Raw genomic sequence first — 1,153,433 nt, 5'->3', positions numbered from 1 at the left:
ATTTGCTTTCGAGTGTACATTTATTTGTATTTCATCTTCATTTCCTTTCTCTGTTTTCATTCTCTTCCCCAAATCCTTTGGTACTCTCTAATTTTTCTTTTAATAAATATATAACATTCTTTCCTTGCTCAGGGTCCTCTTTGCCGATAATGTCCTCTTTGCCGATAGCATCCTCTGGGAGGAGGAAAGAAAGGGAAACGAATGATGCCAAACCATCTACCTGAATGAGAAGAGAAATTAAGTTTTATGACTGTTTGATTTTAGAGCACTAGAGTGGTAGGATTTGTTTATAAGCACAGATTCTTGTCTCTGTCTATATCTGTATTAGTTTATTTTCACACTGCTATGAAGAACTTACTTGAGACTGGGTAACTTATAAAGAAAAGAGGTTTAATTGACTCAGTTCTACATGGCTGAAGAGGCCTCAGGAAACTTACAATCATGGTGGAAGGGGAAGCAGGCATGTGTTACATGCAGCAGGAAAGAGACAGAGTGTGTGAGAGCATAGGCAAAAACTATCATTTGTAAAACCATCAGATCTTTTGAGAATTCATTCACTTTCATGAGAACAGCATGGGGGATACTGCCCCCTTAATTCGATCACTTCCCTCCCTTGACATGTGGGGATTACAATTTGAGATGAGATTTGGGTGGGGATATGGGGCCAAATCATATCAACTTAATTCACCTGCTCTACTTTCGACATTCTGATCTGAAAGTCTTGCTGTAAAATGTAGAAGATTTATGGAAGGTCTGTTGAATTTTTTTTTTTTTTTTGAGACAGAGTCTTGCTCTGTTGCCAGGCTGGAGTGCAGTGGCACAATCTCGGCTCACTGCAACCTCTGACTCCCTGGTTCAAATGATTCTCCTGCCTCAACCTCCTGAGTAGTTTAGATTACAGGCAAATGCCACCACACCCAGCTAATTTTTGTATTTTTAGTAGAGACTGGGTTTCACCATATTGGGCAGGATGGTCTCAATCTCCTGATCTCGTGATCCACCTGCCTCAGCCTTCCAAAGTGCTGGGATTATATGTGTGAGCCACCATGCCAGGCCAGGGCTGTTTAATCTTGTAAAGATTACCACTCACTCTTTTGCATTCCAAGATTATATATATCTCAGTCTCTACTTTGTAAACTCTGAATGTACAGACTGAAGATTCACAAATTTATATCTTCATCTTGGGCTTCTCTGAATTCCAGATTTACATATTCAGCATCACCACTTGTACCTATAACAAGCATCTCACTTATAAAGCATGCGTAACTGAGTCTGTTAATTTCCCTCCAAAGCCTCTTTCCCCATCCTACTCCTCCTGACTTCCCTATCTTAGTCACTTGCAAATTCATCCATACAGTCCTTTGGGACAAAAGCATGTAAAGAAAACCCTGGAGTCATTCTTTTTTTTTTTTGAGACAGAGTTTTGCTCTTGTTATCCAGGCTGGAGTGCAATGGCGCGATCTCGGCTCACCGCAACCTCTGCCTCCTGGGTTCAGGCAATTCTCCTGCCTCAGCCTCCTGAGTAGCTGGGATTACAGGCACGCGCCACCATGCCCAGCTAATTTTTTGTATTTTTAGTAGAGACGGGGTTTCACCATGTTGACCAGGATGGTCTCGATCTCTTGACCTTGTGATCCACCCGCCTCAGCCTCCCAAAGTGCTGGGATTACAGGCGTGAACCACCACGCCCGGCCGGAGTCATTCTTTAGTAGTTTCTTTCACTCGCCTTTCACATCTAATTTGTAAACCAGCAAATCCCATCCTTCTGTATCTTTAAAATGTACTCAGGCTTCCAGGTATGATAAACTGGCTTGGTGCTAACCAAAACTCCCAGTGAGAGCAACCAGAAAATCTGAATAAAATACACAAAGGCATCTGTTTAGAGTCATTGGATGGCTACCAAGGCAGTCAGGATTTGAGGAGTCATAATCCCAGAGTAAAGGGAATTGCAGAGAAGTGATATTTATCTTGTAAGCCACTTTTTCTCTTGAGACAGTGCAGGCCAGGAGGTAGAGAAGCTAAGCAGAAAGTAGCCGTCAGCAGCTGGTGGTGCAGTGGAGATAAAACTGAAGGCAGAGTCTGTCAGGTAGGCGGGGCCAGATCCTAAGTTGACAACCCTGAAGAACTGCATGCAAAGAATAAGAGAAAGCCAGAAACAGAATAAACCTGATAAATGTGGAAACCTTTAACTAAATCAACTGAAACTCTGATTGTGTTAATGGTTTTGCTCCTACTTCTGCTGCCTCCCAGAAGCTTAAGAAGAGTTCTTTGGAGACAGACATCAGTCTTTTGGATCATTTATAACTTTTGCGTACAATGGCCTGATACATTACTAGACAAGACCACTGGAAAAAATAGAGAACAGAAACACCCAAGGTGATTCAGATATTGAAATGTAAAATAACTCTAAAAATTATGTTCAGGAAAAATAGATAAGAAAATGGAGAATTTTCTTGGAGAACCAAAATCTATAATAAAGAATAAATGAACATTAAGGAATGAAAAATCATTCTTTCCTTATAGTGATATTTTTTAAATTCCCTCTCTCTCTCTCTTTTTTTTTTTTTAAATAAATTAATGGTTTTGTTGTCCTCTCCAAGAACATACTTTGGTTTTATTAATTATTTCTAGGGAGACATATTTTAATTATAGTTTTGTTTCCAATAGGCAGCTATGGGTAACTTAGTAAGCCATTCTAGGATTCAGTTATTACATCTGAAAAATGCGTGTTTTAGATTAAATGAATATTTATCAAACTGTGTAAAATGTTGGGCTTGAGTTGTGAAGAGAAAATCTATGTTGAAATGTGCCGTAGACAGGTGGAAATTCGGAAGTGGGCTTAGGAGAGGTCTGCGCTAAACTTGTGGGCTACATTAGTCGTTTGCCAAGAAGTGGTAGTTAAAATCAAGAGGGTGCATAGAATCACCAAAAAAGAAAGTGAAGAGATGAAAGGAGTAGAAAAACAGACCTTCAAATCTTTGCATTTCAAATCAGCTCTCTTAATCCCAAAGCTTGATCACTAACTGAACTACTATAATATAATGGCAGGAAAATAGGGTGGAATGGTGAGCTACTAATGAATGGGGGTTAAGTTTCCATTAAGCAAAATGAACAAGATCTAGAGTTCTGCTGTACAACATTGTACCTATAGTTTACAATAACACATTGTACAATTAAGGATTTAAGAGGGTAAGCAAGGTGTGGTGGTACATGCCTGTAATCCCAGCTACTGGGTAGGCTGAGGTAGGAGAATTGCTTGAACTCAGGAGGCAGAGGTTGCAGTGAGCTGAGATCACACCATTGCACTCTAGCCTGGGCAACAAGAGTGAAACTCCATCTCAAAAAAAAAAAAGGAATTTAAGAGGGTAAATCACATGTTACATGTTCTTATCACAATAAAATAAATAGCATTATCGAAAAGAAAAAAAACTCCACACATCCTTCCTTTGCAAAAATAAAACAGTTTATGTTTTCCTAAATGATTCTTTTTTTCTTTTTAAAAAACCTTTCTAACATAGGGAATATGTGAATGTATGTATATAGGAGTGGATGATATATATACTTCAAAAGAGTAGTGTCCTTGAGATATGGCAAAATTAAAAATGGCTTTTAAAGATACAGTGAGAAGCAAAGATTATGCAGTTTTCATCTGTGGGATCAATTAAAGGGCAAAATCATTTCGGTGGCCTACATTGTAGATGACTTTAAGGCACATTGTGACACCAGGGTATAGGAAGATTTTCATGGGCCTGTAATTTCAAAGCAGGTGTGGTTTCTTGAAAAATAAAGCCTCTATTAAAGATATATATTTATCACAACTGAAATATTTTCAAGTGTTTTGTTTTAGTCTATCAAATATGTGTCATGTCCAAGATTCAACGCTTTTAATTTCTTGAGCAGATCAACCATAAATACTATGTGAACTTGATGACATGTTCGTCAATGGCCTCTAATCTCAAATCTGGCATGCTGTGTAAGAAATTTTCATCTCTCTGGTATTATCAAAACCCTGACATGCTTTTAAAAAATTGTTAAAATTAACTACGATGCTTGCTTTAGTGTACACATTGCCTTATAATTTACAATGTATTTGCCATGCTGAAAGATTGATTTCAGATAGGTCTAGCTTGTCTGGCTGGGGAGAAAAAATTGTCATTCTGTTTTATGGAATAAAGCAAGATTTCACAAGACACATTCAGTTAAAATGAAGCAAAACTGCAATGTTTGAGAATGGTAATGCCTTGTGTTATCTAGATTTATTGATCAAAATAAAATCAGTGTTCCACTTCAAATCTGCCTGCAGCAGCATGCTCTTTTCAATAGCTGCAATTTTTTGAAAAGCTTTCACTGATTTTTTTTCTACCTCTTTTGAGCTGAAAAATATATTATAGATTTGCATACTAAATGGAAGATTATTGAGTTGGTTTCTACAAAGTTAAGTAAGAAAGTGAGCCAATTAATTAAAGACCCCTAGTTAGAAAAGCTTTTGAAAGTTTCTTTCTTTGTACCTGAAATTTCGTGGAGTTTCCATTCAACTCAACAGGTTATTTTGGAATAATCTAATCTTGGTTAAAAATTGTAGCCTTAGATACTATGTTAAATGCTCTTCCATATAGACTCTTAAAACATTTTCTGTTGTGAGAAATTATGTAAATAAGGTTTTTAACTCAACAAAACAGGAGAGAAAAAAGAAAATGATACCTGTTCTGGTAATCTATTGCTGCAAACTACCACAAAAGAACAAGCATTTTACCTCTTCTCAAAATCATATGGGCCAGGAATTCAGGGAGAGTTTGGTCGGGTGGTCTGCATGATGCTGATTGAGATTACTTAATGGTACTCAGCTGGCAGATGGACTGGGCTGAAGGTTCCCAGATGTTTTCACTTGCAAGTCTGGCATATTGGTGTGGATGGTTGGAAGGCTTGTCTTACAGGGCTTTCACTTTTTTATTTTTCTTTTTTCTTTTTTTTGTTAGTTCTAGTCCAAACAGGGCTTTCACTTTTTAATGAGAGTAGTTGCAAGGAGCTTACAATTATCTTTAAGACAGCAAACACGGTGTCAGTCCTTCGAGAAGCCAGGATGGGGACTAGCTATGCAAGAGACTTATTGAGGGGAAACTATGTGAAAAACAAAGAAGTCGGAAGCGGGATGAGTCTTCAGACCACAGTGTGGTGTGAGATCCAAGAAAGAAAAGAGAGAAAGAAGAACTGAGTAGGAAAATACTCAAACTTCAATGCAATTCTGGCTATGTCTCAGCTCTGAGCCGGTTTCCCATGATGGGAGTTCCTGTGACAGGCAGAAATGGTCTGGATCCAGCACCTCCACTGTGCTGAGTCATTGGCTGGACAGACAGAGGGAAGTATTGCCTGGTGGGTCTGAAGCGGCAGTAGTTGGAGCCTTCATTCAGCTATGTTTCCCACAGTACGTTCTGCTGAATAGCAATGGAAGTGAGGCACCTCTGTGACCACCATATTTACCCAGGTAAGCAATGCAGACATAAAACTGGAAAGACTATGGCAATGAGATGAGTAATTAGGCTTATTACGAGTAAGTAAACAGCAATGTCTGAACTATTTCATATAGATGAGTAATGGAGAAGCAGCATTGTTTTGATCTGCAGGTTTTGAGGGTGTCTGAGGAGTCACACTTGCTACCTCCTTGCTGCCCTAACAGTAAACAGCTGTAGTCTGGCTGAAGGCACTCAATTCTTTGGCCGGGTTTATCTTCCAGACCACTTTTGATTTATTGCGTATCACTCTTGTTTTTCTTTCCACAGGTCATTGGCCTGGGCAGGGGCTGGGTGTGGGTTGAGAGCTTTGCTGAGATGCTTGGGGAATAGTGTTGTCATGGCTGTATGGAAATGTAAGAAAAATAATACTGAATGCAGGCCATAATACCATGCTATGAACCATGCAAAATCACCCAGGCCAAAGCGATTCTATTTGACTTATAAATTATGCCTAGAAGAAAGGTGAAAATAAAGTTTCTGGGAGCTGGAATGTTAATTTTCTGCTTTGGGTCTTCAACTGGAACTGTCCAAATGACTTCCAGTATTGGAACTGCTTTTATTTTCTACCTTTGAGTGCATTTACATTTCTTCTCCAGCCAAGTCAGCACTGACTAAAGTGTATTATCATCCTCTGTTGTCCTCAGTAGTGACAGAGCCTTCTGCCTGAGATCATCAAGAGGAGACAGATAGGAATTTGTTTTTGGTTCTTGTCCTGGAATGGAAAGTGATTTCTGTCAATTCTTGAGAGCGGAAGTTATTGGATTCATTTGGATGGTTTATTAAAAAAGCAGACACCAGGGCTCCAGCCCTACAGATTCTGGCTCTGCAGGTGTGGGATAGGGCCTGAAGCTTCTTTCTGTGATTTTAAGAAGTTTCACCGGTAAGTCTGGTGCACACTGAAATTTGAGAATTATTGCTGTCAAACCTATGTAAAAGGAAGCAGTTATAAGAATAATTCTCTATATCTGGTTAATCCACAGTGCGTTATTATATATTAACTATGGACGTAATGTATTTTGAAATAGTTCTTTTCAACAAATATATCATGAACACGTACTTTATATTAGGATCTCTTCTCGGAGATGGAGACACCCAAAAAGAATCAGATAATCGTTTCCTCAGGCAGCTCACAGTTTGGTGGAGGAAATGAGAAAATATACATTATAGTGACAAATGTATCACAAGTAGAACAATATCTATAGAATAAAAATAGAAGCAGGTAATACTTTCTGAGGTCACAAAAGGAGATTTTACAGAGGAAGTGATACACAAGCTGGATTCTGAAGGATGCATTGACGTGTACTAAACGGATTATGGCGGGGAAGGTAGTCTAGAAAGATGTACTGGTTTGTGCATAGGCACAGAGGTGTGCTTGAGTAACTTCTGGTGGAGCATAAGATATAAGGGAAAGATATGTAAGAGATGAGTCTGAAGAGATAGGTAAGAAGAAGATTATGAAAGGTCTTTATGTTCCATGCAAAATATCTTAGATTTGTGTCCATTATGTCAATAGTTTTTAAAGCTTTACTGGGTCAAGGACTTTTCTGAAATAATCTATCAGAATGTTTCACGTACTTGTTCAAAAATTTGTTTCATGAAAAATATTTCACATACATATTCAAAAAATTTTGCATCTCATTTCAAGGAAGTCACAGTCATGGAACCCTTCTTTTAGATAATGCGTAAACAGAATCACATGGTCAGGTTTGTGTTTCAGATTAATTGTTCTTGCTGTCATCAGGTCAGCAAGTTGGACTTACCAGGAAAGGCCACACTGAGACAGGGAGATGAGTTAGGAGGCACTGGCAATAGAAATGAAATGGAGAGGCACCACGATCAGATTTTGGGATTGTTTGTATAGGAAAAAGAAGGAGTTGAAGACCCTGCCCAGGTTTCTGACTAGGCTTTTTATTATACAGGAGTGTATAATAAAAAGTGTATAATAAAAAACACAGGAGTGTTATAAAATGGAATAGGAAGCATAAGAAGAATTCTCATGGAAAAAGCAGTGTACGTAAATTTGATATGGAGTAGATGTTTTGGAAAGAGTTGTGTCTATGGGTCTCTTACTCAGGGGAGAGATGAGTGGATAGCACATACAGCTGGTATACTGCTACAGCTGTACCATTTCCATTCTTCCTTGCTGGTAGAGCTCTGACTTTGTTCCTTCAGCCTCCTCTGTGCAGCCACATGCTCTGGGAAGGTGAGACTAGCTTCATCCTCAACAAGGGAGGCTGAGAGACTGTTGAGCTTGAATGGTCAGTTCCTGTTGTGTTGATACTATTCTTTGATTCAATTCTGGTTAATGAAAAATAAAAAGGATATTTTCTGGGCTCTACTGGAAGAGTTCCTTAATGTTTAAGAAGAGAACGAAAGAAGACTTGTCTTTTCTGCCTCTGGCCATTGATGTGTGAGAATGTGAAGCCTAAAGCAGGTGCCACCATCTTGAAGCCAGTTGTGTTGATACTTCACAACAAATTTAGTGGGGTAACAAATGCACGCGCTGTACTAGGTAGTTAGATAGCTGTGTCTATTTGTCTATTGTGGTAAAAACAAATGGTAAATAAAAAATTTACCATTTTAACCATGGTTAAATGTACAGTTTCATAATATTATGTATATTCACATTGCTGTGCAACAGACCTTTAGAACTTCTTCATCTTGCAAATCTGAGACTTTACACTCATTAAACAATTCTTCCTTTGCCCTTCCCCCAAGCCCCTGGCAATCACCATGGGTTTTGTTAATGAATAAGCTATAATTAAACCATGAAACGGAACATAATGCTTTCCAGAAAAAATACAATGCTGGGAACACGGATGTTTTAGGAGTAGACAGTGGAAGAGTTCTACAAAAAAGATGAAGAAATATCAAAAGTGGGAGGTAGAAGGAGAACTGGTAGAATGTGAGGTCATGAGATCCATTAGGGAGAAGGACTGGAGGAAGGAGTAGTCACCTTGCCAAGTGCTGCAGAAAGGTGTATTAAATTAAGGCATAAAAATGTCAACACTATTGAGAAATTAGGATGTCATGGGTGATGTCACATGGTAAGAGTAGTTTCAGTGGAGTAAGAAGATTAGAAGCTAGAGTTGAGTGAATACCAATTGAGGAAATAGGAGATTTCACAGAAAAAGAGAAAGCTACATAATAAAATTCCCACTTTTCTAAACTGAGATAAAGTTCAAACTCACAGATTGATTGATTGATTGATTGAGACAGGGTCTTGCTCTGTCTTCCGGGATGAAGTGCAATAGTGGGATCTCAGCTCGTCGCAGCCTCGACCTCCTGGGCTCAAGTGATCCTCCCACCTCAGCCTCTCAAGCTGCTGGGACTATAAGCATGCACCACTATGCCTGGCTAATTTATGAATTTTTCTGTAGAGATGGGGTTTTGTATGTTGCCCAGGCTGGTCTCACACTCCTGGACTCAAATGATCAGCCTGCCTCAGCTGAAAAAAGTGCTGAAATTACGGCTTGAGCCACCGTGTCTGGCTAAACTCACCCCTTTAACACCCGACTAGTATGCTGTCTGTGTTCAGCTCTGTGCTGCAGAGAGTGATGCCATGGGACTGAAACAGAACAAGCTTGAACTTTGGAGGCCCTGCCATCCTCCCACTGCCTAAATATGCTAGGGCAGCTTTGGCTGTGTCAGCTTTGGCCTAGTTTTGTGAAGTGGCCATATATTGTTTTATACTTACATGAGGGTCTGGGAGAAGGTATTGCTTCTTCAAAAAGGTTGAATTTGCCCAGCAGAGAAAACTAATTGCAACACTGCCCTAGTTTTGGAGCGATACACCTTGGGAGACATATCAGACATATTTGGTCCTTTCTCTAGCATTGCTTATAGCACAGACTTATCTGCTTTAAATTCAAGCAACATCACTATTTTTATTTATTTATTTCCCTATATCAGTTTAGGTGGAAAATATATTAATTTTATTTAGTGACAAAGGTCACTTTTCTCTCCATAAATTTTTCCTCTGTATCTGCAAAAATGAACATTTCACCAAAAGGTTACAGTCTGTTTAATTATAACCCCAAGTGGCTGAGAGGCCAGTATAGTGGGCTAATGCCATTCATCCTCAAAACTCTATAAATTGAAAGAATTTATAGCAGATTCCTGGATATCCTCAGGGCTGACTTTAAACGTGACCGGGTTGTAAACTCCCTAAGCTTGACCAAAATAAATTGTTTTTATCTTCTCTTAAGGAGATTAGTGGGTGAAGATGATCTTAAACACCACAGAATAAACATTGTCAGATAATAAAATATCCTTACTCCTAGGAAATCATGTGGAAAATAAAATTTGGATGTTGATGAACGTCTCATTTAGTCATTTAATTTATGTTCAACAAGCAAACCAAGTATCTGATATTTGTAAGACTCTGAGGCAATGCTTGTCTAAAGGGGTCCTCTGTAAAAAACATTAAATGTTTTGTGACCAAAAAAATCTCTTATTTTTGGACAGTCAAATTTGCATATGTTGGGATGTTTGAGTTGGGCATGGGAATGATTTGTGTAGTTTAGTGGCTCTTCTCTGCTAGAAAATATTTATCTTGGCTGGGCATAGTGACTAATGCCTGTAATTAGTACCTCCCAGCACTTTGGGAGGCCGAGGCAGGAGGATCACTTAGCCCAGAAGTTCAAGACCAGCCTGGGCAACATTGTGAGACGCTGTCTCTACAAAATTAATAATAAAAGAGAATATTTTTCTTTTCTCGTCCTATTTCAAATCACTGCTTCCAACATCGAATAGATATGGCGATTCTCCTGTCAATTAACATTCAGAAGTTAAATCCAGACTAAAATGCTATTAAGATGAAAATTTGCTGAATTACTCAGTAAAGGTTAGTATGTGAGCAGAACCATCTTTGAAATAGTATGTGAAAAAAAATTTTTTGGATGGGCAGATTGGTTCATAGAACGTTTGGTGCTTTCAATGAATGAAATAAGTTTTGAAGCAACTTGAGGCAGTAAATATCAATTAAATTCCACAAGGATAGACTTATGTTTATATGACAAAGAAAAGTTTTTGGAGGACAAACCATCCTGGGCTTCTGAATATTTAAATGATAATGTTTCACTGTTCTATCAATATAGTGGTGTTAAATAAAAAGGCAGTTACTGAACAAAGCTCTTTTGTGTCTATTTTGCTACTTTGCAGTCAGAGTGCATACTGGAATCCAGTCTAAGGTATCTGTTTATTCATTTGCCTGATTCCCAAAATGTCTCAAATGTAAAATTACTTGCTGGCATTTAGGTCCTATGGGTTCTTATGGATTTGAGGATTTAATTACCTGCCTTGTTCACTTTATTATGAAGTGGTCAGCCTGTGAAGCCAGCTCTAAGCTGATAATCACCTAGGAGGAGGAACTGCTGGTTTTTACCCTGATGGTTTTAATTATCATTGGTAGCTCAAAAATAGTAAATATCTTTAAGGTTGCTGTTATAAAGAATTTTTGACAGCAGGAAAGACAGGGAACATATTTCGATGTTAGAAGTGCCCAGATATAAGGGAGATGCTATTCACAAATGAATGCACTGATTGCGGAGAAAACTCTAATTGGATGTCCTTTTTTGTTACTCTTTCCTCAAATTCCCAAGACAACCAATTTAGCCTTTAAAAAGAACTTTTTTGGATGAAAGGCATTATTCTCCCAATTTTTAACACTGTCAATTTATTAAAATGGAAACAAAACCCCAAACAAAATCAAACCACTAAGAATTTCAAACTAAATAGGCCTATGGGTTGATTTCTGCCCATGGGCCACCGATTTCCACCCTCTGCTTCAAACCTTCCTTACTATGTTTGCAGGGGTGATTTCTTTTTCTTCTAAATTTGTGTAACAATTATTCTCTGTGCAATTCATTTGGAAGTTAATCATAAACTGCCTTTTGACATATTTCCTATTATATCTTGGGTTATTTAGTTTTTTGTGGCTCTGAAACTTTTCACTTGTCTTGAACCTCGAATCAGTTGCTAATCCTTCAGTGCAGAAGCTGTGTCTGATATTTCTTTGCATTTTCCCCAGTGCCAAACACAATGAATCTTCAACAAATTAATGTTGTTTTATTTCACAAGGATGCACAGTATTACAAATCTATGCTCACCTTTTCTACAAGAGTACTGAAATGACAGAAGATGAGATGTAATCAGTTTATATTCATGAAGTGATGTTTATTTATTCCTGAAAGTCACTGCAGAATTTTTAAAAAGATGCAAATACTCAGAAGCAAACTCAGTGACTGACTTACGAATGCCTCAGGTGTGCTTCCCACTTTCCCCTTTCTTTCACTGAAGAGTGAGCAGATGAAGAAGGAAAAGAAGCAGCACCATATTAGGAACTGTGCATACCCATCTTTTAATTCTTACAGGTATTTATGTAGAAATTATTTCCCCCATTTTAGAAATGGGCAACTGAGATTTATAGAGGTAATGTACAGGGTCACCTAGCTGCTGTCGGAGCTTGGGTTTTAATTTTCACCTGTTTGACTTGCAAATATGGACTACCTCTCTTAGCCAACCAGCTTCTACTTGCATGCTCTGTGAAGGCAGGTGCTTATAAATGCTCCAGGTGAAGGGGCTTCAGGACAAAGTTAGCCTATTGCCAAAATGGTGACTTGGCTTTATCTCTAGCGGTTTTCACCTGTTTTCATTTCTTATCTTTGCACCCTATTGGCTTCAGTTTCTTCATGCTTTGCCTGGCTATGGGAAGCCACATAGCTTCATCTGAGGCAGGTCTTCCCGAGCCCGAGCATCAAACCTACAGTTTAATCTAGATCTTCACTTTGCTGCATTCTTACTAAGGCATTAGTTCTTTATTCCATTACTGTTGTCTACTGTTAAGTCAATCTTCATTTATAGATTGATGGCCATTGATGGATTAATGTTATTCTTCTAGATAACATTTAAAAGAATATTTAGAAGACAACAGATCTTTTTAGGAATTTTGGATGTGAGGAAAGGAGCAGTGCAGGAGTTTTTTGATTAGGAGTTACTCATTTCCATCTTAAGACAAAAGTTCTATGATAGATATATCTTAAAAAATGCTTTTTCTATTAGATGCTCATGTTTTTAAAAATTCTTCAAGAAATGAGAAATTCATTTAAATAAGCAGATTATTTGCTAACATCACGCACGTACAGTATCGGGCACATTGTGCAGGCATTCTACCTGCCCTGTTCTAAGTAAACTGCCTCTTCAGTAAGTGCATGAAAGGGCTTTAACAAAGCAGTAATAGAATAACTTAATGGAAGCCAGTAGGCTGAGATGGCTTCAACGCCCTGGTTCCTATGTAAACAAAATGAAAGTTAAGTTTTGCTAATCATAGATGGCTAAGGGACCATTAGTTATAAAACAAGGACTTTTTCAGTGGGATAAACCAAATAAGACAATTTCTCAAACTTTAACCAATGAAATAATGCTGATACTCTGCTTCTGCATTCATCCTCTAAAAGTCTTCCCTTCAAACTCCTCCTGTGGAGCCCCAAATCACTTCCCACTTGATGCTGCTTGACTTATGAATCATCATTTGCTCAAATAAACTGCTTAATTTTTTCCTTTTTTTTTTACTCTTCTGAAGACACATTTGCAAAACTCCTTAAATTTTAATGTACCTCAGTTTATTATTTAACAGTAGTATTTTTATTGATTTTTTTATAGATATATATTTGTACATATTTTGGGGGTATATGTAACATTTTGCTATATGCATACAATGTATAATGATCAAATCAGGGTGATTGAGATATCTATCACCTTAAACATTTATCTTTTCTTTATGTTAGGAACATTCCAGTTCTTCTCCCCTATTTTGAACTATACAATACATTATTATTAAGTATAGTTACCCAACAACATATCAAACACTAGACTTATTCTTTCTATCTACCTGTATTTTTGTACCCATGAATCAACTTATCTTCATCCCCCTGCTTCTCAGCCTCTGGTAATCCCAATCAACTTTCTACCTCCATGAGATCCGTCTTTATTTTGCTCCCACATATGAGTGAGAACATGTGGTATTGGTCTTTCTGTGTCCAGCTTATTTCACATAATATAATGAACTCTAGCTTCATCCGTGTTGCTGCAAATAACAGGATTTCATTCTTTTCATTGCTGAATAATGTTCCATTGTGTATATGTACCACATTTTTTAGTCCATTCATATGTTGATTTGATGAACACTAAGATTGATTCCATATCTTGGCTATTGTAAATCATGCTGCAATAAACATAGGAATGTGGAGTGCAGAGTGCAGATGTCTCTTCGATATATTGATTTCCTTAGTTTTGGCTATGTACCCAACAGGGGGTTGCTGGATCATATGGTAGTTCTATTTTTAGTTTTTTGAAGAAACTCCATACTGTTTGCCACAGTGGCTGTGCTAATTTACATTCCCACCAAGAGGGTATGAGCATTTCTCTTTCTCCGCATCCTTGCCAGTGTTTGTTATTTTTTGTCTCTTGGGTAAAAGCCATCTTAACTTGGGTTAGGTGATATCTCATTGTGGTTTTTATTTGCATTTCTCTGATGATTAGTGATATCAAGCATTATTTTCATATATTTGTTGGTTATTTGTATGTCTTTGATAAATGTTTATTCAGATATTTTGCCCATTTTTAATTGGAATTTTTTTGTTCTATTATTAGTTGTTTGAGTTCCTTATATATTCTGGTTATTATCTCTTGTTGAATAGATAGTTTACAATTATTTTCTCCCATTCTGTGTGGGTCATCTCTCATCTTTGTTGATTATTTCCTCCCTTGTGCAAAGACTTTTTAGCTTGATGTAATGCCATTTATCTACTTTTGCTTTTGCTGGCTGCACTTCTGAGGTCTTACCCAAAAGTCTTTGCCCAGACCAATGTTCTGAAATGTTTCTAGTAGTTTCATAGGTTCAGGTCTTACATTTAAGTCATTAAATTTATTTTGATTTGATTTTTCTATATGGTGAGAGATAGGGGCCTAGCTTCATTTTTCTGCATATGGTTATCCAGTTTTCTCAAATCTATATATTGAAAAGGATGCCGTTTTCCCCATGTATGTTCTTGGCACCTTTGTAAAAATGAGATGACTATAACTGCATGGATTTGTTTCTGGGTTCTCTATTTTGTTTCATATGCTTTTTTTTTTTTTATGCCAGCACCATGCTGTTTTGGTTACTATGGCTTTGTAGTATATTTTGAAGTCATATAGTACAATGCTTCCACCTTTATTATTTTTGCTCAGGATTGCTTTGGCTATTTGGGGTCTTATGTGGTTCCATAGGAATTTAGGGATTGTTTTCCGTATTTCTGTGAAGACTACCATTAGTATTTTATTAGGATTTACAATGAATTTGTATATCTCTGTGGGTACTATTGTCATTTTAACAACCCTAATTATTCCAACCTATGAACATGGGGTATCTTTCTATTTTTTGTGTCCTCTTCAATTTCTTTCATCAGTGCTTTATAGTTTTCCTCATAGAAATCTTTCACTTCTTTTGTTAAATTTATTCCTAGGTATTTTATACTTTTTGCAGCTATTGTAAATGGGATTGCTATCTTTATTTCTTTTTCAGTTTGTTCACTGTTGGTGTATGGAAACACTACTAATTTTCATATATTGTTTGTGTCCTGCAACTTCACTGAATTCATTTATTAGTTCTAATAGTTTTTTGGTGGATCATGTGTGAACAAGGATAATATGGCTTCTTCCTTTCAATTTGGATGCCCTTTGTTTTTCTTGCCTGATTGCTCTGGCTAGGACTTCCAGTACTCTGTCGAATAAAAATGGTAAAAGTGGGCATCCTTGTTTCAGATCTTAGTAGAAAGGCTTTCAGTTTTTCTCCATTCAGTATGATGTTTGCTCTAGGCTTGTCATAATGGCCTTTATTGTTTTGAGGTATGTTCCTTCTGTGCCCAGTGATATGGTTAGTTAGGCTTATGTCCCCACCCAAATCTCATCTTGAGTTGTCATGTGTCAAGGAAGAGACCAGGTGGAAATAATTGAATCATGGGGGTGGTTCCCCCATGCTATTCTTGTGATAGTGAGTGAGTTTTCACAAGATCTGATGGTTTTATGAGGGGCCCTTCCCCCTTCACTTCACCTTTCTGCCTCTTTGTGAAGAAGTTACCTTGTTTCCCCTTCACCTTCTGCCATCATTATAAGTTTCCTGAGGTTGCCTCAGCCATGTTGAACTGTGAGTCAATTAAACCTATTTCCTTTATAAATTACCCAGTCTCAAGCAGTTCTTTATAGCAGTATGAAAACAGACGAATATACCCAGTTTGTTGAGAGTTTTATTATAAATGGAGGTTGAATTTTTTCAATGCTTTTTCAGCATCTATTAAAATGATCATATGATCTTTGTCCTTGATTCTTAGAAGGAGTGTTTTTGAAAGTGTTATTCTACATCAGAATTAGAGGTAGTTAAAAATGCTAGCTCCCATGCCCAGTGAACCAGAGTGTCTATTTTAAGAAAATATTTGTTTAGATTGGTGAAGTTGTCTTGATAAGTTTTTCATAATCAAAGCATAATCAAAATTCACTTCCTGAAGAATACATTATTTTTGGTTAATTCTGCTGCTCACAATTGCCAAATATATTTGAAGACAAAAATGTTTCTTACAAAAAGAGTCTCTGGATCACCAAAGTCAAAGATAATCTACACGATTTTCTTTAGCACATTAAACATAGATAGAGCATACTATATTCTTTTTGCTGGGTAAAATTGTCACAAATACGCTTCTTTATATTTTAGTATTTCCCAGAGAGTAACTGGGATTTTGTATGGAAGATGAAAATGTGCTGAGGTCCTAACTGCCAAACCAGTCAATTGTGAATCACTTACAAACTCCGTTTAATATATTCTGTATTATATCCTAAAGTTTTTTTTTCTTCCCCTTTTATGTTCTTTTCCCTTTTTTTTTTAAACGGAGTCTCACTCTGTCACCCAGGCTGGAGTGCAGTGGCACGATCTCAGCTCACTGCAACCGCTATCTCCCAGGCTCAAGTGACTCTCTTGCCTCAACCTTCTGAGTAGCTGGGATTACAGGTGTGTGCCAGCACCCCTGCTAAATTTTGTATTTTTATTAGAGATGACGTTTCACTATGTTGGCCAGCCTGACTTCAGGTAATCTGCCTACCTCTTTTTTTTTTTTCTTGTTTTTTAATTCCATGGAAGGCAGTCCTTTTAGGAAAAACAATTGTATCTGAAAGAACTTTTTGGAAATAAAAAATTTAAAAACAAAAAATAAAAAACCTTTCGAGTAAATTCCCTGACAAGGATATGATGGTGGTTTTGCTTCAATCTCCTTAAGTTGGAGAGTGATTGGTGGATGAGTTGGGAAGAGTTTGATCTTGGCTTTATGGTTAATGGACTTTGCAGTCTTGCTGATGTAGCTGCCTCTTCCATGCTCCAGGTTTCCCATCTGGAAAATGAGGAGGCTAGAATGAATTATTTCTGATGTCCCTTCCAGTGCATACTTAGGAAAGGAGCAGAAGTTGTCTTTACAAGTGTTTTTCTTGTTAGAACATGTTAATATTGTCTGGAATCTTTTCCACTTTCACTGTGAAATAATATGCATGTTTCTCTTAAGAGAAGACTCAGAAACAAAACATAAAATGGATCATTTGCATTTACACTACTTAAGTATGATGGAAATTACTCACTTATTTAAGTGAATCAGTATTTTCACTTGGAATGTAGTGTGTCTTCATGCATTCCTGAGGTTAATCACTTCAGGAAAATGACTCTGGAGGTGGGTAGGCCAAAGTCAGCAAAAGAAGGTAATTTAAAAAAATCCAACAATGCTTTTAATGTGTATGTGTTTGAATGAGTATTTCCTTAGGAAATGAGTTTTGTCAGCATTTCAGAGTAAATCAACTAGAAATTAAAAATTGGCATGCTCTTTTTTTGTTTAGTTTTGTTTTTAAATTAAACTGAGCTCTTCTTGCTCCTTGTTCTGTTCTCTGGAAGAGTGGCCTCAATATTTTTGAATATGCACATCTATCAGTAAGAAAAAAAAATCCCCCCTCTCTCTGTCTCTCTTCCTTTCCGTCTCTCTCTCTCTCTATATATATGTATATATATTCATATACAAGCATACGTATATATGTTATGTATACATACATATATATATATGTATGTTTGTATATATGTATATGTATGTATGTTTGTATATGACCATCTCTAGTTAGTATCTCAAGAAACAATATGCAATTAGGAAGAACTTAATTATTAGAGAAAGTATATGGAAGCCTTTGAATAATTTCTAATTTGCAGGGGGCTGATATAGAGCCACATGTGAATAGATTATTGTTATTTTTATTTACAGCATGGCAAAGATCTCATACTAAAAGTGGATGATGACTTTGCCATTTTTTTTTTTTTTTTCTTGAACTTGCATCATTAGTTTTATCTTCAATCTGGGTTTCCTTGCAGAGATTTTTGTAAAGCCCTCTGACAACTTTGAGATTTAGTTTAGCATAAAAACAATCTGTAAATCGACTTAATTAGCCATACACAGTCTTTAATTCAATGCAACATGTTGAAAGCTAAGGAACCAGTGAACAGGTCAGGTTGGGGAAGAACTGCCCTTTTCTCTATATCCTGTGCATGGTGTATGTGACATGTGACTCTCTAACATATAGACTGAAGGTGAGAACCAAGTTTCTCTCAACAGAAAATATTAGTAAAGCTGACTTTCTCTTTTTATTTCTGGAATAAAATAAATGGAAGTTCAATGTTTTCTTCCCAAATCCCACTTCAAGGATTACTGCTCTCACATAGTAACAGGGACAAGCTGCCTATAGCAAATGAGAAATGACTTTTTGGAATGATGACTAGTAGCAACTACGTAACAATTGTATAATATATAAAAGAGGTTTTTTTACCCTCTCTCCTTTATTCTTCCAATAGTCAAGTATGTGTAATAATTAAGCAATTTTAGCAATAATTAAGTTGATTTTAATTCAGATGGGAAGAACAGAAAGGGAGAGTCTTTTATTACCATCTTTCTCTGAAAATAAGCTACTTTAAAAGTTTGTGTTTATAACTTTCCGTTCCTATGTGATTTGTGGCTTTCTTAACCAGGAATTCTTATCCACTGAGATAGAAAACACTGCGATACCTGTCCTTAGTTAGGGCCTCAACACACAAAGTTAGTTCAAGTGCAAATTGTCTGTTTTCTTTATAGGTACCATATTCCTTTTCACAGAAGGAAAAAGAGAATCCCATTGAAATAGAATATGTTACAAGGCTTTTAAATCACGATTAATATAGCTGCCCAACTGCCTGTTTTGACAGTTGGAAGCCATGCATATTTTCCTTCTGTCTTTTCCAAGTCTCTTTTACTCCCTGGGGCATGTTGTGAGATACATAAAGCTAAGCTCTGCACAGTGATGGTGGTTTTGCCCTGAATAAACATGTGTAGTCGGCCCATGTGTTTTCTTGTGTAGATTGTCTTAGTGATCTCATGGCTGCTTTTCAGTGCAGTACTTAACTTTCTGTAGTGTGAAACATTTTGTCTTCAAATGCATTTGGCACTTGCTAGTAGCAGAGTTAACTGAAAATAGTGCATTTTTCCAGGCAGTGATTTACTTTGATCATGAAAGAACATTTTCCTGGGATTGCTCTGAGATAGCCTGAAAAGAAAAATGATTATCACAAATACAGTTTTGATGTCCACCTTTAGATACACACTTCACAAATGACTACTGTATACTTAAAACATGTCTAAGATACATAAACTCAGGAGGGAAATTTATCTTATTTTTAGAACCCGAAAATCTTTGGAGCTAAATAATATGAAGGAGAAGTGAAAAGGCTTGACATTTCATAACCATTCCACGTTAAAAATGAATGTGTACAACCTACTATCCAGTACTGTCATTTTCAGAGAGGGAATAGAGGAAAGCCTGCCAGGATAAAACATAATGTCATGCTATCTGTCAAAAAGCCAAGAAGAGAAGTGATAAACCCCACGCTTCTAATTAGAATCACTTATCGAAAATTGATTTTCTAAATTTAAACTATATAAGCAATACATTCTTCTTGTAAAAAAAAAAAAGAAATTAAAAAGTAATGTTTACCCACCCTTCCCACAGACCATCTGCTCCCCAAATTCTGCTTCCCAAATCTCCAGAAGAAGCCATTATTAACTATTATTAAGAGTTTCTTACACATGCTTCCATGTATTTTTGATGCATACTAAAGGGCTTGTGAGAAAACATACACACATACACACACACACACACACACACACACATGCACATTGACCTAAACATCACAGACAGTGAGTGAATCAATACACAAAAATGTGGGTGTCATCCATATGGAGGTACATTTATTCATAGGTCATACATAAGCAATTGCCTTTCTATGCTCATTTAATCCCCCCGAGTCATGTCATGCCTCTAGCTAAGGTTTCTTCCAGCTTTCCAATGATTTCATGCAATTGTTGCCTAATCCTGCCAGATTGCAGTGACACTTCCATTAGTTCCGTTGCATTACTTCCATGCACTTCTATTAGTTCCATGCACTTCCATTAGTTCTCAGTTATTGAGTGAGGCCTTTTTTGATTACTTTTACCAATGTTTCAAAAATTTTCTTGCTCTCTCTCTGTTTTTTAGAGATAGGGTCTGCTTTGTTACCCAGGCTGGAGGGAAGTAGCATGATCATAGCTCACTGCTGCCTCAAAATTTGAGTAAATTATGTGAATTGCAATTTTTTTACATTAGGTCATTTTGTGTTTTCTTTTTTGAGGCAGCGTCTCACTCTGTCATCCAGACTACAGTCCAGTGGCACAATCACTACCCACTGTAGCTTCAACCTCTCTGGCTCAAGTGATCTTCCCACCTCAGCCTATTGAGTAGCTGGGACTACAAGCATGTGTCACCATGTCTGGAGAAGTTTTTGATTTTTTATGGTCACAACATCTCCCTAGGTTGTTCAGGCTAGTCTCGAACTCCTGGACTCAAGTAATTTGTCAGCCTTATCCTCCCAAAGTGCTGGGATTACAGGTTTGAGCCACTGTGCCCAGCCCATTAGGCACTTTCAAGATCCAAATTCCAAAATGTTTTGTTCATTGTGAGAAGTAAGAGAATAAACTAGAACCATGTGAGAGAGAATGATGAGAGGCCACAGGATGGGTCCAGAGTGTTTAGTATGAAAATTTTCTATATAGCCAAAGTGGCCATCAAGAAAATGTGACTGCTGAAATCACTAATAAGAAAGTCAGAGTCCTCTGGAGAAGGACCCTAGAAGTGGAAGTGACTAGTGAGAACAATGACCTTCACTGATAAAGTCAGTTATGACCCTTAGGGGACATACCCATTACCCTAGGGCACCAAAGAGACCTTGGTCTTAAAGAGAGAACCCTGGCTGGGCACGGTGGCTCATTCCTGTAAACCCAGCATTTTGGGAGGCTGAGGCAGGTGGATCACCTGAGGTCAGGAGTTTGAGACCAGCCTGACCAACATGGTGAAAACCTGTCTCTACTGAAAATACAAAAATTAGCCAGGTGTGGTGACACATGCCTGTAATCCCAGCTACTCAGGAGACTGAGGCAGGGGAATCCCTTGAACCCAGAGAGGCAGCAGTTGCAGTGAGCCGAGATCATGCCACTGCACCCCAGCCTGGATGACAGAGAGGGACTCTGTCTCCAAAAAAGAACCCTAAGTTGGGTAGTAGGTTAGTATAGCCTGTGCAGTCAGTACCCCCAGTTGCAGTGGTGTGCACCTGTAGTTTCAGCTACTTGTGAGGCTGAGGCAGGAAGATGACTTGAGCTCGGGAGTTCCAGACTGCAGCGTACTATGACCATACTTGTGAACAGCCACCTCACTAGCCTGGTCAATAAAGTGAAATCTCTTCTCAAAAAAGAAAAATCCTAATCAAACACCACAGGCATTTCCAAGCCCCTTGTGAAACTCAGTGCAGTTTGTATAATTATAAAGAGACAAATATGGACACAACATGAAAAGTAGTGGTAGCAGAATACCAGAAACAGTAGCAACAGTAACAATTAGGGCAGACAGTCTTGTAGATTACAAACTGGAATTAAGTGAATTCAAACAGAAACCTACAGCCAGCACAGTGCTGGAGAGTGTTGCTTCAAATACTTTTCTTTTGGAACTTGGAAGGCTATAATTTACTAATTAATCATAAATAGACAAATACTGCTCAAGTCTGCATTGTAAGCAAAAGAGAGTAAAAAGAAGGGCTTTGGTTCTCAAAAGTAGATAATGTCAAACATAATTTGCTTTAAGACAGAGCCTCTATTTTACCTGTGATTAGAAGAAAGTGAACAGAAATATGACACAAATGAGAATATATTCTTTCATAATCCAGTACAGATCTAGCAAAATTTTTATTAGTTCTTAATTAAGTTCTTTATGTGCAAATGTCCATACTAAAATATTATTCAGGAAAAGAAGTAAAAACAGCTGGACTATGTAGACCTCCTAAAAGATTCATTTTTATTCTTCTCTTGTGGGAAGTAATATAATTGTCTTCTAGGCCCTAAGTCACAAAAGTAGCAGTTATAAAACTGACCTTTGAAAAGATACTGCCTTTCAGATGTGAATATTGCTTTACATGGGTATTACGAAACATTTTCTCATATCGGTTTATGGGATTTTGGAAGCCTGCTAATAATGCATCATCTGCTATATCTGTGGCCTGAAAATTAGTGTTAGGATTAAAAATAGTCAATGTGTCAATTTTCTGGGCTAGCCTATGCTTGTTGCCAAAGACGTAAGTAAAATACATAAAATGGAAGGAACCACTTTTTAAAATTATCAGCTTAAAGTTTTTACCATTAACACTAGTTCCCAATGTAAAATATTGAGCTCTTCCATAATATCACTGAAGAATATTAATATTCTTTCCCTAATAAATTACTAGTGGCCTCCTTAACTCTTTAACCATTTATGCAAAATATTCCTACACTGCATTTTCTCAGAGCCATTCTGTATTTCCCCAAAAGTAGCTATTTAAGTATCTCTAATACAATTGTGGATTTTATATCATTAAAAAGTAGGTATGACAAATCTGTTTGGACCTCAAATCACTTACTATAATTTGACCCATGAAAATAATCTTCATATTTTATTTATTTTTTTTCTATTCCTGGGAAGAGTCTGTCCCAACATGGCAAACAGATAATTCTTTCAGCTTTATTAATATGTATGGCCTTCTCTGGGTAGGTTTAGTTTTCTCAAATTTATGGCAGTAGTTGGCATTGAGAATGGAATAAACAGGTCTGCTTAGCTCTGCAGAAAATAAAATAAAGTGTAATTTCATCAACTCTTTTTTTAGTTGTCGGCTCTAAATGCAACTCTCATGTTACAAGGTTAGTGTAAGGCTGACATTAAATCATCATCTAGGGCCATAGCTGAAATATGTTGAATTATGTATTTAAATGTGCTTACACATTATCTCCATATAGAATAAAACAAAGTAATCAGATTTCCATTTTATTTCTCTGCCAGAACCTACAGTATTATTTTGCACTTGCTGGAGGGAATTTGGCAATGTGTTATTCTCCTCAGGCCTGTTTTCACAAGATAGCAATTCAACTGAAGTGCAGTGTAAAAGTATTTATTAAAAGCAATTCCCTTCTGGCACTTGGAAATGAAAGACAATAGGACTGTGCTGTTTTGCTCTCTGGAAAGGGTTCACATTTCGTGAGTTGATGAAAAAGTTTAGTGTATCACGCCCTTAAATAAATATCTACGCTTGTGCCTGGAGAGAAAAGTAGCAGGAGTTTTCAAAAGTTCTTAAAAAGCTTCTGAGAAAAGTGACCAGAATCTTGGAGTAGGGATAAAGACAGTTTAGGTGCAGTCTTTCCCAGTTCTTTCCAATTTTAACCCTGATTCTCTGTACCTGAAGGCTCAGCCCATTTCATCAGCCCATTATTGTTTCCTATCCCTACTGCCCAGCATCTAAGACCATCATTGCAATGGGATGTGTACTTACAGTCTCTGCCTACCAGCATTTAGGATCTGGAATTAGTCTTGTTGAAAGAATCAAAATTCCAAGGATACCTGAAGCAATCCAAATTTACCGATGTGCCCATGGAATTGCAGTTTTTACCCCATGGAATTGTTCAGGCCAACTAACTGGTATTTGGCTCCTGTTGCTCAAGTTAGTTATTTTTTGAGTCTTTGCTGAGCCTTTGTTCCAGGAGGATCCACTCAGTTCTCTGTTCCCTCAATACTGAACGTGCTCTTGAAATCTGCTAAACTTCAGCACACACGTGCTGCAGATTTCTGCTTCAGTACTCCATTTGCTGGTCAGGAGTGCAGTACCTTCCTAAGCAAGTGTGAGGTACATTGGGACGGTAAACATCAGACCAATACTCATCTTTAGTGACTAGCTCTGCACCTGAGTCAGTGGTGTGTAGGCTCTTCTGTCTGTTCTTACCCGTCCTAGCTTCTTTCTCCTCACAACCAGCTTGCATAGCTTTGGTTGCCAAATGTCCCTTAATTATGCCTGCCCTATGGCAGGCTCAATGAATTATTAACAAGTTATTCATACTTGGTAATGCATTCATATTTTCAATGGTTTAGCATGCTTGATTGAATTGCAGTTTTACTACCGACTGAATAAGCATTAAAACCATTCAATTAAAACAGCTATCATTTATCATTTTCAAAATAGTAATTATTGATCAAGATCTCTGAGCCCTCTCCTCCCTCCTCTCCCCTCTCCTCCCTCCCCTCCCCTCTCCTCCCCCCTCATCTCTCCTCCTCTCTCTTCCCTCCCCTCTCCTCTTCTCCCTCCCCTCCACTCTCCTCCCTCTCCTCCCCTCTCCTTCCATCCCCTCCCCTCATCTCCCCTCTCCTCCCATCCCCTCCCCTCTCCTCCTGTCCCCTCCCCTCTCCTCCTGTCCCCTCCCCTCCCCCCTCCTCTCCCCTCCCCTCCCCTCTCCCCTCCCCTCCTCTCTGCTGGCCCAGACAGCAACACCCACCTGGGCCTTCTCTCCTCTCCCTCCCCTCCCTTCTTCCTCCCCTCCCCTCCCTTCTTCCTCCCCTCCCCTCCCTTCTTCCTCCCCTCCCCTCCCTTCTTCCTCCCTTCCCCTTCCCTCCCTTCACCTCTCCTCCCTTCCGCTCTCCTCTCCTCCCTACTCCTCCCCTTCCCCTCCTCTCCCTCCCCTCCCCTCCCCTTTCCTCCCCTTTCCTCTCCTCCCCTGTCTTCTCTTCTGCCAAAGCAAAATTGCACTGGACAAAGGTAAACAGACAAGGAAGACTTTATTCAAGCCTATCTCAATAGGGGAGAGAGGCCAGAACTCTGAGCTCAACTCCTAAAGGATGAGAGAATTTTTATATGCTGGGCTGAGAGGGAGAACATAGGCTTGTTTGCTAATTGGCTTTGCCCAAAGAAAAAGAAAAAATTTACTCTTTCAGGAGTAAGTTTGTTTTCCTCTTTGGTAGGGGATAGTTTTACAACTTGGAGCAAGCTGTCCACCAAAGTTGGTTAGGGAGATAAGGGTGCCATCTCCCTTGATGATTATAAGTCAAAGGGATAGTTCTAGGCCCTTGAGAAAGAGATTGCTGGATTTAAAACTGAAAAGAGACTTTTAAAAGTTTACACACATTTCAAAAAGGCAGCGAAATAATTTACAATGAAAAGTTTTGTAAAGTAAATGCTCTCAAAAAGAGAGGTCCTGATGAAACCTATCTGAAATTTGGTCAAGTTGAGGGGAATCTTAAGACTGTCTGGGTCTTTTCCCTTCTGCTTCTGATGCAGCATTTTTCTTCTTGGTCACTTTACAAGCTGGGGACTCCCAGCCAGCGACACCCCACCTGGGCCTCGCTCAGGCATGCTGGTGTGTTTCAGCTTGCCTGTGTTATAGCTTGTATCCACATTTGGTGGTTCCCTAGCTCTTGTACAGCACCCATGAAGAATGAGGACATGTGGGACACTGAAGGATGAGTAAGGCAGAGAAGAATTTTACTGAGTGATGAAGACGGCTTTTAGCAGAGGTGGATGTGGGGTGGGTCCTCCTACCTGAAGGTGGGAAAGTTCTCCCCCTGGGGCTGGGTCTGGGGCCTCTTAGGAACTCAGAATGCAGAGTGGGTGCTGATTGGTTTGTGAGTACGCAAAAAAAAAAAAAAAAAAAAAAAAAAAAAATTAAAGCAAGGCACCCCTCAAAGGTGGGCATGACAGTGTGGAAAACCAATCAGGAAAGGATAGGTATATGAAACATTGGTGAAGGGTGGGGACCAATCAGAGGAAAGCGTGCCAAATGGGAAGAGAAGTTCTCAACCCAGTCTGATGATTTACCTCGCAGCTTGCCTTTCAGGCTTTAAACTTTCTTTGGCTTGCAGGTGGGGTTTCAGTGGGGACCCGCCCCCATCTGCCTGTGCATTTGGCTGCCTCTTGCCACTCTCACTTCCATCTGCTTCCTCTCCCCTCCTCTCCTCCATTCTCTTTACTTCTCCTCCTTTACCTTCTTTTTTTTCCTTTTTCTGTTTTTTTCTTTCTCAGCTCTTGTCTATTACTTGCCTTCCAAAGTGTATTTATTTAACATTTTATGCCAGATTTATTTAGTTGTTCTTATACTTTCTCCCATCATCATCTTGTGATTTGTCAAAGTTGTTTGTGAACTACTTTAACAGTGCAGAAGAGATGTTACAAATATCCTGCCTATCCACAGCCTGCTTGTTCATCACAGTAAAGAATCTTCTTACTGGAGAAAATCTCCCAGACTTGTGCATTAGGTTTAAGACCCTTAGAGTTCTTAAACTACCTCCCTCAGAGAACTGTTTCTGTAGAGCAAAAGAACTTTTAAACGTTATTTAAAGTAGCTAAAACATAGATGCGCTCCCTCGTCTCCTCACTCATACACTCATTAGACAGGTGCTGACTCTCCACTCTCTTGATTTGCTTCATATGAGTGCTCCCATAACTTGGCCTTTATCCTAGTGTTCCTTGTATGTTGCTCTTTAAAATGTCTCCTGTCTTAATAGAGCATTGCCTCTGCCTTCCTTTCTATATCTGGCAATCCATTTTCAGGCAGTCCTTTTCATTCTTATTCAGGTATCCCAGTACTAAGTACGTGCTTCAAATTATGCCCAATTACGTGCTGAGTATCCGATTTACCTTGACTGCTGGAGTTGTCCTCTACATTTTTATTTTGTAGAATATCCGTTCACTTATTTTTTGCCTGATTCTGTAGACTTTCTCCATGGCTTTGTAGATGGGAAACCTACTACATGTTTCCATATTTTTGAGCTATGAACCAGCAAATTTCCACATTCTTTGTGCCTTTTAAAGGTATAACCAACCTTCTATTAAATTAATTTGTATCTCTAATTCTGACTGGAAATTGTTGTATCAATGTTAATGTCTTGTTATGTGAATATACCATTCATATAATATTCCTAGTATAACTTTATTATTCATTTTATAAATATAGTTTTCCTTAAATTGTGAATAATGAATAGTGAAAAATATGGAAGATGTCACTGAAGACGCACCTGAATAGTGAACTGGTTTTGTGAATGGCTTTGTGACGCCATTCCGATCCTAGTTTGTATTCTCGCAATGCCTGTGTGCCAGGCACCGTTTCAGTAATGGGTAGTGGGAATTTGGGATGAAGCAAGGCACAGTCTTTGCCTTTGCAGGATTTTTCTAGAGCTTCTGCTCTGTGCACCTTGTGTAGTAAAGTAGACAGTACCCCGGTAACAAGTTGAATAGTATCTTGCTCATTCTTTCTGGTGACATTTTGTGTGTGACTCATTTTATAGATCTTGCTTGGAATCTAAAGAAATAATAACAAATATAAAATAGCTGGACCTTATAATGAAAAAGAAAATGGAACATTAGGAAATTCCACAGTATACATGATTTGATCATTGTTTTTTTCCTCATAGATAGTGTGGTCCGCTGGAGTCATCAAGGAATAAAATTTTCTAGGAGTCAGTTGCATTTTTTTTAACCATTTAAGATGTTTTACTTCTGATGAGTGACTGCATGAATAACTAGTTATTGAGTTAATACACATTAAAAGTATTTCATGCATTTAATTGAAGAGGTGAAGCCTAAAGGAATTACTTTTTTTTTTAAAGTAAAGAAGAACTTATTATAAGATAATGTGGGTCAGGCGTGGTAGCTCAAGCCTGTAATCCCAGCACTTTGGGAGGCCAAGACGGGTGGGTCACCTGAGGTCAGGAGTTTGAGACCAGCCTGGCCAACATGGTGAAACCCCATCTCTACTAAAAATAGAAAAATTCGCGGGGTGTCGTGGTGCACACCTGTAATCCCAGATACTCGGGAGGCTGGAGCAGGAGAATTGCTGGAACCCAGGAAGTGGAGGTTGCAGTAAGCCGAGATCATGTCACTGCACTCCAGCCTGGGTGACAGAGCTAGACTCCATCTCAAAAAAAAAAAGATAATGTGACTTCTCTGTGAGTGTAGCTATCAATTGCCTAGTACTATAGCGTATTTATAAGTCTTGTCATACACATTTCTTCTACTGCCTTCTGTGTATTTTGACTTCTTTTCCTGAACTGCTTTCAGCCTTCTGATGTTTCATCTAATTTCCAAGTTCTTTTGTTATATTTTTCCTCTCATTTTTGCTTCTGAGACTCAGTTCCTGTGTTTTCCTTTGATGTAAAGAATAATAATAGGCTGTTGGTTGAATATTTTTCAGGTTTATTAATATGTATTATGCCTTTTGTTACCTTTTCTCAGTTGTTGCTTGAAATTTACTTTTGTAGCTGCCTTCTGGCAGGCATAGAAATAGACAGCATAGTTACCCAGGCTTTAACTGAGAGCAAGTGGATGGGAGGAAAAAAAGTAAAAATATCATGAAATTGGACTATCAAATATTTTTTCATAACTTATTCTTACTACTGTACAGTATCAGATTTATAAATAGTGATGTTAAAATGGAGAAAACTATTAAAGATATTAATTCTAAATTAGCAGAAATAACCTGAAGAAAGAAATGGATTTTTATAGTAAGAATTGGCTTAGCACACGGCATTATTATTTGAAGGAGATTGTCAGGGAAAAGGACAACATCCTCTGAGAACAGAGAAAGATTAAAGAGCAAGTTTTGTCTAGAGGAGGGAAATATTGGGAGTTAATGTCACTCATCAGTTGATGTAGGACACTACAAGTTGCTTCTGATTTCTTAAAAATAGTTACCGTAAAAAGTTAGATAATAAATGAAAAACATGAGGAAGGCATACATCAAAGATAACATTACTGAGAAAATTATTCAAACATCACTTTATAGATATTTATATGAATAAAATGAATAATTAATGGAGAAAATGTTACTGCTTCTGAAGGAAATTTACTAGGATACCTTAGTTGGACTTTTTTTTTTTCTGTTTTAAGAGACAGTAATGAAATTAATTTAATTTAATTTGAATTAATTTTATCTGTACTTAGACTGTCTCGTGTTTTCAGATGAAGCAGCAGCATCTGAGGGATAGTTTATATTTTACATTTTCTCTCAGCATTCCTGAGTCACTTATTCATAATTTATTGAGTCCCTACTATGTGCCAGCTTCTAAAAGAAATGGCTTATGACTAAGATGTTGACAGTAGTAGGACTTAGTAATTCATCCTAACATGAATTGGGTCTTTCTGTAGAACAAAGTATTTGGTAGTGATTCTAGAGAAAAAATGTTTTAAGGAAACTTAGTTTGAATGTTCAGTAATAGAAATGAGATCAGTGTCTCTCATTTAATCATATGCTGCCGTATGGGCAATGATCTTCAGAATTCCTATATATTCTGATCTTTAACTAAGCTGTATATTCTCTAAAAATAAGAGCTGTGTTTTATCCCTTTTGTAAATCAAATATTTAGCACACTTTCTGGGGCACAGTAAATGTCAACAACAGTCAAACGAGTCTGAGTCCAAGACTCATTGTTGGTTAGAAAACAAGTTGTATTTTAGTCCTTCTTGAAGGTACAATAATTGTTGATTTGCCTTTTAACCAGATCAATCAATGAAATTGTAGAGAATGTAAATGTATCCTAAATTCTTGAGAAAACTTCTCACAGTACTTTATTCTAACCCATGAACATGATAAAAGCACTGTGATATTTAAAAAAAGCTGTAAGATTTATCTTAATAATAAAATCTAAACCTTGATCTTATGTCTTTGGATCACTGCAGGCAAAGGTATAATAAAATTAAGGGAGATTGAATTGAAGAGTTTAAAACTATAAATACACTATATTAACTATGTAATGTGTACTATTATATATTATAGTAAAAATATATATTATATTCTAATATAATATAGTGAAAATATATATTCTATATTCTATATAAATATATATTTATATATTAAAAATATATAAATATAGTTTGATAGTTAAAATACTAATATAAGGGAGAATAAAACATTAAAATAAATGCATATTTTTAAGGATACAAACATCTCCATTTTTATCTCCAAATTTCACAACTGTCCACAAATGTATTTTATCCTAATGTTAATTCATGGGATAGACAGTAATGTAAATAGCTTCCAAAATGACAAGAGTAAGATTTTTAAGATAATGAAATATTCCCATTTTTGTTCCAGTTCAGAGATATTTCTGCTGGTAAAAGAGGTGATTTACCATAAGATGATTTCCAATCTCTATTAATTTACAGAAAAATGATGTGTCTTTTACAGTCTTGCATCATTTCATTTGTCAGCCAAAGAAACTAATGAAAGTTTGCCTAAACTCTCCCATTTTAAATGGGAAGACTTAAACTTTTCTCATATTAATATAAATTAGATGACTTTTGTCCTTGCCTGAAGTGACAATGTCAATGTCTGGAGCGTACATCTTTCATGACTGTCAGCTAATTAGAATGCAAGAGAGCTGTAAAGGTCTCTCTCTAATCCGCCATTCTGGATTACATCCAGTGTTAGCACTCTTGTCAATCATCGCAGAGCCCTGAGCTGCATTTCCCAAACCTACGATAAGTATAGTTTCCATGAGAATCAACAGCAGGAGGTAAAAAAAGAAAACCCTACATTTTTATATATCAGAATTTAAAATAAATCTGATAATCACACTACTGTTAAGTCCTCAATCCGCTGCCACGGAACAGATACCATCTTTCTGCAGAATAAAAGATTGTCAGTCAAAGAAGTGCCCTTGCTGTTTCTTGTTTACATACTTGGGGACAAGTAGAAACTGTTTCCTTAGAGAAGTAATGTTTTGTTTAGTGACTTCTCCTGAGTCTCAGGAGTATAGCGACTTCACTTATGGCCCTCCTTTCTAGCTCTCAACTCTTCCTCTTCCATTTGGGTTTCGCAGTCCTCATCTGAAAGGCATGTGCCACAGAATGGTATCTCTTTCTTTTCATGCTCACTGTCTCACTCCAACTTTCTGTTAACATCCTTGCAAAAAGTTCATGCTGCAGCCTCAATTTTCTTTACAATCATTGTCTTTGCTGACTACCTTCTTTTTTAACTGGAATTTCTTAGTAAATTCAGGCTATTAATGAAACTTACTTGAAAAGCTTTCCTCCAAATCTTTAATCAGGAACCTCTCATTCTACCACCTCCCTATGTCTCCTGGGTCAATCATGAACTCCAGGTATCCTTGGTTTTTCTTCCAAAACGTGAACAGACATTTACCTGCCTTTCAGACTCCCCAGGTTATATCACCCTTCAGTAGTCTCAAGGTCTTTTTTTTCCAGGTGCATTAAAGAAATTAATACCCAGTTAACAATTTTCCTCTCAACTCAAATTGTCCTCAGCACACATCGACTCAGTGTCTCCAAGGAGGACCCACCTAATACTCTATCTGTTCTTCAAATGAGGTTCTTTGCTACTTGACTTCAGGGACTCATGCCCATGGCCACTCCCTAAACCTTATCATCCTCTAACACTGATCCATTTCAGAAATATGAGCTCCCAAATTTCCACAGTTTTATTTCTTTCTACAATTCTGTGCCCTTCTTAGACTGCATTTGAACTTTTTGGAGCTCTCTAGTTTCTATAATCTCTTACTACTCAAAATGAGTTCTGTGGACCAGCAGCGGGAGTATCAGCCTTACCTGAGGGCTTGTTGGAAATATAGGATTCTCTGAGCCCTCTCCAACCTTGTCTGCGACTTAGTAAGGTCGTCACATGTTTCGTATGCACGTACATGTTTGAGAGGACTGCCCTGACACTGACAGTCTTTACTCACTTGCTTTCCCACCTAGCCTGGGTTTCCAGATCAAGCATTTCAGTTTGTTCTACCAGCATGCTTATCTGTCGCTGTATTCTGCCTAAGCTGCGGAGGGCTGCTAGTGTAAATGACCACACTGAACTGGGATTGTTGCATGCTCATGGTTTGTGAACTTAACTAGACTTCAAAACTGCTCAGTGCTCTGTTTCTGAGAACTACTACTTCCTACTTTCCAACACTTGCATACTTTTTCTTAGAGTTCCCATTATATGTCTCCAAACACTTTTTGTTTTCTTTTAAAATCCTGCCTCCTATTTAGAGAGAATGGGATTCTTCTGCCATGAACAGTCTCAGTATCTCTCCTACATGCCTACAAACTGCTATATTCACCCTGTTATTCCTTTCTTTCCTTTTGTCACTAGGAAGTGTCTTTTTAAATATCTAAGGCTACACCTCCATTATACTGATTCCACTTAACCACTGTCCCCTCCCCCTTTATAAATAAATTTTTATTCTGATATAATTTGTTAGTTTCAGAAAAGTTACAAGGATTGTGCAGAGATTTCCCAAATTTCCCGATAGTGGGTTGTATAGCAGCTCAAAAGTTTGTCTGGTATCTGTGAACGTGACCTTAATTGGAAATAGGGTCTTTGAAGACGAAATTAAAGATTTCAAGATGAGATCATCCTGAATCTAGGGAGGACTCTAAATCCAAGGATGAATGTCCTTATAAGAGACAGAAAGGGAAAAGACTCAGACATGGAGTGTGGGGGCGGGAGGAGAAGTCTTGGAGAAGTTCATGTGAGATTGAAGGGCAGCTACAAACCAAGAACACCAAAGATTGTTAGCAGCCACCAGAAGCTGCATCAAAGGCATGGAATGGTTTCTGTCTCAGAGCCTCTAGAAGGGAGTAGCCCTGCTCATACTGTGATTTCAGACTTCCGGTCTCCAGAACTGTGAGAAAAATGTGCTGTGGTTTTCAGTTTGTAGAAATTTGTTACGTCAGGCCTAGGAAACCAACACAACATCTCACACAGTTTCCTTTAATGTTTACATCCTACATTACCAGATTTGTCAAAACTAAGAAGCCAACCTTGGCATATTGCTATTAACTGAACTCTTGTCCTTATTTGGATTTCCCTAGCTTTTACACTAATGTCCTTTTTGTGTTCCAGGATCCAGTCTGGGGGGATACCACATTGTGTTTAGTTATCATGTCTCCTTAGTCATTTGTGATATGTGATGGCTTCTCAGTCTTTCTTTGTTTTTCACAGTCTTTGCAGTTTTGAGGCGTAATGGTGAATTATTTTATAGAATGCTCCTCAATTTGAATTTGTCTGGTGGTAGTCTCGTAACTCGAGGTTATGGACTTTTTGGAAAAGCAAACACCACAGAGATAAAGCGACATCATCATGTTATAACAGAAGGTACATGAGATCAATGTGGCATCACTGCTTATATTAACATTGACCACATGGTTAAAGTAGGTTAAAGTAGTGTTTGCCAGGTTTCTCTGCTGTAAAGTTACTATTTTCCGCTTTCTATCCTCAATTATTTGCAAGAGAGTGTTGAAGTCCAGCTTACACTCAAGGGAAGAAGAGCATTTCCATATATTATTTGGAATATTTCTTTAAGAAAGATTTATCTCTTCTTCCACATTGATTTGTTTATTCAATCACTTATTCATATTAATATGAATTATTTCATATGAATCATTTATTCATATCAGACTCATGCCCCATAAATTTGCAACTTGTTCTGTTCTATTTTCCATTCTAAATAATATCTCTTCTGCCTTACTTTTTTCCTTCTAGCAATCCTACTTTCCCAAATCCCATAATCTTTTTCTCTCTCCCCACCCCTCTTTTATTTGTTGATTAATTGAGAACCAGACACTGACTGTATCTTAAAGATAAAGTGATAAAAAACATATAGTTTATTTTCTGCAGGATTTCACAGCCTAGAAAATTCTGCTATGTGCTGTTTACCATGCTAGGTCCTAAGGATATAAAGGCATTTTCGGGGCACTCAAAAGGAGATACTACTCCACTTCTTCACAATCTTTCCAGTTTCTTACCTGTATTTACTCCTCCCTCATTTACTGTTTACAGATTCCTTATGGTACATATTTTCTTTCCGTAAACATTATATGATTTGCATAGTTTCTACTGTATGCTAATGATCCTCAAATATCTTTCTCACTCAGGACTCTCTCCTAGGCTCCAGACTTGTTTATTCTACTGCTACCTGGAAGAGTACAGATACCTCTAATGACCTCCAAATATTTTCTCCTTCCTCAAAGCCTATACTTTGTTGATGACACTATTACAGTTTCCTGGGATTCATTCTGAGCACCATCCTAATATCTTCCAAACCCAATCAGCCACTGTGATGGTTAATTTTAGGTGTCAACTTGACTGGATTAAAGATTACCTAGAGAACTAGTAAAGGATTATTACTATGTGTATCTTGACAGTGTTTCCAGAGGAGATTGATCTGTGAGGCAGTGGACTGAGTGGGAAGATCATCCCCAATGTAGGTGGGCCCCATCCAATCAGCTGTGGGCTGAGATACAACACAAAAAGTGAGTTTCTTTTTCTCCTGAAGCTGGGATGCACATTTCTTTTTCTCTTGTCTTTGGACATTAGAACCCCAGGCTCTCTGGCTTTTGAACTCCAGGACTTACAACAACTCCCCATCCTGAGGCACCTAGGCCCTGGGTTCTCAGGCCTTTGTCTTTGGACTGAGAGTTACACCGTCATTCTGAGTTTCACCACTTGGTTCTGAGGACGTTGGACTTGAACTGGGCTATTTTATTGGTCTGTTCTCACACTGCTGTAAAGAACTACCTGCGACTGGGTAATTTATGAAGAAAAGATGTTTAATTGATTCACAGTTCTGCAGGCTGTAGAGGAAGCATGGCTGGAGGCCTCAGGCAACTTATAATCATGGTGGAAGGTGAAGGAAGCATGTCTTATCGTGGCAGAGCAGGAGGGAGAGAGAGCAAAGAGAAACGTGCCACACACTGATCTTGTGAGAACTCACTACCGTGAGAACAGCAAGAGTAAAACCGCCCCATGATCCAATCACCTCCCACAAAATCCCTCCCTTCACATTGGGAATTACAATTTAACATGTATTTGTGTGAGGACGCAGAGCCAAGCCATATCAGCCATTATTTGCCATGTTCCTGGCATCCTAGGTGATCTCCAGCTTGCAAGTGGCCTGTCGTGGGACTTCTCAGCTTCCATAATTGCGAGAGCCAATTCCCCTAGTAAGTCTTCTCTTCTATATCTATACATCCTGTTGGTTCTATTTCTCTGGAGAACCCTGATTAATTGGTCACATAGTCTTTAGAACTTATATCTTAAGTATCTTTCAAGTAATAACTGTACTTTTTCCTCCATATATCTGCTTTTGTGTGCTATTCCTATTAAATCCCAATCCACATTCTGCAGTCCTTCCAGAGTTAGCATTCTAAAATGTAAATTTGATCATATTTCCTTCTGATTTACAATACTTTTTAGCATTTCTTTTCCCCAGGATAAGGCCCAAACATACAAGATCCTATTAAATATGATTTTCATCTTGTCATGGCTCAATGCTTTCATGTTTTAGTCACACTGAGCAACATACCAGTCCACTTTCAGGTTCATGTGACTTTGTGCACATCCTTCCTTATTCCTGGATGACCACCCCTTATTTCCCATAAGCTCCCATCTGTCTTCATGACCACCTCAAACATTTTCTCTGTGACTCCTTTTCCCAAATTCTGCAGAGACAGATACTTCTCTACGCCTCTATAGCGTGTCAATATCTATTAGGCAGTTTTTTACATTATATTTTCATTATGTACATTTGTAAATTTCCTTTACTAGTCTGCTACAAGAAAATAGGGGCAATGTTTTTTTTTGTCTTTGTATACTGTAGTCCTCCTTATTTTGGGGGAATACATTCTAAGACCCCTAGTGGATGCTTGAAACTGATTGCCATCAGTTGGAATACATTTCTGTTCATGTCTTACCATCATAAATGTAATGCCTTTTCCATTTTAATTCAATGCTTATCACACGCCATGGACATAACTTTTGCACTTTGAGGCGCGACAACAAAACTAGTACACATTTCTTTTTCCTTCTTCATAATTTCAAAGACAGAAGATTCATTCCTACCATAGATCTTAGCAACCTCAGCTTACAATTCTTTTTGCTTTCTCTATTAAGTTGAGAACTTTACCTATTCACTTATAGGAAGCCCTTTACAAATTCTCATTGGCATAGTGAAATTGCCAGCATCACTACTCTTGCATTTTGCAGCTGCTGTGAAATAAAATAAGCGTTCTTTGAACACGTACTTGTGTTCAACCATAGTTGATCTGATCATCTATATGGCTACCAAGTGGCTAATGGGAGGTAGTGTAGACAGCATGGATCTCCTGGGCAAAGGGATGATTCACATCTTGAATGGATGGAGTTGCGTGGCATGAGATTTCATCACACTATTCAAAATGGTGTGCAATTTGAAACATATGAATTACTTATTTCTGGAATTTTTCATTTAACATTTTCTGATCGTGGTTGAATGTGGGTACCTGGAACCATAGAAAGAGAAACTATGTGTAAGGGGAGATTACTGTACACAGTGCTCACCACATAGTAGCTGGTTTTCAATGCATATTTGTTCAAAGAATGAAGAAATACAAGCCTGCAGATATCTTATTTCCTTCCTCACCAGCTAGATGTTAGTGCTAGGGTGATATTTTCTACCGGAAGAATGTATTATCTGTATAGTTTTAACTTCAGCTGATTTCTTTTGTTAACCAAAGAGAAAGCCTATTGCCCAAGGTGTAGGCTATAGAAAAAGACATTTGAGTTTCAGAGATGGATTTGGTAGCTGCTGGATTTGGTAGCTGCTGGCTGAGACGTTCGTTTTAACAAACATCGTTTAATAGTTGAATTTGTAACATACATCTACATAAACAAGAAAGGGCATGTTAAAACTCTCCCCCAATGGCTTTTTCTAATGCTCTCACTTCCCTTGCCATGCCATGCTCCAGATTCTTGGTGCTCTTGCTCCTTTGTCCATCAGCCACTCGGTACTGTCATGTTCCTTAATGAGTCTTCTAAACATTCCTCCTTACTTCCCCACTTTTATCTCTTCCACCAGCTCACTTGGCTCCCAAAGCAGGAATTTCTTTGATACACTCTGTTGGGAGAAAAGTCATATACGTTTATCTTTAATGTTCTTATGATACCTTGGAGTTATAGCCACAGTTTTCTGTATATTCTCATTTGATCCTGCTTCAGAGGGCTATTATCTCTAATTTTCAGACAAGCTGATTAAGATTCACTGAATTTATACATTCCCTAATATTCCCCATATAAAAAGAGCTGGGCCCAGAATCCTGATTTGACTTAAAATCCTACATACTTTTCAACTCAGAGAAATCAGACCCCGATGACATCATTTGTGCCCTGGAAAAGCAGTATCTAATTTAAATTGTACTGGAATATCTCAGCTATAAGAGCCAATATTTTCTTCAGGAGCAAATGTAAGTCAGGTTTTCTGTCTACATAAGACATAATTGCAATCAAAATATTCTGGTCAGATACAGACTTTATAGGTTTTGATTCTGTGGTTGGTGAATATTAACAAGTGTGATTTATAAGGCATCTGAATGTGTATGTCTCTGTGCTTGTTGCAGAAGAGGAAAATATAGAAGTGTTGTCATATATTTAATTGCCTTCTCAGTGACAGAAAAAAATCAACCATGAAATGAAAATGTTCTTTTTCAACAGAAGTGTCTCTGCATTCATATTTTTCTTGAGTGTTTTATATTTTTGTTTCTTTCTTTGTTTAAAACCAACTTAGGTTGAATATAAAGATGATGGCTCAGTAAGTCATGAAAATATAAATATGCTTTTTAACATATCCCAGTCACCATTAAAATTTCCACTTTCAGAAAGAACGAAGACAGGCCTACCCCTGCCATTTTCTCTCTCAGTGTAACTGACACTATTTCTAGTAGCCCAGTTCTGTCTCCCTGAAACAGCTGTAGGGAATGTGGGCAAGTATCCCAGCAAAATAGTGTTAAGATTCATCAAAGAAAGTCTTTTGATTCATAAGCAGCTTAGCTCACTACTGCAATTTTTTTTTCACTCTACTCATTACAGCAGAAATACTGAATCAATACAGTGGCAGCCTGGTAGATAACCCTCGGGTTTTGCCCACAAATTGCCCTCAGCACACAGTCTTTGTGGCTTGATTTAATCTAGGTAATTCAGAAGTAATCTAGCCTCCGAATTTTACTATGTTTGTTTTGCTTCATTTGTTTAACAGGGAGTGAATTGTCAGCCTAATCCTGAGAGAGAAATATTTTGTTTGATAAGTATTTCACTCCCAGAAACAAGAAATTCATATGTGTCTTTGGATTTGAAATCAATGTTGATGTTTTCATGGGCTTAAATTGGCTCTCAGAATGTCCTTAGGTGGTGCCAGCAGGTCGGATTTCAGAGTCATAGTGCTCTCCTGGCTGCCCTCTCTTGTGTGAGCTGTTTTCCCGCTTTGGCTATGCCAGCAGTTATTCTTCCCCAGAAACCTAGCAAACCTTGCTTTTTAGTTGGAGCTGACGTCCTTAACTACTGTTCTTTTTAAGTCTAGCTAAAAGATAAATCCTACAGTCATTTGTTTTGTAGAACAGAATTCATAATTTATTTAAGTCTCATGCTAAAATCATGTCAACTTTTGAAATGACATTTGTACGAAAACACTACAGAAGTTCCCAAAATATCATTTAAAAATTTTGCCCATCCACATTCATTTTGTAAAAATATATCAAAACAGCATTTTAAACAAACCAGATTCTCAGTTTTGAATATTCTTAAATGTCATCAACTAAACAAGAATGACTTAAACACAAATCTAAACAAATAAACTGAAAAATGCTGCTGAAAAGATGATGTGAATAGTAGGAAGTTCAACAGTTTTTAATTCAAATTTGTGCGGTTTCAAATATCAGCATTATCACTTCCTGGCTCTTTTTCCTTCAAGAAATTAAGTTTATATAAATAGAATTCCTCATGTGAAAATGAAGATAATGATAAAGACCAGTGAGGCTGTTGTGAGGTTAAGAATAATATACATAAAATGTCTGGCACACATTGGGACTTAATAAATGTAATTATTTTTATTACAATAATTTTTCGTATCTTCGTTTCAGGTTTTCATTGTGACTAAAATTGTATTAATTAATCCTGTTACATGTTATCATTAAGTGAATTTGTAACATTCTTCCCAAAATTATATTTATAACAGTGTGAGGAGTAGAAACATATCAATAGAATATTTTTTATCCTGAAGAATAAGAGTATATGAGCACACTAATAGTGTTATAAGCCTGTGCTACAGCATTTCCCAGCTCCAAACACTGTAATAGGAGTGTACTTAGAAGTTAGAGCATAGCAAAATACAATTAATTATACACATTTTCAAGAGCTATAAGAGTCTTTGTCACAAGTGAATTTTTATAGAGAAACTCAATCTATTTCCATGGTAGTTCCCTTGGAAGACTTGGCCTTCCCTATAGGAAACTGTTTCATTCATTTTAACATGAATAGTTATTCAAGACAAACTAGCGTTCTTTGAAATTTTGATCTGATTCTTTTAATACAGGTTTTTAGCCAAATTTTTCCCCCAGTTTTGGATGCATTTTTTTCACAAGAGTTTTCACTATCAGTGAATCCCCTTTCAGACAAGTTCATAGAAAAAGCCTGTTGGATTTGTGTTGAGAAAGCAATTCTGCATCAGAAATAAATGGGACACAGCTACTCAGGAGGCTGAGGCAGGAGAATTGCCTGAACCCAGGAGGTGGAGGTTGTGGTGAGCCGAGATCACGCCATTGCACTCCAGCCCGGGTAACAAGAGCGAAACTCCGTCTCAAAAAAAAAAAAAAAAAAAAAAACCAGAAATAAATGAGACAGCTGGAAAAAGGATGTTAGGTAACATTTTATTACTTATGAATAATAATTCATAATAACGACATGAATTTGCCTGAAAATACTGAGATCGTCTACAGAGACTTTTGAAACTGTCATTCTGGGTCATAGAGGGTTAAGCTCAGGCAAGGCGATGGGTTACAGCTTTTGTCTAATGGGTTCTTAGTGCATATGATTTTGATAGCAGCACGAGGCAGAAAAATCCTAGGCAGACAGGGGCAGGTTCCCAGTGAAACCCCATCTTCAAACCAAAGACAGTTTAAAGCCTGGAAGCCAAGCTACAAGTCTCAGTTAAATCCACAGACCAGATTGAGAACCTCTCTTCCTGTTTCGCATGCTTTACTCTGATTAATCCTCACCCTTCACATATTTTACATATACCTACCCCTCCCTAATTGGTTTTTTACACTGTCATGCCCACCTACCCTTCCCTAATTGGTTTTTTACACTGTCATGCCCGCTTTTGAATGGTACGTTTGATTTACCCTTTTTTGCATACTCACAAACCAATCAACATGCACTCTCCATTCTGAGCCCATAAAAGCCTCAAAGTCAACCACTTTGAGAAAGAGACCACTGGACTTCAGGTGGTGGATCATGTTCACATCCCCTTTCTGCTGAGAGCTGTTTCCTCACTCAGTAAACTTCTTCTCCACCCTCCTCATCTTTTGATTCTCAGTGTATCCTCATTCTTCTTGGATGTGGGACAAGGGCTCAGGACCCACTGAAGGTCGGTACAGAAAAGGCAGTAACACCATGGCTCTCTGCCTTCTGCCAGTGAAGGGCAGCTGCCCCATGCAAAAGGAAGCAGTGGCAGAGCTGAGCCATCCCCAGAGCCATGGGCTGGAGCAGGACAAGGGGCTGACAGAGATGTTAATGCACTTCTGTCTATTGAACTATGAACAGCAAGACTAAAAAAGCTAATTAGCATGCTGTGACACCCCTGCTCTGGGGCTTCAGGGTCATGAGCCTCTCTTCCTAGGGCATCCTGTGTTCCACTCATCTGGACACTGGAGTCCACTGGGAATCCACTTGTGACATGCCTGGTCCAGCTGCAAGCCCTGCATGGAGCCTGTTCTTGTGCTGGTGCATGGAATGGCTGGCTGGCCCCTGCACTCACTGGCTTATACATCCTCTCACTCTGGAGGCTGAGTCGCTGTTGCGGTGACTGCAGGATCCATGCTGGAGTGCAGACCTGGCACAGCCTAAGGGGCCAGGTGGACAGGGTATCATCTATGGTGAACCTCATCTTGAGCAAGGCCTGGGAAGTGGTGTTGCCAGCTGTAGGTGTCTGGCTAAGTGACCAGGAAAAAATCTGCATTAGTTTTAGTAATAAATCCTAATTTTTGATATGTTCATTTAAAAAAGCAAATTCATGTCACATATTTGTTACCTTTTCTTCAGCTTAAATTACCTAGTATTCTTAAAATACCTTAACATTCATTTCCAAGTCTTTAACAACCTTTGTTATTTTTCTCTGAACCTTTTACAGTTTTTAACTCAGGGAAAGTCCAACGCTGACAAAATTTAAACATCTCTGAATTTAATTATTGCTGCCTGCCTATTTGTCTTTTCAGGGCCCTTTTTGGAGGGTTCTGGCCTTTTTGTCTTTCACTTCTAAATTAATTTCCTGTACAAGTTTGTACTTCTTCGCTTCTTTAGAAAAAGATTATGTTTGAATTGAGGTGTTACCAGATAAGGCTCAATTCACACATAATTCATGTTTCTTTAATAGTCAAAGGGATACAGCAAACATAAATCAGAGTGGTGATTGCTCACTGATGGTGTTCCTCAGAAGCACACCTGGTCAGGGGAGTTACAATATTAACCTAGAACTGGGTACTCCATTCTAGGAAGAATTTGACCTTTGCCAGGGTAAGCGGCACGATTTTACTTTTGTCCGTATAGCTTGAGGTATTATACATGGACTAGTATTTTGGCCTCACAAAGTATTTAAAGGTATGTATTATTGTTTCAGGCTTAATTTGAGAAAAGTTGAGGTGGCTAAGGTATTTAACAACACATTCAACCATCTTTCTCTTCTACATTTTTCATTTTCCTGTTGAGAAAATCCACTACGGCTTCCTGTTTCTCTACATCCTTTTTTAATCTCTCCAGTGGTCTCACGTTACTCCCCAGGGAAGCTTTTCAACTGCATACATTTGGAAGTTATTGTTGATTCAAAATTTAAATATTTAAATAAAATTTCTAATACTTTCATATGTTTTGTGTTACTCTAATATGCAGGCCTAGATATTTGAATGGCATAAACCATGTTCTCTTGCACCTTTAAAATATATTGAGAATCCAACCGCTTCTTACCTACTTCAATGCCATCATCTTAGTCTAAAACATCATCATCTTTCATCTGGATTATTGTAATTACTCCTACGATGTCTCCTCATTTTATTTTATTTTATTTATTTTATTTTATTTTTTTTATTGCATTTTAGGTTTTGGGGTACATGTGAAAAACATGCAAGGTTGTTGCATAGGTGCATACGTGGCAGTGTGATTTGCTGCCTCCCTCCCCTTCACCTATATCTGGCATTTCTCCCCATGCTATCCCTCCCCAACTCCCCACCCCCCCGCTATTCCCCCTCCCCCCAACAGACCCCCGTGTATAGTGCTCCCCTCCCTGTGTCCATGTGTTCTCCTTGTTCAACACCCGCCTATGAGTGAGAACATGTGGTGTTTGATTTTGTGTTCTTGTGTCAGTTTGCTGAGAATGATGTTTTCCAGGTTCATCCATGTCCCTACAAAGGATGTGAACTCCTCGTTTTTAATGGCTGCATAATATTCCATGGTGTATATGTGCCACATTTTTCCTGTCCAGTCTATCATCGATGGGCATTTGGGCTGGTTCCAGGTCTTTTCTATTGTAAACTGTGCTGCAATGAACATTCGTGTGCATGTGTCCTTATAGTAGAACGATTTATAATCCTTTGGATATATGCCCAGTAATGGGATTGCTGGGTCAAATGGAATTTCTATTTCTAGGTCCTTGAGGAATCGCCACACTGTTTTCCACAGTGGTTGAACTAATTTACACTCCCACCAACAGTGTAAAAGTGTTCCTATTTCTCCACATCCTCTCCGGCATCTGTTTTCTCCAGATTTTTTAATGATTGCCATTCTAACTGGCGTGAGATGGTATCTCAATGTAATTTTGATTTGCATTTCTCTAATGACCAGTGATGATGAGCATTTTTTCATATGTTTGTTGGCCTCATGTATGTCTTCTTTTGTAAAGTATCTGTTCATATCCTTCGCCCATTTTTGAATGGGCTTATTTGTTTTTTTCTTGAAAATCTTTTTTAGTTCATTGTAAATTCTGGATATCAGCCCTTTGTCAGACGGGTAGGCTGCAAAGATTTTTTTCCCATTGTGTTGGTTGCCGATTCACTCTATTGACTGTTTCTTTTGCCGTGCAAAAGCTGTGGAGTTTGATTAGGTCCCATTTGTCTATTTTGGCTTTTGTTGCCAATGCTTTTGGTGTTTTGGTCATAAAGTCCTTGCCTACACCTATGTCCTGAATGGTTTTGCCTAGGTTTCCTTCTAGTGTTTTTATGGTGTTACGTCTTATGTTTAAGTCTTTAATCCATCTGGAGTCAATTTTAGTGTAAGGTGTCAGGAAGGGGTCCAGTTTCTGCTTTCTGCATATGGCTAGCCAGTTTTCCCAACACCACTTATTGAACAGGGAATTCTTTCCCCATTGCTTGTTTTTTTCATGTTTGTCAAAGATCAGGTGGTTGTAGATATGTTGTGTCGCCTCCGATGCCTCTGTTCTGTTCCATTGGTCTATATCTCTGTTTTGGTACCAGTACCATGCTGTTTTGATTACTGTAGCCTTGTAGTAGAGTTTGATGTCTGGTAGTGTGATGCCTCCTGCTTTGTTCTTTTTGCTTAGAATTGACTTGGCTATGCGGGCTCTCTTTTGGTTCCATATGAAGTTTAAGGTGGTTTTTTCCAGTTCTGTGAGGAAGGTCATTGGTAGCTTGATGGGGATAGCGTTGAATCTGTAGATTACTTTGGGCAGTATGGCCATTTTCACGATATTTATTCTTCCTAACCATGAACATGGAATGTTTCTCCATCTGTTTGTGTCCTCTCTTATTTTGTTGAGCAGTGATTTGTAGTTTTCCTTAAAGAGGTCCTTTACGTTCCTTGTTAGTTGTATTCCTAGGTATTTTATTCTCTTTGTAGCAATTGTGAATGGCAGTTCGTTGTTGATTTGGCTCTCTTTAAGTCTGTTATTGGTGTATAGGAATGCTTGTAATTTTTGCACATTGATTTTGTATCCTGAGACTTTGCTGAAGTTGCTTATCAGTTTCAGGAGATTTTGGGCTGAGGTGATAGGGTCTTCTAGATATACAATCATGTCGTCTGCAAATAGAGACAATTTGACTTCCTCCTTTTCTAATCGAATACCCTTTATTTCTTTTTCTTGCCTGATTGCTCTGGCTAGAACTTCCAGTACTATATTGAATAGGAGTGGTGAGAGAGGGCATCCTTGTCTAGTGCCAGATTTCAAAGGGAATGCTTCCAGTTTTTGCCCATTCAGTATGATATTGGCTGTCAGTTTGTCATAAATAGCTTTTATTATTTTGAGGTACGTTCCGTCGATACCTAGTTTATTGAGAGTTTTTAGCATAAAGGGCTGTTGAATTTTGTCGAAGGCCTTCTCTCCATCAATTGAGATAATCATGTGGTTTTTGTTTTTGGTTCTGTTTATGTGCTGAATTACATTTATAGACTTGCGTATATTGAACCAGCCTTGCATCCCCAGGATGAATCCTACTTGATCATGGTGGATAAGCTTTTTGATGTGTTGTTGTAATTGGCTTGCCAGTATTTTATTGAAGATTTTTGCATCTATGTTCATCATGGATATTGGCCTGTAGTTTTCTTTTCTTGTTGAGTCTCTGCTGGGTTTTGGTATTAGGATGATGTTGGTCTCATAAAATGATTTGGGAAGGATTCCCTCTTTTTGGATTATTTGGAATAGTTTCAGTAGGAATGGTACCAGTTCCTCTTTGTATGTCTGGTAGAATTCGGCTGTGAAACCATCTGGGCCTGGGCTTTTTTTGGATGATAGGCTCTTAATTGCTGCCTCGACTTCAGACCTTGTTATTGGTCTATTCAGGGTTTCGACTTCTTCCTGGTTTAGGCATGGGAGAAGGCTACTGTCCAGGAATTTATCCATTTCTTCCAGGTTTTCTAATTTATGTGCATAGAGTTGTTTGTAATAATCTCTGATAATGGTTTGAATTTCTGTGGCATCTGTGGTGATATCCCCTTTATCATTTTTTATTGCATCTATTTGGTTATTCTCTCTTTTCTTTTTTATTAGTCTGGCTAGTGGTCTGTCTATTTTGTTGATCTTTTCAAAAAACCAGCTCCTGGATTTATTGATTTTTTGTAGGGTTTTTCGTGTCTCTGTCTCCTTCAATTCTGCTTTGATCTTAGTTATTTCTTGTCTTCTGCTAGGTTTTGAGTTTTTTTGATCTTGCTCCTCTAGCTCTTTCAATTTTGATGATAGGGTGTCAATTTTAGTTCTCTCCTTTCTTCTCATGTGGGCACTTATTGCTATATATTTTCCTCTAGAGACTGCTTTAAATGTGTCCCAGAGATTCTGGTATGTGGTGTCTTTGTTCTCGTTGGTTTTGAAGAACATCTTTATTTGTGCCTTCATTTCAGTGTTTATCCAGTCAACATTCAGGAGAAAGTTGTTCAATTTCCATGAGGCTGTGTGATTCTGGGTTGGCTTCTGAATTCTGAGTTCTAACTTGATTGCACTGTGGTCTGAGAGACTGTTTGTTATGGTTTCCATTCTTTTGCATTTGCTGAGGAGTGATTTACTTCCAATTATGTGGTCAATTTTAGAGTAGGTGTGATGTGGTGCTGAGAAGAATGTATATTCTGTGGATTTGGGCTGGAGAGTTCTGTAAATGTCTATTAGGTTTGCTTGTTCCAGGTCTGAGTTCAAGTCCTGGATATCCTTATTAATTTTCTGTCTTGTTGATCTGTCTAATATTGACAATGGTGTGTTGAAGTCTCCCACTATTAATGTGTGGGAGTCTAAGTCTCTTTTCAAGTCTTTAAGAACTTGCCTTATGTATCTGGGTGCTCCTGTATTAGATGCATATATATTAGGATCGTTAGCTCTTCTTGTTGCATTGATCCTTTTACCATTATGTAATGTCCTTCTTTGTCTCTTTTGATCTTTGTTGGTTTAAAGTCTATTTTATCAGAGATGAGAATTGCAACTCCTGCTTTATTTTGCTCTCCATTTGCTTGGTAAATGTTCCTCCATCCCTGTATTTTGAGCCTTTGTGTATCCTTGCATGTGAGGTGGGTTTCCTGGATACAGCACACTGATGGGTTTTGGCTTTTTATCCAATTTGCCAGTCTGTGTCTTTTGATTGGGGCATTTAGTCCATTTACATTTAGGGTTAATATTGTTATGTGTGACAGTGGGAGTCATATTTTAACAAAATCTGGACACATTTTGATCTTGCAGGTTTAGATGAGGCATTTCAAATATACTAGGTTACATATTTTGCTCTTTAGGCAATTTCCAAAAACTAGCTTTTGAGCCAAACAACTAGTTACCAAAATAAGAACTCTAAATTATTCCTCTACCCAGGAATAATTCCTATATCAATTTACTTCATCAATTAAAAAACAATATCAATGGCATATATGTTTTATAAATTACCAGGAGATAGAAATTAGTTTTCTTAGATATAGTTTAGCAATTTTCTCCAGATAATGGGAGTAAAATTTGGGCCTTAGATATAATTTAGCAATTTCCTCCAGATAATGAGGGTAAAATTTTGGCTTCTAGGGACCTTTCTAGTCCTAGGAGAGAGAGATTCCTTTGGACAATAATTATTGGCCCTATGATGTTACTGACATTCAAGAAATTATCTGGGTGAGGTGGAGATGATGATTATGATGACAATAATAAAAAAAACAATAGCTTAATGCATATAGTGCTTACTATGTACAGGTACTGTTCTAAGTGGTTACTCTATAATATTTAATCTTCTCAACAACTCTACGAAGTATGCATTAGTATTTACATTTTGCAAATGAGGACTCTCAGGCAGGATATTGAATAATTTGCTAATGTCACACAGAAAACATAAATGCAGAGATGGAATTTGAATGCTTGGCATCAGAGCCCTCTTTCCTTAAGCCTCTGAGATATATTGTGCAAATCTCCCGTATAGAGAGTAAGTAGAACTACAAAAAATATATGTGCATGCATGTGTGAGTGTGTGCATGCTCATGTGTGTGTGCACGGGTAAGCACATGTGCACATATGTGCATGAATGTGGGGTTTACAGTGGCAATGGTACTGTGTTAATGATGAACGTGATAGAGCTTGAAAGAGACTGGAGGTGAGCAAGTAAATACCGGTGTTAAGCCTTACATTTGTAACTTTACTTAGCATAGCAACCTTAAGAGGGAACATTTCATTCTGTTTTTTATTAGATGAGATATTAGAGGATCAGAGAAATACGAACCCCACCCTTGGATAAAGCCTGCCTGGGCGGAGACAGTGAGCCTGGAAGGAAAAATCTCACTCTCCTTCTTAAGGGTAGAGCTGACAGCTCTTTTAGAGTTACATAGGAGGCCCTCTTTGGCTTCCCTGTCAATATCCTCTGTACCCAGAGACATCTCTCTTATTTTGAGGGAACATCAACCAAGAGAAAGCAATGGCTCAGTCTAGGACTATGTAATCTGGTTTAGGGTGGCCATGTATTGCACGGGACATGCTTATACTAAAAAGCATGTGTTATCTGAAGTTCAAATTTACCTGGGTGTCAATGTCTTTTTTCCTCTTAATCTAAATCTCATAAGTCTACCTCGGGCTTCTCTATCTCTCTTGGGAGTGCTGAGCAGATCATGAGAAGAGAGACCCTGCCTTGGATTTTGTGAATCCCACTTAGATTCATCAACTGTTCATTTAATTATATATCATACATAGGAACAATGCCTACCCAGCACTTACCTCAGCCAGGTAGAATGAGGCTTTGGGGGCATTCACTCCTAGAACTTACTGTGTCTAGTACAGTGGTTCTCAAATTTTAGTTTACATTAAAGCTTGTTAAAAACGTTGGAAAGCTTGTTTAAAATGCTGATTCTTAGTCCCAATTCCAGAGATTATGACTCTAGGATTAGAACCGTAAAACCTATTCTTTAATAAACATTACAAATAATTTTGAAGCAAGTGGTTCCCTAAGCATACTTCGATATTGTCTTCATTTGTGCTTCTATAACAAAACACCTTATACTAGGTCACTTATAAACAACAGAAATGTGTTGCTTACAGTTCTGGAGACTGGAAAGTCCACCATAAAGATGCAAGCAGATATGGTGTCTGGTGAGGGCCTCATGCCTCACAGATGGCACCTTCTTTGCTGTAATAGACAAAGGAGCTTTTTTTTTAATAAGGTCAGAAATACCATTCCTGAAAGTAGAGTCTTCCTAACTTAATCTCTTCCTAAAGCCTCACTTCTTAAGATACTATCACATGGGCTATTAGGTTGTAACAGATGAATTAGGTGGTGAGGGGGTAACCAACATTCAGACCATAGCAGATACACACTGGTCTACTGGATGGAAAAAGACTTCGTCTAGACAGGATGTGACAGTAAGAAAAACTTCTCAGTGAGATTTGAGACACAGAGACATTACGTGATTTGAGTTCCTGGTGTTAATGTAGGTGATAGAATATTACTGTATTGTAGATATTCCTCTTTTAAAAGTGAAAATATCTTCTGATATGATTTAGTTAGTGTGCTATAGTAAGCCCATACTGACTGTGGGCCTGTTAGGTTCCCCAAAAGAGAGATTTTCCTCAGGTTCCTAATCAGATCCTAAGTCAAATGAAATGTGGCATTCTCATAAAGTGGCTTAGACTCCTTGAGCCACAGCCAGTTCAATTCCGGAGTCTTATATAAAAGCCTTGTTCCTGAAAGGAAAATGTTCACTGTGTTTCATAGGGTTAAAAGCAGGACCTGAACCTACAATTTTTCAAGCCAGTTCTATATTTCAGCATAATGTTTGTGGTACTGATGTGATGTGTGCAGGCATTTCTGTATTAGTTGTTGAACACCCGACTGCTGAATCCTCTACAAAGTCAAGTCAAAGCAGTGAGCATTCTGGGAGGGAAGCCAACAATAAATTGTAGTAATCCAGCCTTGTTGTTATAAAGGCATGAATCAATAGCTCAGCATCTTGCTGAGACAGCAATCGTCTTAACCTTGTTATACTCCTGAGATGGTAATATGAGGTCTTATCAATATGGTTGATATGGCTCTCAAAGGAAAGCTGAGGGTCAAAAATGGCTGAAATTTATCATGGAGAATATTGCTTTGTGGGATGTCCTGCTGTAGAGTTGTGACTACCTATTAAATCCTCTGTGAAGCAAGAAATATATGGTCCACTGCCTGTAGGATAAGAGAAGGGGAAGGAGGTGGAATCAAAAGTGAAATAAAACTGGTCAAATGGGATGAAAGTCTGATATTTTAATTTTCAGCTGTAGGCATCTGTTTTTGAGATTACCCCTTAGGCAGCTTCTGATTAAGTGGGGATTTTTCCATGCCATGAAAGATTAAAGGCTTTCTGGGTGGCTGTATTTTAAGTGGTGCAATCTTTATCAAAGAGGCCTTTGTTTTTGTAATCAACTCTAGGCTGTGTACATGTGAAAGGCAAGCTACAAGTGACCTAGACAATTAATTGCATTTAAATTAGTGTACAAAACAAGACTGACTGCTGTGATCTATGGTGGTGTATTTTTTATTTGAGCTTTATATCTAGCAACTTTCTTAGAAGTCAAACCAAGATTGATTCCAGGAAGACAGAGCTTTCTTTAGCAATTATCATTAGTATTCAGTTCTAACCCCACACCCTCCAGAAAGAAGGGCATGATGCAGTGTTCAAAAGCACAAGTTTAAAAGTTAGAAACACCTGAACATGAATCACAGCTTTGCTATTTCCAAGTTGTGAGGCTTTGAGTAAGTTATGTAAACTCTCCATGCCTCAGTTTCATTATCTGTAAAATGCAGGTAATACAAATGAAGCCGAAAATTTTCCCTGACCCCTTTGCAAGTAGGAACTGAAAGGCAGGCACTGGAGCTAGCCAGCCGCTTCAGTGCCAGCAGGGGCAAACCCCACTCACTCCACCCATTGTGCTCAACCTGTTATGCTCACCTGCAGGTGAGAAGGTGGAGGAGCAGGAGTGAGTGCTTTTGGCCACCAGCAGGAGCAAAGCTTCACCTGGGCCCCATGGCAGTGTCTAGGGAGGAGTACCTGTGGCCCCAAGGGCCCAGAAGGAGTGTTACCATCAGCACTCTTTTAGCTTTGCCGTCCACAGATGGGTTAAGTGTTGACAGCTCAGTGAAGGGTCAGTATGACAGTATTTTTGCACCCATACCTAAGTTCTTGTCTGGTGTCCAGAAGGAATAAGGTTGCACAAACAATAGAGAGGTGGTGAATGTGGAGGATTTTATTGCTGATGAAAGGATGAAAGTGGCTCTCAGTGGGAAGGGAAGCTGAAAAGGAGATGGAGTGGGGAGGTGATCTTCCCCCAGATTCTGGCTGTCCCTGGCCAAACTCCTCTCCGAAGCAATGCCATCAAGCCATCCCTTTGAAATCAAGCTGCTTCTTTCCGACATCTAACTATAGTCTCCAATGTCCAGCTAGTCCTCTTTTTTATTTTAATTTTTTTGAGATGGAGTTTACCTCTGTCACCCAGGCTGGAGTACAGTGGTGCAATCTCAGCTAACTGCAACCTCCACCTCCAGGGTTTAAGTGATTCTCCTGCCTCAGTCTCCCCAGTAGCTGGGATTACAGGCAGCTGCCACCACGCCCAGCTAATTTTTGTATTTTTAGTAGAGATAGGGTTTCACCATGTTGGCCAGGCTGGTCTTGAACTCCTGACCTCAAGTATTCCACCTGCCTCAGCCTCCCAAAGTGCTGAGATTACAGGCATGAGCCACTGCACCCAGCCCGGCTGTTCCTCCTCTTATTTAGTTTCTGCTGATGCAGCCTGCTGTTTTTTGGGCACAGGATGGGGAGCAGGGAGGGCCATGGGTGGTTTTAAAAAAGGCAACATTTGAGTGCAAAAACAGAAATGCATGTTTTTACTTGGGCTGCAGTTCCACGCTTGAGGGGGTGCCCGAGGGGGTGCCCAAGAGGGCTGCCCTCTTCTGCTCAGAATTTCTCTCTCTTCCATCCCTATCACTAGTACTTGCCTATAAGGTTTTTGTGAGGATAAAATGAGATAATGTATGCAGAATATTTCTGCAGTGCTTGGTACATGATATGCACTCTATAAATATTAAAAGTTGAGATTTTGAAACTAACCCCCAAAATTGTACCCTTCTTTTCCACCCAATTTCTGAACAATTTGGGAAATTTAGGAAAAGCAAATACAGAAGCAAAATATTACCTCATTACTAGTCGAGAAAGGTTGGAGAATACAGTTTAGTTTGAGAGAAAAATTGGCCTGCTAAATATACCCTAGAATTAGGTAGACTCATGCTTCCTTTCATAGCAGTACCACCTGGGGTAGGTTTACCATAAAAAGAGAAGGAAGTTCCTACAGGAAGCTGTTTTCTAAGAAGAGTGGTGTAACTTGGCTGAGCATGCACAGGTATTTTTTCATATTAACCAGAGATATCACTTCCTATCACCAAGCCCCAAGAGATACAAGGGTTAGGAGAGGCCAGCAGGGTGTCAGATAAAAGTCCTCCTCACGGAAACCAGGACTGTGGAGAAGATGTCCTCATCTGATATATCTAACATAGTGTGCCATTGCTATCATACTCATCATCAATAATTCATTTCCATTATACTTTATTACATTATGTTATTTTTAAATTCTTTCTAGAGATAAGGTCTTGCTCTTTTCACTCAGGCTGGAGTGCAAAATTATAGGTCGCTGCAGTCTCAAACTTGTGGCCTCAAGCGATTCTTCTACCTCAGCCTCCTGAAAAGCTGGGACTGCAGGTGTGTGCCACCACACCTGGCTAATTAAAAAAAAATTTTTTTTTTTTTAAATTAGAGATGGAGGGTCTGGTTATGTTGCCTAACCTGGTTGCAAATTCCTGGCCTGAAGCAATCCTCCTTCCTCAGCTCCCAAAGTGCAGGGATTATAAAGTGTTTCCAGGCCTAAACTACTCCATCTAGTTTATTTTGTTATTTAATTTGGTATTACCTTCTACCTTTACCTTTTCAAGTCATATGACTGTATTCATTTTCTAATATGGCTGTAACAAATTACCACAGTTAGTGGTTGAAACAATACAAATGTATTCTATTACGGCTCTAGAGGGCAGAAGTCCAAAATCAGTCTTATTGGGCTCAAGTGCAGGTGTTGACAAGGCTGATTTTTTCTGGAGGCTCTTAGAGGATAAAAGGCCAGCTGCCTGTGGCCACTTCCTTGCTTCATTCCAACGCATGCTCATGATCACATCTCCTCTGCTGCCTTTGACCTTCTTGCCTCCCTCTTTTAGGGATCCTTGTGACTACACTGGGCCTATCTGGATAATCTGGGATAATCTCCCACGTCAGCATTCTCAATGTAGTCTTCTGCCAAGTCCCTCTTACATGTTCACCTCTTCCAAAGATTAGGATGTGGATATCTTTGGGGAGCCATGAATCAGCAGCCACCATGGCACTTCGATTGTCTGAATTTGCCTTGTAGCTATTTTTCGCATCATTTTTATACAGCATTCTTTTTAATATTTCTCAATCAGATTGTAAATTCCTCAAGGGTAGACATCAGGTCTTCTAAGATTTTATGCTGTTCCTAGCCGATTATCTCACATGTTAAAAGCAAAACATCTGCTCATAATAGGTACTTAGTAAAGCCTATTGATTTAAATCAGGAAGTCTTCAGAAATGAGGCTTAGATCTTATCTACTTACATTCCAGGACAGACAAAATCTTAGCTTTGACTTGATTCCATAAACATCCAGATTATGTTAGAAACAATGTACTTAAAGCAAAGCATTAGAATGTGACTTGTTTTCCAGCATTTTCAGAATTGTTGGGTTGTAGAGAGGCTTTGGGACAGTCAATTAAATGTTAAGATTTACCAGAAACCCATGGGATTATTCCTGTAACATTCTCCTTCCTTCAAATAAAAGAGAAGAAATATTGCAATTCTTGTGAGTAGACGTGAAAACTTACAGTGCACAATTTAACCTGCTCTCTCCATTAAACTTTAGAGAAATGAGGATTATTATACATTGGAATATATTGCCGATTTTTGATGCAATGGTTGATAAGAAGTATACTGTAACTTCAATACAAATGCAAAATAATTCTAGCTCTCAGACATAAGTACGTTTTGAATGCATGATTATTCATTACTTATGGGTTGAATTAGAAAGTTATGAAGACCAATATGTAATTTTAAGGTATTCAATTTAGGTTAATAGATATCTAAATGAACCATAGAATTAGCTTTAAAACATAGCCCTATTCACTACTACTCATAATTTTAAAAGTTAGTGATGCTATATAGTAGGCTTGCATGTAATATTTTGTTATATTATTAAGACAAAAAGATTATCTTTGTCCTTAGCCCTGATAATTTGCAATTGAACTTTTTAGTACTTGACCTGTGCTACTTTTGTATCTTCTCCTCTGTCCTTGAGTTTTCCTGTCTAAGATGGTGGAATCTGAATCGTAGAACTGGAAAGGACCTTAGAAGCCATCTCGTCAACTTGGGCACATTATAAGCTAGAACATCATTTTAGAGACGTTAATTGACTTGCTTAAGGTCATACAGCTATTCACAGAGCTTTACTAAAAGCTCAGGTTTCCTAATGATACGGACAGGAGGCAGGGAAATACTGGGTAGAAGAGGGCAGTTCTCCACAAAGGCCCGTCCCTCAAGCCTGGAAACCTGCAGCCCTAAGTGGGAACAGGCATTTTTGTTTCTGTGCCCAAATGTTGCTTTTTGGCCCACCATGTCCCCCTATCCTGTACCCATATAAACCCCAAACCCCAGGCTCCACAAGCAGAACAGCAGCAGAGCAGCACCACAGAGAACATCCATGTGACCTGATCTTCCGGGACGCTGGACAAGGACCTGGGTACCAAGAGGGCAGGGTGTAAAAGGCTGTCACCTTGACTCTCGGCTGAGCTGGTTAATACTCAGCCATCTGCAGACAACAGCTGTTGAAAAAGCATTAATTGTTAACACACCTCTGTCACACATCCTGTGATGGAGTCAAAAACTCTCCTGTCTCATGTAGGGGATTGTCTGGGATCCAGCACAAGGGTGAATACAGATGAGGAACTGTCAGATCTGCCTCTTTTCGAAGACTCTGCCACCTCTCTCTTTCCTTTGGGTAAAAGGAATATTGACACTGATCTTCACGGAAGTCAAGTGGTCAAATGGGACTGGAGTAAAGTCTTGGGGCAACTAAAGATCTTTTGTTGCTGGAAGGTCCCAAGACTGAATTCTGTAGGCCAAGACCCTCAGACTTTGCTATGGTGTTTTCTCTCCTTTCATAGCTTGAAATGGCTCCCATCTCTTTTATAATGTTAGTGTTTTATAATCTCAGCAAACTACTGAGATGTTACTAACTACAGTGTATGCTTGGCTCAGCCATCAGAGGGGCAATTCAGAACAGTGTGGTTTCCATTTGTTCTTAGAGGTGCCACCCCACCCTGACAGCCACAGGTATGTACGGTGCATGGCAGCTTCCCTCTTTACCCCCTCCCCTCCTGGCTCAGGCACCTGGGCATGTCTGCAGCCTGCAAGAACCGTGCCCAATGGTCAGGAGAGTTGGGAGAAAACTGTGGCTGCCCCTGGGGCCCTGTGGGTTGCTGGCTGGTGCCTCCTGCAGCTGCACCAGTGGAGCCTTTCCTTTCATAGCCAAGGGGTCCTCACTGGTCTGAACTGGGGGAGGAATACAGTAATTGAAGAAACTCATTTGCACAGAGCAATAAGTTCTTTCTCCCAATGTTTCTCCCAGAGAACATTTTTTTGTACTTTAAGGTATTTCCTTTATCTTTCTTTTTTTTTAATTGCATTTTAGGTTTTGGGGTACATGTGAAGAACATGCAAGATTGTTTCATAGGTGCATACGTGTCAGTGTGATTTGCTGCCTTCCTCCCCTTCACCTATATCTGGCATTTCTCCCCATGCTATCTCTCCCCAACTCCCCACCCCCCGCTGTCCCTCCCCTATTTCCCCCCAACAGACCCCAGTGTGTAGTGCTCCCCTCCCTGTGTCCATGTGTTCCCATTGTTCAACACCAGCCTATGAGTGAGAACGTGTGGTGTTTGATTTTGTGTTCTTGTGTCAGTTTGCTGAGAATGATGGTTTCTAGGTTCATCCATGTCCCTACAAAGGATGCGAACTCATTGTTTTTGATGGCTGCATAATATTCCATGGTGTATATGTGCCACATTTTCCCTGTCCAGTCTATCATCGATGGGCATTTGGGTTGGTTCCAGGTCTTTGCTATTGTAAACTGCTGCAATGAACATTCGTGTGCATGTGTCCTTATAGTAGAATGATTTATAATCCTTTGGATATATACCCAGTAATGGGATTGCTGGGTCAAATGGAATTTCTATTTCTAGGTCCCTGAGGAATCACCACACTGTCTTCCACAACGGTTGAACTAATTTACACTCCCACCAACAGTGTAAAAGTGTTCCTATTTCTCCACATCCTCTCTGGCATCTGTTGTCTCCAGATTTTTTAATGATTGCCATTCTAACTGGCATGAGATGGTATCTCAATGTAGTTTTGATTTGCATTTCTCTAATGACCAGTGATGATGAGCATTTTTTCATATGTTGGTTGGCCTCATCTATGCCTTCTTTTGTTAAGTGTCTGTTCATATCCTTTGCCCACTTTTGGATGGGCTTGTTTGTTTTTTTTCTTGTAAATCTGTTTTAGTTCTTTGTAAATTCTGGATATCAGCCCTTTGTCAGATGGGTAAGCTGCAAAAATTTTTTCCCATTCTGTTGGTTGCCAATTCACTCTAATGACTGTTTCTTTTGCTGTGCAGAAGTTGTGGAGTTTGATTAGGTCCCATTTGTCTATTTTGGCTTTTGTTGCCAATGCTTTTGGTGTTTTGGTCATAAAGTCCTTGCCTACGCCTATGTCCTGAATGGTTTTGCCTAGATTTTCTTCTATGGTTTTTATGGTGTTAGGTCTTATGTTTAAGTCTTTAATCCATCTGGAGTTAATTTTAGTGTAAGGTGTCAGGAAGGGGTCCAGTTTCTGCTTTCTGCACATGGCTAGCCAGTTTAAGATTCTTTTCCTTTCCCCAGCACTCTGCTTATAATGGGGAAAACAACGGAAAAGCGACCCCTGCTGACTGATAACTGCAAACTGAGCAGGGCCCATTTGAGACGTAATCTAAACAGATACATATAGCCCCTGAAATACCTTTTTGTCCCAGTCTGGATTCCAGGTTTCAGGTTGAGGCCCTAGAAAGAAACACCAGATTTGAGGGATACAAATCCAGGCAATGGGCACAACGTAAATGGGCAAGACCAATTCTTGCCAATTAAATCCTTGCTTCACGAAACGAAGCCATGGACCATGACAGAGACAAGGACCAACGAACTCAAAGGCTGTTGACAGCCAGGGGTATAGGGCATCCCTGCATGAGAGTGGATGCTTTCACCCCCAGGCCCCCCTGTTAACATGGGTGAAAGCCACTTTGGCACCCATGGGTGGCACCTGCCAAGGTTATTGGGACTTGGGCACAAGAAGATGGAAGAGAAAGCGGGGATGCCTGCTTTCTCTCCATCACCCCCTGGGATATCACTGAAAGAAGGAAGGGAAATGAGGGACACCTCTATTTCCCGGTATTTCAGAATGAGCAGCCAGCTGTGTTCACCACCCCCAGCTCATCCTCCTCTAGAGTGTATCCTAAACTCCTGGGACTACTTTGACTTTCAGACTCTGGAGGAAAAACACCTCATAGCCCTCTGCACAAAAGTTTGGCCAAATTATGATTTACAGGAAGGACTGGCTTGGTCTCAGGAAGGCACCATTCATTTTGATACCCTCCAGCAGTTGGACCTTTTTTGGAAACATGAAGACAGCTGGTCTGAGGCCCCATATGTGCAGGCTTTCTTTATCTTGCAGGGCAACCCATATTTTTGTCGTCAATGTGGGATTGATCCCCCCACCTGTTTGCCATCTCAGGAGAGGCTGCAAGGGTCAATCTCAGGGAACTAAATCTCAGAGACATCCCTAGTAGAGAAGCCAGCTCCTTCCAGCCCTGCTTCTCTGGGTCCACTCTGACCTCCTTACCCAACTTCAGTCTGTCATTTGCCCTGTCTCCCAGAAAGTCTCACTCTTGCCCCTCCAATAAATGCCTGGTGAATTTGGATCCAATAAAGCCCTCTCTACAGAAATTAAAGCAAATTAAGGGGGATTTTGGCAAGTTTTCAGATGAGCCTGACAGATATATAGAGGCTTTCTGGAATTTAACTCAAATATTTGAACTCTCCTGGAAAGACATGTTACTTTTGAATCAGACCCTGATGAACACTGGGAAGAAGGCTGATCTGCAAGTGGCAGAGAGATTTGGGGATGAGCTTTGTATAACATATAGCATGAGGGAAGGGGGTGAACTTTATCCAACTGAAAGAGAAGCAGTACCAGTGAATGGCCCTGGATGGGATCCCAATGATGAGATGGGAAACTGGAAGAGGTGACACTTTCAGATGTGCATAATGAGGTCTTATACAGGACTAGGACCAAGCCTCTCAATATACCAAGTTATCCATGATAGACCAGGGATTTGATGAGAATTCCATTGCCTTCTTTGAAAGCATAAGGGAGCCCTTGGTAAAGCACATCTCCCTATCTCCTGATTGAGTCGAGGGATTCCTAATCCTGAAGGATACATTTATTACTCAGAAAGCTCTTGTTACCAGAAGGAAGTTGCAGAAATGGGCCCTGGAATCAGATAGTACTTTAGAGGACCTCCTGAAAGTGGCCACCTTGGTCTTTTACAATAGAGATAGGGAGACACAAGAAAGAGGCAGAAGCTTTAATAGCCACCATGCAAGCCCACAAACCCCAGAATTCCCAAGATGCACCTCTTAAATGCTACAGATGTGGCAAGAATAGTTAACGCTCTTCTGTAGTTTCACTGCTGTCATACAACGTTAATTTTTTTCACCAGGGTGAACCAGCTTAGGGTAAAATGTTGTTAGTATATTTCACTTCTTATTTCTGTAATCTTTGACACTAGATTCTTTCCTTGTATAAGGCACATGTTTAACACATGCACACTTCACCTTATAGAACTTGTTTTTTCTCTTTCACCTAGAAGCCATCAAACTCCAAATGGTCAGGCATGTGGAGCCTGGACAATGGCTCCCTTTTGCCAGGGACCCTTAGATAGACATCTGGAAGAAATTTGACTGTGCTTTTCCCCTAAACAACTCCCTGTCAGCAGGAAGTAGCTAAGATTGGTCATCATCCATGTTCTAATGGCAGTTAGATGTGCCTTTTCAGAGAGGGGAAATTACATGAACAAGAGGCGGGAAAATACTGGATAGAGGAGGGAGGTTTCCCTGCAAAGGCCCCACTCTCAAGCCTAGAAACCCATGGCCCTGAATGGGAATAGGCATTCCTATTTTCATGCCCATGTGTTGCCTTTTGACCCACCACACCCGCCCATCCTATATTCATATAAATCCGAAACCCCAGGCTCCACAAGCAGAAGAGAGGCAGTGTCAGAGCAACAGAGAAGGAGAAAAGAGGAGTATCTGAATGTCGAGAGGAGTTTGGCTGGGTACGGTTGAAGAGATTGGCTGTGGGACGGTTGAACTCCAGGGGAAGATCATCTTCCCACTCCATCCCCTTTTCCGGCTCCCCATTCATCCTACTGAGAGTCACCTCCATCACTCAGTAAAATGCCTGCACTCACCATCTTTCAAGTCTGCGTGACCTGATTCTTCCTGGACACTGGACCAAGACCTCGGTACCAAGATAACAGAGTATAAAAGGTTGTCACTCTGACTGTAGACAGAGCTGGTTAACACTTAGCTATCCATGAACAACAACTGCTAAAAGAACATTAATTGTAACACACCTCTGTCGCAAGTCCCACGAGGGAGTCAGAGAACTCTCCTATCTCACTAACACTCTATAAAGATTGTTCTCTGCCCCCTCCCTTATTTCGGTAAAATAATTTAAGAGTGAATAGAAGAAAAAGAGGCATAACTGAGTAGCAAAACAAAAAAGGGTGAGAGGATGATGGAAATATTTGGCTTAAGGGAGACACAGTTCTCACTTAGTCACCCTCTTTCTGGAGCTTCTTAGCTGTTAGATCCAAAGGAAGAAAAATGATGAAAACAAGGTCACAGGTGAAGGTCCAATTCTGATAGAGAGTACTGGTGAAGGGCACCCACAAATCAAGGTCACAAGGCCTAAAATAAAGGAAGGAGTAAAGAGATACCAGGAAACTGTAAAAATAAGAACAAAAGGAAAAAAAGAAAGATATTGCAATTTTAATAGTAGGAAAAGAGGCAGGTAAAGTTTAAGGTACTAATCAAAATAGGGGAAGATATTTTGTAATTATAAAATTACAAAATTAACAATATATGAAGGTACTGAAACACCACATAACGAAAGCACCACAAAGCCATACAACAGCTAAACAGAAAAAGTAATGTCTGTTAGATAATCAAGGATAAATTATAAAACAAATTATAATGGGATACCTTAAAACTAAGTTTTAAGAATTAGATAAAAAATAAGATAAGCAAATTAAAAATGATATAAATATATTTTCTCAAGTACAGATAGCAAGATGAAAAGATTTAGGAATGTATATTCTTTTAATTGAGAGTACAAATTATCTTCTATATCCATGGAAACTTTACAAAAACAAATCATATAATTGACCTCAAAGCAAATCTTTATAGAATTTAAAAAGCAAAAAGTTTTACAGGATACTTTTTTGTGACCATGATAAAATAAAATTAGATAATGAAATAACGATCCTCTTGCCCTGCTCACCTCCCTAATAGTAACCACTTGGAAATTAAGAATGCACTCATTGTTAGCCCATGGATCAAAGACAACATGAAAACTGAAATTACAAACCATCTAGAAAACAACAGAAAAGGATGAATATCCAAATAGAACACAACAAAACTGAGAAAATTTATAGCCTTACATTTATTCGATAAATGGTAAAGTAAAAAGGAAAGAGAATGGAACATATTTCAAAGCCTAAAGAAAATTTATAAAGAAGTATAAAACTAGAATTAGGGCTGAAGAAGTGAGAAAGGTGATTAAAGATATATAATTAGATCACCTACCACCTGGGATGGGGGAAAAAGAAAATATATCATTAGAAAAGTCATTGTGAGCCTGTGCACCGGTGTACCTTGCTTTACTAAACTTTGCAGATATTGTGCTTTTTACAAATTGAAGGTGCGTAGCAACTCTGGTCAAGCAAGTCTATAGGTGCCAGTTTTCTGACAGCGTGTGCTCACTTTGTGTCTCTTCATTACATTTTGGCAATTCTTGTAATATTTCAAACTTTTTAATTATTATTATATGTTATGGTGATCTGTGATCAGTGTCTTTGATGATATGATACTATTGTAATTGTTTTGGGACGCCACGAAATGCACTCCTATATGACAGAAAACTTTACAGATGTGTGTGTTCTGGTTGCTCCACTGACTATCCCTTCCCCCATCTCTCTCCCTTTCTGTAGGCCTTTATATTCTCTGAGACACAGTGATATTGAAATTAGGCCAATTTGTAACCTTATAATGGCCTCTAAGTGTTTTAAGTAGAAGGAAAATTTTCACTTTAAATCGAAAGCTGGAAATAATTAAGCTTAGTGAGGAAGGCATGTTGAAAGACAAGATAGGGTAAAAGCTAGGCCTCTTGAGTCAAATAGTCAAGTTATTAATGCAAAGAAAATATTTTTAACAAAATTAAAAGTGCTACTCCAGTGAGCACACAAATGATATGAAAGTGAAACAGCTTTATCGCTGATATGGAGAAAGCTTTAGTGGTCTGCATAGAAGATCAAACCAGCCACTACATTCCCTTAAGCCAAAACCTAATCCAGAGCAAGTCCTTAACTCTATTCAGTTCTATGAAGGCTAACAGGTGAGGAAGCTGCAGCAGAGAAGTTTTAAGCTGGCAGAGATTGGCTCATGAGATTTAAGAAGCCATCTTCACAGCATAAAAATGCAAGGTGAAGCAGCAAATGCTGATATAGAAGCTACATCAAGTTATCCATAAGATCTAACTAAGATCATTGATCAGGGCAGGTACACTAAACAATGGATTTTAAACGTAGACAAAACAGCTTTCTATTGGAAGAACATGTAATCTAGGACTTCATAACTAGAATGTAGAAGTCAACACTTGGCTTCAAAACTTCAAAGGACAGGCTGACCATCTTCTTAGGGCCTAACCAACTGTGAATTTAAGCTGCAGCCGATGTTCATTTACCATCTCAAAAATCCTAGGGCCCCCTAAGAATTCTGCTAACTTTCCTCTGCCTGTCCCTATAAATGAAACAACAAAGCCTGATGACAGTACATCTGTTTACAGCATGGCTTAGTGAATATTTTGAGCCCACTGTTAAGACCTACTGCTTGGAAAACAAGATTGCTTTCAAAACATTACTGTTTATTTACAATGCACCTGGTGACCCAGGATCTATGATGAAGATGTACAAGGAGATTAATAGATAAATAGATAGAAGATATAATAAATAAATAGATTTTCTATAAGCAATTAAGGCCTAGAAACAAAAATGAGGGACAGTCTATTTAAATAACAATATAAGCATAAAATTCATAGAATTACTCTTGCCAAGAATAGCATAGAATTGTTACCCGAAAAATTATAAATTCTTTGCATTGTATAAAATAGTGCTAAAAAAATGAAAAGGGCAATATTCTTAGACAGGAAGATTAAAATGTCAATTCAGCTAAATTCAAAGTAACAATTTAATGTAATTTTTTTGTTTGTTTTCTGGTTTTTTTTTTTTTGAGATGAAGTCTTGCTCTTTTTCCCAGGTTAGAGTGCAGTGGTGTGATCTTGGCTTACTGCAACCTCTGCCTCCCAGATGCATGTGATTCTCCTGCTACTGCCTCCTGAGTAGCTGGGATTATAGGTGCCCACCACTGTACTTGGCTAATTTTTGTATTTTTAGTAGAGATGGGGTTTCATTTTCTTGGTCAGGCTGATCTCTAACTCCTGACCTCATGATCCACCCGGCTCAGCCTCCCAAAGTACTGGGATTATAGATGTGAGCCACCATGCCCAGGCTAACGTAATTTTACTTAGATTCCAGAGGGTCATATTCAGGGAGAAATTTTATAAGATTATTATAAATATGAAATAATAAATACCTGAGAATAGTTATGAAAAATAGAAAGAGAAGAGCTGAGATAGAACTACCTTACTGTTGTTAGAAGCACAATGGCATTGTTCTAGAATTAGAAAATTAGATTATGATGTCAAAAACAAAATAAAAAAATTTTAAAAGTAGATTAAAAAATAAAAATTGGTCAAATGATTCCAGTACATATAAGCATTTAATATATGACAAAGTTAGCATTTCAATTTCATTGGTTAAGGATGAATTATTTAGTAAGTTGTTTTATAACAATTGACTCTCCAACTGAAAGATAATAAATTTAGGATCTTATGTTAACATGATATCCAGAATACATTTCAAATGAAGTAAAAAAGAATGCAAACAATTTAAATAGATTAGAATTACAGCTAGCCTACACATGTAATGCAGGGTGGAATGACTTTCTTAGGTAAGAAAAAAAACTCGGATGCTCTAAAAGATTACATATGCAGTTAGACAAGATTAAGGCAAAGCATGGTGGCTCACATCTATAGTCCCAGTGCTTTGGGAGGTTGAAATGTGAGGATTGCTTCAGGCCAGGAGTTTGTGACCAGCCTGATTAACACAGCAAAATTCTGACTCTCCAAAAAACATAAAATATCAACAACAAAAACAAATCCGTAACTAAAGATGATGAAGTTTTGGTATCTATACTATACAAATGGACAAGAACAACAATCTAACTGATTAAACAAGAAAAATATAAATATTTCATAGTAGAGAGAAAATCCATGTGGCCAAAAAACATCTTAGAAGATGCTGTCACTGGTAGTCAGAGATGTGAATCAAATACAGTTTAGTGTTATTTACACCCATTGGATTGGCAAAAATGTGGAAAGAAAAAGCATTATTGCCAGCTGTAATATAAGGAACTGGGTACTTTCATATATTGACAGACAAATGCAATTTTGCAGGCTTTTGGAAAAGCAATCTGATAACATCTACTAACATTAAAAATATATGTATCTTTGACACCACAGTATTACTGCCAGGTATCTATCCTATAGTAATAAAAGCATCAGCACGTAAAATTATACATACAAGTATATATACGTATCACAGAATTTTTCAAATGGGAAAAAGTACAGAAATTTGGAAACATAAAAATGCTTATTAATAGGGAAAGGCTTGAAATAAAAGGTGGTTTGTGTGCATTGGGGAATACTGTGCTATAAGGCATTGGTTAGAAATAGTATATTAGAACTATACTACTTGATATAGAGCAACGTACTCAAGGCATTTTTGAACAAGAAAAGTTAGATGAAGAAGAGTGTATATTATATGATCTAATTTGTATAGTCAATTTTAAACTCCTTATCAATGCAAATGCACATGTGCATGCATGCACGCACGTGTGTGTGTGTAATTACATGATCCTGAAGTAAAGCATAGAAGTACAAACACAGTGTTGTTAACATAGGTTACCAGCTTGACTGCAGAAAAGCAGTGAATCTGGATGAGTTGGAGAGAAATGGTGGAAAGAGGTAAGACTGGAGAAGAGCTGGGTAGGGAATAGATAATTAGCTTTTACTTTATACATCTTTGTGCATTTTACTTATTTAAACAAATGCGTTAAATCCATAGTTTGAAAAATACATCTATAAAAGAACCTTTAAAATATTGAGTTAAGTTAGACTTTTTGAACACTCCAGGGGTTTGAATGGTGGCTTCCCAAAAGTCATGTTCACCCAGAACCTGTGAATGTGACCTTATTTGGAAAAATGGTCTTTGCAGATGAAATTAAATTAAGATCTCCATTGGAGATCATCTTGCAAAATCCCAAATCCAGTGACAAGTGTCATTATAAGGGAAGAGAAGAGGAGGAGACACACAAAGAGGAGAAGGCTATGGCTATGTGAAGGCCAAGGGAGAAAGTGGACTGAGAGCCACATCCCAAGGACTGCCAAGAGACACCAGAAGCTGAGAGAAGCAAGAAGTGGAATCTCCCCTTAAGTCTGCTGCAGGGAGTATGTAGCCTACCTGATACCTTGATTTTGGACTTCTGACCTCCATAACTGTGACAGAATACATTTCTGTTGTCTTAATCTAGTAAATTTGTGATAATTTGTTATAGTAACCTAGGAATCTAATACAGATATGAAACCTTTATATCAATGGAAATTTTCTGTGACTTCCAATATATAAAAATATTAGAGCTGCTCTGACTCATGAATGTGATATCCTGCCCCACCATTCTCATCCTTGTGTCACCACAGAAACACCAGGGATACTTGGATCACAGCTTGAACATCACTGATTTAGTCCAATCCCCCTTCTGTACAGAAAAGAAGAGTGAAACTTGAAGAGTGTTTCCCACCTTTGGATAAGTTAAGAAACTCAAGGCAACCTTATGCCCTTTCTCAGTTTGTTGCTTGTAAGGCTTAGGATCATTTTAAATATCTTATGACAGGTGACTGTAGTTCAGTTAGCTCTTGTTATTTTTATACTTTCGACACATTCATTTCAGTGTTGCACAATTATTTTTGTAAATTTTTATTCACATTTTTCTTCAATTTTCCATTTCCTTTGGAAAAGATTTTGTATAACTCACTGGTTTCTTGAGGACAATCCCTAGATACCCACCTTTCACCTGAGATATGTATCCCTCATGAATTCTAAGTTCTGCATCTCTGATCCACCATGTGACTATACTAAGTTGAGAATTTCCCTGACATCACTGGATGCAGTGGGTACAGGGCATAAAAACACTTGAGAAGGCATGACATTTGTGGTGCAGAAAGGCTGAGTGCAACCTATGTGTAATGAAGAAAAAGAAAGAGACTCAATGCTGAGCAACTGAAGTTAAGGTACCATGTCTCACAGGACGGCACGAGGTTCACGCACAATGAATCAGCCTCTTTCCTCAACATGGATGCTCCTTTATTTCTAACAAAAATATTCCCACCTTTCCTGAAACAGCATTGCAAGGCAACCGAGGATCCAAAGGCTCTGATGAGTGAGATGAAGTACAGAGAGTTGAGAAAGACCATCACTGGGTGACATCACAGCCATCATTTTGCATGGCTTATATGAGTGTCATGGCATATTTGAGATCAACATATGTTTTCTGTAGTGGGAAACAGAATTAACTATAGTTGAAGGAGAAGTTTATAAAGACCTTCAACTTGACTTTTTTTTTGCAATCACACACACAGGTACTGTGAGAATTTTGAACAATAAGCTTCAAAAATCATGACTGTTAAATATTAGCATGGAGCACATGGAAAACAAAGGGTAAAGAGAAAATGAAAAATCAGGATGATCAAGACAGAAATAAACAAAAAAATGAAGGGGGAGGAGATTTTTCTATCTATCACAACTAAGGGTTTTATATACATTAAAATATATCAGTACTTATAACTAATATATGTTTTATATATTTATAATTATAGTGAGCATATTTGTAGTTTATGTTACACACACACACACATCACAACTCCCATTGTTGGGGTTGAAGATGGCATAAGTTTGCCCCAAATACTTCATGGGACATATTTACAAAAAATTGTTGTTTATCTGATGTTCAACTTTAACTGGATATTCTGTGATTTCCTTTCTAAATTTGGCAACCCTCTTCTTAAGAAGTTGATTTGTGTTCTATTTTTGGTATAGAAGCCTATTTTTACTTCTCAGTATCTAAGTAAAGTTGGTGTTAATGCCCACTGTTTCCACTCTATGGAAGTCCCAGGAGGCCTTCATATTTCTAAAAAGTTTACACGGAGCTTGTATTCATAGGTCTCTCCAGGTCTTTGTGTTTCTACTTCCTGGCATACTGTATCTGACTCGCAACTCCTCCATCTGACATGAAATTCAGCTCTTTCTTTAGTTTTCATGAAGAAATATTACCACACATACATGCAAGAATTTGATGTTTTGTTTGTTTATTTGGTGCATCATCATGAACAACAGTAACACCTCAAGCCCTTCTTTCCTCCCCTACTCTCATCTGTTGCCTTCAAATTTCCTCTTCCTGCTGGCCTTGAACAACTAAATTCTTCACTGAAACTTTGGGGGTCAGTTTTTTTAGGTCTTGATGGTGGAAATGGGGAGGAGAGAGGATCTCACCTTCTACTCTAAAAAATTAAAACATTTTCCTAGGAGAGACTGATCTTTCCTGTGGAGGAATTCTGCTACCAGCTGTGAAGGTGATGCATTTTCTCCATCTTATTGCATATTTAATATAAGCATCAAAGCAAGTCTACAAAAGAGCTGGTTTCAGTAATATGTTACATTGGAAAAATCAGTGTGAATTCATGTCTTTAAAAGATTTATTTTCTAACTCTATCATTGTTATAAATGGCCCGGCAGCAGGGACACTACTCTAATGTATTACCAATCTTCATGTGCACTCCAGCACATAAATTTTGATCCCTGGAGGGTAATTGGCTTCAAGTTTGTTGTAAAGACAAAATAAGATGGAGTCAAAGCAACCTGTTGTTAACCAGAAATCAAGGCTGCTTCTTGGAATGTTAGAGAGTAGTGCTTCAATAGCAAAAACAGCAAATAATAACACAAGTAATAATGCTAATTGCTAAACTGGAAAAGATTAAGTCTCTAAAAAGCCTTAATTTCGCAGTGACACTCAAAGGACAAACCACAAGGTATACAAAGAGCTACTTGCATTACAACAACAAAAATATTCTAACAGGCTCTTTCCATCCTTATTGATTTAAAGAAGTAGGACAGTGTTTAAATATGGTGTCTTATTCTTTATGTTTAGGGTATGTTTCCATGTGTTTAACACATATACTTGTTTATATCTGTGTAAGAAACAAGATATGTGAATGAACGAATATGAGATAGGATTTCTGCACAATGAGGTAGACCTTTTTCCTATTTTAGAAAAGATCATAAAAGGAGGGATATTCTAAATACTAAAGGACTCATCAGCATGAATGGTCTTACAGAATAATGACTTACAAGTTTATTATAGTTGATTACAGCTATGGCATAGAGGTATCCACAATGACCATGGCAAAACAGAATGTGGAAAACTTATACATGGATTAAATGTTCTGAGAAGGAAAAGTCAGCACAGAGATTCAGTCCTTCATCTCCTAAGAAATTAAACATCTACTAATTATAAATAAACCTTTATGAATGTTAATACATACTAATAAGAAATACATATATTTTAATAATTAAAACAAACTGGATTAATGTAACTTTAAGACAATGACATAGATAATTCTGGCTATAAGAAAACTTAGGAAAGATAATAAGTCTTTAAAAATTAAAATTTATATTAAAGACAAAGCTATATGGGATTCGATATGTAACAAGTGGAAGTTTGATATAAGAAGGCACTTGGTATATTGTAGATGCTGAAGTTTTCTTCACTTTGGACCATTCTACCAAGTCTCTTACTGGAAACATAAATGCACTATCCAACAACCTGGACTCTGATATTCTGAGATGGCATTTTCTTTTCTTTTAGATCTGGAAAAACTTACAAAAATTCCCTAGAAAGATTTTAAACCATTGGTTGTGGTAAAACTACAGAAAGTTTACAAAAATATTAGAAAAATTAGAACCCTGGCATGGTGAAAAATAGGAATTAAAGCAAAATTTCTTCATGATTTTAGTACTTTTGCCATTAGCATTATTTTACTTATTTTTTTAAATATGTATTTTATTGCGTTTTAGGTTTTGGGGTACATGTGAAGAACATGCAAGATTGTTGCATAGTTACATACATGGCAATGTGGTTTGCTGCCTTCCTCCCCATCACCTATATCTTGCATTTCTCCCCATGTTATCCCTCCCCATCTCCCCACCCCCCCACTGCCCCTCCCCTAGTTTCCCACCGCAGACCCCAGTGTGTGAAGCTCCCCTCCCTGTGTCCACATGTTCTCATTGTTCAACACCTGCCTATAAGTGAGAGCATGTGGTGTTTGATTTTCTGTTCTTGTGTCAGTTTGCTGAGAATGATGGTTTCCAGGTTCACCCATGTCTCTACAAAGGACACAAACTCATAGTTTTTTATGGCTGCATAGTATTCTATGGTGTATATGTGCCACATTTTCCCTATCCAGTCTATCATCGATGGGCATTTGGGTTGGTTCCAAGTCTTTGCTATTGTAAACAGTGCTGCAGTGAACATTCATGTGCATGTGTATTTATAATAGAACGATTTATTATCCTTTGGATATATACCCAGTAATGGGATTACTGGGTCAAATTTCTAGGTCCTTGAGAAATCACCACGCTGTCTTCCACAATGGTTGAACTAATTTACACTCCCACCAACAGGGTAAAAGTGTTCCTATTTCTCCACATCCTCTCCAGCATCTGTTGTCTCCAGATTTTTTAATGATCACAATTCTAACGGGCATAAGATGATATCTCAATGTAGTTTTGATTTGCATTTCTCTAATGACCAGTGATGATGACCATTTTTTCATATGTTGGTTGGCCTCATCTATGCCTTCTTTTGTTAAGTGTCTGTTCATATCCTTTGCCCACTTTTGAATGTTTTTTTTTTTCTTGTAAATCTGTTTTAGTTCTTTGTAGATTCTAGATATTAGCCCTTTGTCAGGTGGGTAGATTGCAAAATTTTTTCCCCATTCTGTTGGTTTCTGGTTCATTAATGATTGTTTCTTTTGCTGTGCAGAAGCTCTGGAGTTGAATTAGGTCCTGTTGTCTATTTTGGCCTTTGTTGCCAGTGCTTTTGGTGTTTTAGTCATGAAGTCTTTGCCTATGCCTATGTCCTGAATGGTTTTGCCTAGGTTTTCTTCTAGGGTTTTTGTGGTGTTAGGTCTTATGTTTAAGTCTTTAATCCATTTGGAATTAATTTTAGTGTAAGGTGTCAGGAAGGGGTCCAGTTTCTGCTTTCTGCACATGGCTAGCCAGTTTTCCCAACACCATTTATTAAACAGGGTATCCTTTCCCCATTGCTTTTTTTTTGAGATTTGTCAAAGATCAGATGGTTGTAGATGTGTGGCATTGCCTCTGAGGCCTCTGTTCTGTTCCATTGGTCTATATCTCTGTTTTGGTACCAGTACCATGCTGTTTTGATTACTGTAGCCTTGTAGTATAGTTTGAAGTCAGGTAGTGTGGTGTCTCCAGCTTTGTTCTTTTTGCTTAGAATTGACTTGACTATGTGGGTTCTCTTTTGGTTCCATATGAAGTTTAAGGTGTTTTTTCCCAGTTCTGCCAAGAGGGTCATTGGTAGCTTGATGGGGATAGCATTGAATCTATAAATTACTTTGGGCTGTATGGCCATTTTCATGATACTGATTCTTCCTAACCATGAGCATGGAATGTTTCTCAATCTGTTTGTGTCCTCTCTTATTTCATTGAGCAGTGGTTTGTAGTTCTCCTAGAAGAGGTCCTTTGTATTCTTTGTTAGTTGTATTCCTACTTATTTTTAATATTTATTTGTTATTTAATTTCAAAAGTTTTTTGAGAAACAGGTAGTATTTGGTTACATGAATAAGTTCTTTAGTGGTGATTTCTGAGATTTTGGTGCACCCATCACCCGAGCAGTGTACACTATATACAATGTGTAGTCTTTTATCCCTCACTCCCTTCCCACTGTTTCCCACAAGTGCCAAAGTCCATTGTATCATTCTTATGCCTTTGCATCCTCATAGCTTAACTCCCACTTATGCGTGAGAACATGTGATGTTTGGTTTTCCACTCCTCAGTTGCTTCACTTAGAATAATGATCTCCAACTCTATTCAGGTTGTAGCAAATGCCATTATTTCATTCCTTTTTATACCATTGTATTATTTTATAGTTTTGATTAGTTATGGAATCATTGAACCATCATGTTTATGCGTATTTATTTGCCACTGAGTGTATTTTAAATATTCAAGGACCAGCCACACATAGACTAATGACAATTTAAAATTATTTAAAGGAATTTAATCAAATTTATAGTCAATAATGCCACAAAAGTTGATATTCTTTAGAGCAGAATAGAACAAAATTGAGATCCAGAGATCTGTACAAAGGATCAATGAAGCCAAAAGTTTGCTATTTGAAGGGATAAACAAGACTGATAGACTGCTACCTAAACTTACAAAGAAAAAACAGAGAAGAGCTAAATAGGCACACTCAGAAATGACAAGGGTGACGCTACAACTAATCTCACAGAAATACAAAAGATCCTCAGAGACTATTATGAACAGCTCTGTGCACACAAATTTGAAAATCTCGAGGAAATGGGTAAACTCCTGGATACACATAACCTTCTGAAATTGAATCAGGAGGACACTAAAACACTGAACAGACCAATATTGAGTTTTGGAATTGAATCAGTAATAAAAACCTCCCACCTGAAAACAGCCCTGGACCAGACTGATTCACTGCCAAATTTTAGCAAATGTACGAAGAAAAGTTGGTACCAATTCTACAGAAGCTATTCCAAATATATTGAGGAGGAGAGACTCTTTGATAACTCATTTGATGAAGCCAGCATCACCTTGATACCAAAATCTGGCAAAGATACAACAGAAAAAGAAAACTGCAGACTAATTTCTGTGATGAACATAGATGCAAAATCCTCAACAAAATAATAGCAAACCCAACCCAGCAGCACATCAAAAAGTTAATTCACTATGACCAAGTAGGCTTTATTCCTGGGATGCAAGGTTGGTTCAACATATACAAATCAATAAATGTGATTTACCACATACAGAGAACTAAAAGCAAAGACCATATGATTTATCTCAATAGATGCAGAAAAACTTTCAACAAAGTTTGACATCCTTTCATGATAAAGTCTCTTGATTAAACAGGCATCAATGGAACATACCTCAAAGCAATAAGAGACATTTATGAAAAACATGTAAGCAATGTTATTCGGAAGAAGAAAAAGCTGGAAGCATTCCCTTTAAGAACTGAATAAGACGCTGGACCTGGTGGCTCAAGCCTGTAATTCCAGCACTTTGGGAGACCGAGGTGGGTGGATCACGAGGTCAAGAGATTGAGACCATCCTGATCAACATGGTGAAACCCCATCTCAAAAAAAGAAAAAAAACTGAATAAGACAAGGATGCCTGCCTACTCCACCACTCCTATTGAATATAGTACTGAAAGGTCTAGCCAGAGAAATCAGGCAAGAGAAAGAAATAAAAAGCATCTCAATAGGAAAAAAAGCCAAATTATCTCTCTTCACTAATGATATGATTTTATAACATAAAACCCTAAAAACTCTGCCAAAAGGCTCCTAGAACTGATACACTACTTTCATCAAGTTTCAGGATAAAAAAATCAATGTACATTGGGGAGAGATAGCATGGGGAGAAATGCCAGATATAGGTGATGGGGAGGAAGGCAGTAAATCACATGGCCATGTGTGTAGCTATGCAACAGTCTTGCATGTTCTTCACAGGTACCCCAAAACCTAAAATGCAATCAAAAAAAAAAAAAAAAAGAAAAAAAATAAATGTACAAAAAATCAATAGCATTTCTATACATCGATAATGTTGAAGCTGAGAGCCAATTCAAGAATATAATCCTGTTTACAATAGCCACACGTACAAAAATATCTAGGAAGACATCTAACCAAGGAGGTAAAAGATCTCTATGAGGGGAAATACAAAACGCTGCTAAAAGAAATAATTGATAACACAAACAAATGGAAATGTAGCCCATGCCGATGAATTGGAAGAATCAATATTGTTGAAATGGCCATTTCACCCAAAGCAATCTAATGATTCAATGCTAATACTATCCAACTACCAACATCATTTTTCATGGAATCAGAAAAAAACTATTCTAAAAGTCATACAGAACCAAACAGAGCCCAAATAGCTGAGGCAATCCTAAGCAAAAATAACCAAGCTGGAGGCATCATGTTACCTTACTTCATCTGTAAGTCATCAGTAACCAAAACAGAATGGTGCTGGTACAAAAGCAGACACCTAGACCAATGGAACAGAATACAGAACCCAGAAATAAAACTGCACACCTACAACCATCTGATCTTTGAAAAAGTTGACAAATACAAGCAATGGGGGAAATGATCCCCTATTTAACAAATGCTTCTGGGAAAACTGGATAGCCATATGCAGAAGAATGAGACTGGACCGCTACCTTTCACTATATACAAAAATTAACTCAAGATGGATGAAAGATTGAAATGTAAGTTCTCAAACTACAAAAATCCCACAAGAAAACCTAGGAAATACCATTCTGGAAATCAGTCTATGCAAAGAATTTATGGCTAAGAACTTAAAAGCAATTGCAACAAAAATTGACAAGTGGGACCTAATTAAACTAAAGAGCTTCTGCACAGCAAAAGAAACTATCAACAGAGTAAACAGAATTTCTCCTACAGAACAGGAGAAATTATTCACAAAACATACATCCAACAAAGGGCTAATATACAGAATCTATGAGAAACTTGAACAAATCAACAAGCAAAAAACCCCATAAAAAAGTGGGCAAAGGATATGAATGGACACTTCTCAAAAGAAAACATACAAGTGGCCTACTAACATTAAAAAAAATGCTCAACATCACTAATCATTAAAGAAATGCATATCAAAATCACACTGGGATACCATCTCACATCAGTCAGAATGGCCAATGGCCATTACTAAAAAGCTTAATAGATGCTGGTGTGGCTGCAGAGAAAAGAGAACACTTATACACTATTGCTGGGAATGTAAATTAGTTCAGCCACTATCAAAAACAGTTTGGACATTCCGCAAAGAACTTAAAACAGAATTACTGTTACATCCAGCAATTCCATTACTGGGTATATGCCCAAAGGAAAATAAATCATTCTGCTAAAAACACACATGCACTTACTTTTATATTCATTGCAGTGCTATTCACAATAGCAAAGACACAGAATTAACCTAGGCACCCATCTGTGGTGGACTGTATAAAGAAAATATGGAATATATATACCATGAAATAGTATGCAGCCATAAAAAAGAACCAAATTGTGTCCTTTGCAGGGACATGGATGGAGCTAGAGGCCATAATCCTATGCAATTTAATGCAGACAAACAGCAAGCTGGATATAGCATGTTCTTATTTATGAGTAGGAGCTAAACATCGGGTACACGTGGGTAGAAAGATCAGAATAATAGACACTGGGAACTACTAGAGCATGGAGGGAGGGGAGCAAGGGCCAAAAAACTACCTTTTGGGTCCTATACTTGGTACCTGGGTGACAGGAACCAATCATATCCAAACCTCAGCATCATCCAATATACTAATGTAACAAACCTGCACATGTACCCCCTGAATCTAAAATAAAAGTTGAAATTTTAAAAATAAAATAATAATAAATAAAATGAAAGATACTTTGTTAATAAAAAAATGAAAGATTAACTTTGTAAAAAATAAAGTCATTGTGTAAAAATTATTTTCTAAGTTTTACTTTTTAAATATGTAGATTTAATGTATTAACTATTCAGTAAAAGGAATCATTACACTGAACCAAAATTACTCCTGAGATGTAGTTATAAAACAATTTTTTTATCTTTCATTATTTCTTTAAATCTGTTTAACAAGGCTAGTTCTTTTCCTGACCCTGTTGAGAATGAGGGCATGTTCATGGTTCTTCTGAATAGCTGCTTTAAGTTGAGACAAGGTCTCTAGTTAATAATTAAAATATTCAGCCCCAAGTACTAATCAAAACTCTAATTTTTTTTGGTGTGGGGTGGGTAGGACAGAGTCTCCCTCTGTTGCCCTGGCTGGAGTGCAGTGGTGAGATCTCAGCTCACTGCAACTTCTGCATTCTGGGTTCAAGTGATTCTCCTGCCTTACTCAGCCTCCCAAGTAGCTGAGATTACAAGTGTGTGCTACCATGCCAGGAAAACACCCAGCTAAATTTTATATATTTGGTAAAGATGAGGTTTTCACCATGTTGCTCAGAGTGGTCTTGAACTCTTGGATTCAGGTGATTCTCACACCGCGACCTCCCAAAGTGCTGGGATTACAGGTGTGAGCCACCACACCTGGCCCCAAACTCTAAATTTAAAGCTGAAATTTCTACCCATTCTGACCTTGAGCCTGGAAAAGATGTGGTTGCTCACCTCTCTAGCTCTCCTCCTATTTCTCATCTTCATCCCCTTCTCTTGATCTGGTTTTTGACCACTTTGTAGTCAGAGTGTAGTCAGAGAAAGAAGGATGGAGAGTTTTTAACTGACTGATGCTATCAGTAGCTGGTACCACACTGTCTGGGACTGTAAAGAGATTAGACTCCTCTGTTAAGGGTACTTAAGAAGTCCTCCCTTCTTTCAGCTTTGGAGGACAGGAAGTTTTTTTTTTTTTTGACCACAATAAGTGCATGGCTAGTTTGTATAACTTCTCACTCTTTTCTCAGGCCTTTAACATTGCTTGATATCTTCAAATTCTCAACTGCCATGCAGTTGTCTCTGGCAGGACTTGTCTGCACTAGGTCTTCTGTGTGAGTCTCCCATCTGATCCACGGAAAGTATTCATGCATTTTCTATTCCATCCGAGTCTGGATTTGTAAGCCAATCCCAATTCTTTTGCTTCATTGTCAGCAGCAAGCTACCTTTTCCCTCGTCCTTTTGATTTCTTACATGTGAGTCCAGCAGTTGCCTACTGTGTCTCTAAACATCAAGGGACACATATTAAGCTCTTCAGGTGGTCTCGTTAACCACTCTTACAAGGTTCATGGTGAAAGGAGGTAGCTACTCCCCTAACCTTCTCCTTGGGAGGGATGGGTGGTACTCTGCCACAGTTCTTCCCAAAGAAATCTTCAACTCCACATTCCCTTCAGATGTTGAACTCTTGATCCATTTGAATTCTTCCAGTGGGTTTGTGGTTAAAAGATATGTAACCAGCTTCCAGAACCTCCTTTTTGAATTCTGTATACAGTCTAGTAACTCCTTTTGAATACAACATCTGTTACATTATTGTATATTAATTACGTTATTTTCCTTGGCCACACTTCCATTTTAATATGTAGTAATACAAAGTATAAGTTTAATGAGTTCTCTCTGCCATACACAAAATCTTCTCTTCATCAGAGACTCCCACAACATTTATAAATATCTGAGTTCAAGGACACGTTAAACAACCAACCGATGATAAATATCTGTCAATAGCGACATAAAGTGGGTGGACCTCTCAATGAAAACTACAGTTAACATTTTGGTGCTCAGGGAACATAGACCAAATTAGCAGCTGTTCTTAGTGAGTAATGCTTGCATAAGATTTTTTCCTAATTTTCCATTACCATGGTCTTTTGTGTTTCCAATTAAGTTATTAGTGCTGGGAGATCAAGTTAGAGCTACTTAGGAGCTTTTCATTGCTGGGGAGATCATAGGTCTATGTTGTTAATTAACAGCACAGGAGTATATCTGTCTCCTTAAGTCTGTAATGGAAACTTCTGCTTGAAGCCTTACCACCTTTACTATTAGAAAGGAACCAGGTGATGTTTTTTTCAGTTTTCAAAGGCATTGATGAGTACCAAGTAGATTTTTTTTCCTTGAAATAATTTTAACTTGGTGTTTAATAACCTTTATTTTGGAATCACCTTGCTTTTTAAAATTAAACATGAAGAATTCGAGATCATGCCCCACATAAATATGATTCAGTAGAACTGTGAGAGGCCCCAACTGTCAACATTTTAAATAAGGACTGAAGATGGTATAAAGGACACTCTTTGAGAATTTTTCCTTTCTTTAAAAATATCAAGGCTGTAATTCCAACACTTTGGGATGACAAGGTGGGTGGATCACAAGGTTAACAGATCGAGACCATCTTGGCCAACATGGTGAAATCCTGTCTCTACTAAAAATACAAAAATTAGCTGGGCGTGGTGGCACATGCCTGTAGTCTCAGCTACTTGGGAGGCTGAGGCAGGAGAATTGCTTGAACCTGGGAGGCGGAGGTTGCAGTGAGCAGAGATTGGGCCACTGTACTCCAGCCTGGCGACAGAGCAAGACTCTGTCTCAAAAGAAAAAAAAAAATCAAGGCTGGGTGCAATGGCTAACACCTGTGAATACTTTGAGCACACCTTCCAGACATTGAGAGGCTGAGGTGGGAGGATCACTTGAAGCCAGGAGTTTGAGGCTGGTTTGGGCAATAAAGTGAGAACCCCCCCATCTCTACAAAAATAAAAAATATTATTACATTCTTTATTTTTTCCATATAAAGTATAATTTTATTACCTAGAGTACTTATGTTGTACATTAGATTCCTAGAACTATTCTTTTCCTATCTGGCTTTTTTCATTTAGCAAAATGTCTTCCAGGCTCATACATGTTGAGGCACATGGCAAGATCTCATTCATTTATAGGGCTAAATAATATTCCATTGTATGTAGGTACCACAGTTTATTCATTTCCTCTGTTGTCTGACACTTAGGTTGTTTCCATATCTTGGCTATTTGAATAATGCTTCAATGAACATTAGAGTGTAGATTTCTCTATGAGGTGGTGATTTCATTTCCTCCGGATATATGTCTGAAAAGGGCATTGTGGGTCATATGGTAGTTCTAATTTTAATTTCTTTAGAAATCTCCATGATATTTTCCATAATGGCCATACCAATCTGTATGTTCCACCAACAATGTACAAGAGTTCCCTTTTCTCTATACTCTTGCCAAATCTGTTATCTCTTGACTTTTTGATAGTAGCCATCCTAACAAGTTTGAGATGGTATCTTATAGTCTTTCTGATTTGCGTTTTCCTGATGTTTAATAATGTTAAGCACATTTTCATTACACCTGAGCACTGGGAAACAAGTCGGGAGACAGCCAGGCAAATACATTCCTTTATCTTTACTTCTTAAATCGACTACTTCCAGGACAGTTTCTCCTTGCATTTTGTTTGAAGAAGGGCCCCTCCTGGGCGGGGTGCAGCGGCTCAAGCCTGTAATCTCAGCACTTTGGGAGGCCAAGGCGGGCAGATCATGAGTTCAGGAGATGGAGACCATCCTGGCCAACATGGTGAAGCCCTGTCTCTATTAAAAATACGAAGAAGAAGGGCCCCTCCTAAGTAGCCAGGTCTCTTGAGCATGCTGCGTTCTCTTCACTCTGTGCCTTACCCCTTGTGCTGTTAGGTAGTGCACAAAGCCTCCTTCCATTGGATTGATTTATATCTTTTCTTTCTTTCCTTGCTTCCCTTTTTCTGATTCTTGTTGCCCTTGCTTTGCACTTTCCAAGTAAAGCATCAGTACTTTAATCCCTGGCTCAGGCTCCATTTTCTAAAGAACTCAAGCTAACGTGTGGGAATTATAATAGCTTCTGTCTTTACAGTGGCTTCTAGGCTTTTCACAGCACTTAGGGTGTTTCCTGATTTATAGCCCACATTAAGCAAAGTCAAAACTTTTGAATGTCTATGTTTGCCTTTAAATTGACAAAAAAATTACATCGGGCTAAATGTAATGCATATATCATCTATAAATGTAATATAATATAAAAGTGTATATAATTGTATAACTTATTTCTAAATATAAAACACACTGAAATACTTAATTTATTGATTGTCATTAGTTGTAATGAGGAAACAGTATTCCTTAACTGGGAAATATAATCAGGTGCTCTATTTCTGCATCAAGATTTCATTTCCAATGAATGGTTCTAGTATGTTCCTGAGCTGTCCTCCTGCTGCTCCTAGCACTGTGGAAAGAAACAGGTAGTGACAGCAGTTGCTCTTTTTTTTTTTCTCTTGATTGAAATCTCATGTAAAGTGTTCTCCCTTTGTTTCAGAAATAAGGGTAGTTGAGCAACCAAGAAGTTATAAACCTATTTTTCTCTTTAAATACAACTTTAGTTCTTTTAGAATTGCAAGTGATGGACCTAACAGACAACAGCGGCTTTTACAAGAATAACTTATTTTCGTGGGAACCCTGGAGCATAAGAAATCACATGAACTTTTATTCCAAATAAGATAATTTTTAGGCATAAGGTTAATGGCTGGGAGAGGAGTAATTTTGCATTGTAGCATTTACATTGACCCTAATATGTGACTACAAGAACACAGTTCTGAATTATACCTCTTCTTTCTCTTCAACTCTTACAAACATTTGCCATTTTAAAGTGAATTGCACTTTCATCCCCACTGAAAACCTATGAAGACATGTGTATTGATCAACTATAATGGTTGAGCTTGATTGTTCTGTTTCATAAGCTTTCCAATAGTAGTTTTGGAGAAAGCAGTTAAGTTCGCTTTCATTTTCTTTCAGCCTTGAAACTAAAACAGGCCAACAAAAAGAAAAATGACAAAATTTGGCAATGGGATTTCCACATGTCAGATTTCAAACTATCACAAGCAACAAGAACACGATCTTGTCTGGCTTTATATATACTGATATAGGTGCCCCCATATACACATGCACATTTGTTTGTGTAGAAGCATGTCACTTGTCATTTTTATAGATCTCCCAATAGAGAAAACCAAGTTGGAGATACTAAACTAATTGGATCCCTAGGGTTTCCCCAAATCCCTTCCCTTGTATATTGATAGCTACATTCTTGTTCACTTTCAGAAAATTGAAAACTTGGGTTAGTTTTTTACCTGCTTAGATTTTAAACCTTTTTTTATGCTCAACAAAAATGTTGATTTTTATCTTTTAAGAAATAAACTTATTTTGCATGGTTTTTTTTTCTTAAATGCAGTTACTTAATATGATTTTAACATGACTTTAATTTTTCCCATTAAAAATTTGCCTAAAAATTCGCCAATTTTTAAAATTTCCAAAATGGCTATGCACCTGATAGGGAATTCTTTCTGTTTAAGTACACAATTCAAGTAAGTGGACCACATAGGATAGAAATAGAAACTATTAAATTTTTAAAACTTATATGTTTTCCATTTTAGAAAGTAAGCCCCATTTCTAAAGTATTATATTAAGATATATTGAAAGTTTGGAAGTCTACTGTGCTTTGAGGACAATATTCTTTAATAAAGTCAAAAGAATGATGTGAAAAATATACTACCCAAAGAAAGATGCAGTCCGATGTAAAGATTATCCCCCTTTCCCTTTTTATTACTGGTTACTACTAGATAAAACCCTTAATAAAGGAAATATTTACCACTCTGAAAATGAGATTAATCCCTTAACAAAAAAAAAAAAAAAAAAAAAGAAAGGAGAAAGGAAGAGAGAGAAAGAAAGAAGAGAGAAAAAGAAAGAAAAAAAAAGAAAGAAAAGGAAGCTGAACTCTTCATCCCAAATCCACAGAATATACATTCTTCTCAGGGAAAAAAAAAAAAAAAGAAAAGGAAGCTATGCATTATATTTTCCTCCTAGGGTAGAATATCTAGAGTATCTTATCCTTTGGTTGTTTTTAGATAAGAAGCTTTGAAATCTTGGGTGACGGAGCACTCTGTCCCTAAATGATTCTCCTGGCTGTCTTATTCTAGTAAGCTCTTTGGAAAATACCTGACCAAACCATCTTGAGACTCACTACCTCCCATGTCACTAAGAGAAAAAAAAAAATATATTTTGATACACAAATACATATCTTAATGTATAGCTCATGAGTTAGAAAGTCTAATAGATCTAAAATATAGATTACCTATTTAGCAACTATAATTGAGATGAAAAATATTCTAAGGTGAAGTTGGAGCTGCATAATTAGTTCATTTGTTATCCAAATATTTGCATGATTTTACAGTGCAAGACTAGCAAATTCAGTGATGTCTTTAAGAGACTGAAGCAAAATAGGGTGCTCTTTTGGATGTCCAAAGTATGACATTTATAAATTGCTTACAATTACTGAAATTATCATCAAATTGAGTAATTGAATGTACTTAATTGAAGCTACATCTTGGCAAGCATCTCTTATGTGTAGTATCATTTTTACCAGTTAAATGGAACCTTCCATGACTGCTTTGCAAATCAATTTTATTAGAAATGATAAAGTAACTTTAATTGTTTTGGCTTATTGCTAATGTGTTAATAGACTCTGAACCCAAATAATTAATGGAGTTGATTTGGTATGCTTGAAAAAGAGCTGTGATGGTAAACAGCTAATGATTGAAATATTCGCTTAAGTTCTATTGGTCACATCCTCTTTCTACTTCTTTTTGCTTTATCAGCTATTTAGATAATGAAAATATTGGGTAGGATGAGCAAAATTTAATTAAAAATTTATATTCTAATGTTTTTAGTGTATCCATCACTTCAGTTATTTCCACTTCTACCACATTCTATGTGTACCAGCTGCTATAACTGCAAAGAATATGAAAGCACAATTTAACTGACATAATTCAGACTTCTTTGCTACTTGCCTTTGAAATAGCCAAGTAGCTAAAAAAAACAGATGTTTTGTTATTTGCATTTTTTGGTATCTGCCTTGTTTGTTCACTCTCACAAATGTTTGGGCAATAATGAACTGATGCAAATGAAAAGCGAGTATTACAATTATCCAAAACATTTTTTTTTTACCTTGCTTGCAAGCTAATGTATAACACATTAAATTAAAAGTCTAACGTCAAAATAGGTGTTATCATTTGAACCATCAGACGTGAATATGTATTATTAAGTTATAATGGTTGAAGTAATGATGTAATACAGAATACAGTACAAGAATAAAAAGTTAAATCAGTGACAATAAATTAAAGGTCTGGGGGAAAAGGCATATATAATAGAAGTGAGACTATTCGGGAATGATACTGTAATCAGTGAGTAATAACTTGATGGAACTTCTATCTTACATGGTAGGCCAAAATAAATTAAATATTTAAATGCAAAAATGAAATCAAAGAACTAGAAGAAAATGTGGTTCTAATTATCAGAGTTAATCTATGAGAAGGATATGGCACTAAAAAATGACATTATAAAGGTAAATTGGTAGATTTGACAAGTAAAAATAAAAACTTTGCTAAAAACATTAAAAGTGAAGTTAAAAATATAAAACAAGTAAGGGAAAAATTACCAAAGTAGATAAAAGATAAAGATTAAAATTTAATGAGTGATAAACAGCTCTTATAAATCATTAAGAAAACCACACTAGAAAGAAGTGCAAAAGATTTGAGTATTTGAAAAAAAGAAAAAATATAAAATGTCAATGAGCTTACATTAAAAAGTCCAGTTTTATCAGTGATCAAAAAAAATGTACACTAACATAATAAAATGACATTGTAGCTTATCCAATTTACTGTTTTTATTTGTGTGTGTGTTTTTTTTAATACAAGACTGTGTTTCTGGTGGAAATCAAAATTGGTATAACTTTCCTGGTGGGCACTTTAACTTTGCCTTTTAAAAAAACAGATATGTTACAGTGTTATAAATAGCTCTGGGATCAAAATGCCCAAATTATAGATACATCAATTTCCTTTCTGACATTATTTTAAATTGTTTCTCTAGATCCTGATACACAGCTACATTGAAAGGTAAAACAAATATTTTTGATGAAAACATGATAAAAACACATAAATTGAAAGTGTAACATCAAAATATATGTTATCATTTGAATGATCGGATGTGAACATATATTATTAAATTATAATGGTTGAAGAAACGATGTAGTACAGAATACAGTACAAGAATAAAAAGTTAAATCAGTGACAAGAATCATTAAAGTATTCTTGATAAAAACAAATACTCTTCTTAAAACCATTTTTGGAAGTATTTGCCTAATGTTGATACATTGAGGCAGACATGTAAATGTTTCTTACAGGGACCAGGGGAGATATAAACAAAAACTTCTCACTTAGTAAACTTTACAAACTAATGTATTATGTGTCTTAGTTGTTCAAGTTAGATAAACATTTTCTAAATAATTTTTTATTTTTCTTATCCCCGGGCTGTTGTTCTTCCTGATTCAGGCTGGATTGTTTCTATGCGTCTTATCCCTGGTAAACACCTTTCATCATTTAATGTCCAGTGGGCGCGTCGTCTTATCTAGGACATATGTCCCCGCCCAGGTTGAACTGGCTATCCCCTGTCCTTTTACTTTTCAGTTCGTCTGTGAGTCTTCTGCTAAATGATAAGCTCATAGAAGGCTGGGAGTATGTCAAATTCATCACCGCTGCTCTAGCAACTGAAGATAGGATCTGGCCAAATAAATAGTGCTTCAATGAGTTAATAAAATAATAATTATATGTCAAATACACATCTAGGGGTTTTGAAGGCTGTTGGCTGGCTCAATAGAGTATGAGAACTAATTAGAAGGCAATTACAAATTATAAGTTTTTTCATTTGGTAATTTAACCTAGAATATCAGAAACATAATAAGTTTAGGAGTTTGAATTCATAGTAAAAATTTAAGGAGAGATGCTGAATCACATGGAAACAGATGATAAGGAAGCATATTATGTGGCAGTGAGGAAGGAGACCCAGGCATCTGGGATCACCTCCCCCTTGACCTCCACACTGCATTTCAATAGAAGAAAAGGCCAGCCGACTGGTGGCACCTCCTGAATCAGCTTCCTATAAGATAGCAGGTGTGGTATGGGGGAATCTCTCCGGAAGACATTGTTTTTACTTAAACAAGATCAAACGCCCACCCTACTCCTCCATCTGGAGACCAAGACCCTTTCACATGTGATTCCTAAAGCTGTAAACCCAAGACCCTTTCACATGTGATTCCTAACGCTGTAAACCCAAGACCCTTTCACATGTGATTCCTAACGCTGTAAACCCAAGACCCTTTCACATGTGATTCCTAACGCTGTAAACCCAAGACCCTTTCACATGTGATTCCTAAAGCTGTAAACCTAAGACCCTTTCACTTGTCATTTCTAAGGCTGTAAACCTAAGATCCTTTCATGTGTAATATCTAGAGTATAAGCCTATATAAAGGCAGAGCTTCTCTTTGTCAGGGGAGCTTGGCCGTTTGGACAAAACGTAAAGCCTAGCTCCTGGGCAGTAATAATAAAACCCCTTCCTTCCTCATTCAGTGTCGGAGAGGTCGGTTTCTCGTGGCTGCTCCTGCTTCAGCAGCATAAATGAAGCATGCCAAGAGTTAAAGGCAAGAAGAACTGAAGCAAAGATGAATTTAAAAGCTGCATTCCATCAGATCAAAAGTATCTCCAACCGTTGCTTCCATTAGAGTTCACTTTTATAAATGAGAGAGTATTTTTTTTTGTTTGTTCTGGTAGTCATAGCTCTTAGTACATTTCTCAAATTACTGAGCTTAATCATGACTTTCTGAGCCTTTTGATTTATAATCTTGTGTTTTTACTAATCACCTCTCCAGTTTTGCCACATTTAATTTGCAGTATTAAATTATAAGAAACTAGCACCATTTCTTAATTAATTCGTTGCTATAAACTATACTAATGGAATCCCCCGAATTACATCAGTGTACCAGATGGATGCCAAATTTGCCAGCCTAACTCTGATGTTTTAATTAGACTTCACTAGAATTGTCTTAAGATGGGCTCCTAATAATGGGAGGCAATATTCATTTTTTAAATTCATACTTGCTGTATGAGTCTCCTTGGATTGCCATAAGAAAATACCACAGCCTGGGTGACTTGAACAACAGAAACTTATTTTCTCAGAATTCTGGAGGTTAGAAGTCCAAGGTCAAGGTGCTAGCAGGATCGATGTCTGGTGAGTCCTTGCTTCCTGGCTTGCAGATGCTGCCTTCTCATTGAGAGCTTACATGACCATCACCTTGTCCTTGTGCTTGCATCCAGACAGTGAGTTCTGATATCCATCTCTTCCTCTTATAGGGACACCAAGGCTACTGGATTAGAATCCCACTCTTGTGACCTCGTTTAACCTTAAATAATTCCTTAAAACCCTGTCTCCAAATAGTCCCCCTGGGGGTTAGGGCTTCAACATTTGAACTTGGTTGAGGGGGCGGTGGTCATTGCGGGGAAACACACAATTCAATTCGGTCCATAACACCTGCTGACCAATGCAGCCTAAATGTTCCTTCAGCCAAGAAAACTTTGGATAGGCTTCATTCTGATTCTAGGCCCTGACTGCCCTTTTCTTAGAGCAAGTACTTTTAACTGGTACTTTTGCAAATCCTATCTCTACTCCTTTGACTTGTAAATTTTTAAAATCTCTTATCAGAGTTAAGACCATAGAATGTTTTCCTCAAGGTCCACAGGCCCTTTGAAAGGTAATCAAAGAAGGTCACACCCATCTCCCAGTCTTTGTGAGAGGCTAGGAGCCTAACTTGCTCCAAATTGTAAAGTGAGTACCTTGCTCCAAATTGTAAAGCTACTCTTTGTTACAAAGATATAAAAAAGTCTACTTTCCATTGGGTAAAGCCAATTAGCAGATGCAGATGACCTATTATCTCTCAGTCATCCCTCTCATTCCCCCATTTCAGCGATTCAGCAATTAAAGACCTGGAGGTTTTTTTTTTTTTTTTTTTTTTTTTTTTGACAGAGTCTTGCTCTTGCCTAGGATGGAGTATGGTGGTGCGATTTTGGCTCACTGCAACCTCTGCCTTGAGGGCTCAAGTGATCCAGAAACCTGGAGTGTTTTTTTTATTAAAGGCTGCAGTGTTTTTAGTTTCATGCAATAGCCTTGAAGTTTTCTTTTCCTTTTTTTTTTTGTTTTGTTTTGACATTGCATTAAAAAGGTGCAGTTTCTGCTTTGACATTGCAGAAATGCTTACATTTTAATACTACTAATACTAACTGTATTAGTGATAATAACACTTCTTATTTTACAGTTTTGCGTCTTAAGGTGATCTACTATGCAGCTTCTTTAAATTGCCTAGGCTTCAGGGGTGCTGAAACTTTGCTTTACGACTGCCAGACACATTTTTAAATGCTGGAGGAGAAGCACTCCTCAGTCAATTCTTGCTTAATATTGATGTACGTAGTTATCATTTTTTAACTCACCTTTTGTTTCTCTTGCATCTTTCACCTTTTGGCATGTTCCTTCCATCTAAAGACAAGAGGGTTTATTGGTAGTGTTCAAGATTAGTGTCTCTCTTTTTGTGTGAAAACGGCTTTATTTCATCCTCATTCTGGAGAGATTATTCTGCTGTTTATACAGAATTTTATGCCAGTAGTTATTTTTCTCCTGGCCTATTGTGATGTTATTGCACTGCCTTCTAGCTTCCACTATTCCTATTGATCAGTCCATTATCATGCTAATTGTAACTCCTTCATAGGGGTATTCTATTTTCTCTCTGATTGCTTTTAAAATTGTTTTGTAATTTTCAGCTTCCCTAGGATGTGCCTAGGTGTGGATTTTTAAAAATTGTTATTTATTCTGCTTGGGATTCACTGGACTGCCTGAGTTTGAGAATTGATAGAATTCAATAATTCTGAAAAATGCTCAGCCATTTTCTCTTTATAAACTGTACTGCCATCATGTAACTATTATATGCTTCTAGAATGCTGATTAAATATGTCAGAGATTTTCACTTTATCTTCATTATTATCAATTCCTTTTTTGTAGTTTCCTCTCTTTTCTATCTTTGGCATAGGCTGTAGATTGTTTTCCTTGGGACTATATTAGTCAGGGTCCAGTCAAGAAAAGAAAACCAACATTGGGTGATTCTACTGATGGAATTAGTTGAAAAGGCATTAGAAAAGCTAAAAGAGAACCTAGGAAAAGTAAGGCAAATAATTCAGGCAATAAAAAATTCACACTACCAAATTATGCGAGGTTGACTTGTAGTTACAAATACTCAGGGGAAATAAATTTTTCCCTCCATCCAATTTAAAGTTTGAGGCTGATAATTTTCTTTATAGTCCCCTTCTCAGTGGAGAGTTTCCCATTCCCCTCTGCACAGAGTATGTAGCCCATGGGATGGATATCAATCCATTATTAAGACAATAATGCAATAACACATAACAAGTCACCCAAAATTCAGTGGCTAGGAATAACACTTAATGGTTTTCTCTTCTCCATCTGTAGATGTGAGTTGGGTAATCAAGGCTGTATATGGCTGGGTTGGCTCCCACCTGCAAGTCTTTAATCGCATGGTGCCAACAAGGCCCAACACTTATTTTTCTCATGGCAGTGGTAGAAGTAAAGGAGAACTTGTCACACTACAAGAATCAGTCAAACCTTTGCTTTCTTCTTATCTTCTAACATCCTCTTGGCCAAAGTAAGTCACTTGGCCAAGCCTCATGTCAATGGGGTGGTGACTGTTTGTTGAAGAATAACCCTATCACCAAGGATTCAACTTATCCAAGAGATGTGTATTACATTATCTAACTTGGGTAAATTTTGTGTTTTATTATTGTTTTTTTGCCTACTCTGAGCCTTGTATAGCCATCAAAGTGCAAAATTGCTGGGATTCAGCAGAAACCCTTAAAAACCTAACTGACTTTCCAAGCTCCTGTATTTATTTAATATTTGGCTTCATTGGATTCCTTATCTTTGTGTCTGCTAAATGTTAAATATATTTTCAATGTTTTTAAATTAGCCTTCTATATGTTTGTAGCAGGAGGATCATTCAGGCTACAAAGTCTACCTTACTGAAGACTGAAGGATATGGAAGTCAGGCTTCCTTTTTTTTGAGATGGAGTTTCACTCTGTCACCCAGGCCAGAGTGCAGTGGCATGATCTCGGCTCACTGCAACCTCCTCCTCCCAAGTTCAAGCGATTCTCCTATCTCAGCCTCACAAGTAGCTAAGAATACTACTAGTAGTGGTGCCGTCACAGCCAGCTAATTTTTTGTATTTTTAGTAGAGATGGGGTTTCACTGTGTTAGCCAGGATGGTCTCCATCTCCTGATCTTGTGATCCACCCGCCTTGTCCTCCCAAAGTGCTGGTATTACAAGCATGAGCCACTGCACCCAGCCCAGGCTTCCTTTTTATAGAACCATCATCTTAACCTTGATTACTTTCTTTTTCTCAATTTGGTTGGGTAGCTGTGATGACACATTTTTATTTGCACCTTAGAAATTAAACAGGTTTTGTTTGGCTCACAGACTTCTTAAAACATATGGACAGTGAGAGAGAAGAAGAGTGAAGTACAACTCATAAATTTTCAGTTCCAGTGCTGAGTGGTTATAGTCACTCAAAATTCAACAGATAATGTAGGAAGATGAATAACTTTTGATTGAGAAGAGTTAATAAAAACACTTAGAAATGCTGAATTTCCATCCTCCAAATGGTAGTTAGGTATGACAACCTCAAACTTGGAAGAGATTTAGCTTGGCAAATTTGGAATCAAGATAGTGGATGTAATTAGCTAGAGAATGGATATAGAGCTGTGAATGAGGACCCATAGGGTAGTCTTTAAGAGCACTGAATTAGTAAAAGTAGGAAAGGCTATGTGAGAAAAGAAATAATCTCCTAAATTGAAGCCTGAAATTTAGCTCTCTTATGCAAAGTCTTCGTTGATTGGTGGGTGCTATTCTCCATTTGGTGACTCTGAGATCCAGACCTCTTCCACTTTGTGGCACTGCCGCCCCACAGGTGGCTCCCAAGTCACGATAATAAAACAAAGATGAAAATAGAGGAGATCCATCAGATTTTAATTGCCTCATCCTGGAAGTGATTCATGTCCTTTATATTTATATTAATATTGGTTAAAAAGTCACTTGGCCCCATTCTCATTTTCTTATCAAAATGTTCTGGTGATCACAGGGGAGGCCATATTATATTTAATGGGCATTGTCTCTGTGCAAAGAATGGGCTTTGGAGTCAGAATGTCACGGTCTAAATCTTGGTTGTACCATGTATTTGCTGCATGACCTTGGACGAGTAACTTAACCATAGTGTACTTCAGTCTCCTGATCCCCAGAAGATGGAAAAAAAATAGCACTTATGTTCTTGAGATCTTATGAAATATAAATTAGTTAATATGGCTGAATATCTCATAACAGTGTGTGGCAAATAACAAGTACCAATAATGGTACTGTTAATATTATCCTTTTTGTATTATTATTATCATTATTATTAAAGTAGTGAGCAAAGAGATAAACTGTTAGGAGAATTCTCACAAGTAAAATGAAAGCTGAGAGAAAAAAATAACTGTCCACAGAGAATTCTAGAGCTCCCTTTCTTTAACACCTAGATGTCATGTTTCCCAGGATCAAATCACTTCAGAATCATTATAAAACTCTTTTTAGACTTTGGTTGGTGACTACTGTCACCAGCCATGAAATTTTTCTAGTGAGAAATATTTGTTCCATATTTTCTTGTTGCCTCAGATTTAGAGATCATGTAAAGCAGCTTCATGAGTAAAATCCTGACTTCTGTTCCCTGTATCCTTGGGCACTGCCATAAATTATACAATGGCAAGGAGCTCTAATCACATTGTCTTCTACGTAAGGAGCCTCTGGAGTCCTACAACGCAGTAGTGATGCCTCTGGGTCTACTCTGGACAAAGGTGGGTGGACTTGCATCCAGTTTGAAACATTTCTTTGCTTCTTAAATTCATACTAGAAAACCAACTCTGCCACTGGATTACTTGTTTCTAAAGCACAAAGTAAGGAAAATGAGAATACTTAATCTATTAAAGCACTTTGAACTGAATTCTCAATCTAAGTCTCACGAGAGCATGACATACTGAGACTCCATTATACTCTTTCTAGAATGACCTTCCCTACACTATATTCTGGAGCTAGGCCCTTGGCCTTTATTAGTGGTCATTAAAAGAAATAACCATAAAAGCATATCACAACATTTGCTGTAAATGCAAATGTATCAGTAATGTTGAAAATATTTTCTATTACATCTGTCTGTGTCCTCTGTATAAAATTCTACAAGACCACATCCTTTAAAAGTTAATAAGAAAAGTTGCCTTGAGGATCTCTTTTCCTTCTTTCTCTGGCTGTCAGGAAGTTCAGAACCAAATATAAAATGTGATCACAGCACCTATATTATCTCTTCTGGGATCTATATTTGTATTATTATATTCTTCTGTCCTAATTTTTACCTTAGTTGTATTATTTTATTGATTTTAGACTGGCTTGAATCCTCTATAAGAAAAATATAGGCAATGAATTATTAGGTTTTTGGTGCTGGGTTTCATAAACATTTTAATAGTCCTATTAGCATCCTGATTAATTTTTGACTTCTTCTGATATCTCATGATAGCCTTAACTCTGGTTTTGATATTTTCTTTTTTTTTTAATACTTAAAATCTACCAGAAAATTGGTCTGGCAAAACCTTGAGTATACTAATGCTACAGAATAGCATATCCATAAACATTTGTCAAAGCAAAAATTGTGCAAGACAAAGTTAAACCAGTAAGGAATACTTTATTCAAAGCTATTGCAAAGAAATACACTAGCATTCAGCCTGAGCTCAACTGCCCTAAAACAAGGGGCAGAAGAGTTTCTAAGAGTTGAGTTAGACCATCTGTGTTTGCCAACCAGCTTTACCCACAGGAAAAGTAATCTTCATAACAAGAGGTAGCTTACAACTTGGAGCAAAGTTAGTCATCCACCCTCCTACAGAGACTAAGGGACAGAATGGGCACTATCTTCTTTGATATTTACATTTAAAAGAGATGGCTCTCAGGTACTTGAGAAAGGCATTCTTGTGTTTTAAAACTGGCAAGAAGCTTTTTAAAAAATGTACGTCTTAAAGGGGTAGAGAAAGAATTTATGTTTTCTAAAGTAAACATTCTAAAAAAAGGGAGGGCAAGTGCCCAGAGTCTGGAAGAAGCCTGTCTAAAGTTTAGTCAATCTGAGTGGAGCATTAAAGCCCTCTCAGTCACACCATAGGTTAACTAAGTAAGGTTGGGGTTAGTCAAGGGAATTCTAATGAGACTTTTTTTCCCTCTTCAACAACAGAAGATCTAAATCCAGGTGGGGAGAGATAATGAGGGGAGAAATACCAGATATAGGTGATGAGGGGATGAAGGCAGCAAACCACCTTGCCATGTATGTACCTATGCAACAATCCTGCATGATCTGCACATGTACCCCAGAACCTAAATCACACACACACAAAAAAAGATCTAAATCCTGATTCCTTCATGTAGAAGCTGCTGTTTACTTGGCAGGTTGAATCATCTGCTTTTTATCACATTTCAATATTGTTCAATGATGGTACAACAATGAAAATATTTAACATGAATTTTGTAAAGATTCAGGCTACATTCTGTAGAAGAAATACTCAATAACTCTAAAAAAGATTTCAGTATTTTATAATTCAGCACAACGAACTCCCCATATAACAACAAACTGTCAAAAATAAATTTCTCACTCAAGCTGAGAGCAAATGAAAGGAAGACAGCAAAAAACAGTAGCTGCAGGAATGAAACTGATTTATTATTTCACAAACGAACACTTCAGGAAGCAATATGAGCTGATAGTGATTCCTCTGATATTTGGGTGGTTTTTGTCTTGTGGAGTAACCAGTGTGAAAATGGCAAGTTTTAGGAATGGAAACTATACCAAAGTTGATATCTTTTGTTGTTATTTATTGTTAATTTCTGTAAAATGACAGCAGAAGTTAAAAGACCAGATATGAATATTTTAGAAGGAAAGAAAAAGTTTTCATAATTCATCAAAACTCAGTTTTTACTTTGGATTAATCTCAGAATACAAGACCAAAAGGAAACAATTGTTTCAGAGAGAGGGATAGGGAGAAAGTGAGAGAGACAGAGAGAGAGAGAGAACTATGTTAGTCCCAGTAAAGCTTTGCAGGGGAAAAATGCATTCATTCTAGAGATTTTGGAGGCTGAATTAAATATGGTACAGTTATTGAGGCTAGTTTTTATTCTAAATAAATGGTTCATTTGAGTGAAGCCATATTTGGACTCAGGTCATAACTATTTTTTTCACTTAATTGCTTCATATATCGTTAAGAGACATCATATGGCCAAACTGATGAAACATATTTACCCCAGATGGCAATATTAAACTCCTTAGTCAAGGGTCAGATGACAGGTCTTACATGACACAGAGTTATACTCACATTTACTAAAGGGGCTAGAAATACAAAGTAGAACATTTCATGTTTTTCCCCTCCTGGGAAATGTCCATTTTAGCTTCTCTATTTTTCTTTCTCCCTCATCTGATTGTAGGAGTCCATTCAGATATGGGCAATAAAGAAATTAATTAATAATGGATTGCACAACAATGTCTAATCCTTGACCTAGCGGGACAGGGCCTCTTTTCAAACTTCTGATTGCTTCACCAGGCTCTTTGTGTAAGTAAAATGACCCCTCAGATCCTCACCAGGCTTTGGAAAAGGGAAAATTTCCTCCAATGATTAATCCTCAGGGCCTTAGCAAGCCTGAAATAAGGTCTCTGGGATGATATTTGCTCACTCACATCTCCTCAACTTTGGCTCTAATATTATAGTATTTGAATAGTTTCTATGTTCTTATGATTTTTCATGGTTTCTACCTGCTTCTTACATGGTGCAATTGTTTTGACTCACCATCCCCCACTTCTTGATCCTTCCCCCTCCCATTTTGCTCATTCCTTTGATTTTCACTTGATTTTTCCGTGGCAGGTGGTGGGTGAATGTGCAACTAGAACACTCGCCCCAGCTTTGCCTGGGAATCCCTTTTAAATCTAGTATTGGGAGTTCTTCCCGAAGTTAGAAACTTCAACATTCAAGACGAGTCATTCATTTTATGACAGCTGCTGAACAGTATTTTACGCTGAGGCTTTCTTCAGAAGCTCCATGTCTCAAAAACTGCCCCTTGTTCTATCCAGTATTTCCTAGAAGGTGTTTTGTGAGCTACAACTCAAGGTGCACTTGGCCATTTCTGATGTTAACACAAACCTCACACACATTCATCCTGTATTTTAAAATAATAAATTCTGTAATTACCTTCTTAATTATAGCTTCAGTACTATCTAAATGAGGATGTGATGTATTTATTGAGAAAATAATATTGAGAGAGACAGTGTCTGTAAAAACAAGCATATGGCCAATAATAATTTGGGAAAAGCTTTTTTCTCTATTTTTTTGATTGTAATATATCTGCAGTAAAACCAGGAAAGGGTAGCAAAGAACTAGATATATGCATCATAAATTCTTTGTCTTAATTTCATCTCATAGAAACTAATCAATAGTATAGACTTCTTTTTTAAAGGACTTTTTTTTTGTATGTGATGATTGAGTTCAAGGATGCTGAAATAATCATGTGACATTATATATCTATAATTATATTAGCATATGTATTACACTTTTTGACTTTGTTGTTTGTCTTTTTAATAAAGTAGATATGAACTCTGACTAAAAAAATAAAAACATTTGTTGAGACATCTATGATTCTTAGTGTCAGATACCATTTTTCTACTGTGTTTTCAGGAAACTTTAGAAGATGGCAAACTGAGCATATAACTGGCTGCCTTAGCTATAACCAAAGCATGACAAAACTTATCTTCAAGATAAGCATGTTTTCTCTATTACATTGCCCCATTAAAGGAAGCCGGTGGCAGTCTTAGTCCTTGCCTGGTAGTTTTAGATGACTTTAGGTCAGACACAAAGGCAAAGGGATTTGACCAGGCAGTGTGAAGACATCAAACAAGGGACTTCATGCTGAACAGAAATAGAGAAAGAGGTAAGCATGGCTTTTCCTTAAAGCTCCAAAACTTGGGCTCAAACTTTGCTCCTTGTAAGTGTGTGGATTTTGCCCACTGATGTTGAAATTCAGTTAGCTGTAGGGCAGAACATGGTAGTGGTTGCATAAAACTTCACAGGGTCATGAAGTAATCCTTGATGTAGTACAGAAAAGACGCAGAAGAAGCAATAATTAGAGATGATCTAAGCATTTTGCAAATGGAAACATTCTGCATTCCAAGGGACATTCTGTAAAGGGTGATACAATCAAGAATTTCATTTACTTGCATTTTCTTTTCTGTCAATTACCATGTGATTATTTAACATCTTCTGTGTACCAGCTGGAATATAAAAGATACATTTCTCTGAAGAGATTATCTTATGGTTGACAAAGGAATAATTATGTTCTAATATATTAGTGGAGAAAGATGAAAATTAGGTATTAAGTTTTAGATTATGGAGTAAAGATTTAGAGAAAGAAGGAGGCTGTAGTCTTTGAGAATTTGGGTATGTATGTGCATGTGCGAGGCATTGAGGTCAGTACAGAGATGCTTAAGATTCCATGAATCTTCTGGAATTGTTATCAATAATTTGGGGGTAGATATGCACATATCCTACACACATTTTTCTGGGAAAGAAGATCCATGATTTTTTTTTTCTTTATTTATTTTTAAATTTCCAAATGAAAACTAGATTTACTACAATTATATCTATCACATACAACATGCTTTGAAGTATATACATTGTGGAATGACTAAACTGAGCTAATTAGCATATGAATTTCCTTACATATTTATTTTTTTTGTGTGTGAGAACACTTAAAATCTACTCTCTTAGCAGTTTTCAAGAATGCAATACATTATCATTAACTATAGTCACCACGTTGCACAATAGAGTTTTTGAGTTCTTGAACTCATGTCTTCTACTTGTAACCCACAATTTTCTAATTTAAATTCAAAAAGTGATCTATGTGAAAAAAAGTTAAGATTCAATGACTGTTTTAGAGCCACTATTTTTAATGAAAAAATTGAATCAATTATTGGGAAGAAGAGATTTTTTTTTTTAAAGCCACAAATGAAGAGGTATATTTTCTCATTTTATTCTAAACATTATCTGTTATTTTAGAAAACATTTATATAGGCATGGAGTATTAAGCCTAATGTAAACTATAGTTGTCAGGATTAAATGAGGTAATCAATAAATATGAGCTCTATTTCTAACCACCCATATCTGCCTTTTTGTACAATTATCCTCTAGTATTTCTATATATGTTTCTTTCATTTTAATCAGTGCCCTCTTGTACATAGTCAAGCCATGCTTGATGGAATTTGGCTAACAAGTTGATTGGCTGACTGAAAACTGAATAACTAATTTTATTACTTGGTTTGACAAATCATTCTATGCTTACATCCCTTCTGAAGCCAGCCTTATCTCTCTGACTCAGTTTGCTGGTCATTTAACCTGTTCCTCTGTAAGAGGCAGAGATGGTAAATTGATATGAAGGGTCATTGCAAATGATAGGTGAAATATTTAATCTCATTGCCCAGGGTCCTTTTATTGATCCTCCTTTCTCTACTCAAATGTTAGTTAACCAGTGAATCCATTTTAGATAAATATCAAAGGCATTTTGAAAAAGAAAAGTCAGTCATATTTGACAGCCTATAGAGTACATATGTGAAAGGTGGAGTGTTTACCTGCTTGTATTGTCTTGGAGGATGGCATTGTGTTATAATTTTAAAAGCCTTGGAAAGTTTAATTCCTTCTTCTATACCTTATGCTATACTGGTTAACTCCCCATACCAGTGCCCAGCTAACCATATTATAGACTTCTAAAAATACAGGTCTGGGGGTAATTGTAGCTGTAAGAAAAGTTTAGGCTGTGGGCTAACAAAGTTGGTTTATTTCTCTTTAAATATAGGAAATAACAATTATCCATGAATTATGGAAGGAAACATTTTCCCTAAGAATAGCAACAGTCAAAATCCTACTGAGAGTTGCCTGAAAATATGAGAAAAAACCTACTAAAACTTAAATAAATAAATAAAACTTAATGGAAGCTTAATAAAAGTGTGCAAACCTTATAAAATGAACATTGCACCTCATAATCAAAATTATGCCATAATTTGAGATTCTCAAGAAGATGGCCGAATAGGAACAGCTCTGGAGTGCAGTTCCCAGCGAGAACACAGAGGTTGAGTGATCACTGCATTTCCAAATGAATTTTTACTGCCCACAGACCAGGAGATTCCCAGGCTGAAAAGCACCATGAGTCTCCAGCACAGCTGTTTCAGCCAGCACTGTGGGTCTCGACACAAAAACTCATATAAATCTGGGCACCATTTCAACTGGTGCCTGGAACACCTGGGAGACAGAGTCGTCCATTCAACTGAGAAAAAGGGGACTGAAACAGGGAGCCAGGTGATCTGGCTTGTTTGGTCCCACCCCTGCAATGATAAGCAATTGGAAGTGCTCTGGATTGAGAGTTTCACAGCAAGCACAGCTGGACTTGGGAAGATCCAGCTCTGTGGGGTGAAGGGCATCCACCATTACCAAGGCAGTCTTCCACTACCAAGGCAGTCCGCCATTACTGAGGCAGACCGCCATTACAGAGGCAGTTCTAACTGTACCTCTAAAGACAAAACCACAAGGAAGTTCACACAGCAGCTGGGCAGAGCCCACGGCAGCTCAGCAATGCCTCTGTTGGCGGACTGTGACTAGACTACCTCCTTGCTGGGCAGGGCATTTCTGAAAAAAGGCAGTAGCATGTCAAGAACTTATAAATAAAGCCCCACCTTCCCAGGATAGAACTCCTGGGAAGAAAAGGCAGTTATGGGTTCTGCTGCAGCAGACTTAAACATACCTGCCCAGCAGTTCTGAACAGAACCACTGAGCTCATAGCTCAGCACTTGAGCTCCTATAAGGGATAGAATGTCTCCTCAAGCAGCTCTCTGACCCACATATATCCAAAGAGACACCTCATAAAGGAGAGCTCAGGCTGACATCTGGTGGGTATCCTTCTGGGACAAAGATAACAGAATAAGAAACTGGCAGCAACCCTTACTGTTGTGAAGCTGCTGCAGGTGATCCCTAGGCAAGCAGGATCTGGAGTGGACCTCCAGGAGTCCAGCAGCAGAGGGGCCTGACTGTTAGAAGGAAGACTAAAAAACAGAAAGAAATAACTTCATCATCAACAAAAAGGCTGTCCACTCAGAGACCCCATCCAAAAGTCACCAAATACAAAGACCACAGGTAGATAAATCAACAAAGATGGGAAGATACCAGTGCAAAAAGGAGGAAAACACCCAAAACCAGAACGCCTCTTCTCCTCCAAGAGATCACAACTCCTCACAGGCAAGGGTACAAGGCTGGATGGATAATGAGTCTGATAAGTTGACAGAAACAGGCTTCAGAAAGTGGGTAATAACAAACTTCTCTGAGCTAAAATAACATGTTCTAACCCAGTGCAAAGAAACTAAGAACGTTGAAAAAAGTTTTGAGGAAATGCTAATGAGAATAAACAGCTTAGAAAAGAATATAAATGAATTGATGGAGCTGAAAAACACAAGAGAACTTTGTGAAGCATACACAAGTTTCAATAGCCGAATTGACCAAGCAGAAGAAAGGATATGAGAGATTGAAGATCAACTCAATTAAATAAAATAAGAAGGCAAGATCAGAGAAAAAAGAGTGAAAAGAAACAAACAAAGCCTCCAGGAGTATGAGATTATGTGAAATAGACCTAATCTACATTTGATAGGTGTACCTGAATGTGACGGAGAGAATGAATCCAAGCTGGAAACACTCTTCAGGATATTATCCAGAAGAACTTCCCCAACCTAGCAAGGCAGGCCAATATTCAAGTCCAGGAAATACAGAGAACAACCCAAAGATATTCCTCAAGAAGAACAAGCCCAAGGCACATAATCATCAGATTCACCAGGCTTGAAATGAAGGAAAAAGTGCTAAGGGCAGCCAGAGACAAAGGTTGGGTTACCCACAGAGGGAATTCTATCAGACTCATAGTGGATCTCTTGGCAGAAACCCTACCAGCCAGAAGAGAGTGAGGGCCAATATTCAACATCCTTAAAAGAACTTTCAACCTAAAATTTCATATCCAGCCAAACTAAGCTTCATAAGCGAAGGAGAAATAAAATCCTTTACCACCAAATGGTAAACAGCATTGACACAATGAAGGAACTGCATCAACTAATGGGCAAAACAACCAACTAGCATGAAAATGGCAGGCTCAAATTCACTCATAACAATATTAACCTTAAATGTAAATGGGTTAAATGCCTCAATCAAAAGACACACACTGGCAAATTGGATGAAAAGTCAAAACCCACTGATGTGCTGTAGCCAGGAAACCCATCTAACATGCAAAGAAACACATAGGCTCAAAATAAAGGGATGGAGGAAGGTTTACCAAGCAAATGGAGAGAGAGAGAGAAAAAAGCTGGAGTTGCAAACCTAGTCTCTGATAAAATAGACTTTAAACCAACATAGATCAAAAAAGACAGAGCATGGCATTACATAATGGTAAAAGGATCAATATAACAAGAAGAGCTAACAATCCTAAATATATGTGCACCCAATACAGGACACACAGATACATAAAGCAAGTTCTTAACAACCTACAAAGAGACTTAGACTCCCACATAATAATAGTGGGAGACTTTAACACTCCACTGTCAACATTAGACAGATCAATGAGACAGAAAATTAACAAGGATATCCAGGACTTGAACTCAGATCTGGACCAAGCAAACCTAATAGACATCTACAGAACTCTCCACCCCAAATCCACAGAATATACATTCCTCTCATCACCACATCACACCTACTCTGAAACTGACCACATAATTGGAGGTAAATCACTCGTCAGCAAATGCAAAAGAATGGAAATAATAACAAACAGTCTCTCAGGCCACAGTGCAATCAAATTAGAACTCAGGATTAAGAAACTAACTTAGAACCACAGAACTTCATGGGAACTGAACAACTGGCTCTTGAATGTTGACTGGATAAACAATGAAATGAAGGCAGAAATAAAGGTGTTTTTCAAAACCAACCAGAACAAAGACACAATGTAACAGAATCTCTGTGACACATTTAAAGCATGTCTAGAGGAAAATTTATAGCAATAAATGCCCACATGAGAAGGAAGGAAAGATCTAAAATCGACACCCTATCATCAAAATTGAAAGAACTAAGGAGCGAGATTAAAAAAAAAACTCAAAAGCTAGCAGAAGACAAGAAATAACTAAGATCAGAGCAGAACTGAAGGATATAGAGATACAAAAAATGCTTCAAAAAATCAATAAATCCAGGAGCTGGTTTTTTGAAAAGATCAACAAAGTAGACAGACTGCTAGCCAGATTAATAAAAAAGAAAAGAGAGAAGAATCAAATAGATGCAATAAAAAACCATAAAGGGGATATCACCACCGATTCCACAGAAATACAAACTACCATCAGAGATTATTACAAACAACTATGCACATAAACCAGTAAACTTGGAAGAAATGGATAAATTCCTGGACACTTGCATCCTCCCAAGCCTAAACTGGGAAGAAGTTGAAGCCCTGAATAGACCAATAACAGGGACTGAAGTTGAGGTAGCAATTAATAGCCTACCAACCAAAAAAAGCCCAGGTCCAGATGGGTTCACAGCTGAATTTTACCAGACATACAAAGAGGAGCTGGTACCACTCCTTCTGAAACTATTGAAAACAATACAAAAAGAGGGAATCCTTCCCAAATCATTTTATGAGACCAACATCATCCTGATACGAAAACCTGAGAGAAACTCAACAAGTAAAGAAAACTTCATGCCAATATCCATGATGAACATAGATGCAAAAATCTTCAATAAAATACTGGCAAACCGATTGCAACAGCACATCAAAAAGCTTATCCATCACAATCAAGTAGGCTTCATCCTGGGGATGCAAGGCTGGTTCAACATACCCAAGTCTATAAATGTAATCCACCACATAAACAGAACCAAAGACAAAAACCACATGATTATCTCAATAGTGCAGAGAAGGCCTTCGACAAAATTCAACAGTGCTTTATGCTAAAAACTCTCAATAAACTAGGTATAGATAGAACATATCTCAAAATAAGAAAAGCCGTTTATGACAAACCCACAGCCAATATCATACCGAATAGGCCAAAACTGGAAGCATTCCCTTTGAAATCTGGCACTAGATATGGATGCCATCTCTCACCACTCCTATTCAATATAGTATTGGAAGTTCTAGCCACAGCATTCAGGGAAGAAAAAGAAATAAAGGGTATTCAGTTGGGAAAAAAGGTAGTCAAATTGTCTCTATTTGCAGACAACATGATTGTATATTTAGAAGACCCCATCGTCTCAGCCCAAAATCTGCTTAGTCTGATAAGCAACTTCAGCAAAGTCTCAGAATACAAAATCAATGTGCAGAAATCACAAGCAATCCTATACGCCAATAACAGACTTAAAGAGAGCCAAATCAAGAACGAACGGCCATTCACAATTGCTACAAAGAGAATAAAATACCTAGGAATAAAACTAACAAAGGATGTGAAGACCTTTTCAAGCAGAACTACAAACTACTGCTCAAGGAAATAAGAGAGGACACAAACAGATGGAAAAATGTTCTATGCTCATGGTTAGGAAGAATCAATATTGTGAAGATAGCCATACTGCCCAAAGTAATTTATACATTCAACACTATCCCCATTAAGCTACCTATGACCCTCTTCACAGAACTGGAAGAAACCACCTTAAATTTCATATGGAACCAAAAGAGAGCCCACATAGCCAAGACAGTTCTAAGCAAAATGAACAAAGATGGAGGCATCACGCTACCTGATTTCAAACTATACTCCAAGTCTACAGTAATCAAAACAGCGTGGTACTGGTACCAAAACAGAGATATAGACAACTGGAACAGAACAGAGGCCTTGGAGGCAATGTCACACATCTACAATCACCTGATCTTTGACAAACCTGACAAAGACAAGCATTGGGGAAAGGATTCCCTGTTTAATAAATGGTGTTGGGAAAACTGGCTAGCCATGTGCAGAAAGCAGAAACTGGACCCCTACCTGACACCTTACACTAAAATTAATTCCAAATGGATTAAAGACTTAAACATAAGACCTAACACCATAAAAACCCTAGAAGAAAGCCTAGGCAAAACCATTCAGGACATAGGCATAGGCAAGGACTTCATGACTAAAACACCAAAAGCATTGGCAACAAAAGCCAAAATAGACAAATGGGATCTAATTAAACTCCAGATCTTATGTACAGCAAAATAAACAATTATTAGAGTGAACTGGCAACCAACAGAATGGAAAAAAATTTTGCAATCTACCCATCTGACCAAGGGCTAATATCCAGAATCTACAAAGATCTAAAACAGATTTACAAGAAACAAAAAAACAAACAAACCCATTCAAAAGTGGGTGAAGGATATGAACAGACACTTTTCAAAAGAAGACATATATGAGGATAGCAAACATGAAAAAATGCTCATCACTGGGCATTAGAGAAATGCAGATCAAAACCACACTGAGATACCACCTCATGCCAGTTAGAATGGCAATCATTAAAAAATCTGGAGACAACAGATGCTGGAGAGGATGTGGAGAAATAGGAACGCTTTAACACTGTTGGTGGGAGTATAAACTAGTTCATCCATTGTGGAAGACAGTGTGGCGATTCCTCAAGGACCTAGAAATAGAAATTCCCTTTGACCCAGCAATCCCATTACTGGGCATATACCCAAAGGATTATAAATCATTCTATTATAAAGACAGAGGCACATATATGTTCACTGTGGCACTGTTTGCAATAGCAAAGACCTGGAACCAACCCAAATGCCCATCGACGATAGATTTGACAAGGAAAATGTGGCACATATACACCATGGCTTACTATGCAGCCAAAAAAATGATGAGTTTGTGTCCTTTGTAGGGACATGGATGAATCTGGAAACCATCATTCTCAGCAAACTGACACAAGAACAGAAAATCAAACACTGCATGTTCTCACTCATAGGTGGGTGTTGAACAATGAGAACACGTGGACACAGGGAGGGGAGCATCACACACTGGGGTCTGTTGCAGGGGGAAGGGATGGACAGTGGGGGGTGGGGAGGTTGGGGAGGGATAACATGGGGAGAAATGTCAGATGTAGGTGACAGGGGATGGAGGCAGCAAAGCACATTGCCATGTGTGTACCTATGCCACAATCCTGCATCATCTGCCCATGTACTCCAGAAGCTAAAGTACAATTAAAAAAAATAAATGAGTTTAAAAAAAGGTACTTGATAGTATTTCAATTTTTAAAAATGTTTTAAAACTTGTTTCATGGTGCAGCATGTGGTCTATCATTGAGAATTGTCCGTGTTCTAAGTAGAAGAGTGTGTTTTATGCAGCTGTTGGATAAAATGTTCTATAAATATCTTTCAGGTCCATTTGGTGTATAGTGTAGATTAAGTCTGATGTTTCTTTGTTGATTTTCTGTCTGAATCATCTCTCCAATGCAGAAAGTGGAGTCTTCAAGTCTCTAGAAATTGTTATATTGGGGGTCTGTCTATATTATTTGAATAATATTTTCTTTATATATTTAGAGGTACAATGTATTTAAAATTACTATATCCTCTATCTGAATTGACTCTTTATAATTATATAATGACTCTCTTTGTCCCTTTCATAGTTTTTGTCTTAGAATCTATTTTGTCTGATATAAGTATAGCTACTCTTGCAATTTTTTAGTTTCTGTTTGCATGAAATATATTTTTTTCATTCCTCTACTGTCAGTCCATGTGTATCTTTATAGGTGAAGTGTGGTTTTTGTAGGCAACAGATAACTTGGTATTGCTTTTGTTTTATTCATTCAGCCACTCTATGTCTCTTGATTGGAGAGTTTGGTCTATTTAAATTCACCTTTTTATTGATAAATAAGGACTTATTCCTGATATTTTGTTGTTTTCTGGTCTTCCTTTTCTTCTTACTTCCTGTTTTCCTTTTAGTGAAGGTGTTTTTCTCTGGTAGTATGTTTTAATTTCTTGCTTTTTATTTTGTGTGTACATGTTGCACGTTTTAAAAATTACTTGAGGTTACCATGAGGCTTGCAAATATCGTTAAACTAATTGTATTAAACTGATGACAACTTAATGCTGATTTCATAAACAAACCAGCAAACAAACTGACAAACACCAAAGAGAAAACTGAAAACCTCTACACTTTAACTTTGTCCCCCTGCTTTTTAGTTTTTGTTGTTTATATTTTTATCTTATTATACTGTCTATGTCCTGAAAAGTTGCTGTAGTTATTTTTGATCCGTTTATCTTTTAGTGTTTCTTCTCAGGATATGAGTCATTTACATACTATGGTTTCAGAGGTATAATATTCTGTGTTTTTCTGGGTATTTACTGTTACCAGTGAGCTTTGTACTTTCAGGTGATTTCTTATTGTTCATTAATGTCCTCTTCTTTCAGATCAAAGGGTTCCCTTTAGCATTTTTTAATTGAACAGGTCTGGTATTGAAATCCTCCAGCTTTTATTTGTCTGGGAAAGTTTTACTTCTTCATGTTTGAAGGATATTTTGCTGAATACATTCTTCTAGAATGCAAGTTTTTTTTTTCTTTTTTTTTTCTCACAGCTCTTTAAATATGTCACGTCACTCTCTCCTGGCCTGTAGGTTTCCATTGAAAAGTCTGCAGCCAGACGTATTGGAGCTCCATTGTATGTTACTTGTTTCGTTTCTATTGCTCTTTTTGGATCCTTTCTTTATTCTTGACTTTTGGAAGTTTGATTGTTAAATGTCTTGAGGTATTCTTCTTTGAGTTAAATCTGCTCTGTGTTCCATAACATTCTTATACTTGAATATTGGTATCTTTCTATTGGGAAGTTCTCTGTTATCATCCCTTTAATTCAACTTTCTATCCAACTCTCTCTATCCCCTCTTTAATGCCAATAACTCTTAGGTTTGCAATTTTTATGCTATTTTCTCGATCTTGAAGGCATGCTTCATTGTTTTTCATTCTTTTTTCTTTTGTCTCCTCTGACTGTGTATTTTCAAATAGCCTGTATTCAAGTTACTAATGCTTTCTTCTGTTTAATCAATTCTGCTGTTAAATAACTCTGATTCATTCTTCAGTATGTCAGGTGCATTTTTAAGCTCTAGAGTATCTTGCTTCATTCTTTTAAATTATTTATCTTTGTTAAATTTATCTGATAGAATTCTGAATTCCTTCTCTGTTATCTTGAGTTTCTTTGAGTTTCCTCAAAACAGGTAATTGTTTTCTTCAACTTTAATATTTAAAGTTCAGAGATACATGTGCAGGATGTACAGATTTGCTACATAGGTAAATGTGTGCCATGGTTGTTTGTTGCATAGATCATCCCATTACCTAGGTATGAAGCCCAGAAACCACTAGCTATTCTTCCTGATGCTCTTCCTTCCCCCACACTCTCCTTAGACAGGATCCAGTGTGTGTTGGTCCCCACCCCCACATATGACTATGTGTTTTCATTATTCAGATCCCACTTATAAGTGAGAACATGCAGTGTTTGGTTTTCTGTTTTTTTGTTAGTTTGCTGGAGATAATGCCTTCCAACTCCATCCATGTTTCTGCAAAGGATGTGATCTCATTCTTTTTTATGGTTGCATAGTAATCCATGGTGTATATGTACCACATTTTTTTTTATCCAGTATAACATTGGTGAGTATTTAGGTTAATACCATGTCTTTGCTATTGTGAATAGTGCTGCAATGAACATTTGCATGCATGTATCTTTATAATAGTATGGTTTATGTTCCTTTGGTTATATACTCAATAATGGGATTGCTGGGTCAAATGGTATTTCTGCCTCTAGGTCTTTCAGGACTTGCCACACTGTCTTCCACAATGGTGGAATTAATTTACACTCCCACCAACAGTGTAAAAACATGCCTTCTCCTCTGCATTCTTTCCAGCATCTGTTGTTTCTGGACTTTTTAATAATCACCATTGTGACTGGCATGAGATGGTATCTCATTGTGGTTTTGATTTGCATTTCTCAAATGATCAGTGATGTAGAGCTTTTATCTCATGCTTGTTGGCTGCATGTATGTCTACTTTTGGAAGTGTCTGTTTATGTCCTTTGCCTTCTTTTTGATGGGGCTGTTTGTTTCTTCTTGTAAATTTATTTAAGTCTCTTGTCGATACAGGATATTAGACCTTTGTCAGATGGATAGATTGCAAAAATGTTCTCCCATTCTGCAGCTTGTCTGTTCACTCTGATGATAGTTTCTTCTGTGCAGAAGCTCTTTAGTTTAATTAGATTCCATTTGCCAATTTTTGCTTTTGTTGCAACTGCTTTTGGTGTTTTCATTATAAAATCTTTACTCTTGTCTATGTCCTGAATGGTATTGCCTAGATTTTCTTCTAGGGTTTTTATAGCTTTGAGTTTTACACTCAAGTCTTTAATTCATCTTAAGTTGACTTTTGTATATGGTGTAAGGAAGGGATCCAGATTTAATTTTGTATCCTGAGACTTTGCTGAAGTTGCTTGTCTTCTTAAGAAGCTTTTGGGCTGAGATAATGGGGTTTTCTAGATATAGGATTATGTCATCTGCAAACAAAGATAATCTGACTTCCTATCTTCCTATTTGGATATGCTTTATTTCTTTCTTTTGCCTGATTGCCCTTGCCAGAACTTCCAATACTATGTTGAATAGGAGTGGTGAGAGAGAACCAGCTTCTCTGGTGCCAGTTTTCAAAGGGAATGCTTCCAGCTTTTGGCCATTCAGTATGATATTTGCTGTGGGTTTGTCATATATGACTCTTATTATTTTGAAGTAGGTTCCTTCAATATCTAGTTTATTGAGAGTTTTTAACCTGAAGGGATGTTGAATTTTATTGAAGGTTTTTTACACATCTATTGAAATAATGATGTGGTGGTTTTTCTCTTTTGTTTCTGTTTTTGTGATGAATCACATTTATTGATTTCCATATGTTGACCAATCTTGCATCCTAGTGACGAAACCAATTTGATCACGGTGGATAAGCTTTTTGATGTGCTGCTAGATTTGGTTTGCCAATATTTAACTAAGGAGTTTTGCATTGATGTTATTAAGGATATTTGCCTGAAGTGGTTTTTTTCTTTTTCATTTGTTGTTGTTGTTGTTATTGCATCTCTGCCGTGATTTGGTTTGAGGATGATGCTGGCCTCATAGAATGAGTTAAGGAGGAGTCCCTCCTTTTCAATTTTTGAAATACTTTCAGTAGAAATTGTACCAGCTCTTCTTTATACCTCTTGCAGAATTCACCTGTGAATTCACCTGGTCCTGGGAGTTTTAGTGGTTGATAGGCTATTTATTACTGTCTCAATTTTAGAACTTGTTATTGGTCTCTTCAGGGATTCAATTTCTTCCTGGTTCAGTGTTGGGAAAGTGTATGTGTCCAGGAATTTAGCCATTTCTTCTAGGTTTTCTTGTTTATGTGCATAGGGGTGTTTATAGTAGTCTTTGATGGTTGTTTGTATTTCTGTTGTGTCAGTGGTGATATCCCCTTATCATTTATGATTGTGCTTATTTGATTCTTCTATCATTTCTCATTTATTAGTCTAGCTAGTGGCATATCTATTTATTAATTTTTTCCAGAAAATCACCTCTTGGATTTGTTGATTTTTTGAACAATTTTGCTTGTCTCTGTCTCCTTCAGTTCAGCTCTGATCTTGGTTATTTCTTGTCTTCTGCTAACTTTAGGGTTTGTTTGCTTTTGGTTTCCTAGTTCTTTTAATTGTGATGCTAGGTTGTTTACTTGAGATCTTTCTACCTTTTTGATATGGGCTATTAGTACTATACATTTCCCTCTCATCACTGCTTTAGCTGCATCCCAGAGATTCTGGTACATTGTCTTTTTGTTTTCAATATTTTCAAAACACTTCTTGATCTATGCCTTAATTATATTATTTATCCAAGAGTTACTCAGGAGCAGGTTGTTGAATTTCCATGGAGTTGTATGGTTTTGAGTGACTTTCTTAATCTTGAATTCTAATTTGATTTCACTGTGGTCTGAGAGAGTGTTATAATTTCAGTTATTTTGTATTTACCAAGGAATGTTTTACTTCTAATTATGTGATCAATTTAAGAGTAATTGACATGTGGCAATGATAAGAATGTATATACTTTTGTTTTCAGGTGAAGAATTTTGGACATATCTATCAGGTCCACTTGATCCAGAGCCGAGTTAATGCCTTGAATATCTTTGTTAATTTTCTGTCTTAATGGTCTGTCTAATATTGACAGTGGTGTGTTAAAGTCTTCCACTATAACTGTGTGTGAGTCCAGGTTCTTTCTGTAGGTCTCTAAAAGTTGTTTCATGAATCTTGGTGCTCCTATACTGGGTGCATATATATTTAGGATAGTTAACTCTTCTTGTTGAATTGAACCTTTGCCATTATATAATGTTCTTTTTTGATCTTTGTTTAAACTCTATTTTGCCAGAATCTAGGATTGCAACCCCTGTTTTATTTCGTTTTCAATTTGCTTGGTAAATTTTTTTTCTGTCCCTTTCTCTTGAGCCTATGTGTGTCTTTGCATGTGAGAGGGATCTCTTGAAGACAGTATACTGAAGGGTCTTGGTTGCTTAGTCAGCTTGCAATTCTATGTCTGAACTGTGGTCTTTAGTCCATTTATACTTAAGATTTCACATGTGAATTTGATCCTGTAATCATGAGGTATGTAAGCTGGTTGTTTTACAGAGTTTTTTATGTGGTACTTCATGGTGTCATTGTGTACTTCAGTGTATTTTTATAGTGTTTTATAATAGCTTTTCCTTTCCATATTTAGTGCTTCCTTCAAGAGCTCTTGCAAAGCAGGCCTACTGGTGACAAATCTTCCCAGCATTTGCTTGTCTGAGAAGGATCTTATTTAACTTTCACTTATAAAGCTTAGTTTGGTTGGATACAAAATTCTGTGTTGCAAATTCTTTTCTTCATGAAAGTTGAATATTGGCCCTGATCTCTTTAGGCTTGTAGAGTTTCTGCTGAAAGGTCTGTTGTTAGTCTGATGTATTTCCCTTTGTAGTTGTCCTGTTTTTCTCTTTGGCTGCCCTTAACATTTTTTTCTTTCATTTGATCTTGGAGAATCTGATAATTATGTGTCTTGGGGTTGATTTTCTCATGGAATATTTTACTAAGGTTCTCTACATTTCCTGAATTTGAATGTTGCCCTGTCTTATTGGGGAAATTCTGCTGGATGATACCCTGAAGTATGTTTTCCAACTTGGTTCTGTTCTCATCTCTTTCAGGTACTTCAATTAATAGTAGGTTCAGTCCCTTTACATAATCTCATATTTCTTGAAGGTTTTGTTCATTCCTCTTAATTCTTTTAAAAATATTTTTGTCTGCTTGTCTTATTTTAGGAAGATAGTCTTCAAGCTCTGAGTTTCTTTCCTTTGCTTGGTCAATTCTGCCATTGATGTTTGTGATTGCATTGTGAAGTTATCATATTGTGTTTTTCAGCTTCCTCTGTTCGGTTAGTTTCTCTCTAAACTGGCTATTCTGGCTGTCAGTTCCTGTATTGTCTTATCATGATTCTTAGCTTCTTTGCATTGGGTTACAACCTCCTACTTTAACTCAGTGAAGTTTGTTATTACCCACCTTCTGAAGCCTACTTCTGTCAATTTTGGTTATCTCAGCCTCCACCCAGTTCTGTGCCCTTGCTAGAGAGGTGTTGTGGTCATTTGGAGGAGGCTTTGAGTTTTCAGTGTTTTTGTGCTGATATTTTTGTATTTTTGTGGACTTATCTACCTTCGATCTTTGAGGTTGCTGACCTTAGAATGGGGTTTTTTGTTGAGTGTTCTTGCTGATGTTGTTGTTACTGTTGTATTCTGTTTGTTTTTCTTTCAATGTCAGGCCACTTTTCTGTAGTGCTGCTGTGGTTAGCTGAGGGTCTACTCCGGGCCCTAGTTTCCTCACTTTCTTCTGTACGCTGAGTTATCACCAGTGAAGCCTGTGAAACAACAAAGATGGCAGCCTGCTCCTTCCTCTGGAAGCTCCGGGGAGGTACTTACCTGTTGCCAGCCCAAACACACCTATAGGAGGGTGCTGGAGACCCCTTTGGTCTTACTCAGTCAGGAGGAATGGGAACAGGGACCTGCTTAACGAAGCATCTTGGCTGCTTTTTGGTCAAACAGCTGTGCTGTGTTGGGGGTACACTTCCTCATCTGGGCCATTTGGACTCTCCATAACTGATGGGCTGGAACGGCTCAGTTGACCAAACCACAGAGATGGTTGCCACCCCTCTCCCTGGTGTTGTCTTAAAGCCAGGGCCTGGTGTCAGAAACCTTAAGAATCTACCTCATGCTCTATTCTACCATGGTTTAGCTGACTCCCAAGCTACAAAACAAAGTCCTTCCTACTCTTTCCTCCCCTTGCCATAAGCAGAGGAGTCTCTCCCCATGGCCACAACCACCGCAGTCCTGTGGCTAATATTACCTGGTTATTGCCAATGTTCATTCAAGGCCCAAGGACTCTTCAGTTAGCTTTTGGTGAATGATGTCTGCTATTAGTCCATTTTCATGCTGCTCATAAAGATATACCCAAGACTAGTCAATTTACAAAAGAAAGAGGTTTAATTGGACTTCAAGTTCCACATGGTCAGAGAAGCCTCACAATCATAGCGGAAGGCAAGGAGCAAATCTTGTTTTACATGGATGGTGGCAGGCAAAGAAATCACATGTGCAGGGGAACTCCTCTTTCTGAAACCATCAGATCTCATGAGACTTACAGCACAGGAAATATTTGCTCCCATAATTCAATTACCTTCAACCATGTTCCTTCCACAACTTGTGGGAATTCAAGATGAGATTTGGGTGGGGATACAACCAAACTATATCAATGCCAGGCATAAAACTCTTCCTTAGAGGGAAGTGGGGTCCCCACTGGCCCAGGGAAGCTTCAGAAATGCCATCCAAGAACCAAGACATAGAATTTAAAACCCCAATATCCTGCCTATTGCTCTACCCCACTGTGGCTGAGGTATTACCTAAGATGGAAGGCAAAAAGATCCCCTTTGCTCTTCCCTGTCATTTTCTCGAGCATATGGAGTCTCTCTCCATAGCCAGCACAACTGGAAATGTCCCGGGTCATACCTGATGCCAGCACATCTCTAAGTCTTACCCAAGACCTATGGTGAGTACTGACTGCCACTGTTGATTATTCAGGGCCCAAGGGCTCTTTAGTTAGCAGGTGATGAACCCGGCCATGACTGGTCCTTTAAGGTAGTGGGTTACCTTCTGGCCCGGGCTATGTCTAGAAATGTTATTTTGGAGCCAGGGCCTGGAATGGGGACCTCCTGACTCTGCTTGTTGCCCTATCCTACTGACGTTGAGCTGGTATCCAAGTTGCAAGACAAAGTTGTCTTTACTCTTCCCTCTCCTCTCCTTGAATGGAAAGAAGAAGTCTCTCCCAGAGCTATGAGCTGTGCTGCCTGGAGTTGAGGAAGCAGTGGCAGAAGCACTCACTCCCTTGGCTACCCTGGCTGGTGTCTCACTAGGTTGTGTGCCCCACCAAGTTCATTGACTACAAGCTCAGTACAGCACTAGGAGTTGTTCAGGAATTGCCTAGACTTCCTTTCATGTTCAGACTGCTGGGATGGACAAATCTTCTCTAGGTAGGGCTGGCTTCAGTGTTCCCTTTGTGAGTGCTGGCTGAGTTTCACCTGGTGTTGCTTTTGCTGTGACAGGGCAGAATTGAATTCCAATGCAGTCTCACAATCATTGTACCATTCTTCCTTCTGCAAGCACAGAGATTCTCTTTCTGTAATATTCAGCCACTGCTGAGGGATGAGTGAGGCACAGCATTGGCAATTCAAGACTCTCTGTACTTCTTTTCCCTCTTCAGTCCCTCTTTTGGCAATATAAAGTAAAAACCAGGTACTGTGATTGCTCACCTGCTTTTTGGTCTTATGCATGTGCATTTTTTGTGTGGATAGTTGTTCAGTTTGGTGTTCCTGTGGGGAAGGCAATAGCTGGAAGATTCTATTCAGACATCTTACTCTACCTTCGGCGTAAATAACGTGATTTTAAATATGATTATTGTGTGAAAAATGGTAACCTGAATTAAAGACTTTTAGGCCCAACAATTGAAATAAAAACTTTAAAATATTGTCTAGCAAATATTATAATTATATTTCATAGTTATTTCAGCATACAATTCTAGGCAGATGACAATTTTCAACCCAACTTAAAGAAATTATTCACACACATAATTAAGTCTCATTTTTTTATGTTTTAATATGTGATGTTAAGAATTTGATGGTTGGTAGTAATACAGCATTTTGTGTAAGTAGGTAATTCAATACATAAAATGTATGTCTATAAAAATTGTTTTTCTCTATTTTTTCCACTCAAAATACTTTTATATTAAACTCTATTGATACTAATAGAACAGGTTATTTTTATTTATAAGATGAAGCAAAAAATAGAAATATTTTCATAATAGAATAAATGGAGCTCTAAAAATTGGGTTTCATATTTCTTTCTAAGAATAGATGATGAGATTTGAGAATAGGTCATTTGGGACTTTTATTTCATCATCACACCTCACAAAGAGTCAGAGGACATGCCCCACATGTGAGGCATGAAATATGAAAACACTAATTTAAAAAAATGCAGTGAACTTATTTTTGAGTAATATTATTTAAATTTATTTATTATGATTTTATTAGGATATTACTTCATGAATTTCCCAGAAGGCCAGAATTATGTCTAATTTGTGGTATAGACCAAAGTACTATCTCTGCAGTTGGGCTTCAAGTGTATTTTTTTCATAAGACATTTCGTTGTAGCAAAGGATTCAGCTCCTAGATCAGCCAGCCATGTCTGTATAGAGATAAACACCAGCTCCAGCTTTTTTTACTAACAGAATTAAAGCATTTATGATACCACTAGTAGACCTATATTACCTTCACCATCCCTTTCCCTGTTTTTGGGCATGAGAGCCGTGTTCTATGATGTTACATATTTGAAAATATTGTAATTAAGGTCAGTTAATTCATAATAGCAAACAATACCATTTTGTGAACATTTTCAGTAACTTTCAGAAAAGTCATAGGTTGTGTTTGATTATATGCATAGTTCTTTTGATAGCTCTTCAACTATCATTGGAACTTGATAAAAATGACATGAAAATCTGAACGGGGCTGTAGTTCATTTGCAAATATGAAGGGCATCATGTCAGGGAGTTATTCATGTAGCCTGCAGAAAGCGTATAGTGATGATAAATGGCTCTGAGGAGCTTTCCTCACTAGGTAAATGGAGCAGAAACTAGAGAAGCCCTAACTGACAGTGATGAAGGTGGTTACACAGTGCCAGGGACAAAATAACAACTGAAGCAAAAGTAATTGGAGAGATCAAAAGGTAAATGTGCCAGGGCTAGAAAACTTTGCTGCAAGAACCAGCAGAGTGGACTGAATATAAATAAAAATCTCTATCCAGCATTGCGTTTAGATGGTATGTATGTATGCATGAGAACAAGTGAATGGCTGATGATGATGTAGTCACTCATGTTTTGACAAGATGGAGAACAGTGTGAAAGTGAAAATTGTTTTAGAAGGACCTGATATAGAGAAGCTAATCCTGAGCATTAGGGAAAAGTTTTGAGATTGAGGTAAGAATTCATTACAGAGAAGGACTGATGTGGGGAATGGTTGTCAGGAAAAGGAAAACATAATAGTAACTAGTGGGTTGCAGAATGAAGGCAATAATTTTGGCTTTTTAATTTGTAGTTGGGGGATCATGAAAATGATGGCAGGCTGAGAGGGAGAATTTAGTAGAGAGAACAACAAACCAAAAGGGTAAATTTTGAAGGAAGTTTGGAATGCTATTGACATTCTACCTTTTCTGAGCATGTTTTGATAAATTATAGGTCACTGTCTGAAAAGGAGAAAAAAGAATATATGAGATGATGAGAGTGGCAGTGGCAATGAGGAGTGTGAGTACAGAAAATAAATTTTAATGTTAATTTATTTTTTCTGCAAGAAAGGAAAAAAACTACAGGCCAATATTCTTGGTAAATATACATGTAAAGATTCTCAAAAAAGACTGGTAAGCCTAATTCAACAACACATTACAAAGATTCATACACAATAATCAAATGGGATTTATCTCTGAGATGCAAGGATGGTTCAACACATGCAAATCAATAAATGTGATATGCCACCCTAACAGAAGGAGGGATAAAAACTATATCATTCTAATAAATGCAGAAAAAGCACTTGATAAAATGCAACATTCTTTCATGATTAACAACTCTCAAAACACAAATAAATGGAAAGATAGACTGAATTCATTGTTTGGAAGAATTGACATTCTAAAAATGTCTACATTGACCCAAAGCTATCTATTAATTCACGGCAATCTCTGTAAAAATTTCAATAGGATTTTTTACAGAAATAGGAAAATAATCCTACAATTTGTATGGAACCAATCAAGACCCTGAATAGACAAAGCAATCTTGAGAGAGAAGAACAAAGCTGGAGACATCACACTGTCTAATTTTAAATTATATTAAAAAGCTGTAGTAATCCAAATAGCATGGTACTGGCATGAAAACAGACACATAAACTTTGACAAAGGCACCAGAAGGAAAAAAAGATTGCCTCTTCAGTAAACTGTGTTTGGGAAACTGGATTTCCACAAGCCGAAGAATTAAATTGGACCCTTATTTTACACCACCCACAAAAAGCAATTCCAAATGGGTTAAAGATGTGAACGTAAGACCTGAAACTGTGAAACTCCTAGATGAAAACAGATCCTTGACACTGATCTTGGCAATAGTTTTTAAACTATGACACCAAAGCACATGCAACAGAAACAAAAATAATAAATAGACTACAGCAAACAAAAACATTTCTGCAAAGCAAAGGAAGGAATCAACAAAATGAAGAGGCAATCTAATCTATGGAATGAGAAAAAATATTTACAAACCATGTTTTCAATAGGTGGCTAATATCCAAAATATAAAATGAACTCATACTACTTAAATAGCAAACACAAGAAAGGACAGTCTCTTTTATTTAATAAATGATACTAAGAAAACTAGTGTAACAAACCTGCATGTTCTGCACATGTACCCTAGAACTTAAAGTATGATAAAAAAAAGAAAAAGAAAATTAGATCTCTAAATGCAGAAGAATAAAATTAGAACACCATGTTTCGCCATATATTAAAATCAACACAACAAAATAGAGACTTAAATGTAAGACCTGAAACTGTGAAACTACCAGAAGAAAATGTTGGGGAAATGCTTTAGGACATTGGTTTGGGCAAAGATTTTGGGAGTAATACCTCAAAAGCACAGGCAAGCAAAAGTTACAAGTTAAGCAAAAGCTTCATGTAATAGGATTACATTAAGCTAAAAAGTTTCTGTACAGCAAAGGAAACAATTAACAAAGTGAAGAGATAACCCACAGAATGGGAGAGAATAGTTGCAAGCTATTCATCTGACAAGGGATCAATAACCAGAATATATAAGGAACTCAAACAACTTATAATAAAATAAAAAACCGAATTAAAAATGAGCAAAATACCTGAATAGACATTTATCAAAAGAAGACATACAAATGGTCAAAGGAGTACATGAAGAAATGTTTTATATCACTAATCATCAGGGAAATGCAAATCAAAACCTTAATGAAATATCATCTTACTCAGAATGGCTGCTATTGAAAGACAAAAAATAATAAATGCTTATGAAGATGTGGATAAAGGCGAATGCTTGAACATTGTTGATGGGAATGTAAAGTAGTACAGTCACTATGGAAAAGAGTATGGAGGTTTCTCATAAAACTAAAAATAGAACTACCATATGATCCAGCATAGATTTCCTTGTAATGTAATCCCACTGCTGGGTATACATTAGAAGGAAATGAAATATGCACCTGGTAGGGATGCCCTCACTCCCATGTTCATTTCAGCATTATTCACAACAGACAAAATATGAAAACAACTTAAATGTCTGCCACCAGATGAAGGAATAATGAAAATGTCTTTATATATATATATGTGTGTGTGTGTGTGTGTGTGTGTGTGTATGTGTGTGTGTGTTGAATGAAACATTAATTCACAATTCACAATGAAATATTAATTCAGCCTCAAGAAAGAAGGAAATTCTGCTATTCGTGACAACACGAATAAACCTAGAGGCTATTATGCTAATTAAAAAAAGGCCAACATGGAAAGACAAATACTGCATGATCTCACTTATATCTAATCTTAAAAAAAAGTCAAACCACAGAAACAGCGAATAGAACGGTGGTTGCCAGGGACTAGGAGGTGGGGGAGATAAGCAGATTTTGTTATTTAAAGGGTACAAGCTATCAGGTAAGAGATGACTAAGTTCTGGCCATCTCAGGTGTGACATGGTGACTATAGTTAATAATAATAATGTGTTGTATACTTGAAGTTTTCTGAGAGATTAGATCTTAAGTGTTCTTTCATGCACATGAAAGGTCAACCACACCTCGATAAAGGTGGAAAAACATCCCTAGAAAAAAAGGCAGCATCCTCTTCTTATTAATATTTATTGACTATTTCCTGTATACCAAACACTGTGCATCTTCTCATTTACATCTCACAACAATCTTTTGTTGTAGGTAAAACCTTTTGCTGTTCTCCCAAATTTATGGTGAGGAAACCAAGGCTCAGGGAGGTTGAGTCTCTTGATTGCAGATAGACAGCTAGGGAGTGTCATACCTGGGATTCGATCCAGGTCGGTCTGCCTACAAACTCCCACTTCTAAAGATGCACTTTAGGATTTAAGCAAACACTTATCTTTTAACCTTAATTCCATCTGTGTGTGTGTGAGTGTGAAAAAGGGGTTCTTTTATTTATTATGTATGGATTTTCTTCTCAACTTAATTAAAAGCTACTTGTGAAAAGGGGCCCTGCCCTTATTTGTATGAAACAGAGAATTTTTGCTGCTACACTGTAAGCTCTTTCTAAATCTTTGTTCTTTACAAAAAGTTTTTCTTTGCCATTTGTTTTCCCTAAATATTAATCAAGGTGGTATCTTATAATCTATGTATTAATGAAACAGTCCCTCTGCCATGGATTTTAGAGCAATCTGGAGATAGCATCTCATATTGACTGATTCTTTCTATGCCTTTCATGTTGTCATTGGGCTTAGAGGTATTTTATGACCTTGGATGACATTTCTTATATTAGATTCTGAGTATAAAAAGAGTCACAGAGGTATTTTTTACCTAGTACCTGCATGTCATTATATAAGTTAAGTGCTATTCAGAAAATAGAGTCCTTTTTGCTTTACTTAGTAGAAACTTTTTTGAATTTGTCAAATGCTGTACATGTAAATAACCCAAAGAAGTTAGTCACAAAGGACTTTCAAATATTTTTTAAAAATATTCTCCCCCTACACTCCCACAACTATTCCGTAACTGTGTGGAAATGTGCTTAGGGATCTAATGTTCCCCAGACCAGCATCAATGTCAAAATCCCATTTTGCAAGGGATATAAATCTCTGAATTTAAAATAGCTTTTGAAAATGTTTGGAGTTCTAATTTCATACTTGCCTAATTTTAATGTGGGTCAAGAAAATGGAATGGCAAATGCAACCTGTAGTTGGAATAATGAGACGGCATTATTAAAAAGTCAAAAATAACAAGAAGAGAAGACAGAAAGATAATAACCCTGTATTTCATATATGTAAAAGAGAAATAATTGTTGTAATTAAGTAAAACGGCATTATTTTGAGGTTAAGCGCTACATTGTTAATTGAAACTGATGATTTTTATTAATTACACATCTTTGACTCGTCTTTACCCACCGTTGCTTTTCTTTATTAGAATTAACTTTTCTGACTTTAACATCCTACTCTTTTCCTCTTCAAGGTTCTTACACTTCTGTCTTAGCAGTGGAATTGCTGGCAGGGCTTGCCTTCATTTGTGCTTCATCCTTTCTACTCTTTAAGTAATAGTCTCCTTCCACTGTCCCACTGAAATCTCCTAAAGACTTTGAAGCTAATGTAAAGTGATACTTTCATTGCCTCTAATTATTAAGGAGTGATAGGTGATGATGATGAGTGCACTCCACAACAGCGAGCCTGTTGAAGTCAGTGCCCTCTTATTTGCTGTTTATCCTCAATTTAATAAAGTCGATTGACTTATAAAATTTGCTTGGTAGAAAAAGTGCTTTCCAAGTAAATTAATTGCTCAATTATTTCACTATAATTTACCTACACACTCCTTCTGTGGATTTCAAGGTGATCCTGCTTTTTAGTAACAGATGGTTGATCAGAAATTATATATGTCTATGCCTACAAGGCAGTACCAACACCCATTAGAATACCGTTGCTATCAAATTTAGATACGTAGGGATAATAACTACCAAGCCGTCCTTATAAAAGGAAAATGCAGAAAAGGTTGATTGATTCCATGGCAACTCTAAGGTGCACATTACTGCCCTGCTTCTACTTGAGGAGAGATGTTATTGCTCACTAGAATTCTTCTCTACAGTTGAACTGTGGAGACAATCTCATTTTCACCATGGTTGATTGTTAGTGAAGATCAGCCCTGGCAAGGAGTCTATCATATGTGTTAATAACAACTGATAGAACTGCCAGATTCTCCTCACTCCCTAAACTCTTCCTCAGATCAGTATTTCGGGTGATGGTTTGAAAATATTTGTGACATCAGCTAAAGAAGAGCTGTGCTGATGGTTATTATTTACAACATTCCTGCACTGGCCTTCTGTGCACATCATGCTTCTATGAATACGGACTAAATGGAGAAGAATGCTTCTTTAATCTCATGTTGATGTCCCAAATAACAGAGCCTATTTGTAAATCTCTAAACCTATAATATGTGCATCTCAAAGGAACAAATTTCCCCTAATAAACCAGTCAATTAAGTCTGCAAATAATTTTGCATCCTCCCAAGAATATTTGAATGATTTTAGCTTCTCAGGGCTCTTTAGCCCTCATGACAGAGTCCACATTTCTCCTTCTTTGGAGGATAGCCTATCTCTTCAAAGCAGCTTGTCTTAGTCTGCTCATGCGACTGTAACAAAATACCACACACTGGGTAATTTATAAACTACAGAAATTTGTTTCTCATAGTTCTGGATGCTAGGAAGTCCAACATCAAAGTGCTGATAAAATTTGGTGCCCGGGGAGGGATCTCTCCTTCCAAAATAGTGCTTTCTTGCTGCATCCTCACATGGCAGAAAGGCAAAGGGCCAAACCTTGTGTCCTTACATGGCAGAAGAGATGGAAGGGCCAGGCAGCCCTCTGAAGCCTCTTCAATAAGTATATTAATCCCATTCAATCCGGGTGTGGTGGCTCATGCCTGTAATCCTAACACTTTGAGAGGCTGAGGAGGGAGGATCGCTTGATGTCAGGAGTTTGAGACCAGTCCGGGGAACATAGTGAGACCCTGTCTCTCCAAAAATAAAAGGAAATTAGCTAGGCATAGTGGTGCACACCTGTAGTCCAAGCTACTCAGTAGGCTGAGGAGGGAGGATCACTTGAGCCCAGAATCTGAGGCTGCAGTGAACTATGATCATGCCACTGTATTACAGCCTTGGGTGACAAAGTGAGACCCTGTCTCTTGAAAAAAACATCCCATTCATGAAGCCATAGCCTTCATGACCTAATCACTTCCCAAAGGGCCTGTCTCTTAATACCATCACCTTGGGGATCAAGTTCCAACATATGAATTTTGTGGGGACACATACATTCAAACCATAGCACTCTCTGGTAAGTGTAACTGTTCAAAGTGGCTTCATCTTGCCCACTATTTGTATCTAATTCCTAACATGAGGTTTCATTATAAATAATTGAATGCCCTCTTCCTTCTGAGTTGACAGAATGTTATCTTGTTTAGTGGCCTTTTGTGATTTTGTGATATATCCTATAGCATCCTTGCTTTCCCCCTGAGTTACTAAACATCTTCGTATTTTCTTGGTGTTCTTTATCTTATGACAGATTTTTTTCTATAAAGCATTTGGTGGCAAGGTAGATTAAGTGAACCGTATAAAACCAACATTTATTGCTGTGTGTAACTTTGTTTTATTAGCTAATCAATGTACTTTCCCAGTGTAACGTCTCCATCATTTCTCCTTTAGGCCCACTAGCAGCCTTCAATTTTCCTGAAAAGATTAATTTCAGAAGACATAGGAAGTTGATTGAGACAGAGACACTCAGGTTGGTTGACACTTTACCTTTGGCTGAAAAGACATAATTATTTCTAATAGGGTAATACTTCACAATTAGTACCAAAAATAATTTACCTCAATATGTGAAAATAATAATTGCAATTCAGTATCACAGTGACATTTGCTAATTATTTCCACCTCCTGCTCCCCCAAACAGACACACATACGCAATCAGCAGCATCAGTAGCAGTTATAAATTGCTATTGGTCCAAATGCCTGGGTTACTTTTGAGCCTTTTAAGATGTTGGTACATGGTTAATAGCACAGATAAAGAGCATGGTGGTTTCATTTCAGAAATTAGGTTTGACACCAACATCTGCTACTTACTAGCAGGGCAATTTTGGACAAGTCATTAAATGATTTTGAGCTTCAATTTTTTTAATAAAAAATAGTGTTAATTAATATTTTACCTATGTTATAGGACTATTTTCTCTCTTATAAGAGATTTTTCTTACAAGCATCTCATGACTTTCGCTGCTTATTCTGAGACATTTGACCACCAAGGTGATGCAAATTCCAGTGTTCCCAAATTGCCATTTCTTGGGCATGAGGAAGTCATGCCATCCCTTAATGAACTGAAAAATAGATTGATTTGCCTAGAATCTATGAAACAAATTCATAAGAGCTGGAAGCTTTTACTTAATTACGAATTCTAGTCATGGGTTCCATGAGTTTTGCAAAAGTCCAAGTTCCTGTCATCGCTTTGGGGTTTTGAAGATGTGTGCTTAAAGACTTCTTTCTTGCCTGATTGCTTCCATTCTGAGGCCCAAATACTTTTCCGACAGTCTGTGTCTCACATCAATCTCACCCTCTACTTGTTATCAAAAGTTACCCTCATTCAATCAACATTCTTAAGATTTAACATCCTTTCCCCTCTGTGAAGCACTGTGGGAAAGTGACAAAACACACAGTTCCTGGGAAAAACGTACAGGGTAATCACAAATACCAAATGTGGCAAGTTCTAAGAAGAGGAATATACATAGGATTCTATTAGCACAGGGAAGACAGCAACTAACAGATCCAATACAGGACAGGGTGTGGTGATATTGGAAGTGAATCTTGAAAGGAACAAGTGTTATCCAGGAAAAGGAGAAAAGAAGGCGTTTTATATTTGAAAAAAGGATCCACAAAGGCATAGAAGCAAGAGAGCAGAGTCTGTTTGGGAAGCAAAATGGCGGAATGAACTGGACTGGAGGAATTGTGTGGGTAGGTGACTAGAAATGGTATCACAGGGGGGCACAGGGACCAGATCAAGAAGGACGTGGTAGGCCATTCTTCAAGGTTTATTTTTTATCCTAAAGGTGATAAGAAATCACTTAATAATTTCAAGTAAAGGAGTAAAACAAACAGATTTATGCTGTTTGAAGAGTGATCACTGTAGCAACAGTGTGAGACATGATAGTTTTCTAGTGAAGGGAGTTTATTAAAGTCAACAAGACCAGTTAGGAATATTGTATTAATCCTGATAAATTTCAAGGGCCTAAAGCGAAAAAGTCATGCATATAATAGGTTTTAAAGAGATAACTGTCAAATAAATAAATTAATTAAATCATGCCTCTTTGAGATGCCTGATCGTATGACTGAAGGATAGGCCGTTTAGGTTGATTGTAGACTTTAATATAAAAATGTGTCACCAGCAAGAGGGCAATTGAGTATGCTGCAATAATGTTCAGTGCTTTAACAAAGAGCAACACTAGTCAATACTCGACTAGAGTTCCCTAGAATGGATACTACAGAGGAAGGATGATGTGTGTATGTGCATGTGTGCTTGTATACACATGCATGTCAGAGTGTGTGTGTGTGTGTGTGTGTATGTTTGTGTGAACCCATCCAAGCAGACTAGAGGTGGAGGGAAGAATAGGAAATTCAGCCAGTGAGAGAAAATTCGAGGCCAAACTTTATATTAATTATCAAAGTTTATAAAGATAAAAAGGATTGTGTTCATAGAGGGTGACTCATAGTTAAATGAAGGTTTTATCCATAAGGCATCTTTTGATAGCAAATACTGTGCTCACAAATGAAGCCAAGTAATGCATTAATAACTAATTACAATAATTTCAGCTGTGGAAAAAGGTATATGTGAGTTTCAACCTAAACATCCAAAAGACTAAGACTTGATATTGCTCAAAATAATTGAAGATACAATTGCATGGATAGCCATTGCATAGGTGGGGTTTTTGTTATGTGAAAGGTATAATAAATAAGCTCATTAATATCACACTTGAAAGGACCCTTAATAAATATTGTCATTTATAACTTTTTGTAGAGAAATATCCAATTCTTATTTTTCTTTTCCCAGAAAGTTTTGGTATATCTTTCAACTTGGAGTGAAACTGCTGATAAAGTAGATTTTAAAAAGTTGAACATTTAGAAAAGAAAGGGCAGATGATTGAGAGATATACATGTGATTTATAAATGGAGACAAAAGGCAGAGTGGAAATTAAAATTCTTTTAGGTTGTAGTATGCTATTTGAATAGAGTGCAGTTTCCACCAACCAGAAGAAAAAGTCAATGTCACAAGAGTTTGAAATGTGTGGAAATGCTTATGCAGCATGGGCTCTCTCAGTTATCCTGACCTTCTCTTTTCTGAGGTTGAAAAAGTGATGGGAAGTCATGAAAGAACACTAATTTCTCCCAGGAAAATGCTGTGAGGCTTAAGAACTGCTTAACAGTTCAAACTAATAGATTGCTGTGTATAAGAATTCAATATCCCAAGGCTTTGTAAATGAAAGGAAGTTTTAATATCAGCCTAAGGGATTTTTCCATTAAATTTTGAATTTCGGAACATGTGGAATTCAATATGCATGGATTTGGTAAAAGCACATGTCGCTGAAGCTTGGGTATAATAAAGCTAAAAAGGAGCAATGTTTCTATCCTAGGAAGCCTTCCAATTTATATTTCATCAAAATTATATTACATTTGGCTGTGCTGCTACATGCATTTGTCTCTAAATTTTTTGTACTAGAAGAGTTTTTTTCGATTCCTCTTTCAAGTATAAGGTTCACTGTAAAGGTTTTAAAGAGCTAAAAATTATACTTGTAATATTTTCATTGCTAAGGCAAGTATTTCCTTCTTTTAAATCCCTATAACACATGTAACTATAAAATTACTTCTTGAAACTTCTCATTATTACATATGTAATCTTGCTAATAGAAGAGAAACCTTGACTTTTTCTGAAATTACACAAGGACTATTTTAAGATCACTTGGAGAGATTATTTTCTAGAATGCTTGACAGTTTTCTTCAGAACTACTGCTTTGTAGAGAAAATAGTAATTGTTAAACCTTTCTGCATGAAGCATACAATTTTTCAAATATGCCCTGCCTAGGTGTATTTTAAGAAAAGTTTCCATTTGGTTGCATAATTTCAGCCTTTGCTAGGCCCAGGGTGATGATAACATTGAAAAATAACTTGGTATGCTGCTTGTTCTCCTACTGCTAAGATTTTATCACAAACTGCTAGTTTGCTAGAGATTAGCTGCTAAAATGCTCTCCTGATTAATGTGCTAATTAATTAATGCAGCTGCTAAATTGTAATGCTGATTAAAATACACCACACAGAGAACACCAGAAAAACTCCCCAAATTAGTCAATCACGCCAGGTGCATTTCCAGCCTTGAAAAAGCTCAGATGCTGGGCAGAATAATCTCTATTGCCACTTACTGGAGCAACTGGAAGATCTGTTAGTCAGGTTCCTGATTCTTTTACCTCAGTCCTTAAATTGACTTCATGGTCAGAACCAAATATTACACATAAAGAATGATTAGGACAATCTACTCTCTTTTTCTCTAGCCAGTTAGTTTTCTCTGGTAGTGACCACAGTGACCCAGGAATGAAACCTTGCTAAGGCTTGATGGTGTCCGTAGTGCACATGATTTGCCTTGAGCAAGTTCCGGCTTAGCTTGTTGACATTTTGGAAGTTAGGAGCAATAAACATTCTTCCCAGGTGACCCAAATTGTGGTGTTCCCTCTCTGACCCCTTTGCTTTCGGAGGTTAGTTTCTGCCTAAAAACATAGGAGCTCTTAAGTATTTACCACATACAAGACATTATAGCAGATAGAAACACAAGTATTTTTATTCCCTTTGAGAATTTTATTTTACAATTCTGAGAACAAGATATTTTGCTTAAAAGTATGTGCCATTACCTGGTAACAAATGACTAAACACCAGATCAGTAGAGTTGACATAAGAATTACAGAGTACATAAGAAGAATAATTTGCAGTTGTCATGGTCTCTTCCTCAATTAAGTAGAAATCGAGATAAATCCTGAAAAATGGATGGATTTGGACTGATGGATTGCTAGTCAGTTAGCATGTAGAAATCATGTGAATAAAGATGTAAGAACCTGAGAGGGAACAGGCCTAAAAATGAATGAAGTTTAGTCAGTTCAACAAAGCTGAAGCTAAATTGCAAGTTGTCAGCACTGGGTCTCAGAATTCTGAGTGTACATGAGCCAGTGTAGGGCTCACCTTGAATGCCAGGCAAGAAATTAGGCCAATGAGCCCCTAATCCTCTGGAGGAGAGTGACTTGTTTTGGGAGTATCAATACGTTTATAAGAAGAAGATAGGATTGGATGAGAAACACGGGAGAGAAAAAGATAAATAGGCAGAGTTTCCCAAATGTCCAGGTATGTTATTTATGATAAAAGAAAAAAAAAGGCCAGGCGTGGTAGTTCACGCCTACAATACCAGCACTTTGAGAAGCTGAGGCAGGTGGATTACGAGGTCAAGAGATCAAGACCATCCTGGACAACATGGTGAAACTCTGTCTCTACTAAAATACAAAAAAAGTAGCTGGGCATGGTGGCGAGCGCCTGTAGTCCCAGCTATTTGGGAGGCTGAGGCAGAAGAATTGCTTGAACCCAGGAGGCAGAGGTTGCAGTGAGCTGAGATCGCACCGCTGCACTCCAGCCTGGTGACAGGGTGAGACTCTGTCTCAAAAAACAAACAAACAAACAAACAAACAACCAGTCAATCCAAAATTTTAAAGTGGATAGAGAAGTTATTCTGGACAATGGACCAAGAAAGCCTCTAACACAATGAGAACACAGGCTGTGCAGACCCTAATCCTTCCATATGTAGGTAACAGGGAATAATAGTTCTTGCAAATCTTGGAAGATTGTGCATGGGAATTTCTACAGAGATGGTCCCTTGAATCATGTTGTGTACATTTAGACAGTGACAGCCTTTAAGGCTATTTGCAGTGTTATGGATTGAATTGTGTTCTCCAAAACAATAGGTTGAAATTCTAGCCCTTGGTACTTGTGAATGTGACATTATGTGGATAGGTGTTTTGCAGATGAAATGCAGATGTTTATATGAGGTCGTTAGGATGAGTACTAATTCAATTTGACAGGGGTCATTATGAGAAGAAGAGAAGAGACACAGAAGCAAAGGCACACAGGGAGATGTGATGATGGAGGTGATGTGTCTAGAAGGCAAAGAATGCCAAAGATTGCCAGCAAACACAGAAGCTGGGAGCAGCAAGGAAGAATTCTCTACTACAGGTTTCAGAGGGAGCATATTCCCACCAACATCTTGACTTCAGACTTCTAGGCTCCAAAACTGTGAGACAATATATTTCCATTGTTTTAAGCCTCTCTGTTTGTGGCATGTTGTTACAGCAGCCCTAGGAAACTAATACATCCAGTAAAAATTCTAAGTTACTTTCTGATGAGCTTTTACTGTGCACCAGGAGCTATGGTGAGCCCTTTTCACACATAACCTCACTCAATCATCACAATAACACTATCTGGTAGATAATATCATTATTACTCTTTTCTTAAGAGAGAGAGGTACAGAGAAACAGAAAGCCTTGTCTAAAGGAAGTCACACTCTGTCTGATTTCAGTGCCTGTGCACTATAACCTCATAAGGCAGCGAAAATGAAGTCTCATTCCCTTTCCATAGTTCTGAAGTTTTCAGACTTGCAAGGATCACAAAGCAGAGCAGGGTCAAAGTCTTTGTGAGCAAATTATGAGCAGTTGTCAACCCAGGCATCCTAGACCCCAAAGAATGAGGAAATCAAGCTGTGTTAATAGCGTCCATCCTCTGTTTTTCTCATTGCCAGACTCAGGGAAGAATACCTGTCATCTCTTCCTTGGAGATGCCATAGCCACATTGACTTGGATATTAGTCAATATCTGTTCCAATATTTTTCCTTGACAAGTGAAGAACCAAGGCTGAAGGGTTAGGGTAGGGGCTTATGACAAAAATTAAGTTTCATTTGGCTCAGAAATAGAAACAGATTCAGCTGCGTAGTCCAGTGGGGTTTGTTTGCATGTTTTTTTTTCTTACTGACTTCATGATTTCTATCAATTAGTGGAGAAATTGAGATGTTATTTCAAAATGGGAATGTATTTATATACATATATTTCTATTACCTGAGAAAGCATATAGATTATTTTAAAAATTAGTTCAGTAATCATATATTGAGTATTCACTGTAAGTCATAAGGTCCCATGATGGGAGCAGGGGATACTGGCATGAATGTGATGTTGATTTTATTAATCATGTGGGAGTCTTCTATTCTGCTGAAATGTCATATATTACTGATCTATCACCTGGAATGAATCTGTTTATCCTCCTTAACCCCAGTTCCTGAAAGCAGGGTTAGTCCCCAAAGATAGAAAATGACCTCTCAAAATACATCAATTTTATTCCTGGCTAGAGCTTCTGTACCAAAAATGTAGATACTTTGTCTCCTGATGGGCATTTAAAAATACTCTTTTTTAAGGGCATGAGGATGGGCAGTTGAAAAACAGCTAAGGGAAAGCAACTTTTCTCAAAATGATTTCCTTTAGGTTTCTCTTTCTTAGAATCAAAACCTCAAATATTGCTTTTCAAGAAGGAAGTCAGCCACTCTAGTAGAAGATAATCCCTCCCTGGGTCTTTGAGATTTGGCTTCCTTGATGTATCTCCAAGAATTCCATAGCCCAGCCTATTGGCCTCATTGTTTTGTCTATGTTTTCTTATCCTGTGCTGGAGCTTCACCTTGAGGAGGATGAAGGGTAGTAGTGATGGTAGAGATAGAAAAAACGCATCATTAAGAGGAAATGAATACATCACGTATCAGTAAATACAACATCATGTACTAAGTGTGTTAACAGAGGTATAAATGAAGAATGAAGGTAGTTCACGTAGAGAACTGAAGAACTTTGCCTGAGGGTGTTGGCAAAGTTTTCCTAGAAGACATATGAATTGGATCTAAGGGTTGTAAGAAGGTTCTGCAGAGAAAAAAAAAACAGAATGTCTGATGAATTCATGTATGCAGACCTAGAGGTTCATTTGAGCAATTACTGGAAAGTGGGGGAAGAGTGGTATACCCATGGCAAACTGTGGGAGAATTTCACCCTGGCTCAGACAGCTGTTTAGAACTTATAACAAGAGGGTTTTGTTGTTGTTGTTGTTGTTTGTTTTGGTAGAGAAGAGTATTTTTACCAGTGTCTTGAAAAAAATTGCTGGCACATGACGATAATATGAAACAGATGTACTTTTAGTAGGTTTAATCATGCACTTTAATTTTCTACAGAAAAAGCTCCCACTTACTGCTTGCAACTAAAGTCCACCACCCTCATCGCCCTCCCTGGGTACGTTATTGTAAGGGGAGATTGTCATGCTAAAGCATAGAAGGCAAGGAGGGAGAAAATTTACGTGAGGTTAATGCATTTTTCCTAAGGCAGCTGAAGCCATCAGAAAACTTTAATTTTTATGTTTTATGCCTGTTGATTTCCCCTATGATAAATCAATAGATATTTATTGTCAAAAATATAAAAAATATGGTAAAATATAAAAGAAAAAAATCAGTTACTCTTGTTCCTGTCCATGTAAGGTGACGTTATTGCTAGCTACTTTTGATCTAGACATCTTTTCCTGCATATATACTACATATGTTAATATTTTACATTTATGCTTATGATTGTAAATTCAGATTAATATACTAATTTTCACTTAACTATGTATTAAGGAAATTTTCCCATATAAGTTAAAATTATCTAATGCCATTATTAATGTTCCTTAGTATTCCACTATTTACATGCTTTACAATTTTTATCATATCATAAAATGTAACACAAGAGAAAGAGTCTTTGGATTAAATTCAATTTGAACTAACTGCCATAAGCCTTAAAGTGTAAAACTATGATCATTACCCTCCATAAGCTTACAATCTTTTATTATTTATTTATTTAGAGACAGTGTCCCTCTGGGTCACCCAGGCTGAAGTGCAGTAGCACAATCATGGTGCACTGTAACCTCAAACTTCTAGGCTCAAGTGATCCTCCTGCCTTAGCCTCTTCAGTAGCTAGGACTACAGTTGCATGTCACCACACCCAGCTACATTTTTACGTTTTTGTTGTTGCTGTTGTGGAAATGAGGCCACACTCCATTGCCTAGGCTGGTCTCAAACTTCTGACCTCAATCAGCCCTCCTGACTTGGCTTCCCAAAGTACTGGGAATACGGGCATAAGCCACCACTCCTGGCCTTTAAGCTTACAGTCCAAATTACTCACCTTAGAGGCTCAAACACTAACTCAGCTAAATTTGCTTCAGGGGCCAACCCCCATTTGTCTTGCTGCCAGTTGGGTCTGGAATCTTATTAGATAACAGTAAATGTACTGAGGTTATACATTTTTATTGACACAAGTTTCTTACTTATGTATTTCCTGAATGTTTAGAAAAAAGATACATTGAGGAAAGGGAAAGTACTCAATGTAAGAAAGCAGGTAAAAATGACTTAAGTTACCGTATTTTCTTTGACTTTGGTGTATAGTTAAACTGGTGAGGAGTAATATATATTTCGATAGCAGGATAGGTTAGGTACTGCAGTATAAACCACCCCCAAAATTATCATTGTTGCCCTTGTCTAACATTTAAAAGGTGAATCCCTCCATGCTGATTTTTGATTCATGTATTTAGATTGTTGTTTTTCACTGATGAATCACTCCGCCTGCTTTCTACCTGGTCCAGATCTGACTGCACAGAGGATATGAATATAAGTGAAGATATATATAAATACATACACATGACTAAGCCTAATTTGATAAATGGGCTGCTTGATGCTGAAGTGGCTCAGAAGGGATCACTTTGGATTAGAAGGGAATAGTTATGGGGCATTGCCATCTGCAAATTTGTTCATGGCTTTGCCTGAGTTTACAGCTGAGCTTTGGTCCGAAAAGCTCTTAAACATGATTTATCAACAGCCTCTGAAGTCTCCTTGGGGTCTGCACTAATTCAACCAGGACTTTTTGCTACTGAAAAGAATTTAAGCACCACTTTCCAAGGGCACCCAAGATGTTCACAGATCAATTTAACAGGTCACTTCAAAATTAAAAAACAAAAAAGTATTTTTAAAGCCACTAGATAATATATTCTTAATCTAAACTGCAGTCTCATTCACATTATATCACGATATACTAGTTAGAATTTGCTTCCTTCCTATTTTCTGTAATATGATTTTGGTTACAGGTTTATTTTAATGTGAAATCACTTTCTCATGGTTGTAAAATCTACTTATCATATCAGAGCTTAATTATAGGGCAAGGCCAGGGGTTCATGTGAAATAACAGAGAACTATAACTATGATACCACTACCTATGTAATAAAATAATTTGTTGAATTGTTAGCTTTGTGACTTAATTTTATTAATTGCTCAGGAAGAAATGCTGCTCTCTTGTGAATTGTAGGGGTGAAACCATTTAGTTAACAAGTTTGAATTCTAATAGTTTGAATTTATTTTAGTAAATACTTAAATATTAATTGAATGAATACATTTAGAAAATAAAATATCCCTTTGGCCATTAATTTGATCATAAATATAAAAACGGTTTTTTTTTTCTTTCTTTCTTTTTTTTTTAACTACCTGGCGTTTGTATAAAGTTTTCTAATGTTTCAAAGTATGTTCTCTCATATAAGCCTTATAGAAATGATGTGAAAAAGGAAAAAGCCTTTATTGTCATTGGACATAAAAGGAGGCTTAGAAATCTTTTGAATGACTTTTCCTGGTAAAAGAACCTATTTCTTTAATGGTTAAATTTACATAATGGCTTGAATTCTCATAATGGGAGTTTTTAGGAATAGGTCAAAGTCAAAACTGCATTGAGATCTATTTCATCTTCATTGCCTTTGAGAATCTTAAGACTCTTGCGTTAGTCCATTCTTGCCTTGCTATAAAGAAATACCTGAGAATGGATAATTTATGAAGAAAGTGGTTCAATTGGCTCATGTTTTTTCAGGCTGTACAGGAAGCATAGTGGCTTCTGCTTCTAGGGAGGCCTCAGAAAACTTTCAATGATGGCAGAAGGCAAATGGGAAGCAAGCATACACTTTTAAACGGTAAGATCTTATGAGAACTTACTAACACAAGAACAGTGCCAAGGGGATGGTGTAAAACCGTTCATGAGAAATCCACCACAATGATTGAATCACCTCCTAGCAGACTCCACCTCCAACATTGGGGTTTGAGCAGGAACACAGCTCTAAACCTTATCAACTCTTGTGAGTAAAAGGGAGAAGTTGGCTCTCAGTCATTAGTTTTCTTCTATCAAGGCAATGTTTGGATGAAAAAGAAGCTGTTCTTAGTCAAGTGACACATGACGAAGGAGACACAAGTTTCTTTTGTGTGACTATGTATTAGTCAGAATAGACTGGGTACTGCAGTATAAACCACCCCAAATTTCAGGCCCTTAACATCTGTCATATGTCTTTATCCAGTTGGCCCTGATTCTGCTTTCTTTTTGTCTTCACTCTGAATTATTGTTGGTGTCATGGCAGAGGAAAACAACAGGGTAATCTACAAGCTGTTTCTTAAAGATACCAATTGGACATAACCAAATTCATTTCTGACCACATTTCATTTGTGAAAAGAAGTAACATGGCCAAGCTGATGTCAGTGAATGCAGGGATGTATTTTGCTGCTGCTGGGAGAGAAAGCTAATAATTGTAAATATTAAAACCTACCATACCTGTCTGTATACATACCATAACTGTCTTGAAATGAAAAAATGTTTTCGAGTATATTTCAAGAAACAATATTTGATTTCTGCTTCTATGTCTGATGGAATGGATTGTCACAGAAGAATATTTCTTGTGAGAACCACTAAAATAGCTGGATTTAGAAAACAATATTTTAAAGAATATCAGAAAGGCTCTGAAGCAGACAGGACCTGAAAGCCTAAGATCCTAGAGAGAGGAGAGAAGAGAAGCTCATTGAGTTGTACCAACATTTTGCACATTGATTTCTGCTGGAAGGCATTTGCTGGTTCTTAAGCAGCATGTGGTGAGAGGCTGAGAATCCAAAGACAGGTCAGTTGATGAGGTTGAAAAACCAGCAGAGATACAACAATCTCATGGGACAGAGGAGACAAAAGTTAGAGCTCAAGAATGCTAAAACAGCCAAGACTTGAAAGACTATAGTCATAGATAGAAAGGAGATGCAAAGAAGAGAGCCCATGATCTGTGATAGTTGTTCTCATTGGGGCAGTGAGAGACTTAGAAGCCAAGTGAAGCCCTAAACAAAGCTAAGCAGAGCTGAATTTTCAATGGAAACAATGGAAGTAAGAAACAAATTAAATGACATCTTTAAAGTGTGTATAAAAAATAGCTGCCAATTTAGATTTCTGAACTAAGTAAACATATCCTTTAAGAAAACAAAGATATTTTATACAAGAAGAAACTGAGAAAATTTGTTGCCAGAAGACCTGAATTAAAATAAATATGAAAGAAATCTCTTCAGGCAAAAGAAAAATGATAAAATTTAAAAAATGAGAAGACAAATGGAAAAGATGGAAATGTGAGTAAATCTTAGTGATGATGAGAACAAAAATACAAGTAAGGTCGCATGGCATTTAACCAAATGTGAATCAAAATTGTGACAATAATAACACAAAAGGTAGGAAGCAGGAAAATAAGATTAAATTGTTCTAGGAACATAGCATTTCCTGAGAAATAATACAACTCTAATTTATGTTAGATTATAATAGGCTAAGAATGTTTTAACCTCAATTATTTTCACTGTAAGTAAAAGAATGTATAACTGTTAGACTTTCTTGCAAGAAAGAAGTAAGAAAGGGAGATAAGACATGGGGAAAACTAGAAGTAATAAAATGGGTTATTTAAATCTAAATATAGAAGTAATTACATTAAATGTAAACAAGATAAATTATTAGACTGAAAAAAACCCAGAATATCCATATGCTGCTTAAAAGACATATCTCTAAAATAAAGGACACAGAATTATTGAAAATCAAGTACTAGAAAAAATTGTGAGTATACATTAACTAAAAATGTGTCATTATAACTATATTTATATCAGATTTACACTGGGCTTTTAAAAAAATTTTTATTTTACTTTAGGTTCTGGGGTACATGTGCAGATCTTGCAGGATTGTTACATAGGTATACACATGCCATGGTGGTTTTCTGCCTCCATCCCCCCGTCACCTATGTTAGGTATTTTTCCTCCCCAATCTCCACACCCCCTGCTATCCCTCTCCTAGCCCCTCAGCCCCCAACAGACCCCAGTGTGTGATGTTTCCCTCCCTATATCCATGTGTTCTTATTGTTCAACACCCACTTATGAATGAGAACATGTGGTGTTTGGTTTTCTGTTCTTGTGTCATTTGCCAAGAATGATGGTTCATCCATGTCCCCGCAAAGGACATGAACTCATCATTTTTTATGGTTGCATAGTATTCCATGGTGTATATATGCCACATTTTCTTTATCCAGTCTATCTTTGATGGGCATTTGGGTTGGTTCCAAGTCTTAGCTATTGTAAGCAGTGCCACAATGAACATATGTGTGCATATGTCTTTATAATAGATTAATTTATAATCCTTTGGGTATGTACCCAGTAATGGGATTGCTGGGTCAAATGGTATTTCTATTTTAGATCCTTGAGGAATCACCACACTGTCTTCCACAATGGTTGAACTAATTTACACTCCCACCAACAGTGTAAAAGTGTTCCTATTTCTCCAATCCTCTCCAGCATCTGTTGTCTCCAGATTTTTAGTGATCGCCATTCTAACTGGTGTGAAATCATATCTCAATGTGGTTTTAATTTGTGTTTCTCTAATGACCAGTGATAATGAGCATTTTTTTCATATGTTTATTGACCACATAAATGTCTTCTTTTGAAAAGTATCTGTTCACATCTTTTGCCCACTTTTTGATTTTTTTTTTGTTTTTTCTTGTATATTTGTTTTAGTTCTTTTTAGATTCTGGATATTAGCCCTTTGTCAGATGTGTAGATTGAAAAAACTTCTTCCCATTCTGTTGGTTGCCAGTTCACTCTAATGATTGTTTCTTTTGCTGTGCAGAAGCTCTTAAGTTTAATTAGATCTCAATTGTCTATTTTAGCTTTTGTTGCAATTGTTCTTTGTGTTTTAATCATGAAGTCTTTGCCTATGCCTATGTCTTGAATAGTATTGCCTAGGTTTTCTTCTAGGGTTTTTATGGTGTTAGATCTTATGTTTAAATCTTTAATCCATCTGGAGTTAATGCAATAAAAAATGATAAAGGGGATATCACCACTGATTCCACAGAAATACAAACTACTATCAGAGATTACTACAAATGATTCTATGCACATAAACCAGTAAATCTAGAAAAAATGGATAAATTCCTGGACACTTACACCCTCCCAAGATGAAACCAAGAAGAAGTTGAATCCCTGAATAGACCAATAACAAGGTCTGAAGTAGAGGCAGCAATTAATAGCCTGCCAACCAAAAAAAGTCCAGGTCCAGATGCGTTCACAGCCAAATTCTAACAGATGTACAAAGAGGAGCTGGTACTATTCCTCCTGAAATTATTGCAAACAATACAAAAAGAGGGAATCCTTCCCAAATCATTTTACGAGACCAACATCATCCTGATACCAAAACCTGGCAGAAATACAACTAAAAAAGAAAATTTCATGCCCATATCCATGATGAACATCAATCCAAAAATCTTCAGTAAAATACTGACAAACTGAATGCAACAGCACATCAAAAAGCTTATCCATCATGATCAAGTAGGCTTCATCCTGGGCATGCAAGCCTGGTTCAACATAGGCAAATCTACAAATGTAATCCATCACATAAACAGAACCAAAGACAAAAAACACATGATCATCTCAATAGATGCAGATAAGTCCTTCGACAAAATTCAACAGCCTTTATGCTAAAAGCTCTTAATACACTAGGTATCAATGGAATGTATCTCAAAATAATAAAAGCTATTTATGACAAACCTACAGCCAATACCATACTGAATGGGCCAAAACTGGAAGCATTCCCTTTGAAAACTGGCACTAGACAAAGGTGCCCTCTCTCACCATTCCTATTCAATATAGTATTGGAAGTTCTAGCCAGAGCAATCAGGCAAGAAAAAGGAATAAAACATATTCAATTAGGAAAAAAGGAAGTCAAATTGTCTATTTGCAGACAACATGATTATATATTTAGAAGACCCCATCATCTCAGCCCAAAATCTCCTTAAGATGATAAGCAACTTCAGCAAAGTCTCAGGATACAAAATCAATGTGCAAAAATCACAAGCATTCCTATACACCAATAACAAATAGAGAGCTAAGTCAAGAGTGAACTCCCATTCACAACTGCTACAAGAAAAATAAAATACCTAGGAATACAACTAACAAAGGAGGTAAAGGACCTCTTCAAGGAGAACTATAAACCACTGCTCAAGGAAATAAGGAAAAACACAAACAGATGGAAAAACATTCCATGCTCATGGTTAGGAAAAATCAATATTGTGAGAAAATGGCCATACTGTCCAAAGTAATTTACAGATTTAACACTATCCCCATCAAACTACAAATGACCTTCTTCACAGAACTGGAGAAAACCACTTTAAACTTCATATGGAACCAAAAAAGAGTTTGCATAGCCAAGGCAATCCTAAGCAAAAAGAACAAAGCTGGCAGCATCACGCTGCAGGACTTCAAGCTATACTACAAGGCTACAGTAATCAAAACAGCATGGTACTGGTATCAAAACAGAGACATAGACCAATGGAACAGAACAGAGGCCTCTGAAGCAACACCACACATCTACAACCATCTGATCTTTGACAAACGTGACACAAACAAGCAATAGGGAAAGAATCCCCTTTTTAATAAATAGTGTTGGGAAAATTGGCTAGCAATGTACAGAAAGCAGAAACTGGACCCCTTCTTGACACCTTACACTAAAATTAACTCCAGATGCATTAAGGACTTAAACATAAGACCTAACACCATAAAAACTCAGGAAGAAAACCTAGGCAAAACCATTCAGGACATAGACATAGGCAAGGACTTCATGATTAAAACACCAAAAGCAATGGCAACAAAAGCCAAAATAGACAAATGGGATCTAATTAAACTTCAGAGCTTCTGTACAGCAAAAGAAACAATTAGAGTAAACCGACAATCCTAAGCAAAAAGAACAAAGCTGGAGGCATCACCCTACCTGACTTCAAACTATACTAAAAGGCTACAATAATCAAAATAACATGGTACTAGTACCAAAACAGAGATATAGACCAATGGAACAGAACAGAGGCCTCAGAAGTCCACACATGTACAACCATCTGAATTTTGACAAACCAGACAAAAACAAGCAATGGGGAAAGGATTCCCTCTTTAATAAATGATGTTGGGAAAACTGGCTAGCCATGTGCAGAAAGCTGAAACTGGATCCCTTCCTTACACCTTATACACTGGGCTTTAAGTTTTTCTATGAAATATGCTGGGCTATTAAAAAAGGTTTAATACATTTTAAACTATGAAAATCATGAAAACTATCTCCTTTGAGTATATCAGAATTAAAACTAGGACCAATTGCAAAAGAAGTAGAAAATTTATGAGTGTTGGGAAGAAGAAATACACTTTTTAAAAAGAACAAAACCAAAGGCCAGGTGCAGTGGGTCATGCTTTCAATTCCAGCACTTTTGGACACCAAGGTTGGTGGGTCACTTGAGGTCAGAAGTTCAAGACCAGCCTGGCCAACATGGTGAAACCTCACCTCTACTAAAAATACAAAATTAGCCAGGCATGGTAGCACATGCCTGTAATCTCAGTTACTTGGGAGGCTGAGGCTGAAGAATCCCTTGAACTCAGGAGGCAGAAGTTGCAGTGAGCCGAGATTACGCCACTGCACTCTAGCCTGGGTGACAGAGTGAGACTCTGTCTCAGGAAAAGATACAAGAAAATAAAGAAAAAGAAAAAAACTATGAATAAAACAAAGACAAGGATGTGAGAAAGTATTTTTAATTAACATTAAAAGATAAGGCATAAACTTTGGAGTGCACAAATATCAAAAGAAGAAAGTCTTATATTGATATCTTAAAGATAAAGCTACACACATATGCTCACTTATTGCAAAGTAACTCTACAATGCCAGGAGAAAAGTATGAGTTTTTGTAGAAATTGACAAATTCAGTAAAACATATCTATATTTTAAATAATCTTTACTTCCTACCTTACATAAACATAGAGTCATATTTCAGTTAAATATAAAATGAATAAGACTTCTAAAGGAAAATTTGAAAGATGTTGTCTTTATGTAATAGCATACAAAAAGCACAAACCAAAAGGGAGCGTTGATAACTTAGACTATATTAATCATAAGAAAGGGAATAAAATGGTAAATAAGAATAAAAAGGCAAACCACAGAAACAGAATTGAATACATTTTTAGTGCATATGTATGTAATTTTTTGAGGCAGGGTCTCACTCTGTTGCCCAGGCTGGAGTGCAGTAGTGTGATTACAGCTGACTGCAGCCATGAACTCCTGGGCTCAAGGAATCCTCCTACCTCAGTCTCCCAGGTAGCTGGGACTGCAGTCACATGCCACCATGACTGGCTAATTTTTAAACATTTTTATTTGTATTTTTTATTGCATTTTAGGTTTTGGGGTACATGTGAAGAACATGCAAGATTGTTGCATAGGTACACACATGGCAGTGTGATTTGCTGCCTTCCTCCCCATCACCTATACCTGGCATTTCTCTGGGAGACATTTTTTTGTTGCCCTGGTTGGTTTTGAACTTCTAGGCTTACATGACCCTCCCATCTCCTTTTCCCAAACTGCTGGGATTACAGGTGTGAGCCACCATGTCTGGCCTACATATTCTTAGAATTTTTAAAGAATTCCTACAAATTAGTTAAAAAAAAAAAAATTCAGGTAGAAAAATGAACAAAATACTTGAACAAAAATTTCATAAAGAGAATATCCAAACAATGAAAAACATGACAACATATTTTGATCTCACTGGTAAGCTAGAAAATCTAAATTAAAGCTAAAATAAGATACCACACACCTGCCAGGGTGGTTGAATTTTGTAAGACTGGCAGTACCTATTTTGATGAGACTATAAATAGAACAATGGGAACTCTTTTCTTTTCTTTTTTTCCTTTTCTTTTTCTTTTTTTGAGGCAGGGTCTGGCTCTGTCCCTCAGGCTGGAGTACAATGGTGTGATCTTGGCTCACTATAGCCTCTACCTCCCAGGTTCAAGCGATTTTCCCACCTCAGCCTTCTGAGTAGCTGGGACTATAGGCATGTGCCACCATACCTGGATCATTTTTGTATTTTTAGTAGAGATGGGGTTTCACCAGGTTGTCCAGGCTGGTCTTTAACTCCTGACCTCGAGTGTTCCACCCACCTCAGCCTCCCAAAGTGCTGGGGTTACAGGTATGAGCCACCATGCCTGGCCCAGGGACTCTTATACACTGCTGATGGGAGTGTAAATTGATACAACTTATTTGGAATTGATTACACAGGTGCATTCACTTTGCACAAATAATTTATTGAGCAGTATATATGTATACATTACACTTAAATACAATCTTTTTTGTAATCAATGTTTTGGCTTGGGGGCAACATCCTTTTATGATATATTTGGTGCCAGGTAGAGAGAGGTTCATATGTAGAATGTAATTCTGATTCCCTTTCTCATGTTATTTTTTACTTTTGCTTTAGAAGTAGAAGCTTATTTATTTTTTTCCCTTCTATTACCAGAAATGTGGCATGTCTACAAAAATGTTACCTTCTTTTCTCTGGATTAATTTATGTTTGTGGAAAGCACCCAGATTCATGCCTCTGGATGTATATAAAATGCCTATGGAAAATCAGATATGAAAATGAAAAAGGCACAAAATGAACTAGTTTCTTTTACTTTGTAACTTTTAAGAATATGAGTGTATATCAGAAAGTTTTAGAGCTGGGATTTTCTGAAAGTCATAAAAAGGAAAAAAAAATAACAAGAGCAGGAATATCAGTGCTTTAAGAAAGTAAAGGGGAGGTTTAGGTAGAGTGAGCATAGAATGAGCAGGGGAAAACAGGTAAAGGAATGACAAGGTATTCTGAAAGCTGGTTTCTCCGCCACTGGAACTGCAAACAGATATGGAGATAAATTTTTATTTTTTTTCTCTGTGTAACATGCTCTCCTGCTCTCCACAGTGGCTTTGTGAGAGATCTTGTATCCAACTTCTATTTGAAATAATCACCTAGTGAGGCTTTTGCTGATATTGTGACCGGGCTAATGCTCTCTTGTGTGTAGCCTGCAACCTGGCAAGAGCATGATGGGGCACACAGCACAGTCACCAGGGGCCACTGAGACAGACAGGAGCAAACGCAGAGTAGGTAAAGAGTGAAGTTTTCCTGTTGTCTTATAACCATTTACATTACTGTTATTTCTGTCTTTGTTGCATTTTGGACTTAAAAATTTTTACATTCTGGGAAAAATAAATTATATCTTAAGCTGTAACTCCAATTAGTGCAATGTGATAAACGCACCAAGAAACAGCTACTCAGTCTGGGACATAACTAGGGTGGCCAGGCATCCAGCCTTGCCTGTCTATTTATAGCTCTTATTTACGATCAAAAGTGTCCCAGTTTGGTCAATAAATTGTATTGTCACCCTATGCCAACCTTATTGACTTTGGCCTTAGATTGGGGCTCAGTGGGTGATGGCCCTGCTAAATCAACAAGGAAATAAGCCACACTTTCATGCTGAAAAAGTTATTTTCTAAGAAGCGACATCGAACTTGTTTTAACAAGATAATGTAGAGGGTTTTTTTTTGGTTATTGTTCTCAATAGACACATCAAATCAAAGTGTGTTAACTCACAAGTATTAACTTACATGATCACAAGGTCCCACAATAGGCCATCTGCAGGCTGAGGAGCAAGGAGAGCCAGTCCGAGTTCCAACACTGAAGAACCTGGAGTCCGATGTTTGAGGGCAGGAAGCATCCAGCACAGGAGAAAGATGTAGGCTGGGAGGCTAGGCCACTCTCTCTTTTCACATTTTTCTGCCTGCTTATATTCTAGCCACACTGGCAGCTGATTGGATTGTGCCCACCCAGATTAAGGGTGGGTCTGCCTTTTCCAACCCACTGACTCAAATGCTAATTTCTTTTGACAACACCCTTACAGACACACCCAAGATCAATACGTTGTATCCTTCAATCCAATCAAGTTGACACTCAGTGTTAACTATCACAATCCAGTAAACAATTTGAGTCACACATCTATGGGCTGAAGTTTTCAAAGATATTGAATGTTCTCAGATGAGATTTTACTACTATTGCATGAATTTGCTTTATTTATGTATTGATTTTTTATCAAAAATAAAGATGGAACACTTTCTGTATAGCTGCTGTTTGTATAGAAACCTTGTAGAAACCATAGCTAGCATAGATGGCTATGGGATGCCTCCTCTCCTTAACCTTTATTCGCCTTAAATTCTTTATTATCCAGAAGTAGAATTCTGCTTTTGGCTTTTGTTCACAGCTGTAGATTGTCGACTGTGCTCATGCATAGGCGATGGATAATCACGTGAGGCTTGTGCACCTACTCCCTTTAGGGCTGAGAGCAAGGGGAATGCCCAGTCTTGCCTGTTGCCATGCAGGAAGCAGCAGGATCCCTGGTGGTTATCTCAGGTTTGGCTAATTTTTTAAACAACCATCTATATTTCTCCTTTTCTTCTCCCTGAACTGACTGACTTACTTGCTCATAAAGAATTTTTATGTTCAAGAAGAGCTACAAAGCTTTATGAGAACTTGAGTCCTCTGTTTTATGCTCATGTGGAGGGAAGAAATCTTACAGCTTACCACCCACAGATACCCTTAACACGTATGCATTCCTGCACATATAGGGACTCAGAGCACTTGCCTTGTAAAAATATAGTCTGTAAATAGATTTTTGCTGCTTAAATAGCCACTTATGTTTAGAAACTCCTTTGATTCATATACAAAGGCATAGCTTGTTTTAGTATTATGACGGTGCAAATTACAGCCACAGAGTTTAGTTTATTTTGTATGTAAAATAGAAATCAAGTTCCAAATGAGAAAGAAGCAACATGTGCAGTCACAGCTAGGTAACCTCTTCCACTATTTTCCCCTCTGTAATAACCTCTCCCAGGCCCCAGCAGAGATGTCAACTGAAACCACCATCTCACTGGCCTACTTCAGGTATAGTATCGCTCTTCTTCTAGTTTGACTGAGATGGGGGGCAAAACGAGGTCAAACTCTCTCAAACAGAATTTTACATAGGAAACTTAGGAAAACAAAAACACAGAAAAACACTGACAAGGATGAATCTAAAAAAAAGGCCCTACTATTTCTAATAGTTACCTAAGGTTCACAAAGGGGCTGGGTAGGCAGGGCTCACATGATGGACAGTGCTTTGCCTTTGTGCTAGCCACACCTCATTTCTTTTGGAAATTCTGGTTGGGGATGTACCTCAAGCCCTTTGTTCAGTCTCTGCACTGTTCCCAGCTTCTTTACTTTCATTCTACTCCTATAGTTACCTAATTAGTGGAGAAATATCCTGCTTTCTCTTTCAGTGAAGATCCTTGAGCCATTCGCTGTTAAATAGTAAAGACCTGGAACCAACCCAAAGGCCCATCACTGATAGACTAGACAAAGAAAATGTGGCACATATACACCATGGAATACTGTGCAGCCATAAAAAACGATGAGTTCATGTCCTTTGTAGAGACGTGGATGAATCTAGAAACCATCATTCTCAGCAAACTGACACAAGAACAGAAAACCAAACACCCCATGTTTTCACTCATAGGTGGGTGATGAGCAATGAGAACACTTAGGCACAGGGAAGGGAACAACACTCACTGGGCTAGGTGGGGGTTGGAGGAGAGGGGAGGGGAAGGACAGCAGAGTGGGGGGCATGCAGGAAGGATGGGGAGGGATAACACTGGGAGAAATGACTGATGTAGGTGATGGGATCGGGGGGATGGAGACAGCAAACCACCATGGCATGTATGTACCTATGCAACAATCCTGCAGGATGCAGGATGTGTACATGTACCCCAGAGCCCAAAGTACAATTAAAAAAAGAAAAAAAAAAAAAGAAATGATGATGTGATGATTATCTTTGCATAGAAGTCTTTGCACTTTTTGAGATGTACTACCTAAATGTATGCCACAGAGGTTATACCAGTTCCATTTCCACTAGTATGAATATATCCATCTTTAGCAGAAATAACCATTTTTAAGGTATACTTTCCAATTTGATAGGTAGAGAACGTGTATACTAATCTTGAGGGGGGATATTGAAAAACCTCTAGTGACTGTTTGCATACTTTGTGAATTTACTGTTTTTGTCTTTGCTCATTAAAAAGCGTCAAGTATTTTTAAGCCCTGATTATAGTTTTTACTTCTTTTATTAGCCTTTTCCTTTTTCTTCCCCCTCTTTTTTCCTATCTTCCTTCACCCTTTTTTCTTTATTCATTCATATTCTTTTCCTGTCATTTCTTCCTTTCTTCCTTCATTCCATTCTTTCATCCCTTTCTCTTTTTCTTTCTTCCTTTCCTTCCCCTTCTTCCCTCACTCATTTTTTCTTTCTTCTTTCTCTCTCTTTCCTTCTCTCTAAAGTAAAAATGTTTCATTAGAAATATTTTTTAAAATATCATTTAAAAACAGTACTTGCAAGTTGAAAAGATTTTTTTGTTGATTTACAATTTGGAATATGTTTATACTACTTGTCCCTCTTAAAAAACAAAATATTTTACCTTCAAGATATAAAAGAAAAGAGATGAAAACTTAATAGTAAGTTAGATTTTATTTTTTTAAACTCCTGACTTCATGGTCACTGATAGTAGATCTAATAGTATTGATGATTGAGAGATACATTTTCCCCCTTTTTCCTTCCTGCTTTGACTTATGCTTGATTAATACAGAACCTGGATTCAATAATTTTCTTATATGAATAAGTTAAAAGCAGTGACATTTATACTCCATATTATAAAATAGAAGACACAGAGGTACATTTCACTCTGTGAATTTCTTTTTTGATGCACCAAGGACCAAAGGCTACTATTTTTCAAATTTACATATCTTATGAGTAGGAACAGTTGCCAAAGTAATTTAATCTTGCTAGGTCAGATTTCTCACACAAAAAATGGGGATCCTTGTTGAACTGGGAGTTATTTTTCCTAAGTTTTTAATTTGCGGTAATTGTAGGGTTACATGCATTTATAAAAATTAGTGCAGAGTGGTCTCATATGCCCTTCACTCAGTCTCTCCTCTTGTATAACTATACCACAATATTACAACCAGGAAATTGACATTGGTCCAATCCACTCACTTTATTCTGATTTCACCAGTTTTGTGTGTATTTTGTTCTATGCTGGCTTGTAGGTTTTAATAATCTGGCACAGCATCTGTCATGTAGTAGTTCCTCAAAAACCATTTGATAACAATCTCTGCCTACCTAATATTTCCTATCTCTTTTTTTCCCAGAAAAATATCTTAGAACCCTTGATCTTCGATGGCTCATCACAATTAAAAAGATCATCTGGTTAGTGATGCAGAACTCATACTAACCCTCATACTCTACTCTCAGATATTCATAGGAGGAGACTCAGGGTTGATTAGCCGGAGAGTCAGGGCTTGGCCCCAACCTAAATCATCTGATTCTTTCCATGATAACTGTTTCCCAAACTTGTTAGAATACAAAAATTATCTGATGTGCCTGTCACATCTCTGTGTATACAAATACTTGGGCATCATGTTACATGACAGGTCTAGATTCAATGGGTCTAGGGTGGAACTTGGAATTCTGCATTTCTAAAAAGCTTCTAGATGATACTGATACTACTGGTCCACCAGCAAAACCTTATATAGCAAGAATCTCAGACACTATCAAAAAATGCAGATTTCCAGCACCTTCTTTCTAAGATTCTGTTTCAAAAAGGCTAGAGTGGAGTCTAGGAATTTATATTTTTATCTAATATCATAGGCAATTTTTAGGATACACTAGTTTTGGCAAACACTAAATATTTCTCATACTGCTTTTATCCAGAGTTTCTGATGTCTCCCAGTTCCTTTTAAACTTACAAATATTATTTACCTTAATATTGTAATTTAAAGAGTTGATGCACTTAGATTTTTTTTTTTTGGTTTTGTTATTTTATTTTGCTCAACGTGTCTTTTGTCTTTTGACGGCTAAAATTATAGAAGGAGAATCCGACTTTTTGCTGCAGGTTTAATTCAATTCCTCAGAGCTTTAAGCTGTTAAAATAATTTGAGTGTTATTACATTTGACATACAGAGACTTTATCAGTGCTTTAAAAATTCTTCCTCCACCTGTATATAACAGCCCTTTTTCTGATCTAAATAAATAACACATTGAATCTGCAACCACAATTTCTTATCATTTCTGAATTTACTCTTCCCAGGTCCAGATAAAAGGTAGTGCTTAATCCCCTGAAGATACAGACGGTTATGTGAATGGGTCGTATTGATAAAAGAGAATCATGGCCAGAGAGGAACAGCTGGGTTCAAGTGCAAAAGCTGAAGCTGTATAAATTATCAAGTAACATGAGAATTGGAAAATATCATTATAAGTAACTTGTGAAAACCCCTGATGTTTTAAATTAGCCATGAAATGTGACTTACTTTGTAATATTATGAAGCTTCTAAAAATCCCAGCTTTTAAATCAAACTTTTCCTATTTGGTAGAAACACAGCAGGCCTTCAGAATAATTTACAACCATTTGCTGTGTTAGTAAATCCTTTAAAGCAACTCTTGAAGGGAGAAAATCATGATTAATCCCCACTTTATGGATGATGGGACTGCGGTATTTCCATGGCTTGAAGCTTTGTTTAGCCAACACTTGCATTTTTTAGTCTCAGTCCAAAGCCCTCATCTTTATTTTTTCCAGGGTGCCTGCTTTTATTATTTTGGCTTATCTTGATGAATAACGTGGAATCAATTTTCAAAAGTTGACTTAACCACTTAGAACAGTGAGGTAAATTTAGCAATATTGCTTTATCAGATTGATGGACAAAGTTTAGTTTTGTGGGGCTACATTTTATTTTTATTTTTTTGGATATTTTAACCTTTTGTTTGTTTTCTTCAAATAACTCATATTTAGGACCACTATTTTGGATGATTTTACTTCAGTAATTGTCAACAATCAAGTAAAGGAGAGAAGACATTGCAATACTAATTGAAGTATATATTTGTACATTGTAAATCACAGTGAATTCCCTTGACTTTTGGTTCTTTAGTAAAATAAACACCTTACTTTGGTGTTTCATGCTTTGGGAAACATTTTTTTGCATGCAGATATTTTAAAAATCTTCTCCATAGCACTGTGTTTTCTATAAAACAGATCTTAAAAGATGAGGCTACTGGTGTTTGCTCGGAATGCTAAAGAGACTCTCTCAGTGTAGAGGGAGGAATAGAGCTCACTTATTATGGTTTCTGCTTCAATTCTCTTTTTATGTCAAAGGAAGTAACTGAAAGTAACTTGTCAACAACCCCTAATCCTGGACTCAATATACATTTGATATTGTTTGGCTGTGTCCCCACCCAAAATCTCATTCTTGGATTCTAATAATCTCCACGTGTCAAGAGTGGGACTGGGTGGAGGTATTTGAATTACTGTGGAGTTTTCCCCATGGTGTTCTCATAACGAGTCTCATGAGATCTGATGGTTTTATAAGCATCTGGCATTTCTTCTGCTTGCCCTCATTCTCTCTCCTGCAGCCCTGTGAAGCAGTGCCTTCTGCCATGATTGTGAGCTTCCTGAGGCCTCCTCAGCCATGCAGAACTGTGAGTCAGTTAAACCTCTTTTCTTGATAAATTACCCAGTCTTGATATTTCTTCATAGCAGCCTGAGAATGGATTAATATAATATTTCACTAAATTCATAGTTTACATAATTGTTTTCTCAAAGTGTGGTACCCAGACAGTCAACATCAGAATAACCGAGTTCTTGATTCAAAGAAATATGCCTTCATTGTGACTTGAGGTTACTGAAAGAGAATTTTGGTGGGGGGACAGTCTTGGAATCTGTACTTTCTTTCTTTTTTTTTTTTTTTTTTTTTTAATCTGGGTGACAGTGAAGGTGCAATTTATTTATTTTATTTTATTTTTTTATTTTTATTTTTGGAAGAAAGAAAGAAAAAAAGAATGAAGAAGAAGAAGAAAAAGGAAGAGAAAGAGAGAAAGAGAATGGGAATATTGCTTTCTTGCCCAGGCTAGAATGCAGTTTAGTAATGGGTATTGAAAACCTCTTTTATACCAATAATTATACTTAATGATATAGACAGGAAGGAATAAGGGAAGAAAATAACAAACAAGTAGCCAACCAATATTTCATTTAAACCTATGAAATGCTATGCGATTACTGAGGAGTGATTTACTTCCAATTATGAAGTCACTTTTGGAATAGGTGTGATATGGTACTGATAAGAATGTATGTTTTGTGTATTTGAAGTGGAGAGTTCTATAAATGTTTATTAAGTTTACTTGTTCCAGGTCTGAGTTCAAGTCCTGGATGTCCTTGTTAATTTTCTGTCTCATTGATCTATAGAATCGTTAGCTCTTCTTGTTACATTGATCCTTTTGCCATTATGTAATGTCCTTCTTTGCCTCTTTTGATCTTTGTTGCTTTAAAGTCTACTTTATCAGAGGCGAGAATTGCATCTCCTGCTTTTTGTTTATTTGTTTATTTTTACTCTCTGTTTGGTTGGTAAATCTTCCTCCTTCTCTTTGTTTTGAGTCTTTGTGTATCGTTGCATGTGAGATGGGTCTGGATGCAGCATACCGATGGGTTTTGGCTTTTTATCCAATTAGAATATATATAAGTTTAATACTGGCATTTGATGCTAGCTGGCTGTTTTGCCCATTAGTTGGTGTAAATTTTTCATTGTGTTAATGCTCTTTGCTTTTTGATACATTTTTGGAAAGGCTGATATTGGTTGTTCCTTTATATGTGTAGTGCTTCTTTCAGAAGCTCTTGTAAAGCAGGCCTGGTGGTGGTGAAGTCTCTAAGTACTTGTTTGTTCACAAAAGATTTAATTTTTCCTTCGCTTATAAAGCTTAGTTTGGCTGGATATGAAATTCTGGGTTGAAAGTTCTTTTCTTTAAGAATGTTAAATATTGGTCCCCACTCTTTTCTGGCTTGTAGGGTTTCTGCTGAGAGGTCTACTGTAAGTCTGATAGGTTTTCCTTTATGGGTAACCTGACCTTTCTCTCTGGCTGCCCTTAGTATTTTCTCCTTCATTTCAACCCTAATAAATCTGGTGATTATGTGCCTTGGGGTTGGTATTCTTGAAGAATATCTTTGTGGTGTTCTCTGTATTACCTGGAATTGAATATTATCCTGCCTTGCTAGGTTGGGAAAGTTTTCCTGAATAATATCCTGAAGAGTATTTTCCAACTTGGATTCATTCTCTTCGTCACATTCAGGTACACCTATCAAATGTAAATTAGGTCTTTTCACATAGTCCCATATTTCCTGGAGACTTTGCTCATTCCTTTTTATCCTTTTTTCTCCAATCTTGTCTTCTCATTTCATTTCACTGAGCTGGTCCTCGACTTCTGATATCCTTTCTTCTGCTTGATCAATTCGACTGTTTAAACCTGTGCATACTTCGCGAAGTTCTCGTGTTGTGTTTTTCAGCTCCATCAATTCACTTATATTCCTCTCTAAATTGTCCATTCTCATTAACATTTTGTCAAACCTTTTTTCAAGGTTCTTCTTTTCTTTGCATTGGGTTAGAACAAGTTCTTTTAATTCACAGAAGTTTCTTATCATCCACCTTTTGAAACCTGCTTCTGTTACTGGAACACACTCGTTCTCCATTAAGCCTTGTTCCGTTACTGATGAGGAATTGTGATCGCCTGTAGAGGGAGAGGCATTCTGATTTTGAGTATTCTCTGCCTTTTTAGGCTGGTTTCTTCCCTTCATTATATATTTATCCCTCTGTTGTCTTTGTAATTACCGACTTTCTAACTAGGTCTCTGAGCGGACGTCCAACTTGTTGATTCCCAGCGCCGAAATCTGAGCAATCCACTACACCGGCCAAAACAGCGGTGTTACGATTGATGGTGCTTTTCTGCCCGGGGATTTCCAGACTCTGCACCAAGAACTGCCGCGCTAAGGCACCAGCAAAACCGCCATGCTGGCCACAAGAGTCACGCTGGCGACCCGTGGGGCTCCTCCGCTGGGAATCTCTTGGTCCGTGAGCAACAAATATTCGTCTGAAAGTGTGGCATCCTCTCATTCTATGCACTTTCACTGGGAGCTACGAGCCTGAGCTGCTAGTGATCAGCCATCTTCAAATCTTTTTTTCGAAATCTGTACTTTAACAAGCTCTCCAGGTGATTTTCATGATTACTAACATTAGAGATCCACAGCATGCGATTTGTTCCTCTCATAGAAACTAATCTTTTGCTCATAGAAACTGAGACTTGTAAGTAATGCCAAGATTGCTGTGTTTCTCTACAGAGATTATTTTTTTTCAATAAAAGTTTCAATTGCTTTTTTTTTTTTTTTTTTTTTTTTTTTTTTTACAAAAATAGCTTATATCTAGTAAAATTATTGGAACAGCATAAGAGATCTAGGTTAGCAAGATGGCTGGATGTTCCCCAGACTTTCTCATTTACCATTTTAACCCAGGTGGATGAAATTCTTTAAAGGAAACTTTGCTTCTCAGTTAAACACTTGGGATTCACATTAGATTTATTCCTACTACTGAACTTCCAGGCAGTGGCTAATGGTGACAGAACACTTGTGTTTCTTGTAGAGGCTGCAGTAATTTTTCTTTGGCTAGCCAATTTGCTTTAACTTTCCATATATCGATGACCTCCTTATTCCAAGTGCTAAATATGGAAGCTTCATTAAACTGTGTCAAAATTTTAGTGACTGCAGAGCACAGCCACATGCTAATCTAGAGCTAATGGAGGCATGAAACGTACAGGGTCACTCAAGTCTCCATTACTTCCTTGGATTCTGCCCTCTGTAATTCTGTTCCTTGACCTTCTAAGGGTTGATGTTCTGGTTACCTGAAGCAGTAAAGGAAATGAAAAAAAACTTTGTAAAATGTAACAAGCTAGAGAAATATAATGCAATATTATTGACATTGTTGTCAAGAAATGTGATGTAAAGTGAAATTCTCTTGCTTATGTTTGTTTAAAGGGGCAAAAGCAAGCCATTTTTCAGAAAAAAATTCCTAAAATACTAGATTCCATATTTGTGAAATATTGTAAGCTGATGCAGTATCCCCTGTTTTTCAATCTCCCAAGGTCTCTTTAACCAGAAAGCTATTTCTATCAGCCCTATTTCCATTCCTGCATACATGATTTTGAACATTGATCCAAACCTCAGACAATGAACTGGAGTAAAACAGGGCCAGCTGTCTAAGCAATGCCCAGAAGTTTGCTGAATCTAATGGGTGTTTATCACCTTGGCACAAGCAAAGGAGGAAGAAAAAGATAGCTCTGCTGTGATTTGAGCCAAGTTTCTTAACCTCCTTTATAAAATCAGTGTTGTATTAGATTATCTTTAAAATGTTTGTAAGCTCTAAGGCTTTGAGTCTCAATGAAACATATGAGAAGGGGGAAAGGAGAAAGGGAGAGATGAAAAAATGGAAAATAGGAGTAAGAAACAAAAGGAGAAAGAGAATAGACATACACATGGTTGAAAGAGCATCACATTAATTACCTTGGAGGTGATTCAATGATATAGAGCAAGAAAATACCTCATCTGGTATTCAAAGGTATTCAGTTAGCAAATAAGTAACTAAACAAACTACATAAATTTTAACTAGCTTTCTCACTGGTCAAAAGTGATTTAATGTCCACTTGGCACTTGGTTAAACATGTATCCCTTTGGGTACTGTCTTTAGTTAATCTAGTTATATGGCATCACTGATATGGGCAATGTCATTGGCTTGTAAAAGCCCTTAAGTTGGAGGTAGTTCTGGAAAGAATGAAAATATGACAGAAATCTAAAAATGTATCTCAGTTCCTGAATAAAGTCTCTGAAATATAAATAACAACTCCAAGGTAAATGGTACGACACTTACCCTATGCATTTTCTTTGTTTGCTAATAATTATGAAAGTAAACATTCAACTGCAGAGCCGCAAAGTTTATAAATAATAACCAAAATGGGTAGTCTCTCTGTCGAAAGGAAAATTTCTTGACCAGGTTTCTTTTTGTTGATACTGTCCTTTAGATATACTATTAGAGGATAAATGAAAATGGATATTTAACAAGATTTTAGGAGCAATTTCTATGTATGTAGTTAACGTATAATTTTACAAGGAAAAAATCTGCATTGAGAAGGCTAAAGCTTAGATGTATTGGAATGTATAGAACAGTTGGAACGAAGGAGTGTTTTGAAGTTCAATCAATGAGATAGATCACTGGAGGGAGCTCTAACTTCACAACAAAGGCAGAAAGGAACTTTTCTTTTGTTCTCAAATTTCATGCACGGCTGAAGGACCCACCCCCTAAAAATCAATAATAAATATGAAAAGAGTCCAAAAAAGAAAAAATGTCTTTTTTGGGACATCATATACCACATGTGATTTCAAATGAAGAATACAGGACCACTATTTACACCTGACAATATTTTAATAAGTCAAAAACACAGGATTATATACAGTGAGAGCCTAAGTATATCCTTTATATAAAAAATACATTCTTTATAACTTCTCCCCACTTCCATCCTCCAACAATAAGAACGTAGGCTCTCAGCAATTATTGATGATTATTGAGGTCAGCCCAGCAGGCTCTAATGATAATCTGGATCTGATGGTGACAGAGTTTGTGCAGCAAGCTTTTGGGTGACCAATGGCAAGGTGGGGACTTTGTAAAAAGGTATGGCTGCATCTTGGCCCCATCCCTAGCAACAGCACAAGTGTGTGTGTGTGTGTCAGACCAACTCTGTAAAGGGCACTTGGTTTTTCTATAGCAGAGTGGTGAGCTTGACAGCACCTGGACTGCCAATCAGAATACCTGGATTTTGGTCACAGCTGATGTCCTAACTACATGTGAGCCTTTTGACTTTTTTATCTTTATGTTCCTGGTGAAATAGAAGATTGAACTACATGATTTCTACAGTCCCCTCTAACTTTTAAGCTATCAAGTTACAATTTTTCATTTAATTTTTTTAGTACTAACTGATTATGGTATATAGTCATAGAAAGCAAAACTTAGAGTTCAGCTCTGCTGTTTAGAAGCACAAAATTCATGCTGAGTCTAACCAAAAAAATCCACAAAACATTTTCTAAGAGTTTTTCTAAACCTCCCCCCCGCCACGATACACACTTTCTTCTTCTCTCATTACTTACCTTTCAAAGTTGGCTCCTAAGAAGCAAACCTGTAGTAGCATTCTGAAAAATGATGCTAGGAGGCTGAATTTCTTTGGGATTGGCACAAGCTGATCCTGCATTGGGAATGCTGGCTAAGTAGATGGATATGGAGCAGCATCTTCAGTCTGAGTTTTATGGAATGAAGGTGTTCCCTCCAGCCAGCTACATAACTTGTGGGGAGCCTGCAAAAAAATTCTTAATTATTTTCAGATGGTGATAGCATAGTATGAAACCAAGCATAGTGCCCTTTTGAGTGTGGTGCCCCAGGTGACTGCACAGGTCGCATACTCCTGAAGCTGGTTCTGCCTGGAGAGGTGGGGACCCAGGTTCAATAAGATAGATGCATAGGGCTAAGTTTGACTCCAAAAGTATTATTCGCCAAAAAGACACAAATGCAAATAAATAAAATACAAATCAAACGACTCCTACCAGCTTATTTTTTTAAAGGTGAGAAATTGTTTCCACAAAGAAGCTGTGATTGTGTTTGGGCCAAATCCTTAGGAAAAATAATTGGTTAGTTTTGGAAAAAGCATTGTGGAAAGGGGAGGTGTTGATATAATATAATAATTATGTTTATATTAATTAAAAATTTTCAATCTGAGAAGATGTGATGATTTCTTCCAAACAGTTTCAAGATATTGGAAAGCCAGCTGGAGATACAAACAGTGGCACAAACAGTGACAAATTTCCTGGAGGGGCTGCCAAAGTGGAGGCTTTTAAAATGCTGGAAGCATTTAGTGTACCTCTCCTACCAACAGCCTTAAAATAACTAAAATGAAATATGCAATGTTCAACTATCTGATTTCTTTGTGTGTTTTTTTCCCTAGTATCTTATATTTTTCTGATTTCAAATAAAGATATTATTCCAGTGGGAGAAAAGTTAGCTTGGAAATGAATACCCTGTATTGAAACCTTAATGGGGGATACATTGCGGTTTCAAAACAACTTTGGTGCCATTTTTCTCCTCCAACAATAGCCATTATTCTGCATCAATTGACTTTATGACAGGTCTCTTTGGCATATATTTTTATTTAAGCTTAGTAAATTGTGTAAATATTTCAGATAGCATCTTTTGATTGGCATCAGCTGAAATCCAGAATAAGAGAACTCACAGCTGTAAATTTGTTTTTCCCTTTTTCTACATAGTATGATTTTCAGGCATCCCAACTGCTTCAGAGATGAGCCATCATCACCCTTGGTGTGTTGTCTTAGAAGGCTTTTCTCTTGAACAGCTTTAAGCAGTTGAAGTTCTCATTAGTGCGTCTGCCATCTTCTTCCTCTCATCCCAGACCCTAAATCTCCTATTATTCTTTGCATTACTCTTCTCTTTGGAAAGAAGCTGATACTCTTGGAATTTCAAGTTCTTCTTCTCCTATACCAGTTCTCTTTCCCTCTTGAGTTTAAAACTAACCAATCTAAAAAATTAAGTCTTGCTGGATTGTATATTAGTGGACTAACTATGTGCATGGGTTTCCTTAAGTGATATATTTGCTTTTCCTTTGACCCTGATACTATCAGCAATTTTAAACACAGTGAGTGTCTGGAAGGTAGAGTTTATGTCATGAGGGAAGGCCAGAGGAGACGTGAGTCAAGGCAATCCTATTTCTTAGATATTATATTATCCCTTTGAGGATAAGAGTCATATTGGCTGACCAAGAATAATTTGGAGAAATGGAAATTTAGGGATCTAAAGAAAGGCCTTAATTGTGGCCTTTGCTCTTCATTCACAATGATATTACATAGAACTTGAACTTCTCAATAGCTTAGCCCTCAGGAGTAATACTTTTGATATAAACTTTGAGTGAAACTGTTTCATACTGAAACCCATTAGTCATTTCCTTTATAAACCCTCTAGGGTAGTGCCCCTTCAGCCTACCTTTCCTGATTCTGCCGTATTTATAGCGTTATGACAAGGTCCCAGGGAACACTGTGCAAGGCAATCTGTAAAATCACTTTTTACCTAGAATTTTAGAATCAAAAATTACTCTGGAGAAAAAAACATGGTAATTATAGCTTAGCATAATAATGTAGAGGAGACAGACTGCAATGAAGTAAGCTCAATCATTATCATTATCATAGTTTTGGGAAGTCATTAATTGCTGAATTTTTAAGCACTTTTAACTAAGACAATGTTTTTATTTATGCAAAAAATGCCATCAAATACGTGTTTTGTGGGTGGTGAGGGATTAGTCTCCTCATCACAAAACCTTCTCTTAAGTATGCTGCAGAGAAGTATTTCATCTATAGTTAAAATTTACACAATTGTTTAAGGAAACAACGTACATTTCTACTCAGGGATTTGTCTTACACTTTTAATTTTGAAATAATTTTGGACAAAGGAAATTTGCGAAAGTCGTAGAGAGAATTCTTGTAAAGGTTTCACCCAGCTTTCTTAAATGTTAAAATCTTACATAAACATGGTACAATGATGAAAACCAAGAAATTATTATTGGCAAGTACTATGAACTCAACTACAAATGGTATTTGAGTTCCAACAGTTTTCCCATTAATGTCCTTTTTTTCCTGTCACAGAACCCAATGAAGAAACCCATAGTCATTCAGTTGTCAAGTCTACTTGGTCTCACAATCTCTGAAAGTTCCTCAGTATTTCCTTGTATTTCACAACTGTAGTTATATTTTAAACAAGATTTATTTCTCTGAGTTGAATCATAATTTAAAAACTGCAAAACCCTTGATGTTTGAGAACATTAGGGGAAAATTACATATTTTCTTTGAAATATTTCATATTAGTAATCTTTGCCAATTTTAAAAGTATTCATTTAACTTTATGAATTAAAATTTATGGGGATTTGAAAATTTTTGAAAGAATTTTTTTTTTTGCATTGGGTGTGGTTTTATAACGACCGGTTTTGAGCTAAAATCAAACTTTTATTAGTGGCTTTTGGATTTACAATTTAGAAGATTTTTTGGAAGAAATGAAATTAGTGTTAGAGGCTCTGTGACCTCTGAAGCTTAAATCAGAAATTTTAACAATTGTATGGCATAAACCTGTTTGACCATTTTACTCTTTTAAATGACTCAATACAATTCAGAGTAATGTAGTCAAATTCTGCATGTAAACACATGTGTATATTTTGTGTTTCTAATTTAAGTTTCGGTTCCTTTGAAGATACTCTTTTTATTCAAATTCTGTATACTCTGTATATGTGTCTATATGTGTACATAGTACAATTACATATAATTATATACAATATAATATATAACTGTATAATACATATTTTTATATAGTATAGTAATTATAAAATAGCTATATATAATTATATATATCTCTGTGTATATATGTATATATCTGTTTAATTCTCTACAGTATTAGAGAATTAGAAGAAAAATATATATTCTTCAATAAGAATAAGAAATAAGAACTATTTCATGTAAAATAAATGTCCTACTTCATTAGAGTACAAAAGAAAATCACAATTCTTTTATAAATAAAATTAATATGACTGCACCCCCATCCATCTCACCAATTAAAATATTTCTTTTTTCTGAGGGGCAATAAGAGCTATTGCATGTAATATAAGTGTCCTACTTCGTCAGCTTGATGTCTTAAAGTCACAATTCTGTTTTTTTTTTTTTTGAACATTTTATTTCATTTATTTTTTAATACTTTAAGGATAAAGTATCCTTAAATTCCAGAAGGTCTGCTGGAATTTGCTAGAGGTTCGCCCTGGACCCTGTTTACCTGGGTATCAGCAGCAGAGGCTGCAGAACAGCAAAGATTGCTGCCTGTTCCTTCCTCTGGAAGCTTGATCCTGGAGGGGCACCTGCCAGATGCCAGCTGGAGCTCTCCTGTATGAGGTGTCTCCTCGTCAGGAGGCACAGGGGTCAGGGACTCACTTGAGGAGGTAGTCTGTTCCTTAGCAGAGCTTGAGCGTTGTGCTGGGAGATATGCTGCTCTCTTCAGAGCTAGCAGGCATAAATGTTTAAGTCAGCCGAAGCTGTGCCCACAGTCACCCCTTCCCTCATGTGCTCTGTCCTAGAGAGATGGGAGTTTTGTCCATAAGCGCCTGACTGGGGCTGCTGCCTTTCTTTCAGAGATGCCCTGCCCAGAGAGGAGGAATCTAGAGAGGCAGTTTGTATACAGTGGCTTTGTGGCACTGCGATGGGCTCCACCCAGTTTGAACTTCCCAGGGGCTTTGTTTACACTGTGAGGAGAAAATGCCTACTGACGCCTCAATAATGGTGGACGCTCCTCCCACCACAACAGTGGATCTTAGCTTACTGGACTCCGAGGGGGTGGGATCCACTGAGCTAGACCACTTGGCTTTTTGGCTTCAGCTCCCTTTACAGGGGAGTGAAGGGTTGGCATTCCAGGAGCCACTGCAGTATGAAAAAAAAACGGCTGCAGCTAGCTCGATGTCAGCCCAAACAGCTGCCCAGTTTTGTGTGTGAAACCCAGGGCCCTGGTGGTGTAGGCACCTGGGAAATCTCCTGGTCTGCACGTTGCAAAGATCATGAGAAAAGCATAGTATCTGGGCAAAATGCACTGTTTTTCACCTCACAGTCCCTCAAGGCTTCCTTTGGCTAGGGGAAAGAGTTCCCTGACCCCTCGCGCTTCCTGGGTGAAGCGATGCTCCCGCCGCACTTTGGCTGGCTCTCTGTGGGCTGCACCCACTGTCTAACCAGTACCAATGAGATGAGCTGGGTACCTCAGTTGGAAATGCAGAAACACCTGCCTTCTGTGTAGATCTCACTGGGGCCTGCAGATTGGAGCTGTTCCTATTCAGCCATCTTGCCCAGGCTGAACCAGAAAATCACAATTCTTTAAAAAATAATATAAATATGATTCTGTACCTTTATCTGAACAATTAAAGTATTTCCTTCCCCCCACCCCCACCATTCTCTCTGACAACCAGGTTAGAGTTAACGTGCACTGAAGTGCCCAAAGTGGTTTGGTGAGCCCCTGAATTAAAAGCAGGGCTCATCAAATTTACCTGGGTGCCAGGTAATGAGAATTTTCTCACAGGTATAAGAATGGAAAGAGTGGTGCGTGGCTTGACCAACACTGCTGGAGTCCACAGACACTAAGCCCCAAAAGAAAACTAAGTCAGAGGTCATTTCTAGTTCCATTCCCTCCAGCCCAGGTGAATCCAATTAGCCAACTGAACATTCCCATTCCAAAGGGCTTCACTGTGTCAGCCCTAGTCTGTCCTCACTTTCACTGGGGTCTGGACCGTGGTGTGTCCCCCTGGTCTGAAGCATGCTCTATTGTAATCTTAGGCCGATTGCTTTGGAGTGGATTCCTGCACTCCCCTGACCAGCTGGGGACTCTCACTATGTCCTGTCACTACCATCTCTGAAAGGTACAGCATTCAGAGCCAAAGGATGAGTTTCTTTGCTCCTAAGGCAGGATCACAAGGGCCCTTTCTGTTTTTCTCAAGCAGGAAGACCTTGCAGAAGGAGAAGTAGAGGACTTGTATCACTACCAAATAGTTGCTTCCAATAGTTTCCTGATATTTACTGACATCCCTCTCTACTGTCCACTGATGGTACCATTGCTTCCTGAGGATTATCTGTGTGTGTGGACGTGAGGTGGTCAAAGTTGGGAGTAGAAGGCATTTTCCCACCACATTGTGTTCATTATGATCACCCCACACTACCATGAGACTGAGTTTCCGGTGCCATTACCTTTACCGTCCTTATATTCAGAAGAGTGGCTTAATAAGACAAGACAGGTTAAAAGGGGTTTCAGAGTCAAGGATGCGGCTCACATATTACAAAAATAAGTTCTGCCCAGTGGGAGAAGTATCTAGACTTGTTGGGTATAGTTAGTTTTATAATAGTAAGTTTTAATCTCTTTGGGTCATTTTTTTCTTATGTAAAAGGGAGGAGTTTGATTATATCAGTTTCAGGTCTTAAAAAATATTTGTATAGAAGTATCTACCATCTAGTAAACTACAATAATAGAGAAAGTGAAAGTTCAGAGAAATGGAGGGATATGGTAAAAAAGTAAGAACGCAGTTGTAGGCAGGGTTGTGCTGACCACAACCCAGTACGCGGTAGGTTATTTTAGATGAAGGTGTCCTGCAGCCCGTTAGAGGAAGTGACATGGTTTAGATCTGTGTCCCTACCCAAATCTCCTGTTGAAATGTAATCCACAGTGCTGGAGGTGAGGCCTGGTAGGAGGTGATTGAATTATGGGGGTGGTTTCTCATCCTCCCCCAGTGATGTTCTTCTGATAGATTTCTCATGAGACCTGGTTGTTTAAACGTGTGTAGCACTTACCCCATCTCTCTCTCGGGCCTGCTCCTGCCACCTAAGATACCTGATCCCCCTTTGCCTTCCTCCATTGAATGGACTCTTGAAAATATGGGTTAAGTGGAAAGCGGTAGTATGGGTATGCAAAAACAGTGTCACTTGGAATGATTTTAGAGGTATTATGAACCCAAATTTTGCATGGTAAAGTAAACAAACTCAAAGTTTTCTTACCTTTTACTAGCTTTCAGAAAGATCTACTGTTACTAACTTTTATTCATAAACAAATTTAAATTGTTTTGCCTTCCATTCATTTTGGCAGTAACAGTTTTTCCCTCACAAACTCTCGCTATCAGTAGATGAAGTAAAACCTTAATTCTACCTCACCCTCCAGCACCATCACTAGCTAATCGAGTTTTACAGAAAGGATATATCTCTTCATTGCTGTATTGAATTTTTAGAATTGCTTCCTCAATGCAGTTGTAAGGCTTTGAAAAGTTCTGTTTGTAGAGTGGGTGATTGGGTAACATATTTTGAGTGAAGTTGTAAAGAGTCCATGAATAACAAGAGCAGAAAAGAAGAAAAAGATATAGATTGAATCTAAGGATATTAAAATGCAATTTTAGCTTTTCCTCTGATAAAAGGCTTCTGCCTTCATTTTTTTCCTACATTTGAATGAGGTACATGGAAGACTGAGCTGGTTTTAAGAAAAGCCTTCATTGTCATTCTTTCAGCTTTTTCTTCATTTCTTCCTCCCTTCCTTTTTTTTTTTTTTTTTTTTTGATTAATGTAGGCATTATTTTCCAAAAGCTGATGTCCTGAAGTAAGTACTGTGTAACACTTTTCTTCTTATGGTGGTTTGAGTCAATGTCTCAAATTGGGAAAGAAGAAAAAGAGCAAATTTGTACTCAGTCCTCTTGCCTTTTTTCAGCTTCATTTGCATAAATGTGCAATTTATGTAGGGGGTGATGTACTGTATTGAGAAATTCAGAGACAGCTGCCAGGGCCATCTTGCAGGGAAGCTGTGCTCAACCTGAAATTTAATTTAAATATTTCATTTCATTATCATAGATTACAACACTGGTAGTAAACTCACTTCTTTGGAATCAGCACTAATCCAATCCATGAAAATTCAATTGCCCCATCACTCCTTTTAGCCTACACATTTTGTAACTAAAAGCAGAGAACTGCAGACTTGGCAATGGAGATTGCCTGAAAGAACACTGGACTTTTTACTTAGAAGAATCCTAATCCCAAAACTTCAGATCACAGAATTCAATTTAATTAACTAAAGAATTGTATGTATTGATGTTCTCCAGCTACATTACCAGACATGAATGTAAGTCAAGTGACATCTTTCACTTTCTACTCATCTTTGAAACAGCCATTTTTTGTCAAGTTGCTGCAGTTAACTGTTGATTTTACCTCACTTTGGTCTTTGCTTCAGATGCTGGTATCAACATCATTGAAACCAATGGTGCATGCTAGTGATTAATGGCTACTTTTTTACTCAAAAGAAAGCTCGTTTTTCATACCAATGATTATGGAAAATTTTTAAATGAAAATACCATTTCCAGAAACGTATGTACTGTTTGTTATTGGCTAAGATTGTAGACATTATTTGAATCACAAAAATATAGAGAAATACATTATGATTTCCCTGGTATGGTAAAAAGCATTGTTGCTTTTATTGTTATGAATGGATTCCAGTGGCTTTTCCATTACCAGCCTCATCTGGTTTAGATGTAATTTTAGCAAATTTCTTTTTGGAAATAACACTTTAACCCCAAAGAGTAATTCTGGTCAAAGGAAAATGATTTGAAGCTGATGATCTTTTTATCTAGTATCTTGTAGCTCACACTGTGTTAATGGCATACCAACAGGGCATTAGTGAATTAAATGCATGCACACATGTACACATACTCAAATTTCTGTTAACTCTCACATATAAAAACAGCGGAAAAGACATACCTTTCAGGAATATTTTTTTTCTCTCTAAGCTATCTACAGTCAAAATTCTATCTTTCATTTTTAGAATAGTTGAATGAGATATACCATACTCTCCATTTTGGACCTTGACATTTCCATAAACCTCTTCTCATCTAGGTTTGAATAGAGAGCAGGCTGATGGAGTAAATATTCAATCCTGAAAAGACCCTGGTAGGGGGACATGGGGAGACTTCAGAATGGACATGTAGGTAAATTGGTGTGCTTAGCTTTCCTATTGTGATGGGTCAGACCCTTTTGGTCACAGGCCCTTTTCTTGCAGCTATGGAAAGCAAATTTTATCACTCCTATTAAAGATGGAGGCTGTCCACACATTCATGACGTTGATATCCCAGTGTAAAATGCATCTTGTCCCCTCTGAGTTTGGCATCTATTCTGCTAACATTGTTCATATTAAGTTTGGAAAGGATTTGTCATTGGCATTGTTTTAGCTTCTGTTTCAAAATTACTTTTATTGCCACATAATTTTGAAATTTATGGACAATGTTTAAATGAGTTATAAATAGCTGGAATTATGAAGTAATATAAATAAATGAAAACTGCTTCCTATCTTAATGATTTTTAATTGGTTCTTAAAGGTGAAAGTAAATAAGGATGTACAACAAAGGTCATAGCTTGGAAGGAGGTAAACGTTTTTGTCTTACAGTGCTATTTTCCCCCAAGTGAAAATGTAGGATAGATCATAGAAGGCTCAAGAGTCATGGCACTACATTTGACTGGTATTGTCTTCATTGAGGGGGCTTAGTGTACATAGGTGCCCGTACTCATGACCAACATTCTGCTGAGAGTGTACAAGGATAGGTGAAGGCTAGAGGCATAGAAATATGTGTAAATTGGTCCCCAAAGATTCATATTATGTATCTCACTCTTGAGGACCTCATAATTCATCATGAAAAAGAAATACACATTTACAAAACCCAGAAAAACATTAGTGGCACTGTCTTCTTAAGTTCTAGGGTCTTGGTAGAATAAAGTACTAAAGGGATTTAGAAACTGGGGAGAGAGTTTTGGTCTGGTGTTATTCAGGAAATGCTCTTAAGAAAGGTAAGCCTTGCTCTGGATCTGGAAAGATTCGTTAAGGGAAAGGAGGATGAGAGGAGATTTCAGTTGGGAAATAAATTTGGAGAGTTAAGAAAGAATTCGTCATACTGAAGAACAGCATGGAGTATTTTTTATGTAAGTGAAGATGTGCTTAATGAATAGCAGGAGATTAGTGCTAATAAATATAACAAACAATGTTTACTGAATGAGTTCTATGGCTCAAAGCAATGTATTAAGTGCATTACATGAATTATCTCATGTTATTTTTTAAAAGATTGTCAATAACATATTAGCTGACTTCACATTTATAGTTGAGCATCTTGGCAGTAGGAACTAATTTAAATCTTAAAACATTCATTGATTTGATTTGGATAAATTGCTACGAGATGGCAGAAAAGGCAAGAAAGCAGCTGAGAAATTCCTCTGAAAATCTGGGTGCCAATGAATTAAACCATTCATGAAAAAATTGAATTTATCCAATGATGTGCTGACAAATATTTAGCAGTTGGCTTTCTGTGGGGAAAAGCTATGATTTGAGAATTTGGCTCCTTCTGGGGTGTAAATAACAATGGCTGAATTCAGGCTACTAGTGTAAGATCAACTGGCTCACAAAATTCCTGAAAATGTAACAGTTGGCTCTTGCAAATTGGTATGAACTGGCTTCAGCATACCACTAAATTAATTCTAGACACAGAGAAACTGACGAAGAATGGAGATTTTAATGATTTGGCTATATGGAAAGGGGGAAGAGAACATTTCAAAAGTGGCATTCAGTTTTATAGCTTGAGGGAAAGAGATCTTGGGTGTCACTAAGACATGGGGGGCCAGCACCAGCTGTGTCTAAATTGAACATCAGTCTCATGGAGATGGTACTCGTAGCTCCTGCAGGCAAATGTTTCTATGACTTTCACTTGCTTAGGGGAGAAAGTTTTCTGCCTAGATGTCTGAGGAACGAGCATGGTATTTGGGTCAATGATAGGATGGTGTGGTGCAGCATTCTGTGTCAAGTAAAAGATTACCATGGAGCCATTAAAACAGAAAGGCTGAGACTGACTGTAAGGACTTGTTTTCACCAAGGATTTCTATGAAACGTAATGTGAAAAATCAATGTGATTTATTTCTCCAGGTAGAAGGTATATCATAGAGCAGGAAAAGGGGCTTGCTTTCTATCTGTGGCACTGTGAGGATTTCAGAGACATGAAATATTTTCTAGAGACTCTTAGAAATACCTGGGGGAATTGGAGAAACTCTCAAACACTAGGAAGTCCTATCCCTGCATGTATGAAGTGAAATTTGAATGTTAACCAAGTAAATTTGTACCCAAAATTTTCTGAAGCCTGGGAAATGTAGATCAGGGAAAAAAAAAAAAAAAGATCTGGGAAATTTAGGATGGGAGGAGGTGAGCAAAAAAGTAATCATATTATGTCTGAGACGGTAACCAAGAAAATATGTCTTGGTATGCAGTTAAAAGCCCAAAGTTCTAGTTAAAAGAGCAGAAATAAGGAGCAGAAATGGGAGTCATCAACTACAACTTTTGGCTAGGAGGGAGAATGAATAATACAAGCCAGAAGGGGTGAAGGAAGGAGATGTATTTGACAGTATACAATCTTGGGTGTGTATTAGCAATAAATTCATTTTCCCTATGGTGCGTTAGCAACAACAATTTCTGTGCCATGCTTATCCACCTCCTAGTTTACAGATCCCTATGGGCTTCTAAACTTCTCCTCACTTATGAATATTATCAGACTGGTTCTGGGCAGCAGATATGCCAAGCTCACGCTCAATAGTCCATATGTCAAAACACAATGCTTTGCCTTCCACTGTCTGAAGACTTCACAGTACATTGTGTCTTCACTGGTGTTTCGTTGGCAGGTGGTTTCTGTCGTGTTTGAGCCTCAGGGATAATTTAATTCACTTATTCCCTTGAAGGGAGTCCCTGTAGCATTTTTTTTCTCCTTCTCTGAGTAGAACTCAGAGCAGAGAGGTTACATCCTCCTTCTTTTCTTTTCCTTTTACCAGTGGTTGAAGGTCAGTACAGAGCTCTTCCCAGATGAGCTTTTTGCTTCTAGCTAGCCAAATTCCTAATATTTGATTAGTAAATTTGACTTAAAATTTGTAATTCTCTTTTAGTCTTTTGACGTAGGTCAGCATAGAAAGCAAGAGTCTGCTTCAGAAGTAAGAAAGTGAACTACATTGTTTAAAGAAATAAGCAAAAAAAAAAAAATTGAATTTAAAGTTTAGTCTTTTGCTGCAAAACAGAGCATAAAACACACACACACACACACACACACACACACACACACAGTTCCAGCTGAAATGGTTAGACTCACAAGTGTTAGTGTATAAAGATTATGGTGAAAAACAGCAGTTTCAGGTTTTTTGCCCATTCACCAAAGGAAAATATTAATTAGAAAATATTCTGTTGATCTTCTTTCTGAAACTCATGGCCGTAGGCCATTGAATTCAGGTTTTAAAATTAAAACTATAGAGATGGACATATACCATTTCAACCTGTACACATTTGGTGTGTAGATGTGTTTCTTTAACACCTTCATACTTCATTATCTTCAATTTAAAATTTTTTTGCTTGCCTTTATGCTAAGCTTTATAGCTCTTGTTTAAGAAAATGTTTTCTTTGCGTATTTTGGTACTTCTTTCTAAAGATTTTAAATTCTGTTCAATCTCCCAGCTCCATTCCAAATAATGAGAATGATCTCAATTTGTACTTTATGAATTAGTGGCTCACCTCCTTTCAGATCTGAAAGTTTAAATACAATATATATTTTTTCTTATTTTTTTAAACAATATAGTTCACTTTTTTTATTACTGAGGCTGACTCTTGCTTTCTATGCCTACCTGGATTACCTGGACTTTTTGTTTTTTATGTTTTTCATCTTTTCCACTCAGCTGCCTTCTGTTTTTCAGGGTATTGTTGATGAAGAGTCAACTCTGTAAAATATTTGAAGAGATTTATTCTGAGCCAAATATGAATGGCCATGGCCTGTGACATGGCCCTCAGGAAGTCCTGAGAATATGTGCCCAAAGTGGTTGGGGTACAGCTTAGTTTTATATATTTTAGGGAGGCATGAGACATCAATCAAATACATTTAAGAAATACATTGGTTTGGTTTAGGAAGGTGGGGCAAGTCAAAGCCAGGGGCTTCCAGGCTATAGGTAAATTTAAACATTTTCTTGTTGACGATTGAGTTTGTCTAAAGATCTGGGATCAATAGAAAGGAATATTGAGGTTAAAGATAAATGATTGTAGAGACCAAGTTTTATTGTGCAGAGGAAGCTCTTAGATAGCAGACCTTTGGAGAGAGCAGGTTGTAAATTGTTTTTTTATTGGTCTTAAAAGGGTGCCTGACTCTTAGTTGAGTATCTCCTGGGTCTGGGAAGGAAGGAGGGAAAACAAAGGAGGAAGAGGATTCCTATAGAATGTGGATGTTCCCACAAGAGCCTTTGCAGGAAAATGTCAAGGTGTGGCAGGGAAATAGATTTGTGGGTTAAGTATTTTTTTTTCCTTGTCTCATAATGTTATGCCAGAGTCAGGTTGAAAAGTAAGTCACAATATATCGGGTCAAATTAAACCCATCTGAGATTTTATAGTTTGTAGGGCTTAACTCCCTAGACTTCTTAGGTAGAAATTTGTGTAAGATAAAAATCAGAGCTTAGTCCTTCGTATGAACATTCTCAGATCTTTCCCATCTGCAGAGTATCTTTTCTAGTTCATGTCAACACTTTGCATATTTGTCAATTTCTTTTTCTCTACTTTTAAGCTAAATTCTTCATAAGAAATGTCTGCACAGCTTCATTGTCATTAGGTTTCTATTTTTCTTTAATTCCTCAATTTTTTTACAGTTTGTTTCCTGTTCCCATCATATCACCAGAAATGCCCATTTGGAGATTTTAATGAGTTTCTAATAACCAGTCAATATCCTTTCTTATCTTGGTTTTATTGATTTCTAGAGCTGTAGGATTTGACATTATTAGCAGTCCTAATTCTCCCTGAATATCTTTTTTCACTTTCTTCTACAAATCAGTTCTATCTTGTTTGATAGATTTCTATCTACTTCTCAGATCTTGACCTGTTACATTCTGAAATTTTATTTTATTTTTAATTGAGAAATAATAATCATATATTTATAGGGTACAATATGATATTCCGATACATGCATAAATGCCTATTTTTTTCAATGGGATCTGTACTTTACCTCCTTTTTCCTCTCTTTCATTTAAACAGATGCCTCATTTAGTTGAATTAATACTTATTGACCACTTATTGCCTGCAACTAATTTGGGTGCTAAGCATGCCTTTGGGTGCCTCCTCTGTGGTCCTGTTAGAGATTGAAAAGTCATCTTGCTCAAAGAGACCTCTGTAACCTTTGATTATATGTAAAATTTCCATCATTCTTTATTGCTTTTGGCTCAGGAATTTATGATCCTTGTTAAAATGCAAAAAATGTTCTTCAGTAAGCTTCACACATTAAGTCAGCTACATCTTAAGTTAAAATGGAAAAAACAGTCACATTATCCAACAGAACACAGATCCAGAGGTATAAAATATAGGAAAGGTACATTTTAATGAGGTAAGAGAGAGGAGTGAGTGAATATTGGGTAATATGAAACACTCCCTGGAAAAAGTAAACCTGTGGCTTTCCCCATGGGTTTTCTAGGCAAAATTTCTAAGGGCTGGCTGTGGAAATGAGTCAATTATAAAACCAGAAAATAAATATTATAAGTAAATTCCCATGACTAAATAAGCTCAGCATTTTGAAAACAAGAGTTCTTTGCAGAGTGTATATTCCTGCCGCTTTCATTTTTTTTTCCTGCATTCTCTCACAGTTCTCAGCAAATGAATCTGAGTCACAAGAGATCAGCTTCCCAGAGGTGCTTTGTCTAATTAAAAACAATAATAAAAAAAAAAAACTCCAATAAAACCTTTACTCTGGGAAAGCCATTAGGAAGTTACTAGAGTGACAGCAGGTTTTCTTCCAAGTTGAAGTGTTTCCTTTTACTCGAGTACAATTAGTATAAATGAATATCCTTTTATGCCAGGTAGTCCTAGTGGACATTTCCAGGGTGAACCATAAGATACTCTAATGATAGATGACACTAGTTCAACACGGTGTTTTTGCCTACCAATGAAAAATGAAACAAATTCACCTTTCTGGCATTTCTAATAAAATATTACTTTTTTTAAACAATAGTAATGCTTTAATATTTCAATATGATCTGAAATGTGGTGTTTTTGAAATATATTTTTAAGTATAATTCATGGATCTTAAAAAAATTTACAGGGCAAATGGTAACAGAAACTTTGTATTTTAGAGTATTAATTGAAAACTACCGGTTATATAATGTTTTCTTCATTTTAAACTTACCTTCTCTTCAGACTATTTTTAACATAGATTCAGTGAGGATTGACTAACTTAGAAATTCTGTTATGTGGGGTTCTTACTCTAATATTTATGTAGGAATTTTAAGCCTATGTATCTTGGCACTTGCCTGCTTGACTATGTGCCTATGAGATTTAGCAGAATTGTCACTATTACCAAAGTGACAATAATTCGATATTCTGCTTTCTATATTTAAGGAGAGTAATGGATTTAGAGAATATCAATAAGTGAAGAGTGTTCCTGCACACTCGCAGGTCGATTATTTAAGGACTATTTGTATCAGTATGTCTAAAGAACAAATGTTTTATCAATGCCACTAAAACGAGTAAGGATTAGTTTGCATACGATGCAATTTATGGCATATAGTTTTCTAATGACCATAATGATCATTTGCGTACCTTTTCCATCACAGCATCTTCCCCCTGCCATCCTCCAATGCCCAGAACTTCCTAGTATGAACTGGGTGGCCTCTCTCCTCCTGGTTTTCTCACTTCCTTTCTATCTCAAATTCACTTTTTTTTTCTTTTTTTTTTTAAAAAGTGTTCTGAATTGGATTTATTAGACAGCACCGAAATAACAGGTTTAGATTATATTACAAAAAGAGCTCAAACTACTCCTGTACAACAACGCTTGCTAGGGGATAGAAGGGGGAATTCGTCAGACTACTGTACAAGGACACAAAGACTCTTCATCCTAAACAAAGTATTAAGGTACATATACAAGTTTCTTGTAAGATAGGAAACAGAACTCCACAGTAACTATAACACTCCCTTAAGGAATAAGCATGTATTTGTAGGAAGCAAGCAAAGCTTTCTATAGAGAAACCACTTTCAAGAGATGATTAGGTGGACTTGGGTTATGTTTCTGCACCTGTCACTTGGTGAATGAAGATGCCATTTTCAGGATATTCCCTGTCATCCATTTCATACATATATGATGATGCTCTTGTCAGCGTAGTCCCATCATTACTGAAGGGAAGTGATGCGATGCTCATGGGGTAACGATGGAATTGGCACCGTTGCTTTTTGTTAAATGGATCCCAAATATTTACAAAGGCATCAGAACCACCTGTGGCAAACGTATTGTGGATATTGTGGAAAGAAATGGCATTGACTGGGTAAACCTGCTCAATATTATGTTCTTTTAGTCTGTGACGTTTGAAGGCATATTTCTTCTTCTGTACCTCAGGGCTTGGGTCCAAGTATTCAACTGCCACTTGGCCTTTGATAGAGCTTAATACATAACCCTGCTTGTTTGGAAAAGCTTGCATGCAGCCAGTCTGGTATTTCAGGCTAGACTCCCTGCTCTGCTGCACATAAACCATGTTCCATAAGCCCCACACCAACACTCTGTGGCCCGCTGTTCCCACAATCAGCCGATCTCCAGACACTGAGAAGGTATATACTGTTTTAGGCTGAGACTAGGTCCCGGCATTACAAGGATTTCTGGGATCCCATAATTTAACTGTCTGATCTCACCTTCCAGTAACTATCACATACACTTCTGGACAGTCTTCAACACATCTGATGGGGGCATCATGGGTCCCAACAAGGTTTTCTTGATCGGTGTTCAAATCATGCATTTTTAATTAATGATCCAGTCCTCCTCTCCAGGCATGTGCTGCATGGTAGAAGGCTCGGTACAGAATGGCACTGGTGTGCTGGGACCTGAGCACATGGACCTGAGCGGTGGTACCTGAGCACATGGCTGGCACATTGTAGAGGAGTACTGATGTGTCCCGAGAGGAGACAAGCAGGAACTAGGAGGTGTTGGGGCTGAACTTCACTGAGGAGATGCCATCCTCGGGTGGCCAGTTCAGCTTGAACTCTTTAGAACTGGTCATCCCTTGCAATCGGCCCTACCAGCTTTGGGCCCGGGAAGACCCTGGAGAGTCTGCTCCTGTGAGCAGTCCCCTTGACTCACTCTTGTTTTCTTCTTTTTCTTTCTTCTTTCCTTCCTCTTCCTCCTCCTCCTCTTCTTCATTCTTTTTCTTCTTCTTCTCAAAAGATAGATTAATAAGAAAACATAAAAAATTTATTTATTCAAAGGTTTACATGACACAGGAGTCTACATAAATGAAGACTGGAAGCCCAATGGAACATTGTCTATTTTTATGCTTGGGTTCTACAGTCATGTAGAAATGGGACTGGACAAAAGGAATAGGCTCTAATAGTAATAGACTGGGGAGACCCAGCAAGGCCTGTCCAGATTCCTCTTGGCCCCTCTGTGTGACATTTCTTCCTTCTGGCTGTGAGTTTATGAAAATCTTCAAGAGAGAAAGATGGGAGAAGGAACAGAGGGAACTTTCTAGGTTTTATGGCTTTCTTTGGGAAAGAAGGTTCTAGTTTCTATGATCTACTGTGGAGAAGAATAATTCTGGTTTCTATTACTCAACTCAGGGGAGAAATGAGGTAGTAGACAAGAGGGCAGGAGAAGGTCAGAGATCTTGCTTCTGAGGTCTTCTAATCTTAATTCAAAATACTCAGCATGCCAGGGTGCCATGCATTGGGATACTGTTTGCTGGGCCCCAACACCATTACCACTGCCAGGGTAGTAAACATATGCTACTCTCAGAAGCTTCTCTCCTGCTCCTTTGCAATTTAACTCTCTTTCTTGTGGCTCCTGGTCACTTCTTCCATCCCTCCACACAACCAACCAGTCACTGATTTAAAAAGCTAAGAATTGGGCTGGGTGTGTGGTGGCTTATGCCTGTACTCCCAGCACTTTGGGAATCCAAGGCGGGTGGATCACTTGAGGTCAGGAGTTCAAGACCAGCCTGGGCAAGATGGTCAAACCCCATCTCTACTAAAAATACGAAATTAGCCAGACGTGATGGTGCACGCCTGTAATCCCAGCTATTTGGGAGGCTGAGACAGGAGAATCACTTGAACCTGGGACATGGAGGATGTAGTAAGCTGAGATTGTGCCACTGTACTCCAGCCTGAGCAACAAGAGTGAAACTCCATCTCAAAAAAATAAAAAAAGCTAAGAATTTTAAAACAAGGCTGTCCTTTATGGCAAATGCCCTTAGTAAACTCATGAGATCCCAACAAGTGTGGTATTTAGATCAATTATTTGCCTCTCTAACTTGTTCTGTTACATACTTGAAATTTAGTAGATAGGGGTCTGCTACAAAACAAGAGGGGTATTTTAGAGTAGCGCCGTAAATGCTCTGATTTATATTACAATGGCAACTTCAACAGTTTTTGATGAAAAAAGATCAGAAGAAATAAAAATTCTGTGCATGCAGGAACCTACAGTAGCAGCCTCCGAACCTTTTGAAACTCTCAAGCTTACACTGTGGATTTAACTGTAGTTTGCAACTTTAGCTGCCCATTAGAGTCACTTGAGGAACCTCAAAAATATTGATGCCTGGGTCCCGTCTCGACGAGTTAAATCAGAATCTCTGGTAGGGTGTGGAGTCTCAGGGATGATTATGATTTAAAAGTTCCCAGGTGATTCTAACATGCAGCGAGCTTTGAGCATCATTGCTCATACTTATAACTGTACTCATGATTAAGTGTTCTTTTTGGAGAGCCAGTTTCAGACTTTATTTTCTTAAGGCGTTTACCCATAATTGATCATTTTGCGTCACCATTTCCTCTCAGAAGGTTGGCTTGCTATGGTAAAGTAGTATTTCAACAAGGAAAAATAAATGATTACTGTTTATACATGCTTGTGATTTATCTTCCTCTCGGATAATTTGCATATTTGAATCAAAATGCACTGTGTTTTGTTGCCACCTTCACCATCTTCATTTTAGTATGCTTGAGAGGCCACAGAAAAAGCTATGATGTTTAACTATTAACCTTTCCCATCCCTTCTTAGTTCCACTCCCTCTCCAGTGATTCCTGCTTCTCAACGTGCCTTATGGGTCCTTCATTCTGCACCATCCCTTGGGCTTCCCTTTTTACTCTCAGGATGGTCCTGATCTCTACAGTCCAGGCAAATGGCCCAGTCCTTATTTTTAATCTCCACTTGTTGCTTGAAGTCTTTTCTAACACATGTGTTTATGTCAATGTCTGCCAATGTTTGCGCTGTCTCAGGTAAGCTACTTATCATATTAACTTCAGCCATTTATTGCTAATTCTATGACCCAATGGACTAACTGTGCAGTGGGTTGTTTCTGTTTCTGTTTCAATCTCATGGGAGAAAAATTTGAAGACAGATATGTCAGCCAGTGGCATCCATAACACGCCACAGACACAACATTTCCTTGTGCTTCTGCAGAGGAACAGCTTTGTTGGTAGAATCACCTCTTTGGGCTGTGTAAGGAACATTGGTTTGTCCACCTCTGAGAAAACTAAAGCATGGGAGCGATAAGTGACAGGGAAACATAGGGACTTCACTTTGAATTAGTAGTACAACGTTGTTTTTCAAAGGCTTCTATGACTGTGATACAACAGGAAAACATTATGGCTCAACGACCTTCGAATGCATACTTCCATTGCTGAGGCAGCTGAATGTTTTAGCAGATTGAACTCTAAAGATGTAGGAATCAATTTTTCTCAAAAGTATATCAGAGCTTTGATCCCACTCCATTCCTGTTTAGCCTCAGATATTTGTTAAATGCAGGGATATGTAGAGAAAAATACATATTACTTCTGGGGATCATTTGCAATGGATTAGTTCAGAAGGATATTTTTCATGGTCTCTATCACATATTTACTTCTAAAAGTCAAAATTGCATTTAAAGTGATCCAGTGAACGATGACTGCAATATTTCTGTGTTTATGAATCACAAGTTAGTCTTTTATATTGCTTTGTTTCTTTTAGAAGAATTTTATTAGCACATATAAAAGTAGCTAAGAGGTAAAACACTTTCTTTTTGTTTATATGTAACTTGGGAAAAAATTTTACTGCTAGTGATAAATTGAAAAGCTGTGGTAACCGTGATTAAGTCAGTCCAACATGGAAGCATTTATTGGGAACCTGCTACATACACAGCACTCTGATAGGGATGGGGGATATAATATATTACAGATAATTGGGATAATCAAGCAACTTAAAATGTATGAGGGGAAATGTGGCACAACTGTGAATGGTGCAAACATCTGTTACAGTAGGAGAGTGAATATCTTTTTGATATATTTAGCATCAGTAAAATTTCCACAAATTCAAGCATCTGAGGAAGCTTTCAAAATGCCTAATTTGACAACAGGAATAAAAGCAAGATAAAGATGATCTAAAAGCTTAGACACCTAGGTGAATTGATAACTACAAATGAGCAATGCCTTTAACTTTTAAGTTTCCTGGCAGCTAAAGGCCTTATAGTTTTTATTTCTGACAAAAGAAAAGACACAATTTATCTACAGAGACAAAGATATTTTTATGACACTGCATTCAAACAGGAACGTATCTCAAAGGTCTCTGTATAGTGAATATCATATTGGATAATAAAATCAACTACAGTTTTATAGCAGGAAAAGTAAATCCACAGAGGTGATTCTAGGTGTGACCATTTGTGAGACAAAGAGCATTGCTTGAACTAAAGGAGAGATTTATATGATAAACTTAAACAATAAAAACATGAAACGAATGTGAAATTTTCCCTTCCTTTCTCTTTCTAAACTCCAGTTCTACTTCTCATGGGTAATTATTTTTAACCCATTGTGTTCAGACTTCTGATAGTTACCTTAAAATTACCGAATACTGTTCTCACACAGTTGTTTTTTCATTCAACAATTTGGATAAAATCCAATATCTCCTCACTGTGACAGACGATTTAGACTAAACCTTCTTCTCCTTTCCACATCTTCTCCCAGTGTTTGTTAGGAAACACAGATAGCCCTCTAAATACTAGGTAAATCTATCATGAACTAGATATGACAAATAGTGCTGTCATGTTCTCTTGCTTGAGGACTGGTTATTGTTTATCTTGAGAACATGTATATAGTGGGTTATATCTTCTTGGCATATTAAAGGATGTAATTTATTCCTATCTTTGCAATCTCTTAGTGGATTGCCTATGGAGAATCTGATTTGGTGCTTATTTAACAATAAAACTATTTTCCTTCTCTTCTAACTTCGTGGAGAGATTTTCTGTGTTGATAGGAGATTTTGTTTTTATAGTTCCCCAGCATACACCTCCTTCCCAGGAACTGCTCTGCTTGTTTTTTCTATGGTATTTAATTTTTCTCTTCTTGATTTTTCTTCACTGTCTGTTCCTTTTTTTCCTTCCCATTCTTCTTCTTTTTTTAAATGAAGAATTATACTGAGTAATAAAGCCACTTGGCATGGATTGTGCAGCCGTGTTAACACATTGCATCTATTTGGAATAAAAGAGTTGACCATGGTCTTGTGTAAGTGTGTGGATATGTCATTTGAGGGTATAAAAGGCAGGCTGAATACATCTTGAAATATAAACTTTATATTTGGTTATAATATACATAGTAGAATCCTGGATTCTCCCTGGGCCTCCCGTTATTTTATGAAGTACTCTCCTGGGTTTGTCCAGAAAAGCACTTCATAAAATAAGTGGTAGGAAGTCTATACCTTGCTCTGCATACTGAGGGGTAAATTGGCCTTCAGTAATTCCTTAACTTAATCATTTGAGTTCTTGGCCCCTTCTCACTGGTGTTCTCCAGAACTACCTTTTTCAAATTTTGAACTTCAGGAGTCATCTGGAGAAAGAGTCTGATTCCGTTCAGGCTGTTGTCAAGGAGTGTCAGGTGTGGACATCGAGCCAGATCGGAAGAAATCGGTAGGCAAGTTTTCTTCTGGACTTAAAGTGCTTTTTCAGGTTAACCGGTTTGTTGCCTTTATCCTGTCTAACTTCTTACTTTTTGTCTATTTCAACTTCTCTCCTAATGCAAAAGGAAAAGAAAAACTCTTTTTTCATATCTCTGAATGTTCTTTTTTCTCTCTTTCATTCTTGTGAATTTTACAAAGCTTCCTCTGATTAGGGAGAAAAAGGGTGTGAATCTTTTTCTTCAAATACAAATACACTAAAAAAACTAAAAATATATTTAACAAGATATGCCTGTTTGAAATTCACTGGAACATATACTCTAGGTGACAAAAGTGTCTGTCTTCCATTTTTCATATCTCAAGCATATGCCAGGCCGTATTAAGTCATGATGGCTTATAGTTCATTACTATAGGGAAGTACGAATTTGATAGCTCATCCAATGAATTCATGCTGATATCAGAGTTCTAGAGTAACATTTGGCCATTTATATAAAGAAGCTGGCACTATGATTTTTTTTTTTACAAAGGTTATAAAGTAGAAGCTCTGTCTACTTTGCTTTCAAGCTGTATTTTAAAAATTTGACAAAAATTTATTTAGATAAGTTATTTTGGTTCATTTCCTACCCTGTCCGAAAGTCATACATATTGAAAAGGTTTTCATTTGCCTTTTTTTTTTTCCTGGAAAGAGGATCGGTTTGCTCAAATCTACCTTCTATTTTTCATTTTATCCACAAATGCCCAGATGTTGTTTACATTCTCAAAAAGCCTAACTGATGTTAGAAGTACAAACAGTGAATAGTTATTTTATCTTTTCTGCATAAACTTAAAAGGCCAACCCAGTGATAGAAAAACAGTATACTTTATTCTTATAATTGACCCTAATAGTTAAGGTCTCTTTGGTGATACTATTCTCTGAGCAGAGCTTTTTGGAAAAAAGCGAAATGTTAAAGAACTGGTGAACTTTCAGGGCAAGATAAAATTTCAATCTAAAGCTTACAAGTGCAAGTAGAGGAATTTCTGTCTGCCAGCCTTGGGCTATGGAATGTCCTTTTGTATTTTTTTTTTTTCCCAATTGAGGACAACCACTGAATTAGCCTTCTTTTATGTTCTATAGGTTTAAAGCTCTTTTATTTCAAAAGGCCTTTGGCATGGTACACTGATTTTATGTTTGATTTTTATTACTGATTTTAATTGTTTCTGCAGTTGTATATATTTTTAGTACTCTAACTATATTGTTCCTTGTAAAATACCTGGAGTATGTTCTAAGAAGCAGAATATTTTATGAATCATGTTTTTTGTATAATTAAATAATACATAATGTTTATGATACTGGCTTGAATTTCCTAAAAATTTAGATGAAATGTAAGGTGTAGCTCAGAGATTTGAAAAAAAAATTAAATAACAAATTCTTTCCTGAGATATTCCCTTCAACAGATTTAATGTAAATAAAATGGAATTATGTTTTATAAACTACATTTATTATTTCTAGTTGCCTATTGGGGACATCTTGATTTTTCATTTTAAAAATGGTTTAGCTCATTCTTTATGGTGAGTCAGACATTACAGCTACCTTTTGTGTGTAGCATATAAATGAAAACTTAAAATTCCCTGTGGAAGTATAAAATTTAGCAAAGAACTTTTAAGTGCACCTGATCAAAGTAAAAAAGTATAGCAATTTATTTACAGTGTAATGTTAGAAACATAAATTTGCAGTTGTGGTTGTTATAAATCTTGCTGAAATGAATTTTACTAGACAGACATCCATTTTCCAATATGGAAATAACCCTACAGATTTAGGTATTTTGTTTGAAATCATGTTTGGACATAACAATAGCCGAACATGATTTAATTGTAAGAGTTTTCTATCAGATTGATATTTTTCATTAGGATTACTTTGTAAGTATTATGGTGCAGTATTTTCACTGCTCCCAGACTATATAAAAAATCTAGTGAATCAAACTGCCTGACTCTCTCAGTCACCCAGTTCTCTTGTATTTTATTGGAGAGTTCATATAAAAGCTCAACTATATACCAGTTTTAAATGCCAATGACCTCCTATACTAACAGGCTTAATGCTGCATAATTTCCATTATAATATAAAATTATAATTTCCTTTGTTATGTGGACAATAAGTTTTCCCATTCTTTGGCATGGGGGCTAAGGGTGCAATGGGAGAGACATAAAGAAAACAGATAGCTTGTGTGAGTGAGTTTGGGTGCTTTGGGAAAAATTTCTAAGATAGGAGTCCCCAAGCCTTACCTTCAGCTAGATGTCACTGGTTATTTTTATTTTATTTTTAATGCATTGATTAGTGTATGTTGAGAAGTGTAATATTGAGTTGAGAGGGGATAGCAGATGGTTCTACCTAAGCTAATATCCATGTGTTCTGTCTGTATTACTTGGGAATATTGTTTAAAACTATGAAGCTTATTTTACATAAATGAATTTCATTTTCACAAGTCAGAAGTACACAAAATTAAGAGTACTCATACTTCGATAGAAGCTAGACGGGGAAGCCAGTCCATGTCCTGAGAGCTTTAGGTATTACAATTAAGGAATAATTTTTATATATTACTATTAGAAACAAATTGCAAACTGTTTCCAAATTTGCAGAGTATATTTGTGTGACATATGTATATTCACTTAAGACTAAAATGTAATGGGGAACATTTGCATATTTTTCATTAACTAAAGTTCTTGTATTTCTCCAAGGCTGTCTTACTAAAATGTATAGTCTGTCTATTCTCCCATTTTCAGCAATGTTGAATAATGGATTATGAGAAAAGTTTCTACCATTACTTATTTGTATGATTATTTGGATTGTCATGACACTTGTTATAAAACCTTTCAATCTTAAATACGAAACAGTCTTGTAGAAAACATTTTTTTAGGGTTCTGCAATATTCAGTTCCTTACACGTCATATTCCTTCATGAAATTCTCTCCACTTCTGACTTCCATGAGGATGTACCTCACTGCTGCTTCTACTCCTCTGGTTATTTCTTTTTTAATAAAAATTCTTCAGTGGTTCTAGTTTCCTTTCCAAAACCCAAGACTCAGCTCTTAGTTCTCTGATTATCCCTCACCATGTTTAGGTCAGAGATCTCCTCAATTCAGGAAGTTAATAACCATCACTGCACCCCTAGATGTAATCACCTCCAGAACTAATCCTACCTCCCTAAGAGGTGTTGAAACCAACACAGTTGTTCATTATTCCCCTTACACACCAATAAAAATTTTCCTTTTTCTTTCTTTGTTAATGTTATTTTCATTCTTATGGCTCCCAGGTTTGAAATTCTGGATCATCATTGCCCTTCCTTCATTTTCAGTCCATACGTTCAGTAATGAAATTTAGTTAGCATTACTAGCTTATGCCTCCCTGATCAAATTATTCCATTTTTTTCCTTCATTCTACCTTCTCTTTTCTTCATTTTACACATTGAAAAAAACCACACACACACACAAACACAAACAACCAAAAAAAGCAACCACCCAACCAAACCAACCAACTTTGTGTGTGTCACTCGCAAAAATCTTAATTAACACTTGAACATTATTTGGTTACTTAATTCTTGTCCCCGACAGCCTACCCCCAAGACACACACATCATCCCTAGATTCCTGTTTGGAATATAAAAACATGAAAACCTGAATCCAACTCAAAAATCAGTGGAGGACATCATTAGATACCAGAAAAATTCAAGAAATTGTTGCTATTTAGTTTAATTGATCAAAACTCTGGGCAAACCATAGGATTGGTTACAACTTTCTGTACTGAGATAATTCTGCAGTGCTAGGAAGCCTGTGCAGGAGACTCTTGATCCAGAAATACCTTCTAATTTTAGGGCTTAGGGTTGGGCCAAGGTCTGGCTGAAGACCCTTTGACATTTCGTTTGTGGTGACTCATTAGTAAGAAAAAGCAGCCAGATGGGAGAGACTGCAGGGCTCATGAGGTAGCTACACTGAGCAGGAAACTGGCAGTGCGATGGGGTTTTCAAGATTCAGCATCAGCAGAGTCACTTCTCTCACTAATTGAGATGATGGCAATGACTTGTATTTCAATGCAAAATACAGTTGCATGGAAAAACATGATTATAGTAAATAGGAAATGCACACCACTTAATTTCTATTTATTTAGGGACTTTGGCAGATGACTTAATCCATAGATATCTGGACCATTTCATTTTTATAAATCTTTATGAGGTAACACAGTTTATTTTCAGAATGTTCTTCAGGAAATTCTGAAAATTAGCTTCCAGATATGCATCATGCTAAGACCTGTTATAGATCAGAAAGTGGATAGACTTGGAAATCAGAGAGATGGGTTCAAATTCTGCCTCTGCCACTCAACTTCTTGAATCCTGCAATCCTAACTTTTTAAATGGGAACAAGAGTTCCTACCTCTAGGAGTGTTGTGAGTTTAAACGAAATAATTATGAAAGAATTTGCCATTTGTTAGTTATATCTCCTATCTTTACCTCACATTTTCCAGAGGAATTTCTTACAATGTTTTAGCAATAGCTGTTTACATACTGTAAGTGTACCTCTTTTCTAATTAAAAGGATTATGATTATTCCCATTGCAAAACAATTTAAAGTATAATCTTAAATTTTAATCTCCCTAAGGCACAGCAATGTTGGATATTTAACAAAGAAGCAAGAAGCAGAAAACACCTAACTTTAGTTGAGTCATTGACAATAGTAAATTAATCAGATAATGAAAATGAAATATGTCAATGATAATTCAGGTCTGTGAAAATGTATGCTTTTACTTATAATGTTCAATTGACATGCAATTTTCAGGAATACATATTGCTTAAAGTTAGGTGATTCTATGGCAGAAATTCAAGCACAATTAACTTTCATGAGTCCTCTGAAAACTTTATTAGAATTTGCTAATTGGCCATTGTTAAAATTATGACACTTATCAACTAATCATCAGTGAATGTTCTTATGCCATCTATATTCTTTAGACCTCAGACCATCTGGCTCAGAGCTCTGCCATCATAAAATGCCTGAAAAGGTTTATGAGCCTTAGTTGTAAATAGTAAAATTTTTGGTTAAAGAAAGGAGTGGATTCCAATATGAATAACCTTATAAAAAGGGAAATGCTGGATGATCATTTTTGCTATTATAGGTTGAATAGGTAGATAGAATTGATTACATGGTTCTGTGGAACACAAATTCAAAATATTCCTAGAAATAAGTATACATCTCTGAGCAACTTGTTCTTCATGTACTACCAGTTTAAAATTAAGACACAGAAATCTCTGAAATGTTTTATTCTTTTGATAGCACTAAATTCATTCATTCTTTCTTCTTTCTTTATATATATATATTTTATTGTACTTCAGATTCTGGCGTACATGTGCAGAATGTGCAGAATTTTTGCATAGATACAACGTGGGAATGTGGTTTGCTGCCTCCATCCCCCTGTCACCTATATTTGGCATTTCTCCTCATGTTATCCCTCCCCAACCTCCCTCCCCTACTGTCCCTTCCCTAGTCCCCCATAACAGACCCTAGTGTGTGATGCTCCCCTCCCTGTGTCCATGTGTTCTCTTTGTTCAACACCCACTTGTGAGTGAGAACATGTGGTGTTTGATTTTCTGTTCTTGTGTCAGTTTGCTGAGAATGATGGTTTCCAGATTCATCCATGTCCCTACAAAGGACACAAACTCATCGTTTTCTATGGCTGCATAGTATTCCATGGTGTATATGTGCCACATTTTCTTTGTCTAGTCTATTATTGATGGGCATTTGGGTTGGTTCCAGGTCTTTGCTATCATAAACAGTGCTGCAGTGAACATATGTGTGCATGTGTCTTTATAATAGAATGATATATAATCCTTTGGGTATATATCCAGTAATGGGATTGCTGGATCAAATGGTTTGGACCTGCCTTACAAAAGCTCCTGAAAAAAGCAATAAACAAAGGAACAACCAGTACCAGCCACTCCAAAAATGTACCAAATGGTAAAGACCATCAACACAATGAAGAAACTGTGTCAACCAACAGGCAAAACAACCAGCTAGCATTAAAATGGCAGGATCAAATTGTTAATTTTCTGTCTCATTGATCTGTCTAATATTAACAGTGTAGTGTTAAAGTCTCCCACTATTACTGTGTGGGAGTCTAATTCTCTTTGTAAGTCATTAAGAACTTGCTTTTTGTATCTGGGTTCTCCTGTATTGGGTGTGTATATATTTAGGATCATTAGCTCTTCTTTTGCGTTGATCCTTTTACCATTATGTAATGCTGTTTTTTGTCTCTTTTGATCTTTGTTGGTCTAAAACCTATTTTATCAGATACTAGGATTGCAACTCCTGCTTTTTTTGCTCTCCATTTGCTTGATAAATCTTCCTCCATCCCTTTATTTTGAGCCTATGTGTGTCCTTGCACATGAGATGGGTTTCCTGAATACAGCACACTGATGGGTTTTGATATTTTATCCAATTTGGCAGTCTGTATCTTTTGATTGGGGCATTTAGCCCATTTACATTTAAGGTTAATATTGGTATATGTGAATTTGATCCTGCCATTTTGATGCTAACTGGTTGTTTTGCCTGTTGGTTGACACAGTTTCTTCATTGTGTTGATGGTCTTTACCATTTGGTACATTTTTGGAGTGGCTGGTACTGGTTGTTCCTATGTTTAGTGCTTTTTTCAGGAGCTTTTGTAAGGCAGGCCTGGTGGTGATGAAATCTCTCAGCAATTGCTTGTTCATAAAGGATTTTATTTCTCCTTAGCTTGTGAAGCTTAGTTTGGCTGTATATGAAATTCTAGGTTGAAAGTTCTTTTTTTTTTAAGAATGTTGAATATTGGCCCCCACTCTCTTTTGGCTTGTAGGGTTTCTGCTGAGAGATCTGCTGTGAGTCTAATGGGCTTCCCTTTGTGGGTAACCCAACCTTTCTCTTTGGCTTCCCTTAGCGTTTTTTCCTTCATTTCTACCCTGGTGAATCTGATGATTAGGTGCCTTGGGGTTGCTCTTCTTGAGGAATATCTTTGTGGTGTTCTCTGTACTTCCTGGATGTGAATGTTGGCCTGCCTTGCTAGGTTCGGGAAGTTCTCCTGGATAATATCCTGAAGAGTGGTTTCTAGCCTATCAAATGTAGATTAGGTCTTTTCACATAATCCCATATTTCTTGGAGGCTTTGTTCATTTCTTTTCTCTCTTTTGTCTCTAATCTGGCCTTCTTATTTTATTTCACTGAGATGATCTTCAATCTCTGATATCCTTTCTTCTGCTTGGTTGATTCAGCTATTGAAACTTATGTATGCTTTACGAAGTTCTCATGTTGTGTTTTTCAGCTCTATCAGGTTGTTTATATTCTTCTCTAAGCTGTTTATTCTTGTTAGTATCTCGTCTAATCTTTTTTAAGGTTCTTGGTTTCTTTGCATTGGGTTAGAACATGTTCTTTTAGCTCAGAGAAGTTTATTACCCACTTTCTGAATCCTGTTTCTGTCAATTCATCAGACTCATTCTCCATCCAGCTTTGTTCCCTTGTTGGGGATTTGTGATCCCTTGGTGGAAGAGAGGCATTCTGGTTTTTGGTGTTTTCATCCTTTTTGCACTGGTTTCTTCTCATCTTCATGGACCTGTGGTCTTTGTAGTTGGTGACTTTCGGGTGGGGTCTCTGAGGGGACGTCCTTTTTGTTGATGTTGAAGTTATTTCTTTCTGTTTTTTTTGTTTTCCTTCTAACAGTCAGGCCCCTCTGCTGTAAGCCTGCTGGAGGTCCAATCCAGACCCTGCTTGCCTGGGGATCACCTGTGGGGGCTGCAGAACTGTAAGGTTTGCTACCAGTTTCTTCTTCTGCTATCTTCATCCCAGAAGGGTACCCAGCAGATGCCAGACTGAGCTCTCCTTTACAAGGTGTCTCTTTGGATATACGGGGGTCAGGGAGCTGCTTGAGGAGACAGTCTGTCCCTTATTTAGGAGCTCAAGTGCCGAGCTGTGAGCTCTGTTGTTTCGTCTAGAGCTTCTGGGCAGGTATGTTTAAGCCTGCTGCAGTGGAACTCATAACTGCCTTTTGCCCCAGATGGTCTGTCCTGGGAAGGTGGGGCTTTAATTATAAGTTCCTGATGTGCTGCTGCCTTTTTTCAGAGACGCCCTGCCCAGCAAGGTGGTAGTCTAGCCACAGTCTGCCAGCAGAGGTGTTACTGAGCTGTTGTGGGCTCTGCCCAGCTGCTGTGTGAACTTCCTGTTAGAATTGCTTCAGTAATAGTGGTCTGCCTTAGTAATGGCGGGCTGCCTCAGTAATGGTGGACTGCTTCGGTAATGGCAGACTGCCTTGGTATTGATGGACTGCCTCAGTAGTGATGGACTGCCTCGGTAATGGCTGACTTCCCTCCCCCCACCAAGCTAGACTGTACCACGTACAGCTGCTTGCTGCAAAACTCTCAATCCAGAGCATTTCAGATTGCTGGTCTTTGTCGGGGGGTGGGACCTGCTGAGCCAGATCACCTGGCTCCCTGATTCAGCCCCCTTTTTTTTCAGTTGAATGGGTGGCTCTGTATCCCAGGTGTTCCAGGCACCTGTTGAAAGGGCCACCAGGATTTGTGCCAGTATGTGTGCGGAGACCTGCAGCACCAGCTGAAACAGCCATGCTGGAAACTCATGGCACTTTTCAGCCCGGGAGTCTCCTGGTCTGTGAGCAGTAAAAATTTGTTTGGAAATGCGGTGATCACTCACCCTCTGCGTTCTTCTCACTGGGAACTGCACTCCAGAGCTGTTCCTATTTGGCCTTCTTGGATCCCAACCCAGTTGCACTCAATTCTTGTGTACGTTTCACTGATAGGTCAATTCAGTCAAAACTAGGAGATTTTGTATTCTCATTTTCATTTTCTTCTGTTTCTCTTTAAATGACAGGGGAACAAAGGTTATTAATAGTAGATACGTCATGAAAATATAAGTCCAAGATTCCTTTGACAAAACAATTGAAACACTAGGCATTAGAGAGGGCAGGCTGAGTTCCACAGTAACTTTATAAAAATTGGCAAATATCAGTGCCAAGAAGAGAATAGCAAAGGATTTTTGTTTGCAGAAAAGTGGAAACTAGGGAACTGGCAAATAAAAGAGAGTCCAAACCTTATCCTTTCTTAAATGAAGAACTCAGTTAAAAAAATCAATTTCAGGTCCTGATGTTTGTGAAGCAAATAAAATTTTCATCCATGTATTCATTTAGTCATTCAATAAAACCTTTTAATGTTGAAGATAATATGAAATAAGGCTATACCATATTTCTTTAAGGGCTTACACTGTTTTCCAGAGTCAAAAAGTTTGTTCCTTTGTATTCAAAGTCATAAATGCTAAAATAGCAAAAGTTAGACTATACTTATAATTTTATACGTGTGTATATATATATATATATATATATATATATTCAAGGCAATCAACTATGGAAGCCATTAGTTATATCTACTTATAAATCCAAGAAGTAACTCACAGGGTTCTTCAGTAATATATCAGACTAAATTGACTGCATCATTTTTTTTGTCATGAAATACATTTGGATAAAATATAAACACATAAAAATAGCAAATACGTAACTGGGCTTGAAATTAAAGGAAGGAAAAATATCATAGAGCCAGAACTTAATAGAGAAAAATCAGTGAAGTTTAAAATTCTTATGCTGGTGGATTCTTTTTATGTATTTAATCAGTAACCACCTTTCTGAGGTATGTGTATGTTTGGGGGAGCTATTTTGTTGAATCAAGGAGGAAAGTCTCAGCTTTAGGCATGGTGTCAATGGGATACATGGAACTGAACATCTTTTATGAAACTTGGAGTCATAAGTGATAAGGTCATATGTGAAATAAAGACAAGGAAAGCTTGACTTCCACTCAGGCCTGGGAAGAGCAAGGAAGTTTGTCACTGTAGACCTCAAAGTGGAAAGAAGAGCTATCTGTTGCATACTTTGCAGGGACATGGATAAAGGTAGAGGCTGTTATCCTTAGCAAACTAACACACAAATGGAAAACGAAATGCCATATGTTTTCACTTATAAGTGGGAGCTAAATGATGAGAACACACACTGGGGCCTTTTAGAAGATGGTTGTTGGGAGGAGGGAGAAGATGAGGAAAAATAACTAATGAGAGCTAGGCTTAATACCTGGGTAATGAAATAATCTGTACAACAAACCCCTATGACACAAGTTTACCTATGTAACAAACCTGCACATATGCCCCTGAGCTTAAAATAAAAGTTAAAATAAAAGCTACCAGTGAGAGGTAAGAAACACCATGAAAACTTTCCCAGGTTGAGTCTGTATTCATGGTAATTGTAGTGCAGGACACCCAAGCTGGAATTCTTGAGACTCTTGGGTCCCCCAGCAAAAGCAATCCTAAAACCACATTGCAGGGATACTTTCTCAGCCCAGGGCATGTAGAAGTAAACTCTGCTGAAGCAAAGTTTAGAGTAAGACAACAAATTGCATGAGAGAAACAAATGTCATTAGAGGAGTCATCAGATGCAACATGTTGAAGAATGGATACCCCCTAGGCTGGAGATTGCAGAACAGACTGAAGACACTTCAGTGCAAATCAAGAGATGAAAGACAAGCTAGAAATGAGAAAGATAAACTAAAGTACTTTGGGAAGAAAAGGAAGATGCAGAAGAACCAAGTAGAAGTTAAAAAAAATGAAAAATATAATCTTTGACATTAAAAAGAAACTCAATGGAAAGGTTAAATATAAGACTAGATTCATCTGAAGAGTTAATGAATTAGATTGCAGATCTAAGGAGATCATGTAGAATGCAGTATGAAGAATTACAGATAGAAAACAAAAAACAGACTTTTGAGATGTGAGCAGCAGAACAAGAAAAGCCAACAAAATTGTAATAGGAATTTCAGGAAGAAAAGATACAGAAAATGGGAGGGGAATATGATATAATAGGAAAAAATCATTAGAATATTTTTAAAAAACATAATTCCTAAGCAGGTTTAACACGTTAAGCAAAAACAAAGTTCCCCTAGAAACATCATAGTAAGATTATAGTCCAGAAAAAACCCAGTCAAATTTTAAAATCTTTGTACTGGGATGAAAAATATATGTGAAGATTGCCTGCAAAGAAACAGCAATTAGACTTTTGACAAGCTCTTATCTGTGTCTTCTTGTATTAGAAGTCAATGGAATTATACTTTCAAAAATCTTTTTTTTTCTCTCTGGTTTATTTTATTTTATTTTTATTAATTGCATTTTAGGTTTTGGGGTACATGTGAAGAACATGCAAGATTGTTGCATAGGTGCATACGTGGCAGTGTGATTTGCTGCCTTCCTCCCTGTCACCTATATGTGGCATTTCTCCCCATGCTATCTCTCTCCAACTCCCCACCCCCCACTGTCCCTCCCCTATTTCCCCCCAACAGACCCCAGTGTGTAGTGCTCCCCTGCCTGTGTCCATGTGTTCTCATTGTTCAATACCCACCTATGAGTGAGAACATGCGGTGTTTGATTTTGTGTTCTTGTGTCAGTTTGCTGAGAATGATGGTTTCCAGGTTCATCCATGTCTCTACAAAGGATGTGAACTCATCGTTTTTGATCGCTGCATAATATTCCATGGTGTATATGTGCCACATTTTCCCTGTCCAGTCTATCATCGATGAGCATTTGGGTTGGTTCCAGGTCTTTGCTATTGTAAACTGTGCTGCAATGAACATTCGTGTGCATGTGTCCTTATAGTAGAACGATTTATAATCCTTTGGATATATACCCAGTAATGGGATTGCTGGGTCAAATGGAATTTCTATTTCTAGGTCCTTAAAAAATCCCTGTCAACTCATCTTCCGTATTCAAACAAATGATTATAGAATAAGAAGGGAGTCATGACTTTTATGCATAAACAAAGACTAAGAGTTTACAATTCACATATTTTCTAAGACAAAAGCTATTTTAAGATGCATTCAACCAAAAGAAAACTAAACCCAGAAAGATGAGTAGGATACAAAATCAATGCTGACAAATAAATTGGTAAATGTATTGTGTTGTACTGTTAAGGTTAAAATACATATTGGCAGTGAAAATAAGGTAATTTGGAAAAAATTAAAGAGGAATCAGAAAATCAAACTGCAAAAGCATGAGAAATGATATAGGAGAGATTGAATTGAAAGTAGCATATCCTAAATTTCTGTAACTGCTTTCAAGGTGGATAGATTGAAGAATAACTTTATTGAATATCTGTAATAATTAAAAAACTGAAATAATCTTTTATTAAGTAATAGCTTAAAAAGCATGTATGTTTATATAATGTTATACAGCCATTAGAATGAAAAAAAAACCCATATGAATAACAATCTTAAAACCTAGTGTTGAGTGAAAGACATCATTTCACATCTTTTTATCTGCAAGTATAAATCTGGAAATCTTAGCACACACTGAGGTATCACTGTGTAATATCAAATCTTATCAAGGCCTCTTTTAATTGCACTAGTTTAAATCTCCACGGCATCAACTTTATCAAGAACGTTTTTCCTTTCCCCACTGTGCTGCTGCTGCTGTGCTGTGGAGGACTGATTCTGGAAGCCAGTTTTCCAAACTAGATAAGCTGCCTACATTTGTTTTTCTCTCAAATACACAAAACAACGAGGACCACAAAAAAGGAGCAGCAGTAAGTGCCGTAAACAATAAGACAGTTGCAAAATATATGTAATTCCTTATGTAAATGTTTAAAATAACATTAAGCCATATGTTACATTTTGTATGTATTTTAAATGTATAAACTGTACTAATATAGTTAGTAAAAGAAGAAACACCAAATTCATGATGATCGTTGCCTATGGAGAGAAGGGAAGTGAATAGGTAAGTATTGGAGTTGACTGCACCTTTATTTGCAATATACTCTTTTATATATAGAAAAATAACCTAAGCATGAGAAGGACTAAGATTAAACCAAGAGATTAATTTAGACTGACCTTTGCTTTTGATAAAAATACAGTCATCGTTTGCCTTCTGAATGAAGTCAGTGACTTGGCCTTGAACACTTAGTGCTGCTCCTTTTTTGTTGTCCTCGTTGTTCTGTATATTTGGGAGAAAAACAAATGCAGGCAGCTTATCTAGTTTGGAAAAGTGGCTTCCAGAATCAGTCCTCCACAGCACAGCAGCAGCAGCACAGTGGGGAAAGGAAAAACGTTCTTGATAAAGTTGATGCCGTGGAGATTTAAACTAGTGCAATTAAAAGAGGCCTTGATAAGATTTGATATTACACAGTGATACCTCAGTGTGTGCTAAGATTTCCAAATTTATACTTGCAGATAAAATGATGCAAAATGATGTGTAACTTGGGATTCTAACATATTTCAAGATCCATGGTTGCTTCAAACAAGTGGTATATTTTATTCTGTTTTCTCTTAAGGGAAAAATAGAGAAACCACCTAAAAGCAAATGTAATATTGTTTTTGTTCAAATCCTAGGCAAACTATATATCTGTAATTTATTTATACCATAACTTTGTTCTTAAGAAATCAAGTTTCAGAACTTAAACGTTATATATACACTTGATGAGTTGAACGATTATTTGTAGTATGTAAGATAATAGATTTTTTTCTTTTTTTTTTAAATATGTGTTTGACAGACATAAAATAGATGAGTTCAGTATATTATCTGTATAAGATATGCATTTGGTCAACCATTTATCAGAAGGAATGCTGGCACGTGTTCTGCTATTTCAGAGAATTACTGAAGGAGTCATATTTGATGCTTTTTGGGAAAGTAATATTTCTGTTACTCATTTTCATCAAAATGACATCAAGCGACTCATCATCAAAATGGCTCTGCAGAGTCACACCTTTAGTTAGATACTCTTAATTTACAACTGATGAGACCTTGAATATAAATTTGTTACCATAAAGGCAATTTTAATCAATGCCCATCCTTAAAAATTCACTTAAAAAAAACCCCAAAATAAAAACAGAAAACAGAAAGCAAAATACATGAAGCAGGGAGAGGGGAGGCTCATATATTCCACAAAGAAAGCAGATACTTCTTTGGTTCACAGTCTATTAAGTTCACCTTCAAATTCTGAAAATTTGGGGCCAAAGTAAACATGAATCTGAGAGCACACACAAACTTCTTTAAACCTCGTACCCAAAGCAGCTGTCTCTAAAAGTTGGTCACCCAGAGATGAAGGGTGTATCTTAAACACTGTGACTTCCACGCATTCAGGACTTCATAAGACCTGTCCATCTTGTTGGGGAGGCTCCTTTCATAGATCACTGTAGGAATGACACCCTTTTAAAATATTTCCACTTAGAAATCATTTTCATTAAGAGCTTTCACTTGCCATCCTTGCTACAGAAACACATCATCCCACTTCCATCTTTCTCTAACTTGAAATCCTGTTTTGTTTCTACTTGATATTTGCCATTTCTGTAGGATTTGAGGTCTTCTCCTCAGAGAAATCCATGCCTTCTGGAGGATTGCTGGTAAATATTAAGGATGACTATTAAAATAATTTCTCTTTGACTATCAGAAAGGGAATAAAATATGTCTTATTTATTTGTTAATGAGTTTTTTGTCCCTGGCTTTTACTGGAATTTAAATCTGAAGCAGTCAGGAACATTTGTATCCCCCAAACCTAAAAGATTGCCTGACATATAACCAATCAAATCATTTTGGATGAATAAATGAATTAATGATGAAAAGCTCATAAATTAAGGGTAAGATAAGTAGTGGGATAAATGAAGGATGTTACGTTTGTCATTTCTGGTTGCATTTAGTTTGATCCTCTCTCTTTTTATTAATCTTGCTAATGGTCTATCAAACTCGTTTAATCATTTGAAGAACAAATTTGGTTTTGTTGATATTTTGAATAAATTTTCGTCTCTCAACTTTGCTCAATTCTGCTCTGCTTTCGGTAATTTCTTTTCTTCTGCTAGCTTTGGAGTTGGTTTGCTCTTGTTTTTCTAGTTCCTCTAGGTGTGGCATTAGATTGTTAATTTTATATCCTCCTAACTTATTGATGCAGGCATTCAATGCTATAAACTTTCCTCTTAACATTGCTTTAACTGTGTCCCAAAGATTCTGATATGTTGTGTCTCTGTTTGTAGTAGTTTCAAAGAATATTTTAATTCGGCCTTAATTTTGTTCTTCGCCTAAAAGTGATTCAGGAGCAGGTTGTTTATCCAATCCCAAAGAAATACAAAAACATCCTCAGATTATTGTGAACACCTCTATGCACACAAACTACAAAACCTAGAAGAAATGGATACATTCCTGGAAACACAAAGCCTACTAAGATTGAACCCAGAAGAAATCGAAATCCTGAACAAGCCAATAATGAGTTTTGAAATTGAATCTGTAATAAAAACCCTAGCAACCAAAAACAAAAACAAAAAAACTCTGGTCTAGATGGATTCGTAGCCACATTCTACTAGATGTGCAAAGAAGAGCTAGTACTAATTCTGCTAAAATTATTTCAAAAAATTTGAGGAGGAAGGCCTCCTCTCTAATTCATTCTGTGAAGCCAACATCATTCTGATACCAAAATCTGGCAGAGACAATAAAAAAAGAAAACTTTAGACCCATAACACTGATGAACATAGACAGAAAAAATCCTCAATAAAATACCAGCACATCAAATTGAATAGCACAACAAAAAGTTAACTTACTATGATCAAGTAGACTTGGGATGCAAGGTTGGTTCAACATATGCAAATCAGTAAATATGATTCACCAGAAAAACATAATTAAAAACAAAACCACATGATAATCTCAATAGACACAGAAAAGGCTTTCAAAGTTGTTTAACTTTCAATGCAGTACAGCTCTGCAAATGGTAAATCAAAATAAAGTACCCAGAAATAGAAAAGCAGTATTGTAAGAACTGGTGATGAAATATAGATGTTGACAATAATAAGATCACTTTCAAAAATTATAAAAAACGGGAGCTCTAAGGAGATTTAAATGTGTAAATATTCTAATTTTGAAATACAGTACACGGTGTCAATAGACACTATAGTTAAAAACAAAAATATAATGACTTCAAACTCTGAATGATTTTCATAATCATGTTTCTTCTTTAGAAATTTTTTTGAGGCTTTATTATCTTGTATGATGAAGAAACATTTATCTGAAGTTCAGCAATTAAATTCTACTTTTATGTATTTTTATCCTTAAAATTCAAGAAAACTATACTTAATATTTTTCTTTGGAATGGGATGTGTGACATAAACCAGTTTTGCTACATTTTTATCTTTAATATCTTTGAATGTGTATATATGCATAGACTCAAGAGATAAAAAGAATTATGTTAACAGTGATGGCTTCTGTTCAGTAAATAGTGTTTTACTTTTGGTTTGATTTCTATAGTACATCTGTTTTATATAATAAGTTAATATACTTAAAGTTAGTAGAAGTTGACATCTAAATAACATACTTTTGTGCAATCATTTTTCTTTATTTGTTCCATATATTTCAATTAGATTATGATTGTTTATTTAGAAATTAACATTGCTCATGATTGTTCAAATCCATAGCATTGCTAGTTTTTTCTTTTTTAAAAAAATTTTAGGTTCCCAGGGTATATGTGCAGGTTTGCTACATAGGTAAATGTGTGCCATGGTGGTTAGCTGCACCTATCAACCTATCACCTATGTATTAAGCCAGGCATTATAAGTGAGAATGTGAGGTGTTTGTTTTTCTATTCCTGCATTAGTTTGCTGAGGATAATGGCTGCCAGCCTCATCTTTGTCCCTGCAAAGGACATATTCTCATTCCTTTTTATGGCTGCATAGTATTCCATGGCATATATGTACCACATTTTCTTTATGCAGTCTACCATTGATGGGCATTTGGGTTGATTCCATGTCTTTGCTCTTGTGAATAGTGCTGCAATGAACATATATGTGCATGTATATTTATAATAGAATGATTTATATGCCTTTGGGTATATACCCAGTAGTGGGATTGCTGGGTCAAATGGTATTCTGGTTTTAAACCTTTGAGTAATCACCACACTGTCTTCCACAATGGTTGAACTAATTTACATTCCCACCAGCAGTGTAAAAGCATACCTATTGCTCTGCAACCTCTCCAGTATCTGTTGTTTCTTGACATTTTAATAATTGCCATTCTGACTGGTATGAGATGGTATCTTGTGTTTTTGATTTGCATTCCTCAAATAATCAGTGATTTAGAGCTTTTTTTCATACATTTGTTGGCTGCATGTATATCTTCTTTTGGAAGTGTCTGTTCATGTCCTTTGCCCGATTTTCTTTTTTTCTTCCTTCCCCCTCCCCGCTTCCCCCACCCCATCCACCCTACTCCTCCCATTCGCCCTCCCTCCCTTCCTCTCTACTTCTCTCTCTCTCTTTTTTCTTTCTCTCTTTCTCTTTCTTTCACTCTTCCTTTCTCTTTCTTTCTTTCTTTCTCTCTCTCTCTCTTTCTTCTCTTTCTTCTTTCTCTGTCTTGCTCTGTTGCCCAGGCTGGAGTGCAGTGGTGTGATCTTGGCTCACTGTAACCTCCACTTCCTGGATTCAAGTGGTTCTCCTGCCTTAGCTTTGAGTAACTCAGACCACAGGTGTGAGCTACTATACCTAGCCAATTTTTGTATTTTTGGTAGAGATGGGATTTCACCATGTTGGTCAGACTGGTCTTAAACTCCTGACCACAAGTGATCTGCCTGCCTTGGCCTCCCAAAGTGCTGGGATTACAGGCATGAGCCACTGTGCCCAGCCTTTTGCCCACTTTTTAATTTTTTGTTTTGTGTGTGTGTGTGTGTGTGTGTGTGTGTGTGCATGTGTGTTTGTAAATTTGCTTAAGTTCCTTGTAGATTCTGGATATTAGACTTTTGTCAGATACATTGCAAAACTTTTATCCCATTCTGTAGGTAGTCTGTTTGTGCTGAGATAGTTTCTTTTGCTGTGTAGAAGCTCTTTAGTTTAATTAGATCCAACTTGTCATTTTTGCTTTTGTTGCAATTGCTATTGGTGATTTCACCATAAAATCTTTGCTCTTTCCTATATCCTGAATGGTATTGCTTAGGTTTTCTTCTAAGGTTTTTACAGTTTTGGATTTTACATTTAAATCTTTAATCTACCTAGAGTTAATTTTTGTATAAGGTGTAAGGAAGGGGTCCAGTTTTAATATTCTGTGTATGGCTACCCAGTTCCCCCAGCACCATCTATTAAATAGGGAATCCTTTCCCTATTCCTTGTTTTCATCAGGTTTGTCAAAGACCAGATGATTGTATACATGCAGTTTTATTTGAGTTCTCTGTTCTGTTCCATTGCTCTATTCACCTGTTTTTGTTCCAGTACCGTGCTGTTTTGGTTACTGTAGCCTTGGAGTATAGCTGTAGTCAGGCAGCATGATGCCTCTAGCTTTGTTCTTTTTGCTTGGGATTGTCTTGGCTATATGAGCTCTTTTTTGGTTTAATATGATTAAAAATTTTTTTTTTTCTAATTCTATGAAGAATGTCAGTGGTAGTTTAACAGGAATAGCATTGAATCTATAAATTGCTTGGGACTGTATAGCCATTTTCACAATACTGATTCTTCCTGTCCATGAGCATAGAATATTTTCCCATTTGTTGTGTCCTCTCTGATTTCCATGAGCAGTGGTTTGTAGTTCTCTTTGAAAAGGTCCTTGACTTCCCTTGTTAGCTGTCATCCCATGTATTTTATTCTCTTTGTGGCAAGTGTCAATGAGAGTTCATGCATGATTTACTTGTTTGCTTTTGGTGTATAGGAATGCTGTGGTTTCTGCACATTGAGTTTGTGCAGTCATTTTTTGTGCAAGCTCTGATGTTAGTAATACCATAAGAGTTGGAAATTCCTTATAAATTTTCATGAATTTACCTCTCATACCACAACATTGTATGATTAAATCATAGATGCACTTGGGATGTTATCCATATATGGCAATATTGTTGAACTATGTTCTCCCTGGGTTTTATCATGTAAATTTGTATTCCCACTGATCTATAAAATTATTCTGTAGAGGACCAAAATCCTTTTTGATAGAATGTGTTCAAAAATCCAGTTGAATGAAGAAAATTATCTAAAATATCTTCTTGAGATAATGGACCCAAGGTGGATGTGTATAGCTAGTGAGACAAGAGGCAGATGATTCTGCACTTCCTTCCTCATGTTCTGAGATGGATGTTCCCTGACATTGTGAAAAAGTAAGTGGTTAAAGGCACAGTATTTAAGAAAAATTTAATAGTATGTTTGAAATCATTATCAAAAAATTGCTTTACATTATCAAAGTGCCTTGATAACTTTATAGAATGAAATACATTTACCTTTTCCTGAAAAATCTTCAAAAACTTTCAGTCTCTGAAATTAAACTTATGTTTATCGTAGGATTTAGGACCCAAATCAGGGCACCCCATAAACCATTACAACTTGTCCTCCCAACTCTCTCTGGTCATTGTTTCTTCATGGGTAGCCTCAGCTCTAAGCAGATTTGCTCACGTTTTGAACAGAGACTTTCACTAAGCACTTACTCTGTGTCAGGCCCTCTGGTAGGTTTTAGGGAAATAAACGGATGAGTAAGATTCAGTCCCTGTCCTTGAGGTTGTCACACAGTCTAACGGGAAAGGAAACATGTAGCTAATTATAATTACAATGTGCTAAATAATAAAATAAAAATATGAATAAGTTACTGTGGGAGATATGATAGCAATTAATTCTGCCTAGAGGTGGTGACAAGAAGATGTGACTAGAAATGAAAGTGAAAACTCTATACATTTGGTGTAATAGGGATAATAGTTTTAGATCATTTGATTACAGCTAAGACATTTTATATACCTTCACTCTGTCTGACAAGTAAGTGGGCAAAACGAACATTGGCTTTGGAAGAAGAAAAAGGAAGTGGAAAGCTGGCTCCTTCACCTTTTCTGGGAAGCAGGGAGAGGAGAAAAAAACCCAGAAAGGCAAGGAGATCAAATGCCAGATTTAATCCACTTCCAATCCAGAGCTGATCTAGAAGGCTGGAGGGCTGCAAACGATGCAGGTTGGTATGGGATTTTCTGAGAACATCATGTCTGTGGTCTACTTTAAAGGCTAGCTTTCATCATTCTTCTGGCCCTGAGAGCAGCTTGGTATTTGGCTTGGGACCACTTCTCATATCATGTTGGAGGTGGCAAGGCTGACACGCTGAGAGGGATAGTGAGGCTCCTCATATTCTACATGGAGTGTAGAGGATCCCCATAAATTCTTAGTGCCCAGGAATAGGGAGTGGAGGATCTGAGAATATGTGTGGCTGGACAGAGACCTAGGGTCAGAATACAGAGCACAGAACGCTGACTGCACAAAAGGCTGGGGGTAGGGGAACGTTGTGATTAGTTATATAAAGTAGCTGAGTTCTTCCTTGGGTTTAGTGTCTAATTTTGTAAGCTTATCCCATAAGTGTGGGGCTAGGTTAAAAAAAATGTAGGCTATGTTACAATTCTTGAACTTTCTCTAATTAAAAATGAGAGTTCTGGAAAGATAGTTAATTAAGGGCATTGAAAGTTTATGCTTTAGGAATAGCTGTCTTTTGGGAGAGTGAAGGTGAATAGTAAAGGTAAAGCAACTAGGGAAAGGACTAAAACTAGTGACATACGGTGGAAACCTAGAGAAATAATACACAAAAAAGAAGACCCTTAACTAACTGGGGCAGCTAGAGAATGAAAAGAAGGTGATAGCACTTTTGACTAATGAGAGGTCCCAAGAAAGCACATGTGTGGGAAGTGTTCCTTAGAGAGGAGAAAAACCCTCTGAAAATGGTTTGAAGTTTCTACTTAGAGCACCTGGATATATAGGATTATAATTAATTTTTATTGGAAGTAAAAGAGGACAAGTGGGTATTGTCAGAAAGTGTATTCTGTTTGAGGCATATGATGTGTAAGATACCAGTGAGGTATTTAATTAGAAACAGTCCAGATGCAGTACAGGTGAGGAGCTATTAATTAATAAATTAATTAGTTAAATTAATATGTTGAGAGCATACACTAAAGTATCAGGCCCTTGCTCAGCACTACTTACAAAGTTGTAAGTAAAACAAGCAAGACTTATCTACGTAGAAATTTGTGAGCACAAATCATTGGAATTTAAGTTCTAATTTAAGTTCAAACATTAATCAAGTAATCACAGACAGAAAGCCTAAATAATAAACTGTGGTAAGAGCCATGAGGTAAAACGACCAGAAGAGTTAGAAGCAGATAACAGGAAGAACTGTTTTGAGTCAAGAGGAAAATCAAAGCTTCACTGCAATATATAAAATAATTGACCTGAGGTCTGAAGAGTGCCTGGGGTAGAGGTGGGGGGTGGATACACCAGGTGTGTCTGTGTGTGTGAGTGCATGTGTGTGTGTGAATGTTGGTATGCAGAGCAAGCATTCCGACAAGATGGAATAATTGTAAGGAGTCTGAGGCAGGAAGGGGTAGATGCCATGTTTGAGAAGCTAAATCCAGGCTCTTTTGGTTGACTAGAAAGTAGAGAAATTGGTACAGGTGAAGGTGGAGAGACCCTCTTCAGATAATGGTGAAAGAACTTGTACCAGATGATCTCTCCCAGAGATCATCTATTATAAGCTCTGGAGGAAAAAACCCACCCAACCACTGGAAGGCATTATAGAGCAACCAGAAGGAGGCAGAGACTGGAAGGGAATAGAACCTTGAAAGAAGAAAACTTCCCTAGGTAAAATGTTTCAGGGATAATATTTTGAGAGCTCTCTGTTAGTCTGCATCATCTCAGGGCAGCGACAACTGAGGCAGAAAATCACAATCTAACTAGAGTGGTAAGATGAAGATCAAAAAAGCTGGAGCATCTGGAAAATGAGGAAAGAAAGGATGTAGAAAATGGGGAAGATAAATATTATAAAATAATGGCCCCAGTTCAGGCCATGTCTAACTATTTTTTCTTGATGCTATTCTAAATAAGATTATTTTTAAGTTTCCTTTTTAGATAGTATGTTTTTAGTGTATAGAAAAGCAACTGATGTTTGTATGTTGATTTTGTATTCTGCAATTTACTAAATTTATTAGTTCTAGCAGTTTTGGGGAAAGCTTTAAGTTTTCCTATATGTAAAAATAATGTCATCTGCAAACAGGGACAATTTTACTTCTTTTCTAATTTGGATTAGATTTTGGACTGGATTTTTCAATTTCTTTTTCTTTTTGTTTTCTTTTTTTCTTTTCTTTTCTTTTTTTTTTTTTGAGATGGAGTTTCGCTCTTGTTACCCAGTCTGGAGTGCAATGGTGCAATCTCGGCTCACCACAACCTCCGCCTCCTGGGTTCAGGCAATTCTCCTGCCTCAGCCTCCCGAGTAGCTGGGATGATAGGCATGTGCCACCATGCCCAGCTAATTTTTTGTATTTTTAGTAGAGATGGGGTTTCACCATGTTGACCAGGATCGTCTTGATCTCTTGATCTCGTGATCCACCTGCCTCCGCCTCCCAAAGTGCTGGGATTACAGGCGTGAGCCACTGCGCCCGGCTCAATTTCTTTTTCTTATCTAATTGCTCTGGCTAGGACTTTCAGTACTGTATTAAATAGAAATAATGAGCCTGGCCATCCTTGCCTTGTCTCTGATCTTAGTGGAAAAACTTTCAGTTGTTCCCCATTGAGTATGATATTAGCTATTGTATTAGTCTGTTCTTGTGCTGCTAATAAAGACATATCCAAGACTGGTTAATTAATAAATAAAAAGAAGTTTAATGGACTCACAGTTCCATATGGCTGGGGAGGCCTCACAATTAAAGTAGAAGGCAAGGAGGAATAAACTCACATCCTACATGGTGACAGGCAAGAGAGCTTGTGCAGCGGAACTCCCATTTATAAAACCATCGTGAGACTTATTCACTACCATGAGAACAGTATGGGGGAAACTGCCCCCATGATTCAGTTATCTCCACCTGTCCCCATTTTTGGTACCCTTAACATATGGGGATTATTACAATTTAAGGTGAGATTTCGGTGGAGACACAGCCAAATCATATCAGCCATGGACTTGCTAATAATCCACTTAAAAATGAGATAAAATCTGGAATAGACATTTCTCCAAAGGAGAGATACACAAGTGGCCATAAAGTATATGCAAAGATTCTTGGTGTCACTAATCATCAGGTAAATGCAAATCAAGACCCCAATGAGATGTTTATCTCACACATGTTAGGATGACTACTATCAGAAAAACAAAAGGCAAGTGTTAGCGAGGATGTAGAAGAATTGGAATCCCTGTATAGTATTGGTGGAGATGCAAAGTAGTGCAGCTGCTATGGAAAACACTTTGAAAGTTACTAAAAAGTTTAAAAGTAGAACTACCATATGATATATTGATAGCAACCCCACTTCAAGATATTTATCCAAAAGAATTGAAATCAGGGTCTTGAAGAGATATCTGCACTTCCATGTTCATTGCAGCAGTATTCACAATAACCAAGATGTGGAAGCAATCAAAATATTCATCAGTATATATATGTATAATGAACATGTGGTATGCAGAATGCAACAACATAAGCCTTGTGACATCGTGTTGTCAGTCAGTCACAGAAGGAAAAAATACTTCTTGATTCTACTTATATGAGGTATCAAAATAATCAAACTCATAGAAGCAAGTAATTGAATGATGATTGCCAGAGGTTGAGGGAGGGAGAAATGAGGAGTTGCTAATTATCAATATTTGTGTAAATTTTTTTGTGTAACAAAAATTATTTATGTAAAAATTTGTGTGACATATTTGTATAAAATTTCAGTTGTGCAAAATGATCAGTTCTAGAGATTTGATGTATAATATAGTGCCTATAGATAACAACATTGTACTGTACACTTAAAAATCTGTTAAAAAATAGATCTCATGTTGTGTTCATATCAAAATTTAAAAAAATTAAATTATGTCCCCAAATTTGCTAAGTTTGAAGAAATGATGAACCCATAGATCCAAGAAAGTAAGTGAACCCTAAGCTGGAAAAAAATACATAGGCACATTATAAGCATACTTCTGAACACCAAAGAGAGAAAAATTTCTAAAAACAGCTAGACAAAATCATGTATTACATCCAGAGCAATAGGAATAGATGTGATAGGTGGTTTCTTATTAGAACAGATGAATCAGACCATCAGACAATCCTAGAATCAGAATGACAACTTTTAAAGGGATAAGAGAAAGTAAGAAACCTGTCAACTCAGAATTTCACATCCTGTGAATTTTGTTTTTTAAACTGAAGACAAAATGCAGACATTTACAAAACAAAACAAAACAAAACAAAAAACAGAAATTCGTTGCCAGTAGACTGCATTATAAGAAATGTTATCTGGAAGACTTTTATGATCTTTTAAAAACAAAAAGAAGAAGAAGAAAAGAAAATAAAAAAAGAAAATTTGTTAGAGAAAGTTACTCAGACTAAAGGAAAAAGACTTCAGATGGAAACCTGTATTCTACAGGAAAAAGTGAAAAAGACTGGAGATACTAAACATGTGAATAATTGCAAAAAGCCACACATATATAAATATATGTTTGCTTGTCCCAATTTTTCTAAAAGACATATGGCCATTTAAACCAAAAATATGAACTGTATTATATAGTTTATGATATATAATATATATTACTATAATAGCACAAAGGAGGGTCCCTGTTAAATAAACATATATAGTTGCAAAATTTTTAAAGCTAATATGAAGTAATAATACATTAACTGGAATGTTAAGAGTCACAGATGTGTATTATAATTCCTAGAGCACCCCATCTCTCTGTCTCTCTGTCTCTCTCTCTCTCACACACACACGCACCCTCCCTAACATAGATTCAATGCAACACAATTTTGAAGAGACACTTGAAAGGAAAATATATGAATAATCAATAAGCACATGGAAAAGTAGTCAACATTATTATCCATCAAGTAAATACAAATTAAGCTACCATCTAAGTCCTCCTACTTCAGGCTAAATTGATAACACTAAAGGTCGGTTTTGATGTGGTGCAATATAGCTCTAATTTGTGGGACTATAAAAATGGTACCACTACTTTAGAAAAGAATTTGGCAGCTCTTATAAATTTCAGTTTTCAACTTCTCTATAAACCAGTAATTTGAGTAATTTTATGACTTGATATTTATTTAGCAAAGAGAAATTAAACCAAATATACAAAACCAACTTGTACACTCATAACATTTTTAACAATATCCAAAAATAAAACTGCTTCAAACTGGCAATAACCTAAATGTTCATCAGTAAGAGAGCTAACAAAAAATTTGTAGTATGTTTAGGATGATGGAGTAATGGTCGGGAATAAAAGAAAGCAAACTACTGAGGCAGAGAACTGTATGGAATAATCTCATAGATAATATTCCAAGGAAAAGAAACTACATACAGAGTACTACATACTGAGCGATATTTCATTTTAAGACAGACAAAACTAATCAATGGTAGAAAAATATACAGAAAGTGGATCATTCTGTGGGGGAGGAGGATTGATTTGAAAGGGCATAAGGAAACACTTTGGGGTGATAAAAATGTTCTTAATAGAGGTGGGTAAGCCTATTTCATAAGTGTATGTATTTGTCAAAACTCATCAAATTGTATAGTTTACCATGCATTTTGAAGAATCTGCAAGGAAGTATTGACATCTAGTTTATAGGTTGGCTTTCAGCAGTGGTATGTATTAGCAATTCTGAGACTACTTTCTGTGAATTCTAGGTTGAGAAAATGAATACATATATGTGGATAATATGAGTCAAATTTCTTACGGTTAGAGAAGTGACAGGGATTACTAGTAGTCTTTTAAGTTTGTTTCCTTGTCTTCTATGTTAAGAAAAAATATCTAGGTATGTAATGGATGACAACGGACTGGTCATATTATTTACTAAGACAGAGAATGTTGAGGGGAACCCAATTTGGGGATCATGTTATGAATTCAGAATTGAGCAGAATGAGCTTGAGATTCCTTTGAGGTATCTTAGCAGAGATGTTGATCTACAATTTATCATATGGGTCTAAACTTGGGGGAACAAACAAGTCTGAAGATCTAAGTTCAGAGTTGAGTAGCTAACATTTATTCAATGATTACTGTATACCACACACTCTTGTAAGCACATTATATGTAAAAATATATGCTTAAAATAGAATTTACTATTTATCCTCATTTTGCAGATGAAGACATTGAGGTACAAAACCACTTCATAATTTACCCAAAGTTATAAAGCTTGTCACAGGAGTGTATGGAATTATTGAAGTCATTGATGAATAATATAACAAATGAAGAAAAGAGGCCTAGTCAGAGATCACTAGTTGTCCCTCAATATTCCTTTCATTTTCTTTCATATTAAAAAACTATCTGGGTATGTAACTGCCCAACCTTTTTTGAAACTAGGTTTGACGCATGAGATGCAAGAACGCCCTGTGTGCCTACTTTATGAAATACCTGGTGAACCCCCTTTTGCTGTTTTCCTCCCTTCCTTCCATCTTCTAGTCCAGAATCTAGATATGCTACCTTGGACCATAAAGTTGCAGATCACACCCTAGAAATCAGAGAGCTCTAAAGTGGATGTAGTTGGTCCATGGGAACCTTATTTAAGCACCACATCTTGGGTTTTCTTCTTACTCGTTGCTAAATCCAATTTTAATGCATAAATCTGGATAAAGTTCTTTAAACAAAAGCATGAAGACCCAGATGAACTTGAAAAAGAATGACAGGGAAACTCCCAAAAGTGTTAGTAGGAAAGAGTTTAGTGTCACGGAAGCTAAAGAGAGTCCCCTTCAAGAATGGAGAGATCAACAGTGTTTGGTGCCACTGAATTTGCAATTAAGATGATACAATTTCCCCAGGGTTTAGACTATTGTGAGAGTCTTTTCAACAGAATGATGAAAGTGGAAGCTGGACTGGAGTGGTAGAGGTGAAAATGAGAGGAAGACATGGACGGTGCATTCATTAATAACTCATTGTAGAAGTTTGGCTTTAAAGATGTTAGCTAGTAAAAAAAAAGTCAATGGAGAATTTCTTTTTAATATTGAGAAATCCTCGTATGAAAAAAGTAAAATCCAGGAGAGAGGCAGCTGTTAAAGGTAAAGCCAAATAAAGAGATAAGAAAAATCTGTAGTAATGGGTCACTGATACTGTAGGAGTGGCTGCCATCCACAGCATAGGTGGGGGTATGGGCTTTGGAAAGTTGTACAGCTTGAATTGTGATGTGGGTAAAGAAGGCAGGAGATCTCTATCCACCTCAGAGAAATCGGAAAATTGAATATCGGAATTTTGGACATTGGATATGAACGAATAGATTATAGTGGAAACTGGGGGGTAAGCTCAGAAACACTTAGAAAACAGGTTTTTAAGTAGATGTGGTAGGAACATCAGAAATAGCTGGAGAGTTTTTAAAATGCTTTATACCTAGATTTATGGATATTCTACTGCCAGAGTGGGAGTAGGAAAGGAAGGTTTGATATCAATATCACTTAGGGCATGTTAGACTATGCCATGATTTTAAAAAATTGTCAGTGGATTTATTTCATCCTCTAGCTTCCCATTCATCAGGAAATAGCTGAAGGCTCTGCTTCACACTGTTTTCTCTAAGCGGCCTGGGTCTCACGGAGGCTTCATCTCCTTGCATCCGTGATTTCTGAGGTGGAAGAAAAGGTGACAAAACACATGCTAGCTCTTTAAGCTCCCACTAGTAGTTACAATGTTCATTTCTACTTTAATTGATCAAAGCAAGTCATAGAGTGTCACAGCTTTAATGGAGTAGTGACTCAAAATACTACCATGCCATGTGTTTCAAAGATGGGGAGAGGATGGGGAGGGATTGGAAAATTTGGATAGTAGTATTGATGTTTACTACTAAATCTGTATTGTTAAAAAGAGGTGTTCAGAGAGAAGTAGTAAGTACTTACATCACCCATTGAACTACAGTGGCCTAGGGTAGGAAGTTAGGAAGATTGTGTAGAAAACCTGGCAGAACATTAACATTTAAGGAAAGATTAAGTAAACGAGGATTCAGGAAAAAGCTCAGTCAGAGCATAGAGGAAAAGAAGGACTAAGTAGTATCTCCGAAGTCAAAGCAATGATTGCTTCTCTGACTTCTGGAAAGAGAAGGGATTTCTAGGGATAAATACCATGGAAAACAATAGAGTGCAAAATATAAATATGACCACACAAAGTATAAATTTATGACTTTAAAAATTGGGAAAATATTGCAACAAATCTGAGACAAACATTTTAACATATACAGACCTCTTACAAAGCATATATAAATAAATGAGGGAAATCTGAAATAGAAAAGAACATTGTGATTTTAAATTATTGTTCAAAAACATTCACTCCCTTCCCTGTCTTACACCCATCCACCCAAAAGGGAATATACTTTCCAGCCCTTTGACTTTGGGCTCAGCCATGTGACATGTTTAGCTAGATAAATATTAGCAAATGTAAAGTAAGTAAAGACTTAAATGTACTTGTGTGGAGGGATTGGCCCTTACATCTCTACAGTTACCATGAAAAGGGAGATTCCCCTAATGCCTGCTGGTATAAGAAAGATGAGAGACTTGTGGATCAGACCTTACCCAACATGCACATACAGCTGGGTAGAGCCAAGCCCAGCCTAATTCAGCCAACTGTCAGTCAACCTGCAGATAGGTCAGCAAACCACTGTTTTATGCCACTGAGAATGCATGTTTGTTACAGAAATAGCAGACTGATATAGACATGTCTTGGGTTAGGTTCCTTAGAAATAGACTGTTTTGGAAAGCTGAATATTTATTAGGGATCAACAAATTTGGAAAAAAGATGGAAGAGGGATTGAGCAGAGGAAGAAGGCGTGCTTTGATGCAGGCTCAAAAAAGCCTTGACCGATTTCATGGAGAGCTAATACGGGTCATTAGAGTTGTCACATGCTGGACCAAATGGCCTTAATATCACCACTACAGTCAATCATAAGATAAAGGTGGCTCTCTGCAGCTGAGGCAGACCCTAACAGCCAGAGTCTATATGCTGACTGTATTCCCAGTGGTTGGGGAAAACTAGCCTTCCTTGAAGGATTTGGAAAGTGAATCTTTATGTTCATAATAACTTATCACTTGAGAGGCTCCATAATACTGTGAGTCTTTCTTGTTTGGGGGAATTTTGGAAGAACTAGAGCTATTGCCAGTGCAGCTGTTTTGGAGGCTGGAACTGAAACTCATTATCTGCCTCCTCTAATCTCCATGCTCAGTTCTCCTCATCTTCACTTAGTAACTGGACTGGGCCTGGTGATTTACCTGTGGCATGACACAGAATTTCACGCCCAAGAGGTCTAAACCTGTGGTCACCCTGTCCTTCTCAGTCTGATATTGCTGCACCTTTTCATTCATCACAATTGGGCAGGAGAGTCCTAAGGGGCACCCCAAGCATTCACCTGGGTATCTCACATATTCCTCTAAAGCTCACTATGTAACAGCAGCCTTACCTCTTCCTGATGATTGAATTCAATAACCCCTGCCACAGTGGTGATGCCTTTGCCTGCTTCCTAGTCTCTAGACATGAGAAGTTCAAAGGGCCTAGGTGCAGCTAGCTTATAGCTCAATGAGACTCTCAGTATGTCCTTTGGCAGAGTATGGTCCCCTTTAGGGACCACGACATCCAACTGCAGAGCCTGAAGTTGAGACTAAAAGGATAGGAAGCAAGTTATCCCTGGTGGTAAACACTTGGTTCCAAGACCCATGTGTTCTTTCTACTGGGGATATAGTTCTGTATAAATGTCTTTACTGCATCCAGAAGAATGGGACTCCATGCTCACAGAGTATTGTCTCCAAGATAGTCCTTCAATTGTGTGTTCAGCAGGCTGTTTCACTGCTCTCTTGGGCCAGCACTTTCTGCATGGTATGGTAGGTAATACAATCAGTGGATCCCATGGCCATGAACCTACTTTATGTAGAGTGGGTTCCTTAGTCTGACATGATGTCATATGGCATCTCATGCTGCCAATGGATCAAATAGCTTATGAGCTTCCAGATAGTGGTGGTGTGTGGTTTATAATACTGGAGAATTAGTAGCATCTAAATGCCTACTAGTAGGAGAATAATTAGCATATGGTATATTTATAGAAAGTATCATTTTCAAAAATATTAAAGTATTGTCACAGAAGGTTTGTTGAGACACTGAGACAAAGGAAGTTTTGGAATTTGAAGCTACAAATTGAGCGTGTACGTGTGATGTGTGTGTGTGTGTGTGTGTGTGTGTGTGTGAATACACAAAATACCACCAAACTATTTCCTATGGTTGTGTAAAATATACAGACTTTAAAAGCTGAAAATATATTAATGAATCAGGGAATGTTAATTAAGGGATTTCAAAGCCTGGAGGGACCTGGGGTTTCTAGAACTTTATGGCCTTTCTCCAGAGACCTATTTTTAGCACTAATGATCTCCCCTGTTACTTTTCATCTAATTCTATGCTTCTGTAAATTGTTATTTTGGATTTCGGTTGTTTTATGTCTTGATTCTTATATTATTACAAGCTCTTTGAGCCAGGGAGTATGATGCTTTACATATCCACTCCTTTCTTACATACACCCTCACCCCTTTTCAGGACTCCACAGAAGTCAGGCCTGTGGGAGACACTCTAAATATTCATTAAATGAAAAATTATGTTTAAAAAATCTCGTGTAGAGCAATATCTACATTACCCTTTAATCCTTTCCATTAGCGTATAATTTCATACTTTAAAATCCATTTGGTATGCATTAGCTCATTTGGTCTCACATTAATAGAGAGTTCTAGACAATGCAGGTGCTATTTCTTTAGTTTTCAGGAGAAGAAAGTGAAGCTAAAGGTCATTTGACCAACTCAGTATCAAAGCTTTGAATGAAACAGAGTCTTATGACTCCTCACCAAATAATTTTGTCACTATAGATCACATGCACATAATATTTTACACAGATCAGTCTGCATGAAACACAAAATACATTAGAATGAATTAAAGTAATTGCTTCATTTTCTGAAAAAATATTATTTTAGTATTCAGAAATTTGATCTCAACAATAGCTGAGACTGAACAAATGCCATTGAAAAATTAATATACAGTATTTGCCCAATTTAAAAGCAGAAGAAAAGATTGGAATTGTATAATTTTTAAGTACGTTGTAGGAAACACATATGGAATTAGGAGATGGCTCAGCACTGTTCCTTTTTTATGCACAAAGTCACTGATTCTGATCTGGGGTAAATAATTAGCCACATTCTTTTTTGTTCGTTTGTTTTGAAATAGATATATCATTGTTGCACATATTTTGGGGGATACATGTAATATTTTCATCCATATATAAATGCGTAATGATCAAGTAGGGGTATTTGGGATATTCATCACTTCAAAAAATTTATCTTTTCTTTGTATTGGGAACATTATAATTCTTCCAGCTTTTTGAAGAATACAATAAATTATTGTTAACTATAATTTCTCTACTATATTATTGAAAACTGGTACTTAACTTTCTATCTAACGGTTTTTTTTTTTTTTTTTTTTTTTTTTTTGGTACCCATTAAACAACTCTATCCTCACACCCTTCCTTTCCTAAGCTCTGGTAACCACCATTCTATGCTCTGTCCCATTGAAATCTATTTTTTAGCTCTCACATATGGGTGGGAACATAAAATATTTGTTTTCCTAAGCATGGCTTATTTCACTTAACATGATAGCCTCCACTTTTATCCGTGTTGCTGCAAATGACAGGAATTCATTCTCTCTGTGGCTGAATAATATTCCATTGTGCATATATATCAAATTTTAAAATCCATTCATTTGTTGATGGGTACCTAGGTTGATTCCGTATTTTGGCTACTGTGAATAGTGCTACAATAAACATGGGAGCGTAGCTATCTCTTCTATATACTGACTTCCTATCTTTTGGGTAGCTACGTAACAGTGGGACTGCTGGATCATATGTTCATTCTATTTCTAGTTTTTTGAGGAAGCTTTGCAGTATTTTCTATAATGGCTGTTCTACTTTACATTCCCATCAACAGCATATGAGTATTACTTACTTTCTGTATCCTCACCAGCATTTATTATTTTTTGTTTTTTGATGATAGACATTCTAATTGGGGTGAGATTAAATTTTATTTTGATTTTGATATGCATTTACTTGATGATTAGTGATGTTGAGCATTTTTCCATATACCTATTGGCCGTTTGTATTTCTCCTTTTGAGAAATGTCTATTTTGTCCTTTTGCCCATTTTTTTTTTTTTTAATTTTATGATTATACTTTAAGTTCTGGGATACATATGCAGAATGTGCAGGTTTGTTACATAGGTATACATGTGCCGTGGTGGTTTGATGCACCCATCAACCTGCCATCTACATTAGGTATTTCACCTAATGTTATCCCTCCCCTAGTCCCCGACCCCTTGACAGGCCTAGTGTCTGATATTCTTCTTTCTAGGTCATGTGTTCTCATTGTTCAACTCCCACTTATGTGTAAGAACATGTGGTGTTTGGTTTTCTGTTCCTGTGTTAGTTTGCTGAGAATGATGGTTTCCAGCTTCATCCATGTCCCTTCAAAGGACATAAATTCATCCTTTGTTATGGCTGCATAGTATTCCATGGTGTATATGTGCCACATTTTCTTTATCCAGTCTATCATTGATGGGCATTTGGGTTGGTTCCAAGTCTTGGCTATTGTGAACAGTGCTGCCATAAGCATACGTATGTATGTGTCTTTATAGTAGAATGATTTATAATTATTTGGGTATATATTCAGTAATGGGATTGCTGGGTCAAATGATATTTCTGGTTCTAGATCCTTGAGGAATCATCACACTGTCTTCAACAATGGTTGAACTAATTTACACTCCCATCAACACTGTAAAAGCTTTCCTATTTCTCTACATCCTCTCCAGCATCTGTTGTTTCTTGTCTTTTTAATGATCCCCATTCTAACTGGTGTGAGATGGTATCTCATTATGCTTTTGATTTGAATTTTTCTAATGACTAGTGATGAAGAGCTTTTTTTCATATGTTTGTGGTCACATAAATGTTGTCTTTTGAGAAGTGTCTGTTCATATCCTTCACCCACTTTTTGATGGGGTTGTTTTTTTCTTGTAAATTTGTTTAAATTCCTTGTAGATTCTAAATATTAGCCCTTTGTCAGATGGATAGATTGCAAAAATTTTCTCTTATTCTGTAGATTGCCTGTTCACTCTGATGACAGTTTCTTTTGCTGTGTAGAATCTCTTTAGTTTAATTAGATCCCATTTGTCAATTTTGGCTTTTGTTGCCATTGCTTTGGGAAAACTGGCTAGCCACATGCAGAAAACTGAAACAGGACTCCTTCATTACATCTTATACAAAAATTAACTCAAGATGGATTAAAGATACATGTAAGACCTAAAATCATAAAAACCCTAGAAGAAAACCTAGGCAGTGCCATTCAGGAAATAGGCATGGGCATGACTTTTGCCCATTTTTTAATCCAATTTTTTTTTCCTATTGGGTTGTTTGAGTTCCTTATACAGTCTGGCTATTAATCCTTTGTCAAATAGATACTTTGCAACTATTCTGTGGGTTGTCTCGTCTCTTCAGTTTGTTAATTTTTTTTATTTATTTATTTATTTATTTTTTCTTTGCAGAAGCTTTTTTACTTGATATAATCCCATTTGTCTATTTTCTGTTTTGTTGCCTTGCTTTTCAGGTCTTACACAATCTTAGCCCAGGCCAATGTCTTGTAGCACTCCCCAGTGTTTTCTTGTAGTAGTTTCATGTTTTATATTTATGTCTTTGATTAATTTTGAGTTGATTTTTTATATGGTAAAAGATGAACATCTAGTTTCATTCTTCTGCACATAGATACTCAATTTTCCCAGCACCACTTATTAAAAAAATACTTTCTCTAATGTATGTTTTTGATGCCTTTGGTAAAAATACAGCATGTTTACTTGGGTTAAGTATTATCACCTCCAAGTCAATAAACAATGCAATTGCTACACTGAAAGAATCTCAGTCCCTTTTTTACTGTTTTGAGTTGTTTCAAAATAAACCAGTTTCTATGTCATGCTGCAGGAAGGGGATGTAGTGGAAAAAGCATTCTGCCACAGTTGTACTGCTACAATTTGAATATTTGTCCTTTCCAAACCTCATGTTGAAATTTTATCCTCAATGTTGGAGATGGGGCCTGATGAGAGGTGTTTGGTGCCTGTGGGTAGATCCCTCTTCTGACGGTGAGTGAGTTTTTATTCTGTTAGTTTCCACAGGTGCTGGTTTGTTTTGTTTTGTTTTGTTTTGTTTTGTTTTAATGCCGGAAACCTCTTGACTTTCTTTTCCTCCTCTCACACCATGTAATCTCTACAACCTGGTTTCCCTATGCCTTCCACCAGGAGTGGAAGCTGCTGAGAACCTCATTAGAAGCAGATGCTGGCACCATGCTTCTTGTAAAGACTGCAGAACTGTGAATGAAATGAAGCTCTTTTTTTTTTTTTTGTAAATTGCCCAGCTTCAGGTATTCTTTATAGCAATGCAAAGTGAACTAAGACATGTATACTAACATTGGTTTTGATTATTTCCTGCAACCAAGACATATAAAGTATAATATTAAAAAATGACATTCTTTTGAATCAAAATATTTTGGTAATATTTGTGCTTAGACTATTTTACCATTTTGGGGGAAGACATTTTTTTAAACGTGAATGTATTTTGTTGATCTTATTGATCAAATTTGATTTTTTTGTCTTTTAATCTACTCCAGAACAGATAGACAAATGGCCTAAAATAGCAAATTATTAAAGTAAGTTGTATATGGCTCTGAAATTAGAGACTCATACATAAACACCAACACGTCTGGGTTTGGACAAGACCTGTGTGGTACTTACACAGAATCCCTTTGCCAGTGGGTACCTGACACTCTAGCTGGTGAGGAAGATGGGAATTATTAGATCTATGGTAGACTTGAAAGCCACATTCCTAAAAAGAAAGTTGTTTGAGTGAATTTCTTTTCTGAATCTACTGACATTTAATTGCAAATATCGCTTCATTTGTTTGATAAATAAGTTTGTAATGCTAAATTTCAAGACACACATGACTAATTAGGTTAATATTTAGAGGTATTTTTGTTTGTTTTTGCCATGAACCACCTTGCTGAATCATAGAGGGAATCATGAATGAGTAATATTTGACGTGATGCTATGTAATGTTACAAAGCATTTATATTAATTTTTCAGTCACTGACTCAGAAAATTTTAATGCCTTAAAGTAAAATTAAAGAAAAAAGTCTCAATTAAACATTTTCCTCACTTCTCAAGTTTCTGAAGGAGCTTGTTAAGATGCTGCATTTCTGTAGGACTCTCAGTTTTCTATTTGTAACTGGAGTTCTAGTAAGCAGTGCCATTAGGGGAGAATGCTAAAAATCATATGGCCTTCTAATAATGCCTCATATTGGTAGGGCAAAATATCACCTAATGGCTTCCAACTACCATGCTACCATGGAGTTTTCAGCAAAGGCATGTTTAAGGCCAAGAGTGTTCAATAAATAAATAAGCAAATGCATGTTTAAGGCAGAGGGTTATATAGCCAGAATCTATAAGAGACTCCATTTGCAAAAGCATGTTCTGAAAGGAGAAAAAAACAAAAAGAAAGGAAGAGGGAATTCCTGAGAATGCTGGCTATGAAGAAAGCAGGCTGCCAGCATAGGGCCAGTGGCTCACAGCTGTAGTCCCAGCACTTTGGGAGGCTGAGGCGGGTGGATCACGAGGTCAAGAGATCAAGACCATCCTGGCCAACATGGTGAAACCCCATCTCTACTAAAAATACAAAAATTAGCTGGGCATGGTGGCGCATGCCTGTAGTCCCAGCTCCTTGGGAGGCTGAGGTAGATGAATTGCTTGAACTCGGGAGGCAGAGGTTACAGTGAGCCAAGATCACACCACTGCACTGCAGCCTAGCCACAGAGCAAGACTCTATCTCAAAAAATAAAATAAAATAAAAAATAAAAAAAAGCTGACTGCCAGCATGCCTGTGAATCTACTGTATGCTAACCTCAACACCTGAAATTACTCATATTAGCCATAGGGATATGTGAATAAGATGAAAATCAGTACAGAGTGAGATGATTGCAACAATGCTAACAAATTCCTGACATGTGTCTGGCAGGTTGTGATACTAACAGGTGCCAAAAAGGAACAGGAACATAATTCATTTACAGCAGTGGTCCCCAATCTTTGTGGCCAACCTTTGTAGTTTAACCACCTGGATTTATTGATTTTTTGAAGGGTTTTTGTGTCTTTATCTCCTTCATTTCTACTCTGATCTTAGTTATTTCTTATATTCTGCTAGCTTTTCAGTTTTTTTGATGTTGCTTCTCTTGCTCTTTCAATTTTGACTATAGGGTGTCAATTTTAGATCTTTCCTTTTTTCTCATGTGGGCATTTATTGCTATAAATTTCCCTCTAGACACTGTGTTAAATGTGTCCCATAGATTCTGGTATGTTGTGTCTTCATTCTGGTTGGTTTTGAAGAACATCTTTGTTTCTACCTTCATTTAATTGTTTATCCAGTCAACATTCAAGAGTCAGTTGTTCAGTTTCTATGAAGTTGTGCAGTTTTGAGTTAGTTTCTTAATCTTGAGGTCTAATTTGATTGCACTGTGGTCTTAGACTGTTTGTTATGATTTCCATTCTTTTGTGTTTGCTGAGGAGTGATTTACTTCCAATTATGTGGTCAATTTTAGAGCAGTGCGTTGTGGTGCTGAGAAGAATGTGTATTCTGTGGCTGTGGGTTGGAGAGTTCTATAGATGTCTATTAGGTCCGCTTGTTCCAGTTCTGCATTCAAGTCCTGGATATCCTTGTTGATTTTCTGTCTTGTTGATCTGTCTAATGTTGACAGTGGAGTGTTAAAGTCTCCCACTATTATTTTGCAGGAGTCTAAGTCTCTTTATAGGTCATTAAGAACTTGCTTTATGTATCTGGGTGCTCCTGTATTGGGTACATATATATTTAGGATAGTTAGCTCTTCTTGTTGTATTGATCCTTTCAGCATTATGTAGTGTCCTTCTTTGTCTCTTTTGATCTTTGTTGATTTAAAGTCAATTTAATCAGAGACTAAAATTGCAACTCCTGCTTTTTTTTTGCTCTCCATTTGCTTGGTAGATTTTCTTCCATTCCTTTATTTTGAGTCTATGTGTGTCTTTGTGTGTGAGATGGGTCTCCTGAATACAGCACACTGATGGGTTTTGACTTTTTACCCAGTTTGCCAGTCTGTGTCTTTTGATTGGGGCATTTAGGCCATTTACATTTAAGGTTAATATTGTGTGTGAATTTGATCCTGCCATTTTGTTACTGGTTGGTTGTTTTGCCCGTAGGTCCACGCAGTTTCCTCATTGCATTGTTGGTCTTTACCATTTGGTTCATTTTTGCAGTGGCTGGTACTGGATATTTTTTTCTGTGTTTAGTGCTTCCTTCAGGAGCTCTTGTAAGGCAGGTCTGGTGGCAATGAAATCTCTCAGTAATTGCTTGTCCGTAAAGGATTTTATTTCTCCTTCACTTATGAAGCTTAGCTTGGCTGGATATGAGATTCTGGGTTGAAAGTTCTATGTATCCATATCTAAACAAGATAACTTGTTTTTTTCTGTTTTTGAGCATCATATAAACCAAATTATACCAGGGATTGTTTCATGGAGGGCAATTTTTCATGGAGGGTTGACAATGGTTTGGGGATGATTCAAGCATGTTACACTTATTGTGCACTTTATTTCTATTATGATTGCGTTATAATATGTAATGAAACATTTATATAATTCACCTTAATTTAGAATCAGTGGGAGTCCTGAGCTTGTTTTCTTACAACTAGATGGTCTTATCTGGGGATGATGGGAGACAGTGACAGATCATCAGGCTTTAGATTATCATAAGGAGATTACCATAAGCTAGATCCCTCACAAGCACAATTCACCATAGGGTTTGTGCTTCTTGAAAATCTAATGCCACTGCTGATTTGACAGGAGGTGGAGCTCAGGCAGTAATGTAAGCAATAGAGATGGAGAAGAGCAACTGTAAATACAGATGAGGTTTTACTCTGCTGCTCGTCTCCTGCTGTGTGGCCTTAATGATGTGGATCAGTGATTTTTTAAAAAATATATGTATAGCTATGTGAACAAACATGGTTTATTTTATAAGATAAATTATAATTATTAAGTGCTGAGTTGTATATATGGTTATTAGATCAAAACTGACAATGGTTTTGTTCTAATCTTCTATAATCCTATCATTTTTTTTCCATTTTTCCATTGGCTTTTCAAAATTTTAATACAGAAAGAAATATGATTAAAGGTCCCTGAATGATTTGGTAATTTCTCTTTATAATTCTCTCAGTTCTATTAAAATTAATTTCATATATCTTTGATGTTAATAGACATGCAAATTTAGGTTTAATTGCATTTTTAATTGACTATCATTATTATTTGGTCATCTGCTTTACTATAACAGTCATTTTGGCTTTTAAATCTGTTTCCTCTCATGATAATATTCTGGTATTAGCAATCTTTTCATTAGGATTAGCCTGACAAAAATCTTCTCTTCCCTTTCAAATTTTCGATGTTACTACATTTTAACAGTGTAAGGAAGAGATTGCTAGCTGCTCACCAAAATCTAAGTTTTCCTTTGTACATATGTAAATGCTATATGCATATAGACTATATTTCTTACTTCTTTTACAGATAGATACACATGTGAATAAGTCCAGTCATTGGAATGTAAGTAGACATGATCTGTTTTCAGGCCCACAGAGTCCTTTTGCCATGCAGCATCTCTCCCTCCATGACCTTTTTCCTTCTGGTTGCTGGGGTAGAGGTGAGCCAAATAATTACAGTAGAAGTCTCATCCTGAAGATGACAGAAGTCTGGATAGTCCTGAATTCCTGAATAATTGTGAAGACAGGCTCTGACAAATTCTTTATCCACATTGTGGTGTTAGGTCAGGAAGAAATAAACTGTTATTGTGTTTAGGTTATTATGTCTATATGCTGTAGCATTGAAGTTGTTTTAATACAGAGATCAAAAAAGGATTCCCTAAGAAGATGACAGTAAGCAGAGATTTGAAGAATGACTGAGTTATCTTGCTTGGCTAGATGATAGAGTCAGTAGGTGGGAATCTTTCCAGAAATAACTTTGTGAGCTTTCTGAACTTAACTCCAATTATTTTCAAACATTAACAGCATAGTCAAGCTTGTCTATCAATCATTAAACGTGTCTGTGCTTGCTGTGTCGCCCTAACTCTTTCCCTGATACCAAATTTACACTTACTTTTTCAAGTGTATCTCAAATACCTCCTTTATATGAAGCCATTACAATTGAGCTAAAGTTTACCTTCTTTTTATATTTTCAATTTTGACAGCTTGAACTTTTTATTAGAAAACAAAATTCAGATCAAACTTCTAAAAATAAACAGAAAAAATTAACTTTGAAAAATATTCAGTATTGTGAGTGGTAAAAAGAATAGATTAATTGTTTTCAACATATCAGCTAATGTTAAATTGATACACTGCATATAGTATTTCTCAACTAAAATTAGTTGGTAGGATCATAAAATTAAACAAAGTTTTGCAATTACCCAGTGAATGAATCAGCATAGAAACACCTTAAGACACAGAATATATCAGCTAATATTCTCAACTAATATTAGTTGGTAGGATAATAAAATTAAAATTTTGCAATTACCTGGTGAATGGATCAGCATAGAAACACCTTAAGACACTGAATACATCAGCCATCCTGCATATATTTCTTCCTGAACACACCTTCCCATTAGATACATATTTTTAATTTTTAAAATATAATTTGAATACAATATTTTAAATGAAATAATCATTTTCTTGATTTTCTTTGTAGTTTAACCACCTATATTCCATATCTAAAAAAGATATCTTGGTTTTGCCTATTTTTGAAGATCATATAAAAAATTATATTACCCATACACTTCCGTGACTTGTTTTATTTGACATATTCATTGTCTTTAGGAGTTGTTTGTTCATTTTCAATGTTGTATAGCATTCTATTTTATGCCATTATATTTTTCCTTCTATGTTTTATGGCTATTTAAGTCATTTCCACTTTGGAACTATTACAATGAACACAAGAATGAACACTCTTTTACATGCCTTTTGGTGCACAAGTGCAAGAGTTAATCTATTATAATACCTAGGATGAGACCTGCAGGGTCATAAGCTATGCATATTTTCAATCTTAATGATTAATGTTAAATGATTTTCCAAAGTGATTGTACCAAATGACACTTATACTAGCAGTTTATGAGAGTTTGAATTGTTAAACTGATTTTTTTCAATTAGATTACTGAAATTGGTTTAATTTCCATTTTCCCAATTACTTGTGAGGTCCGGCATCTTTTTATAAATGTCCTCTTTTTTGAAGTATTTATTAAGATCTTTTATCCATTTTCTGTTGGGTCCCTAGACATTATATACTTTTAATCCACACACACACACACACACACACACACACACTCTCACACTGAATTATGTAAAAAATATATACATTTATTATGTATATGCATATGTATGTTGAATATCAGTTCTTTGTCAGTAAAATATCATGCAATTATAATTCTAGTTTTACAGTTTCTCATCGCTCTTGATGTATTTAACAGAAATTCTTACTTTTAAATTGGTAAGTTTAGCTTTTTGTTTTTGGTCTTATTTAAGAGTTCTTTCACTGCTAAATAGTCATGAAGGTATTCACTTGTATTATTTTCTAAAGGCTTTATAGCTTTGTCATTTGCATTTAGTTCTGTAATTTATCTAAAATTAATTTGTGTGGATAAAGTGGAGATTTAATATTTTTGCCATGTGTATAAAAAATAACCTAGTAGAATTTACTAAAAAACATGTTATTTCCCTAATAATCTGCCATGCTACATTTAACAAATATTTACATATACATGGATTTATTTCTGGACACTGTATCCTGTTACATTAGTTTATTTTTAGATTGCTGTGCCAATAGCCATACTGTTTTAATTCCTATAGCTAATTGAGCATGTCTTTCTTCTTTTTAGATATTTTGACCCTTTGGTTTTCCACATAAATTTCAGAATATGTTTTTTAAGTAGACAACAATTTAAAAAAATTTTATTCAGACTGTATCGAATCTGTAGATAAATTTGGGTATGTTTGGCATCACATTGAATTTTACTATCCATTTGTTTTATATCTCCCTTAGGTACTTTTTTCTTTAACATAATTATTTCTCTACTTACTAAATAATTCATTGGAAAAAACTTCATATTAGGAAGAGTGTGTATAGGTGAGGGAAATTGAAGGTGTATATATGTGACAGGCATATTTCTAGAGCATATTTCCATTTTCTGTTCTCAGAGAATACAGAACATCTACTTCACTGCTTTTTGCCTCTCTCTTCACCCACTTAATAGTTCTTCATTTTGGTAGAATTGCTATTTTTATTAGGTTGTGTTTTACTTGTGGGGATGGTTCTGCGTTAAAAGCTAGTGCCTGCATACTTCATGGTCTTTTTTACCATATCCTCCTAGGTTTTGATGAATCAAATTCATATTATTTTTTTGTGTGTTCATACCCTTTTCTTTGAAGTTTATTGAGTAAATACATTTATTGTTCTACTAGCTCATAGGAAAAAGAAGACTTAGTTGAGACTTGGCTTAAGCCACATTCTCCACATCAGCTTCTGCCAAGCAACCCTTTATTTGCAGGATTGTTGGATACCTGCTCATCCAATGTTTACCCTATACCCTCTTCTTCTATCTCTTATGTATAGAAGGATTAGAAAATGGTAAAATTCAAGAACTAAACTGTTTCCAAACATCCAGTGCCAGATTTTATCCAGTTGTAAAATCTTTTTTTCTTGATAAACATTGATGCAAATATTCTTTTTTATTTATTTTATTATACTTTAAGTGCTGGGGTACATGTGCACATCTTGCAGGATTGTTACATAGGTATACATGCCATGGTGGTTTGCTGCCTCCATCCCCCCATCACCTACATTAGGTATTTCTCCCAATGTTATCCCTCCCCAATCTCCCTAACCCCATTATCCCTCCCCTAGCCAGTACTCCCCAACAGACCCCAGCGTGTGATGCTCCCCTTCCTGTGTCCCTGTATTCTCACTGTTCAACACCCACCTATGAGTGAGAACATGCGGTGTTTAGTTTTCTATGTCAGTTTGCTGAGAATGATGGTTTCCAGATTCATCCATGTCCCTGCAAAGGACATGAACTCATCCTTTTTTATGGCTGCATAGTATTCCATGGTGTATATTTTCTTTATCCACTCTATCACTGATGGGTATTTGGGTTGGGTACAGGTATTTGCTATTGTAAATGAGTGCCGCAATGAACATGCATGTGCATGTGTCTTTATAATAGAACAAGTTATAACCCTTTGGGTATATTCCCAGTAATAGGATTGCTGGAATGGTTAAACTAATGTACACCTCCACCAACAGTGTAAAAGTGTGCCTATTTCTTCACATCCTCTCCAGCATCTGTTGTCCTCAGATATTTTAATGATCGCCATTCTAACTGGCTTGAGATGGTATCTCAATGTGGTTTTGATTTGCATTTCTCTAATGACCAGTGATCATAAGCATTTTTTTCATGTTTGTTGGCTGCATAACTGTCTTCTTTTGAAAAGTGTCTGTTCATATCCTTTGCCCACTTTTTGAGGAATACAATTAACAAAGGATGTGAAGGACCACTTCAAGGAGAACTAGAAACCACTGCTCAAAGAAATAAGAGAGGACACAAACAGATGGAAAAACATTCCATGTTCATGGTTAGGAAGAATCAATATTGTGAAAATGGCCATACTGCCCAAAATAATTTATAGATTCAATGCTATCCCCTTCAAGCTACCATTGACTTTCTTCACAGAACTGGAAAAAAACACCTTAAACTTCATATGGAACCAAAAAAGAGCCTACATAGCCAAGACAATCCTAAGCATAAAGAACAAAACTGGAGGCATCATGCTACCTGACTTCAAACTATATCACAAGGCTACAGTAATAAAGACAGCATGGTACTGGTACCAAAACAGAGATATAGACCAATGGAACAGAACAGAAGCCTCAGAAATAATGCTACACATCTACAACCATTTGATCTTTGACACACCTGACAAAAACAAGAATGGGGAAAGGAGACCCTGTTTAATAAATGGTGTTGGGAAAACTGGCTAGCCATATGCAGAAAGTTGAAACTGGACCCTTTCTTTACACTTTATATTAAAATTAACACCAGATGGTTTAAAGATTTAACCCATAAGACCTAACACCATAAAAACCCTAGAAGAAAACCTAGAAAATACCATTCAGGACATAGGAGTAGGCAAGGACTTCATGACTAAAACACCAAAAGCAATGGCAACAAAAGCCAAAATAGACAAATTCAACCTAATTAAACTAAAGAGCTTCTGCACAGCAAAAGAAACAATCATTAGAGTGAATCAGCAACCAACAGAATGAGAAAAAGTTTTTGCAAGCTACCCATCTGACAAAGGGATAATATCCAGAATCTACAAAGAACTGAAACAAATTTACAAGAACAAAACAAAATCATATATGTGTTTCACAAAGCAAATTATACTTACATATGGTGACTGTAACTAATAGAACAATTAATTTTATTTTATACATCACTTTGTTCCATTAAAATAGAAATGTGGCTTCCTTTCTTTTTTAAAATTAACATTAATATTACCCAATTTTATTTTTTTAGGTCTGAAGGTGAAGGTCTTAGCTAAACATTATTAGATGAGCATGCACATGAGGGCATATGCTTTTTCAAATCTTGCCATATTGAATCTATTAGCCAGATGCTGTTATTGTGAATCTTAACATTTTTTAAGATGTTATTTCTAGTACTTAACAGTTTTTAAGTCACTTAAGTATGCATTATCGCATTTGATCATCATAAACTATTTATATAGGTAAGGCATGCATTCTTATTTACTTTTTATACCTGTGAAAATTGATCAAAAGGTCTAGATTAGTTTCTGAGTTACTAAGATCAAGAGCATTGTTGACTCTGCTTTTTGAATGGAATAAACAAATGCCCCAGAATTTTAGAGTTGATAAATTGTAAAGTTGTATTTGCAATATAGTTTCTGGTTAACCCACAAAACAGTGCAAAGTAGTAGAAAGCACACTGGCTTTGGAGTCAGACATATGTACATTTATACTCAGAGGTCTATTAGCTGTTTGACCAAGGATGATGTATTTAAATTTGCTGAGCTTTACTTTCTTTCCTTTTTCTTTTTCTTTTTCTTTTGAGACAAGGTCTCACTCTTGTTGCCCAGGCTGGAGTGCAGTGGCACAATCTTGGCTCACTGAAGCCTTGACCTCCTGGGCTCAGGTGATTCTCTCACCTCAGCCTCTTGAGTAGCTGGGATTACAGGTGCATACCACCATGCCTGGCTAATATTTTATAGTTTTAGTAGAGACAGGGTTTTGCTATGTTGTCCAGGCTGGTATTGAACTTCAGGACTCAATCCACCTGCCTCAGTCTCCTATAGTCCTGGGATTACAGGCATGAGCCGTTGCACCCTACCCGAGCCTTACTTTCTTAATCTATACAATGTGTGTGGCATTATGTAACCCTCAAATTAGTTGCAGATTACATGTATGCCACCAGTATGGTGCTTACGACATGGAAGAATTTTGATAAATTGTATCAATTACTATAATAGTTAAGCCTTTAAAAGTAAAATGGATATCAAACAGAAAAGTGAGAGTACATATACTAATATATAATATTTTTAAAATATTTACTCCAAAATTGAATTTGAAATTTGTGCTGTTTTGGCTTGGGCAAATTTTCATGTCCTTCTCCCTTGAGAAACATCCACTTTATAAGATGTCTATTTGATGGCATCAATGGAAGCTTCGTGGCTTGGAGAGAAAAATGATCATTATTAGAGGATGTTGTGATATGCTGCGCAAATCCCTGTTCAGCATGAAAGAGCTTGCTAGTCTAATTGCTGGAAGCCTTTATGTGTCATCCTTTGGAAATTGCTCTTGGTTGGAGGTACCTGCATCTCCCAAGTCACACTCCTGTCACTCTTTTTTTGGGGGATAACCAACTTCCAATGACTGATCATTTTGAGAATATAAAGGTTTGGCTTTCTCACCACAATCTGGGACAAATCTGAAGGACCCGTCCACCTTTAGAACTTCCTGTGGACTTTGGCTTTCATCCTTCCCCTTCCACAGGTGCTGATTCTAGAACACTTCTCAATACTTTTTCTAAATAACAATCTCTATCCAAGAGTATGTTTCCCAGGATCCCAACCTGCAACATAGTCTCACTCTAATTTTCCTCGGCTTTCTGAGTAAGGTTTTCATGCTAAGGTTTGTCCTAATTATATTGACTAATAAGGTTGAAGTACTCAAGCTATTAATATTTTAAAACTATTCTCATCAGATGCCATGTTTTACAAAAGTGAGCACAAGTCCTGTGGTTGGTTTTTCTAGTGGTTGTTTCCTTGATGGCACATTGAGCCCATAGTCTAAATGTTTTAAGATAATCCATTTATGCCACCTAGGTAGTATAAGTGGCTGGTGGAGTGGAAGGGTGAAAAAGCAGGAGACATGGGGATATGTCTTAGAAAAGGTGGAGTGCTCTTACATTTCCCTGTCATCACATGAAGACTAACATGTTTCTAGGAGCTAAGTCCTGAGAACATATTTCCTTCATTTTCCTCTTACAAATCCTTATCTACAGCAGTAGGAAATGCTGAAGCAAGCGTCCCTGAAGAGAGTAAACATTATTTTTTTTAGAGTTTTAAGACGTATCATGGCATTAATGGTATCCAGGTAGTCAGCTATGGATAAGAAGATTAAAAGACACACAGAAATACACTTTTTCAGGTCAGGGGATGGACAATTTGGCTTTTAATAAAATATGACTTGAATGCCTCTAGGGTAGCTCTTCCTTGTCCTCCCAGGGCCTTGTTTTTCTACTGGGCTCTTCAAAGTGGAGAACATGGAAACACCCCAAAATAAATATGTGCACAGCTACAAGAAAATTACCTTTCTGGTTGGAGTTTTTTTCAAAGATTTGGAAAACATCCAAGATTTATTTTCTTTGAATATTTGTCATGTAGTAGACTCAACATAAACATTATAAGAAAATAACTTTTATATTTTGGCAAACTTCTATTTTGTCTCAAAAGCCTGGAGCACAGAAACTTTTAAAATATAGGCAGATAATGAAAAATTATAATAGTTTTATGTTAGGAAAAAAAACCTGATGCTTCATCCTGATATCAAAACCTGGCAGAGACATAAGAATAAAAGAAAACTTCAGGCCAACATCCCTAATGAACATTGATGTGAAAATCCTCAGTAAATACTGGCAAACCAAATGCAGCAGCACATCAAAAAGCTTATTCACCACGATCAAGTCAGCTTCATCCCTGGAATACAGGGCTGGTTCAACATAAGCAAATCAATAAAAGTAATCCATTACATAAACAGAACCAATGACAAAAACCATGATTATCTCAATAGATGCAGAAAAGGCCTTCGATAAAATTCAACACCCCATTCATGCTAAAAAACAAATAAACTAGGTATTGATGGAATGTATCTCAAAGTAATAAGAGCTATTTATGACAAACTCACAGCCAATATCATACTAAATGGGCAAAAGCTGGAAGCATTATCTTTGAAAACCATCACAAGACGAGAATACCCTTTCTCAGCACTCCTATTCAACATAGTATTGGAAGTTGTGGCCAGGGCAATCAGTCAAGAGAAAGAAAGAAAGGGTATTCAAACATGAAGAGAGGAAGTCAAATTGTCAGTTTGTAGATGACATGATTATGTATTTAGAAAACCTTATGATCAACCCAAAATCTCCTTAAGCTGATAAGCAACTCCAGAGTCTCAGAATACAAAATCAATGTGCAAAAATCACAAGCATTCTTATACACCAATAATAGACAAACAGCAAGCCAAATTATGAGCAAACTCCAATTCACAGTTGCTACAAAGATAATGAAATATCTAGGAATACAAATTTACAAGGGATGTGAAGGACCTCTTCAAGGAGAACTACAAACCACTATTCAAGGAAATACAAGAGGACACCAACAAATGGAAAAACATTCTATGCTGATGGATAGGAAGAATCAATATTATGAAAATGACCATACTGCCCAAAGTAATTTATAGATTCAATGCTATCCCCATCAAGGTACCATTGACTTTCTTCACAGAATTAGAAAAAACTACTTTAAACTTCATATGAAACAAATAAAGAGCTTGTATAGTCAAGACAATCCTAAGCAAAAAGAACAAACCTGGAGGCATCACACTACCTGACTTTAAACTATGCTACAAGTCTACAGTAACAAAAACAGCATGGTACTGCTACCAAAACAAATATATAGACCAATAGAACAGAACAGAGGCCTCAGAAATAACACCATGTATGTACAACCATCTGATCTTTGATGAACCTGACAAAAACAAGCGATGAGGAAAGGATTCCCTATTTAATAAATGGGTGCTGGGAGAACTGGCTAGCCATATGCAGAAAACTGAAACTGAACCCCTTCTTTACACCTTATACAAAAATTAACTAAAGATGGATTAAAGACTTAAACATAAGACCTAAAACTATAAAAACCCTAAAAGAAAACCTCGGCAGTACCATTTAGGGCATAGCCATGGGCAAGGACTTCATGACTAAAACACCAAAAGCAATGGCAACAAAAGCCAAAATTGACAAATGGAATCTAATTAAATTAAAAAGCTTCTGCATAGAAAAAGAAACTATCATCAGACTGAACAGGCAACCTACAGAATAAGAGAAAATTTTTGTGATCTATCCACCTCACAAAGGGCTAATACCCAGAATCTACAAAGAACTTAAATTTATAAGAGAAAAACAGACAACCCCATCAAAAAATGGGCCAAGGATATGAACAGACACTTTTCAAAAGAAGTCATTTATGTGGCCAACAAACATATGCAAAAAAGCTAATCATCACTGGTCATTAGAGAAATGCAAACCAAAACCACATGGAGATACCATCTCATGCCAGTTAGAATGGCAATCGTTAAAATGTTAGGAAACAACAGATGCTGAAGAGGACATGGAGAAATAGGAACAATTTTACACTGTTGTTGAGAGTGTAAATTAGTTCAACTCTTGTGGAAGACAGTGTGGTGATTCCTCAAGGATCTAGAACCAGAAATATCATTTGACCCAGCAATCCCATTACTGGATATATACCCAAATAATTATAAATCATTCTACTATAAAAGACACATGCACACGTATGTTTATTACAGCACTATTCACAATAGCAAAGACTTGGAACCAACCCAAATGGCCATCAATGTTAGACTAGATAAAGAAAATGTGGCTCATATACGGCATGAAATACTATGCAGTCATAAAAAAGATGAGTTCATGTCCTTTTCAGGACATGGATGAAGCTGGAAACCATCATTCTCAGTAATAAATAACACAGGAACAGGAAACCAAATGCCACATGCTCTCACTCAGAAGTGGAAGTTTAAAAATGAGAACAGATGGACACAGAGAGGGGAATATCACACACTGGGACCTGTCAAGGGTGGGGGACTAGGCAAGGGATAGAATTAGGAGAAATACCTAATGTAGATACAGGTTGATGGGTACAGCAAACCACCACGGCATGTGCATACCTATGCAACAAACCTGCACGTTCTGCACATATATCCCAGAACTTATAATAATAATAATAAAACCCCTAATGTGTTTAAGACTAGGGCAGTGTGAATGGGAACAGATAATGCACCAGAACCAAAATATGCTAAAGTGACCAGTCTTCAGACTGAGGTCCAAGAAGTCTAATCATTGTTGAGACTGCATTTTATTTCAACATTTACTGCTGTCCAGTCTTGCTTTTATCCCTCCCCTTTCATAGGTGTTGATTCTAGAACACTTCTCAATACATTTTCTGAATGCTAATACATTATTTGATTTTCAAGAAACTAGTAAGGGGAGAATGAAGTATATGAAGTACAGGAAGGAAGCACACAGAAAGAATGAAGGATATGAAGAGCCACACAATTTATTGAAACAATAAAATTTTCCTCAGATGTTTAAACATCTTTAAAAACATATCTGTGAAGACATGTTAAGCTCACCATGATTAATGATGAAAACAACAATAACAAACCTTGTGAACACATTTCAGCAACAAATGTGTGATTTTTATAAAGAAAAATGTTTCTAAAAGATATGTGCACAGATGGTGCCAAATCACGACAGACAAAACACCATGCCCTGAAATGTACCTGCACTCACTTCTTTATCCATCACAAATCAGGAAGAAAAGTACAAGGCAATCTCATTGTAGCAGTTTGTTTATTAAGGTAGCAGTATGGTCAATAGTATTAAGAGGGTTTCTTTAAAAGCATATATTAAAACATCACATTATATTATATCATATTCCATAAATATATAACATATACTCTTGTCATTAATACAAAATAAAATAATAATAAAATAAAATAAATAATTTTAAAATGAAAAATATTTGGTCAGATATCAAATAGGAAGTAACTCAGATTCTTGCAGATATGACATCTGTTGTGCATGTTAGGCATTATTGCTTTTCAAATTGCAAATATTTGGTCAGTTGTCAAATAGGAAGTAACTCAGATTCTTGCATAAATATGGAAATGAGTGAAGCTGTTAATCTGTTTTCAAAGTCTTAGTATCTATTTTCCTTTAATGAGGAAAAAGGCACTATAATAAAGGTCAGGAATCTGTCCACATGAATTAATTCATTGCCAACTTTATTGAGGAGTATGTTACAATGTTTGCCTACATAGTGATTGTTTCTTCAAGGCTGAATACTTACAATCAGTGAACTATAAGGCAAAAATTGAATCATCTGACTGCATACAACAAAATGGCTACTGTGAAAATGATGTTTGAGACTTAGATGAGAAGTTAATTATTGATAAAATGAGTCATTTGCAATTTTCAGTCTATTTGCATGGAATGAAAATGAGAGCATTAAGAGTATAGAACATCAACAGTAGTTTTTTCATTTTTCTTTAACTAAAAAGACCTTTGTTTAAATTTTTCCCCAAAAGAGTAATATGGCCTGACCAGTGGAGTGGACACACTTTCAGCCCCAAACCTGACAACCATTGCCTTGAGACTTCAAGAAGAAGATGCATTTATTAAAATTTCCATTAGCAAAACCCTCTAAACTTTGCATTGTCCTACTTATTAAGGAGATTTCTGAGAGTCTTCCATCAGGATAAGCAACAAAAATTATACAAAGGGGAAAAGAGTTGCTGATTGTGTTTCTTTGTTAGGTAAGAATGAAGTCTTACAAAATATGGCTCTGAGAAAAACAGGCAAAATTGTATGGGAGATGTCAACTGTGATTCAATTCAAGGTAATTTTCCAAAGTTGACAGCTTCATTACAATGACATGTTGTGCATCATCGGTCAGATAATTTTTTAAAATTAAGGTATATTGCTTTTCTAATTAGAAAATAAAGCAATTTTGCATTCATTCAACAGGTATTTCTTGGCTATTTATTAGGTGCTGGGCCTAGTGATAGCCACTCAAGATCCAGCAGGAAACAAATAGTCCTTATGGTCATTAAAATAAGCACAAATATAAAATAAACTACACTGTCAAATTTGCATGAGTTTTAAGGAATATGTTTTCAAAGAAATTTTATGTTTATATAGAACTGCTTCAGGCTATGTCTCCAGACTCCCAAGTAGCCCACGTTATTTTTGCTCTATATTAGACATACTAAACTAATCCTTCGTGAACGAATATACATACAAACATTGCTTCTATATTATTTGTTACTTATGTTCTCTGTGGTTCTATGCAATTCAGATGGAGTGGTTCCCAGGCCTACATCTCTTGAGTCTTTGACGAATAAAGAGTCCCAATTAGTTGTTCAGTTTCTATCTGTGGCCCTTGGAAAGGCAGAACATGTATCACTTTTTCTGACATGCTAAAAGCTCTACATTAGTGTTAACTTTTAAAAGATCCACTTTTGCTGTCTCAGTTTTCTATTGTCCTAACTGACCTCTCTTTCACATTTAGGCTACAGTATCTTTTGCATTGGCCAAGTATTAAGCTAAGGATTAGAATCAATGAGTCTAATCACCCATTCATAAAATTCCTTCATCAAATATTGTTGAACATCTACTACTTGTGATTGAGAAAAATATACTCCTTGCACTTGCAAGATTTAAAATTTAAGAAGAGATAAAAATGTCATTTGATTACGTGGAGTCAGGTAGCATGTATGTACAGATAGTATCATGATTGTATACACATTTTAAATATAGAAGATTTTTTTTCAGTCATCAAAAGTAAAGAACTCTGAAGAAGACTGTTAATTTCCTACTTCTCCTATGTGATGTAACTGTCTGGTTTCCTTGGACAATATAGAAGATAAATTAACCCAGGTTTTCCCCTAATCTTCCAATTTTCTTGACTTTCATTTTTAGTTTATATCTTCTAATTTCTGAAATTTTGTTTCCTAACACACTTTTATACAACCCATAACAGATAATGTCTTTGACTGCATATTTTATTCCTGATTTTCTAGCACTGATGCCTACCAGTCACATATATGTGTGTGTGTGTGTGTATTTACATATTTAATATTGTTAAAAAGTCAACTAAGACACAATACAATTTTAAAAAGTTTATTTGCACATATAGCAATATTCATGAATTGAGTAGCTTTAAACCAGGGGAAATGAAAGGGGAAGGCTTTTATAGGGTGAATATAGAAAATATTTGACTGGTTCCAATTATATGCTTGCCTTATTTGATCTATTCCTTTGAAAAGCCTCTAATAATATAAGTAGAAGTTTGTTGGCTGTCTCAGATTGGTTGAGCTCTTTTAAAAGTTTTGCCTTTTAAAAATATAGGCATTTGTAAGAAATAGCTCAAATTAAGTTTTGCTTCTGTTTGCAAATCAAGAAAGGTTGAGGTGACTGATGAGGCTTAACTGGCTTTGTCTACTCCAGAATTCGTCAGTGCTTCATTTTAATTTACCTTAACAGTGAATGTATGTACATTTACTCTTTGTATGCATTTACTAAAATTTATACACATTTTTAAAATTTTACACATTTACTAAAAATAAGGCATATTGTTTTCAAATTGGTCTTTTATGAGTTGCCTTTCCAATTAGTTCAGGAACTCTTAACAGGAGAGATCCATGGCTTAGATCTGTATTAGAACTCCCTTAGTGTATAGCGTATGTTGAATCATTTTCATAAATAAATTAATGCTTGATATGTAAAAGAGTTTATACACCCAACTTCTTCATGGAGGAAGGATCTCTCTCTCTCTCTCTCTCTCTCTCTCTCTCTCTCTCTCTTTTTTTCTCAAATTAAAGAGCTAACAATCAGACTCTGAATTAAGATTAAGAGCCATTGTCAAGATGGATAGATGAGTTTAAGGGCAAGGTCAGAGAGAAAAGCAATTTTGTGGGGACATTATGTGTCCTCACCAGATAAGACTTTGTTTAGTCCACTGTAGGAATTGGCCTATATGATTAATAATGTGCCACTCATGGCAGTTGCAAAACAGGAGTTGAAAAAATGATTTGAATAATAGCAGTGTCACTGAAATGAGTCCATTTCTTCTGCAGAAATTCCAGCACTAAAATTCATTTTAATGTAAAAGATCTGTTAGGTTAAAAAAGTTTACCATTTAATTGGTTTTGCTAGTACAATTAAACTATCACACAATGTTTCATTAGGTATCTAAAATGAGTAAGTGCTGAAAAAGAATTCCTAAAATGGAAGGTCTATGTGTGAGAGTGATTGGATGAGGTTTCCTGGAGAAGGTGATGCTTGTCTAAGGCCCAAAATGTTGGAGTGTGTATGGAGACTGGAATACTCCATAGAAGGAAGCTGAAATGCTTCTTTGCCTGACAGAAGCAATAGACTAGATTATGCCGAAGCAGTATGAATGCTGATTATACATTAGCCAATTTAAAGAGGTTTGCATACTGTCATAATTATTCAATACATCTAAATTAGGTTGAATAAATTCAATAACATATGTTATACAAGTGCATATACATTTCTACAATCTCAAAAATGCAGCATGGTAGAAGTTGGCATTATGAATTTATATTTAACTGACTCTTCAAGAAATGAATCTCAAAATGTGACTATTAAAAATGCTAATTATACTACTACCAAGAGAAAAAAACATTTGAGAACTAAACTGTCCTTTGCAATAGAAAACCTCACATGTTGATTACTAAAGTTAACTAGAAGTTGAAAACAGTGAAGAAAACACTTCTTTTATTTTCCAATAGGAATTAGATTTGTTCAAGTCTATCTATTTGAATGTTCAAGTCTATGTATTTGGATTCGTTCGAATTTATCTATTAGGGGATAAGGGGAAGGGGAAATTGGGACTAAGTGCTAATAGGTACAGGGATTTTGGGGGTTGATGGAAATGTTCTAGGTTTAGATCATGGTAATGGTTGCATACATAGTGAATGTAATAATAACCAGTCTAAAATAATGGATTTTATGCTATGTAAATTGCATTTAAAAAAACAGAAACAATAAAGTGTTATGGTTTATTAAGTAAAACAGTAGCTTCATGTATCCTGTATGAAAATTGTATAATTTATACTTGGAAACCAATGAACATCATGTTGCTAAATGTATCATTTTTTTGGTAAATTACAAACATGAAGACTTTACTGTTTAGTATCATCAAGTGCATTGTGATTGTCCTTTTAGGCAGCCTGGTTTCAAAGTACATTTTTTGTTTTGTTTTTGTTTTTAGTTAAAGCAAAATGAGTTGAAGCAGAAAATGCCTCTACTTCACATGTTAGGAAGTCACTCTCTCTCTACTTAATTGAGAAGATGGAGGACATTCAGTTATTTCCCCTTATTGCTAACCAGTACTTGAAACAGACTTCTCACCTGTGCCGTAGACTCATCACTTTTTCATGTCTGTGTGCCTTACTTTCTCAATTAAGCCTGCTCTCCAGCAACTCCCATATATCCTTTGCCGCTGCCTCCTTCTGATTTAAAACATTAGGAAAGTTTATATAAGTTTTCCTCCACTTTCCTCACCAGCCACATTTGTCACTCTCTCTTCCTTGCTCTGTGGAGTTCAGCTTCACAGAACTTCCTTTAGTTCCTTGAACTAGTATAGTCTCCCACAGAATCTCTTCTGTCTCTAATTACTCTGTTGTGTCTCCATTCTCTTTTGCAAGGCTAAGTCTTTCTTGTCTTTCAGATCTCAGTTTGGAAAACCCTCAAGTGAATTTGCCTGGTTACCTGTACCTCTCCCTGACCTCTAGTCCAGATTAGGTGGTCAACCTGTGGTTGTAGAGATGTACTCTATTTCCCAGCAATTGCTCTGATTACCATGCAGTTCAATAACTGGCTTACTGGTCTGCTTTCTCCATTACAATGTAAGCCTAATGAACAAAGGAGTTGTCTCCATTGCTCTCAGACTCACCTCCCTTACCCAGCAGAATTTATTCTCTCATTCACTTACACAGTAGTTACTGTTTATACAGCTTTCATGTATGTCTCAGACACTGTTGTAAGCATTGTAAATAAGAAAGACAAGATCCCTGGCCTCAAAAAACTGAAATTCAAGTGGGGTGAGATACATAACAGACATATGAACAAGTACGTCAATAAATAATAATGTGGTGATATAAAAAGATGCATCTGGAAGACAGTAGTCTATTTTAAATAAGGTTATCAAGAAGACAGTTATTGAGCTGAGATAAAAATTAGAAAGTGGCCATGTGAACATTGGAAATAAGATCCTTGTTGGGAAAAAGCCAAAATAAACTCACCTGTAGAGTCTCTGTGATAAGGAGGAGCTTGGCATTTTCTAGGAGCTGAAAGAAAGCCTGTGTTAGTGGAGCCTGATGATCAAGAAGAAAACAGCCTAAGAGGAAGAAAAAGGGCTCAGGCTATAAGAAACTCATAGATTGGGATTAGGGACTTACATTTTCATTCTATTGCAGTTGAAGTTCTTTGAGGAGTTTTAAAGTAGGGGAAATTGGAGCTTTTATTCTGATATGGTCGGGCTTTTTTCGCCACCCAAATCTCATCTTGAATCGTAATCCTCATAATCCCCACCTGTCAAGTGAGAGAACAGGTGGAGGTGATCAAACCATGGGGAACGTTTGCCCCAAGCTGTTCTCATGATAGTGGGTGAGTTCTTATAAGATCTGACGTTTCATAAGGGGCTCTTCCCTCTTTGCTCAGCACTTCTTCTGCCTACCACCTTGTGAAGAACATGCCTTGTGAAGAAGTTGCCTTGCTTCCCCTTTGCCTTCCACCACGATTGTAAGTTTCTTGAGGCTTCCCTGGCCATGCTGAACTGTGAGTCAATTAAAGCTTTTTCTTTTTTGAATTACCCAGTCTTGGGCAGTTCTTTAGAGCAGTATGAAAATGGACTAATACGCATTCTTTCTCCACACCGTTTCAGTTTGGATAGTAGCTGTTGACCTGTCTTCAAGTTAATTGTTGCTTTCCTCTGTGGTCCCCTATTTGCTGTTAAGTGCATCCAGTGAATTTTTCATTTAAACAATTTTTTTATTTTAGTTCTAGATTTCAATTTGTTTTTCTCTTTCTTTCTGTCCTGTGTTCTTTTCTTTCTTTCTTCCTTCTTTCTTCCTTTCTTCTTCCTTCCTTTCATCCTTCTCTTTTCCTTCTTTACTCATTTAAATTAACACAGTGAATTATTTGTGTACACTTAAGTGCACCTATATTAGAAGTATAATTTGATAAGTTTTCAGAAATTGTGTTTGTGTGTGTGCGTGTGTGTGTGTGCATGTGTGTGTAACTAGAGCTGTAATCAAGATACAGAATATTTCCATAATCCAAAAAGACTTCCTTGGTGTTCCTTGTCAGGCAATCTTCTCCACTTATTCCCACCTTCAAGAAACCATTGTTTTGCTTTCTGTAACAATAGATTAAAATTTGTTTTCTGTAGTTTTATATAAATGGAATCATATGTATGTATTCATCTTGGCTGGTATCTTTCACTCAGTATAATGATTTTCAGATTCATCCATGCTTTTGCTTATACCAGTAGTTTTTCTTAATTGCTAAGTGATATTCCAGTACACGAACACATTACATTTTTATTAATTTATCTCTTTATGAACATTTAGTTTTTCCAGATTTAAAATATTATGAATAAAGCAGCCATAAACATTTATATGTGTGGATGTATGTTTTCATTTCTGTATGGAATATACTAATCGTGGAATTGCTAAGTCAAATGAGAATAAAGGCTTAACATTATTAAAAGCTGTCAACTTGGCCAGGGGCGGTGGCTCACATCTGTAATTCCCAGTGCTTTGGGAGGGCGAGGCGAGCGGATCACGAGGTCAAGAGATCAAGGCCATCCTGGCCAACATGGTGAAACCCCGTCTCTACTAAAAATACAAAAATTAGCTGGGCGTAGTGGCATGTGCCTGTAGTCCCAGCTACTTGGGAGGCTTAGGAGAATTGCTTGAACCCAGGAGGCAGAGGTTGCAGTGAGCCGAGATTGCACCACTGCACTCCAGACTGGTGCCTGATGACAGAGCAAGGCTCTGTCTCACACACACACACAAAACAAAAACAAAAAAAACTGTCAACTTGTCCAAAGTAGATGCAATAAGCACTATAAGAATATCCTAATTTTGCATTCTTGTAAACACTTGGTATTGTCAGTCTCTTTAAATTTTAGCAATTTAATGAATGTACAGTGATATCTCATTATGATTTTAACTTTTCTTCTTTAATGCCTAATGATATTAAGCATTTTCTTATATTCTTATTTGGAATTTTTTAATCTTCCTTACTGATATGTCTTTTAGTTCTATCAATTTTGTGTCATGTATTTTGAAGTTTTAATGAAATATATACATAGTTTATTAATTAATTGAACAGTGATGTTTTTCTTGTTTTTTTCTGTTTTATTTTGAATAGTTTTCTTTCTATGTCTTCAAGTTCACTAATTTTTTCTTTTGCAGTGTGTAATTGGCTGTTAAATCCTATCCAGAGTATCTTCCATCTAAATGTTGTTTTTCCATCTCCAGAAACTTGACTTGGGTTTTTTTTTTCATTTTACCATTTTTCTTCCCATCATATTAATTTTTTCTTTTACCTTCTTAAGCATATGAAACTTATTTATAAGAACTCCTTCTAACACTATCTGCTGATTCTACCATCTATGTCACTTCTGATCTGTTTGTATTCATTCGTTTTAGTCATATTTTCCTGATTTAATTGCTTGGATTATAATTTTTATTGGATGGTCAATATTGTGAATTTTATATTTTTGCATCCTAGCTTTCATTGTATTACTTTAAATATTTTTGAGTTTTGTTCTCTGTTAAAGTTACTTGTAAATGGTTTGATCCTTTTATGACTTGCTTTTAAGTTTTCTTAGGAAGTTCAGAATATCTTCTATCTTAGGGTTAATTGGCACCATAATTTAGTCGTCAATATTCTTCCCAGTACTTTACCTTGTTTCTTTTTTTTTTTTTTTTTTTTTTACAGTCTTGCACTGTCCCACAGGCTGGAGTGCGGTGGCTCAATCTTGGCTCACTGCAACCCTCTGTCCCCTGAGTTCAAGCAATTCTCTTGTCTCAGCCTTCTGAGTAGCTGGGCTTACAGTGCTGACGACCATGCCCAGAAATTTTTTGTATTTTTAGTAGAGATGAGGTTTTGCCATGTTGGCCAGGATGATCTCGAACTTCTGATCTCAGGTGATTGATCCACCCTCCTCAACCTCCCAAAGTGCTGATATTACAGGCATGAGCCACTGTACCTGGCCTCTTTACCTTATTTCTTATTTTATTAGAATTCTTTTCACCTTAGTTGGTGGGAACACAAAATATTTTCAGTGCTGTGTGAATCCTAGGAATTGTTCTGAATAGTCTTTGGCATGTGCACGTGTGTCTGTGTGTCTGTGTGTGGTACGGCTTTTTTCTCTCTGGTTTTAGAGTTTGCTCACATACACGTGTAGATCAATACTCAGCTGAAGATTCAAGAGGGGCTCTCTAAAGATTTCTAGACCTCTTTTTCTAAGCTCTTCCCTTTTCTTCAGTACACTTTTTCCTATTAATCGTAGCTATCTTTTTGGACTTGCCCTTCCTTCCCTCAGTCTTCGATAGTCTCTCAAGCTGCTAAACTGTGGGAATCATAGACTCTATCTCATGTTTCCCTTCTCTTAGGGACCATTATTATGTATTTCATGTTGTCTAAAGTCTCAAATGTGATGTTTCAAATATTTTTTCTAGCTTTCTAGTTTAAATCAGTATAGTAAAGCTGTTATACCTTACTTCATTCCATTAAAAGTGGAAGATGTATATATCTTTTAATGAGTGTCTAATTTTGACTTCTTTTGTATTTTCAGTTGTTATTTCAATTGCCAACTGTCTTTCATTGCTTGTGTGACTATATCACCTATAAATCCTGATGATTTCCTTTAAAGTTAAGATTTTTTTTTCTCTATTTGAATTTTTTCTTTTTCTATTTCTCTTTTCTTTTCAGCCTTACCCACATCATCTTCTCAGAGAACCCTAAATTATCCTGCTTGGGGTTTCATTTGGATTTCTGGATCACATTCTTTAATTGCTTTTGGAAAATTCTTAGCTCTTTATTACTTGAGTATTAGTTACACCCCATTGTGTCTCTCCTTTCTGGAATGTCAAATAGATCATCACATGGTCTCACATATGTTTCTTAGATTCTTTACCACACACATTTTCCTTTTTTTCTCTGTAATTAGGTATTTTCTGTTTTCTATTATTCTAGCTCATTAATCCCTTTCCCCTATTATGATTTTAATATATTAAGTTTTACATTTCAATTACTTCTTATTTATGGCATTTTTATTTTACTGTTTTTTGGTAGAGTTAATTTTCTTGTGAATACACCCATCTTTCTATGTTTTTCCTCCATTGTTCCCTTTATTTCCTAGAACTCCTTACTCATAGTTATCTTACAATTTTTATTTGAATTTCTTCTGAGTTATGTGTTGTCTGTATTTTCTCTTGGGCTTTCATCATGTGGTTCTTGCTCATGACATGCCTGGTAATTTTATATTAAATACCAATACATTTTTATGGAAAGGTGTAGAAGCTCTGAGTGATTTTTTTTTTTTTCTCTAGAGAGGGTTTATCATTTCTTTTGTTAGTCAGATAAAAATGGGAGTTTACAATATTAACCAATCTTGGGTTAAGCTGACTTAAGACTGTGTTACAAGCTTGCTAAGTGTTTCTTTAATTTGGTTCATTTCATGTTCCTAGAATGTAGTCCTGCAGGTGCTATTATTTCATACCTATACGTATTTAGGAGAAAACAGTCCTGGGGAATGCTTAATTTTGGATCTCACTAGGATCTTGGTCTCTCGTCATATTCGTTTTCCATGTTTGTGAAACTGCAAATGCTCTCTTGGTTTCTCTGATTCTAAGTATTTTCTTTCTTACCCTTCCATATTCTGAACTGTCAGATTATTTCCCAGTATCTAGAATTACCAAATATAGCAAAGCTAAAAAGCAGAAACAGAATATTAGTTTACCTTACCACAGTTTTTCTATTTATTAAGATCTTGCCTCTTTAAGACTTGGTTAAATCAGTAGCTCTCTGATACATTAAAACAAATATTTTTAAAATTTATAGTTAATACCAGTCTCCACAAAAGGAATTCAAGGTCCTCAAAGAGGTGACTAATATTATAGCTGAGACAGGACATAAATGAGATGAGGCTGGAACATTTTGTTGACAGAAAGTTAGAAAGTGCTCAATAAATGTTGACGGCATGTAACAAAGACTCAGGAACCTGTTTGAAGGAGCCTCCCTCTGACTAAATTTGAGAGAACTTGAGAATTAAAATACTGAAGTACAGTAATACATCTGAAAAATAGGATAGATATTTAATAATCCATACTGATAATTAATAGGTAAACCAATATAAATAGTTGAAGAGAATGAAAAGCACTTGCTTACAGTAAAATTCTAAGTTCCAAACTAATAAAAATGGAAGCAATGTTCAAGATAGACTCCTTAGTAGCTGCAAGGGGGAAAAGTGTAATTATACAGTGGATAAATCAGAAACAATTTGATTAGGTGATCAAAATTAATATGTTCAATGAGAAAGAGATAAATATGATGTTTCTCCATTGAGGCAGATAACACATTACCTGTACAGTATTCTGGCTGAGAATGCATAACCTACATCTACTCAGGAGGAAACTTAAATCTAATTAGAAAACACATCCAAATGTGGTACATTTTATTTTTTAGTAAAAGGAGATTGAATTTTTTAAAAAAACATCAGTGCCGTGAAAAACAAAGAAAGGCTGTAGAAAGGTTTGAAACTGAAGAAGGCTAAACATATATAATGAGTGTAATACCTAACCCCACATTGGATGCTGTAACTGAGGAGAAAAAATTCTAAAAGAAAATTACTGTGTCAATTAACAAAATTGGAATATAAATGATAAATTAGATAACAGCACTGTATCACTGTTAAATTTATTGATTTTGGTAACTTCACTGTGGTTATGTGAGAAAGTATTCATATTCTTGGAAATAGTCTTAATATAGAATATATATGCTAATATAAGTGCATATTAAGTTATATATACATAAGCCATCTACAAATGATTCAGAAAACATAAATACAAACACACATATTCATATGTTTATATATGTATGGAAATATATATACACAAATACATATAAAGAAAATGAGATAGAAAAGTATTTTTTAAAATGGGGAAAATGTTAAAATAGGTGAATCTGGGTAAAGAGAGCTGGTTTTTGTGGCAGATGGGGAAAAAAGAGCTAGGCAGAAAACAAGTCATATTTTTAAACTTTAAAAACTATTGAAAGTTTTTATATAATTTGTTTAAAAGTATAAGAATGATATAACCCATGCATATCAATGCCTAGATTGAATTGATGTTAATTTTTTTTTTTATATTTGCTTTGTATTTTTTAAAATGAATACCACTTTCTTTCCCCTACAGGCAGTAATGTGGCCAGGTACTGAGTAGATGATAAATATCCTCTCTGTCTCACTGTCGCTCCCTCTCATCATAATGCAAAAGGATATAATCATAAAAACAATATTTTTCTATTATTTTCATGTTATCATGAAGACATTTGTTAGGCTCATCATTTCTACCTCTGCATCTCGGTCACTTATTTCTATAGAGAGAGTAAATGTGGCAAAACATAAACAGTTTGTGAAAAATAAGTTCAGTGATATGGTTTTAGGTGTGCTCCTGTAACATTTTATAGTTGAAAACTTCCAAAATCATAATTTTGGTGGCAAGGGACACATCATCAATTCAGGCCATTTGAGTACCCTGAAACATAGTTTGTGGAAGAGAAGCGTGTTTAAAGCTGAATTATGTTCCTTTCATTGCCAATTCAGAGTAGCAATCAGTACTACATTTACTTCCAATATTGATAGTAAATTTTTTGCCTGTTTTTTATTTTGTTCTTTCTTATTTTGTGTTATGTGCTCATAGATTTATACATTCAATTTATTTTCATTAACTTTTGTCATTTTCTGGAGGGAGAGGGAAAGGAGACATCCCAGGCAAGAACTCCGCAGACTCCCACGTCTGACATTAAATTCAGGAATTTTTCGTGAACTAATGCTTCTCAAGTTGTTCTTTCCCTCTGTTTTATATCCAAAAATAGAAATGGTTGTTTTAACCATTTTCTCAAGTCATATAGTATTTTTTTGGGAAGGGAAGATTTTCCATCATCTTCATCCTTTCTGCACTGAAAGTCTTGCACAGTTGGGTATAGTCTCAGTTTGATTCAAATTGCTTTTTAAAAACATGAATATATAGTCAATGTCATTGATCCTTCTGCATCCATTGATATAAATGTATATATTTAATTGTTATTCATGTGCTGAGTTATATTGATAGATTTTTGAATACCATATATTAGACTACCCTGGATTTTAAGTATAAGACTTGTTTGTTGTTGTATTTTTTATACTAGTTAAACATTTTAATTACTATTTTGCATTTATGCTTATGAATAAGTAGGCTTATTATTTTTTCCTTGGATTACCTTTATTCAATGTTGGCAGTTAGATTATCCTAGCCATATACAATATATTTGAGAATATTTTCTTTCTTTAGTCCACGAAAAAGTTCATATAAGATTAGTAGTATTCTTTAAACCTTTCACAGTATCATCCTTTGAGAGAACTGTGATGTTGACTGAATTTTTTTAATGGTTATGCTTATGTCTTTCTATTTATTCTTGAGTCAATTTTAATAATTTGTTAAAAGTTGTTTTAATATACATTTTAATTTTATTTCATAATTTTTATAGCATTTTCTTCAATATTTTAAAATATCTCTTTGTGGTTATATCCCCTTCAACTTTCAATAGCTTTGAGAATACAAGTGGTTTTTGGTTACATAGATGAATTATATAGTGGTGCAGTCATCACCCAAGTAGTGTATATTATATCCACTATTTTATTTTTTTCCCTCAACTCTGTCCTACCCTCCCTCCTTCTGAGTCTCCAGTATTTATTATACCACTTCATATGCATTTGAATTCCTGTAGGTTATCTCCTAATTATAAATGAGAACATAGAATATTTGGTTTTCCATTCCTGAGTTAGTTCACTTAAGATAATGTCTCCAGCTCCATCCAAGTTGCTGCAAATGACATTATTTAATTCTTTTTTTATGGCTGAGTAGTATACCATGGTGTATTTATACATTTTCTTTATCCACCCACTGTTTGATGGGCACTTAGGCTGGTTTCGTATCTTTGCAATTGTGAATTGTGCTGCAATAAACATATGCGTGCATGTGTCTTTTTGATATGACTTCTTTTCCTTTGCATAGATACGTAATATCACCTTTGCCATTTATGATTGTGTTTATTTGGATCTTCTTGCTTTTTTCCTTAATTAATCTAGCTAGTGGTTTATCTATGTTATTAATTCTTTCAAATAACCAGCTCTTGGATTCATTAATCTTTCGTATGATTTTCTGTGTTTCAGTTTCCTTCCCTTCAGCTCTGATTTTGCTTATTTCTTGTCTTCTGCTAGCTTTGGGGTTAGTGTGCTGTTTCTCTAGTTCCCCTAAGTTGTGATGTTAGGTTGTTAATTTGAGATCTTTCTAACTTTTTGATGTGGGCGTTTAGTGCTATAAACTTCGCTCTTAAATGCTTTGGCTGTGTCCCAAAGATTCTGGCATGTTGCATTTTTTAAAACTAGTTTCAAAGAATTTCTTGATTTTGCCTTAATTTCATTGTTTTTCCAGAAGTCATTCTGGAGCAGAAAGTTGAATTTTCATGTAACTTTATGGTTTTGAGCAATTTCCTTAACAGTGATTTCTATTTTTATTGCACTGCAGTCTGAGAGTATGGTTGGTATCATTTCAGTTTGTTTAAATATGCTGAGGATTGTTTTATGCTTGATTATGTGGTTGGTTTTAGAGTATGTGGTGAGTACAGATGAGAAGAATATATATTCTGTTGTTTTGGGGTGGAGATTTCTGTAGATATCTGTTAGGTCTATTTGGTCAAGTGTTGAGTTAAGGGTCCCAAATATCTTTGTTAGTTTTTTGCCTTGATGATCTGTCTAATATGTCGTGGAGTGTTGAAGTCTGCTATTATTATGTGATTATCTAAGTTTCTTGGTAGGTCTGTAAGAACTTTCTTTATTAATCTGTGTATTCCTGTGTTGGGTGCATATATATATGTATATATCAACAAGAAGATAATTAGGTCTTCTTGTTGAATTGAACCCTTTATCATTATGTAATGCTTTTTTTTAGTCTTTTTTGATCTTTATTGGTTTAAAATCTGTTTTGTCTGAGATTAGAATAGCAACCCCTACCTTTTTGTTTTGTTTTCCTTTTACTTGATAAATTTTCTCCATCCCTTTACTTTGAGCCTTTGTGTGTCACTGCATGTGAGATGAGTCTCTTCAAGACAGCATACCATTGGCTTTTGCCTTTTTTAATCCAACTTCCCACACTATATCTTTTAATTGGAGCATTTGTCCGATTTACATTTGAAGTCAGTGTTGATATGTGATAATTTGAACTTGTCATTATGTTGTTAGCTGGTCATTATGTAGACTGTGTGTGTGGTTGCTCTATAGTGTTACTGGTCTATGTAGTAAAGTGTGTTTTTGTAGTGGCCAGTAATGGTCTTTCCTTTCCATGTTTAGCACTCCCTTCAGAACCTCTTGTAAGGCAGATCTGGTTTTAATGAATTCCCTTAGCATTTGTACCCACTCTGCATGTGCCCAAGCAGAGAGGGTGGTAAGGTTCACACATACGTACACACACACTGGCAAAGCATGCTGTGGGGTGGCTGTCAGCAAGTACATGCTGGCAAAGAGGCATGAGTGAGACTGTGGTTGGGGGAGGGCATGGACAAGATGTGCATATTGGCTGGACTGCTCGGCTGGACCTCTTTGATGGTCAGGCATGATCCGCTAGTGCAGAAGCTATGATGTGGCCCCTAGGAGGATCCTCAGTGAGCATCCTTCAAGCAGGCATGGCCAGGCTGGAGCCCCAGAAGAAGCCAGCAGACAGGAGGGCACTCAGGTCAGATCATCCCTGTCTCACAGGCAAGACTGCCCAGCACTGTTCAGGTCAGCAATTTCCCTACAGTTAAAGTCTCCTAGGGGAGCAAGGCGATCCTAGAAAGATGTGCATCCCTGGCTCTGCTGCACTACAGACGCTCCTGCCCCAAACCATCTGGGCTCCACACTGGCTGGAGTTCTGCCTCTACCATCTCTCTAAGCCTCTCACTGCCAGCTCAATTGCCCTCGGGAGTCGTGGGGTCTCCTGTTACCAGGATTCCAGAGGTCCATGGTTAGAGCAGGTCACTCCTTGTCTGCTCAATTCACCCCATCTCCAGGAGTCATTCAGGGGCAGGAATGAGACCCAGTGCATAGTAGCCTCATGCAGGGTTCCCAACTTCCTCCCTCTTCATTCCAGCATCTGTGTCTTCTCTCCATCTGCTCTCAGTGACTTCCCTGTGAAGATCTGCTCAGAGTGTGCCAGTCTTCCCAATGTCCTTGTCTCTCCTTGCTGCATCTAGTCAGCTGTCTTCCAAAATAATGAATTTGAATGCTTAGTTTATTAATTTTTAGTCTTATTTATATGTGTATTATGGTGTAAGTATTTCCTGTTAAGTTTTGTTTTAGAGATGTTTTAACCATTATTGTTTTCATTGTCATGCAGTTATAAATCATAACTTTTGTTATAATTTTTCTTTGCATAGCAGATTATTTAGAAATGTATGTTTAGTATTTTCATGTGTTATTTTCTTTAGGGATTCCTTTATATTTTAAATCTTATTCTTAAGAATATCTAAAGCTAATTAATATGTCCATCATATTGTGTAATAATGCAAAAGGATATAATTTTAAAAACACTAATCTCTTTCTATTATTTTTATGTTATCAGGTTTGTTAGGCACATCTGTTCCTACTAAATATAATTATTAATTTATTTTCATAGTCTGTAATTTAAATTTACCAACATGTTTATAAATTTTTTATGGTCACGATTTTTTTTCTTGCATTTTACCATTCTCTTTTGGGTTCACAGTTTTTGTTCCTTTCTTTATTGTTTTTCTTTTCTCCCTTCTTCAAAAATATTAAGACTTTCTATATATGTTAAAATATGGCTGGGGTGACAAAAATTAAACACTGACATAATAAATAGTTATATTGTATTGTTAGTAAATTATAAATATTCCAGATAAACGACAGCAAAAAACCAGAGATCAGTGGTGTCTTTAGACATGGTGGTCAGCAATGACCTCATAAGAATACAATATTTAAGTAAAGTGGGCCATGGAAATACTGGGAAGAATGGCATTCCAAGCAGAGAGAAAGAGTTAATGCAAAGTTCCTGAGGTACAAGCCTGACTGCAGTATTTAGAAAAACAGCATGGAGGACAGTGTGGCAAGAACACATGAAGAGAAAGGGAAGGAGGAGAAAGAGGAGGTCGGAGAAGACATAGGTTCAATTATATAGGCTTTGCAAGCCGTTACAAGGACTTGGGATTTTGGTCGGTGTGAAATGCAAAGTGTGTGGGTGATTCGGCAGACCTACACCTTTTAAATGATTACGCTGGCTCCTATGTGGAGAATTGATTGTAGAAAAACAGGAATAGAAACAGGAAAACTAGTGAGAAGACTGTTGCCATGATCTACGTAAGAAATGATGACCAGAGCAGATTTGTTGCTATGGAGGTAGTGAGAGATAGTCAGAGTCAGATTCTGCATAAATTTTGAAGACACAACCAGCAGATTACTTCTGCATTTAATAAAGAAATTACTGTGGCTGTAAGAAGGCATTCTGATGATAACTAGCATGCCATAATTCATTACAGTAAGGTAAGTTTAAAGGATAATTATTTTATTACATATCCACCACAATTATACATTATATATAAACAATTTTTTAAAACTCTTGCTTAAACCAACAAATACCAAAGAGTTGAATCTTCATAGCTCACAATTTTTACTGATTGCAGAATGACAGATTTGTTTTATTCCTTTTACTCTTGAGAAAATACCAAATGATATCATGTGGTAATTAAAGATAATAAAGGTAAAAAAATAAGATTTTTATAAATATTAGGGCAAGATAAAGCAGATGATATGAATACTTTTATAATAAAATATTTTAAATTAATTTTGGGTTTGTGTTTTATATTGTTTGTATTTGTTGACCTTGTAAGAGATAGTTTGTTAAATGAGAGAGTTTGCTGTAATATGCATAACATGAAAAAATAGGGCTTTTAAATTTAATTGTTATATAGATCACATGAAAAGCCATGATTATGGCCAATACAGTGTAGCAGTGTTAAAAATATAGCCACAACAGCAAGACATTAAATAAGGCTAATTGCTTTCTTGTGGCAAACATTCTGAAATAGAGAAAATGGGCATCCATCTATTTCAAAGATTACCAGGACATAGTAATTACTATGGAGATATAACCCTGCGTTTCATTAACAATGCAGTTGACTAAATATAATTTCTGAAGAAACATGTATAAAGTCCAGGTTAGGCTGAGAAGGATAAAACCTTTATCCTTCTAACTAATTATCTTAACTAATGTAAGATAGTTTACTGGCATTAGTCTTAATGATAAAGGTATGTAACCAGTGAAGTGGACAGAGAAGTGCGAAAGATCAGAAAGCCCGGATTCTAATTGTAGTCCTGTGTTGTGCTGGTGAATGTCCCACAATTGGCTCCCTGGAGAAAACATGGATCTTTAATGTTGCTGGATTTCCATGGTATAAACATCCCTGATTTCAAGCTCTGTCACTGATTTCAAGCTTATGACCTGATGTCACTGAAAGCAGAGCTGAGAAGAGATGAGCACACTTAACCCTTGCAAGTCTGTGAAAGTCAGCTCTAGCATGTCATTTCCTAGACTTACAATCAAATGATTGTGAACTTTTAAATAACTCATGTAAAAGTTCTAGACCTAAGTTTCCTCACTTCTGAAATCAGAAATTGGAGTAACTGTTGTCTAAAACTGTTCCTAGACTTAACATTCTTTTTAAAGGATAGAGATGTAAGATGATTTTGTCTTCTTAAATAAGATGAAAAAATACATAGAATACCCTTAATTTTAAATCATATAAAACAACAGGTGGAAGTAACAGAATAAAATCTATTTTCCCATTAATGACTGTTTAAAACTCCTTATCTTTAAATGGAGATATCAATTTGGGAACATCATATAGAAAAATTGACATTAAGTATGTAAAATGCTAAAGTGAAACATAATTACAATTGTTAGAATGTCAGTTATAATAATGCAAAGAGGTGCCTTTGGTAGCAGAAAAAATATTTTCTGTCATGTTCTTTGTTTAGCCTAATTCTGTACAATGTTATGGTGAGCTTGTAAAATTACAGCCAACAACTCTCACTTCCTAGTATTGATACCCTTGTGTAATGTGTCTCTTTGAATGTGGAGTGGAACTCCTTTCTCTGTTCTGATGGATATAATTCAGCAAGTATCGGACATGACTTGCACAGTTAGGCTTCAAAAAGACTGTGACTTCCATGTTGTATACCCTCCCTTGTTCCTTGCTGGCTCACTTGGGGAAGCATTCGGATAACTACGGCCTCAGCCATTTTCACTGAAACTTCACAGGAGACCCTGAAACTGAGGGTCCACCCAACTGAGCTTCTTTCAGATTCTGACAGTCAGAAACCATGTGAGATAATAAAAGCTTGTTATTTTAAGCTGCTACATTTTGAGGTAATTTAGCAATTAAAAAATCAACAGGAGTTGAGGAGAAATATGTTTGAAATTGAAAGGCAGGAGGTCCCCTTGAGCTTTTCTCCGTATTTCTATGTAATTTTATCAAAGTACATGGAAAAGTGCAACAACTCCTTATACATTGGGCCACTAATGAAACAGTCCTTTTGGGAGTAAAGGTTAGGGTCACCTACCAGGCAAGGAAATTTAACCTGTTGAGGTGCTTGCTTAGCACAAAGGTTGTATGGAATGGGAAGTGGAAGAAGGTAATGATACATACTATGACCATGGAGTTGGTTGTAGAAACAAGATCTGTAATAGTTATGACTATTATATTTTTTCCATATTTTAAGTCAATATAACAATATTAATAAAAATCTTCATCCTCTCCCATTTTCCTGTCAACTAACATAACAATAATGTTAACTTTTGATCTCATTGTTGAATCTACATGATGGCTCTGTAAAATTTGTTAAATTGGCTCAATTGAACAATGTTCCCAAGAATTTCCTTCCCTGTGTGTTTCTGATTAGGGTTGACTACAAGAACAATTTGTATAAGATTTGGAAGGTAGAGTGAAAAAGTATTTTGTTCACTGAGGGTTTATAGAGGCCAACCTTTTTGCAGTTCATGTATGCTTTTGAGTATCTGGGTAGCAGCTGGACCTAAGGGTTCTATTGCTTCTATAGGATTTTTTTTTTCCCTAGTTTTCTTAAATTCTGGGTTAGGTGCTATTGTGATTCTATGACAAGTGCCAAATTGTCTTTTATGTCATCCACAGCACTGATGAGGAGAGATAAACATAGAATAGATACAGGTTTAACCAGGCACAGTGGCTCACGCCTGTAATCCCAAAACTTCGGGAGGCTGAGGCAGGCAGATCACAAGGTCAGGAGTTCAAAACCAGCCTGGCCAATATGGTGAAACCCCTTCTCTACTAAAAATACAAAAATTAGCCAGTTGTTGTGGTGTGTGCCTGTAGTTCCAGCTACTCAGGAGGCTGAGGCAGGAGAATCGCTTGAACCTGGTAGGCGAAGGTTGCAATGAGCTGAGATCAAGCCACTGCACTCTGGCGTAGGCGACAGAGTGAGACTTCATCTCAAAAATAATAATAAGAATAATAGGAATGGCTAGATACAGGTTCTAGGTTATACTTTGAAGATTTCAGTTGTTCCTAATCTCTCCAACTTCTTGTCTATCTTTCCCCATCTACTTCCTGCACTCCAACTCCACATTCAGTCTTAGAAACAGAAGAAATAACTGAACCAACAGTTTTTTTTTTTTTTTTACTAGTTTCTGCAATTGCATAAGTTCAAATCTCCATGATAAATACCTTATTCTAAATCATTCCTAGTGACTCGGATTCTCTGGATTATGTATCTCTGAATAATACATACCTTTAGCTAAGAAGAGTGGCTTTTCTTTGGTTGAGCCAGAAAAACAGTCTCCTACCTTCAAGATCGTCCCAAGCCTTATTGCCCGTGATTATCCTGTGATAGTTGATCATTCATAATTCAGCCTTTTCTATGTTATTTATTTCAACCATAATATTATAATGGACATCAAAATTTTGTTTTCTCTGAATTATAAAATTCCATACAAAAATTTGTCTTTGTGTTCCGTTTTCAGCTGTTTGATTATGATGTTTCTGGACATGGACTTCTTCGGATATTTCCTGTTTGGTGTGTGTTGAACCTTTTGAATATGTAGTATTATGTCTTTTTGCCACATCTGGGAAGTTTTCAGCTGTTATTTCATCAGATTATTTCCATTCTTCACCCTTCTATTCTTCTATGCCTCCAATGGCATAAATATTAGACATTTGTTATTGTTGCACAGGTTCCTAAATTTCTGTTCATTTTATTTAGTCTTTATTTTTCCTCTGTGGTTCAGACTGGATAATGTATTAGTCCAGTGCATGGCTGTAAAAAACTACCTGAGCCTGGCTAACTTATAAAGAAAAGAGGTTTATTCCCTTTGAAAATGGCACAAGGGTGCCCTCTCTCACCACTCCTATTCAACATAGTATTGGAAGTTCCGGCCAGAGCAATCAGGCAAGAAAAAGAAATAAAGGATATTCAACTAGGAAAAGAGGAAGTCAAATTATCTCTCTTTGCAGACAACATAATTGTGTATTTAGAAGACACCATTGTCTCAACCCAAAATCTCCTTAATCTGATAAGCAACTTCAGCAAAGTTTCAGGATACAAAATCAATGGGCAAAAATCACAAGCATTAACTATACACCAATAACAGACAAACAGAGAACCAAATCATGAGCAAACTCCCATTCACAATTACTACAAAAAGAATAAAAACCTAGGAATACAACTAACAAGGGGCGTGAAGGACTTCTTCAAGTAGAACTACAAACCACTGCTCAAGGAAATAAGAGAGAACACAAACAGATAGAAAAACATTCCATGCTCATGGTTAGAAAGAATCAATATTGTGAAAATGACCATACTGCTCAAAGTAATTTATAGATTCAATGCTGTCCCCATCAAGCTACCAATGACCTTCTTCACAGAAATGAAAAAAACCACCTTAAACTACATATGGAACCAAAAGAGAGCCCAAGTAGCCAAGTCAGTTCTAAGCAAAAAAAACAAAGCTGGAAGCATCACGCTACCTGACTTCAAACTATACTACAAGGTTACAGTAATCAAAACAGTATGGTACTGGTACCAAAACAGAGATACAGACCAATGAAACAGAACAGAGGCCTCAGAATTAATGCCACATATCTATAACCATCTGATCTTTGACAAATCTGAAGAAAACAAGCAATGGGGAAAGGACTCCCTGTTTAATAAATGGTGTTGGGAAAACTGGCTAGCCATATGCAAAAAGTTGAAATTGGACCCCTTCCTTACACCTTATACAAAAATTAACTTCAGATGGATTAAAGACTTAAACTTAAGACCTAACACCTAAAAACCCTAGAAGAAAACCTAGTCAATACCATTCAGGACACAGGCATAGGCTAGGACTTCATGACTAAAACACCAAAAACAATGGCAACAAAAGCCAAAATAGACAAATTGGATTTAATTCAACTTAAGAGCTTCTACACAGCAAAAGGAACTATCATTAGAGTGAACTGGCAACCAACAGAATGAGAAAAAAACTTTTGCAATCTACCCATCTGTCAAAGGGATGATATCCAGAATCTACAAAGATCTTAAACAAATTTACAAGAAAAAAAAACAACCCCAGCAAAAAGTGGGCAAAGGATATGAGCAGACACTTTTCAAAAGAAGACATTTATGCAGTCAACCAACATATGAAAAAATGTTCATCATCACTGGTCATTAGAGAAATGCAAATCAAAACCACGTTGAGATACTGTCTCACACCAGCTAGAATGACGATCATTAAAAAATCTGGAGACAACAGATGATGGAGAGGATGTGGAGAAATAGGAATGTTTTTATACTGTTTGTGGGAGTGTAAATTAGTTCAACCATTGTGGAAGACAGCGTGGCAATTCCTCTAGAATCTAGAACTAGAAATACCATTTGACCCAGCAATACCATTACCGGGTAGATACCCAAAGGATATAAGTCATTCTATTATAAAGACATATGCAGGCATATGTTCACTGTGGCACTGTTTACAATAGCAAAGACTTGGAACCAACCCAAATGCCCATCAGTGATAGACTGGATAAAGAAATTGTGGAACATATACACCATGTAATACTGTGCAGCCATAAAAAATGATGAGTTCATGTTCTTTGCAGGGATATGGATGAATCTGGAAACCATCATTCTCAGCAAACTAACACAGGAACAGAAAACCTTACACCACATGTTCTCACTTGTAAGTGGGTGTTAAACAGTAAGAATGCTTGGACACAGGGAGGGAAACATCACACACTGGGGCCTGTCGGGAGTTAGGGGAGGGATAGCAGGGGGTGGGGAGATTGGGAGGGATAACATCGGGAGAAATACCTAATATAGACGATGGGGAGGGGATGGATGCAGCAAACCACCATGGCTTGTATACCTATGTAACAATCCTGTATAATCTGCACAGGTACCCCGGAACTTAAAGTATTAAACAAAACAAAACAAAAACCTTGGCTTTGAAGACTTCACTGTTTTGGTCATGAATTTTTGAAAATCTGTTTAGAAACTCAAAAAAAATAAAATAAAATAAAGAAAAGAGGTTTAATTGTGTCACAGTTCTGCAGACTTTATGGGAAGCATGACTGGAAAGGCCTTAGGAAACTTGCAATCATGGTGGAGGGCAAATGGGAAGCAGGCATGCCCTACATGTTTGAAGCAGGAGGGAAAGAGAACAGCTGGGGTGCTACACATTTTTAAACGATCAGATCTTGTGAGAACTCACTATCATGAGAGCATCAAGGGGTAAATCTGCTCTCATGATCCAATCATCGCCTACCAGGCCCCTCCTCCCATACTGGGAATTACAATTCTGCATGAGATTTGGGTGGGGACACAGATCCAAATCATGTCAGATAATTTGCATTCGTACATCTTTTAAGTTCACTGCCCTTTTCTCTGTCCTCTTCATTCAGCTATTGAGTACCTCCAGTACATTATTTATTTATTTATTTCTTATGTGTTCTATTTCTTTGCAGAGAATTTCTTTTTGTTTTCTTTTTTTTTTTTTTTTTGAGACAGTCTTGCTCTGTCACCTGGGCTATAGTGCAGTGGGCATGATCTCGGCTCACTGCAACCTCTGCCTCCTGGGTTAAAGTGATGCTCTTGCCTCAGCCTCCCAAGTAGCTAGGACTACAGGCACTCACCACCACACCCAGCTAATTTCTGTACTTTTAGTAGAGATGGGGTTTTGCCATGTTGGTCAGGCTGGTCTCAAACTGACCACAGGTGATCCACCCACCTCGGCCTCCCGAAGTACTGGGATTACAGGTGTGAGCCACTGTGTCCAGCCAAGAATTTCAATTTTTCTGTTTATTTCAAGTGTTTTCTTGATTGTTGCAGCATTGGTAGAGGTGCTTTAAAGTCTTTGTAGATATTTTCAACATCTGCGTAATTTTGTTTTGGAGTCTGTTGGTTGTCTTTTTCTCCCAAAAGCTGAACGTTTCGTAGAGATTTTTGTTTTAGCAGTCAATAGTCCTGGTTAGGTTTACATTGCAAGTTTCAAGTTATCTATGGTAGGCTTTGGTTCCAATTCCAGTCTAATTTTAAAATATCTTTGATACACTGATTAAGGTCTGGTGTACACATACACAACTTGGTAATAAATTTATAAATAACTTTATAGGGTTTCTTTTTTGAGCCCTTCACTCTGCCTGTAATCTCCCCAGTTCTATTACCTTTCTTAGGCCTCTTGTTTTTCATCCTCTAGCTAGAAAAGAGTCTCAAGTAGCTAAAGCTTTTATTACCCCCTCTCTACCACCCACTTTTAAAACTGTGTAGCATTCAGGGCAAACAAAGAAAATCTTAAGAACAAAATGGTAAGCTCAATGTATGTCAGGTGGTTATTCAATTGCTCATCTTCTTACATAATGTGTCTATTAAATGTTTTTGATCATCCTCAAATAGATACTCCATGTATTCTGCTATTTTTTATAGCTGCAATCAGTGTAAATGATAGGGCAGAGCATGTGTAGGCATCTTATCCAGAATAATAAGGCTTGTTCATTTATTTTTAGCATAATTATTGATATGGAGCTTTTAAAATGTACCAGGTATACAGATATAAGTGTTCAAAGGATACATTATCCACCTGGGTGTTAGTTATTTGGAATAATTCTCAAATGTTGTATTTTTTGTTAATACTCTATAGTAAATATTTTATTAGTAGTTAATGCTCATTGACTATAGGACAAAATGTGGAGAATATGCACCATGGAATACTATGCAGCCATCAAAAACGATGAGTTCGTATCCTTTGTAGGGACATGGGTGAACCTGGAAACCACCATTCTCAGCAAACTGACACAAGAACAGAAAATCAAACACCACATGTTCTCACTCATTGGTGGGTGTTGAACAATGAGAACACATGGACACAGGGAGGGGAGCATCACACACTGGGGTCTGTAGAGGGGAAAAAGGGGAGGGACAGCAGGGGGTGGGGAGTTGGGGAGAGATAGCATGGGGAGAAATGCCAGATATAGATGATAGGGAGGAAGGTAGCACATCACACTGCCATGTGTGTACCTATGCAACAATCTTGCATGTTCTTCACATGTACCCCAAAACCTAAAATGCAACAAAAAAGGGTGTAAGTTTGATACAAACCAAACCTCACCTTACTCCAAGTACTCAGTGACAAGTTTACTTAGTTTTTTCCTTTACCTATATATATATATAGTGTGTGTATGTGTGTGTGTGTTTATAAAGAAAATGAAATAGCATTGTATTTACAGGTTCTTTTTATTTTATAATATCTTATTAGCTATTTTTATATAATAGCATTTTAATTCTGTACAATATCCCACTGTATGGAATTATATTGACTTTAAAGTAAACCCACATTTCTACAAAGTTATATATTCTTCACCAGAGTTATATACCTTCTAGAATCCCAACTCCTCATAGAGTATTTTTCACATAAAAATATATGTCTTGTTATTAAAAATGAGTATATCTGGATTATAAACATAATATATTTGCTAAATTGTCTTCTGTTGGGCCCTAGTACATTACTATTTACTTTCCATAGTCACAGTGGATTTTTCATTAGTCCAAAGCTCTTTGATTTTATTGATTTCTTTCTCTGTTTGGTTTTTTTTTCTTTTTGCAGGTATTTAGTAAGCAGTGTGTTAATACCCGATAGGTATTTCTCTGTAGTAGTTATGATGGTCCTGATAAAAGTAATATTTTTTTCCATTTTAAAAATTACATATTTGTCATACCTTAGCTTGACTTCTACATAAACACACATGTATGCACAGGCACGCACACACACAATTGGAGAAAAATAGTATTGCTTTTGTAGGACTGTGAGAGAGTGTAAATGCTGAAACAGCTCTGTGTCTGTAAAAAAGAAAATTAATAAGAGAAAAATCTGAGTAAAATATGTTTTTATATGTTTATATTTTTTATTAAAGATTTTAATATGTTACATGAAGAGTACAAAGGTGAATGGCAGGTGTGGAAATGAACCTAAGTGTGTCCAGGAACATTGTAGCTAAAAACAATGAAACGTCTATTAATTTCATAAATTCTGTAATAGTAACACTATTTATAACCCATTTTCATAATCACAGTTTTATATTTTTAGGAAAGTTGCTTTAAAGACAATCTATTATAGCAACACTATAACTTACAAAAGCATAACTGTTATTTATGAAATGATTTAACTATTTGAAATATACTCCTATATTTCATTTTGGACTATACATAACTTTTCCCTAAATAACATGTCATAAATTGTTTTAAATTACTGTTATTCATTATACTAGACCTTTTTATTAAATTATATATCTATATATGTTTTATATAGATATTTAGTGGTGTTTTTTTTTGAGACAGGGTCTTATTCTGTCATCCAGGTTGGGATGGAGTGGCACAATCTCAGCTCACTGCAACCTTTACCTCCTGGGCTCAATTGATCCTCCCATATCAGCATCCCAAGTAGCTGAGACTATAGGCACACACTACCATGCCTGCTAATTTTTTTTTTTTTTTTTTTTGGTAGAGACAGGGTATTCAGGCTGGCCTCAAACAATTCACCTGCCTTAGCCTCCCAAAGTGCTGGAATTACAGGTGTGAGCCACCATGCCTGGCCTGTTTTTTCTATGTTTTTTTGAGAAAAGCAACCACATTTAACATTTATCAAGGAGTATTACTCATCATATTGAAATAAGTTATATATTTTCATAATTTTTATATACAAATATAGAGGCCTTTAAATATAAAATAAATAATATAAAGAAATAACATAAAATATACCATTGTAAAGTAGCTAATGTTTTACACTATTCAAAAAAACTCACACAAAATTAACAAAATATATATTACAATTCAAGGAAATTTGATTTCCTATTCATTTTAAATCTGTCCAACAAACCCTGTGGGAGATATTTTAACTTTGAGTCGTCAATTTGAAGGTAAAGTTTAGAATTTATATTTGATGACTTTTGTCAATTTCTGCTAAGGCTGTTTCCTTCTTCCTAATGTAAAGTAGCATTTTTACATTTTTATATACTCTCATTCACTTATCACTGATAAGTTGCATTTCTTAAGCTGACAAAGATATGCATGAAACAGATTTCAGGAGATGGAAATTATCACAGTATGGAGCGCTTCTTTCGTAAAATATATGAGTTAATTCACCAGTCATGAAAGCAAAGGACTGAGAAGAGCTTTCTTTGTGTATAGTGTTGGCAGGTGTCATGAAAGTTCCGCCAAACAAGATTATTAATTCATGACCTATTTCCCTTCCTGTCATAGTACCTTCTTCAGAAAGTACTTCCGTTTCCACCAGGCAGATCTTCCAGTTATGCATGAGATATGAAGTAAAGGCAAAACTCCATCAAAAACTTAGAAGCCAATAGTGCCCTTGACAACCAGATGTCTGTCTTTCCAGGTTAAAGCTTTCTAGGTTCTGAGGGATGGTTTCTGCAATACTGTGTTTCCCTTCAAACTCAGGTTGCTTCAAGATCTGGTTGGCAACTCATGGAGGAAAATGCACTTTTCTTGAAAACAAGCTATATATTTTATGACATTAAGGTTAAAAGAAAAATTATATTGGTAATATCTGCATACCGACAGATGAAACCATTCCAAAAGTCTTGTAGATTCACTATAAAGAGGAAGTCTGGCTAGTGTACTAGACAACATATCTATATACTTTTCTGTTTTCATTTTCATTTCCCTATCCCTAACACAACACAGCTAAATGTGACCAGTTCAAGTTGAGATGTGCTGTAAGTATAAAATTCACAGCAGATCTCAAAGACTTGGTACCAAAAAGTAAAAATATTCGATAATATTTGTATTATTTCAATGTACTGATTATTTTATTATTTCAGTGTATTGATTATACATTGAAATGGTACAAATTGGATAAATTGGAGTAAATAAAATATTTAAAAATTTAAAAGGAGGAAGTCTGGAGAATGTGTTCTATCAGTTGTCTGCTTTTAAATATGTGAGCGTTACATTTAAAAATCTGTCATGGCTCCCACTCGTCTATAGGACAAAGTTCAAAACTTTGGACCTTGTATTCTTGGGTTAAACCAGATAATCAATGCAAGACATATCAGCACAGTATCATTTCCCAAAGACTAATTTTTTTGTGCTTTGATATGCTAATACTGGCTTGTGTTAGGGATGTACTAAAAAACCATTCGATCAACTTACTTTCCGTGTTGTTGAGGATGTTGTTTATCATACTTTTTGAGGTCTTTGGTTTTAATATCAGTTTTGAATTTATCCTGAGTATTTGATTTGTGCCTTATCATTTTTAATGTGTTACCTCTTTTTCTCTTTTGAGAAAATCTTAAATCTTAAAACTTAGTTTTTTTCTATCACATTAAAGAATGTACAACCAATTATAGTATCATTCTTACACATTAACTTCTTTCCTAGGTACATCTCAGCTATGTTAAATGTCAATTTTTGTTTTGGATCATTTTTTCCTGAAGTGTAAACTAGGTTATTTTTCTTAGTTAGCTTCATCTTTGTAAGCTACCTCAAATCATTTATTTTATTTTATTTTATTTTTTGAGACAGTGTCTCACTCTGTTGCCCAGACTGGGATGCAGTGGTGCAATCTTGGCTCGCTGCAACCTTCACCTTCTGAGTTCAAGCAATTGTCCTGTCTCAGCCTCCCAAATAGCTGGGATTACACACGTGTGCCACCACGCTTGGCTAATTTTTTATTTTTAGTGGGATGGGATTTCACTATGTTGGCCAGGATGGTCTCAAACTCCTGACCTCAAGTGATCCACCCACCTCAGCCTCCCAAAGTGCTGGGATTAGAGGCATGAGCCACTGTGCCTGGCCCCAAATCATTTTAGACCAAGGTAGGATACAATTTAATAACATTAAATGTATACCTTAAACTGAAATTCAAGTCGCTTTACAATCTAAATCCAATCCAATCTTTATAATCAAGTAAATACAAGTCACTTTACAATCTAAATCCAAATCTAAATTAGGGTTTGACATTTCAGGAACATCTTTTTATATACCACTAGCTGCAATCAGCTTTGTTACCTGCATGGCCCCATACAATCCCGGTTCATTTGTACTTGGCCCATATTGAGAATGCCTTATTTTTTCACCCCTATCCATCCAAATATTAACTATTTTTCTTCTTCATCCTCCTTCTCCTCTTCCTCTTCTTCTTGTACTTTAGGTTCTGGTGTATATGTGCAGATCATGCAGGATTGTTGCATAGGTACATACATGGCAAGGTGGTTTGCTGCCTCTATCCACCCGTCACCTATATCTGGCATTTTTCCCCATGTTATCTCTCCCCAACCTCCCTAGCCCCTGCTGACCCTCCCCTATTCCCCCTCAACAGACCCCAGTATGTGATGAGTGAAAACATGCAGCATTTGATTTTCTGTTCTTGTGTCAGTTTGCTGAAAATGATGGTTTCCAGTTTCATCTATGTCTCTACAAAGGACACGAACTCGTCATTTTTTATGGCTTCATAGTATTCCATGGTGTATATGTGCCACATTTTCCTTGTCCAGTCTATCATCGATGGGCATTTGGGTTGGTTCCAGGTCTTTGCTGTTGTAATCAGTGTTGCTATGAACATACGTGTGCATGTGTCTTTATAATGGGAACAATTGATAATCCTTTGGGTATATACCCAGTAATGGGATGGCTGGACCAAATGGAATTTCTATTTCTAGATCCTGTATTTCAAGATCCACTTCTCATTCCACCTCATCCGGTTTTTCTGACAATAAACTTGTGGCTTTTATTTACTTAGCCATTTATCTGGATCTTGACTTTGTCCTGTCTACTGAAAGTTCTTGCATTGCTTAACATGTCCTATACCTTCTTAATATGATTAGTACCAATACCTTGGATTTCAAATGCACAATGAATTCCTAAAAGTAAGGAGCTAGATCTTGTCTAGAACTTACCTTATCTTGAATTCTGGTGCATTTGTCGAAGGCATAAACATTTAGAAAATAATAAATCAATATAAAGGATGACAGTAAAGTATTAACTTAGAATGAAAGGTCAAAGTAGATTTTAACACAGTGTTATGAAGTCAACTGGAACCTCTAGAAGTATTTACAATTATTGAAATATCTCAGATTATATTGAGCACTAACTTGGGCCTTAAACAGTGTTTCTAGATCTGTTCTGTATATTTCATTATTCTATTCCATCTTTTTGTAAAATAGGAATGGCTATGTAAACTCTTGAGTTTCCCAGGAATGCAGAAGCTTAGCTAAGAACATTATCTAAATTTGGCAGTGACGGTAGGGCTTATACTGAGAAAAGGGTCAATTTGGTGCTTTTATGACAATTTATGTTGGTTAGTGGCTTGGTGACGTTGCGAAATGAATCATTGTAATTCTCCTGGATGACAACCAATGGTAAAATCACAAGGTCCAGAGTAGGCAGCCCAAGTGAAACAGTTAGTGTATTCTGATATCCTACGCAGAGGAAGAATAATGTGTGGAATCTCAGAAAGGCAAAAAGACAATTTCACTGCCATTCTGAATGACTGCCATCTTGTTGCGTGCTGTGATACCGTTTCTACTCCAAAGGTACAGTTGAATAGGCATTCATCCTACGTTCCTTCAAGGATTTTGTTTTTGAAGATTTACTTTTTTTCTTTTCTTTCTTCTTTTTTAGCATAGATGGTAGCATGCTGTTGATAAAACACTTGAACTCCTGCTGTTTAAATTGCTGTTCTGTTCTGAGGAGTGAAATAATGTTTTGCCATTTGCTCCCAGGTACTGGAACTGCTGCTGAAATACACACATAAGTGCTCTAACGTTGGTAGAGAGTAGCTTTTCACAGGGCTTAAGGCAGTAGGGAAGAAGCATGTCTCACCTCTTTCCTTGTGGGAGGTTGATCTGCTTGTTTCCCCTGCTGTGACTTCTATACCCCAGAAACCCCGTTCTCTTGTACTGGCACTTGTATCACTAGAAGTGTTTTTTTTTTTTTTTTTAAATTTTGCATTATCTTTTTTTTTTTTTTTCCCCCAAAACACGGCCCAAAGCTTGCATTGTCAATTAGGTAATTCCCAAAGTTGCTAGATCAGGCTGCCTCAATGAAGAAAGTTCAAAGTGTTTAAATCTGTAATATAATTAACATAGGTATTCTGAATTATCATAGTCCTCAAAGCCTTTCATTTTTACTACAGAGAAAGTTTACTCACCCTCTCTTTGGGTTTTCTGATTTTTCACATTTTGAGGATGAGCTTTTCTCAATACTTTGGCAAATTTATTTAATATCATAGATTTTTATCAACTTAACTTCAATAATTAAATTCTACAACGTGATTTATTTTCGATCCAGAAATACTGTATTTGATTAAGCAGATTATACTCCTTCCCATATTACCTACCAATGGAACAAATGTACAGTTTACAGTCCAATCTTTTAAGATAAGAATTGTTTTGCATCTTGTACATGCTTCTCCACTTCAAACAGCTAACACTATTTTTCTTCAGATGAAATTTATCCTCTTGTGGGAAGTGTCTTATTTTGCAGATCTCGTTGTTCCCCATATCTTTACAATAAAAACTTTTCTCATGCAGATATTGTGTATCTGGTAGGCACCTAACAATGCTAAGAACTCTGATAAGCTTCAGTATTACAAATTCAAATTAAACAAAATCCTTGATAAATGAGCTAAAATGGGGATTGTGAAGTCCAATTTGTCAATAGGCACTGTGATAGTGCTGCAGCTGTGGTCATGGTATTCCATGTCTTCTGTAAAAGGTCAATAATTGTGTTTTATCTGCAAAGTATATACGGTTAGGGCCTACAAAATTTTGTATATTTGGATATATACACAGCAAATAGAATTATAAAATGTATGATACCTGTACAACTAAAATGTGCTATGAATATTACATATAATAAACATTTTGGGCTGGGTGCATTGGCTCATGCCTGTAATCCTAGTGCTTCGAGAGGCCGAGTCAGGAGGATTTCTTGAGCCCAAGAGTTGGAGGCTGCGGTGAATATGATTATACCACTGCATTTCAGTCTGGGTGACTGAGGGAGACACTGTCTCAAAAAAAAAAAAAAGTTTTTTGGTGCCGCATCACTCATCAATTTCTACTATAATTGATTGGATAGAATTGGAATCACAGGTTCAAACACCAAAATAAGGGAGATATCTTAGTGTGATTATATAGGTCACAAGTGTCTACTGACTCAATAGATAAAACTTCTCACTAGAAATGAGTCCGGGGTGTTGGAAAATGTGGCCACTTTGGATATCTTTGGGGGCCCATGGGTTAAGTGTGAAGGACTTGACTCAAAATGTCAATTCAGAAAAGGTATTACGCTATTTCATACAATCTGTTTGAAGCGCTTGTGTTGATGGTGCAAATCCCCTTGAAGCTGTTTATTTATGAGGGAAAGAGATCCCATTTGAGCATTTCTTACAATGATGCTTTCTACTTAAGGATTATCCTTTTTATCTTTGTTGTGTATTTATATTAAGAACACCCTTCTCTGTAGTTTATTTCTTTCTAAGTGTCATTTTTTTTTTTTTTTTTTTTAAAAAAAGAGCTAAGAATGAGGCTGAATAAGGAGAATTGAAATGGTTTTGAAACTGCAAAGGGAGGTTTTATTGTAACTCTAAAGTCACATTTTAAACCCAGCAATATATTTAAGCATAAAAATTTCAAACTCACCTGTCATGAAATGTATAGTTAAGAATCCCTTATTGTTAATGTTTCTTAAACCACCATTAGTTGCTAATGGTTACATGTTGATAAAATATGTGTCTTTTATCTGTTTGTCTCCTTACTGGGTTTATGACCTCCAAAGATGAGGTCACTGGGACACCTACTCAAACATAAAGGCAACGGGAATGCTGGACCTAGGTAAGGAAATTGGCACTGATCTGGATATTAAAAAATCCTCTCTAATCATTTTGACATTTTTCACTCTGAAACACAGACTAGGTCTAACTTAGAGACTTAGAGAATAATGACAAGAAAATTTAAGAGGTGCTTTAAAACTTCTCTTCCCCCAAATATTTAAACAAAATTCATTTCCCACTTCTATTACACAAGAATTTTTCCTCTTTTGCCCTTTAAATACGTGTTCTTCAGGTTTCAAGACATATCTCAGCAAAATTATTTAGATTAATAACCAGGTAGATTGTGTTTATAGTAACTGCACTGTAGGATTTTTAAAAATGGTTTTAATTATACTTTAAGTTCTGGGATACATGTACAGAATGTGCAGATTTGTTACATAGGTATACATGTGCCATGGTGGTTTGTTGCACCCATCAACTCGTCATCTACATTAGATATTTCTCCTAATGCTGTCCCTCCCATAGCTCCCCATCCCTCCCAGGCCCCAGTGTGTGATGATTCCCTCCCTGTGTCCATGTGTTCTCATTGTTCAGCTCCCACTTATGTGTAAGAACATGGGGTGTTTGGTTTTCTGTTATTTTGTCAGTTTGCTGAGAATGATGGTTTCCACCTTCATCCACGTCCCTGCAAAGGACATGAACTCATCGTTTTTTATGGCTGCATAGTATTCCATGGTATATATTGCACTGTGGGATTTTAAGAGCTGTCAGCCAGTTTGACTAAACCAAGAAGGAATTATAGCAAATTGTGTCCACTGAGTCTTCTCATCAGTACACATCTCCACAGTTATGCCAGGTCTATTTTCAGAAGGAATCATAGCAAATTGTATCCTCTGAGTCTTCTCATCAGTACACATCTCCACGGTTATTCCAGGTCCCTTTTCAGAACCTAATTTTCCACTCTAGGCAAAAAACATTTACTTTCAGAAATCTAGCACAACAGAGTTCTGCTCTGGGGTTTGAAGTTATAGCCCCAGAAAGCAATAGCGTCAACTTGCCCACTTTACCTCCTTTTATCCATAGGTCTTCTTTTTCAGGAACCTCTCAGAGTGAGTGGCTGGGTCTTAGTAAGATGTGAGTATTCCTGGATACCCTGTACTGTCTTATCCAGGTTTCTTAGGACAACAAGTTTCCCTCATTAAAACCTCAGTGTGTCTCCCTCTGGAAAACTGTATGTAATTATGTTAAACAGGTTAGTTATAAATAATAATGCATGTTTGGTTTGCACTGTATCCTTTCATCTAAGATACTTTCCCCATATCTTTTAAAACTGATCCTCCCAATCATTTAATTAGGTAAGTAGGGATGTATTATTTATCTCCACTTTCTAGATGACACTAAGTGTTGTGACAACTCTAAGGTCATTAAACTACTGTGCAGAAGAACCGACACTGGTGCCTAGTCATGAGATTATGTTATGATATAAAACTGAATCTAACAATACTCCAATAAGAAGTGGCAGGCAGTTCATATCAACTAATTTTTAAATTTATTCTTAAAGCTTCATCAGAAGCAAATGGAAATGAATGTGGATGGAATGAAGAGCATGGAGAGGTGCCGTAATAGCAATCAACTTGTTTAACAGATTCTTTTACTTTTCTTGAGACATGGTCTGGCTCTGTTGCCCAGGCTGGAGTGTGGTGGCATGATCAGACATAGCTCCTTGCAACCTCAAACTTCTGAGTTCAAGGAATCCTTTTGCCTCAGTCTCTTGAGTAGCCAGGACCACAGGTACACACCACCTCACCAGGCTAATTTTTTTTTTTTTTTTTTAATAGAGATGAGGTCCTGCTATGTTGCCCAGGTTGGTGTCTTAACTCCTGGCCTCAAGCAATCCTCCTGCCTTGGCCTCTCAAAGCTCTGGAATTAGAGGTGTGAGCCACCATGCCCAGCCCCCTTGTTTAACAAATTCTAAAATACTGGAATTCCAGATTCTGAGGTATAGTACCGACCTTAGTGCTAAGAACACCTAGCCATTAAACGTGAAGAAGGATATTTTGAGAAGGCTTTTCTGGCATGGAGATAAAGCAAAGTGAATCACCAAGTAACACAGACAGTTAGCTTCTCTGATTAGTATCCCATGAAGCAGGAAAACTTTGGTGCCCAAGAGGCCAAGCTGAGAAAGACTACATGGATAAGAGCAGTTTGAGCAAGATTTCTAGAACTTCTCAAGGCCATTATTTATCTGGGGACAGGGAAAGAGGACAGGAAAGGACAAAGATTACTTCGTCTTGTTTCCCTAAGACTGGGAACAAACTGCTATTTATTTTGGGATTGCAAAGCATGTAACTTCTGAACAAATACATGAATGTTATTGATTTGGAGATAAAACAAGAAGGAGACTTTGTATAGGATAAGCAAAAAAGCTCCTTATATAATATTTTGTAAGCAAAGAAAACTTAGAGGAGGAAGAAAGAAGTAAAGCAATACTAGGTAGATGCTTATTTTATCAGAACAGAAACATGATTGACAGGTAAAAAGTGTCCTGTTTTTAATCAGGGCTTATTCCCACATGGCTTTGGGGTAATCAGGAAAATTATGGCCAGTAGACATTACATTCTACATGTTGACACTAGTAAGCTTTCTTACAGTTGCCAGCAGGAACTAAGTGAGGTTCCATCGACTCTGAGGAAGAAGAGGTGTGAGAAGGAGGAATAGCAATGATGCCATAAGTATCACTCTGTAGTCTCAGGAGGAGGCCTTGCTACATAATGAGTCTAGTGTCTTGACAAAGGTTTGAGCTTCTGCTAATACTCAGATTTCCTCTCGTCATAATTCTTGCTAGCATTGTCAGCAGTGGATTCGCAGGATAGAGAAATCTCTAAAGAGTGAGTTTTTGGAAACAGAAAGGATGCTAATGAATGCTGCTGCTTCTGTTAGTCTGGCTTTAAGGAGAACAAAAAGTAGCATTTGAGACTCAAAAAAGTCATTTATTTTCTTTAGGTTTTTTAGTGATTCTCCCCAAAACAGGCATATTATGAAAATGGATTCAAAAAAGTTTCAGCTAAATTTATATGTGAATTGCATAATGGCTGTTAAGGGAAACTTAGGCATATTTGGAAGTTTTTGAAGCTGACTTAATGAAGAATAGCAATCATGGCCCCTCCCAAAAAAGCCGCTTGATACCACAGACAGAAATGCTGAATTGGGCTGGTTAGTACCTTTAATTGTTATAACACTGTAAGAAGAATAGGTAGAAGGCAAACAAGATTAAAAAGAAACAACAAGAAGAAGAAAAAGATGAAAAGGAAGAAAGTAAAATATTCATTGATCATCTAATACATGGCGAGCTCCTGTGCTGTGCTGTAATTAGCTAGTACTAGCTCACTTGAGCCCACTGTTAAATTTTCAAGAAAATTTCAAGCCAGTTGTTAAAACCATTCTTATTAAAAATCAAATTTTATAAACATACACTTAAAATATATTAAAAATGAAGCCAATAAATACTCAAAGCTTATCATTTCCAAATTGATTTTCCATAATTCATTCACTTCTATGCTGTTGAGAAGGCTGTTTACATCTATTGGTTGGGAATAGTGTAAATTCTAGATAAGTGTGCTGGTGTACATCTTTCTGAACTCTGGGTTCGGTGACATATTGGTAGCTTGAAATTAGCCATGATTAGTGAATGTTATAAATCAGGTCTTAATTTATTGTTTTGTCTAACCTTAAGAAATGTTCATAATGCAGATTAAAATTTAACATGTGTCATGCAGTTACACTGTGTACTGTATAAAATTGAGAAAATACTCATCTATCATTTGAAAACTATTATCCAATTCAACTAAAAAAAGCCATTGAAATCATTAATAATCAAGTGAAGATCTGACATACATCTTAGTTGTATATATTTCCTCCTGACTTAATCTAAACAGAAATATCAACTAGCACTCATGTTACATATCACATGTATTGATGATGTATTTTTGAGGAAAAAATTGTGGTGTCTCTCCCAGGTTTTGGTATCAGGATGATGGTGGCCTCATAGAAAGAGTTAGGGAGGAGTCTCTCCTTTTCAATTTTTGGAACAGTTTCAGTAGGAATGGTACCAGCTCTTATTTGTACCTTTGGTAGAATTCAGCTTTAAGTCTGTCTGGTCCTGAGTTTTTTTTTTTTTTTTTTTTTTTTTGTCAGTAGGCTATTTATTACTGCCTCAATTTCAGACCTTATTATTAGGCTATTCAAGGATTTGATTTCTTGTTCAGTCTTGGGAGGTGTATGTATTCAGGAATTTATCTAGATGTACTGGTTTATGTGCATAGAGGTGGTTATAGTATTCTCTGATGATTGTTTGTATTTCTGTGGGGTCAGTTGTGATATTCTCCCTTATCATACCTGCTTGTATTTATTTGAATATTCTCTCTTTTCTTCTTTATTAGTCTATCTAGTGGTCTATTTTACTAATTTTCTCAAAAATTAGCCTCTGGATTCATTGATTTTTTTGAAGGGATAATTGTCTCTCTATCTCCTTTAGTTCAGCTCTAATCTTGGTTATTTCTTGTTTTCTGCTAGCTTTTGGGGTTGTTTACTTGGTTCTCTAGTTCTTTTAGTTGTGATGTGACATTGTTAATCTGAGATTTTTCTAGCATTTTCATGTGGGCATTTAGCACTATAAAATTTCCTCTTAGCACTGCTTTGGCTGCATCCCAGAGATGCATCTTGTACATTGTATCTTTGTTCACATTAGTTTTAAAGAACATCTTGATTTCTGCCTTACCTTCATTATTTATCCATGCCATGAATCATCAGGAGCAGGTGGTACAACTTTCATATGTGGTTTTGTGTGAATTTCTCAATCTTGAGCTCTAATTTGATTGCCTCAGACCAATATCCTTGATGAATATTGATGCAAAAATCTTCAACAAAATACTCAACAAAATGTGGCAAACCAAGTCTTGTAGCTCATCAAAATGCTTTTGCACCACAATCAAATAGGCTTCATACTTGGGATGCAAGGCTGGTTCCACAATGCAAGTCAATAAATGTGATACATCACATCAACAGAACTAAAGACAAAAACCATATGATTATCTCAATAGATGCAGAAAAGGCCTTTGATAGAATTCAACATCGCTTCATGTTAAAAACTTTCAATAATCTAGTATTGGGCTCCTGGGCAAGATGACCAAATAGGAACAGCTCTAGTCTGTGGCTCCCAACAAGACCAGTGCAGAAGGCAGGTGATTTCTGCATTTCCAAGTGAGTGTCAACAAAGCCACTGGGAAGTTTGAACTGGGTGGAGCCCACCACAGTATGGCAAAGCCACTTGTAGACAGACTGCCTCTCCAGATTTCTCCTTTCTGGGAAGAGCATCTCTGAAAGAAAGGAAACAGCTCCAGTCAGGGACAAATATATACAACTTCCATCTCCCTTGGACAGAGCACATGGGGGAAGGGGTGGCTGTGGGCTCAGTTTCAGCAGACTTAAACATTCCTGCCTTCTGGCTCTGAAGAGAGGAATAGATCCCTCAGCACAGCACTTGAGCTCTGCTAAGGGACAGACAGACTGGGTCTCAAATGGGTCCATGACCTTCGTGCCTGCTGACTGGGAGACACCTCCCTATAGATGTTGATAGACATGTCCTACAGGAGAGCTCTGGCTGGCATCTGGCAAATGCTCCTCTGGGATGAAGCTTTCAGAGGAAGGCAGCAATCTTTGCTGTTCTGCAGCCTCCACTGGTGATAAGCATGCAAACAGGGTCTGGAGTGGAACCCCAGCAAACTCCAGCAGACCTGCAGAAGAGGGACCTGACTGTTAGAAGGAAAACTAACAAACAGAAAGCAATAGCATCAACATCAACAAAAAGGATGATCACGTAAAATCTCCATCTGAAAGTAACCAACAGCAAAGACCAAAGGTAGATAAATCCATGAAGATGAGGAAAAACCAGCACAAAAAGGCTGAAAATTCCAAAACCAGAATGTCTCTTCTCCTCCAAAAGATCAAAACTCCTTGACAGCAAGAGAACAAAACTGGACAAAGAATGAGTTTGATGAATTGGCAGAAATAGCCCTCAGAAGGTTGGAAATAACAAACTTCTCTGAGCTAAAGAAGCAAGTTCTAACCCGATGCAAGGAAGTTAAGAATCTTGAAAAAAGGTAAGAGGGATTACAAACTAGAATAACCAGTTTAGAGAAGAACCTAAGTGACCTGATGGAGCTGAAAAACATAGTATAAAAACTTTGTGATGTATACACAAATAGCTGAATCAATCAAGTGAAAGAAAGGATATCAGAGATGAAGATAAGCTTAATGAAATAATGTGTGAAGACAAGATTAGAGAAAAGGAGAATGAAAAGAAATGAACAAAGCCTCCAAGAAATATGGGACTATGTGAAAAGACCAAATCTAGGTTTGACTGGTGTCCTGAAAGTGAAAGGGAGAATGGAAAACACACTTCATGATATTATCCAGGAGAACTTCCCCAGCCTAGCAGGACAAGCCAACATTCAAATTCAGGAAAAACAGAGAATACCACAAAGATACTCTTCAAGAAGAACAAGCCCAGGACATGTAATCGTCAGATTCACCAAGGTTGAAATGAAGGAAAAATGTCAAGGGCAGCCAAAGAGAAAGGGTGAGTTACCCACAAAGGGAAGCTCATCAGACTCAGCAGATTCTTTCTTCAAAAACCTTACAAGCCCAAAGAGAGTGGGGGCATGTCACTTCAACATCCTTAAAGAATTTTCAATGCAGAATTTCATATGCAGCCAAACAGCTGTATACATATACTCACCCACGACTAAAACAGAAGTCAAATCCCTGAATAGACCAATAACTAGTTCTGAAACTGAGGCAGTAATTAATAGTCTACCAACTAAAAAAGCCCAAGACCAGACAGATTCGCAGCTGAATTCTACCAGAGGTACAAAAAGGAACTAGTACCATTCCTTCTGAAACTATTACAAACAATAGGAAAAGAGTGACTCCTGCCTAACTTATTTTATGAGGCCAGCATCATCTTGATACCAAAACCTAGCAGAGACACAACACAAAAAGAAAATTTCAGGGCAATATCCCTGATGAACATCGATGTGAAAATCCTCAATAAAATACTGGCAAACCAAATCCAGCAGCACATTTGAAAACTTATCTATCACAATGAAGTCGGCTTCATCCCTGGGATGCAAGGCTGATTCAATATATGCAAATCAATGAACGTAATTCATCACATAAACAGAACCAATTACAAAAACCATCTGACTATCTCAATAGATGCAGAAAAGACCTTCCACAAAATTCATCACCCCTTCATGCTAAAAACACTCAATAAACTAGATATTGATGAAACATATCACAATAAGAGCTATTTATGAGAAACCCACTGCCAATATCATATTGAATGGGCAAAGGCTAGAAGCATTTTCTTTGAACACTTGCACAAGACAAGGATGCCCTCTCTCACCACTCCTATTTGACATAGTATTGGGAGTTCTGGCCAGGGCAATCAGGCAAGAGAAAGAAAAAAGCATATTCAAATAGGAAGAGAGAAAGTCAAAATATCTCTGTAGATGACATGATTGTATATTTAGAAAACCCCATCATCTCAGCCCAAAAACTCTTTAAGCTGACGAGCAACTTCAGCAAATTCTCAGGATGGGAAATCCTTGCGCAAAAATCACAAGCATTCCTATACATCAATAACAGACAAACAGAGAGCCAAATCATAAGCAAACTCCCATTAACAATTGCTACAAAGAGAATAAAATAGGTAGGAATACAATTAACAAGGAATATGAAGGACCTCTTCAAGAACTATAAATGACTGCTCAAGGAAATAAGATGACACAAACAAATGGAAAAACATTCCATGCTCATGGATAGGACGAATCAATTGTGAAAATGGCCATACTGCCAAAGTAATTTATAGATTCAATGCTGTAAACCTACCATTCTCATCAACCTACCATTGACTTCCTTCACAGAATTAGAAAAAAAACTACTTTAAATTTCATATGGAACCAAAACCAGCCCATTTAGCAAAGACAATTCTAAGCAAAAAGAACAAAGCTGGAGGCATCATGCTATCTGACTTCAAACTATACTTCAAGGCTACAGTAACCAAAACTGCATGGTACTGGTACAAAAATGGATACAGAGACCAATGGAACAGAACAGAGGCCTAATAAATAATGCCACACATCTACAATCATCTGATCTTTGACAAACCTGTCAAAAACAAGCAATGGGAAAAGAATTCCCTATTTAATAAAGAGTGTTGGGAAAATTGGCTAGCAAATGCAGAAAACTGACACTGAACCCCTTACTTACACCTTACACAAAAATTAACTCAAGATGGATTAAAGATTTAAACATAAGTCCTAAAATCATAAAAAACCTAGGAGAAAACTGAGACAATACCATTAAGGATATAGTCATGGTCAAAGATTTCATGATGAAAACACCAAAAGCAATGGTAACAACAGCCAAAATTGACAAATGGTATCTAACTAAACTAAAGAGCTTCTTCACAGCAAAAGAAACTATTATCAGAGTTAACAGGCAACCTTCATAATAGGAGAATATGTTTACAATCTATCCATCTCACAAAGAGCTAATATCCAGAATCTATAATGAACTTAATCAAATGTATAAGAAAAAATCAACCCATCAAAAAGTAGGTGAAAAATAAGAACAGACACTTCTCAAAAGAAGATGTTTATGCAACCAGAAAGCATGAAGAAAAGCTCATCACTGGTCATTAGAGAAATGCAAATCAAAACTACAATGAGATACCATCTTATGCCAGTTAGAATGCCAATCAGAGAGAGAGATCCAAGATGGCTGACCACTAGCAGCTCTGGATTGGAGCTCCCAGTGAAAGTGCAGAGAACGAGAGGATACCACACTTTCAGATGAATTTTTGTTGCTCACAGACCAGGAGATTTCCAGCGGAGGAGCCCCACGGGTCGCCAGCATGACTCTTGTGGCTGGTGTGGCGGTTTTGCTGGTGCCTCAGTGTGGCAGTTCTTGGTGCAGAGTGAGCGGGACTGGGTCCCCTCTTGGCTGATTTCCCAGGCAGAAAAGCACCATCAATGTTAACATCGCTGTTTTGGCCAGTGCAGTGGATTGCTCAGATTTTGGTGCTGGGAATCAACAAGCTGGATGTCCACTCAGAAACCTAATTTGAAAGTCAGAAATCACAAAGACGACAGGTGGATAAATTTACAATGATGGGAAGAAACCAGCGTAAAAAGACTGAGAATACCCAAAATCAGAATGCCTTTCCCTCTACAGGGGATCACAGTTCCTCATCAGCAACGGAACAAGCCCTGATGGAGAACGAGTGTGTTCCATTAACAGAAGTAGGCTTCAGAAGGTGGATGATAAGAAACTTCTATGAGTTAAAAGAACTTGTTCTAACCCAATGCAAAGAAACTAAGAACTTCGAAAAAAGCTTTGACGAAATGCTAATGAGAATAGACAATTTGGAGAGGAATATAGGTGAATTAATAGAGCTGAAAAACACAACACGAGAACTTCATGAAGTAAGCACAAGTTTTAACAGTCGAATTGATCAAGCAGAAGAAAGGATATCAGAGTTTGAAGACCAAATTAATGAAGTAAAATGAGAAGTCAAGATTAGAGAAAAAAGGATAAAAAGGAATGAGCAAAGTCTCCAAGAAATATGGGACTATGTGAAAAGACCTAATCTACATTTGATAGGTGTGCCTGAATGTGACGAAGAGAATGAATCCAAGTTGGAAAATACTCTTCAGGAGATTATTCAGGAAAACGTTCCCAACCTAGTAAGACAGGACAATATTCAACTCCAGGCAATACAGAGAACACCACAAAGATATTCCTCAAGAAGACCAACCTCAAGGCACATAATCATCAGATTCATTAGGGTTGAAATGAAGGAGAAAATACTAAGAGCAGCCAGAGAGAAAGGTCAGGTTACCCACAAAGGGAAGCCTATCAGACTTACAGCAGATCTCTCAGCAGAAACCCTACAAGCCAGAAAAGAGTGGGGGCCAATATTCAACATCCTTAAAGAAAAGAACTTTCAACCCAGAATTTCATATCCAGCCAAACTGAGCTTCAAAAGTGAAGGAAAAATAAAATCTTTTGCAAACAAGCAAGTACTTAGAGATTTTACCATCACCAGGCCTGCTTTGCAGAAGCTTCTGAAAGAAGCACTATACATATAAAGGAGCAACCAGTATCAGCTTTTCCAAAAATATATCCAGCTAGCATCAAATGGCAGTATTAAACTCATATATATTATTAACTGGATAATAAGGCAAAACCCATCAGTATGCTGTATCCAGACCCATCTCACATGCAATGATACACAAAGACTCAAAACAAAGGGACAGAGGAAGATTTACCAACCAAATGGAGAGCAAACATAAATAAATAAATAAAAAGCAGGAGTTGCAATTCTCACCTCTGATAAAATAGACTTTAAATCAACAAAGATCAAAAGAGGCAAAGAAGGACATTACCTAATGGTAAAAGGATCAATGCAACAAGAAGAGCTAATGATCCTATATATACAGGTACCCAATACAGGAGCACCTAGATACATAAGACAAGTTCTTAATGACTTATAAAGAGACTTAGCCTCCCACACAATAATAGTGGGAGACTGTAACATCACATTGTCAATATTAGACTGATCAAAGAGATAAAAAATTAACAAGAATATCCAGGACTTGAACTCAGACCCGGAACAAGTAAACTTAATAAACATTTATAGAACTCTCCACTTCAAATACACAAAACATACATTCTTATCAGTACCATATCACACCTATTCCAAAAGTGACTACATAATTGGAAGTAAATCACTCCTCAATAATTGCATAGCGTTTCATAGGTTTAAATGAAATATTGATTGGCTGCTTGTTTGTTATTTTCTTCCCTTATTCCTTCCTGTCTCCATTGTTAAGCACAATTATTGGCATAAAAGAGGTTTTCAATTCCCATTTTTAGACTGCATTCTAGCCTGGGCAATAAAGCAATACTCCCATTCTCTCTCCCTCTTTCTCTTCCTTTTTCTTCCTCTTCTTCATTCTTTTTTTTTCTTTCTCTCTTTCTTCCTTCCTTTTTTTTTCTTTTTTCTTAAAAAAAAAAAAAAGAATGCCAATCATTAAAAAGTCAGGAAACAACAGATACTGGAGAGCCTGTGAAGAAATAGGAATGTCTTTTTTTTTTTAATTGTACTTTAGGTTCTGGGGTACATATGCAGGTCATGCAAGATTGTTGCATAGGTACATGCATGGCAAGGTGGTTTGCTGCCTCCATCCCCTCTGTCACCTATATCTGGCATTTCTGCCCATGTTATCTCTCCCTAACCTCCTCACCCCCCAACTATCCCTCCCCTAGCCTCCCCCAACAGGCCCCAGTGTGTGATGCTTCCCTCCTTGCGTCCATGTGTTCTCATTGTTCAACATCTGCCTATGAGTGAGAACATGCAGTGTTTGATTTTCTGTTCTTGTGTCAGTTTGCTGAGAATGATGGTTTCCAGATTCATCCATGTCCCTACAAAGGACACAAACTCATCATTTTTTATGGCTGCATAGTATTCCATGGTGTATATGTGCCACATTTTCCTATTCCAGTCTATCATTGATGGGCATTTGGGTTGGTTCCAGGTCTTTGTTATTGTAAACAGTGGCTCAATGAACATATGTGTGCATGTGTCTTTATAATAGAATAATTTATAATCCTTGGGGTATATACCAGTAATGGGATTGCTGGGTGAAATGGAATTTCTATTTCTAGATCCTTTGAGGAATCACCACACTTTCTTCCACAATGGTTGAACTAATTTGCATTCCCACCAATGGTGTAAAAGTGTTCTTATTTCTCCATATCCTCTCCAGCATCTGTTGTCTCTGGATTTTTTAATGATCACCATTCTAACTGGTATGAGATGATATCTCAGTGTGGTTTTGACTTGCATTTCTCTAACGACCAGTGATGATGAACATTTTTTTCATGTTTGTTGGCCTCATATACGTCTTCTTTTGAAAAGTGTCTGTTCATATCCTTCACCCACTTTTGAATGGGTTTGTTTGTTTTTTTCTTGTAAATCTCTTTTAGTTCTTTGTTGATTCTGGATATTAACCCTTTGTCAGATGGGTAGATTGCAAAAATTTTTTCCTATTCTGTTGGTTGCTGGTTCACTCTAATTATTGTTTCTTTTGCTGTACAGAAGCTCTGGAGTTTAATTAGGTCGCATTTGTCTATTTTGACTTTTGCTGCCACTGCTTTTGGTGTTTTAGTCATGAAGCCCTTGCCTATGCCTATGTCCTGAATGGTATTGCCTAGATTTTCTTCTAGGGTTTTTATGGTGTTAGGTCTTATGTTTAAGTCTTTGATTCATCTGGAGTTAATTTTAGTGTAAACTTTCAGGAAGGGGTCCAGTTTCTGCTTTCTGCACAACGCTAGCCAGTTTTCCCAACGCCATTGATTAAACAGGGAATCCTTTCCCCATTGCTTGTTTTAGTCACGTTTGTCAAGGATCAGATGGTTGTAGATGTGTGGCATTGCCTCCAAAGCCTCTGTTCTGTTCCATTGGTCTATATCTCTGTTTTGGTACCAGTACCATGCTGTTTTGATTACTGTAGCCTTGGAGTATAGTTTGAACTCAGGTAGCGTGATGCCTCAAGCTTCATTCTTTTTGCTTAGGATTGTCTTGGCTATGTGAGATCTCTTCTGGTTCCATGTGAAATTTAAGGTGTTTTTTTCCAGTTCTGTGAAGAAGGTCATTGGTGGCTTGATGGGGATAGCTTTGGAATCTATAAATTACTTTGGGCAGTCTGGCCATTTTGATGATATTGATTCTTTCTAACCATGAGCATGGAATGTTTTTCCATCTGTTTGTGTCCTGAGAATGTAAATTAGTTCAACCACTGTAGAAGACAGTGTGGCAATACATCAAGGATCTAGAACTAGAAATAACATTTGACCCAGCAATTTCATTTCTGGGTATACACCCAAAGGATTATAAATCATTCTACTATAAAGACACATGCTCATGTATGTTTATAGCAGCACAATTCACCATAGCAAAGACTTCGAACCAAACCAAATGCCCATCAATGTTAGACTGGATAAAAAAAAAATATGTGGCACATATACGCCATAGAATACTATGCAGCCATAACAAAAGCGAATTCATCTCATTTTCAGGGACATGTTTGAAGCTGGAAACCATCATTTTCAGCAAACTAACACAGGAACAGGCAACTAAACACCGCATGTTCTCACTCATAAGTCAGAGTTGGAAAATGAGATCACATGGACACAGCGAGGGAAGCATCACACAGTGGGGCCTTTCAGGTGGTTGGGGGCTAGGGGAGGGATAGCATTAGGATAAATACCTAATGTAAATGATGGTTTGATGGGTGGAGTAAACTACCAAAGCACATGTATACCTATGTAACAAAGCTGCCCAGAACATAAAGTATAATAATAAAAAAAGATATTCGGGAACTCTCAAGCATTATTAGGAATAAAAATTGGTAAAACCATCAGGAAGGCATTTCTTTTAGAAATGTATTTAAAGGAAATGTTCAGAAGGATGTTCACTACATTATGTTTATAGTATCAAAACATTGAGAAGATCCTAAATGTTTATCAATAATAAGTTGGTTAAATACACGTTGGTTCATCCATATGATAAAGCTACAAAAGAATTTACATTACATCTGTATTTGTTACTATTGAAAGGCTCAAAGAAAAAATTAGATTGTCCAAGTGTACATATTATTTCACTTATGTAAAAATTAAATACACATCTTCATGTATATTAAAGATTCTGTATATTTAAATAAAATCTAGTGTTGAAGGAACATACCAAAAATAAGAGCCATATATGATAAACCTACAGCCAGTATTATACTGAAAAGTTGGAAGCATGTCCCTTGAAAACTGGCACAAGACAAGGATGCCCTCTCTTACCACTCCTATTCAGCATAGTCTTGAATAGGGGCAATACTATGAATATTGAATAATTTGACTTCCTCTTATCCTATTTGAGTATTGAATAATTTGAATGGGGCAATATTATGAATATTGAATAATGTGAATGGGGCAATACTATGAATATTGAATAATTCTACTTCCTCTCCTCCTATTTGAGTATGCTTTATTTTTTCTCTTACCTGACTGCCAGATGAAGTCAAATTATCTTTGTTTGCAGATGACATGATCCTATATGTAGAGCACCCCATCATCTCTGCCCAAAAACTTCTTAAGCTAATAAGTAACTTCATCAAAGTCTCAGGCTGCAAAATCAATGTGCAAAATTTCCTAGCATTCCTATACACCAACAACAGGCAAGCCAAAAGCCAAATCATCAATGAACTCCCATTCACAATTGCCGCAAAAAGAATAAAATGCCTAGGAATAGAGCTAATGAGTGAAGTGAAGACCCTCTTGAAGAACTACAAACCAGTGCTCAAAGAAATCATAGATTGCACAAACAAATGGAAAACATTCCATGTTCATGGATAGTAACAATCAGTATTGTGAAATGGTCATATTGCCCAAAGTAGTTTATAGATTCAATGCTATTCCCATTAAACCATCATTTGTATTTTTCACATAATTACAAAACCTATTTTAAAATTTGTATGAAGCCAAAAATGAGCCTGAATAGCCAAGGGAATCCTAAGCAGGAAGAACAAAGTTGGAGGCATCATACTACCTGACTTTAAACTATGCTTCAAAGCTATACTAACAAAAACAGCATGGTACTTGTAGAAAACAGCATGGTACTATGTATGGAAGAACAGACACATAGACCAATGGAGCAGAATAGAAAGCCCAGATATAAGACCATACACCTACAACCATCTCCTCTTTGACAAATCTGACAAAAACAAAAACAATAGTGAAAGGATTCCCTATTTAATAAATGATGCTGAGAAAACTGGCTAGCCATATGCAGAAAATTGAAACAGGACCCCTTTCTTACATTGCATACAAAAATCAACTCAAGATGGATTAAAGACTTAGATGTAAAATTCAAAACTATAAAAACCCTAGAAGAAAACTTAGGCAATACCATTCAGGACATAGGCACAGGCAAAGGTTTCATGATAAAGGTGACAAAAACAATTGCAACAAAGCAAAAATTGACAAATGGGATCTAATTAAACCAAAGAGCATCTGCACAGCAAAATAAACTGTGAACAGTGTACAGAGTGAACAGACCTACAGAATGGGAGAAAATTTTTGCAGTCTATTTAACTGACAAAGGTCTAATATCCAGCTTCTACAAGGAACTTAAACAGACTTACCAGAAAGAAAAAACAACCCCATTAAAAAGTGGACTAAGGACATGAACAGATATTTCTCAAAAGACTACATACATGTAGCCAACAAACATGAAAAAAAACTCAACATCACTGATCGTTAGAGAAATGCAAATCAAAACAACAATGAGATACAATCTCACTGTGGTATCCCATTATGATGGGCAAAGGATATGAACAGACACTTCTCAAAAGAAGACATACATGTGGCCAAAAATCATATGAATAAAAGTTCAATATAACTGTAAATATCATTAGAGGAATGCAAATAAAAATCACAATGAGATATCATCCCACACCAGTCAGAATAGCTATTATTAAAAAGTCAAAAAACAACTGATGCTGGCAAGGTTGTGGAGAAAAACGAACACTTTTACACTGTTGGTGGGAGTGTAAATTAGTTTAACCATTTTGGAAGACAGTGTGTCAATTCCTCAAAGACCTATAGGCAGAAATACTATTAGACCTGACAATCTCATTATTACCCAAGGATTATAAATCATTCTATTATAAAGATACATGCACGCATATGTTTATTGCAGAACAATTCCAATAGCAAAGACACAGTGTATTAGAGTTCTGTAGAGGGACAGGCATAAATAGGATAGATGTGTATATGAAAGGAAATTTATTAAGGAGCATTGACTCACACGATCACAAGGTGAAGTCCCACAATAGGCCATCTGCAAGCTGAGGAGCAAGGATGACAGTCCAAGTCAAAATTTCAAAAGTAAGGAGGCTGACAGTGCAACCTGCAGTCTATGGCCAAAGGCCTGAGAGCCTCTGGCAGACCACTGGGGTAAGTCCAACAGTCCAAAAGCTAAAGAATTTGGAATCCAATGATCGATGGCAGGAACCATCTAGTACAGGAGAGAGATGAAGCCTGGAAGACTCAGCCAGTCTAGTCCTTCCGCATTCTTCTGCCTGCTTTATTCTAGCGTGCTGGCAGCCAATTAGATTGTGGCCCCCCAGATTGAGAGTGGGTCTGCCTCTCCCAGTCCACTGCCTTAAATGTTAATCTCTTTTGGCAACACCCTCACAGACACAGCCAGGAACAATACTTTGCATCCTTCAGTCTAATCAAGTTGACACTCAGTGTTAATCATCACATGGCCTAAATGCCCATCAATAACAGACTGAATTAAAAAATGTGGAATACTATGCAGCCGTAAAAAGGAATGAGATCAAGGCCTTAGCAGTGACGTGGATGGAGTTGGAAGCCCTTATCCTCAGCAAACTAAAGTGGGAAGGAAAAATCAAATACCGCATTTCTCACTTGTAACTGGGAGATGAATGATGAGAACACATGAACACATTGTGGGGAACAGCACACACTGGGGTCTGCTGGAGGGTTGGGGTTGGGAAGAGGAGAGCATAAGGAAGAATAGTTAATGAATGCTGGGCTTAATACCTAGGTGATGAGATGATTTGCGCAGCAAACCACCATGGCACACGTTTACCTATGTAACAAACCTGCACATGTATCCCTGAACTTAAAATCTGGAAATTAAAAAAAATTGTGGATTGGAATGCAACTTTATTTATCAAATCCTAGTTGAATTTCAATCATAATTTGGCTACCAAAATAAGAGTGGAAAAAATTAATAGAATTATTTTACTACAATCAACTGTTTATGTAGAAATTATAATATGCATATATCTTTTATTGTGCTATATATCCTTTATAAAATTTATAATAAACATATCTATATTTTGGAGAACCAGTTGTTTATATTTGTCAGCATATTAATGATAACAATTACATTTTTCTATTTAATATCTTACTTAATCCCATAACAACTCCTTGAAGTAGGTATAGAAAATGAGGCTCGGAAGAGTTGATACCAACAATATGCAACTGACAGAATTTAGTTGGTATGGGGTCTCAGGTATTCTAGTCAAAGTCTAAGCTTTTTTAATGATACCACAATGACACTGATATTTACTAAAGACCTTAGTTAAGTCACTTGTGTTACACTCTACCTCAGTATCCTTTGTGAAATGGTACTATGTATGCACTCATCAGAACTGTTGTGAGAATCAGATATGAAAATAATTTGTAAACTCTGAGGTGTTAAAGTAATACATAATTATTTACTGAAGTGGTGCACAGTTGCAGGAGTATTTTACTTGAAGAGATTTACTATTCTGAGCCTGATTTATGCTCCTTGAAAATAAACTCTTCCGTATACTACCTGAAAAACAATGTACATTACATTTTCCCTTGGAGATAATTTCTGTTATACATTGCTAGATATTTTCCTGCTTTGAGCTTCTTTGCAAATTTCTAACACCTTTTTGTTTAAGCTCTGTTAATTTTTCCAATAATAGACTGATGAATTCTTAAAGTATTTGGCAACTCTGCATTCCTGAGTTTTCATCAGCCTAGAGCATCTCTGGAGGTAACATATGACCAGTGGATACTGGGGAAGAAGCCAAAAGCTAGAAACCAATGCATAAATGGGAAGAATAAAAAGCAAATTAATTTTTTGAAAAGTAATCAAGTTGTTTACATTTGATTGTGGTTACTAAAAACTGAATAATTTAAAGTTGTTGGAGAGTATAAGCACATTTTAATACCCTCCGATACCTAGGTATTAGAATGCTCATGGAAAATAGATAATTTTGCCCTAAATCTGTCTCCCAATGCCAAAGCACTTTCAGATGATGACATTTTCTATTGCAATTCTGAGTGCTTATAGGCCTTGATTCTGCTAGGTAATTATAATATCCACCATGGCATTAAGGCTCACTGCATGAGCTAATGCCTTGATATGGAATTAATCAAATCTGAAAGAAAAGGTCATTAGAAAGTTAAATTATGTCACTGATACAGGAAAGCACCATATAAGCAAGAATTATACTCTGTTGTGATATAACAGGTCACAAAATTCAGTAATTAGTTTCACCTCACCGGGGACATCTAATTACTGATGTGGTTAATTACTTAAGTCCATTGACCACTGTCTAGTATTTTATTACTTACATGTTTAACTCTTTGAAAAACTGTCATTTAATGTTTTTATATACTTATGATTCATCTTAATTATTATTTGCTATGAGCTAGTAGAATCAGATGATTTAATAAAATGGACCAACAATTATTTATTAAAATCCTACTATAAAGGAGGTTGTGCATAGGTGTAAAGGGAAATTGTTATCTTGGTGAAACAAGTTAATTTCCTATTACATTAGAATTGTATTCACTTCCTCAGGGGAGTCTTCATGACCTTTTCTGGCACTGTCCTTGACCAGAACAGACCAGGCTACCAATCTATGAAAAATGAACATTAAGGGATTCTGGATAATTTGAGGAAGAGAAATGGTTTGGGACCATCTAACTTCTGAATGTTCACTTTCTCTAGCAGGTTAATGCAGATTGCTAAAGCAAATCTAAATAGTGATGTCACCTTCTTTTATTTAAAATGCTATGTCTCAGCACAAGATTAATTTTGGTTCTGGAAAGACATCAGGATGCCAGCAGCTTCCTGGCTTGTATTAGTCAGAACAGTCTTGGTTATGTTGCAGTAACAAATAAATCCCAAGAATGTATCGACTTGAAACAACAGTGGCTTATTCTTGTTTATGCTACATATCCTTTGTGATTTGGCTGCCGTCTCTGCTCTGTTTCTTCAGTTAGGAGCTTAGGCTGACAGACACTCTGTCATCACAGCAGTGTGAAGAGAAGATGATTTATAGTTAATTATTCCCCAGAAGTACAATGTTACCATGTGGCACAAAGAAACAGGACCAGAATATTTGTGCCTAGCCACAATGACTATCACATATCTTTACTAAGGACTTCTGTGGAGAAAGTAAGAAATGGAGCTGGTCTCAAGAAACTGTTGTATCTGCTTGCTCTGTGTGGCAATCTTACTTCAGCTAGAATTCGCTAACATTTGGGCAGTACTTAATAAAACAAATTGAACATCTTTGGTGGTGTATCTGTACAATCTGAATGTTTCATCTGAAATGTTTCAGTCCCCCTGATAGAACCTCACTGCTTTCTTCAATTCTTATATATAGTTGATCAGAATAAAAAATTTAATTATTTCTGATTATTGCCCTACATACAATTAGGGAATGGACTATAATCACAGCTTTTGCCACAATATCTCACTCTGTCAATCTCAGTGTAGTTGCAAAAGAAAAAAAAATGCAGGCTATGTGAACAAATGAATACATGAGAATATAGAGAATTCAACCAAATAGAGAGGCTGCCAGTTGCATTAGCTCTAGGTAGGTATAGAGGGCACTAAAGACTGAAGATGCTGTCAACTCAGGGAAGGGCAGACTAAAAAGATTTGTTGACAGAGACCAGACATTTTCAGAGTCAGGAAATTCATACTAGTGGGTTGTGCATTTTATTTTAGTGCTCTCTCTGAGTATGGTAGCTGTAAACAAGCACACATTTACTTAGTGTAGCTAGAAGGAGGTGAAAAGTTCACAGATAAAACTCCATCTTGTGTGAGATAGAGGTGCAAAGGCTAGTATCATTTCAATAAAATAGTTCTAGGAAATAGGGCAGAATGCAGAAGGTTTATAGAAACTCTCTCTGAGTTAATGAAAATGCTACTACCTCGAGTCAGGTGACTGTGACAAATCCTAGTTCCAAAATTTACTCTGAGCCCTCCTTGCTTTATTTGTTTCAAAGTATTTATTAAAGATTATGTACCAGGCACTGTTATAGGATTTGGAGATACATTAATAAATGCACACAAACAAAATCTGTACTCGCCTGGAACTTGCACTTATTATTCATTTTATTAAGTACCGCCCAAAGGTTAGATAATGCTAGCTGAAGTAAGATGGCCACACAGAGCAAAAGCAGATAGAACAGTTTCTTGAGACACGCTCCATTTCTTACTTCCTCCACAGAAGTCCTTAGTAAAGATATGTGATAGTCCTTGTGGCTAGGCACAAATATTCTGGTCCTATTTCTTTGTGCCACATGGTAACATTGTACTTCTGGGGAATAATTAAGTGCGTAAATCATTTCATTAAAGGTTTCCTTGTTATATAAAATACAGTAGAGAATTATAGAGTGATGTGGAAGATGTATGTTGAGATTGTTTATAAAATGTACATTTGTTCAAAAATGTACTAAATAAAGTTTTGAGAATGGAAGCTGATAAGATGATGTTCACTGACAGTTAAGCACAGTGAAATGTGTCATTCATATATATATATATATGGATTCAGAGTTGTTTGCCCATGATATGGAAGGATGCCCAGTTGGAAATGTTCACAGAGAGAGCCATCCCCTCCAGTCTGTATATATCTGTGTCTGCTAACTCATAATATAAAGGGAAAGTGAAGCTGTAGGTCCTAAATTAATGCTGAAGTTAAGGACCCTCCAAAATACTGATGGGCTTTGTTGGCTTGTTAAAGTGGGTCTTGTTTAAACATGACCAGATTGACTGACTTTATTTCCTATACTCACTCACAGCTCTACTCTCAGGAGTAGAATCTTTTATAGCATCCATAATTATTTAATTAATTCAACAGGTGTTATTGAAGGTCTATTATGTGCCAAGCACTATTCTAAAAGGTGGGATAGAGCAGTGGAAAAAAAATACAGCAAAGCTCTTGTCCCGTGGAGCTTACATTCTAGGGAGGAGGTAGAGTGATAAAGTAAATGTGGTAAAATATAAGCAATTGCCACATCTGGGTGAAGGTAATTCAGCAGTCCTCTGTAGTATTATTTCAGCTTTTTTATGTTTAAGTTACATACAAATTTTAAAAATTGCAAAAGACTGTGCAATAAATTTAATGTTTCAACATATTTCAGTTAAATGTGGTTTACATTTTTAAAAAACACATTTATATCAAGCTATAGATATGTTTGATTTTATAATCTGTAAATTTTCGGAAATTTTAAATATAACAATGAAGCTGTCACATGAGAAAGTGCGTATTTTATGTATATTTAATATATTTATCATTAAAGTGTATAATAAAAATAACACAAGAGTAGAAAGCATATATGAAGTCATCAATTTAGGAAAATAATTCTAATCATTAACTTTCTATTTTTGGCTTATCTCTGAGTCTGTTAGAAGTACTTTGTTCTTCCACAGTAAGAATTAAATACTTTCTGGAAGAAGTGAAATACTTTTTTTTTTTTCATTTTCTCTTTTATTCTTTGAGTGTGAGTTGAGTTGATATTTTTTTTTTTTTTTAAGATAGCTATTCATGCTACTAATGACTTTATTATTGTACTGAAAGGTTTCGACCTTGGTAGAAAATGTTCTATTCTGTATTTACTTAGGTCCATGACTGAGAGATGTAGTTATAAGGAAGCAAGAAGGTTAAGGCTGTATCTACAGGCATACTCACCATATCAAATACTTACGTTCTCAACTAACACTAACTTGGTATCCAAGAGCTCCTCTGGCTGGCATTGAAGGTGTCCCAGCTTTGTGATCATGGCAGGGAAGGGGAGGGATCTTATTTGTAGTGATAATCAGGTATGATGGCTTGTTCACCTACCAAACGCAGGAACCCAGGACAAAATAGAATAATATTCAATGACTGGGAATAGACCGATTTGCGTAGTATTGCTTTACCTGTGGATGTTAAGACTGAGGGTAAGAATCTCAAGGCATCGTATTCAGAACACACAAATAGCAGGTTTTCAGATGCCCAGAACAGCACTCCTCCACTGCTTTTGGTCCCTCAAATGTACTTCTTGTGCGAATCAGATCTCCTACCATTAAGGTAGGCACATGACTCGAACCAAGTCCCTAAGAGGCTTTCCCTGAGATTTAAAGGAACAGACTTGAAGTTTACCATGTTTTAAAGGAATATTTTATTTGCACATAATCTAAAACTTATTTTAAAATTGGCAAGAACCTTATAAAGAACTTCTGTGTAAATTTTAAGATTCACCACTTGTTAACATTTTCCCCAGCTGTTTTGTTCATTTATTATTTTATCTCTCTAACCTGCACTCCTAAACCATTTCTGAGTGTGCATGGTGTTTATTAGCCCCAATATTGATAATGCTAACTTTAATAATTTATTTAGTGTGTTGTTCAACAGTTCTCTCCACTGTAAAATTAGTGTTTTCCCCTTGGTGATTGACAAAGATTCTCTCCTTGACCAAACTTTCATCAGGCATCTCTGAACTCTGTTGTTCTCAACTAGGTCCTGACTTTTGGGGTTCTGTGTCATCTTCACATTATCCACTTTTAGCAGAAGTTCTGTTAAATCAGTTTAACCAAAATACCTCACTCTTGCTATATGATTACCTTTGATATCTGAGCAAATTCCTTAACCCCGCTATCTCTCAGGCAATATCTGATCACCTTGGCCTACCTTATTCTATTAGGTCATTTCAACAAAGAATTATCTCTTAAAAATTTTCCATCAACTGACCCCTCTACCAACCTGGCTTCTTGTTACTCTATAAATTCCTACTTTTCCTTATTGTTTTTGGAATTGATCCCAATCTCCCTTCCCTACGGCAAGACCCCATTGCGGTAGTCTCTTTTTGAATAAAGTCTTCCTCATTGTTTTTTTTTTTTTTTTTTTTTTTCTCTTCCTTGTGATTTTTCTTTTTTTTTTTTTTTTATTGCATTTTAGGTTTTGGGGTACATGTGAAAAACATGCAAGGTTGTTGCATAGGTGCACACATGTCAGTGTGATTTGCTGCCTTCCTCCCCTTCACCTATATGTGGCATTTCTCCCCATGCTATCCCTCCCCAACTCCCCACCCCCCTCTATCCCCCCTCTCCCCCCCAACAGACCCCAGTGTATAGTGCTCCCCTCCCTGTGTCCATGTGTTCTCATTGTTCAACACCCACCTATGAGTGAGAACATGTGGTGTTTGATTTTCTGTTCTTGTGTCAGTTTGCTGAGAATGATGGTTTCCAGGTTCATCCATGTCCCTACAAAGAACGCGAACTCATCGTTTTTGATGGCTGCATAATATTCCATGGTGTATATGTGCCACATTTTTCCTGTCCAGTCTATCATCGATGGGCATTTGGGTTGGTTCCAGGTCTTTGCTATTGTAAACTGTGCTGCAATGAACATTCGTGTGCATGTGTCCTTATAGTAGAACGATTTATAATCCTTTGGATATATACCCAGTAATGGGATTGCTGGGTCAAATGGAATTTCTATTTCTAGGTCCTTGAGGAACCGCCACACTGTTTTCCACAGTGGTTGAACTAATTTACACTCCCACCAACAGTGTAAAAGTGTTCCTATTTCTCCACATCCTCTCCAGCATCTGTTGTCTCCAGATTTTTTAATGATCACCATTCTAACTGGCGTGAGATGGTATCTCAACGTAGTTTTGATTTGCATTTCCCTAATGACCAGTGATGATGAGCATTTTTTCATATGTTTGTTGGCCTCATGTATGTCTTCTTTTGTAAAGTACCTGTTCATATCCTTTGCCCATTTTTGAATGGGCTTGTTTGTTTTTTTCTTGTAAATCTTTTTTAGCTCGTTGTAAATTCTGGATATCAGCCCTTTGTCTGACGGGTAGGCTGCAAAAATTTTTTCCCATTCTGTTGGTTGCCGATTCACTCTATTGACTGTTTCTTTCGCCGTGCAGAAGCTGTGGAGTTTGATCAGGTCCCATTTGTCTATTTTGGCTTTTGTTGCCAATGCTTTTGGTGTTTTGGTCATAAAGTCCTTGCCTACGCCTATGTCCTGAATGGTTTTGCCTAGGTTTTCTTCTAGGGTTTTTATGGTGTTAGGTCTTATGTTTAAGTCTTTAATCCATCTGGAGTCAATTTTAGTGTAAGGTGTCAGGAAGGGGTCAAGTTTCTGCTTTCTGTATATGGCTAGCCAGTTTTCCCAACACCACTTATTGAACAGGGATTCCTTTCCCCATTGCTTGTTTTTGTCAGGTTTGTCAAAGATCGGGTGGTTGTAGATATGTTGTGTCACCTCCGACGCCTCTGTTCTGTTCCATTGATCTATATCTCTGTTTTGGTACCAGTACCATGCTGTTTTGATTACTGTAGCCTTGTAGTATAGTTTGATGTCGGGTAGTGTGATGCCTCCTGCTTTGTTCTTTTTGCTTAGAATTGACTTGGCTATGCGGGCTCTCTTTTGGTTCCATATGAAGTTTAAGGTGGTTTTTTCCAGTTCTGTGAAGAAGGTCATTGGTAGCTTGATGGGGATAGCGTTGAATCTGTAAATTACTTTGGGCAGTATAGCCATTTTCACAATATTGATTCTTCCTAACCATGAACATGGAATGTTTCTCCATCTGTTTGTGTCCTCTCTTATTTCGTTGAGCAGTGGTTTGTAGTTCTCCTTGAACAGGTCCTTTACATTCCTTGTTAGTTGTATTCCTAGGTATTTTATTCTCTTTGTAGCAATTGTGAATGGCAGTTCGTTCTTGATTTGGCTCTCTTTAAGTCTGTTATTAGTGTATAGGAATGCTTGTGATTTTTGCACATTGATTTTGTATCCTGAGACTTTGCTGAAGTTGCTTATCAGTTTCAGGAGATTTTGGGCTGAGAGGATGGGGTCTTCTAGATATACAATCATGTCGTCTGCAAATAGAGACAATTTGACTTCCTCCTTTCCTAATTGAATACCCTTTATTTCCTTTTCTTGCCTGATTGCTCTGGCTAGAACTTCCAGTACTATATTGAATAGGAGTGGTGAGAGAGGGCATCCTTGTCTAGTGCCTGATTTCAAAGGGAATGCTTCCAGTTTTTGCCCATTCAGTATGATATTGGCTGTCGGTTTGTCGTAAATAGCTTTTATTATTTTGAGATACGTTCTGTCGATACCTAGTTTATTGAGAGTTTTTAGCATAAAGGGCTGTTGAATTTTGTCGAAGGCCTTCTCTGCATCAATTGAGATAATCATGTGGTTTTTGTCTTTGGTTCTGTTTATGTGGTGAATTACATTTATAGACTTGCGTATATTGAACCAGCCTTGCATCCCCGGGATGAATCCTACTTGATCATGGTGGATAAGCTTTTTGATGTGCTGTTGCAATCGGCTTGCCAGTATTTTATTGAAGATTTTTGCATCTATGTTCATCATGGATATTGGCCTGTAGTTTTCTTTTCTTGTTGAGTCTCTGCCGGGTTTTGGTATTAGGATGATGTTGGTCTCATAAAATGATTTGGGAAGGATTCCCTCTTTTTGGATTATTTGGAATAGTTTCAGTAGGAATGGTACCAGTTCCTCTTTGTATGTCTGGTAGAATTCGGCTGTGAACCCATCTGGACCTGGGCTTTTTTTGGCTGGTAGGCTCTTAATTGCTGCCTCGACTTCAGCCCTTGTTATTGGTCTATTCAGGGTTTCAACTTCTTCCTGGTTTAGGCTTGGGAGGATGCAAGTGTCCAGGAATTTATTCATTTCTTCCAGGTTTTCTAATTTATGTGCATAGAGTTGCTTGTAATAATCTCTGATGATTGTTTGAATTTCTGTGGCATCTGTGGTGATATCTCCTTTATCATTTTTTATTGCATCTATTTGGTTATTCTCTCTTTTCTTTTTTATTAGTCTGGCTAGTGGTCTGTCTATTTTGTTGATCTTTTCAAAAAACCAGCTCCTGGATTTATTGATTTTTTGTAGGGTTTTTCGTGTCTCTATCTCCTTCAATTCTGCTTTGATCTTAGTTATTTCTTGTCTTCTGCTAGGTTTTGAGTTTTTTTGATCTTGCTCCTCTAGCTCTTTCAATTTTGATGATAGGGTGTCAATTTTAGATCTCTCCTTTCTTCTCATGTGGGCACTTATTGCTATATATTTTCCTCTAGAGACTGCTTTAAATGTGTCCCAGAGATTCTGGTATGTGGTGTCTTTGTTCTCGTTGGTTTCGAAGAACATCTTTATTTCTGCCTTCATTTCAGTGTTTATCCAGTCTACATTCAGGAGAAAGTTGTTCATTTTCCATGAAGCTGTGTGGTTCTGGGTTGGTTTCTGAATTCTGAGTTCTAACTTGATTGCACTGTGGTCTGAGAGACTGTTTGTTATGGTTTCCGTTCTTTTGCATTTGCTGAGGAGTGATTTACTTCCAATGATGTGGTCAATTTTAGAGTAGGTGTGATGTGGTGCTGTGAAGAATGTATATTCTGTCGATTTGGGGTGGAGAGTTCTGTAAATGTCTATTAGGTTTGCTAGTTCCAGGTCCGAGTTCAAGTCCTGGATATCCTTGTTAATTTTCTGTCTCGTTGATCTGTCTAATATTGACAATGGGGTGTTGAAGTCTCCCACTATTATTGTGTGGGAGTCTAGGTCTCTTTGTAATTTTTTAAGAACTTTCCTTATATATTTGGGTGCTCCTGTATTAGGTGCATATATAGTTAGGATCGTTAGCTTTTCTTGTTGCATTGATCCCTTTACCATTATGTAATGTCCTTCTTTGTCTCTTTTGATCTTTGTTGCTTTAAAGTCTATTTTGTCAGAGATGAGAATTGCAACTCCTGCTTTTTTTTGCTCTCCGTTTGCTTGGTAAATCTTCCTCCATCCCTTTATTGTGAGTCTTTGTGTATCCTTGCATGTGAGGTGGGTTTCCTGGATACAGCACACTGATGGGTTTTGGCTTTTTATCCAGTTTGCCAGTCTGTGTCTTTTGATTGGGGCATTTAGTCCATTTACATTTAGGGTTAATATTGTTATGTGTGAATTTGATCCTGTCATTTTGATGCTAGCTGGCTGTTTTGCCCATTGGTTGATGCAGATTCTTCCTTGTGTTGATGCTCTTTACCGTTTCATGTGTTTTTGGAGTGGCTGGTTCTGGTTGTTCTTTTCTATGTGTAGTGCCTCCTTTAGGAGCTCTTGTAAAGCTGGTCTGGTGATGGTGAAATCTCTGAGTTCTTGCTTGTTCACAAAGGATTTTATTTTTCCTTCACTTATGAAGCTTAGTTTGGCTGGATATGAAATTCTGGGTTGAAAGTTCTTTTCTTTAAGGATGTTAAATATCGGCCCCCACTCTCTTCTGGCCTGTAGGGTTTCTGCTGAGAGATCTGCATTGAGTCTGATGGGCTTCCCTTTGTGGGTAACCCGACCTTTCTCTCTGGCTGCCCTTAGTATTTTCTCCTTCATTTCAACCCTGTTGAATCTGATGATTATGTGCCTCGGTGTTGCTCTTCTAGGGGAATATCTTTGTGGTGTTCTCTGTATTTCCTGGACTTGAATATTGGCCTGCCTTGCTAGGTTGGGGAAGTTTTCCTGGATAATATCCTGGAGAGTATTTTCCAGCTTGGATGCATTCTCTTCGTCACATTCAGGTACCCCTATCAAACGTAGATTAGGTCTTTTCACATAGTCCCATATTTCTTGTTGGCTTTGTTCATTCCTTTTTACCCTGTTTTCTCTAATCTTGCCTTCTCGTTTTATTTCATTGAGTTGATCTTCTACCTCTGATATCCTTTCTTCTGCTTGGTCAATTCGGCTGTTGAAACTTGTGCATGCTTCACGAAGTTCTCGTGTTGTGTTTTTCAGCTCCATCAATTCACTCATATTCCTCTCTAAGTTGTCCATTCTCGTTAGCATTTCGTCAAGTCTTTTTTCAAGGTTCTTAGTTTCTTTGCATTGGGTTAGAACATGTTCTTTTAGCTCACGAAAGTTTCTTATTATCCACTTTCTGAAAGCTGATTCTGTCATTTCCTCACACTCATTCTCCATCCAGTTTTGTTCCCTTGCTGGTGGGGAGTTGTGCGCCCTTGTAGGAGGAGAAGTGTTCTGATTTTGGGTGTTTTCATCCTTTTTGCGCTGGTTTCTTCCCATCTTTGTGGATTTATCCACCTATCGACTTTGTAGTTGCTGTCTTTCTGATTTTGGTAATTTTAAGTCTGCAGCAGCAGAACTCATAAACCCCCTTTTTCTTCCCTCCCGGTGTTCTGTCCCGGGGATTTAGGGAGTTATGATTTTCCGCTGTCTTGTTGTTGCTTTCCCTGCCCACAAGGTGGCAGCCTAGTCGCACTCAGCCTGTAGAGGCTTCGCTGAGCTGCTGTGGGCTCCTCCCAGCTTCCTTGTGAACTTTCCTGCAGTCTTGTTTATATGGGCGTAGTTAGAACTGTTTCCGCTATGATGGCCCGCCCCTGTAGTGACGGAGTCTCTGTAGTGGCGGGGTTACCTTCGTTGCGGCAAATTGCCCTAGGAACTGCAGGGTGTGTCCCAATGGAGGGCGCCCCTCCCCCACAGAGCTGGACCGACCCGGGTTCAGTTGTTTCCTGAGGCGCTTTCTTTGCCCAGGAGTGTCCTGTCTTGTCTCCCTGTTTCAGCTCCCCTTGCTGGCTTACCGGGGACTCGGGGACTCGGTTTCACTCACTCTGCAGGAGGAACCACTTCCCTTGCCTCAGGGCACAGGCCGAGCGGTTGCGCCAGTCAAACCAGCCACGCTGGCGACCCGTGGGCCTCTTTCCCCTGTGAATCTCCTGGTCTGTGGGCAGTAAAAATCCGCTGCCCAGTGAGCCGTTGCTGAAGCGGCGGCTCTGAGATTCGTGGCGCGTTTTTGCCCAGGGAATTTCCTGGCTTGACTCCCTGTTTCAGCTCCCCTTGCTGGCTTACAGAGGACTCAGTCGCACTCACTCTGCAGAAGGAGCCGCTGCTCCCAGCCTCAGGGTGCAGGCCTAGCGGCGGCCGCGCCACTCAAGCCAGCAGCGCTGGTGACCTGTGGTGCTCTTCCCCCTGTGAATCTCCTGGTCTGTGGGCAGTAAATATCCGTCTGGAAATGCGGCGTCCACTCACCCTCTGTGCTTTCTCTCGGAGCTGCATTCGCGAGTTCCTCCTAATCGGCCATCTTGGATCTCCCTTCCTCATTGTTTTTAAGAAGTGTCTGAGTAATGCTATATCCTGCACCATCACATAACTAATATGTCTGTCTACATCAGTATGAATTCTCTTTCAGTCAGTGGGTTATAACCTGTTACTATCATTATTTTTATATTCAAATAGTACTTAGTGTAGAGTTCTTACATATATTTTTAATATTTAAATCTAAATATTTTTGAAATTGTAGTAAATTTAATTTTAAAATATATGTGTCCAATTATTTGCTTCTAGAATCAGAAATAAACTTCCGCATATTGATTTTGCATTAGGTTATCTATTGTTACGTAACCAATTATATTCAAATTCAGCCCCTTAAAACAACACACATTTACTCCACCTTTTCTGTGGTATAGGGATTGATGGGAAGCCTAGCTAGATGCCTGGACTCTGGGTCTTTCATACAGCTGTAATCAAAGTGTTGCAGTCATCTTATGGTTGGATGGTGGGGGCCAAGGAGTCTACTTTTAGGTCCACTTACATGGCTGTAGACCAACCACAGATCTTTGCTGGTTGCTGACATCAGTTCCTTGCCCTTGGCCTCTCTGCAGGACAGCTCACAATAGAACAGAGGGCTTGCCTTAGAGTAAGCAAGTGAGGCAATATGAGAGCAAGGCCTGGTGAAAGCCAGAGTTTCTTTGTAACCTAATCTCAAAAATAAAAAGCCATTATTTTAGCCACTTGTGATTGGCACAATAACACAAGCCTTGTTCTCATGGCAAAAGAAATCCACATTCTAATCCCTGGAACCTGTAAATACATTATCTTACATAGCAAAGGGGATTTTTGTAGTTGTGATTAAGTCAAGAACCTTAAGAGAAGAGGATTATCTGGGGGTTCCTAGGTAATCAGAGATGGAGAGTTGCCCTAACAGAAGAGTCAGAGAGAAATTTGGTACACTGCTGACTTTGAAGATGCAGGAAGGGATCTTAAGTCAAGGAATGCAGACATCCTCTAGAAGCTGGACAAGGTAAGGGAAATGATTCTGCCCTGGAGCTTCCAAAAGGAATGCAGCCCTGCTAACACCTTGACTTTTGTGCATTGAAATGCATTTTGAACTTTTAAATTTAAGAGCTGTATGAAATAAATTAGTGTTGTTTAAAGCTACTAAATTTGTGTTAGTTTATTACCACGGGTATTAGGAATTTAATACATGGTTGTTTATTTTAGAAAGAATTCACTAATAAAGCGACACTCGAAGGGAAGGGATTACACCCAGGCCTGAGTGCCCAGGTGTGGGGTAGTTGGTGGCTGTGATAAAAACTGCCTACCACATAATTTAAATACTGCAAACTTATAATTTACTTATTAATTCTAGTAGTTGCTTTGTAAACTTATTATTTTCTACACAAAATACTATGTAAGTTGTGCCTAAATGATTTTGCCTTTAAGAAAATATGAGGTAAAAGGAAATATCTGGTCTTCGATATAGACAGTTATACTTTGCTCTTTCCAATATTGCACTGGGAAGGGTCTCCAAAATACGTTGAATAGCAATGATGTGAGTGAACACCCTTTCTTGTTTCCATTCTTAAGTATAGAATATTTTCCAATTTAGTATGATGTTAGGTACTAATTTTTGCTGTTATTTTTACTTAGATGCCCAATATCAGATTTAGGATTTTTTAGTTCTCTGTAGTTTGCTAATAGTTTTTAGCATGAATGGATGTTGAATTCTATAATTTTTTTGGCATTCATTGAAGTGATCATACGATTTTTTCTTTATTCTGTTAATATGCACAATTATGTTTAATTTTCAAATATTAAACTAATGTTGCATTTTTGGGGTAAATCAACCTAATCATGTTGTGTTACTTTTATTATATATCCCTAAAATATATCCCTAAATTCAAGTTAATACTGTATTGTTTTGCTGAAAATTCTAGTTTCTCTTTTTCAATGATTTTCTTTTTTTGTAATGTCTTTGACAGGTTTTTGTATCATGGTTATGTTGCCTTATAAAATTAGAAGTGAAATATTACTTTCTTATTTTTCCTCCAAAAGAATGTTTATAGTTGATATTACTTCTTCCTTAAATCTCTGGTCAAATTCACTAGTGAAAATTTGTAGACTTTGAATTGCTTCCTGGGACGAATTTTGACTAAAAAATAAATTTCTTTAACCGATATAGTAATAATTTTATTTTGTTTTATTCTTCCTGTGTCAATTTTAACTAGTTATTTTTTCCCCCAAGAATCTATCCATTGCAGCTACACTATTGGTATAAAGATTATAATATTCCCGCATTTTCCTTTTGATATTTATTAGATCTTTGTAGATAGCTCACTTCCTATTCCTAATATTTGTAATTGTGTGTTTGCTTTTTTTAATCGATCAGTCTTGCTAGAGGTTAATACATTTTATTATTTTTTCTCCCAAAAAAACAACTTTTGGTATTTTTTTCTCTAATAATTTGTCTGATGCCTATTTCATGAAAATATTTAACATCTATTTCTATTTCATTTTTGTTTTTATCTTTATTATTTCTTTCATCTACCTTTTTTGGGATTAATTTGTTCCATTTTTTTTCTAATTTCTTAATGCAGAAGCTTAGTTCTATATATTACCCCTTTCTTTTCTAATATAAGCATTTAAAGTTATATAGTTCCCTGTATTCACAACTTTTCCTGCACTACTTACATTTAGATACATTGCATTTTTATTTAGTTCAAAATATTTTCTCATTTCTGCTGTAATTTGTTCTTTGATCCATGCGTTATTTAGAAGTGTTTGGTATGCAAACTTTGAGAATTTTCTGGGTATCTTATTGCTACTAAATCTAATTTAATAGCATTGTTTGATAATTATAAAAAATTACTTTCTGGCAGAGCATATGGTCTCTGTGAATATTCCATGTGCACTTAAAATTGATGTATATTGTTCAGTTGATGCTGTGTTCTAAAATTTGCAGTTAGTCAAGTTGGTTGATGGTGTTGTTCAGATCTTTGTACTGTATTTTTACTGGCTTTCTTTTTACTTGTTCTATCAATTAGATAACATCAGAGGGATCAGCAAATATAAATGTATCTTGTTCCTTTGGATCTAATTTTGGCACTTTTGAATAAAATTTACAAAATTATTATGTTGTAAAATAATGAATTTTTAAAAATTTCTTTTATTCTGTAAGGAAGCTCTCTCCTTCTCTCACAGCCTCTCTTCCTTTTCTAAAACTCTCTCTGGCCATATTTATTCTTTTAATTTTCTTAGTCATTGTGTTATATGCCATTATCATCAGTATTTTTTTTTTGATGTTTTATTTGTTCTAAATTTCAAGACTGAAAGTCTTTTGAGGTAATCTGTGTCTTTTCAGTGCGTCTGTTTAGTACCTGAACACATCTTTGCTTTCTGACACAACAAACTGTTTCAGGCTTACCTTTTATTTTCCCAGTGGAGCCAAACCGATTATCTTTTGTTTTTTGCCATTCTTTTTTTTTTTCCTATTATCTTTTAGTTGAAGTGATATTTAAAAACCAAAATCTAGGCATTATATTATATATACTAATTATTTAGATGATATTTCTTCTAAGTCTTTCAATGTAATAGTTTGGAAGTATATTTTTCAGCACTCATTAGTTCATGCTGATACCTCTTATTAAATTCAACAGAACAGGGATCATCTTCACACTTTCCCATTCTATATTTGCGTTTTCCTTTTCTCAGTAGATATTAACATCCACACATTTAAAACTCAAACAGAGAAATAAATGGAATGCTAACTATAGTCTGAATAACACTAAACAGGAAGGAAAGGAAGAAAAGAGAACTAAAAACATGGCATAAATAGAAGACAAACAGCAAAATTTTAGAAACAGTTCAACCACATCTGTGCTTATTTTCAATTTAAGTAAAGTAATACTGCAATTAGAAGTCAGAGGTTGTCAGAATGAGTAATAAAAGTATGGTCAAGCTATGTGCTGTCTACAGTAGATGCTCATTAAATATAAAGACAAAATAGATAGAAAATAGTGAGATGAAAAATTATATGCCATGTTAAGAATAAGCAGAATAAAGCTGATGCATGTATATTCATGTCAGATGGAATATACTTTCAAACAATGAATATTGTTAGGGATAAAAAGTATTTCATTACAATAAAAGGATAATTTTATGAAGAAGACAGATGCAAATGTACTTAATAACAGGGCTTCAAAATACATGAAGCAAAAACTGGCAGAACCAAAGGGAGAAATAAAATGATTGTAGTAATTAAAGATTTTAACACTTTTCTCTCAGTAATTGATGAAATAAATAGTCAAAAAAATCAGTAAGCACATAAAAGATATGACCAATGATATCAGCTGACTTGGCTTAATTAATATTTAGAGAAATTATAGCCAACAACTGAACAAAAAATGCTCACCAAACAGGTCAATGCCATTTATGAGCCATTTAATTTACCATTAGATAAATCACAATAATTTAAAAAAGATTAAAATCATTCAGGGTATGTTGGCTTGCTATAATCTAATTAAATTATAAATCAGTAAAGATAAGATATGTATAACTGAAAATATTTCAGGGGAAAAATGACACAATTCTAAACAATCAATGGGCTAATGTCAGTATTAAAGAAAATAGAAAACAATGAGAACTGAGTAATAGCAAAAATCCAATCTATCAACCTTTTTTCTTGTATTATTTGTATGATTTTACTTACAATAAAAAGACAAAATTTAAAATCAATAAACTAAGCAAACTCCAACATTAAGAAAATAGACAACATAAGAAAAATAAAGGAAAAATAACAGAAGAGAAAGTAAATAGGAAATGAAAAATTAATAGAAAAAAGTCAAAATTATTTCTTTGAAAAGGTTAACACTATTGATAATCTTTAATAAGACTAAAAGAAATATAAATTACCAATATTAGGAATGAAATAGGGATGTCTACAAAGTGTACATATATTTTAAGAGATAGAAAGAAAAAGTATAAACGACTATAAATTTGATACCTTGTGTGAAATGAACAATTCTTTAACAATCATGCCTACTAAAACTATTCAAGAAGTACAAAAATTTTAACCATATGTCAATTACAGTGATTAATTTTGTACTTTAAAGCTTTCATACAAATAATTCTGACTTCACTGGCATATTCCAACAAATATTTAATGCATATAATACAAACACTCCAATATTTAATGCAATCGAAGAAGCAATAGCAGTATTACACAAATTCGTTCAGAAAATAGAGGAAGACAGATATCTTCCTCAATTGCTTTATACATCCATGATATCAGCGATATCCAAACCTGATGATAATGCCATTGCAAGAAAAGAAATGTATAGAACAACATGCCTCATAAACATAGCCACAACATTTGTTAACTAGACATGGCAAGTAAAATTTAACAATATATAAGAAAAGATAGCAAAATTATACTATGACCAGCTAGGTTTTAGTTTAAGAATTTAAGATTCGTTTGTTATTGACAAATCAATCTAATGGAATACTACTACTAAGTAATAAAATGGAACAAACTATTGCTATGTACAACAGCATGAATAAATCACAAATGCATTAGGCTAGATTAAGAAACCCAGTATTAAAATATTGCGTATTGTATAATTCCATTTATTTGACATTTTAGAGAAGGTGATATATAGGAAGACAGAGCAGATTAGTCATTGCCAGAAGTTCGGCTGGGAGGAGGTTCAAAATAAAATGCAATAAATTAGATAATTATTTGAGCTGTAGAAATTTTTCTGTATCTTCTCTCTAGTTCTGGTAATGAAAATCCATACAGGTATAAAAATTCATAGAAATTTACAATAAAAAGTGACTTTTGCTCTATGTAAATTCAAAATATTAAAATCCATAAAGTCAATCTAATGTTCTTAATAGAGTAAAGCAGAGAAGCAATCATCTTTTAAAAATTCAGACAATCCATTTGACAGAAGACAACACTCTTTGTGATAAAATACCCAAGGCACTTTGGAGTAGAAGAAAACTTCCTTTCTCTGATAAAGTATATCTGCAACAGACCTGCAGTTAATATTCTGATGACGTAGTGAACACCTTCTCCCCAGGATTGAGAATGAGCAAGTGCATGTACACACTGTCACTACCTCTATTCATTATCACACTGGGCAGCAAGGCTAAAATAAAACTCTCAAATCCAGAAAGGAGGAGGTGTTTCTAGAGAGCAAAGAATACTTTCTTCAATCTAAAAACCTGAAAGCCAGGCTGGGAAGCAGAGGGAGTACTGAAAGTTCTGTTCTGAAAGCTAGCAACTTAGAGTTGACCCTTAACGTGGGTTTGAACTGTGTGGGTCTAATTACATGCAAGTTTTTTTTTTCAACCAAATGTTGTTAGGGGATGTGGGAGATCGGACTGAGTGGTAGAAGAAGCTGTAGGGAAAGAAGCGGGCCTTTTGAAAGATCAGAAGGCTCTGCAAAGCTTTGGGCGAGAATAAAGCTGAAGGAGCTAATTCTATTCTGAGGCTAAGGGCGAGGAGTAGGTAACAAGGGAGTGTAAAGAAATCTATTTAGATAATTTTATTTACTTAGGTCATCCGGAGACTGACCCCACATGCAAGACTGCTCCCTGCAAGGGGGACAACAATGTTAATTACCCACAAATTTTGTTGGCTCCAGGTCTTTGACATTATACTACATTATACTAGCACTGAAAAATACAAGCGGCTCTGGCTTGTATTTATTGTTCTGGGATGTGAAACCTGCATATATAGAGTGCTGACTTTTCATATGTGTCAGTTCTGCAGGACTGTCTGTAGACTTGACTGTGCACAAATTTTGGTTTATGCAGAGGTCCTGGAACTAATCCCCTTTGTGTACCTAGGGATCTCTGTATTTGAGAAGTATAGGCAAATCTGAAATCCTTACAAACTTCACATCACAGGCCTTAATGACAGGAATAGATTCATGTTACCCTCAAAATGTTTAAAACCAGAAGTGAACTCAAACTAAATTTGCCATGTACCAAAACTGTTTGACTATAAATCAGATTGACTCAGCCCACAGTCTAGCAACCTAGGAGAAGAAGAGGAATGCTAATTATTGAAGACAGATATTAACTATATCATTCTCTATTGTACTATACAAAATGTCTATGATATAAAAAATGATAAAAAGAATTAAAGACATAGAAAGAAGCAAGAAAATGTGACCTATGGTCAAGACATAAAATAGTCAATAGAACAGACCTAGAGATAGCCCACATGTTAGAATTCTAAGAAAGATACATTAAACAGTTATGATAAAATGGTACAGTTTGTAGTGAAAATGACAGCCAAGTGAGAAAGTGATGGTGAATTTTAGCACAGATGTGAATGCTAGTAAAATACAATTAAAATACTAGAAATGAAAAATGTATCAAAAATAAAGACCTCTCATGGACTTCATAACAGACTGAATATTGCAGAGAAAGGGTTAATAAAATTGAAGATAATTCAACAGAAAATATCAAAACTGAAATACAGAAGAAAAAGTTAAATAAAAACAAAATCTGAGACGTACGCAATACTATCGTGGTAAAACGCAGGGTTTCTAAACCTTGGCACTACTGACATTTTGCGTCAGGTAATTGCTTGTTGTTGGGGTTATCCTGTGCATTGTAAGATGATCAGCAGCATCCCTAACCTCTACCCACTAGATGCTAGTAGCAACCCCGCTTCTAGTCTTGACAACTAGATATGTGTCTAGACACTGTTGACTGTCTACTGGGGGAAAACGTTGCACCTGGTTGATAACCCCCGTAGTGAAAAAAGGGGATGAGGAGACAAGAGTGAAAATGGATGGATCAAAGGAAATATTTGAAAAACTACCAGATGAGAACTTTCCAAAACTGATGAAAGACCTCAACCTATATTTCCAAAGAAGTAAGTAAAATTTTAAAAAGCAGGATAAAAAGAAAAAAATCCCCACATTGTCGTATTATAGTCAATGACGCAGAACAGATATAAATCCAGATAGAATAAGACATCTTATATACAAGGTAATGTGAATCTAACTGCTGCTCACTCAGCAGAAACAACAGAGACCAGAAAGAAATAGGGTAAATTTTTTAAATTGCTGGAGGAAAAAATTATGCCAACCTAGAGTTCTTTTTCTAGAGAAATACCTTTCAACATGAAGGTGAATAAAAACACTGAAGAGTGTCCAAACTTGCAAGAGCAGGCTTGCCCTACAAGGAATGCTAACAGAAGATACTCAGGATGAAGGGAAGTGGTGCCAGATGGAAGTGGAAGATGAATATGCAAGAAGCAATAAAAAGGGCCGGGCGCGGTGTCTCACGCCTACAATCCCAGCACTTTGGGAGGCCGAGATGGGTGGATCACGAAGTCAAGAGATCGAGACCATCCTGGTCAACAATGTGAAACCCCCGTCTCTACTAAAAATACAAAAATTAGCTGGGCATGGTGGCACGCGCATGTAGTCCCAGCTACTCGGGAGGCTGAGGCAGGAGAATTGCTTGAACCCAGGAGGTGGAGGTTGCTGTGCACCGAGATCGCGCCACTGCACTCCAGCCTGGGTAACAAGAGCGAAACTCCGTCTTTAAAAAAAAACAAAAAACAAAGAAAGAATTAAGAAAAAAACCACTAAATTATTAAGAGATGCAATGTAATCCGCACCAAATTCAAGTGGGCTCTGTTGAAAAAATAGTTAACCTATTTCTAAAATTTGAAAGAAAGTACAATCTAGTACAGCCACAACAAGGTTGACAAAGAATAAACTTGGAGGACCTTCACTATATGGTAATCAAAAGACTGATATTGGTACAATGGAAACACAAATGCATCAGATAAACCACATAGAGTCCAGAGATTGACCCCCACACAAATGAGCAATTGATTTTTTAACAAGCCACCAAGGCCATTCATTGGGAAACTTTAACAAATAAATGGTGCTGAAACAGCTGGTTGAATGCATGAAAAAATTAGATCCTGAAACCAAACTTATTCTGTTCACAAAAATTAATTTGAGATTAATCATAGACATGAAATAAAAACTAGAACACTAAAGTATTTTTTTAAAAATTCATAGAGAATATCTTCAAGGGTAGGAAATGTTTACTTGGTCAGAACAGAAACTTTTCATAAGAGAAAAACACTGACTGATAAAATGGTCTTTTGAAAACATAATAATTTCTGATTAAAACAAAACTCTAAGATAAATAGAAAGCTATAGTCTAGGAAAAAATACATTTATAACACATATATTTAAGAAAGACTTTAAGACAGTACATGGAGACCTACTAAAATCAACAATAAAAAGATTAACAACCCAATTTAATAATTGACAAACAGCCATTTTATAAAAATACATAAGAGTAGCCAATAAGCAAATGAAAATTCAAATAAAAGCTGTATTGATACACTATTTCACAAGAATGGATACACTGAAAAGACTGACAATGCTAAGTGTTTTCATCAATTTGGAAAAATGGAGCTCTCCTACATTAGTGGAGACAGTGCAAAATGGCTCAACTGGTTTGAAAAGATTAAATATAATTTACCAAATACCCTGCAATTTTACTCCTTGGTATTGATCCAAGAGAAATGAAAACATGTCTACAAAAGAATTGTACAAGAAAGCTTAGAGCAGCTTTATTTATAATAGCTCACTACTTGAAACAGCTCAAAGTCCATTTACAAAAGAATGGATAAACTTACTATGTTATACCTAAAGTAACACTTGCCAGGAATAAGTGCAAAAAAAAAAAAAAAAAAAACAAAAAAACAAAAAAACCAAGAACCTACTGATACAGGGAGCAACACTGATGAATTTCTACATAGATTAATCATGTGGAAGAAGCCAGGCACAAAATAGTATTTAAAATATCATTTTTATAAAATCTAACTCCAGCAAATCTTGAAATTGAATGTGTTAGAAATCAGAAAGTTCTTGCTTTTGAGGGAGTATGGATTTAGTGAAAGGAGAAGGAAAATTTCTGTAAAGATGAAAATGTTCTATATTTTAAGTGAATTAGTTTACACAGCCAGATGCATAAGTCAAAAGGCATCAAAAAAACCTATAAGACTGGTGCATTTTTCATGTTAGTTTAATCTCAATAAAGACAAACAACCTAATAAAGCAAAAGGGCAGAAGAATTGAGAGTTCACAAAAGAAGTCCTAATCCTAGGCATTTACTTAAGGGAGGAAACATTATGTCCACACACAAAATTATTACCAAGAATGTTTATAACTGTTTATTAGTAATATCCCCAAACTGAAAAAAAAGTTCATCAACAATGGAATACTATACAAGCAGTAAAAAATGAATAAACTATTCACATAGCAACATGGATGCATCTCAAAATTATTATTTTAATCAAAAAAATCCAGAAGAAAAAAAGCATATGCTGCCTAAACCTATTAATATAATGTCCTAGAGAGGCAAAACTGGTTTTTGGTTGTAGACCTCAGAAGAGGTGACCTGCAGAATGTAGAAATGGACAGGAAAGGGCTGTGAACTTTCTATGATGATGTGGTGACAGAAATGTTTTATGCTTGATGGATGTAGAGTCGATCATTAATAATTTTATCAAAACTCATCAAACTTTATACTTGAGATGTATATTTATACACAGCTTTCACTGTGTATAAATTTTACCTCAATAATAAAATGGAGATTTAACATAGGGAATTAGGAGTTTAGAAAAGCAGTGGATAGGCTTGAGAAATGGACTTTAGGGTGAGCTTACGAGAACGTTCTCCCAAACACAACGTAACTCCCCCACTACGGAAGCTACCACTTCTGCCAAAATCAAAGCCCACTATGAAATGTACAAGTTAAAGGACTATGAGGTGGCATAGTTGCAGCCTTCAACAGGTCGGGAAACCAGCATCAGCAAGCCACTGATGGAGCAACTGCACTAACTCACGTGAAGCTGATGCCTGGACACCGGAACGCATAGTCTGGCTGTGGCCCTTCCGCAGTGGACTCTTGACCTTCATAAGCTGGGACTGAATACTAAAATCCACATCTTTATGCCCTTGTTTTGTGTAGCCAAAAAGCAGCAAGAAGAGAGCCTGTGCCTCATTTTCACTTTCAAACTTTCAGAGACACAAATAATTGGTGAAACATGTTGAAGACAGAACTCTTGCTCTAAGAGAGTATGAAAAATATGGTTTTCATTTTTCAGTGTCTCCAGTGGAGGAAGGCCCAGAGAAGGATGTTGCAAAAGAGACCAAGCATTCATCAAGCACATCCAACAGAGGTAAGTACCATTATTATTTACATTTTGCCGACACTCAGCCTTAGCAATGCTAAAATAATTTGTTATTAGGGCTGGAAATTGCTAAAATTTCTAACTACTAAGCTCTACTCCGTAAGTCACACTCTGCTCTTCTTTGCATCATAATTACTCTACCCTAATATTTTGTCTTGTCTGATCCAAGATCTATGATACAGTGAATAATGACATTGGAAGTTTAGTTTAGAATATTGAGAAAGTGAATTTGAGTAAACTTTCATCACCTGAGGTTTACTTTTTAAAAAATATCCAGTTTTAGCTACTCATTTTCAATAAAATGAAACATAATTTTATGATTAGACTTAGATGAGCCACTGAGAAATTCACCAATCTAATTGAAACTAAATAATTGGAAAGCCTATCTATGATGCCTCAAACTGTAGGAAATACTAACTTTATCAGTGGCTTTGCACTGAAAATTATCCTGGACCTGGAAAGGCAAGGCTTACTATAGAGAATAGTGTTGCAGAATTTTGAGTCCATATAGAAAATTAATAAAGGTCATCATTCTGGGTCCCTTAAAGTTATAGTTCACATTTTACTTTGCAAATTACTTCAAAATTTATTTTTCTGTCTTGGCATGAGATTGGTTCAGCCATCTAAAGGCTATCAACAGTATCTTTTGACTGACAGTCTCTGCGTTGGGAGTTAAGTTTGAATTTGCTTTTCAAAGCAACAATTGTTGGCAGCGGAAGCCAGAAATTTTCTAGAACCCATTCTACCCTGTTAGACAGATAGTTCCTAAACACCAAAATGTTTGAGCTGTGCTTGTGGTCACTGCAACTTTCATAGATCTTCATTTCCCTCTGACCTGTCAGAGCCTGTTAGGTAATGAGAAGAAAATGAACAATGCTGTGCTCCTGCTGTCATGTACTATTCCTTCATTGTCACCTCCTTTACTGGCTTCTAGGAGGCAGAGTACAAATCTTAAAGGAGTAGTTTGATTCCTTGTCACAGCTGAAAACTGATATATTCAAAGAATGAGCTTCTTTCTGGTGTCCACTTTTTGTTTTACTTTCTTTTTAGGGCAGCATTCCTCTCTGACATCTATCACAGGGTTTTTGTTTTGTTTTTGTTTTTGTTTAATCAAAGAGAATTATTTTTCTAGGATAATAGTTGGAATTACTCTGAGGTAGTTACTTCGCTCAAGAACTACTTACTGAATACCTAAATCAGTAACAACGAAGGAATTTTGTTGAGAAGGGAATTAGTGCAAATAAAATATTCATGACTAGTAAAATAGTAGTTAATTACATGGATGAAAAATAATGTCAGAATGAAATTTCACTAAGTGGCCTTGTGAAAGAGGAGTGAACACAAGAGGATATAATTGTTTATTAATTTGAAAAATAGGGGATGTGGACTTGTGTGAATACTGTTTTTTATATTTATTTCTGTCTATAAAAATAATTTTTTAAAACACTTGCATAAGCAGCAATCAGTGGATAGAGAGAAATAACAGTGATATAGAAAATTACAAAAAATTTTAGATAGTATAAGATAAAAGAAAGTACCAGGTAGAATGAATCACATAATATATTGCCAGTTTCTGGTGTAGCCAAATGTCTTCAGAAGAGAGTTGGCCAAGCAGAACTGATCTCCTGTCTCCACATTACTAACACGTTGTGTAGCCCTATCACATACGGTAGGATGCCAGAGAGGCAAGAAGTAAATCATAAAGTGAGGAAGGACGCAGTGAAATAGTAAAATAGAACTCAATGGATACGTATGTGGTAAGAACTATGGCAATGTTAGGAATTAGAAACAAGAAAAATTAGAAAACGGGAGATCGTATGTATTTAAATTAATTAATTAATTTTCGTATAAGCCAAACTTTCCACTATGTTTTTGAATTAAAGTAGGCTATAATGCATTAAACTGAAACTTGTGCAGGGTGTGAACTTGAGTTTCAGCATATTTTATCTCTCATAAAAACTCCTACTGATTAGTGGTAGCTGCTTGAATTGCTCTATGGAGATGTATTGTGAAATGACACCCAAACATTTCAAGAGGGTCATAATCAATTACTTATGTTTTCAGTGATTATAGAAATGGAACATGGGAGCATGACTTCTTACCATGAACAACACCTTTCAAAATAGAGTTTCAAATAAACTAGGGCTCAATCAGACCAGGACTGAAAATTTGTAACATTCCTTTTTTTTTTTTTTTTTTTTTTTTTTAATTGTACTTTAGGTTCTGGGATATGTGTGCAGATCATGCAGGGTTGCTGCATAGTTGCATACATAACCAGGTGGTTTGCTGCCTCTATTCCCCCTTCATCTGTATCTGGAATTTCTTCTCATGTTATCCCTCCCCTATTTCCCCACCCTCTGCTGTCCCTCTGCTATCCGCCCCCCAGCTGACCCCAGTGTGTGATGCTCCTCTCCCAGAGTTCACGTGTTCTCTTAGTTCAACATCCGCCTATGAGTGAGAACATGCAGTGTTTGGTTTTCTGTTCTTGTGTCAGTTTGCTGAGAATGATGGTTTCCAGGTACATCCAAGTCACTACAAAGGACATGAATTCATCATTTTTTATGGCTGCATAGTATTCCATGGTGTATATGTGCCACATTTTCTTTGTCCAGTCTATCATTGATCGGCATTTGGGTTGGTTCCAGGTCTTTGCTATTGTACACAGTGCCACAGTGAACATATGTGTGCATGTGTCTTTATAACAGAATGATTTAAAATCCTTTGGGGATATAGCCAGTAATGGGATTGCTGGGTCAAATGGAGTTTCTATTTCTAGATCCTTCAGGAATTGCCACACTGTCTTCCACAATGGTTGAACTAATTTACACTCCCACCAACAGTGTAAAAGCATTCTTATTTCTCCACATCCTCTCCAGCATCTGTTGTCTGCAGATTTTTTAACGATTGCCGTTCTAACTGGTGTGAGATGATACCTCAATGTGGTTTTGATTTGCATTTCTCTAATGACTAGTGAAGATGAGCATTTTTTCATGTTTGTTGGTCTCATATATGTCTTCTTTTGAGAAGTGTCTGTTCATATCCTTTGCCCACTTTTGAATGGGTTTGTTTGTTTTTTTCTTGTAAATCTGTTTTAGTTCTTTATAGATTCTGGTATTAGCCTTTTATCAGATGGGTAGATTGCAAAAATTTTTTCCTATTCTGTTGGTGGCCGGTTTGCTCTAATGATTGTGTCTTTTGCTGTACAGACGCTCTGAAGTTTAATTACATCCCATTTGTCTATCTTGGCTTTTGTTGCTATTGCTTTTGGTGTTTTAATAATGAAGTCCTTGCCTATGCCTATGTCCTGAATGGTTTTGCCTAGGTTTTCTTCTAGGGATTTTACGGTGTTAGGTCTAATTTTAAATCTTTAATCCATCTGGAGTTAATTTTAGTGTAAGATGACAGGTAGGGGTCCAATTTCTGCTTTCTGCACATTGCTAGCCAGTTTTTCCAACACCATTTGTTAAACAAGGAGTCCTTTCCCCATTGCTCTTTTTGTCAGGTTTGTCAAAGATTCGATGGTTGTAGATGTGTGGTGTTTCTTCTGGGGTCTCTGTTTTGTTCCATTAGTATATGTCTCTGTTTTGGTACCAGTACCAAAAATTTGTAACATTTCTAATGTTACAAAGTTGATGGGTTTGATAATAAATGGATGGCTAGTGTTTGTAAATTCAAGGACCAATTAGAGTCTAAATCTGTGCCTAACAGACAGCCTAAACTCTGATTTGAAGAAGAACCTGAAGTCACATTAAATTTGTTGATTTTTGGTTTGGAATCTTACAGATGTGAGGAGAAAGTAGATTCAGCTTGCAGACTTTCTGGCTGATGAAGGCTGAGATTGGATGAATGTTAATGCTTCTTTTTGGATCTCTGAATTATGAATGGCATTTTAAAATCTTCTTCTTGGACTTTGAAACAAAGATCATAAGGATTCCATAGGCTTAGGATACATCACTGAGTGTGCTCACTTTGGTTCAGGTATAGCACATCCCAGCCTTAAGGAAACTAGTTGGCAGTTCTTGCAGAGATTTCTTTGATGGTTTGTTTGTTTGCTTTTAAGCTGGGTGTATGAGTCAGGGTTCTCTAGAGGGACAGTACTAATAGGATAGATGTACATAAAAAGGGGAGTTTATTAAGGAGTATTGACTGACATGATCACAAGTTGAGATCCCACAATAGGCCATCTGCAAGTCGAGGAGCAAGGAAGCCAGTCCAAGTCCCAAAGCTGAAGAAGTTGGAGTCTGATGTTCAAGGGCAGGAAGCCTCTAGCATGGGAGAAAGATGTAGGCCAGAAGACTAAACCAGTCTAACCTTTGAATATTCTTCTGACTACTTTTATTCTGGCCATGATGGCAGATTAGGTTGTGCCTACCCAGATTGACAGTGAGTTTGCCTTTCTCAGTCCACTGATTCAAATGTTAATCTCCTTTGGCAACACCCTCACAGACACACCCAGGAACAATACTTTGCATCCTTCAATCCAATCAAATCGACACTCAATATTAACCATCTCATAAGGCTTTTAGGAAAAGCATGTGTAGTAGTAGAATGCTTCAGAATATTAGACAAAATTGGATGTAATCTGCGAGTTTGTGGGTCAAATTCAATGATTCAGTAGGAACGTCTGACTTTGAGACTCTCTGGATGTGCAAAACCAAAAGATACATCAGAGAAAAGAAATGATTAATGCAACACTGCTCTTAGCAATTTTAATTTTAATGAAAAGCCATCTGCTGGAGCAGATAACTGGCAGAAATTCTAGCATGCAGATATTTGTTTGCTATGGAAGAGTGTAACTTTTTAAGTTGGAAGGCTAGGAATCCAAGCAGGGCACTTGCAAATGAGACAGGGACCCAGTTGTCAGTGTACTCTAATCAATGAATTGGTGACATTGGGCTGGTGAGTAATATCATGAGGATCGTACTTCTCTTACCCAGACCCAGTTTTTATAAGACAAGTTAAAAACCTATGGAAGGATGCTATGACCAGGCTCAAAATCAAGGCCTGGAAAGATGGAAGAAGGAATTGAATGTCAATTTCTATTGAAATAGGAATGTCAAATTCCATTCAATTTTTAAGGTTTTCTGTAGATGTAACTTTTATAATCTCTTAGCAAGTCTATTCTGTTGATTCAGGAAGTTAAAAATAATTTTTATAGTTATATAATGGATTGCTCTTTTAGAAATAAAATTATTCTTACTCTATATCTCTGAATGTGGGAAAACAGCGTACTCCTGAGAGAACAAAAAGCAAACTGAACTTACAATTAATGGGAAGCAAAAACTAGCCTGGAAGTATCTTCATGGATCCTTAGAAATTTAGGAGTGGAGTTTGAAAAATCATTAAGCTTGCAAAGTTCTATCATATATATAAAATTTTTATTGTCATCTAATGTATTTTATAACATATACATACAACATAATTTTTCTGAAACTACATACACATCTGTGTAATCAGTGACTGGAACAAGAAACATTGATAGCATCCTCGAAAGCCTCTTTTGTGCTCCTTCTAGTCACTAATCCCCCAACAAGGATAACTGCTCTTCTGACTTCTAACCCCAGTGGTTAATTTTTATACTTGATGTAAATTGAATTCTATAACAGGTGCTTTTTTATTTTTTGGTCTGTCTTCCTTCATTTTACTTCTGAGGTTTATTCATATTATGATGACTATTTTGACTATATTGTTTATTCTCATTGCTATATAATATTCCTCTGTACGACTTATGTCATGTTCTTTTTTACTCTCCTGTGTTTGGGCATTTGGACATCTTGTAGTATTGAGCTATTATACATAGCACATCTATAAAGATTGTAGTACATATCTTTTGGTAAATAGATACAGGTATTTATTTTGGTTATAAGCCAAGGAATGGAAATTGTGGGCCATAAAGGCCAAATATATTACCAGGAGATGCTGGTAAAGGGTTTTTCAAAAAGGTTATGCAATTTACACTTCGTCCAGCATGCCTGAGAAATCCACAGTCTCACCAACACTTGGTATTATCTATCTTTCCCAGTTTAGTCTTTCTGGTATTGTGGTTTACATTTGATGCCCTTAAAAACTAGTGAAATCAAGCACCTTTTCATACCTTTGTTCATTATAATTTTAAGTTATTTTTAGTATTTACTCATGTACATTTACCAACATCTTAGTCAATATCCATGAATTTATCAGATTGGTTACTAAATATTAAAGTGAGATATTTTATAGCAAAATTAATTCTTAATTGTTGAATATTTGGATTATTTCTAATATTTTTCTTTCCAAATTATATGAGGCTGTTTTGCTTAGATGATTTCCATAGGGATATGATCCTAAGAATGGATGGAATTACTCAGTTAAAGCCTGTGCTATAAACATTTTCATTTAATAGAAAAGAAAACTGAAGCCTTGAAAGGCTAACTAATTCTATCCAGTCACATGCTATGTTTGATTACAAGGTTGATCTAATTAGGGCACCAGTCTAGAATAAACAAATGTCATTCGAACCCACCATTGCAGCTACCATCATTTAGTAAAATTCCTAGCAGAGATGATGAGTTTAAAACAACAAAATCTCCTTTGTGAAATGACTAGTTTATTAATCTTAATCTATCCTGCCATTTATAAATTAAATAAAGATATATCATTAACTGATCATAAAAAGCCTTAGCTAAAATTAACTACTGGACTTTACATGTGTTCTAGACTCTGTACTTTCACTAGTCTAATTCTCTCTCTAATTTCAATGTTCACCCTTCTGTCCTCTCAAAATGACATAGTAAAATAAAGTGTGTGCTTCGAATTCCTCCTCTTTTTTTGCAATAAAAATATAGGAGTAACAGATGAAACATGAAAAACGGAAATAAAAAGATATATCAGTGCTCAAAAGTTAGTTATTTTGCTAGACTAAAAGTGGAAGGAAAACACAAGGCATCAAACAAAGCAGAGCTCTGAGTGTGGAAATGGGAAAAGCTTATCTCCTATGGGGTGACAGTGTCTAAGTGTATTCGAAGCTAGGAAGGGGGTAGAGCTAGGAACGTGGCATAAAACCAGGCTCTCAAAAACTTTGGAAGGAAAGTTGTGATTGTTAATAGCTTTTATGTACTTCAGTACTTACAGAAATAGGGAAAAAAGTAATAAGCCTTATTGTCACTATTATGAGTACTTATATATTATTACCTGTCCAACAGGGAGAGAAATGTCCCTGAGCTCACCAAGGGATAGGAGCTTTAACGTGCCAGTGTTAGACCTACTCTGCATGGGGCAGACATTATGGGTCAGGGTTGTCCCAAAACAAGAATGAGTATGTAGAAGAGAAGAAAAACTGCAGCAGCGATAACAAAAGCAACAACAACAATAAAATTGCTTAAAATGATCCTACATTCGTAATTGTCTTCTTTGAAAAAAGATGAGCCTACAAACCAATCTTCCAAAGCTTGTAAGTCAAGCCAAAGTAGATTGCTGCTGAATTAGCTAATGAGGAAATAATTAGTCCTTACAGAATTAAAGAACAATCTAAAAATTACTTAGAAACATTTCATTGCTAAATTCAGAGGTATAATAATAGAAGTGATATTTATAAAAAGAACCAAAAGCAAAAAGGAAGAAAAGATATATATATGAAAATAAATAACTTGTAGAAATGAAAAATATAGACTTGAAATAAAAACTCAATATTCTAGTTAAGCTTTAATCTGTACAGAGTTTAGGGAATCCAGAGAATCAAAAAATGGTTGTGAGGTAACTTCAATCTAACATAGATACTGAGATAAAGAAAAATATAAAAGAGAAGTTAGGGACTGGAAAGGATATTAGTAGAATAAAAGTACCAGACTGCAACATATAATCAAGGAAGAGGACTAAAGGAAATAAAAGATCAATATTTCAAAAAATAATGGCTGCAATTTTTTTAAACAAAGAAAGTCTGTAAACTAAAGAATGAAATGCATGCTCATGCATTAGAATAGATAATAAATCCGCCATGAAACATTGTCCTCAAACTAGCAGATATCAAGGAAAAAAATGAAATTTTGTGTGTGATTAGTAAGCAAAGACAAATTTCACACACTATTTAGAATCACAGCAGACTTTTTTTTTTTTAATCAGTAATGCCAAGTACTATAAGACAAGAAAATACTATCTTATAAAAAAACGCCAAACAAAATTTAACACTGAAAGTTTTTATTCAGGAAGAAAGGTTAAATTAAGGAGTTGCCAACGATACAAAAAAGAACTATTTTCCTTTCTGTAAACAGTTTCTGAAAGAATTATTAAAGGGTGTGTTTCAAAAAGTGGCATATACAGAAATTCATAAAAAACATGATCATAGTTTAGCTCAGATGTCATTAAACTTTTTCTGTAAAGAGCCAGTTAAAAAATATGTTTTGCAAATCATATCATTTCTGTGGCAAAGAATAAGACATAGAGGATGGTATGGTTATGTCCCAATAAAACTTTTTTTTTTTTTTTTTGCATAAACAGGAGACAGACCAGATACGGCCTACAGCTATTGACCACTATTGTAGATCACAAAGAGAGACTCAAAAATTTCAAAGATGTTAATTACCTCTCTCTGTCTTGCACGTAGTCTGGTGGTACCCAGCATCAGAATTGATGTAGAAATGACAGAGAATTTTCGATCTCTGTATTTGCAATATCCACATAGTCAAGTGCTGCATAATGGCATTTCAGTCAACAGTGGTTCACTTATACAACGGTAGTCCCATCAAATAGTAATACCATATTTTTGCTGTACCTTCTCTATGTTTAGATACACAAATACTTACCATTGTGTTACAACTACTTGCAGTATCCAGTAAAGCCACATGCTAAGGTTTGTAGCTTGGTAGCGATAGGTTATACAATATAGTGTAGGTATACAGTAGGCTATACATCTAGGTTTGTGTATGTACACTCCATGATGGTCATACAATAACAAAATTACGTAATGAATTTCTCGGAATGTGTGCCTGACGCCAAGTGATGCATGAATATATTACCAGCACATACCTGTATGAGAATTTGGCAACAATATGCAACTCTTCACCATCATTTTTATATTACCTGTCCAATTTTGTGTAATTCTTATCTCATCAGAAGAAGGGTTTGTTTATGGCGAGGCCCTCATTTTTCCCTGAAACACTGGGATCAGATGGGTCTCTGTAGATTTTTGTGCCTTTGGATAAGACAAAAGTGTTTTCTAAAATGAATGCCACATGGAAAACTTCACATGATTACTCAGATGGCTTTTGCTGTTTCTATTTCTCATTACAAAGAGCTTTACCACAGAGAAACAACTTTCTCTCAGGGCTGGATTTAGCAGAATGTGTTTGTTCATTTAATTTATTCACACCCAATGCAAAAGGGTTGCTTTCATATTACTGGTTATTGGCAGAGTTGGCTATTTTTTAAGTTAATTGACTTCTTGGCACTAAAGATTATACTTTTAGAAACATTTTTATCAGAAGAAATATGAAGCAAAAGCTGAGCCTAAGTTCCTAAATCATTCTCAGGTTTTATTGTGGCTTGCTCATTCATGCAATTTGAGAAAGGAACTCTGAACCCAGACAAGCTGGCATGCCTGCTAGTGTTATGGATGTATTATGGAAAGTCCTTATCTGCCTATGCCTAGAAATGTATTTTTTTCTGGCTCTGCATTATTATAAATACTTACTGAGAAATGCATGTTTCTTTTAATTTTTTTACTTCTTTTTGATAATATTAAATATGTAATGTTAAATGTTAAATTTGTATAGTGTTAGTGTAGGTTTTGTATAGCAGGTCAAAATATACAATTTTTACAATAAAAATATTTAGTGGATTTCAAATGGTTATGACTTTATAAATCTCAGCCATTTTGTATCATAAAAATTTACTTATGTCCTTCATTGTTCCAAAAATGATTCAAGATGCCTCAGGTGTAAAACCTGAAAAGCGAGATGAGAATTAAGGTAAGTGAAGCAAACAGGTGGAAAAGAAAATTAAGGAGGGGAAATAATGTCAGCTAGAATTAAAATTTATTATAAAATTTGTGATATTAGATACTTCATGCTTACTAAAGTGTGCCATAAATTTGGCTCTTAGCTTCCAAGTAACCAAAGCAAAGAGAGAGAAAACATTATGTTTAAGGAGGAGCTATTTTTTCCCTGGTAGCAAACCAGGGGTCTTCATAAAGGAAACATACTGTGATGTACTGAACATATGCTTGCAATGCACATTTCAGAGAAAGCTTGCAGCTAACACGCTATACAACAAAGTCTAGTTTTGTAAAAGTAGCTCGGTTGTTCTATCGGGGGTAAGATGGCACAGGTCAAGTTTAACCACTGTCTTGTAATCTGGGTTAACAACAAGGAAACTACAAGGATAATTTTAGAATATGTATGGGGAGAAATAAAGTGAACATCCTTTAGCTAGCACTCTACTAAAATTCTGTAATATGCTTTTGGCCGGGCGCGGTGGCTCACACCTATAATCCCAGCACTTTGGGAGGCTGAGGCCGGTGGATCACGAGGTCAAGAGATCAAGACCATCCTGGTCAACATGGTGAAACCCCGTCTCTACTAAAAATACAAAAATTAGCTGGGCATGGTGGTGCATGCCTGTAATCCCAGCTACTCAGGAGGCTGAGGCAGGAGAATTGCTTGAACCCAGGAGGCGGAGGTTGGGGTGAGCCGAGATTGAGCCATAGCACTCCAGCCTGGGTAACAAGAGCGAAACTCTGTATCAAAAAAATATATATATATATTATATATATATATACACACATATATATTATATATATACACACACATATATATTATATATATATACACACATATATATTATATATATATACACATATATATATAATATATATATATATATATATGCTTTTGAGAGTAGTAGTATAACAGAAAATTCAATGCTGTATTCTTTGGTAAATATCAAAAGTACAGAATTTTAAAGTGTCTTTTTTTTTTTTTTTTTTTTTTTTTTGAGACGGAGTTTCGCTCTTGTTACCCAGGCTGGAGTGCAATGGCGCGATCTCGGCTCACCGCAACCTCCGCCTCCTGGGTTCAGGCAATTCTCCTGCCTCAGCCTCCTGAGTAGCTGGGATTACAGGCACGCGCCACCATGCCCAGCTAATTTTTTGTATTTTTAGTAGAGACGGGGTTTCACCGTGTTGACCAGGATGGTCTCGATCTCTTGACCTCGTGATCCACCCGCCTCGGCCTCCCAAAGTGCTGGGATTACAGGCGTGAAGTGTCTTTTTTTTTAACTTTTAAGTTCAGGAGTACAAGTGTAGGTTTGTTACGTAAGTAAACTTGTGTCATGGAGATTTGTTGTTCCAATGATTTCGTCACCCAGGTATTTAAGTCGAGTATCCATTAGTTATTTTTCCTGATCCTCTCCCTCCTCTCGCTCTTGTGCTAGGTTGTTACACATTAACATTCTTTTTTAGGATAAATAAAGCATTTAAACTGATTTGTCTAGAGCTGATCAGTGTAATTTCACTGAATCAGGCTGACAAGGATATAAAGCTTATGTTTTGTGTTTGTGATTAGAGAGCATGTTTTGGGGAAATCGAGATGACTTAAGTTTTGCTTATGAGTTTATGGGATTTGGCTTTGGAATATATCTAAACTGTGATCTTTATTTTTATTTTTCTTGAACAATAAGAATCTTCATTTTGCAGTGGGTTTTGGACACATTTTGCAAGCGCTGCTCTAGAGATGGTGAATCTCTCCTCTGGGGCTAAGATTATTGCCATGTTAGTAAAAATTGTCAGTGGGCTATTTTTAACAAATTTTGTTTCGTTTAATTTTCCCCCTTTGGAGATGGAAGATTATGTCTCTTTTTCATAGGATTTTTATAAGACTGCTTTCATTCATCTAAATCTAGATGTTCAGGGGAAGATAAAGGAGACTCCCTGGGGGTAGCAAGAATCTCTCCTCGTTAAGAATTTTCAGTGAATGCTGTACGATGAATTGCCAGGCAACAACTTTGTATTTATACTGTATTAATATAGTTCATCGACTTTTAGTAGTATTATTATTCTTGAAAACTTTGTATCGTTCACAGTATGCCTGAAGGAGACCATATTATTTATAGTAGTGTAGCTATAAACAGACATGAGCTGCATTACTAAGTATCCAAAAAAAAAAAAAAAATGGGGCATAACCAGGCAAAGAGGCAGTTTTACTTCCAGTGATCCACTTATGTGCTGGTGAAGAATGGATCACCTGGATACCTGCGTGAGTGGTTTAAGCTGGTGAAGAATTTGCATATTTTAGCTCATCTGCAATCCAGTCATTTGCCTTCTTAAAAACAGAGCTGACAAAAATGTTGTGTCATGCTTAAATTCACACTAACAGCAGTGACAAAGAATGAACTCTTCTTTCTCTATCTTAAACTCTGGATTAATTTACCTAATCATTTCCAATATTACATTTTCAGAGTCAAACACTGAAGAATGTAAGTTTTTGACTAAAATATCAAAACTGACATGTGTTCTTTCTGTCATTTTCCAGACAGTGTGTTGGTTGTGGGGCTGAAGGGATGAATAAGGACAGCTGATAGCTCCCAGGGCATTTGTATCTAACACTCCCTTCATCAGTGGGTTCTGCAATGGTTTGCATTACTCTCTATCCATTCAGATAATTTCTCCTTGTGAGACAGGTAACCAGGTGATGAAATCGCTTCACTAGTTTATTTTCTATTACCAGGGATTTTAAAATCTTATGTCTGGGCAACAAATGTTGCTATGTTTCTAATATCAGTAAGTAAAGGTAGCAAATGAAATCAGTTTTTTTCAGGAAAATATCAGAAGGACAAAAGGAAAAATGTAGAGAAGGCAATGAAGCAGCTATGATTTTCTTGTCACCCAAAGAGAACACAGTCACAGGGGTTTTGTGTTGCTTACGTTGATGTTGTAGATTTTCTTTGAAGGTGAGGGAGTGAGTGAGATGTTGGCAGTTATGTTCAGATGATAAAAGATTCTGGGGCTATTGAATGAGAGCAGTTTTCATCAGTTAGTATGCAGCCCTCTTGCCTTCTTGTAAGAGTGGGCTCAAATGAAAGCCCCTGAAAAATGGCTTTGGATGCAAACTTGGTTCCAGCTTCTGCAGAAAAGCTAAGTGTGAGAAACACTGACCAATCAAGAAGACTTTTGATGAGTTAAAAATGGATGATGGCACGAGGTCACCACTGTAGTGGGCTATGACTGTGCCACTGCATACCAGCCTGGGTGACAGAGGGAGACCCTGCCTCTAAAAATAAAAGGGGTATTCTAGTCTAGCTGGGTGACAGAAAGTAAAGTTAGGCAAAACAATAATAACAAATGATTTTAACATGCAACATTAATGAGAAAATTAGATATGTATCCCTGGAGTACTTAAATATTTATCTAATATATCATCTACTTTAGTATTTTCAGTGAATTTGTGGTATATACTTGTTTCTGTTTTGTTAATTTATTTTATTAAAACTGGCCCAAAAGACAAAACTATGAGTTTAAAAACATGCTAAACACACACACACACACACGGGCACACACACATACATACACACTTGCTTGTGTTGATTTTATCTATGGGGCGTTTGGTTATTAGTACAAAGGGCCACAGGAAGCGAGCACTGCTTTAACTATCTAACAGGGTGAAGAAGGAAACAACGTTACGCAGATTGGTTGTGAGATTGAATTAGAGAAATTTTCACCAAGCATGGCATCTTCAGCTGATACTCTTCACACAGGCATACAACATGGCCTTTTCAGACAGATTTCTTTGCTCATTCTCCCTTGCTTTTCTGGAGGACATTTCTTTTCCACACAGCCTTTGCCTCTACTTAATATTCACTTCAAATCCTTCCTGAGCCTATGTCCTTCAGGGAGGTGTCACTGAATCACTTTTTTTGACCCCGATCATCCTGTTCCTTCAGCCCTGGCACCAACATGTTAGATGGACAATAATTCAGTGGCTTTTTGCTGTGTCAAGAATTACACAGAAAATTCACCCAGAGGACAGACAAATGCAGTCTCTTCCGCTGCAGTCCGATGGCTCTTCTCAGAGTTGAAAGGATGTGTGAGCTGAAGGCTGAGCTAGGGAATGGAATGCTTGGCTTCTAGTCCACATTAGGCACTTGGTCAGTCATGGAACGTGGACTAGTTTTGCGTCTCTCTAGTTCTTTAGGAATAGTACCTGCTTACCAGAGGATAAAACTAATGTGACACTTCAGAGGTAAAGGGTGAGAATGTGTTTTGTAGACTACAAAGTGCTCTGTAAGTGCAAGAACTTTGTATTGCTTTCATTCTCCCTTGTTTGCAGCCCTGGCCTCCTGAGCCTACCACTTGTGAAGTCACAAGGGCCTTGTTCTCAGAAGGCGTCATGCCTAGTTTAACGCTCTGCTAGCACCATCCTGAAATTCTCAACAATTTATCTTTTAAATTGTATTTTGTAAGTGAAGTCCAATGGGAAAATGGAGCACCAGAGATGTACGCAGTATGTGTAACATGGATGTCCACAGTTCCTTACTGCCTCATTTGCACATAGCACAGAAGTCTAGCGAAATATGACATATAGGAATTCAGTAACACTCAAAGGCACTAGGAGGTAGAACACTACGTCTATGACTGACTTCAGTAGAGGCCACGCTCTCCTTTTGAACCAAAACTTGCTTCTAATCCAGAAAGAAGGTAACAATGACATTCTAAAAACACAAACAGCCAAGGAATACTATTATGCTCTTATTTATGTTACTTCCTTGCATTCGCTAACCACTTACATTGAAAATATTGACATAAATGGAAAGGGAAAAATATAGTAACTAGATTCTTTCATTTTCAGTTCTTCCTTGCTCATCGGTCAGGTAGAGAGTGTTGCTAGAATGCGTGTACATCAAGAAGTGAAATGAAGATGGTGATAATTGCACAGCAATATAATTTGCTGTGCCCAATACCACTAAATTGTGTACTTACAAATGGTTAAAACAGTACATTTTATATTTACCAAAATTAAATTTACCAACATGAATTTTTTTAATTTAGTTTTTTAAAAAGCAGTAAAATTAAAACTTTTGACTTAGTTTAGAGGAGGAAGGTCTTAACGTCCTGGCTGGGCTTGAAAATAAAACTAACAATGAGAGACAAACCGGAGAAAAGCCTACTGATTTATTTAATAAATAACTAAATGTTACATGACTTGAGAGAGAGTCTTCAGAAGGAAATGAAGATCAAAGGAAACAGGGAAATGTGTGTATATTTTATGCTAAGTCTGATTAAAGAAGAATCTAGCTGTGAAGAAACGTGATTGGATACAAAGGGTTATGCTCTGATGGTAATAAACTGAGAATTCAGCAAGTCCTGTTTGTTCATATTCTTTTCTGTGTCTCTGTGACATTCCCTTTCTCCAGGTTTAGGGCAAGATATCTGTCACATGAAGGTATTTAGGGAAGAAGGAGGGGAGGAGGTCAGAGAGTTACCTTCCTAGGTTTAGGGCCTGCTTTCAGGGAGAAAGGGGGAATTGAAAAGATCAGAGAAACCATCTGACTTCTGGAGTTTGCTTGATTTTCTTCAGGTTAAAATACTTATTAAGCTAAGGTGCCTAATTTTGAGGTATCATGCTCTGAGCCCAACATTAGTTTTGTGGAATCATTCCACTATTCTGGTCAGACTGATATACATATACATACACAAGATAAGGATTTCAAATTGTGCAATTCGGTGATGCTACATATGAGTAAAATGCACTCATATTTTCATTTAAAATGGACATTGTGTAATAGCAGAATGGTAAGATTCACACAAATTATTTAAAATTTTAAGTTTTAAAAATTGAGAATGCTGTGAAATGGCAAATAATAAACACCATGATAAGTCGAGTGAGAGACTGTAGAAGAAAGCACAAAAATGTGTATGTTAGTAATTTTTATAGCATTGCCTTTTTCCTGCCTGCTGTACAAGAGGCCCCACATACCATTTTGTACTTGACCTCACATAATGCAGCTAGCCCTGTTTGTCTGTCCTATGTTTACTTTGGTGAACAATGTTTTGCAAAAGGTAAAGAATGCATAACCCCACATATGTAGCTTTCTGGGCACAAAGTACCTAGTGGAATGCGCAAGATAGAGATGTGCGTTTTTCATGTGAGCCTTTTATTCATTTTATGTTGTTAACAAGCTTATTCTGTGGGTTTTCTTGACTTGCTTTTTACCTTTGATCTGTATTTTGATATACGAGTCTTTGAGAGACATAGTCAATGTTTTAGCCTCACATTTAATCAGTGACAACATTCAACAATAAAAACCTAATGAAACAGAAAGGACTTTAATTGTTCATAACCATCTTTTCACTTTTACTAATTACCGTGTGCATTTTTCATCCATCTTCTTAAGGTTAAAGTAATTCTCAAAAAGAAAAGAAGAAAGATACAACGACTTTTAAATTCCTACAGGCTTTTTCAAGTTGTTTTCACCAATTCCATAGCAGTAAAAAGAAAACAGGAATGTTTCCCACTGCTATGAAGACCCTTCAGTGCTAAGTTGGGCTTTGAAGTTTGGGCTGTCTCCTTTTTAATAAATTTTTACATCTGAGGTTCTTTTTTGTAACTTTTTGTATAGAATTTATCTTTAAATATTCCTTACGTGAATATTTCCATATTATCAATTACTGTCAGGAAGAAGATAGAAATATTTAATAAGTTCTTTTCTTTACTATATTTCCCTTATTTCATTTTATCTTTCTTCTTCCTTTCTGCACCTACATCACTGACTCAAGTGCTTGTCATCTTCAAAGCACACTTGGGGCCTGTGTCACAGCTGCCAGGAACTAGGCAGACAATGATCCTTGGAATCTTGCTGTTCTTTTAAACGTGAAAGGGTCAGGAAAGTCTACCCTGTTGCCCACTTGGTAGGTGTGTCTAAACTTAAGCTTTATTTTTATTTTTAAGGGATATAAAATATGCTGTCTTTTACAGTAAGAAAGATCCTACTGTCCTATCATAAAGCCTGCACTTTGAATTGTATGTTCCTATGGAGCAATGATTCATCAACATTCCTTTTCATCATCTGCTCTGGAACTAACAGCATGCTGTGAAAGGCACACTTGCTGGGGTTATGCATATGGCCCAGTGTGTAGATGTGAAGCAGATTGTTCTCAGACAGATTTGTTAGAACCTGATTCCTGTTCCACTAACATGCTTTATCAAACATCACCAAATATCACCAAATCTAGTGAATACTTTTCTGTGCATGGTGTAGGGGAAGAAAATATAATTTTACTTCTACCCTTTTAAATTTCCAGCTGGGACTCCTGTAACAAAAGACAGATAAATAAGAGACAAGTAAGTGGAAGTTTATTAGCATCTATAGCTCATAAGCCCATGGGAGATACTCAGGGAATGAGTAACTCTCAAAGTGGGAGCCGAAAACTCTGCTTTATATATCATCTTCAACTGAAACAAATTAAAAAATGAGGAAGGTTAGGTGTAGGGAGGTGACCAGGAAAAATATGGCAAACAAGAATAAGATTTGTTTTGCAGATTTAAGTCCCTGCCTTCCCTATTGATGAATCTCTTGGGATTTAGTCATCCTTCTTTTTCTGGTACAGAGAGGGAGACACCCCTGAAAGGAGATTTTCTTTACAGATGCAAATTTTCCTCACAAAAAGATATGTTCTACTCAGTGTTTAGAACTTTTCCTGTGTCTGCTGTTTCTCAAAATAATCTCTGTGCTAAAAAGACATATTTTGGGCTGGCATATTCTGGTCTCCTCCAGTTACATTTTGGAATGGCATATTCTGGTCTCCTGCAGTGGTTACTTCTACAGCTTATAGCATGTGAACCCTGACACTTTTTCTCTTGATTTCTAGGACACAATTTTCTCTTTTTCTGTCTTTCTCTTTATGATTGTATGCCTTTCTTCAGCTGCTCCTTTCCTCTGCTAGTTTCTCTGACATGTCGATATTCTACAATGCTTGATTCCCAGCCGTCTTTTCATTTTACTCTGTAGTATTCTCACTTGGTGATCTTATTCAAATCCAAGGCTTCAACTGCTGTAACTACTCAGCAGATCTATCTCCTGCCAAGCCCTCTTTCTAGAGTTGTCGTTTACATAGACGCTTTATCAATTAGGAAAGTGTCAGCTGTAACTAACACAAAATTTGACAAACATTAGCTGAAAAAAATTAGAGCATTTTTTTCACACACACACATATATATATTTTTAATTGTTATATATTTATTTTGTTTTCTTTTTTTTATTGCATTTTAGGTTTTGGGGTACATGTGGAGAACATGCAAGATTGTTGCATAGGTGCATACGTGGCAGTGTGATTTGCTGCCTTCCTCCCCTTCACCTATATGTGGCATTTCTCCCCATGCTATCTCTCCCCAACTCCCCACCCCCGGCTGTCCCTCTCTTATTTCCCCTCAACAGACCCCAGTGTATAGTGCTCCCCTCCCTGTGTCCATGTGTTCTCATTGTTCAACACCTGTCTATGAGTGAGAACATGCGGTGTTTGATTTTCTGTTCTTGTGTCAGTTTGCTGAGAATGATGGTTTCCAGGTTCATCCATGTCCCTACAAAGGACGCAAACTCATCATTTTTGATGGCTGCATAATATTCCATGGTGTATATGTGCCATATTTTCCCTGTCCAGTCTATCATCGATGGGCATTTGGGTTGGTTCCAGGTCTTTGCTATTGTAAACTGTGCTGCAATGAACATTTGTGTGCATGTGTCCTTATAGTAGAACGATTTATAATCCTTTGGATATATACCCAGTAATGGGATTGCTGGGTCAAATGGAATTTCTATTTCTAGGTCTTTGAGGAATTGCCACACTGTCTTCCACAATGTTTGAACTAATTTACACTCCCACCAACGTGTAAAAGTGTTCCTATTTCTCCACATCCTCTCCAGCATCTGTTGTCTCCAGATTTTTTAATGATCGCCATTCTAACTGGTGTGAGGTGATATCTCAATGTAGTTTTGATTTGCATTTCCCTAATGACCAGTGATGATGAGCATTTTTTCATATGCTTGTTGGCCTCATGTATGTCTTCTTTTGTAAAGTATCTGTTCATATCGTTTGCCCACTTTTGAATGGGCTTGTTTGTTTTTTTTCTTGTAAATCTGTTTTAGTTCGTTGTAAATTCTGGATATCAGCCCTTTGTCAGATGCAACACAACATATCTACAACCATCCAATCTTTGACAAACCTGACAAAAACAAGCAATGGGGAAAGGATTCCCTGTTTAATAAGTGGTGTTGGGAAAACTGGCTAGCAATATGCAGAAAGCAGAAACTGGACCCCTTCCTGACACCTTACACTAAAATTAACTACAGATGGATTAAAGACTTAAACATAAGACCTAACACCATAAAAACCCTAGAAGAAAACCTAGGCAAAACCATTCAGGACATAGGCATAGGCAAGGACTTCATGACCAAAACACCGAAAGCATTGGCAACAAAAGCCAAAATAGACAAATGGGACCTAATCAAACTCCACAGCTTCTGCATGGCAAAAGAAACAGTCATTAGAGTGAATTGGCAACCAACAAAATGGGAAAAAAAATTTTTCACACATATTAACTATTAATCCCAGAGGTAGGCAGCCAATGGCTTTTGCAGTAGACCTTCTAGTAATCAATATTTTAAGTTCCAGCTGTCTTTCTGCTCCAGAATTGTTATCATATTGTTTTTATAATAATGTTTGTTCCTTCCTAGTCACACAATGGCTACTGCATCTCTTGGCATTGCATCCATGATCCAGAAAGAGAGAAAAAGGAGGAAGTCTGTCTCTTTTTATTAGGAAACAGAATCTTCACTAGAAAACCCATCAAGCATATGTTCAGATATATCTCTGATAAACTTTCTACATGGCCACCCATAACTTCAATGTGGGCTATAGAATTAATTATTAAGATTTTCTCCTTTATAATTGAGAAAGGCAAGGGTGAATGTAGTTATGAATAGCTCATCCACAGTTTGGGTACCCAATCCACAGTTTGGACCATTTATTTGCATACTTGACATCTCCACTTGGATATTCCATGGACACTTTAAACTCAGCCTGTAGATGTAACATATATATATAGCCTCTCCTGTAATCCATATCTCCATGAAATTTATTGTTTGAAACTGAAACCCAAAGTCCTTCTAGACTCTTTCTCCTTCCTATTACTTACCAGGCCCTATGTCCTGGGTCAACAGACAAAATGAACTCTCCATGGCTAACTGAGGTGCTCAAAATCAAAACAGAATATGGTAGCCATAGTGATCTAGCTCCGATGACTGGAGGGACACCAGGGTCCTTGGTCTCACATGGATAGGATCAACAACACGGACACACATGGAGTAGTTTTAAGGAGAGAAAAGTTTAATGGGCAAGAAAGAAGGAAAGGAGAAGAAAACAGCTTCCCCATACAGAGACGGAAGGGAGATTTGAAGAAACTAAAAACCCTGTGTGTCACAGAAAAGTGGCTGCTTATATTGAGATGTTGAAGGAGGCGGTGTCTGGTTTCCATGGGGCTTAGTGGATTGGGTTCACCAGGTATGTCATTCATGTAGCCCAAGAAGAAACTGGCCCTTTCACCCTTGCCTTTTAATATGCAAAATGTAGGGCACCATGATGTTCTACACACATGGGGATATGTGGGGGTGGCCATGTTGCCAGGCACATGTGGGTGCAAGGGCAAGAAGAAGATAGTGGGAATGACTGTGTTTAGGTGGACTCTTTTTCTAATGGTGGGAATGGCTGTGCTTAGGTGGACGCTTTTTCTATTGGTGGGAATGGCTGTGTTTAGGTGGACTCTTTTTCTAATGGTGGGAATGGCTGTGCTTAGGTGGACGCTTTTTCTATTGGTGGGAATGGCTGTGCTTAGGTGGACCCTTTTTCTAACGGTGGGAATGGCTGTGTTTAGGTGAACTGAACCCTTTTTCTGATGGTGGGAACGGCTGTGCTTAGGTGGACCCTTTTTCTGATGATGGGAACAGCTGTGCTTAGGTGGACCCTTTTTCTGATGGTGGGAACGGCTGTGCTTAGGTGGACCCTTTTTCTGATGGTGGGAACGGCTGTGCTTAGGTGGACCCTTTTTCTGATGGTGGGAACGGCTGTGCTTAGGTGGACCCTTTTTCTGATGGTGGGAATGGCTGTGCTTAGGTGGACCCTTTTTCTGATGGTGGGAACGGCTGTGTTTAGGTGGACCCTTTTTCTAATGGTGGGCATTTGCATATCAAAGCTTGCACCTGGGCTCTAAGAGCTGCTGCTTTCTTGCTAGTCAACAAATATTTCTGGAGCTGCTTTAAAAGAAATGAAAATTTCCCAAGGACCCCAAGGACCCCTTTTTCTCTTTATCTGCCTAAAATAATTTCTTAATAACTCCTATAACAATAGCAGAGTGAGGGAGTGGTCTTGTACTTTGTTTTCAGAAAGATGTTGTAAAAGTATAACAGGACCTCCCTTTCTACAGTCAAGCGAAACCAGTTTCTGTTGTATGTGCAGAGATAGACTTCAGAGAGCTATTCTCCCAAGTGACCACCCTTGATGCCTGCCAGTAAAGATAGACTTGCAATGTCTGATTTAAAGACTGTTCCATCCAAACCCTGCAACTGATTGCTCCCTGCATCCTGTGCTTTTTGCCTTTTTAAACTTCTGCTCCCTAAACCTTCCTCAGACTTCACAGTGTTGCACTGAAAGCTGCATCTCCCCCGTCTCCACGTTGCTTTTAGAAAATAAAGTTTTCCTTTTGCTTCTGCAGATCTCATTGGTCTGTTGTTAATACCTTTTCTCAAAGGACAGCCTTGGCTCAGATCTTTATCATTTCTCATTTGGATCACAAAGTAATTTTCTAATTGGTTTACTTGTCTCTTTAAACTACTGCAAGTCATCCTCTGTGGTAGTGTTTCTCAAACCTTAATGCGGAGATAAATTGGCTGAGAATCTTGTTAAAGTGCAGATTTTGATTTAGCAGGTCTTTAGAGGGGCTGAGTTTCAGCCTTTCTAAAAAGTTTCAGTATTTCTTTATTTTTTAGATTTCTTTAGAGACAGGGTCTTACTCTGTCACCCAGGATGGAGTGCTATGGCACAATTATAGCCCATTGTAACCTCAAACTCCTAGGCTCAATAGATCCTCCTGCATCAGCCTCCTGCATCAGCCTCCTGAGTGGCTGGAACTACAGTTGTGCACCACCACAACTAATTAAAAATATATATTAAAAAATATATTTTTTTAATAGAGATGAGGTCTTTTTACATTGCTGGTCTCCAACTCTTAGCCTCAAGCAATCTTTCTACCTTCCCTTTCAAATTGCTGAGAATACAGGCATGAGCCACCATGCCTGGCGAAGTTTCAGCATTTCTAAAAAATTTCAGAAGCTGCTATCCTGTGGGCCACTCTGAGAAACAAGGCTCTGCAATGACGTGATGAAATGCAAATTTATTATATTACACTACTGCCTAAAACCCTACAGTGAAATTCCATTTTAGCTTTGAAGGAATAAGGTCACAGTAGACTGAAGCTTTCATAGGTAAGGATAATCTTTGAAGGAACAAAAGACAAAACAACTGCTTGAAGGCTCTGGAATATGACCCAAGGCAGACAGATTTTGAAGGGGATTTAAACCTTGGAAAAGTGAATGGTAAAATATAAGTATCCTGACATTGTGGTTGTAGCCTCATTTCTTGGTGTATGAATTGACACTTCTGTAGAAAGCCTGCTGGCTTTATATCCAGAAGCATCATGAGATAGAGCCTGTGGAAACCACAGCTGAAGGAAAGAGAGGAGTTCATCCCAGAATGGAATAATCCAGAAAAGGAAAACCTCAGGTATGTTGTGGGAACTTTAACCAAAAGCCTGGCTGGCTAAGTGCACCTGAAACAACAGACTCAAAAATGTTAAAAATGAAAGAATCGAGATTTGAATTGTCACGTGCTGCAAGTGAAATATAATTAGAGTTTGGTGTAATCAAGTTAATTGCCTGCATTTTCTGCTAAAACAAAAATACCACCATTGTTCCGAACAATATAACAGAACTAGACACTGTACACATACATCGTGCACTATATAAAATCAAATCCAGTTTTTTTTAACTTGAAATATGAAAAGCTGGGGAAAATGTGAGTCATTTCCAAGGCAAAACATCAGTTGAGATCAACTCCTAACTCTTCCATAGTTTTGATTTTTTGGTTTTAAAGAAGCTGTTTTAAGTGGTCACAAATTAAAGAAAAAGAGAAAACCTTTGAAAATGAAAAAAGATATATCAGGGGATTCTGAACCTGAAAAATATAATATCTGAAATGCAAAATGGTGCATGGGTTTAGAAACACAATAAATATGACAGAGTCAGTGGGTTTAAAGAAAATCTAAAGATGAGAGAGAATATATTTTTTAAAAATAGAACAAAATTTCACAGACTTGAGAAAAAATTTCAACAGATTTAAAACATAGGTAGCCACAATGTGAGATAAAAAGAGAAAGAGAATGAATCAGAAAATAAATTATTTAAATAGTGAACTAAACTTTCTAAAGTTCTTAAATGATGTGCATTTACTCATTCAAGAAGCTCAGAAAACCCAAACACAATAACCTCACATAGGAACATTATAGTCAAACTCCTGTAAACTAAGAATAAAAATAAAATCTTGGAAGTAGCCAGAGAGAAAAATAGCAATATTACATACAGAGGAATAACAACAGGTCAAGTAACTTTGGATTTATCAGAAACCATGGAGATCAAATAGTAGTGGAATAACATCTGTAATCATCTTATCAATGTATAATACTTTTTCTGGTCAATATTCTGCAAGAATACATTTTCAGATAAAGGAAAACCAAGGAAATTCTCTGACAGCTGCTTGGTACTATAAGAATCTAAGGAAGTTCTTCCTTCCTTCCTGCTGAGGGAGATTGATTCCAGAAAGAAACTTAGACTGTTAGAATTGACTGAAGAGCATAAGAAAAAGTGAATATTTCAGTAACATAAAATATAATAATAAAAGAAAACTTCTGTTTAATAAACCTAACTGTTTAAAACAGAAACCATATGGTAATGTCTTCCGAAGTTTATAATATAAGCAGGTGGATACATATGACAACCGTAACATAGAGTATAGGAGAGTAGATTGTTACATGGTTAAACAAGGTTTCCAAATGTCACATGAACCGTTCTAATGGTAACTCTACATAGTATATAAAAATTGAAATATGCAAATTGTTTTTAGAACAGTCGCAAATTAATACAAATAAATGTAGCTTAAAACCTAACAGAAAAATTAAAAAGGAATTTTGAAATAATTAAAGAATTGAAGGCAAAAAATGGGAATCAATATGAATAGTAAGAATAAACTTAAATAATAAAATGATAGACCTAAATGAAGCCATATCAACAACTAAAACAAATGTTAATGGACTAAAGTCTTCAATTTAAAGATAGATTTTTTTGCCCCCAAGAAGGAAGATTAGAGGGTTTTAGCGTGCCTCAGCCACTTGGAAATAGCAACATAGTGCATAAAGATAAATTCTGTGAGCCCTGCTTCAAAAAGGCAAATGGGAATCCACCAGCATTGTGAAGGACACCCTCAGTGCTGGGAAGCAGAATTTGTGCCAACAGCCTCCATGGTGATGTACAACTGATAGAAGTGAGTGAAGCCCCAGTATGTGACAAAGGTAGAGACCCTCCCTCTGTGACTTATCTGTACACTGGGGAATCTGGACAACCCAGGGTGAGGGACAGCACCTTGTTTTTCCCGTGGCCTGGCACTAGCTTGGGAAGAGCCTTGGAAATGCTGAGAGGGAAAGATCAGAAAAAGCTATAGGCAGTTTCCCAGACCATTGAGAGCAGAATGTCATTTTTAATCTGTGTGCATACAAAGTCAATCATTCTTTGGTGACCTGGCAGTGTGGCCATGCAGGCATTTTAGTCTCAAGCAAGATTGGAGTGCTTGCTCCAGGGCAGGATAGGGGCCTCCAAAGCCAGAATTGTGGAAAGGCACCTCAGCTATAGGTGCTGTAATTGTTCTCTCCCCCATCACAGGCCTAAAGCGGGAGGACAGCTGCTACAGCTGTGATTTCTCCTGAGGCAACAAGAGTTGCAGCCAGGACCATCTTGGCAATGTCGGACTGGTCTGTTTGTGTCACTTCTGGTTTCCCTAGCTTGTTCCCCTGAGATCCTGCAGTGGACCCCTTCCAGTTCACTCAAGGCAGAGCTCCAGGCATTGAGAGCAATTTCCTGCCTGGACCAGCAACTTGAGCTTCCCCACTCTTCCTGGGCACAGATTGTGGTGCCGTGGGACCCTCTCTGCTCCATTGCCAGGCAGAAATAAAGGTAACCTACAGAGTGGGAGAAAGTAGTTGCAAACTGTGCATATGACAAAGGTCTAATATCCAGCATGTATAATGAACCTAAACAAATCAATAAGTGAAAAACAACCCCATTAAAAAGTGGACAAAATACATGAACAGATACTTCTCAAAAGAAGACATACATGTGGTCAAGAAACATGAAAAAATGTTCAACATCACTAGTCATCACCAGAGAAATGTACATCAAAACTACAGTGAGATACCATCCCACACTATTCAGAATGACTATTAAAAAGTAAAATACAAAACATTCTGGCAAGGCTGCAGAGAAAATGAAATGCATAAACACTATAGGTAGAAACGTAAATTAGTTCAGCCACTGTGGAAAGCATTTTGAAGATTTCTCAAATAATTTAAAGCAGAGCTACAGTTTGATCCGACAATCCCATGATTAGGTATATACCTAAAGGAAAATAAATCATTCTACCAAAAAGACATATGAACTCATATATTTTCACAGTTCTATTCACAACAGCAAAGACGTGAAATCAACTCAGGTGCTCTAACAGTGGATTGAATGAAGAAAATGTGGTACATGCATATTATGGAATATTACTGAGCCATAAAAAATGAAATGTCCTTTGTAGCAACATGGATGTAGCTGCAGGACATCTTCCTAAGCTAATTCATGCAGGAACAGAACACCAAATGCCACATGTTTTCGCTTATGAGTGGCAGCTAAACATTAGGTACTCATGTACATGAAAATAGTGACAATAGAAACTAGGGACTACTGGAGAAGGGAGAGTAGCAGAAAGGTTAAGAGTTGAAAAACTGCCTATTGGATATTATGCCTAGTACCTGGCTGATGGGGCCAATTTTACCCCACATCTCTGCATCATGCAATATACCCAGATAGCAAGCCTTTATATGTTCCCTTGAATCTAAAATAAAAGCTGAAATTACATAAAATATAAAAACAGATGATAAGAATAAATTTTAAAAGTTGCCACTTATGCTTTTCTAAAAAGATGCAATTTAAGTAGAAAATTCCAGATAATGTAGATGAACAGAAAAAGATATCAACAAGCATAAGAAGGCCACAATGACTATATTAATATCAGACAAGTAGACTTCAAGACAAAGGATGCTATCAAATATGAAGACCATTTTCAAATATTAAAAGGATCAACTCAAAAGAAAACAAAGCAATCATAAATTTATTTCTAACCTGACAATTGTGTTGAACCTGAAAAAAAAGAATCAAATATTGGCAGAGAAACAGAAAATTTGACAAGCACAATGGGAGATTTTAACGTCATTCTCTCGGTAAATGATTGTACAATAAAAAATAATCAGACCCATCAGGAGTTCAAGATCAGCCTGGCCAAGATGGTGAAACCCCATCTCTACTAAAAATACAAAACTTAGCTGGATGTGATGGTGGGCTCTTGTAATCCCAGCTACTCAGGAGGCTGAGGCAGGGAATTGCTTGAACCCAGGAGATGGAGTTTGCAGTGAGCCAAGATTGTGCCACTCACTGTACTCCAGCCTGGGCAACAGAACAAGATTCCATCTCAAAAAAAAAAAATCAATGAAGGTAAAGTTTCTGAACAAAATCGTTAAACTAATTAAAAGTTTTAGAATATGATACTTAAGTATCTGGTTTATACATGGTTTCAAATGCATATGTTTCTTTCACCCACATGTACCCTCTCCTGTGACAAAAAATAGGTATTAAATTATACTTCAAAACATTGAAATGATACAGAGTATATTCTTAGATTAAAATAAAATTAGAAATCAATAGCAATATGATGTGTAAGAAAACTTCAATGATTGGGAAATTAAATAGTATATTTTAATAATTAATTAATAAAAGAAAATTTCAGGAATATTGAAAAATACAGTATTGTGAGCTAAACATCAATAAAAATACAACTTATCAAAATCTGTGTGATGAAGTTAAAGTGGCACTTAGAGGAAAGTTTATAGTTTTAAATGTGAATTTGAAATAAGAAATGTATGAAATCAGTGACCTGAAAATCCATACTATAAAGGTAGAATGAGAAAGAGTAATACAATATGATAGGAAAAGCCTGAATTGTAAAACCTATCATAAAACTCAATAAACTAGACTAATTTATATTCCCATCTACAGTATATAAGTGTTCCCTTTTCTCCACAACCTCACCAGCATCTGTTATTTTTTGACTTTTTCATAATAGTTATTCTGACTGGTGTGAATTGGTATCTTACTGTGGTTTTGATTTGCATTTCTCTAATGATGAGTTATGCTGAGCATTTTTATGTTTATGGAAAATTTGTGTGTCTTATTTTGAAAAATGTTCATGTCCTTTGCCCATTTTTTAATGGTGTTATTTTTTGTTTGTTGATTTAAGTTTCCTACAGATTCCGCATATTGTTAAATGCATAGTTTTGCAAACATCTTTTTCCATACTGTAGGTTGTCTGTTTGTTGATGGTTTCTTTTTAATTCTTAATTTTTAAAAAATTATTTTAAAATGTTTGGTGGGAATATAATAGATATATAGCATAGAGTTATGGGGAACATGAGATGTTTTGATATAGGCATGCAATGTGAAATAAGTATATCAAGGAGCCCTTTGAGTTACATGTATCCTTTGAGTTACAAACAATCCAATTACATTTTTTATTTTTAAATATATAATTAAGCTATTGTTGACTACAGTCACCCTATTGTGCTCTAAAATAGTAGGTATTATTTATTCATTCATTTTTTTTCTGGTATACATTAACCATCCCCCCCGACCAATCCTCTACTACCCTTCTTAGCCTATAGTAACCTTTATGTAGTCTCTATTTCCATGAGTTCAATTGTTTTAATTTTTAGATTCCACAAATAAGTGAGAGCATGTGTTGGCTTTCTATGCTTGGCTTATTTTACTTAACGTAATGATCTCCAGTTACATCCATGTCGTTGAAAATGACTAGATCACACTTTTTATGGCTGAATAGTATGCCATTGTGTATATGTACCGCATTTTCTTTATCCTTTCATCTTTTGATGGGCACTTAGGTTGCTTCTAAGTCTTAGCTACTGACAACAGTGCTGCAACAAACACAGGAGTACAGATATCTCTTTGGTATACTGATTTTCTTTCTTTTGGGTATATACCCAGCAGTGGGATTGCTAGATCATATGGTAGCTCAATTTTTAATTTTTTGAGGAACCTCCAAACTGTTCTCCATAGTGGTTCTCCATAATTTATTATAATACATTTTCACCAACAGTGTATATGGATTCCCTTTTCTCCTCATCCCCGCCAACATTGTTATTGCCTGTCTTTTGGATATAAACCATTTTAACTGGGGTGAGATGCTATTTCATTGTAGTTTTAATTTGCATTTCCCTGATGAGCAATGATGTTGAGCATCTTTTCATGTGCCTCTTTGCCATTTGTATGTCTTCTTTGGAGAAATGTCTATTCAAATCTCTTGCCCATTTTTTGATTGAATTATTAAATTATTTTCCTGTAGAGTTTGAGCTTTTTATATGTTCTGATTATTAATCTCTTATCAGAGGGGTAGTTTGAAAATATTTTCTCCCATTGTGTGAGTTGTCTCTTTATTAATTGCATCATTTTCTGTGCAAAAGCTTTTAATTTAATGTGATACCATTTGTCCATCTTTGGTTTGGTTGCCTGTGCTTGTCAGTGTATTGCTCAAGAAATCCTTGCCCAGATCTATGTCCTGGAGATTTCCCTCAATGTCTTCTTGTAGTAGTTGCACAATTCAGGGTGTTAGATTTAAATCTTTAATCTATTTTGATTTGATTTTTGTACATGGTGAGAGATTAGGGTCTAATTTAATTCTTTTGCATATGGATATCCAATTTTCCCAGCACCATTTATTGAAGAGACTTCTTTCCCCAGTGTATATTCTTAGCACCTTTGTCAAAAATGACTTCACTGTAGGTGTGTGTACTTGTTTCTGGGTTCTCTATTCTATTCAATTTGTTTATGTGTGTATTTTTATGCCAGTACTATGCTGTTTTGGTCACTATAGCTCTGTAGCAGAATTTGAAGTCAGATGATGTAATGCCTCCAGTTTTGCTCTTTTTTTGCTTAGGACGCCTTTGGCTATTCTGGGTCTTTGTGGTTCTATATAAATTTTAGGATTTTTTTTTCTATTTCTGTGAAGAATATCATTTGCACTTTGATAGGGATTGCATTAAATTCATAGATTGCTTTGGGTAGTGTGGACATTTTTACAATATTGATTCTTCCAATCCATGAACATGGCATATCTTTCCAATTTTTGGTGTCTGCTTAAATTTGCTTTCTCAGAGTTTTATAGTTTTTATTACAGAGATGTTTTACTTCTTTGGTTAAGCTAATTCCTAGGTATATAATTTTATCTATGGCTATTGTAAATGGGATTATTTTTACATTTCTGTTTCACATTGTTCACTGTTGTCATATAGAAATGCTACTGATTTTTGTATTTGCTTTCCTATCCTGCAACTTTATTGAATTTATCATTTCTAATAGTTTTCTTGTGGGGTCTTTAGATTTTTCCAAATATAAGATTATGTCATTAGGAAACAAGGGTTGACATTTTCCTTTCCAATTTGGATGCTTATTTTATATTTCTCTCGTCTGACTCCTCTAGCTAAGACTTTCAGTACAATCTTGAATAACAGTGGTGGCAGCGGGCATCCTTGTTTGGTTCCAGATATAAAAGGAAAGGCTTTCAGTTTTTCTCCATTCAGTATGATACTAGTTGTGGGTCTTTCATCTACGATTTTTATAATACTGAGCTATGTTCTTTCTATCCTCAATTTTTGAAGATTTTTATTATAAATGGATGTTGAATTATATTAAATGCTTTTCTGGCATCAATTAAAATGATCACATGGTTCTTATCCTTAATTCTGTTGATATGATATATCACATTGATTGATTTATGTATGTTGAACCATCCCTGCATCCCAGGGATAAATACCACTTGGTCATGATGAATGATCTTTCTAATGTATTGTTAAATTTGGTTTGCTAGTATTTTGTCAAGAATTTTTACATCAATATACATCAGATATGTTGGCAGGTAATTTTCTTTTCTTGATGTTTCTTTGTCTGGTTTTGGTATCAGGAAAATATTGCTCCTGTAGGATGGGTTAGGAAGGATTCTCTTCTCCTCTATTTTTCAGAATAGTTTGAATGGGATTGGAATCAGTTCTTCTTTAAGTATTTGGTAGAATTCAGCAGTGAAGCAATCAGGTCCTGGGTTTTTCTTTACTGGAAGGCATTTTGTTATAGCTTTGATCATGTTACTTGTTATTGGCCTGTTCAGGTTTTGAATTTCTTCCCAGTTCCATGTTGGTAGGTTGTATGCATTTAGGAATTGGTCAGTTTCTTCTAGATTTTCCAATTTATTGCCATATAGTTGCTCTTAGTAGTCAATAAGGATCCTTCGAATTTCTGCAGTATCAGTTGTAATGTCTCCTTTTTCATTTCTGATTTTATTTATTTGAATTTTCTCTCTTTTTTTCTTAGTCTTGCTAAAGGTTTGTCAATTTTTTTAACTTTTTAAAAAACCAACTTTGTATCTCGATATTTTGTATTTTTTATTTTATTTTTATTTATTTCTGTTCTGATCTTTATTATTTCTTTTCTTCTACTAGGTTTGGGTTCAGTTTGCACTTGCTTTTCTAGTTCTTTAATATGAATCATTACATTATTTATTTGAAGTTTTTTTTCTCTCTCTTGATGTGGGCACTTGCAGATGTCAACTTCCCTTTGGTTACTGCTTTTGCTGTATCCCATAGGTTGGTATGTTGTGTTTCCATTATCATTTGTTTCAAGAGACCTTTACATTTCTTTATTAATTTCTTCATTGACCCACTGGTGATGCTGGAGAATATTGTTTAATTTCCATGTATTTGTATAATTTTCTAAATTCCTCTTTTTATTAATTTCTAGTTTTATTCCACTGTGGTCAGAGAAGATGCTTGATATTTTAATTTTTTTCACTGTTTTAAGACTTGTTTTGTGACCTAACATATGATCTATCTTTGAAAATAATCTTTGTGCTGAGGGAAAGAAAGAAGGTGCATTCTGCAGCTCTTGGATGAAATGTTCCATAAATATCTGTTATAACCATTTGGTCTGTAGTACAGACTGTCTGATGTTTCATTGTTGATTTTCTGTCTGGAAGATGTATCCAATGTTAAAAGTGAAGTGCTGAAGTCTCCAGCTCTTATTGTATTGAGGCCCAACTCTCGTGCTCTAATAATAAATATTTCATTTATATATTTGAGTGCTTCTGTGTTGGATGCATGTGTATTTAAAATTGTTATATCCTCTTGCTGAATTGACCCCTTTATCATTATACAATGACGTTCTTTGTCTCTTCTTAGAATTTTTGTCTTGAAGTTTATTTTCTCTGATACAAGTGTAGTGAATCCTGCTGTTTTTTTGGTTTCCATTAAGTGGAATAACTTTTTCCATCCCTTTATTTTCAGTCTATGTGTGCCTTTATAGGTGAAGTGTGTTTCTTGTAGGTGACAGATCAATTTTTTTTTTTATTTTTAGAATTTATTCAGCCATTCTATGTCTTTTGATTGAAGAGTTTAGTCCCTTTACATTCAACATTATTATTGATAAGTGAGGACTTACTCCTGCTATTTTGTTATTTGTTTTCTGGTTGTTTTTGGTCTTTCCTTGTTTCTTTCTTTCATTTCTGTCTTTCTCTAGTGAAGATAATTTTTTCTGGTGATATGATTTCATTTATCAATTTTTATTTTATATGTATTAATTGTATATTTTTTGGTTTGAAGTTACCAAAAGGCTTGCAAATACTATCTTATAACCCATTATTTTCATCTGATAACAACGTAACATTATTTGCATACCCAAACAAATAAGCAAAAAGAAAATCTGATAAAAATTCACCTTAACTTCATTCCCCTACTTTTTCAGTTTTTGTTGTCTTTATTCATGTATTATCATGCTGCCTATGTCTTGAAAAGTTATCGTAGTTCTTGTTTTTAATTGGTTCATTGTTTAGTCTTTCCACTTAGTATAAGAGTGGTTTACACAGAGCAGTTACAGTGTTATTATAGTCTGTTTTTCTGTGTATTTACTGTTACCAGTAGTTTGTACATTTAGGTGACTATTTCTTGCTCATTAATGTCCTTCTCTTTCTAGTTGAAGTATTTCCTTTAACATTTCTTGTATGATGGTCTTATATTGATGAAATTTCTCAGCTTTTGTTTTTCTGGGAGTCCTTATTTCTCCTTCATATCTGAAGGATATTTTCACCAGATATACTATTCCAGGGTAAAAACTTTTTTTCTTCAGCACTTTAGTATGTAATGTCACTCTCTTCTGGTCTGTAAGGTTTGCACTGAAAAGTCTGCTGCTAGATGTATTGGAGCTCCATTATATGTTATTTGTTTCTTTTCCTTTTCTGTTATTATCCCTTTGAATAAACTTTCTACCTCTATCTCTTTCTCTACCTCCTCTTTAAGGTCAATAACTCTCAGATTTGCTCTTTTGAGGCTATTCTCTAGATTCTGTAGGCATGCTTCATTTTTTAAAATTCTTTTTCTTTTGTCTCCTCTGAGTATTTTCAAATGGCCTGTCTTTTAGCTCACTAATTCTTTCTTATGTTTGATCCATTCTGCTATTAAAGGACCATGATCCATTCTTCACTATACTAATTGCATTTTTCAGCTCCAGAATTTCTGCTTGGTTCTTTTCCATTATTTCAGTTTCTTGTTAAATTTATTTGATAGGATTTTGAATTCCTTCTCTGCATTATCTTGAATTTCTTTGAGTTCATCAATGCAGCTATTTTGAATTCACTGTCTGAAAGGTCACATATCTCTATTTCTCCAGTATTGGTCCCTGGTTCCTTATTTAGTTCATTTGGTGAGGTTATATTTTCCCGGATGATGTTGATGCTAGTAGTTATTCTTGAGTGTCTGGGCATTGAAGAGTTAGGTATTGTAGTCTTCACTGTCTGGAATTATTTGTAGTCATCCTTCTTGGGAAGGCTTTCCAGTTATTTGAAAAAGCTTGGGTGTGTGATATAAGCTGTATCTGCTTTAGGGGGCACTCCAGACCTAATAACACTATGGTTCTTGCAGACTCATAGGGGTACTGCCTTGATAGTCTAGGACAAGATATGGGAGAATTCTGTGGAGGGCAGAGACTCTTGGTCTTTTCCCTTGCTTTTTCCCAAACATACAGAGTCTCTATCTCTGTTCTGAGCCACCTAAAGCTGGGGGTGGAGTGACATAAGCAGTCCTATGGCCACCACCACTATTAATGTGCTGGGTCAGAACTGAAACCAGCAGAGTGCTGGGTCTTGCAAACGGCCCACTGTAGCAACTCCCTGGCTAGTGCCTATGGTGACTCAAGGCCCTGGGGCTCTACAACAGCAATTGGCAAAGCCAGCCAGGCCTGTGTTCTTCCCTTCAGGACAGCAAGTTCCCCTGGGCCCTGGGTGGATCCAGTAGTAACTCCAAGAGTCAGAGATAGAGTCAAAAACCTTAGAAGGCTATCTGGTATTCTGTTGTATTGCAGCTGAGCTGACAGTCGGACCACAAGATGGAGTCCTTCCTACTCTTCCTTCCATTTTTGAAAGGAAAAGAGGAGCCTCACCCTGTAGCCACCACCACCCCTGGCCACGAGAAATACTGCTGGACTGCCACTGATATTTCCTTAAGGCCCAAGGTGTCTTAAGTCAGCCTGTGGTAAATGTTGACTGGCCTGGGACTCACCATTCAAGGAAGTAGGCTCCCCTCAGGCCCAGGGCAGGTCCGGAAATGCTGTCCGGGAGTCAAGACCTGGAATTGGGGACCCCAAGAGCCTGTTTGCTGCTCTAATCCCCTGTGGTGGTCTTGGTACCTAAGGTGCAAGACAAAGTCCCCTTTCCTTTTCTCTGTGCTTTATTAAAAGCAGAAGGAGCTTTGCCCCATAGTCATCACAGCTGGTAATATGCTGAGTCTCACCTGAAGCTAGCAAGTTTCAGAGGCTCACCAAGGCCCTTGATGTAGTACCTGGGTATTGCTGCTGGTTATTCAGGGCCCAAGGGCTCTTCAGTTAGCAGGTGATAAATGCTAGCAGAATTGGGTCCTTTCCTTCAAGGTCATGGGTTCCCTTCTAACCCAGGGTTGTTTAGAAATATTGTCTGGGAGCTAGGGCCTGGAATGGGGCCCTCTTGACTGACCAGTGCTATATCCTGCTGTGGCTGAGCTAGTATTCAAGGTGGAAGACAATGTCCTCCTCACTTTTCCTTTTCCTCTCCTCTCCTCAAGTGGGAGGAAGGTGTTTCTTTTGGAGCCATGAGCTGTGCTGCCTGGGATTATGGGGGAGGTAATACCATTCCCCAGCTGGTATCTCAGTATGTGGTATGCCCCCACAGTCCACTGTCTTCACCCTAGGACTCACCTAGGAGTTCAGCTCTAGGCTTTGTTTACAAGTTGCAGTCCTTATGACATAGATTGCCTTTCAAACTTTACTTAAAGACCAAGAGCACTGTGGCTCTAGGTTGTGAGGTTCGTGGGTACTCAAGTTCAGACTGCCAGGATTGGTGATTCCCCTCTGGCTAGGGCTGGTTGAAATGCTCCCTCTGTTGGTGTGCATCAGCTGAGTTTGGTCTGGTTTTCCTTTCTGCTCTAACAGAACAGCACTGAATTCACTTGCTCACAATTCTGTGTTCTTTCTCCCACAGCACCAAGAGATGGTCTCCAAACCCTGTTGCCACTGCTGGAGGTGGGGGAGGGATGGCATCAGTGATTTAGGACTGGTTTTTCTATCTCTTCACTGCCTCTTTCAGTGATACAAAGTTAAAACCAGGTACTGTGAATACTTACCTGATTTTTGGTTCTTACAACAGTTTATTTTAATTTATTTTTTTATTTTATCTTTGTAGATAGTTGTTAACTTGGTGTCCTTGCAGTGGAAATGATTGGTGGAACTTTCTTTTCACCATCTTGCCTCACATCCTGTTGTAGTTTTTTTGGCTGTGTAGAAGCTCTTTACTTTAATTGGGTCCCATTTATCTATTTTTATGTTTGTTAAAGTTCATTTTGGGGGTTTAGCCAACAGCCTCAGTGGAAAGCACTCTGGAGATTTCTCAGTGAACTTAAAATAGAGCTACCATTTGACCCAGCAATCCTATTACTAGGTATATACCCAAAGGAAAAATAAATTATTCTACCAAAAAGACAAATGCACTCATACTTTTATTATTGCTTTATTCACAATAGTAAAGTCATGGAATCAACACAGGTGCTATCAATGGTAGATTGTGTAAAGAAAATGTGGTACATACACAGAATGGAATACTACACACCCATAAAAAAGAACAAAATTACATCTTTTGTAGCAACATGGATGCAGCTGGAGGTCATAATCTATGTGAATTAATGCAGGAACAGAAAACCAAATACCTCATGTTCTCACTTTTAAGTGGGGGCACATACAGACATAAATATGGACACACATGAACAAAAACAATTTGACACTGCCAAAGTGGGGAGGGGGTGTGGGTTGAAAAACTACCTATCAAATGTTATTCTCCCAACTTGGGTGATGGGATCTTTACCCCAAACCTCAGCATCATGCAATATTTTCATGTAACAAACCTGCACATGTACTCCTGTATCTAAAATAAAATTTTGAAATAAAAAATAAATTAGAAAACAGGCAAATAGTAAAGAAGTTTAATAAAGCCAAAGTGAATTCTTTAAAAAGAACAAAATTGATAACCCATGAATTAAATAATTCAAAAAGGAGAGAACCCAATTTGTAGGTTATTATTATGTGTTCTATAGTTATTGAGAGGAAATAAGAACTTCTTTGAATTTAAGAAGAAATTAAGATGAAATCTGAACATTAAATAGCAATATTAACAACAGCATGAAAATACTTCCAACAACTTATATTAATTGGTTAAATTTCTTGAAACACCAACAACAAAGCTTACTTAAGAAGAAATGTGAGTTAAATAGTACTAAATCTCTTCAACATTTTGGAATTTCCAGAGGTGGTGAATTTTCCCAAACATTTAAGTGTGATATCAAACAAATGCTTCACAAAATAAAAAGGTGAGCGAAATTTTCCAAACTTTTTATGAAGCCAGCATTACCAATAACAAAACCAAATGTATTGCAAAAAAATCCTGCAGACCAATATTTCTCATAAACATAAGTTTACAAAATACTTTCAAATACAATCCAGATATACCTAAAATAAAGCCGAGTTACCAGCTAAGGTTTATCATATAAATGCAAGGTTGGCTTAATAATAAAAAAATCAATCAGTATAATTAACCATGTAAACAGAACCAAGTACAAAAATCATATGATCCTTACAATCCATGCAGATGTTTATTTTTTTGAAATAAACATCTGTTCATTATAAAAATTCTCAGAAAACTATCAAGAGCTATTTTTAAATTGATAAGTACATTTAAGAAAAGCCTATAACTAGCGTGCTTATTGGTGAAATACTGTACAGTATCCCCCTAAAATCAGGAACATAGTAAAGGTTTTTATACTATTTTTTTTCCCAACACTGCACTGGAGATTAGAGCCATTGCAAACCTGTTAACTGCTTTAAGCTTTTCAATATACCTCTGTTGGGCATCGATGCAATTTACCAACAACCAACCAATTCCATCATCTCACTCTCCTCTTGTTTCTTTCAAAGATTTGAATCATTACATCAGCATCGTATCCCCTTCCAAGGGAATTTTGTTCAAAAATATTGCCCTTGTGAACGTTTAAGAAATTAAGTTGCCATTTGTGTGCCATGGATAATTTCTGTACTGCATAGCACCTAGATGGGGGTACTCATTGTCAATCAGGCAGGGAGAACCATTTATTTTTCTGGCTGCTTTCACAAAACAATGTTGGTACCAACTGTATCAGACAGGTTCTCCAGGATGCAGACAGAGTTAGGAGTACAACAGGTTTGCAGTATCTTTTTCTCTACTGTAGGTTTCCTGTTTACTCTTTTGATAGTTTCTTTTTCATTCTTATTTTTGAAAAATATTTAAAAATGGTGGAAGCATAATAGACATATATATTTATGGGGCAAATGAGATGTTTTGATACAGGCATGCAGTGCTATATTCCATTCTTTTCCATTTTTTGCAGGTATTTATACTTCAATTTGGATATTTTCTCTTGACCTATCCTTGAATTCACTAATTCTGTTTCCTGCTGTGTTGTCCAATTTGCTCTTAAACCCATCCAGAGAGTTCTGTTCTGGAAGTCCATTTGTGTCTCTTTACAAATTCCAATTCTCTGTTGAAATTCTCCATGTTTTCATCTTTCCATCTTTTCCTCTATTGTTTAAAAATATCCTAATTATTTTAAAGTTCTTACGTGTGAACTTAAACAATTGGATCATCTTTGTTTCTGCTTTTTTTTGCTTTTTTCTCTTGATTATTGGTCTCATTTTCCTTTGTCTTCACATGTCTCCTAATTTTTATTGTATGCTGGCAATATACGGTAACTGTATATATTGAATTAGATGTTTTCTTCCAGAGAGCTTTTTCTTTTTGCTATCAGGCAGAGAAGATTAAAGTTGATTACCTCAATCCATTTGGAATTAATCTGGGTCATGGATAAGTGCAATTTTGTTAGATTCAGCCCAACTCTTAATAGCAGTAATCTCAAAAGTGAAATCTGACATGTGTTTTTTGCAGACTACTGCCTTTGGCAATCTGTCTCCTAGGTACTGAGAGATTGTAGGAGATTTCACGCTGCCTTGTCAGCTCAGCCCCAAACCTCTCATGCTAGGCTAGTTCTCAACAAATGTTGTATGAGAGAAAAGAGCCATTTGTTTGATACTCCATTATGTTCCAGTCTGTCAAACCAACTGGCAAGACCATGAACATTTCTACTGGTTTCTCCTTCCCTCAGTAGAATTCCTCTGCCTAGATCATATCTGAACCTCATCTCGGACTTGGACTCAGAAAATTCCCTAATAGACAGCAACCTCAATTTACCTAATTGGGACTATGCATTCTCTGTAATTTTAGTTCAAGTCTTTTTTGCTTCACAGCTATTTGATAACTTTAACAAATATGTGTGTGTGTGTGCGTGCGTGTCTGTGTGTGTGTCAGGTTTTCACTCTGTCACCCAGGCAGGAGTGCTGTGGTGTGACCATAGCTCATTGTAACCTTGAAATCTTTGACTTAAGTGATCCTCTCGCCTTAGGCTCCTGGGTGGCTGGGACTACAGTCATCAGTCATGTATCGCTGCACCCAGCTATCCATTTTCATAGTTTCAGAAAAAATGTTAATTTCCTTAGTTTCTTCATTGGCCCGTTGGTTGTTTAGGAAGATGTTTATTCCATGTGTTTGAGTAATTTCTGAGGTTCCTCTAGTTACTGATTTTTAGCTTTATTCCATTGTGGTAAGAAAAGATACCTGATATAATTTCAACTCTTTAAAATTTGATGAGACTTATTTTTTGGCCTCAATTGTGGTCTATTTTAGAGAATGTTCCATGTGCTAATGAAAAGAATTTGTATTCTACAGCAGTTAACATAAAATGTTCAGTAAATGTCAGTTAGGCCTATTTGGTCCAGTGTGTAGTTTAACTCAGAGGTTGCTTTGTTGATTTTCTGCCTAATGATCTGTCTATTACTGAGAGTGGAGTGTTGAAATCCCCTACAATATTGTATTGCAGTCTATTTATCCCTTTAGATCTAGCAATGTTTGCTTTTCTTGCTTGGCACCTCTGGTGTTGAGTGCATAGATATTTATAATTGTTATATCCTCTGGCTCTACTGACCTGTTTATCATTATATAGTAACCTTCTTTGTCTCTTCTTACAGTCTTAGTCTTGTAGTCATTTTATCTCATGTGGAGTTACTCCCACTTTTTTATTTGGTTTTCACTTGCATGAAATATCTTTTTCTATCCTTTCACTTTTTGGTTTTTGTGTGTATTTTTTTTTTAAAGAGATATTGTCTCACTCTGTCACCTAGGCTGGAGGGCAGTGGTGCGATCTCAGCTCACTGCAACCTTCACCTCCCTGGTTCAAGTGATTCTCATGTGTCAGCCTCGCAAGTAGCTGGGACTACAGGCGTGTACTACCACACCTGGTTAATTTTTATATTTTTGGTAGAGACAGAGTTTTGCCATGTTGGTCAGGCTGGTCTTGAACTCCTGATCTCAAGTGTTCTGCCTGCCTTGGCCTCCCAGTGTGCTGGGGTTGCAGGCATGAGCCACTGTGCTTGTCTATGTATGTTTTTAACGTAAGGTGGATTTCTTGTAGGCGATGTATAGGTGCATCTTGTAAATTAGTGGTTACCAAATACCAGGAAGGGTAGGAAAGAGATGTAGATGAATAGAGGTTGATTAATAAGTATCTGTATAGTCAGATAGAAGAAATAAGACCTGGTGTTTGATCAGTAGGGTGACTATAGTTAACATTAATTGGTTGTACATTTCAAAATAGCTGGAAGAGAATGATTAGAATATAACTAGGAAAATGGAAAAATAAATATTTAAAGAAATGAATATTCTAATTATCCTGACTTGATTATATGTATGTATCAAATTATCACATGTAATCTGAAGATATGTACATATAAAAGATTATATACATATCGGTTTAAAAAAACATAATCCACCTGTCAGCTGATTGTTAATTTAGGGCCACCACAGATGGTTGAACAGATTGAGTACATCACAATGTTGATGTCTACTAAAAAGTGAGTAGTTCTTCCCTGAAGAGTATACCACCTACTCAAATACACCTAGTGTCCCCATCTCACAGCTCCTATGCGCAGGAGTTCTGTCTCCATGTTTTCTTTACTTCCACCGGAACATGGAACACAGCAAATTTTCAAGACTCAAATATACCTCTTCACCAAAATTGTTAGTATCATACATTTTACCAAATATTTTATGGAAGAGATAGCAAAAGAAATTTATATCATACACCTTCAGTGAACATTTTGAAAACTACCCTTTAGACATTTCTATTATTCTGCAGACGCTTCTATTTTTCCACTAGTGGGTGTCTTTTTTTCTCTATTTTTCCTAGGCACACAGAATTTTCTCTTTTTCAAAATCTGATTTTTTTTTTTTGAACAACTGTGACAATGCATTGAAAAAGGAAGTAAACATCCTTGGGCCATCATGGAAAGTCTTTATTACATCAAAGAGGTATAGATAGTGTTTGAAGGTTTTCGGAGATAAAGTTGGAATTCTAGCAAAACAAACCAGCACGAAAACTATTTATGTACATAAAGTATAAATATCTGTATTCATCAATGTCTCAAGTGACACAATGTGATAATGCCTATACCATACATTATAAACCTTCCTTGCCGATTTGATAAAGCGTGGTACCCTATTTGTCTGAAACCTTCAGAGCTCATAAAATGCTAAAGTAGCATATGTGAGTCTAGAGTATTTCCATCAAGAAAACAGGATGGGACTGGTAGATCTCTATTAACGGGTAGAATCGAGGGTTCTCCTCTCCACTGAAACATGGGCAGATAATTTTAGGGTTAATCTCCAGACAAGAGTAATTTGTACCTGAGGTCAACTGAGGGGTGGTAGGTGAGAGTCAATATGAGGCAGGATCAGCTAATTTCCCAGCTGATAAATCCAGAAAAGAGTCCCCTCATATCACATGCTTCTCAGGCAGCTGCTATATAGATTAATAACATGCGAGAGGGGAAGGTTGAGGAGTGTCCTTTCTTTTACTGCAACAAAGGCAGAAATCCAGTGAAAGTGGAATCACCTTTGGCTCAGAACTACTGAGAGGCCCAGTAAGAACTTTGGACCATTTGATGAAGCAGCGTTCAGTCAAACCCTGGAGCTCTGCACAGAAGGAGAGGGCTCTATGTTGGTTAAACCCCCACTCCGTTAAGTTTGGCACTTGTTCCTTTGACAAAGTTGCGTTAGTGCACAATAGAAAAGCCTGGCAAAATATACCACCTTGGGCTAATTAAACCCCGTGCTGATAATTAGTGCATGATAATAATATGCAGAAATATTTTATTTGGCCTTTTAGTTACCCACTAGGCTAGTTCTAGCTAAGGGAGACTTCTCTTTCTCCTTTTAAAATGTCTGGCAGGCAGAGGAGGGACTGCAAGCTTGTTTAAAGAAGAACACAGTTGCAGACTAGAGGAACATGAGTGACAAAGCTCTCCCTCCGCCTTCTAGTTAGTTCATATAACTGCACTGCAGATTTGGACTCACTGACATACAGGAATATTAGAAATATCCTCAGTCCAGGAGAGCAAGGCTCTTCTTGTTAGAAGGCAAATTGTTGGCTGCTTAGAATCTGGTAATTCTTTCCAAAGCTGGTGGCTATGTCCATAGGATGTATTCTTTACTGCCCTGTGTCCTATTCTTTGCTTCTCAAATCTGTATTTTCACCCCAGTTCTGTGGGTCTCTGAAGGGTTTCTGTTTGGCCAGCATTGCATTTAAGGCAGCCAAAATAGTAATGTTATTAATTCCAAATAGCAGAAAATATATTTATTATGTGAGTAATACTAGCTTATTGTGGAACATCTCAAAGATATAAAAGAGTATTCTAAAAGATATTTATATTCCTACTGCCCTGAGATAAATCAATACAGTAGTTTTTTTCTTGTGGAATTTGTAGTAATTGGAAATGGAACAGAAACTACAGACACATAGAGAAAAAAACACAATGTCAGCAGAGCACCAAGAGAGGGATCAGTAATCTCTCAGCTGAAGAAACTTAGATCCTTTCTACCCAAAGTGTGGTCTGCAGACAAGCAGCATTGGCACCACCATGAGATTGTGGGGAATGGAGAATCTTAGGTCAATTCTCAGACTTAATGAATCAGAATCTACATTTTCACAAGATTCCCAGGTGAATTTCACCTTAAAGTTTGGGAAGCACTGCTCTACATGATCTGGTGGCCACAGCTGTGTTGGATCCTTCCTGAAAAACCTTCCTTCTGCCTTGGTGAGGCCTGATGTTATGCTGTGTCTTCCTGTATTTCCATGAATCCTGGTTCAAGTTCAAGAGAAGAGCTGGGATTCAAACAGGTGTTTGACTCCTTAGTTCATCTGATTAACTATGATATATTTCTAGTCCTATCCAGGAACACACAGTGTTTTTCCATTAATTGAAGTCTTTCATTAGCTGTCACAATAAAGTTTTATTAATTTTTCCAAAAACAAAAACCATAAAAGATTGTATTACCTATTGTAGCTTTATTTAAATAATTGCTAGGCTCTTGCAGAAACCTGATGGATTCTAGTGACTGTAGACTTCAATACAAGCTTATCCAAGTGATCCTGATTGTGCCTGCTATGTTAGGCATGGTATCTATTGCTAGAGCAAATTAATATGATTCAAAGTTTATGGTATGCATTATTTTCTATTCCAATGATGAAAGAGGAGAATATGCAGTTCACATGTACATGCAACAAGCAAAAAATACACATTTAATCTTTTGTCCCAAGTTATATTAACTCTCCCATGGTTTAAAGTTTCTTAGGTAAGAAAAACATGAATCATAAAATAAAAAATAGAAAAAACTGGATGTTATCAAAATTAAAAAAAATTTCATTCTTTCAAAAATAATATGAAGAAAATGATGCAGAATGGGAGAAAATATTTGCAATAATCTATCTGACAAAAATCTTGTATCCAGAATATATGGATAACCCCTATATCAATAACAAGCACTTCCTCACCAAGAAAAGATTAGATAAAATATTTAAAATGACAACGCCTCCAAAACACTGCGCTTGTGTGAATAAAGAAACGTACGTGAAGAGATGCTTAACATCATTAGCATCAGGGAAATGCCAATTAAAACCACTACGAGATACTCCCACACACTTATTAGAAAACTAGTAATACCAATTGTTGATGATGCAGAGCAATTCGAACAATCATGCATGGCTGGTGCAAATATAAAATCCTATGATCACCTTGGAAAATGTGCAATCTCTTGAAATATTAAACGTGCATCTAACATATGGGCCAAATAATTCCACTCCTAGGTATTTTCCCAAGAGAAATGAAAACATATGTCTACACAAAACTTGTTCCTAAATGTTTACGGTAGCTTTATTTGTATTAGTATCAAACTGGGAAACCACTCATTTGACACATACAGACAACATTAATCCACAGAGACAAGAATAGATTATTGGTTTTCTGGGGCTGTATTGGGACAGGGGAATAGATTGCAAAGAGACTTTGAAGAAATTTGAGAGAGTGATAGAAATGTTCTGATATTAATTATAGTGGTATTTATACAGCTTTATATGCCTGTCAAAACTCATTAAATTACACTTTTTAAACAAATGCACTTTATTGTACATAAATTATAACTCAAAATTTATTGAAAAAAATTATTGGCTAATTTTCATATCTTTAGGATAAGGACAAGACTTCCTAATTAGCCTAAAAATACTTAATTATATACACACACACACACACACACACACATATATATACATATATTTATATATATACACATATGAATATATGTATACATATATATATTTATATACATATATATGTATTTTATTGTACTTTAGGTTCTGGGGTACATGTGCAGATCATGCAGGATTGTTGCATAGGTACATACATGGCAAGCTGGTTTGCTGCCTCCATCCCACCCTCATCTATATCTGGAATTTCTCCCTATGTAATCTCTCCCCAACCACCCTAACCCCTACTGCTCCTCCCCTAGTCCCCCGCAATAGACCCCAGTGGGTGATGCTCCCATCTCTGTGTCCAAGTGTTCTCAGTTTTCAACACCCACCTATGAGCGAGAACATGCGGTATTTGATTTTCTGTTCTTGTGTCAGTTTGCTGAGAATGATAGTTTCCAGATTCATCCATGTCTCTACAAAGGACACGAACTCATCGTTTTTTATGGCTGCATAATATTCCATGGTGTATATGTGCCACATTTTCCCTGTCCAGTCTATCATGGATGGTCATTTGGGTTGGTTCCAGGTCTTTGCTGTTGTAAACAGTGTGGAAATGAACATCTGTGTGCATGTTTCTTTATAATAGAACAATTTGTAATCCTTTGGATATATACCCAGTATTGGGATTGTTGAGTCAAATGGAATTTCTATTTCTAGGTCCTTGAAGAATTGCCACACTGTCTTCCATAATGGATGAACTAGTTTACACTCCCACCAACAGTGTAAAAGTGTTGCTATTTCTCCACATCCTCTCCCACATCTGTTGTCTCCAGATTTTTTAATGATCACTATTCTAACTAGTGTGAGATGGTATCTCAATGTAGTTTGTATTTGCATTTCTCTAATGACTAGGGATGATGAACATTTTTTCATATGTTTGTTGGCCTCATGTATGTCTTCTTTTGAAAAGTGTCTCTTCATGTCTTTCACCCACTTTTGAATTGGTTTGTTTCTTTTTTTCTTGTAAATCTGTGTTAGTTCTTTGTAGAGTCTGGATATTAGCCCTTTGTCAGATAGATAGATTGCAAAACTTTGTTCCCATTCTGTTGGTTCCCATTTCACTCTAATGATTGTTTCTTTTGCTGTACAGAAGCTCTGGAGTTTAATTATGTCCCATTTGTCTATTTTGGCTTTTGTTGCCAATGCTTTTGGTGTTTTAGTCATGAAGTCCTTGCCTATGCCTATGTCCCAAATGGTATTGCCTAGGTTTTCTTCTAGGTTTTTTTATGGTGTTAGGTCTTATATTTAAGTATTTGACCCATCTGGAGTTAATTTTAGTGTAAGGTGTCAGGAAGGGGTCTGGTTTCTGCTTTCTCCACATGACTAGCCAGTTTTCCCAACACCATTATTAAACAGGGAATCCTTTCCCCACTGCTTGTTTTTGTCACGTTTGTCAAAGATCAGATGGTTTGAGAAGTGTGGTATTGCCTACAAGGCCTCTGTTCTGTTCCATTGGTCTATATCTCTGTTTTTGTACCAGTAGCATGCTGTTTTGATTATTGTAGCCTTGTAGTACAGTTTGAAGTCAGGTAGTGTGATGCCTCCAACTTTGTTCTTTTTGCTTAGAATTGTCTTGGCTATCTGGGCTCTCCTTCAGTTCCATATGAAGTTTAAGGTGGTTTTTTCCAGTTCTGTGTAGAGGGTCATAGGTAGCTTGATGGGGATAGCGTTGAATCTATAAATTACTTTGGGCAGTATGGTCATTTTCACAATATTGATTCTTCCTAACCATGAGCATGGAATGTTTTTCCATCTGTTTGTGTCCTCCCTTATTTCCTTGAGCAGTGGCTTGTAGCTCTCCTTGAAGAGGTCCTTTACATCCTTTGTTAGTTGTATTCCTAGATATTTTATTCTCTTTGTAGCAATTGTGAATGGGAGTTCATTCTTGATTTGGCTCACTTTTTGTCTGTTATTGATGTATAGAAATGCTTGTGATTTCTGCACATTGATTTTGTATCCTGAGACTTTGCTGAAATTGCTTATCAGTTTCAGGAGATTTTGGGCTGAGACTATGGGGTCTTCTAAATATACAATCATGTCATCTGCAAATGTAGATGATTTGAGTTACTCCTTTCCTAACTGAATACCCTTTATTTCTTTTTCTTGCCCGATTGCTCTGGCTAGAACTTCCAGCACTATATTGAATAGGAGTGGTGAGAGAGGGCATTCTTGTCTAGTGCCAGATTTCAAAGGGAATGCTTCCAGTTTTTGCCCATTCAGTATGATATTGGTTATGGATTTGTTGTAAATAGCTTTTATTATTTTGAGATACATTCCTTTGCTACCTAGTTTATCGAGAGTTTTTAGCATAAAGGGTTGTTGAATTTTGTCTAAGGCCTTCTCTGTATCTTTTGAGATAATCATGTGTTTTTTGTCTTTGGTTCTGTTTATGTGGAGGATTACATTTATAGACTTGGGTATGTTCAACCAGCCTTACATCCCCAGGATAAAGCCTACTTGATCTTGTTGGATAAGCTTTTTGATGTGCTGTTGCAATTGGTTTGCCAGTATTTTATTGAAGAGTTTGCATCTATGTTCATCATGGATATTGGCCTGAAGTTTTCTTTTGTTGTTGAGTCTCTGCCAGGTTTGGTATCAGGATAATGTTGATTTCATAAAATTATTTGGGGAGGATTCCCTCTTTTTGTTTTGTTTGGAATAGTTTCAGAAGGAGTGCTACCAGCTCCTCTTTGTATATCTGGTAGAATTTGGCTGTGTACCCATCTGGAGGTGGGCTTTTTTTGGTTGGTAGGCTATTAATTGCTGCCTCAACTTCAGCCCTTGTTATTGGTCTATTCTGGGTTTTGACTTCTTCCTGGTTTAGGCTTGGGAGGGTGCAAGTGTCCAGGAATTTATCCATTTCTTCCAAGTTTACTGGTTTATGTACATAGAATTGTTTGTAGTAATCTCTGATGGTAGTTTGTATTTCTGTGACATCGGTGGTGATACCCCCTTTATCGTGTTTTATTGCAACTATTTTCTTCTTCTCTCTTTTCTTTTTTATTAATCTGGCTAGCTGTCTGTCTCTTTTCTTGATATTTTCAAAAAACCAGCTCTTGGATTTATTGACTTTTTGAAGGGTTTTTTGTGTCTCTGTCTCCTTCAGTTCTGCGCTGATCTTAGTTATTTCTTGTCTTCTGCTAGGTTTTTGAGTTTTTTTGATCTTGCTCCTTGATCTCCTTCAATTTTGATGATAGGGTGTTGATTTTAGATCTTTCCTTGCTTCTCATGTGAGCATTTATTGCTATAAATTTCCCTCTAGACATTGCTTTAAATCTGTCCCAGAGATTCTGGTGCATTGTGTATTCGTTCTTGTTGGTTTCGTAGAACATGTTTATTTTTGCCTTCATTTCCTTGTTTATCCAGTCATGATTCAGGAACCTGAACATAGAAACATGTTCAGTTTCCATGAAGTTGTGCAGTTCTTAGTTATTTTCTTAATCCTGAGTTCTAATTTGCTTGCACTGTGGTCTGAGAGACTGTTTGTTATGATTTCCGTTCTTTTGCATTTGCTGTGGAGTGATTTACTTCCAATTATGTGGTCAATTTTAGAGTAGGTGTGATGTGGTGCTGAGAAGAATGTATATTCTGTGGATTTGGGGTGGAGAGTTCTGTAGGTGTCTATTAGGTCCGCTTGGTCCAGATGTGAGTTCAAGTTCTGGGTATTCTTGTTAATTTTCTGTCTCTTTGATCTGTCTAATATTGACAGTGGAGTGTTAAAATTTCCCACTATTATTGTGTGGGAGTCTAAGTCTCTTTGTAGTTCATTAAGAACTTGCTTTATATATCTAGGTGCTCCTGTATTGGGTGCATATATATTTAGGATTGTTAGCTCTTCTTGTTGCATTGATCCTTTTACCATTATGTAATGCCTTTCTTTGTCTCTTTTGATCTTTGTTGGTTTAAAGTCTGTTTTATCAGAGACGAAGATTGCAACTCCTGCTCTTTTTTGCTCTCCGTTTGCTTGGTGTATCTTCCTCCATCCCTTTTTTTTGAGACTATGTGTGTCCTTGCATATGAAATGGGTTTCCTGAATACAGCACACTAATGGGTTTTGACTTTTTATCCAATTTGCCCATCTGTGTCTTTTGATTGGGACATTTAGCCCATTTATATTTAAGGTTAATATTGTTATGTGTGAGTTTGATCCTGCCATTTTGATGCTAGCTGGTTATTTTGCCCATTAGTTGACACAGTTTCTTCATTGTGTCGAGGCTCTTTACCATTTAGTACATTTTTGGAGTGGGTGGTACTAGTTGTTCCTTTCTATGCTTAGTGCTTCTTTCAGCAGCTCTTGGTGATGATGCAGTCTCTGAGCAATTACTTGTTCGTGAAGGATTTTATTTCTCCTTCGCTTATGAAGCATAGTTTGGCTGAATATGAAATTCTAGGTTGAAAGTTCTTTAAGAATATTGAATATTGGCCCCCACTCTCTTCTAGCTTGCAGGGTTTCTGCTGAGAGATCTGCTGTGAGTCTGATGGGCTTCCCTTTGTGGGTAACCTGACCTTTCTCTCTTGCTGTCCTTAGCATTTTTTCCTTCATTTCAACCATTCAGGTGAATCTGATGATTATGTGCCTTGGGGTTGCTCTTCTTGAGGAGTATCTTTGTGGTGTTCTCTGTACTTGCTGGACTTGAATGTTGGCTTACTTTGCTAGTTTGGGGAAGTTCTCCTGGATAATATCCTGAAGAGTGTTTTCAAGCTTGGATTCATTCTCTCCGTCACATTAAGGTACACCTATCAAACATAATTTAGGTCTTTTCACATAATTCCATATTTCTTGGAGGCTTTGTTCATTTCTTTTTACTCTGTTTTCTCTAATCCTGCCTTCTCATTTTATTTCATTGAGTTGATCTTCAATCTCTGATATCCTTTCTTCTGCTTAGTCGATTTGGCCATTGAAACTTGTGTATGCTTCATGAAGTTCTCGTGTTGTGTTTTTCAGCTCCATCAAGTCATTTATATACTTCTCTATGCTGTTTATTCTCATTAGCATTTCGTCTAATCTTTTTTCAAGGTTCTTAGTTTCTTTGCATTGTGTTAGAAAATGTTCTTTTAGCTCAGAGGGTTGTTATTACCCACCTTCTGAAGGCTGTTTCTTTCAATTCATCAGACTCATTCTCCATCCAGCTTGTTCCTTTGCTGGTGAGGAGTTGTGATCCCCTGGAGGAGGAGAAACGTTCTAGTTTTTGGTGTTTTCATCCTTTTTGCACTGGTTTCTTCCCATCTTTGTGGATTTATCTACCTGTGGTCTTTGTAGTTGGTGACTTTCGGATGGGGTCTCTGAGTGGACGTCCTTTTTGTTGATGTTGATGTTATTCTTTCTGTTTTCTAGTTTTCCTTCTAACAGTCAGGCCCCTTTGCTGTAGGACTGCTGGAGGTCCACTCCAGACTCTGTTTGCCTGGGGATCACCTGTAGCAGCTGCAGAACTATAAGGGTTGCTGCCAGTTTCTTCGTCTGTTATCTTTGTCTTTGAAGGTTACCCGCCAGATGTCAGCCTGAGCTCTCCTTTATGAGGTGTCTCTTTGGATATATGGGGTTTGGGGGGCTGCTTGAGGAGACAGTCTGTCCCTTATAGGAGCTCAAGTGCTGAGCTGGGAGCTCTGTCATTCCATTCGGAGCTGCTGGGCAGATACGTTTAAGTCTGTTGCAGCGCAACTCATAACTGCCTTTTTTCCCAGGTTCTCTGTCCTGGGAAGGTGGGGCTTTATTTATAAGCTCCTGATGTGCTGCTGCCTTTTTTCAGAGATGCCCTGCTTAGAAAGGAAGCAGTCTAGTCACAGTTTGTCAGCAGAGGCATGCTGAGCTGTTGTGGGCTCTTCCCAGCTGCTGTGTGAACTTCTTTGTGGTTTTGTTTATAGAGGTACAGTTAGAACTGCTTCGGTAATGGTGAGTCCACCATTGGTGAGTCCACCAATGGTGAGTCTGCCTCAGTAATGGCAGACTGCCTTGGTTATGGCTGACTCCCTTCCCCTCACCGAGCTGGACCATCCTGGGTCCAATTGCACTTGCTGTGAAACTCTCAATCCAGAGCCAGATCACCTGGCTTCCTGTTTCAACCCCCTTTTTATCAGTTGAATGGGTGGCACTGTCTCCCAGGCGTTCCAGGCACCAGTTGAAACAACCACCCAGATTTGTGTGAGTTTTTGTGGGGTGACCCACGGTGCCAGCTGAAACCTCATGGAGCTTTTCAGCCCAGGAATCTTCTGGTAGGTGGGCAGTAAAAGCTTGTTTGGAAGTGCAGTGATCACTCACCCTCTACGTTGTTCTCTCTGGGGACAGCACTCCAGAGCTCTTCGTATTTGGCTATCTTGGATCTCCTTCCCACTAAAAATACTTTCTTAATTCAGCCTCATGGCCAATTGCCCTTGTCTCAACATCTGGCACTCCCCCATATGAAACAGACACAGAGACTTGTATTTTCCAATTGCATGATGCAGTTTTCACTTCAGTGTCCTTGTGCATCCTGTTTCTGCTGTCTAGACATTCTAATCTCCTTTTCTCTACACAAACAACTTTTACCAATTCTTTAAGCATCAACTCATGAAGTGTCTTCTCCAGCAAATCTTCCATGGTTTCCTAGTGTGGGTTGCATGACTCTCCTGTGCTCCTGCGATACCCTGCGCTCAGCTCTCCTGTAGCACACTGTGGTTAATGTTGCCTTACTTCTTAGTCTTAGATTTTACATTCTGTGGCATTGTCATCATCTTTCTATCTTCAGTGTCTGACAGTGAGGAGATTTTCAGATATTTAACAAAAATTTGCTGAATGTACTATTAATGTAAAAATTACAGTTTCTGGCATTTACATTGTTCTTGTTTGTAAGTTCAAGGAAATGGGGCAATCTAAGAAACTTCTAGAGGGAAAGGCAGCTATGTATGTGTGAATATTATGTAGTGTAAGGGGATTGATTTATGAACTCTGCCTCATTCTCCCACATACTTTCTTCCTGTACTACGGCACCACTCCATTCTTGATACAAACATGAAATAGATAAAACCTAACTATGGTTCTCTTCTTGAAGGCACTGTCTTTTCAATGAATACTAAATCTCAAGTGCCCTGTGGTTCTTCAGAGCATTCTTTCATCATGCTGAAATGTGTCTGGCATCCTGCGTCTTCTCTCCCTAGGCATTACTTTAATTTCTCCGGCTTCTTGTCTATCACATTATGCACCATCCATTTCTATTCTTGTTCAAAACCTCATGCTCTTTTTAAAAAATCAAGGTTTTATAAAAATACTGAAATTTTAGGACTGATACATGGAAAGAGTGGTATCTCGTTAGGCTGATAATTGAAATATTTTGGAACCTATCACTAATACAATTTTTAGGAACTTAACGGTTGTATGGAATGGTACTAGCACATACATCTTTGTGTCAGTCAAGGTCTTGTTTTTGTTAGACATGACAAACTTTAGTCTTTCAGGGTTTATTCCAGAAGAGAAAATGGTTGTAGAAGAAAAAGATGTTAAAATTGTATCTTCCCTGTACCTTTTACCCATAGGCTTAAAATGATCTCTCATCTTTTACTTGACACACATGATGTGTTTCTCTAACTAGTAGCTTGTGTTTTTCTCTCTCTCCTTCCACACCTCTTTGGCTTCCTCTTTCTTTTCTACTCCCTCTCCACCATCTTTCATGAGAACAACATAATAAAGAGCTCTTAAAGATTCTGATGTACATTACTTTCTGTTTTGTGGCTTATTTTGAATATTTCTTTCTGAAAGGTAAAATAAAAGCAACCATAATAGTGATTGTTAAGAATAACAATACTAATAATTGGTAACAACAACAAAAAACAATTATAAATGTTAGTCGTATTTATCTTCTTGAAGGGATGATATGCCTTCTACAGCTCATTATTTTATAAAGTACTCTTTTAATGAAACATTGTAAAATACAGAAATTGTTTCTCCTATTTTGTTTAGCATTAGAGTAAAGGAATATTTGAGATAAACCATGATCTGTGATTGTTTATTCTTTTTGTATTGAGAAAATAATACATATGAGATGATTTTGGAATAATATTCTGTTCAAATCATATCAATTACTCATTTTTTTCCTTTAAAAATAGTTTCACATGGAAATTTTAAAGCTTTTATTTTCTAGGGCTGTTTTGAATGTTTCTTAAGCAGCTCAATTCTCTATTTTGTAAATACACAAAAAAGGTCCTGGTATTGTTTTTTGCAGTATTCAGTGCAGGATCATCTGTCAATCTATCACTCCCACTTGTGACAATATGGAAAGGTCAGCGAAGTTGTCATTTTTATGACAAACTTGAGTAATGCTTTTGCATTCATTAAATTTAGAATCTCTCTCAACTAATAACACATAAGCCCCTTTTAAAGCAAAGATAAAATACGAACAGAAATACCTTCGCTTACACTACACATTTCTTAGGATGTTGAAAGTTATGTGTTCCATGCTCCTTGAAAGAATTCTGTTTTCTTGAAAGTACAATGAATTTCATTATAGAGATAATAGGTGACCACTTAACCTGTCCATGCTCACAAATATGCAAGATCTCTTTGTGGGAGTAAAATTATTTTTAAATTTAGCAAAGGATGAAATGTGGCACCAAAGTAAAGTACTTTCCTGGCCAACTTGAATTCAGCAGCTAAAAAATCCTCATAGGTAAGATCAAGATGAAAAGGAAATAGGCTTTACCTGAACCACTGATTACTCAGCCCACCTGAAGATTAAACTGGGGATTCATTTGAAGGAGAAGAATCTCAATGAGTAGATTAGATGAAAGAGTTTCAGGAGGCCAATGAGATTACATGGGTTTAGTCACAGGCAAATAGGCAGCAGTGACACATCTGTGAGGGACTAACAATAGGGGCTTGTCTAAGACAAAGAGGAAGAAATGCAACAAGAGGAAGAAATGCAGAGAGAAAGAGTCAGCTGTCTTATTGGGGAACCAGAAATATAAATTCATTAAAGGCAGGGAAATACAGGGCAAGTGGCAATTTATTACTAAAGATTATCGATTCACTTTTCAAGTCTCTATCAACTGTGCATATTTGAAGATGGGTTATTCCTAGATGGAGGTTAAATTTTATGGTACACTAATGTACATTATAGCTGATTTGTATTTAATTAAAATAACAGGTACATGCTTATTCATAACACTTCGAAATATTTTAAAGTAAATCACTTCTTATACTCAGGCATTCTTTCTTTTACATTGAAGAATAAAAACTGAAGCTATCTTAACATTTAATATTCAATTTGTGCTATTTTATTTACTTAATTATGCTATTGTCTCAGATTTTTTCATTGGCATTTTTTACTTCAATGAGTAGAAGACAAGTACTAGCAGAAGTTTCTAAATTTTGGAAGAATGTCAGCAGTCTCTTTAGCTCCCAGGAAAAATTAATTTTTCCGTTCTTTGTCCTTGTTTTAAATTCAGATCCTTGTTCTTCTCTTTGTGAATTATGTGACTGAGCACTGAGAAGCTGTTTTGCTATTGCTCATAGTCATGCTTCTTTCAGCCAATATACACTAAGTGCCTAGCTGCTGCTCTAGGTTCTTGTGAGAGAATAGATCAAGGAGATTCTACCTAAAGAAGAGAAGCCAAAATTAAACACTGAGTACATTTCAAATATTTCTATCTGCAGTGGAGACAGCAAAAGGGAGTGACGAGGGGAAGTGACTGGATAGCAAGTGGGAAGTCTTTAGATTCAGAGACTAAGATTTCTCCAAAGAAGTAACATTTGGGCTGACTTTTCCAGGCACCCAAAAGAGCAAGTGTAAAGGACCAAAGGTAGAATGACCTGCGTCTGACCAAAGACAGAGAAAATGCCAATGGAGTTAAATAAAGGGCTTAATAAGTCTGGGACGATGTCAGAAAGACAAGGATCAGATCATGAAGTTGCTTATAGGGCATAAAGAATTTAGGTTTTATTCTAAGCACAGTGGAAACACTATGCTTTGTTCCTGTTTTGGAGGTAGTGCTTAGCTTAATTGAAACTGTGATCTAATTTTTTAATGATGTAATTTTTTAAAAAAGATCAAACGGAGAAAGGCAAGAATAGAAGCAGGGAGATATACTGGAAGTGACTGAGTGATTCAAGGGAAGGACAATGGAGGCTTGCATGATAGGAGATAAAATTAAATCAAGCAGGGAGCCCTTGAGTGGGTTTCTACCACCTGAAAGCAGTGTAGGTACTTACTCACAAAATTTAGTTTTAATGCTCACAGTTATGGTCAGTGAGTACTTCTTCTTTCTCTTATAGATCATAAAGGATAAAACAACACCTACCTTTAGTTGTTTATTGCTTGGACTAAATTCTCCCTTTTGAAATGCAAGTTATTTTCTGAGAAATGCTACATTAAATCAAAGTAAATTCAATAGTCAGCATTTCTTTCATATCATGGAAGATTTTCACCAGAAAAAAAGCAGCTTGATTAGAAGGGCAAGAAATACACAGAGGAACATATTTAAGAATATAGCATTGCATGTCCTTGATTCATTGATTTGCAGAGACCACTTGTATTACATTTTTCTGCATCCTCTCCATTACGGCATTACATCTTGGTTACTGAGAAAAACATTTGTTGACAAATATTGATGCTCTGTCACCTTAGTGTAACAGTCCAATTCTACCACATGATGAACACACATGGCTTTTTCAAGAGGCCTACTTTTGGATGTTCAAATTTATGCATGAAAAAACACTAAATTCTTTTTCTGAAGGGTAATCAAAGACAATGATGTTTTTGGGAGATTGGTTTAAGTTGAATCCCTTTGAGTTTCAGAGTATAATATTGACCAACCTCCCATATTTTGAGCAAGGTGTCATATTTATGAGGCACAGATTGAGAGAACAACAAATTCCACAATGAAAGATGCAAGCATCTGTCAAAAGCAAGGATTCTAGTATTGCTAAGCAATACTATTAAAGGCAGACATGCAAGATACCCTGGTGAATATAAGGCCTCAGAGAGACTATGTATAGACTTATAAAATTACAAAAGATACTGTAATATTATAATATGATTTTGTAAAATGGGTGGTACAAATGTTGCTGAAAGGGTTCAGAAGAATTCAGGGGAGTCAGGGGTGATTATAAGAAGGTCAGATGTACTTTCTTAAAAACTATAGTGCTTTAACTGGATTCTGAAGGATTGAAGTTGTTTTCCCAGAGAAGGATGATGAAGAAGCGTAACATATGAACCATCAGAATTAATAAAACCGTTGGCCTCTATAGCCTAAACAGTAGTAAAGCAAATGGTGGATCCTACAGACATTCCTGAAGGGCAAGTTTGAGTCCCTAGTGCATTTAGGAAGCTCTTTAATACTAAAAAATATACCAATCCTATATCCGGACTTCTAGACAGAGAATGATAGAAGCATCCTGTTAACCTTCTCTTCCTTGGATAATAGCAAAGTAAGTGCACATAACAACAGAAGGTTGCTGCAAGCTGAAGAATGTCAAGGTAAGGCCAAAGAAAGGAAACGCTGACCACTGCATTTCTATGTTAGAAAGTATGGGCATTGAAAGGAATGGCTTATCTTTGTTTTCCTTCTCTTGTTAATCATTTGGATTCTAAGTTACCTAAAAGAAATAGACAGTCTATGTAATTATACTATTAAAGAGAATTGCAAACACTTTTTAGCTTGTGGCATAATTATTCAAGCATAGCTGCAAAATGCAAAAATGTACATATTTCAAATTGTCTGTGTTTCGCCGACTATGTTTAGCAGTACATTTTTATTTTTAGCCTGACTTCAGTTACATTCTTTTCAGGATAACTTCTTGTTGTAGTCTGTAATAGAGAATGGGTGACAAATGGTCAGCTTATTCCGTATCAAAATGGATATGTTTTACTTTTTAAGTCTTTCATAGATTTTTATTTATTTGAACAGAGAACACATAATCGAGTTTTCATTCTAGTCTTTAAAAAAAATGTAAAAGTGTGTACTGGGGAAATTTAGATACAGAAATTATATTCTGATGAAACAAAAACACATAATATTTTAATGTTTGGGAATTAGTAGTGTTAATTGCTGTTTTATAAAGCACGTTTAAAATATTACTATTGTAAGCCAGAAAGTAAGTGTTCATTGGTTTTGCTGTGTGGAATTCAACTGGGAAGACTACATTGGTTAACAAAAAACAACTAATGTGATTTATGACTTTATGAAAGAATACATTACTTTAGGAGAATGTTAAATGCATAGAGTAACAGTGGCAAGAAAGAACAAATGGATATAATATAGGTCGTTTACTTTCATTTTTATATATTTTATATATTTTTGGTTTTGCCAAAACCAAAATAAAATAATACCTCATCTTTTAGGAATAGCAGGTGTACTTATGAAGAGAAACATAAAACAAAGAAATAGATTTGGAGAGATGATATAACTCTAAGGAATAGAAAATATGTACATTTTCTTTATCATTTATATGGATTTATATTTCAAATAGCAAGATTTATAGAATCGAATATATTCCTGTTTTTTTCTGGAAAGATATTGGTTTTCAATTTTAAAAAATATGGCATTCAAAACTTTAGCCTTTTTGAAACACAACAATGCACTCTGTTGAGTAATTGAATATGATCCCTACAGATTGAGTCTTGAATAATTGCTAATTGGAATTAATCATGAAAGAAAGGAAAACACACATGTGCAGCATCCCTATTATTTCAAAAAAGAAAATACATATTTCAGTGAAAATCAAAATTTGCTTGATGGCAGCCAATACAATCTTCCCGTTTTGCTTTTTGGCTGTGATAATATACTTCCTGGAGGAGTACCAATGAATAAAATAATTTCTTCTATTTTTCTTATAAAGTCTTCTTTCTCAAACTCCATTGATTCTCTTCTCATGTGACTGGTGTAAAATATTTGATGACACTGAAACAGATATGGAACTACCACATACTAATCATGAATGCAGGGATGACAACTATGCCAAAGGAATTCTCTAAAGATAATTCTCCTAAAAGCAACTCACTACCCACAGTTCTGCATGATCTGTAGAGATCTGCCTGATAAAACGATTTCATTTGAACTGAGTGACATGGGATCATGTATGAGCTAAGAGTTGAAGGAGATAATAATAGTAGCTAAAATTTGGTGGTTGTTGAGTATGTGATGAGTACTGTTATACACACACACACACACACACACACTCGTTTAATGTTAACAATAACTTTATTGTATAGGTATTATTACTAACCCCACTTTACAGATGAGAAAACTGAGCATGGCTAGTTTAATACCTTGCCCAATTTCACACAGGTACTATGTAGCAGAGATAGAACTGAAATCCTGTCCCTCTGACTGAAGAGCCACTGTTGCTAACCAGGATGCTACTTTGACTCTCTTGGTGAGCTCTAGGTTCTTTCTATTTCCAAGATTATAAAACCACAATACATGCCTCCTTCTTCAAAAACTCAATGAAGAAGTATCTCTCAATAATAAAAAGATATGACACTGGGAAAATGTCTTTATCCATGTAGACCTGGAAAGATATCTAGCCAATAATGAGAGTTTGAAAAATGAAAAAGAGATGACATTGCAACTTATTTTAGTAAATTACTTTGGTTAGGATGTGTTAGTTTTCAATAACCTAAGGTAAGGAAGATTCATTATCACACTCCAGTACAACTCATAATAAGAGAGAATTTATATGTTTGTTGGTATCTGATATGAATCAAAATATTTATAAAATTAAGTACTTTAGAGTAAATGCCTGTAAATTTGAAACTAGGTGTTGACTTTATCACTGTGAACATTATAGTAATATAACATCACAGATTTAAAAATTTCTTGAGCTATGGCTTTGATAACATTTTCATTTATTGGAGTTTATATAACACATCCCGAGAAGCTCTAAAACATAATTTGCAAACTGCTTAGAAATGTTCCAGCATTTCAGTGAGATAAAAAGTGTGTGTGTGTGTGTGTGTGTGTACACACACATACTGATTTGAGAGATAGAGAAACCATAACTAAAAACATATTAAGTAGTATGTTCGATGTTACTGAATAAATTGGAATTAGGATGAAGAATAATTCTTATACAAATGCTTTTCACAGCACTTCTCTTGAACCACAGTAAAAGCCTGTAAGGACTGTGCTCAGGTTAGCTTCTCTAATTTACCTTCTTGAGCAGGAAGCCACTAATTTGCATTGACAATTAGCAGCATGTAGAACATCCTCATTTAAATGAGGCAAAGAAAAATTTGCTACAAGTGATAATAAACAAAAGAAGAAACTAAAGAGAGGAGGAAATCTGTGAGATGGCAGTGTTACTAAATTGGCTGTTTTGATATTGGAAGAGCCATGGAAAGAAGAAAGAAGCCAATGCCCTAAAAAGTTTCCAAATTATCAAACATGATGAAGATTAACTAATGTGTATGAGATTTGGAGAACAGGAGATCTTTGTCAATCTTGCTGAGAGGAGTTTTAGTTGAATAGAAGAGATGGAATCTAGATTGCCAGAGTTTTTAGGAAGTGAGAAAGAAGAGTTAGAGAGTATAGAGATACAGATTTTAATTAATCAAATGCACAAAAACTTGAAAATTAAACTACAGACTTATAAATAACTCATGGGTCAAAGAAGAAATCACAAGAAAAGTTTGAAAATATTTTGAATGGAATAAAAATAAAACACGTCCAAACATTTATGGGAGATAGCTGACACTGCTTACAGAAATTCATGGCTTTAATGGAAATACAAGCAAGGAAATATCTCAAATGAATCATCTGTTTCTGCCACATGAAATTTAAGAAATGTAAGCCCCAAACAAACAGAAAAAAAGAAATAATAAAGATCACAGCAGAGGCTTATTGTGGTGGCTCAAACCTTTAAGGCTGAAAAAGGAGGATTGCTTCAGCCCAGGAGGTCAAGACCAACCTGGGCAACATAGCAAGACTCTGTCTTTACAAAAAATTTAAAAACATTAGCCACGTGTGGTGGTGTGTGCCTGTAGACCAAGTTACTCAGGAGTCTAAGGAGGCAAGATCACTTGAGCCTGGGAGGTGGAGACTCCAATGAGGTGTGCTCATTCCACTGCACTCCAACCTATGCAATCATTAAAAAAGTCTCAAAATCAAAAAAATATATATTAAAAAATTAAAAATAAAAGATCAGAGTGGAAATCAATAGAATATAAAACAAAAGAAATGTTGATGAAGCTAAAACTTGGTTCTCTAAAATATTAACATTAATAAAAGTTTAACTAGAATGACCAAGAAAATTGAGGAAAATATTTCCTAACAAAGTACTGTTAGCGAACCTAGTCCTGCAAAATATATAAATAATTATACATTATGACCAAGTAGAAGTGATCTCAAGAATGCAGTTAGTTTAACATCAAAAAACAGTAGAACATTCCATGTTAATAGAGTAAAAGATGAGTACTACATGGTCATTCAAAAGATGAGAAAAGGTTTCTGGCAAAATCTAGCATGTATTCATTATAAAATCCCTCAAGAAACTAGGTTTTAAGGGGAACTTTCTCAACTTCCTAAAAGATATCTATATAAAACAATGAGATAACATGATATCTAATGTTACATATGTAATGTTAGTGAAAGACTGATTTCTTTTTTTCTCTAAGATTAGGACCAAGGCAAGAATGTGCATTTTTACCATTTTTATTTAACATTATATGGGACACAGGGGCAGAAGAAGGCATAAATGTGTCCAAATTGAAAATGAAGAGATAAAACTATCTTGATTCACAGATGACATATTTTTACAAGTACATTTGGATTTCATAAGAAATCCAAAATTAATATAAAAATGAATAAACAAGTTTAGCATATTTGTAGGGCACAAGATCAATTTTTAAAAATTATTGTGTTTCTATATACTAGCAATGTATTTTCTGAAATTGAAATTAAGTAAGCCATCCTATTTACAATAGCATGAAAAAGAATAACATGCTGATGAATACATGTAATGGAAGAGGTTCTAGACTTTTATACTGAATACTGTAAGTCACTGCTGAGAGTAATTAAAGAAGATCTAAATAAAAGAAGAGCCAAAGCATTTTGATTGTGTTATGCTTATTCATTGGTATGTTTTGATGGCAATATTCACCAGTTATCAATGTATTGTAAGCAATTCCTATCAAAGTCTTGGTAAGCTTTTCAGAAGAAATCGAGATGATTAGAAAACTTATATAGCTATTCAAAGAGCTGGAATAGCCAAAGCAGTTTTCAAGAAGACCAAAATTTGAGGCTAATATTACCCAATTTCAAAACTAAGCTAAAGCATAAAGACAGTGGAATATTGGTATAAGAAGAATCAAATAGACTGTGGGTCAGCAAACTTAAGTCTGTGGGCAAAATATGTCTGACCTTTACTTTTTATAAAGAAAATCACATTGGAACCCAGTTATGCCCATTTATTTACATTTTATCTATGCCTACTTTAAATTGCAATGACATATTTGAATAGTTGTAATTGAGATCGCATGGCCCAGAAAAGCCTAAAATGTTACCTATTTGGCCCCTTTATAAAAGTTTGCTTTCTCTGATGTTGATCAATGGAATAGAATTAAATGTGCAGAAATAAATCCCTATATTTATATCAACTGATTTTTAACAAAAAAGTCAAGACAAATCAATGTGGTAAAGAATAAAATTTTCAACAAATAGTTGTGGAACAACTGAATTTCTGTATTAAAAAAAATCCAGGACTTGGGAGTACTTAGACCCTTACCTCACACCATAATACAAATTAACTTAAAATAGTTATATAGATCATAAACTTACATATAGAATCTAGTACCATAGAACTTCTGAAAACTTTGGTTAGGCAAAATTTCCTACATATGTTGCCAAAATAGGAAACACAAAAATATACAAATTTTGCTCATCCATTTGCCAGTTAGTCAGCATAGTCAACATAGGTCTTCATGTGCCCATGGTCATGTTCATTAGCAGCCACTGTTGGAATCTGCTTCCACTACAGTCCTGCGTTGTAGGCACCATTTTGTGTTCTTCAGAAGGTTCATTGAGACATTGGTTGCTGTTAGCATGTTGCAATGTGAGTCTATTTAAAAGATAACAAATAATCAGTGTTATTTCATCTTTAGCTTCACTAGCACATCAGATTAAATATGTTCTTTAAAAAATCCTTTATGATTTTTTTAGTATAATACACTGTGGTCGATTTGTAGAATAATATAGGTGTCCCTGGATTGTTATATAAATATTGATAACTTGAATTTCATCAATGTTAAAAATTAAATTATTTTGCTGTTCAAGACTAGGAGAAAGTATTTTCAATATCTATCTGACAATGAACTTGTATCCAGAATATCCAGAATATATAAAGAACTCTTGCAACTAAATAATAAAATGAACAAACTATTTTTAAAAAGGAACTAAACTATTTTGAAAAAGGCACTAAAGATATAAGGAGACATTTTATCAAAGAAGATATACGAATGGTTAATAGCTATGTTACTAAATATGGTCATTTTGATTATTCATTAGGGAAATTATAATTATGAAAATTGAAACCACAATCAGATGCCATTAGACACTCATTATAATGGCTTTAATTAAAATAAGAAACTACTAAGTGTTTACAAGGATGTAGAACGACTAAAAAGATTATACATTGTTTATGGCAATGCAGAATGATTGTCATTTTGGAAAACAATTTGGTGATTTCCTAAAAGTGAAACATATACTCAACATATAACCCAGTAATTCCATTTCTAAGTTTACAGAAGGGAAATTGAAACATGTGCCCACACAAAGACTTGCCAATGAATGTTTGAAGCATGAAACATTATTCATAATGTTTCCAGTGCTGGAAAGAGTGCAAATGTTGACTAACTGGCAAATAGGTGAGTGAAATTTGTATATCCGTACAAGGGATTACTACTCAGAAATAAAAAGGAACAGATTTACTGACATGTGCTATACAGGGATGAACCTCAAAAACATTAGGATAAATAAAAGAAGCCAGGCACAAAGTACTACATATTCTATAATTCTGTTGATATGAAATGTCAAGAAAAGTCATGTATACATAAGGAAGCGTCTGGAGTGATTATGATGTTTGAAAATTGGATTATAGTGATAGTTGCAAAACTATACATTTAAAAAGAATCACCGAATTGAACAATTACAATGGGTGAATTTTATGGTATATAAATTATAAATCAATAAAGGTGTTAAAAATAATCTTTTTCTATTTTTTGAAACATAGATTATTGATTTCAAGCATTTTTATTACATAAATTTAGAGCTCCAAATGATACCTAAAGAATTGTATACTTATTTTTTATTGAGATAACATTTATACATGGTCACTTCTGCTATAATGTTATATATGTGCTCCCAAAATTACTGTGCTATGGAAAATTGCCCAGCAAAACACTGTGTTTATGGGAAAAGTGGATTCAGTGGAACAATGCACAGTGTCATATATCAGTGACATAAAAAATGACATGAACCTAGATAAATGGTAGCAAAGTTTTACACATATTAAATGGACATGATAAAAATAAATGCTATAATAAATACAATGCTTTAATTTTAAAAAGACCTAACATTTGCTTGTGGAAGTATGCTTCCAAAGGGTTTAGCTTATAAATTATTGTGAAGTGGTGGAAGGTGGGTATATTAGTTTTCCAGGGCTACTATGACAAATTGATATCAACTGGTGATTTAAAACAACAGAAGTTTATCGTCTCTTACTTTGGGAGATTAGACGTCTGAATTCAAGGTATTTACAGTGTCTGCTTCTTCTGAAGTTTTTTGGGAAAGAATTCTTGCTTGTCTTGTCTAGCTTCTGGTGCTTGCTGGGAATCTTTGGTGTTTCTTGTCTTGTAGACATATCACTCTAATCTCTGCCTCTGTCTTCACATGGCCTTTTCAGTGTCTCTGTATCTTTGGGTTCAAACCTCCCTTTTATGAGGACAGCAGTTACATTGATTTTAGGGCTCATCCTAATCTAGTATAACTTCAGTTTAACTTGATTACATTGGCAAAGACCGTATTTCCAAATAAGTTTATATTTACAGGTTTCGAGTGGACATCAATTTTGAAGGGACATTGGGTTATTTGAGACTGGACAGAAAGTTGTAATACTAGCATAAGTATGGGAATGGCTTACAACACACATGATGAACTGAAACAGCTGCTGGATGTTTGAAATGTATGTGTGTGCATTATTTAACTCGTTTAAGCTTGGGAAATTTTTGGCTTGCAGCTAGTTTTTTCATGGACCAAATTCTACATAAACAAACACAAAATTCCATTATGAGTAATATATTAGTTATGTTGGAACAAATTTATGTTTTCAAAACAAGTGTTATAACAGAATTGATTGTCAATAGAATGTATAATTTGTAATCATACTGTTCAGATTTTGACAAATACATTAACTGTGTAATTCATGCCTTCCTCAAGATAAGAATTTCACCAGCCTAGAAAATTCTCTATTGCTTCATATAAGTTATTCTTCACCATAGGTTTGTTTTACCTAGTCTAGAACTTCTAGATTATGTAATATTACTCTTAATATGTCAAGCCTCTTTTGTACAATATCATGTGTTTTGGTCCATCTGTGCTGTTGTATCACTACTTCCTTTTCTATATTCTTTTATTGAAGTAAAATTAATATAACATAAAATTTACCATTTTAGCCATTTAAAAATATACATTTCAGTGGCTTAGTACATTGAAAATGTTGTGCAACCATCACCACTGTCTGGTCCCAGAATATTTCCATCTCCTTAAAAAGAAACCTTATACCAGTTAAACAGTCATTCCCCATTCCCTCCTATCCACAGCCCTTGCAAACCACAAATCTACTTTCTAGCTCTATGAATTTGCTTATTATAGATATTTTATATAATAGGAATAATAAAATATATGACCTTTTGTATCTGGTTTCTTTCAATTAGCATAATGTTTTCCAGATTTGTCCATGTTGTGGCTGTATCAGTGCTGCATTCCTCTTTTTGATTGAATCATATTCCATTGTATGGATATACCACATATTTTATCAATTTATCAGCTGATGGACATTTGGATTGTTTTCATTTTAGAGCTACTGTGAATAATACTTCTATGGACATTTATATTTAATTTCTTTGTTGGAACACATATTTTCAATTTTCTTGGGTATGTGGTTAAATGTAAATTTCTGGGTCATATGGTAATTTTATATTTAACTTTTTGAGGAAATGCCCAGCTGGTTCCAAAGCAGTTGTACTCATTTTACATTCTCATCAGCAATGTATGAGAACTCCAGTTTCTCCATATTCTCACCAACACTTTTTTTTTAAAGTTATAATAGTGTGTGTAGGGTGATATCTCGTTTTTTTAAATTTTAATTTTGCTAATGACTAGTGATATTTAACATTTCATTGTTCCTGGCTATTTGTCTATATTCTTTGAGGAAATGTGACTCAAGTGATCTGTTGACTTTAAATTGGCTTCTTTGTGTGGAAATTAAGTATTCTTTGCACATCATAAATATTACATCCTTATCAGATACAATATTTGCAAATACTGTCTTCTATTTTGTAAGTTTTTTTCACCCAGTTTTTTTATAGTGTCTTTTGAGGTACAAAATATTTTAATTTGGATGAAGTCCAACTTATCTATTCTTTTATTTTGGTGGTTGTACCTTTGGTGCCATATCTCAGTACGTATTGCAAAATCCAAGGCTATGAAGATTGATCTTTATTTCTTTGCTAAAAAGTTGTATAATTTCAACTCATATTTAGGGCTTTTACCCATTTCTGTTATTTTTTTTGTGAATGGCATAAAATCGGTGTCCAACTTAATAATTTTACATGTGGATATCCAGTATTCCCAGAGTTTGTTGAAAAGGCTATTTTTCCCCATTGAATAGTCTTGGTGCCCATGTCTAAAATCAATTGACCGTAGATGATGATGGGTTTATTTTTGGACTCTCAATTCTATTCTATTCCCTAACCTATATGACTTAGTCTCACATTGTTTTCATTACTGTAACTTTATAATAAGTTTTAAAATCAGGAAGTGTAAGTCCTCTAGTTTTGTTCTTCTTTTTAAAAGATTATTTTGGGTATCTGAGTTCCTTTGCAATTCCTTAAGGATTTTACAATTATCTTTTTCATCTTTGCAAAAGAAAAAGTTAAATTTTGATAAGTAATACATTGAATCTGTACATTTTTCAGTCCATTAATTATCCATATAACTCAAATTAATAGACATTTTAAATACTCTGGTATATAGATGATGTGTACTTAATGAAGGGTGAAAAATGCAGGCAATCAAATGAAGTTTTACATCAAATAGGAATTTTTCTTCACTTAATTACATAAATGTTGCACTTTTCAACAAAGCCATTGGTAATTTTTGATATTTTTTACCTTTTTATTTTAGTTATTCTCATTGGTATGTAATGGCTAAATACGATGCTTTATATTTGTTTGAACTACAATTTGTGAGGCATAATATACCTATTCTTAAACTAAATTTTTAAGTCATTCACTTAGATTTGTCACCCTGATGATGAAGAAAGTAAATATTTAAAGAGACATTTTTATCTCAGAAGATTGTCCCCTATCTGTTAAAGTAATCCTCTGGCTTCTTAAATTCCAAAATAAGATCGGTTAGGGAGGGAACAGCCAATGTTTACTTTTACCTGTTCACTTTATTTATTTTTCCCTTGACCTATTGAGGATCCTGCAGTATGTCCATTAATTACCCATAAAACTTGAATTAATAAACATTTTCAGTTCTCTGGTATATAGATGATGTGTACATAATGAAGGGTGAAGAATTCAGACAGTCAAATGGACTTTTACATCAAGTAGGAAAGTTTTTCTTCATTTAATTACATAAATTTTGTACTTTTCAACAAAGCCATTGGTAATTTTTGCAAAAATAGCATTTCACAATATATATCATTTTGATATATAAGTGCTAAAAAGATATAAAAATTTTCATATAAGTAAAATATTAAAATCATTTTTCTAAAGAAATGTTTTGGAAATTTCTCTAAAAGAATCATTTTTCCATTTATAATATGTGATTTAGGCATATGTAACACTCAGAGAAAAATGAGAGCAATCATAGGAAAAATATCTTTTTAGAATGTTACAATTTCAGTTTATCTCAAATTACTTTAAAGGTATATTTTTGTAAGAAAAAAATTTCAACATCTCTGAATTTAATATAGGCTATGGAATGTATGTCCTTTCCTATGACAATTTTGTAGAACACCATTATTAGTATATATTGCTCAAGTTAGAGTTTAAAAAATGAAACAAAACAGCAACAAAAATATTCCTATAGAATGCATTGATGTTGCAGAAGTATCTTGTACTAAAAATTAATTTAAAGTTAGATCATAGGGCTGTTTTAGATTTCAGTGTAGAATATTATGCCTTGTTGTAATTATCTTCTTTTAAATGTGATATAATCTTATTATTATATTTTTGTAAATTAATCACATTTTCACCAAATAGAATGTGGCCTTGATTATTCAATGTAAAACAGAACTCACATAGCCAAGATGTATGCTTAAGGTTATTTAATAACTGTTAAATAGACAATTTTGATGCATAAATCTGGAATGCCATGTATCAACCTAATGAAAAGAAATATTATTATCTTGCATTTTCTTTTTCTGTTATTGATTTGTGGTGCCCCAAGACCACTTTAAAAATGATCAGTGTAGTTCTTATCTGTCATGGAAACAAATTCATTCCTTGGGTGGCTGAGCAATATGAGGGGAAATAAATTTCTCAGAAATGTATCCCCTGAAGGTTGCTATCCATTATTGTTATAACTTTGCAATGGAAATGGCTTTATTGCTACATAGAGAATACGATAAAATTTAAAGCTTGTGAAAGATGATTAGAAAACAAGTATAATACATATATAATATATCAACAACAATATATCACCATATGTATTACATTTATTTATTTAGACAATGTTTTGAGTTTATCAAAGCAAATGGAAACAACTCAAATCTGAATGTTAATCCAAAGAATAATAAAAATGAAAAATTAATGCCTTCAGGTAATTCAAAATTAAAATATTCTCTCATTTCCAACATAGAGCATTTACATTTTCTGCTTGGATGGCAGGTACGAGCTCTATAAATCACATTTCATCATATAAATCAGTTTCACTTAACTTTACCTCTTCCACACTGCTTCTAGTCTGAACTTTAGTAAGGCTTCATGAATCTTTCTAAAAGATCATCTCAGCTGAAAAATAAAGCAAAAGTTGGTGGAACTAATTTCATTACTGAGTTTAACCTTAGTTCTATGTTATCTTTGGCCACTTTTATATAAACACATCACAGAAGTTGGAATATGTTATTTTATTATAATTAAGTAAAACCTCTCATTTTTATATATTTATACACAGGTAAACGTATCTATTTGTTTTAAACAATGATATATATTTCAACTTGTGTGGACATATCAGCAAGGATATTAAAGGGTTCATGTTTTTATTACAGCACAAATCTAGAACAAATGTAATGTTCTGCTAAATATACTCATGTCATTCTCTCTGGATACTAAGATTTCACATAATTTTAATAAGTTTGTTCTTATATATAATTTTGAATTGGTTTTTCCAAATGACTTCATGGGATTACAATTAGCAAAGCTAAATAATTGCATCTATTATGCATATCACCTATTTTTTATTGCACTTTTCTTTTTTAAAAAACTAATATCATGATTCCTGGAGGTAGGCAGGTAGAAAGCAAGATAACTTTAGTATAGCAAACAAAAATTGAGGAAAATACTGTATTGTACGATTAGAGGATTTACTGTTGTATTAACAACTGAAGTTCTCCATAGTAGCACTTGGGTTTGTAAATTCAAATATAAATCTATATTTTAGTATCTTGGTATCACAGCAGCTAACACTTGAATTTCATTTTATAACTACTTATTATATCAAGTTTAAATATTTCCCATTAAGAATCATTGCTGTCGATAAAAATATGGTTATTATAAGTCTATCTTTTAAATATCTGGTTTCGACAACCCCATGTTGAAAAGCCAGTCCCTTTAAACTGATATTAAATACATGGCATGGTAAAGTCTAAAGTTCCAAGTGCTGCCTTGACATTTTTGAGACTCACAGGACCCGTAAGGATTACAAGCTCTCCTGCTCGTGCCAGATATGTGTCCTGACCCTTTTACCCAACCCCTCAGCAGGAAAGCACCCCAACCTGGCTAGTTCCTCTATTTGCCAAATCAGTTGCACTCCACCTGGCTCTCAACCTAACCGCCATTCTGGGGAATTATTCCAAAAAACCAATCACATTCTCCTGCAGAAACCAGAAGACACCTCATCCTCCTATTACTATAAAGCTTGCCACCAGTATCCCTGTTCACTCTATTACCAAGTGCAAAGCCCATGTAGCCTTGCATGGCATGAGATGTCCCAGACTGTGAGTATATATGACTAATAAACTCTAGTAAACTGCTGTCAGTTTCACTGGACCAGTGATGGGTGTCATCTATTTGGCCATCTTGTACTATTTAGTACAGAGGATTCCCTCATCAACAATGGGGTAAATAGGAGGTGATCAGAACACATTATGAGAGTGAATAATTTATTAAATTACTTTTCATATCTTTGTGAGGTTTAAATGTCCACCATGTATTAAAGACTTTGCTTTGGTTTAATTGTTGTTGTTTTAAACCATTCAAAGAGAGTAACATAATTTTTGCTTTTAGCATGAAAATGCTGTTTGCAAAAGTATATAAAATGGAGTGTAGCAAAGACTAATGGCTTTTCTTTTGAAGTTATGACATCAATTTATATTTGCTTATTTAACTCGGGAATAAATAGCTCTTACATATGATGCATGCATGGTGTTCTTGCTTCATACATTAGTTGTCAATTTATCTAACATTGCAGCAATGAAGTTTGAGAATTAAATTGAATTCATGTTGATGGATCCATGAGTGGTTATCACAATGGACTTCATTCCATATAACTTTTAAGACCTAGCAGAGCAGCTTTGTTTTCTCCAACTTAATTACAAGTCCTCAAATTTTACCCAGGCATTTTTATATTCATGAATTTTTTAAGCAATAGTTTACTTACCTGTCAATCTTTTCCACCAGTACCAATTAAATGGCTAGCAGGAAATCTAAAACACACACACGCATTCTCATGCATCACACATATAATTTTCTACACATAATTAAATATAAACTGATAATAAAGGATAAAGGTAGATTATTTGACAGTGTCAATATAGTGTTTAATTAGGATTCTTGGATAAATGACATAGTTTTAAAAAGTGTACAGTCTACAATTAAAAGTTTAACTATATAATCAAAATCACTGGAGCAGAGAATGGTTAGGGAAGAGGGAGAAGTAAAAGCATTCAAAGGATCTCATTGGTAAAAGAAGTATCTTTGTTTTTGCTTTGAAAAATTGACCAGGTAAGAGAAGTTGGAGGATAATATGACTGCATTCACTTTTATTTGTGATTTTTCCATTCTTTAACAAAATGTAGTTTAACAAAAAAGGATTTCACTCATTTCAAAGAAAATTAAACTGCAGTAAGATCCTTTTCCTCCGAGAAGTAATACATAAACCTCTCTTGCACCCTGCCTTTCATCGTCTTGGCCTCCCTTTACTACAGCAATTCTTGAGACAAGCCACTGCAAGCAGATTTTACTTGCCATTACATCATCACAGCTGCATCCGATATGGTTGCTCTATGCTCAGGGCTTCTCTGCTGCCACTCTATGGATTGCCTGCAAGAAGCCACTCAATCTGACTCAGGCGTAAGCTTAGAAGTGCAAGGGGATGAACACTCCATGAGGCAACCCTTGTCAAATATGGTACAGGAACATGTAGATATCTGAAGTCTCTCTTCTTTCTCCTTTTGGGTGAATAATTTTGAGGAGGACCTAGCTTTTCACGGAGCTGTTTACAAGGTTCTAGCAGGGTCATGTTCTAATTGTACACAAGGCTGGGTGGCTTGGTTACTCAACCTTGGGCTTATCTTTCTTCTCTCCTCATTTCACTCTTCACTTTTCACATCATCTCTTCCCTTTTCTTGGGATCACTTCCTTTTTTGGGGGATCACTTCCTCAAATAGATCACCTTTATTTTCTTGGCAGAACCTAGGCTAAGACAAGCAGATAATGGTACAAAATGAGGGAAGACCTGCTGTTTCTTTACCATAGAAGAATATATTTAATATAATATATTACATATATGGTGGATGGGAAAGTATAATATATAATAAATAAATATATATATATTCTGGGGTACATGTACAGAACATGCAGGTTTGCTACATAGGTATACATGTGCTGTGGAGGTTTGCTGCATCCATCTCCCCGTTATCTACATTAGGTATTTCTCCTAATGCTATCCCTCCCCAATCCCCCTACTCCATGCTATCCCTTCCCCAGCCCCCCACCCCCTGACAGGCCCTGGTGTGTGATGTTACCCACCCTGTGTCTATGTGTTCTCATTGTTCAACACCCACTTATGAGTAAGAACATGTGGTGTTTGGTTTTCTGTTCTTGTGTCAGTTTGCTGAGAATGATGGTTTCCAGATTGACCCATATTCCTGCAAAGAACATGAACTCTCCTTTTTTATGGTAGCATAGTATTCCATGGTGTATATGTGCCACATTTTTTTATCCGGTCTATCTTTGATGGGCATGTGGGTTGGTTCCAAGTCTTTGCCATTGTGAACAGTGCCTTAATAAATATATGTGTGCATGTGTCTTTATAATAGAATTATTTACAATCCTTTGGATATATACCCAGTAATAAGATTGCTGGGTCAAATGGTATTTCTGTTTCTAGATCCTTGAGGAATCACCACACTGTCTTCCACAATGGTTGAACTATTTACACTCTCACCAACAATGTAAAAGCATTCCTATTTTTCCACATCCTCTCCAGCATCTGTTGTCTCCTTATTTTTTAATGATTGCTATTCTAACTGGCATGAGATGGTATCTCAATGTGGTTTTGATTTGCATTTCTCTAATGACCAGTGATGATGAACATTTTTTCGTTTGCTTGTTGGCTGCATAAATGTCTCTTTTGAAACATGTCTCTTCATATCCTTCACCCGCTTTTTGATTTTTTTTTCTTTCTTGTAAATTGGTTTAAGTTCTTTGTAGATTCTGGATATTAGCCCTTTGTCAGATGGGTAGATTGCGAAACTTTGTTCCCATTCTGTTGGTTGCCAGTTCACTCCAATGATAGTTTCTTTTGCTGTGCAGAAGCTCTTAAGTTTAATTAGATCCAATTTGTCTATTTCGGCTTTTGTTGCCATTGCTTTTGGTGTTTTAGTCATGAAGTCCTTGCCTATGCCTATGTCCTGAATGGTATTGCTTAGGTTTTCTTCTAAGGTTTTTATGGTGTTAGGTCTTACGTTTAAATCTTTAATCCATCTGGAGTTAATTTTTGTATAAGGTGTATTGGGAAAACTGGCTAGCCATATGCAGAAAGCTGAAACTGGATCCCTTCCACAGAAGAATATATTAATGGAGATCTCTTTCCTGATACAAACAGATAAACAAATGTATAACTAAAATAAAATATAACTCAAAATATTCTATAAGGCTTCCAGGGTCAAAAGGAAGAAAAAGAAACCCTTGGTACCGTGCTACAGTTGGGCAAAAAGAGCTAAAGAAGAAAGATCAGGCACTGAAGCTCCAATGACCTAGTGCCAGAGGCAACCAAATACAAATGCAAAGGCCAGAATTGTCAACCAACTACATTTCTTAGCCAATGTAATACCAGATTCTCAAAAATGACGGTTGCTGTTTCATTGAAATATTTTGTTGTTAACTAAATTTGCCAAATAACTAATTTTTTGGAGGCAGTCATGCTTCAGTATAATAAGGATACTTGTTTCTTTTCCAATAATGAATATAAATCTATGTTCTCTTCCTCCTTGTCATTAGTATATTAAAAAATACAGTTTATTAAAAAAGCTACATGCAAGAAATTTCAGTAAAACATAAGTAGTAAATACTATACTACCACAAAATCCAGAAGTTTATTATTTATCTTTGTTTAGCATTCTTAGCCCACACCTTTGCATTTTAGATTTGATTTTCAACATTGTCAAAGATATGATCCCTTATTTAAGATCCCACCTAGAGTATAACAGCATTTGTCTGAGTTGTCAAATTTTACCTTTGTAATTAATGAGAAATTATTTATTTATTTAGGTTAATTGTTCTGATTTATCAAACAGACACTTAAAAATCATAGTGATAGCTCTTTGTATTTTTTTTTTTTTTTAAGAGATGGGGTCTCAGTATGTTGCCCAGGCTGGAGTGCAGTGGCTATTCACAGGCGGATCCCACTACTGATCAGCATGGGTGTTTTGACCTGCTCCGTTTCCAACCTGGGCTGGTTCACCTCTCCTTAGGCAACCTAGTGGTCCCCCACTCCCGGGAGGTGACCATATTGATGCCGAACTTAGTGAGGACTCCCGATTGGCATAGCTCACTACAGCCCATAACTCTTGGGCTCAAGCGATCCCCCCACCTCAGCCTCCCGAGTAGCTGGGACTACTGGCACGTGCCACTGTGCCCGGCAGCTCTTTCTATTTTAATGAATGATGAAGAACATACCAAGAGAAGTGTTTTATAGTATATTGAATTTGAATTTAATTTATCATAGAAGAAAGTAGGTTTCTGCCATTGCTAGCAGTTTATAATTATTTTTAAATCTCAATTGCCTTAGGAAAATAGTCATTTGATTATAAAATCACTGTATGCACCTTCCTTGCTATTGCATTACCAAGACTTTCACAGTGATTATAAAAAAGAGCATATTTTTGTACTATTGTATTTATGATCTATTTATACTATATTAAAATTTCTTTGAATTATAGAAGGTTTTAATATCTGAGTGCTAATAAGAGTCAATCTATAGAACTGAAAAATTTAAATTCCCTTTGCATGTGGACAATACACATTTTGCTTATTGTCATTTCAGTAGATATTATTTCTGGAGTTTTTATCTTGATAATTATTTGGGATATTGTAATTTAGTGAGAGTGTCAATGAAACCAAAGTTTAATAGTTTCATATGGGAAATTTTCTTGGCATAAAGGCCAACTGCCACATGGAGAAACACATCGTCTTTAACTTGTGCACATGCCCCCAGCCTTGGTAATATGAAAAACTACATCCGTTGTCATAGACCTCCACTCTTATAAATTATAATGCCATTGTATACCTTACGGTATTAATTCACTAGTGATTTATCTCATATTGTCTTTTACATGGATAATTTTTCTTCCAAAATACTTTTGTTTTTTATGAAATATATATTCATCCATTCTTATGCTGCTATAAAGAACTGCCTGAGACTGGGTAATTTATAGAGAAAAGAGGTTTAATTAACTCACAATTCCGCATGGCTGCAGAGGCCTCAGGAAACTTACAATCATGGTGGATAGGAAAGCAAACATCCTTCTTCAAATGATGGTAGAAAGGAGAAAGGCTGAGCAAAAGAGGAAAAAGCCCCACATCAAACGATCAGCTCTCATGAGAACTCACTCACTATCGTGAGAACAACCTGAGGATAACTGCCCCTGTGATTCAGTTATCTCCCACTGGGGCCCTTCCATGACACATGGGGATTATGAGAACTACAATTCAAGGTGAGATTTGGGTGGGGACACAGCCAAACCATATCAAAATCTTTCACCAGCTGTGAAGTACCTTATGATTTGCAAGTGATCGTAGCACTGAGAATGTAACACTTAGGAGCCAATATGTTTGCTGAGTGAATGTAAATATAAAAATGCTTATACATCAGGTACAGATATCAAGGTTGGTATTTTAGTATCGAAGTATTTTTTCACTCAGTTGGCTCTTACAACAGAAAACATGCTATTTCCTAATTATTAGTATATACATCATTATTGCTACATTGATTTAGCCAACATTTTCATAGGAACTTGCAATAAAAGTATATATACTTTTATTTTTAAAATTCCTACCATTAGAAATTAGTATCTTTGAAATATCCTACCATTAGAAATTAATATATTTGAAAATTCTTGGAATAAATACATTTTAACATTATTGAAGATATTAGTTTATGTATTATATTCCAACAGTCATAACTAGAGGAGAGTGTGGTTATTCTAGAATGTTACGCATGGTAGCTGTGTGTGTGTCTGTGTGTTTAGAAAGAAAATTATTTGGATGGGGGAGATGTGATCAGAGTATAGCAGAGATGCAGAGATGTTAAAAAGGAGGCATGAGTTTATGTTAGAATAATTCTGGGATTCCTTCAGACTTAACTGGACTTAAGGTATTTTTTGACTACCAACCATTACTCTTCAAGGAAAGATAAGATATAAATATAAAACCAGTGAACAGTTATATTAGGAGGAAAGCACTTAAAAAAAATGCTCAGTCTATATAGCCAGAGGTCAAAAGCAACTATTAATAGGAAGAATTAAACCAGTTTGCTAAGTTCAATGTAAAAATAAACCTCACACTAGCTTTAATCAAATATCTACTTTTTAGTGGAACATGTATATTTCAATTTATGTTATCAATCCTTTTTTTTCTTCAAATGATGTTTTGCTGGGGAATATCTCTAAAATGACTTCTTTTAGGCCATGCATATGTTCTTTAATTCCCCTAGAAAGTCTTTAATGACATAGAATTGGATAATATGGTTTTCTTGCTTAGACTTCCGTTTTTTTACTGAAAAAGAGAACCTGAGAGCATAGTTGGAGTTTAGGCTGGTGGTAGTTAAAATGAGAGGCTTGGAAAAGGGTAGAGAAAAATGACCTTCTTTCCCACTGGGCAAGTGGTCTCTCAAGCTTCAGAGGTTTCCGTTTGGCTGTCTTATAGATCCTGCCCACAGTCACAGAGAAAATGACCACAAGCAAGAACTTGGAGGCAAAAATGTATCTTCTACTTTTAAAATAATTAGGAACCTAGTCATTACCTACCAAAAATCTCTAAATAATCAATTCAAGGAAAATAAAAAATATATATTTTAAAAGAATGATCTGAGGTGGAAGAGGGCATGGTACACAAAATCTCATAAATATTGATAAATCTAAACATACGTGCATGGATTGTAATAGTAATATTCAAATTGCAGTGTTATAGAAATAAAAAAAGAACTAAAATTCTGGAATGCCTGGGGAAAATAGCATAATAGAGAGAACTGGTTTTTTAAATGTCCTTTTATTGTTCAGTAGAAGGTTGACTAACTTTGGACTTCAAATATACATGTTAAACATTATTCATGAAAAGCAATTGTAAATAGAAACAGAATGTAAAATTTATCTATATAATTATAAAGACAACTGCAGACAGATAAGAAAGTAAAACAAATAGGACCCGGCGCAGTGGCTCATGCCTGTAATCACAGCACTTTGGGAGGCTGAGATGGGTGGATCACTAGAGGCCAGGAGTTCAAGACCAGCTTGGACAAGATGATGAAACCCTGTCTCTACTAAAAATACAAAAATTAGTTGGATGTGGTGGCATGCACCTGTAATCCCAGCTACTTGGAGGCTGAGGCAGAAGAATCGCTTGTGCCCAGGAGGCAGAGATTGCAGTGAGCCGAGAGTGCGGCACCGCACTACTGCAGCCTGGGTGACAGAGTGAGACTTGGTCTCAGAAAAAAAAAGAAAAACAGAAAAACAAATAAAAAGCAATAAAATGATAAAATCCAAATATAGTAGAAGACAAATAGTAGGAACATCATCTCCACTGAGGATATTAAGGTGTTATCAGACTGAGAGACAATAAACAAATCAACAATGAAAATATATATTCTATTTATAAGAGATTTATATAAAACTCAAGTACAGAAAAGCTAGACGAGCCTTAAAATATTTTTGTGACCAATTGAGACCTGGCTTTCTGATTTAAAAACACATTAGTCAATGATTAACTTAGTGAAGTATGGATTGTAGTCCTTAAATTACATTTTCCCCTACAACAAACCTGTTTCTTGGAGAAATATGACTCCAGTCTAGGAAAAAATAGGCTAAAAGATCCTGGGGTTTCTTGATGTAATAAAAAGTGAGATAGGAGACTACTAAAGTGTTTTTAAAGAACTCTAAAACCAAATTGTAGGGTCCTTCTAGTTCATGATTTCCAAAAAGGATAATAAGAATAGTATGATGCAACATATCGTAGATGTTAAAAATCACTTCAACAGAACTCATTGTTCATTGGTCAAATGTGAATCATCTATGGACACACTTCATAATTCTAAAACCCAGTGAATAAAATGAACAAGCAAGCATTTATCCTCCATTTATTGTAAAATCTGCAGCTCAAGTTAACTAAATGGTAGATGTATATTTGCCTCTATAGAAAAAATATGCAGCTGATAAATGTACAAGGAACAATTGAATTGGAATTCTACCACTTTGCTATAGAGACTTTTGGATCTTGTAATTACTGAATCTATGTAATATCAATGTCTGCTGAAACTATTGAGTGAAAAGCAGATGGAAATCTTATTTATTTATTTTTTGAGACAGCATCTCACTCTGTCACCCAGGCTGGAGTGCAGTGGCACAATCTTGGCTCACTGCAATCTCCACCTCCTGGGTTCAAGCCATTCTCCCACCTCAGCCTCCCAACTAGCTGAGACTACAGGCTCGCGCCACCATGCCCAGCTAAATTTTGTATTTTTTCTTTTAATAGAGACAGGGTTTCGCCATGTTGACCAGGCTGGTCTCGAAATCCTGACCTCAGGTGTTTCACCTGCCTTGGCCTCCCAAAGTGCTGGAATTAATGTATGAGTGGAGGTGGCAACACCTGAACCTATTGATCAGTCTCAAAAAGAAAAGCAATCATTTGTTACGTGCCTTCAGGTCTGGGGCAAAAAAGAAATAAAAGTCAGCTATTTTCATTTTTGACAAAAAAGAATAAAAAGCCTCATCTAGTAGTCTGTCATTTTGTGGAAAGTACCAGAGACAATGACATATGAATGCAATTAGCAAAATCTAATCATTAGAAAATGTATTAGGAAAAATAGTCCAGGTTCTTAAATAAATTGAAGAATGAAAGTGAGAGAAGAAAGCTACAAAAGAAAAAAAATGTAGACGTATTAAGTAAAAGAAATTGAACTAAACTGCAGACATTTGAATATAAACTAAATATTTGATGGTATATAGCAATTACTATTATTTAGGATTATAATGCTATTGTGGTTATGTTTTTTAAAAGAGTATCTCTTAAAGATATAAAGTATTCAGAGAATGTTTTAATATGTTTTGTGTTTGTTTCAAAATAATTGCAAAGTGAGAGAAATAGATAATGCAATATTGGCCATTTGTGAAGCTGTTTAATAGAAACATAAATGCCCTTTATAGTATTCTCTCTAATTTGGCATATGTTTAAAAATATCTGCAATGCAAAGTTTAAAAATCAAATGTTGGTCATATTAATATTCATTTTAAATGCAATTTTGTTAGGAAGAAAACCTTTTGGCAGTATTGCTAATTTCAAGGATATCTGTATATATAGCTACAAATAGAATACAAAGATAAGAAAAGTAATAATGAAAAAGCATGTGATCCTCATTTAATCTGAGCATTTCATTGGAAAGAGTTCTTTTATGTTTGTAAAACTGATGATAATACATAGTAAAAAAAATTGTGAAGTACCTTATAAAATGTTAACCTGAACTTTAATAATATGCAACTTATTTTTTTCTAAAAATAAAGCACCATCATTATCAAACACCCTAAGTTCTAGTCAATTGATGAATGGCCTAATAATACATTTGCCCTTAATGGATATATGCACTATAATATTTTTTATGCATAAGGTAGTATACATACATCTGTGTAATCATTATGACTTTGTCATTTCAGTAGTCTGTTTCTATTTTCAATTTTATAGAAAGATAGATTGAGTTTTTTGAATACTCAAAAAATTTTTTAATACTTTTAGATATGCTACTATATATTTCTTGAATACTCAAAAATTTTTGAATACTTTTAGATTTGCTACTATATATTCGAATATATGTATTTTGAATATATAGTAGCAAATCTAAAACAGAAACAATCGTAGGTCAGTAGTTGGAGACATTAAGTATATGTTAAATGAAAAACAGTTATTTAAATTAATAAATGCACATTTATAGGTAAAGATTCTTATGATAATTCAACAACATTACAATCTTAAAATTCCTTTTATTGATTATAACGGTGAAGATTAAATAATGAATATTACATCTATTAACACATCTCAAATGTGTAAGTATTAATAAAACAAAAATTTCAACTTGGTTATTTGAAATTCATCTTTTTTTCAATATTTTATTTTTGATTAACAAATAATGTAACATATTCATGGGGTACATATTTTGATATGTACAATGTATAGTGATCAGATAAGGGTAATTAGCATGTCCATCATCTCAAACATTTGCTATTTTTTTAAATTTTTTAAATTATACTTTAAGTTCTGGATCCATTGGCTGAGTTGTCTTTCAGTATTTTAGCTGTTAGAATTTTTAATTTTTTTTTTTTTTAGACGGGGTCTCTATCGCCCAGGCTGCAGTGCAGTAACACGATCTTGGCTCACTGCACCCTCCACCTCCTGGGTTCACACAATTCTCCTGTCTCCACCTCCCAAGTAGCTGGGACTACAGGAATGTGCCACCATGCCCCAATAATTTTTTGTATTTTTAGTAGAGATGGGGTTTAACCGTGTTAGCCAGGATGGTCTTGATCACCTGACCTCGTGATCCGCCCGCCTCAGCCTCCCAAAGTGTTGGGATTACAGGTGTGAGCCACCACTGAAAATTCTGTGAGCCAGAATTTTCAATATTTAGAATATTATCACCTGTTAGAATCACATTTAGCAAATACTTGGCAGTTTTTCTTTAGGAAGCGATAGTACACAAGTGAATTTTCCTACAACACGTAAAACACTGGGAGTCGGCTATACAAGTTAGTAAGAGAAACGTTTAGCTTTTCTCTGCCTTAGAAATTAGGGGAGCACAAGGTCAGAAAAAAATTGTCTGAAGTTAAATAAAACCTTCAAAGAAACAACTGTTCTCAGTAGAGTGCCGGAGAGAATTTGTATAGCTAAAACAGACTGAAGTATAGCAAATATTAAATTTAAAAGTAGTGAAAACTGAAAATTATTTAGCATATCTGGTTCAGACAGAGTATTTTGTCTATCGCAGTAACAGTGCTTTCTTTAATCCTCTTAAGTCTCCCTTAAGAACATTTAACTGTGAACTAGAAGAGTAGCGCTCAAGGTCTGTTTCTATTAGTTAGTAGCATTACGACCCTGGCAATTCACTCACTCTTTAGATTCAGTTTTTATTCTCTTTTAACTTCAGTTTTAATTTTTATTATTTTGGCCAAGTAATCATGAAAATACTTATTCTTTTCTCCTTAGGGTTATAGTGGGATCAAATAATTAGTTGGATGAAAGCGTGTTGTAAATCTATGTCCATGTTAATACCTGTTCAGATTTACACCCTACGTTTCTGATGAGTGAGGATCAGGTTGGGCATATGGGACAAAGAAGCAGTAGAAGACACTATGGACCAATTCTATCTAGGGAAGTGGGGAAATGGTGCTACCAGATTCAAGACTATCCATTCAGTGAAGAAATGTTTCTCTTTTCAATACAGAATGTGTGTTGAACCTCAAACTGTGTGGCCCTTAAAGGAGTTTAAGGGAAAAGAATCCTTCATACAGAAAGTCTTATTCTTGAATGCTTTTCTGCTTCAAGGTATTGGGGCCAGAATGCTTCTTCCACATAAGTCATTTATAAATTTGATTTTCCTATGTTTGCATTTAGGCTCCATCATTTCTTAGTTGTATGGACCTGAATAAGTTAATTCACTCTCTAAGCTTCATTACTCCTCTAGTAATGCTGACTGCCACAGTTAAGTTGAGAGAGTAGAACTTAATAGGACTTGATCATTAAGCAATTTTATTTTCCTTCCTCTTCCCTTCAAATGACCTTGGTGCATTTGTTGTTAGTTACTCCTGACATAGACTTTCAGAGAAGTCCCATGACTTTTCCAGTTGCTCTTAGATTAAAAAAAAAAAATTCTCAGTATGTTTCTAGTCAGAAGAATGCTCACTCTCATTTCATTACAATGTGAGTGCAACTGAACAATCAAAATTCCAATCATGAGGCTCCAACATTCCCCTCCCACACCTTGAGTGTTCTGCAGAGTCAAAACAAAAGTGGGAAAGGTCAGTGTGGTCAACTTCCCTATTTCCCCTTTTTCTGCTAATCCTCTCTTTTCGATTGCCCAGCTTCCCATATTTCCACCTGTATCATTCTGGTCTCACACTGCTATTGAAGACATACCTGAGACTGGGTAATTTATGAAGGAAAGAGGTTTAATGGACTCATAGTTTAACATGGCTCGGAAGGCCTCACAATGATGGTGGGAGAGAAAAAAGAAGCAAAAGCATAGCTTTCGTGGTGAAAGGCAAGAGAGCTTGTGTAGGGGAACTCCCATTTATAAAACTGTCAGGTCTTATGAGACTTATTCACTACCATGAGAACAGTATGGGGGAAACTAACCCCGTGATTCAATTATCTCCACCTGGCCCTGCCCCTGACATGTGGGGATTATTGCAATTCTAGGTGAGATTTGGGTGGGGACACAGCCAAGCCATATCACCACCCATTAGTTCACCCCTGGCTTCTTCAGTATTATGATGGGTAAGGTGAGAGGACAGCTATGAGAAAACGCCCCATTGTGAAATGGTATTTGTATTTTCTAGGCTTGGCAGATGGTTGAAAGTTGATTCTCATCTCGGATATTTTTTGTTTCTCAGCGTTCACCCCCAACTCCCTGTAAATATCCAGGTAGATACGCTGTGATGCAGCCATTGTGTCTTTTCTGAGGTGGCTGGTCACTGCAGATTCCTGCTTCAGGCCCTAGTTACCATCTTCTACTAGACCTTTCTTTCCCTACTCTGTGGCTTATTTTTGTCCAAAGTACTTTTCACAATTTGACATATTTACTAATTTTCTGTCCTTTCTCAATAGAATATCAGATTTTAGAAGGCAAAGATTACTCATGTTATTCATTACTACATCTCCTGTACCTGAAATTAGGCCTGGCATGTAGAAGATGTTCAATAAATGTTTGTTGAATGAGTGAGTGAATAAATGAGCATTTGGAGGAATAATCTCTGTCTTGAGGTCCCATCGTCTCTTACACAGCCCTGTTTGGTGCAATTCAAACTAAGTGCTTGCTAGCTCCCATCAAAATATGCACAATTAGTTCCCCCAAAACACTAACATTTGACAAGCTGAAGTGCAGCTACTTCCCAGCTTAACTCTCTATACTCTTCTAGCAGCTAGATAACCATATCCACAAACTCATATATATGGATCTTCATAGATAACAGTCTGGAACCTGTCTCAATGTCTCATAGGTACAAAGTCAAGTTCTCTGAGTCTTAAAATACCCTCTCAATGGCTTAAAATATGGAATAAATATTTATCACTTATCTCATAGGAATACCACCTCTATCCAAAGAAATTCAGATACTTTCTCTAACTACTTAAATATGATGGATGTTGAGGTGAGATGTACAAAGTAGAACAACAGGCACCTCCTTTGCCAGTTCTGCAGAGTTGTGGTCAAACCACTTGCTTCAGACCAAATGCTTTGCTCTTTGACATCAGAGCCTCAGTCAAATTCAAGACAAGAGGAGTTCTACTTTGAAATCCTGTTACAGCTACCCTGAAAAGTAAGTGTGTAATGAGATAAAATAAATCTATAGTTTAACGAAATGCTTAACATTAAAGAAATATTTCTTTCTTTCTTGAGTCTCTTCCTTAAACTCATTTCTTGCTTTTCCTACTATAATAAAAGACAGAATCAGCCTATAAATGCATGTCCTTGGAAAATTTTAAGTACAGAAATATAGCAAAAGGGCTAATAAATTCCTTTGAAAATCCAAATAAGGAAAAAAATATATAAACAAGAAAAATCCCAAGATCATCATAAATATTTCACATGTAAGTTAGAGTTACAGTATTTATTTTTCCCTGACAAGAATATATCATCTCCGGTTACTAATTTTTAAATTTCCCTTTAGATGTGCAAGCTAGGCAATTTTAAATTGTCAGAGTCACATAAATTACTGACTCACTTTAACAGCAAAAGCTATTTTCTGGTTTCTAGTGATTAGACCTAAAATACATTTTATAGCAAAATATGAGATTAAATAGTTTCACCTCTAAATATGGTATACATGTGCTTCTTGTATCCTCCTTAAAAATTAACTATTCCTGTTTAGTAGAGAGTGAAATTCATCAGGGACAAAGCACTGCAGATGAGCTCATTCTCCTGTTACCTTGATGTATGGAATTATTCCCTCAGGTCCAAATCTAATCAAATGTGACCACAATTCATCTAATACTTTCTTCCAGATCTGTGCAGCCTTTGCGGTATTACCAAATAATGAATTCTTCTACAGAGACATCTATAGGAAAATCCTTCTATAATCAAGTAATTCCTGAGAAAAATATATTTTATTTTGAGGCTATGCGTAGCTTTATTTGAATTTTCAGTACTCTGGGAACTTGGCAGATTACTTGAGTGTAATAAGATGCGATGAAAGATGAATTTTTAAAAAATTTCCCAAATGTCATAAACATTTATGACAAGTTGAATTAAATAACATGCATTAGAATAAAAATAAAATAGCACAATTACTTGGGTATGCCATTTGGCAAATGTCTTCATTATTTCAAAATATACTTACCCATAATAATTGTCAGTACATATGGATCTTAGATCTCAAATGCCTTCATAACAGAGGCACTCTGAGAGGTGTCTCGATGCCATGTATTTTGAGCACTTGCTTGAAAACCTAAGACAAACACCTTAAGAGGAAAGTCAAGTAAATAGTTATCTTCCATTTTCACCTGTATCAAAAAACATGTACTCGAGGGAACTTTTTGAGGGTCAACAATTCTTCTATATTATCTTGTTCCAATAGTCCATACCGTGTTTCACAATGCACGTGCCTTGAAACCCCTTTAGGGTCTCCATGACAGTTTAGTTAAGTCAATATTCAAACATCTATCCCCAGTCAGCCATGTTCTAGAGCCCATGATCCAAATAAGACTCATGCCCAGCCTTCCCGCCAGCTGGGCCTTTGTAGCAACACTGCTTTAACGTGACAGTGGCCATAGTGCTGTGATGAGCCCTAGGTCTAACAAAATGTTCTAGTAACTGAAAATCACTATCTTTGGGGCCAGAACAACCCAAGTTCAAGTTCTATCTCATGAATTTGTAGCTGGGTGACCCCGGCAAATTGCTGTGATCTATGTAACAAGCCTCAGTTGCCTGTCTGATGGAAAAAGGAAATCGGATATTTAAAGTGTTTACTATGCTTCCTTGGACATATTACAAAATAAATGTTAGTCATCAATATGTCTGTTACTATTAAAATGATCATAATATAGTAGTAAATCATGGCCCAGACAATCACAGGGTTTGAGGGTGGACCAGCATGAAGTAACAGTGTCCTAGCAGACAGATGAGGGAAGCCAAGCAGTAGGGAAATTAAAAGCAGACAGTATTTAGCAATTCAATGAGGCAGGAGGCATTAGGAATATTTGGCAGTAGGAAGTAAGCTTTTGGCCAAAGACCTGGGTTTCAGATTCAGGGCTGTCTGTGCTTTGTTTCAGGGGAAGGGGTAAGTAGTTTTAATAAAAGATCATGAGAGGTGCTTCCTAGAAAAATTGGAAGACAGTAATTTAGACACAGGGAAGAAATCTGGTAACCAAAAGCAGGTGAAAAGTACTAATGTGGCAACCCTACCAAACCAATACCTAGTTTCAAAAGTTTGGTAGGATTGACATGATGGTGAGTTTTTTAATGTCCTAAAATACCTGGAACTGGTCAGGGAAAGTCTCTGAGTTTTAGACAGGGACATGACTGTATGTGTCTGTTCTGTGCAGGAAATGGGTGAGGGGAGAAGAAAAGGCACACACATGATACCTTTAGGGGTAAACAAGCTTTATCCTACATAAATAGCAATGGAGATATATTAAGCAAATGATACAATAAGCAAAGTAATATAATAAGCAAATTGATATAAAAAGCAAATGATGTAATAAGCAAATTGCAATGAGGAGGAGAGAAGCCAAAAGATATATATATATATATATATATATATATATATCTTATATATACATATATATACATATTTAGTCTAGTGAGTATAAATATACATATTTATATTTATAAAAGGTGGTGTATATTATAAATATTGTTTGTGTCTATGTCCAGTTGAGTTCAAATTTCATATTTAACTTTTCCTCCAGTGTCACAGGGGAAGGATGGGGGAGAACATTGAGCATAATTTTTAGGAGAGCATGATGACAGGAGTAGGTTCTGACAGTAGTCTTGCTATATTGCGGTACAGCTACCAAGTTTTAGAATAGTTATAAAGAGATGTTCAGTAATTTTTAAATTAAATATGTATATCCAATATTTGCTGCTCCCACCTACACAGGCTGATCATATGGGCATAATGTTAACTTAGCCTTGAACCAATTTCCCAAAGGAATCCATTCACTTCTTTAATTAGCTTTTAGAAAAACCAAAGTATGTGGTCATGGTGGAAAGAAGATACTGCATGGCTCATCCAGCACTTTCCTAGGTTTCTTTCTGTTCTTCCTTCTTCCGAAATATTTTTACACTTACATTATTTTCATTTTTATGGTGATAAAATACATGTCATAAAATTTGCCACAAGTGCCATTTAGTACATTTACAATGCTTTTCAACCATTACCACTATCTAATTCCGGAATATTTTCATTGCCACAGAAAGGAACCCTAGACCAGCTAAGCAGTCACACCTTATTTTCACCTCCCCATAAGTCCTGGCAGCCAATAATATGCTTATTGATGATTTCATAATGGCATCATACAATATATAACCTTTTATATCATGCTTCTTTCACTTTGTTTATTATTTTCAAAGTCCGCTTGTGCTGTAGCATTTATTGATACTTTATTTCTGTTTATTGTTGAATCATATTCCATTGTATATATGTACCACATTTTATGTATGCATTCAGCAATAGATAAATATTTACTTTTTCATCTTTTGGCAATTACGAATAGTGCTGCTATGAATATTTGTGTACAAGTTGGTTTGAACTCCTTATTTCATATCTTTTGGATATATACTCAGGAGCTGAATTTCTAGATCATATGGTCATTTCTATATTTAACTTATCCAGGATAATCACACAATTTTAAATTCACATCAGCAATGTACAAGGGCTCCAATTTCTTTGCATTATTGATAACACACAGTTATTTTTCACTTTTTGATTGTTTTTAATTAAAGTCATCCTAGTAGATATCATTCTATGATGTAATATTTCAATTTGCTTTTGATTTGCATTTCCTAAATGGTAAATAATGTTAAGTGTATTGGTCATTTCTCTATTTCACTTAGAGAAGCATTTATACAAGTCCTTTGCCCATGTTTAAATTGGGTTGCCTTTTTGTGGTTGAACTGTAAATGCTCTTTATATATTCTAGATACTAGACACTTATGAGATACCTGGTTTGCAAATACTTTCCCCGTTCTGTGGATTGTCTTTTTGCTTTCTTGATAGCGTTCCCTTTTTTTTCCCTTGTTAGATTTATCTTTATTAGCTTCAGTGTCCAACAGTGACTGGTACATAGTTGCTCCTCATTAAATGTTTGTTGAATGAAGGCACCGATGAATGCAGTAATTAACACAGTATCCCCCAATGTTCATGGGATTTTTTTTGTTATAGTTATATTCTCTAGGTTTTATCTTCTGAAAAAATCTTACATTCCCTTTAATTTTTGGATTAAAAAAAATAAAGTTATAATTTACACATAGAAAAATTCATGCTTTTTTTCTGGTAAGATAATTATATATATATATATTTTATTTATTTATTTATTTATTTATTTATTTATTGCACTTTAGGTTCTGAGGTACATGTGCAGAACATGCATAGGTACCTACATGGCAATGTGGTTTGCTGCCTCCATCCCCCCGTCACCTATATCTGGCATTTATCCCCATGTTACCCCTCCCCAACTTCCTTACCCACCACTGTCCCTCCCCAGAATCCCCTCAACAGACCCGAGTGTGTGATGCTCCCCTCCCTGTGTCCATGTGTTCTCATTGTTGAACACCCGCCTATGAGTGAGAACATGCAGTCTTTGATTTTCTGTTCTTGTGTCAGTTTGCTGAGAATGATGGTTTCCAGGTTCATCCATGTCCCTACAAAGGACGCGAACTCATCATTTTTCATGGCTGCATAGTATTCCATGGTGTATATATGCCACATTTTTCTTGTCCAGTCTATCATGGATGGCCATTTGGGTTGGTTCCAGGTCTTTGCTATTGTAAACAGTGCTGCAATGAACATACGTGTGCATTTTTCTTTATAATAGAATGATTTATAATCCTTGGATATATACTCAGTAATGCGATTGCTGGGTCAAATGGAATTTCTATTTCTATGTCCTTGAGCAATCGCCACATTGTCTTCCACAATGGTTGAACTAATTTACACTCCCACCAACAGTGTAAAAGTGTTCCTATTTCTCCACATCCTCTCCAGTGTCTGCTTTCTCCAGATTTTTTAATGATCACCATTCTAACTGATGCAAGATGGTATCTCAATATGGTTTTGATTTGCATTTCTCTAATGACCAGTGATGATGACCATTTTTTCATATGTTTGTTAGTCTCATATATGTCTTCTTGTCAAAAGTGTCTCTTCATGTCCTTCACCCACTTTTGAATGGGTTTGTTTGTTTTTTTCTTGTAAATCTGTTTTAGTTCTTTGTAGATTCTGGATATTAGCCCTTTGTCAGATGGGTAGACTGCAAATTGTTTTTCCCATTCTGTTGGTTGCCAGTTCACTCTAATGATTGTTTCTTTTGCTGTGCAGAAGCTCTGGAGTTTATTTAGGTCCCATTTGTCTATTTTGGCTTTTGTTGCCAGTGTTTTTGGTGTTTTAGTCATGAAGTCCTTGTCTATGCCTATTTCCTGAATGGTATTGCCTAGGTATTCTTCTAGGGTTTTTGTGGTGTTAGGTCTTATGTTTAAGTCCTTAATCCATCTGGAGTTAATTTTAGAGTAAGGTGTCAGGAAGGGGTCTGTTTTCTGCTTTCTGCACATGGCTAGCCAGTTTTCCCAACACCATTTATTAAACAGGGACTCCTTTCCCCATTGCTTGTTTTTGTCATGTTTGTCAAAGATGAGATGATTGTAGATGTGTGGCATTGCCTCCAAGGCCTCTGTTCTGTTCCATTGGTCTATATCTCTGTTTTGATATCAGTACCATGCTGTTTTGATTGCTGTAGCCTTGTAGTATAGTTTGAAGTCAGGTAGCATGATGCCTCCAGCTTTGTTCATTTTGCTTAGAATTATCTTGGCTATGTGGGCTTTCCTTTGGTTCCATATGAAGTTTAAGGTGGTTTTCCCCAGTTCTGTGAAGAGGGTCACAGGTAGCTTGATGGGGATAGCACTGAATCTATAAATTACTTTGGGCAGTATGGTCATTTTCACAATATTGATTCTTTCTAACTATGAGCATGGAATGTTTTTCCATCTGTTTGTGTCCTCTCTTATTTCCTTGAGCAGTGGTTTGTAGTTCTCCTTGCAGAGGTCCCTTACATCCTTTGTTAGTTGTATTCATAGGTATTTTATTTTCTTTGTAGCAATTGTGAATAGGAGTTCATTCTTGATTTGGCTCTCTTTTTGTCTGTTATTGGTGTATAGGAATGCTTGTGATTTCTGCACATTGAATTTGTATCCTGAGACTTTGCTGAAATTACTTATCAGTTTAAGGAGATTTTGGTCTGAGACGATGCAGTTTTCTAAATATACAATCATGTCATCTGCAAATAGAGACGATTTGACTTACTCCTTTCCCAATTGAATACCCTTTATTTATTTTTCTTGCCTGATTGCTCTGGCTAGAACTTCCAATGCTATACTGAATTGTAGTGGTGAGAGGGGGCATCCTTGTCTAGTGCCAGATTTCAAAGGAAATGCTTCCAGTTTTTGCCTATTCGGTATGATATTGGCAGTGGGTTTGTCATAAATAGCATTTTTTATTTTGAGATACGTTCCATCTATACCTAGTTTATTGAGAGTTGTAAGCATAAAGAGCTGTTGAGTTTTGTTGAAGGCTTTCTCTGCATCTGTTGAGATAATCATGTGGTTTTTGTCCTTAGTTCTGTTTATGTGGTAGATTACATTTATAGACTCGCATATGTTGAACCAGCCTTGCATCCCCAGGATGAAGCCTACTTGATCTTGATGGATAAACTTTTTGATGTGCTATTGCAGTCTGTTTGCCAATATTTTATTGAAGAATTTTGCATCTATGTTCATCATGGATATTGGCCTGAAGTTTTCTTTTATTGTTGAGTCTCTGCCAGGTTTTGGTATCAGGATGATGTTGGTCTCATAAAATGATTTAGGAAGGATTCCCTCTTTTTGTATTGTTTGAAATAGTTTCAGTAGGAGTGGTACCAGCTCCTCTTTGTATGTCTGGTAGAATTCGGCTGTGAGCCCATTTTTACCTGAACTTTTTTTGGTTGGTAATCTATTAATTGCCCTCTCAACTTCAGCCCTTGTTATTGGTCTATTCTGGGTTTTGACTTCTTCCTGGTTTAGGCTTGGGAGGGTGCAAGTATCCAGGAATTTATCCATTTCTTTCAGGTTTACTGGTTTATGTGCATAGAGTTGTTTGTAGTAATCTCTGATGGTAGTTTGTATTGCTATGGAATCAGTGGTGATATCCCCTTTATCGTTATTTATTACATCTATTTTATTCTTCTCTCTTTTCTTTTTTATTAATCTGGCTAGCTGTCTGTCTATTTTGTTGATCATTTGAAAAATCCAGTTCCTGGATTTATTGATTTTTTGAAGGGTTTTTTGTGTCTCTATCTCCTTCAGTTCTGCTCTGATCTTAGTTATTTCTTGTCTTCCATATAAGAGGCAAGGAAAGATCTAAAATCAACACCCTATCATCAACATTGAAAGACCTAGAAGAGCAAGATAGTGTTCTTTATTCCTGTCTTTGATGCTTTACCTCCAATGTCTTCTTTCTCTACTATCTCCCAGGAACAAATATGTTCCTTCATCAGGTGTGAATGAGATGTTCCTCTACAATCTGTCTAACTAAAACAGCAGTCCAAGGACAGTCAGGCATCGTGGAGCTTAGGCTTCATTAGGAATATCCTATTATCTCCAAAAAGATAGGTCTGCACTAAGAGAAATTTCATACCAGCAGTTAACAAAATAAAGTATATTCCATATATTTGTCAGTAATGATAGTTTTCTATACTGAGCAATGATTCTTTTCTTTTAAAACATTATACAAAATGGTTCTACTTCTATAATATAGTTATTCTAGCAAAGAAGTGGATGCAGTGGTGATTTATCGGTTGCAAACAATTGATAACTTGTCCTGGGAGCATTAAAAACCGTGATATAGACACATGAAATATAATTCTTGCAGAGGCAACACTATCGGTAAATCCTATCTGCAGAAGAGCAGCCCTATTACAGAATAGTTGTCTAGAAGGCTTCAACTACCTGGTACAATTAGACCAAGTGTGAAATATTAGATATCCAGAGTACTGAAAACAAGATGGACTTAAAAATTTATGCTAGTTTGTATATTAATCCTCAACTATAAATAAATAAAACAAAAATGTAGACTTTATAATTCAAGATGGAAACAGTCTTTTTTTTTTTAACTATCTCTTCCTCTAGATTAAAAAAAGGTTTAAGTTCATCCTTATTCCTGTGCTATGTAACAAAAATTCTTTTTGACATGTCTTTACTTTAGTATTGTCTTCTTTTCTGAACTGGTTTGATTGCAGTACCTAAAGAATAAATATCTGATATCTTTCACAGACAGGGGCAGAGCAGATAATGTAAATATAAACTTATGACTCCCTTAAGGATCAGCTGTTTCTGGTTGGTTTCATATCTGTATTCTGTCATTCTGTATTCTGCATATCTGTATTTTATGTCTGTATCTGTATTCCCATAACAATTCTGGGAGAATATTTACTTATTTCTATGAAATTTATTTGAATGAATGCAATATTTTTTTTATCAGCTGTGAAAGTATGGTTTGAAAATGATATTACATATAAGCTGAATTTTAGCATCATTAATGAAACAAATTTTGTTCCACACTTTTAAATTTTTCAAAATTGTAATCAGATCTATTCAGCTACATATTTTTCTGCAATACATATTCATATGTATATATGTATACACATGCACACATACACTTTCATGTACATGTAGTCTACTCTAGTAGGTTGAATGGTAGCTTCCAAAAATATATGTTCAAATTGTAACTCTTGGCAACTCTGAATGTGCCCTTTTCTGAAAAAAGATCTTTGGAGATGTAATTAACTTGATAGTCTTGAGATAAGATCATCCTGGATTACCGGGGTGAACTCAAATCCCAATCACTGGTGTCTTCACAAAAATGAGTCACAGGTGTATCATACAGATACTCCTCAACTTATGATGGGGTTACATCCCCATCAGACCTCATTGTAAGTTGAAAAATCGTAACTCAAAAATGGCGTTTAATACACCTAACCTATGGGACATCACAGCTTGGCCTAGCGGAACTTAAATGTGCTCAGAACACTTACCTTGGACTACACTTGGGCAAAATCATCTAACACAAAGCTAATAAAGTCATAAAAAGTTTGAATCAAAATTTAATATTCAAAGTATGGTTTCTACTGAATGTGTATCACTTTCACATGATCATAAAGTAAAATAAGTTGAATTTCATAAGTTGGGGACAATCTTACAAAGAAAAAAGAAATAAAAGAGAAGGTGATATAAAGGCAGACAGTAAAGATTGTAATAATGTCCGTATTAGCTAAAGCATGCCAAAGATTGCTGATAGCCAACAGAACCCAGAAGAGCTAAATACCCATTTATTTAGCAGAATATGTATAATATCAGAATATACATTCTGTAATGTTTTATATATACATAAAATGTTTTTTATATATAAATTTATGTTGTTCCAGTCCACTAAGTTTGTGATATTAATAGTTTTCTTATGGCATTCCTCGGAAACTAATAAAAATTTTCATACTGGGAAGTGGCTCTGGAATTAGATAATGGTTAAGGGTTGGGAGAATTTTGTAAAGCATTAAAGAAAAAAGTGTAGAATTTTCTTGAAGGGACTGTTGGTAGAAATATTGACATTAAAGGTATTTCTGGTGAGATATCAGAAGGACATGAGGAATATAGTATTGAACACTGTAGAAAAACATGTCTCGTTATAAATTGGAAGACAACTTGGTTGAATTGTTTTCTACTCTTGGGTGGTAAACAGAACTTGTAAGCAGTGAGATGGGTATTTAACTGAGCAAATTTGCAAGCAAAGTGTTGTCAATCTAAAGAGAACAACAGAAAGAGTAGCTCTTAAAAAATAAATTTACTCAGGAATGGATAAGAGGTTAAATCTGAGAAGATACTTGCCATTGGGAACCATAGCGGGGCATAGGTATACCCATGGAGGCAAAGCAAGGCAAGGGTTTTTAAAGACAGAATAAGAAGAGCTACATACATTATTCTGAAATATTTGTTCTTGGCTATGGAGATCAATAACAAGAATAGCATCAATCAAAGGCTGAACAGTCAGTTGCTGGGCAGATGTCCTCACAGAAGTATTCTTTGTGTAAGGTTGTGATGGCCATTGTGAAAGACTGTGTTTTTCAGAGAGTACTTGTAATATTTTATCACAGGCATGTGTGCACGAGAGCCTTTCCTTTATGGCCTCCCATCTCTATTTTTGTTACAGATTTGCATAAGTGACTCCATTTTGTTTCTGACAACATTTTTAGTGTTAATTATGTACCTTGGTTTCTCCTTATTGCATGTAACAAAATGTGAGAAGAAAGAGAGAAACTCAGGGAAGAATTGTTCATCAAAATAGAGTTGGCACTTTTCTAACCTCTACAGATTTTAAAGTATGCTAAACTAGGTTGTTTGCTGTTAGGAAAGCACTCTCTGGAGAAAGATTCAAGTATGTGTCTGGAAAACTTTTGCCGAAGGAATTGGGTGTATGACTCATGGATCCAATCAAACATCTCAGCAAAAGCCAGTGACAGGGATGGGATTTTCTAAGAAGAATGTGTAGAAAACGCTCTCGTCTAATAGTATGTACACTCATGGCTTAGATGGGAGACAGACAAGATGTTTGAGACTGCTATTTTGGCAGAGACACTGCCAGTTTGGAAAAAAGAGGACAGAGACAGAATGAAATGAAAATGGGTTTGGGCTTTTGAGATTCTACAGGTAGGAAGTGAGCTGATAGAGATCATTGATTGAAAATATATGCTACCCTTCTAGAAACAAAATGGCTCCAAGGCCAGAGTCAAGGATGCAGACACAGAGGCCGGAGGGGTGGGTGCAGAGGGCTATGGAGACTGCTGCCGCCAGAGCTTCTGTGAGATAATAAATTTTTGCTATTTTAAGTTATCAAGTTTGTAGTAATTTGTTATGGCAGCCTCAGGAAACAAATGCATTTACATTTCCTGAAATTTTCATTCTAATTGGCATTCTATTTTAGATAACACTTTAAACCATCTTCCCAACAGAATGTGTGACTGGCAATTTCTCTCTCTCTCTCAACTTCTCTCCTTTTCCTTCCGTCCCTCTCCCTTTCTTGTGTAAATGTAAAAGCTAGATAAAAAGCAGAGTAGAAGATAATATGGTATCACGAAAATAATTTTTGAATTAAAGCCAAACTAGTTTTAAAGTCTACTTCCTCACTCCTTACTATGTAACCTTGAGCAACTGAGTTAACCTCTCTGAACCGACTCTTTTTTTTTTTTGAGACAGAGTCTCACTTTGTCTTTAGGCTGAAGTGCAGTGGCACGATCTTGGCTCACTGTAAACTCCGCCTCCCAAGTTCAAGCGATTCTCCTGCCTCAGCCTTCTGAGAAACTGGGACTAGAGGCATGTGCCACCACACCCAGCTAATTTTTGTATTTTTATAGAGATGGGGTTTCACTATGTTGGCCAGGATGGTCTCGATCTCTTGAACTCGTCATCTGCCCGATAGAAATAATAATAATGAACTTGAGAAGAGATTTAAGGTAAGAAAATATATTTAAATTAGCAGGCACAGTGCATAATAAATTTCTCCTTTTCCCTGTATGCCAGTAGGAATATTATGTAATGAATTTAATGATTGAAACTTTTGAATAAATAATATAGTTTTAATTGATATAACAATTAAGAAAGACTGATCAGAAAAGTAGATCTTTTACAGTCATTGCAAAGCCTGCAGTGATACAATGCAAATACTTACGGCCCCAGAGACTTTGTTGAAGGATTATTTTTAAGAAAGTGTTCTTGTTAAACTTCCAAGTAGAAAAAAATACTCCACATTCAGAGGAAAATAAATGATTAAATCAATGGGAAAGCGAAAAAATAATTTTATTATCTCTGTCTGCATTATGTGATCCTGGTTACTTAATTAAAACATACAGAAAGCTTCCAGGGTTTCCCAAATAACCTTAATGTTGAGTAAATATCTTTATTTATGCTCTTTGCTCACATTTGGTTTCATTTCTGAAAACACTGCAACTACCATTTGCCTCCCCTTATGCATGTGCCACAATTCTGAAGTTGAAAATTCAATTATTCAAGATTATCATCATCCTAAAACCTCAAATGAGTTTGAAATAATTGTGTAGTAAAATTTCCTGAAGGGTAAAGAAGAGGCATCGATCAGTTTATGCAGTGTCTTTTAACTATCTCTATTCCCAACTTTATACTTAAAACATTGACTCTACAATGTTTTCTCTTCCCCAGGTATCTCAACCCTGGCTGTACATTAGAGTCAGAATGCCTAGAGTTGGGACATAGTATTTAAAATATTAAATATGAGAAAATTTCAAGAATATTTAAGAGTAAAAAATATTGTCTGATGTATTTCCACATCACCAACTTCAACAACAAATTTATGGCCAATCTCATTTTATCTGTTCCTTGTTTCATCTGTTCTTCTGCCCAATTTTGGATTATGAATCTAAGCCATCAAATAATTTCTTATGGGAATAGTTTTGATAGATAATTCATATAGAAACAATTTCAAACAAAACCGTAACATTTTTATCATACATAAAGTAACAATAATTCCTTAATATCATCAAATATGAGTACTCATATTGCCCTAGCTATTTTGTATAATTTCTTTTAATTTGAATTCAAATAATACTTATACTTTGCAATTGACTGATACATTTTAAGTCATTTCTATAGAATCGCCTTCTATATCTTTTTATTTGTTTGCTATTTAGGTGTTGAAGAAACGTTTGATATGGTCTAACATAGTTGCTCCTAGCACATTCAGCTATTACATTTCAATCAATTAATAGTAAAAAGAATATAAGATTGAATTAAATAAAACGTACGATGTTACATTATGCACACTTGCATATTTCAAGTGCTTCATAGCCCCATGTAGCTACTGGGAACTGTATTGAAGAATACAGATAAAGACCAATTCCATTACTGCCAAAAGTTTTATTAGAGTACAGTGCTATAGTTTCCCAGTGTAAGTTTTATTTTCCGATTCTACTCATACATGCCAGTTAATCTGATATAATCCCTCAACTTCCTGTAAATTGATAGGGATATTTAGATCTTGAGTAGATTTATGTTCAATAGTTTGCCCAAACTATGACATAGTCCACTTGCATCAGGAGGTACGTGATATCTGCTTGTTTCTTTTTTTGTGGTGTTAGTAGTCACTGATGATTGTTGTCTGGTTTTAATAAAAGTGATATATTTTTATTTTCTCTGTAATTTTCATACTTTCTTCCTTGTTTTCATACCATTCTTACCTGTAGAATCATGGTAGATTTATTAGAAGTTGATGCTGATTATCAACAGACTTGTATCTTTGCCTCTAGTATTTGAGATCCCTGTTTTCCTCTGCGGGAATTAAAAAATCAGCTCTCTCACATTGTTTGTAGATTTTAGCTCACATTTTGTATTAATTGGTTCAAGAGACAGAGATCCTACCTTTCTGGGTAGTCAGTTACTTTCTTCATTTTTATTCATTTGTATATAATAATTTTAAAATTCTTTATAAAATAAAATTGTATAAAGATGACAGATTAAACGATTTCCTTTATAAAAGTTGATGGGAAAATTATAAAAAAGAAAAAATATAAACAATTAATATTGATCCTTCCAAACTTCACTAAAACTATCATAAATTCATTGTTTTTCAAAGACATAGACCCACAAAGACAGGAGAGAAAAACCACTGCAACAGCATTTTGGGCTTTAGAAAGCAGATGGGGAAGGACTACCCACTTAGCAAACACTAACCTAGAAATAGAAGAAAACTGTGAAAGAACCAAAATTGAACTGTAAAAGCTTCAAAAACCTCAGGAACTAGCAGTTACGGAACTAGGAGTGAAGTAATTTGGTGTTGAAGAAGATCTGAGGATGTTAAAAAAGATACCTGGATAATCTCTTGCTATCATTTGACCACCCTTCAATTACTCTGTCAGTGCTCTGGAGATTTGGTTTTAGGCAAAGGGTAAACTGTGCCTGGGCTGGACTGTTGAGAGAAAATGAACAGTACCATGAAGAGAATGAACAGGTCACTTACATATAAATACTGATGTTTTTGTTCCTTACTTTCACTTGAATTCTAGGACATGGGCAACCAGACTTCTATTCTACAGCAGGAGACTAGAAGATCTTTATCTAGAAAATTTGCCTTGTCATAAGAGAGGGATGCAAGGATACTGACATCCTGGTTTTCCTGAAAACTGGCCACATCTTGCAGTAGAGTCCAAGTTTGCTAGTCCCCACTTGGATGCTCAGAGCTCTTGATCTGCTTTTGAGCCCTCCACCCAATCTTAATTATAAGCAAGTAAACGGATTACCAAATATCTTGGGGAAAACTTTAATGAGAAAGATAGAAACCAAAATAAACCAATAGGAAAAAAAACCACCAACTTGGAGGAAACAAATATGAATAAAGAAAAAATAAACTTGATATTAATATATGAAGAGTGGCAATGGAGGCTATTGTATTTATGAAACTATAACAAAATGACACGAAAAGAAATCTTTAGAAAACATATAAAACTAAAAACATATGCATAGGGGTATGAAAAGAGCCCTGTGAAGGTGTTATGATGTAAAGTCCAGGAACTCTCTCAGTGATTAAAACAAAAAGGCAGACTGAGTAGAAAGTATTACACAATTAGACAACTACTTGAAATCTTGGGATCTGTCAACAACCACACTGGAAGCAATAAGCAATGTATGATGCCTTCAAATACCTGACATAAAATAGTTTCCACCTAACAAATCTATGTTTGGCACAGATACCAATGAATTATATTTCAGATTTACAAGAAAGAGAAAATATAATTTCTTATTCACCTTTCTTTGGAAGGTACTGGAAGGTGCGTTCTACAAAAATGAGCAAGATAACCAATAAAGGTGAATAGAAAGATGGGATGGGAACAGATGGCCAAACACAGGAAAATGAGGGAGAGACACTCTAGAATGATGATGAAAAGGAAATCCAAGGTTGATTGCTGTGGTCTAGGCACGGATGAAAACCCTTGTAGATGGCTTCAGTTTGGAAAATTGGTGACAGAGTACAAAGTAGAACTTCATATTCATAGCAATCCATCCCATAGAGTGTACTGATAGGCACAGTGGATGTCAATGGAGCTATACCTTTCACTTTTACTGATTGAATCCATAATATTGATGATGTATGGCTAAGACTAGATGAGAAGACAATTAAGAAATGTTAATATCACAAATGAGACCTTGCATCTCTTTCAGATAACTCTGTGATAAGACCTTCTGCTCCCCCACGTATTACAATGCAGAATGAAATACAAACTTAGTCAAATATGAATTCTTCTGAGAAGAAAAACCTGTTTACGCATGTGTAAAATTCCCGACCCTAAATTAATATTCACCGGGAATCTCAGAATGTGGTCTTATTTGAAAATAAGGTCTTTGCAACTGTAATTAGTTAAGACAAGGCTATACAGGGCATACTAGATTAGGATGAGCCCTCAATTCAGTGACTTGTGTCCTTATGTAAAGAGGAGAGGACACTGAGAAACACAGGGAGGAAGGCTGTGAGAAGGCAGGCAGATCAGAGAGATGCAGGTACAAGCCAAGAAATGCCTGGTTTCTCACCAGCAAGCATCAGAAGCTAAGAAGAGGCAAGAGACAATCTTTCCTAGCACCCTCAGAGGGAGCATGGCCCTGCTGACACCCTGATTCACAATTATTGCCTCCAGAAATGTGACAGAATAAATCTCTGTTGTATTAAGTCAGCCAGTTTTGGGTAACTTACATGCAATTAATAGGTTTATTTTTTAGAGGTTTAGAATTTCAAGTTTATAAAATATGATCCTTTCTGTAAAAGTTGGGCATTGGGCTTTTGATCTAGAATTACAGCTTACTGCCATTTTTTAAAAGGAAAATCAAATCAACTTATTTCAGCTTCAAGTGGTAGTCCCTAACTATCTAGTCCATCACTATGCTGTGTTAGGACTGTTTGCGGAAAGTTGTCATCGCTCCTTTTGAGTAGACAGCCATGCTGACTGTGAAGGGATGTCTTCTCAGTGAGAATGGCTTGGGGAAGGCCAATTCTGATTCACTCCTCCTGCTCTGCTCTCACGGCCCCTCCCAACTGCCTACTATGTCACCAGACTTTCCCCTTCATATTCTTTGTAATTGTTCATATGAAACAAATAAGAAGGTTGCTTTGCTTCTAACACCTTCCTGAGAGTTCGCATCACTATTTCCATGTGTCCTGGAGAGATGTCATATTAAACATAGACAGACTCTTATCTATGCCCTTAAAATATTCCTATCTTTTACAAAAGAGAGAAAATCAACCATAAACTGAATTCCGAATCGTCAGAATATTCACAGAGAATGGAATACTCATATTATTTTAGAATGGGAGGATGTGTATTAGTCTGTTTTCACATTGTTGATAAACACATATCCAAGACTGGGCAATTTACAAAAGAAAGAGGTTTATTGGTTGGAATTACAGTTGCACATGGCTGGGGAGACCTTTCAATCATGGTGGAAGGCAAGGAGAAGGAAACCACATCTCACATGGATGGCAGCAGGCAGAGAGCCTGTGCAGGGAAACTCAACCGTCAGATTTCGTGAGACCCATTCACTATCATGAGAACAGCGTTGAAAATATTTGGCCACATGATTCAGTCATCTCCCACCAGGTGCCTCTCATAATATGTAGAAATTATGGGAGCTGCATGAGGATGTATGTGTATTAAATGATAATGATATTGAAACCCTTTTTGCTTTTCAAGAATATTAAAAAGTAAAAATCTTAGGCAGATCAAACATGATGCAGATAATTATTCCCAGATTTCAGCCAATTTGCTAAATGGCCCACTGGCAGGAATTAAGGAATTCATTCTGATTCTTCTGCTGGCCCTTTTCATATCTTATATTCTAAGTACTTTTGGGGTTTCCTTTCTGGAATAAGAGTACAATTGTTTTTCCCCTGCCTTGAGAAACTTTAGGGGATTTCAGAAGGGCAATGCTCTTTAAATTCCATATGGCACAAGAGGTTACTGGGAAGAAGAAACACGTTTGCCCATTTGGACTTCTGCCAAATGTTATAATTGGTATCAGAAGATGTGCAAGAATCGATTCATTTTGACTGTAGTGGAATTTAGATGTGACATTTTAGTGATGGAACCAATTTTATAATGTATAAGCTAGATGTAGGTGGAAATAAAAAAGCAAAAGGAAATATTCTTCTGTGGCATTGCAGAACCCATACATAGACATTCCCTTGACTCTTTTCCTTAGGTTGTGGCAGACATCTTTGCCATGCAGATAAAGTTGTTTCCTTTTGCAGACAAATGGGTTTCCTGGTAACATTTTGCCAGGAAGCCAGTTTTCCTTATCAGCCATTGGTTTTGTTTTTGCTTTTTTGTTTTTCTGAGCAAGATAAACACACCTGTTATGTAGACAGAAGATAAAGGAAGATGTCATCAGTGAAGTCAGTGGATCAATTGGCCATGCAGTAGACCATTGTAACCTGTTAATTCTCCTTAGAGGCAGATGGCTCTAACAGATGCTATTTTAAAGTGAAGTGTGCAAAATGAAGTGAGGAATGTAAATGAATAGAGGCACATAATAACACAGTAGATAAATTACAGTATATAGAAGATATTGAAAAGTAGTGATCAGTGGCATAGGAATTGAATCAAAAGAGGTAAGTGTTACGGAAACAGAAAAAAAGAATTTCAAGAAACAGTGATTAGCAGTTATTTATTCCAGAGACATTGTATCATAGGCCTAAAGTTTTCCTGTAGGATCTGATAATATGAGCTATTTTTGACACAGCATAAAATAAAAAACTAGGGTTGTTAATGAAAGGACTAGTGTTGTTATGAGACAGCATGGGTAACTTGCTTTGAGCTAAGGAGTGAATGAGCCATGAGAAAGTGCAGAGCAGGTGCCAACTTCTCGTTTAATAAATTTGCTGTGAAGGGAAGAATAGAGCCCTGATAGTATATAGATAATTAAGCTGTGGCCTTTGGCCTCTGGGACTTGCAGTATACAAGAGAGAAACAAAAACATATTCAGATATTAAATATGGTTGGCCCCCTGTATCTGTGGGTTCTGCATCTAAGAATTCAATCAACCATGGATTAAAAATATTGGGGGAACAAAATAATAAAAAAAAACAAACAGAAAATACAGTATAACAACTATTTGCATAGCATTTACATTGCATTAGGTATTATAAGTAATTTAGAGATGTCTTAAAATATACCAGAGGATATGTGTAGATTATATGCAAATATTATACCATTTTATATGAAGAACTTAAGCATCTTCAGATTTTGGTGTTCATGAGGAGTCTTAAAACCAATTCCCTGTGAATACCAGGAGATGACTTCAGAGTGTAGTAAATGCTAGGGTAAAAGCAGCCTTAGGTTCTTTGAGAATATAGAGAGACACTTAATGTTTTTGAAGGGGAAGTCCTCGTGGTCAAAGAAAGCCTTACAGGCTTAAGAAAGAGTCAGACTGGATGGGTACAACTTTAGTTTCTCTGCATAATACTGTTCTAGACAAGTTGTTTTCTTGTGGCAAGGTAGCTTGACAGATTAATCTGAGTATTTTTCTCAACTTTTTATCACTCTTATCATTTTCTTTTCCCACTCCCATCAACACAACCCACACTGAAGTGGAAGCAAAGATGAAAGAAAATTGCCAAGTTAAGTTTGACATAATAATTCTTTTCTTAGACACCTTCTCACAGAGCTGGTTTTTGGATACTACAGAGTAGCAGCCTGAGGTAAGATGAAGCATAATGCTGAGTAGCAACAATTGTTTGAAAAATATAGTTTAGAGAAAAGAAGAGGAACATATTTTATTAATAGTGTTGGTTTTAATACTGCTGTTTTATTGCAGAGAATCAAGCTGAAAGTTGGAAAGGACTCAGATGATGAGCTGGACTCAAACATGAATATTCCTTATCATAACTCATGTATAACTGTTTTCTCTTTTAGCATTCCTGTTTATAAATCTCCCTATATATCACAAGAGAAAATGGAACATAAACACATTGTAAATTGAATAAGATGAAAGTAAACTTAACCAAAGTGAATATCTCTTCAGGCAGGAGCAGGAGTGGTCAACAACCACTAATCAAAACCTCAATGCCTTCATCTATGAAAGGGTAGTAATAATATTACCCACCACAGTGTAACTGTGAATGTTAGATGACATACCACTTTAATACATCTGCCTAGAGAAGAAATGTATGTATTCTACCTGAAAAGAAATATTATTATTTATCTGGACCCTCTTCAATTTTTTAATATACCAGGTCCAGTATTTAGTGAAAAATAAATACTAAGTATATAAGGAACATGACTGTATAACCGAACAAGAGAAATAACAGACAATAGAACCAGACACATAATTGACCCACAGTTTGGAATTAGCCAACAAGGACTTTAGAAGGAGTATGATTTTTATATGTTCCAAAAAAAGGAAAAAATAGATGAATAAAGAATGTCAATATAAAAATAAATGTATTAGAGAAGCAAATAAAAATTGTGTAGATGAAAAATACAGTATCTGTTATTAAAATTTAGCAGAATTTAAATCAGGGGACTAGAAGGCAGGCTGATAGAGAATATCTGCATGGTAGTTCAGAAATGATAGAAAAGATGAAAGATAAAGAATATAGAAAAAGTGACATAAAAAACAGTAAGAAGTTATAGTAGTAACCAGAACAATGAGGACTCCTGAAGATGTCCATATCCTATTCTTTAAACCTGTGAATATGTTACCTTACATGGCAAAAGACACTGAAGATCTGACTTAGTTAAAGATTTTGGGATAGAGAGGCCATCCTAGATTTTGTGGGTGAACCTAATGTAATCACAGGTCTCTTGTAAGGAAAAGAAGAAAGCAGAAGAGTAAAAACAGACAGAGAAGATGGATGCAATTTCTGGCTAGGAAGATAAGACAGCCATTAGCTAAAGAATGCAGGCAGTCTCTAGAAACTGGAATAGGAAAGTTAAATGATTCTTTCACAGAGCTTCCAGAAGGGATACAACTCCACTGACATCTTGTTTTGAGCCCATAAAACTCATTTTGGACTTCTGATCTCTAAAACTATTAATATAAGATAACAAATTTGTGTTGTTTTAAGCCACTATGTTTGTGATAATTTAATAATTATCTTAATTTTATCTTAATCTGATAAATATTGATTATAGAAAAGTTATAGCAAATATTCAATTATAAATTATTTAATACTTTTACTTAGAATTGGGAATAAAACAAGGGTATCTTCTATACTGACTTTTAGTCCACATTCACTCAGGTAGTAAATAGTACAATAAAATGATAAAAAACTAAATGAAAAAGCAAATCTCTCATTATTTACAATAATATAATGTGTACAATGAAAAATTTGGAAGAAAGCATAGAAATGACTGTGTGGATAAGAAAAGATTTTTTTTTTTCAAAAGAACAAAATTTACTAAATGTAAAGGAAATTATTAATACATTTGACTATATTAAAATCAATAGTTTCTGTTTATCAAAAGAGATCATTAAAAGTATGAAAAGGCAAGTAATAGAATCGAGGAAAAAACTGCAAAACAATAACTTTCAAAGGACTCAAAGCATTCTATATATATATATATATATAGAATATATATATTCTTAAATATTTGTAAGATGTATATATACATATATGTATCTAGAACATGTAAAAACTTCTTACAAACATTTAAGAAAAGAGTAGATTACCAAATACAAAACAAGATGCCCAGGCCATCAATAAACATTTGAATTTTAGTTAGAGATAAACAAATTAACATGCAATGCAATGCAACTTCACAACCACTACATTGGCTATAATGAAGTGAATTGTTGGTAAGGTTGTGGAAAATTTGGAGTGTTACATACCATCAGTGAGATTGCAGATTGCACAATCTCTTTGGAAAACACTTTGACAGTAACTACTATAACAGTATAGGTTGAAACCCTATGACTAGATATTCTATTGCTAAATATATACCCCAAAGAAATGCATATATACATATATAATCATCAAAAGACATGCATAGTAAAATTTATGTAGAAAGCATGTATAATAGTCCCAAACTAGAATAAATATGAATGGTTATCACTAGCATAACAGAAGACAGTAAACTTAATTAGGGATAAATAAAATAAAACTACACACAAATTAATGAGTAATTTTTCACAAGCACAGTTTAAAATACATATCGTATCACTGGGCTTATTTGAAGCTCAAGAACAATCAAACTTATCTTTACTGTTTTAGGCCTTAGCAATGGTTTCCCATAATCTCTTTCTTGTTAAGCTGTGGTTAAAATGGCATGCTTACCTTGCGAATTCACAGAGACCCAAACTTATAAATTGTCTACTTTTCTTTTGTGTTAAATTGTAAATAATTATAAAATACATATTTAAATGCACACTAAACATTTTAGTAGTCTAAATGTCAATATTGCCATTATGGTTAATGCTTTTCATTGTTGGTCCTTTGAAAAGCAAAATTATCAAAAGTTTCTTTTATCCTTTTTTTTTTTTTTTGTCTTTAGCATCTTAAGTTCCGGGGTACATGGGCTAGATGTGCGGGTTTGTTACATAGGTTAACATGTGTCATGGTGGTTAGCCGCACAGATCAACCCATCACCTAAATACTAAGCCCAACATCCATTAGCTATTCTTCCTGATGCTTTCCCTCCTCCTGCCCCTGCCAACAGGCCCCAGTGTGTGTTGTTCCCCACAATGTGTCCTTGTGTTCTCATTGTTCAGCTCCCAGTTAGGTGAGAACATGTGGTATTGGGTTTTCTGTTCCTGCATTTGTTTGCTGAGGATACCAACATCCATTAGCTATTCTTCCTGATGCTTTCCCTCCTCCTGCCCCTGCCAACAGGCCCCAGTGTGTGTTGTTCCCCACAATGTGTCCTTGTGTTCTCATTGTTCAGCTCCCAGTTAGGTGAGAACATGTGGTATTGGGTTTTCTGTTCCTGCATTTGTATGCTGAGGATATCAGCTTATAGCTCCATCATGCCCATGCAAAGAACATGATCATTTTCCTTTTTATGGCTTCATAATATTCATGTGCCACATTTTCTTTATCCAGTCTATCATTGATGGGCATTTGTGTTGATTTTATATCTTTGCTATTGTGAATAGTGCTGCAGTTAACACACACGTGCATGTATCTTTATAATAGAATGATTTATATTCCTTTGGATGAACACCCAGTAAGTGATTACTGGGTCAAATGGTACTTCTGCTTCAAGATCTTTGAGGATCTTTTACAATGGTTGAACTAATTTACATTTCCACCAACAGCGTAAAACCATTCCCTTTCTTTGCATCCCCACCAGCATCTATTGTTTCTTGACTTTTTAATAATTGCCATTCTGACTGGCATGATAGGGTATCTCATTGTGGTTTTGATTTGCATTTCACTAATGATCAGTGTTGTTAAGCTTTCTTTCATATGTTTGTTGACCACATGAAAGTCGTCTTTTGAGAAGTGTCTGTTGATGTCTTTTGCACACTTTTTATTGGGGTTGTTTGTCTTTTTGTGTGTGTTAATTTGTTTAAGTTCCTTGTAGACTCTGGATATTAGACCTTGATCAGTTGGATAGACTGCAAAAATTTTCTCTCATTCTCTAGATTGTCTCTTCACTCTGCACAGTTTCTTTCACCATGCAGAGGCTCTTGAGTTTAATCAGATGCCATTTGTCAATTTTTGCTTTTGTTGCAACTGCTTTTGACATTTTCATCATGAAGTCTTTGCCCTTGCTTATGTCCTATATTGTATTGCCTAGATTTCTTCTAGGGTTTTTAAAGTTCTGGGTTTTACATTCAAGTCTTTAATTCATCTTGAATTAATTTTTATATAAGGAAGGGGTTCATTCAGTTTCAATTTTCTGCATGTCGCTAACCAGTTCTCTCAGCACCATTTGTTAAGTAGGGAATCCTTTCTCTATTGCATGTTTTTGTCAGGTTTGTTAAAACTTTGATGGCTGTAGGTGTGTGGTCTTATTTCTGAGTTCTCTATTCTGTTCCATTGGTGTGTCTGCTTTTGTACCAGAACCATGTGCTTTGGTTATTGCAGACCTGTAGTATATTTGAAGTCAGGTAGTGTGATATCTCCAGCTTTGTTCTTTTTTGCTTAGGGTTGTCTTAGATATTTTGGCTCCTTTTTGGTTCCATGTAAATTAAAAAAAAATTTTTTCTAATTCTCTGAATAACTTAATGGTAATTTAATGGAAATAGCATTGAATCTCTGAATTAATTTGGACGATATGGCCATTTTCACAATATTGATTCTTTCTATCTATGAGCATGAAATGTTTTTCCATCTGTTTATGTCTGCTCTGATTTTCTTGAGCCGTGGTTTGTAGTTATCCTTGAAGAGGTTCTTCATTTCCCTGTTTAGCTATATTCCTAGGCATTTTAGTCCTTTTGTAGCAATTGTGAGTGGGAGTTCATTCATGGCTTGGCTCTCTGCTTGCCTGTTGTTGATGTATAGGAATGCTAGCAATTTTTGCAAATTGATTTTGTATCCTGAGATTTCACTGAAGTTGCTTATCAGCTTAAGAAGATTTGGGGCTGAGATAGTAGGTTTTTCTAGATATAGAATTATGTTATCTGCAAATAAAGATAATTTGACTTCTTCTCTTCTTATTTGAAAGCCTTTTATTTCTTTCTCTTGCCTGACTGTCCTGACCAGAACTTCCAATATTATGTTGAACAGCAGTGGTGAGAGAGGGCATCCTTGTCTTGTGCTGGTTTTCAAGGAGAATGCTTCCAGATTTTGATCATACAGTGTTATGTTGGCTGTGGGTTTGTCATATATGGCTTTTATTATTTTGAGGTATGTTCCTTCAAAACCTAGTTTATTGAGAGTTTTTAGCATAAAGGATGTTGAATTATATCCAAAGTCCTTTCTGCATCTATTGAGAAAATCATGTGGTTTTGTCTTTAGTTTAGATTATGTTATGAATTACATTTACTAATTTGCTCATGTTGAAGCAACCTTGCATCTCGAGGATGAAGCCAACTTGATCTTGATGGATAAGCTTCTTGATGTGTTGCTGGATTCAGTTTTTCAGTATTTAATTGAGGATTGTTGCATCAATGTTCATCAACAATATTGGCCAGAGTTCTATTTTTTGTTGTTGTATCTCTGCCAGCTTTTTGTTGCAAGATAATGCTTGCCTCACAAAATGAGTTAGGGAGAAGTCCTTCAGTTTTAATTGTTTGGAATAGTTTCAGAAGAAATGATATCAGCTCTTCTTTGTATCTCTGGTAGAATTCAGCTGTAAATCTGTCTGGTCTTCCACTTTTTTTGGTTGGTAGGCTACTTATTACTGCCTCAATTTTAGAACTCATTATTGGTTTATTCAGGGATTTAGTTTCTTTCTGATTCAGTCTTGGAAGCGTGTATGCATACAGGAATTTATCTATTTTTTCTATATTTTTTAGTTTGTTTTCATAGAGCTGTTTATAGTATTCTCTAATGATTGTTTGTATGTGTGTGAGTTCAGTAGTAACAGTCCCCTTATTATTTCTGATTGTGTTTATTTGTTTCTTCTCTCTTTTCTCCTTTATTAGTCTATCTAATGGTCTACCTATATTATTAATTTTTTCAAAAAACTCTCTCTTGGATTCATTGAGTTTTTGAAGGTTTTTTTGTGTATCTCTATCTTCCTTCAGTTCCATTCTGATATTAGTTCTCTAGTATTTTAGTTGTGATGTTAGGTTGTTGATTTGAGATCTTTCTAGTTTTTTGATGTGGGCATTTAGTGCTACAAATTTCTCTCTAACACTTTAGCTGAATCCTAGAGATGCTGGTACATTGTGTCTTTGTTTCATTGGTTTCAAATACCTTCTTGATTTCTGCCTTAATTTAATTATTTGCCAAGGAATCTTTCAGGAGCATGTTGTTCAGTTTCCATGTAGTTGATTGGTTTTGAATGAATTTCTTAATCTTGAGTTCTAATTTGATTGCTCTGTGGTCTGACAGACTATTTGTTATTATTTCCGTTCTTTTGCATTTGCTGAGTAGTGTTTTACATCCAATTATGTGATCAATTTTAGAGTGAATGCCATTTGTCAATGAGAAGAATGTATGTTCTGTTGGTTTTGGGTGAAGAGTTCTGTAAATATCTATCAGGTCCACTCGATCAAGAGCTGAGTTTAGGTCCTGAATATCTTTGTTAATTTTCTGTCTCAATGGTCTAATATTATCGGTGGGGTGTTAAAGTCTCCCACAATTATTGTGTGGGAGTCTAAGTCTCTTTGTAGGTCTATAAGGACTTACTTTATGAATCTGAGTGCTCTTATATTGGATGTATATATATTTAGGATAGTTAGCTATTCTTATTGAATTAGACTCTTTACTATTATGTAATGCCCTTGTCTTTTGTGATAACTGTTGGTCTAGAGTTTTTTTTCAGAAACTAGATTGCAACCATTGCTTTCTTTCATTTTCCATTTGCTTTGTAAAATTTCCTCTTTCCCTTTATTTTAAGCTTTTGTATGTCTTTGCACATAAGATGCATCTCTTGAATACAGCACACTGATGGATCTTGACTGTTTACCCAGCTTGCCATTCTATGTCTTTTAATTGGAGCACTTAGCCCATTTATGTTTAAGGTTAATATGTGTTAATTTGATTCTATTATAATAACACTAGCTGGTTATTTTGCAGACTTGTTTTTGTAGTTGCTTCATAGTATCAGTGGTCTGTGTACTACAGCGTGTTTTTGTAGTGGCTTGTAACAGTTTTTCCTTTCCTTATTTAGTGCTTCTGTCAGGAGTTCTTGCAAGACAGGCCTCATGGTGACGAATTCCCTCATCATTTGCTTGTCTAAAAAGGATCTTATTTCTCCTTTGCTTTGAAGCTCAGTTTGGCTCTGTTAGGTTCATTATTACCCACCTTCTGAAACCTATTTCTTTCATTCCAGCAATCTCAGCCTCAGCTCAGTTCTGTAACCTTGCTGAAGAACTGTTGTGATCATATGGAGGAGAAGGGGACATTCTGACTTTTTGAGTTTTTAGCATTTTTGCATTGATTCCTTCACAACTTTGTGAGCTTATCTACCTTTGATATTTGAATGAAAGTTTTTGTGGAATCTTTGTTGTTGTTGTGCTTTCTGTTTATTTTTCTTTTAACAGTCAGGCCCCTCTTCTGTAGCACTGCTGCAGTTTGCTGGGGGTCCACTCCAGACCCTAATTACCTGGGTCCCTCCTGTACCTGCATGTATCACCACTGAAAGCTAAAAAACAGCAAAGATGGCAGTCCGCTCCTTCTGGAAGCTCTATCTCAGAGGGAAACTGACTTGATACTCACCTGAACACTCCTGTAGAAGGTGTCTGGAGACCCCTGTTGGAAGGTCTCACCCAGTCAAGAGGAACAGGATTAGGGCCCGCTTAAAGAAACAGTCTGGGTACCCCTTGGAAAGTGGGTGCACTGTGCTGGGGGGAGCCCTCCTTGTTGAGATCCCCCAGACTCTCCAGAGCTATCAGGCAGGAAAGGCTGAAAGACTGAGTTGACAGAGACCACAGCTGTCCCTCACCTGAGGGCCTCTGTCCCAGGGATATCAGAGTTGTGTTTACAAAACTCTGGCTGGAGTTGCTGAAATTCCTGCAGTGAGGCCCTGCCCAGTGTCCCATTTAAAGAAGCACTCTGGCCACAATCTGCCACAGCAGGTGTGCTGCTCTGTGAGGAATTTCTCCCAGTCTGGACAGGCCAGAATCCCCAGAACCAGCAGACCAGGACAGTGGACTGGAGTCACAAAGATAATGGCCACACACTGCAAGTTTAAAGTTCAAATTTACATTATCCATGTGTTCTGGTAAATTACAGCCTGGCCAATTAATTTAAAGAGTCACTGATTAGTAGCACTTCAATCTAATTCTTGTTAGCAAAATATGTGGAATCTCTCTTCAGAATACATTTGATATCAAGCCAGTTCTCATGATCTCTCCCAATACCATTCTACTCTTAGCACCATAATCTCTCCTCTAGATCACTGTGATTGCTGCTTACAAGTTTGTTTGAACTCCTTTATTTATTCTCAACAAAGACAGATGGTGCCACTCATCTGCTCAAAACTCTCAGTGTTTTTCTATCTCATACAGAATAAACTCCCAGACCTTAACCATGGTCTTCTAGGCAGCTTGCCCAGGCTCCTCCAGATCTGATCCCCAGCTGCTTTTCTGATCCCATTTCCTTCCACCTTTCCCTTCCTTCATGTCTGTACCATACACACTGACATATGCTGTTCTTTGGAAACACTAGGCAAGTTCCTACTTCATAACCTATGACTAGTCCTTTTGCTTGGAATACTCTTCCTGAGTAATTCTTATGAATAGTCTACTCTGTTTCTATACACAACAAAACAAATAAGATGATATAAAAATAGTGAAAACTATAAAGCATTGACTAATAAGTATAAAGAAAGTGTGTATGATGTTTAAGGATAAATTATAAAATTTTACTGAAAAGCATTAAAGACTTAAATAAATACAGAGATATTTCATGGTCATGACTGGAAAATCATAATGATACCTATAGAATAGTGCCATACTAATTGATACATTAATTTAATGGAGTAGAAATCAAAATCCTGTCTTAGTTTTTATGAAATTTGCAAGTTGTTTATACCATTTATAAGGTAATTAGAAGGGCCAAGAATTATTTAAAATTTAAGAAAAAGAATATGTTGTGGGTATTTATCACTCAGACCTCAAAAATAACTTATGATATTTGTTTAGAAAGATAGATAAATGTACTAATGGAAGAGAATAGACAAAATAAAAAAAAATACACATATTAAGCCCTGCTCTATGATAGACACAGCACCATAAATCAATGAGAGAAACAATTGATTCGTACACAAATAGTGATGATGAAATTGGTTACTCACGTGAAACAAATAAAAAATATATTTACCTTTTACCATGCTACAAAAGAATTCTAGAGTGGTTGAAAATCTAATCAGCCACTATATATATATATTTCAAAATATCATGTTGTATATGATAAATCTATGTAATTTTATTTGTTGATTAAACTAAATTTACAAAAAAGAAAATATAATTAGAAAGAGCAAAATGTTACAATGGGAAATGTCTGTTTTCCAAAAGACAATATTTAAAATAAGTAAAATGGTAATTCCAAGGTTCACAGTCCAGGAGAAGTTAATTGCAGAATATACTAATACCTAGTAGTTATATTAGAATATCTAAATTAAGAAACCCTGGCCAAGGCTTAAATATAACATATAGAAAAAATATAGAATAGTGCTGCATAGAAGAAAATACTACATCTATATTTATACATGTGTATATGTGTGTTTGTGTGTATATATATAATATATATATTACCTATATATTTTATATTTATATAAAAATATATAATTTTATATATTATCTATATAATAATATATAATTTTATATATAATATAATATATAAAATAATAATATAATTTTATATTATTATATATAATATAGATTATATATATAATTTTATATATAGATTATATATATAATCTATATATATATATTGATTAGATATAGATATAGATATAGATATAGATATATGTGGCTGATTAGAATTTCAACCACTCTAGAATTCTTTTGTAGCATGGTAAAAGGTAAATATATTTTTTATTTGTTTCACGTGAGTAACCAATTTCATCATCACTATTTGTGTATGAATCAATTGTTTCTCTCATTGATTTATAGTGCTGTGTCTATCATAGAGCAGGGCTTAATATGTCTATTTTTTTTTTATTTTGTCTATTCTCTTCCATTAGTACATTTATCTATCTTTCTAAACAAATATCATAAGTTATTTTTGAGGTCTGAGTGATAAATACCCACAACATATTCTTTTTCTTAAATTTTAAATAATTCTTGGCCCTTCTAATTACCTTATAAATGGTATAAACAACTTGCAAATTTCATAACAACTAAGACAGGATTTTGATTTCTACTACTTAATTGATACATTAAATTAATGTATCAATTAGTATGGCACTATTCTATAGGTATCATTATGATTTTCCAGTCATGACCATGAAATATCTCTGTATTTATTTAAGTCTTTAATGCTTTTCAGTAAAATTTTATAATTTATCCTTAAACATCATACACACTTTCTTTATACTTATTAGTCAATGCTTTATAGTTTTCACTATTTTTATATCATCTTATTTGTTTTGTTGTGTATAGAAACAGAATAGACTATTCATATATATATATCTATATATTTATATAAAAAATATATATAAATATATATATTTATATAAAAATATATATAATATATAATATAATCTATTACATACAATATATGTATATAAAATATATATATTATCTATATAAAATATAGATATATAAAGAAGGTGATTAACATCAAAAGAAGGCACACAGAAGACTAAATGTATAGGTAATATCTTATTTCTTTTTTGAATTTTATTTTAATTTATAATTGTTGTATATCGTTTTGGGATACAATGTGATGTTTTGATATATGTTCACAGTGTGGAATGACTAAATCAGGCTAATTAGCAATTCTATCACCTCACATACTTATCTTTTTTTTGTGATGAAGCACTTAAAATATACTCTTTAAGCAGCTTTGAAATAAACAATGCATCATTTGTTTGTTATAACCAATATTCTATGCAGTAGATAACTAAAACATTTTCTTCCTATCTAACTGAATTACTCCTCAAGTGACTGCTGAGAACTCATTATATTATATTTATATACTGTACATATTATTTCACTGAAAATCTTTTATTATATGATTTTTTTTTTAATGTAGACAAAGGAAACTGTATGCTTAAAAATGCTAAATGACTTGTAGACCACACTTTATCTTGTTCCACTTTCTATCTTCAGATCCTGACATGAAATGTTACTCAGATAATTTGCTCATATGAAATTGTGAAAGATTAATAGTAATTTAAATTACAATTAAAAATTTAATTAAGTTACTATAGAAAGACAGAAATTTATCTTAAGGAAAAAAAGAGGTGATAGGTGAAAGAGTAATATATATCCAAAGATAATATTAACATTTACAGAGGATTGGGGTTCAGGAGACCTGATTCCAAATCTGACCGTATGACTATACACTAACTCACAGAGTCATATTGGGTATGTTGTTTCTGGTGGCTTAAAATTTATCACGAATTCTTTGACATCCCTTTTACTATGAAATGGAGTCCTTTCTCCTCCCCTGGTTCTGGGCTGGTCTTCGACTGATTTTTTCCAGTGAAATATGGCAGAATTGATGCCCTCCCAGTTACTACTCTAGTTTTTAAGAGGACTGACAGCTTTACCTGGTCTCTCAAAATCCTAATCCACTATATAAGAAGTTCAGCTACCTAGCCAGAGAGAAGACATGGAGATCTCCTGAGACTTTATGTAGAGGGAGAAGGGCTAATTTGAGCCCAGCTTTGTAACGATCTCTGTGAAGGTACAGGCATGTGATTGAAGCCATGTTGGACCCTCTACTCCAGCTCAGACATCATCTAAATATGTCTGAGTAATCCCTAAGGGTGTCATATAAAGCAGAATTGTCTAGCCAACTCAGCAGCTTGGATTCCTCTTTACTAATAGCTTTTTTTCTTGAATAATACATTTCACATTGTTTGAACATGACCACTTAAATGGGCTGTAATTCCTAGTCACACTATAAATTCATTCAACAGAAACATTTTTTGTGGAGCTACTTCTGTTCAGATTGGCTTTTTCTTGCCCATAAAATCATGAGATAGAAAAGCCTAGTTTTTGTTTGAAGCCAGTATGTATTTAGTAGTTTGTAAATGCAGCAATAGATAGCTGGAACTGAATTTGTTACCTGGAAGTGGGATGCTACCCTAACAAAAACCTAAAACTTGTGGCATTAACCTTGGACCAGACAGTGGGTAGATGCTGGGAGGACCTCAAGTAGACTGATAGTGAAAGCTTGGAAGTAGATGGGACCCTGAGGGACAGTGAGGAAAGGGTATTTGATGGCCGGATTAAAGGTTATCCTTGTTATATATTGGTGGAAGGTTTAGCAATGCTGTTACCTATAGCAATATGAAAGATGGGAAATAACACTTAGTGGCTTACTGATGTAAGATGATTTCTATGCAGAATTTGTAAAGAGCCAACTAGATTCAAGTGGCCTCTGATACAAATATTAAAGAAGGAACTGTTAAGTTTTCAAGTTAAATTTGGAAAAATACCATGTATTCAAAACAGTCTTTCTAGCCAGCAAAGAGTTATCAAAAGAAGAAATAGTCTCAGGTGAAAGATAAAATCCAGAGCCATAAAACGTATCAGGAAATGGATGTAAGGCTATAACAAACTTTTGTAAGACTCGAAACCCTCTTCACTGCATAATAGATAGGTGCTTTCAGAATCTCAGGGGAGTTTTCTACAGCAACTTCACAGACAACCCAAGTTTGAGCAGTCTATCTCGGAAAAATAGTTGTAAGATTTTTTTCCAAATGAAATGACCACCCACAAAGCTCAGAGTAAAGCCACGCAGGTCATTTTTTTTCTTTGTTGTTTAAAACAACTGCACTGGCAGAAGCACCGCTAGCTTTGATCAACAGGGACAGCAATAGTTCAGAAAAAGAGTTTCCAACTTTCAGGGAGCAGGAAGCTGACTGATAGGGCTATTCAGGTATTGATATTGTCTGTTTTCTTATATAAGAGGAAAAGTGATTCAGAAGGCAATATACAGCCCAGATAATGAAGGCAAGATTGCAGAGAATTTGTCCCAGGGAGCAGGACTGGGTTGTAATTAATGAACTAGGAATATTGTATGAATGGATTTCAGAATTTCTATAGCCTAGAGATTGTTATGTGCTTCCTTTCTCCTTCTTTTCGAAAAATGCATGTTTATTGCAGTTTTCTTATGCCTTCCATTGTATGTTTCGTGTCTGCATCAGGGGGGAATATAACTTACGTCTTTAATTTAAAAATCTTTGGATTAACAGGAATCTTTGGGAGTCTTATCCACATCTCTGGACCTAATTTAGATAATGAGACACTGCATATCAAGTCAGTTTTAAAATAAGATAAGACTTTGAGGGATCCTGGGAGGAGTTAAGGAGTTGCATGAGAAAATTGAATAATCTGTATCCAGAGTAAGGACTATGGCATATTAAAAATGGTAAAAAGTATTTGACACTCATTCCAATGAGTGGTTATGTTGGTTTCCTCACCATTTGAATCTAGACTAGTAAATGATTACATTGAATAATGGATATGACTAATAATATTGCATATTCTGGGCCTATTCTCTAAATGAGCTATCTTGATCTCTGGAAGTCCTGGGTTTCCATGTGATAGGTCCAGCTACCCTGCTGGAGAGAACCAACAAGAGACATTGAAACTATGTAGGAAAGAAATGTACAGCTGTTTTCAGCCTTCCAACATTCCTGCCTAGTTACCAGGCATATGAATGTAACTGTCTTAGAAACTGCCTGACTTCATGACCCACAAAACAGTTTGATACAAACAGTTATTAAAGTACTAAATTCTGGGGTATTTTTTATACAGCCACAGATAACTAGATGGACAGATAGGTAGGTAGTCAGCTAGCAAGACAGATAAGCAACTCAGTATCAGAATCCTGTTTGTTGAGCCGTAAAAATAGAGATGTTTGAATTACATTATGTCTGACCTAAACATTCAATTAATAATTTACTCCAGTTTATTCTGTCCACTTTGAAGCATTTTCTTATACATTTTGATAAAATCTCTAAGCTAAATAATGGAGGACAGAATTAATAACTAAATCTTTGCTAGGCATTAATTATGGCAAAGATATTTAGACAACTGCCCCTCAGTTTAAACCAGTTGAACTCTGACAATGCCCATGATTTTAAAAAGACTGTTTCATTGTAGTTCACGGTCTATTTTCTAAAAGAAATGTATCTGTCCCCTGACACTGCTTAAAATAATCACAGTGAAACAGAGACTAAGCTGCTGGGATAGATGTTAATTACCCTATACTACTGAGTACAGATAGCAGGAGCTGACGTTCCCTGGAGATGAGAACAAATTGTGAAGGGTCAGTTTCAAAGTAAGTATTATTATGTAGATCAGAAAATAGCTCTTTTCATAGAGAATACATATAGTATTATTTGGTCATTATTAAGCAGGTTATAAATTCCAATCATAAGCAAATGAGTCAACAGAAATGCTTTTAAGCATGTGATTTCTGCTCACTTTTTCTTCTGAGAAATTTTATTGGGGAATATCACTTCTATACATATGTTTCTCCATGAATTAGAGGGCCCAAGTTCAGCATACCAGTTCTTTGATGATTTATATGAAATTAACAGATGATTATTAAGGACTTATATAGAGAGGGATATTTGCACTGCATTTTTCACATTGCAAAAGTCAGCGTTATGAGGTATAATGTGAACACAATAACACTGAAAAAAAAATTGCCAAAGCATAAGGACATTTGCATCACTCTATAGAGTTACTTGGTAACTTTTAATAGTTCATCTTCTCTATTACCCATAGAACCTGTCAACCAATGACTTGTTTTCTGTTATTACAATGTTGCCTTATCTAAAATTTCAAATAAACAAAATCATACAGTATGTAATTTTTCCATGTCTTTTTCATTTAGCACGATGCTTTTAAGATTTATCCATGTGGTTGTGTTTCCCAGTAGTTTGCTACTTTGATTGCTTAATTTATTTTTGACTGATTCTATTATATGAATATATTACAATTCATTTACCCACTCACCAGTTCAAAGGTATTAGGATTGTTTATCGTGTTATTAATAAAACTACTGTGACTATTCAAATATAACTTTCATGTGGACAAGTGTTTTTTCCTGGAAATGAAATAGCTGGGTCATATTGTAAGTGTACTTTGAACTTTATGACATTTACAAACTTCCATCCACCATGGCTGTACCAGTTTGCATACCTGCCAGCAACATTTCAGTTGCCTCACATTTTTTGTCAAAACATGGTGTTTTCATTCTTCTAAATTTGAACCATTTTGATTTTTGTTGTAGTAGTATCTGATTGCGGTTTTAATTTTTAGTTCTCTAATGACTAATGATGTTGAGCACATTTTATGTGCTTATGTGTCCACTTACATCTTTTGTCCAGTTAAATTTTTTCGCCTAACATTGAGTTATAGGGGTTTATTATATGTTGTATATACAAGTCATTTAGAAAATATGTGATTTGTAAATATTTTCTTCCAGTGTGTGGCTTACATTTTTCTTTTCTTTTCTTTTCTTTTTAAATTGCATTTTAGGTTTGGGGTACATGTGAAAAACATGCAAGATTGTTGCATAGGTGCATACGTGGCAGTGTGATTTGCTGCCTTCCTCCCCTTCACCTATATGTGGCATTTCTCCCCATGCTATCTCTCCCCAACTCCCCACCCCCTGCTGTCCCCCCATCTTCCCCCCAACAAACCCCAGTGTATAGTGCTCCCCTCCCTGTGTCCATGTGTTCCCATTGTTCAACACTCGTCTATGAGTGAGAATATGCGATGTTTGATTTTGTGTTCTTGTGTCAGTTTGCTGAGAATGATGGCTTCCAGGTTCAACCATGTCCCTACAAAGGACGCGAACTCATCGTTCTTGATGGCTGCATAATATTCCATGGTGTATATGTGCCACATTTTTCCTGTCCAGTCTATCATTGATGGGCATTTGGGTTGGTCCCAGGTCTTTGCTATTGTAAACTGTGCTGCAATGAACATTCATGTGCATGTGTCCTTATAGTAGAAAGATTTATAATCCTTTGGATATATACCCAGTAATGGGATTGCTGGGTCAAATGGAATTTCTATTTCTAGGGCCTTGAGGAATCGCCACACTGTCTTCTACAATGGTTGAACTAATTTACACTCCCACCAACAGTGTAAAAGTGTTCCTATTTCTCCACATCCTCTCCAGCATCTGTTGTCTCCAGATTTTTTAATGATTGCCATTCTAACTGGCATGAGATGGTATCTCAATGTAGTTTTGATTTGCATTTCTCTAATGACTAGTGATGATGAGCATTTTTTCATATGTTTGTTGGCCTCATGTATGTCTTCTTTTGTAAAGTATCTGTTCATATCCTTCGCCCACTTTAGAATGGGCTTGTTTGTTTTTTTCTTGTAAATCTGTTTTAGTTTGTTGTAAATTCTGGATATCAGCCCTTTGTCAGACGGGTAGGCCGCAAAAATTTTTCCCCATTCTGTTGGTTGCCGATTCACTCTAATGACTGTTTCTTTTGCCGTGCAGAAGCTGTGGAGTTTGATCAGGTCCCATTTGTCTATTTTGGCTTTTGTTGCCAATGCTTTTGGTGTTTTGGTCATGAAGTCCTTGCCTATGCCTAAATCCTGAATGGTTTTGCCTAGGTTTTCTTCTAGGGTTTTTATGGGGTTAGGTCTTATGTTTAAGTCTTTAATCCATCTGGAGTTAATTTTAGTGTAAGGTGTCAGGAAGGGGTCCAGTTTCTGCTTTCTGCATATGGCTAGCCAGTTTTCCCAACACCACTTATTAAACAGGGAATCCTTTCCCCATTGCTTGTTTTTATCGGGTTTGTCAAAGATCGCATGGTTGTAGATATGTTGTGTTGCCTCCGAGGCCTCTGTTCTGTTCCATTGGTCTATATCTCTGTTTTAGTACCAGTACCATGCTGTTTTGATTACCGTAGCCTTGTAGTATAGTTTGATGTCTGGTAGTGTGATGTCTCCCGCTTTGTTCTTTTTGCTTAGAATTGACTTGGCTATGCGGGCTCTCTTTTGGTTCCATATGAAGTTTAAGGAGGTTTTTTCCAGTTCTGTGAAGAAGGTCATTGGTAGCTTGATGGGGATAGTGTTGAATCTGTAAATTACTTTGGGCAGTATGGCCATTTTCACGATATTGATTCTTCCTAACCATGAGCATGGAATGTTTCTCCATCTGTTTGTGTCCTCTCTTATTTCGTTGAGCAGTGGTTTGTAGTTCTCCTTGAAGAGGTCCTTTACGTTCCTTGTTAGTTGTATTACTAGGTATTTTATTCTCTTTGTAGCAATTGTGAATGGCAATTCGTTCTTGATTTGGCTCTCTTTAAGTCTGTTATTGGTGTATAGGAATGCTTGTGATTTTTGCACATTGATTTTGTATCCTGAAACTTTGCTGAAGTTGCTTATCAATTTCAGGAGATTTTGGGCTGAGATGATGGGGTCTTCTAGATATACAATCATGTCATCTGCAAATAGAGACAATTTGACTTCCTCCTTTCCTAATTGAATACCCTTTATTTCTTTTTCTTGCCAGATAGCTCTGGCTAGACTTTCCAGCACTATATTGAATAGGAGTGGTGAGAGAGGGCATCCTTGTCTAGTGCCAGATTTCAAAGGGAATGCTTCCAGTTTTTGCCCATTCAGTATGATATTGGCTGTTGGTTTGTCATAAATAGCTTTTATTATTTTGAGATATGTTCCATCAATACCTAGTTTATTGAGGGCTTTTAGCATAAAGGGCTGTTGAATTTTGTCGAAGGCCTTCTCTGCCTCAATTGAGATAATCATGTGGTTTTTGTCTTTGGTTCTGTTTATGTGATGAATTACATTTATAGACTTGCGTATGTTGAACCAGCCTTGCATTCCCGGGAAGAATCCTACTTGATCATGGTGAATAAGCTTTTTGATGTGCTGTTGCTATTGGCTTGCCAGTATTTTATTGAAGATCTTTGCATCTATGTTCATCATGGATATTGGCCTGTAGTTTTCTTTTCTTGTTGAGTCTCTGCCAGGTTTTGGTATCAGGATGATGTTGGTCTCATAAAATGATTTGGGAAGGATTCCCTCTTTTTGGATTATTTGGAATAGTTTCAGAAGGAATGGTACCAGCTCCTCTTTGTATGTCTGGTAGAATTCAGCTGTGAACCCATCTGGACCTGGGCTTTTTTTGGGTGGTAGGCTCTTAATTGCTGCCTCGATTTCAGACCTTGTTATTGGTCTATTCAGGGTTTCGACTTCTTCCTGGTTTAAGCTTGGGAGGAGGCAACTGTCCAGCAATTTATCCATTTCTTCCAGGTTTTCTAGTTTATATGCATAGAGTTGTTTGTACTAATCTCTGATGATGGTTTGAATTTCTGTGGAATCCGTGGTGATATCCCCTTTATCATTTTTTATTGCATCTATTTGGTTATTCTCTCTTTTCTTTTTTATTAATCTGGCTAGTGGTCTATTTTGTTGATCTCTTCAAAAAACCAGCTCCAGGATTTATTGATTTTTTTGAAGGGTTTTTCGTGTCTCTATCTCCTTCAGTTCTGCTCTGATCTTAGTTATTTCTTGTCTTCTGCTAGGTTTTGAGTTTTTTTTATCTTGCTCCTCTAGCTCTTTCAATTTTGACGATAGGGTGTCAATTTTAGATCTCTCCTTGCTTCTCATGTGGGCCCTTATTGCTATATATTTTCCTCTAGAGACTGCTTTAAATGTGTCCCAGAGATTCTGGTATGTGGTGTCTTCATTCTCATTGGTTTCGAAGAACATCTTTATTTCTGCCTTCATTTCTTTGTTTATCAAGTCAACGTTCAAGAGAAAGTTGTTCAGTTTCCATGAAGCTGTGCAGTTCTGGGTTGGTTTCTGAATTCTGAGTTCTAACTTGATTGCACTGTGGTCTGAGAGACTGTTTGTTATGGTTTCCGTTCTTTTGCATTTGCTGAGGAGTGATTTGATTGCACTGTGGTCTGAGAGACTGTTTGTTATGGTTTCCGTTCTTTTGCATTTGCTGAGGAGTGATTTACTTCCAATTATGTGGTCAATTTTAGAGTAGGTGTGATGTGGTGCTAAGAAGAACGTATATTCTGTGGATTTGGGGTGGAGAGTTCTGTAAATGTCTATTAGGTTTGCTTGGTCCAGGTCTGAGTTCAAGTCCTGGATATCCTTGTTAATTTTCTGTCTTGTTGATCTGTCTAACATTGACAATGTTGTGTTGAAGTCTCCCACTATTATTGTGTGGGAGTCTAAGTCTTTTTGTAAGTCATTAAGAACTTGCCTTATGTATCTGGGTGCTCCTGTATTAGGTGCATATATATTTAGGATCGTTAGCTCTTCTTGTTGCATTGATCCTTTTACCATTATGTAATGTCCTTCTTTGTCTCTTTTGATCTTTGTTGCTTTAAAGTCTATTCTACCAGAGATGAGAATTGCAATTCCTGCTTTTCTTTGCTCTCCATTTGCTTGGTAAATCTTCCTCCATCCCTTTATTTTGAGCCTTTGTGTATCCTTGCATGTGAGATGGGTTTTCTGGATACAGCACACTGATGGGTTTTGGCTTTTTATCCAATTTGCCAGTCTGTGTCTTTTGATTGGGGCATTTAGTCCATTTACATTTAGGGTTAATATTGTCATGTGTGAATTTGATACTGCCATTTTGATGCTAGCTGGCTGTTTTGCCCATTGGTTGAGGCAGATTCTTCATTGTTTTGATGCTCTTTACCATTTGGTGTGTTTTTGGAGTGGCTGGTACTGGTTATTCTTTTCTATGTGTAGTGCCTCTTTCAAGAGCTCTTGTAAAGCAGATCTGGTGGTGATGAAATCTCTGAGTACTTGCTTGTTCACAAAGGATTTTATTTTTCCTTCACTTATGAAGCTTAGTTTGGCTGGATATGAAATTCTGGGTTGAAAGTTCTTTTCTTTAAGGTGTTGAATATCAGCCCCCACTCTCTTCTGGCTTGTAGGGTTTCTGCTGAGACATCTGCTGTGAGTCTGATGGGCTTCCCTTTGTGGGTAACCCGACCTTTCTCTCTGGCTGCCCTTAGCATTTTCTCCTTCATTTCAACCCTGGTGAATCTGATGATTATGTGCCTTGGGGTTGCTCTTCTTGAGGAATATCTTTGTGGTGTTCTCTGTATTTCCTGGGCTTGAATATTGGCCTGCCTTGCTAGGTTAGGGAAGTTTTCCTGGATAATATCCTGAAAGAGTATTTTCCAGCTTGGATGCATTCTCTTCGTCACATTCAGGTACACCTATCAAACGTAGATTAGGTCTTTTCACATAGTCCCATATTTCTTGTTGACTTTGTTCATTCCTTTTTACCCTGTTTTCTCTAATCTTGCCTTCTCGTTTTATTTCATTGAGTTGATCTTCAACCTCTGATATCCTTTCTTCTGCTTGGTCAATTCGGCTGTTGAAACTTGTGCATGCTTCGCAAAGTTCTCGTGTTGTGTTTTTCAGCTCCATCAATTCACTTACAGTCCTCTCTAAGTTGTCCATTCTTGTTAGCATTTCATCAAATCTTTTTTCAAGGTTCTTAGTTTCTTTGCATTGGGTTAGAACATATTCTTTTAGCTCACAGAAGTTTCTTATTACCCACTTTCTGAAGGCTGATTCTGTCATTTCATCACACTCATTCTCCATCCAGTCTTGTTCCCTTACTGGTGAGGCGTTATGATCCCTTGTAGGAGGAGAGGTGTTCTGGTTTCAGGTGTTTTCATCCTTTTTGCGCTGTTTTCTTCCCATCTTTGTGGATTTATCCACCTGTCGGCTTTGTAGTTGTTGACTTTCTGATTGGGTCTCTGATTGGACATCCTGTTTGTTGTTGATGAAGTTATTTCTGTTTCTTAGTTTTCCTTTTAACTGTCTGGCCTCTCTGCTGTAGGACTGCTGAGGTCCCCAGGACTGTTTGCCTGGGGATCATTTGCAGCAGCTGCCAAACTGTAAAGGTTGCTACCAGTTTCTACTTCTGCTTTGTCCCAGAAGGATACCTGCCAAATGTCAGTCTGAGCTGTCCTTTATGAGATGACTCTTTGGATATATGAGGGTCAAGGAGCTGCTTGAGGAAACAGTCTGTCCTTTATATTAGCTCAGGTGCTGAGCTGTGAGCCCCGTTGTTCATTCAGAGCTGCTGGGCCGATAAATTTAAGTCTGCAGCAGCAGAACTCATAACCCCCCCTTTTTTCCCCCAGGTGTTCTGTCCCAGGGAGTTAGGGCTTTATGAGTTTCCGCCGTGCTGCTGCCTTTTTTGTTTTTTCTTCAGGGCTGCCCTGCCCACAAGGAGGCAGCCTAGTCACTCTCAGCCTGCAGAGGCTTAGCTGAGCTGCTGTGGGCTCCGCCCAGCTGCTGTGTGAACTTCCCTGCAGTCCTGTTTATATGGGTGTGGTTAGAACTGCCTCCGCAATGTTGGCCTGCCTCTGTAATGATGGACTCGCTCTGTAATGGTGGGTTGCCTCAGCAACGGCAGGCTGCCTCAGGAATGGCGGACTGCCTCCGTAATGGTGGAGTGCCTCAGTAATGGCAGATGCCCCTCCTCCACAGAGCTGGACCATCCCGGGTTCAGCTGTACTTGCTGTGAAACTCTCAACCCAGAGCGTTTCCAATTGCTGTTTTTTTGTTTTTGTTTTTGTGGGGGTGGGACCAGCCGGGCCTGATCACCTGGCTCCCTGCCTCAGAGCCTTTTGTTTTTTAGTTGGAAAGTCAGCTCTCTCCCAGGTGTCCTGGTCGCCTGTTGAATAGGTGCCGGGATCTGTGTGATTTCCCGTGCGGCGACCCACTGCGCTGGCTGAAACCATGGCTCTGAGATTTGTGGTGCTTTTTTGCCCAGCAATCTCCTGGCCTGGCTCCCTGTTTCAGCTCCCCTTGCTGGCTAAGTGGGAACACAGTCCCATTTACTCTGCACTGGGAGCCGCAGCGCCAGGGCGCAGGCAAAACAGCCGTGCCCACCAAAACAGCCGCCCTGGCGACCCATGGGCCTCCTCTGCCTGGGAATCTTCTGGTCTGTGGGCAATAAAAATCCATCTGGAAATGCGGTGTCCACTCACCCTCTGCACTTTCACTCGGAGCTGCAATCCTGAGTTGCACCTAACCGGCCATCTTGGAACTCTCTCTCCACATTTTTATTTTCTTAATGGTATTTTTGAAGTGGAAAAGTTTTAAGTTTAGATGAACTTCAATTTATCAGTTTTTTTTTTCCTTTTCTATGGATTGTACTTTTCGTGTCATATCTGAAAAATCATCACCTAACAAAGGTCATGATGATTTTGTTCTTTTTTCAAAGAATTTTATAGTTTTAGGTATCCATGATCCATTTTGAGTTAATTTTTGCATATATTGAGTTAAGAAGCTAATTCATCTTTTTGCCTATCGTTATCCAGTTGTCCAAGCACCATTTGTCAAAAAGATTACACTTCACCCATTGAATTTTCTTGGTACCTTACTCAAATTCAATTTACCACAGATGTAAGAATTTAAATGTAGATTCTCAACTTTCTTCTATTACATTATGTGAGGGTTTTTTTTTTTTTTTTTGAGCTAGAATTATACCTTGATTATAATAGCTTTTTAATAATTTTAAAATTGGAAAGCATTAAGTCTTACAGTTTTGTTTCAACATTATTTTGAATATTCTGGGCTATTTACTTTTCCATATACATTTTATAATCAGCTTGCCAATTTTTGCAAAAAAGCCTGCTGTGATTTTGAAAAATATCCTAATAATTGCATTAATTTGTAGACAATTTCCTTATTAAGTTATTCTTCCAATCAAGTCATATATTGTTTGTCTCTATTTGTTTTGGACTGTTTGACTCTCCCCTAAAAAATATTTTACAGTTTTCAGTCCTTTCACATATTTTATTAAGATTATCTTTACACAGTACATAATACTTTATGTTAACCAGTAAGTGATATTTTTCATTTTAATTGTTAGCATACAGACAATAAAAATTATGTAAATTAATTTTTACATAAATATTGCCTTGAATATTCCCCCTCCCTACACTATTATTTCTAATAGCTTTTTATCAGAATTAAGATAGTTTTATTTTTTCCTTTCAAATTTTTATGGTTTTTTTCTTCTGTGTTTTCACCTTGTACTGGCCAGACCTTCCATTATTAAGATGAATAGAGGTGGTGAGAGAAAATCTTTGCCTTATTCCTGAAGTCATAGGTTAGCATTCAAACTTTCAACATTAAATATAATTCCAGCATTGGATTTTTCATAGATGTTATTGACCAGGTTGAAAAAAATCACCTTCTATTACTACATTGGTCAGAGATTTGAAAAATCAGGAACAGATGTTGAATTTTTTGAAGTGCTTCTCACATTTATTGAGATAGTTAGGTTGTTTCTTTTCCAGTCTGAAAATATAGTGAATTACATTGATTGCTCTTTGAATATTAAATTAACCTGTATTCCTGAGATAAGTCAGACTTGGTAATGGTGCATAATATTTTAAATATATTGTTTGATTTAATCTGCCAACACTCATTTGTAAAATTTTATACCTATGTTCATGAGACATATCTGTCTGTAGTTTTCATGTAATGTCTTTTCCAGGTTTTGATATAAAGGTAATTCTGACTTCATAGAACATAAGGGGCTGTCCTTCTTCCTTTGTTATTTTCTGGAAGAGCTTGGGTAAAGTCTAATAGTTTTGTTTGGTTTTATAACATTGTCTATAAGAATTTTTTGTTTGGTTTGGCTTCTTTGTTATATTCTTTTCTGACTCTTCTTTAATCTCATGTCAGTAGGCTGATGCTAGATCTTCAACTTGTTTTTTCTCCACTAGGTCATTGAATTCCCTTCAGTAAGCTGTATATTTTGATTTGTTGGTTCATAATTTTGTGATTCCTTAGAACTCATGAAGATTAAATTGCTGACCTGCAAAGTAGCATCTCCTCTTTTGAGCTGACATCCAATGAGCAGAAAAATCCAATCCCTCTCTAGCAACAGGTCTCTCAATGTGTGTAGCAAGAAAGAGTTTGCTCCACTGTGGGATCTAGGAGCCACCTGGCTCACCAGAGTAACTTCCCTCCAAATCCACAGCCAACAAGTGGGTTTACAGTCCTGACTCCTCAAAAAATCCACTCCAGGAGTTGTTTGCTTATTTGTTGATCCAACCATCAAGGGGCAGCAGGCACTCTTCTCTATAGCTAGTCATTTATTCAGTCATTCAACAAATATTTATGAAAGCCTACACTATGTTAGAAAGTATTCCTAGCACATAGAACACAATAGGAAGCAAACTGAAAAAGATCTCTGTGCTCATGGAGTTTATTGGGGTTTAAGGGTGATGAACCATAAATATGATAAATTATAAAATAATATAGTATGCCAAAAAGTGGTAAATGCTGTCAAAAGAAGAAAAGTAAGAGAGTAAAAAAGACATCAAATGTTAGGGAGAGAAAGTTTTCTGTATTCCACGGAACACTTAGGAGATTCTTCTCATTGAGAAGAGATTTGAGAAGATTTAGAGGGCATGAGCAGTGGAATCAAGTGACTTTCTAGGAAAGAACATTCCAGGGAGAGGGAATAGCTAGAGCTAAGGCTTCAAGGCAAGGTACCCCTGCCCCTCTCTAGATTCTGGCATCAAGGAAGAGGTCCATTATCTGCTCATTCTCTGAGGATTTAGGCTCTGCCATCATTCATGGTCTTGTTTCCTTCCCAGTGGGAGCTGGGAAGAAGAGGGAGTCACAGTTGTATTTAGAAGCTGACTCAGCTTTTGAGTTCCTCTCCTACAAAATATGCATTGGAGGCACTGTCCAATAATGAATACTAGCCCGGCTTGGCACTTTAATATTCCAAAATGAGACACATAGAAAACCAATTAATATGTCACTGAGAGAGATTATTGTGTATCATTTTAAGGTAGGACAGTCCTGATGACAAATAGCATAACAGAAGCAAAATGATAATTAGTGTTTGATTTGTTGTTGAAAACTCCTGCACAGAATTCCTCCTTTTTTTTTTTAACTTTAAAATAGCCGAGCAGAACATCTTATCTAAATGCAAAAATGCATTATTTATTATTGGTTTTCATCTATTCAAAGATGTCAAATTTTAAGTTCCTGTAGTATCCTTGGGATCCACCTATCTTGGGATCCATCAAGAACATTAGGAAGTAAGATAAACCTGAAGGCAGTATCATTTATAAAAGAAGTATAACATTGAGACCTTGAATATTCAAGAATTTATATACCTGGCATTTTCTTTATTAAAAATGAATTCCTCTACATTTTCTCCTTAGTATTTGATTAATATCTTGGTACCTGATTACTATCATAAACTAGTACTGATAGGTTGAATTGTCTTTGTTCTTTTCTGTAACGGCTGAAATAATTTGGCAATCTTTCAAGTTTTTCAAATGCAAAATATGAAATAAAAATTACATGACATCATAAAAATTGCAATAGTTGGTTTGACAGCTATTTTAAAGTAAAATTTGTATTTTTCAACAAATTTTCACACCTTTTTGTGGTATGGAAATTTAAATATTATATAATATATGTAATTTTAAATATTATGTAAAATTTCCTTTTTGAGTTTTAAATACAAATGTGTATGCATACCTAAAAACACATTTGAATTAAATACATGTATATTTCATGACAAAGTCATTGAATACACTTCAGACCTAGTCTTCTCAATAATAATTTGCCATAATAATACTAATTCTCAATAATAATAAGCATTTAAAATGTACATACATGAATTTCCAGGGCAAGAATTTTCACATTTGGAAGGAGAATTGTATTAAACCTTTTGTATAAAATGATAGATATATTAATTATTTTATGGACCTGGGCATTTTATTGCTCACAAAAGATTTAGAGTTATGTTTGTGTCACACTCAAGTTCTTATTGAGTCAATTAGAAAAGTCTTAACATTCTGGCTAAAAAGTCCAACTGGATTTAGTAAACATTTATTTACAATTTCAAGAACCTTTAAGCATTTCATTTTTAGAAACCAAATTGAAATAAAATTGCTTTGGACAAACATCTGAATAAATCAAACCAAGTGAACATAAAAAATTGCACAAAGATCAATAGAAGTGAGAGTATAACATTTTTTTAAAAATGCAGTTTAATGAGAAGATAGCCACCTAAAGCATTTTTAAATGCTTTTTAGTTCTAAGACTCATGTATGCGATTTCTAGGGCTGTTATAACAAAGTACCACATATTATGTGGCTTAAACAACAGAAAAATATTACCTTACATTTCTGGAGGTCAGAAGTCCAAAATCAAGGAATCAAGAGTATTGATTCCTTCTGAGGGCTTGTTTGCAGTGGCAAACCCATATGGGCAGGTCTGCAGCAACTCCTTAAAGGAAAGAATTTATCTGAGGGGCATAAGGCAGAGTGAGAGAGTGAGGCAAGTTTTAGAGCAACAGTGAGAGTTTGTTAAAAAGTTTTAGAGAAGGAATGAAAGGAAGTAAAGTACACTTGGAAGAGGGCCAAGGAGGCAACTGGAGTGATCCAAGTGCCCTGTTTGACCCTTGACTTGGGCTTTTACACACTGTCATGGTTCCAGGGCTTTTGCATCTCTCCTCTCTCAGTTTCTCCTTGGAGTGGGATGACCACATGCATAGTGGCCTGCCAGCACTTAGGAGGGGCTGCATGCACAGAGTGTTTACCGAAGTTGTACGTGTGCTCATTTGAGATGTTTTTCCCTTACCAGTTGAGTGTTCCTATGGGAAGTTCATATACCAGTTAAACTCTGCTACATTGCCTCTTAGTGTACATGCTTGAGCCTACTTGGAGGGAGGTGGGGAAGAATGTCTTGATTTGCAGTTTATGAGTTCTGCAGCTACTAAATCATCTTGAAAGACTTCAAAGTTAAGCAAGCATCATAAATATACTGATAGTGAATGTGTTCTGAGATCTCCTGAGATCTTATTAGGAAGTTGGTGATCACCACTTTCAGGTGTTTTCTATCCATAGGGAGATGGCCTTTCACTGGTGCCAGCTGCAACCTATTATTATTTTACAGAGACAGTTTAACAACTGCCTGACCATCACCTGATGGTCACCTGACATTCCTGGGGTGGGGTTTCTCCTGCTATACTAATGTCCCCCTAGTTACCTACTCTAACAGGCTGTGAGGGAAGAATCTGTTCTAGGCCTCTGCCCTTGGCTTAAAGATGGTCATCTTCTCTCCATGTCTTTTTACATTGTCTTTCCTCAATGTGTATCTGACTTCATGTACAAATTTTTTCTTTTTATATGGACACCAGTTATATTGTCTTAAGAGTCCACAATAATGACATTATTTTAACTTGATCTCCTTTGTAATGACCCTATCTCCAAATAAGGTCAGATATTGGGGGTTGGATCTCCAACATATCTATTTTTTTGCTTTCCTTAGAGGACACAATTCAACCTGTAATATCTTAGAAAATCCAAAGGAAACAAAAGTTAATATTGTGTAATTACACTTAGCACAGAAATTCTTAACTATTAACTTGAAGCAGCACATTACACTAATTTTCATAGTCACAAAATGTTATCTCTTCTAAGGCTAAATGCTTGTGTCTAGTTTGTTTGCTTTTCTGTGCTCACTACCAGTATATTTACAAAGCTTACTTATAGTTGAAGTCTTCCAAGATGAATTAGTAGCTGCAGAATTCATAAACTGAAAATCAAGAGGTCATTTTTCCCCTCTATTGGCATTAATCTTTCTCTCTACTATAAAAAAGAATGTGTTTTTATTTACCTTATGCTATCTTAGTAATGAATCTAAACAGAAAAAATGGCAATTATATTATTTTTATCTAAAAGTTCTCAACCCAGGAAACTTATTTTGCTTTTATCTTCTTTTCTTAAGTTTTGGTCCAAACATCCTTAATGTTCTCCTCAACTTTATTAAATTTTAGACAGCCTTCTTCTTAACTATAAGTCTCTTACCTCCATTTCCTTAGAGCCTTTATTTTAGAAAGCTTGCAGTTGTAAATTCTTTCTCTGCTCCTTCGAGATGTAAATCTTCTACAGTCCAAGAGTCTCTTTCTCAGGGACCTGGGAGCCATTCTGTTGAAATATAATCAAGAAAGGTAGGGCCCTTGTCTTCTAACCTCTGTAGAAGGTAAAAGCCTGGTTTCCATAAGTATCAATTTGCAAATCACATTGATCAACATCCTCACCCTTTCATCCCACCCTGCATTCTTCTGTACTTTGCTATTAGCTCACTTAAGCATTTAAAAGTCCTCCTGCTTTTTGTTTCAGGGAAGTTGAGTTCAATCTCAATTTTTATTCCAATAGTCTCTGTCTCTAATTGCATAGTCTTAAATAAAATCTTCCTTGCCATTTTTAACAAGTTTCCAGTGTAATCTTCCTTTTTAATAGTTTTGTCTGGGCCTATATTGGGGGTAACATATATGAATAAGAGAAGCTACATAATTATACCTTATTCTGTAACTGAATTCACTATCATATTACTTTTCATTTTAATGTTAAGGCTATGAAAAGCCTGAAATTACTTGGTATCATAAACATAGTTTCTATGATCTATTTATATTTTCTGCTTTTGCTATATTCCATGAAATATTTTGATTATTTCTATTTCATGATAAAGCAAGGAAAACATTTGATGATGACTTCAAATATACAAGGTTTTTCTATACAGAATTCTGAAATTCCTATTTGCTACCTAGATATTTCTTGAGTTCTGTTTCTCTGTCCAATGTCTATAACTATGCATGTATTTAAAGTCTGCATCATCTTTTGTCTAGACCAAACATGTTTCACTCGAATCTGCAGTTTCTACCTAATGCCACTCAAATACCCTTTTCTACAATGCAGAACGATAATCTCTCCTAAGTGGAAATCATAATATATAATTGTCAGGGCCATCACTGCCCTACATAGTAGCTTTATGAATTAGAAAAAGGGTCTTCTCCTTCAAGTCAAATAGAATTTAAGTCAGTAGACTACTTTACAACCTAATAACTATACTTGGAATAATCCGGGGAAAGTGGGAACTTGGGCAGTTCTTTCTTCCAGAAGATGGCCCCCTGGTAAGGATGTTTGAGGACAAGAATGCTTATTGACTGGCAAGAGAAAAGCAGAAACCTTGAATGGACAGAGCTGATTGTTCCCATCTTAACCAACTAACCATTATGGCATCACCAAGAGAAGGACAGCTGGCTTTCTATGCTTTCTGATATGATACATATGAAATAAACAGTATAATCTACAATGTATTCTTGCCAGAATAGTTGTAATCAGCACTTACTTTTAGGTCTAACTTCTAGTTTATGGAAAATATAGTCAACAAAGCTATAAGTTAAACATCTTTGAAAGCACACAGCAGGCAAATTCAAAAGGTGAGACTTTCTACAGGACAACTGGCCTTCTATCTTTAACAATGGATACCATGAAAAAATAAAGGATCTGTGCTAGGTTAAAATTCATTTAAAAGCTACAATGACCAAACACAGCATAGCTCATGACTGGTTACTGACAGATTGATTAAATTAATGAGCTCTATTGGTTGAGGCCCCTGGGAAAATCAGAATATAAACTGGTCATTAGATGCTATTTTGGGATTATTGTCAGCTTTGTTAAGTTGAGTAATATTGTCAGTATGTAACAAAATATACCTATTTAGACGTGAAATGTCATAATAGCTGCAATTTCTTTTAAAAACTTCTGTGAAAAAATAGTTGAAGCAATTATCACAATGTATAAACAATTGTTAAATTTAGGTGCTATCATAGATGTAATTATATTATGCAGTCCTTTGACTTTTTGATATGGTTGGACTTCTTTATAGCAAAATGTCAAAATACTGTAATATTTTTAAAATTATGAATGTAAAGCTACAGTTTCAGCTCTGACATGTAAAGAACTTGGAAGTTATCATTCCCACTCTCATAGAAAATAATAGGAAGAAAAAACTTAGAATGAAAGACTTTTGTTGGAGCCATTAGAAAACTGACTTTAAAGGTTAAATAATCAGCCGAATTTAGAAAAGGAGGTGTTATCCAGAGAGATACAAATGAGACTTCTTACTTTGACCAGAAGATACTGGAGCTATAAACTGGTTAGAAACATATAAATAATAATTTTGGAAAACTTCTGAAAATTATAGAATTCTCCCCTTGCCTATTCCTTACCAACATATCAACAAGACTCTCATGTAATAACCGGATTATAGCTGAAAGAGCTGAAAGGCCAAGTCTCTATATGAGGAGGAGTTCTTGGGGAAACACAAAGAGAAACAGCGGACAAAAACAAGAACATTAGAGAAAATCAAAGCCTGTGGTACCCAGAGCTACAGCAAATATTAAACACAGCCCAACCCTCACACAAATTAACATAAATCCACACACTGTTAAGCTTGGTTTCTGTTACCCAATATATCATGTCTGGCTTGAAAAAATTAGCAGGCATGACAAAAGTCAAGAAAAACTCTTTCTGAAAGAAACAAAGCAATCATCAGATCCAGACTCATATGTGACAAAGACATTGAAATTATCAGATAGAAAATTTAAAATAGCTATAATTAATATATTTAGGGCCATAGTTAAAAAGTTGACACATAAGAACACATGAGTAATTTAAGGATAAAAATGTATAATCTAAGAAAGAATCAAAAGAACATGCTAGAAATAATTAAATTTAAAAAAATACTATAAAGAAGGCTTTCATAGGTTTATCAGTAGATTCATACAACTACACATTGACTCTTATTTACCCAGTTAATATTCTTCAATTTCACAGCTGTAGTTCAGCCATTACTTTTTAAAAAACACACTCTCCGACCAATGTACCCGTCCATGTTTTATTACTTCATTGACTATTCATCTCTTAGGGCATCACAGACACTAGGCTTCTTATGACCATGGTGTATGCAATATTGATCATCTCATTATTATCATTTTTTATGAGTCAAGACTAACTCCACATAATGCCAAAATATGCTGAAGAATTGTCAGTAAATTGGATATTTTCCAAAGATCTAAAAGTCTATATTAAAGAGGCCAAACATCTGAGATATCCAATTTACTTTTTAAATCATTGGTCGGCATTCAGATATCAATATTTAGAAAATTTTTCTAAAGCTACTCTAAATTATAATACATGAGTTGTAGTTCAAAAAGCATATGAAATTTGATTAGAATAAGCTAATAATGGACTATGCATCTATTTTTTTATCCAAAGAAAACAACTCTTAGAAATGTTATTCGAAATGCAAAAGGTAGCTTTAAATAATGAATGTTTATTTTCTTTCCTTAGCTTTGATCTTATACACTTTGAGAGAGAGTTCTCCATAAGTCTCTTATGTTCCTGCACATCTTGTGAGCAGAGACACTGACTTCCATTGTTCTGAACTATAGTTTCAAGGACACTTGTATAGTGAAGAGCTTTGAAAGACATAATGTTTCCTTCCAGGGCAAAGTTCAAATGTAATTATGGTTATTATAAAACACTCAGGATCCTTAAGATCAATGGTTCATCCCCTGTAATATAATCCACTATGTGGGCAGTTATTACCTGGCCCTCTTTGCATTGCCATATAGAAATTCAGGTCCAGAAACTAAGCCAAATGCTGATAGTCTGACTGCAGCTATCGCTGTGAGTAATATACTGTCCTTTGTCTCTGACCCAAGAGTCTCAAGTCTTCTGCCATCGTTCATGATCCTGCAGCAAACTAACTTGTAAGCTTGCAAGTAACATAAAATATCATGTGTTTCAAAGTTCTTAACATATACTAGAGGAAATAAAATGCTTTCATTTGAGACTGGGAGCTGCTTTCTAAGCAACAACTAATCAGGTCAGGCATTAATTCTTCTGATAGTATGAGTAATAACATAACTCATGAAAGAATTAGTCCCACAGTAACTGAAGAACTGTTATTAGTTGGAAATATTGAGCATTTGATAATACTAATGTATTTAAATGGATAAGAATGGCATCATCCTTCTTGTAATTCAGAGCCTAGGTTACAAGGCTCTGAATATCAAGAGCCTTGGTTACAAGGCTCTGAATATCAAGAGCCTTGGTAGGGGCAGGGGATAAAACAATATGTGATGTATTTTCAGGATTCCTTACTACTATGTTAGTTGAAGAGCTAAACATAGACAGATCCGTTAAATTATTCAAATTCATGTCTTCAGATTGTGGTTGGTAACAGACAGGGAAAGAATATGGAAACACAGACAGGCTTGGCAGAGATTTTACTTTTACACAGGCTGAAAATAAACCTAAGAGTGAAGAGAAGGAGGAGAGAGAGAGAGAGAAGAAAGAAAGAGAAAAGAGAGAATTAAAAGAGTAAATAACAGGCATATATCTAAATTGAAAAATATCCTCCATTTAATTCATTGGCTGGATGGTTAAATTGATACTGTGAAGTTTTTAAGAAATAATCTTTTTACTCTCATTTTTCTTTCTAGATCTATTGATCTGATTTGAGAAGTCATTATTCCATTAAATTTGACTGAGAAATTATATTGAAGGTACCTAAGACCCAAGACCACAGCTTAAAATGTTCACTCTTATTTCAGTAGGTCAAAAAATATGCCCTTTCCACAGTTGATATGTTGCATTACTGGGCTAAATATGAGACTGCATTTTGATACTCAATCCATATGCTTTGTGGTAAGGTCAACTTGGAATAACAGTTGCATCTTAGGCATGCAAATCATGTGAATGTGTTGATTGAATTATTGTGTGAAAAGACCTAATAGAGAGTTCTGAGGAGGAATCAAACAAATGAATAAGAATAAGTTAACAATTCTAATAAGGTACAAATATATATAATTCATTTTTTGAATCATAATAAATGAACAATTTATTTGTTTGAACAGGTGAATTATATATATTCATTTGTTTGACGTACATATCTGTATCTCTATATATGTCTTTAAAAATGAGTTAGATATGTTATGAACACATAAAATATATGTAGGTAATAGTCTATTTTATCATTTACTCCCATAAAATATATACAAATCTATTATAAAAAGTTAAAATTTGTTAAAACTTACACACCCAAACACTTATGGACCATATGGTATAGTTTGGATATGTGTCTCCTCTAAATCTCATGTTGAATTGTAATCCCCAATGTTGGAGGTGGGGCATGATGGGAGGTAATTGTATCTTAGGGGAAGATTTCTTGTGAATGGTTTAGTACCATCCCCTTGGTACTTCCCTTGGATAGTGAGTGTGTCCTCATGAGATCTGGTCCTTTAAGAGTGTGTGGCACTACCCCAGCTCTCTCTCTTGCTCCTCTTTTGCCACATAATACACATGCTCCCCTTTGCCTTCTGTGATGAGCAAAAGTCTTCCTAGGCCCTCACCAGAATTTGAGCAGACGCTGGCACCATACTTCCTTTACAGTCTGCAGAATCATCAGTCAGTTAAATCTCCTTTCTTATGAATTGCCTAGCCTCAGGTATTTCTTTATAGTAATGCAAGAATGACCTAATACATTATATAGTAGTGCCATTTGCAGTGAAAAAACAGAAACAAACATAAAGGTGCAGTATTAATTTATAACTGCATAAAATTAACTCTAGTACATACAGTACTAGTGTAATTTCATGGCTACCTCCTGTCGTTATTACAGTGAACTCAAGTATTAATGGCATCCACTTAAACTGCCATGTGATGCTGATTATCTCTACATGAGAAATTTATCTTTCCATTGCATTTTTTATGGCAGCAAAAACTGGTATCTCTCTTGCATTTTTTAATTGCATTTAGTTCAATACCATAAATCTTGGTTAACATCATGTGACCCATACAAAGTGCCACTACTGATGCTGGAATTACTCCCAAGAAGCAAAGTCAAGTCATGACTTTACAAGGAAAAAGTTGAATTGCTTAACATGTACTGTCAATTGAGGTCTGCAGCTGTGGTTGCCTGCCATTTCAAGATAAATAAATCCAGCATAAGGACAATTGTAAAAAAAAGAAAAGGAAATTTATGAAGCTACCACTGCAGATATGCCAGCAGACATAAAAATCTTGCTTTTTTTGAGAAATATATTTTTACCTTCTACTGAAAATAAAGCTTTTATGTGAGTACAGAATTGCTATAATAAAGACTACATATAGACTCTAATATGGTTCAAGAAAAAGCAATGTCATTATATGACAACTTAAAGCAAAAGTAAAGTGAATGATCTAAAGCTGGAGAATTTAATGCTAGCAAAGGATGGTTTGATAACTTTAGAAAGAGATATGCTTAAAAAAAAAGTCAAGATAAAAAGAGAAGCAGCTTCTGCCAACCAAGAGGCAGCATATAGGTTCCTCAATGTCATTAAGAAAATTACTGTGGAAAAATGGTATCTACCTGAAGGGATTTTAATGGAGACAGGTATCTTGTTCTGGGGGAAAAAATCCCACAAAGCATAATTTTTAGTAAAGAAAAGAAGCAAGCACCAGTATTTAAGGCAGAAAAAGATAGGCTACTATAGTGTTTTGTGCAAATGCATTCAGGCTTATGATCAGGATTACCTATATTAAAAAAGCTGCTGACCTCCGAGCCTTAAAGGGAAAAGGGAAAATGCCAGTCTTTTAGTTGTACAGCCAGAAGTCCTGGACAATGGGAACTCTTTGTCTGGATTGAGTTCATTAATGCTTTCACCCTGAAGTCAGCACATAACTTGCCAGTAAGGGACTGCCTTTTAAAGTTTTTTTGATACTGGCCAATGCCCCTGGCCACTCAGAATCTCATGAGTTTCCATGTAGAATGTGTTGAAATGGTCTACTTGCCCCTAAACACAATATCTCTAATTCAGCCTCTAGATATGAAGGTCACAGGTCTTTTAATTTTCATCACACACTGTGGTCTATGGAAAAGATTGTCAACACTATGGAAGACAGCCTTGATAGAGAGAACATCAGGAAACCTGGAGGGATTACATTATTGAAGATGTCATCCATAAAAGACATTGAGCCTAAAACTATAAATTCCTGATGAACAAAACTATGTCCAGATATTGCACATGACTTCACAGGATTTATGATTTATGACAGAGACAATAAAAGAAAACATCAAAGAGATTGTGGATATAGCCTCCACTTCTAGCCCCCAAAAGATGGTGAGCATTGAAGGATTTCAAAATATGGATCTTGGATAAATTCAAGAGCTAATAGACACCACACAAGAGGAATCAATGATAGAGTTGAGTTCTTCTGAACCAGTGCCAGATTATGAAGGGGGAGATGTAGAAGAAGCAGTGCCAGAAAAATAATTTGACATTAGACACTCTGGCAGAGAGAGAGTTATTGTTATTCGAGACTGCTTTTGACTTCTTTTACAACACGGACTTTCAATGATATGGGCATTGAAACTAAAACACTGGAAGCAGGCATGGTATAATATAGAAACATTTTTAGAGAAATGAAATAGCAAAAAGAGTCATATGATGTGTTTTCCTAAAGTTAGATTAAGTGTGCCTGCCTCTCTGCCTTCCCTTCTAACTCTTGACTGATTTTTAACTGCTTGGAGTGTTAGTGCCCCAGCCCCCATTTTGTTCAGGGGCAACTGTGTTTGTGTGTGTGTATATACTGCCCATGTATATGATAGGCCATCAAGAAATATGATCAACTTATTAAATTTTTGAGACTATGAATATCTTATCACAGAAATTTTTACTAGTATTTTTCTATAATGAATGTGATTTAGCAATTAAGATAATAAAGGTACATAGAGAAAGTGATGTCAGTAAAATGGTAGAACAGAAGTTTTCTAGTGTCATTTCCCCACAGAAGGATAAACATTGACAACCACACATGTTCAAGAGTACCTTTTTTGGAGTTTAGGAGTCCAGTGAAGAAGATTCAGCACACAGTGGTAATACACATTTCAAAAGTAGGTGCATTGAAGAGGATCAGTAGAACTATTTTCCTTTACCCTCCTCACCTCTCCCAGATGGCAGAACAGACCAGTGGCAACAAAGACCTTTGGGCCCATAATTTCTCCTACAAGGGAAAGCAAGAGCATGGTGAGTGAGCATCTGGCTTCCCCAGCTGTGTGGAACATTGCCCAAGAGTTCCACTACTTTCTCATCCCATCTGTAATACTGAGGTAATTGGCATGGCTGAGTGGTTGGAAGAGGCTGAGAACAGGAAAGATAAGTAGTGACTGATGGCAACAAGGGTTTAGAACTCAACAAAGAGCTGAGGATCCTACAAACTGCTCAGCAAACATTATTAAAAAACCCACTTAGGAACTACTTGGGGTGCCTCGCATGCATATCCCCCCAAACTTGTATACAGAGACCTTCAATGTTCTGTATCACTCTCTCTCTCTCTCTCTCTCTCTCTCTCACACACACACACACACACACACACACACACACCCTGTTGTGGCTGACTTCCCATGAACCTTTTAAGATGATAAGTGTTTGAGCCTTGGCAGACAGTTTGTGAGCCTATTCAGACAGCTCGACCAACTCGGCATGGTTGGAAAAAGGCATATGAACTTGAGTGTTTCAGGGCACTTCTCTAAAGAATACAAAAGGAGGCTTTTTAGCACCCAGACTGGAGTTGTGGAATTAAGAGGAGGCAAATAATCTTAAAAATTCTCCCCAAGAGGAAACAAGGGATGTGGAGTGGCACATTCACAGAAAAGTTTGGAGAAAACATCTGAATCTTAGCTGGGCTGACAGGTGAAGGCCGTTCTTTCCTGAAGCCAGTCAACAAACAGCAGAGGAAATTACTCTTTTCAAATGAGAAGACTGCAATGCAAAACTTCAAATACATAAACCAATCAAAGAAACATGACCACCAAAGGGGCATAATTTTTCAGTAGTCTAGCCAAAAGAAATAGAGTTGTATAAATTGCCTAAGAAAGAATTCAAAATAATTGTTTTAAGGAAGATCAGAGAGCTACAAATAACCCAGATAGATGACTCAGTGATATCAGGAAAACAATATGCGCACAAAATGAGGAGTTTAACAAAAATATAGAAATCATTTTTTAAAAAACTCATCAAACAGAAATTCTGCAGCAAAAGAATACAATGAATAAAATAAAAAATGCAATAAAGAATGTCAATAACAGACTTAGTAAGGCAAAAGAAAGAATCTGTGAACTAAACTAAAGCCCATTTGAAAATATCCAGTCAAAGGCGAAAGGGAGAAGAAAAGAAAATGAATAAAGCTGATTGGATTTATGGGAATCTGGCAAGAGAACTAATAAATAGATTATTACATTCTCAGACAGAAGAGAAACAAACAGGTAGCTTATGTAAAGAAAAATGGCTGGAAACTTCCCAAATCTGGTGAAAGTTAAGGACATTCAGGTACATAAATCTTAAAGATTCCCAAAGAGGCTCAACCCAAAATGGACTCCACTGACACATATTATAATTAAACTGCCAAACCTCAAAGAAAGACAAATAGACTTTTGAGAGCATCTAGAGAGATAGGAAAAAAGACTCATCAGATAAGGGCCTACACTATAAGGCTATCAGTGGATTTATTAAGATAAACTTTGCAGTTCAGGAGAGACTGGGATGATATGTCCAATGCATTAAAAGGGGAAAAAATACTTTATCCTCAAAGGTGTGCTTCAAAAATGAAAGAGATAAAGACTTTCCCAAGCAAGCAAAAAGTGAGAAAGTTTATCACCACTAGACCTCCCTTACAAAAACATGCTAAAGGGAATTTTTTAAGCCAAAATTAAAGGACAGTGATTAGTAACATGAAACATATGAAAGTAAAAAACTCACTAGTAAAAGCAAATATGCAGGCAAATTAAGAATACCTTAGTACTGTAATGATGGTGTGTAGGTGATTTTTTAACAATTTTATATATAATATCATTAAAAGAAATGAATATTGAAGAATTAATTTAACCAAGGAGGTGAAAGATCAGTACACCGATAACTCTAAAACATTGAGGAAAGAAATTCAGGACACAAATAAGCAGAAAGATATCCTGCATCCATATATTAGAAGAATTAATATTATTCAAATGTCCAAATGATCAACAGAGATATGTAAATCAAAGTTATTCTGAGATAGCACCTCAGCCTTGTTGGGATGATCATTATCAAAAATTCAAAAGCTAACAAGCATTGTTATCTAAAAGCAATCTATAGATTCAATGCAATTTCTGTCAAAATACTAATAGGACTTTCTTCAGAAATGGGAAAAAAATTTTAGAATTCATATGGAACCACAAAAACCCCAAATAGTTAAAGCAATCTTGAGCAAGAAAAACAAAGCTCAAGGCATCACACATTCCAACTTCAGATTACATTAAAAAGCTATAATACATAAAAAAAATAATACTGGCCTAAAGATAGACAATAGACAAATGAAATAAAATTGAGAGCTCAGAAATAATTCCATATTTAGGCATATATGATAAAATAATTTTCAAAAATGTAGCCAAAAATATATAATAGGGAAAAGTATAGTTCCTTCAATTAGTGCTGTGGGAAAACTAGATATTCACTGGAAAAAAATAAAATTGGACCCTTATTTTATACCCTACAAGAAAAAAAAAATGAATAAAAGACTTATCTGTAAGATCTAAAAGTATAAAACTCTTAGAAGAAAACATAGGGAAAATGCTTCTTGACATAAGTCCTGGCAGTCGTTTTTTATTTGACACCAAAAGTACAGGCAACAAAAGCAAAAATAAACAAATGAGTCTACATTAAATTAAGGAGTTTCTGCTCAGCAAAATAAGCAATCAGCAGAGGAAAAAGGCAACCTACTGAATGGAGAAAATATCTGCAAGTCATGTATCTAATAAGAAGTTAATATCCAAAATATATGAGAAATGGATACAACTCAATAGCAGGAAAGGAATAACTCAATTAAAAAGTTGACAAAGGACCTGAATATTATTTTTGAAAATTAGACATATAAATTGCCTACAAGTCTATAAAAAGATGCTCAACTTCACTAATCAATGGAGAAATGTTAATCAAAGTTATCATGAGATAGCACCTCAGTCTTGTTGGGATGATCATTATTAAAACTTCAAAAGCTAACAAGCATTGGAAAGGTTGTGGTGAAAAGAAACCTTTGTATGTTGTGGTCAGAATGTAACTTGCTACAGCTATTACAAAAAATAATATGGAGTTTCATAAAAATTAAAATGATATTATCCAGCAATTTCACTTCTGGGTATATGTGGAGAGGAAATAAAATTAACATCTTGAGGAGATATTTGCATTCCAATATTTATTGCAGAATTATTCATGATAGCTAAAGTAAGGAAAGAGCATGTGGCCATCAACAGATGAATGGATATAGAAAATGCTATACATAAAAACAGAAATTTTACGTGTGTATATGTGTGTGTGTGTGTGTGTGTAAAACAGAAAATTATTCAGCGAAGAAAATCCTGCCATTTGATACAACACAGATGAACCTGGAGGACATTTTGCCAAGTGAAGTAGGTTAGACACATACTATAGTTTGGCTGTTTCCCCACCCAAATATCATCTTGAAATACAGTTCTCTTAATCCCCACATGTCATGGGAGGGATCCAGTGAAAGGTAATTAAATTATGAGGGTGGTTACTCCCATGCTGTTATGATAATAGTGAGTGTGTTCTCATGAGAACTGATGGTTTTATACGGGTCTTTTCCCTCCATGCTCAGCACTTCTTCCTGCCACCACGTAAACAAGGATGTGTTTGCTCCCCCTTCTGCCATGATTGTAAGTTTCCTGAGTTTTCCCCAGTCCTGTGGATCTGTGAGTCAGTTTGACCTAGTTCCTTTACAAATTACCCAATCTCAGGTATTTCTTCATAGCAACGTGAGAATGGACTAATACAGTAAATTTTACTGAGGGAGTGGAGTACTGCTATAAGGATACCCAAAAATGTGAAAGTGACTTTGGAACTGGGTAACAGGCCCAGGTTGGAACAGTTTGGAGGGTTCAGAAGAAGACAGAAACATGTGGGAAATTTGGACACTTCCTAGAGACTTGCTGAATTAGTTTGACCAAAATGCTGATAGTGATATGGGCAATGAAGTCCAGACTGAAGTGGTTTCAGATGGAAATGAGGAACTTTTTGGGAAAGGAGTCAAGTTCATTTTTACTATGCTTTAGCAAAGTCACTGGTGGCTTTTTGCCCCTGCCCTAGAGATCTGTGAAACTCTGAACTTGAGAGAGATTATTTAAGGTATCTGGTGGAAAAAATTTTTAAGCAGCAAAGCATTCAAGAGGTGACAGAGCATAAAAGTTTAGAAAATTGGCAGCCTGACAATGCAATAGAAAACAAAAGCCCATTTTCTGATGAGAAAGTCAAGGTGGCTGCATAAATTTGCATAAGTAATGAGAAGCCAAATACTCTTTATCAAGATAATAAGAAAAATGCCTCCAGGGCATACCATATACCTTCACAGCAGCCCCTCCCATCCCATCACAGGCCTGGAGGTGTGGGAAGGAAAAATGGGTTCCTGGACTAGGTCCAGATCCAACCTGCTGTGTGCAGCTTTGGGACTTGGTTCCTTGTGTTCTATCTTCTCCAGCCATGACTAAAATGGGCCAAGGTACAGTTCAGGCCATTACTTCAGAGGGTGCCAGCCCCAAATTTTGGCAACTTCCACATAGTCTTGGGCCTGGCGGTGTGCAGAAGATAGGAACTGAGGTTTGGGGACCTTCACCTAGATTTCAGAAGATGTATGGAAATGCCTGGGTATTAGGCAAAAGTCTACTGCAGGGGTGGAGCCCTAATGGCAAGGTTCTGCTAGAGGTTGTGGAAGGAAAATGTGGGGTTGGAGCCCCCACACAGAGTCCCCAGATTAGTAAAGCCACTTACAGCTTGCACCGTGCACCTGAAAAAGCCATAGACAATGCCAGCTTGTGAAAGCAGCTGGAGGTGGGGCCATACCCTGCAAAGCCACAGGGCTGGAGCTGCACGAGACCATGGGAGCCTACTTCTTGTATCAGAGTGACCTGGACTTGAGACATGGAATCAAAGGAGATAATTTTGAAACTTTAAAGTTTAATACTTGCCCTACTGGATTTTGGATTTGCAGGGTCCTGTAGCTCCTTTGGCCAATTTCTCTCATTTGGGATGGGTGTATTTACCCAATGCCTGTACCCTCATTGTATCTAGGAAACAACTAACTTCCTTTCAATTTTACAGTCTCACAGGCTTACAGGCAGAAGGGATTTGCCTTTTCTCAGATGAAACTTTGCAATTAGACTTTGGTTTAAGGCTGGAATGAGTTAAGACTTTGGAGGACTACTGGAAAGGCATGATTGTTTTGAAATAAGAAGATTTGAAATTTGGGAGGGGACAGGAACAGAATGATATAGTTTGGTTATGTCCCTACACAAATCTCATCCTGAATTGTAGTTCCCGTAATCCCCATGTGTCTTGGGAGAGAGCCAGTGGGAGGTAATTGAATCATGGGTGAAGGGTTAGTTCCATGCTGTTCTCATGATTGTGAGTGAGTTCTCATGACATCTTATTACTTTATAAGGGGCTTTTTCCCGTTTGCCTGGTACTTCTCCTCTATGCTGCCGTGTGAAGAAGGCCATGTTTGATTCCCCTTCCACTATGATTGTAAGTTTCCTGAGGCCTCCCTAGCCCCATGAAACTGTGATGAATTAAGCCTCTTTCCTTTCTAAATTACCCATTCTCAAATATGTCTTCATAGCAGTGTGAGAATGAACCAATACAACACTGAAAGAAAAATACTATGTAATATCACTTATACGTGTAATCTAAAAAAGTCAAACTGATAGGAACAGTGAGTAGAATCCTGGGCATGAGTGGTTGGGGGTAGGAGAAAAGCAGAGACATAGGGTATGAAGTTTCAGATATAGGATGAGTTACTTTTGGAGACTGTACAGCCTGATGCTATGGTTAATAATAACATATTTGCTCCTTGAAATTTGCTAAGAGATTAGATATTAAATGTCCTCATCACATGTACACCACACAATGGTAACTATGTGACATAACTGATATGTTAATTATCTTGATTTTGGTATTCATTTCAAAATTTATGTGTAGTTCTACACAGAAGAGTGTGCAACTTAAATGTATAAAATTTTTGTCAATCATATATCAGTAGAGCTGGAGGGCGTTAGAAAAACAACAATCCCCCACAGTTGGCCACTTACATTACTAAGTGAAAAATGTTTTAAGAAGATATTTTAAAACCAATATATATATATATATTGTACTTTAGGTTCTGGGGTACATGTTGCATAGGTATATACATGGCAAGGTGGTTTGCTGCCTTCATCCCCCCATCACCTTTATCTGGTATTTCTCCCCATGTTATCCTTAAAACCAATATTCTTATGAGATTTTAGCTATGATTAAACCAATGGTAGGTAAAGAGATATCAGGGTTTTCAATTGAAGGCTTTTAAATATTTAAAATCTAAAGTAAATAGGTTATGAATGTCAGTACACTAATGAAGACTAACAAAGAGCTCACTTGAGACTGAACAACTGAACTGGAGACATGGAATAATTGATGCAGGGATGACATTAAAAGGTAAAAGTCCTCTCTCAATGCTGTCACATAAAATTCAAAAGCATTTAAACAACTGTGGAATACCAGTGCTTCTGCTTGAGTTGAAACAGTGGCTTTGAAGTGATATTTAGTGAAGCAGTCATGATGGTTCAAGCCTATAATCCTAGCTACTTTGGAGGCTGAGGTGGGAGGATTTCGTGGGCCCAAAAGTTCAAGGCTGCAATTAGCTGTGATCATTTAAAAGCAGGGTGTTTTCCTGCTTTTAAATGTCTTCCATGATTGGATCAGGCCTAATGTCTTATCGTAAGGCCATCTGAATTGAGATAGCAGTTACACCTACAAAATCCCTTTCACAACAGCGTTTGAGTAATGAGAGGAAGAACATCTTGGAGGCAGACAAATTTTAGAATTCTCCCTACTACAATCTCTTTATAGTAACTAAATATTTGACATATGTGATAAAAATGTTTAAAGCATCTGGAAATTATATTACGTGTTCTCATCAAATGTCCCATCAAATGTGCTCTGGAAAAGTCTCAAAGTTTTTGCCAGGCCCTGTCCATCATTATAAAAGTCCCCATTTAATAATTAAATACTCAGTCCAGCATAATGTAATAGCATAATTTCCAACTTATTCCAAATTTAAATCTTTTTTTCTGGATAAGGCCCATTTTAATTTAGAAGTCCAAAGTCAGGAGTGACAAGGACAGTGCAGTTTCTTTTGCATCCCATAAACGTTGCCTCCCAAGATGCTAGCTGCTGTGTCTGACACCTCCACCATCAGGCTAAGGGATTAAAAAAGGGAAGAATGTGCAGTCTTACATGACATGACCTTAATATCTTCCAGATTTAACCAGTTACTCAAAGTTGCTAGTTCCTCTCTTGGAGTTTTTTGGAAGTTACACATATTCCCCTCCTTATTTCTGTTCACCTTCTATTCTGTTTCTGTACCCATGGAGAAAAACAAAAGGATCATACTGAGTGGGCTTACTTTGAATTCATGTCCTTTGTTTTCATGTGAACTCTTAATGCTGCTCAGTAATCTTACAATGTCCTTAGTCTCTTTGTCCTCCTAGATAATATTTTAACATTATATTCTCACCCCTCACCTTGACGTCTTTTCCTCCTTTTCCTTTCAGAGAGGATGGCCATTCATTTTGATTTTGCAGGAAAAGAATAGGCCTTCAGAGCAGAATTTTTTTGTCTCCTTACCAGCCTACTTCTGTGCCCCTATGTGCGGCCTCTCTCCTGCCCCATGGAGGAATTTTCCCACTCTTCTCTAAAGATACCTTCTCCATGTGTGTTCTAGATCCCAGTGCACACACCTCTTCAAGGAGTTCCCTACCCCTCCCTCTCTTCCCTGAATTATCAGTATTCCATTGTTTACTATTTACTGAATCATTCTCATCAGCATACATGCTTCCATCCCCCTGTCACCTATATTAGGTATTTCTCCTAATGTTTCCCCACTCTCCCCACCCTCTGCTATCCCTCCCCTAGCACCCCCCCCAACTCCCCAACAGGCCCCAGTGTGTGATGCTCCCTTCCCTGTGTCCATGTGTTTTTACTATATTCCCCAAGGGCCTGGAAAAGCATAGTTGGCTTTCTATCTATTCATTATGTATTTATGTAAATTTGCTGTATAAGGGTTTGATACGATGAATTTTGTTTCCAACATCTGTGGAGTTGCATATTCTAAATTTTGATATGGTGTAATTTTGTTATTATTTAGTTCAAAATATTTTAAACTTTCCTTTGTGATTTTTTAAAATCTATAAACTATTTAAAATTTGTGTTGTACATTTCTAACCATTGGATGTTTTCTTAACTTGCTGATATTTATTACTATACATTAGTAATAATTAAATTACTATACATTAGTATAGTAATACTAATATATAGTATTAGTATAATACAGAGAATATACTATGTTATTTCAGTCCCTTTAAACTTATTAAGAGTTGTTTAATGGCGTAGAATATGGTTCATCCTAAGCACTGTCTTACGTATCCTTAAAAAAAAATGTATATTCTATATTGGATGTGGTGCTTTATAAGTGTCTGTTAGGCAAAGCTGGCTGATAATATTGTTACTTTCTTATGTCATTAACAAATTTGGGGGTCAATTCCACAATAGAAAAGGGCTGTTTATCTCTTCCACCATGATTTTAAATTTGTCCATTTCTCGCATTAGTTGCATCAAATTTTAGCTTTATATTCTCTGAAGTTTTGTTATTAGATATGTACACATTGAAAATCGTTGAAACATTTTGTGAATTAATCCTTTGTCTTTATGGTGTATAATTTATTATTCTGCTACAATTTATAGGATTGAAATATTAAAGATTTTTCTCTCATATTAATTTAGACACACCAAGTTTCTCATGATGGGTTTATTTTGGATCTATGTTTTCCATCCTTTACTTTCAGTCTGCATCTTTATATTAGTATCATCAGATAACTTCCTGTAGTTGAACCTTGTTTCTTTTTAATTCATTTTGATAATCTTTGGCTTCTAATTAGATTGTTTAATCTATTTATATTTACTAAAATTATTGGTATGATTGTGCTATTGTTAGGGTTTTTTATTTTGTTTATTTTCCATTTGTCTCATCTTTTCTTTTTTCTTTGATACTCCTTTTGTTTTTTAATCAAATGTTTTCATATTCAGTTGTAACTTTTATCTTCATATCTAAAATTATCTGTGTGTGTGTGTGTGTGTGTGTGTCTGTGTGTGTGTGTTTGGAGGAGACTTTATGGATTACAACATGTATTTTTAACTCAACAAACTTTATTATATATTAATCATATACCAAATGATGCATTACGCTAATACTAAATATTATTATTTTACCCCTTCCCATCCTATGTGCTATGGTTTTTCACTTTATGAATATATATGTTGCACATCCTACAATATAGTGTTGTGACTCTGCTTTAAAAGTCAAAGGATTTTCAAAGTTGTAAAAATAAGAAAAAAGTCTTTTTATATTTCACCAAATATTTACCCTTTTAGAAGCTCTCCAGTCCTTGTAGTACATATTATTTCTTTTCAGACTGAAAAGCTGTTGTCAAATTCCCTTAGCTTTTGTTTATCTGAAATTTTCCTTGTTACATTTTGATTTTTTGATAATATTTTCACTGGATAGATTATGTTGATAGCTTTTCTTCTACTATATTTGTTCCGTTTCCTTCTGGCTTGTTTTGTCTCTGGTGAAAAGTTAGTGTTAATTCTTGTGTTTATTCTCCTGGATTTGGAATCTTGTTCCCTCTGACTGCTTTTAGAAATTTTTAAAAATATATTTCTTATGTTTTATATCTATATTTTGGATGTTTTGTAGTTGTACTAAAGTGTGCCTAAGTATAATTTTCTATCTTTTTATTCTAAAAAAATCAAAATCAAAGAAAACAAAAAGCACTATAATATATACATATGTGGCTTTGTTTGATGTGAACCTTGCAACAGAAGATAGGAAAATATTTTCAAGAAAGTTTTGGGATTTTTGTTTTATTAGTAATTTTTTTGACTTTTAAGTTTGGTGGTGCATATGCAGGTTTGTTACATGTGTAAACTTGTTTCATGGGGGTTTGTAAGTCTTATAGGATATATATAATGCTTTAAGATAAACCTTGAGGTAGTGTAAGAGCCAATATAAGCCATGCCTTAAGCATTTCAAATTTATCATGAGAAAAAATTACTTAATAATATAAACATATAGAAACTATTGTTATAAAACATTAAGTAAAGCCTTGATTAATTCAAAATACATTTATAGGAGTGTAAATATGAAAGATATATGGCTACAGAACTTTGCGTGAGCAATCAGGAACATCAAGTCAATACAGAACCTCTAGTAATAAATTGTGAAGTTCAACTGAAAAACTTATGGATTTTAAAATGTATAATATCATCAAATTTGATTTATTAACAGAGGACATAAGTGACTTAGAGAGACAATGTGATAGTCCCGACTTTTCACAGGAGAGCATAAGCAGAAAACAGCCTGGATTTCCAGTCTTGGATCTTCTTACTGTTATATCACCACTGCTATTTTTAAAAGAATGGAGTTTATGCCTTGAACAGGGCTCATAAAGAAGACACTATAATGAAATAAGAGTCAAAGAACTAGTTTTCAACAAAGGCACCAGAATACATATTGAGGAAGGAACACCCTCTTAAATAAATAGTGCTAGGAAAACTGGATATTTGTATGCAGAAATATACCTCACCATAAGCAAAAATCAACTCAAAATGGATTGAAGATTTAAACTTGAAACCCAAAACTATTACAAAAACAAGGGAAGGGCTTCAGGACATTGGTCTAGACAAAGATTTTATTACTAAAACCCCATAGCACAGGCAACATAAACAAAAATAGACAAAACTATATTAAACTGAAAAGCTTCTGCACACCTACTTTCACAGTCAATGAAGTGAAGAGACAATCCATAAAATGGGGGGAAATATTTGCAAACTATTTCTCTGACAAGGGACTAATATCCCAGATATAAAAATAACTCAAGAAACTCAACTCAAAAGGACAAATAATCCCCTTAAAACCTGGGCAAAGGATGTCAACAGACATTCCTCAAAAGAAAACATACAAATGGCCAACAGGTATTTAAAGAAAATGCTCAATATCATTAATCATTAGGAAAATTCAAATCAAAACTGCAATGAAATATTATAATACCCCAGTTAGGAAAGCTAGTCTCTAAAAGATGAAAAAAAAAATGAGGCAAGGATGCAGAGCAAACCGAGCTCTTATGTACAATTGATATGAATGTAAATTAGCACAGCTATAATGGAAAACAGTATGGAGATTTCTCAAAAAAATAAAAATATAACTACCATATGATCCAGCAATCCCACTAGTGGGTATTTGTCCAAAGGAAAGAAAAATCAGTATACCAAAGGGATACCTGCACCCTCACTTTTATTACAGCTGTATTCACAATAGTGAAGATGTGGAATCAACATAAGTGTTCATCTGTAGACAAATGGATAAAGAAAATGTGATATATATATATATACACAATGGAATAAAATCCAGTCTTCAAAAAGAATGAAAATCTGTCATTGTCAGCAACATAGATGGAACTAGAGGTCACTATGTTAAGTGAAATAAGCCAGGCACAGAAAGACAAATATTTCATGTCCCCATCATATATGAAAGCTTAAAATGTTGACTTCATGGAGGTTGGCAGTAGAAAGTGGAATAAGAATTATCAGAGGCTGGGAAAAGTGGTGGGGAGCACAAGGAAAGGTAGGTTAATGGTTAAAACATACAGTTAGATAGAAGAAATAAGTTCTAGCTTTCAGTAGGGTAAACACTAGCATAGTAAGTTGACTATAGCTAACAACAATATATTGTGTATTTCAAAACAACTAGAAAAGAAGATTTGAAGTTTCCAACACAGAGAAATGCTAAGTATTTGAGATGATGGATGTCTTAAATATTCTGATTTGATCATTACACATTGTATGCATGTATCAGATATTATATCTACCCTATTAATCTATAAAATTATGTACCAAATAAAAAATTGAAGGAGATTATCAGTCCATATTATTTTGCAATAGTTAGAATTAATAGATATTGTGTGATTTTTATAACAATTGGGGTCAAGATTAAAATAGCAATCACATGCTATATTCAAACTTTAAGCTTTAACTTTTAAAACAAAGTGTTCCTAGAAAGACATGATAGGTAGATTTAAGAATTATTTATTTCAGGCCAGGTGGGGTGGCTCATGCCTGTAATCCCAGTGCTTTGGGAGGCCTAGGTGGGCGGATCACCTGAGGTCAGGAGTTCTAGACGAGCCTGCCCAACATGGAGAAACCCCATCTCTACTAAAAATACAAAAAAATTAGCCAGGAGCAGTGGTGGGTGTCTGTAGTCCCAGATACTCGGGAGGCTGAGGCAAGAGAATTACTTGAACTTGGGAGGTAGAAGTTGCAGTGAGCTGAGATTGCACCACTGCATTCCAGCCTGGGTGACAAGAGTAAAACTCTGTCTCAAAAAAAAAAAAAGAATTATTTATTTCAATAATGACTGGAAATTAGTTTGAGCATATTATATGAAAAACCTTTGGCTTCTTCATGAGGGGTTTAATGAAAGTAGAAAAATTAAAGCACCAGACATTCTAAAATGAAGTGCTGTTACTACTGATACTTTAAAACATACCATCTGCTTCAGGCAAAAATATTTAATTAAAAAATCAAATACCTTAATGGAAACAGCTGCATTATTCATGCATTTACAATGAGCCTTTGAATTTAGATGAAATATATGAAAAGTGACAACATAACAACCAATGGAGAAAGGAACACAGATTTGGTATTATGATCCAAAATAATTTATTTAAACAAATGGGTGGTTAAGTGAAATTGGTAGTAAAGTTAGTAAATAAAACCAGTTGTTTCATTCTAATGGTATTTCTAAATATAGTACTTTCAAGTAGAAAAAAAAAACTTTGTTGCTATTTGATAAAAAATTAGTAGACTTACTTTTTGCAACAAAGTTTTGTCTAGCCTCTCACCCAACAGTTTCCATAAAAGTTTCTTTGGCATTTCACCAAAGACTGTTTTTTTTTTTTTTTTTTTTTAAATCTATTTGTTCCTATGTAGTGAGAAAAAAACTAGACAAGTTACAGGATCCACCTTTCTTGATTTTAGTCTAGTATTCTCCCTTTTATTTTTTGAATTCTATGCAGAACACAATTTAATAATTTGTTCTCAATGGAAAATTCAATTTAAAAAATTGCTATAATCCATAAATAGAAGGTTTAACTGAGATAAGTATTAAGTAAACATAAATATAACATTTTAGAACTAGCAGAAAATTTCATATTTTTGTAGTCCATACCTATTTTACACAAGAAAAACAAGAAGATGAGTTTCCTGACTTCTGAACAGGGATTCATCCTACCATATTAGAATGCACCAGTATTTGACCATGTTTTATGAACCACACACATTGGCTGATGAACTACTCTTGATTAATTAACGAACTCTCCATAAGACTTCATTTATTTCCATCAGTTACAGCATTCATGACTAACAGTGAGTTATTTTTGCATCTATTAAGTTGGTAAAAAAATTTTAGTAAAGGGCCAGATAATAAATATTTTAAGTTTTGTGGTCCAGATGGTTTGCTATCACTACTCACTCTGCAAAAGCAGCCATAGACAACATGTAAATGAATGAGCATGCTTTTATTCCAACAACATTTTATTTACAGAGACAGGTGATGCCATATATATATATTCAAAGCTCTTCTAAGACATGGCACATCACTGAGTTGCTGTCATTGAACTATCCTTAACATCTTGATGTTCCTAATATGTTACCAACATGAGTCTCCGTTAACTCATAGTTAACTGATATTCTTTTCCAGACTCTCTCCTCACCTCACCTGCTACTCCAAGACTCCTCTCTTCTCATCCTACCCTTATCTTTCATACTGGGTTATAACTTGAAGTCTGTCTTTGCCTTGGAAACATCCTTACTTCAGCATCTTCTGGAGCTTAACAACATGAAATTCCTATTCACATATTCTCCTAGAGAGCTCAAAAGCAGAGATGCAAGCTGAGTTCTAGCAATACCCCACAATATTTCATATTTCCCAAAGGGATCTAGGCAAATTGACCTTTGTAAGTGGCCATTAGTTACATGTGATTTTTGTATCTGTTCTGCCCTAGTTTTGACTAAACTTTTAATTTGCACACTCATTTTAAGGAACATGCAATTATGAGATTCATTTGAGATTCTAATGTTTGAGAATTTTAAAATTATTTACAGAATTTATTGTGACCTACTAAAATCTTATCCTAATGTACAATGTACACTCACTCTCTTTGGTTTTAGTTAAATTCTAGAAGTGCAATCTGTGAGCCCTCTATTGACAAAAACAAAAAGTCCTTTAATTAAAAATAATATTGTATTACAATAAATCCTATTTTCTTAGATTAAAAATTCTTGTTTCAAAATTTTTACCTTCTATTATGATATACTAGCCACATTTTACAAATATAGTTGGCCCTTCAACAGCACAGGTTTAAACTGCTCAGGTATACGTGTACACAGCCATTTTTTAACCAAGCACATATTTTAAATGCAATATTCACACAATAAGAAACATGCATTTACAAAGGGCCTTTTCTCACATGCAGTATCCATGGGGCTGACTGTGGGACTTGAATATGTGGGGATTTTGGCATAAGCAGAAGTCATGGATCCAATCTCTTGCATATACTGAGAATGACTATATAAACAATTAATCATCTCTTAGGTATAGGTTCGAATGGACCTAATTCAGCTTTAGAATTATCCAGTTGACTATGCAGCCATAATAAAAGCACTAGATCATGTCTTTGGGGGGAACATGGATGGAGCTGGATGTTATTATCCTTTGTAAACTAGTGCAGGAACAGGAAATCAAATACTGCATGTTCTCACTTACAAGTGGAAGCTAAATAATAGGAACTCAAAACACAGAGAAGGAAACAACAGATATTGGAGTCCACTTGAGGGAGGAGGAAGGGAGGAAGGAAGGAGAGGAGCAGAAAAGACATCTATTAGGTACTGGCCTGAATACCTGGGTGATGAAATAATATATACAACAAACCCTTGTTGACACGTTTACCTATGCAACAAAACTTTACATTTACCTCCTAACCCAAAATAAAAGTTTAAAAAAATTATCCAGTTGATTCCCCCCCACCAAAAAAAAAAAAAAAAAAAAACAGAATGTAACTGAATTTGTTGTAGGTATGAAGATATTTAAACTTAATCAATATAAGTCATTTTTAGGGCTAAAATAGATTGGAATGTAGACTTTTGTCACTATAGGATAAAAATTACCCCCACAGCAAATAGAACTTAATCAAATCAGAATTGTAATCCAGTTTTAAAATAGGCAGATTTAAGTAATACTTTTTTTGATGATACACTGATTAGGATACTGTTTGATTGCAAAGAAGCACTGCAATGAAGTGTTGTAGTACAGATTGGAATCTCATAACCAATTGCACTGATCTCTTATTCTTTCTCAGCCCAGAGTAAATACCATTTATTAATTGGATATCTTTCCAAAACAAAGATATAATTAAACTCAGAAGGTAGAATATAACATAAAATTGAGCGTGTAAAATAATTAAATTTTTGTCTAAGGGCCAATTAAGCTTGGACTATTGGCAGTTCTTGTAATTTCAATGTAATGTTACCATTTGGCATAGTAAAGCACTTAATTTAAATATAAAAATAAATATTGATTATGAAAATGTACATTTTATACCAGATAATTTTAAGCACATTAATTATACTTTAAAAATTATTTTAAGGCTTCACAGTATTTACACAGTGTTAGATGTTGTATTAGTCAGGGTTCTCTTAGAGGGACAGAACTAATAGGATATATCTATTATCCCACAATATAGATACATATGTATATGGGAGTTTATATAGATATTAATAATCACAAAGTCCCACAGTAGGCTGTCTGCCAGCTAAGTAGCAAGGAGAGCCAGTCCAAATCCCAAAACTGAAGAACTTTACATTTGAACGGTTCAGCTCCAATTCTATTTCATGACTCTTTGTTTTTGTTAAAGAAGATGGAATTGACAATCACCATATGCTTATTTTGAACTTATTGAAAAAGACCAAAGATAAAATCATCATTTTTCTGTAGATACAGATGCACATCTGTGGATTCACCATTCATTGATTAATTCAGTTATTTAAAATAATTAAGTATAATTTAAAAACAGAAAGTAAAGTTCCCTATTAATGGTGATAGAATATTATGAAACATTTGTGTGGTTGTCATTTTTTTTATTTGGGGGCTTTTATATCTTTATTTCCCATCTGAAAATTTTTTTATATTAATAGACTATTAATGGATCTTATAAAACACATGTGCAATACTTTGACACTTGATGGTAAATTCACAATAAATAATTTATAGTAGATTGGAATAATCATACCTTGGGAGGGGGAAACAATACTTTTCTTCCGATATTATGAATTACCTTAATGAAATAGCAGAATTCAATGGAACATTGTTTTAAACAATATCAATCAACAGTCAATACGCACTCTGTGTATCATACTAACTTTAACATTGGTAAAAGGAAGATTTGCTAAAACTTACAAGAAATCTAATGCGATTTTGCAAGTTGCCTCGCCTTGCTTTTCTTAGAAGACAAGAAACCAGTGATCTGAGGATTAAATTATTTCATTCAGAAAACATTTATATTACAGACTTTTAGAGTTAGATAAGCTCTTGGAGTTCATTATTTTTAGAAAATTCCTAGTCATTCTTTAAAACTTGCAGGAATGTTTACACTTTGCTCAGTCTTTTCTACCACCCAGCATCAAGATAAATATTCCCTTCTCTGCTGTTTCTTGCCTTACTTGACTTATATAAACTTTATTATTATTTTATCATGTGCCTATCTTTATGAATCTTATTTGTATTTATATTACCAACTTTAAATACAGGAACTGACAGAAAGTAGTTGCTTAACATATGTCTAATGAGTGGATAAATGAATTAATGAAGAGTTATTGAAATGACTTGCTAGTGATATTAGTGGCAATACTTTGATGTCAGTTTTATGCTCATTAAATTCATCTTCTAATATCCTTCTGGGCAAACTTTTACGTTTTTTATCCTTTGACTGCAAACAAAGGATACATTGCACAAATCAGTCTAATTAACTACAGATATATTAATTGTCTCTTGAACCAAAATGCATAAATATCATTGTGGATTTAATAGGAAATAGGTCTATGTAGTTCTTCATGAAGGAAGCTATGAAAAGAATAATTTAAATTGTGTATATTGATAAATTTGCATTTGTACTCATGTTACTATAATCACAATTATGATAAATTTCAATTTATTTATTTAAAGAGCATAATAAAAATTTAGCCTAAATTATTTTTGATGTTCTATGTTATTTTAATTTTATCTGGTATTCATTAACTTTATATAAAAATAGACATACAGAAAACTAGTAATAATCTAGTGTTTGTTTTCAGCTGGGTTTTAACTCCAGGAATTGGACTGAGCTAACAGTATGTAGGAGAAAGAAGCAATACAACGTGGACTTCTAAGTAGTCTTGCTACTTCCAGTTTGACTTCCTTCTGATCCACGGCCATACTCTGGCATTTGTGAACTACCATTCTTTTCCAGGCACTGTTCTAAGAGCTTCATAGGTATTTAGGCCTCATAAATCCAAGAGATAAATAGATTCCTGTCTCAGCTGTGCAGCATGTGGAAACTGGGATAGAAAGGTTGCTGAAGGTCACACAACCAAAAAATGAGGGAGTTTACTCTAAGCCAGACACACTTAATGGAGGTGCAATGCCCTTGTCCACTATAGGGTAGATACTATAGCCACGTATGATTTTATACTATGAACTGCTTTGACCCTCAAACTGTGGGTTACTAACCTCTGAAAACAGCAAACACTTAAAGTGAGTGGTTTAGAGCCATCTGTTTCAATATTTGTTCATTGCCATGTTTTTGGTCAACAAAATTATGTTCATATTTTACACTTAAATGATAAAATTTAAATAAATTTCCTGTCAATTTTATTTTAAAACTTTATTTAAAGCTTACCTCTTTACTTTTCTCTTCTTCTTTGACTGAGATCAGCTACACATTCATTTATGCTTTTTTCCCCCAAGACATGCCTTGAGGTTTTTGTGAATATGATGTTAATAAGCAATTAATTTTGTGTACCTGGAGAATAACATGTTCACACAGCAGGTGTGACATCATTTTGAAAAATGTTCTGCTAAACAGAGCTGAAGAGAAATGAATTTGCATGTAGCTTAAGTCTGGTTTTGTTTTTTTGTATCTTAAAGTGATATTTCAGTCATCTGTTGGATTAATGCACCAAATGCAGTAAAACTCTCATATGTAATGAATCATCCACTAAGTAATTCTTCACTGTGTGATGGTTTATGACAGAAGCCTGATATGTCGTAATTTTTAAAATTTAACCTGGGTACCAACCTGAGTCCATGTACCTTTCCACAGGGAGAGTAAAGCTAGAAAGGCTTCAAATTCTTACTCATACTGGTCAGATGCAGTTATAATTTTATATAAATTTTCATAGATAGCAGATAGAATGACACCAAAATGACCCTGAGAAATAGTAAACATGCCCCAAACCCTATTTGTGCATCATGTTGTCAAAATTATCCTGTATCTAAATGTTAAATAACAGGAAGCCTTTTTGATATGGTTCGGCTCAGTGTTCCCACCTAAATCTCATTTGGTAGTGTAATCACCATCCCCATGTGTCAAGGGCAGGACCAGGTGGAGGTAATTGGATCATGGCAGCAGTTTCCCCCAGGTTTTCCTTGTGATAATCTGTGAGTCTCACGAGATCTGATGGCTTTATAAGCGTCTGGCATTTTCCCTGCTTGCACTTCTCCTTCCTGCCACCTTGAGAGGAAGGTGCCACGATTCCTCTTCACCTTCCACCATGATTCGTTTCCTGAGGCCTCCCCAGCTCTGCTGAACTGTGAGTCAATTAAACCTCTTTCTTTTATAAGTTACCTAGCTTGGGCGGTTCTTTATAGCAGTATGGAAATGTACTAATAAAGATATATTGCTGGTAAAGAGACCACAGGGTCAGGAAGAAGAAGAATTAATAGATCAATAAACCCTGGTTCATTCGTTCTTTTACTTTTCTTTTCTTTCTCTGTTTCTCTTTCTTTCTTTCTGCATTTTTGCATTTCTTCCTTTCACCCTTCTATTTGTCCAAACGTCTTTCAACAAACATTTTCTTTTCAGTACCAGTTGTGTCCCAGGTATTGTGTTAGTTACTTGGTATTTATCATTAACATTGACAAAGATTCCTGCTCTCCTAGAAATTGCTTTGACAACATTCTCAGAACAAAATTTCCCTAGCTAGATGTGGCATGGGCATCAGAGCAGAATGAAAATAGAATAATATGTAGGCTTCAGAACAGAAGTGTGTCGAGAATGAATAATGGACATAAATATTAACAGTTTCTATCAGTGAGGCCTCTGACCTTTGCATCAGTATCACAGTGTTTTAACATAAACAACAAATGTAAAAGTTGAATTTAGGTTAAAATTCTGAAAGCTGAGTCCAGATAAAATGGCTCAGATTCAGAAACTCACCTACAGTTTGCGAGGCTCACCAAAGGCCTGACCATTTGTAACACTAAAAGACCTCATATTTCCACCTATCTTGAGATAGATGCCCGTTGTTAATTTATGCAATTTTCTGAATGCCTTTTATTGAAACATTTTTGGTCCTCTCGTGGGTAGCTTCTAGTGGTTTTAAATGAGGAGAGAAAACCTTCTTAGGCAGACTCCTGAATAGTATCTAAAATAGCTGAAAGATCTGCAGCTGGGCTCTGATCTCTCAATTGTTTGAGCTCGCACATCAACTGCTTGGGTGGCTAGAGTCTTACTGCTAAGAAGCAAAACCACTTATTTATGTAGCAACATGAACTTTCTAAGTGGCAGGTTGTTAGAATTTTGTGGTGTGGAAGAGGTCGACTTGATGAGTCACCAACAGTTGTTTGCTATATTTAAATTATCCACCATTTAATTATTAGTATACTGTAATGACAAGTTTTCTTCAGTGTCCTGAAAATAAAAATGAAGTTTATTACTAAATTCCATTAAGCATTCTGTATTTTTTTCCAGACAAAATGCAATTAGCACAACACTGTTAAATAATGCAGTTTTAAAATGATGCACTATGTAATAATAGCATTAAGTGACGACTAATATGACAGATCAGGAAACATACCAATACTATTAAGACAGTGTTACCTAATACCTCATAACAATATAAGGTAATACCTTTTTCTTACGAAAAATAATTCTGAATTTTCTGAAAAAATACTATATTGTGGGTAAACTGTTATATACTCAGGCAGCATGAATTTCTGTGTAGTTTATTAAATTTCCATGATCTTAATTTTTTATAGAGGTACATATAAAACTGTTTTATGGAAAAGAATTTTAAAGTAACTCTACTTAGGATAGGATTGACTGTATAAGTCACTTTTTGTTTCTCTCATTTCAATTCAGTATTTCCTCATGCTAAGAAAAAAGTAAAATAGTTTGGATCTTCTGAAAAATATGCTTTGAAGATTCAAAATACTTATAGCTTGAAACCCATAGGGCAAGTAAGATGATTAATAGCTTTACTAACCACATTTGAAATTAATACTAATATGTGCATCTGAAATACTATTTTTTCTGTTATGATACTTAACATCCATTTCAACACTTATTGATCTCCTGCTATGTGCAAGACACTGCACCAAGAAACTTGGGAGACAAAAAATAAAAGGAGAACAAACAAAGAACAGGATCTGAAAGAAAGCTTAATATTTGGCAGGTGGTAGGATGGATGATAAAATTTGACTATGATTCAAAGCAGAATACAGTAGACGCTTCACCAGAAGTATACAAGGAAGACAGGGAGAATCCAAGGGAAAGAATGATTAATCTATACAATCAGTGTTTTTCTCTGGTCTTAAAGGAAACGCAAATTTTTATGGGTGAATAATTAGGAAAATATATTGTATATTGTAGACCGAAGGAATAGCATAGGAAAAGGAGTATACTGCTTAGGAAAAAAATAATCTCAGAGAACTGGGGCATAATGAATAGGATATTGTTGCTGTATGTATGGAGTAAGATGTAGAGCAAGTTAGAATGTGGAAATTCTTGAATGCCATGTGTCTTACCCAGACCCTAGAAGACAGAATCTGTGGCAAAGCTTGCATGCTCTAGCATTATTGGGTATTTCACTCCTAGGAAATTTAGAGCATGAGAAAGTGCAAGTGAGGCAGGCAGGATGGAAATAAAATTTAAGATATTACATTACTGAGTTGTCACCTGTTTTACAAGAAATCACAGCTGGATGTTTGGTCAAGCAGGACATCTCCAGAGAGGCCATATGGAACAACTGCATCTCAAAGGAGTCTATCACAGGGTGAAAGACAAACGATTTTTCTCCTGTCTGCTTCCCATCTTCTGTCTCTCATAGATCAAAATTCAACCCATAGTGATGATAGTGTTCTAAAATTAGATAGTGGTGATGGTTGCACAAATCTGCATATGTGAAAAACCAGTGAATTGTACACATCAAAAGGGTGAATTTTATATCAAGTAGATCCTATGTTAATAAATTATAAAAAGTTCAACCCATCACAAGCTGGAACATTTTTGGGGTCCAATTAAGTTAGACTTAGAAGTTACAGCTTCTATAGGTTCTGCTATGAAATGTAACAACTCAGATAAGCTCAAGTCCAGTTCCCACCTTTATGAACAACTGAGACAGTTATAAATGTGAGAAGATGGAGCGAAGATTACTGTGGTCATAGCATTGTTAGTCAAGATATAATTTGATCTTCTACTCAGGTTAGGAAACAAAGCCATTGGCCAAGGCCCATAAAAATAGGTAAGACTAAAAATATCTGGGAAGACCCATCAGTCAGATCCAATATAGCTTCATTGTAATCTATTCTGATCAGTTGCAGTCTCTAATATGAAAATAAGATGCTTTTACTTTCAAAGATGGTTTATTGTAATCACCTAAAAAAGGCTTAGAAAAAAATTAACAAATCAAACTGCAGTTTCTGTTGCTGTACCAGATCTTGAGCTCTGAGATTACAGATAGCCACAGATCCTTTGCTCTTCCTTCCATTGAGAGGTGGAACCCAATTACCCTCCTGTGGTATCTGGGCTGGTCTAGTGATTTTCTTGATTAGTGTAATGCGAAAGAACTGACTTGGTTCTAGGTCCAATAAAGACTTGCAGCTTCCATCCTAATCTTAGAATGCTCGCTCTTGTAACACAGCTGTATTTAATAACGGCACTTTAGATGCCCAATAGAACTAAAGTGCATGGTGAAAGGCCCTTCTGAGCTCCCAGCTGACAATCAGCACCAACTTTGTTCCAGCCAACAGCCAGCAGTAACTTGCAAGCACTGTGAGTGAGCTATCCTGTATCAAGCTTCCCTAGATAATGCTGTGAGGGGGAGACACAGTGTGCCCAGGCAAGCCCTTCCCTAATTCCTGGCACACAAAATGATGAGATTAATATAAATTTTATTAAACTTCTATTTTAGGTTCAAAGGTACATGTGCAGGTTTGTTATACAGGTAAACTAGTGTCATGGGAGTTTGTACAGATTATTTTGTCACCCAGGTACAAACCAGATCCAATATAGCTTCATTACAATCTATTCTGATCAGTTGCACCTGCTTATATGAAAATCAGATGCCTTAACGTTCAAAGATGGTTTATTGTAATCATCTAAAAAAGGCTTAGAAAAAATGAACAAATCAAACTGTGGTTTCTGTTGCTGTACCAGATTTGAGCTTTGAGATTAAATATAGCCACAGATCCTTTGCTCCTCCTTCTGTTGAGAAGTGGAATCCAATTACCCTCCTGATGAAACTGATTCATGATTTTCTTAACTAGTGTAATGCAAATTGGGCACTGTTATTAGTGCCCAATAGTTACGCTTTTCTGATTCTCTCCCTCTTCCCACCCTCGAGTAGGAACCAGTGTCTGTTCTCCTATTTTGGTGTGGGTCCCACTGAAGTGAGTATGCTATATGTCTAAGAAAATTCTAGCCTTGCTCTTCCTGTAGAGGTATGAGACAATTAGAGGTTATGTGAAATGAGGTGATAGTGGTAGCATTTTGGACTTGGAGATTATATATCTAAAAATATATATACCATCATTAGTGCATACTCATAATCCACAGGACAAGGCAATTGTATAAAATACATTTGGATGTCTCCACCTAAGGTACGTTAGGACGTAGTTCTTTTCAATGTCCAACCACCACAGTTTTTCCAGGATTATGTTGATTATAGGTAAGAGGTAACTGAATATATCCTCTGATACTGAAAAGAGTTTATCAATCATTGTTTGATTAATAATGTAGACAATTCATTCCTTTTATTGTGGGTTATCTCATGGAAAAAATAACTCTGCTGGTATTCATTTGAGTTTGTTTTGTGTCACCATTCAGCCATCTTTGCTTTGTTATGACTAATTATACAATACATTCTTAGTATTTCACTTCAGGATTGGTGGTCAAATTTTATGCCTCTATAAATGGAAACTTAACTTCGTGGATTTTTCTTTTTGTTATATAAAAAGTCTTTGCACAGAACGTTAGTTAGCAAAACTGGCTTAGCATAGTGACCTGTGCAAGCATTTCCTGTACATACATTTATTATGTCTTTTATGGTGGTCTCTAATCACAATTTTATCAGGTAGCATTGAAACATCAAGCGATGAATATATTTGTTGTCCAGTTTTTGTAGGAGTACCTGAGGAGGTTAAGAATCATCTGTGTTTCCTTAGAAATTTAAAGCTGTGAGCTATAAACATCTATCAGCTATCCATGATTATATTTCGCCTTTTACATTAATCAAATTGACATACCCTGCAGAGGGCTATAAGTTTAGCCACTCGAGCTGGTTTCTTTTGGTAAGAAACTGGATTCTACGTGTGAATATGGAGTAGTTATTCATAACCAGCCTTGTATTTTACATTTTCATTTGTGAGATAAGACACATTAACACACAATGTTACATCAAGGTTTGGTATGGGAATATCTAAATAATATGCTATGAAAATGGGCAATTATCAAACTACAGAAGCATAATCATATTCTCCATCAGATAAGGATATTAAACTTGCTAATTGGGAGTATAGCTCTATGTTTAATATGAGGAGAGAATATAAATTTTCACACTTAGCTAGAGCATGACCTAACCATTCATGTGCATACAAGAAGAAAGGCTTATAATGAGGTGGGTGTTGAATGAATATTTTGAGATTATTTAAAGCTTTTTCTGTTTCTATAACCTATGGGAGTGGTTCTAAGATGTTTGATTTAGTCAACATCAAAGAGCATTTCTTTGTTTTAGAAAAATGTTGGTGCCCATTATCTGGAATATCTGTTTGATGCAAGAATGCCTTTGTCCTTTAGTTATTGGTCATGAGTAATTTGGAATAATTTGTAATCTGCTCTTGAACAATGACTGTTCTTTACCTCGTGGGTCATAGCCTAGAATAATGAATTGTTTTGCAGTGTTGAATTTTTTTTTCTTGGAAGCTTGATGTCCCTTTTAAACAGCTCAATGAGTTTAGATAGTCAATTTTAGGATTTGCCAAATTAAGAGAATGTAATAGGGTGTTATCTGCTTATTAGATCAGAGTGAGTCCACCAGAGCTCTGTATACTGTGAAGATACTGTTTCAATATTTGGGAGAAGTAAAACATATCTTCAGTAAATCCTTTGGTATACAACTTTCTAGGAGAATTGTTGATGTTCCCAGAAAGAGGCAAATAAACATTGACTGTTTTATCAATTTAGAGACAAAGTTAATAAATATATCTGAGTATAACCATATTACTATAAAGAATTTGGTGATAGATGGAACTGAGGAGAATATGAGTAAGGTACTTCTGGGAAGCAAGGAGTTAGTTTCTGTGACTTTCTCGTTGAATTTGAAAATAATCTAAATCCTCAACCACTGCACTTTTTAAAACGTACATTGCTGAGGCTGGCTAAATGAGTGAGTCCACTGTCCATAGATACAATTGGTCCAAAAACTTCCTTGACTTCAGCTTAACAGGGTATTGAAACACTTCAGGCAAAAATTTTGAAGACTCATCTAGGCACACAAAGGTTTACTTTAATTATTTTTCTTATATGTATAGATTCTTTACCTATATGTTTCTGGAAACAAGTTTTTAAGTGTTTCTTGACTTATATATAGTATAGATATGTAAATGTACATATCAGTTATCATTTGATGGTGGGTAGAGTTTTCTGGGACTGAAGAACACTATCTGGAAATACTATTTTCTTTTTTGAAGGGGCATACATCACCTCAAACATGTATTCTTTGTTTCTGTTATGAGCAATCCAATTATCATCTATTAGTATTTTCAATGAATGAAAAGTGACAGTCTTAACACTGAATTATCTCCCTTTCTCAGTCTGTCAGAATCTTAATACTGTTTTTCGTTTTCTTGTAATACTTTAAGTTCTGGGGTACATGTACAGAACATGCAGGTTCCTTACATAGGTATACACGTACTATGGTGGTTTGCTGCACCCATCAAGCTGTCATCTACATTAGGTATTTCTCCTAATGCTATCCTTCCCCCTGCCCTCCCGCCCTCTGCCCCCACCCCCCCACCCCCGTGACAGGCCCCAGTGTGTGCTGTTCCCCTCCCTGTGTCCATGTGTTCTTACTGTTCAGCTCCCACTTATGAGTGAGAACATCTGGTGTTTGTTTTCCTGTTTTTCTGTTAGTTTGCTGAGAATGATGGTTTCCAGCTTCATCCATGTTCCTGCAAAGGACACGATTCTATATCTGTTGAATTTGCAGGAGTCATGACATAGAGGAATAGTGCTGACATCACGGGCATGTGATCTGTGCAGTGCCAGAGGGCCCCATGGTTACAGGGATGTCATGCTTTGTTTAATGCCCTGCTGTAATCATCTTAAAATTCCTGATAATTATTGAACAGGGACCCCACATTTTCATTTTGCATTGTGTCCGACAAATTATGTAACTCTTGCAGAAGACTGCTACCAGAGTTCATAGAGGTTATTCACAGACAAGAATTTAGGATTCTTAGAAGTCCCCAGTTTAAGTGGTTTGAGTACTCTGAGGGATTGGGTTTGCTATATAGTAATGGAGCTGATAGTATAGTGGTACCCATATCAATCAGACAGCAAAATTATTATCTATTTATATTATAATAATTTTCACTGGAGCTTTAAAATGAGACAAAATTGCTGATGCTTATGTTTCCATTGGATCAACTGTCTTTGGGCAGTTTTTCTTCTTAAAATCAAACCAAGGCATTGAGTCTTCCCATGATCTTTTGCTTTCAAAAGCTACAAGAGTCCTTATTTATAAGCTTTGTGTTCTTAGATAATAGAAAACCCTTTCTGACTGTGTGTGTTTTTGGTTGTTCATGTATTTGTCTTATCTGGAGAGCTGGAATATATATAGAGAGTGGAATGATTACCACAATCAAAGTAGCTAATACATCTGTCACCTCACATAGTTACCATTGCTTTTCTTTCATTGTGTAAACACTTAAGATCTACTCTTACCAAACTTCAAATATTAAATATAGTATAAGTAATGATAGTCACTATGTTTCATCTTAGATCTCAGAACTTATTAATCTTATAATTGAAAGTTTACCAATATCTACCCAAACCTTGCCCCCTCCAAACCTTATCCTTGGAAACCACCATCCTAGTATGTGCTTTTATGAGCTTGACTTTTTAATATTACATAATGCAAGTGAGAACAAACAGCATTTTCCTCTCTGTGTCTGGCATATTTCACTTAGCATAACATTCCCTAGTGTTATTAATATTGCTATAAATGACAGAATTTCCTTCCTTTTTGTGGCTAAATACTATTCCATTGTATGTATAGACAATATTTTCTTTATAAAATCATTCATTGATGCAAACTTAGGTTGTTTTCATATTTTGACTATTGTGAAGAATGTTGCAATAAACATGAGGTTGCAAATATCTTTTTGAAAAACTGATTTTATTTCCTTTGTTTATATATCCAGAAGTGGAATTGCTGTTTCATAAGATAGTTTTATTTTTATTTTTTCTGAGGAGCCTCCATATCATTTTGTATGATGGCTATAGCAATTTATATTCCCATCAACAGTGTACAAGAGTTCCCTGTTCTCTACATCTTCACCAGTACTTACTCTTTTCTTTTTGATAAGAACCTTCCTAAAAGGTATGAGGTGACATTTCGTTGTGGTCTTTATTTGCATTTTTCTGATGATTAGTGATGTTGAACACTTTCAGATACCTGGTAGCAGCTGTTTGTTATCTTCTTAGGAAAAATGCCTATTCAGGATCTTTACCCGTTATTTAATTAGTTATTTTTGCTATTGACTTGTAGGAGATTATTACCTAATTTGGGTATCAACTCCTTATCAGACAGTTTGAAAATATTTTCTCCTATTTTGTAGATTGCCTCTTTGTTTATTTTTAGTTGTTTTATATCTTTCAGCTCTAGAATCTGTTTGATTATTTTATATGGTTTCTATTTTTTCATTAAACTTTCTGTCTTCATGCATTGTTTTCCTGATTTTGTTGTATATCTGTGTTCTCTTGTATCTCATTGAACTTAAGATAATCTGAAGTATTTATTAGGTAATTTACAGATTTCTGTTCGATTGGGGTAGTTTATTGACACTTTATTTGTTTCCTATGGTGATGTCATGTTTGTCTGATTCTCTATGACTTATGCAGCATTGAGTTTGTGTATTAAGGAGTAAAACACCTCTTCTGGTCTTTACAGACGGATTTCAGCAGACCAAAACCTTCTCCTGTGTATTTTCTGTGCTAATGACAATGCCTTTGGGATCCAAGTTGAGTGGGGTTGGAGGCAGGCCACATGGCTGCTACTAGATCTTTAGTCGACAGGCATATGACCAGGAGCTCAGCTGGGTATAGATCTTGCTTAATCTTTGAATAGACAAGACTGCATCCAAAAGCTTGGTCAGTAGAGCTGGTACTGAAACAAGCATCCACTTCAAGGTCTGCAGTTAGATCTACATGGTGGACCTGTTGCCAGATTCATGTGGTAGTTGTGGCTCCTGCAGTTTCCCTGAAAAAATTTCTCCTGGGTCACAGGGTGTTTTTCTGGGTGGTTATGGCTGTTCCTGACCACAGCTGAGGGAGGATGAAGCTGAGTCATTGGACACCTCAGAATCCACTGCCAGAGCCAAGTCTTGTGGGCCCGTTACTTGAGGCATGGACAGGTATGGCTTCATCTGGGTCTCTTGCAGTATCACGCTGGTGGCAGGACAAAGGCCAATAGGAGCTGTAGCTGAATGCACAGAGGAATAGGGCTGTTTCTGGGTCCCTAATCAAGACCATGATCAATGAGCCTGTCATCAGGGTGCAGGCCTGATCTTTCAATATAGTCCTTGTTGGTCTTAGGATTCATAAGGATTTTGTAACATTCTACCTGGATTTCATTGCTCTACAGAAAAGGATTCTTGTCTGGATAACTACCAAATTATTACTGCTGGAAGGGAATGTGAGTAGAGGAGCTACTATTCGGTCATTTTGGTGTCATCACTCCCCACCAAATCTACTCTGGAAAAAGAGGGGTTTCTAATGGTCTTATTATATAATGTGTTTCCTACATGTTCTTGGCTTTTCAAGGCTAAATTTTTGAAATATGTATTTTGGGTTATTTAGATTTTCTCATTTTCTATTAGGCTGCTTTTAACTTGTAATTAAAAAAACTGGTTGAAAATCTAGTAGTAGATAATGAAATCAAGACATTCATTATCTAAAAAAATTTGAATTACACAGCAAATTTTACCTATTTTTTTGAGGCTTGGGGAAATTCTTACTTACAGTTCTTGAGAACTCTAGACCAAGATTTAAGTACAACTTTTATAGACCTGCCTTTTAGTTCAGCAATGGGATTTTTTAAATGGGATTATTTCCTGAGAAATACTATGAGGAAAATGGTACTTATTTATGAGGTTAGGAGAAAGAGAGAAGGAATAGAAGTGGTATAATTTATGAACAAATTTAAGTCTGAGAGAAAAAGAGGTACAAGAAGGAGGGGATTCAGAGATTTGGAAGGAGTTTGATTTTTTTTCCTTTGACTTTTCTACAAAGTCTTCGAGGATTTCTGTCTTGGAGTCAATATTTTGATTTTAGGACTTCATAGAAGAAAGTCAATCACAGATTACGTGGCATTTGTCTCAGTTCTTTTTTTATTCAGAGTTCCTCATAAATGTATTCTTGATATGTCAGAAGTTCCCCATAATGGCCATTGTAATTCTTAGTAAATCTTCCTATTTATCAAGATAAGCATAATTATTTGAGTTAGAGTAAGACAAAATACAGGCCGCAGAAGTCCTCCCAGAGGAAAGTCAGCTTTAATGTAGAGGTGAAGTTGAGATTAACAAATTTTACTTGGGGATTTCTAATAACAGGTATAATATGTAATATGTATTTAAAATTCCAAAATCGTCATTCTACTAGGACACTGGTTTTTCTAGAATTGCTTCTTAACTAAATCCTTTCCAAAGCCAAAAGACCTCAAAAGCCTTGCAAATCTTCAGAGGTTCATCTCTATTAAGGAAAAGAATTTCACAGCATTGCAATTCTTTATGTCTCAGTGGGAAATTTTCCAATAACATCTCATCAGGAGACATTTCATGACTGCTTAGTTGTTCCACCTGATAAAGAGAGATTCTCCTTACTTCTCTATAACAACAACAAGAAGCGTAGACTGTGAGGGTCTTTGACTCACCAGTAGTATATTAAGCAAGCAGTTCACTATTTTTCCTGGATCATTTTTAAACTTTTACGTGTGATTTATGTCTGCTTAGTACATTTGAGTGTAGCCACTTCAAAGATAGTTCGTCCCTCCCTCAGGAAAACAAAAAGGTAAAGTGTTTCAGAATATTTTTCTGAGGCAAAATCAGCAAAGTATAATACAATGAAATACACTGATGTAATCAGAATCCATATATAGCCATTAGTAAGGAAACATAGAATCAGACTATTCACTGATAATTTATGGAAAAAAAATAGGAACCCTTAAATTAAGGAGTAAAATTTGATTGTTGTATGAGTAAAAGGACTCGATTTACTAGATTTACTTCCGTTTATATATATCTATATAGTGACTTCAAGATTAAATGTGGGCTGCAGTTAATAGTTTTTTTATGTAGTATCTATGCTATAATTTTCAAAAAGAAAATTATTATGAAGACATTAGTACCTATAAAATACTTTTTATATACATGTACTAAATGTCCAGAGATATAAATATGAATTTCAGAGTCTATTTTTTCTTTTTTCTTAGCAAAATATTATTTCACATAACATTTTTTCATTACATTTTTCCTCCTTTCCTATTCACTCTAAACTACCTATCACCTAGCCTCTTCTATCCTCTTTGGAAAATCATTTTGCTGAGATTGCCATTATTTCTTAATTGCCCAGTTTAGAGAAGACAGTGCATTTAATGTCTTCTAAGACCTCTCAGTTGCATTTATTTTTGACACTATGTTCTTTATTACAATTCTTCTTTACTTTGTGGGACATGATATTTTGTGTACAAGCTTGCCACCACCCTGAGATTCTGTGCTTGGCTTTCTTCTCACTCATATTCTCTCTGAGTCATTTCATCTACTTCTATGACTACAAATACTCTTTCAAAGCAGAATTCTACCAAGTCCATGCAGTTGGCCCTTGAACAATACGGGTTTGAACTGCACAGGTCCACTTACATGCAAATTTTTCTCAATGAAATTTATACTGAGTGTGGCTGCCTCTCTCTAATGTCTCCCCTTCTGCTTCCTCCACCTATTCTGACTCTGCCACCCAAGACAGAACAATCAAACCCTCCTTTTCCTCCACCTCTTCAGCCTACACAGCATGAAGATGAAGGATGAAGACATTTTTGGAGATCTACCTCTATTTAATGAACAGTAAATATATTTTCTCTTCCTTATGATTTTCTTAACATTTTTCTATAGCTTACTTTATTATAAGAACATAGTGTATAATATATAAAACATAAAAATATGTGCTAATTAACTCATGTTTTCAGTAACTCTTTTTTGGTCAAGAGTAGGATACTAATAGTTTTAAAGGAGTCAAAATTGTACACAGATTTTTGGCTCTGTGGGTGTCAACACCCCTCACTCCCATGTTGTTCAGGGTCAACTGTATTTTCATTGAAGAAATGTTATCTGAGTTCTTGACTATTATTATCAACTCTGGTCCTGGGCATTATATGCAGCACATGCGGAACTCATAAGCTCTGCTCCATAAGCATTTGTTAACCTGCTCTGACCTATCTTAGTTAAAAGAAGCATTTTTTTTCTGTTACATTCTAAAATATGAACCCTTCATATTCCAGATTTATGTTTCGCTTTCAAATTCTATTTTTCTGGAGTCCATCGTGTCTATTTTACTCTGTATTTCTTATTCAGTCTGATTACTGGCCACCTAACTAGTGTTTTGTTTAGTTTTATGCAGTCCATTCTTCACAACTGTAGTAGAATAAGCTTTCAAGTATTAAGTACTTCAACTGAAATTTAATTTTGTGTACAAAATAAAATAATTGGTTTTTGTAAAATTGCAAGATAGTTACTCAAAATCAATTTAGCAAATACTTCATATTGCATTTGTGATGTCTTTATAATTGTATAATCAATTGTTATACAAAACTTAGTCCTTTCTGGGCAATCCTTTCCAATCCATTGTTATTGTTGCTGATCTGTGGACCATGCTACCCTATATTACATATTTTGTCTTTATGATTTAGTGACATGTTTTAAAAATCCAGTCTTCACAAAAATCTTTTATTTATAAATTATTTTTATATAGTCACCTTTTAATTTTTTTTCAAATAATTTTGTCAGTGACTCTTTCATTTGAATTGCATTGAATCTATGGTATAATATTTGGAGAACTGATAATTTTTGTGTATCATTGCTTTTGAATAATATATACCAACCCATTCATTCTCTCAAAGTATTACATCCCTTAACTAAAAAAATGTTTTTTCTTTATAGATTTCACACAGGGAATTTTAAAGAGGATTGAAAGCTCCCTTTTTGCCACTTTCTTTTTCAAGGCAAAATTGTGGCAAGAATATTTTCTTCTAACAATTTTATGTAATTGAGGATTGGAACCAAAAAGTTGGTCATTCACTCTTATCTCTCCTCTCTCCAGCACAACTAATTATCTGTGACTTTTTCAAGTCACTCCTCCCTGAACATCTAAAGAGGGTGATTTAGGGTCAGATTTGGGCAGAGATAGCTGAACGTCCATTACAATTTGGTATTTAATAAAAAATGTTAGCTTAATTTGTAGTTACAACTGGTGGAGTGGTGATATTATAAATGCAATTTAATTTATTAAAAGATGGAGCTCTAAAACTTTTTTTCTATATTGTCTGCTGTGTTTATATAGTCCAAGAGATGGTCCGTCTTTCTGATGGATGGATTCAAGCTAAGAAAATTCACAAAAACTCGTCTTTAAAGCAGAATGATGAATTATTATTTTAAAATAGCATGTTTATTACTAGCAAATTCTAGTGGTCATAGTTGCCAAATAAAAATAGTAATATTAGTAATAATGACTTATTTATTGAGAAAGTACTCTGTTCCATGTACAGAGGGAGTATAATAAGCCTTACATTTCCGAGATTAGGCTCCGTTAAACTTTTTAAGTTTAACTTCAGTTCTTTCAATTTATCAGTCTATTTCTTGGGGCATATAACTTTATCTTTAAGTCCCTTAGTTTTATCATTTTTGAAGCATTTTAAAATGCTTCATAGAGCTGTTGTGATGATAAAATGATATATGTAATAAACTTAGCTTAGTACCTGACACATACTAAATGATCAATGAATGTCAGGTATTACTTAGATAACAAGGGTAATATTCTGAAAGTATTAAATCTATTAATTTAATCTAACTCATTTTTATGTTCATTGAAGTTATATTTTCCTTCATTCTTGCTGTCATTAAGTCTAAAATATGATTAAAGACTAAAATATCCAAAATAATTTCACCAAATAACTTCTTTTTACCACCTTTGGCTCTCAAAACTTTTCCTTGAAATAATAAACCCAAGCTTTGTAGAGGGAAAACATATTTATAAATTTTCTGACAAGCTAAGACAGTTCTGGTGTGCTCAGGTCACTAGACTTTTATAATATTAAATGTCAAAGGCAATGGGACCTCAGAATATGACATGGGAGAAAGAAGAAGGTATACTCAGGGTTGAGAGAATAAAGAAAAGGTTGAATAAGTGGTCCTGTTTGACATCTAGGGATGGTAGAAATCCCAAATGAGTTGAGGGTGAGCCCAGAGCAGATGGCCTTAGACCTTTCTCTCTGCCTGAAACTGTGGGGAGAGGCCACTAAACAGGTGTCTCTGAGCTAGACAATAATAATAATCATCATCAGTAAATTTAGAGGATCATAAATGGAGTACCCGGTTCTCTTTTGGGTCTTAGGTTTTGAGAACCCAGGAATTCTAGCCTGCCCTCTGAATTGAAGCAAGGAGTTAGAAGTTAGTGGAGCTGTCCTATGGCCATCAAGGTAAAAGGCTGGGGAGACTTTCCAGGAGATCCCATGGGGTGGATTAGTCTTTATGGAAGTTAGGACTGATAGTAAATGCAGAGCTTATGACAGCTGGAGTGGGACCTAGTTATTAAAGTGGGAATTTGCCCAGGGACCAGACTGGAAGCTGAACATGCTGTTAACCTCAATTGGCATGGACATTTGCCACCAGAGTGTCTCCTGACCAGGAATCACTGGAGCAGCCACTGTTGATTTAGAGGGTGGTACGAACACTTGCATTTATATCAGTTACTCCTTTAGCCATCACCAGAGGAATCACTGTACCATATGGGGGTAAAAATACAAATAACTAAAAAAGACTAATTTTTACTGAAAGGATTTCAGTTCATTCAGAAGAATTAATTATTCATTAATTTGTATGAATCATATCTCATTCCAGCATCCACAAAAATGGAGACTTCAAGGGAATATGAAAGTAGTTTTAGAAAGTAAAGAATTATACTCTTTTCCGCCACTTAAGGCATGAAGTGCGTGTGCCAACACCTAACACATTAGCATGATTTTATTAAGATGTCCTATGAAAGAACTATTTCCTCCTCTATTTTGACAATTAAAATCTCCAAACCAAAAAACAAAGCTAATTGAAACTCACAAAATTTGTATATGGTAGAGCCAATAACAAAACCAAAAGAGTTTATTGCCACAATTTGTGTGCCTAAGTGCTATTGTTCCATACAGGGCTGCCATCAGACAACATATCCAGATTTCTTTGTACGTTTCTAGTATAGAGTTCCTTGGTTACTCTCTCACGGTGTCATTACCATACTATGTTTCTGACTCTGAGCCAACTCACCATATTCCTCCCCGTCAAAGTCTTTTCTCTGGCACTCTCATGTTATGGCTAACAATTATTGGCCATCCTCTACTTTTTCACTGAACATTAGCTCTATCTTGAAGTTTTAAATACAATCTGGCTATTTCCTGAGTGTCCCCTTGATGCTGTTCTTCCTTCAACATCATAGTATCTGAGGGCTGGTGAGTAGTCAGGGTCAGATCCACCTTCATACGATTAAAAATATCAGGTCGCTTTTCCTTTATGTAAATGTTAAAACTCTTGTTCCCTTAAAGTTGATGATTTTCAGTGATTCTCAAACTTCAGCATTCATCAGAATAATTTTGTTGAGAGACAGTAGATGTGAGCTGAGACCTAAGAATATGAATTTTCTAACAAGTTGCCATGTGATGCTGATGCTGCTACAGTTTCATGTATATCATTTTAGATCTAAATAGTAATAATAACATCTATAGAGATTACAGAGGTACTGTTTAATCTGGAATAGAATGATGTCAGCAATTCTTTGTTTGTTACTTAAACCTGAAACAATCCTTAAAGTTTTTGCAGAAATTTCTACTTCTTAATTTCACTAAATATTAATTTGATAAATTTTAACGCTATCTATATGCATAACTTTACAATTTTTTCATATACTAGAAACATGAGTAGCAATTACAGAATGCTTTATGTGAGCAAATCAGGCAATTCATGATTAGAATAGTAATACATTGATGTAAAATTATCCTGTTTCAGAAGCATTTCTGCAGTGTGCTCTCCAAGGTATCAATTTGAATTTCAGTCTTTACACAACCTTCTAAAAGACCCCAGTGTTGCTTTTTTTCCCCCCTTGTGTTTTGTATTATTTATGGTAATATTTTATGAAGAATAGTATTTTCTCTTTTCCGTTAATATTTATATGTCCATTATCAGCCTTTTGCAACTCTCAATATATGTAATCTCGATAATTACACAATGAATGAAACCGGCAAACAACCTCTATTTTCAGATTGCTTTGCAATTTTCTTTTCAATTTATTGTTTAGATACACAAATAAATTAATGCTAACAACCTGGGTTGAGGATGACATATATTAATGTGACAATTCTAATTAAAACTGTGAGTTGACTCAGTTATTTTAAATGTCAAATGACAGGCAAAACACTATTTTCTAGGTAAATAGAACACACGTTTAAAAGATATTTTAAAGTACCAGTGTCAGCAGTGCTAAAAACAATGTTCATAATCAAAAGACAGAACAAGTTTATCTATACATTATTTAGGAAACGCTGACAGAACAAGATTAAAACCAATGGAGGAATAAAGAATACTTCTTATCCCCCATTATGTGAGTCCTTTGAAAATGAGTGATCCCCATTCCTTTGGGTAAAACTGCATTCTTTCAATTCACATATATTATGGGTCTAGATAATTTATTTTTAACTCCTATGGTTGATAAGACTATCAACCATATTTAGGAAACGCTGACAGAACGAGATTAAAACCAATGGGGGAATAAAGAATACTTCTTATCCTCCATCATGTGAGTCCTTTGAAAATGAGTGATCCCCATTCCTTTGTGTAAAACTACATTCTTTTAATTCACATACATTATGGGTCTAGATAATGTTAACTCCTATGGTTGTTATGACTATACATAGAACATTGAAATAATCATAACCAAGATGAAAACTCCCTGATTTTCTCACCCAGGGATGTTTTGTTGCACTGAGTAGAAACAAGTTTGAATGAACTTATTTAAAGTAAGTTGAATTTTAGTGATATCATTAAATTCATGGAAACATAGGAGGGTGTCATGGGAACTTGAAACTCTTTATAAAGCTACTTAGCCTTTCTGGGCACAAATTCTCGTATTTCCTCTTTCTGCATGTTGGCTGGATTCCCCTACTTCTCTCTGTGGCCCAGCGCTCTGTGCTTACATATCACTGCATTCTTGGCTTATCAGGGCTGTCCCATGACAGCTTCAGTTTCTAGTCTGTCAAAGCTTTCACCTCAGTTCCACACATTTGAGTAACTCATTCCGTTTCTCAAACGGAAATTGCCAGAAGAGAAACTGAGCAACTGATTTTGAATCAGATACCTAACTCTAGTTAAAGTTTGGTCAATATGTGAATACAATATTCTAAATCTTTACTTTTCTTCCTACCTAAAAAAAAAAAAAAAGAAAAAGTCTCTGGATTCCTTAAAATGTGCAGAATCCATCTAAATCATGTTCCTCCACTGCTCTTAGTGATTAGATATTTGTACATTGTTATTATGATATATTTACCATCAGAATTCTCAAAAGAGGTTTCAAACGTGCTATGCAGCCCAGCTTAGAATGCTTGTGGACTTTCACTTTCTCGATGCTTCTAGCTTTTCCTACGTTCTCATTCTAAGTTAATGACTACTTCTTACATGTCAGAGAAATGCACAGGAAGGAATTCTTCCATCTTCAGAACACTATACACACACCTGCATCCACACCTGTTCTCTCCTTCTTCCCTCTTGTTATGAAGGAGTAATGAAAATTTCTCCTCCCAGAGCTCTAATGCACTTTCATTTACCCTCTTCGAATTTCTCAGGGAATTTGTTTCTCAGCCACCTCTCTGATGAATACTCCTTACTGGAAATCACAGATGTTGTCATTTCTATTTATTTTATTTTAACTTTTATTTGAAGTTTAGGAGTACATGTGCAGGTTTGTAACATAGGTAAACGTGTGTCATGGGGGTTTGTTGTGCAGATTATTTCATCAGTTATATATTAAGCCTATTATCCATTAGGTATTTTTCCTGATCCTCTCCCCCTTGTCAACCTGCACGTTCCAGTAGGCCCCAGTGTGTGTTGTTCCCCTCTGTGTCTATGTGTTCTCATCATTTAGTGCCTACTTAGAAGGGAGAACATGGAGTATTTCATTTTCTGTTCCTGGGTTAGTTGGCTAAGGATAATGGCCTCAGTGGCCTCCAGCTCCATTCATGTCCCTGCAAAGGACATGATCTCATTATTTTTTTCATGGCTGCATAGTATTCTGTGGTGCATATATAACTTATTTTCTTTATCCAGTCTGTCATTAATGGTAATTTAGGTTGATTGCATGTCCTTGCTATTGTGAATATTGTTGCAATGAACATAATGTGTGCATGCATATGTCTTCATAATAGAACAATTTATATTAATTTGGGTATATAGCCAGTAATGGGATTGCTGAGTTGAATAGTATTTCTGTCTTAGGTCTTTGAGGAATGACCACACTGTCTTCCACAATGGTTAAACTAATTTATACTTGTACCAATGGTGTATAAGATATAGGTGAAGGGGAGGAAGGCAGCAAATCACACTGCCATGTGTGCACCTATGCAACAATCTTGCATGTTCTTCACATGTACCCCAAAACCTAAAATGCAATAAAAAAAGAGTTCCTTTTTCTCCACAACCTTGCCAGCACCTGTTACTTTTTGACTTTTTAGTAATAGCCATTCTTACTGGTGTGAGATAGTATCTCGTGGTTTTAATTTGCATTCCTTTCATGATCAGTGATACTGTTTTTTTTTCCCCCATAGGCTCGTTGGCCATATGCATGGCTTCTTTAGAAAAGTGTCTGTTCATGTTCTTTGTCCTCTTTTTAATGGGGTTGTTTGTTTTTTCTTGTAAATTTAAGTTCCTTATAGATGCTGGATATTAGACCTTTGTCAGATGTATAGTTTGCAGAAATTTTCTCCCATTCTCTAGGTTGTCTGTTTACTCTGTTGACAGTTTCTTTTGCTGTGCAGAAGCTCTTTGGTTTAATTAGATCCCGTTTGTCAATTTTTTGCTTTTGTTGCAATTGCTTTTGGTATCTTCATCATGAAACCTTTGCCTGTGCCTATGTCCTGAATGGTATTGCCTAGGTTGTCTTCCAGGGTGTTTATAGTTGTGGGTTTTACATTGAAGTCTCTCATCCATCTTGAGTTAGTTTCTGCATAAGATGTAAGGAAGGGGTTCAGTTTCAATCTTCTGCGTATGGCAAATAATCCCCAAACCACAAAAACCTTCCAAATGTTGTCTTGTTGACATATTCACCCTTTACAGTCAAAGTCCTTGAAACAGTTTCCTGTAGTTGTAGGAGTTTCATTCTTTCTTTCCTATTCACTTTTTAGCCCATTGTAATCCGATTTGTTTCCCTACCATTTCACAAAAACAGTCCTTGCTAAATAAGTGATAATATCCATGTTGCTTAATATAGTACACACTATTCACTATTAACTTTACTGGACATTTAACAAGTATTTGACATTATTGGTATTTCCATTTTTTTAACATAATATCTTGGTTTCTATGGTGATACATTCTTCTCACTTTTCTTCTACTTTTCTGGCCTTTTCTGGTTAGCTTTTATTTATGTTCCATTTTCTTTTTTCATATATTACATTTCTTACAATATGGTCTTGGATTTTCATCTTTTATTTGTCTCTACTATTTAAAAGTGATCCTAACCATTTGCAGATCTTAAAATATTTAACTACTAAAAAATTTCAAGGTATATTTGTACTCCAGAATTCTCTTCTGTGTCTCACACACGCACACACATATATATGACTCACATACATAGACACACACACACACACACACACACACAGAAATGTGTATGTGAAATCTCCCCTCCTAAGTTTAACAGGAACTTCTGAAGCCCGACATTTCCAAAAGAAATAACATTTACCTCATATCCTCTAGTTGCCAAAAGTTCTCTAGTTCTTACCTCAGTAAAGGTACTTTTTCATATAATTCTTCATACAGAAAACACAGGAGTCACTGCTGGCATTTTATTATTCCTTATCTCTCATATTTCATCTAGATTTCCTCTTCTCTCCACTATCATTAGTAGAATACTACTCTGTGCTACTATCACTTCTTGTTTGCATTTCTGTAATAGCCTCTTATTTCTTATAAATGCATTTTACATAGAGTATCCAGGGTCATCTTTATATTTAGCTTTTAAACAATTTTTTATGCAAGATATGCATATATGTAGTTAAAAGGGTCATTCCACAAGGTTTGTAAAAACAAAACAACATAAACAAAAAGTCGACACAAAATATAACACAAAAAATCAACAAAAAATCAACACAAAACAAGTAATTTCCCATTTTCAGTTTCAATATATATTCTAAAGAGGCAACCACTTTCAAACTTGTTAGCTGTCTTGCACTATTTAGCTCTCTCTCTCTAGATAACATTCCTACAATAATGATGCTGGTACTGTTTCTTTTTCAGTTTTATCTTTGCTTTTTATTTGTTTTTCATAAATTACCTTTTAGTCTCAAACTATAGAACATAAAGTTCTAGCTGACCTTCACCTTCTAACCCAAGTATGAAACACACACAGAAACATGCACTCACATTTCTCATATTTCCATTTTCACAACATGGTTCTAATATAATTTTGGAGTGAGCAATTTTTAGTTTTAAATCATTTTGACAAACTATTTCCTTTGAGCCATATTAATATTAATTTTGCTTTCCTGAACAACATTTTGATTTTTGTGGAACTGCTAATTTTATTTAGTTTATTTTCTATACAATTATTAATTGATTATTCCTCAAATCGCTCTTAGCTTTTAAACATATATAACAGCTTGTCAATTTTATCATACTAGTGACAACTTCCCTGAAATTTTCTGATTTTCTCCTATATGTATGGATAGCTAACTATGTCTGCTGCACAATTGCTGTACTGGGGTCTCCTTTAATTATCATCTTGGGAATTCTCTACTTATTAATGAATTGGAGTCTGGTTTCTTAGATCTCTGACTTCAGATAGTTTGTAATTGTTTCTGCTAATACAACATTCTCAACCTCTTGTGGCTCTCTTACGTAGGTCAAGGGGGATACGTGTCATTATACACGAGGGTCCTCCACTTATCTTTTTCTGGATAACTTCGTCTCTATTCCTGCCTTCTGTTAGGATGGTCATGTAGATCCATGAGTCATATACCTAATCTCTACAGCAAAATATTGTCCAGCCACACCCTTGACTTTGTTTTCAAAGCATTTTTTTCTAGTATTACATCTCATATTAGCATATTTTGCAAACTGAATAAGCTGAAATTTTTTTCAAGCCATTGTGTTGGCTTTTTGTTTTTTATGAGGATTTTCCCTGAATTTATGTTCTTCCTTTCATATTTTACTATAAGCATCCAAAAGAAACTAGCTCTATTTTCAACACTTTGCTTGAAAATCAAATAAATTAAATATTCAAATTTATAACTTAGAAGTTTTGCTTTCCACACTACTGTTGAACATGCTTCATTCAGCTTTCAACCACTGCATAATAGGGATCACATTTACTCCAGTTTCCAATAATGTAGTCCTCATTTCTTCCTGAGCCCCATCAGTAACTGTTTCACCACCTATACTTCTATCAATAATTGCTTCAGGGCATAGGCTTTTTCTCTGTATTCTTTGTATTATTCTCAGTATTCTTCTATCCTCTACCCATTTCTCAATTCCTAGCCATTTCCACATTTTGAGTTGTTTGTTACCATAGCACCCCATTTCCCAGGATTTAAAATCTGTTATATTCCCAAGGCTACCGTAATAAACTAGTATAAACTAGAAGGCCTAAAACAGGAAAAAATTATTGTCTCCCAGGTCTTAAGCGTAAAAGTTTAGAATCCAGGTGTCAGCATGACTGTGCTCCCTCTGGAGGCTCTAGAAAAGAATCCAGTGTTTGTTGCTTCCAGTTTCTGGGGGCTGTCAGCATTCCTTGACTTGTGGTTGCATCTCTCCAACATCTCCTCTGTGGTTAAGGTGCCTCTTTTTCTGTCTTCCTTAAATCTCCCTGTGCTTCCCCCTGATAAGGATGGTTACTGGATTCAGTGCCCACCCAGATAATCAAGAACAAGCACCTCATCTTGATGTCCTTAACTGAATTACATTTGCAAAGATCCATTTTTCCAAATAAAGTAACATTCACAGATTCCAGGGATTAGGATGTGCATATATCTTTTCATGAGCCACCGTTCAATTCACTATAGTGAATTAATACTTTCTGTCCTCTGTCCCCAGATCATATTCCTCCCACATGCAAACTATTCTATCCCAATAACTGCAGCTCCACTCTAAATCTAAAATCTTATTTAAATACCATGAACTCAAATGTCCCCAATCTCATTATCTAAATTATCTAAATCAGTTGTGAGTGAGACTCTGAGCATCATATACCCTGAGGAAAACTTCCCCTCCATCTGTGGACCTGTGAAATTTAAAATAAGTTATCTGCTTCCAAAATATAATGGTGGGAGAGGCACAAGATAGACATTCCCATACCAGAAAGGAAATTGGAAGGAATGGAGAAATGAATTACATGAGGTTTCAAGGTCTGAGAATCATGCTCTGTGGCTCAATGGACCCTCTGGGCTGTGGCTTCCCTTTCTGTGCCCATGCCTCTGCCAACCTTTGTCTTTATTTCCATGGTTTCAACCTCCAGCCTGAGGCTTTGTCTTCAGAGTCACTGTCCCTCTTTCTGGAGAGTTGGCACGTTTGGAGCTGAGTAACTTTCTCAGCAATTTCCTTACTGTAGAACTCTGGAAGTCTGACAAACTTGTTCCAATTTCTATCTCTGTCTTTTTCAGTCAAATCTGATAGACTCCAAGAATCCTGGCTTCCAAAACAGTGAGAGAATGCATTTCTGCTATTTTAAGCTATCCAGGTTGTGGTAATTTGTGACAGAAGGCACAGGAAATGAAAATAGTATTACACATTACCTGGCAATGTATATCCTTCAATGTCTATCTGACAAATACTGTATAAAAGGTATTTTTTGAGGCATCACATGTCTAAAAATATCTTTCCATATACCCTTGCTTATAGTTTGGGTATAGAGTTTAGTTTCAGAAATGATTTCTCTCAGAAATTTCAAAGCATCATTTTTCTAGTTGTGATAGGCAGAATTCTAAGACGTCCACCTAAGATCTTTGGCCCCTGGTTTACACACATTACCTCCTAGTTATTTAATCAATACCAATCAAAGTACTGCCATGAAGGAATTTTGCAGATGTAATTAATGTTCCAAATCAGTTTACCTTAGGATTGGCAAGTTACTTGGTAGTGCTGATCTAATCAGATAAGCCCTTTAAATGCAGAGTTTCTCTTTGGCTGGTCACCTAATGTTTTAAAACTGGCATATTAATCAAAGATGTTCAACATATGAATAATGGGAGTTTTAGAAAGACATTACGGGAAAACAGAAAAAATAATGATTTCATATGTATAGAATGAGGTTTCTGTGCACCACTTCTGCTCTGAAGATAGAGAAGGCCATGTGGCAAAAAAAAAAAAAAAAAAAAAAAAAAAAATGGAGGTGGCCTCTAGGAGTTAAGAGTGGCCTCTGCATGATAGCTAACAAGAATGGGAACCTCAGTCCTACAATCACAAAAAAACCTGAATTTTACCTGCAACAATGAGCTTAAAGCAGACTCTACCCATTGTCTCCATATCAGAATTCAGCCTAGCTGGCCCCTTGATTTCAGCCTTAGCAGAAAACCCAAATAGGCTTTGATGAACTTCTGACCTACAGAGTTATGAGCTAATGAATAGGTGTTGTTTTAGGCTGCTAGATTTTTTATTGTCCTGCAGTAGGATACTAACACACGTTGTCTCTATTGGTATGTTTTTGAAAAATCTAAACACATTGTAATCCAAAGTATGATATTTAATTTCATCCTCCTTAATAAGACTTTTAGAATCTTCTTTTTGATACACTGCTCTGAAATTTCTAAATTATATACATTTAACAAGAAACTACTTCCATTCTTTTTTCTGGGTACATGATGAGCTCTTTTAATAAAGAAAAATTTTGCCCATGGAAAATTTGTTGAAATCATTATTTTTTCTGTTTTCCCGTAATGTCTTTCTAAAACTCCCATTATTCATATGTTGAACATCTTTGATTAATATGCCAGTTTTAAAACATTTTCTCTAATTTTTCATTTCCATGCTTATCTTTTCCTTTTGACTTAATTTCAATTTCTAGCACTTCTATTGAGTTTCTCACTTCTGCTATCATAATACTCATTGCCATAAACTCCTTTTCTTCTCTGATTTTCAAAGTGTAATTTAGTTGTTTTGTGGATACACTCCTTTTACTCTCAGACAATATTGACGAGATTTTTTTGGGTGTGTGGTTTCCAACTTTTCTCATGAGCTTCCATTTCCTCAAACTTTGTTTTTTTTCAGTTAGTGGTGTTTTGTCTGTGTCTCTCATGTTAGGGGCTTTCTTAAGATGTCCAGTGCTTTTTTGCTTTCTGGTCATACATGAGAGTACAGTACTAAGTACTGACAGGAGGGTGTTGCATGTCGGAGAGTTGTCATCTGACTGTTGTATGACTAGGTGATTCAGAAGGACTGTTTCATTGGAAAATCTCCAATATTGTGACCTATACTTCTTTTCTCTGACTCTGGAAAGGAGACTGTGTCAGTAACTAGGCTATAAGCCTTAGCACTGTAATTGTGTAAACACACCAGCTGGTCAGTGCTCAAGGAACAGGACGAGGGCAAAAACGTATAGTCTTGATATTCAATATATAGCATTTAATTTAGTCTGTTTTCAGTATGGTACCTCTGCCTATTCACTCTCAGTTCAGAGGCTCTGCTTTAATTTCTCCAGAGAGTAAGCATCCTGTTTCTGCTGAGGGTAGAAACATATCTTAGTGTGATTATTTCTTGAATGTCTGATTCTGTTGGTGGTTTTTAACTTCTTGAAGAGAGGAAATACGTATTTTTTTTTTATTCACCAGTGTTATCAGTTAGAGCCTGTTGCAGTTACAGACATGTAATTAGCATTGATTAAGTTTTGTTAAGTATATGTATAAATGAGTTGATGAATATTAAGGGATGCCTCTTTCAGGCTGTGCAGACTGGATTTTCTGAAGAAAAGTGGACAATACTGATGGGATAAAGCTGAGAAGTTCTTAATTGAAAAAGAGATACAAAAGAGAACCCATAATAGTGTCTGAAAAATGAAACAGAATTGAGGGCTCTGTCATATCCCTTTCTTTGTATACTACAGTTTTCTCTGGAGAATTTAGTTATCCTTTATTAGCTGTGTAATTCTGAGCATGATGAATACATTCTTCAATTCTTCATTTTTTCCTTTGTAAAATCACACAATAATGTCTTATACACTAGCTTTTTCAAGGGTTGCTCATTAGATACATGTAAAGCCATTAGTATTCTGTTTGCCTTGAATATTGAATGCAGTTATTAAAAACATTTTCTTTTCTTCCTTACTTCCTCTATGTCCTGCATTGATTAGATATGAGGAAGATATCCTTTCTAGGCAATGAAAGACTTAAAACAAGTTACCTTGGGACACTGTGAAATTTGCTTTTATAGCCGCCTTAAATATTAGGATAGATTTATCTGTCAGATCTTGATTGACTAAGCCAGACTGTGGATTAAATGAACTCTCAAGGTCTCTTTCAGGCTTGCTGATTCTAAAGTAGAATATTATAACTAGCACTAGGGATGTCACTCATAATGTGGAACAATCGTACTTACCAACAGCAGTAGCACTGTAATTGTTCTAAAAACGTAGCTAATCTTACAAGGCTTAAGGTGTATTAGAAAGAAATGTCAGAATAGCTAAGAGTCAAAGTTTTATATATAATATCCTTGAAGTCAGGAGATTCTATCTTATGTATTCTACATTTATCAATGTAGAGAACATGCTCTGACATGGAATATTGGCTAAAATGAGAACTGCAGGGTGGGCGTGGTGGCTCATGCCTGTAATTCTAGCACTTTGGGAGGCCGAGACAGGCGGATCAGCTGAGATCAGGAGTTCGAGATCAGCCTGACCAACATGGAGAAACCCCTTCGCTACTAAAAATACAAAATTAGCTGGGCATAGTAGCACATGCCTGTAATCCCAGCTACTCAGGAGACTGAGACAGGAGAATTGCTTGAGGCAGAGGTTGTGGTGAGCCAAGATCGTGCCATTGCACTCCAGCCTGGGCAACAAGAGCAAAATTCCATCTCAAAAATATAATAAAAGAACTGCAGGACTTTCTTGTTATGACAGACAAGAATCATCTAAACACTCAGCATTTCAGCATGGATTTTGGTTAGTAATCTTTCTTAGGTCAGTCTTATCCAGCCAACATATACAATTTCAGGACCTATTAAATGCAGAGAACTATTACTTTAACTTAATTTTAATTTTGTGCAATATTGGAAAGAAATATTACTCCAGGCTCATTTTTTTTCTTTCTTTGAAGCTTGACTTAATAAGTAGTGTCTTCTTATGAAATGTTCAAATTGCCAACACTGAGCAGAAACAGAGGCAACACTGAACTGAAAAGCATCAGCTAATACCTCCATGCTCACAACTTGTCTAGGGGCTAAAGTCAAAGAAATTTGGGCCTGGTAGCTATGACACTTTGGTGTAGTGTATGAGTTTTGTAGTATAATTCATGATCTACAGAAAAGGCTGTCTTTTTGTTTGTTTGTTTCATATGGAGTTTCACTCTTGTTGCCCAGGCTGGAGTGCAATGGTGCAATCTCTGCTTACCACAACCTCTGCCTCCCGGGTTCAAGTGATTCTCCTGCCTCAGCCTCCTCATGCCAGGCTACTTTTGTATTTTTAGTAGATACTGGGTTTCCCAATGTTGGTCAGGTTGGTCTTGAACTCCTGATCTCAGGCTATCTGCCCACCTCAGCCTCCCGAAGTGCTGGGATTACAGGAGTGAGCCACCATGCCAGCCAGAAAAAGCTGTTTTAATCATATGATTGAAGATGGTCTTTGCCACACCTGATCAATTGAAAAGACTCCTTAAATACAGTCATAGGATTAGGTCAATTTCTGAAATATTCTATTGAAAATAGCAGTAAGAATGGCATAGATTTTCTGTTTTCGAGTTGCTCAGTAATTGAGCTCAAATGCTCAGAGTCAAAATAAGCATTGGTGTTTCAGTTTGTGTGAGAAATTTCCCAGGCACCCAGTTAAATTGTCCTTAGAATATAGCCGTGGTTGAGGGATACCATGAAAGCCATTATCTTGACTGGACATTTTTGTCATTTAGCAATTACAAAGGCTTATAAATTCTGGGCAGAAAGAATACCAAACTTCTTTTAAATTAACTCCTCTAGTCTGTAAGCAAATAAAGTGAGTCAGGGACTTGCTGGAAGTCTCTCTATTTGATGGGGAGGAGGTTGGAGCTAAAACTTTCCTGGAAGTCTGTTATGCAGAACCATGGCTCACTAGGTCAGCTTTGCCAGTGGTTTGAATTGAGAGAGAAGTTGTGACCACTTACGAGAAACAATGATGACTTTCAGAGAAGATCATCCTCAGACTTATATATTGGACTTTTTTTCTTCAAGTTATTCAATTATGTTTATAAATATGAGTTAAATTTGTTTTACCTTTTTTTTTATTGTAATTTACATTCTGGGGTACATGTGCAGATTATGCAGGATTGTTCCATAGGTACATACATGGCAATGTGGTTTGTTGCCTCCATCCCCCCATCACTTATATCTGGCATTTCTCCCCATGTTATCCCTCCACAACCTGCCACTCTGCTGCTGTGCCTCCCCTGGCCCCTCCCAACAGACCCCAGTGTGTGATGCTCCCCTCCCTGTGTCCATGTGTTCTCATCGTTCAACACCTGCCTATGAGTGAGAACATGGTGTGTTTGATTTTCTGTTCTTGTGTAGGACATGAACTCATCATTTTTGATGGCTTCATAGTATTCCATTGTGTATATGTGCCACATTTTCCTTGTCCAGGCTATCATCAGTGGGCATTTGGGTTGGTTCCAGGTCTTTGCTATTGTAAACAGTGCTGCAATGAACATACGTGTGCATTTTTCTTTATAATAGAACGATTTATAATCCTTTGGTTATATATACTCAGTAATGGGATTGCTGGATCAAATGGGATTTCTATTTCTAGGTCCTTGAGGAAGCGCCACACTGTCTACCACAATGGTTGAACTAATTTACACTCCCACCGACAGTGTAAAAGTGTTCCTGTTTCTCCACATCCTCTCCAGCATCTCTTGTCTCCAGATTTTTTTAATGATCGCCATTCTAACTGGCGTGAGATGGTATCTCAATGTAGTTTTGATTTGCATTTCTCTAATGACCAGTGATGATGAGCATTTTTTCATATGTTTGTTGGCCTCATATATGTCTTCTTTGAATAGTGTCTGTTCATATCCTTTGCCCACTTTTGGATGGGTTTGTTTTTTTCTTGTAAATCTGTTTTAGTTCTTTGTAGATTCTGGATATTAGCCCTTTGTCAGATGGGTAGATAGCAAAACCTTTTCCCATTCTGTTGGTTGCTGGTTCACTCTAATGATTGTTTTTTTTTTTTTTTTTTGCTGTACAGAAGCTCTGGAGTTTCATTAGGTCCCATTTGTCTATTTTGGCTTTTGTTGCCAATGCTTTCTGTGTTTTAGTCATGAAGTCCTTGTCTATGCCTATGTCCTGAATGGTATTGCCTAGGTTTTCTTCTATGGTGTTGGGTTTTATGTTTAAGTCTTTAATCCATCTGGAGTTAATTTAGTGTAAGGTGTCAGGAAGGGGTCCAGTGTCTGCTTTCTGCATGTGGCTAGCCAGTTTTCCCAACACTATTAAACAGAGAATCTTTTCCTCATTGCTTGCGTTTGTCAAGTTTGTCAAAGATCAGATGGTTGTAGATGTGTGTGTTGCCCCTGAGGCCTCTGTTCTGTTCCATTGGTCTGTATCTGTTTTGGTACCAATACCATGCTGTTTTGATTACTGTAGCCTTGTAGTATAAAGTCAGGTAGCGTGATGCCTCCAGCTTTGTTCTTTTTGCTTAGGATTGTCTTCACTTTGTGGGCTCTTTTGGTTCCATATGAAGTTTAAGGTGGTTCTTTCCAGTTCTGTGAAGAAGGTCATTGGTGGCTTGATGAGGATAGCATTGAATCTATAAATTACTTTGGTCAGTATAGCCATTTTCACGATATTGATTGTTCCTAATACATTGGTAAGAATATATTGAGGAATTTTCCTTGGGTAGAGGTTAAACTGAAATTAAATTGTCTGTATGTTTCAATTTCCTTATTTGTTTACAGAATCCTAACTTTAGAGAATTTTAATGTGTGTAAAATCTAAGTGGAAGAAGGTAAGCGCTATATATATTGAAAGTAGGCCTATTCTGTACTCTGTTAAGCTGTGAGAAACGTCTTGATTTTCAAAGTTATGATGTTTGCCATGTTTATCTTCATTTCAGTGTGTTGTGTTTCTCTTCTGGTAATAGAAGCACAGGAACAAAATCCATAGTTTTCAATACTTCAATTTTTTTCTGTTGGCAAATTTTTGTTTCTCAAATAAAATATCTCCTGCATCTTACCTATTCTCAACTGTGTGGTCAAAAAGCTTGAAGTTGTTGCCTCTTTGTTTGAGGGGAATGGAGAAGGAAATGCTGATACTGATAACCACTTTATCAGGAAAGGTATTTTGAAAGTTTGATGCTTTCTGGATAAATTCCTATCCCAGGGTAGAAAAAAATAGAAATAGCTTATCAAGTAGCTTACCTATTTGAGAAACTTTGTTTTTTATCTTCGAAAATTTTTTTTACCTGCAGACTTTTTTCTCTAAGATGCTAAATGAATGAAGGAACTGTTAAAGTTAGTGGAAAATAGATTTCCTAAAAATTGTGAAATAATTATTTGAGTCAACATTTCTTTCATGAAGTACAAGAAAAGATTAATGAAGATTAATTTAATAATAGAACTTTAGGATTTAATGCTACTAGTATCATATTTTTTTCTACATTTGCTGCATGTAAAAGCCCTCGTTAGAGTCCAGGTTTATGGAAGTGAAGGCAATGTGTATTCCATTTCATGTTCTAGAAAACTGTTTAAACTTCTAACATGGCCTTATGGTTGTATAACTCCAGCCAATTATGTACTTTTCAAGAGTATTTTCATAAGGTAGAAAGGTTCTCTGTTGCAGTTGTTGAGATCAGGTTAAAGCAACAACAACAACAAATACCTATTTTATAGCAAAAGAAAGAAAACGAATTAAAAAAGATTTTTTTGTATACATTCCAAAACACACAAACAAGATATGTTTTTCTCTCCCTGACATTTTCCCTAAAACTTCGCTAAACAATAGGGAGCAGTGATCTTTTCTTTTTCTAAAAGGGAAATAGATACACCCTTAACTTAATCTTATTTATTTATAGCCTGAGAATGTATTTATTTAACGGGCATCAAAGTCAAATTATAGTTTCTAAAACATTGAACTTTGCTAACCAAGACTGAAAAAAAGATCTATTCTTGATCAGCTTTATATAAACATTCGATTGTTTACCAAGAGGATAGTTTTATATTACCATTCTTTTTGTACTTTGTACTTGGTTGAACTAGCTGACTGGTAAGAATTCTCAGGAAGACTAAACTCAATTTAGCATTAGCCTAAGAAAAATTTAATTAGAAATATGATACGTTGGTTGCATAATAAATCATGTAATAAATTCCTGAGCTCATTGTGAAGGATTGTGAGTTATGGACTAATTTGAATAATCCAGCCCAACTGAGAATGCCTCACTGTCATTTGTATATGAAGAAAAGCAGCCCGGTAGTGACTGATCTGTTTTTACTGTCAGTTGAAGTGATTTCTAAAGAAAAAGTTAGAAAGAGTTGCTGAGAGCTTAGGATGAAGGATGTTCAGAAATGTTTTTCTCTTTGAGATTTATTTACTTATTCTTATTATCCCTGTAGGATTACAAATAATGTACTTCAGGCCAGGCAGCATTAACATTCGTATGTCTTCTGTGCAGACAGAAATGCAGGGTGCCGTGGACCCTATACCTATTGGATATGGTTAACGATGGGGACCGCAGAGAAGGGAAAATGGAATGTGGGTGGGATAGAAGTCTGCCAAATAAGATAATGTGCAATACATTCATCAAGGTCATGGGCTTAAATGCCTTTAGGAGTGTGTGAGCATCCTAGTGAGTTGAAGAAAACATGCCTCGTTTCAGAAGTTGCACCTCCAGAAAGCATTGAATTGTTGCAATGAATTAATCCAGTCTTAGTGTTGCTAAAGTGTGGGATCCACTCATAAATGAATTGTATCCCAGATGAAGCTCAGCACTCATTTACAGGAAACAACAAAATATAGACACCCAGAAATGTAACATTGACTAATATGTCTTGCAAAAAATCACTAATATATCTAAAAAATCGATAATAGAAAATTATTGCTCATAATAAGGGGAAAAATCAGCCAATAGAAACGGATTTAGAAATGAAATGGGATAAGAAGGCAAAAATTTTAAAACAGCTTTCATAAATATGTTCAAAATAAATATAAAATATTACAAATAGAAAGTTGACCAAGGGAATTAATGAAAAATAACACTTTCACTATGGAAGCCAAATAATTTGTTGCCTAATGATGTCACCAAAAATTAAATGCATGAGTTTTGATGTGTGTATTTGTGTGTATGTAACTTGAAATACAGATACAAGCTGTCTAAAAAGCAAAAAGCATTACTTTGGACCTCCAGGCTCAGTAATGAAACATATGTATATAAAAATTACCAGATAGAGATGATGTGTTTTGAATGGGAAACAGGGTTTCTTTTTTTTTTTTTTAAACACTTCAGTAGTAGTTGTATGACAAACACATACATAAACACACAGAGATTTACTCCTTTTTAGATAGATTGATTTCTATTATGTGGGATATATTTGTCTGAGTCTTTAAATATAGCATCCTTCCAGACTTACCAAGTGAAAAAGTTGATCATGAAAAAGACTGAAAAAGTATTTCATTTTCATTAATTTGCTCTTCTAATAAGAACTATTTGAAAGTTAAAACTTGTTTGTTTGGTTTTGTACTTCAGAGAGAGAAAGTTGGAGAAAAAAGAAGAAAAGGATTGTTGAGCTAAATGCTAGAGGCAGGCTCTTGACTTTTACAGTAACTAAGTTCTTGGGTTCAATAGATAGCTTCTCCAAATTACCCAAATGACTTTAATTTAGAACAACCTGTGCTGTGCAGATACTGGCAAGAAAGAAAAGCAGATTTAACACTTCCTTTCAGTACTGAACAAAAATTGGCATAGTTTATAAATTATTAATTCTTATTTTAATGATCTTGATTCAAAAGATAAGCAAATTCACTTCAGATTAACCAAACCAAGTAGGTTGCATTGTGTTTTGTGAGCACAGTTAAGGTCTGAAATTTGGTATGGGCCACTGAAATATTATCAAGTAATTCCACTTTAAGTATTTCCCAGAGAGAATTCCAACTGTCTTATCCTATTTTGTGGGATTGTGCAACTTGCCTGGTTCTCACCCTTAATGTTCTAATTCCTTGGGCTTGTGGAAGAGCTTGATTTTTAAGTTTGTTTTGTTCTGGTTTTTGGTTTGCTAATAGTATAGTTTCTCTCCTTTTCTCCATCAAGATTTTTCACTGATTCTAGTTCTAATAGGTTTTATAAGGTAGAGCAACACTTCTTTGAGTCATGAAAACACTTCCTTACTAAATGTTACATAGAAAACCTGTGGGTAAAGAGGGGAAACATTTAGGTGCCTCTGAAAAGCCTCCCTATCCCATGTCTCTGAGGAAAGTCCATGGACCCTTGTCGGTAAAATAGAATAGGTATTATTTCTGTCTCCATAGTATGTTTGTTAGGAGGATTACAATAAAATGAGGCTTTTTTTATGTTTATCATATGGTAAAAATGTATCCTGACCTTTGATTTTAAGTAGGTTGTCGTTGTCTCCTTAACGTATTTTAGAAACAGAAAATGAAGAATTCTAAATCTCTAGGCCTAGCTTTTCTAGATGAAACAGGATACTATATGAAGGAAAAATGTGTTGTTGAGATGGCTAGAGAGACGGACCAGCTCAGTTATCCACTGATCAGAAGGAAAATACCTTTCCCCTTTCACGTGTGTGAATTCATGGACAAATGCCTGAATATTTCAGAACGGTTTCAGGCTTAGACAATTATTGTGAAGATCGTACAAAGAGTTGCTGTACACCCCACACCAACTATCCTCTGTTGTTAAAATCTTACTTAGTTTTTTTTATTACAATAAACAAATCAATATTGATACCTTATTTACTTAAGTATATAAATTATTCCAGTTTCTTTATCTTTTACTTAACAGGGGTTTTTTTTGTTTGTTTGTTTTTTTGCTATTCTAAGATCCTGTCTAGAATATTACATTTTTCATCATGTTTTGTGGACACCTCTTGACTGTGACAGTTTTCTCAGATTTTCTTTGTTTTTGAGGATCTTGACTGCTTTGAAAAATATTGGTACAGTAATCTTCAGAATGTATTTCACTGAGGTTTTTCTGCTGGTCTTTTATGACTACATTGGTATACTGTGTTTCTGAGAGGAAGGCCACAGAGGTGAAGTGCCATTTTCATCACATTATATCAAGGATATAGACTGTCAACATGATTTATTACTCTGGATGCTAACCTTGATCACCTGACTTGATACAGTGTTTGTCAGATTTGCTTACTGTAAAGTTTCTCTTTTTGCTTCCTTTTTATTCTCTGATGTTTGGGAACAAAGTCCACACTTAAGGAGTAGGAAGTTATGCCCTACTTCCTTAAGGACAAAGTATCTGTTAATAATTTGTGATTCTTAAGCATGGGAGATTGGTGATTGGTTTATTTTCCCCTATTTATTCAATCATTTATATAACTCAGTGTGGATTATCATATACTATTATATACTTTAGGTTATAGGTCCTACTATTTCATTTACTTTTGCTCATTTTTTTCTGCTTTGGCCATTTGGAGTTCTTTGATTTGGTCTAAAATGCTCCAGGCTCATCTTCTGTATTTCTTGCCCCAGTCCTAGTATCAGGCATTTCTCCAAGGAGCTCTGGCTCCTTTAATCAGAATGGTCTTAGAAATCAAGATCTTGTGCTAAGTGTATTCATTGCTACTGATGTGCCATTGTTTCTAGGTGCTTTCAAGCAGACAGTGCTGGAAATATATGCATATATACTAATCTATGTATATTCATATATATGTAAAATATATAAATATTTCTACATGTAGCCATCTATATTATAATGCATTAAGCTAAACATGACTTCATACTGATGTCTTCAACTTTAACTTAACCCATTATCACATGGGTTATATTAGCATTCTTCACCATTGCATTAGTTTCCTATTGCTACTGTAACAAATGACCACAAATTATGTGGCTTAAAGCAACACAAATTCAACTATCTAATAGTTCTGTGGGTCCAAAATAGGGCAGTCTCATTAGGCTAAAATCAAATGTCAGTATGGCTGCTGTGCTTTTTTTGAAGGACCTATAGGAGAATCTATTTCCTTGCCTTTTCCAGCTTCTGTAGGCTACATTCGAATGTTTATAGCAGCTCTATTATTGTTATTATTATTATTTTGAGACAGAGTTTTGTTCTTGTTGCCCAGACTGGAGTGCCATGGCATAATCTCTGCTCACTACAACCTCCGCCTCCCAGATTCAAGTGATTCTCCTGCCTCAGCCTCCCGAGTAGCTGGGATTACAGGCACACACCACCACACTGGCTAATTTTTTGTATTTTTAGTAGAAACAGGGTTTTACCGTGCTTGCCAGGCTGGTCTTGAACTCCTGACCTCAGGCGAATCACCCACCTTGGCCTCCTATAGTACTGAGATTACAGGCGTGAGCCATCACACCTGACCTAACAGCTTTGTTATAATCACCTCAAACTATAAGCTCATATAAACATTAGAATGTAGGACATTATTTTTTAAATTGATTGGGTAAATACCTAGGAGCAAAATTGCTGGATTATAAATAAAGATTATGTTTAATTTTTTTAAATCCAACAAACTGTTCTCTTAAGTGGGTGTATCATTTTGCATGACCACTAACTACAAATCAGCATTCCTGTTTCTCCATATACTCACTAGCAGTTGATACTGTCAGTATGTAAAATTTTTGTCATTCTGACATGTGCAAACTTTTGTTTTAATTTATAATTTGTTAATGATAAATACTGTTGAACACATTTTATATGCTTATTTGATATCCATATATATATATATTTATATATATATATATATTTTATTAAAGTTCTGGGTACATGTTCAGAATGTACAAGTTTGTTACATAGGTATACACATGCCATGGTGGTTTACTGCATCCATCACCCCATCATCTACATTAAGTATTTCTTCTAATGCTCCCTATCCCCCTCTCTCCCCACCTCCCCTATCCCCCACCTCCTCCTATCCCTCCCTTAGCCCCCCACCTTGAGACAGGCCCTGGTGTGTGATGTTCCCCTCCTTGTGTCTATGTGTTCTCATTGTTCAACACCCACCTATGAGTGACAGCATGTGGTGTTTGGTTTTCTGTTCTCATGTCAGTGTGCTGAGAATGATGGTTTCCAGCTTTATCTATGTCCCTGCAAAGTACATGAACTCATCCATTTTTATGGCTGTGTAGTATTCCATGGTATATATGTGACACATTTCCTTTATCCAGTCTATCATTGGTGGGCATTTGGGTTGGTTCCAAGTCTTTGCTATTGTGAACAATGCTGTAATAAACAAACGTGTGCATGTACCATTATAATAGAATGATTTATAATCCTTTGGGTATATACCCACTAATGGGATTGTTGGGTCAAATGGTATTTCAATTACTAGATCTTAGAGGAATTGCCACACTGTCTTCCATAATGGTTGAACTAATGTACACTCCCACCAACAGTATAAAAGCATTCCTATTTCTGCACATCCTCTCCAGCATCTGTTGTCCCCAGATATTTTAATGATCGCCATTCTAACTGGCAGAAATAGGAACACTTTTACACTGTTCGTTTGAGTGTACATTAGTTCAACCATTGTGGAACTCCTGCAGAATACTGATTCTTCTCATTAGCACATAGTACATTCTTCAAGATAGACCATATGTTAGGCTACAAAACATGTCTGAACAAATTCAAAAAAGTCAACATTGTATCAAATACATTTTCTGAGCACAATAGAGTAATACTAGAAATTAATAACAAAATGCACTTTGGAAACTGTAAAAACACATTTTAACAACATGTACCTAAATGATTACTAGATCATTGACAAGAAGTAATTTAAAAAATTTCTTAAAATAGAAACACAACATACCAGAACCTCCTAGATATATAAGTGGTATTAAAAACGAAGTGTATAGCAATAAACACCTATATCAAAATGTAGAAAAAATCATAGAAATAACGATATACTTTAAGAAAGTAGGAAAGCAAGAATAAACCAAAAGTAGTAGTATAAAATGAGTAGTATAAAGGAAATAATAAAGATCAGAACATAAATAAATTTGAAACCAAATATGTAAAAGAAAAATAGAACAAAGTTTTTTTTTAAAAGATAAACAAAATTGGCAAACCTTTAGCTAGACTGAGGGGAAAAAAGAGAAAGGACCCAAATAAATAAAATTAGAGACCTTATAACTCATACCACAGAAATACAAAGGATCATTAGAGACTATTATGAACAACTGTATGCCAAGAAATTGCAGAACATAGAAGAAATGTATAAATTCCAGGAGGTAAACAATCTGCCAAGACTGAATCATGAGAAAGTAGAAAACCTGAAAAGACCAATAGTAAGAAACAAGTCAAAGCAGTAAGAAGTCTCCCATCAAAGAAAAGCGTTATGACCTCATGGAATTATTGGTGAATTTTACTAATCACTTAAAGATGAATTAACCCTAATTCTACTCAAATTATTTTTAAAAAGTAGAGAGAAGACTTCCAAATTTATTCTAGGAGTCTGGCACTACCCTGATAATGAAACCAGACAAAGACACACACACAAAAAGAAAACTACAAGTCAGTATTCTGAAAGAACATAGATGCAAACATTCTTAACATAATGTTAGCAAACAGAATATGAGGGCACATTAAAAAGACAATTCACTATGGTCGAGTTGGATTCATACCAGGGGTGTAAGAAGAGTTCAACAAATGCAAATCAGTAAATGTGAAACATCACATAGGCAAAATCAAAGAAGTATATCATATGACCATTTTAATATGAGCTGAAAAAGCATTTGATAAAATTCAACATCTCTTCATGAGAAAACCTTCAACAAATTGCGTATAGAAATAACATAACACAAGATGCAGGATACATGTGATAAGCCCACAGCTAATATCTTACTTATCAGGGAAAAATTGAAAGCTGTTATACTAAGATCTGGAACAAAATAAGAATGCCACTTTCCCCACTTTAATTCAACATAGTGTTAAATATTAGAGCAATTAGGTCATACAAAGAAATAACTGATATCTAAATTGAAAAAGAAGTCAAATTATCCCTGTTTTCAGACAACATACTCTTATATTTACAGCAACTTAAAGACTCTATCAAAAAATTTTGAGGTAAGGTTGGGGGCAGTGGCTCATGCCTGTAATTCCAGTACTTTGGGAGGCTGAGGCAGGTGGATCACCTGAGGTCAGGAGTTCAAGACCAGCCTGGCCAATAGAGCAAAACCCGTCTCTATTAAATAATACAAAAATTAGCTGGGCATCACACCTGTAATCCCAACTACTTGGGAGGCTGAGGCAGGGAGAACTGCTTTAACCCGGGAGGCGGAAGTTGCAGTGAGATGAGATCACACCACTGCACTCCAGCCTGAGTAACAGAGTGAGACTCTGTCTCAAAAACAAAAACAAAAATGAATAATTATGAGATGAAAAACAAATTTAGTAATATTACATGATACAAGTTAACATAAAAAATTTGGGTGTTTCTATATGGTAACACTAATCAATCTGTAAAAACAAATCAAGAAAACAATCTTACGTTAAGTACAAAAAACTTCTAGTGATGAATGTAAAAAAGAAGTGATAGACCTATATACGAAAAACTAAAACCCTGATGAAAGAATTGAAAGATGACTCAAAAAATGAAATGATACCTCATGCCCATGGGCTGGAAGATTTATTTAATATTGTTACAATGTCTTCACTTTCTAAACTGGTCTAAAGCTACAGTGGAATCTTTATGAAAATATCAGTGACATTCTCCACAGAAATAGAATAGCAAATCTTAAAATTTACACAAAACCCCAAAGATGCCAAAGAGCTAAAGCAATCCTTAGCAAAAATAATGAAGCTAGAGGTATCCCACTACAAATCAAGTACAATTGATTTCAGATTGTACTGCAAAGCCATAGAGATCAAAACAGCCTGGTACTGCCCCAAAATAGACACCAATGGAATTGAATGGAGAATCCAGAAATAAATTCATATGCTTGCAGTCAATTCACTTTTGACAAAGGTGACAAGAACATATATTGGGGAAAGGCCAGTTTTTAAAATAAATGGTGTCAAAACTGGATATCCATATGCAGAAGAATTAAATTAGATCCCTTTCTTTCAGCATATATAAAAATTAACTCAAAATAGATTATAGACTTAAATAGAAGTCTATATAAATAAAACTATGAAACTACTAGAAGAAAACCTTGGGGAAACGCAAAGGACATTGGTCTGGGAAAAGATTTTTTGGGTGAGGCCTTGAAAGTACAGTCAACAAAAACAAAAATAGGCAAATTGGATTACACCCAGGTGAAGAGCTTCTGCACAGAAAAGGAAGCTGTTAGCAAAGTACAGAGACAACCTATGGATAGGGAGAAAATATTTGTGAGTTATCCATATAAGGGATTAATAACAAGAACATATAAAGAACTCAAACAATAACACAAAAAACCCAAATAATATTTTTAAAATTGGATAAAGATATGAATAGATAGTTTTCAAGAGAAGACATACAAATGGCCAATGGGCACATGAAAAAATGCTTAACGTCACTAATAATAACAGAAATCAAATTTTAAAAAGTGAAATTTTGTCTCACCCAGTTAGAATAATTTTTATTAAAAAGATGAAAAATAACAAATGCTGATGAAGATGTAGAGAGAGGGGAATATTTCTACACTGTTGGTGGGAATGTAAAGTAGTACAGTCACTGTAGAAAATAGTATAGAAGTTCCACAAAAACTAAAAACATAAGTACTGTATGTATCCAGCAGTCTCTGCTGAGTATTTTTCCAAAGGAAAGGTAATCAGTATATCCAAGAGATAGCTGCACTCCCACATTGATTGTAGCATTACCCACAATAGCCAAGTATGAAATTAACCCAAGTATTCATCAGTGGATAAGTGCATAAGGAAAAGATGGTATAAATACACAATGGTACATTATTCGGATATAATAAAAAATAAAATCTTGTCACATGTAGCAACATGAATGGAGCTGGATTGCATGATAAATGAAATAAGTCGGGCACAGAAAGACAGATACTGGATGTTCTTACTCATATGTAGGAACTAAAAAAATTAGATCTCATGGAGGTAGAGAGTAGAATAGTGGTTATCAGAAGCTAGGAAGTAAAGTGGAAAGGAAGAATAAAGAAAGGTTGATTAAAGGGTACAAAAATATAGTCAGATACAACAAAAAGTTCTAATATTCTAGAGTACTATAGAAAAGTTATCAATAATTTATTGTATGTTTCAAAATAGCTAAAAGAGAAAATTATAATGTTTCTAGCAAAAAGAATAGATAAATGCATGAGTGATGGATATCCCAATGACACTGATTTGAGCATTACACATTGTATACAGATATCAAAATATCACAGATACCCCAGAAGTATGTACGCTGTAACATATCTGCAACACAAAACAACCAAAAAAGTTTGACTTTTTTCTACAGCAATTAATAAGAAAGGAGACTAGGGTCTAATTCTTCTTTTGATTTTCTTATTTTTGATATCATATAAAAAGTACAAGGAACTTTCTACTCAAATTGAAGTTCCTACTCACCTGCTCGTCCATCTTACAATATCAGCTGGCACGTGTTAAAGTGTCATATTCAAAGTATTGTGCTGCTGCTAACATTTGTAAGTGTGAGGTGATTGGAAAAAGTCATAATTCAGCTTCCTCTGAAAATCACCTATCAAGATGCAAATATCTAAAGCTTTCCCTCAGGGAACTCATCTAAATTCCATCTTTGTCTGTCATTTTTTCTCAGCTCCTGTCATTACAGTATATAGTACCTATTGATCATTCTGCCATATTTTTAAAGTGCTTTTGAAACTGGAAATCTGTCAACTTAATTTTATGATTTAGATTATTTTGAAAAAGGTCTTCATTCACCTTTGCTACATGTACATAGAAGTTACCTTCAAAGGCAGAACCAGCCATCCATGAGGGAAGGTAAGTGGATCAGGGATCACCCACTTGGTATGATTGGAGGAGTTCTAGGAAATCCCAACCCCCCAATCGATAATGCAGTTTGCTTATGCTTAGAATTTAATTCCTAGAGTTCCAAATGTTTGGACTTCATATATAAGAATTTGTGAACAGTACTCCTGGGAGAAATAACAGAATACCTAATGGTCATTTATTCTTTATAGAAACATGAAAATTCCTTTTGAGAGAGCAAATTTCCAGAGGAAAAAAGATGAGAGACTGAAAAGATGTTGAGAAAATGGTTTCCCCAAGGAGATACAGGAGAAATAGCTCTGGAACATTGAAATATTACCAAATTTAACTACTTCACAGATTGGCTTTATACTAACCTCAGAAGAGGGCCACTTCCCTCGAAGTAGACTATTTTCTCTGAAGGGCTACACTACTAAAAATGTTTGCAATGGTAAAAATGTCTGTTTTGAGAGAAGAGTCATCCTTTGATGTTATTCCCTGATTTTAGCCAGCTGGAAGAAAAGTGATCTTTAGTTAACGCTTAAATTTCCATGCTAAGCGTCCTTAAAAACAGAACAAACACCTTCAATGATAGAGTCAAGGCTGTGTCTCCTTCACTCAATGGTAAGAAACAAACAATCACAACTTCGAATTTACTTTAGAACAGCATTTGGCCTCACAAGAAAAGTTCTCCAAAACAATTTTCTTTTACCTTTGTCTGGCTACTGGTTTAGGATGCTGTCAGGATGCTAGAAAAACAAACTGCGTGGCTTATAAACAACAGAGATGTATTTCTCGTTCTGGCCTCTTTTGTAAGAGCAAAGGCTTATCCCCAATATCACCACCTTGGGAGTTAGTATTTCAACATAGGAATTTTGGGGAGAACCCCAAAATTTGGACGATAACAGGTAGCAAGTCTGATCATGAATTACTGAATGAAGTTGGCCTTACCTGTTTCCTTCACTACTAAACTCAGCTAACTTCAGTCAACCATTTCATAAACTGATACTGGCAATTACAAGATGAATAAACAAAAAAACGAATTAAACAACATAAACTCGAAAGTAAAATGAGACTGCTCACCTGAATTTTTCTATTAGACTATGACTAATGAGATGACTTTTTTAAAGTCCTTCCACTTTTCTTGGTTTCATTTGTCCTCTCAAGTAAAAGGATAGGGTTGCTCTCAGTGATTTCTGTAATTAGGGTGATGTTTATCTTCCAAGCGAGAACTCGTTTGAGAGCAAAAGGAGTAAGTATGCCGAAAACACAGGCAGAAAGAAGGAATGCCTCAGGAAAACTAGTATGTTATGATCACCCTACTTAAAATGTATAGAAACCTCTTGGAAGTTCTTATCGGTATATCGTGTCCTAGGAACTTGTCTCCTCCTCATAAGGGTGATGAGCACTCAGAACATTTTACACAGTGTTACTCTTACATGTAGCCATAATTAGGTGCCTGAGTGCAATGGAGTTCATCTGGCAAGCGAGAATTGGAACTTAAACATTATGGTTTCCATCCGCCTGTTAACTTTAAAGGAGAAGTTTTAACACTGGAAGTAAGTATTCAGAAACCAAAAATGTCATTCTGAATGTGAGTAGAGTGAGGCAGGTAGGACATTTGTCTCTATCCCATTTACTCAGCATAGTGACCATCATAAAATAGACATTCAGCAAAACTCCTTTAAATGGATCTTCTGTTTCTTAGCTGATCATTAAACAGTGTTTGACAGATGCCAAACCCTATTTTCACTCTTTGATCACTATAAGTAATACAGAATCCAAAACCTGTTTCCAATAAAAGTTCAAAGTGGTTCCTAATATAACATGTATTAATTAAAATAAAAATAAAAAATAAAGTGGTAGTGAACCTCTTGATGATAGGAGAGAAATGTACAAAGAGCTTTGTTTCAATAACTTGTGAATTTTGAACATTAAATATTCTTTTTATTTTTTACTTTTTAATGGTGAGAGAAGGGATGAGAGAGACATTTTATACAACTGAAAACAATTCGGGAAGAGAGATTTATTCAGTAGTGTTGTGAAAGCATCATTAAACAGAAGAAAGATACTCGGCCTTGGGAAGAAAGAGAACAGGGACAGGTGTGGGAACCTCAGCAGAGGAGTTTACAGAGAGTCTCTCTAGAACATGGCTATTAACAAGGCTTAGCCCAGTCCAGTCCTATGGTTCTTTATTCAGGTTTTTACTACCTGGAAGAGATACAATTGACAAAACTTCATTCCATTGCTTTTATTTCTAGACCAATCAGCTATAGTGAGAAAAGACAAATCATTTAATCCAGATATGACCAGTGAAGGATTTACTGTCTGCCAAGTAGTCATCTAAATATATGTGCCAAGTACAATGTTGCATCTCAAATTAAAAAAAATTAAAATTTGGGGGTGTTACAGTGAACTAAATATGGTTTGAAAAAGACTCCATACTTCTATATTTGAGTCCTTCTGGACAAACTGTAACCTCACTTAATAAGTAGACAAGATTAAAAACCTAAGAGTATGCGCTTGTTAACAATAGCTGAGTCTTGGCCAATCCCAGCAGCTATATTTCAACCACTCATACGTTGCTGAGTGTTCACACTGTGTTCAAGTGAGGCAACTGCCAGCCTGTAACCAAACCAGCTGTTTCTTTACTTCACCCAATTTCTGTAGGTCACTTTTTTTGTCTATAAATCTTCTTCCACCACATGGCTGCGTTGGAGCCTCTCTGAATCTGCTGTGATTCTGGGGGTTGCCTGATTCGCAGAACATTTATTGTTCAATTAAACTCCTTTAAATTGAATTTGTTTGAGTTTTCCAAGGCACAGACCCTGAGAAAAGTATTTGAGTATAAGAAACTTATTTGGAAGACAATCCTTGAAAATGCCAGTAGTGAAGCGTGGAAATGTCACAGCAAAGGAAAAAAGGCCAATGAAGAATATTTTATCAAGCAAGTTACTACCGCTGTGAGCAAACAGACCTTAATATCACTAAAAGGTTCTGAGAAACAATGTAGAACATACACCAACTTATTGGTGTTATCGGTGGAGCCATGCTTCTGTGGAGAATTTGTTCTTTTACACGTCTGTCCTGATTGTGCAAGGACATAGTAGGTATCAGCAGTCAGGGTAAACAGCTTGAGCAAGGAGCGATTGTGTGTTGCTGGTTGCGAGTAGTCCTGCAGGCAAGTAAATAGTAAATGACTGAGGAGGTAATATTGGTGCAATAGAAATAGCACAGTCTTTGGGATAGTTTGGTACTTGGAAAATAAAGTTAGATCCTTAACTGAGGTATTTCATTGAGAAAAATGTGGTTTAATGAGTAAGTCATGAAAAATAAAGCTGCGATGGTCTTATAATAAGATATATCAGATTATTTAACAACAAATAAAATGCGATTGACAAAAACAGAAATAGAGCATGTGTGTATGTAGCTCAAAGTCAATAAAGTTAAAGGTATGGTACGAACTAGGCTGACTAGACATCAGACCTTATATCATGTTTGGGGTTAACAAAGTCTTTTGGGATTTATTTAAATCCATTTATATCCTGCAGATGTTAGCTACAGTGAATAAGTAATTTTTATTCATTTCTTCTTTATTTTGACTTTTCTCTTGTTAGAAAGGAGGATTGGACAGCATGGAAATTTTAGAATGAAGGCTGGATCTGACTATCTTAGATAATGGAAAGTCTTCCAAGATAAGAAAGGAAAGAATTACGCTTTTGGTTCGGGATGTAAATTGGTTCAACCATTAGGAAAACAGTATGGTAATTCCTCAAAGACCTAAAAACCACTTGACCCAGCAATCCCAATGCTGAGTATTACCTAAAGGAATATAAATCCTTCATGCATCGTTCTATCATACAGATGCATGCATGTGTATATTCATTGCAGCTCTGGTCACAATATCAAAGACATGGAATGAACCTAAAAGCACATCAATGGAAAGACTGAATAAAGAAAATGTGGTTCATATTTACCATGACATACTATGCAGCCATAGAAAAGAATGAGATCATGTCTTTTGTGGGAACATGGATGGAGCTGGAGGCCATTATCCTTAGCAAACTAACATTGAACAGAAAACCAAATACTTCATGGTTTCCCTTATAAGTGGGAGATTAAAAAACAAGAACTTACTAACACAAAGACAGAAACAACAGACACTGAGGTCTACTTAATGGGGGAGGGCAGGAGGAGGAAGGAGTATAAAAAATGACTACTACTCTTAGTACCTCAGTGAAGAAATGATTTATACAACAAACCCCTGTGGCATGAGCTTACCTATATAACAAATCTATACACGTAACCCTGAACTTAAAATAAAAGTTAAAAAAAAAAAGAAGGAAAGCGATTGGAGGATACTGAAAAAGGGCTTCGCCTAAATTGGGGTATGATGCTGAAGTGGAAAACAGAAAACTGTGTGTAATTTTGAATTGTTGGAGTTAAAATATCTGTATTTTTATGATGGCAATGCTCTGTCAGTTTTGGCTCACATTGTTCTTTTTTTCCCAGTTGTGTTGAGTGCCTACAGTTTCTGTCTAGCATTCCATTCTCCTTTATGCCTCTCTGTCACCTTCATCCTCACTACCCTCCTTTATCATTTTTCTCCTCTCTTTGGTGCACACACACACACACACACACACACAGAAAGAGAGAAGAAAAGGTGACTAAGAGAAATCGGGAGACAGATTTAGAATGAACAGCTATTTCTTTAAACATAGTTCACTTCCTAGCAAAATGCTGGGTAAAGCAATATTTATATTTATCTTAGGATTTGTATAATTTTCACTGTTTCCTTCTCTCTCATTAAATTTGTTTCTTTTCTTCCAAAATGGTATATTTATAATTTCTCCCTTGTAGAAATTGATGACTTCCTGTAAACATATAACCACAATAGATATGGTCTTCCCTTTTTTCCTTAAATTTTTGCCTCCTCCTTCCTTTCCTCTATCTATTTTTGTGCCATCCAATAGTCAAAACAATATGCGTATCTAGGTCCCTTGACAGGAAGCTTTTTTTTTAACCTAGGCAAATAATTATCTTTTTGTTGTTACATAAATTGCTTCAATTAAGAGATTGTCCCTTGACTTAGGTGAAATATTTTCAAATTATCATATTTCTGCTAGTTTGCTCAGGGACTGGGAAGGATATTGCAGAGGCCAGCCAAAAACTTCAGACTATAGCTATAGTGTCAGCTAGGAAGCTCATGAATAAGAGTCACTTAAAAAGGGCCTGGGAAAAACCAGTCTACACTGACCTATAGTACTGGATCAGGAACCCAGTTTTTCCAGTTTTTTTGTTTTTGGAAATCCATTGCATATAATCGCTAATGCCTCATAAATGTTCAATACATATAAAGTTAGTATCAGTTCTTAAAGTTTCTAGTGAAGATGGAAAAGTTACTGTTGGTTTTACCTGTCATTGTTTTTGCTTCTTGAGAAGGAACTTCATAGTAATAAATTATAAGTCGTTCACAGCTATAAATTGAAACATTTTACAGATTACAAATTTGCTAAAGGGCTTTTTATCCTTATAAAAATTATGAGTATGTTAATATTCTGAAAAATTACTGAGGAGACAAATTCATAATTATAAATGACTTAATTGAATAAAAATGTTGATTCAAGTAATTATTTACTTAAAACCTAAGTTTGCTGAAGAGCTTCTAGCAAAATTTTTATTAACGTCACATAATAAAGTAATTGTAGTACTTTTGATTAAATTTTCAGAGAGGCTACAGTATACTAATATGATTTTTCTTTAGGCTTTTGAAAAAAAAAAACTGGCTTACTAAGCTCCTCATTCAGGTTGTCAGAGTATAAAGCATTTAGAAATACAAGATATTTGTCTATTAGTGCTCAAGTTGGAAAAATTTAGTTTTGTTTTCAAGGCGCTGGAGAAGTACAGTGGAGGGGAATTAAGAGGTACATCTCTAGTACTAAATAATTTCTGGAGGATACATTTCTCAAAGAATAAGACTTACCTCTTGATTGAGAATTCTCTGGTGAGAAACAGGACAGCTAATGACTTGGAAATATAATCATTAGAATGAAAATAGGAAGTTTGTCAAAAATATTTTTAAACCATTAAATATCACATTTTCATTTGATCTTTATGGATGTCTCCAATAATTTAAGTTTACGGAGTATTACTAAACATTCCTTTCCTTTGACATGGTGAGGTTTCTATTCAACCTTCTGAAGAAGAATGGAATATATCAATTCTCTACACTGTATCTGCATCCTTAGAAACTCATGAAACACATAAAACAAACCATGGTGAAAACCTAACTAGATTTGACCCAGGATACTAATTTTCCTAACCAATCTAAATTTTCTCCAAATCACCATCAAAGAGTAAAGTTGCAATGTGTCTTATGAAAAGTGGTGATTTTAAACACCTTTGAGATTCAGAAATCTTTGTTCAAACAAAAATGCATAAAAAAAGTAAACATGAAAACCAAAATAACATTGAGCTGTCCTCCTTAGATCTGGCCCTCTCACTCTGAATTTTGCTCTTACACGTGTGGAACGTGTAAGGAAATCTAAAGGAGCATGTGGAACAAGGTTTATATGAAATACCGGCCTACAGGACTGTTTAGAAATTACTTAGAAATTTTGCCTTTATAAAAGGCATTATTAATTTTCCTCTTAGAAAAAAATCCACGAACAACAGCCCTCTCAGATTTTCCTCTGCCCTTTTCTCTCACTGCTCACCTTTATCATTTATACTTGAATAATGTTGAGTAAAACAAATGGCATCCTAGGTAAATCAGTTTTCTTATTTATGCTTTTTAAATACTTCTAAAATTCTCTCAGAACATAAAACAGTTCCTACCTCACAAGAATATTACAAAGGTTACATAAATTAATATTTGAGTGAATGCTTTTACAGCCATTTTAATTAAAAAGTAATATTTTTGTGATTATGATTGCATAGTTGGGCCAGAACCCAGACTTCTACCTCTTGATTTAGCGCCTTTTCTCCTAGAGCAGGCTGCGTAGAATTCTACCAGCCTATTTAACAGTGTCCATAGCATATGTGAAAAGACCAAATCCAGTTCTGGGAGCAAATACAGCAATGTCTGGAAGCACTGATGCAATCACCGTCTTGGGTATTGGAAACAAATGGCAGGTTTCTCTTTTATTTTCTTTTGTTCTTGTATATTCTATTGTTGCCAGGAAGGCTTATAACCCAAGGATTCCCACATGGCTTTATTTTTGTTAGTTATGTTGTAATGCCTTTCCAGAGTTTTAAATCTGAATTCTGGAGCAAACCACCAAATATGAAAAAAAACTATTTTAAAAACACCATTTGGCCTTCTCCAACACTGCAGAGCCAGCTTGTCAGCAGTTAGTCTTGCTCACACCTTTCCTTTGCTCCTGTGTTCTTCTCAGAGAGCTGCATTGGACTAATGCTTCTGACTCTTTTTCCTAGAACTGTCCAAAAGGCATCACACAAAAGCTGCACGGAAAGTTTTTAAACTTGTAGAAAACTGAAATGAGTTTTAATACAGCTCTTAAATGTTGCTCTTAATAGTTGAAGAATTAATGGTATGTAGATGTAATAGAATGCCATTCAGAAATTAAATACAGTGTTAGAGTTCAGAATGTATCAGTAAGAAAAGATCACAAAGAACTTCTAATTGAAACAGATTTTTTTAACATTATGTATATATGTATGTGTGTATCTATCAATCTATCATCTATATATTTCATTCTCAAAGAACAAAAACTATTATCCCAGCAGGTAGGATAATTTTTTTAATTTTATTTTTTCTTAAAATATTTATTTCTTTGCTCCTTCCTGCCTTCTTCCCCTCTTCTTTCCTTCCTTCTTCCCTTTTTTCCTTCCTTCTTCACCTTCCCTTTTTCTTTCATTCTTTCCTTCTTGTTCTTTCTTGTCTTAGGATGACCTTTAACACTATACATTCTCTACAATGAATTGACGTTCCATGTATGGTAAAATAGTATAACAAACCTTTTTAATAGAAAAATAACATTTTAAACTTGTTCATAAGGCAATGTCTGAAATACGGATTAACTGGACTGCTCTTTCAGAGTCATTGATTGTTTACTAGTCTCATTGGCCTTTACATTTCTTCTTCATTTATGAAAGAGATGGTGCTTCAGAGATTAATCAATATTAACAGCTGTATGACGGGTTATTTACTTGCCTGACACTTTGACTAATTCTTAAGACTGATAATAGCTTTTCTCCCTTATGACACAGAACAATTTCTAAATGATTGACACTAAATGTTATTGCAGTGTTAGTGGACTCAGAATTAATTTTAATCAAATACCGAAGCAAGGGCTTTAAGTACAAATCAAGAGCAACGCTTAAATATTGAACCATAGTTTTTGTAATACAACAAACTAGTGACTTAAATTTTATTGTCTTATTATTGTGTTCAGCTATATATTCCATAGATCAAGAGATAAATTAAGCTCATTGCATTTCAAAAAGCAGTTCATAAAATTGTTAACTATGAATGTTTAAGGACATCCGGTAACTTCAAACATAAAATGAATGGAAAATGTCAGAACTTTTCTAACACTACCCTTCCGTCCCTCTCCTCTTTCTCTGTTATTTTATAATAATCATCAGAACAGGGGTTGTCTATGCTTAAGAAACATATTTCTACAATTTTAATTTTATTTTCACTTTTGACATGTATTAAAACTCATGCACGTATTTTTCATGCTTATGTCATAAATATACATTTCTCTTAGAAGTTAATTTTTAATGGAAATACAGTATTTAATTTGACATATTAGACTTTATAGAAGGTATATATAACATTTTTTAAAAAAACCGAAGTCAAGAGTTTTCTGTCTTCTATAAAAAAATCATTATACTATAATTAATGGATTTAGTAAGAAACACTAGAACAACACAATTTCACCTTGTATAGCTAATAGTAGGTAGTGCTATTTGTTAAAAATAAAAGTCACTATAGGAAAGTCTGGAGTCCCTAAAAATACTTAAAGGAACTGACAAAGGCTTCTCTTTTTTTTGACATTTGATTTTTATCTAAAATTCTTCATTTTTTATATTTAGATTATAGCACCCTAAGGTAAATTTAAATATATTTTCAGCATTTAAAATGAAGTACACATGTTAAATATCAATTTATTGTATTTAAATAATTTCTATATAGAAATCAAGTGAGTAATGAAATTTAATATTAAGGCTTCAACATTCAATTTTAATCTTTAGCTCTTTGATCAAACAATAGGAAGACGATGGGTAACATACTGAATAGTGTCAAATTTAGAAAAGACAGATTTGCTTAAGCAACATTTTTAAGATTATTTACTTGAGATAATCAAATTTTAATCAGAAAGATTCCACCTCAAACTTAATGCCCTATGAAGTCCTTACAAAAAATAGATTTTTATGTAAAATATTTTTTCTTAAAATGAGTTTTTAATTAGGTAAAAATGTTTGTTTTCTGCAGATATGTTTCTATAGTACTATAACTTTGGGTTATTTTAATGTTGACTAAACTAGACTAGATTAAAGATTTGGTTTATTTGCTTTAAGTTCTGTGCAAAAATGACAAGTCACTCTTTAGCATGTTACGATAATGCCAATAAAATAGACGAAAGGATTGTATGAATCCTGCAGGTGACTTAAAAGCTAAAGGGAAGTGAAAGTATACCAAATCCTAATATGTTAAAGTTGAGGTGCACCTGACTCATTTCAATGAACTCAGTCACACTATTCAGAATGGTAACACCAATAGGAGTAGCCCATGCCGGCTGTTTGGGGGCCAAAAAGTGTTCCTTTTTTTTTTTTTTTTAAAAACAGTTTCTGTGACTCTCAAAATACGTTAATGACAGTTGCTTCTTCTGGTTGAGAAACATAGAGGTGGACAATTAAATATTTCAGATACTTTTAGTAAGTTCACTTATACGGCATAAAAAGAAGAGGTGCAAATAAAACAAAAAGTATCAAGCTCTGGCTAATCATACAAAAGTAAAGTACATACCAATTAAAATAGCTTAAATACCAGGTGAATAACTCAATGCTATCAATTTCCCAACTTGCTTTCATAGTACCTTGATTCACTTTTAAATCAGTGTCATTTACTGCAATTATAAATATGTTCTCTATTTTGTTTTAGAGTTGAATTGCAACATATTATTTCCATGTGATCCTCTTGTGTTTAACACATTTGCACAAATAGGGAAATTTCAATACAGTATTATTTAGTTAAGGTGATTAATGGCATATTCAGTTAAGAGCTTTTTAAAATGAATTTTGAGTGGTACAGCTTCAGTAAAGTATCAGCTGAATTTCAAGGGGATGTGTTGGTTGTTTGCAATGACACAGACACAGAGAAAGAAACAGAGGAGACAGATGACAGAGAAAGAGGGGGGAAGAATATGTGTAGTATTTCCTTTGTTTTTTTTCTCTGTAATTTTAAGATTTCTCCAGGCAAGTAAGAGCTTTGTTCGTAAACTTAAAAGAACAGCAAATTTAATTTCAATACTTAATATTTAATGACTTGCTGAATATTGCATAGTAATTATTGAGAAATATTGTGCTTTTTCTAATAGAACTTGAACAGTCATGGGTTAGAGTTAGTGTATATTTTCTACTCAGTGAAGTGATACTAAATTATACCTGACAATATTTCTAAGCCTTGCCTTGAGAACCATCTGCAGCACCACAAATGATAGGACCTCAGCTCTAAACTCTCTAAGGACTTTTGAGTTTTAAGCATGAGACTATGTCGAAGCTGACATGTCTTTTAGGAAATAATGTGTTTTTTCTTTTTTTTTCCTGTGGAGAGGAGGTGTCAAGTATTTCATCTATGCTTGAGTAATTTACCACTTCACTTATCTCATTAGCTAAGTTAATTACCTTTCTTAAGTAAATCCTTCATAGTACTGGTAATCATTAGAAATGAATTTTTCAAGGTATACACAAACTCAAGACTTACATAATAACATAAAAAATAGACATAATTTTTCAAATAAGAGCCTTTGAGATGAATGTGCATATTTTCAAAAATATTGCATTATACTTGTCTACTCATAGACATTAAGGTAAGTAAGCTAAACATACAATCCAGGATATAGAAAAAATCAGGGCACACTTAATCAGAGAACAAACTTTGTCAATGAATTACCTAAACCCAAAAGGCTTCCTCAGATCTAGAAAATAAAAGCTTGAGTGTATGATTTAGGAGAATACTGGTGGGGGTTGGAGGGAGGAAAGAAGAGAACATTAGACTATTGTAGGTAAGAAAATATCAGGAAAACTGTGAGGGAGGTACAATAAGGAGAAAGAAACAGAAAGATATTGAGAAAACAAGAGCAAGGCTTGATGTTTCAGCAGAAAGAAAGGAAATACTGCAGGCAGCTGATTTAGCTTTGCTAACTCTTACTTTAATCTTCTAAAAATTGAGTTAATAATATCTAATTTCCAAGATATGTTTTAAATATAAAAAGGAATGTTCGTAAAGCATCTGGAATATTACTCGACACACAATAACTGTTGACCGTATTTAGCTCCCCAAAGCACATATTAGTAATGATGAGGCAAACCTTGTGTTTGCCACGTTTTTAATCAAAACGACAACAAAATTATATTCCATAAAGACAGAATCCTGAAAGCTTTCTACCTTAGCTGATCCAAAACTCAATGAAAGCCTAAATTCCTTTTATGTTACTAACAATTAATAATCTTCGGATAGTCATTTTAAAACTGGAGATGCCTACACAGGAATTTTACACATTAAGCAGTTTCCCAGTTTGTAATATATCAACCCTCTACAATGTCTTCAATACTTAATACAAATATAATATGTATGAATTTTGGCCAGTATGGTGTTTGTTTTTTTTTGAATTTGAAAGAATTCAACATGCAGTGACATAGAAGAAAAATAGGGGAGTGGAGATGATCTATGGGCAGACTTCTTAACTATGAAAGAAAGAATAAATTTATTTAAAAATACACTACTGATATTACTTATGTAAGTGGTTACTCCTTGTGATGGTTAATATTAAGTGTCAACTTGATTGGATTGAAGGATGCAAAATAGTGTTTCTGGGTGTATCTGTATATTTCTGGGTGTTGCCAGAAGAGATTAACATTTCAGTCAGTGTACTGGGAGAGGAAGATGCACTTTAAGGAAGGCCAACCCACAGTATGGGTGGGCAGCATCCAACAGGCTGTTAGCTTGGCTAGAAAAAGCAGATGGAAGAAGGTGAAATGGTCTGACTTGCTAAGTCTTCCAGCTTTTGTCTTCCTCTGGTGCCAGATTTTTAAGAAACGTAAATTTAATAAATTAGATGCAATAAAAGATTAATGACAATAAGAATAGAACAGTTAAAACAATATACCAAATAAAAGTTATGTGAATGCACACGTGCTCACTCTCTCTGACTCTCAGAATATCTCATTGTACTGCGCTCAGCCTCTTTCTTGTGATTTGCTGATCTGATCATCAAGATGACTACTGAGTGACTAGTGTAGGGGTAGCGTATTCAGTATGGATATACTAAACAATGGAATGATTCTTGTCCCAGGTGGGATGGTGCAGAATAGCATAATATTTTACCATGTTGCTCAGAACACTGTGCAATTTTAAATGTGTGAACTGTTTCTGAGTATCACACAGTTATCATTAGTGTAATTTTATAGTAAGTCTTGAAGTCAAATAGTGTAAGTTCTCAAACTTTGCTCTTCTTCAATATTGTGTTGGCTTTTCAGGGTCTTTTGACTCTCTATATAAACTTTAATAATCAGTTTGTCAATATCCACAAAAAAACTTAATGGGATTTCTATTGATTTCATTGATCTGTACATCAAGTTGGGACGAATTGACCTCTAGACGGTATTGAAGCATCCTGTTCATTAATGTGGAATAGTTCTGTATTTATTTTGTTCTTTCATTTCTTTTATCAAAGTTTCATTGTTTGTCTCATATGGATTTTGTACATAATTTTGTTAGATTTATCTGTAAGTATTTTATTATGGGGGGTGCTAGGGTAAATGATATTTTTATTTTCAAATTCTATTAGTTAATTGTTCATATATTAGAAAACTATTGGTTTTTGTATATCAACTTGGTATCCTACAACATTGCTATCATCATTAATTAGTTCCAGGAATTTTTTGTTCTTTTGGATTCTCTACATAGATTATCATGTTCTTTGCAAATAAAGACTGGTTTACTTCTTCTTTCCCAATATGTGTATACTTTATTTTATTTTAAAATTGTTGTTGTTTTATTGTATTAGACATTTCCAGTACGATATTGAGAAGGTGAAAGCAGCATCCTTGCATTGTTTCTGATCTTAGTGGGAAAGCTTTGAGTTTCTTACTATTAAGTATACTACCTTATAGGATTTTTGTCGATAGTCTTTATCAAGTTTGGGAAATTTTCCTATATTCCTAGTTTACTAAAAGTTTTTATCATGAATGGATGTTGAATTTTGTCAAATACCTTTTCGTACATCTATTGAACTTATCATGATTTTTCATCTTAAGCCTGTTGAAATGATGGATTGTCTTAATTGATTTTAAACCAGTCCTGCATATCTGGGATAAATCTCTCTCGGTTGTGGCATATAATTATTTTTATGCATATTGGATTTAATTTTCTAATACTCTGTGGGGGATTTTTGCATCTATATTCATGAGAGATATTAGTCTATACTTTTCTTGCAATATCTTAATCTGGTTTTACTATTAGGGTGATGTTGGCCTCACAGAATGAATTAGAAAGTATTACTTCTGCTTCTGTCGTATGAAAGAGATTGTATAGAACCAGTACAATTTCTTCCTTAAAAGCTCCATTTTAGAATTCACCAAAGAACCCTTCTGTACCTGGCGCTTTCTATTTCGAAAAGTTATTAATTGATTCAATTTCTTTAAAAGATCTAAAAGAGTATGTACTGGAAATATTATAAACAAATTAGAAATACGGGTTTTTATGGTTATACACCTATGGACCATTCTCAATGATTAGGCAGAATTGAAGGTTAAGTTATACTTTGAGATGCAGACTTACATTATGTTGTGGAATTTCATTGATGTTCTGTCAGTCTATTGTTTCAGCATTTAAAGCAACTTCTGAATAATTCAGTTAATAAATTTCATTAAACAATGTAATTGGTTAATTAGCTTCTTTATATTTGAAGGGTGATATTTAGCTCCCATATTTTGATTATTGCTTATTTATGTCTTTTTCCAGCCATAGTATCAGATGTACACTTAAAACATTTCATTTTTGAGGTAACATGAACACTTCCTCTGAGCTTAACTGTTGTATTCTTTCTACTGGAGATTTTGTTGGTTCATGTAATGTTAGAATGGTCACAATAAACTTCCTTAAGTGCTTAAGTGTTAAGTGCTTATTTTTCATATAACCTTAGTAGTTACAACAGCCTCTGTTTTAGAAATTTGTGGTTTATTGAGGGAATAAAGTACAATGTAATCATGAAAATAAAGAAAAAAACATAGCTGTATACTAAATTCTTCATGACTCCCTAAAGATGAGATTGATATTTCAAGAAGAGGCCTATATAACTTAATAAATTCAACAGTTACACATGAAAATAATACAAGAAAACAACTTGGGTTTGTGAGAGCAGGGGGTAAAAATATCATTTAGGGAAATGTAAAATTTGCAAATTCTGTTATTAAGAATGATCTCAAAATATATAAACATAGGATAAAGTGAGACATTATTTTAAATATATCCCTCTATTATTTTGCTTATATTTCTCCAGAAAGACAGTGCTCAGCATTATAAAAAAATGAATTAAACTTTAGATATAATCCCAATCTGTTGTGAACATTACTTGGCAATAAAATAACTTATCACTTTTATGCATGAGGTTATTTTTATTTGATACAAAATGATGTAAAAATCAAAAGATCATAAAGTGGCAGAATTGAAATAAAATTTGCAGATTATTTAGTCATTATATTCTAGTCCAATGCTGCATATTGTATTAATTCAGGGAAAAAGATGACAAAAACCACAGAAGAACATAATAGATAAATTCATGTTACTTTTAGGTGAAAAATCAACTAATTCACTAATAAACCTGTTTTGTATATTTTACTTTTCACATTGTCTTTCAGAATTGGAATATAAAGAAGACATAATAAAATACTTTGAAAATTATAAACTGTGACATCATTTGATTAAAATTGCTAGACTAAAGTCTGCTGTAAATTCAACTTCATTTTTTCCCCTAATGATGTCTGTTTCTGTAACAACAGCTAGATAGAACTAGTAAATAATTCTCAAATACTTTGGAGGGCATTAAAGTAGTCACTTTTTCCTTTAGAAAGATGAACGCTCAAGGCAAATAAATCATTCTTCCTACCTCCTTAGTCAGCCTCCAGTGTGCTTACCTCTTTCCTAGGCCTCAGTTTTGCCCAGTCATCTGTCCCACTGATTTTGCTTGGCCAGTTTTCATTTTCTATTATGTTGGGAGTGTTTGAATTTCTGCCTCTGTGAGCTATCAGAATGTCTGAAAATTGAAGCTATTCTCAAATAATGTTGAAAAAAATCTGGAATTAGGATTCTAAAAGTTTCTCAGTGAATGTAACTATAAAGCTACAGATTAGGTTTTTTAAAAAAGAACAGCAATAAAATCTATTGAGTTAAATTTCTTCCTGATTGAAGAAATGTATTTTTTTTCTTTAAAAAATAGATTTTTAAAGCTGAAGTTGAAAATAATACAGGACTCTTTAGTCATAGTCATTTTTTATTATGTCTGTAGCTGATTAGCATGGTGGGTTTAAATTAATGGCCTGAAAAATGGTCACAGAATATCTTAATACTGATAGCTGATGTTGGCCTAATATCGACCCTATGATGTTCACTTATCATTATGTATGAAGAAATCACATAAAAGCAATTGCATTTGATGAGCACTTGTTTTCTATCATTTTCTTTGTGAATACATAAAATTGGAAATATATACACATAGTGAATTTGAAAATGTGTTTTATAGACAATGGTGATAAGTTACATCTTTTAGTTTGCTTTGTCGATATTTACCTGATGAAAAGTATAGGAAAAAGTAGCCAGAAGGTTTTTTAATCACCATAAAGAGAATGTCCCTGAATCTCTTTATAGAACTGCACTTACATAATGTACTTCCAATGCCTCCAAAATGGTTCTACGCCCATATACAGATGTTTTTCTTTCCTAAAGTTGGAAAAAATACATAGTATAAAATGCACACAGACTTATTTTAAAATAATTTTGAGATTAAATTTCTGAATTAAGTGTTTATTTTTAGCTTGCCACAAATTCCAAATAGCACATGCTTTTACAGATTTTTTATGCTTCTATCAACAAACAAGATAAATTGTATTTTTATTATTCTTCCATGGAGAAAGCGGATCTTTATCTCTCTGACTCAGCCCTTCTTGGTTTCAAGGTAAACATTTGATTTGTTGGCTTTCACTGGATCGTAATAGAAGACTATTTTAGAAGACAGCGTCAGGTGTATCCAGGCAATTACAGATTCTGCCTACAGACCTTCGTTCATTGTTCCTTAGATTTGGATCTCAGGTCCTGTGCTTGATCTGAAATACCTTCTATTACCATGGCTACATGTCATATACTTCTCCTAGGAATATAATTCTCTCACCCTCTGACTTTAAGACTTTTCTATCTTTTGCTGCCTCTATTAGCGCTTTTTTTTTCTCATTGCCTTTTTAAAACATTTTTTTTATTATTGAATGATTTTTAAAAACATTTCGAGACTTTGTCTATCTTTTGCTGCTTCTCTTAACTATCTCTGTTTTTCCTTATTGCCTTTATAAAACTTTTTAATTATCGAGTGATTTTTTTAAAACACCTCCCTTGCCTCCCTTCCAGGCATCCACCCAGAAGTTCTGTAGGTTTCAAAAGCATTGCCATCTTCTTCCCAAGTGTCTTATAATCCACATGGATGCCATACATTCCTGTGTTGTGCTCTCTTTAATAATAATACCAATTTAATGCAAACGTTACCTCCTGCGATAAAGAGAAGTCAAATTTATAGTATCATCCTAAATGTCTGTATTCCAAAATTTTACAGATTTCTGTAGCTCTAACACCAGTCACTTTCTACTGAAATTCCAATATGTGGATGCTCTAAGGTCCTAGAGGGTCTTAAACCTTCATGAGGATAGGAACCTGGAGGGTTTTTTTGTTTGTTTTTCTGCTATATCATCAGTGCTCACTAGATTTCTACTCTTAGTAATAGTTCAACAAATAACTGATTAAAAAAAATGACTGAGTGTTTGTATGTCTAGGGTCTCAGCTGCATGGATGGTCTCCATAGCTAGAGAGAGAAGCTTGCCTGTGAGCATTCCTTGGCTCCCTGAGCTACATTGCCATCTACTGCTCACAGTTGTGGCCTTTCATGGTGGCAAACAGAGGAAGCTCCCCACCCCTCCCTCCCTCCTTCCCTCCCTCCCTCCCTCTCTCTCTCTCTCTCTCTCCCCCCCTCCCCCCTCCCTCCCTCTCTCTCTCTCTCTTTCTCTGTCTCTGTCTCTCTCTCTCTCTGTATATGTGTGTGTGTGTGTGTGTGTGTGTGTAGAAAGAGAGAGACAGAGAGCTACCTTGTTGGCTTTTATCTACATATTTTATCAACTTCTCTGTCTATGTTTCTGTCTTGTTTTGCTTTGCTTTTGTCTGATGAAAGTCTCTTCAGCCCCCACTGCCATCCCAAGGATTTCTTTCTCAGGTCTTTGTTCTCCAATGATAATATTATGAAAATATAAATTTTACTGTGTTCTTTGAACAAAAGTCTTTAATCCATGTGAGTGGAGTGAAACACTGTTGAGAAATTTGAAAGTTCTTTGCTAAAACTGCCAACTAAAAATTAAACATTATTACTATTTTAATTTCTCACATTTAAATCCATCTCTTCTTCAAATTAAGGTGTTTTTTCTGTTAATTTTAGTGCCACTGTTCTGTCACAAAGAGAAAAGATAAAATCATTTATGTGCTTTTTTTCAAAATCCCAATTTTACGTCAAAGTCTTAATTGAACGTAACCTGATTTTCTTTCCTAATTATTAGTTGACTGGCTCCAGGTCCTTGTTATGTTGTATTCTCTCCCGTGTTTGCCTATCTCTGACCTTTTCAGATTCTCATGACTATTTGTATGATATTCTCCACTTTTGATCTCCTGTCAGACAGATGTCTTCCATTTTGTTCTCATTTTTTTAACAGTCACCCAGTCTAAGACAATCACTAGAAAAATATTGCTCTGAAAGAGAATTTAAAACAAGTATCAATATGGCTAAGTAAATACTTAAATATTAAATTTTCAGTATATTCTATTTAGAGGACATATGTATGGGTGTGACTTTCCTTATTTTAAAAACAGTGCTTAGAAAGAGGACAACACAATATTAAACACTACAACTTTGATGGCATATAATACCTATTATAGAAAGGAAATGAGTAATGAATAATCTTCATATCTGAATTTTATTCAAAAGGTGAAACCTCTGTTTATAAGATTGAAAGCCTACCATTGTTTCATATTGATGATTCCACAATGAATATGTTTAAGTGTAGTTGTTGGGCTATCTACTAATTTTTTACTTTTAAAACAATATTCCTTGTAGATTTGAGCAAAAGACAGAAGATTTGGCTACTTCTAAATAAGTCTGGGAAAGAATTAGTTATATTCTCTACCACCATTCCCTAACCTCTGCAAGACTGGAGGGTGGCACAGACATGATTTATATACAACAAAACAATTTAAACTATATTTTGAACTGTCTTATGTACAGTTTTAGTCACATATTAGATCTGCGTTCATACCAAAACCAAAACCAACAAAGTAACAGGAAACTATACTATATTCTGAGAATAGATCATAGGCTTAGCGAATCTGTCTCTCATAAATTCTGTGTTGTAATGTTAATCTAATGGTTTTAAAGAATAAGTGGACTCTATGAAGAGTCTATGAAGTAATTATTCTGCTCAGCTAACGCTCCTATAGCACTGTTAAATATATATATATATATATATATATGTTTACATGTGTGTGTGTGCATATGTATCTATGTACCTATCTATATTAACTTCTTTTAATCACATCACTTAAACCAGTAAACTTTGGCCACCCATTAGAATTACTTTTCAAAACACAGAATTTGGGTCTTGTCTTGGAATAATTGAATCTAAATCACTAAATGTAGGATCCAGGCATCGATATCTTAAAAATTCTCCATGATTCTATTGTGGATCCAGAGTTGAAGACCAGTGAACAAATAAGTAGGGAAACAACCCAGCAGACTCCGAAGTATGTTAGTTTCTAGATTTCTGTGACTGCAAGTTGGCAATTACTATACGGCATGAAGAAACTACAGAAGAAAGGGCATATGAGTAATTTTCAGCCCTAGAATTGGTTCTCTTACTGTTCATCTCATATCCACCCCTCATGAAAAGGACCATAAATACCTTCCTTCAACAAGTGCAGCAAAGGAAGCAAATTAGGAAATCACTCTCTTGTTACTTCCAATATGTGAGTATACCTTAGGCAAATTTCTTGGTCTCCATGGTAGATTCTAACATGAGTATCCTCTGGCTTCACCCCTTGGGGAGATAAACATTTTGTTTGCAGAGATAGTTTATTTTTGGAGCAAATCAGAGAAGAGGTTTCCCTCCATATGAAACCAGAATCTAAACTTGAGGTGGACAACAGAAGTATACCTTGAATAATCATGAAGGAGTTGTCTTAATTAGGAATGTTAATGCATAATAGAGTCCCTCATTAGTATAGGTGAATACAAAGATTCCTTCTATCACTAAAGGACTAAAGATTCTTTTACATACCTTCTTCTTTATATAGCTACTTATTTCTAAATAAGTCTAGGAAAGAATCAATTATATTCTCTATCACCATTCCCTAATCTCTGCAAGATTGGAGGGTGGCACAACAATGGAATTAATGTATCCTGGACTGTAGAATGTGAGAAGAAGTAATTTGAAAGGTAAAACAGTCTCGTATTTAAGCAGATTCTCCTTCTTTAGCATCTTGTGAACAGTTTTACTTCCATTATCAGAACATGGATGTGGAAAGATAAAAAGTGAATTTTAATGAGAGTTTAAAGATTTGAAATTACTTGTTTCATGAAATTACATAAAATGAGGGAATGCATAGCTGGAGAAGACAGGGAATTCTCTAACCTTTAAAAGCACTTTATTATGTATTAATAATTACTTTCATTTTTCATTAGGCTACATTGTACTGTTATTATATTATTTTCTTTTTCCATAAATGTATGCCTTTCTATGATATATCTGAAAAGAAATATTTAATTGAATGCTAACCTTTGGTCAGGGCTGTACACAATTACTATCACCTTTGAGATAAGCATGTTTCTGGATCTTACTTCAAGTTAGAAGATATGTGCCCTTTAAAATTATTAATATTTTTGGTTTTGGTCTTAGCAAAAAAGAATGAGCAAATTGAGCAAATCAGCTTATTTAAACTAGATCCATGATATCACACACATTTTCTTCTGGATTAATGTTTTATTATTTCAGTTCAGCTCTAACTTGACTTTTATATAAACTTGGCTCACTTTTAAGGACAGATGATACTACTATTAGTTTCAGATGACCTTTATATTTTCACCAAAAATGTATTAAACATCCTAACATGCCGTTTTGAATCAATCCCTATTTGTCAATGAGATTTTTTGCAGATAGGGGCTGTAACATTACAGAATCAGAAAATAGAGGGAAAAACTTTTGCCTTCAGGGAGTTTACCTTCAGCAGGTGATTATCAGCTTGAAGCTACTGTAGAGTAATAAAAGAGTTCTAACATTTTCCTTGTTGATGACAGCTTCAAAAGAAAATGTTCATTTTTGCATAAAATATTGAATACTTTTTTTTTAGTATTTTTTTGTTAAACTCTGTAAAATGCTGTCTCTCTTAGTTTTGCTATCAGAGTTATAGTCAATGTACAGCAGTAATTAATAGAGATAAATGACTTAGGTCAGATAAGTTTAGGTTACATTTTGGCTAACGCCCATCACAAAACTTTGTAAACTTTTCCCCTCACATTCTCAGAGGGGAAAAGTTATGAGAGATAAAGAAGAGTAGAATTAGATGACTTCATGAGTATATGAGTACATAAATTGATTACATTGTCATAGACAGTGGATCAGTTTCAAAGTTTATATTTAGGGCACTTGTCTTAAATTTAAATAATATTTTGGCAGCTTTTTCTTTAAGATCCAGTAAAAAACATAAAAAGATAATGTTAAACCCCATGATGAATGGTTTCCAAAGGAGATACACTATTGAAATTAGAATTCATTAAAAAAATAGCTTGACCAATAGCAGATTTAGCATTAGAATAAAGAACTGTTTACATTTTTATAAATTTAGGTTGATTATTTAGGTTTTTAGGGATTATTTTCTAATAAGAAATAAAATACAGAGCAATATATTACTATTAACCTAATAAATTATAATAGTTAATAGATATTATCTATATTATTTATCTGCTTATGACATTTATTTTGAAGCTAAATGTGTTTGTTATTTGAAGACAAACATCACAATAATTATAAGAGTAGAGGACATGAGTCAGGATATGTTTCTAATTTCTAATTTTCATATTATGTTAAATGGTTGACTTACATAAAAATGCTGAATTTGCTAATGAAATTAGTGATAATGTGAGTATATTTAGGTATTAGAAACTCAAAAAAGGAAATACTTTTAAAGTAAATACACCTCTAGGACTTTCTATTTCTACTTAATTATTGGGACTTTTCTATAGTACTTTCCTTAAACACAAATAATAATTGTGATTCAGATGATCTCTAGGTTTCTTGGACATGTAAGGTATGTACATTCTTGCTAGGAATACCACCTATTTTACCAAGTATTAATTCAGGAACATTGCAATTTATTTCTGAGATTATAAATATATGTATGTGTGTATATATGTTAAAAATAAGTTTACACATATGTTTAATTTCTGTATAAATCACATATACATATAAATGTATTTTTTATTCTTTATTGAGGATAAGGGAGCAAAACCATTTATTGGTGTACAATTTGTTGCTCGGTAAGAAACGTCTCCACACTGGAAAAAATTTTCCTTCAGCAAGCACCTGTCTTTCATCAAAGGAACAACTACCGTTGCTCCATCTTGAAAATCCAGTGTCTTAATCATTTACAAAACATGAATGCTCCTGATCTATTGTAAGAAAAACTAAGATTTTATATATGTGTGTGTGTGCACATACATACACATATATATATTCTCAATTACAAGTCATCTGATGTATTCATTATTTGGGAATAAATATGATTTAAGATTGTTCATATTAACAGAGAAGTTAACAAATCCTTATGATGGAGCTATAATTCATTTTAACAGTTCTGAGTGCTCCTAAGAATAAATTGCTCCTGATATTTGTAGATCTCTACACAACTGAGGATCATCCAAATAAGAAGTAAGAGTATAAATGAAGGCTGTATTTACAAGGGCTCTGGGCTACTTTGCAAAAGTCACATTAATAATTTGTGCCTTGTTTTCTGTCCCCTCTCATCCATATATCACATTAAAAGTGACCTTTTTCCAGCTTTTAATCTATAGATTAGAACTCAGATATAGTTGTAGGTATTTCAAATAAAAATCCACTCACGAATTATTAAATGTATACTATATATTTATAACCTGATTTATTTCTTAACATATGTGTTTCTAATGGTATTCTTGTAACTAAAAACCTTGTATGTTATTGGAATATGATTTATACTGCTGATTTTAATGTATTTTATAGACTATGTAATATCAATTTAGTTTGGGTGATAATCATTTATTAAGTTATTGCATATTTATTGAAGTAATATACAAGTTATTAAACAAAAATTAATGTAAATGCTTTTGCGAACATGATTATAAACCTTACACCAAACTGCTATGGGGTTTAATCCTTATCTTTTAGATAAAAACAACTGAGAATTAGAATAAGAATTAAATAATATTTCCAAGGTTACATACACAAGAAGCAAGAGTTAGATTTAAATACAAGTTTCCTTGACTTTTATAATCTGTGGCTTTAATTACTATACCGTATGGCCCTGTACTATGTTGTATATAGGATACAAAGAAATATGACAATGGTTTATGTTTTCAAGGAGTACAAACTATCTTTGAGAATTTAATTATTGAAAAAAATTTATTTTTATTCTAGTATTGAAAACTAATTAAATAATTCATTTAAAATAAGTACATGGTTATGAAAGAGTCATTCAAGTTGCTGCTCGAATATAACCAACTCAGAGGGGCTGGTTCAGGCTACCCCTTCTGAAATTGCTACATTCCAGGCAAAGAGATTATGTTCAGAAATGTTTCAGAAAGGAATGCATAAATAAGTTTAAGATCCTGAACAAAAAGTCACTAGTCTAATTTTAATTTTTATGCCAATGAAAGCGTTTTCATGTAGGTTAAAAATAACAAGTTTAGGTCAGGTGTATTGGCTTATGCCTGTATTCCCAGAACTTTGGGACGCTGAGGCGTGTGGATCACCTGAGTTCAGGAGGTTGAGATGAGCCTGTCTCACTTGAGGAAACCCCATCTCTACTAGAAATACAAAATTAGCTGTGTGTGGTGGTGTGCTCCTGTAATCCCAGCTACTTGGGAAGCTGAGGTAAGAGAATCGCTTGAACCCCAGAGGAGGAGGTTGCAATGGGCTGAGATTGCACCATTTCATTCCAGCCTGGGCAAAAAGAGCAAAACTCCATCTCAAGAATAAATAGACAAATAAATAATTTTAAAAATAACAAGTTTACTAGCTGTGGAAAGTATATATAGTTGCATATATTTTTTGTCACACTATAGTTTGTTACATTCCCTTAATGGTTATATTTAGACTAGCTAGTATTTTATTTTCATTATGCTACCCTTCAATATCTTTAATGTAGACAAAATATGAATACTTTTTCAGTTAATTTGGGAAATCTTAATTTTAAAAGCTATATGAAAATAATCATAATGGATTTTCACAGATGTTCTATTACTATAACTTGATAGTTTTAAAATATTTTTGTCTTTAGAGAATTACATTTTACTATAAGAAAATCATAAAATTTGCTATTTAAATTGATATTAAGGCAATTTCATTCATATCCTTAATAGAGAAATTTCTGCATTATACAAAATAATAAAATGCTTCCTTGGCTTTTAGACATTACTTAATGTTTATTTACATTAAGACATAAAGTTGTTTATGCTTAATTGTCAGTTTTTATAATATTTATATTCTTTGGTTTCTTTTATTGTGCATATCGTCTATAAAACTTCATCTGTAGCTCTTACATAACGAGGAATCAGAGTTTAAGAAAATAAATATTTATTTTGAAATAAGACTTAACATAATCATTTTTGAAATATATGTCACATTATTTTAATATTATAGTTTGTACATTTCCAAGAAAATTTTAAAAATAGAGAAAGCAAAGAGAATGTTACCAATTATTTCACCACTTATGTAAGAATATTAACTTAACACTAATGTAAACATATGATTTTTTCTTCAGTTTTTTTCTACATACTTTTCTGTGTTGTAATTGTATTTTTTAACAGCAACACCTGAACATGTTATTTTTCTAATACAATATTAAATTACAATGATTCTTTTATATTTGAGCAACGATAATTTTATTAACATAATAATATCCAATTGATTTTAGATATATCATTGTTTACCTGTAATTTATCCATTGAAATTATTAAACTCTTAGTTGAAATTTTTCTTGGTTCTTGAAATTCTGCAAGAAAAGTCATAAATTTCCTTACCTTACAAAGCTTACCTTCTATGGATTAAGAGAGTCAATAAACTAATAATGCTATAATGTATGTTAGATGATTATAAGAATTATAATGAAAACAAAACAGAATAGAATTTGGAAGGGGATGATAACATTTACATTATTCATGGCATGAGAAAGTTTCTATTTTTCTGATTTTACTTTTGCTGTTAGAAATAAAGAATCAAGAAACCAAACTTAAGGCAATTGAAGGGCCAAAAACACAATAGATATACAAATATTTGATGAATAAATGAAAAATAAATGAGTTTAGTTATTCTAAGAAATTTGGACTTCGTTCTAAAGGAAATGGAAAACAACTTGAATATATTTTCTTTATTGAATAATGTTATGAATAGTAACAGAATAAAGCTGGGAATAAGTAATGATTAAAGTAAATTTTTTTAGGGAAGAAATAAATTTAAGTAACATAAAAATGGGAACTGAGACAAAGATAGACAAGCAAGAACCATAAAATGAGCAAAATCTAATTATTGATTTGAAATAAAAAGAATTATAATCATGAAATAATACTATTTTTCCAGTTTTTAGAAGACTGCGATGTAGGAAATCTCTTATTCTCTGTGGATTTAATTAATACATTAATAAGACGTATTAATATAGTTCTTCAAGTTGATCTGGACTTTGATTCCTAAAATGTGATTATAGGTTATTTGTTTTAGAAGCACTAGATTTTTTTGTTAATATTTTCATATGTAATGTTAATTTAAAATAATCTAAAACTTTTAATTCCTGTATTGTCACCGTATTTTCTTATTCTAATTATCTTTAATTATTTCTATTTTTTGTTTTTAGTATGCTTTAAAAAGTCAGTATAATTCTTTGTTTCCTTGAATGTAGGTATTGATTGCGTTATGTTTCTATAATATAATTCAAATATTTATGCTTTTATCTTTATTAGTTTATTTTTCTGCTTTTCTTTGGATATGTTTGTTCTCCTTTTAAATGCTGAAGATGAATAAGTAGCTCAAGTCTTTTATTTCTGTTATTTAAGAACACCATATTAGGATATGCTATGGTTTGGAGATTATTTGCTGTCCTACCAAACCTCATATTGCTATTATCCCCATTGTGGTGGTATTGTTAGGGAGGGCCGAATAGGAGACATTTGATTCATGGTGGAGGATCTATTATTAATATATTAATACCCTTGCTCAGACATGAGAGTGTTCTCACCCTATTAGTTCCCAGGAGGCCTGGTTGTTAAGTAGGGCCTGGCACCTCTCCCCTGTCCAGCTTGCTTCTTCCTTGCAGTATGTTCCCCGGCACCTCTCCCCTTCCAGCTTGCTTCCTCCTTGCAGTGTGTTGCCTGCATATGCCCACTCAGCTTCGCATTCCACCAAGAGTGGAAGCAGCCTGAGGCCCTCACTAGATGCAGTTGCCAATCGTGAATTTTTTTAGCCCTCAGATTCATGAGCTAAATAAACAATTTTTCTTTGTAAATTACCCACCTTCCGGTATTCCTTTATAGCAACATGAAACAAAGACAGGGTATATGTTTGTGACTTCACCTTAATGTAAACTTACGCATTCGTCCTATAATTATTTTGTCATTATTTTCAGAGTCAGTTTTATGTTTTATTTGTATATTGATGGTTATTAAGGACATAAAACAGTTCAATATGATTCCCTTCTTTTAATTTTTTTCATTTTAATTATAGAAAATGTTAATATTGACACAAAAGCAGAGAATTAATACATTTACATGTCCTCAACTTCAGAAAGTACCTACTTATGGCCAATCTTACTTTCTCTATATCCTCACCCTCTACTTCTCCAAAATAATAATAATAATGATCATTATTATTCTTTTTGAGACAGGGTCTCCCAGTGGCAGTGGTGTGATCTCAGCTCACTGCAACCTCTGCCTCCTGGGTTCAAATGATTCTCCTGCTTCAGCCTCCCCATTTGCTAGGAATACAGGTGTGTGTCACCATGCCTGGCTAATTTTTGTATTTTTGGTAGAACAGGGTTTCATTATGTTGGCCAGGCTGGTCTCAAACTCCTGGCCTCAAGTGATGTGGCCAACTCCAAAATTATTTTTAAGTGAATTTTGGAAACCATATTATTTTATTTATAAATTGATAATGTTTGATGTGTTTCTAATTCTGTATTAAAAGTTCTTCTTCTTCCATATCTTTGTAAATTTTACATTATTTTTACTGAAGAAACCAACAAGCAAGTTCTTAGAAAATATCAATTTAGATTTTGCTGATTGCATTTCCAACCATATTTCTCTACCCTCTGTTTTCTTCTTATATATCGAGAGGTAGATCTGGAAGTTTGATTTCACTGAAGTTCAAGCTTTTGGCAAAACCACTTTATATATAGTGGTTCATAGTTACATGCGGAGGTACAGTCTCCCTCCCTCTCTTTCTCTGTGATGCAAGTAATCATTGATGATTATTGCCAATATAAATCACTTCATTAGTGGTTACAAAACAATGATAGTCTAATTTTATTATTCTTCCTAGCTGTGATGATTCTACAGAAAGGAACTTCTCATCAACAATTGAGTCAACATAGGAATAATTTTATACAATTGATAGATAAATACTAGATTCTCTACTTTTATTTGTCAGTTTTCGAAATTCTGTGTTTGTACATTTACATCTTTCAAATGTGACTACGGATTTTTGTTGTTTTGTTTTTATCATTGAAAATTCATGTTGAAATATTTTTTATTTGTTAAAATGGTTGCAATTGTTATTTCAGTTACATTTCAGTTCTTATTTAATTGTATTGTGAATAGATCACATCAACATATTGTATTTTCTTAAGAATAGAAAACAAAAAAGTAAAGCAACATGTTTGTAAAGTGAATCAGAGATGGTAAGCAAGAAGATTCTTGGAAACATGTTAGATATAGATAAAATGAGTAGATCATTTATATTCAGACATAGACAAGAAGAGGTAGAATTAACATTTATTAAATATTCATGAAGAATTGGATTTTTAGAATAGTTATATCACCCTTAAATCAGTCACCATTGGTATCACCCACGCGGCCCCATATCTTCTCTATCTGAGATATTTAGAAACAAGCCACGACTTATTGCACAGCAAATTTTAGAAAATCTTACTACTGGCCAGGAATTTTTTCCCTTCAACTCTTCCATAAAATAAACATGTGTTTTGATTACTGGCATCTTCCTTCTCCTAAGCCACCTTGACCACATTCAGTTGTTTCTTATACCATATTATAGCAGGGAAGGCTGATGCAGGAGAAGGTGAGGTAGTGGTACAGAAGGAAAGGAGGGAAGGAGGTGTAGGGAGAGATGCTGTGGTCCTTTTGTCTACACTGCCATGACTGGATTAACCTACATTGCTTTGCTGATGTTTGAAGTGGATTCAATAAACCATGTAGTTTGGGGATCTCCGGTTCATTTTTGAGGCTATCTTGTGACTTTTAGGATAGAGTACCTGATAGTGCACTTGACAGGTAATAGACTCACAGTGATTTCCCGCTGCAAGGGGAGCCCAAACCCAGGGATGAATTGTGACTTTCATTGATCCCTTTCTTCAGAAAACATAAATACAATGTATATTTTATGACTAAACTAGTATAAATATAATTATGTTAAAATGTAAAAGTTTATTTTTTGTTTTTAAGAAAATTAAAATAATTTTATGGACCCCCTAAGAGTATGGCAGACCCGAGGCATTGTGCCTACTATATTTTATAAATATGTTGGCCTTAGTCTGTCCTTCCTTTTTGCTATTTTTTTCATACTTTCATTTTTCAGATTTTTTTTAAAAGAGCTTAGATTATAGAAATAGTAAAAAGTAAAAATTCATCCTGTTTCAACACATAACTATTTTTTTACAGTGATATATATATACATACATATATTTCCAGGTTATGCTTTCTTCTTTTTATACTGGCACACACTATGCTTTATGGTTTTATACTGTGATTCCTGTTCTTTACCCTGAACTTTTCATTAACAGTGTATTGTAGACATACACGTTGTGGAGTTAATATCTTACAGATTAAGTACAGTGGCTATTATGTGTATTTGCAGGATTATTATAGAATATTCAATTGTGCTATAGACAATAAGAGGAATAAAACAGTAATGAGGAAGAGAGAAATCACAGCAAACAATTAGGTTGTGAGTTGTGTTGTCATAAAGTTCAAATGAGGTGATGTCTATTAAATTACTTATTAGGAAATGCAATTTACATTTATTTCTATAGCTAATGGTAATCTAAATTCAACAATATAAGATTTAAGGATGCTATGGTTTGAATGCATCCCTGCCAAAATTTAGATATTGCCGAAGTGACAGTATTAAGAGGTAGGACCTCTAAGAGGGATTAGGGCATGAGGGTTCTGTGTTTTTCTATTGTAAATGGGAGTAAGGCCCTTTTAAAAGAGGCTTCATGCTGCTTTTGGTTATCTTTTCCTTCTACTTTCTGCTATATGAGAATGCAGCAAGAAGACCCTCGTCAGATGCGGTACCTTGATCTTTGACTTCTCAGCCTCTAATGAATTTTTGTTTTCATACATTAATCACACTCAGCTATTCTATTATAGTAATACAAATGGACTAAGACAGGAGAAGTCCTTTAGACAGTCATACAACTAGCACCAAAACCCCTAGTTAAGAAAGACTAAAACAGGAGACACAGCTTTATAAAGTGTGAAAATTCTCTAGAGTTTGGTTCTGTTTGATGGCAGATTGAAAATATCAGCTGTGTAATGTTACTGCCAAAATTAAACACAAACAAGTCAGCCAAGAAACAAATACACAACATTCATAGGCCTCTATGTTCACAATGAAAATACTAATTAGAACATACCTCTGGCAATGGTCTAATTCAGGACACTGCTATATTTTTTTTCTGTTATGATTATAATAGATTTTGAACTGATTTCACTTTATGACAGATATTAATCATCTAAGGTGGTTCTAGGAAAGATCAATCAGGAGTTTGGGTGCAGTTTGATTCATATCAAGTCATAGATGTCTAAGATAAAATAGTCTCAAGGAGGCAAGATTTTCAAAAGATTTGATTTAACATAGAAGTATGATAATACACAATCTCGAGAGTTCATGAATTCCCATCACTGAGATTATCTAAATTTTGGCTCAATCTTGACTATATTATCTTAGACAACACAAAAAGACTGCAAAAAATACCAAAGTTCAATCCTGTCCCAGAAAAAAAGTTAAATCAGAATATTTGTGGCTGAGAGCTGGTGTTTCCTTAAAATAGCCCAGATATTTTAACATATATCAAGGTTGATAATCACTAATTGAACACATGAGTTTGACCAGTGTGCAAGTGAGTAATAGCGTATTTAAGAACTGGATCTATAGTCTTTGAAGCCATATTTGCATCTGAGATTTTATCATGTAGTAATTGTTATTTAAAATTATAATTCGTTTTCCTCATTGTCAGTGGCAGTTGATACAATACAGTAGTCCCCTTTTTATTCATAGTTTTGCTTTATGTGGTTTCAGTTACCCATAGTAAAGTACAATAAGATATTTTGTGTGAGAGAAAAAGCTTTTGTTAGAGTATATTGTTATAATTGTTCTATTTTATCATCAGTTATTGTCATTAATCTCTTACAGCACTTATTTTGTAAACTACACTTTATCATAGTTCTGTATGTAAAGGGAAAAAAAACATAGTATATATAGGCTTTGGTACTACACTGTCTGAAGTTTCAGGCATCCACTGGGGGTCTTGAACAGTAGCCCCCTCTATCCTCAGAGGATATGTTTCAAGACACACTTTCTTCCCCTGTGTGCTTCACTGCACCATCGGCTTGCTTCCCCTCTCCCTGGCTGCTTGCTCCTTCTTCCTCTGGACTCAATTTCTATTTATTTTTTATTAGTGACAGTCACACTAACTTTCTTAATGTTATTGAAGAATAGCAAGAACACACCCATGTCTGGGGCTTTTAAGTTTATTCTTCCCTCCGACTCTGCTTCAGGCAGATTTACCTGGATATCTTCATGGCTCCTTCTCTCAATGTCTTTAGATTTCTCCTAAAATGCTAAATACCAGAAAGCATTTTCCCAATTATTCCATTTAGCACATTCTGTTCCACTTTTTGGCTTTATGTTTCTTCAGAACACATATTGGCACTCTACAGTAAGTGTTTATTTGTATATATGTGTGCTATGTCTTTTCCAATACATTGTGCATGCCATAGCTCTATATCAAGGCAAGGACTTTGTCCACTATCCAACTCATAGCATCTAGAACAGTGCCTAGAACATGGCTGATACAAAGCTGGTGTCTGTTGAATGAAGGAATGGATGAAGAAAAATTAAGACATATATTTGCTTTTTCTTTGTGATATTTTCTAAGTAAAAATGAAAAAAGTATTTTTTTCTTTGTAACATTCTAGATTTTAAGTATGATTACATGCAAAAATACAAAATGTATTATTCTGACATTTCAACAGTTTCGAAAGTTGTATACACCTATGTAACCCAACCTGAATTAAATGCTTACATATTTCTTCCATAGATTAGTCTTGCCTTTTCCATAGACTAATTCCATAGATTAGTTTTGACTTTTTTTTTTTTTTTACTTCTTGTTAATGGAATCATGCACTAGGTATTTTTTTAATTGGACTTTAGATTCTGGGGTACATGTGAAGATTATGCAAGATTGTTGTATAGGTACATTCGTGGCAAGGTGATTTGCTGCCTTCATCCCCCCATCACCTATACCTGACATTTCTTCCCACGTTATCCCTCCACACCCTCCCTCCCACTATCCCTCCTCTACAGCCCTCCAACAGACCCCGGTGTGTGATGCTCCCCTCTCTGTGTCCACCTGTTCTCATTGTTCAACACCCACCTATGAGTGAGAAGATGTGGTGTTTGATTTTCTGTTCTTGTGTCAGTTTGCTGAGAATTATGGTTTCCAGGTTCATCCCTGTCCCTACAAAGGACACAAAGTCATCATTTTTTATGGCTGCATAGTATTTCATGGTGTATATGTGCCACATTTTCTTTGTCCAGTCTATCATTTGGGTTGGTTCCAGGTCTTCGCTATTATAAACAGTGCCACAATGAACATACGTGTGCATGTGTCTTTATAATAGAACAATTTATAATCCTTGGGGTATATACCCAGTAATGCGATTGTTGGGTCAAATGGAGTTTATATTTCTAGATCCAGGATATGTTGTCTCCATATTTTTTAATGGTCACCATTCTAACTGGAGTGAGATGGTATCTCAATGTGGTTTTGATTTGCGTTTCTCTAATGACCAGTGATGAAGAGCATTTTTTCATATGTTTGTTGGCTTCATATGTGTCTTCTTTTGAAAAGTGTCTATTCATATCCTTAACCCACTTTTGGATGGGTTTGTTTTTCTCTTGTAAATCCCTTTTAGTTTTTGTAGATTCTGAATATTATCCCTTTGTCAGATGGGTAGCTTGCAACACTTTTTTCCCATATTATTGATTGCCTGTTCACTTGAATGATAGTTTCTTTTACTGTGCAGAAGCTCTGAAGTTTAATTAGATCCCATTTGTCTATTTTGGCTTTTGTTGCCATTGCTTTTGGTGTTTTAGTCATGAAGTCCTTGCCTATGCCTATGCCCTGGATGGTTTTACCTATGTTTTCTTCTAGGGTTTTTATGGTATTAGGTCTTATGTTTAAGTCCTTAATCCATCTGGAGTTAATTTTAGTGTAAGGTGTCAGGAAGGGGTCCAATTTGTGTACTGCTTCTTTCTTTCAACATCATATTTTTTAGATTAATGTTTGCTGTTATATGTATCCTTACTACATTCGTTTTAATTACTGAGTTTTATTTGGTATAACTGTACATCATAGTTTGTTTATCCATAATTTTGTTAATATTTTAGCTGTTTCCAGTTTATGGCTATTATAAATAAGATTGCTATGAGTATTGCTGTTCAAGTCTTTTTGAGAGATCTATGTTTTCATTTCTCTTGAGTAATCAAAAGTAGAATTGATGGTTTTGAAATTAGGTGTACATTGAATTTTACAACAAACTCCTAAGCACTTAAGTGGTTTACCATTTTACATTCCCAGCAACAGTATGTAAAGTTTCAGGTGGTCCACATCAGCAAAATTTGATGCCCTGGGTCTTTTTAATTTTAGCAGTTCTAGTGGGTGTAGAATTGTAATTGGTTGTAGTTTTATTTTTCATTTCTCTGATAAATAATGATATTTGGGCTCTTTATCATGTGATTATTGGCATTTTTTGATAAAGAGTTTGTTATAGTGTTTATCTTCATTTTTAATTGGATTATTTGTCTTTTTCATTAGGTACTTATTTGTGTTTTTATATACTCTACCAGGCATTTGTCAGTGTACATGCTATAAATAGATATTTTGTAATCTGTGGACTTTCTTAGTGCTATTTTTAATGAGAAAACATTTTAAATACAGTAACACAATTTATTATTTCTTATGCTTTTCTGCATTGCGTGGGAAAAGTTTTTCTGGTCCGAGCCACACCCAAAAGGTTTGTTTTCTTCATAAAACGCTCCTGGGATGTTGACAGAGAGCTCATTAAATGGAGTGATTGATTTAAGGAGAGTACACAAATTAACCATCCTGAATTTTTCAATTCAAGAACATGGTATATATTTTCATTGATTATTTTTTATTTATGTTTTTAAAAATTTGCCTCAAATATATTTCATATTTTTAGTATGGAAGTCTGGTATATTCTTTATCAGAGTTAACAATAAGTATATGATGTATTTTGGTGCTCTTTTCAATAGTATGCTTTTAATTCCGTTTTCTAATTGTTTATTGCTGATACGGAAAAATACAATTAACGGTGATAATATGACAGCTTTTTCATATAACCTGGCTAGATTCACTTATTTGTGACAGAATGTTTTAGAAGATTCAATAGGATTTCCATGTGCATGATTATTATGTGGCAGACTTTTTAAAAATCATTTTACCAAAAAAATTGGCAGGCTTTTTAAAAATCATTTTACCATCATTACTTTTTCTTTCCTTAATTAACTGGCTAGTACTTGTGTTATAATTTTGGATGGATGTAATGGTAGACATCCTTGCCTTGTTCTTAATAAGAAAAGGAAAAGTTTAAGTTTTAGACCATTATGCATGATGATAACTATAGTCTTGTGTGTTTTGGGTTTTGTTGTGTTGAAGGCCTTCATCAGCTGAAGGGACTTGTTTTCCATTCCTCATTTGTTGGAATTTTATACCACGAATTGGAGTTCAATCTTACTGAATTCGTTTTCTACATTCATTTTTCTTCCTTCTATTAATATGTTGAATTGTACTGATTGATTCTGTCAAGTTAAATGAGCCTTGCATTCCTGGTATAAACATTATCTCAGTTTTCCATTGCTGGATTCAGTTTGGTACTACAATATTAAGGATTTTTGTATCTTAGCTCTTGAGATACTGGAATGTAAATTTCTTTCCTCTCTTTATTTTCTTCTTTTCTATTGTTTTATTTAAAGGACTTTTGAGAATATTTTTTCTTTGAAGAAGGATCTTAGTAAAATTAAATTTGATTGTTTAAACACAAATTCATTTTTGTGCGCACTAATGTTGAAAATCCTCTCATGCTTTGGAGAATTGTAATCTTTAGTCAATTATTAAGTTTCATGAAGTTAACTAAGCCTGGTCTGGTAGAAATGTTTCTTCTTTTTTGAAACAGGGTGAAAGGATTTATAGATGCTGAAAGAAGTTATTCGAGGAGATATGTGTATTGTGTGTGTAAGGTGGAATCAAAGAAGCAAGCATGATTCTTTGAGGAAAGCTAAGCTGTAGTTTTGTTCCTGACGTGGCCTTTATTCAGAAAATTCTCCAACATTAATATGAGAATGAGGTTGGGGACTACATTACAGAAACATTGGAGATAATTTCCTACACTTGCAAGAAAAGACATATAGGAATGAGTTATTCAGTTTCTGAAGATATTCTGGAGTTCCCCCACTCTACAGCATATCACTGAAATCCCCAATTTTCTCCTAAAACCAGGAAGGGAAAATTACTCAGAAAGGCTTGTGTTATAAATGGCATGGATTTGGGGTGAAAGAAATCAAAGGTTTGCTATTCTCTAGATTTATGCTCTTGGCGTGGTGATTTATTTCTACATACTGCTATTTCTATTATACAAAGAGAATTAAGCTTACAAAAAGTAATGTAAAAGTAGATAACATTATATATAAAATTCCCTAAAGAAAACCTGGAACCTACCTTTTGTAACTAAATAACACATTTAAACAATGCCAGTCAAATATCAAACACACTTAATTTCATTTTCATAGCTTTAATAGTATGCTTGACATTTCTACTCTCATAACTATTACACTTCATAGCTTCTAAAAGTTTTCTAGTTTCTCACAAGGGTTTTGTTAACATGATGTATATATTTAGCATCTAGAAGTAAATTTTAAATATCAATTCTTAGTTAACAGGAGACCAAATATAGCTTTCAAAAAAAGTTTAGTGCCTTACGTTTTGCTTTGGATAAAGTAAGATGTAATTATATTTTATATTATTTCCATGAAAATTATTAAGATTTTTTTAAGCCTAATTGGTCAGCCACTGTAAGTTTTTCTTATGGTGGTCTTAGGAAATGTGTATATCTTTAAGAGTGGGAAAAGTAACTCTACAAGTTTCCTTTTTAAGCTCAAATTCAAGTAGCTAGTGCTCCACTCACTTTCTTCTGATTACTGCTCTCCAGGATTTCCACATAATCCCTAAAAACTGTTACTACTTAGTTTTTTGTACTTATCAAAAATAATTTCTTTTTTCTATTGAACTCCAAAAATGTCTCATTTTTTTAACTATGAAGGAAAGATAACTGTTTTGAAGATAAAACTAATCACATTAGGTCTTCAACAATCTCTTTTCCATTCCACAGTTACATTTTATATCTTCAAAAGGTCTAATCCAGTTCAAGGAAAAGGAAAAGATGTATGAAATCAGTTTGATTCCCTAATGCAAACCCAGGGAGAGTCTTAGATTTATTTCTTTTAGTAAACGTATGGCTGCTGTCTAAGCCAAAATTAAAAGCATAAATAACAAATAGAAATGGACCAAAAAGCTAGATAATTTGACTTCACGATTAGATTTACATGGTGGATCATCAAAAATTTTCCCATCCCAAGCCTAATTTATGAATGCCATCTTCAGTTTGAGCCTTTCCATCCTTTCTTATTCCTCAGCCTTCTGTATTAAAATACCTTGACTTTCCTCTGACATATAAATTCTCCTCTGACAATAATATAATAAATAGAAAGGAAAATTTATTACATTTCTTCTTGTAAAATCTTCTATGTACCTTTCCCACCTTCCTGAAGTACATTCTGCAAAAACCATCGTTAGCATTAATGATGCGAAAAACAAAGAGCTATGTATGTAGTCTCATATGCATCCTTATGAAAAACAAAATTTAACAATCCATTTCCAAAATTGACATGGTGTTATGGCTTGAATGTATCTCCCCAAATATGTGTTATAAACTTAAGCCCAAGTGCAACAGAGCTGAGAAGTGGCACATTTAAGAGTTAATTAGGCTTTGGGAGGCCGAGGCGGGTGGATCACGAGGTCAAGAGATCGAGACCATCCTGGTCAACAAGGTGAAAACCCGTCTCTACTAAAAATACAAAAAAAATTAGCTGGGCACGGTGGCGCGTGCCTGTAATTCCAGCTACTCAGGAGGTTGAGGCAGGAGAATTGCCTGAACCCAGGAGGTGGAGGTTGCGGTGAGCCGAGATCGCGCCATTGCACTCCAGCCTGGGTAACAAGAGCGAAACTCCGTCTCAAAAAAAAAAAAAGAGTTAATTAGGTCATAAGGGCTCTGCTTTCATAAATGGATTAATGCTGTTATCAAAGGAGTTGGTTCCTGCTGAAATAATGTTTGCCCCCCTTTCTTTTCTCTCTTGTGCATTCTCTTGCCCTTCTGTCTTCTGACATGACACATATGACACCGCATGAAGGCCCTCATCAAATGCCATCCCCTTGATCTAGACTTCATTGCCTCTATAACCATAAGAAACAGATTTTTGTTCATTACAAATTACCCAGCATGTGTACTCTGTTATAGCAGCACAAAACAGACTACAATACATATTAAGCTTTTCCTATGAGTTAGGGACAATGATAAGTGCTTTAAATTGATTTTAAATCACCTCCTTTAACTATATACACACACAATAATATGAATAGTTTATTGTAAATTATTTGGTATGTACCTGTGCTGCTTGTGGGGTTTAAAAAGACCGTACAATCTTTCCAATGTCTAGTTTTCATCATATTTTCCCCTAGATTATTCAAAAAACTCTATTCTTTAGTAAGACACTGCTTTTTCTTCCGTCACAACAATATTGACATTCTATGTCAAATTTCTAGGTGTTTCAGACATCAGAATGGAAGATTATTCTAAATAAGTCCTTATTGCTGACAAAAATGTGAAAATTAAAATTTGATACACACTAAAAACTCCTTTATATGATCTCTCACATTTGCTCTTTATTTCATCCTTTCTGTTTCCTTTCTCCTCATTCTCTTTCTCTATTTCTCTTTTCCCCTTCGGCATTTCAGTTGGGCATTAGAACTTTTGAGTTCTAGTTTCTGCTAAACTGAGTTAGAGTACTGTAACCTTTGGCATGTCACAAAATGTACTTGTGATTCTAAATTTCTGTCTTTTAAAATGACGTTATAAAAATAGATAATGTATAATCTTACTTTTAGACTTAAAGTTACATTATTCAAGGACATCATGAAGTACCACCTGGGGTTATGTAACATGGGCAATGGTAAGTTTCAAATGAAGATTTCTGAAAGTACGTTTGCTTGAAGTGCTGCATTTTAATTTGAGCTAACATTAACGACGTGCTACATTTCTTAGGTTTTTTTGTTTTGTTTTTTTTTTTTTTTTTTTTGGTCTTGAGGATAGGACACTAATGATACCAGGTTAGGAAAGTTTTCTTTATTGTAAGGAGAAAACTAAAATATAATGGAAATCCAAGAAGGGGGACTTTATAGGGTCAACCCTAGTGAGACTTAGATAGGATATTAATGGTAAACTCTGAGTTGTACTGGCGACTCAGCCACAGCAATCTCAGCGTTGGTACCCTACCATGGACATGTCTCGAGTCTACCACATGAGCTCTTCATAATTGATTTTTTCCCTCTGCTTACGTATGCTTTCTGTTCTCTATGCCTTTAATGTGTACATGGCTTTAGCTCACCATGACCCTTAATTTACCATCTAGACACACTTAACACTGACTCTCATTGCCAGTATTTCACTTGTTTTCTCCCGTTCCACATGAATGATAGCAAATCTGATAATTCTTCCTCATCTTTTCAAACTAAGCTTTTTTGGACAGAACCAAACCTTGCCCTAGTTAGCAGTGGTAGAGGCTGCAGTTAGGTTCATGTACTAAAAAATATGACAATGAACACCATACTTTTTAGCAAAGAATGTGGGTTTCATACTTCCCCTTAAAGTAGATATGAGCAGGCTGGTAACATAAGCATATTTTGCACACCATAATCTTGGCATAAGATTATGACAACAACTGTGTAGTTAGGCATAGGTACAACTGTAAGAAGCATTTACACACTGCTTGAAGGAAAATCATCTTATAGGAAGTTTAGAGCCATACTAAACAGGAAATTTTGAGGTTATTTAATAACATATTTAATATGTATCTCTTATCTAGAAGAAGGTGGGCACTGACTTACCTTAACTAAGGAAGCTACTGTAAAGGAAATGTTACAGTATTATAAATTGTCAAGGGCTTATATGAAAGCAAAGGCTAATAGTAATATTTAAGCCAAGAAGTTTTTGTTGTTTTTAGAAATTATTTTTTTACTAACCACCTCCCTTCTGTTTTCCCTCCATAATAAAAGTACATGTTTGAAAATTGAAACCTATAAACTGGCTTTGACAGAGGAGAAAAGACACATTTGAAGAGAAAAATGAATTTCTTGTAGTTGAGTTTCTATGCTAGCAGTGATGACTGTGTCAAAATTATCTTATGGAAATAATGCAACATATATATAAAGTATTGTGCAACAACTAACAGTAATTATTTTATGTTAATATTTTGATCATAAATGGGGCCTTTTAACTGGTTTGAGACAATAACCAATTTTTATTGTATTTAAAATTATCCCATAAAGTATATACTATACCAGAAAATAGTAGAATTTAGAGAAAATTTATAACTCATTAATCTGAGGGCTTTTTATAGTACATGCAGTGTATAAAGACATATATTATTTATCTAAGTTGCTATCTTATTTGCATTTTCATTAAACTATATAGACTATATCACTGAAACGTGAGTAGAATTTTAACCTTATTCTGCCTTATATATGCACAGCCGATTGCTTGTGTTTAAAAATCAGTGATTACTAGTAGATACCTATAAATGTATGCAAACATGTAATTTAACCTGCACATACATATGTATGCCCATAAGTAAGGACAAAATGCATGAAAATAAAACACCTAATGTCCGATTTATCTGTTTTTATTTGAAGAAATCTTTCCATACAAGTGAATTTTCCAGATAAATGAAGCATTCTCTTAAGAGTTGAAACCCTTTCAGAAATGTTGTTTAAAATATATTACAACTTTTTGTTTTGAAACCAGATATAATAAATATATTTTTAATATTGATGAACCAAAGAAATACCTTTTTTTTTTTTTTTTTTTTTTTGAGATGAAGTCTCACTCTGTTGCCAGGCTGGAGTGCAGTGGCACAATCTTGGCTCACTGCAACCTCTGCCTTCCAGGTTCAAGCAATTCCCTTGCCTCAGCCTCCCTAGTAGCTGGGACTACAGGCATTGGCCATGACACCTCACTAGTTATCTTTTATATTTTAGTAGAGATGGGGTTTCACCATGTTGTCCAGAATGGTCTCAGTCTCCTCACCTCGTGATCCGCCCATCTTGGCCTCCTAAAAAAAATACAATTTATAAACTCTTAAAAGTGTAAGGATTTCTAAAAATAAGAGACAACTAATGCATATTTTTATGTAGATAATTTTATGGCTCTAACCTGTTGTGAAGAGGTAAAAAGAGGAAATGGCTCCCTTTCAGTGGTGTTTGTCATATTCTAGTTTGTTTCTCCAAGTTTACTTAGCAAGCAAATATTTATTAATGTTTATGAATAGGTACTTGAATTATAGAGATGAAGAAATAGGAAGAGGTTTGTTAAGGAAAAAGATGCAATAAACTGAGGATTAAAGTGAATAAAGATGAATTCCAGTATCACTAGGGATTGTATTATGCTATTGATATGATTTGGCTGTGTTGCCACTCAAATCTCATCATGAATTGTAGTTCCCATAATCCCCACGTGTCATGGGAGGGCCTACTGAGAGGTAATTGAATCATTGGGCAGTTTCCCCCTGCTATTCTAGTGATAATAAGTTCTTGCAAGATCTGAAGGTTTTATAAGGGGGTTCTCCCTTTTTTTGGCTTTCATTCTTCCATCTCCTGCTGCCACATGAAGAAAGATGTGTTTGCTTCCCCTTCCGCCATGACTGTAAGTTTCCTGAGGCCTCCACAGCCATGAAAACTTTGAATCAATTAAACCTGTTTACTTTATAAATGACCCAGACTCAGGTGTGTCTTTAGTAGCAGCTTGAGAATGGACTAATACAGATGTTAGAATAACACTTAATAACTATCAAACACTGTCAATGTAACAAGTACTTTTTTTTATGGTTTAATTCATTTGTCTCTCTAAGGAAACAAGAGTTTTTGTTACTACGAATTGTTCATATGAGGAAAATGAAATGTTACATAACTTCGTAGTTCAAAGCTAGCAAGTGTTGGAAGTATAATTAAAAATAAAATCTGTCAGCCTAGAAAACCTGTGCACAAAGTTAAAAAGTAAAGAGTTTTATTATTGAATAAGCATTAAATCAGTATAACATGCCCCTCACAAGCAATCTTCTTAGAGATTACAAAAACAGAAAGAAATCTCACTTTTATGTATAGTCACACAGCTAGAACCTATTACATACATGTTCTCAGAATAAACTAATCTTCATGTAAGAAGACTTATCAGTACCATTGGTCACATACGGTTCATCTTCAAAAAGCATCCATCTATGTTAGCTAATTGTATTTATCCAAATGAGCAATAAGATTCCCATATCTTTATAATAGGAGGTAGTTTACCAACTTGGAATGAGGCATTCACCAGAGTTAGGCTCCTACTTTCCCACCGAAACTGGGAGATACAGATGCTATCTTCCTTTAGGATTACATATTAAAGAGAAGATTTCAAGGTTCTAGAGAAAGACAGTTCTGGGTTGTAAAGCTGGCAAGAGGTGTCTTTGGCTTTGAAAATGTTTACATATATTTTCAAGAGGGAAAAAAGGAAATACACAATTACAAGTTTTCTAAATAAAATACTCAATGAAAATGGAAAGGTCTCATTCCTTATCTGAAATCAGGTAAATTCAGTCTCTTATTTTTAGTTTGTATTTGTTTTTACATAAGTAAATAACATAACTAAAATTTAAGTCCAGGAGGTATAGGCAGAACTCATACTGTTAATTACTGCCATAATGTGACATTCTCCTATGTGTATGCTAGCCATGGACACAACTGTCTTCACTTGATCAGAGACTTACATAATAGATGGATGCAGTCATGTAAACTCCAGGAAAAGAACATTCCAAGTAGAATAAATGACAAGTCAAAAGGCTTTAAGATAAAAATAGGTTTCATGTAAACCAGGTGCCTGGACACAGTTTTTGGGGACCCACAAGCATGGATATTAGTTAGGGGTCAAATGCTATAGCCATTCCAGGCTATAGTAAAAATTTGGATTTTATTTTGGTGGTAGCGGAGAGCCCTTTGAAAGCTCTCTTAAGCAGAAAATAGTTACAATATCATTTGTAATTTAAATAATTGTATTGTGAAAAACTTGTGTTCTGTTGGGAATTAATGATGGTGGCAAAGTAGTCCCTAAGATGCTGTTGCAGTAGTCAGTGTCATTGATTACATCAATAGTTGAGTGAAATTTTTTCTGTTTTTGGGCATACAGCTAAGGAGCTTTGCTAATGTTTTGGTGTGAAAAGGGAAGACTCAAGGGTGATGCCAATAATTTTCTCTTAAGTAAACATGATGATAAACTAAAATATATATTGTACTTGCTGTATTTCTGAGACCTGTCTAAATCCTTTACACGTATTTATTTAATCCTCACAACTACTTCCTCTCCTAGAGATAGGGATAAATACTACTGAAATTTTACAGATAAAACAAGTTAATTGACTTCTTCAAGGTGTTAAAACAAAATCTTCAAAGTAAATTTAACAGAGTTTATTTGAGCATTTAAATGATTCATGAATTGGGCAGCACTGAAAACCAGAAGAGTTTCAGAGAGATCCACTAAGGCTGTGTGGCCAGAGATTTTATAGGTTAAAAGCAGAAGTGAAATAAACAAAAAATATTTGATTAATAAGAGTGGAAAGATCTTAGTTCAATGTTAGTTGGAGATTGCTGATTTCTGATTGGAGATTTCATTTTATTGTTTGCATTGGGCTTCTGCTTGCTTACCTAGAAACCTAATATACTGGAGCCATCCCAGAATGGCCTCCCAATTAAAAGCGTTTTAGCAAAGGGTATACAATTTGAAAGTGATGTAGTGCAATTCAAATTCAGAAAATGGAACCCAAGAGCCTCTGTTCCTAATAATTACACTCATTGAAGACTTTTTGAATGTAATGATTAAGTAAAGAAATTTGCTCTTGCCTGGAAACTCTTCCCCAATATCTATACATGCCTCTCTCACTTCCTTGAGATCTCTGCATGATACCAAAATATCAGAGATACTTTCTCTAAAACTCAACCCATTGACTGTCTGCTTATTCCACTTAATTTTTCTTTTCAGAACTTACCAATTTTGAAATTATTACATATTTGTCTGAAGAATATATGTATCTGGGAGCAGGGACTTAATCTTCATCATAATATAAGCAGTATCTAGTCTGTGGTGTGATTCAGTAAAAAGATACTGATGAAAGAACTGAATGATGAATTAATGAATAAATGAATGAGTAAACATACTGTTGGTTGGAGTATCCAGCTGATTTTAAACATTATGGATCTTAAACTTCACCAGTCATGAAGTTCATGACATTTCCTCCAACAGATATCGGTCGCCAAAAGGAAAGAAGATTGTAAGAATGGATTAGAATGGGGAGAGCCAGATAAGAAAGATCATTCAGGAATCTTAACTAAAGGGAAGAGAGTGGTTGGAATTACAAGTCTCGGTATAGGTAAATAGGGAATAAGTAAATCTTGGAGGTTGTTGAATTGAGAAAGAAAGACTGGAGATCAAAGCATGGGAAGATTTCAAGAAGAAGTTTGAGTAGAATAGGGGATATCAATAAGTGGAACAATGGAAAGGTATAGCCACATTGTGAAATGTTAGAATTTAGATCTTTGTAAAATTTTACCTGTGATTATGGTAAAGAGAAAAGGAATATGTGTCCAAAACTCATAAAAATATCTCAGTTTCCCATCAATGTTTACATCAGTGAGGTTTATTTTTATTAAAACCCTATCTCCATAGGAACACATTAATAGCTAGTTTAAAATTAAATGTCTTCTCAACTGAACAAAATATGCATATGTGTATGTAGTCACAGACATTTTGAAACTTAAATTTTAATATTGCAGTAATTCAGAATTTTTAATTAGAGGTATCTGTCGACTTGCAGACTGATAGGTACAGGACAATAGTTTTGAATTATTTTTTTAATAACTGATTCTTTGAAAAATTTCTATTTACTATATCCCCTTCTAATTAGTAGAATTATTTTAATAACTAGCTAGCTGAAACTATGGCCAAAATCTATGCTATTGATACCTGCTTTTCTTTGTGTAAATCTAAATAGGTTCTCTGAAAAGCTGCAACAACCAACAACATGAAAAACCAGAATGAAATACACAAATGTCTTGAGCTTTAGTGTCAATGTGAACAATTGTCTAATACAGCCCTACAAAGTAGCTCTGAGGTGTACATATACATAATTTCAAAATAATTAATATAATTGTATGCAATGCATGGATTCAGAGACAATATAATAAGAGGAACCCACTTAGTAGTCGTGGAAATGTTCAGTTTTTGTTCTTAGAAATAAATATTTTTTCTGCAATACTTTTCTGTGATGGAAAATGGGAGCAAAAGTTATCTTCAATTCCTCAAATTGAGATGGCCTTTTAAAGGCAATTTTACAATAATAATAAATAGGAAAAACCTATTAACATCTGATTTACTAGAGTGGTCAGGATTTGTAGCATGGTTTATTGCAGTTCACTTAGCACATAAGGCATGCATATTGTTTTCAATTTCCTTATACTTCCAGCTGAGTAGTAAAACTATTCTAAGTAGTATATTAGTAACAGTAATAGAGTAAAAGCTGGAGGGGTTTCTGAAATATCTTGAGAAATTTATTTCTACTTCTGTTGTAACAACCACTCAAGGCATAACATTCTTAATATGGCACTTATACACTTCAAGGATCATTTAAAATAAAATCTAAAACAATAAAACATTAGCATCATTGCAAAGCAGAAAATTCCATTAAAAATCTACATTGCTGTATATTTAGACATGTGTATGTATCACCCTTCCTGACACAACCACCTTCCTTTTGTCTAGAATGGAAATATTTTATTTAAATCAGAAGGAGTGCACAGTGAAAATATTAAATGTGATTTTATATTTAATTTATATTTTAAAGGCTTTAATTCAATTATGTTCAAGTTTAAACTGGGTCCTTACAAGAGTGATCTGAGAGCTTTATTCCATACTAAAAGAGGTTTTTACTTACTATTTATCCTGTTAGCCTGACCTTTGAGCTCTCCACTGCTCCACACAGATCTGAGGAAGCAGCTCAACTTAATAGATACGGCAGTGGGTCAAAATAAAAAACATTATATATTCTTCTACTGTCATAGTATAGTGTTGGGAATATAGATAATAGACTTGATTTATCCCTGATACAGGTTCTGAAACCATTAATTCTTGGATAAGGAAGCCCTGAAATAATATGACTGAAGCATTCTAAGAGCCAAAATGGAAAATTAAAGCTTTATTTATCTACTTAACTAGTTTTTATTGGTATACATCTGAGCTAAGAATTGCTGGGCTCAGGATTATCACTGTTGTACATGACAGGCCTAATACTTTGATTTTTAATGTTGACATTGTAGTATGAAAAATTGACAGACATATAAGTGGAAATAAATATAAAGTCCTTCTGTTTATTTCGATAAAGGAAGCAGATAGGAACTGAGGTAGTGATTAATGGGAGTTATACATTTGTAGCTATCGAGGTCACAGAAGGCATCTTAGAATAGAGACATTGCATTTCAAATAAAATATGAGAAGAAATATAACCATTAAAATAACAGAGAAAAAGTAGTTAAAAACAATAAAACAAAGCAAGAACAATAAAAGTTCAAGTCAAGAAATGTTTAGGTTATAGAAATATAAGTGATTTGACTGCAGTATAATTAGAGCAGTACACATGGAATCATGTGCTGAGAAGTTGGAAAGGGGGACAAGGCAAACTCGTGGAAGGACCTTGTAGGTCTAGAATCATTGATTTTAGTACAAATGCAGTAGGAAGCCACTGGAGTGTTTTGACCAAATAAGTAATGTGATTTTGCTCACAGCTTCTGGTCAGTGGATTTTCAGAGGTAGCAGTGGACTCAAGAAGACCACCTCAGAGCTACTTGCAGTTTTTTGGGTGACTGATAATAGTTTCTTGACCCACATAGTCTAGTAAAGATAAGTCAGAGAGAGGTAAACATTCAATGTATATTTTGGAGATAAAACCTGTATGAGCAACTGATTCATTTACTGGAGGATAGAAATGTAAAGAAAAGAATCGTGTGATTCCCTAAGTCTCTGGCTCAAACAACAGGATGGAGGCATGATGGTGCCCTTATTTAGATGGAAAAAATGGACATGGGGAAAATCATGAAGAGCCTAGTATGGTTTTCTCCCCCATAGGTTATTGTGGAACAGGTGGTCTTTGTTTACATTACTAAGTTTTTTAGCCGTGATTTGTGAGATTTTTGGTACAACCATCACCTGAGCAGTATATACTGCACCCAATTTGTAGTCTTTTATCCCTCACCCCCTTCCTACCTTTTCCCCTAAGTCCCCAAATTCCTTTGTGTCATTCTTATGCCTTTGCATCCTCATAGCTTAGCTTCCATATATGGGTGACAACATATGATGTTTGGCTTTCAACTTCTGAGTTACTTAACTTGGAATAATAGTTTCCAATCTCATCCAGGTTTCTACAAATGCCATTAATTCATTCCTTTTTATGGCTGAGTAGTATTACATCATGTATGTATACCACAGTTTCTTTATCTACTCGTTGACCTAGGGGCATTTGGGTTGGTTCCACAGTTTTGCAATTGTGAATTGTGCTACCATAAACATGCGTGTGCAAGTATCCTTTTCTTATGATTACTTCTTTTCCTCTGGGTAGATATCCAGTAGTGGGATTGCTGGATCAAATAATAGTTCTACTTTTAGTTCTTTAAGAAATCTCCACACTGTTTTTTTATGATGGCCATGCTAGTTTACATTCCCACCAGCAGTGAAGAACTGTTCCCTGTTCATCACATCCATGCCAACATCTGTTATTTTTTTATTATGGCCATTTTTGCAAGAGTAAGGTGGTATTGCATTGTGGTTTTGATTTGCATTTCCCTTATCATTAGTGATGTTGAGCATTTTTTCATATGTTTGTCAGCAATTTGTATATCTTCTTTCGAGAATTGTCTATTCATGTCCTTTGACCACTTTTTGATGATTACACAAATCAGTTGCTCTCCTATACACCAACAGCAACCAAGGTGAGAACCAAAGCAAGAACTCAACCCCTTTAACAATAGCTACAAAAAAATAAAATACTCAGGAATATATCTAACCAAGGAGGTGAGACACCCTTACAAGGAAAACTACAAAACACTGCTGAAAGAAATCATAGATGACACAAACAGATGGAACTGCATCCCATGTTCGTGAATGGGTAGACTCAATATTGTGAAAATGGCTGATACTCTTTGGCTCTGTGTCCTCACCCAAATCTCATCTTGTAACTCCCATAATTCCTATGTGTTGTGGGATGGACCCAGTGAGAGGTAATTATATCATGGAGCAAGTCTTTCTCCTGCTGTTTTCATGATAGTGAATAAGTCTCAGGAGATCTGATGGTTTTAAAAAGAGGAGTTCCCCTGAACAAGCTTTCTCCCTTTGCCTGCTTTCATTTATGTAGGATGTGACTTGCTCCTCCTTGTCTTCCACCATTATTGCGAGGCTTCCCCAGCCATGTGGAACTGTAAGTCCAATTAAGCCTATTTCTTTTGTAAATTGCCCAGGCTTGTGCATGTTGTCATCAGTAGCATGAAAACAGACTAATACAATGACCATATTGCCAAAAGCAGTTTACAAATTCAATGTAATTCCCAACAAAATACCACCATCATTCTTTGTAGAACTAGAAAAAAAATCAGAAAATGTATATGCACCAAAAAAGAGCCTGCAGAGCCAAATCAAGATTAAGCAAAAAGAACAAATCTGGAGGCATCAAATTACCTGATTTCAAATTGCTATAAGGCCATAGTCACCAAAACAGCATGATATTGTTGTAAAAATAGGCACATAGACCAATAGAACAGAGTAGAGAACTCAGAAATAAACCAAAATACTTAGAGCCAACTGATCTTTGACAAAGCTAACAAAACCATAAAAAAGGGAAAGGACACCCTCTTCAACCAGTCATGTTGGGATAAATGGCAAGCCACATGTAGGAGAATGAAACTGGATCCTACTCAAGATGGATCAAGGACTTAAATCTGAGACCTGAAACTATAAAAATTCCAGAAGATAATATCAGAAAATCCTTTCTAGACATTTACTTAGTCAAGAATTTCATGACCAGAAACCCAAAAGCAAATGCAATAAATCAAAGATAAATAGTTGGGACTTAATTAAACTCAAGAGCCTTTGCACAGCTAAAGGAACAGTCAGCAGAGTAAACAGATAACCCACAGAGTGGGAGAAATTTTCACAATCTATACATCTGACAAAGGACTAATATCCAGAATCTAGTACCTGTTTTAAGGATTCTCTTTTTCAATTCCCAAACTTTCTCTAAAATATAAGTATAGCCAAGTGGTTAAGAGTGGAGATACCGTGAGTCAGGAAAAACTCCCAGAATCCTCTTGTGACCTTCAACAATTTACTACATTTTCTGAGACTCAGTTTTCTCATCCGTAATACAGGAAACATAATAATACACCTACCTCCTGGGATTGTTTTAAGAAAGTGCCCATTGAATTAGATAATCTGAATAAGTATTAGCTATTAGTGTCAGAGACAAACTATGGTGTCTGGAATGCCAAGGTCATTTTTTTTCCTCCTTTGGTTGCAGTCACTGGTTTGTACTGTGAAGTTTGTTTGCAGGTACTGTGATATTTGTAAATTATTTCTATAGCAGGTGTGAAATCCTTTACATGTCTGTCCAGAAAGTTTGACAGCTCTGTCAAGCCAGGGGGAGAAAGAATGATCTGTTCAAGTGTCATTAGTACAAATTTATCTCACTGATAAACATGCCAGTGAAGTATTAATAGCTGCAGGAATGCTAGTGAACTTGGCCTTGTATTTCTCCTATAACTAACTTATTTTAGAACTTGATCTATTTTGGAAAAACAAGAAATTCTATTTTCCTTTTTTTCTTAAAATGCATTTTAATCATTAGGGTTTTTATGAAACTTGCTAACATTTGTGTTTGCATTCAGCAAAATTCACTTTTTCATATATATAGTTTCACAATTTCAAACAAATGAATACAGTTGTGTAAGTGGCCTGATAGTCAAGAAATGGAATGTCATTACTGCCCCCAAAACTCCTTCTTACTTATCCTTTCTTACACCAAACCCTAACAACTGATTAGTTTTTTGTTCCAAAATTTTGTCTTTTCCAGAATGTCACATAAATGGAGTCATTCAGTAGCTACATATGACTCTGATTCACCCATGTTATTGCATGTATCAATAGTTTCTTTTTTGTTGCTACTAGCATTCCATTAGTTTGGATATATTAGTCAGCAGTTAAAGAATAATTGGATTGCTTCCAGATTTGGTGATGATGATTAAAGCTTCTATAGACATAACTTTTCATTTCTCCTGGACAATATCTAGAGTGGGAATGCTGGATTACATGGCAAGTGTATATTTAACTCTATAAGAAACTGTCAAACTCTTTTCCAAAGTGGTTGTACCATTTTGCATTCTCACCAGCAATGTAGAACAAAGTTCGCCCCTATCCTCACCAGCCCTTGATATTGTTAGCGATTTGTTTAACCATCATAGTAAGTGTAAAGTTGTATCTTGTGTGCTTATAGCTAGCATTTCAGTAATGACTAAAGTTAATGAGTCTTCATGTTTTTCTCTGCCATCTGTCTATTCTCTTTCGTAAAGCTTTGGGTAATCTATGTCAATGCTGACTTCTAGCTTTAGTTTTATACCCTTTCTCAATGCACACACCCCACACACCCCATACCTGAGTGCTGCTTACCATAGTACTTAAATTTCTGCATTGTTCTGTTTTACTGAACCAGTTACCACTTTTTCCATTTCAGTTTCCAAAAATGTGTTGACATCTCCTACTCAGAAAGAGTTACGCATACATATGTGTGTTTGATCTGCTGAGTTTAACTGAAATGTTTGGTTTTTTTCCTAATCATTTTGTTAGTAGAGCACAGTAATGAGATAAAGAAGAGACTGTGGGCCCGGTGCGGTGGCTCACGCCTATAATTCCAGCACTTTAGGAGACTGAGGTGGATGGATCACCTCAGGTCAGGAGTTTGAGACCAACCCAACCAGCATGGAGAAACCCCATCTCTACTAAAAATACAAAATTAGCCAGGTATGGTGGTACATGCCTGTAATCCCAACTACATGGGAGGCAGAGGTGGGAAAATCCCTTGAACCCAGGCGGTAGAGGTCGCATGAGCTGAGATAGCACTGTTGTACTCCAGCCTGGGCAACAAGAGTGAACCTCTGTCTTAAAAAAAAAAAAAAAAAAGAAGAAGAGACTGCATAATAACCCAGTTAGAGAGATTGGAAAGCACACGTCTGATACCTTTTTCTTGGACATACAGACATAACTGGGAAACACTTTGCAAGGAGATTTAGACCTGGTCATTTAGAGGGTGACAGCTTAGTTTACTGTTTCTTGAACAATGAAAGTTAAGTAGAATAATGCATTAAAAAGCTTAAACTCTAGAATTATGTGACTAGGCTCAAATTCCATCTGTGCTGTTTGCTAGGTGACTGAGGTTGTGCAAGATTGCTAATTACCTGAGCTTTGGTTTACTCAGCCGTAAAATAGGAATTAAAATAGTCCTAAATTTATAGAATTATTGTAAATATTAACAAAATGAGTATAAAAAACTTAGAAGAATGCCTGGACTATGTAAAGTATTCAATATTTTTTAGTGATCATAATTACTATTACCAATAATTTTTAATGTGTGCGTTCTGTGTTTGCTGGGTGGTGATAGTAAGACAAATAGCACATAAGTTTGATTCAATACAATAACATTTTAAAACTTTCAAATTTGACTATTTAGGTCAAATAAAAGAAATCCAGGTCATGCCTTTAATGCCCAAAATGTTTAAGAAGTAATAAAAATTTCAACATCATTTTGGATTATTTGTATAAAAAAGTTAAATACACACTTTTAAAATAAGGCATAAAGATGTGATTAAAATACCTCTTTGAGCATAAGAATGAGCATCATACTCAATGAAAAATCAGAATCATCTTAATTAAAATCAGGAACAAAAAAATTTCTTAATTACCATGTCTCAGAGTGTTCTGAAAATTTAGTTTAAATATTTAGGAGGAAGAAATAAGACTTGTAAGAATTGGAAGAAAGTAGATTTTGTTTTGGTATTATGTAATTACTTGTGAAAGAAACTTCAAGAATTTAATAACGGATGTTGGAGAGGATGTGGATAAATAGGAACACTTTTACACTGTTGGTGGGAGTGTAAATTAGTTCAACCATTTTGGAAGACAGTGTGGCAATTCCTCAAGGACCTAGAAATAGAAATACCATTTGACCCAGCAATCCCCTTACTGGGTATATACCCAAAGGATTATAAATTGTTCTATTATAAAGACACATGCACATGTATGTTCATTGCAGCAGTGTTTACAATAGCAAAGACTTGGAACCAACCCAAATGCCCATCAAGGATAGACTGGGTAAAGAAAATGTGGCATGTATACACCATGGAATACTATGCAGCCATAAAAACGGACGAATTCATGTCCCTTGCAGAGACATGGATGAAGCTGGAAAAAATCATTCTCAGCAAACTGACACAGGAACAGAAAACCAAACACTGCATGTTCTCACTCATAAGCGGGTGCTGAATAATGAGAACACATGAACATAGAGAGGGGAACATCACATACTGGGGTCTCTTGGGGGTGAGGGGCTAGGAGAGGGACAGCAGGGGATGGGAAGATTGGAGAGGGATAACAGTAGGAGAAATACCTAATGTAAGTGACAGAGGGGATGGAGGCAGCAAACAACCAAGGCATGCCTATCTATGTAACAGTCCTGAAGGATCTGCACATGTACCCTAGAACTCAAAGTATAATGAAATAAAAAATAAAACTATTATAATAATAGAATCCAAGAAGTTTGGTAATTGAAAAATACATATATCTTCCAAATATGAGAAATAACTAGTTTAAAAGTTGAGTAGTTAAAATTCAGATACTTTTCATAATGTTAATAAAATTTAAAACTAATAGCATCAGGGTTTATAAAAGAAGTAATAGCAAGTAGTTAAGGACAAGAATTTGGCGTTGTATGCAATTCAGATTGAAGCTCAAATTCTACCACCAGGAGTTCACATTTATTAATGTTCTCTCTGAGGCAGATGCTATCATAAGCCCTTACTATGTAAATAATTTAATTTTCTAAACAACTCTGAGTTGGGCAATAAAATGCCTGTTTTACAGATAAGGAAATTGAAGTCCATAAAAATTAAAAATAATTTTTCTAAAATCACAGCTAGTAACTTGTGGAGCCTAGACACAAATACAGGCATATTTTGTTTTATTACATTTCACTTTATTGCACTTCACAGATATTTTATTTTTCAAAATGGAAGGTTCTTGGCAATCCTTCATCAAGTTAAGTGTATTGGCAAAGGTTTTCTAGCAGCATGTGCTCACTTTGTGTCTCTGTGTCACATTTTGGTAAATTTTAAATATTCCAAACTTTTTCATTATTTTTATATTGGTTATGGTGATCAGTTATCAGTGATCTTTGATGGTACTAATGTAATCGTTTTAGAATGTCACGAACCACGCCCACATAAAATGGCAAATTTAATCAATAAACGTCATGCATGTTTTGACTGCCCCCTACCAGTCATTACCCTGTCTCCCTCTCCTCAGGCCTCCTTTTTCCCTCAGACATACTAATACTGAAATTAGACAAATGAATAACCCTTCAGTGGCCTCTAAGTGTCCGAGTAGAAGAAAGAGTTGTACATCTCTAAATCAAAAACTATAAATCATGAAGTTTAGTGAGGAAGGCAGGTCAAAAGGCAAATAGGTTGAAAGCCAGGCCTCTTGTACCAGTTAGCAAAATTGTGAATGCACACGAAAAGTTCTTGAAGAAAATTAAAAGTGCTATGCCAGTGCTATGCTATACCAAATCGGTCACCACATTGCTTGCAGCCAAAGCCAAATCCATAGCAAGTCCTTAACTCTTCAATCTATGAAGATTGAGAAAGGTGAGGAAGCTGCAGATGAAAAGTGTGAAGCTAGCAGAAGTTGGTTCATGAGGTTTAAGAAAAGAAGCCATCTCTGTAAGGTAAAAGGACATGGTAAAGAAGTAGCTGCAGAGGATCATCTAAGAAGATGTAGCTAAGACCATTAATGAAGGTAGCTGCATTAACAACAGATTTTCAATGTATACAAACAGCTTCCTATTGGAAGAAGATCCTCCCTGGGACTTTCATAGCTAGAAAGAAGTCAATGTCTGGCTTCAAAGCTTCAAAGGACACACTGACTCTCTTGCTAGGGGCTAACGCAGTTCGTGGTTTCAGTTAAATCCGATGCTCATTTACCTTTTCAGAAATCTGAAGGATCTCAAATATGCTAAATTTTCTCTGGCTATGTTCTATAAATGGAACAACAAAGCTTAGATGACAGCACATTCATTTACAGCATGATTTACTGAATATTTTAAGGCCTCTGTTAGCACCGACTTCTCAGGAAAAAATATTTCAAAATATTACTTCTCAGGAAAAAATATTTCAAAATAGTACTTCTCATTGATAACATTTTTGGTCACCCAAGAGCTCTGATGGAAAATGTGGAGGGAGATGAATGCTATATTCATACCTACTCACACAACATCCATTCCGCAGCCCATGGATCAAGGAGTAATTTTGACTTTCAAGTCTTATTTTAAAAATACATTTTGTAAAGCTATAACTGCCATAGATAGTCATTCTTTTGATAAATCTGGGCAAAGTAAACTAAAGTAAACTGAAAACCTTGAAAGGATTCACCATCCAAGATTCCAGTAAAAACATTTGGGATTCATAAGAGAAGATCAAAATATCAACATTAACAGAAGCTTGGAAGAAGTTGATTCAAACACTCACGGACTTTAAGGGATTCAAAACTTGAGACAGTAACTGCAGATATGGTGGAAATAGCAAGAAAACTAGAATTGGAAGTAGAGCACGAAGACATGACATTGCAGCAACCTCATGAGAAAACTTGAACAGATGAGTTGCTTCTTATGGATGAGCAAAAAAAAAAAAAAAAAGTGGTTTCTAAGGATGGCATCTACTCCTGGCAAAAATACTGTGAACATTATTGAAGCAATATGCACAACAATGTTCACAGCAAAGGTTTTATAATATTCCATAAGCTTGGTTGATAAAGCAGCAGCAGAATTTGAAAAGATTGACCCGAATTTTGAAAGTTCTACTTTGGGTAAAATGCTATACAATAGCATCATGTGCTATAAGAAATCTTTTGTAAAAGGAAGAGACAATTGATGGGGCAAACTTGATTATCTTCTTACATTAAAAAATTGGCAAAATGACTTCAGTCTTTAGCAAGCACTACCCTGATCTGTCAGCAGCCGTCAATAGGAAGGCAAAACCCTCAACCAGCAAAAAGATAATTTCTCTGTGAAGGCACAGGTGATTGTTAGCATTTTTTATCAGTAGAGTATTTTAAAATTAAGCTTTGCATATTGTTTTGTAGACATGATGCTTTTGCACACTTAGTAGACTACAATACAATATTAACTATTATATGTTCTGGAAAACCAACAATTTGTGATTTTTTTGTGTTGCAATATTTCCTTTAATGGGGAGGTCTGGAACTGAGTCTGCAGTGTCTCTGAGGAATATATCTCTATAGTGTGGTTGTAGAGCCCATGCTTTTAAAACTCTCAAATGTCTGGTGTGATCAGCTTTCTCATATATAAAGTGGGAATGATGACAGCATTGTTGCATGGATTGCAAACGTTGCCTTTAGCATACTGCATTATTTATGCCAAGTACATTAAATGGTATCTCTAATTTTTATTAAAATACATATTTATATTTTCCTGATATAAAGATATATAATCGCTCTTATTTTAATAAATAAAAACTGATGCAACATGTTTTGAAATACGACATTGGAGAATAGCTCAATTGAGCTATTAAATAGGTATCTTTGATAGCTCTTAACTATTTCCCAAGTTCAGGTACAATAGGTGTGCAATTTAAATTAAAAAATAGATATAATGTTTATTTAGAGGTATACATGCCTTTTCCTTCTGGTGATGACAGAGTAATTAGTATCAGATTGGCCACTGCAATATAAAGAAATATAAAAGTGGATGAAATATATAAGACCGTAATTTTCAGATTTTGAACAGCAGACAACTTATTAATGTAAGAGAGAGGAAGTCAATATAGTGCACCCCACGGTGCCCACAGCTCTTTGCTTGAAGACATGGAGCTTACCTTGAAACAGCAGGCTGGAGCCCTGGTACATAACAGCCAGCCTACTGAGCTGAGGAGGCAGGCATGGCAGTTTAGACATCTGAAGCAGGTTGCAATCCACAAGATGAAGCAGAGTAGAAGAGGAATATATATGCATGTGGAGGGGAGCAGAAGTCTCTCTGGAGGTCTTCTGTAAGAACTTAGCTAAGGATGAGCTGCGTAATATGCCTAAAGACAAGAGTATCTGAAGCTTATCACAGAGTGATTGCTATGGCAGTGGAGGTTGAACTGAGTTCTGTGCAGTATGGGGAGACATGGAATTCTGGCCCAGTCAGGTAAAGGAAATTCATAATTTACAAACTCGTCCAGCCAAATGTGTATCTCTAGTCTTAGTATTACATGGTTTCCTTAGCAGAGTCCTAACTTTGACAGAGTAGATCTCTTGAAGGGCCTGCACATTTAGTTCAGAGTAGGGCTTCAAGAACCAGCCAAGCATGGTGTGGGCCTGGAGCCTGTGTCTGCGTGTGTTGACCTGGTCCGAGAGGCCAGGGGTGCTGCTGCTGACCCTGGTGCTGAAGCTTGGGATTGTGTTATCCTGCATTGTTCTGGACTGATCTGGAACCTGGGATAGGACTGGAAGCTGGGTCTGTGGATCTTGGCCTAATAAGTGAAGCCTATGGGGAAAGGTTAGTACCTGATGCAGTCCGGAGCCTGAGACTGGGGGCTGGCCTGGTGCTAGAGCAGGCCTACGGCTCGGGGCCACTGGGGCTGACCCAGTTCTGGGGCTTGAACACTGTCTTTGCCACTGGGGTTGCCCTGGCAGTGAGACAAGCCTGAAAAGCTGAGTTCTTCAGGCAGGCCTAGTCTTTGAGGTTGTGGGATACTGCCTGGAACCAGGGCCAGTCACGTAGCTCAGTCTGTGGGTGCTGACCTGGAGTTAGAGGACATGGCAGTAGGCTTAGTCACAGATTTTGCTATGGGGAACTCATGTTGGGGTTCAAAACAAAGTCCTAATCGTATGTCCCTCTCTTTCTTCCAAACAAAAGGTATCTTTATCTACACTGTGCTATTTGATGCTGAAGAAATGACATGGATAATGTGAAACTATCCTTCCTATCCTCTTCAGCATGTCTTTTCTTATTTCTGTGCTACATCCAGGTGTTAAAATCTCTCATCTGAATCCTCAGCTCTTGTCAAGGTATTTCCATGCATTGGTGGTTGTTCAAATTGATGTTTCTACAGGGAAACAAGCACTAGAAAGTCCTACTTGACCATCTTGCTGATGAGACTTTCTTTTGTATGGATTTATAAAAATTTAACCTTTCTTGGTTGCTTATGTTTCAAAAATAAGGTTATTTGGATATTTTCTTAATTCTAAGCTTTCTCATGCACTGTATATAAAAGACAACTCTATGGCAAGAACTAATTATATGCATGTTAAACAACCTTAATTTTTTAACTATCTTATTTTGTATCTGCTCTGTATTTTTTGTAATTGGTCATTTCTTTACATTTATATTTTGTTCATTTATTCTCTCTTTAAATGTGCACAATTTCTTTAGTGTCTAGTCTGAAGAACTATAGCTCTCTCTACAGTGTAGTTTTGATTCATATTTTATGTTGTAAGTACTGTTTTTATTTTATTTCATTTTTTTTGAGACATGGTCTTTCTTTGTCACCCCGGCTGGAATGTTGTGGCATAACAGGTTGCTATAGACTTGAACTCTTAGACTCAAGTGATCCTTCCACTTAAGCCTCCCAAGTAGCTGGGACCACAGGCATGTACCCCACCCCATACCTGGCTATTTTTAATTTTTTTTTGGTAGACACTGAATCTCCCTATGTTGTCCAGATTGGTCTTGCACTTCTGGGTTCAAGAAATTCTCCCACCTTGGCTTCCCAAAGTGCTGGGATTACAGGAATGAGCCAGCATATTCGGTCATTATTTTTGGCATTATTTCCTCTGGAAATTTTTCTAGATTAGATATTTCCTTTCTGGATGCTCATAGCCTTGGTGTATACCTCTGTATAGTAATTTAGTCATTACCTAATAAAATAAGGCAAAAATGCCTTTCGCTCCTATTATCTCTAATTTTTATAATCTTTAGGTAAAACTTCAATCACTTAGTATTTGGTGCCTTACTTCTTTATAAAGAGATAAGAAGACTTATTATTACTCTTCTGTAAATTGCGATTGATTCATTAATCATAATTTAATGAAATATTCTCATTGTCTATCATTATGTAGTGAAACAGTCCTAAATCTGGTAATGTAAAATACATTTGTTGTTATATCTCAGAATTCTGCAAGTATCGCAGGCTTAGCTGGGGAGTCTTTCTTAGTGCCTTTCATGTATTTGTAATAGCGGCTGCGGCTAGAGTCATTGAAGCCTTTGATTAATCTGGACATCCATAGTGGCTCACCTACATGGCTGGCAGTTGATGCTAGCTGCTGGATAGTATCAGATATGGCTGCTGACCAGATCACGTACATGTGGCTTGGGTGTCTCGTAGCATGGCAGTTGGGTTCTGAGAGGAATCATTCCAAAAATGAGCATTGGGAAAGACCCATGTGGATATTGCAAAGCATTTTACAGCTTCATTTCCACCGCATTCTGTTGGTCAAAAGTGAGTCACAGCACTGAGACCAGGAGAGACTCAAGGGTAATGGGTTACACAAAGGTACAAATACCATAAAGTTGTGGTTTATTGAAGGCCATCTCTGGAGACCAGATACTACTGTTTTCTCCTCAGTCCCTCATCATATGCATTACAGATGCAATACACTCTCACTCTCTCAGGAAACCCAAAGGTTTATTCTATTATAGCATTAGTTTCAAGATTGAAGTCCAGGATATGACATTCGAGTGATAGCAAGGTGGTGATGAAATTCCTTAGGGGTAGGATATTGATTTCCTGTTGCTGCTAGAGCACATCACTACAAATTAGTGGTTTAAAACAATGTAAATCAATTCTATTATAGATCTGGAGGTGAGAACTCTATAACCTAGGTTAGAAATCTACAGTCAGAAGCTTCAAATTGAGAATGGCTATAGTTATTCTCAAGTCTTTAGGGAAAAATGAATTTCCTTACCTTTTTCAGCTTCCAGAGATTGTATGTATTCCTTAGTTTCTGGTTCCTTACTCTAAATTCAAAGCCAGATGCTTAACATCTTTTCTCTTCTCTGGCTCGTGGCCTCCCTTCTATAAAAACACTTGTGATTACCCTGGATATACCCAGGTAATCCAGGATAATTTCCCCATGTCAATATAATGTACATCTATAAAGTCCCTTTTCCTATGTAAGGTAACATATTCATAGATTCTGAGGAGTAGAACATAAACATCTTTGGAGACATTATTCAGCCTAACACAGTTTTGGGTGTATCATTTCTAGAATATTATTTTTTTTCCATCTGAATTTATCTCAATGACAAAGCGTACTTCCAACATACAATGGTGATACAAGGATAAAATAAATGCAACAGTTATTCTTGTATAAGAATAGTAGAAATAATCACACATACCAATAAGCTATTCATAGCAATTCTCAAATCTAAGCAGATGCAGATCACTGTGTCCTTGATTAGATCTCAGTTCTATTACCTGGAAGTTGTTCTCCAGGCTCTTAGCTAATTGTTCTCTCTGTATAGAGTCTTAGTTCCACCATCTGCACTTTTGGCTCTACTTTCCCATTCAAAGTTCCTCTTTTTCACAAGAAATGGGCAACACGTGCATTTGAGTAACTTCCTCAACCTGATTTCTACCCATACATGGAGTTGGGGCAAATAGGAATTGCTTAATTTTGAATTTTCTGTCTATTTTACTATAACCTAAGAGTGTTTTCTTAAATACTATACCCTTAAACATTCTTGTGGTTTCCTATGAATATCATAGAATTCATTCATTAAAGTCTTGGCTACAAATTTTTTTAAGATAGGGCCCACCTTTTCCAGAATGCAATGCTTTTAAAATTCTTAGAAACATTTTTGTTTATTTGAGTGTGTAAAATCCTCTTTGAATCTTTCCCAAGTCTTAAAGGGCTCTACAGTCACATTGAGAGATGGCCTTTACTCTAAGCACATTTCTTACTTTGATAGCCTTGTGACATCTAGGGAACCTGAGAATATGATGCAGTTTTTTTTTTTTTTTAAACATATGAACTTTTGACTTCTTTTTGTCTCTTATAAATTTTACTTGAAAAAAGAACAGTTTGTTTTTATCTGATTTCTTTCTATTCATATCTTATACTGCTATGGAAAACCAGCTGGCATTTGTAACTTTTATGTGGAAGTCTCCGTGGTCAAATGTACCAGTTTTCTGTTTTTCATGTTATCACAGGTAATGGTTTTACTAAAATTTCCACCCTTATGTAACAAGATAATCTTTCTTCCAGCCTTCAAGAAAATTTATTTTACTGTCTTTCTAGCTTCCACTACCAATCATCTTGATGCCTTTTGGACCTCTAATAGTCACCCAGTCTTAAAGGTAATGCCATGTAGTTGAAGACTTTTTTCTTCAATTGTAGCACCCCATTCTGGGTACCAATTTCTCCCCCAGTTATTTCTGCTTTATAATAAATCATCTGAAACTTTGTTGCTAAAAATGCTAACAAGAAAAATCCTTTCATGATTTTATGGCTTTATTGGCTTATTGTTGAGGAATTCTCACTTGGGTACTCTTCTGAAGTTGCCATCAGATAGCATTTGGGGACACTAAAGACTAAATTAGGTTGAATGCCCAAGATGTATAATTCACATAGCTGATAGCTAATATTGTTTGTTGGCTCTGGTCTCAGTAAACGTACATAATTGTCTGGGCTTTGCACGGAATTGTGACTGGGTTCTGAGAAGCTGCATTACAAGTGACATAGTTAGAAGCTACAAGTTGTCTTATGAAAACATAGCTTCACTGTGTTCACTGTGATTTCTTTTCTTTTTTTTTTGAGACAGTATTGCCCTGTCACATGGACTGAAGTACAGTGGTGCAATCTCAGCTCACTGCAATGTCCACTTCCCAGGTTCAAGTCATTCTTGTGCCACAGCCTCCCAAGTGGCTGGGATTACAGGCATGTCCCACAATGCCCAGCAAATTTTTGTATTTTTATTAGAGACAGAGTTTTGCCATGTTGGCCAGGTTGGTCACAAATACCTGGTCTCAAGTGATCTGCCTGCCTCTGCTTCCCAAAGTGCTGGGATTACAGGCATGAGCCACCACACGCAGCCAGCTTCACTGTGTTTCAGTGGTCAAAAGCAAGTCTCAAGAGCAGCACATACTGCAGTGAACAATGTTATACAAGAACATAATAATTAGGTGTGGTCAACTGAAGAACCACATTGGGAAATTAACTATCATATGAAAATTACTAGTATCTTAATGTTCTCTATTACAAATATTCTTTATCAAGTGACTTAAAATTGTTCAGAGATAGATGTATAAATTTTGATGTAATTTTCTTGAGTGGTTTTAAGTTTTCCAGAAATAAGAGCATACATTTTGTCATACCTTTATGTAAATATTATTAACATTTTCATTGATCAGATATTCATGTCATCTTTTCCTTTATATTTTCAACCATAGTTTTAAAAATGATAATTGGTATCATTGGTTTCAGAGTCTCCTTAAAATAATACAATCAATTTTCTTAAGATTATCTCAGTATATGTGGTAATATTTTGTTAAATAACAACATAAAAATAAAATAACATATGATAGCAAGTATTATGGTTAGGTAAGAATATTTCTTAGATTAAGTAAAATAACTTTTTTCTATTTTCTTAATGTTTTAAACTTTTTCTTCTTTTTCTCTAACATTCACTATTACTTCATTAAAATGCTGCAAAGATTAATAACTTAATTAACAAGCAGATGGAGGGCATTTTTATATTCTCAAAGAAAATGTGATTTAAATGATAATGGCATAATGATTATTTTCAAAGGGAATTAACCTTTTTTGAGGTAATTGATTAATTGTGCCTAAAATTAGTCAATTATATTTTCTTCTGAAAAGGTAATTTCATTCTTAATAGTATAAAGGCTCATCAGATCCATACCTTAGAAGCTTTTACTTTATGTGATGTCTTAGTCTATTTGTGTTGCTATAACAAAATACCTGAGACAGGGTGATTTATAAAGAGCACAAATTTATTTCTCATAGTTCTGGAGGCTAGAAGTCCAAGGTCAGTGTTAGGTCAGGCTGGTTATATCTGTTTCCAAAATGGTACCTTGTGGCTACATCCTCTGGAGGGGACAAATGTTGTGTCCTCACAGGGCAGAAGGAACAGAGAGAAAAAAGGTCCTCTGCTAGTTTCCTCCAGCCCTTTTATAACACACTAATTTATTCATGTGGGCTCTGCCTACCTCGCCTAATTATTTCCTGAAAAGTCCCACCTTGCCGGGCGCGGTGGCTCACGCCAGTAATCCTAGCACTTTGGGAGGCCGAGGTGCGTAGATCACATGAAGTCAGGAATTCAAGATCAAGAAAAGTCCTACCTTATAATCCCACTACAACTGGGATTCATTTTCAATAGATAAATTTGGGGGACATTCAGGTTAAAGCCCTGGGCTTTTGATGAAATCTTAATGGTTTTCAAACCTTTTTTTTTTTTTTCCCCTGAAGCCCAAACTGAGAAGTAGGTTCAGGAATAATGCAAATGGAAAACAATACATCTGTTTTTCAGACCACATGATATTTTTACTCTTCACATATAAACTGAAATTACCTATGCAGTTCTGCACACTTTTCACTTTGCTGATGAAGGATATCTCATGGTAAAGTTACAAAATAAAGGAACAGAGAATGCCAGTGTCCTGAGCACAGATTCTCTAAAAGGAAAAAAAAGTCTGGGCCACCATTTACTCAGGTTTCTTTTCCCTAAAATCAACAGCTAAGTCAAAAATTTTCCAAGATGGTGACTGAGTGAGAAAGTGGAAAGAAGCTAGAAGATAGTCTTTCCAGTACTTGGAAGGGAGCTAATGTCCGTATAGGATAAGCAACATAGAAATACTATGAGAGGAAGAAAATTGTTTCTTCTGCCAGAATTACACAGATAATTTCATATGATCTGCTTAAACTTTCTAGATATTTAATTTTAATTAATGTTTTAGGAGATAATAAAAACCCTAAGGAAAAGACAACACGTGAAAATTAAAATATATTTTATAAATATACAAAATTTTAGGTTAAATACTATCTGTGAAGAACAAAATTGATATGTGTAATAGATAAATTAAAATGCTGAATGCTAAACACTCTAAGCCTATTATAGGAAATTGGATAGTTTTATCAGAAGCATATTATTTTCATATTTCTGTAGTATAAAGAGTTGACAAAATATTTTTTAATACAGTCAATTCATAATTTGAAAAAACAAAAATAAGTAAAACTCTTCCATTGTACTTGAAAAGTGATATTTGGACTTTCTAAAACCATTTTCCTATTTAAGGTGTCATGTTACTTATAAGTTTAACTTGTATGTCAAAACCTGAAATGAATATATGCAGAAGAATTTTACAACCATTATAATTAAAATTATTTTATAACAAAGAAAAACTTTCTTTTTTGCATGATTTGTTTTTTGATTAAAAGAAACAGTTTAGCCAAGAGCCAAAACCAAAGAGGATTCATGGGAATGTTCTCATCTGTAAATACTATTTCTACTTGTAGATGGAATTTTTTCTTCAATAATTTTTAAACACAAACCAAAATATTAAAAGCAAGTTAAGAATTTTTTTCTTGCCATTGGCACACCTTGGCTACAGATTTCTTTTTTTTTTATTATGTGCATTTTATATCCCTCTGAAATAAGAGTTTTTTGAAGAATGTATACAGCCAGTGAACTGAGTCAGAAAATAGTCATTTTCTTTTAGTTAATTTATGCCTGGGAATTTAGATATAGTATATTTTTCTACATGGTTTCTCTCACAAAATATACTAGCTAAAAGAGATGTAAATTCAATCTAATGGTCAAATGTTGACTTTGTGTAAGTTTACAGATCATTTGGATTTAGATCTTTGTATTACCTTATTTGGCTTGATAAGTGTAATGATTTGACATAATAAATATAGGAAAAGAGCATATCACAGTATGTTTAATATTAAAATCATCTTAGAGATCATTGGGACACTTTATTCATTTTGTAAAACAAGTGCTTTTTCTAATAATCATGTAGGTATTTACTAGGAGAATAAGGGTTTGAAACCAGATCTTTCAGTCTAGGTTTATTTCCCACCTGTTCAGTGGTCCTTTGACCAAGGCACTGAGGATTAAGAACTTACCAAGTACTAATATGCATTGCAGGAGAAGAGTTGTGGAGATCAAGGCTGAAAGGCAAAATGTAACAACAGGAAAGATGAATTACTCATCTATGATTTAGGGAATATATGATCATCCAATTTCGCATGAAATAGGGATGTTAATATTTTGCAAAAATGAATGTTAGGTTTTTCATTAAGATTCTCCACATATTTTTGGTTATTTGGAGTTTGAAATTTGATAACACAATTGAGAAAGAAAATCAGCTAAATTTCAGCTTAAATATCCTTTTCTCTAATTTGACCTTCATCAAAAGTATAAAGAACTCGTGATGCTCTGAGGATCTAGAAACCTGTACCTATGAGGGCAGATTTCAATTTAAAAGGATTATGCTCCCAAATGCCAGAGCTGCCAGCAGCTATCTATGGGAAGCTGCTTTGGGACATTGTTCCAAAAATTATTGCTTTTAGCAGATGGCTTATTCACAAGTGAGGATGATTCAATACTTAAAATGATGAAAAAGATAGGACTTTTGGGGGTGAAAGACACAACAGTCATCTTGTTGGAAACCTTACATTGATGTAAAACCTCAAGTTAAGACACTAATGGGAAAATACTTCTTCACTTCTTCTCACAAGATCCTTTTTTTCCCCCCAAGAATGGTATATATTAAAAATCATCGAGGGCACTGTGAACTGTGATTGAAATAATTTTCTAATTTTTTCAAATGCTACACTATGTTCTCTTATGGGCATTAATTTATTAATTTCAGATTGTATTTTATGACAAATGTTTTTGAGATAATGGTTTGTTCTCTTATGAATGCTGGGCAGCTTATTGAGACAGTATCACCCTAATTAAAATGCACCTAGGAAAGTTTCACTGTGGTCAGGACTTCAAAGATGGTTAAGATAAATTAATATTGTTGAACCCAGGAGATATTATAAATTCCTCTTTATGCTTCCTTAATTTCTTTCAAGGACAATTTACCCCCTACAGACGTAACTAATCTTTTGTTTCTTACTGCCTCGTCCTGAAAAGTACTTGAATTCGCTGCTTAAAAACTTCAGACGTTTTTTTCTGCTGCATTATAATTTTTTGAACCCAGATAACAATGACACGGGATCAATTTCCAAAATTATGCTGGGAATTAGAAATTAGAAATTTAAAAGGAGTTAAGTTGTCTTTTAAAAAATGTGGTAAGCACATCAAAACTATGACTTTTGATCACTATATTTGCCAAATTAATTTAAAATATATTACTCATGAATACAATAACTTACATTAGAAATATTGAAAGAAATGGCTATAAAAGAGGGCAATTCAGGCAACTGGTTTTTATTAGTATTTTTTAACTACTGTTCTACGTGTAATACAAGAGGAGTTTACATATTTGTAAATAAATACTAATTTTTGGAGAAAATATAGCAGATAGTAAATGCATGCTTCTTACTCGCAAAACTTGTCATACAGAGCAGTTCATATTACCAGACTTGAAGAAAGTATATAAATGAGGAGGAAAAGATAAAGTTAAGAACTGGGCTATGAAAGAATATGCTTGCAGTAATTCAAACAAGTGAGGCAGTGTTGTTTAATGGTTATGTAGTTAGTATCTGGAATCAGATTCCCTTGCTTTTGTTACCCTTTACAGATGGGCAAACATAGCCTTATGAGTTAATTTCTTTAAGACTCAGTTTCATACTTGTAAAATAGTAAATATGAAAATAACTTACTTAACGGGATTGTTTGGAGATTATATTAAAATCAGTTATAAACAGGGTTTAGTTAAATTCCTGGGACCAAGCAAAGGAATATTTAACATTTGTTTTGTTGCAAATAATTGAATGATTTTCTGATTACTGATAGTCTTCTGTTTGGCAATAATAAATTGTCCTGAAGGATATATCTGGTTTAATTATTCTCTTTAGAAAGTTAATTTGAAGGCTTTTTATTAATTAAGCTGAGTTGAAAATCATATATTAGTAACCTAAACACTAAATATTGTCCTTTTCATAGATAGTGAATTATAAATATGTAATAGTGAAACACTACAAAAAGCCATTTTTGTCACAACTGACACCTTAGCCAGAAAAGAGTTACCATGGAAGGCCTTATTGTGAGAAGAGCCTGCTTACAACATTGCCTGGGCTAGCTGGCTTCTGAGATGTTCCTTGAGTGATAAGGTTGTTCTGTGTCCCTGTGAATTCGGTTGTACAACCTGTCTAGACAGTACACAAACATTGTGATTAATGGTGAACACTTGCCTTCCTTCTGAGAGTCTAGGATTTTTACGATTTTGGTTTATTACCCAGGCAGAGTGTGTCTGAGTGATCAACCCACAATAAAAATCTTGGAATCTGAGTTTCAAATGGGCTCACCAGGGCAGAAACAGTGCCCAAGTACTGCAACATTTTGTTGCTGGAGGAAGCAATATACATAGGCATGGCTTCCTCTAGACTGTACCTACTAAGTAGTTTACCCTTGCTGTTTGCTGTACAGTTCATATTACCAGACTTGAAGAAAGTATATTTGAATCTTGGAACTGTTTTTAGCAAATCACCAAACTTTGAATCTTGAAACCTTTTCTAGCAAATCACCAAACTTATAGAACTCTTCCTAGCAAATCACCAAACTTGTGTTGTTCATGGTGACCCCAAATAAGATGTCCTCAATTACATCATAGAAAATATCATACAGTTGGGGCTTAGGTTAGGAACTATTATAAAAATTTTTGTAACCCAGGATCATAATTATTGGTATGGAGTGTGAGAAGGAAGTAGTTTATCTGTGCTTAGGTCTAAAGAGGGCATCAGAAGTAAAGTAGGTGTTGGATATAGAGTCGCCCATAAGAAAGCCACATTCTTTTTCTCCTGTGTCATTCACTGGTGGCTCATATCCACAAGTGGCTATAGGGTATCATATTGAGTAAAGAAGGTCTATAAGGTATTACTTTTTTCTGGTAGACATATTAGGAGATGATTTATTTTTAGCATTTGCTGCTTACTGAAAATGAGTTTTTCCTGTTACTCTGCTGGGTGACATTATGCCTAAAATTTTTTGTAAGCTAAAGATATCTTTGCTATGTTAAAAAAAAAACTGTTCTACAACTTTTTTTGGTTAAGAACTTGATTAGTAAGTGTTTTAACATGATCTTCAATATATGTTTTGTTTTTCCATTATATGCATGCATCATTTTACTAATACTGTATACATTAGCAATCATATGATAAAATAAATTATTCAAGAATCAGTTAAAATAATACATCCTAACTTTATTCCCCACATTCCAATGGCTGTTTGGAGCATGACTGAGGAGTGCAAACTTCCCTTTAGAGAACTTAACCCCTTGGAGATCTCGGTTTTTAAATCCTATTCTCCTCTGAAAGGAACCAGATAGTATATTGGAGAAATATCTGACTCTATTGATGGTGCAGAGAAAATACTAGGCAACCTTCATCTCTTGAAGAACTTTACCCTTTGGAGACCAAGAATAAGTTAAGATAAATATGTTCTAATTTTATTCCCCACTGCTCATTGGTTGCTTGGAGTGCCACTAAGGTGTGTACACTTCCCCTTGGAGAACTTTTCCCTTCGGAGATCATAGTTTTTAAATCTCATCTGAAAGGAATCAAATAGTATATTAGAGAAATATCTGACTATTGATGGTGCAGGGAAAATGCAACGTGATACTGGAACATGTTTCAGAACCAGAAAGTAAGGAATTGCTCACAGAATAATGGGGGCATAACTCATAACAGAACTAATTTGAATAGCTCACCAACTCTGAGAAAAATTGAATATTAAAGTAAAATGTCTTGATTTTAAAATCTTTAAGCATAATTGGAAACCATGAGTCCATACTGCTGTGAATGAATAATAAAAACCTAAATATCTTAATAGAGTGAAAGCTCTCACTCACAGTGCCTCCATATAAAACAACTATGGGTCACTGATTAATGAATATAAAATATACATTTAGTTTTCAGTAGAAAAACTTGGCTGATACCATCTTATCTAAGTAATAAAATGTAATGTCACCGGTAATGAAACATAGCAACATCATGTGCCCTTAGATATGATGTGGAGTCAACAACATTTTATCTTTAGTTTTCCTTCCCAAATAATAATCTATTCATAAGGGAAATTAGACAAACCCCAAATGAGAGACTTTCTACAAAACTACAAACTTGTATTCAATAAAAATGTGGAACTTATGAAACAGATTGAATGACTGAAGAGCTGTTCCAGTTTTAAGAAGACTAGAGGGACATGACAACTAAATTCAACGTGTGATCCTGGATATGTGGAGAACCTTACTTAATCCGAGTGAGATCTATGAATTAGATGAGAATCTTATGCACTAGTGTTCATTTTCCCGCATTGTGGTTATGTAGGAAAAAGTATATTTTTAGTATTAAGATATAATCGGGTCATTGTGTTTTCAACTTTGTCAGGTGGTAGAGAAAAGCACATTATATATAAAAATATGTATATAGATGTTTATTTTTATATATAGGGAGGGAGACAGAGACAGAGAGAGACATAATAAAGCAAATGGGAAGATTTGAATGAAGAATATAGTGAAGTTCTTTTTAGTATTTTTGTACTATTGCTGAAAATTTGAAATCATTTCAAAATAAAATGTTCAAAAATATCTAAAATAACTCATCTTGAAATTTAGGATATATGGTATTTGTCTTATTAAGAGGTTTTATTACCTGACTTGAAATCATAAACTGGCACCTCCAGTATTGAAAAAAATATATATAGATACATTTTATGAGATTTTTAAAAAAATAAGATACGAACTTAAATATTTTTAAGTGGCACATGCATTCTCCAGTTCCAACAGGATCCATCTTTATTTCCTTAAAGTCAGCCTCTATCATAATAAAATTTAATGCATAGTGCTTACTACATTCAAACACTGTTCTAAGTACATGTGTTAGTTCATTGAATTTGTTAGCCCAACACATTCTGTAAGGAAGTTTGCAAGGCAGCCTTTAAAATATCCCCTAGTTATCCCCAGCTCCTACATTTACTCTCTTGTGTAATCCCTTTCCCTTGAGTGTAGGCTGAATCTAGTGACTCAGTTATAACACAAGCAATACAACAAAAGTGATGGGATATTTGTTCCAAGATTAAGTTATATAAATCTGTGACTTCCTCCTTATTCTCCCGTTCTCTTTCACCTGCTTGTTTGAGAGAAGGCAGCTGCTATGTTGGAAGCTGTCCTGAGAAGAGGCCCAGGAGTCAAGAAATTGAGGGAAGCCTGTGGCCAGTGAGCAAGGAGAAAGTGAAGGCCTCAATCCAATAATCCCCAAGGAGCTGAATTCTTCCAACAACCACATGCGTGAACTCAGAAGCTTTCTGAGGCAAACCCTAGCCCACACCTTGATTGAAGGTTTGGGTAAGAAATTGAGGCAGAGGTTAGAGGATTCATCTAAGTCACACCCAGGTTCCAAATCCCCAGAAACTGTGAGATAATAAATTTTGTCATAAGCCACCAAGTCTAGGGGGTAATTTGTTACTCCATGGTTGATAACTGTTACAAGTACTATTAGGATTGCCATTTTAAAGCTGAGGAAACTGAAATTAAGTTTCTGGCCCGCATCTTGGAAGATTCTTTGCCAATCCTCACCTTAAGTATACTGCCTCTTGCCAGTTAGTCACCAGCCTGAGGCGTGTAGGAATTTGTGTTTGTAGTCCCTATAGTATCCATTCTTTAGGAAGTTAGCTTCTCCTTAAGAAGATTGCAAACAGTTTAGGATGCAACATATGTTTTTTTATCCAGGAATGTTTTTCAACGTAACTGAAATTAGAAGATCAAGCCATATTAAAACACATTTCTGAGAAGCAAAAGTTTCACTATTAAAAATATAACTTAATGAAAATGGAAAACATAGACACAGTAGGTAGCTGGATAGGTAGGTAGGTAGGTAGACAGACAGACAGACAGACAGAAATGAAAGGCAGACAAAACAAAATGAAAGGAAAGAAGATGTCTATATCTAAATATGGCCTTTACATTCGTGTGTCCTGAGTTACTAAGTTTGTTAACAATCCACGTGTCCTATGTGTTCAGAGCAGTGAGATTCTGAGTCTTCCCTTATCCATATGACAAATAAGTTCTCACTGCTTGGTTGTGAGACACTTACCAACTTAAATAAAGGAAATACACTGTTCTCTGCTTTCTCTCCTTAGTTTAATTTGCATGTTATGTATTTCTGCTTCATATAACAATTTCTGTTCTAGGTCAGAAAATTTGCAGTGGTACTGGGCTTTGAAGAAAAGGCTACTTTCTGAGCATTTAGAGATTTGATTTGTTTTAAAAAACTTTATTTATACATAGTTTACGTGCCATAAAATTCACTCTCCTAAAGCAATTCACTGGTTTTCAGTATATTCACACTATTGCGCAGATATCGGCTCTATCTAATTTGAGACTATGTTTATCACCCCCAAAATAAACTCCATACCTATTAGCAGCTATTTCTATGTCTCCACAAGCAAAGTCCTGGCAAACAGTCATATATTTCCTGTCTCTGTAGATTTCCATATCCTGGCCATTTTGTATAAATAGAAGCATACAAGATGTACTCTTTTGCGACAGGCTTCTTTGACTTAGCATTATGTTTTCAAGGTTCATCTTTACCGTTGCATGTACTAGTGCTTCATTTCTTTTTATTGTTGAATAATATTCCATTATGCAGATATGCCAGATTTTGTTTATTCATCCATGAGTTGATGGATACTTAGATCTACTTTTTGGCTATTATGAATGTTATTGACATTTGTGTTTAAGTTTCTGTATTTTCAATTGTCTGGGGTACATATGCTAGGCCATATGGAAACTCTATGTTTAACATTTTGAGGAACTGCCAAACTGTTTTCCAAAGTGACTATACTATTTTACATTCCCACCTTGAAGGTTCCAATTTCTCGACATTCTCACCAACATGTGTTAATGTCTCTCTTTTTTATTTAGCAACCTCAGTGGGTGTGAAGAAATACCTCATTGTAATTTTAATTTGCATTTCCCTAATGACTAATGATGTTGGACTTCTTTTCTTGTGCTGATGACCATGTGTATATCTTCTTTGGAGAAATATCTATTCAAATCCTTTGTTCATTTTCAAAAGTACTTTTATTATTGAATTGTAAGAATTCTTTTTTTTTTTTTTTTTTTTTTTTGAGACGGAGTCTCGCTCTTGTTACCCAGGCTGGAGTGCAATGGCGCGATCTCGGCTCACCGCAACCTCCGCCTCCTGGGTTCAGGCAATTCTCCTGCCTCAGCCTCCTGAGTAGCTGGGATTACAGGCACGCGCCACCGTGCCCAGCTAATTTTTTTGTATTAATAGAGACGGGGTTTCACAATGTTGACCAGGATGGTCTCGATCTCTCGACCTCGTGATCCACCCGCCTCGGCCTCCCAAAGTGCTGGGATTACAGGCTTGAGCCACTGCGCCCGGCCAAGAATTCTTTATATATTTTGGATACAAGTCCCTTATCAAATGTAAAATTTTCAAATCTTCAATTCTTTGGGTTACGTTTTCACTTTCTCAATGCCTGTTGAAGCATAAAAGTTTTTAATTTTGTTTAAGTCATATTTAGATTTTTCTTGTATGCTTATAGTTTTGGTCCTGTATCTTAGAAACCATTGCCTAATCAAAGACCATAAAGATTTACTCCTATGCTTTTTTATAAAGAGCTGTGTAGTTTTGCCTCTTATATTTTTGTGCATGGTCCATTTTGAATCCATTTTTATCCATAGTACGGGGTCAGTTTCAAGCTGAACATCCATGTGGATAGTCATATGAGAATTCAGTTCCCCAGCGCCATTGATTAGACACTTGATTTTAATGAAACTGCTAAAATCATATGTAAATAAGAAACACTGTCATTACTGACCTTTTAATAAGCACCAATTTTTTCCCTTTTTTTCTCTAATCTAATCTTAACAACTCTATTGTCATCCCCAAAATGTCATTTGGTTGTGTCAGGGAAATCCAAGAACAAAGATTTTTTAGGGATTTTGAGGTTACACTAATCAAACATTTTAGGCAAATCTCTATATGACCCATTTGCATGTTAGTTAAGATTGTTACACTTTTGATAGTAATGTTTTAGACTCAGACTTTCTAGTTTGGGCCTTGGAAAATGTCTAAGATTGCGTAGATTTTTAAAATAATTCCTTGGTGAAACTATACTAGTTTATATTAAGTGGATTTAGATTCCTCTGAATTCTTTGTATTGTACACTTTAGATTAGAGGTTCTTATTGGAGTAACCTTACGTAATTAAAGGTCATAAGGGAGTGCTCAATACTAATCTCTTTATTTACATAGATATCAATAAAATGTCCTCCCTGGAGAGAAAGAGAGAGTGAGAGAGCGAGCGAGCGCACACATGCATGTTGTTTTCTAAACCAGATGATTTCTATAGTTTTGTTTTCATTGCTTGTGATGTCTGTTTAAATTGTATAAATAAACGTATTTGCAGAGTTCATTATTTGTTGTGAGTGAAAAAACAAGATAGAAAAAAGAATAAAATTGCAATAATGGATGCTCAGTAAACGTTACTTATGTTAAGATTTATAGACCTCCTCTACAACCACCTGAATTGTCACTACCAGATATGATCAGTCCTGCCCAAAATCCCAGTCGGCAGATTTTACCATTGTATGGTCTTTTCCCAACCAAAGACAAGTGGCAGTTTAGTAATCTCTTTAATAACATTCCTTTATTCTCATCATATTCCCTCCCATCTCACTTTTTCTCTCTTTATTTTATTCAGTCACCATTATGTTGAACAGGGATCTAAATTTAGATACTAAATTAACTAAGGCTAATACTAGGAGAAAAGTAGTTTAGAAAATTATAAAATGAACTTAGCAAATAGACAAAGAAATTTCTGGAAGATCTGGAGAGCCAGGATTTAAGACTAATCAGAAGGACACAACTTTCAATTTTATTATGCACTAGGACTGACGGATCTCACAGCTGGATACAGACACCATAGTCTACACCAACACCACCACTAATACCATTAATGCCATTTATCTATAGGTTCTTAATTCTGTTTCAAGTACTGCTCAATTCTTGCATGGAGAAGGAGGAAGCACCTGCCATTGTGACCATCTCCCCTGGCATGAATGCCGCGTGATTCTCGCTTCTTCATATCACTAGTTTCCAATTAAGGCTTAGGAGTAGGCGCTCGGATCCAAGCTTTAAGAGAAACTAGGCATATAAGTATCTCCGATATTCTGTGTGGGAGTTTTTGCTTCTGAGATAGGAAAATCCACACATGTAGGCATGCTTACATGCAGTGCATTCTGAAACGATGAAAAATCTTGTAGCAATCAACAATTTCCGTGAATCTATTCAATAAAACAGCAAAAATAAAGTCATTTCAAAATGAGTTTAAAGTATAGAAAACTAACAAAAATGTATTTAAAGGTTTTCTCTAAAGATGATCACAAAGCGTTCAAGCATTTAAGGAAAATCTAGTCGTTTAAAGCCAACCTTCTCAACTAAGTTCCGTTAGTTCTAAATATGAAATGACACAAGTAGAATTTTTAATTTGGGGACTTATTTGCTGTTATAGGGTCACTATCAGTGATGTTTCAGATTTACTCTGATGATAGGAAGAAAATCAATGTGAATTAAATGAGCCAAATAAGATGTTTTCTCCCCCAACTTTATTCATTTTTTTTAGTCATACATGTGTCTATAAATTACTGTTTTGTTTACTGACAATAGGTTAACACAGGAGTTTGATTTTAGCCATTTAATTCACAGATTTTCTAAAGGAATGTGATGAAGATTTTGACTTTGGTATCTGAATAATTAAATGCTTATGCTCTAGAAAGTGTTACCATTCCCACACCTTCAGAGCTATGCATAGATATAGTTTAAAAACATTTTTGGGGGGAATGTACATTATGAGATGGCAGTATTATATAGAAATGCTTAACTCCTGTCATCAGTGGGTTGTGAATTGAATGATTCAACTAATGAGCCATGGAACTTCCCTGTAATCTGTGCTATTAAGTGTGGCTGAACGTATCCTAGGCTACAGCCCTCTTCTAGTGTATCTGCTGAAATCTTTTTTAAAACTCTGTCTTCTTCTTTGAAAAACTCCACAGTGAAATATTCTAAACTTATCTTTCAACATTTAGCTCCACCCCACCTGGACCATATGTGTGTGTGCGCACATGTACACACACACATATACACAGCAACTGGGACCAAAAAAAGTGAAACCTGTATTTTACTACTGAAATTCAAAAGAAAATAATTCCAAACAAAACATGATTCTGGAGCTGAACTCAAGTGCTGAGGAGTAGATAGTGAGTTTATAATAATTTTAATATTTATCACTAGCCAATTCATTTATAAGAATAGGATATGTAAGAAACCATGTGTGGCAGGTAGGTAATGGATGGGTGGTGGGGAGTGGTCAGTGAAAACAACAAACTTGTCAAATGGCATAATTTACTTCTTTGATTTGGTTTTGATAAAATATTTCAGGATCTATTCTGATAGAGAAACATTGACTCTGGCCCCATTAAAATTCATTCAAGGCATTTTAATTTTATTTGTGCCAATACTCCTCCTGCCCTTAAGGCATGTATAATCTGAAACAGTGCTGACAGTTGTGCACTTTGGGGAAATAAAGATAATAGAATCAAAATTTAATTAATACAAATGTACCTAGTATGCTGTACCTGCTAAGGCAAATATATATATATATATATATATTTATCTCCCCTAATTAGAATCTTCTTCCTATAGACTGGATATTACTGTAAAGAAACAATGTTTTGTAACAGTACTTACACCTTTTTCAATTATAAGAGAATAAAGCTAAATTATTAGATAACAGTTACCAAAAAAAATTGTCTTCCTTTGTCTTTGTACACAGTAAAAATGTATTTGGTAATCATTTTTGAAATCATCTGAATTACTCTGATGCGACAAAGTGTGACACTCTGTTATGAGCATGTGTGACATAGGATTGGTGGCTATTAACACAGTGACAGGAAGGTTAGGGTGATTAATGAGGAGTTGGGGGACGTACTTGCAGAATGTAACATTTTCTTAAATTGTATGTTCTCCAAGGAGCTGCTTATTATGTTTCCTTCAGTACCAATCCTATCATTTCTTGTGGAACATGCCACATTCTAAATTAGCACCCCATTCCCAAGGCAACTCTCTTCAGTGCAGCCTTTTTCTGTGCCATGGATTCTTCAGACAAACTATTTCATCAAGTGACAGTTGTCCTCTAATTCCTCCTTCGTCTCATCATAGTTTTGCTCATAAATTTCAAGCTCATGTTCTCTTACTTTGAGGGAGAAATTCTGGAACTGTTAGATCACTGCTTACTAGACAAGTGCTTAATTTCAGCTCTGTCATCCAACAAGTCTGTCTGGGTTTTAATAATTTTGTTTTTCTACTTCTGCCTTTCTTCACGCTATTATACTCAAACCAATGTTATTTCTATGATTTTACCGAAGCACTACTGACATAGTCATTACATAAATAACTCTGGTCTTGAAATCTTTGTGAAAAGCAGTTGCATATAAATATATTGTGAGACATTCATTTCTGGAGATACGGTTTTCCAGAGAGGGGCCTAGGCTGGAGAGGAGGCAACGGGGAAGAATGTGCGTGTAGACTGTTGTACATGTTGATAAGGTAAGGATGATAGAGTTCACATCTTGTTGAGAAACTGACATTGAATGCCAAGGAGAACAAATAACAGGAAAAATACAGATAACGTCAAGGAAATAAATGAATAATTCTGATAAACGTCATTGTTCAAAGAAAAGATACTCTGTGTGTCAGAGGAATTTGGTCAGAGATGCCCTTTACAGGTGTCTATACTCTCTGACTCTGGCAAAAAGTGAACTCTTAAGGGCAGTGGGCTAATTTGAAATGCTACTCTTCGTTTAGAAACCCCTAATCCAAAGAAGAATGGAAATGAGTTTTCCCAGTGGGTGGTTTAAATATTTCTTTGCATTCTCCACAGTAGAGAAATGGGTTCTGACTAGTGCTCCTTTAGAGATAGACATTTCAGTTGTATAGGATTGAGGTTGCCAATGTACTAATGAAAGCCTGTCTCTCCATTTTGTTTTCAAAATTAAAATAATAATAAAAATAAAATGACTGCTCATCAAATGTCAAGGGCTATACTAGATGTTGGGACTAAAGTTAGAATAAATACAGTCTTTGTTATTATGGAGCACAGAGGCGGAACAACTTACAAGCTCAGTCTGATCAATCCTGGCTCATCAATTTAGAATTTGATGTACTGGTTGGGAGGCGACTATCCATTTGCTGTGTATACAGAGGGCGGCGTAAAACAAGGGGAATATGCATAGGCCAGATCTTCATGAAGCAGCAGTTTTCTAGAGATCCTCAGAGGAACCTATAGGAGCTGTGGTTTTCCTCAAAGACTGCAACGAGCTTGGGTAAGAAGTCTATGAAATCTATGAAAGCAATATTCTTAAGTACTTTGGGAGGACAAGGCAAGTGGATCATGAAGTCAGGAGTTCAAGACCAGCCTGGCCAAGATGATGACACGCCTGTCTCTACTTAAAATACAAAAAAAAAAAAAGAAAAGAAAAATTAGCTGGGTGTGGTGGTGGGTACCTGTAATCCCAGCTACTTGGGAGGCTGAGGCAAAGAAATCCTTGAACCTGGGAGGCATAGTTTGCAGTGAGCCAAGATTGTGCCACTTCTCTCCAGCCTGGGCAACAGCAAGCAGCCTTCACTTAAAAAAAAAAAAAAAAAAAAAAGGAGCAGTCTTTGTGAAGCTTTGTGGGGCTCACCAATAGAGCATGGTGAGTAAGTAACTGAATTGAGGAATGGCACCTGCATGAATGGGATGCAGACAGTGACAGGCAGTAGGCATGTTCTGCAAGTTCTAGTCAGCCATGTTAAAGACCCCACTAGAATGGGCATCTGTTGAAGGTTTGGGGTCAGTGGAATGTGACTAGACTAGTTTTTATAGAATCACTTGTGTTGTGCAGGAGTGTTGGGTAAAGACAACATTGAATTTAAGAGACTAGTTAGGAGAGTATTTTTATCCTCAGGAAAGTGGGAGTGAAGATTTAGAGTAGGGTGGTGGCAGAACTTTATGTGTAGATGGGTATAGGAAGTGACTGAGAGGGACAGATCAAATTTCTGTCTTACATAACTGGCTAGCAATCATGCTAATCACTGAAATAAGAGACTTGAAATTATTTCCCTTTTCAGGGTGAAATTGTTATTGAAATTTTATATACAGAGATACAGAAGTGTTTCTACAAATAGAAATGCCAAATAGGTAGCTGGCTATGAGGTTTTGTAACTCATAGATGAGGTCAAGGCTAAAGACTTCAATGTGTGAGTCAGTATTTTTTGAAGGGTAATTGAAATTATAGAAGTGGATGAGCTTGTCTGGGAGAAAGTGTGAAGTGAACAAAGAGTAGCACAGAGCATCAAGCTTGGAAGAACTACAACATGTAAAGATCAGATGAAGAAGAGTCTATAAAGGAGACTGAGGTCTTACCAGAGATACAGAAGGAAAAGGAGACTGTCTTGGCAGATCTGACTGTAAGAATCTCATGGGGTTTTAGAAATCAGGCTTTTATCAGGGCACTGCCGCTATGAACCCTCGACGAACTCACTTTATGAACTCTCTGTGTTTCAATTTCCTCTTGTATAAAATGGGGAATGAGAATACTTAACCCATGTCTCTTAAGGTTTTTTTCTTTTTTTTTTTAGCTGGAGTCTCGCTCTGTCACCCAGGCTGGAGTGCAGTGGTGGGATCTCGGCTCACTGCAACCTCCGCCTCCTGGGTTCAAACGATTCTCCTGCCTCAGCCTCCTGAGTTGCTGGCATTACAGGCATGTGCCACCATGCCTGGCTACATTTTTGTATTTTTAGTAGAGATGGGGTTTCACTGTATTAGCCAGGATGGTCTTGATCTCCTAACCTCGTGATCCGCCCACCCTGACCTCCCAAAGTGCTGGGATTACAGGCGTGAGTCACCATGCCCAGCCCTCTCAAGGGGTTTTAAAGATACAATATAATGATGTCTGAAGGTCCTTGGATACCAAAACCCTCTTAAGCATGCCATTGGCTTGCTGTGTGTTCCTAACAGTCAGTATACAAGAAAACATGCCCCTGGCACAGGGCCTTTGCTCTGCTTTCCCAGCCCCTCACCTCTTTAGATAAAGTTCTACTCATTTTTGTATCTCAGCTCAAGACTGACTTCTTCAGAAATGCTTGGTCTCAACTTTGAATGTGTGCTAGACTCTTCTTTATAGATTCAAGTTTCCTTTCTTAAGAGGACTTCTTTTGTATTTTAATTAGACATAATTTTATGATTATTTGTCTAGTATTTGACTTACACAATAAAACATATGCTTCTTGAGAACATGAACCATGGCTATTGATAACTGCTTTATTTTCTTTGCTTAAAATACTGTCTGTGGAAGGTGGGCACTCAACAATATTAGTAGAACAATCCAAATACATAGATGAGTAAGTGTTCTTATCCTGTTCAAGAAAGAGGGATTGATGATAGAAAAAATAATATTTGATTTAGCAGCATGCAACTCATGTGTGAAATTAGGAAGAGCTAACTCAGTAAAGCATTCGTGATGAAAGATGAATTAAAGACACTGAAGAGTAAATAGTTTATGATATGCAAAAACAGAACAGACAACTTGTTCAATAAGTTTGTTTATCAAAGAGATGGCAGAGAAGAGTGGAAGTATTCCTCCAAAACTTAATTTATAGACATACAGGGGACAGTTTTTTTTTTATTTAAAAAGGGCACCAGCACAAAGGAAGATGAAATACATCACCTTTTGTAAGATCTGTCTTTGCCTTATTAGTATAGCACTGAATTGGGCCTGCTTGAACATGATTTTTTACTGAAGAGTGAAGTGTCCTTCAGTCAGCTTGCTGCAGTCTAATCTGTGAAGAAAGGTCACTTGGTGTCCAAATATGCAAGGTTCAGAAGTTCAAGCTGCTTAGTGCAAGCATAAGGAAAGTAATAATGCATCACATATTCAGAGTCCTTGAAGATCCTGTGTATTGCTTTGAACAGGCTGTGTTAGCAAATATAGGTAGTATAGCACTTTGCCAGGCTGGCTAAACTGCTTCCAACATTCATCACATACCAGTTCCTCTCAAAAACCTCAGCTACTCACTTTCATCATCTGAGTTAGTTTTTAGTTAGATTGGACCACTGTAAATTTCCCCACGATAAAATAATTTCCAAGGATGGTGTTCCATTGTACTTCAGACCACCTGTTAAAACATCTTTCCCCAGATTTTCCGGTTTGATCCATAATGAGTGGAACTGTAAACATCCCCAAAAAGGGCTGCCCCTCTATCTGTAGCTTGGCTGACAGAATTTCATGTTTTTCTCTAGACTGCTGTTAACTGTTTCCAGGCAACTGACTTTTCAGGTAATGTCTCTAAAGCTTGGAGGACAATTTGATGGCTAGAAATTTGCTTTCCTAAAGAGAAAAGTTGGTCTCCAGCCTTCCAGAGAAGACCCAGGGGAGGTAGCTTGCAGAACTAGATAATTTTAGATTCAATGTCCTAACTAATTGCTGGAGGCATTGATTGTAATATAAAGAGAGGGGAATGCATTTTAAAATGCAAAGTTCCATTTCAATATTAGATAAAATTAAAATGAACTCAAGTCTCATCATGACCCATTCTTCACCCAGCATTACATTCTATGACATTTCATGCCTGTGTCTAAAAGTAAAAACATTTAGATCTTAAGCATGCCTTGATTTTTACTCTCTTAACAAACAATAAAAAAGTTACTGACGATCCTATTTCTCTAATGCTTAGGGTTTTGTAGAAACTTCTCTGAAACTTCTCTCTTGTTTGACTCCCAGAAAATTTCTCATCTACTCAGTCTCTGTCAAATTTCTCTAGTCTTCTCACAGGCACCAGCCCCACCAGTGGCCTTCTATCCTTCCCAGAATAAACAAGATAAAGTCAAATTTGTGCCTTTTAATTTTCCCAGTCAATCATCACCCTAATCCTACACAATGAAGAGACAAGAAATTGAGCAGGGAATCAGACTTCTCCTCAATGGATAAAGAGGAGACGTGTGAATTCTTTATATTCTTGTCACTCAAGCTAACCCCCAGATTTCTCATTTCTTGAGAAAATGAATATATTGTATACCTATGATACTAAAGTTGCACCAGTCTCATTTGAATTCAAAGCTGCTGATAGCAGATGTTTGACTTTGGGCAAATCAGGCAATTTTCTCCTCTCTCAGTGGGGTTATTAATAGCTACCATAGGAGGATTTTGAGAGGATTACATGGATAATATTAAAATGTTTCTGAATGGATCATGGTAAGCTTGCAACAAGAACAAGTGCCACTTGAATAGGGCTCTACTTGTGACCATAAAATAACTGGCACAATAATAATTTTGATGATTAATTTTAGTATTTGTACTTTTTTTGGTAAATAAGGCAAGTTCAAAAGTTTGTTACTCACGCTTACATTTGACCTTGAACTGTTGGTGTTCATGCTGTAAATAATTTTAAAAGGTTCAATATTCAAATAGCAGGGGAAACATTTAGAGAGAATAGATTTTAACATCGTTTTTGGCAAATTGTTTACCTATCATAGTAAAGTGGGGTATTTTAAGGAGGTGTTTTCTTTTGTTTTATCGCAATTACTTCTACTGACAAAAACCCTATGAACACAATCAGTGCTAAAATCTGACTTAGATCCTGTTTGTTATTCTGACCCTCAAAAATAAAAATAAAAAATACCATTAGCTCTACTGACTTTCATTTGACTTTGTCCATTTTTGTAGTTAATTGTGAAAGTGATTTTCATAAATGTGACATTACCATTAAGATTGTTTCAAAACATTTTTGATTGGTGTTTACCTTTGCTTCAAAGGAGACAGCCAAGTAATTTTAGGTCAGCCTACTCCTCAAGTAGAGCAATTCCAGTGTTCTTTTCATTAATGTGTTTATATCAAAAAATGAAACAACAGTAACATGCTGAGTCAGTAAGAAGACAATAAATAGTAAGCCTTTGGAAGATTTTTATTGAGTTGACAGAGTCTCTTTTAATTGAATTGCTGTTTTACTTGAATAATAATTGAATATATAACCTATAAAATCTTTTAACTCAAGACTTTTTTTTAAAGGATTGTAGTTGATGTTAAGGTCTCTCTAAATTACATTGGATAAATAATTGGTTTCTTAGGGATTAACTGAATCAGTTTTAATACATGCTTTATTCACCAAGAACTGATGGCATTGTTTCAGGGATAAGAGAATACAAAGTTATTTGCTTATCAAAACACTTCCATACAAAACTAGCAAACATATGCCAGAATAAATCCAACCTAAACTGAAAAGTGGCCTTTATACTTGAAAATGTGAAGTAACTAATCACTTCTTCTGAAATAATGTGAGGGATTAGTGAACGCTATCCATAGGGATTGAGGGTGGAGAAGTGGAGACAGAATACATGCAGGTAGCTTCTCATATTTTTGAAAGTTGTTCTCAGTGGTAGGTTCAGGAGGGAAGGAAAGGGAGAAGAAAGGTTGTAGTAGAATGTATTTGAGTATGTTTGTAAGCTAAGGGGAAGAAAGAAACATTAATATTGACTCATCCATATAGGTTAAACACTTGACAGATGTTTGACATTTATCTTAGGCAAATCAGGGACGTACACTTATTACCCATGATGAAAAGGTCTATGTGGTCATCCACCCTTCCACAAATCGCTGTTCTGTCCACAGGTGAAGGAGTAAGGAGAGAGAAAAGAAGGAAACTAGAAACAAGGCTGGTGACTGGATAAGGCGACACTGGTAGTCCTAAACTGATACTTTAGTGTCAGGAAAAGAAAAGAGAAGCATTGGTAAAAAGTTATTAATGAGACTGAATAGAATATCTTTTTTTTGCCAGGTGCTAACAGAAGAACAATAATTATAAACTTTTATCGCTTGATTTATTATTCATTCATTGTTTGCTATTCTCATTTTCCTACTTCAAAAATGGATTTTGGCCAACTTACAATGGAAGGCACAGTCAGAAATCAATTCCTTTTATTTGAGTGCTTCAGACTCCTGAAATCATGTCAGCTAAGTCATGTCTTTCCTTACCTGGCATATGTCACCTAGGAGTTCATCTTGGGAAAATTGTCTGCTATATAATGTTTACATAGTAGTCCCGGATAAAACTGTGATTCCTAAGCAAATGTTTTCATTTTTTTTAAAGTGGTCTTCTTTTTTTTTTTTTTTTTTTACTGTAAATTAAGTGTAATCTCAATTTTTTTAATATTTACATTTCCTGTATGATTACTAACATGTTTTAGCATAAATGAGTGAATTCTACTTTAAGCCATGATGGAGTAATGTAATCAGATTTATTACATCCATCCAAAACAACTAAAAATCTGGACAAACATTTGAAGACAAAACAAATCAAAAACCTTTTCGGAAATGTTATGACAAGCAGCAGACTCTAAGCTCTATGAAAAGGAGAGTCAACAGGGTGATCCCTGAAGGCACATTCTGGACCTTGGAGTAGAGAAGAGTATATTAAGAGGAGCCAAATATATTTGAGTTCATGAAACAGAAATAAAACCTTTTTTCCCCCAGAAAACCTAAAGCAGAAGTAATTTATTGCCAGCAAACTTTCATGGGGAGAATGGTTAAAGGAAGTTTTTTAAGATGAAGAAAAATGGTAAAGGACAGAAATTAAGTCTACATAAATAAATGAAGAGAACAAGAAAAGTTAAAAATATATGGAAATACAAACTTTTTCTCACTTAAAATATTCTTTTATGGGCTCATTGATTAACAGAAAATAATACATTGTGGAGGTTGTAACACAAATAGAAGTAAAATCTATAACAGTACAAAGGACATGATGAGGAAAATGGAAGCAAATTGTTGTACTGTTCTTATTATATGTGAAGAGGTATAATATCATTTGAAGGTGGCCTGATAAGTTAAAGATGCATATTTTAAATGCTTGAAAAATGCCTTAAAGAAAACAGGGGTACAGCTAATGCACCAAGAGTGGAGATTAAATTTAATTATAAAATCTACAAAGAGAAAAAATGGACAGAAAAGTTAAGCAGAAAATAAATAGTAAGATGATAGGAAGAAAATCAATTATATCATAATTATATTAAATGTACAGTAAATATACTGAATACTCCAAATAAAACACAGAAATTGTCAGACTAGGGAAAGAAAGAGCAAGTCCTCACTACATATTAGGTACAAGAATCCATTGTAAATATATGCTAAGGTCTTATTTAACTGTGGATATGTTCTTGGAAACTATGACTTTAAAGGAAGTGATGACAACAGATCCCCATAATGATGTTTTCATTCAACGTTGTTTCATTATAACATTGATGAGAAAAACATGTTAGTCTCATAAATCATGTTCCTTAAACTTAGTTTCCAAGAACCTATATATGACATTAAGTGAGGACTTAACTGTATAAAGAAAAAGATAGTTTAAAAGTTGAAGGATAAAAACATATGTACCATATAAACTCTAAGAAAACGACAGTGGCTATATTAATATCAGACAAAATAGAATTCAGAATGAAGAGAATTACCATAGATAAAGATGGGCATTTCAGTCCGGATACGGTGGCTCATGCCTGTAATCTCAACACTTTGGAGGCCAAGGCTGGTGAATCGCTTGAGCCCACAATTTTGATACCAGCCTGAGCAACATGATGCAGCTCCATCTGTACAAGAAAAATAAAAAATAGGCCAGGTGCGGTGGCTCACACCTGTAATCCAAGCACTTTGGAGGCCAAGGTGGGTGGATCACCTGAGGTCAGGAGTTCAAGACCAGCCTGACCAACATGGTGAAACCTGTCTTCATAAAAAAAAGAAAAAGAAAAAAAAAAAAAAAAAAACCTAGCAGTGCGGTGCAGTGTGTGGTGGTACATGCCTGTAGTCCCAGCTACTCGGGAGGCTGAGGTAGGAGAATTTCTTGAGCCTGGGAGGGGGAAGTTTCAGTAAGCTGAGTTCCTGACACTGCACTCCAGGCTGGTTGACAGAGTCAGACCTTGTCTCTGAAAGCAAACAAGCAAACAACAAGAAAAACTTTAAAAGCATTGAAATAATATGGCATATGTTCTCTGATTATAACAGAAGCAAAGTAGACTCTAGTAACATATATGTAGAAATGATCCAAATAATAGTGAATTCATTTACTTCTTAATAACCTATGGATCAAAAAGAAAATCACAAAGGAATTTTTGTTTGTCTGAGAAACTGTTTCTCCCTCATCTTTTAATAATAACTTTGTTGGTATAGAACTGTAGGATTTTTTTTTTCTTCTAATAGTTTAAATCACCCCACTCTTCAGCCTTGTATGTTTTTAGAGGAGAAGTTTTTACTTTTTAAACTTTTTCCTCAGTAGATAATACTTCCCAACATTCTTATTGTCTTCTTCCAAGATGATCTCTTGGTATTTGGTGTTCGGCTGTTTGAATACAGTATGTCTACGTGCGGTTTTAGTTATTTACCTTCTTAGTCTCCTCTGAGCTTCCTGTGTTTGTGGTGAGGCGTTCATTAATTTTGTTGTTATTTCAAACACATATATTTTTTGCATTCTGTTTGTTCTTTTTCTTCCTTCTGTTTTTTCAAATACTTACATATTGCATCTTTTGAAATGTCACCCAAAGTTCTTAGGTGTTGTTTTCTTTATTCCATTTTGTTTTTCTGTTTATATTGCAGTTTTAGAAGTTTCTAATGCTATATCTCAAGCTCATTGATTTTTTCCCTCAGCCATTTCAAGTTTACTGTTGAACCTATCAGACATTCTTTATTTCTGTATCAGGGTTGTGATTTTGTTTTGTTTCCAGTATTTCTTTTTGATTCTAACTCCACATTTCCAGCCCCTTGCTTATATTATTCATCTATTCTTGCATATTTTCTTTTTTTCCAGTAGTAACCATAACATATTTTTACCCTTATTTTATATTCTCTGCCTGATAATTTCAACATTTCCGTTATGTCTGATCCTCATTCCAATACTTAAATTGTTCCTAAAGCCGATACTTTCTTCTTGCTTTTCAGTGGGTCTTGTAATTTATTGTTGAATGAGGGACATGTTGTTTAGGGTGACAGGAACAGAAATTTATGAAAATTTATGTTAATCTGGTTAGGAGTTTGGCTGTGTTTAAGGTTTATTGTTCCTGTATGTGCCAGAAGTTCTGAATTCCTTCATTGTCTTTATTTTTGCCTCTCCTCTTGACATTAGACTTTTCCTCTTCAGAACTAATTTGGGTTTTGCATCTCTTTCACTTAAAATCTACAGTGATTATATTGGCACCTGCTGGTATGATGATAAGTTAAGGAGGAGGGGAAGCATTGGAAGATCTTATTATTAAATCTCGTTTAACAGGTCTTTGTCTCTTGTGATCTCCACAAGTCTCTCTTACGTAATTTCCAGGTAATTATACTACCCTCAAACAATCTAGTCCATATATGTAAGGAAAATACCTGTGCTTCAGTCAGGAATAGGCCATGGCAGACATCTGGTACAGCATGACACAGCGGGTTTGGAGTGCAGGTGCACAATCCCATGCACTATGTAATCACATTTATGTAGCCATTTAACATGTCCTGTTCGTAGAAACTCATATCTAGCTTTGAGCCACTGTTGTCTGTGAGAAGTATAACTGCACTGCTGACTCTGTAGCAGAGAGAGAGAGAGAGAGAGAGTGAGTAAAGCCATGTCCCAACTGCGTAAAATCCCTGGAGTGTTCTTTTAGCTACCTGCCACATGTCCGTCAGCTCCCCTCAGACCCCCAGCTTGGGCTGGAACCTGACAATATTACATAAAGAAATAAATACTAATAGTAAGTAGCACTTACATAACTCTTACCATGTGTCAGGAAATGGTCTTGTTACAGTAGGTAGTCAGACATGAGCAGGGCAGGAGAGGCTTCCCCCTATCAACCAAGAATATCAGGCAGCAATCAGGTGATGGTCAGGTGGTTGTTAAACTGTCTCTCTAAAGTAATGATTGATTGCAGTCAGTGCCAGGGAAAGACAGTCTCCCAATAGATAGAAAACACTTGAAACTGATGATCAGCAGCTCCCTGGTAAGATCCCAGGAACTGAGCAAGTGATCTTAACAATGCAGGCTAAAAGCTCAAATTGCTGAACTTAACTGGTATATGACCTTCCTCTTGGAACACTCAACTTGTAAGGGGAAAATGCCCCAAGTGAGCATGCGTACAATTTCAGTACACACACTGTACTTGTAGCCCCTCCCAAGTGCTGGCAACCCTTTGCACATGCAGACAGCCCACACGAAGGGAAGATTCAAGGGAGAAGGGATGTAACACCGCAGAAACATGCTAACATATAAAAACTCCAACTCAAAAGTCAAAATTCCCACATGAATTTCTCGAGTTGCCCACTTAGCCCTCTTCCAACTTTACCTTCTTTCATTCCCGCTCTAAAATGTTTTAATAAACTTTCACTCCAGCTCTAAAAGTTGCCTCAATCTCTCCCTCTGCTTTAGACTCTGCAGTGGAATTCTTTCTTCTGAGGTGGCAAGAACTGAGGTTGATGCCAGACCCTGTGGATTTGCTGCTGCCAACAGTCTCAGTACTATATATTTATATATATACATACCTTTGTAAATATGTATCTATTTACAAGAGTAAATACACACAGTTATTTACAAAGGTAAAGATATGTATTTACAAAGGTATATATATATATATTAAATATATGCTATGTAAATATATATGTGATGTATACATATAAAAAAATGGTGTGTATATATATATACTTAAATATAGACCTCATAGACCATTATATATGTGTGTGTGTGTATATATATATTTATATACCTTATATAGTATATATAATATATAAGGCATATAAACATAAAAATACATATATGCAAAGTTATATATATAAAATATATGCATAAATATATAGTATATAAATATATATATTAATATACCTTTATATATGTGTATACATACATATTTACATATATTTTTATATGTGGTATGTATTATATATGGTATATAAATATATATTTTATATATATGTACAAAGGTGTATATATAAATATGTATGCTTATGTATACATACACCTTAAATATATATATTTATACCTTATATACCTTTATATATTTATATACTTTATATACCTTTATGTATACAAATACATATTATATACTTTATGTAAATATTTACATATATTTACATATGTAATTACATGTAATTATATCTATATACATTAGATGACATAAATACATAAAAATTGCATAAAAATATATATTTTATATTTATATGTCTATAAATATATAAGGTATATATACCTTATATACATTTTTAACGTTTTGTGTATATAATATATGCATAAGGTATATATTTATATGCATATAGTTCATAAATGTATATTTAACCTTGTAAATACATATATGTATACCTTTGTAAACATGTATATATTTACCTTTGTAAACATGTATATATACCTTTGTAAACATACATATTCACATTTGCAAACATATATATTTACCTTCATAAACATATGTGCATGTATATATATATTTATCTTTGTAAACATACATATATGTATTTACCTTTATGTTTGCATGTGTGTTTATACACATGTGTATGTATATAGACACACATATATGTACTTGTTCCACTTATATAATCTCTAGACGGGTACTATTATTCTCTGCATTTCACAATTGAGGAATCTGGGAGGCATGTTAAATAACATGCCCAGAATCAGTAGCTAATAGGTAGCAGGTGAGGATTTTGTGTTTTTAAAGACCACATTTTAAGTAATTAGAAATTTGGATGGATGAAAGTTGGATAAATAAAGCTTTGTTTTGCCAGGTAAAAGCATGATTTTAGCTTGTTATCACTTTCTCATGTCACCATGGAAGGGTAATAGCAGAGTGTTCTGTAACCACTTAGTATATTGTTTATCAGCCAATTCTGTGATTGCTGCTTGACAGCAAGTCAATACTTGTTACTTGCAAATGTTTTCATTTGTTTAGTGATCTCAAAATTTACATTTCTTCCATGCCAAATATTGAGGTATAATCCAGTCTTTACTATTAAATGAATTAGCTAGATGGATCTGTAAATGTTTCTGATGAAATTAGATTCCATTTTCTGTGCAGTCTGGTAGAGGAAATTACGGCATTTAATTCAATGAACTGTGAGGACAGATTGAGTTTCATTGACTTATTCACCATTTTTCCTTCAGTGTGGATTTTGAAAACATATTTATAGCTATTTCCAATTAAAAAACATTGAATTTTCACTACACAAATTTGTGTTAGTTTCTTTATAAATATTTCTTAAAATATTGTATATTATAAATTGCTTATGTATAAATTGCTTATGTATAAATAAGCTATTTGATAATTGACATTATCAAATATATCTTAGGTTTTTAATCTAAAAAGTTAAGGTACAAGGCTGCCAAACATTCCACCATCCTACATATACTATATTGGCCCTTATGTATACTTTAAAATTTTATAAAATTTAAAAATAAAATGAACCAATGTGCAAGAGGCATCTTCTGTACTTAACCTTTGGATTTGTCAGGATTTACTTTATATCCTACAAAGCATAAGTATGAGAATTTTATTTGTTAAGTATATTTTAATGTAGATAGTCAATTCGGTCAAACAGTTATAGCATCCCTTGGTATTACTTCATTGCTGTATTTTTGTCTTGAAGATTTGTAATCCAAAAATAACCAATATTTGTTTAAAACGATGAGCTAGAACTCTAATAATAATAAAGGAAGATAAGTAAAGAATGCTAATCTTAATTTTTGTAGTAGAAAGATGGAATTTACAAAAATCTTTAGGCTTTGTTAAAAAACATAGTTGAAGGAAGTCTCACAGCTCATTCATGAGTTTATTATAATTTTGATTCCCAAACTGAACAAGGTCAGTTCAAAAGTTACATATTAATCTCAGTCATTGATGTAAACTTGATAAGTAAAATATTTAAAAATTTATTACATCATAAAAATAGTTATATTGGTAAAATAGGAGCTATATCAGGAAAGCAAAGGGGGTTCATTATTGTAATTAGTATCAGTATGATTTACTATTATACCAGATTAAAGAAAGAAATGACGTTAAGATCTCTCAAAAACTAAAGAAAAGTATTTGATGAAATTCTGCACTCATAATGAAATATCTTAGAAAATAGAAGTTGATAAAAACCTCCTTAATTAGATGAAAAACATCTACCAAAATATACAGCATGTCATACCTGATGACGTACATAGTATGGATGAATCTTAATTGACATGGAATAGTCTCTTGCTCATCTCCAGAGACATTATAAATCGCCATAGAATGTATTAACTAAAGATAAATGATGTTCTATAAGCCTGAATCTGTGAATTGTTCCCAGGCAGGATATATTATCTTCTGAGCATTTGGTTTGGGTGATAAATGACTCATAGCCTTGAGGAGGGGCATTCAACACTGAATGCTGGAATTTACCACCTGCCCAGCTCATCAGAGACCACACCACTAGCATATTTTTGGACATCCTGGTACCTAGGTGTTTTGAATGCATACAGATAGAAGCTTAAGACTTGAGGATAAAGGTGCAAAGGCCTTCAGGCAGAAGAATGCTTAATGTATCCAACTGTCAGGCACAACAAGGGTTTGTGAGACTGAAATTGGAAGGAAAAATTGAGAGAGGTGCTAGTATAGGTTTTTGAAAATATGTAAAACTTTGAGATTCACTCAGAATGACAGACATCACTGGGGCATCCTTTGTGATACAGTAGTGAGAAGGCAAAGAAGTCTGTGCCTAAAATTTCAGGACTCTTTTCGTGAATAACCTACTTATGCTATTGCTGTAGTGTGTTCTTTGCTGTGATGTAACTGTTTAATAAGAAAAAACGAAGCTCTAAAACAGTAATCAAGATCTCTACAGATTTTTGAGTCCTCTGTTTTCTTTTTAGCAATCAGACACTTAAAGTGGTTAATGCATAATTACCACACAATAAAAGTATAGAAATGTTACTTTTATGATTAGAAATAAAGGAGGTTTTTCTTTGTTTTAGTTAAGATTGCTTATTTTTAGAGAATAATATTTGGGTTTGATAGATTAAGAAAATAGGTGTCTCTGTTTCTCACATAATGGAAATTAAGGAGTCAAACATTTGCTGGGGTCAAATAAGAGGCTTAAAAATATCAGCGATGCATCATAAAGCTTATTCACTGTGATCAAGTCAGCTTCATCCCTGGGATGCAAGGTGGGTTCAACATAGACAAATCAGTAAATGTAATCCATCACATAAACAGAACCAATGACAAAAACCACATGACTATCTCAATAGATGCAGAAAGGGCCTTCAATAAAATTCAACATCCTTTCATGCTAAAAACAATAAACTAGGTATGGATGACACATATCAAAATCATAAGAGCTGTTAAAATGTGCGTGCTGAATGAAGAGACCCCCCTGCCACAAACAGGTTTTGTGTGAGCAACATGGCTGTTTATTCACCTGGGTGCAGGTGGGCTGAGGCCAAAAAGGGTGTCAGCAAAGGGCAGTGGGATAGGAGTTGGTTTTATAGGTTTGGGATGGGCAGTGGAAAGTTACAGGGTGGTTTTCTGTAAGCTGGGAAGGGGTTGTAGGTTTGCAAGCTGGGAGGGGGTCATAGGGTATGGAGTTACGAGGTTGACCAAGGTTGGTTACAAAGTCAGATGGCCTTATCAATCAGGGCAGGAATAAGGAACAACAGAGAATGTCTCAAAGTTAAGTAGGTACTGCAGGGGTTGATCATTTCTTCCTCTTTTCATGGTCTTCCAGTTACTTTAGATTTTTCAGGAACTCATCTGGAGTGTGTGTGCAGGTCATAAAGGTTAACATGACATCCTTGGCACCATCAGTCAGGCTAAAAGACCTTACATTTTTGTCTTTTTATATTAGTAATATAAAAGAAAAAGAAATGAAGAGTGGAGGGCAGTGGATTATCAGGAAGGGCAGCAAAGAAGGGTGATGGGGCGATGTTTCTCAGGGCTTCTTCGAGTGGGATTGGGGGCAGCACAGAAAACTAAAAATGGGAAAGCATTTAAACTGCTGGGAGATTTCAGGGCAAAGGTTGATATTGTGGGGTTGTTAGAAGAAGCGTTTGTCGTATTGACTGATTGGTTGTCGCTTGTATAAAATTTTGTAGGAATTGAGAGATTAATCAGAAAACACAGGGTCCAAATAAGAGAAGGAGAAAAACAGTATCATAGGGCTAGGGACTGGAAGAGCTATGATTCCCAGTTAGAGTGTCCAGCCAGTCCAGCCAGGTTTAATTTATTGATGGCATCATGTAAGAGGCCAGACAGGTTTACCTAAGAAAAAATGAAAGTGCCATATTCTGGCCATTTGGATTGAGGCCAGACCATGTGACAGAGACGTTTAGGTTTCAGACTGGGTGACAGTTGAAGAGGTTTTAAGTTTTTAGGACTCAGGCTAGAGGTCCAGACTGAGGAATAGAGGGCGGAATATTGCCCCTGGCGAAGGAGATAAGTTTTAAGGAAAGGAGTAGAGACTAGGAGAAGGAGCAGCTACCAGGTTTTCAGTAGGCGTCCCTGACGATTCCTGGGCTGTAATGTGGGTGAGTGATCAAGGCAGGCGTCCTGGCAATTGAACAGACACCAAGGGGAGCCCATCTTCACAAGTCTGTGACCGATGCTGGAGTTCTTGAGTGAGAGGGAGAGACTTGTCTCCTCTGGCTTCTACGTGGATAGAATGTCTCCTTTGTTTCTACTAGAAAGATTTAAAGAGAAAGAGAGAGACTTGTCTCCTCTGGCTTCTAAGTGGATAGAGTGTCTCTGTCTCTACTAGAAAGATTTAAAGAGAAAGACTTGTCTCCTTTTCTCTAAAGGAAAAGAGAGAGAAAGAGGGAGAGGCTTGTCTCCTCTTCTCTGAAGGAAAAGAGAAAGAGGGGGAGACTGCTTACCCAATCTGAAGGTGGCGGGAGAGCTGTTTGGTTCTCTCTGTAGAATTTTTTTTTTTTTTTTTTTTTTGACAGCTAGGATAGGGGAAGAAATTTCGGCTTTTGAAAGGGATACACGATACTCCTTTGAGGTACTGGTGTTGGGCGGGGTAAGAGTGGTTAGGTTTCAAGGGGATGATGAGGGGTAAGTGACTTGTAGCAGCGGATTGGGAGGTGGTTTCCCGCATCCTAGGGCTAAGATGGGGGACATAAGGGGAGCTATTGAGGAAGGTAGGGGTTCAGGGAGGAGGGCGGCAATGAGGTGTAGCTGTAGCCCAGGAGTAGTTAAGGAAGCAGACAATTTTGATGGGATATCTCCGTGTAACAGGGGAACTGGACAAGTGGGGATGACTAGATGATTAGGAAAGAATATGGAAAGGAGTGCTGGCCTAATTGACACAAGACCTGAGCAGTTGTGAGAGGCCTGGAGGCCTTGCCATCAATTCCCACAGTAGTTATGGAGGCCAAGAAAACAGCCCTTGAAAAGAAGGCAGCATGGAGTGGGTGGCCTCGGTGTTGATTAAGAAGGGAGATGCACTTACCCTCCACTGTAAAAGTTACCTGAAGCTCAGCGTCTGTGATGGTCCAGGGGTTCTCTAAGATGTTCAGAAAGCGTCAGTCTTCAGCCTTCAAGCCGAGGAGATCTGGGAAGATTCGTTCTGGGAGCTTTGGGTTGGAGCTCCAGGAGCTCTGGGAGCAGCAACGTGAGTTGGACAGTCCAACTTCCAGCGGGGTCCCCCACAGACAGGACACGGCTTAAAGAGGGCCTTGGGCTGTGAGCATTTGTTAGCCCAATGTCCACGCTTTTGGCATTTGAAGCAGGATGGAGCCCTAGTCTCTGGGCACTCCCTGGCCCAGTGGCCAGTTTTCTGGCATCTGAAGCAAGGCTTTGGGGGAGGAAGTCCTGAAGAGAAACCTGGATGCTGTGGATTTGGTGGTCTGAAACTTCTGCTAGCTGAAGGAGTGGCTGGGGTTTGTCTTACAGCATAGGCAAGCATTTGTAATTGTGAAATATGCTGCCACTTGGCAGCCTATTCTCAGTTATTAAACACCTTAAAGGCGAGGTTGCATAAATCCTGTTGTGGGGTTTGAGGGCTTGTGTCTAGCTTTTGAAGTTTTTTTTACTAATATTGGGGGCAGATTGGGTAGTGAAATGCATATTAAGAATAAGGTGACCCTCTGGCCCCTCTGGGTCTAGCACTATGAAACGTCTAAGAGTTTCTACTAGGCAGGCCATGAATTGGGCAGGATTTTCATGTTTGCCCTGGGTAGTTTCTTTAAGCTTGTCATAATTAACAGCTTTGTAAGCTGCCTGCTTAAGTCCCTCCACTAAGCAAGAGACCATAGAATCATGCTTGCCGATCTCAGGCGAGCCCACCTGGTACTGCCATTGGGGTTCTTCCCTAGGTACTGCCCTGACGCCCTCTTGGAGGGCTGACTCATGGCATCTGCAGGTGTCAGCGTATTGAGCCAGAGTATAAAGCCTATTTTGTTCATCTGGAGAAAGAGTAGAGGTTAGAATGACATTTAAGTCATTCCGGGTTAAGTTTTAGGACTGAGTTAGATATTGGAACTCCTGGATATATTTAGTGGGATCCGATGAAAATGATCCTAAATGCTGACTAATTTGGGACAGATCAGACAGAGAAAAAGGAACATTCACCATGACTGTGCCCTCAGCTCCAGCCACCTCTCAAAGGGGAAATGTTGGACGGAGGAGGGAGAGTTAGTTTTAGGACTGAAATGTGTCCTGGAGCGCGTGTGGGATGCAGAAGTGACAGAGGAGATATATGAGGGAGGGGATGGGGCGGTGGGGAGATTAGAGTTCAGTTCGACTTGATGAGGGGCAGCCTGAGGGGGAAGGGAAAGGTCAGAAGGGTCTATTGACCGTGAAGGATCTGCCTTGGCAGTAGGAACAGAGGGCATGGGTGGAAGGCAAAGAAGAATTTGAGAGGGGTTAGATTGGGAGTAGAGCTGGGAAGTGAGTGAAGTGTGAAAAATGCCTGGACATAGGGTACTTCAGACCATTTGCCCTTTTTACGACAAAAGTTGTCTAAATCCCGCAGGATAGAAAAATTGAAGGTACAGTTTTCTGGCCATTTCGAGCCATTGTCCAATTTATATTGTGGCCAAGTGGTATTACAAAGGAAAATAAGATGCTTAGGTTTTAGGTCAGGTGATAGCCGGAGAGGTTTGAGGTTTTTTTAGAATACAGCCTAACGGAGAGAAGAGTGGAATGGAGGGCGGGAGGTTGCCCATAGTTTAAGAAGAGCAGTGGAGATAAAGTGAATGCACGACCAAGCAGCTTAGCAGGTGTCCTGGACAAAACCTTGGTCTGAATCTGGGGTGAATCAGTCAAATGGGGCATCCTCCGCATTGATCCATCACCTATGAGTGTGAGTGAGTGACCAGAGCAGACGTCTCTGCAATGATCAGTCACCGAGGGAAGACTGTCTTCCGTGTTTCGTGACGTACATAGGAAATTTTCCAGTCATAAACCTCATGGAAAGTCCTGTTTTCCTTGTCTCCCTTGAAAGTGAGAAGGAAATAAAACTGATAGGAGAAGGAGGTTCACAGGAGGCAAAAAGGGCTAAAGAAGAGAGTTGAGGCAAACCACTTACCTGACATGAGGATGGTGAGTGGATGTGTGGGCTGGTCTGATGAGACTAGGTCATAGGTAGGTCTCTTCCTGGAGGGAGCACAAGAACAGGGATGGGGGTTTCATCTCCCGTAGGAGATCCCCCATCCCAGGTTTCAGCACAAATGTTAAAATGCTCTTGCTAAATGAAGACACCCCCGCAAACAGGCTTTTTGAGAGCAACATGGCTGTTTATTAACCTGGGTGCAGGTGGGCTGAGGCAAAGAGCATCAGTGAAGGGCAGTGGGATAGGAGTTGGTTTTATAGGTTTGGGGTGGGCATTGGAAAGCTACCGTTTACGTGTTTTTTTGTAAGTTGGGAGGGGGTCCTAGGGTGTGGAGTCACAAGACTGACCAAGGTCAGTTGCAAAGTCAAATGGCCTTATCAATTAGGGCAGGAATAAGGAACAATAGAGAATGTCTCAAAGTTAAGTAGACGCAGGGATTGATCATTTCTTCCTCTTTTCATGGTCTTCCAGTTACTTTAGATTTTTCAGGAACTCATCTAGAGTGTCTGTGCAGTTCATAAAGGTTAACATGGCATCCATGGCACCATCAGTCAACCTAAAAGACTTACAAGAGCTATTTATGACAAATCCATAGCCAGTATCATACTGAATGGGCAAAATCTGGAAGAATTCCCTTTGAAAACTGGCACAAGATAAGAATGCCCTCTGTCACCACTCCTACTCAAAATAGTTGAAAGTTCTTGCCAGGGCAGTCAGGCAGGAGAAAGACATAAAGGGTAATCAAATAGGAAAAGAGGAAGTTAAATTGTCTCTGTTTGCAGAGAACATGATTGTATATTTAGAAAACCCCATTGCCTCAGCCCCAAAACTCCTTAAGCTGATAAACAACTTCAACAAAGTCTTAGGATACAAAATTATTGTGCAAAAATCACAAGCATGTCTATACACCAATAATAGACAAGCAGCCAAATCATGACTGAACTCCTATTCACAACTGCTACAAAGAGAATAACATACTTAGTAGTACAACTCACAAGGGACATTAAAAACCTCTTCAAGGAGAAGCACAAACCACTGCTCAAGGAAATAAGGGAGAAAACAAACAAATGGAAAAACTTTCCATGCTCATCGGTAGGAAGAATCAATATTGTGAAAATGCCCATGCTACCCAAAGTAATTTATATATTCAATGCTATCCCCATCATGCTATCATTAATTTTCTTCACAGAACCAGAAAAAACTACTTTAAATTTCATTTAGAGTAGTTTTAAACTGCTCCAAATTTCATTTTGGAACCAAAAAAGAGCCCATATAGCCAAGACAATGCTAAGCAAAAAGAATAAAGCTGGAGGCATCAGACTACCTGACTTCAAACTACACCACAATGCTACAGTAACCAAAACAGTATGGTACCGGTACCAAAACAGATATATAGACCAATGGAACAGAACAGAGGCCTCAGAAATAACATCATACATCTATAACCATCTCATCTTTGACAAACCTGACAAAAATAAGCAATGGGGAAAAGATTCCCTATTTAATAGATGGTGCTGGGAAAATCGGCTAGTCATATGCAGAAAACCGAAACTAGACCCCTTCTTTACACCTTATACAAAAATTAACTCAAGATCAGTTAAAGACTTAAACATAAAACTTAAAATCATGAAAACCCTAGAAGAAAGTCTGGATAATACCATTCAGGAAATAGGCATGGGCAAAGACTTCATGACTAAAACACGAAAAGCAATTGCAACAAAAGCCAAAATTGATGAATGGGATCTAATTAAAGTAAAGACCTTCTGTTCAGCAAAAGAAACTATCATCAGAGTGAACAGGCGACCTACAAAATGGAAGAAAATTTTTGCAATTTATTCATCTGACCAAGGGCTAATATCCAGACTCTACATGGAACTTAAACAAATTTAGAAGATAAAAACAACCCCACCAAAAAGTGGGTGAAGGATATGAACAGACAGTTCTCAAAATAAAACATTTATGCAGCCAACAAACAAAAAGAGCTGATCATCTGTGGCCATTAGAGAAATGCAGATCAAAACCACAGTGAGATACCATCTCATGCCAGTTAGAATGGTGATCATTAAAAAGTCAGGGAACAACAGGTGCTGGTGAGGATATGGATAAATAGGAATATTTTATACCATTGGTGTGAGTGTAAATTAGTTCAACCATTGTGGAAGACAGTGTGACAATTCCTCAAGGATCTAAAACCAGAAATAACATTTGACCCAGCAATGCCATTACTAGGTATATACCGAAAGGATTATAAATCATTCTATAAAGACACATGCACACATATGTTTATTGCAGCACTATTTACAATAGCAGACATTTGGAACCAACCCAGATGCCCATCAGTGATAGACTGGATAAAGAAAATGTGGTATATATACACCATGGAATACTATGCAACCATAAAAAAGAATGAGTTCATGTTCTTTGCAGGGACATGGATGAAGCTAGAAACTATCATTCTCAGCAAACTAACTCAGAAACAGAAATCCAAACACTGCATGTTCTCTCATCAGTGGCAGTTGAACAGTGAGAACTCATGGACACAGAGAAGGGAACTTCACACACGGGGCATGTTGGGAGATGTGCGGAGAAGGGAAGGAGAGCATTAAGACAAACACCTAATGCATGCAGAGCTTAAAACCTAGATGATGGGTTGATGGGTGCATACATCCACCATGGCACATGTCTACCTATGTTACAAACCTGTCCATTCAGTACATGCATCCCAGAACTTCAAAATAAACATATCAGTGATGAAGGTTTTGCAATGGGCTTGGCCTTTCTTCATGGCTTCTGTACCCTCCAAAAATTGTGTATAGACTGGAGGGTTTCCATGAGAGCAAGAGGAAGAGCAGCAGCAGCCAAAGTCTAGAAACAAGACAGGAGAGGTAAGAAATTATCAAGTGAGAATGCAGAGAAGTCACTTTGTAACACAGACAGCCAGGACTAAACTCAATGAAAGCAGCTTCTTTAGGGATCAGGAAGGCAGATGTTCACCTGAGATTTCCAGTGTGGTACAAGGACTTTGACCAAAATTCAAGATTCTTGCCTTTATTAACACAGGAAGGTTTTCTTTTACAGAGAAAGACAAATAGAATATATTATGGAAGAAGAGCTAAGGTTTTTCCTTTGTTATACATTCTAAATGACTTTTCTCTCTGTGTTGCTCTGTGATGCTTGGCGCAGTTATGTCTACTCTCCATTCAGCAGCTAGAACTGTCATTTCCCAGTAGGAGTCCAATCCTGCCATTTATCTGCTCAAAACTCAACAATGGTTTCCATCACTTTAAGTAAATCTCAAACTCCTATGTATTTTCAAAAACCTACACTACCACCTCTCTGAATTCTTCACTTCCAATGTAATCCTCTTAAATTCCAGTTGGAAGTTGAACAAACGAAGCGTTCTCCTGCTTCCAGATCTGTGCACCTGCTGCTCCCTCTGTTTTGACTATTCTTCCTCCACAGAGCCATAGAGTTCATCATTTCCCTTTTGTTATTGCTCAAATATCATGTTGTCATAAAGGACTTTCCTAACTACCATATATAAAATAGCACCCGCACTCTTCCAGCGAAGAGTAATGTCTGTTTCCTTTGCCCTGCTTTAGATTTCATCACCATCTGACATATTATACATTTATTTACTTGTTTATTATCAATCTTTCTCTACTAGAATAAAGTTCTGTGCAGACAGGAACTTGTTTAAACATTTAGTGTATAAAATGTCCCACATGTAAAAGATGCTCACTGGCAATTATTATTAAAAATAGAAGGAAGGAAATAAGGAAGTAAGAAAGGAGAAAAAGAACAATGACAGGAAGGAAAGAAGGAAGAAAACGTGACCTGCAAACAGTCAGGGACAGATGAAAGTTTGTTCCTCTAAAAATAAAATCATTCTGATTTTATCATTCACTGAAATAACAATCTCTTCTTTTTAAAAAAAATGTCAATATTATGAAGTAATCAGTGATATTGTACAAAATAACAAATATGTGAATTCTGTATTAAAAAGAACTGTGGCTGGATGTGTTGAAAATGACAATTTAGTAATCATCAGTGAGCTACTTCCTTAAAATCTGAGAGCTGTTATAGGGCAGAAACTGTTAATTCTTCTTGATCCTGCTTGAGAATGATGAAGTTTGTCCTCTAGATTTTGATACAATAAGAATACTAAAGCATTTGTAGTTAATTATGTTTAATTTATAATTTCCCTTTATATTGTCTAGAGTCTTTACCAGCAGATACAAAGCCTACAAATACTTGTTTAAATGTGTCTGCTATCAAGCAGATTTTGAATAACATCAAAGCAAGCAGGTATGACTCAATGGACATGTGTAGTCAGCAGAGCTCACCAATGTCGTGTGAGACGAATACCAAATTTTTGAATATGTCAGTCCTGGAAGCACCCTTTTATGAATTCAATATGTAACTTTCACTGTGCTATTCAGGTCAAAAATATCCACTTCCTATCTTTTATAAAGTAGAAATACTTTAATTTTTGGCAATATAGGATGTAAACCTACATCTGAGTCTTAAAAACTGTGTAACATTTTGCTATATTTGTATCAATCCTGAAGTGAAATACCAAAATCATAACTTTTGTCACATTACACCCTGTTTTTTAAACAATATAAGTTTAAGTATTGCTCTAGTTAAGAATATTTGAAATCTACAGGCAAACAAGAATGACAGTAAAAAGAAAACAGGGTCATAGTGGGCGAAGATCTGTCAGACTGTTGGACAGGATGTTTTTGAAAAAGACGAAAAAGAAGTTCCTAGGAGAAACCTAAAAATCAAATCCAACATTCTTAAGATATTTTACAAACTCAGTTTAATATCATGAATATTAGCTTTGATTCTTTGAGGCAATCTCTTTATATATTCCTATTTTGAAATGAGGATACCAGCTTCAAGTCTTGTACAGCTACTTGCTGCTTCTTACAAGCTTTAGATTGTTTCAGCCTGCATTCTTTCAGTAAGCATTTATTGCTTATTACATCCTGCATAAGCATGAAGTTTCACAGGAAATCTCTCCTATGTAGTAAATTGATTATGTATTCCATTATTGTGATTCACATGCCTAAACTTGGGTTCTGTGCATGTCATAGGGTGATCATCAAATATGAAAGTAAGACTTTTCTGTTCATTTGCTTACTATGCAAGTTCCTAGGGGAAATCATGAAGCCAGCTTAGTCATTCCTTTTTGTGTGCAAAAGGGAGAGCGGATTATGGATGACCATGACTGTGTTTAGGTCTTCTCACGTTTAGCCAACTGTGAAAGGAGCAGGCACAGAGCTGAAAGGCAAGCAGAAAGAAGTTCTATTTCCTTAGCCTTCAAGAAAGGTTTGGAATCTGCTAAAATTCGTTGGTCAGTTTGATGTGATTGTAATTCAAACCACTATGCAAAACTCTTTACTTTTTAATGATGATGGAACACTAAAAGTATTATTATTTATAAAAGGCATTATAATCACTTCATGCTAAAGGGCCGCTTGGTTGACAACGAAAAGTCACACTTCAATGTTTTGGACTCATTTAATGAACAACATATGATGGGACAAATATTTTAAAAGATTATTTCTCGGTAAAATTTAATACAGAGTTAGCTATAAATCATTAACAGTGGTGACATGACTACAGCTTTTATTTTTATAGAGTTTTTAAATTTAAATTAAGGGGAGACAGTCTGTGGATACACAGGAATAAATAGGTATTAATATGTAGTGAGGTTATTGAGAAAGATTGAAGAACAGATTACTTTTTAAATGAATTATTATGTTGTAGTTTCTACTATATGGCCCTGCAAATTGCTACAAGAAGATAGTAAACAATAATTCACTATGGATCTCTTTCTACGTGTGTGTGTGTGTGTGTGTGTGTGTGTGCCTGTGTGTATTTAATGTGGTTGGATAAATTGTAGGCCGTATAATATTAGGAATTCATGGCTAAGCTAGAACTTTGTTTATGCAACCATAAAATGAATTCTCTGTAAAGACAGATATGTTGAAAGACTAAACATTTGCTAGATTCAAAAAAAATCAAAAGATAACAAGTATTGATATGCATAATATAGGTAAAGATGGAAATTAGTACATCTGTTATGGGAAACAATATAGCAGTTCCTCCAGAAATTAGAAATAGGACTACCAGATGATCCGGCAATCCCATTTCTGGTTATACATCCAAAGGATATGAAGTCAGTCTGCTGAAGAGAAATCTGCACTCCCATGTTCATTGTAGCATTATTCATAATAGCCAAGACATGAACTTAACCCATGCCTATGGAAGGATGAATGTATAAAGAAAATGTGTTGTACAGGAATCTCTGAAGATTATTGTACAGTGTAGCAACTGTAGTTTATAATGATGCATTGTATACTTTAATATTGCTAAGAGAGTAGATCTTAATGTTCTTGCCACCAAGAATGTAAGGTAATGAACAGGCTATTTAGCCTGATTAAATTATTGTACAATGCATACTTGTATCAAAACATTACATTGTACACAGTAAAGATAATAACATTTTTATTTGTCAATTACATATCACTAGAACTGGGGAACATGTTTTAGATTTGTTGACAATTAGACATAAGAAATCTAATAATTGCAGATTAGAGTAGAAAAGGCATTATTTTCTGGAATTTCTAGAGATTATCTAAATGCAAATCCACAGAACTTTTCTTTGAATGTGATGAGAAAAAAAATGCTGAAAGCAAAAGTGAGACTTTAAACACTGTTTATCTTTCAGAGGGCTTATATTTTCTCTGAACTTGGAGGGGAAAAAAGATCACTCTCTTCCTCAGACTGTACCACAAAAAACAGCAGAAGGCCTGGCTATGACAGTCATCCCTAATGTCATAGCACAAAGATGCTAGACCAAGAATATCATGCCAGGTACCAACTTCAGTTCTGTTTGACTGTAGAACAACACAAAATCCTTTTCCAAAAGAACAGGTTACTTAAATGATCACCACTTCAAGGACAGGAGTTTGGATTGGTGTTTGCAACAAGCAGAAGAGGGGAGTCCTCTCCTCCTTGGTGCAGGGGCTGTGCAATGAGGAATATCTACACACAGGAGATAATTTAGATAGAGAAAAAATGTTTCAATTCCCACCTCACTTCCTCTCAAATGACATCCAGGCAAAGAACCTCCCCTAGGAATTCAAACATATGTTTTGCTAACATACCAGAAAGATAGAAGCACCAGGATTTGAGCAATGATTTCCTTCTGTTAATCTGAGCCACAGATGATAATGATCTACCGAAGTTACTTATAGACAGCAAATATATCTGTGAGAAATTGCAGAGATGTCAGTAACAGGAATCTGATCACGGTACATAAAATAGAAGATTGTCTTTTCTTACATAAAATAAGTTTAGATGTAGTCAGTCCATCACAAGCATGGGAACTCTACTGTAGTTTCAGGAAGTTATCCTGCTTCCATTTCCAAAGTTGTTCTGAGGCCCAGTATAGTTTCTAATGCTCCAGCCATTATGTCTACGTTCTATGCAGAAAAGATGGAGATGAAGGAGGAAAGATCGCATCACTAAGCAAGTCAGTTTCCTTCAGGCAGCCTTCTCAGAAGTCATGGGAGCATCCCCATTTATATATCCATTTATATATCTTTAGTATAAGAACCTAATGATATGGTCATACTTAGAGGCTAAGAAATTGATCTTGGCTAGGAACCTGTTGTCCTGTATAAAAATTAGGATGTTTTATCAAGAAGAGGTATGGGATACCTGGTAGTGAAATAAGGCTCTGCTACAGAGAGAAAGATGAGAACAAGATAGATAGTGTGTGTAGAGGTTGGGGCAGACAAAAAGAGCGTTGAGAGGTCCAAGAAGGCCAACAAGTTCCTATTCTTTCATGTCAAGAACCAAGACTTCTGTACGAGAAAGATAAACCATCAATAAATATGGATGAGATGGCGTATTATTAAATAGTAATTGGAAGTTAAAATTGATTTCCTCTCTAGACTTGATGATTTTATATTCTTCCTCCCTAAGAAAAATCTAATGTCTGTGTGGTTTAAAAACAGAAGACTTTTGGAAGACCTCTTAGAAAAAAGGAAACAATTTTTTTTTAAGTTAGATACAGAGACACAAACATAATTCGTTGCTTCACTTTGACGAAGCAATGGTCAGTGGTTGACCCCATAAAATCTATTTAGTCATTAGGACGATGGTTATCTTCACATTATAAAGAGCAGTGCTTTAAAAATATGACTCCTGTCATCTGAGGAACTTAATACTGGATTAATGATGCTGATTCCTAAGCTCCACTTGTGGAGATTCTGAGACAATTCAGCTGTGATATGATCCAGGACTCTCTGTTAGCAAAACCTGACAGTTTAGAGAATTTTCATATCTTGGTTCTGAGATTTTTGTGAGAAGAAGAGTGAAGTGGATAGGTCAGTGTTGAAGACTAGGTATATGAGAAGAGTGAAAAGGGACATTGGAAAATGTATTACCATAGAGATAATTTGTGTTACTTAAAGGAGCACGAACCCAATAATGGCCTATGCCAGTTTCAAACCACATACCTTATAAACTATCTGTTACACTTTTTACTACTATTTTGCTTTTGTCCAACTTCCTTCCTGCATTCAAAAGTTTGTTTATTGTTTTGTTTTAGTTGCATAAGTTTCCAAGTATTTTATAATAATGATGTGGTAAAACATAAAATTTACCCCCAAAAAAGTATTTTGGACCACCTAATTTTCTTCTCCTATATACTATATTTTATTTTCCTTGGTACATACAATCACAGTGAATAGCTTTTGAATTAAATCTTACCATTTCACATCCAGTCTATCTTATTTGTTTATTTTACTTAACAACCACCCCCCAACTATATAAATATATCCTTGGTGGAATATATGTCATATGAAAAGAGAAATTTACATCCATGTAATGCTTTTCTCTTACATATTACAGTATTTTATCATTTTGTAAAATGGGGTGAAAAGCATATCTTAATTACAGCTGAATTTTATTTTTTCAATAAGTAATACTCTTTAGCTATTCTTCATGATGGCCTTATAGGGTTATCTGATATTTATATTAGCTATTATTCTCCAACAGAGAATATTTCAAAGTAAAGGATAGATATTTAAGTGAAAATTGTCTTTCATTATCAAAAGCATAGCAGTCATACCATTGTTTCACCAGAATAACTGTTGCTATTTTTTATTTCATTTTCTTGGTTATCAAGTAAATAGAAACTGAAGTATTTTCTTTTCTCTTTTTTCTTTTTTTTTTTTTTTGGTGATGGAGTCTTGCTCTGTCACCTAGACTGGAGTGCAGTGGCGTGATCTCGACTCACTGCAATCTCCGCCTCCCTGGTTCAAGTGATTCTCCTGCCTTAGTCTCCCGAGTAGCTGGGAGCCTGAGCCACCACACTCAACTAATTTTAGTAGAGACACGGTTTCACTGTGTTAGCCAGTATCTCGACCTTGTGATCTGCCAGCCTTGGCCTCCCATAGTGCTAGGATTACAGGCATGAACCACTGCACCAGGCCAAAACTGAAATTTCTTGTCTATTTATACTTACAATAATTCCAAAAGCTTATGGGGTTGAAAATCATGAGCTGTTTTTCTGTGAGTCTAACAATATGCATTTTTACTAGGTATAGAATAAAGAAACTCCAAATATAAGAATCCTAAAAGATAGTAAACAATAAAAATGAACTGTTGTTGTGGGATGCAGTCGCTCATGTCTGTAATCCCAGCACTTTGAGAGGCCAAGGCGAGTGGATCACCTGAGGTCAGGAGTTCGAGACCAGCCTGACCAACATGGAGAAACCCTGTCTCTACTAAAAATACAAAACAATTAGCTGGGTGTCATCCCACATGCCTGTAATCCCAGCCACTTGGGAGGCTGAGGCTGAGGCAGGAGAATCACTTGAACCTGGAAGGCAGAGGTTGCAATAAGCCAAGATCATGCCACTGAACTCTTGTTAAAGGTTCCTGTTAGTATGAAAATAAAAGCTGAGTTAGTTGTAGATTATTAGTATGGGTTATTTTTGAACCAACTCTATACTTAATTGATGAAGGTATATGTAATAATAAGTTAATGTGTATAAAATTAGTTGTCTCTGCTTATTGACATTTAATCACTCTAGAAATAAATTCACAAGGAAACAATTTGCTTTGCCTTTCAAAAATACTGTTTTTTACCTCTCAAAATGACTCCTACCCTCTGCTGACTGTTGTGGTTATATCTTTAACCTTCTTATAAGAAGTATCCTGAGAATTTGGTAAGTGTCAAGAATGCATTTGTTGTTGCTTTTTTTTTTTCTTTCTTTCTTTCTTTTTTTTGAAATCTAAGCCATGATTTTCAGAAAAATTCATTTCCATGAGATTCTGTTGTCAACCTTAGAATCATCCCCTTTATCAATTGATAAATGCTTAATTTCAGGTTCTGTTAGAACAGAAAGCAGAATAAAAGCAATTGTCAGAGAAAGCATTAGCATTGAGGGAGAAATTTAGATTTTGTAGCTGCTCAAGTAATGCAGATGTCCATAAACTGCACATTCCATTACTGATGACAAATCCTTGGCTCAAAGGACATCCTGTAATCCACACAACTGGTAAATACAGGAGGTGTTTTCAATTTCATTTGGACTGAAGCAACACAAATGTCCTTCAACCAAACTAGTGAATAAACAAACAAATTTTGATACATTCATAAAATAAAATACTTCACATATATAATATTTAATAAGTAGGTATATATGATATAACAATGTTATGTATTTATAGAATATATATAGCTCTAACATATTTTATTGTATACACATATATATTAATATAAATGCTAAAGGCTACATAGAGTGTGATTCTATTTATACTGTTATGACATCCTGGAGATAGAACACAGATCAGCCAGAGGTTGTCAGAGGCTAGGGCTGGAGGAAGAGGTAGATTTAAAAGGGTCATGAGGAAATGATTGAACTGCTCTATGCTTTGATTATGGAATTTGTTTGCATGAAAAGAGTGAGTTTTGGAGTGTATAAATTATACCTTTTAAAAAAAGTGCTAAAGCAGAAAAAAGAAAAGCAACATAGACCTCACATAGTTAATATGTAAGTAATGACGTGGTTTGCAAACTTATAACATAATAGTATGTGGAATGTATAAATAACTGCAAATCAATAAGAATCACAGGAAAGAACCATCCAATTAGAAATTGTGTCAATAATGTCAATAGAAAATTCACAAAAATGAGAATCTTAATGGCAAAGAAATGAAAATTAGCACATCATTATTTCTGGGTATTACAAAATATGGTAATAATAGGATTATTTTGCTAGAATGGCAAAAAATTAAAGAAGTATAATCATACATGTTAGAATCTGGAGGAAAAGATACTATAGGAAAATATATTTGTACACAGAGGAATGTTTCAAAATCGACACAACCCTTTGGGTAGATATCTATCAGTGTCCTATAAATCTGGAAATAAGCATATCCAATTACTCAGAAGTTCTAAGTGTTTATTCTAGATAAATTTTTGCACTTATATAAAGGATGTGTGTATACAAAATATTCATCAAAGAATTACTTATAACAAAAAAATGGTAGCTATAACAGGAAAAATTGGAAGCATCAAATGTGGTGCTATTAAAAAAATGACTGATTCTGGTAACCTTAACTTTGAGTGAATTTCTTCATCTGTCATAAGAGACTTGTACTTTGTCTCATGGAGTTATCTGGAATAAAATAATCAGTACCTAGTATAATATAGGATTATTGAATACAATCATTATAAGCCAGAACAAATAGGAATTATTTTACATGATCAAGAGTGAGACTATTATTTTTTCATTTGACTTGATGGGACTATTTTTGTCACCTGCCTTAAAACCTTTATTGGTATCTTTTATTGAGTAGCTAGCATTTTTCTTCATTTCCCAACTATGGTTTCCTTTTTGTAGATGTCACCAGGGAACATCTCTGCTTTGATTCCCAGAACTAACTTGTTAATGGAACCTCAATACTTGTTTTGAACTGAATTGAAACATTTTACAATTTCATTGTTATTTTAAAAGTGCAAATTCAACTTAAATCTTGAATTACTACTATATAATTATTCTTGTTACATGTTGTCATGTGGGAGAAGATTGTTCCCTGGAATTTGCTGTATAATTTTTCTCACTTACTGTAGCTGTTACTTTTCTGTCAGTTTTATGTTATCTGGAGTGTAAAAATCAGATTTCTTCTATACTCACCAATATAATCTTCAAATTTCAAATAACCTTAGTGCTCTAGAGCTCATAGTTGGTGATCAGAATGAAGTCATTATGTGACCCATGAAGAGGTTAATAGAATGATTTCAATGTCAACCGTTATTTGCTTGTTAACATAGGGTAATTTCCACAACTTATGTCAACAGCACTCTTGGTTCTGTGCTACTCATCTTACCAGATATTAGATTATGTAGTCTATAATCTATAAAAAATTTATTCTTCCCTGTATTTTTTTAGTTTATGTATTTTTTCTAATGACTATATATAATTTAGGAGATCCAGAAAAAATAAAAATCAATTTCTACAACACTTAAATCTCAATAAAAACATCTTCAGGTTTTCAGATTATTAAAACAAGAGAATACATTTTCAGACTTACTCAAGTAAGAATTCCAATTTTCACTTCATTTTGTGTATTTATATACATACATACATACATACATACATACATACATACATACATATATATATATATATATATATATATATATATATATATATATTTATTTCTAGAGACAGTGTCTTACTCTGTCACCCAAACTGGAGTGCAGTGGTGCAATCACAGCTCACTGCAGCTTTGACTTCCTGGGTTTAAGTGATCCTCGCACGTCAGCCTCCTGAGTAGCTGAGGTCAAAGGTGTGCATCACTAAACCTGGTCAACATTTTTGTGTGCGATTTTGTAGAGACAAAATCTTGCCAAGTTTCTCAGGCTGGTTTAAAACTCCTTGATTTAGCTACTGCCTACCTCAGCCTCCCAAATGTGTATACTCATCTTGAGAACTTTAAACTTCCATATACCTTTTCAATTGAATTTGACCAATTTTACTCCTTCCTAGTTATTTTCAACTTTAACATTATTATAAAAGATATGAGAAAGTATAAAGAAAAAAATTAATGAGTAAACTGGAGAGTATACCTGTAAACTCTGACTATATAAATTACTGTCAAAACAGATATTTTTTGAAAATGAAGAGTGGTGCTTACCAGGCAAGGAACAAGGACATCTGACATAAAAACCTGGGGAAACTGAGACAAGTTTCATACTAATAATAAGTAATTACTCTAACCACACACAGACCCAGTAAATGTATTGCAACATACACTAGCTAAAATGCCCCTCATCGTATTGTGTATATTTTTACTTTTTCTTTAGAATATTTTTCGTTTCTTTCATTGTTACATCTACTGCATGTCAGGACAGGATCTAGGTGCTGTAATGCAACACTAAAGGAAATAGATGATGTGTTCATTCTTGGGATATCTAGTCTCAAGCTTTCCTAATTTATAGAGGCATCAACACTTTTTAATATTTTAAATATTTTACCATGAATCATGCATAACCCATAACCAAGTCATCCTGTTTAGTAGCAATGTAAAGTGAAAGCAGTAAGAGAAGAACATAATTTAAAGGAAAATCTATGCTCCCAAATTTCTGATGCTTTTCAGACTAATTCCTTTTAGAGATCATTTTCAGGGAAGAAGTGGTGAAGTGTAGGAAAATCAATCAATCAATCAATCTGTCTATCAATGAATGAATAAAGTTGTCACTCCATGGGAATATCTTTTAAAGACAAATCATTTATCATAGCAAGTGATTGAAGTAAAGAAAAAAATACATCCAAATAGTTACAGGAACTTAAGGGACAGAAAATTAAAAAAAAATAACATTTTAAGGTTCCTTAAAATCAGTTTTAAATGATTTATAGACTATCTCCTTTTCCTCTCCAAAATAACTTTGTGTGATATTATACATAGCTTCTGATACTCTAAATCACCAAGAATAATAGTTTTCCAGATTTATGTTCACCAGTGGTAATAAATATTTCAAATAGTCCTTCTCCGTTTTATAGGAAATATTGGTGTCCCCTCAACAATAGAAGTTTAAATTTTCTTTTTTATTTCAATACCTTTAGGTACAAATGATAATTGGTTACATGGATGAATTATATAGTGACGAAGTCTGGGATTTTAGTGCACCCATCAACTGAGTAGTGTACATTGTGCTCAATAGGTGGTTTTTTAATCCCTCATCTTCCTCCCACTCTCCCTGCTTCTGAGTCTCCAATGTTCATTTTTCTACTCTGTATGCCTTTGCATATCATAGTTCAGTTCCCATTTTAAGTGCAAACAAACAGTATTTGGTTTTCCATTTCTGAGTTACTTAGAATAATGTCCTCCAGTTCCATTCAGGTTGTGGCAAGACATTATTGTGTTATTTTTTATGGCTGAGTAATACTCTAGGCGTGTGTGTGTGTGTGTACCATATTTTTCTTTATCCACTTATGTGTTGATGGGGACTTAGGTTGATTCCATATCTCTGCAATTGTGAATTATGCCACAAGAAACATACATGTGCAGGTGTCTTTTTAATACATTGACTTCTTTTTCTTACGGTAGATACCCACTAGGAGAATTGCTTGACCAAATGACAGATCTACATTGCAAAATCTCCGTACTATTTCCCAAAGAGGTTGTACTAATTTACATTCCATATCCACACCAACATTTCTGTTTCTGTTTTTGACTTTTTTATTCTTCCTTTTTCTTAATGGCCGTTCTGGCTGTGGTAAGGTGGTGTGGTGGTATCTCATTGTGGTTTTAATTTGTGTTTCCTTGATAATTAGTGATATTAAACATTTTTCAAACGTTTGTTGGACATTTGTCTATCTTCTCTTGAGAGATGTCTATTTACATTATTTTCCCACTTTTTAATGGTATTACTTGATGTTTTTCTTGCTAATTTGAGTTCCTCATGGATTATGAATATTAGTCCTTTGTTGGATGCATAATTTGCAAATATTTTCTCTCATTCTGTAAGTTATCTGTTTACTCTGATCATTTATTTTGCTGTGCAGAAGGTTTTTAGTTTAATTAGGTCCCATTTATTTATTTATTTTTGTTGTTGCATTTGGTTTTAGGGTCTTGGTCATAAATTGTTTGCCTAGGCCGATGTCCAGAAGAGTTTTGCTTCAGTTTTCTTCAAGTTTTTTGTTTTCAGATATTAGATGTAAGTCTGTAATTCAGCTTGAGTTAATTTTTTTATATTGTGAGGGATAAGGATCTAGTTTCATTCTTCAATATGTGGCTATTCATTTTCCCCAGCACTATTTATTGAATAAAATGTTCTTTCTCCAATTTATGGTTTTGTATGTTTTGTCAAAGATCAGTTTGTTGTAACTATTTGGCTTTATTTCTTGGTTCTATATTCTATTCCACTGGTTTATGTAGCTATCTTTATACTAATACTATACCATTTTGATTACTATAGCCTTGTGGTATAGTTTGAAGTCAGCTAATGTGATGCTTCTAGATTTGTTTGTTTTTGTTTAGGAGTGTTTTGGTTATATGGGCTCTTTTTTGGTTCCATGTGAATTTTAGAATTTTTTTTCCTAATTCTGTGAAAAATGTTGGTATTTTGATGGGAGTTGCATTAAATCAGTAGATTGCTTGAAGGAGACATAGTCATTCTCAGACAAGCAAATGCTGGGGGTATTTGACACTACTACACTAGCCCTACCAGACATGTTAAAAGGAATTCTAAATCTTGAAACAGTAGATCTATACATATTATAATAGACATTCTTAAAAGCATAAAATTTACTGGGCTTATAAAAAATAATATAAGGAAGGAAACAAAACCACTAGGTAACAATAAACATTATGACCAAAACAGTACATCACATCTCAATATTAACATTGAATATAAGTAGTTTCAATGCCCCACTTAAAATATATACAATGGCAAAATGGATAAAAAATAAAAAACAAAATATCTACTCTCTTCAACAATACAAGTTTCTTGACAAGCTTGCCCAAGTGTGTACCTAAGCGGAAAAGATAAATAATAAGTTTTTAAAATTTTTTTTATTTTTTAACTATTTATTTATTTTAACTTTTATTTTAAGTTCAGGAGTACCTGTGCTGGTGTATTCTACAGGTAAACTTGTGTCATGGAGGTTTGTCATACAGATTATTTTGTCACCCAGGTATTAAGCCTAGTACCTATGAGTTACTTTTGCTGATCATCTTCCTCCTCCCAACCTTCTCTCTCAAGTAGGCCCAAGTGTCTGTTGTTTCTTTCTATGTGTCCGTGTATTCTCACCATTTATCTTCCACTTATAAATGAGAACATATAGTATTTGGTTTTCTGTTCCTGCATTAGTTCGTGAAGGATGACTTATAAGTCCATCCATGTTCCTGTAAGGGATATCATCTCATTCTTTTTTTGTGCCTGTATAGCATTCTATGGTATATATGTATCACATTTTCTTTATCCGGTCTACCATTGAAGGGCATTTGGGTTGATTCCATGTCTTTGCTATTGTGCATAGTGCTGCATTGAACATACATGTGCACATGTACTTATAACGGAATTATTTATATTCTTTTGGGTATATACCCAGTAATGGGATTGCTGGGTCAAACAGTAGTTCTTCTTTTATCACTTTGAGAAGTTGCCACACTACTTTCTACAATGGTCGAACTAATTTACACTCCCACCAACAGTGTATAAGCATTCATTTTTCTCTTCAATATTGCCAACACCTGTTACTTTTGACTTTTTAATAATACTTATTCTGACTGGTATGAGATGGCATCTCATTGTTGTTTTGATTTGCATTTCTCTAATAATTAGTGATGTTGAGCTTTTTCTCACATGCTTGTTGGCAGCATGCATGTATTTTGAAAAGTGTCTATTTATGTTCTTTTCCCAGATTATTGGTGTTCCTTGGTTTTTAATTATAAATTTGTTTAAGTTTCTTACTGATGATGGATACTACACCTTTGCCAGATGAATAGTTGGCAAAAATGTTCTCCAGTTCCATTAGTTGTTTACTCTGTTGCTAGTTTCCTTTGCTGTACATATGCTATTTAGTTTATTTAGACCCCATTTGTCAATTTTTGCTTCTGTTGCAATTCCTTTGGTGCCTTCATCATGAAATCTTTGCCTGTGCCTATGTCCTGAATGGTATTCCCTAGGTTGTCTTCCAGGGTTTTTATATATATATATATATATATATTTTACATATATAATTTATATATATATATAATTTATATAATATATATATTTTATATACACACACACACACAGTTTTGGGTTTTATATTTAAGTCTTTAATTCAATTTGAGTTGATTTTTAATGTGATTTTTAAGGTCCACTTTTAATCTTCTGCATACAACTAGCTAGTTATTCCAAGCACCATTTATTGATTAGGGAGTCCTTTCCCCATTGCTTGCTTTTGTCAGCTTTGTCAAAGATTGGATAGTTTAGGTGTGTGGCCTTATTTCTGGGCCCTCGGTTCTGTTCCATTTGTCTAGTGTCTATTTTTGTACTACTACCATGTTGTTTTGGCCACTGTAGTCCTGTAGTATAGCTTGAAGGGTGGTAGTGTGTTGCCTGCAGCTTTGCAGAAAAGGGTTGCAATAAAATTCAACATCCCTTTATGCTAACAACTAATTAATACATTAGGTATTAAAGGAACATACTTCAAAATAAGAAGAGCCATCTGTGACAAATGCATAGACAGCATCATACTCAATGGACAAAAGCTGGAAGCATTCCCCCCGCAAACCAGCACATGAAAAGGTTGCTCTCTGTCTCACCACTCCTATTCGAGGTACTATTGGAAATCCTGGACAGGAAGATTGGGCAAGAAAAAGAAATAAAATGTACTGAAATACAAAAGGAGGAAGTCAAACTATCCCTGTTTGCAGGCAACTTGATCTGGAAAACCCCATAGTCTTGGCTTGAGAGCTCTTTGAACTGATACCCAACTTTAGCAAAGTCTCAGAATATAAACTCTATGTACCGAAATCACTAGCATTCCTATGCGCTAACATCAGTGAAGCAGAGAGCCAGACCAGAACCTCAATTCCACTCCCAATTGTAACAAAAAGAATAAAATTCGCTAATTCAGGAGATGAAAGATCTCTAAAAGGAGAACTACAAGCCACTGCTCAAGGAAATGAGATGATACAAACACATAGAAAAACATTCCATGCTTATGGATAGGAAGAATCAATAACATTAAATGGCTATACAAACCAAAGCAACTTATAAATTCAATGCTGTTTCTATCCAACTAACAATGACGTTCCTAATAGAACTAGAAAAAACTTAAAATTCATATGTAACTGAAATAAAGGAGCCCAAATAGCCAAGGCAATGCTAGACATATTTTTTATTTTTAATTGTTACAGGTTTTGTTCTGAAGACATCTGTTCTGGTCCTGAGTCAGTAATTGAAAGTCATTATATATCTAAATAAATTTGTCTCTTAAGACTTTAATTGTGTGTGCAAACAGGTTGGAGTGAGCCTTTAACATTTCTTCTAATTCAAATATTTGGTTAATATTTTATTTTAATATTGTAATAGAACCTCCCATATTCTATCTATTTTATAATTTTCATGTCTTAAATATTTCCAAACAATGAGAACACACGGACAGAGAAGGGAACATCACATAATGGGATCTGGGGGATGGGGGACTAGAGGAGGTATAGCAGGGGATGGGGGCATAAGGAGGGATAGCATTAAGAGAAATACCTAATGTAGATAATGGAGTGATGGATGTAGCAAACCTCCACCATGGCATATGTATACCTATATAACAAACCTGCATGATCTGCACATGTACCCCAGAGCTTAAAGTATAATAAAAAATAAAAATAAATGTTTGAGATGATGGACATGCTAATTACTCTTATCTGATAACTATACATGGTACATATCAAAATACATACTCCATGAATATGTAAAATTATTTGTTAATAAAAAATAAAATATTGAAAATAATATATAGTTCTCTAATTTTCTCTTTCTTTTTCTTCCTGGAGGAGCTTCTGAAAGAATAAATTTTATACATTTTTCTGCATCGAAAACTCCCATTCAGTGATACCTCAACTCTCTAATTGTAGCTTCTTCTCTCATTCCTTAGCTAAAATACTACTTTTAAGTACACCTAAGACCTTTGCATTACTAAACCAAGATAAACTTACCAGTTCTTATCTCACTTAAACCCATTGCAGGGCATGACCTTGTGGAGCACTTTCTCTTTTACTAAGTTCTCTCTGTCATGGTCTTCCATGACAGTACCATCTTCTTTTGACTTGTTTTCCTAGTTCTTTAGGTACTGTAGCTTTTTTCTTTGTCTTCCCTTTTCTTTGGTACTGGTATTCTCCATTTTCATCTTCGACTCTTACTTTACTCAATCCTGTAAAATTTCATGATTACGTATGAGTAGTTAATATCTATAAATTCAATTACCACTTACCCTTATGTTTCTAAATCTCTGTCACTAAATCAAATTTTTCTTAGGTTTGGTTTTATCACATAAAGAATATTTATCTGACTATCCAACAGAGAGGTCAAATTAAACAAATCCAAAATTTCATTTTAGGTCTCTACTCTTCAAATGTGTTTCTCCCAATGTGTTCTTTATCCTTGCATATTGCACTATTTAGTTGGCTGTCTTTAATTTATCCTCAATTTGGCTCACAGAATTTTATTTTCTTCATGTGTGTATGGTGTAGAAATTTAAAATCTGTTCTAATCACATTACTATGGGTAGTAATAGATATGTTAATTAATTTGATTTTGGTAATTATACAAGGCATAAATGTATCAAATTATCACATTGCATATCTTGAATGTATACAACTTTTGTTTGTCAATTATACCTCATTAAAGATAGAAAAATTGTCAAACTATTTTTATACCCATTATAATAACTTAGGGGGGGACTAGTCCCATGATTTTTTGTAGGTATATATTAATAATCTAATAGACTGGTCTCTTGTTTTCCATTCCAACCTTTGTTTGAAATACTGGCATAGGTTGAGCTTTATAAAGCAATAAACTTATTCTAGTGCTTGTCCCTTTGGAATCCTTCAATGTCTTTTCTATGCTATTAAGATACAGTCAGAATTACTTGACATGATGTAAAAACCCTTTCAGATTTGCTCCTGTCCATCTATTCTGACTACCCCACCACAGAGCTCTCTCTGGTGCATGAGTCTTTTGATGATGGAGTCTGTGAAATCCTGAGCCCCAATTCCTAGAAAAGTATTTAAACATATCTAAATACAAATGAACATACCTAAAATATGTTCATCTCATCACCAGAAAATGGAGGCAAAATTTTTTAAAAAAAGAAAAGAATGGTGAGAAGATGTTAATTATATGTCTTTTTAAATGAAAGGATAGCTTATAAAGTTTAATCAAGGTAATATAGAATTATATTTTTCTCAACTATATAGTGTAGTGCCTCCATCTAAGAACCAGAAACCTAAATTCTCATCTTGAATCTCTTATTAATTGTGTGACTTTCAGCAAATTACATAGCTTTTCAGGGACTCAGTTTCTTACCTGTAAATAATTTTGTAGTGTTGTTAGATCATTTCTCCAGCCTCTTCTAGTTCTGACTTTATATACAGCCTGGTACTGTTCCATGGTAGTGATTTAATGAGACACACTAACTTCTCAGGCCTCTAAGGAACAATTTCTTTAGCACTCAAACATAGTGTTTCACCCTAGTGTCTGTCCTATATCTAAGTATGTTTTGCCCCAGGGAAAACGGGCTCAGAGTGCTACGATGACAGAGAACATTTTCTCATTTCCTTTGGTCTTATATAAAAGGGAAAAAAATAGTGTCATAACTCTGGTGGATTTATTAAAGTTAAGAAATGCTTGAAAATGTATCCCCAATGTCACTGATTAGAATGTCCTGTGGAAACAAATTAATTTTTCTCTAAGTGACTTCTGAAAACTTGTGAGGGGCAAAGAACAGGTGAATACAGCTGTCCAATGAGTCATTTCATAATTTTAGGATGAAACTGACCACCTTGTATGGTATTTGTGGAGCACACAGTACAACATGGTTTTACCCCAACTATGAACAAAGTAACTCTTACTAATTTAGAAAAGGGAAGGATAACAGTCTTAAAAATTATAGGCCCATTTAAATAACTAAATGTGCTATAAAGATATATGCCAAGATTTTGGCAATAAGACGAATGATTTATAGATAAGTTAATACACAGAGACCAAGTTGGATTTATGAGGCATGATATAATTACAGACAATTTGAGCAAGAGTTTTATGTTAATGCAACTTGATAATGATACTGACTCTAGTGTTTGCAAATTCTGATAATGTCCAGAAAGTATGTAATAGAATGAAGTTGAAATAGCCAAGCAAATATTAAATCATGTAAGTTTATAAGAATCTTGTTTTTGAAGGTGATACTATTACCGTAGCGAAATAGTTTGGATGTTCGTGGCTTGATATATTAAATATAGAGAATCAATGAAGTTCTGCCTCATTTTGGGGGACAAAAATATATGATTGAGAGAATTGCTTGTGTGTTCTTGTAGATTGGCTATATGTTGATAGTCACTATTAAGCAGTTTGTACTTATTTTGCTCTTTTTACATCTTATATTTTGTGGTTAGAACGACTTAAGTCACTAGTATAATAGGTTTTATAAAATAACATTCTTAGTCACAGGGATCTGAACTAATTTAAGAGTTGCAAATTAAAAATACTGATAGTAATATATTCATACCAAGCCTAAATAAGTTTGAAATAAGATGCACATAATCTTTTTGACTGAAGAAACTATTATTTGAGATTTTAGAACATGAAAAATTTTGAAACATTTCTGCTCTCAGTAGAGTGGTGAATTACACACTCAGAAGAGTCTTCCTTCTACAAAACAACCAGATCTTGGATAGAAATACATTCCCTTATTTCGTGAGCCTCACGAAATAACGGAAATCTCCAGTGACCCAAACAAGCAAACAGTAAATCTATGAGTTGAAATCGGAGGAGGAAGCAGTGAAGAATAAGATAACCTGAAAGCTGTTTGTCTGAGGAACAAATACCCATACCAACCCTTGGATCAAAGGCTATTATGAGAGTGTATCACAGTGTGCAGGCCAAACCAAGCTTCCCTTTAAGAGAGGGCCTTTGAGTAGTTACCAGAATCTCTTGGGTCATACCAGAAGCAAGCATAAATCCTCTGTAACTTAACGCTTTTCACATTTAGGCCCTTAGATTCCCCCAGAGGACGTTCAAGAAAAGAAATACTCACAATCAGAGTTCACAAAACATAACAAGGCAAAAGGGTTGAGCATCAGCATAGAGACAAAGAACATTGAGTATTGCATTAATCATTTACAGAAAATAAAAACTAGGTGTAGCACGTAAAAAATTTAAAAATGAAATCACAAAAGTAATCTACCAACAGTAATTAGCAGATTGAAAATAAATCCTGTAATTCAGAATTAAAAACTTAGCAGATAATTTAAACAAACGACTAGATACAACTGAAGAATAAATCAGTAGTCAGAAAATCATATCAGAGAGAGAAAGAGAGATTGATTTAGACTAAAAGAGAGAGTCAAAGAAAGATGTTGACCTAGAGTTTGGAATGAGAAGCTCTAACATATGTCTGATAAGACTTCCAGAATTTGTGACTCAAGAAAAAATGAGATACATAAAGAGATATTTCTATAAATAGTCCAAATGCATGAGTCTACAGATTTAAAAAAAAAACAAAAAAAGCACAAAGTGTACTAGGACAGACACCCTCCCCACTCCCACACACAAAGTTAGATACTTTAGTAAAACTCCAGAATATCAAGACAGAGGAGATCTTTCAAGCCACCAGACAAAACATAAAAATAAAAAAATTGTACTCCTGTAGATTTCTTACCAGCAACTGTGAAAGGCAACACAGGGAAATAATATTTTCAATACTGAAAGAAAACCGTCAGATGAGGCTTGTATTAACAAGAAAATCATCTTTCAAATATGATGAGCTTATTGATCTTTACCTGTTAAATAAACGCTGAACAAATTTACCAAAGAACCTTCATTATCTCATAGATAGGAAAATGACCCTATGAAGAAACTGTGAGATGCAAATAGAGATGGTCACAACAGATATTGCTAAACATAAAAAAATATAAAAAGTGTCACATGCATGAATTAACAGTTATAGTAATGAAATAATGTCAAATTTATAGACTAAATGAAACAGGAAGAGTTACATAACAATGCTATGCAAATGAAGTTACTATGGTAGAAGTAAAACATCTTAAAATCCTGATTTTTCTGGGAAGAAGGTGTGATATTGATTATTTCTAGATTTTATTAATTTGATCCTATGTTTAAAGATAATTATTAAAAAAACTGTAGATTGAGTATGATGGCTATAATCCCAACACTTCAGGAGGCTGAGGCGGGAGGACTACTTGAGCCCAAGAGTTTGAGGCCAGCCTGGGCAATGAGTGAAATCCTGGCTCTACAATAAATGCAAAACTTAGCTGAACATGGTGTTGCCTGCATGTAGTAGCAGCTACTCAGGAGGCTGAGTTTGGAGGATTGATTGATCCCAAGAAGCTGAGGCTACACTGAGCCAAGATCAGATCCCTGCACTCAAGCCTGGGTAATAAAGCAAGACCCTATTTAAAATAAATAAATAAATAATAAAGAAAAGAAAATATAATTAGCATATGTCATATCCAAATAGTGACGAAAATGGACTAGGAAAAAACCAACAACTGAACAAAAACTAAATCATCTTTTAGAAAGGAGCTGCAAGGAAAGACAAAAAGTAATTGTAGAAAAAGTGAGAAAAAGAGAAGAAATCAAATAGTGAAAATGGGTCCAAATATATCAGTCATCCAATGGCTAAAAAGTTAATGGACTAAATAAGTCAATTAAAATATGAAGTTTATCAGATAGTATAAGTACAAACCAATAACAAACCACCACCAGAGCAAAATCCAAGTAGAATTTACAAATAAGGTAAGGCTAGTGAGAAATAAAATAGTAGAAAATGTTATCACAAAGTTATGAACTAAAATTATTTTGGTGTCATTGCAGAAATCAGAATGAAATTTAAAGTAAAAGAAAAGCATCTTTAAAAATAAAGAGAATCTCAACCTAAAGAGAAACCAACTTGAGACTTATTTGTATGTGACAAATTAGCCTCAAAATATGTAATATTAGTATAAAAACTCTATGAATCATAGGATACAACTAATCTCCAACCTAGTAAAAATTTCAAAATATCTCTTACTTTTGTTTGATAGAATAAGAGGAAAAAAAAAGTAGGAAAATGAAAAGATTTGAGCAATATTAGCATACAAACTGTAACGTGAACCAAGATTACTCTAAGATATGTTAATTGCTCAAAGTATTTATATAATAAAGTCTAAACAAATTTCAAAGAATAGATACCATACCAATTATTCTCAACCCTCTAAACATTATGTTAGGAATAAATAACAATAAAACAAATTTAAAATTACCATTATTAATTTAATTAACAAGACTTTTATTGTACTTGTACTATGCACTGGTCATGTTTCTAGACCATAAAGATAACACAGTCAACAAGACAGAACAAAGCAAAATCTCTCATGGAGGGAGGACATACAATGAAAAAGATAAATAAGAAAAATTTCTAATAAGACAGATAGCAAAAAGTGCTAGAGAGAAATATTCCGTGGGGATGAAAACTAAGAAAGGAACATGGGATGAAGTGGTACAAGCTGTAATATTAGACAACGTGGTGCAAGAAGTCCCCGCTAAGAAAGGGACTTCAGATGTGAGATTAGATGGAAGTGAGTGAGCTGTGCAGCTCTTTGAAGAGCATTCCAGGCATTGGAAACAAGTACAAGTGTCTTAAGGCAAGTGTCGCCTGGTATGTTTCAAAAATGGCAAGGTCCTGGTGTCAATTAAGCAGAATAAGTAAAGGGGACTCAAGTCGGGTGACTGGGCAAGGGGAGAATGTGTGTAGGCTTTGTAAGCCACTGCAAAGTCTTTGGGTTTATGTTGAGTAATAGAGGAATCATGACCCTATTTAACTCTTAAAGATCATTGTGGGCCTGGCGCGGTGGCTCACGCCTATAATCCCAGTACTTTGGGAGGCGGAGGCAGGCGCGGGCGGTTCATGAGGTCAACAGATCGAGACCATCCTGGTCAATGTGGTGAAACCCTGTGTCTACTAAAAATACCAAAAAATTACCTGGGCATGGTGGCGCACCCCTGTAATCCCAGCTACTCGGGAGGCTGAGGCAGGAGAATTGCTTGAATCCAGGAGGCGGAGGTTGCAGTGAGCCGAGATCAAGCTATTGCCCTCCAGCCTGGGTAACAAGAGCAAAACTCCGTCTCAAACAAACAAACAAACAAAAATCATTGTGGTTGCTGCTTTGAGTGTATTAATAGATTATTATGCAAAGAAAGAAATGAAATGGATGCCAGTTAAAAGTTGCCTGCATGGTTCTTTCAAGAGGCCAATCTTTCCAAGTCATTCTGCAATGCCACCTCTTCCATTTATCCACTCTCCAAATGTGTGAATTGTTGCTGAGCTTTCTATTAGGTTCCACTGTTGAATTTATCTGACTTTGTGTTACACTGTACCATACTGTACAAATTAGCAGAGCTGTTACGGTAATTATTTAATGAGGTCAGTGCTTGCCAACTGACTATCTAGGCTTTCTCTTAGAACATGTCCTGTGTATTCTGAGATCTTTCTTTAGGCCTAATGTTGATTGCTTATTCTAGGCCAATAATTTACTTTTCAACCACATTGTCATTACCATTTAACAGTACGTTTGACAATTAATTCAACAAATACCTATTAGACATCTATCATATATGTTTACATGAGCTATATTTGGGGCTGTGGCACTGAACCATGATGTTACGGCTCCTTACTTGGACGAGTTAATAGTCTTATTCTGGATTTTTTTTTAGCGTCCTCAAAGATACTAAGCAATATTTCTCTTTGTTATTATTATTTTTTTAATGTAAAGTTCAAAACTGAAGAAGAAAATATGACCATCTTCCCTCAGATTTTGAGAGATATAAACTGAGACTGATCCTAAGGAGTTTGCATCTAATATAACTAATTTCCAGGCAATTACCAATGTGTGTTTAAAGCATGGAAGGTGTGCACATCTGTTTGCTCTATTTCATGTTGGTGAAAGTCTGGAAAGTTGGTAAAAAATCCGTTAAAGCAAAATTAGAAAGCCTGATCCTTGGGGTAAGTAGAAGTGCTGCTATCATATAATACACATGATTTTAGGAAGTTCCCAGTGTTGTAAATAATCACCATTCTGAAATGATGGCTAAATTATAACCTTTAGAGAATTAAATCTTTAGGTAACAGAATTATCAACTGCTATCATGTAGCTAACTCTTGCGTAGATGATAGTAGGGTAGGGAATATTTTAATTAGGTAAAGTAAGATGTTTAAAGGATTATGTAATTTATCAGTTACCTTCCAAAATGACAACTCGCCAACTGAGAAAAAAATTCACAATGAAGTAGGATTAGGAAAATGTCTAGAAATTATTCCCTTTGAAGCCAGGTGTCAAATAAAATGTGGAGAGAGAGGATCAATAGAGATACATGATGAATCAGGACTCCCACTTTATTTTTTTAAAATTTTGTGGCTATATTGTAGGTGTATATATCTATGTGGTACAAGAGAAGTTTTGACACAGGCATACTGTGAATACTCATGCTTTCATCTAGCCCATCTCATTCCTGATGCTTGAACTTACGCTGTGAAATTATGGAGGGTTTTGTTCTCAAAAACTTTGCCATGGTAGACAACACTGCACCTGCAGAGAGTAATGAAAACCAGAGGGCAAATAAATTAGAAGAGTGCAGGTGAATTAGCAAAGACTTGTCAAGAGATACAAGGTTTTCTTAATGTTTTCTAGAGGGTAGGTACATTCAAATATAGCAACAAAAGACACTGAGTTCTAGTTAAGGAAAATATTAGAAGACAAGAAGTGCTATTTGTGTGTGGGCTTTATATTCAACATCAGTGGGAATGACCCATCAGGAATTAAGGGACAGGAAACATAAGGGAGTTAAGTTTGAGTTATAGTGGAATAAGACAATCATCACTTGGATGGCAGTTGCTGTTATCTGTGCCAGAGGAAATTTTTGAAGCTTTCTTTTGCATCTATAAGCAGGTATAGGGCATCAGAAGACCCAGCTCCCAATGGCCACCGCCAAAGCAAATTCTCCATATGTAACTGAAACATCATACTTTACAAAAATGTGTAAAGAGGGTAGAATAAGTGAGCAGAAGGAAGCCATTTTAATACTCTCTGGTTGAGAACAACTTCTGTTTTAATGCCAAGGTTTGTAAGGCTTACATAAAATAAAAATCTATTCAATTTTTAAAATAAGATCCCCGTCTAAGTTACCTATGTATATATAAAAGGTCCTAGATGCCATAGAACTTGATGTTTGACAGTAGTAAAATTTGTTCTTTCAGGAAAAAAAAAAGTAAAACTTTATTTTTCTTCTCTTTCCTCTTTTTCTCCTTTCATTTATCAGACAGATGTAGAGCACAGGTGAAGTACACAAAGGACATAAGGAACTTAAACGGAGCAAGTAATGTCTAGCATCAGAACACATGGTTGAGTCTGTGATGTTTTCATTCTCTCTTTTAAATTCTAAATACAACCCCAATTTGTAAAAAGAAAAATGCTTCAGAAAGTTTACATACCTGACTCTTCATTCTCTCTTGTTTTTATTGTTTTCTAAATGAGATCATCTTTTAAGTGACTTAGGGGGTTATACAGTGCTTACGTACCTTTATGAAAGAATAAATCAAGAACTTTTAACATCATAATTGTCCAGAAAGCTGATGTTAACCACATTTATTACATTGTTAAGGCAATGCTGAATTTCCCAGTCAGATGTTGATTATTATTTTCCACATGTCTTTATCAGTTGAAAATAATTACTATTGCTTTTCAGTTAGATTTATTGCCAAATAAATGAAATATCTTCCTGAGATTTTAAGCCATGTGTTCCTTCTTTGAACTGTTTATGGAACAGAATGGTAGCTAATATATACGATGTTTCCTCTAAACTATTTTGTTTACCGCAGAACAACTGAAATATCCACAAGACAGCTTTACTTTTACTACTTCATCTGGTTTCCCTGAATAAATTGTGTGTAGTAGTATTGTGCAAACTAATGGAAATAATACTCTGCTTGTGCAAAAATAATTTTGTATTATATGTTCATTTGTACATTTGATAGAAAACATTGGAATGCTTCTTATATTAATCATATTTAAATTTTCCACATATTCTCATGTAACTCCAATATTTAAAAACAAAAACAGTTTGCAAGGTTCACGTAACTTTCAGTATAAAGTTAGATAGAAAACATTGGAATGCTTCTTATATTAATCGTATTTAAATTTCCCACATATTCTCATGTAACTCCAATATTTAAAAACAAAAGCAGTTTGCAAGGTTCACATAACTTTCAGTATAAAGTTAAGCTTATACAGCTATCTTCATTCAGCCTGGAAAATATTATGATTTTTTAAATTAATCACTTATTCTCATAGCAATTTATGTGGGGTATATGACCTTGGTAAGCTAAGATAATATGAAATTGCCACAAAATGGCAAATGAATTACAGTATGAAAGGTCATTTGTAGAATTTCTGACAGTTTAGAACATTAGAAGGTCAAAAATCAATGGCACATTGTCCTATGCTGGAAAACATCTTGATCTAATCAAGACATTGTGTAGACTTTTATAATCCAAAATAATTGTACTGTGTAAAATCAGACTTTCAGATGTGTAGCTACCATTTTAGTAAGAAATGAATCAAAGATTAGAAAGAGGTTGCATTTACCTCTTTGTTTTCTTACAGCAAAGGTAACTTTCAAATACAGACATTTTCTTGTTGTATTTAATGCTTTAATGTTATATTTGTACAATTGATGTATATTTTTATTAAGGAAATAGCTATCAAAATGAATAACATCATACACATAAAACAATTGTAATTTCAAGGATCATTTATCCTTGAGATTTGGGTTTTTATTATCTTGCATTTAATGCAAATTTAAAATAGTGTCTGTGAGGGATCACTTTGATTAGTATAACCACTTATATTCCCCCCCATACCTTTGTTTTAGGATTAGTAGCTGTCTTATTTCAAGTATTTAAAATCCAAGCACTTTGAAAGGTCGAGGCAGGCAGATCACCTGAGGTCAAGGTTCAAGACCAGCCTGGCCAACATGGTGAAACCCTGACTCTACTAAAAATACAAAAGATTAGCTGGGTGTGACCATGGGTGCCTGTAATATCAGCTACTCGGGAGGGTGAGGCAGGAGAATCACTTGAACCTGGGAGGCAAGGGTTGCAGTGAGCTGAGATCATGCCATTGCACTCCAGCCTGGGCAACAAGAGCAAAACTTCTTCTTAAATAATAATAACATTAATGATAATAGTAATTTTTTTATCTTGATCTTTTTATCCAGGAAGCAAAAGAATTTTAGGGTAAAAAACCATCATTGGATAGCCAGTTTAATAATATTAACTATATATTTGTAAGTAAAAATCAGGAGCAAATTTTGCAAGAGATGGTGTATTGAAAAGTGTTAGAAATTGGAGCAAATAATCATGACTTTTAATTCTAATTCTGCCACTTTCCAGCATTGTGGGAACAGCGAATTATTCTTTGAATTTATTTTTTTTTAATCTGTAAGAATTAATAAATAGCCTCATTAAAAACTCACATATTTTTGTAGGAAATAAATGAAATGTGTATACAGACATACTAATGAACCACAAAATGCCATGTACATCTATGTTAGTATATGTACCAAAAGATAAGCACTCTTGATTATTTAGAAATTAGATAGATATAATTTTACTCAGAACTACATCATCAAACCAGCATATCACAGCAGACCTCAGCAAAGTCACCAAACAGGCACAAGGACTCCTTTTAAACAAGAGAAAAACCAAGTAAAAAATAATAACATAAAATAATTAAAAATAACATGGTAAAAAAAAACTTAATCTAAAAGCATATTGTTAGTAAAACACATTTTTAAAATCCACTTATCAACTGTAAAACACCCATATGATTCCAGGTTGATAGTTTACCATTACCTTTAAATTCAATTAGTATTTAATTAAAAATGATTTTACTTTGATACACCTTGGCAGCTCAGTTTTCTTCCCCAGATCCAGGATTTCTTGGGAGGAAGAGGGCTATTTCAAATATTTTTAAGTCTGAATTCTCGATTCTGCTTGTGATGCTTTAACCATCCTTCTTTATCGCTAAAAAGCCCTTCTTCAGTTTCTCTACCTTCCATAGGTTTTTGGGGAACAGGTGGTGTCGGGTTACTTGAGTAAGTTCTTTAGTGGTGACTTATGAGACTTTGGTGTACCCATCACCTGAGTAATATACACTATACCCAATTTGTAGTATTTTATTCCTCACTCCCTTCCCATCCTTTTCCCCCAAGTTCCCACAGTTCATTGTATCCTTCTTATGCTTTACATCCTCAAAGCTTAGGTCTCACATATCAGTGAGAACACATGATGTTTGGTTTTCCATTGCTGAGTTACTTCACTTAGAATAACGGCCTCCAGTTTCATCCAGGTTGTTGCAAATGCCATTATTTCATTCCATTTTATGGCCGAATAGTATGCCATTGCGTATGTATATACCACAGTTTCTTTATCCACTCGTTCACTGATGGACATTTGGGGTGGTTCCATATTTTTGCAATTGTGATTTGTGCTGTTATAAACATGCATGTGCAAGTATCTCTTTTGTATAATGACTTCTTTTCCTCTGGGTACATACCCAGTAGTGGATTGCTGGGCTTAAAAGAACTAAATATAGAACTACCATTTGATCCAGCAATCCCACTTTTGCCCATTTTAAACAGATTGACTTTTTAATATAGAGTTGCTTGAGCTTCTTGCAAATTCTGTTTATGTCTTTGTCAGATGAGCAGTTTGCAAGTGTTTTCTCTCATTCTGTGGGTTGTCTCTTTCTTTGCTTTGTTGATTTTATCCTTTGCTGTGCAAGAGCATTTGAATTTCATGTGATCCCATTTACTCATTTTTGCTTTGGTTTTCTGTGCTTGTGGGATATTACTCAAGAAAATTTTTGCCCAGACTAAGTCCTGTAGAGTTCCCTCAATGTTTTCTTGTAGTAGTTTCAGAGTTTGAGGTTTTAGACTTAAGTCTTTAATGCATTTTGATTTGATGTTTTGTATATGGCAAGTGATAGGCATCTAGTTTCATTCTTCTGCCTATGGCTATCCACTTTTCTCAGCACCATTTATTGAAGAAACTGTCCTTTCCCCAATGTGTGTTTTTGGCACCTTTATCAAAAATTAGTTCACTGTAGATGCAGAGATTTATTTCCAGAGTCTCTATTCTGTTCCACTGTTCTTTGTGTCTGTTTTTATGCCAGTACCATGCAATTTTGGTAAGTACAGCTCTGTAGTATAATTTCAAGTCAGATAATGTGATTCCTCCAGTTTTGTTCTTTTTGCTTAGGACAGCTTTGGTTATTTTGGGACTTTGTGGTTCTATACAAATTTTAGAATATTTTTTCTGTTTCTGTGAAGAATGTCATTGGGATTTTAATGGGGGGGTGCATTGACTCTGTAGATTGCTTTAGGTAGTATGGACATTTTAACAATATTGATTATTCAAGTCCATGAACATGAAAATTTTTGATTTTTATTTTTTGGTGTCCTCTTCAGTTTTTTTGCATTAACATTTTATAGTTTTCATTGTAGAGATCTTTCTTTGATTTAATTCACTCCTAAGAATTTTATTTTATCTGTATCTATTGTAAAAGGTAATGCTCTTCTCTTGATTTCATTTTCAGGTTCTTTACTACTGGCAGATATAAATGCTACTGATTTTTGTATATTGATTTTGCATCCTGCAACTTGACTGAATTTCTTTATCTGTTCTAATCCTTTTTTTTGGTAGAGTTTTTAGTTTTTTTTTTTAAATGTAAGATCATATCATCTGCAAACACAAATACTATGAATCCTTTTTTTTTTTTTTTTTCAATTTGGATACCCTTTATTTCTTTCTCTCATCTGATTGCTGTAGCTGTTACTAGTTGAAGGTGTCCAGGTCCTTGGCGTTTTGAACAAAGAATTGGACAGAATACACAAAACAAGGAAAGAATGAAACAACAAAAGCAGTGATTTATTGAAAACGAAAGCATACTCCACTCCCTGAGCAACCTGCTCAAGGGTGCTGATTACAGAATTTTCTGGGGTTTCAACATCCTCTAGAGGTTTCCCATTAGTTACTTCATATATGCCCTATGAAAATAAAGAGGATAAATTCATGTTACTGAGTCATTTACTCCATATAAGCTCTATGTGAATGGAGAGGATGAAGTGAAGTTAAAAAGTGTAAATGGAGAAGATGTTACTCAGTGTGGCTTGTGTAACTAGGGGGGGCGGGCGTTAAAGTGAAATTACAAAGCCATTTATATTCCTGTCATTACTGAAGTGTTTCCATTTGATTTAGTTCAGGAAGTCAGCATGAATTGGCCTTGTGTTCTCTGCCTCTAGATCCTATTCTTCTGCTTCATAGCTAGGACCTCCAGTGCTGTGATGAATAACAGTGATGAAAATGGGCATCCTTGTTGGGTTCCAGGTATAAGAGGAAAGGCATTCAGGTTTTCCCTATTCAATAGTACTACCTATGGGTCTGTCATATATGGCTTTTATTATGTTGAAGTATATTCCTTCTATACTCAGTTTTTGAGAGTTTTTATTGTGAAAGGATGTTGAATTTATCAAATGTTTTTTCAGCATGAATTGATTATATGATTTTTGTTCTTCAGCCTGTTGATTTGCTCTTTTACATTGATTCTCATATGTTGAACTAAACTTGGATCCCTGGGATGAATCCCACCTAGTCATGATGAGTGATCTTCTGTTATTGTGTTATTGAATTCATTTCTCCAGTATTTTGTTGAGGATTTTTGAATCAATATTCATCAGTGATATTGGACTCAAGTTTTGTTTTTTTGATGTGTCTCTGTCTGGTTTTGATATAAGGATAATTCCAGCTTTGTAGAATGAGTTTGGAAGTATTCCCTCCTCCTCTATTTTTCAAAACACTTTTATTTTATTTTTTTATTTTTATTTTTTATTTTTGAGACGGAGTTTCGCTCTTGTTACCCAGGCTGGAGTGCAATGGCGCGATCTCGGCTCACCGCAACCTCCGCCTCCTGGGTTCAGGCAATTCTCCTGCCTCAGCCTCCTGAGTAGCTGGGATTACAGGCACGCACCACCGTGCCCAGCTAATTTTTGTATTTTTAGTAGAGACGGGGTTTCACCGTGTTGACCGGGATGGTCTCGATCTCTTGACCTCGTGATCCACCCGCCTCGGCCTCCCAAAGTGCTGGGATTACAGGCGTGAGCCACCGCGCCCGGCCCAGAACACTTTTAGTAGAATTGTTATTAGTTTTTCTTTAAATGTTTGGTAGAATTCAGTGGTGAAGCCATCGGATCCCAGGCATTTCTTTGCTATGAGACTTTTCATTTTGGCTTTATTTTGTTACTGGTTGTTATTCTGTTCAAATGTTGGATTTCTTTATGGTACAGTCTTGGTGGGTTGTATTTCTCTAGGGATTTGTCTGTTTCTTCTAGATTTTTCAATTTATTGACATTTGCTTGCTCATAGTAGTCAATAACAATCCTTTGACTTTCTGTCGTATTGGTTGTAATATCTCCTTTTCATCTCTGTTTTTTTTATCTGAGTTCTTTTTTTTTTTTCCCTAATGAGTCTGGCTAAAGGTTTGTCAGTTTGGTTTATCTTTTCAAAAAACTTTTGTTTTGTTGATCTTTTGTATTGTTTTCTTCATTTCAAATATATTTATTTCTGCTCTGATCTTCATTATTTCTTTTCTTCTAATTTTGAATTTGGTTTGTTCTTACTTTTTTCGTTTTTTAAGATGCATCATTAGATGGTTTATTTGAAGTTTTCTTTTTTTTTTTTTTGATGTACGTGCTTATAGGTGTCAACTTCCCATTTAGTGCTACTTTCACTGTAGCTCATAGGTTTCACTATGTTGTGTTCATTATCATTTGTTTCAAGAAATTTTTCAGTTTCTTTCTAATTTCTTCTTTGAACCACTGGTCATTCAGGAACACATTTTTTAATTTCCATGTGTTTGTAGAGTTTCCCAAATTCCTTTTGCTGTTAATGCCTACTTTTATTCAATTGTGATCAAAGAAGATGCTGGATATTAGTTCATTTTTTTGAAAGTTTAATAATGTGTTTCGTGATTTAACATATCATCTAACTTGGGAATGATCCATGTGCTTAGGAAAAAAAATTGTATTTTGCAGTAATTGAATGGAACATTCTGTAAATACTTATTAGGTCTACTTGGTCTACACTACACGTTAATTCCAATGCTTCTTTGTTGATTTTCTTTTTGGAAGATCTGTTCAATGCTGAAAGTATAGTGTCAGAGTCATTAGCTATTATTGTATTGGGCTCTATCTCTAGCTCTAATTGCTTTATGTGTCTGGGTGTCCCAGTGTTAATGCGTATGTATTATTATACCCTTTTGCTGAACTGACTCCTTTATTACCATATAATGAGTCTATCTCTTATAGTTTTATCTTGAAGTCTATTTTGTCTGGTATAAATAGAGCTATTTCTGCTTTTTTCTTGGTTTCCATTGGCATGGAATATCTTTCTCCATCTCTTTATTTTCAGGCTATATGTGTCTTTATTGGTGAAGTGTGTTTCTTGCAGGCAAAGATCACTTAGTCTTGTATTTTTTAAATCCATTCAGCCTTTTTTTTTTTCTTTTTGAGACCTGGTTTCACTCTTGTTGCCCAGGCTGGAGTGCAGTGGCAGGATCTCAGCTCATTGCAACCTGAGCCTCTAGGGTTAAATCGATTCTCTTGCCTCAGCCTCCCAAGTAGCTGGGATCACAGGTGCTTGTCACCCTACCTGGCTAATTTTTGTATTTTTAGTAAAGACAGGAGTTTTACCAGGTTGGACCAGCTGGTCCTGACCTCTGGTGATCCACCCGTCCCAAAGTGCTGGGATTACAGGCATGAGCCACCCACAGTGCCTGGGATTACAGGTATGAGCCACCCACAGTGCCTGGCTCATTCAGTGTTTTTCAGTTGGAGAGTTTAGTCCATTTACATTCGTTTACATCTGTTTACATTCAGTATTTTTATTGAAGAGTAAAGACTTACTCCTGCCGTTTTATTTTCTGCTTGTTTTGTGGGTTTCTCTTCTTTCTTTTCTCCCTTCCAGTCTTCCTTTTAGTGAAGGTAGCTTTTCATTGGTGGTGTGATTTAATTTCTTACTTTTTATTTTGTTTGCATCCGTTGTATATTTTTGATTTGATATTACCGTGAGGCTTACAAATACTATCTTATAACCCATTATTTTAAGCTGATAAACAACTTAAAACTGCTTATCAAACTAACAAGCAAAAAGAAAACTAATAAAAATTCTGTAATTTAACATTGTCCACCTGCTTTTTAATTTTTCATTGTTTCTATTTGTATCTTATTTAACTGTCTTTGGATTGAGAAGTTGATGTAGTTACTATTTTTGATTAGTTTATCTTTTATTCTTTCAACTTAATATATGACTGATTTACTCACCAGAGTTACAGTGTTATAATAGTCTGTGTTTTCTGTGTACTTAAAATTATCGGTGAGTTTTATACCTTCAGATGATTCCTAATTATTTATTTACATGCTTTTCTTCTAATTGAGGTACTCACATTAGCATTTCTTATAGGATAGGTCTGGTGTTTATTTGGGGAAGTATTTCTTCTTCATGTTTGAAGGATATTTTCACAGGATATACTGTTCGAGGATAAAATATTTTTTTCTTCAGCATTTTCAGTATGTCATGCCTTTCTGTCCTGGTCTGTAGAGTTTCCACTGAAAAATCTGCTGCCAGACATATAGGAGTTCCATTGTATGTAATGTGTTTCTTCTCTCTTGCTGTTTTTGAGGTCCTTTCTTTACTCTTAATCTTTGGGAATTTGATTATATAATGCCTTGAGGTAGTCTTCTTTGGGTTAAATCTATTTGGTGTTCTATAACCTTCTTGTACTTAGATAGTAATACATTGTATTAGGCTTAGGAAGTTCTCTGTTGTGATTCCTTTGAATAAACTTTCTACCACTATCTCTTTCTCTACTTCCTCTTTATTGCTAGTAACACTTAAATTTTCCCTTTTGAGGCTATATTCCAAACACTGTAAGTGTGCTTTATTTGTTTTCTTTCTTATTTTCTTTTGTCTCCCTGCCTGTGTATTTTGAAATAGCCAATCTTCAAGCTCAGTCATTCTGTTTGATCCATTCTGTAATTGCGAGACTGATGCATTCATCAGTTTGTCAGTTGCATTTTTCAGCTCTAGAATTTCCGTTTGATATATTTTAATTGTTTCAATATCTTTGTTGAATATATATAGTAGAATTCTGAGGTCCTTCTATATGTTATTTTGAATTTCTTTGTTTCCTCAAAACGGCTATTTTGAATTCTCTGTCTGAAATGTCACATAATTCTGTTTTCCCAAGATTGGTCACTGGTGCTTTATTTAGTTCATTTGATGACCTCATATTTTTCTGGATGGTCTTGATGTTTGTTGAGGGTCATTGTGTCTGGGCACTGAAGAGTGAGATATTTACTATAGTCTTCATGGTCTGGGTTTGTTTGTAGCCATCCTTCTTGGGAAGGCTTTCCAAGTATTTGAAAGGACTGGAGTGTTTGTGATCTAAGCCATATGTGCGTTAGAGGGCACCCCAAGCCGAGTTACACTGTGGTTCTTGTAGACTCATAGAAGTACCACCCTGGTCTTAGATATGATGTGGAAGAATTATTTAAATTACCAGGTAATGACTCTTGTTCTCTTTCCTTTGTCTTAAACAAATGGAACCTCTCTCTCTCTGTGATAAGCCACCTGGGGCTGGGGGTGGGGTGACACAAGTATCCCTGAGGCCACCACCACTGAGACTGCTCTGCGTCAAACCTGAAGCCAGGACAGCATTGGGTCTCACTTAAGGCTAATGTAACCACAACCTGGCTACTGCGTATGTTCACTCCAGGCTCTAGGGCTCTCCAATAAGAAGGAGATTAAACCAGCAAGGCTGTGTCCTTTTCTTCAAGTCAATGAGTTCCTCCAGGCCTTAGGTCAGTCCAGAGGTGCCTTCTAGGAGCCAGGGACTGGAGGCAAAAACTTTAGATATTTACATGGTGTTCTATTCTACTGCAGCTTAGCTGCAGTAGACATTTGAACCATGAGACACAGTCTTTTTCACTCTTCCCTCCCCTTTCCACAAGCAGAGGAACCTCACCCCATGGTCACCATCACCACAGGCCAATGGGGGCACTGCCAGGGTACCACTGATATTCACTTAAAACCCAAGGACTCTTCAATCGGCACTTGGTGAAGGCTGACAAGCCTGGGACTCACCCTTCCAGGCAGTGGGATCTCCTGTGGCCCAGGCAAGGCCCAGAAATGCTCCAAGAAAAAAGTCCAGTGATCAGAGACCCCAAGGTCCTGCTCGGTGCTCTACCTCACTGTGACCAAGCTGGTACCTAAGGGGCAAGACAAAATCCTCTTTTTCCCTGTTTGCTTTTCTTAAGCCGAAAGAGTCTTCCTCCATTGCCACTACAGCTGAGAGTGTGCTGGGTCTCACCTTAAGCAGGCTAGTCTCAGCATCTCACCGAAGGCCCATGACATACTACCTGGCTATTGCTGCTTGTTATTCATTATTCAGAACCCAAAGGTTCTTTAGTCAGCAGGTGATGCAACACGTCAGGACTGGGTCCTTCTCTTTAAGGAAGTGGGTTCCCTTCTGGCCCAGGGTGTCTCTAGAAATGTCATCTGGGAGCTAGGGCCTGGACCTCTTGGCTCTGCCCAGTGCCCTATTGTCCTGTGGCTGAGCTGGTAACCAAGATGCAAAACAAAGTCATCTTTCCTCCTCCCATTCCTTTCCTCAAGTGGAAGGAGAGGGTGGCTTTTCGACCTGAGATCTGTGGTGCCTGGGGTTGGAGAATTGGTGGCACAAGCACTCCCTTTGTCACCCTGACTGTTGTCTCAGTAAGTCACATACCCCCCCAAGTCCACTGGCTCTGAGCAAAGTTCAGCACTAGGGCTTGCCTATGATTGGCAGTCTTTGTGGCTTAGATTGCCTTTTAAATTTAATTAGAACCCTAGAGCACTTTAGCCCACTTAGTTTCTGCTCAGGGTTGCAAGACCAGTAGGATGGGTGATTCCCTCTGGCTAGAGCTGGTCAAAGTGCTCCCTGTGTAGGCAAGCGTCAGCTGAGTTCAGTCCAGTTTGGCTTTCTGCTCTGACAGGGCAGCACTGAGTTAATGCAGGGTCCAACAATCACCGCACTCTTCTTCCCCCCAAATGCAGAGATTCTCTGAACCACATGGCTGCTGTTGGGGGATGAGGGAGGGGTGACATTGGAAATTTGAGCCTGTCTTTCCCAATCTCTTTAGTGCCAGTTTCAGCAATTTAAAGATAAAACCAGATACTGTTAATGCTTACCTGATTTTTGGTTCTTAACGAAGGTGCTTGTTTTGTCAAATGTGGTGTTCCTGCAGGAAGGGCCAATGGTAGAGCCTTGTATTCAACTGTGGTACTCTGGCTCCTCATTACATTATTATTATTACTATTATTATTTTGCTTTTACCTCTTCATGCCTTACCTACTACCTATGAGTTTACTCTCATTTTAATTATATTGTATTTGTAAATTTGATAATTAGCTAGTACGTTTTCATTCCGTTGTTTTCCAATAGAATTATTCAATATGCTCATTTCCTGTAAGAAATATTTTAAGTATATCAATGAACTTTTAATGTAATCCCTTAATTATTGTTCTATAATACATATATTCTGGCTGCTATATGATCTATATGGAGGCCCATAATTATTTGAAACATTACCTCATGGTCTCTCTAACATATGTCTCTCTTATTTTGTGGTTTGAAAACCTAGATTTAATAATTTTGGTTAGAGAATAAGAACTTCAGAGTTATCTATTCTTTGGTATTTTGGTTATTTATTTGAATCAGTATATATTTTATACATGTTTCATGTATTTTTACAGTAGATATATAGTCTTTCATTATAATATTTCAACTAATATTTGGATAATAATGAATGAATGGTTACATGGATAAATGAATGCATGAGCTAGATGTCATAGAAATAAAAAAAAATCAGAGTTAAAATACTGAATAGATAGTAGTTATCCTGTTGAGTTTTTTAAAAAATTACATGTTTGTTTTTATTTTGTTGGGTTCAAATGGATTTTAACATGTAAACTTGATATTATAAGCATGAGATGTCTCTCAGATGTCAAAGTATAGATAATATATAGGCAAAGAATCTATCAATATGAAATTCAAGAGTAAAACTGGATTAAAATATAAAATTAAGCATCATTAGCCTATAAATAGCAGGACTCAGTGAAATCATGTATAGTTTATATAAGGTCTTAATCAATATTTTTCAACAATGTATTAATTGGTGGTTTGTCGGGAGTTCCGAAAAGAAAAGTGAAGAGTTTGAACTAAGTCCTAAAAGTGTCCATTATTAAAAGTCAGGTGGAAAAGGAGAAGGCTGTGCAGAAAATTAAGAATGAGTGTTGACATGAGAAGAGGTAAACCATGAAAACAGGAGAATGACAGAAAGGGAAGAGAGAAAGGTGTTTCTAAATGGACTGAATCCTAAATTACAGAACTTTCTAAGATGTTAAATTTTAACAAAGACTGAAATACTTCTTATTAAGTCACACTTTGTTTCTCAGTAGTGATTGCTTTATTTGCCTGCTGTGGACACTGAAACCCTGTTGATAATACATCGTCTAAATGTGTGTCTGTAGAGCTGGAAGAGATTTTTCTAACCATGATGTGACCTCAAATTACTGCTATAGTATAAAAAGACAAACAAGCTATCAGAAAAATCTTTAGCTACAGCTTCACTAATCAAACTTCAAAGCAGTAACTTCAGAGCTGTGGGAGAATTTATTCTTCTATGAAATATAACACTAAAGGAAGAAACCTAGCCATGACCATTTGCAAATAAAGACATACATCAAACACACATAAGATGAATGTTAGGAAGAAGAACACCTGTTTGGCACATGTGCACTATCTAATTAGAAAATCAACTGCTGTTGAAAACGTCATGTTTGAAAAATGTTTTTAAAATTCTACAGATAAAGGCAAATTTAGGGGAAGAAGCAAAAAGTCATTTTAAGTAATTCTGAAATGTATTAAATGGTAAGGTCTTTGAGAAGTTAGGTCTGTGAGTTTGTATATTTTTAGACATATTTTTATGCCTGAGTATTTATTGAGATGTCCAAGTGTGAGAGAGTTGACGGAACGTGAATGTTTCTGAGAGCAATAGGAATTGAAAAAAGGATGGTAAAAAAGTACAGAAATACTTTTTATTTGGACAGGTACTCTATAATTTGAGAGTAATTATAGACTCAACATTTTAGAGGTATAACATGGGTTCTTTTAAGTTATAAGTTTTACATATACATTTTACACATATATACATGTGTTTTATACATGTGTGTACATATACATACATTTATATATACATATATATGTATGTATGTAAAAGCCAGTTAGGTTTGAGTGTAAACTTAAATATTTGCATAAACTTTTGTTAATGAACCTATTATCTCTTTGCATAAATTTGCAATTTTTTTAAAAGATTGAATTATTGATGAAAATGTACTTTCTTTGTGAAAATTGAGCTAAAATATGCCAAATTGCTGAAGTACAATGAAATTTTTTTTGTTCACTCTAGAAGGGATATATACAAATACTTAATTTCACACTTAGTTATTATCATGCTATTTCAGTCTTTAAGTAAGTGGGGTCCAGTCTACTAATAATTAGATAAAACATGACATAATTGGTAATATAATTCATTTCTTATGAACAGTAAAATAATGATAATAGTTGATTTTTCTTCTAAGTAAGTCGTGCATGCAATTTTGTTTATTTTAATATCATTTTTACTAGTGACCTTTGCTCTTGGTTTATACGTAATCTACTTCCAAGCTTATAGAACTCAGTAATAGATATGAAAATAAAATACTTAATCAGGACAAATATGATGCATTTACAATTATTTTTATAAGTAGGCAATTCTATGAGTGATGTGAATAAACCAAAAATGTAGATTATCTTTGCTCTACATGCTTACCAAAACTAGTATTGTAGATTAAAAAAAGAAAAATGTCTCCTACTTATTTATTGGCCATTTAGTTTTCCCTTCTGAAAAACATCTCTTCATACATTTTATGCTTTTATTTTCTATTGTGACTATCTTTCCTAATCATTTTAAAGTTGATTACATGTTTTGAATACAAACCTTTAAAAATTATTTTTGTTGCAAATGATATTTTCTCATATTTTTGGACTTTTTGTTTTTAGCTTACGGTGATTTTGGTAAGTGGGAATTTTTTATTTTAATGTGATCAAATTTATCACATTTTATTTACATATTGTATTGTTTTAAAAGAAATATTTATGTATTTCTAAATAAATATGTCTTATGTTGTTAACCTTTTATAGACATATTCTTCACATCTAAAACTTTAATATGTTTGGAATAGACTTTTGCCAATTTTGATAGGGGTCAGTTAACCTCCAGTAACCAATTTCTAAGTAATTGCATTGTAGTCAGAGTTATATAATCTATAAAATATTGATATTTCAAACTTTGTGAAATTTTAATAATTTTATGTGCATTTGCCATGGTCTTTGTTACTAGTACAATCTTGTATATGCTGATTAAATTAAAAAGTTTTTAGATGATTTTTTATTTAGAATTTAGTTTCTTCCAAGTCAATTGGAGCTAATACGTAATCACTACTTTAAATCTTCTAATAATCTTTCTTGCCTTAAAATCTATTTTGTTTTACCTTGATAACACTACAACAACTTTGTTTTAATTGCCATTTTTTTGTGTATGTTATAAGACTTTAATTTTTTCTGTATTCTCATATTTGGAAGACATATTTTATAATGAGCAGACGGTTGGGTTGAATCTTTAAGTCGTGCTAACAATCTTTGCCTTTTAACTTATCTCACTAGTATGTAAGGTAACTTTGAATATATATATTTAAAAATATTTTCATATATATATAAATAATATATTTTAATACATATAATATATAAATATATTTTTATATTTTTAATATATATATTTAGATATATTATAAATTCACAGGTGAATTTTAAGTATTACCAATTGAAAATACAAGTGGAATTTTAAAATTCAAATCTATTACATGAAGAAAACTCAAATGGGAAAAATTTATTAATGACAAAGTAAGAAAAATTGGATTGAAAAAGGGAGACAGTGTAAAATTACCTATTTTATATATATAGAAAATATATATTTATATATAGTATATTTTTTCTAATAGAAAGGAGCTTTATTTCTAATAAAGGAACAGGATGTAAAAAGGAATATCAAGTATAAAATTATGTATTATATATATTAGTAAAATATATAGAAATATATATTTTAACACATTTTTAAATATATATAATATATGATTTTATACTTTATCTTCCTCTTTTCATTCTTTTCCTTTCTTACTTTGTCATTAATAATTTTTTCCTACTCAAGGTTTCTTCCTATACTAAATGTGAATTTTAAGTTCGATTCATATTCTTCAATTGGTAATACTTGAAATTCACCTATGAACTTAAATATTACTATTTCTAGAGTGCATTCAATATGCTTTAATTTGGATCACATACACACACCCTCTCAATAATGGTATGATTGTCCAGTAATTTAGTTCTTTTAAGTCAAATAATATTTGTCTAATTTACAATCACTGTAGAAAACAGTGTGGAAATTTCTTAAACTAAACTGAAAGTAGAGCTACCATTGATCCAGGAATCCCACACCTGAGTGTCTACCCAAGGAAAAAGAAGTCATTTTGTGAAAAAGATAACTGCACACACATGTTTATAGCAATATAATTTGCAATTGCAAAAATATGGAGCCAGGCCAAATGCCCATTAATGAATAAGGGGATAAAGAAAATGTGATATATTTATATATATATCACTGTGGTATGCTAGTCAGCCATAAAAAGGAGTGAAATAATGGCTTCTGCAGAAACCTGGATGAATTGGAGATCATTATTTTAAGCATAGTATGCTTTCACTCCTAAACTGTGATGATGCAAAGGCATAAGAATGATACATTGGACTTTGTGGACTCGGGAGAAGGTGGGAGTCAGGTGAGGGAGAAAAGAATACACATTGGGTACAGTGTATACTGCTTGGATGATGGGTGCACCGAAATCTCAGAAATCACCACTGAATAACTTACTCATTTAACCAAACAGCCCCTGTTCCCCCAAAACCTATTGAAATAAAAATACATTTTACAAACAATTCCATCTTACCATAAAACAAGGATGTTTACTGATTAATTAGCATTTTGTTTATATTCCCTATTAAAGGTCTTTATACCATGATGAAATGGAAGCTGAAATTTGGATACTAAATAATGCTGTTTCAATATATTGTCCTAGTAATCTATTAAAAAGAGGGTATTATTCAGGGTTTGTCTGATTTACAGGATGAATATTTAACAATATGAAGTTATAAACATAATTTCATTAGTATCTGATGAATGCTCTCTTCTTTATCCCATTTTTTAAAATTTAGATAAAATGGACATACTAAAAATTTTAGTATCTTAACCATTTTAAAATGTGGCGTTTCATGGTATTAAATTCGTGCCTGGCATTGTGCAGTCATCACCATCATTCATCTCTGTAACTTTTCATCTTGTAAAACTGAAACTCTATACCCACTGAAGAGTAACTCTCTGTTTTTCCCACCGCAAGCCCTAGCAACCAGTCCGTTTTGCCTTTTTCCACCTTTTAAGCTTTGGTTACTTACTGGAAGCTACAGAATTTATAGATATGCTACGTGATACTTTTCTTACAAATCATAACCCAAATCTCTCACAAGCATTCTGCAATTCTGTAGCTTAATTGCTGTGACAAATTTTCTGTGAGATCTAATTCATACTTCCCTTTCCTAAAGAGAAGGTAGAGACCTGAAAATCAAGCTGTCACTTTTGACTTGATTTGATTCGATTGACAAAACTTGTCAATGGCTGTGATCCCTTTTATTTTCTGTACATAAAAGAAAAGATGTAAAAACTCTTCATATTTGAAAGCAGAAACTGTCTTCCTTTGAAAGTAGAGAGCATCCGGTTTTTGTAGTGGGTTTGTCTTTTTTAAGGCAGCAAAATTATCCAATTTGTTTTCAACACAACCTATAAATGTCAAATATCCTCAGTGAAAATGATAAACATACAATTTAGCTGTCATATATATGCTCATAAAGCAAGGACATATGTTTGCTGAAACTTGCAGATGAAGTTTAAGTTGGATTAGACTATTGCAAAGTCAGGAATATGTTTGGAATTTGTATTTATTAATCCACAAAACAGAATTATTTGTTATTTAATTGTTAATGTATTTTATAAGGAATCATTTATGCTCACTACTTCCTAGTAAAAGGAATCTTTATTATTTTGAAATATGTTATATATATATATTTGTGTGCAATTATGGCATTGGGTGTGAGTCCACAACATCAAATGGAACCAATGACTTAAAATTATATATAATCCTTGAGAGGGTATGAAGTTGAGTTAGAATAAAATACCAATCGAAATTCAGTCCATAAAAATACTATCAGAGGCTTAAGGATGAACACAGGTTTATTATGCTACAAGCATTTGTTTTTCAGAAATAGACGGCAAATTTCTTCCACTGTCATTCCATTATATTCCCGTCTTTGTAAGAAGCACCAGGAATGAGGCATAAATTGAAATAATTCTACAAATATTAGTGCATCACACACACACACACACACACATATACATACACATCTGATGTTATATTTTATGCTAGTCAAAAAAAGTATCTGTCATGTATTAAAGTTTCACTAGTATTTGTAGAATTATTTCAATGTATTCCTCTTTCAAAATGTAACAAGAAGTTTTCTAATATCCTTTAAGTTGCTATCATTATATGATTCTGATAAATGCATTGAATTATGCTTCTATAATAAAATAATTATATAGGTTGGGGAGAGGAAATGAAGTCAAATCAGCTTTGCACTTTTTCTTTTTTTAAGATGTAGCCTCGTGCTGTCACTCAGACTGGAGTGCAATGGCACAATCTTGGCTCACTGCAACCTCTGCCTCTTGGGTTCAAGTGATTCTCCTGCCTCAGACTCCGAGTAGCTGGGATTACAGGCGCCTGCCACCACATCCAGCTGATTTTTGTATTTTTAGTAGAGATGGTGTTTCTACTATGTTGGTCAGACTGGTCTCAAACTCCTGACTTCAACTGATCCACTCGCTTTACCCTCCCAATGTCCTGGGATTACAGGCGTGAGCCACTGTGCCCAGCCAAGCTTTGTACTTTTCAAACAGAGGAAAAATTATATTAAAAACCATGATAATCTTTTCATCAGAGTAGTAGCTGTTTTGCAAACATTAGCCAAATAAACCATGAATGCAAAGGCACTGCCTACATCACTCTCTTGCTTAAAAGTATTCCTTGTCAATCCAGTCATCTCCATGCCCTGTAACTCAAATCTCAGGCTAGAAATCTGTTACACTTTCCTTTCATCTCCCTCTCGCACCTTCTTTTATACATAATCTATTAATGGTGATGTTCACTACACTTTCTAAATAATTCTGAACTCCATCATTTCTCAGTGCCATCATTCTGTCCTTCTTGCAAGTAGACATCACTGCTCTCTGTGTCTTTTCAGTCAACAGAAAAGTTTACTTCCCACTTCAGTCCAATCTCCATAACGTCCATCTCACTCCTTTTTTTTTTCCAACCTCAAGGGCACTATAAATATCAAGTTAAATTCCATGTTAAAGTCTATGAGCCTGAGTGGCCTCATCCACAGCTAACTGTCCACCTTTAGCTTCCACTGTGCTCCATTCTTGTCTTCTTTGTTCCAGCCTTTCTTACAGGCTATTCTTCCTGTCACATTTTTTTCTTCCACCGAGAGGCTTTGTACATTCTGGCTGGAATATGTGCAGAGTGTACAATGCTTGGAGTCTGTCATGCCTTGCGTAGTAAGTTCTCCATTCTCATGTAGTTGATATCTGAAAGAGAAGTATGAGACGTTTTCCAAGTTTCAGATCTAGCAGCACACCTTTGCCTGAACTCCCTGACAAATATGTCCTCTTAGAATCATGTATGACAGTAACATTTTCAAATTTGGATAATTATTTGGTTAATATCTAGTTTTGTCACTACACTGTAGTTCCATGGGGACAGGTTTATGTTACTGTTTTCATTGTTTTATTTTCCTTCTTTAGCATAGTGTTTGTCTGCCCCCCAACTGCATATTGATTCAATAAATGCCTGTATCAGTGAGAAAATGGAACTATGTCTTAAGAGATTGAAAACAATTAGAAGAAGGTAATTTTAGAGATGGAGTACCTGGGGAAGTAAATCAGCCTAAGTAGTTTGAAATTGGGTTATATTCCCCTAGTTGCATATCCTACCTAAAATAATTATAAATCTAGTTTTATAATAAAACAGAAAAAGTTTTATTTATTGAACATTAACTATATCTCTGGAGCTAACTATGTACTTTACACAGCGTCTTTTTTTTTTAATTGAGCTTTGATTACAAAAAGCACCTACAGTATGAGAAGATGTTAATGTTCCCAATTTCTGTGACATCTTTGTTTCCAGCAGACAAATATATTTGCAGAAAAAGATATCTTTGCTGCAGCAGAAAAGACATCAACTTAAATAAGTATGTAAAGATAGTATTTCAAGGTGTAAACAAAATATATTTCCTTGATATTTTCAGTGATCCTATTTGGCAGAATGATTAAATTTTTTGAACTGTGTCAACTTTTTTCTACCCCAGAGGTTAAAATTTCTGTTTTGCTTAAGATGAAAGAGAGAGACAATAAAAAGGGAAGTCTAAAAATTAAAAGCTGTTGTACCTTAGGGTTCCCAGGAGCAAGATAATAGAACTCCTTTGGCAACCAGGTCAGAAGAGGACTCATGCCACTGTTGTCTGATGGAGCCAAGAATGCTCCATCTCAGAGTTAGTTCCCCTTTCCTGCATGACGTGGAAGCAGAAAATATGTCTGTGCCAGCTAGGCCATCATGTAATGTTCATAAAGGCATACTGAGTTAGTAGACTGTACCCACTAGATCTTCTCATAGCTGAACTATTGTTTGAATATCTCAGTTATTCACTTGGCTGTTTATCTTGTACAAATTAGACCACATTTGTAATTAACTTTCCTCTTGGAGATGAATTTTTTTGGTCACTTTATGATCTTATTTAAATAGAAAATCCTAACTCTCAATTTCCAAGATCCACAGGCTACAAAATTGGCAATGCACTACTTAAGGGAGGGACCTTCTTATTTATTCTAGTGAACTTGGTAAGAAAATCATCTGTGACTGGGATCAGTTCCACTAGAAGACTCAGAAAAACTGTGTGAAACATGCCTCATGACAGCCCTATCAGCACATGGGGATTCTGGGACATCCCCCTACTCCTATCTGCTGTTGGTTCATGGTTGCCCCCAAGACTTTATATTCCTCATACTTCAGGATTACGCCTGTCTCCTGCCTAGCAAGCTTCCCCAAGCCACAGAAAGCTAGCCCTCAGGCAGTGTAACAGAGAGCTGCAATTGCTTGAGATACAAAGCTATCCTTGTGTGAAAATTACCTGTACTCTTTGATCTTCTCTGCATGCCACACGGAGTGGGTCAAAAGAACATAGGGTGACAACAGCGTCTAGTATGCATCCTTTTTGCTCCTGTTCCTTTAGGTTCAGAGCTTCAGATTCCTGACTGGGTCTCTTCTCAGTATCAAAAGTTACATCCCATCCACTCATATGAGGGGATTAGGCATAAGGAGAGGCCATACCTACCTTGGAAACTGACATAAATTCAGCCACCCCTAGCCTACTTCAGGTTGTGAGTCAGCTTAAGATATTAAACATATTTTATATTGGATAAGAGACTAGAGATGATATTAACATTGTTTATATGCTGAATAGACTAATTAGAGGAAAACATATTTAAGTTATATTTTTATATAACATTCTAAATACTTAATCCTTAGATAATAGAATAAATTTATTTTTATTTGTAAAAAATTAAGGAAAAAGAAACATAACGAAGAAAAAAAATTATCCACAAACCAATTTCTCAATATAACTACTACTAAAAATGGGTGTCTTACATTTACAAATTATTATTTGGAATTATCTATTTATACAATTCCATGCTGTACATTATTTTAGCATGCAAACAGGAATGGAGCAGAAGTATATTATAAATCTAATCAGTGAGTCTGTTTTATTTCTGGTTTTGCTGTTGCTGTGAGATAAATCACGTAGATCTAAAAAGAATTATCCATGCATTTTCTCAACCATTCCTGCTCTACTTTCTATACATTTCATTTTCAGCATACTAAGCTGATGTTAAAAGAATTTTGCAGACTATGGCATTAAATGAGTCACTTACAAAATTCACTTTATAAGAGTGTGAAGAGAGAGTGTGAGAAGGCAGAAGAGGAAAATAAAGGAGAAGGGAGAACAGGGGAGGACAGACAGAATGGAATATGCTAAAAATTGGTATTAGCCAGAGGGCTCCTGCAGAGAAATGAGTGTTTGAAAGTGTATACTGACTAATGCTCTTCAGCATTCTAGAAGCAAAGAGTTTTGTATAAGGCTAAGTGGTGGATGAGACAACATTACTCATAAGGCAAATCATACTTTAAACAGAAGTCCCAGGCCAAGAAGGCAAGGTTGCTTAAAAAGAACTAGATTTGTTACTGCCTCTGGGAAAAAGAGAAATCCTACTGACCATGTAAAAGCAAGTATTTCCTGCAGTCTTATGAGTTCTATGGCTATTCACTTGTGTTTCAGAGAAAGTAAATATACATGTATTTTGAACAACCGAAGTTAAAAAATAACTTATTTAGAAGAGGTTTTCTTTCCTAAAATATAATAAATCTGCCAAGCGAGCATCTTTGGGGATAGGGAGTTGGTTTGAAAGCATTAATGCTCACAAATATATACTATAGTCATTATATATTTTTTTGTTTTTACACAATAGCTCAATTTACATGTTCAAAGACATTTTTAAAAATTTGTATCACTAAAAGAAGAACATGATATGCTGCATAAATAAAATTTATCTCGGTACTCGTTTTTTTTTACTTTATCACTGACAACTCCACTGGTTACTATGGAATAAAACATTTGATTGCAATAGGGAAACATCACAGATTGTCCTTCAGTAATCATAGCCATGAGTGTTTTTTCATTACTATTTTTAAACTACTTTGTGAAACCTAGTGAGAAGGCCATTTTAATATTTAACATGTATTGACCTGGGATCAAAAGTCTAAATTCTTCTCAGAGACTATATATGGATGCTATATATCATTTTCTAAGAGATACCTATTAATATATATATTTCCAAAAATAAAATGCTATGCACATCAGACCAAAGCAAATTTGAATTTAGCCATCATTTGAACTATTAACTTTTGTTCTTCTGGCTATGTAGAAAACTCGAACAGGAAGGCTAACAAGCAAAGGGACAGCATGATGCCATTCAAGAAGCACTAGTCTTGGCCAGGCATGGTGGCTCACGCCTGTAATCCCAGCACTTTGTGAGGCTGAGACAGGCGGATCACCTGAGATCGGGAGTTTGAGACCAGCCTGACCAACATGATGAAACCCCACCCATCTCTACTAAAAATACAAAATTATCTGGGCGTGGTGGCACATGCCTGTAATCCCAGCTACTTAGGAGGCTGAGGCAGGAGAAACACTTGAACCTGGGAGGTAGAGGTTGTATGGTGAGCCAAGATTGTGCCATTGCACTCCAGTCTGGGCTGGGCAGCAAGAGCCAAACTCAGTCTCCAAAAAAAAAAAAAAAAAGGAAAGAAACACCTGCAAGACAGGAAACGAGGGACAAGGGACTCCTTGACTCTATTCCTAATAATGTTGTCTTTGTTGAGAGCACCTAAATTTTGACTCACATTAGTTCTGAGCTATATTGAAAAATTACTTCTTTCATACCCAGAAACAGTGTAATTTTTTTATACCCCTCTACCAAGTAAAACATAAGTATATTCAGCTTTAATATACTCCAAGTTAGCAAGACTGAGAGATGGTTGCATATACATATGACCAATAAGCATGAGATTCAATCCATAAGTATTAATTAGTTCTATAATAATTACTGTGAAAGGCAATGTGGTATCGTTGGAAACACAGCTAGATTTGACAACAACCAAACGTAGGTTAATTCTAGCTTTCACACTTTTTAGCTGTGTGAACTTTGACAAATTTCTCAAATTTCTGGGCCTCATTGGTGACACAGACTTAGCAGTATCTACCTTCTGTGTTGATATAATGATTAAATAAAGTAAACGATTTATGCAGTATGCCTCACACATAGTAAGTATTCCAAAAATCACTGTTTTTGTACTAGAAAACCTCTGAAGCCTCACAGTGACTGTTAGTTGCATTGTCTTCTTTCAAAAAAAACCCCTCAGTTACCTGCTACTTAATTTGAAAATTTGTGAAGATCTTGGTGGTTATTCATTCCACTGCCGAGACAAGAGGCTGAAGAATATTCCTTTATACAGAGATTATCATACCTTGTGTCAGGTGACTTTGCCACTCTAGCTAGCATTTGATTGGTCTATAATCAGTTGACTGTGCAAAGAGTTAGTAGTCTATAGCTGAGTGTAGGGATATACCAAGAACACAAAAGAGGCATTTATATTCATTTTTTGAGTGATTTTGAACATAATACCCATAGACATGTTTCTTTCTCGTCTTATTTTCCATTATATTCTCATAAGTCCCCATGCATTGCACTGCCTGAATGTATCTCTGTTCAGTACAACCAGAAAGATAATATATAACATAGCTTTCCTTTTCATTTTACCATTAGCATGGTATCTAAGTGTTATTGTTCAAAGGAAACATTTCTCCTGTAAAGAACCATGTATAAATGAACATCTCCCACTTCATTTTCAAGAAATAGAACCGCATCATTGAGAAGTCCCCCAGAAGCATAGGAACTAGGAATATGAAGGATAAAACTAGCCCCTGGGCAAACTTCCTAATAAAATAGCTATTTAAATATCTAATGCTTATCCTGTTTAGTAGCATCATAAATGGTTAATTGGGGAGAAAGTGATGAATGGTTTAGTTTTGAAGTGTAATGGTTGCAAAATTAAGTACAATGCCACTAAGTATAAATTTTAGGTATAATCACTTTCAAGGGAGATAAAATTCAAATAGCCACTTTAGTAGCTTACTTAATTCATGTTTATAAGTTAAGTTGAGATGGAAAGCATTATTTAAATGTTAGAGTGTCCTCTAATGTGCCTCAAATAATTTGTGTGCAAAATGACAATTGCCATATTTCAATTAAATAGTAACAGAGGGTAATGGTATAATGTTTTGAAGACAGACAGACACAGTCACTGATAGTAACTGGAATCAGGTTTTAAGTTGGTTGGTGTTAGGCAACCTCTTGTATTTTCCTGCTCTTATTAAATAAAATTTTGTTTTCTTGGGAATAAAAAAAAAACCTAAGATCAGAGTGTTTAAATTTGGTCTGGCATTCTAAAAATCTGTGTTAATTGATTTCACTAGAGCTAATCAACTATCTTCTTTAATTGTTAAGAAGTTAATCATTGTGTGCTTTAACTGTTAAGGCGTGAGATAATGTATACATATGAGGAATGAGATAAGTTCTATTATGCTCAGAGTAAAATTACTATAGTAATTTATATGCCTTTATATACCTACCTATACATCTACATACATATGTACACATAGATATGAATATGCAAAACAATAATTTAAAATAAGATGCAAAAAGTTGTATATGCTATAATGTTATCTTTGTTAGTGTTAGATTTATCAAGACTCTTCAATACATTTCATGTAGATATTTAGCTATAGCATTAATGCATTATATCACAAATCTGCCAGCCAATAATTGTCTATATCCCAGCATTACTTAACAGTGCTCTTGGCTGTGTGCAGTGGCTCATGCCTGTAATCCCAGCACTTTGGGAGGCTGAGTTGAGAAGATCATTTGAGCCCAGAAGTTCAAGATCAGTCTAGGAAACATAGTGACATCCTGTCTCTACAAAAATAAATAAATAAATAAATTACCCAGGTGTGGTGGCAAGTGCCTGGACTCCCAGGCAAGTGCCTGTAGTCCCAGGATCACTTGAGTCTGGGAAGTTAAGGCTAAAGTAAGCTGAGATTGCACCACTGCTTTCCAGCTTGAATGACAGAGCAAGACCTTGTCTCTTAAAAATAAAAAAAAATGGATCCACATAGAAGGAAACAGACCTGTATTGAAACTGAATCATTGATTTTTTAAGTCCTTAGCTCATGATTCTTGATTCTCAACTTCAGTGGTAAATAAGAGTCTTTGACACCCACCCATCTATCCATCCTTCTATCCATCCATTCCCTCACTCAACAAATTATCATTGAAACCTTTTTATGCATCCTGGATACTCTGCTAAATTTAGAGAATGCAAAGAAATTTATATCTCATCTTCCACCGAAAACAATTTGCTCTCCAGGGAATAGGATCCATAAATAGATTAAGTAAATCAACGCATTACATTGTGAAGATAGTGCATGCCCTGGATTTTATGGAAGAATTGATGAAATATTCCAGTCAAGTCTGGGAATGCAGAAGTCTCTCTAGAGTATGTTTCCTGAATAAAATATTAAAAGATAAATAGTTTTTAGCCAAGTGAAGTGAGGAGGGTATGTAGTGGTTATATGCCAGTGAGATGGAACAGTTTTATGAAAGATGAAGGGAAGACAGAGCATTAAGTTTCTATTGTGGTGTGTTTTGAAAAAGGGACTACTAAGGGGATGAGGTTAGGAGAGAGGCATAGACCATGTCCTGGTGGACCTGGCAGGCTAAGCTAAGGAGTGTGGCTACAGTAAAATAAGTCAGGAGGGACCACAGTTTTTTTTCTGCTTAAATGACAACTTGTCCCATATTTTCTCTGCACCAGAGCATTCAGTTCCCTGCAATGACTGACATACATTTGTTTCCATGGATATGATCACTAGACTGTGGCTCACTAGAAAGTGTACATAAAGGAATCTAGACCTAAAGTTACTTTTCACATTTACTAAAAGCGTGAATGTCATAATGGATTATGTAATGCCCTTAGGCAACGTCTCTAGAATGTCAACCTAATGACCTTACCATTTAACTATGTCAGATGCCCTTACATAATAGATACATACATGCATATTTAACGTACACTAACAGATTCTTTAAACTAATTGATGGCAAATTTCAGTGGTAGAATTCAGACTGTAAATTATACTAGGAAAATAATGATGTTTCTATCCTGAAGAGTTAGGCATTATAGATTACAGAAGAAGGCCTTTCTAGGACCTGGAAGCACATTTTCATTAGGTTACATCCTTATTCACTCCCAAGGAAACAGAAAACCGTGGTTAACTTTTAGAATAACTTAACTGTAATAATCCTTAGGGTAAGAGGAAAATTCTAATAGTAATTGGCATCATAATTATCTAAGATATCTATACATTAAGTCAGGATATGGAATTACCAGAATAAATTAAAAGGAAATGGAAGTTCATTCCAAGTTACACCTCATATTCTGAATTCTTTTACTCTTAATTGGGGAAGCCATTGCCTTCTGTACCACATGGCATTCTAATTAATCTTCCGGTAGTGTGTAAGTAATGTGCATGTTAGTTCCACTTATAGGATGATAATATAAATGGCTAAAATTGTCTAGAAATAAGGCAAGCAGCTTCATTTCATGACCTTTTAATTTCTGTCAAGCTAAAATAGCCTACGGGGAATTAATTCATTTTTATATCTGGAAAATGCTGAGTATATGTACCAGTTAATTTTTGCGGCAAGGAACTTACTGAGATGTAAAATTGTGAGTGTGCGGGAGGTCATAAAATATTATTTCAGTGTTTGGAAAAACCCCCTTTAATCTCCAATCCTCAAAAAGCTTTTGCTCCTCTTTGTTCCAGGAGCTCTTTCAAGCCCAAAACAGGGACTGCTAGCTATTGTTAGGAAGACCACACAGCTCGGTTTTTCTGGAACATTATAAGGATAACAGTGCTGCTAGTGACTGTTTTGCCTCCCGACTCCCCTACCAGGTTTTCCTAGGAACATATCCTAAGAAAATGCTTTAATACAAATCGGGGTCTGTTTTTGAGGAGCCTAATCTAAGACACCCAGCTATATCTGTTGCCTTGTCAGTACTGTTAATAGCTCCTCCCGCAAAAACCCCAAATAAATAACCATTTTTGCAGGCATTCAAGGAATTACAAAAAGAGAACTTTTTGAGGACATTATTCTACGTTCCCAAAAAGGACATGGAAAAAGATGAACAAGTGGATACGGGGTGGGAAACCTAACATAATAATGGAGAAGAGATTTTTCAACAAGTGGGCCTGATCCAATGTCTGCGGTTACCAAGACAAGTAGGATAATGTGCCAGGTCCTTGCAATACCCTGGATTGGTTGGAGAACATTGGTTATTTACTGTGACTAAAGGCTTGATGCTAGCCATCAGGGTTTCTGTTCTTATAAAAATCTTCTATGTCCAAATACATCATAGAGCAGAGAACAACCCAACTATATGGGCTGTGTCAGTTTGGACAATGTTCCCATCAGCAAACAGCCAGTACTGAAGCATGAAGCTATTTGAGATTGAGACGCTTGGGCTTCATATGGCCCCGAGCTGTGTCTGTTTCAGCCCTAATAATGATCAACATTAAATTTCCCATTAACACCAATGGATGGAAATAAGTCACATTTAATTAGTTTTAAATAAAATAAAGTAACATGACCTTTTTCTGAAATATCCAAGCTTGTAGCTACAGATTTATAACATCACATTTTACAGAATTGTATAATAAAGCTAGTAATTATTAAATTTCTCCTTAAGTTATAACTTCTTAAGAACCCTGAATGACCACCAAAGAGTTTTTGTATTTATTTGAAACTTGTGAAATGAATCTAATTTCTAGTCTTAAAATTTGAATAATACTCAGGATCATTTTGATGTTAACTTCCAGTGATCTCAAAATAATTTCCATGAAAGTGAGTCAAATATTTTAGGAGCATAAATGCACAGTTTGTGATTAGATTTGTAGGATTTCGAATTGAGTATTACAATTAAATTACAATCACCATGCTATCATGCATTCATAAATCAAAATCACATATGGGGCTGAAGTAAAATATTAGATTCACCTTTATTTACTGGAAATATGAATTAAGTCATAGGAACAGGATGATATTAAACATGTAAAACAAAAGAGGATTTTTTTTGTTTCATTAAAAAATGAGTTTTGTTAATCAATTTCCTTGGCTGAATTAGCCTAACAGGACCCAACTTTTTTTTTTTTTTTTTTTTTTTTTTTTTTTTTTTTTTTTTGAGACGGAGTTTCGCTCTTGTTACCAGGCTGGAGTGCAGTGGCGCGATCTCAGCTCACGGCAACCTCCGCCTCCTGGGTTCAGACACTTCACCTACCTCAGCCTCCTGAGTAGCTGGGATTACAGGCACGCGCCACCATGCCCAGCTAATTTTTTGTATTTTTAGTAGAGATGGGGTTTCACCATGTTGACCACGATGGTCTCGATCTGTTGACCTCGTCATCCACCCGCCTTGGCCTCCCAAAGTGCTGGGATTACAGGCGTGAGCCACCGCGCCCAGCCCGACCCCAACTTTTGAATGTACTTTATTTTTTACCATTAATAATTCTTCAGTGAAGAAATAAAATTGGGAAATTAGAAGACATGATGAATAGCCTTTATTCTAAGGTCAAACATCATATACTCAAAGCTAATAGAAAATATCATTCTAAGCCATAGCAAATGAACCCTACCAACATAACAAGCCTGGAAACCATTTTGAATGTCAAGGGATATGGTCTTCATTTGTGGTGTTTGATTGTTCATATAAATATTTAATGGGAATATTATTAGACTATTCAGCTGAGTGAAATAAACTGATGGTACAAGTAGCTAAAGAATCTTAATATTCACTAAATGAAGTGGCATAATAATTTATTTTGCATATTATATAAGTCTTTTGAGAGGTTTTATATTTTTAAACTTTTTAGCACTGTTTAAAAAGTGTCATTATTACCATAATTATGAGTTTTTAATGTATTTTTATGGTGAATGAACATATAGCACACATTTTATAGGAAGAATGAAGACTGTCATCCACATTATACCTGGTGGAAATAAGATACCTGTAAATCTGAAGGTTGACTTACCTTTAATACAGCTTCATTGAATCTTACCATAAATGTTAACTTTATACTACATAAAATCTCTCAGTGAACTCAAGAGTAGAACTTAAATGATTAAACGGATAAGGTAGAAAGCTTTTTAACTACATGTAAGCTTTGAATTTTCAGAAAAATTTAGTCACCTATTCAAGTCAAGTATATATTAAACATTATTTTAGCATTTAATCTGAAGAAAAATTTGGAAGCATAGGTTTTATAGAACTGTTAGGAATTTGTATATTTACATATAGTATTACTCAGATTCTCTCTGCATATATTAGTTGTTTTAAAACATGATTAAGGATCATATAGCTGTATGAAGAATAATAAAATACATAGAAAATATACAAAAACTATTATCTTTTAAAGATATGATTTTATGGATGATTTCTGTTGTTGACTTGGTTTTTTTTTTCTGGTTCTGGAGTACATGTACAGATCATGCAGGATTGTTGCATAGGTACATACATGGCAATGTGGTTTGCTGCCTCCATCCCCCATCACCTATATCTGGCGTTTCTCCCAATGTTATCCCTCCCCAACCTCCCCACCCCCTGCTGTCCCTCCCCTAGTCCACCTCAAGAGACCCCAGTGTGTGATGCTCCCCTCCCTGTGTCCATGTGTTCTCATTGTTCAACATCCACCTATGAGTGAGAATATGCAGTGTTGTCTTTTCTGTTCTTGTGTCAGTTTGCTGAGAATGATGGTTTCCAGATTCATCCATGTCCCTACAAAGGACACAAACTCATTGTTTTTTATGGCTGCATAGTATTCCATGGTGTATATGTGCCACATTTTCCTTGTCCAGTCTACCATAGATGGGCATTTGAGTTGGTTCCAGGTCTTTGCTATTGTAAACAGTGCCACAGTGAACATACCTGTGCATGTGTCTTTATAATAGAAGGATTTATAACCCTTTGGGTACATACCCAGTATTGAGATAGCTGGGTCAAATGGAATTTCTATTCCTAGAACCTTTGAGGAAGCACCACACTGTCTTCCACAATGGTTGAACTAATTTACACTCCCAACAGCGTAAAAGTGTTCCTATTTCTCCACATCCTCTCCAGGATCTGTTGTCTCCAGATTTTTTAATGATCGCCATTCTAACTGGCCTAAGATGGTATCTCGATGTGGTTTTGATTTGCATTTCTCTAATGACCAGTGATAATGAACATTTTTTCATATATTTCTTGGCCTCATATATGTCTTCTTTTGAAAAGTGTCTCTTCATGTCCTTCGCCCACTTTTGAAAGGGTTTGCTTTTTTTTTGTAAATCTATTTTAATACTTTGTAGATTCTGGATATTAGCCCTTTGTCAGATGGATAGATTGCAAAATGTTTTTCCTGTTCTGTTGGTTGCCAGTTCACTCCAATGATTGTTTCTTTTGCTGTACAGAAGCTCTACAGTTTAATTAGATCCCATTTGTCTATTTTGGCTTTAGTTGCCAATGCTTTTGATGTTTTACTCATGAAGTCTTTGCCTATGCCTATGTCCTGAATGGTTTTGCCTAGATTTTCTTCTAGGGTTTTTATGGCGTTAGGTCTTATATTTAAGTCTTAATCCACCTGGAGTTAATTTTAGTGTAAGGTGTCAGGAAGGGGTTCAGTTGCTGCTTTCTGCATATGGCTAGACAGTTATCCCAACACCATTTATTAAATAGGGAATCCTTTCCCCATTGCTTGTTTTTGTCAGGTTTGTCAAAGATCAGATGGTTGTAGATGTGTGGCATTGCCTCCAAGGCCTCTGTTCTGTTCCATTGGTCTATATCTCTGTTTTGGTACCAGTACCATGCTGTTTTGATTACTGTAGCCTTGTAGTAGAGTTTGAAGTCAGGTAGCATGATGCCTCCAGCTTTGTTCATTTTGCTTAGAATTGTCTTGGCTATGCAGGCTCTTTTTTGGTTCCATATGAAGTTTAAGGTGTTCTTTTTTTTTCCAGTTCTGTGAAGAGGGTCATAAGTAGCTTGATGGGGATAATGTGAACCTATAAATTACTTTGGGCAGTATGGCCATTTTCCCAATATTGATTCTTCCTAATCATGAGCATGGAATGTTTCTCCATCTGTTTGTATCCTCTCTTATTTTGTTGAGCAGTGGCTTGTAGTTCTCCTTGAAGGGGTCCTTTACATCCTTTGTTAGTTGTATTCCTAGGTGTTTTCTTCTCTTTGTAGCAATTGTGCGTGGCAGTTTTTTCTTGATTTGATTCTCTGTTAGTCTGTTATTGGTGTGTAGGAATGCTTATGATTTCTGCACATTGATTTTGTATCCTGAGAGTTTGCTGAAGTTGCTTATCAGTTTCAGGAGATTTTGGGCTGAGACGATGGGGTCTTCAAAATATACAGTCATGTCATCTGCAAATAGAAACAATTTGACTTCCTCCTTTCCCAATTGAATACTCTTTATTTCTTTTTCTTGCCTGAGTGCTCTGGCTACAATTTCCAATATTATATTGAATAGGAGTTGTCAGAGAAGGCTTCCTTGTCTAGTGCCAAATAATCTATTATTATTTTGAGATATGTTCCTTCGATACCTAGTTTATTGAGAGTTTTTAGCATAAAGCACTGTTGAATTTGTCGAAGGCCTTCTATGCATCTATTGAGATAATCGTGTGGTTTTTGTCTTTGGTTCTGTTTATGTGGTAAATTACATTTATAGACTTGTGTATGTTGAACCAGCCTTGCATCCCCGGGATGAAGTTTACTTGATCATGATGGATAAGCATTTTGATGTGCTGTTGCAGTTGCTTTGCCAGCATTTTTTTGAAGATTTTTGCATCTATGTTCATCTTGGATATTGGCCTGAAGTTTTTTTTGTTGTTGAGTCTTTCCTAGGTTTTGGTATCAGGATGATGTTGGTCTCATAAAATGATTTGGGAAGGATTCCCTCTTTTTGTATTGTTTGAAATAGTTTCAGAAGGAGTAGTACCAGCTCCTCTTTGTACATCTGATAGAATTTGGCTGTCAACCCATCGGGAAGTGGACATTTTTTTGGTTGGCAGGGCATTAATTGCTGCCTCAACTTCAGCCCTTGTTACTGGTCTATCCAGGGTTTCAACTTTTTCCTGGTTTAGGCTTGGGAGGGTACAAGTGTCCAGGAATTTATCCATTTCTTCCAGGTTTACTGGTTTATGTGCATAGAGGTGTTTGTAGTAATCTCTGATGGTGGTTTGTATTTCTGTGGCATTGACGGTGGTACCCCCTTTATCATTTTTTATTGCATCTATTTGATTCTTCTCTGTTTTCTTTTTTATTAATCTGGCTAGTGGTCTATGTTGTTATCTTTAAAAAAAACAGTTGGATTTATTGATTTTTTTTGAAGGGTTTTTTATGTCTCTATCTCCTTCAGTTCTGCTCTGATCTTAGTTATTTCTTGTCTTCTGCTAGCTTTTGAGATTTTTTTTATCTTGTTCCTCTAGCTCTTTCAATTTTGACTATAGGGTGTAGATTTTAGATCTTTCCTTGCTTCTCATGTGGGCATTTATTGCTATACCTATCCTTCTAGAGACTGCTTTAAATGTGTCCCAGAGATTCTGGTACATTGTGTCTTTGTTCTCGTTGGTTTTGAAGAACATGTTTATTTCTGCCTTCATTTCCTTGTTTATCTAGTCAACATTCAAGAGCCAGTTGTTCAGTTTCCATGAAGTTGTGTGATTCAGAGTTAGTTTCTTATTCCTAAGTTCTAATTTGATTGCACTGTGGTCTGAGAGACTGTTATGATTTCCGTTCTTCTGTATTTGCTGAGGAATGATTTACTTCCAATTATGTGGTCAGTTTTAGAGTAGATACAATGTGGTGCTAAGAAGAATGTATAATCTGTGAATTTGGGGTGGAGAGTTCTGTAGATGTCTATTAGGTCTGCTTGGTCCAGATCTGAGTTCAAGTCCTACATCCTTGTTAATTTTCCGTCTCGTTGATCTGTCTAATATTGACAGTGGAGTGTTAAAGTCTCCCACTATTATTGTGAGTGTGAGTCTCTTTGTAGGTCATTAAGAACTTGTTTTATGTATCTGGGTGCTCCTCTATTGGGTGTGTATATATTTAAGGTTGTTAGCTTTTCTTGTTGCATTGATCATTTTACCATTATGTAATGCCCTTTGTCTCTTTTGATCTTTATTGGTTTAAAGTCTGTTTTATCTGAGACTAGGATTGCAACTCCTGCTTTTTTTTTTTTTTTGCTCTCCATTTGCTTGGTACATCTTTCTCCATCCCTTTATTTTGAGTCAGTGTGTGTCTTTGCACATCAAATGGGTTTCCTGAATACAGCAAACTGATGGGTTTTGACTTTTTATCCAGTTTGCCAGTGTGTGTCTTTTGATTGGAGCATTTAGCCCATTTACTTTTTTTTTTTTTTTTTTTTTTTTTTTTTTTTTTTTTTTTTGAGACGGAGTTTCGCTCTTGATACCCAGGCTGGAGCGCAATGGCGCGATCTCGGCTCACTGCAACCTCCGTCTCCTGGGTTCAGGCAATTCTCCTGCCTCAGCCTCCTGAGTAGCTGGGATTACAGGCACGCGCCACCGTGCCCAGCTAATTTTTTGTATTAGTAGAGACGGGGTTTCACCATGTTGACCAGGATGGTCTCGATCTCTTGACCTCGTGATCCACCCGCCTCGGCCTCCCAAAGTGCTGGGATTACAGGCTTGAGCCACCGCGCCCGGCCTAGCCCATTTACATTTAAGGTTAATATTGTTATGTGTGAATTTGATCCTGCCATTTTGATGCTACCTGGTTTTTTTGCCCGTTAGTTGATGCAGTTTCTTCATTGTGTTGATGATCTTTACCATTTGGTACATTTTTCAAGTGGCTGGTACTGGTTGTTCCTTTCCACATTTAGTGCTTCTTTCAGGAGCTCTTGTAAGGCAGGACTGGTCGTGATGAAATCTCTCAACAATTGCTTGTCCATAAAAGATTTTATTTCTCCTTTGCTTATGAAGCATAGTTTGGCTGGATATGAAATTCTAGGTTAAAAAAGTTCTTTTCTTTAAGGATGTTGCATATTGACCCTCACTGTCTTCTGGCTTGTAGGGTTTCTGCTGAGAGATCTGCTGTGAGTCTGATGGGCTTCCCTTTGTGGGTAACCAGACTTTTCTCTCTGGCTGCCCTTAGCATTTTTTCCTTCATTTCAACCCTGGTGAATCTGATGATTATGTGCCTTGGGGTTGTCTTCTTGAGGAATATCTTTGTGGTGTTCTCTGTATTTCCTGGACTTGAATATTGGCTTGCCTTGGTAGATTGGGGAAGTTCTCCTGGATAATACCCTGAAGAGTGTTTTCCAGCTTGAATTCATTCTCTCCATCATATTCAGGTATACCTATCAAACGTAGATTTGGTCTTTTCACATAATCCCATATTTCTTGGAGGCTTTGTTCATTTCTTTTTACTCTTTATTCTCTAATCTTGCCTTCTCATTTTATTTCATTGAGTTGATCTTCAATCTCTGATATCTTTTCTTCTGCTTGGTCAATTTGTCTATTGAAACTTGTGTATTAGTCACAAAGTTCTTGTGTTATGTTTTTCAGCTCCATCAAGTCATTTATATTCTTCTCTAAGCTGTTTATTCTCATTAGCATCTCATCTAACCTTTTTTCAAGGGTTCTTAGTTTCTTTGCATTGGGTTAGAACATGTTCTTTTAGCTCAGACTAGTTTGTTATTACTCACTTTCTGAAGCCTGTTTCTGTCAATTCATCAGACTCATTCTCTAACCAGCTTTGTTTCCTTGCTGGTGAGGATTTGTGATCCCTTGGAGGAGGAGAGGCATTCTCGTTTTTGGTGTTTTCATCCTTTTTGCACTGATTTCTTCTCATCTTCATGGACCTATGGTCTTTGTAGTTGGTGACTTTTGGGTAGGGTCTCTGAGTGGACTTCCTTTTTGTTGATGTTGATGTTATTCTGTTTTTTTTTTTTTTTTTTTCCTTCTAACAGTCAGGCCCCTCTGCTGTAGGACTGCTGGAGGTCCACTCCAGACCCTGTTTGCCTGGGGATCACCTGCAGCAGCTGCAGAACAGTAAGCGTTGCTGCCAGTTTCTTCTTCTGTTATCTTCATCCCAAAAGGGTACCCACCAGATGTCAGCCTGAGCTCTCCTTTATGAGGTGTCTCTTTGGATATACAGTGGTTGGGGAGCTGCTTGAGAAGATAGTCTGTCCTTTATAGGAGCTCAGATGCTGAGCTGGGAGCTCTGTTGTTCTGTTCAGAGCTGATGGGCAGTTATGTTTAAATCTGCTGCAGCGGAACTCATAAATGCCTTTTTTCCCAGGTGCCCTGTCCTGGGAAGGTGGGGTTTTATTTATAAGTTCCTGACATGCTGCTGCCTTTTTTCAGAGATGCCCTGCCCAGCAAGGAGGTAGCCTAGTCACAGTCTGCCAGCAGAGGCGTTGCTGAGCTGCCACGGTCTCTGCCCTGCTGTTGTGTGAACTTCCTTGTGATTTTGTTTACAGAGGTACAGTTAGAACTGCCTTGGTAATGGCGGTCTGCCTCAGTAATGGCGGACTGCCTCAGTAATGGCAGACTGCCTCGGTAATGGCGGACTGCCTTGGTAAAGGTGGATTGCCTGGCTTATGGCGGACTGCCTGAGTTATGGTAGACTGCCTCAGAAACGGTGGACGGCCTTGGTAATGGTGGACTACCTTGGTAGTGTTGGACTGCTTTAGTAATGGTTGATGCCCTTCTCCCCCACCATACTGGACCATCCCGGGTCCAGCTGCACTTGCTGCGAAACTCTCAATCCAGAGCATTTCAGATTGCTGATCTTTGCTGGGGTGGGACCCATGGAGCCAGATCACCTAGATCTCTGTTTCAGCCCTCTTTTTATTGGTTGAATGGGCAGCTCTGTCTCCCAGGCCTTCTAGGTGCCAGTTGAAATGGCTGCCCAGATTTGTGTGGGTTTTTGTGTAGAGACCCTTGGTGATGGCTGAAACAGCCATGCTGGAAACTCATGGCAGTTTTCAGTGCAGGAATCTCCTGGTCTGTGGGCAATAAAAACTTGTTTGGAAACACGGTGATCACTCACCCTCTGAGTTTTTTCTCACTGGGAACTGCACTCCACAGCTGCTCCTGTATGGCCACCTTGGATCTCTGCCTGCTTTTGTTTTTGTTGGTTGTTGTTATTGTTTTACTTTCTCTCTTAATGTTACCTACTTGAAAAAATTATCCAGCTTTAGGGCAATGGCAATCTAGGAAAGTAGATGAACCTTGAGACCTAGATAAAAATATATTAAAATTCAGCTTGAAGGCAGCACAGAACTACCAAGGCAGTGAAGAATCATGGGGTGAAGATGTGGGAACAGAATAAAATTCAGGAAGGTGAGCCTCATATTTTGGTTTCTTTAGTTAAATCTCAAAAAAACTAAGAATATGAGCAGATTTTGGACAACCTCACAAGACTTGGAGACAAAAGTTCCAAGGAGAGCATTAAGGAGAGAGGAAACTGGTGCATACCTCTGTCTCTGAATGAAAGGAAATTTTGAAGAGACTGCCATTGGAAAATATTTTGGTTGTGAACCTCCTTGATAACAAAATTAGATCAAGGTGCTATGAATTGCATGTGACCCTGACTATTTGCTAGTAGAAAGCATAATATTCTTAATGGGAATATAATGTCATCTTAGACTCCAATTTATTTATTTCATGAAGTGAAAATGAACCAGGCATATGAGGTGGCAAAATTTAAAAAGTAAAAACAAAGAAGCAGAAGACAAGAAGAAGGGGAGGAGGAAGAGGAAGAATAAGAAACAAAGAGGGAAGAAAGACTATAAAAAAGGGATCCACAATTCTCGTGAAATCCATTTAATGGAGTTATCAGACACAAATTATACAATCACGATTCTTAATATAGTCAAGGATATACAGCACAAAATTAGAACTTTAAAAGAGAATGTTTAAGAATTACATATTAACATGTGTGAATTAATAAAAGATATTAAAAATCTCTTATTAAAAGATTTAATAAAGATAAAAATCTTTTACATAGAATTTAAAAATTAACTAAAAATAATAATGAAATAGATTGATAAACTCTATATTAGATACAACTGAAGACAGTGTAGTAAACTGGGAGGAGAATCAGAAGAATATATCCAGAATAAAGCCCAGAGACACAAAATGATGGACTGCACAGAAGAGAAAGTGAAAACACAGGAGTAATAGTTGTGAGCTAAGGTATATGCAGATAGAAACACAAGAGGAGAAGCAAGAGGTTAGCCCATAAAACTGCTTATGAACCTGACACAGAAAAGGAGAAAAATAGTAAATCTATCTAATCTTATTTTGGAATTATTGAATAGATCTTTTAAATTTTTCAACAACTAAAATTAAATTTTCTAGTTGTTTTCACCAGTTTACACCAAATTGTTAAGAAAAAAAGTAACACTCCCGTGATATGACAGAGAGATATTTTCATATCATTTTGTGAGGCAATGATACTCTGGACCTAAACCCAAAATGACATTAAAAGAAAGATACTGAAGAAAAATTTCACTTTAAGCATAGATTTTGAAAATATCAGCAAATTAAAGCCATATTAGATTTAGTAATAGGTAAATATATGAAATATGATTAAATTTAGTTTATTTATGGGTAAGTTTTAACCTTCAGTAATCAATTAAATCATTCATATTAAAATAAAGAACAAATGTCACCAATTTAATCTAAATTGAACAAGAAAATAGATTTCATAACATTAAACATATTCATGATTTAAAAAAAATAAACTTCTAACAAATTATAAATAGATGAAACTTCATTAATTTGATAATAGGATAACACCAGGAGAAATTGCCTGATGCCTGATGTAGGCTATGGGGGAGGGGGTATGGAGACAGCAAACCACCATGTCATGTATGTACCTATGCAGCAATCCTGCAGGATGCAGGATGTGTACATGTACCCGAGACCCTAAAGTTTAAAAAAGAAAAAAAAAAAGTGAAAAAATAGCTACTTTATAAGAGTAGGTCATTCCCAAAGGAAGAGGAGGAACACACCCACGTTAGGTACAATGCATGTTTTTATATAGGATAACAAAAATCGTGAGGAGATGTGCTCTACTACAAAGGTTTGTAATAAAGGATTAATTTTTTAAATTAAAAAAAAGAGTGGAAAAGGAAAAAGAGTTTGCATATTTATATTTTAGAGTGAATATGCAAATTTTACAAAGTTGTTGGATACAATGTAAAAAGGTAGAAAGAAGAGCATATGTGTGTGTATATGGCCTATATAAAACCATCAAAACATTTCAAATACTTTAGAATAAATTATGTGAAAGAATGCCACACAGAGCCTTAGAAACTATTAAGACAGACTTAAGAAGACCTAAATAAATGAAAGTACATACCTGGACTAAGAATGGAGAGAGTTATTTAGTTATTTGTTTTTGTTTGTTTGTTTGTTTGTTTTGATTTAAAACATTTTTAAAATTTTTTTTAAATTTTAGTTTAAGTTCAGGTGCACATGTGTGGGTTTGTTACATAGGTAAACTTGTGTCATCGTGGTTTGTTGAACATGTTATTTCTCTCCAAATATATCTATATACCTAATACAAAATTAAATATAAAGTGGCATGAATCACAGCAAAAATACTAGCAGATTTTTATGTAAGCGTTGGTAAGCTGCTATGGATTTGAAAATGCCAGGAACATGTTAAAGCAAGACACCCTTAAAAAAATAGGACAAGCCCTATCATCTTATTCTATCAGAGATACAGACTTAATATAAAGCAACAATGAATTGAGAGTAGATATTGACGAAGATAATAAATACATCAACATAACAGAGCAGATATATCAGAACAGCCTCATGAATATCTAAAGTTTTATTGTGACAAGGATGACACAATAGTAGGAGAAGATTGTTATGTCAAAATTAGAAAGTGCCAATTGGGTATTTATTTGTATTTTGAAAAAAGACCTTGATCTTTACTCATATCACATATAAAGTAACAATGGCTGGTGCATGGTAGCTCTAAGTATGGAAGGCAAAACCTGAAAAATTTTAGAAAACATTGAAGAATATTGACATTGAGTAGAGAAATATTTTAAACAAAACTCCCAAAAGCATTAACAATAAAAAATTGATGACTTATATTACATTATAGTTATGTACCAAAAGATACTATTAAGACAAAAGACAGAATGGGGGAAAAATTTGTGATCCTTATGATCTAGAAGAGGCTTATATCTAGAATATGGTAAGAATCCAAAAGAGGCAAGAGACTTAAACAGGCACTTTACACAACAGAACCTCAAAATGGCTAAGAAGGAAAAGAATTGAAAAGAAAATGTGTACAACTGCATGATCATTTGGGGAATTCAAATAAAGACCACTACAATATACCATGACACACCCTACAGAATAGTAATACAGATCGACGATACCAAGTTTTTACAAGAATCTGGAGCAAGAGGATCTCTCAAACACAGCTGGTAGAACTAAAATTCAGTATGAACACTTTGGAAAACCGTTTTGTACTATTTACTGACTTTGAAAGTAGATAGTTTATATGAGTTTGAAATTCCATGCCTGTCCAGCATATGCAGGTGCACTGGTGCTACAAGACATGTTGAAAATGTTCACGGTGGCCTTACATTTAATTGCTACAAACTGGAAATAACACAAATGGCCATCAATAATGGAATGAATGGTTGCGATATAATTACTCAATGAAACCACATATGGCAAGGAAAATCATCAAACCTCAGTTACATATGCAACATAGGTATAAACATAACACTGACTAAAAGATGCTAGACACAAAAACATTTTGTATTTTGTGAAGGCATTAATTTAGAGGACCAATCAGCTGTGTAGTTGACCCTCGAACAATGAGAGGGTTGGGGTTGTCTACCCCATGTAGTCAAAAACACATGTATAACTTTTGCATTCCCCAAATCTTAACTACCAGTAGGCTACTTTTGATCAGAAGTCTTACCAATAACGTAAACAGTTAACTAACGCATAATTTGTAAGTTAAATATATTATATATTGTATTTTTACAATACATTCAGCCAGGCAAAAGAAAATGTTACTTAGACATTATAAGGAAGAGACAATACATTTACAATAAGTACTATATTTCATTTAGTGATGCCATAATTTTATACCATAATTTTGTGCTCTCTGTTTTCAAGATGAACAGTCTGTCTGAAGTGTTGAGAAACAGCAGTTGCAGACCTCAATCTATGGTACATATCAAGTAATTAAACCTTTTCTTGTAATGTCATGACTTTTCTCTGCTTCTTGGGAGCACTTCCAGCATCACTAGTTGCACCTCCTATGGTTTCCATGGTGTTATCCAAGGTTTATGGTATTGCACTAAACATGATTAAAAATACATGAGAAGCACAGGAGATCATGTTTTACTGAGATACACAATTTACTGGAGAGATGAATTGCTTATGCAGAGATGATCAACATCACAAAAGTGTTTTAAGCAGACCCTCTCAACGCTTGACTCCATCACGACAGCTACAAGAGGGGATTACAAAATTATTATAGTAGTTGAGTGTGTACTACACTTCATTTTATGCCAGTTAGGATTTAATACTCCATCTTTATGTTTGTTTACATTTCTCTCAACTGTCATTGGTACTATGTACAGTCTGTGTTTGCATGGGTAAGTTTTGAAAAATTTTAACTTTTTGAAATAGATTTGTGTATATTTTATGGTAGTAAATGTTAAAATAGACTAGTATTCTGTATATTTCATGCATTTATGGCATATATAACTTTTTCTTAATTTTTGATATTTCTAGGCTACACAGTTGGTCTGCAAGTTTTTTTCAAATTGTCACAAATCTCAAAAAAACCGTTCCAATATATTTATTGAAAAAAAAAATCCAGGTATAAGGGGACCAGTGCAGTTGAAAGTCATGTTGTTCAGAGGTCAACTGCATATATTTACGGTAAAACTGCTTTCCAACATATGCATTTCTCTTAATAGAACTTGTAGCACTAAGCAAAATGTACTGCATATAGCATGCTAAACAAAGACTTGCTACTGGATGAATCAATTAGTTGGATCAATGTTTTAGTGAGTAATTTCTATTATTCCAGTTGGACTGGATCTGCTATATAATCCAAATCATCCCTCCTAAGCACTTTTGCATCTGGGTTACATATGGTTAAACCAAAGAGAATACAAGGGCACAGAATAAAACAGAAAAGATCTTGTTACAAACTGTATGACATTATTGATGTCTTAAAATAATCACTTGGAATGAGTTTCTAGCTACCAGACCAGCTCAAAATTTTTATTTGGTTAGGGAAGATAAACTGTTTTTCTTAGAACTGAAATCACTTGTCAGAAAGCAAGACGATGAAACATGATGTGGGCATAGGTACCAGTGATAGTTTTGATGAGACATACCTAGAAGCTGAGTTTCCAGGCTCTGATGATAATTTAGTTCAATTGAACCATGACATTAAGCTAAATTCTCCCTCTTAAAATAGAGCAAGTACAGGTATAAATCAGACCCCTATGCAGATCAGTGTTCTTTGGCATTGGGGAATATTTAAGAGACATTGCAACTTAGTTTCTTCATGATTTTGAGAAGTTGAGTAGAGCCTTTGGAAAGACATTTGGGGCTGGGTGTGGTGGCTCATGCCTGTAATCCCAGAACTTTGGGAGGCTGAGGCGGGAGGATCAGGAGATGGAGACCATCCTGGCCAACATGGTGAAACCCCATCTCTACTAAAATACAAAAAAAAAAAAAAAAAAGAAAGAAAAATTAGCCTGGCATGGTGGTGCTCACCTGTAGTCCCATCTCCTCGGGAGGCTGAAGCAGGGGAATCCCTTGAACCCGGGATTGGAGGTTGCAGTGAGCCAAGATCGTGCCACTGCACTCCAGTCTGGCAACAGAGCAAAAAAAAAAAAAAAAAAAAGACATCACAACTTTTTTCTCTCTAAGTCACTTTTTAGCTGGATATTACTTTCTAGCATTTTTCTGTAATACTAACTAACATAAGGCCAAGGGTAAATCTCTTGAGGTAATGAGTCTATTGTCCTCGCTACAAAGAAAATTGAAACCAAAATGCTAAAGAAAATCAATATACTGAAATCCATGTAAGTAACTCATAATGTGTTCCTTAGAATGTCAAAACTGGAACAAGACATTGAACCTTTCTGCTTAAGTTTAAAAGCAATAATTCTGTAACATAAATAGGATCTATGTGGATAAGTGAACACATTTATTTCTTAGAAAACTGCTACTAGCATATGATGTAAATCTAATGTTTGAACATTAGTTTTAATATGAAAGGGATTTTTAGTGAGACTAAGTATCTTGTGACTACATGTTATTCCACAGAACTCACAGATAAAATCTTCAGCATCATCATATTGCTCTTTATTTCCACTGGGAATATAAACTTAAGCTATAATAGCAGAAACCCAGTCACATATATTGATGACTACCTTAATAGCAAAGGTCATTGGATTCCAGAATGGACTTATTTGGAGTAGAATTTATGGATTCTGCTACTGTGTAGCTATTGAATAATAAGACTCACCTATCTAGCCTGACTTTTATGCATTTTCAGCTGAAGCCAAAAGAATGAATCAGATATACTTTCAAGGATCTTTGCCATCATATAATTCTTCAAGATTGATTCAGTATATTTCAAGAAGCATAATTCAAAGATCTGAAGGCAGGGCATACATGGTATTGTTGTGAATACAAATCACTTCTGTAGTATTTACAGATGTGGATAGATGGTGGATATTCAGCTTTTACTTTCTTATCATTTGTCAATTTTCATGAAAAAAGCTATAAAATTCGTAATATGGCAAGCTTTCAAGATGGTTGTATTTTCTTATGTGAAACAAAGTTTAATGTAATGAGGAAAGAATTTTTGATGAGTTTTTATTTGGAACAGCATATTTTTGTAATAACAAGAAATCCCATTTCTTTTGTAGACAAACATATACCATATATTATTGGTACCAAAATACTGTTAATTTGATTTTAAAAAAATTGTTTTCTGATACTTGAAATCTTATCAGAAGGAAAATAAATGAAAATTAAACCCTCTAAAAAAGCTTTGTGTGGTTGAGGTGAAATTATAGCATACCCTTTCCAAAGCTTGATGTTTGTATACTGAATGTTACAACCACACAATTGTGGTTTTATCACATCTTTCTGGGCCCAATTTATTAGCAGCAAAAAGAAAGAAACTTTAAAACCTACAATTTGATGCATTATATTACATTTTCTATATTTTTCAAATATCTGTGCATTTTCCTTAGATTATCCTTTTTATGATACATGGCATTTCCTTTTTATTTTCTTTGAGTAAACATCATAAAAAGAATGATGAAAATATGTAACATCAGAATATCAGTGTTTAGAATAAAACATCAATTTAGGAAGTACTGGTAAGTTTCTTTATGGAATAAACTCAAACTTGTCTTTGTCTTTAGTAATAAAAGTTTGGAGTATCCCTTTGTGTCAAAAATAGATTATTTAGAGCAATCAGGTGATAAGGTGTTTATTGCACCAACAAAAGTCACATCAGACACGTTGGATGAAGAAATTCACACAGGCTGTGATCATTTAGGAATGAAAGCAGTTATCACACTCTGCCTATTTTTTGCTACTTTTGTCCACCTCAAATTTCACTGTTATCTCACTACATAGAGAGTTGAATTATTTTAGCAATATCCTCTCTGGTCTGGTGTGTCTGTCTGTAATTTGAAGTAGCTTCCAGTAGATGGCAAAATAGGTATCGTATCCAAGTGTAGAGTTCTATCATAGCAGAGACAGTGGATACTGTAGAAGATCATAAGTAGTGGCATTTTTTAGAGTATATTAAAGAATACTGTTTACTTTTAAATAAAAAAATGTTACTGAACTAGCAAAAGGAAGTTGACATATACTGAAGATAATTTAGCGAACAATAATTTTAACAATAACAAAATACTCTGAAATCTATTTCTATACCAGGCACAACCAACATTTTGAATTTTTCTCATTAGGATATATAATGTGTCATAGTTGAAGACTTTCTGGGTCATTTAATTTCACAGATTTCAACCTAACTTGTTGCCTCTGTATATGGAGTTCCTACCTCTGATCTACCCTGGCCCTTTGGAATTTGATGCATGTCTCAGCACAGAAACACTCAAGCTACGCCCTTTTCCTCCTATTTCTGAGATCCTGGCCTACACGTTATCTGCATTTTTCTGACCCTTTCTTTTGCTGCATTTCTATGTTAATTTTGTTGTTTTTAGTCTTGATAGTTGCATCCTCTAAGGACGCAGGCTGGGCACAATCCTATTTTCTCCTCTATTAGCTCCTTGGGTGAGATATCCAGCTCCCGGATTCTCTTGGCCTGTCTCTGACCCCCTGGCAGAGTCTATTTTGCATCTCCAGGTGAGAACAGATTCCTCAGTTCTTAGCTGCCTAAAACCTAAATCAGCTAACAAATGGTGTCTTTTTTTTTTTTTTTTTTTTTAAATTTCTGGCAGAATTCTTAGAAGATACTTCAGTTCCTTAAAGAGTTCACTGAACACTTGCCATGTGAGCATAGTCAAATATAAATGACCCTCAATATTTCAAATGTCTGGAGAAATCTGCTAATGGATTGCTGTTCCCACTTAAACATTTCTGATTTTAAATTCTGGGAAATACCTACAGACTAGAAAGCTGAGAAAAGAGATAGCTTTGTTTTCTCAATGAAGCATTTCATTTTTCCGCTTTAATTAAAACAGATGTCTTATGTGAAGGTTCTTTTATTTACATAGAATACACTGCTGAAATACAGGCTTTCACTCTCTGAAAAGCTTTACTGACCAAGAAAATGAGACCAGGCTAACTCAGCTTCATTTAACTCCTTTGAAATTTCAAACATTTCAATTTCAAGTGCTCTTCAGAGCGTCTTTCATGCTAAGCTCTATGTGCATAGGTCTGCACAATGCCAAGCGAATTACCATGGAAAGAGTGAGAATGACAATTGACCAATTCTTGATTTTTATTCTTGAATCTGTCAAGACTTCTCATTGGGAAGTGGGTTAATGTTTGCAAAAAGCTCTCAATGTAAATCTCAGAGGCTATAGGGCTAAACTTAGTACCCATCTTGTGAATCCTCTTAACAGATATGTAACGGTCTGCCCTATACAGTCTTTAAATCTGAAAATTTCTAGAGTTGTATTTTCAAGTCTGAGGGTGTGTGAAGATTTGCTGATTTTGTGAAATTTACTTTACATACTTTTTCTCTCATTTGATAAGTTGATGACTTTTTTACTCTATGAAGAATCTCTCTATTTATATCCTAAGTAGATAATAAGGAAAGTCACTTCCCCTCCTCGCTTTTTCTTTTTAGGTTTTCTTTTATTCAAAATCTCATTAGTTTCTTTTTCTATCAGGGCTATATCTTCTGACTATGATATTTGAAAGAAGTACCTTTTTCCTCTTTTTTTTCTGACTCTCACCATGCCAGGATGCCACCAATTGCAATGCAAAAGCTATAAGATGTAGGTTTCCCTATTTTATTTCCTTTTAAACATGTTGTGCAGTGTTTTACTTAAAATGAGTCACAGCATTTGTTTTTCCGAAGACTGATTGATTGACCTACCTTTTCAGTATGAGGTGATGTAGCAGCCTCATAAAATGTTAGTATTCATTTCCCATGTCACTTTTCTGACAGGATACACATTATACAGGGTATTTCCTGTACTTTAATTGAAAACAGGCATTATAGATCATCCTCAGAAGATTTTAAGTATGCATAAATTCATACATCTTTGGTGAGAATTCTTTTTTGCTGGCTAAAGTTGAAGAGAGTGATTTCCATTTCTACTGGAAACAATAAAACAGAAAAGCATTGCATGCAACATAGTGACCGTTCAGTAAGTAATAAACATCAACAAAAATCATTTATTTTGAACAAATATTTTCAACTTTATGATGTTAAAGGTAAAAAGTTAGCTGAGATTTTTCAAAATATTCAATATCAAATTGTATTTAGAAAGATTTTCACTCACAACTACTAAAAATACATGAGAAAATTATAAGTAGATTATTCCATATATTACCAACGATGTTGAGAATCATAATGGGAAAACTAATAGAAACTTATATACCACTTGGAAGATAATGACTAAAGTTTCTCTAGAGATCATTTCTTTCTTTACAGAGGCAATACATGTTTATAGACAAAGAAAATTGATGATTCTACTATCCTTGTAAAAATATACATTGCTAATTTTAAATTAAAGTTATCACTTTTCTAGGATATTTTAACCTCAGAATTGGAAATTATCAAACTTCAAAACTTAATTTAAAAAGAAATGTAAAACTTTCCCTGATATTTAACTAAAGTAACTAATACATGAAATTAGATACTTTAGGTATTTTTAAATAAAGCAAGCAGTTTTGACTAGAATAATTTAGTTCTCAGACTAACTAGAGATGCGGTTTATAGGGAGGTCTGTAAACATATATATTGCAAGATACATATGGTAACACTCTAATTTTTCAACAAACTCAACCCTCTAAAATAAGCTTAGAACTGAAAAGGCTGCTGCTTATATGAAACTATTGAATACTAGATCCTAGTGTTGCCTTTATTTAAAATCTATTCTACTACATTAAAAATTATTTATTTGGTGTCCAATGATAGTTGACTGTAACGTCTTTTTTCTACTCAGGATCCCTTCACCAGCAAGGTGAATGTTCATTGTTAAAGCCTTAGAGGCTCCTCTTTGACTGAAGAAATTTACCTCAGCTAAATAGGAGCAAACTTGTCTGGGAGATATAAATCTCTATCCCAACATTCCCACCTCTACTGCACAGAACAGTCATTCCAGACTGAAATGAGGGCACGTAAGCCTAGAGCACTTGCTTCAAGGTGGAGAATATCTCTATGGTTTAGTCTATGTTCTAGAACTTCTCATAGGACCAGGCTGAAGTTAGTTTTCAGCAGAACCATATTCTTGCTTGGCTTGCTCCCTTTTCTAGCCTGCTTTACCCATGCCCTCTCCTGAGAGTCCTCCCTCAATATATCACTTTAACAGAATTCTCAACTCAGCCTCTCCTTCTAGGGAATCAGGTCTATGAAAAAGTTCCAAAAGCTTAGAATCAGAAAGTTAGAAAATTATGGATTGCTAGAGTAGTCACAATTTAAAACAAAGGCATGAGAGATGACAGTTTGAAAAAATACAATTCTAGAGAAGACTTGCTTGTATCAAACTAATCTTCATACTCCAGGCATTTGACAACAAACAAGAGAAATCAGTGATCCTCCAAAAAAGTAAAACACAAATTATGCCTCGCGTTCCTATTGACTTTCTCCCTGGGGAACTCTATCAGTATAGCATGGATGTAGTGCCCAAAAGTCTGAAGCATCTGAGGTTACTGTGGAGTGGGGTACATGAGGAAGGGCTATTGAGCAGAAGAAGGCATTTGAAGTCTGTGAAGGGGTTTCTCTCAGGTGTTTGGTCCATGGCTGGCTTGTACACTCAGAGAACAAACCTCAGCAAGCTCTAACAAGCTGCAAGTAGCTCAGAAATACAAGAAGTTGTTTATGGTTAACAGATGTGGAGAGAATTGCTAAGTACCTCAGGCATCCAGCTGAGAAACCATAAAAACTATACCTTAAGAGTAAGGACTATGCACCAGAATTAGGGTCATGATATATAGCTAAAGATCAACCCAAATACACTCCTTCTAACAAAGCATAAAGCCAATGCTTTGACAAAATCAAGAGAATCCCCAAATAATTAAGCTGCCTGCCATAACTAAACACAATAACCTTTAAAGGAAGACCACATAATCAAGTCTCTATAAAATGTATATTTTCAAGCATACAAGTAAAAAGTACTAGACACAGAAAAAGAATGTGACAAATCTATAGAAAGAACAGCCAGTAAAAACCAACAACAAAATTATTCAGATGATAAAATTAGCACAAGGACTTTAAAACAGCCATTACAAACATGTAAGAGCTATGATGGAAAATATAGACATAATGTGTGAAAAGCTGAGGATTCTTAGCAGAGAAATGAAAACTCAAAACAAGGTACTGCATGGAAATTACAGAACTTGAAACTACCTTATAATTTAGGAAAATGACTACATTAGATGAAGAATAAATTGGTCATGCCAGAAGTAAAGGTCAATGAACTTGTAGACGGTTCAATCAAAAGTACCCAAGCTGAAGAACAGAGAAAAGACTGAAAGAAAAATGGACTGATGTTTGGTTTCCTGTGAAACTATTCCAAACAGTATAAATCCAGAAATGGAGAAAAGATAGAGTGAGTCAGAAAAATAAAAATAATATTGAAAAATTTCCAAATTTGATTAAAAATGTTAACCTTTAGAGTTAAGAGATTTAGAAAAAATGTTTGCCAGGTAAAAACACACACATTGAAAACCAAATATAAGAAGACAATTTTAAAAGCAGACAGAGGAGGAAAATAAGACAAATTATAACAGTAGTATTACAAAAACAAATGATGGCTGATTTCTCATCAGAAAGAAAAAAAATCAATGATATAATTAAAGTACTGAAAGATAGGCTTAGTCTGAAATTCTATATCCTGTAAAAATTACCGTAAGGCAAATGCTTAAAGAAATTTTCAGCTAAGTTGAAAAGAGTTTGTTGGGAGAACAAATATACAACATGATAAGCCAAATGAAATTACGTTGTAAGGAAGTAATACTAGGTAGAAATTCAGAGCTACTGGTAAAATAAATAGCAGAGATTATAAATATGTTAGCAAACAACTCTTTTATCCCTGTTCTTAAATTATGCAAGTAACAATTGACTGATTAAAGCAAAGAAGAGCTGTATTAAACCATATTGTTTCTGTAGAGTGAAATGTTCACCTTCCACCATGTCTTGCTTTGTACATTGAAACTCTACCCCTCAAAGTCATTGTGTTTAGAGATGGAGAGGTAACTAGGATTAGATAAGGTAGAATTAGAGACCTTATAAGAGAAAGAAACATCAAAGAGCTTGTTCCCTCTCTCTTCACTATGTGAGGAGACAGTGAGAAACGCGGCCATCTATAAGCAAGAAAGAGCGCTTACCAGAACTTAGCTAGGATGAAACTGTCATCCTGAACTTTCCAGACTCCATGACTTTGAGAATGGATTTCTGTAGTTTAAGCAGCCCAGTCTATGCTATTTTGTTATGGCAGCCTGCGTAAATTAATACAGTTGTATCCCTTATCCAAAATGCTTGGGACCAGTAGCGTTTCAAATTTCTGATTCGTTTATATATAAATTAATACTAAAAAGAAATATAAGAAACATTTCAATTCACAGGAATATAAAATGATAACAGTATATACATGTAAATCATAGCCTTAAATATACCAAGTGAAAATTAAAATCATCAATTTATGCCAAGTAAAAAATAAAAATAAGAAATAGAAGCATCTGTAACTGTCATTGCAGACTTTAGCTTATTTTCCTCTAACTGATAGAACAAACTAGTAAGACAAAAAATTAGTGTATATTGAACCAAAACTAATAAATACACAGTTTGCAAGCAGAGAGTACTTCAGCAATTTCAGAATATTCATTAGTCAATTTTCTTACTAAAATTGAAAATGCACATAGGAGACACATTAATAGAAGTTTGAGGAGAGAGGAAAATTATGAATAAGTCTAGAGAGTGAAGGAATGGTTGAATTAAGGAAACATGATCCTTTGCCAGGTAACATTAAGGTCACGTGTTTATAGTGTCTCAATCACATAAGATATCACTTTAATATCTATATGAGTATCTCTAAATTTGTAAAATCAGGAAATTAAAAAAATAATATAGTCTGTTTCAAAGAATCTAAGATGGTGTTAGTTGTAAGATGTATCAATTGTATGTACCACTAAGAAAAAAAATAGCTGCCAATTAAATTATGACACAATACTTCTCTTATCTAATGAATTTTAAGAAATACTGATTTACAGGTGTTAAAATGTGGGGCAGAAATACATGTTTTTGATTGATGAAGTACAGCATGAGAGGATCTAATAGAATAAGCACTGTAGGAAAAGATATTGATAATGTTTTGTGATACTGGTGACAAGAAGCAATACTCAGAAAAGATACATGCTACAGGAAAGTTCTCCAATATTAAAGTTAGACTGAGTTAGTCCAATAACAGATTTAGGCTGAGAAACAATGAATGGGCACTGATTCTCTTTTTTTTTGGAATGGAGGTGTATTTTAAGGAGGCAGATGTACAAAAATTTAGAGCGTGAACTCTAAAGTTTGAATTGTACCACTTACTATGTGATTTTGAACAAGCCATTTAAATCTGTGTTTTGGTTTTCTTTCTGTGAGCCTTGGATTAGAGAGAACTACTTTAGAGACTTCTCATAAGGAGGACAAAAGAAACTATATGCTTACTATGTAATACGTCAAAACTTTAGTGAAAAATCAGTAAAAACAGTATGACTGTGTCTTTCTAATAAAAACATGCACAAAGACCTGTTAGGTGGTTGTTGCAGAAGAAAGAGTAAGTGATAACAATATTCCCTCCCCAATCCCTACAGTGTAGTTATTTTCATTGAATGCTTCCATCATCATCCACTAACGTAAGGCAGACATCTGAGAACTATCTTTGGCACTTCTACCTCATTCCTCACCTCTCCCGTTATTCTGTCTAAATCAGAGTCCTGTATGTTTTTCTCCTTAGTAAATTTCAAATGTATCCACTTACCTAAATCTTTACCATCCCAACTCTAGACCAAACTATTAGCAATTACTGCAGTCTCTTAGCCTCTCATCCTCATGACAGTTTCTGTTCTCTTATCAAACGCTTCAACTATTACCATTGCATAAAGGATAAAAATATAATTCCTTCAAAATTCTTTGCAACTGGCCCAAATCTATCATCAGTTGTGGTAATTAGCTAGGAAGGGGGAAAAAGTACAAAATCAAACAATGTTTAAAATTAAGACCAATTCTCTATTACTGAACTGGCAAAAGGAGGCCATTTTGTGTTTATGGTGAACATGCACTAAATTCTTACAAGAATAAAATTCTTTATTAGGATTGGGAAAAGTATGCTGGAATGTTGAAATGAGTAGCATATCAGGTGGTATGGGGCTCTAGAAACAGGAAATTGGGGACAGGGTGAAAGGAGACCTTCAACAGTCACCTTGAGGTGAGTCTCACATTGGAGTAGTCTGAGCCCTGTGTGTGGAAAGCACAGAGAAAGTTTGGATGGGGCAGATTTAAATCCAGGCCAGGTGTGCAGGCATCCAGCAATGAGTTAAGGTAGACTACGTGATTGGCAGAATAAGGAGAGGATAGTCCAAAGTGGCTCAAGGAGCTATTGGATATCAAAACGAGGATGAAGCAAGTTCAGGAGCATGACCAGAACTGGATTTTGAATACAGGTATCCCCCTACTGCCATATCCCCTGTCCCATTCTTATTCTGTCATTTTAAATATGACCTGATTACATGGAAATGCATTTTGAGATTATGCATATTACTTTTTTCTATGTTATTGCAGACTATGTGCATTAGTTCTTAATTTTCACATGAAATTAGAATCACCAGAGAAACTCCTAAATTTCTGATTCAATGGGTATGAATGAGGGCCCAAGAATCTGCATTTCTAATGAGGTCACAGGTGATGCTGATGTTTTCTGGAGACCACATTTTTAGCACCACTGGGATATATTTAAGTGGTGTAAAGATACAGAAAAACCCTAATTCATTTGAACTCTACTTGGGGAGGGCATACTACATATTAGGAAGAAGTATTTGTGTTTGGAGAGTGGAATGAGACTCCAAAATGTATGCTTAATAAGATGGCTTCTCATTCAGATAATACTGTTCATTAGAAGCCCCTTTGCTTTGCTGAGCTTTGGCATGAATTGGGATATGCATGTCTGTGGAGCAAAGCTAAGGCTGAATTTAATCTCTCAACATTAAAAAAGAGACAAGGAATTAAAATATGTCAGAAATAGAGTGGAGAGGGGCCAGGAAGAATTCATGCAGAGAGAAGAGAAGCAAAAATAAGTCTCTAAGCAATGGTAAGCCTCAAGTGGAACTTAGCAAAAGGAAAATGTGTAAGGGATTTTTAAGCAATTAGCTCTGGGTAAGGGAGATTATAAATGATCAAAAATCCTCTGAAGCAAAAGAATCCTTTGCCCCAGTTGGAGAGTAGTGCTGTGTGGACACAGGAATCAGAGGATGAGGGGGAAGCTGATGACTGGTTTAAATAGTCTTATAAAATATGATTAAAATGACAATTTTACAATTTAAATTCAAGCTGGAATCATGACGATATTTTCTGTTGTATTTTAATATTTGCAATGTATGCACCCTTTTCAAATGAAATAAACATTTCAAAGCTGTCAACAGATAAGAAATTAGAATTATAAATCTCAAGAGCTTGCAGGACAAGTAGATCAGGTAAGAATAAATATGCCTTCAAATGATGAAAAATAAACAAGTTCCAGCTCATTTAATATCCCATGTTTCTAGAGACACATTAAAGTCAAGGTCATAATATCTAAGAATATTCCCTTGTTCATAGTCATTAATTCCCAGATTTATTCATCTTTGCTAAAATAACAAAGTGCTTACCTGACTAGTTAATTAGACAAGCAAGAAGAAAAATATTTTACAGAAACAAAATAGTAAATGATCTGGAGATCTTTGTTTTTTAAAATAAAACCTTCACCTCTCTTTTTCTAATCTTAGAATATGTATCTTCATGGAAAAAGTGAAAATACAGAAAATTAAAAATCATAAAATAAAAAACTGCAAGGCAAACTAGTACAGATATTTGAGTATATTATTTACCTGTATCTGTTCTTGTACACATCACAGACAAAAGGAATTCAATACTCTGTATTCAAAATTGTGTTTACATATCACTTTATTTTTACTTTTCAGCTTCCAGTGTTTCTATTATAAGCAGTATATTCTTAAAACATGTATTGCTTTTAGTCAAATCAGATAGGTGTTCTCTGTCAATGGGAAGTTTAAGTAATTTATGTGTGTTGATATTTGGTATGTTATTTTTATGTATTAGCATTCTTCCCATTTAAAATTATTTTTATTAAGTGTCATATTAATTATATAGGTATATGTTGGCTTCCACATTTGTTTTATATGATTTAGTGTTTATTATAGTAGATTTTAAAATAGTATATGTGATTAAATTTATTTTCAAAGTTGTCATATTCAGGATGAATATTACTTATAACTCCCTCAGTGTAAAATGAATAATTCAGTATAATATTTTCTTGCTCTCGGATTTCTCTCAATGAAATATGATCTGAATATATACACTGAAGTCATTATTATTAGTTTTGGGGACGTCAACCTTTAAGAATCATTATTAATGTATTCTTTTTGTGATTTCATTCCCATATTGTTGAATATTTTTGTCCTTCATAGTAGCACCATGATATGCTAGTATATACCTTGGCACATTAGTGTGCAAAAATATTTGTTGAATTAATAAGTAATATAAATTTAATGTAAAATAGCCATCACAAAGATGAGAGAGAGAATCCGGGCTTATGCCATCCTATAAATCCATTCTTCTTCATTTCAGAGTTTATGTTTTCAATTAGTACATTTTTGGGCCAATTACACAGATCATTTTTTATTCTGTGTCCTAATTTTTCACTTCCAAAAATTGTTTCACGTTGTCCTTCTACATCAATGACAAGTGAAAAATAAATCATGATTGAACCCTAACCAGGGTTATATTAATTTTCCCTCGAAGTGGTCACATTATTTATACATATGTATTTATTATTTCATTATTTTATAATCAAAACTCAAGACTTCTTCAAAATATGTCAGATGGGTATTCTTTTTGTATTACTTGAATCTGGAGTAGAGTGAATTCTTACAGTCAACAGTTTACTTAAAAAAAATCATGGAAATATTTTTTAATATCACAACATGTTTCTGTTTTCTTTATGCCAGTTTATGTCTTAAAATGTAGTTTACCCATGACTTAGAACTATACTCTCTATGTATTCTCTGTTTTTGATATTCATCATCTTTTTCATAGCTATCATATTTAAGAATATTTTTAGTGTATTTTCCAAATTGTGGATTTGACTTTGTGCATGGTAGATTCTTTCTTAACCTTATGCAAATATGTTTTCTGCTTACATCTTTAGTTTCTTAGTATTTGTTGCATATATAAACTAGTTTTCTTTTCATTTAATCTTTAATACTTTATTTTAGGCAGACTATTATTAATATTTCTGAAAACTCAAAATGAATATAGTCTGACATATCCTAATGTATCCTGTAGTAAATATTTTTTATAGCTCTACTTGCCATCTGCTTATTTTGGGGAAATGGTTCCATGCTTATGTTACAGAATTATCTTAGAAGCCTCTATATTTTTCTTTTTATTTTTCATTTTACTGACCCTCCAATGTACACAATCCTAAAGCAGTAGACATCTATTTTGACGAAGAGGTTGCTGACTGACCCTCTATGCTTGCTTTATTTCCAGATGTTTATTTTTGAGATCTTCTTAAGTTATATTATTTAGATAAGTTTTGCTCAGGCCCTACTTTCCCTACTTTGTATTAAGCACTTATATTGTGTAGTTCTGCTGCCCTGATGTAAGGGTTTCACATTTTTTCATAGCCTTGTTGTTCAGGTCATAATTTGAAACAATCTGTAGGTCTTTTTTTTTTTTTTTTTTTTTTTTGCATGTAAACACTGTTCTCTCCAGAGTGTGCAGCTATCCGTCCTCATTTTGTTTTTCTTTTGTTTTACTTTACATGACTTAACCCAGAATAAAAGGCACCGTGACAGATCCCCTTCTGTTTCAGACTGTGTGGCCTTACAGAGAATTGTCTGATCTGGTAAATATTAAGTCCTGACGCTGAGAGGAGAAAACAGTTCTCTGGCCATACACAGAGACTCCCTTCAGGAGGAAGACTGACCTAGAATCTTTGGTTGCATGGGATCTAAGTCTTCAATGTGGAAATGAGGTTGGGAGGAAGACTTCTATTTTCTTTTTTGTTTCCCAGCTCTTTTGTTATTTCAGAAATCAGTGAAAGTCACTATTTTATAATATCTAAATCTGACCCATTCATTTGTTTGAAAATTCTATTATGCATTGTGGTTCAATGCATTGTGGCTTGAAGAATCACAGTGATTCTAAAAACTAAAACACAGCCAGCTACTCCGGAGCACCTCAAGCAAGAGTATGTTGCAAAACAGAGCTAGAGGATGCAGCAATACAACACATTTTAACAGATGTAAAATATCAGCCCTGTTTAAGAAATGTTGCCTTTCTCCTAAGAACAATGGTGAGCCATTGATTTCCTGTGGTTTTCCATTTTACCTTGAGTAAAAAGCAAACTCTCCTCCCTGACTCATAAAGTCCTATGTTCCAACAGGCTTTGCCTGACTCCCTGGCACCATGCACTCTATTTCTCTGACCCGCCCTAGCACCACTGAGCCTCTCTCCATTTCTCAAAGATGCCAAGCTGGATTTCACTTCAGGAATTTTGCACAAATGTTCTATCCATCACACATTTTTTATGTTGATATTCATATGTTTGCTCATTCTTGCCATTCAGAGACATTCTTTGACTCTGACCCATTCTGAGATTTTCTTTTGCATTAACTAGCTGTAATTTTCTTCAGAGTCCTTATCTATCACTAGTATATACATATATGTGTGTGTGTGTGTGTGTGTGTATTTATATAAAACATACATGGTGTGTATGTTTTGTTTTGTTTTCTTTGCATGCTTATTGTCTATTATCTCCACACAAATAAGCTCTATTCAAATGGAGGTCTTGCCTATCTTGTTTATTATTTTATTCATCAGGATAAATAAAAGTATATAATATGAAGTAGGAACACAATAATATTTATCATATGTTGCAAAGAGTCTTCTATTCCTGGCTTACATAACAGAATGTATAATAGGAAGTTTCACAAAAATAGAAAATATTAGAAGAGCCCCAGGTTTGCAGTGAGAAGATGGGAGGGAACAGACTACATTGCAAATGAGATACCATTGGAACAGATATGAAACAGAAAGGTTACGTGGACATGGGTTAGAAATACCACTTGAATTGTAAATAAATGGTACTTAGGTCTTGAGTGAAGATGAAAATAACTAGGAAGAGATTATGGGTTCCAATCATGATATTGTTTTATAAAGCTTCTGCACACATTTAAAGTCAGTGATTCTCACAACACTTATGATGATGATGATGATGATGATGATATGTATGCCTAAACTTGGACTTTGGACTTCCAAAACAAATTCCTAGGATTTGAATCTTTGGGTGACTCTTAGCAATTAGTTAACCTTCTTGTCTCTTAGTTTCCTCATCCTTATTGGTTTCTTATGAAGATTATCTAAGATAATAAGACATCTAAAAATAGTGCCTAACAAACAGAAAATTTGTGCTAACATGGTAATTATAAACATTTTTTATATCTCTTTTTCTCTTTCACACTGGTATTTAGTCAAATATTACAAAATGAGCAATTCAAACTGAAATAGGCAATTTAAAAGGAAATGTACATATAACTATGTAATCAACGTACCAATTCAAATATAAAACATGTCCATCACCCCAGAAATTCGCTCAAGTCCCATTCTACATAATAACTTTTTTTCCTAAAGACAAATCCTATTTGGAGTTCTGTTTTGCCTGTTTATGAAATTTATATTAACAGAATCTTACAATGTATATTCTCTTGTGTTTGGCTTTGTTTACTCACTACAAAGGTTTTGAAATTCTTCCATAGACAATATACAGTTCATTTCTTTTTATTAAGTATCACATTATCATGGGAAATTATCAAAATTTGTCTCTTCATTCTTCTGTTGATGAAATGAGTTGTTTTCAATATTTTGCCATTGTGATAAGGTTTCAAAAGTCATTTATGTAGTCGGTCTTTAGTCTAACTTATTTTTAAATTTTATTTTGATTAAATATATTAAAGGGCTCGGTGTGGTGGCTCACGCTTGTAATCCTAACACTTTGGGAGGCCGAGGTGGGTGGATCACTTGAGGTCAGGAGTTCAAGACCAGCCTGGTCAACATGGTGAAACCCCATCTCTACTAAAAATACAAAAATTAGCCAGGCATGGTGTCACATGCCTGCAATCCCAGCTACTTGGGAGGCTGAGGCAGGAGAATCACTTGAACCTGGGTGGCGGAGGTTGAAGTGAGCTGAGATCACATCACTGCATCCCAGCCTGGGTGACAGAGTGGGACTCCATCTCAACAAAACCCCACAAATAATAAAAATAAATTAATTAATAAAAACAGAATTTTGAAATAATTGCATAGATATCTATTTAACTTCTTAAAAAAATACCAAGAAGTTCCCAAACTATTTGTACAGCAATATATGAGAATTTCAGTTGATCAGAATTCATTCCTACATTTAGCATGGTACTATTGGTAAATTTAGCCATTCTAGTGAATAGAAAATGGTATTTCACTTTGATTTTAATTTGTATCTCCCTGATAGCTATTGAACATTTTTTCCCATGTATTTATTGGCCATTTATATTTCTTTAAATATAAATGTCTTCATTTATATTTCAAAATCCATTAAGTGTCATCCAAGACATTTGCCCAGTTTTAAGTTGGATTTAATGTGGATTTTGTTACGGCTTCAGAGGAGTTTTAAAAATATATTTATTCTGGATTTGAATCCCTTGTCATGCATACATGCATTGTGAATATTTTTTCCCTCTTGATGGCTTGCATCATTTTCATGTTCTTTTTTTTTTTTTTTTTTTGAGACGGAGTTTCGCTCTTGTTACCCAGGCTGGAGTGCAATGGTGCGATCTCGGCTCACCGCAACCTCCACCTCCTGGGTTCAGGCAATTCTCCTGCCTCAGCCTCCTTAGTAGCTGGGACTACAGGCACGCGCCACCGTGCCCAGCTAATTTTTTGTATTTTTAGTAGAGACGGGGTTTCACCACGTTGACCAGGATGGTCTCGATCTCTTGACCTCGGGATCCACCCGCCTCAGCCTCCCAAAGAGCTGGGATTACAGGCGTGAGCCACCTCACCCGGCCTTCATGTTCTTAATAATAAATTTTCATTGATATTTTTGTGAAGTGCACTTTATCAATATTTTATTTTATGGTTAGTACCTTCTGTATTTTGTGTAAGTTTTGCCTTTCCCTAGGTTGCAAATCCTATTAAGTTTAAATTTGTGAATAATATAAAGTAGGAGTCAAATTTAATTTTTCCCATATCTTGTGGTTCCAGATCATTTGTTGAAAAGAATCTCATTTAAAGTCTATTTAGTTACACTAGTGACGTTTCTTTCTTCAAAAAAAAAAACCAGAAAAAAACAAAATACCATTACTGCAGACTTGTGTGTTTATCTCAGACGTGTGCTTATTTTGGAAACATCTATTCTATTCCACTAATCTGTGTGTCTATTCTTATGCAAGTCCCATACAGTCTTACCTGTAGCTTTAGAATTATCTGTAAGTCACATCCTATAAGTCATCTGACTTTATTCAACATTAGAAATGGTTTTATTTACTTTGGGCTTTTTTATTTCTAAGTACATTTTAATATCAGCTTGAAAAGTACTATAAACATCTGCCATTTTGACTGAATTTTCATGGAAAGTATAGATCAAATTGGGTAAAATACTTGCAATATTGCATTTTATATATTTATACAGTTATATATCTATATATTTGTTGAAGATTTTAAGCATTTTCTAAGAAGTAGTATGTAGTTTTCAAATTTGAGACATTGAAAATAATGCTAGATTTTAAATTTCACTTCCCAGTTTTTTCTTGCTAACATGTAGAAATGCAATTTCATTTTCTAACATTGTATCCTTGAGTATTGCTAAATTTGATGATAAACATTTTGGATTTTCTACATTGAATTATGATGTCTATAAATAAAAACTATCTTATTTCTCTTTTCCTAAACAATATGCTTTTGATTTATTTTTCCTGCTTAACCAAGCTGTCTTGAACCTCTAGTACAATGTTGAGTAAACATGGTAAAAGCAAACATCCTTGATTTTTCCTGATATAAGGGGAAAGGGACTAGTAAATGCTTCTCTCATAAATAAGATGTTACCTGTAGCTTTTAAAAAAGTCCTTGTTTATGTTAATAATTCTCTTTTCTTTCTGAGACTTTTTCTTATTAACATCTGTCAGTATTTGCTAAATGCTTTTGTGTGTGTCTGCATCTATCTAGATAATGTAATGAATAATTATATCCATCTCGATGTTTTAATCATTTGTTAGTAAGATTAATTATACCAAAAGTTTTTAGATTTAAACCAGTGTACATTCCTAGAGCAAACCGCTTTTGTTTATGATATGGTTTCCTATTTTGATGAGTTTGATTTGCTAATATTTTGTTAAGAAGTTTTTAATGCCTGTATTTAGAAGAGATACCAGTATTTCTTTGTTTTGTTTTTGTAATATGCTTGCCAGATTTTTATGTTAGGTTAATTTAGTTTCATAAGTTGGGATGTATTCAGTCCTCTTTTATTTCCAAAAATATTTGATATAAGTTTGGTATTATTATTCCTGGATGTTTCGATATAATTTACAAAGAAATCTATGTACCTGCAATGTCTTATTTGTGGAAAGTTTTGATATTATAAGTTTATTTTATAAATATATGTTAAACTACTCCATTAACTTTCTTGTCTTGTGATAATTTTATTAAGTTACACCTTTCAACAAATTTGTTGATTTTCTTTATGTTGTTGAATTTGTTGGCAGAAACGTGATCATCTTTTTATTTACTCTGTATCTGTAGGTTTATTATGATATTATGTAACTTTTTCCCCTTGATCTATTTTGCTTAGAATTATCAATTTTGTTACTTTAAAAAAAAAAAAAAATCTTAGCTTTGTGGTTTTTCTTACTGTTGTCTATTTTATATTTCATGAATACCTTCCAGCTCTGTTCTTTTTTGCCTGGGATTGTCTTGGCTATGCGGGCTCTTTTTTGGTTCCATATGAATTTTAAGGTGTTTTTTTCCAGTTCTACAAAGAAGGTCAATGGTAGCTCGATGGGGATAGCATTGAATCTATAAATTACTTTGGGCAGTGTGGCCATTTTCGTGATGTTGATTCTTTCTAACCATGAGCATGGAATGTTTTTCCATCTCTCTGTGTTCTTTCTTATTTCCTTGTGCAGTGGTTTATAGTTCTTGAAGAGGTCCTTCATGTCCTTTGTTAGTTGTGTTCCTAGGTATTTTATTCTCTTTGTAGCAATTGTGAATGGGAGTTTGCTCATGATTTGGCGGTTTTTCTATGATTGGTGTATAGGAATGTGTGTGATATTTGCACATTGATTTTGTATCCTGAGACTTTGCTGGAGTTGCTTATCAGCTTAAGGAGATTTTGGGCTGAGACAATAGGGTCTTCTAAATATGCAATCATGTCATCTGTAAATAGAGACAATTTAACTTCCTCTTTTCCTAATAGAATATCCTTTATTTCTTTTTCTGTCTCTATAATTCTTATCTTTGTTCCTCTTTAGATAAGGTTTTGGCAATTGTGGGGTAGGGCATATGTGTTTCAAGATTTTCTCTTTGTCTTTAATTTTCTGCAGTTTAAATATGATATGCTTACATGCACATTTCTGATAGTTGTTATTTATCCTGCAGGTGTTCTCTTAGTTTTCCAGATCTGTTGTTTGATGTCTGCTATGATTTTTGGCAAAATTATTTGGTACCATTACTTTAACGATTTTTTCTGCTCTATTCTCTCTCTCTTTTTCTGGTATGTCTGTGTTACCCCTTCTGAGAGTGAATGTTTAAAATATTCTATTCCATCTCTTTAAAAAATATTATTTTCTCTTTGCATTTAAATTTGGGAAGTTTCTATTGATAAATCCTCCAGTTCACAAATTATTTTCTCTGACCATTCTAACAACTACCCCATTCTAATAATTACCCCATCAAAGGTCTAATCTAACAATTACCCCATCAAAGACATCCCTCTTTCTTTTACAGGTTTTTTAATTCTAGCATTTTCTTTTGATACTTTTTTAGAGCTTCTATTTCTCAGGTTACATTACCCACATATTCTTTTATGTTGTCCAGTTTTTCTTGAACCCCCTAACGTATGAATCTTAGTTATTTAAATTCTTCGTCAGTTCTGATATCTGTGTCATATCTGAGTCATATCTGAGTCTGGTTCTGATACTTGTTTTGTCTCTTTAGATTCTTCTTTCTTGCTTTTTGGCATGCTTTGTTAATTTCTGTTGGAAGTTGGAAATGTTGTTATTAGGAACAGAAGAAGAGAGACTTTTAGTATGAATTATTATTAAATCTGACTAGGAATTGGTTTGTTTTCAGTTTGTCATAGCTGTAGATGCTAGAGACTTTAAATTGCTCTAGTTTTGTTTGTTTGTTCTCCTTTTTAACTTTGGCCTTCATAAGCACTCCTCAGAGTCTAAGTCTTACACCTCTTTAAGCTGTAATCCATTGTTATTCTACCGGGATCCTTCCAGTGAAAATTGTAAGATGTGAGAGGAAGGAAGAATTCTCTATATTCTTAGGATCCAATCTCAGTCTTCTGGTGAGCTTGTATCTCTGGTCTCTGACCTTCACAGTTATTCTCTAGTGGTATGGCAACCTTCACCTTTCAATTCATGTACCTAAGGGGAAACCAGAAGCTACAGTGGTGTAAGGTCAAAAGAATGCTTTTCCTTTAACTGATATAAAGCTCTGGTAATGGTTTGCTTCTGGAGAGTAAGTTTGTGTTGTATAGAATACTGTGAGTTTATTTCAGAATGGTTATTCTTTTCCACCTGCCACAGTCAGGAGATCCTTCTGAGATCTTCACCATGAGAAACTGGTTGGTAGGGCTTTGGAAGTAAAACCCATGAAAGAGAGGGGGCACCTCTAAATAATAGCCCCCATATTTTTTCATTCTGAGAATGAAATTTCTCCACTGACAAGTCCAAGAAATTTATCAAAATTCGCAATTAAGTGGTAGTTTATGGCTTTAGTAACTTCATTTTTAGATAAGCAGTTCTCATTTGATACTGAGGATTCTGATATCTCTTCAGATTTAAGAATGGTGGTTTTCCACATAATCTTAGTTCTGTGATAGGTTCAAGAAAGTTTGGTTGATTTTAAATTTGTTCAGATTTTTTCTTACAAGTTTAGGATTGATGATAGTTCTAAGTTCTTTGTAAGTCAGAGCTCAATCTGGAAGTCATCTGTTCATTTCATTCTGATCAGTTTTCTCTCTGTTTTTCAGATTGGGTAATTTCAACTGTTCTGTTTTTGAATTTATTGATTCTCTACCCCTCCAGTGTGTTTAACCCACCCACGGGGGTTTTATTTTAGTTATTATAGTTTTAAATTCTAAAATTCCATTTCTTATATCTTATATTTTCTTACTAAGATATCCTATTTTTTCATTTGTTTCAAGTGTGTTCAGAATTACTGTTGAAGCATTTTTATAATAGCTGTTCTAACACCTGTTAAGGGGCTAGGTAATCCTAACCTCTTTGTCATGTTGGTGTTGGCATCCATTGATTTACATCTTTTTATCCAACTTAAGATCTTTCTGGTTCTTGAATATTGCATAACTTTTTTTTTCCATTGGAACCTGGACATTTTGAGTGTTATAAAATTAATCTATAAATCTTGTTCAAATCTTTTGTATATTTATTTAATTTTTAACTTTTAAGTTCAGGGGTACATGTGAAGTTTTGTTACATAAGTAAACTTGTGTCATGGGGTTTGTTGTACAGATTATTTCATAGTCCAGACATTACTAAGCCTAGTACCCATTAGTTATTTTTCCCAGTTCTCTCGCTTCTTCCATCTTCCACCCTCCTACAGGCCCCACTGTGTGTTGTTCTCTTCTTTGTGTCTGTGGGTTCTCATCATTTAGCCTCCACTAATAAGGGAGAATATGCAGTATTTGCTTTTCCATTCCTGCGTTAGTTTGCTGAGGACAATGGCCTCCAGCTTCATTATGGCTGCATAGTATTTCATGTTATATATGTACCACATTCTCTTTATCCAGCCTATCATTGATGGGCATTTAGGTTAATTTCACACCTTTGCTATAGTGAATAGTGTTGTAATGAACATACATCTGCATATGTCTTTATGGTTTATATTCTCTTGGGTACGTACACAGTAATGGGGTTGCTGGGTTGAACGGTATTTCTATTTTTAGGTCTTTTGGAAACCATACTGTTTTCCACAATGGTTGAATTAATTTATATGCCCAACAACAGTGTATAAGCATTCTTTTTCTCTACAACCTTGCCAGCATCTGTTTTTTACTTTTTCATAGTACCCATTTTGAGTGGTGTGAGATGGTATCTCATCATGGTTTTTGATTTGCATTTCTCTAGTAATCAGCAATGTTGAGCAATTTTTTAAATATAATTTTTAGCTGCATATATATATCTTCTTTTTCAAAAGTGTCTGTTCATGTCCTTTGCCCTCTTGTTTATTGGGTTATTTTTTATCTTGTACATTTGTTTAAGTTCCTTATAGATTCTGGATATTAGAACTTTGTCAGAGGCATAGTTTGATAAAATTTTCTCCCATTCTGTGGGTTACCTATTTACTCTGTTGATAGTTTGTTTGTTTGTTTGTTTGTTTGTTTTTGCTGTGCAGAAGCTCTTAAGTTTAACTAGATCCCATTTATCAATTTTTGCTTTTGTTGCAATTGCTTTTGGTGTCTTCATCATGAAATCTTTGCTTAGGCCTATGTCCTGCATGGTATTGCCTAAGTTATTTTTCAAGGTTTTTATAGTTTGGGGTTTTACATCTAAAATCTTCTGTTTTAGCTGCTTCCTCTGGCTGTGCTCTAGTAGGAGAGTGAGATAGGATCCACCTTATGGCAGCCATGTAGTGGTGGAAGTCCATGATCTCCCTTTGGCTTCCACTGGTAACCGAGAGAGGGGTTCATCTTCACTACAGGGTGGCCGTAGAAGTTCCAGCTTCTCACTAGACCTCCACTAACATGTCCCTGGCGGGGAGAGGTTAAAATGTCTTGTCATTGCTGCCAGTGTTCAACTCTGCCGACTCCACATGGGGAGAGGAGGACCTCCTTATATTAGGTGGTGGGGAAAGTCCTAACATTTTTCTAGGCCACCTTTTTACCACAGCAAAAGAGAGGTTGAAATAAGTGTGTTTACTGCTCTATGAGGATAGAGTTTAGGTTCCCAACATGCTCTCCTATGACAGTGGGATGAGTGTCTTATTCCGGCCCAATGGAGAGGAGAGTCCTGGCTTCTTACTTGGCCTTCTCTAACACTTTCCGGGCCTGGGGATTATGGAATCTCATAATAACTTGACAAATATGGAAGTCTAGGACCTCCACTTGGCATCTGCTAGTGTAGGGGGAGGTGGTGTCACAGGTTTTTTTCAAGTGTTTGGCTGCAGTAGACCAATTATTATCTAAAAGTACTGTGTGTTCCTAAGTTGTAATTTTTTCTGCTTTTTTTTTTTTTTTTGACACAAGGCAGACATTTTGGGGGAGAGTTGCTTGTCAGTACCTATTTTGTACCTATTAGTGTTTCTAAGTTATCTTCTTCAGTTTCAAATATGGCACATATAAGGCAAAAACAAAACGTAGAGAATGCACCACCATGTTGTTCCTTGGGTCCTCATGTTTTGCTTTAATCTATCTTTTCAGGTCTTCTTATATTTCTCCTACATATAGTATTCAGGGCTTCTAGTCCATTTAGAAGAAGAAATAAAATTGTTGATTACTAGATCTTTTCAGATGGAAACCACATTTTAAAAATCAATTATTGCCATTTTTTTCTGTAAATTCTTGAACGTACATATGATAGCTTCTCTTTCAATCTTCGTCAGTTCAGATATTTAGGTTATTTACATGTATGCTCTGTTGATTTGTTTCCTAGATCATAGATCATATATTAATTTTTCTCAAACCTCAAAATACTTAATTTTACATGAAACTTTGTACATAGAACAACAGAGGAGTTTCAGATATACTCTTGTTTGTTTGGTTTTCCCAGAGAACATGAACTCTCTCTAGCAGCTAAGATAAGATGATCATTCAGATTTCGTCAAGAGTCAAGTTACTGTGGGTCTGGCCTGTGCTTTAATAAGAATGAGCTTACTTTCTAGCTTCATGAGCAGTGTTCTACACAGTGGCAGCTGCCTCTTCTTTGGTCTCTGTGCTTGAGCCTGTAGATCTTGGGCTATGGTTTGAACTTCGAATTCGTTGCTAACAGATTTTTTTGTTCCAGGTATCATGAGAATGTACAACTCTACTCAAATTCTCTTTTTTTTCTTCAGGAAAATTTGGGGTATATGGAAGGATTCTTATGATAAGCAAATTGTTGCTGTGTTTGATATTCATTCTTATTATAATCCAGGTTGTTCATTCCCAGTATTGGCAATAGTTCTTCAGGCCTCTCCTTGATCTGCAAGATTTCTGGAAAACTAGCTTTTTGACTGGCCCAAACTCAAACATGACCTTTGCCCTGTATCCCCAAAGAATTATGTTAGATGGCTGTTCAACTATAAAATGCTCTTCTCTTTTTAAGTCAATTTATCTAGGCTTTCTTGTGTCAGTCTCTCTTTGATAGTCCCATAGATATGATTTGTATTGATTCAGATATTTCCTGATCTAATTACATGAATAAAGTTATTTTGTGTTCTTTTACATCTTAATCATAACAGAATTCTCAAGTACTTAAGAATGTAAATATTTAACTGTTTTCTCATTGAATGAATAAAAGTCATTGTGAAGAATTTTATTTCTACTAACAAAGAGTTGTGAGAAGCATGAGGTTTCATGTCAGACTATTTTAACTGAAATTTCACAAGTATTTAAGTGCATTTCATATAGGAAAAAAAAAATTTATTGAGCTCACATTATGTACTAGCACCCTTTTAAAAGTATGCATGAAAATATGTATATACATATGCACAAATATATAGATAAATATACATGTGCATGTTTATATATGTATCTATATCTATATACCTATATGTACATATATATGTCTCTATATCTGTATGTGTGGGTATGTATGTATATATGCATGTATCTGTATCTATATATTTTCCATTAGGATTTTATTTGAAAGAGAGGTAACATATTACCCACATTTTGAGGATTAGAAACTGAGGCACCATGAAGTAGAACTGGATTCAAACCCTACACTGTTTGGCCCATACTTTAGCCTAGATAAGTCTAAGTCACAATACTGACTAGGTAGACACTTAATAAAGCAAAGTATTACTATATTCTAGGACAAACAGCAAGACAGTTTTATCAATAAGATGATTCCTGTTGATTCATATGAATAATTTTTCAATTATTCATATATCAATTTTATTTGAAAATATGTGGTTATAAACTGAAGAATTACATAACTATTGATTTTTTTGTGATAGAAAAGACTTTAAGATTATGTAGTTAATATGTGTAATGTTATGCACTACATGCATTTATGCAAATATATAATTTGTAACTAGAATTACAAAATTATTGATTTTTGTGATAGAAAAGACTTTAAGATTATGTAGTTAATAATCTATGAATGTTTTGCAAGAAGAAACTAAGAACCCCGAAACTAAAGCCATTACCTCAAATTTCCACAGATGAGTGGGTAAACATAATAGTATTCAAAATGATGGTAAGATAGAATAAAGAAAGAAACTGCTTTATCTTGTTTGAAAGAAAAATGTAGCATTTTATCATAAACATTTGCTTCTTGGCATAAAAACAGTTGTTTTAATCAGAATGTTTCTAGGAGAAGCCAGGCTTACTCTGATGACATGTACTGAATGGTAAATTCCTTGAGGGAGAAATAAACCTTTCTCATTTTGACTCATCACAGTGGCCACCATTAAGTAAAATCTCAACAAATACAGACTTTATTGAAAAGCATTAAATTGGATTGAGCTGAGGCATTTTGAACATCTGTGAAATGTATTTTAAAAATTGTATTTTATTTATATGTTATTTTTCTTTGTCTTGAAAACCAAATATATGTATGTTTGGGGTGGGCAAGGAGTAGATGCCAATGCTAAGAGACTCTTATCCAAATTGGTCAAGCCTTAAAGGAAGATACAGTGAAATCTGATTCCTTGGATAGAGGCTTACTAAAGTATAGTAATTTCCAAGCTCACGAGTGGTGAGAGCCTGCTTAAGAAACTGGCATGCATTCCCTGGCGTCTAGAGACAGAAATGTTTTATTTTTACTGTTGTGAAGAATAGCATTGTATATGTGTTCTTTTTTGTGACTATCCCCTCAGAACAAATTCTTAGAATTGTTCATCCAAAGTTACACTCTTTGGAAGTCTACAGGAAAGAGTTAACATAGCAGGCCTGAGACTGTTATCCATTCAGGACTACTTGTAAGGTTGGCTGGTGTCTGGAAACTTGGTTTTGAGGAGTGCTATGCTACCCTAAAGAGAAGAATGGTTGGCTGTGCCCAACTGTACAAAATGAACACTTGCTTTTTTGTAAGAGTCCAGAATTTTGATACATACTTAGCAGAGGGTGCCTACGTGACCAGAACCCAATGAAACCCTTGTGCACTTTGACTCTTACTTAGGAGCTTCCCTGATAGACCACATTTCCCACAAGTTGTTAGAACTGTTTTCTGGGGAAATTAAGCACACCACTGTGACTCCAGTAGGACAAGGCTCTTGAAATCTTTCCCGTGGTTTCCTCTGGGTTCTCCATGTGCCTTTTCTCTTTGCTGAGTTTGCTCTTTATTCCTTTACTGTGATAAATCATAGCTGTGGGTATGATTAGATGCTAAGGAAATGCTCCTTTTGTGTAAACGATGAAGAATGTATTCTCTGTGTAGTAAAAAGCCTCATTACCAATGCACTTGGGACACAGTAGTTCATGTGTAATTAATAATTTTAAAACACTCAGTAAAGTTGGAAATATTAAACACGAATTAGCTTAAGTAATTTCATCTTTTTCTAAAAATATTTAAATCTATGCATTTATAATTTGTTTAATACATAGACAAGGTCTTTTCTTTGATTATGGGTAATTTGAATGGAATTTTTTATTGTTTTGCTTTTATAAACAACATCCATAATACATTATCTGTGATTCTCAATTCTGTTTTACTTTTAAATAGGAGATAGAAATTAAGGCTTATAGTATGCAAACTGTATGCAGAATCTTTGTAGATTGTTTGTATTTCATATTTTACTGCTGTCAACCATAACTCAACAATTATTAGCAATTATTTAGGTTTTCATAGCAAATCAGGGTATGGTTTTAATTAGGAAAGCTCCTTGTTTTATACTCTCTCTTAATATAGTATACCATTACATTAGAGAATTATAGTAAGAAAATATGATGTAAACTTGTTTGAGAACAAATAAACTGTCTTCTGAGAAATGTTGGTGGAAGCAGAAGTATTCTGGTGTACTGGTCATGAACATAAGTCCGTAAGTTTCACAGAGGGAATGAAGCCTGTTGGTCAGTCAAGAGATTTGGTTTATTGGAGAATGTTTAAAAAATTCAATTATGAAAATAATAGATACAGACATTAAGAAATAAATACATAATAAAATGACTAGGGTTGATGTTACATTATGGTAAGAACACATATCAAGAAATTTGAGTATTAGATGAAAACAAAATAAATGGAATATGTGAATAGGGATAAAATACATAAGGAATAAAAGCAAGACAAATGATTTATTTGTGCAATTAATACATGCTGAATGAATAATACATGTTGACATGACAGACATTAGAGATAATGTCAACAAAAGAGAGAAGACTTCTGCTTTCCTGAATGTCATAGATTAATGAAATCAAAATAATAGAACTAAAAAACTAGTAAAATTGTAATATACATTATATTGCAGAAAGACAGACGTATAAATAATATTTAATAAATTGGCTTAAAATAAAAAGCAAGTAGATTTTTATCATTTTTCTTTCATAATTCATATTCACTTAATTTAACTGAAAAGAGAATGCTCATATTAGCTGAATTTAATTTATTAGTCAGGTCTTGTCATCAAGTTGCTATAAAGAAAATAGTCAATATATTTTATCTTTTTAAACTTTTATTTAAGTTGACACATATGTACATATCCATATAGTGCAATTGGATAATTCATGCTTTGGTCTTCAATTATCAGGGATTTTAGTGTTTAAAATACAAAATTTTAGTGTTTAGTCTATGTTTGCAAGATAATGTTTTAAAGTGAACAATAAAGTTTACTTATTAATCCCTTAGAGTTTCTTTTGAAAATCTTTAGATTTTGTCATTTGGTCCTTCAATCCTTCATAAATAAAAGAAACAGCTGGGCCGGGCGCAATGGTAGCTCAGTCCTGTAACTCCAGCATGTTGGAAGGCCAAGGTGGGCAGATCACTTAAGGTCAGAAGTTGGAGACCAGTCTGAGCAACATGGCAAAACCTCATCTCCACCAAAAACACAAAAATTATCCAGACCTAGTGGCACAAGACTGTAGTCCCAGCTACTCAGGAGGTTGAGGAGGGAGGATCGCTGAACCCAAGAGGTTAAGGCTGCAGTGAGCTGAGACTGCACCACTGTACTCCACCTGGGTGACAGAGTGAGAACCCATTGGAACAATGACAACAAAAACAATAAAAATAAAAATAGAAGAAGAAGAAGAATGAAAAATGACTAGCCTGCAATTTTTGACATCTGACATTACCCACATAGCAAAACTATGAGGCTACAGTCTCCAGAAAAAAAAAAAAATACATTTAACTCTAAATGTTAATTTTTGCAGATTAAAGAAATGATAAACAGCATTTATTTAGTGGATTAAATGAGCTTGAAATAGACATTGAAGTAGCTCTCATAAAAGCATTTTGCAACAAAATGAATTAAGATTGTTAATGTGGCCAGGTGCAGTGGCTCACGCCTGTAATCCCAGCACTTTGGGAGGCCAAGGCCAGTGGATCATGAGGTCAGGAGTTCGAGACCAGCCTGGCCAACATGGTGATACCCTGTCTCTACTAAAGATACAAAAAATTAGCCAGGCATGATGGCACGTGCCTGCTGTAATCCCAGATACTCAGGAGGCTGAGGCAGAAGAATCACTTGAACCCAGGAGGTGGAGGTTGCAGTGAGCCAAGATCACACCATTGCACTCCAGCCTGGGCAACACAGTGAGACTCCATCTCAGAAAAAAAAGAAATTCTGAATGTATACAGAACATAAGCCTTTATGGTATGTGCATTATAAACTTCACTCCTTAACAACCAATTTGTAATTTATGGGAAGAAACAATAACGTTGTTATTATGAAAGCAAAACAAAACACAAACAAGATGGAAACTCCATCTTTAGTTTGCTTTTCTTTAAGATTTGTTTTTTCCTTTGTTTAAAAACATCTGTATATATTACATAATGTTTGAGTATATGGGTAGCAGTTTTTTCAAAAGTATTCTTAATGCTATATTCTAATCTGATGCTTCTCGCAAGAGATAACCTTTTGTAATGTTTCAAGATTATGTTTCTCTCCCTGCCACCTCCACCCCACCCCACCCCAGAGAACTTTTCTTTTGATCAAAAATTTTGTCCAATATCCACAGCTCACAACAAAAGTTCCTTAGTACCCTGTTTACATTTTTAAATGAGCCATAAATAAAATCCCAGCATTCAGTGCTAAATATTTACCCTCATAGTCAACAGATTAAATCCATGGGTACCGAAAGTTAGTGAGTGATTCATGAAAGACCCCATCTAAAGCTAAGCAGCAAATGTAGGATACAAACCTAGACAATCTGCCTCCAGATCCATGGGCTTAACCACTATAATGTGCTCCTTTCTTAGACAGCCCATGCATAAACTTTGTTTTCTTCTAGTGGACTTATTATATGACTTTGTGATGTGTCCATTTTTTGTATATATAAATCAATGTAATGTTTAAAGTAATATTTATTACCTTAAAGTAATCAAATGAAGTACCATGATGTATTTAGTAATCACGTCATTATCACACTTCTGAGGGTTTATAGTGTTTTGCTATTACAAACCAGACAGCAGTGAACATCACTGCATACACATTTTTGCTTGGAATCTTGCAGAATGCTACTTTAGAAGGTATAGGTATATTGCATATAGATTATGCCAAATCGACCTCTCAAATATATGCATCAAATTGTACTCTTATAATAATGTATGAAAATACCAAATTTCCTACCTTTATCAGCAAGTTCCTAATCATTTCCATTTAATATTAGTTACAAGTTACATATTATGGTTTTTTAATTTGTATTATTTAGGTTACTTATAATAAGGATAGATTTTAGGATTTTTTATGTGAGTAATTTACATTTCTTCTGTATGTTGTTTCTTCATATTTGAAACATTTTTAATTGTCAACTTATTTTTTCTGATTATAGGAATATCTTACATGTTAAGGATGTCGATAATCCATTAAGTATTATACACATTTACTCTAGCTGTGTCATTTATGACTTTTATTTATGGTGTCTTTGGCTATACAGAACCTTTAAATCTTATGTAGTAATATTCATTATTTAATTATAGTTTTCACAGAACTTTGCATAAAATTAACATATTCTAAACTGGAGAATTGCATTTCTAAAAGCATTTGGTTTAAAGTGAGGCCATTGCTAGTTAGCACTATCAGAATTTCAGTAAGGATGCAAAAGTACTTGAAGTTTAGAAGAGCTGAGTTTTAACAAGCTTACTTTTGTTAGGATTTTATTGTAGTGTTATACTCCCACATCTCTTAGGTGAAGAAGCTCTCTTAGGATTCTAACAAGGAACTGAAAAAGAGCTTCACAAAATGAAAACAGTAGGTTCCTAACCAAGAGCTCTGGGACAGCAAGGAATTAATGAACAAGGAAGCAGAGCAGATAAATGGTAAAAAAAAAAAAAAAAAAAAAAAAAAATCATACTTATATTTCAGATGATAATAGGCAGTAGCTTTAGAGTTTGAATCTAGTCAAAGTATCTGCAGTCATGCTTCACTTAATGATGAGGATACATAACCCATCGTTAGGTTATTTTATCATCTATACTTATACAAACCTAGATGGTATAGCCAACTACTTGCCTTGGCTGCAAGGGTATAGCCTATCACTACACACCTTTATAACATGCTACTGTACTGAATACCGTATGCAGTGGTAGCACAATGGTAAATATTTGTGTATCTAAACATATATAAATTACAGAAAAGTTAATTTATTTGCCCTGCAATGTTACAACAGCTACAATATCCCTAGTTGACAGGACTTTTTCAGCTCCATTGAACTCTAAGACTACTATCATGTATGCAGTTGGTAGTTAACTGAAATGTTATGTGGAACATGACTGTATTTAAATTTGTTGGTAAGGCAGCTAAAAGTCCATAAGGCATTAAGTGTATAAACTAGTGTTTTAAAACATTATTCATATGCAGAGTGCAGGAAGATGAGACTCACATACCTTTGCTAATGTCACCCAGTGTTAAATGCACACGGTGAAAATCGTATGCTTTGGTGTCAGAGAAGTCTCTGCTCAGTAGTGTCTTCTTCAAAATGTACTAAGCTATTATTGCACATTTTCTCTTCTAGATACATTTTAAGACCGACAAGTTTCATAAAAGTCCTGTAGGGATTTATAGGGGAATTGAAGGAGAAATGACATTTTTACAATAGTGAATTCTCTCTTACAGGAATACGTTCTCTTTCAGTTCATCGAGGTCCTCTTTTATGACTTTTAGGAAAGCTTTATACTTTTTCTTTTTCACTTAGACACGACCATATTTTTTTTGCTATGGTAGTTCTAAAATGGTTTCTATGTGTGCTTGTGTGTGTGTGTGTGTGTGTGTGTGTACTGCATTTTATCTACACATTTTACCTGTACACTTTCTGTGATACAAATGATACATAGGTTGAAAAAGTATGTACATTAATTTTTATTTTAGTCACTTGTTTAATTATCTTATATATCTGAATATATGAAATTAATGTTTTGTACTTTCACTGTAGATGATTATTGTTTTGAAAATAATTGCAGCTTTGAATTCTGCATACCAATATTTATATCTTAGCTAATGAGGTTGCCTTTTAATTCTAGCTGTTAGTTTTTAATTATATAAAGTGTTGAATTATCATTAATGTATTTGATTACATCATGTTTCCTTATTTTCCTAATTTTTTTATTTGACTCACTAAAAGACTGGCCAGTCGATGCTGGTAGTTGGTCAGAGCATTCAGAAACTTTCAAATCCTTTCCATGTTAGCCTCTCTACAAGGCAGCTTGAATGTCCTATGACATGGAAGCCAGCTTTTCTGAGATTGAGTAAGCCATGAGAGCAAGACAGAAACCATGATGTGATGCCCTCTAAATCTAGTCCTGGAAATCATATAGTCATTCTGCTACATTTGATGTATGGGAAACAAATTATTAAATCTTTCTATATTCAGTAGGAGGGAAATTAGGCTCCACTTTTTGAAAAGAGGGTTGAGAACTTGTGGACATACTTTAGTGCCAGCATAATATATCCCTACACACCACATATTTTTGCATGTATTACTTTTTAGGAGTGGTATGATAGTTTGTGTATTCATCTGTTACTTTTTAAATTTAATATTTTGTGATTTATCTGTAATGGTGTATGTATGGAGAGAGTTCTGGTATTTCAATAATAAGTTTATTTTGAGGGCAGGAAGCTTCCAGCACGGAAGAAAGATGTAGGCTTGGAGGCTATGCCAGTTTCACCTTTTCACCTTTTCTGCCTGCTTTATATTTGATGGCAGCTGATTTGATTGTTCCCCTGTCCACCGCCCCGCATTAAGGGTGGGTCTGCCTTCACCAGCCCACTGATTCAAATGTTAATCTCCTTTGGCAACACCCTCACAAATACATCCAGGATCAATAATTTGCATTCTTCAATCTAATCAAGTTGACACTCAGTATTAACCACCACACCGTCTGTATCTATATCAGGCTAAACCATGCATTCATACTGATATTTGTAATTCTTACTCAGTGATAACAAGGAACATTTATTTGCTCATATGAAACTGCCTACTTAAGCACTAAGAAATCTGGTTCTTACTATCACCATCCATTTATTTAATTGTTCGATTCCAGTATAAACATAAAGTGGCTTTAGACTTACCCTCTACCCCCTGGGCAACAAATCTATCAGAGTAGTGTACACTGCAGAGTAGTACAGTATAAGTGTACAGCATACGACTAAAGCGTACAGTACATTGCTTATGAAAAATGTCTTTGCCTTTAGTCTTGAAGATTCCATGCTTTTCCAAAGTTACCTAGGTTGGGATCTTTCCCCTTAGTCCTTCAGTGAGATTGCTTCATACATTTTAATACATTCATGTAACTTTGATGCATGTTTTCCATTTCTCTGCCAAAATTATCCACCTTGTGTTTTTGAATCCTGACTATAACTAATCATAGTTTTGTGCCATGTATGTATTCGTGTTATGCTTCTCCTATGGTTCTTCCTTTATTTTTTATTCTGTTGTTGTTGTTTTCACTAGAATTTTGTTCTGTTATATGCCTGGTGATTTTTCTTTGTAAGTTAAACACTGCATGTGAAATTTTTAGACATAATTTGAGCTTCTGAATAGTGTTAACTGTCTCCAGAGAGGAATTACTTTTTCATCTGGCAGGCAGATGACAAATCTAATTAATACAATCAGCATTTGAAATTATTACAGCTGGCCTTTGCTCCCTGGTTTATTTTCTGTTTAACTTTAATGATACAGTCTTTTGGGTTGTCGAGCCCCAGTTATCTATCAGAACTCTTACTGGCAGGTATGATTTCCATTTTTTAATCCTGATCTCCAATCCCATGAGTCTACAAAGATTTCTGCTTAGATTTTCAACCTCTCAGTAACGACTTTTAAATTACCAATCAACCTTGGTAGAAAAGCAACGTTAAATGTCTTGCTTATTTCTTTTACTTCTAATTTCTTGTAGATACTGGCTCAAAATAATCTTGTTGCCTAGATAACTCTCAGATGGCTTTAATGAGATGGTTTTTAAACATTTTCTTTTAGCCATTCTAGTAGTCTCAACAAAGGATTATTGCATACAACTTGCCTCATCATGCCTAGAATATAAAGCATTTTCCAATCCTTATATCTCTACCTTTACATCTGCGATGACTTTTTTCTTCCAGAACAATTCTCCTACATGAAATATGTAGTAATTTGAACTTCTCGATTTATGAGTGAATAAGTCTAATATTGGATTCTGTATTTAGATAAGCCAAGGTTGGTTTTCAGAACCTCTTGTCACTTAAGGATGAAAAAGTGTCTGAGACCCAGTTTTTCAGGTTTGGTAAATGTCATCAGGAAAAAATTGGCTTCATTTTCCTCCATAGTTCTCTAGGCTCCAACTTTCCCTAGATTTTGTCCAAGCAAACTCTCAATATCTATTATTTCTTCAATATCATTTTTCAATTTGAAAAAAAATTATCTCAATATGAGTAGCCATATTTATATTAATGGAAAGGGTTTCTTAAATATTTTTTCTTATTTTATATTTTCCCTTTTCATTATGAGAAAAAAGTAAAGATTTACTGCTATTTAACAGAATCTTTTTTATTTTTTTTTTCAAAGCTATAATTCTCTACTCCCTTTTTAAACTTCTCTGTTAAATACCACTTAGTTTTTCCATATTTTAAATGGTTCGTAACCAGGACTTTTTATCACGTCATACAGATGCAATTTCTTCTTAAATATCATTGAGAATAACAAATATTTTAAAATGCCTTTTGTCCACTTTATTACATTTCATAAGATAATTTTAGAGTTTAAAATAAAGTCCACTTTTTTATAATTAGAGTATGTTTTCATATATTTAATAAGACTTTTTAAATGATCATTTGTAAGGAGTTTTCTCCTTCAGTAGAAAATTGAGATAATTTCTGTCAGATTCCTTGTACTCTTGTTCTAGTATGTTCAAATAGTTCAGTTGTAACAAAACAAATTGAAAAGGTTTAGATTCCTCATACTTTTACGTTGCTAATTAAGAAACACAGTAGCTTGTTGGGAATAGCGTGGAGGCCAGTATTAGCTTGGCTTCTGTGACAATTAGTTTTACGTTTTGCATTTTATGTGGTAGCAAGATATCATTGTGGCATTTTCCATTCATGCCAGATAAAAACTTGTGCAAACATTTCCGTAGAAGCCAAATTTTGTGTGACTGCCTTTGTCTGGCGTGCTTCTCCAAGGTGCTAGAGGGAATTGTATATATCACACATGCCTGACAAACTGTTCTTGCTTCTAGTTTTTAGTTCATTGATAAGGTTTCTTAGCGAAGCTCTTCTGGGTTTCCTCCCACTTACTTTCATGTGGTATGTTCCTTTGTATTATCAGAGAGGAAAGTAGAGTATTTCTTTTCCCGAAGCTGTTTATTTCTAGCAGAAATTTGTCATTGTTCCTATTCAGTAGATATTTATCTATAATCTGAGGTTTTAAAACTTCTAATTTTAATGAGTTTTTCTAGAAGCATGGGCAGCAAAATTAGATAAGTGAGCTCAGGTGCCATCTTACCTAAAACTATTCCTTTTTTTTTTAAAGCACTGTTTTTGTTCAAACTGAAGATTTAACAATATCAAACTAACACAGGATAGTGTTTATTTGATGGAAATTAGATGTCATCAATTCCATCTTTATTAACTTAATACTTTATTTTATGTGTGTGTGTGTGCACACGCATGCATGTGTGAGAGTGTGTGATGGAGTCTTATTCTGTCACCCGGCTGGAGTGCAGGGCACCATCTCAGCTCACTGCAACCTCTGCCTCCCTGGTTCAAGCTATTCTCCTGCCTTAGCCTCCCCAGTAGCTGGGACTACAGGAGCATGCTACCACGCCTGGCTTATTTTTGTATTTTTGGTAGAGACGGGGTTTCACCATGTTGGCCAGGATGGTCTTAATCTCCTGACCTCATGATCCACCCGTCCCTGCCTCCCAAAGTGTTGGGATTACAGGCGTGAGCCACCGCAACTGGTGACATTTTATTTTATACTTACTTAAATACTTATTGTAAATGTACCTATACATGCATAGACATACATATAATTATATATTATTTGCATACATTAAAAAATAAGCAAAAACAAATTAGCCAACATCTCCCTAACCCTCTCCTCCTGAAATTAGTATTATTTTTAACATTGCTAAATATTCTGAGATTGATTCTGAATATTTTTGTGGGACAGATGCATGATGACTTGGTTAAATATTTGATACTCTCTACTTGCATCCACTGGAATAGTTATTCATCTAACCTTCACAGCTGGTACTCTTCAATTTTTATCCCTACTATTTTCCACAGACACCGGGGCTTATCTTGCTAAGGGAACTTGGAGAACTGGATTCCAGTTTGTCTCACAGCTGTCTACTGTTGATGGTGTGCTCATCGTGATTCCTTCACCATTAGCCAATATAAAAGAGTATAGTAAGGTTTATGGACCTCCTACTATGAAGTTTTTGTTAACAATATATGTCCCAGAGTCTCAACTACATTTATTAAAGCAGGATACCTTGCACAATGGTTCAGAAATCTAACTATTTGCCAGGCTTACTGGGTAGTAATTATGCACACTGAAATATGAGATAACACTGCCACCATAATTAGGAGCAAGAATCTTTGAAGCAGAAAGATATGGGTTCTAATACAACCCTCCTTAATAGATGTAGGATAATGGCCATTTACTGAACATGTGAGGTTCAATTTACATGTCTGAAAAATGGGTTATTAATGTAGTATATACTAAATGTGAGGATATTTTAAAGTAATATTTATAAATTTCTTAGTACAAATTCTGGAGTATTTTATATTTCATCAAGTCTAAGCTGCCATTGATTTTAAGAAGTATGATCATTTAATACATAGTAGAAAGAAGGAGAAATGTTGGCAGTAACACTATGGCAAAGTACTTTCTAATCACTTAGACATTTTATTGTATACTTGCTTCGAGATTTCTTTAAAAAATATATAACCTAAGATGTCATCAATATTACAAGAAAATGTAAGCAAAATGAATTGACGAAGTCATTCTTTGAAACTTCTAAACATTCTGAGATTGACTTTTCTTAATATCCTTGTAACTCAGAATTTCATCTTCTCTTCTACCAGCTTTGCGGTATAAACATGACGAAAAAGAGTGCTCAACTATTAGCTCTCGGTATTTATTTTTCGAGCCAATAACTTGAAATTTTTATTTTTTCAGTTTGGGTGCTAAAAATCAAGTACAATTATTTTATCAGATGATTGTCAACAGAAGATTTTCAAATTATAACTGTGACTAACACGCTTTCTTCAAATTTCTTATAAAATTACCTTTATCCCACTGTTAAGTAATTTAAATTGTCTAATCAAACTAAAATGAATAACAAACAATTTCATTCATGTAAAATTGACAAATGTATCACAACTGTGTGTGGCTGAAAGTGATTAAAATACTTATTTTAAGAGTCAGCTCAAATACCGATACTACAATGTGGGGGAAATGGGCATTATTATTATTTTTTTAAAATCACTGAAGGCAATAGTATGCCTTTCTTGAAGAAAAATAAGAGGCAGATAGAACCTGCTGATTTTCTATTGAGTGTTATACTGTGGTCATCTGTCACACCATATGCTTGACCTTTTTTTGGCATTCGAGTCTTGATCATTAACTTTGTTAAAGTGTCTAATCTCCAAGCAGCATAGTTCCTGTGAGGTTGTATATCTGAAGCCCAGAACTTTGCACATAGCACTCTCTCATCAGTGGTTCACTGTGTTCTTTTTTGTTGTTGTTGTTTTTGTTTTTGAGACGGAGTTTCGCTCTTGTTACCCAGGCCGGAGTGCAACGGGGTGGTCTCGGCTCACCGCAACCTCCGCCTCCTGGGTTCAGGCAATTCTCCTGCCTCAGCCTCCCGAGTAGCTGGGATTACAGGCGTGCGCCACCATGCCCAGCTAATTTTTTGTATTTTTAGTAGAGACGGAGTTTCACCATGTTGACCAGGATGGTCTCGATCTGTTGACCTCGTGATCCACCCGCCTCGGCCTCCCAAAGCGCTGGGATTACAGGCGTGAGCCACTGCTTCTGGCCCCACTGTGTTCTTTATCACATGCAGCTGAGACTCTCCCCGACTGCCTGGTTCCAGGTTGCAACCATTCCTAGAGAGGTCTCCACCAGCTTCCATGATCCCTTTTTGGAAGTGGAGTGGAAGTGGAAGTGGAAGTGGAAGTACCTGTATGAGTTTCTGAACTCCACCCAGAGATAGATTTTGTTTCCATAAGTATATTATGAACCATGGAATAGGATATGATAATATCAATGTAACAATGCATTGATTTCTTTATCTCTTTGCCCATGAATTCTTTATTTGCTGCTTCAGGATATTGGAAATCTGTATGAGCTTTTGGATCTCTTATGAATCTGGGTTTTGGGTTCCAAATTTAGCTAGAGGATTTAATATAAGGCGAAGATTGTATACAAATGTCATTTTCTTCTCCTGCTTCATGAGCAATATGTTATATGTGGCAATCATTTTACTAAAACTGAGATATGTGTTTCTGTTGGCCCTTAGGGTTTTTCTACTGCTTTTTCTACAAATTAAGATTATCAGAGTTATTTAAATTGACTTTGGAAGTGCTTAGTAATCTGGCTTCACATAAATTATTCCGTTCTCTCCCCTTATGCTCCCTACTGAAGTCCTCCGCTCCAGTCAGGCCGATGTCCTCACGGTTGTCTGAACACACCATGAGCATTACTACCTTCCACCTTTACTTTTCCAGCTTCCCTCCAACTAAAGCAAACCATTCTCTCCCTTTTGTCCTCACATATTGCCTTCATTATAACATCCTCTTTTGCTAATTTAGATCACACTTATATTTCTCTTCTTTAATTCATTCAACAACTATTTCTTGAGGACATGTCACTACCAGCCTAGTGAAGAGGACAAATCAAGCCTCTGCCATCATGGAAAAATATAGGCTGTAGGAAATCATCAAATAAGAAATATGCAACATTTATTTTTAGATAAGGTAAATATGCCAAGGGAAATTATAAATGTAGTTTAATAGGATTTGTCAGTAACCTTCAATTGCTATCTATGATGCATATAAATATTATGCATTGGACTATCATTTTTTTATGTGTCTATAGCTTGTCTCCTTCATTGAAGATGAAATGAAATAGGCTAAATTCACTGGTATTTGCCGTGGAATCTGTGACAGTATGGAGAAGGAGTAAGAATGCTTTTTTACGCTTTGCTCCTTTTTCTCACGAAGTGGCTTGCAATGGCCACGTATCTAAACACATCAAAATCTCACAGTAACACAAATGCCTGTCACCTCAATTGACCCTTGTGTTTCTCTGTCCCTGCTATTTAACAGGGGAGTGGGGTGACCATTCTTATGTTCTGCTTGGGGATGAGTATGAGCAGTGGTGTCATGAGGGAGAAGATGAGACGATTCTTGCCAGAAAATTGACCATCAACTCAGTTTCAGAGAGTGAACAGACAGAGGACAGGTTCCTATGCTTCCAGTGTCCTGGAGGCCCAAGGACCCCGCTAGTTGGGAGAGTCTTAGTACTAAAACCATAGTTCAGAAAGGCCTTGCTAGCCATAGAACTAAAAAATCTTCACAGAATATTTAAGGTGGAGTAGAAAAATTCCATCAGGTGGTGACAAATTCTAACTAGGACCCAATAGATGATGAAACAGAAGACATAGACCCTCAGGTCTCTGACAGTATGCACTAATACATTATTCTAGAATTGCATTGAATGTCAACATTGGAGTAAAGAGTTTTACCTTCTATTTTTGAAATCAAAGATATTAACATTTTTCTATAGGTTTAATAAATATCTAATGTTTTTGTCATATGCATAGTATTGACTTGTAATTCTGTAGACATCAAAGGTTTTAGACTATTATTTATATAGTTTTGTAAAACATTTCACTTTCTTTTTCATGCTTATGAGAGTAAACATTAGCAGTGAATTCAGCACCTAAGACTTAAAAATGTTTCTTATGCTCTTGCCTTCTTAATGACCTCTGTAAATAACGTTTCATAAAGTCTGCGGGACAGTTTCTAGGTTATTTTCTCATTGTCTACTGACACCTGTGGTGTTCCCATCTGAATGCGAAAATCTATAGCAGCTAGAGTTACTTGGCGCCACAGGACATGATAATGGGCTAGTTGGAATTGGAAATAAACTGCATTTTCAAATGTTTTCTTAAAATATCACCTTGTTCTTTCAATAAACTTTTGAAACCTCAACTCTTCTCCTGCTCTTTGGAACATAAAAATCAGATGTTCCTTTTGGCAAATTACTTTTTTCTCTCTTCATCATGAGGTCATCATTTTCCCCCTTTTCATTATATGTTCAATTCCAACATCGGTATTTCTTTGAAAATGCTTTATCAAATGTTATATCCGCCTATGAAAAACAGATACATGATCAAAATAAGTTGACCGTGAGTTTATACTCAAACTCCTGTAATGAGTAATGAATGGCGCCAGTCACCTGAAAATAATATATATATATATATCAAATATGTTAGATTTCACAGTCACCAGGGGTATTTTTAATCAAATATCCTAATTGTTTCCTCATTGTCATTTTTTATTTCCTTATGTTTCTATCAATTCAGTCTTAGGGATTTTGGCTTTGGATTCCAGCCCATTTTTCCCGTTGGAAGTTTTCACAGATCTGTGGGTAGAGCAGCATCTTGCTAAGTGGTTGAGCTCATTAATACTGCCTGGTTACTGGAGAGACTAAAAGGAATGGGGACATGAATTGACATTGAACTGACAGAGGCTGAACTGAAACGTTGGCTCACAGGTGTGAAAAACAGAGATTGTTGCTCCTTAGACTTTTGCAGTGAAGTTCAGAATACTCGGTGTCTTGTTTTCGACGATCCCAATCTACAATATGATGATATTTACTAGTACTGAAAATAGAGATCAGATACCCTCATATAGATTAGTATAATATATAACAAGAGCTCCTTAAAGTTTAAATTGATTCATTCTATGTAGAAGACTATATATGACTTTTGTTATGGGCTGAATGTTTGTGTTCCTCCAAAACTCTTATGTTGAAACCTAATTTTCAATGTGAGGATATTTGAAAGTGGAGACTCTGGGAGAAGATTAATTACTACAGAGGAGTCTTCATGAATGGGATTAGTGCTCTTATAAAATAGGCCCCAGAGAGCCCCTTCTGCCATGTGAGGACACAGCAAGAAAGCACCACCAATGAATCTAAAAGTGTGCTCTCAAATGACGCCAATCTACCGGAACCTTGATTTTAGACTTAACAGCTTCCAAAACTATGAGAAATAAATCATTACAGTTTATAAGCTTCCCAGTTTATCCTGTATTATTAATAGCAGCCCAAACTGACAAAGACACTACTCCTGCTATTTGCACATTACAGTTTTAAATTATTAATTTATTCCTTCTGGATAAACAGTCCCTATATGTGTCTCATTTGACTCATTATTGTAATGAGATTCTGTGTTATACATTTTACCACACTATTTGTAAGTTAACTTTATCTATTTTAAGACAAGTTTAGGTTTCCTACCCTGAAAAATGAAGGTGTTTAACCAGCCACCCTGCTTGCCACCCACTCCCTTCTGTACTTTGCCTTTCTGGCTCTGGCGGTGCTCACTATTTCCTTTTTTATTTTTACTATTTGAAAGTGAGGCTGTGTTTTACTCCAACACTTGATGTCTAATAATATCCCCAGCTTTAGCATGCTGTGATTATACTGATGTATTTTGTGATCAATGACAAATTTAAGCGACATTTATCTGTACATTTCTTCAAAAGGGTGTGTCCGTGTGATGTAAACGAATAAAGTAAGGAATCTTGTACTTCAGTTAAAAATAATTTTCTGCAGCCATAAAAAAGGACCAAATTATGTCTTTGCAGCAACATGGATGTGGCTGGAGGCCATTATTCTAAGCAAATTAATGCAGAAACACAAAACCAAATACTGCATGTTCTCACTTGTAAGCCGGAGCTAAACCTTGGGTACAATGGACACAAAGGTGGGAACAAAAGACCCTAGGGGCTTCCAGAAGGGGGAAGGGTAGGAGAGAGGGAATGGGTGCAAAACTGCCTCGCGGGTACTATGTTTGTTACTTGGGCAATGGGCCTGTTACAGACCCAAACCTCGGCGTCAGGCAGTATACCCATGTAACAAACCCGGACGTGTTCTTCCTGAATCTGAAATAATACAAAACAATAGTTTTTCAACATTTCCACGTATTTTTACACGTAACATATATCTTTATATAAACAGAGTCTATACATCTTCATGCAAATGGATTTTTAATCCTAATTACAAGCAATTTTATCTAAAATATTTTTAATGGAATTTTAGTTTGGAGAAATAGTGATCTTGAAGACAAATATTTAAAAAGATTTGAAAATGGAAAGAATAGATATGTCACCTTTGTAAGTCACTAATTTTTTCACCTATGTAATTTGTTTGGGGTTGAAAATAGGGTCTTTATTTGTGAGGAATTATGATACTGGAAAAAGGATAAAACAAAAACTCAGGATACCTGAGTGTTAATTCTAGCATCACCACTTATTAAATGGATGTACTTGTAAAAGGAAACCTTTTCTGCCCAACTGCCCTAACAGGATACTTGTAGGGATCAAATACGTATAAAAGTACATTATAAATTATGAAATCCCATTTAAGTGTAATTTATTAATGTTAGGCTGGATCCCTGAGTTATAAAGTGAGCCTTATTTATAGGAGATGCACAGTGATTTATTTTTAATTAAATATTTTTAAATTACAAAGTGATATATGCTCCTTGGAAGAATAGAAGCAATGCAAGAATACATAAAGACAAAATTAATAATTTTCCTGTAAACCCTTTTCATAACTCTCACAGAGAAGCAACATTACAAAGCCCAGTATGTAATTTTCTACAATTTTGTCCATGCTTACGTAAATTATGTGACTATCAAAAGGGTTAACTTTTGGTATTAAATTTGATAATTTTTCTTGTTTTTCCTATTCTTCTACTTACGCACATTTTTTTCCTGCAATTGTTCTTTCACTTACTTTTTACTTAAAGGTAAAATACTGTTTTTGTGTACTTTGTGTAATCTCTACAGATGAAAGCTGGAAAATCTAACATAAAATCGTTGATAACTTTCATATGATGAGAGTACCATAAGTTATTCGACTAGTCCTGTATTAATATACATTTGTACCATTATAAAATATTCTAAATAACATTTATTCTGTAGCAGAGTCTTAATTTCTGTTGGATAGATCCATAAAAGTGAGTCAGAAATGTATTTTAACTATAAAAGATAATATCAGATAACTTGATAAATGTATATTTATAACAGCCATGTATAAAATGAGGGCAAGATTTTTGTTTGGCTAATCTTATAGACTGAGAAAAGTCATCATTATGCCTCAGTTGTCTTGTATTTAGTTATGAATTATGTTGTGCTTATTTTCTCTTTTTTATTATACTTTAATTTCTGGGGTACATGTGCAGAACACGCAGGTTTGTTACATACGTATATGTGTGCCATGGCAGTTTGTAGCATCCATCGCCCTGTGATCTACATTAGGTATTTCTCCTAATGCTATTCCTCCCCTAGACCCCCAATCCCCAACAGGCCCCGGTGTGTGATGTTCCCCTTCCTGTGTCCATGTGTTCTCATTTTTCAGCACACACTTATGAGTGAGAACATGCAGTGTTTGGTTTTCTGTTCTTGTGTCAGTTTGCTAAGAATGATGGTTTCCTGCTTCATCTATGTTCCTGCAAAGGACATGAACTCATCCTTTTTTATGGCTGCATAGTATTCTATGGTGTATATGTGTGACATTTTCTTTATACAGTCTATCCTTGATGGGCATTTTGGTTGGTTCTGTGTCTTTGCTATTGTGAACAGCACTGCAATAAACATACTTGTACATGTGTCTCTATAGTACAGTGATTTATTATCCTTTGGGTATATACCCAGTAATGGGATTGGGTATATACCTAGTAATGGGTTGTTTCTAGTTTTAGATCCTTGAGGAATCACCACACTGTCTTACACAATGGTGGAACTATTTTACACTCCCACCAACAGATTTGACCCAGCAATCCCATTACTAGGCATATATCTAAAGGATTTTAAATTGTTCTGTTATAAAGACACATGTACACTTATGTTCATTGCAGCACTGTTTACGATAGCAAAGACCTGGAACCAACCCAGCTGCCCATCGATGACAGACTGGACGAGGAAAATGTGGCACATATACACCATAGAATACTATGCAGCCATAAAAGTTGATGAGTTCATGTCCTTTGTAGGGACATGGATGAATCTGGAAACCATTATTTTCAGCAAACTGACACAAGAACAGAAAATCAAACACCGGATGTTCTCCCTCAAGGGCAGATGTTGAACAATGAGAATACATGGATGGACACAGGTTGGGGAGCATCACACACTGGGGTCTGTTGGGTGACTAGGGGAGGGACAGTGGGAGGTAGGGAGGTTGGGGAGGGATAACATGGGGAGAAATGCCAGATATAGGTGATGGGATGGAGGCAGCAAACCATATTGCCATGTATGTAACTATACAACAATCCTGCATGTTCTGCACATGTACCCCAGAACCTAAAGTGCAAGATATATATATATATATATATATATACATACATACATACATAGGCATTCCTATTTCTCCACATCCTCTCCAGCATCTGTTGTCTCCTGATTTTTTAATGATCACCATTCTAATTGGCATGAGATGGTATCTCATTGTAGTTTTGATTTGCATTTCTCTAATGATCAGGGATGATGAGCTTTTTTTCATATGTTTTTTGCCTGCATAAATGTTTCCTTTTGAGAAGTTTCTGTTCATATCCTTTGCCCACTTTTTGATGGGGTTGTATTTTTCTTGTAAATTTGTTTAAGTTCCTTGTAGATTCTGGATATTTAGCCCTTTGTCAGATGGGTAGATTGCAAAAACTTTTTCCATTCTGTTGGTTGCTGGTTCACTCTGATAGTCTCTTTTGCTGTGCAGAAGCTCTTTAGTTTAATTAGATCCCATTTATCTATTTTGGCTTTTGTTGCCATTGCTTTTTGTATTTTAGTCGTGAAGACCTTCCCCTTGCATATGTCCTGAATGGTATTCCCTAGGTTTTCTTCTAGGGATTTTATGATGTTAGGTCTTATGTTTAAATCCTTAATACATATTGAATTAATTTTTGTAAAAGGTGTAAGGAAGGGGTCCAGTTTCAGCTTTCTGCATGTGCCTAGCCAGTTTTCCCAACATCATTTATTAAATAGGAAATCCTTTCCCCTTTGCTTGTTTTTGTCAGGTTTGTCAAAAATCAGCTGGTTGTAGATGTGTGGTGCTTTTTCTGAGATCTTTGTTCTGTTCCATTTGTCTATATATCTGTTTTGGTACCAGTACCATGCTGTTTTGATTACTATAGCTTTGAAGGATAGTTTGAAGTCAGGTACCATGGTGACTCCAGATTTGTTTTTGTTTTTTCCACAGGATTTTCAGGCTCTTTTTTTGGTTCCATATGAAATTTAAGGTGTTTTTTTCCATTTCTGTGAAGAAAGTCAATGGTAGCTTGATGGGGATAGCATTGAATCTATAAATTACTTTGGACATCATGGCCATTTTCAGGATATTCATTCCTCCTAACCATGAGCATGGAATGTTTTTCCATCTGTTTGTGTCCCATCTTAATTACTTGAGCAGCAGTTTATTGTTCTCCTTGAAGAGGTCCTTCACATCCCTTGTTAGTTGTATTTCTAGGCATTTTATTCTCTTTGTAGCAATTGTGAATGGGAGTTCACTCATGATTTGACACTATGTTTTTTCTGTTATTGGTGTATAGAAATGCTTGTGATTTTTGCACATTGATTTTGTATCCTGACACTTTGCTAAAGTCTCCTTATCATCTTAAGGAGATTTTGGGCTGAGAGAATGGGGTCTTCTAAATATACAATTATGTTATCTGCAAATAAAGACATTTTAACTTCCTCTTTTCCTAATTGAATACACTTTATTTCTTTTTCTTGCCTGATAGCCCTGGCCAGAACTTTCAATACTATGTTGAACAGGAGTGGTGGGAGAGGGCATCCTTATCTTGTGCCAGTTTTCAAAGGGAATGCTTCCAGTTTTTGTCCATTCAGTATGATATTGTCTGTGGATTTGTCATTAATAGCTCTTATTATTTTGAGACATGTTTCATCAGTACTTAGGTTACTAAGAGTATTTAGCATAAAGAACTGTTGAATTTTGTCAAAGACCTTCTGTGCATCTATTGAGATACTCATGTGGTTTTTGTCTTTGGTTCTGTTTATGTGATGGATTACATTTAATGATTTGCATATGTTGAACCAGCCTTGCATCTGAGGGATGAAGCTGACTTGATTGTGATGGATAAACTTTTTGAGGTGCTGTTGGATTCAGTTTGCCAGTATTTTATTGAGGGTTTTTTCATCAGTGTTCATCATGGATATTGGTCTGAAATTTTCTCTTATAGTTGTGTCTCTTCCAGGTTTTGGTATCAGGATGATGTTCTCATAAAATGAGTTAAGGAGGATTCCCTCTTTTTGTATTGTTTTGAATAGTTTCAGAAGGAAAGAACCTCTCATAGAATTTGGCTGTTAACCTGTCTGGTCCTGGACTTTTTTTAGTTGGTAGGCTATTAATTGCTGCCTCAATTTCAGACCTTGTTATTGGTTTCTTCAGGGATTCAACTTCTTCCTGGTTTAGTCTTGGGAGTGTGTAAGTGTCCAGGAATTTATCAATTTCTTCTAGATTTTCTTGTTTATTTGCATGGAGGTGTTTATAGTATGCTCTGATGGTAGTTTGTTTTTCTGTGGGATCGATGGTGGTATCCCTTTATCATTTTTTATTGCATCTATTTGATTATTCTCTCTTTTCTTCTTTAATAGTTTGGCTAGTGGTCTATATATTTTGTTGATATTTTCAAAAAACCAGCTCCTAGATTCATTGATTTTTTGAATGTTTTTTTGTGTCTCTATCTCCTTCAGTTCTGCTCTGATCTTATTTTTTTCTTGTATTCTGCTAGCTTTAGAATTTGTTAGTTCTTCCTCCTCCAGTTCTTTTAATCATGACTTTAGGGTGTCAATTTTAGATCTTTCCTCCTTTCTCTTTTGGACATTTAGTGCTATAAATTTCTCTCTACTCACTGCTTTAAATGTGTCCTAGACATTCTGGTACCTTGTGTCTGTTCTTGTTGGCTTCAAAAAACATCTTTATTTCTGCCTTCATTTCATTATCCAGTTGTCATTCAGGAACAGGTTGTTCAGTTTCCATGTAGTTGGGCAATGTTGAGTTAGTTTCTTAATCCTGAGTTCTAATTTGATTGCACTGTGGTCTGAGAGACTTTCTTATGATTTCTGTTCTTTTGCATTTGCTGAGGAGTGTTTTACTTCCAATTATATGGTCAGTTTTAGAATAAGTGTGATGTGGTGCTAAGAAGAATGTATATTATGTGGATTTGGGGTGGAGAGTTCTGTGGATGTGTATTAGGTCCACTTGGTCCAGATCTGAGTTCAACTCCTGGATATCCTTGTTAATGTTCTGGCTTGTTGATCTGTATAATAATGACAGTAGGATGTTAAAGTCTCCCACTGTTATTGTGGATGAGTCTAAGACTCTTTGTAGGCCTTTAAGAATTTGCTTTATGTATCTGGGTGATCTGGATTTGGTGCATATACGTTCAGGAGAGTTAGCTCTTCTTGTTGCATTGATCCCTTTACCATTATGTAATGCCCTTCTTTTTCTCTTTTGATCTTTGTTGGTTTAAAGTCTATTTTATCAGAGACTTGGATTGCAACCCTGTTTTTTGTTTTTTGTTTTTTTTTTTTCCATTTGCTTGGTAAATCTTCCTCTGTCCCTTTATTGTGAACCCATGTGTGTCTTTGCACATGAGATGGGTCTCCTGAATACAGCACACCAATGGGTCTTGACCCTTTATACAACTTGTCAGTCTGTGTCTTTTAACTGGGACATTTAGCCCATTTATATTTAAGGTTAATATTATTATGTGTGAATTTGATTTTGCCATTATGATGCTAGCTGGATGTTTTTTCCCTAAGTTGATGCAGTTTCTTTATAGCCTGGATGGTCTTCACAAGCTGATATGCTTTCACAGTGGCTGCTACTGGTTGTTCCTTTCCACATTTAGTGCTTCCTTCAGGAGCTCTTGTAAGGCAGGTTGGTTGGTGACAAAATCTCTCAGCAGTTGCTTGTCTATAAAGGCTTTTATTTTTCCTTCGCATATAAAGCTTAGTTTGGCTGGATATGGAATTCTGGGTTGAAAATTCTTTTCTTTAAGTATGTTGAATATTGACCCCCACACTCTTCTGGCTTATAGGGTTTCTGCCAAGAGATCTGCTTTGAGTCTGATGGGCTTCCCTTTGTGGGTGACCCGACCTTTCTCTATGGCTGCTCTTAGTATTTTTCCCTTCATTTCAACCCTGGTGAATCTGGCAATTATGTGTCTTGGGGTTGTTCTTCTTGAGGAGTATCTTTGTGGCGTTCTCTGTATATCCTGGATTTGAATGTTGGCCTGCCTTGCTAGGTTGGGGAAGTTCTCCTGGATAATGTCCTCAAGAATGTTTTCCAGCTTGGCTTCATTCTCCCCGTCACTTCCAGGTACACCGATCAAACATAGATTTGGTCTTTTCACATAATCCCATATTTCTTGGAGGCTTTGTTCAATTTCTTTTCACTCTTTTCTCTAATCTTGTCTTATCTCTTTGTTTTATTGTGTTGATCTTCAATCTCTGTGATATCCTTTCTTGTGCTTGATCAATTTGACATTGAAACTAGTGTATGCTTCAAGAAGTTCTTATGCTGTGTTTTCAGTTCCATCATGCTGTTTATGTTCTTCTGTACACTGGTTATTCTAGTTAGCATTTTTGTTCTTAGCTTTTTTTTTTCAAGGTTCTTAGTTTCCTTGCATTAGGTTACAACATAATCCTTTAGCTTAGACAAGTTTGTTATTACTCACCTTCTGAAGCCTGCTTCTACCAATTTATCAGACTTATTCTCAGTCCAGTTTTGTTTCTGTGTTGGTGAGGTGCTGTGATTCCCTTGGATGAGATGAGGCATTCTGGTTTTTGGAATTTTCAGTCTTTTTACACTGGTTTCTTCCCATCTTCATGGATTTATCTACCCTTGGTTTTTGAGGCTAGTGACCTTTGGATGGGGTCTCTGAGTGGATATCCTTTCTATTGATGTTGAAACTACTTCTTTGTGTTTGTAAGTTTTCCTTCTTACAGTCAGGACCCTCGCTTCAGGTCTGCTGGAGTTTGCTGTAGGTCTACTCCAGACTGCTTGCCTCAGAATCACCATCAGGGGCTACAGAACAGCAAAGATTGCTGCCTGTTCCTTCCTCTGGTAACTTTGTCCCAGAAGAGTACCCATTAGATGCCAGCCAGAGCTCTCCTGTATGAGGTGTCTGTTGGCCCCTGCTTAGAGGTGTCTCCCAGTCAAGATACACAGTAGTCAGGCATCCACTTGAGGAGGCAGTCTGTCCCATATCAGAGCTTGAATGCTGTGCTGGGTAATCCACTGCTCTCTTCAGAGCTTCCAAGCAGGGACGTTTAAGTCTGCTGAAGCTGTACCCACAACTGCACCTTTTCCCAGGTGCTCTGTCCTAGGAAGGTGGGGGCTTTATTCATAAGTCCCTGACAGGCTGCTGCCTTTTTTCAGGGATGTCTTGCCCAGTGAAGAGGGAGTTTAGTGACCTAGTCTGCCAGCAGAGGCCTTGCCTGGCTGCTGTGGGCTCTGCCCTCTTCGGATTTCCTGGCAACTTTGTTTATACAGGCGAGGTTAAAACAGCCTATTTGAGCCTCCACAATGGCGGACACCCCCCCAACACACACACACCAAGCTTGAAAGTCCTAGGTCGAGCTCTGACTGCTGTGGTGGCTGCAAGAATTTCAGGCAGTGGGTCTTAGCTTGCTGGTCTTCATTGGGGTGGAACCTGCCAAGCCAGATCACTTGGCTCCCTGGCTTCAGCCCGCGTTTTCAGATGGAGTGAACAGTTCTGTCTCACCATCATTCCAGACAACACTGGTACATGAAAAAAAAAAAAAGAAAAAAAACTGCCGCAGCTAGCTTGTTGTCTTCCCAAATGGCTGCCCAGTTTTGTGCTGGAAACCTGGGTCCCTGGGGTTGTAGACACCGGAGAGAATCTCTTAGACTTGAGGGTTGTGAAGACCATGGGAAAAGCACAGTATCTGGGCCAGAGTGTCAAGAATAGTCCCTAATGACTTCCCTTGGCTGGGAGAGGGAGTTCCTCTGCCCTTTGTGCTTCCTGGGTGAGGCAATTCCCCACCCTGCTTTGCTTTGCCCTCCTTGCCTGCACCCACTGTCAACCAGTGCCAATGAGATGAGCCAGGTACCTCGGTTGGAAATGCAGACATTGCTCTCCTTCTGTGTTGCTCTCACTTGGAGTTGTACACCAGAGCTGTTCCTATTCAGCCATCTTGCCAGCAATCAATCATTGTGCTTATTTTCATATGCTAGTTTACTATTAGTTTTTGTCTAATTCTTGGTGAATCAAGAAAAACATGGTTTATATTTTACTTGTGTATTTGTATAAAGTAATAACTATGAAATCAATAATCTTTTTATATTATTGAAGGATCTTATAAGACTTAATAATTAGATAGCCTTTAATATATTCTGCATAAGCTTAATTTTGGTCAGAGCAGTTAACTAGAGCAGTGCTGTTGTAAGAACTTTCTGCTCTGCTGGAAACATTCTATAGCCGCATGGTCCAATGTGGTGGCCTTGAGCCTTTGAAATGGAGCTAGTGTGATTGAAAAACTAAAATTTTAATGTTATTTAATTTCAGTTAATTTATGTTACATTTAAATAACCACTATACTAGTGACTACCTTTATGGAGAAGGTAGGTCTACTTATTTTTCATGTGTTTCAGACTGATTATCTGGGAGTAAAATATATGTGTGTATTTTAAAACTTGATAGTTTAAAATATAGCAAAATGGTTGTTTTTCATGGACAATGTATACATGTTAATAAAAAACTAGAGTAATTCAACAAAATCAGTCAATGCTGAATGTAATACTATTCTTTTGATATACATTTTTCATTCATTATTATGTATTTTTATGTAATATCTTTCTGTCCAAATAGGAGGCAACATGGTATTATAGTTCATCTGAATTTTGCCCCATGATTTTATAAACACAGGAATTTAACAAAATATGTTTCATAAAAGGAAAGTATTCCACTACACTTCTTGAAGGTTGAATTTTTGTACAATTAGTACATGAAATGATTCTTTCTCTCTCTGTCTGATTTGGTATCAGATTAAGTCCCATCTAATCATGAGGTTTCAAAGCAACTACTTAGCAGGAAGATTTCTTAAATTTTATTTTTTTTTCTTTGTAGAAAGGAAAGTCAAGAAGAGTTCTGCTTGTTACTGACACTAATCTTGCCATCCTAGTTTTTATTTTTTATTTATTTATTTATTTATTTTTAAGAAAGAAAGAAAGAAAAAGAATAAAGAAGAGGAGGAAAAAAGAAGAGAAAGAGAGAGAGAGAATGGGAGTATTGCTTTCTTGCCCAGGCTAGAATGCAGTTTAGTAATGGGTATTGAAAACCTCTTTTATACCAATAATTATACTTGATGTAAACAGGAAGGAATAAGGGAAGAAAATAACAAACGAGCAGCCAACCAATATTTCATTTAAACCTATGAAATGCTGTGCGATTACTGAGGAGTGATTTACTTCCAATTATGTAGTCACTTATGGAATAGGTGTGAGATGGTAATGTATGTTTTATGTATTTGAAGTGGAGAGTTCTATAAATGTTTATTGTGTTTACTTGTTCCAGGTCTGAGTTCAAGTCCTGGATGTCCTTGTTAATTTTCTGTCTCGTTGATCTATAAAATCGTTAGCTCTTCTTGTTACATTGATCCTTTTGCCATTATGTAATGTCCTTCTTTGCCTCTTTTGCTCTTTGTTACTTTAAAGTCTACTTTATCAGAGACGAGAATTGCATCTCCTGCTTTTTACTTATTTGTTTATTTTTACTCTCTGATTGGTTGATAAATCTTCCTCCTTCTCTTTGTTTTGAGTCTTTGTGTATCGTTGCATGTGAGATGGGTCTGGATGCAGCATACCAATGGGTTTTGGCTTTTTATCCGATTAGAATATATATAACTTTAATACTGGCATTTGATGCTAGCTGGCTGTTTTGCCCATTAGTTAGTGTAAATTTTTCGTTGTGTTAATGTTCTTTTCTTTTTGATATATTTTTGGAAAGGCTGATATTGGTTGTTCCTTTATATGTATAGTGCTTCTTTCAGAAGCTCTTGTAAAGCAGGCCTGGTGGTGGTGAACTCTCTAAGTACTTGTTTGTTCGTAAAGGATTTAATTTTTCCTTCGATTATAAAGCTTAGTTTGGCTGGATAGGAAATTCTGGGTTGAAAGTTCTTTTCTTTAAGGATGTTAAATATTGGTCCCCACTCTTTTCTGGCTTGAAGGGTTTCTGCTGAGAGATCTGCTGTAAGTCTGATAGGTTTCCCCTTATGGGTAACCTGACCTTTCTCTCTGGCTGCCCTTAGTATTTTCTCCTTCATTTCAACCCTAATAAATCTGGCAATTATGTGCCTTGGGGTTGGTCTTCTTGAAGAATATCTTTGTGGTGTTCTCTGTATTACCTGGAGTTGAATATTACCCTGCCTTGCCAGGTTGGGAAAGTTTTCCTGAATGATATCCTGAAGAGTATTTTCCAACTTGGATTCATTCTCTTCGTCACATTCAGGTACACCTATCAAACGTAAATTAGGTCTTTTCACATAGTCCCATATTTCCTGGAGACTTTGCTCATTCCTTTTCATCCTTTTTTCTCCAATCTTGTCTTCTCATTTCATTTCACTGAGCTGGTTCTCGACTTCTGACATCCTTTCTTCTACTTGATCAATTCGACTGTTTAAACTTGTGCATGCTTCACGAAGTTCTCGTGTTGTGTTTTTCAGCTCCATCAATTCACTTATATTCCTCTCTAAATTGTCCATTCTCATTAACATTTCGTCAAACCTTTTTTCAAGGTTCTTAGTTTCTTTGCATTGGGTTAGAACAAGTTCTTTTAATTCACAGAAGTTTCTTATCACCCACGTTTTGAAACCTGCTTCTGTTATTGGAACACACTCATAATCTATTAAGCCTTGTTCCGTTACTGATGAGGAATTGTGATCCCCTGTAGAGGGAGAGGCATTCTGATTTTGAGTATTCTCTGCCTTTTTACGCTGATTTCTTCCCTTGATTATATATTTATCCATCTGTTGTCTTTGTAATTACCGACTTTCTAATTAGGTCTCTGAGTAGACGTCCAACTTGTTGATTCCCAGCACTGAAATCTGAGCAGTCCACTGCGCCGGCCAAAATAGCGGTGTTAAGATTGATGGTGCTTTTCTGCCCGGGAATCTCAGGACTCTGCACCAAAAACTGGCACGCTAAGGCACCAGCAAAACCGCCGCACCGGCCACAAGAGTCGCCCTGGCGACACGTGGGGTTCCTCTGCTGGGAATCTCCTGGTCCGTGAGCAACAAATATTCGTCTGAAAGTGTGGCGTCCTCTCGTTCTCTGCACTTTCACTGGGAGCTAGAAGCCCGAGCTGCTAGTGATCAGCCATCTTGGATCGCCATCCTAGTTTTTAAACCCTTCCAGTGTAATATGCAGATACTGGTGCATTGCATAACAGAAAGTGTAGTCCTATTATAGTCTTACATTCATCTGAGTGCTTAGAAATTCTGATTAGCCTTGGTAATCACCTGTTTTTTTCTTAATATTATTAGTATTTTTTGTGGTTTCACATCCTTCCGTGTGAGGAAATATGATTTTGGCTACAGCTACTTCCAGGATTCTCTTCTGTCAGAGAACTATCACAGCATAATCTCTTCTACTTCAATCTGAGTTTGAGATTTTATAAAAATATCTACATACATATTTTATTAAACAGTCATTAGATTAAAATTTATCTATTTGAAAAGTGAATTCACATTGTAACTTAAATGTTTGTAGTACTTGTTCTATTCTACCTCATATATCATCAAACATTCTACAGAATTAAGTATAAAGAAATTGCTATATTAATTCCAATTTTATATATAGATAATAGAATCATGAACTTTTCAAGTGTGCTCAAATCCAGTTAGTAATTTTTATGGTGAAGTGGAGACTGTGGCATACATACGATCACACCCAGGATTATTCCTCAATTCCATGATGTGAAAAATATGGTATTGGAGGCATACCTTCCTGAGCTTAGCTATCATTTTCCCAACTTGGATCACATTTTTTTTCATTTGTAAAAATCCATATTATTACACTTGCTTCGATACTGTTGAAACAATTAAATAAAATATGTTATATGCCAGTGGTAGAAGCATGTCTATCAGTCAATCCACCATTGCTTATAAATGGTACTTCTGTTTTTTTTTTCTCCTGTTCTGTTAGTTTCATCATGACAAAGTACTGATACTACCTACAGTTTATTCAGAAAATCACTGAAAAATTTGGTAAGATTAAGAAATGGGGGGGAAAGGTCTTTAAAGATCAAATTTACCTGAAATTGAATCGCAGTGATACCAACCCCCTGCAGTTTAACCATGTATCACTTAATAATTTCCTGAGCATCCATACTTTCATTCTTTATTTTAAAAACAAGTCAGTGGATTAGATCATTAAACTAGATGGCGTGGACATTACGTTCATGGCACCTGATACCTACCAATATGCTCTGTATGCTGTTTCCCTTCTTCCTCTCTTAGGCAAGGCATTTTGGAGAGTGAAATAAAGAAACTGAGGCTTATTTTGCCTCCAAGGAATAATATAAGCTATTATTTGAACAAGAAAAGTGTAAAACCACAACTGGGAATCTTTTTAAGCCTGAAATTAGGTATAATTCAAGACTATGAAGAAAGCAAGTTTTGTGAACATAAAAGCTTTTCTTTGTTCATATTCAATGTGCTTCTCTTTGTTATGTTTTACAACAAAACTGAGTTTAAATAAAATCTTGATTACTAAGCAAATTGAAACTAGCTTTCAAACATAAGTATAATTTTTACTTTATTTATAAAAGGCAGATTGTGTTGGGATTCCTGCCATTTATTCAGTTTTAAAAAATGACCTCTCTGTCAAATATAAATTCTAAAATGTAAATATCATTATTTGTCTAAAACTATTTAATAAGTTTTGACAATTATACGTAATCATGAAGCATGGCTAGAATACTTTATCACAGTGTCCCTATGGTTATGATTCCTTTAAATATATATATATCCTTTGACAATAAATTTTACGAAAATTTCTGCCAGTAGCTAAAACTCTTGATATTCCAAAAATAAATAAATAAAAGATTAAAGTAGCTTTTGGTCTTTTAAAGTGGTTACCAGGCTATCATAATTTTCTATCTTCTTTTACAAAAGTATAAATAAAATTAAAGTATGTCTGATAGTTTATAATAACATAAAAAAGAAAGCTTTGGTTGTATTTCAACACATCTAACTTAGATATATTTTAGGATCAATATACATTCCTATTAAACATTTTTCAAGAAAAGATAAAAACTTTAAATCAGAAGTATGAGAAAAGGATTCAATTAACGTTTTTACTGATAATGTATTATGGAAGACTAAGGATGGCTGCTAATGTCCTGGCACTTCCCATGAGGATTAGAGGTTATTTCCCCTACTACCTTAACAAATAGAGCATGGTAGAAGCAATATTATACTTGTTCTGGTCTTAGCCTTTAACAGAACAGACAGATTCCACCTGTCTCCTGATGCTCTAGGGCACCATGTAAGAAGTCCGGTGAGCTTGTTGGAGAGTCCACATGGAAAATCCTTGAAGCTCAGTGGAGAAAGAAAATGACTGAGCTGAGTCCAACCTTCCAGCCATCCATGCCAAGAAATAAGCCATCTGGGTGAAGTTGTCTTATACTCTCTAGACTTACCATTCACCAGCTAAATACCACAAAATGACCTTGTCTTTATTTTCTGTTACTTAGAATACCTGAAAGCAGGCCATTTTAGAAGATAAAGAAAAGGAATATCTCACAGTTATGGAGGCTGAAAAGTCCAAGATAAAATGACTACATCTGATGAGGGATTTCTCTCTGGTGGGGACTCTCTGCAGACTGAATCAGCTCAACGAATCGCGTGATGAAGGGGCTGATCATGAATCCATTAGTCCATGAATGAATTCATTTAAAAGGGCAGAATCCTTTATGGCTCAATCACCTTTTAAAACCCTGTCTCTCAATAATGCCCCATTGGGGATGAGTTTTTAATATGACTTTTGAAGTAGGCAAATATTTGAATCATAGCATTCTGCCCATAGCCCCCCAAAACTCATATTCTCAGATACAAATGCATCTATTCTATCTCCATATCCCCCAAAGACTTTACTCATTCTAATATCACCTCAAAACTCCAAAATCCAAATTCCCATTTCTTAAATGAAAACATTTATCTACTTCTTAAGTGAAATCAGTTATCTACTTGTAAAATGCAATGGAGAGACAGACATAGTGTGCACATTCCCATTTGAAAAGTGAGAAATAGGCCATTTGGACCTAAAGGAAGAAGCTGAGGTAAAATTAATATAAGTAGAGAGTTTATTTGGGCCAACATTGAGGAATGCAGGCTGCGTAATTTATCAGCTAGTCTAGAAACCACAGAGAAGGAAAGAAAAAACAAAATACCTTTGAATAATTACCCCCCAAGCATGCAAGGGAGGTGAATAAAGTCTCACGCTCAAGTCTCTCTGAGCCTCACATTCCTTAGACTGCTCTGAGTCAGTTTTCTTTCTCAGCTAAAAGAAAGAGGTAGCAGTCTCCAAGCAAGTTAAAAACCCAGAAGGATAGACATTAAATTTTAAAACAGGAAAGTAGTCTCCCTCCATTCCCTGTCCCGCATCCTGTGACCAAGACTTTGGGCCACCCCTCTCCCATGGCTTTTCTAGGTGTAGGCCATGCTTCAGCTCTCCCAAGCCGTTGCTGCCTGCTGGTGGCTTTACAATCTGGGGGCCTCAATACTAGTCCCAAACGCATGGCTCCACAAGGCATTGAATTTGTGGGGACTGTGGTAGTTTTTACCCCATAGTTCTACGTGGCATTGCCATACTAGGGGCTCTCTGTGGTGGTTCAGTCTTTGCTACAAGTCTCACCTGAGCCCATGAGATAATCAACACATCCTTTGAAATCTAGATGGAAGCTGTGGTACATTCATAGCTCTTGTATTCTGTGGACCTACAGAATTGACACCAGGTGGATTGGTACATTCATAGCTCTTGTATTCTGTGGACCTACAGAATTGACACCAGGTGGATGCCTCCAAGGTTTCCAGCTTGTACGTATTGGAGGGAAAGGTGGAGCCACATCTGAGGCCCCTTGAGACGCCTTCCGGGGGCTGAGGAGTACTGCCCTGAAATGCAGGGAGGACAGATCTCATGGGACTCTGGGCAGTGAGCTCATGGTAGGTACCCTAGGTCTGTCCGCTGGAACTCTTTTGCATTCCTAGGCTTCAGGTTCTGTGATCGAGGGGCAACCTCCGATGAGAGCATTCTTGCTGGTGGGGACTCTGCAGAGTCCTGAGGCAGCAGAAGTCATCACTTGGCTAGGGCTCTGAGCGTCCTAGCTTAAGTTTCTTTTCATTTTCTTATAAAGCCACCAGTCACATTCCCATGATAACCCATTAATTTATTAGTCCAGAGACTAATTAATTCATAAGGACAGACCACTCAATGATCTCTTAAGGGTCTCGCCTCTCAATACTGCCACTTTAGATATTAAGTTTGAACATGAGTTTTGGAGGGGACAATATTCAAACCATAACAGACTCCATCAAATGTTAGATGAATCAGAAGAACTACCCGTCGCAGCTTTGATCAGATCTCTGACCCATAAAATGATGAAATATAATAACATGATTTTTGTTCTGAGACACTATAGAGTAGCTACTGAACTATGATAGGTAGGAAAACACATAGAAGTAAAGGAAAAGAGTTTCTAGTTGCATTTAAACACACTACTGTTTCACTGGAATTTCACGTATTAACTGTTAAAATAGTAAGTGTAAAATAATTTATTCAAACAGGTTCATTTGGGCAGATTAACTGGCCAAGAGTGAATTATCTTTGCAATAATTACTTATCATGACTGTCTTTATTTATAGGAATAACCTACTGTGAAAATGATAATACAGAAAAACAGAAAACCTAAGGAAGTAGTATATTGTATTTAGAGAAAAGATAAACAGTTGTCTAGTGTGTTTTGTGTGTTGGGCTCTTGTTATGGTGTGAATGCATTTTGTGTCCACTAAAATGTATGTGTCGGAATCTCAATCTGCAATGCAATAGTGTTAGGAGGTGGGACTTTTTGGGAGGTGTTTAAGTCATTAGGGCAACATGCTTATGAATGGATTAATGCTGCTACAAAATGGGCTTGAGAGAATGGCATCTCTCCTGCTTTCGTATGTGAGGACTCATTCCTCTCTTGCCATTCCACCTCTTGCCATATGAGGAGGCCGCAAGATGGTCCTCATCGGATATTGGTGATTTGATCTTGAACTTCCTAACCTCCAGAACTATGACAGAATAAGTTTCTGTTTTTTATGAATTACCCAGTCTCAGATATTTTGTTATTGCCACACAAAACAGACTAGGACAGCTGTTTATCAGAACATCTGGGATAAAAGATTTTTGTATTCATCAGCTTGAAGACTCTGATCACGTCTCTACCTTTACAGGTCTTAATTTCTTCATCTATAAAATGAACTTACTACATTGCCTGTGCATAAGGTAGCTTCCAACTCTATTTGAAAAAGTCTCAAACTTTTGGCTGTGTCATTAATTTACAAATGTTTGGAAGTTTTACAGTAAAAATAGTTCCAAACCAAGGAGATTTTAGAACAAATGACTTCCCTACTCACCACTAAGTACTGTAGCATTTTAAAATTTCTTGACTTTCCTATTTCATCCTTTTAAATGAATCCTTGATTGTTTCCCAGAAAGAGGTCAATACCTGTTGCTTGATCTTCAGGCATTGAATTGTGAGGTAACTGACTGTTGGAGCTTGGAGAGTGCTTACTCATATATCATTTATCACAACAACTATATTTTCTTATGCCTTGCGTGAATGTTCCAATGTATAAATAATTTGTTTTTGTCTGTTAGTTTGATGCCTTGTCTGTAATTGGCCTGCTTTGAAGTTACTGTGATAGCATCAAGTTATAAAATAATATTTGATAATTTTAAATGTAGTTAGCCATAGAAATTGTCTAACGTAATTGGGCATGTGAATTTGGGAAGGAATACTGTTAGTACATGTGAATTTTGCCTTTAGACTCCTGTGAATCTGTTACATTGTGGATTTCGGAGTAGCATTTCCTATCTCCTTGCCTTCATTTAAGACGACACTTTGATCAAGGATGCAAAGCATGAAATTATGACCAGATGTAAAAATGTCACATGCTATTTCAAAGTCCTACTGCAGTTGGAAAATTTTCTGATTATCTGAACCCACCATGGGAATTAAAATTCAGTGTGCCTGACATTACAGCATGTTTTAACAAGAGCACAATCATATTCCTACCCCGTTCCAATATAGAGTTGCCTAGTCAGAATTGTTAGACAAGTCCACAGAGAATAGAAACTGTCACCAAGCATCAGCTCACATGGGAGAGTAAAATGAAGCCAACTATTTCATCCTTTATCAAAATCACTAATTGTATTTTGTTTAAAAATATATAAGCCTAGGCCAGGAAGAAGCCCTGAGAATGTAAGAAAATCAGGCTATTTTCAAATTATATGTTGAAATCCATTACTTTATATTAAAAAAAAAAAAGTAGCTATTTCGTCTTTCTCTTAAAAAGATTTCTAGGACATCTGCAGCAAACGTCACAGTCATAAAAATAAGACATTTTCAAAATATGTCTGCAAAATTACCAGCTTTATTTTTATCAAGAAAGGAAGCTTCTCTGTGAGGTTCATTTTTATTGAAAAATATTGATTGTGCACCTATTTCATGCCAGGCAATTTCTTGGCCTGTGGGGTACAAGAAGTGTGTAAATACAGTTCCTGCCTTCATGGAACTCACAGATTAGCAAAAAAGACAGAAATGCAAATAAAATAAATTCCTTAGTCAGAAAAAAAGATGAGGAAATAAACAATTACAAACCAAAGAAGATAAGGTTGTCTCCATAACAGTCTCGAACAAAGTGCCTAGCTTGAAAAGCAACTGCAGAAAAATTGTCTGCAAAAATATTATAATCATTTCTAAAAATGTTTTTGTTCTAAAAAGGTAAAAAAAGTTTACAAATTCACTTATTTATAATAGTTTCTGATTAATATATATCTTTCCTCTAAATTCAGGGATCACTTATATTCACTAAACATGTTTGACATAGTCAAAAACAACAGAATTCACTGTAGTCTTATTAATGTTTGCTTGGTGTTTACTCTTAAAGGGAAGAAAAACAATTCTAATATAACCTCAGGACATAAAGCAATGGGGGAAAGGAAGGGGGAAGAGAAAAGGGAGTTTTGTTGAGGTGTCTCAGAGACTCCATGGTAGAAATGTAGAGGTGTGTAGGGATGTCTGAGTTTTTATTCTTCTTCCATGAGAGTGGCTCAGCATTCATCTGCACCAAGTATTGAACAGGAACAAAAGATTTATTTGAAGAAAGGGTCATACTGATTATTCTCTTTACAATCTTAGTACTGTAAGGAAAGATTTCCATTTATCTGGCAGCAAGAGCAGTTTAATCCCATTGAAATTTTGACTAAAATCTTTAATTTGCTTGTTTTGTTTTCCTTGAATCTCATGGTTCCACTCATTTTTATGGTTAGGATAATATAACATATTTTAAAATTCTACTTTTTTTTTTTCTTCCTTGGTTTTTCTTTCCTTTCAATTTGACTGATCCAAAAAATTTCTTCTGAGTTTATAAATATAACTCATTCCTGATAGTTAAATTTGATGTCTCTCTTCTCCCACAGAATAGTTGAATCCTCTAAATTCACCTTTTGTGAATACTGCTTACTCTGTACACCACTGAGGATCACACAACCAGTGAGAAGATAAAATTAGGTTGCAAAAGTACCATCGTGATAGTTTGAGGGATCATATTTCATGTTTTTAAGAAATGTTTAGTCTCATAAAGCAAACTGGTTAAACATGGATTAGCAGATTACATGGTGTTTGGTATCTCAATCCTGACTTGGGAAAAAGAGAAGTGAAAACGTGTAGGAAGTTTACAGGTGTTTTGAGTGATGTAGAGAAAAACCCCATAGTCAGCAGAGGTTTTGTTCCCATCTTCAGTCTGTGTAAGCTTGCTATACCATGCAAAACAACACAGTTTAACCAAAAGAAGTAGACTTTACTTCTAAGGATATAGTCTTGGGGATACATAAGCCAATTGTGAGTGAATCATCAGTTCTTCTTATGCGGCAAATTGCTTCTGAAACCGGAAGTGCGGAAGAGTCAAAGAGTGCTAGTCACAACACAATGTGGGAATGCACTGATGTACACTTGTGGTTTAGAAGAATGCTTTGCGACTGACAAGTTGACTTTCTTTTCCCTCCTCCCACCTCACCTAAGTTGAAGGCTTAGGCGTAATAAAGCCATGATTCTCCTGCACAAGGAGAGGCATTAGCTTTACATTAATTGTGGTCAAGATCCATCTTGAGGGAGAATGTCTGAAATGTGAGAATATTCTCTTTAGTACTACGGATGAGAGATTAAATGAACAGTTTACAAATGCCAGTATTTCCTTACGGGTCAACTTAATACCATGAGAATAAACTCTGCACTAAGATTCTGGATGCTAATAGTGATTCACTTCTCTATTTATTTTGGGGACATCTGGCATGCTTTATTATCAGGATCCATTTTATTGAATTGGTCGTTAGGTACTGCTTTCTCTGAATATATAGTAGACAGAGCAGTGACTTGAAATATTAGGTTAAATAAAAGAAAGTACAATGGGGTCATTAAATCTGTTGATCTTTGAGTAAATATTTTCACTACACTTAATATATTCTAAGAATATCACTCGGCTGAAGACAAACTTTCTGGTTAAGCATTTGTTTCATGTACACTATACATCAAAGCAGATAGTTTATTTCATTCTCAAAAACAGAATAATACCAACCTAAGCACACAGTGCATTTCAAAAACATATAATTGAGAATAAAATACCTACTTAAACAGTTGTTAATATAATGCTGTATACTTAGGATAAAAAATAATTTTTACGACTAAAGCTAAAATCATTATTTAAGAAGTAATTTCACTAGAAATTCTTATTTTCTCCTTCTACCCAAGTCTCATCAATGAAGGCGGAAAGTAGGAGATTATTTTACTAAATGTTTTGGATAGAACAATTCTGTGAACCTTTACACTTGTAAGCGAGACTTCCTGGATTTAGCACAGAAAGGAAATGAAGAGAAACTAAAAAATTTAGTCAAACAGTGTATAATTTTATCAGCTAAGATTTGAAATCCACTACTCTGACTTGGATTTACTTTTAATTCTAAAATAACTAATTCTGATTCTCAGTGAAAAACGTATGTACTATATAAAATGACGGAATTTTTGCGTATAAGCTCAGTTGTATTATTTCCGCATTTCTGCTGTTTTCTGTGATTAAGAAAACAATGTAGCGTTTTGCTGTTACATAGTTTATACTGTGTAGCTTTAAAATGTTAGATTAGGGCATTGCTGCTGCTGTTGCTGCTACCAAAAAACAGAGAGAGAGAATCAGGCTAATCATCTTCTATATTCACTGAATGGAACTATCTCAATTCTATTATCTTTAATGTTTCACAAGAAAGTGGTAACATATATGGTATTGTGCGCATGGAAAAAAAATACAATAGAGACAAAAATAATGTAAAAGTTGAATTTTAAAATAACATAAAAACGTGAAATACACCCAAAAAGAATTCATAAAGAAAATGGAAATTTTATAAATTGTAATAAGAAAAAAAAAATGGCAAACTTCATAAAACCAAAGCTATTTCTATTAAATCATGTATAGTTGATTTTTGTTCTGTTGATTTGTGAAAACTGAAATATTTGAACAGTTTTGGACAAAAATAAATTATATTATGCATTAATAAGTATATAAGAAACATTTAATAATTAATTTAAAAGAATTGTGGTAAAATCACTATATAAAAAACTCATAAAATTGTTTGTTTGTTTGTTTATTAGAGATGGGATTTCACCATGTTGCCCAGGCTGGTCTCAAACTTCTGGGCTCAAGTGATCTGCCCACCTTGACTTTCCAAAGTGCTGGAATTACAGACATGGTAGCAAATGGGCCTGGCCAAAACCAGTTATTTTAAAACTTTTTTTTGAAAGCTTAACTAAAGTGCCCAGATACTGGTTTCTAAACACCATATTACAATAAAAGGAACATAGGCTTCTTGGAGTTCCAGGACTAGGGCAAAGAAGAAAAAAAGATAAATCTAGAACATACTGTGATTCTAGAAAGTAAAGCAGTGTTTAAAAAAAAATGAGTTTATCAGCAGAACACCAGAGTTAATCCAAATGAATTTCTAATGGCCAAAGATGGAAAAATTTGAACAACAAAATACATGGCGGTAGGAGTATGTTAACCCATAGAATAAGATAAATATCTATGAGGCCATGCTAATAGAATTTTTAAAAGTATTTGCATGAGTGAAAAGGATTTGGTCTTTATTATGGAAGAAGAACAGTTAATAAATGCAAAAGGAAAAAGTAAAATGTAAAATCCCTATTAGGCAAACACCACAGTAATAATTGTTAAGGACAGATGGATACTAAAATTAGTGAGTAAAATTTTGTAGAGAAACAGGATACAGTCATAGTCTGAAAGTATTTCCCCCAAGCTACTCATTAGTATTCTGTGTGAATGAGCTGCTCATTCACATGGAAAGACAGTAACTTTATGGTGAACAAATGTGGTAGTTATCACCTTAACCAAGGGGAGATTACTGATAAGGACATATCAACTTAATAAATCCCTGATATGATGCAATAAAGGCACAACACTGTTTTGTGGTAATCTGGACAAAAATGTAACACCTCATTCTGAGAATAAGAGTATCAGGGAAAAAATTTATAAACATACTAAAAGAAAATTGAACAGCACTCATTAAAAGTATCAACATCACTGAAGTAAAGTAAAGACAAAACCGTAATAGAATGGAAGAAACCACGGGGAAATAACGACTGGATGTGGGAGTCTGGAGATTATTAGGAACAAAACTGAGGAAAACTAAAGTCTGTTTAGGTAAAATTATGGAAATCTGCATTAGTTTCCTGATTTTGACAATTATACTATGATCATATAACACGTTCATCTTAGGGGAAGCTGAGTGAGGGAATGCTCTGTAGTTTTATGACTTTTCTGTAAATCAAAAATTAGTTCAAACTAAAAGTTTAACAAGCCTGTTATATTTCAATAATGAAATGAAGCCCCTGTAAAACCAATACATTCAACAGGATAAAAATTCCAAAAGAATAAGTGGGAGAAATTAAAGTGCAGTAAATATGCGGAGTGCAGTCGTTGAGACAGATCACATGCGTGGAAAAAGAGAGGGGTAAGCAAAATAAACAAGCGATTGTTAGATTTAGAAGTGCATGGTTATTCTGAATGTAGAAAATAAAAAAGTTTAAAAAAATCCATAAAATGTATCCAATTAAAAGTTTGAATTATGTAATACTGTATTTAGTTACTAAAGTGCTGTGTAAATGTTCATTTTCACTATCATTCAGATTTTTAAAAATTACAAACAGAACAATATTATTTTAAAATTTACATAGAGAAAAAATGACAGAATAGCTAAATAACTTTAAAGTGTTGTCGAGGAACAATTTACACACTATTAAATTCACCTGCAAATGTGGTATAATTTTTAGTGAAGTTATGAAGTTCTGCCCTCATCATCATAATTCATTCAGTTTTAGAACATTTTCACTATCCCAGAAAGTCCCCCTGTGCCCTATGCTTCCCACAGGTCCAGGCAATTCACTGATTTACTTTCTATCTCTATAGATTTGCTATTCTAAAAATATCATATACATAGAACCATACAACCTGTAGTCTTTTGTGTATAACTTCTTTCAATTTACATGTTTTTGAGATTCATCCATGTTGTTGCATGTATCAGGAGTTTTTACTTTTTATTGTTAAATAATATTCCATTATATGAGTGTATATCACATTTTCTTCACCTGTTTATGGATAATTTGATTACAGTTTGGGTTACTATGAATAATGCTGTCATGAACATTTGTGTGCAAGTCTCTATGAAGACATATGTTTTCTTTTCTCTAGGGTAGAGGTTACCTGAATAATGTTTTAAGAAACTGCCAATTTCTTTTCAAGGTGTCCACATACTTTTATATTTCCACCAGCAATGTATGATAATTCTGTTTTGTTTTGTTTTTTTTGACATCCTCACCAACACTTGGAATTTTTCATTTTTCACTTTTTTCGATAGCCATTCCAATGGGTGTGTAGTGGTCTTTTATCATGGTTGGTTTTAATTTGCATTTCCTATTGATGAATGATGGTGGGCATCTTTTTATGTGCTTATCATATATAGTCTTTGGTGAAATGTCTATTCACTTTTTCTTCCTTTTAAAAATTGTTTTCTATCTTTTGTTCTCTTTTTTTTAAAGTTTTAGGTCATATTTATACATTTTCTATGCAAGTCTTTTATCTGATTTGTAATTTGCTCATAGTTGTCCTCAATCTGTAACATGCTTTTATATTTTGCAATGTCTTTTGAAAACCAAAAACTTTTCATTTTGATAAATTTATTATTTGTTTCCTTTCATTGAACATGCATTTGGTGTCATATATAAGAACCTCAACTTATCCAGAGTCATAAAGAATTTGCAGTATTTTTTTTCTACAAGTTTTATGGATTTAGTCCTGATAGTTGAGTTCTAAATACATTTGAGTTATTTTTGTTAATTGTTTGAGGTCAAGATCAAAGCTGATATTTTTGTATAAGAATATAACTTGTCGCAGCACAGCATTTTGAAAAAACTATCCCTTTCCTTATTGAAATATCTTTGTCAATAATTGACCAGAGAATAAGGACTTATTTCTAAACTTTCTATTCTAATTCTGTAATCTGTGCATTTATCTTTATGTTATTATCATCTTATCTTTTTAAATTTAGTTCTGTAGCAAATTTTGGAATAAGGCAGTATATGTTATCTGACTTTAAATATAATTGTTTTCTAAATTTTATTTTTAATATTTTTCCTGCTAATATGATATAAAACTTTTTTCAGGGAGCAAGTGCTGTGGCTTGCACTTGTAATCCCAGCACTTTGGGAGGCCAAGGCGTGTGGATCACTTGAGGCAAGGAGTTCAAGACCCGCCTGGCCTACATGGCAAAACCTCATCTTTACTAAAAATACAAAAAAAAAAAAAAAAAAAAAATGCCAGGCGTGATAATGCATGCCTGTAATCCCAGTTACTCAGAAGGCTGAGGCAGGAATTGATTGAACCTGGAAGGGAGAGGTTGCAATGAGCCAAGATCGCACCTTTGCACTCCAGCCTGGGCGACAGATCGAGACTCTGTTTCAAAACACCCAAGCAAACAAAAACAATATAAAACTTTTTTTTGTATATTGATCTTTCTTCATGCAACACTGCTAAGTATAATTAGTTATGATAACTTTTATTGTTTCCTTCTGATTTACAAAATGGAGGATCATAGTGAATGTGAGAAAATAGTTTTACTTCTTCCTTTCTAATCTGAATGATTTGTTTCTTTTTATTATTATTACTGTTTTTCTTTCTTCCCTCCTCTTTGTCTCCCTTCCTTTCTCCCTCCTTTTTTTCCTTTTGCTTTTTTGCACTTTACTGAATTTACAGGTCAATGTTGAATGAAACTAATAATGAGATATCCTTGCTTGCTATGCCCCAATCTTAGGAGGAAAACATTTTGTCTTTTATCAGTTAATATGCTGTTACCTGTAGGCTTTTCAGAAATGACGTTTATTGGGTTAAAGAAGTTTCTTTTAATTTCCGGTATGTGGAGGATTATCTTTGTCAATAATAGGTTTTGGATTTAGTCAAATGATACTTTTGTGTTATTGAGGTGATGGTGTCCCTTTTGTTTCTAGTCATTTAATATGGCATATTACATTATTATTATTTTTTTTAATGTCAAATCAGTCCTGAATTACTGATATAAATCCATTTGGACATGGTTTATTATTATTTTTATATGTTTCTGGACTTAACAGAGATATAGACCAATGGAACAGAACAGAGGCCTCGGAGGCAATACCACACATCTACAACCATCTGTTCTTTGACAAACCTGACAAAAACAAGCAATGGGGAAAGGATTCCCTGTTTAATAAATGGTTTTGGGAAAACTGGCTAGCCATGTGCGGAAAGCAGAAACTGAATCCCTTCCTGACACCTTACACTAAAATTAACTCCAGATGGATTAAAGACTTAAACGTAAGACATAAAACCATAAAAACCCTAGAAGAAAATCTAGGCAAAACCATTCAGGACATTGGCGTAGGCAAGGACTTCATGACCAAAACACCAAAAGCATAGGCAACAAAAGCCAAAATAGACAAATGGGACCTAATCTAACTCCACAGCTTCTGCACAGCAAAAGAAACAATCATTAGAGTGAATCAGTAACCAATAGAATGGGAAAAATTTTTTGCAATCTACCCATCTGACAAAGGGTTGATATCCAGAATCAACAAAAGGTTGATATCCAGAATTTACAAAGAACTAAAACAGATTTACAAGGAAAAAACAAACAAGCCCATTCAAAAGTAGGCAAAGGATATAAACAGACACTTTAACAAAAGAAGACATACATGAGGTTACCTAATATTTTCTTAAGGATGTTTACAAATATAATCTCAAATGATAATGGTCTGTAGTTTTCTATGCTCATGACATCTTTGGCAGACTTTGGCATTAGATAATGGCCTCATCGAGTAAGTTAGAAAGTGCTCTTTTCTAACATTTAAAAAAGTATTTCTGTCAGACTGGTATTATATCTTTGGATAATTGATTAAATTTTCTAGTGAACTATTTAGGGTTGAGCTTTTCTTTATGGGGAAATATTTGATTCCTAATTTATTTTGTTAGTTTTTATTGGTCTATTCAGATTATCTATTTTTCTTAAGTCATTTATGATAATTTATATCTTTCACAAATTTTTCCATTTTAGTTTGTCTAATTAACACAACCAGAATTGACAAATTCCTTGAAATTTTTATTATTTCCTTCTAATCCTTTTATTTCCTGTGGATTCATTAGTATAGTGATGTTGTGACTTTGATTCCTAGTTTTCGTAGTCTGGATCTCATTTTTTGCACAGAGGGAGGACTGTGAGAGAAAACCAGAGTATAACAGAAGTTAAAAGCATAAAACCAAATTTTAACCAGGAACTATTGCAGTAGGAGAAAGGAGATTTCAGTATAGAACTGGGCTTTATTCAAACTACACTGTAGACAAGTGGAAATTTATAGCCAAGGAGCAGGATGGAGTTCAGTGGGTAGAAACTTAAAAAAGGAAACATCCGGATTAAGGAAAGAGACAGATGAAACAGACTCTACAGGACTCCTGCTGAAGGCAGGTTAGGGTGATGAAATATCATGTGAAGGATGTTGTAGGGTTAGGGAATTAATCAGATAATGAGAGTGGGGAATTCTAACAAATTCATCAATCTTTACCTTTTCACTAGAATTTTAATCTATCTGGATTTAATTCAATATTAAATGTATAAGGTTGGAAAACCTCTGCCATTTTGCTACCTGGTTTTGTGATTGTTAAACAATGTTTTATTTTACAATTTTTATTATTCTGTTGTTAGTAATTTTTACAAAGATATTTTCTTAGTAGTCACTCTAGGGATTGCAATATGGATCTTAATTTATCACAATAAACTTCAGATTAATATCAGGTAAATTCTGGAACCATACAGCAACTTTTCTTTAGTACAGTTTCATTTATTATTATTATTATTTTGCTTTTGCACTATTTCCATATTTATTTCATTTGTGCATGCATTAAACCCAACAATTCGGTGTTATATTATTGGCTTTTATAATATTTTCTTTGTTGAGATGGAGAGAAAAGTCTGTGTTTGCAGCTTCTTAGATTTATTCATATGTTTGCCATTTTCAGCACTCTATTTTTTTCTGTAGATTTGAGCTAGCATCAGGTGTCATGTCCTTTAAGCCTGAAAGACTTCCTTTAATATATTTTAAGGCCTGTCTGCTGGCAATAAATTCACTTAATCTTTATCTCTGAATATGTTTATTGTTTTCATTTTTGATGGGAGGTTTTATTAGATGTATATTCTGAGTTGAAAGGATTTTTTTGTTTTGTTTTTGCTTTCAGCACTATGAAAAAGGCTTCTTACTGCCTTCTGGATTCCATTGTTCTGATGAGAAGTTAACCGTTAATCATATTGTTGGGGTTTTGTACACGATTAATCATTTTTCTCTTGTTGCTTTAATGATTTTTTATTTTTATCTTTTAGTAGTTTCACTGTGATGTGTCTAGATGTAGATCTCTCATCCCATCTGAAGTTTTTTGAGCTTCTTGGCTCTCTGTAGGTTAATGTTTATTACCAAATTTGAAGAATTTTACTTAGGTCATTATTTTTTCAAATAGATTTTCTGTACTCTTTCCCTGAAACTCCTACTACATGCATATTAATATGCTTGATGATACCTGCTACAATTTTGCATCTCTATTCCTTTATAAAAAATATTTTTTTCTCTATCTTCAGATTGGAAAAGTTAAATTGATCTGTCTTCAAGTTTGCTGCTTCTTTCTTCTATTTTTAACCATAAGCTGTTGAACCAACCTATTTTTAGTTTGATTGTAGCACTTTTCACTTTACAACATCCATAGAATAGTTTCTATTTCATTATTTAGATTCCCTATTTGTTGATTCATTCACCACACATTTTAATTCTTTAAACATGGCTTCTTTACATTTCTCAAACATATTTATAATTGCTACTTTGAAGTCTTTGTTACATCCAGTATCTGCACTCACTCAAGAACAGTTTCTGTTGACTGCTTTATTTCTTGATTGGAACAAACACACTTCCCATTTATTTCCATGTTGCATAGTCATGTTGAAAACTGGACATGTTAGAAAATATATTATATCTACTCTGGATTCTGTGGTAGCCAGTGTCTCAGCTCAGACTTTTTTTTTTTTTTTCAATCCTGATTTTTGTTTTGTAGTCTGGTTTTCTAAGGGGTTGCTACTGTATCTACACATTTCATTGATCAGTCAAAGATTGGTTAGAGGTTTTGCTCAAGCACTGTGAGCCCATGAGACTTCCATCTTCTGCAAGTAAATCTCTGTTTAATTAGGGAGTATATTTAAAGTTTGGAAAGTTTGCAAGTCCATGGTCCACTGTGTCCTCTTGGATCTCATGATCATCACGTGTTATGTAGCCTGCTAGTCACTCAGAGATGAATGAAGAGTTACCTCACTCTTCAAATTCTCTTTCATTTCTAGGATTTCCTTGTAAAATATATAGCATATTCATTGCTGTCCCCAAATGGAACTGCAATTCAAGACTGGCAGAATTAAAGACTTTCTTTATTTACTTCATATAATTATGAAATAATTGTGGTTTTGCCATGGAAAGTAAAATAACCTTATATAAGGTTGGTGCAAAAGTAATTGCTGTTTTTACCATTTATCTCTCTCTCTCTCCATATATATATATATATATATATATATATATATATATATATAATTACTCATAATTATTACTCAATAATGTGTGTGTGTATATATATATATAGTTTTGAATCTGAGTCTTGCTCTCTGTTACCCAGGCTGGAGTGCAGTGGTGTGATCATGGTTCACTGCAGCCACTAACTCATGGGCTCAAGCAATCCTCCCACCTTAGCCTCCTGAGTAGCTAGAACTAGAGGTACACACCACCACCACAGTCAGGTAATTTTTTTTTTTAATTTCTTTTTTCTTCTTTTTTTAGAGACAGGGCTTCATCATCTTGCCCATGCTGGTCTCAAACTTCGGGGCACAAGCAATTCTCTAGCCTTGACATCCTAAAGTTCTGGGATTACAGGCATGAGCCACTAAGTTTGTTACTTTTACTGACAACACAACTAGGCTTGTGTCTTGTCCTTTGCTGCAAGTCAGTGATAGCACTCTCCATGCAGTGAAGCTCCTCTTTTAGGTAACCAGCATGTCCTAGTCAGGCTGGGGGTTGGGTAGGACAGCAGGCCCAGGAACAAAGGTCAGTGTTTCACATGGTCTTCTTTAATGTCTGGGCAACTTTTCATTAATAACAACTTTTTAATTTGCTCTTTGCTTTTAGTGATTTCCAGAGTTATTATTGCCCATTTTGCCCAATTTTATAGCTTTTCCTCTTTTTTTGGTGAGGGAAGGAATTTGCTAGCCTCTTCATTTTTCTAAGTCATACACATTTTTGAAAAAATAGTGTTGAGTGGAAACTTACTATAATAAATTACTTATATTGTACTATAAGATTGCTATAATCTAAACTGTGTGAACCTGTAGTAGACATAATTTATAGATCTATAAATAAAAGTATGTGAAAGGATCTGGGCTGGGTGCAGTGGCTCACACCTGTAATCCCAGCATATTGGGAGGCAGAAGCAGGTGGATGATGAGGTCAGGAGATCAAGACCATCCTGGCCAACATGGTGAAACCCTATCTCTACTAACATACAAAAAATTAGCTGGGCATGGTGGCGCGTGCCTGTAATCCCAGCAACTTGGGAGGCTGAGGCTGGGGAATTGCTTGAACCTGGGTGGCAGAGGTCGCATTAGCCGAGGTCATGCCACTGCACTCAAGCTTGGCAACAGAGCAAGACTCCATCCTTAAAAAAAAAGATCTGCTAAAATATGGAAATTAAGAGGTGACATGCATTGCTCAAATTGAATAAGGAAAGGCTAGTTTATTTAACAAATGGTGGTAATATAACTGGCTATCCATGTGGGAGAAAAAAAGGAGATGAGAAATCCACCAAAATAAACTACACCATAAAATAATACATTTTACTAAATCTAAGATTTAAATCTCAGTAATTTATACATAAAAATACTACAGATAATTATATAATTTTGAGGTCAGTGATATTTTTTCAAAGGAAATTAAAAGCTCAGAAGTTCTAAATAGAAACAAAATGCTTGAGCAAAGAATCATATAGAAAGTATGAAGTCAAATGATACTCTAGGGAAATAAAATCTGTAATAAATACAAAGACAAAACTTGGCACTATCCAAAATGTACCAAAAGTCATAAAATTGATGAGAAAGAGTGAACAGAGAAAAAACGGTGAAAGAGATTATGGTAGACACTGGACCTTGCTATTATCTGTTGTTAAGAGTGAACCTGCCACAACGTGGTCACTCATCTGACAACCTCTAGCTGAAGATGGTGTCTGGATCTGTCTCTGCAACAGCACACCTCTTCAGAACCCCAGGCAATAACTAAGCAAGGCAGTGTTACACAGACTCACCATTTCTGCCCAGGACAGGAGCAAATTAGTATTATTTCTTCCCACTGGACGGACAAGAGCTTTCTCAAAGCTGCACTTCCTACGAAAAGATCTTTTCTTTCATCTCAGCTTTCACAGGCCTTAAACAGCTATCTTGGTCTGAAGCTTCCCTATCCACTCCTACTCTCTCTCCTCCTTATCTTTCATATGAATTGCCCTCAATACATTTTTTTCTTCCAGCTCTTTCTCATATTCTCTGTCATTGTTCCTAAAATAAGGTTCCTAAAACTTTGTACTTAAAGACTCAGAATAATAACCGAAAGAAGCAAAAAAATTTTTCATTGACTCTTTTGATCCACTGGTTTATTATTATAGCAAAATGAATCTTTCATGAAAAGAGAACTGGGAATTTAGGTTGTAGGTTGTGTCAATGTGCAAAGTCAATAAATGGATCAGCTGTATTAGGCTTTGGGAACCAGTTCACTATTTTGATGACAGAAGGACTTCCTAGTTACTGTTCCATTAAAAAAAGAAATTAATTACAATAAATATTATCATAATAAATGTGAAAGAAATACAAATCCTGAAAGGATGAACATAATAAATGGCTGTGTATACAAGCCGCGTGATTTCTATTGAAGAATGTTTGCACCTTTAGTTCCTTCTGCCCGAATAACCTTTATTCTTCTCTTGGCAAATTATTACTCATCTGTCTACATTCATGTCAAATTTCATTTTTAGTACAGGTTGGAGACCACTGTCAAGTGCTGTCTTACACTTTTTTTTAAATCAGAAGATATCAAAATTTGTCATTAAATAATAAATATTGTAATATTCTAACATCTTGCTCACTTACAAGATTATAAATTGCATAAAAAGAGAGACCGTGTCTCATTTGTTATTGATGTACCTTTGTCACCTAACAGAAGACCTCACACTAAGGAATTCTCTATAAGCATTAATTAAATGACTGCATAGAAACATATACAATGTAAATAGCATAATGACCTACATTTATGTAATTCCTTGAGTTTCAAAACATGTTAAATTCAACATTTTCTTAAAATTTCACAATTACCATGTAAAGGTAAGCATCCTTATTCCCATTTTATAACTGAGAAAATTGTGTCTTTTAAAAATAGGTTGGCACAAACTAGTATTAAATAGGGAAAGAAGGAGCCTTGGCAATTAATGTTCATCCACAATTTTCTAATTCTTGTTCCTCAAGGTTAGTCCTCACACCTAAAACATTGATGTCACCTGGCTTCTTGAAAATCCAAAGTTCCAGACAAATTTTCTCTTCAAACCCACTAAATAAAAGGCTGCATTTGGGAAATATTCCCAGGTGATTTTAATGCATGTATACTTTGACAAGTATGTTTTTTGTTTTGTTTTGCTTTGTTTTTCAAGACAGGGTCTCACGTTGTCACCCAAGCTAGAGTATAGTGGTGCAATCACAGCTTAGTGTTGCCTCAACCTCCTGGGCTCAAGTGATCCACCACAGCTTCCTGAGTATCCGGGACTACCAGCACATACCACCATGCCTATTTAGTTACTTATTTAGTATTTTTGTAGAGATTAGGTCTTGCTATGTTTCCCAGGCTTGTCTTGAACTCCTGGGTTCAAGTGATCATCCTGTTTCAGCCTTTCAAAGTGCTGGGATTACAGGCATTAGCTACTGTGCCTGGCCTAACAAGTATGTTTTAAGGCATGTTGATCTGATAATTTTCACAAGTGCAGTGAAAGATGTAGGTATGGTGGGTAAGGGTGGGTATAAAGCTAAATTGCTGTGTATAAATAAGAGAGAGAAGGGACAGAAAGCATCAGTAAAGAATTAGAAAATGTAAGACCTCTAAAGGAAAGAAAGAGAACAGACTGTGGCTTCAGAATGAGAATTGAAAATTGAGAAAAGACATTTACATAGTCTTTCTTTATTAAAAATTTCAGTGTTGTATGTGTAATGCAAATTCTCTCATCATGTCCATTATAAAAGCTCCATTGAAATACGTATTGTTTATACTTATGAGGAATACCAAAACAATAGCAGCAATAGTGAGAGTATTTTTTGTTTGGTGCATTTCTTGATAACTTTTTGGCTGAATTGTACCCTACCAATTATTTTATTCACAAAACAGTAGGTTCCTTGAAAAGAAGGAACAGGAAGCAAATGGAATAATACAATAATAGGCATAAAAATGCTTTTAGCAGAGCAGAAGGTGCTAAATGAAAGCATAGTATTATAATGATAGTACTCATGAATCACCACAATTAGAGTGAAATGGCTTATTAATATTTTTATAGAATGATCCATGTAAGGGTGTGAATAGAAGAATTTAAGTCTTGTGACTATTTTCTAACTGAATTTCTAATTACTGTTTTTTTGATGCCAACTACTGTGGAATTATACAAGAGCAAAAAAACTCAAAAAAGAGAAATTTAAGATAAAAATATACTGCAGTGATGACAAGAAGCAGTTTACTCATAAATACAATAGGTACAAACAGTGTTCCTTATGAGTTTGCATATAATATTTTATAGGCAAGGAAACCAGTATTCAGTTACAGTTACATTCAGAAAGCCTTATAAGTCCTACACTATGGGGAACTGGAAATGTGTGTATGATATAGTCTCTTACTTCAAATATCCTAGAGTCTACACACCACATATTTGCTATTCTGGATGTTACTCTTGTAGAGAAATTGTTCAGGAATGTGATTTAGTTAGATCAACATAAATATCATTTCTTTTAAATAAATATATAGATGTTTCACCTCCAAAACACAGATTCTTAGTATATTAGTCATGTACTCAAGGCACTTTTTTCAATTAATGATAGAAACCCTAATAAAGATAAAATATTAACAGATTATATAATTATAAGTTATAAGGTTAGAGATGCTTTTAAGCAAAGGAGGAGCCTCCCATGAAAACATTGCCATCTTTTTTTCCAACTCACTTTCATCTCTGCTTCCCGATTTTCCTTTACTCTTAGACAGGCTTTTACTACATGACAGTAATTAGCTAGCAAGTTCTTTGGCATCCAGAAGCTTCAGTAGCAGAGAGACCCTCTCCTAGCAGCCATGCTAGTTCCAAACTTGAGGCTGACTGCTGCACTTGAGTTATATGCCCACTCTTAGATAAAGCATTGCATCCAAAGATGTGGAGTATTGTCATTGGATCTCCCAAGGCAGGACAGTTGGAAACTGTGTAACTGAAAACTCCAACAAATGAAGCCAGTACAGATTTAAAAGCAAACTAGTGATCTCCTACCAGAAGATAGAAGAGAGATGAAAGACAGACAAGGGAAGCAAATCCTTTAGGGAATATGTTTGCATTTTGGTACAAGTTTTGTAATACCTCCCATTGCTATCTGAGACAATAAGGGTGCAAAATTCTAATTTATCCTGAAATAGTAGTGTCTATAAATGAACATGTACAATACATTTGTCTTGAAAAGTAAAATGTACTTCATGAGGAGTGTGTTTGCACCATGATTTCGAAGAATTAGTTCTGAGAAAATTCAAATTATATTCAGCAAAATATTTTGTTCTTGGGTGACATTAATTTCATATTTTCCTTATTGAAAACAATGGCAGGAAGCTAGTAAAACTGCAAAGTGATCTTAAACCTTAATAATGTTACAATCATGCCTAGTACCTGAATATCCTCCTTTATCCTTCTCAACAAAAAGTTGCTAACCTGTACTTTGCTGAATTTGAAGTCATCACATGACAGTTTAATCAACTCTTCCTTTTCTTTTGCCAAGAAGCCATCTGGCAGTGTGTCTTTTTCACTGAAAATGTGTTCCTAATCCAATTTTCATTTGTTACCCTGTTGAGAAAGCATTCATTCCAATGGGGAACTAAATTTGAGCACTGTTCTTTTATGCCAACATTAAGGATAAATTTTCACTTTGTTTTCAATGAGTAATTTTTTTTTTATAAGGTTATAGAATGATTGGCAATTATTGCTACTTTTTAATGTTCTGCTGATGTTGCTTTCTTGCTGCTTTTGTTTTGCCATGAACATTCACAGGCAGGCTCTGTAGTTCTAGTGCTGGCATCTCTTTCATTCATTATGGTGTGTGTACAAGTCAGTTAAGTAGACTCAGCTTCACAGACAATGCAGCTATAATGAAATGACTATAATAAAAATTTAAAAATGTGCATCTCAGCTTAGACTTTCAAAAGGATATTTAAGATTTCTAGAAATATTTATTTCAGAAAGACAGAATTTTTTAAATGTTCTCTTTTTCCATCATATTTTCCATCCAAAACTATGACCAAACTATAATTGAGTTTTTCTTCAAACCAAGTCAAACACCTTTTCTTAACTATGATGGGTTATAACAGGCATTTTATGATATTCTGAGTTAGGTTATATGAAATAGAGTGAATGAATACAACAAAATTCATAAAGTTTCTGATTATTTGTTTAACTATAAGAAGAGAGGTGACCACAGAAATGAACCAGAGACAGTATAAAAAATAGGAAGAAAGTTAGATCTTTAGAGTATTGTTTTAAAAGTTTGTAGTTCGCTACATGAAAAAAAAAAAAAAGGCCAATGCTTAGTAAATGCAACTCAGTCAAATTACCTGGAAAAGTTTTTTCTTCCTAGGCCTGACAAATTTCCTAAATTTCACAGTCAAGTACCTCCTCTGCTGCAAAAGCTTTGTTAACCCCTTTGTTTTATCTCTGTATATGTCTCTATCACAATATTTAGCACACTGTGTTGCTATTATGTGTTTAAGATCCTGTGTCCTATCAAGATTTGAACTGCTATGGTGTAAAGTGTCTGTCTTACTTTTTATGCTAATATCTTTCATGGTGGTTATCATGTAATATGCAATGAGTAAACCCAATGATGAGTAAATTAACACAAGACAGCTTTTTTAGAAGCATCCAAAGAACAACAACAACAACAAAAAAAAAAACCATAGTCATTTAGAGGGGAAGAGGAGACAAATAAGAGTTATTCTAAAAATCTCAGAAATATGTACTCATATGAACAGCCTGAGAGATCTGCAGCATTTGTTAAAATACTACCATAAGTGCCATAAATACAAACCATCCATTATCTAAAAAAAAAAAAAAAAATGGCAATTTATACTTGATTTACTAGAGAGGATAAAAAGTTAATAAACAAAATGAGCAAAACAATAAAATATGAAGTTAAAACTGCTTTGAGAAGTTTTCAGGGAATCAAAGATGCCAGTTAGATTAACCAGAGCCCAAAAAAAGGAGGACACAAACTGAACATTTAAATGAAAGAAAATAAGATGCTCCTTGTATAGAATATTAACTAAATTAATTTCAGAACAAATAGTAGTTAGATCATTTAAAACTTGGGGGAAACAAAGGAATGTTTACTGACACTAAGAAAAATCCTGTTGCTGGTTTCTAGAGAAAAGACCAATTTTACGTGAAAATTATATAAGAATTGTAGTTGACTTAAAGCTAAGACCAACAGTTTAATTTAGGGGGAGAATTGACTGTTTCTAAAGTAATGTGTTTGGTTTTAAAAGTCCCATTAAAAACCAAGAGTATGGGGGATAGTGGGTGGGCAAGATGGCTGATTAGAAGTAGCTGCTATCCATGGCACCCACAGAGAGAGGAACAAAAGGGATGAATGAATACAGCACCCTCAGCTGAAATATCCAGGTACTCACATTCCGGACTGATCAGGTCAACAACTCAACCCATGGAGAAAGAAGAAAAGCAGGGTGGGGCAACAGCCCACCCTGGAGCCACGTGGAGCCAAGGGAACCCCCACGGCAGCCAAGGGAAGTGAGGAGTAAATGTGTGATCCCAGAAAAACCTGCTTCTCCCATGGATCTTTGCAACCCTCAGATGAGGGCCTTGGGTCTGACACACGGAACTGTGTGGAGTCTCAGCAGTGCAGTTGCTCAGGCACACATAGAGACCCCAGCCCTGGGATCTCCAGCAAAGGTGACTGCAACTCAGGCAAGGCAGGAAGTCCATACATATCACTACCAAGGGGACTGAATTCAGGGGGCAGAGCAGTCTTGGTCTGCAGGCCCCAATTCCACAGCACCTCACAAGATAATACCCATTGGCTTGAAATTCCTGCCAGCCAGCCACCAGCAACAGAATAGAGCCTGTCTGAGTCATTTCTCCTCACTGGGTGGGACCGTTCAAGCTGAGACCTCTGGCCATCCCTGCCTGCCCATATCCTATGGAGAGAGCTCTGATCTCTCCCTGGGATGGGTTTCCTGGGAGGAGGAGTGAGTCAACACTTTGGATGACTCAGCCATTTCAGCTTGCAGGCTTTGGAGAGTCCAAGTTGGCCAGGGCAGAGGCAGTTTCCCAGCACAGCAAGGCTGTTTTGTCAAGGCATAACCAGGCTGCTTCTTTAAAGCAAACCTGGATCCATTCCTCCTCGCTTGGCAGGTCCTCCCAGTCAGGGCCTTCAGCCACCCCTGCCCATTTCTATGGCCGACAGAGTTCTAATATCTCCCTTGGATGGAGTGCCTGGGGAATGGGGCAGGCTGCCATCTTTGCTGTTTTGGCATCTCAGCAAGTCCAGCCTGTGAGCCTTGGAGAGCCCAAACTGATCAGGGACTAAAAGGATCGCTCTACCAAGATGCAGCCAGACTCCTTTAAGTGGGTCCCTGATCCCATTTCTCCTGACTGGATTAGACCTCCCAACCGAAATCTTTAGCCATCTCCTACAGGTGTGTTTGGGACAACAACAGGTCAGTACTCCCTGGGATGAAGATTCATAAGGGAGGGCCAGGCTGCCATCTTTCCTATTTCAAAGCCATGGTGATACCTCCAGGTCTGAGAAAATCAAGATGACTAGGGTCTGGAGCAGACCCCCAGCACACCACAGCTGCCTTATGGAAGAGTGACCATACTGTTAAAAACACAGAGACAAACAATAGCAACAATAAACACAGACAAAAAAAAACCTACCCAAAGGTCAGAAACGTCAAAGATCAAACGTAGATAAGCCCACAAACATGCAGGAAAAAAAAGCACAAAACACCGAAAACTCAAAAAACCAGAGTGCCCCCTTTACTCCATATGACTGCCACACCTCTCCAGCAGGGGTTCAGAACTAGGCTGAGGCTGAGGTGACTGAAATGACAGGAGTGGGCTTCAGAATGTGGATAAGAGCAAATCTCACTGAGCTAAAGTAGCATGTTGTAACCCAATACAAAGAAGCAAAGAATCATGATTAAATAATACAGGAGCTGACAGCCAAAATAGCTAGTATTAGTAGAAATATAACTGAACTAACAGAGCTGAAAAAACACACTACGAGAGCTTCACAATGCAATCCCAAGCATTACTAGCAGAATAAACCAGATGGAGGAAAGAATCTCAGAGCTTGAAGACTGTCTATTTGAAATAACAGACAGGCAGACAAGAGTAGAGAAAAAAGAATGAAAAGGAATAAATAAAACCTCCAAGAAATATGGGATTATGTAAAGAGACTGAATCTATGACTGATTAGGGTATTTCAAAGAGATGGGGAGAATGGAACTAATTTGGGAAACATATTTCAGGATACAACTTGGAGAATTTCCCCAACCTAGCTAGACAGGCCAACATTCAGATTTAAGAAATGAAGAGAATCTCAGCCAGTAAGATAGTCTATGATAAGATCATCCCCAAGACACATAATCATCAAATTATCCAAGATTGTAATGAAAGAAAAAAAATGTTAAGAACAACCAGAGAGAAAGACCAGGTCACCTACAAATGGAAGCCCATCAGACTAACAGTGGATGTCTCAGCAGAAACCCTACAAGCCAGAAAAAATCAGGGCCCAATATTCAACATCCTTAAAGAAAAGAATTTTCAACCCAAAATTTCATATCTGGCTAAACTAAACTTCATAAAAAAGGAGAAATAAGATCCTTTTCAGACAAGCAAATGCTGACAGAATTTGGTACCACCAAACCTGCCGTATGAGAGCTCCTGAATGAATCGCTAAATATGAAAAGTAAAAGTTGTTACCAGCCACAACAAAAACATACTGAAGTACAAAGACCAGTGACTCTATGAAGTCACAAACATAAACAAGTCTGCAAAACAAGCAAGTAACATAATGACAGGATCAAATCCACACATAACAATACTAACCTTAAATTTAAATGAGCTAAATGCCCCTATTAAAAGACAGAATAGCAACCTGGATAAAGAACCAAGACCCATTAGTGTGCTGTCTTCAAGACCCATCTCATGTGTAAAGACACATAGGCTCAAAATAAAGAGATGGGGAGAATTTACCAAGTAAATGGAAAACAGAAAAAATTAGGGGTTGCAATCCTAGTTTCTAACAAAACAGACTTTACCAACTAGATCAAAAAAACAAAGAAGGGCATTTCATAATGATAAGAGGTTCAATTCAACAAGAAGAGCTAACTATCCTAAATATAAATATGCACCCAATACAGGATCACCTGGATTCATAAAGCAAGTTCTTAGAGACCTACAAAGACGCTTAGACTCTCACACAATAGTAGTGGGAGATTTTAACACCCCACTGACAATATTAGACAAATTATCAAGAGAGAAAATGAACAAAGATATTCAGGATGTGAACTCAGCTCTGGATCAAGTGGACCCTATAGATACCTGCAGAACTGTCCACCCCAAAACAACAGAATATACATCCATCTTATTACTACACAGAAACTACTCTAAAACTGATCATATAATTGAAAGTAAAACACTCCTCAGCAAAAGCAAAAGAACTGAAATGATAACATACCATCTCTTAGATCACAGCACAATCAAATTAGAACTCAAGATTAAGAAAGTCACTCAAAACCATACAACTTCAAGGTGATTGAACAGTTTGCTCCTGAATGACTTTTGGGTAAATAATAAAATTAAGACAGAAATTGAGAAGGTGTGACAGCAAAGATACAATGTACCAGAATCACTGGGATGCAGCTAAAGCAGTGTAAAGAGGGAAATTTATAGCACTAAATGCCCACACCAAAAATCTAGAAAGATCTCAGGTTAACAACTCAACATCACAACTAAAAGAACTAGAGAACAAGAGCAAAAGATAAGAAAACTAGCAGAAGAAAAGAAATAACCAAGATCAGAGCTGAACTAAAGGAGATGGAAACACAAAAAACCCTTCAAAAAAATCAACAAATCCAGGAGCTGTTTTTTAGGAAAATAAAATAAAATAGATCACTAACTAGAATAATAAAGAAGAAAAGAGAGAAGATTTAAATAAACACAATCAGAAATAAGGGGGATATTATCATGGATCCCATAGAAATACAAACAACCATCAGAGAATACTAAAAACACCTCTATGCATATAAACTAAAAAATATAGAAGAAATGGATAAATTTCTGTATACATACACTCTCCCAAGATTGAATAGTGAAGAAATTAAATCCCTGAAGAGATCAGTAAGTTCTCAAATTGAGGCAGTAATAAATAGCCTACCAACCAAAAAGAGCACAGGACCAGAAGAATTCACAGCTGGATTCTACTTGAGGTACAATGAAGAGCTTATACCATTTCTACTGGAACTATTTCAAAAAAATTGAAAAGGAGAGATGCCTCCCCAGCTAGCATGAGACCAACATCATCCTAATAACAAAACCTGCTAGAGATACAACAACAACAACAAAATACTTCATGTGAGTATATTTGATGAGCATTGATGCAAAAATCCTCAACAAAATACTGACAAATCGAATCTAGCAGTGCATCAAAAAGCTTATCCACCACAATTGAGTAGGCTTCGTCCCTGGAATGCAAGGCTGGTTCTACATAAGCAAATTAATAGATGGTTCTACATAAGCAAATCAATAGATCATCACATAAACAGAACTATAGATGAAAACCACATCATTATCTCAATAGATTCATAAAGGCCTTCAGTGAAATTCAACATCGCTTTATGTTAAAAGCTCTCAATAAATTAAGTATTGAAGAAACATAATTCAAAATTTAAAAAGCCATATATAACAAACCCACAGCCAATATTATACAGAATGGGCAAAAGCTGGAAGTATCCTGACTGAAAACTGGCACAAGACAAGATTACCCTCTCCTACCACTCTTATTCAAGATAGTATTGGAAGTTCTGGCCAGGATATTCAAGCAAAAGAAAGAAAGAAAGAGTATTCCAAGAGAAAGAGAAAAACTCGAATTATCTTGGTTTGCAAATGACATGATCTTATACTTAGTAAACACCATCAGCTCAGCTCAAAAGCTTCTTAAGCCAATAAGCAACTTCAGCAAAGTTTTGAGATACAAATTAATGTGCAAAAATTACTAGCATTACTATACATCAACAACAGGCAAGCCAAGAGCCAAATCATAAATTAACTCCCATTCACAATTGCCATACTAAAATAAAATACCTAGGATTTCAGCTAACAAGAGAAGTGCAGGACCTCTTCAAGGAGAACTATATACCACTGCTCAAAGAAATCAGAGATGACCCAAACAAATGGAAAAAACATTCCATGTTCACGTATAGGAAAAATCAATATCTTAAAAATGGCCATACTGCCCAAAGCAATTGTAGATTCATTGCTATCCTCATTAAATTACCATTGACATTCTTCACAGAATTAGAAAAAAAAAGAAAAACTATTTTAAAATTTACGTGAGACCAAAAAAAGAGCCCGTATAGCGAAGGCAATCCTAAGCAAAAAGAACAAATCTGGAGGCATCACACTCCCCAGCTTCAAACTATAATACAGGGCTATAGTAACAAAAACAGCATGATACTAGTAGGAGAACAGACACATAGATCAATGGAACAGAATAGAGAACCCAGAAATAAGACCACACACCTACGACCAACTGATCTTTGACAAAACTGACAAAGATAAGCATTGGGGAAAAGATTCTCTATTTAATATCTTGTGCTGGGAGAATTGGCTAGCCATATGCGGAAAATTGAAACTGGACCCATTCCTTACACCACACAAAAATCAACTCAAGACTGATTAAAGACTTGAAGGTAAACTCCCAAACTATAAAAATAGAGGAAAACCCTAGAGGAAAATCAAGGCAGTACCATTCAGGATACAGGCACGGGCAAAGATTTCAAGATGAAGACACCAAAAGCAATTGCAACAAAATCAGAAATTGACAAATGAGATCTGTTTAAAGTAAAGAGCTTCTGCACAGCAAAAGAAACTATCAACAGGGTAAACAGACAATCTACAGAATGGGAGAAATTTTTTGCAATCTGTCCATCTGACAAAGATATAATATCTAGCATCTATAAGGAACTTAAACAAATTTTAAAGAGAACGATACAAACCCATTAAAAAGTGGGCAAATAACAAGAACAGATACTTCTCAAAAGAAGACATTTATGCGACCAACAAACATTTGAGGAAAAGATCAACATCACTGATTATTACAGAAATGCAAATCAAAACCATAATGAGATATCATCTCACACCATTCAGAATGGCTACTAAAAAGTTGATCCAGCAATCCCATTACTGAGTATATACCCGAAGGAATATAAGTTTTACTATTATAAAGACACATGCACACATATGTTCATTACAGCATTATTCACAATATCAAAGACATGGAATCAACCTAAATGCCCTTTAAGTATAGATGAGATAAAGAAAATTGATACATATACATCATGAAATACTATGCAGCCATAAGGAGAAGTGAGATTATGTTCTTTAAAGAGACATGGATGGAGCTGGAGGCCATTATCTTTAACAAACTAATGCAGGAACAGAAAACCCAATACTGCATGTTCTCACTTATAAGTGGGAGTTAAATTATGAGAACATATCGGGGGGAACAACACACCCTTGGGACTGTTGGAGGGTGGGGGTCAGAGGAAGAGAACATTAGGAAGAATAGCTAACGGATGCTGGGCTTAATACCTAAGTATTGGGATGATCTGTGTAGCAAACCACCATGGCAAACGTTTACCTATGTAACAAACCAGTACATGTGCCCCCAAACTTAAAAGTTGGAAATTAAAATAATAAAATAATAAATTTTGAAAAATACCATAGGAGTATGTACCAAAGAGTTAGGCTAGTGATAGAGGAGGTAGAAATTGTAATTTTCAAGAATTGAATATTTTATGTCATTACAATATTTAAGTGTCTAATAATTGAAATTACCTGTTAATAAAAAGCAATATCATAAAATAAATTTATATTTTTATCACTGCAAAAACAGCATAAAAAGGATAAATAACTTTGTAATGCTATAAAAGGAATTTCTGCATCAACGAGATACTCAGTTGGTGACTTTTAATAGTCTCTCTCATTCTTAAGATATTATCATTTTGAGTAGCAAATATTAATGAATTTTTGCAAAATACTTTATCACTACAGAATACAAAAAAGCTAGCAACCTTTCACGTAGCCATCCAAGATAAAAACTTGAGAGCCTTTGTGTCTCATTAATTCAGGCTTTTTCTAAATACTATTAGTTTCACCATTAAAAAACTATAATCTTTCATTTCATCCATGGTTTTTATTGCTTTGGTTCAAATTCTCATCTCCTCTAATGATTCTGTTGCCACCAGGATTCTCCACACTGTGCCATAATCAATTTTGTAAATATAAAACAGAAATCAGCTCATGCCTCCCTTGTACTTAAAAATATTCAAGGAAAGAATAATTTTTGTTCTGGTTTTGTATTAAGGTGACAGGCTGCTATACCAATGTACCATAAATCAGATAGCTTATAAATAACAGAAATTTATTTTTCACAGTTCCAGAGGTTGGGAAGTCCATGATCCCAGCAGATTTAGGGTCAGGTGAGAGATTTCTGATTTACAGATTTTGTAGCTGTGTTCTCCTGTGGTAAAATGTGTGACTGGTCTCTCTTGCCTCTTTTATAATGACATGATTCCCATTCATGAGAGTTTCCCTTTCTCTCATTCTTGAGATTTGTATATACTCATGCACCACATGGACTTGGTCATTTGACTTTCTCTGGCCAGTGGAACATGAGCTTACTTGAAACAAGCATGATCTAGTTACCTCTCAAAGTCCCCACTTTCTCATACCATCACCTTGCATGTATTTTAATATATAAACTTCAGGGTGGCACAAACATTCAGATCATAACAAGTCCCACCCATTGACATGTTCAGTGAATTACAAGGGATAGGATGCATGAGATGAAATATCCTGCCATGCGCTAGCTCTTGCTGGGTCAGTCTACACATCATGTAGACAGGATGTATAAGAGCATCACAGACAACATGGTGGTGGACTGGATTTGGTAAGGTGTGAAGAATGAAGCAATCACATCAAGTGTCTGCCAAAAATATACAAAAATAAATGAGGCTTAATCAGTGCCCGGGAATGGGACTGCATCTGATTATTATTCCTTCTTATCATTTAAAGTAGAAACCAAGGCAAGAGAGGTGTTTGAGAGAAAAAGAAAGTATCTTTAAAAATGTTCTACTTGGCTGTACAATAAAATCCAACCTCATACTGGCAGCTACCTTAAAAGTTTCAATTTCTGTTATAGTGTAGCGATGCATTATGTTACTGATTGACAGGTATTTACTCTCCTCTCTCCCATTCTTGAGGTTTGTATATACTCAGGGCCTTCATGGGTTTGGCCCTGTGACTTGCTCTGGCTAGTGGAATATGAACATATTTGAAACAAACAAAGGTTTTAAATGTGCCTTCATAATTTGGCTTGTTGTGTTGCACTCATGCCATTCTCTACAATAACATGTCCCAGGTGGCCACTAATAAAAGGAGAATGGGAGAAATATAGAGCAGATCTCTTTGCAACCAACAGTTTGGACATATGCCCAGATGCTCCAAAGCCTGTAGCGGTGCCACCAAGCACAACCAAGACTAGATCAACTGAACCTGTGTGCAAGAATTAATTTCCTGTTTTTTTTAAGCCACGGAGATCCTGAAATTGTCTCTTAAGTAGTAAAAACTAATGTGTGTGCTAATATGCTTCATTACAATTATTCTACATGTTTACCTTTATGTGTCAATCATTAATTCATCCAGCCATACTCTAACAATTTTTTTCCATTTTCCATCTTTGTCACACCATTAAATAAAGTCATTGGTAAGTACTTAGAATGAGATGTGATACAGTAACAGAATAAATGAAAGCCAAAAACCAAAGGACAGAGTGAATATTTTAAAAATTCAAAATATAAACAAGTGTATGTATAGAGTATTAGTACAAGGTCTCTTTGGCAATCTAAAACCACCTTATTTGGCAGCATTTATATTTGATAAGATTTTATTCACTATTGCCACAAAAGTCATTGTTAAAAAGTAGCCAGGTGCACATAAAGTCCTAAAAATTTTTTTAACAAATTTTGTTAAGGATTAAAAAATAATAATCCCTAGTATGCAGAAAGCTCTAATTAATTACTTAGCATCCTTTATTTCTGATCTTCAGTTATCAGTCTATCATTTGAATTACTGTGCAGTTCTAATTTCTTCCCTACAAAGATATAAAGTGAGGGTGCTAATGGTTATTAAAACACTATGTTTAGAAAGCTGTCATAAATCTAGGTAAGAGAGAAATCATGCTAGAAATTGAAGAAAACCTGTGAAATCTGAAAACAGGGTGTAAATATAATTCATATCAATTATAGGCTTTGCAATTGTGCAAAAGTAAAGAAAAAGAAAACAAAAAAAGAAAACCCATAAACCTAGGGTTTTAATTCTGAATGATAGAAAGATTTTTGATGTCATTACCAAAAATTGGGCAGTCAGAAAGAGGGGAGCTAACTGGGAAAGAAAGATGATATTTTCAATATTCAGATCAGTGGTTCCAAATACATTTGGTTGTTCACTTTGTATTATTTATTAAGTAGAAATACTCAGTTTAATTATAACCACTATTTCCAATCTAACTGGCACCAATATACAGAGATGTTACGGCATGAATTAGTTTAATTCCTTTCTCCACCCAAACTCCTAATTTGATATATTAGATTTTAATAATAATTTGAAAGATGAAGAGAAAAAGGAGGAAAAGGAAGAAGAAAAAAGAATTGCTCTCTAGATTATTAGTTGCCTATGTGCCAAGCATTACGTTATGTTATGAATATTATTACAATTTAGAAATTATATTTCCTTGTGTGATTTTTCATTTTTCTATATTTTATTGATGAGTAAACTGAGGCCAGAAAAGATTGATAGTTAGCCTTTTATGTAACAAAATTGGAAAATATTAGCTATGAGATGAATCCCATATTGCCTTACCTGTGATACTTCTTTGTTAGAAATCAGTCACAACACAGGAAACTTGTTCTTTCTGGCCAGAGATATAATCAAATGTTCCTTTGTTTCCCAATAAATTATGTATGTACATGGGCTGGCTCTGGTGCTCACCCCTGTAATCCCAGAATTTTGGGAGGCCAAGGTGGGTGGATCACTTGAGGCCAGGAGTTCTAGAGCAGCCTGACCAACATGGTGAAACCTTTTCTCTACTGAAAATACAAAAATTAGCCTGGTGTGGTGGTGCATACCTGTAATCCCAGCTACTTGGGTGGCTGAAGCAGGAAAATCGCTTGAACCCAGGAGGCAGAGGTTGCAATGAGCCAAGGTTGTGCCATTGAACTCCAGCTTGGGAGACAGAGAAAGAAAAAGAAAGAAAAGATAGAGAGCAAGAGAGAAGGAGGAAGGAAAGAAGGAAGGAAGTTAGTTAGTTGTATATGTGTATCAAATATCAATTCAGCTATAACAATGGTATTACCTTAAGAAAAAAATCTTTTCAGTGGAATTTTAACCTGAATTAAATTTGATTTCAAATCATTACACATGGCTTATTTTATACCACCATGTATTTTAGCTCATGATTTATGAGAAATTATGATCCCACACAAAGCAATCATGTCTCTATTCAGCAATTTTTGAGCAGTTTGTAATGTAGGGAAAAATGTGTAGAGACCAATACCTATCATAAATTGCTACCCATACCAAAAATATTTACAAGTGGATTTTTGATAGCCACTTGTAAATATTTTTTTTTTTTTGCTCTCAAATATAAAATATATCATGAATTCTATGACCTGAGAGAGTTCTAGAAACTTCTAGGATTTGAAGAAAAAGTTAAAGATCTATTCCTCTCTTCTTCAATTATGGGTTTATTAAAAATAGACATATTTCTTTCTGCTCTGAGAATCAAATACATTTTTCTCTTCTCCAGGTTTGTGTTCTCCTTACCCTACTCTCAAGGATCATTGCTTTAATTAGCCATAATTACTGATAGGATTCTGTGAATGTAAGAAGAATGATGGCATGAAGAACTTCTGCTAACTGTATATCCCCATTTACAATTGAGATTAAATAATGTGTTTAATGATACACAATTAATTCTTACCAGAGATAGGAAAGACCTCATCCTGATACTTTTACCTCCAACTTAATGTGATTTGTACCACACTGATGGCATTTATGCTATGGGAGAATAGTGGATATAATTACCAACTTGTTAGAGAGTCATCAACATTCCTCCTACTTCCCGAGTTGTTGATAGCTGGGCACAGTAATTTCCTTTTTATTCTTTTCTTCCAGCTACTAGGACTTGAAAGAAGAAAATAGGAGTATCCTGAAGTAAATTTAAAGTACCCAGAGAGAAGGGAACTTTTAACTCAATTTCTAAATATTGTGTCTCCCCCCATTCCCCACCCCACATAATGCTATGTCCTTATAAGTAGAAGCAGAGAATTTTAGATGTGCAATTATATTACATTAATCTACAGGGCACAATGGTGGCAATGTGTCAATTTTCAGATGAAGATGGCAATCTGAGAAGAATAAGACAAATTGCCACAACATGTATTTTAGAGCCTATAAAAATGTACTTTAAATTCAAGTTGTAGGTGTAAGAGATAATAGATAAATAATTTGTGAGTGATGGACAACCAGGCCTGGTGTTATCCATTAGATATTCAATTAAAAATGCATTAATCCTAAAAGGAGTGTTGATTAGAATGGAAAATTCTAGTGGTAAGATCCAAGAGAGGATGCTTTAGCTGACATATTTCTCAATTTCCTGTCTCCTAAGCAAGAGACTCCGTGTTGTAAGATGGACATATCAGACTGACACAAACTATAGCCTTCATATTTGCTTCTGCCAACTCTCTTTGTGATTCAGGGACCGTCAGTCACACCTTAGTTTATGCTTTGGATTCCTGTATAGATCTACTCTCAGAAAGAGAATGCAAAAATCATGTGATGAAATAAATGTCTCATTTCAAATGAGTAAATCAGCATTCTGTCTTGTGTGAGGAAGCCTGATTATCTGGGTTAGTGGGATTGGTCTCTGAGAGATTTATGCACTCAATATTTTAAAACAATTAGATTGCAGACTCCTGAAAGTTGATCAGTAGGTCTTGCATCATAAGAAACTCACTAAGGCAATAAAGGGCCCCTGTGAGGCCTCTTGAGAGACAATCTGTAGTCTCCAGTCCCTGAAGCGACACCTTGATATTGTTCAATGACTGAAAGAAAATCAATTATGTATGTTTTCACCTTCTATGTTTATTCATTCAACAAATACTTATTGTGTGCCTACTATGTGTCAAATACATACTTTTGGTATATATTTTTAACCCTGTTTAGATGCTTTACATTCTGGCAATTTTTTATCCTGCTGGCATTCTTTCAAACTTTGCATGCTGTGTTCTTTCATTGATACAGCAGTTGGTTTTATCTGACTCCCCAATGATGCCCATACATTTGGGTAGTTCATTCCATAAAAAGGAATACATTCTGCTTATATTTTATAATGATAGGATCAATACGTTTTCATTTTGTTAAATTTTCATAGTTATATTTGTTATTAGACTTACTCTTCAATATGTTGTTTTACTGCCAGGCTTGTGACCTGTAGTGCTTGTACTCTTCTCTGCTAAAATAAAGAGACAGCATTCATTAAAACAATTATTTTTGAAACAAAGGGAATATAAAAAATGATTGATTTTCATGATACAATTTGAAAACTCAATAATGTAATCAAAATCAAAATTATGCTATGTAATTTTATATTTTGATGGTCATTACATTCTCCCTCAATATATCACTTGGCCTTTTACTTTGAAATAAATGATATGGTTAGATATGGAGAAGATGAATCTGACTAGATGGTATCTACCAGCAAAGACTTCTGGTTCTTTGACATCCTTTATTGATTCTAAAATAAGTATTAGAGACTTATCAGGTAAGATTGAATAGTAAAGTAGTTCTTCACACTCAGCATTCTTCAAAACACTGTAGAAATTGTATACCAGAGAGTGAATGGGCTCAAAGAGAAGAGCTCTTTCCTAATAACACCCAGCTGTGTGATAAGAAGTACTTCAATTGAAACTAAGTTAAACATTAAACATGTAATTTTTTCTGCTTTGGAGTCTTCAATGATATTAATTTTATAAAGATGTTCTTTTATACTTTCTATAGAACACTTTTAGAGAGAAATATTTCAAAACCTAGAAACATTAACCCTTAATCATAGATAATTTTGTAATTGAAACATTGGTAATCACTCAAAAACCATTGCCTGTAATAACTTGTAGCCCAAATATTTATTTCAAACTTGATAAACCACAGAAATAGTGGCAAATGTAAGCCTAATCTTTATTTATTGTATAGAAATAAAGTCCTTAATGTGTTTGACCCAAATAAAATATAACTTTCTATAACACTCATTTTTAATTTTTATAATCAATTAATATAATCACATTGTAATGAGTTTAGAACTTAGCTAATTAATCATCAAACCAATTAGTTCCTTACTCAAACAAATTGTATGCGCCTCCTGACAGTCATATCTGAGCTCAATAGGCACATGATGGCATGATAGAGATTCAAAAATCCACCCAGCCTTACCATCCGTTTTCTGCCCTGCTTTATTCATAGGTAGCACAAAATGACAATTAGAAATTTTGGCTCTGTAGTTCCAAACACTTGCATTTGTGTTCTGGCGCCGTCTACTGACTGCTTTTTCTGACCATCTGCAGTGATTTTTGTCCTCTTTAGCCTCAGTTTTCTTTTCTATAAATGAAGACAGTGGTAGTACTGAAACCTACATTATAGCTGTGAGGACTTAATAAGAAGTCGGGAGCTGATGTAATTCAATGTAATTACATCAAAGCATTGGCACACATTAGATGTTTGAATAAATGCAGACTTTTTTCCTATTATTTACAATTGTCTTTTGAAAAAATTAGATGTTCCATAGACAAAATAGATAACATCAACACATTGGGATAAAAGATGGAATATAGAAAATAAGAGAATTCCATAATATACCTGAGAAAAAATGGTTACCATAATTGGGCAATTTATTTGTCTTTAAGTTTCTTGGTTGTTAAAGCAATGTGCTGATTTTTTTTCTTCTTTTTTTTTTTTTTCTTTGAGACAAGAGTCTCACTCTGTCACCCAGGCTGGAGTGCAGTAGCACAATCTCAGCTCAATGCAACCTCTGGCTCCTGGGTTCAAATTATGCTCATGCCTCAGCTTTTCAAGTAGCTGGGACTACAGGTATATGCCACCACGTGCCAAGTAGCTGGGACTACAGGCATGTGCCACCTTAAGTTTTGTATTGTTAGTAGAGACAAGGTTTCACCACTTTGGTCAGGCTGGTCTCGAACTCCTGATCTCAAGTGATCCACCCGACTCCGCCTCCCAAAGTTCTGGGATTACAGGTGTGAACCACTTTGCCTGGTCTTGATTTTTTTTTTAAGTGAATAAATTATAGATAGAGATTTGCAGTCTAGAATAGTCATTGTACAAAGTATTTTTAACATTTTTCATTGAGTTAGAAATATTCTATAATATAGCCTAACTACTAAGATAAAATGACTGTAACAACTTGATATCACTTGGTGTTACAGACAACAGTCCAACTCATGCATCCTTTAGATGTATCTGGAACATAATGACGTTTTAGTAGTCATGTCTGTATGAGGTACTGGGTCATCAATGTGTTTACTTTTTAATTTTTCGTAGTATAAAATAGAAAGTTGTTTTTACTGGGTGGTTTATATATGTGGTAGTTGAACTTATAGTAATTACAGTTTGTATTCTAGAGGTAAAATGTTGATGCAAATTCTTTGATTTTTTAATGAGTGGAATCATTTCAGTGATGATAGAGTTGAGGACAATGGATTTGAAGTTTATCACTTGAATTCTGGTATCACATTGAATGTCTTCTAATTCCACATTAATTTTTTATCAAATTTTTTATTCTTAAAATGTATTCAATTTAGAATATTGCTTGAAAATTTTGACACTTTTTAAGACAACAATTTACTCAGCATGGTCAGTTGCCATTTTTCCCCTGATGGTGAATTGGCTTTACGTAGGCCCAACTCTATTTGATCACTCTCTCTAAAATTTAGTGTAACTTTTAGAAGGCCGAGTAGATGTTTCAAACTTCTCCCTGTTCTCATGGAACTTTCTTCACCTCACTTTTTAGCCTGAAGTTATGTCAGTAGTATTTAGTTTTCTGCTTAAGTCTGTTTCAAATAATAAGTCTTTTAAAAATAGTACGTTTTTGGCAAATTAATATTTGGTTGACATTGTTTTAAAATCCTCTGTTTCATTTAAAAAGAGCCAAGTGGCTATTCTCTTGGTTCATCTCATATCTTGAGATATTAAATCATTATAAACCTGGTCTTACAGTCTACAAAATGCATCATATGAATGAATAAGTGAAAATCATTTAAAATAGATACTGCATTTTTTGGGTCTATTTCTTCTGTGGGGATTTCCTAAGATGTTGTTTAAAGTGTATACTCTTTCTATCATCTCTTTTGAAATCCAAAGTGCTTTCCATGGCCTATGATACTTCACATAATCTTATACTTGGCTATCACTCTAACTTCAGTTTCTCTTTTTCTCTCTTTCTTTCTGTGTGTTTCAATTATACTGACCTCCTGGCTACTCCTCAGACACGCTTCCCGCACAGGGTCTCCTGTATTTTCTCTTCTGGAGGCTTCTCAAATAGCAGCACAGTCTGCTTTAGCATGCCTTCTAGACATCTACTCAAATGCCACCCTCTCAGGAAGACCTTCCTTGGCTACCTTATTAAAACTGCACTTCTTTGGATTCTCCTTTCCCTGACTTTTATATTTTTCTTTATGTCACATATCACTTGAAGTTTCATTATTCATGTATCTGATTATTATTTATCTTGTCCAATAAAATATAATTACCAGTGAGTATGGACCTGATCTATTTGTAATCTAATGTATTGCCAGGGTTTATAAGAGAGTGTTTGGTGGATATCAGATACACATGTTAAATTCAAAAATGAATTCATTTATTTATATATTCTCCTTTGTCTTATCAAGTGTAGATAAAATTTTAGTGAATTTTAAACCCAGTCAATATTTGGACTATGTGATACTATTTTTCATTTACTGTTTTTTTCATTAAAAATGTATCTGTTTATATATATATTTTTAAATTATACTTTAGTGTTGAACAATGAGAACACATGGACACAGGGAGGAGATAATTACTATTTTTAAAATGAATACCTCTCTTAAAAATTCAATGCCATTATAATTAGGTACTTAATAATATTGTTATTCAAAAGGTGGAAGTTGGCATAGTAACTTTATTATCAAAATGCAGGTCTGAAAGGATACAAACAACCTCATAGCTTTAGGAAAGGTTAAGACACTCGGAATTCAGATGACTCTTCCTAAATGAGTTTCCTCTTCTTTATTATGTACTTGGAATAAATATATAAAGGTACATTCTCATCCTCAAAAATGGTTTACTTTCAGATTTAATCATATGTCAACTTTTTGTCTGCAAAGGCACTTGTGTTTTCATTCTTTAGCCCCGTTACATTTTTCTTTTCATTTCAGGATTGTGCTTCATAGCCAATTTCAAAATAGTTGCAAATCTTACACAAATTTTATTTAAATCCCTTGTGTTCCTGTAAGATTAAGCAATGCCTGTCCTGACCATGTATCTGAATATGTATGACACGTGAGTTAATAAAAAGCTGATGAGTAATTTTTTTAGTCTAAAATGTGTTTTGAATGACGGATGCCTATAAAGCTGCCTATCAATCAGATGGCAGCATAATCTTAATACTGGCAAAGTGAAAAGCAAAGTTATGGTTTTGTGCTAATACTATGTATTTGATGGCTGCTCAAGGAAATAACTATAGTAAGATTAATCTGAAGAGAGCAGAAGCCAGACCTTTTCAATAAATAATTCTGAATACAAAAATTCTTCCCTATTATGGGTTTAAAAAGCTGGATTCTTCAAAACTGAGAAAAGAAAATTTTTTATTTTGAAGTTTTATCTGAAACAAAATAACAAGTAGTAGCATAGAAAAGTAGGAATTTGCCTCCCTTAGAAAGTCTTAAATGTATTCTTTGTAGGATATAGTGTACTATAAAATGTTTAAAGTGGGCAACAATCTAAATGGTTTGATTTAACATGTAATCATTCCTTAAATAAGAGGTAACAGAACACATATTTTAACCTTGGCCTAATATTGATACCACAAAGCAGAAAATATGTCATGTTAATTATTTTTATACATCCAATTATACAAGCTCTTTTTTGAAAGTGATGAGTAATGAACAAAAAATTACTAACTGAATATTCTTTCACTTTATCACTTAATCTGGTGCTAAATAGTCTTACACAATGAGAGTTGATACCATAATATCTAAAAATGATCTATAGAGCAAATACAAGTCTTGTAGATTTCTTTTGGGTATTTCTTAATTGAAGACTGGACATATCAAAAATTTTAATGCTGGTGCTTTTACGTTGTGTGATTTGGGCAGTAAAATTAAGAGGTTCAACATTTAACTTTATTATTTTTAGTCAAAAAGTTTTATCAATCATTTCCTTAAGTTTCTAGCTAGCTTTAATCCTTTAAGAAAAAGAGTGAAAATATGGTAGATTTGTAACTTAAACCACATACCTTCATCTTCTATCCTTTTTCTCCCTTTGGGCCCTTCTTCCTAGGCGCCCCACTCCTCACTGCAGATCATACGAATCCTTTCAGAACTCCCAGAGTTCCACTTTCTGCCGGAGAACTAATCAACTAATATTTGTTAAGATGCTAACTTAACAATAATACATTACCTGGACATACGTATTTTAAAATATGTTGTTATATGATATTTTGACACAGAAACCTTCGGACTGAATCACTGGAGTTATAGTAAGAGATACCAAGTACATAGTTGTAGATAGTATTAGCGGATAAATAATTTAACCTTTTTACAGAAAACCACTGTGATAAGCATGCCGTTTACAAAATGTTCACAATAATTAAGTGACAATGAGATAAGAACATGCCTTATATTTTCAAGTGCTTATTTCTGTGAACTTATGTTCCTTAGCACCTACATCTACAGCAATAAGAAAACAGTACATAACCTTTAGACACAGAAATGTCACAGGCAGTGAGACCTTATATTTACTCCTCAGGGATACACTAAAGCTACAAGCAAACAAATGGTAGCTGTTCACTTTGAAGCAGGTAGGTACTGTATTTTTTTATTTTTGTAAAGAATGCTAACTTCTCCTGTTGGAGGCCAGCTTTCAATTCTCAAAAGATTTTATAGTCAGCTAACATTATCCCAGGTTTAATGTCCTCTTAGAAATAGTACGATTTTTCTTGATACAAAATCTGTCCAAATATGTTTAAGACTTACTTAGATATACAATTAATTTTTATCAAAATATCTACTTTAAAAAATTACATCTATTTTTTTAAATTTTGGAAATTCAATGTAAAAGATACAGAACCTTTAAATCATCTCCCAGCTCTTAAACCAGATATAAACATTGCTAGCATTCAGACTTGTATTTTTGTTGTCATTTATAAAATATTAATAATTTGATAAAAAATAGGAATCATGGGTGTTCAGGTTTTAAAATTAAAATTATGAATATGTTCATGTACTATGAAAAATACTTTAAGTTTGTAACTTAAATGTCTGAAAAATATGTTAAATAAACCATAATATAGTTCAATATTTTGTGACTAACAATGCTATTTTGATTACCTTTTATAAAAATTGTTAGGCCAGGTGCGGTGGCTCACACCTGGAATTCCAGCACTTTGGGAGGCCAAGGCAGGTGGATCACTTGAGGTCAGGAGTTTTAAACCAGCCTGGCCAACATGGTGAAACCCCAGGTCTACTAAGAAAATACAAAAATTGGCCAGGCATGGTGGCACATGCCTGTAATCCCAGCTACCCAGGAGGCTGAGGCAGGAGAATCACTTGAACCTGGCAGGCAGAGGTTGCAGTGAGCCAAGATTGTGGCACTGCACTCCACCCTGGACAACAGAGGGAGATTCCGTCTCAAAACAAAAACAAAAACAAAAAGAGTTGCCTAAATCTCTGATTCTTTTTTCTAGAATTTATTTGGAATAGTATCTCTGGGTCAAAAAGTTTGTATAGATGGGAACAAAAGTGCACATCTCACCACATTCTTGAAATTATTTAGTATGATTTTTAAAATGTTTTCCACTTTGCTAGGGGAGATATTTTAATTTGTCTTTATCTGCTTATTTAGAGGTTAAAGGTTTTTATTTTTGTTTTGGGGCATCTAACTTTTTTCTATAAATTATTGAGGAACATATCCTGATATTAAACAGGTTCTCCATTTTATTCTGTGATAGCACCAATAATCAAAACTGTAAAATCTCTTTATGACCATCTTAGTAAACAAAATTCAAGTTCAGTCATTTCAGGATCTACACAGAGAAACTGCTCTTTCTAAATGACCTTCTCTCAATGAGACTTTATTTCCATTACATTGGAGAGGACTAATAGTTCCTGTGTGGGTACATCAAGATTTAAGAGGCCAGTCTAACAGACATGAATTTTCATTTGCTCTGAAAAATAACATAAGGCTCTTTCAGTTCTTTGCCAAATGCTTTTCATGTATCTCTAATTGTTGTGTTTCAAAAAAGTATAAGCCATTTATATAGAACCAGCAGGATATACAGTTTTTATTTCAAAACACTGAAAAAATAAAAAGCTCATCATTTTCCTAAGTACAAAGGACCTTATTGGTCCAGGAAATTCATTATCTGTAAACTACATATGAAAAATTTCAAAATGCGTTTGCAGTGAAAGCCAAAAATCTCCACACCTAAGAGCTGCTGATGTAGTAGTATTTGTTGCTGAATTATTTTTAGTTCCGCTGACAGAGATCAAGCACTTCCACATTATTTGCATCTGCATCCCCTTTTTGTAATAATTAGCAATCCGGTTTCACAGTCAGCAATACAGCCAATGTAATGGCATCAATGCTAATTTACAACAGAAGTTGGGTTATTATTCAGAGTGAAGCATTATTGCAAACTCCACTTGGCATAAAGGGTCTTCGAAAGTCACTAAGCAAAATTTTAACTAAAATACTTGATGTTTGATATTCTTTTTTGGACTGGAATGTTGATGTCATCTTTGAGGGATTTACAAAGTTTATAGAACCACTTTATAGATACATTAAGTTTTGTTAATCTGAAAGAGAGTAACAATTTTAAACCAGTGTTTCAGGGCAAGAAGATTAAGTACTAATAGGAAAAAATATTTGGTACTGAGACTTTTCTAAGCCGTTGTGGTAAACAAAGATAGTAGGCAAAGTTAAATTATATTTAGAAAGCTCCGTATACCAGGCAGACTGTCTAATTTGAGAGAAAGTTTCCTAGGGGAATAAGATTATTCTTCACCTGATAAGAGCTAAGCCTTGAACACCTCAAGAGTAGAAATAAGTAACTTGGAAAAAGTGATTTAAAATATTCAAGAAAAAAAGGTTGAAAAGCTTTGACAGCTACAAACTACGTTTTGAAAACATACACACAAATTTTCAGATGAGTTATCAACTATGGAAGTATCTCTGACTCTGTAGACCTAACCATAGAACCAAACTCAAACTCAGCCAGTGAATCTATTCAATTAAAAGTGATACGAATTTATGGAACTCATAGGGAAGATTAATGTGAGGATTAAATGAATCGGGACATGTAAGATGTTTATAACAGTGCCTGATTACTGTGAGCCTTCAGATATACCAGCATTAATAATAAATGTTGTCATTATGAAGAAACATTTTATTATGGATTGCTAAAATGAGATACAAAGTATCTCATTTCAGTTTTAATTACGATGTAATTTTTTTTTTTGTATTCTCTAGAATTTCTGGAGATATCTTTTATGAGACACTGGGAAAGAAGTCTCTGACAATTATTGATCTTAGCAGACCAAGATCCTTTGTGCTCTTTCCAGAAAAAGTAACTGCTTTCGCCAGTGCACCCAGATTGTTATGAGTTAGATCACTGGCCCTCTTCCAGTTTTTTCTTTGGCTTAAAAGAATTCATGTAGTTAAAGGGGTAATTTCACCAGGAGAACATGGCCAAGATATCTAGCAGTAAGCTTACAAGTATGTTCAAATTGGAATCATCTAAGTATTACCCTATTGGAGTCATTTCCTAAGCGAAGAAATCTAACCACACCAGCTGTGTTAGAAGTGTTTGTTTTTCAATAATGTAACTGTAGAATAATTTACTAAATGTGCTGAACTATATAAACTCTTTTGTGAACAGAGATTATGCTTCAAAAATATTTTGTATCTTCTATAATTTCTAAAATCATATTATGCATGTAGAAGCTAATAAATACTTAATTGATAATTAACTCTTATTACTCAGGGATTTGAAGTAATTAACACAAATCCAGAGATAACTCATATTTTCAAGAGAGTAGCTTTAGTAATTATAAATCATCTACTTCTTACACATTCTGATCAGAAGTTTTTGGATAGAACCTTTTTCTTTTTCATTATAATCCCTCTTAGTGTCTGGTACAGACTTTCTTCTAGCACCAATTATTCTGTTTTACCATTATTTATTTATATGACGACTCTACTCTTTGAATTAAGATATTGTGTTTTATTCAAATTTGTCATCTAATCTTTCAAGACATTCAAATGTTTTTGTTGAATTAATCAGTGTAGCGTTTTTTTTAAGTCAAAAACAGATGGGATAAATATATGTTCTTGGAGACCTTTTGGATGATGGAAAGTTTACCCCACAACAGGAGGGCAGCAATATTATACATTAATACTGATCTGCTAAGCGTAACAACCTGATGGTCAGCTGTAATTTGTTTATAACAATATGTGAACACTTTGAGAGAAGATATATTCCTAGTAGCAGCAGCCATCACCTCTCAATCTTCATAAGACACAAACAAAGTAGTGAAACTGAGGTGGATCAAATCTTGTTAAATGTAACTTTTATGAATATTACAAATCCATGACTGGGATATTATTGGGGAGTAGCAAAGCTTGTGGTAGGTTATTAATAATGAGTGAAGGGGAGTGCCAGAGGTGAAAACGATAAGCCCAGAAAATAAATGATTCTCTCCTTGTGGAAGGCCATGGTGCTTGGAAAGTAGACACAAGGGAATATGGGAGAGCTTTTGGCTTATGGACTCAGGGCTTATAAAGTCTTTACCACTCTCTCAGTAGTTCAGCTTTTTCTAACACAGCTCAGTGTGTTAGATTGTATGAAGCCTAAGTAAACACATGTGTATGCAAATTTCCACACATTCTGTAAGGAATAAGATGATAGCAGGAATAAAAAAGACACACTAGGCATTGAGCATTATGTAGAAACAATTTAAGAAACTGAGGTTTGAAGAGGTGGTGAGATATGTTGAAGGTTATATGGATTCATATTAATTTAGTACATCTTATAAACACCGATTATGGGCCAAATATTATAACAAAGGCTTTCACATGCATTTTCCTCATTTCCATTCAATTTGACTGTGAGAGGAGAATCTCAGTGTATTTGATTTAGCCACAGAAGTACAACATTGTCAAGGCTGTTATTTTATGTCTTCAACTGTTGGGAAAACTATTTTACATGACCAATACTTGCTGGATAAAGGAGAATCTACTTCTGTTTTCTCGACAGCACTGTGACAGTTCCCCTTCACAACTCCAGCTTAGTAAGAAGAGATGCAGCACTTTTAAATATCAAAGCTGTTAAATAAAAGAGTAAAGAGAGGTACTGGTGAAGCAAGTAGCATTCTAGTCTATTGGATTCCACTTGTTTATGTGAATTTGTGAAACTGTTATTTTTGGGCTATTGCAGTTCTTGAAAAGGGCTAAAGTAAACATTAGGGGGAAAACTCAGTTTTCTTCAATTCTAACGGCTTAAAAACTAATGTGAAACTACTACATCTCTTAGCCTGTAAACAACCCAAATATAGACATATCCCTAGAAAGGGAAACCATAGTTGTTCTAAAACTCGGTGTCACTTTGTCATCAACAGATTGAACTAGTGAGGTTGGGATGAACCTATCAGATAATTTCCATAAGAGAAGAATGATCAATGTGTGATCAACTTTCGGCAAAGGCAAAATAGTTAAATGTCAGTCCCGGTAGTTACAATCGTCTATGTGGAAAGGTGAAAAGTCAGTCAGATGAACAAGGAGAATGCAGAAAACCTGCAAAGAAAGTCAGAAATTAGAGTTACTGTGTAACTCTTTTGTGTCAGGCTTGCCTTGCTTTCATTCCAATTCCTTTGAAATCTGAACATACTTTCTCCTCTGGGTTCCATGAGAGTCTGTTTATCCTAAAAAAAACACACCACCCTATTCCTTTATTGAACGGATTTATTTTTTCCTCTCTCTCTCAACCCAAACAAACCTTGGATAAAACAAGCTCATGCATTTGTAAAAAATCTTTCAATATTGTGTTGTTATATTAACATTGCAAATTATAAAGTATCTTATACAACTTCAGTAACACTTGGAAGATTCTTACTCTCTTCATTTTCATGTCTAAAAATAGATATCTAGATTTAAGTGGACTGATTTGTATAGTCCTTTAATATAAAGTCTTTTTGTTATTAAACTTCTATTTGATTGCTAAGGCTTTTTTAATATAAACCTTTCTTAATTTTCAACCAATCAACATAGATTTTTATTTTTGTTAAATTACTTTAGGAATCACTCTGTTTCATATTTTCTCTGAACTTCAGGTTTGGAAGCCTGGTTGATTTTAGTTACTATTAAGTGTAGTCTACCTAGAATTTGTGACTGTTTTGAGGACATTTTGCCCAATTCAGATAGTCAAGGTTTCTATTAATTTTTCCAAGACATTTGCATTAATCTTTTAAATATCAAATGCCATGTATCCGGACTTAATTGTCCTACTATTTAAATAGATTGCTTTCTCTGGGTAACTTGTTCTTATGCCAAATATGTAGTTTTTACCTTTGAATCTGAGGCTGAAATTTCCACACAGCCTTTACAGGATTTGGCAGATCTGAATTAATATTTAGATTTTCCTGCACAAGTTAATTATCTTTTCTGCTATGTTGACAAGGGTTATATCTTTGTGTGTTTTAGAAAGTTTCTCTTGATATTTGAGATATCAATAGTGCACACTCTGAAGTTTTTGTGAGCCATTAAAAATGTCAGTGTAAGAGGATGTCAAAATCAGAATTTCATTCCAGGCAACAAAAAGTGATAATTGCCAAGTAAGATGCCGAGTCAATATCACAAAGGAAATGAAAGTAATTTCGATCCAAAATTTTCAGAACCTCTCAGGCAAGAGCATCAGACTTGTATTAGATTTGGATAGGTGAAAAGCTTTTTGAAGTGGTTTTGTTTGTGTTGCTATTTATTTTTCTATATTCATGTGTGTGTTTAAGAGAGTTGTTAATGTGCTTGGAATGAAGATTGAAATTGAGTAATATCTTACACTGAACACTTTTAATCTCTAATGCCATGTTTTGTAACTTGAAGTAAACTCAGATCCATTTATTACCCTAGATTCAGCAGGAAAGTCTTAAAGCTTGCCACGGTTTTCTCCAGTTGGAGGATGATCAAAATTTCCCCTGTAATGCAGTTTAAAATAAAATTTTGTTTTGTTTATATCCACAAGGTGCAGTTGTTCAACATATTAGACATACTAATGTTCACTTAGACAAAATATGCTTTCGGAAAGTTACCTTTTGTATTTCACATGTAAGGTAATCATGAAAGATCACTCAAAACATAATTTAGAACTATAGCATTCAGATGATGACTCTTTCTGGAAACCACACCTCATAGGAATGTTTTATTTTGTGATTGATAAAACTGGCATATGTATTTTCTATGTGTGGATAATTTCTTGAGGTAACTTGTTTTTAAAGCCTAAGTAGGTAGGCACGTAGGTAGGATGGGGGGTGGGGATGGAGTGTTTCCATGTGACACATAGGACCCTTGAACCAAGTCAATACTGTTATTCTAATAGAAGCGATAAGAAGAGAGTTTAGATTGAGGTTCAGATTTTGGAAAGAGACAAAGAAATAATATTATAAATTCAGTTCTATTAATATATAAGGCTTTTGAGTTAATCCTGATGACGGTAATTGTTGAAAACGGCATTTGTTTGCAGCGAGGACATTCATTTACTTGAGCGTTAAATAAGAATTAGTTGACTTGGATTTTTTCTTAAAGTACAGAAATGGAAGGAGAGTGGACTTTTTATATGTTCCCAGGAAAGCCAAGGGGGGGAAACTTAATTATATTTCTATATGGAAATGAGGAAAAGAAAAAATAGAACAATTCATATATTTCTAACATAAGAAAAGTCAATGAGAAAGAAAGGATGGGAGATGAAAGCAAACACGGAGATGTTAAGAAGATCCGTCAGTGAGGATAGATGTGTTCGCCATTATAGTGAAGCCCCGTTAGTCAATAGAATAAGAGACAGAAGGAGAGAGCAGCTGCCTCCACTAGAAACGAATGTCCTAGTGCGAAGAGACAATTATCAAGACACTGTTTTCATTTCACTAAATATGTCATTCACTCGCAAAGCCATTTTAACAGCTCATGGTTGATTTTTTAATGGGTTGGAATGAATACAACTGACTTGTTGAAAGAAATAGATAGTAATAAAAATAGTGTACGTTTATCAAGTTTGCCATCATTAAAACATCTCCATAAAGTAGGACGCCACAATGGACAACTGGGATATGAGAAGCTGTGGATAGAACCGCCTTAGTAATAAAATGGAAGTGAGCAATTGGCATCTGCGTACCATTATATTGGAAAAATAGTATCACATAAATTCAGGACAATTAACATTTTATATCTAACTTCTGGGTTTCCTAGCCTGACTACACGCTACTCAATTCCCAGAGTCCCTCCTTCTCCTCCTCCTTTCTGTTGATTATGCTTTTCAGTCATTTCATTTCATGTCAATAGGTTCATCAAAGAGTGGGAGGAGGATGACAGAGAGCCTGTAATACTCAATCCAGTTAGTGTTTACAATTGTTAATGATACTGTTAAGAGCTTAGGCAGAAGAGGAGACTGAAATACTATCTAAAATTACATTGGGGGATTATTTGTGGCTTTTAATTATCAATGCCATTTTTGTCTCTCATTACCTCATATTATTGAGAAGTAGTCATTCATGGCATGGCAATGACAAAACAAAAAATGTATCTTTTGTAAACAGTGGAAATAAATGTATTAGTTAAGACTCTAGAAGTTTTAGTTTGTAGAATTATTGTCTTTCTACTCTACCAGTGAATATTTAAATGTAAAGAACCCAATTGTTTCTGTGAATAGAACAAAATTTATTCCGTTTCTTCTCTAGGCACAAAGGTTTGTACATTATCCAATTGAATTTCTAGTAATTTTTTATTAATCTGCAATTGTAAAATTAATCTATTTGTTTAAAAAGATCAAAACAACATGGTGGTCTTACAACCTGAAAATATTGAAATTTCCCTATACGATGCCATCTTTGGTCCTGCTCCCTAGTACATAACTTGCCAGAGTATTTTCCATGAATGTATAAACAAGATAATCTTAACTATAGCTAATCTATTTATTGAAGAGTCACAAGGCACTTAGTAATGAACATAAGAAAGTCTCAGGTTTATTGTGTTTAAAAACACTGTGTTATCTGTACTCTGTGAAATACCTCTTTCCTGAAATTTCTGATTAATTTTACTTATTGAGATTTCATTCAGTGGCCTGGGCACAATGGCAAGACTCCATTTCAACAAAAATAATTTAAAAGATAGCTGTGCATGGTGGTGCCTGCCTGTAGTTCCAGCTTCTTGGAAGGGTGAGGCAGGAGGACTGCTTAAGTCCAGGAAATTGAGGCTGCACTGATCTGTGCTTGTGCCACTACACTCCAACTTAGGTGACAGAGGAAGACCCTGTCTCAAAAAAAATTGTAATTCAGTATTCAGTATATTTTATGATTCTAATCGCATATCTAGTTCAGTAGTTGTCCTTTCTCTAGCATTGCTCACATGTATTTTTTTTGTTTTTTTTTTTAATTTTCAGGAAGGTAGGGGCCTTGGGACTCCATGGAAAGCAGAAGACACAATGATCTGCCGTTTCACTCCCTGTCTCTGAGTCTACACCCTCAGGGAACTGCATGAGAGAGGAAAAGCTGAGGTCAGAATTATTTTATGAGAAGACGTCTTCCGTGGTGAAAGAAATCTCCAGACTCAGGTTGGTGTTTTATATTTCGATGAGTTTCTGTCTGCTAGTGGCCTCCACTGGTATGTGGCTTCTGAGTTCACAGTGAATGTGATTGTTTTGAGGTGGCTGTTAGCTTCACTGAGTCCTAATTACCATAGAGCAATCCCTGCAGTAGAACAACCTCACTCTCTTGACACTGACTGGTGTCTGCACCTCTTGTACGTAGCATGGCCTCCCTGTTAAGGTAAGAACACTGTTCTTACACATACTCTAGGCTCCATGCTTCTTTATGGCATCTACATTCTTCTTCAAGAAGAAGCGCAGAGATAAACATGGGGGTCTGTTGCTTTCATCTTCTCAAAAACTGTATTCCATGGAACTTTTCCAACTTGCTTGTGGCTACTCTCAAAAGCCTCCGCATTCAGAAATGTCACACGAGATAGATACTGTCCCCAGCCTCAACATTCATACTTGCCCCCTAGGCTCCAGAAGTACAGTCCAGTTCTTGCAGGAACTTTGTTACCACATTTCACTGCTTTGGTGACAGCAGAGAAGACTCAGTTTTAGCAGTTGAGCAGGTAGGCAGAGAGAATCACTCCCAGTATCTATCAGCCAGTTTCTCAGAGCTGTTAATTCATTTGCCTTTGAGAGAACTGGGACTCAAACCCCCCTTCCCTAATGAGAGGGAAGGAAGTGGCCTCTCACTCCACCACCTTATCACTGACACCACCTTTCCCATAAAGCCATGGCTCGTGCTGCTCCCTCCTCTTCTCAGGCTTCTTACACAGCAGGTATGGAAGGCTGCAGGGGACGGCATTAGAGTGGCGATGGAGTTTCAAAGTTCTTTCTCTGTTCCTTAGTAATCCTAGGGAAGGGATCTGACCCTACTTACCATTTGAGGGACAATAGGAAATGACCCATTCAATATAATGTCACACATTCTCTCTCTCTCTCTCTCTCTCTCTCTCTCTCTGTCTCTCTCTCTCTCTCTCTGTCTCTCTCTCTCTCACACACACACACACACACGCACGCACGCAAAGTGCAAGAGCATGTCACTATACTACCCACCTTGTGCAACTTGATATTGTTTTCTTGACACTTCGTCAGTATTTATCTCTCTGTAAAATAGTACCACCACATTTTGTTAGTAGAATAAATGTGTATATGAGCCACCTCCCAGCAAGGATATTTAATTGCTGGTAGCAGATCCCCCAGATCTGTTCCTTCTGCCTCAGTGACTAGCAATGTTTGAAATAATGGCTGCTCCATCAGGCAAGGTTTTGAAGTGAGGAGACATGGAGACTTGAGGCATTAATTTGAAATAAAGCTTTGTGTTAAAGGCTGTTAGGTGTTAGGCAAGGCAATGCTATAGTATTAAACATCCTATCGAGATGAAATAAAACCTGCACTGCAATGTAATTGGTCATTACAATCTGTGTGCACTGTTTATTTCATTTCCAAATTTTTACTCTTACACTGTTTCAATAAATGTCATGGTGTCTGTATTTTTGTACAAGTGCATTGCTGGGCCAAACACTTAAACTTTGTTGGAAAGTACTAAGTTTTTCTCTAAAGGCTCTACATTCTCACCGACGATGTTCAAAGGTGCTTACCATAAATATTGTGACTGTCTTTACTAGGCAAGTAAGTCTTTCATTTTAATTTCTACTTCATGGATTATTAATGAAACTTAGTGTTCGCTGGATATTTGGATTTCGCTTGTAAATGTTGTTTGTACCATTTTATTTTTTTTAATTTGATTGTTTTCCTTTTCCTATTCAAAATTTAAAGAAATTCTTTGAAAGTAAGGGTTTTGATGCTGGTTTTTATATATTTTAAAAATATTAGTGAAGACACTATCTCTAAAGTAAACAAAAATAGCCAGGCATGATGGCGTATGCCTGTCATCCCAGCTACGCAGGAAGTTGAGTCAGAAACATTGATCGACCCCAGGATTTTGAGACTGCAATGAACTAAGATTGTGTCATTGCACTCCAGCATGCAATGGGTGACAGAGCAAGACCTTGTCTCTGAAGAAAAAAAAAAAAAGAAATTATTTCTACAATGTAAGTCAGTGGAATTTTTTTCCAGAATATTTGAAAAAAACTTGAAAATTTTTATATGGTTATATGTATCAGTCTTTTTCTTGGGCATTTTATGTCAAGTTTCAGAAGACAACTTGTGAAACGTTTTTATATTTTTCTTCATACATCAGAAGCTCAACATTGGCTGCACATTAGTATCGTCTGGGGAGTTTTAAAAGTACGGATATTCTGGTCCTGTCCCTGGATATCCTGATCTAATTGGTCTAAGGGGAGTCAGGCATCTGCATTTTTAAAAGCACTACCACCTCACTCTCCCCAGGTGGCTCTCTGTACAGCCATACTGAGAATCACAAGTCTAGATTATTTGAGGCATTTAAAATCTACCACATGTGTTTTAAAGATCACTAAAATCATCTTATACGGTGTAATTTGAAAAAATCACTTTCCTGCAGTTTAACTGTATTTTCTAAAAAGAACCAAAGGTAAGCAATGTAAAACCTTATTCAGAAACATAAATTGTCTACCATCAAACCCCAATAAGTCAATTATAACAATTAAAAAAAAAACAGAATCCCCCTAGGCTTACAAGAGCATAGAAAAGGCCACTTCCACTTGATAATCTCAAAACATTACTTTTTGGAAGAAGAAAAACACATTTTACTGGCATTGCCCAAATATAAATCCAGTATAAAAAACCTGAAGTAGAATCACTTCCTTAAATATTTTCAAGTTAAGGAAGTGAGGGTGCATTTTTATGCCAGGTAAATTCCTGGGTCTCTATTTGTCCTGGATAATTGGTTTATAAAAATTCCACATCACAGTTCATGGGTTATAAAAGGGTTTTATTGGAAATATGTGTGTAAACCAGTGGTCAAGAAGAGAACATGGCATAATTTGAAAAAATCACTTCCCATAATATCTCAGAGAGGCATGCTACAATACCCTGAGGACACTGCTGGATCTGCAGTGTGGGTTTCTGTTCCAGGAACAAAATCCCTCTTTTATAGAGTGAAAATGTGGGAACGGCCTTGACAATGAAGTAACAAACAGATTGTTTGATATCTGCCAGCCTGAATTTGGGATAGCAGTTTAAAGGTGTTCTGTGCAAAGACCAGCTGCTCAACATATTTTTACCAGTGGATGTTTCAGTCTTCTTGATGTAGAAGAATTCTCCAGGGCTTTGGGAAGCTGATGAGAGGTACATCCCTGACTGCTGGGGCTGCTCTGGTTTCAGCTGGGTTTTGGTGCAGGCAACCCAGAGTGATTGACAGGGTTATTTGCAGACATTTACACTTCTTTTACATTTACACAGAATTAAAAAAAAATATGTAAAGGCAGAATTAGAAACAGATATGAGCATAAATGTTATCCTGCAAAGCAGAACTATTGAATACTAATTGTTAATTGATTCATTAGGTCATAAAATTTTTAAATATCATAATGGCATTGCTGCTATTGTTAGAAAATCCATGCAGAAATGCAAACGTCTAAACTATAAAAGGTGGTATGTTATTAAAACAAATTTATCTTATAAATTTAAATATTAACTTATAAGTTCTACCAAGGTGAATAATGAAACTATTTTGCTAAACCTAAAATTGAAAAAGAAGATTTTGGTTGATTGTAGTAGTCATATCAATCTAAGCAATCTTTATTTTTCCATAGGTATTTGAGTTGTATAAAGCCAAATTAATACTAATTAATACAGTCAAAGAGTTGAAAATTGGTAAAGCTTTTCAATGGTTTGTATAGTCACTGAAGAAAACTTCTTTTATTAGAAGGCTATAGAAAAAAGTGCTATACTTAGGGCTCAGAATAAATAAGTTTAATAAGTAGCATAAATTATTGTAATGCATTTCTAAAATTGGTTAAAATCTAATATAAAACAGAACCGTATGTACACATTACTTACCTTAAAAATCATTTAAAATCAAATATACCAAACAGTGCTCTTAAGGCACAGTAGTTTATTATTATAATACATGATTTTAATTTTTATTTGTAATAAATCAAAATGATTGTTAGGAGGTTCATTTCCATGAACTGACATTTAATAATGCTTATTGGGAGATCAGAACAAGATGGCCAACAATACAGAACCAGGAAGTGCTGCTCCCACAGGAAGAGATCAAAATTTCAAGTAAGCCAGCATCACTTGAGTAGATCTTCAGAGAGAAAACACCAAGGGTGGATGGAGACGCAACACAGACACTGAGGCTAAAGAGAAAGGAAGCTGGGAGCCCTTTGTGGGATACCCTAATACTGCGGCTAGTTCTGGCTCCAAATGGCTCTTGGGGAATGGATGAGTGAAGAGACTATGTCACTGGCCACTCTTGCCACAGACCTCTGGGATCCTAGCAACAGAGGGCCCCATATTCCCCATGGACATTGGATACCTATGGAGTAGGCAGAAATAGAGCTTCAGCTGGTGTGGAGCCAGAGGCCTTTGTGCACTGGGCAACTCCAGTGGAGTTTGGCCATAGGAACCCATCCCCCTAGAGCTCCCCACCTTCCTCCAAGAAAGTCTAGACCCAGCTAACTGCTGGGCCAGGAGAAAGATGAACTGGTTTCCCCACAAGACTGGGGCACGTTTGTTCTACAGGTCCTCCTGCCCATCAGCTCCTCCCACATTTCCCCTGTCTGGCTCCTCACAGAAGCATATACAAAGCACAGGCTTTGCTGCCCAACCTGGGTGTTTTGATCCACTTGAGTATATTTCTAGCAGCCTGGGAGCACTTCAAATTTCTCAGCATACCAGGAACCCAAAGGTCTAGAGGACAAATCAAGAGCTGGTCCCTGTGCCCCAGGGCTTCAGCACACAGCTTTGGAGTACTAAGCTGCTATGGCCAGCACTCAAGCTGGGGTGGAGCCCATATCTCAGAGCACTGAGAGGGGTGAAATGCTTGTGTTTGCGGGCTGATACAGGAGATGGATGTGCCTCCCTCCAGGGGACTGGATTGAAAAGGGTGAAGCCCATCTCTGTGTCTACGTAATAATCAACTAACAACATAATGACACTATCAAAATCTCACATACCAAATGCTAACCGTAAATGGGCTAAATGCCCCATTAAAAAGACACAGAATGGCAAGTCAAATTTTAAAAAGACAAGATCTAAGTGCTATTTTCAGGAGACCCACCTCACATGTAACAACACCTGTGGACTCAATGTAAAGGGAGGGAGAAAGATAAACCATTCAAATGGGAAATAACAAACAGAGCAGTTGCTGTTCCTGTAATAGATAAAATGGACTTTAAACCAATAAAAACTGAGAAGAACAAAGAAGATATTATATAATTATTAAGGGTAGAATCCAATGAACAGACTTAACTATTATAAATATATATGGACCCAAATTGGCACACCCAGATTCATAAAACAAGTTCTTCTCAATCTATTAAAAGATTTAGAGAACCACACAATAATTGTTAGAAAATCAACACCCCACTGATAGCATTAGACAGATTATCAAGGCAGAAAATGAAGAAAGAAACTCTGGACTTAAACTAGACACCTGACCAATTTGACCCAACAGACATCTAAGGAACATTCAACTCAACAGCACAGAATGCAGATTCTTCTAATCTGTGCCCTGATTATATTCTAAAATTGACCACATGCTTGGTCATAAAGCAAGTCTCAGTAAATTTTTTAAAAAATTGAAGTCATATCAAGCACATTATGAGACGATAGTGCAATAAAAATATACATTGATATCAAGTTGTTGGAAGTTCAACAACTTGTTCCTGAATAACTCCTGGGTGAACATTGAAATTAAGGGAGAGATCAAATTATTATGTGAAATTAGCACAAATGGAAACACAACTTGCCAAAATCTCTGGGATGCAGCAAGAGCAGTGTTAAAAGGAAAGTTTATAGCCCTAAATGCTTTCATCTATAAATTAGAAAGGTCTCAAATAAACAATCTAACTTTACATCAAAAGAAACTTGAAGAACAAGGGAAGACCAACTCCAAAGCTAGCAGAAGAAAGGAAATAACTAAAATTAGAAAATAACTGAATGAAATTGAGATGCAAAAATCCATGCAAAAGATCAATGAAATCAAGAATATATTATTTGAAAGAATAAACAAGATTGATAGACTGCTAGTTTCATTTTAAAAAAAGGAAGATTCACATAAGAACAATCAGAAATGACAAAGTTGATATTACAACTGATCCCACAGAAATACAAAGGTCCTCTGAGGCTACAATGGACAATTTGATACACAGAGATAAGAAAATCTAGAGAAAATGGATGGATTACTGGAAACACACAGTGTCCCAAGATTAAATCAGGAAGAGATTGAAAACCTGAATAGACCAAATTGAGTTTTGAAATTGAATCAATAATAAAAAACTGACCAATCAAAAAATAAAATTAAAAAATTAAAAAGTCCTGAGCCACAGGGAATTAGAGCCAAATTCTACCAGACATGCAAATTAGAGCCAAATTCTACCAGACATGCAAAGAACTGGTATCAGTCCTACTGAAACTATTCCAAAATATTGAGTAGAAGGAGTTCCTCCTTAACTCATTCTATGAAGCCATATGCCAAAATCTGGCAGAGACACAATGAAAAAAGAAAACTTCAGGCCAATATTCCTGATGGAGCTATATATATATATTTCTACAAAATACAAACCAAATCCAGTGGCACATCAGAAAGTTAACTGACCATGATTAAGTAGGCTTCATTCAGGTGATGCAAAGTTAGTTCAACATGTATAAATTATAAATGTGATTCACCACATACACAGAATTAAAAACCATATGATCATCTCAAAAGACTCAAAAAAAGCTTTTGATAAAATCCAACATTTCTTCATGATGAAAACTCTCAACAGAGTCAGCATCGAAGGATTATACCTCAAAATAATAAGAGCCATCTATGATAAATGCACAGTTAACATAATGCTGAATGGACAAAAGCTGAATCTATGCCCTGTGAGAACTGGAACAATACAAGGATGCCCACTCTCACTACCCCTTATTCAACATAGAACTGGAGATCCTAGCCAGAGTAACCAAGCAAGAGAAATAAAAGGCATCCATATAGGAAAAAAAGGAGTCAAATTATCTTTCTTTACTGATGATATGATTTTATACCTAGAAAACCCTACAGACTCTGATAAAGGGCCCCTAAAACTGATAAATATCTTCAGTAAAGTTTCAGGATGAAAAATCAGTGTACAGAAATCAGTGACACCTTTATACCCAAATGGCATCCCTGCTGACAGTCAAATCAAGAATACAAGAAAGAAAGCAGAGATGACATAAATACAAAAACATTATGCTCATGGATTGAAAGAATGAATATTATTAAAATGGTCATACTGCCCAAATTAATCTATGGATTCAATGCTATTCCTATCAAACTAACAATGTTAGTTTTTTACAGAATTATTAAAAACTATTCTAAAATTTGTATGAGACCAAAAAGAAGCTGAATAGCAAAAGTAATCCTAAGCAAAAAGAACAAAGCCAGAGGCATAACACTACCCAACTTTACACTATACTATCAGGCTACAGTAACAAAAACAACATGGTACTGGTACAAAAATAGACACAGACTAATGGAACACAATAAAAATCTGAGAAATTAATCTGAACACCTGCAACCATCTGTTGTTCAAGAAGGCTGAGAAAAGCAATGGAGAAAGGACTCCCTTTTTTATTGTGCTACCCTAGCACAATGAATGGTGCTAGGATAATTGGCTAGCCACATGCAGAAGAATGAAACTAGATACCTACCTTTTACCATATACAAAAATTAACTTAAGATGCATTACAGATTTAAATGTAAGACCTCACATTATGAAAACCTAGAGGAAAACCTAACTAATACCCTTCTCAACATTGGCATTAGCGAGGAATATTTGATTAAGTCTTCAAAAGCAATTTCAACAAAACCAAAAATTGACTAGTGAGATACAGTTAAAGTAAAGAACTTCTGCACAGCAAAATGAACTATCAACAGAGTAAACAGATAAGCTACAGAATGGGAGAAAATGTTTGCAAAAGATGTATCTGACAAAGGTTAAAGATGTATCTGACAAAGGTCTCATATCCAGAATCCATAATTAACTTAAGGAAATCAGGAAACAAAAAATATTTTTTTCTTTTTTTGAGATCTAGTCTCACTCTGTCACCCAAGCTGGAGTTCAATGGAGTGATCTAGGCTGACTGCATACTCCGCCTCCTGGGTTCAAGCAATTCCCTCACTTCTGCCTCCTGAGTAGCTGGGACTATAGGCATGTGCCACCACACCTGGCTAATTTTTGTGTTTTAGTAAAGACAGTGTTTCACCATGTTGGCCAGGCTGGTCTTGAACTCCTTACCTCAAGTGATTTGCCTGCCTCAGTCTCCCAAAGGGGTGGAATTACAGGCATGAGCCACTGTGCCCAGCCAAAAAAAATAAAAATTTGTAATTAGATTATTACCTCACTAAAAAATGGGCAAAGACATGAATAGACACTTTTCAAAAGAAGACATATGAAGGACTAACCATGAAAAACTGCTCAAATTCCTTCACTAATCATCAGAAAAATGCAAATCAAAACTACAATAAGGTATCATCTCACACCAGTCAGAATGGCTATTAATAAAAAGTCAAAAAATAACAGATGCTGGCAAAGAGTCAGAGAAAAGGGAGCGTTTATATACTGTTTTGAGATGTAAATTAGTTTAGCCAATTTGGAGTTTGGAGATTTCTTAAATAACTTAAAACAGAGCAATCATACTGGTATGTATCCAAAGGAAAATAAATTATTCTACCAGAAAGACATATGTACCCACATATTCATCACTGTACTATTCACAAGAGCGATGCCCATCATTTTTGGATTGGATAAAGAAGCTGTGGTACATAAACTGCACTAAATACAATGCAGCTATAAAAAGAAATAAAAATTCACATCCTTTACCGCAACATGAATGCAGTGGGAGGCCATAATCCTAAGTGAATTAACACAGAAACAAAACCCAAATACTGCATGTTCTCACTTGTAAGAGGAAGCTAAATATTGAGCACACACGAAGATAAACGTGGGAACAATAGATATTGTAGACTACTAGCGTGGGAAGAAACAAGCAGGACATGGGTTGAAAACCTGCTTATTGAGTACTGTGCTCACTACCTGGATTATGGGATCTGTTTCCTGAACCTCTGCATCATGCAATATATCCATGTAACAAACCTGCACACTCACTGGTTGTATAAATGGTCGTTGGTAATGCAAGTTTTATCCTATAAAACTCCTAAGAATGTTTTATAGGATACTGTAGAAACTTAACTTACTTTTAGAATTATAATCCTTACATTTTTGTAAAATTATTGACTTAATGACTAGAAATTATTTGGGACAAATAATAGAAATAATTATTATTTATTCAGGAAATTATCTCACTGAGCTGTTGACAATAATTTTGGAAAGGAAACTTTTTTTAAGTTATAAAAAATAAGTTCTGTAAAAAAACCAATATTCTAGAAGCTTTGACACATAGATTATTTATTTTGCCATTCATTTAAAACTTAATCCTTAAACTAAAATTATTTTCACTGTTAATTATAAGGTTATGTACATAGTTATTCTGAATTGTATATATTGTTACTATTCTAGGCATCTTGGAAGTAGTAACTAAGTGCACTTATATGAAACACTTGAGTAATAGCTGTAGGAGTTAAAAAATACAAACTAGGACATTTTTTCAATCAATACAATGATTTGAAATAGATCAGCATATTCCCTTGAAGACAAGCATACTTCAACATGTTTTATTGTCTTTTACAAGTTACTTTTGCATCTAAATCTGAAGTTTTTTAATGCACAAAATATGGATAATATACATACTATGTTTTAAGTTATTGTGAGGTGAGAATAAAAGTATGAATATAAAAACTTAAGGACTGTGCCTGGGTTTAGTAAATATTCTCACCAGAGTCCAGATCAGAGTCACCAAAACCCCAGGAAAGAGTGAAGAAACCATGACTATTCAAACTTGCACATCCCTCAGATATCCTCAAATGAAATGGCAGAAAGAGCTTATGGAAAAGCAATGGTCCTTACCATCAAGTCCCTGTGTTTCTGCCACTCTCCAGAGAATCTTCAAATATTAGGATTTTCATGACCCTGATCTCTGATCTTTATGGCATATTCTTCGATTTACTTTACACGCTTAGGAATGAATTTAAAAAATCTACCTCCTTTTCCCCTTTAGCTTAGTAAAAACAGGAAGAATTTTTCAAAAAACTTTTACTTTACTGAGAAAATAAAGCAAAGTGAGCTAACAAAAAAAGATTACACACCAAAAAATAAATTAGAATGCTTTTTAAATTCTAATGAAAGAAGAGTTTGCAATATCCACAAGCCGAGTTTCATTCATTCCCCTTATAAATCCTGTCTCATGGTGATTACTAAGAACATTTTCTTTTCATATGTGTGAATAGTTTTTACTGCTCATTTTATTTTCATGTTACATATTCTCTTAGAGAAGGCCTACATATATGAGTTAGACTGATAGCAATTTTCAAGATACTATGGGCAATCACATGCTCCTTGCTCACTGCAGAGATTTTCATTAACTATCTTAGACAGAAATCCAGCAATAGGACCTTTCAAAATTAGTCTCCAAATTATTGCATAAATCATGTGTTAGTAATTGTGTAAAAATGCCAACAGTTGATTGTTTGCTGTTATAGAATGAACAATATTTTATATTCTAAATGTGTACATTTACTATAGTCTTACCCATTCTACTAATTACAATTTGTATTTCTAAATCTGTATCAAAATCTCAAAATGTTATTTTATACCTGGACCTTAATTTAAAAAATTTGTTATTTACATTGAGAGTATTTTAGTATCACAAAACATCCTATTACCGAAGTTCAGCAAAAGAATGGAAACAGAGTTACTGTATTTTTGTTTAAGGGGCATATAAAAAAATCCAATAATAAAAATGAAAAATATTTTATATGCTATTCCAGATAAAATTTCCTTTCAAAAAAATGTAGTTTCAAGCAGAACTATAGATATAAAATTAATAATTCCAGAAAACATATTGAAGATAATGAATCAGAAATAGCAAATATAATTTTGAAATGATACCTCAAGGAATAGTTAATGGAATGAATATGTAGTATAATTTATGGTGCTTCATAATGTGTGATAACTTTGAAAAGTGTCTTTAAATGAAATGATGATAGTAATTTGGAGGAGATAGAAAAGAGTGCTTTGTAATGAAAGCAAAATATTTCATTATATTTGTATAAAATACAAATACTCTGAAAACATTATCAAAGCAAAATACAAATTGAAAAATCTGCCACACTTGAGTTTTTATGGATTTACAAACTATGTCATTTGCATCACACTTCAGTTCTTCATTTAAATCACTTTTAAGAGCTAAGGCCAAGGTTCCCCTTTGCCTACTCACATTTTTCATTCCTTCCTCAGAATTCCTCTGCAACACAGCATATTAGAAATGGGTGACAGCTCCAAAGACTCTTTTCTTAGTATTTTCTGCTTATTTTACTTCCATTGCCTCAGCCACCACCATTTTTCCTTACGACGAGAATTTAAAGTGGTTATTAAATCTGTTTTATTTTTCATGTGTAAAGTTTGAGACAAAGCAAATCTTGCAGCTTGTGTTGTAATTAGTGTAAGAAAGTCATAAACCCAGCAGGATGTTGGTTGTTATCATGCTAAAATCATTCCTATGGGATATTTTGAGGAGAAGGCACAGCTGTTACAGAGAAGAAAATGCCAAAAATAAAGTAGTTATTATATACATCTTATTGGGGAAGAAGAGGAAGGGTGTTCCCCCAATCACTGAAATGATACTGCCACAAACATGGATGGACAGGCCGCCTTGTGTAAGAGTCCCAAATTGAAAAACTTTTAATTATTTAGTCAATACAATATTGCTTACATGGTGGTTTTTGAAAATGCCTCAAATTATCTTTCTAAAATGTTTTAAAGTAGCAATTAGATATTTTAATTTTAGTTTGGCAATCAATATGAATTTTATATGACTGTATTTTTGACATTCTTACAATATTAATGGTTTTAATTAACTCTAATAGGAAATACTTATATAAGTCTAATAAACTATACACCTTTCTAAAATAGTTGATCACTATTTCATAAATTAGTCTATTCTTATTATTTGAAAACAACAGTACTACCTACAGTACCCATCACACAGTCAGCATTTTCTTTAAAACAATCTGCCTTTTTTATTCAACTATTATTTAAAGTTTGTAAGAGCACTAAACAAATGATTCAGTTTTATACTCTAGTTCCAGATGCTGGTATAAACTGTACATCCCCTTTTAAACACTTTAATAAATATTGGTTCAGAAATGCAGTTAAATTGATGGCTGTTCTGCTCATGTTGGATACTTTGGTTTCATAATTTCATGAGATGCACTTATTTTATTTATTCCCTTGTTGATACTGTTTCCTAAGAGACTGTATATGTTATGTAGATTGTTGCAGTCTTTATATGTTCAATTAGTCTCTTTATTTATCCAAAACTCAGACATAGTTGATAAGGTAGATGGGTATAAAAAGTGGGTTGTACATAATTTTCCCTTAACGTTTTAAAGATGTTTTACTATAGTCTTTTGGAGCCCAGTATTACTGTCAAGAAATTGATGCTATTCTGATCTGTGTTCTTATGTTGAAGAGCTCTCAGTTCTCATTTGTTTGGTATTTGCACGTGTGCCTGTATGTGTGTGTGTGTGAGACAGAGAGAGAATGTATGAGTTTTTCTGTTGCATTTGCACTCTGTTTACTTCTAGTGTTCTGAAATTTTACAGTAATATTCCTTAGTGCAAGTATTTTTTGATATTTTATTAATTATTTGGAAAACAAATGTGATGATTCAATCCAAGGTTTGTGTTTGTTACAGGTGATATTTTTAGTATTTCTCTTACTTTTATTTTTAAGGAACTTTTTATTATTACAGTTTTAGATTTGCTGAAAAATTACAAAAACAGTAAAAAGAGTTTCCATATACCACACACCTAGGCTACCCTATTATTAACATCTTATATCAGTGTGCATTTGTCACAATTAATAAACCAATACTGACACATTATAACTAAAATTCATACTGTTATATGTTGAAATTTCCCAGTTTTTACCTAATGTCCTTCTTCTGTTCCAGAATGTCATCTAGGATACAAAACAACATTTTATTGTCAAATCTCATTAGGCTCCTTGACTATAGAAGTGTCTCTGATTTTTCTTGTTTTTGATGATCTTGACAGCCTGGAGGAGTATTATTCAAGTATTTTTGGAATGTTTCTCAGTTGGGGGTTTTTCTGGTGTTTTTCTCATAGCCAGACTTGGGTTATTATTTTTTGGAGGAAGACCACACAGATAAAGCATCACTTTCATCACATCCTATTGAACATACACACTATCAAGATGATATAGTCTGCATATTTGTCCCCTCAAAATGTCATGTTGAAATTTAATCCCTAATGTCAGACATAGGGTTTGGCGGTAGGTGTCTGTTTGGGTCGTGGAGACAGATCACTCATGAATGGCTTGGTGCGTGAGCTCTTACTCTATTCAAGGAGAGCTGGCCATCTAAGCCTGACAGCTGCTCCCCCTTCTCTTGCTTTCTGACTCACCATGTGACATGCTGACTCCCCCTCTGCTTCCACCATGATTGTTTCTTCAGGTTCTCACCAGAAGCAGGTGCTAGTGCCGCACATCTTGCACAGCATGCAGAGCTGTGAGCCAAATAAACCTCTTTCTAAAAATAAATTAGCCAGCTTCAGGTATTCCTTTATAGCAATGCAAAATGGACCAACATACAACATGACTTTTCACTGTTAATGTGGCCTTGATCACATGACTGAAGTAGTGTTTGTCAAGTTTCTCAACTGTGAAGTTATTGTTTTTCCTCTTTTCATACTGTATACTTTGAAAGAGAGTCAGTTTGGGTATACCATACTTAAAGTATGGGATGTGATATTCTACGTCACTGAGAAAAGACTATCTACAAAATTATTCGCAATTCTTCTGAATGAACAATTTGTCTGCTCTCTCCATTTATTCATTCACTCAGTTTTTATTAATATCAACATGGGATCATGGATATTTATTTTCTACTCAAGATTTTAATCCAGTACTTTATTTAATGTGCTGCTTAAATTATGATATTTCTGATTAGGGTCTTGTGTCCCTTTCTTTTGATTATGAAGATTTTTGAATATTCTCTACTTTGTGGCACTACAAGGCTCATCTTATATATTTCATGTCCCAGATCTAGAATCCACCACCTCTTCAAAAAGCCCCTGTTCTTTCTGTTGGAGATAGAGATGATAAACCAAGATGTCAGCACCAAGAGTTCCTGTTGTTATTGGTATTTGTTGTTTCTAGGCCATCTCAGCTGACAGGAAGCAAATACATTTATGTGTACACAAACACACACACACAAATACAAACATATACAATACCATATATGTATATGAATGTTTCCATATGCAACTATATGTGTATTAATATAAACAGAAATTCACTGATGTCTCCACCTCTTATCCATTAGCAGGCAAATGAGTCTAGCCTGTTCCTCTTGCTGTCTGTAACCAGTGAGACCAGTTCTCACCATCTCATTAATTTACTTAATTCTTCATTTTAGGGTATACAGTATAGTGGTTTCAGAATTGTTAACTTATACCTCTTCGGTATATGTGGCTAATTCATTAGCCAGTGTGTATACTTCATAGGATGTGATGAAAGTGACACTTTATCTGTGTGGTCTTCCTCCAAAAAATAATAACCCCAGTCTGGTTATGAGAAAAACACCAGAAAATCCCAACTGAGAAACATTCCACAAAGTATATGAGTAATACTCAAGTACTCAAGGAGCTTAAATCTCAAAATGAGATTTGATACAAAATGTTGTTTTAACATTTTGTATCCTGGATGACACACTGGAACAGAAAAAGGGCGTTAGGTAAAACTTGGGAAATTTCAACACATGATAGTATAACCTTTAGTTATAATGTGTCAAGATTGGCTTTTTAATTGTGACAAATGCACCACACTGATATAAGATGTTAATAATAGGGTAGCCTAGGTGTGTGGTGTATGGAAATCTTGCTGATGGACATTTGGATGATTTCTAGCTTTTCACTACAATAACACGAGTGCATTGCAATTCTTGAATATGTAAATTGGACATATGTATATTCAGAAATAATATGTCAGACATAACTAAAATATTCCTTCTAATAATTTTTAGATAATTATTTTAGAAGTTTATGAGTTATCAAATGAAAAGATTGTTTTTGTTCTTTTTAAAAACTGTTCCATACATAGGTTGTTTCATACATATATAATATAGATAGACAGACAGACATTAGGTTGGTACAAAAGTAATTGCAGTTTTTGATATTAATTTTAATAGATATATCTAAATATATATATTTGTCACATTCCATTTTGGGAACCTCCAATCTCCATAGTGGTTCTGTTTTTAAACTTATTTAATACATTGTTTCATTCTTTGTGCTGTGAAGTTGTGTGGATTTTCAAGATGTGTGGTGTCAGGTATCTACTATAATAGTATTATTCAGACAAGATTTCCCACCTTAAAATATCTTCTATACTTCACATATTCAACCTCCCCTTTGAACCCAGAGTATTGACTGGCCTCTTTACCACCTATATAGTTTTGCCTTTTCCAGAAAGTCAGATAAATGGAATCACACGGTAGTCCTCTGCAACTGGCTTTCGTGCATTTGACATTATGTATTTATAATTATTTGAAGTATTTGCAAAGCTAGTGGTTCATTCCTTTTCATCCTGAATAGTATTCAGTTGTATGGATGTCTCCGAGTTTGCTTATCTATTCACCTGTCAATGGATTTCTTAATTGTTCTGAGATTTTGGTGATTATTAATAAAGTTGCTATAAACATTCAAATATAAGTTTTTGTGTGGATATACATTTTCAGATCAGTTGGGTAAACATCTAGGAGCAGGCTTGGTAGATCAAATGATGCTGGTTAGCTTTGTAATAAACTCTTCCCCTGCCAGAATCATGATGGGATCTTTCTTGTTAGAAACTCTTGGGTTTCTGAAGGTAAACAAAACCCATAAAAGTATGAGTTCTACATCTGAGAATGTTTTATTCTCATACTAGTCCATGCTCAGCTTTCAGCATTTTGTGAAAACTTGCCATTTGAATTTTCCTAACAGTTTGCAACTCCAGTAACTTCTACTTCAGGGAAGTAAATCTTTGCTCCATCTCTCAATGTGCCTATCTTTCCAGATTTCTGGGTGGTTTTTTGCCCTGGGTCAAAGAAAAGTAAATCATTTTCAGTTTGTCCAGTTTTATTTCTTGATGTATACACAAAAAGGAAAGTAATTAATTTTCAGTTTGTTCAGTTTTTTCCTTGATGTATGTACAAAAACGACAGTTTGCAAGTTCTTTACAAGTTGAAAGAAATATCAGAATGTATTTTTTATTGAACATTTTTTACAATTTTTCTTCTCACTGTGTTTCTTTTTTCAAAATGTCAGTTCATCAGATATAGCAGGTTATGGTTTCATTCTCTCTCCTTTTTTTTTTAAATTCCATTTTTGTTATACTTCCTGGGAGAGTCATCAGATTTATTTCCAAAATAATACTGAACTTATTTTTTAAAAAGTGGTATGTTTTTAATTTTTATAAACCTTCTTGTTTTCTAACTTTCTTCTTTATTATATCGTCTTTCTATATGGGTATATAATTTCTTTTTATAACTCTCTACAATATAAATTATAGGTTATAGAATCTGTCTTCTGCTCTTTGTACTACATCTGTTCTCCCCTGCACTGAATTCTGATTCTCTGATTCTCTTTCTCCCCTCCTCTCCCCTCCTCTCCCCTCCTCTCCCCTCCTCTCCTCTCCTCTCTCTTCTCCTCTCTTCTCTTCCTTTTTATTTTCTAGACAGAGTTTTGTTCTTATTGTCCACCTAAAGTGCAATGGTACAATCTCAGCTTGCTGCAACCTCTGCCTCCTGACGGGGTCAAGCCATTCTCCTGACTCAACCTCCTGAGTAGCTGGGATTACAGGTACCTACCACCATGCCCAGATAATTTTTATATTTTTGGTAGAGACAGGGTTTCGCCATGTTGGTCAGGCTTGTCTTGAACTGCTGACCTTAAGTGATCAACCTGCCTTGGCCTCCCAAAATGCCGGGATAACAGGCATGAGCCACCACACCCGGTCTCTGATTTTATTTTAATTTATCTTCTTTAATTTCATGTCAATTTTCTTTTATATCTGTTCAAAATTATAAGTAAAGCTTTAAAAATGTAATTGATTCTTCCGTTTGTGTGAGTGGTGCTTCAGTTTGATCAGTTTGAAGGAATCTCTGCCTGTATGTGGAGCATATAGGATTAACTTAGCTGGGGTGGAGATAGATAACATTCAAGTTGAAAGAGATGTTAGAACAGGAATGTTAGGGCTAGCCTTTCCGGAAGGAAACAGGGAAGGCTGCTGAAAAGTCCTTCATTTAGAGAATAGGCTTTCGTTGAATCTCCTTTCTTAAGTTTTATGCCTCACTTTGCTATCTTCCTTGGTGGTCTTAAATTCAGAGTTTTCTTCTTTGGTTATTGTGGAAACCAAACCCTTTTTGATTTCAGCCATTCAGATTTTGATTAAAATTTGTTATTCTGTCTTTTTTTCCTTGTCTCTTGTCCTTCTGGAAAATCCTTTTTTTCACTTCTATAAATAAAATTTTATTTAGTATTTATTAGAGTGGAGATAAACACATGTTGTTAATGTGTTTACTACACTCAATATTTTGATCTTTTATTGATAAATATTCATCAGTAATGTCTGATGTTGCTTTTGTACATGGATATAATAATTTCTGCACTGGGCAAGTTATTAATAATACCTTGGTAGATGATGTGATTCTTGTAAAATAAAATTGGAAATTTCAGTTTCTATGAGATATAAAATTTAAGTATACCTATTAAAAGTAACTCTGCATTTGACTAGTATTACATATATTACACACACACACACACACACACACACACACACGTATAGTTATTTTTTTAATCCATTTTGTTACCATAGCTTTAGGTTTACCACTTCTAAGGAAGTATGAAGTTGTATCCCCAGTTCATTCAGATAGTCTTTCAATTTTAATAGAAAAATATAAGCCATTTATATGATCGTCATAAATATTTTGGTTGTCTACCTCTACTTTATGTTTTGTATTTTTACTCATTTCATTAACATGAAGTGTTTTTTATAGACTCTTGAAATAGTTTAAAGGCATAAATCATGTCTATTTATTTATTTATTGTTACTATTAATTGCCTTTAAGTTAAAAAATACATTAAATAAGTATCAGGAATAAAAAAGTGTTTATTTCATATCTCACATGTAAGACAAGGTAAAGATTATAAATTTATGTGATTCTGTGTCATTTTTCCAACACCATTTTTCCTATTTTACATGTGTACTTGGAAATTTTAGACCCAGATTAGAAATATCATCTTTAATGTTACATATTTTGATTTTATAAGTTATTTTTATGTTTATATTTTTAATGTTTATAACAATTTTTGCACATTTTTAGTGCATTTCGAACATTAGATATGTCTTTTTAAAATTCTCTGACATTCAATTTTATAAGTTAAATTTTTTATCTATGTAATAGTTGTACATATTTTGAGGGTACATGTGATATTTTGATACATGCATTGACATCGTATTTCTTGAGTTAATCATTTTGCTTTATGCGTTGGTCAGCTAAATTATTGCTTAGTTCCTTATATCTTCGGAAAGGGTAAACTCGTGATATACTTTATGTTTATAGATCTTAGGATATCTGAATATTTTTTCATAGCTGAATTACCACCTAGTTACATCTATTGCTGTTGCTCCCAAAGCTTTATAGAAACCTCTTTAATATTTATGATCGTGGAGGAATCTGAGGCTAGTTTGATGTTCATCTTGTCTTTATGCCAAGAAAAATTCTCTTTGGTCTTTTCTGTCTATACAAAGAATAATTTTGAATGTTGAGCTTTATACTGGTGATTACATTGCCTGCCTTATTGCTTCTGTGCATTATTGCTTCTGAGCAAATTTAACTTTGTAATTTTTATTTTATAATAACCTATTCTTACCCAGTCAACTGTTAAAAATCATCTTAGTTCACTGTGACTCCATAGCAATTTGACTCCCTTGTTTTATGTCATTCATTTTTAAAAGTTTCCTAAGAAGAGAAGGTAAATTTATTTATAAAATTTAACTTTATTTTCGGTAGCAAATCTTTATCAAGAATACATTTTGTCTGTGCACCCTTAAAGGACCATTGTAGTCAATTACATTGCAATTTATTTAATGGGCCCATGTAAAAGCTGTCTATGAACTGCTCATTAAATAAGGAGCAGTCTACACTGTATTTGGTGATGATTATTTCCTTGGTCTCCCTAACTAACAATAAAGTTATTGTTCATATCCTCCTTTCAGAACTAGTTTTCAGTGTTTAATGACAGAAAAACTTCTTTTAAAAATTATGATGTCAAGTAGTTATTTATCTAACTTACCTTTACTTAGCTGAGAACAGATTGTGTTCTCTGTCTAATAATCTGATATATTTTGGAATATTTTTCTTCAGTTGAACCTGAAGATCTTTTTTTAATCAGCCTCCAGATGCTCATAAATTCTATAATAGCCGGGGCAAGAGCAAAATGATCAACTCTTTCACCATCAACAAATGGCATTAGCAAGTATTGTATTTTATAATTTTAATAAGCATAGAACTTTGTAATTATCAATAATATTTATGAAAATGTTTTAGTAGTTGATTTGTTTACAGGTTCAAACATTTCCGAAGTCTGTAGATTTTAGCATAGCAGAAAGATGAAAGAAGTATAAAATTGTTAAAATTTACCTCTTCTAAGACTTTCCCCTATTTTCAAGTATCTAGTTTATTTCCAGTTATTCAATGTACCAATAACTACCAAATTCCAACCAAAGTCACATTATAATTTTGAGAATTATAAAGTTCAAAATAACTATGAAGCAGAGAAATCTTAATGATGCAATTTAAATGAAATGAATTGCCCTGATCACCTCTGGAAGAGCTTTTCGTGCATTTCTGGCATGTTTTCTTTCCCTTAAATCATGAATATTCTAGGTCTCTAAAGTAGGAGTGCTCACTAAGAATGGGTGAAAATCCCATTTGTTTTCTAATTGCCCTCTGTGTTTTGCAGTAGAATTTAATTTGCTCTTTTATTAATGGGAATCCCTTTTGATGTCTAATAGATTGTTGCTTAATATTTCTAATTTCTCCATACTATTTTATATCTTTTCTATTTTTTTATTGGTAATTTGATGAGAAGTTCGGGGATGTCATATTGGTTAATGCTGACTTGCTACCAACACTTTAAGTTTGAAGAAAACCTTAAATAGTAATACATGGTTCTAAACAAATTGAAGTTTAGAATATAAATTGGAGACACAAAATATCAATAATACTCTTGTCAGATGTCAGATGAATTATTACATTAAGGTAATAACTATACAAGAAAAGTGAGATTCATTTTTCCTGAATGAACCTTTGGTCTTCTTCCCTTAATATGTTCATAAAGACTGGAACTTTTGGGTTTCCTGAAAATTTTATAGATGTAAAGATTTTAGCTTCTTTAAATATGAAGGTAGAGGAACGATTCTTACTGCTGGTTTTGCTTCAGAGAAACTTCCACTTCTGTGAAGACTAACACACATTCAACCTCTCCGTTTGATAACCATTTACATACTTGCTCCTTAACCTGAACATACATTCACTTGTCCTGCAGAAATGCCTCAATATTCATAGATTCCTTACCACTCTTACTTTTTATCTCCATCTTTCTCTACCACAGAGAAATCTGGAGGAGTTAGAAATACCAAGATACCAAAATAATTATCACGATTTGGTTTTCTCCTAGCCAGAAGCATATAGGCCACAAATGGGAAAATAGCATGGGTACAGGAGTGACGAGGTAAGAATCAGGACAAACGAAGCCCTAGAGTATTAGATCTGTGGGGTTAGTTCTAAGAATAAGCAGAGGCAAGTTGTCCCCTTTAGTCTTTCACTTAATTGTTTTTTTCAATCCATCAAGAGATGAATTCTGAGCATTACCTTGGTCATCCTTAATCTGGGATCCCTGCATTGATGCTGACCCTGAGCCTTCTGCTCACTTGGATTATCTACTACTTTTGCACCTAGAATGAGTCAAGCCTACATCAAGATGACGTGTTCTGGTTCCTGGTTATTTGTAGCTTTCAGAGTTCCTGGGTACCCTTGCACAGGTCCCTCTGGAGAACGCAATGGAAGTGTAGTTTAGGAAAGATGTATGGTGAAATCAGGAGAGTTTCCTTCAGTGAGTACTGATAATTTGTCAGAATTATTGGATAGACAATAATGGAGAAATTTCTCCAAATGATCATGTCAAAAACTTGATGAAGCTGTTTTCAGATGAATGGCAACTAACAAAATGTGCCGAAGACTCATAGGATCAGAATACTGTTCTCTATTTGTAAAATCCCATATTTTGTAGTTGAAACACATTTCTTCATTTCTAATCTTTAAATCAGACTCTTGATCAAGGGACTAGATCTTTATTTTGTGAATAATCAGTTGACAACATGTTAGTTTGGAGAGATTATCACTTTTTGTCAAAGTCTACACCATCTGTTACACACTCTAATTACCAATAAAAGAAAGGACCTAATTCACAATTGCATAATAAAAAAGTTAAATGTTATTTAAATGTATTTGTTTGTTTTTTATTTAAAGAAGTTTGAATGATGCATCTGTTACACATTTTTTAATATTTTGACACAGATCGTAAGAAAATACTGGAATAAGAATATAGCAAACAAATATGCAAACTGTTAAGGGAAATTTCCATCAATATATACACCATCAAAACTGCATTGTTAGCCACTAGGCTAATGATTGAATAAAGGAATTTATTTATTTATTTTAAGTATATATATTTTACTGCACTTTAGGTTCTGGGGTACATGTGCAGAACATGCAGGATTGTTGCATAGGTACATACATGGCAATGTGGTTTGCTGCCTTCCTCCCCATCACCTGTATCTGGCATTTCTCCCCATGTTATCCCTCTCCAACTCCCTACCCGCTACTATCCCTCCCCTAGTCCCCCCCAACAGACCCCAGTGTGTGATACTCCACTCCCTGTGTCCATGTGTTCTGATTGTTCAACACCCACCTATGAGTGAGAACGTGGTGTTTGATTTTCTGTTCTTGTATCAGTTTGCTGAGAATGATGATTTCCAGGTTCATCCATGTCCCTACAAATGACACGAACTCATCGTTTTTTATAGCTGTGTAGTATTCCATGTTGTATATGTGCCACATTTTCCCGATCCAGTCTATCATCAATGGGCATTTGGGTTGGTTCCAGATCTTTGCTATTGTAAACAGTGCCACAATGAACATACATGTGCATGTGTCTCTATAATAGAATGATTTATAATCCTTTGGATATATACCCAGAAATGGGATTGCTCGGTCAAATGGAATTTACACCAGCAGTGTAAAAGTGTTCCTATTTCTCCACATCCTCTCCAGGATCTGTTGTCTCCAGATTTTTTAATGACTGCCATTCTAACTGGCATGAGATGGTATCTCAATGTGCTTTTAATTTGCATTTCTCTAATGACCAATGATGATGAGCATTTTTTCATATGTTTGTTGGCCTCGTATATGTCTTCTTTTGAAAAGTGTCTGTTTATATCCTTCACTCACTTTTGAATGGGTTTGTTTGTTTTTTTCTTGTAAATATGTTTTAGTTCTTTGTAGATTCTGGATATTAGCTGTTTGTCAGATGGGTATATCGCAAAAAATTTTTCCCATTCTGTTGGTTGCCAGTTCACTCTAATGATTGTTTCTTCTGATGTGCAGAAGCTTTGGAGTTTAATTAGATCTCATTTGTCTATCTTGACTTTTGTTCCCAATGCTTTTGGTGTTTTAGTCATGGAGTCCTTGCCTATGCCTATTTCCTGAATGGTTTTGCTTAGGTTTTCTTCTCGGGTTTTTATAGTGTTAGGTCTTATGTTTAAGTCTTTAATCCATTTGGAGTTAATTTTAGTGTAAGGTGTCAGGAAGGGGTCCAGTTTCTGCTTTCTGCACATGGCTAGCCAGTTTTCCCAACACCATTTATTAAACAGGGAATCCTTTCCCCATTGCTTGTTTTAGTCAAAGATCAGATGGTTGTAGATGTGTGGTGTTGCCTCCAAGGACTCTGTTCTGTTCCATTGGTCTATATGTCTGTTTTGGTACCAGTACCATGCTGTTTTGATTACTGTAGCCTTGTAGTATAGTTTGAAGTCAGAAAGCATGATGCCTCCAGCTTTGTTCTTTTTGCTTAGAATTGTCTTGGCTATGTGGGCTCTCTTTTCATTCCATATGAAGTTTAAGGTGTTTTTTTCCAGTTCTGTGAAGAGGATCAGAGGTAGCTTGATGGAGATAGCATTGAATCTATAAATTACTTTGGGCAGTATGGCCATTTTCACAATATTGATTCCTTCTAACCATGAGCATGGAATGTTTCTCCATCTGTTTGTGTCCTCCCTTATTTCCTTGAGCAGTGGCTTGTAGTTCTCCTTGAAGAGGTCCTTTACATCCTCTGTTAGTTGTATTACTAGGTATTTTATTCTCTTTGTAGCAATTGTGAATGGCAGTTTGTTCTTGATTTGGCTCTGTGTTAGTCTGTTATTGGTGTATAGGAATGCTTATGATTTCTGCACATTGATTTTGTATCCTGAGACTTTCCTGAAGTTACTTATCAGTTTCAGGAGATTTTGGGCTGAGACAATGGGGTCTTGTAAATATACAGTCATATCTTCTGCAAATAGAGACAATTTGATTTCCTCCTTTCCTATTTGAATACCCTTTTTTTCTTTTTCTTGCCTGATTGCTCTGGCTAGGACTTCCAATACTATATTGAATAGGAGTGGTGAGAGAGGGCATCTTTTTCTAGTGCTGAATTTCAAAGGGAATGCTTCAAGTTTTTGCCCATTCAGTATGATATTGGCTATGGGTTTGTCATAAATAGCTTTTATTATTTTGAGATACATTCCGTTGATACCTAGTTTATTGGAGAGTTTTTAGCATAAAGGGCTGTTGAGTTTTGTCACAGGCCTTCTCTGCATCTATTGAGATAATCATATGGGTTTTGTCTTTGGTTCTGTTTATGTGGTGAATTATGTTTATAGACTTGGGTATGTTGAACAAGCCTTGCATCCCCAGGATGATTAGGTTTTAAAAAATAGTATTTAGTTTTAAAAATTCACATTGCCTGGGAAATTATATTGGTAAATTTATAAACTGCTATAGCTAAACAAGAATCAATCTCTTTAAATCAGCAAAAATAATTTATATGCAGCCTATTAGTTTGTGTTAAGTCAGTATAATTGGGGGTGGGAAATGGTTGGGAACTTCCACAGAGATTCTCATTCAAAAAAAAAAAAAGTAATATATAATTTGAGAAATACCAATATATGCCTTTCTTTCTTTAATATAATGATATTGGTAGCTGAACCATAGTATCAAAATGTACTTTTGTAAAATGAAACATAGAAGTTGGGTTATCTTTATCTATCTAGCACCAATACTATTTTCTTTGGTATCAGTGTTTTGTTTTTCCTCTTGTGGAACTGCTTTTTCCTCTATGGTATAGGGTTTTGTTTTTTTTTTTTTAAATGGGATTGGTGGCCATGTCTATCAAAATGTCCAGTCCACTCACATGAACTAGGTATGCTACTAAAATTAGTAAATGGCAGCAGACTCTGACCTTCTTCTGGAAGTATTGGAAGAAAGAATCTCTCCCTACTGGTGTTGCTTCTCTGTAAACACGTGAATTTGGAGCCTTCTGGAGCCATCTTTTTACCATGAGGAAAACAGAGCCAAGAGGTGAAGAAAATAAAATTTCCAAAACAATTCGAACTTTTCAACCAAGTTGTGCTTGAGACTAATTTTCCCCTGGATTTATTAATTATATAAATTAGTGGTTTTATTAATTATGCAGATTTTATTTTAGTTCTTTATCTTGCAACTGAGTTTTTGTTCATCTTAAATTTAGAGAGAACACATCAATATTCAAGTGTTTTTCAAATGTAGATAAAAAAAAGATAAATATATACTGACAACCCTGTATCCACCATCAATTTTTATCATCTATTAGCATCAAATATTTTTTAAAACACAAATAGAAATTAAATATTACAGATAAAATTGAACTCCCTCTCTCCAGTATCACTTCTGCTTCCACCCAAAAGTCATCATCCCCACCAGAACCTCATGAAACTAATGTTAATTATTTCCATGTGTGGTTTTATACTTTAATCACAAATCTAATAACAAACATTTCATATTTGCATTATTTATATAATTAAACTCCATTAAATTGTATCATTTTTGTATCGATCCTTCTACAGGTTTGCTTTTGATGATTTTGCTCTTCATTATTTTGGAAACTGGCCTACATCTTAGCTTATTTCTTTTAAATTGCCATACAGGTGTCCATTTTCTATATATACCACAAAGTAACCATCATTTTGTTGATGGACATTTGGATGATTTCTAACTTTCACTAAAATAACACAAGTGCATTGTAATTGTTGAATCTGTAAATTGGACATGTGTATATTCCAAAATGATATATCAGACATAACTAAAATATTGCTTCTAATAATTTTTTAGATAATTATTTTGGAAGTTTATGAGTTATCAAATGAACAGATCATTTTTGTTCTTTTAAAACTTGTTCCATATAATTGCAGTTTTCAGAGGAAAAAATGTTAATATTTAGATTTATATTAGAACTCTTCTAGTTTTTTCTTCTTAAAATTGAATTAAAATATAACTTTTGTTAAAGTTAATTTTGTTCAGTACTCCCCAAGTGAAAACTAAATCTAGAGGTATAATTAAAATCATGGTGTGAGTAGACACATATACAATTGGAAATCCTGATATGAAGAACTTATAATTTTTATAACTTCAGAACATATAATTTTATGAAAATATTCATAAGTCTTATTAAAATTCATAAGATTATGATATAAAGAAAAATACAGGCAGGTCCCATTGAGTAAATAATGCACATTTAAAAATTAGAGGCCAAAGAGGAGAAAATGATGTATTGGAAAATTTAGAAAAAAAGCACAGGACTGGAACCAGGCATTTGGGTGCTGCTCTTCCCTGTTTCACGGACAAGGATGAGTCAGTTCATGACATAAAGAAATTTTTCGGAGTTTAAAAAATGTTGGTCATATCAAAATGTTTGTGATTATAATTCAGGGTTAACTTCTTTAGATCTAGAATTCTTCATTTGTAAAATGAAATTGATTCCTTAGGGTGACATTTTATCTGAGTGTAGGATCCCAAGCAAACGTTACTAAAGCCAAAGAAGTTATTCCACAAAGACCTTAAAAGAGTAGAAGGAAAATATTAGAATATGATTAGGGGAATGGTTTGGCAATTCATTATAGTTATAATGCTCTCAGGAAATTCAGTAAGTAATTTATGACTCAAATTTTAGCAAGAAAAGAATCTTAAGAGATGGATTTTAGGAAGAAATGCTCACATACTTGAGACTTCAAATTTTCCTGGATCCTGGCTCAGTAATTCTCACTACAGTGTTGGTTTTATTCTGCTTTAAAGAACTGCTAGCAGTTTCAGTGTCTGGTTAGGAAGGACTATTTTTCTGGTTTGCAGATGATCACCTTACTGCTGTATCCTCACATGGCAGAGAGAGGTCTCTGGTCTCTCTCTTTTTGTAAGGGCACTAATCACATCACGAGGGTTTCACTCTCATGACCTCATTTAAACCTAATTACCATCAAAGTCCTCATCTCCAAACCCTATCACATCAGGTATTAAAGCAATTCAACGAAAGAATTGGAAGGGAACCACAAATATTCAGTCCCTAGCATAGGAAACATTTATTGAGTGATGTTTATATTTTTTGAAACACCTGGCTTTCTTGGCCCAACCTGGGAAAGCCCAAGGGGCCATTATAGCACTTTACCTCCTTGGGGGTCAGCTAAAGGAGGCTTTAGGTCTGCATCACAGCTCAACTTCTCCCTCAACTGGGTATTCTTGCATTACTTCCTTTCATTCCACTGACACTGACCTCAAGGATATGCCTTAATAAGTGTCCTCTGTGCTAGGCTCCATCTCAGTGTCTGATTCCTGAGGAATCAAACTTCTGACAAGAGAAATTCAAAGGCAGAGATATGTTGAGAAACTTATAGTTTCAAACTACTGAAAACGTCATGCCTCATACACAGGAAACTCTACATAGGCATCAGAATAAGTAAAGCAACGTTAATATCTAGGCATGTCACAGGAAAATTAATGAGAACTAAAATCAAAGAGAAGCTTTAAAAATTACCAGAAACAAGGCAGAACAACAATTAGATAGCTAACCCTTCAATAGAAATAGTGGACACCAAGCAAAATGGGATGATGACAATCAAGAATAAAGAAGAGATAAAGACTTCTGTTAGCAAAACAAACAAACAAAAAAAAACAATAAAAAAGAATCAAATACAAAAAAATAGAGAGGACATTGAGTCAGAAGACTGAAATGTAAGAATATATTTAAAAGAGGCAAATGAAAGCTCATAGTCACAGAAGGGAAAAATGCAGGAATAGCAACAATACTTCAGGTAATAAAAAGCGCTAAATTCAAACAAATATTGACTATATAACTATGAAATATCAAAACAACTGCATTTTTTAAGAAGGCAGTTATATTTTCTAGAAAGAGCTTACAAATCTAATATCAGACTTTCATAACATTGGACAGGTAAAAGACACATGTTTTAATGCTTTGCTTAAATTACTGTGACTATAATAGGAAGGTAGAAAATAGAAAATAAAAATAATCAATAGAAAACAGAGGAGGAAAAGAATCACAGGATAGATGAGATAAATACAAAAGAGATATCAACCACAAACAAAACATGCGAAGTATGTGAGCTAATGCATATGTTAATTAGCTTAATGTGGCCATTCCACAATGCCTCTCTGCCTCCTGAGTTCAAGCGATTTTCCTGCCTCAGCCTCCAGAGTAAGTAGGATTACAGATGCCTGCCACCATGATAGGCTAATTCTTGCACTTTTAGTAGAGACAGGGTTTTGCCATGTTGGCCAGGCTGGTCTCAATAAGAAAAGATAAAGATGGTCAGTAAACATATGAAAAGTGTCTCAATCTCATCAGTACAAAGGAAAATGAAAGTTAAAACTTTAATGAGGTAACATCTATAACATTCACCAGAATGAATGCAATTTAAAATTCTGAGCAATGTCAAATGTTGAGAATGTGAAGCATTGGGAGCTCACATAAACTGCTGGCATATGAAAAAATTGGAGAACTATCTACTGTAGTTGAAGCTTCACAGGCTTTAAGAACCAAAATCATACACCTAGATCTCACACACCCAACAGCAATTCATGCACATGTGCACTAAGGGATGTGTAAAAGAATGTCCCATAACAGCAATACACATAACAGGCATAAATTGAATTGTCAACTAACATTAAATGAATAAACAGATTGCGTTTCATTGTAAAAGTGGAAAAGTGAAAATAAGCATTGCAATGGGAAATAACATAGTTAAATCTCATAAAGCCAATGTTGAACGAAAGAAGCCAGGTCAAAAATGCAAATGTTATATGATTCTAAATATTTAAAGTTCAAAATAAGGAGATACACAAGTATAGTATTCTTACTACACTATACTATGGTAGTCTCGATACCCTATATAGTATTCATATATAGTATTTATATAGACATTTAGTTCGTGTCTAAAGAACAAATTTGCTAAAAAAGAAAAGCCAGGAAGCACTTCCATAGAAGCCAGGATAGTGGTTACCTTCGGATGGGAAGAAAGTAATGAGTGCTTTGGGGAGAACGAGGTGAAAGTAGGTTTTGGAGGGTGCTGTTTACTATTCTTTCCCTTGGTACAAGTAATGATTACATGGAATTCATTTTGGGATCATGCATTGAATAAACATAAATTTAACTCAAAATACACAAGCTTAAGCCTTACTTCTTGCCAAAATTTCCTTTATGTAATCCAGACTGTAGGGCACCATGAGGCTGGGAATACAACGAGTATTTCAAGTAAGAGTTCATGATCTAAAACAAGTTAGTACTGTTTAAATGTGGATACACAGGTAGGATTGAAGCGATAGTCTAAATGTTCCTCTCATTTACAACTTGTTAATGACCTGTTGAGCAGCAGCCTGAGGCCAACTTTCACTTTTGCTAAGTCAGTCATTAAGAGAGGAAACTGTAAATGACCAGCAGGAAGTAAATTGCCCTCAGTTAAAAATGAAAATGTGTTAACTTTCGACTAACAAAATTACTTTTGGCATTAGGCCATAAAATAGAAAACAGCACAGTTCACTGGGAAATCTGAAATAGGAAAAATGATACTATGTACTTTGATGCTTCTGGATTGGGAATATCTGAGCTTTGTCTAAAATAATTATATTTCAAAGGGCTAGGAAGTCTTTTATCATTGGCAGATAATAATTTGGTTAAAAACATAGGAGATGTAGTAATATTAAAATAGTACTAATATTTTGAACTCTTGTTTAAGCAAATGTTAAAGTAATAAAATTAAATTTTATTCAGGAAAATGAAATTGTGCCTTAATTTATTGGCATCTATTCTTCATTTGTTTGTTTGTTTGTTTTGGTTATTTTGTTTTGGTTTTTGTTTTTGAGACAGGCTCTCTCTCTGTTGCCCAGGATGGAATAGAGTGGCCACAGTCATAGCTCACTGGGCTAATTCCTGGGCTCAAGTGATACTCCTGCCTCAGCCTCCCATGTAGCTGGGGCCATAGGTACATGACACCATGCCTAGCAAATGTTTTAAATTCTTTTGTAGAGATGGGTCTTGTTTTGTTGCCCAGATTGGTCTTGAACTCCTGGCTACAAGCAATCCTCCTACATTGGTCTCCCATAGTGCTGAAATTATAGGCATGAGCCACTGTGCCAGCCAGCATCTATTCTTAAGTCAAGGTATTAATATTAAATGTTTGCAAATGCACCCATTGCAATTATATGCACTACAAATGGATGCAAATGTGCCAATCTCTTTGAACTTTTCTATTTGCTTCTCTGTCTTTGAGCCCTATGTTTCCTCTGTTGGAAAGACACGTCCTTCCCTCTCATTTTTCTGCTTTAATATATACCTACTGATGGAGTGACCTAGCTCTAATGTCATCTATTCTAAGGATCTTCCCTCTCCTTTGTTTCTGGATCTCTTCATTTACACTTTCAGTATATAAAGTGTCACAATAGACCAATTCTTCATTTTTCTATGTATTTATATAACACTAGATTGTAAAATTATTTAAGGACAAAGATATGTCTTATTTGCCCTTGTATGTTCATAGGATACTAACCTGGCTTCTTAGAAGCTTGGGAGGTATTTGCTTAATTTAAGAAAAGAAAAACTAAAGACAAGATAGATTGCAAGTTTCATGTTTTCTCATGATAAAATTACTTTCAGTTCATGTGGGAACGCATCCCTACTTAGTAACAAAGTTAGCTATACCAAGTTTTCAGTGGTCCATATTTAAAGGTTTATTATTTGTACAATATTAAGTCAAAGCCAGTGCTTTAAGGAGCCACATTACATAAGATACATGATCAAATTCATATTTATTATTTATCATATGTCTTTACACTTTAATAGCTAACATTTATTAAATGCTATGCACCAGGGAGTCTTACAAGCACTTTAGTTGATTTATCTTTTTTTCAATCATACCACAGACCTGAGGCTGTATTATTTTATCTCCATATTGTAAATATGGAAATGGAAAGTTCAAGACCCTAATCACTAGCACAGAGTAGCTGAGCTACTAGGGGGCAGGAGTCTGACAGCAGAAGAAAGCCATTCTGTTACTGATACTTTGGGTAATGTGAAACCAAGTCAACATTCTAAAACCCCTTATGATAAAGTCTTCTTACAAATTACAACTTGAAAATCTACAAAATGACTTTTGCCCAGATACCAGGGTTTCTAAGAGGTACTTCCCGTGATAATATCACTAATATAAAGAAAAATCACTTGTATTTGAAATATATGAAGGTAAAACAAAATGTACTATGAGCAAAATCGATATTAATAGTTCAAGAAAGTATATAACCATTAATGAAATCATAATTAAGATATATAGTGTAATGTGATGAGTTAAAGTTAACAGTAGCTTGAGTTTTACCCTATCTACAAACTTTTGAACAAACTACTTGACAGATAATGTTGATGCTATAATATTTTAGGTCATAGAGGATTTGAAAATTGATATTTTTAAGAGGGTCTTTAAAGAACATTTGACTTAAGAAAAATATATGGAGTTAGTATGGTTTTCCTATCTAAAGTAACTTTTTATGATGATAAAATATATTATCAGTTTATTTATTCAGTTGTGTGCTTAAGAGTTTTAAGGAGTTTCCTTAAAACATACATTAGAAAAGAGCTGGCATAGACGTTGCCTTCAAATGTTTTACTTATTCAGGTTTCTTTAGACAGGTCGATAAGACTTTATGATCTTAACAATGCTATTTTAGCATCACTTCTTTTCATTCAAATTTAGATGACATTTATTGAAACAAAAGTCTCAGTCATTTAATAACTAGGTTTACATGGCTTACCTTTAGTTGCTCTTAAGCAAAATGATTATACTACAAAGCTAGGTACTCTTTGAGGGGCTGGGCATACACAATGTCCAATGCATACTAATAGCTCAAAAATGTTTTAGAATGATCCTTTGGATAAGGAATGAGTTGGGGAAGTATAATAAATGTGGCATGAAACTGGGATAGATAGAGATCCAATGAAGAATCTGAGAAATGAGTTGTGCTCATTCCCCAGGAAATCAGACTTAAAAGCAAGTAGCAGTGGCAGTGGGTGAATTCCACATTTGTCTTTGCACTTACTCTGGTATGTTCTGTGGTGAAATAGTTGAGTGCTTAGTTGGCTAGAAGGTTGTCTATTTCTATGGAACGTGATAGTCCAGAACGTGGCTCTTTACAAGCAAATGTCAGAGCACAATATTTGATAAACTATTCTTTTAGCCAGCAGCTGGGTTTAATTTCAGCAATTCATGAACCAGTTTATACGAACAGAATCTAGATAGATCCTACATTCTTATAAATTGTTCATGTAGAGACTATTCTACTCAAACCAGAGCATCAATTATTGCCTTGGAAATATGGCTGAAGTGATAAAATAATCAGTTATGGTTCCTCAATAAAACAGTATTGACACTACTATTTAGTTAGTGTTCTTTTTGCAAACAGAAAATATGCTTTCACAGATTGCATACAATCGGCAGGTGGCCCACCTATTTTCAGCCACATTTTCCCTCATTTACTGACATCCACATCCTGTCCTAAGCCAAATTCTATTTCTCAGAATTTTCTGAAAATTCCATGGTCTCAGATAGTACAAAGACTTTTTACTTGTGCTTCCCCAGAACAACCTTCTCTGTACACGAGACAATTTTCACAACTCAAGAAAGATGATTAGATCAAAATGGCACATGGGAAAGCTGTCTCAACTTCTCACTAAAATATAATGAAAGTATAGAGCAAGACTGTAAAAGATCACAGATAAAAACTGACAGAATAAAACCCAAGTATTAGAAAATGACTGGAGCTTTCTCTTACTGTAAGACAGATGAAATATATATATAAAGGAATGGGAGTAGTGAAAAAAGTATGTGACAAAGTCCTGTGAAAGAACTACCTGGTTTCACTTCATCAAGTAGAGATGAGACTAAGATGAAATAGAGAAAGGAAGACAGCCAGGATGTTGTACAACAACCACCTACCTCCTACCTTCAATCCTTACCCTTTTCTGTACCCTAATCCCTCAGCCACCCTCACCTGAGATTCTTGATTCACAAACTCTGAGCCCAACAATACAGCGCCCTCTGTCTCCACCTTTTGGATGCATTGTGTAGTGGGCAGAACACAGCACTCTTCTTTGCTCTGCTATCCCCAATTCTGAAGTCATTTCTGTTCAGCCAGAGATTTCAAATCCCTGCTGCAAACAAACAAAAATATGTGAGAAAAGAAAAATGGGCGAAGTAGCAGGATTGGAATAGAATTCCAATTAAAAAATGAGAGTTTTCAGGGATAGACACAGAAAGACCGGCAGGAGGTATGATAGAAGGTTCTTGCCCCAGAGTGGAGGGCAAGGACAAGGGTTTATTCAGAAAGAATGACAGAAAATGTAGTGCTAATACTGAAATGTTTTCGGTCTTATTTTCTTTAGCAAAGTTTATGATTACATATTTATTTTAAATTTTTTCTATTAATATATAATAATTGCACACATTTGGGGGGCACCTGTGATATTTTAATACCTGAATATAATGTGTAATAATCAAATCAAAGTAACTGGGATATGCATCACAAAAATATTTATCTTTTTTTGTATTGAAACCATTACAATTCTGTTCTTCTAGTTACTTTATAATATACAATCAAATTTTTGTTAATTCTAATTTCCCAACTGTATTATTGAATATTATAACTTATTCCTTCTATTTAAATGTACTTGTTAACCAAATCTTTCATTCTTCTCCTCCTCTGCTTCTCTACCCAGTCTCTAGTAGCCACCTCCATGAGAGTCACTGCTTTAGCTCCCATGTATGCATGAGGAGATGTAATATTTGTCTTCCTGTGCCTAGCTTGTTTTACTTAACATAATGACCTCTAGTTTGATCCATGTTGCCACAAATGATAGAATTTCATTCTTTTTTATGGCTGAATAGTATTCCATTGTATATATGTACCATGTTATTTCTCTCCATTCATCACTTGATGGACACTTAAGTTCATTCCATGTCTTGGCTATTGTTGATAGTGCTGCAATGAACACAGGAGTGCTGGTATCTCTTCAATATACTCACTTCTTTTCATATGTATTTTTTTCTTTCATATATATATGCATACACACCCACCCGCAGCGGGGGGATTGCTGGATTACATGATCACATGGTGGTTCTGTTTTTAGTTTTATGAGGACCCTCCATACTGTTTGCCATCGTGGCTGTACTAATTTACATTCCCACCAACAGTGTGTGAGCCTTCCCTTTTCTCTCCATCTTCATCAGCATTTATTGTTTTCCTTTTGATACTAGACATTCTAACTGGGGTGAGATAATATCTCATTGTGGTTTTGATTTGTATTTCCCTGCTGACTGATGATGTTGAGTATTTTTTCATATACTGGTTAGCCATTTGTATGTCTTCGGGTTTTATTTATTTATTGAGACAGAGTGCAGTGGCACAATCTCGGCTCACTGCAACCTCTGCCTCCTGGGTTCAAGTGATTCTCTTGCCTCAGCCTCCTGAGTAGCTGAGACTATAGGCATTCACCATCACACCAAGCCTTTTTGTTTTTTTCTTTGTATCTTTAGTAGAGATGAGGTTTTACCATGTTGGCCAGGATGGGCTCGATCTCCTGACCTCATGATCTGCCGGACTCAGCTCCCAAAGTGCTAGGATTACGGGCATGAGCCACTGAACCCAGCTGTTGTATGTCTTCTTATAAAAAATGTCTATTCAGTCCTTTTGCCCATTTTAAAATCAGATTTCTTTGTTTTTTGTTTTTGTTTTTTGCCACTGACTTGTTTGAGTTCCTTGAGTAGTCTGGTTATTAATCCCTTGTTGGATGGACAGTTTGTAAATGTTTCTCTCTTTCTGTATGTTGTCTATTCACTTTGTGGATTGTTTTCTTTGCTATTCATTTCCCTGATAATGAGTGATCTTGAACATTTTTTCATGTACCTGCTAGTTACTTGTATGTCTTCTTTTGAGAAATGTCTATTCAGATCCTTTGTCCATTATTAATTGAGTTGTTTTCTCATTATTGAATTGTTTGAGTTTTGTATGTAATTTGGATTATAGATGTATTCCTACAAATATTTTCTCCCATTTCATAGGTTGTTTATTCATGTTTTTTTTCTTTGCTGTGCAGAAGTTTTTTAATTTGATATCATCCCATTTATCTAGTTTGTGCTTGTTTGTCAGTATTTTGGGGGGTCATATTCAAAAACTTATTGGCCAGACCAATGTCAATAGGGTTTTTCCCTGTACAGTCTCAGGTCTTAAGTCTTTAATCCATTTTAATTTGACTTTGTATATTGTGTGAGACAAGAGTCCAATTTCATTCTTGGTTCTTAGCACCTTTGTTGAAGATCATGTTACTGAAACAAGAGGGGTTTGGTCTAGGTCCTGCTGCTTGCAGCACAGAAAGTGAATCACTGAGATGGCATGTATTGCCAAGGAAGAAGGCTTTAATCTAGTGCTGCAGTTGAGAAGATGAGAGCTCAGCCTCACATCCATCTCCCTGACTGACTAAAACCAGGGATTTATACAGTATGGAAGAAATGTGACCATGTGTAAGAAAGTAGGAGCTAGGGAGGGCAAGGAAGCAATCATGATGAATGAGGGGTCTGGCATCTCATTGTCTGGATGTGGTGATCTGGTGAGTGCCAGTTATCTGATACTTGTTTTTTTGAAATGCCTGTAGGTCCTTTCCTGAGGAAGGAACTCAGATAAAATTAACATTAAATTTCAAGCTTTAAGACCAGAAAGATCAATTTCTATGTTTATTATGGGACTATTGGGTTTGTTTCAATCACTTAACTATAAATGTGTGGATTTATTTCTGGATTATTTATTCTATTTCATTGGTCTCTATACCTGTTTCTATATTGGTTCCATGCTGCCTTGGTTACTGTAGCTTTGTAGTATATTTTAAAATCAGATAGTGTAATGCCTACAGCTTTGTTCTTTTTGCTCAAGATAGCTTTAGTCATTTGTGATTCCATATGAATTTTAGAATTGTTTATTCTATGTATGTGAAAAATGCCATTGGAATTTTGATAGGGATTATATTTAATCTGTAGATCACTTGAGTAGTATGGAAATTTTAAGAGTATTAATTCTTTCAACTCATTAACATGGGATACCATTCATATTTTATCTGATATTAATATTGCAATTTCTTTTCAAAAATTTGTTTATATTTTTGCTATTAATCATAAAAGCTCAATGGTAATCCTCAAGTTTTTTTTCTATATTATATCCCTGGTGGTCCTATCTATTCTCATGAATTTATATGCCAGCTTTATGATAACAACATCCTTATTTATATAAAGTCTGTCCTCTAAATTCCAGATTCACATCTTCAAGTGCCTCTTTGACATGTCCACCTTGATGTATTACAGACCTCTCTAATACAAATAATATGAAGTGGAACTCTTGATTCATTTTCTTACCCAAATCATCCCACTACTTACATACTTCCCTTTCAATCTGTTTTCTGTGTATTAGTAAACAGCCTTATATCTACCCCAATGATCAAGCAAAAAAAACCTTTCATTCTTCCCTTACTGGTGAACCAGGCTCGCTATAGGAAGAAGAAAGTATCCTCAATATTGTAAAATATTCCCCATAGTGATCTTCCCAAACCAAAAGTTAGATCAAGGTATTCATCTGTCTATACCCTCTATCATAGTCCTGTTTATTCCACTGTATTGATTTTTAAAATTGTTTTTTAGTTTTATTTTTTAAAGGGGCCTGAACTTCTTGAGTTCAATAACTGTGTATTTTATGTATACTCATGTGATAGCACAGTGGTTAAAATATTTTAAACATTTAAATTAAGGCAGATTTATTTATTGAATATTTGTTAGTAGTTTACCTTTAAAAATCAGGGTCAGGAATCAAAAATTACTACCACCTGAATTGCTCCCCAAAGGCATATATCACAATGTTTGTGTTTCTAAATTTTTGAAATTACCATGTACACAGTATATGAATTGGTTAAATGTAACATGGTTTTTAAAGTTACAGTATTTATCTCATATCACTGTATCACAAGGTATTATATAAGCAGTGGCTTCCATGATCAATTTCTCTTCAATGAACTGAATCCTCAATTTTAGTGCATTGTCTTGTTAGTCACATTTTATCCAAGTTACCAAACTTACTGCTTTTCTCCAGCCTCTGCTCTTTACCCAGTTTCAGGCCACAGCAATGTTGATGGCTTTCTACAGTGATTCTGATTCTCAATCTGGTTATGCTTTGCAATGATCAACTATCCTGATCCCCAGGAAGCTCTGACACTGAGGCCATTGCCCTTGAAAGTCCTAATGTAGAGTCAACTCCTGATTTCCCATGTAGGACCTGAAACTAGTGGGTTTTAATCACAGACACCATTTTGTTTATGCATCTCTCAGTTTTTCGTTTTCTATGCCTTTACTTGGTAGCAATAGAGCACAGGTATCTACAAGCCTTAGGCACTCCACTTAGTAATTATTTCCATTTATTTAACCTAGAATTTGAAACACCAATAAAGTTTATTTCTCTTGTTGATTTGATCCTTCATTAAGCTTAACTTCTTTGAATGTAATTTTATTTTTCCTTTTATCCTTGTCTAATTCGTTCTACGTACCACTGGCATCATTACCTATTGGAACTTAAAAAAAAAATCCCAGACTAGAAAATTTTTTGTGGAATTTGAGGTTCATGCTAATCTTGATACAAGATTTAGTGACTGACATGTTTACATCATTTTAGGAGATTTCCAGGAGAATATTTAAACAAGGGTTTGCCCACATGAAACACCGAAAAAAGCAATAAAAATACATTTGAAAATACAATACATGGGGGCCAGGTGTGGTGGCTCACGCCTGTAATCTCAGCACTTTGGGAGGCTGAGGCAGGTGGATCACCTGAGGTCAAGTGTTCGAGACCAGCCTGGCCAATGTGGCAAAACCCTGTCTCTACAAAAATACAAAAATTAGCTGGATGTGGTGGTGTGCACCTGTAGTCCCAGCTACTTGGTAGCCTGAGGTACAAAAATTGCTTGAACCTGAGAGGCAGAGGTTGTATTGAGCTGAGCTCACATCACTGCACTTCAGCCTGGGGGTCAGAGTGAGACTTCATCTCAAAAAACAAACAAATGAACAAAGAAACAACACAAACAAAAACAAAAAACAATACATGAAGATAGGAAAAAGAGAAGAATGAACTTTTTAAAAATATAAACTAATATTTATTGTACACTTTATGCCAAGCACTATCTGGCAAAAAGCAAAGTTTACAGGAATTAACTTATTTAATCTTTACAAAAATGCAAAAAGTGTCTGCTATCTCTAGTTACATTGTACACTTTAGAACTGAGTAATCTGAGACACAGAGTATCTTACCTAAAGACACATAGTTAGGTACCAGAGGATCTTCCTAATCAAAGAATTATGATATTGTTACAATTTACCAGACATATTAAGATTTTTAGCATTGTCACAATTATCTAAATATAGTTATCATCCTATTTTTGTTTGCTTGCTTAAACAAATTCTCTAAGTTATTTGAGAAACAAATTAATTCTCTAAAGTTAGAAAAATACTATTATAAATAGTTCTAAACAAAGGTATTAGACATCCAGATGTTGAAAAATAACTGGATATTTTATTTCCCTAATTTCACACGTCCAGATACTTAGTAAGTACTGATACTTGTCATCATGTAGCAAAATGTCTAATTAAAACTTTTAATTTAAACCAGATGTTTTATCATTATGTAAATTTGGTAATAACCTGCACAAGAACAAAAGACCATATTTTTTCCAGGCTGCTAATTGTTTATGAACATACTACCTCAAAAATGCAGATATTTCAAAAGCTATCTCACACAAATTGTGCTACTGTCATATGACAGCTACACAATAGTTTTAAAAGTATGAACATTAGAATCAAAATATGATTATCTTTGAAATGTTAGAATCAAAATATGATTATCTCTGAAACATGAGTAAAAAGGTTTTTGAAAAAGCATACAATATAATTACATTTATATAAATTAAAACCACGCACAGAACACTACCTATTAGTAACATATAAAACAGTTTTGTAAATGTACTATAAACACAGGCCAGATTTGTGATTAAGGTAGCCTGAAAGTAAGTAGGGATATTCTATAACTTTCTCTCTACAAGGAAAATTTTGAGGTTATCTCTTGTTTCTTTTCTTAAGACAAAATCAATGTGGTGAAACATGTTAAAATATTAGATTTCTATCTAAAAGAAATTTTTAAAAATCAAAAATTTTATATGATAGCAACAAAATGTTCATACTCATTAACAGTCACACATTATACTCCCCTACCCTCATCACCTAGCAACTAATAATCTACTTTCAGTTTCTGGAAATTTGCCTATACTTAAGTAGAATCAAATAACATGAGATTTTTCTGGCCTGGCATCTTTCACATTTCATAAGGTTTTTAAGGTTTATGCATGGTTTAGCATGTACAGTAACTTCATTGCTTTTTATAGCCAAATAATATTCCACTGTATGAATGTACCATATCATGTTTATTCAATCATCAGTTGATGGACATTTGGGTTATTTCCACTTTATGTCTGTCATTTATAATGACTCTGTAGACATTCATGTAAACGTTTTTGTGGGGACATGTGTCTTTGATTCTTTGAGGTATATACCTAAGAGTGCGGATAATAGGTCATCTAGTAATATTATGTTTAACATTTTGAGGAACTACAAACTAGTGTATTTTCCAAAGCAGCTGCACCATTTTACCTGCCCACAAGCAACACGAGTGTTCCAATTTTTCCTTATCTTGGCAACACATATTGTTTGGCTTTTTGTTACAGCCATCACACTGGATTTTAAGTGCTATTTTATTGTTTGTTTTAATTTGTCTTTCCCAAAGGACAGATGATTCTGAGTATCTTTTCAGGTGTTATTGGCCGGTATCTTCTTTGGAGAACTGTCTATTCAAATCTTTGCTCATGCTTCAAATATTTTTTGGTTTTTTCTCCTCTGGGGTTGTCATTATGCGTCTGTTAGTGTGTTTCATAGAGTCCAAAATGTCTCAGAGGCTGTGCTTGTTATTCTTTATTTTTTTCTTTTTATCACTCAGATGGAAAAATCACAATTGGTTTTTTCCAAGATCACTGGTTCTTTCTTCTAGCAGTTAAAATCCCCCTTCTAGTGAAGTTTGCATTTAAGTTATTGTCATTTTCAACTTCAGGATTTTTGGACTTTGTTTTTATTTATAATTTTCATTTCTTCATTAACTATTTCCTATGGAGAGACATCATTCATGGCTTTCTCTTAGCTCTTAAGATATGATTTTCTTTAGTTCCTTGAACCTATTTAAAATAGCTGATAAAATATTTGTCTGGTAAGTCCAACATCTAGTATTCCAAGGAACGGTTTCTATTTTGCCACCTTTTTCTTCTCTCTCTGCAGGAACCATACTTTCCTGTTTTTCGTGTGTATCATAAGTTTTTATTCAAAACTGGATATCTTAATATAATACTACAAATTAAAATATTATTTTGGATATATTTATTGTTTTATAGTGTGCCAACTCTGGAAATCAGATTTGTTACTCCATATGGTTTGTCATTGTTTCCATTTGTTGCTCTTGTCTGTTGCCATTTGTGGCTTAGTGACTTTCCTGGATTAAATCTTTAAGGTTTGTGTTTTTTGTTATGTCCCACCTCTAAAGTCTCTGCTGCATTAGCTTAGTGGTCAACAACTACTGATCAAACAGAGATTGCCTTAAATTCCTTAGGATAGTAAGTCTTTTTCGGCCTTTGTTAAGAAGCTAAGTGCATATGTGGGGACAAGCTTTCAAAGCCCTCATAGGTAGTTTACAATACTGCCTTATCCTTCACTTCCTGTTCGTGCAGAACTGCAAAGTCAGCCAGAGTTGACAATTTAGGATCTCAGGTTTGCCATGGTCATGTACAAAGTTTTGTGCAAATGCATAGCTTTATAGATGCCCAGGATTGTCAGAGATTTTATAGCATCTATAAAGCTATGGACATCTATAAAGCTATGTCCAACCCTATGGACATCTCATTTCCTGATGACTTACCTCATTTTGTGGTAAGTCTCTTGTTCTGATGAGTAGTACTGCCTCAGACAGTACTGCTGCAATGTTAAATAATTGCTGCTGATTTTTTTTTTATTTGACCAATACACTGTGGTTAAGACTGTTCACATAGGTTGTGACCTGAGTAAGTTTAATTAAACAAAAGCTCTGAAAATCAAACTCTTCAAAGGTTGGATGCTACCAAACAGAGCACTTTCTGAAACTGTCATATAGTGACAATTCTCTAGGGATGAGACTTTTGGGAGCTCCAAATCCATTCTGCTCCATCCAGTGGCTACTAGGTGGCTGTTTTTCACAGCTACCATAGTTATATGTCTGCTTATTTCCAAGGATGCTATTGAGCTAGGGAGAGAGGGGTGTGACTTCAGCAAGTTAATATGCAGCAGTACTCTGCTCTTACTGAAATTCAGCTTTTTTTTTTCTTAGTAAAAGTCTTCACATTGTGGCAATTCTTTAGTTAATCTCTAGTGTTCTGAAAAAGTTGACTTTGACATTTTTTCCAGTGGTTTTATTGATTTTATGGAGGAGTAGGTTTTCAGAGGTTACTCCACCATTCTCAAAGGCAAGTCTGAACTCTTATTTTTTAACAAAAAGTAAGTAATGTTTCACTGATCTGAAGGATGCTTGCACAAAGCAAATGATTCATGAACAATTTATCCTGAGATTGGATGTGGAAATGCAAAGAGTACCAAAGTGGGATCTTCTCCAGTGAAAAATAAAATTACAAAACAATAAATTAAATAGAAATGTACATGTTGTTTTTAATTAGCAGCATTAAACATTTTCCCCTTTTACAATACATAGAGCAAATTTTGAAGGAAACTCAGCAGAAAGACCAGAGACTAACAATATCTCAGGCAGCATCTAAACAAATTTTTGTACAATAATAATAATAATAACTCCATGAATGAAGTAGCTCAGAGCAGTCTGAAGAATATGAGGTATGCAAAATTTATCAGGCCCAGAGAGATATGAGCATGAGATTTAGTCATTTTCACCCCGCAATTCTGATACCCAGGGTTAATTGATTAAAGGCATTTTGTTTTCCTTTCCTTCCCTGTGATTTCCAGGTTAGCTGATAAATTACCTTAAATGCTACAACAAGTTGCACCCTCACCCATTATCTTTACGTTCCTGGAATCTGTGATGGTAAGAATAATGTATAGCCAATTTATAGCTTATATCAAGAGTCCGCAACCCCCAGGCTGTAGAACAGTAAGGGTCCATGGCCTGTTAGGAACAGGGCCACACAGCAGGAGGTGAGCTGTGGGCCAATGAGCATTACCACCTGAGCTCCGCCTCCTGTCAGATCAGCAGTGGCATTAGATTCTCACAGGAACAGGAACACAATTGTGAACTGAACTTGTGAGGAATCTAGGTTGTGTGCTCTTTATGAGACTCTAATGCCTGATGATCTGAGGTGGAAGAGGTTCATCTCAAAACAATCCCGTGGCCAGGTGCAGTGTCTCACGCCTGTAGTTCCAGCACTTTAGGAGGCTGAGGTGGGTGGATCACCTGAGGTCAAGAGTTTGAGACCAGGCTGGCCAACATGGTGAAGCCCTGCTTCTACTAAAAATATGAAAATTAGCTGGGTGTGGTGTCAGATGCCTGTAATTCCAGCTACTTGGAACTCTGAGGCAGGAGAATTGTTTGAGTCCAAGAGACAGAGGTTGTAGTGAGCTGAGATAGAGCCATTGCACTCCAACCTGGAAGGCAGAGCAAAACTGTCTCAAAAAAAAAAAAAAAGAAAGAAAGAAAAAGAAATCCCTCCCCTACTCCAATCTGTGAAAAACTTTCTCTTCCACCAAACTAGACTCTAATGCCAAAACGATTGGGGACCGCTGACTTATGTCACTTTAATGAACCTAGGTAAATTATTGGTAAACAAGAACTGTCCCTCTTTTTTTTTGTTGTTTGTTTAAAAACCCACTGTATCTTTGTTAATTGGTGCATATATTCAGGGCAACTCATATCTATGTCTCCCAGGTGGCAGTACTCAAAGTTGGCCCAAATAAACTCTCCACTTATATTAATTTTGCCTCGGTTTGTTTTCTTTAGCCATACACGTATATCAAGTTGATGTGGCTACATAATATAAAATAAAAAGATTATGTGACTGATAAAGTAAGTGTCCTTGGAAGCATTTTAAGAAAACTTTTGGTTAGTTCACAAAATCATCAGATTGAAGGCACAAACAGATAAATATTCTAACTGTACTACCGGGTAGAACCACTTATGCATATATTCATTTATTTATTCATTTGCTTACTTATGTTACTGTGACCCCTTCCCCTTGACTGGCTTCCAGCTGGCCACATAACAAATTTCAAAACCTTGTGTTGCTATAAAGAGCTCTTCATCATTTCATCCCCACATACTTCTTCAGTCTCATCTCTTGTCATCTTTCCCCATCTGTTTCCCAAAGCCCACAGTCTTCCAAGCAGGTCTGCAGTCCAAATAAATCATGCTTTTGCTTCTGATTTGCATGCCTTTTCTGTTTTTGGAACTACTTTCTGGGTTTCAGTCTTCAGGACTCAGTTTAGATCTGACTTTATAAGCCTCTCCTGAGCTTAGAGAAGTCTTAGAGTAGAATGGATAAGAGTGAAGAGTCTTAGGTCAATGAAACTCCAGTTATTTCCGTTCTTTTTATCTAAAAGAAAGAAAAAAGAAAATAATAACAGTACCTCATAGAATTTTTGTGAGACTAATTTGGGATAACACATGTAAAATTTTTATTGAGTACCATAAGAGTACTAGCTGCTACTTCTACCTCTGTCACTACATCAATGCTTTCTAGAGTATAAGGGGTAAAGAAAGAATTATGGGAGATGAAGCCAGAATGGAAAATGGTGACATTTCTCACTGGAGTCTGAAGAAGGAAATTCTAGGAAAGCAACATGTTAGCAGGTCAGGCCCAGACTCCTCAGACCAGGGATGGGAGGAGCAAGATTTGAGTAGAATATTAGGAAGGATCATCGTGGGCCTGAATTTCTGCTGCTGCTGCTAGTTCTCTGTACACTGACCAAAATTTATGATTATGTTGTCTCTAAAAGCATGTATAGTCTCATGTTCTTACTACATCCAATTTAGTCTTGTTTGAACGGAAAGCACAGAAATGTCTTCTATCTAGGAAAGAAAAATAAGTACACTGGCAGCATTTTTAAAAGTATATTCCTCAGAGACCTTGTCCCCTGAGACGTTCCTTGAGGAAAAATATACCATTGGAAAGTAAGCCTGAGAAACATTGCAAAGTATCAAACTATATTCCTCTCTTGGTAATTCATACATAATATTCAACTATTGCCAAATCTGAGCAAGCCTGCGGTAGAATGTCCTGCATAATTCCATTTAACTCAGTGTTGCTCAGAATTATTAACCATTGAAAATAACATTTATCCTTTGTTTTATGTTCTTGATTATTGTTTAATACCTATTAGCATTTTGTGAAAAGACATTTCATGATGTATAATCTTTAATAAAGACTTAAAAACCATTTTCCCATATATATTTTCATGTGTATGAATATAAGGCTCCCTTTTGGGCTGAGCCATGGCAAATGCCACATTTAATACAATTTTCTCTCTTTGGGTACCAGACTATTTTCAAAATTAGTTAAAACTGTTGGCCTTAATATATAGAGAGAGGTGGATAACAGCAAAATTACAATGCTTAAAAGCAAGTAAAATGTTATTTTTAAGTTTTGAGAGGAAGTCGGCCACTAATGATAGAATGTGAAATATTCCTTTTACATGTACCATTCAACCTTTAAACTTAGCCTTTAAACCTGTCAGTAAGATCAGTGACCAACTTAATCACAAGAAGAGAATTTCATGATTTTTATCTCCAGGGAAGCCTAAGGTGATAGAACCCATTGTTTGGTTCTTACTGAGCCATTTTATCTATTAGAATTTTCTGGTGTAATTACCATCCCTCCTTTCACCGGACAATGTAGATCTAGTTTCAAGGACATAACCTACCCCATCCTGTCCCCCACACCTTCCTTCTGTCAACTTCCACAGCTGCCTTTCTTCTTCATTAGTTCCAAGCAGATTTGCAGTTGGCTCTCGGAGTACCTTTCCCACATGCTGAGTTGTCCATTTAAAGCCTTTACTGATTAGAGATATACTTGAAATTGGGAATTTAGTATGCAATCAATTGTCACATCCCTTTGAACTCTGCTTCATGAAAGTTTCTTTCTTTTGGAATAATTTGACATTTTGAGTGTGCAATATCACCAAAAAACTAAAGGAAATGTTTTCAGAATTGAATGTAAGCTTCATGCCCTGCAGAGTATGTTTTCAGTCTGAGCCCACAGATAATGATCTGAAGGATGAAAGTAACACCCATGAGAATGACTTCTCTGCCTCCAGAGAAGAATGAGAAACACACTTGCCGTATGTCAGGTGAGTGCAGTCCCATAAATTGAGAGATGCAGTGCAGGGAAATAGAAAGCCTCAGGCTTAGAGGCAGAAGGTCTGGTGCTTAGTACTGAGTATGACACATATGGGGCAAGTGAACATTGTGTGAAATCGTAAAGGCAAATTACATCTTCTTTTTTCCTCAATTTCTTGGCCATTGTATATATTTTCCTACTTCACCGGGTTATTTCAAGGAACAAAATGTGGTTATTTAGGGATGTCACATCAGCAGGACAAGTAGTTTTCTGATTCCCCTTCTCTCTCCCATTCTGTTGCTCTTTACTTTTTATTCTCTCCCTTACATCTCCCTATGATTCATTACTGCATTATTTTGGAAGTTTCCTTAGTCCGTTGTCCTCTGAATCTGCTGTTCATACTAAATGTGAAAACACCAGTGCTGGATCAATTCGGTTATTACGTTTCTTCCTTTTTCAACTGTGACTGTGGCGCCTGCTGAAGAAAAATAACACACATTTAAACACTAGTGCTGTGATAAATCCATGTCCTCCAACTTCAACTGGACTCCAAGACTGTCCAGTAATTTTTCCTTTTTCTGGTCTGGTATCATCCAGTAGCATTTCCAAACCATGCCCACTCTTCTCAAATACTCAACCCCTTCATTATGGAGGTTTGTCTCTTTCTTAATAGAAAAGTAGAAAAACCACATATCGGATATCACCAGAGTTTTGCAATAATGCAATGACTTTCAGGTAATTGTAGTCCTAACAGAATTTTGATTCATCTGTCCCCCCTACTTTAAACTGATATAGGAGAAAAGATGATCTCACAAATAAAAATAATAACCAGTGCTACCAGTGTCTTCATCTCTGCTTCTCCAGCTATCTAAGCCTGCAGAGTACCTTTTCTATTTTCATCTTCCTTGTTTTTAAAAATAGAATTTATTTTCAAGAGCAGTTTTAAGTTCACAGCAAAATTGAACAGAAAGTACAGAGATTTTCCCGTATACCTCCTTTCCCCACACAAGCACAGCCTCCTCCACTATCGTCCTCACCAGAGTGGTATATTTGTTACTATTGATGAGCCTACGTTGACACATCATCATCACCCAAAGTCTGTAATTGACACGAGGGTTCACTGTTGATGTTGTACATTCTATGAATTTTGACCACTGTGTAATGACATGTATCCACCATTAAGGTAACAAACAGTAGTTTCACTGCCCTAAATTCCTCTGCGCTCTGTGTGTTCATCCCTCCTCTGCTTAGCCCTTGTCAACCACTCTTTTTACTGTGTCTACGATTTTACCTTTTCCAGAATGTCATATAGTTGACATCATTCAGTATGTAGCCTTTACAGATTGACTTCTTTCGCTGAGTAAAATGTATTTCTGGTTCTTCCATTTTGTTTACTTATTAATCTGTGTATTTATTTAGGTGTCCGTGGTTGGGCACAGACCTTCATTTCTTTTCGTGGTTTGACAATGCATTTGTTTTTGGTCCCATCCTCTTTATTTTCACTGCCTTATTTCTTACTAGAGTAGTAAAGAATTCTCTATTTAAGTATGTTGAAATCTCATCAATCTTTAAAACAGAGAGAAAAAAATTTTTAAAAAAGTCCCTACAAAAACTTTTCTTAAGAGATCATTCTCTTCCCCTTCTCTTAATAATCAAACTTCTTGAATGTTCACACTTCCTCTTTTCTTTCTTTCAATTTCTGTCCCATACATACACTGAAATCTAACTTTCACTCACATACATCTACAGTTTCTTTTTGGAGTTTGATCAAAAACAACAACAAAAGTTTTCTTAGACTTCCATGAAAACAAAATTTTGGTTTTCCTTCTCTTATTTCTTCTTGTTGATTTACTTTTTTTTTTTGTTTTAATTATGGTCTTCTCACTGACTAAATCTTCAAATAGATGGATTTCACTATACACTCTCCTTGGACAATTTTATCTACATTAATACCTCTTATTGTGTATAAACCACAGTTCTTGCTTTGCTTGATACCGTGTTAACTGAAACATGTGCTTATTGGAACCATGTCTTTGCTTTGTACAGTTACCATAAAACCATGCAAAGTAAGGGCACATTTTCTACATGTACAATATTTAGTAATAAGATACCATGAAAAATGAGGAGTATCTATGGTAATTATATACTCCCATCTTTATCCAGATCTCTACACTTGAATACATGGTTTTCTACCAGTTATCTCCACTGGTTTTCCAAAAGTCTTTTAAAAATTTATATGTCCAAATACAACTTTTTCAGCCTCCATCCCTAATCCTCCTGGCCATATCCTCTATCACAAGTAATTAGTCAATCAACAGAAAATTATTAGTATATATCATTCCCAGGCACTGCGCTAGACGTAAGTGATATAGTGGTGACAGTATTTTAACAACATATTCCATTGCCTCACACAGTTTACAGTCTAGAAGGGAAAGCAATCATCAAAAAAGAAAACTATAGAAACGAATACAATTAGCCATTGTCCTTTTAAAGAGACTATAACTTGGAAGAGAAGATAAATCTGTAATATCTCTCAGAGGAGGTGATAAATAAGCTGAGATAATGAAGGTAAATGAAAGTTAAGTACAAATCAGGACATGAGTATATAAGAATGGGAAACCACATATGGAAAAATCTCAGAGGAAGGAAGAAACGTGGGCATTTCCAGGAATTGATTAGTCAATTGCCCTGAGTATAGCAAATGCCAGAGGAAGACTAGTACTGAAAAAAATCTGGAGAAGTGAATAGGGAATGGTTAAAAAGGGTTTTGTTTCCCAAGGCAGTATCTGTAGATCATTCTCATTCCTCCCTATCTCTCACTCCATGTTAAGCATTCTATTACCAAATATCATCTCTGTCTCCTGGATGCCAGTCCGACTTATTGATATATTTTCTCATTGCCATTTTCTTCACCCATATTTCCAACCAGTATACCGTTTTATTGTCTGGCCTCTCATTACCTCATTTCGATCTCTTCCCATATATTAAACTCCAGCTATCATCCTGTGATGGATGAATGGATAAACTAACTCTGGTACATGCATAAAATGGATATTACTCAGCAATTAAAAAATATACATATAAATGATTAAGTTTTAACACTTACAGGAGGCACTGTTCCATATATCTTTTAATCCTCACTGTTATATTTTCTAACGACAGTTTTTATGTCTATTTTACAAATCAAGGTATTGAAGAACAGAAAACCTATTGCATGTTCTTAGAATAGCTTATCATGTGAAAAGGCCTTGCGTATGCTATTTCTTTTTCATGAAACCTCCACTTTCTTGTCCTCTTTCTCATCATAAGGAAAGGTAAAACTATAAAGCGTTTTAAAACTTGAGCCTTACTCATTCTGTGGGTGTGTCTTTATTCACGGGAGTTTTCCTTATCTTTGAGGCTTAATTTTATCTCCTTTCCACATACCCCATACTATGCTGTACAGTAGTATAATTACTGTATGTCCTTTTTCTTCTCTGGACTATAAGCTTGTTGTAGCCATGTATGTAATTGTGATGCCATAATTTTTTAAATGAATCCATTAAATGAAGGAATCAAGTGACATATTAAATGCGAAAGTCCTTTGAAAATGATAAATGATCAGAAATGTAATCTATTGTTTATAAATATTAAGGGTACCAACAACAGAGAAATTTTGTTTAATTTTATGTCATTCAGTTGACAACTGCCTTTTACTTACAAGACACCATATTATGAAAGGGAGTAAATAAAAATGAATAAGAATTACTACTGTCCTCAAGGAACTTACATTAAGAGTAATGATACTAATTACTACATAGTAGCTTTCTGAAATGAATGCATGGTACTTATCTGTGGAGAGAAAATAAGAAAAACTTTTTTTGTTATTGTATTGTGGTAAAATTATAATGAAGTATGCAAATCTCAGATATAGATTGTTGAGTCCTGACAGATGCACAAACATGTTCAAGCATTATTCCAATCAAGGTATAGACTTCTATCATCCTAGAAAGTTTCCCTATGCCTTTTTCCAGTCAATCTCCCTAGTCCACCCCCGCATAGGCAACCACTATACATTTTTAAAATTTTTCTAATCCTTTACCTTTTAAGAGAGCCCTATTATGATTAGTATTTATTTCATGAGTACCTCATGAAATAATTGAGATATTAAAAAAAATTTTATTGTTGAATAGAAATTATTAGTATTTTTAAAATGCTATCTAAACAAAAGATTCTTAAATTTAAAAAAAAAAATTGAGATAGGAGAATGATCCAATGCTACAATAGAAGAGAGAAGAACCATTTTTGTTTCTTTTATCAATTTTAATTAAAAATATTTGCTAATTACATATCAAAATAAAGTTTGTTTTTGCAAAAGTGATATGAATAGTAATAGGATTTTATAATTCAAACATTTACCTTCATCCTAGGTGGGACTCCTTAAAGGATGAAATCCTCCAATAAGAAGAAGCTTTCCTCAATAGACAAAGGTACAACAAAGGTAGGCCAAAATATTTTTAAAAATTGAATGTTGACTATGTAAGTGTCTTTCCTAAAGAGAACTTGAGTTCCAGAACAAGAAATAATGTGTTATGCAATGTTTAGTGTTCTGCAGACTTTCACGCAGAGGAAATAGCTGCTTATCAAAAAGTGTGTTGCCTGAATATCGACCTTAAACACTGATTTGTCTGAACTCTTTCTGATGCCATGGATGCCTAAACAAATACTATAAATAGAAAAAGAAAGAGTCCTTATTTTGGATTTCTGCAGTCGGATAAATCAAGGAGATTGTATGTCCTGGAGTTAGATGGTGTGTGTTGTCAAAATCAAAGGTTGCATATTTAAATGCGAGCAGGAACCAGACTAATAGTATGTAGGAATGAAAATGGATTTCTGGGAACCAGTGAGTACATGATTACCTAAATGGGGCACTCTCTAATCAGCTCCAGTTCATTGTAATCATTAATAAATTATTATGAAGACCCAATTATATATTGGAATTCAAATTTTTTACTGAAATAGAGTATGAGGATTTTATGTGAAACCTCCCGAGTAATAAAGATTGATAGCCAATTCATTTTTAGTACCAAAGATAACTCTCTGGCCTCCAAAAATATTCATATGGAAAGTCATATTGGAACACTTAGACTGCCAGCTGGAGGTACTATTCCAGATCAATAAAAAATATTCACAATAATATTCTACTCCTTAAGAAAAATACTGAAAAAACATAGAAAGATCACCAAGAGCTGTATAACTCAAAGATACTAATTAGTGAATCTAAGAATGGAACCAAGATCTACTGCAGTTAAGGTTCATTCCTTTTGTATTAGAACTTGCTAGGTAATAACATGGAAACCTAGATAAGAAACAGTTTTAACTAGAGGAAGGAGTAAACCGCATGAAATTCTGTAAAGGTATCAAATTACAAGGGCTGAAGAATGTCTGTTGAAATTGGCCAATTTGAAATCCTGCTTAACCAGAGCCAAGTTACAACAAATTCCACTTTCGTGGAATGTGATATACAAATTCCTTCAACTACTCTCAAAATGATACTGACTCCATTTCAACAATTCTGACTACTTGCTCTTTTGAACAAGTATAACCATTTGTAGGCTTCATAGTATGATGTGAAAGGCAAGAAAAATACACCCAAGGTGAACAACAGAGGTTAACCTAGGAAATGCATCTGAGACATGTTATTATAACATGCAATTCATTTTATCTAACGAAGCCACTTCAGTGAAGGCTATTTGCTTAGTCTTTTTTGACAGGAAACACATGGTTTGAATGAAGAAAATTTAAAGATAGGCCTCCTTACAGAAGTATATGCAGGGTTAAGAAAAAATAAAAACAGGGCCGGGCGCGGTGGCTCACGCCTATAATCCCAGCACTTTGGGAGGCCGAGGCGGGTGGATCATGAGGTCAAGAGATCGAGACCATCCTGGTCAACATGGTGAAACCCCGTCTCTACTAAAAATACAAAAAATTAGCTGGGCATGGTGGCGCATGCCTGTAATCCCAGTTACTCAGGAGGCTGAGGCAGGAGAATTGCCTGAACCCAGGAGGCGGAGGTTGCGGTGAGCCGAGATCGCGCCATTGCACTCCAGCCTGGGTAACAAGAGCGAAACTCCGTCTCAAAAAAAAAAAAAAAAAGAAAAACAAACTCCAACAAAAACAAGGGCAATGCATCCATAGCTAACAACAGTCTGAAGTCCTTACTACATCTGTGGTTGAATGGCAAGAAGAGTAAATCGTATCATCAGAGCACTTGAGGTTGAAACCATGGAGGAGGGAGCATGTGATGGGGACTGTAGTTATTTAGAAATTCAACCACTGCTTAAGGAAGCTGCCATAACAAGGAAGAAGTAGAGCAGTAATACTCTGAATTTCTCTTCTGTTTTCTCTTTTCTCCTACCCTCTAAAGTTCTGTGGTGCTTTACATTGGTAAAACGATATGGCAACCCAGTCAGGAGAGGGTCCACGTGAAGCAGTTTGCAAGGTCAGCCTCGCATGACACAAAGCAGGGCAGGGAAATGTGGAAAACAGATCTCTGGGGCTGAAAGAATGTAACCAGTATAAGAAATTTAGCATTTTCCTTCTAAACATGAGAGGAAAAAATGGAAATCACTAGTACAGTTATGCATTTTTCCATCTCATTACATAACGCTGCTGTATTTTATTTTAGATAAAAAGGAGGTGTAATATTTGGAATTGTGTTCAACACATTGAATTAGGTATATATGATACTCAAACATGAGATGCACTATTTTCAATTTACTAAGTATTTACTGTTTGACTTGCTATTACGATATTTGTTCTGAGATGATTGGATATATTTCTTTACAATCAAGGCAGAACAAAGAATAGGCTTGAAGTGTAAGATGGAGAATTTATTATTAGCACTAGTAAGACTATGACATTGTGTTAAATATTTATCTGTGTGAGCTGACTTAGATTAGCAAAACTACAGACAGAGATGGAAAATCAGGTTTCTTCACACCTAGGTTGTAATTTTTTTCTAATGGATGTTCATCTAGAAATAGAAGGCTAGAATTTAGTAATTTCTGCTCACAGGTCCAAAGAAATTTAATCTCTTCATAGTGTCAATTTATGAGAACAAATGTCATAAAAATAAATTGTTTTAGAAATTTTTCCCCTGTAAACATAAGCAAATAAGTGGCTATCAGCATCTGTAATGCATACTTGTACGTGCCAGTACACTATCGCTCTGTGTGATTTGTTTACGAGCGTCAACGTCAAAACTACACTCAACAATAGATTTCTAGAAAAATGTTTAAATAGCAGCTGCTTATTTACCATATTTTGCCATATATGACTGCACTACAAATAAAATGGACTAGACTTTTTTTTTCCCACAAGTCATCTGAAAAATGCCATACAGACCCTTTCTTCCCACCTGCAGAGTGTATAAATTTCCTAGGGTTACAGTAACAAAATACCACAGACTGGTTGGCTGAAAACAATAGAAATTTCTAGGCTTACAGTTCTGGTAACTGGAAGTCTAAAACAAAAACTGCAAGGCCATCTTGTGGCTGAAATCTGTAGGGAGATCCTTCTGTCTTTGCCTCTTCCTGTCCTTTGTTGGCTTGCCATTGTATAGTCAAAGAGGGAGAGCTTCTCTGCCCTCTCAAGGTTTGCTGAAAATGGACTGACAAAAGGCAGCTTAATAGGAGAAAAAGACATAGAAAATTTATTTAATGTTCATGAACATTAGGGAATCGCATAAGGATAACCCAATGAGGTCCAGATGCTTATATACCCTTCTTTATAGAGGAAGGTGATATGAGGGTTGTAGGATTAAATCATTTTAAGTGAAAGTAATGAGCACAAAGGCAATGGCCTGGGACTGTTTATCTGAGCTCTGGGTAAGTGATGCTAAGTTCCAGGGGTAGAACTTCATTGTAAGCAAAAGTTGTCTTATTATGCAGATAAAGTCTCTCAGATAATCTCTTGAATCTATCTACAGAAGAAAACACAAAAATTCTTTCTAAGTGTGAGGAATAGTCCCAGTCTGTTCTTTTCTTTGGTGGTTAATCTTCACTGATTATTTGATAAGATCACTAAGGAGGGAGAGGGTCTTAAAACAATTATATCTCTTTTGGAAAGAAGTTATTTTTGTCGGATAAGAAAATTCCAGTAAATTCTCTCCCAGTGCTTTGGGAAAGAGAAAAAGGATTGGCAGTTGGTTGGCAGCAGGAATGGGTAGGGGATGATTGGAGGTGGGGAGTGGGAGTGGGAGGCAGAGACTTTTGTTCTGAAGCTGATTTCTGAAGTCCTTTGATTTTCTTTAATATAATGCACTCAGCACTCCAAAGCCTGATTTTTTTTCTGCACCCCAACACCAGGAATCCGGTTTTCCTTGCCTTGCAACTGCGTAACTCCAGTTCATGTCTTCATCATCATGTGGCATTCTCCTCGTGTGTCTCTCTTGTCACATGGTTATTTTCTTCTAAGAACACAAGGCAAATCGGATGAGAGATCCACCCCACTCCATTATGACCTACTTTTAGCTTAACTAATTATGTTTGCAAGAACCCTGTCTTAGCCCATTTTGTGTTGCCATAACAAAGTACTTGAGACTGAGTAATTTATTAAAAGTGAAAATTTATTTCCTGACAGTTCCGGAGGCTGGGAATCCTAAGATTAAAATGTTTACATCTGGCCAATGTCTTCTTGCTCAGTCATCATGATGACAGAAGACATGAGATGGCAAAGGACAAAGAAAAAGAAACTAAGACAGGGTGAACTCACTACCTCAAGAATGGCATTAGTTCATTCAGGAAGGCAGAATCTTCATGACCTTAACACCTCTTACAAGTCCTACTTCCCAACACCATCACAATGGAAATAAATTCAGTTTTAACATGAGTTTTGGAGGAGATAAACATTCAATCAAAGCAGACATTATTACCAAATAAAGTCAGATTCTGAGCTACAGGGATTAGGACTTTAAAATCTTTTGTGGGGACACAATTGAATCCATGACAAAGAGTGAGGAATGAAATTTTTTTTTTTTTTTTTTTTTGAGGAATGAAATTTTAAGCACATGTCTAGAAATGGACACTGAATAAATTCTTATAAAATAGTTCTGTCATCATTCTATTTTTCTAACAACAGCTATTTCTGATATTTATTTGAATAACTTTTAATTGTGTTTAATTGATTCCAAAGTAGCCATTTGAAATATAACTAATTAAATAGTAAGTATTTTAATGCATTCAGTAATCAAAAATTACTTTTAATTTTCTATCACCATCCCATTTTATTGGCAAGTTGTCTTGGTCTTAGAAATACTTAGAGTTTTAGGAAGATTAATCAAGGAATAAATCAGGATAGGATAATATTGGAGGAAGAAGGTTAGTTTCAGTGTGTTGCCATAATTCAGGCTATAATAGAGCCTAATTTAGACTTTAAAAGGAAATAGAAACGAGGTGATGTAATATTGTGTGGGACATTCTGGCATTAATATGTTAGTTCTATTAAAAGATTGTGCATTAGCTAAAAATCTTTGTCAAAATCAAATTTCATGTTTGATAGAAAAGTAAAAAGGAACTTAGATAGGCAAATCAGACTTGGAAATCAAACATCTAGGAAAATACTTATCCATCCTTTCACCCATTTATTGGATGAATAGTTATTGATGATTTCTGCAGGCCAGACAGGATAAAACTATGGCTCTGAATAAAACAGGCCTACTTGGATCAGACATTTTTATAGAATAAGACGAACAAGAAACCTATGATATGTTAGTGGCAGGGAATGTAAAACATACGCAGGATAAGGGGAATGAGAGTGTTTAAGTTGGGAGTGAGAGGGTTACTACTTTACGAAGAAGGGAATGGCTTTTCTGATCAAGTGACTTGAGAAGAAAACTGAAGGAAGAGAGTGAGCCTGGCATAAGGATACCTGGGGAGAATGCTTGCAGGATATAGGAAATTAACAAGGTCCTGGAAGGAAAGCAAGCCTAGCAGCTTCAAGGGACAGCAAGGAGGCCACTGTGTTTGTAACACAGTGAGCAAGACAAGAGTGCCCTTGAATGACATTGGAAGCATAAACAGGGGTCATATCACATGGGGCCTTGTAGAGCACTGTAAGGACTTTCACTCTGAATTTGCCTCAATTAAGCAGCAGTTTTTCAGAGGTGCGGATGCTATTGTCACCTTAGAGAGGAAAAACTGCAGGTCACTGAAACAATCATGGGAATAGAAGTTTTAGCCAGCACCTCCAGAACTACTGTTTCTGAAAGCTCAATGACTCTGCCACCCTTAATCAATTCTAAATGTCATGTTTTTACTCACTTTATTCTCTCTAAACATAAGTCTCTGGTGGCTCTGTCTGATAGTCTGAGTTTAGGTCACAAGCCTTTGAAAGGCAATGGTAAAAGTTTCAGGCTTTCACCTTGAGGTGGGTCCCAAAGAGCAGAAATCCCCAAATACAGAAAGGATGGTCAAAGCATAACAAATGTCCTGTACCTATTGAAGGTTGAGGAAAAAGGAAAACTCAAAGTTAACCCTGAGTATTTGAGTCAAAAAGATTAGAACGTTAGTGGTAACAAACATTTTTTTTTATTAAAAACCTGTTTAATTTTTTTAACTTGTTTAAAATTAAAATTTGTTTAAAAATTATTTTATAAAAAAATTTTTAAAAGGAAGAAAAAATTTCAACTGGAAGTATGAGAATTTTAGAAAATATATATTGTTATTCACTTGTATTATAAAATCACACATACCACTTGTTATAAAAATGCAAATTACATATAAAAGTTTAAAACATTGCAAAAAGAAAAATGCCTTCATCAATAACATAAATTGTAAAACAACACATACTATTTATTTTCAAACTCTATTAGCCCTGTTAAGAGTATGTTTGTCAGCAATAAGAAATTAATCCCCAAATTTGAATGGATTAATAATAAAACATAAATTTATTTCTCTATTTTATTTTTTTTTCAAACTTTGTTAGCCCTGCTAAGTGTATGTCAGGCAACAATAAGTAATTAATCCCCAAATTTGAATGGAGTGATAAAACAGAGATTTATTTCTCATTTAGCTAATACGTATAATGCAAGTGAGTCAGGATCGCCAACTGATAGAGATTCGACTTTCTATAGTTTTATCACTTAGAACATGTAGCCTCTTTTCTAGGCTTCAGCCAGGAAGTAGCACACTTCACTTCCCTTTATAGCTCACGTTGGGCAGAAGTGGTCATATTTCCTTGCCTTACTACAATGGAATAGAAATACATTGGAAAGCATATTTGTAGTCACCGAGAAGTAAACAACTCCCTAACATGCTGACTCACAAACATATCATACTACTGATATGAAGTTGAGGTTTCAGAATAAAGACAGAGGAATAATAGATAGTTCGATATTACAATGTTCGTAGGTAATAGCAACCTTTTGTGACCATATAATTTTATGATTTCAAGTAATTAGCATTTTTTATAAATATTTTTTAAAACATAGTTTCTTATTCTAAACATAAACTGTCTTAGTTTGTTTTATGTTGCTATTAACAGAATACCTGAGTCTGCGTAATTTTTAAGGAACAGAGATTTATTTCTTAAAGTTCTGGAGGCTGGAAAATCCAAGGGCCTGGTGGTGAGGGCCTTCTTGCTGAGTCATCCTATGGCAGGAGGTTAAAGGGCAAGAGAACATATGTTAGAAACATAGAGAAAGTCAGAGAGAGAGAGAGAGAGAGAGAGAGAGAGAGAGCAGGGAAAGGGGGCAAAATTATACTTTTATCAGGAACTCACTCTCATGATAACTAACCCACTTCTGCAACAATGGTATTAATCCACTAAAGCCCTCATGACCTAATCACCTTTTAAAGGTCTCACCTCTCAGCATTGCTTCATTCAGAATTGAGTTTCCAATGCATGAAGTTTAGGGGATACGTTCAAACCACAGCACCAGCAGTTAAATCATTTCTCTACCAACCAAGCATACATAAAATAACCCCCTTTATGAATAATTAAATTCCATAGTAAATAACATTAAAGTTTTAAAGACTGGCTATCTCATACTTGTAAGTCAAGAATAATTAGAATACTTAAAACCAAACTTTTAATACGTTAGAAAGATCTTGGCCCTTGTCAGAATACAGACATTGATATAAATTTACCTTTATATAAAATTGATATAGATTCAACCTAAAATTTATTGTATCTGGTATGAATATTCACTAAACGTTTTTTACCTTTTAGAGCAATGCTATAACCACTTCAACATACATGAACACATTTAGCCCTATTGGCAACTTGATTATTAGTAGCCATTATTGTTCTCACATTTAGTAAATTACTTGTAAGAAGCAGATGAGTGCTTAATTTTTCTTAGCAGTGACATCAACAGTGTTTCATTTGTTCAATTTTTTTTGAGATGGAGTCTCGCTCTGTCACCCAGGCTGGAGTGCAGGAGCGAGACCTCAGCTCACCACAACCTCCACCTCCGGGGTTCAAGCCATTCTCCTGCTTCAGCCTCCTGAGTAGGTGGGAGTACAGACACATGCCACCAGGCCCAGCTAATTTTTGTTTTTTTGGGTTTTTTTTTAGTAGAGACAGGGTTTCACCATGTTGGTCAGGCTGGTCTCAAACTCCTAACCTCGTGTTCCCTCTGCCTCGGCCTCCCAAAGTGCTGGGATTACAGGCGTGAGCCACCGCACCTGGGCTGTTCAGTATTTTTTTATTAAGTCACTAACTGAGATTTGTGGCTTCTGTGCTTACCTTTCTCATTCCAATCATATTTGAATTAGATAATATGGACTTCTAATTTTTTATTGGCATAAATAGGGTGATAAATATTGTACCAACAGTTATCTTTTGGTAGCCACAGGGGAATTGGTTCCGGGACACACTCACATACAAAGTTCATGGATGCTCAAGTACTTGATATAAAATGGTGTAGTAAATATTTGCATATAACCTATGTATATCCTCCTCTATGCTTTAATCCTCTCTAGATTATATATAATACTATCTATATTATGTATAATACTAATGCAGTATAAATGCCATATAAATAGTTGTTATACTGTTTTGCTTTTATTTGTATTATTTCTTCTTACTGTTGTATTGTTATTTTACACTAGGTTTTTCTGTTTGTTTGTTTGATTTTTGAGACAGGGTCTTACTCTGTTGCCTAGGCTGCAGTGCACTAGTATCATCACAGGTCACTGCAGCCTTGACCTCCCCGGCTTGTGTGATCCTCCCACCTCAGCCTTCCAGGTAGCTGGAACTACAGGCATGCAATACCATGCCTAGCTATTTTTTTTATTTTTTGTAGAGACAAGGTTTTGCTACGTTGCCCAGGCTGGTCTCAAACTCCTGGGATCAAGGGATCTACCTGCCTCAGCCTCCCAAAGTCCTGGGATTATAGGCATGAGCCACTGTGCCTGGCATTTATATTAGTGGTTTTAAAATAATATTTTCAATCTGCACTTGGTTGAATCTGAGGATGTTGAAACCATGGATATGGATGGCCAAATGTGCTACCATTTTAGCTTCTTAATCTTTGATTATTGAATAGAACTTGCTTAACCAGTGCTCTATGGATAAGCAATTGAGTATTTTCTCCCAATTTATTCTACAGCAAAAAAAAAAAAAAAAAAGTTCCTTGAATAGCTCAATTAAAGCACATATTTTCTTTGCCAAAATCCTCCAAAAAATGCTGAGCTTACACTTTCTACCTACAGTGTTTGTGTGTGCCTCCTTTTTCTTTTTATATCAAATCATTGTCATCTGATAAAAAAGGTAGTATATACAATTTTTCACATATGAGGGGGGTGTCAGTATCCTATATGCGTCTTTTTCTAGATTGCTTCTCATCATTTTTGCATACATTTATAAGCAGTTTTCTGTTATTTTCTTATTTGTACAAAAGTCCTTTGTCTATGTGGGATGCTAAGTAATCCATCTCTAAAGATGTTCTAATCCTCAGAATCTGTTAACATGCTACCTTCCATAGCAAAAGGGACGTTGCAGATATTAAATTAAGGATCCTGAGGGGATTGCGCTGGATAATCTGAATGAGTCCAGTGCCATCTAAAGTCTTCATTAGAAAGTTGCAGGAAGACAAGAGTCAGAGCGGGATATGTGATGACAGAAGCAAGGGAGATAAGATGATGTGACGATGGAAGCAAAGTGAGGCAATTGCTGGAAGGGTGCTGCAACCCAAGGAATGTAGGCAGTCTAACGAGCTAGAAAAGGGGAGGAACAGATTCCGCCCCCCGCACACACTCTAGAAGGAACACAGCCCAGCTGACGTTGATTTTCTCCTGTAAGATTCACATAGTATATAAACGTACGTTCTTACCACTGCCAGAAGTGTAAGATAATTCATTGGTGGTGTTTTAAACCACTATGTTTGTGGTATTTTATTATAGCAGCAATAGGGAATGTGCAAAATGCTAAGGCATTTGGCCATTTGCCAGCTGATATGTGTAATTGCTCTTCTTTTTTAAAAAAATATTTTTAATAAGAATTTTATTTAAGTTCTGGGATACATGTGCAGAATGTGCAGGTTTGTTACATAGGTATACATGTGCCATGGTGGTTTGCTGCACCTATCAAGCTATCATCTAGGTTTTAAGCCCCACATGCATTAGGTGTTTGTCCTAATGCTTTCCCTCTCTTTCCCCAAAACCCCCTGACAGGCCCCAGTGTGTAATGTTCCCCTCTCTGTGTCCATGTGTTCTCATTGTTCAATTCCCACTTATGAATGAGAACATGAAGTATTTGGCTTTTCTGTTCCCATGTTAGTTTGCTGAAAATGATGATTTTCAGCTTGATCCATGTCCTTGCAAGGGATATGATGTCATTCTTTTTTATGGCTGCATAGTATTCCATAGTGTATATGTGCCACATTTAAATGCCCATAAATGGCTATATGCCCATATACCCATAGATGACTATGTAATTACTTTTCTAACTCTGCCCTTTAGTCTTTCTTTCTTTTTTTTTTTTTTTTTTTTGCCATAGTATATTTTAAGAATTTTACTTAAGGTTGATCCTCAAAGTATCAAAGTTTTAAAAATAATTTGATGGCTCTGTACTTTTATGTACAAATCTAACATTATTGATTTTCCGAATGACTAGCAAGTTGCCCTCCTATTTAAAGTCATGTGTTTTAGGAGATCAGTCAGGGTACTGGGAAAAATTATAAGGAAAGACGCAAACCTTCTTGGAAGGCTGGGAGGTTTTGCAAAAACCTTGGGAGAGAATTCTGGCTGAAGGCAGCTAAATCCTCTTATCTTGGGGCCAGGGCAAAGGGAAGGTTATAGGGGAGTGCAAGGGAATTTATCTAGACAAGTTTCTTTACCTGCTTTCCCAGAAACCAACCTTTCATCATCTGCATGCATGACTGCTCTCTACTCGGGGGGGTTGGCAATGTTAATTACCCACAAATGGTGTTTGCTGGAGACCTTTGTCATTAAATCTGTTCGAAAATAAATATGAACGTCTCTGGCATATTGGGGCTGCATGGCAGGACTTTCTTTTTGAGGTCTGTAAGCTGTGGGGTCGCCTAGCCACGCTGTCACAGGCAAAACACCTGTGTCTGCAAATTCCTTTCATCTGTCACTTGGCCAGCGTCTGTGGTTCAGATTCAGTAATGTGTCACTTAATAACAAGAATACATTCTGAGAAGTGTGTAATTGAGTAATATGATCTTTGTGTAAATCTGTACATGTTACTGTACAGAGTACTATAGGCAGTGCTAACACAGTGTTGAGTATTTGTGTATCTAAATGTAGAAAAGTTTAGTAAAAATACAGTACTGTAACCTTAGGAGACCATCATTATATGTGTGGTCTATCACTGACGAAAATGTCCTTATGTACTTTATGACTAAAGTTAAGAATTCTCTTTTGCCCCACTGATTCAAGGTCCTATATTATTTGCTAAAATCCCAAAAGTTTTGATGTTTATATCAGGGCAAGCTCTGTACTGTATTTCATTAATTGGTCAGCCAACATGTGGTCCAGTATCAGACTATTTTCATAAATGTAGTTTTGTAACATATTTTAATAGCTTATAGCAGTATTCTACTCTCATTACATTTCTGTTCCAGTGTTTTGCTGATTCTTCTCCCATGCATGTTTTCCACAAGAACTTCCGTGTAATTTTAAAGTACATAATTATCATTATCACATCTAAAGAACTATAGAAACAAAAAATCTCTCTGATGATATTTAAGCTGAGATAGTATTAACTGGATAGATTATTTTAGACAGGATATAACATATTTATAATATTGGAGAAAACTGAATTCAAAGGAAGCATATCATCTGATTTTAAGATTTACTATAAAAGCTACAATCTTGAGGTAATGTGTTATTAGAGAAAAGGCAGACACACAGATCAATAGAACAGAATAATAAATCCAGAAATAGAACCATAAAATATGGCCAATTTCTGATAAAGGGGCAATGGCAATCCAAAGGAAAAGAGATAGTTATTTCAAGAAATGAGGTTGAACAATTGGACACTGACATAACGGAAAAAAAACAACCTGCCCTAAATATTGTACTTTGCTTGATATTAACTCAAAATGGAGCATAAGTCTAAATGTAAAATGTAAAGCTATAATAATTTTGGAAGAAAATACAGAGGAAAATTTTCATGACATGAAGTTAGGTGTACAGTTCTTAGACATTCTATAAAATAAAAATTACTTTATAACGATACATTGGACTTTATTGAAATTAAAAAGTTTTTTGTTTTGTTTTGTTTTGTTTTTGAGACAGTCTTGCGCTTTTGCCAGGCGCCAGGCTGGAGTGCAGTGGTGCGATCTCGGCTCACTTTCCACCTCCTGGGTTCAAGCAATTCTCCTGTCTCAGCCTCCTGAGTAGCTGGGACTACAGGCGTGTGCCACCACGCCCAGATAATTTTTGTATTTTTAGTAGAGATGGGCTTTCACCATGTTGGCCAAGATGGTCTCGATCTCTTGACCTCATGATCTGCCCGCCTTGGCCTCTGATAGTGCTGGAATTACAGGCGTGAGTCACCGCGCCCAGCCTAAAATTAAAAGGTTTTTATTTATTTTTTTGAGATGCAGTTTTGCTCTTGAAGCCCAGCCTGGAGTGCAGTGGCATGATCTTGGCTCACTGCAACTTCTGCCTCCTGGGTTCAAGCAATTCTCCAGCCTCAGCCTCCCAAGTAGCTGGGATTATAGGCGGGCACCACCATGCCTGGCTGATTTTTGTATTTTTTAGTAGAGACAGAGTTTCACCATGTTGGCCAGGCTGGTCTTGAACTCCTAAACTTAGGTTATCTGCCTGCTCTGGCCTCCCAAAGTGCTGAGATTACTGGCATGAGCCACTGCACCCGGCCTAAAATTAAAAAGTTTTTATGTACAAACACATTTCTAAAGGGGTAAAAAGTAAGGTTGTAGACTTGGAGAAAGCCTATGCAAACTGTGTATCTTACAAGACTTGTGGCTATAATATATAAAGATGTATTTTTAAACTCTCAGAACTCAACACTAAGAAAACAAACAATCCAATTTAAAAATAGGCAAAAGATTTCAAAGATATTTTTAAAAGAAGGATATGTGGTTTAAAAATAAGTACATATAAATATGTACAACATTATTAACCATTTGGAAAATTCAAACCAGAGTCACAATGATATTCTACTACATGCATATTAGGATGGCAAAAATTAAAATTAAAATTAGAAATGACTATACTACTGACAAAGACAATTTCCTCAAGGATGCAGAACAATCAGAACTCTCATACATTGGTGGTGAGAATGCAAAATGGCATAGCCACTTACGAAAATTTCTAATTTTGTAATATGCTACTTAAACTTTTCACCTAACAAATATCATTTCCCAAAAGGATCACAAGATCCTAAGTGTTGGTGATGTGTTTTATTACTGATTACTTCAGAAATGTATTTCTTGAACCCAGCTGACACTCAAAATTATTGCTTAGAAGAGGGTGTGGTGGCTCACACGTGTAATCTCCACATTTTGTGGGACTGAGATGGGAGAATCACTTGAGCCTACAAATTTGAGACCAGCCTGAGCAACACAGGGAGACCCTGTTTCTACAGAGAAACAAGACGATGAGCCAGGTGTGGTGGCACACACTCGTAGTCCCAGTTACTTGGGAGGCTGAGGTGGGAGGATTGCTTGAGCCAAAAACAGCAAAAGCCAAAAAAAAAAAGAAATGATTGCTTTGGAAGATGATAATTACAGTTTCTTTTGTTGGACTTAGATTGATGACAATTAAGATTTCATTAAAATGAGATGAAAAGGCAAATTTCTCATCAACTTGAATAAGTATGTAGGAGTGCAAAGGAGAGGTGAAAATATACACCCAACCAGGCTGAATTAGCCTTGTTTTCCCTAACTTCTCATTTTTTCTGATGTTAAGAAAAAGAGAATACATTGAAAATCACAATTTGTCCTATTTTATATTTGAAAAATTCAGAGTAGAATAATAATGGCTTTGGTGTCAAGCAGGTACGTGATTGATTTGATTGCTTAATTCACTAGGTACCTTATCACTTGGGACAACAAAGAAAACAAGAGACTAACTGATTATTTTTGTCACTTCTAACTCAATAGATTCCTGGGGAGACCTCTGAGGAAAAGCTTCTCAAGTGATGAATAGGGATTTCTACCCTCTGAATCATATCCATGGATTTTAGTATTCTAGCCATCTGCAATTATTTTCTTTCTGTTCCATGTTCATTTATAAATCTCTCAGAAAGAGGTAAAGAGACAATCTTCTTGGTGAACATTTAAAAACATCGAGGAAACTAACATAAAGCAGATACCACTAACTTTTTATTAAGTTGCTGAAAATAAAAGGAACATGGGAAGGCTTTATAGCCTCTTCATCAAGCTACAAGGAAGCATACTGAACTGTAGGCAGGATAGTGGCTGGAATTACTGTGCTCAGTACAATTTTGATAAAACTAAAGGAGAGAAATGAAAATTTGAAACTACTCGTTTCTACTTCTCAAAATATTTCTTCATATTTTAGTGAAACCAGTTAGGAAAGAATCCTTATCATCAATGTTTAAAAGGAGTTCTGCATCTTACAATCAGTTCCATTGTGTTCAGGAGTTACTGTAGACTGAGCTTTTCCAATAACAGGAAACATCTTAAGGCAAAAAAAAAAAAAAAAAAAAAAAAAAAAAAAAAAAAAAATTCTGATGAACACTTGGAAAACATTAGAATTTCAGAAATTCTGACATCCAATTAGGTTGTAAATCCAAACCAGCATAAATATGCATAAAATACAAATAAATTGGTCTTAAGATGCACACTGAGCCTGCATCGATCGTGATCACTGAAGGTTAACCTTAAATGCATCGTTGAGAGTTTGAAAGATCAACACATTTTAGTAATCTGTTTACATTTTTTCGGACAAAAATTTGTACTGCCAACTAAAAGAATTCTGGTGCCTGAAAAAATTAAATAAGCCCATTATAGCCTATCTCTTTTACTGTTTGCGACTGCAACTCTGAACAAAATGCAAAAGCCACTTTTATTTTTCTTTTGAGCCAGAATTTTGCTCTTGTTGTCCAGGCCGGAGTACAATGGCACGATCTTGGCTTGCTGCAACCTCCGCCTCCCATGTTCAAGTGATTCTCCTGCCTCAGCCTCCTGAGTAGCTGGGATTACAGGCATGTGCCACCGTGCCTGGCTAATTATATATTTTTAGTAGAGACAGGGTTCTCCATGTTGGTCAGGCTGGCCTTAAACTCCCGACCTCAGGTGTTCTGCCCACCTGGGCCTCCCAAAGTGCTGGGATTAGAGGCATGAGCCACCGTGCCCAGCAAAAGCCACTTCTTAAGGACTCTGAAAAATTGAAAATGGCAGGCACATTAGTGAGAGCAATCAAAACTTGAAGAATAACCTATAACCAAATTGAGTTTCTTTTTTTTTTAGATTTTTCTTTCTTTCTTTCTTTTTTTATGTTTCTAAAAGTACTGAGTTTATTTTAAAGCATAACATCAAGTTTGAATCTCATGAAACAAAGCCATCTCTTCATTGTATGTTGATTTTGGCAAAAAGTAAGACTAGCATACGATAGGCATATATGAAAAAGTAGTTTAAAGTAAGAGGTGTTTGCTTTTAGTAATAAAGCAGTATGAAACTAAAGTACTTGATGTGAATACTACCAATATGGAACTGCGTAGCAGGTGTGAGCAGAAAAAATCTGAGATAAGCTGTCCAGAGAATGGGGATAAGGAGCCCCAGCAAGCCAGCACCAGGAGAAGGGGTAGGACCACTGTGGTGGTTGTTGATGCTGTTGTCTGTTGTTCTCTTTTGGTCCTGTGTCGAGGGCAACCCCAACCGTACAGCTGCAATGTGGCAGTGATAGCAGATCTAAAATCCTAAAGGAAAACCTATCTTTTTTACAAGAAGAACTAAGAAAAGGGAAGCATAAACTCCAAAGAGTGACAGGATGGGGACCTCATTATTTTTCTTTCTTTTTTCTGTGACTGTGGTACCCCATGGTAGACCCAGTTATGCAGAAATGAGCAAGTAATAAAGTCAGGAGCTAACACTCTGTATAAAGCTCTATCTCTCTATTCAGAAGATAGGCAAAAGGGGTCCCAAGAAATTACTGAGTACATTAGAGATTCTATAGAGAAGAGAGCTAGAGGAGAGGATTCCTTGACTGTGCATGAAATGATGCAACTCCCAGACTCTTCTCTGAAGAACTCATGCATGGATTAGACCCTAAGCATAATCGCAAAGGCTATGAGAGCTGAACTGTAATATAAATTGAGATCCTAGTGTTACACTAATCCCTGAGAGATACATGCATGACATACCTGGAGCAGCAGAGCAGAGGCTTTGAAAATTCAGCTTACCAGGACTCACAGAAGATGAGACGGGATCTGCAGTCTGAACCTAATTGGGTTGATTAACTGATAAAACAAAGCAAAACAAAATAGACTTTCTCAGGATTTTCACATGACTCAGAGTACCACTAGATAGCATACAAAATGGTGCTGGTACAGTCTAAAATTATTCAACATACAGAGGGCCAGGAAAATGAGCTATTCTCAAGGGAAAAGTTAATCAACAAATCGAAACTCCAAAAAGACCCAAATATTAGAATCGTCAAAGAGTAGTTATTATAATCATGCTCCATGAGATGTTAAATTACCTTAAATTAATGAAAAATTAGTATTTCTCAACAAAGAAATAGATATAATAATAAGAACCAAATGGAAATAATAAAATACCTGAAATTTGGAAAAAGGTTATTAGATGAGCACAGTAGCATAATGGAAATGACAGAGGAAAGATTCAAAGAAATCAAAGACAGGTTAATAGAAATTATCCACTTTTAGAAGATTAAAAAATACATTGAACAAGATGAACTTCAAGGGCCTGTGAGACAATATCAAATTTGGATAGATCCATTATATCTTCAAATTTTTTTCCTCTCCTAAGAATCAGAAAAAGTTAAACCTTTTGACATCGTATTTTGATTTTAGTTTTACAATTAGTTTCATGAATCATCAGGACTTTAAACATTTTGTAAATATAAAACTTCACTTGAAGAGTACTACTATCATGTTGCATAACCCAATAAATAAAGCTCAATAATTTTAGCAAATAGATTTTAATGACAGGGTCATAAGTTTGAATCTTAGAGAAAAATATGAATTGAGTTTCTGAAAGTGGCATCTTAGATATCCAGAATAAGCTCATTCTAAAATATATAAATAAACAAAACTCGGCATCTGAATAAAGTAGACCAAACATTAAATTCATTGTTAATCTTATATTGATGGGGAAATTTGCCAGTGGTTGATCAAAAAATGCTGAAAAGCAAAATGCTTTGTGAGCTATACTGAATGAATTTGCCAACCTAGGTTATAATGGAGCTTCTATATTGACAATTAAGTATTAACTATAAGTTTCTAACCCAGAGAGAGCAGTAAAGGACAGCATGAACTGGGGAGTTTGACTTGAAAAAAACTGCTTAACATTGCTATCCTCAAATAATTATAAACTAGATTAGAATTTTAAAATCCCATTTATAAACAAAGAAAATGTAACATGTATATTTTTTTCTGTCTCAAACTGAGTTCTTGAGTGGAAAAAAAAATTACTAATACCATAACCACAGGCCTGTCTTTATACAGGTTTGAGGTCTAAATTTATACTACTTATATTGTTATGGAAATGGCAAGCTGATAAATGAAAATAAAAACTGGATCAGTTAGTAACTTTTCTGTGCTATCTGGAATAAACAAAATTAAATCTTATTTGGAGAAACTTAAACTCAATGAATACATTATAAGGATTCTGACATGTAAATCTCCACCAAGCTTTAGTATAATCTCAAATTATAAACATATATAAAGAAAAATGTCAGCAGGACTGTCAGCATAAATTAATGAGCAAATTTACATGCCATGACATTTAGAAAATAAAGTAAATGAATTCTTTTTTAAAAAAGCAAACCGAATTGGATGCTTCATTCTGACGAACATATCTACACCATATTGTACTGATTATGTAGAACAATGAAGACAAAACAGAGATCTTAAAACAAACTAACCCAGTGCTGTCAAATCTGATTGATGGGAATGTTTTGTCCCGCCTTTCCACACACCAGAACAATTCTTTAATGAATTGTTATATGACCAACCTAATAAAAATGATGCAAACGATCATACTAACCAGTCTCCTCCTGTAAACAGAGCCTTAAAGTTAGCTCCTACTCTAAATGCTGTTCAGAATTTAATGGTTGAAGGGCTGCAATATGTAGCTTATCAGGAGATCTATGCCATGTATTTCTGCTGCTGGCAGAATCTAATCGAGTAAGAGGATAGAAACGTGTGGAATACTCTATGGAAAGCTGCCGCCTAATTAACTTACTATTACCACGTACTTGTGCCAAGGGAGTCTTCAGGACCAGACTCTTGGGATATGGGGAATGCAAAAGAGATATTCAATGTTCAGGATCAACATGATCTCCTTACTCTGAGATGGATCCATACACACCTAACCCTTCATCTGAAATTGAATTATTGCCCAGCATTGATCTTCACACTCACTGTTCCTATCAGCTCATGCTGCCAGAGGCTATTGTCACTCTCTCTTCATCAAAGCATTAAGACATGGCATCTCCAGGCTTACCAATTCTGGCATGTTTGGGCTTTCTGTTGGTTTCAGGAAGGGATTCCATCCACACACCCCGAGGAGCCCAGGCGGTTTAGTTTATGTAAACATACATTGGTAAAAAACAAAAATAATGGAGCTGGATCTGAGGTGATGTCTGTCTAATATTAGCACCATCAACACTAGACACCTGCCTATGGGCATGTGGTTGCCTGATTTTCTTAAGATGTTTCCAGAAATGACTGATATTTTATCCATTTTAGATGAGAAAGTTTTCTATTTATTGCACTTGCACATTTAGAAATTTTATTTTTGGGTTGGTCTAAAAGTGATAAATTAATATCTATTAATGAATTCAAATACTATGACCAGATCATGTGTACTATATATAACAACAACAACAAAAAGAAAGAAATTGGGGACAGAGAGGAAGAAAAGAAGGAAAAGACAGACAGAGGGAGAGAGAAAGGAAGGGGAAGGCAAGAGAAGCCAGAAAAAGAAGAAGAAAGAACATCACGAATAAGAATGTCAATAAGTCTGAGTACAGAATTTCAACGAAACAAAAATATTCTAAAACAATCAAGAAGAATAATTGAAAATGTATGATTTTCTACCAAAGTAATCTATTATTCAAGGAAGATGTAGAAATAAAGACACTTTCAGATAACTAAAATTCAGAGAGGTTATTGCTAATCAGAATAAAGGAGCTTCTACAGAGAATTCTGTAAGAAGAAGGAAATGCAATACAGAAAGATAACCTGAATTGGAACAAGAAATGACAACTCAAAATACACATGAATAAATATATATCTTTATATTAACTAAATATATATTTATACACATGAATAAATATAAATAAATATTGAGCAGTATAAAATAATACATAATTTCAGGAGAAATGTGAAAATTAAATATTTTAAATAATATACAATAGGGTGAGTGATAATCAGAATCCATTATTAGACTAGAAACACTATGTATTATTTCCAAATCAGAAATAAAAAAAGAAAAACCCTGTGTTAATCTAAAGTAATATACTGAAAAGGGGAAAAGGATAAATAAAAATAATCCAGGTAAATAAATCAGTTATATGTTATAAAATTACCCTAAATACATAGTGCACATGATACAATTAAGTTAATTAAAGTCATCTATTAAATGACAGTATGTATCAGAGTGTATTTGTTTAAAAAAAAAAAAAAAATGTTTTTACGGATACATACCTAGAACACAACAGGAAGGAGAGGTTGAAAGTTTTGAATAATATATACTGGATATATAAAAACCAAACTAAAACTTGGATTGTTCTATTAACACCAAACAAAATTTTCTGTCATCTTAAACATTAATAAATATAATAAAAGACCACTAAATCATGAAATACTCTGACAGCAGAACACCCTATAGCAGCAGAAATAAATTAGAGCTAGAAGTTGAATAACAATACACATTGCCAAAGGATTAACATAATTATACCATTTATATGAATGTATAAAACAGTAAAAATAAATTTTTAATTTTATCTAGATAATTAGGGTGTCTTGAATTACATGTTTAATGTGGTATCCTGGGGAGCATCAATAGCAGTTTTAATGATTTCTTTACCTAGGTGGGTACCCAGGTGATTGTTACCCACCCCTTCCTTTCTCTCTCTCCACTCTTCTCTATGCCGTTTGTATATCAATTACAGATCGGGAGAACAATTTAATAATTTAAAGAAACGGATTCAGTAGTATTTGGGGATTCTTTGGCTTATATAGCCTTTTTCTAGGAATGATAATATTACTGACTCTGTATGATGAAACAATAAATCACTACAGTCATCATAGGATTGACTTGGAAACAGCATTTTTTTCCCCCTCAACCACAGCTGGCAGAACCTTGTCTAATTGGTAAATTCCAGGAGGTATTGCTGTCCTTTTGAAGAAGTCACATCATTTATTTTCTGCAGACATTAATTTTATTTCCAGTTTTTCTCCTCTAGGTAATTAGAGTGTCTTGAAGTCCAGCCTATTATTCATCTGGAGTTTATAAATCCTTCTACAGCTTGCACCATCTTTCTAAGTTTGAACCTACTTTCAAGAGTTTATATCCTCTCTCCCGCTACACCTCTAAAGATATGCAGCCGAAAGAGAGCCAAAATCTTTATCTCTCAATTACAAGTCCCAGTTTTATCTGCACAGTCAAAAGCAGAGAATTTCTGATGGCATAGAAATTACAAAAAGTAGTACATTTTATATATGTATATACAGATAAGTACATATATGGATAGTTACATATGTACAAACATGAATATGTAAAAGTATATGTAAAAGCATATATTTTTACATTTTATGTCCTTTGTATAGTATATATTATACATAAATGTCATGCATATAAATTTATATATTACATTTTTTACAATCATGACCTAAGTTAAGTTTTGTTTTAGATTTAAATCCCCTTGGTGGTATTATTACAGACTAAATTTGGGGTCCTAGAAAATATATTTCCTTCCTCCCAAGCTTCTAGCCCCAGCTCACTATACTTTGAAGATGTTTATCTCAAGATCACAATGCGTAATGACTATCATAGACATATCTGTGTGCGTGTATTTGTGTGTGGACATGTGTTTCCTTCTTCTTCTTGGCTGTTTTTCATATTAATTAGATTATTTCCTGTGGTGAACCTACTGGTAGGCCAATATTTTAGGCCCATATCCAGGCTCCTGCAGGCTAAGTCAGGATAGACCAGTAAAAGAACCTCATCATCCTCAATAATTATTTCAATCAGGGTGTGTGACTCAAGCTACTCAGTTCTTCTTGTGACTTATATGTAAAGTATCAGAATAGACATCTTCTCTAGCCCAATGTATTTAAGTTTGTGTGATACATGGGGACAATGACTACCATCTGGCCTGCTAAAAGAAGATAGCCTGTCCAAGGAGATATATATATATACACACACACACACACATATATAGATAGATAGATAGATAGATAGATCTCAGAGAGAGACAAAGAGAGAGATGGTCTAGTTACAACACTTAAGGCCCTGGGCTGAGTAAGCAAGCAGATATAAGGAAGCCTGGATATACAGATAGATTCTGGGCATTGCCATGGGTTCCAAGTTCATCTAACCCAGCTGTGCCCTAGGGCTTTCCAGTCATGTGAATTTTTATTTCCCCCCTAAGCTACTTACAATTGGACTTTTATCAGTGGCTATCAAAATCTCCAGAATAACACTAGCAATTTTTTTTGTTTTATTTCTGAGTTTTTAATTAACATATATATCCTACCTATGAAAACAATTGAACATTACAAGTATTCAGTTTGGTAAGTTTTCACAAAGTAACACTCCTGATAACCAGCACCCAGATTAAGAAACAGAACACTCCCAGCATCCTTCAAACCTTCTTATTCTCCTTCTAGTTATTGCCCTTTTAGTAACTACAATGCCCTTTAAAAAATATTTTATTATAAAAAAATATTACACACACAGAAATTTTGAAAAACTTTTACGGTGGACACTGAAATAACCACCACCTAGATTCTACAGTTAACATTTTACTATAGGTATTTTATCACATAATTAGCTATCTACTTATTTGTCTATTCATCCTTTAATCCACCTTACTTTTTTGACGTATTCAGAGTAAGCTGCTGACATCAAGACATTTCAAGTTCTTCATCATGCATATTTTTAAGTAGGCCACATATGTTCTTTTTAGGAAAAGCATACAATGAAATGCACAGTCCACTTTAGTCAATCCTAGAAGACCCTCAGAATTAAACATGTTTCTGTTCTATTTTCATTCATGGTATTTGAATGGGTTACCTGAAATTAAAGCATACAGGGATGGGATGCTAGTTACCTTTTTTGCTAGATCATCTAAGCATTTAATGTTGCCATTTTATGTAATGATCATACACTTTTTTTACTCTTGGGGTAATCCAGGAAATGTCAAGAATAGTTATATTCATTATTTCCCAGTGAGATTTTAACTGTGTTAGGTATCAAACAGACCTGGGTCTAAGAGTTTAAGGCAGTTCTCTATAGAAAATTCTCTCTGGGTGTCTAATACCAAATCTGCAGCAGAGGACCAAAATGCTTAGTGATCACTCTTCATTCTTCTCATGGCTCTTCTGACTGTTAATGTCAGTTTACTCCAGTGATGACCAGGAAAGCAACAGGCCTTTGAGAAATTCAAAATACAGTCTTTAGTTCTTGATATAATATTTTTAGAGCCATTAGAGAATCAGTATTCCAAACATTAAGTTACTAAGTCAGCCTTTGATTTATTGGGTGAATTACTAAATTCAAATTCTTGAAGTGTTTATTCTCACCTCAAATTTTGAATGGGTACAATAAATTTATAACAAGAAGGTTTTGTGTTGATAAATGCAGCACTTTGAACCAAGAAATAACCTATTTCACTTAGGTCATCAGTAAGAATTATATCAGATGTGTATATGCTAACACAGATATTCACATCTCATGCTCGAATGCTTTTCCAGTGAAGATGCTACTGAAGGGATGCCGTGCTTTTATATCCTAATAGACCTGGCACTATTCTTAGAGCATGAGTACGACTTTGCGTGCATATTGCGCCATTTAATCTGTGTTCTGTGCATACCACTGCGCCTTCCTCATCACTTCCTTGAGTCCTGTGTCACCCTCTGCCTCTACCCTAGTTGGCTGCTTGAGTCTCCAATTTTGACCCTCTTGAACCCCTATGATGTGTGTTTGCTATGACTCAATGCAGAACATGCTTATTTATTTCTGTTTGTGTTCTTGTTTTGCTTGCAAACAGTTCTTATTAAAAATACTGTTCTTAATGCAACTGTGCTCAGGACACAGGGGCTACAGTGAAACTTCACCAAAAAACTTGGGTATAGAGAAAAATAGTTTTCATGTGAGTAATAAATTATGAAATTTACTTAAAACTAAAAGGGCCAGGATGATTTAAAGTTATAATTTCAAAAGACAGACATTTTAAAGAACAGAAAATTTTGATCACGATCATTTGTTTTTATTATTATACTTTTAAGCTCTGGGTTACATGTGCAGAACGTGTAGGTTTGTTACATAGGTATACACGTGCCATGGTGGTTTGCTGTATGCATCATCCTGTCATCTACATTAGGTATTTCTCTTAATGCTATCCCTCCCCTAACCCCCGAACCCCGACATGTCCTGGTGTGTGATGTTACCCTCTCTGTGTCCATGGTTCTCATTGTTCAACTTCCACTTATGAGTGAGAACATGCGGTGTTTGGTTGTCTGTTCCTGTGTTAGTTTGCTGAGAATGATGGTTTCCAGCTTCATTCATGTCCCTGCAAAGGACATGAACTCATCCTTTTTTATGGCTGTATATTATTCCATGGTGTGTGTGTGTGTGTGTGTGTGTGTGTGTGCCTGCCACATTTATTCCATGGTATATGTGTGCCACGTTTTCTTTATCCTGTCTATCATTGATGGGCTTGGTTCCAAGTCTTTGCTATTATGAACAGTGCCGCAATAAACATATGTGGGCATGTATCTTTATAATAGAATGATTTATAATCCTTTGGGTATATACCCGGTAATGGGATTGCTGGGTCAAATGGTGTTTCTGGTTCTAGATCCTTGAGGAATCATGACACTGTCTTCCACAATGATTGAACTAGTTTACACTCCCACCAACAGTGTAAAAGCAGTCCTGTTTCTCCACATCCTCTCCAGCATCTATTGTCATTTTTAATTATTCTTTTATTCATTCAGCCAATCAGTCTTCCATTTATTCAACCAAGAAACACTAATTAAGCACCTTCTGTGTATTCAGTATTTGCTCAGGTACTGAGAGTACATTTACTTTCAAAAACTTGTAAGTTCTTTCTCTGAGATGTAATTTATATACATACATAGGGGTTACAAGTGCAGGTTTCTTACATGCTTATGATGTATACACTTAAAAGTCTGGGCTTTTAGTGTACCCATCACCCTATTTAAAAACTGTCTTGCCTGTGTTATAACCCAGGAAAGCATTTCTCCAGGACCTAGGAACCATCCCTTTGAAATGCAGTTAAGGAATATCGTGCCCCTACATCTCAGGCTTTGTGGGAGAGTAGGAGCTTAACTGCAGCAAGGTCCTTACTCCAAGTTATAAAACTACCTCCTGCCATGAAGATATGATAAAATTTACTTTTCTTTTAGTTAAAGTGATTTAGTAAACACAGATGGCTTAAGATCTCCCACCCCAACTCTTAAAAACTCTCCAACTGAGTTCTGATGTTTTTCACCTTGAATAAAGTCTGCCCGGACTGTTTAACTTTGTACAGTGCAATTTTTGCTTTGACAAAATAAATGCCCAATTGTGATAGTTCTTGCTGAGGAGACAGCCATTAGTGCTATGGGAAACTGTAATAGAAAGATTGCGCCTGGTTCAGGTGGTCAAGGAAAAGATTCTCACAGGAAGCCTGATGTGAAAGGAGTGTGGTAATTAAACACAAATGAATGTGAGGGTGTGGAGGGAGTGTTTCCTGCAGAATGTAAAGGCCCTGTGATAAAAGGGAACGTGGCCATGGGAGGAAAAGGAGAGGTCCACTGAGGCTGGAGACAGGATAAGCAAAGGAAAGTGAGAGCATCAATTAGGGGCCAGCCCATGCAAAATGTTACGGGCTGTGCTAAATGTCTGGATGTCTCCCCAAGTGTTTGGGCAGGGAGAAAGGCGGGAATTGAGAGGGTTCCATTTGTCTTTCGGTAAAATTACAATACTCAAACAGCGGTGTATTTTTCACTTCACTTTTTCACTTAAAATACTCTAGTAGCAGTGTGAGTATTGAATGGAGAGATAGAGTATCTTTGAGGGTTCAGTTAGCCAGTCAGTGTAAAAATTTAAGTAAGAGAAGATGATAGCTTGATTTGGATACAATAGCCATGAAGAGGAGTGAACAGACTAGGAATGTATGAGTCAAATAGACAGTTTTGGGATAAATTAGATTGAAGAAAGGAGAGAGGAGGGGCAACCAATAACCTCAGATTTGCATTGAACATAAATAAGCTACTCACTGAGAAAGAGAATATGCAACAGTTTGGGGCAGGAGGAGATGCTGAGGAGGAGGTGGTGACACACACACACCCCCTTACCACATGGGAGAAGTTCCAAGACCCCCACCGGATGCCTGAAACCATAATTACCAAGGAACACGATTGTAAGTTGGAACACATTTCTGTTTGTATCCCCCACCCAGAAATTTAAGGAAGTCTTTTCCATCTTAACTCAGCAGTTATCATGCACTATGGCTATAACTTTTGCAGTTCGAAATGTGACCTCAAAACTAGCTTGCATTTCTTTTTCCTTCTTCATAATTTTATGGATAAAAGAGTCACACTTAACATAGATCTTGGCACCTTCAGCATACAATTAGTTTTTCTTTCCTTATTAACTAAAGAATCTTTTCACTTAAAGGAAGTGCTTTATGGCTTCTCTTCCGCATATCCAAGTTGGCAGCATCATGTCCTTACACTTCAGGGCCATAATTAAGTAAAATAAGGGCGACTTGAGCACAAGTACTGCAACCTGAGGCGACAGTCGATCTGATAACCAGTAGGGCTACTAAGTGACTAATTGGCCGGTGGAAAGTGTGGATACTTAGACAAAGGGATGATTCCCATCACTGGTGAGAAAAGCAGGATGGTGATGCACAGTTTAAAACTTATGAGTTATTTCTGGAATTTTTTGGGTAAGTGAAACTGGAAAGCAAAACCACAGATAAGAAAGGACAACTGTATATAGAAAGAAAGAATGCAGAGGTAAGAAAGGCATCCGTGAGTCCTAAGCACAAGAACAGGAGAAGCAGAAAGGCATGTGTTGAAAAACTACAGTGACTGTCTATGGTCATGACAGCTTGGCAGGAAAAGCCATGTGGTGAAACCAAATGAAACAACAACAAAAAAACAAAAACATCCAGAAGGCAGAGTGTGTTAGTCTTTCATTCTTTCATGTGTTCAACAAAAATGTTTGGTGAGTACCAATTGATACTATACTTACTTTCTTTTTGTTCATCATTTAGATTTCTATGTAGTTTTTCTAGAGGCAGAAAATAGGCCTGGCTATAGGACATGACTTTGCAGGAGTCATTTGGCACTTACATTTTCATTGCAACATAATTAATTTGCATTCTAGTTTCACTTATCGGTATCCTCAGCTTAGAAAACGTAAATTTACCCCAGATACATGGAGCTACTCTGCATAGGCTAATAGCCTACTGAGCTCTCTGAGCCTGAAAGAACTTAGATTAGTAAATACTCAGAACTTATCACTTGAAAATTTATAGAACATCCTTCCTCTTGGCCAGATTCACAAAATGTTCACATACACATTAAGTGTAATGTCTTGAATGGAAACCACATCAACTGAGAAATATAAAACTGTGGTATCTCTCTAAGTAGTCTCAAGGCAGCATTTTTGGACCATTCCATACTTGAGTTATTTTTAAAGTGTGAGGCATAGTTCATCTATCCCATGAATACCATTTAACATTATTCGAATTAACATTCACCCTTTCAGATCTTATACCTACTAACATTTAACAACCTTGTTGATTGGTTAATTCATCTTCCGCTAATGTTCCCAGCATGCAGACTTGACAGACTATTACCTTACTTGTTAATGTATTATTTGGTGTTTTAAAGTCAGATGTGATTTGACATAGCATGGCCTATATCTAAGTAAACAATTTAAAAGCCACGTGCCAACTCACTTTGCTATTCTGTTGATTTTCAGTTAGTACCTAATGACACGTAAAAGCATTTTTTTAAAAATAGACACTGTACCACACTGAGGCAGATGTGGTGTAAAATACTTAGAAAATATTTTGAAATAAGGCAAAACATAGATTGAATCAGCTCTTTGTGTATCTCTGTAAATCGCCCTTGGTTTCTTACACTGCATAGTTATTACTAAGGTTTGGAGAAAATGTTTGTAAAGTATTTATAAATGACTAGCCTAAAAAGGGCCTCAGCAAATAGAATTAATAAGATTATTATTACCAACAATTACCATTGTCATTTTTAGCAGTAGCAGCTTCTGAAGTCTTTTTTTTTTTTTTTAAATAAACATTTATATGATATTTGGGGCAGATTCAGGTGTGGTAGGGCCTGAAGCTTATACAACTGTGGGTGTTTTCTTGCTTAAAAAAACTCAAATTGCGAAAGTGAAATTAGGTACCCAGTCTTGGAAAACGCTCGTTCTAACGAAGGAAGCCTAAAGCTTAAGCTTCATTAGCTTCAGAGTAAATAAACCTCTAACAAAAGTGGACTATAGTTTATAATGTGGAAAATCTGTATCATAACAGCAATTAATTTTTTCTCTCAGGAGCAACATGGAACTGTAGTCCAAGGATATTCATCCTTCCAGAGAGGTCCATACTCCTTCCCATATGCTTTTATTTAAATTTGGAAAATGACAAGAAAATAGAGCACATTTGTCACCTAAAGTATCCCTGCCACATATAAAGATATGCCTCCATGTGCATTCTGGGGCTTCGGAGATAGATACTCACAAAGGTTGGAGAGAAATTGCAGCTAAATAAATAAATCAGTAGATAAATAAGTAAATAATAATAAGAATTAGAAGTTTAGCCCTGAACGAGGCCTTAATTTGAGAGGACAGCTTCAAGTGTCAATCCAATTCAGTTGAACAAACATTACTTACTTTGAAACAAACCCAACCAAGACTTGGGAAAGATTCTCACAGAAAGTGACTTGATTTTGCCATTAGAAAGTGATTTGAAACCATCTGATTTCTTTTTCTCTGTCTATCCTCATTGCCCAAATGAAGCTTTCACATTCTCTTGGAGGGATGTCTGTTTAACAGCCTCAAGGAGATCTCTGAAATACATCATGATAGAGGATCTTTCTTTTTTTGTATATTGAGGATCTACAGCTCAAAACTGTGAAATATAAGCACATTGAAATGATAATAAAACATGTAAAGCATTTAAAAAAAAGAAAAGCAAAGAAGACAATCTATGCAACGGAGGCTTTGCTCATATACAAGATTAGGAGATTGAAATTCAGTTGTTCACACTCCTTCAACTCATATATGGCAGACAGAATTTAAACCCAGACCATGGGATTTAAACTCTTTCAGTGCAGCTCTGCGTCTTCCCTGATTACTTCTCTGCTTCTCTCTCACCCACTGAATATAAATTGTTATGATTTCTTAAATGTATATTACACAAGAATTTTAGAAAATTATGGTTTGTATGTTAAGATCTTTTTGGAGACACACATCTCATTCATATGCAAGAAACTGATTTTATAAAGTACATGTGAAAAGCAACCTCATTATTTAAAGTCATGTCATGCAAATTAAAAACCACATATTGAAATTGTAATTTTTGCAACAGAGGTAAATTATCTGCAAAGTGTTGTGTGAGCTACCCCCCCATAGGGAAAAGTTGACTACAAAAAAAATAATAATAATTAAACTGTTTAAATGATATAATGTACTTCATAAGTTTTAAGATTATTTGTCACCCTTTACTGATTTAAATGTGACTTTTGACACTTGATCCTTGTGACATCTTAGTACATGACCTAGTTTATTAGCTTATTTGTAAAGTTATAATCTTTATAGTGTTTAATGCGATTTTTGATTCCTGATGTGAAATCCTTCATTAGCGTTCACTTTAGCGTTATTTTCCTCTCCCTTTTTCTTTTTCACCCAGTCATCTCTTTAACTGATACTTTAATTCTACAAAGAAGGAAGGGCTTATTCTTCACTTGACTGTGGATGAAAAGAATCCCTTACTAGAAGTAGGAGAAAAGTTTCAAGTGTTTGCTTCAGAAATAGGAGTCATTGGGATAAGGGAGAAGATGTACAAATAAAGAGAAAAACCTGTTATATGGAATATTACATTGAATTTTTAAGATTCCTGGAGGAACTGAAAATGACCTTGAGTACTGGGCATACCTAATAACTACAAAGAATTGACATTTTTTAATGAATCAAAGGTGTCTCTAAAAAGAAGCCTGCAGGGAACCAACAAATAGGCAAGTAGAAAAACAGGAGAGAGGCAGCAGGCTACTGTCATCAAACCAGACACTATGAAGAATTGCCTTTGCTTTGGTAACTGTCTCCATGGGGATACGGCTCAAGAATTTACAATCAATTTTGTTTTTCTCCACAAAGTTTGGAAGAGCAGGAAAATAGGTGATGGGGAAATTATGTGAGTAATCTAAGTAATATTACTAAGTTTTATGGTAGCTGTTTCTGAGAAACACCACATTCTCCTCTAAGAAAAATTTCTAATTAACCCTGAGCATGCTTATGGACAAAGGAATGCACAAACTCTTCATATTCAGATTAAATGATTTTAAAAGACTCTGTTCTGTGCCTTTCCAAGGCATTTGCAGAACTCAAATGCTGTTATGGATATGTCTCAATTTACTAATCCAGTCATGAGAGCTCACTGGTGGATTTCAGTGCAAGAGCTGTGGCCCAGACAATCAGTATGGAAGTGTTTTTTTAAGAATGAATTACCCAATGGAATACCCAAAGCCTCATTATGTTTATTAAATTCTCTGCTTATTCTAGCAGTTAAGAAGCTTTTTATTCTGAGTCATAAACGCAGTATAGTAAAAGCTCATTATTTTGGATTTCAATTTTTTAAAATAATTTTGAGGCTGGGCGCGGTGGCTCAAGCCTGTAATCCCAGCACTTTGGGAGGCCGAGGCAGGTGGATCACGAGGTCAAGAGATCGAGACCATCCTGGTCAACATGGTGAAACCCCGTCTCTACTAATACAAAAAATTAGCTGGGCACGGTGGCGCGTGTCTGTAATCCCAGCTACTCAGGAGGCTGAGGCAGGAGAATTGCCTGAACCCAGGAGGCGGAGGTTGCAGTGAGCCGAGGTCGCACCATTGCACTCCAGCCTGGGTATCAAGAGCGAAACTCCGTCTGAAAAAAAAAAAATAAATAATAATAATAATAATAATTTTGAAAGGGGTTATACAACATTTCTTTACAATATCAATAGAGAAAAATTTAGTAAGCAAATAAATAGTATAATAGGTTGCTAGGGGGCCGCCTTAAAGTACTTCATGGGAAAGAAATTTCAGTCGCTTGCAAATAGTTTGTCATTGCCTACCTTCTTACAAAGGCATTCATATGATAATGAGAAATTATCCTTACATTTTCATTTTTAAAATTCTTCAAGAAATTCTACCAAAGAAGATTTGGTTTATTTGATTTCAGATACTTCATTTACAATAAATGTGATTACTGTAACGTTCAGCTGTTAAAAACATCCAATTGGTTTTTTTCTCAAAAATGCCACTATAACATTTTTCCTTTGTTTTTTTTTAAACCATAATCAGCCTCCACTCACAATTCTTGTTTTTCATTTAGTTCAGCATACCTTTCTCTGACCTTTCTTTCCTCTATTACTGCCCTGGAGAAGACTGTTAGTTTTGACCTCTCTTAACCATTTTGTTATTTTTGTGTCTTTTATCCTGGTCGTCGCCATTATTCCCTGTTGGTGCTTGGGAAGTATTCCATAAGACACTTTTTAATCCCCATTCCTTATCAAATCCAGTAACTCATTTTCCAAAGCCTGTCCTTCCTGCTAGGTAAACATGAGTAATAACCCAAGTGCCCCAATGCATAAACAAGGTTACTATTTACCTCACTTAATTGATACATTAACTGGGTTAAAAAGTTAGAAGCTTTCAAAACATTCTGATTGATATTTTCAAGTGTTGAGATACTTGAAAGGCTCATGGTTTTGGTTAGGTAATCCTTGAAATCACCACCAAATTACTATGTATGTGACGGCCCGTTTTGCTAGAACAGGAAGGAAACCTGTTGCTTTTTGTAAGTCAAGAAACTATTTTCACAAATTCTTCCAATAATTCTTCCTCCCATAATTTACTTCACGTGGATTGTCAGGCCTTTTCTACTTGTGAAAGTTTTAAGAAATAGATGACTGAAGGGAGCTGGGAAGAATTGTGTTGTTTTCCTTCAAATTCATGCCACTCTATATCTTCAGTATTACAATTGACAGATTTCATAAGCTGATAATACTTAGCATAGGAGATTAGTGTCCATTTAACAATATGAATTTTGAAGTCATTGTCAAGCACCAAAGTTTAGAAATGAAAAACCACCAATGTCTTAACCTCTCTAAGTGGTTTTGCATCTGTGAAATGCAGGTAATGCCTTTTATTTCACACAATTGTTCTCAGGAAAGTGCATAGCCCAGTGCTTGGAATAGAAATAGTTACTATATATTGCTTCTTTTCTCTTCCTTCTCCTTAACACTCATGTGCATGTACATGTACACACACAGGAATGGAAGAGTTTACCTGTGTGTATTTACTTAAAGATGTTTAATGTAGATTTAGTGCCCTGTCTTATATCATTTTATTTTAATATATACTAATGAGAATTTTACCATGCTTTCCATGAATTTTTAAGGAAGAACACAGGTGCCTATGTCACTATTTTTACCTATATATTCTTTATCTCAAAAGAGTTCTTCCTTATTTTAATCCATGTTTAAAAGTGTGGTTGTGTTTATGTAACCACAAAACCTCAGTGTGTGCAGGTATAATAGTGTGGCCATGTGAGGCCAGAGGTCATTTCTCTCACACTCCAAGATACTGTATTTGTATCTTTTTGAGGAACTGAACATGCTGTAACACTGTTAATACCTAATACCCATGAGGGCAGAGATTTGTCTTGGCACACTGATTCGTTTAATTAATTTCTCTTGAGTTTATATTGTTAATTTTTATTTTGGGGATAACATATAACAGGTTCTTAAGAATTATTTATAAAGGGGAAAGAAATATAAGACTGAATGAAGAAAGCAAAATGATTTAGAGTATGAAACTTTTAAAAAATGTCTTGATCACTAGGAATATATTGTCAGTTAAAGGCTCTTAGTGTTTAAGGATCTTCAAGCCTGATCTGGGCTTACGGCATTTATGTGCATGACACACACATGCACACAGGCACATGAGTGTACACACACACGAACGCACACATACACACACACACCCCACTTCACTGTCTCACTAACTTGAGGGTGGTATGGTATTTATGATTTACGTTGAGTCCATTCAGCTTACTTGTTTACTTTTCGTATTGATTGTTACATCTCCTCCTTGCCATAATGTTGACACTTGTGCAGCACTGGCAAAATCAGAGCAGATGAGTAGGCTGGACTTCAATTTTCTGGTGATTAACTTTTCTCTGTGCAATTTGAGTTGATACAGAGTTTTTTTCACTGGTCAGAGAATTGCAAGCTGTTAAAATTGTCGCCATTGTTTAGTTTTTATCTCATCTACCATTTTTTGGTAATTCAATAAATATATTATTATCATTAATAATGGCATCAGCATATGGAGACTTTGGAAATCAAAGTCCCCCAGAGCTTGTGGCTGATCAGATTCTGAGGTCGCATAAGCAGCTAAGTCTGAAACTCATTATTTCCTTGCTTCCTGTATAAAGGATTATAGGCCCACAGGTCCGCTTTGAGTTTTTATCTCCCTGGTAGACCACTGAAAATTTCCAACTGTAATAGCAACTCAGATGCATTTTCCCAGAATGATTCTTGGCATATCTAGACCTTTGCTGTTTCTATGCTACCCTCTACGTCCATCCTGGTCCAGCAGTGCTCAGCCCCTTTAGCCGCTGGACCACTGCAGATGTTTTTTGCAGTTCTCCAATCTCATGTCATCAGGCCAACTCTTGAGCTTTCTCTTCTCACTTCTCCTTTGTCATTTTGTCTTCCTCTAATGCTGATTTCTTGGTCAGCAGTGCCATGTAGCTACTGCATTTTTTGCCTTTGCTGCTGCACACCCAAGTCACCCTCTTCCAAATAATTTTTAAAGATATTTTAATAAAATGAAGAAAAGAAAAAAAACTTATTTCTTACAAGACAAATGCTGTCTCCAGCTCCTAAAATTAAAACTTCACCCTAAGTCTTTAAAAATATATATTTCTATAATGAAACATAAATTTATATTAAGATTCCTTGTGAGGAAAAGATTTACAATGTTTTTTCTGAAAAGCCCAACCTCTCATTTCCCATCATCAGTTATTGAATAAATTCCTCAGAAAACCAAGCTGAAAAATATTTCTCTTCTATCTTTCCATTAACTTGTGTTTTACAGTATAATTCTATGTCAGGATAATATTAAAGCATGTTGAAAAGAGCGCAGTGTAGAGCCTGCCTCCTCAGAATGGAGCCAGCCACCAACCAGAATGGATGCCGGCCACAGATGAGATTTGAGAAAGCTACACTGATGAGTGACGATTTCATATAAATCCTCGTCTTAGTCAGCTTTTAAAGTTTTCTATTTATTCCATGCATTTGTTAAAATCAAAATGGTCTCTAAATTATTTTTTAGTTGCCGTTTCCCATGAGATGATTCTCGATTACATTATTCCACCTGGTTGTGTATGTGGTGTGTTTAACTTCTATCACTCTAGAGATGTTCTTAACTATTCAAATATTTGAATTTTTAAGATTTATTTACTTCATCTTCGGATTGAGTGTCCTCTCTGTTTTTCCAATATGTGGTTTTTCTTGCTGTTTTTAAATTATAAAATTAAATTTTAATTATTTATATAATTATTATTCACATTTTAGTTTTTATTTTCGGTCAACATTAATACATGTACATAATAAAAAGGAAAAACGAGCTTCAAAGAATAAAAAGTGTTTACACTGCAAAGAAAGTTACCTTGCCATCTATTTTCCAAAGAAACTCCAGCAATATGCACTCCTCCCAAAGTTTGAAAGTACCTCTTGCCAGAACATTCCCTAGTGTAAAACCAATCTTAATCTTCATAAGTGTGATCGGCAAAACAGGTATCACAGATATTTTAATTTGCCTTTGTTTAAGTATGAATTATTGACCATATATGATATATGATTAAAACCAGGCAAATTTCTAACTTTGTGTACTCTCTTTCTTTCATATGTTAATGGAAAGTGAATACTTTCTAATTATAAAAATAAAACATTACAAATAAAACATATATTCCTTCATATCACCAACACCGTTCCTATTATTTTTATTATTTTAATTATACTTTAAGTTCTGGAGTACATGTGCAGAATGTGCACGTTTGTTATATACGTATACACATGCCTTGGTGGTTTACTGCCGCCATCACCCCATCATCTACATTAGATATTTCTCCTAATGCTATCCCTGCCCTAGAGCCCCACCCCCCCACTATCCCTCCCTTAGTCCCCACCCCTGACAGGCCCCGGTGTGTGATATTCCCCTCCCTGTGTCCATGTGTTCTCATTGTGCAACAACCACTTATGCGGTGTTTGGTTTTCTGTTCTTGTGTCAGATTGCTGAGAATTATAGTTTCCAGCTTCATCCATGTCCCTGCAAAGGACATGAACTCATCATTTTCTATGACATCATAGTATTTCATATGTGCCACATTTTCTTTATCCAGTCTATCCTTGATTGGGCATTGGCTTGGTCCCAAGTCTTTACTATTGTGAACAGTGCCATAGTAAACATACGTGTGTATGTGTCTTTATAGTAGAATGTTTTATAATACTTTGGGCATGTACCCAGTAATGAGATTGCTGGGTCAAATGGTATTTCTAGTTCTAGCTCTTTGAGGAATTACCACACCATCTTCCACAATGGTTGAAATAATTTACAATCCCACCAACAGTGTAAGAGCATTCCTAGTTCTCCACATCCTCTCCTGCATCCGTTGGCTCCAGATTTTTTAATGATCGTTATTCTAACTGGTGTGAGATGGTATCCCAATGTGCTTTTGATTTGCATTTCTGTAATGATCAGTGATGATGAACTTTTTTTTCATATGTTTCTTGGCTGCATAAATGTCTCCTTTTGAAAAGTGTCTGTTCATATCCTTTGCCCACTTTTTAATGGGATTTTTTTTTTTTTTTTTTGTAAATTTGTTAAAGTTCTTTGTAGATTCTAGATATTAGGCCTTTGTCAGATGGGTAGACTGCAAAAATTTTCTCCCATTCTGTAAGTTGCCTATTCACTCTGATGATAGTTTATTTTGCTGTGAAGAAGCTCTTTAATTAGATCCTATTTGTCTATTTTGGCTTTTGTTGCCATTGCTTTTGGTGTTTTAGTCATGAAGTCCTTGCCTATGCCTATGTCCTGAATGGTATTTGCCTAGGATTTCTTCTAGGGTTTTTATGATTTGAAGTTTCACGTTTAAATCTTTAATGCATCTTGAGTTAATTTTTGTATAAGGTGTAAGGAAGGGAACCAGTTTCAGCTTTCTGCATATGGCTAGCCAGTTTTTCCAACACCATTTATTAAATAGGGAATCCTTTCCCCATTGCTTGGTTTTGTCAGGTTTGTCAAAGAACTGATGGTTGCAGATGTGTGGAATCACTTCCAAGGCCTGTGTCCTGTTCCATTGGTCTATATGTCTGTTTTGGCACCAATACCATGCTATTTTGATTATTGTAGCCTTGTAGTATAGTTTGAAGTCGGGTAGCATGATACCTCCAGTTTTTGTTGCTGCTGTTGTTGTTGTTTGATTTTTGCTTAGCATTATCTTGGCTATGCAGACTAATTTTGGTTTCATATAAAATTTAAGGTGGTTTTTTCCAATTCTGTGAAGAAAGTCAATGGTAGCTTGATGGGAATAGCATTGAATGTATAAATAACTTTGGGCAGCATGGCCATTTTCACAATATTGATTCTTCCTAACCATGAACATGGAATGCTTTTCCATCTGTTTGTGTCCTCTCCTATTTCCTTGAGCAGTGATTTGTAGTTCTTCTTGAAGAGGTCCTTCATATCCCTTGTTTGTCGTATTCCTAGGTATTTTATTCTCTTTGTAGCAATTGTGAATGGGAGTTCACTCATGATTTGGCTCTCCGTTAGTCTGTTATTGGTGTATAGGAATGCTTGTGATTTTTGCACATTGATTTTGTATCCTGAGACTTTGCTGAAGTTGCTTATCAGCTTAAGAAAATTTTGGGCTGAGACAGTGGGGTCTTCTATTATACAATCACGTCATCTGCAAATAGAGACAATTTGACTTCCTCTTTTCTTAATTAAATACCCTTTATTTCTTTCTTTTGCCTCATTGCCTCGGCCAGAAATTCCAACACTATGTTGAATAAGAGTGGTGAGAGAGGGCATCCTTGTCTTGTGCTGGTTTTAAAAGGGAATGCTTCTAGTTTTTGCCCATTCAGTATGATATTGGCTGTGAGTTTGTCATAAATAGTTCTTATTATTTTGAGATACATTCCATCAATACCTAGTTTCTTGAGAGTTTTTAGCATAAAGGGCTGTTGAATTTCGTCAAAGTCCTTCTCTGCATCCGTTGAGATAATAATGTGGTTTTTGTCTTTGGTTCTGTTTATGTGAACCAGCCTTGTATCCCAGGGATAAAGCTGACTTGATTGTGAATGGGTAAGCTTTTTTATTTGCTGTTGGATTTGGTTTGCCAGTATTTTATTGAGGATTTTTGCATCAATGTTCATCATGGATATTGGCCTGAAATTTTCTTTTTTAGTTGTGTTTCTGCCATGTTTTGGTATCAGGATGATATTGATGTTATAAAATAAGTTATGGAGGATTCCCTCTTTTCTGTTATTTGGAATAGGTTCAGAAGGAATGGTACCATCTCCTCTTTGTGCCTCTGGTAGAATTCGGCAATAAACCTGTCTGGTCCTGGACTTTTTTTGGTTGGTAGGCTATTAATTGCTGCCTCAATTTCAGACCTTGTTATTGGTCTATTCAGGATTCAACTTCTTCCTAGTTTGGTCTTGGGAGGATGTCAGTGTCCCAGGAATTTATCCATTTCTTCTAGATTTTCTGGTTTATTTGCATCACAGTGTTTATAGTATTCTCTGATGGTAGTTTGTATTTGTGTGGGATTGGTGGTGTTATCCCCTTTATCATTTTTTATTGCACCTATTTGATTCTTGTCTCTTTTCTTATTTATTGGTCTGGCTAGTGGTATATTTATTTTGTTGATCTTTTCAAAAAACCAGCTCCTGGATTCATTCATTTTTTGAAGGGTTTTTTGTGTCTCTGTCTCCTTCAGTTCTGTTCTGATCTTAGTTATGTCTTGTCTTCTGCTAGCTTTTGAATTTGTTTGATCTTGTTCCTCTAGCTCTTTGAATCGTGATGTTAGGGTGTCGATTTTAGATCTTTCCTCATTTCTCTTGTGGGCATTTAGTGCTATATATTTCCCTCTTCACACAGCTTTAAATATGTCCCAGATATTCTGGTACATTGTGTCTTTGTTCTCATTGGTTTCAAAAACATCTTTATTTCTGCCTCCATTTCACTTTTTTTCCAGTAGTCATTCAGGAACAGGTTGTTCAGTTTCCATGTACTCGTGTGTGCTTTTGAGTGAGTTTCTTAATCCCGAGTTCTCATTTGATTGCACTGTGGTCTGACAGACTGATTGTTATGATTTCCATTCTTTTGCATTTGCTGTGGACTGTTTTACTTCATTATATGGTCAATTTTAGAATAAATGTAATATGGTGCTAAGAAGAATATATATTCTGTGGATTTTGGGTGGAGAGTTCTGTAGAGGTCTATTAGGTCTTCTTGGTCCAGATCTGAGTTCAAGTCCTGCATATCCTTATTAATTTTCTGTCTCATTTATTTGTCTAATATTGACGGTGGAGTGTTAAAGTCTCCCAATATTATTGTGTGGGAGTCTCAGTCTCTTTGTAGGTCATTAAGAAATTGCTTTATGTATCTGGGTGTTCCTGTATTGGGTGCATATATATTTAAGATAGTTAGCTCTTCTTGTTGCATTGATTTCTTTACCATTATATAATGCCCTTCTTTGTCTCTTTTGATCTTTGTTGGTTTAAAGCCTTTTTTTTATCAGAGACTAAGATTGCAAGGCTTGCTTTTCTTGTGCTTTCCATTTGCTTGGTAAATCTTCCTCCATTTCTGTATTTTGAGTCTATGTGTGTCTGCTGGTGAGATGGGTCTCCTGAATACAGCACACTGATGGGTCTTGACTCTTTATCCAATTTGCCAGTCTGTGTCTTTTAAATGGGGCATTTAACCCATTTATAATTAAAGTTAATATTGTTATGTATGAGTTTGATCGTGCCATTTTGATACTAGCTGGTTATTTTGCCTGTTAGTTGATGCTGTTTCTTCATAGTGTCAGTGGTCTTTACAATTTTGTATGTTTTGCAGTGGCTGGTACTGATACGGTAACCAAAAGAGCATGGTAATAATACCAAAACAGAGATATAGACCAATGGAACAGAACAGAGGCCTCAGAAATAACACTACACATCTACAACCATCTGATCTTTGACAAACCTGACAAAAACAAGCAATGGGGAAAGGATTTCCTATTTAATAAATGGTGTTGGGCAAACTGGCTAGCCATATGCAGAAAACTGAAACTGGATCCCTTCTTTACACCTTATACAAAAATTAACTCCAGATGGATTAAATATTTAAACATACGACCTAACACCAGATTTAGTTCACCTTGTCTAATTAAAAATGTGTACATTTTTAGAAACTTATAAAATAAAGAATATTGTATTATATTTTAAGTAACTTTACTTCTGTCTGCCACATATCTTCATAAGTAGTGTCATATTTCCTATTTTTCTGCTTCTATTTTATATTTTATTGAATTGACAAAAGCATATCCATTAAGTGGCGTTTTTGAAATTGCTATTCTTGTCCTGAAGAAGAGAACAATCTAATTTTAGATGGTAGAGGTGTATTAACTGGACATAAAATATAGGTGGAACATTTTTAAAAAATACAGGTGGAACATTTCCATTGCTTTCATAGGGGTTTATTTTTCTTAAAATTTTAAGATTTTATGAGTTATTAAGCAGAATGTATACCATGAATGTGATTAAATAATAGGGGGCTATATAACCAAAATTATACAGGCAATGACAATTCCTTTTGGCCATTAATAAGGTTAATGTGATGGCCAGTCTTAGTATTGTTGTTGGAGAACTAATGGACCAGACTTTTATTATTTTATTTTCTCTTTTAGATTATCTTTTCAAAAATAAGTTATTTTAGGATATGTGCTGTATTCTTTTCTAAATTACTAATTCCAACATAGTCTTCTCATGGTTGCTTTATTGTTTTGTTTATGTTGTGATAATTCATAGTGTATTTAAGTGACTGTTATTCTTTCCAGCTTACGTCTAATTGTTTATATTTTTCTGCCTCGGTTCTGGAATCAACACTTTTTCTAAGGACTCTAGTTCTGTTTTGTAAGAAATGACACTTAGAAACTGATATTTGCAGACTGTGTGCCATTGCTACTATGGTAATTTGGGTTCTAGATAGATTCAGAAGACAGCTGGAAGGTATATACATCTATTAGTCTATCTACCATCATCATCATCATCTCTTAAAACCATAAACCATGAACTGATACTGATCTCTTCAATTCCAATTCAACACCCCAAAGTTTACTGAGGACATTTCCTTTTTAATAACTCCCTTCACCAGTAAAAAGAAACCTGGCTCCTATTATCCTCAATATATTCAATTCATTTGCTTTTACAAATTATACATAAAATGTATTTTCAAAATTATTAACCCATACTATTAAGGAAATGCATATTCTACCTAGAGTTCAATACATGTTTACATTGTTCTCCACTTTTAGATTGAGTATATATACTAAAAATAAGTGATTTCAAAAATTATTTTGGCTTCTTTTCTCCCATATCACTGTGGTTACATTCTCAATTTAAAATCTCTTTAGGTCCACATGTTTTTGTTTACATTTCATTCTGGATTACTTGCTCTACCACCAATCAGTTCCATTCCATTCACATCACTCTTGTCATTAATTAACCTATTTTTGGTTTATTCATTGTATTTCTTTTTGTACTAGATAACTGGATGCATGAGTATGTTTTTATTTCCTCCTATAATATTTTATACAAAAGTTAGCATAATGTTAAACAGTTTTTTATTTTAAACAATTTTAAATTAGCAGTATAACTAGGATATCATTCTTTATTTTATAGAGCCTTCTCAGTCTTTTCCATAGCTTCATGGGACTTCATTTCACCTTTTGTCACTCAGCTCATCTCCCAAGTATGGGCTTTTAGGTCCTTCCTATTTTGCAAATATAAATAGGCTGTAATAAATTATCTTGTGCAAATGTATTTTCTTAGAGTCGAGGTGAATTTTTAGAGTAAACCTCTAGACAAGATAATTCTGGATCAAAAGATATGTCACATTACCTCCATGAATGGACCATGTTGTATTTTCACCAGTAACATGTAAGAGGTTCCCTTTCCCCCAGAGCTTCACTGGCAGAGCATATTCTCAGTTTTGTTTTTCTTTTCTTTTCTTTTTGCTTTTTGTCGATCATGGTGGGAAAACTCTGGAGCTCAGTATGATTTTAATGTGCATTCATATTATGTAAGTGAAAGTGAATATACTTTCATATGTTTAAGGGCAATGTTAATAACTTTTTCTTAGAATTGCATGATAATGTCATTTGTCCTGTTTTTTTCCTATAGGACTTCTGTGCTTTTCCATTCAGTTCTTAAATCCTCACAAACACACCCAGAGATAACATATTATCAGCTCTTTGGCATCTCAAAGCCCAGTCAGGTTGACACATAAAATTAACCATCACACTTATTTCTTATATCACTTCAATTTTCTAAATTCTTTTAGCATTAGTACGTATTAATACCCAATCTAATGGCACTGGAAATTAAAAGTTTATTTATATACATTCAATTCAAGCTAATAAACATACTTCAAATAGAAAATTGGTGAGAAACATATCAAAAAGCCTAGAGAATATAGAAAGAAGTGTATCTGAGGAATTTACCCTATACTAGGAACAATCTAGAAATATATTTTATAGCACATATATATAATTACACTTCACAGCTATTTTATTTTTGGCCTGTGTTCAGATAATAAAGACATTTTGCTTTTTATGGGTCCAGAGACCCATTTTCAAAATGGAATGAAGAGTTCTTTTAAAATGAAGAGTTCTTTTAAAATGAAGTAACAGAAAAGTGTAAAAATTTGGAACACAGGAAACAAACTCATAAAGTCTTATTTTATTTAGAAAGCTCTACACATTATTTTCAATGTCTCTTTCTTTTCTCTAAATAAAAGAAAATAATTTACAAGACTCAATTTGATGCAATGTACTAAGTGGCCAAGTGTCACAGACAATATCTCATAATCAAAAGTGCACAGTAATTGTCCTTGGAAGTTGGAAGTTAAAATGCATCATAACAAAGCAAAATTCATTATCCTTTCCACAGTCTTGATAATGTGAATGTGTCTCAATTGTGTTTAAACCCATAGTAGAGTACAATTCTGCAGGGTTAACATCCTTAAGTTTGACTAAATGATTCAGGAAATAAAACAGCTTGAATTTAAGCAATTTGTTTGAATTATATAATGTAATATAGCAGTGATTTTAAAAAAATTTGGTTAATAGATTGTTTTGATACAATAGAAAAACTAGTCAGTAAAAAACAAAAATACAGTAAGTAAAAGCAAAAATGAAGAAGAAATAAAGGATATTATCAGATATGTCAGATGTATTATTCAGATATCACATATATGTATTTTCCCTTTTCAATTATTTGAGCATGCACAAAAGTTTAATCCTATTGATGCAATTCTAACTTCTATTAACATTATATATTCTTCCCTTTTTTATCTCACATAATTATTCATGTTAGTCTTCAAATCTAGTTAAGTCTACTATTAAGGTTAAAAAAACAACTAAAGGTAGTCATGTTACTCTATATATGGAAGTCCTTGAAACTGTCTGTACCAAGGCATGAAAAATGAATATTTCTTCACTTTACTCATGGGATGAAATCCTTGTCAATAAGCTTCAAACAATATGACACTGTTTGAGAAAGTTGGTCATTAATACATGCTATAGTTATTATATTAAATCTCATTCATATAGAGCCACTAAAATGATATTGTAAGTACTATAAAAATAACCATTGATGAAACATGTTGTCAAAGACAGTGTTTCACATCATTGGCTTGATGGCATTTTGAAAAGACTTAAGTCATCTGGTGAGAAAATTTCATTGAGGTCTCATTTTCCATAATAATACAGTGCAGAGTTACTGAGTTCATTTTTGCCCTCTGTTTTCAATCCGCTCCCTTTCTTTCTGTGTGTTCTGTTCTCTAATAGCGTACTAGAGATCCCAAAAGATAGGTCACAGGGACTGCAGAGAGAAACTTTTGTCGGATAGTGGACTTTGAATTGAATTTAGAAATGAAATATTAATTAAAATGTTGAGAAATTTTTCTCTTTACATTGACATTGAAATTTTAAAAAGTTTATTCTGAAGCTACCAGGAATCACATTACATTGTATTACAGGTGTTGCCATTTACAAAATTGTTAAATTTTGTTTTAATTCTTGTATTATATAGTAAAGTGCAACAGACATTATGACTCAGTGAGATAGTTGGCTCCCTCTGTGAGGGGCTCATTAGGTAAGTTAACATACCATATAACCCAGAGAATGGCCTTTACATGTATTCCTCTGTGACCAATTATACCTTCTTTTTTATAAAATGTGTGAATATGGAATGTGATGACTTACAGTGAATTACTATAAATTGTATTCCATATTCTATTGGCCTCAGGCAAACTAGGTGATATCAATTTCTGTTTTATTCCTCTCTAAACTAATATGAAAATAATGATACTTCATATGGGTATTGTTGAGGTTTAGTTAAAATTTATGTAGAGTTTTATATTCAAGTCTATAAAATCATTCATGGGAGTCCTGATTGTTTCTATTACTGATGTGTTATTTTAATAGGTAAAGAGAATTGAGAGATCATAGTTCTCACATGAAACTGTGGTTTTAGGGAAAACAATGTTGACCCTGAAATTAGAAGTCCTGAATTTGAATCTTTGTGACCTTGGGCAAGCCATGGAATCCCCTAAACATGTTTTGACACTTACCTGGAACCTCAGTTTTTCCTGTGTAAAGCTGATAAAATAGCATAAACTTCACAGGCTTTCTGTAAATTAAAAATGTGGCAATGTTTGTGAGTTAAATAGTTTGAGGAGCTATTAAGAGGTTAGAACAATGGGAGCTCTCAAAATTAAGAATATGAAGGAGTCCAATCCAAGAGAGGATGGTGTAATGAGTTGGCAGGGATGCATCTATATGCTCTCAAGAGAATTTATTCTATAATCAATAACCTGATTCACAAGAAAATGATAAAGGCCGAGAGTGTAGGCTGCAAACACTGCCTAAATCCTTGCAAATCAAAGAGCAGTCATTGGACCAGCATCGTCAGCAATAAATGAAGGCTCCTTAGAAATGCAGAATCTCAGGCTCCATCCCAGACATACCGAGTCAGAATCTGCATTCTAACAAGATGCCAAGAGACTCATATATACAATAAAGTTTTAGGCGTGCAAGACTTGACCACATGATGTAGCCTGGGTATATCTGCTCTTGATAAATCCCCCTGAAATTAATAATAACCAAATATATATAGGAGGAGTAGGGCAATGTGATCTGTCAGTGTTATAGAATTTTATTATCCCTCCACATGTCCTTAGATTCTCCTATTAAATCTACCCAAGCACAATCCCATTTACCAGCCCTTATACCCAGTGAAAAGTGTATCTGGATAATAATCACTTTTAGGATTTGGGTTCTTTGCTAAAACAGGGATCTTATATGAGACTTATAACTGGTCATATTGCCTATGTTTAAAAAATAGTCTTTATTTTATCGTACTTTAAGTTCTGGAGTAGATGTGCAGAATGTGCAGGTTTGTTACACAGGTATACATGTGTCATGGTGGTTTGCTGCACCCATCATCCTGTCATCTACATTAAATATTTCTCCTAATGCTATCCGTCCCCTAGCATCCCACCCCCAGACAGTATCCAGTGTGTGATGTTCCCCTCCCTGTGTCCATGTGTTATCATTGTTCAATTCCCACTTATGAGTGAGAACATGCAACATTTGGTTTTCTGTTCTTGTGTTAGTTTGCTGAGAATGATGGTTTCCAGCTTCATCCATGTCCCTGTAAAGGACATGAACTTATTCTTTTTTATGATTGCATAGTATTTCATGGTGTATATGTACCACATTTTCTTTATCTAGTCTATCATTGATGGGCAATTGGGTTAGTTCCAAGTCTTTGCTATTGTGAACAGTGTAACAATAAACATATGTGTGCATGTCTTTATAGTAGAGTGATTTATAATCCTTTGGGTACATACCTAGCAATGGAATTGCTGGGTCAAATGATATTTCTAGTTCTAGATCCTTAAGAAATCACCACACTGTCTTCCATATGGTTGAACTAATTTACGTTCCCAACAACAGTGTAAAAGCGTTCCTATTTCTCTATATCCTCTCCAGGATCTGTTGTCTCCTGATTTTTTAATGATCACTATTCTAATTGGCATGGGATGGTATCTCAGTGTGGTTTTGATTTGCATTTCTCTAATGACCAATGATGATGACCTTTTTTTCATATGTTTGTTGGCTGCATAAATGTCTTCTTTTGAGAAGTGGCTGTTCATATCCTTTGCCTACTTTTTGATGGGTTTTTTCCCCCCTTAAATTTGTTTAAGTTCTTTGTAGATTCTGGATATTAGGTCTTTGTCAGATGGGTAGACTGCAAAAATTTTCTCCCATTCTGTTGGTTGCCTGTTCACTCTGATGATAGTTTCTTTTGCTGTGCAGAGAAGCTCTTTAGTTTAATTAGACCCCATTTGTCTATTTTGGCTTTTGTTGCCATTGCTTTTGGTGTTTTAGTCATGAAGTCTTTGCCTATGCCTATGTCCTGAATGGTACTGCGTAGGATTTCTTCTAGGGTTTTTATGGTTTGAAGTTTTATGTTTAAATCTTTAATCCATCTTGAGTTAATTTTTGAATATGGTATAAGGAAGGGATCCAGTTTCAGCTTTCTGCATATGGCTAGCCAGTTTTCCCAATACCATTTATTAAACTGGGAATCTTTTCCCCATTGCTTGTTTTTGTCAGGTTTGTCAAAGATCAGATGGTTGTAGATGTGTAGTGTTTTTCCTGAGACCTCGTTCTATTCCATTGGTCTATATATCTGTTTGGGTACCAGTACCTTGCTATTTTGGTTACTGTAGCCTTGTAGTATATTTTGAAGTCAGGTAGCGTGATGCCTCCTGCTTTGCTTTTTTTTTTTTTTTTTTTTTTTTTTTGCTTTGAATAAAGATGTTCTTTGAAACCAAAGGGAACAAAGACGCAACATAACAGAATCTCTGGGACACATTTAAATCAGTGTGTAGAGGAAAATTTATAGCACTAAATGTCCAAAAGAGAAAGCAGGAAAGATGTAAAATCAACACCCTAACGTCAAAATTAAAAGAACTAGAGAATCAAGAACAAACACATTCAAAAGCTAGCAGAAGACAAGAAATGACTAAGATCAGAGCAGAACTGAAAGAGATAGAAACACAAAAAATCTCTTCAAAAATATTCTTACCCAGAAAGGATAGCCACCTCCTTCATTGCTTTACAATTACCCAGAAAAGTCATTTAAAAGACTCTACAGAGTGGCACTGGAGAGTCCTACTTAACTAAAGCATATTTTCAGAGGATGAGAGGCTTATACAATACAGATTCCAAGACCCCAAAAACTCAAAGATTGATTCTCCAGGAATCTAAATTTTAACGATGGACTATGCTTTGTCCTTTATAGATAAGTTAACCATGCCCACCTTTATTTAAACCTATAACTCTGTCTATTGATTGACTAGATTGGGCAATGAACACCCTCTTTCAGTCTTTATCAGAAATTGACCTCACTGTATGCATGCATTAGGGATTACTATTTAGGGCAGTGTTTCTCATTGAGGTCCACTTACATCAGAAATACCTGGAGCATTTGCTAAATTTCACCTTCCTTAGCCATACCCAGGAAACCAGAATCACTGGATCCATTTTACATTATTTCTATTTCCCCAGGAATATCTAATACATAGCCAAGTTTGGAACTATTTCTTTAGGATATTAGTTCTTATCTCTAGTTGCATATTAGAATAACTTAAAGACCTTTTCAGGTATATTCTTACTGGACCCCAAACCCACTCCTGATTTATTTGGCCTAAGCAATGGGAATAGGCAGCCATCCATATTAAATATTTTATCCTATGTTCTGGCTAATAGAGCCTGCAACTGGTGATCAAAAAATAGTTTCCTTTCATGAAAAATACTCAGGTGAACATTGGTTCTCTACTATCCTGGGTAACAGCACTTTCTATACCTAAAAGCCTTTTCTGATGTTTCCAACTCCCCCACCCCTTTGCAGGCCAAATAAGTTATAAAATAATATAGTAATGGCAAACCAGTGAAAAAATGTCCATCTCCAAATTAGAAAAAAATAATTCCCAAGTATATTCATTCTTCCAACCTTGCTTGTGGTTTCATTATCCTTAGCCATGTTTCCTCGGCTTAATAGGCCTGTTACTGTATTTTATTTTGGAGAAATGGAACATATTCCAAGCAGAGAAAATGGTACAGTAACTGCAGTCTTCAACAAAATGTCATAAGTCATTTCTTTTAATTCATAAAGGTCATGAATAATAGTAGGAAGATGTGAGATTCTTTTTCTGTTTTCCGCCTAGTCATTTTAGCAATCATATCATGTAGCTTCTTTGTTAAATAAAACAGGTAGAATTTGTCATTATAATTAGAAAAGGTATATTTGGTTGGTTAACTCTTATATTAAAAATCTGTGTATAAATTACAAAGACTGTAAATAAAGCAAAGTCCCCACTGGAGGTTGACACTAAAGGAAACTCTGCTGTTTATACATTTATAAAGTTAAAAAGGAAATTGGCTCCTATTTTTCAAATACAAGTTTCAGTATATTGTGTTGGATTATAAAGAAAGATGTTTATTTACTTAGCCCCAATATTTTTCAATAATGTATCAGCCAGCAGGGATCTTAGCATTCATTTACTTGTTTACTTGTGAGAAAACAAATTTCCTACCTTTTTTACCCATTGTAGTTAGAGGCATATTCAAAGTTAGAATTCAAATGTCTTGAATTTTAATCAGTATTCTTCCCTCCCCTATACCCCACTTTTTGAAAGCCTAAATGGAATGAAGTATAGGAATTTGAACACCGAGATTCATATCATGACATTAGGTTTTTTAAAGGTATGATTGATTTTTAAGGTGCAAAAGATCACTAATGGATGAGCATTTAAATATGTAAATTGGATGTAATAATGCTTTTTATTGAAGACATAAAATGGCCTGTGCTTTTACTGTTAATAGTTTTCAAACATCTACTAATAGGCCAATTCATTTGGTATACTTAGCATCATTATTTGAATAATGGGAAAGTTGGATGTGCTTTTTATTTTTTTATTTTTTGCCTTTTTTGTTCTGAGAAACTAAGTAATGATTTGCATCTAGTAACTTTTTCTCATCACGTCATTTAGTGCAGTTTGGAAGTAGAAGATAATTTGAAGTTCAACTTATAAAATGAAGCCTATGGTCCATACTATACAGGAAGGTTAGTTAGAAGGCAAATGGATAAGGGCTTGGCAAATTACCTAAGTTTTTTTATCCTCATTTCCCAGTTTGTAAAATGGGGCTTGTAATAGCTACTCCATTATGTGTGTTGTTGGGATTTTATTAGCCATTTCCTAAAAGCCCCAAAAGAGGATGACGGACCCGAGAGGTTAGGTTTTGGGGACATGTCAGATTTCCCAGTTCTCCTCCCATTCCTTTGTAAAGAGATAATTTGTGTAATGTTTCAATATTTACATTTTTAAAATCCCTTTCAAATTGTCAAGGGCAATTTTGTGGGTAATTGCTTTTGAAATGATTTTTTAAGAAAACAAAAAAGAAAGACAGCATCTTGACTAGTCTGGGCAGGGAAGAATTAAACAATCATTAACGTGAAATAATTACACCACAGGAACGGGGAGTTATATTTTACTCCATAAACCATGGTATCAGCAATAATTATTTAATCCTGACAGTCTGTATTTAAACAAATAAAACTATATTTGTAATAAATAAAAAACTTTCTAAGGAAATGTTAAGTGCTGTCTCATGGACGTTGTGATAAATTAGACAATAGAATTGAGAGTCTGATTCAGAATACTGGGTGTGAAATGTGATATAATATTATGGAAGCAGATCAAGACTGAAAAAGAGGGCAACACATTCAGAAACACAGTTACTCTAAAGCCAATTTATTATTCAGTAAAAAATAAAAATTATTGCCTCATTGATTGCAGCAGACTATTGGTCTACCTTTGCCACATTTGCAGGTTTAACATTTTTTTTCATTACTTGTGAGGAATACATTTAGCTAATGAGTAAACCTTGCAACTTGCCCAGCAAACTGATATGCCTCATAACATTTTTTGCTCTATATGCATTATTTCATATTCAATAGGGGTTGCGATTTTACAATAAAACAAAATATTTTATATTTTAAAAAGCATACCCAAAAGAAATGCAACTGGTATTGATTCTGAGAGTAAACAAAAACCTAAGAACCCTAAAATATTTAGCCAGTAAAAAAAAATTAACTCTAAAAAATCCATGTTTAATGGCAAATGTTCACTCATTTTGAGATTTGCAACCATAGCCCTTGATTATGTCAAAATTACAATATTGGAGAAAGTATGAGGGAGGTTGTTACAATGGCCGAAGTACCCTTCCTTCTCCTTTAAGAACATCAGAAAAGGGAGACATGACAGGGTAGTAACTCAAGGCTGTGGGCTGTAAGAGGCATTGTGGCCGACACTGCGCAAATCTGGCTGAGGAACAGAGCTTTGTATGTTTGTAGAAATATGGTTCCTAGACAATGTATGACGAATTCGTTCTTAGATAATTTTGGTTACATTACAAGTCAAACGTAGTCCCTTTATTTTGTTTTGAAATGAAGTTTTAAATGTTTTTTCTTGGGACACCAAGCATATGTTAACTTTACAAATAATGATCCTCTTTTTTATGTTGCTTTGCTTCACATTTGATTGAACAGAAATAGATAAAACCATTTTTTAAATTAATTTAATCAAGGAGGACTTACCCTGATAGTGAGTTCAACTGAGATCAGGATGAGGGAGGTAAGAGAAGAGAAAATGCATTTTTTGCATGCACATTCATGCAAATTCCTACTTGATAATAGTCCCATCGATGATCAGCTGTCTTGTGGGATCACATCTGAAAGATCCTATTCAATAAAAATAGCTACCACAAAGCTTTGCTTCTCTATTTTGAGTTGGAAACTTTTTTTTTTTTTTTTGAGACGGAGTTTTGCTCTTGTTACCCAGGTTGGAGTACAATGGCGCGATCTCGGCTCACCGCAACCTCTGCCTCCTGGGTTCAGGCAATTCTCCTGCCTCAGCCTCCTGAGTAGCTGGGATTACAGGCACACGCCACCATGCCCAGCTAATTTTTTGTATTTTTAGTAGAGATGGGGTTTCACCATGTTGACCAGGATGGTCTCGATCTCTTGACCTTGTGATCCACCCGCCTCAGCCTCCCAAAGTGCTGGGATTACAGGCGTGAGCCACTGGGCCTGGCCCTGGAAATATTTTTCTTTGTGTTATGTGAAGCTAAGAATGGCTTCTTAGCTTACACACACACACACACACACACACACACACACACACACATTTTTAACAAAAAATGGAATGATTTCCTAGCTATTGACCCTATAATACATTTTAGTTATGGCTGATTGTAATGATCAATGAAATATGTCAAAATGCAGATTTTTTTTTTAAATGAAAACTATTTATTTTATTTTAATTTTTAATTTATATATTCATGAAATACAAGTGCAATTTTGCTACATTAGGATATCGCATTTTGATGAAGCCAAGGCCTTTAGTATATCCATCACTGGAGCAACATACATTGTACCCACCAAGCAACCCTTCATTATCTACCCTCCCAACTTCTCCAAGTCCCCATTGCCTGTGATTTCATACTTTGCTTCCACATGTACACATTATTTAGCTCCTACTTATGAGTTGAGAAACATGTACACATTATTTAGCTCCTACTTATAAGCTGAGAATGTGTAGTTTTTTCTTTCTGTGTCTGAGTTTTTTCGTATAAAATAATGGCTCCTAGTTCCATCCATGTTGCCGTAAAAGACACATATACACACACACAGGAATACTATTCAAACATAAAAATAACAAAATCATGTCTTTTGCGGCAACATGGATGGAACTAGGAGCCATTATTTTATACACACACACACACACACACACACACAGAGGAATACTATTCAGCCATAAAAATACACACACACACACACACACACACACACATTTTCCTTATCCAATTCTTTGATGGATGCTTAAGTTGATTCCATATTTTTGTGATTGTGAACAGTGCTTGATACACACAAGCAGAGGTAACTATTTAATATAAAGATTTCTTTTCCTTTGGGTAGATACCCAGTAGTGGGATTGCCAGTTGATATGGAAGCTCTATTTTTAGTTCTTTGAAAAATCTTCATACTGTTTTCCAGAGATTTTACTAATTTTCATTGCCACCAACAGTGTATAATTTCTCTTTTTTTCTGTATTGTCTCTACCTGTTAAGCATGCTCTAAATGAAGAGATCACCTAAACAGACTTTGTGTGAGCAACAAGGCTGTTTTATTTGCTGTTGCATTTATTTTTATTATTCATGAGTGGGCTGAGTCTGTAAAGAGTCAGCAGAGGGTGGTGGGATAGGAGTTGCTTTTATAGGTTTGGGGTAAGCAGTGGAAAGTTCCAGAAGTTACCATGGCTTGACTATGATGAGGTCCATGGCACAGTCAGTTCAAAGAACTTTGCATTCCTGTCTTTTTATAGTAATAATATAAATGTAAAAAAGTAAAAACTAGAAAAAGTGGGGGGTGCAGTGAAATTTTGGGCCTGTACAGAGGGGTGATGGGCGATGTTTCTCAAAGCTTCTTTGAGCAGGATTGGGTGCGGCATGGAAACCTAAAAATGGGAGAGATTTTAGATGGCTGAGAGATTTGGGAGCAAGGGGTGATATTGTGGGGTCGTTAGAAGGAGCATTTGCTATATTGACTGATTGGTTACAGCTTGGATATGATTTTATAGGAATTGAGAGATTAGTCCGAAAAGATAAGGTCTGAATAAGAGTAGGAGAAGGATAGATTGTAAGGGGATTGCTAATGGAAGGAGCCATGATACCCAGTTAGAGAGTGGCCTGCTCGATCCAGAATAATCATTTGCCTGATTAGCAAGCTTTTGGACCCTGTCTTTAAGTATTTTGATGGTGCCACATACAAGGCTGGAGTGGCTTAGATAAAAGTAGCATTCATCATTTAGGAATAGGCAGAGTCTTCTTTTCTCAGCAGTCAATAGACCGAGGCCTCGGCGATTTTGGAGGATAACAGCAACCAGGGAATTAACCTGGGCTTGGAGAACAGATAGTGTTTGAGTTATGTCTGAAATGCTGGCAGAAAAATCATTAGAGAGGCTGTGGAATGTGGTGATGGAAGTAGTAGGGCCTGCTATACCTGTCGCAAATGCAGCAGTGGAGACTCCTGATCCTACAAGCAAGGGGCTTGATAGAATGACTCCTTTTGTTGTGTAGGAGTTATAAGGGGGACAGGAAGGGGTTCATTTCTGTTGGCAAACTGGATTTCGGGAGTAAGGTAAATCAAGGTACAGGTGCCTGTTTAGTTGGTAGGAAGGCAGAGGTAGGTGGAAAAGCCACAGAGGAATAAAAGCCCTTGGCTGAGGCAGAACGAGAAGTGTAGACTGAAGAGATGAGAAAGTGTTTTGTGAGGGCTGGGGTCTTATACCCAGAAACCAAGGGAACATGTTAAAGGTTGTATTGGGTTTGATAGGGTAATTGTGTGGAAGGAGAGGTCTTGTTTTCGTGGTGTATGAGAAAGCATTTGGTATCTATGGGTAACCATTCATCTTCATTAACAAGGTTAGGTATGAGCAGGCTGGAGGAGAGTCTGATGAACAACAGGAGGAGCCAAGGATGGAGTGAGAGACAGGGTAAGTGCCTACCTAGGCAAAACTTTCTGTTGACATTCTTAAGAGTGCTAGGAATGAGGGAGGGCCTTTCCATAATGTGAAGCTGGTATGTTCCCATTTCTTAATTAACGTGGGTGACAGGGCCTTGGAGATGAAGAGTAAAGGAAACAAAGAGGATGGAAGCTTTCCTAGGGGAATTCCATTAGGTGATTGCCAGGAAATGCATAAGGGAGAGGCAATAGGGATAGCTGTTTGTGTGGTTAGTGGTCCAAAAACGGGGACTTTGGGGTTGACAATAAGGGGAAAGATTGCATAGGTCAGTGCAAAGAAGAGTGGCAGCCTGTTGGTATGAGATATCTGGGGCGATTTTGTTGAATCTTTCTAGGAAGTAGAGGAGTTCTTCCAGGGGGTACAGGTGGGGGTTGTTGAAGGAAGTCCGGAGGTGTAAAGAGACAGTCCACTGGTAGGGCTGGGACATCTCTGTAGGAGGAAGAGGAGAGGGATGTGCATAGCCAACAATCTCTGGTTAAGGAAGAGTTTGAAATCATTAGGAGAGAATGGGTTAGGTTGATGATATGTTGGAGGTAATTAGGTAGAAGTAGAAGGTAGCAGGAGAACTGGAGTGAGGTTAAGAGTAGGTATAAAAGAAAATAAGAGGACTTCATTGGGATGGAAGAATTGGAGAGTTCCCTGCCACAGAAGGTCATCTATTCACTCTAAGAGAGAGTTAAGGGTGACAGCTTGAGAGTAAAACCATGAAATATCAGCTTTGTAATTGCTTGAAGGAAAAGTGTATGCTGGCAATGTAAACAAGGGTAGGGCATGTCAAATAAAAGAGACAGAGATTTTCTGAGGCATGGTTTAAGTATTAGGGGCAACTGCATTAAATAGTAGTGATAGGAAAATGATGCCTAATGAAAATAAAAGGTATGTTGGGTTTATATAGAATCATTCTTCCACTTTGGGGATATGAGTGAGTTTAAGAGAAGTGGGGGAGAGTACTTGCGACTTCCAGGAAGCAGCAAAGAAGTTAGGCCAATTTTCTGATGGACACAGCTTTATCCTGGAATGATGGACTCACTGGAGAGGGTTTTATAGGCAGACAGCGGTTGGGGTGCTATAGATGGCCAGGAAGTGTCCTGTCAATTGAGGTTGCAGAGACTGAGGGGTTAGACTTAATTAGGACTGACCTTCTGGATAGGGTGTCTTCATATGCCTGGGTATCTGGACTGGGTAAGAGGAAATTAGCAGCCTGGTGGATTTCATGTCTGGCCTGTTAGAGTGGTGGAATATAGTCACCAAGAGGACTGGTGTCTAGAATAAGATTAGGCCCAAGCAGAAAGGTGCAGCCATATAGGAGTTCAAAGGAGCTATACCCTGTGGGTTCTTTAGGAATGGCCCGAATCCTAAGAAGAGCAAGGAGTAGAAGAACTTTCCAGTCTTTTTTTTATTTGGAGGCTGAGTTTGGTGAAATCTGTTTTTAAAAGGCTGTTGGCTCTTTCTACTTTTCCTGAGGAAAGAGGGTGGTACGAGGCATGGAGATTCCACTGGATGCCAACAGCCTGGGAGACTGCTTGGGTAACTTGGCTAATGAAGGCTGGTCCATTGTCAGATTTTATAGAAGTAGGAAGAACAAATTGGGGGATTATATCAGTTAGGAGAGAAGAGATAACTGCGGTAGCTTTTTCGGGCCCAGTAGGAAAGTCTTCGACCCATCCGGTAAAGGTGTTGACCCAGACTAGAAGGTATTTAAATTTGCAGACACGGAGCATATGTGTAAAATTGATTTGCAAGTCTTGTGTGAGGGTAAATCCCCTGGCTTGATGTGTAGAAAAAGGAGGGGATTTAAGGAAGCCTTGGGGAGCAGTATAGTGGCCGATAGAACATTGAGATATGATTGTTTTCAGGATGGATTTCCAAGATGGAAAAGAAATGAGGGTTTCTCAAAGACAGGCTAGAGACTTGTATCCTACATGAAAATGATTATGAAAGGATGTGAGGATAGAGTGGGCCTGTGAGGCAGGGAGAAGGATATTTCCATGGTCTAAGAACCACTTGCCTTGAGTAGGAAATAATTGGTAGTTTAAGGTTTCAAAGGGAGAGCAGGTAGGAGTAACAGATGAGAAGGAGAAATGGCGGGGGCGGGGTACTGGAGGGTTAGTTGCTTCTTTAGCTGTTTTATCAGCATAGGCATTTCCTTGGGTAATGGGGTCTGACGGTTTTTGGTGCCCTTTGGGGTGAATGACTCTGGCTCTGGCTGAAAGGAGAGTGGCTTTAAGAAGGGTTTTTATCAAGGAGGCATTGAAAAAATAGAGGACCCTTGTGTGTTGAGAAAACCTCTTTCTGCCCTTGTAACAGCATGGTGATGAAGGATGTGGAAGGCATGTTTAAAATCAGTGTAAATACTGACATGTAACCCTTTTGCAAATGTGAGATCTGGGGTTCAGGTGATAAGTTCGGCTTGTTGGGAAGTGGTAGAGGCGGGTAGTGTGGCAGCCTCAAGAATAAATGAGTGGGATACAACAGCATAACCAGCTTTGGCCGGTGCCAACCGACTGGGATTTAAAGAACTGTCATCAGTAAACCATGTGTGGTCTGGGTCTGGGATTGGGAAGTGGGAAATATGCAGAAAGCGGGAGGATGCTGTGTGGATTAGTGACGTGCAATCGTGCGGATCAGGACTAGTGTTGGGTGTTACGTGAGAGGCTGGATTGAAGTTAGGTCCAAGAGCAATGGTTACTGTGGGGGTTTCAATAAAGAGTGCATAAAGCTGGAGGAGGTGAGGGGCTGAAAGTAAGTGTGTGAGGTGTGAAGAGGAAACTCAACTTTGGAGGCTGTGTGAGCTATAGTCAGTGAAGCATAGCCTGTAATTTTAAGGGATTCTAGGAGTATTACAGCTGCAGCAGCTGCGGCGTGGAAACATGACAGCCAGCCTAGGACTGTGAGGTCAAAGTGTCTAGACAAGAAGGACCTGGCTCTTGTGGAAGAACCCCGACTGCACAGCCTTTTACTTCTGCCATGTGAAAGGAGAAGGGTTGGGAGGAGGTGGGGAGTGCTAGCATAGGGGCTGTTTCTGAGGCCTTCTTTAGCGAATGAAAGGAAGAATGGGGGAAGGATTTGGGGTCTATGGGGTCAGCTAAGTTTCCTTTTGTAAGTTGATAAAGTGGCTTGGTTGGGAGGGCAAAACCTGGTATCCAGAGGCAAAAGTATCCTACAATGCCTAGGAAAGAGAGAAGCTGTTGTTTAGTGGAAGGGGTTGGGAAATTAACTGGATACCGTTGGCCGGGAGAGCACATGTATGCTGATGAAGGATTATACTGAGATAAATAATGAATGGGGAAGAAATTTGGGCTTTAGAAAGCGAGACACGGTACCCCTTGGAGTATAGAAGTTGAAGAAGCAGGACAGTGTCTTGCTGGGAGGATTCATAGGAGGGACTGCAAGGAAGAAGATCGTCCACATATTGAATGAGGTGGGAAGCAGGTAGATAAAAGGAGAGTAGGTCACAGGAAAGGGCTTGACTAAAGTAGTGTGGGCTATCTCTGAAAACTTGACAGAAGGGTCCGGGTGAGTTGAGACTGGTGGGTGTCAGGATCAGTCCAAGTGAAGGCAAAAAGAGGCTGAGAGGAGGGGTGTAAGAGGATGGTGAAAAAAAAGCATTTTTAAGGTCAAGAACAGAATAGTGAGTTATGGAAGTGAGTATGGAGGATAGAAGGGTGTAAGGGTTTGGTACAACAGGATGAATGGGAAGTGCAATCTGACTGATGAGGAGGAGGTCTTGGATTAGTCTGTAGGACCTGTCTGGTTTTTGGGCAGGTAGGATAGGGGAATTACAAGGAGAGTTTGTAGGCTTTAAAAAGTCATGTTTTAACAGATGGGTGATAACAGGCTTTAGGCCTTTGAAAGCCTGTTGTAGGATGGGATACCTGCACTGGGCAGGGTAAGGGTGGTTTGGTTTTAATGGGATAAGAGGTATGTGTTTAGTTGGCAGGGATGGGGTGGATGTGTCCCATACCTTCGGGCTGTAGGGAGATGTGAGTGGGGGATGTGAGGGAGATTTTGAATGGGGTAGAAGGGTAGCAATGAGATGTGGCTGTATTCCAGGAATAGTTAAGGAGGCAGATAATTTTGTTAAGATGTCTTGGCCTAGTAAGGGGACTGGACAGGTGGAGATAACTAGGAAGGAGTATGTAAGAAAGTGCTGCCCGATTTGGTACCAGAGTTGGGGGGTTTTAAGCGGTCTAGAAGTTTGACTGTCATTACCCACAACAGTTATGGAGGCAAGGGAAATGGGCCCTTGAAAATAAGGCAATGTGGAGTGGGTAGCCCCCGTATTCATTAAGAAAGGGATGGACCTCCCCCCGACTGTAAGTTACCTGAAGCTCAGTGTCTGTGATGGTCCAGGGTGATTCTAAGGCGATTGGGTGGTATCAATCTTCTACTGCTAAGCCAAAGAGATCTGGGAAGGAGTTAGCCAGAGACTTTTAGGTTTGAGCTCCAGGAGCTCCAGAAGGAGCTGCGACATGAGTTGGGCACTCCTACTTCCAGTGGAGTCCCGCATAGAGGGGACATGGCTTAGGAGGAATCTTGGGCTGTGGGCATTCCTTGGCCTAGTGGCCAGTTTTCCAGCACTTGAATCAAGGTCCTGGGGGATGAGGACCTGAAGAAAATCCCGGATGCTGTAGTTTGGGTGTTCTGAAGTTTTTTTGAGCTGGAGGTGTGGCTAGGATTTGTCTTACAGCGGAGGCAAGCATTTGTAATTCTGAGATACGCTCTTTCTTGGCAGCGTCTTCTCTGTTATTGAACACCTTAAAGGCAAGATTCATTAGGTCCTGTTGTGGGGTTTGAGGGCCACAGTCTAGTTTTTGGAGTTTTTTCCTAATGTCGTGGGCAGACTGGGTATAAAACGCATATTAAGAATAAGGCGGCCTTCTGGCTTTTCTGGGTCCAGAGCAGTAAATCGTCTAAGGGTGGCTGCTAAACAGGTCATGAACTGGGCTGGGTTTTCATCTTTGCCCTGGGTAGTTTAAGTTTGTCATAGTTGATAGCTTTATACGCTGGTTTTTTTTGAGTCCTTCAGCTAGGCAGGAGTTCATGTAATCGTGCCTGGCTATATCACGGGAACCTGCCTGGTATTCCCATTGGAGATCTTCCTGGGGAACTGCCCTGGTACCTTCCTGTAGATGGGGTTCAAGGCACTGCCAGTCAGAAGCATAAGATTGGGCTGGGGTATAAACTCTTTCCCACTTCTCCAGGGTGAGAGTAGTGGTGAGGATGACATTTAAGTCACTCGAGGTTAAGTTCTAGGACTGAGTTAGATATTGGAACTCTTGAATATATTTAGTAGGATCTGAGGAAAAGGAGCCTAATCCTTGGCCAATTTGGGAAAGGTCAGATAAAGAGAAAGGAATGTGCATCCTAACTATGCCTTTGGCTCCAGCCACCTCTTGAAGGGGGAATTTTGGGGCAGGGACAGAGGAGCTAGCCACAGGACTAAACTGTAAGCTAGACCAGGTATGAGGTGGGGAGGTGACAGGAGGGGCATAAGGAGGTGGGTTGTGGGCAGAGGAAAAGGAGGAAGGCTCTGGGGGCTGTTAGGGCCTGGACTGGGGTCTGGTTTGGACAACAGGGAGAAGAATGGTCAGAAGGGTCGATGGACAAGGAGGATTCTGAGTCACTGGTAGAGGCAGGAGGGGCAGATGGAAGGGAGAGAAGGAGAATTTGGGGCGGGTTGCATTGAGAGCAGAGATTAGGGAGGGATCGAAGTGTAAAAAATGCCTGGACCTATGGCACTTTAGACCATTTGCTCATTCATTGACAAAAAATTGTCTAGGTCCTGCAGAATAGAAAAATCAAAAGTGCCATTTTCTGGCCACTTGAAACTATTGTCTAATTTTTATTGGGGCCAGGCTGTATTGCAGAAAAAAATGAGATGTTTAGATTTCAGATCGAGTGACAGTTTAAGAGGTTTTTGGTTTTTGAGGACACACGCTAGAGGTGAAGACAGAGGAATAGAGGGGGGATTATTGCCCATGGCGAAGGAGATAAGTTTTAAGGAAAGGAGTAGAGGTGAGGAGAATGAGAGGAAAGCAGCTTCCAGGGTTGTCAGTAGGTATCCCTGACTGAGTCCTGGGCCGTACCATGGGTGAGTGGTCAAAGCAGGCATCCCTGCTACTGACCAGACACCAAGAAAAGAGTCTGTGCCCAATGTTGGAGTTTTTGAGTGCATGGATAAAGAGGGTCTTCTTTGCCTTTGCTTAGAAGGAGAAAGATTTAAAGCAAGGGAGAAAAGAGAGAGAGAGAGAGAGACTGCTTACCTGATCTGAAGGTGGTGAGACAGTTGTTGGACTGGTCTGATGTGCTGAAGTGGCAGGTAGGTCTCTTCACAGAGGGAGAGTGGGGACAGGGGGCTGGTCTCCCAAAGAAGTACCCTGTCCTGGGTTTCGGCAGCAAATGTTAAGCGCACTCTGTATGAAGAGACCACCTAAACAGGCCTTGTGTGAGCAACAAGGCTGTTTTATTCACCCAGTTGTGAGGGGGCTAAGTCTGAAAAGAGTCAGCAGAGGGCGATGGAATAGGAGTTGGCTTTATAGGTTTGGGGTAGGCAGTGGAAAGTTACAGAAGTTACAGTTCAGGGAGGTTTTTGCAAGCCGGTGGGTGGAGGGTGGGTGTTGGCAGGGAGGGTGGTGTCACAAGGTCCAGGGTCACAAGGTTGGCTTATCAGTTGAGGCAGGAATGGTTGAGGCAAGAACAATGGCAAAGTGTTGTAAGGTCAGTTAATCAGGCACTGCAGGAGCTAGTCATTCTTCTTCGTTTGTGGTTTTCCTGTTACCTCAGACATTCTGGCTCTGGAAGGCCATCTGGAGGTGTATGTGTGGGTCATGGGGTCACCACGGCTTGACTATGGTGAGGCCCATGGTGTAGTCAGTTCAAAGGCCTTTGCACTAGCATCTGTTATTTTAGGTCTTTTTAATAATAGCCATGCAGAGAGATTTTTGTTAAAAATGTACCCTAGTTGGGACAGTTACAAAATTTTATGGTATCAATTTGAATATATATATATATTACATATATATTTATTTAATATAAATTTAGTATAAATAAATATATATGGTATGTGTGTGTATATGTTTATATATATACACACACACACACACATGCATACTAAAAAGGACAGTGGAAAAAAACAGGTTTTCAGACAAGAAACTTAGTTCAGAATAAACTAAAAATTATTTAGAAATTTTGCTTTCTGATTAAATAATAAAACCCAAGTCTACACCTCATTTCAAAAAGATATTAATTTATCCATCATTACTATCATTATCAAAATCTTGACTAACTTTATCTGAAACAAAGAGAATAAAGGCAGGAAAACTAAATTCCTCCTTGGACTCTGCTATAAACATTATGCACATTATTTTATTTTATGTTTCTGAAGTTCTCTGTGTATAAAATTGGCCTGCTACAAGACTTAAAAATTAATGAAATTATTATTTGGGGGAAAATAGGCCTAAATGATTGTAAGCTTTTTGAGGGGAAAATCCCATTGGAAAAATATGTTGGTTTTTTGTTTTGTTTTGTTTTACTGTAAAAACAAATAATATGGAGGCCCACCTTCTTCTACAAAAATAATGTATGTTATTTCCAGAATTTATTTTGTTTTTTCTAAAAGATTTCACAAATCTTAGAAAACATAGAAAAACTAGAAAAAGATTTGGTGTTGTTTTCTTTAGAATTAATATTTGATTTTGTGACAATAGAAGAATTTCCTTATTTCACTGTCATTAGAATTTTAGTTAATTTTCACAGTATTAGTGTTGCATGCAATATTTCCACTTAAAAAATTTTTTGTTCATGTTTTTCTGCACTGGAATAGAAAAACATAAGATTACTAGGTTACTCTTTTTAACCACAAGATACTAGGTTAAAAAATATAAATTTTTGAGAATTTTAATGAATATAGACAATTGTTTTAACAAAACATATATAGGGTTCATTCATAATGCCTCTGTCTTGGAGTTCTAGGAAACAGCTTTCTTCATGAAAAGATTTTCTGAAAATTACACAGACCTTGTTTTATCCACTGTTTTACATCCCATTCCTAATAAATTAACAGTTCAATCTATCAATAGTAACAATTTTAGATGCCATCTCTAGTAAGATCACTACAGAAATTAAGGATATATAAAATAAGAATGATCCATAAACAATATTTTTGATAATTTGCTGTAATTTCTGTTAAAATTTGTATATTTAATAATTCCCATTTTTGGACAAAATTATTGTTTCCAATTTTCAGATGTTTATTACAGCAAATTTTCTTTTAACTTTTTTTTAAATTTTGAAGGAAATCCTAAGTACACCTTAAACCTGTGCCGTCTTGAACAGAAACTAAAAGTACTGTTTTATCTTTTATTGCTAAGTCTGTATCATCACCGTGAACATGAAGTAATTCCCTGCAGCAGTATCCTCAGTAGTTATTGAGATGTATACACTGGCTTACCTTTCACACAAGGGGGCAATCTGTATCTAAGGATGTTTGTGTATATGTGTTTGAGTTTAAACACTGAAATATCATCTGCATCCTCACACAGATTTCTCCTAAAAATATCATTTTGTTCATGCCAACCTGCATCAAAATATTCATTTCTAGTCATTTAGTCATCCTAGTAGGGAACTGGGAGTGATTATCCATAAACTTATGTTCCCAATATTTAAAATCTTACTATACACAGAAAAAAGGTAGTTTCCTATCTAGTACTGTTTTACTAGATAAGTACACAGTGGTTAGTGGTTTCTGTCTATGAACAAATGTATTACTCACATCTTTGGATAATGCAGGTCATTATTCTTCTTGGTGCCAAACTTAATCAGAAAATCTGAGCTTGGCTTTTCAGAGATGAAATATTACATTAGCTACTGGACATTAAGAAAAACAATGCAACTGTAGACTGAAATGCCGGTGTAACTTGATTTTCAAATGTATTATGTCAATCCAGGCAAGCAGATGTTATAGCTCTGTGGCTGTTTTATATGAGCAGCTGGAGGAAAGACAGGGGATGCTTTTTAAATCAATAAAGCATATGATAGTAATGATAAGGAGTGAATGTCCACTCCAATAACTTTTAGATAATATTCTCTTGGGCAATGGTTGTTTGGGGTATCTTTTGAGAGATTTTCTTACTTTTATGTTCAATCCAACTGTGATTCATTCCCATCCAACAAGGAGCTGGATATAATTTTGTTCTTTGAAAAACCCCAGGAGCATGACATAAAAGTTTAGGCATTTCACGAATAATTACACACATTTGATAAAACCCATTCTCACTTAGTTTAGTATTAAGATGGAGAGTATTGCTCTGGGCACTTCTAATGACCTTCCCACTGTAGACAGGGAGGATTTCTCTGTATGAATGATGTAATTGGGTACAAAGAGTCTGGCTTTCTCAGTTAGGTATTTAATGTTGGGAAATCAATGCACAGCTACCCTGGAGGTTTTATTTATTTTTTCTTCTTGTTTTTGAATACCTTTGTCCTGTGACTTTTCATAAATTCTTTATGACACTGATTTTATAGAAATACTAATGCCTTATCTACTTTATGTGCTATACATTAGTCAAGCAGTTGCCAAATGATTGGGCAGCATAAGTGATAAGAGAAAAAGAAATTAAAGATAATTTTCAAACATCTTGTAATATCATCCTGAAATGCTACTTACAATAGAATTTCAACTCAGAAAGAAACATGAAATTAGAAAATTGTCATTTGGCAACCACAATAATAACAGTTGTTTAAACAAGAATTATCAGTAGTTGCTAAATGTACAATATGAATAGCTGGTAAGAAACAAGATATTTACTATACTTCCTGACAAAGCACTTATTAATTACAAACACTAAAACAGTAACTCTACAGCACAGAACCCTAGCAAATACTACCTTAACTAGGTGATTAAAGTTAACTTTACAAGTGATATGACAAATACATACCACATGCCTCCTCATGAATGTTTAATCAAAAGTACATTACTTCTTGGTATCGCTAAAAAAAATGTATAACTTGAATTAAATTACAAGACTATATCAGAAAAATGTGAATGTATTTTATAAAATAAAGGGTCTGTACTCTTCAAAAATGTCAAGGACATGAAATGAAAAGAAAGGCTAATGAATTCTTCTGGATTAAACGAGACTAATGAGAATGCCAACTAAATGCAATATGTCATCCTGGCTTTGATCCTGGACGAGAAATGTGTTTCTTTTTCTACAAGGAACATTAGTTGGGCAATGAAATTTTAATGAGGAATGCAAATTACATAATAATGCTTTTTAATGTCAATTTCCTGAATTGAATCATTGTATTTTGGTTATGTATGAGAATGTCTGATTTTTAGGAACTATACACTAAACTACTTAGGGGTGAAAGAATATCCTGCCTACACCTTACTTCAAATGATTCACGAAATACATATGTAGGCACAGACAGAGAGGAAGAATGACAATGCAAATGGGGGAAATGTCAACATTTGGGGAATCTAGTTAAAGTATTTGAGAAATCTGGCTACAGCTTTTTAAAAAAACCTAAAATAATGTTGAATTTAAGAAAATTTAAGAAACAAATCTATCACCCAGTTTCAGCTCTGATTTGGAAAAAAACATAGAACTTTTCACTCCTGTCTTTATAACTAGTAAGTGGAAAATCCACAACTTTTCTTGGACACGCGTGAGACCAGAGGCTGTAGGCAGAACCAGTGGACACATCAAAATATGGAGAAACAGGAGAACCCAGAGAAATACACACAAGATCTGCTAACCTGGAGCAGAAGGTGCTGGAACCATAAACTAATATTTAAATGATAATTTTGACAAACTATTGGAGGCTAAATGTGGGCTAGCATGAGAGTGAGGAACTACTTAGGAGGGCCCCCACACTTTCATGGTTTTATCTCCAGAAACCCAATCAGGATTTACCACCATGAAGAATGCAGAAAGAATCCAAAAATTGTGACATATCCCCAGGGTAGTTTCCATAACATAGCCTTTCTCTGTAGGAAAAAAAGACATTACCAGAGATTCATTTATTTCACCTGAGGAAAAGACATTTCTCAGACTCCAGCATTCTCTAGCCTTATTGTTTCTCATAAGCATCAAAGAAACAACAAAAAACCACAAGCTGTATCACTAAAAGAACTATTGTAAAGATCAACGACCAGGGACACAGAACTACTAAAAGATTGAATTTAATTATAAGGTTACAAAACACTTTGCATCCTTTTCACCTCACCACCATCCAAACAATGCTCCAATATAATGAGAATGGATTACAGCCAGAGAAAGCTGCCACACATTGACTCTATAAACAAGAGATTCTGGGAAAGGCAAAAAGAAAATGAAAAAGAGATATCTACAGGCAAAACTAAACACTGGCTCCTCACATAAAATTTCACACTAAAAGCCTATTTACCTCAAATCTTATTACCTGATATTCAACAAAAAATTTACAAGGCATGTTAAAGGCAAGAAAAACCACAGACTAAAGAGATCTAATAAGGACCAGAACCAGACTAATGTATGACATAGATGTTAGAATTATCAGATAGTGGATTAAAAATAACTATGATTCATATGTTTAGGAATTTAGCGAAAAAAGGCAACATACAAAAACAAGTGTGTATAAGCAGAGATGGGAAGCATAAGAAAGAATCAAAAGAAAATGCCAGAAATTGAAAACACTATAATAGAAGTAAAGGATGTGATGAGCTCATTAGTAGAGTGGACATAGCCAAGGAAAGAATCAGTGAGCCTGAGGAAAAGTAATTAGAAACTGTCCCAACAGAGATAGAAAAAGAATGAAAGAAAAATAAAAACAGACATCAAGAAACAGGGCCAATATCAGAGTTGTAACACACATGTAGTAGGAATACCAGAAGGAGAATAAACATGAAATGGAGCAGAAGAAATATTCATAGCAATGTTTACTAAGAATTTGCTGAATTTAATGACAGGCATGAAGACACACATTCAGGAAGCTCAGAGAACACTAAAGAGGATAATTATCAAAAAATACACCTAATTATATTGTAATAAAATGACAGAAAACAAAAGCCAAAAAGAAAATATTTAAAAAACATATAGCAAGAGGTAGAAGTATTTGCTCACTGTGATGTTCAAGAATAAAAATTACAGTAGACTTCTCATTAGAAATTGGGCAGACAAATGACATTAGACTAAATTATTTAAATTAAGAGAACAAAAAAGGAAATCAAAACAAACAATAAACACCTAGAATTTTATATCCAGCAAATTTTTCATTCAGAAGTGAAGGAGAAATAAATATCTTCTCAAAGAAAAACTAAAAACTATTTGCTAGCAGACCAACCAGTTCAACAAGAAATGTTAAAAGAAATTTTTCAGGGACAGTGAAAGTGATATATCTCAGAAACAGTGATCTACATTTAAAAAGCAAGAATTTCAGAGAAGGAAAAAAGTTAAAAATTATTTTTCTTATTTATCTAAAAGATTCTAAAAGATTAATGAAATATTAATAATATTAATGTGTTGGTGTTTAAGTTGTAAGCACCCAATACATTAAGCACCAATATAGTATGAGCATTAACAGGAATGTCATAAGAAATAGGAGGAAGAGATTGAGAAAACTCCTTCATAAGGTACTGTACTACAGGTGAGGTAGTATAATATATAATTTGAAGCTAGATAGATTAGTTAAAACTGTATATTGAAAGCTCTGAGGCAAACAAAATTTTAAAAATATATATTTAAATCATATAATGTATTACAGTGAAGTATGTAAAATACTACATTAGAACTAGAGAAGGCAGAAAAAGTTTTTTAAAAATGCAACAAATAGAAAATATGTTGGTTATTAATTCAACTATATTAATAAGCTTCACATGTGACTAGTCTAAATACATAAATTGAAAGAAGTAGGTTGTCAGAGTAGTTGTAGAAATAGACCCACTATTTCTTATCTATGAAAAACCAACTTTAAATAAAAAGACTCAAATAGATTATTTTAAAAATTTATTATTATACTTTAAGTTCTGATGTACATGAACAAACATGCATGTTTGTTACACAGGTATACATGTGCCATGGTGGTTTGCTGCATTCATCACCTCATCATCTACAATAGGTATTTTTCTTAATGCTATCCCTTCCCTAGTCCCCCACCTTCTGACAGGCCCCAATGTGTGATGTTTCCCTCCCTGTGTCTATGTGTTCTCATTGGTCAATACCCACTTATGAGTGAGAACATGTGGTGTTTGGTTGTCTGTTTTTGTGTCAGTTTGCTGAGAATGATGGTTTCCAGCTTCATCCATGTTCCTGCAAAGGACATGAACTCATCCTTTTTAAGGCTGCATAGTATTCCATGGTGTGTATGTGCCACATAATCTTTATCCAGTCTATCATGGAAGGGCATTTGGTTTGGTTCCAAGTCTTTGCTGTTGTGAACAGTGCTGTAAAAAACATATGTGTGCATGTGTCATTATAACAGAATGATTTATAATCCTTGGGGTATATATCCAGTTATGAAATTGCTGGGTCAAATGGTATTTCTAGTTCTAGATCCTTGAAGAATCACCACACAGTCTTCCAGAATGGTTGAACTAATTACACTCCCACAAACACTGTAAAAGAGTTCCTATATCTCCACATCCCCTCGAGCATTAATGATCGCCATTCTAACTGGTGTGAGATGGTATCTCAATGCGGTTTTGATTTGAGTTTGTCTAATGACCAGTGATGATGAGGTTTTTATCATATGTTTGTTGGCTGCATAAATGTCTTCTTTTAAGCAGTTTCTGTTGATATCCTTTGCCCACTTTTTGATGAGGTTGTCTTTTTCTTGTAAATCTGTTTTAGTTCTTTGTAGATTGTGGATATTAGCTCTTTGTCAGATGGGTAGATTGCAAAAATTTTTTCCTATTCTGTTGATTGCCATTTCACTCTGATGATAGTTTCTTTTGCTGTGCAGAAGCTCTTTAGTTTAATTAGATACGATTTGTCAATTTTGGCTTTTGTTGCCAATGCTTTTGGTGTTTTAGTCATGAAGTCCTTGTCCGTGCCTATGTCCTCAGTGGTATTGCCTGGGTTTTCTTCTAGGGTTTTTATGGTGTTAGATCTTACGTTGAAATCTTTAATCCATCTTGAGTTAATTTTTTATAAAGTGTAAGAAAGGGATCCAGTTTCAGCTTTCTGCATATGGCTAGTCAGTTTTCCCAACACCACTGATTAAATAGGGAATTATTTCCCCATTGCTTGTTTTTGTTAGGTTTGTCAAAGAGCAGATGGTTGCAGGTGTGTGCCATTACTTCTGAGGCCTCTGTTCTGTTCCATTGGTCTATATCTCTGTTTTGGTACCAGTACCATGCTGCTTTGATTATTGTAGCCTTGTGGTATAGTTTGAAGTCAAGTAGCATGATGCCTCCAGCTTTTTTTTTTTTTTTTTTTTTTTTTTTTGCTGCCTAGCATTGTCTGGCTATGTGGGCTCTTTTTTGGTTCCATATGAAATTTAAGGTGTTTTCCCCAATTTTGTCAATGGTAGCTTGATGGAGATAGTATTCAATCTATAAATTACTCTGGGCAGTATGGCCATTTTTATGATATTGATTCTTCCTAATCATGAGCATGGAATGTTTTTCCATCTGTTTGTTTCCTCTCTTATTTTTTTAGGAGTGGTTTGTAGTTCTTCTTAAAGAGGTCCTTCACATCTCTTGATAGTTTTATTCCTGGGTATTTTATTCTCTTTGTAGCACTTGTGAATGGGATTTCACTCATAATTTGGCTGTTTGTCTGTTATTGGTTTATAGGAATGCTTGTAATTTTTGCACATTGATTTTGAGACTTTGCTGAACACCTTAAAGAGATTTTGGGCTGAGAGAATGGGGTCTTCTAAATATACAATCATGTCTTCCTCAAATAAAGACAATTTGACTTCCCCTTTCTAACTGAATACTGTTTATTTCTTTAAAGATGAGTGGTGAGAGAGGGTATTCTTGTCTTGTGCCAATTTTCTAAAGGAACGCTTCCACTTTTTGCCCATTCAGTATGATATTGGCTGTGGGTTTGTCATAAATAGCTCTTGTTATTTTGAGATATGTTTCATTGATACCTAGTTTATTAAGACTTTTTAGCATAAAGGGTTGTTGAATTTTGTTGAAGGCCTTCCTTCTCTGCATCTATTGAGGTGATTATGTGGTTTTTGCTTTTGGTTCCATTCATGTGATGGGTTCACATATATTCAGAATAGTAAGCTTTTCTTGTTGCAATGATCGTGTTACCATTATGTAATACCCTTCTTTGTCTCTTTTGATCTTTGTTGGTTTAAAGTCTGTTTATCAGAAACTAGGATGGCAACTGCTGCTTTATTTTGCTTTCCATTTGCTTGGTAAATCTTCTCCCATTTCTTTATTTTGATTCTATGTGTGTCTTCACATGTGAGATAGCTCTCCTTAATACAGGACATCAATGGGTATTGACCCTTTGTCCAATTTACCAGTCTGTGTCTTTTAATTGGGACATATAGCTTATTTATGTTTAAGGTTAATATGGTTATGTGTGAATTTGATCCTGCCATTATGATACTAGCTGGTTGTTTTACATATTAGTTAATGCACTTTCTTCATAGTGTTAATGATCTTTACAATTTGGTATGTTTTTGCAGTGGAGTACTGGTTGTTCCTTTCTATGTTTAGTGCTTCCTTCAGAAGCTCTTATAAGGCAGGCCTGGTGGTGATGAAATCTCTCAGCAGTTGCTTTTTCATAAAGGATTTTATTTCTTCTATGCTTATGAAGCTTAGTTTGGCTGGATATGAAATTCTGGATTGAAAATTCTTTTCTTTAAGGATGTTAAATATTGGCCCCCACTCTCTTCTGGCTTGTAGGGTTTCTGCCAAGAGATCTACTGTGAGCATAATGGGCTTCCCTTTGTGGGTAACCTGGCCTGCCTTTATGGCTGTGCTTCACATTTTTTCCTTCATTTAAACCCTGGTGAATCTGATGGTTATGTGTCTTGGGGTTTCTCTTCTCAAGGACTATCTTTCTGGTTTTCTCTGCATTTCCTGAATTTGAATGTTGGTTTGCCTTGCTAGGTTGAAGAAGTTCTCCTGGAGAATATCCTGAAGACTGTTTCCAACTTGGTTTCATTCTCTCCATCACTTTCAGGTACACTGATCAAACGTAGATTTGATCTTTTTACATAATCCTGTATTATTTCTTGGAGGCTTTGTTCATTTCTTTTAGCTCTTTTTTCCTCTAATCTTGGCTTCTTGATTTATTTCATTGAGTTGATCTTCAATTTCTGATATCTTTTCTTCCACTTGATTGATTAATTTGACTATTGAAACTTGTGTATGCTTCACGAAGTTCTTGTGCTGTGTTTTTCTGCTCCATCAGGTTGTTTATGTTCTTCTCTACTATGCTGGTTATTTTAGTTAGCGTTTTGTCTATCCTTTTGTCAATGTTCTTAGCTTCTTTGCATTGGGTTAGAACATGCTCCTGTAGCTTGGAGAAGTTTATTACCCACCTTCTGAAGCCTGCTTCTGTCAATTTGTCAAACTCATTGTCCATCCAGTTTTGTTCCCTTGCTGATAAGGAGCTGTAATCCCTTGGAAGAGAAGAGGCCTTCTCAATTTTGGAATTTTCAGCCTTTTTGCACTGGTTTCTTCCCATCTTCATGGATTTATCTACCTTTGGTCTTTGAAGTTGGTGACTTTCGAATGGCGTCACTGAGTGGACCTCCTTTCTATTGATATTGAAATATTTCCTTGTTTGTTAGTTTTCCTTCTGACAGACAGTCAGTCTCCTCTGCTGCAGGTTTGCTGGAGTTTGCTGGAGGTCCAATCCAGATGCTGTTTTCCTGGGAATCACCAGTGGGAGTTGCAGAACAGCAAAGATTTCTGTCTGTTCCTTCCTCTGGTAGGAACATCGCAGAAGGGTACCTGCCAGATGCCAGCCAGAGGTTTCCTGTATGAGGTTAGCCCCTACTAGGATGTGTCTCCCAGACAGGATACATGAGGGGTCAGGGAGTCCCTTGAGGAGGCAGTCTGTCTCTTGTCAGAGTTCAAACGCTGTGCTTGGAGATCTGCTACTCTCTTCAGAGCTACTAGGCAGGAACATTTAAGTCAGCTTAAGCAGTATCCACAACCACCCCTTTTCCCAGGTGCTCTGTACCAGGAAGGTGGAGGCTTTATTTTTAAGTAAGTCCCTGATGGCCTCTCCCTTTTTTCAGAGTTGCCCTGCCCAGTGAGGGGAGAGTCTAGTGACACTGTGTGACTGCAGAGGCCTTGCTGAGCTGCCACGGGTTCTGCCCAGTCGCTGGGTAAACTTCCCAGGGACTTTGTTTACACAGGCAAGGTTAAAACTGCCTACTTGAGCCTCAGCAATGGCAGACGCCCCTCCCTCCACTGAGCTCGAATGTCCCAGGTTGAGCTCAGACTGCTGTGCTGGCTGTGAGAATTTCAAGTCAGTGGATCTTAGCTTGTTGGTCTTCGTTGGGGTGGGACTCACCAAGCCAGATCACTTGGCTCCCTGTTTTTAGCCCCCTTTTTCAGGGGAGTGAACGGTTCTGTTTTGCTGGCATTCCAAGTGCCACTGGGGTATGAAAAAGAAAAAAACTGCTGCAGCTAGCTTAGTGTCTTCCCAAACATCCACCCAGTATTATGCTGGAAACCCCAGGGTGCCAGTGTTGTAGGCACCGGAAGGAATCTTCTGCTCTGCTGGTTGTGAAGACTGTGGGAAAAGCGCAATATCTGGGCCAGAGTGCCAGGAAAAATCCCTACTGGCTTCCCTTGGCTAGTAGAAGGAGTTCTCCTCCTATTGCACTTACCGAGTGAGGCAACACCCCACCTTGCTTTGGTTCACCCTCCTTGGGCTGCACCCACTGTCTAACCAGTCCCAATGAGATAAACCAGTTACCTCAATGGGAAATGTGGAAATCACCCACATTCTGCATTGCTCTCTCTGGGAGCTGTTCCTATTTGGCCATCTTGCCAGCAGTCTGACTCACATAGTTTAGAAGTAACAAGGATATCAACTTCACTCACTTGTATTCAACATAGTACTGGCAGTTTGTATTAGTCTGTTCTCACACTGCTAATAAAGACATAATTGACACTGGGTAATTTATAAAGGAAAGAGGTTGAAGGGACTCACAATTCCACATGGTTGTGGAGCCCTCACAGTCATAGCAGAAAGCAAATGAAGAGCAAAGTCATGTTTTAAATGGTGGCAGGCAGGAGAGTTTGTGTAGGGGAACTCCCCTTTATAAAACCATCAGATCTTGTGAGACTTATTCGCTATCACAAGAACAGCATGGGAAAGCCCTGCCTTCATGATTCAATTACCTTCTACCAGGCCCCTCCCATGAAATGTGGAAATTATGTCAGCTATAATTCAAGATGAGATTTGGGTGGGACACAGCCAAATCATATCATGGTCTTAGCCAGAGCAATCAGACAAGAGTAAAAGAAATAAATGACATCCAAATTTGAAAGGAGGAAGTCAAATTATCATTGTACATTGATGATATGATCATATACCTAAAAAACCCAAAAAGGTCCTAGACATTATAAATGAATCCAGTAAAGTCTCAGGATACAAAGTCAATGGACACAAATCAGTAGCACTACTATACACTACCAAAAGCCAAGCTGAGATTCAAATCAAGAATGCAATTCCTTTTAGAACAGCTTAAAAAAAAAAAAAAAAAAGCTTAGAAATACACTTAGCCAAGGAGGTAAAAGTTCCCTACAAGGAAAACTGCAAACCACTGCTGAAGGAAATCATAGGTGATACAAACAAATGGAAACACATCTCATGCTCATGGATAGGTAGAATCAATATTGTGAAAATGACCATACTGCCCAAAGCAATCTACAGATTTAATGCAATTCACATCAAAACACCATCATCATTTTCCACAGAAGTAGAAAAAACATCTTAAAATTCCTATGGAGGCAATAAAGTATTGAATAGCTAAAACAATACTAAACAAACAAACAAAACAAAACAAAAGAAATCTGAAGATATCACATTACCAACTCCATATTACACTACAAGGCTACAGTTACCAAAACAGCTTGTATAAAAATAGGCACACCAATCAGTGGAAGATAATAGAGATCCCAGAAATAAAGCCAAATACTTACAGCCAACTGATCTTCAATAAATCATACAGAAACAAACATAACGTCAGGAAAGGACACCCTATTCAATAAATGATACTGGAAAAACTAGCAAGCCATATGTAGAAGAATGGAACTGAATACTCATCTCTTACCTTATACAAAAATCAATTCCAGATGGATCAAAGACAAATCTAAGACCTGAAACCCATAAAAATTCTAGAAGATAAAATTTCAAAACTCCTCTGAACATTTGCTTAGGCAAATAATTCATGACTAAGAACTCCAAGGGAAAGTCCACCAAAACAAATAAATAAATGGGACTGTGATGGTTAATATTGAATGTCAATTTGCTTGAAGGATGCAAAAAGTATTTTTCCCAGGTGTGTCTGTGAGGCTGTTGCAAAGAAGATTAACATTTGAGTCAGTGGACTGGAAGAGGCAGACCCATCCTCAATGTGGGTTATCACTGTCTAATCAGGTGTCAGTGTGGCTAAAATAAAGCAGGCAGGAGAACATGGAAAAGCTGACTTGCTGAGTCTTAGCCTTCATTTTTCTTCTGTGACAGATGCTTTCTGACCTCGAACATAAGACTCCAAGTCCTTCAGTTTTTGGATTCTTGGACTCTCAGGCCTTTGACCACAGACTGATGGCTGCACTATCAGCTTCCCTACTTCTGAAGTTTTTGGGTTTGGACTGGTTCACCACTGGCTTTCTTACTCCTCAACTTGCAGACAATCTATCATGGGACTTCACCCTGTGACTGAGTGAGTCAATTCTCCTTTATAAACTCCCATTCATATATTCATATGTCCTATTAGTTCTGTCCCTCTAGAGAACCCTAACTCATACAGGGACCTAATGAAACTAAAAAGCTTCTGCATGGTAAAAGAAAGAATCAGCAGAGTGAACAGACAGCCCACAGAGTGACAGAAAATACTCACAAACTATGCATCTGACAAAGGACTGATATCGAGGATTTACAAGGAACTCAAGCAAATCAGCAGGAAAAAAAAATAATCTCATCAAAAAATGGGCAAAGGATAGGAATAGAAAATTCTCAAAAAAGATATAGAAGCATTGCCTCCATTAGCACAGCAGGCATTTTGTCAGTCTCATAATTAGAAGATAGACAAATAGCCAACAAACATGAAAAAATGCTTACCATCACTAATTATCAGGAAATGCATATAAAATCACAATGAGATACCATGTGAGAATGGCCATAATTAAAAAGTTAAAATATATATTGGTATAGATGGGGTAAAAAGGGAGAACTTTTACACTGCTGGTGGGAATATAAACTAGTACAACCACTATGAAAAACAGTATGAAGATTCCTTACAGAACTAAAAGTGAACTACCATTTGATCCAGCAGTCCCACTGTGGGGCATCTACCCAAAGAAAAAAAAGACATTATATGAAAAAGACACACGCACCTTTATAGTAGCACAGTTTACAACTGCAAAAATATGGAAGAAACTTAAATGCCCATCCCCAACAAGCAGATAAAGAAAATACGGTATATATACACCATGGAATACTTCTCAGCCATAAAAGGTAACAAAATAGTGGCCTTTGGAACAACTTGTATGGAGCTGGAGGCCATAGTGAAATGGAATGGAAAACTAAATATCATAGGTTCTCACTTATAAATGTGAGCTAAGCTATGAGAATACAAAGACATAAGAATGATGTAATAAACTGTGGAGACTTGAGGGGAAGGGTGGGAGGGGGTGAGGGATAAAAGAGTACAGTAGGTACAGTGTACACTGCTTAGGTGATGGGTACACCCAAATCTCAGAAACCACACCTAAATAATTTATCCAAGTAACCCAAAACCACCTGTACCTCCAAAACTATTGAAGTAAAAAAAAAAGAAGTAAAGTGACAGAGAAAAATGCACCATACTAATGCTTATATTAATGTCATATGCTAAATGGCAAGTAATTGTGCACCTTCCACTATAATCTGTAACAATAATCAAGAAAATTAAACAAAAGGTGTGCATGTGTGTGTGTATGATGGCATGGACATGGTGGAAAGGGAACACTTTTATACTGCCGTGGGAATGTAAACTGGTACAACCACTATGAAAAGCAATAGTCTCACATTACATTGTTGTCTCCATAGTAAACGCCCAAGAATTGACAATAAATCTCCTGAACTAGTCAAATATAGCACTGTTGCAGGATCCAAAGTCATGTGATTTACTTTAAACCAGCATTGAACATTGAAATTTGAAATTAAAAACATTGTACCATGTACAATTACACCAAAAAGTAAAATACATATGAATCTAATTAAGTATGTACTGGATCTATATGCAGAAATCTACAGTCCTCTGATGAATTGATAAAGAAGATTTAAATAAATGGAGATAAATTTTGTTTTATGAATCTGAAGACTAATTACTGTTAAGATTTCATCTTCCCATTTTGATTTATAGGTCATCGTATTCTCAATCAAAATAGCAAGCTATTTATAGATATTGACAAACTGACTCTACAGTTTTTACAGAAAGTTAAAAGACCTAAAACAGTAAACAGAATATTGAAGAAAAACAACAAAGTTGTTATGCTCACATTATCCAATTTCAAGACTTACTATAAAGCTATAGTAATTAAGACTGAGATTTTGTTGAAAGAATAAACTTATATCGATCATAGGTATAGAATAGATAGCCTAGGAATAGACTAATACAAATACAAACAAACAACTGATTTATGTCAGAAAAAGAAAACTACAGAAACTAACTGAAAGATCTCTAAATGGACAAAGTTGGAACAATTTAAGCAACAAAATAAATCATAATTTGATTAAAATCTGGAGTTTAAAATACATATCTATGAGTCCATACTCATATAAGGACTGACTCAATATACAAATGAGTAAGAATAGACCTATTTTCTATGCAGAATGATTTTAAATAATTTATGTGGATACTCCACGCTCAAGGAGGTGGAAAATTAGTTCCTCTTGTTGAAGTGTGCAATGCAATTCCTTCTGAAAGAAAATGGAGGAAGAGTAGTTTTACAGTGAATAAATAAGAGAAATACTACTTTAGCCAGGTGATTAGGGTTATCAACAAGTCATTGTTATTTTGATAATATGTACACTTAATACGGTGTGATGAAAAGTAACACTTCACCTCTCAAAAGCCCATAGCTCCAAGTCTAATCATGAACAAAATATCAGATAAATTTCAACTAGTGACATTCTATAAAATACCTCAGTATTTTCTGGGTCATCAGAAGAAGGAAAACCTGAGAAACTATCACAGTCAAGAGAAGACATGCCTGATCAATGTAATGCAGTCCCTGTATGGTATCATGAATAAAGAAAGGACATTAGGTAAAAACTTAGGAAATGGCTGGGTGCAGTGGCTCACGCCTGTAATCCCAGCACTTTGGGAGGTCGAGGCGGGTGGATCACGAGGTCAGGAGTTCCAGACCAGTGGGCCAATATGGTGAAACCTGTCTCTACTAAAAATACAAAAATTATCTAGGTGTGGTGGCGGGAGCTTGTAATCTCAGATACTTGGGATGTTGAGGCAGCAGAATCGCTTGAACCTGGTAGACAGACCTTGCAGTGAGCAGATACCACGCCACTGAACTCTAGCCTGGGTGACAGAGAGAGACTCTATCAATCATCTCAAAAAAAAAAAAAAACCAGTAGGAAATGAGAATAAAGTATATACTTTAGTTAATGATAGTAGATCAATATTGGTTCATTAATTGTAAAAAAAATATATATATAATGTAGCATATAAATGTAAGATGTTACAGGAAGCTGGTGTGCAATACATAGGAACTCTTACTATGTTTACAACATTTGCATAAATCTAAAACTGTTTTAAAATGAAGGTTTCAAAAAGTGGGCAAAGGATACGAACAGACATTTCTCAAAAGAAGACATTTATGTAGTCAGTAAACATGAAAAAAGCTCATCATCACTCGTCATTAAAGAAACGCAAATTAAAACCACATTGAGATACCATCTCACACTAGTTAGAATGGTGATCGTTAAAAAGTCAGGAGAGAACAGATGCTAGAGAGGATGTGGAGAAACAAGAACGCTTTTACACTGTTGGTGGGAATGCAAATTAGTTCAACATTTGTGGAAAACAGTGTGGCGATTTCTCAAGGATCTAAAACTAGAAATACCATTCTACCCAGCAATCCTCTTACTGGATATATGCCCAAAGAATAAGAGATCATTGTATTATAAAGACACGTGAACATTTGTGTTTATTGTGGCACTGTTCACAACAGCAAAGACTTGGAACCAACCCAAATGCCCATCAATGACAGACTGGGTAAAGAACGTGTGGCACATATACACCATGGAATACTATGCAGCCATAAAAAAGATGAGTTCATGTCCTTTGCAGGGACACAGATGAAGCTAGAAACCATCATTCTCAGTAAACACAAGAACAGAAAACCAAACACCGCTTGTTCTCACTCATAAGTGGAGCTGAACAATGAGAACACATGGACACAGGAGGGGAACATCACACACTGGGGATTGTCATGGTGTTGGAGGCCCGGGGAGGGATAGCATTATGAGAAATATCTAATGTGGATGACGGAGTGATGGATACAGCCAATCACACGGCACATGTATACCTATGTAACAAACCACAGGTTCTGCACATGTACCCCAGAACTTAAAGTACAATTATATATATAAAAAAAAGGGAAAATAAATAAAAATAAGTATTTAAAAAATCAATAAAACCTGAGAAAAGTCATTTGTTCCCAGAGGGAGATTATTTGGGAAAAGAGTGGGTTGAAGGGTGAGAAAATACATTTAACCTTTTCAAGTGCTTATGAAGACAGCTACATGGATCCATTTTGCAGTAAGCTGAACATTCAGGTTTGGTCTTAGGAGAAAGGTCTTAATTGGAAGTTTAATTCTGGGAAAGGAACACCAAAGCCCAATTCAGTCAGTAAAGTAGATCAGAATACTTAGGAGGAGTGTCAGGAATTTTAAAAAGCAAAACCCTGGGGGAATTGTAACTTTCAAAAGTAGAATGTGAAAGTAGGTGAGGAGCTGGAAGAAAGTGGTGTGCTATAAGAGAAGAGAGAGGCGTTTTCCTAAGTGGAGAGGGTAAAAAAGACACACGAAAATTACAGCAGTGCATTTACCAAGGGTCGGAATTTCATCATGCTTTTCTTATTTTAAGCTGTGATTTTCAGTTGACCTATACAATCGATTAATGGGCTTTAAAGTCAATTTATAATGATTGGTATTATTTTAAATGAAATATAATGAAATGGAATAGGAAATATGAAATTCATCACCCACAGGAAAATATTACATTCACCTCAGAGGTGAAATTGCTCAAAACTGTTGGTCAGATGTAGACACTAATGATGCCACATATGCACCAAGAAAGTGTAAAAGATTTATTATCCACACAAACGGATTTCTGAAGAAAGTAGGAAAGCTCCCAGGCAGGTTCAAAAATGAGTTGAGAGAGTCAGAAAGAATGGCTGAGGTTTTTACAGTGGTTACGGAGTGGAGCTGTGATAAGGGTTCCCACGTGTAGCCCGAGCCTTGGGTGGTTTGAAATTCCACACCCATCTTGGCTCCAAAGAGTCAGCTTTCTTACTAGCTTTCCTAGATGTGAGGTAAGAGACAAAACAGGGAATGGTGGGATATAAAATCTGTGAGTAGTCAAACATCAAATGCAGAACCTCACTCTATCACAGTAAGCATTATTTCGGGAAAGCTTTTATCAGTAGTATGCGTGTGAGTGCATATGGATTAGATTCTGCTAAATGTCTTATTTTAGATGTGGTTGAAAAAGTTAAAAAGTTTGAAAGTCAGGAACCTAAAAGTTACTGAATAGGTTACATTAAATTACAGCTCAACTTAAAAACATAGAGTAATAGATTTTTTCCTCCAAGTTCATCACCAAATTAAATGCAGAAATGAATTTTAATGGTCTTACTCAGGCTCTTGCTGTCTCTTTTCTTTTATTCCAGGAATTTAAGGACTGGGAAATTTAAAGTCCATTTATTAACACTTGCTGCCTGCCAAGCCTTTTGATTCATCTGAGCTGCAAGTTATTCTGTTTAGTTTCATCTTGAAAATCAGAACGTGTGCTCCAGTCCTAGAATAGATTTACACTTCCAAACAGTCTCGTTATAAAATCCTTGAACTTCTCAGTCACGGCATCAGTCTTTCTGATATCATCTTACTTGGATTCTTCACTCTCTCCTATTGTTCAGTAAGTACACTTAGGAAAAGAGTTTTTTAACCTTTAGAATCCACAAAAACAGAAATTCAAAATTACAGCCTTTGTATATGTGGTAAAGGTACTTAAATATTATTTAGTTTACCCAGAAACAAATACAGATTCTATAATACATCACGTTATTAAGCATAAGTAATTAAAAACTTTATTTTGGTCAGTCTACATGTACATTTAGAACTTGTTTGGCCTCATGACTCTTTCTGCTGGCAAGTTCTCCCAATCCTGACCTTTCCTATAGCACTATATAATTTTCCTATGTATTAGGGAATGTTGGTGTTTATTCAATTATCTAATTATTTCCAGAGTACTTTTGAAATCTTTATGATTTTAGCCTTTTTTCCCCGCTTAAGCAATGCAATGAAGTGACATCCACCCTACCCAAGTATTTATACAATACACCCACACATTCACAACCTTATCTTTCTGATAGACAAATAGAAAATGTTGATTAAAATATCACTATGCAATGTTAATTGGACTGTGATCTCACTGTATAATGAGCTTCCATTTAGAAAACATTTGCTATGTGAGGTGTTTCTGGACACTGCATTTTAGATTAGAACCTAACTGAGTATATAGTCTACTGCCTTAAAAAGTACAATTACCACTTTTTAAAAGAACAACATAAATTGCCGGGTAATCTGACAGGTGAGTGTTGTTCATCTAGCAGCAATGTGTGTGAGTTGGGAGCTGTGTGAGGAGAGAGAGAGCAAAGACATACTTCTGTTTGGTTTGTTTGGCCTCCTTTCCTATTTCTTTTTAATTTTTTGTCTATTTCCATAGCTTTTGGGGGAACAGGTGGTGATTGCTTACATGAGTAAGTTCCTTAATGGTGATTTGTGAGATTTTTGGTGCACCCATCACCCAAGCAGTATACACTGAACTCAATTTATAGTCTTTTATCCCTCACTCCCTTCCTGCCCTTTCCCTCCGAGTCCCCAAAGACCACTGTATTCTTCTTATGCCTTTGCATCCCCATAGGGGATGAGCATTTGGATTTTTTCTTATTTTGTTGACATTATAGATAATATAGCTATAAGCATTCTATATATGACTCCTGGAGCATCCAGGCAAGAATTTCTCTAGAGTATATACCTAGAAGTAAACTTAATAGGTGATAAGGCTCACATCTTTAACTTCACTAGATGAATTTAAATTTTCTGCTAAGTGATTTCCCAATCTATATTCTTGCCATCTCCGTGTGAAAGCTCCCAGTGTACCACATGCAGAACTGTAAGCAAAATATTTAAAGTTCTGTCAATGTGATTAGTTTAAAATGAGAACTTGGTATATTTTTGTTTATATTTTTCATATTCAAATTAAGTTCAGCATGTGTTTATATTTTATGTCATGTATTTCTCTCTCATATAAAATGCGTGGTCTTGATTTTTGCCCCAAATTTAATCTGGTTGCTTTTCCCTCTTTATTTGTAAGAATACTTGATTTATTTTCTATATAAATCTTTTGCCAGTTTTATATGTTGAAAGTCTGTGGCTTTTAGTTACACTTTTTAAATGGTGCCTTTGATGGATAAAAACTTTAAGTCTATCAAGGTTTTTCTTTGTGAATTGTGCTTTTTATATATTGTTTAATAAATCCTTTCCTACCTTAACATCACAGTATCTTTTATATTTATTTCTAAAATATTTAAAGCCCTATTTTTCACAATTTCAAATTTTTGTTACTTGGATTTGATTTTCATACACAGTATGAAAAGGAATCCAAACTTTATATTTTTTCTAAGTAGATACCCACTTGTCCAGCTACTCTTCATTGAACTGTCCATATTTGCCTCCAACTGATCTGCAGAGACAACTTAGATTTATATCAAGATTGGCAAAACTGAGGAGTCAGTTTCAAGCCTTCTAACACTGCCTCATTGGCTATCTGCCTGTCCATATACCAATGCTGCTTCTTAGTTATTATTATAATATTATACTAATTTCTGGTCATGTAAGTGTGTTTCTACCTTCTTATTAAGAAGTCTTTTCTAGAAACCATATAGACTAGGGTTTTGATTGGACAAGAAATTATAAATTAATGAGAAATGTGTCAAATTTATAATGTGCCTTCTTCATCGACATATTATTGAAATTGCTGATTTTTAACTGTTATGATTTGTTTAATTAAAATTCCACTTTTTCATGAATTCATAAACATTGTTAGATTTAATCAAAGGCACATATTTTTATTTACTAGTATAAAGCAATGTAGATAACTGACCTGAATTCATCTTTTATCTAGTATTCTTATTTATTTCCTTAACTAAACCATTTATTATAATATTGATATGAGCAGTGACAGGCAATATCTTTGTCTCATTCAGTTCTTGATTGTAAAGAAAAGGCTTACAATATTTAACTATTAAAATGTGAGATTTACTGGAAGATTTTGATCAATAACCTTAATAGGTTTAGGAATGATCTTTCTCAGTTCTAGTGTACAAATAGGTTTTATTTTATTTTCAGTAAATGCTGAATATTGTCAACGTATTTTTCTGCATTTATTAACAGGAATATGTGAATTTTCTTTGTTTGACTAATAGATTATAGTAAAGTATATTGATAGGCTTTTGTGACAATATACATGTACATATATGTATATATATTTTATCGAAAAAATTAGGTAACATGCTTGCATAAAGTGCATAAATATCTACGTATGGTGCAAAATAATCCTTATAAAATGAACACCTGCTTGTTTTATTCAGCTTAAATTATAGAAAACTATAAACAGCTAAAAGGCTGTAAAAGCCCAGAAATAAATACTATTAGAATGAGTTACTGAGCAGTGGCAATACTGTTGAGTTCTAGAGTATGCTTCTTCAACTATAATTCAGAATGTCAAATTATTTTCTAGGCATGTGGTTTTATTTATAAAATAATTTGGTAAAGTTACATGCCTGCAACCAACTAATCTTCAACACAGCCAACAAACACATACACTGGGAAGGGACATCCTGCTCAATAAATGATGTTGGGAATATTGGATATCCATATGCAGAATAAAACTGGACCTGTATCTCTCACCATATACAAAAATTAACTCAAGATAAAGACTCAAATGTGGCACCTGAAACTATAATTCTAAACGTAAACCTTTTCTGGACATTGGCCTAGGCAAAGAATTTATGACTAAGTCCTCAAAAGCAAACACAACAGAAACAAAAATAGACAAGTGGGACTTAATTAAACTAAAAAGCTTCTACACAGCTAAAGAAATAATCATCAGGCTAAGCAGACAACCTACAGAATGGGAGCAAGTATTTGCAAACTATGCATCTGGCAAAGGATTAATATCCAGAATCTACAAGAAATACAAACAAGTCAACAAGAAACAACATCATTAAAAAATGAGCACAGTATATGAACAGAAATTTCCCCAAAAAAGACATACAAGTCTCTAACAAACATGAAAAACTGCCAACATCACTAATCATCAGAGAAATGCAAATTAAAACCACAATGAGATGCCATCTGACACCTCTTAGAATAGCTATTATTAAACAATCAAAAAATAACAGCTGTTGATGAAGATGAGGAGAAAAAGAATGCTTATATATTGTTAGTTGGAATGTAAATAGTACAACTTTTATGCAAAACAGTATGGAGATTTCTCAAAGAACTGAAAATAGAACTGCCATTCAATCCAGTAATCCCATTACTGGGTATCTACTCACAGGAAAAGAAACCATTATGTCAAAGAGAGACCTGCATGGATATATTTATGGCAGCACTATTTGCAATAATAAAGTCATGGAATCAACACGAGTGTTCATAAATGGAAGATTGGATAAAGAATATGTGAGATGTACATATATATATAAACACACACACATGTACATATGCTAAGGAATACTACACAGCCATAAAAAGAATGAACTCATGTCTTTTGCAGCAATATAGTTGGACCTTAAGGCCATTATCATAAGGGAAATAATTCAAAAACAAAAAATTAAATACCAAATGCTCTCACTTATATGTGGGAGCTAAACAATGGATACACATGGAGATACGGAAGATAATAAAATATACTGGAGATGACAAAAAGGAGAAAGGGAAGGCATGTGAGGGATGAAATATTACCTGGTGGGTACAATGTTTACTATTCAGATAATGGGTACACTAAAAGCTCAGACCTTACCACTACACAGTATATCCATGTAACAAAAGTGTACTTGCATCCCCTAAATCTATAAAAAATCTAAAAAAAAGTTTATTTGTATTGCCATGAATTTGAAAAAAAAATAAAAATTTAAGATGGAGTCTCACTCTCTTGCCCAGGGTGGAGTGCAATGGCACAATCTTGGCTCACTGCAACCTCTGTCTCCCGGGTTCAGATAGCTCTCCTGCCTCAGACTCCTGAGTAGCTGGGATTACAGGTGAGTGCCCTACACCTGGCTAAATTTTTATATTTGTAGTAGGAACAGGATGTCTCCATGTTGGCCAGGCTGGTCTCAAACACCTGATCTCAGGTGATCTGCTGAGCTCAGCCTCCAAAGTGCTGGGATTACCGGCCTAAGGCCACTGCGCCCGGCCTAATAAATCTGAGAATCTTTTAATTTGTTTATTGGCTGTTTAGATTTTCTTTTTAGGTATTGCTTCTCTAAGTTTTCTCATTTTAGTATTGACTTTTCTATCTTCTTTATTTTATGCTGTGGGGTGTTGTCTGCTTAAACTTCACCCATCATAGTTTGGATGAAAGACTACAACTATTAAGTTTTTCATTCTTATGGAAAAGATTAGATAACAAAACATAAAACATACTTGTTAATTGTTATTAGCAGCATTAAAGAACTATAAGAAAGGGGTGAACTGGGCGACTACTTTTCCAATTTGCCAAAAGAAATGTAAAGGAATTGACAAAGTATAGACAGTTGTGATATATATAGCAGGGCCTGACCTAACTCCCTTTCCCCTTCCCTACATTAATTAATGCCTGGGAATAAGTGTCTCATTGGGAATAGTCTTTAAACAATGATGATGAGGATCAATGTATAAGTAACCCCAAACCCTTGCTCTTCTCTGTGAGTGGGGAATTTGAAAATCTGAGGCTAGTTTTCAGTATTTTTCATATTTTCCCCTTGTGATTATGCGTTAGTAACTCAGAGTGTTAGACAGCTTGATAACTTATCTTTACTTGGCTCTTTTGCTTTCTAGTTCCAGTTCTCAAACTCCCATCAGATTTTTCCTTGATCCCTCAATTTTCTGTATTTAAACTAAAATTCTTTCCTTAGAATTTTATTTGGAAAAACTCAAGACAGAACACTCAAGGGAAAAAAATGTTCAATTGCTCCTGTCCCAAGCAGTTACAAGATAAGATTGAAACAAGCTGGAAGACTACCATGTGAGTAAAACTCAGCTTAACAAAGGGATTCAGCTTTGTAACAATGATTAGATTAAGTGTATTTCAAATGACTTCCATGTAGCTTTCAGTAAATTGAGGAAGAGAATCACTGAGTTAGTAAGAAGTCAATAAAGTAAGTATAGCATAATTTGAAACTACATCTAGAGATAAATGTTGGGTGTGGTTTTTAACACATGAAACTGTCTATAAATATATCCTAAATCTACTAAATTGTTGACATAATCAGAGCAACCACATGCTAGGGCTAAGAAAGGTTTTTGTTGAAGAAACAAGACAATTTTCAGAACCCCAAACTTTGATTAATAGAAAGTGAGTTATGAAAGCTTAGAAATACTTTGAGAGGACATATTTCCCAGCATCCCTTTGGATGTGTTATGGAGGGTCCTAAACAAGGATTAATCCTCTAGAGCAGTAGTCTGCAAACTGTAGCCCACAAATCTTGCCATGTCCATTCATTTGTATATTGTTAATGGCTACTTTCATGCCACAATAGCAGAGTTGAATAGTTATGACAGAGATCACATGAGTTCCAAAGTCTAAAAGAGTTCTCTACTTACAAAAAAGAAGTTCGTATCTGTCCTACAGGGCAGAACCAACAGTGAACAGATAAACATGGAAATTCATTTCAGAAACCATACCGAAGGTTTAATAACATTTTTTTGCAACCTGAGGTAGGCAATCTTTAGAATCTTCAAAATATCTTTCCAGAATTCTAGTGACAACCATGTGACATCTTTTAAAATTATTTTTGGGGGGACTCATGTAAGAGAGAGAGAGAGAGAGAGATAGTAGTTATTATCCCCCCACCATTGTATATAGGATTTTGAGTGTAGCAAGTTACTTCTTTTTTTTATTTCATAGGTTGCTGCGCTATATAGTGACACATAGGTAACCAAGTAGAGGGGCTACATATTAACTAAAAATCCTTGTCAAGTATTATGAAGGGTCTAAGATTTTACCCTAATTTTAAGTGGATAAGTTACCTGTACAGTTTCATGGATGCTGACAGAAGACATGAGACACCTGACTCAGAGACAAAAGACTTCATTACACATGACAGTAACCAGCTTAAGCTTCATGTTCACATTGGTTCTCCAGGCCCCTAAGTCCCAAGGAACAATGCTGGGTGTCCCAAAGGGACGCTGCATATGCAGCATTAGTTCCCACTCCAACCAAGGAAACTGAGCTTAGGAAATGGCAGTATTTTAAAGGAGGTTGCTAGCAACCTTCCCTACCTTTCCCCATGTGGGAAGCATTATTTTTATATTCCTGGACAGCAAACAAATATGTCCTCTGCCCTAAAAGGAGAAACTATATATAAATTCTCAACTGGTTTTCTTTTTTAAAAAATCCTCAGTGGTCTGGAGCAAAAACTTAAACAAGATGTGCAGCAACATAAGAGACATATGAAAAATTGTTTGCCAACAGTCTTGGACTTTGAACTAGTATAGCGACATAGTGCGACTTGGAGTTGTCTATTTTAGGGAAGTTATACAAAGAATGGAGTTAACAACAGCTATTTGACGACCAGAATGGCAGAAGATTGTAACAAAGACCACAAATGCTCAAAGATGTCTATTGTTTCTCTTCATTCTGGGCATATGTTCAGACTACATTTCCTAGAATCTCTGTAAAAGTGTGGTTTGTTCTATGGGTTGAAATGATGTATGCTAACACTCACCAAAGTGATAAAGAGGCTATGCCTTTCACATGCTGTTTTTTTATTGATATGACAGATAGATGCAAAGAATCCCTTAGGGGACTTCAAGACCTTAGAAAATGACAAAGGCACATAATGAATAGAGTCTGTTGATGAATGGCTGAACAAAGCAACCTCCTTTCTGACTTGCATGAGACTGTAAAACAAGTGAGAAACATTTTTTTTCTCATTAAACCTCTGAAATGTTGGGGTTGTTTGGTACAGAAGTTAGCCTTGCCTTAGTGATATAGAGAACATAATTTATGATTACATTTTCTTAGATACTTATCATATGTCAGACACAATATATTGCCAGAGTTAATTCTTTTAATAAGCCAGTAATACAGGCTTTATTAACCCCCTTCTGAGAAATTACTTCTTCAAACTTCTCACATAGCTTTTAATTGAAAGAACTGGAACTTCAAACTAGTCTAAGTGACCCCAAAGTTTGTGCAGTTAACCTGATCTCTGTTATGCCATCAGTTAATTTCTTGGTGTATATACAAAACAAAACAAGTCTGTATTTTTAGTCTTGGGTAAATCTATCAATCCAAACTGTGAAAATGTCAAACTAGAGCTCTCACTAATATTTGGTCAGTAGAATAATCATTTATAGTTACCACACAACTGAAGGGAAATGTGAGGCATCCTCATAAACTAACAAACAGTTTTATTAACAAATTATGTGGTTAATAGTATATCATTTTTCTAAGTTTATAGAGCTGAAGCTTTAGCCATTTACATGGGAAACTGCTTCCATCATTTTAACTTCTAATCTCATATCACATATATGAGTGTTTATTTTAGGTAGGCTATTAAATAGTACTCCAAATTGCAATTTAAAATTTTTAAAACAATATGATTATAATTTTCAGTATATTAAAGAATATTTTAAAATATTTATCAATGTTTTTAAAAAATTGCTGACCCTGTCACCTTCTAATTTCCTTATGTACTTCCTACTAACCAGAATGATCTGCATAAATGCAATGCAACTGTCTCTCTCTCTCCCCCCACTTTTTCTTTTTCCCATATATAAATATTTCTACATTTGTCTATACTTAGAAAACTGAGTCCATACCAATATCTTCAATTATCATCCAATACCGCCCAGTTTATGCTATTTTCATCCTATTCCAAATTTGTCAATGCCTTCTCCTTCAGTGAGAAAGCCACTTTCATTTTCCTTCATAGATACACCGTCTGTATTTAAAAACAGTCCTATTTCACCTGTGAAGATAATGGCCTCACTCTGCTCAGCTACACAGCCCTGTGCCAGGATGCTCCTCCTTCAAGAAGCTCTTCCATACTCTTTGGACTCTGACCACCCACACCAGATGTGTGTCACCCATCTCTCCAGGTGGGTGACACCTTGGACACAAACACTACTGCCCACCACATGGGGACCTGTTTACTCTGCAATAGCTCAAGCTTCCTACATCAGGCTGTCCCTTGTGGGGACACCCTACCTACCCTGCTTAGGCTGACATCAAGCACAAGTGTCTTCTGTCCTATTTGGTCACCAGTATCAAATGCAGGGATCTACAAGTGTCCCCCAAGGATATGGATGCCTACTCTTCTTTGCCCTACCTAATGATTTTGAGAAAATATTGTTCAGAAAGGAAAGGAAGAGGAAGAAGAAGTGCCAAAATTATAATTTTAACAGCTGAATTACTTTTTGTGTTTGCACCAAGACATTTAACCTCATTGTTCTAGCTTAACAATTCTAAAAAACCTCTTGATTTTTTTCTCTATTTACAAAAATACAGTAATAATTTTTGGAAAATAAGCTGATTTTTTTAAAGAAGATTGTTACAAATGACATTAGTATTTTGCAATAGACAAAAATATTAAATCTTTATAAGATACTAAGAAAAAAGTCCTCTCACTATTATTTCCTGATTACCCATAAAATTACACATTTTTAAAGTTTATGTTTATTTTTTCCCTGTGAGTTATTTTTTCATGTTAACTGATACTATTTCTTATAGTATTATCCTGATTATTTAAAAACGCTTTATGTGAAGCAAAGTAATACTACGTTATACTTCTTGCAAATATGGTCAATTGGTTTTTCATTTAGCTCTTAATATATTTTAATGTATCCTAATTTCATACATTTTAACATTCTCAGATAATTTCTTTTCTTTTGCACACTTAGAAAATTCTTAGTCATCATTTAACTGCTTACTTGTAGCTTTCTTCTGGGCCTTTCATGGTTTCATCTTTCATATATAGGTTTTTAAGATTTCCAAAAAAGAATTACTTTTGTGCCTTCTTGTAATTAATTAATTACTTCCTCCGTAAATATAGAACAATTTTCCAGCATCCTCGGTTGAGTAATTTCTTAGTTGAATATTAAATTCATATATATATGAATACATATATATACAGGTAGATTACATATAAGTATCCATTTGGGGGTAATTTATTTTATTCTGTCTTTTTACCAACACTACAGTTTTCATATCAGTACTACAGTGTTTTAATTATTGTATGTTTCAGTACCTAATAGACCAAATTCCTTTCATGCCTCATCTTATTCAATGACATCTGAGCTATTATACCCTGAGTGTCCTTCCAGATGGTCTTACTATCATCTTTTTTGTACTTCCAAAAGAAGCTTTAAAGTATATTTAATCTGCTGTATTTTGTCACTCATCTAAATTTATAATATACCTCTCGTTTTGTTCAAGTATTTTTGTCTCTTGGTAAAGTTTTCTCCTTTTCTTATACCCATTCCTACATTTTTATATATTTTTTTGCGATTGATTGATTGTGAATAGATATACATTTTAAAATAATTTTTACTGTTTTTCTGTTGTATTGAGAAGTTTTTTAAATATTTATCTTACATCAAGTTATTTTACTATAGCAAAGGTATATAGTATTATACTTTATACTGTAAGTATTATAGTATATTTTTTCTGGTATTTTAGGAATGCATTGATACTGCCTGCAAACCTCCCATATGTCTGCTCTCAAACAGACTATATTCAAATAAATTTACTAGTCAATTACAAGAGCTAAACTTTCTCAGTGATATTCTTTCCTGGATGTCAAATTTATACCAGTGATATCTTGCTAGAAAATATACCAGTCTATTTGGGTTAAGGGAAGTTGTTAGAATTACTGTAAAACTGATTATAATAGGAGACAAAAATGGCTATTTAAATATATATTTTATTAATATAAATAATATGAAGCCACAATATCATAACTTATTTTAGTTACAGTCAATATGTGTTTTCCAACTTCATATTTTTTTCCATCTCTGTTTGTGTATAGACCATTCCTGAACTAATTTCTAGCAGTAATGAATTTCAAAATCATTCTCTATTACATTGTTATTCAGTCATCATAAATATTGTTAGTATGCTATTCTTTAATTAGGCTCACTTAGGTGCTTTAGGACACCTCAATCCTTGACTTTAGAATCTCTAAAGTATATCTTTTTAACAAATAATTTTATAAAAATATTTAATGACTAAACCTGGAATGAAAAACAATACCTCTATATACATTAACTTGAAGATCAGTCAATATAGGCTGTAGCTCTCTTTGCCATCAGTCAGATTTACTAAAAATATGATCTTACCTCCTCTCTGTCTGTTCTGAATTTTGCTGACCTTCTTCTTTGCCAAACTACCTCTTAACAGGGTAAATATAATAAGTGGTAAGGCATTACTCAGTATGTACATATTTGCAATTTAAAGGGAAAATGTCCCCAAATTTATTATTTTAAAATGTGTTATAACTGCTCAAAGAAATTAGAGCCAACACAACAAGTGGAAACTCATTCCATACTCATGGATAGGAAGAATCAATATCATTAAAACGGCCATACTACCCAAAGCAATTCATAGATTCAATGGCTTTCCTATCAAATGCCATTGACACTTTTCACGGAACTAAGAAAAACTATTTTAAAATTCATATGGAAGCAAAAAAGAGCCCAAATAGCCGAGGAAGGCCTAAGGAAAAAGAACAAAGCTGGAGGCATCATACTATCCATCTTCAAATTTCTACAAGGCTACAGTAAACAAAACAACATGGTACTGGTACAAAACAGACATAGAGACCAAAGAAACAGAATGGAGGCCAAGAAATAAAGATGATACACATGTCCAACCATCTGATCTTCAACAAAGTAAGTTGACAAAAACAAGCAATGGGGAAAGGACTCCCTATTCAATGAATGGTGCTAGGATAACTGGTTAGCCATATGCAGATGATTGAAACTAGACCCCTTACTTATATCGTATACAAACATCAACTCAAGATAAAGACTTAAATGTAAAACCCAAAGCTATAAAACCCTGGAAGACAAGCTAGCCAACACCATTCTGGACATATGAATGGGCAAAGATTTCATGACAAAGATGCCACAAGCAATCCAACAAAAGCAAAAACTGACAAATGGGACCTAATTAAACCAGAGTTTCTGCACAGCAAAGGAAACTATCATCAGAGTAAATAGACAACCTATGGAATGAGGGAAAATATGTCCAAACTATGCATCTGACAAAGGTCTAATATCCAGCATCTAAAAGGAACATAAGCAAATTCATTAAAAAGTGGGCAAAGGACATGAAAAGACACTTTTCAAAAGAATACATACATGCAGCCAGAAAATAAGAAAAAAAGCTCAACATCACTGATTATTAGAGAAATGCAAATCAAAACCACAATGAGATACCATCTCACACCTGTCATAATGGCTACTATCAAAAAGTTAAAAAATAACATGCTGGACAGGTTGCAGAGAAAAAGGAATGCTTATACATTTTCAGTAAGAGCATAATTAGTTCAACCATTGTGGAAAGCAGTGTGGCAATTCCTGAAAGACTAAAATACAGAACTGCCGTTCAACCCAGCAATCCCATTACTGAGTATATACCCAAAGGAATATAAATAGTTCTCTTATAAAGACACATATATGTTCATTGCAACACTATTCATAACAGCAAAGACATAGAATCAACCTCAATGCCTGTGAATGGTAGACTGAATAAGGAAAATATGGTACATATACACCGTGGAATACTATGCAGGCATAAGGAGGAATGAGATTATGTCCTTTGCAGGGTCGAGCTGGAGGCCTTATCCTCAGCAAACTAACAAAGGAACAGAAAGCCAAGTATCACATTTTTACTTGGGAGCTAAATGAGAACGCATGAACACATAGAGGGGAACAACAGACACTGGGGCCTGCTGGAGGGCAGAAGATGGGAGGAGGGAGAGGTTCAAAAAAAAAATAATAACTAGTGGTATTAGGCTTAATACTGCATGGTGAACTAATCTGTATAACAAACTCCTGTGACGCAAGTTTACCTATATAACAAACCTGCACATGTACCCCTGAACCTAAAATAAGCTAAAAATGCTTTACAAAGGAATCATTTTGTTTTGCTCTTGTGTAAATATTCGAAACCTCATAAGCTGGTTGGTGTCGTAATTCCATGAGAACTATTATCTTATTCTTGGAAATTTGAGTCTGTGAACATCTGTGTGTTTATACCACCTCAGTATAGGAAATACTAATGGGCCCATTGACATTCTCTTGAAGATAAATGTCTTTATCTGACTTCGTTCAGTAAACTTTTAATTAGTCTCAAATATGTAGAGAAACTCACTAGTTTTCTTAGAACATTAGGCTGGTTAGAATTTCTGGTAAAAATTGCTGTGGGCAATATCATTTTAAAAAATGTTTTCAAGGATGTGGGAAGGGCTGGGATTGTAATTTACCTGTTTAATAGCTACCTGATGTAAGCTGATACGCAGCACTCATTCCACAGATATTTTGCTCTTCACCTTCAGCAAGATGTTAAATGTTTTCAAATAGCTATTCTGTACTGTTTTATTGGTGTTAACAGAGCTATTATGGCTGTTACTGGCCATCTTTATAGCCATTTGCTGATTCACTTCCATAGCATGTATGTCTGGCTACCAAAAATGTCATTGATCATAGTTTAAGCCATCATCCTTCGATGATAAAATTGGTGATATCATTGAATGACAGATTCAAAAAGTATCATAAAAAGTCACTCAAACAGATGGCAAATACACCACTGTTTATATTTTTAAATGAATGCTACAGATGGTAAGAAATTATTCCACCATGTTTAATAGGAAAATTCCACAGCATTTCTACAAAGGCACTTTTCTTTTTATTGCAAGGAAATATATTCAGCAATTTAGCTACCATCCACTCCTTTTCCTTCCAAATTCTATATTGGAAGCATATGGGAAAGATGTCTAAGGAGCCAGTATTCATTTTTTCTTTATGTGTCCTAAAATTTATTGAGTAATAAAAATAAATAGGAATGAGAAAGGTGTGTGGATGTGTTCATTCATTAGGAAAAAAATTACAATAATTCTTAAGGACATTTTTAGGTAACTTACTCATTCAATTAAAACATGTATAACCATTAAAGTATTTTGGGTTAAAAGAAAACATTTGAACATCGTATGTTAACATTCTAAAGAATATCATTTTTTAATGTACTGTTAAGTCTGCTTGTATTGTGTACTAATTTTATGCTTATTTTATGGAATGATGCTATAACAGCAAGTTTTGAGCAACAAAAATAATTCTATAAACAAGCATTTGAAAACAAGAATTTAAGTCTTCTGCTTAATTACATATTTCATTATAGTCACAGTAGCAGAGATTACTATGCTTTACATAAACAATTGTCCATACCTTAAATATTTAATCTGTTTTATCCATAGCATATGTCAGGCCTGCAAGTTCAAGCCTGGCCATTATAGCCTTGGTGACCCACACATAGACCACTGGATGGTCTCCAGGAGCCAGGAAGTCTGAAGTAACCAGAAGGCCACAAAGAGAAGTGAAACAACTAGTTCCTACCTCAATTGAGTGCTCTCTCCCTGCAACCTTCAACCATTGTTCCTGCTCAGCCTTGCAAAGCTTCCCCACTAGACATTAGGTTTCTCAAGACTCCCACCCTTGTAACTATGTAATTTACCTCACCCTCTACTTGAAACTAATAACCCCCACCCTTATGATCATGTCTGTTTGTAATAGATGACCCCTACCTTTGTGACCATGCATTCCGTGACACCCTCCCCCAGGCAACATGCCCCCACCCACCACCAGCTTGCAAAACCACCCTGTACTGTAACTTCTCTAACTTTCCATGACCTATCTCAAACCTATAAAACCAACTCCTATCCCACCACCCTCTTCTGACTCTTTTCAGATTCAGCCTGTTCGCACCCGGTTGAATAAACAGCCATGTTGCTCACACAAAGCCTGCCTGGTGGTCTCTTTACAAAAGCGACGTGCCTAACAGCATACACATATTCCTTGAATATCAATAATAAAATCAGCTTCTTCAGAATCAAACACACTTTGTGTAACATATTACAAAATTCAAATATTCTAACATCAGAATCCTTTTGTAGAACTTAAATATTCTTTATAACTTTTTTCCTTTGAACAATTATTACCACTGTCCTTGCTCCCAAATGTATATTTAACTTTAAAAAATGTAAATATAACCAATATGAAAATATACATCATCAGATTTTCCCTTTCAAATAGCCTTTCAAAATATTTCTTACCTGTGAGCATAAAAGTTTGTTCCTTCCCGAAGGGCTGGCGATGTTGTGTTACATGTAGTGGATAACATGTTGCACTTCTGTGTTAGGAGCTGGTACAATGCTTCCCTGCCTCCTGGTTGTTCGCCCTCGTCATTTCTTCTTCATGTAGACCTTTAATAAACATAAAAATCATGGTTAAAATTCAAAGTCTATAACATTTTCTACCAAAAAATATAAAAATTGCAATGAATGTGAGAGATGGACTTAAAAAAATGCATATGTCAAAATTTTAACACTAATGGCACAATTTCTATTTTGTGTCAAGATGGTGCCCCGTAGCCTTCCAAAGGCAGGACACAGACACTGCTCGGTACACCAAAGCCAAGGGCCTGTAAAACAGCATTGTTACAAATTACTTTTAATTCTGATCTGTTGCCTCTAAAACAGTGGTTCTCATATGTTAGCTTTATCAGAATCACTGGAAGGTTTGTTAAAGATTGCCAAAGCCCAGACCTAGACTTTCGGATCCTCTAAGCCTGGAGTGGAACCCGAAAATTCCCATTTCTAGCACATTCCCAGTTGATTTGGATGCTGTTGGTCCGGGGCACTCACTTGTAGAATGGTTCTAGCATTAAGACAGAGGGGAAAAGCGGTGAACTGAAACATCAGGTTCTAAACTCAGCTTTTCCATTAGCTGTGTGATTTCAGAAATGGCATTTACTATCTCAGGTTTACTTTTTTATCCTTTTTTAGATGAAAGTCAGTCTAGGTGATTATTTATTCCTTTGTATGTCACCCAGAAATATTTGAATATAGATCATTAGCCACTAGAAAGCACACTGTACCTTTAATTAGGGTGATTCAAAAGTCTTACTGAAGACAGCTCTGAAAAAACTTTTGAAATTACACAGAAGCTCTGCTCTTCACCCCTGCTTCTTTGGCAAAGGTAGACTAAACTTGAATTCAAAATGTTCTCTGCTTGAGCTATCCAAAAACCCAAACAGCAGACAAATAAGCAAACAAATATACTACCTAGAATATTATCTAATGGATATAAATGATTCTCAATTCAGTCATGTCTTTAACATATTATTAAAATACTGCAGAGGCCTCCTCTACCACGTTATCAGATTTCTCCACCTCAGGCTGCTCTTGGCCTCTTGCTATACTGACCGATTATTTAGCCCTCTATGTTGATTTAACGCTGGAGAGTCATAGAGCCTCTTGCCAGGCCACCCAAATAGTGGGCTGTTCCATAAACACGATTTTCTTGTTATGTATAATGGTGGCTCCATATTTCAGAGCCCTAGCAAACCTCTGAAGCCTGGCACAGGGGCTTACACGAGTAATTCTAACACTTTGGGTGGCCAAAGTGGGAGGGCTGTTTGAGCCCAGGAGTATGAGACTAGCCTGGGCAATATACAAAGACTCTGTTTCTGCAAAAAATAAACAAAAATAAAAAGTAGCTGGGAATGGCGGCACATGCCTATAGTCCCAGCTACTAGGGAGGCTGGAGGTCAAGGCTGCAGTGAGCTGATTTTGCCACTGCAGTCCAACCTGGATGATAGAGTGGGACGCTGTCTTTAAACAGACAAACAAACTTCTGAGAGAGAATAGCCAGAGTTTGGAAACACAAAATCATTCCCTCCACAGCTGATCTGATTGATTGAGTTCTACATTGGTTAGATTTACTTAGGTCTGCCTAATCTCTCTTGAATTGTATTAGTCCATCTCTATTATAGATGAGACAATTTCACTAAATGATGAAAACAGATGAGAAAGATGATTGACTACTCAGAATTAATAAAGAGCAGGAGAGTTTTCATGTTTTGAGGGACCAATAAAGTGTTAGGAAAATAGTTTTCTAATTTGTATTCCTGAAAGGCCCCGGGTTAATGAAAGGAGCTATTAAATTATTAATAGCTTTAAGGAAATCAGATATCCTATTTTACATTTCATTTGCAACTTATTTTAAAATGGATAAGGCTGAAATGTTATTTGCTCTGCAGGTTCTGTTTTCCTACACCCCCTTTAACGATGATGCTCAACAAAAAGCTTATGACTGACTCAAAATTCGCATGAGTGGTTTGTCTGATATATAAAAATCTCCAGACTAACAAATAAAGGAATAGTTTCACAACTGCTTCCAGTAATTAATCCACAGCATTCTTACTTTAAATAGCATTTTAAAATGCTATTTTAAAAATTATTTCAAATACATTTTCCTCTCTTAAACTGTATTTATTATAATTTATAATACATTTTGCTGTTTTAAATAAATTATGTACTACTAACAATTGTAATAAAAACTTACATAGAAGACACATAGAGCCTTATGGTAACAGAAACTCAAATTTTTTAAATAAATATTTGTAGGGAAGTATGATAAGATATTCAATAGAGGCCTTCAATCACAAAATCATATTACATTAGGACAAATTAATGTTGCTAAATTGGAATGGGAATACAAATTCATGAAGACAAAATAAATGATATAAAATGTCCAACTCAAAATAATAGTTCATTCATATGTTTTTAAATAAATGATGTTATCAATTATTATGGTATTTATACTCAAGCTGTGTCAATTTGCAAACATTTCATAATTTCAACTATCTACATTTGCATAAGATTAAAAAATAGATGTATCTTTAAAATACTTGAGTAGTATGGGTCTAGCAATTTTTTTAGGACAACAATTTCTGGATACTTGAGTTACATTATTGAACAAAGTATAAAATTGACAACTCAAATAATAGTAATAATTTAAATAATGAAAACTTAGTAGCCTAGTGTAAAAAGCACTTCTGACATATCTTGCACTGAAACCTTTGTGTAATGAAATAAGCATTATTACAACATATTTGTAGTGAGGAAACTGACCATTCAGGTAACATGGACAAGTAGCTTCCTCAAAGTTACAGTAATATGAAAAGCACAGCCTGAACAACACTGTGATTCCAGTGTTTGCTCTTTCTACCAAACTTCCATCTAAATGTAAAAGGTAGTAAAAAATAGACAACAATCTGTACCAATTTTCATCTATGTGTCTTCATTGATATGAAAAATCTTATAAAACACATTGTGTTTGGGTCTCATAAAAACAACCCCAGTTTATAATTTTTTAATGATTACTATATTGAAATGTTATGTGTTTCCTTCCCAGAACCCTAATATCTTTTCATTTGAACTATTTTTCTGTAATTTGTATAGGTCATTTTTCCAGCTTTTGTTTAAAAAAATAAGTATTAGTGAAGCACCAGTGAATTTAATGTCATCAAATCCAATGACGTTAAATTACTTCATGTGACGGTTAATTCTCGGTAGCAAAATTATCTCTGAATTCATCATGAATATTAATACTTATAATCATCTTTATTTAAAAAGATGTCTAAATTAATTTAGTCAAAAAGTGATAAAAATTTTTACTTGACTAAACTGTTGCCATTGGCTGTAATAAGAGAATGAATGCCTGAACCACCAAGAATATTTGTTATGTTGCAACTATCTTGCTCTCACATTTCCCTCTCTTAAAAAGTGTCAGCATCGGCCTTCATTTGGTATTCTCAAGCTCAAATCAACATTGGCATCCAGAAAACCTTGCCAATCACTTTGACGTGGAAAGAAAATCTTGAGCATTGCAAGTGCCCACAACAATCTTACCTTTTGCCCTCAAGTATCTGTTAGGAAATACTACCAACTGTTAATCCAGCATTTGTTGTAGAAAGAAGTTCTACTGTAATTGACTTCTATTACACGAAACCACTGATTTAATGTAATCTAAGATATCTGTTTCAGTTTTCAGTACCTCAACAATATGCCACTTCTGAGTACCTAAAAATGTCTTTGGGTCATGGGATTGTTATAGTTTGGCCCTTAAGGGGAAAACAGTTTTTCAATTCACTTTCAGCCATTTCCAGTATTTATAAATGGCACTAGGAGTCAACCCTTCTTATGACTGGAAAATGTCTCAAGAAACTTTATTCTACATTACCATCCCCAAAAGACATGCTTAAAACTTGCTATATATCTACTGGTCAGAGAATATAATCTTAAGCACATCATCATTAATTTTCCTCAATACCAAGTAATTTTATCTGTGACGATCAACCTTGACTCAAACCTGGAGAATGCATCATGATGAGGCTTAAGTGTAATTGTATGCCATCTACACCAAATATCACAGATGTTTAGTGATGGAAGCCTGTGTTTTTAAAAACACAATTTTTATTTGGCTCTGTTAATTCAGAATACTTTATTGGTCTTAGGAACTGAATAGTATATGAAAAAGTTTCACATCTGTTATTAAGCTAGTCGCATGTTATCCCTAAATGGCAAACTTGGACAATGATAATGATAGGAAATAAAAAAAAAGAAATGGGTAAATACTGAAATAAAAATACTTGAGTGACAGAGTGCCCTTTTTGAGTGAACCTGATGGCAGACGTGGATCATAGAATGGAGCGAGAAGAAAAGTATTTTCAGAATTGGTAGAGGGACCTTTTCCTGATTACTAATCATAGTAATGTTCATGACATTTCCAAGCCTCAGAGGAGCAGAAATTCATAATAGACTCAATCATACCTTTATATAATTATGCAGTCAGAGGGTGCCAAAATAACAGCATTATTTAAGGTTCAGAATGGAGTAAAATTCACTTTCTAAATATTAGATAACTCTTTCTTTTTGAGTATCAAAATAGTTATTTCCAATTCATCAGAATAAAGGCATTTTTTAAACAAAATTTACTTGCTAAAATGTATTTATAAGAGAGGTTCATATGTTGTTATAAGATACAATTCATCTAAGAGTCATCGCATTGCTAGTAAAGTCAATTACTTTTTTCTTGGTTACACGTTATTTGGCAGGAAGTCTATTGTTGCTGAAACATTTAGGTTTTACAAGCAGGCTTACTTTATAGGAAGCAATGGTAGTATTTTTTTAAAGAGAAGCAATACAATGCATTTTAGGGCCTCTGAAGGTAAAGATTTATTGTACACAATGGTACCAAAAATAGATAGCATAAGCTGGCAATATACAAACACATCCATGGTCATGACACAGTAGTCTACTATAGACATGCAAAATGTCTTCTATTTCAGCTCCAGAAACTCCAATGGAGACTAGCAACTCAGTCTTATAATAATGCATCCAAATATGACACAGATTTCTAAAATATTCACCTACATGTGCAAATAAAACTCTCATATATTAATACATGAATTTTTCCATAGAAATTGCTTAATAAAGTTTTAATGTGTAAATAGAAATTTATTTTCAAAATTATTTTAATTCTCAGACTTTTATTAAATCAATTAGTTGACATGTATAAAATGATTAAATAGCATTTGATAATTATCTTAGTATTGATGTTATCTAAATTAATTCTGATCAGCCTTTTGAAACAATGGAGCTTTAATTAGTAATTCACCTCTACTGTCCAAAATAATTTAGTCAAAAGGAAAAATATGATGTTTCCTGACAGAAATATCAATGTTTGCCATGAACATGTATTTGAGAATAATGAAGAGTAATTTTAAGTTTTTTTTGTAAGTAATTTGCTTGCCATATTTTAGAATAAAACAACTTTAGTGGTAGTCTGACCACATATCATAACACAGAAGACTGTTTCTTATTGCCTTTGTTTAGAAAAACAAATGTAATTGTATGTGATTTGAATAAAGTTTTTAGCTTAGAAAAGTAAGACAATTTCATCCCACTGTATTAAAATGTAATAAGAGCATGAAAACATTGTTATGAATTTGAGTATAACTGATAAATTACTTGTCATACTAATGATCCAATTAATCAAAGAAAATGCAAAAATATGGAAGGATGATTACCTCATGAGTCTTTAACAAATATACTGAATAGTATAGGATCCTTTGAAAAGTGGAATATATGTTTCAGAATATCTTACATTATTTGGTTTGCTTGGAGTATCCTACTTTTTTATATAGGACACAGAGTTTTACTGAAAATGAAGTTCAGGTGATGTAATAGGTTTTACTATTTTCAAAGAAGAAAAACAAATACTAATGTGATTTACCTTAAAGATCTGTTATTTTAAAATTTCTAGTTTTTCTTCTCCAATATACTGATATTTAGCCTCTGGTTAAATATCTACACAGACACACATACCTATTATGGTTGTTCTCATTGGCACTATTTTCCTTATCTCAACAAAGGATCATAGGTAATTCAGTATCACATTACATCATAGTCGGTTACTTAAATGGTCTTATATTCAGGGCATTTGCCTGCCTCACAGCATATCACATTTATTTAATTTGATAGGAAAAATATTTTAAAGCCTTACCGGTGCTAGACATGTTTGGGAAAGTATTGCATAGCATTATTTCTAGACAAACTCTATGAAAGAAAATTATATATTTTGGAAGGATTTTTTTAAATGAGGTCATGCCTATAAACTCTTTCGCATTCTATCAGGAATGCAGAAAATGGTTAATAGATTCTAAATTTAAAAAATTAATATATGAATGACTGACTACTTTTATATTTCTATATTAACCAAATTGAAACTGATAGTTTAAAGGAGATTCAGACTTTAACAAAAGCTATTAAAGTCAGAGAAAAAAGAATAAGAAATATTTTACATAATAAACTGCTGAACAATAATAATGGGAAAAATCTTATGAGAAACCATCAGAGAAGAGATACTGACAAAATATTTAGAACTAAGAAGGATAATTAACATAGGGAAAACAGTACAAAATTGTTCTCTTATCATGATGTGAAAAACAAAAAAATATATAAAACACTAATAAGGGATCATTCTAAAAGCAAAAATGACAAATAATAGAAAAGAGGCAAATTATTTGGAATTCAGAATTATTTTAGGGCAAAAGAAGCTTATGAAGTCCTATAAAAGAGCCAGAAGAAGGCTTTTGATAATAAAATTGAGGCACAGTGATAGTAAAAAAGGGAATATATATATATATGGCAGTAGGAATTTATTAGATAGGTTTACTCAGAATGTTTAACCTAAGCGAAGATAAATTCAAAGATATATGTGATTAACTGATCCAGAATGCAGCCTAGTAATTGAACATACAAAAGCATTAAAATATGTGGAAAGAGGCCGGGTGCAGTGGCTCAAGCCTGTAATCCCAGCACTTTGGGAGGCCGAAGAGGGTGGATCACGAGGTCAAGAGATCGAGACCATCCTGGTCAACATGGTGAAACCCCGTCTCTACTAATACAAAAAATTAGCTGGGCACGGTGGCACGTGCCTGTAATCCCAGCTACTCAGGAGGCTGAGGCAGGAGAATTGCCTGAACCCAGGAGGCAGAGGTTGCGGTGAGCCGAGATCGCGCCATCGCACTCCAGCCTGGGTAACAAGCGAAACTCCATCTCAAAAAAAAAAAAAAAAAAAAAACATGGAAAGAAAAGTTTCAACATAGATGTGATTAAATTTTTAGAACGACTTGATTTTATTTACTAAATTTAATATATTGCTGGTTAATGTGCATATTGGTTACTTGGAGGGAACTTGACATTCATTATAATTTTCACATTTGTATCACTGATCCAGCAATCCAAATCCTAGGTATGTAACTGTGTTAGTCTGTTATCACTCTGCTGATAAAGATATCCTTGAGAAAGAAAGAAGTTTAATTGGACTTACAATTCCCATGGTTAGAGAAGCCTCACAATCATGGTGGAAGACAAGGAGGAGCAAGTCACCTCTTACATGGATGGCAGCAGGCAAAGACAGAGAGCTTGTACAGGGGAACTCCTCTCTGTTTAAAACTATCAGATCTCGAGAGACTTATTCACTATCACAAGAACAGCACGGGAAAGACTTGCCTGCATAATACAATTACCTCCCATTGGGTCTCTCACACAACAAGTGATAATTCAAGATGAGATTTTGGTGGAGACACAGTCAACCATATCATTCCACCCCTGGTCCTTCCCAAATCTCATGTCCTCATATTTCAAAACCAATCATGTCTTTCCCACAGTTTCCCAAAGTCTTAACTCATTTCAACATTAACTCAAAAGTCCACAGTCCAAAGTCTCAACTGAGATATGAAAGCCCCTTCCACCTTTGAGCCTACAAAATCAAAAGCAGATTAGTTACTTCCTAGATAGAGTAGGGGTATAGGCATTGGGCAAATACAACCAAAACAATTAGGAGATATTGGCCAAAACAAAGGGGCTAGAGGCCTTATGCAAGTCTAAAATCCAGTGGGGCAGTCAAATCTTAAAGCTCTAAAATAATCTCCTTTGACTCTATGACTTACATCCAGGTCACATTCATGCATTAGGTAGGTTTCCATGGTCTTGGGCCACTCTGCCCTTGTGGCTTTGCAGGGTACAGCTTCCCTCCCAGCTGCTTTCACAGGCTGGTGTTGAATGTCTGCAGCTTTTCCAGGTGCATGGTGCAAGCTATCAGTGAATCTACCACTCTGGGGTCTGGAGGATTGTGACCCTCGTCTCACAGTTCCATTAGGCAGCACCCCAGTGAGGACTCTGCATGGGGCCTTCAACACCACATTTTTCTTTCTCACTGCCCTAGCAGAGGTTTTTCATGAGAGCCCTGCCCCTGCAGCAAACTTCTGCCTGAACATCCAGGAGTTTTCACATATCTTCTGAAATCTAGGTGGAGGTTCCTAAACCCCAATTCTTTCTTCTATGCACTCACAGGCTCAACACCACATGCAAGCTGCCAAGGCTTGGGGCTTGCACCTTCTGAAGCCACAATCTGAGCTCTGCATTGGTCCCTTTCAGCCATGGCTGGAGCAGATGGAACACAGGGCACCAAGTCCCTAGGATACACACAGCATGAAGACCCTGGGCCTGGTCCAGGAAACCACATTTTTCTCCTAGGCCTCCAGACCTGTGATGAGAGGAGCTACCATGAAGATCTCTGACATGCCCTGGAGACATTTTCCCCACCATTTTGGGAATTAACATTAGGCTCCTCATTACTTATGTAAATTTCTGCAGCCAGCTTGAATTTATCCTAAGAAAATGAGATTTTCTTTTCTATTGCATTGTCAGGCTGGCAATTTTCAAATTTTTATGCTCTGCTTCCCTTATAAAACTGAATGTTTTTAACAGCACCCACCTCTCTTCTTGAATGCTTTGCTGCTTAGAAATTTATTCTGCCAGACACCCTAAATTATCTCTCTCAAGTTCAAAGTTTCACAGAACTCTAGGGCAGGGGCAAAATACTGCCAGTCTCTTTGCTAAAACATAACAAGAGTCACCTATGCTCCAGCTCCTAACAAGTTTCTCATTTCCATCTGAGACCCCTTCAGACTGGACCTTATTTTTCATATTGCTGTCAGCATTTTGAGCAAAGCCATTTAACAAGTCTCTAGGAAGTTCCAAACTTTCCCACATTTTTCTGTCTTCTTTTGAGCTCTCCAAACCTCTGCCTGTTACCCAGCTCCAAAGTCACTTTCACATATTTGGGTATTTCTTCAGCAATGCCCCACTCTACTGGTACCAATTTGCTGTATTAGTTCATTTTCCCATTGCTGATAAATGCATACCTGAGACTGGACAATTGACCAAAGAAAGAGATTTAATTGAACTTAGTTTCACATGACTGGGGATGCCTCACAATCATGGCTGAAGGTAAGGAGATGCAAGTCACATCTTACATGGATGGCAACAGGCAAAGAGAGAAAGCTTGTGTGGGGAAACTCCTCTTTTTCAAACTATCAGATTACTCTCATGAGGACAGCACAGGAAAGACTTGCTCCCATGATACAATTACCTCTGACCGGGTCCCTCCTATAACACGTGGAAATTTAAGATGAAATTTTGGTTGGGACACAGCCAAACCATATCAGTAACCCATGAGAAACCTTTCATATACACTAGAGGATATACAGGAGCATATTCATTAAAGAAGCAATAGAAAAATGAACCCAGACTTTATCACTATTATAAATAATAAATTGTGATGTTTAGAATAAATTGAATATTATATAGTGGTGGAAATAAATGACTACAGCTACATGTGATGAGAAGAACGGATTTCAAAATGATGTTAGGTAAAAAGCAAAATCTTAGCATATATACACAGCATGATTTCATTTATAAAAATTAAGTATAGGCAACATTAAATAGTATATTGTTTGGGTATACAAAATCACGTAAGAAGTCTGTAAAAAACAAGGAAATTGCTAAAATGAAATTTAGGACAGGAGCTACCTTTGGGAAGAGAGAAAGAGATGTAATGAGACTGTGGAAGGAGGAAAAATATACTGGCTTGGATGTGGATGATGTGATATCTAAGAAAAATTAAAGTTCTATGTCTTAATTCACAGGGCAATGATGGTGTTTACATTAGCATTTTTATTTAAGCATAAAATATAGTCTTCCCATGTGTTTTTTACATGATACATTTCACCATTAAAAAGTTGGAAAGTAGGTTCAAGCCTGTAATCCCAGCACTTTGGGAGGCCGAGGCGGGTGGATCATGTGGTCAAGAGATCGAGACCATCCTGGTCAACACGGTGAAACCCCGCCTCTACTAATACAAAAGAAATTAGCTGGGCATGGTGGTGCATGCCTGTAATCCCAGCTACTCAGGAGGCTGAGGCAGGAGAATTGCCTGAACCCAGGAGGCGGAGGTTGCGGTGAGCCGAGATCATGCCATTGCACTCCAGCCTGGGTAACAAGAGCAAAACTCCGTCTCAAAAAAAAAAAAAAAAAAGTTTGAAAGTAAAATTGTGTGTGCAATCAATGAAACATTTTTGAAAATGGCTTATTTATTTTGTTTGGTAATACAAAAACTATGTAAAATATAGATCCATATTTTAAAATAAAGACATGAACTGTGATCATCAAATAAGATACTTGTTATGGATTGAATTGTCTTCCCTTAAAATTCATATGTGAAAACCCTAACCTTTAATGTGACTGTATTTGGAAACAGAGAATTTAATTAAGGTTAAAAAAAAAAAAAAAAAAAACAATGTCAAAATGGTGGGGCACTAATCCAATAATACTAGTTTCCTTATAAGAAAAGGAAGAAATACCAGGAGTGTGCTCAATCTCCCCCAACACCCACAGAAAGAGAAAGAGGCCATGTGAGGACACAATGAGAAGACAATCCAGGAAGAGAAGCCTTGCCAGAAACCAATCTTGATGGCAATTTGTTCTAGGACTTCTGGCCTCCAGAACTGTAAGAAAATTAATGTCTGCTTTTTAAGACACCCAGTCTGTAGTATTTTGTTATGGAACCCCTAGCAGACTAATAACAACATTATATATAAAATCTGTTTGAAGAGTGTAACTTGTTTTATAAATGATATTGCCATTATTACTCGAATTGCTAATACTGGAAGGATTATTAATAGCCCTCAATTCACCACCTGATTTCAGGAGGTGAAATATATATCTCTGCTGCTATTAATGCTGATTAAAATAACTATACTCTCTATTGATCATAAAATTATATCCTCGGGAGGCTGAGGCAGGAGAATTGCTTGAACCCAGGAGGCGGAGATTGCAGTGAGCCGAGATTGCGCCATTGCACTCCAACTTGGCGCCTGGCGACAGAGCAAGACTCTGACTCAAAAAAAAAAAAAAAAAAAAATTATATCCTAATATCTTTAAAAGAGAATAAATCTGAGCTAATACATTGGGGGAAAAAAGAGACAAAGGATATGTTTACTAGCTATGCCAAATAAATCATTATTTAATGACCTTGGTCACTTTTACTTTATTCTTACTGTCAGTTACTTATATTTCATTGAAGTCTACCCAGTACTACTTATCTCTTCTTGGTTTTGCTACTCTAAATCTTTTTTTAAAATAATACTTCATTGTAAATCTCAATTTAGATCAAATTAATCTGTCATTCACACATTATACTTCAGGAATTCCTGTTTTGACCATAATGATTAACTAAAACTGAACTAGCCCAGCTTCATAAACAGCTGAAAAACTAAACAAAATAAATGAAAAATAAACTCTTCTCAGAAATATTCACCCATAAACATAATCAACTACTCTTTGAGAAAGGAAAAGAAGAAATAATAGAGAAAAGGTAGTCTTTTCAACAAGTTTTGCTGAAACAACTGACATTTACATCCAAAAATTTGAAACTTGACACAAACCTTCCATAGTTCACAAAAGTTAACTCAAAACAGATCACAGGTCTGAATGTGAAACACAAACCTATAAAACTTACAGACGATAACACAGGACAAAGTCTAGATGACCAAGGGTTTAGATACAACCAAGGGCATAATATATGAAAAACAGAATTAATAAGCTGGACTTCATTAAAATTAAACATTTCTTTCCTAAAAAAGACACTGTAAAAGGAGTTTCTAAAAAGCCACAGAATAGGATAAAATATCTGTAACAGTCCTATCAGGTAAATAATTGTTATGCAAAACATGCAAAGTGTTCTTAAAACTCAACAATAAGAAAACAACCTGGTTTTTAATATAACCCAAGGAACTGAACAGGTATCTCATCAAATAAGCATATAAAAAGCTTATGAGAAGATGCTCCCCATCATGTTATCATCGAAATGCAAATTAAAGCATGAGATACCACTACATGCCTAATTGGAATGGCCAAAATCCAGAGCACTGACACCATCAAATGCTGGGGAGGATGTGAAACAACAGAAACTGATGAAATTTTGAAATGGTATAGCCACTTTGAGAGAAGTTTGGCTGTCTCTCACAAAACTAAACATATCTTATGATCCAGCAATCATACTTGGTAATTACTCAAAGGGGCTGAAAATACATGTCCACACAAAAACCTACACACAGATGTTTAAAGCAACTGTTTTTATAATTGCAAAAAATTAGATGCAAACGTGTCCTTCAATAGGGAAATAGATAAACTAGGTAAATCTAAACAATGGAGTATTACTCATGCTAAATGGAAATGAACTATCAAGCCATAAAACAATATGCAGGAAACTAATGCGTATTACTAAGAGAAAACAACAACGCTATACAGTGTTTAATTCTAACTATATGACATTCTGGAAAAGGCAAAACTATGAAGACAATAGAAAGACCAGCATTTACCAGGGGTTGGAAGGGAGGGAGGGATGAATAGGAAGAGCACAGAGGATTTTTAGGGTAGTAAATTTATTCTGTGTGATATTATAATGGTGGATACATGTCATGATACATTTTATCAAACCGACAGTACCTACATAATCAAGAGTGAGCCACAGACTTTGGACTTAGGGTGATAATGATGTGTCAATGTAAGTTCCTCAATTGTAGCAATCGGTCCACTGTAGCAGGACATAATGCTAACAGGGGTGGGGTCAGGGAGAGGCTATTGTTGTGGGAGGGCAGGGAATACATAAGAATCTCTGTACACTCTGCTGCATTTTTTGTGAACCTAAAACTGCGCTAGAAAATAAAGTATATATATTTTTAAAAGTAGATAAGAGACAGCACAGGATTTTGAGTCCTGAGAGTAGAAAACAGAGTTAGCCCTGCAAATGTTCAAATTTTTGATTGAATTTTTTTTTTTTTAGATGGAGTTTCACTCTTGTTGCCCAGGCTGGAGAGCAATGGCCATGATCTCGGCTCAATGCAACCTTTGCCTCCTGGGTTCATGTGATTCTCCTGCCTCAATCTCCTGAGTAGCTGAGATTACAGGAGCCTGCAATGATGCTAGGCTAATTTTGTATTTTTAGTAGAGATGGGGTTTCTTCCATGTTGGTCAGGCTGTTCTTGAATACCCGACCTCAGGTTATCTGCCTGCCTAAGCCTCCCAAAGTGCTGGGATTACAGAGGTGAGCCACCATGCCTGGCCCTTTTTTTTTCTTTTTTTTGAGATAGAGCCTTGTTCTTGTCACCCAGGCTGTAGTGCAGTGGCACGAGCTTGGCTTGCTGCAACCTCCACCTCCAGGTTCAAGTGATTCTCCTGCCTCAACCTCACACGTAGCTGGATCTACAGGCACCTGCCACCATACCTGGCTAATTTTTTTGTGTTTTTAGTAGAGGGGTTTCACCATGTTAGCCAGACTGGTCTCAAACTTCTGACTTCAGGTGATCCACCTGCCTTGGCTCCCCAAAGTGCTGGGATTACAGGCCTGAGCCACCACACCTGGCCTGAATAATTTTTTCAAAGCACAGACCAGAACGGAACTCGCATAGCCATGATGTTCTTGCCAAATTGAAGCAATGAAGACAAGAGTTTAGATAAACTAAAGCAGATAGAATACAGGGCAAAATATTTATCAAAAGGTACGTTCACAGTGGAAGGATGACTACATTTTGCATTGTATTCCCTTGACTTGTGACCAATATTCTGCAATGTACATGTGAAGGTGAGACTCTGTGTGGTAAGAAAAATACACTACCAAGGAAACAATTACCAAAATCTCTAACAACATTTTCCTAGAGCTTGCAAGATATTGAAAAATGTTAGAAATCCCACAAAACAGATTGGAGAAACCTTGTTAAATTCATGGGACACTTAGTACAGTCCAAAAATGCCTTTTTTATTTTAAGAAGAGAAAAAAATCCTTAAAGGAAAGCTATTTTAGAGTTGTCCCCTTAGTGAAAATACACATGTGCACACACACACAAATACACACACACCAAACACACATCATCATCATCATCATCACTGAGCTAATACCAGTGTAAATTCATACTTGCCAGGAAATCAAATTCTGCATCCTTTAAAATAAGATAATGATATAATGATACGGTTTTTGTCTTTGGTGCTGTTTATGTGATGGATTACATTTATTGATTTACCTTGTTGAACCAGCCTTGCATCCTAGGGATGAAGCCAACTTGATCATGATGGATAAGCTTCTTGATGTGCTGTTGAATTCAGTTTGCCAGTATTTTATTGAGGATTTTCACATTGATGATCTTCGGGTGTATTGGCCTGAAATTTTCTTTTTCATTTGTGTCTCTGCCAGGTTTTGGTATCAGGGTGATGTCAGCCTCATAAAACGAGTTAGGGAGGATTCCCTCTTTTTCTATTATTTGGAATAGTTTCAGAAGGAAAAGTACCAGCTCCTCTTTGTGCCTCTGGTAGAATTCAGCTGTGAACCCATCTGGTGCTGGACTTGTTTATGGTTGGTTGGCTTTTAATTGCTGCCTCAATTTTAGACCTTGTTATTGGTGTACACAGGGATTCAACTTCTCCCTGGTTTAGTCTTGGGAGGGTGCAAGTGTCCAGGAATTTATCCATTTCTTCTATATTTTCTGTTTTATTTGCATAGAGTTGCTATAATATTCTTTGACGGTACTTTGTATTTCTAGGGGATCAGTGGTGACATTGCCTTTATCATTTTTTATTGCATCTATTTGATTCTTCTCTCTTTTCATTTGTCTGCCTAGTGGTCTATATATTTTGTTGATCTTTTCAAAAAACCAGCAAAGACAAAAACCATGTGATTATCTCTATAGATGCAGAGAAGGCCTTCAACAAAATTCAACAACGCTTCATGCTAAAAATTCTCAATAAACTAGGTATTGATGGAACATATCTCAAAACATTAAGAGCTATTTCTGACAAACCCACACCCAGTATAATACTGAATGGACAAAAACTAGAAGTATTCCCTTTGAAAACCGGCACAAGACAAGGATGCCTTCTCTCACCACTCCTATTCAACATAGTATTGGAAGTTCTGGCCAGGGCAATCAGCCAACAGAAAGAAACAAAGGTATTCAAATAGGAAAAGAGGAAGTCAAATTGTCTCTATTTGCAGATGATATAAATGTATATTTAGAAGACCCCATTGTCTCAGACCAAAATCTCCTTAAGCTGATGAGCAACTTGAGCAAAGTCCCAAGATACAAAATCAATGTACAAAAATCACAAGCATTCCTATACACCAATAACAGACAGACAGCCAAATCATGAGCGAACTCCCATTCACAATTGCTACAAAGAGAATAAAATGCCTAGGAATATAACTTACAAGGGATGTGAAGGACCTCTTCAAGGACAATTACAAACTACTGCTTAAGGAAATAAAAAAGGACACAAACAGATGGAAAAACATTCTATGCTCACAGTTAGGAAGAATCAATGTTGTGAAAATGACCATACTTCCCAAAGTAATCTATAGATTCAATGCTATCACCATCAAGCTACCATTAACTCTTAAAAGAACTGGAAAGAAACATTTTAAATTTCATATTAAACCAGAAAAGAGCCTGAATAGCCAAGACTATTGTAAGTGAAAAAAAAAAAAAAAAAGAAAAAAAAATGCTGAAGGCGTCATGCTACCTGACTTCAAACTGTACTACAATACAGTAACAAAAACAGCATAGTACTGGTACCAAAACATATATAGAGAGATCAATGGAACAGAACAGAGGCCTCAGAAATAATGTCACACACCTACAACCCTGTGGTCTTTGACAACCCTGAAGAAAAGCAAGCAATGGGGAAAGGATTCCCTATTTAATAAATGGTATTAGAAAAACTGGCTAGCCATATGCAGAAAGCTGAAAGTGGAACCCTTTCTTACACCCTATACAAAAATTAACTCAAGATGGAATTAATATTTAAATGCAAGACCTAACACCATAAAATTCCCAGAAGAAAACCTAGGCAACACCATCCAGGACATAGGCATGGACAAAGATTTCATAACTAAAACACCAAAAGCAACGTCAATAAAAGCCAGAATTGACAGATGGGATCTAATTAAACTAAAGAGCTTCTGCATAGAAAGAAAAAAAAAATTATCATCAGAGTGAAAAGCCAACAGAATGGGAGAAACTTTTGCAGTATACCCATCTGACAAAGGGCTAATATCCAGAATCTACAAAGAACTTAAAAAAATGTACAGGGGGTTGGGCGCGGTGGCTCAAGCCTGTAATCCCAGCACTTTGGGAGGCCGAGGCGGGTGGATCACGAGGTCAAGAGATCGAGACCATCCTGGTCAACATGGTGAAACCCCATCTCTACTAATACAAAAAATTAGCTGGGCATGGTGGCGCGTGCCTGTAATCCCAGCTACTCAGGAGGCTGAGGCAGGAGAATTGCCTGAACCCAGGAGGCGGAGGTTGCGGTGAGCCGAGATCGCGCCATTGCACTCCAGCCTGGGTAACAAGAGCGAAACTCCGTCTCAAAAAAAAAAAAATGTACAGGGTAAAAGCAAAACCCCATCAAAAAGTGGGCGAAGGATATGAACAGTCACTTCTCAAAAGGAGACATTTATGCAGCCAACAAACACGAAAAAAAGCTCATCATCATGGTCATTAGGGAAATGCAAATCAAAACCACATTGAGATGCCATCTCAAACCAGTTGGAATGGCAATCATTAAAAAAAACAGAAGACAACAGATGCTGGAGAGTATGTGGAGAAACAGGAACACTTTTACACTGTTGGTGAGAGTATAAATTAGTTCAACCACTGTGGAAGACAGTGTGGTGATTCCTCAAGGAGTTAGAACTAGAAGTAGCATTCGACCCAGCAATCTTCTTACTGGGTACATACCAAAATAATTTTAAATCATTCTGTTATAAAGACACATGCGCACATATGTTTATTGTTGCACTGCAAAGACTTGGAACCAACCCAAATACTCATCAGTGATAGACTGGATAAAGAAAATGTGGCACATATACACCATGGAATACTATGCAGCCATAAAGAAGGATAAGTTCATGTTCTTTGCAGGGACATGGATCAAGTTGGAAACCATCATTCTCAGCAAACTAACACAAGAACAGGAAACCAAACACTGCATGTTCTCACTCATAAACGGGAATTGAACAATGAGAACACACGAACACAGGGAGGGAAATATACACTGGGGACTATTGGGGAGTGGGGGCATGGGGAAAGATAGTGTTAGGAGAAATATCTAATGATAACAGGGTGATGGATGCAGCCAACCACTGTGGCATGTGTATACCTATGTAACAAACCTGTATGTTCTGCACATATACCCCATAACTTAAAGTACAATAAAAAAAGAAGATAATAAAATCAAAAACTGAATGCTACAATATACACAATGTCTGGCATTCAATTTCACATGCAACTGCTATGAACTGAATGGTTGTGTGCCCTCCCCAACTTTATATATTGAAACTCTAATCCTCAGTGGGATGATATTAGTAAGTAGAGTTTTGGGGAGGTAATCAGATCATAAGGGTAGAGCTCTCATAATGAGATTAGTGTCTTTCTAAGAAGAGATATAAGAGAGCTTGCCTTCTCCCCCCCAACTTCTTTCTCTCTCTCTCTCTCTCTCTCTGTGTGTGTGTGTGTGTGTGTGTGTGTGTGGCATGTGTGTCTTTTTCTTACCATGGACATGTGATGGAATATCAATAAAGTGACCACATGAGAAAACCAGAAAGAGAGGCCACACCAGAACATTGCCACGCTGACAGCCTGATGTACTTTCCAGCCTCCAGAACTGTGAAAAATAAATGTTTAAGTCATCTAGTCTATGGTATTTTTGTTTTAACAGCCTGAACTGACTAAAACAGAAATGCAAGAAAGCAGAAATCTTGATCTAAAATTGGAAGGAAAAAGACAAATAGAAAAAGAAAAAGGAAAGAGAGAGACACTCATAGCTAGCTATCATGAACATATTTAAGGGATTAAAGAGGAACATTAGCATAATAAAGGGAAAGGTGAAAACTATAAAATATAGTATTTCAACAACTGAAAAAATACGTATCTCAGAAGAAAAACTTACTGGACAGGCCTGGAAACAAACAGGACACTAACAGAACAAAAGATCAATGAACTTAATGCCAGGAAAAGAGAAACTACTCAAAATGAAACAAAAAGATGTTTTTAACCTTGAAAACAATACACAAGGTTTAGTGTCCTATATAATTATATCCATAGTCCAATATATATGTGACTTTACCTACCTGAAAGAATAAGAAAAAATTATTTGAAGAAATGATAGCCAAAAACTTTCCGAATATGACAAAAACTATGAACTCAGAAATTCATGAAGATCAATGAACCCTAAACAACTGAAACACGCCTATTGCTAAGGCACACCATAATCAAATTTCTGAAAGCCAGTGATGAATGCATCAATGTCTATTCATGCCCTTAGCCTATTTTTTGATGGGATTGTTTTCCTCTTCATATTTGTTTGAGTTTCTTGTAGGTGCTGGATATTAGTCCTTTGTCAAATGTTTAGATTATGAAGATTTTCTCCCACTCTGTGGGTTGTCTATTTACTTACTGTTCCTTTTGCTGTGCAGAAGCTCTTTAGTCTAACTATGTCAGAGCGATTTATCTTGGTTTCTATTACATTGCTCTTGGGTTTTTTGTCATGAAGTCTTTGCCTAAGCCAATGTTTGGAAGGGTTTTTCTGACGCTATCTTCTAGAATTTTTATAGTTTCAGGTCTTAGATTTCAGTTCCTGATACATCTTAAGTTGACTTTGCATAAGGTGAGAAATGAGGATTTGGTTTCATTCTCCTACATGTGGCTGGCCAGTTATCTCAGCACATTTGTTGAACAGGATGTCCTTTCCCCACTTTACGTTTTTGTTTGCTTTGTCAAAGATCAGTTGGCTGTAAATAGATGTAGTGAAAATGGAACACTTCTACGCTGCTGGTAGGGATTTAAACTAGTACAACAACTATGGAAAACAGCATGGAGAGTCTTTAAAGAACTAAAAATAGAACTACCTTTTGATCCAGCAATCCCACTACTGGGTATCTACCCAGAGGAAAAGAAGTCATTATAAAGAAAAAATACTCTTCTTGTTGCAATGATCCCTTTACCATTATGTAATGCCCTTCTTTGTCTCTTTTGATCTTTGTTGGTTTAAAGTCCGTTTTATCAGAGACTAAGATTGCAACCCTGCCTTTTTTTGCTCTCCATTTGCTTGGTAAATCTTCCTCCAACTCTTTATTTTGACTCTATGTGTGTCTTTGCATGTAAGGTGGGTTTCCTGAATACAGCACACTGATGGGTCTTGACTTTTCATCCAGTTTGCCATTCTGTGTCTTTTGATGGGGGCATTTAGCTCCTTTATATTTAAGGTTAATATTGCTATATGTGAATTTGGTCCTGCCATTGTGATACTAGCTGGTTGATTTGCCTGTTATTTGAAGCAGTTTCTTCATTGTTTCAATGGCCTTTACCATTTTTGGTACATTTTTGCAGTGGCTGGTACTGGTTGTTCCTTTCCATGTTTAGTGTTTCCTGTAGGAGCTCTTGTAAGGCAAGCCTCGTGGTGACAAAATCTCTCAGCAATTGCTTGTCCCTAAAGGCTTTTATTTTTCCTTCACTTATGAAGTTTACTTTGGCAGGATATGAAATTCTGGGTTGAAAGTTCCTTTTTTTTTTTTTTTTAAGTGTCCTACAGGATAAGACTACTGTGTTTTCCAGCCCTAGAAAGTTCTTTTCTTTAAGGATGTTGAATATTAGCCCCTATTCTCTTCTGGCTTGTAGGGTTTCTGCCAAGAGATCTGCTGTGAGTCTGATGGGCTTCCCTTTATGGGTAACCCGACCTTTCTCTCTGGCTGCCCTTAGTGTTTTTTTCCTTCATTTCAACCCTGGTGAATCTGACGATTATGTGCCTTGGGGTTACTCTTCTTGAAGAATATCTTTGTGGTGTTCTCTTTATTTCCTGGATTTGAATGTTGGTCTGCCTTGCTAGTTTGGGGAAGTTCTCCTGGATCATATCCTGAAGAGTGTTTTCCAGCTTGGCTTCATTCTCCCCTTCACATTCTGGTACACCAATCAAATGTAGATTAGGTCTTTTCACATAATCCCATATTTCTTGGAGGCTTTGTTCATTTCTTTTCACTCTATTTTCTCTAATTTTGCCTTCTCATTTTATTTCATTGAGTTGATATTCAATCTTTGATATCCTTTCTTCTGCTTGATCAATTTGGCTATTGAAACTTGTGTATGCTTTGGGAAGTTCTCATGCTGTGTTTTTCAGCTCCATCAAGTCGTTTATGTTCTTCTCTAAGCTGGTTATTCTAGTTAGAATTTTGTCTAACCTTTTTCCTACATTCTTAGTTTCTTTGCATGTTAGAACATGTTCCTTTAGCTCAGAGAAGTTTGTTATTACCCACCTTCTGAAGCCTGCTTCTGCCAATTTGTCAAACTCATTCTCCATCCAGTTTTGTTCCCTTGCTGGTGAGGAGTTGTGATCCCTTGGAAGAGGAGAGGCATTCTGGTTTTTGGTGTTTTCATCCTGTTTGCACTGGTTTCTTCTCATCTTTGTGAATTTATCTAACTTTGGTCTTTGAAGTTGGTAACTTTCGGATGGGGTCTCTGAGTGGGGGTCCTTTATGTTGATGTTGAGGCTATTTCTTTCTGTTTCTTAGTTTTCCTTCTAACAGTCAGGACCCCCTGCTGCAGGACTGCTGGAGGTCCACTCCAGACCCTGCTTGCCTGGGAATCACCTGCAGGGGCTGCAGAACACCATGCACCCAATACAAGAGCACCCAGATACATAAAGCAAGTTCTTCACAACCTACAAAGAGATAATAGTGGAAGACTTTAATACTCCACTGTCAATATTAGACAGATTAAGGAGATAGAAAATTAACAAGGATATCCAGGACTTGAACTCAGATCTGGAGCAAGCGGACCTAATAGACATCTACAGAACTCTCCACCCCAAATCCACGGAATATACATTCTTCTTAGCACCACATAATTGGAACTAAATCACTCCTCAGTGAATGAAAAAGGATGGAAATCATAACAACCAGTCTCTCAGACCACAGTGCAATCCAATTAGAACTCGTGATTAGGAAACTCACTCAAAACCACACAACTACATGAAAACTGAACAATCTGCTCCTGAATGACTAAATAACAAAATTAAGTCATTAATTTTGTTTGGGTAAATAACAAAATTAAGGCAGAAATAAAAATGTTCTCAAAACCAATGAGAACACAGACACAACATACCAGAATCCCTGGGACACATTTAAAGCAGTGTCTAGAGGGAAATTTATAGCACTAAATACCCACATGAGAAGCGAGGAAAGATCTAAAATCGACACCCTATCATCAAAATTAAAAGAACTGGAGGAGCAAGATTAAACAAGTTCAAAAGTTAGCAGAAGACAAGAAATAACTAAGATCAGAGCAGAACTGAAGGAGATGGAGACACAAAAACCCTTCAAAAAATCAATAAATCCAGGAGCTAGTTTAATGAAAAGATCAACAAAATAGATAGCTAGCTATCCAGACTAACAAAAAAGTGAAGAGAAAAGAATCTAGTAGATGTAATAAAAAATGATAAAGGGGATATCACCACCAATTTCACAAAAATACAAACTACCATCAGAGATTACTACAAACAACTCTATGCACATAAACCGGTAAATCTAGAAGAAATGGATAAATTCCTGGAAACTTACACTCTCTCGAGACTAAATAAGGAAGAAGTTGAATCCCTGAATAGACCAATAACAAGGTCTGAAGTTCAGGCAGCAATTAATAGCCTACCAACCAAAAAAGTCCAGGATCAGACAGGTTCACAGCTGAATTCTACCAGACATACAAAGAGGAGCTGGTACCATTCCTTCTGAAAGTATTTCAAGCACTACAAAAAGAAGAAATACTCCCTAACTCATTTTATAAGACCAACATCATTCTAATACCAAAACCGGGCACAGACACAACTAAAAAAGAAAATTTTAGGCCAATATCCATGATGAACGTCGATGCAAAAATCTTCAATAAAACTGGCAAACTGAAAGCAACAACATATCAAAAAGCTTATCCAACACAATCAAGTAGGCTTCATCCCAGGAATGCAAGGCTGGTTCAACATAATCGCTAATCTATAAATGTAATCCATCACATAAACAGAATCAAAGACAAAAACCACATGATTATCTCAATAGATGCAGAGAAGGCTTCTGACAAAATTCAACAGCCCTTTATGCTGAAAACTCTCAATAAACTAGGTATCGATGGAACGTTTCTCAAAATAATAAAAGCTATCTATGACAAACCCACAGCCAATATCATACTTACTGGGCAAAAACTGGAAGCATTTCCTTTGAAAACTGGCACTAGACAAGGGTGCCTTCTTCTCACTATTCCTATTCAACATAGTATTGTAAGTTCTAGCCAGAGCAATCAGACAAGAAAAAGAAATAAAGTGTATTCAATTAGGAAAAGAGGAAGTCAAATTGTCTCTATTTGCAGATGACAAGATTGCATATTTAGAAGACCTCATCGTCTCAGCCCAAAATCTCCTTGAGATGATAAGCAACTTTAGCAAAGTATCAGGATACAAAATCAATGTGAAAAAATCACAATAATTCCTATACACCAATAACAGACAAACAGAGAGCCAAATCATGAGTGAACTCACAATTGCTACAAAGAGAATAAAATACCTAGGAATACAACTAACAAAGGGCATGAAGGACCTCTTCAAGGAGAACTACAAACTACTCAAGGAAATAAGAAAGGACACAAGAGATGGAAAAACATTCCCTGATCATGATTAGAAAGGAGTCAATAATGTAAAAACAGCCATACAGCCCGAAGTAATTTATATATTCAGTGCTAGCACCATCAAGCTACCATTGACCTTCAAAGAACTGGAACAAAACCACGTTAAACTTCATATGAAACCAAAAAATAGCCTGCATAGCCAAGATAATCCTAAGCAAAAGGGAAAAGCTGCAGGCATCATGCTATCTGACTTCAAACTATACTATAAGGCTACAGTAATCAAAACAGCATGGTACTGGTACCAAAACAGAGATACAGACCAATGGAATAGAACAGAGGCATTGGAAGTAATGCCACACATCTACAACCATATGATCTTTGACAAACCTGGCAAAAACAAGCAATGGGAAAAGGATTCCTTGTTTAATAAATGGTGTTGGGAAAAATGGCTAACCATGTGCAGAAAGGTGGAACTGGACCCATTCCTTACAGTTTATACAAAAATTAATTCCATATGGATTAAAGATTTAAACGTAAGACCTAACACCATAAAAACTCTAGAAGAAAACCTAGGCAATACCATTCAGGACATAGGCATAGGCAAGGACTTTATGACTAAAATACCAAAAGCAATGGCAACAAAAGCCTAAACAGACAAATAGGATCTAATTAAACTCAAGAGCTTCTGCACAGCAAAAGAAACAATCATCAGAGTGAATTGGCAACCAACAGAATGGGAAACAATTTTTTGCAAGCTACCCATCTGACAAAGGGCTAATATCCAGAATCTATAAAGAACTAAAACAAGTTTACAAGAAAAACACAAACAACCCCATCAAAAAGTGAGCAAAGGATATGAACAGACACTTTCCAAAAGAAGACATTTATGCAGGCAAGAAACATATGAAAAAAAATTTCATCACTGGTCATTAGAGAAATGCAAATCAAAACCACGTTGAGATATCATCTCATGCCAGTTAGAATGGTGAACATTAAAAAATCTGGAGACAACAAATGCTGGAGAGGATGTGGAGAAATAGGAATGCTTTTACACTGTTGGGAGTGTAAGTTAGTTCAACCAACATGAAGACATTGTGGTGATTCTTCAAGGACCTAGAAATAGAAATTCCATTTGACCCAGCAATCCCATTACTGAATACACACCCAAAGGACTATAAATCATTCTATTATAAAGACATGTGCACACATATGTTCGTTGCAGCACTGTTTACAGTAGCAAAGACTTGGAACCAATCCAAATTCTCATCAATGATAGACTGGATAAAGAAAACGTGGCACATATACACCATGGAGTACTGTGAAGCCATAAAAAAGAATGAGTTCATATCCTTTGTAGGGACATGGATGAATCTGGAAACCATCATTCTCAGCAAACTGACACAAGAACAGAAAACCGAACACCACATGTTCTCACTCATCAGTGAGTGCTAAACAATGAGAATACATAGACACAGGGAGGGGAACATCACACACTGGGGTCTGTTGGGTGGTGAGGGGCTAGAGGAGTGTGATAGCAGGGGGTGGAGAGGGTGGGGAGGGATAACATTAGGAAAAATACCTAATGTAGGTGACGGGTAGGGATGGAGGCAGCAAACCACCACGGCACGTGTATATGTATGTAACAATCCTGCAGGATGTGCACATGTACCCCAGAACTTAAAGTATAATAATAAATAAATAAATACAATGTTGCAAAATCCCCACCCCCTAAAAAAGAAAAAGATACTTGCACATGCATGTTTTTAGCATCACAATTTGCAACTGCAAAAATATGGAAGCAAATGCCCATGAATCAATGAGTAGACAAGGAATTGTGGTATGTACAGCATTTGCAACAACCTGGGTGAAACCAGAGACTACTATTCTAAGTGAAGTAACTCAGGGATGGAAAACCATTGTATTTTCTCACTCATAAATGGAGCTAAGCTATGAAAATGCAAAGGCATAAGATGTATTCGGGGACTCACGGGATAGGGTAGGAGGGAGGTATGAGATAAAGACTACAAATTGTGTTCAGTGTATACTGCTCGGGTGATGAGTGTGCCAAAATATCACAAATCTCCACTAAAAAACTTACTCATGTAACCAAATACCAACTGTTCCCCCAAAACCTATAGAAATAAAACATTTAAAAAATAGCCATAAAAAGACATATAACATATAGAGGAACAAAGAAAATAACACTGTTAAGTTTTTCATCATAAATGGTGTAAACAAGACAATGAAATCAACTTGATAAAGTGCTAAATGGAAAAAAAATCTGTCAACCTGGAATTCCATATGTATTATATGTAATCTTGAAAAGTGAGGGTAAAGTAATGATATCAATAAGCAAAAGATATAAAAATGTATTACTGGCAGTAATGCACTACCTGAAATGGTACAGAAAACTTTGCAGCCTGAAGGTAAATAAGTCTGAAAAGAATATCAAAGGTATACAAGGAGATAGAGTGCCCAAAATGTGAGCAAATATAAACGTTATTTCTGCAATTTTGTTAGTATACAATTGGTCACTTAAAACAAATATATTAGTGTATTCTGAAGTTTATGAAATACACAGAACTTAAAAACTTGACAAAAATATCTGAACTGATTAATTAAAAAAAGAAAACAGAATATAGCATCTAAAATAAAAGAGGAAACATAACAAATAGTAGGGAAATTAAAAGGAAAGAGAATATTACAAATAAGTTTATGCCAATAGAATCTATCTAGATAAAAGGAAAAAATTTTAAAAGACACATCTTACAGAAACAAGAAAAAAAAATCTTAGCCTATAAAATTCTATATCCATAAAATGAATTAATATTTAAGAAGCACTAGGTTTCACTAGTGAATCATATCAAATATTTTATAATAGATTATTAATCTTATACAAACTATTTTAGAAATTAAGGAAGGGAATGAAGTCTAATTTTATGAGGCCTGCATTACCCTGATATGAAAACCAGAAGGAAAGGCATTACAATAAATTTACAAATAATATACCTTGTAAGTATAGCCACAACATCCTAAACAAAACATTAAAAAATTTAATCTTGCACCCTATATATGTTGAGTGATTAAGCACGATCACAGAATAAAAATATCATATAATTATCTCAATAGGTAGAGCAGTAACACTTGTAATAATTCACCACTCATTGATGACCAGAAAAAGAAAAAACAAACCTCTTAGCAAAATATTAAGAGTTGAAAATGTATTCATACTGATAAAGAATATTTATGAGAATCCTCAAGAGAATGCTTTCCACCTAAGATTGAGAACAAGACACAGATTTCTGCTTATACATCTTTGACTCAAAATTGTATTGATTATCCTAGTTTAGTAAGGCTAGATAAATAAATACATATTAAAAACAAAGAAAGGAAATGGCCATATTAGTAAGTATTATGACTGTTGTATTAGTCTGTTCTCATGCTGCTAATAAAGACATACCCAAGACTGAATAATTTATCAAAAAAAACAGATTTAATGGAGTCACAGTTCCACGTGGCTATAGAGGCCTCACAATCATGGTGGAAGGCAAAGGAAGAGCAAAGTCATGTCTTACATGGTGGCAGGCAAGAGAGCTTGTGTAGGAGAACTCCCCTTTATAAAATCATCAGATCTTGTGAGACTTATTTTCTATCACGAGAATAGCATGGGAAAGACCTGCCCCATGATGATTCAATTACCTCCCACTGGGTCCCTCCCATGACATGTGGGAATTGTGGGAGTTACAATTCAAGATGAGATTTGGGTGGAGACACAGCCAAACCATATTAACTATATATCTAAGTGTTTGTATGTATATTTACATAAACACAGAGAAAAGATATGTACTATCCTTACACAGAAATAATATATATAACACAGATTATATATATATACAGATATATGTAGTCATACTATATATATATATACTATATAGACTATGTATGTATGATGCATATTTATCTATATACACTATATCTAAATATAGATAAATGTATATCTATATGTGTGTATATATATCGTATAAACATAGTAATACTTTATATATATATGCCTAACATCCTCAAGAACCTACAGAAAAGCTGCTAGGCAATATGTGAATTTAGCAATCACAGTAAGTAAATATAAAACATTATGATTTCTACAACTTGAAATAAATATTTGGAAAATGGATTTGGAAAAATGTAATTTATAAATAGCATCATAAAACATGAAATATCCAGGGACAAATTTAAAAAAATATGTGGAAGACTTATACAGTGAAAACTGCCACGTATTATGGAAGACATTGAAAAAGAAGTATTGGCTTGGTGCAAAAGTAATTGTGGTTTTGCCATTGACTATAATTGTAAAAATAGCAATTCTTTTTGCACCAAACTATACATAAATGGAGAGAAAGACTATGTTAATGAATTAAAAGACTCAATATTGTTAGGCTGGCCATTCTCTCAAATTATAGAATCAACACAATCTTAATAAAAGGCCCAGCATAATATTTTGGTTTTAGAAACTGATGCAATGATTCTAAAATATGCAGAATCTTGAAGGACATAGAATAGCGAATAAAGTCTTCAAAAATATGACAAACTGGAAGACTAAAAATACCTTACTTTGAGAGTTCTTCTCAAGTTTGATTAATAGTGTAGTATTGAAGTTAAATATACAATTAGAATATCCAGCTTTATATCTAGATATATATTATGTATAAGACTATCTATTCTGATGAAACAGAATAGAACATATTAAAATAGTCCCATCTATGTGTACATGGTCAATTGATTTTCAACAAAAATACTGAAATATTTAAATGAGATAAGTTTAGTCTTTCTAGAAATGGTGCTGGAACAAATGTATTTTTTGTAAAAGTAAAGGCATCTTGCCCATACCTCACAACATTCTCAAAAATTATTCATAAAAATTTTATAATTAAGTCATATCATTAGGATAAATTTTTTTTTAATTTAAAATAAACATTAAATGAAAACATAAAACAGTAACATTATCAGGAGAAAATTATTATAAAGCAACCAGAATACAAAGTCATGAAGTATAGAAAAGAAAAATAATAAACTGGACTATGCTAAAATTCAAAATGGCTGCTTTTCTAAAGATAATAAGAATATCATACAGTATAATGCTAAGTAGGTTAAAATATTAACAATATGTGTAAGTTACCAAATATTTCTGCAGAAATTATGTAAAGAACTTTCTCACTCAATAATAAAACAACACAATAAAAACTACACAAAATATTTGAACAAACACTTCATAATGGATGATATACAAATGGCCAGTAAATACAGAAAAAGATGTTCAGCATCATTATGAGTCATTAGAAAGATATAAATTAATTTAGGCGAACAGAAAGGGGAAAATGTGTAATTTGCAATTCCGTGATTTCTTCAATATGAGCTTTTCTATGGAAGTCTAATCATTCTGACTGAAGAGGTCAGAACTTACTAAATGTCCCTCAAGAAGTATCTCAACCTAATATGAGAAGTGAAGGTGGCAACTGCATAACTGGCAACCAGTAAAAACTAATTCTGTGTGCATTATTAACTATAGTTATTCTTTACATAAGATCTCCCAGAACTTTTTCGTCTTATACCTGAATGTTTGCACTCTTTGATCAATGCCTCCCCATTTCATCTATTCCTCAGTCTCACAGACTGACAGACAGACAGATAGAATCTCAAGTACATATGCTAGTCTCACTTTATCAATGTCAGTATTTACATTTAATGGTTAATTTCTTCCACTACCATATTCTCTGCAAGTATAGAACTTCTTTCATCAAAGTTAACCATTCACGATGACATTTGTATAATATAGTTTACCATGTATTCTACTTTTGCTAATGAAGTATCTGGTTAACTAACCAAAACATAGTAAAAACACGGTCACAAATATGGAAAACCCCTTAATTAAGCCCATATCTTAAAGAATCAAAGCACATTGTAAATATGAGGATGTTGATGATGTGAGTTTTACATAATTCTTTGAACACTTGGAAGACTGGCACCTTATCTTCTATCTGTATCAGTGTTTATCATTATGTCCATTGGAAATAATGTATATTTCCTATTGGTTCAGTTCAAGCAAAGACACAGAACTAATAGAAAATATATGTTAACAGGTTTATTACAAGAAATTGTTTTAAACTATGCTAGGGCATAAATAGGCAAGTACCAAATTCATATAGTAGGTGATCAAGAAGGGCAGAACGGAACTCTCTGGTACAAACCAAAGCACATATTCACAGGCAGAAATTCTTTCTCAGGGAAGCCTCAGCTCTGCTCTTAAGGACCCTCAGCCAATTAAATCAGGCCCATCGAGATAGGCTACATTAATCTTTCTTACTTAAAGTCAACGGATTATGAACTGTATTCACATATATAAAATACCTTCACAGTAGGTAAATAATAAGTCAGGCTGGAGCCTAACCAACTTGATGCAAAAAATTTACATTCACATCCTAGCCCTTTTCACTTTAGCACTCATACAAAAATCACCTTAACACATATTAATCTCTAAATAAAGATTATAACAATGTCATAATTCTGCCTACTATAGTAAAATTATCTTGCATATAACTAAAAACGTGAGACAATGCAAAGACCTTGAGTAATGTCCACTCTTCAATGATGATATTCAGTAATTCAAATGCTGTAATATAAAGTTAGCTATTATTTGTATATTTTATATTTAATGACAAAGGAATGAGAGGGCAGAAAATAAAAATATTTGGTTTATATATACAAACATTAGGATTCTTCAGAGAAACAGAACCAATGGGATAAGGAGAGAGAGAGAAAAAAAGAGAGAAAGAGAGGAAGGAAGGAAGGAGGGAGGGAAGGAAGGAAGGAATCTTTTTTTTTTTTTTTTTTCCCCGGAGACGGAGTTTCGCTCTTGTTACCCAGGCTGGAGTGCAATGGTGCGATCTCAGCTCACTGCAACCTCCGCCTCCTGGGTTCAGGCAATTCTCCTGCCTCAGCCTCCTGAGTAGCTGAGACTACATAGGCAGGCGCCACTATGCCCAGCTAATTTTTGTATTTTTAGTAGAGACGGGGTTTCACCATGTTGACCAGGATGGTCTCGATCTCTTGACCTCGTGATCCACCTGCCTTAGCCTCCCAAAGTGCTGGGATTATAGGCGTGAGCCACTGTGCCTGGCAGGAAGGAATCTTAAAGAATTTGTTCATGTTATTACAAAGCTTGTGAAGTCCAGAATCTGATGGGGTAGGCTGGAGACCCAGGGAAGAGTTGCAGTTCAAATCCAAAGGCAGTGTACTGATAGAATTCTGTTTAGCTCTTGGGGTGGTTACTCTTTGTTCTGTTAAGGCTTTCAACTGACTCAATTAAGGTCACCCACATTATGGAGAGTAATCTGTCTTATTCAAAGTCCACCAAGTTAAATGTTAATCTCACCTAAAAAAAAATTGTCACAGAAATATTTACAATAATGTCTGACTAAATAGGTAGGCAGTGTGACCCAGTCAAATTTACATATAAAATTAACCATCGGACATACTATTACAGTCCTCATTTCTGCAGCCGACCACATGATCATAGCTGATATTTAGAACTACCTTCTTCTACTACCCATACAGTATCCTCTTTGCTCTAAGCAATCACTTTAGTGAGTTACAATTATTTGCCTGACAGGGTGGCTCAATCTTTATTTCTGAAAGGTCTGAACCATAAGAAGTTTCGTCTGAATCGGATTTTTGTAGTTTTCCATTGATTTAACCACATATGATACACTTAACAGATGCCTTATGGAATATCTTGTGTCCCACACATACTGTTTCTCACTTCCATTATAGGGCAGCAACCCAGTTTTCCCTTGGTATTCAGCACCAATCCACATAGCCAATTCAGTAATTCCCTTCTTTGCTTATTGTTTCAGAGGCATGAAACCCAAAGTTACTGGACGGCAGTCTAAACTTTCAGTTCAATGGTGATTGTCGTTTCCACAAAATTTCTAAACCATCAGATGTTAAGATGATAAAACAGAAAGAATAAATTTTGCTGACTGATCACTATGGGTAAAACTTTGTGGAGTCACTCTCATTTCCACCCCTTGATTCCTAGACCCATAATCCTGGCTATAAGAGAAACAGCACCATTGTACTGGATGCTGATTTAGATTATATACAGTATCTGGGAGGATATTTTTCCAGCCTCACTAAATATTGCCCCTTAGATGGTGTTTTAAATGTCTTCAAAGGCCATTCCACTGTTGTGTCAAACCAGCTGCTTCTGGATAAGGAACATAGTAAGATTTGTAATTTTATAAACATGGGCCCATTGCTACACTTTGTTATGAAGTGAGTTTCTTGATTAGAAGCAATTACTATTGTGTTGAATACCATAAAGGCAGATAAGGGATTTTTGTAAACTCATGGATAGAAGTTTTGGCAGAAGCATCATGTAAATGAAAATAAAAATCCATATTCAGAGTAAGTGTATTTTCCAGTAAAGAAAAAGTGCTACACCTTTCATGATGAAAGTGATCTAGTGTAATCAACCTGTCTTTAGGTAGCTGGCTCCAGGGAATGGTTCCACATTAAGGGCTCAGTATTGTTCTCTACCACTGGCAGACTGGGCAGTAAACAGTGACTGTGGCTAGGTTAACATTGGGAGTTGAAGTCCAATCGCTTAACCCAGCACAACCTCCATCCCTCCTACCATGGTCACTTTCTTAATTAACCTGTTGGGCAGTGGCAGGAAGGGCTGGAAAAAGACTGCCTAGTACCCACAGAGAGATAATCTTATCCACTTGTTTAATTAAATATACTCTTCTGAGATCATCCTTTTGTGAGAATTCACACAGGACAAAACAATTCTCATTATTCGTCCATTCAGAGAGGTCTATAAACATAGATTTTCCCAGACTATCTTGCAAACAATTTTCCAATCCTGTGCCTCCCAAGTCCCTGACCACCTAGTCAAATAATCGCTTGTAAGTTAATATAAACTTTTACTTCTATTTCTCACTTCCCAGGAAAATAAACAGCCCAGGGTACTGCTTGAAGCTCTACCCCCTGGGAAGATTCTCCTTTATCACTGTTTTTCAGAAATGTTCCAGAAAGGTGCTTTAGTGCTACATCTGTGCATTTACAGATGGTACCTGCATATCAAGCAGAACCAGTAATAAATCAGGCCTCTGTTTTCCCTTTCTAGTCAACTGGTCATAAGAAATTATTTATGTGGGCATAGGAGTAGGCATAGAGAAAAAAGGTAAGGTAGCAGGTGCAGAGGTCATGGGTATTTGGGTCGTTTTCTCATGCAATTGCTTTATGCCATCAGAATCTGCTCAGACCTGACTGTACATACCACTTTCATTTCACACTAGAGTTCTGCTGTGCACGCCCAACATTATGGTTTAGTGGGTCAGTTTGTATTAGTTCATGATTGGCAGCTCTTTCTCAAGAAGTAGTTATCCACAGAGGATAAGAAGGCTTTGTTCGAAATCATAAGGAACTGCACTGGGATTCACCCACAGGGAGCTGTCAAAGACTCCAAAGAACATCTCTATCTGCCCATGACACTTCAAGATGTTCGTTGGATTATATTGGCCAAGTGTCACGGAAGCTTTCCCAGCAGTCTGGACATTGTGCAGAGCCTTCTTTTGTCCTGGGTCCTACTTAAAACTCAAATAAGGAATATGTTGCTGACAAAAAATAAAATTCAAAAAAGGCCAACTAGGTGTGTACTCTATATTGGTTACAGAAGAGGTCAAATATAACAACTATCCTTAACTTTGGAAGGAATGTCTTAACATATTTCACACTACTGGACCTCTAAAAAATACATCTGTAATACCTGTTATTTCTTGCTTACCAGTTCTAACCAGAATAACATTATCAATGTAATGCACCAATGTGATGTTTTGTGGAAGGCAGAAGTGATTATGTCCCTATGGGCTAAATTATGACATAGGGTTGGAGAATTTATATATTCCTAAGGCAGGTCAGTGAAGCTACATTGCTGGCATTAAGAGCTCAAAAAAAAAAAAAAAAAAAAAAAAAAAAAAAAAAAAAACTGATTTCTGGCAGTCTTTCTTAACAAGGATAAAGAGAAAGCATTTGCCTGAATAATAGCTGCGTATCAGGTACCAGGGAATGCCTTAATTTGCTCAAACAATGAAAGCACGTCTGGAACAACAGCTGCAACTGGAGTCACCGCCTGATTAAGTTAATCTATTGTCATTCTCCAAGACTTATCTGTCTTCTGCACAAGCCAGATAGACTAGTTGAATGGGGATGTGGTGGGAATTACAACCGCTACATTTTTCAAGTCCTTGACAGTGGCATCAATCTCTGAAATCTCTTTAGAAATGTAGCATTGCTTTTTGTTTCTTACTTTTATACTGGAAGGCAGTATGACTGTATTCCATGTGGCCATTACTACCATAACTTTCATTCTACAACTCAGGGAACCAATGTGGATATTCTGCCATTTGCTAAGTCTAACTATAATAATGATGCAGTCTAAAATGGGGAATAATCTCAGATTATGTTCAGGAACCCACTGCATCCTTGATGAGACAGCTGCAGTAAAACTGTTTTAATCACCAGACCTTCATAAGCCTCTGAGGTCTACCATTCTGATAGACCACAATAATGTTTTGGATTTCTAGAAATTAGTTTCAGTTCAGAGTCAGAGACAGTAATCTAAGAAAAGTATGAATATTTCTTTTTTCCCAATACACTGTCATCTTGGTGAATGGTAATGTATCCCTTAAGGGAAGGCTTGAAGAAAGAATACCAGAGTAGAATGTTAACAAGTTAATGGGATCCTTTCTCAAGGGGATATAGCCTCTCCTTTATTCAAGGAGTTTTAGGTCTGTAAATTTCCTGAAGTCTAGAATCTTATTGAGTGGCCATGACCCCTTTTTTTAAAAAAATCATACAAGTTAGTCCTCTGTTCACTTGACCTAGAACTATCCCCCTTACATAGAACTAGTGGACAACCCATCTATTTTTTTTACAGGCACACCAAGATCAACTATTCAACACCACAGGTCTCTGCAAATCAGATTAAGGATTACTGCTTTGACTTCACTGTCCATTATGACATCCATGCCCACTTTGACTCTGAAGATCTTTTCTACTTGGCCCTGCCTCCCTAGGATATCATTATGCCATTACATTTAGAGATTCCAGTTTGGCTAAAGGAGTTCCCACTGTAATATCTGACCTATAGACACAAGTGATCACAGAGAACTTAAAGATGCTTAGTTGCCCTCAAAAATTCATTTCTCACAGTTGTAGGAAAAATTCTGGGCCCTTTCAGAGTGAATGAGCAGGTCTTCCATAATAAATCCACTCAACATTCAAATTTCCTTAAGCTTTTATGTTTTTTTCTCTATATTATACCAAATCAGTTCTGGCATTTCAACCTCATTTAGTGTACATCACCTTTGGATTCATGTTTCAGTCAACCAAATAAACTGTTGAGGTTCTTTCTAGCTCCTTGAAATAAAACTTGAAGGCCAATGTAGGCAGATCACTGGAGGTCAGGAGTTCGAGACCAGCCTGGCCAACATGGTAAAACCCTGCTCTACTAAAAATACAAAAATTAGCTGGGCATGGTGGTGGACACCTGTAATCTCAGCTACTTGGGAGGCTGAGGCAGGAGAATCATTTGAACTGGGAAGGCGGAGGTTGCAGTGAGTCAAGATTCGACCACTGCACTCCAGCCTGGGTGACAAGAGCGAGACTCCGTCTCAAAAAAAAAATAAATAAATAAAAATCTTGAGGGCTGGGCTGGGCACAGTGGCTTATATGTGTAATCCCAGCATTTGAGAGGTTGAGGCGGGCAGATCATTTGAGGTCAAGAGTTCAAGACCAGCCTGGCCAACATGGTGAAACCGTGTCTCTACTAAAAATAAAAAATAAAAAATATTCTGGCATGCACCTGTAATCCCAGCTACTCAGGAGGCTTAAACCCAGGAGGCGGAGGTTGCAGTGAGCTGAGATGACCTCATTGCACTCCATCCTGCCTGGGTGACACAGAGAGACTCCATCTCAAAAAAAAAATAAATAAATAAAAAATAATGAAACTTCAATGTAAAATCTTTACTTATGGACCTATATTAATAAATTCAACCTGATCTAACTTTGTTTTTTTCCATCATATGTGTAGTACATCTCCTCATGAATCACATTTTGTACCTTATCCTCTAGGGCCTGCTGGGACTTAAGTCTAGTTATAGGTCTGGAAGTGACAAATGACAGAGGTAAACCCTAAGGAGAATACACAATGCTTTGCAAAGCAACTACAGCAGGAGTTGGTTCTTCAGGCAAAGCAGAGCTAACTTCCTCAGGCAGGGGTAGAAAGGCTCATTCTATTGGCAGGAAAATTTAGCAAAATTTATAGGTTTGATGTCCCCCCTCAGGATCTTCCTATATTTCCCCATTCCAACCTTCAGGATCTGATTTCTTCCTAATAAATGCTCTCACTTTAATGGAAGAAACCCTGTAAAGTCGGTAATATAAACTTGCTTTGTAATTCAGCAACCAGCAGGATAAGGTTCTGGGTTTAATTTTCAGACATCTCAGCCCTGCAGCAACAGAAGTTAAGAGTTTCTTTCAGGTCAAACATAGAAGCTTCAAGATCATATATAAGGAGTTTTTATTGGAAATGTGAAGCTCTCATTTGATTCTTTCCCCCACATTCTCTAGGCAAGTTAGGAGCAACCAGCCGATCCCATTATCCTTCTTAGTTTAATTTGAATATTTTGAGATATCAAATGCAGGGTCAACTAGAACCCTGCCTTTCATAAGCATCTGAATAGGAGTGTCCAATGGCAATATTTTGGATATTGCTACTACCGTACCATGCCACGGACTATCAATGCCTTCTTCATCAATGAAAATTGAGTCATCAATGTCTTTAAAATGAATGAAATTGAAAACCAATACTAGAAAATACATAAGCAATTCAGGAAACTCATCCTAAGATTCTGTCTCTCTTGAACCTCTTTAGGCACCACCATTTGCATCTGTCAAAGAGATACAAACGGAGAAACAAAACCAAAAGTAGATATGTATGAAGAGATGTATTGCAAGGATGCAATTAAGGGAGGCTGCCAAGGCAAATCTGAAATCTGAACAAGATCAAGAAATGGAGGTTGGAAACCTCGGACAAAAGCTGAAGCTTCTATTCATAGAGGGAATTTCTTCTTTTTCAAGAAAACTTTGTCTGACTTTAAAGTGTTTTATCTGACTGGATGTGGTTCACACAGATTTCTTAGAATAATCTCCTTTAATTCATTATGCACTTCAATTAATACTTAGAAAAGTCAAAAGACCAGAATCTAGCTTAAGTTAACACCATGAAAGAGAGAGGGACACTTTTTTTGAGTTGTGTTATAAAGGCATCTATTTCCTATAGGCCAGAGTAAACCCTGAAGAATATAGATAAGGGACAAGGAGTGTTTAAAGGCCTGTCTTCCCAAGCTGATAAGTTGAGGTGTCTCAGTTATACTGAACACAGAAAACCAGAAGAGCTTGAGAGGTTCTGAATTAGTTGTAGCCAAATAATTGAGATATCTTTTATACTAGAGAACAATTAACATAGTATCCAGCAGGCAAATTTCTGAGACAGTTACAAAATCACCCTATAAAGATTTGTCATATACAGAGGGACAATGCTCCAGTCATGAAAGTGACTGTGCTCCTCTAACACTCTCAATGATGTTTCCAACTAGTAGAGTGAGACGGGATATGGTATCCATATAGGGTGAAGTCCTAAAATCTAACATTTTGTGTGGTAGAATACATTGGGATCTAAAGCATTTAATAATAACGAGAAAAAAGGAAAAACATGAAATCTGTTGCTGTTTCACCTAGGGGCAAGAGTCCATAAGGCCGACAATAGGGGCAATTATGATAAAAAAATCAACTTGTTTCTTCTAGCACTTACCAAGTGTAGATCATTCAGTAAATAAGCTACATTAAATTCCTAGCTTCCACTTAGCATATTGTCATGAAGAGAACCTACTCTCCATAAACAGTAGGTTCTAAAAAGTAACATGGATAGCAAACTTAAATTTAAAGGTAAAATTTGAAATTGATATAAATTAAAAACGGGGGTTTGAGTAACATATTCACATAGAAAAATTAACTCCATATACTGAAAATATATAAAACTATTCATAGAGAATAAACATAAAAAGTAAAAGCGTAAGGATGCTATTTTAATCAGTAAATATCTAGATGGATAATTAACAGTTCGATTTTGCAAATAAGTTATGAAGGTCAGATGCAATTTTATTAGAGTTTGAAAATAAGTAAAAAGTAAGGTGTGATGGATATCTTTAGTTCATTTCCATCCTTACAAGTACCTAACAATTCTTATAATATATTTACCCATCAACATATGTATGCATGTATAATTTCTTCTTAACACTGCTCGTCATGCCATGAGACTAAAGAATCCTATTGTTGGTAAACTCTAACTCTTTGCATGTCCATCACATTTTTTTATTTTGCTGTGGTCTTGCTAACTGCAGTAGTGTGGCATAAAGCAAGAAAATATTTTATTCTTGTCAATTATGCAACAACCACATTAAAGGGAAGATATCACCCACCAGCCATTCTTGCTGATAGCTGTTAATGAAGTAATAAGAACTAAGCGGTCAGAAAGATATCTTTGCAAGCCCTCCTTACAACCACTGAACTGGGTGTCAAAGACTAGAATTCTAATTATTTCCCAGTTGTAACTTCTCTGGTTAGATAGTTGTTTTGCCAGCATAATTGTCTCAAACTTTGACTACTGAGGAAAATTTACCTGCTCTCTGGCAAATAAATCTCTGCTAGGAATGTTTGAATTCCCAGCCAAAATGATGTGTATTTCTCAAATGGTACACAATGGATTTTTCTTTTCAACAAGTGATAAATATATGAATTAGATACACTTTCTAAATGTCATCAAGTTTTTCTACAGACACAAGTGTAAAAAAAAAAGGCAGAAGAAAAAAATGCAGTTTTATAGATAATTTAATAAAGATTCCTACTTGGGAAGAACTTTGAAAAATAATGATTAACCTGGATGTTTTAGTCATGAAAAAATAAAATCCTATTTACAACAGACATGATACATGCAAAATCTCTGAAGATGTTATTCATACAGAGAATATTTTAGCATTAGATAAAACCATATAAGTGAGGCGCAGTGGCTCACAGCTGTAATCCCAGCTCTTTGGGAGGCTGAGGAGAGAGGATCCATTGATGCCAGGAATTCAAGATCAGCCTGGGCAACATAGCAAGATCCTCTACAAAATCATTTTTTAAAACTTAGCCAGGCATGGTGCCACACACCTTTAGTCCTAGCTGCTTGGGAGGCTGAGGTGGAAGGATTGCTTAAGCCCAGAAGTTGGAGATCACAGTAAGCTTTGATCATGCCGCTGTACTCCAGACTGGTTAACAGCAACACCCTGTCTGTAATTTAAAAATATATATGAAACTGGAATTTTTCTACATAAAAACCAGTCAGATATCAGCAATTTTATATAGTTCAACTTAAATATTATGTAGTTTTATCATTGTATAGTCAGTTATTCTGTTTTAACTTTATGACATTGTTTCTCGCTTAAGGTTTTTTTTTTTCCTATAGCAATTTGTATTATATGAAATTATTATATTTGTTGTTTTAGGGAAATGTGTTATTGAAACAAGTCATTTTTAATGACTGACGTGTTCCAGTTCTTGGTGTTGAAGACTATTTTTTACCGGCCTCTCACACGGTCTCTCATATTTTTTGCTGTATGTGTCTGACTAGATCCTTCTGAAATGCTGTATTGTCTCTGCCAGCATAAATGGTAGTCATCATAAAACAATATTGAGATAAACATACAATGCAATGTGCTGCTTTTCAAGGATTTTTAGGAAAAATTTGTGTTCATGAGACTCAAACCCTATGTAAGAATTTCAGCTGTTTTCTCACGCAAACCACTTTCTCTACTTAAAAAGGAGTTGCCGTTATGCCTGATAGAAAGCTTTGTTTTCTTTATCCCTTTGAAGTTCAACTGACACACAGAAAGAGGGGAAAGAGAAGCAAAAGAGAAAACACAATTGAATAACAACAGATGACTCATAGGAGAGTCATACAAGACAGTGTGGCTTCAGTTTAGGAGGGAACCTGTCAACAAAATATGCCCACAATGTTGCATTTGCTTTCACCAATGAGAGTTTTCAAGGAGACAAGCAGGGAAGGGGGTGAATACCATTTTCAATTTTTTTTTTTTTTTTTTTTTTTTTTTAGGCCAGGCCTAGTGGCTCATGCCTGTAATCTCAGCACTTTGAGAGAATGAGTTGGGCGGATCACTTGAGGTCAGGAGTTTGAGACCAGACTGGTATATGGTGATACCCCTATCTCTACTAAAAACACAAACATTTTGCCAAGGCATGGTGGCACACCTGTAGGTGCACACCTGTAGTCCCAGCTACTGGAGAAGCTGAGGCAGGAAAATTGCTTGAAGACTGGAGGCAGAGGTTGCAGTGAGCTGAGATCGCACCAACTGCACTCCACCCTGTTTGACAGAGCAGGAGCGAGACTCCATCTCAAATATGTGTATGTATGTGTATATATATAAAATGTGTGTATATATATACACACACATATATACACACAACACATTTAAAATCTCATTTTTGTTTTCAACTCAATCACTTTTTGCTAGTAAATAATTTATCTTTGCTTCTATTTATTTATTATATATATATATATATATATATATATATATATATGTATGTATGTATATATATTTATTGCATTTTAGGTTCCAGGGTATATGTGAAGATCATGCAGGATTGTTGCATAGGTACAAACATGGCAGTGTGGTTTGCTGCCTTCATCCCCATCACCTACATCTGGCATTTCTCCCCATGTTATCCCTCCACAACTCCCTAACCCCTACTGTCCCTCCTCTAGTCCCCCCAACAGACTTCAGTGTGTGATGCTCCCCTCCCTGTGTCCATGTGTTCTCATTGTTCAACAGCCACCTATGAGTAAGAACATGCGGTGTTTGCTTTTGTGTTCTTGTGTCAGTTTGCTGAGAATGATGGTTTCCAGGTTCATCCATGTCCCTACAAAGAACACAAACTCATCGTTTTTTATGGCTGCATAGTATTCCATGGTGTATATGTGCCACATTTTCCCTGTCCAATCTATCATCAATGGGCATTTGGGTTGGTTCCAAGTCTTTGCTATTGTAAATAGTGCTGCAGTAAACATTCCTGTACAAGTGTCCTCATAATAGAACGATTTATAATGCTTTGGATACATACCCAGTAATAGGATTGCTGGGTCAAATGGAATTCTATTTTAGGTCCTTGAGGAATCACCAAACTGTCTTCCACAATGGTTGAACTAATTTACACTCCCACCAACAGTGTAAATGTGTTCCTATTTCTCCACATACTCTCCAGCATCTGTTGTCTCCAGATTTTTTAATGATCACCATTCTAACTGGTGTGAGATGGTATCTCAATGTGGTTTTGATTTGCATTTCTCCAATGACCAGTGATGATGAGCATTTTTTCATGTTTATTGGCCTCATACATGTCTTCTTTTGAAAAGTGTCTGTTCATATCCTGCACCCACTTTTGAATGGGTTTGTTTGTTTTTTCTTGTAAATCTGTTTTAGTTCTTTGTAGATTCCTGATATAAGTCCTTTGTCAGATGGGCAGACTGCAAAAATTTTTTCCCATTCTGTTGGTTGCTGGTTCACTCTAATGATTGTTTCTTTTGCTGTGCAGAAGCTCTGGAGTTTAATTAGATCCCATTTGTCTATTTTGGCTTTTGTTGCCAATGCTTTTGGTGTTTTAGTCATGAAGTCCTTGCCTATGCCTATGTCCTGAATGGTTTTGCCTAGGTTTTCTTCTATGGTTTTTATGGTGTTAGGTCTTATGTTTAAGTCTTTAATCCATCTGGAGTTAATTTTAGTGTAAGGTGTCAGGAAGGGTCCAGTTTCTACTTTCTGCACATGGCTAGCCAGTTATCCCAACACCATTTATTAAACAGGGAATCCTTTCCCCACTGCTTGTTTTTGTCAGGTTTGTCAAAGATCAGATGTTTGCAGATGTGTGGCGTTGCCTCCAAGGCCTCTGTTCTGTTCCATTGGTCTATATATCTGTTTTAGTACCAGTACCATGCTGTATTGATTACTGTAGCCTTGTAGTATAGTTTGAAGTCAGATAGCATGATGCCTCCAGCTTTGTTCTCTTTGCTTAGAATTGACTTGGCTATGCAGGCTCTCTTTTGGTTCCATATGAAGTTTAAGGTGGTTTTTTCCAGTTCTGTGAAGAAAGTCATTGGTAGCTTGATGGGGACAGCACTGAATCTATAAATTACTTTGGGCAGTATGGTTATTTTCATGATATTGATTCTTCTTAACCATAAGCATGGAATGTTTCTCCATCTGTTTGTGTCTTTTCTTATTTCACTGAGCAGTGATTTGTAGTTCTCCTTGAAGAAGGCTTGTACATCATGTGTTAGTTGTATTCATAAGTATTTCATTCTCTTTGTAGTAATTGTGAATGGCAGTTCATTCTTGAATTGGCTCTCTGTTAGTCTGTTATTGGTGTATAGGAACGCTTGTGATTTTTGCACATTGATTTTGTATCCTGAGAGTTTGCTGAAGTTGCTTATCAATTTCAGGAGATTTTGGGCTGAGACGATGGGGTCTTCTAAATATACAATCATGTCATCTGCAAATAGAGACAATTTGACTTCCTCCTGTGAAAGCATATAGCAAATAACTTTTCAAAAAAAATTTATTGAAATGTGTATTAATATTAGTCTTTACCTTTGTATGACAAGCCCTGTCAAAATGGCATGCCATGGATGCAGTGATGCACTTGTGCTGTAGCAACTTATGATTGGAGGCTTATTTTGTCATTTGATCTTTATATCTGATGGGTCCCTGTTGAACCTGAATGAGTGATGATTGAAAGTGACAGGAAGAGCAAGTCGGTGCCTTGCATCTCCATGGTAGGTTGCACAGCCCCTTGGTCCAAGAGTCTTTGTGCAGATGTGAATCTTGATGTGGTACTGCCACAACATGTGCTGACCTTTCTTTGATATGGTTTTCAAATTTCTGATTTATCACTTTGACATTTGACAGAGAAGAGAAAAAATAAAAAGCAAAATTCGGTGACAGCTAACAGCTTTTTCTTCTTTCAAAGATTTTGTGGGTTTGCCTGAGGAGACTTGAATCTTAGCTATTTGACTGTTAATTAGAACTGCTATACGAGCATCACAAAATCAAATCAAACATAATCTGGTTTGTGTCATCACACGTTTACAGTGGTAGAGCAAATCATTAATTTCTCTCAATTAATGAATAACAGCTTCGAGGCTTAAGCCTCAAAGAAGACTTTAAATGTATTCTAATTCCAGACGTTTTTTGGTCATTATAAAGAATAGTAATACATTGAAATACTGACATACGGAAACACACAAAAGTTAGGTTCAATAGCCTGAATGTTTACAGTTGAAATCCTAATCCCCAAGGCGATGGATTAGGAGGTGGGGACTTTGAGAGGTGACTCACTCCCTTATATGGGATTAGTGCCCTTATAAAAGAGACCCTAGAAAGATCCCTTGCCCCTTCCACCATGGAAGTCAGAATATGATGATGGGTACTTATCCAAAACTAAATTTTCAGGTGCCTTGATCTTGGACTTGCCAGTTTTCCTAGAATTATGACAAATAAATTTCTGTTGTTTATAAACCACTCAGTCAATAGTATTTTGCTATAGTAGTTGGAACAGACTAAGACATCAGGCTCTCCTCTGCAGCCCTCCTTAACTAAAACTAGTTTAGACAGAATGCTATTTACATGGAAAATCAAGCATGAAAACAACATTCGGTATTTGGTTTGCTGATATTAGGTACATACTTGAGTTTTTTAGATAACTTAATATAAAGAATTTTACACTTTTTCTCCTTGTTTCCCTAGGCCTTTTGCTGAAGAACAAGTCATTATGCAAACTGCATTAGTGTCTAAACACATTATAAACCCAGTTATAGTGATGCCATAAGAAAACCTTCAGAAACCTCAATGGAAATGATTTAATTACATGGGAAGATAGTTAAAAATGCTGCATCAACACTATTAAAGACTAGTACTCTTTAGATTTTTTTCAATGATAATTACATTTTACCATTATTATTTGTTTAGGAGTAGAGGCATATAGTATTTTTGTTAATAATCCATAAACAACAAATACAATTTAAAACATACACCTGACATTTTTTGTGGGTAACTAATTACTTATTTTTATACATTATTCCATTTTATTACTTTACTTTCAAATATATGGTCAGACATAAAAATGAAATTATAATATCAGATACATACATAAAAATATTTTCTTTATAATTATTCATTTATTAGTGTTGATAATTTAATATGCATAAGGCATTTTGAGGTTCTATTCTTTGATATATATTGTTTGCTCATCTGATACAAATTGTTCTTGATCAGTTAATATTTTAATGTACAGTGTGAATTTTTTTCAATAGGTTTCTTCGGCATTTATTTTCATCCATTTTTTTCAGCTTCTCTAACAATAAGGATCACCATTAGCTGAGGCAGACACTTTGTTATGCACAAATTCCTTTTATTCTTCAAATAGTTCTGGCAGATAGATACTATTATAGTAGTTATTTCGTGGATTAGGCATAAAGAGTTTAAGTTATTTACATAAGATCATACAACCAGGAAGCTGTAAACAGAATTTTGAACCAAAGCCATTAGGTTCTTGACCACTACGCTGCTTTGCTTCCCAGAACATCCTGCATTGCAGTGGTATAAACATTACCAGTTTATTGCCCAATATCATAGCTCTCTTCATAACAGATATCAGAATTATAATGATTTTCCTGCTCCTGTCCCTCAAATATCTCTCCTAATGTAATCTCCCTCAGGATTTTTTTTTCAATAGTTCCTACTTACTAACACAAAAATATTCATCACTACTTATAGGCTAAAAGAGGTAAGACATTTTCATTTACATAAGGGCCTCTTGAAAATAATTACTTAGCCTAAATGAATGACTCTAGTGGAAGAAATTCAGGTGGGCCCTTGAAAAAATGATATTGTGTACGTGAAAATCTTTGGAAAAATATATTAGGAGGACATCATCTTCAGTTTTATACTGGAAATATACAAAATCCATTCCCCATTTAACCAAAACATTAAGAGAAAAGAATTGCCTTTTTAGATATTCGGGATCAAATAAAAATGGGGTTGGGGGAGGGAGAGCCTTAGGAATAATTGTTAATGTATACTGGGCTTAATACCTAGGTAATGAGTTGATAGGTGCAAGCAAACCACCATGGCACATATTTACCATGTAACAAACCCTGTACATCCTGCACATGTACCCCAGAACTTAAATAAAATAAAAATTAAAATTAATTCAGATTCAAAGGTTACTTTATGAGTCATAGGCTATTTTTGAGACAGGGTCACACTTTGTTGCCCAGGCTGGAGTGCAATGGCACAATTACGGCTCACTGCAGCTTGACTTCTGTCCCAGGCTCAAGTAATCCTTCTTTCTACATCAGCCTTCTGAGTAGCTAGGACCACAGGCATGCACCACCACAACTGCCTATTTTTTAAATTGTTTTATAAAGATGGAATCTCCTCATGTTGCCCAGGCTGTCATAGGCTATTCTTTTTTATTTATTTAACTTTTATTTTAGGTTCATGGGTCTATGTGCAGGTTTGTTAATGTAGGTAAATTTTGTGTCAAAATAGGGATTTGGTGTACAGATTATTTTGTCACTCAGGTAATAAACATAGTACCTGATGGGTAGTTTTTCACCCTCTTCCCACCCTCCAACCTCAAGTACACTCTGGTGTTTGTTGTTTCCTTTTTTACATCCGTTTGGTGTACTTGTATGTCCTTTTGGTGTAGCTCCCACATGTAAGTGAGAACAGGTGGCATTTGGTTTTCTGTTCCTGTGTTAGTTTGCTTAGGAATAGTGACCTCCTACTTCATCCATGCTTCTACAAAGGACGTAATCTCATTCATTTTTATGACTGCATAATATTTCATTGTATATATGTACCACACTTGCTTTATCCAGTCTACCACTGGTGGGCATTTAGGTTGATTACTTGTCTTTGCTATTGTAAATAGTACTGTGATGAACATACATGTGCATATGTCTTTATAGGAGAATGATTTATATTCTATTGGTATATGCCCAATAATAGGCTTATTGGGGGAAATTATAGTTCTATTTTAAGTTCTTTGAGAAATTCCCTAACTGCTTTACACAATGATTTTACATCACCACCAGCAGTATATAAGAGTTTCCCTTCTCCACAACCTTGCCAGTTTCTCTAGTGAGGTAGGGGAAATTTTCATGAACGATATTCTGAACTATGTTTTCCAAGTTGCTTGTTTTCCATCTCCGTGTTTTTCAGGGCCACCAATGACACATAAATTTTGTGTTTCTTGAAGGTTTTGTTCATTATTATTATTTTTTTAAGGAAATTGTTGTCTGAGTTATTTCAGATAATTGATCTTCAAGCTCTGAGATTCTTTCCTCAGCTGGATTGATTCTGCTGTTAATACTTGAAATTGTATCATAAAGTACTTAAAGTGAGTTTTTTGGCTCCATCAGAACAGTTTGCTTCCTTCTTAAAATGGCCATTTGTCTTTCATCTCCGGTACCATTGTACTGTATTCCTTAGATTCCTTGGACTGGTTTTTGACATTCTCCTGAATTTCAATGATCTTCGTTTGTATCCATATTCTGAAGTACATTTCTGTCATTGTAATCATTTCAGTCTCGTTAACAACCATTGCTGGAGAACTAACATGCTTGTTTGGAGTTAAGATGACATTCTGGCTCTCTGAGTTTCCAGAGTGTTTGTGTTGGTTCTTCTCATCTGTGTGGGCTGATATGCCTTCAGTCTTTGAAGTTCCTGTCCTTTGGATGGGTTTTTTTCTTTTATCTTCCCTGATGCCCTCAAGGGTTGTTTGTGGTGTAAGCTGGGTTCAGTCAACTGGCTTTGTTTCTGGAAGATTTTACAAGGTCAAGGCCGAGCTCAGCACTCTTGGGCTGCATGCTCTGAGTCTGGGAGCTGGGACTGGGCCTCCAGCTTCATCCTGTGGCCCTTTGAGGTTATAAACCTGCTGCACTGGAGGGGCAGAAGTGTTCTGGGTCCCCTGGCCACAATATTCAGATATGTGGAGCTGGTCAAAGCACTTCATCAGGACAGTGGCCATGATACTGGTGCTGGCTTGTGCATTCCAGCAACTGCAGCAGTATGATGGGGTGTACATATGTGATCTGGGGTGGGGTACCAGCAGGACTGGGGCTGCAGCATTCCTACACATGCTTATTGCAGTGGAGGCAGTAGCAATGGAGGTAAGGTGCTGGCACAGGCATAGACACCAGCATCCATATAGACATTCATAGCAATGGACTTGGGGGTGGGGTTTGCTTGCACCTATGCATGCATCATGCTTGCAATGGTTGTGTGGTCAGGTGCCTGCATGTCCATGAGGGATGAGAGTTAATGGAGTGCGTCTGCACTGGTACCAATGGAAGTACAAAGTAGTGCACATGCACATGCATGCTGGTTGGGGAGGGGAGGTAAGGTCCACCCGTGCATGCATGCTTGCAAAGTGGTGGAAGGGTAGCCATGGGAGAGTGCATGCCAGCAAAGCAGTGGGGAGAGGCTTCAGTGGAGAGAGGTTGTGGGTGGACTGGTACTCGTAGGAGGGGGCCCATCTGCTGGAGCTCGCTGTTGGTTAGGGTAGAAGCTATGATTATGGCCCCATCGAAGTGCCCTGGTTGGGCATCAGAAACTGCCATGCAAGTAGGTACAGCCAGGTTGTTGGGGGAGAGGCCAGCACACAGGGAAGTACTCAGATCAGACTGGCTTTGTCTCTCAGGCACTACCATCCTGCTCTATCTAGGTCAGTCAGTCACCCTAAGGCTAAAGTCTACTAGAGGAGTATGGTGAGCCTTGGGGTATGTGCATCTGTGGTCATACTCCACTGCAGACATTCCCACACCAAACTCTCTGACTCCACATAGGCTGTAGTCCAACCCCTACCAACTCTAAGCAGCTCTCCCTGCCAACTCAAGTGTTTATGGGGCTTGCGGGGTCTCCTGACACCTAAATTCCAGACTCTTGTGGTTAGAGCAGGCCACTCTTTTCCTGTTCAACTCACCCTTCAACTTTTCCCCAGGAATCACTGGGGTCCAGGAATGAGTCGTGGTGCTTGGCAGCCACATGAGAACCCTGTACAGGGTTCTCACCTTCCTCCTACTTCAGCCCCACATCTGCATCCTCCCTTCGTGCACTCTCAAGGCCCTTCCTCTGAAGAGCTGCTTGGAGCAAGCCAGTCTTTCCAGCGCATCTTGGTCCCTCAGTAGAAGACGTTACTCATGGCTGTTACTACTCAGCCACCTTGGCTCTTCTTGTCACAGACTATTTTTAAAATTTAAATAGTTTAAGTTCCTTGTAGATCCTGGAAATTAGCCTTTTGTCACATGAATAGAATGCAAAAATTTTCTCCCATTCTGTAGGTTGCCTGTTTACTCTCATGATAGTTTCCTTTTGCTGTACAGAAACTCTTTAGTTTAATTAGATTCTATGTATCAATTTTGGCCTTTATCACAATTGCTTTTGGCGATACCATTTGTACCCAATCCCATTACTGGGTACACACCCCCAAAATTAAAAATCATTCTACTATAAAGACACATGCACATGTATGTTTATTCCAGCACTACTTAAAATAGCAAAGACTTGGAACCAACCCAAATGCCCATCAATGAGAGACTGGATAAAGAAAATGTGGCACATTTACACCATGGAATACTATGCAGCCATAAAAAAGAATTAGTTCACATCCTTTGCAGGAACATAGATGACGTTGGAAACTATCATTCTCAGCAAACTAACACAGGAACAGAAAACCAAACACCACATGTTCTCACTCAAAAGTGAGTTGAACAATTAGAACATGTGGACACAGAGAGGTGAACATCACACACTGGGGCCTGTCAAGGAGTGTGGGGCAAGGAGGGCAAAAGGATTAGGAGAAATATCTAATGTAGAGGATAGATTAATGGGTGCAGCAAACCACCGTGGCACAGGTATACCTATGTAACAAACCTGCACACTCTGCACATGTATCCCAAACTTAAAGTATAATAAAAAAAAAAAAAAAGAAAGAAACTTATGGGGTTGGCCAGGTATTGAGCACACCAGGCTCTACAAAGTGAAGACTTAAATCCAAGTTCATGGCAAAACATCTGAAACTCAACACCAGGACTGTGATGGCACAGGAAGGGGACATGGAAAGTGCATACAGGACCCTAAACAGAATCCTCACTATGGATAGGCTCATTGAGGACATTAAGCGTCACAGTATTATGGGAAGCCATGCCGCCAGTGAGAGAGAGAAAGCTATGAAAGGTGCTGGCAGATACACAACATGGAAATGGCTTGCAAGATCAACTTTTTGATGTGAAAGAATTGGGTGGATCCATGGCAGGGCTACTGAGGCCTGTAGATGGGACACCCAGTGTGAAACCCTCATCCAGTTTTGTCTCTATCTCTTTTCTTTGTACATCTTATTGCCTATTGCTGTTCTCTACAATAAACTCAAACACATGCTTGAAAAAAAAAAAAAAAAACTTAAATAGTTGCTCATATTTGCAATTCCAGCATATTGGGAGACTGAGGCAGAAGGATGGCTTGAGCCCAGGAGTTTGAGACCAGTCTGTGCAACAAGGTGAGACCACATATCTACATAAAATAAAATTAGCCCGGTGTTTGGTGCATGCCTGTAGTCCCCACTATTGGGCAGGCTGAAGTGGGAGGATCACGTGAACCCAGGAGGCTGAGGCTGCAGTGAGCTGTGACTATGCCACTGCACTCCACCCCGGGAAACAGAAAGAGGCCCTGCCCCCCCCCCCAAAAAAAAAGAAAAGAAAAGAAAAAGAAAAAGAAAGAAAGAAAGATATGTGTATACAAAAAGAGAGGAAAAATATGCTAAATGGGGATTGTATATTTTCTATCCTCTTTGTCTTTCATTCTAACAATATAATTGTTACCCTTATTCATCACTCTATATGTCATAACTCTACTATCTATTGCCTGATATAAAAATCTCGTATTAAAATATTTTATCTTCTATCAATCTATGTACTCGTACTGCTATAGAACTTCCAAATTAAGATATCCAAATAGGTTTCCACTCTTCCCAATCATATCTTCTTCTACCCCATTCCTGCCTATTCCTCCCTGTCCTTGCGTATTATCAACTTTTACCTTAATTCTAATGTCCTCCTCATTGACTCCCTGCTTGTAGCCCCTCAGACCATCAATCATTTTTCAAACACACTAGCTAAAATTATTTTATCAAACACAGAGATATTAGTGTATCACCCATCTTCTTATCACCGCCATGCTCAGTATCAGGTTCAAAATCCTCAGCATTCAATACAGAGTAATTCAACTTACTGCCTTCCTTAATTCTTTCATACTTACCAAGATTACAGCAAAGTATGCTACCTGCCAATTTCATTGCATCAAACTAATATTTTTCCTTAAAAGTTATACAGTGTATTTTTCCCTTCTGATGAAACATCTTTGCAAAGAATTGATTGCAGAATTCCTAAAATAGCTTACATACTTATATTTATTTTTGTTATACCATATATTTTCATGAAAATTAGTCCTTTTGAAATTCTACTTACAGCAGAATTTCAAGTGCAAAATGAAGAGCACATATGCAACATAACAATGGAAAAAGAGTGAGATTTATGAAATATATTTTTATGTTAAATCTTTATATATATATTTCATGTGAAATCTAAGCATTTTCAAAAACAACTGAAAGTTCTAGTTCAAAATTAAAAATTGAACAAAAATGCTTGTCTACATTTCTTCCCGAAACCACATTAAAGATGCAGTGTTATTGTCTTTGTTTCTAAATAACAATACATATACGCTTTTTCCAGGTTGTTCCCTTTATCAAGATGGCAGCAGCCAAGAACAAGATACTAAGGTCATTGCAAGAAAGTTCTGGTTTCAGTGAAAGTACCATGTGAATTTGCCAGTTTTTAGATGATCCAAGATAAGGTGTGGGGTGGAGGCAGGGGTTAAATTTCATTAAGAGGGGGCTGTGACAATGTTATCATAGTTCAACCTGTTTACCCCAAAATCAAAATTTGGAGGAGAAAGCTTCTACCAATGTAAAGTAGCTAATGACGCCAGTGTTGCAAGTAAATGTCAACATAAAATGAGTCATTCCCAGCAAGCATCTAGATGATTTGCAAGTGTCTTGTAATGCTTTACAGAACACTATCTAAGAGTAAAGTGCCAGAATTATCATATGGCATAATTTGAGCTGCTGAAAACCAAAAGATGCTCAGCTGAAGCAAACACTGATGGCTTACCCATCAGGTCTTATACAAACCTCATTAATATGGCATCTCAGAGATAACAGACAGGAGGCTTACAAAGAGAAATACGAAAAGAAGAAGGTTGTAGGTAAAAGGCTGATTTCACTGAACCCTGCTATGGAAAATGGTCAAGTTGATAATAACTTAGTTGATGAATATTATTTCTTCACCTTTGTAGGTGGATCAATATCGTATTGGAAGAGATTGAGAACACTGATCAAGAGAAAGAGACTCCGAGAAGCTGACTTTACAAAACAGGTATCTGTTTTTCACTCATGTTGTTAGAATAGGCCTCCAGTGAAACCATTTGTTCTTACCTGCAAAATTACTCAAGACAACTGGGACATTTGGAACTGGCTATTTAATTCTGGAAGCTGTAAGAGTAAGTGTATGATCAACATCAGAAACATGAAACATTGCAGTATCAAAAATAGAAGACAACAGGTATAAATGAGTGAAAGAAGGTAGAAATACACTGAAAGAATATGTAATTGAATTTATGCTGCTGACCTCTTACATCTTAGCAATTAAGGTTAGGTAAACATTGTTGCCCTTTAAAAGAGGTAGTAATCTGGACCAACACTGAGTTACAGAAAGAACAGTGGCAGCATTGGGTTTATATTTAAAAAATAGAAGAATATTTTCAGATGGGGCAATAGTAGCACCTTGGTTTTTAATTTCTCCAGATCTATATAACTGATCAAGCAACTAGAAAGCAAAATTCAAAACTCATGGATGGGGGTTCTGCTTCTTGTAGTGTTTAAGTAACTTGTATTACACCTATCTTCTTGCCAATAACTCTTGTAGTGTTTAAGTAACTTGTATTACACTTATCTTCTTGCAAATAACACTTAAATATCTCTGAACAAAGTAAAAATAACTACCTGAATGTCCTAAAAGCAACAAAGAGGAGACAGAAAGTGGAAAGAAGTCAACACATTGAAGAGGATGGCACGTGGAGCTCCTCAAGGACAGGTACTATGATGTATCATTACATGCTCCATGTCCAATTTAGTAATTGAGCCATAGCAGGTACTCAAAGGTGTACTTGGAAAGGATAATTAGAGAGAACTGTCATCAGGTAAATGGAAGCAACATGGCAAAGTAGAAAAAGCATAAACTTTAGGGTCAGACATACCCCGAGTTACTAATCCAGCTTCTACCACTTAATACATGGGTCATTATCTAGACCTTTTGACCCTCAATTTTGTCATCACCAAACACTGTATACTTCATATTGCACCTTACAGAGCACGTTCGCAAGTGTTATTTTGTTTGACCCTCAACAATTTCATAATGCAGGTTATATAATTCTCATTTTACAGCTAAGATATTGGACTCTAAGAACTGACTTTCCTAAAGTTACATGGCAAGTAAGCGGCCAGGCTAGTATTCAAGCTCACATTTTTCAAATTCCAATTCTATTGCTATTTCCACTATAGCACAGCAGAATGGAAGCATTATTAGACATATCATAATTAAACTGCTGAAAATCAAAGATAAAGAAATAATATATAAATATTTGAAGAAAAAAATAATGGGTTCCTATAATCCCAACTACTTGGGAGGTGAGGTAGGAGAATTGCTTGAACCTGTGAGGCAGAGATTGCAGTGATAATATCACTGCACTCCAGGCTGAACGACAGAGTGAGACTGTCAAAAACAAACAAATAAATAAACGATTGAATTATCATGACTTTCTTATAAGAAAATATGGAGGCTAGACCAGTAGAATAACATCTACAAAGTGCTTAAGAATAAATGGTATCAATGAGAAGTTCTATATTCATAGAAAATATTCTCTAGGAATAAAGGCAGAATACATAAACAATTTTTGTTTTGATTTGATTTATGAGAATACAAAATTAAACATATTCACTGACAAAAGATCTGCTCTGTAACATATGCAAAACTAAAGTCTTCAGTTTGAAGCAAATGATATCAGAGAATAATTTGAATCTTGAGAAACGAAGAATATTAGAAATGATAACTATCTAAGAACATACCTAAAAACTAAAAACGTAAAATATGGTTTTCTTCAATTATATAAAATATGTATAGATGTTTCCAGCAAGTATTATAACATCAGAATTTTCATGCATGTAAGTGTAATATTATGACAACTACAGTGTAATATGAGGTAGGGAGAAATATGTATGGTTGAAAGATTTCTACATTTAAAATGAAGTAGTGCAATATTAACTACCAGTAGCTGTAACAAGTTAGATATGTTTATTTCAATCTTTTTAGAAACTCCTGAAATCATAGAAAATAATAAAGCAAAAGAGTCAATAAATAAATTGAAATGGAAAACTGGAAATCATTTAAGTGACTCAAGGAAGAAAGCACAGGGAGGTGAAAAAGCAGCAGGGAAAAAAAGTAAACAAATAATAAAATAGTAGACAAATCAAAGCGTATTAACAGTTTCATTAAATACTAACTGGCAATATAAAAATTACAAGATAGAGAAAGGAATATTAAAGAAAAAGGCAAGATCCAACTAGATGATGCTTACATGATTCACACTTTTAAATATCATTGCAAAGATAGATGAAACTAAATAGGGAGAAACAAATATATTATGCAAATATTGTAAGAAGTCGCTAGTGGGGCAGGCCAAGATGGGCAATTAGAAGCAGCTGCAATCTGCAGCTCTTAGAGAATAAAAATATAGAGTAAATTCTACACCTTCAACTGAGGTACCCAGGTTCTCACATTGAAACTGACAAGGCAGTCAGTGCAACCCACAAAGAGTGAGGAAAAGCAGGGTGGGGCAACAGCCCACCCATGAGTGGCATGGAGTTAAGGGAGCTCACACCCTCAGCCAAGGGTGGTGCCTCCACTGATGATACCTCCAGGTCTGGGAGGGACCCAGGTGATTAGGGTCTGGAGTGGACCCTAAGCAACACACAGCAGATCCAGGGAAGAGAGGCCTAACTGATAAAAGAAAAACAAACAAACAGAAAGCAACAACACTAACACCAACAAAAAAGACCCCACAAAAAAACCCATTTGAAGATAAGCAACCTTAAAGTTCAAAGGTTGATAAGCTCATAAAGATAAGAAAGAATCAAAACAAACAAACAAACAAAAAATCTGCTAAAAACTCAAAACACCATAGTGCCTCTTCTCTAAATGATTGATTGCAACACCTCTCCAGGAAAGGCACAGAACTAGGCTGAGATGGGCGAATTGACAAAAGTAGGCTTCAGAAGGTGGATAATAACAAACTTCACTGAGGTAAAGGGGCATGTTGTCACCCAATGCAAAGAAGCAAAGAATCATGATAGAACATTACAAGAGCTGATAACCAGAGTAGTCACTTTAGATAGAAACATAACCAGTCTGATATAGCTAAGAAGCACAACACAAGACTTCACAATGCAATCACAAATATAGATAACAGAATAGACCAAGTGGAGGAAAGAATCTAAAAGCTTGAAGACTCTCTTTCTGAAATAAGACAGGCAGACAAGAATAGAGAAAAAAAATTGAAAAGGAACAAATAAAAGTTTTTCTTGACCCAATGGTCATTCAGGAACATATTGTTTAATTCCATGTATGTTTATTGTTTTGGAAGTTTCTCTTGTTATGGATTTCTAGTTTTATTCTATTGTAGTCTATGAAGGTTCTTGGTATGGTTTTGATATTTTAAAATTTGTTGAGACTGGTTTTGTGGCCTAACATATTGTATATCCTGGAGAATGTTCCATGTGCTGATTGGAATAATGTGTCTTCTCCATCTGTCGGATAAAATGTTCTTCGATGTCTATTAGGTTCATTTGGTCTGCAGTGCAGTTTAATCCGATGTTTCTTTATTCATTTTCTGTCTAGATGATCTGTCTAATGTTTAGAGTGGGGTGTTGTCATTACCAACTATCATTGTTTTGAACTCTATCTCTCTTTAGGTCTAATATTATTCACTTTATATATCAGGATGCTCCACTGTCTAGTGAATATAGAATTTACATTTGTTACATTATCTTGTTAAATTGATCCTTTAATCATTATATAAATAACCTTATTTGTTTCTTTTTACTACTTTTGACTTAAAGTCTGTTTTATCTGATGTAAGTATAGCTAGTCCTGCTCACTTTTAAATTCTGTATGTATGGAATATCTTTTTCCATTCCTCTACTTTCAGTCTGTGGTGTCTTTTACAGGTGAGATAAGTTTCTTGTGTGCAGACTATAGTTGGGGCTTGTTTTGAATTTGCACTATTTCTTTGTAGTTGTTTGCCCTATTAGGCTTAAGATATTTTATTGCAAAGCATTTTTTTCATACTTTCTTGGGAAATTATTCAGTGTGCAAATTCAGCAGTCATTTATCTAAAAGTAGATCTTCACTCATTCATTCCACACATAATTATATTGATGAAGCTTCAAGCATGTAATTCTGAAAAGTTGATAGGTGTCCTAATATTGACATTTAATTCACTAAAGACAGTTAAAATTTGATCCTAAATTATTTTTGACCATACTAAAATGGCTTATGCCATTATATAAAATGACATAGCAAACGTGGTCTAAAAATTATTCTTGACATTTTTCCCCATCAGAACAGTAAAAAGAAAGCCAATTCATCTCTCTGGGGCTGTTTATATATTCATTGTCTTCATTCATTCATGCATCTATTGTTTTCTTTCTTGTTAGTCTTTATAGTATAATATGTAGTTATTGGCAATCAATTGTCTGTTTATTTTGTACCAATTATTTATTATGCATTAATGTAAGGACTGGATTTCCAAAGATAAACCTGGATTCAAGGCAAAATATAGTAAAGATGTTCAAGTGAAAGGTAATTATAATACAGCATGATGAAGGCAATAATCACAGTATTATCAGAGATATATGGAAGTCAAAAGAGGCCTAGATCCGTTTCAGAAAACTTTATAGATAAGATGTTAAAACGGACTTGACATATAAACAACAGATTGCTGCTCTTTTTTTGTTTGTTTGTTTGTTTGATCTGGGTTTTGGTTAGTTTTTCTTGTCACTGTTTCCAAAAGTGTAATTTAAAGATCACATGATCAAAATTTATGAGAGCATTATTAACAATGTAGTTAACACAACTTTTGTTCAATAACTATGATATTGTATGAAGAATCTCTTTTAAACTTCGTGGGTGCATCGTTCAACTTGATAAATTTTACCATAGAAACAAGACAAACATAATATCCTCTTATATCATGATTACTATCATCTTTATAATCATGTTGTTTATTACCATTATTTAAAATTATGTAGTTAGATGTACTGTATATACAAGAAAGTCTGGTTTACTTAGAGATAAATCAGATCCAATGAGTCAAGCATCCCAGGATTAGTGAATTTTTTTTTAGATCAAAGTGGTTAAACCCCCCCAACAATTTCTGTCTTCAATCCCTTACCATTCAGTCATCTAACCTGTGCCATATCTTTGGCACCTACCTGGAATATATTTGAACCATCATCTACTGCCTGATACTTGCTCACATTTCATATCCAGCCCAAGTGAGTCCTCCAAGCCATCCATAAATAATTCCCGTTATGCAAAGGTTACATTTCCTCCTATAGTGCCCTCACCAGACATACCTTTTGCTAGTCAATGTAACACCTAAATATCACTGATATTTCACACTGATAATAATTTTGGTCACATAGATTAAAGAGAGCATAAATCTTTTCAGGTGAAAAATATTAGAACTTCAATTTTGTAAATAAAACAGAATCATAGTGATATAGAAAAGTTAAAATTTTAAGAGCTTGTCTGTATAAGAAAAAAATATAGTTTTTTTCAGGGGTTTTTTTTAAGTAATAAACAGGCATATTCCTTAAGTGAAAAATAAGATTATAAAGATATTTTTAATTTTTCCCTTTAAACTTACGATGCAGAATTTTGTTTCCAAATCAAAGACAATTAAGTATTTAAAATATCTTGCATACTAAATATGAATGTAAAAAAAATGGTGGCTAAGAGGCAGGACTAATTTTCCACTCCCACTTGGAGAGACAGAGCAGTGTATAAGACTGACATTGTCAACTTTTGTTCCAAGCACTACCATATAAACATACCAGGAAAGCCAAGAGGATCCACAGATCATTTAAAGGAGGTGGACTGCTGTTGCAGGCTGCCTGGGATCGCTGAAGAACTGTGTGTGAGTCAACTTGCTTTCTCAGTTGGGAGGCTTGTAACCTGGAGCAAGTTTTCATCCCTGCTTACTGGCTATCTGGAAATAAACTTGATACTCTTAAGGGACATGGTGGGAGTGAGACCAGCCTTTCAGGTCATGGGCTGTGTGGGAGCTGGGTGAGACCTGTGGCTGCCTGCTTTCTCCCACTTCCCTAATGACCTGTGTGACACAGCAGATGCAGCCATAATCCCCATGGGAACATAACTCCATTGGCTTGGAAACCACAGCCTTTACCCCCACAACAGCCACAGCAAGTCCTGCCAAAGGAGAGCCTAAGCTCAGACACCACTAACCCTGCCCCTACCTGATGGTCTTTCTCTACCTGTCCTGGTAGCCAAAGACAAAAAGCATAATCTTTTGGGAGCTCTATGGCCCCACCTACTTCCTGGCCTCAGGCAAGCTTGTATCTATACTACTGCAGCTGATACACTCTTGAAAGCACCACCTCCTGGATGGAGGCTGACCAATACAAACCAGTGAATTAAACAAAAATATGACCAAGGACCCTCACAAAGTCCACTTCACTCCCCTGATACATCCACTGAAGCAGGTACTGGTATCCATGGCTCAGAGACCTGAAGATGGATTACATCACAGGACTCTTTGCAGACACTTCCCAGTACCAGGCTAGAGTCCCAGTAGTTCTGCTGGGTGGCTAGATCCAGAAGAGAAGTAACAATCACTTCAGCTTGGCTCTAGGGAAGTTCAATCCTAGGGGAAGGGGGAGTGCACCAAATCAAGGTAGCACTCTGTGTGACAAAAGAATATGAACAGCAGCCCTTGGGCCCCAGATCTTCCCTCTGACATAGCCTACCCAAATGAGAAGGAACCAAAAAAACAATTCTGCTAATGAGACAAAACAAGTTGTTTCTTTAACACTGACAAAGATCACACTAGTTCACCAGCAAAGGATCCAAACCAAGACAAAATCTCTGAATTGCCAGAAAAATAATCCAGAGATTCAATTATTAAGCTAATCAAGGAAGCACCACAAAAAGGTGAAGTTCAACATTTAAAAAAAAAAAAAGATACAGGATAAAAATGGAAAATCTCCAGTGAAATGACATAAATAAGAAACAGTCACAACTTCTGGAAATAAAGGACACACTTAGATAAATGCAAAATGCACTGGAAAGTCTTAACAACAGAATCAAACAAGTAGAAGAAAGAACTTAAGAGCTTGAAAACAATGCTTTTGAATTAACCCAATCCAAAAAACACAAAGAAGAAAGAACATTTTAAAATGAAGAAAGCCATCAAGAAGTTGGGATCATGTTAAATGACCAAACCTAAGAATAACTGGTGTTTCCAAAAAAGAACATAAATCTAAAATTTTGGAAAACGTATTTTAGGGAATAATTGAAGAATAAGGAAAATTTCCCTGGCCTTGATAGAGATACAGACATCCAAATACAAGAAGCTCAAAGAACACCTGGGAAATTTATTGCAAAAAGATCATTCACTCAGCACATTGTCATCAGGTTATCTAAAATCAAGTCAAAGAAAATAAACTTAAGAGCAATAAGGCAAAAGTATCAGTTAACCTACAAAGGAAAACTTGTTAGATTAAAAGAAGATTTATCAGCAGAAACTCTACAAGCTTAAAGGGAGTGGGGTCTTAGCTTTAGCCTCCTTAAACAAACAACTATCAGCCAAGAATCTTGCATCCAGTAAAACAAAGATTCATAAATGAAGAAAAGATAGTCTTCTTCAAACAAATATTGAAAGAATTTGCCACTACCAAGCCAGCACTACAAGAACTGCTAAAAGCAGCTCTAAATCTTGAAACAAATCCTTGAAATACACAAAAATAGAATCTCCTTAAAACATAAATCTTACAGGACCTATAACACAATAACACAATAACACAATGAAAAAACAACAAAAGCAAAATAAAACTAAGGTATTCAGGCAACAAATTGCATGATGAATAGAATAGAACCTCATATCTCAATACTAACATTAAATGTAAATGGCTTAAATACTCCATTTAAAAGATACAGAATGGCAGAAAGGATAAGAAATCACCAGCCAAGTATCTGTTGTCTTCAAGGATTCGCTCAACACATAAGGACTCACATATACTTATGGTATAGGGGTGAAAAAAATATATTCCATGCAAATGGACATCAACGACAAGCAGAAGTAGCTATTCTTATATCAGACAAAACAAACTTTAAAGCAAAAGCATTTTAAAAAGATGAAGAGGGACACTATATAATGATAAAAGGACTAGTCCAACAGGAAAATATCACAATTCTAAATAAATATGCACTTAACACTGGAGATCCCAAATTTATAAAATAGTTACAACTAGACCTAAGAAATGAGATAGACAGCAATATAATAATAGTGGGGGACTTTAATATTCCAATGACTGCACTAGACAGGTCATCGAAACAAAAAGTTAACAAAGAAACAATGGATTTAAACTACACCCTGGAATAAATGAACTTAACAGATATCTATAGAACATTCTACCCAACAACTGCTGAATATATATTCTATTCATCAGCACATGGAACATTCTCCAAGATAAACCATGTAATATGTCACAAAACAAGTCTTAACAAATTTAAGAAAATTACATGGTATCAAATACTCTCACAGAGCACAGTGAAATAAAATTGGAAATCAACTCAAAAAGGAACCCTCAAAATCATGCAAACACGTGGAAATTAAATAGCCTGCTCCTGAATGACTGTTGGGTCAACAATGATATCAAGATATAAATTAAAAAATTTATTTGAACTGAACAATAATAGTGATACAACCTATCAAAACCTCTGGAATACAGCAAAAGAAGAGCTAAGAGAAAATTTCATAGCATTAAATACCCACATTGAAAAGTTTAAAAGAGCACAAATAGACAATCTAAGGTCACACCTCTAGGAACTAGAGAAACAAGAACAAACCAAACCTAAACCCAGTAAAAGAAAAGACATAACCAAGATCAGAGCAGAACTAGATGAAATTGAAACAAACGCATAAACAAAAAAAACTACAAAAGATACATAGAACAAAAAAAAAACTGGCATTCTGAAAAGATAAATAAAATTGGTAGACCATTAGCGAGATTAACTGAGAAAAAAAGAGAGAAGATCCAAATAGGCTCAATTAGAAACAAAATGGGAGACATTACAACTGATACCACAGAAATAAAAAGAAAGTTCAAGAATACTATGAACAGCTTTACACTCATAAAGCAGAAAATTTAGATGAGATGGATGAATTTCTGAAAAATATGCAACTCTCCTAGATTAAACCAGGGACATAGAAACTGAACAGATCAATAACAAGCAGGAAGACTGAAATGGTAATAAAAAGGTTACCCACAAAAATGTGCAGGACCAGATGGATTCACAGCTGAATTCTATCAGATATGCAAAGAATTGGTTCCAATCCTGTTGACACTTCTCCAAAAGATAGAGAAAGATAGAATCCTTTCTAAATTATTCTATCAAGCCAGTATTGCCCTAATACTAAAACCAGGAAATAAAATAAGAACAACAAAAACCACTACTGACCAATATCCCTGATGAACATATTATATGATGAATATAATAGATGCAAAAATCCCCAACAAAATAGCTAACCCAATCTAACAGCACATCAGAAAGATAATTCACCTTGATCAAGTGAGTTTCATCAAGTGATACACCACAAAAACAGAATTAAAAACAAAAATCACATGATCATCTCAACCGATGCAGAAAAAGCATTTGACAAAATCCACCACTCCCTTATTGTTAAAACCCTCAGCAAAACCGGCAAAGAAGGGACATACCTAAAGGTAATAAAAGCAATCGATGACAAACCCACAGCTAACATTATGCTAAACAGGGAAAAGTTAAAAGCATTCTCCCTGAGAACTGGAACAAGACAAGGATGCCCTCTTTCACCACTTCAGTTCAACATAGTACTGGAAGTCCTAGTCAGAACAACCAGAGAAAGCAGTGAAGGGAATCCAAATCAGTAAAGAGGAAGTCAAATTGTCACTGTTTGCTGATGACATGATCATATGCCTAGAAAATCCTGAAGACTCATCTAATAAGCTCCTAGAACTGGTAAATGAATTCAACAAATTTCAGGATACAAAATTAATATGCACAAATCAATAGCTCTGCTATATACCACAATGACAAAGCTGAGAATCAAATCAAGAACTTAACCCCTTTCACAATAGCTGCAAAAAGAATATTTTAGAGCTTAGAAATATACCTAACCAAGGATATGGAAAACTACAAAACACTGCTAAAAGAAATCACAAATGACACAAACACATGCAAACACATTTCATGTTCATGGATGGGCAGGACCAATATTGTGAAAATGACCATACTGTCAAAAGCAATCTACAAATTCAGTGTAATTCCTATCAAAATACCACCATCATTCTTCAAAGAACAAGAAAAAATAATCCTAAAATTCAAATGGATCTAAAAAAAGAGCTCGCATAGCCAAAGCAAGATTAAGCAAAAAGAACCAATCCGGAGGCATTATATCACTCAACTTCAAACTGTAATATAAGGTCATAGTCACCAAAACAGCATAAAAACAGGCATATAGATCACTGCAACAGAATAGAGAATCCAGAAATAAAGCCAAATACAGCCAACTGATCTTTGACAAAGCAAACAAAAACGTCAAGTAGGGAAAAGACACCCTACTCAACAAATTATGCTGGGATAATTGGCAAGCCACATGTAGAAGAATGAAACTGGATCCTCATCTCTCACCTGATACAAAAATCAACTCAAGATGGAAAAAAGACTTAAATCTAAGACCTTTAACCATAACAATTCTAGAAGATAACGTTGGAAAAACCCTTCTAGACACTGTCTTAGACAAATACTTCATGACAAAGAACTGAAAAGTAAATGCAGCAAAAACAGAGATAAATAGATGGAATTTAATTAAACCAAAAAGCTTCTGCACAGCAAAAGAAATAATCAGCAGAGTAAATAGACAACCCAAAGAGTGGAAGAAAATCTTCACAATCTATACTAAGACTAAGGACTGATATCCAAAATCTACAAGTAACTCAGAGCAGCTAGAAAAAAAAAAAAAGGCCTATCAAAAAGCAGGCTAAGGACACGAATAGACAATTCTCAAAAAAAGATATACAAATAATGAAGAAATACATGAAAAATGCTCAGCATCACTAATGATCAGGGAACTGCAAATGAAAACCACAATGCAACACCACGTTACTCCTGCCAGAATGGTCATAATAAAAAATAATACATATTGGAGTGAATATGGTGAAAAGGGAACACTTCTACACTGTTGGTGGGAATGTAAACTAGTACAGCCACTATGGAAAACAGTGTGGAGATTCCTTAAAGAACTAAAAGTAGATTTTTCATTTGATCCAGCAATTTTATATCTATATCTATATCTACAATGAAATAATACTTAGCTGCAAAAAGGAACAAGATAATGGTATTAGTAGAAACCAGCATGGAATTGTAGACCATTATTCTAAGTAACTCAGGAATGGAAAACCAAACATCGTATGTTCTCACTTATAAGTGGCAGCTAAGATATGAGGACACAAAGGCATAACAATGATATAATGGACTTTTGAGGCTCAGGGGAAAGGGTGGGAGGGGAGTGAGGGATAAAAGCCTACATATTGGTTAAAGGGTACATTGCTCAAGTGATGGGTGCACTAAAATCTCAGAAATCACCACTAAATAACTTATTCATGTAAAAATAAATAAATGCAGAAAAATTAATGTATATATTTTATAGTGCACAGTGTATAATTTCGAGACAAATAATTAATTTTTGTGTTTTTAGTAAAAGTTTTTTACTTACATCATGCTCATGAAATTTGGCTTCAGGATATTTTTTGGGTACCATTTTTCTAACCAGTAAAATAAGAAACACAATTATGAAAGTTGTATGGCTGTTCTTATTGATGGCTGTTTTCTCAAGAGAACAATCTGACCTAGAGTCTCATACAGATACACATGAATTCCATAGACAACTGAGAATTGCTCTAAAAAAAATTTATTTCCTCTTGGTCTCTCAGGTAATTAATGGGAAGTAAAATCAATAGTTGTTTTCCTATAGTATATTATTACAATTACAGTAAAATAACTATTTTCTTTACATTTATTAAATTGTTCTTTCAATTTGATGTATTGGTTAAAAAGACTAAGCAATTGGAAGAACATAATTATAAAATAACATTTTCAAAAAATCATACAATCTGTAATGCCATTAAAAAGTGAAAGTTTCATTCATAGCTATAGATAAACGATACACTGCTGAGCCAGTATTAACATTCAAAATATAAGTTCTGTGTTCTAAAGATCTGTGACAGTCTGATGGCAGGAAATTATTGCAGTAAGATAACAGCTGACCTGTTGTTTCAAAATAATGAGCTAAACCTTTTCAAGAAAGCCTGGGGCACATAGAGGTCAAGCCTACCTGGAGATGCTGATAATGAGAAAGTGAAATAGCTAATTCTTATCTGATTCATTATCCAAATACAAAAATTCTTGTGAAAAGCCCCATTAAAAACCAATGGATGTTGGCTTTTCCCAAAAAAATCTGCCTCCTGGGAAACAATTGAGGGTGTCTCAATTTGAGATTACAAAAAAGGAAGAGAAAGGAAAGGAAAAGAAAGGCAAAAAATGTTTAAGGCAAAAGAAAGTTCTCATAAGTGCCTTTGTGTGAAGTTTTAGGTCTGCTTTAAGCTATCCCAGAAATCTTTACATTAATGACATTCAGATGTGTAAACTTTGCTCTTACGAGTGTGCACTTGCCATGCTCTCCTTTTTCCTTTCTCTTCTGACCTTCATTATTCCTGAACCTCCACCCAATACATGGGGCTCCTGGGGATGCCCCTAATTTTTTTTTTTCTTTTGAGAGCAAGTGAAAAAGTGAAATTCACAAGCTTTATCTTAAAGAGAGTTATATAAGAAGAAAAGAAAGTTACAGAAACTTTACCAATGCATTAAAAAGTAGTGGCTTAAAGTTATCTGTCAGACTATCCTATTGACTTCAAATGTCAAATTGGCAGGTCACCAGCCCCAAAGATGCACTTTACTGGCTATTTTTTGGGGAAAATACCTGATAATTTTGTTTGGTAGGGTTAATCCTCTGTGTGAGTACCACCTGCCTCTCGGCAGCTCCTCGCCAAATCAGGCAAAGTTGTAATAAATGTTGTTTCTTCTGTAAAATGATATACAAAATGGCATCTCTCTGTTTCAGAGGTGGAAAATAAATTTGAGAAGCCATTCCACTATCTGCATGACCTGCAACCTTGTCAAAAAACACAAACAAAAATCCCGGAATTTTGCCTTGAACCTTTCAACTGGGCCAAACCTCAACAACCACAACGTTCTGCAAAAGAGCTAAATTTCACCAGCACTGTAACTCTTGAACAGCAACAACCGATTAACTATGGACTAATATACTAAGCGAGGATTCTTCAACATTAATTATTTGAAATCAACTTGTGTAATCACTCTTAGCTTTCTTTTTCATTACTACTCCCTTCCCCGTCTTCAGAACATAATTTGGCTTCCTACAGGATCTGTTTCTTAAGTTGCAAGGCCTAAGGCCCCGTAAATGCCTTGTCTTACCGTTTTGCTGTCTGGTCTTTCGCTTTTTCTTGGCGGACACTTCATCACCAGCGAGTGGTGGATGTTCAGTCAGTTTTGCTTTACTGAACATTTTGACTGTCTTCCCTCAGCAACACCAGTTGTCTAGCTGAGATAGTGCAGCCATTCTCAGCGCTCTGAGGTGGCTACTTTTGACGGAGGGGGAAGTCAGAGGCTGAAGTAACTTGACGGCACCTGTGATTCTACTGAATGTGATAATCAATCTACAGATTGGCATTAGATGAAGGCACACGTGGAAGACATCACTCATTAGAGTGAGTATCCTCAGATGACTTGCTTTTTTGGTTAATTTGTTTCATTTCACTCGCTGGCCTTGAGCGTTTTTAATTTTTGCATGCTGAGACTCAAGTGTAGGGAGGACCCCATCTTCAATGTCCTAGACTCTTAATACAACTGAGCATCGGTGAGACTATGGAAAATCCAGATACATATGTAGGTGGTCAGAAGGCACACATAACCCATTTTATCCATTTTATCCACCAGAGAATTTTTCTACTTATCAATAATCTTTTGTGAAAGTAAAAAGACTCACTGACGAATAACCAAGCCAACCAGGCTTGAAGTAAGAAGGATAACGTATGTATTTTAATTGTCATGAAGAATAAATATAATAATTTTAAGAAAAGGACTAAATAGAATCTTCTGGTTCTAATTCTGGGCAAAGAAACGCAGCTGTGTTCAAAGTCACAGAGACACAGCACAGAGGGCCCCTGCTACCACACCTGTCCCTGTCACACAGTTCTCTGCTACTACACCTGTGCTCTTCCTCAGATTGGTTCTCAGACTGTGGGAACAAATTCAACTACACAGGGTTATTGAATCCTCCCACATATTGGCTTACTACAGCATAATATTCATATGTTGTTCTCTCCAACATTACCATCAAATCATCTAATTTTTATAAATCCATGACTAGAACATTTTAATTTTGTTAAAATATTATGGCCATGTGAATCAACCTTTTTCTTTTCTTTTTTTTTTTTTTTACTGTACACTGTAGTTTAAAAAGGATTACGTTACAAATTCAAGGCACTGTGTAAAGTTTCTGTCTAGTTTTAACACTTGAAGAAAACAGAGGCTTGAAGTCACAAGAGAGCAGGGGTCCCCATTTCCCAGCATCCTGTGGAGAGGTGTGCTTGCACCAGGTCAGAGCTAGACAAATGTGTGTCAGTAGGTTTTTCTAAAGGGTGTAGTAGTCCACCCTGCTGGTCCCAGTTCAGAGCTTCTGAAATGTGTTTTACTAGTTCTATACTCTCCTTCTTCAGTGTCAGTGTGCTTTTGGTTCTTCCAGCCCATACTGTAAGACCCCTCTTCATCACACAACTTTTGGACTACTAGAGTTGTCTTCCCAGAAGCACAAAAGGCAATCAGTGCTTGGGATGTCACATCCCACCAACTCCTGACCTTCTCCAGTCAGTAACAAACAGCTGAGAGCATGTCTTGCCTTTGGGCACAACAAATCTGAGAAGTAACTTAGACTCCAGAGTTTTTCTATAGGATCAAGCTAAAGCTACTCTTCTCCACAGCTAGTCGAGAATCACATATTTGATTGTCTTTGTCTTCTCTGACTTGCTTTTCCCCACCCTTTTATACATTTCTCTAGGAAGAAGAGTTTTATGGTAAATCACTTGCACAAGATAATCTTTAATCTTGGGTTAGGATCTATTTTCAGATAACTTGACCTCAAACGAGGGGCAAGTGTGAAAGCCAACTCTAACCCACAGATTTATTTGGTCACTAGGCTATCTGACCTTGGTGTCAGCAGTTTTCAGTTGTGAAATAGCAGCTGCTGAGCACTTGGAAATTTGGGGAAGCCATGGGAGGTTTGTTGGGTATATTATTTATCTACTACTGCATAACGAATTACCCCAAACTTAACAGCTTAACCAATGCACATTCATAATCTTACAGTGTCTGTGTCAGGAATCACAGCAGAATTTAACTAAGTCTTCTTCTTTAGGGTCTCCCGTGAAACTATAATCAAGGTACCAGACTGGACTACAGTCACCTTGGGGTTTAACAGAGTGGGATCCACTTCTAAGTTTCTTCAGTGGTTGTTGGTAGGATTCAACCCTTTTGGTTGTTGGTATTATTTCCTTGCTAGCTGTTGGGCAGAGTTCACTCCCAGTTCTTTGCCACTCAAGCCTCTTCTGCATTTTTCAGAAAAGTGTAAAAGATGAGAAGGCAAGAAAGAGTTCCAGTAAGAGAGAGAGAGAGCACCAGGAAGATGGAAGTCCCAATCTTTTGTAACCTAACCACGGAAGTGATATCTCATCACTTTTGCCATATTCTTTTGGTTAGAAGCAAGACACCAGATGCAGCCCACACTCAAAGGAAGGACATTACACAAGGGCATGAATATAAGGAGGTGGGATGTAGAACTCTCCCCCTGGAGCCTGCATTTTTCTAGGCAACCTGACATAAGCATCTAGGGCTGTTTTTGGAAAATCTTGCTTGTGACTCTGGTTTCCTTTCATTAAAACTTTAATTTATACCTCAATGATCATATTCATAAGTAAATGTTATAGAGTTTATTATTCTACATTAAAAAAAGCAAAGCCTATATTTACCCATAAATATCACTTAAATGTCAGCATAAGGGAGAAATACTTGCAATGCTTTCACCTTTGGAATACCTTATAAAAATAAAATAGTTAAAATTCTGTCATGACAAATCATGCAGTTTTGAAATGCAGAAATCTCTGCTGCCACTTGGTTGGCATTTCCTTTGACACTTTCTGAAATGATGCTCAGATAATTTGCTTTTTTGCTCAATCTGGCTTGACAACTGGAAGGTATTTTATGCTGGTCTTCAATGAAAAGCTCTGTGTCCACTTCAATGGCTCTAAAATGAATCAGCTCGACTCCTGGATATGAATGATTCATTGGATCTTATCATCCTCATGCTGGCTGCCTTGGCTCTCAATTCACTAATATAATGATTTCTAAATACTGAGTCCAGATGGTCCCTTGGGATGAGCAGGGCAGAGAGAACACAGGTATGTGAAAGGATGACATTTGTTTTATTTTGAATTTATAATTTAAAAAATGCAGTTATGGCTTTTACTTAGACTGCAATAAAGTACTAATACAGTGCCACAGACAGTCTTACTCTCTCCACATACACTACTATGTGCACCTGTATGCATTCATTTTGCCCTGCATTAGATAGGTAATAAATAAAGCCTAGTCAGTGGGGCTGCCAAGGCAGCCATCATTTAGAATTTGGCCTTACACCTATCTAAAATTTCAGAAAAGATTGAGAAATCCCTACCCTGACTAGTAAATGAGAAAACCAAGAGGCATTAAATAAAAAGTAGCAATCCTATGACAGATTGAGTGGCCTTTTATGCTCACTGACTCCAGAGTGAGCTGGAACTATTGACAGGGACCAGTGACCTTGTTTTAATATCAAGTATCCATGAAGGTTATCTTTGGTTTCCAGAAATTTTAGTTAATACAGAAATGATTTTTACTTAAATTGTCATTCTGGTTAAGCATTATGTGTGTGTATACACACACACACAAACACACAACTAATAGAAAAAAAAAGGCTTGTTTTGTGCCAGAATGTTTAAAAGGCACTAAAATCACACACACACACACACACACACACACACACACACACACACCCTTTATAGAAAAAAAAAAAAAAAAAAGGCTTGCTTTATGCCAGAATGTTTAAAAGGCACTAAAATCCCAGGGTACCAGGCATACACCCACTCAGATAGCTGAACAAAATTTCAGAGCCATGCAATTCATATAAATACACAAAGATGTAATGCTGGAAATTCATTATTTTTCTTGTGGGATACTGTCTCAACAGTAACAAAATTTATACAATTGTTGAATCAAACAGATGTAGCTTACATTTTGTCTAAAGACCACAAAACCTGGATTCTGGAAGAATTAGATAAGAGAGAAAGCTCTTGTGTCAAAATGGTAAACCCTGCAGTGTGTACCCAGCTCTTTATGCTGCCATGAAGGCATAAATACAAGGTTAGTTAAAGTCAGATCTCTATCTATAGTTTAGACTTTCCCAAATGAACAATGTATTTGCTGAACAAGAAGCATGTAATGCCTCTTACCCCAGGTAAGTAACTTTTAGGTATCCATATAGGCCATGGAGTTTGGTAGTTGGGATGCTAAGACACTAAGTGAGCAGAACAAAGCCTGTCAGAAAGCCAGAAATATTTTCTAAAATTTAACAAAATCTGATTCAAAAAAGGACTTTAATCTTATTTTTTTAATAATGTAAGTCTAATATTTAAAATAGAATTGAGTTTTGAAAAAGGATAATATTGTAGATATTGTTTTTAAACTGTGTTGAAAACATACTGTGAACACCATGCACATTAATGGTAGCTATTATTGGCTCCCATCCACCCCCTATTTTTGTCCTAAAAAGGATGCCTCTGAAGCAGCATGGTGTCCAGTCCAAGGGAATAGATGAAGATTAGTAAAACCACTCACAAGAATCCCATTCCCTGATTTACCAGCCTCTTTGGCATGTAGGGTGAGCAATGATCCAGTTTGGACCAAAAAAGTCTAAGAGAAGAGAGGTGGAGAGGTTCCAGAAAACTTTTCCTTTTCCTTCTTTCCTTCTTTCTTGCTTTCTTGCTTTCTTGCTTTCTTTCTTCTTTCTTTCTTTCTTTCTTTTTCTTTCTTTCTCCCTTCCTTCCCTCCTTTCTGTCTCCTTCCCTCCCTCCCTCCTTCCTTCCTTCCTACCTTCCTTCCTTCCTTCCTTTTTGGACATACAGTCTTGGCATGGTCTCTGCTCACTGCAACCTCATCCTCAAGCGATTCTTGTGCCCCAGCCTCCCAAGTAGCTGGGATTACAGGCATATGCCACCATATTTGTTGTTGTTGTTGTTGTTTAGTAGCGACAGGGTTTTGTCATGTTGTCCAGTCTAATCTAGAACTCCTAGCCTGAAGTGATACATCCACCTCAGCCTTCCAAAGTGCTGGGATTACTGGGGTAAGCAACAACACCCTGCCAAACATTTGCTTTATAAGATAAATGCAGATGGCTTTGTTCTTTCTTTTTCCTTTCTTTTCCTTTCTTCCAACATGCATATAAACATGAAGACTGGCACCTTAGCAGCCATCTTTGGAGCATGGGGGACAGACAAAGAGGATCACAGACACATTATCCTTGAGCCTTTAGGCCAGCACTGCCTACCACCAGATTCCTCAATATGAGAGAAAAAAAAACAAATTGCCTCAGCCATTGTGCTTGGGTTTTCTTTTGCTTGGAAACAAATATGTCTTTCATTATTCATCTCTCAGTGTTTTTGTAAATATAGAATATATGTCATTGATATTATGACTACAGAAGCTAATTTCATGTTTAGAACAAGTCACTAAATAATATTATGTCAATAACATAAACTTTATTTCATTTCTCATTTTGCTACAGTCATTTGGATTACACAAAGAAGACTTAAGTATGACTTAAGTAGTCATTTTTTTGTTAATTACCCTTTTATAAAATGCCTAAACAAGCTTATCAAGCTTAAAATTAAGAATATTGTTTTGATCCTATTTGTATTTATTATTACACTTGGTTCATATTAAGCGATGCTGGTTTTCTATATTTGATACAATGATTAGCAGCAGACTTAGGCAACTATATTAAGAAAATATTGACTCAGGTGGCACATACATATGGCAAAATTTTTGAGGGTAAAATGGCAAATTATTAAAGCAAGGAAACACCATTCCACCATATCATGTCTAATGATTGTAGACTGTACTCTCAGAAGATTATATTTGGGTGTAATATTTGGAATATTAACATCTTGCATGTTGTGGGCACCAACAATCAACCAATGACCATAAAACAAATGACAGAAACAAATGCTAACATAAACTATTGGGACTGTGGGTGACTGTGGGCACAGCTTCAGCAGACTTAAACATCCCTGCCTGACAGCTCTTAAGGGAGCAGTGGATCTACCAGCACAACATTTTAGCTCTGATAAGGGACAGACTGCCTCCTCAAATGGCTCCCTGACCCCTGTGTATCCTGACTGGGAGTCACCTCCCAGTAGGGGACAACAGACACTTCATACAGAAGAGCTGTGGCTGGCATCTCTCAGGTGCCTTCTGGGATGAAGCTTCTAGAGGAAGAAATGAGCAGCAGTCTTTGCTGTTCTGCAGCCTCCACTGGTGATACCCAGGCAAAAAGGGTCTGGAGTGGACCTTCAGCAAACTGCAGCATACCTGCATCAGAGGAGCCTGACTGTTAGAAGGAAAACTAACAAAGAGAAAGGAATAATATCAACATCAACAAAAAGAATGTCCACTCAGAGACCCCATCTGAAGGTCACCAATGTCAAAGACCAAAAGTAGATAAACCCCTGAACATGGGGAAAAACCAGTGCAAAAAGGTTGAAAATTCCAGAAACCAGAATGCCTCTTCCCCTCCAAAGGATCATGACTCTTCACCAGTAAGGGAACAAAACTGGATAGAGAATGAGTTTGATGAATTGACAGAAGTATGCTTCAGAAGGTGGGTAATAACAAACTCCTCTGAGCTAAAGGAGCATGTTCTAACCCAATGCAAGGAAGCTAAGAGCCTTGAAAAAAGGTGAAATTAATTGCTAACAATAATTAATCTAGTTAGAGAAGAACATAAACGATCTGATGGAGCTGAAAAACACAGCGAGATAACTTTGTGAAGCATACACAAGTAGTAATAGCCAAATTGATCAAGCAAAAAAAGGGATATCAGAGATTGATGATCAACTCGATGAAATAAAGCAAGAAGACAAGATTAGAGAAAAAAGAGTTAAAAGAAACAAACAAATCCTCCAAGGAATACAGGACTATGTGAAAAGACCAAATCTACATTTGATAGGTGTACCTGAAAGTGATGGGGAGAATCAAACCAAGTTGGAAAACACTCTTTATGATATTATCCAGGAGAACTTCCCCACCCTAGCAAGGTAGACCAACATTCATATCCAGAAAATACAAAGAACATCATAAAGATACTCCTTGAGAAGAACAACCTCAAAATACATAATCATCAGATTCAACAAGGTTGAAATGAAGGAAAAAATTTGAAGGGAAGCCAGAGAGAAAGGTTGGGTTACACTCAAAGGGAAGCCCATCAGACTAACAGCAGATCTCTTGGCAGAAACCCTACAAGCCAGAAGAGATTGTGGGCCAATATTCAACATTCTTATGAAAAGAATTTTTAACCCACAATTTCACATCCATCCAAACTAAGCTTCATGAGGGAAGGAGAAATAAAATTCTTTACCAACAAGCAAATGCTGAGACATTTTGTCACCACCAGGCCTGCCTTAAAAGAGCTCCTGAAGGAAGCATTAAACATGGAAGGAAACAACCAAAATCAGCCACTGCAAAAACATAACAAATTATAAAGACCATTGACACTATAAAGAAACTGCATCAACTAATGGGCAAAATACCCAGCTAGCATCATAATGACAGGATCAAATTCACACATAACAATATTAACCTTAAATGTAAATGGGCTAAGTGCCCCAATTAAAAGACACAGACTGGCAAATTGGATAAAGAGTCAAGGCCCATTGGTGTGCTGTATCCAGGAGACCCATCTCACATGCAAAGACACACAAAGGCTCAAAATAAAGTGACAGAAGAAGAATTACCAAGCAACTAGAAAGCAAAAACAAAAACAAAACAAAAAACAACAACAACAAAAATTAGGGGTTGCAATCCTAGCCTCTGATAAAAACAGACTTCAAACCAACAAAGATCAAAAGAGACAAAGAAGGACATTACATAATGGTTAAGAAATCAATGCAACAAGAAGAGCTAACTATCCTAAATATATATGCACCCAATACAGGAGCACCCAGATTCATCAAGCAAGTTCTTAGAGACATACAAAGAGACTTAGACTCCCACATAATAATAGTGTGAGACTTTGTCATTCCACTGTCATTATTAGACAGATCAATGAGACAGAAAATTAACAAGGATATCCAGGACTTGAACTCAGCTTTGGACCAAATGGAACTAATAGACATCTACAGAACTCTCCACACCAAATCAACAGAATATATATTCTTCTCAGCACCAAATCACACTTACTCTAAAATAGACCACATAATCGGAAGTAAAACACTCCTCAGCAAATGCAAAAGAACAGAAATCATAACAAACAGTCTCTCAGAACACCGCAATCAGAACTCACAATTAAGAAACTCAATCAAAACCACACAACTACATGGAAACTGAACAATCTGCTCCTGAATGACTACTGGATAAATAATGAAATTAAGGCAGAAATAAATAAGTACTTTGAAATCAATGAGAACAAAGATACACCATACCAGAATCTTTGGGACACATTTAAGGCAGTTTGTAGAGGGAAATTTATAGCACTAAATGCCCACAAGAGGAAGCAGGAAAGATCTAAAATCAACACCCTAACATCACAATTAAAAGAACTAGAGAAGCAAGAGCAAACAAATTCAAAATCTAGCAAAAGACAAGAAATAATTAAGATCAGAGCAGAACTGGAAAAGATAAAGATACAAAAAACTCTCCAAAAATATCAATGAATACAGATTTTTTTCAAAATATCAAAAAATAGCTAGACTGCTAGCCAGACTAATGAAAAGAGAAAAGAACAAATAGATGCAATAAAAAATGATAAAGGGGATATTACCACTGGTCCCACAGAAATACAAACTACCATCAGAGAATGCTACAAACACTTCTATGCAAATAAACTAGAAAATCTAGAAGAAATGGATAAATTCCTGAATACATACACTCTCCCAAGACTGAACCATGAAGAAGCTGAATCCCTGAAGAGACCACTAACAAGGTCTGACATTAGCCAGCAGTTAATAGCCTACCAACCAAAAAAAGTCCAGGACCAGATGGATTCACAGCCAAATTCTACCAGAGGTACAAAGAGGATCTGATACCATTATTCCTGAAACTATTCTAAACAATAGAAAAAGAAGGAATTTTCCCTAACTCATTTTATGAGGCCAGTATCATCCTGATACCAAAACCTGGCAGGGACACAACTGAAAAATATAATTTCAGGTCAATATCCCTGATTAACATTAATGCAAAAATATTCAATGAAATACTAGCAAAGCAAATCCAACAGCACATCAAAAAACTTACCCACCATGATCAAGTCAGCTTCATCCCTGGGATGCAAGGCTGGTTCAACATCAGCAAATCAATAAATGTAATTCATCACATACACCGAACCAATGACAAAAACCACATGATTATCTCAATAGATGCAGAAAAGGTCTTCTACAAAATTCAACAGCTCTTCATGCTAAAATCTCTCAATAAATTAGGTATTAGTAGGATGTATCTTGTATTATTATGTATCATAAATAATAAGAGCTATTTATGACAAATCCACAGCCAATATTATACTGAATGGGCAAAAACTGGAAACATTCCCTTTGAAAACTGGCATAAGACAAGAATGCCCTCTCTCACCACTACTATTCAGCATAGTATTGGAATTTCTGGCCAGGGCAATCAGGCAGGAGAAAGAAATAAAGGGTATTCATTTAGGAAAAGAGAAAGTCAAATTGTCTCTGTTTGCAAATGACATGATTGTATATTTAGAAAACCCCATCGTCTCAGCCCCAAACCTCCTTAAGCTGATAAGCAACTTCAGCAAAGTTTCAGGATACAAAATCAATGTGCAAAAATCACGAGCTTTCCCATACACCAAAAACAGACAGAGAGCTAAATCATGAGTGAACTCCCATTCACAATTGCTACAAAGAGAATAAAATACCTAGGGATACAACTTACAAGGAATGTGAATGACCTCTTCAAGGAAAACTACAGACCACTGCTCAAGGAAGTAAGAGAGGACACAAACAAATGAAAAAACATTGAATATATAATGTTGAGATATAAAATGATAATGCTAGTAAATTTTACTCACCGTACCTATTTCACAAAGATACCTACCTTGAGTCTATCTTTTTAGCAGAGATATCTCACATTATTCTCTGTTTTTAAACACACATGTGCCAATATATAGGCATGTATAGGAACTTCAATACTTCTGTCTCAGAAAAATGAGATTTTAATAACAGTTTAGCATTTTTATCTTTAGAATATAATTTATATCCCACTAGATCAATAATGAGAGATACAGTTCACTTTCGATAGCTGGGTTATACCACACAATGTTAATATTTTATAACCAATGCAAACATTACCTACCCTATTGGCATATATAAATCTACTCCCAAATCTTTTGCTACCCTTAAAAAAGTCCTTGTAGGCATGCATGTTTCTACTCATGTTTATTGAACTTTTCTCTAGAAGAGAGATCACCTCCTCCTCACACACACAACAAAATAGGATTGTTAAGTCAGCAGATGTATAATTTTAACTCACAGTTGTTATTGATTATGTGAGATTATATTTCTCCACAAAATTTTCCAGTATACACATTTCGCCATTTAATACTGGATATTACTAGTCTTTTAAATTTTGTTAATCTGATGTTTTTGAAAAATGATGTTTTCTTGTTATTTACTTACCATGGGTTTCAGATTTTTAAAAATTTCTTTCTTTCCTCATTTTAATATTTTTCAGTTATCTTTTATGGGTTGCCTTTATTGCTTACTGTGCCATTTGTATTTGAATTTTTGCTGCTTTTGAATTTATAGTCCTGTGTGTGTGTGTCTGTGTGTGTGTGTGTGTGTGTGTGTGTATATAAATACAATGGTCCATATATAATGATCCATATATATATACACATTTATATGGAGTATTAAATTTTATTTACAATAAATTATTTAAATTATTTCCTAGTCTATTGTTTGTCTTTTAGCTTTTTTCAATGTAAATCTATCTATCTATCTATCTATCTATCTATCTATCTATCTATCTATCATCTATCTATTTCTATGCCTTTTTATCTATCAAGTTTTATTTTCTCATGTAATAAAACATGGATAATCTACATATGGACAATAGAGATTTTATTTTTGTGTTAAGTGTGTTAGGCTTTTAACTTTATTTTTGTTAAGTTGGTTAGGCAATCATTTATTAAGCAATTTAACATTTTTCAGGAGACTAAAATAATACTTTTATCAGTGGTGTGCTACAAATGCCAATTGTTAAATTTTAGGAGTTTTGCTAACTGGTTGGTATGACATTGGTAGCTTAAAATTGGCTATAGTCTAAGCATTTATATCACAGAAACTGGTAAACTCCACATCAGTCTCCTCCACTTTGCTCCAGCCCGGAGAACTGAATGTTAAACATTCTCACCACTTTTTAGTCATATGTGTTTTCCGTATATTCTTGGGCCTAATGCTGAACTCTATATTTCAATCCTTTCATCTGTTTGTTTAATGATATACAAATATTTTATATTTATAGTAGATCTGTTTCAGAAACTGGTGTAACAAAAATACTTTGTAAAATTTTGCAAAAATCTTTTGGCATTTCTAACATTTACTGTATATTTTAAAATATTTTTGACAAGTTGTCACTCTCAAATGACTAAAAAAAGAGCAGAAATTGTTATTTTGACTGAAAATTGATTATATCAGTATATTTGTTTGGGAACAGATCCTTTTATAAAATCACATTCTTCCATTCAAAAAAAGTATTTTTTCTTTGTTCAGCATTTTAAATAAATATATTTATGTCCTCTTAGACTCACTCTAATGAGTCTACTTGTCTTAGTATTATCAATTTAAACTGTGAAACTAAAATTAAAACATAATTCATTCACTTTTTTCAAACTGCAAAGTTGATGTGCTCTGAATGAAACTGAGCATCCTTTTTTTAGTGACACCTTTCCCATGTAATTAATTAGTTAAGAGGCAATTGCTAAGCAGATATCAATTTATCTTTGAATCTATCCACTTATCTACATTCTTCTTTTAGAAGTTTTATGACTTCAGAACCTACATTTCAATTTTTAATGCATTTCAAAGTAATTTTGTATGTTATGTAAAACAATGGTCCAATTTTATTGTTTTGCATGTGTATGTACAGTTTCCCCAACAGTATTTATTGAAGGAATTGTCCTTTTCCTATTATGAATTCTTGGCACATTTGGCAAAGATTAGGTATTTTGGGGGCTCTGTATACTGTTCTATAGATCTGTTTCTATTTTTAATCCCAATACCATACTCTTTTGATTACTATAGCTTTGTAATATAGTTGAAATCAGGGACTGTAATAGCTCTAACATTGGTTTTTCTTAAGATTTCTTTGGCTATTATGGTATTTTGAGATTCCATATAAACTTTTGAATTTTTTTATATTTCTGTAAAAAATGTTACTGGAATTTTACAGGGATTGCATTAAATCTGTAGATCATTTCAGGTAGTATGACATTATGATACTATGTATATACTTTTCTTGTTTTCTAGCCTTCTTATCTGGCTGTGATATAATGTTAATACTGGTCTCTTGTGGAAAATGGGAAGGTGTTGATCAAAGATCACAAACTTTCAGTTATAATGTAAGCAATTATGGGATTTAATGCATACCATTGGCAGTAGTAACTTGGTTAATTAATTTGATTTGATAATAATTACAGTATATGCATATTAAGTAACCACATTTATACTCCTGGAACATATACAATCCTTATTTGTCAATTAAATATTATAAAATTTAGAAATAATAAAATTTGAAAATAAATTATGTCCTTAACATGTATAATAGTCAGGGTTCTCCAGAGGGACAGAACTTATATATATATCCTCTAAGTTCTGTCCTTCTGGAGAAATCTGACTATTACGCATGTTGTTAATTATGTATTTAAGTAATTATTAACTCACACAATCACAATGTCTCACAATAGGCTGTCTGCAAGCTGAGGAATAAGGAGAGCCAATCCAATTCCCAAAAATGAAGAACATGGAGTCCAATGTTCGAAGGCAGGAAACATCCAGCATGAGAGAGATACATGGGAGCCTAGTTGAGTCTGTTGTCACATATTTCTGCCTGCTTTTTATAGTTTAGCCATGATGGCAGCTAATCAGATGGTGCCCACCCAGATTAAGAGTGGGTCTGCCTTTCCCAGCCCACTGACTCAAACGTTAATCTCTTTGGCAACATTGGCACAGACACATCCAGCATTAATACTTTGTATCCTTCAATTCAATCAAGTTGATACTCAGTATTAACCATCGTAAGTCTACCCCTTGTCAATTTGAACCTGTACACATCTCCTGACATTATACATAATCTTCAAATAAAGACAATAATAAGGTCATAACTACTCCTAACATAACTATCCTTCATACTAGGAATGGAACAGTCCCCAATCCAAATACTATTATATAAAGTTAACAATGCCTAAATGCTGATGTGACATCAATAAAACTTATGACACATGATAAAGAATAAGGGAAATAAAATGAAGCTATTTTCTTAGTACAAGTATATACATGAACAAACATGTTTTTAACAAAAAAAAGGAGAAAATACTCATGACAATTACAGTCCTCTTTTCTGCAGCTGGTCACGTGGTTATAGCTGGTACTGATGACTACCTTCTTCTACTACTGAATCTGTATTCCCTTTGCCTTCAGCAAGCACCACAGCAGTTTGTGGGGTTTCATTTGTTTGTTTGTTTATTCTTGTTGGAGTGACCCAAACTTTCATTACATAAGAGTCTGGGCCACTTGTAGTCCTGCCTGGATTGGGCTGTTGTCATTTCCCATTGACCTTAACCACAGGGCATGGTAATACTAAGAGAAACCCTAATGGATCTCCTGTATTATATGTATACTCTTCCTTTCCTCCACTGTGGAACAATAGACTGATTTTATCTTGATAGTCTGGGTCAATCACCACAGCCAACACTAACTTAAAGGTAATGTAACTTAAACACTGTAACTTCTTAGCCTATTGACTTAAAGGTAGGAGGAGCCCCAAGTGTCCAAATGGCAATCTTAACTTCCAGTTAATGGAATCATTGTTGTGTCTCCTGGTGGCAGCATTCCTCCCTGTGGAACTAAGACCTCTAGGACAGCAGAATGTAATGTCGAGGGAACAGGAAACAAAAATTTTGCTAGTGGATCACTAGGTGTAACAGTGAATGGTGCCATTTTCACCTCCACCCCTTTATTCCTGGACCCACGAATACTGGCTATGGAAAAAACAGTACCATATATTGGAAGCTGAATCAGAGCATACATGGTCTTCTGGAGAACTTTTCCCCAACCCTGCCAAGTACTGTCACCTAGTTTGCATTATAATTGGGTCTTCAAAAGGCCATTCAATCATTCTATCAATCCAGCTGCTCCAGGATGATGGGACATGGTAAGACCATTGAATTCCATGAGCATGGGCCCACTGTAAAGTGTGTGCCTTGGTCAGAGGCAATGCTGTGTGGAATACCATGATGATGGATAAGGCATTCCATGAGTCCACAGATGGTAGTCTTGGCAGAAGTATTTCATGCAGGAAAGGCAAACCCATATCTGAAATAACTGTCTTTTCCAGTGAAGACAAACTTCTGCCCTTTCCATGATGGAAAAGGTTCAGTATAATCAACCTGCCACCAGGTAGTTGGCTGACCACCCCAAGGAATGGTGCTATAACAAGGGCTCAGTGTTGGTCTCTGCTGCTGGCAAATTGGACCTTCAGCAGTAGCCACAAACAGGTCAGCCTTGGTGAGTGAAAGTCCATGCTGAGCCCATGTGTAACCTCCATCCCTGCCACCATAGCCATTTAGTTCATGGGCCCATTGGATAATGACAGGAGTGGCTGGGGAAAGAGGCTGAGTGGTGTCCACAGAACAAGTGGGTCATCCTATCCACTTGATTATTAAAATTCTCCTGTTCTGAGGTTACCCATTGGTGAGCACTCATATGGGATACAAATACCTTCACAGTTTTTGACTACTCAGAGAGGTCCATCTACATACCCCATCCCCAAATTTCTTTGTCACCAATTTTCCATTCATGCTCCTTCCAAGTCCCTGACCATCCAGCCAAACCATTGGCTATAGCCCATGCATCAGTATATAATCACACATCTGACCATTTCTACTTCCATGCAAAGTGAATAATCAGGTGCAGTGCTCAAAGTTCTGCCCACCAGGAAGATTTCCCTTTTCCACTATCCTTCAGGGATGTCCTAGAAAGGTGTGGTAGTGCTGCAGCTGTCCACTTTTGGGTGGTGCCTGCATATTGTGCAGAACCCTCTGTGAACCAAGTTCTAGACTTCTCTTCCTCTGTCAACTGATCATAGGGAGCTCCTCATGAGGCCATCAATGCAGGCTGAGGGAGAGAAGGCAGGGAAGGTAGGAGTGGAGACCATGGACATTTGAGCCACTTCCCAATGTAACTTACTTATGCCTTCAGGACCTGCTTAAGCCCGATCCCATGTATACCACTTCTATTTGATAATGGAATGTGACTGAGCATCACCCACTTTATGGCTAGATGGGTCAGAAAGCATCCAGTTTATGATAAGCAATTGAGGTCACATGGTGGCTTGATGACTCATAGTCAAACATTCAGTTTCCACCAAAGCCCAGTAATGGATCAAGAACTCTCTCTCAAAAGGTGAGTAGTTATTGGCAGAAGATGGGCCCAAGGTCTTGTTCCAAAATCCTAGATGCCTCCGCTGTGATTCACCTATAGGCACCTGCCAGAGGCTCCAGATAAAATCTCTATCTGCCACTGACACTTCAAGCACCAATTGGCTCTGCTGGATCATATGGTCCAAGTGGAAGAGCAGCTTTCAGAGCAGTCTGGACCTGTTGCAGAGCCTTCTCCTGCTCTGGACCCTACTCAAAACTGGCAACCCTTTGGGTCACTCAATAAATGGGCTAGAGTAACACACCCGAATGGGGAATGTGTTGCCTCCAAAATCCAAATAGGCTCACTAGGCATTGTGCCTCTTTCTTGGTTGTAGGAGGGATGAAATGCAGCAGATTATCCTTCACCTTAGAAGGAATATCTCGACAGGTCCCACACTACTGGACCCCTAGAAACTTTATTAAGGTAGAGGGTACCTGAATTTTAGTCAGCTTCATTTTCCATCCTCTGGCATGTAAATGTCCAGTGTGTTTGCTAGTTTTTGCTCACTGGATCCAATCAGAATAATGCCATCAATGTAATGGACCACTGTGATAATGTTTGGAAGCGAAAAGAGATCAAGCTCTCTCTAAATAAAGTTATGACACAAAGTGGGAGAGTTGACATACCCCTCAGGTAGGATAGTAAAAGTATATTGTTGGCCTTGCCAACTGAAGGAAACTTGCTTCTGGTGGGCCTTACAGGCAGGAATAGAGAAAAAGTCATTTGCCAAGTCAATGGCTGCATATCAGGTACAAGGAAATGTGTTAATTTGCTCAAACAGTGAAACCACATCTGCTACAGCAGCTAGAATTGGAGTCACAACTTGGTTAACCTTATGATAATCCGCTGTCATTCTCCAAGATTCATCTGCCTTCTTTGTGGGCCAAATCAGAGAACTGTACAGGGATGTGGTGGGAATCACCATGCCTGTGTTTTTCAAGTCCTTGATGGTGGCACTAATCTCCACCGCCCCTCTAAGAATGTGATATTGTTTTTGATTTATGATTTTTTAGGTCAGCCCATGGCTTCCATTTGACCTTTCCCACCCTAATAGCCCTCACCTTACCAGGAAAGGAGACAATGTGGGGGTTCTGCCAGCTGCTAAGTATATCTATGCCAATTACGCATTCTGGCACTGGGGAAATGACCACAGGATGAGTCCAGTGACCCACTGAACCCACTGTCAGTTGGATGTGACCTAAAACTCCATTAATTACCTGACCTCTATAAGCTCCTTCTTTAATTGGAGGATCACAGTGTCTCTGGGAATCCTCAGCTCAGAGCCACTGTCCAGTAGTCCCCAAAATGTCTAATCATTCCCCTTTCCACAATGCACAGTCACCTTGGTGAAAGTCCAGAGGTCTCCTTGGGGAAGGATGGAAGAAAAATTAACAGCATAAATTTTCAGTAATGTAGTGGGATCCTTCCTCAAGTGGACCCAGACTCCCTTTCATTGAAGGGGTTCTGGGTCTGTTAGCTGGCTCGAGTCTGGAAACTGATTGAGGGATTGTGATTCTGTTTTTATAATTCAAATTAGTCTTCTGCATATTCCACCTAGAAGTTTATGTTTCTATAAATTAAGTAGAAATGCATAGGATTTGTATCAATTTCACTTCTAGGAACACCATGAATAATTAGTCAATAGCAGAGCTCTACATGAGTCAGACTATTCTGATTGCTGCTTTGCCTCTGGTGTCCATTACGGTAGCTACTCCCACATTGCATGTGATGGTTGGGTGCTGCCACTTGATCCCTGCCACCTCATGATCCAATTATTCCCATTGTATTTAAATTTTGTAATTGAGTGACTATGGTTTCCAGTTAGATCTGACATAGAGAGAAGAGCAATTACAGTACCCTTCAAAAACACAGGCGCTGCCCTCACAAATCTTTCACAAGGCATTGGTCAAGGGTATATCTTCTGGATCCTCCCAGCTGGGAAGGGTAGATCTGAAGTGACTAATCCACTCCACCATCCCAATCTCTCTAAGCCTTTGGATCCCTTCCTCTATATTAACTCAAGAGAGATCAGGCATTTCCTGTTCACTTACAATGGGCCATCTTTTAATCCATATTTTATCTAATCAAGCAAATAAACTATTATAACCCTTTTAAACTCCCTGAGCTGCAACATTAAATGCAGAGTCTCTGCTTTGGGGCCCAAATCAATAAATTTAGACTGATCTAAATCTATGTTCTTTCCTTTATTACCCCACACCCATATCTATTGCCATGCCTGTTCTCCAGATTTCTATTTCTATAAATTAGAAAACTCAAGCAATTCTTTTTGAGTGTAGCACACTTCCTCATGGGTCACACTCTCAACCTCATCTCTAGGGACCCACCAGGAATTTAGTCTAGTTATAGGTCTAGAAGCTCATGGGGGTGTTGGGGGTGGCTCCTGAGGAGAATCAACATTATTTTGCCTGGTAACTGCTTGAGGGGAGGCCATCACTGTTGCTTCAGGCAGAACAGGGTTTATCTCCTCAGACACAGGTGAAAAAACTGATGGCAGCATAGTTTGGGGAGGGGATGTTTCACTACTGGGGATAGGAAAGCTGTTTCCTCTAGCAAAAAAGGTTCATCGGAATTTACAAACTCAGTGTCCCCAGCTGCATCAGAGTTTTCCCACATACCCTCATTCCAAGTTGCAGGGTCTCATGCTTTTCCAATCAATGCCCTCACTTTAAAAGTAGACCCCCCGGTGAGGCTGTGCATGCACCTTTGGTTGCAGGTCAGCCACTAGCATAAGAGCTTGTGTCTGTTTTCCCACAATTTCAGCTCTTTCTCTACAGGAGATAAAACTTTCACTCAGGGCAATCTTAGAAGATTTGGGCTCGGTATCTGCTTCTGAAGCCAGGAGTTAGAATTCCTGAGTTCATCATTTTCTTTCATCAGTTTGTCCAGTGAACATAGGAGCAACCAACCAGTTTCATTATGTTCCTTGGTTCTCCACATAGGGTCAAAGTTATCATATATATAGTCACTAACTGTTGGGAAAAACAGCAGAGAAGAAAGGACCTACAGAGTGCCTACATAAATTGGTTATGAGTAACATATAAACAAGGAACAACAAACTGTGGAAGGCCGCAGGAGGCCTCTGAGGAGGAAGGCCTCTCCATGCCTCATGTTCCGGTGCAGGGTGACCTTGGCTCTGTTACAATAAACATTGTGCTCAAGGATGTAAAACCCCTTCGTAGCACTATGACGTAGCCAGACTTGTAGGCTCCTTGTAAGGCCCAAGTTCCATCAGCTGTACATAGATAATAGGCTAAAGATAACCACATGTTCTTGTTTTGTGAGACTCCCAAACCTCCACTGTTATCAATCCTTAGGATGACACACCATTTCCGGCTCACTGATTCACTCTACCATCCCTCCACCCCTACCCTATAGATCAACGTGATTGTAATCAATAAGTAATGTGAATGATCAGAGCTCAGGGCCTTCACTGTCGCCCCCAGAGTAATAAAGTGATGATGGCCTCCTGGTCCCACTTTTTCTCTTAATCTTTTTCTCATTTCTTTGTTGCCACCAAACTCGGGGTACCCATGGACGATGTAGGGCTGCCTCCCTACATTCTGGTGCCCAATGTGGGGCTCATTGATCCCTACATTCTGGTGCATCAACATATGGGGCTCATGGATTCCCTACAACTAACCTCTCATGAATGGTGAATCAGGAGTTTCAAATGCATTTATTTTGTCTAACTCTCTAAATGATTCATCCCAAGGACTATCATGTATTCTCCATACTATTAGAAGTAGAGTCCTTGGCATTTTGGGGTCTAATTATATTAACCAGCCAAATCCAGAAACCCTGAAAGCAATGAAAGAACTCCATCCTTAATGTTCTGTTCCTTTAGAACCAGTCTTGGTACCAAAATCTGTATTAGTCAGGGTTCTCTTGAGGGACAGCATTATTGATTAGATGTATATATATAAGGGAGTTTATTAAGGAGTATTGAAGCACATTATCACAAGGTGAGGTCCCACAATAGGCCATCTTTAAGCTGAGGAGCAAGGAAGCCAGTCTGAGTCTCAGAACTGAAGACGTTTGACAGCAAAAAGCATCCAGCACAGAAGAAAGATGTAGGCTGGGAGGCTCAGCCAGTTTCACTGTTTTACATTTTCTGCCTAATTTTTATATTCTAGCCATGCCGGCAGCTGATCAGATGGTGGCCAACGAGATTAAGGGTCAATCTGTCTTTCTCAGTCCACTGACCCAAATTTTAATATCCTTTGGCAACACCATCAGAGACACACTCAGGATCAACACTTTGCATCTTCAATCAAGTTGACACTCAGTATTAACCATCACAACATGGCAAATAATTGGAAGGATATTTGCCGATGTGGTCATTTTAAAAAAGATGTGATGGTCCAAGCTACTAGACTTCTGGCAGTTCTCAAACTCCAGGTTGTTACTATTTTCTGAAACACTGCTCATATCATAATATAAATAAAATGAACATCTGACCAAAACTTCAATATTTTTTCACCTCTTATTACAGTGTGTGCATAGAAACATACCCATTTCAAAGAAATGGGAGCATTTTCACACCACTTTGAAATGTTGTAAGGACATAACCATACCTCTGACTTGCCCATAAGAGATGGAGCCTAAAGGCCTTTATCTCAGTTTTGCCATGAAGACATATAAAAGAAAATAACAGGAATCCTAGAGGAAGGCTCAAAGTGTGTGGGGGAAATGCTCTTGAGTTCTTTGGCACTAACTTTTTGATAAAATATTTTAGTGAGAGGTAAATTGGAAGTTCTGTTTAAATTTGAATCATTAAACCTTAAGAAAAAATAGAGGAGAGAGATCCAAGATGGCTGATGATTAGCAGCTCGGGCACGTACCTCCCAGTGAAAGCGCAAAGAACGAGAGGACGCCACACTTTCAGACGAATATTAGTTGCTCACGGACCAGGAGATTCCCAGTGGAGGAGCCCCACGGGTCGCCAGGGCGACTCTTGTGGCCGGCGTGGTGGTTTTGCTGGTGCCTTAGCACGCCAGTTCTTGGTGCAGAGTCCGGAGATTCCCGGGCAGAAAAGCACCATCAATCTTAACACCACTGTTTTGGCCGGCTCAGTGGATTGCTCAGATCTCGGCACAGGGAATCAACAAGTTGGATGTCAGAGACCCAGTTAGAAAGCTGGTAATTATAAAGACGACAGACGTACAAATATATAATGAAGGGAAGAAACCAGCGTAAAAAGGTAGAGAATATTCAAAATCAGAATGCCTCTCCCTCTACAGGGGATTGCAATTCCTCATCAGTAACGGAACAAGGCTTAATAGATTACACATGTGTTCCAATAACAGAAGCAGGTTTCAAAACGTGGGTGATAAGAAACTTCTGTGAATTAAAAGAACTTGTTCTAACCCAATGCAAAGAAACTAAGAACCTTGAAAAAAGGTTTGACGAACTGTTAACGAGAATGGACAATTTAGAGAAGAATATAAGTGAATTGATGGAGCTGAAAAACACAACACGAGAACTTCGCGAAGCATGCACAAGTTTAAACAGTCGAATTGATCAAGCAGAAGGAAGGATATCAGAAGTCGAGGACCAGCTCAGTGAAATGAAACGAGAAGACAAGAATGCAGAAAAAAGGATGAAAAGGAATGAGCAAAGTCCCCAGGAAATATGGGACTATGTGAAAAGACCTAATTTACGTTTGATAGGTGTACCTGAATGTGATGAAGAGAATGAATCCAAGTTGGAAAATACTCTTCAGAATATCATTCAGGAAAATTTTCCCAACCTGGCAAGGCAGGGTAATATTCAACTCCAGGTAATACAGAGAACACCACAAAGATATTCTTCAAGAAGACCAACCCCAAGGCACATACTCGCCAGATTTATTAGGGTTGAAATGAAGGAGAAAATACTAAGGGCAGCCAGAGAGAAAGGTCAGGTTACCCATAAAGGGAAACCTATCAGACTTACAGCAGATCTCTCAGCAGAAACCCTACAAGCCAGAAAAGAGTGGGGACCAATATTTAACATCCTTAAAGAAAAGAACTTTCAACCCAGAATTTCCTATCCAGCCAAACTAAACTTTATGAGCGAAGGAAAAATTAAATCTTTTGCGAACAAACAAGTACTTAGAGAGTTCACCACCACCAGGCCTGCTTTACAAGAGCTTCTGAAAGAAGCATTATACATATAAAGGAACAACCAATATCAGCCTTTCCAAAAATATATCAAAAAGCAAAGAACTTTAACACAATAAAAAATTTACATCAACTAATGGGCAAAACAGCCAGCTAGCATCAAACGCCGGTATTAAACCTATATATATTTTAATTGGATAAAAAGCCAAAACCCATCGGTATGCTGCATCCGGGCCCATCTTACATGCAACAATACATAAAGACTCAGAGAGAAGGAGGAAGATTTACCAATCAAACAGAGAGTAAAAATAAACTAATAAACAAAAAGCAGGAGATGCAATTCTCGCCTCTGATAAGGTAGACTTTAAAGCAACAAAGATCAAAAGAGGCGAGGAATGACATTACATAATGGCAAAAGGATCAATGTAACAAGAAGAGCTAACGATTCTATAGATCAACGAGATAGAAAATTAACAAGGATATTCAGAACTTGAACTCAGACCCGGAACAAGTAAACTTAATAAATATTTATAGAACTCTCCACTTCAAATACACAAAACATACATTACCACCTCACACCTATTCCAAAGGGGACTATATAATTGGAAGTAAATCACTCCTCAGTAATCGCATAGCATTTCATAGGTTTAAATGAAATATTGGTTGGCTGTTTGTTTGTTATCTTCTTCCCTTATTCCTTCCTGACTACATCATTAAGTATAATTATCAGTATAAAAGAGCTTTTCAATACCCATTACTAAATTGCATTCTAGCCTGGGCAAGAAAGCAATACTCCCATTCTCTCTCCCTCTTTCTTTTCCTTTTCCCTCCTCCCCATTCTCTCTCTCTCTATCTCTTCCTTTTTCCTCCTTCCTATTCTCTCTCTCTTTAAAAAAAAAAAAAAAAAAAAAGAAAAGAAAAAATAAGAACAAAAGTAAAAATTGGCTTTACATATGTACAGAATAATTTAAAGTTGAAAATTCAGATATATCTTTGTTCTTTAAAGAACATATCTTAGTCAGTTAGAACTGCTATAAGAAATTACATTAGACTGAGTGGCTTGCAAATGACAGACATTTATTTCTCACTATTCTGGAGTCTGGAAATCCAAGATCAGGGTGTCAGCACAGTTGGGTTCTGATGTGGGCCCTCTTCCAGTTGTTGACAACTGTCTTACTGTGTCCTCACACAGTGGAGAGCAGAGAAGAGAAATAAACTCTCTAGTGACTCATCAGGGAATGAATCCCATTCTTGAGGACTCCACCTTCATTATCCAACCTAATCCTAATTAGCTCCCAAAGGCTCCACATTCTAACACCATCACACTAAGGAGTAGGGTTTCAGCATATGAATTTTGAGAGGATACCAACATTTAATCTGTAACAGAGTAGATATTGTAATTGCTAAGGAAACCTGCAGAAAGCTAATAGTGGTCTTTATTTTTGCAAGTGGGGTATAAGTTTTTACCTGGTAACCTCTGTGACTCTGAGAAAAGAGCACAACTGACAACTGGAAACAGTGGTTGCAAATAATACACAGCTTTAATTGGTCATAAAAACTTGAGATCCTTTTCACATTACTGTGCTTTATAATAAGGAGGAGTATTTGTATGTGTATGAGTCCACCTAATGGAGTTGAAATCCAAACCTCTTGTTATTCTTAGCCTTAGAGCCTATTTGAACTTCTCTTGGTATTGGATCAGGAGCTTGCCTAACAGATGTTTGGGTCAGTTCTTGGTGATGCCTAATCCTGGGCGGTCCATTTCTTAAACCTCATGAATATGCAACATCAATCAGTCCATCATTTTTAGCCTATGACCTCGTAATTTGTGGTTAAACTTGCAAGGGTATATGTGCCTTTTTTGTAAAGAATTAAATAAACATTTCTATCATAAGAAACTGATGAGACTGTCATCATTATTTTTATTATTTATAGTAGTAGCAGTAATGCTATACATTATATATTTATGTAATCTAATCTGAGAAACATCCTATTTTGTTTATTCAGAAATTCTTAACTGACCTCTAAGGAAGACCAGGTTGATTGTCCAATGGAGTCTATTCTCAGAAGTTAACTTCTAACACAGACTGACATGTACCTCAGGGTCACATTGGGAGCTTTGTTGACCTCTAATGATAGATTCTGGCAGAAGTATATAGGGCCCCAGTTGCTGCAAATGCTTTGTAGAACCCAAGGCATCATTTTTAAGCTGAGAGGTAATACCAGGTAGAGATTAAATATGTGGACATGCTCCCACCAAATCTGCACATTCTGAACAACAGAACTTAAAAGTATAATAAAAAAAAATATACGTACATTAGAGCCCAACTAGCTGGATTCAAATCCAGGTTCTCCACTACCTTCTCTATCTCCCCACTACACTTCTTCTCGGGCATAGTGTCTTACCTCCGTCTCTGGGGCTCACTGCACTTCAGCTCTGCTGACCTTCCAATGATATCTTCAATATGCCACACAGTTCACTGCCTGACAAATTCCCAATCTAGTAAATTTGAATTTGCTATTCAACTTTCTGAAATGTTCTTCCCTTAGATATGGTCTTAGGACTCACATTGTGTAGGTCTCAATCAAACAGCATCTTCTCTTAATGGATTTGTCTGAGTACCCTTTGTAAATAGAACCACATTATTTTTTATCCTTTTACCTTGCTTTTCCTTTCTAACATTCACCAATTCTTGACACTTCATTAAAAAACAAAAGGAAAACAATGAGGGAGATACGTTTTTTTTTTTTAACCTGGAGTTTTCTAAGTATTCTGTAGCTGTTGGTTTCTAACAAATATTGACTGAATGGATCAATAACTCTTAATACTAAATTCCCTACTCCACTCCTCTACCCTCTAGATTGAGACAGAGAAAAACAGGGTCAGAAAAGGTAGTTAGAGTTGCTAATTATACAACCCCATGGTCATATTTCCATTCTTCATTTTACTTGTCCTGATAAATAATTATAGTCTTAAGAGTCTCCTTCTAGTAAAAACAGTTTCCTCAGTTGGCTTTCATAACACTACCACTGTACCTCTCTACCGTTTTGAGGATGTATTGTTAGCCTATTTTATCAGGCATTTTTTTCTTGTATTTTCCCTTTAAGTGTTAGTATTCCATAGGGTTTCATTTTCAGCAATGACTTTTCTTACTCTGCCTGCTTTATCTGAGAAATGCAAACTACTCTCATGGTTTTAAATATCCGATTATGCTAATAGTGCTGAGTTTCTAGTTCCAGACACGCCATGTAACTTTTCTAGGCATCTTTTCTACCTGGATGTTTCATAGACTACTCAAGCTCACTTGGCCTTAGCTGGGATAGTTACACACCCCACCAATCTGCTTTACTTCAAGGTGTTCTCTAACTTACTTTGTAATTAAAAGATATATCAGAGATTAGATCACGTATCTGTTGAAAGAAAGGAAGTAAAAAGGAAACAAAAGTAAAGGAAAAAGGAAAGGGAAGGGAAGGTAAAAGAGAAAGGGAGGAAGAAAAGAGACAGGAGGGAAAGAGAAAGGAGAGAAAGAGAAAGGAAAAGAAAAGGAGGGAAAGGAAGTACAAGAAAGACAGACACAGGAAAAGAAAGGATAAAAAGTTATATAGGGGCCTGGCATGGTGGCTTATGCCTGTAATCCTAGCATTTTGAGAGGCTATGGGTGGAGGATCACTTGAACTTAGGAGCTTGAGAGCAGTCTGGGCAACAGAGGGATATCCTAGCTCTACAAATAAAAAATAATAAAAATAAAATATAATAAAAAATTAGCCAGGCATGATGACATGTGCCTGTGGTTCCAGGTACTTGGGAGGCTGAGGTGAGAGGATGGCCTTACTCTGAGAAGTCAAAGCTGCAGTGAACCATGAGCACGCAACTGCACTCACTCCAGCCTGGGTGACACAGTGAGACTCCACCTCAAGTAATAATAATATACAAAACTTTTTTTAAAATCTGTATACTTATTATTCAAACAAAAATATATAGAATACTAAACTTCTGCAGAAGCCCTCTGAGAAGTAATTAGTTTTCTGAATTTCATGTAAATTATCCTTTTGCTTTTGTTTATAACTAACACCTATGTATGTCTTCCAAAAACTACATTACTAATTTTTTTCTGTGCTAAAGTATATAAATGAAGTCATACACTATAGTACACAGGATATGCACTTCAGTTACTTAATTTTTCCTTTCCATATTTTAGGATCCATTTATGTAAATACATACACCTACAGTTAATTCAATTGCACTGCCATATCATAATATCCCATGGTAAGAATTGATATGGTTTGGCTGTGTCCCCACCCAAATCTCATCTTGAATTCCCACATGTTTTGGGAGGTAATTGAATCATTGGGGCAGATCTTTCCAGTGCCATTCTTGTGATAGTGAATACGTCTCACAAAATCTGATGGTTACTATTAGGTGGAGTTTTCCTGCACAAGCTCTCTTTGTTTGCTTCCATCTGTGTATGAGTGATTTGCTCCTCCTGGCCTTCTGTCATGACTGTGAGGCTCCCAGCCACATGGAACTGTAAGTCCTATTAAACCTCTTTCTTTTGTAAATTGCCCAGTCTTGCGTATGTCTTAATCAGCAATGTGAAAAGAGATTAATGCAGAATAAGCCATACTTTGTTAAATAGATGTTTAACTTGTTCCTTATTTTTCTGTTTATTTGTATGTTTGTTTTACTAGTAGGTAAATTATGTTGCTTTACACAAATTCTCATCCATGTCACCTTATGTACATGTGCAAGAGTTAAACATACATGCCTAGCAGTGAAATTCCTGGCTTATAGAGCAAGCACACGTTCCACTTTGCTAGGAATTGTCAAAATACTTTCTAAAATGTTTTCTTCAATAAAGAATTGCACCAGCAGAGAAGGAATGTTGTTGTGTCAGCTTTTGCCAAAAGTTGGTAATATCTGACTTTTCAGTTATCATTTCCTTAAGGAAGATCTTTGCCTGTTTCGTATCTTAAGAAAACTTTTTTATTAATCCAATGGCATACCGTAATGAACAGAATGTTAAGTCCCTCCACATTTTACATGTTGTAGCTCTAACAACAATGATGGTATTTAGAGGCAGGGTGTTTTGGAAGCAGGCAATTAGGCTTAGAAGAGATTATGAGGGTAGCGTCTTCATGATGGGGTTAGTGCTCTTAGAGAAAGAAACTAGAGATATTTCTTTCTATCTCCACCATGTGAGGACACAGCAAGAAGATGACTAGCTACTATCCAGAAAGAAGGCCCACACCAGAAATGAAATTAGCCTATAATTTGATCTTGGACTTCTTAGCCTCCAAGACTATGAGAAATGCATTTCTCTTGTTTAAGAATTTAAGCCACTAAGTCTATGCTATTTTGATGTGAAGCCCAAGCTGACTAATACACATACTATATTCTACTATACTGACATTGACCAAGTTTTGAATTTTTCATTTAATATTACTAGGATTAATTTTGTTTATATGGAGTAGGTATTCAATATCACGTTTTTCACATCCATAACCCAAGCCTTAGCTTTTCAGTTGTAATTCTATAATTTCCCTACTAAGCTGTCATGCTATACTATCACATTTTTAAAATTCATGTATGAAGTTCAGCTCTTCTCAACCTAGATTGTATTTTATTCATTGTCCTTGTTCTTTGTTCCTATTTTGTCTTTACTATTTTTGTTTCTTTTTTTTTTTGTGCGTGGTTTTAATTGAGCATTTTATGATTCTTTTTTAGCATGACTAATTATACTTCCTTTTTTACTTTTTTTAGTGTTGCCTTACAGTTTGCAATTTACATTTACAACAAATCCAATCACTTTGAAATAACACTGTAAATATTCATGAGTTGGGCAAGTGCCTTATAATAAATAAATAATAATAATAATCCTAATTTATTTCTCCCTTCTCTTGTATCATGGTTGTCATTTATTTCATTTACAAATAAACACACATAAGCATACATATGTATTATGTATATATATATAAAAATATAAAAAATAGTCACATATATTGTAGTCATTATTTTAAACAGATTTTTATCTGTTAGGTCAATTAAGAACAAAAAATATAAAAGTTTATATTTTCCCTTGACATTTCCTTTTTCTAATACTCTTTCTTTCTTTATATAAGTACAATTTTCTGACCTATATTTTTTTTTTCTCTCTGAAGAACTTTTTAACTTTTCTTATAAGGCAGGTCTACTAGTAATAAATTTTCTCAATTTTTGTCTAAGAAAGTCTCTATTTCTCTGTCACTTTTGAAGGATAATTTTACAAGGTATAAAATTCTAGGCTGGTGTGGGTTTCTATTTTTTAATATTCTCAACATTTTAAATATTTCACTCCACTCTTTTCTCACTTGTGTGTTTCCTGAGAAGTCAGATGTTATTCTTATCTATTCTTCTGTAGGTAATTTTGTTTTGTTTTGTTTTATTTCATTTCCTCTGGCTTTTTTTTTTTCTTTCTTTTTTTTTTTTTTGTTTGAGACTGAGTCTCTCTCTCTGTTGCCCAGGCTGGAATGCAGTGGTGCAATCTTGGTTCACTGCAACCTCCACCTCCTGGGTTCAAGAGATTCTCCTACCTCAGCCTCCTGAGTAGCTGGGACTACAGGAGTGTGCCACCATGCCTAGCAAAATTTTTTTTTTTTTTTTTTTTTGTATTTTTAGTAGAGGCCGAGGTGATCCGCCCACCTCAGCCACCAAAGTGCTGGGATTACCGCCTAAGCCACTGCACCCAGCTCCTCTGGCTTCTTTCAAGAATATTTTTTCATTGATTTTCTGTATTTTGAATATAATATGCCTAGGGTTTTTTTTGTTGGTTTTTGTTTTTGTTTTTGTTTTGGCATTTATCTTTGTTGGTTTCTCTGAGCTTCCCGGATCAATAGTTTGGTCTTTAAAATCAATTTGGGGGAAATGCTCAGTCATTACTGTTTAAAATATTTCTTCTGTTTATTTCTTTCTTCTCCTTCTAATATTTACATTACACACACATTACAGCTTTTGTAGTTGCCTCATGGTTATTGGACATTCTGTTCTTTTTTTTTTTTTTTTCTTTTTGATTTTTTTCTTTGCCTTTTAATTTTGGAAGCTTCTGTCATGCGATCATTAGCATAGGGAAAACTCAGCAATGCTTTCCTCAGTCAGGTCCAGTCTATTAATGAGTTCATCAAAGACATTCTTTATTTTACAATGTTGTTGATCGTCAGCATTTCTTTTGGATTCTTTCCTCTTTCCACTCTTTTCATCTTTCTGCTTACATTGCCCATCTGTTCTTGTATGCTGTCTATTTTACCCATGAAAGCCTTCAGCATATTAATCATAGTTGTTTTAAATTCCCAGTCTAATAATTTCAAAATACCTGTCGTATCTTGGAATTATTATTATGTTGTTCTGTCTCTTCAAATTTTGTTTTGTTTGGGTTTGGGGCTTTTCTTTCCTTTTATTGCCTTGTGTTTTTTTCTTTTTTTTTTTTTTTGATAGCTGGACATAATGTGTTGGGTAAAAGGAACTACGGTCAATAGGCCTTCAGTGGTATGGTGGTAAGATGTGGAGAGAAAAATCCTTGCTTAGGTCTGTTAGTGAGCTCAGAACTCCACACTGATCTTCACAGCTGCTTCTGTTTCTGGCCTTAAGTAGAACAGTATGGCTAGAATGGGCTGGAGTTGGTTATTTCCCTGCCCCCAGACCAGCTGGGTTCTGACAAGACTCCAGCAGGTCTTATAAACTAGTTTCTCCTGAAATAAGGGTTTGTAAAAAGTACAGAATCTCTAGTATATTTCAATAGGGATCCTCTTCCTCTCCTCTACTGGAAGCAGAAGGGATTTTTTTCTCCAGCCTTCACTGGAAAATCTTGGTTGAGTTCTGGTGGTAAAATATGAAAGTTTTGGGAACTTCCTCAGTCAGGATTCCATGGAGTTTTAAATTATCAGACTTGTCCACCCTGAGCCTTGAGAAATTCTTCAATTACAGTTTAGATTTTCCTACCCAAGCACTGGTTCCTATGGAGGTTTCTGTCTGTGGATTTCTGCTTTGGTACATTGAGAGTCTGTACATTCACCTGTCTCTCTAAATTTGAAGGGCAATAATTTTTCCCTGTGACATCATTTATCTGAGAAATCTAACCAGGATTGTTGATTTTCAATTTGTTCAGGTTTTTCACTTGTTAGGACGGAGCTGGCAACTTTCAACTCCTTACATGCCAAATTAGAAACAGAAGTCCCCCAGTGAATTTTTAAGTATTAACATTTTCTGCTGTTAATAAACATTTTTTCTAATCTTTGTTAATGGTTAATATTTTAAATAAAGTTTTCATTTCCATACAACAAAATTCACTGTTTTGTAATAGCTCTGTAACCGCCAGCTCAGCCAAGATATAGAAATATCTTATCCCCTCCCAAAATACTCATTTATATCCCTTTTTAGTAATCCTTACCATTGTTATCAAGATGTTGTATACATCTGTAGTTTATACCTCTTAATTGCTGTGTAGTATTCTGTTATATGGATGTATCAGTTTGTTTACTGTTCGTCAAGTGAAGGATATCTGGGTTGTGTGGAGTTGTTAGCAACTATAAATGCTAACATTTATGAATATTATAAATATCATCAATGAAGTAGAACTTGAAAAGCATTACTATTTTATAATATTAAACCTCACAAAATATTGAGGCATAAATCTAGCAAAATAGGAATGGGATCTATAAACTAAAACTGTTAATCTCATGAAAGAAAAGAGAACACCTACCAAATTAGGAAATAAAGTTTTTTATAAGTATAAACCTATAAGTATTCCATTATAAATATTCTAATATTTGATATTATATTATTGAATATTATAAATATTCCAATACTCAATAGTATGGTAATAAAATTACAATTAAAAACAACTCTAAACCTCGCAAAGTATTTAGGCATACATCTAGCAAAATAGGAACAGGATCTATAAACTAAAACTATAAATCTCATGAAAGAAAAGAGAACAGCTCCCAAATTAGAAAATGAAGTATTTTACATTATAAATATAAACCTATAAGTATTCCATTACAAATATTCTAATATTTGATACTGTATTATTGAATATAATACATATTCTAATATTCAATGGTATAGTAAAATAATTATAATTAACAATAACTTATAGTATACTTCAAAGTAGCCAGAAGATTTGTAGTGTTCACAACACAAAGAAAAATGTTTGAGGTGATGATCATCCCAATTACTCTGATTTGATCATTACACATTGTATACGTTTATGAAAGTATCATACAAACCCACAAAATATGTACAACGATGACATATCAACAAAAGTATAAATAAATAAATAAATACTTGTAGACAAGCTTTTGCATGAACATAACTTTTCATTTCTGTTGAAATGAAATAGCAGTGGGATTCCCAAGCTGTATGATAAGGATGTGTATAATTTTATAAGAAACACACTAGTTTACCATCCCACTAGCAAAGTATGAGTGTTCTGGTTACTGCTTATACTTTCCCGTACTTGGAAATATCCATTTTGTTGTTTGTGTGTGTGCACTTGGATATTCTAACAAGTTAGTGATGGCATGCAATTGTGTTTTTAACGTTTGTTTTTCTAATAAGTAATGATGCTGAGAATCTTATGTAATTATTTGTCATTCATGACTGTTTTTTGTGAAGTGTCTACACAGATCTTTTGTCCATATTTTTTAATTGCCTTGTTTTTTTTGTAGTAATTATATTTTATTGGTTAAAAATAACAAAGTTCACTAGAATGCAATACAAATAGTGAAGCTTTAAGGACAATGACAGACAGGTGAAGGAAATATTTAGCAACCAAGAAACTTGCCTCTGTTTCAGCTAATATACCATGTAATATTAGGTTAGATGTGGGAGAAACACAGAGCCTTCTAAACTGTAAGTTCTTGAAGGGCAGGTTTCAGGCTTACTATATAGGTATTTCTGCTATAATGCAACAGAGATAACAGCTTATTTGTTTCCTCATTAAAAAATTTTGAGAATTCCTCATATATTCGGGATACAAGTCCTTTCTGAGATGGGTTATTTTTAAATAGCTTATTCCAATCTATACTCTGTCTTTCAATCCTCTAGCAATCATTTTCAAAGGGCAGAGATCTTTATTTTGATGAAGACAAATTTCTCACATTTTCTTTCTTTTATGGATCATACTCTATAGGTAGTAACTAAAAGAAACTTTGTCTAAGGTGAGATTTAAAATTTTCCTTTTATGTTTTCTCCCAGAGGTTTTATATCTACAATTAGCTTTATGACATATTTTAAATTAATTTTTGCATATGGTAAAAATATAGCTAAGGTTTTGGGCTTTGCTTTTATTCTTTTTGCACATATGTATCCCATAATTCTAACATGTTTTCCAAAAGATCATTTCTTCTTGAAGTAATTGACATTGTTCTTTTGTCTAAAAGAAATTGATCATGAAAGAATGGTTGTATTTCTGTATTAACTATTATGTTATATTGAAACAGCAAAACAACACTGTCTAATTGTTGAAGCTTTATGGGATGGCTTAAATTAATTTTTATATCAGAACAGATTTTGTTATCTTTTAAAATTGTATAGTTAGTCTAGTTTCTAGTTTGTTTTTCCTTCACGTAAATTGTAGAACTAGATTGTCAACCTATGCACAAAAAACATGCTGGGATTTCGATTGGAGATCCACCAAATCTCAACACAATTGCACTGAATTTAAATTAACATCAATATTAAGTATTCCGATTCACAAAAGACTGTATTTCCTAACTTTTTAGTGTTCTCTTTTCTTTCATGTGACTTATAGTTTACTTTTAGAGATCCTGTTCCTATTTTGCTAGATTTATGCCTAAAAATTTTATGAGGTTTAGTATTTTTAAACAGTACTGTTTTTCAAGCTCTACTTCATTGCTAATACATAGAAATGCAATTAACTTTTCTTTATTGACCTTCTATCCTGTAACCTTGCTAAACTCATTTGTATGGTCTAGTGCTTATACATTTTGGGGGATTTTTTTACATATACAATCATATCTTCTGAGTGAATAATGATGATTTTATTTTTTCAGTGTTTATGCTTTTATTTTTCTTGCTTCATTGTATTGATTAAGACCTACAGTATAATGTTCAACAGAATTTGTGAGAGTGTGCCTTTCCCAAGATTAAGGGAAAAGCATTTAATTTTTCACCATCAGCTCTGGTGTTAACTAGAGGAAATATTGCTTGTTTTTAATGGGCTTTCCATTATTAGGTAAAGAACATTCCCTTCTAGATAAGCTGCTGACAGTTTTAGACATAAACATGTTAAATTTTTGAAATAATTTCTCTAGTTCTCTATGGAGATTGTCATATGGACTTTCTTCTTTATTCTGTTCTTATGGGGAATTATATTGATTGCTTTTCTAGTGTCAAATGCTTTCTATTCCAAGAATAAGACCTGCTTGGTCATTATAAGCTATGTTTTATATATTGCTAGATCAATTTACTAATATTTCAGTATGAAAGTTTGCTTCTCTATTTACTATCAATATTGGATTGCAGTTCTAATAATTTATAATGACTGTGGTTTTGGTATCATAACACTAGCTGCAAAAATATGTGTTGAGAAATATTCCATTCTCTTCTGTTTCTGGAAGTGTTTGTGTAATGAATTTAATTTCATTATTTTCTGTGTTTATTTCTTTCTTTCCAAGTCCTCTGAGTAGAACTTAGATTATTGACTTGACCTATGATGTCTCTGCCTTTCTAAAATATGAATACAATGCTATAATTTCTTTCTAAATGCTAATTTAGCTGAATCAAACAATTTTGAAATGTTGAGGTTTTCCTTCATTCCATATTTTTTTAACTTGCCCTGTGATATCTTCTTTGACTCTTGCGCTATTTCTAAGTGCGTTGTTTGATATTATCTATTGCAAATTTTCCAGTTTTTTGTGTTAATGAATTCTAGTTGAATTGCAATATGTTCATAGGAAATACTTTCTATATTTTATTTTTAAAATATATTTTAGGGTTAGTTGTATTGCCTAGAAAATGGTTTATCTGAATGAATATTCCATTTGATCCTGAAAACAATCTTTTTCTACGGTTGTGGAGTACAATGTTTAATAAATGTTAATTAGCACAAGTTGCCTAATAGTGTTCTTCAGATCTTCAATATTATTGCTTATTTTCTGCAGCATTGTTCTATTTATTGCTGTGAAAGAATAGTTGAAATATCCAAAAGTAATTGCAGGTTTTTCTATTTCTTCTTTTAGTTCTGCCAGTTTTTGCACCATGTATTTTGAAGTTTTATTTTTATTTTTATTTTTTATTTATTTATTTATTTATTGAGATGGAGTTTCGCTCTTGTTACCCAGGCTGGAATGCAATGGTGCGATCTCAGCTCACCGCAACCTCCGCCTCCTGAGTTCAAGCAATTCTCCTGCCTCAGCCTCCCGAGTAGCTGGGACTACAGGCGTGCACCACCATGCCCAGCTAATTTTTGTATTTTTAGTAGAGACGGGGTTTCACTATGTTGACCAGGATGGTCTCGATCCCTTGACCTCGTGATCCACCCACCTCGGCCTCCCAAAGTGCTGGGATTATAGGCATGAGCCACCACCCCCGGCCTTGAAGTTTTGTTTTTAAGTACATAGACATTAAATTTTTATGTCATCTTTTAAATTTACCTTTTCATCATTACCTAATGTCTTTTTATCCCTAGTAAAATTCCTTTTTCTGAAGTCTACTTTATCTGATATTAATAGCCTTCTGGTTTGCTTCTGATTTATATTATCATGATTTAGGCATTTATCCCTTTTGGAATTTGCTTAGCTTCTTAAATCTATAAATTCATGTATTTTGCCTTTGTCATACAAAAAGTTACCGTGTATGTACAGATTTTACTCAGTTCCACCAGTCTGTTGGTCATCTATTCTTTTGCCAATATCAATTTATTATAGTTACTTAATAATCCTTAATATCTAGTAGTGAATGTTCTATTGATATATTCTTGTTGCTGTCTCTCTCCTTCTAACATGTATGTTATGTGTCTTCCTGTCCTTGTTTCAAGTCCCACCTTTGCAAACCAGAACAATGTACTTCTTACATATATTGATTCATGTCTCATGTCTCCCTAAAATGTTTAAAACCAAGCTGTGCCCTGACTACCTTGGGCACATGTCCTCAGCACTTTCTGAGGATGTGTCATGGGCATGTGTTCAACCTCAGCAAAATAAACATTCTCAATTAACTGAGCCCTGTCTCAAATTTTCTGGGTTGAAAATTGATTGTGATAAAAGGGCAAGGTTTCAATATTAATAAAATTCAATTTATCATATTTTTGCTTATTGTTCATACTAATAATTCCTATATCAATCATCTTTGTCTACCATCATCATACAGATATTTTTCTAAATGTGTCTCTGAAAATTATGGTTTGGAAGTTTATGTTAGGATCTAAATCCATATGGAATTAATTTTTGTGTAACACAGTGGTTCTCAATGGAGATAATTTTGCTTTCCTGGGGATATTTGACAAAGTCTGGATATTTTTATAGTTGTTACACCTGGGAGAGAAACTCTTGTTTGTCTTTAAATTTATTCCTCATATTTTGTGTTTTTTGGCTATTTTATAAATGTTTTAAAGTTGTTTCCTTCTAATATATACAAAACCAAAACTTTTTGTAAATTAAACTTGTGTCCTTTCACCTTGCTAAACTCATTTATTATTTTTAAAAATTGTTTGTATACTCCTTTGGATTTCTTACGTAAATATTCAGGTCTGGTAAATGTAGAAAAGTTTTACTTCTTTTTTCTCATCTTTATGCTCTTTTTCTTTCTTTTTTTTTTTGCTACATTTTAACAGTTGTCCCCCTCTCTATATACAACAGTGAACAAGATTGGTAAAAAAACAAGCATCTTCACATCATTATCAAGCTTTAATATGTTGCCATTAAAAGTGGCACCTAGTCATAAGATTTTTATAGATTACCTTTGTTAGTTTTTATCTTGAGTGATTGTTGAATTTTATCAAGTGATTCTCCATGATTTTTAAAATTACCACCTGATAGTTCTCCATTATTCTGTTAGCATTGCGAAGCACATTGATTATTTTCTAAATGAAAACCATCTTTGTATGTTCAAAGGAAACCCGACTCTGTTATGCTGCATTCTTTTATATGTGTCTCTGAAATCACTCTGTTAATATTTTGTTAAATAACTTGCAGTTGTATTCACATAGACTCAAAATAAGTCTACAGTGCTCTGCAGTATATTTGAAATGTCTTTGTATTTTGAACTTATAAAACATATTGTTCCTTATCTGTTTAGGGGGAAAAATGCAGTTTTCTGTGTAAATTTCATGAAATTACTATTTATATTTTCCCGTTTTTAACAGTATTTGAAATTTCTGAATTCAGTTTTCAATTCTTATGTAGTTTGTAAATTCTTGGGATTTTCTTCCATAATATCAATCCATTTTTAATAATGACAGTTTTATTTCTTATCTAACCTACTGTTTTGTTTTGTTTTGTTTTGTTTTGTTTGTTTTGTTTCATGCATTGGACCTGCAGAGAAATGTCAATGTGCTTTGCATGTTTTAAAAAATTCCTTATAATAGTCATATTAAGTTGGGAATTTAACATAACTAGAAGCTTGAAAACAGTTTACAGGCTATTGCAACCGGTTCAAAAAGGTGATTATATGTTCCTGAATAAAGAAATATAACAAAGATAAATATTTTAATATAAGAAGAAATGGAAGAGAATGGATTTGAGAGAAATTCAAAAGATATAATTTATGATAATGAAATAGTAAAAAGTTATCTGTGAATGGGTAATAAAGTCCAGACGACTACAGAAGAGAATAAGGGATATTCATGTGAGAATAACTACATATTAAAATAAGATAATCATATTCTTATAAAAGATGCTTTATTTTGAAATGAAAAAAAAAACAAATGTCTTTTAGCAGTGGTCAGATTCTCCTGACACAAAATAGTGCAACTGCAAAGGAATCATTTTAGTTTGCAAATAAAATTATTTTCTTGATTAGAACATTTGTTTATAATATGATTCAGAATGAAAAGTATGAGTTTTGACATAAATATGTTTTATTAATGTCTCAGGAATACACGCATTTTTTCAGTTGTGTTTATAGCCATCGCGGTAAGATTGCAAAAATTATGTAAATTGTCAGCCTCAACAAAAAAGGTATGGTAAAAATGTAATCTGAGAAACAGCATTCCATGATGGAACCAGAATATGGTATCTTGATGTATGTCTTCAGCACATGTGATAAAGTATGGGAAAACAAAAATATTACCAAATATTTCTTATCAATCTTGATGATGATTAGCTGCTTCTACCATACTAATGAGCTTAGTACTTTGGAGATGAGTGATTACTTGTAAAAATACAGTGTTTCATAATTTTTATAAGGAATATAATAAACTAAAACTAACCATTTAGTATGTGGTAAATACACCTTTGAGCAATTTTTATATTTATTGCAATATAAACTCCAGGAGTATTTATGTGTCATAGTTGCAATAATGTAAGAAGATTAAATCAAGATTCTCACTCTCTCTAAATACTATAAAGATATCATAAACCTTAGATTATAAGCAAAGTTGAGATTAATATCTACATTAAATAATTCAGTACCTAACTTCAATAAAATGTCCAGAAATTAAGCACTCGAACATGATTATATGAACATACTGAGTAAGAGTGAGTGTTCTAATATGAATATATTTGGTATCTAATGAACACATGGCAATGTGAAGCAAAAAAGGAAAAAATTAATGTTTAATAGAACTGATAATTGGCACCATTTTGTCTTAAAATGAGTGTGTTCAATGTTTTGAAATAAGTGTAATTATCGCTACTATTATTTCCCCCATGAAATTTATTGTTTAAGTTTCTTGCTCATTCTAGTTTAAGACCTTAAATTAGTGAATATGTTTTAAAAGTTATCTACATTAAAATTACATCTATTTAGATGGTCATATTATCACATTTTTATTGCAAATTTTTAAGGAGGAAAATATAAATAACTAATTTTCTAATGTTAGATGAACTTTGCAAAACTGTCAGTCTAATTGCTATGGCTGCCTGAAGAAATTAGCAAATATTCTTCCTCTCAAAAAGTATAAATCTTAGCAAAATTTTTAGACATAACAATGTCAGTGCTGTGAAAATTATTCAAAACAAACAACAAATTTAAAACCATTTATCACGAAAAGCTGCTATGAATAGCAGGACATTGTAGTCTTTTTTCTTTTTAGAAACTCTTTCATTCCCTCTAGGTCTGCAGTGTTCCCAGGGCAATGCTGGCTATTAGAAATAATAGTCATGCTGCCAGGATAAGTGGATTTTATTTGGGGCAGATTGTGGAAATACAGGAAGGTGGTTTGTTGGTGAAAGAAAACTCAGTAGAAAACAAATGGGAAAAATTCAGAGCTTTGCTAGCCTGAGTTTATGGAACTGTTTATGGGAGTACAAGACCAGTCAGAGTTTATGGGGTAGTTATATGTGAGAGAGCCATACAAATAGATAAATAAGTTCTTCCCACATCCATAGCTAACTAAGAAATTAGTCAAATCAGAGATCCATAACAGGCCCACAGAAAGTGAAAATGAAAGGTGGTATATAAAATGATCAAACTTGGAAAGTGCTCACAAACCCACATACAAATCCAATGACAGAGGGTGAAAATCAGTATAGACTCCAGATGTTTTACTATAATATCTGTTCAAATAATTGGCTGATTACTTATTTATGCAGTCATAAAAGCAAGCAGTAAGAAGTCAAGCAAGCAAAGTAAAATAATAGAACAAAATTAGATGCATAAGTGGCTACACATCATGAGGAAAATAGATTCACTGTTTATATCAAGACAAATTTTTAAAAATCCTTCAGAGAAACATATTAGAATCAAGAATTACTAAAATATATTATATAAATTTTTATTTTTCAACAAAACATGATGCAACATGGAAAGAAACAAGAAATTGAGACCTATACTTACAAGAAATAAAAAGCAAGCAATAGAAACTGATTCCAAGTGGGCCCAGATATTTGTTTAGCAGAAATATTTCAAAGTAACTATTCTGAATACAGTATGAAGACAATGGTTCAAAAATGAGAATTTCAGTAAATGCATAAAAACTAAAAAATAAAATGAGAAATTCAGAGTTGAAAAATATAATAACCAAAATAGAAAATTCACTAAAGAAATTTAAAAGCATATTTAAGATGGTAGAAAAACAATCAGCAAACTCAAAGATTAATCAAGAATTATCTGGTTGAATAACAGAGAAAGAAACAAACAAGTGTCAATTAACAGAGCCTTATCAACATACACACACAAGTATATGTGTGTTTAAGGATTATACTACTAAAAACCAGGAGAAAGGGAGCTATATTGGAGCAAAGTTTCTATTTTCAGCAGAATTAACATGAAGTATATTTTGTGATTAGTTAAAATATATAACACAATACCTACAGCAACCATTACCAAAATTCATCTTTATTCAGCTCAGCCAGGCTTCTAACTGGATGTCAGCAATGAGAAAGGAATGTATCATGCCAGTTTCTCCATTTCTACCTATAGTTTCTACTTTTTCTCTCTTATTTATATTCTCTCGGTCTTCTTCTGAGCTGAAGTTGACTGCTACTCTAAAAGTGATCTGGAAAATTGGACTCACCTGGTTTGGCAGATGTTTAACATTTTCTCTAATGCAGCCTTTTTCTTGGGTGTGCTGAAAGGCAGCTCTTCACCCAATCATTGGTGTTCTCTCACTGGAACTTTCTTTAATGTGTACAAATCATCTCTTTCTGATCCTTCTGCATCCTAAGATATATTTTTAAATTATTTTTTTTCTGGCCTCTCCCCTCCAAGCAGTGTTCTTGGGCAGGATCTAAAACCCCTTCACAACAAGACCTCGTCTTCAGAGCAGCCAAAATGTCATGATCACTCATATTCTAGATTTTTCAAGCATGATTCAGAACAAGTTCATCCCATACACCATGCTCCAAGAAACCCAAACACACTATCCAGGTGGTATTCCTGAGGCTTCTTTTTCTAGACTTGAGTATAGAATAAGGTATTTAATTGTTCCCAATGAGACATGGGAGACAGTAACAGTCCCAGCAACCCAATAGCTCTCCAGAATCATCCTCAAATAGTTACCTTCTCTCTCTCACTCTGTACCCTCTTTGGGGTTGACAGCTAAGCATTACAAATTTGGGTTTTTATCATGTTCTGGTTTGATGATTCTGCCTTTTGGTAGCATAAATAATTGGAGCTATGATCTTGAGAACTGTACCAAAATTGAGGCAGCCAAGCTCCCATTTTTAATACTTTCTTATATTAGTGTTGGAACTCAATTTAGTCTTAAACTTTCTTACAATATAGATTTATATAGTTGTGCATAATGTTTAAATAGTCTTAATAATTCTCTTGATCTGTGTAGATCACAGTCTAATTCAGTTTTCACTAATAAGTTTGATATGACTCAGTCTTTTTAAGAAAAAAATTCTTGACTATTATTGTATCATTCATGCTTTGTTCTATTTTCATGTTTTCTTGATTGCTAATCTCTAACTTTCACTTCTATTTTGAGCCCCACTCTCACCCTTTGGGCTAATGAGAGACATAGCTTCTTCTCTTTTACCACATTTTATTATCTTTTGTAATACATTATTTTCCACGAATTTCCTACCTCTACTGGCTTCAGATAAATTTGGGTAATTGCCCTATCCACTTGGGCACAGTTGTTCTCCTCCACTGAAACTGACCTGTTGGTTTCCTAAGGCAGAATTACAATTTATCCATTTGCATGTTAGAGCTCTAATACCAATTTTGGCTTTGTTTGGCATTCCCAGATGGGCCCTAGGCTCATGAGAGGAGTCAATGAAATTGAATTAGTTACCTAAAACTTGGCACAAGCAAAAGAAAGTGGACTTACTGGCCTAAAGACACAGTGATCATTTTTACAGTTAAAAAAGATAAACCCAGAGAAAAAAGATTCTGTTCAAGTTATAAATTTTAGTAGTGTAAGCATTAGAGGATATAGTCTGCTTTGGTGGAAGTAAATATTATAGAAATAATTGTGCAGATGATTTATCAGGAATAAAAGAGATTAAGGAAAATGACATTTCTATGCATCTATATATACAATTTCTATGCATCTGAATATATAATTATATTTGACTTGATTGAAAAGAAAGGCAACTTTTTAGCATATGGATTTCAAATCTCTAGTGAACCTGTATCAGACACTGGATCTATGAACAAATATATTGGCAAATTATGTGACTTGTCCATACAATTTAAATCAAAACTATGCATGTTTGTTTGCCTATACTATTGATTTCTAATATGTGATAGCTAATTTTGTTTCCTTTTTATCACTAAATAACTTGATGGATCATCTATAAAAGTAAAATACAATTACTGGGAAAATATTCATAATGCTACCCACATCCTTTCAGGTCATACTGAATAAATTTAAATTCTATGGGTAATAGTCTAGTATACTCCCCAAAAATAGATTCTACAAAGTCTTGTATGACTTATTTAGATGTGTTTTTAACTTTAAATAGTTTTTCATGTAATGCAGTTAGACTCAGAATGTACTAAATAAATTACCGGTCAAAGCGCAGAGAAAACTTCATTAAGTCATTTGGGCACTTAACAGTTTATAGAATCAAAAGTGTATAAACAGCTTACTTTCTAAAATACTTAGTAGACTACAGAGAACTTACTATATATTTTCTTCACAGATTAACATGGATATGTGCTCCAATAGGCCTCTCTATTGCCATTTAGTCTCATCATTACCTAGCCAAATCTCAGACCACATGCCCCAGCCCCCAGTCTCATAGTACTGGACACCCCCACTGTAAACAAATGAACTAATAACCATGTTTGTCTTCACTTTGCAGTGCAGTTGCAGAAATCATTTATCTTTTACTAGTTCATTTATTTTCTAGAAACAAACCATATAATGAAATTTCAGAGATTTAAAAATTGTCAACTACCCAGAATTCATTGTATTAACAACTAGATCATTTGAGGTAGGAACCACAACATGTTACTGCTGAGGCCCTCCTCACATGCCAAATACAATAAAGATTATCATTGATGATTGATAAATATATATTTCTTTAATTGACATCACACTGTACAGTGTAGATTTGGCCAAAGGGAGCAATGAAGTCAATGTCATATCTCAAAATAAAATTATTGTCCTATTTTTTCTAACATCTTACTTTTTCATTTGATAAAAATTATTTTAATATTTATATCATACACACTTAATTGAAGAATAAACTAGAAACAAATAGTCATAGTTTTTACTTTATATGTAAGTTAATCAACAGAATCTCAGAAATAAGTTATGAATCACTTTGATTTGACAGGGTGATATAATTAGATTTTGGCTGTAATGTTGATTAATGCAGATCATTTCTGGTAAAAATCTTTATTAATTAAAAACAAACAAAAGTAAACTTTTAATTAAATGAAATACTTTAGGTCCTTATTTAATCATGTTAGGAGAAAGAAACAAAAGACAAAAATGTCTAAACAAACTAAAAGTGGACATTTTTGATTAAAAATATTTTCAAGAAACTTATACCAAATGGTTTCACTCTATGCTTTTACTGTTGTCATTTTTAAAATGAAGAGCCTTAGGGAAAGAATGATGACATTTAAATAATGAAACTAATGTTTATTAAATATTTACTGTGTTTTAGACACTGTGTTAAACATGTTCTATGCATTATCTACTAGAAAACAGAAACAAGGCTATAAAATACATGTTAGGTTATTTCAAATTGGAAAATTAATCAAATTGTCTAAAGCTGACAGTAAATTTTGGAATAAACCAGTGCTGCCTGACACTGAACCTGAATTTTAACCAGTGTTATAATTGTATAATATTTTATTATAAAACATAGTAATATAGAATTATATAATATATTAGTGTTATATTATTATATAACACTAATATAATATATATTTAATAATATAGTGTTATATTATTAAAAATTTATAATATAGTATTGTATTAGCAAAATAGTATAATATAGTATTATATTATCAAAACAGTGTAATATAGTAGTATATTAAAAAACTATTATAATAACATTAAAATGTACTATAATACTATAATAACATTAGAATTTAGTATAATTATATGATTAATACCTTAATATTATAGTATTATATGAAAACAACACTATAATATGGTATTATAGTACAATAACATTATAATGTGTTGTTATATTATAATACCATTATAATATAGTATTATAGGTAGGTTTTACTTTGGTTTCTTATTTGTTTTTCTTTCCTTCTTCTTCACTTTTGGATGATCACCTAGTATAATACTATTGCAACATGGTATTACATTATAATAACATTATAATATAGTATCATGTAATACTATGTCCTAAATATATACATACATATATAATCATATGTACATATATAGATGAAATATATAATCATGATTATCTCCATAACAAGGCAAAAATAGACTGGGCCTCTTTAGATATGTATTCAACCAGGGATAAGTTTCATGCCAAGTAAGTAAACAGATTAAATTTTGCTGTAACATGATGCCTAAATGAATTTTCTTATATACCATTGTCCTTCATGTTCCCAAGCAAGCCTTAGCAACTTTATGTGAACATAACTAAGAAATCCAGTTAACAGCAGCATCCTCCTAGAGTTCTCTCTTGAAAGTTGATATTCACAGCTACTATTTGCTAAACTTTAAAAAGAATCATCCAACATTAAAGAGAAGGAAGCAAAAACAAATGATAGAAAAAAACAAAGTAAAGCCTACCCATCTTTGTATCTTTGCTGGGTAAATGGCATTTAGTGATGTGTCTAAAACCCATAATGTAGGGAAAGTGATCAGACTGAAAATAAAGCATTGTGATTAGACTTTAACATATTGCTAGCTATTTAAAGAAATGTAATTAAACCAGGGCAGCACATTCTAGAAACAAAAGAATAGTTTGTATTCTCTCTACATAATTACCTTTAGAAATATATTTGAGACTTCTAGTGTAGAAACCCATGTTGCTCTTTTTCTCTCTGCCAAGCACAACTGTAAATCTTAGAAATGATGAAGAGATAACCAAAGGAGACCTCTGAAATGTGGTCAGAAGAAGATAATCTGGTTTGGGATCCATGACTGGAGGAACAACAGTAGGATATCTTGCATACCACCACGCAACAGAGGAAGACCACCCAGACCTAACTGTTCTTGATCTCTAGTTGAGCAACAAGAGGCAACTCAAATAGTCTCATTCTTCCCATGGACCAAATGCGAGTCTCTCTGATGACATCAGGAGAGTCTATCAGCACTATCAAGAGAAATTAATCAAATATACCTCCAGAAATAAGCAGCCAAGAGAAGTATTTCCTGTCCTCACTAGGCCTGAGAAAGGACTTTTCTACTTAGGGATACTCAGACAGGCAAGTAGAACTAGCAATGGGGACTCAGTCATAACAAGTGTCCTATCCCAGATGCCTCTTTGTCCCTGAGTCCCTCATACCCTGCCACAGACTGTGGGGTGGGGGCAAGAAAACAGAACTGCCCAAAATGAAACAGCCACAAGAAGCAGCCTTAGGGAAGCCTCTTTTCCCCATGGGCCCAAGATACTTGAGAGGATTTCGCTCTGTGTCCCCTCCCAAATTTCATCTTGAATTGTACTCTCATAATTCCCATGTGTTGTGGGAGGGACCCAGTGGTGATAATTGAATTATGGAGGCCGTTTCTCCATACTGTTCACTCTAAGTCTCACAAGATCTGACGGTTTTAAAAAGCAAGAGTTTTCCTGCACAAGCTCTCTCTCTCTTTGCCTGCCACCATCTATGTAAGATGTGACTTTCTCCTCCTTGCCTTTCACCTTCCACCATGATTGTGAGGCCTCTCCAGCCATGTGGAACTGTAAGTCCAATAAATGTATTTTGTTTTGAAAATTGGCCAGTCTCAGGTATGTCTTTATCAGCAGCATGCCAACAGACTAATTCAACCCTTTTCCCTCATCCAAAGACATTCAGCTGGGTTGGTAGAAACAGTAAAGGAGAACGAGTCACATCTAGTGACTTGGCCTGGAAGCCTCCTTGTTATTTATGGCTTGCAATCCTCCTGTACTCCTCAGAGATACTTGGGCAATCAGACTACCTCGTAAGAGGGATCCCACTATACCACTTCCTCTCAGAGAGGCACCTGGAAGCCAGGGCTGGGAAAATTCATCCCCTCTTCCCACACACACACTTTAGTCAACATTAGCAGGAACCAGTGAGAACTGCAGTAGCACAAGAGAAATAAAACAGATCTAAATAATACCACAAAGGCTCTGTAAATTAAATTGCTACTGGAACTATAGCCTATAAAAGAAGGCTAATTGACATGATAAACCAAAACAAGGTGACTGTCTACTCAAATAAAAGATACAAACAGAAACCAGAGTCTCCTAACACAATAGACAAAATGTCCAGCATATATTCAAGAATTACCCATCATAACAAGAACTAAGAAAATTCACAACTTGAATGAGAAAAGATAGTCAACTTATAAAAACACTGATAGAAATCACATGTTCGAATTATCTGACAAAGATTTTACAGCAGCCGTCATAAAACTGCTTTAAGAATCAATTTCAAGTTCTCTTGAAGCATATAAAACAAACTAGAAAATCTCAGCTAAAGAATAGAGGTTATAAGTAAAAGCCAAGTTGAATTTTTTAAACTGAAAAATACAAGAGCAAATTTTAAAAAACTTGCTGGGTGGACTTAATAGTAGAGTATAGATAACAAAGGCTACAAGCAGCTAATTTGACAGAACAAAAAAAAGTCATCCATCTAAATAATAGGGACAAATGAAATAAAAATAAATGAATCCAGAGCCTCTGGAACTCGTGGAACGATAACAAAAGATCCAACATTACTATCATTGGAATCCTTAAAAAGAAAAGAAAGAAAGCATGAACTTAGAGTATTTGGGAAAATAATGCCAGAAAACTTCCCAAATTTGACAAAATACACAAACCTATAGGTTCAAGAAGCTGATTAAACTTGGAACAGGGTAACTGCAAATGACAAGACACATTAATTACAGTTTTGCTAAGTAAAGGCACACTGACTTCCAGCAAGGATGCAGAGCAAAAGAAACTCTCCAGCATTGCTGATGGGAAGTTTCTTACAAAGCTAAACGTATTCATACTGTATTAGTCAGGGTTCTCTAAAGGGACAGAACTAATGATATATATGTATATGTATATATATATATATGTGTGTGTGTATATATATATATGTATGTGTGTGTGTGTATATATATATATGGGAGTTTATTAAGGAGTATTGACTCACACAATCACAAGTTCCCACAATAGGCCATCTTCAAGCTGAGGAGCAGGGAAGCCAGTTTGAATTCCAAAGCTGAAGAACTTGGAGTCCGATGTTCAAGGGCAGGAAGCATCCAGAATGGGAAAAAGATGTAGGCCGGGAGGCTAAGCCAGTCTAGCCTTTCCACATTTTTCTGCCTGCTTTATATTCTCTGGAGGCCGATTAGATGGTATCCACCCAGATTAAGGGTGGGTCCACCTTTCAAACCCACTGACTCAAATGTTAATCTCCTTTGGAAACACCCTCACAGACACACCCAGAATCAATACTTTGCATCCTTCAATCCAATCAATTTGACACTCGGTATTAACTACCACACTGACCATGTAACCTAGTAACTACACTGGTAGGTATTCACCCAGTTGATCATGAATCCTATGTCCACACAAAAATCTGCACATTGTTGTTTATAGAAGTTTAATCTATAATCTCCAAAATAACAGAAGCAACTGAGATACTCTTCAATAGTTAAATGGATAAACTGTGCTATTTTTATTCAACAGAATATTACTGAACAATAGAAAAAGAAATGAGCTATCATATCCAAGCCAGGAAAAGACATGGGTGAATGTTAAGTGAATATTTACAAGTAAAAGAAACCAGTCTGTCAAAACTAGATGATATGTGATTCCAATTATATGACATTCTGAGAAAAGTAAAACCATAGAGTTTTACACTATAGAGTTTAGTTTAGAAAAGTAAAACTATAGAGTTTTACGTAAAATGATTGTTAGTTGCCAGGAGCTCAAGGAAAGGAGAGAGGGTTAAATAGATGAAACACGGAGAATTTTTAGGGCAGTGAAAGTATTCTGTATCACAATTGTACTTATATGATACCATGCATTTTTCAAAACTCATAGAACTTTATAGCACAAAGAGTGAACCTCAAGGCATGCAATTTGTTTTAAAGCATTTAGAAGGTCAAGAAGAATACTAAGATGGAAAGGAGAATGTGACAAAGAAATTTAACTGTGTTCAATGAAACAATCTCACTGAAAAGGGAGGGGTAAAAGTTGATTACCTGAGTAAATTTGAAATTAGTGGAGTCTATAGGACTCAAAGCAAAAGGAATTACACAGAAACACCATCGCAATGGTGTTCATAAAGTTGTTTCCCACAGGGGTACACAAGAAAAATTTTGTATCACACTCACAAATTTATATAATGAAGCCCCAATTTCCAGTATCTCCGAGTGTGAATAAATTTGAAGATAGGGCTTTTAAAGAGATGAGTAAGTTTAAATGAAGCTGTTAGGGTGGGCCCTAATTCAATCTGACTGGTGTCATTATAAGAACAAGAAATGTGCATGTATTTAGAGAGAGCAGGGCACCCATGCACAAAATAAAAATCACCTAAGGAACACAGCGAAAAGCCACCAGCTGCAAGCCAAGGACAGAGGACTCAGGAGAAACCAAACCTGCTGACATCTTGATCTTGAACTTCCAGCCTCCATAACTGTGAGAAAATAAATTTCTGTTGTTTAAGTTATCCTGTCTATTGTATTTTATTATGACAGCCCTAACAAACGAATACAACCAATAATACGTGTATACTTGAAATGAATAATTAATTAAATGACGACAGGAGACAGGTTTCTCATTACTGAAATAGGAGGTTACAGACAGGAAAAGGGAAGAAGCTAGAATGATCCATGTGATATAGAGTTGGAAACAACAGTAGGAATGCATGTTTGCTTAATACGGATACAGATAGTATATATAGGAATATTTATAGACTTGTATATATGCATGGAGTAATATGTACACAGTAGTTCCTTGCTCTGTCAGAAGAGAGCCCAGAAACATCAATACTCCAGAAAACTAAGAAAACTTAGAATCAAAGTCTTGGCTGCTAAAGATATTTTCCAACAACAACAAAAAATAATTGTTTTGAGAAATGCATGACTCATTTCAAATTCAACAATATAACAAAGTTGAAAATAAAATATGAAAAGAGTCATACTGTGCCAATATCAATAAGAATAATTTTAAAAGAAGTAATACATTAATACACGAAAAACTTAGAATCAAGGTCTTGACTGCTAAAGATATTTTCCAACAACAACAAAAAATAATTGTTTTGAGAAATGCATGACTCATTTCAAATTCAATAATATAACAAAGTTGAAAATAAAATATGAAAAAAGTCATACCATGCCAATATCAATAAGAATAATTTTAAAAGAAGTAATACATTAATATCTGAAAAACTTAACTTCAGAGCAAAGAAAATTACCAAGGAAGGTCATTGCATAATGAAAAATCCATCAACCCATAAAGAAGTGTGTACATACCAAACAACAAAGTAACAGAAGACTTTGTTAAAAGTCTTGGATTAAAAACTGTAGGACCTAAAGGAATAAATTGATAAATCTATGCTTATAGTTTCAGATTTCAATGCCCTCCTCTCGGCAATGCTGTAAATACTTATTTGGAGAGATTATTAAATAGGAGTATTTTAAAATATAAAAAATATAAATTTTAAACTTGCTCATGTGTATTTAAAAAAACTGTAGCATGTTTTCACCATCCTGAGATAACATTAGTCAAGATCCAGGCATAAGAACTTAAGTACGTGAGTGCCTGCTTAAATATTTTTGTGAAATTGGGAGACAAAGGACTGCTCTTGAATGATTAGATGTTTTACTCTGTTAGGCATGCATATAATAATGCATGTTCTAGTTATTTGCAAATTATAAAATAGGCCACTACTACCAAATAACTTCATTAAATCAAGAGATTATTTTGAGTAAGACACTATTGCAGATTGAGAATCTTCAATTATTAATACTGGATATCATATAATTTAGATAAAAACTTTAAAAAATGGAATTCAGTCTTTTAATAGAAGTGCAGAGTGGTTTGACCTAATGCGGCAAAAATGAATAAAGTCACCTAGTCATCAGACAAAAGATTTATATTTATTTACATACTAGGAAACTGTCAGGGAATAGCCTGACAATAAAAATATTGATGGTGTCACCTAGGTCCAAATGTATGGATTTGTTACTCCCTTAAGTATTTTTTAAAAAGTAGTACAGTGGCTCTTTTATTTATTATTTTTATAATTGTTAATATTACTTATTAAAGATAATATATTGACTTAAGCAGATCCAAAAGCACCTTGAAATAAACAATACTTTCTTTGGACTTAAGCAATTTGTGTAGATACTAACTTTGCAAATTACTGATATTGGGCATATGGATTGGTGTCATTATGTGTGCTTATTGGATTTTCTTAATGACACTACTGTGTTTTAAGGACACCTCCGGGCACTCAATAAATACTATTGACTGGCCAAGTAACTGTTCTTCATTTATTCTCCTATTAGGATATATTTAGATCTCATTACTTTTGGAATCTCTTAATACAGTCATCTTCAGTTACCCACTGTTCTTGGAAAAAAAAAACAAAAAACAAAAAACAAATGTAGGCTTACCATATGTAAATGTAATTACTAAAAGACTTATAAAAGAAAAATAAAGATTGAGCATTTACAGCAAAAATGTCAAAATAGTTTTATCACCAAGAATCTGTAACTAATAAATCAAAAGAGAGAAAAGAAATATTTTACTTAGTTCGCCATCACTTTGACAATTTTTATTGTTTTAAATACACTTCTTAAGTATTTTTTTTCTCAAAAATCTAACATCTGTATACATTTTTTTGGAACCTTCTTGCTTTGGAAAAATTATTGTATGCTTTAAAGTTAAAGAAACACATACACATTCACAACACACAAACACACACCCACACACACACACAACCAGATTTCCATCTTGATCTACTCCTTTCATAACTATGTTAAAATGGATTCATTACTAGCCTATATTTTAAAAGAACAAATGCATAATAGAAAGCAAACTGCAAAATCCATTGCATAATGATATGCAGTTTTATTGGATTGGGGTGTGATCTCTATATTACAATAGCTCATGCTCTAATAATATTATCTAAATGAACTTGAAAATATATTTGCCTTATCTTTTTCCCAAAGTAGATACTGAATAAATATTTGACCTATCTTTATTCTTAAACATTCACAAGAATCACTCGAATTTGGAAAAGTTTTAGTAAGAAAAGTTTACAACTTAAAGTTTGCATGTACAATTAATTAAAATTGTTTAGAGTCAGATTACAAGTATTAGCTGTGTTTCTTAGTGGAAATTTTTAAAATGTTCAATACTATTTAACTTGACTTTTTTTTAATACAAATGAGCTTTATATCAAAACTTTAATCAAAACTAACTAGAACTAGAAAAATTTAATATGTTGTCATCCTTCTACATTTTAAATAGTGTAACGGATCATTTTTGGAAAGGTATATTCATATTGATGAAATCTACTTAAATCAAAATGTGTAACCCTAAAAATTTGCTAAATCCACTAATCTAGTTTTCACACTTAGGAATATTTGGAGTGATCATAAAGCACCTAACATATTTAAACATAAAATGGTCTTAACTCAGAATATATTCCATATTGTTTCGATTCATTTTCATTTACACATATAGATGCAGATTTTTCTCATGTATTTTAAATAATTGTTATTTCTCACACTAAAACAATTTGAACTTTACTGTTTAATTATTGTCATTTTAACTTTAACTTTGAAAGACAGAAGCTATACTGGTGTTACTACTTCATAAACAAAAGATTTTCAGAGCTTGGGGTCTGAAGGGATAGGCTGTGGTGTGGTACATGTAATTCTTACCCCACACTTTCTAGCTGCACGGCCTTGGACAAGTTACCGAAACCTCGCTGGGCTTCAATTTTCTCAAGTAAAAATGGGATATGCTAGCACTTAACTTATAGGTTTGTGGAACAGATTAAATTTATTATACTCAAAATAGTTCTTTGAACCTAGCACACATTAATATTATCTGAATAAATTAATATATATTAATAAAATTATTAAACATATACACTTTTATTGATTGATTATCTCCTATTATGACTTACCATGGTCCAGGCACTGTGGCCATAACTATACATTATCTCCTTTTAAAAGAAAAAATTTTTGACAAATAACATTTATATAAACGTATGGCCATGTGCAATGAATGACGCATACTTGTAATCCCAGCATTTTGGGAGGCCAAGGTGGGTGGATCACTTGAGACCAGCAGTTTGAAACCAGCTTGCCAACATGGTGAAACCCCATCTCTGCTAAAAACAGAAAACATTAAGTAGGTGTGGTGGCACACAACTTTAGTCCCAGCTGCCTAGGAGGTGAGGCACGAGAATCACTTGAACCTGGGAGGCAGAGGTTGCAGTGAGTAAAGACAGCACCACTGCGCTCCAGTCTGGACAACAGAGTGAGACTTTCTCTCAAAAAAAACAATTATATAAATGTATAGTGTACAACATAAATATATGAATATTATGCTATTATATATATGCATATATACACATACATGTGTATATATGTAATATTTTAGTGACTAAATTAGAAGTTAGCATGTGAGTTTATATTTACCTTCTCTATTTTTAGAATATGTACAGTTTTTCTAAAATTTAGCAATGTGTAGGAAAGATAACAAAAATTGCTATCATGCTACCATTCAGTTAGTTCTTTCAATATATTTATAAAAAATAGTAAATTATACATATTTCAAATGCAAATGATAAAAATGAAAATTAAAACAAAACCCCTATCCTCTTTTCCTAAAGTTATTAATCTAAAAACTTTTTTGTGTATATTCTCCTAGAAAAATATTACATATATAAAACATTATGTGAGGACACCATATTTTATTATATTTTGTATATACTGATTTACATCCTGCTTTCCACTTACTTGTATGTATTAGTATGTATTAATACATGTATACATACATGCATCTTTCTTTGTTTTGTGACTGTATATTCCACATGTGTATACGGTATGATTTTAAAACATTACAGTAGGCCTGGTGCCATAGCTCACGGCTGTAATCCGAGGACTTTGTGAGTCCAAGGCAGGTGGATCACAAGCAGGAGTTCAAGACCAGCCTGGCCAAGATGACAAACCCCTGTCTCTACTAAAAATACAAAAATTAGCAGGGCATGGTGGCAGGCACCTGTAATCCCAGCTACTTGTGAGCCTGAGGCAGAAGATTTGCTTGAACCCAGGGGGCAGAAGTTGCATTGAGCCAATATCATGCCACTGCACTCCAGCCTGGGTGACAGAGTGAGACTCCATCTCAAAAAAAACAAACAAAAATTACAGTAAGTATTGCATACTTAACACCTGGGTACAATTTCAGAATACATTTATTAAACATCTAGCACAATGGTTGTAGGGTTAAAATTTGTGTTCATGTTCCTTTGCATGTTTAGCAATTTTTGTCTGTTTATTGGAAATTATGTTGACAATATTGTGTAAAAAATGAATTGTGCTGTCTAATGCTTTCCTCTGAAAAGCAATTGATTTTTGTTTTACCAGGCAATTACCTTGGCTTGACTCCAAACTCTACTGTGGTTGTCAGCAGCTGAAACTTTTCTCCTCTTTCAACCATTTCAAGTACCTGTTATTTTCATGGGACACCCTGAATTCTTTGACAGTTGTGTGATCAATCAAAGATTTAGGAGGAATTTATACATAGATTTTGGGGCTTCTAGTTCTTTAGCTCTCTTCCACCTACAACTTACCCCATCACTTTCTAAACACTCCAGAGACCTTTATTGTAGATCTTCAACCTCTCAATCCAATAATATGATTAATTTCAGTTTAAGTTCCAGCTTCCTTTAAGTAAAAATTTCATAATCTTATGTTCTTTCCAAGATATTCTTTCAAGTGTTGAATCTCCTCTATTTTATTAATGTTTTCTTAGGAGTATAATTTATATATTTGGAAAGGGCTAGTCTTGTTGACATTTCTTCACTAATATTAGCTATTGTGGTCCTTCTAGCATGCTAAAATTTACCAAACCTTCTATTAATAGATTTTGGTTAGGCCAAAGCCAAAATTTTCAATGTACAATAACTATTCCTTAAATGATACATTTTAATTATTATTTTTCCTTTACTTTTATTCTTTTCCTTTGCAAATTCCTGAAAACTGATTCCCTTGGAAATATTTGTCTGGTAATAGCACTCAGAGTTCAAAACTATTCCTAAATTTACTCCTCATTTCCCACCCCCGGTCACATTATTCATTCAGTGACTCTGACCCAAATGGCATTACAAAACAAGAGATGATTTAAAGCCTTGTTAACCTAACTGTGGTCCATGGATCAATTATTTCCTAATTGTAAAAATCATATAAAACTCTTTGAGAGAATGGTTTAGAGCTATCATTTATATGCAATCCTCAAAACTTCAAATAGACAATATACATACAAATGTGTATTTTACATTTGAAGCATATAATTATACATAAAACTATGAAGCAAAAAGGATACATTGCAGAAAAATACAACATTTGGCTGAGATTTTTGACATTTTTAGTTAACTTATAAGCAATGTAGGCTATGATAGGAAATAACGTCTTTCGCTAGGAAGTAGTGCTAAGATAGGAAGTATGCCTTTTGCTCCCTACATATACATCACTCTATTATTAACTCATCTTCTGGTTGAATGTAATTTTTAAATTTCTTGGTTAATTTATGAACCTATGTACACTGCAAGAGAGAGTGAGATGTCAAATTCCGCCATAAAGGCACTCGTTTTGGATACTTACAGTACAGGTGTAGCTTTTACTTATTAATATGACTGCAGGAATCATCATTATTTTAATGGCCGTTAGAATGTGACAATTTACTCTATAATATATGTATTATTACAATTCCCACTAAGCTATCTGCCACGTGATTGTCACTTCATAGAATGAAGGCAGAGGACACCTGGGGTTCACACAATAAAACGAGCCTCTTAAATGGTCGATACTGCCTACTGAGGTAAAACCTTGAATAACACGCTTTTAAAGATACAGAATGGGTGATTGAAAATGAATGTAAATGTATTATATTCTCTTCAGTTTCTACCTGGACTTGTTCAAGAATCTTTGTAAATTCTTCTTTGATTTTATTTTTCATCTTTGTGGGGATCTCTCAATTTGTAAAAGCTTAGGTTTTAAGTACCTATACAAAATGGAGACATAATCTATATGATCCTAACAAAGAATTAATAATGTGTATTGTGATAAAATTCAGTTTGCCCATTACAAACTGGGAAAATGAAAGGAAGGTGGAGAATTAATAGTCAGATGTCAAGCTTTATTGCTCTACTGAAAAGACTAATGGCTCAAAACAGCCAGTCACATGGTGTAATTCGTCACCAGCTTGTTCCTCTTCTGAGAGTCGCTAATTCCAGATGTCAATCAAAACCTCACAAATTCATTAGGTTTGAGAAAAGAAGAGAGTTGTGGCTTAATTCTTACACTTATAAGTCATCCTTTCTCTGAGTAGATGCAGAAAATATATTTTTCCTTTTTAGAAAATTAAATATTTCCATCATTACAAAGTAAAACCCCTTATCTATATACTGTTTCTTCCCAGTAGTCTCTCTCCCTCACCCCCATTGCCTGACAACTGCCAATCTGCATTCTGTCCCTGTGGAATTATCTATTCTGGATATTCTTTTAAAAAGAATCATACAATATATGAACTTTTGTGTCTGGCTTCTTTCACTTAGTATGATGTATTAGAGGTTCAGTCACTTTGTTACATGTATCACTACTTTTTTTTTTTTTTGGCTAAGTAACACACACACACACACACACACACACACACACACACATTCAATTGTCCCTTGGTATCTCTTGGTATCTGTAGGAGATTCATTTTCTGAGAATGCCAGAATCTACAGATAACAAGTCCCTTATATAAAATGACATAGTATTTGCATATGAAGTATGGATATACTCCCTTATACTTTAAATTATATCTAGATTACTTATAATACCTAATGCCATGCCTACACAGCATTTCACTTGCATAGATTCAGTGTGTTCCTTTTTTTTTTTCTCTTTTTTATTATTATACTTTAAGTTCTGGGGTACATGTGCAGATTGTGCAGGATTGTTACATAGGTATACACATTCCACGGTGGTTTGCTGCATCCATCCCTCTGTCATCTACATTAGATATTTCTCCTAATGTTATTCCTCCCCAACCCCCCAAGCCCTGCTATCCCTCTGCTACCTCCTCCATCCCCCAACAGGCCCTGGTGTGTGATGTTCTTCTCCCTGTGTCCATGTGTTCTTATTGTTCAATACTCACTTAAGAGTGAGAACATGGAGTGTGTTTGGTTTTCTGTTCTTGTGTCAGTTTGCTGAGAATGATGGTTTCCAGCTTCATCCATGTTCCTGCAAAGGATATGAACTCATCCTTTTCTATGGCTGCATAGTATTCCATGGTGGATATATGCCACATTTTCTTTATCCAGTCTATCCTTGATGGGCATATGGGTTGGTTCCAAGTTTTTGCTATTGTAAACAGTGCCACTATGAGCATACATGTGTGTATGCCTTTATAACAGATCAATTTATAATCCTTCAGGTATATATCCAGTAAAGGATTGCTGGATCAAATGGCATTTCTATTTCTAGATCCTTGAGAAATCGCCACACTGTCTTCCACAATGGTTGAACTAATTTACACTCCCATCAACAATGTAAATCGTTCCTATTTCTTCACATCCTCTCCAGCATCTGTACTCTCCTGAGCTTTTAATGATCACCATTCTAACTGGCATGAGATGGTATCTCAATGTGGTTTTAATTTTCATTTCTCTAATAACTAATGATGATGAGCTGTTTTTCATATGTTTATTGGCTGCATAAATGTCTTCTTTTGAGAAGTATCTGTTCATATACTTTGCCTACTTTTTGATGGGCTTTTTTGTTGTTTTTCTTGTAAATCTGTTTTAGTTCTTTATACATTCTGGATATTAACCCTTTGTCAGATGGGCATATTGCAAAAATATTTTCCCATTCTATTGGTTGTCAGTTCACTCTACTGATAGTTTCTTTTGCTATGCAGAAGCTCTTAAGCTTAATTAGATTCCATTTGTCTATTTTGGCTTTTGTTGCCATTGCTTTTGGCACAAGACAAGGTTGCCCTCTCTCATGACTCATATTCAATACAGTATTGGAAGTTCTGGCCAGAGAAATCAGGCAAGAAAAAGAAATAAAGGATAAGTCAAAATGTCCCTATTTGCAGACAACATGGTTGTATATTTAGAAGACCCCATCACCTCAGTCCAAAATCTACTTAAGATGATAAGCAACTTCAGAAAAGTCTCAGGATACAAAATCAATGCGCAAAAATCGCAAGCATTCCTATACACTAATAACAGACAAACAGAGAGCCAAATCATGATGAACTCCAATTCACAATTGCTACAAAGAGAATAAAATACCTAAGAATACAACTAACAAAGGATGTAAAGGACCTCTTCAAGGAGAACTACAAACCACTGCTCAACGAAATAAGAGAGGACACAAACAGATGGAAAAACATTCCATGCTCATAGTTAGGAAGAATCAATATCATGAAAATGGCCATAATGCCCAATGTAATTTACAGATTCAGTGCTATCCCCTTCAAGGTACCATTGACCTTCTTCACAGAACCGCAAAAACCCACCTTGGCTATGCAGTCCAAGACAATCCTAAGCAAAAAAAAAAAAAAAAAAAAAAAGCTGGAGGCATCACGCTACCTGACTTCAAACTATACTACAAGGCTACAGTAATCAATATAACATGGTACTGGTACCAAAACAGAGATATAGACCAATGGAACAGAACAGAGGCCTCAGAAGTAATGCTACACATCTACAACCATCTGATCTTTGACAAACCCGACAAAAACGAGCAATGGGGAAGTGATTCCCTGTTTAATAAATGGTGTTGGGAAAAGTGGCTAGCCATGTGCAGAAAGCTGAAACTGGACCCCTTCCTTACACCTAATACAAAAATTAACTCCAGATGTATTAAACATTTAAACATAAGACCTAACACCATAAAAACTCTAGAAGAAAACCTAGGCAATACCATTCAGGACATAGGCATAGGCAAAGACTTCATGACTAAAACACCAGTGTGTTACTTTTTATGCAGCAAATTCAAGATTTGCTTTTTGAAGTCTGTGGAACTTTTTTCTCCAAATATTTATAATCTGCTGTTGGTTAAATCCATGCTTGTAGAACCCACTGATAAAGAAGGCTGACTGTATATTTGTATTTATAATTTGTTAATTCATTCACCCACTGCTGGATTTTGGGTCTTTTCTACTTTTCAGCTATTATGAACAGTACTGACTGAACCTTTGGGCATTTCCATCAGGAGTGTACAAGGGTTCCAATACTCTACATTCTTACCAACACATTTCCCTTTCTGTATTATAATAATTCTAGTAGATTTGAAGTAATTCCTTGTTGTGATTTTGATATGCATTTCTCTACTGACTAATGTCGAACATCTTTTATGTGCTTGCTTGTATCATTTTTGAAGGAATGTCTATTTAAGAACTTTGCCCATTTTTTATTTGTTTTTGTTGTTGTTGTTGTTGTTATTGACTAGTAACCATTCTTTGATACATTCTGAATAGTAGGCCTTTACCAGTTGTATGATTTCCAAATATATTCTCTCATTCTACAGTGATCTTTTTAGTTTGTGGAAAATGTCCTTTAAGCACAAAATATTTTCTTTTAATGAAGTCAAATTTACTTTTTTTCTTTAATACTGATGCTTTTGGTGTCATATCTAAGTATTGCTAAATCCAAGCTCATGAAGATTAACTCCTTGTTTTCTTCTAATAGTGTTATGATATTATTCCAATTACCGATCCATTGTGAGTTAATTTTTAAATATGGAGAGAGATGGGAATCCAACTACATTCTTTTGCATGCAAATATTTGGATCCAGCAAAATTTCTTTAAGAAACTATTTTTTTTCCCTATTGAATGGTCTTATAGCATCAAGGTAATGTCAGCTTCAAAGAATTAATTAGTTTTCCCACATGTTTGATTTTTAAAAAGAGTTTGAGAGAAACTGGTGCTAATTTTAAAAATATGTGGTATAATTCATCAGTAAATTCATCTAGTCTGGGACATTTCTTCATTGGGCACTTTTGATTACTGATTTAATCTATTTACATAAGACTGAGATTTTATATTTTTCTTGAGTCAGCTTAGGTAATTTCATTTTCCTAGAATTTTGTCCATTTCATCTAAGAATTTGAATTTGTTGGCTAATATTTGCTCCTATAATTCTTTCATAATCAGTTTTAATTTCTGTAAGTTAGTAGTAATCTTGCCACTTTATCTGTATAGCAAGTAGACCTACTCTAGGTGAAAGGCTACCTAGAGCCCTTCAGGCTAAAATGAAGTGCACCTGATGGTAACGTGAAGCCATGTAAAGGAAAAATGGTCATTGGTAAAGATAATTACAGAGGTAGATATAAAAGTTAGTATGCATTTTAAAATTGTAATTCTATTTTTTATTCCCTATGTGATTTAACACACAAATGTATCAAAAGTTACAAGTATATGTTATTGGGCACACAATGTATAAAGATATAATTTACAGCAACAACAACATAAAAGTAGAAGGGACAGAACTGGACAGGAGGAGAGTATTTTATGTTATTGAAACTAAGTTGCTATCAATACAAACTAGATTGTTATAAATTTAGGATGTTAATTGTAATCTCTACAGTAACCAAGAAAATATCTTTTAAAAATTCATAAAAAGAAATGAAAAGAGACTCAAAACAGTACACTACAGAAACAATAACAACTAACCACAAGAGATAATAGTAATGGAGAAAATGGAAGACCAAAAATGGTGTAGGACATAAAGAAAAAAGATAAAATTGCAGAAGTAAATTATTTCTTAGTAGTAAGTACTGCTGTAAGTATAAAGATATTGAACACTCCAAGCAAAAGGAAGAGATGGGCAGAATGGATAAAAATGCAGCATATAACTATATCCTACTCATCTTAGATCTAAATACACAAGTAATTAAAAATGAAAGAATAGAAAAAGGCAATCATGTAGACCATAACCAAAAGAGATACTGATGGCTATATTAATACAGAAAAAATATACTTTAAGTCAAAAATAATTAGGGTCAAGGACATACAATGTGATAAAAGTGTTAACAACCATCAAGAAGATATAATGATTATAAACATACACACCAAACAACACAATCCCCAATGTAGCAGACATTAACAAAATTAAATAGAGAATTAATGGATGAAGTCTTCAATATCCCACTTTCAATAATAGATTAAATATGTAGACAAAAGATTAATAATATAGGACTTGATCAATACTTTGAACCAACTATATCTAACAGAAATAAATAGAACAATTTACTAAAGTAAAATGTGCCATCTCTATGTATGCATAACCAGCACACAGAATCATCTCCATAGTAAACCCCATGTTAGACCATGAAGCAAGTCTCAATAAAATTGAAAAGACTGAAATTATATAAAGTATCTTCTGTGATCCCGCAACTAAAACAAATGAATCTAGAAATGTTTAAACTGTAAAATTCACATATATATGAAAATTAAGCATCACATTTGTAAAAAACTAAAGGGACAAAAGGGAAATCACAAATGAAATTTGAAAATATTTAGAGAATGAAAATAATAACATACCAAACCTTGGAGGATGCAGTGAACATCGTGTTCAGAAGGAAATGTATTGCAGTAAATGCACACATTAAAAACGACAAAATATCTCTACCGAAAAACCTAGCTTTACATCTTAAGGAATTAGTAAAAGATAAGCAATTTAAACTAAAACTACCAGAAGGAAGGAAATAGTAAAGAATAGAGTGAAGATAAATGAAAAAAATAGAAAAACAACAGAATCAATGAAATTATTGATCTTTAAAAAGATCAATAATATTGACAAAACTTTACCTAGTTTGACAAAGAGAGAGAGACAGAGAGAAATGAGACACACAAAATCATTAATATTCTAGGTTACATTTTTATAGGTGAAAGACAAATGAAAAGAAATACATGGAAGAACTCCTCATTTATTTTTATTCTATCATTCTACTGTATTTATCATCTCAAGCTTTGATATTTAGCAATCATATTTTAAAGGCTTTTAAAAAGTATTTCTGAAATGTTAATGAAAATATTCCCATTTAAATAATAAATTAATATTCCTTTTTACTTTATTTATGTCTATAAAAGGAAAAGCACATGTAATACGAACACTTATGCAACTTACCACAATGTTGTTTCAATCGTGAAATTTTCTGGTTTCTTCTGTAATATTTTAAGAATGAATGTCTATAAGAGGAGGTTTACAAAGAACCCCAATTCTTATTCTGATTGGGTTTCTTTCCTCTTTTTTATTATATAGGTTACAAGGGTGCAAAACTTAAGGCAAGAAAATAGCTTTACCTGCTAACAAGGAGTTGGCAAGCTGGGATCTATTAATTCTTTAAGAGTCATTCATAAATGTTTCCATTCTTGTTGTGTGGTAGATGATGACACACTCAACAAAGTCCTCCAATTAGAAGTAGCTGAAAAAGAAATGGGAAAACAATGTTGGACTCTTCCCTGTAATACTTTACCTTTATTTATTCTCCATTCAAAATCTTACATAGTCTTGTTTAAATGATTTAAAGTACATATATTCTGAGCAAAATTTAAAATTAAATTATTAGAGTACAGGACACATTTGACAAATATGATGACAATGTGTTTAGAAAAAAAATCCCCAAAACTCAGTATCTAAATGGTTAACTGTAAAACTTATCAAATGTTTATTTGATAGTCTTTATTCAACTACGTACAGTTTTTGTGTTACAGAAGTCATTCTTTAACATTTTCACAATATTTTAAATGTTTATTGAGTAATGATGCTCTAAATTTTTGTATTATAGTTACGGTTTCTACTAGTTAAAATCAGATTCCTTTTTCAAAAGGCAGATGATGTAAATTTTTTATGACTCAGAAATAGTAGTTAACATTGTATTTATGGGGACATATAATACAAAGAGTAGACATACAATACAGCACACTGTCAGTGCCTTCGAACCGTATGATTTAATTTGGGGATTGCTCTCCATGTTTTAAATCTCAAAGTAGGAATTTTTAACTGAACAATTCTAATAACCCTAAATATTCTAAAGCACAATAATCTATAAAGTCCTGTTGAATTAATTATTTCTTGTACCTGAATGATTTCTCAGAGTAATAAGTTCGAATTATGGTGTGGAAAGTAGGGCTTCTATTATTTGTCTTAAAAAAATCTCTACTCAGGCAGTTCCAAAGAGTTTGTAAAATGGCTGATTTTAATTTGAGTTGTGAGATCTCTTAAGATCCTGTTTCACCCAGTGGACAGTGAGAATATTATCTGTCTTCCAGAATTAGTCAGCAAAGAAAGATAAGGAATATTAAAGTGCTTTCTATGCTATAATGCACTCTACCCATGGACATCATGCTTAAGGGAGATTCTGAAATTTGGTGTGCAAGGTGCTCTTGTGATTTTATAGAAATGAATCACATTCTTTCAGCCTTCATATTTCCTAACTGTGAAGCTCTGCTTTGTTAGATCACCCTTTCAGAAATTTCAGTCAAACCAAGATTGCTTAGTGTTCACTATCTGCTGTGTACTTCACTGGCGGATTAAAATGCAGAGAGGAAGATAGCAGGATTTCTTCTCTTTTCTTCCTTTCTAACTTTTTTGTCACATATTCAGTGCTTCTAAAATTGGTCAACCAAAATTCCACTGTTGTGTAATGACTGTGAATGTGAGCCTGAGGGAGAAACACTGAGAGGAGGCATGCCCCAGTTTGAGAACGGCATAAATAGTCCCTCTCTCATTGTCCTTCAAAAGAGCAATGAATATAACTGCCCACAGTATTTTAAATGTGATTTTCCATTTTAAGAAAAGGATTTTTTTCTAAATATTTTATCCAATAGTCTTCCTTCAGGCTTTTCCATATTTTTTGCTTCCTGAAATACAATGAACACAATTCAGCTCAAAAAATTAGCTTTCCACTTCTACCTGTTGGCCTAGACAAGTTAATAAATTAACATACTAATGGGAAAGCATGGGGAATAAAAATATCAATGGGTAAAAATTGGGTGGATAGAAATTTTTTTTCAGGATATAAACACAGCACTGTAACTACCCACACCTCATATCCACTCCAAGAGAAACTGTTTTCACTATTAACTTCCTAGCATTTTATTGACCTTTTGTCTACATAGACATGCTGGCAGGATCTCAACCGCTGTAGTAACCAAAAGTATCTATCTATCCTCTTAGGAATATAATGAAACTAAAAATGGTGTATGGATCAGACATCTGTGCGACATGCCTGCACTTGTAACTGTATAGAGCTTCACCCGCGATATGGATTTTTTGATCATGCATACTTGAAGATTGTTGTAAGTAAATGATTATTTTATCTTCTCCCGAAAAGCTTAGATGATCTCACATTTTAAACAGTAGTTTGAAAAAAGATGATCTAACTCAACTGGAAATCCACATTAGTGGTTAACTAGTGTCTCATAATTTACCACAAGCACTAAGAATATGCTATGCTTATGAAATCACTGGCAAAAATACTTTCCATTTTGTGGTTCTTGAATGCCTGAAGTTATTTTAGCTCAGTTGAGGAAGAGCTGAATCTCTGTACCATGGCTCTGCCATATAGATTCTCCCAAGGGTTTATTCCATCCCTTTAGATTCTTACACTTTAGAGTTATGAGCATAGAAACAGACTGGAAAATAAAAGTAGATACTAAATTTAACTTCCTACCTGCGACTAGATAAGTAAATCTATCCAAACAATGAGTTAGTAAACAACTTTGTTGTCTCAACACCTATATTTGCTTATTAAAACTGTTAACAAATCTCTCCAGGGTAAAAACATAGGATAAAGAAAACACACAACTTCATGGAACGCTTACATTTTTTCTTTCTTTTTTTTCATTGTATTTATTGCCCTGACATCCAACTTTAAATTGCTGAAGCCATTCTTTCCTAGGCAAAAATATTTTTAAAAGAAAAAGGCAGGACTATAAAATCAGTGAGTAACTAAATTGAATGAGTAGTTTGACAGAACAAGTCAAGATTGCTAACATCAAATGCACCATTTGAAATAGAATAAATTTAGGTCATGTCATTCTTTCCTCTCCCATTTCCAAGGATAGGTCACTTGCTACTGAACCCCTGCAAAGAGTTTGCTCATTTACTTTGCCCAAACTAAAATAAATAAGAAAGGATACAGCTGCAGGTAGATATGAAATGGAGATCACACACATTTTGATAGAAATCAATTTAAAATTTACCAGTAGCATGCCCTTCAGTAATATATGATGTGATACAAAGCATCTTCATGTTATTAACAAATTTGAATATTTTAGAGAAATTCAGCATTATTAAATACTCATTAACAAATCCTGATCTTTTCTTTGTCAGGAATTTTTACTGACTTCCCTCCTACCTGCCTAATCACCAGGTGGCAGTGTAGTAGCACTCATCCATATCTGTCTTTGAAAAGCTTCAATAAAGTGGCATTACAATGAGATTTTCACATAGCATAGGTAGAATTGTTTGGGTTTTGAATTTTTTTAAGTGTTACTCTTCCCCAGTATTAAAATAGCCTTGCATACATTTTCATAAATTCCCTTTTGCTTTGAGTACTATGTAGATAGTTCTTTTCTCCAATTTTCTAAACTAGAAAAACTGAATATATATATAACCTCATGGTTCTTTGTTGTCTTACAGTTTTAAATAGGAATCTTTTCTACATCATAATAAGAAGCACATTATGTATTTTTTTCAGTCAGCTCTTTTCAACAATTGGATTACGGCTGGGTTTCCCAAAGCTTCAACAGAGGCATATGCCAGCAGACTACAAATCTCGAAGACGAGAATCCCGACATTTCATTTTTCCTTATCTAAACTTCTCCAGCTGTCATTATGCCATCTGAGACAAGTTTTCAGGCTACGGAACTATTCACTCTATCAATTTCTTTGTATTTGCACAATGTTCATTCAGCACTTTAGCCAGGACAAAAGAACCAATTTCAACATTTGGTTTCAGATACCCAGGGTTTATTATGTACTTGAAGTATGACTGGATTCTTCTCTTTTACAGATGGAAAATCAAAGATCCAGGTCATGTCATCTGATCCAATGTCAACTAGTGAGTATGTGGCATAACTTAAAACCTACAGCATCTTGTTTATTTCTATTGGAATTTAATGTCATATTATGCCCAAATGCTTCTCGCTGTATCAGAAATAAAGTGTTTGGGAATGTCTCCAAAACCCTCTATATGATCTTTTCTTATATTTAGTTAGAGTCAGCAAAGTTTTGGCTAAACTAAAATTTTAAATATGTTAGGAACAAGCCTCTGGTGTACATCATTATATTCAAAGTTCTCTGTGGCTCCATTTATAAAAAACAAATGGATGAATCTGTATACATTTTAAAAATATGTCTTTGAGATAAAAAGGCATTTTGAGTTCTTGGTTTTCAGGATGCTCCTTCTAGTATTTTTCAAATAAATGCTTCTATAATATTATGAAAATAATTTCATTAACCTGCTAAAATGGGAATGTATTTGTCTATAGCTACAAGGTGAAAAGTGTTGACGGATATTAAATAGTTCAATTATTATTGATAATAAGATTTTATGAGTGTGTTTTTATTTCCTATTTTAGTAATTGATAAATCATAATATTCTTCTAAAAATGGTCTTTATCAAAATTATTTTCAAATGTTTCATTAGATAATAAGTAATGCCATTACCTGCCATTACATGGATATTTTTTCTCATTTCTTAATATAAAGTAACCAATCAGCATTTCTATATTTATAATTTGAGAACTAGAAAGGTCTTGGAAATATCACAGAAAATATTATTTATTCTATAATTGAAGAAATTCAGGGAGGGTAAGTGACATCTAAAAGGATACCAAAAAAATAAATGATAATATAGGACCAGAACTCAAATCTCCTAAGTACAAATGCCTTTTGCATAAGTTTTCTTTTTTTTTTTTTTTTGGTAACATCTTGTGTTTAATATTTTCTTAAGAAAATGTATCATTCTTGACTATTTCCAAGAGCAAAATAATTGGCTAAGAATAATAAACGTTGAGACGAGCAAGCCTAGGTTCAAATCCTAACCATGACTATAACTAAATATGGACAAATTTTTTAACCTCTCTGAGCTTTAATTACCTCATTTATACAACGGAAATAAGAAATATGACTTCAGTCCTGTGGTAAAAATTAAAGAAAATAATATATCTAGATATCTGGATTTAGTTTTAATAATAGAAATAATAATTATTATTACTGAGAATATGTAATAAAGTTTCAGTTGACCTGTACTGGGTTAAAATGATGCTATAATCTTATCAACATTTTCAAAACAAAAGTTCTAATTGTAATCAAGTAATTAGGTAGCTCTAACTCTCAGTTGACTTACATGTAACGTATAGGCATACATACTTTTAAGTGAAGATTTATAAATCATTATTTGCCCCATAAATGAAGAGATAATGCTGCAGTCCAATACCTGAGACCAACCAAAGCTGAAAGAAGCTACATGGCAAATCAGTAGTCAAGTTTGGTCAAGAACTTCAATCTTTTTACCTCTGATGTAAATGGTTTTGATATTTCTCTTTACTATCAATGGTTTCCAGCCTGCTAGAAAAGAAACCCTACGTAACTTCTGACATATCCCAGGGCCAGAGGATAGAGACTGAAAAGCTGCCAGATGATGGCTGAAGTGACAATATTCTGAGTGCCCTCCCTGCTTGTCAGCTAGACCAGCTCTTTTTCATTAATGATTTCTATTAAGATCTTACATAATATATATGGATTCTTCTATTTTACAAAAGTTTACCATAATTATTTTCTTGTGGTATTAGCATTTGAAATATAAGCATAGAAAATTTTGATACTGAAAGAGGCACTGGAAAGAAAGTAAGAACAAAAAAGAAGACTAAATGTATTTAGATGTTTAATGTTAAATTGACGACTAAAAATAAATTTATTTTAAAAACTGCTTTTTAATAACCTAATTATTTTAGTAAAATATAAATAAAATTATGAAAATATGACTTTCATAATCATAATGTGCTAGATATTTCTAGCAGAAAATAGAAGGCAATTTCTTCTTAACTTGTAATGCTTGAGCTGACATTTGAAAGTCCTTTAAAAAGAATACAAGAGTTGAGGTATCAATAAAAAATCCACAATTGATTATGTCTTTGTAAATCACTGTGAAAACATTCTGTATATCACAGATTTATTTTTCCAACAGAGAAAAGAGCAAAATTAGATGTTCCATCAAGCATATAAACATACTAATTTTGAAAAGATAATGTAGATAGGTAAATGGATGGATTGATAGATTGGTTAAAATATTCAAATTTATCAAATGAAGTGTACAAACTTCTTAATATAAGGGTTTTCATTATTTCATAAAAATGCTCTTGGTGGTGTTGTAGTTTTCTCCAAAAGATACCTTCGATTACTAAAATTATGAAATCCTATTACATCATATTTTTCTTTAGAAATATGTGAAGGTCCTGAGGAGAAAACCAAAATGTTATAAAATATAAGATTTATAATGAACATTATAAATAAGATTATAATGAAATGTTATAAAATATAAGAGCTAGCCCATTTTTGTCCTTCAGAAAGACAGAATCCAATATATACATAATTTTCAAATATTTTAATGAGTCTCTTGGCATTACTTTGAGCAACATTTATCTTCTGGGTGATATAAAGATGTTTAATTCTAGCTAGTTATCCTAATACTATTTGGTAACTAGCAGTTAGGTGGCCTAACAGCAGGTGCCCACAAGTTTCACAAGAGAGAATACTGTGGTCACTTGTGCGACTGTGTAAGAGGAAAGAAAAAGCATCAACAATTGCATTAAATCAAAAAGGTAGCTTAATAGTAAGTATTCAAAACAACGTAGCATGGAAATGTGAAAGGACACTGATGGAAATGCAAAGCTTTCTTAGACCATGAGTGAAACTTGGAATTATTCTTTTTACCTACAAAAACAAATGGCTTTTTTAAACAGTGAGATGCTATCACTATTGGTTTTAGTTATAGCCATCACTCTGTCCAAAGCAATGATGGCAACACAACAGAACTGATGCTGCCAAGGTATGGCTTAGCACCCATAAACACCTGAAGCCACTGATTCCAGTTACCGAGAGAAACATCATTATTGCGGTACCACAACCTAACCTAGAAGTATTTTTTAACATCCCACAATCTCTACTTCTCCCTTCATTTTCCATCAATTACAAGTTCGATTAATTTTTCTTTTTAAGTATCTATCAAGCCTATTCACTTACATTCATCTCTAGTGATATCATCTTACTTCAAGTTATTGTTATGTCTTCAAAATTCCAGAAGGCCCTGGAGGATCTGAACTCAGTCTTCTTGTCCATGCGCAAATATTCTGACCGGGATCCTCAGCCTTCTTTGTGTGTCACCGTTAGTTCAGATCCCACAGGTGTATGTTGTAATAGCACTCTACATTACTTCACATCTACAGACAAATCACTTGTGTGTTACTTAACATACCATCCCCAACAGAATGGAGCTTATTGTGTACAGGGACAAGGTCTGCCTTGTTCACTTCATTATCTTGAGTAGATTCACATAGTACCTGCTCCAGAAATAATTGTTGATTCAATGAATGGATGATGTCATTATAAAGATGATAGTTCTATGGAAGTATATTATAGACTTGAACTTAGGAACATGAAGGCTAGAAATTAATTTCTCATTTACTTAACACCTTTGATAAATAGAACTTATTTTTAGACCACGTGAGAGGTTCAAGGTCAAAAAATATATAATCTTTCTTCACATAAATGGTTAGCATACACAATTACTGTGTTCCAATAGCTTAGAGAAAGTTCAGGTTATTTCCAAAGTTAGTACTGTCATCTATTTTGGTTTTTTAAAATTTCTTATCAGGTTCTTCATTAAAAAAAAAAAGGCAGAGAATAATTGCTTAGTAAAAGCTTTCTGAAGATTAAGTGAAGATAACTTCACTTATGCAAAGAACCAAACTGATAATAGATATTCGGTAACTGTTCATTCCCTACTTTATCAGAATTACTTAACCTGGCTGGGTGCAGTGGCTCACGCCTGTAATCCCACCACTTCGGGAGGCTGAGGCGAGTGGATCACTTGAGGTCAGGAGTTCAAAACCAACCTGGCCAAATGGTGAAACTCCATCACTACTAAAAATACAAAAATAGTAGCTTGGCATGGTGGTGTGAGCCTGTGATCCCAGCTACTCGGGAGGCTGAGGCAGGAGAATCACTTGAACCTGGGAGGTGGAGGTTGCAGTGAACCAAAATTGTGCCACTGCACTCCACACTGGGTGACAGAGCAAGACTCCAACTCAAAAAACAAAAACCATAACTTAACCAATTTGGCACATTCCCCTTTTAATTTATGAGATTTTATTCCACAGTAAAAGAAAACAGCACAAACAACAAAAACCTCAGAAATAAACTTGTTTCTTTATGGAGAAGAATTAGGCTACTTGTTTAGTAGAATCTGATGAAAGAAAATAAAAAATTACACCTTCCAAAACGAAGAAAAAATCCTGGAACCTTTCTGTCTTAGATTGTTTCTGACTGATAGTTTATTAATGATATGAAGAAATAAGGAGGTGATATTAAGTAAAAATTACAAATGAGAATATCTATTAGTACCGTCATCTATTTATACATTAGACAACTCAGGCTTCAATACTTTCTTCAATCATATCTTGACAAAAAATTGTAGATTCCAGAGAATTGTTTAATGAGTGAATATATGAATATCAAAAAGGGATGAGAACGTGTACTTTGTATAGAGAGTGCGAAAAGTATGAAAAGAATTTGTGGAGGGGGAAGAACAAATCAAGGATGCTGGGAAATTAGAGTAAAAACCGATATTGGCTTTATAAAGACACTTTAACTGCAGTCAAAGTAAAATGAGAATCAAAGACTAATTTGATTTAGCACCAAACAGCAGTACTAACAGGGTGAGTGTGATGGGGATGTATTTTGCCAAAACGATTTCTGATTAAAGCAATAATAATAAAATTCTTAAAAGAAAAATTGCAGTATGTTGCATAGGGAAAACTGCATTTATTTTTCAAACTTCAAAGAAAGAAAAATTTAAAATAATGTAAAAATAATAATTAAAAATATTCTGATTTCTAAAATGCTCACATTACTTGGATACTTTTATTCAGCTCAATTTCCTCCCATGAAAATGTTTTTAGATGATTGACAGTGTTAATACTTATTTTAACATAACAACACTCTTCCATTATGTCAATTTTTATCTCACTTCTTTCTAGGTTGTTACAATTAACTGGTAGGTAGTTCACGCTGTTGGAAAGGAATTTTTTTCATGCCAACAGGTTGAAGTGGTAGGTGGCATACTTACTCAAAGAACACTGATTTTGTTTTAGATAAAAGGAAAGGCTACACTTTATTTTTCAGATGCAATACCATTCAAAAAACAGTAAATGAGGTCTAAAAGATGCAATAAATGTGTGTTGATAGAAAGGTTGAGAAAGAGGCAACAAGAAATAAATGAAGAAATAAAGAAAAGTTTATAGATGTTACTCATCTGAGTTTCATATTTACTGATTGATTGCATGTCAATTCAAGAAATGGCCTGAAGTTTCCATTTTTATTCTGCTCAATCTCATTTGTACCAGTTCAAATTTCAACCTCCTCAATATTCTTTATTTGACGCTTTTTACCTATAATAGGAAAAAAATTTTCGTCTCTGAAAGGCCTTCTATTAACCACTGTACATTTAGCCCTGAAACTCAACTTCCATATGGTTCTCTTCTATTTTTTATCACTATCATATGATAGTTATAATGAAAATAATTTGAGTACGTGTTTGCTTGTCATGGCATCGTTCAATAATGGTGATAGAAAATTACTTTGGAGATAAACAATTAAACTGATAAAGCGATCATTTCAATGGAAAAATTGTTTCATTACCTATTCTCCACACAAAAATATTATTAAAATTGAAAAACAAATTCACTAACAATGACAATATAATGAACTGACTTAAGCATATATACTTTGTATGCTGTGACTTCTTCTAGTCTTTGGTCATGAGGTTTTTCAGTGAATATAGTCTTGTCAACCAGGGCCTAAGATTTTTCTCAATTTGAGGAAATGTGATCATGTTAAAATATTTCACTGATTTTATCCTTACTATTTTTACTATAATCTTACACAGTATATCATTATAAAAAATGAAATGAAAAGCAAATACATTTAGAAAATCTGTAATGAATTTGAAAGAGGAGGAAGATATGAAAGAATAAACTTCAGAAATAAGAATTATTTCTGAAGACATTAAGTACTCAGTAAAGATTAATCACAATTTATACATATTACTTTATTCATTTACTTAAACATTATCTAATGCTCCAAATATAAAGTCCATATATGGGCTTGGATTTTGTTGTATGACTGTATTCTCAGCATATACAATGTATTCAATAATAAAACAGTTTAATAAATATATACATGCCTACTTTTTAGGAAAAAAATAAAAAGACTAACTTCTTGAATCTTGGGTTACATCTCTATATATATTGATGGGTATGTATCTTAAAACATAGTTTTATTGTCTGGCAACCTATTTGATCTTAAAATCAGAAAGCTAAGCTTCCTAACTAGAGAAGTCTCACTCAGCTAAAACTGATCCAATTGCCAGGTCTCTTAATTAAGTGCATTTTACCATTGGCTGGATAAATTTAATCCGTAATTTAAAAATGTAAAAAGCAAACGGAGTAATGAAGCAATTACAGGATATATTATAATTATGTTTTGCCTGGAAGTGCTCTTTTTGGTTAAATTCTTCAGATAATTGGCTCAAGTTACAAAATGATTTTGCATATGTAGGTAACGCTGAAAGAGGTCATCCTCAATTCATGTGCTCAAACCCTAAAACGTGAAGTTCTACGTCTGCTTTCCTTCCCATGCCCTGAATTAGTTCAACCAACTTCACCTTGAAAATACGTTGAACATGCTCAATTCTTTTCATCTTCACTGTTAGTCCAAACCACTAATATTTTCCGGGATAACTGCAATAACTGCCCTGCTTCTGCTCTTGCCCACCCCATCTCTTCTCCAAACATGGCTTGAATGAGCATGTTTTTCAGAGTCAGTACAATTATGCCACCCCTCTACCTCAGAGGGTTCAGTAACTTTCAATCCCACCAAGAATAAAATCCAAACTCTTTACATGGCCAATAAAACTTTATATAATCTATACCTCTCTTCGCTCATAACTGCAAACATAGCACAATGTGCTCTAGCAACAGTGGTCTTTGCTCTCCTCTTCAACACCAAGTTCTTTCCCATCAGAGGGCTCTTACGCAGATTGTACCCTTGGCTCCTAACTCCAGGCCCGTATGTTCACATGCTTGGTCACTTAGCATTCAGCGCTCAGCACACTCACAACCTCTGAGAGGTCTCTCCTGACGATTCTATCTCAAGAAGCCCACATCCTCATTTATTCTCTAGTCCAGGGAATGGCAAACTATGACCCCTGGTTCAGCTGCTTGTTTTAGTAAATGTAGTTTCATTAGAATGCAACTTTCAAATTTGTGTGTGGCTGCTTAATTCTAAATCAGAGGGAAATAATTTTGACAGAGATCATCTGACTCACAAAGCCTAAAATACTTGCTATTGGTCTCTTTAAGAAAACATTTTCAAACCAGTGCTTTATGCCATAACTCTGAACACAATCTGACAGTATGTTATATTCATAGATGTTTGTTGACTGTGAGTTTTATCAAAGAGAATTTTCTGTCTTGTTTTGAGTCTTAATCCCCAGTGTTGGGCATATGTTCAGCAGATTTTAAATAAATATCCTTTGAATCTTGAATGAACAATATTAGAAAAGATTTATATTTTCAGATGGCTGGTAGATTGCAATATTATTCAAAATACTGGCTGCTTCCTTCTAGATGAAGGTAGTTTCATACTTCAGCCAAATCGTGCCTAGCCATATGACTTGTGCTGTACCCTCTGGGGAAGGATGAGATCAAATATGGTTTGGCTCTGTCCCCATGCAAATCTCATCTTGAATTGCAGTTCCCATAATCTTCACATGTTGTGGGAGGGACCAGGTGGTGATAACTGAATAATGGGGGCAGTTTCCCCATCTTGATCTCTTGATAGTGAGTTAGGTCTCATGAGATCCGATGGTTTTATAAGGGGGTCCCACTTCACTGGGCACTCATTCTTCTCTCTCCTGCCATCTTGTGGAAGAACATGTTTGCTTCCCCTTCTGCCATGAGTGTAAGATTAATGAGGCCTCGCCAGCAGTGTGGAACTGAGTCAGTTAAACCTCTTTCCTTTATGAATTGCCCAATCTCAAGTATGTCCTTATAGCAATGGGAGAATGGACTACTACAGCAAATACTTTTTCCCCACTGCTACTGCTGTTGGACTCAGAAAGACCATTTGTCTTGAGGTAGCAAATGAAAGGTGGGTAAAAATATTAAATGCAGATTTTTTAGCAGAAATTGTGAGAGTCACTTCGTGGTTCACTAACTCATTCTTTTCCCTTTACCATTCATTATACCTGCAGTGTCCAGAACAGAAACTACTTCACTATGTTGGGTCCTGGAGGAAATACCTGGCTGAAGAGATTCATTTTAGAGATATTACAAGAAGCAGAAATAATCTTTGTTACTGTAAAGTGCTGATGTTTGGGGGTTGTATGTTAACATAGCCCAACCTAGCCCAAATTTACCGATATATGGAGTATGTGTGATATGGCAGTGATAAAAACGGAATGGTTTTCAGGTCAAGGTAGTGTCTTCTAATGATGTAGATGTATTTTCTTGTTACAGCTTGGGGTGTTCAATGTATCTTTACTAACTGTTCTCTCATATCTCTTGTGATTGAGAACAGATGGCTGTGATGATTTTTAAGATGATGTTCTGATGATCTGGGAAACATTGAGCAATCTTTAATCATCTTGAAATTTTTAAGAAATAATTTCTTATTTATTGAAAAAAAATGAGCTGCAAGATGTTTTTCCTTCAAGAATGACTTAGCATAGAAAGTATTCATGATTAGGCTAACTATAAAATAAGACAGTGCAATTTAAGTATTCTGATTTCAAGTGCATTTTCTTTCCTATCAATGTATAAAAATCTATGTTTTGCAAAAGTATAAATTTTGACTATCAAGCAGTTACTGAATAAAAGATCAGAGACAAGCAGAGTTCAATGTTATAATGTGCAAATACATATAGGTAAAAATAAAATTGTAATTTGAGGAAAAGTATTTAGTAAAAGTAATTAAAGCTTTACTCAGTAATATAGTTAAGGTTACTCTTCTGTTAGAAAAATATACATAAAATACACAATACATTGTGAAAAACACACAATATTTTTAAATTTAATGCTTTTTTCTTATATAAATAAATGGAGATAATTTAAAATGTAAAGAGAAAAAGAAAGCTGGGTGTGGTAGCTCACGCCTGTAATCCCAGCACTTAGGGGAGCCGAGGTGGGAAGATCACCTGGTTCAAAACCAGCCTCACCAACAGAGTAAAACCCCATCTCTACTAAAAAATACAAAAATTAGCCAGACATATTGCAGATGCCTGTAATCCCAGCTACTCAGAAGGCTGAGGCAGGAGAACTGCTTGAACCTGAGAGGCAGAGGTTGCAGTGAGCCAAGATCACGCCACTGCACTCCATCCTAGGCAACAGAATGAGACTCTGTCTCAAAACAAATAAATAAATAAATAAAAGAAAGCTCAATATGAATTTATTCACTCAGATGTTTATGATCTCACTCAGTATTTGGAGCCATTTGTTCAGTCTGTCTGTATTATGTCCATGGCTATATCTGTCTAGGGTTTTATAAAATTATAGACAACTTTATATTCTGGATTTTTGGTCATTATGAGTGATTTCTTTTTCTAATATATTCTTAGAAAATATATTTTACTAGTTTTATAGTAATTGCTGTTAACTGAATCACTGCCCTATTTTAGACAATGTTTTTTGCTCAGGTGCTATTAAAAGCAATTATTTTCCCTTTTTAGTCACACGAATGTTATTTCTACTGTATGTGTTATTGAATGACTAGACGACTGACTCATACTGGTAAATTGCTGTCTAGAAGTTTACGCCAATTTTCTACCCATCTTGTATATGGATAAAAGTATTATTTTAATATGTATTCATGAGAGACATATATTTTACTTTCATGTTTACATTTTGCTGGCTTTTTAGTTAAAAAAAAAAAAAAAAAAAAAACGTTTTTAGCCAGGCACGGTACTCATGCCTTTGGGAGACATTTTGGGAGGCCAAGGTGGGTGGATGACCTGAGGTCAGGAGTTCGAGGCCAGCATGGCCAACATGGTGAAACCCCGTCTCTACTAAAAATACAAAAATTAGCCAGGCATGGTGGTGAGTGCCTGTAGTCCTAACTACTTGGGAGGCTGAGGCAGGAGAATAGCCTGAACCCAGGATGCAGAGATTGTAGTGAGCAGAGATCACACTACTAGACTCCAGCCTGGGTGACAAATGAGACTCCATCTCAAACAAACAACAACAACAACAAAAAACTGTTGTCTTTTATTGTATTTATGTATATTCCCCCTACTTTTTCCACTACTCTATTGTATTGCATTCATCAAATACCAAAGTCTTCTTTGTAATAAGGTCTAATTCTGTGTTTTCTATTGTCTCAATGATCTATATAGACCGTAATTGTCTAAATTGTGGATCCTCTATTCTTAGATTATTTTTCATTTAAATAGTGATAATAGTAGTTGAAGTTTTTTGAGCTCTTAGTATGTTAGCAATTCAGCTAAGCATACAAATCTAACTTTACTAGTTACATACATTAGAGTGACTTTTTTCCTCAATGAATTAAACTTTTTTTTATTATCTAATGACCTACACTTGCTAGTATTATCTTATAAGTTAAATTTTGTCTAATATTGACATAGTTAACCAAGTTTGTTCTCATGGTAAATATTAGTGCAGTTTATCTTTTTTATATTTTTGCTTTCAGTAAATCATTGCTATTTTAAGTTTAGGCCTTGAAATCAACATATTGCTAGATTTTTTAAAACATCCAAACTGTCTCTTTTTTTTGACTGGAAGTTTAGTCAAATTATGAGTGTTATTATTATTCATATTTTTAGAAATTTTATACTATACTAGTTTAACTCAGGGTGTCCTCCTTCTTGCCTTTTAAAAAATGCTTCATTTTAAAAGTTTATTTTATATTTTTTCTATTATTTCTTATTCTTTACTAAGAATACATACATTGTTTCTAATGATATTAACTTTGCTATTTTCCTTATTCTACAATATAAATATGCAATATGCAATATCTTTACTCTTCTTCAAAGCACAAATTAACCCCACAAATCAGCATAACTTTTTGATATATTTGTGTTAAAATGCTTATTTGCCTTTCTGTGTCCGTATTCATTTTCTCACAGTTTAGATGGTTCTTGGATCATTTTTCCAATTCTGAAGTACACAAATGAGTAAAAGCCCCATTAATTTATATTTCCTTATGTAAACTGTTTAGTTATATGTAACTGTTACTGTCTTTACAATTTTGGAAAATAGAGTAGATCCCAATTTTCAGTCAACAATTTTTTTTTTAAATCTTTACAGATATTATGGCAAAATCTTCTGGCTTCTATTGTCTGTAAGAATTCTGGTTTCATTCTATTTATTCCTTTATGGGTGGTTGCCTTGTTCTTAAGGTTTTTTTTTTTTTTTTTTTTTTTTTTCCTGATTGCTATGTTGGTTTACTTTATGTCTAGGGATTTCTAAAAATTTTATTTACATTGCTTGGGATATATCATGCTTCCTCATCTGTGAATCCATCCTTTTCACCAGCTCAGAAAACTGGTAGCCATTAACTCTTTACATATATTCTTTCAGTAATCGACTTTCTCGTTCCAGGCCTGATCAGATATACGTCAAGCATCTCATCCAAGCCTGTTCATCTCTTAATTTCTCTTATTTAGATTCAAACTCATTTTTCTTTCCTTGTAAAATTTTCAAATAAAACACTCTGTTCACTAATTCTACATTCAGCCATGTCTAATCCACTGTCACTTCCACAGCTTCTTTTATAACTATATTATTCATTTTTCTAGCTTTTAATTTTTGTCAATTTTCTCTATTTATACCTTATGGCCTCTTTTTTTCACATTTCAATGGCTGTATCCTTATTTACTTATACTTTATATACATAGCCATATACAATTCTAGTATTTGTAGCAGTGCAGTCTTTGGATATCTAAATCTCAGCTGTTTTCTTTTGTTTTGTTATTCTCACTCATTGTTTAGCTTTTATTGTGATAATGTATTGTAACAAATATCCCCAAATTTAAATGGATTTAAAGCAACAACTATTTATGTCCCTTTTGGAAGCCTTATCTGTATAGTTGTGTGCTGAGGCTCTGCTCTAGCATGTCAGCTCTCAGCTTCTCCAAGCATCATCTTATTATGAAAATCTAAAATGTGACTGTTTGGAATGTGTTCTCCTTGTGATGAAAGGGAGAGAATTTGCAGAAGCTTACAATGCTTTTAGCTTGTCTTTGCTTGGAAGTCTGTCAGTTCATATATATTCTTTTGGCCAATGCAAGTCATATGGCTAAACTCAACATCAAGGGAGCAGGGAACTGTACTGAGGATGTGAACATCTGCAGACTAGTTTCACACATATGTATGTTTTCACTTAGAAAACAGATATACACAAGTATGTTTTTATTTAGCCAGTTATATTCCTTCTTTTCTCTTATGAAAACAAGCTATCTGTTTTAGAAATCAATATTTATTACTACATATGAATCACAACCTATTATGAAGATTACTATCAAATATGCAAGGTCAGTTAGTCATAGTAAAAGAAGAAATTCACAAGTGATCAATGTTTATAAAGAAGACTTAGTTGTATAGTCGATGATGGCAGAGTGTCTTTTTGCAGAGTCTGAAAACTCAAATGCCTTCCACCTTTGTCATGTATCAACTATGTGGTGAACTGAGTCAAACATTCTCACTTAAATAATAAAATTCAACAAAGGTATCAAGTAAAATATACCCTTGATGTTTAAAAACATATAAGCTGTAGAAATACCAGGGCAGGGCCAGGTGTGATAGTTCATGACTGTAATCCCAGCACTTTCAGAGACCGAGGTAGGAGGATCACCTGAGATCAGGAGTTCAAGATCAGCCTGGCCAACATGGCAAAACCCTGTCTCTACTAAAAATATAAAAATTAGCCAGGCATGGTGGCACTCACCTGAAGTGCCAACTGAAGTGCCAACTACTCAGGAGGCTGAGGCAGGAGAATCACTTAAACCCAGGAGATGGAGGTTGCAGTTAGCTGAGATAGCACCACTGCACTCCAGCCTAGATGAAAGAGTGAAACTCCATCTCAGAAAAAAAAAAGAAAAATACCTGGGCAGATCCTAAGGCCCACTAGCTCTCCAGATACCAGATACCAGTGGAGGAGCAAATGTGAGTTAGTAAACTTACTAAACTTATTTTGTTTTTATGAAAAAAATGCTTTATTTAAAAAATATTGAAAGCATGTGTTTAAGATATCAAAATATGAATTCCAAAGTAGAATACATAATATCAATAAATTTGTTTATAATTTTTAATAACCTCATCCCATTATCATCATTTTTAAGAATACAGTAATAAGAATACTAATGAGCACGATGACTAAGTCTTAAACTGCCTAGTGGATAAAAGAGTCTTTTTATGCTCTTTATCCAGATGAAACTTAAGTTGGGTCTTAAGGGAAAGTCATTGTTTACCAAGTGAAGACGTTGAAGACATTTCAATAAAAAGGAATATATGTAACATAAAAACTAAACAAGGCCTTGAAATTAGCTAATGTGCACCAGCAATATTGCAAAGTTTAGTTTCACTGGAAGAACTGAGTGAAAAACTTTTAAACATACTCAGATGATTTCCAGGTTTTAGTTACTTGGCAATTTCAACCTACTCTTGTAAAAGAAGAATCATACAGGTGATTATATCAAAACAATTTGGTTAATATCTTTCATACAAATAAATGTCCATCCTGCCATATTCTGCAAGAATGAAATTTTATTTATAAAAGAATATAATGGAATTTTATTTTCAGTCAGTGAAATTATCTAGATGTATACTTTCTAAACTCTTTTCTTTCTCAGATTTTTGGAATTCCACAGAAATACCTTAGGCATGGGTGAAAAAGGAAAGGTGAACAGGTTGGTTCCAATGTCCAAGCCTTCTTTCAATCAGGACTATTCTACTTATAATCAGGTTTTATACTCCATTAATGACTTTGAGAAAAATAATGAATCTATCTAAAAGATAAGTCAACTGAATATTACTGTGCTAGATACTCTTTGACCCACAAGGAGGAAATAGAAGCAAAATTGTGACCTGCTTCGATCCTCCATGAACTGATGCCGAAAGCCAAGATAAAGCAGCTTCCTCTGAATACTAAAATACATGCAGTGCTTCCAGGGTATCACCATGAATGAGTAAGGGAGAGGCAGTGCTATCTCAGTACACACCCTAGCTTTCTGAGCAGCTCTCGCATGCCCCACCAAGATAGATTTTTAATGGTTTTGTGAGTCTCCAGAATCTGCATTAGGCTTAGGCATTAGGCAGCAGCTGCTGGCTACTGCTGAATGATTATCCATTCAAATGGAACAGATTGTGGGGAGGTGTGAAGGGAAGCTTTTTCCCCACAGAGTCTGCAAGCCAGGAGAGAAATAGGCAACAAGGTTTTATGATACTGCTTGGCTTTCCTAAAATCCTTCTGAGAATAGATAGATGCAAAAAAGGTAACAGTAAAAATATGCTGCGGGAAAAATAACCAACATCCAACTTCTAGAAATAATGTAAAGATGATAAAAGTTTCATTCCTTCAGCCCAGTTTGCTCTACTACGTAATTTTTGAGCTGATGGTTCAATTTTGTTATCCTGTACAACTAGATAGGAGCAAGTGCAGATATGAGTGCACCATTCATCACAATGGATTTGATCTATAGAAAATATTCAAGTGGGCATAATGTGATCTTTCTGAGGATGATTTTTAGGGCTGATTTAATTATAATAAAAAAATTCACAGCTGTGGCATAGAGCAGAATTTTGAAAAGTGCCCACTGCTGTCTGATCAGCAATTAAATGTAGGTAAAAGACAATGCCACTTTCTTCCTACTGATCATATATTCACAGATATCTTTCAAATTCCATAACTATAGAGATCTATATTTGCGTTTCGTGGTTCAAATTTTACCACCATGACAAAAATAAAGCAAACAATATTTGAAATATGTTAATAACTTTAAAATAAAATATATATGGCAAAAATATATATATCACATCCTCATATGTAATTCTAGCTGAAAAGAGAATTTTTCACGTTATTTTTAAAAAGTGCTCTATAGACTAAATACTTTTGGGGAATGATAAATTAAATAGTTAAATTGGTTTCTACTACATAAAGCTTTTCAGAGCATTAGTTGTGGATCTCTGAAGGGATAATATAATAGGCAATTCCCCCTCAGTTGGTTTTATTACAGAAGTATATGTCTCTGTATGTGTGTGTGTCTCTGTGTGTGTGTGTGTGTGTTGTGTGTATGTGTGAGAGAGAAAGTATGTGGAATATGTAAAATAGCTTAAGAAACCCAAGTTTTCCATAGAATATAATTTGGGAAAATAGTCTAGAGTGTTTGTGGATACTTGCTGCTTACTTACAATACTATTTGTATAGACACAGTGTTAAATGGAATTACTTACATCAAATAGTCTACTTGCCTCCTTATCTTCAGTTATGGTGACTACAAACATTATTAATTATTTATCAAAACATATTGGTCATGAAATCTTCAGATGATAAGGTCCCAATTCTACCCTGTTTTTAAAAAATGGTCAGTTTAAAGCTGGCGATCATTTTCTTAGGAACATGTATGGACCCTCAGAGGTTTTCAGATCTCTTGAAACTTCTTAGAGTAAAAATAGAAAAAGGGAATAATATTTACAGAAATTCTGAGAAAAAAAATGTGGGTTATAAAATGAAAGTCTAGGTGATTCTGAGAACCATTCAAACCTAAAAGAGCTATGCCTGTGGACTCCTTTTCTGTAGCTGAAAGAAATTTGAATGCTTAACTTTGAAACTCTACTTCTGACATCACCAATAAAGAAAGATATGTCTTCTGTATGCAAAAAAATGCATTTTCCATGGGATACTGCAGAAGACAATTTTGTGAATAGCATATACTCTTAGTAAGAAACCTCAGAAGATATTAGAAATTGAGGAGTCTTGTATGGCCAGGCTCATGAACATTACTACCATTTATGAAATTATTTCCATGAGGAAAGGTAGTCCTATTATACAGTTTATAACAATTGTTGTACCAGAACCTATGTATAAAACAAGGATACCGTGCAATATTTATCCTCTAAGATTCACATGAAAATAGAAAATATTTTGGGTATATGAGTTTGTATGTGTTCTTCCAAAAATGACAGAAAAGGGAAAATAAAAGATGTGTAGATTATTTGACCACGGTCTTTGCAGAGAAGCAGTGACATGAAATCTCCCAACCACAGAAAAATTTCTGGTTTAAGAATATTTTAAAACATTGCATAGTACTTTGTCCATTGATTTTTAAATAATTATTTTGTGAACTTGTAGATTCAGTGCAAGTCAGGTAGGGCATAAAAACTGCCTGACAGTCCAAGGGATGTGAAACTGCATATGACTGTAAAGATTGTCAAGAAAATAAAGGCTTTTACCTGGGTTTCATAGTTTCAGCATTTTTCTAAAAGAATTTCATTATATGTAAAGAAACAGATCAGGAAATACATAAAATAATTTTGTTTTCAAGGAATTTCTTTAGCTAATATTACCAGCAATATTTGCTTTGGAATAAGAGAAACAAATGTTTCTTTTTAATGTCAAGTAATAGAAACTATACTAAGGTTTCTGGCTTTCAACCCAGATTTTCTGGGTTCTTATCCTTTTACTATGATTTACCTTCTGTGTGACCTTGGTCAAATTCTCTGACCATTCAGAAGTGCTTAATATTTAATAGGAATAACAGCAGTTTTTTACTTAATAGAGTTGTTGTGAATTGTCAATGAAAACACATTTTAAGCACATAGAACATAGCCTTAAATACAGTAAAAAGTAAAAAATGAATTTTGACTAATATAATGGTAAATGACCAGATTATTACCAGATTGAAGATCAGCTGACTCCAAAGTGTTTGTTATTCTGTTTTTGCAGGGTTCTTTCCCTGACTTACTGATGAGTTTAGCTTTATTTCCAGTGATAAAATATTCCTCTTAACAGTATGAAAACACTTAATAGATGTGCTTCCCATTAACTGATCAGTGAACTGTTAACACAGCATTTTCGGACTCTGTTAGTACTACTTTTATATACCAAGATTGTTGCTCCCCAGATTGCAATCATTATGTGCGGCTTCATGTAGAAAAATTGTTTAGCTGCAGCAAAGCACCAATATCACTTATACATAAAACTAAGCTACCAATTACATCCCTAAGCATTTCTGTTAGTGATCTCATGCACTAGGCTCACAGATCATTTATATTTCAAGTATAGTCTATATTTGAAAAGGGATCTATGGAGAGTCTTCACTGAAATTTGGTAGAGAGCAAAGACAGAGAATCAATCTAAGTGTCCATCAACAGTGGACTAGATAAAGAAAAATGTGGTACATATGCACCACGGAATACTATGCACACATGAAAAAAATGAAATCATATTCTTTGCAGAAACAGGGATGCAGCTGGAGGCCATTATCCTAAGTGAATTAATACAGGAACAGAAAACCAAATACCACATGTTCTCACTTATAAGTGGAAGCTAAGCACTGAGTACATGTAGATGTGAAGATGGGAACAACAGACACTAAGGACTACTAGAGGGGAGAAGGAAAGAGTGGGTCATGGGCCGCAAAACTTTTGGATACTATGCTCACTACCTAGGTGAGGGGATCACCTGTGCCCCAAACCTCAGCATCACGTAATATACCCATGTAACAAATCTGAACATGTACCCACTGAATCTAAAATAAAAGTTGAAATTATTTTTTTAACTAAAGCCTGATATGGTCCATTTTAGGGAACTCTGAAACCTGTAACTTGACTAGAGTGCCTTAGATGCACTTTGTTCCATTACCAAACAATTCAACACATACGTACAATTCAATTCATGTATTAGGAAGCAGAGGAGAGCAGTATCTGGCTTTAGAGGGCCTCCTTTAACAAGGATCAGGCCAGAGACCGAGACAGTAACTTACATAAACAGAACCAGTTCTAGTAACAGATGCACCAAGAAGAGCTCTCCTGACTGTATCACACTCCAGCAATTGCCAAAAGAATATCAAAGCATCAGAAATGTCTTAGTTGCCACTGACATCCAGGAGAGTGTTTTATTTGAATACGTGCTTCGTATACAGTTAGTAAACTAAGCAGCAGCAGACATCCTTAACCACTTCTGGCTCAGGTGCCATGGGAATCCTGCCTCATTAGGAAGATCAGTTAATTAATCGATGTCAGTGGGATACCTATAACATGCCCAATGCCAAGGATAGCTTAGTATTGCTCTTTTGACTAAGGAAGTACCAGGCTTAAACCAGTAAGGAACTCATCATCTTTGGAACATCACTTAGGAATGACAGTAATCCGTCCCTCTGCAATTCTATGTCAGAAAAATGATAATCTTCAAATACAGATTTAGAATTGTAGAGCAAATAGACTTTAAATAGAAGGGAGCTGACATTAATTCTGTGCTCTTATATTATGATAGAGGAAACAAAAACCCAGAAAGCTCATTACCTAAAACAAATAAACAGAACAAAACAATCCTTTAAAGAAATAGTCTGGGCTACATTATTTGGCAAGCCTCAACATCTATAAGAAATTGCACATCAGGGATTTTTGTTTCTACTAACCATTCTGGAAACCAGCAATTGTGACCATTATTGTTGTTACCATCAGATGTTCAGCAGAGCAAACGAAATTTTCCTGGGCTATCCAGATTAAAAAAAAAACAATAACCTGAGCAGAGTGCATATTGCCCAGGGTGGAACACAGTTAACTTTTAATAATTACCTTCTGCTCTCTGCCCTTTCCTTGCATTGCTGCAAATGGCTCTGATTCTTCTTTACTTGAAAGTGTTCCGCTCACTCATAGATAACACCTAGAAATCATCACTGTATTTATTTATCATCATTCAGGGAAAAGATCTAAAGAGATGCTGAAGGCTTGTCTATTTTCCCTCTAAAATATATTTTTCTAATCTCTTCTAAAGTATTGCCTGGCTAGGCCATTGGGGCCGATTCCTAACTTTCAGCCAGAGTCTCTAAGAATTAAAATATATCTTAGTTTGATACATATTTATATTCATCAAATTTTATTTTGCCAGAGTCTCTTCATAATTTTTAATGACATAAAACACATAAAGGGATTGCAAATTTTTAAGTGGCTTCCATTAGCCCCATTTTCTCTAAATGCAGAGAAAATCTGACTGGGGTATTTCATGCTTTTTATGAGTGTTTATGTTATTACTATATATGTATATATTCTTAAAACAGGTATTATTATTTCCATGTTTAAACTGTGAAAGATTCTATCATTTTGTATTGGACTTTCTTCTGTATTTGTTAAATATTATGTTTAGCAATTTGCCAATGTTGAGATGAAAATTTAGTTCATTGGCTGCTAAATATTATTTTAGTATATGAACATATTACAATTTATCTTTTATTTTCTCCAGTGATGTTTAAGGTTGCTTACGATTTACTCCCATTAAAAGTAATATTTTAGTAAAGATTTTTCTTCATTTTATATCATGTATTTAAGTGAGAGTTCCTCCAAGGTACACATTCAGAAAATGAACCCACTCATGCGGTAACTGCTTAATTTCTACTTCTACGTTACCATATCCTGCCAGATTGTTCTTCAAATGATTGTGACAACTCAAACAACTGCCAACATGTCATGAGAACATTTTTTTACCAGACAGTCTGAGCAACATTTGTTATTGTCAACTTTTTAATTTTCACCAATCTGATGGGTGTAAAATAATGCCTTATTGTTTGCATTTGCATTTTATGAACAGCTATTAAAATGAACATCTGTTCAGATGTTTATTAGCCATTTGGATGTTCATGTCTGTGAAATACTTATTAATTTCCTTTATTTATTTCTATTGAAAATTTTGCCTTTTTCTTATTTCTTTTTATTAGTTCTGTATATATTTTGGATACCTGCTCTGTGTTTGTTACGGGTGTGGCAAATCTCTGCCGTGGTTTACATTTACATTTTGTTCCTGATGTATTTTGATGTCCTGCAGATTTTTTGTTTGTTTACTTGCTTGGCTTTGTGGATATCAAAATGGATCAATATTTTCCTTCTTTGGTTTGTAGTTATTTTGTATTATGTAATAAATTCTTCTCTCATCCAATGCGTAAAAATTATCCAGGACTTTTTTTTTCCTGCATGTTTTTCTTTTAAAATGTTTCACTTTTATTTCCATTTTATCTAGTAGGATTAACACATACAGTACAATTTTTAATAGGCTCTCAAGGGGATAGCTACACATTTCAGCATTATGAGGTAATGTTTTGCTATATTCCTTGTGTCTAACTTGTTGACTTGGATACTTAACAATTTTCAAATTATTTTTCTTTCATAATATAAATGTTAAAGCTATATGTTTCCTTATAAATAACACTTTACTTACATTTCATGTTTTAGTATTTAGTACTAAAGTATTTGTAACCACTAGTATGTGTTCTGAATTTTTAAAACTATTACTTAGAATATTGTATTTTCAAATAGATGGAGGGTAATTTTTACAACTTTGGGTAAGGGTGACAAAAAGTTACACCTAAGAATGCATAAACAAGGGTTATGAAGTACATAAAGATAGGACATTCAACTGTATACAGCTTATGCCACGCATTCCACACTCCTACATCTCCCTATGACAGCGGGCTTGTTTTTCTTCATGCCACCTGTAATGTGTGTGCCTCCCTTTAAGAATCCCAGTCTCAACTCTATTTGAACTCTCTACTACTTAAACCTCCAAACTCTTAATTCCTATCTGTATAAATCTCATATGAAAGACTTAGGTGTCTTTAAAAGATAACCCATATCAATCCAACTCCATGCAATGCAGCCACAGGATAAGCCCAGGAACACATTGCTCTGTTCTTCTGTTAGTGTTTTTGTTGTTCTCTCTTCATCACTGTTTCGTTGAGATACACCTTATGACTTCAGCTGTCCATTAGAAACAGATTATGTTAATTTTCATTTTTGTCTGTATGTTGTAATAAAGTTTCAAGTTTTCTTCCATCACCATGTTGCTATGATCAAATGTCTGTTGTTCTATTTTTATTCTTATTTTCCTTTCTAGTAATTAAAAAACTTTTCAGCATTGGCACCCATATCTATCTTAGCTCATAGCACTTTCTTTTCTAGCTCTAGTTATGTTCAGTAAGCCATCATTTAATTCAGATATTGGCTGATTACTTCCCTTTGGCTGTGTTACCTCCCTTTACCTCAGTTTCTGCCACAATCTCTTCTTTGTGTCTAGTAGATCCCTGGTAGGAAGGTGATTTAATCTTTTTATTTTTCTTCCATGCTTTACTCATCTCTCTAGCACCCAGCCTTTCTGGTTATATGGAGAATTCCACCAATCCGGTCACTACCTAACAGGGATGGCAACTGAGTTTTATCTGGGAAGTCAATTCTGATCTGAAGGTTCTGGCTGCCAGCCATGTACTGGGAAGAATTCTGCCTTTAAATTGCTGCTTTTAAATTGAGAAGGGGAAGGGGTTTGTGACTGATAGCAAAAGAATGGTGCACCAGGTGTTCTTAAATCACTGCACAGTAACATATTATAGTTTACAATTACCCAAGGCATACACAAAAATCCATCAAAGTAACTCTGATTGGTAAGGAGAGAATGTTTTCATCAACATACTGTATTGCCTGCTTCCCAGGCATCTCTTTTTATTTTACTTTCCATTGCCAGGTTATAATTACTGGGTTAGGAGAGCATGGACTTTGGCTTTAGGTATACACTAACTAGTCCTGGTTCTACCATTCATTAATATGTGACTTGGAACTTTCAAGTATTTTCTGTCAAACATACTATTCAGTCCTTTTATTGCCTATTATATTACAGATTGTACTAGTTGTCTTAATATCCACTATCACAATTACTTATAGGGAGAAATCCAAGATGGCTGAATAGGAACAGCTCTAGAGCGTAGTCCACAGTGAGAAGAACACAGAGGGTGAGTGATCACCACATTTTCAAATGATTTTTTACTGCCAACAGACCAGGAGATTACCGGGCTGAAAGGCATCACAAGTTTCCAGCATGGCTGTTTTAGCCAGCGCTGTAGGTCTCCACACAAAAACTTGCACAAATCCAGGCAGCTGTTTCCACAGGCACCTGGAACACCTGGGATACAGAGCTACCATTCAGTTGAAAAAAGGGGGCTGATACAGGTAGCCAGGTGATCTGACTCAGCAGGTCCCACCCACCCAAAAAGACCCACAATCTGATACACTCCAGATTGAGAGTTTTGCAGCAAGCACAACTGGACCTGGGACAATCCAGCTTGGTAGGGGAAGGGCGTCAGCCATTACTGAGGCAGTCCACCACTACCGAGGCAGTCCACCATGACCGAGGCAGTCCACCATTACCGAGGCAGTCCGCCATTACCGAGGCAATCCGCCTTTACCGAGGCAGTCCTCCTTTACTGAGGCACTCCACCATTACTGAGGCAGACCACCATTATGGAGGCAGTTCACAGGAAGTTCACACAGTAGCTGGGCAGAACCCACAACAGCTCAGTAACGCCTCTGCTGGGAGACTGTGGCTAGACTACCACCTTGCTGGGCAGGGCATCTCTGAAAAAAGGCAGCAGCACATCAGGAACTTATAAATAAATCCCCACCTTCCCAGGACAGACCACCAGGGGAAATAGGCGCTTATGAGTTCCACTGCAGCAGGCTTAAACATACCTGCCCAGAAGCTGTAAATGGAACAATGGAGCTCCCAGCTCAGCACTTGAACTCCTATAAGGGACAGACTGTCTCCTCAAGCAGCTCCCTGACCCCTATATATCCAAAGAGACACCTCATAAAGGAGAGCTCAGGCTGATATCCGGCAGGTATTCTTCTGGGACGAAGATAACCGAAGAAGAAACTGGCAGCAACCCTTACTGTTCTGAAGCCCCTACAGGTGATCTCCAGGGACTGGAGTGGAGCTCCAGCAGGCTTACAGCAGAGGGGCCTCATGGTTAGAAGGAAAACTAAAAAACAGAAAGAAATAACTTTAGCATCAACAAAAAGGATGTCCACTCAGACACCCCATCTGAAAGTCACCAACTACAAAGACCACAAGTAGATAAATCCACAAAGATGGGAAGAACTCAGTGCAAAAAGGATGAAAACATCAAAAACGAGAATGCCTATACTTCTCCAAGGGATCACAACTCCATACCAGGAAGGGAACAAAGCTGTATAGAGAATGAGTCTGATGAATTGACAGAAACAGGCTTCAGAAGGTAGATAATAACAAACTTCTCTGAGCTAAAAGAACACATTCTAACCCAATGCAAAGAAACTAAGAACCCTGAAAAAAGGTTAGACGAAATGCTAATAAGAATAAATAGCTCAGAGAAGAATATAAATGACCTGACAGAGCTAAAAAACAGAAGAGAACTTCACAAAGCATACACAAGTTTCAATAGCCAAATTGACAAGTAGAGGAAAGGATATCAGAGATTGAAGATCAACTCAATAAAATAAAATGAGAAGGCAAGATTAGAGGGAAAAAAAGTGAAAAGAAATGAACAAAGCCTCCAAGAAATATGGCATTATGTGAAAAGACCTAATCTACATTTGATAGGTGTACCTGAATGTGATTGAAAGAATGAATCTAAGCTGGAAAACACTCTTCAGGATATGATCCAGGAGAACTTCCCCAACCTAGCAAGGCAGGTGAATATTCAAGTCCAGGAAATACAGAGAATACCACAAAGATATTCTTCAAGAAGAGCAACCCCAAGGCACATAATCGTCAGATTCACCAGGGTTGAAATGAAGGAAAAAATGCTAAGGGCAGCCAGAGAGAAAGATTGGGTTAAACACAAAGGGAGGCTTCATGGAAACTAAACAACTGGCTCTTGAATGTTGAGTGGATAAACAATGAAATGAAGGCAGAAATAAAGATGCTCTTCGAAACCCACGAGAATGAACACACAATATACCAGAATCTCTGGGATACATTTGATGGAGTGTCTAGAGGCAAATTTATAGCAATAAATGTCCACATGAGAAGCAAGGAAAGATCTAAAATTGACAACCTATCTCAAAATAGAAAGAGCTAAAGGACAAAATCAAAAAAACGCAAAAGCTAGCAGAAGATAAGAAATAGCTAAGATCAGGGCAGAACTGAAGGAGATAGAGACACAAAAAACCCTTTAAAAAATCAAAGAATCCAGGAGGTGTTTTTTTTTTTTTTTTTTTTTGAAAACATCAGTGAAATAGACAGACTGCTAGCCAGATTAATAAAAAAGAAAAGGGAGAAGAATCAAATAGATGCAATAAAAAACGATAAAGGGGATATCACCAAAGATTCCACAGAAATGCAAACTGTCATCAGAGATTACTACAAACAACTCTATGCACATAAACCAGTAAACTAGGAAAAAAATGGTTAAATTCCTGACCACTTGCACCCTCCCAAGCCTAAACCAGGAAGAAGTTGAAACCTTGAATAGACCAATAACAAGGGCTGAAGCTGAGGCAGCAATTAATAGCCTACCACCCAAAAAAAACCCAGGTCCAGATGCGTTCACAGCTGAATTCTACCAGACATACAAAGAGGAGCTTGAACCACTCCTTCTGAAACTATTCCAAACAATTCAAAAAGACGGAATCCTTCCCAAATCGTTTTATGAGGCCAAAATCATCCAGATACCAAAACCCAGCAGAGACTAAACAAAAAAAGAAAACTTCAGGGCAATATCCATGATGAACATAGATGCAAAAATCTTCAACAAAATACTGGCAAACTGATTGCAACAGCACATCAAAAAGCTTATCCACCATGATCAAGTAGGCTGCATCCCAGGGATGCAAGGCTGGTTCAACATATGCAAGTCTATAAATGTAATCCACCACATAAATAGAACCAATGACAAAAATGATATGATCATCTCAATAGATGCAGAGAAGGCCTTTGAGAAAATTCAATAGCACTTTAAGCTAAAAACTGTCAATAAACTAGGCATCAATGGAACATAGCTCAAAATAATAAAAGCTATTTATGACAAACCCACAGCCAATATCATACTGAATGGGCAAAATCTAGAAGCATTCCCTTTGAAATCTGGCACTAGACAAGGATACCCTCTCTCACCACTCCTATTCAATATAGTATTGGAAGTTCTGGCCAGGGCAATCAGGCAGGAAAAAGAAACAAGTGGTATTCAACTACGAAAGGAGGAAGTCAAATTGTCTCTCTTTGCAGATGACATGATTGTATATTTAGAAGACCCCATCATCTCAGCCCAAAATCTCCTGAAACTGATAACCAACTTCAGCAAAGTCTCAGGATACAAAATCAATGTGCAGAAATCACAAGCATTCCTATACACCAATAACAGACTAAAAGAGAACCAAATCATGAGCAAACTCCCATTCACAATTTCTACAAAGAGAATAAAATACTAGGAATACAATTAACAAAGGATGTAAAGGACCTCTTCAAGGAAATCTATGAACCACTGCTCAAGGAAATAAGAGGACACAAACAGATGAAGAAACATTCCATGCTCATGGTTAGGAAGAATCAATATCATCAAAATGGCCATACTGCCCAAAGTAATTTATAGATTCAGTGCTATCCTCATCAAGTTACCTCTGGCCCTCATCACAGAACTTGGAAAAACCACCTTAAACTTCATATGGAACCAAAAGAGAGCCCACATAGCCAAGGCAATCCTAAGCAAAAAGAACAAACCTGGAGGTATCACGCTACCTGACTTCAAACAATACTACAAGACTACAGTAATCAAAACAGCATGGTACTGGTACCAAAACAGAGATATAGACCAATGGAACAGAACAGAGGCCTCAGAATTAACGCCACACATTTATAACCATCTGATCTTTGACAAACCTGACAAAAACAAGCAATTGGGAAAGGATTCCTTATTTAATAAATGGTGTTTGGATAACTGGCTAGCCATGTGCAGCAAACAGAAACTGGACCCTTTCCTGACACCTTACACTAAAATTGACTCTAGATGTATTAAAGATTTAAACATAAGACCTAACACCATAAAAACCCTAGAAGAAAACCTAGGCAAAACCATTCAGGACATAGGCATAGGCAAGGACTTTATGACTAAAACACCAAAAGCATTGGCAACAAAAGCCAAAATAGACAAATGGGATCTAATTAAACTCCAGAGCTTCTGCACAGCAAAAGAAACAATCATTAGAGTGAACCAGCAACCAACAGAATGGGAAAAAAATTTTGCAGTCTATCCATCTGACAAAGGGTGAATATCCAGAATCTACAAAGAACTAAAACAGATTTACAAGAAAAAAAACAAACAAATCCATTCAAAAGTTGGTGATGGACATGAACAGACACTTTTCAAAAGAAGACATATATGAGGCCAACAAACATACAAGAAAAATGTTGATCATCACTGGTCATTAGAGAAATATAAATTAAAACCACATCGAGATACCATCTCACACCAGTTAGAATGGCGATCATTAAAAAATCTGGAGACAACAGATGCTGGCGAGGATGTGGAGAAATAGCAACACTTTTACACTGTTGGTGGGAGTGTAAATTAGTTCAACCATTGTGGAAGACAGTGTGGCGATTCCTCAAGGACCTAGAAATAGAAATTCCATTTGACCCAGCAATCCCATTACTGGGTATATACCCAAAGGATTATAAATCATTCTATTATAAAGACACATGCACAAGTATGTTCATTGTGGCACTGTTTACAATAGCGAAGACCTGGAACCAACCGAAATGCCCATCAATGATAGACTAGACAAGGAAAATGTGGCACATATACGCCATGGAATACTATGCAGATATAAAAAACAATAAATTCGTGTCCTTTGTAGGGCCATGGATGAATCTGGACACCATCATTCTCAGCAAACTGGCACAAGAACAGAAAATCAAACACTGCATGTTCTCATTAATAGGTGGGTGTTGAAAAACAAAAACACATGGACACAGGGAGGGGAGCATCACACACTGGGGTCTGTTGGGGGGAACTGGCGAGGGACAGTGGGGGGTAGGGAGGTTGGGGAGGGATAACATAGGAAGAAATGCCAGATATAGGTGACAGGGTGATGGAGGCAGCAAACCACATTCCCATGTTGTATCTATGCAACAATTCTGCATGATCTGCACATGTACCCCAGAATCTAAAGTACAATAAAATATATATATATACACAAATATACATAATTATTTACAAATAGCTTGTGAGCAAAGTATTATTATTTTTGCTATCAGATGATAAAAATAAGTCTCCCACAATCATATCCTTCTCATTCTACCCCACTATACATTATAATAATTTGTAATCACTTAATTTAGTAATCATTATAAAACTTACAGTTACTGACAGTAGGGGATAATATCTTCTCATAGGAATTCACTTTTTAAAAATCATTTTATTTCCTGAACTTTAGCAATAAAATATATCACACTAATTTTGAATATATACACACACATACACACACACACATTAATCATGTCATTGGTCTATCATAAAATGGCTTCTCTCTGGGCCATTTTCAATGGCTTGCTAGTGTATTTCCTATTTGCTAATATAATTTATAATCATGTAATTTCTTGAATGCAGAATGTGGACAGTTTTACTTTTTCTATGACATGGCAATACCCCTTTCAATAATGGAATCAGTATATTAGTCAGGGTCAGTCAGGAGACAAAAAAAAATACTAGTGAGTAGAATAGGAAAAGTTAATATAAAGGTTTGTTAATTACTAAAAAGTGGCTTACTATGAAAGGAAACAATATGCTATGGTTACTATTAAAAGAGTGAAAGTAGACTCTAAGAGGTCAAGAATTAGTGAGCTAAAAGAAACAAAGGCAGCTATTACCACTAAGTTAGGGGAGAGAGGGGAATGAAAGAACAAAGAGGAGAGGACTTAGAAGGTCTTCCCTGAGGATGAATTCAGGTCTCTTCAAAGCCAGTACAGCGACCACAGCAACACTCAGTGTGCCAGTGGTGAGGAAACATGTCTGAAGGTGGAGGATGAAGCTGCTAGATGGGCCTGGCACACCAGCTGGGAAACAGCTGCCTGTGAACATGACTAGAATTACTACAAAACTGGTCTCCAGAACTGTTTGTGGAAAGAGCTGCTTGTGCAGGTCACTCAGCCCCTGTGCTAAATAATAAGGAAGGAAGCTCAGGACGCAGAAGGGAGTGTCTTCCTGGAGCCATGTGCCTCCAGCAGCCTTTATCTGACAAAGTCTCACAGCTGGCAAAGGAGAAATGTCATTCCCCTCTCTCCCACAACTTAGTGGGAATAACTGCTTTTGTTTCTTTTAGCTGCTAATTTCTTGATGTCTAAGAGTCCACTTTTACTCTTTTAATAGTAACCATAGCATATTGCATCCTTTCATAGTGAACCACTATTTAGCAGTTAACAAACCTTTATAAACTTTCCCTATTCAATTCACTAGTATTTTTTTTCTTTTCTTTTTTTTTTTTTTTGGTCTCCTGACTGACCCTGACTAATAATACCACAGGGTATTAGTGGTCCCTCCAGTACAGGTTTGTTGGAAAACTCTAATTGTACAATGTACTTGAAAATACGTGTGATACATTGATGTTGAAAGCCTATCAAGTATATTTTTATATAATATGGGTCTTTCACCTATATTTTCCTTTGATATTTGTTCATAATAATGTTTTGAAGATTTGCTCATAGAGAAAGATAATTTATTCTAAATTTAGAAACTTCTTCAAGGAACAGTAACAATGGATTAAGTTTCTTGAGGCATCAGTAACTTTTACAATGAGAGAGTTTCAAAACTTCAAGCTTCAAATTTGAAGATACTTAATTCTTATGTCTTTATATTAAGAAACAATTCTGGAAAAGGCAAAACTATAGAGACAGTAAAAAGGTCAGCTGCCACCAGAGTTAGGGTGTTGGGGATAAAAAGGCAGAACACAGAGGATATTTAGGGCTGTGGAACTACTTTGTATGATACTATATGTGGTAGATACATGGCATTATCTATTTCCCCAAAGCTATAGAATATACAACACCAAGAATGAGTCCTAATGTAAACTGTGGCCTCTGGGTGATAATAATATGTCAAAACAGGTTCCTTAATTGTAACCAATGTGCCACTCTGGTGGGGAATGTTGGTGGTGGGGGAAGCTATGTATGTGTAGGGGCAGGAAGTAGATGGAAAGTCTCTGTACCTTCTGCTCAATTTTGCTTTGAACCTAAAACATCTCTAAAAATAAATTTATTAAAACATAATAGTGTATGCATATGCCTTCATGGAATTAGTTTTAATTCAACTAAGTTGGATTTTGTGCTAAAGCCTTTAGGAGCACATTCTGTCAAACCAAGGGGAGAATTTATATTGACTACCCCTTTTTAAAGTGATTTTATGTCAATAGATTAAGAACTGAATGTTGCTTTGGATTGCTGAATGGATTAACATTCCTAGGTAAAAGTAGTGTAACATATTCTTCTATAAAACTTTCCGGGGTCTAAAAATTTTTCTCCAAGGCATTCTAGGCCTCCTTTTCAAGGGAACAAATCTAGAAATTGGCATTATTCAATCCCGAAAGATAAGCAAAAATACTCAGTTAATAGAGTCTACTACTTAAAAAATAATAAAAGTTTAAATTGCCAAATTTCAAGCAATCTCATCTGACCTTGCCAATCAGCTCAAGAACTGTCTGCCTAACATTTACATGTTATCATGCATACCCACATTAGGTGGTTTCCAGAGAAATCTATCTACCATCATTTCATTGATTCTTAAATGTCTAATATTTAAGGGATTCATTTAACTCATGGACTTGGACACTTTTAAAACATAGACATTTTGGGAATAAAAACACTAAGAAAGTTATTCTTCATTTCAATTTTTTTGTTTGTATAAATGTGGTGCAAATATTTTCCCGATAAGGAAAACAAGGAGAAAGAACGAACACACTGGCCCCCAAAAAGGCTTGCAAGTGAGCCATGCACAAGTCGTAAGTGGTTTAAAAGTAAAAGGAAGCAGAGGCCAAAAGATCAACACAAAACGTGACCAGTTTGTCTACATTTGGAGCTCCCTTCTAAATCCCAATGTCTATCACCTGGAGCAACTGCTAGAGTAACAGTGTTACTCTAACAGTTAACATGTTTATAACTAGTTTTGAGATGGAGTCTTGCTCTGTCTCCCAGGCTGGAGTGCATTGGTGCTATCTCAGCTCACTGCAATCTCCCACCTCCAGGGTTCAAGCGATTCTTTTGCCTCAGCCTCCCAAGTAGCTGGGATTATAAGCGCTCCTCCACATCTGGCTATTTTGTGTATTTTTAGTAGAGGCGGGTATCACCATGTTGGCCAGGCTGGTCTCAAACTCCTGATCTCAGGAGATTCACCCACCTCGGCCTCCCAAATTGCTGGGATTACAGGTGTGAGTCACTGTGACTAGCTCTCATAATGTGTTCTTAAACGTATAAAGATTACGGTATGGGCCGGGCGCGGTGGCTCAAGCCTGTAATCCCAGCACTTTGGGAGGCCGAGGCGGGTGGATCACGAGGTCAAGAGATCGAGACCATCCTGGTCGACATTGTGAAACCCCGTCTCTACTAATACAAAAAAATTAGCTGGGCATGGTGGCGCGTGCCTGTAATCCCAGCTACTCAGGAAACTGAGGCAGGAGAATTGCCTGAACCCAGGAGGCGGAGGTTGCGGTGAGCCGAGATCGCGCCATTGCACTCCAGCCTGGGTAACGAGAGCGAAACTCCGTCTCAAAAAAAAAAAAAAAAAAAAAAAAAAAAAGATTACGGTATGGCAGAAAATGAAAAATAGTAATTTTTTTTAAAGATTGCTTAATTTACCTTGAAGAATACAAAGGATCTTTGAGGCAGTGGATATGTTTGTATTTGTTTTATTCAATATCTTTTATAATATTCCCATCTCTCTGAGGGCCAGCTCCTTTTACTTTAAAGAACTAGAAATTCTTTGAATGAATATTTTCACAGTTTTATGGGAGATAAATGGGTTTTTTTTCCTATTTCTCCAATAGAATCAACTGTGTGTGTGTGTGTGTGTGTGTGTGCACGTATGTGTTTTGCTTGTGGTTTTTAAATTTTATTTTAATTAGCCATTTTGGGGTGACACAAGGGAAGAAGGGTAGAAATAGTGGGTATGGAGATGGGAAAGGAGAATATGAATGTAGCGTAGCATTGAATCTTGGCCAGCTGATTCTCCATGTTCTTTAAGTTTCAGCCACCTTTCTTAATTTAGACAGTTCATAATATATACATATTTCAAAAGAGCATGCTGTATATGACAAATATATGTAACTTTTATTTGTCACTTTAAAACAAATTATTTTTAACAATAGATACTACCATTGAGTGCAACTAACAGATATAAGAGATCTCTCTTCATTATTAGTTACAAGTGTGGAATCTACAATTATCGCAAAACAAAATGTTCGTGAAAGATAAATACACTTGTTTTAGATTAAAAAACAATTATTAATGCTAGGGATGAATATGGTATTCGCCTTCATTGTGGTGGTAGTTTCTTATGTCAAAAGCTATCAATGCCGAATGATACAAAATTAATTATGGTCATCATTGTCTTTAACCATAGTAACAAAATAGGACTACCAAAAAATAGTAATTAAAAGGCCAACCACTTTTATCCATAGCCCATCTAGGACTGCCAATGTTTTGGCCACTTCACTTATTGGCATCCTGGGCCACTGCCACCACAGCCAAACCCCACTGTCACCCCACACCCCACACCACCTTTTTCTAGCATTTGCCTATCCTTTTTTAAATTCCCTCAGGTTCCCAAGGTAATAACTAACAAGCTTATGGATGAGCCATACTAGAAGATAGCTACTACCCTCATTCCAAGTCTATATATTTTATGTAGCTTCTGGAATCAATACTCAATTTTTGTTTTCATTAGAAAACAACAAGGTTTTAGGCTCAGATAGAGGAGGTGTTATAAAGATACAAATTTGGACAGAGCTATCTGGGGTCAAGCAGAGGCCATAACTACCCCTTGCTTCTATGCCCAGACTATCTTCCTGAGCATCTTAAAATGCATACACGCCTGAGGAAAATGTCTTGGGTGATTTAAACAAGTTAACTCATTCTTCAGAGTTACAATTACAAAACTCAGAGAACACATTTTTGAAACATTTAAAAAAAATCAGACTGCATTTTTTCTTTGGATGGACATTTAATACATTTGTTGTTCACTCCAGGAAACTAGCTAAACTCAGAGGGGAAAAAAATCCTCAAAATAGCCACAGTTCTTGGAAGCTAGATAGAGAGAGAAGAAAGCAGATTTGATTGCTCCATATAAAACTAAGTAAAAAATGATGTTATCAGCAATTAACTATAAAGCTTGATTCTAAAGAAAAAAAATAAAGTAGAAACATTTTTAAAAAGATGAAAACACTACTGGGAGCTCCACGGGGCTCGGAATTTCTAACAGGCCAGAATCAATTCATATGTTTTGTATCCCGGCAATATTTGGCTTTCAGCAATTTTATGGGGATGTGGGAGATACAACTGCTGAGAATATATTTAAAAATTGTAAGAAGCCAGAACGACCTGAGTGGTTTCATTTCTCTCTCTTCTCCCCAACCCCTTTTGTCTCCTTGTGCTTTGCTAGTAAGTTATCACCACAGGCCAAAAATGGAAATGAAACATCACAATGCACAGCTTCATTAAGAACCAAACAAAATCCAATTGCTTGCAGTAGTCATGACAAGACTTATGATTAACTGCTAACTCACTCAGAAAAGGGGTGACCTAAAGAGAAATAAATATGCTGGGTGATAACCTAGAGAAAAGCACCAACTACATAAACTAAAAGAGTCTTTCTGAATTTGAGTTAGGGATGGTAGAAAGGAAATGAAGTTTTATTAGAAAGAAACAATTTTTTTCTTAAAATAAGAGAAAATCTAATATTTAGCAGAATTTGCATCACTGCTTCTACTACTGCATTTCCTCGTAATTCCGGAGTTAGGAAAGCTAGGATGGTCAAGATATGCTCAATGACTTAGTGAGGTGAGGTGTGTAACAGAGAAAACTAGAAAGAAGGAGGAAGATTTGTGTCGGTATCAGGAGAAAAGAAAATACCAAAGACTTGTGTTAGGAACAGGCTGAATGGCCTTAGAGACATCACAGCTTTGGGATGGGAGTCAAGGCACAGGTCTGAGATCAAATTCTCAGGCTAATTTATTATGAAACAATATAATACATACGGATGTCTTTCATATTGCAGTGCCTACTCAGATTTTTCAGTCTGTTACTGTGAAGACATAAGTTCTAAAATCATAATTATGGTTAAGAGATGCAGTGATATGTAAAAATTTAGTGGCATCTGCCACAAATGATAGTTCTGTTTGTTTCTTTATATTTTATTTAATTTTTTTTTAAGTGTCATAGTGGTGACAAAAAGTCGTTACACTTTCTGACCCCTTAACAAATGGAAACAACACAAGACACTTTTCTTCTAGTTTATCCATTCCTAGTCTCCTAGCCTTACTTGTGCCTTACAAGCCAGAAATTGGCCACATAGTGCTTAATATTATCCTTAGTGTGGGATCAGGTACTTTGCCTCATCCTTTCTGGCGAATGTTAACATTTTCCATCCCCCTTCACTGTAATTGTGAGGATTTTTTTCAGAATACAAGCCATGCTACCTCATGGACTGGCATACAGACACTATAGGAGATGATTGCAGCTGTCAAATATGGCGGCTTTGAAGTTACAGAGTAAAGGACAAATTAGCCCAGCCTGTCTTGCCATTGGAATTCGTTAATGCTATTGAGCATGCAATGCCTGGCAGATTTACAGGTGGCAGAAATAAAAGATTAATTGTTTTACTTTGTTTATGCCTGGAATGTAACTGAGGGACTAAATAATTTGATTCCCATCAGTACTCTGTTTCCTTTTGTCATTTCCCAACACCTGTCATTCTGCTAATTCATCTTTCTGCTTATAAATGTTAGGCAGTTGAAGGAAAACATCTACTTTTTATTCAGTAATGCTGTACTAGTAATTTGGGAAACATTCCTCTTTGCATTTGATTTTCCCTTAGTAGGAAACAAAAGATGCTTTCTAAGACTGCAGTCTACTATAGGAATTATGTTTATTTTCTCATTTAAATTATAATATAAAGAGATAGGTACAGGTAGAGGGAAAGGAAATAAGGAAAAACAAAACAGTTACTACTACAAAAGCCTTTCCTCCTTCACCACTTACTGTAGCTTAGCCCCTGTCTAGATCCAGTAGCAAGGATTTTGTAGTGTGAAAATACCAATCTATGTTATTCTTTTATTTTTCATCTCAAAGGAGTCAAATTTCTCAAATTTTCATTTCTTTTCTTCTATCTTGAATCTGTAGCATTAAAATATTTTAAAATACATAGAATGCCAGTCAGCATATCTGACAATCTTCCTCATCCTAATCCTGCACCATGTTCATAAAGAATGTGCTCTCCTACAGCGCTGGAAGGAGCAAGCCCTAAGTACTATATGACCCTACTCACTTGGTCATTGCTATGTAGTTGAGGAGTGATATTACTGTTCACATAGTAATCTGGTATTACCTATGGATACAGCTTTTCATCAAGGTATAAATATCCTCAATGTCATGATTGGACACACCGTAGTGTGAATTCAAGCACTTACTGCTTCCACATGCTGTCTTTCTCTAACAGCAAAACTATCTCTGCCAGTCTACTACTCAGACCTCAGCAATCTTTCCAGATGAATAAATTTTCTGACCAAAAGGAATTAGAACTTCCTACTAAGAACCATAGGTTTTCTCAGTTTTGACATCACACTTGAGTTTTCTTTCTTTTCATGCTTTTTCATAATTTTTTTTTATGAAGGTATCTTTTATTTTCAATTCTTTATTTTTTAATGAGCTTGCCATCAACTTCAGATCATGGAATGTGATGAGCTGGAGGAAGAGAAGAGAGATGAAGCTAGCCAGATAATCCAAGATCATATCATAAAAGGGACAATGCAATACAAGGTTGGACATTATCCTAGAGTTAACAAGGAGAAGAAGGCATTTTGAAATAATAAGTGACCAAATTCATGGTGTAGATAGATAATTTTGACAGCAGTGACAAGGATAGTTTAGAAGAGATAGTTTGGACAGTAGAAGGAAGATCACAAAAGGAGACAGTGGCAGCAATTTAAGAATAAATGTGAAGGATTACATTAAGGAAACAATGTGAATAGAGAGGGGGTCATAGATTCTAACAATATTATTAATTAAGTTGTATTAAGTTCTCATTGAAAAATAAGATAAAGAAAAGGAATAAAATGGAAACAACCCCCACCCAAGTTCTTAGAAAGTAAGCAAAATTGGAAGTTTTAGTAATGAGTGCAGTTGGGGTGGGCTGATTTCAATATTTGTATATTTGAGTGGAGACATCTAGTAGAAAGTTGTATGTCTAGTTAATTAGATTAAGAGATATAAGCCTAAAATAAAGATTGTTGGATGAAGCAAATGATGGTTTCAATGAGCACATAAATGCAAATGGCTTGAAATCTGTATTTTATTTTATATTTTATGTAATCTTCCATGTTCTCTTCCCTCTGCCACTGTAACTAAGCATATTCCAGGTACTGGAGGCTCTGTAAGCCTATGGATCTGAATAACAGCAATTAAAAGGACACCTTTGGTTGAACGAAATGAACATGTGGTATGAACAACAATAACAACAAAAGTTTGTATTAAGCTGCTGAGATTGTTGGGGTATTTAGTTATAACTTAGCTTATCCTGACTTGACAGAGTGACGAGGAAGATCCAGGGACAGAATCTCAGAAAACAGTAGCTTATAAGCAAGAGGTATTGAGAGAAGACTGAGAATAAATAGTCAGAAGAGGTAGGAGGGAGGAGAACATGTAAAAGAAAAAAAAAAGTACCTAAAGCCTAGGGTAAACAAAACTTCCCAGGAGGAAGGAAGAGTGGATAACATGGGCACTGATTGCTAACCTTGGCAAGAGTCATTTAGATGAGTGTGATGTGGGCAAAACACCATTTGTAATGCTCTAAGAAGTGAAGAAATGTAACGAAGAGACCTAACTTGTACATTGTACTTTTAAGTAGCTTGTCTCTCTTTAAAAGGAAGAAAAAATGTATTATGCTTTTGGAAATGGAAAGAAAGACTTGGAAAAATAATTTGATTGTGGTGTTTACAGATGAGCAGCACTAGACCATATTTGCAAACTAAGAGCAAAGAGTAGAGAAGGAGAGGCTGAAGGGACAGATGAGAAAGGGGAATGCATGAGCATGCACATGTGAGAAGGGAGTGAAACCTGGTTCACTTGAAGTGAAAAAACTGGCTCTGGAAAATAATAAAGGACGGAGCTTGTATGTCCACTCTCATAAAAGACAGTGCTCAAGGAGACTTAGCTGTAATAAATCCATTCACTAAACTCTCCTTCAATGAGTTCACTTTGTGGACTAAACTCTGTAGTAGAACTGAATATGCAAAAATGCCATTGGCATTTTTTTTAAAGGGTACAAATAAAGCCACCATTCCCTACATTGGTGTTTTGAAAACAGTGAATCTTCCACATTCATCCTGTTATCGTGTAAAAAGAAAGTAGCTTTATTTTGAGATTAATTGCATTTATGCTTCATTTTTCCCTCATAGGACTTGGTGTTCACGGTGGTAGGGTGGGAGTGCAGTAGTGTTTGTTTAAGATTTACTAAGCAGGAAGATTATTTTTAAATTTCTGGCTGTTATAAAACACCAGTGCCTCACTGATCCTTAGGGAATGTATGGATACAACATTAAGTTTATCTTTTGAAAATTATCATATTATGAATCTGATTACATTCAGTTCTTGTCCTCAATATATTGTTCTGTTCCCTGTTGGAGTTATTTGCTGTGTGTATTTGTTCTTGGAAGCAATGTACTGCATAAATATTAAGAGTATTTGAAAAAAAAAATCCCACGTGTTTATCTGCACTTAGTTTTTTAATGATTATTGTGCTGATCCAATGTTTACAACTCTTTTATATGAGAATCAATGAGTTTGGGACAAAGGCTTATAAATTTTAAGGTTCACTTCAAATGTTCTTTTATGTTTGTATATAGAACACCCCCCCAGAAAGACGCTAATGCTTTCTTAACACTATCATTTTGATATATGATCAGAAATTGTATAATTTTTTGTCGTTTAGATTGGCCTTTTAAATTTTTTCAATATATTAAAAGAATTTATGTCTCCGAAATTCTTTGGAGTTGACGTTGTATGTATTATTAAAAAAACTAAAGTGATCCAAAGTGGTTTTTCTTATTTTATCATTAGGAAACTGCTTTAATTGACTCCCTTGTAACTTATCCTTCCAAAAAATAAAATAATTCTAGTTTCTAATGTATGACTATGACATTACTCACCCACAGGTATCCTGATTATTTGATTCTATAAGTATGAAATGTATACAGTAAAAAATTATAAAATAGTACAATGGCAAAGCTAACCTAGAAATCTGAAATTTTAAGATAAAATAGAAAACATTGCAGAGTAGCTCAGTATGCGAAAACTTCTGTGATGTTTCACCATTTCTAGCTAACTATTCCTATCTACTTTACTGCCATGTTTAACATTTTTATTAGCACACTTTCGTAGTCCATAAAGACCATGTTGTTGGGAGATACTATGGGAGGAATTCTAGTTTTAGGTACAAAGCTTAATGGGTTCTAAGATTTTTTTCCAATACCAAGATTTGATAATTCCGTGAATACTAACTCTCATTCCTTAATTGTCTGATCTTCTTGCAGATTATTCCGTATTATTTTAGATATGAGGAGCCTCCCTTAACTATTTCCCTGAACTTTGCCCTTATCAACTGAATTACTGTTAATCCCATTTGAATTACTGAGTTTATAATTTATGACGGAAAATAAACTTAGTTACTTATACAAAGGAGGCTAAACAAGTTCTTTTGAAAACGACCTCAGAATCTCAGACGGTAAACCGTAGGATTGCTATACTGCCATTCTCCTTTAAAATTTAATGAACAGTGTTTGAAAAATACTAAGGAAGTTCTTCTAAAATGGCCAGATAAACTCCTACCAGACACATCTCCAAGCAGAGACAAAATATAAACTCTAGACAAAATACAATAAAACACTACTTCTAAGTCCCAGAGCTTCAACAGCATCAAAGCAGGCATATTCTAGAGGGGGCTCTAAAACTTAAGGTATTCCCTTGAGGGTAAATTTTTCATCATTTTCAGGTTTAACTCTTAGAGATTTCATGGCAAATCACAGCCACAGAAATATGAGGAAATCCAGGAACTAAAATAACAAAGAGCAAAACATACTCATTGTGTGTATTCTCTACCTAAGTCTCTACCAAACCTAAACTGCACATACCTGGAGCGTATTGTGAATAGTTGGCTAAAGAAGAGGGGGCGGGAGGATTATGCTTGAGCTCTTTGGTCAGCTAGCAGCCACCACCTGTACTATTCTTCCTACTACAAAAGTTGTGTAATTACTTAGTATGCCATCAATAACCTGAGCCTGAAGATTGCCCCCAATCACGCATTCATCAAAGACCCTAGATACCTTAAAACTTAGACAATGATAATGTGTCTTTGAATGAATTCACCAAATATTTTTCTTCAACCCTGTGAAGAAAGGGAACACAGAGAGACTAATGGAGCTGCAAATTAAAAAAAAAAAAAAAAGTGCCTCAAGTTTCCTTTAGACCATCAAGAGACTGAAGTCTAACAATGGTGAAAATGAGCTGTGTAAAATGAGGTGTACCTTATTCTTGAATTAATACATGAATCAATCATCCTGGATGCATAAATCAACTGAACTGTCAAAGTGTATATTGTATAACTCATTCCAAGCCCATTACCTGAAAGAAAAGTAAAATGCATTTAAAAACTTGCATCTTATGCAAGATGGCAGTAAGCTCTGCCTAAGTATATGATGGATGGATGGATGGATGGATGGATGGATGGATAGATAAATAGATAGATAGATAGATAGATAGATAGATAGATAGATAGATAGACAGAGTTTTTTTAACAAGCAAATCCTGAGAAACAAAAAGAAAGAAAACTGAGCATGCCGCTGGTTACTCCTTCCTACTCTAAGAAGAAAATGTAATAAGATCCACGTGCTATAATGGGGCAAAGAATCAGACATAAAATATTCATGTATAATTGGATTTTTGTCTTTAAATGAGCATACGATTTTAGTGCCTGATAAATGATAGCAGAACCTTAACATTGACTGATAGTCAAGAGAATTGTCAAGTTACTAAAAGTGCTCCATGCGCTGGTACAATGAACCACACAGCTCAGCACAACAGTTAACAGCTACCAAGTCCAACAGACCTATCACTGCAAGGAGGTTGAAGGAGGGCAAAATGATAGTGCTGTCATCCTCAAGGAAGATAGTTTTTATAAGAGAAAAACAAATACATTCTCAAAAAAATAATAAATGATAAAAGAAAGGTAAATACAAAGTACTTTGAATGGTACAATGTTAAGAGTGATTAATTTGGGTCAGGAATGTTGCTGAAGATCAAGAGTAGATCTGGCATTTAAACTTATGGATTTTAGAAGTGTTTGTATAGTTCTAAAGTTGAAGATCTGTCATTTTTGAGAAATGCCAAAAAGTTGTATAATTATATCTACATCCTCCTATAGAAGGAGTTATTTGTAAGCTCATTTGCCCTTATTAATCTGATTATAATTCCACCACTGATCTGTTTCACAGTCACTTAATTTAATCAAGAAATTCACATTTAGTTTATGCATTAATTTGTGAAACATTTGATGTCTGCTTACTGTATGTCAGTCCCTGCACTTTTCTGATACCAGCAACACCAATAAGTAATCATCTAGTCTTTGCTTGAACAGCTCCAGGCACAGGAAAGGACAATTCAGGTTGACAAAATACCTGTTCATTACATTTGAATGAAACATGCCTCCCAGTATCTTTGTTCGTTCATCTAACAAATATTTCAATAACTACTATGTGACGGGCATTATATGAATATTATATTCATATAATATTCATCAAAGATGAATATTAATTTAATATTCCCAGGAAGCCAACACCGATTTATTCTAATTCTATTATGAATCACATAAAATGGGGTTCCCAATTTTGGCTGTCTAATTGTTCTTACCTGGAGATATTTTTAAAATGCAGATTTTCAGGAGACACCCCTAATTCTTTTTATTCAGTAGTTCCGGGGTAGGGTGTGAAATCTCTGTTTTGTCAATTTTATAAGTGATGCCTAAGCACAGTCAAGTTTCTTTTGATGAAAAAATCTCTTTTTTACAGTATAGCCATTTTGACACGTGAAACAGATATTCTTCCCTACTCCCCCAACTTCCTTTCTTCTCTTCTGTGCATCATGTATCAGGGTTTTAAGTCTTGGAATTATTATAATCAAAATTATTTAACCAACAACTCGATGATCTTGATGTTATTTTATTAAAATACACTTGGCCATATCAAACCTGCAAGACAGAACTATTGTCTCTTGTTGCTGTGGTTTTTCTGTCAGCATTTAGATGTTCAAACCTAATAGCATATTAATAATAGCAAAAAAGGGAATTAATTTGGCCTCTACTCATCTGGTATTGTGATCAATGAAAAAGACAATAGGTTGCAATATGCCAAAAGATATTGTAGAAGTATACTAATATATGCAGGAATATATAATTCTTTCAGAGCCCTTTAAACTACCTGCCTACAAATATTAATTATGCTAATCCAGAATTAACCATTTTTTCATTACTATTTACACCCTTTAACAAAACTATGGTTTTATTTTATTTTTACATTTTCAACTGGAGTGGGAGGGGAAGGGATCTAAAATGGAAAATAGTCTTGGTACAAAATGATTTTTACCACGTGGTAAACTTTTATTTTTTTTTAAGTAAAAAGCTGAGTCAAAATAATAAAAACAGCTAGTGTCAACATAACTTTGTGAGTTAAACAATATTTGCCTTAAATCAGCAAAAATGCACTGTGGACATGAAGGGCCAGTAGTGTTTAACTCTTCACTTTATATAGCTGTAATTTCTCCTTTGTGATTTTCAGAGACTGCATCACAGCAACTTAGGAAAGTCGCTGCTGCATCATGAATGCTGAGAGATTCTTGTGGACACCAGCTGAAATGAATCATGGTTCCACAGCTGATCCAGCTGATGTACCCTGACAAAGGTCTGATTTCGATCACCACTTTCACCTAGAGGGTGCACTGCTACCCAACACGATCCATAAAATAATCTGTCAGAAATTAAACTCTGCGTGTGTTTTGGGGGTGAGGGGCATAGGGTGATAGCAAGATAAGCAAAATGAAGAGCTTCTCTGAGATGATTCTGTTAAACCATATTTTAAGGCTGAACATTGCAGTGCCAAAAAGCTTCAACATTGAGAAGCTATCCATGTGGTGCCAAAATGTTCACTGAGGATACAAATGAGACACCAAAGTCTGACAACTCCTGAAGATGTGGTAGGGAAAAGCATTTCATCTAAACAGACATACATTTCTCTTTTAATACATTATTTCACATTCATAGAAAATACGCATTTGTTATCACCCATAACAACTATTTTGAACTTTTGGGTAAATCATACGCGTATTTTAAAATGTAATTTTATGGACTACGAGGTATGAGTTTTTACTGTAGATTTTTGAAAATAAATATTCAAAATATTGAGAAAAATTGACTTCAAAAAGTACCTTTTACCTCTCTATTTACAATACCTGCTTTGTTAAAATATGCAATATTTTTCATTAAAGAAAGTGTATTCCTGTGGAATTATTAATTTTAAAAAGTACTAAAATAGTAAACATACTGAAAAAGTATCAGTTCTTGAGTACAGTGCCTTGATTTAGAGGAAAAGGGGCCAATGTTACTTTCTTATTTATTTTAATGCAATAAAAAACCTTTTCTTAGTAGAAATAAATTTACTTTAATAATTTAGTTACATTACAATCATTTTATGCTCACCATTCATCTGTCATTGTCATTTTAAGATCGGTGTCCTTAAGGAATAGCTGCTTTCTGTCTTGATCTTTCTCGTCTATTCTTTCTTTTCTGACACGGACTTAATTTTCATTTGAAAAAAAAAATCTCTGTTCCACTAGACTATTACTAACATTCTCAAAGCATGCAGGAAGAGTCTGGGGCACAATGCTGCCTAATCTCCAGTATTTTCTAGGGACTTGAAAAGAAGCCAGTTAACCATCCAAACACCCACCAGTGGTAGTGAATGAATGAATAACAATGACAGTATTCTGTGGTATTGTATACAAGTCAAGAACAAATTCCTCAGGATCAGCACATTATTTTTGAAATGCTCTGTTTTCCCACCTATAACTGCTCTGCATTGAGCTAGCTAGTCATACGTAAACAAATAGTTTGCACCTCAGATTTAAATCACATTGCTCTCACTGCAGGAATTTGTATTTTTAGTTATTGTTTTCACCATATTCAGCGTGCCTGAATGAACAAATAGTCACTACCTTCATGTAGCCCTATGGATCATGTTCTACCAACATCATCCTCACCAACCTCATTATTATTAAGTAAATTGTGGTTTATATCTTAGAGTGGATAGTACTTTACAGACACACTTTCATTTCACCATCATCACAATCATGAGCAGGAAGAATTGAGGTTCCACTGGCTTAATCAACACAAATTCAAGTTCTGACCAACAGGTTGATTTTATTGACCTACCTCAACACAAAGCTAATCCCAGGCAAAATTATGAATGAGGCAAAATTTTTACTTTGCTAATTTGCTTTCATGAAATTTTGTTTTTTTTATTCTTCCTTGTCTTTGCCCCATTTTCTTCCTATGACCTCTTCTTGATTTGTTTCCTCTTCCTAACTAAGTTTCTCAGGAATCCTAAAAAATTAGGTAGCCAAATAATTTACCCCAAAAATAACCATTGATGAAAACAAATTTTATCTACAGGACTATATTTTGTTTGATCCTCATAAAAATCCTGCATATAATCCTCATTTGCCATTTCTTCGATCTAAGTATATTTTTCAAAGTTACATATCAAGACTCCTTAACGATTATTTAAATCTGTATTTTAAAAGCTAGAATCCCCGCTAGATGAGGATTTGAGGAAGAGGATATCTGATGAAGATAAGATTTATTGACTTTGTTTTTTAAATTTTTTATGGCATTTTATTTTTTTTTTTTCAATAGCTTTAAGGGTACAAGTATTTTTTGGTTACTTGGATGAATTTTATAGTGGTAAAGTCTTGGCATTTAGTGTACCTGTCACCTGAGTGTATATTGTATCCAAGAGGTAGTTTTTCATTCCTTGCTCCCCATTACCCTCCCGCTTCTAAATCTCTAATGTTCATTATACCACTCTATATGCTTTTGTGTACCCATAGCTTAGCTCCCACTTGTAAGTCAGAGTATTTGGTATTTGATTTTTCATTCCTGAGTTACTTCGCCTAGGATAATGGTCTCCAGTCCATCCAGGTGGCTGCAAAACACATTATTTCATTCTTTTTTTATGGCTTAATAGTACTCATGGTGTTTGTGCATATGTATATATATATTTCATTTTCCTTATTCACTCATTGGTTGATGAATATTAAGGTTGATTCCACATTTTTGCAGTTGTGAACTGTGCTGTGGTAAACGTACATGTGCAGGTGTCTTTTTAATATCATGATTTATTTTCCTTTGTTTTAATACCTAGTAGTGGGATTACTTGATCAAATGGTAGTTCTATTTGTAGTTTTTTGAAACATCTCCATAATTTTTTTGCATAGAGGTTGTACTGATTTACATTCCAACCAGCAGTGTATAAGCATTCCCTTTTCATCATATAATGAGGACAAGGTTTAATTCAAATGAGTGAAAACTTAAAAAGTAGAACTTTATACTCCAGAGATGTTTATTATTGTTGTTATTATTATTTTGTCAGGACACCAACTGGCATGTCTCAAGCTGTACCACATAAGTAGGCTCCCACCTCAAGCAGCTTTGATCTTATGCTTCTTTGCAATTTATGAGATACTAAATGTTCAATAAATTGACAGATATCTGATGGCTAACTGAAACAACTCAAGGAATATACAGATTGGAAAAAATTGGTGCAGATTAAATAATTGTGGGTGGCAATAACTAGAATGAAAGAAAGGAGAGCAATAAATAATAAATCTCCATGGCCAGGCATAGTGGCTCACTCCTGTAATCCTAGCACTTTGGTAATCTAAGGCAGGTAGATCACTTGAGCCCAGGAATCCAAAACTAGCCTGAGCAACATGGTAAAACCCAGTCTCTACAAACAAAAAACAAACAAAAAAAGCCAGATGTGGTGGTATACACCTGTAGTCCCAGCTACTCAGGAAGCTGAGGTGGAAGGATCACCTGAGACCCAGGAAGTCAAGGCTACAGGACCCGAGATCCTGGCACTGCACTCCAGTCTGGGTGACAAAGCAAGACCCTGTCTCAAAATAATAACAAGAAATCATCTCTCTCCTTTATTGTGATTTGGGAATAAGTAAGGGAATAATGGCTTATTGATAAATAAAAGGAAGGTAAGACACTTATTATAGGTTATTTTAATAAACTGTGTGCTGTAAAGAATTATACTTGGTTGAATTATCTCAAAACAATGCTGGACAAAATGTGGAGATGCAGAATGTAAAAAAAAAGTGCACAATTTATTTTGTGCAAAATCAACCTTTCAAGGAAAGAATAACATTATAGTGGGGGAGAATAAACCACTATTTGAAATGAAAGAGATTATGAAAGTCTTTTCTTATCTGTGTAGTCCATCCATCTCTGCATCAGAATCACAAATTTCCAGGTTAGAGTCCAAGACTGTCAGAAATGGAATCTCTAGGAGTAGGACTAAGGTACCTTAACTTTTTTTTTTGAGCACAGGTCATATAAAAGATTGAGCACATAGTCACATAAAAATTTAGAACTACTGGTGTGAGGGATACTCCCAGTAGTAAGCTATAAGAAAACTAGAAATGTATTAATTATTTGTGAAATATCATTATATATTTAAATATATGTATATACATTTATATATGTGTGCGTATACATACACACACATGTCCTTGTGGAGTGAAATTTACATTGATTGTCACCTATTTTTTCTACTAAATTTGGAAATAATCCGTTTCAGCATTTATCCAAGCTACTTTAAGCCACAACTTTTCTAACATATTTGGTGAAAATTATTGACTGTCAGTACACAATGTCAGTGGCTTCTCATATTTGTGATTATCATATATATTGCCCCCTCCTCTTCCCTCTACCAGGTGAAAAGGTCTTGAGCATCTTACTTCCTAAAATATCCTGTTGGATAATTTTCTTTTTAAAAGCACTCAACTGCCTATTTTTTTTTTAATATAGCTGAAATGTGGATTAAATGACAAAGTGGAAGGACCTGAAATACAAAATGTGAACTCAGAGGACAAGACTATTTCATGTCAAGGACAGACAAGATGATGCTGATTCAGTAATGACAGACCATCAACAGTTTCTAAAAGGATATTTTTTATCCCTAGTAAAATGTAAATTACAGCAATCACTTTTCAAAAAGTCTGCAACACAACAAAATTGGCTTTGGGTAGATATAAAAGTAGTGATTCCCTGACATATGGTAGTGCCAAATTAGATTTTATTCTCTTTGGAAGGATTTTTTTTTCTCCCTTTGGTAGAAAAAAGGGTAAGGAAAGGCCTTTGAAATATATTAACAGGAGTTAAAAACCAAAAGCTTCACTGAAAATTGGAGACAGGAAACATTTACTTTTAAAAATAGATTTCTTAAATAAAAAATAGAAATATTATCCAAATTCAATCTAAACATATATAAAAATCAATCTAATATATCAAAATGACATATCGTGATTTGTCCTTGAGCAACATCATGGAGTGTACTTACACAAGGTATAGCCTACTAGATGGCATAGCCTACTACACCCCTAAACCGTGTGGTATGGACTATTGCGCCTGAGCTACAAACCTGTGCATCATACTGTCCTAAGTACTGTAGGCAATTGTAACAGAATGGTAAGTATTTGTGCATCTAAACATAACTAAACATAGAAGTACAGTCAAACATGGTATAAAAGATTAAAAAAAAAAATGGTACACTTGTATAAGGCATTTACCATGAATGGAGTCTGCACAACTGGAATTCGCCCTGGCTGAGAAGTAAGTGAGCAGTGAATGAATGTGAAGGCCCAGGACGCGTACACTACTGTAGACTTTGTCAACACTGCCCACTTAGGCTACAGTAAACTTAAGTTTTTTTCTTTCTTTAATAATAAATTGGCTTCAGCTTACTAAACTGTTTTTACTTCTGTAAACTTTTTAATTTAAAAAAAACTTTACTATTTTGCAATACTTAGCTTAAAACACAAACAGTGTACAGCTGTCAAAAAAATTTCTTTACACTCTTATTCTATAAGCTTCATTACAAACTTTTTGGTTAAACTTTCTTTCTTAGGTTATAGCATTGTTGGAACTGTTTCTGTCTAGCTTGTTTATTGTTGACTTATGGGAGCCAGTGATGTGAATACACAGACTTCGGGAATCCCCTCTCTGGCCCTTTACCTTCTGAGAATATCTTTCCAAAAGCCAGTTTTCCTGAATTTGTTTTTCTAAATTTTCAAGAGAGGAAGAACGTGCACAGTAAGATGACTGCATCTAGTCTCAGGATAACAGCTGGGAAGACAAAAATCCGCTCTGTGTAACTGCACTCCTCTGAGCATATACTTGGCACCAGAATCTGCCTAACTTTCTTTATTCTAGACTGTCTTAAGGTAGCTGCTTTTTTTATTTTATATTCTTTTAGTTGGAGATCTGATCTAGTACAATCAGTATCAAAAGTTTAAGTCTAAATTACATATTTAAGTATTTGCTGTGTCCATTATTTCATCTATTTTCTTCAGGAATTCCAGTTATTGGCATGTTAAATTTCCTTTTTTTATGTCTATTATTGCCTCTCCAATCTTTTATAATATATTCTTACTTCAATGTAGTATTACTATGTTACCTAAGATCTTTACTGAGCCTTACACAATCCCTCTTCTTGCTTGTATCCCTTGCAGTTCTGTCTTAAATTTTCTAAGCATGTCTTTTTTTCTTCCGCCTCTTAACATTGTGTTTTCTCCCCATGACTCACTATGTGGTTACAGAATTCTTATTTTTCTGATATAGTTTTTGTTTAGAAAAGCTATTGACTGTTTATGACTTTTAAACCAAAATATTTGGCACAATTTTCATCTGCTACGTAACATTTTCTGGGCGATACTTATTTATTAGAAAGTTTTGCTACATCTTTTAGCATTTTTTGGTTGCTAAAATATCTCTGTGCTATGCTGTGCTGATTTGTGTCTCAGCATTGAATCTGGACTGTCTCTGATGTGTTATTTTAGGAGGTTCCTGTGATATGCGAGTTGGGACTGAGTCAGGAAGAAACACATAGCATCCAATGTTGTGATAACATGTTTTTATAGTTTAAAGGATCCTTCTTTGCTGTCCCAAAGTCAAACCACTTTCTACAAATATGGCTTACAGTGTGGTTCTTTTTAAAGCCATCTCTCCTCATTTCCTCTGAACCAAATTTGTTCGAAAGGGTCTACTAAAGGATATACTGCTATCTGTCTACTCTAATTTTCTTTTGCATTGTTGAAAACACAGAATCAAGCTTTTATAACTCAAAAAATACCCTAACTCTGAGAATTTTCTTGCCAAAATGTCCTGAAATGTGTTTCCATTGGATCCTCCTCTTTTCCTCTTACCTATTCCTGCGTGGTTTTTAGCCAATATCAGTTGTTTTTAACAGTCTTAATGGGAGGCGGGGTGCTGTGGATTTTACCTTTCTTGTAACTTCATCAAAACTGGATTTTGTGAATATATATGAACATATTTGTGAAGCTGTAATTGGTAAGAAAAGAGAAGAAATGATGCTAATTTTCACAATCTTGATCATAATGAAGTTGGCATTGTCAGGGTATTTGTTTTTTTAATTTTGTATTGTTTCCATTGAGTAAAGTACCTTTTTAAATTTGCATTGCAACAGATGTCCAGTTCAATTTTAAATTATGATGTTCAATGGGTATGAGTTAATATTACATTTATTTAGATGCTATTAGATTCTATCTATGTAATCAAAAAATAAATTCAAGGTTATTTGTTCATATATCAATATGTAAGCATAAAAAGAAACATTAAAAAGTCCAATAAATAAAAAAAGAAAAATTAGTGACGACTCTAAGATACGCTTCTGAAAAATCAAGTGTTCCCATATACATAATCAATATTTCCTGGTTGAAACAAAAGTAAAGGCCAGGCACAGTGGATCACACAGGGGATCCCAGCTCTTTGGGAGGCTGAGGCACACAGATCACAAGGCCAGGAGTTCAAGACCAGCCTGGCCAAGATGGTGAAACCTTGTCTCTACTAAAAATATTTAAAAAAAGAATAGCTGGGCATGGTGGCAGTCGCCTGTAATCCCAGCTACTCTGGAGGCTGAAGCAGATACTTGCTTTACCCCGGGAGGTAGAGGCTGCAGTGAGCTGATATCATACACTGCCCTCCAGCCTGGGCGACAGAGTGAGACTATGTCTCAAAAAAAAGAAAAAGAAAAAAAGAAAAGAAAAGTAAGAACCAGATATACAAAGTAAGAGGCATAATATTTAAAGTTTTAATATATTTAAGAGTCTAGCTACATATTAAATCTACACATGTGATGCTTCTATTTCAAAAATGTGAAATAATGTTTACTTCTTAATAGTTTTGTCACAAACATAATTCACATGATTACAAAAAAAATTGAAAAACAGAAAATTAGAAATTAGATTTAAAATAGTCATATCCACTAGAAATACCAACTATTGACACTTGATTATATTTCTTCCCAGTCTGTTTTCCATGTGGTGTGTGTACATGTGCATGTGTGTGCAAAGTTAGTGGATGGATGGATGGAAAGATAGATATTGACAGATTTTGTTTATTTTTGAAGCACACTTTTTCATCTGGTACTATATATTGGGCATATTCAAATATTTTTTTGCAGTATGACATTATTGCCTTAATAATATTTCAACATATAAATGATTCTAATTTATTTGGAATTAAAGGTGGTTTCTAAATGTTTGCTACTATGAATAATAACCTTATATTTATTTTACTTATTTATTTATTTGTTTATTGAGAAAGGAGTCTCACTCTGTCACCTAGGCTGGAGTGCAGTGGCACAATCTCGGCTCACTGCAACCTCCACCTCCCAGGTTCAAGTTATTTTCCTGCATCAGCCTCCCGAGTAGCTTGGATTATGGGAGTCTGCCACCATGCCCAGCTAATTTTTGTGTTTTCCATAGAGACAGGGTTTCACCATGTTGACCAGGCTGGTCTCAAACACCGGACCTCAGGTGATCCTCCCACCTCAGCCTCCCAAAATTCTGGGATTACAGGCATGAGTCACTGTGCCAGGCCAAAACCCTTATATTTAAACTTCAGTTAGTCCATAGCTCTGCTTAGGTCATAATGGTGGATTCTGACAGACAGAATTAGCACGGACTATGAACATCTTTAAGGCCCTAGACATATACTATAACAAATTTGTTTCTAGAAAATCTGAGAGAATTTATATATTGCCAGTACTAAATATAGCTGTGCCTGTCATCTGACAATAATTTTTGTTTGTTTAACCTCTGCCAAATCATCAGGAAAGACATTTTTCTGGTAGTTTGCTAGTGTTCTCTCACCAAATTACCACCAATTTGAGGCATAAAACAATACTCTTATTATTTCAGAGTTCTATGGGTCAGAAATTCAGGCACAGTATGGTTCAGCTGTTTCTCTTGTCCTGGTTTCACAAAGCTGAAATCAAAGTGTGAGCATGGCTGTGTTTCTTTCTAGAGGACCTAGGAATGAATCCACTTCCAAGCTCATTCAGGCTGTTGGAAGAATTCAGTTCCATGCAGTTGCAGGACTGAAGTCCAAGATAACTCGCTGGCTGTCAGCTATGGTTCGTTCTCAGCTTTCAGAAGCCATTCAAATGTTTTGGCTGGAACTCCTTTCTCCATCTTCAAAGCTAGCAAAGGCAGGTTGAGTCCTTCTCATGCTTCTAATCTCCCCAAACTCCCCTTCTTTTTCATCTCTCCTCCCTCCTTTCACGCCATTTCTGACTGACACTTCTGCCTTCTGCTGCTGCTTTTAAAGGCTTATATGATAACACTGAACCCAGCATAATCGTTTTTAGCTTTAGTTTAGCCTTCATTTATGTATGGTAGAAAAATGTTTTTTGTAGTTTAATTGGTCATATATATTATTTCTATTTTTTGTGAGTAGAAGGTTGTGACATTTGCTAATTTTGATTTGAGGTAACAGCATTTTATTTTTATATAGTTATATAAAATACATTACTTTTGTATAGTATTTATATATACTGTATCTAAGTTTTATGTTTTAAGGATATTGAATATTTCTTGCTTCTATAACATAAAGTTTTATGGTTATTATTTTAACTCTTCTTGGCTTTATTTCATGTTTGCTGTAACGTCCAAATATGTGTTTTCAAATAGCTAAGTTTCCAATAATATTTTGCAAATCGAAATATATATTGCAATATATTTGGATTTGCATTCCTTGTTCAACATCAGTATCTTACATTTCAACTCTTTACATGAGCTATTCTTTTCCATTGATTTATTTGTTTCTTTTCATATTAATATCATTGTACGTAAAATACTGTCAGATTATCTGAAATATAAAGTCAAGGAGCATGTTCATCACTTTTGTTTTAAAATTTTAAAACTCACTTTGACATTATTCTTGAATTTTAATTCTAGAATGTTTTCTTCTAAAGAAATCCTTTGAAAATTTAATAGAGACTTCATTCATCATATAAGTGAATTTAAGATTAACTTTCTCCCTTTTAAATGATCATTTTAAGACTATATAAATGAATGTCATTCATTCTCCTTCTCTGTATGTGTGGGTGGGCATGGAAGAAGGTATGTCTACCAACACATGTCCTGGTTATTTTGAAGAATTTTGCTCATACTATTATTAGTGAAATTTCTTGCTTTAATATAGCCAATGCACATATTTACCTTTTGGCTTACCATTTTTGTCAATTTTCAAATTGCAAAATAATTCTACTGTTTGATAAGCTATGTACACATGGATATACTCCATAAAAGGTACTATTTTGATTATTTTGACTCTTCCTTTTTAATGATTTGATGTAATGATATGGAGTCTTGGTTTTCTGATGATAATGCCTTTCTTTTGTGCTTATTGCAGAAATATTATCTTTCAGTATGGTAAAAAATGAAATTTTTGCAACTTTATTATATTATATAATCATCTACCGTTATCTATTTTGTTCACTTATTATCAGAAAGCTAATAAAGGCTCATTAAATTAATGCTCAGTTATGTTTCTATCATTGTCTTTCTGCATTTCTAATAATTTTTGCTATGCTTTTTAATATTCTCAAAACTACAATGATTTATAAATATATTTTTTGTATTTTGCATTTCTTATGGATAAAAAATTACTCTCTCATTTAGTTTTTTATGTTTATTATTTTACATAACATGAAGTTACTTAGTTTCATTTGATTTGAATTTATTTTATAAAACTATACAACTCTTTTCATTTTTTACATTTCTAAGAAATTTTATTTTAGTCTTTACTCACATAAGCCATGCAAAGTTGTATTTAAGTTTTCTTTATGACAGAAAGAAAAATAAATACTTGTGTTTATTACTCTAATAGATGTTTGCTCGTATTTCCTTTGGATATAACTTTTTCTAATTTTCATACTTTCTCATTTTACTTTTTAAAATTTTTGAAAGTTTTGCTATGTTGACATTTGTTTTATTTATTCAGTCATTTTAATGTTATCAATGTTTATTAAGTTATTATTTTACAAATACGATTAAAATTTTCAAAACTACTTTTTAACATTTTTTTAAATTTAACAATTTAGGATAAAAAAATGAAACATTTTCTACATATTCCTTTTCCATCCACTCTTACATACATGGGTTTTCTTAAGTGTAATATATATCTTAATAACCAGCTTATCTCTAAGTCATTTATATTTAACCTAGCCTCACAACAATAAAACTGACATTACATTTCAGACTGGTAACAAATTAATTTCAAAATATTTTTAGATGTTATTTTATTTAACTATTTTAAATGCTTATCACTTATTCAGATACAGTGATAATTTTCCATTCTTATGTTCTTATTTTATTAAACTGTTAGTTGACTGAATTATTTTCCAATATTTTGTTCAGAAATACTCATGGTTGGCAAGGTTCCTGAGCCCTTGAGTATTTTGCAAATGTTTTTCTCTTTTCTTCAAATATCAAAAACATTTAGGTTATCATAAAATTTGAGAAACATTAACCTCTTGTCTCTCAAAATTCTATAGATGCTGTTAGCTCAGGCATATTTTCCTGTGAATATAAAACCAAAAACAGCTTGATTTTTGTTCTTCTATAGGCAATTTGGGTAAGTGTAAACTTATTTTCATTGACCTTTTATGGAAAGTTTAAGAGGATTTTTCTTGGTGTCTCTTTTGATTACTACTATCTAAAGTTTAATAAGCTCTATTGCTTTGCATAGTTATAATATTTTAAGCTACAGGAGAAATTAATTTAAATTATTTTATCTTTGATTGTTAATTTTGTTCCAGTCTTGGCCCTTTCATAATCAGAAACATCTTTAATTCATAGTTTGGCTTCTGCATTCTGTCATCCTTATCCTTTCAGAGGTGATAAGGTTTTGGGTTTTTAAATGTGTTTCTAGTCCATAAGGCACATACATTTCAGAGACTAATAATTTATTAAAATCTTTAGTACAGTAAGATAGTTCACTAGTTCTCCCAGAATATTCTTTATAGAACCTATTTTCTTTTATTTTGTTCTTGATTTATGTGTAATTCAAAGAGGTGATATTTATATAGACCTGCGCTACTAGTCACATTAGCTGTTTATATGTCTATTATTTGATTTAAGTTTAAAAGTTAAGTTTCTCTGTTACACTAAAGTCAAGTTTTTCATGCTTAGTGATGTCTTTGAGTTATAACTCTCTGAGACTGATGATTTTTGCAGTTGGAGGCTCTGGCAAGACTCTACCTGGAGGAATCCCTTGGAGTTTTAGACCCATTGCCTCCCTGATACTACTAATAGTTTCACCTTTTTTGAAAAGTACACACACAAAAAAAAACAAAACAAATAACTCCATTAAAAAGTGGGCAAAGGACATGAACAGACATTGTTCAAAAGAAGACATACAAATGGCCAACAAGCACCCAAAAAAATTTTCAACAGCACTGATCATTAAGAAAAATGCAAATCAAAACCACACGAGATATCATCTTACACCAGTGAAAATGGCTATTGTTAAAAAGTCAAAAAAGAACAGATGTCGGCAAGGATGCAGAGAAAAGGAGAAAAGGGGACATTTATACACTGTTGATAGGAATGTAAATTAGTACAACCTCTGTGGAAACAGTATGGAAATTTCTCAAAGAACGAAAATAGTACTTACATTGCATCCAGCAATCCCACTACTGGGTATCTACCCATAGGAAAATAAATCATTATGTCAAAAGAGTCCTGCACTCATGTTTATCATGGCACTATTCACAACAGCAAAGATATGGAATCAATCTAAGTGTCCATCAATGGATGATTGGTAAAGAAAGTATTTTATTTATATATATATATATATATATATATATATATATATATATATATATATATAAAATATATATATATAGTTGCAAAGCACTTTTTATATACTTTATATAGTTTTATATACTTTATATACTTTATTGTATATATATACAGTAAAATACTATTCGGCCATGAAAAAGTGCTTAGCAACAATATCAATGTAACTGAAAACCATTATCTTAAATGAAATAACTCAGAAACAGTTAAGTTCATTACCACATGTTGTCACTTATACGTGGAAGCTAAATAATGTGTACACATTAACACAGAGTGTGAAATAACACTGGAGCCTTGGATGGGCGGAAGTACAGGAGGGGGTTGAGGGATAAGAAATTGCTTAGTAGGTCCAGTATATATTATTCGGGTGATGACTTAAAGTCCAGAAGTCATTGCTATGCAATATATACATGTGGCAGAACTGCACTTGTACCCATTAGATATATACAATTTTTTTAAAAAAAGAAGGAACGTAAAGGACCTCTTCAAGGAGAACTACAAACCACTGCTCAACGAAATAAGAGAGGACACAAACAGATGGAGAAACATTCCATGTTCATGGTTAGGAAGAATTAATATCGTGAAAATGGCCATACTGCCCAAAGTAATTTACAGATTCAACGCTATCCCCATCAAGCTACCAATGACCTTCTTCACAGAACTGGAAAAAACCACCTTAAACTTCATATGGAACCAAAAGAGAGCCCGCATAGCCAAGTCAATTCTAAGCAAAAAGAACAAAGCGGGAGGCATCACACTACCGGACTTCAAACTCTACTACAAGGCTACAGTAATCAAAACAGCATGGTACTGGTACCAAAACAGAGATATAGACCAATGGAACAGAACAGAGGCGTCGGAGGCGACACAACATATCTACAACCACCCGATCTTTGACAAACCTGATAAAAACAAGCAATGGGGAAAGGATTCCCTGTTCAATAAGTGGTGTTGGGAAAACTGGCTAGCCATATGCAGAAAGCAGAAACTGGACCCCTTCCTGACACCTTACACTAAAATTGACTCCAGATGGATTAAAGACTTAAACATAAGGCCTAACACCATAAAAACACTAGAAGGAAACCTGGGCAAAACCATTCAGGACATAGGCGTAGGCAAGGACTTTATGACCAAAACACCAAAAGCATTGGCAACAAAAGCCAAAATAGACAAATGGGACCTAATCAAACTCCACAGCTTCTGCACGGCAAAAGAAACAGTCAATAGAGTGAATCGGCAACCAACAGAATGGGAAAAAATTTTTGCAGCCTACCCATCTGACAAAGGGCTGATATCCAGAATTTACAACGAGCTAAAAAAGATTTACAAGAAAAAAACAAACAAGCCCATTCAAAAATGGGCGAAGGATATGAACAGATACTTTACAAAAGAAGACATACAAGAGGCCAACAAACATATGAAAAAATGCTCATCATCACTGGTCATTAGAGAAATGCAAATCAAAACTACATTGAGATACCATCTCACGCCAGTTAGAATGGCGATCATTAAAAAATCTGGAGAAAATAGATGCTGGAGAGGATGTGGAGAAATAGGAACACTTTTACACTGTTGGTGGGAGTGTAAATTAGTTCAACCACTGTGGAAAACAGTGTGGCGATTCCTCAAGGACCTAGAAATAGAAATTCCATTTGACCCAGCAATCCCATTACTGGGCATATATCCAAAGGATTATAAATCGTTCTACTATAAGGACACATGCACACGAATGTTCATTGCAGCACAGTTTACAATAGCAAAGACCTGGAACCAACCCAAATGCCCATCGATGATAGACTGGACAGGAAAAATGTGGCACATATATACCATGGAATATTATGCAGCCATTAAAAATGAGGAGTTCGCATCCTTTGTAGGGACATGGATGAACCTGGAAGCCATCATTCTCAGCAAACTGACACAAGAACACAAAACCAAACACCACATGTTCTCACTCATAGGAGGGTGTTGAACAAGGAGAACACATGGACACAGGGAGGGGAGCACTATACACGGGGGTCTGTTGCGGGGGAGTGGGGGGGGACAGCGGTGGGGGGAGTTGGGGAGGGATAGCATCGGGAGAAATGCCAGATATGGGTGAGGGGGAGGGAGGCAGCAAATCACACTGCCATGAATGCACCTATGCAACAACTTTGCATGTTTTTCACATGTACCCCAAAACCTAAAATGCAATAAAAAAAAAAAAAAAAAGAAATTACAGTGACTACTGCACTCTTGTCAACCCTGAATGTCTCACCCATAAGGCCTTATTAATATTTACCCTGACATATCTAGTTTGAGGTTAGTCAATTCAGAATGAATTACTGACAAGGAAGAAAGGGTCCAAAAATCTTCCCCAGCTGGGTGAAAATGGTATATTCAGGAACATAGCTGGCCTATCCGCAGCAGCATCTTGACCTCACATGAAAAAGTAGCAGCTATTCCTTTATCGGAAATTATGACCCCTAATCTACTGTCTGAAGTAAAGCCAGTAGATCAATGGGAGCAAATGCTGATCCTGATGTCGCTAAGTGAGAGAACATATTCCATGGGCAGTGCCCCAGTCTATTTCTGGCATATTGACAACACTAGACCTTTGAGCTTTACTTGTAACTATCAAATATTCGAAATTCTTTTCTGACATTCCTGGACAGGATTGTACTATTTTTTCCCTAACAAGAATCCCAGCATGGCCTGATTCATACTCTGACAACCTAGCAAAAGGGAGTGTTGGTAATTCAAAATTAATTTTAGGTCAGTCATCTGAATTTTCCTGCTGAATTGACACAGCTGCAGACCATAAGTGCAATGATCACTTGGTTAAATACGTTGCTCTCCAGATAGAAGAGAGGGAAACACTGGGTCTCTGTGTGTTTTATAAAAATACCCTTGTCACTTGGACCTAACCCCACTATGTGAAAGCTCTGGGTGTGCACAGAAGATGCTTGAAAGTGTGGAGTTCCCCCTAAGGAATTAGAAACACCAGTTTTGGGGTATTAGAGGAAAAGCAACTACCATGGCCCCTGAGAAGGCACCCCCATCAGGCCCCTGAGGTGTAGATGGGGGAGGCACATTAATGATCTTTTCTGTTTCAGATCTGTTCTGGATCCTTTCATCCCGAGAAAAATGTCCTGGTGATGATACACGAAAACTGTTGCACACACTCTAATTTGTCTGCTGGGTTAGCTACCCTAGCCAGATGTCTCTAACCACATCTCTCACCACTGCTTTTCCTTCCAACCTTATCAAAAGGTCTATCGCAAACAACAGGGAATGATTCCAGCTTTTGCAACTCCCAAAGAAAAGTCTCTTCACTACCTCCGTAAGTCCACCATCCACATTCTCAATCAGTATGTGAGGCAAATGAATAACACCCAATGATGACAAAAACAAGCAGGACAGATGGAACTGCCTCCAGAGTCTTTTCAAAATCAGAGACGAGACTCTGTCCAAAGCCCTACCAGTGAGCCTGGAGGACACATTAGAGGCAGTGTCAACACTGCCCCACACTGATTGTGAGAGGTCCCATGAGCAGAACCCCAACAATCATGATAAATCTTTTCTCCCCTGGGACAACATGTGCATACTGCTGGGATTATTGTCCTTGTGTAGAAGCTAGGCATTAACTTGCTTCCCTTAGAAAAACATTATTTTCATCTTAGAGGTGGTGATAAGAGACCAAGTCTTTAAGGAAACACCACTAGTAACTCTGATAGCTCAGAAAACTGAGGCATTTTCTCTAAAATAAGGCTTCCCTGGATTTTCCAAGGTAGATTTATTGAGGGATAACTGACTCCTTACTTATTTGCTGTTTTTTGGCAGTCATTCCCTCAATGCGAGTCATCAAATTAGAAAAAGTGGTAAAATACTTGTTTTGAATTTAGCTGATGTAACCAATCAGACTACATTGGAGCTGGAAGGAATTCAGCTTAGCCTCAACTCATTGACTAGGGATGATAGGGATGCTGGAATTGCTATAGATTATATCCTTCTTGGCAAATGTGCAGCCTGGGCAATTGCTAATATATCCTACTGTACTTGGATTAATGACTCAGGCCAAATGGAAGTCTCTATTCAGAAACAAGGAAGAAATTATCCAGCTCTCCAAGTAGACAGCAATATTTTTTTTTAGCCATTAATTCAAGCATTTATCCTTTGTGTTATAATCAAATCCATTATACTCTTTAATTGTTTTTAAATTTACCATTAAATTATTTTTTACTATATTTATAGTCAGCCTGTTGTGCTAGCAAATACTAGGTCTTATTCATTCTTTCTATTTCTTTTGTACTCATTAACCATTCCTATTTCCCCACCACTACCCTTCTCATACTCTGGTAATCATCATTCTACTCTACCTCCATGAGTTTGTTTTAATTTTTAGCTTTCTCAAATAAGAGAACATGTGAAGTTTGTCTTTCCATGCCTGGCTTATTTCACTTAACATAATGATCTCCAGTTCCAACCATGTTGATGCAAATGGACAGGATCTTATTAGCTTTTATGGCTGAATAGTACTCCACTGTGTTTATTTATCATACATCCTTTATTCATGCATATGTTGCTTCCACATCTTGGCTATTGTGAATAGTGCTGCAATGACATCGGAGTACAGATAACTCTTTGATATACTTATTTCCTTTATTTTGCATATGTACCTAGCAGTGGGTTTGCTGGATCATATGGCAGCCCTATTTTTAGTTTTTTGAGGAACCTTCTAACTGGTCTCTATAGTGGTTGTACTAATTTAAATTTCCAACAATAGCATATAAGGGTTCCCCTTTCTTCACAGTCTCATCAGCATTTGTTATTGCCTGTCTTTTGGATAAAAGACAATTTAAGTGAAGTGAGATCTTACAGTTTTGGTTTGTGTTTCTCTGATGGTCAATGATGCTGAGAACTTTTTCGTATGCCTGTTCACCATTTGTATGTCTTCTTTTGAGACAAGTCTATTCAAATATTTTGCCCATTTTAAAAAAAGATTATTGGATATTTTCTTCCTAAAGAGTTGTTTGATCTCCTTATGTATTATATGTTAGTTTATATAATTCCTTGTTAGCAAATATTTTCTTCCATTGTGTGAGTTGTTTCCTTATTTTGTTGATTGTTTCCTATGCTATGCAGAAGCTTTTTAATTTGATGTAATCTCATTTACCCATTTTTGCTTTAGTTGCCTGGGCTTGTGGAGTATTACTTAGGAAATCTTTGCCCAATATCTTGGAGAGTTTCCCCAATATTTTCCTGTAATAGTTTCATAGTTTGAGGTCTTAGACTTAAGTCTTTAATCCATTTTTATTTGACTTTTGGATATGGTGAAATATAGGGGTCTAGTTTCATTTTTCTGCATATGGCTATCCAGTTTTCCCAACACCATTTATTGAAGAGGCTGTCCTTTTCTCTGGGTTTGTTCTTGGCACCTTTGCTGAAAATGGGTTCACTGTAGATGTATGGATTTGTTTCTGGGTTCTCTATTCTGTTTCACTTATCTATGTATCTGTTTTTATGCCAGTACCATATTTTAATTACTATAGTTTAGTAGCATAATCTGAAGTCAGGCAATATGTTTCCTCCAGTGTTGTTTTTTTGTTCAGGATAGCTTTGACTATTCTGGGTTTTTTTCAGTTCCATATAAATTTTAGCATTGTTTGTTCTATTTCAGTGAAGAATGTATTAGATATTTTGATGAGTATTGCATTGAATCTGTAGATTGCTTTGGGTACTATGGACATTTGAAAGAGATTGATTCTTCAAATCCATGAACATGGAATATCTATACTTTTTGGTGTCCTCTTTAATTTCTTGCATCAGTGTTTTATAGATTCATTATAGAGATCTTTCACTTATTTAGTTAAGTTTATTCTTAGGAATTTTATTTTATCTGTATCTATTGTAAATAGGAATACTTTCTTGATTTCTTTTTAAGACTTTTACTGCTGGCATATAGAAATGCTACTGATTTTTGCATATTGATTTTTTAGCCTGCAACTTTACTGAATGTGTTTATCACATTCAGAATGCAGTTATTCTAACAGTTTTTTTGTGGAGTCTTTAGGTTTTTCAAAATATAAGATTCTATGATCTGCAAACAAGGATAATTTGATATTTCTTTCCAATATGGATGCCAATTATTTATTTCTTTTAATGACAGCTCTAGCTAGGACTTCTACCACTATGTTAAATAACAGTGTTGAAAATATGTATCATTGTTGTGTTCTAGATCTTAGAGAAGAGACTTTCAGTTTTTACCCATTCAGTATTATACTAGCTGTGGGTCTTACATAGTATTTTAAATGTTAGGGTATGTTCCTTCTCTACTATTTGTGATGGTTCTTACTATTAAGTGATTTTGAATTTTATCAAATGGTTTTGCAGCATCAATTTAAATAATAATATTGTTTTGTCCTTCATTCTATTGGTATGATGTATCACATTGATTAATCTGCATATATTAATGTATCACGTTGATTAATCTGCATGTATCCTCTGGATAAATCCCACTTGGTTATGATGAATAACCTTTTTAATGTGTTGTTAAATTGGGTTTGTTTGTATTTTGTTGATAACTTTTGCATCAACATACATCAGTGATATTGGCCTGCAGTTTCATTTTCTTGATGTGTCTTTACCTGGTTTTTGTATCAGGGTAATACGGGTCTCAGAATGAGTTTAGAAATATTCCCTTTATTTGACTTTTGGTCACATCATTCTAATATCTTTCCACAAGATCACGCTTCCTTCTCATCTCCTGGCTGTGTGAAACCTCTACCATTGCTTTTTAAAAAATATTTTTTATGGCATTCATTGCCCTACAAAATAATCTGGGGTTATTTTCTCATTACAAAATTGTTAATCACATCTGCAGATACCATTTTTTCAAAATATAGTAATATTAAATTCCTGGGAGTAAGATTTGATTTCTTTGGTTACCACTATTCAACCGACTTACAGAGGCATTTTGTAGCTTTGTTTAAAGATCAACTCAGGTAATTTAAGTGAAACACTTAGCAAATGCTAAAATAATCTAGATATATACTATATAATTTAAATTGTCTATCATAAATTTCTGACATCTACTGTTCTCATGGCTAATGCCATCTTCATTTTATATAATTTCTCACATAAAAGGTCCATGGTAAATTAGTAATTTATGTATTTCTATTAGGTTATTTTTATATTAATACGTTTGTACCCACTCAACTTGTTAAGAACTTTTTGTCAGAAGTGATAAACATTTGTTAGATAATCATCTGTCTGGAGTTTGGTGTTCAAAGATATTTGAAAGATAAAATTTATTAAACTCAGGGTCCTGTCTTCATAATATTACTTTCCTTGTACTAGCTAAGCAACCATTATAACTCAATCTAAATAATGTTCCCAGTACATCCACTCTTGAGTGTGACTTAGATTAAATTAGGTTTCTAGTATTTTGTCCTGGGCATGGTTATCTCTGTCTCTAGTTTCTATTAAAGAGAGGAGGACGTGACAGATCATTTCAAAGTTCATTTTGCACTTAAATTGGTTCTCAGTTCAGGCTTTTATTACGAAGAAAAAAAAATGATGCTTTTAATGCATTCCTGGATGCTGCTTTCCCCAAGTTTTTGTAAAACTTAACATTTATTTTCATATTTGGGAATAAGTGTTCAGTCTCTGAACTTTCTTCTCAGTTAAAATAAAAAGAAATTCTTAGTGCTGATACCTTGCCATCTTTAGTGGCACAGGCCTGTGAAAATACATATACAACATTTTGCCACTTTGTTCAGAGGAATACTGTGCAAGGAAAAGGATAATAACTTAAAATATTTACCTGGTATCTTAGAGATTAAAAGACAATTATAATAATACAAATAAAGGATATATATGTCAAACCGTTTAGAATAAAATTCCAATTCTTCAACAATATTAGGATAGGTAAGGAATTCATTAAGCTAAACAGGTGAGGACTGATATACTTTTTTAATGTTACTAATTGCTTTATTTGATATAATAATAGAAATAAAGGATATATATGTCAAACTGTTTAGAATAAAATTCCAATTCTTCAACAATATTAGGATAGGTAAGGAATTCATTAAGCTAAACAGGTGAGGACTGATATACTTTTTTTATGTTACTAATTGCTTTATTTGAATCCTTTTTCTTGGATTAAAAAAAAGGTAATAACCCTAGTGCAATGGTTCCTCGAGCATTTTCAGTCAGAACTAATTTCAGTTTTTAAAAAATGATTCTTATGCTTCACCTCATGAAATTTTGATGTAAAAGATAGGACCTGGAGAGAGGTAGAGTGTAAACAGGAAATTTGTGTTTTTGAAACCTCAACAGGTCATCTCAATAAGAAGCCAAGCTTGGCAACCATTGTGAATAAGGCAGTTCTAATCTTTCAGGTCTATTGTACTTTACTTCAGCTTTACAGGTACCTTACAAAAAACGTCAATGTGAAAATGTGACTAATTTTTGGCTGATATTTTTTATGAAGGGATCTCTTTAACTTGAAAATATTTTTGTTGTATAGGTATGCAAACATACTAATATTGAATAGTAGATTAAGCTCAGCCAAGAAGCAAGCAAAACCTGCTCACAGTAGATCAGTTCTGGATAAACATCTTCCATAGATCACAGAATTATGAATATGCAAGAATTAATCTAAATGCTCTTACATTGACCAGTTCAAGCTAGCAGTATTTTCTTTCATCTATGTGATTGCTATGATCATGATGATTTTTTGCAAGTATATGTTGTGGCCTGGTATGATGTATTTAAACCCTCATAAACCTCAAACTCACAATAAGTCTGCTACTGATTCGTGTATTAGGGCAATACACTGAAAGACTGGGGACGGTATGAGAATAACTGAGAAACATTTCTCTGAGAGTTTCAAAGTCTTCACTAAGTATACACAGATATTTTCCAAAGGTTGTTGGCAAAGCAGCAGGATAATAGAAATCATCCGAAGGGCAGAAAACTAGGAAGCAAATTGACTGACCGAAAATGTGTCAGTCAATCTGCAAAGCAGAAAGAACTCTTCCATGGTTTGCAGAGCTGGAAGATCTTATATGGAAAGACATCCTGACTCTCACTTGAGAGTAGACTTTTCTCTTACATTGACTAGTTCAAGCTATGTTTCCTTTAGCTATGTGATTGCTATGATCATTATGATTTTCAGGAGTATATGTTGTTACCGTTACAATGGATTTAAGTCCTAGTAAATCTCATACTCAGAATAACTCTGCTACCAATGTATGCAGACAAGCTCTCATTTGAGACTCAGGGTATCTTGAGATAGGCCAATCTCAAGCCCTGCTGAAGGAAAAATCTACCACACCCATAAAAGTTTTGAAGACAGTGGTGAAATAATGCAAGGAAAGCTACAATGAAGCCTAGCCCCAAAATCAGATTACATTCACTGAGCTTAAAGTGACTGTGTAACAAAATAATGGGCAAATATTAGTGGTAAATAATATTTTCCTTTCTCTCTACTGTTCTTTTACAGATACTATCTGTACAACCAAAATTTATAAACATTATCACATTCGTAAAAATGCAACATGTGAGCACTAGGCAAGAGAAAATAAATGCTGATACAGCCGAAAAGTTAAAATTATCAATCAAGGCATTTAAAATAACTATAATTAATATGTTAATATGGAAAAGTATTTTTTAAACATTGGCATAGAGCGATTTCTGGAACATCGAATGAGTTTTAGAAGACAGAGAGATACAGAGGACAAACACACACATTCCAGCGCCAACAGACTGAGTGTGAATCTAGGTTCCAGTACTCACTGACTACATCAAACTACTTACATATTTAGAGTTCCCAAGTTTCTTTACTGGTCAAATGGGGATAATAAGGAAAAGCATGGCATGCCAAGATAGAGCCTCTGGAGCAGGAACATCTGGATTTGGATCCTGGTCTCTCTGCACATTACTTGTGTGACCTGGTCTTGTCAAGATATGAAACTTATTTGAGCCTCATGAATAATCCTACAAGACTCTTGTGTTAAATTTTTAAATATATGCAAAGCATTTAAATGAGTATGTAGAAAAGTAAGGTTGCAGTAATAATGGCTATGAAAATAGTTTGCCTGGCTGTTACAATGATTAAATGAAACTTTATGAAGTGTTTAGAAGAATGCCCAACTTCGTTTGAACTCCACAGATGTATTTGCTCCTTCCCTCTTCCTCTTAATTGGCATCTATTTTTCTTCCCTTTCTAGGTTTTGAGCCACTTTGAAGTTTCTAAAGGTGAAGTATTTCAAGTAATTATTCTATTGGATAGTGCCTCATTTCCAAGGAGTTTGGAGAAAGGAAATAGATATAAAAGTTAGGTCAAGGCAAAACTGAGGGTGTGACAATAAAATTAAGTCAGGAACTATTAAAAGAATGTATAGTAACGTATCCCATAAGTTGTTATAAATAGGTAAATAATTTTCTGAGTTTCCTAGAAGCCAAAGCAAAGAGATGAACAAGTTCAGTTACAAGCCTTTACTTTTTTTTATATTTTAAAAATTATACTGATAAAGTTACATTTTTTTTAGTGCTGAGACTTGAAAAATATCTTCCACATGTCTTCCTAAAAAAGGAAAGACAGTCCTGCCTTAAACACAATAACATGCTGTTCAAAGCAGTGCGTTAAGTAGCACAGTCATAAAATTCAGTCAAGTAAATCCTCCACAAGTCTTCTTGATGGTTTATAAAAACTAAAATAACTGATTAAATGGCTAAACAAACATAATAATTCTAGTAAAACAGATGGACATCCTCACTGAGAATCATTTCAACCACTCTGTGTCTGAGATTCTATTTTGTGCTAAAGCCTGGAATGCAGGTAAACTCTGCTGTCGTCTGGGAACAAAAACATATTGTGAGTGAAGAAAACAGTGACATTCTCATATAAACGTAATGTAAGCTGATACCTGATGAGATAATCATGCTACCTCTATACTAACCCTCAGGCATAATTGAGGTATTTTTCAGAAATTGTTTGAGTCTACTCTAACTCAAGAGATAAAATGACCAAAATATTTACCTGTAGATGAATCTCAATTATCTTTATCTAGAAAAATATTAAAGTAAATGTTACCAATTACTAAATCATCATTTAAAAATTTCAGTAAAGTGTTGCACTAATATTTACCATTCATTAGTTTAGATTTTGGTATCATATGTTCAGATAGATTAATTACAAATGATCTCAGTAAAAAGGATTTGGAAATAGACTGATTAGATGTTGTCATTATATGCACAAAATGATCGTTTTAGTTTTAGAATAGTTCTCAAACCACTTTTCTGACAATATTTTGTAGGGACACACTTCAAAGTGATGTATAGTGACAATAAAATCATATCATCAGTATGAAGAAAAATACCGAACATTCTTTCCTCAAAGCGGGAGAACAGGAACTCAAATCTTCCAGGAGCAGTTGTGAGTCATTAGCATACAAGTTTAAGAGAAATGGGTTATGGCATGCCGTTATTTTATACCACTGGAAATTGTTAACTTGTCCTCAGGTGACCATTTCTATAGACTTTGATCTTCTCAACATATTAAGATGTGGGCTCAATTTGAGCAAAGATAATCAGGGGAATATATATTTTATAGTATTTCTATTCCAGTTGGATATAGTAAAACTCAAAAATGCTTTATAGCACATTTAATATTATCATGGAAACTTATAATTTTCAAAGATCCGAAAGTTTGTAAATTAAGGGAGGTTCTTATAAATTGATAGTGAAAAACAGTAATAATAGTAATATTAATCTAATAAGAATATATATTAATATTCAGTATTTATTATAAGGCCTTTCAATATATCCTAGAAAGTAATGTTACTAAACTCAGACTCTTTTACTCTATAAAACACAAGCTGTTCATTTTAACATATAATTTAATTTAATTTCCATTCTGAGTAAATGAAATTCTTAAGCAGGAAATATTACAATCATTAATCTAGCATAATTAAAAAATGATTTCCTTTAAAAGCTGCAGTGTGGATAGATAACATATAATTTAAAATTAATTTTAAAAGGAACATAACAGATACATCGAATCACAGTGGGTTTAATATGGATAGAATATTGATAGTAAGATGTTAGATGTACACTCATTTGCAATCCCAAAAGCATATCACAGGTCATCTGTAAGCAAAACTTAGCTTTATTCAGTCATTGAAAAAGGTGAGGCAATAGGAAAACTGGGCTATTTCTTTATACCTGACTCTTTTGATCATCTCCAAGAGGACAGCAACCAAAGGTGCCATCCTTTAATTTACAGCCAGGCATCTGACATCTTTGACAACAAAGGAGAGAATACATTTTACAATAGGAAGAACATAATAGTCTCACGTGCGGATAAAAGGTGAAAAGCAATCAATGGTAAACAGGCATTTCTGGCTGTATCTCTGCAGAATGTTATTAGACTGACTGTATTATTATTCTGCAGTTACATTTAGTTATATTAGATTTGGCTGTCTACACCGTTTTTATTATCAGAGTTCCTAAGTAAACTACATTCATTTGTATTGTTTGGTCACAGCTTGTATATTAACCTAGCCCTATGCTGGCCAGAAAGCCTATTTGTGTCTTTAGGATTATTGCTTGCAGTAACATTGTTATTATTAATATCATTATTGTGGTATATGTTACTAAATTTTCTTAAAATAAGCCTGTTATAATATCACTTACTTTTCTTATTTGTTTTTAATTTAACAAGTATTCATCAAAATACTACTGTGCTGAGAAGAAAGGTATAAAAACACTGAAGCCTTTTAGAAGAAAACAATCTATTTCTGTAGACATGACATTAACCTTAGAACAACTGTAAAATCTGTCGTGTATCAATACTTAATGAATTGCTAAATGGATTCTAGAGGTAGTAAAAGCCAATAAGCATTTAAAGTGGAGAGATCAATGAAGAACCAGAGCAGTAAAAGAAAGCCTAATGAAGGAGATGAGACCGAGTGTTGAGTTGCGGTTCGCACGTGGATAGGTCAAAGGAAAAGGGCAAAGTGTTTTAGGAAAGGCAAAATCTTGGACTCAAGACTGTGTGACAGCACAAACTGAAGAAACGTGTGCAGCTGGAACAGTCAGTGTCTATCAAGAGGGCAGCAGAAGAGAAGTTTGTATGGTTGGGAAGGAGTCAGACTGGGGGATTAGGGAGGTTCAACAGTGAGATAGAAAGCTGGGTTATCATTCTACTGACAAAGGGGTAATAATGATAAGGAAAATTATGTTATTTTCAGTTAATCTTCAAAGTCATTCTACTCCTTACTCCCTTAAAATTATCTATCAGAACTTTCTAGAAGAGATTATAGTGGTGCTCAGATGTTACCCCTTAGGGCAGATGAGTGGGGCTTAGGGAGGCTCAGAAGATCCACTCTTTCTTAGAGCCTAACTAACCTAATTCATAGAATCATTCAAATATAAGCATTTTCTTTTCTTGGCTCACCGCACCTCCGCCTCCCAGATTCAAGCAATTCTTCTACCTCAGAATCCTAAGCAGCTGGGATTACAGGCATGCACCATCATACCCAACTAATCTTGTATTTTAAGTAGAGATGTGGTTTCTCCATGTTGGTCAGGCTGTCTCGAACTCCTGACCTTAGGTGATCCGACCGCCTCAGCCTCCCAAAGTGCTGGGATTATAGGTGTGAACCACCACGCTGGGCCAACATTAGCATTTTCTGTGTGTGCCATAAAATGGAGAAAAGTTTAAAAGCACTGTTTTATATAACAACAGCAATATTGAATCAATATCCTGATTTTTCATTCGTTCATCCATTTAATTAATTCATTTATTCACTCAACAAATGTTCCCTTTAAAAACATTTGAGGTTGGGAGTGGTGGCTCATGCCTGTAATACCAGCACTCGGAGAGGCTGAGGTGGGCAGATCACATGAGGTCAGGAGATCGAGACCAGACTGGCCAACATGGCGAAACCCCGTCTCTACTAAAAATACAAAAATTCACCAGGTGTGATGGTGCATGCCTGTAATCCCAGCTACTTGGGAGGCTGATGAAGGAGAATCACTTGAAACCAGGAAGCAGAGGTTGCAGTGAGCTGAGATTGTGCCACTGCACTTCAGCCTGGGCGACAGACTCTGTTTCAAAACAAACAAACAAAAAAAAAACAAAAACGAACAACCAAATTTGAGGTGCTGGATATTTAAGAATTGGTTCTTCATGACTGAGGAGGTCTTAACATTCCCTTCAGCTTGATTAAACTTTAGACAGACTTCTTCCCAACTCTAGGCGCCTACTTCCCTTTTATTAATACATTAGAAAATTTATCATTGTAAATCCTATCTCTACCTCTTTGAGATATAGATCTTTTTAAAAATTCTTGACAGTTCTACAGGAATTTCTTGCTCCAGGCCTTGGAACCATCACTTTAAATTGTAATCATGAAAGATCATAGTGCCCATCCGCCTTAGCCTGTGGGAGAGTAGGAGCCTAACTTTGGTTGGGCTCCTTGCTTCCAGTCGTATTAATAAAATTACCTCCTTTCATGAAGATCTGAGAAAATGTACTTCCCTTTGGGCAAAGCCAATTAGCAAACATGAATGGCTTATGATCTCCTTCATCCAAGCTCTTAGAAACCCTGCAGACTTTTGTTTCACTGGAGTTTTCAGACTGAGTTCTGGACTTAGCCCCCTGTTGCTATTGCCTTAAATGAAGTCTTCCTTGCTTGTTTTACATTTTCCGGTGCAGTTTTTTCTTTGATACTGTGTTTATCATTTATCCTGGTGCATTTTGAATCCTGAAGCCTCATTTTCTGTCAAGTATATGTGAAGAAAACTACATGCATTGGACCCATGAAACCCGCTACTCATGTCTGGTTTATTGCAATGATTATTTAAAGAAAATGTTTTATATGCTTGTTTCTTCATTTCTAGTTTATAATTTAACTGTAATTTAATGTCTCAAAATAAACTCTTATGAGATAGCACAGTACATACAAAATAGTGCCTAACAACCATCCTTGGATATATATTCTTTTATGTGTATTTGATAATATCTTATCAATAAAGTAGTATCAATCACTTTCAACTATACTCTGTAAAAATGATGGTTTTAAACATGTTTCCCTTGGCTCTCATAGGAAATTTTTATTACCCAGACTGTATAGCTTATCGTAATTTAGCCAGAACATTAAAAATGATGAAAATACATGGTTTGAAACATTGCCTCTATATTTATTACCTAGTCTCATTTTATACATCACATCCAAATATTTGTTTATCCTGTTCATTTTGCCAGCCTATTCACTTATTCTTTTAATAAGGTACAGGTTTTATATCCATAATAAGAAAAAAACACTTTAATTTGTAGAAGAATATTACATTCTATAATGAACTCAATTACTTGCTGGGCATATGTTTTCTTTAAATGTTACTATATCATTTTAACAAATATACTGCGTTAATTTATGAAGAAATGCACAAATCATCAAAACACCCTACAATGACTTCATAATATGTCTGTGAAATGCTGTTTATCCATTTCATTGCTTTATTTATATGAAGCAGCAGTGACATTTGCCAACCAGCTGTAGTGATAACAGGTGTGTGCGCCCCCGGCTATCCTACAGATACATTCCTGCTAAGTGGTAGTCTAATCACCCAAGCTCCATGGAAGACTAAATTTAAGTCAGATGCTAATTGCCTCCAGAGTTCCGCTGATCTTTGCATTCAATTATCTCCCCCAAAGTCAAACGGAAAAAATACTTTTTACTCAGGAAATTGTATATGAAATTCACAACTGCTATAGAAAAATAGGTTTACAAACTATGTGCTTTTATAAAGAGAGAAAATTGTTTCTCACTTTCAATTCTAATATTGATTCAATATCTTTCTGATGTTGGCTTCACCAAATGATTTCTATAATGTCTAAAAAAAAAAATAACTATTTGCTATTGCAAGCTTGTTTAAATAAAGGACTGAATCTTTTCAAGCCTGTATATTTAGCACCGTCTAGCAGAGTCTGAAGCCCACAGAACATCCTCCACACATCTATGCCAACCTACCTCAGAAACTTACTATACACATGCACTTAAGCAAGTTACTGCTTTCCTCAGTTTTTCATTTCTTCAATGAACTTAGTATCTAACTTCTCCAACTCCTCTTCCTCAGTCTTCTCCTTAAATATACATATTCTGCAATGGACAATTAATGGGACTACCCTGCTCTCCCCTTAATCCTTCTGTTCTTGAGCCAATTTATCTAATGTCACCTCTTTGTAGGTGACTTCTCCCAAGTTTCAAACTCAATTCTCCTACTCCACGTTGGCTACACTGGATTATCTTTATGGCAATCCCTAAGTTCATCCACCATCACACTTCCTACCCATGTGTCTGCTTTTCATTTCTGTAATATAACTTATCTTTGGGCCAGGTGCAGTGACTTGTACTGGAAGCTGAAGTGGGATGATTGCTTGAATACAGAAGTTTGAGATTAGCCGGGACAACACAGTGAGACCCAATCTCTACCAAAAAAAAAATTAAAAATTAGCTGGATATGGTGACACATGCCTGTAGTCCCAGCTACTCAAGAGGCTAAGATGGGATGATCTCTTGAGACCAGGTGTTGGAGGTTGCACTGAACTATGATTATACCATTGTGCCCTCCCTTTGGGGCAACAGAATGAGACCTTGTCTCTAAAAAAATTTAAAAATTAGAAAAACAAAAACAAAAACCTATATTTTCTCTACTATGTTAATGGACAAATGAACTTTAAATGTTCAGAATAAGCTTGAATTTTTCATTCATTTTCCTATTCTTCCTTCCTTCTCAAATGATCCACCTTTATTTAAACTATTTCAGCTTTTTAGATAAAAATTTTCAACATAATAATTTTTATATATTTGTTACTATGTGATTAATTATTATTGTATGTTAAATTACACTTCCAACATCACAGTGAGAATAAGAATTGGTGACAAGTCTACATATACTCTAATCACACTGTTTCTTATTTTCCTATATTTGCTCTCTTGTTTTATATAAAATAACAATGTCAAAAAATGTTCTTTAATTGTTCTGATCAATTTACACTTTTTATTAGAAACAAAGAGTGAAAATTTCTTTTTTTTGCCCAGTGCTATTAGTTATTTTTAAAAAACATATTGCATAAAAAACTATTAAATTTGTGGACACACACACACACAAATCATATTGTTACAAATGTCTATTCTAATATTTTTAAAAAACACATTGCATAAAAACTATTAAATTTGTGGACACACACACAAACAAATCATACTGTTACAAATGTCTATTCTAATACCAGGCCAAATTAAAAGCCAGGAGTTGCAAATGTCCTAAAAAGAAAAATCTATCAACCACTTGTGAAGATGAAGTCAATTGCTATAGGTAGAAATGGTACTAAATACTTGATGCCATTCAGCTGGTCCCAGTTTTCACATGCCACACAATTCTTTGTGAAAGAAAAGCAATTACGATTAGTTAAAACCCATTCAATTACCAGAAAGCTATTTCATACTCATTTTCTATCATGAAATACATGTCTATAAACCCATCTTTTTATTTTATTATGATTACTACTTTTTAAATTTAGACCAGCACTGTGTAAAAGTGCTCAGATGTAATTGAAGACTAGAAATATCATGGTTTTTCCTTTAAACTTCCATAACATAAAACGGGCAAACCAATTTTAACTAGATTTAAAAAAATAAAAAGTCACTGTCTGCCTAGTTTAATCCCAACAAATTTTATATCAGAACAATAAATCCCTGAAAATGCAAGCTTCCAATGGAACCTTGTTAAATATTTAATCATAGGCCCTAGGCCCATAACCATAAGCTCTGTTCCTTATTCTTATTTATTTCAACAGTAACTTTTATTCTTTTTATGGAAGAGATCAAATGAAGAATAATCACTCATGTGAGTATACGTGTGCTTACCAATACTGCCATGGCAATATTGCTGCGTATAGATTTAGTTGTGTAAGGATAAAATTATAATGACTATTTCTGCCACAGAAAGGAAAGAAAATCTCTCTCCTCTATATTTGCTAACCTTGAGAGATTAGAATAAAGACAGATACTTTGTGAAATGTTTTAGATTTGTATTAAAAAATAACACTAACATTTTAACTATCAGAAGATATTAATTAAATGCCCAAAATATATACAGCACTAATACATAAACAGTGAACACATTAAAGTTAATTTGTATTCATCCTTTAGATTTTTGCTTAAATGTTGCTTCCTTAAGGAAGCCTCCCTTAACCCTCCAGAACAGGATTATTCTTCTGACAGATATTTTGTGGAGACCTTTACTTCTGTTGTGTGGTGAATCTTAATGATGAAAAGCTTTCAAATTAGATTCTATTCTCCATAATAGCAGAAACTATGCCTACTCTGTTAATTTCTACATCCCAGTGGCTAACCTTGCCTTCACATAGTAAGAACCCAATAAATAAAGGTTCAAGGATTGCATTTACAAGGGAAACTTGAAAATTTCATGTGAATAGATGAAAAACTAGAGTCATGACAAAATAAAAAGAAGCTTCTGAACCCCTAGAATTTCTAGGAAAAGGAAGAAGTCAAGAAAACTACAAAAGAGGTCATTTCCTATGATAAAGGAAAGATGCCTTGACATAATTAAAAGTTCAGTGGGCAGAGTTAAAAGTAGTGGAGAAGAGAGTAGGACGGGACTCTAGTCAAGGAAATAGTGAGAGGCGTTCTGTCAAACTTTAGAATTACTAATCGCAAGTCACGGCTGTGCGCCTCCCATTTCCCCTCTGTGAGGGTTGATTTTATCTGTCAACTGGACTGGGCCACAACATGCCCAGATAGTTGGTTAAACATTACTTCTGGGTGTGTCTGTGAGAGCGTTTCCAGAGGACATTAGCATTTAAATTGGTGGTTAAACAGATGGCCCTCTCCAATGCCAGTGGCCATCATCCACTGGGTTGAGGGGCTGAATAGAACAAAAAGGCAGAAAAAGGTAGAATTAATGCTGCCCCTCTGCTGATGTTCTCCTGCCTTTGGCATTCTTAGGCCTTCAGACAGGAACTAGAACCTATATTTTCAGGTCTCTAGACCTCAGCTTCCCTGGGAATCCAGCTTGCAAGCTTCAGAGAGCAGGTTCTGAAACTTCTCAGCCTCCATGATCATATAAGCCAATGTCTTATAATAACAGACAGAGAGAGACAGAGGGAGAAAATAAAGGATATTTCTATTCTTTGCATTTCCTGTTGGTGCTATTTTTTTTCTGCAGAAACTTGACTAATGTGCCCTTTGTGTTCTTTGTGAATAGAAGTGTCTGCTGTGCTATCCTATCCCTGAAAACTTTGTAAGCTGGGTGATTGTGGGGCAGATAAATGGTCTCTTTAGACCATAGACTATAGGTCTTTAAATCAAAGAAACTATACTGATGAACCAAAGCCAAGACACTGTGTTTACACCTACACATGATTTACAGGACAACACCCTGAATCATGAGCCTGATGTTATAATGGGATCAAATTTGGACAGAGGTCTTTGGAAGAGTGAGTGCATTTTGCATAGCAGAATAATATAAATAATTTATGTCCAAAAATCAGTCTGTGGAAATTTTAAAATATGTTTGCAAATTCTAAGGTAATCTTGCCAGTGAGAGGTGGGGGGTCAGTGTCTCCTTCTCTGGATTATGGGTGGACTTGTGACTACTTAAACAACAGAATACAATAAAAGCAATGGATGTCACTGCAGAAACGAAGTCATAAACCCACTCACCCTCTGCTCTGCTGCAACATTCACAACAATATAATTTAAGATCTCCAACTATACTGGAGCTGCATGCTGCAAGGTAACTCAAGCTGTATGAAAAAGCCAAGTCTAGGTATGCTTGTCAATCATTCTAGCTAAGTCCATCCTTCAAATCATCTCATTGCAGTCATATAAGTAATTATCAGTGTTTCTCAAAGTTTAGTCCATGGAGCGTCAAGAGCCACTGAAATTCTTCTAAAAGATCTGTGAAATCAAAACCATTTCTTAATACAAACACACTCTACATCCTTTTCTCTGTGATTACATTTGAAGTGGTGTGAAATTAGTGAAAGGTAAAGCCACCGGTGCCTCAGCATGAATCAATACAAAGGCATCACGCTGAAATATTAATCTTAAAATTCTTCACTCCCATGTACCTGCAGGAAAAGAATGTCATTGTCATATCTTCATACATATCCTTGATGGTGCAGAAAAAAATAATTTTATGAAATAACTCTTCCATACTCATTTTTCTAACATTTTATGTGGTGATGAATAGCACACATAAAGTGTTTTTCTGCTGTTCTCAGCTGAATTGCGTTCCCCCAAGATTTAGATATTGAAGCCCTAACCCTCAATACTTCAGAAAGTGGCACTATTTGGAAATAAGGCCTTTGAAGAGGTGCTTGAGTAAAAATGGGATCTTTAGGGTGGGCTTTGGGGCTTTAATCCAATATATAGGTATTCCTTTTTTTTTTTTTTTTTTTTTTTAAGATAGAGTCTCACTCTGTCACCCAGGCTGGACTACAGTGGCGTGATCTTGGCTCACTGCAGCCTCTGCCTCCCAAGTTCAAGCAATTCTCCTGCCTCAGCCTCCTGAGTAGCTGGGATTACACATGCCACCACACCTGGCCAATTTTTTTTTATTTTTAGTAGAGACGGGGTTTCACCATGTTGGCCAGGCTCTTCTCGAACTCCTGACCTCAGGTGATTCACCCACCTCAACCTCCCAAACTGCTGAGATTACAGGCATGGGACACCATGCCCAGCCTAATATGTAGGTATTCTTATAAGAGATTAGGACAGAGAGAGAGAGAGATGTACACACACAGAAGAAACCACTCAAGCAGCACACAGTGAGAAGGTGACTATCCACAAGCCAAAGAAAGAGGTCTCAAAGGAAACCAAATCTTCTGGCACTTTGCCCTTTGACTTCTAACCTCCAGAACAATGAAGAAAGTAGATTAACCTACCCAGTTGGTGGTATTTTTAATGACAGGCTTAGCAAACTATTAAAGCTGCATACTAAGTATAAAAGTTATCTCAAGGCAAAACACTTGTGCAACTGAACTGTGGGCTGGACTGTGTGCTTCTTTCATGAAACACCATTTTTACATGAAAGAATGTACCCAAAATCTATGGTTATTTCAGCATTAGGTATTTGGAAGTTATTTGCTTGAAAAAGAAAAGTATTATTTTAAGGAAAACAATTGACAGCATTGATTGCCAATGATAAATTTTGAGGTTTTATCTGCTATGAGCTTGACAGCTTCCCTAGCAGTTGTGATAAAATAGGTGACAATTTTAATAAACAGTATTTTTTGATATTTTACAATGAAATATATCAGCATTTGGAAGACCTGCACAGCTCAGTGAAACAACATATTCAAATGACATGTGCTTGGCATTACAAAAATTATTTACGGGTAAAAGGCCCATTTAAGATCCATTCAAGTGCAAGATAGATTAATGGATTTTAATGTAACAGAGTCCAAAAAAATAAGTGACAGAGTTTCAGATTTCATACTGCAACTGAATTTAAGAAAGTGCCTCCTGTCAAGTTTTGGTATCATATAGAAGGAAAATATTCATAAATATTTGAGGAGCTATTAAAATATTCCTTTCTTTCCTAACTTTAAATCTATGAGAGGTCACATTTTCTTCATGTACATTAATTAAAACAACACACTGCAATACTGGATGCAGAAGCACACATGAGAAACTGGCTGTTTCTTATTATGTCAGATAATAAAGAGTTTTATCAAACTGGAAAACAAGGCCACTCTTCTCACGGTGTTTTGTTGTTCAGGAAAACAAAGATTTGTATGAACACAGTTAGATACAACACCGATTGAAGAGCTTATAATTTCTATTTTAAATGAATGTAAAAATAAGTACTTTAAAAGTTTTGTTTTAACTTCTAATCTTGTTGGTTATAATCCACATAAACAAAGACCCTTTGGGCATCTTCAATAATTTTTAAACATGTAAAAGGTTTTTGAGGACAAATTTTGAGAACTTCTGTTCCAGATACTCTAGACAACAGCTCCCTGAGTCATCCTCAGTCCTTTAAGTGTTCTCAGATGAGGACAAGGACATCATGGAGCAGCTACAAACCATTTCTGTGGTGCTTTTTCTGAATTCCTCATCCACAGAATCTATAACCATAAGCAATGTTGGTTGCTTCCTGGAACTTAGTGTGGGGGGGTTTATTCTAACAAGGATAGAGAACTGAAACATAGCTTATCATCTCTAGGCTTTTCTACCTAACACAAGAGTTTTTCTACATTCCTTGTGTGACTGTCATGCTTCCAGTTATAGAAGTTGGAAATTTAAGAGTTTCCTAGATTTATTTCTTCCTTGGCCCAGTTTCCATTTCCTGGGTTACCAATTTGGTAGATTCTACCTATTAAGTGGCTAATAAATTCCTTCACTTTTTCCATTTCTATAACCAGAAATTTAATTCAGGAACTCGTATCTTTCATTTTTGTAATTGCAATAGGCTTCTAATTGATCTTTCTAGCTCCAATGCCCCTGTAGTCAGACTTAAACTTCATGTAAAATTCTTTTTTCTCTATGAAGAGTAAACTTGGTATCATTAGCTCCTTGCAGGAAAGCCTTCAATAACTAGCTATCACATCTTTAGGATAAAGGGTAAACTCTCTTTAAGAGGAAAAATAAAGTTAAAGTAGTATGACTCCTACTGTCCATTTTTCCTCACCTTCATCATAAAATTGTCAGAGTATCCAGTATTTTGCTTCACTACCAGTAGCCTTTTTAATAAACCATGACTTTAAAATCTTCCTGCTAGGTACCTTTTCCACTGCCATATCCTGCTTCGCTTTCAAGGTTTATGTCAAAAATCTTCTTTTGGAAGCAACATGTGACTACAGAAGAATAAATCAGGATTTGCCCTATGCATTGACATTATACCCGTTTCTACCTTTATTTATAGCATTTATCAGAATATACAATTATGCTTTACTGAGAGCTTACTGAGAAAAGAAATCATGTTCCATATTTATATTTTTGAAATGCCATTATCTATCACAGTGGCAAAAATATCTGTAGGATGAAAGCTTTTTATACGGGATGCAGTCCCACAAGTATTTGAACATAATTTATTCATTTTTATTAAGGACACTGTATTAAACAAAAATTCTAAGTTAAATGGTTAGAAATAGTCCTTAAACAAGTCAATAATAATAATTTTAAAAAGCAGATTATTCACACAGTCAGGGTAAATGTTCTTAATAAGATACGACAGTTTTATTCATTTTAACCTAAGAGCTATATCCTGTCCTTTTTGCTACTTAACATCTGCTTAATCTTACATTCCAGAACTGATTAATATTTTCATGTTTTCAAATATATAAAACTACATAGTGGCAGTTGCAATTTAATTCTATGTGCAAATGTGATTTTCAGTGCAATATTCATGCCTCAAATATTTATATGGCATTTCAGTTTAGCACAGTACAATTATTCTCCATATATTGCCAACTGAAAATCTATTTGCTTCCTAACAAATTTGGTTTCAATTTGTGATGCAGAAAACAAATAAAAAGCAGTAAGGAAATAGGGTTTTGAGCAGAGAAATGATACTCTCTGACTTAGGTTTTAAAAAGATCATTCTGGCTACAGTTTTAAAAATAGCCTGTAAGGAAAAGATATTAAATATCTTCTATTTGCACCTCCAGATTTATTCCCCATCCTGCTTTTTGCCCCAGGAGTCTGCCCCATATGTATGGCATCAACTGATTTTCTTTCTTCTGGCTCTTAGTTGAGTATGTCCAACAGAGGTACATTAGCTACCTCTTAAGTTTAGCCTCACATCCCCTTTTCAGCTACAGTTGAGCCTTTACCTACAGGTTTTTACTTACTTCCCTTAGTAGCCTCATGCTTCAAGCCCAAGCCTTAATAGTTCATTTGGTGTGACATGAGATCCCAGCAGGAGCCCACACTGTATTCCTACAAGCACAGCTGGAAGTGTGAAAGAAGTTAATACCTCCTGTGTTCATCCTCAAACAATGGGAGATGGGAGTGATGGATAAATGCTTTTTCCCATTAATCTTTTGTTGGCCCATCTAGGAGTCATTCTGTGTGTTACTGAGAAGTTCCAAGAAGCATGAAGCCCCAGCTGCCTCTGGAGGGGACCAAATTCAGCAATGCACATATGTATTGAGTTTTCCTTTTATTTCATTATTTCTGGTTCCTCCTACTCACTTCTTGTGTCACCTACTCAATGATGTACCTGTACATGAGTATTGGCTTTAGTCATTGCTTTCACAAAAATCTGAAAGGCAAGATTAAGACACTAACAGGGAGACACTGAGGGGAGATCTAGAAGCTATTAAACTGACACAAGAACAGAGAGCCAAACACCGTATGTTCTCACTCATAGGTGGGTGTTGAACAATGAGAACACGCGGACTCAGGGAGAGGAGCATCACACACTGGGGGCAGCTGAGGGGTAGGAGAGAAACAGTGGGGATGGGGAGGAAGGGGGTGAGGAGGGATAACATGGGGAGAAATGCCAGATACAGTATGCACCTAAAGTTAAATAAATAAATTAAAAAAAATAAGAGTGAGGTCAAGATAACTATTTCTCTGGCTTTTCTGACAAGTCATTGTGGGTTTATTCCATCTTGCTTGCAAGGGCAAATACAAATTAAAAATAAGGGGTTTTTAACTCCCTTTTCCAAACAAGGAAAGAGACTTCCCTCCCCTCCCTTTTCTTATTTACTTAGACTTGTAATTATATATTCTGTCTCTATCCATTAGATATGTATGTATATCTTTTTAGATCTAGATAAGCACTTTGCTAGCTTTTACCTCAGTAATGGCTTTCTTAAAGACCTGGGGACCAACTCTGAAATGTAGTCAAAGAAAATAGTGCTGTTATCTTCAGATTTTAGTGGAAGGGTAACTTCAGTAGGCAGCACCTCACTGTAAGTTGCAAAACTATCTCCTGTCATTAAGCAATGTGAGGTTTAGTTTTCCCTTGTATAAAAAGTCAGCTAACACTGATGGTCACCCGAATTGATGATCAGGCGAACTGATGATGAAGTATTTATGACAAATGTTGCTGTCAAGTCCTCTTACTTGAGGACAAGTTATTATCTTGAGAATATATATATATTGTATTGTGTAAGATATGAGATTTTTTTCTGCCTTTGAAATCTTTTAGCAAACTGCCTGTGATGTAAGTCACATTCTAGTTTAAGGCTTGTTTAACAATTTTTTTTCTTTTTACCTTTGTGAAAACCTTTTCTCAACTGACAGATTTTGTTTTTCATTATGTTTCACCAGCATTACCAATAGTCATAGCCCTTACCATCTAGCTCTCCCCTGGGTCTGGTAACTACTTCCTCTCCTAGATTCTCCAAGTCTGGGTATGGCAATCACTCTATTTTTTCCAGCCCCAACTACTGCATTTTTTTCTGTTGCTTTTTCCAAACCATCCCAACAACTTTACAAACAATCATTTTATTAAATCCTTATAATTCATAAATTTGAGGGTGCTATTTGTTTCCTTTCAGGACCTTGGCTAACAAAATAGTAGAGATTAAAATGCAGAGAAGTTAGATAGGGCGTTATTGCTGAAACCAATCTTGGGAAAATTATAGCAGTGAGAGAAGTCTAACCTGACTCCATCACGCTTCTGACCTCTCAAGATAACTGCCTTTGTTAACTTTAAAACAAAGATAATAATAACAGTCCCTCTGGTTCCTTGCTTAGGGATTGAAATTGCCTTTTAAATTAATTAAAGGTCACAACATTAGGATTATAGAACAAATCTGATTTCTGCTAAGCTATAGGCATCATTGAATGATAACTAATGATTGTTCTCCAGCTTGCCTTTCTATAATCATTTACTGTTGCCGAAGTCACAAGATTTGTAACTTCCCCAATTGCATCTATGTATAACATAACTATTATCAAAACCTAAGACTGGCTTTTGAGATATTTTTCAGACTTTTGTATTCTGGCAACTGACTGACTGAACCCGACCCTACGATGTATACCAAGGAAATGGCTCCTACCTGGAAGCTGACTCAGTGTGTGAAAACAGTTTGGACACGCCCATGATTTCATCCCCAACCAATCAGCAGCATCCATTTCTTAGAACCCTGCCCATTAAATTATCCTTAAAAACCCAAGCCTCTGAGCTTTCAGGGAAGCAAATTTAACAAATGTCTGCTGTCCTTTTGCTTGGCTGGCCCTGAGATAATTAAACTCTTTTGCTGCAATATTTGCTGTTCTTAATGTATTGGTTTTTCTGGGCAGTAGACAAAATGAACCCATTGGGTTGTTACATCATGTAATCCAAGCAAAACCTAATAGTGGCTGTTTAGTAGTAATGGGAGCTTTAAGAAGTGGATGGATTATTCTTTAAAACAGAAAGAATCAACAGGATTTGCTAATGGATGGCAATTTAATATGGTCTGTAAAAGAAAGAAAGCACACAAAAAAAACCTCAAAATATTTGGATTGATTAAATAAAAGGATGGAATTCTCTTTTACTCAGATGGAAAATATTTGGAGAAAAACATCTTTGCAGTAAGGGAAAGCAAAAGCTTGTTCCTGTGCCTGTCAAGTTTGAAATGAGTATATGCTTTCCAGACAGGGATGTGAAGGAGGCTGTTCTATGCACCAGTTCAGGGTAGAAGTTCAGGTTGGAAGGATGAGTATGTGGGCACCAGTTTAGATTTGAAAATCGTGGCGGTGAATGAAATCACCAAGACAATGTGTACAAACAAAGAAAGAGGATATTCAAGGACTGATATCTGGGCTACTCCAATGTTTAAAGCTTTTGGAGGAAACAGAAAATATAAGTTGTCAATTGTATTAGGTTGTTATTGCATTTATATAAAGAAATATCTGAGACTGGGTAATTTCTTTAAAAAAAAAAGAGGTTTAACTGACTCACAGTTCTGCAGGCTTAAGAGGAAGCATTGTGCTACCATCTGCTCAGCTTCTAGGGAAGCCTCAGGAAGCTTACAGTCATAGCAGAAGGTGAAGGGGTAATAGGCACCTCCCCGGTGAAAGCAAGAGCAAGCAAGAAAGAAAGTGGGGAGAGGAGTGCCATACACTTTTAAATAACTAGCTATCGTGTGAACTCAGAGCAAGAGCTCACTTATCACCAAGGGGATGCCCCAAGCCATTCATGAGGGATCCTCCTCCATGATCCAAACAGCTCCCACTAGGCCCAACCTCCAACAATGAGAATTATATTTCAACATGAGATTTGGTAAGGGACATATATTTAAACTATATCAGTCCACACCTAGCCCATCTCAAATTTCATCTCCTTTTCACATTTCAAAATACAATAATCTCTTCTCAATTGTTAAAGTCTTAACCCATTCCACCATTAACTCAAGTTTCAAGTTCCATTCAAGTCAAAAGTCTCATCTGAGATTTATTTTCTTCCACCTATGAGCCTGTAAAATCAAAACAAGTTATTTACTTCCAAGGTGCAATGTGGGTATAGGCACTGGGTAAACATTCCTTACTCCAAAACGAAGAAATTTGGCCAAAGAAAGGTGCTACAGGCCCCATACAAATCCGAAATCCAGCAGGAGAGTGATTAAATCTTAAGACTTCAAAATAATCTCCTTTGACTTCATATCCTGCATCTAGGGCACACTGGTACAAGGAACAGGCTCCCAAAGCTCTGGGCAGCACTGCTCCTGTGACTTTGCAGATTACATTCCCCATGACTACTCTCACAGGTTTTTGAGTGCCTGTACTTTTCCAGGAGCAGAGCATAAGCTGCCAGTGGATCTACTATTCTGCTATTCTGGGGTCTAGAGAACAGTAGCCTGATTCTCATAGCTCCACTAGGCAGGGCCCCAGTGGCAACACTGTATGTGGGCTCCAACCTTACATTTCCACACTTCCCTAATAGACATTGTCTGTGGTGCCCCTGACCCTGTAGTAGGCTTCTGATGGGCACTCAGGCTTTCTTGTACAGCATTTGAAATACAGGCAGAATCTATCAAGCATTTTTCACTCTTACATTTGTGATATTAACCCATAGACTGTGTAAGAGTAAAAAAACGCTTGATAGATCCCATAGGCTTAATACCACATGGACGCTGCCAAGGCTTATGGATTGCACCACTAGGGAAGCGGCCCAGGCTGTATCTGGCACCCTTTTGAAAATGAATTCAGATCTGCCGGTATGTGGGGAACAGAGGCTACACAGAGCAGCAGGGCCTGGGACTGGTCCCTGAAAACATTCAGTCCTTTTAGTCTTCAGGGTCTGTGATGATAGGGGTGGCCTGAAATTTCTAAAATGCCTTTGAGGCCTCCTTCCCATTATCTTGGTTATTAGCCCTTGGATCCTTTTTAGTTATGCAAATCTCTCTAGCAAGTGGTTGCTCAACAGCATGCCTGAATTTTCCTTCCCCTCAAAAGTGTTTTTCTTTCTCTACTACATAGCTAGTCTGCAAATTTTCCAAACTTTTATGCTGTGCTTCCCTTGTAAATACGTTTCAACTTTAACTCATTTCTTTACTTCAGCATCTGAGCATAGGCTGTTAGAAGTAGACAAGTCACACCTTGAATGTTTGGCTGCATAGAAATTTTTTCTGCCAGATACCCTAAATTATCCCTCTTTAAGATTCAAACCTCCACAGATCCCTAGGATATAAACACAATGGAGTCACGCTCTTTGCTAAGGTATACCATGTGCGACCTTTGCTCCAGTTCCAAATGAGTTCCTCATTTTCATCTGAGACCTCTTCAGCCTGGACTTCATGTCCATATTACTATCAGCATTTTGGTCACAATCATTTAACAAGTCTCTAAGAAGTTCCAAACTTTCTCTCATCTTTCTGTCTTCTTCTGAGCCTCCAAACTCCTACAGCCTCTGCCCGTTAAACAGTTCCACATCTGCTTTCACATTTTCAGGTATCTTCATAATAATGCCCCATTTTTCAGTACCAATTTTCTGTATTAAGCCATTCTTGCATGGCTATAAAGAAATATTTGAGATTGGGTAATTTATAAGGAAAATAAGTTTAGTTGGGTCACAGTTCTGCAGTCTTTACAGGAAGCATGCTGCTGGTATCTGCTTGGCTTCTAGGGAGGCCTCAAGAAGCTTATAATCATAGCATAAGGTGAGAGGGAAATAGGCAGCTTACATGACAAAAGCAGGAGCAAGTGCTGGGTGAGGTGCTACACACTTTTAAGTGTCAAGAACTTCTGTGAACTCAGAGGTAGAGCTCACTTACCACCAAGGAGATGGTCCAAGCCATTCATGAGGGATCTTTCTCCATAAGCTAAACACCTCCAATTGGGCCTCACCTCCAACATTGGGGATTACATTTCAACATGAGATCTGAATAAGGAAAAATAAACTATATCACCAATGAAATAGGAGAAGCAGGAAAAGTAGATGTCTCAGAAGCAAGTGAATAAAAGGAGTGCTCAACCGTGTCTCGTCTTGTAATAATTGTTGAGTAACATGAAGACCAATTAAATTTAGCAACATGGAAGTAATTGGTAGCCTTGACATGAACATTGTTTGTGGAGCGATGAGGATAAAAACTCACTGGAGAATATGTGGAAACAAAAGCATTGGCAGTTGCTTTTTAGAACCATTTTGTGTAAGTTTTTCAAAGAGAAATTGAGCAAGAGGAGATGTGATCTAGTGCATCTATGGAGAACTAAGAAAGGAACATAGGCAGTTTATACAAACTAACAGTACAGAAGGTAGACTGTATGATCTCAAATGACTTTAGGATATGTGCTAATAGAAGCAAGGTAAAACATGTTTTCTGGTTGCTCACTTTTTCTGAATAAAATAGGAATTAAAATCTTCTCCTTGGAGAGAGGATGATGGAAGAAGAATTGGAGATACAATAGGAGAAAAGAAAGTATAGGATGGCTTTCTAGAACATTGGAAAGGTGAATGAACTACAAAAATATCGTATAATTCTGCAACTCTACTAAGAGATAACTTGGGTCTAGTGATTATAAGTTCAAGGTAATACTTTTCAACATGGTTGTGAGCTTTTCTCCAGTGCCAATTTAGCTGTTTGCAAAGGTATAGTGGCCTAAGAATTATATTTAACCAGGATTGGGTTTTACTAAGAGAGTACTAAGAGACAGAGAGAGGCAAGAGAGTTGAGGAAGTATTCAAGAGAGTAATTTTAGTGATAAATCCTGAAATTTATCCTGAATAATAATGGAAAAATGAGCATCAGAGGGGTAAAAAAAAAAAAAAAAAACAGGAAAAATCATATAATTATTGAATTTTAAGTCCTAATTAATTAAAAAATATTGTTGTCAGAGTACTAGACAAAAGAATCAGTTGAGTGGATGAGCTGGCTAGAGTGCTTAAAATTGTGTTTTTTAAAGTATTTTATATACTGACGTGGGGAAATGAAAGATAGGGGTGTTTATAACTGATGACCTTATTTAAAAAAGGGTACTGTATAAATTTGGAGACAGAAATACTTGGAATAAAATTTCAAATGTGCCGCCACCTAATAGATCTATAACTTTGAACATATCACTTTACCTAAGATTTTGTTTTCTTGTATGCAAAGGGAAGATAAGAGTAGCTACCTTAATAAATTTTTATGAAAATTAATTGAGATAATTCTAGATTAACTGTCAATTACAGTACCTGGTACATTGCGGATACTCTATAAATATTCACTATTCATATTAGCATATAAGCTTTCATCCAATAAAGTTGTTTGTTGAAACAAGTTTGACTTAAATCTAAATGTGATTTAGATATTAAATACTTTAAATGTTTAAAATGTTAAAGCAAAGTCTTATAGTCACTTTTGGTAGTGCCAAGTTGATGTTAAGTAAATTTAGTTACTAATATATATGTAATGACATTAAAAAATATGTCTACATATTTTTAAAAATATGCCTACATATTTTTAAAAATATGCATTAAAACCAAAATATTTAATAGCTGACTTTAATGAGAAAATTTTATTCTGACCATTTCTATATGAATTAAACATAAAACACAATGAATGTTTTATTTTAAAAGTGTTTTACCTCTATGCCTATAATACAGAGAAGATATTATCATCTTAAAGGTTAATATAAGTGGTTAATACATATTAAATGCAAAGTTAAATAGTTATCTATTGCTTAACGACATGGTTACATTCATTCATTCACTCATTCATTCATGATTTTCCATGCCCTAGACATTGTACTAGGTACTTGGGAAAGAGACATATTAGAAACATAAAGGTAAGATGGAGGATCCTTTGTAATGGAGGGAGCAAAACTTCAGCCAGATTGCCTGGTCCCCACACTGGGAGTTGAACCCAGACTGCCTGGGTGAGAGGACTGAATTCTAACCCCTAGATCACATAGGTTTTTGGCTTTGCTAACCACGAAGAATGGGGAAAGGGGCCACAGCAGCATGGTGAGCTTACCGTTTCAATAAATATTGTGGACCCAAAGAGTTTTGAAGAAAAGCGATTTATTTGACAGAGAGAGAGAAAGAAGACAGCTCCCATGCTGTCATGGGAGGGGACCCAAAGAAGGAATTCCTACAGGTAGGGAGGAGCTGGAGTTTTAACGCTTGAGTTACTCCCTTTCCATTCATGTTCTTGTCCAATGAGAGAAGTATTTTCAAACTTCCTCTGGAGTGAGTTGATCTTTGACTCTGATACTGGATTGGCTGCTTGGTCCACAACTCTTGAGTTACAGAGTCCCCTCCTCCCATAGCTTTACGGTTTTTTGGGACAAAGGAGCCTCGCCTGGCTTTCTCTACCAAGTTTGGGTGCCGGAAACCCAGACAAAAGAACTTTATATCTGAAATCCCTCTGGTTCCTGGATGGAGGCGTGGAGCCAGGAAACTCCTGCCTTTGAAACCACGCCCCTCGCAGACCCAGGAAGAGAAGCTTCTATAACACAGTCCCTCAGTATTGCTTACATTATAGTGAGAGACCAAAACAATAAATGAATATTCTGTAAAAATGAAATATAAATACAGATAGAAGTCTTTGGAAAAGAAAAAAAGCTACAAAAATGGCTAATAAGAGAGAGTAATCAGAATTGGAGGGATGATCTGAAGAAGTTATATTTGAATAGGGGCCTGCATAATAATATGGCATCAGCCATATAAAGAAATACAGAACAAAATATACTACATTTTTGTAGAATGGAAAATGGTGGAAGGAATAACAAGTATGATGTAGTCAGTAAGTTAGGGCCAATATAAGGGGGAAAAGAAGGTAGAAATTATTCCTGAAGGGGCAAACACAGTATATTCTACACACTTGTATGTGAATTAGTACTTCTATTTTAACTATGTTAAGTTTGAGATGACTATTAGACATGCCAGTCAAGAGGACAAGTGAGAAGTCAGACATATTTTCTGAGGAACAGACAGACTTAAAAACCACAATGATCAATATATGAAAGAATCCACAGTCATTCCTGACTCTCCACTGTGCCTTAAACTCCAATTCAATACTTCTAACAATTCTGAGATCCCAGAACATACGCAGAACCAACCACTTCTCCACTCCTGTACTCCTATCACCTAGTCAAGCACCATCACCTTTATCCTTGATTATTAATATCACCTTTTAAGTGTACTTACTGCTTCCACCCTTGGGTCTTATGATTTATTCTAAACACAGTACATGGAATCATCAACACAATGTAGGAAAGATAATGTTATTCTTTGTGCATACAATCCAAGAGCTCCACATCTTACTCAAAATGTGAACTAAGGATCCTATCATTGTCTCAAGGTCTGATATGATCTAGTCACTCTAGTTGCTTAGAGCCCTGTCAAAATTGTTACTATACATTCTCAGGCTATTTCCTTTATGTTCAGATAAACGTTATATTCCTAGACTTCCTATCCAAAGACAATGTTTTTAGTGCCTTTTTGACTTTCCAGGTCTTACAGAAGATGTGAGTTTTCACTGGCATCTCTTTGTGTTCCTCTTGTCTGCTCTCTGGACTATGACATTCTGTTCCTTTCTCTATTATCCAAGATTATTTTTTAAATTCAGAATTATTTTCATTAACAAAAATAATTATACTTAGTATGTTTGCCTATTTATGTATATTATGATGTTGACTGGATTTAGGGAGAGAACGCAGTGAAATATTGTTCAGGCAAATACAGTTCAGGTGGAAAGGAGGTGCATTTTGGTAGGTTATGAGAGCAGACTCTGAAACCAGACTGCTTTGGTTCACATCCCAATTCTACCACTTTGTAGATGTGTATAATCTCATGTAATTTATTCAGTCTCCTGGTACCTTATTTTCTCATGATAGCGATATTAATATCCAACTTCATAGACATGTTGTTAAACTTAAATTCATTAATTCATGTAAAGAAATTGATATAATGTGTGATACAAAGAAAGTGCTTAACATATTATTAAATTATTATTTTGTTGTTGTTGTGAGGTTATCCCTAAAATCAATTGTGTGACTAATATCTTGGACAACTTACATTATTAATATTAAGAATGGTAAAACAGAAAGATTTTGAAGGGGAGAAAAATATCAGAAAAATACTTTGGGTTCAACTTAGATATATATGTGATTTTAAAACTGGAAGGATCATGGAACTTGGCAAAAGCCTGATTTTTTTGGTAAACTCCTATGATCACTTCCAATCTTTTATTTCTTCTCTGCTTTCTTCAAGTTTAATTCCTGTGCTGAAATAAATCTCTATCTTGCATGTGCGGTGACTATTAAATACTACAATTGATTACTGCTGTATGTTCTACTAATGAACCATAAGAAATTCTCTCTCCTGTCACTTTTACACAGCTGACTTCATTCACACTGCATAAATGAACACCTAAAAACAAATCAGTGTCAGTTTTTATTAATATGTAGCAGTTTTCAGATTACAGTTATCAAATAGGAAAACGTATTTGTTGGTTAAAAGTGAAGATTAAAAATGATGAATTTCTGAGAATTGTATTTCAGTTGCAACCTTATAGGGAAGTAAATATTAGAGATAATATCGCAAAGTGGAAAGGACACAATATAGGGCAGCAGACCTGAGTTGGAATAGCAGATCTTTCCCTTTACCGGTTGGGTAAACTTGATGGAATACTTAACCTCGCTGAGCCACAGATTTTCCATCTGTAAAACAGAATTCCTTTCCCATTAAATTCAGACTATTCAGAGCAATAAGAGACCCACCCTGTTTGCAACACAGTAGTAGGCTAAATATGTCAGTGAGGGTGATAATTAGGATATTACATTCCAAAATACTTGAGGGAGAGAGTAGATATACAGGGGAGAGATGCAAGACCTCATTCCATGGAAAAATGAGGTCCCTGGGCTTCAAAGTTGTTTTTGTGCATGCACTAGCAGATAACTGCCACTGTCCAAGGTGACATCTCTTAGATGCTGAGTCCCTGCACTCCCTATATGCCTCTTCTACTGGTGTTGTGCTAAGACTGAGGGGAGCACTGGCCACTCTAATTTGCTGAATTCGCTTCCTTTCAACTCCTACTATGGTGGAAATATCTGACTGTTGCTGTATCTTCAATCCAACCCTTGTTAAGATAGTCTCCCTTAATTTATGCTGCAAAATAATTTAGAAGCACCCTAGTAGGATCCCTGGCTGACCCATAGGCTCTCAACTCAGAATCCACATCTCAAGGGAAGTAAGGAGCATTCACGTATGCTAGCTAGGGGCTGACAATTTTCTCTATCTCTTCCTTAGCCTGTTACCCTATTTTGTAGCAAGGCTTTGCACAGAGTCTCCTTCTGGTGTCCTAATTCACTGTGGAACAAGGTAAATATTCCATGCTTTCTGTACTCCCTTCATTTTATTAAACACATATCTAAAGAAGGCCCCACTGAACTACACCATTGAGCATTCACACTCTCATGGATGGACTGACCCTATAACTCACTTATCATCAAGAAACTGTGGCACAAGTGATACTATAAGACTTCCGAGTCTAGGTAAGACACAGCATGGTAGTGTTTGCCATGGTCTTTCAGAATGCTTTCTCTGGAGCATGTAAGAAATCTGAGTACTCTGCAGCTGCCCTGTTAGGAATCTCAAGCTCCTCATGTTGAGTGTCCATATGGAGAGAGATGCTCAACCAGCCTCAGCACTTCCTAGCACCAGACATACAGGGGAAGAAATCTTTCAAATACTTTAGCCTCAACAGTAATCTCATTGCAACCCCAAGGGAACGCCATCAGGCTGAGCACATCAGTTCTACGAATCAAAGAAAATAGTAACAACTCATTGTTGTAATCTAATATGCTTTCAGGGGGTATGTTTTATAGCTATAGATAAGCAGGACATCTTTTGTTTAAAAGCCGAAGAGGGAAAATTAGGACACCAATCCATTCTGCTCACATGTCTATTTTTCTTCTTTCTTCTTACAATTCTAGAAGCTATAAATACATGCAGGTGTTGTTGTTGTACTGTTTGTATTTGAGGATGTGGGATTTTTGTTGGTGATGGTGGTTTTGATTTTATTTTGTTTTGCTATTCTTAATAGTAAACTGGTTTCTCCTCTATACTAATAGTCTCTAAATATGTTTTGATCTTATACTCCTCCAAATAAAAGGACATGTTAAGAATTCATGTGCACTTGCCCTGAAGGAAAAAAACATATGATAGAATGTGGGAAGCAGAGAAGAAAAGAAGAATCCCAGCAAAAGTACAACCTCAGGAAAGTCTTGAGGGGAGTGCTTTAGCCTGCTGCAAAGAATTTCTGGAGTGTAAATTCTGTGTCAAAAATTCATTCCTACATAAGGAAGAGGACCTGAACTTTCAAAATCTACACTGGTTTGTCACTAACTAAGGGCTTTCTGAGTGGGTGGCAATGAGAAGACAAACTCAGGACTTCTAGTTTTAACAGGCCAAGCAGCTGGAGTAGCAGCTCTCTGAAGAGCCACCGTTGGGCACTGTTGAAAGAAAAAGTAGGCAGACACTGGAAATCAAAAACAGTGAAAGAAATTCAAGGGAATTTCACTGACACCAGCAATATCCATATATACCCGAATACATGTTATGGTGGCAAACATAAAAGACATTAAAAAGAAATTGCTTTAGAAACAGCTTAACAAGACAGATTGTATAGAAATCACCCCAGAATAATTTTTTCCTCTTTTTATTTTTCATGTACTCCTAGAAAGTCAGCTAACAAATCAAAAACTGACCTAAGACAAATGGGCAGTCAGAAAAGATTCCTCCTTCCTCATCTCCACACTTCTCCTCCTCCTCCAAGCCAGACTGTGATACAAGTAATACATATAAAACATTCCAGCAGCACACATTACAGAGTTCATGAAAACCTAATCATTATATACTCTCTATACTAAAATTATATCTCACAGGTTTACATTAGAGTCTTCTTAATGTTTGCTATAAAAAGGAGACTCTATTATAGTACCACAGTAATATAACTGTGTGCTCACCAACTACTTACCAGTATGAGCGCCAATGCCCTTCTCAGGATGTCTATTTACATTTAATAAAATAGTCTTGACATGTATAAAGCAATTCAAACAGATAAATAATGAATCAAATAAATCTAAAGTATATTAATTTAAAAATGTTTTTTTATCATGACAGTGCCATGACATCAATGGCTTTTATTGCAAGGCACAAGAAACTTCTAGGCCAGAATAGTTGATCTGGACTGAAGATGCCTTTACTAATAAAAATTCATTTTATAGATGTAAATTTCCTTTACAAAAGGGCAGCTTTTCAGAGCTACTCCTATGTCTGTGGTTTCTCAAAATAATCTGCTCCAAATATGACAAAGAAATATATTTTGCAATGACATATTCTTGTTTTCTACAGTAATGCTTTGGGGGTGGTGTGTCCTGCCTCCCAATATCCATCCTGCTAATTCCTTGTTTCGTTGCCTACCCTACTTGCATTATAGGTATTACCTTCAATGCATGGCCTCTTTGCATAAATTGTTTAAGCAGTTTATAATTTCATAGACTTTACTCGGTTGAAATGGGAGAGTATATTCTGTAAATCCACTTCACAGGCACATATTACTGTATTATGTCACAATATGCTGAAGATAAACCAGCTGCTAAGGACATCATTACTTATTATTGGACAACCCTTATGACTGCCTCTGAGTAGCTCATGGAACATAGAGGACATTTGACTATACACACTGTGTTCACATAGCTACTCAGTCAAATGTCCTCTATGTTCACAGGAGACAGAATTAGGACATCTTTTAAAATCTGTGTATTAAAATTAGTAAAGTATAATGTCTTATTTAGTTTTAGATAAATCTAAAATCAAAATATAGGCTCTAGTACTTTCTTCCTACACCCAAGTCAACTTACCTGGTATAATATACCAGGGTTCATATACTTCACTTTAATTTTTCCTACTTTTTTTTTTCCCCCAATTTCAACCAAACTATAAGTAGGCTAACATCACTGTCATCATCTAGTAATTCCCATTCTGCCTTCCTGCCATCTCTGGTTTCTCTAAACTACTCTCTGAATTTGCCACTTCTGGATATGTCATGTAAGTGAAATCATGGAATATCTATCCTTTTGTAGAAGTGTTTCTTAGCTCTACAGTAGCTGGACTTCTCCTTTGTTTTTCTGGAGTGATATATTTTGTTGACTCTTCACTACAAGTCCCACCAGCCTCTTTTTCTCTCATTCTCAACAAATGTTTGATACTTTTCCATGTAATCATAAATTCAACATTTTATATTTTTTTGTAAAATATTACATACTATAAAACCATAAAAACCCTAGAAGAAAACCTAGGCAATACCAGTCAGTACATAGGCATGGGCAAAGACTTCATGACGAAAATACCAAAAGCAATGGCAACAAAAGTTAAAATAGACAAATGGGATCTAATTAAACTAAAGAGCTTCTGCACAGCAAAAGAAAGTATCATCAGAGTGAACAGGCAACCTACAAAATGGGAGAAAACTTTTGCAGTCTACCTATCTGACAAAGGGCTAATACCTAAAATCTACAAAGAACTTAAACAAATTTACAAGGAAAAAACAAACAACCCCATCAAAAAGTGGCGAAGGATATCACAGACACTTTTCAAAAGAAGACATTCATGCAGCCAACAAACACATGAAAAAAAGTTCATCATCACTGGTCATTAGAGAAATGCAAATCAATACCACAATGAGATACTATCTCATGCTAGTTAGAATGGCGATCATTAAAAAGTCAGGAAACAACAGATGCTGGAGAGAATGTGGAGAAATAGGAATGCTTTTACACTGTTGATGGGAGTGTAAATTAGTTCAACCATTGCAAAACACTATGGCAATTCCTCAAGGAGCTAGAACTAGAAATAACTATTTGACCCAGCAATCCCATTACTGGGTATATACCCAAAGGATTACAAATCATTCTACTATAAAGACATATGCACATGTATGTTTACTGCAGCACTGTTGACAATAACAGACTTGGACCCAACCCAAATGTCCACCAATGATAGACTGGATAAAGAAAATGTGGCACATATACACCATGGAATACTATGCAGCCATAAAAAAGAATGAGTTCATGTCCTTTGCAGGGACATCGATGAAGCTGGAAAGCATCATTCTCAGCAAACTAACACAAGAACAAAAAACCAAACACTGCATGTTCTCACTCATAAATGGATGTTGAACAATGAGAACACATGGACACAGGGAGGGAAATATCATACACTGGGGCCTGTTTGGAGGTGGGGGGATATGGGGAGGGAAAGCATTAGGAGAAATACCTAATGTAGATGACAGGTTGATGGATGCATCAAACCACCATGGTACATGTATACCCATGTAACAAACCTGCACATTCTGCACATGTACCCCAGAACTTAAAGTATAAAAATAAAATAAAGAGATGCATATAAGAAATTTAAATAAAATTGGCTTAAAATATATGAATACAGAAACATAAAACATTTTACATATATTATTTTAGATATGAAAAAATACATGAATATACAGAATTTTTCCACAGTCTGTCAAAAATATAGATAATATATTTTCCATTATTAAGTGAACTGAGAGAAAAAAGTCTCTTACTTATTAATTAATGAGATAGCACATTATACTTAATTTGCATATCTTACTGGAAGCTAAAACATGCCAATTGAGCAATTGTCTTAATTAACTGTCATTCAGTGAACCACAGTGCATTGCATTTAATAGAAAATAAGATAGACCACTGACTGTTTCTCTTTAGCACAAGAGTTACAAATCATACTGAACAACATTAAAATTACTAAGTTATATACTCATACACACATACACAAACATATCTAACTGTTCATTTAAAACAAGAAAGTAAATTGTTTTTATATTTTCCTTTAAATTGGCAAATAACAAAATTACTTTCTTTTTTAGCAGTTTTATTCAAAAATTTATTTCACCAACTGATTTGTCCACTTTAGAAAATGCTAAACAACTTATTTTAATAAAATGACTCCCAATTTAACTTAGAAAAGTTGATTACAAATTAGAAAATTGAAAAAACACTTGGAATTTGAAATACAAAATTTAAAAAAAATTCTTTTGTTCTAAAGATGTGTTCATAGCATATGATCAGATAATAACCAATAACCCTACATTGTTTTTTGTGACCATTTTTTTTTTTTTAACCAAATACTCAGAAAATGTGATGTGGATTCTTTGGATTTTTATATCAATAGTAGCGTCAATGATTTTTTCTGAGCCTCTTTGTTTTTTCTTGTTTTTTTCTTTCTTTCTTTGAGTCAGAGTCTCGCTCTGTTGCCCAAACTGGAGTGCAATGGCACTTTCTCTGCTCACTGTAATCTCCGCCTCCTGGGTTCAAGGGATTCTCCTGTCTCAGCCTCTGTAGTAGCTAGACTATAGACATGCTCCACCACACCCAGCTAATTTCTGTATTTTTAGTAGAAACAGGGTTTTGCGATGTTAGCCAGGCTGGTCGCAAATTCCTGACCTCAGGTGATTCAGCCACCTTGATCGCTCAAAGTGCCTGAATTACAGGCATGAGCCACCATGCCCGGCCTGTTCTGAGCCTCTTTGATTGCAAATTCCTATTATTAAAGAAATAGAGAAACATAATTTCTTCATGAGTGGTATGAGTGTAGTTATGGACTGTAGGGGAGGAAAAAAAACCCTTTATGTCTACCCTCTGAAGTCGATAATCAAGTCTGTAAACTAAATGAACAGTAAACAGATTAACAACAGAAAAAGTATACAAATTAATTACATGCATGGGGCATCATCACAGGACAAGAAAGTGTTTACCCCAAAGCCAGTGAGATCTAAAAGCTGCATGCACTTTTTATAGGGGAGATTGGAGGGGAGATGTAGGCAATTTAAGGGAGAGTAAATACTTTTGGAAAAAATGAATGGGCCCTTCAGAGAACAGGTGCCTGTGATAGTCTAGGTGGTATCAAATTTCAGTCTCTTTCTGTGATACAGTAGTAATCTTTTCTGGGTAATGGATTCCTAGGGTAGAGACTTGTGACAATTGCATTTCTTCTGTCTATAGTGAGATAAGGGAACTTCACAGAAAGCCCCTCTCTGTGCTTCAGAAGAAAAGAGGAATGACAGGAGGACAGAGATGGTTGGAAAGACACTGGTTCTGTGGCTGCTTCTGAACCTTTCCAATCTTCTTTAGTTCAAAGTACTCTGCTTGGCAGAGTGTCGTGCTTTAAGATACTATTTTCTGAGTCCCAACAGGGCCATCAGGAAATTCTGTCTTCATAGAATAGCCAACTTGTTGGCTTCTGTATATATCACTGTAATAGAACTCCCTGAGGCTTCTAGAAACTGGCATAACTTACGAGTTTCTACATTATATTCCTATTTACTCAAATATAAGAGTTAATGTTTATAGTGCTCTCTCTGACAAAAAATTTGCTAGATCTTTTTTCATGCATTATCTCATTTAATCCTAATAATCCTTTGAGGATAGTTACGATTATAAGCGACCATCTTTTCTTTAAGTGAAGAAGCCAAGCTTCAGAGACATTAAGTGTATGAAAGGAAAATAAAAACATGGGACCCAATTCATTATGCCAAAAGAAACAAATTAGCTGAAGGCTGAGTCATGCAAGAAAATGCCTTCCCTTTTGTTCCTCACCAGACAGCTACAGATAAAAGGCTAAATATCTCCATAGGTTCACCTTATCTTACATAAATCTAAATATCTCCATAGGTTCACTTTATCTTATGTAAAGTGCTGATATATCCAGTGTAAGACTAATATATAATTGACTATTCCCTTACCTGTTTCTTTTCTCTTGCAACATGTGGATTACCACACCCTCCCCCTTTCCCTTCCACCCCACTTTTCTCCTTTAAATATTAAAGCCCTCAAATTTATCTTTGAAGAAAGGCACAGACCACAGACTGTTTCTGTGATCTGTTGTTTATTTCTTCTGGCCATTGTTCTTAACTTTGGCAAAATAAACTTCTAAATTGATTGAGACTGGTCTCAGATACTTTTTGGTTTACAAGTTGTTAGAGGTGTTTGAACCAGAGCAACTCCATATTAAAAAGGGGCTAAATAAAATAAGGCTGAGACCTTCTGGTCTACATTCCCAGTATAGGCATTCTAAGTCACAGGATAAGACAGGAGGTTGGCACAAGATACAGGTCATAAAGACCTTGCTAATAAAACAGGTTACGGTAAAGAAACTGCGGCCCGAACCCACCAAAAGCAAGATGGCAATATGTGACCTCTGGTCAATCTCACTGCTCATGATATGCTAATCATACTACATTAGCGTACTAAAAGGCACTCCCACCAGTGCCATGACAATCTACAAATGCCATGACAATCACAGGAGGTTACCAAATATAGTCTAGAAAGGGAAGGAACATTTAGTTCTGGTAACTGGCCACAACTTTGCCAGAAAACTCATGTAAAATCCACCCCTTGTTTATCATGTAATCAAGAAATAACCATAACCACAAAAAGTGGGCAACTGGCAACCCTTGGGGCTGCTCTGCCTATGGAGTAGTCATTCTTTATTCCTTTCTTTTCTTTTTTTCTTTTGAGACGGAGTTTCTCTCTTGTTACCCAGGCTGGAGTGCAATGGTGTGATCTCGGCTCACCGCAACCTCCGCCTCCTGGGTTCAAGCAATTCTCCTGCCTCAGCCTCCTGAGTAGCTGGGACTACAGGCATGCGCCACCATGCCCAGCTAATTTTTGTATTTTTTAGTAGAGACGGGGTTTCACCATGTTGACCAGGATGGTCTCGACCACTTGACCTCGTGATCCACCCGCCTCGGCCTCCCAAAGTGCTGGGATTATAGGCGTGAGCCACCGCACCCGGCTATTCCTTTATTTTCTTAATGAACTTGCTTTACTTTACTCTATGGGTTCACCTCACATTCTTTCGTGTGATCTAAGAACCCTTTCTTGGGGTCTGGATCAGGACCCTTTTCTAAAGTCACACAAATGACTTGTCCAAGGTCACAGAAGTATGATTCTCATGAAATCATTTGACTGATGACAAATGGTCTCCTTCACACATCAAGATGCTGGTGTCAGTGGTTATCAAAATGATAATGCCAATGGTATTACCTTTCGGCCATAACTTTTCAGCTTCAAAAGATGATGGTGTACTTTTATGCAACAAAAAGCTGTTTAGATATATGAATGGTGTTTCAAACTCTTCTGCTATTGTTCTCTAAGAGTAGAATCAAACTGTGAAACCAGATTGTACTTCTTTCTTAAGAATCAATAATATTTTTTTCATTTGATTAAAAAGTGTATTAGTCTGCTCTCACACTGCTAATAAAGAAAAACCCAAGACTGAGTAATTTATAAAGGCAAGAGGTTTAACTGACTCACAGTTGTACATGGCTGGGGAGACCTCACAATCATGGTGGAAGGTGAATGAGGAACAAAGTCACGTCTTGCTTAGCAGCAGGCAAGAGAGCTTATGCAGGGGAACTCCCATTTATAAAACCATTAGATCTGGTGAGACTTATTCACTACCATGAGAACTGTGTAGTTATGGGGGAAACTGCTCCCATGATTCAGTGATCTCCACCTGGCCCCACCCTTGACACATGGAGACTATTATAATCCAAGGTGAGATTTGGGTGGGTACACAGCCAAATCGTATCAAAAAACATCCTCATAGTTTAACATATTATTCTGATTAGATGCACCACAATCTTGACACTCAAATATATATATTAAACCTCTCAACTATATAGTATATCACATTTCCCTTCATATTTCCACATTACATAATATTTTTACATATAATTCATAATATAATTTTTTCCTGCCTATAGCTGCCCTCTCCCTCTTGTCAAGTAAAATATAAATGTGTGTTTTTATGGATGTGTTGGCCCAGTCATAGCTCCATTTGCAAAGTTCTGGTCTTCATTAACTAAATAGGTACCCCTATAAACTCTGTTTGTTTGTTTGTAACTCCTCTCTAAAATTGTTCTGCTTATAAATGTCAGACTTCTAGGATGTCTTATATTTCTTATCCCAGCAATGATTCATAATACATTGTAATTGTCATCAACCAGCAAGACCTCGGGGAGATGTTAACGGGGATGAGAGAATCAGTTCAAAGCTGGAGTCAGTGGTGAGATAAAGACTGCCTAGAATATAACCCTCTGAGACCTCAGAACATCACTGTGGGAAAATGCACCTACCAGTACTTTTTGTAAAACAATATTGCCATGTGCTTGTAAAGACTAATTTTAAAGCTCCTTGGGATTTCTTGTAGAGGGTAAGGGCAGGAAAGAGACAGTACTTCAAGGAACCTGTTCCTAACAGAATTCTTAGGAGGACAATGTCATGTAAATGGACTAAAGATGGCTCCTGTGTATTGACCTAAAGTGGGTCCCTTGCTGTTTACTTCACCTTAGGCTAAGATGATTAATCCAAAATCAGGTGCTGCCAAATTCTAACTCTTACAATCCAAGTGCTTTAAATATAGTCCCAATAAACATATTTTAGTCATTTAGAGCCTGCCTACTTTGTATACCTGTATACTTTGTATACCTGTGAAACTTCAACTAACATCTGACTATCATGGATAAGACAAACACTGTAGCTATAAAACCTCAAAATGCTATTGCCCTTGGAACTCTCCTACCAGAGACTCCCCACCTTGTTGCTGAATGACATCACCTAGCAACATAAGCTCCTTCTCAAATTCCCCCTTCTCCCATGGGAGTATTTTGTCCTACTTCTTTTCTGGATGGTAGCTTGGAGTTGTAGTCTCTAGAAAGTGTCTCACTAGGAGAGACTTCTAATCTCACACAGCCTCACTAACCAATAAAGCTTGAGCAGTGCTGCCTTTAACAATCCTATCTCTTCCTTGATCAAGCTTGAAATCTCAAAACTTATCACTTTAGTGTCACCTCAAACCTCTGTGTTTCAGCAGGGATTTAAAAAAATTGGATTAGATCTACATTCTCTATCCATAATGGAAAAGAACCCAACTCCACAAATAGGGATTTTCCTTCTCTACTTCTCCACCTTTCCCCTGTGCATCCCTTAGCCTCTTCACCACATAAATACTGAACAAAGTTTTAAAGTATATTATTTTGAAGCACTATCAAAGCATTTGCAATTTAATGGCTTAGAGTGTTGCTACTAATAGAGGACATCACAGCAAATCTTCCTGGGTAATGAGCAGGAAGCCTGAGGGTAGTGGGCACTTTGAAGGCACTGACAAAAGATCATAGAAAAACGAATACAATTCAGTCACCTGAGCAATTTGAGCAGGGTCAGCCTTGTCTCTAGCATTGATTCAGTGGTGAAAGTCAAGCAGAACTTTTTGTTTAATGCCTTAGTTTATTTGAGATTGATATGGTTTGGATGTTTGTCCCCTCCAAATCTCATGTTGAAATGTAATCCCACTGAAGACTCTGCATGGGGGCTCTGACCCCACATTTTCCTTCTGCACTGCCCTAGCAGAGGTTCTCCATGAGGGCCCCATCCCTGCAGCAAACTTTTTCCTGGACATACAGGTGTTTTCACACATCCTCTGAAATCTAGGTTGCGGTTCCCAAACCTCAATTCTTGACTTCTCTGCACCTGCAGGCACAACATCACACAGAAGCTGTCAAGACTTGGGAATTTTCCCCTCTGAAGCCATGGCCTGAGCTCTGTCTTGGCTTCTTTTAGTCCTGGTTGGAATGGATTGTACCCAGGACACCAAGTGCCAAGGCTGCACACAGCAGGGGGGACCTAGACCTGGCCTAGGAAATCTTTCGTCCCTCCTAGGCCTCCAGGTCTATGATAGGAGGGGCTGCTGCGAAGGTCTCTGACGTGCCCTGGAGACATTTTCCTCATCATCTTGGCAATTAAGATTGGGATCCTTGTTATATAAATTTCGGCAGCCGGCTTGAATTTCTCCACAGCAAATGGGGTTTTCTTTTCTATTGCGTTGTCAGGCTGCAAATTTTCCATACTTTTATGCTCTGCTGCTTCTTAAATGCTTTGCTACGTAGGAATTTCTCCTGCCAGATACCCTAAATCATCTCTCTTAGTTCAAAGCCCCACATATCTCTAGGGCAGGGGCAGAATGCTGTCAGTCTCTTTGCTAAAGCTTAACAAAAGAGTCACCTCTGTTCAAGTTCCCAATAATCTCCTCATCTCCACCTGAGACCACCTCAGCCTGGACTTTACTGTCCATATCACTGTCAGCATTTTGGGAAAAGGCATTCAACAAGTCTCTAGGAAGTTCCAAACTTTCCTCCATTTTCCCATCTTCTGAGCACTCCAGGTCTCTCAGAACTTCCAAAGTTTCCAACATTTTCCTGTCTTCTTCTGGGCCCTCCAAACTGTTCTAACCTCTGCCTGTTACCCAATTACAAAATTGTTTCCACATTTTTGGGTCTCTTTACAGCAGCACCCCACTCCCGGTACCAATATACTGTATTAGTTTGTTCTTATGCTGCTAATGAAGACATACCAAAGACTGGGTAATTTATAAAGGAAAGACATCTAATTGACTCACACTTCAGCATGGCTGGAGAGGCATCAGGAAACTTACAATCATGGCAGAAGGGGAAGCAAACGTGTTTTTCTTCACATGGCAGCAGCAAGGAGAAGTACAGAGTAAAGGGTGGGGGAAAGTCCCTCATAAAATCATCAGATCTCGTGAGAACTCACTATTAGGAGAGCAGCATGGAGGTAACCACCCCCATAATTCAATTACCTTCCATCAGGTTCATCCCACTATGTGGAGATTATAAGAACTGCAGTTCAATATGAGATTTGGGTGGGGATACAACCAAACATATTAGAGAACTTCTCAGATAAGTGTGCAGGAAGTAAATGCTTATCTAAGCTAATTCATTATGTATTCACCTTTAGCTCATGACACATTCCCAGTAAATGATAATATTGACAAACTAATTTAATTTTATGTTATTTAGGCATAAATAAAGCATATTTTATGTTTCCTAAATTACTATACAGTTTTATACTCATCATTAATTTCAGTTAATTTTTTATTCAGCTTTAAAATATATATAATTGTAGAAAATATCAGATGACAGAAAGGTAATTTATTGGTCTGCTAGTTTTTAAATTAAAGAAAAAAACACTTAAAAAATGTTTTTAGAATGGCTGTTCTAAGGCAGAGAAACTGAATCCTAGAATATTTCAGACCAATACCTGAGATGGTCATACTTTTTCCCAGGTGACTCCCCACACTTATCCATGGTTCGAGATGTATGTTGTGCCTTGGTAAGAAGTATCTAAACTGTAGCAGAGAGATGCTGCATACAGTGAACTTGGTTGGACAGAGGATCCAGACCTTCCAATAATGGCCAAGATAGAAGAAGCCCACTACAGCCTATGTGGGAGAAAATACAGAAAGCCACTCTGTAAATCAGTTGGAACAGGCTGATTCTAGAGAGAAGGCAACTTAAAACTGCAACATTTTCCCTCCTCCTTTCAGTTGAGGGCAGGCTCAAATTGAGAAACTTAGCCACAGGCATGAACATCAAAACATCCTAGGGAAATTCATCCTCATTCCTGGGTAACTGGGAAAAAGAGACTTTGTGAGTTGATAAGTATGGAGGAAATCCTCTCCCTCCCTCTCTCTCTCTCTCTCTCTCTCTCTCTCTCTCTCTCTCTCTCTCTCTCTCTCTCTCTCTCTCTCTCTCTCTCTCTCCCCCCTCCCTCTCTCTGTCTCTCCCTCTCTTGTTCCTCCTCTTGTTCTCTCTCTCTTTCTTCTACCAATTTCTCCCCAAGGTCATGGATCTGCGCAACTGTGAGGAAGTGGTTTTGCATCTAAAACTCAAGAGAAAATAATTTCTCTGTATAGAGAAAATAAGAAAAAGAGTCCCAATGGGGCAAATACTACCGAAAGAATACTTGTTATTTTTCTGTCTCTCTTTTTAAATACTTCACTAAATATGGGTTCATCAGGTGGAACTGTGCAGTGATGTGGAAGGTTAAAATGCTAAAAGAACATCTCACTCGCCAGAGAAACCTGAAAAAAAGGATTCTGTGAGCTTTCAAGTGTGAAGGATATCCTGGAGAAGAGACATATAGAGAAGAGAATCTTCTAATTCCATGTATGAACCTATACAAGCCTCAGGGTCATCCTCAAACTGTATGTATGCTTGTAATGCATCTGAGAAACATAACAAAGGCTTTGTGAATTCAACTATAATCTAAACTACCACCTAAGTCACAAACACTAGCGAGGAGCATGCCAGGGCAGAAACAAACAGCAAAAAAAAGGTTTTGAAATCTGACACTACAATGCAAATGAGGTGAAACAGAGCATTTAGTGTAAACCTAAATAGATATATTGCCAGCTAAAACAAGACTGACCAAACCAGGAGCTAAAAAGTATGGGTAACAAGTATAACTTTCATGCATTGTTGACAGAGATATACTTTTGAAAACAGTTTAACAATTTAACATAAATTTAAACATACTCTTACTATATGACCCAGAAATTCTATTTCTAAATATTTATCTACATAAAATGTAAGCTTTTTATTTGCTTCCAAAACTATTTTAGGGAATATCATTAGGAAATGATCTAATCCTAATCAATTCTAATTTTTTTTAGTTCATTTGTGTGGTCACTTATAAAAATGAAATGTATAAAATAAATACAGGATGGATTTCATATCCATCTTGTATCCTGTTTAAGAGCTTTAAAAAATCACAACGACTGTAAACAAGCCAATATTCCTTAACTAGGTGTTAGTTTTCTTTGTGTTGCTGTAAAGGAATACCTGAGTCTGGGTATTTTATAAAGAAAAGAAATTTACTTGGCTCATCGTTGGACTGCAGGTTGTACAAGAAGCATGAGGCCAGTATCTGCTCTGGTTAGCACCTCAGGAACTTTCCATTGTGGTAGAAGGGGAGAGGGAACTGGTCACATGGCAAGAGGACCAAGAGAGAGGAGGGGGAGGTGCCACACTCTTAAACAACCAGATCTCATGTGAAGGAGTAGAAAAAGAACTCACAGGGAGATCACCAACCCGTTCACGAGGGATTCACCACCATGACCCAAAGAGATCCCACTAGTCCCACCTCCGACACTGGGAATCACATTTCAATATGAGATTGGGAGGAGACCAATGTCCAAACCGTATCACTAGGGGATGGAGGAATAAATGGTGATACATCCAAAAACGGAATATTACTCTGCAAATAAAGGGAACAAACTATTTATGTATAAATGAATAAATCTCAAATGTTTTATGATCTAATCCTAACCAATCCTAGTTTTTAGTTCATTTGTTTGGTCACTTATAAAAATGAAATGCATAAAATAAATATGGGATGGATACAAAGTCCATCCTGTATCTTATTCAAGAGGTTTATTAAAAATCCTATGTGACAGTGTCTAGACTCAAAATTTTACATACTATATAAGTCAATTTATATGACATTTTGAAAAAAAAAAAACAAAACACTGTAGGGATGGAAAATAGACTAGTGTTTACTAAGTATTAAAAGGGAGCAGAAGGCCAGGTGTGGTGGCTCATGCTTGTAATCCCTTGGACTTTGGGAGGTCATGACAGGAGGATCACTTGAGCCCAGGAGTTCAAGTCCAGCCTGTGCAATAGACTGAGACCTCATCTCTACAAAAAATTAATAAATTAGCCATGTGTGGTGGCATATATTTGTAGTCCCAGCTACTCAGGAAGCTGAAGTGGGAAGATTACTTGAGCTCAGGAGGGGGAGGTGGCAGTGAGCAGAGATTTCACCACTGCACTCCAGCCTGAGCAACAGAGTGAGATCCTATCTGAAAACAAAGAGAGAGAGAGAGAGAGAGAGAGAGAGAGAGAGCAGAAGGCTGAACAAGAAAGAGATAATAAGGGAAAAACTCTTGAGGTGATAGAACTGTTCTTTCTTGTTGGTGGTGTCAGTCCCGTTACTTAATTTTGAAATTTCATAGAACGGTGTACCAAAAGAGTAAATTTTTCTTCATTCGAAGTTTGTAAAAACTAGCTGAATGTCAGTTAAAACTAGTACTTTGCATTTTTTAAAAAAGTAACAAAACAGAAATAAGATAAACTGAAGTGTTTGAACACTATCTTTAAATGCCAAACTAAATTGACTGTTTGAGACTAAGTTGCTTTGCCTGCCAAGCCTGAGACTCCAATTTACTAGTTCATACAGTGAGGCTATCAAGACAGATGCAAAACAAGGCAAATAGTTATTTCGGTGAGTGAGAAGACCATGGCTTTGAACTCTTACTGACTTTGCATCAGTACTTTTGAACATATAGGTATTGAACATACAGATATTTGCAATATGAAAAGTACTGACAGGTGAAAATCTAAGTAATTTATGTTCTCTCAGTAAGGGATTCTGGAAAATAATGTCAGATTTTCATTTTATTTTATGTATTTCAATTTTATAAATGGCCAAACAAATGAACTAAAGAAAACTAGAACTGGTTAGGATTGGATCATTTCTTAATGATATTTCCTAAAATAATTGGGGAAGCAAGTTTAGTCAATGTTATCACGCTCCCCTCAGCAGAAGGATGTTTGAGTACCTCTCAGCTGAAAATTTTCACAGATTGAAGAGATCTGACTTGCCTGAGGTCACAACCACTCTCCAAGGAAAGGCCATATCCATTGAATGATCAGTAAAGGAATTTAAAAGCGTAGCCCACTTGCATCACAGCAAAACAACCGTGAAAGCTAGACCTTGGCTTGGTGTCAGCTGAGGCTTTTGTAGCAATTACAGCAGAGGTAAACTTCCTTTAACTTTCTTTCTGCTTTTTTTTTTTTTTTTAATTTTTTCAATGTTCCCAGATGTTGATCTGAAGGGTATTCACTAATAAATTTTCTAAATACAAATATCCACATAAGTGTCTGTTTTCTTAGGAATCTGCCCTATAGAGTTGGCTCCAGAAAGGATTTGAGGAGGTAGACTCTGAAAGGAAATATTGGAGCTGTTTCACCTTCTAACTGGCTGCAGATGAGGAATCCAGCCATGATGATATGTGAAGTGCTGGGAGTCCTGGCATGCTGCAGTAATGTGATTGTTACAACTTCATAGGCGGAAGGAAATTCTTGGCAGGAGCACCATTTCAGGCTGAGAAGATGATTTCAGCAACTATAGAACTGGATGGGGTATATACTGTGCTGGAGAAAAACAATGCAAGACTGAGATTGATTAATCACCAATTAAACATTAAGTGTGAAAATACTGGAAGCAAATAAAGACATTCTCATCTCCCACAACTGAAAGGTTGAAGAAGGCAAGGATGAAGGTCACATCTTAACCTTTACAGGGAGAAGAGGTTGAGGGCAAGTTGAATTTTCAATCCTGGAAGACCCTCCATTCAATATGAGGGCTTTGTTTAATGAGATCTTGAGATATGGGATAGGGACATTCATGTTGATGCATTTGAAACTTAATTTACTAGATTCTGCTTAAGTCTTTGACTTTCAGTGGTAGCTCACTCCCTTCTATTAAAGGCCAGCACTCCCTATACTTAAAGACGATGGAAATGATTGCTTCTTTCAATAAAATACATATTATATCAGAATTTACTGCCATCTGCTCTTCTGGTCATCAGTATGTCTCAATATAACCTGGCCAGGAAAGTCCTGGGTCTTTTGGAAGAGAAAAAGACCAACCTCAGAGGAGCTACAGAAGTTAACCAACATATATCAATGGGATGCAATAGAGGATGCATGGAATTGAATCCTCAGAGTACTGAATCAAGAAGGATGTATAAAGAAATAGTTTATTAATATTTGGAAAGTCATAATATAGAATTTCACACCCTCACAAGGGCCCAGGAAATAATGGTATCATGTTATTAGGAGGGCTTTCAGCAGCATGAAGAAAGTGATAGACCATATTATATGCAAGAGATGCCAGAATTCTTATCCAAAGTAGTAAAAGAAGGGATTCAAAAGGTTCAGAGATGCATGCCAGAGCAATTATACTGTGTAAGGCACCAGATGATTGTTACATGTGAGATCTCAGAGGACACTGAATTTACCAGTGATCTGGAATACATTTATGAGAAGTTCACCAATATAACTAAAAAACTCAGTGATGGCCATCCGTGGTAAGACAGGGAAGATGGTGGAAGATCCTCTCATAGCCCTGGGTTCACTGATAACAAGGGAGATCCCAAAATAATAGAGGCTAAGTGGCTATGCTTAACCATCAGAAAAAAATGTGTACATAATTGCTGTAATAGGCAACAAAATCAAAGTGGCAGCCAGGAGACTATGGCCTGCAGAAAGCCATTCAGTTCCTAGGGGTAGGACAAAGATTGTTTCTCAATTATAATAATAAAATATATTAAGGAAGAGTGACCTGGAATGTGAGGGCAGCTATCTCAATAAAATGTCACAATGGTTTCTGGACCTGAGCCGAATATCAGATCTGGAAATCAAAATCTGAGATTTTGATAGGCCAAAAACAGAAGCTAAGTCTTGATAATGAAGTACTCTGCAATGCTATGACAAGTGTATATGGCAATGACTTCCCCTGTTTTCTTCCAAAGCAACCTATGACCAGGACCAGCTTCATGGGCCTATCATTTGCCTCTGCATTCAGAAGGGTTCAGTGCTTGGTTTAATGCTCTGCTGTTATTATCATGAAATTCTTAATGATTTCTCTTTGACTCTGCTTTTTTTTTTTTTTAATTACCAAACAAATTTCTTTCTCAGAATTCAAAACGCTATGTGAGAAGCTTTCCTGGCCTAGACAGAGATCCAGCTTCTTACACCTCAGACTCAAATTCACGGTATTTCATCCATGTCCCTGCAAAGGACATGAACTCATTCACAAAAAACCAAACACCACATGTTCTCACTCATAAGTGGGAGTTGAACAATGAGAACATATAGGCATAGGGAGGGAAACATCACACACTGGGGCCTGTCGGGAGGTGGGGGGCAAGAGAAGGAATAGCATTAGGAGAAATACCTAATGTAGATGACGGGTTGATGAGTGCAGCAAACCACCATGGCACGTGTGTACCTATGTAACAAATCTGCACATTCTGCACATGTATCCCGGAACTTAAGGATATAAAGAAAAAGAATTCATACAAGCTAGGGGTTCAAAAAAAAATTTGAAGTACTGTGGGTTGAAGTAGTAGATTATGGAGATAACCATCTTCACTGCCACTGCTATAGCTCTTGCCATCAGGATGGAAGACAACACTGTCGATAGGTCCAAAGTGTCCCTTGACTCTTCTGAACTCTTCTTCAAAGGCCAAATGAAAGAATCCACATTCAAATTTGCCAATCTTGGTGGAGGTTGTGGTTACATCCATGGCTTCCTGACCACTGCCCAGCACAACATGGTCATAGCTGGGGGAAAGGGTAGCTGAGATGATGGGATGTTCTGTTCAGAAAGCCTTCTATCAAAAGACTTTGAAGAGCTGTGGAGTCAAAAAGCTTGGCCGTGTTGTCCTTGGATGCAGTGACAAACATGGTCATGTCCCTAGATAAATGGGTGTTACTGATCTGCTGGGAGTGCTCCTTAACATTCACCAACACCTCTCCGGATTTGGCACTATACTGGTTGAGCTCCCCGCTCTCATGGCCTGCAATGATGCTCTCCCCAAGGGGGCTACAAACAGCACTAGTGATTTTAGAGTCACTGCAAGAGATCTTCATGTAGGACTCATTGTGGCCAGCCTGGCTCAGATCCCGCAGGTCAAATAAGCTCACAAAGCACTGGTAGCTCATCTGTTTCTCTGGGGAGAACGTGATGATGTTGCCCTCAAAGTCAAAACTGCAGATCCAAACAGCTGAATTGGTCTTGAGTAGGACCAGTTGTTGTCCCTATTTCACAGGCCCAGAGATGACAGCTGTTGTCAGCTGAATGGGTGAGGACATACTTGGTGTCCCAGTCAGCATCCACACACCACATAGCTCTGGTATGGCCCATGTAGGTTCCCAGCCTCTCACAATTCACAGAGTAGCATGCATTAATGATAGGTTCCTTGGCCATGGTGAAGAGGTCTCTTTCATGGTTATACTTAATCTGCATAATAAACCACTCATGGCCCTACAGCAGGATTGGCTTAATCCCAGCAGTGATGCAAGGAAAGCTGCAACTGATTCTGTGTTTTACATGTCTGATTTAACAAAGACTATGTATGCACGCAGAAGAGACCAAGTAGGCACTCTCTGTGTGCTCTCCCATTCTTGTCATTCCATTTGCATGTAGTATCACTCCATGAGCACGGAATTCTGGTGGATCCAGGAAGAATGGGAATTAATTGAAACTCACGGTGAGGACAAGTATGTTGCACTTATAACTAGGTAATGCGGCCCTAGAGGTCACATTTTTCAATTGAACCAAAACTTGCTTTAAACACAGAAGGAAGGCAGTTACATTCGAAGAAACACAGTGCCCGGGCGCCCTTTTATCTCCTTCTTCACTCTTGTTAGTTGCCTACATTAGTCAACAACTTATGCCGAAAATGATGATGTAGAAGAAAAGAAAAAGAGCAATCAACGTTCCTTTCCTTTAGACATTCTTGACTCACAGTAACCTGAAAGTAAAAACTACTGGTAGAACGTGTACATATCAACAAGTAAAATTAAAATGGTTGGGTTTTATGAAGTATCTTCATTTCTGAAAAGAATGATGTATATATACATGCATGAGTTATAAAATATGAATTATGTCATTTTGGCAATTCTTCATATGAATTAAATGTTCTCATATTTGCTTTTAAAACTAGCATTGCACAATATTAAGGTAAACAGCAAAATGTATGGTAATAACGTAAAGTTTTTATTTTTTGGGGGGTAATAAATAGTAAATAAAAAATGCCATGACAAATCCCAGGATAAAGGATACATTTCACCATGATGAAGGAAGGATCACACTTGCTAAGGCTATTCAGACAGTGGAGGTAGTGTATTCCTCATTTGGGAATACTTCTTCAACCCATATTCTAAGTAATGTAAAAGGCTTCCAGCATTAAGTAGAACCCAGAACAGAAAAGAAGTCTGCATCAGGTCTAACCTGTGGAACGTATAGCTAGACAGGTCATAGTTATGAGTTCCTGGGAAGCGCCCATAGATGAATCACAACAGAGACTCATAGGGTTCAGGATCATCCATAGTAAAGAATAATAAACTTTTTTGAAAAATAGCTCCTTGTGAGCTATTGAACCTCTTAAAAAATGGAGATACCAGTTAGCCAGAATTGCCCATCAAAAGTTGTGTTCTATCAGACACACCAAGTCACAGTACAATGGAAATAAGAGATTAGCCATGACTAAAGGTACAATGAAAGCACTATGCAGATATAAGTGGGATGAGCAAGTGGTGCAGACCCCCATGTTTTCTGCCTCTCTTGAACCAGTTTTTTCCCTCAGTTCATACCTATGGCCTAATGGGGGATCCTTTTATAACCAGCTGATGGAGAAGAGAAAAGTCAAAACTGGTTTAAGGGTAAAATTTGTTTCAGATCAAGCTTCTTAATGGGAAGAACTGTAAGTGGTTGTCTCGGTAATCCACTTGGTATGGAAAGAAAAGTAGTTTGAAGTAGAATTATCAACCCTAAAGGAGTATCAGATAACCTAATTGCTTAGTCAGTGCTTAGAAGAAGAAAAATTGGCAAAACAGAGCTAAAAAGGTCAGAGGCAAAGCCATATGGAGAAATCTGTAGGCATGGGTATGAAGAACTTTGCAGCAGTCAGCCAGTTGATGCCAGCAGCCTTTGTCACTGGCCATGAATGGAGAAATTAGCATAGTGACAGATAAAGGCTAACCACCTGGGTTTCACTCAGCAAAGTTAATCAAGCTACTGCTGCTAAAAAATGTTCAACTTGCAAACAACAAAGACTTAAGCTCAGTTCTACCCATGGCACTATCTTTTGAGGGGTCCAACAAACAGTTTGGTGGCAGGTTGCTTACATTGGACTCTTCCAGCCTGGAAGAGACAGTGATTCATCTTTACTAGAATCTACACATATATATTCAAGGTAAAGTTTTGCCTAATGTGCTCACAGGGCCTCAGTCAGCATCACCATCCATGGGTTTACAGTGTATTTGATCCATGGCACAGGATCCTATATAGTGTTGCATGAAAAGCAGTCTATAGCAAAGGCCATGTGGTGGTAGACACATAACCACTGACTCCATCACATAGAGCACCAACCAGAGATGCTGGCCTGATAAAACAATGAGACATTCTACGGAAGATACTATTGAAGCACCATCTTGGAGACAACATCCTGAAAGGACAGGATATCATGAACTAGAACAAAATAATACCCCAAACCAGTGACCCATAACATGCCTTCATGTCCTTTTAGGCAGAATAAACAAGTCCAGAAACAATATAGACATACAAATGACCCCGCTCACCAACACATCTAGTAATCTATTTATTTTTGCTTAAACATCCCAGGGACTCTGAATTCTGTGGTTTGTTTATAGGTCCAGAACCTCATGTCAAGAGACCACCAGTCAAAATGAAATACTCACCATTCTGGGAGGGATAATAGATTGACCATCAGGAGGAAGAGGGTCAAATAAGTGAGGGCAAAGAAGAATATGTTTGGCAACTAGAGAAGATCCCTTGGTGTGATGCTAGCCCAATTTTTAACAACAACAACAACAAAAAAAAAACAAAACAGAAAACAAAACAGTCCTGGTCTGAGCAGATCATGGTGACTACTGGCTCTAATCTAAGAGATATCAAATTCTGGGTCATTTTTGTAGGTAAGACACCCAATTCAGCAAAGCTTACAGAAAGTGTCAGGGAAATCTCTAATGGTTGATACAGGAAGGAGACAAAGAATATCATTTGCAGCCTCAGAAAAAAATGCAGTGAAGTGAGAATAGGTCTGTGGTTTATCTTACCATTCTCTCCTGTGATGTACTTCTTCTCCAGGAAAAATGGCACACAAAAATCCTGAAGGAGCTCTCTAAGAACTTAGTGTGACACATACAGAACTGCACAGGGCAAGCAATGGATGATAGGGATGCCTCGATGAACGATGCAGGTTACCTGCTGCACCCCAGGCCTGAAACACTTGTTTTCCCAGCTATTTGGGAGTGTTGGCAGATGACAGCTCTCACCTGAGTTCCTCTCAGGTCATCATCCTCAGATGAAGAAAGCGGTTCATCCAGAGTCAAGTTACCTCCCTGGGAGCAGCTCACATCTAATGACTGGTTACTGGAGAGTACTGACATTGTTTGGCTCTGTGTCCCCACCCAAATCTCATGTCGAATTGTAATTCCCAATGTTGGGGGAGGGACCTGATGGGAGGTGATGGGATCATGGAGCTGGATTTCTCCCTTGCTGTTCCCATGATAGTGAGTGAGTTCTCATATGATCTGGTTGTTTAAAAGTGTATGGCATTTTCCCCTTCACTCTCTCTCTCCTGTCTCCATGTGAAGGTGTGTACCTTCTACCATGATTGTAAGTTTCCTGAAGCCGCCCCCAGTCATGCCTCCTGTACAGCCTGTGGAATGGTGAGTCAATTAAGGCTCTTTCTTTATAAACTACCCAGTCTCAGGTAGTTCTTCATATCAATATGAGAATGGACTAAAACAAACATAAAAGCTTGTCTTGCTTTCCTTGATTAAAGATAACTCTGAAGGGGCATCCAAGCAAAGGAGCTCCTTGTGCTATCAGCTGAGGCCTTTTTACGAATGCACACCCCTCGACTCCCTCTACTCAGTTGTACTTCTTATTGCCTATTCTGTACAATAAACTTCCTGCAAATCTGTGCCTGAGAATCTGTTTCATGGGAAATTAACCTGTGACCCTCCCCAACTATTCAACACCACTGTAGCAAATCTCAACAAATAAGGCAAGTGATGGGAGAAACATTTTGCAGATATGCAGATTGCTGTAGCATCTACCAACTATAAAGAGCTATAGCTTTGATATAAAATATTACTTGTCACATATAAAAACCCCAGACAACAGTATAGCTAAACTAAATTACCAGACAAATAAATTCCTTTCCTCATCATTGATTTAATAGGAAAAATAACATGGGAGCTGAGAAAAGTTCCATTTATATGCAATGTAAATGAAACTGAATAAAGAGTTTCATTTCTTTATGAGATATCAAATCGAAAAGCTGATAGGAGCACCAAATGAACTGAAACAAGATGAAGGGGTAAAAATCCCACACTATTTTTTTATTGCTGGTTACATAAACATTACAGGGATTATTAGAACTAGGCATTATTTAACAAGCTAATCATGAGAAAGTAAAAATAAATGACCATTAATTGCATTTGAATTTGAAGTCAAATATAGAGGAAATATTTTAGGAAGATTGGGCAATACAACTGATCATGTTAAAGTAGCTAAAAATCATATCCATGGATATATCCTGCCCAGATTTCCAGATTACAAATGTGATTCCTGTAACACTGGCATGTCTCTCTGCTGAGAATCGTATCAATTTTGTTACTTTTGAATGTTCTCCTAGAATAGCTTCTTCTAAGACAGATTTCTAATCGTATTACCAGATTAGGCATAAACTGTATCAGGCATAAATATAATTTAGTCAAAATTCTAATGATCTGAATAGTTACTTTAGCTGGAAACCAATGAGGATTTTATCACAGCATCATTTATGATTCAGCGTTTTTACCTCTAAGGAGGAAAACCTTCTTTCTTTTGATTACAATCCTAATATATTTTCAATAACGTTTTGCTGTCCTTTGGGTATACCTGGGAAGTCACCTGCCCTGCAGGATACCTAAACTTATATGGAAAAAAAAAACGAGAAGGGGTAACTACTTTTGTATTTTGATTGCAATTCCATCACATTAGTGGACAAAGTTATTCTAAAATCAAGATACATTAAATACTTTACAACTATGCTTAATGTGTCCTAGGTTCTTAAGTAGCACTACCTCAGGTAGGTCACCTATGTTCTCTTAGTCTCCTTCTGAGTAATAAAAGTATCACAATTGTATTAGGTCCAACTTAATGACCACCTAAGGAACACATGTTAATTAATATGAATGAATCTTAATGTTCTCAGTAAAAAACTAATGATAATTAGCAGCTATGTTGACAAGCCAGCCAAAGAAATAACAGCAACACACAATTACACCTTAAGTTTCATAGGCTATTTTAAGTGAAGTGGAAGAGGATAGCCAGTTTCAAATGCATGGCCCATATAATAAAACTATCTTTCTTCTTTGGGATCAAACTCTTGACTTTGACTCTTCTCTGAGCATCAATGACATGAATTAGTGCATGTTCCCTGAGGCCCTCTAGTTTTACTTTCCCTACAGCGGAGAGAACACCAAGTCATATAATGCAATTGAGATCTTCTTTAAAAACCAAAGTCTTAGCTCAGTGATTGATCATACAATTTGTTTGTTCACAAAAAGACTTTAAGATATATATTAAAACTGTTTCTTTTGAGAGCTTGTTTTCAATTTTGAACACTGCTCAGAGGTTGTGTTTCTTTTTTGCGCTGGCGTAAGACCATTTATTTATTTCATAACATCATTGTATTGCTATTATATTATCTCTGTTTTCACCTTCAATCCAACCAAGGGGAATATTCTAATCAATGGCTCTTAGATGTATTTTGATGCCAGAGCCATGTAGCATTAATGGTTAGAGAAGTTGTCAGTTCAGCCTTCAGCCTTAGGCCTTTAGCTAGATTTTTTAATGCCCCCTTTTCCTTGGGAGTACTACCTAAATATCCTTTTTCTCCTTTCATTTATTCAATGTTTCTCTAAGCAGTGTGTGTTCAGGTAGTATTTTTTAATACAGTGACCTATGAAAGCAACAATAAACCGCTTGATCATTATTTGAATATCCTAACCCAAACAGTACACTATTACCTCTGCCCTGCACCAGCATGAATATTCTCCTAGGAAACTTAACTATAGATTCAAGTCTCTGAAAAGGCTGCCAACAGTAATTATATAGTGAAAACTGAACGAATGAGTGTTGAAGCCAACCAGTCGACAAGGCCACCTGATATCAAGAGTCCTGTATACTTCACTCTTAAATATAATGAGAGCTGAGGATCACCAAACCTTTGATGAAGTCTCTAATATAAAAGACAGAGACCAAAAGAAACAGAAAATAAAAATGAAATCAAGGAAAATAGCAGAGAGAATAATAATAACACAGAGAATAATATCTTCAAAAAGAAAAAGAACAAACTATAATTGATATTATCAATGAGATAAGATATTATACAATTGAGATAAAAAAGGAAGGTTTAAAAAATATAAAAAATAAGAAGGAGGTCTTGGTAATTAAACATAAGATTACATAATTTTTAAATATGTCAGTAGATGTCTGAAAGATACACTTGAAATCTTAGTAAGGAAATAAGATTTAAAAGACAAAGACATGAAAAATAGGAAAGAAGAATTAAGAATATCAAAGGATAACTCCAGGAGCTGGAATATCTTGCTAAGAGGATTTTCAAAAAAAGAAGAAAATAAAATTCGAACGGAATACAAATTATCAAAGAAATAATAACTTCAATAAAAAGCCCTTCCCCAACACATATATCACATGATTTTATGTTTCCAGTTATAAAAAGAGGATCCTAATAGATTTCAGAGAGAATAAAAGTGATTCAATATGGAGGAATAAGAGTAAGAGTCATTGAACATTGTATGAGCAACAATGGAAATCAACAGGCATTGAATAATGCCTTAAAAATTCTGAATTTAAGTATTTTCTAACCTTAAATTTAACCCTGTATTGTCTTTATGCTCTAGCCAAGTGTGAAGATTTTTAAAAATAATTTTCAAACCTGCAAGTTCCTATAAAGTGTATCTCCATTACACCTTCCCCACCCCCCACCCCCAGAAAGCTACCTGTAAATGTATTCTACCAAAAACAAGAAAGTAAATCAAGAAAGCTGATGACCTGGTATCAAAACCACATAGGAGTCTCAATTCTCAGAATGAAGGCAAAAGAAAAAATTTAAGAGAAGACTTACTGAGAGCAACACGCCTACACTGAAATAGAAGTATAAAGGGCTTTCAGGAGAGAGATCCCCAATAGCAAAAATGGAAATAATAGAGTAAGTTATGTATTCGTAGCTATATTAAAAGAAACTTTTACAGTTTTCTTCTCAGCTCCTCCTGGGGATGGACTAGAGACAGACAGCTAATTAAAAAGCAAGTTGGTTTTAAAAATAAAGCAATTATAAGCTATTTGATACTTTCTGTGCTACTCAGAGTAGTAAGGTATCATCTTTTTATGTTATACAATAAAAATAGCAGCTATAATTTTTTAGGGTCTTCTGTATGCGAAGCGTATTTAAGAAGGAAATTCTGCCATTTATGACAACATGAATGAAGCTAGAGGACATTATGCTAGGTAAAACAGGCCCATCACAGAAGGACAAATGCTGCCTCATTCTATTTATATGAGGTCTCTACAATGTTAAGCTCAAACAAGCTAAAAATACAATGGTGGTTTCCAGGGTTTAGGGGAAGGGAGAATTGGGAGTTATTCAATGGGCATAGAGCTTCAGTTACGCATGATGAATAAGTTCTAGAGATGTACTATACAATATTATGCCTATAATTAACAATAAAGTATCGTGAACTTCAAAATTTAAGATGCTCGATCTTGTTTCAGTGTTCTTACTACACTCACAAAAACAGAAACTAAGACAAATGGACACAAAAAAACTTTGGGAGGGGTTGAATATGTCTATTACCTTGAATGTAATGATGGATCGCAGTATTTGCCTATGTCCAAACTCATCAAATTGTACAAATTAAGTATGTGCAATTCTTTGTAAAATAATTATACCTCAATAAAGCTGTTTAAAAATAGAATGCTCAGAGAAGCTAAATGACTAGCTCTAAGTCGTAGAGTTAATGAGGCATGAGCTAGGATTCAAATCTATATTTTAAAGTCTGCTTTTTGTAATAAAGCATGTTCAACCAGCATGCTGCTCCATGTGAATATTGCATGCATATAAAATGCAATGTTACAAACCATGCTGATATATAATACTGTTTTTGTCTTTACTTGTGCTATATATGCATGTATATATGTAATTATCTCAACCAAATTGTAAGCATTTAGTAGAGACAACTTATAGGCTACATTCGAAGTTATTGTTTTTGAGGATTCTCTAAAACCTGACAGAGAATCTTCTACACAACAGGCTTTCAGGTGCTCTTCATCTGCTGGTACTATTTTGTGCTCTAAAAAAATTTTTGTATAAAAATATGTGGTGTAAATAAGTAAAACTGTCTACCTATATGTTTCCACAGAACTCTACTTTGGAAGAATTTTTACCTTAAAAGCAAAGTACGTGTAGTAGATATGTTTTTATATTTTTCTGTGCTAAGAGGAACACACTTCGACAAAGAACTTCGAATACCAATTTGACCTTGGATATCAAGAGATGAAATGTTATACCTATAATAAGGCTTAATTACAATGAATGCAGGATATCAGAAATTTATACATTTTTTAAAAAGCCAGAAAATCAAGAAAAAGAGTTTCCAGAAAGAAGTTTTGTTTTACAGGAACTAAAATTGAGCTTCTAGAAAGAAGAATTTATCAGCTCTTTTGTATACTAAGGTAATAATTTCAATGGATTATACAACATGAAAACCATTTGGAAATCTTGAGAGCTGTCTTGGGATACATGAGGTAGGAACCATGCTAGAGTGTTCTGAGCCATAAATGAGCAGTATAGTTTTCATTCTTCATATATAAGTAAAACAGATAACTGTTTTAAAAAGTATGTATACAAAAGAGTGGAAAGTCGTAATAGAATACTTCCAGAAGGGTGCGGAGCCAAGCAAGGGCATTTTCTAAGATTAAACAGACTTGAGTTCTTTGAAATGGTGATGGGAAAGATTGAGATAAGAGGATGAGTTTAAATATACAAGAAAGAGAAAGGATTGCTGATTAAAAAATACGATTCTTTAATAGATGAGAGTAAATGGATTCTCAAAACTAATGAAAGATTTGGTTTTAGCTCTTTTGTTTTAAAGCTACTGGTTTACCAATTAGCGGGGTCCAGCCCTGGATTCTAAATCAAATCTTATTGAGTCAGGAATTATTTCGTTAGGCAAATTTTTTATAACAATCAAATAGCAACAACCTCTTAGAATGAGCAAGGGCAAAATATACTAGAGTTAATAAACAGGTTCCCCTGTTTGTTACATCTTATTTTCCAGACTTATCAGGATGATGGGGCCCATAATGACAGCTAGAGTATTGCATTATTAATATCTTTGTCATTTACTTTTTGCCCTAGTATGCTATGGATTGGCCATAACCAAGATTCCGGTATATGTTTCCTCTCACAACTCTTGCTGTCTCTTTATTTGATAGAATTTCTCCTGTCTGTTACCAGTCCTCCCTTTTCCTCTCCTGGAATACACAGGCACGTCATTCAACACCAACTCAGTAATTCAATCTCTAGTAATCTTGGACAAACTTCCTGGACAAAAAGTGCAAGCTTAGAGTGCCAACTTTGCCTTCCTAGATTCCTCACATTTGTGCTCTAACTTCCTACTGGTATATACATCACACTAGGCCATAGAGTAAAGCCTGTTTCTCCAAGGCTACAAACCTGTACATCATGTTACTATAAGGAATACTGCAGGCAATTATAACAAAAGGGCAAGTACTTATATATCTAAACATATCTAAGCATAGAAAAGGTACATTAAAAATATGGCATGAAAGATGAAAAACATAGGGCATCTATTATAATTGGAGCTTGCAGGATTGGAAGTAACTGGGTGAGTCAGTGAGTGGTGAGTGATGTGAAAGCCTAGGACATTATTACACACTACTATAGACTTTACAAATACTGTACACTTAGACTACATTTACAGAAACTTTTTTCTTCAATAATAACCAAATCAGCTTACTGTAGGGTTTTTACTTTATACATGTAATGTTTTTAACTATTTTATATTAACACTTAGCTTTAAACACAAACACCTTGTATAGCTGTGCAAAAATATTTTTTCTTTATATCCTTATTTTATAAGCTTTGTTCTATTTTTAATTTTTTTATTTTACTTTCTAAACTTTTTTGGTTAAAAATTAAGATGCAAACACCCACATTATCCTATTTCTACACAGGGTCAGGATCATCAGTATCACCGTCTTCCACCTCCACATCTTGTATCATTATCCCGTTCCTACACAGGGTCAGGATCATCAATATCACTGTCTTCCACCTCCACATCTTGTCTCACTGAAAAGTCTTCAGGATTAATAACACATATGGAGCTGTATCTCCTCTGATAACAATGCCTTGTTCTGGAATACCTCCTGAAGTACCTGCCTGAGGATTTTTACAATTAACTATTTTTTTAAATGAGTATGAGTAGACTCTAATATAACAATAAAAATAAAAATATAGTAGATATTTAACCTAGTAACATAGTCATTTATTATCATTATGAAGCAATATGCACCATACATAATTGTGTGTGCTATCCTTTTTTAAAATTTATTTATTTATTTTTTAAAGACAGAGTCTCACTCTGTCACCCAGCCTGGAGTGCGGAGGTGCCATCTTGGCTCACTGCAACCTCCACCTCCCAGGTTCAAGTAATTCTCCTGCCTCAGCCTCCCAAGTAGCTGGGATTACAGGCATCCACTACCATGCTCCGGTAATTTTTGTATTTTTAGTAGAGACGGGGTTTCACCATGTTGGCCAGGCTGGTTTTAAACTCCTGACCTCAAGTAATCTGCCCACCTCAGCCTCCCAAAGTGCTAGGATTACAGGAGTGAGCCTCCATGCCCAGCCATGCTATCCTTTTATACAACTGGTTGGTTTACACCAGTGACACCACATACATGAGTAATGTATGGCATTACAATGTTAAGATGACTATGACGTTACTAGGCAGTACAAATTTCCAGCTCCATTATAATGTATGGGAACATCACAGTATATGGAGTCCATTGTTGACTAAAATGCTGTTATGTAGTACATGACTCTCTGTGTGTGTGTTATATTATGTCAGGTGGCAATGAGTTACATGGAAAAATATCTGATCAGGAAAGAAGGCTAAGTGGTACTATCTTGCAAATAATGAAAAGGAAACTTAATAAAGTTACCTAATAAGTTACAATAAGGTTTCCTTCCAAGGAGCCACACTGCTTGCATGAACCAGTTTCTTAATGGTGGTGCATATTTTGGGCTAGATAACTTTTTGTTAAAAGGGTGGTGGGACCTGTCCTGTGCATCACAGATCGCTACCTGCTAGATGCCGGTGGCATCCCCCACAACACTCTCATGAAAACCAAAAATTTCTCCCCACATTGTTAAATTTCCACTGTTGAAGTGCAAGGCAATGAAATCATGTCTATTTGAGAACCACTGTTATAAGTAATTCAGATGACAGGCAAAGTAATCATTCTAAATGACTTCAAGTGAAGTTAGGTCTTATTGCTAAGAAATGATAAACTAGTTACAGTATAGTGATGATATGTATGCCTATTTATGGTCATTTATACATAATTGGTTGACTCCACTATGAGGTGATTTGAGTCAGCCTTAAAGATACACCCAAATGCCAAATTTATTAGAGTGGGCTTATGCTATGCATTACTCAACAATAATGCATATAAAATTAAAAGCAAGCCATGGAAATTCTGAGCAATTTTACTTAATTCTATCTTGAGAACATGTATGCACATATTTTATTAGCCTAATTCATTTTATTAAAGAACATAAAATATATTTATATTCTAAATTTTAGGACAAAGATATCATTAAATTTTATTGATTTTCCAAATAAACTCATTTCTGTTTAATTAACTAATAATGAGTATATCCTAACTTCTCAATATCTTGCACTCTTCAACTGCAATTTATATACCCTGCAACTAACAGAGCTAGTATGCTTTCAAATGCTGTCTGTGGCATTTATTGAAAGTGTGGCTTGGTAATATATTAAGTATGTCTTATGTACCACAGTAAGAAAAGTGTAATTGTGGATTAAGGAGGCTCATCATTTAAGCTAACATATATAAGATTTTCCCACTTTTTAAAGGCAGATTTCCATTTTACCATTGGAGCTATCCATGGCTAAATGATAAATGGATGCTATCATGAAACCATTCAATCAATGCAGTGGATAAAGCAACTCTGAGTGCATTCAGGTATGCATTGAGACAAGGTGGTTCCAAGGATCTTTGGCCTTAACCTTACAAAAGGAGTTTCTTCCCTGCCCTTCTAAGAAGAATAAGCAGAACCTACTACTTCTGGGCCACTAGTATTTATGGCTTTGCTTGCCCACCAGGCATTAAGAGTTCTCCTACCAGATGAAGATATACAAACATATTGGAGAAGGAATTATGCACTGGAGCTGTTGTTTATAACATGATTTGAGCTAATTAAAAATTAGAATATAGTTAACAATTCTAATGTTGTTTAATCAAGCACCAAATCATGAACTCTTTCTTTAAAAACATGTGCCTCTAATAATATTTATAGTAAAATGCTTACTCTAAACCTACCATAATCCTATGTACCAGAAAAACAATGAAGTGTGTTGTTTGTGACTGTAAAATTGTTTTTCAAAGTTCAACATGATTGAGACGTATTTCTTAAAATTAAACTGACTTAAACTGCAAAGTTTATGAAGTCAAAATCCCATGTGGCAATTATCTTTCTTATATTTTCTAAAATTGGGTTTGACATCCTAATGAAATATATGGATATAAGGTTTCTTTTTCCCTTTAAAGGATATATATTCTTTAATTGGAATCCATCTAGTAATGTTACCATTTAGTTATTTCCCTCAAATAGTAAAATCTTAATATTTGAATTAACACAACATATTCTTCTCATCATTTTTACCAAGCAAAATTTTTAATCCTAAGTGCTACTCTTTTGCTTTGTTTGTATTTTACTACCATTTTCCAGAGAAGAAGAATAGAGATAAATGGAATTCTGTATCGACAGTGAGGGATTTCACTTATTGAAAAGTGAATATGCCAAAAGCTGACATTTTAAGTGAAACAGTTTGCCTATTTTTAGTATAGATTTTTATATTACTAAAATACAAGGACAAATTCTATGCAAGTGGTGAAAAGAAAACAGAATTTTGAGCAAGGGGAACATTTTTGGTTGCTATATAGTTTTATGAGATACTATATATTCCAATGACTTCTATAAGTCCAGGAATTCAACCATCACATAGTAAGTTCAGATAAGATCCACAAGTGAGTAACTAATTTTTTAATCAAGTACAGCTTATATTACTACTGCAATAAACATAGTTATTACCAGCAGGGCAAAGCAATTTAGCAGCCTTTTTATTAAACTCTCTTCCCATTTTCTTACCTTTTAAAACCCATGTAAACAAATTAGAGATATTTTCATAACGCATTGCAAACATACTATTTTTTTTTACAGTCCACAGTCTTGCGTTCACTCTGAAAGAAAGAGTTCAAATCTGGGGTACTTTTGGCAATTAATGAAACTCATTTTTGATAAAGGTACTTAGAAGTTTCATTTAAGATGCTTAATTGCAAATTATTCAAGATTAAAGAATGCATTAAGTCAAAGCTTTTGTTTTTGCGCATGTATTTTTCTTTTTTGCTAGGATTGTAAAATTAATGTAAACAGTCTATCAAGACTTTAAGACAGAGAAACACACTTTAACTTCCTTTCATGGTATTGTTTCAATGAATATAAAAGAGTATGTGTGTATGGTGTGTGTGTGTGTGTGTGTGTGTGTGTGTGTGTGTGTGTGTGCATGTCTCTGTGTGTGTGTATTTGAGACAGAGAGCGAAACAGAGAAAGTTAAGTCTCCCAATCTACTCTGTAAAGTATTGATGTCTGATAAAGACATTCAAATAAAATAACACTGCAATTGCAAATATATATACACCCAACACTGCAGCACTCAAAATATATAAGACAAATATTATTAGATCTAAAGGGAGAGATAGATTACAATACAATAATAGTAGGGGACTTCAATATCCCCTATTCATTAATGAACAATTATCCAACAGAAAATCAACAATGAAACATCAAATATACCCTGTATGTAGACCAAATGGACCTTAAAGATATTTACAAAACACTTCATCCAACAGTTGCAGGATACACATTCTTTTCAACTGCACATGGAATATTCTCCAGAATAGATCATTTGTTAGGCCACAAATCAAGTCTTAAAAAATTTAAGAAGATGGGCCGGGTGTGGTGACTTATGCCTGTAATCCCAGCACTTTGGGAGGCTGAGGTCGGGGGATCACCTGACGTCAGGAGTTTGAGACCAGCCTGACTAACATGGCAAAACCCTGTCTCTACTAAAAATACAAAATTAGCTGGGCATGGTGGTGGGTGCCTATAATCCCAACTACTTGGGAAGCGGAGGCAGGAGAATTGCTTGAAACTGGGAGGTGGAGGTTGTAGTGAGCTGAGATCGCGCCACTGTACTCCAGCCTGGGTGATAGGGCAAGACACTCCCTCAAAAAAAAAAAACGAAAACTTAAGAAGATGGAAATTATATCAAGTATCAAAGGTATGAAACTAGAAATCAACAACATTATACAATTTACACATACATGGAAATTAAACAATATGCTCAAAAATAACCAATGGGTCAATTAAAAGGTAAATTTAAAAAATTTATTGATACAAATTAGAATAGAAACTCATATCAAAACCAATGAGACACAACAAAAGCAGTTCTAGGAAGGAAGTTCATAGCAATAAATGCCTATGTCATAAAAGAAGAAAGATTTCTTTAGAAACAACCTCATGATGCATCTTAAGGAACTAGAAAAAGAAGAATAAGCTAAACCTGAAATTTGTACAAGGAAGAAAATTATAAAGCTCACAGCAAAAACAAATTAAATGGACCCCCAAATTTCAAAAGACCTAAAATATGAAGAATTATATTTTCCCAAAAAGATAAAGAAAATGGATAAAACTTTAGCTGGACTAACTAAGAAAACAGAAAGTGAAGACAAATAAGTAAAATCAGAAATGACAAACTGATACCACACAAATACAAAATATGATAAAAGACGATTATGACTATATGCCAAAAAAATTGATAAAAGAATAAATGGATGAATTCCTGAACACACACAACCTACTAAGATTAAATTACAAAGATATAGAAAATCTGAACAGACTAACAATCAGTGAGAAAATTGAATCAATATCTTACATTAAGATAGATCCCAGAACCTGATGGCTTTACTGCTAAATTCTATCATACATTTAAAGAAGAACTAATACTGATTTTTTTTCAAATTATTCCAGGAAATTAAAGAGAATAAAATACTTCCAAACTAATTTTGAGTCCAGCATTATCCTTATTCCAAAACCAGACAAAAATACAACAACAACAAAACTATAGGCTAATATCTCCAGTGAGCACAGATGCAAAAATTCTCAACAAGATATTAGCAAACTAAATTCAATAGCACATTGAAAAGATCATTAATGATGATCAAATGAGATTCACTGTAGGAATGCAAGGATGGTTCAACAAATGCAAATCTCTAAATGTGATACCCTGCATTAACAAAAGAAAAGACAAAGGCCGCATTATAATTTCAAAAGACAGAGAAAAGGCATTTGACAAAACTGAATAGCCCTCCATGATAAAAAAAAAAAAAAAAAAAACTCTCCACAAATGAGTTACAGAAGTTATGTACCTCAACACAATAAAGGCCATATCACAAACCCACAGTTACCATTACACTAAATGAGAAAAATTAAAAGCTTTCTCTTTAAGATCAGGAAAAAGACAAGGATGCCTACTTTTACCACTTCTAATCAAGATAGTACTGGAATTTCTAGCCAGAGCAATTAGGTAAGATAAAGAAATGAAAGGCATTTAAACTGGGAAGGAAGAAATTAAATTGCCCGTTTGCAGACTAAAAACTCCACCAAAAAAACTATTAGAACTAATAAATGAATTTGGTAAATTTGCAGGACACAAAAATCAACATACAAAAATTTACATCATTTCTATATGCTAATAGTAAACTATCTCAAAAAGAAATCAAGAAAACAATTCAATTCACGATAACTAAAAAAAATATACCTAGGAGTAAACCTAACCAAAAGACCAAAGATCTTTACACTAGAAACTATAAAACATTGATGAAAGGAATTAAAGAGGACACACACAAAAATAGAAAGATGTTTCGTGCTGATCGATTGGAAGAATTAATATTGTTAAAATGGCCATACTACCAAAGTTATCTATAGATTCAATGCAATCCCTCTCAAAATACTATCCTAAAAAAGTATCCTAAAGTTATCCTTTAAAAAAAATACTATTCTAAAATTTACAAGGAACAACAAAGGACTCCAAGTAGCCAAAGCAATCTCGAGTAAAAAGAACAAAACTGGAGGCATCATGCTACCTGACTTTAAAATATACTGTACTACAAAGCTATAGTAACTAAAACAGCATGGTATTATACTATGTATATGGTTTATACATAGATGCATAAACCAGTGGAATGGAATTGAGAGCTGAGAAATAAATTCTCACACCTACATCTAATAGATTTTCAATAAAGGTGCTAAGAGAACACATACTGGGGGAAAGATAGTCTCTTCGATAAGGGATGCTGGGAAAATTGAATATTCACATGCAGAGGAATGAGAACTGACCCCTACCTCTCACCATACACAAAAATCAACTGAAAATAGATGAAGATTTAAATGTAAAGCCCAAAACTATGAAACTACTAAGGGAAAATGCTTCACAACATTGAGCCAGAGAAGAATTTTTTAAGACCTCAAAAGCAAAGGCTATAGTAAAATAGACAAATAGAATTACATCAAATTTAAAACCTTTTGCACAGCAAGAGAAACAACAGAGTGATGAGACAATCTACAGAATGGGAAAAATTATTTACAAACTACATATCTGACAAAGAATTAATGTCTAGAATATGGAAGAAACTTAGCAGAAAAAAAAAAAAAAATCTGGCCTGATTTTAAAATTGGATTTTAAAAAAACCTTAAAAGGCATTTCTCAAATGAATGCATACAAATAGCAAACAGGTATTAACATATTAAAAGTGTTCAACATTACTAATCTGCAGGAAAACCTAAATCAATACTTCAATGATATACTACCTCATTCTAGTTAGAATGCCTATTAGAAAAAAGATGAAAGAAAACAAGTGTTGGCAGAAATGTGGAGAAAAAGGAATACTTACACACTGTTGATGAAACTGTGAAGCAGTACAGCCATTACGGAAACCAGTATCAAAGTTCCTCAAAAATTTAAGAATAGAACTACCATATAATCTGCCAATCACATACTAGGCAAATATTCAAAGGAAATGAAATCAGTATGTTGAAGAGTTATCTGCACTTCCATGTTTATTGTAGCACTGTATACAACAGCCAAGAGATGGAATCAACTTAAGTGTATAATGATGGGTGAGTGGATAAGGAACATGTAGTATATGTACACTATGGAATACTGTTTAGCCATAAAAATAAAACTCTGTTATTTGTGACAATGTGAATGCACATGGAGGACATCATGTAACATGAATTAAGCTGGATAAAGAAATACAAAGACCACATAATCTCACTCATATATGGAATCTACAACAAGTTCATATCATAGAAGTAGAGATTTGAACAGTGGTTACCAGAGACTGAGAAGAGAAGGGAGAATGGGGAGATGCTGGTCAATATGTACATAGTTACAATTAGATGGAAGGAATAATTTCTGGTGTTCTATCACACAGTAGGGTGAGCAAGGTTAACAGTTAACTATTGCACATTACAAAATAACTAGAAGATAGGTTTCTGAATGTTCTCACCACAAACAAATGATAGATCCATGAGGTAATGAATACACTAATTACCCTGACTCGATTATTATGTAACATACACATGTATGGAAACATAAGATTGTATCCATAACTATATATAATTGTGTGTCATTTAAAAATTTAAAAAAATTAAAAAGAAATCTTTCACTAAAAATATTTTTCAGTTACCTATCCCTCCTCATTATCTAAATCACTAAGAAAAGAAATAAACATCTTTGAGTGTACTGGCACACTGGTCCAAACACTAGTTATTTAAATATGTTCAAGTACTTGGAAACAAAGGGAAATAGCTCTGGCATTCTAAGAAGTTAATTTGCTACACGCTTTATGGCATTAGCACTATTTTTGAGAGGAGAGGAAAGATGAATAGTCTTTAAAGTTTAGCATCAATGTAAGCTGTCAAATCATCAAAAGCATCCAGAGAAAGACTGCCTTCCAAAAGATGGACAAAAGAATGAGATTAAGTAATGATGTGTGACTGACATTTCATACTGGGATCCATCATGTTGTCACTTCAACAATCTGAAGTTGACTCTTGAGTGTATGTTGGTAATTGTGAAACTGCTGGTCAATTAGCTTCTATAATTATTCTTAGAATAAACAAGAGGCGATGTGGAGGTATTCTGTCTAGCTCCACCTTTAGCATATTTACAACCCTCACTGATCTTATTAAACATAGGTGAAGCATCTCTAATTCCAGGCTTTTAGTTTGGAATTTGAATGGTGAGAAATAATAGTGCTTGACCCATTGACTATTATAACTTGAACTTATCCATAAATATAATAAAAGCAACATCTTCCATATTTTAACCTATTCACCCACTTCTCCTGTAACATAGTCACAGTTATTCATGAAAAAGAAAAAAAAAAACACCTAAAATAGTTTCAGGGTGATTCAAATATTAACTAGGAGTCTGAACAAAAGTTCCTCAATTAAGGACACTATTGTCTCTAAATAAGCCTGTCCACAATATTTTGAGTACTGCTAATATACTCTAATGAATGAGCATGATATAAAAAAATACTCTCAAAAGAAAAAAATACAGTATTTAAAAAGACTGAATTATCTTTCTCTTTATTGCATTATAACCTTGTATATGAATTTGACTGAACATTAAAGTATAATTGACTTTTGTCCCAATATAAAGCACACAGAAACGTTTTTCCTTTGTTAGATTAATATCCTTATAGTTGATATCCTTTCAGATAGTATAGGGTTTTGCTCCTGATTTTCAAACGAAGGTAGGAAATCAGTGCAATTACAGTTCAGTGACACTTTTGTGATATGGAGAGATGTAGCTATTATTTTATTTAATTCCCAGAAAAATTAATTATCTATTTCACTAAAAGGGTTTCCCAATTATTTCCAAATGTAGATGCTATTTTTCTGTAAGCCTCACCTTTTCATTTTTGGTTCTATTTTGGTGCATCTATCATGTGAATAAAAAAGCTATTAAAAAAGATAGATACTCAAATATGTACTGAACTTCTATCATGTGTCATGTCCTGTACTTAATTCCTTCTGAAAATAGAGAAAAATAGGAGATAATTATGTAAGATAGTCAAGGCTTAAAAACCAAAAATCAGTTATAAAGAAATATTTTAATAAATATTTTGATATTTTAAAAATATTAAAAATAGTCTAATAAGCTATCTAATACAT

The 1,153,433-nt window shown here is 35.6% G+C and overlaps 1 long non-coding RNA gene and 3 pseudogenes across 2 annotated transcripts; 2 read left to right on the top strand and 2 right to left on the bottom strand.

Annotated features, from left to right (window-relative positions):
• Window positions 1-163,706: 163,706 nt before the first annotated feature.
• On the bottom strand, window positions 163,707-164,711 carry LOC105720335 (mitotic checkpoint protein BUB3-like; annotated as a pseudogene).
• A 70,760-nt stretch (window positions 164,712-235,471) lies between these two features.
• Window positions 235,472-897,339, top strand: LOC105719559 (uncharacterized). Of its 2 annotated transcripts, none has more exons than XR_001108001.2 (8): window positions 235,472-235,884; window positions 291,899-291,973; window positions 754,954-755,124; window positions 804,967-805,037; window positions 877,372-877,570; window positions 887,356-887,453; window positions 888,309-888,418; window positions 896,874-897,339. It is a non-coding gene; the product is annotated as an uncharacterized LOC105719559 (long non-coding RNA). The 2 variants fall into 2 exon arrangements; XR_010337967.1 differs by lacking the exon at window positions 896,874-897,339 and adding an exon at window positions 891,333-891,482.
• A 49,037-nt stretch (window positions 897,340-946,376) lies between these two features.
• Window positions 946,377-946,639, top strand: LOC105720245 (small ribosomal subunit protein bS21m-like; annotated as a pseudogene).
• Window positions 946,640-1,133,026: 186,387 nt separating this feature from the next.
• LOC105720243 (eukaryotic translation initiation factor 3 subunit I-like) lies at window positions 1,133,027-1,137,171 on the bottom strand (annotated as a pseudogene).
• Between the last annotated feature and the right edge of the window lie 16,262 nt (window positions 1,137,172-1,153,433).

The sequence above is a fragment of the Aotus nancymaae genome, unplaced genomic scaffold, assembly GCF_030222135.1.
Source record: "Aotus nancymaae isolate 86718 unplaced genomic scaffold, 86718_ANA_hifiasm-v0.15.2.pri h1tg000002l, whole genome shotgun sequence".
NCBI lineage: Eukaryota > Metazoa > Chordata > Mammalia > Primates > Aotidae > Aotus > Aotus nancymaae.
Note: the sequence above shows the minus strand (reverse complement) of the source record. Positions and strands in the feature narration are given on the sequence as shown.